The 1,153,433-nt window shown below is 38.5% G+C and overlaps 1 protein-coding gene, 1 non-coding gene and 4 pseudogenes across 7 annotated transcripts; 2 read left to right on the top strand and 4 right to left on the bottom strand.

The window, feature by feature from the left end:
• Positions 1-39,812: 39,812 nt before the first annotated feature.
• LOC100338848 (securin-like) lies at positions 39,813-177,110 on the bottom strand (annotated as a pseudogene).
• A 13,806-nt stretch (positions 177,111-190,916) lies between these two features.
• On the bottom strand, positions 190,917-191,737 carry LOC100343094 (small ribosomal subunit protein eS6-like; annotated as a pseudogene).
• Positions 191,738-193,970: 2,233 nt separating this feature from the next.
• Positions 193,971-200,064, top strand: LOC103352056 (trifunctional purine biosynthetic protein adenosine-3 pseudogene; annotated as a pseudogene).
• Positions 200,065-310,621: 110,557 nt separating this feature from the next.
• FGF13 (fibroblast growth factor 13) lies at positions 310,622-961,926 on the bottom strand. 6 transcript variants are annotated; one of them, XM_008273437.4, is made up of 7 exons: positions 961,576-961,926; positions 940,494-940,703; positions 570,828-570,995; positions 419,277-419,387; positions 412,633-412,736; positions 313,527-313,725; positions 310,622-312,022 (listed from the first exon to the last, which is right to left on the bottom strand). In XM_008273437.4, the coding sequence occupies exons 2-7, from the start codon at positions 940,540-940,542 to the stop codon at positions 311,886-311,888; spliced, it is 768 nt and encodes a 255-aa protein (XP_008271659.1). In that variant the 5' UTR covers positions 940,543-940,703; positions 961,576-961,926; the 3' UTR covers positions 310,622-311,885. The 6 variants fall into 6 exon arrangements, with proteins under 6 accessions (XP_008271659.1, XP_008271660.1, XP_008271661.1 ...); XM_008273438.4 differs by lacking the exon at positions 961,576-961,926 and adding an exon at positions 941,360-941,483; XM_008273439.4 differs by lacking the exon at positions 570,828-570,995 and having other exon boundaries at positions 961,576-961,891.
• Positions 352,132-352,190, bottom strand: MIR504 (microRNA mir-504). Its single transcript, NR_162669.1, has one exon. It is a non-coding gene; the product is annotated as a microRNA mir-504 (primary transcript).
• On the top strand, positions 851,731-852,394 carry LOC100345119 (serine/threonine/tyrosine-interacting protein pseudogene; annotated as a pseudogene).
• Positions 961,927-1,153,433: the final 191,507 nt, after the last annotated feature.

A 1,153,433-nucleotide genomic window follows, 5' to 3' on the forward strand; every position in this document is an offset into this window, starting at 1 on the left:
ATGACCACCTAGGCCATCAGGGAGTTCTGAACCTCTGAAGACAGACACAGCGATTTCCCAGAGACCCAGCTGCATCCTGCACCCTATCATGAAGTCACCAATTTACCCCAGTCACAAAATGCAAGGCTCCCACCGTCATGGCATGTAGAGGATTCACTAAGCCCAATGAGCCTGCCATGTCCATGGACACAGCAGAGACATTCCAAGAGCCAATTGCCTCTGGGTTCTCTGCCTTGGCAGTTTGAGCCACAGAGCCTGTGATAGTTTGAGAGGATGGGGGCATTTCACAGTCAGGTGTGGATGTCCAGCCACCTGTCAACCCTCCCATCCAGACTTAAATTCAGCATATAACATGGCTTTTTCCCTCTGGTGAAATTTCCAGTCACAGGTGCAGCTAAGAGCAACTGCAGCCAGTACTGGTGTCAAAAATGGTGCCTTCTCCTTGCTAGTAGCCAAGCACCCTTGTGGGGAGAAACGAATGTGTTTTTATTCTGCTGGATTAGGCAAGTACCCTGACCCTTACTATGGCTCTAGGCTGGACTCAAAGACAGTGTGGTTCGCAAGGCTCTCCCATAGGCAATATCACCAGTGGCATGTGCTGCCTCAGGCTGCTCTTACCTCACTTTCCAAAGCTGGAATTTCCTCCAGCTCCTGACTGTGGAGTTCGATGCTGTGCATCCTCACCTTCCACATTGCTCCCCACTGTCCCTCTTCCTTCTGTATAATTTCCATTGCAAACTTCTCTTCAACTCTCCTCCCCTGGGAATATACTTCCTTTGCATTTTTTTTCCCTGTAATTTTCCCCTGGTTAGAATCAGCATGTTTTTCCCTATTCAGCCATCTTGGCATCCTGCATCACTTCCTCTTATTGTTTCCATAAATTAAAGATTGTCAGGGTTCCTCCATAGAGTTACTGCATATGTAATTTAAAATGACATGATGAAGTTGTACATAGTAGTAATAAAAAAAAAATTTTCCTTAACCTTGAAAATTTTAGATTAAGATGATATAATCAATTTGAAGGCACCATATCCCAAGTTATGTCTATTGTCTCCAGTGTCTTGGCAAATTACTTGACTTAGAATCATAAAAATTAATAGAAAAAAATAAGAAAGGAAGAAGTAGGCAAGGTGTGAGTGAGGGAGTGATGGTAGGTAGGGTGGGAAATATAATTTTTCTCTTTAAACTCTGTATATGAAATACATGAAATTTGTTCCCTTTATATAAATTTTAAAAATTATTATTATTGTTAAATATTTATTTATTTTTATTTGGAAGGCAGAGAGGCAGAGAGAGAGAGAGAGAGAGAGATCTTCCATCCACTGGTTCACTCCCCAAATGGCCACAAAGCCAGAGCAATGCCGATCAAAAGCCAGGAGGCGGGAAATTCTTCAGGGTCTCCTATGCAGGTACAGAGGCCCAAGGACTTGGACTGTCTTCCACTGCTTTCCCATGGCATAGCAGAGAGCTGCATCGGAATCGGGACTCAAACTGGTGCCCTTATGGGATTCTGGTATTGCAGTTGGCAGCTTTACCCACTACACAACAGTGTCAGTCCCTAAAAAATAATTTTAAAAAAGCTATTTGACTTAGGTTATGTCAAATGGACTTCCAGGATTCTCCCCTATGTTGTTCTCTTGCATTTTTATCCTCATGGATTCCAGTGGGTTCCTTTTATAATGTAAATAAGATAATGCTATTCCTTTGCTTCAACTTTCCCATAGCTGCTGAGTAAAAGCCAGTGCTGAATAATTCTGAGTAAAAGTCAAAGCTCTGCTAATGACTTGCATCATATAGCATCTGCTACCTGACTATTTCACTTGTCTTAGCCCATTCTCACCCAAATTCCTCCTATTTTAGCTAAACTGGTTTTCTTGGTATTTCACAAATACACTAGGTATACCTCTTTTAGTGTCACCATGTTTGCTTTTTTTTCTTTTTCTGCCTAGAATGCTCTTTTGTCAAATGTCATTATAAATACCTTGAGTTTTAACTTTTATGCCACTTCTTTGAAGAAGCCCTCCCTGAAATAAACCTTATGTAAACATGCCAAATTCAGTGCTCACCCCTTTCTCCTACTACATCCACACAGACAAAGAGTAACTTGGAATGCACAAATGAACAATTTTATTTTACAAAAGATATCCTGAGTTAAGACAGTGTAGTATAGCAGGAATCAGGAGTAAGTAGAGAAAGAACAATTGTGGATATAGGTGGCCTACTTCTGCCTAGCCTTTCCACCCACTTCTAATGGCTTGTTCTTCTTTTTCTAGCATTTCACTGCACTGGCATGTTTCTAGCATTGCCTTCTGCTGTTTAAATGGAATATTTCTAGTTCTCCTAGCTCCAAGTTCTCTGTCTCAGTTACCTAACTCTATAAGGAAGGAGCCCTGATTTGGCTTAATAAGGTAGAAGTCAGTGTCATAGTGATGGCTGGGGCCCTGGGACCTGCAGTTCCTCTTCTTTCTCCACCAGGCCCAGGATCTTATCATCTGTAGCCTCTTACTGCATTACATGTTTTTGTCTATTTCTAGCTCTTTTTCAAAGAGAATAGAGTATGATCTGTCCTTCAAGAGAGAGAGATCTAAAATCTCTGTGGAGTGATGAATGCTTGTGTTGACTCAGAGACCATTTAGGGGGTGTCATAGGAGAGGGCACCATCTCAAATCTAGCTCTTCCAATTTCCAACTCAGGAGTCTATGTTTTATTTCCCATTTGAACCCCTAGAATCAGATTTTCAATTCCTAGAGAATATGATTTTGTTACTTATCTGTCATGTTCCCTCTCATCAACTCTTTTCCCATGCTAGGCAAGGAAAATGGGGCAGGGTGAGGGTTGAAGGAAATCAAAGGGATTGGTTTTCTTAGAATGTATCATTTGATTTAGGTTCTATTCTTGTCATGTTTCCTCATCCACTGTATCTACAATGCCATGATTGTCCCTGAAGCATCAGGCTAACAAACACCACACGACTGAGAAAATTTTTACTATTATTTCAAGACAGTTGGAGTTGCTTAGTGATTTGCCTATTATATTCAACAGACACATTCAAACTGTAAATAAGGTTTCATCATTAGCTCTTTCCATTTTAATTTCTCACACATGTACTATATTTCTGCTTGCCAGAGTGACAGCTCACTATCATTGAGGAAACACAGGTAGAGGAATAAAATTCCCAAGTAGAGAAATGGAAACTACACAAGAAATTCAATGTACATTCCGCTATGCTGCATCTTATCTTAGAAGAAGGAAGATCACATGCAGTTAGAGTTGGAAATCTAGGGCAAGACATGGGAATTCCAACTCCTGCAGCTCATTTGCTGTTTCAAACCAGTTAGTTACTTTATACTTCTGCAGCTTTTCCAAGAGGCTCACACTACTGGGAGGATCCTCTTGGAGTGGACTTCCTTTACCTATCAATACCTGCTTTTCTTTCAAGACTCAAGTCAAGACCCTCCTACTTTGAAAACCCTCCAGTAATATTCAAAGAATGATTTTCTTTTTCATGAACCTATAACATTTTTTAAATTTTATTTCAGAAACACGTTTATAGAAGATTATAAAGTTAGTATAGGTAATTTCTATAAATCATTCACTCAGCTTTCTCTGATGTTAACATCTTGCAGAATCATTGTAGTTCATTAAAACTAAGAAATTGTCATTGTTTTCATACAACTTACTATATACCTTATTTGAATTTAGTCAGTTTTTCCATTGATACACTTTTTCTGCTGCAGAATCCTACACTGTATCTAGCTGTCATGTTTCCTTAATCTCCTCCATTGTATTATGGTTTCTTAGTATTTCCTTGTTTTTCACAACTTTGATACTTTTGAAGAACACTGGTGAAGAATTTTTTAGAATCTCATATTTTTCCACTGTAAAGTTACTATGTTTCCCTTTTTATATTCTGTTCTTTATATCCTACATCCTGACATTACATCCTGCCCACCCTGAAGAGGAGAAGAATCAAGTTCCATTTTCAGAGAGCTGAATATCAAAGAATTTTTAGATATTTATTAAAATAACCACAGTAACTAATAAATATTTGATTAGATACCCTGAGTCTGTGCATATATCCCATTTCCCCTGAAAGTTTTGCCATCAATATTTATCATTATAGTGGTTCAATAATGATTTTCTATTTATTTCATTAATTCCACATTTACAATTGGAATTTTTCCATGAGGAAGATTTGTCTTAAAAAATCCATTTATTATCTTCATATGGACTCATTGGTATATATTTTATATTTTATATTATAACATGGTACTGTCATAATTTGTTTTCTTGATCATATTTTCAAGTGTTACACATAGGGAGCAATTTTAGTTTAACTCCAAGGTCCTTTTGACATGACCCATGACATATTATGATACTTTCTAAATATGAGTCCTCCTTTCCCAATGTGATATGAGTCCTGGAAGACAGATGTATTATATTTTCCATCTTTGTGTTCCCGAAACCTGAACACAGCGCTGGACATGCATAGTAGGTCCATGAATTAATTAGGGGAACAGAGAAATGGGAATGGAAGATTTATCACAGAAATAAAATAAAAATATGTCACTTCACCCAAACACAAGAACATATGTGACTACAGGAAATTTGGACTCACAGATATTTGTAAGGAGCTCATAATTTTCATTGGGATCTTACCTAACCTAGTTGTAGACTAATTTATAAACAGAATTGCTGCAGCCAAAGAAGGGGTAAGGATGAATGGGTGATCAGAGATAGGATGTCTCACATGTTGAAAATATATTGTGAAAAGCACTTAGAAGTAGTCAATATACCTTTCTTGAAAATGGGGGCCTCAAAAGGTCTTTCTGACTGAGAAATCCTCACTGACACACCAGCCAGCCAGACTCCTTCCAGGATCAGAGTAGTTGGCACAGATTTTAGAGTAAAGCTATTCAGTCATATTGTTTGGCAAGATAATTTAATACTTGAAGGTAATATCTCAGTGTTTATTACATTCATTTTCATTTTGGATCTGCATTTTTCAGAGAGAAAAAGCTAGCAAGTGGCAACACTTTAGAAAATCTCTAATTTTCATCCATTTTTGTCTTTGGTAAGGACAATGATACCCAGGTTTTTTTGGTAGAAAGCCTAAAGTTCCTGAAGGCAAAACTGTATGAAACCTGGCCAGGATGTTCTTGGCATCGGCAAAGAGCTTACTGAGCTAGAAAAGGCTGCACTTTGGCTAACCCATAGCTCTCCTGGCCTCACAATGTGCAGAAGAGGAAGATGGCCATCATCTTTGGATGTGATGTGAAAAATTTTCTAGAACATTGTATAGTCGGCTGTGAAGTCAGCCAGACTGCTCTACCTCTTCTTATATAACCTTGAATAAATTACCTACCTTCCAACTCTCTCAGCCTCAGTTCCTTTATCTGAAAAGTGGTAATAAAATTACCACAAAGATAGTTGGTTTTAATGAGATCAGAGATATTAAGGTCCTAAAGAAGTGGCTGGTTCACAGTAGGTGCTCACAAGAATGACACCTATTTTGAAAGGTTTCCAAACTTCATATTCCTTGTGATCCAGTGTTCTTATCTAGCCTGTCATACGTACCTGGAGCTGTCTTACTCCATCCCAAATGTGAGAACAATTTATCACCCTTCTTTCATACAGCCACCCCATCCACCCCATCTCACCCCTTGGCCTGCAATCTTTCCTTCTGGTTTTATTCATGTTTATAGCTCTCCTGACAATGGCTCCAAAAAGGTTGCAACATGTTACCTGCAGCAAAATCTGCCCAGACCAACCTCTTTCTTGCATTTATTGCACTTTCATCAAACCAACCTGTGGCTCTCTTGACAACACAGCATGTTCCCACAGCACATCCTAGTAACATGGGATGAGGTTTCTTGTGTTTTCCCTGAGTAAACATTTTGCTTTCTGATCAAGTATCACAAGCTTCCCTCCTCAATAAAGTAGAGATGAGGGAAAATTTACTCCTCATCAGCCAGAATCCCATGAAAAAATTCCTCACACATGAGAATTTATCATCACCTGAAAGCCCTGATGAGAATGCAGTGATTACTTCAGATTCCTTCCCTTCTGAGTAACATGAATCTAAAAGCACAGAGTTCTAGTAGACATTTCATATTCCTCTGCCAAGTCAGACTGGCAGAGATAAATTTTTGTGTTATGAGCCGTTAGGTGAGACTCTGGCTTGCATAGCACATTGCACCCTATAAGCTGACAATAAATAATACAAACATATCATAAACATCTATAAAAATTATATGCCCAGGCCTCTTGCAGTGTAAGATATAAATCCTCTAATCAAGACCTAATTGACCATTTTTTAGGACACCAGTTTGCTGCCATAAATCTCCAGCCTCCAGGATTGTGATTTGATCTGTGCAGCTGAGAAGAAAGTTGGTAAGTGGTAGGATATTTGTTTCTAGAAATCTGAGGAGAAACAATAAAATAAAGAACTGAAAATGATTCAGTGTGGTCAATGGGGCAAGAGAGAGATTACAGAGCTTAAATTGTGTTTTTCCAGGCATCAGGCAAGCTGTATCATTAAGGAAAACAGCACGTAACAAAAGGTGAAACAGAGGGTATCTTAAGACTCATCATTAAAATAATTTCACTACCTTATATTTGTAAGCACTTGGTCAAGGATAGAAGGCTACAAGCTTCATTACAGGATAGGTCTCCAGAATAGGGGGACAAGGTCAGCCAGTGTCACTCTGATTGGGATAATAAGAATTGAAAAGGAAATAGATGGGTTTAGCCATCTGTGGAAATCTTTTCAGAAGCAACCAACCCTAAGAGATGGCTTGAAAATGTGCTGCTAATGAAATGAAGGCAAGTTCCTAAAATTTCCTTGGGAAGATGCCAATCAAAATGTCATGCATTTAATATCTGCTGTAATCTCAGAATTGTTAATTTGATTGGGAGTCATAGGAGCTGGCATCATATAATTACTTGCTGAGTGACCTTGGGGAAGTTCTTTGACCTCTCTGAGACTCAATTTCTTCATCTGCAACATAGAAACAGCTTATACCTATGAGATAAAATTTCTGTGCTATGTGGAAACATTCATTGCAAAATATTTTGAAAATAAGCAATAATAATCCTAGAATATTAGTTTCATCATGATGATGACGACATGCAAGTGAAAAAAATCCCAGTGAACAAGGCTTTAGGAGAATTGTAGTGTGTATTCCTCTTAACTATGATTTTCACTAGAATTTTGAGCTTGGTTAGGCATATCTTAGGATGTATGCTACTGTTCCCTGCCTTCCTCCTTTAACACTGCCAGACATAATTGCCAGTGGTTTGTCATCAAAAGTTTTCACTTGTCTCAGAGTAATTCCTTCCACCTGAAGACAAATATCTCTCCTTTGCTTGCTGAGGACTCTCCTTTCTTACTCAAAGCACCTCCTACTTCTTGCCACCAGCTTCATGTAATGGAGGTGGTAGAGAGAAATCATGGTGTGTTTCCCTATAATATGTTTCTCTTTTTTCCTACCACTTTTCTTTGACTTATTGTTCCCCAAATACATACACATGTAGAATAAGTCAAATTGAGGGGCTGGCACTGTGGCATAGTGGGTAAAGCTGTCTCCTGCAGTGCCATCCATAAGGGTGCTGTTCCACTTCCGATCTAGCTCTCTGCTATGGTCTAGGAAAGCTGTAGAAGATGGCCCAAGTTCTTGGGCCCCTGCACCTGTGTGGGAGACCCAGAAGACGCTCCTGGCTCCTGCTTTGGATGGTCACAGCTCCTGCCATTGTGGCCATCTGGGAAGTGAGCTGGCAGATGAATGACCTCTCTCTCTCTGCCTCTCCATAACTCTACCTTTCAAATAAATAAATAAAATCTTTAAAAAATATTTAAAAAGAATAAGTCAAATTGAAAGTGTGTGGTGGGGCTGTCATTGTAGCACCTAGATTAAGGTGACACCTGCAACACCAGCTTCTCATAACAGGGAATCAGTTGGAGTCCCAGATGCTCTGCTGCTGGTCCAGCTGCCTACTAATGTACCTGGGGAAGCAACAAAAGCCGGATGGAGTTCCTAGCTCTTTGCTTCAGCCTGATCCATCCCTGGCTGTTGCCATTTGGGGAGTGAATGGTCTGGTGGAATGTCTTCTCTCTCTGCCTCTGCTTTTCTCTCTTACTCTGCATTTCAAATAAATAAAATAAATATCTTTAAAAGGTAGATGCCATTCACTAGATAAATAATGTCAGCTTTTGATCTAAATTCCCTTTTGGGTAGAGATCACTTGGTTCATTTGTTTTGTTTTGGGTCTATCCTAGAATCTAACAGCATGTTCCTAATTATAATAGATGCTGATGGTGCTATAGTCCTAGGAGACTAACAAGTTTCTATCCAATATGGTATTTTATCATGGGATTTTGCAACTGATGTCAAGTCCATGTGCATTTTCTATCCATGCTTCCACTTCCACCAGCTGCTTTTGAAATCCTGCTCTAGAACTGTTTACTAGTCAAGATAGTATCAACTTTGCCAATGTATTGTTAAAAACATACTGTATTTTGATTGGTTTGGAAAACATTTGAGGCAGTCATCTTCACTGAAAGGATCATTACATGAAGTTGTCAGGTGGGTATGGGTTCAAGTTCTCAGACTACCATTAATTAATTATGTGATCTTGGACAAATAACTTTATTTGTAAAACTTGAGTTTCCTCATCTGTGAACTTGAGATCACTGCTTCTCTATCTCATGGAGCCATTGCAAGGATTTCTTTCTTTTTTTGATTTTTTTATCATTTTTTTAACTTTTATTTAATGAATATAAATTTCCAAAGTACGGCTTATGGATTACAATGGCTTCCCCCACATAACGTCCCTCCCACCCACAACCCTCCCCTTTCCCACTCCCTCTCCCCTTCCATTCATATCAAGATTCATTTTCGATTCTCTTTATATACAGAAGATCAGTTTAGCATACATTAAGTAAAGATTTCAACAGTTTTCTCCCACACAGAAACATAAAGTGAAAAATACTGTTTGAGTACTAGTTATAGCATTAAATCACAATGTACAGCACACTAAGGACAGAGATCCTACATGAGGAGTAAGTGCACAGTGACTCCTGTTGTTGACTTAACAAATTGACACTCTTGTTTATGGAATCAGTAATCACCCTAGGGTCTTGTCATGAGCTGCCAAGGCTATGGAAGCCCCCTGTAAGGATTTCACAGAACCCTACATTTGTGTCTCCTATAGCATTGAATACATTGTGCTTTATTTTTTATGCCTATCATTTTTATGATTATATTTTATGATTTATTTTTATGAACATATTGTATATTTTATTTTTTTCATGCCTCCTCTGTGACAGCAGCAGTTTCCTGAGGACAGAACTCTGTATTCCAAGATTCTAGCAAAAAGGCCGACACATAGAGGTGGTTAATGATATCTGTTCAAAGAAGGAGCACATGAATGAATAGTGTAATTATTGTAAAATTACCTTGATAATATAAAATTATTCAAAATTGTTTCAAAATGTCTTTATAAGGCCAGTATTGTATCCATTTGCATTCTCATTTTATAGATAAAGTAACAGGGGTAAAGTGCGTTGTCCAAGGTGATATAATGAGTTGGCGATGGAGAAAAGTGGAGCCCCGGTCTTTCTTTTTATTTTTTTTTCTTTTTTTATTTAGTAAATATAAATTTTCAAAGTACAGTTAATGGATTACAATGGCTTCCACCCCCCCCCATAATTTCCCTCCCACTCACACCCCTCCCATCTCCTGCTTCTTCTCTCATTCCATTCACATCCAGATTCATTTTCAATTATCTTTTTATACAGAAGATCAATTCAGTATATATTAAGTAAAGATTTCATCAGTTTGCACCCACACAGAAACACAAAGTGTAAAATACTGTTTCAGTACTAGTTATAGCATTACTTCACATTGGACAACGCACTAAGGACAGTTCCCACATGAGACGTAAGTACACAGTGACTCTTGTTGTTGACTTAACAATTTGACACTCTTGTTTATGGCGTCAGTAAGCTCCCTAGGCTCTAGTCATGAGTTGCCAAGGATATGGAAGCCTTTTGAGTTTGCTGACTTCGATCTTATTCCGACAGGGTCATAGTCAAAGTGGAAGTTCTCTCCTCCCTTCAGAGAAAGGTACCTCCTTCTTTGATGGCCCTGTTCTTTCCACTGAGATCTCACTCGCAGAGATCTTCCATTTAGGTCTTCTTTTTTTTTCCAGGCCGTCTGGGCTTTCCATGCCTAAAATACTCTCATGGGCTCTTCAGCCATATCCGAATTAAGAGATGGGCCAAGGACCTCAATAGACATTTTTCAAAAGAGGAAATCCAAATGGCCAACAGACACATGAAAAAAAATGTTCTGGATCACTAGCAATCAGGGAAATGCAAATCAAAACCACAATGAGGTTTCACCTCATCCCGGTTAGAATGGCTCACATTCAGAAATCTACCAACAACAGATTCTGGAGAGGATGTGGGGAAAAAGGGACACTAACCCGCTGTTGGTGGGAATGCAAATTGGTTAAGCCACTATGGAAGTCAGTCTGGAGATTCCTCAGAAACCTGAATATAACCCTACCATTCAACCCAGCCATCCCACTCCTTGGAATTTACCCAAAGGAAATGAAATTGGCAAACAAAAAAGCAGTCTGCACATTAATGTTTATTGCAGCTCAATTCACAATAGTTAAGACCTGGAACCAACCCAAATGCCCATCAACAGTAGACTGGATAAATAATTATGGGACATGTACTCTATAGAATACTGTACAGCAGTCCAAAACAACGAAACCCGGTCATTTGCAACAAGATGGATGAATTTGGAAAACATCATGCTGAGTGAATTAAGCCAGTCCCAAAGGGACAAATATCATATGTTCTCCCTGAATGGCAACAACTAACTGAGCAGCAAAGGGGAAACCTGTTGAAGTGAAATGGACTCTATGAGAAATACTGACTTGATCAGCTCTTGTCCTGACTATTGATGTACAATGTAATACTTTATCCGTTTTAGTATTTTCTCTTTGTTTTGTTCTGGTACTAATGGTTGAACTCTGTAATTAACACACAATTATTCTTCGGTGTTTAAATTTTAACTGAAAACTGATCCCTGTTAAATATTAGAGTGGGAATAAGAGAGGGAGTAGATATACAATTTGGGACATGCTCAATCGGACTTGCCCCAAATGGTGGAGTTAGAATCATGCCAGGGGATTCCAATACAATCCCATCAAGGTGGCATGTACCAATGCCATCTCACTAGTCCAAGTGATCAATTTCAGTTCACAATTGATCACACTGATAGGTCTAGGAGTCAAAAGGATCACACATACAAGTCTAGTCTGCTAATACTAGCTGATAGAATCAAAAAGGGAGAGAACGATACATCATGGGAAGCGGGATACACAGTAGACTCATAGAATGGCAGATGTCCTAAATAGCACTTTTTCTTTTTCTTTTAATTTTACCCCCAGTCTTTTGATTCCTAGCCCAGGTCGTTTTCCACTGTTGTAAACTCTCACTAGTTTTGCTATCTGTATTGTTAATCTTATTGGCTAGAATTTTCAGATATCTTACTTTGGTTGTGGTACTCCTCAACGTGGCCTGGGCTGGGACTTTTCAGAAACATGATTGAATGTAAAAGGTGATTAGTAGTGTGTAAGTGCTATCACGCGGCTTTATTTTTTAAACAGTTTTCTTTTTTAAGTAGGACATCAGGCTAGTAAAGTCTGTGCAAAAACATATAACTTTTGAGCCAGGTTCAGCTCAACAAGAAATTGATACCAAAAAACTGAAGCTAAAAATATTTGCAGGAGTGACTACAATTTGCAGATAATCAGACAATTGACAGGAAGCCAGGCTCTTCTAAAGCACTCTAAACCACTTTCTTCTCAGGGAACCAAATAACTTGGCCTTACCTTATTAGGAAACTGTTACCCTATAATACTTTACAGCTAAAATGAATGCTGAAGGAGCAATAATCACCTTTATGAAACAGTGTAGGCCAGATTTCAGGAGACCTGCAATTGCGTTGTGGTGTCTCAATCAATTACGTTGAAATAGCAGCAGCTGCAGAGGCATAGTTACCATAGAAACAAAATAAGCAGAGCTTATAGAATTGGACAACAGGACCTAAGCACCCTATGCACTTCTATGTGAAGACAGTTCAGAGCATAATTATGCCAACTCATGCAACACACAAATAGCCATATTAATACGCAGAGCACAATCCCTGAAATCTTCCCTGAGGGTTTCCCTCTGGGACTGTATCACAGTAAATACACTGAGTAAACAAATCTAAATGGGTTCCAACACAACCCTGTACCGGACTTCATTCCGTGCTAGAATTGGTTGGTCATTCTGTATGCTCCACCATCATTCTCCTGCATTAAGTACAACTTATCCTTTCTCACGTGGGGTATTGCTATAACTTCTAAGGTGGTCCCCCCTACCCTACTTTTGGATTAGCAATAACTCTCCCTTTATATTGTTACCAGAGTCATATTTTTAAAATTTAAGTATTTGATCATGTTACTATCTAATAAAACTCTTTCCACAGGTTCCTCTCAAGCTCAGTTATATTTTCAAAAATACATCCTGGGGTTCCTTTACTAAATAAGTGTTGAGAAGTGCTTCTGAATATATTCCCACTTCTCATAATTCACCCTACATACTGGTGTATTGAGAACTCTAAAAAGAGTATCATAGAAAATCTCTTTGTTTGAGCACAGTGCTTCCATACTCATTTGGCCACAGAGCTTTTTTTTTTTTTTTAATTCTACCTTTATCAACATGTCCAAGACACTGCTACACTAACTTATCAGTCTCTTCAACATCTAAAGCTTGTAACACTTTCCAAAAATATAGTTGGGTAGGATGTCAGTATCTGGAACAATTTACATATCCTTGGTATTTTGTTTAGTTTTCAACTTAATGTCCTTGTATTTTATTTTAAAAATTTATAATTCTACATATATATGGGGTACAGTGTGATATTTCAATATATGCTTAAAATGTGTACTGATCAAATCAGAGCATTAACATTTCCCCCTTCTTTGATTTTACTGTTAAAACTTGGAGCTCCTTTCTTCTATTTGTTCATAAAATATGGAAGAGGTTATTGTGAACTATAGTCTCCCTACTATGTTGTGTAACAGTAGGAACTAATCCTTTTGATCTAATTCTGATTTAGTACCATTATCTAACCTCCCTCCATGCCATCCTACCCCTAGGTATATATTCCTAATAGAAGTTAGAAATTGACAAGGAACTTAAATTCCTAGTGGATACTTAAGATTTTCCATAGAGTGAACCCTAATATAAACTGTGAAGTTTGAGTGATGATGTTGCGTTCATCAATTGCAACAAATTATACTGCTAGGGTGAGTGATGTGGGCAGTGGGAGAGGTTGTGGGACATGCATGGGAACAGGATTTTATGGGAATAATTATATAAAACAAACAAAAAACCTCATATTTTCTAAGCAACTTGTAACTAAAAAGAACATGAGCTTTTTTTCATGTAACTAAGAGAGTGAGTTTTCATTGACTCATGTCATTTTTTTATTTCTAAGTTGCCAAGAAAATCCTGGGGTTATATTGTTTATTTGTAGCTCATTGGCTTATTTTAGATAAAGTGATAAACTTTGTTTTGCTCAGCAATTTTAGTCCCACAGGAAAAAAAATACTGATTGGAAAGTACAGAGTTTCCAGATCTGTTAGAAACAAATTTCTGTTGGTAAAACAAAACGGATTTCAAGCAGAGAGAATAATTCATGTAAAGGTAAAGTAACATAAGAAAAGAGTTTGTAAAGAGTGGTAGGTGATGAGGCCAGGTTTAAAACACCCTTTAGTGTCATTTTCAGAGGTTTTAAAACCAGTAGGCCAACAGAATTAGGTCAAATGTGTGTTCTTTTCAGCAATAGTGATGGCATTTTAGGAAAAATGTACAAGAAACACTAGTCAGGAAATGCAGCTGCAGCCAGTGAAAGTTCCTGGAACTGACAAGAAAACTTTAAGATTGAGAAAGAATGACCTGATTTTTAGGAGTGGAATTTTTAGTGTCCACATCATCTCTGAACTGAATTATCACAAGTGCATTTTAAATGTTCTCCCCAAGTCCAGTCTTGTCCCCTTCCAGCCCCACCAACATAGGTTTTATATTCCAATCAGTCATAGATCAGTGGTTCTCAAAATTTAGTGTGTATTGGAATTTCCCGGAGGACCTGCTGAGCAATACCTTTGTGGGAGGGCTTAATGTATACTCTTAATATCTCCCAGATGATGCTTCTGCTGCTTGTCCTTAAACCACACTTCGAGGACCACTGATATAAAGAAAAATGTTATCAATTTTCTGCTGAAAATGCCTCAATATTTCCTTGATGCCACAAGGAAAAACCTAATCTGCCTAACAAGTTTGTAGATTATCTGGCCTTTGCTCTTGTCTTTTGTCTCATATCCCACCCCTCCCCTTGTTGTTCCCAATTTTTGCTTTTTGTTTAATGTCTCTGTGACTATGTGTATTTTCCCATCTGTGTGAAACTACCAATAGGTCACTTTCTCAATCAAATGAATTTCTATTTGTTGTTAAAAACTAAAATTATCCATAATTTACACAAATACTCCTCCTATCTGAAAGAGATGCTGTTTATTTGTGTTGCTAAAACATCTTGTATTAATGTCCATGGTTGTAATTACCATGAGATTTTACAATGTCTATTTGCATATTTGTTTTCTCCTCCAAAATATGTGCATGTGAAGGACAGGATTTTGTCTTGTGGTTCATTCATTTATCTGTTAGTTCAGAACCTAGCACAGTGCCTTCACATAAGGAAAAACCCAATTAAAGTTGAATAAGTAAGAAAACTAATGAGTAAGTAGGTCACAGCTTTGAAGGTAAGTGCTAGTATAACACTCATTGTAAAGATGAGGAAACTGAAGCCCACAGCCACAATCACAGCTAGTAGGCCATCACTAGCACCCCTGTATGTCTGGCCCCAACAGTTTCTTTTTTTAAAGATTTATTTATTTATTTGAAAGGCAAAGTTGTAGAGGCAGAGAGAGAGTGAGAGGTCTTCCATCTGCTGGTTCACTCCCCAATGACCACAATGGACAGAGCTGGGCGATCTGAAGCTAGGAGTCTGGTATTTTCCCCAGTCTCCTATGCAGGTGCAGGGGCCCAAGGACATGGGCCACCTTCCACTGCTTTCCCAGGCCATAGCAGAGAGCTGGATCGGAAGTGGAACAGCCTGGACTCAAACAGACGCCCATAGAGGATGCTGCTGCTGCAGACAGTGTCTTTACCTGCTATGCTACAATGCTGGTCCACAAAACATTTTTATTTTAACCATTGTCTTGTATTGTACAAATGATTGGCTGTGTAGAACCAAGTGTCCTGTGAGATATATCTACATTCACACATGTAAATATTAAAAATTACCATGGCCGGAAGGTATATCTTAGAAGTCATATTAATGTTATTGCTCCTTGAAATAGGCCTCATAAATGCTCCTTCCCGTTATACCTCAGTGAAGGGAAATTGGTATATAGCAACAAGACTCCATAGCAAAGCAAAAAGAAGAGACCAAGCTTAGGGTATCAAAATCAAACACACACACACACACACACACACACACACAGGAGCAAAATTGGACAGAGAGTTGAATGGTGATTGAGGCCTACTGAAGCTTCAGCCAACCCCAAGAGGAGCTCTGTAGCAACTAATGCCCAACAGAGGTAACTCCAGTAGAACAGGATGCCCAGACTCTTATACTCTCACCTTGCTATTGAATTATAGCCACCAAAGACAGAAATAATTGTGGATGGGGTGGCTCAGATGAGACAGAATCAGAAGCAGCTCCCAGTTGAAGGTATTCTGTCCATTGCACTCTCCATACCTGGGCAACAAGTTCTCCCTTTAAGGCTGAGCATCTCTGTGTCCACCAAAGTCCACTACTTCTGCCTGCCCCTGGGACTCACTTCATAAGAGTGAAGAGCAGTTCTTCCAAACTTTTGGTAGGCCTCTTCCTGAAAAGAAACTCAGAAAAAGGAAGTTAGTAGAACAAATATAGTACATTCCACTGTAGTTAGTCTTGCACTTGCAAATGATGCTTAGTGTCAGTCCTATAATATCCAATGTAAATTACCCTCATCTTTTCATATAGTACTTGTTGGCCTTGGTGGCTTTCCTGTCATTATGACCTTGACTCCATCCCTGAGTGATATGAGTCTCTGGTCACCATAACTCTCTCAGGCTAGACTCTTGAACTTCTCTATTCAGAGTTACATTGATACAGGGAGGTACAAAAAGATGTCCAAATTTACCACATGGGTTCCTTTACTATTATTTTTTAAAGACTTACTTATTTATTTGAAAGGCAGAGTTACAGAAAGACAGAGGCAGAAAGACAGAGAGAGGGCTTCCATCTGCTGGTTTACTCACCAGATGGCTGTAATGGCTGGAACTGGGCTGATCTGAAGACAGGAACCAGGAGCTTCTTCTGGGTCTCACACACAGGTGCAGGGGCCCAAGGACACAGGCCATCTTCCACTGCTTTTCCAAGCCATAGCAGAGAGTTGGATCAGAAGAGGAGCAGCCAGAACTCAAACCGGCACTCATATAGGATGCTGGCACTGCAGGCGGCAGCTTTACCCATTACTCCATAGTGCTGGCCCCCCCATTACTATTTGTGTAACAACATGCCTATCTCTTCTTGGTGATTAGTCAATGACTACTGGCAAGACGATGACTGTTTCCCCAAGGACAGATTATGAATTCCTGTAGTTGCAGTTGTAGATGGTAATTCAATGTTATATTGGCTGTATCCCCTGGTAAAAGTGTGCTTATTTTGATGAAAGGGACCACTACTATAAATATGTGGAGCCTACCATTCCAAGGACAGGAAGCAAAACATCACCAATTTGGTGATAGGGAGTAATAGTGAGTAGAGCCATCCCATTGCATTCATTCAATTGGTCTAGGTTCACGTAGTCATCCTTTTGCATCACAGCACTATATATGGCTTTGATTTAATTCATACATTTCATCCTAGATAATAGAACTCCATTCACACAATGGCCTTCAAGTTGACACTTCAGCTGTGTCTTATGTAGGCCTTAGCAGCAGTAATGTCATGACAGAAGAGACTCCTACCACCAATTTGTATCCTCATTTAATTATTCAGTAATGGCAACTCAGTGTTGGCTTCTACTCTCAGGAGTTTGAACATTTGACATAAGCAGAACCTAAATCAGCCATGGTGAGTGAGAACTCATCCTGTTGGTATCCTGTGTAGCCTCAATTTTTGTCTCTATGTACAGTTCTTGGGTGATCCATATCAGAAACTAGCAAATGTTAATAGAGTATCTCATTTTGTCTATGGTTTTTCAATGCCTCTATCATACTAGATGCTCTCTGGTGAGTGTTACAGTGTGAAAGAAAGTTCTATACGCATTTACCTACTCATATATTTCCAACTACATGCCACTAGCATGGAGTCCCTTCTCCTTGACCTTCTAACACTTTTCTGTTTTCAGATAACTATTAGTCCACCAAGCCATTTGCCACTACTAATGAGTAACTGGCAACTTTTTCTTCAACAAAAGATAGATCTCATGGTGCATTGCTGAAATTGTTGGGAGAATTATTCAGCAATATTGTCTTTCCTGCCCACCCATGAATGACATTGTATTGCAGCTGCCATTAACTTTTGGTTTTCACTCATCTATCAAGCTGATTAATCTTTAAATCAAGCTTGGGTTTTTTTTCATCAGCTAATCATGTGGGATACCCAATATGCCCATATGCATGACTGAGAGGGAAGATAGTGCAAATGTGGTAGAGATCATTGGGATCTGGGCTATTGGTTCACGTGGCTTCTTGGTACTCTGATGTTACTTGCACTTGACCCCCTATGTTGTATGCCCACCTTATGATGGGTTGTTTCTAAGTCCATAAGGCCTTTTGATTGGTGGGACTGACAAAAACCAACTCATAGAGGAAATTACAGATGCATGGTCACTTAGGGTCCTAGGATTAGATAACTCTTTCTCTGCCAGTGCCATGTATCTTAACAAGAGCTTTTCCTTTCTTTTTTCAGATGGCATTTAAAATCTCTACTGAATTTACCATGGTCTTGCTCCAGAACACTGGGAGCTCATATAGTTATTCTCCCACTGAAGCTTTCTACGAACTTCCCAGATTATCTTTTCTCACATGGATATATCCAAAACCATAGGGTCTGCAATCATATGACTTAAGTAACAGGGATGCCTGGATGTTACCCTGCCTTAGAAATCTATTCTGCTCTACACCTGTCTCCATCTAGCAGCTTTGCTTTTCACTTTATATATGAACTGGATCAGTAGTTCAAGATGCAAAATATGTTCTCAGTAGAATGTAAAGAGTCAGTGCTTCCTTCTTTGTAGTAGAGGCAGCATGTGTAACAGTTTGTCTTTTCCTTCAGTGAGAAGGTCGCAGCATACTTCTGACAGCTGAATGTTTAAAAACTATATTGATCTGAAAGGCTTTTGAATCTTTTAGTATTTATATTCCACCTCTTGGAGTAGACTGCATGTGTTTAATCAAGGTTTCCAGCATGCTGATCTTATCTTGCTTATATTCCCAATTAGCATGGAATCATTGATTTAAAGGATCAATGTGATATTCTGCAGGATGTACAGATTGCTTAGATTGCTCCAGCTAACTTTATAGCAAGGGATCAGAGATTTCACCCATTGTAAGGGCAAAACTAAAAATGTATGTAGGTGCTCGTCATTGAGTTGTTTTTGATCCTGTTTGTGATAAAAAATAATTTTCCAAATCAGTGGCCACAAACCATGTAATCATATTAAAATCCTCTAATAACTGTCTCATATGTATACTATGGCTTAGATGTAAGCCACATATCATCAAATATCTATTCTGTTTCTGCAAGGACCAGACTGGTGAATTATATGGAGATACAATGCAAAGTATCACCTCGGTACCCCTCATATCCTTAATTATGATAATAACTTCTGCTAACCCCAGAATAAAATATTTTCTTCAATTTATTACCTTTATATGAAGTGAGAGAGGGCAGCTGCTATCTTGAAGGTGAAAGACACAGAATGTAGGTTGTTTCAACTAGTATGACAATTAAATTATTCCTTTGGAAACAGAGAAATAACCACTGGGTCAATTCATTGACCAGGAGACCCAAAGTAAGTCAGATTTTTGCCAAGATTTTGTTCATGATCTGGACTTCAGCATGTCTCTACCCTAACAGAAGAGGCATGACTTTGACTTAAATCTTGTTTTCTACAAGTGGGTCAATGTAGCCACTTCTAGCTGTAGGAAAGACTGGCAAGGTGAGTACCTATGCTGATTACTAATCTAAACACAATCTGAGTTCCGTTAAGAAAAAGTAGAAAATAGTAGATAACTAAACTGTGCTTACAACAGTAATGCCTATTGGATCTAAGAGATTTATTTTTTGTTATGACACAAACATTTTGTACTTAAGTTTACATAACCAGTTGGGAAGAATTACAACAATATTGAACACTGTTCTTTTTCAGTTTATGTATATACAATGCTGGAGTTTCCTGGCCTTGGTGAGTCCATATCCTCCAAAGCAATGACCATATGACTGAACAACATCTCTTGTCCCAAGTTTTCCAGCTTTCCAGAATCCAATTTTCCCTGAACTAATGTGAACCATTAGCAATCCTTTGTGCTTTGTGATTTATATAAGGGAGAGAGAAAGCCAATATTTCATTAGTCTAAGATTATGGCCTTCCTACTTTTGGTGACAAAATTACCTTTTTTACGAAGTGATGATGATAGTAACTTTTAATTACATAGTAATTAATTTGCTTAATAACTTTGGTAAAATTAAATTTCTAAAATATATGTAAAACTAGAATTGAAAGGAAGGATGATTCAGATTTTAACCAATTTTTCTTACTGACACATGTCAGTGTCCAGAAGAACTTTCAGTATAATTATATATTTCAAATCATCTGAATTACACAGGATAAAGGTTGTCTCTTCTATATCATTCAACTTAGGCCAAGTTTCCTAATGAACATAAGGCCATCATTTGACTCAACTTAAACCATTTAAACAATCCTTTTCGATGGCAGAGAAACCTCTTTTTTAAAAAAAAATGTTTTATTTGGGGCCAGTGCTGTGGCATAGCTGGTAAAGCTGCTGCCTTCAGTGCTTGTATTCCATATGGGTGCTGATTCTAGTCCCGGTTGTTCCACTTCAAATCGAGGTCTCTGCTATGACCTGGGAAAGCAGTAGAGGATGACCCAAGTCCTTGGGCTCCTGCTCCTGCATGGGAGACCCAGAGGAAGATCCTGGCTCCTGGCTTCAGCCTGGCCCAACTCCAAATGTTGCGGCCATTTAGGTAGTGAACCAGTGGATGGAAGATCTCTCTCTCTGTGTCTCTGTAACTCTGCCTTTCAAATAAATAAATCTAAAACAGTTTTATTTCTCTCTCACATGAACACTTAAATCCAGTGATTCTTCTTTCACTCTGAACAGGACTATCAAGTGTTCTCATCAAAGGACATTTGATGGATTGCTTGAAGTGCTGGAAAAAGAGGGAGCTTTAGATTCCAAGAGATAAACAGGAAAAGTGTGAAAGAAGCTGTTACTTTTGTTTGCCTTTGGGGTAACATATCTAAAAAACAATCAGATATTTTATACATCTAAGATCAAATTGCTCTTAGCATTTTCACTCTGCATTATTAAGCTAAAAGAATTTTTAGTTCCTTTTTGCATGTAACTGCAGGTCCAGAAAACAACATTAGTTATTTTGGCCTAGCTTTGTAATCCTAAGAAGCAAACCAGAACATGGAAGAAAATGCATCCCATTGTACCTATACCATTTACTGCCTTAACTATGATGTTTGAAATTTGATGAATACAATAAATTATAAGCATATGAGAGCTAAATTATAGCAGACTTGTACCACATCATTCAAATCATCTCTTGCATCTAAATATCATTTAAAGTTACTAAAGATCTGCTTTTAGCCATTACCTCATTTGATCTTCCTTGTTCTCCTATAAAATTACCAGAACATGGCAATTGTTAGTACTGATCACAAATATTTAAACTCTTTCTCCTTGGCATTAGAAAAATTGCTCTTCTTTGCCCACTTAAAAGTGTAGTCACAAGATTTGCCTTGGCTGATGAAATATTAAGTGGAAGTGTCATATCCCAGTGGAGACCTGTAGAGCCAGTTCAGACTTTGCAACATTCTTTCCCTTTGTCAGAGTAACCAGCAATGTCCAAGCCTGGATCCCAAAGAATGAGAATTTATGGATAAGTATCCAGACTACAAAGATTGAATATGTATTATGAATGAAAAATAAATCTCTGTAGTTTTAAGTCACTAAGATTTTAAACTAGTTCATTATTTAGATTAGTTCATTATGGCTGCATACCCTAATTTATCCTGGCTAATATAATGAGGTAAGGCAAGATTGAAGTGGCTTGATTCTGAGCAAAAAAAATTGTCTGCAAAGAGCAGAAACCCATTCAAGCTATGTTGAGAAAATATGCTACAAAGGTATTTCAGAAAATCCAAGTGTAAGAGACATAGCCAATTCTTGCAAAATCTGTCAGATATTAGACAGTATCTTTATTCTGATTTCTCTCACTCTCTTTGTTTTACTCTCTCTCTCTCTCTGTCTCTCTGTCTCTGTCTCTGTCTCTGTCTCTCTCTCTACACACACACACACACACACGCACACATCACATTTCTTTCATTCCTTTCTGCTAACTTATCCATCTGCAAATGTCTCAGCATGCCTTCCCCCAGCAAATGGCTGCCTTATTCCTTGAATGAACATTAAACTTCTAGAGAATTAGGTTTCAAAACCTTAGTCAGATGTCCTTCACTGGATCATTCAGCTCTGATGAAGGTCACAAGGTCATGTGAGAAGTAGGCTGCCCACTTTGCCCTGTAGGAGAGGCATATTCTCTAAGAGGGAATGGGCTGAAATGATAGGCATTTCCAGTTCACTGGTTAAAACTAGTATACTTCAGAGCAAAGAACAGAATTCAGATGTTCTGACTTCTAGCTCAGGGCTTTTCTCATCACAATCACCTGCTGTATCTTCAAACTATAATATTTGGAAGAAATAATTGAATCTAAACTCTAATCCTAATACTTTTTATACTGGTTTGCTATTATGCATTTTTCTTAAAGTATGCACAAAACTAAACTCGTATATCACAGAAGATGCTATGTTTCACTGAACAACAAGTCAAAATTCCTAACATTTATAGCTGTATAATATTCATTGTAATTGCCTTATTCTCTTGATTTTTGTATTTTTCTGCACTAAATTTTCTTTGTACTAAATCCATTTAAGAAATTAGAAAAGAAAATATATTTTCAATGCTCTACACATTCAGAAAAACTTCTCTAGTAGGAAACCATAGAAATGATCCCTGAAAATATAGTCTTAAACCCATTTTTGATTCTCTTCTCCAACTTTCAGAGTTAGTTATATTTTTCTATCCAGATATTTTGGCTCAAGTTATCTCCCCCAAGTTATCATTAATAAATAAATTGTAACATCATGAAGATCAACTTAGAGAATTATTTCCCCAAATTAATAAATATATTATTTTGAGTCTCTTATGATGTTATTCTCACTTTTTATTGAGCTCTCTTAAATTTAATATGCAAAACTCAATATTCTTTGAAAAATTTCTGCACAATTGACTGAACTAATATACATTAAATGAGCAGTAATAACTTTATCATATCTTTGTGAATAGAAATGCTGGGATTCCCATAGGGTTATTTAATCCTTAATATTGATAATAATTGTTTTATATAAGGACATAAGAGATTTATCTTCTCTTTTCTCCCTATACTACCTTACTTATTGTGTCTATTTAGGTACCTGATTATGGCATAACAATATTATTATCACATATTCTCATTAGTAACCAATACTTGAACTGCTTTTAAATTCAGAGCTTTTAGGTTTCTAGACAAATGCTTAATGCAAAGCTTCATTTGGAGACAACATATTGTCATAGAAAGAGCTCAATCCAGAATTGAAAAACCTGAATTTTAGTTCTAGTTTTGTTTCTTTATTAAATATCACCAACGTTCTACAAGTCATGTAGATTTTGAGCTTGCATTTTCTCATCTGGAAAATATGAGCTGTAATGCTGCTCCCCCAATTTCTCATGCTCACTGTAGTTTCAAAGGTGATATACGTGAGAGTTGTTTTAGACACTGAGAAACAATATACGAATGGTAAATACCATTGCCATTTTTAGGAATCTATCTCATAATAAACTCTTCAAAATCAACACTCAGAGAAAACTTAAGAATAATCTTAAATAGAAGGTACATGATCCCTGACTTAGCAGCATCTGAGTTATAAATGATTCATACATGCAGTTTGCCACAGTTATCCCAATTGTTATGGCCAATGTAAAACCAACTGGAATTTTCAGACAAACTGTAGGTTCATAAATGGAAGGAAAGAAGAAGCTGTATAAAAATATATCACTTTTAGAAGAGTACCAATGACAGATTTCTTGTCATACCTAATAGCAGACAACCAAATAGTAAACCTTATGTGCCCTCTTCAAGGTTTTCACTGCAAGAAATTCTACCAATTATAGACTCCACCACATTAATGGGCATCTTCTTTGAAAATGTGAAAGCCTTTTCTTAACCCTTACTCTTCAAAAATTGAGGTTTTTGGTGAGATGAGGAGGTAGACATTTTATGGCTGGCAATAGTTTGTGGGGATGTAAACCTGGGTGATTTTCTCTGTTGGAGAACCAGGACAGTATGAAGGTATTAGAATCCAAGACTAAGGAATAGGAGGGAAGTTATGAGGATCATAAACATGAACTTCATATATTAGAAGAAGTACCTATGGTCACCCTATAACCTGAAATGGAAGAAACACTATCTATTCCTTTACTTTTTCTTTCTCTTCCTCCACTTCCTCCTCTTTGTCCTTCTTTCAACACATGAGCTCTGTGTTAGGGCATATGGTTACTAATATCCAGAAGCTCCCTTACCCCTACATTACATTTCAGGAATGCTGTACTCAGTTTGCAGAAATCAGACCAATGAGATCAGATCTAGTTTCATTTCCAACCATAAATTGCATATGAGGACATGCAGCCTTTTAGATCAATCCCCTTAGATTGACTGATTTTCTGTGTCTTAGATCAGTTTGTTTGTCTTATTACTCCCTGGATGTATGTGTGGGAAGCATAGAAACAGATGAAGAAAAATATTGGATTATTTCAATAGTCACGTGTATATGAGACAACTGAAGAAAATGTCACTGCTTTTCCATTTAAAATTCAATTTATATTTGAGGGCAAATTAAATTCCTCATCTTGAACTGTATGCAAAAGGTTAATCTTGCTAACAAATATTTTTGAGCACTTGCCATATTTCAGACAATGTGGTATATAATGTGATATATTTCAAGATATGGAAACCATTCTCCACATCCTAAAATAGCTTACTATCTAATAGAAAGCAGATGCAGATATCAAATTGCATTGCAATATGAAAAATACTTTCTTGGGGGGACACACAGGGTTCTATGAGAGAATAGGAAAATTTTCTGAAGAACATATTTTCAAACAAGTGAGGAAGAAGTTAGAAGAGTACTCAAGAGAGAAGGAATATAATGTGCAAAGTTCAGCATTGAGATACAGCATAATATTTGAAGTGCAATTTCTCATTTTTTAGGAAAAATATGTTTATTCTCTTTTTTGTAACCTAGAAACCTTTTACTTAATGTATACAAACTTCATGCATTTGAAATATACAAATTTAGGAACATAGTGATTCTTTCCACCGTACCCTCCCTCCTGCCTGCACTGCTAACCTTATTCCTCCTCTCTCTCCTATTTACATTCTTTTTTTTATAATTAACTGTATACACATAAAATTAACCCTATACTAAGTACAGACTTCAACAAATAGTATGAAAAAAAAACTTGTTCCTAATGAACCAAGACAATGGGTGTTCAAAATCATCATATCCCAAAGTGTCAATTTCACTTCTATAGATTACCTTTTAGTTTACCACTGATCAGGGAGAACATATGGTAGCAAATTTACAATTTGACTAAAAGGTAGAGTTAGGTAAAAATGTGGGAAGATTAGCAAGAAACAAGACTGGCATGGGGCTTATAAGTTTTATTTTTAACATATTATTGTGGTTCTCCAATTATAAATGATGATAACTTGGAGAGATTTTGGAGTCAGATGAGGGCAATAAATAATACTTTTCTACCACATCTGAGGTCAGAACCAACTAATGGGGAAAAAAGGAAGGCAGACAAATGTAGATAAAAATATCAAATGTGTTGGAGAGCATGTTTTTATACCTGTTATAATGGCAGGTAGACTTGTTAATATTGCATCCATAATTTGAATTTATGGATCAAACTATAGGCACTATTAGAAAGCCATTGTCTTCTCTTACATCAGATGAGCCTACAAAATTATAGCATGGAGAATCAGAGAATACATGCTTCCTTCAAGGCAAATTGCCTTCCAAAATGAGATCCTGGGAACTAAAAGACATGAGTATGCCAATGCTCCATAATGTACAATAACAGATGCAACAGCAACAACTAACTCATCCAGACTTAGGAAATTAAAATATGAGAACACAAACATAAGAGATCTCAAAACTAGCAAAATGAGATGGAAGAAAAAATGTTATACTACAAAAGAGGAGGAATAAAATTGGTATTAGATTGTTCACCAGCAATCTGTGTTTCTATGCATCTATTGATTAGCCATCATCCTTCAACATGCTATTACACAAACACATAATTGGATCATGCAAATGAGTAACTTCTTAAGAAAAAGTAAGGGAATATTTGGGATGAGATCAAACATGTTTGGTGAATTGTGTATAGAATTCTAGGATGAAAATTATTGTCTCTTAGAATGTTGAAAGTGTTACATCAATGGGTTTTTCAGCATCTGCGTTTTTCTTAATTTTCTGTAATAACCTTCCATCATCATTTTAAAATTCTGAATATTCAGATAATTGATTTCTTGGATTACCACTCTGTTTTTTATTTGTCTGACATATTCATTTCTAATGTGTACAATCTCAATAACATTTTCTTCTAGCATTTTCTGAGAGTTCCTTTTAGTTTCTGATTGTCATTGCTTCATATGGACCTGCTCTTTCATGTTGCTGCCTTCAAATATCTAGTTAGGATATGCCCTTCATATTTTAACAGTTAGCAAGAAAAAATATTTGTATATTCAAGAAGCTTGTTCATTCACAAATTTTGCTTTAAGGAGAGAAATCGGAGGAAGGGTGGGGGCATTGGCAAGAGAGAGGGTAGGGTGGGAAATATCACTATATGCCTAAATCTGTAGATATGAAATACATTGAATTTACTACCTTAAATAAAATAAAAAAAGAAAGCAAGAAATAGAAATTTTAAAAATCTAACTTTATACATAAAAAAGGAGAGAAATCTGTTTCATAAAGTGACCCAACAGGAGGCAAAATCATGGAGGTGCTATTATACTAGTTACCTTAATATCCCCAAATATGCACCATTAAACTTTTTAGAAAATTATTTTATGATTTTGTTTGCATTTTTGTTTGTTTCCCTGGGAGAGAAATTCTGGTAGTTGGTGGTAAAAAGTTAATAAGCTTAAGTTTGTTGAGGTTGCATTTCTCTTTAACAGTTCCTTTGTACAAAAAGCAGTCTCTCAATGATTCTGCAAGTGAAATTAACTCTCTCCTCAGCTGTTTACTATAGCTCGTCTATCCCACTCATCAGTCATTACTCCTGCATCTACTCTAGAACATTTTCTAGAAATTTCTAGAAATCTATTTTCCATCAATGATTTCCTCTGGTTATTTTTATGATAGTGGGTTAAAGGGTGCCTCAGGGAAAAGTGGGGTTCAAAATGTATGTTCTGGGGCTGGCCCGTGGTGCTTTCCCCTGGGAAAGCAGTGGAAGATGGCCCAAGTGTTTGGGCCCCTGCACCCACATGGGAGACAAGAAAGAAGCACCTGGTTCCTGGCTTCAGATTGGTGCAGCTCCAGAGTTGCTGCCATTTGGGGAGTGAACCAATGGAGGGAAGATCTCTGTGTCTCTCTCTCTCACTATCTGTAGCTCTACCTCTCAAATAAAATAAATAAAATCTTTAAAAAGATGTATGTCCTGCTATCCTGAACTGGAAGCATTTGTAAGTACTTCAAATTCTGACACTGTTATGTTCCTTCATCAAATGATACAATAATGACAGTATCAATATATAAGAGTTCCTGCTGGAGCATGAGAGAAACATATGTTCTCCATTTGATAAAGATATTTTTTGTAAAGCCAAGGCTCTACAGACAGTTGTGACACAGGTGTAAAGACATATGAAACAGAATAGAAGCCTCAAGCAATCCTAATTATAGATGTGTAATAGATATCTAGCTATATCTATATATTGGAAAATTGATATATGGCATATATTACATTGTAGATTAGTATGTAAAGTACAAAATATTTAATAAAATTTGGAACAATGGGTTTTTCCATATGAGACAATAAAATTGTGTCCAAGTTTCATATCACACACAAAATCAATTCCAACTGGAAATCTGTATATATGAAATATCTGAAATTTATAAACCTTAAATAAAAATTTTTTAAAAAAGGACAGCAACAACAAAACCATGAGTTTGAAAAAAAATCAAAATCCTTAAAGTAAAAAAAGGTAAATGTGAAAGGAAAACATTTTTTTAAAAAGAAAGGAAGAGGGAATGTAGGAATGAGAGATGGAGATAGGATGTTAAATCTATATATATGAAATACAATGAATCTGTTTCCATTATATAAATAAATTTAAAAATAAATAAAATAAATAATAAAAATACATAAAAGTCTCAGAATATAATGTAGAAGAAAATTTGTAGACCTCATGGTAGGTAATGATACCTACAAGATACAAAAATCTTAAACCACAAAAGATAATAAATTATATTTAGAATTGGAAATTCTGATTATTTAAAAGCCATTTAAATATTGGAAAGAAAAACCACAGATTGAAAAAATATAGCCAACACACTCACAAAATTTTATTTTCATGATATATATAACCATCTATTAACCAATTAATAAAACAGTTTACTACAAAATAAATAAAAGAAATCTGTAGATGTTTTCTAATTGTGAAAACATGAATGAGAAACAACTTATGAAAACATGCTTAAGCTCATTAATAATAGGGAACAAAATCACGTATCATTCTATTATACCTGTCACATTGTTATACGTCTGAAAATGCTAAATATTTGGAAGTTGATGAAGCGAGGGAACATCATAAACTGCTGATAGAATATAAAAGGTATAACCACTTCAGAAAACAATTTGGCATAGCCTGGTAAAGCTAAGCATGTGTATATATTACAACCTAGCAACTTAATTCTAAGCATAGCCCCAAAGCACTGGCTTTTGAATACTCACGACCCACAGTGTACATCATGAACCAGTGTATATTTATTTACATTTATTTCAACTAATGTTGAAATGTATCATGTATGTTTCAAAACCATATTCTCTATTATTGCATTTATGCATTCTGATATTTTGTGGTCTATTTTCTGCTTATTTTCTTTGAATCCTAATTGGTATTCTACCACTAATTGATCATGTGTATGTTTCTGGAAAACAACTTTAAAATAAGTTTTTAAGTGTTCACCAGAAGACATGGAAAAGGACATTCATAGCTGTCCTCCTTAAAATTTCCAAGAAAAAACATTTCAAAAGTTCACTGACAGTCCAACTGGTAACAAAGTTATGGCTCATGTACACAATAGAATACTGTTGGAGTGATGTCAGGGAGAATGAATGCCTTACAACTACGCACCACAACATGAATGGCAATTTGAAATAAATTGAGTAAAAAGACATGTCAGAATATATTCATTTATATAACTTTAGATAAAAATACACAAATTATATACTATATTTTAGAGAAACATATTTATCTGATACATTATTGTGTGTAAGAAAAGCAATGGAATGATTTGAACAAAATTAAGAAAAGTGAATTGCTTGGGTAAATGAAATTTGGATGCCATGGAAGAGGGGTGCACTGGGCAAATTAACAGTATTGGAAATGTTCTCTGTTCATTTTATCAATAGTATTTATTTTTACAGTTCCATTTTATTTCTAATTGACATATCTATGGGATACAATGATCCATTCATATGTTGAGTGATTAAAAAGTATATATAATTTGGCCGGCGCCGCGGCTCACTAGGATAATCCTCCACCTGCAGCGCCGGAATTCAGAGTTCTAGTCCCTGTTGGGGCGCCGGATTCTGTCCCAGTTGCTCCTCTTCCAGGCCAGCTCTCTGCTGTGGCCAGGGAGTGCAGTGGAGGATGGCCCAAGTGCTTGGGCCCTGCACCCGCTTGGGAGACCAGGAGGAAGCACCTGGCTCCTGGCTCCAGATCGTCGCAGCGTGCCGGCCATAGCGGCCATTTGAGGGGTGAACCAATGGAAAAGGAAGACCTTTGTCTCTCTTTCTCACTGTCTAACTCTGCCTGTCAAAAAATTAATAAATAAAAAATTAATATATATATATAATTATAGGCTTTTATATAGATATTATATTTATAATTTTAAAATGTAAAAGAACATACTATTACTTTATTTAGCAAAATATAGTAAAGGCTTATTAAGTTCTAGGTTCTAGGGATACAATAGTGGACAAAAAGAGAGACATTCCTGGTGTCACAATGCTTGCATTTTAGTGAGGGAAGACAGACAATAAACAAGACTAATCAGTAAAATGATTTATATTTTAGAAAACGATAAGTGCTGAAGGTAAAACATAAATCAGGAAAGGAGAAACAGTATTGTGGATTATGAGAAAAAATAAGAGAGTAGAATATGAAGTCTGAGAAGTGATGAGAGCAGATCTAAATGAGCTGAGAAGCCATTGGAAGGTGTCAGACATAGCACTGACACATCACTCAGAAGTGAATCAGTCACAAGCACTTTAGGGCAGATCCTCCTTCAGTTAAAAAAAAAATAGCAAGGAAGCCAGGGAAAATGGTCTTATGTGATATTCTTCAAGGACTAGCTATCCTCCATAAGGAAGACTGTCCCCAGAGACCTGAAACCCTTGGTTCTCCCAGTGGTAGGAAAGTGTCACGCAGAGGGGATACACCAAAGGAGGCTCTTAGCAAATGAATGAGTAATGAAATAAACCAAGCCTTACACTGAACCCTACTGAGACTTAGAGAGCTTACATTTACCAAGATTTGTCTGAGGGAGAAGATTAAAGCCATTTAATGTCAAATAAGGCATAAAATAAATTACCATTGTTTTACATTTATTTTTGAGTCTTTACTCAGCTATTTCACTATTTCTAACACAGAACTGTGCTGAGCATTTTATTTGTTCATTCTACAAACATTTATTAGACAACAACAATGTGGCAGATATATTGCTCAGTGCAGGTATAAAATAATGAAGAAAATAGATATGATCCCTCTACTCAAGAATTTAATACTCTAGTATGAAAGGCAAATATTAAGCAAATTAATCTATAAATATGTGAATGGATACATGTATAGAAATTGAGGTAAGCGCTCTAAAATAAAATAATTGTGTGCAATAAGGGAAAATAGTAGAGTTACAGCTAATTGTGTTAGAGAAGGCTTCTCAGAGAAAGTAATTCATTTCATTTAAAACTCAAAATAACTGTAAGTGAAATGTATTGTTATTATCCCTTTTTTTTTGTAAACAAGGGAGTTTTTTAGTATTGCTTTTTTCATTTTTTAAAAATTTTGTTTTTTAATAGATTCAATATATTTCATAGATATGATTCTAATATAATGATATTCCCTTCTTGCTTCCCACTGTCCCTCTCACCCTTCTTCCTTTTCTCTTTCTCTCTCTCTTTCTTTCTCTCCTTTTTGAGATAATATATTTTAAATTTACATTACAGTAAAAAGGCTTAGTGCTTCACCAAATAAGAAGCTTAAAAAGTAAAAAAGAAAAAAGATTTTAGTTTAGTGGGAATATAGACAATGGCTTATAAACAATAATTGAATAGAAAAATGACCATTTCACCCATATACAGCAAATTTTAAGCTAATCACACATCATTAAAAATATTAAGTGCCACCAGATAGCTGAGCTTGTATCAGGAAGAAACTGGAATCAAACCATGGCTACCTTATCCTGTATTGTGTGCTTTTAACTATTGACCTATTCCAGCATCAGATTGAGCCTAAACTGCTTCTTCAGGGTTGTCTGTGCTCCAAACAACAACACATTCTGTACCACCTAACAATGGTTATCTTCTGACACTGAGCAAGGAATTGGATATAGTCCCAAGAGCCAAAGAGGTAATAAGACCCAGCCAAAAAGAGAGTCATGGGTTCATAGTAGAACATATTGAAATGTTTCATATTTGATTTTTGTACTTTGACACGAATCTGCTTAAAAATTGAAGTTCATTTATATTTGTTCAATTCTCCGCATTTTCCCCAAAAAATGCTTAAGTACAGTTGTAAGGCTAGGAAGTTTTTAGAATTGCTTTTACTAATAAGGCACCCAGTTGTATGTAGACAAAGTATTTGATCCAACGAATAAAAATAACAACAAAATAAAATCAAATAAATCTGAGAAAATTTAATAAAAGAAAAAAAAGCAAAATTAATAAACACAAAGAGCACAGAGGATATTAACAAGGGCAAAAACAGATACTTTGGAGAAAACAGATAGACAAACAGCCAGAAAGAGCTGCTGTCAGATGTAGGAAACATTTCCTCATATTTTCTATTGTCAAATGTACCATTTTTGCTAATTTCATTTCTTCAATCACAAGAAAAAAGCAGCCCTATTATTTAGCACAATGTCCATGGCTTTTCTTTACATTGAAGGAATACATATCTTCTTCCTTTTGTATTTTCCTAATAAAATTTAATTAGTACTGGTTACAAACTTACTCTGGACTCTGACCTCTGCCTGAGATCATATCCTGAAAGAATAGAATGGTGGGACCAATACATGGGCTGATGCCTCATGCCCGTGGCTCATGCTATATTGTCCTATTTGCTTTCACTTAAAAGATGCAATTTCTTAAAGAATACAATTATAAATTTCAGTATTGTGACCACAGAGCCTTAAACTTCAAGTGCGAGGTCCTTCTGAAGAAGGAGCCCTTTGTGACCATGTTGAAAATATAAAACCAACCATGGTGGATCAAGTGATTGTACATTACATAGGAACCTTTGCCAATTAAACTCTTGAAACTTTAATAGGCAAGCATACTGAGATAATTCCACCATATGGAACATTCTCAACAATATACCAGTAAAATATTTCTTTTATATAAAGACTGTTTAACTTTTGGAAATGGATTCCTGAAGCAATTAAATCAAAAATACTTGCACCCTAACTGTGCTGTGCGAGAAATCAACAAAGGTAGAGATCAGCTTTCTGTTCTCCAAACAATTATAGTCTTGTTAGGGAGGAGAAACAAGGGATGATCACTAAATGTGTATCTAACTTATTTTTCTTAATAGCTGTATGATCATCCATCTTGTGCCACTATTTATTAAAATATTCCCCTGTTGTTGGGCAATCATATTGTTTCCAGTTATATTAGATTTCTTAAAATAAGCAGATAACTTTTGCTGTGTAATTAGCCACCCCTAAATTTAATGGATTAAATATAAATTATTTATTGATTTCCATGATTATATGAGTAGTTTGGGAAGCTTTTTTCTTCTGGGTCAACTCAGCTGATCTCTTTTGTGTTCACTCTTGTGTCTGACAAATTGAGCAAGATTGGCTGTCTGTGGTAGACTCACTCATGTCTCTGACAGCTGGTAGTGACAGTGCTGACAGGTACATGTGTCTCTCATGCAACATTCTGGATAGGTTCATTCACATGGTGGTCTTCAGTTTATATCATATTTGCTAAAATCCATTGGCCAAGTAAGTTGCTTGGGCAGATTAAAAGGATAGAAATAGAATCCTTCTCTTAACTGGATAAAAGCTTAATTTTTACAATACCTCACACCAATTTTTCTGATATTATGTAATTTGCTATAGTAAATAAATTTATACAAATTTGATGATTTTGTTTCTCTAAGATAAAGTTCTGGAAGGAGAGAGGTTAGAGTAATGTGCATTTTTAATTTTAATAGGGATTACAATTGTTTCCAGAAAGACTATTATAATTTATATTTTACCAGCAATAAATTACTGTTCTTTTCCTTGCATCTTCACCAGAAAAGATGTTATTGTTATTCTTTTTTTCACAATCAAATGAGTAAAAAATGGTATTTCACTATTTAATTTTTATGTTTTGACCACTAATTTATAATAAACTTTAGAATACATTTAAATGGATACATTTGTTGAAAGATTATTTCTTTTTTTATCGTTTAGTCCATTTATTTTCATTTTATTTGAAAGAAACACACACACACACATACACACACACACAGACCTGAAAAATTATTTCTTAAGTTGATTGAGGACAAGTAGTGAAGAATGCTCAAATAATTTGGACATAGAACCTGTATATGTTTATTGATATAAAACACACACATAAATCAAACATTTGGATTTTAGTAGAATTTCATGATCAAAGAGCACATGAAGTGCATGTAATAGAAAGTATAGAAAGTTCTTTTTCAGATTATATGTCTCTTGCACCAGTGGACAAAGCTAAATATAATAACAATTTCACCAGAAAAAAAAGGGTACACACAAATAATGGAGGTAATTAGATGTTTCAGTAGTATACGAATTACTATTTTGGATAGGTCCTAGCAAAAAATAAGCCATTGTGTCATTCTTATTACTGCATGCCTTCTGATGGAAGTGGTGAAGTGATTAACCAATGATGAATTTCTTTTATCTTTAATCTAGTAATTGAGGAGTTGGTATTAAGTTCTGTTATTGTCTTAGGGAACAACATTTAACAAGGATTGGCGTTGTTAAATTCATAATCTTAGTTAATAAATATTGGAGAAATCAAAGCATAAAAATTAAAATATACTGGAGACATCCTTGAGTGTGTATAATCACATATATTTCCGAAGTATATAATGAATCAGGTGACATTCATGATTTCTACCTATATATCATATGTAGGGTTAAGTATTCTGGCTAGCCAAAATTCTTTCATGACTCATTAATGTGCCAAAAATCATGTAATGCTTAATTTACATTATTGCATGTTTAAAAACTACAATAGGTTTTTCCATTATAGAATTAACTACAAATTATCTGATCTATGCAGAGATCATTTTCACATGATAAAGTAAATGAAAATGGCAATAGCCTTACTTCTATCCCTCCAGGAAAAGAAATGGAATATAATATTTTTAACTTAAAAAAATCTGTTATTAGGTAGATGTTCAGTGAAATAAGCCAGACACAGAAAGACAAATACTGCTTATTCTCCTGTATATATTGGAGCTAAAAATAATAAAAAAATCAATCTAAAAAAATGGTGATTACTATAGGCTGGGAGGAGTGGGGAGAGAGGATGGAGGGAGTTTGGATTAAAAAAATGTGGGGGCCGGCGCCGCGGCTCACTAGGATAATCCTCTGCCTTGCGGCGCCGGCACACCGGGTTCTAGTCCCGGTCGGGGCACCGGATTCTGTCCCGGTTGCTCCTCTTCAAGGCCAGCTTTCTGCTGTGGCCAGGGAGTGCAGTGGAGGATGGCCCAAGTGCTTGGGCCCTGCACCCCCATGGGAGACCAGGAGAAGCACCTGGATCCTGGCTCCTGCCATCGGATCAGCGCGGTGCACAGGCCACAGCGTACTGGCCGCGGCGGCCATTGGAGGGTGAACCAACGGCAAAGGAAGACCTTTCTCTCTGTCTCTCTCTCTCACTGTCCACTCTGCCTGTCCAAAAAAAAAAAAAAATGTGGGAAGCTGAGTGTGATTCATTAATTGTGGCAAATATATCATATTAATATGGAATGTTACTAAAACCATAATCTTGTGTAGGGTATACAGGAACTCTTTGTACTACTTCACAATTTTTGTTTTGTACATATAAAATTATTCTGACAGAAAAGTTTACAGATAAAAGGCAATGATAGCTTTGGATAGTGATTATATATTGTCCAAATCAGCCATTAAAAGAATATTCACTAGAATTTTGTCTTCCTTCATTTTTATTAACTGGTTAAAATACGAAATTTTGGATGGCCAGAGTTATGAATTCTGATAAACAAAATAGTTGCTGTTAAATATCAAAACATTTGGCTAAAAAAATGGCCAAAGAGGTCCAGGTGTTAGTTAAGATGTTGCTTGGGGCTAATGCTCTGCCTGTGGCGCCGGCACCCCGGGTTCTAGTCCCGGTTGGGGCGCTGGGTTCCATCTCGGTGTTCCTCTTCCAGTCCAGCTCTCTGCTGTGGCCAGGGAGGGCAGTGGAGGATGGCCCAAGTGCTTGGGCCCTGCACCCGCATGGGAGACCAGGAGGAAGCACCTGGCTCCTGGCTTCAGATCCGCGCTGTGTGCTGGCCATAGTGGCCATTTAGAGGGTGAACCAATGGAAGGAAGACCTTTCTCTCTGTCACTCTCTCTCACTGTCTAACTCTGCCTGTCAAAAAAAAAAAAAAAAAAAAAAAAAAAAAAAAGATGTTGCTTGGGACATAATGAAGTGTTGGATTCCAGTCCCAGTTTTGCTGTCAGTCATGGTTCCTGTGAATGTGTACCCTGGGAAGCAGCAGGGAATGGTTCAAGTAGTCAGGTCCCTGCCATACACATGGAAGCCCAAATTGAGTTCCCATCTCCTGGCTTTGGCCTGGCCCAGCCCCTGCTGTTGTGGGCCTTCAGGGAATGAATCAGTGGATAAGAGGTTTCTCTGTCTTTGAAATAAATAGATGAATGAATATACAAATAAAAACTTTGTACAATTTGATGAGAAAAACCAATTCACAAAAATATTCTGAGCACCGAAAATATAGACAATCTCACTGGATCAGACAATTTTTGAGGCCCTTTCTACTTGAACTGTCTAATCATAGAGTGTTTGTGAATATACAAAAGACAAAGAGATCACTTTGATATATAGATGATGAGAAAAGCTAAATTTGCAGAACTTTGATGGATAACTGGAATCTTAATAGTTAGAAATAAGAAGAAAATGGGCATGAGAAAAATGCAGACAGCAAAATACAATGTGGATTCAGGTAATTGTACATAAACTATGCTTTTGTTGAACACCGTAATAATGTGGGAAGTTAAAAATCAATTTAAGGATTATTATTTACCTTATCCCATAAGTAATAGAGAGTTGTAGAAGGTGCTTGATTAGGAGAAATATATTTTTTCTGTATTTCAGAAATCTATTTCTGTATTTGGTATACAAGTATGACAGATGGCTAACTATGTATTGTGTGTGTCCCCTTATTCAAATTAAAGAAAACACGTAATTGAAGGTGTGTGAGGCTTTTTTCTTCCTTTTGTAGTCTTTCTCTCACAATGTCACGTGGTTTTATATTTTCTGTTTAATGTCAATCTAAGAAAAAGTAAAAATTTTTAAATTACTACCATTAATATTATCACTCATCTTCATTTGGTTAACGCCAGCCCAGTATTCAAAGAATATTTCACATCTTTTAACTTGTATGCAAAATCTCTAAAAGTATACAATTAATGCTTTGTGGCCTATCCCTGAAGGGTGCCTGGAGTTGAACAGAAGGGAGAAACACAAGCCAGACTTGGAAAGATCGAAAAGAGAAATAGAAAATACTCCTCAAACTTGGAGCTGGCTGACAGGGTTTGTACATGAGGCATATCCATGTACTCCTTCAAGCCTGACTACTGCCAGGTTGCTCCTCTCATTAGCTACTGAATCTATGCACTACACTCTGGAAGAAAAAAGGATTACAAGTGACTCCAAAAGGCATTTAAACCTAAGTATTGCAATGTGTTTGCTATTTGTATTGGAGGTGGTTGGGCAAGAGATTTATCTCCAGCAAGCTGCAGACTGAGACTGGCCACCCACTGGGCATTGGGATGCTGTCAGCATGGGATGGGAATGGCTGCCACCATGACTCACCCTGAGATATGGGCATGTATGCCCAACTTCAACACTCCTTATACTTTTACCTATGCTCCTGCTGGAAGCAGAGGAGAGTAGCACCAGAGCAGAAATGGATACCAGGAAGGGCATAAGGTGGCAGAGGGTAGGAGAGAACATGGTGAGAAAATGTCCTAGGAAATATGTCAGAAAGTAAGCCTGCAGATGAGCCAAGAATCCAAACATCCAGAGTGTGCACCAGTGTCACTCATAACTTAATCAAGCTTAAAAGTACACTTTTCAGGGCCAGCGTTGTGGCATAGTAGATAAAGCCACCACAAGTGATGCCTGCATCCCATATGGGCGCTGGTTTGTGTTCTGGATGCTGCACGTCTAATCCAGCTCTCTTCTATGCCCTAGGAAAGCAATAGAAGATGGCCCAAGTACTCGGGCCCCTGCCACCCACTGGAATGAAGTTCCTGGCTCCTGATTTCGGCCTGCCCCAGCACTGGCCATTGCAGCTTTCTGCAGAGTGAGCCAACAGATGGAAGATATCTCTCTTTCTCTCTCTCTTTCTCCCTCTCTCTCCAAGGTGTAACTCTGATTTTCCAATAAATAAATCTTTTTTGTAAAGAAAGTACAATTTTCAAGAGAAAATACTTTTCAAAATGTTAAACTGTAACTTCAGAGAATTAAACCCTCAGTTCAGGGATTTTCTGAGCATAGAGTCTTCTGCAACTACACTGATTACATGGCTATGAAGCTGAGCCTCATGGCAGGCATGTGGGAGGTATGTAAAAAAAAGGTGGGTGGAGTTAAAGAATGGATTCAGTTGTGAGGCAGTTGTTATAGCTTGAGTAAGAGGGCTGGGACACAAGCAGTGTTAAAGTGGATGGAAGGAGGGAAAGCCATTTGTGGACTGTGGATAGAAACACATTTGGAGACACAGAGATGAGTACATGCCAGGAAGTATATGGGGAAAGGAGAAAGAACTTGGAAGCTGAATGGCTCAGGAAGGCCAAAGGCAGTATTTTCTTGGATCAGAAATTGCGACCTGAGAGCTTCCTCAGGATACCGCATTGGCAGAGTGCAGCACTGTAATGCCAAAGGCAAAATTATGTGAAAATAAGTTTAAAACTGTAAAACAGAAAGGGAATCTTTCCCAGAGGTATTCAGTCCTTCATCTCTTAGCCTCTCTTACAGCTTTCTCTTTTTATCCTCTGTCACTGCAGCTATAGTCTCTGTATACATATTTCCAGGAATTCTTAAATTACTCCATGTTTTTACTCTGCCATTTTGTGCTTACATGGGAAGATAATTCAGCTTCTTGCTTATAATTGCATGTCATCCTTGGATTGTTTGCCCATATATTGTGAGACAGCTTCTTCTCCTATCTATATATGAAGACTTTCTTGTTTTTTTTTAATCGTCCATACAGTTCTTTTTTTAAGATTTATTTATTTATTTGAAAATCAGAGTTACACAGCAGGAGAAGGAGAGGCAGAGAGAGAGAGAGAGAGAGAGAGAGAGAGATCTTCCATCCACTGGTTCACTCTCCAATTGGCTGCAACAGAAGGAATAGTGCCCTATCTGGAGCCAGGAGCCAGGAGCCAGGAGCTTCTTCTAAGTCTCCATGTGGGTGCAGGGGCCCAAGAACTTGGGCCATCTTCTACTGCTTTACCAGGCCATAGCAGGGAGCTGGATCGGAAGTGGAGCAGCCAGGACTTGAACCAGCACCCATATGGGATGCTGGCACTGCAGGTGGCGGCTTTCCCGCTATGCCCCCCCGCAAGCCCCATGAACACTTTCAAAGGCTCCTTATCAAAATGAGTCTTTTTGTCTTTCCCTCCCTGGCCTACATCTCTAAATTTCTTTTCTATTCCTCTCTGTGACCTTAAAGGAACAGAGAAGAAAAACCATAGCAGTATTTACCAAGGGTCTTTTCCTTTTTATCTATTTCTTTTCTTCCTGTACAGTAACATACCAGTTGCTCAGAAACTTTTGATGTTAAAGTTATTGATGTATACTTTTTACATAATTATATCTGCATGGTTTAAGAAATTCAGCCAAATGTATATCCTATGTAACAGTACAGAAATCTCAATATAGAACATTTTCATTACCCAGAATGTCCCCTCATACACTTTGCAATCAGTGCCTGCACCCTATCATCTTATACAACTGCTGATTTCTATCAATGATAGAATTGCTAGTTTAATATGAGCTAAAAATAGAGTCATCCAGTATGCACTATTCTATCTTGTTTCTTTCACTTAAGATAAGGACTTTGAGGTTTATTTATGTTGCTTCTTACCACTGAGTACTATTTCATTGTAAGACTCTGCAATTAATTTATTCATTCACTCACTGATGGACATTTGGGTTGTTTCCAAGTTTTTGTTCTATTATGAACAAAGCTGTCATGAACATTTATGTAAAAATCTTTGTATGGGCATATGTTTTATTTCTTTTGGATTAATATCCAGGAGTGAAGTAGCTAAGTCATTAGATAAGTGTATATTTAAATTCACATGCATCTGCCAAACCGTTTTCTATGATTGTTGCATCATTTTACACTCTAAGTAGCATGCATATGTGATCTAGTTGCTCCACACACTTGACAATATTTGATGTTGTCAATCTGTCCCATTGTAACAGGTTTAATGAGTAAAAAGTAGGTTTCCTTGAGTTTTCTTTCTTGCTTTTTAAAAATATCCATTAAAGAAAGGCTTTATTAATACAAATCACAGAAACTACCTAGCAGTAAGGTATTTAAATATCCATGTCATAATACACAGGGCTGAAAGAATGCTTAAAGGAGATGACACCGATCAGATTCCCATGGAAGAGAAGACATTTTTATAGGCAAAGAGGGTCCCAGCTGTAACAGCTTTTTGAGTTCTCTCTCCTTATCAAGGATCATGAGAGCACTACATTCAAGGGGAGTTGTGCTACCTGGTGCTCTTCATGCAGGTCAAAACTCTGCAAATCTAGAGGATTGAATTAAAAGATTTTTTCTACTTCTGAATAGGTGTCATCTGAGACAGGAACAGAGGTTTTTGCTTTAACATTCTTCTTGGTCATCTTTTTGGCAAAGCTTGACTATTTTTGTTTGACGGGTCCATTCATCTTCCTGGACTTTTCTGTAGCTCTATTGACAGTTCTCAAAGCCTTTCTGGCAGCTTTGTGTAAGGCTAGTGGAGCCTCAAACCGATTGCCAACAAGTGGCTTTGAAACCACAGATCTCCCATCTAAGGCTTTCACTGACGGCCCAGACCCCAGCTTCAGCCCGTCTGATACAGTTTCCCATTAGCCAGGTGAGAGTCCTCTAGGATTTTTTTTAAGAGGCAGAGACAGAAAGACAGAAAGAGACAGAGCTCTTACGTGCTCATTCACTCCCTAAATGCCTTCAACAGCCTTGGCCAGGACAGTCAGTCAGGAACTGGGCCAGGGCCAGAGCTAAGAGCTGGGAACTCAATCTAGTCTCCCTGGTGGGTGGCAGGGACTCAATTACTTGCCTCTCAGGATGTGCACTAGCTAGAAACTGGGAGACTAAGTTGAACACTCTAATATGGGACATGGGCATCATAATCAATTATTTAACTACCAGGTCAAATTCCTGCCCCCAACATTTGTTTTATTACAAGTCTGATTACAAATTATACCAGTTTTATGTATTGTAAAGTATATGAGTATTTTATCTTCATTGTTGAAGACTATTTTGTTGGAAATAGCCAGGTGGAAACATTTTATTTTTTCTTTCAAGTACTTTAAATATGATACTTCACAGTCTGCTGGCCAAGCTAGTTTTTAATGGGAAGCCATCATCAATTCTAATGATGGCTACTTCTGTGTAATTGTGTTTTATACTATGGCTGCCTTGGAGATTTTATCTTTATTTTGGTTCAGTAATTTGATTATAATGTGATCTATTTTGATTGTTTGGGAGGTATTGAGAACCCGGATACATCCAATATGTTATATTTGGGGAAATTTTGACCATTACTTTCCTTCATTTTAATTTTTTTATGTGCACGTGTGTGCATGTATGTGTGTGTGAGAGAGGGAGAGAGAGAAACTGTTCCATTATCTGGTTCCCTCCCCCCAAAAGCCTGCAACAGCAGAGACCAACCCAGGGCCAGGACCAGAATCTGGGAATGTGATCCAGGCCTCCCATGAGGATGGCAGGAACCCAATTACTTGAGTATCACCACTGCTTCTTAGGGTCTACAAGGGTGGGAAGTTAGAGTCAGGAGCTGGAACCTCAGCACTCTGATGTTGCAAATGGATGTGCTAAACATCTGTCCCTGAACATTAGTTACACATTTTTTCTTTGTTACTAGCCTCACCTATTTCTTTTTTTTTTACTTTTATTTAATGAATATAAATTTCCAAAGTACGATTTATGGATTACAATGGCTTCCCCCACATACCGTCCCTCCCACCCACAACCCTCCCCTTTCCCACTCCCTCTCCCCTTCCATTCACATCAAGATTCATTTTCGATTATCTTAATATACAGAAGATCAGCTTAGTATACATTAAGTAAGGATTTCAACAGTTTGCTCCCACACAGAAACATAAAGTGAAAAATAATAGATGATTTTTTAAATGATAATGAAATCAGATCAGACCTATTGTCATGTTTAATCCCAGTGAGAGTCAAGTTGGGAGTTGATAATTTCTTTTTTTTTTTTTTTACAGAGGATCAGTTTAGTATACATTAAGTAAAGATTTCAACAGTTTGCACCCCCATAGAAACACAAAGTGAAATATATTGTTTGAGTACTCGTTATAGCATTAAATCTCAATACACAGCACATTAAGGACAGAGATCCTACATGAGGAGTAAGTGCACAGTGACTCCTGTTGTTGACTTTACCAATTGACACTCCTGTCTATGGCATCAGTAGTCTCCCTATGCTCCAGTCATGAGTTTCCAAGGCTATGGAAGCCCTCTGAGTTCTCTGATTCTTATCTTGTTTAGACAAGGTCATAGTCAAAGTGGAGGTTCTCTCCTCCCTTCAGAGAAAGGCACCTCCTTCTTTGAAGACCTGTTCTTTCCACTGGGATCTCACTCACAGAGATCTTTTGCCAGAGTGTCTTGGCTTTCCATGCCTGAAATACTCTCATGGGCTTTTCAGCCAGATTGGAATGCCTTTAGGGCTGATTCTGAGGCCAGAGTGCTATTTAGGACATCTGCCATTCTATGAGTCTGCTGAGTGTCTCACTTCCCATGTTGGATCACTCTCCCCTTTATTTATTCCATCGGTTAGTGTTAGCAGGTACTAGACTTGTTTATGTGCTCCCTTTGACTCTTAGTCCTTTCATTATGATCAATTGTGAACTGAAATTGATCACTTGGAATAGTGAGATGGCATTGGTACATGCCACCTTGATGGGATTGAACTGGAATCCCCTGGTATGTTTTTAACTCTATCATTTGGGGCAAGTCATCTTGAGCATGTCCCAAATTATACATCTCTTCCCTCTCTTATTCCCACTCTTATGTTTAACAGGGATCACATTTCAGTTAATTTTTAACACTTAAGAATAACTGTGTATTAATTACAGAATTAAACCAGTCATATTAAGTAGAACAGACAAAAAAAACTACTAAGAGGGATAATGTATTAAGTTGTTCATTAACAGTCAGGGCTATGCTGATCAAGTCACCGTTTCCCATAGTGTCCATTTCACTTCAGGAGGTTTCCTTTTTGGTGTTCAGTCAGTTGTCACCGATCAGGGAGAACATATGGTATTTGTCCCTTTGGGACTGGCTTACTTCACTCAGCATGATGTGTTCCAGATTCCTCCATTTTGTTGCAAATGACTGGATTTCGTTGTTTCTTACTGCGGTATAGTATTCTAAAGAGTACATATCCCATAATTTCTTTATCCAGTCTATCGTTGATGGGCATTTAGGTCGGTTCCAGGTCTTAGCTATTGTGAATTGAGCTGCAATAAACATTAGGGTGCAGACCTCTTTTTTGTTTGCCAATTTAAATTCCTTTGGGTAAATTCCAAGGAGTGGGATGGCTGGGTCAAACGGTAGGGTTATCTTCAGGTTTCTGAGGAATCTCCAGACTGACTTCCATAGAGCTTCACCTATTTCTGAATCTACAGTTACAATAGTGATTTATCTTTCAGGTCTCTGAGGTTCTGCTTGTATTTGTCAATCTCTTTTTCTCCATGTTTAGATTGGATAATATTGTTTTCTGTGTTCAAATCACTGTGTCATTATTCTGCGATCTTCAATCCACAATCTGATGTTAAGCTCACATAGAAATTATTTATTTTAATTATTGCACTTTTTATTTCTAGAAATTGAGTTTTTATATTTTCACTTTCTGTGCTAAGATTCTTTATCTTTTCACTCACTAATATCATGTTTTGCTTTAAATGCTTATTTTTTTATTTACTTAAAAGGCAGAGAGACAAAGAAAGAGATAGAGAGACAGAGATCTCCTATCGCCTAGACCACTTTCCAAATGCCCACAACAGGCAGGGATGGACCAAGCAACCATCACTGCTGCTTCCCAGGATGTGCATTAGCAAGAAGCTGGATTCTGGAGCAGAGCTGGGACTCCAACCAAAGCACCCAGTATGGGATTCAGGGGTACCAAGCAGCATCTTAACCAACATGCCAAATGTCTACACCATTCCTTTAATCATTTTAACAAATTTTCTTTAGTTGTTCCAAGGTTTTTCTGATAGCTGCTAGATAACATTTATGTGCTAAATACAAAGTCTGTATCATCAATGGGTCAATTTCTCCAGACTTTTCTCCCTTTGATTATGTGTTGCATTTTCCTATTTCTTTGCATTCCTACTATTTTTAATTGGTAGCTGATTCTATTTATGACACATTTAAAACATTTTAGATTCAGTCATCTTTATATGGAAAGGTTTTATTTCCAATAACTGGCAAATTGTCTTAAATTGTAACATTTTAGGATTATATTTTAGTAGGTAAGATTCTATGAAAATTGCATATTATTTCCCAAGCTTCTTCTACTTGGTGTAACTCAGCTTCCAAACATCATATTCTCAGAAAATTTTGTCAGGGTTTGGTTTTCGTCTGTTAGAGTAAATCCAGAATTAATTAATGAACTAATTTTTTTAAAAAAATATTTATTTATTTATTTGAAAGAGTTACACAGAGAGAGGAGAGGCAGAGAGAGAAAGAGAGAGGTCTTCCATTCACTGGTTCACTCCCTAATTGGCTGCAACAGCTGGTGCTGCGCTGATCCAAAGCCAGGAGCCAGGAGCTTCTTCAGGGTCTCCCACATGGGTGCAGTGGCCCAAGGACTTGGGCCATATTCTACTGCTTTCCCAGTCCATAGCAGAGAGCTGGATTGGAAGTGGAGCAGCCGGGTCTTGAGCCGGTGCCCATGTGGGATTCTGGCGCGTCAGGCCAGGGCATTAGCCCTCTGTGCCACAGCACCAGCCCCATGAATTAATTTGAAAGGCAGAGTGACAGAGGGGAAGGAGATTGTAGAAGTAGAGAGAGAGAGAGAGAGAGAGAGAGAGAAAGGAGGGAGACATCTTCCATTTGCCAGTTCATTTTCCAAATAGCTACAGCAGCCAGGGCTGGATCAGGCCAAAGCCAGGAACCAGGAACTCCATGGGAGTCTCCCACATGAGTGGCAGGGATGCAAGTATTTGAGCCATCATTGGATACTTTCCCAGTTGCATTGGTTATGAAGGTGGGTGGTAAATGGAAGAGTTTGGTCTCAATCAAACCAGCACTCAGATATGTGATGTGGGTGTCCCAAGCAGTGGATGAACCAGCTGGACCATAACACCAACCCTTACAGTATAGTTCTTAATCTTAAAATATAGCCTTTATGGTTTCTCTGCTCAGTGCTCAGGATATTATTGACGTGATGATGAGGGCTTTATACTTTGGTAATTCTGCCTTTCAATGTTTTCCAGAGCTGAGTGACCTCTAGTATCTCTAGTATCCATTTTCAACCTCATAGCAGCTACTGTCTAGGAAGCAGCATGGCCCTCATCTACACTTGCAGAGGTCAGTCAAGAAACCATGTAGTGGGGGCCGGCGCCGCGGCTCACTAGGCTAATCCTCCGCCTAGCGGCGCCGGCACACCGGGTTCTAGTCCCAGTCGGGGCGCCGGATTCTGTCCCGGTTGCCCCTCTTCCAGGCCAGCCCTCTGCTGTGGCCAGGGAGTGCAGTGGAGGATGGCCCAGGTGCTTGGGCCCTGCACCCCATGGGAGACCAGGAAAAGCACCTGGCTCCTGGCTCCTGCCATCGGATCCGCGGCGGCCATTGGAGGGTGAACCAACGGCAAAAGGAAGACCTTTCTCTCTGTCTCTCTCTCTCACTGTCCACTCTGCCTGTCAAAAAAAAAAAAAAAAAAAAAAAAAAAGAAACCATGTAGTGGGGCAGCTCTTTTGTCAAAGCAGGAAAACCACCCCCTGCGATGCCAGCATCCCATATATGTACCAATTCTTGTCCTAGCTGCTCCACTTATGATCCAACTCCCTGCTAATGCCTGAGAAAGCAGCAGAGGATGGCTCAAGTGTTTGGGCTCCTGCCAACTACATGGTAGACTCTGATGAACTTCCTGACTCCTGGCATTGGCCTGGCTCAGTCCTGGCCATCTGGAGAAGTGAATCATTGGATGGAAGATCTCTCTCTCTCCCGCTCTTTCACTCTCTCTAATTCTTTCCCTTTCTATGTAAATTTGAGTTCCAAATACATATATAAATCATTTTAAAGATTTATTTATTTATCTGAAAGAGTTACACAGAGAGAGAAGGAGATGCAGGGAGAGAGAGGTCTTCCATCCGCTGGCTAACTCCCCAGATGGTTGCAACAGCCGGAGCTGTGCCGATCCGAAGCCAGGAGCCAAGAGCTTCTTCTGGGTCTCCCATGTGGATGCAGGGGCCCAAGGACCTGCCCATATTCTACTGCCTTCCCAGGCCACAGCAGAGAGCTGGATCAGTAGAGCAGCTGGGATTTGAACTGAACCCCATATGGGATGCCAGCACTGCAGGCAGCGGCTTTACCCACTACCACAACGCCGGCCCCAATATAAATCATTTTTAAAAATAAAAAGAAATATTGCAGTAACTGTCTTCAGAACCCAGGGTGTCCTACCTCTGTGCAGCTTCTTTACTTGCAATACACAAGCCTGCACATTCCAGGCATTTCAAGCTCCCTAAACTCTCATTTTTGCCTTATCAGTTCAATGGGACTTCTTAAAAAAGATTTATTTATTTATTTATTTGAAAGGCAAAGTTACATATATATGTATATATGTATGTGTATATATATATATATATATAGAGAGAGAGAGAGAGAGAGAGAGAGAGATCTTCTATCCACTTATTCACTCTGCAGATGGCCGTTAAGGGCCAGGGCTGAGCCAGGCGAAAGCCAGGAGCTTCATCTTGGTCTCCAACATGGGAGGCAGAGGCCATCCTCCACTGCTTTCTTAAGCCAATAGCAGGGAGCTAGATTGAGAGTGGAGCATCTGGGCCAGAAACCAGGAACAATGTGGGATGTAGGCATCAGAGGCAGCAACTTTACCTGCTACACCACAATGACCCCAATGAGACTTCTATTCTTTGCTTTGATTCAAGTCCTCTGTACTGTTCTTGAGTATTTGTCCTCAATCATAGAGCTGTCTGTTATCCAAAGTCTAAAAATTATTGCTTTATTTATTTTGTCCAGTCTTACACAGGGAAGGCTTATTTTGGTACCAATTACTGTATCAAGATCAAAAGCATTTTTGTGTTTGTTCAATACCTTTCTTTCTGGTGGCTTCCTGCAATCATCTTGTCTCTTGTTCTGGATCTTTAATTCGTCTACTTTTAATATACTTATTGTAATTTCATAAAATTACACTTATAAGGCCTGACTTATAAAAAGAGATAGTGTTAATTATACTAAATAATAGCACCTTGAAAGTTTCATTGTTTGTATTGCTGTTTAATACTTCATTCAGGAATTATTTGTAAGATTGTTAATTATGTATTATTGAGTTTTATATTTTTTCATGTAATTAATGTATGTAGAAACTTTACTATGACATACATATGCATTTAGACACATACAGATCAAATGCTTTTCCTCATGGAACTTTTTGGCCAGTGAGTGAAGAAGACAAGTAAACAGATTATTGACACAATACTCATGTTGTTGGATTATTTAGTACAATATCTGGGAATAATAGAATAGTATTGATACTTTCCTGACTGATCTGTTGTAAATTATCCTTTAATGTGATTATTCTTGGGCATCATATTTTTCCATCAGCCTATGCTCATACTTTTGTCATTTAGAAATGTTCCTTGGTATTTGTTTATCAGCTACAAAATCAGACCCTTTAATTCTTGCTACACCAAGTAACACAACATAAACTTTTTCAGGTATAACATTTTAGACACATACACATAAATTAGCTGATTTTTAAAGAGGTATTTTAATCAAACCTTATAAATATACCATAACAATAGTAAAAGAAATAAAATGTAATTCCTTTGTTCCTTTACATAGAATAGTTAATCACCCAATAATCCAACAGAAAATACTTTCATGATTAATCCACAACTGAGAATGTTATAGCTGGTCTCTCCAAATGTATGGTGAGAGAGAAAGGTTTAAGGAGAAGCACTAAAAAACCCAGCCTTCTCTTTAGAGTTGAAATAATTCTAGTTGATAGGTTAAGTATTGACCTATAAAAGTGCAGAAAATAGGCCAGGAAAGAAGGGGTAAGCCTGGTAGAAAGAAGTTGAAGTGTGGTTGCTTTAGAGTTATAAAACTCCTATACCTGATCAAAGAAAGGAAGGCCAAAGGGCTTCTTTCATGTGCTGGAAAAGGAAGTTTCAGAACATTCTCATGAAAAATAAGCAATGAGCTTGCTAAACTGCTAACTGGGTTTCCTGGAGACATTTTCTGTCCTTTTATTACAACATCAGCAGTTTAATCATTTTTATGAGGAGAAAGAAGAGCTTGTTAAAAACTCCTGCTCTGACTTTTCTTTTTTTCCCCTCTTTCTTGCATTCTGTTCAAAATCAACCAGTAAATGAAAAACCTACACGGTAATATCTCAGCTCATTAGTGTAAAAGGAAATAGGAGACATACTGAATAATAAATAAGTAACCAATCTTAAAAATACCTGCTAATTGATGAAGTATTAAAGAGCAGTGCAAATGATGGACTTTTCGTGGTGCTATATTTAATACAATTGCAATTCATCCATAAAAACTTCATTTTAGAGGAGATGGAAAAATGGAGCTTTATATGAGAAAAAAGTGGGTTTTCAAAAATTAAATGTTCACAGGATATTCAGATGCTTAAGAAGATGGTATGAATAAAATCTCAGCGACAGAGTAGATGTTTTGCATAGCAGTTAAAACGGGTGCTTGTGATGCTTGCTTCCCCAGAGTGCTTGGGTTTGAGTCCCAGCTCTTTTTCTGATTCCAGCTTCCTGATGATGTACACTCCGGGAGGCAGCAGATGATGACTCAAGTACTTGAGTCCCTGCTACCCACGTGGGAGTCCAGGATTGAGTTCCAGACTCCTGGCTTTGGCCTGGCCCAGCCTCCACTGCTTCAAACATTTGAGGAGTGAACCAGTGAATGAGAGAACTCTTTCTGTCCATCTGTCTGCCTCTCTGTCTTTATCTCCATTTCTGTCTCTGGCTTTCAAATATATTTAAGTAAATAAATTTTAAAATTCTCAGGGTTGTGCTGCAGTAGGTTAAGCTATCCCTTGGGGAATGCCTGCCTCCCACATCAGAGTGGCAAGCTTAAGTTTCCACTCCTCTACTCTTCTGATCCAGATTCCTAGTAATGCATCTGGGATGCAGCAGTCATATGATAGCTGAAGTACTTTGGTTCCTGCCACCCACATGAGGGACCCGAATGCAGTTGCTGACTGTTGGCTTCTGGTTTTGGCTCTGCTCAGCCCTGACTGTTGCCTGTATTTGGGGAGTGAACTAGCAGATGGAAGATCTTTCTGTGTCTTTTTTTTTTAAACTTTTATTTAATGTATATAATTTTCCAAAGTACGACTTATGGATTACAATAGCTTCCCCCCCATACCGTCCCTCCCACCCACAACCCTCCCCTTTCCCACTCCCTCCCCCCTTCCATTCACATCAAGATTCATTTTCGATTATCTTAATATACAGAAGATCAGCTTAGTATACATTAAGTATGGATTTCAACAGTTTGCTCCCACACAGAAACATAAAGTGAAAAATAATAGATGATTTTTTTTAAATGATGATGAAATCAGAGCAGACCTATTGTCATGTTTAATCCCAGTGAGAGTCAAGTTGGGAATTGATAATTTCTTTTTTTTTTTCTTTTTTTTTTTTTTTTACAGAGGATCAGTTTAGTATGCATTAAGTAAAGATTTCAACAGTTTGCACCCCCATAGAAACACAAAGTGAAATATATTGTTTGAGTACTCGTTATAGCATTAAATCTCAATGCACAGCACATTAAGGACAGAGATCCTACATGAGGAGTAAGTGCACAGTGACTCCTGTTGTTGACTTTACCAATTGACACTCCTGTCTATGGCATCAGTAATCTCCCTATGCTCCAGTCATGAGTTTCCAAGGCTATGGAAGCCCTCTGAGTTCTCCGACTCTTATCTTGTTTAGACAAGGTCATAGTCAAAGTGGAGGTTCTCTCCTCCCTTCAGAGAAAGGCACCTCCTTCTTTGAAGACCTGTTCTTTCCACTGGGATCTCACTCACAGAGATCTTTTGCCAGAGTGTCTTGGCTTTCCATGCCTGAAATACTCTCATGAGCTTTTCAGCCAGCTCCAAATGCCTTTAGGGCTGATTCTGAGGCCAGAGTGCTATTTAGGACATCTGCCATTCTATGAGTCTGCTGAGTATCTCACTTCCCATGTTGGATCACTCTCCCCTTTATTTACTCCATCAGTTAGCGTTAGCAGGTACTAGACTTGTCTATGTGCTCCCTTTGACTCCCAGTCCCTTCACCATGACCAACTGTGAACTGAAACTGATCACCTGGAACAGTGAGATGGCATTGGTACATGCCACCTCGATGGGATTGAATTGGAATCCCCTGGTATGCTTCCAACTCCACCACTTGGGGCAAGTCAGCCTGAGCATGTCCCAAATTATACATCTCTTCCCTCTCCCATTCCCACCACCATGTTCAACAGGGATCACATTTCAGTTAATTTTCAACACTTAAGAATAACTGTGCATCAATTACAGATCTAAACCAGTCATATTAAGTAGAACAGATAAAAAAACTACTAAGAGGGATAATGTATTTAGTTGTTCATTAACAGTCAGGGCTATGCTGATCAAGCCACCATTTCCCATAGTGTCCACCTCACTCCAACAGGTTTCCCTCTTGGTGTTCAGTCAGTCGTCACCGATCAGGGAGAACATATGGTATTTGTCCCTTTGGGACTGGCTTACTTCACTCAGCATGATGTGTTCCAGATTCCTCCATTTTGTTGCAAATGACTGGATTTCGTTGTTTCTTACTGCGGTATAGTATTCTAAAGAGTACATATCCCATAATTTCTTTATCCAGTCTATCGTTGATGGGCATTTAGGTTGGTTCCAGGTCTTAGCTATCCTTCTCTGCCACTATGCCTTTCAAATAGATAAAATAAATCATTTAAAATTGTTTTAAATTAAGTAAAATCTCTGCAAAAAATGAGGCGGTGCGCCGGCCGCAGCGCGCCAGCCGTGGCGGCCATTGGAGGGTGAACCAACGGCAAAAGGAAGACCTTTCTCTCTGTCTCTCTCTCACTGTCCACTCTGCCTGTCAAAAAAAAAATAAAGAAATTTTAGCTTAGGGTATCTAGGTTCTTAATGCATTTCACAGAAAAACTGCATGCGCTAAATAGCAAATCTTTAGCATCATCAAAACAAACAAAAAACCTTGATAATTTCCTGATCTTTGTGGAATGGGGCATAGAAAATGGAAGAAAATGGATGTCTTCTCTCTTTGATTGCTAAGTTTCAAAAAACAATAGTATATGTGTTTATAGACAGAGCTTCCAACATCATTTGAAATGCTATGAGTGTCTGCTCAATCAAAAGAACAAAGACTCTAAAACACAACCTCTGTACATTCTTTCATTTTAAGATTGATTCTGTGTGAAAAATTATGATTTTTGGAGCCAAAATTCTTGGGTTCATATAATATCTTTGCAATTTATTTACTTAATTTCTCTGTATCTCAGTTTGTTCATTTTATTTTTATTTTTATTTATTTATTTATTTATTTTTGACAGGCAGAGTGGACAGTGAAAGAGAGAGATAGAGAGAAAGGTCTTCCTTTTGGTTCACCCTCCAATGGCCACCGCGGCTGGCGTACTGCTGCCGGCGCACCGCGCTGATCCGATGGCAGGAGCCAGGTGCTTCTCCTGGTCTCCCATGGGGTGCAGGGCCCAAGCACTTGGGCCATCCTCCACTGCCTTCCCGGGCCACAGCAAAGAGCTGGCCTGGAAGAGGGGCAACCGGGACAGAATCCGGTGCCCCGACCAGGACTAGAACCCGGTGTGCCAGCGCCGCAAGGCGGAGGATTAGCCTAGTGAGCCGTGGCGCCGGCCAGTTTGTTCATTTTGTAATTGGACAAGAAATCATATCTTCCTTTCAAGGTTGTGATGATTTAATGAAATTATTTATGTGAATACCCAGCAGAGTTTTGTAAAAAAATGGATATTTAATAAATAAAATTTGTTGCTAATCAAAATGAAAAATCCATGAAGTAGTAAACTCTGAGGTATTCATAATTGTATGCCCTAAGTGCCAGATACATAATAAACACATGATAAGTAAATATTGAATGAGTGACATAAATTACACTCTTTTTAAAATTACATGGATTTGGTCATAGCAAAGCTGGCCTTGGCTGCTGTTGGTGAATTCTATTAGAAAGCAACCAGTTTAGCCAACAACAGAGTCCTAGGTAGGAAAAAGTTACTTCTGCCTTTGTTCCTGTGTAATGCAGATGCTTACTACAATACCTAGCCACTAGAGGGCAGAGAGATAGCAATCTGGTTCTCTGTCAACGTAGCTTTTAGAATAAAATATATATATATGGTTTTGGTTCAAATTTTTTGGTATTTCTTCTTTAAATTCTTCCACCCTATCAGTAATATACAATAATATCTCTGACATGTAATATGTATCTAGAAGGATTCTTCCTGGATGCCATGATTTAATCTGTGTTTGTTCAAGACTAACAGATATAGCAGAAAAATTCAAAAAAACATTTCCTTTTTCTTTTTCTTTTGCTAAAGTGTTAGCATGTACATTTGATCATCATTGACTGGGTTATAAGTAACCATAACAATATTTACACTTCTCTTAGTCTCTTATAAGTTTGATTGCTTTCTTAGTTGAATTGAGTCCTCTAGAAGAATACAAATATAAATTTCAAAATCCCAATTTATCAATAGTTAAAATGAGAAAATTAAGGGAAAATGGTTAAATGTAAGATGTTAGTAAGTTCTGATTTTATTAAAGTATAGCGAGACCCTCATCTGAAAGGGAGCAGAGACAATTGGTAACCCTCAAGCATGTGCCCATTGTATGGACAAGTGAACTCTGGTAAACCTTAAGAAGGAGAACCAACCATCTCTGAGAATTTGAAGATTACTGTGGCGATAACAAGTGAATTTTATCTGAAATTCATGGTATTCTTACCAGAATTATGAATTTTTTTTCGGTACACTTTAAAAATACGTGACAAAATAAACATTTTCGTCTTTCTATTCTATTGACATATTGTGTGGTTACTTTTGTTTTTCTTATTTTACTTATTTGAAAGGCAGAGAGACAGAGAGAGAAACAGTTATTCATCCACTGGTTCAGTCCCCAAATGGCTGCAATGGGTGGCAGGGCCCAAGCTGTTGGGCCATATTCCACTTCTTTCCCACGTGCATTAACAGGGAAGTACAGCAGCAGAGACTCAAACCCACACTCCATATGGGATACCAATGTAGTAAGGGGCTGCTTAAGCCACTTTGCCACAATGCCAACCCCTAATTTTCTGACTATGAAGTTAACCTCAATTAATTGGAAAGTGAAATATTGTGGTGGATAAAAGATCTAGAATTAGAATCCATGCTGGTAACATTTGACCTTTGATAATATCCCTTTGTCTTTCTGTATCTCTGTTTTTTCACCTATAAAACAAGAGGGCTGAGGCTGGCGCCATGGCTCACTTGGTTAATCCTCTGCCTGAAGTGCCAGCATCCCATATGGGTGCTGGATTCTAGTCCCGGTTGCTCCTCTTCCAGTCCAACTCTCTGCTGTGGCCCGGGAAGGCAGTGGAAGATGGCCCAAGTGCTTGGGCGCCTGCACCTACGTGGGAGACCAGAAAGAAGCACATGGCTCCTGGCTTCAGATAGGTGTAGCTCCGGTCGTGGCAGCCATCTAGGGAGTGAACCAGCGGATGAAAGACCTCTCTCTCTCACTGTCTAACTCTGTCAAATAATAATATAAAATAAAACAAACAAATAAAACAACAAGAGGGCATAATCCTCAAATAATGCAACTGTAAAGTGTTGCCTTAAGTATCAAATGCTCCTTCTTGTCTACTTTCAATGTATTATATGATCTAAGAAACACAGAGACATGCAAGTTTTAAATATTTTTTAGCTTTAGGTATGTAGATTTTCTTCTTATTAGTTGCTATTCAATATGATTAATCATATTTAACAACATACATAGCCTTTTACAAAACAGTACAGAAAGTTTTGAGTACTCATCACATTTCTTAAAAAGATCAACACATTTGATATAAAAAATTTGCCAAAATGATAAAATGTTCTTTTTGACTACAATATAAGCAATAGACTTGGTAGTTTTCGATGAGTAGAAAACCTAGCTGTGTCACTTGGTTTTTAAAATTCTAGCTATTTTGGTAAGTGTCGAAGAGATTTCACAAATAAGACCAGTGTAAGCAAATAATGAAGGATAGAATTAAAAGGGAGAGAATGATCCTGCAGGGAAAGCAGGACACACAGCAGATTCATAGAATGGCAAACGCCCAAAACAGCACTCCTGCCTCAGAATCAACCCTTGGGACATTTGGATCTGACTAAAAGGTCCATGAGAGTCTCACAGGCATGGAAAGCCATGACACGGTGGCAAAAAACAATCTAAACTAAAGATCTTGGTGAACAAGACCCCAGCAGAAGGAACAGGCCATCAAGGAGAGAGGCGCCTTTTTCTGAAGGGAGGAGGGAACCTCCACTGTGATATGGCCTTGACTAAACAAGTACAGAGTTGGTGAACTCAAGGGGCTTCCATAGCCTAGACAGCTCATAGCAAGAGTCTCAGGTGATTGCTGACATCATAAATAAGAGTGCCAATTGTTAAATCAACAACGGGAGTCACTGGGTACATGCTCCCCACGTAGGATCTCTGTCCTTAATGTGTTTAACTATGAAACTCAAAAATAACACTACTAGTCGAACAATACCCTATACCTGGTTCGGTTGTGTGAGTGCAGCCTGTTGAAATCCCTGCTTAGTATATACTAAGTTGATCCTCAGTATATGAAGGTAATTGAAAATGAAACGTGATGAAGGGTGGGATGGGAGAGGGAGTGGGAGAGGGGAGGGCCACGGAGGGAGGGAGGTTGGGGGGGGGAGCCACAACAATACAAAAGTTGCATTTTATGTTCTACTTATAACTATTGGTTGAACTCTGTAATTAATACACAATTACTCTTAGGTGTTTAATTAATGCTATAAGTAGTACTCAAATAGTATTTTGCACTTTGTGTTTCAGTGTGGGTGCAAAATGTGGAAATCTTTACTTAATATGTGCTAAATCGATCTTCTGTATATAAAGATAATTGAAAATGAATCTTGATGTGAAGGGGAGGGGAGAGGGAGTGGGAGAGGGGAGCGTTGTGGGTGGGAGGGAAGTTATGGGGGGGAAGCTATTGTAATCCATAAGCTGTAATTTGGAAATTTATGTTCATTAAATAAAAATTAAAAAAAGAAAAAAATTCTAGCTATTTTATTTTAGATTTGAAGTGTGGTGGCTAGGACTTTCTCTGGTCTTTCTAAGCTATGCAATCTACACATAAGGGAAATAGAAATGACTAAGCTCATTTAGATAGGCACACAGATATCTATCAATCAGTAACCCAAGCCTTCCTGCAGAACCAGTGCAATTGGAGAAACTGACCTCTTTCATTTTAGGCTCCCTTAAGACTCAGAGGCAAATATGGAACTATTAAATGTACAAATGAATTTTGGGGCAAAGGGCAAAAACTGAAAAAATTATTTAAAAATGACTAGAAAATCGCTGTCCTCGTACAGAAGCGTGACTAATACTTTTATCACATTATTGCAAATAACTTAATTTTAATGGTTTTATTGGGACATATCTCACATTTAATAGAATTGACCAATATAAAGTGGAAAATTCATGGCTTTAGTATATTCACAGTGTTGCGCAAACATTGCCATTATGTAATCTTAGGCTTTTTTTTTTTTTTTTGTCACTGCAGAGAAAAAACCTTGTATTCATTAAATACGGAAACGCTATTCTCTCCTCCTCCTAGCCCTTGGGAGTCACTAATTGACTTTCTGTCTCCACGGATGTGCCTATTCTGGACATATCATGCCAATGGAATCATACATTCTGTGGCCTTCTTTCACTTAACACATTTTAAGCTTCATCCATGTTCAAATATGTATCAGCACATTGTTCTATTTCATTGCCAAATAATTTTCAATTGTATATATATATACATCAAGGTTTATTTATTTGTGTTGCTATGGACATGTAAATTACCTCTATTTTTACACTGTTATGAGTAATGTTACCATGCCCATTCATGTACAAATTTTTGTATATGTTTTCATTTCTCTTGGTTGTACTTAGCAGTGGAATTCCTGGTTCATAGGATAATTATTGAGTTTTAAGAATTCTTTATATATTCTGAAATAAGTGTCTTGTTGATATTGTCTTGAATATTTTTCACTTTGGATTTTTTTACATTCTTGAAAATTTCTTCTCACATTCATTGTTTAAAATTTTGATGAAGTCCATTTTATCTATTTTTCTTTTTTTGACTGTGTTTTAGTGTCATGTTCAAGACTGTTACCCAAACCAAGGTTGCATTTTTACTCCCATGTTTTATTTTAAGAATTGTGTCATTTTAGCCACTATATTTAAGTCATTGATTCAGTTTGTTAATTTTCTGTATGATATAATACAGGTATTAAGCATCATCATTCTGCATGTTGTTGTCTAATTGTCCCAGCGTCATTAGTTGAAGAGTCAGTTTTTCCCATCGAATGTTGTTGAGACATTATCAAAATGAATTTATCATAGTTGTGCTTCTTTCTACACTCTCAGTTCTATTCTAATGATCTCTCTATATATGTGTATTCCAATGATCTATATGTATATGTCTACCCTTCAGGTTGGTACCATACTTTCTTGATTATTGTAGGTTTGTATTAGTGTTTTGAAGATTTCTTTGCCTATAATGGGCCACCTAAGTTTCTGTATGAATTTTTGTTTGTTTGTTTGTTTGTTGACAGGCAGAGTGGACAGTGAGAGAGAGAGACAGAGAGAAAGGTCTTCCTTTGCCGTTGGTTCACCCTCCAATGGCCGCCGCGGCCAGCGCGCTGCGGCCGGCGCACCGCACTGATGCGATGGCAGGAGCCAGGAGCTTCTCCTGGTCTCCCATGGGGTGCAGGGCCCAAGCACCTGGGCCATCCTCCACTGCACTCCCTGGCCACAGCAGAGAGCTGGCCTGGAAGAGGGGCAGCCGGGACAGAATCCGGCGCCCCAACCAGGACTAGAACCCGGTGTGCTGGCGCCGCTAGGCAGAGGATTAGCCTAGTGAGCCGCGGCGCCGGCCCAGTTTCTGTATGAATTTTAGAATCAACTAATTTACCTCTGAAAAGACAAACTAACACACAGCTGCAATTGCATTGAATCTGTAAATCAATTTGGGGAGTATTGTCATATTAATAACATTTAAGCTTCCAATCTATGAACACAATATGTTTCTCATTTGTTTAGGTATTATTTAATTTCTTTCAATAAATAATTTTGTAAAACGAAAATTTTTCTGGGATGTTCTTTGGAAGTCATCCATCTCCTATCACACTATGACGTATCTTCCTAGCATCTTTATTGTCTCATCTTTTGGATAATATAATATACTTGAGATAGAAACATATCTGAGTTTAACACCAGCTCTGTCACTTAAGTTCTGTGGGATAATTTGTAAATCCATTCAGTTTTCTTTGTCCCAATGCCATCCTCTTTAAAATGGAAAAAAGGATCTACTTCAGGACTGCTGTAAGAAATCAATAAATATTGGAAAATGTCTGCATGGTTTCTGGGACAATGTAATCATTCAATAATTGCTACTCTCCTTGTTCCTTAGTCACATCAAAGAAATATTGGGGCTGACATTGTGGCACAGTAGGTTAAGCTGCTGTGTGCAACAAGGCATCCCACCCATATCAAAGTGCTGACTGGAGTCCCAGCCACTCCACTTTGAATCCAGCTCCCTACCAATTTACCTGGGAAATCAGTGTGTGATGGCCCAAGTGCTCAGGACAATGCCACCCCATGTGGGAGGCCTGAATAGAGCTCCTGACTTCTGGCTTCCACCTGGACCAGCCCTAAATTTTGCAGCCATTTGGGGAGTGATCCAGCAGATGAAGGATCTTGTTCTCTCTATGCCTCTCTGTCTTTCTCTGCCATTTTTCCTTTCAAATGCATAAATAAATAAATCTTTAAAGAAGAGAACTGTTTCTTTAAGGTAAATGCCAGTGGATCATGGGAGAACTAATTGCTGGCACTGTGCTACACTTCTAGGTAGTAGATGTATTAAGTTTCTTAAAATAGTCATTTCAGGGGCCAGCACTGTGGCATTGCAGGTAAAGCCACCACCTGCAGTGTCGCCATCCCATATGGGCGCCGGTTCGAGTCCCGGCTGCTTCACTTCTGATCCAGCTCTCTGCTATGACCTGGGAAAGCAGTGGAATTTGGTCCAAGCCCTTGGGCCCCTGCACCCATGTGGGAGACCTGGAAGAAGCTCCTGGTTCCTGGCTTCAGATCAGCACAGCACTGGCCATTGCGGCTAACTGGGGAGCGAACCAGAGGATGGAAGACCTCTGTTTCTCTCTCTCTGCCTCTCCTCTCTATGTGTAACTCTGACTTTCAAATAAATAAATAAATCTTTAAAAAATAGTCATATCAGTAGCTATTGGAGGTTTTAGGACATGTGTCTTTCAAATCACACACTAGAGTCCACTCCTCCATGTCTGCATTAAACATTTAATATAGGCATGATTTTGTGATGAATTCTATATAAAATATAAATAAGTCTTTGCCTAAAGTTACTGACATTGGAAATGAGAAGACTGAAAATAAAAAGCTGTCATAAAGGTATTACCTGTAAGTATATTCTCAAGAGGATTTTTCAAAATTAGTGGTATGAGGCTTCAGAGGAAGAAATGATCAAATGTGGACTTGAATGATCTGTAAGGCTTTATATAAATAAGGTAAACTTAGAGTTGGTGTTGAATAGCCTTAAGTATAAAGAGCAATGGGGAAAGAGAATGGCATGAGTAAAGGCCATGTGACAATGAAGGTTATATGTTTGTAGGTGAGGTGTCTTTCTCCATGTTAAAAAGCTTTGTGTGATTTTTTAGGCCTGACTATAAGCAATTACAAAGCAATTACAAAGGCCTGACAGGCCTCACAGAGCGAAAACTGTCTTCCTCATACCAGACTAAGTTCACAGCCAAGGAATTGAAGTCTTTGAGGGAAGTCTCAATCAACGACTTAGGCCCCCTTGGCCAGTCATGCTTTTCTTCACATATTTTCTTTCCTAGCCCTTGGATCTTCATTCTTAAGTCTCTCTGTCTGAGGCCTTGGACAGAAGTCTTCTCTAGATTCCTCTGCCAAAGATTTATTATTGAGGGGAAGAAAGGGAAAACTTTTTTTAAAGATTTATTTATTTTACTTAAAAGTCAGAGTTACACAGAGAGAAGGAGAGGGAGAGAGAGAGAGAGAAAGAGAGAGAGAGAGAGGTCTTCAATCCTCTGGTTCACTTCCCAATTGTCCGCAATGGCCAGAGCTAGGCTGATCCGAAGCCAGGATCTAGGAACTTCTTCCAGGTCTCCCACATGGGTACAGGGGCCCAAGGACTTGGGCATCTTCCACTGCTTTTCCAGGCCATAGCAGAGAGCTGGATTGGAAGTGGAGCAGCTGGGACTCGAATCGGCGCCCATATGGGATGCTGGCACTGCAGGTGGCGGATTTACCCACTACATCACAATGCCGGCCCCAGGGAAAACTTTAAAAATAATTTTCACCACTCTGATTCAGAGACCTGTACTTCTTTATTGGGAGCTTGCCCATCCTCTAACCAACCTCCTTTCCTAACTTTTGTTCAGGCTGAGATGAACTCCATGTTGGCACTGATCAACCTGACTCTCAATGTGACTACCATTCCATGGAAAAATGTGGAACACGGTGAGTCAGCATTTTCTTGGATTCTAGCTTCTTACTTATACTACTGCCGTAAGTTATTAAAGATTTAACTCTTTTGTTTTTGCTGTGTTACTTTAATCAGATTCTGTAACATGTGGCAATTCAGCAATCTCTCCATGCTCAGCTGAGCTCCTGGGAGTAGAAGTAAATAAGAAATTTTAGAGAACTGGAGGAAAAGTCATAGAGCCAAATTTATGAAAGAACAGACAGCAGAGAATCCTAGGGAGTAGGATCTAATTAACAACACTTCAGGGATTACATTCTGGATGAATCAGGTCCAAATCTTATGTTTAATATTTATACAACTTCATTCTGAGTGAAAACTCCAGACAAAATGAGTTTGGCCCAATATAGGATCACATAACCACTTTGGGTATCTTGTTTGATGGTCCACAAGATGGAGTCCAATGGAGGATTGGGTAGTTCCCCTGAGAAAAAGTCGCTACCAGAACATGAAAGGATGCTGCTAGGGAAAAAAAGACATGAATATTCTAGGGAACCAGAATTTGGATTTCAGAAACAGTGGATTCTAGTTTCTGAGGTCCATGCAGTTCATGTAGAGGTGTAGTGAAGAGATAGGAGAGGAATATCCAGGGAGTATTGTGAGGCATCTTAAAAGTGAGACTAAAAAATTGATTCTTTAGCCTTTAACCACAGGAAACCATTAAAATATTTTGTTAGTGAAACTGTGTGACAAAATTTTGATTTAGGATGATTAACCTGGTAACATAGGATAAATTGGGAAGATAAGTGGTTACAGTAAGAGTGTAAGTGAGAAGTATTATCTGCATGAGGGAAAATGAGTTCAAAGAAACTACTACACATGGTAAGGTAGATTTTTATAACTGGCCGCTTGGATGAGGAGTTGGATAATGGAAGAAGAAGCCTGGCCAAGAGATAGGTAGGGAATTGAAGAGAAATGTCTTACTTTAAGAGAAAAGAGAACTTCAGTTTTATTATCTATAAAATAAAGAGATTAGGCTATATTTCTATGGTGACTTATAACTCAATTTTCTTCATTATATGAGTCTTAAAAAAGATTCTCCTAAGGAATAATTGAGACAGAAAAGATGGCACATACTTAGTAGATACTTGGATGTGTTGTGATTTAAGCATATACCCTAACACAAACCTTCATTAAAATCAAGATAATGCATATATACATGAGCTCCAAAAGTTTCCTTGTTTCCTTTGTTTTTAGTTTTATTTTTGTGTTATAAACACTTATCATGAGATCTAAAACCCTCTTAACCATGCTTAAATATGCACAATATTGTTAAAGATTGAACTATGTTGTATGGTGGGTCTCTAAAACATATTCTTGCATAACTCAAACTTTATGTCCACTGAACAACAGCTCATTCTCCCCTCTTCTCAGCCCCTGACAAGAACTTCTCCTCTTTGCTTCTATGAGCTTGACTATTTTAGAAATACCAGGTATGTGAAATCATGTCATATTTGTCTTTTTTTGTGACTGGCTTATTTCAATTTTTAAAAAGTTATATTAAGGAAACAAATTCCATGTATTTCATATATAAAAGTTATAAGAGCAAAATGATACTTCCTGTTCTACCATTCATCCCTCCCTCACTCCCACCCTCCTTCGTTTCTTATTTTTCTTTAAATTTTTATAGACATACTTTCAATTTACTTTATGATCACAAGCTTAACCCCCCACTAAATAAAGAATTCAACAAGTAGTAAGCAGAAAAACCACTTTTCCTCAGGAGTATAAGTAAGGACTATAAAAATTAATCAAATCTCAAAATGTCAATTTTGCTCATATACTTCAATTTGTTTGTACTCTGCATATTAGTTACCGCAAACCAGTGGAAAGCATGATGTTTGTCTTTTTGGGACTGGCTTATTTCACTAGCATAAGATGCTTATTTCACTTTTAAAGACTGAATAATATCCCATTGTATGAATACACCATGCTTTATATATATATACACACACAATTATGGCTTTTATATATATATAATATATATATATGCTTTCCATTTCAATTTTTTTGGATATGTGTCTAGAAATAGAATTGCTGTATCATATGACAATTATATCTTAAAAATTTTTGAGGAACCTCCATACATAATGATTTCATTATTTTACCTTCTACCAATAGTGTACATAGGTTCCAATTTCTCCACATCCTTTATATCACTTGTTGTATTTTGTCTTTCTGATAATAGCCATTCTGATGGATATGATGTAAGATCTCTATTGTGGTTTTTATTTACGTTTACCTGATGATGAATAATGCTGAGGAACTTTTATATAACTATTGGACACTTGTTTGTGGTCTTTGGATAAATAACTAGCCAAGTCCTTTGCCCATTTTTAAATTGGATCATTTGTTTTGTTTTTGTTCTTACTATTGTGTTATACCATCTATCTCAGGGTTGTACCATATCTACTTTAGATATTAATATCTTATCAGATAAATAGTTTGAAAATAATTTCTCTCATTCTGTAGATTGGTTTTATTTACTTTGTTGTGAAGCTGATATTTAGTTCAATATGTACTATGCATATATTTTTTTCTTTGGCTACCTGTTGTTTTGGTAGCATACCCATGAAATCTGATTTACTACTGTTGATATAACTCTAAAAACATTGGAGAAGATGTATAACCCTGAGACTTGTTTATGAAATGAGAGGAAGAGGCATGGCACATGCATGTACTATACTAGCTTTTTGATGCACTGCCCTAAGTAAAAGGGATTTATGGCTTACTACAGCCAGGCTTTGTAAAATTTGGAGAAGGTACACAACTCTGTGACTTCTCTCCCATAATAGAATGAGTAAAGTTTAATGTGTGAAGCTACAGAATATGAAACACTCCCAGAATATATAACCATGCTTATTGGTGAAGTCTTCTTCCTGTCAAAGCCAGTCTGTAAAGACTGGGAATTATGGCTATTTCTTCAAATATGCAAAATCAATCAACACTAAGCTGAGAAAGAATACAAATAATCAGGAAAATAAAACACCCAAAGGAATAAAATCAATCCTGATAAATAATTTAAAATAAATAATCTTCCAGAAGCTCAGTGAGTTACAAGAGAAAACAGACAATGAAAGAAAATCAGGAAAATGATGCATGAACACAATCTCTACAAAGAAATAAGTAGCCATTAAAAAAAGAACCAAACAGAAATTGTGGATCTAATACAATAAAGTGGATTGCTTAGAAATTTTTCAGGCGAGAGAGGGAAGGCTGATATATTCAAAGTGTTTGAAGAAAATAGAACTGCTATATCAGCAGATAATGGCTCAATTACTTGGGTCTCTGTCATCCATATAGGAGACCCTGATTGAGTTCCTGGTTCCTGGCTTGGGCCTGGCCTATGGGGTGTGAACCACCAAATGAAAAACTCTCTTTCTGTCTTTCACACTGTGTCTTGCTACCTTTCAAATAAATGAATGAAGTTTTTAAGAAAGGAAAAACTGCCATTCAATAATAGTATATACAACAAAGCTAGTCTTCAAAAATGAAGGAGAGACTAAAGAAATTTTGAAACAGACAAAAGCCTAGGGAGTTCATTATCACTGTACTTGCCTTACAAGGAATGCTAAAGCAAATTCTTCACGTTAAAATGAAAAGATGCTGCACAGGAATATGAGAACACACAGAAAAGCAAAGCTCATTGGTAAAACTAAGTATGTAGATAAATATACTGCAATACTCTAATGATATATTAACCACATACATTTAGAATGAAAGGTTAAAAATGAAAATGTTAACGATTTTATGTATGGGGCAGGCATTGGAGTGCAGCAAGTTAAGCCACGACTTGCGATGCCACATCCTTTACTGGAGTGCTGATTTGAGTCCCAACTATTCTGCTTCCAATCCAGCTCCTTGCTAATGCACCTGGGAAGGCAGCAGAAGATGGTCCAAATGTTTGGGTCCCTGGCACCCAAATAGGAGATCCAGATGCAGTTCTGGGCATGTGACTTCAGCCTGGCCAAGCTCTGGATGTTGTAAGCATTTTTTTTTAATTTATTTATTTAAGAGGTAGAGTTACAGACAGTGAGAGGGAGAGACAGAAAGAAAAGTCTCCCTTCCATTGGTTCATTCCCCAAATGGCTGCAATGGCCAAGCTGTGCCAATCTGAAGCCAGGAGCCAGGTGCTTCTTCCTGGTCGCCCACGTAGTTGCAAGGGCCCAAGCACTTGGGCCACCTTCTACTGTTTTCCCAGGCCATGGCAGAGAGCTGGATTGGAAGAGAAGTAGCCAGGACTAGAACCGGTACCCATATGGGATGCTGGCGCAGCAGGTGGAAGATTAACCTACTGTGCCAAGTCGACGGCTCCATGTAGGCATACTGAATTGAAGATCTCTTTCTGTCTCTCCCCCTCTCCCCTGCCTCTCTTAATCATAGTGCCTTTCAAATAAATAAAAATCTTTAAAAAATAAAAGTAATAACCATATCTGTAAGTTTGTTAGTGGGTATGCAATATAAATGAAATTTATAAATTGTAGCATCATTAACAATGTATGGGAATGAGACATAGACAAGACACATAGAGTATTTATATGTAATTTAATTTAAGATGTTGTCAGTATGAACTGTTACAATTATAAGAAAATACCTTTAAAAATAGAAATGAATCAAAGGATATTACTACAAAAATCAGTGAAACACAAAGCAAGACAGCAAGAGAGAGAAAGAACAGAATATTTATAAGAATGACAGAAAACAATGAACAAATGATAATAGTATGTTCTTTATGAATTATTACTTTTTAAGATTTATTTATTTATTTGAAAGGAAAATTTACAGAGAGGCAGATGCAGAGAAGGAGAGAGAGTGAGAGAGAGAGAGAAAGAGAGAGAGAGTGAGGGAGAGGGAAAGAGAGAGGTTTTCCATACGCTGGTTCACTCTCCAAATGGATGCAACGGCCGGAGCTGGGTCTATCAGAAGCCAGGAGCTGGGAGTTTCTTCCGGTTCTCCCACGTGAGTGCAGGGGCCCAAGGGCTTGAGCCATCTTCTACTGATTCCCCAGGCCATAGCAGAGAGCTGAATCAGAAGTGGAGCAGCTGGGACTTGAACTGGGGCCCATAAGGGATGCCAGTACTGCAGGCAGAATCTTTACCCACTATGCCACAGTGCTGGCCTCTGAATTATTACTTTAAATATATATAAATGGACTAACCCCACCCATAAAGACATAGTAGCTATATAGTTAAAATATCAATATCTGATTATATGTCCTCAAATGAAGCTAGTTTTATATATGTATGCATATATATATATGAATTTTGTTTTAGAAAGATCTATAAGTAGGACTATGCATGTGTCATTAAAACATATATGACAATTCTTTAGACCTAATGCTGGAAACTGTTATTAAGCCACTTATTTTGGTTTGTGTCCCAATGCACAGGAGATAACTGGTCAGGAGTTGCTGTTTCCTACCATCCCACAGGAACAGACACATACATACATCCTTATATTTACATAGTCCTTTTCAGATAGTCTAATCTTTGCATTTTAATCTACTATATGTTTCACTCTGTGAGGTAGGAAGTAAAATAATATATCCATTTTCTTGCTTAGAAAACCTAGGCCTAAGGAGTTGAAGTGACTTGCCAAAGGGAACATAGCTTAAAGGTAGAATTAGAACCAGAATTCAGTTGTTCTGATTCTTAGGCCAGGAACGTTAAATCATGCTATCCTGTGAAAAGAGGTCATAGCCTTTGACCTTTGAAGGAATTTAGATTGAATATAAAATCCTAGGTGAAAGAGTGTAATAACAGATGACTATATTATAAGCATATGGATCCTCGAAAGTCAGATAGATTAACTTTATTTCCAAGCCAGAATAAGAATTAAACAGAAGATGCGTGTTGTAGAATGATGTATTTGTGGTTGTCAATAATTTCTCTTCTATTTTACAATAATTTCTATTATTTTAACACAACAAATAGTTAAGTATTAGGCATTTTAAAAGAAGCATACTTGTTGAAAGGATTGATGTAAAAATTGGAAGGGAGCCAGCGCCGCGGCTCAATAGGCTAATCCTCCGCCTGCGACGCCTGCACCCTGAGTTCTAGTCCCGGTCGGGGCGCCAGATTCTGTCCCGGTTGCTCCTCTGCCAGTCCAGCTCTCTGCTGTGGCCCGGGAGGGCAGTGGAGGATGGCCCAAGTCCTTGGGCCCTGCTCCCGCATGGGAGACCAGGAGAAGCACCTGGCTCCTGGCTTCGGATCAGCGCAGTGCGCTGGCCGCAGAGCACCGGCAGCAGTGGCCATTGGGGTGTGAACCTACTGGAAAAGGAAGACCTTTCTCTCTGTCTCTCTCTCTCTCACTGTCTACTCTGCCTGTCAAAAAAATAAAAAATTAAAAAAAAGTGGAAAGGTAGAAATGGATCAGTCACATTGTATTTCTACCTCTCATTCCTATCCCTTGTCTGTAGTATGGAACACATTCATGAGTTGGGTACCGATATTACTTATTATGGATGATGACAATATGTTCTAGAGCAATGGGCTCTATTTTTCTCACTTCCAAGGAGTGCTAGAGGAGAAGAGAACCAGATTTCAGATTTCAGGGCTTCATTTGCCCATCAGAGTGGAACAAGGTTCCCACTAATCCTTCACTCCAAGTCTGAGACTCTAGAAATAGGAGAGGGACTTAAAAACTCATTGATTTGTTGCTTTCCAAAATACAAAGGATGGAAGAGCCTAACAATATTGCCTCAGCTACATTATCTTCTTTAAGATGAAAAAAATTAAAATTCAAGTCATTCCTCTGACTCAGTCGTGACCAATATAAAGTTGTCTTTCCATCCCTGTTGTATTTTTCAAAAGAAATATAAAAAGATACCATTTAAAATCTGAGCATCAGGTTGTCTTCAGGCTTTATTTGTTACAAAAAGGAAAAACTCACAGACTTTATCATTATTTAACCCAATTTATAAGTTCAGATAATTACAAATAGAACTTTCAAAAATACATTCCTATGTCCACCAGTCCATCCATCCATCAAAATGAGGCAGAGGCATAGAAATCATCCTTTTGTGCCACTGCTTTTATTATCAAACCTCACAAACATTGGATAAGGAAAAGGTCATGATAAACACCTCATGAAATATTGATTATAATATGCGTTTGGTATTCAATTGCATAATGTTTATCTGTGTGGTGGTGAGATTAAATCAGTAGATATATTTTTTTTTTTTGCAATTTGAATTGATTCCTCCCACAAACTTCTTTGTTTCTAAAGTCTCTGGCACTTGCCACAACATGCCTGTTAGTGACAACAGCAATAATAACAAAATAATTAGCAAATGGAAAATGGCTACTACAAACAGAAAATCTTATGAATAAACTGATCCACTGGACTCCCCCACCTCCATCAAATTACTCTAATTTTACAGTACTTGGTAAAATTTTTCAATTTTTTCAGTCAGTTTGGAATCCTTTTGAAGACCCATCTAAGACAGTGTGTATTTTCTGCTGGTACTCTACCCTGAAAATAAATAGCAGGTGTCTTGCTTGAAATATTTGCAATTTGAATCTGAAGAATCAATGTAAAGAGAAAGGACACTTTAGTAAAATGAAGATTTGGCATTTCTTTTTACATTATATGCATCAATTAACTCAGCTCACACAAAGTGCCAGGTACTTTGCTAATTGACAAGGACAGAAACCTAGATAGGAAAAGGTCCTTAGAATCACGACCCTCAGGTTCTATTGGGAGATACAGAAGTAGAAGGAAATGATTCCAATATAGTGTAGTGAAAAACCTGATATAGTTGATCATATTACATGTACCAAACAGAGTAGGAGCCAATCCACTTAGATGGAGGTAAAGGGATGCTTTCCTGAGATGAGGATATAGAATTTGGCTCTTAGAATATGATTAGAAACACTTAAGACAAAGCAAGATGCATAGGGACAATGTGGAAAGAGTAAAAACTGTTATGTAGTATGACTGGTAGAGCCAAATATGTGGGGCAAAGTAAAAAAAAAATAAATAAAAAAGGCCCACTGGCTTTTTGTATTGATTTAAAGCTTAATCATTTGAGTACAATGAATATTTAGAGACTGCATGATATAAAAAGAACAATCAGAATAAGCTATTATGTCTTCCTGAATCTCATTTAAAACCTAATTAGATCTGGTAGGAAGCTGGCAGAGTCCTGTCTGGGTGGAAGGAGATAGATCTGTCGCTGTAAAAAAAATGTCAAAAGTCAGCTTATTTCTCCACAAGCCTAGCATTTCTCTTTAAACTCCAATTTGAAATGCCATAAGGGTAGGTACCTGGGTTAAAAGAGCCATGTTGGTTTATGTCGCTCCCCGTCTTCGTGGAGAAACGACACAGGACCCTGCGCTGTTCTTTTGTCTGCTTGGCCCTCCCCGGGTTTGCTGCTGGTTCTTCCCGGGTTGGCTGCCGTCCCTTCCACCTCCGTGGAAGGGCGGTTCCCCCTGGCCACTTTCCCCACTTCCGCGGGGGAGCGGCACACCGCCGGCCGGCTCTCTCGGGGGCTGCACAGGTGTTCCTTCAAATAGATGTTCCCCTTAGATGTTCCTGGTGCATGTTGTCTCTCTCCTCCTTTATAGTCCTCTTCCACCAATCCCAACTCTGCTACCCACACGCCAAGTACGCTGCTCTCCTCCAATCAGGAGCAGGTCCTGCTGTTTATTGGTTGAACTGGAGGCAGCTGTGTAGAAGCTGTTTTCTCCTCTCCCAGTGCCATATTGTGGGAGAGCAGATGCATAGAATAAGTCTTAATTCCAGTAACTTAGTCTAGTCCGAGTTGCTCCCCACAGATCCCCCTTTCTTTTTATTTTTTGGCGTTGATACGCGCCTGTCTTTGGTACCCCATGGCACACACTCTGCTCTGCTTGCTGGAGTTGCCCACAGGTGCTTACAAGCCCTACCAATCAGGCAAACCGAATCCGGGTCCTCTCTTCGCCATGTTGTGAGGAGGTTTTTAGGCGCTGATGCGTGCCTGAGTTCGGTGCCCTGCAGCGCATGCTTTGCTCTGCTAGAACTGCCTGCAGGTGCTTACAAGCCCTATCAATCAGGCAAACCGAATCCAAGCCTTCTCATTGCCGTATTGTGGGGAGACTTATTGGTGTTGATTCGTGCCTATCTTCAGTGACCTGCAGCTCATACTCTGGTCGAGCTGCCTGCTGGTGCTTATCGCCTTACTAATTAGGCAAACCGAATCCAAGCTCTCTCATTGCGGTATTGTGGGGAGACTTATTGATGTTAATTCGTGCCTGTCTTCGGTGACCTGCAGCGCATAAGCTGCTAGCCGCCCACAGGTGCTCACCACCTCCCTAATCAGGCAGACCGAATCCAAGCTCTCTCATTGCCATGTTGAGGGGAGGCCTTATTTTTCTGTTTCTCTATCTCCGGGCATTCCTATTTCTCCTATTTTACTTCTATCTACCAGCATGCCTATTTCTCTCATTTTACTTCTAGACTTCTGTTTCTCTTATCCCTGCGGCTTCCCGGCGCCCGCCCTGAGGCTGCTTCTCGGTGGCTTCCCGGCTCTGAGCCGCTTCAGCCCGTGCTTCTCTCATCTGCGCGGCTTCCCGGCTTCGCGCACGCACTCCGCGGTCTCCGCGCCCCTTCGCGTCCACACCACGGCCTTGCGCTAGCCCCGGGTTCCCTATCTACTTGTGCCCCGTGCGCTCTCTCTGCGTGCGGCGGCTTCCACGAGTCACACAGCACAGCTCATGTTTCCGCCACCGGTATTCAGTCCAAGTTCCCCGGGCTAACCTGGCGAATTCAAACCAGCTCACGTCTGCGCCCTTCGGCTTGGCTTCCCGTCCTTTGCTCCCCGGGCTAATCTGACGGATTCCAACCTGGCAGCCCACGTCTCTGCCTCTGGTTCCAGATTTTCGCCTTTTGCTCCCCGGGCTGACTTGAAGAATCCCAAGATAGCTTACATCTCCGCCTCGGCCTGCCCTTTTTTATTTAGCTTTGTCAAATATCTTTGTAATCCTAAATTTGATTACACATTACTCATGTGTATGTTAAATGACATGTTAACATGAAAGTGTGTCGCTCCCCCTCTTCATGGAGGAACGACACTAAACCCTGCCTAGGCTTCATATCCGAGTCACGGCACCATTATGTCGCTCCCCGTCTTCGTGGAGAAACGACACAGGACCCTGCGCTGTTCTTTTGTCTGCTTGGCCCTCCCCGGGTTTGCTGCTGGTTCTTCCCGGGTTGGCTGCCGTCCCTTCCACCTCCGTGGAAGGGCGGTTCCCCCTGGCCACTTTCCCCACTTCCGCGGGGGAGCGGCACACCGCCGGCCGGCTCTCTCGGGGGCTGCTCAGGTGTTCCTTCAGATGTTCCTGGTGCATGTTGTCTCTCTCCTCCTTTATAGTCCTCTTCCACCAATCCCAACTCTGCTACCCACATGCCGAGTACGCTGCTCTCCTCCAATCAGGAGCAGGTCCTGCTGTTTATTGGTTGAACTGGAGGCAGCTGTGTAGAAGCTGTTTTCTCCTCTCCCAGCGCCGTATTGTGGGAGAGGAGATGCATAGAATAAGTCTTAATTCCAGTAACTTAGTCTAGTCCAAGTTGCTCCCCACAGGTTTATACAGTTTTTCAGGTATGTTCTAATTCTTACAACACCCTTTGAGGTGTGGACAAATAGGACATGTGTTATCCATTTTACATATGTGCCAACTGAGCACAGAAAATTAAGGTAGCTTGTCCGAAGTCAGAAAGCATGTCAAGTTGTGGAGCTAGGACCAAAATCCAGATTGTCTTATACTAAAACTTTTATTTTCTACTATGCCACACACTTTTTACAAAAATCTGCAACAAATTATCCTATAAAATTATAGTTATACTTAACTTGTTCTATGGCAAATATCACTGAAATTGTATCACAATAATAAATTCTTCAAAATAAACCTACTTATATAATCAAATCCACCTTAAGAGACAGGTAGGTATCAGGTAACTTTTATCCAGAAATCTTCAAAGTTGAAAATTGTGTGTTCTTTTGCACCTAGTTCATTGCCCTAGGAGGGTTGACTTGTATAGATTCATACCAACAAGCCTCCTTGCCTTCAACTTCTCACTAGGTTTGGCCAATGAGAGACATTGTCAGGTGAGAGTAAAAGGGTAAAATGAAGTGCAGTATGTATTCCTCTGATTTCCATTCTCCTAACCAACAGTGAGATGACAATGTTCCTCTAATGGTGGCCACAGTTCTTGTCAAGTGGACTTTTCAATTTAATCCCTGCCTGGATTCCAGTGATTATTTTCAAGAGCTATTATTTCAAATACAAATATTTCTGTGGACTTGCAACCCAAATTGACTTCTCTGTGACAGTACTTTCATATACTTAAAATGGGAAGCCCTTGAGCATGAATTCTGTGTTGCTGATTAGCTCCTGCAGCTCCAGCAAAAAGAAGTGTCTATAAAAGTCAGAGAGCTGCCGTCGTCGTGGCTCACTTGCCTGCAACGCTGGCATCCCATATGGGTGCCGGGTTTAGTCCCGGTTGCTCCTCTTCCAGTCCAACTCTCTGCTGTGGCCTGGGAAGGCAGTGGAGGATGGCTTAAGTGCTTGGGCCCCTGCACCCGCGTGGGAGACCAGGAAGAAGCACCTGGCTCCTGGCTTTGGATCAGCACATCGCCGGCCATAGTGGCCATTTGCGGAGTGAACTAATGGAAGGAAGACTTTTCTCTCTCTCTCTCTGTCGCTCCCCCTCTTCGTGGAGGAACGACACAGGACCCTGCGCTGTTCTTTCATCTGCTCGGCCCTCCCCGGGTTTGCTGCTGGTTCTTCCCGGGTTGGCTACTGTCCCTTCCACCTCCGTGGAAGGGCAGTTTCCCCTGGCCGCATTCCCCACTTCTGCAGGGGAGCGGCACACCGCCGGCTGGCTCTCTCGGGGGCTGCACAGGTGTTCGCCTTAGATGTTCCCCTTAGATGTTCCTGGTGCATGCCGTCTCTCTCCTCCTTTATAGTCCTCCTCTGCCAATCCCAACTCGGCTGCCCACACGCCGAGTACGCTGCTCTCCTCCAATCAGGAGCAAGTCCTACAGTTTATTGGTTGAACTGGAGGCAGCTGTGCAGAAGCTGTTTACTTCTCTCCCAGCACCATATTGTGGGAGAGCAGATGCATAGAATAAGTCTTAATTCCAGTAACTCAGTCCAGTCCGGGCTGCTCCCCACACTCTCACTGTCTATACCTCTATCTGTCAAATAAATAAGAAAAAAAAAATCAGAGAGCTAATGGGAACAACTATATGCATGTTAGAGCAAGGCCTTTATCAGTATATGCTCATTATATAGCTTAAAGGAGCACAACAATTTGGAAAGTAAGATTTTGCAGGGTACCTTAACACTGAGGCATATTTCTGAAGTCCTACCTCAGACTGCTATAACACAGAGAAAGCAGAAGCAAATATGGCAACAGATAAACGTATTTGGTGTTTAAACCTGCATTCATGGGGCCAGCATTGTGGTGTAAAGGATTAAGCCACCACCTGCAATGCCTCCATCCCTTGTGGGAGCTCCACTCCTTCTAATGTGCCTAGAAAAACAGCGGCTGATGGACCAAGTCCTTGGGTCCCTGAATCCACGTGGGACACCCAGAGGAAGTTCCTGGCTCCTGGCTTCAGCCTGGCCCAGTCTTGGCCATTGCAGCCATTTGAGGAGTGAATCAGTGGATGGAAGAGCTCTCTCTCTCTCTCTCTCTCTCGCTCTCTCTCTCTCTCTCTCTCTCAACTCTGCCTTCATATAATCAATAATAAAACTTTAAAATACACAGAAACCCACATTCAGCTATTTTTGATAGATTTACTGATAGGTTCAGCGAAATAAATTCTCATTTCATTCAAATAACTCATGCAATTTGCTGTTACTGTTCATCAAATTGAACATTTAACTAAATTATCAGTTGCAGTGGTTTTCTGTAGCAGACAGTAGGTTCTGAGGAACTCTTATGCATGGATGAGAGAAAAGTAACTTTTGAATGAACATCCAAAAATGATTGCCAAAAATAAAGCACCTAGTATGATATAACAAAAAGATTCTTAAATTATCCTGGCAACATTATCAAAAATTTTTACAACAGTGCAAACAAAATTGTATGAGAACTAGGGCAGCTTCCCTACACAGAAACAAAGTAAAGAATTGGTTGCCAGGGTGTTTCTGGTTTCTGTGGGTTTTAAAAAGTCCCAGTTTTTCTCTCAATCTGGAACATCTAATTATTATCATGAAAAGGAATATTTAGTTCTGATGTCTTACATATTTACTATCTTTAAAATATAACCAGGGGACTGTAGTGCTTAATGTTTACATTTATCTAATCTCTTGTCCCCAGCTTTTCACTGCTTATTTAATCTAAATTAATGGACCATGTTCAAATCAAAGAATGCTAAACTAATTAAAGCAGGAAAGTCTAATTTGGCACTTTATACTCTAAGATTTATTGCAGACATTCACGATTTGAATTTGATTGCATTTATTGAATCAAGCCAGGAAGTCCTTTTACTCTAATGATTGGGGTAGGTTAATCTATAATGAAGTTGAACCTAAAATTAGAGGTGGAAGTTAAATTCACTTCAACATTACAGTATTATATACTGTTTAGGTGCTAGAGACTGTGGATAGCCCGATGACTCAGCCTCATTCCTTACCTACTTTCAAGGAACCCGCAGTCTACTAAGAAACATGGAAGAGAAGAGATAATATCATAAAGAACGTATCTTTCTCTCTTCTGTCAGAATGACATTCTTCTGAAGAGACTCTATCTTCCAAAGATGCAATCAGCTCAACAAACTTTAACAAGACACCTACTGTGTGTTGGAAAATGGTACTAGTGTTAGGAAATGGTAATTTGTAGATAAAGTTTTTGTTTCTGTCATTGAGGTACACCTGAAAGAGACAGAAAAAGAAACAGACATTAAAACAGAGTAGAAATAGGGAGATATATGAGCACAATAAAGAGAAACACAATTTGTTATAGAAAAGTTAGAGATGATGTGGTATTGGCAATTGATATGTTCAAAAAATACTATGAATGCCCACTACATACCAAGCCATGGGTGTAAAAAGATGAATAAGACTTAGTTCATTCCCTAGAGGAGCTCACAGTTTCAGTGGAATTGTATATTGCAATGCTCTAAAAATGTTTACATCAAACAGGATATTTTAACCAAAAATGTATATATATACATATATAAATGTATATATATACATTATATATATTTATATATACATATATAATTATATATAATATATATACATTATATATACATATACATTATATATAAGTATATATAATGTATATTATATACATTATATATAATATATATATATTGTATATATAATGTATATATAGTATATACACACACAAATATATATATATTTACACATAATATATATTTTTGAAATCTTCAACCTTCTGAAAGATATATCACTGGATAAATAAGAAGCTACTAAAAATTCTTAGGATAGGCATAATTAACAATGTATACTTAAAGAATTGAACTGTCAGTTAGATGAAGTTAATAATTTTACTGAGTTACAATTGTTTAAAAGTAATTAAAAAGCTAAAGTTCAAAAATAATTCACAATACAGTTACATAAGTTATATAAATTAAATTATAGTAGATTGTTTCTTTTTAGATTAAATTCTGATTTATGACTTCAGACCGTTTTTACAATATCAAAATTAATCTAAAAAGTGTAAGATTTTGTCTACTACTTTTTAGCTATTTTATGATAAATGATATACCTAGAAAAGTAATACTTTTTCTATAATATAACAATGCTCAGTGGTTCACAAAATTATTGCTTTATTATGCTTCTGTACAATTAGAATTTATTGAACTAAGTAAAAAACTTCATACAGTTATATACAGAATTTTTTTTGTATTTATATAGGTCATTTTTTTCATTTTCTAAAATCCACAAATATTAAGACTGCATATGATTTACCCCAACAACTTCCATTCTATGGCTAAAATTGGTTACATTTTATGATATTTTACATATGTCACCAGCAGGTGACTTTCTTGTGGGTTCTATTCTTCCCCACATAAATTTTTATCACTGAGAACTTCATGAACTTGGCAGAACAGTCATGTCACTCTTAGAGGGCCATGCTTTCGAGTCCACTGTCTTCATTCAAGTAAATACTGAAAGTTGCAAGAAATATGAGAGGGAGGTAAAACATTACATCATTGTCCCTGGGGGTCACTTGAAAATATTGTAGGCTTCCAATATTAAATACAAGAGTACTGTTCCATACTATACAAAGAGCCATACTTTTATATTTTAACACACATACCTGACAATATCTCTAATGTTGGTCATACAAAACCAAGATCTTAGAAGTAAATTTGACCACCTCTCCAATATTTCATATGGTTGTTGTCAAGTGTTGTATTTTCATCTTCCTTTTGGTGGTTTATGCCAGGGATTGGCAAACTTGTTCTGTAAAGATGGAATAGTAAATGTTTTTATATTTACAGGCTGTAGGATCTCTGACACTACCATTTCACTGCTGATGTAACATAAAAGTAGCCATAGACAATAGGTAAATGAACAGGAGTCATTGTGTTCCGGTAAAGCTATGCTTACAAAAACAGGCGGTAGACTGCATTTGCAGGCCCTAGTTTGTCAACTTGTGCATTGTATGAGTGGTTTTCAAAAAGTTTATCGAAAATGTGTGTTATCTTTTAAAATTTTTATTAACAGTAATTGTACATATTTATGAACTAAAGTGAGGCATTTCAATATATGTACACAACGTATGCTGATTCAATTATGATAATCAAACATTTCCCCTTGTCTTACATTACTTTATAATTAGAACATTGGAGCTTCTTTCTTCTACTTGCTCATAGATTATACTAGGTTATGTGAACTCTATTTACCCCACTATGTTGTGTAATAGTAGGAACTTATTCCTTCAATCTATCACTGACTGGTGCCTGGCTGGCCTCACTCACAAGTCTTGCACTTGTCTGACTGTTGAATGAGACACATTGATTCTCTTCTGCATGGCATGTATCCGAGGTTGTTCTCTTCAGGGCCAAGACATTTATGCCACAATGTCTAAAAATATTGCTTGCTGACAACCTACTACTGAACCCCTCTCCCAACAACTGCCAAAAATTGTTTCTTAGCCCAATATCATACTCATTCACTAAGGGCAACCCTTATCTAACGACTGGTTGGTACAGAGATAAAACATGCCTGGCCCTTTTGCCTCAACTTTGAGCAAATTTGAAGGTCATCTCAACTCTAGAGCTTTCCAAGAGATCACCTGAGATCTCTGTTTTAAATGTCTTGCAGTCCAACTTCACTCTGTGGCCAATCCCATGTTTGTTATTGTTTCACTGTTGCTCCCCATACCCAACTCTCCAAAAAACAATCAAAAAAATCCACTTCATAGTTGGAAATCTCCAACCCTAAATCTGTTTTCTGGGGAGCATGACCAGAGACATCCTACATGTGACTTTTTAACCTCCATCAGGTTTTTCTAAGCTCACTTATCAGAGAGTTGTTCCAGGGTTCCCAAGCACACAAAATTAAGTCTGGTCTTTGGAGACTTGGGCTCATATCTTGCAGTTTCTCTCTTCTGTCACATTATTTTGATCCAACATCAGTTAGTAAAAATAAATTTAACTAGATTACATAATCTTTACAGCATTGATGATGATACTTTTTCAATAATTACTTTGTGCTAGACACTGTTCTATGCAATATATATATATATACAACTTTTATTAATTCCATTACTTTATCAAGTAGGTATTGTTGCTACCATTTTTTTACAAAAGACGAAATAGTAGACTTTCTTCATGTATATCCCCAAACAAGCTAAATTGCATGAAATTTGTGAACTATCTCTGATTCTATCTTGGAGGTGGGTGACAGAGTTCTGTGATATACAAACCAATCATTCCATTGGATGATTTCAGTTTGGGAATTTAAATAATTGAACAATGCTGATGGTAGTTAAAATTTTGATTTATCTTAGAATTTTGCGAAGTGACTGAAATTAGTTGAAGGAAAGGCATTAAGGGAACTCACTTGTTTTTTTTTTTTATTTTTTTTTTTTTATTTTTTTAACAGGCAGAGTGGACAGTGAGAGAGAGAGACAGAGAGAAAGGTCTTCCTTTTGCCGTTGGTTCACCCTCCAATGGCCACCGCGGCCGGCGCACCGCGCTGATCCAATGGCAGGAGCCAGGAGCCAGGTGCTTTTCCTGGTCTCCCATGGGGTGCAGGGCCCAAGCACCTGGGCCATCCTCCACTGCACTCCCTGGCCACAGCAGAGAGCTGGCCTGGAAGAGGGCAACCAGGACAGAGAACGGTGCCCCAACCGGGACTAGAACCCGGTGTGCCGGCGCCGCTAGGCGGAGGATTAGCCTAGTGAGCCGCGGCGCCAGCTCACTTGTTTTGGTTTTTATTTGGACTCTAGCAATCTTGTAGCCTTTAGTGTGCTTGTGCTCATGCACCTTAACCATATTTTGTTCACTGAGGGATTCCAATGCTGAAAGAATTTCATTTGAAGAATCAGTCTGGTGTGTAGGCAAACCCTTGCTGTGCATCAGAGCAGACATTTTAGGTATGAAGCCAGCTCATATTTGAGTAACGGTGGATTTAGTTACTGATCCCATGTATTTATACTGTCTGACTTTTATTTTAATGATTCATTTTCTCCAATCTCCCTTGATAATCAGAAGCTATTTTTTAAGGCTATTCAAATATTGCAGAGGAAGTATGGATTTAGAATAGAACATTAACAGCCAAATACTATTTCTCTCTTCATTCTCATAACATAAAAGTCTAGAAACTATAAGAAAATTTGAGAGTGGTGTTGTGATATTTTCACTCCACTGAATGACAGGAAGAATATTTGGTCTGCTTAGGTGTTTGGGTATTCCTTTTCTCCCTCACAACTCAACATAAACTTGACAAAGAGACTGACCTTTCCATATGGTAAAGATTATCATTTAGTCATGGGAATACAAGATGCAGTTTCCCCCTTGCTAGACTTCTCAAACAAGCTTCTATAGTTTAAATACCCTGCAGTTTCAATGGTACATCTTTTTGCATCTTTTACTTGAAGGTCTAATAGTTCACTGTTACTTGCTCTGGAGCTAGGACCCTAAAAAATGATTTATAATGAGAACATGTATACCCTTTCCACATTAATATAATCAACTAAAAACCACTTTGAAGGTGGGGCACTATTCAGTTCTATTCTTTGATAACTGATTTACAAGGATTTTTCATAGAAGTTTGGTGAAGAGAGGATATAGCATAACTACTTCTTGTACAACATAGCCATTGACTTCAAAATAATCAAAATCATGCCCATTAGACAATTAGTAAAATCACTAATGAAAGATGACTAAACACCAATAAAGTTTGAAAGATTCCCAAAGAATTGCAGCTAACCAAATCAGATTATTAATTTGTATTTTATTGAATTTATCACTTATTGAGGAAATCAAATTAACAGAGATCAACGTTAAGCTTTGTGAGCTCAGTATTATTATTGATATTACTCACAGAGTAAGATTTTCACCCAGGGAAATAATTTTGATTAATTTCTCAGTGGACTAAGGAAAGATTCTCTTTCATTTCTAACTCATAGAATTGCTACTTCATTCCCTTCAGTAGTTGGTGGAAAACATAATTATCTGAATTTTCTAGGTCATTTATGCCCATTTTTTGCAATATAGTTTATTTGTTCAAGTATTTTTTAAAGTAGAACAGGACCATAACCTTGATGACAGAATTCCTAGAGTCCCTAGATACTCTTCCCTACAGGCCACTGGGTATTGTGTCTGCCTGATTCAGTAAAAATTCTCCGTAAAGAAATTCCCCAAACTGAAAGATAAAATAATGTGCTAAAATATTTTCAGCAAATAATTTGTTATAACTCAGCTAAAAATGTATAGAGCTCCCTGATTTTTCAGCTGTGCCTCTATTTATATTTACTTTATACAACTGAGATTTCAAATAAGGAGAAATTAATATCATTTGAAAAATTTCCCCAAATAAGTCCAAATACAAGCCTTATAACAGTTTGTTTTCTTAAGTCCTCTAATTTCACAGATGTCATCCTGTTCCAAGAGAATTAAAATCGAATCATCAGATAATTGTATACATACACAGTTATTTTCTTCGGTATTCAAATCCCTTTGAAATTGTCTTCCCTTTAGCTCTTAATTTCTTATTAAGTGTGTTTTTGGTACAAGACTGAAATTATCATTAAATTGCCACAGATGGTTCTGCCTTGATCACATTTTTCCTCATTCTTTCCCTTGATGTAGCTAGAAGCTAGCTTTCTGCTTTGATCTGACTGATACTTAGAAAACTAAAAGTGCAAATATCATTTTATACCACAAACTGGACTTTATTTTTTTCATTCTAAGAATTCCTCAGGTGGTGTTTGTTAATACTGAGGTTTAGTTGTATGATTATTCCTAGCCATGTTCTTGTGGATTATTTTCCTGAAATATGTTTAAACTGATTAGTTTTGGCAATCAACTGTAAGCATTTATTGAGATCATCAAAATAAACCCATTTTTAATTCATTCATGTATTCACATGTTCCAGATGGATGCGTTTTCAGATCAACATTTCAAGCCACATTCCCCAGCTTTTCAGTTTTCTGTAAACCTGGAGGCTGATGGTCCTTGCTCACAGCCATATGCCCATACACAAAAAAGGATTTCAAATACCAATGTTGATTTTCATAACCAATTTTCCCCAGTTTGTGTGTGATTTTTTTGTTGTTGTTTTATGTTGGGTAGCTAGTGGAAGTTCCTTCCCAGTATCTATAGAGAAAAACTCACCCCTTGACTTCAGGTTGGGAGTTCTTTAAAGATAGAAACTTTGTTAACCTTTATTGTAGACCCTGAGGATCTGGTCTGATGCTGTGGACTCTGTGTACATTTGTGGTGAATGAAATATGGACTGATTACCTAGAAAACACAGGGTGCAAGGCACTATTAATTAGGATTTAAATTATATAATTTATTAAATAACATTTAATAAGTGCTATGAAATTAACCAAAAAGACATATCAGTGTCCTTTAAATAGCCAACACTATTGAAATGATAGAAGTAAATATGAATCCAAACAGTTTAGAAAAATGCAGCATCAGACTATAACAAATAAAAGGCTTGGCCTTCCCACATCTAGCATGTGCCCTTAGTTCTTTCTTCTGTCACATCTCCTGTGGAAGAATTAAAGAAGGGGAACTACATAGAAAGTGATGTTTTGCTTATCATTCTATTCTCTTGTGTTTTATCCTGTTCTTGGTAGGTACCCGTGTTTGTACACATGTGAAATAAATAATAGTAATGATATAGAATTTGGAGCTTAAAATAACATACCTCGGTTTCAGTACACTAGTGTGACCCCAAACAGCAGCACAGAGAAGATGAATCTGGTTAATGTCCAAGTTGAATTCCTTCCCGAATATCCAAATATTGACAATGTTAAAATAAAAGAGATAGGCTACAGAGTTAATTTTAATTATCTCACCTCTTAACGATCCATGTTGAAAATAAGCTACCTGAAAAAAATGAAAAAAAAAAAAAAACTCATGTGGAGTTTACCTCTATACTCACTCCATTTTATCAAAACTTTCAGTTCATCACTAATGGTTCCTGTGAAAGAAGAATAATGCATTTAAAAGTAATGCACTACAAAGGCATGCAGGAAGTGATATCCAATGAGAGTGTGCATTGTTTGTATTCCCTTTCTCCCAACAAAGTATCTCTAGGTTAGTATGGATAAACTGCCCTTCGTGCCCTTCCAAAGTCTGGTGTCCCAGACTTTGTGCTCTTTTGCAATACTCTGCTAAATCCTTTGAGAAATATTTCATATATTTTGGAGAACTATAATAGAGTATTAGTACTAGGCCTCTTCATTCTACTAATGAAGATAACAAGACTCAAGCAGAAAAGATTTTTGCCCAATGTGTAACAGCAAGATAGTTAACAATAAATGCCAATATAAATATAATTATGCCACAAAGACTTGAAAAACTATTGTACATAGATTTTCAATGCATTACTGTTCCTCCACAAAAAGCATTTGTAATGAAATGAGAATTTTGATAAAATGGAGGATAGAGGTAGGGCCCACATGGAATGGATAATTTTCTTCTTCTTTTTTTCTTTCTTTCTTTCTTTCTTTTTTTTGTATCGTGGGCCTGAGCGGAAAAACACAGCAAGCATAAAAAATAAGGATACATTGTTAGAATTTTAGTACTGGGAAACACTGATAATAACAATAATTATATCACCAAAAGGAATAAACCCTCCAATTTATTTATTTTCCTTATAGTTGAAAGGAAAATCATATAGGTGGGGCGGAGGGCGGGGAGAGAGAGAGATGGAGAGAGCTATTCCAACTATTGATTCACTCTCCAAAGGCTTGCTGCATCCAGGGCTGGTCCAGGCCAAAGCCAGGATCATGGAACTCAATTTGGATCTCCCATGGGGGTGGCAGAGACCCAAATTTGTGGGCCGTTATTAGGTGCCTCCGAGGGTGTACATTATCAGGAAACTGGATTGGAAGCAGAGAAGCTGAGACTTGAACAAGACACTTCAATTTCAGATGCGGGAGTCCCAAGTGACAACTGCTATGCCAAAAACCCACTGCATAGTTTTAGTTCTTTTTTGTATAATCTATATAAAGTAGTTCTTTTTAATATAGCATATAGTATTTCTCTCTCTCTCTCTCTCTCTCTCTCTCTCATCTCTATCTCTCTATCTATCTCTATCTCTATCTCTATCTCTCTACCCCAATCATCTCTGGAAGTGAGCCAGAACTCAAAACCAGTTAGATTTCAGGTGTCCCAAGTGGCATCTTAATCAGTACGACAAATGTTCACACCCATGAACTTTGTTGTCTTTAATGTTATGGAATCAACCAGTTTCAGCACTTTCCTTTTATAGATTCCTTTGGATTTTTACACAGTCATGTGGTCTGTGAATAAAGTGACTTTACTTATTTTTTCTGCCAACGCCTTTTATTTCTTGCCATACTTCCTGGACTAAGTACTCCACAACACTATCAAGTAGAACTGATGAGAGCTGACATCCTTACCTTATTCTTGACCTTAGGGGGAAACATATTTTACTGTTAAGTGTAATGAACGGTACCTATTACAGCTTAATAAACTAACATAAAACATAGTGAAAGCCACACCTACTTATTATTTCTTACAATCAATGGATTGGCCAGAGGCTCTCTGTGCTAGTAAATTGATCATCTAACTCATGTGGTTGCATTAAACATGATATTCATCTATGGGCTTGACTAACTTGCATCCTAGAGCAGCTAGGCCTCTCTTCACAGTTTAACAGTCTTTCTCTCCATGTTATCTTTGTAATTCAATGATCTAGGTAAAATTTCCTTACATGGATGCAAGCAAGTAAAAGTGGAAACTGTAACATCTCATAATATGTAAGGATAGAAGTCACATAAAGACATTTCTCCCACAGTCTATTGGTCAATAGAATCTCCTAATTCAAGTAAAAGAGAAAGTAAGCCCCACTACTTTTTGATAATAGAGGTATATATAAATGGTTGGGAGGAATTGTTGGTTGCTATATTTACAGAAAATTTACTATATCAGCTGCAGGATTTTTAATAGATGCCATATATCTGATTATGAAATTACCATAAAATCTTAGATTTCTGAGAATTTTACCATAAGTGCTGCATTTTATCAAATAATTTTCCTACGTGTATTGAAATGGTCATAAAAACTGTTTCAGAAATTTCATGGGAAGATGGAATTGAAAAGGACACTTGAGATCCAAGATTACTGAATAGTGAGAAGCTTCACTGACCTCAGCCACGGAGAGATACCAGAAAAAAAATGAAGGACTACTTTCCCAGAGGACAGATTGAGAGAAATTTTCAGTGGAGAAGTGACAAAACAGAACAAAGACTCTGTAGGGGCAGGAGGGGATAAGACAGATGGATCTCTGTGGCCACCTGTGTTGCCAGCCACCCCTGCATTTATACAACTGGCTTCTACCTGGAAACACTGTCTTCCCAAGACAAGGTATGAGGGAGGTGCCATGGCTACTGTACTGTCAGTTTTAGCTTAAGAAGAATGCCACAGTCCCCACTGATTTCAAATACAGCCTGGGGAGCTAACTAGAGTCTGATTGACTACTTTCCTCTGAAAAGGGAAGCCACATTGCTTTCCTCACCTATCCAACCCCCTACCAGCCAGACTCAATTTGCTGTGATAGGACCACTGTTGAAAGCTATTTTGACTTAGCAGACTGAAAGCAGTCCCGCTGCTACCAGAAGCCACTAGAGCCAGAGAAAGGACAATTTATAGTGTGGCACAGAGACCCCCTACATCCTGCAAACATGGGAATACTGGGCATAAGACTGGGAGCTGTGCTTACTCATTATGTGTGATCCAGGAAAGTTGCCCTCAGATTCTTGGGACTAGCACCAGAAGCAGCTCATAAAAAATCAAAGAGGCCCAGACCTGAGGAAATTTCCTCTGTACCCGCTAGCACATGGTGCTGTGAGTCCCAGGCACAAGGCCCAACATCACCCTTGCCTACCACATGGGGACTGGAGGCAGTTCCAGCTGTGCCTTTCAGAGCTGGGATTGTTTATCCTGGCATCACAAACTTTGGAGTAAATTGCACTCACTCAGAATCTTTGGATTGTTCTGTCTGCATCAATCTTTTTCAGGTAGGTGGCTACTACCATCTTTAATTCTGGACTCCCATTCTGGGAAATCTGGATAATGTTCCACTGTATCTTATAACACAAGAATTGTAAAAATCAATACTAACTTCTTCAAACCCAGTGGAATCTACCTGATGTGACCTAGGGAAGAACCTGCTGGAATACCACCTCTCTGGACTCATATGTGCCAGTGAAAAATCTCCTGTATATCTTGTAGTCACCCTGTAAGATTGGAACAGATTCCAGTTCACATCCCTTAGTTCTGGGATTGGGAATTTTGGTGTTATGATCCCCAGCAATAGTCACACTACCAGCAGGGCCTGGGGGAGGTCCCATCCATATCACATGGTCCTAGAGTCACAACTCATTCAGACTTACTAGAGGGACATGAGGACAGCTTGCTTTTGTGTCTCAAGAATGTGGTGCTGACTATCACACGACCTAGTGTGACTGAAAACCAATACCCTGGTGACAGAAAATACACAACCTGGGAAGCCCATATTCAACTGAAAGTCACACTTCTACCCCCCAAAAAATGGTTACAGAATAGACAATTGTGTTACTTATAGACATTGTTGTCACTGACTAAGGGAAAAAAAGTCTATCAGAATTTATACTCTGGACTCACTTAGAACCAAAATCAAAGCAACAAAGCCAAGTGATGTCTTGCATTCCAACTAAACTATAAACTCCTTTCCAACAAAAAAGAGCAGAGACTATTACACCAGATGCAAAGACTTCAATGTAGGGATACAAGAAACTTGAGAGGCAACATAGCATGACACCTCTGAAAAAATAAAATAGTTCTCAGGAAATAGATGCGGACCTAAAGGGAATCAATGAAATGCTAGATATTAAATTTAAAATAGCGATTATAAGAAAACTCAGTGCAATGCCAGAGAATACATATAGATAGCTTACAGAAACTTTGAAAACAATAGGTGACATGAATGAAAAGTTCACTAAGGATATAGAAATAATCAAGACGAACCAAACAGAAATAACTTCAATCAAAAGTAAAACTAGACAAATGGGATTATATCAAACTCAGAACCTTCTGCACATCAAAGGAAACAGCAGCGTGAACAAACATCTGACCAAATGGGAAAAAAATTGTTGCAAGTTACTTTCCTGCAATGGATTAATACTCAGAATACATCAATCAGTGATTCAAAATCTCAACAAGAAAAAAAACCACCAATCTAGTTAAGAAATGGGCACAGGACCAAAATAGATAGTTTTCAAAAGAAGAAACACAAATGGCCAAAAACTATATGAAAAAATGCTCAACATCACTCTCCATCAAGGAAATGCAAATCAAAGCCGAAATGAGATCTCACCCCACCCCAGTCAGAATGTCTATTATTCAAAAGACAGCAAGAAATGTAGATGAGGATGTGGTGAAAGGGTAATTTTTATACAGCGTTGGTCGGAAGTTAGTGCAGACTTCTGAACAACGGTATGGAGATTTCTTAAAAATCTAGAAGGAGATTTGCCATATAATCCAACAACCATACTTCTGGGTATATATCCAAAAGACATGAACACATTGCTTCAAAGAGATACCTGCACTGCCATTTTTATAGCAGCACTGTTTACAATAGTGGTATATAAGGTTTAATCACTTGTTTGACTACAATTTGAAACAAAGTTTGATAACATACTACACTTGCACCAAAACTACTGTTTACAATAGCCAAAATATAAAATCAACCAAGGTGTCCATCATCAGATGAATGGATAATGAAAATATGGTACATATTAACATTGGAAATTCAGCTAAAAAGAAAGAAAAAAATTTGCAATTTATGGAAAAAATGTATGCATCTAGAGGACATCATGTTGAGTAAAATAAGAGGGACAGAGAAAGACAAATACTGTTTGTTCTCCCTTATTTGTGGGAACTAATTTTTTAAAAAATATGAAAAGAAAAAAATGGAAATGCCTGTGTATAATAGTTTTGGTGCAAATAGTGTTTGTCAAACTTTGTTGTAAATTGTGGTCAAACCAATGATTAAGCCTTATATACTATAGTTCTGATTTGTGACTATTTTAAAATTATGTATATATGAGTGAAGTTCGAACATCTTTTAATTTAATTATTATTTATAGACCTTGCCTGTATTCCTGTTAAACTGTGGTCTTTTTACTTTTTATTTGTTGAACTCTTTATTTAGTGGAGCCTTAAGCCTTTGCAATAATGTAAATTAAAGATATGTAATCTTAAAAATAATAAATATTAAATTAAGGTGATGCTGCCAAGGCTATGGAAGCCTCTTGAGTTCACAAAAACTCTGACTTTATTTAGACCAGGTCATAATCAAAGTGGAAGTTCTTTCCTCCCTTCAGCGAAAAGTACCTCCTTCTTTGATGGCCTAGTTTTTCCACTGGGATCTCACTCACAGAGCTCTTTCATTAGGTCATTTTTTGCTACAGAGTCTTGGCTTTCCATGCCTGAGAAACTCTCATGGGCTTTTTAGCCGCATCCAAATGCCTTAAGAACTGATTGTGAGGTCAGAGTGCTGTTTAACGCATCTGCCATTCTATGAGTTTGCTGAAAAAATACACTTTTAAGTCACAGTACAGTATTCCTTTCTGGTATAATAACGATAAATGGTGTCTCTATCAGCATGTCAACTATGTCTGCAAATAACAGATCCCTTTACCATAAATCATATGTAAAGACATTGCTTAGATATGTTAAACTGAGTTTCACATCCAATGCTCTTTTGCTGCACAAGAATTGTCTCTTAGTTAAAATATTTCAATATATTGCATCTTTATAATGTTCTGGATTTATTGTTTCAAAGACAGAAACTGGGCCATTGTCAAGAAGTAGCATCAGGCCGGCACCACAGCTCACTTGGCTAATCCTCCGCCTGCGGCGCCGGCAACCCGGTTCTAGTCCCGGTCAGGGCGCTGGATTCTGTCCCGGTTGCTCCTCTTCCAGGCCAGCTCTCTGCTGTGGCCCAGGAAGGCAGTGGAGGATGGCCCAAGTGCCTGTGCCCTGCACCTGCATGGGAGACCAGGAGGAAGCACCTGGCTCCTGGCTTTGGATTAGCACAGTGCGCCGGCCATAGTGGCCATTTGGGGGGTGAACCAACGGAAAAGGAAGACCTTTCTCTGTCTCTCTCTCTCACTGTCTAACTCTGCCTGTCCAAAAAAAAAAAAAAAAAAAAAAAAGAAAGAGAGAGAAGTAGCATCATATAACACAGACACCACTAGTGGTATAACATGAGGAACTCAAGGTGTGTTCTGCCCAGCATCATTTTTGCTGCTCACCATTTACTGCATAACATTCAGACAGATGGAAAATCTCTTTTAAAATGCGAACAATCCAAGGTTAACACATAAATTCAACAATAAACTCAAATAACAATTACTAAGACATGCATAGAACTCTGTTTTATTAGCTATGATTACACCTTTTATAATATATTTTATCTTCCACAACTTATTTGATTTTCATTAGAACCATATGATTTAGAGGATTTTAGTAATAATAGAAGCAGTACTAGTAGTAACAATTATAACCTTTATAGAATGCATACTATGTAGTGGGCACTGTTCTAAGCACTTTATATATACTAATACATTTAATCATCACAGCAACCTTAAAAGGTAAGTTAAGTAAATACACTGATCTTCTGTATATAAAGAGAAACGAAAATGAATCTTGATGTGAATGGAAGGGGAGAGGGAGTGGGAAAGGGGAGGGTTGCGGGTGGGAGGGACATTATGGGGGGAAGCCATTGTAATCCATAAGCTGTACTTTGGAAATTTATATTCATTAAATAAAAGTTTTAAAAAAAGGTAAGTTATATATGCATATTACCCATTTTTAAAGATAATGAGGCCAAGCCAAGGAATGATTAAGTACCTTTCCCAAAGGAATAGGAGTTAGGTAATTGGTGACTCAGGATTCCAACCTTGGCATTCTGGTTCTTAGGCATTATGTTATTAACCGCATGCCCCAAATCCTTTATTTGTTCATTTACTCAGGAATGATTTATTGAATGCATACCTTATACCAGGTATTTCTGAAGGCTTTATAGAGATCAACAAAGAACAGTTTTGATCTCTCTCCACAAAAGCTTTTATTCTGAACATGTTAAATAGTGAAGTAAATTTCAGTTAGTGATTTTATAAAGGAAAACAAAAGTAATGTGAAAGACATTCATGCAAGTGGAATTAATTTATTTTTCAAAGGTTTACTAAGGAATAATTGACAATTAAAATTGTATATTTTTAAGTTATGCAACTTGATGATTTGACAGATGTATAGATTGTGAAGTAATTGACAAAATCTAGTAAATATACATTTTCTCACACATTGTTACCATCTTCCATTCTTTCCTTTCTTCTTCCTTCCCCCCTCTTTTTTCTTTTTTGTTTTATTTCCTTCCTTCCTTAATCTTTCTGTCCATTTTCTTCCCTTTTTCCCTACTTCACTTCCTCCTTTCTTTTTTCCTGATGGTGAAAACAAGCTTTCCCCTCTTAGCAAATTTCAAATATAATACAGTATTGTTAACTAGAGTCACATTATTGTACCTTAGATCTTTCAATCTTTCTCATCTGTGTATTTCAACTTTGTTCCCCTTGACCAGCATATCTTTATTTTCCCTCCTATTAGCCCCAACGTTAGTTGCAATAGCCAAGATATAAAAACAACCTAAATGTCCATCAATGAATGAATGAGTGATGAAATGGTGCTGTATATACACAATTAAATACTATTCATCCTAAAAAGCAGGAAAAAATTCTTGTCATTTGAGACAAAATTGAAAAACCTGGATGACATGGTGCTAGGTGTAATAAGCAGGGCCCAGAAAGACAAATAGCAGATGATCTCACTTTTATGGGGTTGAACTACCTTTTCACTGCAATCTCAGAATAAGAGGAAAGAAGCTGTCATGCAGAAGATTTGGGGACAGAGTTCATCACGAAGTGAGAGTAGCGATGGTTCTAAGGTGAGAATGGCTGAAAAGAAAGAGGAAATAATAGGAAATGAATCTGGCTACAATGTAGAAAATGAGGAAATATGTAGTGGAAGCTGAAGCCAGAGATGTCAATGGATTTAATTCCCTAGAAGAATGTTGGATGTTGCTCTGATTGTACTGGGGAATAATGGAAGGCTTTATGCAGGGGAGTGTCATAGTGTGATTTAAATACAAAATGGCTGTTTCTGGCTATTTTGTGGAGAAAGGACTTTACAGTGTCAAATTGGGAGTGAGAAGACTGATTTGTGAGAAGTAAATGGATATGAGCATGTTTTGGACTCATAGGTAGGAAGGAGAACACCTGCAGGAGAATTCAGGTTGTCTGCTCCTTAGAAACTAGTTTCAATTCCAGCACCCAGGAAATTGATATTTTAATTGTCTGGTAGTTGTGTGAGGGAAATGTACAGAAGGTAGAGAGGATAGGGAATAGGGAAGGGAAAGGAAAGAAAAGAAAAGGAAGGGAGAAGAGAAGAAATATATTTTGAAGTATGGAGCTCTGAGGAGTATCTTTCAAGTGAGTTGCCGATGTTGGGGCTTTAGGCAGTAGACAGTCTCTAGATTTGGAGGAATAGATACACAGCATTACAGAATAGTAGGAGGAAAATTCAGCTTAGAAACTCTGCTCATTAAAGACTAAAGTCAGATAAATTCTAAGTAGCTAATAAGATGACAAGCACAGTATCTGTGTTTATGCTCATAAAAGTGGTTTCCTCTTTATCCTCCCAATTGACACCTCTCCCCCAAATTGGCAAGCATTATAGAATTCAATCAAACATATTTTTTCTTTTGTGTCTTTGGTAAAAACTGATGTAATATTCTTCCATTTTCCCATTTTTTTCAAGTAGAAATGTGTACAAGTAAAGCATATATATTCCATACATCCCAGCCAGTGTAGTGTGCTATGATAATGTTCAGACTCTCTAATGCTCTGAGTCGTCTTCATGGATATCTGTAGGCTATTCTCTGGGATGTGAAATCTACATTATTCTGGAAAGTAGTAGCACTAATGGATTGGTCAAATAGTTTAAGTATTAGTTGCAGCCAGATACAACTGATGAAACTGTGTTTTTAAGCATTCTGTATGCAAGGTACAATATATCCAAAACATTTTTTGTATATTAAGTCAAGTTGCAGCCAATATTTCCTGAAAATCCTTTGAACAAAGTTGGCAAGACTCAGAGAATCACTCTCTTTCAACCTTTGTTTTCCGTCACTTTCCTTCTCTCATCAATACCTGCTCTGAGGGAAAGATTTGAAAATCATTTTTAGAAGTACAAATGTCTAAGAAGGCTCTTGAAAGTATCTATTTACTCCTCCAGGGAGATTCTCATTTTAACAAGAAAAGAAATCCTGAGCCAAAAAAATGAAACTTAAGTTATGAAACATTTGTTACAAAGGCTTGCTTCATGTGATTATGAAGGTTGGCAAGTTCCATCTACAACATGGGCCAAGAAGCAAGGGTGCAGTTTCAGTCCAAAGAGAGTCTGTGGAAACTCGAGTGAGAATAGAAAATGTAGTCTTTAAGGACAAAATGGGTTTGAGTGTTCAGGAAAGGCTTCATGAGGTGTAGAATTTTCAAAGGAATTTAAAGAAGAGGGGAGATTTTTGTTTAGTAATACTGAGAAGAAAGAATTACTGATTTTATAGGAAGTCCTCTATGGAAAGTATTGGTCACAGAAAGTTCCTGACTTGTGATGGCTTGACCTTGGATTTTATTACTTTAGAATGGTGTGAAAGCAATGAACATTTAGTAGAAACTGTACTTCCACTCTTGAATTTTAATCTTTTCCCAGGTTAAGGAAATGGGATCCAATCCTCTCTTGCAATGGTGTGTGGCTAGAGAAAGCAGCTCCCAATCATTCCCACAGTCATGAAGGGGTAGCAATGCACTTTATGTTGCTATGCTAAGATGATCAATAAGTTAAGTGGATTCAATGCATTTGCTTTTTACAATATTTTTAATTTACAATGGGTTTATTAAACTATAACCCCATTTTTAAGTCAAGTAACAACTATATATGTATTTATATGGTCTTATAATAGTAATTTGAGTCAGATGGGTAAAATATATTGTAACATATTGTTACCTAAGTGCTTTTATTTCTTCATCACTTTACTCAATGGGTAGTTCAAGACATTCTAAAATATCTGAGTGTTAGCTATCTCTATCTGAAATTGTGAAGATAGGGAGGAAGTGGTATTATCCAGAGTGTGTACAATGTACTAGAAAGAACTCCTTCCTCAATGATCTTTGCTCTCTAATTTCATAATAAGAAACATATAAAGTAAATAGCTGTTTTCATATGCCTCAGTAGAGGTTTTTTTTTTTTTATCTTTAATTTAATGAATATAAATTTCCAAAGTACGACTCATGGGTTACAATGGCTTTCCCCCCCATACCGTCCCTCCCACCCACAACCCTCCCCTTTCCCACTCCCTCTCCCCTTCCATTCACATCAAGATTCATTTTCGATTATCTTAATATACAGAAGATCAGCTTAGTATACCTTCAGTAAGGATTTCAACAGTTTGTTCCCATACAGAAACATAAAGTGAAAAATAATAGATGATTTTTTTTTAAATGATGATGAAATCAGATCAGACCTATTGTCATGTTTAATCCCAGTGAGAGTCAAGTTGGGAATTGATAATTTCTTTTTTTTTTTTTTTTTTACAGAAGATCAGTTTAGTGTACATTAAGTAAAGATTTCAATCGTTTGCACCCCCATAGAAACGCAAAGTGAAATATACTGTTTGAGTACTCGTTATAGCATTAAGCCTCAGTGTACAGCACATTAAGGACAGAGATCATACATGAGGAGTAAGTGCACAGTGACTCCTGTTGTTGACTTTACAAATTGACACTCCTGTTTATGGCATCAATAATCTCCCTATGCACCAGTCATGAGTTTCCAAGGCTATGGAAGCCCCTTGAGTTCTCCGACTCTTATCTTGTTTAGACAAGGTCATAGTCAAAGTGGAGGTTCTCTCCTCCATTCAGAGAAAGGCACCTCCCTCTTTGAAGACCTGTTCTTTCCACTGGGATCTCACTCACAGAGATCTTTTTGCCAGAGTGCCTTGGCTTTCCATGCCTGAAATACTCTCATGGGCTTTTCAGCCAGATCCGAGTGCCTTTAGGGCTGATTCTGAGGCCAGAGTGCTATTTAGGACATCCGCCATTCTATGAGTCTGCTGAGTATCTCACTTCCCATGTTGGATCACTCTCCCCTTTATTTATTCTATCGGTTAGTGTTAGCAGATACTAGACTTGTTTATGTGCTCCCTTTGACTCTTAGTCCTTTCATTATGATCAATTGTGAACTGAAATTGATCACTTGGAATAGTGAGATGGCATTGGCACATGCCACCTTGATGGGATTGAATTGGAATCCCCTGGTATGTTTCCAACTCTACCAATTGGGGCAAGTCAGCCCAAGCATGCCCCAAATTATACATCTCTTCCCTCTCTTATTCCCACTTTTATGTTTAACAGGGATCACATTTCAGTTAATTTTCAACACTTAAGAATAACTGTGTGATAATTACAGAATTAAACCAGTCATATTAAGTAGAACAGACAAAAAAAAATACTATGAGGGATAATGTATTAAGTTGACCATTAGCAGTCAGGGCTATGCTGATCAAGTCACCATTTCTCATAATGTCCATTTCACTTCAGGAGGTTTCCTTTTTGGTGTTCAGTCAGTTGTCACCAATCAGGGAGAACATATGGTATTTGTCCCTTTGGGACTGGCTTACTTCACTCAGCATGATGTGTTCCAGATTCCTCCACTTTGTTGCAAATGACTGGATTTCGTTGTTTCTTACTGCGGTATAGTATTCTAAAGAATACATATCCCATAATTTCTTTATCCAGTCTACCATTGATGGGCATTTAGGTCGGTTCCAGGTCTTGGCTATTGTGAATTGTGCTGCAATAAACATTAGGGTGCAGACCGCTTTTTTCTTTATCAATTTAAACTCCTTTGGGTAAATTCCAAGGAGTGGGATGGCTGGGTCGAACGGTAGGGTTATATTCAGGTTTCTGAGGAATCTCCAGACTGATTTCCATAGTGGCTTTACCAGTTTGCATTCCCACCAACAGTGGGTTAGTGTCCCTTTTTCCCCACATCCTCGCCAACATCTGTTGTTGGTAGATTTCTGTATGTGAGCCATTCTAACTGGGGTGAGGTGAAACCTCATTGTGCTTTTGATTTGCATTTCCCTGATTGCTAGTGACCTTGAACATTTTTTCATGTGCCTGTTGGCCATTTGGATTTCCTCTTTTGAAAAATGTCTATTGAAGTCCTTGGCCCATCTCTTAATTGGGTTGTTGGTTTTGTTTTTGTGGAGTTTCTTGATCTCTTTGTAGATTCTGGTTATTAACCCTTTATCTGTTACACAGTTTGCAAATATTTTTTCCCATTCTGTTGGTTGTCTCTTCACTCTCCTGACTGTTTCTTTTGCAGTACAGAAACTTCTCAATTTGATGCAATCCCAATAGTTGATTTTGGCTTTGACTGTCTGTGCCTCCCGGGTCTTTTCCAGAAATTCTTTGCCTGTGCCAATATCTTGAAGGGTTTCTCCAATGTTCTCTAATAACTTAATGGTGTCAGGACGTAGATTTAGGTCTTTAATCCACGTTGAGTGGATTTTTGTGTAAGGTGTAAGGTAGGGGTCTTGCTTCATGCTTCTGCACGTGGAAATCCAGTTTTCCCAGCACCATTTATTGAATAGACTGTCCTTGCTCCAGGAATTAGTTTTAGATCCTTGATCAAATATAAGTTGGCTGTAGATGTTTGGATTGATTTCTGGTGTTTCAATTCTGTTCCATTGGTCTATCCATCTGTTTCTGTACCAGTACCATGCTGTTTTGATTACAACTGCCCTGTAGTATGTCCTGAAGTCTGGTATTGTGATGCCTCCGGCTTTGTTTTTGTTGTACAAGATTGCTTTAGCTATTCGAGGTCTCTTGTGCCTCCATATGAATTTCAGCAGCATTTTTTCTAGATCTGCGAAGAATGTCTTTGGTATCTTGATTGGGATTGCATTGAATCTATAAATTGCTTTTGGGAGAATGGACATTTTGATGATGTTGATTCTTCCAATCCATGAGCATGGAAGATTTTTCCATTTTTTGGTATCCTCTTCTATTTCTTTCTTTAAGGTTTTGTAATTTTCATCGTAGAGATCTTTAATGTCCTTGGTTAAGTTTATTCCAAGGTATTTGATTGTTTTTGTAGCTATTGTGAATGGGATTGATCTTAGCAGTTCTTTCTCAGTCATGGCATTACTTGTGTATACAAAGGCTGTTGATTTTTGTGCATTGATTTTATATCCTGCCACTTTGCCAAACTCCTCTATGAGTTCCAATAGTCTCTTAGTAGAGTTCTTTGGATCCTCTAAGTACAGAATCATATCGTCTGCAAAGAGGGATAGTTTGACTTCTTCCTTCTTGATTTGTATTCCTTTGATTTCTTTTTCTTGTCTGATGGCTCTGGCTAAAACTTCCAGAACTGTGTTAAATAGCAGTGGTGAGAGTGGGCATCCCTGCCTGGTGCCAGATTTCAGTGGAAATGCTTCCAACTTTTCCCCATTCAATAGGATGCTGGCTGTGGGTTTTTTATAAATTGCTTTGATTATATTGAGGAATGTTCCTTCTATACCCAATTTGCTTAGAGTTTTCATCATGAAAGGGTGTTGAATTTTATCAAATGCTTTCTCTGCATCAATTGAGATAACCATATGGTTTTTCTTCTGCAGTCTGTTAATGTGGTGAATCACATTGATTGATTTGCGAATGTTGAACCATCCCTGCATACCAGGGATGAATCCCACTTGGTCTGGGTGGATGATTTTCCTGATGTGTTGTTGTATTCTATTGGCCAGAATTTTATTGAGGATTTTTGCATCTATGTTCATCAGGGATATTGGTCTGTAATTTTCTTTCAGTGCTGCATCTTTCTCTGGCTTAGGGATTAAGGTGATGCTGGCTTCATAGAAAGAATTTGGGAGGATTCCCTCTTCTTCGATTGTTCTGAATAGTTTGAGAAGAAATGGGATTAGTTCTTCTTTAAATGTCTGGTAGAATTCAGCAGTGAATCCATCTGGTCCTGGGCTTTTCTTTGTTGGGAGGGCCTTTATTACTGTTTCAATTTCTGTTTCAGTTATGGGTCTATTTAGGTTTTCGATGTCTTCCTGGTTCAATTTAGGTAGGTTGCATGTGTCCAGGAATCTATCCATTTCTGATAGGATTTCCTGTTTGCTGGCATACAGGTCCTTGTAGTAATTTCTGATGATTCTTTTTATTTCTGTGGTGTCTGTTGTTACGTTTCCTTTTTCATCTCTGATTTTATTGATTTGGGTCTTTTCTCTTCTTTTTTTAGTTAGTTGGGCCAATGGGGTGTCAATTTTGTTTATTTTTTCAAAAAACCAGCTTCTCGCTTGGCTGATTTTTTGTAATGTTTTTTTGGATTCAATCCTGTTAATTTCTTCTCTGGTTTTAATTATTTCTCTTCTCCTACTAGATTTGGGTTTGGTTTGCTGCAGTTTTTCTAGGTCCTTGAGGTGCGCTGAAAGCTCATTTATTTGGTACCTTTCCAATTTCTTGATATAGGCACCTATTGCTATAAATTTGCCTCTCAATACTGCTTTTCTGTATCCCATAAGTTTTGATATGTTGTGTTGTTGTCTTCATTTACTTCCAGAAAGTTTTTGATTTCTCTTTTGATTTCTTGAACGACCCAGTGTTCATTCAGGAGCATGTTGTTCAGTCTCCATGTGTTTGCATACTTTCTGGGGTTTCCTGAGTTGCTAATTTCCAGCTTCATCCCGCTGTGGTCTGAGAAGCTGCATGGTATGATTCTAATTCTTTTAAATTTGCTGAGACTTGCTTTATGGCCTAGTATGTGATCAATCCTAGAGAAGGTTCCATGCGCTGCTGAGAAGAATGTGAAGTCTGTAGATGTAGGGTTGAAAGTTCTGTAGATATCTGTTAGATCCATTTGGGCAATAGTGTCAATTAAATCTGCTGTTTCCTTGTTGATCTTCTGTCCGGATGATCTGTCTATTTCTGAGAGTGGAGTATTGAAGTCCCCCAGTACTATTGTATTGGAATCTAAATCTCCCTTTAAGTCCCTTAACATATCTTTTAAATAGACTGGTGCCCTGTAATTAGGTGCATATACATTTATAATAGTTACATCTTCCTGTTGAATTGAACCCTTAATCATTATATAGTGTCCCTCTTTGTCTCTCTTAACAGTTTTTGTATTAAAGTTTATTTTGTCTGATATTAATATGGCTACACCTGCTTTTTTTTGGTTTCTGTTGGCATGGAATATCTTTTTCCAACCTTTCACTTTCAGTCTGCATGCCTCTTTGTTAGAGAGATGTGTTTCTTGTAGGCAACAAATAGTTGGGTTGTGTTCTGTGAGCCAGTCAGCCAAACGGTGTCTTTTAACTGAAGAATTCAGACCATTAATGTTCAATGTGACTATTAATACATAGTGACTTTGCCCTGCCATTTTCCCGGAGATATTTTCTAGTATATGCTTTGAGCTTCCCATGCTCTTTTACTGGTAGGTGTTCTTCCTTTCCCTTCTTTCATATTGATGGCCGTGTTTCTGTGTTTCTGAGTGTAGCACATCTTTAAGTATCTTTTGCAGGGCCGGACGAGTGGCCACAAAGTCTTTCAATTTCTGTTTGCTATGAAAGGTCTTTATTTCACCTTCATTCACAAATGAGAGCTTGGCAGGATATAATATTCTGGGCTGGCAATTTTTCTCTCTTAGCACCTGTGCTATGTCTCGCCATTCCCTCCTAGCTTGTAGGGTTTCTGATGAGAAGTCAGCTGTGAGTCTGATTGGAGATCCTCTGAGAGTAATCTGATGTTTCTCTCTTGCACATTTTAGGATCTTTTCTTTATGTTTCACTGTGGTAAGTTTAATTACCACGTGTCGTGGTGAGGATCTGTTTTGGTCATGTTTATTGGGGGTTCTATGAGCTTCCTGTACTAGGATATCTCTGTCCTTCTCCAAACCTGGAAAGTTCTCTGCTAGTATCTCACTAAAAAGGCCTTCCAATCCTTTCTCTCTCTCCATGCCTTCAGGAACTCCTAGAACTCGAATGTTGGTTTTTTTGATAGTATCCTGTAGATTCCCAACAATATTTTTTAGGTTTCTAATTTCCTCTTCTTTTCTTTGGTTTGACTGTATGTTTTCCTGTGCTCTATCTTCTAAGTCCGATATTCTCTCTTCTGCTTCACCCATTCTGTTTTTAAGGCTTTCTAATGTGTTTGTCATTTGATCTATTGAGCTCTTCATTTCATTTTGATTTCTCTTGACTATTACACTTTCCTGTTCTACTAGTTTCTGAGTTTCATTTTGACTCTTCCTTAAAATTTCATTTTCACGAGAGAGATTTTCAATCTTGTCCATTAAGGATTTCTGTAGTTCAAGGATTTGCTTTTGAAAACTTCTAAATGTTCTTATCATAAATTTTTTGAAATCCGTATCTTGCATTTCTTCTATCTCATCATCTTCATACTCTTGGCTTGGGGTGTTTTGCTTATTTGGAGGCATCATAGTGTCATCGTTGATCTTGCTCCCTCTATTTCTGTGTTTGTTACTCGGCATAGTTCATTCTTCTTGCGTCACTGTGTGTTTTTTTTTTTCTTTTTTTTTTTTTTTATACTGTGTCCGTGTTAAGTGGACTGCCTGCTGTTGGAGGAGCCTTGGAGGCTTGAGATGGGTGCGGCCTGAGAGCTCTGCCTGGTTCTTCCTGGTTAAGGGTGTGTAAAGGTGACACCCTTAGGTTCTGTGTGGTAAATCTCTCTCTTTTTATTTATTTATTTATTTTATTTATTCAGGGGGTAAGTAACACCACAGGGCAGGGCTGTGCAGCATTGATGGTATTTAGCTTCCAGTCTTTGGCTCCTCTGGACTCCCACTGGGTTGCCTAGGCTACTGAATTGTAGTGACTCAGTTCCTTAACTCTCCCCCATTGATATGTAAATCCAAAGAGGAGGCCTGCTCTTTGTCTCTTGGGAATTCTTCAAGCCTTGCCGCCTTGTAACCTTTGCAAGGTTAGGGGGAAGAGAAACCCCGAAGCTTTTTTTTTTGCTTCTTTCCGGTAGTGAGTTTGCTGCACTTTCCGGCCCCCCTCTAGATTCTGACCCCCGTTTCCCCACCAATGTCTCGGGTTATTGAGCTCACCTCCCCTTCCAGCGCCGATGTGTGGACTCGGAGCCCTGAGCATCCCAAGTCTCCCCGCTTTTGTCTGTGTGGCATGCACTCCCCTTGGAGCACTGTCGCGTAGACCCTGGGGCTTCTGCGGCTGGGTCCCGCGACTTGGCTTCCGCGCGCGGTGGGCGACCTTGTTCTCCCAGCAGGTCCTCCGATTCACGCCTGCTCCATCCAGAAGGGTTTTCCCCTGCAATTTTTTGGTTCTATTTTCTGCGGCTACCGTAACTCCCCTTTTATTAAACTAAATTTTCCCGGACTATCGGTGCGCGCCCTCACTATTCCGCCATCTTGGCTCGCCTCTTACCTCTTACACAGTTCCAAAGCAGCTTCCATGTTTTCAGAGATTTACTGTAGCGATGTGTCTGTCAGACGGGCTAATAGACAGTTATGTTGGTTCCAGTTGGAATGAGGAAAAAGAGAATCCTTCTAAGTGGGTGCAAAATGCTTGCTGGCCCCCAAAATTTCTCAGTAGAGGTTTAAGTCTGTCATTCATACTAAAGTGTGAATGATTTTAAGCAGTTAATTGAATACTATCTTTATGAACTGATATAATGTCAGTTAATTAGAAAGAGACTTAATAAATGTCACATCCAAACATTTACTGATGGTTTTGTCGTCACCAAGACCTTGCGTATCTTATAATTGAATATGATTAATTATCTTTATGAAGCCTATACCTATTTAAGTCAGGATTCTTAGTCACAAATAACAGAATCCATTTTAGCTATCTTAAACAAAAAGGGATTTGTCATAGGTTGCTACATACTTGACAACTAGCTTTGATATTACATAGCAATAATGTTGAAAGATCAACTAAACTATGGGAGTACTCTAGCAGAAATTCATCTAACACCACTGACCACCTATGATTTTTAGACAACAAAGTATAAAAAATATATTACCTTGGCTATAGTCTTTTTTTAGAAGATTCCAACTCTATATTCACAGTAAATACCTACTTTTCAACTGTAATGAGCAAGTGTATATACTTGGTTCAGTCTATATCACATGCATGAGCTTAGATGCAATGAAATGTGGGAAATACATTTTGTGATTACCAAGAGACATGCAGAGGAAGGTATGGCAGAAGAGATTTGGAAGACATATTGTCATATTTCCTCTTTGTGCATTCTCGAGATTAAATGTCTTTAGCTCCTTCAAATGCTGGAGGATGTTGAGGTTTCAAATCCAGTTGCCATCTTGATGCTTATCCCTCAAATAGATCACTGTGTATATAGGTCCTACAAATGTCACACCAAGAATAGTATAAAATTTTCAGGTATATTTTCACCAGTGCACAGTTGAACAGGCCTAAAACCCTTTCTAGATATTGATCATCTATTAATAATAGTGTCATTTCACTGTTGATTCATGGAATGCATTATTTAAAATAGCAAATCTTTCTCATGTCTTTCACTGCTTTTAAGACAAATTATCACAAAATTGTGGTATTGTACCTGTAGAGTTTGTTTTACACACAACATAGGATGTTGAAATGCTTCACTATTGAATTTCATATGAAAATATGAACTCAAGATGATATTAAGTGATAAAAATATGGGAAAAATTGATTCTCAAAAAAAATCTATTCTCCAATATAACATTATCTTTACTGGCTTTGTATCTACTTATGATTGGATTAGCATATCAGCTATGTTGTCACTCAGTTCATTAATATACATACATAATTAATATGACAAGGAATAAGATGGAGACCCAATAGAAGTGGGTTAACACTGACTATTAATTAGGACAAATGTTATTTAACAAGTCATGTATTAAAACAGTTGTCTGGTTCCAGTTTATCCATCTTATACAAAGGATACTAATACAGGTTTTATAAAATACCACATAAAGTCGTTATGCCATGCCATTTTTGCAGTATACCCTTTACCAGTCTAACACAATTCACTATAATTCATCTCATTAACCTACTCCCAAAACAGATTTTTCTTAGTGTCTTTACATCTAATAAGCCACTTATCCTTCCAGTCACTTAGGATTGAGTACTAAACCCTCTCTGATACTTTCATCTCTCTCTTCCCATGATTAATTAAACCCAAAGTTGATTGCTAGTTATTTCATTATAATAATCTGCCATTCTTATGTCTCAATTTTGTACTTTCACCACACTAAACCAGGCCCTTATCACTTCAGACATGGACCACTGCAAAAGTTTAACTGATTTCCTTCATTCTTTTATCTGGTGACAGTGTGAAGAATGATTCCCTCCAGTTTCTGTCACATTGAAAATGCAAACATCTTTCTCCTCTGTAAACATTTATTAGACATTTTTGAGGGCTCTTTCTTATCTCTTCCAACCTACTTTCACACAATTTTAAGCCCAAGATTATGACATCAACTCCCACATCTTTGTTCACAAAATATTGCCTAAATACTATCTAATATCAGCTAATTAAAGCTTGAATCCACTGAATCAATTCACTTATAAACAGTGTGTATGGGATATTTTTGTAGAACTTATGTGAACATGGATACATGCAGTTTTTTTTGAAACAAGCACACCAAACTACATTGAATTAATCTGAATAGTATTTTGGTAAAGTATTAAGAATTTGTCACTTGAGAATCTTCCAAAGTAAAGGGATGCAACTTGAAACAAATTTATTGACAGACAAAATGTTCTGGGTTTAATTCTTTACTTGTAGTGTTAGGCAGAATCATATTTGGCAGTAAATCAATCAAGAGACCTCCAGAGACTCATTAAAACCAGATAATGCTGAAACATATTAAAATGGTTTCTATTTGGACCATGGTGCCAACTTAATAGATGTACAAAAAATAAAATGATTCAGTAGTTTCTTGTAAGGACATACATCTAACTAGGCAGTTCTTAAAAACAGTAAATATATATACACTTACTCAACACAGTTGACCTAACTTGTTTGAACCATAAAACCTAAACACAAGTGATAAGAGAATGATGACATGATACCATACCAAGCGGATTTCAGACTACTGAAAATGAATAAATGAATAAAATTATTTTAAAATTTATGTGTAAGTACATAAATATCCATCACATGTATGATATAAAAATGAGAATAATCACTTTAAAGGAAAACTACATATTGATAGGGACATGGTTCATTGGTACTCAATCCTGCATATGGTATGCATTTATCTTAGGTCTTACAGAAATTAGAAATTTTTTTTCCTAGTCACAAGAATAATTCATTCTCATTGTAGAGCATTTGGACATGGATAGAATACAAGGAGAAAATGAAATTTACCAGATAACTTGTTACTCCTATTACCATTTGATGAAAACGTGTTTTAATATACTACACTATATAATTGTGCATATTTGCAAAATACGTATTTTCTGCAATAAGATCATTATTTTCTAAATCTTGTAATTTATATAAGGGGAATATATTTCATATATATATTTTAAGAGCATAATGGTACTTTCTACCCTACCCTCCCTCCTCCTTCCTTATTTTTCTTTTACTTTTTACAATGAAATACTTTAAATTTACTTTATAATCAGAATCCTAACCCTCCGCTAAATAAGCAATTCATTAAGTAGTAAGTAGAAAAACCATTATTCATCAAGGGTATAGACAAGGGCTATAAACAATAATCAAATCTCAAAATGCCAGTTTCACTCATGTGCATTACATTTTTTTTTTACTTTGTATATAAGTTACCACAAACCAGAGGAAACAAATGCTATTTGTCATTTTGTGATTGCCTTATTTCACTAATACTATTGATTTCCAATTGCATTCATTTTATTGTGGAAAGAGATTTCACCCTTTTTTATGGCTGAGTAGTATTCCATCATGTAGATACACTATGATTTCTTTATCCAGTCATGAGTTGATGGGCATCTGGGTTGATTCCATATCTTAGCTATTATGTGAAACAGATAACTGTTTCATAGACTGATTTCATTTCATTTGGGTAAATTCCCAGGAGTTGGGATGCTGGGTCATTATAGTAGATCTATTTTCAGATTTCTGGGGAAGCTCCATACTTTGTTCCATAATGGTTTTTACTAATTAACATTCCCCAAAACAGTATATTAATGTGCCTTTCCCCCCACATCCTTGCCAATATTTGTTACGTTTGATTTTTGGATGATAGCCATTCTAACTGGGATGAGGTGAAACCTTACTGAAGTTTTTATTTGTATTTTCCTGATAGCTAGTAATCCTGAGAATTTTCTTACGTATCTGTTGGTCATTTGTATTTCATCCTTTGAAAAATGCCTGTTTATATCCTTTGCCTATTTCTTAACTAGATTGTTGGCTTTATTGTTTTGAGAATCTTGAGCCTTTTATGTATCTTAGATATTAAACCTTTATTAGATGGGTAATTTGAAAATGTTTTCTCCCACTCTGATGGTTGTCTACTTCATTGGTTTCCTTTTCAATGCAGAACCTTCTTAGTTTGATGTAATCCTACTTGTCTATTTTTGCTTTTATTGCCTGTGCTTCTGGAGTCTTATCAAAGAAGGCTTTGCCTATGCCTGCATCGTGCACTATTTCAACTATGTTTTCCTCCAGTATTTTGATGGTTTCAGGTTTTATATTTACATCTCTGAAGACTGCAATTTTTAAAATTTTTGTAAGGTTTGGTTCTTGCTTCATACTTCTTCATGCAAAGATTATTTTATCACCAACATCATTTGTTGAAGAGACTGCCCTTTCTCCAGTGAATGATTTTAGTTAATTTACCAAAGATTAGTTGATTGTAGATGCATGGATTTATTTCTGGGGTCTTTAAGTTGTTATGTTGATCCACATGCATACGCATGTGCCAATACCAGACTATTTTAATTATGCTTACCTTCTAATATGTCTTGAAATCAGTATTGTGATGCCTCAAAATTTATTTTTGTTGTTTAGGATTGCCTTAAATTTTCAGGGAATCTTGTGGTTACATATGAATTTCAGGGTCATTTTTTTTCCAGATTTGAGAAAAATATTTTTGTTATTTTTGTTGGGATCATATTGAATCTATAAATTGTTTTGAGTAGTATGGGCATTTTGATGATATTTATTCTTCTAATCCATGAACATGAAAGATTTTTCATATTTTGCTTTTTTAATTTTATTTAATAAATATAATTTTCCAAAGTACAGCTTTTGGATTAAAGTAGCTTTTCCACCCCCCATAACTTCCCTCCCACCCGTAACCCTCCCATCTCCTGCTCCCTCTCCCATTCCATTCACATCAAGATTCATTTTCAATTATCTTTATATACAGAAGATCAATTTAGTTTATATTAAGTAAAGATTTCAACAGTTTGCACCCCCACAGAAACACAAAGTGTAAAGTACTGCTTGAGTACTAGTTATAGCATTAATTCACATTGTACATCACAATAAGGACAAAGTGCACAGTGATTCCTGTTATTGACTTAACAAATTGACACTCTTGTTTATGGCGTCAGTAATCACCCTAGGCTCTAGTCATGAGTTGCCAAGGCTATGGAAGCCTCTTGAGTTCGCTGACTTCGATCTTATTTAGATAAGGTCATAGTCAAAGTGGAAGTTTTCTCCTCCTTTCAGAGAAAGGCACCTCCTTCTTTGATGGCCCATTCTTTCCACTGAGATCTCACTCGCAGAAATCTTTCATTTAGGTTTTTTTTTTTTTTTTTTTGCCAGAGTGTCTTGGCTTTCCATGCCTTAAGTACTATCATGGGCTCTTCAGCCAGATCTGAATGCCTTAAGGGCTGATTCTGAGGCCAGAGTGCTGTTAGGACATCTGCCATTCTATGAGTCTGCTGTGTATACCTCTTCCCATGTTGGATCATTCTCTGCTTTTTAGTTCCATCAGTTAGTATTAGCAGACACTAGTCTTGTTTATGTTATCCCGTTGACTTTTAATCCTATCATTATGATCAATTGTGAAATGAAACTGACACCTGGACTAGTGAGATGGCATTGGACATGCCACCTTGTTGGGACTGAATTGGAATCCCCTGGCACGTTTCTAACTCTACCATTGGGGCAAGTCCAATTGAGCATGTCCCAAATTGTATATCTCCTCTTTCTCTTATTCCCACTCTTATAACAGGGATCACTTTTGAGTTACATTTAAACAACTAAGAATAATTGTGTGTTAATTAAAGACTTCAACCAATAGTATTAAGTAGATAAAAAACACTAAAAGGGATAAATAAAAAGAATATTAAACAGATACAAATTGGGAAGGAAGAAGTCAAACTATCCCTCTTTGCAGATGATATGATTCTTTATTTAGGGGATCCAAAGAACTCTACTAAGAGACTATTGGAACTCATAGAAGAGTTTGGCAAAGTAGCAGCATATAAAATCAATGCACAAAAATCATACACAGGCAAAGCCATGGCTGAGAAAGAACTTCTAAGATCAATCGCATTCACAATAGACACAAAATAATCAAATGCCTTTACTAAACTTATCCAAGGATGTTAAAGAGCTCTACGATGAGAATTACAAAATTTTAAAGAAAGAAATAGAAGAGGATACCAAAAACAGAAAAATCTTCCATGCTCATGGATTGGAAGAATCAATATCATCAAAATGTCCATTCTCCCAAAAGCAATTTATACATTCAATGTGATACCAATCAAAATACCAAAGACATTCTTCTCAGATCTGGAAAAAATGATGCTGAAATTCATATGGAGACACAGGAGACCTGGAATAGCTAAAGCAATATTGTACAACAAAAACAAAGTTGGAGGCATCACAATACCAGATATCAGGACATTCTACAGGGCAGTTGTAATCAAAACAGCATGGTACTGGTACAGAAACAGATGGATAGACCAGTGGAACAGAATAGAAACACCAGAAATCAATCCAAGCATCTACAGCCAACTTATTTTTGACTAAGGATCTAAAACCAATTCCTGTTAGTAAGGACAGTCTGTTCAATAAATCGTGCTGGGAAAACTGGATTTCCAATGTGCAGAAGCATGAAGCAAGACCCCTACTTGACACCTTACATGAAAATCCACTCAACATGGATTAAAGATCTAAATCTACAACTCGACACCATCAAGTTATTAGAGAATATTGGAGAAACCCTGCAAGATATAGGCAGAGGCAAGGACTTTTTGGAAAGACCCCGGAGGCACAGGCAGTCAAAGCCAAAATTAACAATTGGAATTGCATCAAATTGAGATGTTTTTGTACTGCAAAACAAACAGTGAGGAAAGTGAAGAGGCAACCGACAGAATGGGAAAAAAATATTTGAAACTATGCAACCGATAAAGGGTTAATAACCAGAATCTACAAAGAGATCAAGAAACTCCACAAAAACAAAACAAACAACCCACTTAGGTGATGGACCAAGGACCTCAATAGACATTTTTCAAAAGAGGAAATCCAATTGGCCAACAGACACATGAAAAAATGTTCAGGATCACTAGCAATCAGGGAAATGCAAATCAAAAGCACAATGAGGTTTCACCTCACCCCAGTTAGAATGGCTCACATACAGAAATCTACCAACAACAGATTCTGGTGAGGATGTGGGGAAAAAGGGACACTAATTCACTGTTGGTGGGAATGCAAACTGATAAAGCCACTATGGAAGGCAGTCTGGAGATTCCTCAGAAACCTGAATATAACCCTACTGTTCAACCCAGCCATCCCACTCCCTGGAATCTACCCAAAGGAAATTAAATTGGCAAATAAAAAGTGGTCTGCACCTTAATGTTTATTGCAGCTTAATTCACAATAGCTAAGACCTGGAATCAACCTAAATGCCCATCAACAGTAGACTGGATAAAGAAATTATGGGACATGTACTCTAGAATACTATACAGCAGTAAAAAACCATGACATCCGGGCATTTGCAACAAAATTGAGGAATCTTGAACACATCATGCTGAATGAAATAAGCCATTCCCAATCGGATAAATATCATATGTTCTCCCTGATTGGTGACAACTAACCGAGCACCAAAATAGAAACCTATTGAAGTGAAATGGACACTATGAGAAACAGTGTCTTGATCAGCCCTTGTCCTGACTGTTGATGTTGTTGATTTTTTCATATTTTGTGTCTTTTATTTCTTTTCTTAATGTTTTGTAATTTTCATTGTATAGATCTTTCAAATCTTTGGTTACATTTATCCCAAGGTATTTAAATATTTTTGTTGCTACTGTGAATTGGATTAATCTTATAAGTTCTTTCTCAGACATGGTTGTATGTGTATTCAACATCTATTTATTTTTGAGTGTTGATTTGATATTCTGCAAGTTTGTTGAACTCTCTAATGAGTTCCAGTAATCTCTCAGTAGAATATTTTGTTTCCCCTATGTATACAATCACATAATCCTCAAACAGGGATAATTTGACTTCCTCCTTTCACATTGGTATATATTTGATTTCTTTTTCTTTGCTAATGGTTCTAGCTAAAACTTCCTAAACTATATTGAATAGTATTGATGAGAGTAGGCATCCTTATCTGATTCTGGATCTTAGTGGGAATGCTTCCAACTTTCCCCCATCCAACATGATATTGTATGTGTATTTGTCATATATTACTTTGATTGTATTGAGGAATGTTCCTTCCATACCCAAATTAAACTATTCAAAACAATTCAAAGGTAGGGAATTTTCCCAAGCTCCCTTGATGAGCCCAGCATCACCTTAATTCCAAAAACAGAAAAAGATACAAATAAAGGAGAACTTTAGACCAATATCCCTAATGAATTGATGCAAGAATCCTCAACAGAATACTATTTAATTGAATCCAATCACACATCAAAAAGATCATTCACCTGAACCAAGTTGGTGCTGCGGCTTATTGGGTAAACCCCTACCTGCAGGGCCAACTTCACATATGGGCACCCGTTCAAGTCACTCCATTTCTGATCTAGCTCCCTGCTAGTGTAACAGTTAAAGCAGTGTAAGATGGCCCACGGACTTGTGCCCCTGCACCCATGTGGGAGACATGAAAGAAGCTCCTGGCTTCAGCATGGCCCAGTCCTGGTTGTTGAGGGCATTTGTGGAGTGAACCAGTGGATTGAAGATTTCTCTCTCTCTCTCTTTCTTTCTCTCTCTATCTCTCTCTCTCTTTTCACCTCTAATTCTCTCTCTCTCAGTAGTTTTGCTTTTTGAATAAGGAAAATGTCTTAAAAACAAGAATAGTTGTGAAGGACTGGGGTTAGTTCTTCTTTAAAAGTTTGGTATAATACAGCAGTGAAGCCATCTAGTCCTGGGCTTTTCTTTGTGATGGTTTTTATTACTGATTTATTCTCTGTCTTGGTTATTGGTTTACTTAGGCTTTCTATATCTTTATGACTCAATTTTAGTAAATTTTATGTGTCCAGACATCTACCCATTTCTTCTGGTTTTTCCAATTTGTTGGCAAAAAACTGTAGTAATTCCTGATGACTGCTTTTATTTCACTGGTATCTGTTGTAACATCTCCTTTTTCATATCAGATTAATTTGGATTCTCCTTTTTTCTTTTGATTATTTGGACCAGTGGTATATCAATTTATTTTTGATTTTTTTAAAAAAACACAGCTGTTCATTTCACTGATATTTTGTATGTTTTTTGTTTCAGTTTTGTTTATTTCCTCTCTAATTTTTATTATTTCTTTCCTCCTATTATTTTTTGGTTTGCTCTGTTCTTGTTCTTCAAGATACTAGAGATGAATTTTTAGATCATTTATTTTATGCCTTTCCAAAATCTTGACTTAGTCACTAATTGCTATACATTTTCCTCTTAATTTTGCTTTAGCTCTATCCTATAACTTTTGATATATTGTATTGCCATCTCCACCCATTTCTAGGACTTTTTGGTCCCCCCTTTGACTTCTCCTATGACCCGCTGTTCATTCAAGAGTACACTGTTGAGTCTCCATGAGTTTGCATATTTTTAGTTTCTTATGTTGTTAATTTCCAGCTTCATTTCATTGTGGTCAGAAAAGATACATGCATGCAATTTCAAAGTTTTTGAATTTGTCAAGACTTCTTTTATGGCCTAGCATATGTTCTACCCAAGAGAAAGTTCCCTGCACTGATGAAAAGAATATTTAATCTGCAGCTGTGAGATGAAATATTCCATAGATACCAGTTAGGTCCATTTCTTCAATAGTGTATTTTTTCTGTTTTTTGTTGTTGTTGTTGTTGTTATTGTTGTTTATTTTTTGTCTAGTGATCTTTCCATTGATGAAAGTAGGGTTTTGAAGTCCCACATTATTATTGTATTGGAGTCTAGGTCTCACTTTAGATCCATTAACTCTTGTTGTAAATAACAAGGTGCCCTAGCATTAGGTGCATATGCATTTACTACAGTCACATCTTCCTGATGATTTGATTTCTTAATCATTACATAATGCCTTCTTTGTCTCTTTTAACAGCTTTTTTGTTATAGTCTATTTGTCTGATATTATGATATCAACTTCTTCTAATTTTTGATTTCCATTATCATGGGATATCTTTTTCCAACCTTTCTTTTTCAAACTGTGTATATCCTTGTTGCTGAGATGTGTTTATTGTAGGCAAAAGTTAGATGGGTCTTTTTTTTATCCATTCAGTCAATCTGCATCTTTTAATTGGAGAATGTAGGCCATTTGCATTCAAGAATATTATTAAGTAATGACAGTCCTGCCATTTTCTATAAATATTCCTATTGTTTGTTCTATATTTTCTTTGTATTTTTACTAGGAGGTTTTCTGCATTCATGTTCTTTCATGCTGATGAATTTCTTTCTCTGTTTTTGTCTGTAGCACATCTTTAACTATCATTTGTAAATCTGGATAAGTGGTGACATATTATTTCTATATCTGTTTGTTTTAGCAGGTCTTTATTTAACTTTCATTTATAAGTGAGAGCTCCCCTATGTACAGTATTCTGGTTTAACATTATTTTTCTTTTAGTACTTTGATTATGTCTCTCTTAGCCTGTAGGGTTACCGATGAGATATAATTCTGTTAGTCTAATTGCAGATCATTTGAAGGTAATCTATTGTTCCTCTCTTGCATATTTCAAGATTTTTGTTTATGTTTTATTTTTCAACATTTGACTATAATGTTTTGTGGTGAAGATCTTTTCTGATAATTTCTATTAGGAGTTATCTGTACTTCCTTTACTCAATTATCCCTACCTTTCTCAAAATTAGGTAAGTTTTTTGCCATTATTTCTCTGAATATTCCTTCTTATCCATCCTGTCTTTCCACACCTTCAGGAACTCCTGAGACAAATATGTTTCATAGTCTCCCATAAATCTTAAACACTGTTTTCAGTTTGTCCAATTTCTTCTTCTTCTTCTTCGTCTTCGTCTTCATCTTCTTTTCTCTGACTGAGATATCCACAAAGATCTGTTTTCTAGCTCAGATATTCTTTCTTATGTCTCACCAAGTTCATTGTTAAGGCTTTTCACTGTATTTTCTGTTTGACATGTTAAATTCTTCATTTCTAATATTTCAGTTTGATGCATCTTTAAGATTTCTGTCTCCCAGCAGAATTTTTCTTCCATGTCATGTATGGATTTCTTCAACTCATATATTTGCTTCCATGTTTTCTTGAGTAATATTATGACCATTCTTTAGAATTCCTTTCCAGGCATTTCATCAATCTCTTCGTCTTCACATTCTAATATTGAAATGTTGTGTTCTTTTTGGGGAGTCATATTGTCTTGTTCATGTTTCCTGTATTTATGTTTATTTTTAAGCATCTGTTTTTCCCTTCTGAGTATTTTATCTTTGATGTATGCCTCTATGGCTTAGTAGAGTGTCTGCTCCTTCATCAGATATCTTGAGGCATGTGCCAGGTGGGGCCAGAGAGCTCTGGCCAGTGCTCAAGTATAGAGCAAGAGTCCAGAGTTACACTGAAGTTGGGCATGGCAGATCTCTACCATCAGCAGTGGGGAGGGTATGATCACAGCTTGCATGTTCATAGCTTAGGCCCTCTGCCAATGTAAACCAACTGCCCAGGGTGAACTTAGAGCAGCAATTCACCCCGCCCACCCAGGTGCATGAACTGCACAAAACATCTGTGTGTCTCTCAGAGTGAACAGGAAGCCCTCTGTGATGACCCACTCCAGCACTCATTTAACTCTGAAGCCACTGACACCATACCTAGTGTTTGCCCAAAGAACCAGCCACAGCCTATGTCCTATTGAACAGTCACAGGATTCCCACAGTCACAGAGTGCAGGGCTCTCATAGTCACAGGTACTAGGGGGCTACTATTCCCTATCCATGGAGAGATCCTTGGCCTTCCCAGAGCCAGGTTTTTGCCACAGAGATCAGTCAGTGCTGCTCCATGGCAAGTCAAATTTGGGAGTCTTGATAGAGTGTGCGTAAGTGAGGAGGGGCACTTCATAGGCCTAAGTGGGCACCCTGTCTCCTGTCAATCCTCCAGGCCAAACTCTAAGTCAGTAGTGACCGTGGGTTTATCCTTATAATAAAATCCCCCAGTTGCATACAGGCCACATCAGCCTCTACAGACCTTACCAAGGTGGAGCTTCCTTTTCTGTTTATCACTTGGCAATTTGGTGGGAGGAGGGAAGGAAAGCATTGTGCTCTCCCTTCATGGAATTAGGTGGGCACTCTGCACCCCATCCCACTAGCACCTCAGACCAAACTCAAAGTCAGTGGGGACTGTGAGGTTCTTCCTCAGGCAATATAAGTAGTGTCATGGGCTGCCACATGTTCCTCTCACCTAACTTCAAGAAGATGATGTTCCCTCCAGCCACTGGCTGCAGGAGTAGCTGGCAGTGACTTGCTCCATGATGTGGTGTCTCTCTTCTTTCTCGAGATTGCCCTATGAATATATATATAAATCTATTCTTATCAACTTTAAGCTTTCTGTTGATTTTTCATTAGAACAGGTAAAGTGAAGAACATATGTGTTGTCAAGATCACAATTGCTTATTTTACCAACTTTTCTGAAGTAGCTTTCTAAAATCTCTTCTTGAAGGCATAACAACTTCCAACAAAATGGGGAACATTTCAGTTACCATCAACAAGTGTCCAATAGGTCCCATTACTTGGAAGACTGAGTGTTGTACTTCTTGGAAGCCTTTCCTGTAAGAAAAATTGGGTATTGTGAAGATTTCTTGTTAGTGAATCAGAAAACCTGAGCTGTGCTTCTGAGTGTGCCACTTAATTGACACTAACCTCATTTTTGTGACTATATATAGAATTGGGGGTTTCAGGAGAGGGAAATATTTTAAATGATCTGAAAACTCACTGAAGACTTATTCTAATCTAGACAGAAAATGCAAGTGATTAATATATGACACTGAATATTGAATGATTGAGCAGAACCTTTACCTCAGAAAGTCTAATATGTTTTAACTACAGCATTAAACTAACTAGAGATATAGGAAAGAACAAAGGAAAAATGTTGTGTCAGCACTTCTGAAAATACTTTTCAGTGAAAACACCATAAATAGGTCTCTTTTATAATTAGATATCTAAAAATAGTCATTAAACAATGTTAAGTCACTGATACTTTGAAGTTGGATTCTTGACCCCCTGTTGGCCCTTTTCTATCATAACATTCCTTTGCTTGTCTATTTTTATTCTTTTTTAATTCTGAAGCCATGAATCCATGAAAGTACAAGATAAACACCAAGGGAAGTCTCAAATTGGTAATTCCTTACACAAAGTTTTTGAAATATAAGAGGTCTTTAAAAAGTTCATGGAGAATGACTATTATGTGAAAGCTATGTGTGGATTTTAAATCTTTGCAGAAAAATACTTATCTTTTAATTTCACTTTTCCATGAAATTTTTCAAGTCCTTCATGTATCATCATGTGTCTTATATTCACTTTCTTATAGGAAGAGATTTTTATTTTTAATAAAATGTTTAATGCTTAACTTTCTTAATGAAGAAATAAATAAAATATTTATTAATTCCCCCAGGATTTCAGGGTTATTAATCACAACATTTTGATGCATTTTATGTCAGTATTTTTGTGGATTATGTTTAGCTAAATATTTTAGATATTATCTTAAGATAATATATTTTTAATTTACAATTATAGAAAAAGTCTTAATGCTCCAGTAAATAAAGACTTCAATCAACCTGTGCAGATATATTTCATTCAAGAGGTTTTTTTCACATTGAGTTCTAGCTGTAAAACAATTTTCCATGTGACTACCAAAGATTCACAAGTGTAATTTTTATAGGTATAGCATATCCCATGATAGGATTTTTTATTATTTTACTTAACCATTGAGTGAAAATATTTGGAAGGCTTTGGCACATATTGTGAAATTTCCTTCCTGAAAATTTCTTTCATTTAACCCGCTCAGAAGCTCCCATGGGAATATCCACCTCTTGGACTCTCAGCAGCACAAAATGCACTAAGGCATTGCCAGTGTCAACACAAGAACTCAAGTGGTATTGATAAACAATGTGACCAAATAATACACAAGAAATAATGTGAGTATTTGAAAGTATTTTCATCTTGATTATTGGATGAAGTGCAAGCTAAAGAACGAAATTAACAGTGAAATATCTTTTTAAAAAAACATGAACAAAGTATCTTATATTCATTTTAAAATAGACTAGGAGAATAACTGTATGAAGACCCTCTGTGTCTTTTTTGGGTGAATTTTAGCAATTCAAGAGAGAAGAACAGCATTAACTATGTGATTCCTTAAGACCTTACAACTGATAAAGTAGATTAGGAATGAGAGAGAACTCTGATAAGGTCTCACAGTGATAAAAGTGCTGGGGCCAGTGACAAGCAAAAACCCGCAAATCTCAGATTCCTGTCATTAAATCTTTATGTTTTCAGCACTAATCACAGCTAACCTCAGAAAGAAAGGAAAGAAGCCACAATTTCTGGCCACCTGTCCTTTTCTTCTGCACTGTTTGTGGATTTGCCTTTCTAAGAATTGCATTCTCTTCCCCTCATTCAGATTGTTCCCTGCTTTGCGTTGACCATTAAGAGGGCAAAGCCGGAAAGAAGTATTGGGGATGAAGGAAGACAAGAAAACTTTTGAAAAACTAAGATTTTACACATGAAGTACATTGTCCTGTTATTCTATTACTAGACATAGGAAGCTGGGAAGATGGGATTGTGTGTTAGTTCAAGGAAGGAGTAAAGGATAGGGAGCATGCTTGTTTTCTTTTCAATGATCTATGGGGACCTCTTTCTGAAAGGCATGAGAAAATAATAGGAGAAACAACAAAGCAATGTCATCTGTAATTTGACATTTGAAATCAGTACTACCTGGAAGCAAGAGAACAGAATTAAAGATACATGAATCTTCCACATTGGCACTGGGGTCAACATACCACTAGTTTCTAGCAATATAGCCACAATCCCCAGCTGAGGACTTTATTGAGAAGAACAGGGCATCAAAAGTTTGCATAGAATCAATGGGTAGTCTAAATAATATCAAGATAATAAGGGAGTGACGAAGAAGAAAGGCATTTAGGGAAGCAGCAAAAAGCTACTTTTTTGTTAAGTGATCTCTTCACAGCTAATAAGATTTCTGAAGACAGCTCTTGGCAGAGCCTTGGGAGAAAAGAAAATTCAACCTTATAATGGAAAGCAAAGTATTAATTAATGACTGCTAAAGCATGTATCAAATATTTCCTAATCACATGTCCCTAGAAGGAAAGCAATAGTAACTCCCAATCTGGTTGATCTTTAGCTAACTTGTTCCTGTACTACCCTACCTATTGTCTGCATCCATTTTAATTGGCTAGAGCCCAATTAGGCAATTATCCTTCTTAAGGGGATTTTTAAATCATAAAATATCTTGCTTCATTTTGTCTGATATACTTCACGGCCATTAAGATCTCTTCCAAAGTGTCACTATGGCATTCTGGGGGATTCATGTGAAGCAAACTTTCCTTATCTTATATTTAATAGCCCAATTCTGCCCCTCTGCTTAAGGGCTGACAGTCATTATCTCATGGGGCTTGGTGAATGAGTAAATATAAGTTAAATTTCAGGTACCAGATCGTTTAGGAGACCCAGGCAAAGCCTGCTAAGTCTCCTTGTTAGCTTTGCCTTCTATTACTCCTTGTAGGGCATTCTCATAACTGTTCATCTTCATGTATAGCAAGAGATCGCAGGACATGTAGCTACTCAAAAATTCATAGAGCAGGCTGGCGCCACGGCTCAATAGGCTAATCTTCCGCCTGCGGCGCCGGCACACCGGGTTCTAGTCCCGGTCAGGGTGCCGGATTCTGTCCAGGTTGCTCCTCTTCCAGTCCAGCTCTCTGCTGTGGCCCGGGAGGGCAGTGGAGGATGGCCCAAGTCCTTGGGCCCTGCTCCCGCATGGGATACCAGGAGAAGCACCTGGCTCCTGGCTTCGGATCAGCGTGGTGCGTTGGCGGCAGAGCACTGGCAGCAGCGGCCACTGAGGGGTGAACCTACTGGAAAAGGAAGACCTTTCTCTCTCTCTCTCTCTCTCTCTCTCTCTCAATGTCCACTCTGCCTGTCAAAATAAAATTCATAGAGCAAAACAAAGTCTACAAAGCTTCATTAGCAGCAGGGATATTTTGGGTAGGTGCCCTGGAACATCACCTATAACTGGCGGAGCAGCTGAAGCAATAGTAGTACAAAATGGTCAGCGGCTACATCTCTAAAGTTGACAAAGTCTGGGGTTGGACCCAGACCCAAGCTAGTTACTCGTAACTTAGAAGCATTCAATGTCTTTCATCACATGGCTCTATCAAGTTTCTTGCTGCCATTTCAATCCAGCTCATCATTAGTTGGTGAGGAGAAAAAGCACCATAGAATAAGGGCAACAACCATTCAGTCAGAGGTATGAATGTGGGAGAGGCTGTGAGTATGAGTAAAATACAGGTTAAAATTTAAACATGAAGATTCTAAAATGGAATGTTAAGCTTATTCCTATAAGCAAGCATAGGAGTATAGTGCAGATGAATTAAAGTTCATGATGCCTGCGCATAGTCTCATAACATAGGGGCAGTCCTATCAAGAGACAGTGAGACAGTCTGTAATAGCCAAACATCTTTTATAGTTTGATATAATGCTATCATTGTCACTATCTGTACATGAAAACCTGTTTGGAAAAAGGTAAGAAATTCACAGAGATGAGTGATCTACAAAGTGGGAGGTATCATGGTATAATAAGGATACAGACTTTGGAGTCAGACAAACTCTAGGTTTAAATTTCAGATTTGCCTTTGAATGTATAATCTATGATTTCCATCCATTTGGCTTCAGTGTTTCCACTTGTCAAATGGAAATAATGATAGCACCTACTATGAAGAATTAATGTGGATTAACCAAAATAATGTGTATAAAGACCTTATCAATGGTCTGGGATGTAATAGGTGCTCAGAAAATGGTTATTCATTCCCACTCCATTTTACGCTCATTTTCCCCTGGCCTCGTTGAATAAAAAAACTTAAGACACAGATACAAAAATGGGCCTATAAAGGACAGAAAATGAAGGGTAATTAAGCATAACATTCTTTTCTACAGACTGAAGCCAGAAACATCTCATTGCTACCTTCTTGGTTATAAAGGCTCTTCAATAACAGTTTGAGCCACAAAGAAAATGGTAATCAAAATAATTCATTAAACCACAATACTTAGAGGCCATTGTTGTGGAACTGTAGATTAAACTGCCACCTGTGACACCATATCCCATGTGCATAGCCAGTTCAAGTCCTGGCTGCTCCGCTTCCCATTCAAACCCCTGCTAATACACCTGGGAAGGCAGTGGAAGATGGCCCAATGCTTGGGCCTTTGCCATCCATGTGGGAGACCCAGATGGAATTCCAGCTCCTGGATTCAGCTTGTCCCAGGCCTGGCCATTGTGGCCATCTGACGAGGGATAGCAAATGGAAGATCTCTCACTCTCGCTTTCAATTTTGCTCTCATTCTTGCTCGCTCTCTCTCTCTCTCTAACTGCTGTCTTTCAAAAGAATAGACAAATCACTAGAAAAAAACTCAGAACACTTAATATCATATTACCAGGGGAATGATGGAAATGTTAGTGCCTTTTAAAGGTTCCTTTGTCTGGTCTGTGTATCTTTTCTCTGAAGACTTCAGACAAATTATCTTGATAAGGTATAGGCTTGTCAGGGTAGGGTACGCTCAGTTGGGAGGATGGGTGGTTTTCCAGTTTTACCCTCAAATACCTGAGAATGTCCCACATTCATGAAGATCTAATATTAATTCATCGGAGACATCTAGGAATTAGAATTGAGTTTTTAAAAAATTTTTATCAGCACCCTTTTCTGAAAATGATGGGGAAGAAAGCCAAAAATAAATATTATTATTGGGGAGGAGGCAAACAACAGTATTGCCAAGCAGGTGGCCCTACTTGTATCTTGCCTAGGATCAGCCATAAAGGTTTCTCTCCAGGAAAACTTATGGGGTAGTGGCTGAAAGCCAAGACATTACAAAGAATTTAATTCAGAAAATAGCTGAGAAATACAAATGCTTATTAGAGTCAAGTTGTTTCCCAACTAGACTCGGCAGGCGCATTAAGAACTGCTGAGAAAATGCAAACATGTTACAAATATATGTAAAACTTGAATTTCCTATGTTGAATTTACTTGGAGATAAAGTAGAAGTGATTTCTTTATAAAAAAGATGCACACTAAGATTTTCTATCAAGTACATTTAGAATGAGTTTTCTCCATATGCAACTCTGCACAAATAAGCCCATTGGGCAAAGGCATAAAATCCTGGATAAAAAAGGAAACAGGTGATGATTTATGATGAGCCAAAGAAAGCAAGCATGAACCAGTCACAACTCTTGCCATTTGTTCAACTTCCTTCTCGTTGGTCATACTGTGCTAACCAATCACCAGGAACAGCTAAAAATTTTACCTAAAGGACTATTATAAATGTAGCTACTGAATTGTCTGGAGCCAAACATTGCCATAAATTTCCTATATGTGCCAGCATTAATTAGTAAGTTTTACATTTGGTAGTTTCATATAGTTCAAACGTGTTAAGTGTTGATTATAGGCACCCAGGTGGTACATGAATGTCAGCTCTAGCTCTTTGGTAATGGAGGAGAAACCATAATTTAGAAAGGCTAAATGGAAGTAAAATTACTTTCTATTAAAATTAAAGGAAATCATTAACTAACTTCATTAAGGCAAGTGAGAACTGTTAGGAATAGAAATTACATATCACAAAATCATAAAGTCTGCAGATAGAGCAGTAAGCATGGAATCTATTTCTCTTCTAAATTTTTCTGATGTTACCTCAAAACCTTGCTATCATTTTCCTATGCCCCTTTTCTAGAGTTATAAATGTTACATAAGAGATTAAAACTATCCTGTATTGTATGATACTTGCCAAATTGTTATTCATGACCAAAAGAGTCTATACAATGAAGAGTAATGTTACAATAATCCAAGTGTTTTTTAATACTTGTTTTTTAAAAATTTATTTATTTATTTGAGGAGTAGAGTGGCAGGAACTTAAGTACTTGGACCATGATTGGCTGCTTCTCATGCACATTAACATGGAGCTGGATCAGAAGTGGAGGAACTAGGACATGAATCAGTACTCCAATGTGGGATACAGGTGTATCAAGTGGTGGCCTAACCCAATGTGTTATCATGCCTGCCCCTTCATTTGCACTTAAAGACTGCTATACTAGTCTCAGTAGTGCATGGATAGCAACCTCAGAGTCTATAATTAAAGAAGATTTAATATAAAGGCAATTTTTACAAAGTTGTATGTATGGTAGGGGAACTCAACAGAGATGGGGACGAAGATCTGGAGGGAAGCTGCTATCATGTCTAAAACTGAAGGAACCAGGGGAGGACCTGCTGTTACTAGAACTCAGTGGGAGCTGTAGCTGTGGGAGAATGGCACCTCTACAGGAATTGTAACCCTGAATAAAGAATGGCAACTGCTGCCAAAAGCATAGCCAAGTTTGGTGCAGAGTAAGGAATAAATACCATATCCAATATCTTCCACTTTCCATTTGTTTTAAAGATTTTTATTTATTTATTTGATAGGCAGAGTTAGAGACAGAGAGGGAGAGAGAGAGAGGTCTTCCATCTGCTGGTTCACTCCCCAATTGGCCAAAATGACCAGAGCTGGGCCAGGAGCCTAGAGCTTCTTCCAGGTCTCCCACATGGGTACAGAAGCCCAAGGACTTGGGCCATCTTCTACTGCTTTCCCAGGCCATAGCAGAGAGCTGGATCAGAATTGGGTCAACCAGGACACAAACTGGCACCCATAAAGGATGCCTGGGCCACAGTTGGAGGCTTAGCCTACTAAGCTGCAGTGCCCTCCCCCAATTTTCCATTTTTACACTTTTGACATTTTGCTGTTCAATGCCCTCACACCAATGCTGGAATCTGACCAGAAACCCCAGCTAGTCACATGGGAGATGCAGTATCTAGAACTTGCAGCAGCACAAACATAGTAGAGGATGATAATGAGTCTAAAGACCAAATGGAGACTAACCAGTATAACTAGGAATAAGGATTTGGAAACCAGAGAAGGTCTTTCTTCAAATGTCGCTTTTCAATTTCTTCCATTTTCTTCACAAATCAGTTTCATTCCTCAGATCTTCTAACAATCCCTCTGTCTCTACCCTCTATGTACCTCTTATTAATGTCTTCTGCTCCTTAATTAATTTTCAGTTATTAATAATTTATCTCTTTACTGTTGATTCATTCTGCATCACAGGGATACAGAATGAGTTGATGAAGGGAGAATCCTCTTCACAGCCTGCAGGAAGAGAGATTGATATATATGAACCTTGAATTATCTCTTTTCAAAACCTAATTTTAAAATAAAACATAAAATAAATGTGCATATGAGGTGGGGTTCAAAAATTCATGGAAAATTTGCATTATCTTTGAATTACATTCTTCCGCAAACGTTTTGAAGAACCTGCTGTGGAGGGGTGAGTGTGATGTTTTGATACATACAATGTATAAAGATCAAATCAGATTTATTAGCATACATATCACCTAAAATACTTATCATTTCTTTGTGTTGAAAATTTTAAACTTCTCTTTTCTAGCTCTTTGAAAACATGTCATATATTGTTCCTAACTATAGCCACCATCCTGTGCAATAGATCACCAGAGCTTATTCCTCATAGCTGTAATTTTATGCCTGTTAGCCAACTTCTCCCTAATCCCCCTCATCCTTTTCAGCCTCTGGAAACCATTATTCTGATGTCTACTTCTGTGAGATCAAGTTTTCTTGCTTCCACCTAGGTGAAAACAGGTTGCTTTTGTCTTTCTTTCTTTGGCCTATTTCATGTAACATAATATCCTGGTTCAACCATATTGTCACAAATAACAGGATTTCTTTTTTCTTTTAAGGCTGAATGGTATTCAATTTTATGTCTATAATATATTTTCTTTATCGACTTATCTATCAATGGATACTTTGATTGATTTCATATCTTGGCTACTATGAATAGTGCTTCAATAATTCTTGGGTTGCAGATATCTCTTCAACAAAACAATTTCATTTCCCTTGGATATGCCCAGTAGGAAACTGCATACTGTTTTGCATAATGACTACTAATACACATTTCCACCAATGGAGCATAAGAGTTCCCTTTTTCCATATCTTCACCAGCACTTTTATTGTCTTTTTCCTAGTAGCCATTCTAACTAGGAAAAGAAAATAGCTTACTGTGGCTTTGATTAGCATTTCTCTAATGAGTGGTGATGTGGAGAATTTTTAAATATTCCTGCTGGCTATTTATGTCTTTTTTGAAAAATGCATATTCAATGCTTTTGCTCATTTTTCATTCATATGAATAGTTTACAAATATTTTCTCCCATCATGTACATTGTCTCTTCACTGTTTTATTCTCTTTGCTGTGCAGCAGAAGCTTTCAGTGTCATTTAATCACATTTGTCTGGTTTTATTTTCGTTGCCTGTGATTTTGAGGTCATATCCAAAAACTTTTAATCTTTGCCAATATCTTGAAGTGCTTCTCTTTATTTTCTTCTAGTCGTTTCTTAGTTTATGTTGTTAAATTTAAGTCTTTAACCAATTTTGAGTTTATTTGAGCAAACAAAATCATTGAGTAATTCATTTATTAATATTTATTTATTAATGATTATATACCTTTACAATAGTGTTTCGAAAGTTCTATTCTCACTTCCACTTCCTTGCTGCAATTATTACCACCATTCAGTTATCATTCTATTAAAACTATACTTCTATCCCTCAGGGTTTTTAGTCTTCTGTTTTGACTCATCCAGGATTGAATATCCCATGTTTTCCACAAATTCTTACCTTTTTGACTAGGAATTGGAATATCCTAGAGAGAAGTAGAATGTTACTAAAAATAAACATGTACAAATTATATCAATAGAATTATTGGCCGGCAATTAGAGGAATTTATTATCTGCTGGGTGTGCTCAAATAAAGAGAGGTCTGTTGTGACCACTCTCATCCCTGTGTGACTACATGTTTGCCTAAACTGTACTGGTACGAAGCAACATCACAGACCTCACACGGGAGAGAAAAATAGGAGTAATCCAGCTAGCCACTATATAAATAGAAAAGAAAACAGTAACAAATCTAGGAAGTAATGATGAGGCCATTACCCAGAGCTTCTATAATTTATAATCTAAAATTTTCCATTTGCAAAGTTGGGGGAGATTGAGAGCAAGAGCAAGATAGAGAGAGAATGGGACAAAGCAATAAGAAAATCTGAGACATACTGGATTCAAATCACACAACAGGAAAAAAAAAAGAATCCTCTAAGAAGGGGTATATGTTGGTTTAACAGCATAGCTAATAAAATGTGTTCAATGGATTAAAAAAATCTCCTTATTTGTTGGTATAACATGGACAGATCTGGAGGACATGATGTAAGTAAAACAAGCTAGACACAGCAAGCAAAAATATTTCATCATCTCATTAATGTAGTAGAATCTTAAAAAAACTCAAATATGTAGAGAAAGAGGATAAAACATTATGCCATGTAAATGACAATATACTCTTGTTTAGCACATTATAAAATAAATGGATAAATATAAATAAATATAAATAAAATAGTGAGGACTATTGGGGTACTAGTAATGTTTTGTTCTTAAATTGGAAGTTGATTTTAAGTGTGATAAGAAAACCAAAAAACTCATTGATCTGCATATTTAAGTGTATTTCTTAGTATATATACTTCATTTTAATAAAATGTTTTAAATGTTTAAAAAATAAAACAGTGGTAGTAGGTGGAGATAGGGGAGGTAATGAGATATAGGTCAAAGGATACAAAGTAGCAGTATGTAAAATAAACAAGTCTAGAGAACTAATGCATAACATGAAGACTATAGTTAACAGAATTATATTCTATTGGGGATTTGTGTTAAATAATAGATTTTATTTTTAATGCTTTTATTTAATGAATGCAAATGTCATAGGTACAGCTTTAGGAGTATTAGTGGTTCTTTCCGCCATACTCGCCCTCCCACTCCCACTCCCACTCCCATCCCACCTCCTACTCCCTTTGCCATCCCATTTTTCATTAAGATTCATTTTTACTTATCTTTACATACAGAAGACCAACTCTATACTAAGTAAAGATTTCAACAGTTTTCACCCCCTACACACAATGTATAAAGTAATATTTGAGAACAAGGTTTACAGTTAATTCTCATAGTACAACTTATTGAGGACAGAGGTCCTACATAGGGAGTAAGTGCACAGTGACTTCTGTTGTTAATTTAACAATCAACACTCTTTAAATAATATATTGTAACTATTCTTGTCACACAAAAAAGCAACTATGTGAGATGAAATGAAAGATATGTCAATCTGCTTTACTATAATAACTATTTTACTATTAATTTGTATCCTATAACATCACGTTGTAAGCCTGAAATATATACAATGGAAATTATTTAAGAAAATAAAGAAATTTATTCTAAGAAACATGAACTAAAATTAACCTTGCTTTTAGAGGTAAATGGAGGTTTGATTACAATGTCTCATCAAATAGAAAATATCTATGAAGAGATAGAAATTATTAATAAATAATCATGCATTTCACATCAAGGAACTAGAAAATGAAGGACAAACTGAGCCCAAAGTTAGCCAAAACAAGAAAATAACAAAAAAATCAGACATAAATAAATAAAATAGAGACTAGAAAAACAACAGAGAAAACTGACAAAACTGAGTTCATTTTGAAAAGCCATAAGCATTGTAATTTGCAACAAAATGAATAAAACTGGAAACCATTATACTTAGTGAAATAAGCCAGTCACAAAAGGACAAATTATGATATGGTCTCTCAGATCTGTGCTAACTAAGAGAGTACTGAAAATGTAATCTATAGGAGTAAAATTGACACTTTGAGATGTGATGACTTTGAACAGCCCTGGCCTGGACTGTCAGAGAGCAATGTTTTTCTTGTTTGTTTGCTTTTGTTCTTTACTTAGTGTAGGTTTAATCTTATGAGTATAAAAATTAACTGAAAATTGATCTCTGTAAACATTAATAATGGGAAAGGAAAAGGGAGGAGGAAGAAAGGCGGGAAGGAGGTGGGGGGGAGCATCATGTTCCCAAATCTGTATATATTAAATTCATGAAATTGTATTCCTTAATCAAAATAAATAAAAAATAAAAGGATTGAAAACAAAAACAAAAATAGAAACAAAATTAGGAACCCAAAATGGTAAAAAAAAAAAATAGTGAATGATAAAATGGTTTAAACACTAGTTACTAAAAAGTACAAGAGAAAAAGACCCATAAACAGTCTTCAAACTGTTAGCACTATGCTTTGAAAATATTCCCCAAAGTTCCTATATTAGACACTTGATCCCAACTGTAATAGTGATTGGAGGTGTGGCGCATTGCAAAGTGTTTGGACCATGGCAGCACCACCCTCACCTTACCTTGGGTAAGTAACCCACTTGTGTACTCTGTAACAACTCAGTAACAGGAAAGTAGCAATCGGATTTAAAAATAGGTGAAGCACCTTAATAGACAGTTCCCCCAAGGAAGACATACAAACACCCAATAGGTTCATGAAAAAAATGTTCAAAATCAATAATCCTTAAGGAAATACATATTAAAATCAGAATGAGATATAACTCCACACCTGTTAAAATAGCTATTATCAAAAAAATGAAAGATTGGAGTGAGTATTTGACACAGTAGTTAAGACACTGTTTAGGGGGCGGAGCCAAGATGGCGGAATAGTGAGGGTGCGCACCGATAGTCCGGGAAAATTTAGTTTAATAAAAGGGGAGTTACGGTAGCCGCAGAAAAAAGAACCAGGAAAAAATTGCACGGGAATCGTGAATCGGAGGACCTACTGGGAGAACAAGGTCGCCCACCGCGCGGAAGCCAAGTCGTGGGACGGAGCCGCAGAAGCCCCAGTGCTCCAAGGGGAGTGCATGCCACACAGACAACAGCGGGGAGACTTGGGACGCTCCACACATCCGCGCTGGAAGGGGAGGTGAGCTCAATAACCCGAGACATTGGTGGGGAAACGGGGGTCAGAATCTAGAGGGGGGCCGGAAAGTGCAGCAAACTCACTACCGGAAAGAAGGAAAAAAAAAGCTTCGGGGTTTCTCTTCCCCCTAACCTTGCAAAGGTTACAAGGCTGCAAGGCTAGAATTCCCAAGAGACAAAGAGCAGGCCTGCGCTCTGGATTTACATATCAATGGGGGAGAGCTAAGGAACTGAGTCACTACAATTCAGTAGCCTAGGCAACCCAGTGGGAGTCCAGAGGAGCCAAAGACTGGAAGCTAAATACCATCAATTCTGCACAGCCGTGCCCTGCGGTGTTACTTACCCCCTGAATAAATAAAATAAATAAATAAATAAAAAGAGAGAGATTTACCACGCATAACCTGAGGGTGTCACCTTTGCACACCCTTAACCAGGAAGAACCAGGCAGAGCTCTCAGGCCGCACCCATCTCAAGCCTCCAAGGCTCCTCCAACAATAGGCAGTCCACTTAACACGGACACAGTATAAATAAAAAAAAAAAAAGAAAAAGAAAAAAAAAAAAACGCACAGTGACGCAAGAAGAATGAACTATGCCGAGTAACAAACACAGAAATAGAGGGAGCAAGATCAACGATGACACTATGATGCCTCCAAATAAGCAAAACACCCCAAGCCAAGAGTATGAAGATGATGAGATAGAAGAAATGCAAGATACGGATTTCAAAAAATTTATGATAAGAACATTTAGAAATTTTCAAAAGCAAATCCTTGAACTACAGAAATCCTTAATGGACAAGATTGAAAATCTCTCTCGTGAAAACGAAATTTTAAGGAAGAGTCAAAATGAAACTCAGAAACTAGTAGAACAGGAAAGTGTTATAGTGAAGAGAAATCAAAATGAAATGAAGAGCTCAATAGATCAAATGACAAACACATTAGAAAGCCTTAAAAACAGAATGGGTGAAGCAGAAGAGAGAATATCGGACTTAGAAGATAGAGCACAGGAAAACATACAGTCAAACCAAAGAAAAGAAGAGGAAATTAGAAACCTAAAAAATATTGTTGGGAATCTACAGGATACTATCAAAAAAACCAACATTCGAGTTCTAGGAGTTCCTGAAGGCATGGAGAGAGAGAAAGGATTGGAAGGCCTTTTTAGTGAGATACTAGCAGAGAACTTTCCAGGTTTGGAGAAGGACAGAGATATCCTAGTACAGGAAGCTCATAGAACCCCCAATAAACATGACCAAAACAGATCCTCACCACGACACGTGGTAATTAAACTTACCACAGTGAAACATAAAGAAAAGATCCTAAAATGTGCAAGAGAGAAACGTCAGATTACTCTCAGAGGATCTCCAATCAGACTCACAGCTGACTTCTCATCAGAAACCCTACAAGCTAGGAGGGAATGGCGAGACATAGCACAGGTGCTAAGAGAGAAAAATTGCCAGCCCAGAATATTATATCCTGCCAAGCTCTCATTTGTGAATGAAGGTGAAATAAAGACCTTTCATAGCAAACAGAAATTGAAAGACTTTGTGGCCACTCGTCCGGCCCTGCAAAAGATACTTAAAGATGTGCTACACTCAGAAACACAGAAACACGGCCATCAATATGAAAGAAGGGAAGGGAAGAACACCTACCAGTAAAAGAGCATGGGAAGCTCAAAGCATATACTAGAAAATATTTCCGGGAAAATGGCAGGGCAAAGTCACTACGTATCAATAGTCACATTGAACATTAATGGTCTGAATTCTTCAGTTAAAAGACACCGTTTAGCTGACTGGCTCACAGAACACAACCCAACTATTTGTTGCCTACAAGAAACACATCTCTCTAACAAAGAGGCATGCAGACTGAAAGTGAAAGGTTGGAAAAAGATATTCCATGCCAACAGAAACCAAAAAAAAGCAGGTGTAGCCATATTAATATCAGACAAAATAAACTTTAATACAAAAACTGTTAAGAGAGACAAAGAGGGACACTATATAATGATTAAGGGTTCAATTCAACAGGAAGATGTAACTATTATAAATGTATATGCACCTAATTACAGGGCACCGGTCTATTTAAAAGATATGTTAAGGGACTTAAAGGGAGATTTAGATTCCAATACAATAGTACTGGGGGACTTCAATACTCCACTCTCAGAAATAGACAGATCATCCGGACAGAAGATCAACAAGGAAACAGCAGATTTAAATGACACTATAGCCCAAATGGATCTAACAGATATATACAGAACTTTCAACCCTACATCTACAGACTTCACATTCTTCTCAGCAGCGCATGGAACCTTCTCTAGGATTGACCACATACTAGGCCATAAAGCAAGTCTCAGCAAATTTAAAAGAATTAGAATCATACCATGCAGCTTCTCAGACCACAGCGGGATGAAGCTGGAAATTAGCAACTCAGGAAACCCCAGAAAGTATGCAAACACATGGAGACTGAACAACATGCTCCTGAATGAACACTGGGTCATTCAAGAAATCAAAAGAGAAATCAAAAACTTTCTGGAAGTAAATGAAGACAACAACACAACATATCAAAACTTATGGGATACAGCAAAAGCAGTATTGAGAGGCAAATTTATAGCAATAGGTGCCTATACCAAGAAATTGGAAAGGTACCAAATAAATGAGCTTTCAGCGCACCTCAAGGACCTAGAAAAACTGCAGCAAACCAAACCCAAATCTAGTAGGAGAAGAGAAATAATTAAAACCAGAGAAGAAATTAATAGGATTGAATCCAAAAAAACATTACAAAAAATCAGCCAAGCGAGAAGCTGGTTTTTTGAAAAAATAAACAAAATTGACACCCCATTGGCCCAACTAACTAAAAAAAGAAGAGAAAAGACCCAAATCAATAAAATCAGAGATGAAAAAGGAAACGTAACAACAGACACCACAGAAATAAAAAGAATCATCAGAAATTACTACAAGGACCTGTATGCCAGCAAACAGGAAAACCTATCAGAAATGGATAGATTCCTGGACACATGCAACCTACCTAAATTGAACCAGGAAGACATAGAAAACCTAAATAGACCCATAACTGAAACAGAAATTGAAACAGTAATAAAGGCCCTCCCAACAAAGAAAAGCCCAGGACCAGATGGATTCACCGCTGAATTCTACCAGACATTTAAAGAAGAACTAATCCCATTTCTTCTCAAACTATTCAGAACAATCGAAAAAGAGGGAATCCTCCCAAATTCTTTCTATGAAGCCAGCATCACCTTAATCCCTAAGCCAGAGAAAGATGCAGCACTGAAAGAAAATTATAGACCAATATCCCTGATGAACATAGACGCAAAAATCCTGAATAAAATTCTGGCCAATAGAATACAACAACACATCAGGAAAATCATCCACCCAGACCAAGTGGGATTCATCCCTGGTATGCAGGGATGGTTCAACATTCGCAAATCAATCAATGTGATTCACCACATTAACAGACTGCAGAAAAAAACCATATGATTATCTCAATTGATGCAGAGAAAGCATTTGATAAAATTCAACACCCTTTCATGATGAAAACTCTAAGCAAATTGGGTATAGAAGGAACATTCCTCAATATAATCAAAGCAATTTATAAAAAACCCACAGCCAGCATCCTATTGAATGGGGAAAAGTTGGAAGCATTTCCACTGAAATCTGGCACCAGGCAGGGATGCCCACTCTCACCACTGCTATTTAACATAGTTCTGGAAAAAAACTGGATTTCCACGTGCAGAATCATGAAGCAAGACCCCTACCTTACACCTTACACAAAAATCCACTCAACGTGGATTAAAGACCTAAATCTACTTCCTGACACCATTAAGTTATTAGAGAACATTGGAGAAACCCTTCAAGATATTGGCACAGGCAAAGAATTTCTGGAAAAGACCCGGGAGGCACAGACAGTCAAAGCCAAAATCAACTATTGGGATTGCATCAAATTGAGAAGTTTCTGTACTGCAAAAGAAACAGTCAGGAGAGTGAAGAGACAACCGACAGAATGGGAAAAAATATTTGCAAACTATGCAACAGATAAAGGGTTAATAACCAGAATCTACAAAGAGATCAAGAAACTCCACAAAAACAAAACCAACAACCCACTTAAAAGATGGGCCAAGGACTTCAATAGACATTTTTCAAAAGAGGAAATCCAAATGGCCAACAGGCACATGAAAAAATGTTCAAGGTCACTAGCAATCAGGGAAATGCAAATCAAAAGCACAATGAGGTTTCACCTCATCCCGGTTAGAATGGCTCACATTCAGAAATCTACCAACAACAGATGCTGGCGAGGATGTGGGGAAAAAGGGACACTAACCCACTGTTGGTGGGAATGCAAACTGGTCAAGCCACTATGGAAATCAGTCTGGAGATTCCTCAGAAACCTGAATATAACCCTACCATTCGACCCAGCCATCCCACTCCTTGGAATTTACCCAAAGGAGTTTAAATTGATAAAGAAAAAAGCGGTCTGCACCCTAATGTTTATTGCAGCACAATTCACAATAGCCAAGACCTGGAACCAACCTAAATGCCCATCAACGGTAGACTGGATAAAGAAATTATGGGATATGTATTCTTTAGAGTACTATACCGCAGTAAGAAACAACGAAATCCAGTCATTTGCAACAAAATGGAGGAATCTGGAACACATCATGCTGAGTGAAGTAAGCCAGTCCCAAAGGGACAAATACCATATGTTCTCCCTGATCGGTGACAACTGACTCAACACCAAAAAGGAAACCTCCTGAAGTGAAATGGACACTATGAGAAATGGTGACTTGATCAGCATAGCTCTGACTGCTAATGGACAACTTAATACATTATCCCTCATAGTATTTTTTTTGTCTGTTCTACTTAATATGACTGGTTTAATTCTGTAATTATCACACAGTTATTCTTAAGTGTTGAAAATTAACCGAAATGTGATCCCTGTTAAACATAAGAGTGGGAATAAGAGAGGGAAGAGATGTATAATTTGGGACATGCTCGGGCTGACTTGCCCCAATTGGTAGAGTTGGAAACATACCAGGGGATTCCAATTCAATCCCATCAAGGTGGCATGTGCCAATGCCATCTCACTACTCCAAGTGATCAATTTCAGTTCACAATTGATCATAATGAAAGGACTAAGAGTCAAAGGGAGCACATAAACAAGTCTAGTATCTGCTAACACCAACCGATAGAATAAATAAAGGGGAGAGTGATCCAACATGGGAAGTGAGATACTCAGCAGACTCATAGAATGGCGGATGTCCTAAATAGCACTCTGGCCTCAGAATCAGCCCTAAAGGCACTCGGATCTGGCTGAAAAGCCCATGAGAGTATTTCAGGCATGGAAAGCCAAGACACTCTGGCAAAAAGATCTCTGTGAGTGAGATCCCAGTGGAAAGAACAGGTCTTCAAAGAGGGAGGTGCCTTTCTCTGAAGGGAGGAGAGAACCTCCACTTTGACTATGACCGTGTCTAAACAAGATAAGAGTCGGAGAACTCAAGGGGCTTCCATAGCCTTGGAAACTCATAACTGGTGCATAGGGAGATTACTGATGCCATAAACAGGAGTGTCAATTGGTAAAGTCAACAACAGGAGTCACTGTGCACTTACTCCTCATGTAGGATCTCGGTCCTTAACGTGCTGTACACTGAGGCTTAATGCTATAACGAGTACTCAAACAGTATATTTCACTTTGTGTTTCTATGGGGGTGCAAACGATTGAAATCTTTACTTAATGTACACTAAACTGATCTTCTGTAAAAAAAAAAAATCATCAATTCCCAACTTGACTCTCACTGGGATTAAACATGACAATAGGTCTGATCTGATTTCATCATCATTTAAAAAAAATCATCTATTATTTTTCACTTTATGTTTCTGTGTGGGAGCAAACTGTTGAAATACTTACTTAAGGTATACTAAGCTGATCTTCTGTATATTAAGATAATCGAAAATGAATCTTGATGTGAATGGAAGGGGAGAGGGAGTGGGAAAGGGGAGGGTTGTTGGTGGGAGGGACTGTATGGGGGGGGAAGCCATTGTAACCCATGAGTCGTACTTTGGAAATTTATATTCATTAAATAAAAGATAAAAAAAAAGACACTGTTTAGGACACCCACATCCTATATCAGAGTGCATGCATTTGAGTCCTGACTCTACTTTCAATACCAGCTTCATGCTAATGTGCACACTTAGAGGCAGCAAATGGAGGTTCAAGTACTTGCCACCCATCTCCATCTCTATTTCAATCTCTCCCTGTCTTCCATTTCAAATAAACTTAAAATAACATTTTAAGAAGTAGAAATTGAACAGCTGTTACATGATAATAAAAGTGCTGAACGACAAAGAAAAAGAGAAAAGCTTAGAATTAGCGGGGGAGAAATGATCCATTACTAATAAGGGAACCCCAATAAGATTAATAACTGATTTCTCATAAGAAACATTGAAAGCAAGAAGGCAGTATAACAACATTCAAAGTGCTTAAAGTACTTATCACCCATGAATTCCACTTCCAGGAAAACTATTTTATAAAAATAAGAAAATAAGGTTGCTACCAAATAAACAAAAATTGAGAGGGTTCATTTATACCAGATCTTCCTCATAAAAGATATTATTGGAATTTCTTCAGGCTGAAAGCACATGACCCCAAAAGGTAACTGAAGTCCACACAAAACAAGAGAATGCTGGTTAAGAACATCATTATACATGATAGTAAAAATGAGTCATGTCAGCATAAATGTTGGAGTGAGCAAATCCAAACACCCATTCCATAAAAACATCAAATGTCACACAGAAACTGCAAGAAACAACTTGGTCAGAATTATAGAAAATAGTCAAAAGTTTACCGTAATCAAGAAAATAGTGAATGTAGGAAAAGACAACTTAATGGGACAGGAAAGTCTCATAATGTTTTAACCTGCTTTTGCCCTCACCATCTTGTGGAAGTGATCTTGGTCTCTAAGTAATCTTGGTTCTGGAGGGAGAAGAGCAGATCTCATTCACAGAATATTGTATGTGTCAGCTCTAACCTCTCTAAGTGCTACTTGAAAAACTGACATGAGGCAATCGTGCGTGTTTTTGCCTAGTTAAGATTCAGGCTAGAAAAAAAAATTGTTCAACTGCATGAGAAATTGAACTAACAAGTCTCAGATGCTGGAGGCAAAAAACATAGTAAAAACATAGCATAGACCACTATTATAGTTTGAATGTGGTTTCTCTCCTCCAAAACTCATGTTGAAATTTGGTCCCTACTGTAATAGTGTTAAGAGGCATTGGGGGTCGGCGCCATGGCTCAATAGGCTAATCCTCTGCCTTGCGGCGCCAGCACACCGGGTTCTAGTCCCGGTCGGGGTGCCAGATTCTGTCCTGGTTGCCTCTCTTCCAGGCCAGCTCTCTGCTGTGGCCAGGGAGTGCAGTGGAGGATGGCCCAAGTGCTTGGGCCCTGCACCCCATGGGAGACCAGGATAAGTACCTGGCTCCTGCCATCGGATCAGCGCGGTGCGCCGGCCACAGCACGCCGGCCGCGGCGGCCATTGGAGGGTGAACCAACGGCAAAGGAAGACCTTTCTCTCTGTCTCTGTCTCTGACTGTCCACTCTGCCTGTCAAAAAAATAATAATAATAAGAGGCATTAGTCTCCTTAAGAGACGTTTGGGTCACGGTAGTTCCACCCTTAGGATGAGATAATTTCCACATATTTGGGACTAAGTTACTACTCAAGGGAGTGGAGGGGTTCTCACTTTCTCATGACTGGATTAGTTACTGTGAGAACAGATTCTTATAGAAGTGAATTTGGCTTCCTAATTCTCTTTTGCTTCTTTTCTTGCTACGTGATCTCTCCTGTCCTCCCACTGGGTTATTAAACACAATTAGGCCCTCACAGAAAGTTGAACAGATGCCAGGACCATGATCTTGGATTTCCAAGGCTCCAAAACCAGAAGCCAAAATAAACTACTAGTCTTTATGAATGATCCAGTCTGTGGTATTCATTTGCAGCAACAGAAAACAGAATAAGAGTACCATCCAAGGAACAGGGGAAAAAAATCCAGGTGGAGTGTTTCTTTGTGCACGAAGGATTGTCAAAGCAGCACTGCATATGTAGTAATTCAGAAAGCCATGTGGACACAGGGCAAGTTACTTGCAATGAAAAGACTTGAGAAGAATCTAAGCTTTTACATTGAGCTAAATCCTAGACTCAATGCTAGTTTACATGGCACAGAGCTAGCTAATCAGTAAAGACTGAAAGAGGTGTTGTGTATGCTTCTGGAGTTCAAGGAAATTTATTTCAAAACACTAGTTGAACACAGGCTACAGGACAGAGATTTCAGTGACAATACATGACATAGAATAGTTTTTACAAAAATAATTTTAGTCACTAAACAGACTACTGTGGCCTTTGATAATTAGAAGAAACAGCACACTCTACAAAAGGGGGAGAATTTCATTGAGAAACTAGTGTTTGAGGTAGGCCTTAAGGAATGAGAAGATCTAGCTGCAATAAAATAATGGGAGTAAGGAGAAGAAAGATTTTAACATTGAGAAATACCTTGAAGCCAGAGTATGTAAAACAACTATGCCCAACCTTGATTTTATGGAAAATCAACTTCCAAGATATAAGGTCCGGACTCTCTTTGGAGGGAGAGAAATTTAGTATATTATCCTAATTTTACAGATGAGGAAAACGAGGTAAAGAAATAAGACTTTAAAACCAACATTTTGAGGATCTAAAACATGAGCAAGGCCTTAAGTAATGGTTTCAAGTCTAGCTTTTATTATTATTATTATTATTATTCTCTAGTGTCATCATTTTGTACATCAGGGGAAATAATTTCTGTGATACTAGAAAATAATTCACCAATGTCTTCTTTTAAATAGTTTCACACATCAAGGAGGAAAAAACAGAGATATCATTAGTTGAAAATTTTTTGTGTGTACATGTACCTAGAATCATCAATCAGTCTTCCTTTGAGAGATTTTCTGACTTTCCAGTCTATTCTAAGAATTATCCTTAAGAGCATATTTTATACTGCTGCATTATTATTTTTTTGACAGGCAGAGTGGACAGTGAGAGAGAGAGAGACAGAGAGAAAGGTCTTCCTTTGCCGTTGGTTCACCCTCCAATGGCCGCCGCTGCAGCCGGCGCACCGCGCTGATCCGATGGCAGGAGCCAGGTGCTTCTCCTGGTCTCCCATGGGGTGCAGGGCCCAAGCACCTAGGCCATCCTCCACTGCACTCTCTGGCCACAGCAGAGAGCTGGCCTGGAAGAGGGGCAACCGGGACAGAATCCGGCACCCTGACCGGGACTAGAACCCGGTGTGCAGGCGCCTCTAGGCAGAGGATTAGCCTAGTGAGTAGCGGCGCTGGCTATACTGCTGCATTATACTAGATGAATATTTTACTCATTAAGCAGGCCTCACATCTTTCCCCTATTCTTCATGTCTACTGCCACTGGCCTAAGCCAAATTTTCGTTGAATCTTCTCTACACTGCTGCAATGGTATCTCTGCTTTTCTCATATTCTTTAAATTTAGCTTTCATGCAACAATCAATGGGTTATCTAAATGCAGATCTAAGCATCTGTATTTGCTATTGCAAAAAAAATGAACAAACAAGTAAAATTCAGCAGGTTTTTTTTTTTTTTGACAGGCAGAGTGGACAATGAGAGAGAGAGAGAGAGACAGAGAGAAAGGTCTTCCTTTGCCGTTGGTTCACCCTCCAATGGCCGCCGCGGCCGGCGCGCTGCAGCTGATCTGATGGCAGGAGCCAGGTGCTTCTCCTGGTCTCCCATGGGGTGCAGGGCCCAAGCACTTGGGCCATCCTCCACTGCACTCCCTGGCCACAGCAGAGAGCTGGCCTGGAAGAGGAGCAACCGGGACAGAATCCGGCGCCCCGACAGGGACTAGAACCCGGGGTGCCGGCGCCGCAAGGTGGAGGATTAGCCTCGTGAGACATGGCTCCGGCCAAATTCAGCAATTTTTTAATCCAAATGGATTAATGCATTATTATGGAGGACTTCAGTGATGCAGTGCCACATAGTATCTCTCTGTATATAAGGGTACTTCAAAAGGTTAATGGAAAATGAAATTAAATGATAAGTTTACTATGAAATCCAGGCACAACTATTTTAAAGTATGCATTTTCTATAAATGTTTTAAAGATCATGTTTGAATGCCTTCAGTGGTTTTATAACTTTAATTGGAAGACGAAATAACATTCACAACACCAGTACTCCAAAAGAAAAGGGTATATATAATTCAGTGTTAAAATGTATATAATTAAAAACCAGATGCACGATAAAAGTACCATAGGAATTATTAGTTTCAGAAAATGCTTTCAGGAAGTCTTTTTCTATTTTCTTTTTAACTTTTATTTAATGAATATAAATTTCCAAAGTACAGCTTATGGATTACAATGGCTTCCCCGCCCATAACTTACTCCCACCCGCAACCCTCCCCTTTCCCGCTCCCTCTCCCCTTCCATTCACGTCAAGATTCATTTTCAATTCTCTTTATATACAGAAGATCAGTTTAGCATATATTAAGTAAAGGTTTCAACAGTTTGCAACCACATAGAAACACAAAGTGAACAATACTGTTTCAGTACTAGTTATAGCATTAAATCTCAATGTACAGCACACTAAGGACAAAGATCCTACATGAGGTGTAAGTGCACAGTGACTCCTGTTGTTGACTTAACAAATTGACACTCTTGTTTATGGCATCAGTAATCACTAATGAGATGGCATTGGTACATGCCACCTTGATGGGATTGAACCAACCTAAATGCCCATCAACAGTAGACTGGATAAAGAAATTATGGGACATGTACTCTATAGAATACTATACAGCAGTCAAAAACAATGAAACCTGGTCATTTGCAACAAGATGGAGGAATCTGGAAAACATCATGCTGAGTGAATTAAGCCAGTCCCAAAGGGACAAATATCATATGGTCTCCCTGATCGGCAACAACTAACTGAGCACCAAAGGGGAAACCTGTTGAAGTGAAATGGACACTATGAGAAACAGTGACTTGATCAGCTCTTGTCCTGACTGTTGATGTACAATGTAATACTTTATCCATTTTAGTATTTTTTTTTTTGTTCTAGTACCATTGGTTGAACTCTGTAATTAACACACAATTATTCTTAGGTGTTTAAATTTAACTGAAAAGTGATCCCTGTTAGGAATTTGGAAAACATTATGCTGAGTGAAATATGCCAATCCCAAAGGGACAAATATCGTTTGTTCTCCCTGATTGGTGACAACTAATCGAGCACCAAAAAGGCAACCTGTTAAAGTGAAATGAACACTATGAGAAACGGTGACTTGATCAGCCCTTGCCCTAACTGTTGATAAACAACTTAATAAGTTATCCCTCCAAGTATTTTTTTGTTTGTTCTACTTATTACTTTTGGTTGAATACTGTAATCAATACATAGTTATTCTTAAGTGTTGAAACGTAACTGAAAAGTGATTGCTGTTAAATGTAAGAGTGGGAATAAGAGAGGGAAGAGATGTGCAATTTGGGACATGCTCAAGCTGACTTGCCCCAAACGGTAGAGTTAGAAACATACCAGGAGATTCCAATTCAATCCCATCGAGGAAGTCTTTTTAAAAAGTAATTAATATTGCAGAGTTCTGTAATTAACACACAATTATTCTTAGGTGTTTAAATTTTAACTGAAAAGTGATCCCTGTTAGGAATTTGGAAAACATTATGCTGAGTGAAATAAGCAAATCCCAAAGGGACAAATACCACTTGTTCTCCTTGATAGGTGACAACTAACTGAGCACCAAAAAGGAAACCTATTAAATGAAATGAACACTATGAGAAACGGTGACTTGATCAGCCCTCACCCTGACTGTTGATGAGCAACTTGATATGTTATCCCTCTTAGTGTTTTTTTTGTTTGTTCTACTTAATACTTTTGGTTGAATACTGTAATCAATACACAATTCTTCTTAAGTGCTGAAACTTAACTGAAAAGTGATCACTGTTAAATATAAGAGTGGGAATAAGAGAGGGAAGAAATGTGCAATTCGGGACATGCTCAAGCTGACTTCCTTCACACGGTAGAATTAGAAACATACCAGGGAATTCCAATTCAGTCCCATCAAAGTGGCATGTACCAATGCCATCTCACTAGTCCCAGTGATCAATTTCTGTTCACAATTGATCATAATGATAGGACTAAGAACCAAAGGGATCACATAAACAAGAATAGTGTCTGCAAATACTAGCTGAATGAATAAAAAAGGAAGAGAATGATCCAGCATGGGAAGTGAGATACACAGCAGACCCACAGAATGGCAGATGTCCTAAACAGCACTCTGGCCTCAGAATCAGCCCTTAAGGCTTGCGGATCTGGCTGAAAGCCCATGAGAGTATTTCAGGCATGGAAAGCCAAGACACTCTGGGGAAAAAAAAAAAACCTAAATGAAAGATCTCTGCGAATGAGATCCCAGTGGAAAGAATGGGTCATCAAAGAAGGAGGTACCTTTCTCTGAAGGGAGGAGAGAACTTCCACTTTGACCATGGCCTTGTCTAAATATGATCAGAGTCAGTGAACTCAGGGGGCTTCCATAGCCTTGGCAGCTCATGACAAGAGCCTCGGGTGATTACTGATGCCATAAACAAGAGTGTCAATTTGTTAAGTCAACAACAGGAGTCACTGTGCACTTACTCCTCATGTAGGATCTTTGTCCTTAGTGTGCTGTACATTGAGATTTAATGCTATAACTAGTACTCAAACAGTATTTTTCACTTTATGTTTCTGTGTGGGAGCAAACTGTTGAAATCTTTACTTAATGTATGCTAAACCGATCTTCAGTATATAAAGAGAATTGAAAATGAATCTTGATGTGAATGGAAGGGGAGAGGGAGTGGGAAAGGGGAGGGTTGTGGGTGGGAGAGACGTTGTGGGGGGGAAGCCATTGTAATCCATAAGCTGTACTTTGGAAATTTATATTCATTAAATAAAAGTTTGAAAGCAAAAAAAAAAGAAAAAAAGTAATTAATATACTTTTCAAGTGTCCATATTCATATGTATGTACACAAATGTAATTTCAAAATGTTTTAACTGATATAACCATTGTACATATTTGTGGAGCACCATATGACATTTCAGTACATATATACATTGTATAATGTCCAATCAGGGCATACAGATCTATCTCTTTAAACATTTGCTATTCTTTACCGGGAGTTGTCTATATTCTTTTGTTTTTCTTTTAGTTTTTGAAATACATGCATAAATTAAATCACATATAATCCTGTACAATTCCATCAAGTTCTCAAACTCATTAATAATAAGGATACCTCTCATGGAGACTCAGATTACTTTCCATTACAGTTTTTCACACTGCTCAGCACCTTCTCTTTCCTTCTTAACCCTAATGGCTTTTCATGTTGCTGAAAGGAGTTTTTCCTCATCATCACAGTGAAATGCCAGGCTTATACTAACTACCGCCTGGAGACAGGAGCTAACAATCTGTTACACCAAACTCTGAATCAATTAAGCTAGTTTATTGAACCAATGAGTCAAATTTTCATCAAGCACCCTGTCCAAGGCCCTAAAGCACAACCAGTCTTTCCTTAGATATCAATTTGTCTCAGCATTTGCACTCCTTTCCATTTTTCATTTCTATTTGTCCATTTTGTCAAAAACATATGGTGTATTTGGGGGCCAGGGATATAAGTATTAGTAAAGACCATAAATAAAAAATTTGTGAAAAAGGTGTTAAGGATGAAAAGGGAAAAAATCAAATGCTAATTATTTTATAATCCTAAAAAAATTTTAAAAATTTAAATACACCAAAATGTCACAAAACCTTAAATAAAGCTGCATGATAATAAAGTAATATATTTGTCTTGTTACTTAATATGAAGACTCCATAGTATATAAATTTTCATTTTTTAAATTGCTGCATTTACTAAATGCAAAAAGAATAATGAATTTCTGTAATTTGAAATTAATCTTCTTTTTTCAGGAAGAATAAATGCATGTGATTCATCAAAAATGTGTAAATGAAAAAATTAGAGGATACTTAAAATACAAACTAATTTTAATAGCATACTGTTATCACAGAAAAAAATTCATTCAGTGAAACAAAGTGGGAATTCTTGACAGATGGCTCATATATCAGTTATAAATACATAATTAAAATGCCATGACAGTTTCATAGGAAAAGGAAAAGGAAGGCTGCCATACATGTTGTAACAAAATTCAGCAAACCAGTAAAACCTTATATAAGGAAAAACTACGATGAAAAGAAAATTGAAGTCATATGACAAAGCAGAAAAAAATCCCTACTACATAAAGTCATATTGCAAATCAGTAAGTACAAGAGCAACATTTCCTCTAAGTTGGCAAATGTATGAATTCAAGAAAAGTAAATAGAAGTCCAACATGAAGATAAGATAAAATATGAAAAAGTTCATTTTCAAAAATAATAAAGTAATGTAACTAGAAACACAATTTCACCTATTACATTTGCAAAATAAAAGAAAATTATAATAACTCACACTGGCAATGGAATTGAGAATGGGAATATTGATAGAACAAATTAGAAAAGTTATCTGATGGATCTCTGGCAATGATCCAGAAGCAAGTATCAAAAACCCTAAAAACGTGCATTAGCTAAGATATAGCTATTCTACTTCTAAGAATTTATCTGAAGTGAACATGGAAAAATAGAGGTTTAACTGCAAAAATGCATACTTTAGTATTATGCTTCATTTGGACTCCAAACCTAGATGCACCTAAGAATCACGTAAGTAATTCTTTTTTAAAATGGACTTTTCTAGAGAATATGTCAATTCTGGTTTCTGACTTCAGATTTCAACAAAGGATACCCATATTTAAGAAAAAAACAAGGATGTGAAAAATATAAATAGAAGAGAGTAGAACTGAGATACAAAAACAAAAAAGAATCAACAAAATCAAGGGAAAGTTCCTTTGAAAATCAATAAAATTGAACAACTTCCAGCCAGACTGACCAAGAAAAAAGAAGATAAAATGTATAAATATGAAGAATAAAAGAAAAATATATTAAAAGGATAATAATGAAAAACAAGACAACACTATGGTGATAAATTCTATAATTTAAATGAGATGGATAAAATCCTCAAAAGGTAAAAGCTCCCAAAGCTTACTGAGGGAGGCCAGATAACCTAATAATGCCGTGCAATTCTAAGAAATTGAATTTATAGCATAGAAACTTCCGAAAAAGGAAAAATTATGGTCCAGGTGGCTTCACTGGCAAATATAATGAAATTATCAAGAAAAAAGTAATAACTTTGCAGAAATTCTTCCAGAATACATAATAGGAAGGAAGCCTTTCTAATTCAATTCTGAGAGTAACATTACGCTAATAAGAAAACCAATGATGTGACAACTAAGGAAAATCGCACTATATTCCTCATAAATATCAACCCCAAATCCTCAGCAAAATTCATTCAACATTTCAAAAGGGTAATGCATCATGACCAAGTGGGGTTTATAATGGGCATACAAGGCTACTTCAATATTCAGATATTAGTTGGAGTAATTTACCATATCAACAGATAAAGGAAGAAAATCATAGGGTCATCTCAGTAGGACTAAGAACCAAAGGGATCACATAAACAAGAATAGTGTCTGCAAATACTAGCTGATAGAATAAAAAAGGGAGAGAACGATCCAACATGGGAAGTGAGATACACAGCAGACCCACAGAATGGCAGATGTCTTAAACAGCACTCTGGCCTCAGAATCAGCCCTTAAGGCATGCAGATCTGGCTGAAAAGCCCATGAGACTATTTCAGGCATGGAAAGCCAAGACACTCTGGCAAAAAAAAAAAAAAAAAAAAAAAGAATGATCTCCGCGAGTGAGATCCCAGTGGAAAGAATGGGTCATCAAAGAAGGAGGTACCTTTCTCTGAAGGGAGGAGAGAACTTCCACTTTGACCATGGCCTTGTCTAAATATGATCAGAGTCAGTGAACTCAGGGGGCTTCCATAGCCTTGGCAGCTCATGACAAGAGCCTCGGGTGATTACTGATGCCATAAACATGCTAAACTGATCTTCTGTATATAAAGAGAATTGAAAATGAATCGTGATGTGAATGGAAGGGGGGAGGGAGTGGGAAAGGGGAGGGTTGTGGGTGGGAGGGACGTTATGGGGGGGAAGCCATTGTAATCCATAAGCTGTACTTTGGAAATTTATATTCATTAAATAAAAGTTAAAAAAATAGCAAATCTTGCTTTTTGAATTTAGCATGTGTGGAGGATGTGGCACTGGGGTGCAGCTTATTAAACTTCTACTTGCAAAGCCAGCTTCCCTTATCAGAATTCCAGTTCAAGTCGCTGCTGCTCTGCTTTCAAACCATCTCCAATTGAATGGGTCGAGAAAGATAGTGGAAAATGACCCAGGTCCTTATCACCCATGTGAGAGACCCTAATGCAGTTCCTGGCTCCTGGTTTTGGCCTGGTCCAGCCCTTGCTGTTGCAACCATTTAGGGAGTAAAATAGCATAAAAATGCTTTCTCTCTCTCACACACACACACTTTCAATATAAAGATTATAATTTGCACAAAGATTCTTTTAATTGGTTTAATTATTAATAATAAATTTCTTAGAAATATTCATTTATATGTAAAGAGAAGGAGAGAGGGAGGGGGAAGGGGGAAGGAGGGAGTGAAGGAGGGGGGGAGAGAGAGAGAGAGAGAGAGAGAGAATCTTCCATTCACTAGTTAGCTCTCCAAAGGGTCAAACAACCAGGGTTGGGCCAGGCTGAAACCATGAGCTCAGAACTCAGTCCAAGTCTCCTACATGAATGGCAGGAGTCCAAACACTTGGACCATGATTCACTACTTTCACAAGCTATTATCAAGGAGCTAATTTGGATGTGGAGCTGCAGGGACAAAAACTGGTGCCCATATGGAATACCAGCATCACAGGCTGTGGCTTTACCCTCTGTGCCACAATGTGGCCTATGAAAATCAAGTTTATTAGAGAGTGTAGTTAAGTTTTAGAGGCATGATATTTAAGAAGTATGGAAATAAAACAATTTTGAGTAGATGCATTCTATAGATCTGATTTCTTCACTCATGACAATAAAATTTTTTATTATGGCAGTAAACATTTTTACATGTCTTGAACGGAATTTATACATTAACTAGGGCCACAATACATGATGTGACAAACAACCACACCACCTCATTGACATAAATAGTAATCATTGGTGTATTTCACAATCCAGTTGATCAGTCAATCAAACTGAACTCTGCTGGACATCTCTGTTAATCTAAATTTTGCTTGCTTATACATTTAGAGGTCAACCAATCTAGGCTGGGTTCTGCCGTGGTACCAAATCCATTCCATTTTCTGTCATTCTTTTTGTTCTAATCTCATGACCTGAGTCATGTTCTTATTCTGGCAACAGGAGAGTTCCAAACATAAGTGTAAACATGTGAGTCCCTTGAGCCCTAAATTTGAAACTGTCTTATTGTTATGGCCATCTTCTTCTACTCTCCAAGACAAATCACACACTTTTACTCCAGTTTGAATTTGGGAGCACACTACTCTTACATGGGCATAGGGAGGGTTCTGGAATTTAAAATAACACAATCAATAATAGTACAATAAAGATAATAGATTATTAAGTTCTGAAATCAGCATGTGTTCAGTCATGGTTACCCCAAACTTATTTTGACAGTTTCTCCCTTAGCTTCTCTCAAAATGACCACCAATAATGCCCACTGAGAATCACTCAAAGACTACTGGAAATATCTTAATATCTGTTCTTTTGTTCTGTTTTCTATGATGTAAGTAAATTGATACATTCTTAATACAGGACTGTATTGATATGGTGACCTACACAGTGTGTTCTAAATAGAAAACATTTATCTAAATAGTAATTTCAAATATCATAACTAATATACTTAATTTGATTTAAAAAATGGCTTTGTGCTTTTAAAGCTACTCTGAGCATTTTTCACCATTTGGGCATTGCTCCCTCTGTCAGCCAGCTCTAATGGATGTATGTATGTTTCAACATTCCCTTAAGCTTCTTGTATAGAGGAGACTTACTGGGATCTTCAGCAGTTGGTATATGATTCCTAGTTGGCCAGATTCACATAATTACTAAATGGTAGAAATATCTCAATGTATTACAAAAAGAAAAGAAATATTTGACATGTAATTAGACTGTACTTATTTAGTAAATTATATTGAGAGAAGAGGAAAATTGCATTTTGAACAAATATGTCAAGAAGCTAGTATTCTATCCTAATTTGTAGTTTCACTATAGGTTTCCATTCAAATGTGACTAAAAATTATTTCACTCAGTGAATTCTAAATATAGGAAAAATGAAAAACAAGAACCAGTTTATGTAAACTCTGGATTTCCTACAAACATTTTTCAGTTAGTAAAAAAGCCTTATCATGTTTCATAGTCTAAAATTCCTTAAGAAGTCACATAGCACTCAACTCCATCCTTACAAAATGCTATGGAAACTAGGTGAAATAACAAGTTTGAGTCTAGTTAGCTATGTTTGGATAAGAACTATTGGTTCAGTACAAGTCCTCATCTAACTACACATCTATTGACCTACTAGGAAACTGGCTGCATCTCCCTTTTCTCAATTCAGTTTATTAAGTTCCTGCATTTACAAAGCCCATAATAAATTCTGAATACATTCGGACATGGTTCTTAGAGGCACAAATTTAAGAAAGGAGAGAAATACTAATGATAAGAACTAGTTTACTAGTGCTTACTATGTACAAGGCAGGGGTGTTAAGTGTGTTAAAATCAATATGTCATTTAATTGTCCCAACAACACTAACACGTAAGTATTACCACTATTCTCATTTTACAGATGAAAGAACAGAAGCTTAGAATAGTTAAGTAACTGGTGTATGGTTTCACAGACAGTAAAAAGACAGGGATTGAATTTGAACAAAGTTCTGTTGGTTTTAGTATTCATTGCCACTATTCAATAAGTGATAAGTTAGGGAAAAGTTGCAATAGTATAAAAAGATGGAATGTGTTAGATATTAAGGAAGGTGACCATAAGGGGTGAGATGCAGAGGGAATTCCAGACAGAGAATACATGAACAAATCTAAAATACTACAGAGCATATTTGGGTAATAGCAAGGAATTCTGGCATGGCATGTACATTTGGAGTATGAGGGGGAGGGAAAATGAGCCTGAAATGATAGTTTGGAGTAAGTATGTCTCATATTTTGAAGGTTTTTTTTTTTTTTTTTTTTTTTTTTGTGGAGAAACTGGGTTTTATTTTCTGAAGGCAGAAAGCTTCCCCAGAGGTGTTTTAGAACACACGGTGACAAGTTCAAAATAATGAGATCTTTGTGCTTGTTTAAGTGGTGCTGCCATGTGCTATTATTCAGAAAGCTGCAATCTTCTATTATGATACACTAGGATTTATCTTGGGTATACAAGGCTGTTTCAGCATTCAAATATCAATCAGAATAATTCACTATATCAACAAAGATTGACAAACCAGAAGAACATCTCAATAGACACTGAAGAAGCACTTGACACAATTTAACATCCATTAATGACAATTTTAAAAATCCCAAAAAGCAAGTAGTAGAAAGAAACCAGTATGAGTGAAGAAAAAAGTCAGCTTGAAAAGCTCAGGATTGGGACAATTTTATTACTAAACACATGAATGCTATATTAAATAATACTCATCTGCAAATATTTGTAAAAGTTGGGCTATTTGAAATTTCTCAAGTGGGTAAAATTGAGAATAATAACTCAGGAATCTCCAGATTCTATTGGGAAATATATGAATTACATGTGGAAAGAAATATACTATGTGTATAAAGTTTTTTTCTGAAATTAATTCTTTAATGAGCCTGTACAACATCACATTAGGTTCGAAATAAACTTTGCTATCCTATTGAAGTTCTTGTTTGTCTTTTTCAATTTTCCCACACTGACTATCCCTTAGTTTGACATCAATGTGCTTGTACCTAATGACCTTTCTCCCTGGAATGGCATTACCCTGTTGTTTTGCTTTATTTAATTCTTTTTTAACTTTTATTTAATAAATATAAATTTCCAAAGTACAACTTTTGAATTATAGTGGTCTCCCCATTACCTCCATCCCACCCGCAACCATCCCCTTTCCAACTCCCTCTCCCATCCCATTCTTCATCATGATTCATTTTTAATTCTCTTTATATACAGAATATCAACTTAATATATACTAAGTAAAGATTTCAACAGACTGCACCCACAAAGGCACACAAAGTATAGAGTACTGTTTTGGTAGTAGTTTTACCATTAATTCGCATAGTACAACATATTAAGGACAGAGGTCCTACATGGGGAGCAGGTGCACAGTGACTCCCATTGTTGATTTAACAATTGATACTCTTATTTATGACACTAGTAATCATCCGAGGTTCTTGTCATGAGCTGCCAAGGCTATGGAAGTCTCTTGAGTTCACGAACTCTAATCATATTTAGACAAGGCCATCTTCAAAGTGGAAGTTCTCTCCTCCCTTCAAAGAAAGGTACCTCCTTCTTTGTTGGCCCATTCTTCCTGCTGGGATCTCACTCACAGAGACCTTTCATTTAGGCCATTTTTTTGCCACATTGTCTTGGCTTTACATGCCTGATTCAGTTCTAATGGTCATAGAAGACTTAGCTTGGGGGGCTGGCACTGTAGTGTAGCGGGTAAAGTCACTGCCTACAATGGCAGTATCCCATATGGGCACTGGTTCAAGTCCTGGATGTTCCACTTCCAATCCAGCTCTCTGCTATGGCCTGGGGAATCAGTAGAAGACGGCCCAAGTCCTTGGACCCTGGCACCCACGTGGGAGACACAGAAACTCCTGGCTCCTGGCTTTGGCTCAGCACAGCTCCGGCCGCTGCAGCCATCTGGGGAGTGAACCAGCAGATGGAAGACCTCTCTCTCTCTCTATTTCTCTCTCTCTCTCTGCCTCTGTCTCTGCATTTCTGTAACTCTGCCTTTCAAATAAATAAAAAATTCTTAAAAAAACCACTTAGCTTGGGCATTACCACCTTCTCCCATCAGCAACCTTAGCACATTTTCTCCACCCAAACCTTAATTACGTGCACATTTTGTGGGCCAATAAAACCTATTGCACTCACCTCTAGTTTCTATTATAGTTCTTTACTGAATTGCATATTTTCTATTTTCCTTGTCCCAATCACAGCGAGGTTTATGAGTCATGAGTGAAAGGGCAGTTTTATTCATCTTTGTGGCTCTAATTTTTGTATTATATCCCCATATAACAGCATTTGTAATGAAACATTTGCCAAATGAATGAATACATATGTTTCTGCACAGCTAATACCTCTGGAGAGGCAATTTGACTGCTTACGAGCAATGATTTTAATGTTAAGTGCTATAAAACAAAATGAAATAGTCTTTTTTTAAAATAAAAGTTTACTTTTATTTAATGGCTATATATTTACAAGGGAGAACAAATGTTGAAGCTAAAAATCAGATGAAACTGAACTACTGCATTACTTTGTGAATACAAAGACACTTATATGATATACTGATCATTTTTAAATATTATATTCTGTTATCACAGCAAACCCAAGACAAGGTCAACTCTACTTCTGGGTGTTTTGCGTTTGTTCATAACAGTCAATTTTAATTTCCTTAAATATTAATTTTGAACACTCGCTGTGTTTGGACCAAGACATAGGATTCATGTTTTTTACTTCCAACGCATTGATAAAAATATTTTTGTAGGCATACTTTAGTAATCTGAGGAAAGACATCTCATATATATGACAAATTGAGTTTGTTATTGTGTAATTAAAACCAGCTCTCAGCTCTTCATTCTTCCATATAATTTTTAAGGATAAAAGTAGCTCCAAGGGACCAACGTTGTGGTGTGGAGAGTAAAGCCTCTGCCTGGGACATGTCCCAGGTGATCTGTTTCTTTTGATTTGTTTTTGCTCAAGGCACTTTCTTTTACTAGCATGCATATGTCACAAGTTCAATGTAATATTTATCTCTTTTCTTTTTATTACTATAAAGAGAACAGATTTCGTCTATTTCATATGTACAACTCTAAAAAGTCAACCATACTGCCCTCTTTCCCTCTACAGCTTCCTGCTAATGGCCTTAGAAAAGCAGTAGAAGATGGCCTAAGATGGCCATCCACATGAAGACCTGGAAGAAGCTCCTGACTCTTGGCTTTGACTTGGCCCAGCCCTGGCCATTTCAACCATCTGCGGAGTGAACCAGCAGATGGAGGACTGGTGTTTCTCCCTGTCTTTCTCTTTCTATGTAACTCTGATTTCAAATAAATAAATAAATAAATCTTCAAAAAAATATTGACCTAAATGGTTTTTCTGAACTCCACATACAAATATTCAGAAACTAGCTATTTTTTTGCATTGGCATATGAGACTACAGTACTACAAAATGCATACATTCAATATAGAATTCCTGAATATGTCATATGTTACTCTTTGGTAACATAGCATCTTTGTTATATAACATTTTATATGAATTATTTTCTTTTTGGAGGAATTTAGGATTCAAGCTCCCTGTCCTGTTAGGGATGATGCTTTCGTCTACAATGATGACTTTGGGCATTGCTTGGAATGTACAGGACCTGGAGATCCATGCTCTGCTGCTAGTTATACCATGGATTTGGCAGGCTGGTGGCTGAGCTGAGATTGGCCCAGAACATATTACACTGCAGTGCAGAAGTTCTGGTCTAGATCCAGCATGGTTACTGCCTCTACAATCTAAGAATGATGTATACACAATAGGAACTCAATATATTTTATATAATCTAATTTATATACATATATATGTAAATTAGAAAATCATTCTACTTGATCATCTTTTTCAAATTCATTTGATTCTTGTATATCCAGTGATATCACTATTAAGTGATTATTTTATGTTTATTTTCATTTACTTGAAAGAAAGAATGACAGACACAGACAAATAGAAAGAGACAGATATTTTCAATCTGCTGGCTCACTCCCCAAAAGCTTGCTACAGCCAGGGATGGACCAGGCCAATGCCTGGGACCTGGAACTCCATCCAGGTCTCCCCATGCGTAGCAGAAGCTGAGGTACTTGGGCCACCACCCGTTGCCTTCCAGGATGCATTAGCTGGAAATTGGATCAGAAGCAGAGTATCTAGGTCTCTTTCCAGCACTCTGATAGGAGATACAGCTGTCCCAAGAGGCAGCTTAACCTATTGTTCCCCACTGTCTCCCATAAGTAATTATTTTAATACCCTTGCTTAGACTGGACCTTATTTTTCAAATATATCATACCTTCATAATCTTCATAAACTTCTCCCAGAAACGAGAAGTGAGATGGTTATACATATCTTATTGAAATCATTGCCTCCTGGCAAACCAGTTGTCAGTGCAGTCAAGAATTTCATTCACATGTATGATTTCAAAGTCTATACTTGCATATATATCCTCATCCACATCTATAAATTAGTCTGTATATGCCTAAAAGGACTAAATTCTAGTGGGAATAGCTATACCCATTCCCAGTGTTGTTAGACCTATGCCTTTAAAACTGTAACAAGATGTATGAGGATACTTTGCAACTTTATAGCAACTTAGACCTCTCATTCAAAAACAGTGTAACTGAGATTTTAGTGTCCAACAAAGATATTTTTGACATTATAAAGTCTCATATATTAAATAATAAAAATATACCTTGTTATAAATGAGATCATGATGAATAAAGAAATTAAAAATTCTCTCCTATCAACAGGAACAGTAAAAATAAATTAGAAATTAAATTGTCATACAGTATGTTGAGTATATTTACTTTATGTAATGTTTTAAAAGTGTCTTGCATTAGATAGCTCTTAGGGAGTACATTATCAGTACAGCTTCTTTTCATATTGTATTATTGCTCTCTTAAAATCCAAGCATTTCTTTTTAAGATATCCTTAAGGAAAAACATGGTTTAATTGCAAGGAGAGAAACCAAAAGAAATACTTTTGGCACAGAAAGTTCGTGCTCTGCCAGAGTATAATTTATTCCTGAATATACATACATAAGAATAGACAGAGGAGAACAAAAATGAGTTTATTCTTCTTCCAGAGCACATTGTTTACTAGAGGCTCCTCAAGATGAAGGGAAGGAGGCTTGAATAACACATAAAGGGTATGATATTCACACTCAGCAACAAAAAGCAGATAAGCATACATTCAATTAAACTTTACTGAGTATCTCCTAAATGCCATAACCTCATCTTCGTTCTCCATTGTAACGTATAAAATTTTGCTACAGGGCCATCGTACCATCTTCTACATACATGTATGCCTTTCCACTTCTGTTACCTGTAGACAAGTATATTTTTTTACTGACTTGTTGATTTCTAGGCTCTAGCAATTTCTGGCACAAAACAACTGATTCATATGCTTTTTAAATACACACTGAAGTCGTGAGTATCTGCTTCACAGCAGGCTATGATACAGAAGGCTCCCAGAGCCGTGTCCATTTTGATGAGAGCTGGCTACCAACGAGAGTGACAGCAACTTTCCAGTTAAAGTGAACCTCCTGAAGGTGAACGAGGGTGATTACTCTACCTGGAAAGTTTGAGGAAGACATCAAGAACATATGAGTTGTTTGGATGATCTGGTATAATTATTCTTAGAAGCGAGAGCTGTGTGTGCACAGATATATAAGTTTAAAACAATGTAACTTTCATTGGTTAATGAAACTTCAACAGGTATGATATGACCCCCATTCTGACCCACAGCACAGGCGGAGGAAGGTTACGCCTGCGCCCAGCCTGCACCTCAAGCTCCGCGAACCCATGCTCATCCCCGGAGGTTACAGTATGCACTGTGAGTAGCCTGCGCAAGAGGAAGGTGTGCTCGAAGAGAAGATGCTACTGACCTGCAAAGGAAGCAGCAGCACCTGTGTGCATGTAATGGTGTAGGTGTGAGTCATGAAAACCCATGCTGCTGGACCGTGTCAAGTGTGTGGGTGCTGAGATGGAATAGGACTTGGAGCCTAGTGACTGGAATGGCTTTAACTGAGGCCTGCAGCTCCACCCCTTTGGGGCTCCTCAGCTTTAACCCTCACTTCATCTCCCCAACCTGATGCAGGATGGTGTGATTTCCTCGGCCCTCCTCCTGGTGTGTGTGGGAGTGGAGTGTCAGGGGCCTCCAATGTAGGCCTCACTCATATATCTCACCTCTGCCTTCACTCCTGCCACTCACCTTCCTACCTCTCCTGCCTGCACTTGTCCATGTGCCTCTTTCTCTGGCCAGAAAAAAATGGGTTGAGTCCTCAAGGAGGCTATCTGAGGAGAACAGTGGGGGCATCTGGGGTATGTTTTCCTCTACTTCCCACTCCAAGCCAGAGGGGCTCCAGCAGGGTTAGGGGAGAGAGCAGAGCTGGCTCTGTGATATTGGGCCACACTGCTGCTTCCCTCTCACTTCAGCCACCTGGGCTTCCCGCTCTTCCATTCTGCTATTTAGATGAGGAGGAATGGGGTACAATCTATAACTTGTACCTCTCAGATCTGTGTTATTTGGTTTTAAACAACTCTTTTCTGTAGAACCTTAAAGAAAAAGAACTTCCAGTGGATACTAGAGAAAAAAAAAGTCATTCAGGACTCCTATTTCTGCCTCCTCCCCAACACCCAATAAGTCCTCAGATCTTGTGAAATTTGCCTCTTAAAAAAGATTCTGAATCTTTGATACCCTTTTTATCCCTGCAGGCACAGGCTAGTTAGGTGGTTAATCATTTCATACCTAGACTCTGTCAGTAGCTTCCTAAGTGACTTTCATGCCTTTAATTGCACTGCTTTTTCTCCTTGCCCAGGCTATCTTGTGCATGGAAAACCCAAAGGAAATGAAATTGGCAAACAAACAAGCTGTCTGCACATTAATGTTTATTGCAGCTCAATTCACAATAGCTAAGACCTGGAACCAACCCAAATGCCCATCAACAGTAGACTGGATAAAGAAATTATGGGACATGTACTCTATAGAATACTATACAGCAGTCAAAAACAATGAAACCCGGTCATTTGCAACAAGATGGAAGAATCTGGAAAACATCATGCTGAGTGAAATAAGCAAGTCCCAAAGGGACAAATATCATATGGTTTCCCTGATCGGCAACAACTAACTGAGCACCAAAGGGGAAACCTGTTGAAGTGAAATGGACACTATGAGAAACAGTGACTTGATCAGCTCTTGTCCTGACGGTTGATGTACAATGTAATACTTTATCCATGTTAGTATTCTTTTTGTTCTAGTACTATTGGTTGAACTCTGTAATTAACACACAATTATTCTTAGGTGTTTAAATTTAACTGAAAAGTGATCCCTGTTAGGAATTTGGAAAACATTATGCTGAGTGAAATAAGCCAATCCCAAAGGGACAAATACCACTTGTTCTCCTTGATAGGTGACAACTAACTGAGCACCAAAAAGGAAACCTGTTAAAGTGAAATGAACACTATGAGAAACGGTGACTTGATCAGCCCTTGCCCTGACTGTTGATGAACAACTTAATACGTTATCGCTCTTAGTATTTTTTTGTTTGTTCTACTTAATACTTTAGGTTGAATACTGTAATCAATACACAATTATTCTTAAGTGCTGAAACTTAACTGAAAAGTGATCACTGTTAAATATAAGAGTGTGAATAAGAGAGGGAAGAGATGTATAATTTGGGACATGCTCAAGCTGACTTGCCCCAAATGGTAGAGTTAGAAACATACCAGGGCATTCCAATTCAATCCCATCAAGGTGGCATGTACCAATGCCATCTCACTAGTCCCAGTGATCAATTTCTGTTCACAATTGATCGTAATGATAGGACTAAGAACCAAAGTGTGGGGAACAACTCGGACTAGACTAAGTTACTGGAATTAAGACTTATTCTATGCATCTGCTCTCCCACAATATGGCGCTGAGAAGGGAGTAAACAACTTCTACCCAGCTGCCTCTCGCCAACTTGAGTGATGACCTGCAGGAGCTGATCCTGCTCCTGATTGGAGGAGAGCAGTATGCTCAGCGTGGGTAGCAGAGTTGGGATTGGTGGAAGAGGCCTATAAAGGAGGATCAGATAAACAAGAATAGTGTCTGCAAATACTAGCTGATAGAATGAAAAAGGAAGAGAATGATCCAACATGGGAAGTGAGATACACAGCAGACCCATAGAATGGCAGATGTCCTAAACAGCACTCTGCCTCAGAATCAGCCCTTAAGGCATGCAGATCTGGCTGAAAAGCCCATGAGAGTATTTCAGGCATGGAAAGCCAAGACACTCTGGCAAAAAAAAAAAAAAAAAAAAAAAAAAAAAGAATGATCTCTGTGAGTGAGATCCCCGTGGAAAGAATGGGTCATCAAAGAAGGAGGTACCTTTCTCTGAAGGGAGGAGAGAACTTCCACTTTGACCATGGCCTTGTCTAAATATGATCAGAGTTGGTGAACTCAGGGGGCTTCCATAACCTTGGCAGCTCATGACAAGAGCCTAGGGTGATTACTGAGGCCATAAACAAGAGTGTCAATTTGTTAAGTCAACAACAGGAGTCACTGTGCACTTACTCCTCATGTGGGATCTCTGTCCTTAGTGTGCTGTACATTGTGATTTAATGCTATAACTAGTACTCAAACAGTATTTTTCACTTTATGTTTCTGTGTGGGAGCAAACTGTTGAAATCTTTACTTAATGTATGCTAAACTGATCTTCTGTATATAAAGAGAATTGAAAATGAATCTTGATGTGAATGGAAGGGGAGAGGGAGTGGGAAAGGGGAGGGTTGTGGGTGGGAGGGACGTTATGGGAGGGGAGCCATTGTAATCCATAAGCTGTACTTTGGAAATTTATATTCATTAAATAAAAGTTTAAAAAAAAAAGAGGAAGCTACTCCCTTCATGACTCCTAGGTTTGTCTTCAATCATTGCGTACCAAGTATTATCAGGATAGATATTCAGATGTTTGTGAGCAAAATTGGGAGTTAAATTTAGAAATGTTTAGATATCCGCAAAGATATCTGGTGTTCCACTACATACATAAGAGTTTACAGTTCAGATGTGAAGTGCTGAGAAATAGCTTTCCATGTTTTCTCAGATTTTTGAGAAACTTGAGAGCAGAGCATTGAATGTGGAAATTCTGAATGTGAGAATTTCTTTCACATGGAGTTAGAATTCTCAAAGATACAGCAGAATTAGGCCATTCAAGATGTCAATGGTGATGAAAGGATTATTTAATGAAGGGTATTAACAAGTGAGAGCAACTACACTTTTGACTTAAAAAGAAAAAATGTGAGGCCTGCATTGAGGCATAGGGTAAAGCTGCCACCAGCAATGCTGACATCCCATATGGGTGCCAGTTGTGCTGGCTGCTCTACTTCCAATCCAGCTCCCTGCTAATAGCCTGAGGAAGGCAAAGAAATGTGGTCCAACTGCTACCCATGTGGGAGACGTGGAAGAAGCTCCTGGCTCCTGCCTTTGGCCTGACCGAGCCCCTGCCATTGTGGCCATCTGGGGAGTGAACCAGCAGATGGAAGATTCTCATTCTCTCTCTCTTTCTATATCTCTCTCTCTTTCTGTCTTCTCCTCTCTCTCTAACTCTTTCAAATAAATAAATAAATAAATCTTAAAAAATAATGTATACTTCATGCCACTTGTCTGCCTTACAAACTCCTATTCATCATTTTGATTCTCAAAACAGTAAACACCTCTATGAAACATTTCCACATGTCCTAGAAGAGTTACATTTACCTTTCCAATGTTATATTTATATCTTTATCTACTTTAATGCTTTTTGAACAGTATAAATATTGCTAGTTTACATGTTTTTCTTTTTTTCAAGGCAAGCAACAAATGAATGAGGAAGAATGCAATAATTCTCTTTGTAAGTGAGTTTAATGTAAAAGAAGAAGAGGGATATCTGAAGTTGGGCTGATAATAGGATAACTATAAGCAAATTGATAACCAGAGCAACCTAATACATAGAAAAAAGTATGATATAGTTGTGTGGTAGTGCAGAGGAGCTGAGGAATATTACTTCATGGTCAGTAAAACAACCTTGGGACATAACATTAAGGGGAATATTTGTGTTTATAGAGAGTATGTACAGATAATGATAAAGAGCAAGACACATAATATGGAGGGCATGGTACATAAAAGTTACATTGTTTGAGAGCTTAAAACCTTTATACATTATTTTTTCGCAACAAGCATGCCAGAAAAGTTTAATGAAGAGAAATAATGAACAGAGTACACCTGACAGAAAAAGAAGGCATCTTGGTAAAGAACTTAGAGCTCCATCTGCATCAGACTAGAGTTTTTATGGATGTTAGTATGGGCCTTCTCCACCCCCCCCCCTACACTTTTTCTGGGAGATTGCTGGGTGGAAGGCCTTCTGGTATGGGATTCCTCCCAGAACTTCATAATAGCCACCTTGTTGAAGGACAGATGAAATTCCCCTGAGCTGCCCTTAGGGAGAGTTCTAGGACACATCAACCAAAGTATTGAACAATGATAAGACTTTTGATGTGTAAATTCTGATTTGCTTCCAAGGCTTGCTTCCTTGTTCCATAATATAGAAATTACCATTTCTCTTCTGCCTCTCATAATGCACATAGGTTCATGTCTGTCTACCTAGTTACCTTAACATTCCCTCCTCAAGAAAAGTAACCACAATGTTATGGGGGTAACATGGATAAAGGCTCATCTTCTGCATTTTCCTCAGAGTTGACATATGGGCACAGAGCTGCTTATGGGAATTCTTCTCTTGCTATCTGTCCTATGGTGTTTTGAGGTGGCCTAGAAAATGATTGCTTTGCAAGGTCCAGAGGACTGGTCATATTTTAAAGGGATAGGCTGGAAGCCCTATCACATGTACATCTGGAGCTGGTTGGCTTATACTCTGTTAAAGACAAAGCAAGACACATGGTGCTTTTTGTGCATTATTTAGTTTAATATTTAAAACTTCACTACAATGTAGACGTTATTGTAGCCATACAACTTAGAGATTTTAAATAACTGACTCAGAGCTGAAAAACTGATAACTAAGAAAAGGTACAATACTATCCTAGAACTGCCTATGTTCAAAAGCATTTTCCATACATCAGTTTTTCTCAATTTGTGTTTAATATAGCACTGATATATGCACAAAGTGCCAGAAATTGTTAAAATAGTGTTCCATAATATTGGATTCTGAAGTCAAAAAGTTAAGAACACTGAAATAACAATGTTATTCATTTATATAAACTGTATAATTCCTCTGACTTCTTGATATGCTGAGGTTCATTATGAATCAGTAAGAGGGAATGTAGCATCAACATTTCCCAAATTAATTTGATTAGAGTATTCCTTTGTTCACAGGCCATTTATTCCCAACTCTCATTACACAAATTAAAGTTTGGGAAATGCTACTTTCAGCATTTGATAGCAAATATCATCTGTATAAAAATCATACTTTGTTTACAGAGGAAATGTAACCAACACAAAACTTTTCATGACTTTCACTCCCTCATTGTCACTCAGACATTATGAACAAGTGGATCATATGAATCAGAGATCCTATGATCCAGTTCACAGTGTTAGCCTTCAATCCGTCATTCTATTGCAGATGTACCAAAATGGACTTATTCCATACTAGGGGCATTGCCATTTCCCTTTTAATGGGTTTTGGAGAAGAAATGCTCCCTTCTACCTTAGAAATACTAACCAAGTATAATTAAAGATGAACAAAAATATACCCATGACCTTATACCAATTTTGGAAGTAAGAGTATAAGTCTTCTTACATTAACTGTACTTTATATGTACAACTCCTGATTGCAAACTCTTTAGCAAAAAAATACACTATTTTGTTAGTATACAGCTAGGCAGTCTACCCACTCTTCTTTGATTGGTGCCTTACTTTATATGGGCATTTGATATTGAATTGTTCTCTGTATTTGAGAACCTAGCCCATATTGTCTGCTTTTGACTGTGAAAGAGAGGAAGATGAAGATACAAACTAGATAATAGAGGCATCTTTTTATATTTTTATGTAGCTGTGATTCATTTGGATTGCATTACTATCATCATTTCAAAATAAGTGTAATCTGCACCAACTGCTATTTTTTCAAAGGCAACTTACATTATAGTTCCATCTGATATTTAAATTAAATACATAAGAATGAAATTTTGGCCGGCGCCGCGGCTCACTAGGCTAATCCTCCGCCTAGCGGCGCCAGCACACCGGGTTCTAGTCCCAGTCGGGGTGCCGGATTCTGTCCCGGTTGCCCCTCTTCCAGGCCAGCCCTCTGCTGTGGCCAGGGAGTGCAGTGGAGGATGGCCCAGGTGCTTGGGCCCTGCACCCCATGGGAGACCAGGAAAAGCACCTGGCTCCTGGCTCCTGCCATCGGATCAGTGCGGTGCGCCGGCCGCAGCGCGCTGGCCGCGGCGGCCATTGGAGGGTGAACCAACAGCAAAGGAAGACCTTTCTCTCTGTCTCTCTCTCTCACTGTCCACTCTGCCTGTCAAAAAAAAAAAAAGGAATGAAATTTTAATTAAATTTTGCATAGTAGTTAGAACTATAAAGCCTAGAATCAAACCATGTGGACTCCACACCTTAGTATCAAGTTTTCATAAAACAAGTAACATTCTCTCTGTGCCTTGGTTTCCTCAACTATAGACTAAAGGTAATAATCATCACTACCTTTACAGAATTTTCAATGAATTTAATGAAGTATGGCATGAAGGTACTTCCAATAGTTCATGGAAACTGGAGTTAAAGGATAAGTTTATTTGGTATAAAAATAATGCCTAGCTTCTCATAATACATTTTTCTATGTACTTTTCATATATTTACATTTTATTTATGTATTTGAAAAGCAGGATGTCAGATAGAAGGAAAGGGAGAAGACAGAGAAAGAAAGAAAGAAAGAAAGAAAGAAAGAAAGAAAGAAAGAAAGAAAGAAAGAAAGAAAGAAAGAAATTTCCATCTGTTGGTTCACTTCCCAAATGACAGCAACCTGGGCTGGAGTAGACTTAAGCCAGGAGCCAGAAACTACATCCCACTCTCCCACATGAGTGGCAAGGGCCCAAGCACTTAGGCCATATTCCACTGCCTTTCCTGGGACATTAGCAGAGAGCTGGATTGAAGCAGAGTAGCCGAGATAGCAACCAGCTCTCTGATATGGGATGCAGATACTGTGAGCATTGACTTAACGCACTGAGCCACAGTGTTGGTCCCTTCCACGTACTTTGTTAAAACCCTATATGCATAAACTTTGAAATTTTTTGGACTAAGATATGTTTATATTTTAATTCCCTTTTCTGCAAGTACTTTTAATGTGAAGCATTCAGAAAAATATCTGAAATATAGGGACTCCATACAGTTGATAAATCATTATTAACTGCAAGGATTCTCAAAACATGTAACACGTTTATGTTTATGGATAATTTGTAAGAACCTATTAAGAAATGGAGCATCTTATCAATTTAGTTCTGTACTAGAATTCCTAGCTAGTTAGCACTACTAGACAAGAAAAGAAAGCAAATGTTAGAAGTTGAGTCAGCTCAGAAAGATTCCCGCTCTGTCCTCAGACTCCTAAGACGGAAATCAGGGTACACAACATCCGGGATCCCTACCTTGGCACAGCCAAAGGTTGACAAAATGGGCAGGGCAATATTGAGACTCTGTATATCTTTTGGAAAGTCTTCTTACTCCTCCTCACCTTGATGCTTGGCACAGCCTGGGACTCGTCCCTCCACTGACCCAAGTCCAGTTAGCCAATTGAGACAAATCCTTCCTTTCTCCTTCAGACTCCTACGACAGAAATCTGTACATACACATCCGGGAACTTCACTTGGCTTTACATATATATATATATATAGAGAGAGAGAGAGAGAGAGAGAGAGAGAGAGGCTAATCCTCCACCTGCGGCGCCGGCACCCCTGGTTCTATTCCCGGTTGGGGCACCGGTTCTGTCCCGGTTGCTCCTCTTCCAGTCCAGCTCTCTGCTGTGGCCCGGGAAGGCAGTGGAGGATGACCCAAGTGCTTGGGCCCTGCACCCGCTTCGGAGACCAGGGGGAAGCACCTGGCTCCTGGCTTCGTATCAGCGGAGTGCTGGCCATAGCGGCCATTTGGGGGTAAACCAACGGAAGTAAGCCCTTTCTCTCTGTCTCTCTCTCTCATTGTCTAACTCTGCCTGTCAAAAAAAGAAGAAGAAGAAGAAGAGAAGAAGAAGAAGAACAATTTTGCTATTCTGTAAAACAAATTGGAAAACGTTTCTTCTGATTTTTTGTGATCTTAAAGAATATAAGTTGGCATTGGAATAGGAACACCTTAGAAATGTGAAAGATCCTAGTAACAACATAGATGAGATTTGTAAATTCTGGAAAAAATGTGAAGTATGGTCAATCCTAGTATTCTTGTATCTCTTTATCTGTCATTTTGAAAAATAAAAGATATATACCATATTTGCTTGGCTTCTTCAAGAATGTCTGAGAAATCAAACCTTAACAAATGGGTTCCCTGGCTCACTTTCTCATTTCTTCTCCAATTATTCATTGAACATCTATTCACTGGGAACCATTGTGTTAGTTGTGATACCAGGAGGAGCAGGGAAGATGATGAGATGTTTTGTAAAACATAAGGAGCAAGGAGAAAGGAAGAATGAGGGAAGACTCCAGATGTGAGCAGTCAAATGTAGATGCCCAGATCCAAGGCAGTTTTGGGAAAACTGCAGCTCTTCCTGTGGGAGTTAATTTTGAGTTAAGCTGTGGGATTGGGACAGGGGCCAGACTCTCAGACAATGTGTCTTACAGATGAGAGAAGAGCTGGAATCCAAAATTGCTTTTATCAGTTTCTTCTGGATTATAGACAAATCAGAATGAAAAATAAAAATCTCTACCTGAGCCAGGTATAGAAGGTGCCCAGTGCTCTTGTCCTGGTGCAGTTGAGCACTGTGCACAAACTAGCTGTGTGATACACATCTGCAAGGATTTCCCGAGAAGTAGATTTTTAATTTGAGGTGGTGCTTAGGCTGGCTTCTTTCCCCTGGCGTGAGAGGGCCAGTACCCACTCCATTAAAAGGATATTTTAATTAGGTGGACTCAATTACAATTTGAACAACTGTAATAGGGACTAGATTTTTGATGTGGATAAAAATAATGGTTTGGACAGAGATGGAGGGAAGAAAGGAGTTAGTACATGACTAAAATTCTAGGAGCTTTGACTTGCATTCAGTTGGGAAAAATTCCACCACATTTCAAATTAAATAAGACCTACCAGTAAGGGAAATTTATTATATTTTATTTACAAAGCAATATTTCTAGCCCATTTAATGTATCATATTTTAGAGTTCTGCATATTATCTGAGATATGTGTCTGTGTCTCTGATATCTGTATCTCCTCTCCCCCCTCCCCAGCCAACTACAACATGCACATACACGTAGACACACACACAATCTCAGAGAAAGTGATAGGTGAAATTTGGGGTGAAAATATTAGAAATAACTACCATTTGTTAAAGATCCAATATACCTCAGGCACTATTCTTTTAGTATTACATATATTCCAGCAGTTCTACAAGACAGGGCTTATCAAACCCGTTTTACAGAGAATGAAATTGTGGCTGATATCACTTGGCAATTTGCCTGAGACCACATGGCGAGTAAATGACAGGACTGGGACTTGGTCACTGACTTGAATTCATTGAGACACACACTGTCTTCACTTCTCCCATACTGGGGACAAACTTCTGTCTCAATTGATTTCTCTTTCAGTAGTCTTTCAGGCAACAAAATAAACCTGCAGCCAAGATACTAAAAGCAGGCCTACGGAAGGTGGGCGACACAAGAATCAAAATACAACTTGGGGAATTCTATGTGAGCTTTACTAATCTAGAGTCTTCCCACCTGAATCTCAAGAAGCTGGGGAGCAGACTCTGCCCTGGATCTGGCAGTTTTGTCCCAACCCAGCACTTTTCATGCATTACAGTACCCTTCTCTTGTGTCCTCTGTGAGTCTACCCAGTGGAACTTGGTGTGCTTACAAGCTCATTACTGAGTACTCTTCCTCTAATGGCTTTGCCCTGATCTTATAGAAGGGCCTAAAATCACGTGCCCTTCCCCTAACATAGAGCATTCCTCCTCCCTAATGAAATCTCCTGCATGTTCCATCCCTCTTTCTTGAACCTTTCTGATAGCAACAGCCCAATCAACCTAAAAGAGTACTTTGAGGGATATTTTGACACCTAGTCATCTTCAACAATTCTCAAGTTGTTTCTCACATAGACTGATGAGTCACAGTTGATTTTCACAAAATCTAATAGTTCTGGGATTTAACATTAAAATTAAGAGGGAGAGACTTTGAAATCAACCTGATGCTGGCAGTAGAGCTTAAATAAGATGTGTTAGTTGAAGCAGTCCACTGAATACATTGACAGATGACGGTTGAAATCCAAAATTTCATAAGTAGCAGATGAAGAAGGACTATAGAAATTACATGTTAAAAAATAGTTACAAGAGGCCAAATTCTTCAAACCCTGGACTCCTCCTAGGAGGTGAGGTGTGGATGCTTGGGAGACATTATAGCTCTGATAAAAAAAAAAAAAAAAGAATCTGTTTAACCATTCTTCTATTGCTCATGTCTGTTTCTGCCCCCACAGTGAAATCCTGGTGTGCAGTTTACTAAACGTCACCTTTACAGATGTTCAGGAATGTTCAGTCATGTGGAGGGTGGTGGGTGCTACTAAGTTAAATTTTTTTCCAACACACACACACACACACACACACACACACAGAGGTTACCTATATTTTTATTGGAATTACACTGAATTATATATTAATTTGCAAAGGATTGACATCTTTAAAAATGAGTTTCATAATGCAAGGACATGGTAGATCTATTACTTAAATATCCTTTAATTTTTCTTGGCATAGTAAAACATTAGCTGTTTTGCTATGGTAAATAGTGTGTCTTTTGATCACCAAGGATTCATTCAAAGTGCCTAGGAATATAAATGTTTAGTATATGTTGATTTTGTATTGGCAGTCTCTCTCAATAATTGACAATATGAATTAAGCAAAAATTAGGAAGTACATGGAATTTTTGACAAAGAAAAGCCAACTCATTTAATTGACATTTATAGGATATTTTGCAGAACAATGGCAGTAAAAAGAATTTTAAAGTGTGTGTGAAATATTTACCAAGTTAGATGTTATTTTAGGCAAAAGAAAGTTCAAATAATTTAAGAAGATCTAAAGCCTACAAAGTATGAACTCTGGTTATGATGATAGGAAAATATAAATAGCAAAGATATCTGAAAAATCTCTAAGCATCTGAAAACTAACTAACACACATCTAATAGCTCATGGTTCAAAAAGAAATAGGACAATGAATTCATTTGCTATGATCAATGATTAGAAACATCCAAACCTGAATAACAATATATCTAATGAAGAAATTGAATTTTTAATTAATAAGATAGAATTTCCAGCCTAGTAAGATTTACAGAAGTTATTGCACAGGCCAATGTAGAATTTCCTGTTAACATTTAAAGGGTTTTTAAAAAATAAATGTGGTCTTGTATTTGAAAGTAGCAGAAAAAGTTGGCAAATTTCAAGGTAAATTTGGTTTTCTCAGAAACTTCTACAATAAATTAAGAGGGTTACCATAAAAAGGAATGATTCTTTTTTATTTGGCATCTACTACATGACAGTTTATGGGAGAGGTTAGAAGTGCTGATCCACATCTTCTCTTCCTCTCCTTCCTGGACAGTTCACCTGTCGGTAGGCAGGAGCTAGCATGCCATTTTCATGCTGCTTCTCCCATTCAGCAGCAAACATGTCAACCACATGTCAAGACAGTGGAGGTGCAACATGAAAACAGCCTTGATAGCTGTGTGGCCTGAGACTAGAGAACCCCTTCCAATTCACATAAGATTGATGTGAATAAAAAACTCCACTTGTATCTTGTTAAGTCATTGAACTTTCAGATTTTGTCTGTTGCATCAGGTAGCAGTTACTTATCTGATTAACAGTTTTTATAATATTTTAACATCCATGTAAATATATTAAATGTATGTTTATATTAATTTATATTTATATTACTTAAGTATTTATATTGCAAAAGAAGTTGTAAAGATATATTTACTGCAGACAATTGTTTTTAAAAAGATTTAATTTTTTTATTTGAAAGCATTGCAGAGAAGGATAAACAGAGAGAGACAGAGAGAGAGACAGAAACAGCTTTCATCTCCTGGTTCACTCCCCATATGGCCACAATGATGAAGGCTGGGCCATGCCAAAGTCAGGAGAAAGAGCTTCATCTGGGTTTCACTCATGGGTAGCAGGAACCCAAACACTGGGCCATCTTCTGCTTCTTTTCCCAGGCCATTAGCAGGAAGATGGGTCAGAAGTGGACCAGCTGGGACAGGAACCAGTGCTCATATGGGATGCCAGTGTCACAGGTGGCAGCTTTACCTGTTACACCACAACACTGGCCCCAGAAAATTCTGAAAATAAAAATTGATCACAATTCTTGCCTTGACAAAGTTTCTCCAAAAATTCAGGCCCCTTCTCAGAAGTAACCACAGTGAACAATCTAATGTTTAATCTTTTAAGGCTGTTCTAGAGTTTCTTTCATGGATGGGTATGCTATAGAGAACGATCCAACATGGGAAGCAGGATACATAGCAGACTCATAGAATGGCAGTTGTCCTAAACATCACTCTGGCCTCGGAATCAGCCCTTAAGGCATTCACATCTGGCTGAAGATCCCATGAGAGTATTTTAGGCATGGAAAGCCAAGAAACTCTGGCAAAAAAAAAGGGACTTAAGTGAAAGATCTCTGCAAGTGAGATCTCAGCAGAAAGAATGGGGCATCAATGAAGGAGGTACCTTTCTCTGAAGGGAGGAGAGAACTTCCACTTTTACTATGGCCTTGTCGAAATAAGATCAAAGTGGGCGAGCTCAGGGGGCTTCCATGGCCTTGGCAACCCATCACTAGAGCCTGGGGAGATTGCTGACACCATAAACAAGAGTGTCAATTTGTTAAGTCAACAACAGGAGTCATGTAGGATCTCTGTCCTTAATGTGTAGTTCAATGTGAATCAATGATATGACTATGACTAGTGCTCAAACAGTATTTGGCACTTTGTGTTCTGTGTGGGGGCAAACTGATGAAATCTTTGCTTAATATATACTAAATTGATCTTCTGTATATAAAGATAATTAAAAATGAATCTTGATGTGAATGGAATGGGAGAGGGAGTGGGAGATGGGAGGGTTGTGGGTGGGAGGGAAGTTATGGGGGGGAAAAGCCATTGTAATCCATAAACTGTACTTTGGAAATTTATATCTACTAAATAAAAGTTAAAAAAATAAAAACAAAAAAGTATATTGTGTTTTTTTTAACATGTATGGCAATGAAGTACATATTCATCTGACACTTGCCTTTGCCACTTATGGATGCAAGACCTTTCCATGACAACACATATAGATCTATTTCACTTTCCTAACTATATCCTAAAATTCTAAAGAACATATTACCATAATTAATTAAATAGTATCCTCCTGATGGACACATTTATTTCACATTTTTGCATGATTATTTGAATTTAAACAACATATTTGAAAACACATTCTGGGGCAAATGTGTATTTTTTCTTATAAGAAAGACATTTTAAAGTGGAAAATTGGGCTAAAGTGGAAAGGATATTTAGTTGTGGGGCAAAATTATGGATGAGAAAATATTGTCTTAATGTTATTTTAATTTATATTTCTCCATTTTCTCATTAAATTACACTGAAAAATTAAGTTAATCTCTCACCTATATCAAGCTGGATTTATATGGTGAAGTCCAGAGTAACATGAATCCTCTTGGGTATGACTTAAAATTCTGAAACACCAACAGAATATTGTCCCTTTGCATCAGGGAGAGGCAAGGATTTTGTGAGCAAGCAAGGGCAGGGGAACACTAGAGGAATGCAGTAGAGAGCAACTGCCAGAGTCCATGAGGAGAACACGTGCAACACCAGTTCTTAGAGGCTAAGGCTGGCTGTGGTTCAGAGCTCTAGTATAATGTGAAAAAGAGACCAACAAAAGAGAAGGCAGAGATCTTGCATGGGGAGCATGGTAGTATGAGACAACTGAAGAGAATAGGCTTGGGGAATCCCTTAGGCATTGTTGGTAGCCTGAAGCCTCAGTGTGGCCTGGGTGGACAGGGAGTGGATTAGCAGCATGTCAGGCCCAGGTCCTTGCTTCAGCATCACCCCTGTTTCCTGTCAGGAAGAGCATGGCTGGCTCTATGCATTATTTTTGATGAGCTTCCTTTCCTGACCACTCTACTGTTCTAGGATGTCCTAGGAGGAAATTATGCTTGCTGTAGGCTGGCCCATCCCCCTCTTCTGTGGGCTATGGGAGCTCATGAAATGGGGAGCCTGGAGACCGGCAGATGAGACTGGCAGGAATGCCAATGAGCAGAGAGAGGGAGCACAGAGCAGGCAATCTCTGGGACAAATTGCCTCAGTGACTCTGCAGATAAAGGGTTTGGGGCAGAAATGCCTTGAAAATGTCACAGATGGTGTCTCCAGGTCAGACTGCCTCTCTTGGACTTGGAGCTATTGGCACCTTAGAGGACAGGTGTCCTGTGCCTGTGACTGCTGGCTCATGTTGCCACCAGATGCTTTCTGGATAGAGGACTATCCCAGCGTGCAGATATTGCATGGAAAACCCATGAAGATGACATGATTCCTTGTTAAACTGGCAGGAGAATGTTGTGCCAAAAGCGAGATGCACTATTCATCAAGATGTTGAGGTTACGCCGCCCTTTAAGATGATGTATAGGACTGGTAATGAGATATCCACAACAGTCTCAGGGATGGTTTCCCATGAGAATTCTGAACTTACCTGAACCACTATAGTAGTGTAACTTTTTTTTCCTCAGAGGGCCAGAAGTTCCAAGCATAATACAAAGTCCACAGTTTGAATGAATAAATGTGATCCTCTGATGCTTTTTTAATACATTCCTACATATTTATCCAGCAAACATTTATTGAATGCATGTGGAGAAAAATATAGATTTAGGAAACATTGAGGTTTGTGTACATCAGAGCTCGTACCTCTCTTAAAGCATGATTGGTAAGCAAAATCACACAAAACTTCATGAATCCAGGGAATAGTTTAAAGGAAGTACTTAGCTAGAACCGAAGATAGACAAATAGGATTTCCACAAGCTAAATTGCTTCTGTGAGGCAAAGGAAATAATCAGCAGCATGAAGAGACAAGCTACAGAACAAGAGCAAATATCGCAAACTCTATGCTTGACAAATATTTAATACCTAGAATATATAAGGAAATCAAACAACTCAATAGTATAAAATAATAATCTACTTAAAATATTAAAGCATTTCTCAAAGGAATTCATTAAATTGACAACAGGTACATGAAAAAATGCTCAACATGACTAATCATCAGAGAAATGCAGATCAAAACAAAATGATATACCACCTCACTCCAATCATATTGGCTATTTTCAAAAAGACAAAAGATAGCAAGTGTTGGTGAAGATGTAGAGAAAAGACAACCTTTTTATGATGTTTATAGGAATATAAATTAGTACAGTCATTATGGAAAATAATATGGAGCTTACTAAAAATACTAAAAAAACAACTATTATCCAGTAAGCCTACTACTGGATATATATCCAAGGGCAATGAAATTAGTCTGTACAAGAGATGTCTGAAGGCCCATGTTTATTGCAGCATTATTCAAGATAGCCAAGAAACGATAAGCCAAGTTTAAATCTAATGTGAATGGATAAATAAAATGTGGTATACATGCACAATTGGATAGTACTCAGTTGCAGAAAAAGGATGGAATATTTGAAGCCACATGGATGTAATTGGAGGTCATGATGTTAAGTGAAATAAGCAAGCATATAAAGACAAGTATCAAACAATCTCACTAATTTGTGGAATCTAAAAAGATAATCTTATAGAAATTAAATATAATGGTATTTATCAGAGCCTACAGAGGGACTGGGGAGGACAGAAGGAGAAATGTTGATTACTGAGTACTAATTTTATAGCTAGATAGGGGTGAGAAGTTCCATGGTTATACTACACAGAAGGTTGGCTATAGATAGTGATAATGCACTATATATTCTGCATAAAGAGAAAAAAATAGAAGATAGGATGTTTGCATGTTTTCACCATGGGAAAATGTTAAGTGTTTGAAGAGACAAAATATATTTACTCTGGTTGGTATACAATGTATACATGCTTCCAAACATCATGTCGTGCCCCATAAATATGCATGATTTATATTTTTGTTAAAATTTCTTTAAAAACTTACAAAAATTAGAAAAAAATCCAGTGTTTCTTTAAATACACGCCTCTGCCCATGTCTGTATATTTGTGGCTTATAATGTGTGTGTGTGTGTGTGTGTGTGTGTAGTTATATATTATAAGATTTTGTATCTCAGATCACATTTGAGACTCTAGTATTGTAGGAACCAAGCCCAGGCACTTACTCCTCTAAACTAATGTGTCTGTTTTAGGCAGATTGCAGCTCTGCAGTAATTAATGTTTCTCAAAGAAAACCAGGCAAAATGCTGGAAGCTATCTTGGTCTCAGGTTCTAGGAGGTCATGGCTGCATTATCCATCCTTCATCTAACTTAGAACAGTGGTGTCAAAATATTAGTTTATGGACCTGTCATTCACTCTGTAACCTTCCAAAGAAAATCAGTCCATGAACATGAGGAAAGCAGAGTACTGTGACAGTAGTGAGACCTATAAGACTAGAATCCTGCCCATTCAGTTCCCTCCCTTCTGCCCTTCAGTGTAGCAGACCCTGGAAGTCAACCAGAAAACTCTAGGCTTCCCTTGAGCACAACTAGAAGACCTAGATGACCATTCCTAAGACATGAACTTCATCATAATCCTTTGCAGGCATCCATTTGTCGACACAGAATGGATTCCATTCTGAACAATGCACTGAATCCCAATTTTCCCTGTTAGCTTTCTGATATAGTTAGCAACCCATGGCCCACCAACCTCAGCATCTCCAACATACCTTCACTTTTGTTTAAACTATATTTTCATAGGTTATGCAAAACTGAACTTATCTTTCTTTTCCTTTCAGTACATTTAAAGATAATACCCTAGGGGCCAACTTTCTGGTGTAGTGGGTAAAGCTGCTGCCTGTGACACCAGCAGCCAATATGAGTCCCGCTTTGTGCTCCGGTTGCTCCACTTCCGATTCAGCTTCTTGCTACTGACCTGGGAAAAGCAGCAGAGGATGAAGAGAGTGCTTGGGCCCTAGGTCTCCAAGTGGGAGACCTGGATGAAACTCCTGGCTCCTGGCATTGCCCTGGTTCAGCCCTGGTCTTTGTGGCCACTTGGGGTCGTGAACCAGCATGTGGAAAATTCTCTCTCTCTGCAACTCTTTCAAATAAATAAATAACTTTTTTTTAAAAAAGATAATATCCTACCATGCTTTGGCTTTTATTTCTTTTGACAGGAAATCTGTCACCCTTATTAGTAATTTGTATTTGTTTTTCCTCAAGTTACTTTAAAGATTTTCTCTTTATCTGTGGTTTTAAGCAGTATGATTATGATATTCTTTGGTAGAGTTTCCTTCATATTTCTTGGATCTGTAGTTCATATTTTATAGTGAATTTGCAACATGTTCATTAATTATTTCTTTTTTTTAATTTTTTTTATTTTTTTTCAATGGCTTCCCCCCATAACGTCCCTCCCACCCGCAACACTCCCTTTTCCCACTCCCTCTCCCCTTCCATTCACATCAAGATTCATTTTTGATTCTCATTATATACAGAAGATCAGTTTAGCATACATTAAGTAAAGATTTCAACAGTTTGCTCCCACACAGAAACATAAAGTGAAAAATACTGTTTGAGTACTAGTTATAGCATTAAATCACAATGTACTAAATTCTTTTTCCGAACCTCTTTAAGCCTCTTTTTCAGGATATCCAAAGGCATGTATACATGAGGGCCATGTGAAGTTGCCCCACAGCTTGCCAATGTTCTCATTATTAGCTTCAACCATTTTTCCCTTCTTTGTTTTTCATTTTGGAAAGTGTCAACTGCTTTATCTTCAAGTACATCAATTTTTCTTTTGCAATTTCTTATCTCCATTTCCAGTGTGATTTTTTACTTAGACAATGTAATGTTCTTCTAAGTTCACTTGAGACTTTTCTTGTACCTTTAATATCTGTATTTAACTTTCCCGTGTATTTAGTGAACATATGAAAAACAGTTATAATAACCGCTTTAATATTCTTTTCTATTAATTCTATCATGTGTATCATTCTAAATCAACTGATTTTCCTCCTTAATATCAAACATAATTTCATGTTTCCTTCATATCTGGGAATTTTGATTGGATGTCGGACATTGTGAATTTGAACTTGTTGAGTGATAGATATATGAATACACACACATATGTATACATAAATCTTATCAATGGATATTTTAAGCTATTTTCTGGGACATAGTTAAGTTATTGGAAATTTAATGGTCTTTTCAGTTTTTGCTTTTGTATTTTATTAGGTAAGATAAGAACAGTGTGTTGTTTGGGATCAATATTTTCTTATTACTAAGACAACACTCTCACTCTGACGATTTCTGCTCTGTCAGAGAAAAGAACTATTCCCAGGCCTGTGTGAGCTCCAGGGTTTCCTTAATTCTAGGAGACTGTCAGTTCACCCTCTGTGCATTCTGGCCTGCATTATCTACCCATGCAGTAAGCGGGGACAGTTGTAGAGCTCACCTTAATGGTTTTTTATTTATCAGAAATCACTGTTCTTCATTGCCTGGAGTCCATTAAATTGAAAATGATTGTTTCATGTATTTTATCTGGATTTTTGCTACACCAGGAATGAAAATTCAGTTCTGATTCCTATATCATGATCAGAAGCAGACATTCTCCAATCCAAATTTAAAACCTAAATTATCAAGGAATGATATGTCAAAAATTTCAATTTTACTCAAATAAAAATCGAAATTGAAAGACTGTGGGACACACTTTATATATGTTTATATAGACAAATTTACATATATCAGGGAGAACATGGAGCAAAATAGTAGCAATGTTTTCTCTGCTAATTGAAATACAAGTTTCTTTACTTCATTACTTATGGTTTCAAAATTTAAAAATATTTCTGAAAAATAGGAATTCTCTTTATAATAATAAAATATTATGGATTTAAAAATGTAATATGGACTACCAAAAATAAACATAAGTTCTCTAGGTTGTTCCTTTGCAATATTGATCAATATCTTGCTGGATTCTACTTAGCCTTTGGCAGCTCTGCTTATTTAACTAGAAAGAAATAAAAATTTGCCATCTAATTACTAGACTGTAGTCATAAAACTTTCCCCACAATTTCAAATTTAATTCTGCACAGATGAGAATTCATCTTCTTTTGAAAGCCTTTGTGCCATAAAAAGTATTAACTTATATTTTCAAAGAGGGGATTATATTTATATCTAAACCATATTCTCTAAGACATAATTGAATCAAATATTTATATGAAGGATAAAATATAAGTGATGATAGAAGGAATTATAATGATCACATTTTTTATTATGTTTATATGTTTCTTGTCAAAGCTCTGAACAAGTAAATTATGTTATTTAAAATATATATTCTTCAGTCACTCTCACTAATTGCAAGTTGTGCTTAAAAATGCACATTTATTTAAATACTCCTTGGTTTTCCTATGAATGATGCAATATTTTCATAATGGCAATTAACATTTCCTTTCATACACTGTTACTCAACACATTGTTCCTTTATGTAACACATGATTATCTTTCACAAAAGAAATACATGTGAAAATGTTGTGATTCATGATTTCATTATTACTTCTCTATATATTATATACTTTGTTGTTAATTAGATGTTGCATACTGATTTTCTGTGCTCAACAATTTCACCATTTTAATGTTTTCATTCAAACACTTTCCAAAGAAATATTAAAAGCCACTAACGTGGCCGGCGCCGCGGCTCACTAGGCTAATCCTCCGCCTAGCGGCGCCGGCACACCGGGTTCTAGTCCCGGTCGGGGCGCCGGATTCTGTCCCGGTTGCCCCTCTTCCAGGCCAGCCCTCTGCTGTGGCCAGGGAGTGCAGTGGAGGATGGCCCAGGTGCTTGGGCCCTGCACCCCATGGGAGACCAGGAAAAGCACCTGGCTCCTGGCTCCTGCCATCGGATCAGCGCGGTGCGCCGGCCGCAGCGCGCCGGCCACGGCGGCCATTGGAGGGTGAACCAACGGCAAAGGAAGACCTTTCTCTCTGTCTCTCTCTCTCACTGTCCACTCTGCCTGTCAAAAAAAAAAAAAAAAAAAAAAAAAAAAAAAAAAAAGCCACTAACGTGATCCTGTACAATTTTTGTGCTTTGTTTCTCATCAGTGTATTATTTGTTGCTTTCTTTTTACTTTTTTTTTAATGTTTTTTATTTGCAAGGCAGAGTTACAGAGAGGCAGAGGCAGAGAGAGAGAGAGAGAGAGAGAGATCTTCCATCACTGGTTCACTCCCCAAAATGGCCATAATGGCCGGAGCTGGGCAGATCTGAAGCAAGGAACCAGGAACTTCTCCTGTGTCACTCTTGCAGGTGCAGAGACCCAAGGACTTGGACAATCTTCTACCAGTTTCGCAGTTCATAGCAGCTGGATTGGAAGTGGAGCAGCTGGGACTCAAACTGGTGCAAATATGCAATGCTGGCACTGCAGACTGTGGCTTTAACCCACAGTGCTGGCCCCTTTCTTTTTGATGTTTAGAAGATCTACAAGGCCTCTTTCCCTATGGAACATTTTGTTTCTTTATATTTCAGACCATGGTCTTTTTTTAAAGTGTTATTTAAGGTATACAAATTTCTTGTATTTCATATATATAGATTTAGGAACATAATGACACTTCCCACCCTACCCTTCCTTCCATCCACATTCCAAACATTTTCCTCCTCCTTATCCTGTTCCCACTCTTTACAAAGATCTGTTTTCAGTTTGCTTTATGCTCATAAGATTAATCATATACTAAATAAAAATGTTCAACAAATAGTATGAAGAAAAAAATACTGTTCCTCAACAGAAGAGACAAGGGCTATAAGTAATCATCGAATATCAAAGTGTTAATTTCACTCCAATACAATTCATTTTAGGTACTCTCTTAGTTACCACAGATTAAGGAAAATATATGGTACCTCTCTTTTTGCAACTGGTTTATTTCACTAAGTATGATGGTTTTCAGTTGCATCCATTTTGTTGCAAATTACAAAATTCCATTTTTTATAGCTGAGTAGTTCTTCATAGTGTATATATACCATAATTTCTTTATCCAGTAATCAGTTGATGGACATCCAGGTTAATTTCATATCTTAGCTATTGTGAAATGAGCTGCAATGAACATGGAGGAACAGATAATTCTTTCATATGCTGATTTCATTTCCTTTGGGTAAATTCTCAGGAGTGGGATGGCTGGATCATAAGTAGGTCTATATTCAGATTTCTGAGGTTACTCCATACTGTCTTCCACAGTGGCTTCATTAGTGTACGATCTCGCCAACAGTGGATTAGGGTACCTTCCTCTGCATCCTCCCCAGCATTTGTCATTTGTTGATTTCTGTATGAAAGCCATTCTAACTGGAGTGAGATGAAATCTCATTGTGGCTTTGATTTGTATTTCCCTAATGGCTAGTGATCCTGAGCATTTTTTTCAAGTGTCTGTTGGCCATTTAAATTTCTTCTTTTTAAAAAATACCAGTTCAATTACTTTGTCCATTTCTTAACATTTTTGTTTGTTTTATAGTAGTTGAGTTTCTGGAGCTCTTTATAGATTCTGGATATTAATGCTTTTTCAGTTGCAAAGTTTGAGAATATTTTCTTCCATTCTGTTGGTTGTCTTTTCACTTTGCTGAGTGTTTCTTTTGCAATGCAGAAGATTCTCATCTTAGTGTAATCCATTTTTCCATTTTGGCTTTGATTGCCTGTGCTCCTGGGGTCTTTGTCAAAAAGTCTTTGCCTATGTCAATGTCTTGCAGAATTTCCTCAGTGTTCTCTAGTAATTTGATGCTATGAGATTGTGGATTTAGGTCTTTGATCCATTTTGAGTGGATTTTTGTGCAATGTATAAACAATGTGTAAGGTAGGGGACTTGTTCATACTTATATATGGGGAGATCCATTTCTCCCAGCATCATTTGTTGAAGAGAATGTCCCTACTCTAGAGGTTGATTTTAACCCCTTTGTCAAAGATAAGTTAGTTTTAGATTTAGATGCAAGGATTGATTTCCAGTGTTTCTCTTCTGTTCCATTGGTCTACGAATCTGTTTTTTTTTTTTTTTTGCAAGTACTAGGCTGTTTTGATTATAATTGCCTGTAGTATGTCTTGAAATCTGGTATTTTGATGCTTCTGTCTTTAAAATCCATCAATCCCTGAGTTTTACAAAATGATTTGGATACAAAGTTATTTCTATAGATTTTGTAAAACATGTATATCTTATTTATTGACAATGAAATCATTTCATAATATTTAAATTTTTCCATTTTAGAAAGGTAGGTTTGTTTTCTCAGTAAATATTACATGTGAATTAATGAGCTCCAATACTGGGGCAGGCATTGTGGTGCAGCAGGTTTAAAGGTTGCTGGGACTCCTCGCATCCCATATCAGAAAGCTTCCAATCCAGCTTCCTGCTAATGATCCTGAAACAGCAGCAGATTATGGTTCAGATACTTGAGTCCCTGAAACCTACATAGGAGAACTGACTGACTCCTGACTTCAGCATGACCCAGCTTAGGCTGTTGGAGGCATTTGGGAAATGAACCAGTAGATAGAATATTCTTTTTCTCCTTCTTCTGCTCCAGCTCATGCTCTCCCTCTCAATCCCTCTGCCTTTCAAATAAATAAATAAAACAATTTTTAAAAGCACCAATATCTATCTGCCTATGCCATTAAAGAGAAAAACAGAGAGCTCCAATTCCTTGTTTCACTGCCCAAATAACCACAAGGGTCCAGCAGTAGGCAAAGCCAGGAGCAAGGAAATGAATCCCAATCTTCCCCATGTGTGGTAGTGATCCAACTACTTGAGATATTGCCTACTGCTTCCAAAGGTGCATATTAGGGGCCCACAATAGCAGGAAGCTATAATTGGAAGTGAAGCTAAGACTTGAGCTTAGGTGCTTTGATATGGATCATAAGTATCCCAAGTGGCATCTTATCTGATAAAACACATATCTTCTCTCAATATTGTTTTCTTTTAAACCAACACATTTAATATTTTTAAAGATTTATTTATTTATCTGAAAGAGTTACACAGAGAGAGAAGGAGAGGCAGAGAGAGAGAGAGAGAGAGAGAGAGAGAGAGGTCTTCCATCTGCTGGTTCACTCCCCAACTGGCCGCAACAGCCAGGGCTGTGCCAATCTGAAGCCAGGAGCCAGGGGCTTCCTCCAGGTCTCCCACGTGGGTGCAGGGGCCCAAGGACTTGGGCCATCTTCCCCTGCTTTCCCAGGCCACAGCAGAGAGCTGGATCGAAGTGGAGCAGCTGGGTCTTGAACCAGCACCCACATGGGATGCCGGTGCTCAGGCCAGCACATTAACCCACTCTGCCACAGCACCAGCCCCCATATTTAAAATTTAACCATCATTTTCCTCTTGAAAAAATAAAGCTATTTCCATTTATCACTTTGTTTGTTTTATGCATACTTGTAAAGATCTATGTAATTTAGTGAATTTTGCACTTTGAAACAATTATAAACTATTACTATTTTATAATATATTTATTAATTTATAGGATCATAATCTGCATCTTGTCATTTTTATCCCTTCTTCAAGCTCTTGTGTCACATGTACTTTACTTTATAAGAACATTTTCTATACTAAAGCTGTTCTCAAAAGCAATGCTTTTTAATTGTCTTACGAAATATTTTATTGGAAACTTCAGTTTCTCATTTGAAGCAAATTATTTTCCCATTGTTATTGTTAATTATATTTCTATTTTAACTATGTTGATTTGTGCTCTTGTCTATATTATTATTATCCTTCAGATTGCCTTGAGATTTTTTTTTACTTCCTTACAGTTTCTTAAGTTGGACACTTGTGTCACTGAATTAGTATCATCTTCCTTAAGAGCATTTTATGACATAAATTTCCAGTAAGCACTGCTTTAGCTCAATACCATAAATTTTGATATATTATTGTGAAATTTTCATTCAATTCAAGACATTTATAAATTCATCCAATAATTTTATTTGAAGCATGAGTTAATAAAAATATACCACATAGGCCGGCGCCGTGGCTCAATAGGCTAATCCTCCACCTTGCGGCGCCGGCACACCGGGTTCTAGTCCCGGTCGGGGCGCCGGATTCTGTCCCGGTTGCCCCTCTTCCAGGCCAGCTCTCTGCTATGGCCAGGGAGTGCAGTGGAGGATGGCCCAGGTGCTTGGGCCCTGCACCCCATGGGAGACCAGGAAAAGCACCTGGCTCCTGGCTCCTGCCATCGGATCAGCGCGGTGCGCCGGCTGCAGCAGCGGCCATTGGAGGGTGAACCAACGGCAAAGGAAGACCTTTCTCTCTGTCTCTCTCTCTCACTGTCCACTCTGCCTGTCAAAAAAAAAAATATATACCACATAATTTCCAAATATCTGTGAACCTGTGAATATAGCAAAAATTAATATTGAGGCCTAATATATCAGAGCAAGGAGTTTTTCCCTAATGTGCTGTACAATGGGAGTCATTGCTGATTTATGTGAAGTACACTGATATGATCAGATCTATTTCCAGAGAAATCAATCTTGAAGGAAAGAATTGCTAGCAGTTGGAAGTAGGTAGGTAAGTAGGAGTTTGCAAGACATTCTAGCCAGCTATGCCATATTCTGCAGTCACATGTGTTGAATTTATCTCTGTTTCTAATGGATCATTTCTCTAAGTAGTCATGTCACTTTAAATTTAAATCCCAATTTGAATGTACTAGCAAATGCTCTAGTTAGCTTCATCTTCAATCTTAATTAGTACGTATTTGAACTAGCTACACGAATGACTAATTTAACCATTATGCAAGCCAAGTCAGTGAAATCACTCAAAGGAGGTTAAAACTGTTAATGGAGCTATTTTCATTTATTTTACAATTTTCAAACTGTATATAATTGCTACTTATCTACATATAACCTACAATGTAACTGACATGAGACATAATTAGTATAAAATAAGAATCTTATAAAATTTTGCCTAATTATTTTGATTTGTGTACCTATAAGTCCAGTCGGTACATATAGTTTAAAGCTTTTATGTTATTTTCAATTAGAACGATTATTTCAACAAATATCTTGAAACTTACAAATGCTATGAAAGTAAAACAATTATCACCTAATATGTATGACTTAAAATGTAAGAAAGATTAAGATGGGCTAGACTCATAAAATCACATTATGTTCTATTTAGTAAAGATTCTGCATTTTAAACACTTTCACCTATTTTTGAATATAGCTGAGTGTTATAACATCCATATTATATTAGTGGAAGAAGGGACAAACATTTGAAGTCACAGCCCTACATTTAAAATAATCTAGTAGGACTTTCATGTTGATTTCCTTGGATCTTTAAAAAATGTTTTAATGTATTCATTTACTTATTAGAAGGGGGGGGAGAGAATCTTCCATCCACTGATTCACTCTCCAAATGAATGCAACAGTTAGGGATGGGCCACGCCAAAGCCAGCAGCCAGGAGCTTAATTGGGGTCTCCCACATGGGTGGCAGGGGCTCAAGGACTTTGGCCATATTCAAAGCCCTGCTTTCCCAGAAACATTAATAGGGATCTGGATCAGAAGCGGAGTGGCCTGGACTTGTACTGGTGCTCCCCATGCCAGTGTCACAAGTAGCAGCTTAACCTGCCTGCTATGCTACAATGCTGGCATCTATCCACTTTCTAAGTGGCTCTTTGGTGCTGTGGCATAGCAGGTAGAGCCACTGCCTGCAGTGCCAACATCCCATGTAGGCACTGGTTCTAGTTTCTGTTGCTCCACTTCAGATCCAGCTCCCTGCTAATGTGCCTGGAAAAGCAGCGGAGGATGACCCAAGTCCTTGGTTCTGTGTACCCACATGGGAAACCCAGAAGTTCCAGATTCCTGGCTTTGGGTCAGCCCAGCTCTAGCTATTGCAGCCATATGGGGAGTGAATCAGCAGATGGAAGACCTCTCTCTCTCCCTAACTCTGCCTCTCTGTAACTCTACCTTTCAAATAAATAAATAAATCTTTAAAAAAATAAGTGGCTCTTTGCATTGGAGAGACACATGAATCATCAACTGGTATAAAGGGTATTTCAAAGAGTATGTGGCAAAATGGAATTTAAAGATGCATTTATTTTGGTGCAAAACAATTTTGAAATCATTTCACAAGAAAGGGTCTCATTCTAAGGTCACAAGACAGCTTTCAAAGAACAGTTAAGAACTTTGTCAGTGGCATCCTTCATATGGTTTCAGGATGTGGACCTTTTTCTGAATGTGATTAAAGTTAAGGAAAAGGGAACTTTTGCCAAGAAAATTCTGTCCTATGTGAATAAAACTTCTAATTTAGGGGCTGCATTATGGCTCAAGACTGTTAAGCCATAGCCTGTCATGGCAATATCCCATATTGGGAGCACTAGTTCAAGTTCTGACTGCTCTACTTCTGGTCCAACTCCCTGCTAATGCACCTGGGAAAGAAGCAGAGCAGGGCCCATGCAGTTGGGCCCTGACACTATATATGGAAGACCTGGGTGGACTTCCTGGCTCCTGGCTTTGGCCTGGCCCAGCTCTGGCCATTGTGATCATTTGAGGGATGAACCAGTGGATGGAAGAGCTCCTCTCTCTCTCTCTCTCTCTCTCTCTCTCTCTCTCTTTCACTTTGCCTTTCAATGAAATAAAATAAATATTAAAGTAATAAAATGACTGGGGCCAGCGCTGTGGCGTAGCAGGTAATGCTGTCACCTGCACTGCCGCTATCCCACATGGGTGCAGGTTCGAGTTCCAGCTGCTCCACTTCAGATCCAGCTCTCTGCTGTGGCACGGGAAAGCAGTAGAAGGTGGCCCATGTCCTTGGGCCCCTGTACCCACATAGGAGACCAGGAAGAGGCTCCTGGCTTTGGAATGGCCCAGTTCTGACCGTTGCAACCATTTGAGGAGTGAACCAGTAGATGGAACATCTCTCTCTCTCTCTCTCTCTCTCTCTGCCTCTCTGTAACTCTGCCTTTCAAATAAATAAATAAATCTTTAAAAATGACAACTTGTTCTAAAAAACATAATTTTATAATTTACCATATAATTTCAGAGAGTTGTTATATTCCTCCCAGTTGTGGATTGAATTATATATCCCGAAAAGATAGACTGCAACCATCACCCCTTCCCAGTATCTGTTAAAGTAATATTATTTAGAAATAGAGTCTTTGCAGATATAATAAAAACATTATGGAAAGACTTAATCCAATGTAACTTGCAGCCTTTCACAAAGAGGGAAGACACAGACACAACTGAAGAATGCCATGTGACTATAGAGGCAGAGATTGGAATAACACACCTTATAAGCTATAAGGATTGCTAATGGTATGGATTCCCTTGATACCTACAAAATATCAAATATGTCCTTAATAATTTTACAATCTGGGACAGAAAATGATAGAGTTGGCACTAAAGGAAGGAAGAATACTTCAAAGGCAGAGCCACAGATGCATAAGCAAAAAAAGAGCACAGGCCTATAAAACAGGGCTGTACATCCTGATTTCCAGAAGATGGGGCCCCAGCTCAGGGTCACAGGGATTAGTCATGTCAGTAGGTCCAAAGAACACAGTATTGAGTCACAGTTATTCTCATACCTTGAAAACTAATGGAGTTTGTCCTGCTGTGTTTCAAACTTGATTTAGATCAGTAAGCCTCCTTTTCTCTGAAATTTCTTTCTTTTGGAATAGAAGGGGTATCTTACACCTTTCTTACTATTTTATCTTGGAAATAGATAAATTGGGCCAGCGCCGTGGCTCACTTGGTTAATCCTCCGCCTGCGGTACCATCATCCCATGTGGGCGCCAGTTCTAGTCCCAGCTGCTCCTCTTCCAGTCCAGCTCTCTGCTGTGGCCAGGGAAGGCAGTGGAGGATGGCCCAAGTGCTTGGGTCCCTGCACCCACGTGGGAGACCAGGAAGAAGCACCTGGCTCCTGGCTTCGGATCAGCGCAGCACCGTTCGTGGCGGCCGTTTAGGGAGAGTAAACTAACGGAAGGAAGACCTTTCTCCCTGTCTCTCTCTCTCTCACTATCTATAACTCTACCTGTCAAATAAATAAAATAAATAAAAAAAAGAAAAGGAAATAGATAAATAGTTTTTTTTTAGGTTTCACACAGAAGGAGAAGAATTTTTTCTCCAGGATGAATCATACCAAGAGTCTCACCCATAATTTATTTAAATTACTTAGATGATGAAGTTTGTGGCTTTTAGATTTCATTATATTAAGATTATTTTTTTAATTTACATTTTGGAGATGTTGGGATGGAGTTAATATATTTTGTATAAGGGAAGCACATAGATTTTGGGAGTACAAAGGGAAGGTTGGATTGAATTGTGTTCTCCACGAAGATATGCTGAAGTTTTTCTCAGAAGATATAATTATACCTTTATGGTAGAATTTAAACCAATAGGACTCATGTCTTTATAAAAAGATGGAAGATGATATGAATGCACAGACAAAAGGAAAATTCCACAAGCAGCTGTAGTCAGAAATTGAAGTGATGGGTCTACAATTCAAGGAATGCCAAAGATTACTGGCCATCATCAGAAGAGAGAGGCATCGAACAAATTCTCCCTCTGAGCCTTCTTAAGGAATCAATGCTACTGACACTATGACTTTGAACATCTAGTGTCCATAACTACGAAGCAAATTCCTATTGTTTTATGACATCCTATTTGTAGTAATTGATTTTAGGAGTCTAAACTAATTCACCCTCAAAACCTATCCATGACTTTTAGCAATCCATGTAATTCATGATCCTTCTATTAATAAGCATTTGTTTAGCAGCCAGATCTAGTGACTAGATATCCTAAATAGAATATAAAGTATATTTTATATCAATTTCTATGACTGAGGATAGAAAATATTATATCTTTGAAGATCTTTGCATCTTTTAATGAACTACTTAAGGGTGTACTGTGAAAATAGGACAGTCTGGTAGCAACATTTCAATCCAGTATTTTGGCTCTCCATCTGCCTAATGTTTGCTACTTTTTGGTTATTATGTTTACCTGTGTTCTCCATGAGAATCATGTTGAATTGTAAATTTGAAGCTGATTCACAACTTAATGGGTATTCAAACATATTATTTTTAAAGAGTAAGGTAGAAACAGGAAAATAAATTGAAGGCAATGCAAAAATAAAATTTTGTATACTAACATGTTAGTGTAAGTATCTACAGAGGTTGTTTACTGGCCTCCTATACCCATGCTTCTTTAAATATAGTAAATGTGTGAGTCTAAGATGTATGGGTGTGGGGCCAGCATTGTGGCAGAGCAGATAAAGCCTTTGTCTACAGTGCTGGCATCCCACATGGCCATCAGTTCAAGTCCACTGCTTCACTTCAGATCCAGCTCTCTGAAATGGCCTGGGAAAACAGTAGAAGATGGCAAAATTGCTTGGGTCCCTGCACCTACGTGGGAGATGTGGAAGAAACTCCTGGATCCTGACTTCAGTCTGACCTAGCCCTGGCCGTCACGACCATTTGCGGAGTGAAACAGCAGATGGAAGATTCTCTCTCCCTCTCTCTCTCTCTCTCTCTGTGTGTGTGTGTAATTTGCCTTTCAAATAAGTAAAAAAAAAAACTTTTTAAAAAAGATTCATGGATGTGTTAGTCAAAAATCAAATTATATGGGTCAGTATTATCATATTCATTTGCAATCAAAGCAATTGCTCAAAATTCAGGAAATACAGCAGGTTTCAGAGTGTTAAAATAAAACAAAGAAAAATAAATGTATATTCCCTTTAAATTTCTTTCTATTTTAACTTTTTATGGGAAAATATACTGTCCTATAAAGTTTGAGTTTGGATTTTATTTTAGGAAAGATACTCTAACTTTCTTTTATGAAGTGGTAAAAATATTCTTACATTTGGGTATAAAGAGAAAATACAAGGGTTAAAATCAGGAAATCCATTGTTAATCAAATGTTTAAGAGAAAACACAATGGTTAGTGTTATATATTTCTGTTAGCTGTCACAGAGCACACCGAACACTGGAGTAAGGGAAACAGTTTATTGGGGGAAACCCAGCAGACTAGAGGGGAGGGATGAAGAAGGATAAGAGAGAGAAAGAGAGTATAAGAGAGAGAGAGAGACAGAGGAGAGGAGCTAGTGAGCAGAGAAGATAGAGCAGGCAAGGAAGCAGGGAAGCAGGAAGATAGAGGGTGGGCAGGGAAGCAGGAGCAGCGAATCCCATTAGGTTGGGGGTGGAGCTTGACAACAGCGGTTGGGCCATGTGGCCACCTGGCTTTCAGCAATAGCGGTGGGGGCTAGAGCTTGGGATGTAACGCGCCATAGATAAAACTGCACCAGTTTCCTAACAGTTACAATCAGAAAATCAATCATTCATCAAATGTTTAGTGCATGCCTGTCTGATTCCATGATGGACAATGATAACACAGAGACAAATAAGATACAGTCCCTACTCTCAAGGAATTTTGTTGATGGGAAAGACACAAAACAGTGAATATAGCACATGATATTAAGAGAGCCATCTGATCCATGCAGGGTTAGTGGGAGAGCATTTAACAGACTGTTGTCCTACGAGAGATAGTAATTGAGTTGAACTCTAAAATTGGCAAGTAAATTCCAGGGAGATATTAAAGCATGAATTCAAGGTTAAGAAATACTGTGCTACATGTGACATATATATACTAAAAATGCATTTGCTATTTATCTGAAATTAAAAATTAACTATGTGTCCTATATTTTCTAAATTTGGCAGCTCTATAAGTGGAGAACTGAAAGCATTTCCAACTTGTTGGATTATCAAGTGTAAAGCAGATGTTGTAAGAGATGATGCTGAAAAGATAAGCAGATGTCAGATCATGAAAAACTAGGTTTGCTAAGTCAGGCAGCTTGCATTTAGATCTAGGGAAACTAGTGAGCCACTAACAAGTTCTTAGCAGAGTAGTAGTAAAATAATTCTTCTCTCTTGGTATATTACTCTGACAACATGTGAAGAACATATTGACATGAGAAAATTAAAGACAGCAAATCTATGAAATGGCATAAATATTTGAAAGTTGGATTAATCCAGGAGAGATATTGGTAGCTGAAAGTAATGCAGTAGTTTGTAGAGCTAAAGATATGGTAATAGAGGAAAATTTAAGTAGTAAAATACAGAAGTTGGTGATGGACTGAAGGGAATGTGAGAGATAAGAAGTCTACAAAGACAGCAAAGATCCGATTCTAGTCATTTAATGGGTAACATGGGAAATGTAGGAAAAAGGGGCGACTCTTTTTAGGAAAGATGACAAGTTATGTTTTGCACATGTTGCTATGGTAGTGCTTGCAGACTAGCCAGTTCAAAATGACCAGAAGTCATCAGGACAATAGTCGATGTTGATAACAGAATTAATAGTAATTAGGATAGAATTAAAATTATAAAAGACAGAGAACCAATTAAGAATGTTCATGGTTGTAGTAGGCAGAACTTAACTCTTCTTAATAGGAAAATGCCACTCAATGTAATTCTAATTTTAGTTCATCCATATCCCACAAATATTCAATACAATGGAAGTACAATTATGACTAAAGACTATACTCATTGTAAACCATGTAGTGGAGTTCTGGGTTATATGATTCATGGATTTTTTTTTTGTATTTAATAGACTGGAATATAATGTTTAAAATTGAATCTAGCAATACAGTAATTGTAAAAAAGCTAGCAATCAATATTTATTATGGTATGTATATATCATTCTCATCACAAGACATGGCCTAGCGTGAACAAACAAAATGATTTATGTGGATAGTTCATAGCAAATGGAATTTAAAAATAAGTTTATCTTGGTGCAAAAATATTTTTGAAATAACTGCATAATTTTTTTTCTTAAAATTCATTTTCTGTAAACTATAGGAAGACCTTTTACATTTGTTCAATGCAGGCATTTATAAAAGGGAATTATAGACTTTACTTCAGTTTAAAACTTATATTCACTAGCATTGGTTGTATGTTCAGATGTGAAAAGAACTTGTTCAATTAAATATCATTGAATACAATGATGTGGGTGATAAGATGAAATTCAGATGAAGAGTAATTTTACTCAGAGTCAGGACATTTGTTAAATAAAACTGAGTCTTTCATAGCTTCTTAGGGCTCTAAAATAAGCATAAACGTAATAAGTGCATAGGTGGATTATAGGAATGTAACATGTTAGGCATAAAGCTAAAAAATATCCACATGTTATACAATTTTCATAGAAATCCTGTGAATTGGGTGTATGGTCATTCTTATTTCATTGTTGAGAAAATTGAATCTTAGAGAAATTACTTAATATTTACAAAAAATATAGCAATTTTCTAAGTCTACACTTTGGAATGTTACCCATATCCACAAATAGATTTGTTTCTATCCCTTTTGTATATGTTTTTACTAAGTAACACATAAATATATGCACAAGAGCGATCAAAAGTTTCATGAAAAATGGAATTTCAAAAACAGATCTATGGGGCGGGCGCTGTGGTGTAGCGGGTGAGGCCGCCACCTGCAGTGTCAGCATCCCATATGTGCACCAGTTTGAGTCTCGACTGCTCCACTTCTGACCCGGCTCTCTGCTATGGCCTGGGAAAGCAGTAGAATATGGTCCAGGTCCTTGGGCCCCTGCACCGGTGTGGTAGACCCATAGGGGGTCCTGGCTCCTGGCTTCAGATCAGCACAGCTCAGGCCTTTGCGGCCGACTGGGGAGTAAACCAGCAGATGGAAGACCTCTCTCTCTGTCTCTGCCTCTCCTTCTCTCTCTGTATAACTCTGACTTTCAAGTAAATAAATAAATATTTAGAAAAATAGATTTATTTTGGTTAAAACAACTTTTGAAATCCAATATGTATAAGGGTGTCTTCAAAAAGTTCACAGAGATGACACTCTGGAGACCACCTCCTCACAGACAGCCATTTGAAAAGCTATTCCCTCATGGAGTCAAGTGAGATAGGTGGGCAGCTAGATTAGGATCACTGAGCTGGAGGTACCTGCAAGCCACCGCCCCTCTGCCCCATGTGTAATTCTATTTTACTTGTCAATCAAAATTCCCCCTTTCCCTGGATGCATCTGCTTCACCCAGGACCTGGGGGAAGACACCATGAAAATATGGATATTAAGCTCCATGTGGAATTTCTGCAGGTATCATAAAATTACCAGGTGGCTTCATGCATGTAGAGGCACCACCTACTACCTCATGAAAGAGGCCTAAAATTTGGGAGAGGGCTCTTTTCTGCCAGAAATCATGAATGGAGTAGATGTAGGAGGTGCTGGAGTGCTCTTTCTACCTACTTTTCCCCACCCCATTCTGTTTTGGGGCCCACTGTCCACTCATGGAGGATATCTCTCTGTGTCAGGCAACCTATGCTAATGTGTGTGTGTTTGTGTGTATATATATTTGTTTTCTCACTTTTGAATAAAATTTGTTATCACTTTGTACACCTTATATATATCAGCGCTTGGAATGCTTCTCTTTGTGCTTTACAAGGACTTGGAATAAAAAATGAATACTCCACTCTCCCACAACAGAAGCCAGATGAGACTACAATATTTCATTTTGGTATAATAATAAGAAAAGTCCTATTTTAGAAAGCAGGAAAGAAACAGCTGCCTGTTTTCACCCCTCCCCCAGCTCCAAGAAGTGCTTAGAGAGAGACACTTCCTGTGGGGAAATGAATCCCAGTTTCAGGCTCACTGCAACAAAATTCAAAGTCAGACTCCACCTTCCAGCATTTCCCTCCAGGACTATACATGTTGGTCAGATATTTGGATCCTCCAAAGCCAGGAAACCTCCACAATCCCTCCCCCAACTGCCAGGAAAAAACAAAGCAAGATTCCAGACTCTTTGGAGAGAATGAGAGGGCATTTAGGGCATTGCCTTGGGACTCAGAGTCAAGACTGCCTCCTGAAACCCAAAACCGGATAAAAGCCCAAGTCTTTTATCCCCAATTGGTATTCACAGATAGAGCATATGAACAGGCATGATATCAGGAAGATACTTATGCTTCAAGGAATGGATTCACCATGGCATGTATAACCAGGCCTCAAGCAGACCAAGTGGGAACCCCGAGGACTGCGGCCTGGTGACTGCGACCCAGACATGTGCCAGCCTAGCACCAATCTGGGCAGCCATAGGGTTGAGTTTATCAGCTTCCTCAACACTGTGCAGACAGCCAGATGTCAAGGTACTCTGTCTTGGGATTCAATACAGAGCTGATGAAGTCCCACATTGAGAAGATACTCACGGTTTCTATCCCTAGACAAGTGTCTATGGATGGAGTCTCTGAACTTGTCCTGGTATTAGAAAAAGACCTGTGCCTTGATGAGACTGATTTGTTTGGGCATGTATCATCATCAGACTCAAACAGGCCTGGTGTGAACTCCCAAGATTATGCAGGGCCTGGTAACTGTGAGACACAAGTATGACCCATCTAATGCCTGCCAGTATAATTGTGGGGCTGCCTTTATCATTCTTCCTACAACTTTGTGCAGACAGAAAGGAATAATAGGGTTGTTCTGGGACTCCATGCCTGGCTGGTAAAACCCAACATTGTGGAGACCCTATTGGTCCCTTTCCTCAGGTAAGTGCTTGCAGACAGAACTTCTGGACCTGCTTCAGTTCCAGCTAGAGTTCTATGGTCCTAGTTGATCAGTCTTTTACCCAAAACCAGCAAAACCAGTGGCTAATAAGAACAGCACTGGGCAGTGAGTCCATCTCAGCGGTGGACAAGCAACAGCAGAGTGAGTTTGGTCCTACCCAAAGGCTGCACTGGTCTTTGGGCTGTGGGGTTTATGTGTGATCCAGCACTGAGGCATTTGGTGGATACAGGAAGAGGATTCTGAGCCAATCCCAGCTCCAGGAAGAAGCTTGAAGAGATCAACTACTGCTTTTATGTACTCCCCAGATTTATTCTAAGCAATAGATTAAGTGTTTATTTGGGACAAACTTGAGTTTGGAAATTATTATAGAATTGAAATAGTGAAAAATGTCTACAGTGAATCTGGAGCAAACCACAGTTTAGTGTGCTATTTAGTGCTGAAATAGAGGAAACATCAATAGACTAAGAAAACAAACATTTAGAATTTCTAGAAGTCAAAAGTGAACCCAGATTACTATAAATAACCTTTCAATGTTAAGATGCCATATACCAACATGTATCAAGAATTTCCAAGGAACCACGACCTGCCTTAAAGTGCAAAAAAGGATGCTGGAAACCACCATATAGGAATTGAAATTCTCAAATACTCAGATGAATATTTAAAAATAGCTGTTTCAAGGAAATGCAAAAAGTTTCAAGACAACACATGATAAGCAATTTAATACTGTAACAGAGAGAAGTCTGTCAAAATTTTTCTAAATAAATTATTTTAAGATTTATTTTACTTGTTTGAAAGGCAGTTTCCTGTTAATGTGGATCCTGAAAGACAATGGTGATAGCTCAACCAGTTGAGTCCCTGTCATCCATTTGGGAAACCCAGAGTGAGTCCCAAGATCTTGACTTCTGCCTCGTTCTGCCCCATTTGTAATGGGCCTTTGGAGAATAATCTAGTAAATGGGAAGTTCCTCCCCCACCCCATTGTCTCTCTCTCTTTCTCTCTATCTCATAAATAAAATAAATTCATTAGAAATTTAAAAAGATATTTTAAGACACATGAACAATGTGCCACTGGAGGCCAGAAATCATAGATGAGGCAAACTGCTGACATATTGACAGCCTGGGAGGGAAATCGTGGAAGAAAATTTCATTCAAAATTAAGGTATTGAAAATTTCCATATACAAGGGAATTTGGAAAGCCATGCATGAGTTCAGGGAAAGATCCATGCACAGAAAGGTTTGAGAGTACTCTAAACTTTCACCTCTGCTTAATCTTTAGGCTAAGTGCAAGAAGGAAATAAAAACAAAGGTACAATTGTAAATGACTAAGCTAAGTCTCAATACTGAGACAACCTGCAAAACACTTATACATATTTTCCACCTTTTGGACTAAATTATTCCTAAATATTTTATTCTTTTTGACACTATTATAAATGGAATTTTATTATTAATTGACTGTTTTATCTGCCTTGTTGTTAATATATGGAAACACAGCTGATTTAAAACTATAACTCTGGAATAAACTACACACATAGACCAATGGAATAGAATAGAGAGATCAGAATACATTACCACACACAGGGCAACTGATCTTTAACAAAGGTGTCAAGAATACAAGAGGAAAATATAGTATCTTCAATAAATGGTGTTGGGAAAACTGGATATCCATATGAAAAAGAATGAAATTAAACACTTTTCTAACAAAACTCACAAAACTAAAAAAAACTAAAACTAAACTAACAAACAAATAAACTAAACAAACAAACTAAATAGCTTCTGCACAGCAAAATAAATTATCAAAAGAACAAAAAGGCAAACTATGGAATGGTAGAAAATATTTTCAAATTGTATATCTAAAAGGCTAATATCTAAAATTCATAAGGAATTCACATAATTCAATAGCTGAATAAAAGAAACAACCACCAAATAACCCAATCTTTAAAAGGAAAAGAACCTAAAGAGGTCTTTATCCAAAGAACTACAAATGTCAAAAAAGATAACTGAAAAGGTACTCAACATTACTAATCATTAAGGAAATGCAAATCAAAACATAGTGAGATATAACCTCACACTTACTAAAATGGCGATTGCCAAAAATGCATATCGCAACATGATAAAAAAAATGTTGGTGAGCATGTGGAGAAAACGAAACCCTTGTGCAGTGTTGGTAGGGATGCAAATTGATACAGTCATTAGGCTTTCTATAGCTAAGGCTCATGGAAAAAGCAAAAGTACCATACAATTCAGCAATCTGTCTACCAGGTATATATACAAAGGAAATTAAATCAGTATCTCAAAGAGATATTTACACCCTCGTATCCATTGCAGCATTAGTCACAAAACCCATGATATGGCAACAACCTAAGTGTTCATTATTGCATTAATGAAAAAAGAAAACATGATATACTCAATGGAATATTAATCAGACATAAAAAGAAGGAATGAACATGGAGGATATTATGTTAAGTGAAATAAGCCAGACACACAGAAAGACACATATTATATGATTTCACATAAATGTGGAATCTGAAAATGCCAAACATATAGAAGCACAGAGTACAATAGTGGTTTCCTGGGGCTTTGGGTTAGGGAAAATGAATCAAAGAATACAAATTTTCAATTAAAAGAAGAATATGTTCTGGATATCTAAGGTATAATATTGTGCCTACCATTAATAATTCTGTAGTGTTTACTTGAAATTTGATAAATAATCAGATTTTAAGTGCCCTAGCCACATATACACAAACACAGAATTGATAATAATCTGTGATAATGAACGTGCTAATTATTTTGACTGTAGTAATAGGTACACAATGTATACTGATCACATTGTTAACTTGCAATTTTTATTTGCCAATCAAATGTTTTAAAATAAAAGGATAATAATTGATAGAATGGGATTTTAAAAGATTTTGGGGTTTCAATTTTCTTTTTTTTTTCTTTTTTCAATATTTACTTATTTTATTTGAAAGGCAGAGTTACAGAGAAAGAGGGAGAGACAGAGAGAGAAAGGTTTTCCATCTATTGTTTCATTCCCCAAATGGTCACAACGGCCCAAGCTGAGCCAATCCAAAGCCAGGAGCCAGTAGCTTCTTCAGTTCCCCCACGCAGATGCAGGGGCCCAAGCTCTTTGATCATTTTCTACTGCTTTCCCAGGCCATAGCAGAGAGATGGATTGGAAGTGGGGCAGCCAGGACTTGAACTGGCACCCATATGGGATGCCAGCATTGTAGGCAGTGGCTTTACCTGCTATGCCACAGTGCCAACCCCTTATAGAATGGAATTCTAAAAAAAACAGGTTCCCATACATGCTGTATATAAAAGACATTTTATTTACCTTTTTATTTAATCCCCTTGCTTTTGTCAGCTGTTAGAGACTACCAACATCCTTTGCCTAGTGTACCCTACATTTTCTAAACGTTTCAACCCCATCTCCATTTCTATCTTCACAGTCTCTCTCTCTTTTCCCTAATTCTACCTTCAATTTATAATGATTATATTGGGTCCACCAGGTTATTTCAGGATACTATCTCTATCTAAAGTAATTTATTTATGCAATGTCCCTTTTACCATGTAAATTAATGTACAGATTCTGAAGATGAGGAGGTGAACATATTTTATAGATCACTATTCAGCCTACCATATTATGCTTTGCTGAAATCCAGATATATTGTTTAAACAGCCTAGTTAGGCTTTCAAGGATCACCAGTCACATTCACTCATTTAACTGCAATGCATTCAATGGAGTAGAAAGAACCACCATAAACTGGCTATAACAATTACCCTGCACCAAATCCTGGACACACACAGACTTATCTAGGATCATGATAACTCTTATTTACTGCTAGTCACACACTTTGCCTATCTCAGGGCAATACTTGGAGTACTTTTCAGACATAATGTAATTTGTTCATAATTCATTTCAACATATCTTCACTAAGATATTATTTTGGCTGTTTGTATTGCTGACTTTAATTTTCCCATAATAAAAATACAGTAATTATTTGTGTTGGTAAGTAGAACAAACTGATACTTAGGGGCCAGTGCCATGGCTCACTTGGTTAATCCTTCGCCTGTGGCACCGGCATCCCATATGGGCCCCAGGTTCTAGTCCCGGCTGCTCCTCTTCCAGTGCAGCTCTCTGCTGTGGCCCGGGAGGGCAGTGGAGGATGGCCCAAGTGCTTGGGCTCCTGCACCCGCATGGGAGACCAGGAAGAGGCACCTGGCTTCTGGCTTTGGATCTGCGCAGCGCCAGCCACAGCGGCCATTTGGGGAGTGAACCAACAGAAGAAGGACCTTTCTCTTTGTCTCTCTCTCTCTCACTGTCTATAACTCTACCTGTCAAATAAATTTTAAAAAAACCTGATATTTAGTTATCATTTAATCAATATTATGACCATATTTACAAAAGACAAGAAAATAGATAAAAAACTTAGAAAAGCTAAAAAGTTCTTTAAATATATGTAAAAAATAAAATGAGAATGTATTTAAAGTACTTCAGTATGTATTTAATACATGTAAAATACAAAAGACCGTGATGTACATATATACATGAATGTAAAAATCTCTCTATAGATATAGATATGGATATACATATAGATATACATATACATATATATAGTTAATTTCATGTAAAAATTTGAAACGCATGCATAACTTTTCATAATTAATATGTTGTATGAAATTTTTGAAGAAATTTCTATATAAAATATGTATGTATATCCCCCCCTTAAAATGTGAAACCCAAATGGTAGCAGGTTTTCCAATCCTTACCATACTAGATCTTCAAAGGAAGTTTCCCATTACCAACTAAAATTGATTCTTAATGTATAAAAGGAAATCTTTGTTCAGGAGTTCAGACTGGAAGTTCCATCAGTATCTGTGGCAATTACTAGCTGCAAATATTTTTTTTAAATATCATGCAAAATCCCATTCTATCTTCTCAGCCAGTTGGTGACAAAGAGAGTTGTGGAATATTTATTCCCTCATTGTTTGATTCCAAAATGATCTTAGAGTCTTATGGTTGAAACACTGTCTGCTAGGTTTGTGGCATCTGTTCACTTAATAAACCTGTCGTCTAGGTATTCATCAAACATGTTGACTGAGTGGGGTCAAAGACATAAACTAAAGCAGGAAGGTCCTTTTATACCCTTATCAATCTTTAGGGCATTCTTTTTTGCAACTACTTAAGACTGCTTTAGGGTTTGCTGAGTTACCCTCCTCCTCTTTCCCTCTCCCTTCAACTTATGCTATCTGTTTTGGTGATCAAGTGCTTTGCTTTTATTTACACATATATCTAGTTGGGTTATTTTAATATAAGGGAATTACTATGGATCTCCCTTTAAGCTTCATTTCTATTCTGTGCCACTAAATCTAAAGGATAGAAATCTTTTAGAGACTGTGGACTTTATTAATACTTCTATAGTATCTACCACAGTTGCAGTTAGCAGCAACTGAGGATTTGCCTAACCTTCTTTTCTATATACATCAAGTCACATGATTTTTTAAAGTAAGTGGTATATATTGATATTTCATTGTTTCTGTGTTTTTCTTTGTTTCCATTTGTCTTTCTAAGCTGTGAGCTGAGAGGGTTGAGAGCCAGACTTTGAAATGAGTCAGCTGTGTGGAGCCCAGACACTGAAAGAGGTTTCCGTAGCAACAGGAGATGTGTGGGAAAGCCTTCTGCACACTATAGCTTAGGAAGGAGGATTTACTGAGTGAGGTGCAAAGCCTCCCCTCTATCCTGGTGGTATTTTCTTAGTACAAGAATACTCGATTTGTGTTAGTTTGAGCTAATAAACATAGTAAAATTTCTTCTGAAGGCAAACTTTTCATTATTTGGAAATAAATTAAATACTGACATTGAACACATACTGTTTTGAAAATAACCGTACAATAAATAAAGCACTATCAACCAAAGGAGGTAAGCTTTAGTCAATGGAAAATAGCAAAGGGATCTTATTGATCTCATCACAAACACGTCCACTGCAACACTGAATTCAGTCTGGTAAAGGTCTTGCCTCCATACTTTTCTATAAAGTGGTCCTTAAATATATAGAAAATGTCTCACACCTAGCAGCCAGTTTTCTAGAAGGGATATTCATCTTACAAGAAGTCCTTATTTGGCCTGTAGTTAGTTGACACAATTGATTATAATGGTACTAAGCAGGCCACGTTTTCTGGTCTGGTTCCCTATTCTCTAAACTCTGAGTATTTGCATTGTGATGCAGGTATTGGGCAGTAGTGAAAAAAAAATCAGCGTATTTCCACATCCAGTATTGAAGAAATAACTCCAAAATCATTCTGGGAATCTCATCCTTCTGTAATATAGAAGTTAGGTATTGCTTGAGGTTTTGAAAGTCCATAACAAAGTCTATCTCATCTAAAAAAATTTCAATCAGACCATTAGAGTAACTGTAAATAAATTCCAAAGTATGAAAGATTTTATGAAACATTGTATCTCAAACAAGACCCAAACAAAGTTCTTTGATTGGTCATGGGTATCACCCCATAGTCTTGGGGCTATGGTGAGAAACTGGTTTATTAAGAACCATTCCAGGCCGGCGCCCCGGCTCACTAGGCTAATCCTCCGCCTGCGGCACCGGCAATCCGGGTTCTAGTCCCAACTGGGGAGCCGGATTCTGTCCCGGTTGCTCCTCTTCCAGTCCAGCTCTCTGCTGTGGCCTGGGGAGGCAGTGGAGGATGGCCCAAGTGCTTGGGCCCTGCACCCGCATGGGAGACCAGGAGGAATCACTTGGCTCCTGCCTTCGGATCAGCGCAGCACGCGCTGGCTGTAGAGGCCCTTTTGCGGGTGAACCAATGGAAGGAAGACCTTTCTCTCTCTCTCTCTCTCTCTCTCTCTCTCACTGTCTAACTCTGCCTGTCAAAAAAAATTCCATTCTCTACACTCATCTTTCCCTTGCACCTTTTTTTTTTTGAAGATTTATTCATTTACTTGAAAAGCAGAGAGAGAGAGAGAGAGAGAGAGAGAGAGAGAAACCTTAGTTCCACTGGTTCACTCTTCAATTGGCCACAAGAGCCGGGGTGGGCCAGACTGAAGCCAGCAGACAGGATTCTCTTCTGGGTCTCCCATGTGGGCACAGGAGCACAATCACTTGGGCGATCTTCTGCTGCTTTCCCAGGCGCATTAACAGAGGGTTGGATCAGAAGTGGAGCAGCAGAGACTCAGATTTATACTCATATGGGATGCTGGCATCACAGGTGGCAGCTTAATCTCCTACACCAGAAAGCCAACCTCTGCCCTAAACTCTTATTACCATTATGAAAAAAAAAAAAAAAACCAATAAGTTCCCTTAGAGAATTATTCATGGATTTCTGAATTGATATACATTCTAGCTAATAACTACCTCAAATTTGTGGTCACAATAATTAAAATTTTAGTTGATCTTTTAAAATGAGACAGTTGGAGCAAGCATTGTGGTTAGTGGGTAAAGCTTCCACCTGCAATGCCAGCCAGTTTGTGTCCCATCTGCTGTTTCTGATCTAGCTCCCTGCTAATGGTCTGGGAAAGCAGTGGATGATGGCACAAGTACCTGGGCCCCTGCCACCCGCGTGGTAAACCTGGAAGAGGCTCCTGGATCCTGGCTTCATTTCTGCCAACTGGATAGTGAACCAGTGGATGTAAGATGTATGTGTGTGTGTGTGTGTGTGTTTGTCTGTCTGTCTGTCTTCCTCTCTCTCTGTAACTCTGACTTTCAAAATAAATAAATAGCTATTTAAAAAATAAAAATGATGACTGTGTACTTCGAGTACACAAAGAGGAAAAATATATGACTTTTCTCTTTTTAGGATCTTCAAATACAAATGTGGATGGATGAAAAGAAAAGGGGAAATAGTATACAGTCAATTAAGGTTTTTGATTACTAACCACAAACTGACTCTGACTAACTTAAGCAAAAATAAAAGCCGTATTGAAAGGACATTTGATAGCTCACAGAATCAACAAGAGGTTTGAAAAAGTAGATTTAGAAAATAGTCAATAACCAAAGGTAACTTGGTAGAGAGAAATACAAAGTCACTCCATACACAATTGATAATATTGACCCATTACTGTCCCCTAAGTGTGAGCTGTAAAAGTTATCTTCACTGTCTGTCCTTGCAACTGTGTTTGGCTCAGTAGTGCTGTCCTCCCCACAAGCTGTTACCTGCAGACTCTGCCATGATACATATTGACCATATGTGGTTGAAACAAAATTATGAGATTTTTTTTCTCTGTGCTCCAGATTATTTAAGAATTTAAGTGTATTTTTTTTTGAGATCTGAAATGCAATCTTATTTGTTTGTTGTTATTAAACCTTATTTTTGACTGGACTCAGATTTAGAAGTAGACGCTCTCAGAGAAGACAGCCTACGTCTCTTGGCAATCTGTTCCTGGCGTTTTTCTTTGGCCTCCTTCATTCTCTTGGCCAAGGGTTTAGCATATTCTGCAGCCTCCTCCTTGTTCTTCTTAGTGCGCTGTTTCTTCAGAGCAATTCGCCGGCGTTTGTGTTGCAGGACACGTGGAGTAACCAGACGCTGAATCTTGGGTGCTTTGGTCCTAGGTTTCTTACCTTTTTGTTTAAGGGCTTTCTTACAACATACTGGCGTACATCATCTTCTTTAGAGAGATTGAAAAGTTTACAAATTCTGTTGGCTCTTTTAGGACCCAAGCAACGAGGCACCTTGGTATCAGTCAATCCAGGAATATCTTCCTCTCCGTTTTTTACAATAACCAAGTTGAGAACACTCAAATTGGCATCAACAATGCAGCCCCAAACTGATTTGCTATTTCTTTCTCCAGTTCTCCTTGGTCTGTAACAGGAATGCCCCTTACTCAGCAGCAGGCAGACCCGGCCATGGGTCAAGACACCTTGCTTCATAGGAAAACCTTGTTTATCATTCCCACCACTGATCCGGACCACATAACCCTTCCATTCTTCACCCAGAGCGTCGGCAGCAACTTCTGAGGCCATACACTTCTCATAGAAAGTACAAAGTTTATGTTCATCGTCCACTTCGATGAGTTTCTGGCAGCCAGTGGCTAGGAAGGAGATATTCAGCTTCATTTTGAAGCAGCTGACCACCTGGGAGGCACCAGAGAAAAGAGGCCCGACTTCCGCTTAGCTTAGATCACATAGGCACTTTCCATTCTCCAAAATTAAGGGTATTAGGATATGAGTTGCTTTAAAGTTATTTTCATGCATTTCACCAATGTCATTAATTAATAGTTAATTAATTATAATTAATTAATAGTTCAGCCCTTCAAATTTCATAATGCCTCCCTACTCAAACCACTCATTGCCCACAGTGAGTCCTCTTTTTCATTTATTTTATTTTTTAATATTTTATTTATTTATTTGAGAGGTAGAGTTATAGACAGTGAGAGGAAGAGACACAGAGACAGAGAGAGAGGTCTTCCATCCACTGGTTCACTCCCCAAATGGCCACAACCGCCGGAACTGCACCGATCCGAATCCAGGAACCAGGTGCTTCTTCCTGGTCTCCCACGTGGGTGCAGGGGCCCAGGCACTTGGGCCATCTTCTACTGCTTTCCCAGGCCATGGCAGAGAGTTGGATTGAAAGAGGAGCAGCTGGGACTAGAACCGGAAGCCATATGGGATTCTGGCGGCGCAGGTGAAGGATTAACCTACTGCACCACAGCGCCAGCCCCACATCCTCTTTAACTTGGAAAGACATTTTCCTTCAACACAGTATTCTTAAAATTGGTTAATTTCATAAAAGGAAGGGGGGTTCATATTTAGCTGGCTACTCTGACTAGAAAGATGGCATGATACAATGCAGGAATTTTCAACCTGATTGTGTCATGGTCATTAAAGGGAAAATGTGATTATGCTTACTTCACTTCTGTAAGATAAAGTCCCAGTGCACTAGTTTTTACAGCATGCATTTTCCTCTCATTCAATAAAGCAAATTATTTGTTAGGGGCTGTGAATGACCGCATATTCTCTTGGTTTGGCTTCTATTCCAGTAAATGTCCAAAACTTGACTTCAAAGTAGAGTGTTTTGGGTTTCAGTTCTGGTGACATTTCTTTTAATTCAATACTCATTTGTCAAGAACTCCTAGAAAGCTAAAGATCAGTTTAACATCTAGGTACTGATAACTCCGAAAATTTATATTTCCATATTAAATGTCTCCTCTGATATCCAGATATCCATCTGTGCCTCTGTGTACTCATCATTTACTCTTTGATATTTCAAATTCAACTTTTCTACAAAATCTTACCCTACGACCTGGGTCTTCTTCCAAAAAGCCATGACTCAGTGAAAAGCTGTAGCATCCCTCCAACTTTCTAAGTCATAAATTTAGGAGCCAACCACAGGGGGAATTCTAAAGTTACATAGAAAAAAAGGAATTAAAAATAAGTTTATTTTGATTAAAGAAATTGAAACCATTATACTTAATGAAATAGACCAGTCCACAAGACACACACCATGTGTTTCCCCAAGCTGTGGTAACTAATAGAGTATCTAAAAGGTAATGTACAAGCATGAAATTGACATTTTGAGCTTCAATGATTGTTTACAGCCCTTGTCTCCACTGTTGAAGAACAGCATTTTCTTCTTCTTACTATTTGTTGAACTCTTAGTGTAGAGTTAATCTTGAGTATAAAGGAAACTGAAAGCAGATCATTGTAAAAATTAAGAGGGGGAAGAGGAGAGGAAAGAGGGTGGGTAGGGTGGGAAGTTTGTATACCTTTAATATAGTTTAGAAAGGAGAACTTGAAATCCACACTCATGAGAAGTCTTCAAAAGGTTCATGGAAAATACATATTATGTAAAAATAAGCATGGCTTTCAAAGTGTTTATGTGAAATAAACATATGTTTTAATTACATTTTCTGTGACATTTTTGAAAACTGTCTTGTCCCTCACTGCCTATAGCCAATCTATCACCCATTCCTGTCACTATCCCCAGCTAAATATGCCTCTAATCTATCCTTATTGGTCCCTTTCTACAGTTATCCCCCTAGTCTAAACCATTATCTTGTTTTACATGGACAACCATAATTTGCTTTTTACACAGCAGACTTAGAATATAAGATGAATAGTGCCCTAGGAGTTAGGAATTGTTAGACTCAGCAGTTCTCAAGTCATAGGAGAGGAATAAATTCAGGGACTCATGGCCAAAAGTGAGTTGTTAGAACTGAGTGTGAAGAGATGTACAACCTTAAGAAAACTAATATGAAAGACATGCATTCATCTACAGAGCAGTGTAGGGTCATAGTAGATGAGAAAATCTTAGTAGAGACTGTAAGGATTAGGATTAAGGAGTTGAGAAACTTGCATTCATTTTCTGCGGATGAGGTAACTTGCACCAATGACTCATGATGATCCTGAATCTCCCTTTGGGGATGAAACTTGGTCATAGTAAAGACTCATTATGTTGAGTTGCCACCTAGCATATAATTTGTCTTCCAGGAAGGTCTGCTCTAGCTCCTGGGTTAATTTAGCTCTGCCTGCCAAATCCAAATCTAGGAAAGGAGGTAAAATGATAAAGAGGGAGATACTGATGAATACAGAGAGAAAGGGAACTGAAGTGCAGTTATTGAAAAGAGCAAGAAAGACGTTCTTAAACAATGGGGAGATGTTTCACCTATAGCTAACTCTATTTTTCAAAATCCTCTTTCAAAAATCATAAGAAACTTTATCACACATTTATAATTAGACATGAGTATATCATAATGATACTCTGCATCTCCTTTTACCAGTCTCCCCTTCCTTATTGCCTTCTCACCAATTCTTCTCTGCTATTCTTTAAACATGCTAGGCTTGCCCCAGGCTTGGGAATTTATGCTTGTTATTGCTTCTGCCAAGACCCATCTTTTTCCACATACTATCATCATAGTCTCCCTTATTTACTCCAGATTACTTCTCAGACAATATTTTATCAGATGTTCCTCTTGACATTTTCCACCTAAAGTTTCTATCTCCCTTATTCTCCATACTCTCTCCCCAACAGAATCTACTAAAGTTATCTCTCTCTCGCTTGCTCTCTCCCTCCTTCCCTCCCTCCCTCCCTATCTCTCCCCTTACTTGTGATAACCATAGCATTTGACAATGGTGCCAGACTTCTAGTATACATTCAGTAAATATTTGTTACTTGAAAAACACGAATAAGTAATCTAATGCAACCTAGTCATGAAATACCCTAGAGAAAACTCTTCATATTAATTACTAACAAATGCTAAGAAAGAAAGTTTCACTTACTTGAGCAGCATCAATCTGGTTGGATAGCATCCAGGAACTATGACAATCTCTGCCAACACCCACTCAGAACCCCCTTTGCCCCATCCATCTGCTAAGTGTTTCTATTCGTGTATTTGCCTTGCGGCTTTGTTTTCAGTCCCATCTAAACTTTCTCTTGCCCAAAGCAAGAAGTAAAATCTCAGTACATATTAGGCCTTTTCCTATTCAGGACTTCATGTTATTTCTTTTCCTAGGCCTTCTGAACCACAACATCATCTCCTCAGTTGCGGTCCTCTAACCAGACCACCTGCCCTGTTCACCACATTGCTGAACTAAAACAGATTCTGATTTTCCATAGACTTAGTGAAGTACCTGCCTCAAATTGGAAATGTGCAAACTAAATTGTGCAGGGGTAGAAAAATTGTGGGAACACCTTTTTAAGCTGCTTTTAGTAGCTCTTTGGATAGTTTTTCTTATGACAATGAGCAGCATAAGATTGCATACATGCTCATTAAAGCTTAGAAAAATTAGCAAGAACTAAGTTTTTCAGAATTCAAAAAGGGAAACGTATACTTATTTATACAAAACCAAAATAAGCACTAATTATCATACTGAAATTATATTGGACATTCATTTCTATGATGGTTTTACATGGTGTATTTTATGAAAGTGGCTAATGAAGATTTTTGGTGTAATAGAAAATTCAATTCCTAGTGTACTAGAGTTTAGGAGCTATGGAACGACCATGATATTTATAGTAAAGACATATTCAAAATTCCCACCTCTTAACTTCTTCAGAATGATTTTTCTAACAGATGTTATTAATTTTGGAGGCAAGAAATAAAAATTCCTACCAGGTTGTTTTATATTTAGTTGTAGTTGGAATATTTTCATGACTAATCTCAGGTTGAGCATGGTACAGATAAAAGAGACATGAAATGAGAACAAGAATATAGTCACTTACTGTACACACACACAAAATTTCAACTTTCAGCTAGTTAACCTCACTGCTTTGAATCTCAATTTCTCTATGTAAACAATGAGGAGATTGAGTAATAATAGTTCTCAAGTGAGTGTTGTACAATATTCCTAGGGAGTATTTTGGAAATGTATAGTAGTATTGTGCCAATTTGGCAGGCATATGTCAGAGATATTAAGAGTTCTACAATGTACATGACAGTTTTGTACAATCTAGAATTGTCTCTTTCAAAATGCCAGTAGTGCCCCTCTGGGGAAACACAGAACAGGATAATTTTTTAAAATCATTTTGCAGCTCTGACATTCCAAGATCCTGTCATACTACCTCTTTTAGCCCTACTGATGTCCACATGTAAACTTCTTCTATTTGGAGCCAATTGAACACTTTTAAATTTTTTATTACAGTTGATAATTTCTATTTGATGGAAGTATGCACTGAATATGACAAAACAACATAAAATATGAAAGAAAGGGAAAATGGGCATATGCAGTTCCAAGGTTTCTATGTATTTTGTGAAGTGATAGAATATTAACTCTATGCAGACAAGTTAAAGAAATATACTGTAATCTTTAGGGTAAATACTAAAATAAAATAAAAATAAGAAACATATAACGCTACTAGGCCAAAAGAAAAAAATTAAATGAATTCCACTGAATAGTGGACAGGTAAAGGAGTATTAGAAAAAAACAACAGAAGGGACATTAGAAAATAAATAGAAAAATTGCAGACCTAAATCTAACCATAGCAAATAATATTATAAACATTGAAGGTAAATAAACATTCCAGCAAAAATGTGTTATCAATCAGAGATACACTAGAAATATTAAAAAAAAACACAAATTTATTGAAATATGATAGATGGCAAAAAGATATAAGTGTAAACAGTACACATAGGAAGGGAAGGGTCACAATATAGCATAAGATAAAATAAACTTCAATGAAAAACTGCTACCAAAGATAAAGTAGGGCATTTCACAACAGAAGTGGGGGGTTCCGTTTATCAGGAAAACATAACAAACATAAGCTTATGACCCTAATAACATGTTACAAAATAATGAAACAAATTTGACAGTGTGAAAGAGAAAGTTATACACATCCATAGTGACAGCTGGTGATGTGAACATTCTTCTTTCAGCAATCGAAGAACATGATAAAATAAATCTGCCAAAATGTACAAAATGTGAACAACTCTCTCCAATGATTTTGAGTTAGTTTATATTTGTAGAACTCTGTACCTTCCAATGACAGAGTGTACATTCTTCTCAAGTGCAGATAGACCAATGTCTGGATAAATGAAGATGAAGTCTAACATATTTAATAGGACTGAAATCATTCAGGGTATGTTCTCTAATCACAATTGAATGAAATTACAAATCAATAACAACAATATATCTCAAAAGAAGACAAACACTTGGGAATTCAGCAACTCACTTTTAAGTGATGAAAAGATAAAAGCATTAATCACAAGGAAAAATAAGAAATATTTTCAACTGAATAACAACATTGAAACTATAACATATATAAGTTTTGTAATATAGATGAAGTAGCATTTACAGGAATACTTATAGCCTTAAATTATCATAATAGAAAGAAATGCTTCACATCAAAAAAGCTAGAGAGAAAGGAGCAAAGATATCCTTTAATCTTCAATAAGTGAAAGGAAATAAATAATGAGTATAAAAAAAGACATCCATGAAACGGAAAGCAGAAAAACATTAGTGAACATAAAGAAAATTGAAATATGAAATATGAAACTTTGAGAAGTTCCACAAAGTGAAAAGCCAAGCCTTACACTAGTTAAGGAAATGAGAGAAATGCAAATAACCAATATCATAATTAAAAGGAGACGTCACTATAAGCCTTAAACACTTGAGAAAAATAATAAGAGAATGTTATTAACAATTTTATGATAAAACGTACAATTTAGATTAAATGACCTCAAACAATGAAAAATCCAATTTATCAAATAGAAAAATAAAACAGAAAATCTAAATTGAACAATGAACCTTAAGGAATTCGAATTTGATTTCACTTTTATCAACTGTTTAAAAAGAAAAAAAAATGAATCTTTAAGAAACTTCCTGGGTCCAGCATTGTGGCACAGTGAGTTAAGCTCCTTCCTGCAATGCTGGCATCCCATATGGGTGCCGCTTCAGTTTCTGTCCCCACTGCTGCTCCTCCTCCAATCCAGTTTCCTTCTAGTGCCCTGGGAAAGCAGTGGAAAACGGCCCAAGTGTTTGGGCCCCTGCCACTCATGTGCGAGACCCAGATGAAACTCTTTTTTGGGCCCCTGCCACCTACGTGGAAATTCCAGATGAAGATCCTTTCTCCTGGCTTCTGCCTCTCTCAACTCTGGCCCTTGTAGCCATTTAGGGGGTGAACCAGATGGAAGATTCTCTCTCTCTCTCTCTCTCTCTCTCTCTCTCTCTCTCTGTGTGTGTGTGTGTGTGTGTGTGTGTATGTGTGTCTTCTCTCTGTGTAACTCTTCCAAATAAATAAATCATTTTTAAAAAATATAAAAGTATCATAACCATTTATAATTTTCATCCTGGGAACATAGGATTTTTTTTTCAAAAACAAAACAACAACGACAACAACAAAAAGCCACAAGGATGGGAACTTGCCCAAATGGTTAAGATGCTGCTCAGGATGACTTGCATTCCATATCAGGTGTCTGGGTTTATGTCCCAGCTCTGCTTCCCATTCCAGCTTCCTGCAAGTTCAGACCCTTGGGAGGCAACAATTGATAGCTGTCATTCATGTGGCAGTCCCAGATTGAGTTTCCAACTTGTGATTTTGGTCTAACCCTGCTTGTTGCCAGCATTTGGGGAGTGAACAAGTCCAGGAATACCTTTCTTTGTCGATCTGTCTTTCTCTTTGTCTCTCTGAATCTCAAATAAGTAAATCAACAAATTTTTAAAAATCAATGTAATGTTCCATTTGTATTGAATAGAGGACAATTAGCATTTGGCAAAATTAAATATCCACTCATAATAAGAATCTTCTATAAACTGTGTATCGAAGGGGATGTTGTTATTGGGATAGCTTAATCTGGTCTTCACAGCAATGGATTTAGCCTTGTGAGGAAAATTGTAGCCCAGTCTTCACTTCAGTACTCCTCTCCAGCACCTGATGGTTGTGGTGACCAGACCTTAGGGGACCTGCTTCTAACTCCAACAAGAGTCTACAGCCATTCGCTGCTACCTGTCCTAGGTCAGGTCATGTCAAGGCTTTTGCCCACATTACCGGTGGAGGATTGCTGGAAAACATCCCCAGAGTCCTCCCTCTGAAATGTGGTGTGGATCTAGATGCCAGGACCTGGAGGATCCCTAGGATCTTCTCATGGTTACAGCAAGAAGGGCTGCTCTCTGAAGAAGAGATGGCCAGAAAATTTAACTGTGGGGTTGGGGCTACCCTCGTGATCAAAGGATCAGACAGAGCGGATTCTGAGGGACATTCAGCAGCACCAGGAAGAAGCCTGGGTGATTGGCAGTGTGGTCTCTTGTCCTGAAAGTTCCCCTCGTGTGAAAGTCAACAATCTGGCTGAAGGCATGCAAATGAATGGCTCAGTACTGGAAAACAGCTTCCTGAAAAATCATTGCTCCGTCCAACACAGAAAGGCAAGAGTGGCTGTCTTAATATCCAGAACAGGTTCAAACTTCCAGGCACTCAGACAGTACTCAGGATCCAAATAGCTCCTCACACATTGTTGTTGTCATTTCCAATAAAGCTGTGGTTGCGGGCTTAGAGAAAGCAGAAAGAGCTGGTATTCCAACCAGAGTAATTAATTGTAAATTATATAAAATCATGTAGAATTTGACAATGCAGTTGACAAAGTCCTTGAAGAGTTCTCCACAGACATAGTCTGTCTTGCAGGATTCATGAGAATTCTCTCTTGTCCCTTTATTAGAAAATGGAATGGGAAAATGTTCAACATCCACCCATCCTTACTCCCTTCTTTCAAGGGTGCGAATGCCCATGAGCAGGCTCTGGAAGCTGGAGTCACAGTCACCGGCTGCACCGTGCACTTTGTATCTGAAGATGTAGATGCCAGACAAATTATTTTACAAGAAGCTGTTCCCGTGAAAAGGGGTGACACTGTTGCAACTTTGTCTGAAAGAGTAAAATTAGCAGAACATAAAGTATTTCTGCAGCCCTCCACCTCATGGCCTGTGGAGCTGTATGGCTTGGAGAAAATGGCAAGATCTGTTGGGTTAAAGAGGAATAAAGCCTAATTCCAGAGTGGAGCTATTTTGAAAGAATTGTGACTTTGCTTGGTAGTGGTTTGCTGTTTTGTTTTGTTTTATTGTGGATTTGGCCCAAAAGGCTGGGAAAGCAGTGGAATGGCCCAGATACTTGGCTCCGGGCTTCGGCCTACACCAGCCCTAGCTGTTGCAGTCATTTGGGGAGTGAACTAGCAGATGGAACATCTCTCTTTGTCCCTCCCCGTCCTTCTCTCTGCTACTCTGCTTTTCAAATAAATAAATACATCTTTAAAAAAAACTTTAACAGTCCTATAAAAGGCACAAAACCTTGCAGTCATAGGTGTCTGGCACAGTGGTTAAGTCACTGCTTAAGACACCTGTATCACATATTAGAGTGCATGGTTTGGTCCCAGCTCCTCTTCATATCCAGCTTACTGCTATTTTAACCCTTGGAGGCATCAGGTAATACTGCAAGTACTTGGGTTGCTGCCACACAGCTTGCAGACTCTGAGTTCTGGGCTCCTAACTCCATTCTGAACCAGTCCTGGATTTTGCAGATATTTGGGGAGTGAATCAGAAGATGGAAGGTTGGCCGGCACCACAGATCAATAGGCTAATCCTCCACTTAGTGGCGCCGGCACACCGGGTTCTAGTCCGGTCGGGGCGCCGGATTCTGTCCCGGTTGCCCCTCTTCCAGGCCAGCTCTCTGCTGTGGCCCGGGAAGGCAGTGGAGGATGGCCCAAGTGCTTGGGCCCTGCTCCCGCATGGGAGACCAGGAGAACCACCTGGCTCCTGCCTTCGGATCAGCGCGGTGCACCGGCCGCAGCGCGCCAGCTGTGGAGGCCATTGGAGGGTGAACCAAAGGTAAAGGAAGACCTTTCTCTCTGTCTCTCTCTCTCACTATCCACTCCGCCTGTCAAAAAAAAAAAAATATGGAAGGTTAGTCTTTCTCTCTCTCTCAAGTAAAATTTAAAAATTAAATAAATGATGTTTAAAAACCTACAGCCAACATTTTATTTCAAAGGGAAATATTGAATATTTCTCTCCTTCAAACAAGGGAAGATTTCTCAACTTTATTGTATATATTTAGAGCATTTCTGAATGTATGTCAAGAAAAAAAAGAAAAGAACAGCATAAACATGATTGAGGAAGAAGCAACAGAATTTTTGGTTTTGGATCTTATGAAGGTATATGTAGAAAATCACAAGAAAACTACAAGTAAAATTAGTAGAACTGATTTATGTCTTTGAACAAGGTAGCATGATACAAGGTTAACATATAAAACCAGCCATATTTTCATAGAAAGAAATTGGAAAATAAAAGTAAAGCAATACAATTTACAATAGCAAAAATAGTCATCAAATTCCTAGAAATAAATCTAATGACAGATGTTCGAGGCCTCTAAACTGAAAACCACAAACCATTGCTACAACCTAAATAGTTGTAAACAACTGTGTTCATGAATTGTAAGACAATATTTCCCAAATGTCAATTATGTTCAAATTTATCTATAAATTCAACGGAGTTTAAACATAGTTGTAACATCTTTTTGTAGAAACTCACAATGTGATTCTCCAAATATGAGTCAAATTTAAGGGATCTAGAAAAGCAAAAGCATGTAGAAAAATGACCATGAATTTGGAGAAATGCAGAACTTAATGGGTATCACAAAATTCTATTTTTCAAAGCAATATGGAACTGGCTTATGTATTAAAAGAATAAAGTCTACCAAAAAATCCACACATTTACAATAATTATTTACATTTTATGAGTCATTAAAACAATCCAACATTGAAATAACTGTCTTTAAAAAATGGCTGTAGATTCCATAGCCTTGGCAACTCATGGCAAGAGCCTAGGGTGATTACTGAGGCCATAAACAAGAGTGTCAATTTGTTAAGTCAACAACAGGAGTCACTGTGCACTTACTCCTCATATAGGATCTCTGTCCTTAATGTGCTGTACATTGTGATTTAATGCAATAACTAGTACTGAAACAGTTATTTTTCACTTTATGTTTCTGTGTGGGAGCAAACTGTTGAAATCATTACTTAATATATGCTAAACTGATCTTCTGTATATAAAGAGAATTGAAAATGAATCTTGATGTGAATGGAAGGGGGAAGGGAGTAGGAAAGGAGATTGTTGTGGGTGGGAGGGACGTTATGGGGGGGGGAGCCATTGTAATCCATAAGCTGTACTTTGGAAATTTATATTCATTAAATAAAAGTTTTTAAAAAATGCCTGTAGAGGCCAGTGCTGCAGCTCACTTGGCTAATCCTCTGCCTGCGGCACCGGCAATCCGGGTTCTAGTCCCGGTTGTGGCGCCAGATTTTGTCCTGGTTGCTCCTCTTCCAGTCCAGCTCTCTGCTGTGGCCCAGTAGGGCAGTGGAGGATGGCCCAAGTGCTTGGGCCCTTCACCCGAATGGGAGACAAGGAGGAAACAAGTGGCTCCTGGCTTTGGCTCGGCGCAGCGTGCTGGCCGTAGCAGCCCTTTTGGGGATGAACCAATGGAAAAGGAAGACCTTTCTCTTTGTCTCTCTCTCTCACTGTCTAACTCTGCCTGTCAAAAAAATAAATAAATAAATAAATAGATAAATAAAGGGTGTAAAAAGACTTTTTCAAACATTTAACTCTGGTTAATAACATGTATGCTCAAGCATTTCTTAATGAAGTGAACTGATACCTACTACTCATTTCAAAATGCATTAAAGAAAGTGATATAAACTGATAGGTAGAATGATAGATATGTGATAAAACAGGTGTTGTAAACTATTAATTCTAAAATTTACGTAATGTATATATTGGTGTTTATTGGTAACTTTTTGAATACCTCAAATATTTCATTATAAAGTGTTGGTAATAACAAAATAAGCAGAAAAAGGATATAGGTGAATATATTTATAATGAGAAGAAATTGTCTGCAAGACATATTAGGTGAAAAAAATCAAGGCAGAGATCGGTGTGTATAGTATACTTCCTTTTGTGGATTATATTTGTGTGGTTGTGTCTATATATGTACATATGTGGTATCAATATGTATATATTTTTTCTTGTATCTAATTCATATTTTAATGAATTAACATGATGCACTCCAATTGCAATCATTTTGGTGCAAATTATATTTCTATTTTTATAGATGAATAATAGTATTTTACATCTAAATATACATATATACATGAATACACACATCTTATTTTTTATCTATTCATATAATGATGTCACCTTAGTTGATTGCATATTTTGGCTATTGTGATCAGTACTGGTATAAACATGATGTGAAGGTATCTCTTTGATACAATGTGTTCGTGTCTTTGGGAGTATATATGCAGTAGTGTGATTGCTGGTTCATACAAGTGTATTTCTAATTTTTAAAGAAATATCCATATTGTTTTCCACAGTGACTGCACTACTTTACCTTCCAATCAACCGTGCATAAGTGTTCCCCTAGCTCCACATCTTCACCAGCATTTGTCACCCTTTGTGTTTTGGATTATAGGCATTCTGAGAAGGGTGGAATGATATCTCTTTGTAATTTTGATTTAATGCATAATATTTTTAATGAGTAGGCAAGAGGATTTATGATGATTGCGTTATGGCTGCTTTAGTGTGTGGGTATTGGGATTAGAGGGAGATGAACTTTTCATTGTATAGCATTCTGTATAAAATCTTACCATATTAATGTACTACTTTATCAAATAATATGTAAAAGCTAAAAATAAGTCAACTATTAAAATGTAAACCAATTCAGACATCTCTTTCTCATCCCTATTTAATGAGTGAGCAATGGACACAGCTTACTAAGAGACAAAAGAACTTGGAATTCAATTGCCCTATGCTACACATTTGGGCAGACAAGTAATCAATTTCAGGAAGAGCAGTATACACACACACACCTGTATGGATTTTTAGACAAGTTATTTAAATTCTCTGAGCTTTTGTTGCTAATCTGTATTATAGAGATAATGATATAAGACTGCAATTTTTAATTTCATGGCGTATGCAGATACATGGGTGGAAGAAGGTCTCCTCAAAGGTCTTAACTCTCATAATAATAAACCCCAAGTAGAGTGGTGAAAGAAATTGACTAAACATCATTAGACTTGCTGAGTTTCAATGTTACAAAGTGTCTCTCTTCAAAAGAGACATCATATGAGCTCAAATGCTTGGGAAATCATTGATAAACTGTCAGAATTCATTTATGTACTTGAGGAAAGAAATGCTGCATGCTACACAAGCTGATAAGGAGGCATCAGCTCATTTTTAATTCATCCCTGATGTCTGAATGCCTGGGAATTTTTTTTCAGGTGAATCCAAGTCCTATACTGACTTCCCTGCCCTTTACCCATTCATTAATGCCAGAAGTTATATAATAAATTATACAAATAAATTCACTAAGCTATTAATTTTTCTGGCACTTAAGGATTACTCTTTATATAGCTAGAAAAAATTATTTATGCAAACACTACTTTTCTTAGATTCTTCATTTGATGAGGCTTATTTAAATATTGGAAAGCTATAGTGACATGACATAGCCATAATGGTATATTAAAAATGCATATATGCAGCTGGTCCAGAGTTAGTTTTACAAATTTTCACATCTGATTCTGTACAAAAAAGAAAAAAAAGATCATTATTAGGTAGGAGAAGGCTAATAGCCTTTCTATGGTTCCATTATTCCAATATATGGAGTTACTCCTGGATGTGTGTTCTATTAGATCAGCATTTGATAAATTCAGCAAATGCTGAAAGTCTTCAAAGAGATCATGGAAAATGTGCATTATGGAAAATCTATGCATTGACTTTAAAATATTTTACACCAAAACAAACTTATTTGCTAATTCCAGTTTTCATACACTTTTTAAAGTACTCTCATATTTATTGAGAGCCTAACTATTGTGCCCTGTGCTATCATAGCCACAGTAATGGTAATGCTGTAAAACAATTGGGCTCTAGTTTTTGTAGTTTTCATTCTTATTGGGGAGGATAGATAATAAATAAGTAAATAGATATACAGTAAGATAGCTTTCTTTCTCATTTTCATTTATTAATTTTCATATTTGAAAGGTAGACAGTAAGAGATCTTTCATCCACTGGTTCTCTCCACAAATGCCAACAACAGCCATAGCTAGGCCAGGCTGAAGCCAAGACCTTGGAACATGATCTGGGTCTCTTTTGTGATTAGCAGGGATCAACATATTTGAGCTATTACCTGCTGCTTGGCAGGGTGCATATTAGCAGGAAGCTGAATCAAAAGCAGAGGAGCCAGGACCACAAATAGGCACTCTGTTGTGCAATGTAGATATCTTAAATGGTATCTTTACTGTGTCAACCTCCTGCCCCTAGGATAATTTTAGATAGAATTAACCACTAAGAAGACAATGAAAGAGGATGGTGTGATAATGACTTAAAGTGAGGGCAGAGCATCTCTCTCTAGATTGGACAGGGAAAGCCACTCTGAGGGGGTGACGCATGAGCTAAGACTTCAGTGATGAGAAAGAGTAAGCTATATGTGAATCTGGAGGAAGACAACAAGTTAATGAACACCAATGACAAATAACAACAAGGACTGATTTTTAAATATTCATGTACTCATTCAAATGACAACTTCTGGGCTCCAACTTCAACTATTAAGGTTCACTAGGTCCAAATTGCTCACTCACATCTGCACTTTAGCAAGCCTCTCACCCACCCAGGATATTTCTGATTCTGACAACCTAATGATTCACATTTTGAGAAACATGGACTTTGGGACTCAGTAGGTGGAAATATATTTTCATGATGAACCCCAATATAGGTTGGGGAATTGAGAGTTTTGGGCCTAGAAAAAGGAACCCTATAATTGTGTAACTCTAGAGGCATGGGTGACAATAGAATAAGTGTCCAGGTGGAATCTAGTAGGTTTGTCAATCAAAGCTGGTGGATGATGCAAGTAGATAGATCAGCTTATGCAGACCACAGGTCTAGTCAGACAAGTTCGCAATAAGCGGAAATCATTGAAATCTCTAAGAGTTACGGGCTGTTCTGAAGACAGACTGCCTTCTTCCTTACTTTATATTTCTTACTGTGAGGGTGGGGACTTGAGCTCCCAGGTGTTGATTAACAAAAAGAAGGCTTCAGAATTCTGCATATGTACTCTAACTAAGGGAAAAGTGGGTTAAGATGTTAAGTTTTACCTCTCCCATTGCTGCATTTCTCTGTTAAAAGAATCTAAATATTGTTCACTGAGAGAAACTTGGTTAGGAAGGAGATGTAATCCACTTTTTGTTTCCAACCCAGATGATGATAATGAGCTTCACCGCATTCTAATTACAGATTTCTGCCTGGAGGAACATCTTTGCTTTTCCAATTAAAATAATTTAATATGCTATTGCTTATCCTTTGTTCCTTTTCTCTGAGTTCATCCAATTACTGCATACTACTTTTGTTTTCTTAGCTCTAGACACTAGTTTTATACTTTTTTCGTATGTGGTTTTAGATTTTGTCCTAATTATAATCTATTTCCAATTGTATTTCAAATCATGGTGAAATGCTTTATATTTTTGGCATGTATTAAAAGAGTGGATAAAGTATCATCTGCTATATGGGATATAATGTAAGTGAAAAACACAGTTTTTAAAAATTTTAAACCAACAATTTTTGTCTATTTAAACTCTTATCAGTGTACACTATATGCACTTTCAACTAAATTGCATCTCTTGTGGGCTTTGTGGTAGAGTGGCATATGCTGCTGGGTGGAACTTCTGGATCTCATATCAGAATACTTTGTACTTAATTTGGTCTCTGCTTATAATCTAGCTTTCTGCTAATGCACCTGGGAGACAAAGATGATGGCCCAAGAACTTGGGTTTCCACTGCCCATGTGAGAGACCTGGATGCAGTTCTTGGCTTCAGCCTGGCCCAGCCTGCTGGTGCAGGCACTTGGAGGGAGAATGAACTAGTAAATGAAATATATCTCTGCCACCTTACCTTTCAAATAAATAAATCTTTTCAAAATATATGAATTAAATTGTATTTTCTTTGCAAACCAATGAATTCAGAAATAATCTCTTTTGTTGATTAAACAATCAACACAGGGACCATGCCATACTTTCCTGGCTTTAACTTGGTGTGGAAATCAGATCATTTGAGGAAAAAAAGTGGTTTCACCATATTCCCAAAATATTTATTTCTTTTTTTTATTTAGTAAATATAAATTTCCAAAGTACAGTTTACGGAATACAATGGCTTCTCCCCCCATAATTTCCCTCACACTCACACTCCTCCCATCTCCCATTCCCTCTCCCATTCCATTCACATCAATATTCATTTTCAATTATCTTTATATACAGAAGATTTATTTAGTATATATTAAGTAAAGATTTCATCAGTTTTCACCCACACAGAAACACAAAGTGTAAAATACTGTTCCAGTACTAGTTATAGCATTACTTCACATTGGACAACAAATTAAGGACAGATCCCACATGAAAAGTAAGTACACAGTGACTCTTGTTGTTGACTTAACAATTTGACACTCTTGTTTATGGCGTCAGTAATCTCCCTAGGCTCTAGTCCTGAGTTGCCAAGGCTATGGAAGCCTGTTGAATTCGCTGACTTCAATCTTATTCTGACAGGGTCATAGTCAAAGTGGAAGTTCTCTCCTCCCTTCAGAGAAAGGTACCTCCATTATCGAGGGGCGGAGCCAAGATGGCGGAATAGTGAGGGCATGCACGGATAGTCCTGGAAAATTTAGTTTAATAAAAGTGGAGTTACGGTAGCCTCAGAAAAAGGATCAGGAAAAAATTGCAGAGGAAACTCTTCTGGATCTAGTGGCTGTGACTCAGAGGACCTACAGGGAGAGCAAGGTCGCCCACCGCGCGGAAGCCGAGCTGCTGGAGCTGCAGGGTCTGCACGCCAGTGCGGGAAGGGGAGTGGATGTGACACAGACAACCAGCGGGGAGAGCAGGGACGCCCAGGGCTCCGAGTCCACACATCAGCGCTGGAAGGGGAGGTGAGCTCAGTAACCAGAGACATTGGTGGGGAAACGGTGGTCAGAATCTAGAGGGGAGCGGGCTTGAGGCGGGAAAGTTCACCAGACTGACTACAGGAGAGAAGGAAAAAAAAAGGTGGGGGGGTACTGGTACAGACGAGTTTCTCTCTCTGCCAACCTTGCAAAGGCCAGCAAAAGACAAAGAGCAGACACCACTCTGGATATACATAACAAAATGGGAGAGCTAAGGAACTGAGGTGCTACAATTCAGTAGCCTAGGCAACCCAGTGGGAGTCCACAGGAGAAACTGAGCTGGCACAGACTCTTTAGGTAGAAGCCAGAGATCGGAATCTAAATACCATCAATTCTGCTCAGCCGTGCGGTATTACTTACCTCCTGAATAAATAAATAAATGAATAAATAAATAGAGAGAGATTTACCACGCATAACCTGAGGGTGTCACCTTTGCACACCCATAACCCCGAAGAACCAAGCAGAGCTCTCAGGCCACACCCATCTCAAGCCTCCAAGGCTCCTCCAACAGCAGACAGTCCACTTAACACAGACTTAGTATAAAAAAAAACCTCACAGTGAGGGAAGAAGAATTAACAATGCCAACCAACAAACACAAAAATCGAGGGAACAAGTTCAGTGATGACACTATGATGCCTCCAAATAAACAAAACACCCCAAGCCAAGATTATGAAGATGATGAGATAGAATAAATGCAAGATACGGATTTCAAAAAATTTATGATAAGAACATTTAGAAGTTTTCAAAAGCAAATCCTTCAACTACAGAAATCCTTAATGGACAGGATTGAAAATCTCTCTCGTGAAAATGAAATTTTAAGGAAGAATCAAAATGAAACGCAGAAACTAATAGAACAGGAAAGTGTGATAGTGAAGAGAAATCAAAATGAAATGAAGAGCTCAATAGATCAAAAGACAAACACATTAGAAAGTCTAAAAAACAGAGTCAGTGAAACAGAAGAGAGAATATCGGACTTAAAAGACAGAGCACAGTAAAACATACAGTCAAACCAAAGAAAAGAAGAGGAAATTAGAAATCTAAAAAAATATTGTTGGGAATCTACAGGATACTATTAAAAAAACCAACATTCGAGTTCTAGGAGTTCCTGAAGGCATGGAGAGAGAGAAAGGATTAGAAGGCCTTTTTAGTGAGATACTAGCAGAGAACTTTCCAGGTTTGGAGAAGGACAGAGACATCCTAGTACAGGAAGCTCATAGAACCCCTAGTAAACATGACCAAAAGAGATCCTCACCACGACACGTTGTAATTAAACTCACCACAGTGAAACATAAAGAAAAGAGTCTAAAATGTGCAAGAGGGAAACGTCAGATTACTCTCAGAGGATCTCCAATTAGACTCACAGCAGACTTCTCATCAGAAACCCTACAGGCTAGGAGGGAATGGCGAGACATAGCCCAGGTACTAAGAGAGAAAAACTGCCATCCCAGAATATTATATCCTGCAAAGCTCTCATTTGTGAATGAAGGTGAAATAAATACCTTTCAGAGCAAACAGAAATTGAAAGACTGTGGCCACTCGTCCGGCCCTACAAAAGATACTTAAAGATGTGCTACACTCAGAAACACAGAAACACAGCCATCAATATGAAAGAAGGTAAAGGAAGAAAACCTACCAGTAAAAGAGCATGGGAAGCTCAAAGCATATACTAGAAAATATCTCCGGGAAAATGGCAGGGCAAAGTCACTATGTATCAATAGTCACATTAAACGTTAATGGAATTAACTCTCCAGTTAAGACACTGATTGGCTGGTTGGCTTAAAGAACAAAACCCATCTATTTGCTGCCTACAAGAAACACATCTCTCTAACAAAGATGCATGCAGACTGAAAGTGAAAGGTTGGAAAAAGATATTCCATGCCAACAGAAACCAAAAAAAAGCAGGTGTAGCCATATTACTATCAGACAAAATAAACTTTAATACAAAAACTGTTAAGAGAGACAAAGAGGGGCACTATGTAATGATTAAAGTTCAATTCAACAGGAAGATGTAACTATTATAAATGTATATGCACCTAATTACAGGGCACCGGTCTGTTTAAAAGATATGTTAAGGGACTTAAAAGGAGACTTAGATTCCAATACAATAGTACTGGGGGACTTTAATACTCCACTCTCAGAAACAGACAGATCATCCGGACAGAAGATCAACAAGGAAACAACAGATTTAATCAACACTATTGCCCAAATGGATCTAACAGATATCTACAGAACTTTCAATCCTACATCTAAAGAATTTACATTCTTCTCAGCAGTGCATGGAACCTTCTCTAGGACTGATCACATACTAGGCCATAAAGCAAGTCTCACCAATTCAAAAGAATTAGAATCATACCATGCAGCTTCTCAGACCACAGCGGAATGAAGTTGGAAATTAGCAACTCAGGAATCCCTAGAGCATAGGCAAACACATGGAGATTGAACAACATGCTCCTGAATGAACAATGGGTCATAGAAGAAATGAAAAGAGAAATCAAAAATTTTCTGGAAGTAAATGAGGATAACAGCATAACATACCAAAACTTATGGGATACAGCAAAAGCAGTGTTAAGAGGAAAGTTTATATCATTAGGTGCCTACATCAAGAAATTGGAAAGGCACCAAATAGATGAGCTTTCAGTTCATCTCAAGGATTTAGACAACCTACAGGAAACCAAACCCAAATCTAGTAGGAGAAGAGAAATAATTAAAATCAGAGAAGAAATCAACAGGATTGAATCCAAAAAAATTTACAAAAAATCAGCCAAATGAGGAGCTGGTTTTTTTGAAAAAATAAACAAAATTGACACCCCATTGGCCCAACTAACTAAAAAAAGAAGAGAAAAGACCGAAATCAATAAAATCAGAGATGAAAAAGGAAACGTAACAACAGACACTGCAGAAATAAAAAGAATCATCAGAAATTACTACAAGGACTTGTATGCCAGCAAACAGGAAAATCTATCAGAAATGGATAGATTCCTGGACACATGCAACCTACCTAAATTGAACCAGGAAGACATAGAAAACCTAAATAGACCCATAACTGAAACAGAAATTGAAACAGTAATAAAGGCCCTCCCAACAAAGAAAAGCCCAGGACCAGATGGATTCACTGCTGAATGCTACCAGACATTTAAAGAAGAACTGACTCCAATTCTTCTCAAACTATTCAGAACAGTCAAAAAAGATGGAATCCTCCCAAATTCTTTCTATGAAGCCAGCATCAACGTAATCCCTAAGCCAGAGAAAGATGCAGCACTGAAAGAAAATTATAGACCAATATCCCTGATGAACATAGACGCAAAAATCCTCAATAAAATTAAGGCAATAGAATACAACAACACATAAGAAAAATCATCCACCCAGACCAAGTGGGATTTATCCCTGGTATGCAGGGATGGTTCACAATTCGCAAATCAATCAATGTGATTCACCACATTAACAGACCGCAGAAGAAAAACCATATGATTATCCCAATAGATGCAGAGAAAGCATTCTATAAAATTCAGCACCCTTTCATGATGAAAACTCTAAGCAAAATGGGTATAGAAGGAACATTCCTCAATATAATCAAAGCAATTTATGAAAAACCCACGGACAGCATCCTATTGAATGGAGAAAAGTTGGAAGCATTTCCACTGAGATCTGGCACCAGACAGGGATGCCCACTCTCACCACTGCTATTTAACATAGTTCTGGAAGTTTTAACCAGAGCCATCAGACAAGAAAAAGAAATTAAAGGAATACAAATTGAGAAGGAAGAAGTCAAACTATCCCTCTTTGCCGACGATATGATTCTTTACTTAGAGGATCCAAAGAACTCTACTAAGAGACTATTGGAACTCATAGAAGAGTTTGGCAAAGTGGCAGGATACAAAATCAATGCACAAAAGTCAACAGCCTTTGTACACAGAAGCAATGCCACGGCTGAAATAGAACTGCTAAGATCAATCCCATTCACAATAGCTACAAAAACAATCAAATACTTTGGAATAAACTTAACCAAGGACTTTAAAGATCTCTACGATGAGAATTACAAAATCTTAAAGAAAGAAATAGAAGAGGATACCAAAAAATGGAAAAATCTTCTATCATCCTTTTCTATGATCTCATGATCTCAAGCAAAAAGCTAGGGTGAGAGTGATATCCCAAAAGTATACTCATGGGTATGAGCTTCAGTGTTGTTTCTCCTTCAATGCACTGGCTACATTTGTATTAAATAAACGACCATGAAATTGAATTACATTAATTTTTCTCACCCAATTGTTCATCTACAACTCACAGAGATCTTTCATTTAGGTGTTTGTGATTTTTTTTTGTTTTTTTTTTTTGTTTGTTTGTTTTGTTTTGTTTTGTTTTTTTTGCCGGAGTGTCTCGGCTTTCCATGCCTGAAATACTCTCATGGGCTTTTCAGCCTATAAGCTGTACTTTGGAAATACATATTCATTAAATAAAAGTTAAAAAAAAGATAAAAAAATAAAGGTACCTCCTTCTTTGATGACCCGCTCTTTCCACTGGGATCTCACTCACAGAGATCTTTCATTTAGGTCTTCTTTTTTTTTTCCCTAGAGTGTCTTGGCTTTCCATGCCTGAAATACTCTCATGGGCTCTTCAACCAAATCCAAATGCCTTAAGGGCTGATTCTGAGGCCAGAGTGCTGTTTAGGACATCTGCCATTCTATGAGTGTGCTGTGTATCCCGCTTCCCATGATGGATCATTCTTTCCCTTTTTAATTCTATCAGTTAGTATTAGCAGACACTAGTCTTGTTTGTGTGATCCCGTTGACTCTTTGACCTATCAGTGTGATCAATTGTGAACTTAAATTGATCACTTGGACTAGTGAGAAGGCATTGGTACATGCCACCTTGATGGGATTGTATTGGAATCCCCTGGTATGTTTCTAACTCCACCATTTGGGGCAAGTCCGATTGAGCATGTCCCAAATTGTACATCTCCTCCCTCTCTTATTCCCACTCTTATATTTAACAGGGATCACTTTTCAGTTAAATTTAAACACCTAAGAATAATTGTGTGTTAATCACAGAGTTCAACCAATAGTACTAGAACAAAACAAAGAAAAAATACTAAAAGGGATAAAGTATTACATTGTACATCAACAGTCAGGACAAGAGCTGATCAAGTCACTGTTTCTCATAGTGTCCATTTCACTTCAACAGGTTTCCCCTTTGGTGCTCAGTTAGTTGTCACCAATCAGGGAGAACACATGATATTTGTCCCTTTGGGACTGGCTTACTTCACTCAGCATAATGTTTTCCAGATTCCTCCATCTTGTTGCAAATTACCGGATTTCATTGTTTTTGTCTGCTGTATAGTATTCTATAGAGTACATGTCCCATAATTTCTTTATCCAGTCTACTGTTGATGGGCATTTGGGTTGGTTCCAGGTCTTAGCTATTGTGAATTCAAAATATTTCATAAGAAAGCAATCACTGGCATAAAATTTCCCAAGGTACCACTGTTTATTTTTTGAGTAACAATTATATGATAAGCCTTTAATTAATGTCTTCCACAGTACCCGCAATGTATACTCTAAAATTTATTTTTTGCCATGTTTTATTGTTTTCAAACATAGCTATGGACTTTTGTATGGCAGGACACTTCTATCATCCTTTTCTATGATCTCATGATCTCAAGCAAAAAGCTAGGGTGAGAGTGATATCCCAAAAGTATACTCATGGGTATGAGCTTCAGTGTTGTTTCTCCTTCAATGCACTGGCTACATTTGTATTAAATAAATGACCATGAAATTGAATTACATTAATTTTTCTCACCCAATTGTTCGTCTACAACTGTACTGAAATCATGCTTTTGTCCTTCTGTGGGCTCTTAGAGTGACTGATCTGGTTGGAAAAAAAGAAATGTAGAATAGACACATTTCTAACAGTTTTTTCCACTCTCCATGAGAAAATTCTATAACCTGAAGTCCCCCAGTACTATTGTATTGGAATCTAAGTCTCCCTTTAAGTCCCTTAACATATATTTTAAATAAACCAGTGCCCTGTAATTAGGTACATATACATTTATAATAGTTACATCTTCCTGTTTAATTGAACCCTTAATCATTATATAGTGCCCCTCTTTGTCTCTCTTAACAGTTTTTGTATTAAAGTTTATTTTGTCTGATAGTAATATGACTATACCTGCTTTTTTTTTGGTTTCTGTTGGCATGGAATATCTTTTTCCAATCTTTCAATTTCAGTCTGCATGCATCTTTGTTGGAAAGATGTGTTTCTTATAGGCAGCATATAGATGGGTTTTGTTCCTTAAGCCAATCAGCCAATCTGTGCCTTTTAACTGGAGAGCTGAGGCCATTAACATTCAATGTGACTGTTGATAAGTAGTGACTTTACCCTGCCATTTTCCCAAAGACATTTCTAATACATGCTTTGAGCTCCCTTTGATCTTTTACTGGGAGGTTTTCTTCCTATACTTTCTTTCATATTGATAGCCATGTTTCTTTGTTTCTGTGTGTAACATATCTTTAAGCATCCTTTCAAAGCCTGGACAAGTGGTGACAAAGTCTTTCAATTTCTGTTTGCTCTGAAAGGTATTTATTTCACCTTCATTCACAAATGAGAGCTTTGCAGGATATAATATTCTGGGATGGCAGTTTTTCTCTCTTAGTACCTGGGCTATATCTTGCCAATCCCTTCTAGCCTGTAGGGTTTCTGATGAGAAGTCTGCTGTGAGTCTAATTGGAGATCCTCTGAGAGTAATCTGACGTTTCCCTCTTGCACATTTTAGACTCTTTTCTTTATGTTTCACTGTGGTGAGTTTGATTACAACGTGTCATGGTGAGGATCTCTTTTGGTCATGTTTACTAGGGGTTCTATGAGCTTCCTGTACTAGGATGTCTCTGTCCTTCTCCAAACCTGGAAAGTTCTCTGCTAGTATCTCACTAAAAAGGCCTTCTAATCCTTTCTCTCTCTCCATGCCTTCAGGAACTCCTAGAAATCGAATGTTGGGTTTTTTAATAGTATCCTGTAGATTCCCAACAATAGTTTTTAGATTTCTAATTGCCTCTTCTTTTCTTTGGTTTGACTGTATACTTTCCTGTGCTCTGTCTTCTAAGTCTAATATTCTCTATTCTGCTTCACTGATTCTGTTTTTAAGTCTAACACATTCGTCATTTGATCTATTGAGTTCTTCATTTCATTTTGATTTCTCTTCACGATCGCAATTTCATATTCTGCTAGTTTTTTCCTTTAATTTTGATTCCTCCTTAATAGTTCATTTTCAAGAGAGAGATTTTCTATCCTGTCCAATAAGGATTTCTGTAGTTCAAGAATTTGTTTTTGAGAATTTCTAAATGTTCTTTTTTTTTAACTTTTATTTAATGAATATAAATTTCCAAAGTATGACTTATGGATTACAATGGCTTCTCCCCATACCGTCCCTCCCACCCACAACCCTCCCCTTTCCCACTCCCTCTCCCCTTCCATTCACATCAAGATTCATTTTCAATTATCTTAATATACAGAAGATCAGCTTAGTACACATTAAGTAAGGATTTCAACAGTTTGCTCCCACACAGAAACATAAAGTGAAAAATAATAGATGATTTTTTTTAAATGATGATGCAATCAGATCAGACCTATTGTCATGTTTAATCCCAGTGAGAGTCAAGTTGGGAATTGATAATTTCTATTTTTTTTTATTCTTATCATAAATTTTTTGAAATCCGTATCTTGCATTTCTTCTCTCTCATCTTCTTCATAATCTTGAATTGGGGTGTCTTTTTCATTTGTGGGCATCATAATGTCTTCCTTGTTCTTGTTTCCTCTGTTTTTGCGTTTGTTGCTTGGCATTGTGGAGATGTTCTTTGGTTTCTTCTCTTTATTCCTTACTGTGGTGATTTTTCTCGTTAAACTACGACTCTAGATTAAGTGGACTGTCTGCTTTTGATGGATCCTTAGAGGCTTGTGATGGGTGCTAAAGGTGACACACCCAGGTTAGGCGTGGTAAATCTTCTCTCTCTCTCTTTTTTTCTTCAGAAGGGAAGTAATTCCGAAAAGCTGAGCAGAATTGAAGGCAGTCAGTGCCTGAGCTCTGGCCCCTGTGCGTATAATATTCGTCTGCTCTTTCCCAAGGACCACACAAAGAATCTGTGCAGTCCTCAGTGTAAGCACCATTCCCAAAATATTGGGCATTTTGTTCCACTGCAATAAATCATTATTTTATACAAATAAATGATTAGCAATATGTCTGTGACCACTCCAATTCCATATAAACTTGCTTAAAATCTCCTCAATTGATTTGTGCTTAGATAGGAGAATGTGTTCTAAATGTTGATCTAACTTCAGTTTTAAAATGTGGATTATGGCATGAATAGTAGAATAAATTCTAAACTACAATTGGAAGAATTGATTCAAGGCCAGACCCTATCAGTTATTGGTCATTGACTTGAGCAAGCTATCACAATTCTCTAAGTCTCTGTAATGCTGCCTTTAATTTAATTTAATCAGTTCTGTGAAGCCCTTGTCGCTATACAAGGTAACATTAATTTGTAGGAATTGAGGCCTAAATGTATTTTGGGGGACATTATTCAGTCTACCACTTGTTCCATTAGACCTGTGAGCTTCTTGAGGACCTACTTTATTATTAGCTTTTAAAATCTCTGGTGCATCACACATAGCAAATGTTCAGCAAATGTTCCCTGAATGAATACAATTCTGTTTCATTTCCACACTATTACTGTAAATTTCTTCAACTAAGATATTGTGTCTTTAGCTTCTTCATAGTTCCCAATTATTCTACAGCAGCATATGTATCTAGAAATGTCAATACAATAAAGATGATATGGCAGGGTAAAAACCAGTTTTATAACACACTTAATAATAGTGAACTTTAGGGTATTACTCCTGGTTGGGCAAGTGTCATGGCATAGTGGGTAAAGGCACCTCCTGTGATGCTGGCATCTCATGTGGGTGCTGGTTTGTGTCCAAGCTGCTCAATTTCTGCTTCAACTAACTGTTAATGACCTGGGAAAAGCATCAGAAGATCATTCAAGTGTTTGGACCCCTGCCACCCATGTGGGAGACCTGGATGAAGCTTTTGGGTCCTGGCTGTGGATTGGCTCAGCATTGGGTGTTGCAGCCAACTGGGGAGTGAACCAGCAGAAGGAAGTTCTCTCTGTCTCTCCCTCTCTGTTTTTCAGATAAATAAGCAAATCTTTACATATTTTTCACCTGAAAAGATAGGGTGTTCTGCTCCTTTAAAGGCTTTTTTTTTTAAAAAAAAAAAAAGCATTTATTTTATTTATTTGAAAGACAGAGTTACAGAGAGAGGTAGAGACAGAGAGAGTGGTCTTCCATCTGATAGTTCACTCTCCAGATGGCTGCAACGACCAGAGATGCGCTGATCTGAAGCCAGGAGCCAGGAGCCTCTTCCATGTCTCCCACGTGGGTACAGGGGCCCAAGCACTTGGGCCATCTTCTACTGCTCTCCCAGGCCACAACAGAGAGCTGGATTGGAAGAGGAGCAGCCAAGACTAGAACCGGCAGCCATATGGGTTGCTGGCGCTTCAGGCTGGGGCTTTAACCCACTGTGCCACAGCGTTGGCCCTCCTTTAAAAGCTTTTAAAAATTATTATTCTCATCCCTTCCCACCACAGTTATATTTATGCTCAGAGAGGGAACTATGTTTACTGAACTTAATTTCTGAAACCACTGCCTTGAAACCATTGTGTCCAAAAGGCTAATAAGGCATTTCTCTCATTTACTTGGGTGTTGCTAATGTTTCCTCTTGTTCACACTGAAAGGAAAACAGCATGAGTTCTAAGATACCATATAAGTATATTAGCAGTGGTGCAATTTCCAACAGGCAAAACAAGTTAAAAATCTGTAGCACAAGTTCATATGTGCAAAAGCACAACAATCATTTGGGGAGAAAGGGCAGACCAGTATCAGTCAATCAGTAAGTCAGGCAATTTATTGTATACAGTTTAATGGATTACATGAAACCCTCCTTGAAAGAAGGAATGGAGTGTTACTCATACTCACATGCATGCATTGATGTTAAATAGATGACACAATATCTCCCCAAAGGGACTTATATCTTAGCTTGCATATTACATGCTCTGAACAACTTTAAATCAGTTCTATCAGTAAGACAGCAAAGCTGATTAGGTTGACTATGGACCAATATTTGCATTCACTCAGATATAACTTATATTTGCTCTCTCCAAACATCATCATACAGCTCTTAGAACTTACTCCCACACATTCAAGAAATGGTCAACAAAATTACTGATGACAAAGATCTTAGCTTTTCTTTCACATATATCCACAGCTTTCCTGAAAAATCAAAAAAAAATCACAATTTCATTGTGTTCCATGAGAATCATTTTTGTATAGTCTGATCACGTACTATTTGTGTGCCCTTAAGCAGACCCTTCCTAATTAATGCATCACTTTTCCCATATATAAAAAAAGAGAAGATTCAGACTGATGATCCTCAAATTTTTTTGATGTTCTATGCTTTATTATGTATTATTATGTAAGAAAATATTATCACTTTAACCTACTGAATTAGTTTTCTTAGATGGTTTCATCATTCAATATTTATTTAATGCTTACTAAGAACACAAATTTTACTCAGATAAAAAGGAGGCAGAGAAAAGTGTCAATTCCTTTAGTGATATATAATATTCATTGGTATAAATTGTGATTTCTGAAAGTTTTTTTCAAGTCGACCAAGAGTAACCATGGCAACATAGGTTAAAGTGACTATTGCTTTATAGTAAAGTGTCAAAAACATGACAAATTCTTCCTCTGCAGCAATGATAGGAAAGTAAGAAACCTGTCACTGGTTTCTGACCCTCAATTAGTTAAAATTAATGCAGTAAGTTGGGTAGCTTCAATGGTCTTTCTAGAAATTCTGTGACAGATCATTTATTGATTGGAGAACAACCACTACCAACAAATTATGATTATCATGTTTTAATGTCTCATTCTGTCCATACAATTTAAATGCAATACTATGAGTTTTTGACAAATGTGATAATCATTAAGGAATTCACACTGTAAGTTTTTCATATAAAAGTGGAGCCTGGTCAATTTTCTCACTGGTTAAAATTAAGTAATAATTTTTGTGCATTTATTTTATTTTTAATTAGCTTTTAACAGATTCAATATAGTTCATAGATACAATTATAAGATTATAATGATTTTTCCTTCCTCCCTCCCTCCCCCTCTCCCTCACACCCTGATTCCCTATCCCTTTCTTTCTTTTAGTTTTTGATATAACATATTTTAAATTTACATTACAGCAAAAAGCGTAATGCTTTACCAAATAAGAAGCTTAGCAAGTAAAAAGCAAAAAGACCTTAGTTAGCTGGAATAAACAGTTATAATTAATAATTGAATGGAAAAATGGCCATTTCACCAATATACAGTGCATTTTAAAATAATCATGAATCATTAAAACTATAATAGTATAACATTATTAACCATTGGTTGACAAAATTATAAAGGTATAACATTTTACAAAACTACTCTTGGAGCAATATTGGTACACATACGCATGTCTTTCTTGTTTGTTTTTGCTTTTTTGATTTTTTTTAAACTAGCTCCCACAAATAAAGTTGAACATGCAGTATTTGTCTTTCTGTGCCCTGCTTATTTCACTCAGCATGATGTCCTCCAGTTTCATCCATTTTGCTCTATATGATAGAATTTCATTCTTTTTTATAGGTAGATAATATTCTGTTGTGTTTATATAAAAATTGTTCTTTATCCATTCATCTGATTATGGACACCAAGTTTGAGTCCATATTTTGGTTATTGTGAACAGAGTTGCTATAGAACAGAGTTGCTATAAACATGGTGGTACAGGTATCTCTTTGATACATTGTGTTCAAGGTTTTTGAGTATATACCCAGTAGTGAGAGATTGCTGGAGCATATGGCAAGTCTATTTCTAGATTTTAAGAAATCTCCACACTGTTTTCCACAGTGGCTGTCCTAATGTATATTTCTACCAACAGTGTATAAATGTTCTCCTTTATCCATATCCTCTCCAGCATTTATTACTCTCTGTGTTTTGTATTTTAGCCATTCTGACAAGAGTGAGGTGTTATCCCATTGTGATTTTGATTTGCATTCCCTGATGATTAGTGATGTTGAGTATTTTTTTTATATATTTTGGCCACTTTTTTTTTTTCTGTAGAGAACTGTCTATTGAAATCTTTTGCCCATTTTTTAAGTGGATTGTTTGTTTTTTGTTGTTGTTGAATTTTTTAGTTGTTGATATAATCTGGATATTAATCCTTTGTCAGATAGGTAGATCTCAAGTATTGTTTTCCATTCTGTGGACGTCTTTTCACTCTATTGATCATTTCCTTTTCTGTGTAGAAGTATCTAAGTTTGATTTAATTCCATTTGTGTAGTTAAGCTTTTGCTGCCTTTTTGTACTTTGGGGGTTTGTTCAAAAAGTCGCCCCCTACATCAAGGTCTTGGAGTATTTCCCCTACATTTTATTCCAGGAATTTCTTTGTCTCGAGAATTAAATTGAGGTCTTTGATCCATCTTGAGTTGATTTTTGTATATGATGAAAGGTATGAATCTCATTTCATATATATCCAGTTTTGTCAGCAGCCTTTTAACAAGAGATTATCTTTACTCTACAGTATGGTCTGAGTACTCCTGTCAAGAACCAATTGGAGGGCTGGCGCTGTGGCACAGCAGGTTAATGCTCTGGCCGGAAGCACCAGCATCCCTTATGGGCGCCAATTCGAAACCCAGCTGCTCCACTTCCAATCAAGCTCTCTGCTATGGCCTGGGAAAGCAGTAGAAGATGGCCCAAGTGCTTGGGCCCCTGCACCTACGTGGGAGACCTGGAAGTAGCTCCTGGCTCCTGGTTTCAGATCGGTGCAGCTCCAGCCGTTGTGGCCAATTGGGGAGTGAACCACTAGATGGAAGACCTCTCCCTCTCTCTCTGCCTCTTCTTTCTGTATAACTCTGACTTTCAAATAAACAAATAAATCTTTTTAAAAAAGAACCAATTGGCTGTATGTATGTAGATTAATTTCTGGGCTCTCTATTCTGTTCCATTGATCTATGTATCAGTTCTTATGCCAGTACCATGGTTGTTTAATTTTCACAGCTTTGTGGTATGCTTTGAAGTCAGGTATTGTGATGCCTCCAGTTTGATTTTTCTTGCTCAAGAATTCTTTGGCCATTCAGGATATTTTGTGATTCCATATGAATTTTAGGATTTTTTTCTAACTTTGTAAAGAATGCCATTGGTATTCTGATAGGGATTGCATTGAATCTGTAGATTGCTTTAGGTAGTGTAAACATCTTGTTGTTATTGATTCTTCCAAGGAATATCCTTCCTTGTTTTGTGTCCTTGATAACTTCTCTTATACATGTTTGCCATTTCATTATACAGATCTTTGATGTCTTTGGTTGAATTTATTGCTAAACATTTCAGTTTTGTGGCTATTGTGAGTGGCATTTCTTGATTTCTCTTTCAATGAGCTCATCATTAGCTTATAAAAAAGCTACAGTTTTTTGTATTTTTATTTTGTAACCTGTAACTTTACTGAATTGTTTTATCAATTCCAACAACTTTTTGATGGAGTATTTCATTTTTCCCATGTACAACAGCCTGTCATCTGCAAACATGGATAATTTGATATCCTCTTTTCCAGTTTTGATGTCCTTTCTTTCTTTCTTTCTCCTCTAAATGCTCTTGATGAAGCAACCATTTCTATATTAAGTTAGAGTGGTTAAAGTGGACCTCCTTTTCTTGTTCCAGATCTGAGGGGAAATGCTTTCAGCTTTTCCCCATTCAGTATGATACTGGCTGTAGGCTTGTGATATACAGCCTTTATAATTTTGAGATATGTTCCTTCTATACCTAATTTGTGGAGAGTTTTTATTACCAAGATTGTTGAATCTTATAAAATGCTTTCTCTGCATGTATTGAGATGGACATATGGTTTTTGTTCTTCATTCTATTAATGCGATATATGCTGTTTATTGATTTGCAAGTGTTGACTCACTCTTGCATTTCTGGAACAAATCCCACTTGATTGTGACGTATGATCTTTTTGATGTGGTTTTGGATTCGATTCGCTAGTATCCTGTTGGGAGTCTTTGCATCTTTGCTCATTAAGGCTATAGGATTATAATTTTCATATCGTGTCTGTTTTTGATTTTCATATCAAGTTAATTCTGGCATATGAAAAAAGTTTGGGAAAGCTCCATCCTGTTCAATATTTTGGAATAATCTGAAAAGTATTGGAGTTAGTTCCTCTTTGAATGTTTTTTTAGAATTCAGTAGTAAAGCCAGCAGGTCCTGGATTTTTCCTTGATAGAATATTTGGATTACTGCTTCAATTTCATTGTTTGTTATGGGTCAGTTTTTATTGTCTATATCTTCTTGTTTTAATCTTCTACATTATAGAAATGTATCAATTTCTTCAAGGTTTCCAGTTTATTAGCATACAGTTCTTCATAGTAGTTTCTTCTGATCTGTCATATTTAAGTGGTATTGGTTATAATGTCTCCTTTTCTAAATTTAATTTTTCTTTAGTTTTTCCCCTTTTTTCCCTTTGTTAGTCTGGCTAAAGGCTTATGCATTTTGTTTTAATTTCTCAGAAAAAAACTTTTGGTTGGTCTGTATTTTTTTAACTTTTATTTAACGAATATAAATTTCCAAAGTACAGAATATGGATTACAATGGCTTCCCCCCCATAACGTCCCTCCAACCCACAACCCTCCCCTCATCCATTCCTTCTCCCCTTCGATTCACATCAAGATTCATTTTCTATTCTCTTTATATACAGAAGATCAGTTTAGCATACATTAAGTAAAGATTTCAACAGTTTGCTCCCATACAGAAACATAAAGTGAAAAATACTGTTTGAGTACTAGTTATAGCATTCAATCTCAATGTACAGCACATTAAAGAAAAAGATCCTACATGAGGAGTAAGTGCACAGTGACTCCTGTTGTTGACTTAACAAATTGACACTCTTGTTTATGGCATCAGTAATCACCCTAGGCTCTTGTCATGAGCTGCCAAGGCTATGGAAGCCCCCTGAGTTCACTGACTCTGATCATATTTAGACAAGGCCATGGTCAAAGTGGAAGTTCTCTCCTCCCTTCAGAGAAAGGTACCTCCTTCTTTGATGACCCATTCTTTCCACTGGGATCTCACTCATGGAGATCTTTCATTTAGGTTTTTTTTTTTTTTTCCCCCAGAGTGTCTTGGCTTTCCATGCCTGAAATACTCTCATGGGCTTTTCAGCCAGATCCTCAAGCCTTAAGGGCTGATTCTGAGGCCAGAGTGCTGTTTAGGACATCTGCCATTCTATGGGTCTGCTGTGTATCTCACTTCCCATGTTGGATCATTCTCTCCCTTTTTTATTCTATCAGCTATTATTTGCAGACACTATTCTAGTTTATGTGATCCCTTTGGTTCTTAGTCCTATCATTATGATCAACTGTGAACTGAAATTAATCACTGGGACTAGTGAGATGGAATTGGTACATGCCACCTTGATGGGATTGAATTGGAATCCCCTGGTATGTTTCTAACTCTACTGTTTGAGGTAAGTCAGCTTGAGCCTGTCCCGAATTGCACATCTCTTCCCTCTCTTATTCCCACTCTTACATTTAACAGCGATCACTTTTCAGTTAAGTTTCAGCACTTAAGAAGAATTGTGTATTGATTACAGTATTCAACCAAAAGTATTAAGTAGAACAAACAAAAAAATACTAAGAGGGATATCAGCCCTCACCCTGACTGTTGATGAGCAACTTGATATGTTTTCAAACTTTTTAAGATTGCTGAGACTTGATTTGTGGCCTAATACTATCCCAGAAAATGTTCTATGTGCCAATGAGAAGTGTGTGTATTTTATAGCTTTTGAAGAAAATGTCCTGTAACTATCTATTAGGTCCATTTGTTCCATTGTATGTTTCAACTCCACTGTATTTTTATTGATTTTCTGTCTCCATGATCTGTCCATTGATGAGAGTGGGGTGTTGAAGTCATACACTATGATTGTATTTGAATTTATCTCTCCCCTTAGATCTAGTATATTTGCTGTAATATCTTCATGATATTGTGGTGGCGGTATATATAGTTATGATTATTATGTCTTCTTGTTGAATTGAAAGTTTTATCAAAATATAATGTCCTTTATCTCTTTTTGCAATTTTTGATTTAAAGTCTGTTTAACTGATATCAGGATAGATACTTTGCTCACTTTTTGTTTCCATTTGCCTCATATACCTTTGTCAGTCTTTCACTTTCAGTCTGTGTTTACCTTTGTTTTTTAAGCGAGTTTCTTGCAGGCAGCATATAGTTGGGTCTTAGATGTTTATCCATTCAGCCAATCTAAGTCTTGCCTGGATAATTTAATCCATTTACCTTCAAAGTTATTGATAGATAAAATATAAGACCTGCCATTTTGTTGATTGGATACTGATTTTACCTGCTCTGTTAGTGAAATTGATGGTGTCTTGTGTTTTCATGTTTACTACTAATGCAGAACTCACTTCAGAATTTCTTGGAAGACTATCTGGTGGTGATGAATTATCTCAGTTTTTGCTTCTCTGGAAAATATTTTATTTCTCCCTTTCTTTTAAAGGAAAGTGTCACTTTAAATAATATTCTTGGTTTTAAGTTTTCTTTGAAAACCTTGAATATATAATCCCACTATCTTCAGGCCTGTAGTGTTTGCACTAAGAAATCTGATGTTAATCTAATTGGTTTTCCTTTATATGTAAATTGTCGCATTTATCTTACTGGGTTTAGGATTCTTGCCTTTTCCTTCACTTTTGACAATTTGACTATAATATGCCTTGGGAAAATGTGTTTTTGGTTGAATCTGCTTGAGGTTCTTTGAGTTTCTTGTATCTGCATGTCCATGTCTCTTTCAGGACCTGGGTAATTTTCAACTAGCATTTCATCTAGCAGGTTCTCAATGCCCTTTTCTCCTCCTTCAGGAATACCTATAACATGAATGTTTGATATCTTAATGGTATCCCACATTTCATATAGACTTTCTTCATTCTTTTTAATTCTTTTCTCTTTATTTTTGTTCAGTTGGGTTATTGGTAAAGTCTCTTCCTAGAGGTCAGAAATTCTTTCCTCCAGTTGGTCTATTCTGCTGTTAAAGCTCTCATTCATGTTTTTTATTGCACCAATAGAAGATTTCATCTCCAAAATTTATTTTTGGTTCTTCTTAATGAATTCTATTCCTAGTAATATTTTCATTCATGTCATTTATTAATTTTTTAGTCATTCTTTCTGTATTCTCTTGTAACTCCTTGATTTTCCTTATAATGATTATTTTGAATTCTATATCTGTCATTGCATAGATTTCCTTCAGTTCAGAATCTAACCCTGAAGGATTATTGTGTTCTTTTGGAGGTGTCATGCTACCTCGCTTCCTCATATCTCCTTTGTCCCTACGTTGATGTTTGTACTTCTGGTGGGATGAAAGTGGAGCAGCCAGGACATATTGTGCCAGCATTGCATCTGTTTTATATACAAGACGTCTGTTTTATATACAATGCTGCAATGCTAACCCCACATTCCTTCTTTAAGGAGTAGGTTTTATTGTAAAATAGTTTATAGCTTATTTGTAATCTAGGGTATTACGTGGCTTGTTGCTTTTGCTTTGGTTCTAGGTGAGGTGAGGAATGTAAGTCTCTGAATGATTTCTTTTGTTTTACTCAACGTCAATTGTGTCTATAACTGACACGATGGTCTAGTCTACTGCAGGGATAAAAGTATGGCTTTGAGATGAGTATGGGTTTCCTAAGGTGTGTATCTTTAGTCCACAGAGATTTTGGTGTCAGTCTTGCTAGTTATTGTGATAACCAAGGCATTTTTCTTGGTGCTGAAGAAAAGAAAGGTGAATGTCTCATTGTTCCATTGGCAAGCCTGAGTGGTGCTAGGGTTTGTGGCACCAATTGATGTGGCTCTAGGACTGTGTGATACAGATGGATGCTTCCTCAGGTCCAGCTAGGAGAGTCCAACTGATTCTGTGGTTTATAACCCCAACAGTCCTATTCCTATAACTAGAGGATGTGAACTGAACCTGTTCCAGTCTTACAGGGTGACTACAAGGTATACAGGAGATTTTACTATAAGGGGAATGAGTTCAGATATGTGGAATGCAGCAACTACTTCCCTACATTCACTGGGTAGATTCCATGTGGCACTGTGATATTTAGAACTGATGTTTACAGTCCTGGTGTTGCAGTGTATAGTAGGGTCATTAGCAAGATCTCTCAGGGTGAAAACAGGTTTTTTAATGGCTACTTCTGGTGTTTGCTCCCAGCAGCTAAGGTGAATCTGTCTGGCTCAGGTAGAATACATGAGTATATCTCTGGGGCTAATTCCCCCAAACTCCCACAGTTGCAGGATGTAGAGGATCTGTCCTTTTCCCCACACATGGCCCTGACTCTGACTCCAGCTCCAATTCTGCTTGGAGTGGACAAAAGTTTCACTGTGTGACTTTTCACTGCAGAGTGTGGCACTTTGTGGGTGTTGGGGAGGGGAGGTAAGCAATGAGGCTTTCCTGTTTACAAGCCCAGGGGTTGTTCAGACTCCAGTCAGCTCCACGGGTTGAAGTAAAATATTGAGTGGCTAAAGCTCCAAGCAGCAGGGCCAGTGGCAATTTCTTCCTACCTTGTGGTAAGGTGGCAGCTGGATGCACCACATGGCTAGATGCCACAGTGTCTCTGTCTTCTCTCCTGTACCACAGTCTCCATTGTTTTTTCACTTCTTCACAGAAAATTTATACTGTGGATATCACTTAGAATGTATATAGCATGAATTGCATTTGAATGATAATTTTCTTAATATTTATTTATTTATGTATTTGAAAGGCTAAGCGAGGGAGTGAGAGACACACAGAGAGAGAGAGAGAGAGAGAGAGAGATGTTCCATGTGCTGGTTCACTCCCCAAATGACAATAATCAGGGCTGGGCCAGACCAAAACTAGGAACCAGGAACTCCATACAGGTCTCCTACGTGGGTTGCAGGGACCTAAGTCCTTGGATCATCATCTGCTCCCTTCGCAGGTACATTTTCAGGAAGCTGGATCAGAAGCAGAGCAGCCAGGACTTGATCCTTCACTCCCATATGGGAAGCTGGTGCCACTAGCAGCAGTATAGTCCACTGTGCCACAGTATGGGGACCTTGAAATGGCTATTTTCTTAATTTGTGGTAGTGTTATATTTATTTATTTTTTTCAGTGAGGTATAGGGAACCATTTTTCTGCCTAGGGCCATTTGGATATTTATAACATCATTAAAGGCCATCTAAAATTATCAACTTAAAAACTAGCCTATTATAGATTTATTGAATTTCAAGTTCCACTTGTAGTTGTCTTGTCTGGGTCAGACCAAATGACTTTGCAGACCTTATATCCCCCAAAGGCTGGATATATCACTCCTGCCTAGGTTATATATATATATATATATATATATATATATATAGGCAGTATTTATTAACATCTTGAATGGCTTCCCAGATAAAAGTGTTGAGTGTTTCTGATTAGTTTCACAGAATGAAATGTTAGGATTGATGCCCACATATGTCAAGTCCCTAAACCTCCTTTAACTACTATCACTTTCAAGTCAATTTTACTGAGAAGGCACAGGACAACCGAAACCATGTTCACTGAGTTCCTTCAAGGGCTTTCCTTTCCACTTACTTTTATTTATTTTTGGAAATTTAACACACATACAAACATTACATATATTTATGGAATATTATGTGATGTTTTGGCACATTTTATATATTGTGTAATTTCCATCAGGGTAAATACATTTATCTCTTCAAATTTTTAATAGTTATAGTTAACATATCCAAAATTCTATCATCTACTGAAGTCCTTTCTCTGTTCACTCAATCCCTGATTTTCTTTTTGTGTCTTGGAGAAAGAAGTGTTTGCATGATTTTATGTCTGATTCAGCCATACCACTCCTTTGATCCCATATTCATCTTTGTATTTTTTTTCAATCTGTACTTCCACCTTTAGTACTCACCTTTCTTCTATGCTCCAGATCGAATCTTACCAAATGCTAAATGGAATGGATATTTTCACATAAATGCCTCTTAGACTCTTTAAACACTATTTTATTTTTTTCAATGAAACTGACCCTTGCTTCAAGAACTTCTATTCAGCATGCTGAATGTCCTTATTCCTTATTTCCTCGTTTTGTTTTTTAAACTTCTCTCTTTCTTAAGAGAGAGAGAGAGAAAGAGGGGGAAGGAGGGAGGAGGGGGAGTGTGTGAGGGCTCCCATCTGCCTATTCACTACCCAAATGCCTGTACAACTGGGGCTGGGCCCCGATGAAGCTTGGGGCTTATAACCAGGAGCTAGGAGCCCAGTCTTGGCCCCATACAGGAGTAGCAGGGACCGAAATAACTGAGCCATCATTGCTGCCTCCCAGGGTGCACATTACCAGGAAGTTCAATACAGATCAGAGCCAGTACTCTAACTCAAACATTCTGATGTGGGCATCTTTTTTTTTTTTTTTTTTTTTTTTACATATATCAGTGTCTTAACTATTGGGCTAAATGCTTGCCCATGATTTCTTCCTTTTGTTTAGTAATATTATCCAATTACTCTGTATCATCTGGAACCACGTTTTCAATCATTCTCCTCCCCATTCTCCACAGCTAGGAACTTATCAAGTCCTATATAACAACCTAATATGAACATCATCTACCCACTGTCTTGTGACCAATTTAACTTACTAAAAACCTTCATTCTTTCTTTCCTAATATTACTGCAAAAGCCTAAGTCATCTGTAACTATTCTCTTTCTCCTCCACTCTATCCTTCATACGATCACCAGGGTGATTTTTTAATGTACAGCTCTAATTATATCATTTAGCTTCATAAGCACTGTTACTAGATCCACAGAACACAATTGAAACCAGTTAACATATTATTACATATCGTCAGCAACATAAACTGATCTCCCTAAGAACATCTCATACCTATTTAATAGTCTGTCTTTCAGAGATTATCCTTGTACACTGTCATCTTTGGGGATCCTGCCTCATACATATTTAAGAATTTTTCCTCATGTTCTTTATCAAATTTTAGGCCAGTTCAACTTTCAACTCCATAAAGATTTTTTTATTCCTCTCTTTAAAAATCAATGTTTCCGGGCCAGTGCTGTGGTTTAGCAGGTAAAACCACCACCTGCAGTGATGGCATCCCATGTGAGCATCGGTTCGAGTCCTGGCTGCTCCACTTCTGATCCAGTTCTGTGCTTTGGCTTGGGAAGGCAGTGGAGGATGGATCAAGCCTTTGGGCCCCTGCACCCCTGTGGGAGACCCGGAAGAAGCTACTGGCTCCTGGCTTCAGATCAGCGCAGCTCTGGCTATTGCGGCCAGTTGGGGAGTAAACCAGCGGATGGAAGACCTCTCTCTCTCTCTCTCTCCTTCTCCTTCGCTCTTTCAAATAAATAAATCTTTAAAAATTAAATCAATCTTTCCTTCTCTCCCTTACATACTCTACTTGTTCTTATCAGATTTTCATTTTAGTTGCTGTGTGCCTACATATTCTATACATTATAGGTGCCTGTATGTTTTGAATGAATTAAATCAATAAATAATTAGTATAATACATTTTAGTATGACATGTATGAGTCATGCTCAGATTTTCAAGGCTAACAGTGAATCACAATGATGTATCACAAAGAAATGTTACCAAAAATATTTATTGGAAAACTCTCACTTGGACCACAGTGATATGCCTAAACATCTTGCATCAATGAAAGTTTTAATTTTATTTAGTTGATCAAATTCCTCTTTCAGAATAATATAGTCTTGTTGAACTTTACAAATGGACTAATTTCTGATTCCCTTCATTAAATTCATGATGATGTGTTCATAGAAATTGCCAAAGAAGATGGCTTGAATATGCCTGGCATGATCATTCATAATGAAGAAACCAAACCATCTGTTTATTCATCAAGCTTAACTGTGATTCCCATATTTATGTCATGATTTGGTGAAAACCTCCCAGATGTCATCATGAACTTTGCTAAATCGGTGGAACTATTAAATATATAATTTGTAGGGAAAATAGAATTTTTGCAATCTAGATACCCATCAACTGGTCACTGGATAAAGAAAATGTCATATACATACATACATGATGGAATATTACTTGGCTATTAAAAGAATGAAATCCTGACACTTACAACAAATTGGATACAACTGTAGAACATTATACTAGGTGAAGCCAGACCCCAAAAGACAAATACCACATGTTTTCTCTTATTTGTGATAGTTAATATATATAGAGAGGATAAAAACTATGTGGATATCAGATCATTTGGTATTTAGTTACAAATGTTGCTTTACTGAATCATACCATGTAAATGACAATATACTCTTATTTCACACATTTAAAAAAGGAAATGGAGAATGGACATTTTGATGATATTGATTCTTCAAATCCATGAACATGGAAGATTTTTCCATTTCTTGGTATCCTCTTCTATTTCTTTCTTTAAGGTTTTGTAATTCTCATCGTAGAGATCTTTAACATCCTTGGTTAAGTTTATTCCAAGGTATTTGATTGTTTTTGTAGCTATTGTGAATAGGATTGGTCTTAGAAGTTCTTCCTCAGCCATGGCATTGCCTGTGTATACAAAGGCTGTTGATTTTTGTGCATTGATTTTATACCCTGCTACTTTGCCAAAATCTTCTATGAGTTCCAATAATCTCATAAGCAATTTATAGATACAATGCAATACAAATCAAGATACCAAAGACCTTCTTCTCAGATCTAGAAAAAATGATGCTGAAATTCATATGAAGACACAGGAGACCTCGATAGCTAAAGCAATCTTATACAACAAAAACAAAGCTGGAGGCATCACAATACCAGATTTCAGGACATACTACAGGGCAGTTGTAATCAAAACAGCATGGTACTGGTACAGAAACAGATGGACAGACCAATGGAACAGAATTGAAACACCAGAAATCAATCCAAACATCTACAGCCAACTCATATTTGATCAAGGATCCAAAACCAATCCCTGGAGTAAGGACAGTCTATTCAATAAATGGTGCTGGGAAAATAGGATTTCCACGTGCAGAATCATGAAGCAAGACCCCTCCCTTTCACCTTACAGAAAAATTCACTCAACATGGATTAAAGACTTAAATCTACGACCTGACACCATCAAATTATTAGAGAGCATTGGAAAAACCCTGCAAGATACAGGTACCGGCAATGACTTCTTGGAAAACACCCCAGAAGCACAGGCAGTCAAAGCCAAAATTAACATTTGGGATTGCATCAAATTGAGAAGTTTCTGTACTGCAAAAGAAACAGTCAGGAAAGTGAAGAGGCAACCGACAGAATGGGAAAATATATTTGCAAACTATGCAACAGATAAAGGGTTGATAACCAGAATCTACAAAGAAATCAAGAAACTCCACAACATCAAAACAAACAACCCACGTAAGAGATGGGCCAAGGACCTCAATAGACATTTTTCAAAAGAGGAAATCCAAATGGCCAACAGGCACATGAAAAAATGTTCAAGATCACTAGCAATCAGGGAAATGCAAATCAAATCCACAATGAGGTTTCACCTCACCCCAGTTAGAATGGCTCACATTCAGAAATCTACCAACAATAGATGCTGGAGAGGATGTGGGGAAAAAGGGACACTAACCCACTGTTGGTGGGAATGCAAATTGGTTAAGCCACTATGGAAATCAGTCTGGAGATTCCTCAGAAACCTGAAGATAATCCTACCATTCAACCCAGCCATCCCACTCCTTGGAATTTACCCAAAGGAAATAAAATTGGCAAACAAACAAGCTGTCTGCACATTAATGTTTATTGCAGCTCAATTCACAATAGCTAAGACCTGGAACCAACCCAAATGCCCATCAACAGTAGACTGGATAAAGAAATTATGGGACATGCACTCTATAGAATACTATACAGCAGTCAAAAACAACGAAACCCGGTCATTTGCAACAAGATGGAGGAATTTGGAAAACATCCTGCTGAGTGAATTAAGCCAGTCCCAAAGCAACAAATATCATATGTTCTCCCTGATCAGCGACAACTAACTGAGCACCAAAGGGGAAACTTGTTGAAGTGAAATGGACACTATGAGAAACAGTGACTTGATCAGCTCTTGTCCTGATGGTTGATGTACAATGTAATACTTTATCCATTTTAGTATTTTGTTTTTGTTCTAGTACCATTGGTTGAACTCTGTAATTAACACACAATTATTCTTAGGTGTTTAAATTTTAACTGAAAAGTGATCGCTGTTAGGAATTGGCAAAACATTATGCTGAGTGAAATCAGCCAATCACAAAGGGACAAATATCACTTGTTCTCCCTGATCGGTGACAACTAACTGAGCCCCAAAAGGGAAACCTGTTAAAGTGAAATGAACACTATGAGAAATGGTGGCTTGATTAGCCTTCACCCTGACTGTTGATGAGCAACTTAATATGTTATCCCTCTTAGTATTTTTTTTGTTTGTTCTACTTAATACTTTTGGTTGAATACTGTAATCAATACACAATTCTTCTTAAGTGCTGAAACTTAACTGAAAAGTGATCGCTGTTAAATATAAGAGTGGGAATAAGAGAGGGAAGAGATGTGCAATTCGGAACAGGCTCAAGCTGACTTACCTTAAACGGTAGAGTTAGAAACATACCAGGGGATTCCAATTCAATCCCATCAAGGTGGCATGTACCAATTCCATCTCACTAGTCCCAGTGATCAATTTCTGTTCACAATTGACCATAATGATAGGACTAAGAACCAAAGGGAGCACAGAAACAAGACTAGTGTCTGGAAATACTAGCTGATAGAATCAAAAAGGGAGAGAATGATCCAACATGGGAAGTGAGATACACAGCAGACCCATAGAATGGCAGATGTCCTAAACAGCACTCTGGCCTCAGAATCAGCCCTTAAGGCACGTGGATCCGGCTGAAAAGCCCATGAGAGTATTTCAGGCATGGAAAGCCAAGACACTCTGGGGAAAAAAAAAAAAAACCTAAATGAAAGATCTCCATGAGTGAGATCCCAGTGGAAAGAATGGGTCATCAAAGAAGGAGGTGCCTTTCTCTGAAGGGAGGAGAGAACTTCCACTTTGACCATGGCCTTGTCTAAATATGATCAGAGTCAGTGAACTCAGGGGGCTTCCATAGCCTTGGCAGCTCATGACAAGAGCCTAGGGTGATTACTGATGCCATAAACAAGAGTGTCAATTTGTTAAGTCAACAACAGGAGTCACTGTGCACTTACTCCTCATGTAGGATCTCTGTCCTTAGTGTGCTGTACATTGAGATTTAATGCTATAACTAGTACTCAAACAGTATTTTTCACGTTATGTTTCTGTGTGGGAGCAAACTATTGCAATCTTTACTTAATGTATGCTAAACTGATCTTCTGTATATAAAGAGAATCGAAAATGAATCATGATGTGAATGGAAGGGGAGAGGGAGTGGGAAAGGGGAGGGTTGCGGGCTGGAGGGATGTTATGGGGGGGAAGCCATGGTAATCCATAAGCTGTACTTTGGAAATTTATATTCATTAAATAAAAGTTAAAAAAAATTTTCAAAAAATAAATAAAAAGGAAATGGAAAAGAGGGGAATAGTGAGGACTCTTGGAGTGCTAGTAATATTTTGTTTATAATTTGTGTGTTGATTATGAGTGTGATCAGATGACAAAAAGACTCATTTATGTGTACACTTAAATGCATTTCTCGGCATGTGTATTGTATTTTAATAAAATGTTTTTTAAAAACAATTTTCACATATGTGAATGAAATTAACTTGAAAATTCTTTGTAATGCACTTCACTTGAGTACACTGAGGTAAAGAGTTCTTAGTAATTTTAGAAATTAGTGGTGTACCAGGATGCCAATCAGAATATTTGGGTTACACCTTGCACTTCCTCAACTACCAAATATACTATTACACTACAGTTATATGACTTTATTGTCTTATATTTAATATTTCTTTTTTATTATCTATAGGTCAAGAAATCTCCTTAAATATTAATCTATTTTAAGTGTGTTTCAGATACTAAATTGCTCTGGTAATTTTAATTAATAGCATATTATGGACAGTGTAGAATAATTCATTAAATTTGAGCAGCATATGACTGCTCATTATTGTATAAATGCTCAATAAATAATAATTTGAAAATGCATCACCCAATTGTTTTTTTTTTAAGGTCTATTTGAAAGTCAAGAGTTCCAGAAAGGGAGAGGCAGTGAGAGAGAGAGAGAGAGATCGATCTTCCATCTTCTGGTTCATTCCTAAATGTCTTCAGTGGTCAGGGCTGGGCCAGGTCAAAGCCAAGAGCCAGGAGCTTCACCCATGTCTTCCATATGGGTGCAGGGGCCCAAGGACTTGAGCCAATTTCTGTTACTTTACCAGGAGCATTAGCAAGGAGCTGGATTGGAAGTGGAGCAGCCAGGGTTGAACCGGTGCCCATATCGGATGCCAGCATTGCCGACAACTTTTCTCACTACAACACAGCGCAGGCTGCCATCCAGTTGTTTTTAAGTAATATATCCTTTGCCAAAAAATTAAATGTCCATTCATTTCTCCTTTAGGTCCTGAAAAGAAGGAAAGGGGTATCTCATGAATTGGCTTTCTAGAATATTTTCTGAGCTCAACCTGTATCTCAGCCAGGATGAAGCCCTTAAAAACTTTTTCTACTCAGTGCCAAAACTGCAGTTGCCCTAAAACAAAGGCTCAGTAATTTTCTGTAAGCTCCACCTTTAATTCTCTGTCATTCATCTTACTGTGGTCCTATACTGCAGGTCTCCATTTTATTTCATTATTTGCGTCCCTCACCCTGTGTCCTAACTCTTCTGTTTGGAAATCTTGGTAGGATTATATGTTTGTGTGTCTTTAATTTTGGTTTTACCTTGAATGCTGGTACTCAACACTATGAAGACCATGGCTCTAGATTCCTGTACCCTTGGAATTATAGCCCTCATATAGTACTTCTGGCTTCAGCTTGTCCAGGAAGAGAGTTCAGACACTTTGTTTTATCTAACACTTACAATTCTGTAACCCCCCAAATCAAATTAATATGACAAATGCTTTTGAAAGTTCTCAAAATCAAGAATCAGAACAAATGTATTTTGATAGCTAATTTAAAAGTATTAAAAAACAGGAAGGATCGGGGAAAGGAACAGTTCAACAAAGTGATTTGGAGTTGGGGATGTAAGTGCAGATTCTTATTCAGACTAGACGAATAATTTCTGTAGGCTTTTATTTCTCATGTCTTCAATAGGATAACACCTTTTCTGCCAATATCTTTGCATTGGTGCAAGAAATAAACCAAATAGGAATAAAAATAGTTGTCAAGCAAAGGGAAATCACCTTTATTGAAATTATAAGGACAAATATCTAATATTTTGAAAACATTGAAACCTTTAACACTTTACAAGTGGCTAACAAAATAATTACTTAAAATATTATGATTCCCTAGTAAATCCTATTGTCTTTCAGCTCCTGGAACCTCCTAGCAGAATTAATTGTTTCATGGCTGTTGTCGTATTTTTACTTACAATTTTACCCATACACCATCACTCTGATGTCTTACATGCAGAAATAGCTAACTTTGTATTTCATTCCTTTTTTTCAATATATAGAGTAATGCAACATGGTGACATAAATAATAGTCAATCTGCCATAGCATACACTGCACCTCATAACATGATTCATTGATGCAGTTTTGGACATGCAATGTTACTTGACTTGACTTTTTGGAGGACTAGTTTCCCTCTATGTTAACTTTGAGCATATCTTCTTAGCATTCTAAATCACAATGGTTTTACACTAAAGAATGATGTTGTATTATGAGGGATAAGCACTCTACAAGTTTGGAACCATGGCTTGCAGACTGATTCTTTTTTTTTTTTTTTTTTTTTTTTTTTTTTTTTGGACAGGTAGAGTTATAGACAGTGAGAGAGAGACAGAGAGAAAGGTCTTCCTTTCATTGGTTCACTCCCTAAATGGCCACCACGGCCAGCACTGTGCCGATCCGAAACCAGGAGCCAGGTGCTTCTTCCTGGTCTCCCAAGCGGGTGCAGGTTATGAGAGTGCATAGTTCCCATCTGAACCGATTTTCACCTTTCTTCCCTGATTTTACCAACTAGAGCAGATTCTTTCACTACAGACTCCCCTAGAACCTTCGTTTTTCTTGCAAGTCCTGCTCAGAGGTCTATAACTCTTTGTAATTATTTTTATTTCTAGCCATCTCCCCAAATAATCTGTAATCAACATGAAATACCAAAGTCTGCTTTTGTGCAGTGACAGTATTGCAGCCAATGACGTTTATCCAAGGAACAATAATTGCTAATTGAAAGACCAAATTAACCTTTCTTTTCATATTGTATCTCTAGCACCTAGTACAATGCTTATTCCTCCTCTCAATCACTCAATTTAAAATATTTTAAATATTTATTGTTAAATATTTATTTATTTGAAATAGAATGATATAGAGAAAAGAACACAAAGAAAGAGAGAGGGAAAGATCTTCCATCCATAGGTTAACTCCCCAAATGGCCACAACAACCAGGGCTGGACTAGGCTGAAGACTGGAGCCAGAAACTCTATTCTGATCTCTCCCATGGGTGGCTGGGGTCCAATTACTTGGGCAATCATCTGTTGCTTTCCCAGGTAAATTAGTAGGGAACTGGATCAGAAGTAGAGCACCTGGGACTCAAACCAGCTCTGATATGGGATGCCAGCATCATAGGCAACAGCTTAACCTGTTGCACCACAAAACTGTTGCCTCTAATATTCATTTCTGATTAATTTAATTAACTATGATTTACGTGCAATAAACTGAATTTCCTTGAAATGTTAAAGTTTTGATACATGCATATAGCCACAGAACCAACACCACAATCAAGATATAGAACATTTCCACCACCTCCCAGAATTTTTTGGAGCCCCTTGGTAATCCATCCATACCTTGGATGCTGGCCTCACTATAAATTGTTCTGCACTTTCTAAAATTTCATATACAATGGAACTATATAATATGAACATTTGTGTCTAGCTTCTTTCATTCAACAAAATGGTATTGAGATTTCCTTATGTTATTATGTTGTTTTAATTATGTTTCTTCATTCTCGAGTAGTATTATCTGACAAAAGTGCATTTCCACTTTGTTTCCATTTTTGTCATATATGATTTCAGTCATTTTACCATCATAAATGAACAAGTGGGTTGTAAGTGGTATGTGAGATTTTGCAATGTGGTAATAAATAAAATGCTTTGTAACAGTGCTGAAAACCTTTATCACTATTAAATTAACTTATATAAATTATTAGAATGGATTTCACATAATTTTAAACACTCTAGAATTAACTTTCTTTTCTTTTCTTTTTTTTTGGCTGACTCCTTGTCAGATCTATTAGATAACAATTGCTTTAATCTTGTAATACATGTTATGAAGAGCTTGGATCAAGCATAGGTAATGTGTCAGATATGTTATTTGCTTGTCATTAACTTGCAAATTTGTTGTTTATATTAGCCTCAATGCTGATTGTCTTTGAAGGAATATTATGAAGATACTTGTCAAATTTGTAAAGATTTGTTTATTTCAAATTAGATATTTTAAATTTCACAGATCAACTTCACCCAACCCACAAAAAAAAAAAAAACACCAAAATTGGTTGTAATGAGAAGAAAGTTAAAGGATTAACAAGGCATCACCACAAACCCCCAACTCTTTACTTGAGACATCCTTCCTACTTTGTGTTATAGGTGTCCATATAAACACCAAGGGAGGGTCTAGTACATTCCCAACATACTCAATTTTGCATAGTCTTTTAAAAAATTTCTTAAAGTATATAAAAAAGACATATCTCACTTTGGAGGTCATTTCCAGGCAGTATGAGTTCATAAAAGTCAGTTAGCAGAGAAGTGACCTGATACAAAAAGGGGGCCATAGTTATACTAACCTGGTTATATTGTACAAATAGTAGGGGCTGGAGGAAGAGTGAATAGTAAGAGATTGCATCTATATTTCCATTTTGTTTTAATTAGTATTTTAAATATTACACAATCAAATTATTGTGATTTGCTTTGATTTGATTTTGTGTCCCAGAACCCATAAAAGGTTTAATCTCAAAAGTCTTATGCTAATGGTATTAAGAGAGTGGAAACTTCTCACTCTGATATTTAGAAATGAGGCCTTTGGAGTGTTTAGGTTAGATTAACTCATTAGAATGTATCACTCATGATTGAAACCTCATGTATTGTTGTGTAGGGTAGAGACCACACAGGTATATACAGACTTACATGCTCCTGTCCATGTGATTCTCTGCATTGCTCTGCGACGCTACCAACAGGAAAGCCAGCCCTAGGTAAACAGCTTGAAGATGCATCTCCAGAACTATGAGCAGAGAAAAACTTTTTTTTCTTTATAAATTTGTCTGCCTCTGGTATTCATCATAGTAATGAAATGCTGACTAATACACACATAAGAGTTTAGGAAATAAATGTAAGCCATAATCTTCCTCTCCATAATTTTCAGCTCATTTTTTTAAGGTTAAATATTGTTAATAGCTTATCGCACATCCTTCTGAATAGTTTCTATGTGGAAACAAGCCCAATACACAAACATGAATGCCTATCCTTGTCTATGTGCATAGTCACTAATTGTGCAAATTGTTCTGAATATTGTTTTTTCACCTAATGATAAACCTTGCACATCTTTCCACACATACAGATGGAGAACCATATCATTACTGTTCAGTGCTACTGAGAATTCCATGACATGGATATGCCATGATTTTTAAAACAGACCACCTTTTTAAAAAGATCATTTTTAGAAACATTTCAAGGAACATCTGTGAGCATATGAGTATGACTTGCATAGGATTATTTTACAAGCAAAATTTACTGTATAAATGCACATATCACTTTCTATTATTGCAAAACCAACTTCCATGTAGAGCAACAGAACAACAGCCAATTATTTGTTCATGAATTTGTGGGTTGTCATTTGGATCAGGTTAGGAATTTTAATCTATTTGGTGGATTGACTTGGGGCTAGCTAGTCTTAGATGGTCTCCATGAACTGTCAGGAGTGACAAATGTGAGAACTGACGTATTTGGGATAGGTAGGCCTCTTTTTCTCTCCATGGTCTCTATCTCCATGTGAGAATTCACATTCAAGTAGGTAAGCCCATACTTTTCACAAGGCTATCATGACCCAAGTAAGCAAGAACAGAAGCTGCACAGCTTCCTAAGGCTGAAATTTTGAAGTTGTAAAATGTCAATTCTGCTATGTTCTGAAATGTACAAAATCCCAAATTCAAGGAGTGGGTAAATAAGCTACCACTTGATGAAAGTTGGGATGAGATAATATTGCAATAGTATGCTTATAGAGATGGGAGAATATTTTGTTGCCACCTTTGTAAATAATCCCCCACAAATAATGTCTGTTTATATTTTGATAGATCTTTCCAATTATAAAAATATTTTAATATTCAGGTCACTGTACAATGATACAACAAAAATGACTAAAGGAAGAACAAAGAAACCTTGTTAAATGATTAGCTATGAGGTGATAGACAAGAACAAAAATTATTTTAATGTTCAAAACCAGGCCTAACTGTTCAAGTTGAGAATTTAAGACTGGAAGAAGCCATGGGAATAATTTGCTTCAACTTCACCTAATACTCAGATTTCTTTCTAAAACAGGGTGCTCTAAGTTGCTTAAGCGCATTTGGTAAATAGAGCTCTTTTTCCTATGAAAGTCCATTGAAATTTTGGAGAGTTTTTCTACATTCATCTTTTCTTGATCAAGCTGAACTTTGCCTCCTTGAAACTCGAACTCTTTACTTCTACTTCTGGTCTGTGAAATCCTTATTTGAAATAAGTCCTTAAACAATAAAAACTAATAACCACGTCCTTTCTTAATATTTTCTTCCTTAAACATTCCCATGTTCTTCATCTGTTCCCCATATCATATCCCTTCCAGAAGATTCATCCTTTCATGGACAGAATTATGTGACTACGCTCCTATTTGTTAAGTTTCTCTCTCTCTCTCTCTCTCTCCCTCCTTCTTTCAAAATAGGGTCCAGAATGGAACACACTACAAAAGCTGGTGTGGCTAATATACACCAAAGCAGAACCATTACCTGCTTTCTTTGGTCACTCAATTTTGATTAATACAAACCAAGAATACACTAGCTTCCTTAGAAAATACATTTTAAATTTTATCCATTTCTACTTTCAATAAATGAACAGCTTATGTTTCTTTCATAGATATGCTTCTATTAACACTGTGCCAGAAGACTTTTGCAAAATCCTGTCTTTCGAAGCCAGAAGCTTTTTGTCAAATTCATGTGACAATTTTCATCTACATAAAAACATGAAACATAAAAATTTTAAAACATAAAGCATAAAATATAAACAAAAATTTCATCTACATAAAAATATAAAACATAAATAATTTTCATCTGCATGAAATATAAAATATTTTTTTCATCCGCATAAAATATAAAACACTGTTTTTCACATTCCTAGAGAGTGGCATCAAAGTACTGGGCAATTCTATTTGAATTGTTAATTCATGCATTGCATGCTTTATGAAAGAAACAAAATATGCCGTATTCTTCAAAAATATTTTATCTGTCTTTTGTCCTGAGACAATATGTATATGGTTGTCATGTAATTTGGTTATAGAAGAGGTCAAGTTTACTGTCCTGTAAGAAGCAATAATCTAGTGTGCTTGGCTGTCCTGAGAAAGTGGAAATGGTTAGGGTTTATACTTTTCAGATTTTTAAAACACAGGAAAGAAACATTCCAGCGTAAGGTTTACAAAGATCTATAGGGAAAAACAAATTATTTCTTAATATTTTTATTATAAAGTCTTGGAATTGTATCTATAAAATTCATGAAAACTTTCTCTGTATATTTATAAATAAAATGCAATAAAAAGAATTTTGTAGAGAATCATTTTTTTTTAATTCAAAATCTTCACTTAACTGTCTTACAAAACCAATCAATTAATCAGTTTAAGGCCTGTAAAGGAAGAATGATCCCTGATCTTTGGCTAAGTATTCCCATAAAATAAAGTAGCATTTTCCTAAACTATCTTTGCAGAACTGGCTTATTTTCAATAAATTTTAATTATTTATATCAGTCAAGGTTTATCTTTTAGATTCAGAATAAGAGCCTAGCTTGGAGACATCTTTTTGACTCCTGATTACATCTTTTTTTTTTTTTTTTAATTTTTTGATAGGCAGAGTGGACAGTGAGAGAGAGAGAGACAGGGAGAAAGGTTTTCCTTTGCCGTTGGTTCACCCTCCAATGGCTGCCGCGGCCTGCGCGCTGCGGCCAGCGCACCGCGCTGATCCCATGGCAGGAGCCAGGTGCTTCTCCTGGTCTCCCATGGGGTGCAGGGCCCAAGCACTTGGGTCATCCTCCACTGCACTCCCGGGCCACAGCAGAGAGCTGGCCTGGAAGAGGGGCAACCGGGACAGAATCCGGTGCCCCGACCGGGACTAGAACCTGGTGTGCGGGTGCCCCAAGGCAGAGGATTAGCCTAGTGTGCCGCAGTGCCGGCCTCCTGATTACATCTTAACAACACATTCACCATCTCTATCAAATCCTTTTCATAAGCACGTTTTATGTACATGTCATGAATGCCCTCACTGAAGTCATTAAAAAAATCTTGAACAAGATAAGCCCAAATGTTCATCTTTGCAATATGGTACGAAGAAATTCCCTTGAGGATTTATATGAGCCATAATCAGCACCTTTTGTCATTAGGAAATCTATGGTAGCTGACTCCCCCAAGCTCTAGTGGGCATCTAGCCCTTTCTTCTTTAACCCATCCAAAAGGACATTCTGAGAAACACCTAATATATTTTGTCCAGATGTTCTCCTGAACTGTTTTTTACTCATCAAGGAAGCTTAAAGGTACTCTGCAGGCTGCATTTCTGAGGCCAACACTGGCACAGCAGATAAAGCCGCCACCTGAGATGCTGGCATCACATAAGGGCTCCCGTTTGAGTCCCAGAAGCTGCACTTTAGATCTAGCTCTCTCCTAATGGCTTGAGAAAAGCAGTGCAGTGGAAGATGGCTCAAGTACTCGGGCCCCTGTCAGCCATGTAGGAGACCCAGAAGGAGTTCCTGGCCTGGCCCAGTCCCAGCCATTGGCAGCTGTCTGGAAAGTGAACCAGCAGACAGAAGATCCCTATATTTGTCTCTCCCTCTCTCTGTGTAACTCTTTCAAATAAATAAATAAATATTTCTTTTTAAAGAAAGACATTTCTGATGCAGAGATTCTTTTAATGTCCATAAATTTCCTTAATTTAAAAGTTCCAAATTCATATATACAACAAATGAAGTGAAATAGCCCATTGAACACTATTCTTAGCCCAATCTGTCAGGGAACATTTGCATAATATCACAATGTACTGATTTCAGCTGTTTGTAATATCAGTACCAGGCAGAGCAAGGCCAGGAAACAGAATGGAAGTGGCTAGATTTGCTACAGTGCTGCTTTTCATTAATGAGAGGCTTACAGAATGGACTCCAAAAAATAACACTTGTCAGAGGCTCAAATGAGAGCTAAGGAGTATTGATTGATCTTGCCTAGCCAGGAAACTAGAAAGTGGAGAGTTTAGTGCAACAATTCATCTTTGTCAATAAAAGGAATCTCTGTTTCTACTGGAAATCGTCTCTCTCCTGGTGCATAGGATGTAATCTTTAAGAACTGTATATTTCTGCAGTTCTTTTATGTGTTATCTTGGAAAGGCCTTTTGTTGCTTTTTGATTGTGCTTACACTTGTCATCTTAAATGTCTTTTAATCACATTAGTCTACCAAAGCAAAGTGCCAAAGGAATAAAATTTTGACCCAATGTATGGTGGAGTTTATTAGTATAGTAACATTGAAAATGGGGGAAAATTGTCACTTGTGTCAACGAAAACTTAGTTATGTTCAATTATGTTGTCTGGATATTACTTTTCTTTTTCATTAGAATGTAAGTGCAATGAGAGTAGGGATGGTATTTTTTTAAATGACATATTTCCAGGAATGAGATGAATATCTGGCACCCAGTAGCCCACTCACTAAATATTCAGGAGAAAAATAAATGGATAAGTACTTCAATACATATCTACAAAAGCTGGACTATGAACAAGACAGTAGATGCCATTGGGATTGCCATACACTTATTCAGCAAATTTAAGTGCTAGCTATGACTCTGGCAATGAGAATGGTTGTGAAGGCATAACTATGTAGAATAAAGAGTGTGCCCTCTTAAAATTTACAGCCAAAAGTAGGCAGGAGCATAATATCTGCTCTTGGGAGTCAGCTATTTAAAAACTGAGATGAGAATTCAAGATATAAATGCAAAAATGTGACAATGTGAAGTTCTTTTTAATTTTTTTTTTTGTTGTTAAAAACTTTAGCAGACACAGGGTAGGCATTTTGGTGTAGCAGGTAAAACCACCACCTGAAATGCCAGCATCCCATATGGGCTCTGGTTCGAGTCCCAGTTGCTCCATTTTTTTTTTCTTTTTTTATCTTTATTTATTTATTTTTGACAGGCAGAGTGGACAGTGAGAGAGAAAGACAGAGAGAAAAGTCTTCCTTTTCCATTGGTTCACCCCTCAATGGCCGTGACGGCCTATGCGCTGTGGCAAGCGCACTGCGCTGATCCGAAGCCAGGAGCCAAGTGCTTCTCCTGGTCTCCCATGCGGGTGCAGGGCCCAAGCACTTGGGCCATCCTCCACTGCACTCCCGGGCCACAGCAAAGAGCTGGACTGGAAGAGGGGCAACTGGGACAGAATCCAGCGCCCTGACCGGGACTAGAACCTGGTGTGCCGGCGCCACAGGCAGAGGCTTAGCCTATTGAGCCGCGGTGCCGATCTCCAATTGCTCCATTTCTGATCCGGTTCTCTGCTATGAGCTGGGAAAGCAGTAGAAGAAGACCCAAGTCCTTGGGCCCCTGAACCACTTGGGGGACCTGGAAGAAGCTCCTGGCTCCTGGCTTCAGATCAGCACAGGTCTGTCCGTTGTAGTCATCTGGGGAGTGAACCAGCAGATAGAAGTTTCTCTCTCTCTCTGCCTCTCTCTCTCTCTCTCTCCTCTCTCTGTGTAACTCTGACTTTCAAATAAATAAATAAATCTTTAAAATTTTTAGCAAACACAAAATTTATGCATTTTTAAATGTACTAACATGTGATGTTTCAATATATGCACTTGTGCAATATACAATCAGGATAAATATTTCTATTTCCTCAAAACTTAGCATTCTTTTATGGCATAAACATCCAAAATCCTATCTTCTAGGGTTTTTTTTTTCTTTTAATGCAGAAATATACAATACATTAACATTATCCATATTAACCCTACTTTGAAATAGAACCCCAAAATTTCTTACTCATATCTAGCTATAACTTTCACATACACAGTACAAAGCTAACATCCCTTTTTCATTTATTAGTTTATAAGTCTTACAGACTTGACCTGCAATTAAGTTCAGGTCCAGTTTTGTTATAATTGGTTTTATGAGGGCTTATCTATCCTTACCTTAAATATTAACCTATCCTTTCCTTTCTATTTCTAGCTATTTTATTTTCACTTATTTTTTTTCTTTCCTGTATACTATAAACCCTTAACCAAATAGGAAACCAAATGAAGTGTGATACATTTTGTTTACTTTGAAACATCCCAACCTTTTTGCCTACACCACAGAAAGCAATCAAACTTCAAAATCTGTTGGCTGGATCATCTCAGCACTTTTAATTTAGATGTAGTTACATTTGCATAACAGTTTAGCTGTGAATTTGGCAGGAAATTTCTGAAGAGTTATTTTGGTTCTACAGAGAGTGTGCCCAATGTCTAATAAGCAGATCTCCTGTGCAGTATTGCATTTTTATCTTTACAAAAAAAAAAAAAAAAACCCTTGAGGCTTATACCATGGCAAAAAAGTTTTTTTTTTTTTTTAACTAACAAATAAAATGATTAGTTGCATTGCTTTTCCTAAGAATTATAATGTGCTATAGCCTTTTAACTTTCTGGATCCATAGTAACAATACAAGACAAACCCAATGAAAATGACATTTAACATTTTGTATGGCTTACATTTTCTGATTATAAAAGAAATGCATATTCATAGTTATATATTTGGAAGATGCAGAAAATATGGAGAATGTAAAAATTACCCACAAACCTACTACCTGAAGTTAATCACTTTAATATGCTGGAGTAAGCCATTATAGTCTTTTTTCTCTGTGTATGCATCTGTATGTGTGTGTGAATCTATATGTGTATTTAACTCAGAGTACAAGGGTAGAAATAAAGTTTTATTAATCCTGCCCCCCAGTTGATTACTAGAAACTACTGTTTTATTGAAGAAGATTCTTAGACAAGTATACTAAGAAGGATCAGTAATGCTTTTTTCTTTTATTTTTTCCTTCTCTTTATCACTCTTTTCTTCTTTCTTCTTTTCTTACTATCTTTTTCTTCTTTCTTTCATTTTCTTTTATTTTATGAGAAAATTACAAACATAAAATAACCAAAAAAATAATAAAATAAAATCCCTTGTACCTAGTTAGCTAGTTTCAACAACTACCAATGTTCTGTCATTCTTGTTTTACATGTATCTACCCACTCCCCAAGCTACTTAATTATTACATTTGTTCTTGTCATTTTATGTAAAATTTGCATTCAATAAATATATATATTTAACTGTACAATTTTGAGAAGCAGATAATACTCATTTCCAGAAAGTTCACTAATGTACCTTCATAGTTAACCTTTCCCTCCTCTACCTTGGAGGAATCAAAAATTCTACCTCTTGTAGTAATTCATTTACATAAATGTCGCTCCCCCTCTTCGTGGAGGAACGACACAGGACCCTGCGCTGTTCTTTCGTCTGCTCGGCCCTCCCCGGGTTTGCTGCTGGTTCTTCCCGGGTTGGCTACTATCCCTTCCACCTCCGTGGAAGGGCAGCTCCCCCTGGCCACATTCCCCACTTCCGCAGGGGAGCGGCACACCGCCAGCCGGCTCTTCTCGGGGGCTGCACGGGTTCCCTTAGATGTTCCCCATAGATGTTCCTGGTGCATGCCGTCTCTCTCCTCCTTTATAGTCCTCCTTCGCCAATCCTAACTCGGCTGCCCACACGCCGAGTACGCTGCTCTCCAATCAGGAGCAAGTCCTACAGTTTATTGGTTGAACTGGAGGCAGCTGGGTAGAAGCTGTTTTCTCCTCTCCCAGCGCCATATTGTAGGAGAGCAGATGCATAGAATAAGTCTTAATTCCAGTAACTTAGTCTAGTCCGAGCTGCTCCCCACAAATCCCCCTTTCTTTTTATTTTTTGGCGTTGATACGCGCCTGTCTTCGGTGTCCCGCGGCACACACTCTGCTCTACTTGCTAGAGTTGCCACAGGCTCTTACAAGTCCTATCAATCAGGAAAACCGAATCCGGGTCCTCTCTTCGCCATTGTGAGGAGGTTTTTAGGCGCTGATGCGTGCCTGTGTTCGGTGCCCTGCAGCGCATGCTCTGCTCTGCCTGCAGGGGCTTACAAAACCTATCAGGCAAACCGAATCCAAGCCTTCTCATTGTTGCATTGTGGGGAAGCCTTACTGATGTTAATTTGTGTCTGTCTTCGGTGACCTGCGGCGCATAAGCTGCTAGCCGCTGCAGGTGCTCATCGTGCTCATCGCCTCACTTAATCAGGCAGACCGAATCCAAGCTCTCACATTGCAGTGTTGTAGGGAGGCCTTTCTATTTCTCTATTTCTCTATCTCCGGGCATTCCTATTTCTCCCATTTTACTTCTATCTTCCAGCATTCCTATTTCTCTTTTACTTCTAAACTTCTGTTTCTCTTATCCCTGCGGCTTCCCGGCGCCTCGCCCTGCCGGCAGCTTCACGGCTCCGCGCAGCTTGGCTTCGCGCGCTCCGCGGTCTCCACGCCCTTCGCGTCTGCACCACGGCCTCGCGCCAGCCCCGTTCCCTATCTATTCACGCCCCGTGCTCTCTCTGCACGCGGCGGCTTCCGCGAGTAACACAGCGTAGCTTACGTGTCCGCCACTAGCATTCAATCTAAGTTCCCCGGGCTAGCCTGGCGAATTCAACCCAGCGTACGTCTCCGCCCCACAGTTTGGCTTCCCGTCCTTTGCTCCCCGGGCTAATCAGACGGATCCCAACCAGGCTCACGTTTCAGCTTCTGGTTTCAACTTTTCGCCCCCTATTCCCGGGCTAACTTGAGAATCCCAAAGTGGCTTTCGTATCCGCCTCGGCCTGCCCCCCACGGCTTCAATTTCCCTAACATTTTTCTCTACCCGGTATGTTTCCCTAAGTTTTCTTCCAACAATATTCCTCCCTCATTTCTCCTGGCCTCTCCCCACAGTCCGCGTCCGAGTCTGTTTGTTCTAGCGTTCACTTTCACTTTCGACCTTAGAGATTTCTCCCAGCTTCCCCCCGTAGTCTGTATCCAAGTCTATGCCTAGGCTTTCAATAGCTTCTTCCGGCACCTTTTTCGTCCGGCTTTTCCCTAGGCTGTTTGCTAGTCTCTCTCTCCGATATTTTCCCTAGGCTGTTTGCTAGTTTCTCTCTCCGATATTTTCCCAGTTCTTCCCGTTTCTTCCCTCCTAAGTTTCCTATCCGTCCTAGGTTTCCTATCCGAGCTAGGTTTCCTATCCGTCCTAGGTTTCCTATCCGAGTCACGGCACCATTATGTCGCTCCCCCTCTTCGTGGAGGAACGACACTAAGCCCTGCCTAGGCTTCATTTCCGAGTCACGGCACCATTATGTCGCTCCCCCTCTTCGTGGAGGAACGACACAGGACCCTGCGCTGTTCTTTCGTCTGCTCGGCCCTCCCCGGGTTTGCTGCTGGTTCTTCCCGGGTTGGCTACTATCCCTTCCACCTCCGTGGAAGGGCAGTTCCCCCTGGCCACATTCCCCACTTCCGCAGGGGAGCGGCACACCGCCGGCCGGCTCTTCTCGGGGGCTGCACGGGTTCCCTTAGATGTTCCCCATAGATGTTCCTGGTGCATGCCGTCTCTCTCCTCCTTTATAGTCCTCCTCCGCCAATCCTAACTCGGCTGCCCACACGCCGAGTACGCTGCTCTCCAATCAGGAGCAAGTCCTACAGTTTATTGGTTGAACTGGAGGCAGCTGGGTAGAAGCTGTTTTCTCCTCTCCCAGCGCCATATTGTAGGAGAGCAGATGCATAGAATAAGTCTTAATTCCAGTAACTTAGTCTAGTCCGAGCTGCTCCCCACACATAAACAGTATGCTTGCTTTGTGTCTTGCTTATTCACTCAGTCTGCAAGATTAATTGTGGTACTGTGCATATCAGGACATCATTCATTTTTATTGCTGAGTAGTATTCCATTGTATGAACATACCATGGTTTCCATATTCATTTTTTCTGTTGTACCACTGGCATTATTTCCTGTTTGGGATATTGTGAGTAAAATTCTATTAAAATACTGGTGCACATGTTTTTAAATGTGTTTGTTTAGACACAGTTTTCTTTTCTTGAATAAATAGCTATGAAAGGAATGGCTGGGTTAAAGGTAGGTGTGTGTTCACTTTTATAAGTAACAGGAATACAGTGTGTAGGAATGAACATCAGTGATTCATGTCTTGAGAGCCTCAGGTTAAATTCGGCCAATCAGAAAAACCCAGCAAATACCATGTATGGGAAAATAGTCCATAGGAGCTCTGGTAGATATAGAAATCATTTTTTTTTTATTTCTTTGAATGGCAGAGTTACAGAGAGAGGGAGAGAGAGTAAGAGGGAGGGGTTTTCCATCCACTGGTTCACTCCCCAAATGACTGCAGCAGCCAGAGCTGGGCCAGTCATAAGCCAGGACCTTCCTATCGGTCTCCCACACAGGTCTAGGGGCCCATGGATTTGGGCCATTTTCTACTGCTTTCCCAGGCCATAGCAGAGAGCTAGATTGGAAGTGGAGCAGCGGAGACTCAAACCGGCGCCCATATGGGATGGCGGCACTGCAGGCGCTAGTTTTACCTGCTATGTCACAGTGCCAGCCCCTAGGAATCAGATTTTATCCTGCCCCTCAAGCATCAAATCAGTTCCCCCACGAGCTGCATGTGCTGCCTTCTATGGGAGAATTAGTTTGTACAGTGCCTGGACTTGTCTACTCTAGTTTTCCTCACTGCCATTCTTGAATGTTGGTGGCTAAAATCTTGGAACTGGCAGGCAATGTTACCCACAACTGCAGGTTGCACATTACTCCTGAATATATGGAGAAGGATGTGAACAATAACCCATAGTTCAGCCATCTCTTTGAGGACAATATCAACTTTCAGGTTGATGAACTGTTTTGGTCCAGAAAGAACTGCTGAGGCAGCTGTCCCAGAGCCTGGAGGGAGACCACACAGCTTCGTAAAGCTCCCCAATCATTCCCAGTTGAGCATCCCCAGGCTACTGCTAACAGCACATGCTAGTAAAGCATTTAAATCCATGGCTGTATTTCTGGCTCCTCTTAATTTCAGACATTTTGAGTTGAAGATGCTTATTACACATCCAAGAGAAGAAATCTCACAGAGTTGGAGGAATAGAAGGTATTGTGTGGAGTACAGTGTTTAAGTCAATGATTTCAAAGAGGAGCAGTTTGAAATGGTGGTATTGAGGGTTCATTAACTCTGATGAAGGTCTGAGATTGGGAAATTGGCTGAGGTTTTCCTATGCATGTCGAGTTTCCAAAAGAAGGTGATAGTTAGAAAGGACCTGAAGAAAATCTTCATTTCTGATAGGAAATGCCAAAGATTTGGAAGGTGACTGCAATGGGGATGAGGTGGAGTGTGTTGCAGAATAATTCACATGAAATTAATGGGACTTTTAAATCATGACTGAGGCATAATGAAGGAAATACTAAACAAATACACAAAAAAGGAATCATGGTCGTATTGATTGCATTTATTATTTATTCTCTACTTCATTCCAAAAGAAGGTCTTGAAGTGGGGATTATTAGCTACATAGTGCTATGGTTCTTCCTGTGGAATACATCTTTCTGTCATCTTTGTGCACACTGGTAAATAGTACTGTTACACAATAAGATATTATCTGGCTTAAAGCATGAAATTCAAGAAGTTCTTAATGGTTATTAAACATTAATGAACTGATTCAATTTTTATGTTTCTCATTGTTAACACAACAATCGTTTCCATTTTCAGATGAAACACCAATGATTCTAATAGCGACCATATATTTGATATGGGAACATAGATTTTTGAGTGGCTGAATACATAGTAAAACATGAGCATGATGTCTGTAAATGATTTGAAAATGAAAGAAATAATATTGGGATTGTGTTTATAACTCTGGAATTTCTGGACAGTGCTGGACACAAAAGAAAATTCAATTCTTATAAACACTTTCATAGTGTGTGTTAAGTTAAAGGGCCACATTAAATGTTGTAAAAATTTGAGATTCAATTTTATAAGCAGTAACTTTTCACTATCCCCTGTGAATGTCAACATTTGAGGATTTTACTTGTTCATTGCATATTCAAGGGCTATCCTCTACTGCCTATTGGCCTTTTCATAGAAATCTGGTAAGAGACTTCTAAGTTGACTTGAACAACAGAATTAGAAAGCCTGGATTTAAAATCATAGTTCACCACTGACTGGCCATGTGACATTCATGTATTCACTTATTTACTTTGAGCATCAGTTTCCTTATCTAGAAAATGAGGATAATGAGTCCCTGCATCTTCATGTGTTCATCAAGATTAAGTCAACTTGTCCCTATGAAGTGTCTGGCACAGCATAATTCCTTAATGAATAGCTATGTAGAACTTTTTCCATATGTACCAGATGGTTAGGAATACTTCCCAATGGCACATCTAAATGTTCTTCTCACATGATTGCTAGATTCTTAAGTCACAATGTGAAAACTACACCCTGTTGAACCTTTTACAGAGACCTAAGAGTGTATTCAAGAAAAAGACAAAGCTAAAACAGAGAACTAGTAGCTCAAATACTGGCTTCTTCATTCTCAATGCCTGTTGACTGACTCTCTCACTGCTTCTTTCTACCACCTTTCAAAACAGAAGAACCCATGTTGGCTGCTGCCTGATTCACAGGAATGATTTGAAAATGAAAGAAATAATATTGGGATTGTGTTCATAACTCTTTGGATTTTCTGCTATAAAAATTCCAATAAATCATTCTTCTCCCACAATGTTCTTTAATCAACATATTAAACAATTCATTGTGACATTGTTCATGCTACTAATTTAATATTTATTTTAGAGCGCCACAAGCCCTCCTATCATTAGACAACTCAATTCTCATGCCCCCAAAATGGCAATCACCTCCATCTGCCAACACTATAATACCCAAATTGCTACCACAACCCAAAACCAAAATAACGCATCATTTTGTCAGACATTGGTTTCTCATATTGCAGTGTTCTTCAGCTTATAGCAAATCCACCTATGATGGGTTAATCATTGTATTAACATATGACATGTTGGTTACATAGCTGTCTAGTTTTTTTTTTTTTCCAAACACTGTATTTTGACTTAGAGCTGTTGCTTGTAGTACTATATCCCCTGGATATTTGCCTTGCGCAGGAGAGGATTTCATGAGAGGTATAATGAGGACAGAGTAGGTGGTAGACAATGTCAGGAATAGCAATTATGTATGGCCAGATCCTGAGTACTTATAGTCTAGGAAGCAGCCAACAAATAATGGTCACTTACAAAGTACTGGTTTTAAATACTTAATTTTATAATTGGTTAATATAGTGGAATGCAGAAAATTCTTTGATACATTTATATTTAATACAATTATTGAGATGACTGCATTTAGAACTACTAATTTGTTATTCATTTCCAATTCACCTCAGCTGTTTTTATGCCTCTTTTCATCTTTCTTATTTTACCTTCATTAATAAAATATATTAGCATTTAATTTGAATTCCTCTATTGATAGTTTTATACATTTTTAAATGATGTAAAATATATCAAATGCATATAAAAACCATAAGCAATTTCTTAAAATATTTTTTCTTAGCTGTTTGGGAATCTTTGATGTTATGATGCTCTATCATCCCCAAATGCTTTAGTGTACATTTCCTACTAATATGGACATTTCCCTAAAGCAACCATATTAAACCATTAAGCCAGAACATGAAAACTGAAACTATATTCTAAACCAAATATTTTATTCAATTTCTACCAAAGTTCCCAGAAAGCAATAAAAGAGTCAATTCACAATCATGTCTTAGTCTACCTCAGTCTGCAAAATTTTCATAGAATTTCTGTTAATTTCATGAATTAGACACCTTTGAAAATGATAGGAGAGTTATTTTGTACAAAGTCTCTGAAGTTGGTTTTGTCTTGTATTACTGTATGATTAGATTCAGGTTAACAGCTTTGTCAGCTGTTACATAATATCATATAATTGATAGCTATCTCACATAATTGATGTTGTGTCCTCATTCTATTCTATGAGTAGCCCACAATGTTGATTTTTCCCAATATAGATGATGTGTACTTTGATCATTTGATAAGTGTTACTCTCAGCTGTCTATAATTGAACTTCTAGTGTTCCAAGTTTCCATTGGCATTATAATCTTTCCTCCAATTTAAATCTAAGACAACAGAACTAGTTGTGTTTTTTATTTCTGCATAATTATAACTCCTTTCTCTAGCATTGAGAAACTAAAATTCAGAATTCACTCATGAGAGGGCTGGAACAGAATTAAAAGCCAATTATCCCAGTAGGTCCTTGGAGAGATCCCAGACTCAAAATCAACAAGTTTATTTGACAGAAATAGAAAAAAAGAAACATTTAAAAGTAGCCGTGATTGACTATATTTCCTTATATTTTAAACATAAGCAGAGACCAGATTTGACTAAGCATATGTAGAAAAGAGGCATCACAAAGAGATGGACAAAGTTAAATAAAAGAACTGATTATGGAGAATTCTTATGATGTTACAGTTTGTTTTATTATTTTAAATAATCTTGGACTTTGATATTTTATTCAATTAAATTAGTTGGGATGAGTTTGACCCTCTTGAGCCTTACCCTTCAATTTTCTTAGACTGTTCTTGACTCACAGCCTCTCACGGGGTACTACTCTTCTCACAACTCTGCCATATGCCTTGAGTGTTACAAAGTTTTTGTACTCTTTTTAAAACACACAAACATCCTCATTCTTGTGGGGACTTTGGAAATTGTCCAGTTACCATGATTCTATTTTCTATAACTGGTAGTTTCCACTCAGGCATGCCAAAAACGCACAAAAATACTTCTGCATATCTCTGGAGTTTTCTCCTTTCTGCCAGTCTGCCCCACAATTACTGTGCCTCTTCAATTCAGCTATACCACAAGATTCTGTTTAAGTGACCCCTTCCCTCTGCATTACCGTTTGAAAAAAATCTCCTAACCATAACTGAAACAAGTGCAGGGATCACCTCACTTATCTACAACTGAAGGGATTACCTCATGTATTTCCAAATCTTTGTGATAATAGTTCTGTGATGCCTATTGCCTAGTCTAAGATGACTACTTCATATATTTTACCCAGCTTTGTAGTTGCTTAAACTATCAAAGTAAATTCAATTCTATTACTCTTTTTGTACTTTCCTCTTTTAAAAATATTTAAGGTATGCAAACTTCATGCATTTCATATATACAGATTTTGGAACATAGTGATACTTCCTACCCTACTCTCCCTCCCACCAACACTCCCATCCTTCTTCCTCCTCCTTCTCCCATTCCTACTCTTATTTTTTTAAAGATTTATTTATTTGTAAAGCAGAATTACACAGAGGCAGAGAAAGAGAGAGAGAGAGAGAGAGAGAGAGAGAGAAAGTCTTCGATCCACTGGTTCACTCCCTAGATGGCCACAAGGGTCAGAGCTGCACCAACGCAAAGCCAGGAACCACGAGCTTCCTCTGGGTCTCCCACATGGGTGCAGGGGCCCAAGGACTTCGGCCATCTTCTACTGCTTTCCCAGGCCATAGCAGAGAGCTGGATTGGAAAAGGAGCAGACGGAACTCGAACCAGTGCCCACATGGGATGATGGCACTGCAGGAGGCAACTTTACTCATTATGCCACAGCACTGGCCTCGCTTATCTTTCTTACCTTTTATTCCCTTTACTATCTTTTAAAAAAATTCCAGCTTCATCGAGATATGATTGACAAAAAGGTATAAGATTAAGAATATGATTATCTTTTTAGAATTTTACCTATGAAATACATGAAATCTGTTCTCTTTAAAGTAACAAAAACATGATTGCCTAGTTTTAGAACTAAAATTTATATTTTAATATCATTTTCCTTTATTCTTTGAAGTCCTTGTATATACATCTGTATGTAAAATTACTGTGTCAATTAAAAGAAACTGAATAAATTGAGACTGTACCTTGAACGGAAAATAAAAAAGTGTATATATCCATATTTAGAGTATATGGTGTGATATTTGGATGTATGAAAATATTGTGAAATGCCTATTATTCTGCATGGGTGAATGCAAAACTCTATGACAAATTTCACCATTTCTCTTTTCATGCTGATCTTTTATAGCTTGTCTTGTATTTCTTTAAATTCAGTAAGCATAGCTATTTTATACTTGATTACAGGTAGTTACAATTTCTGAAGTCACTATTGGTTAACATTTTTCAATTATTGCATAACAAATAATCACAAATTTATTCACTTAAATCAACAACCAATTATTATCTCATAGATATGTTAGAATTTTAGGTAGAGTTCTCTCCTTCAGATTTCATAAGGCAGAAATTAAAGCTTTTTCATGCTATATTCTGATCTGGAGCTGAGAGCCTTCATCCAAGGCCATGTTTTTCTTGCAAAATTAAGTTTCTTGCAGCTTCTTGTTTTCTTGATGACTAAAAGCTGAAGAGAACCCTCAGTTCCCAGATGTTGCCTATATTCTTTGGTCCATGATCCCCTCCATCTTCAAAGCCAGAAATGGAGATTCTCCCTTCTATCAAATATCTGTCAGGTGACAAAGTTCTTCATCTGAAATTTTAATTATTTTCCTGATACAATTTAGCCCAGATTTAGGGTAATATAATCTCCTTATGTTAAAGCTAACTGATTTTTCAAAAAAATATTTATTTTAAAGGCAGAGTATGAGAGGGAGGAAGGAGGGAGGGAGGAAGGAGGGAGGGAGGGAGGAAGGAGGGAGGGAGGAAGGAGGGAGGGAGGGAGGAAGGAGGGAGGGAGGGAGGGCTGGGCCAGACCAAAGACAGGATCCTGGAACTCCATCAGGATATGGGGTGTACAGGGGCCCAAGTACTTGCTATCTTCTATTTCCTTCCAAGGATCAATAGCAGGAAGCTGGATCAGAATCTGAGCAGCTGGGGCGCCAACCATGATTTTATGGGATGCTTGCATCACAAGTGGAGGCTTAACCCAATACATCACAATTCTGGCCCCCAAATCAACAGATTTGATACTTTAATTATATCAGCAAAATCCCTCTACAGTAACAAATAAATATGTGATTTAAAAAATGGAGAGTTTAATTGAGGACTCCAAAGGGCTTCATCTTAGAATTTTGTCTACCGCAGTTGGTATATTTTATGTATCTGGTTTATAGTTACCTGTTTGCTTAATATTGCATTTGAAACTTTACTAGTAAGAATTATATGAGGCACCTAATGATAGCTTTTTTTCTCCAGAGAGGATTCTTTGTTGATGTATAGCAAGTGCTTATAGGTATTCCTATTCTAAAAACACCATAATATAAATATCAGGTTTGTGTATATATCACTCAAGACTATTTGTGCTATTTACTCCTGGTTCACCCTTATGCTGAGGATATAACCCTTTGGTATCCCAATATAGAGTGAGTGGTAACTTATTCAATCTGTCTACTCTATGAAGACAGTAAGATATGATCATTGTCCCTGCCTCTTGAAATAATGCCAAAAATTCAGATCATTTTAGCATTTTTTAGGCCAGAAAATGTCCTCAGAGCCAAAGTGGCTTTAAATTCTGGGGTTCTGTTTTCTTTTAATTTTCTAGTTTTGACTATTTCTACATTTCTTTGATGCTTTAAGAATATGAGTATAGTATTGTATCCAACTTATTTTAGATGTGCTCTACAAAAAGATTGTTCTAATTATCTAGCTGCCAATTTCAGAAGTGGATATTATCTCCATTGTCTTCTAGGTATAAAATTATTTTAAAGAAACTGATGTCATTTTATTTCCTGTTTCCTTGTAAGTGACCAGTGTTCTAAATTTTTGGAATACTTTACAATGTTATCTTTTGTTCTGACTTTATGTCATTTCACAGTTATGTGCCTGGTATGGATAATTTTTTTCCATTAATTGCGTTGGGTACTTAGTGGGCACTTTTGATCTGGAAATTTACTATTCTTCATTTCTAGGAAGTTATCTCATAAAATTTACAATGTCTTTCTCTGTCATTTCAGTGCTATCTCTTTCTAGAACTTTCATTAGTTTCGCTTCCTATAATAATCTACTAATTTTCTTATCTTTTTAAATATGTATTTATTTATTTGAAAGGCAGAGTTATAGAGAGGCAGAGACAAAGAGAGATAGAGAGGTCTTTCACCAGCTGGTTCACTCCCCAAATGGCCCACGTGTGTACAAGGGCCCAAGGATTTGGGCCATCTTCTACTGCTTTCCCAGGCGATAGCAAAGAGCTGGATTGGAAGTAAAGCAGCAGGGACTCAAACCAAAGCGCATAAGGGATGCCAGCACTGCAGGCAGCAATTTACCCATTATGCCACAGCGCTGGCCCCTCTTATCTTTCTTACCTTTTATTCCCTTTACTACTTTTTTTTCTTATATTTCAGATATGTATTCAAATTTACCTTTAATATTCATTAAATTCTCATATCAGCAATTATATTATTTCCAAAAACTCTTCCTTATTTTCTGAATGTTTCTTCAAAATATTATCTTATTCATATGTAGTGGTGAATTTTTTTCTGATTATTGAGAGATGTAAACTAATATATTTACTTAAGGTTTTCTTTCATTACTTGGATTACTCTAACTTCCCCCAATTACTTTAAATGTATTAATTTTGAGATCTATTTTTAATATCAGATTCTTGGCTTAAATGCATGATGATTATTGACTATCCATTCATAATTTACAGTGAGTCACTCAAAAACTAACTGAAATTTCTACATTTGAAGGATGACACTTGCTGTGTATTAAGCACATAATATATCAGGAAACTGGCTAAGCCAGAGGATAGACACAAAGCATTTTGTTACGGGCCAGTTTCCACAGAGATTTCTATGATCTCTAATCTTTTAAGGACCAATTTTTGGGAGCCAAAAAAAGGAATAGAGATTGGACTCTCACTGCATGGTACAAATATGTGGAATGGATTCCCTTATTTTCAATTCAAAGCTTACTTGAAATCTGTGTTTAAACTGGTCGCCCTCAGTTGAAAATACCTCTTTCAGTTCACTGTATTTTATCTCTTCAGTATATACTCACTTCACCAACATATATTTTTATAGAAAACTTTTCTTTAATAAATATAAATTTCAAAAGTACAACTTTTGGATTATAGCAGTTCTTCCCCCCATACCCGTCCTCCCACCCCCAAACCATCCCACCATCTACTCCCTTTCCCATCCCATTCTTCATTAAGATTCATTTTTAATTATCTTTATATTCAGAATATCAACTCTATACTAAGTAAATATTTCAACAGTTTGCACACATACAGACACACAAAGTATAAAGTACTGTTTGAAGATTAGTTTTACCATTAATTCTCATAGTACAACACATTAAAGACAGAAGTCCTATATGGGGAGCAAGTGATTCTTGTTGATTTAACAATTGACACTCTTATTTTTGAGGTCATTGATCAACCGGGGCTCTTGTCATGAGCTGCCAAGGCTGTGGAAGAGTCTTGAGTTCAAAAACTCTGATCTTATTTAGACAAGGTCATAATCAATGTGGAAGTTCTCTCCTCCCTTCAGAGAAAGATACCTCCTTCTTTGATGGCCCCTTCTTTCCATTGGGATATCACTCACAGAGATCTTACATTTAGGTCTTTTTTTTTTTTGCCACAGTGTTTTGGCTTTCCAAGCCTGAAATGCTCTCACGGGCATTTTAGCCAGATCTGAATGCCTTAAGGGCTGATTCTGAGGACAGAGTGCTGTTTAGGGCATTTGTCATTCTATGAGTCTGCTGTGTATCCTGCTTCCCATGTTGGATCACTCTCTGCTTTTTAATTCTATTAATTGTTATTAGCAGACACTTGGTCTTATTTATGTGATCTCTTTGATATTTATTCCTATCTTTATGATCAGTTATGAACTAAAACTGGTCATTTAAACAAGTAAAATAGAATCGGCACCTGCCAACTTAATGGGATTTGGAGTCCCATGGCAAGTTTTTAGCTTTACCCTTTGGGGTAAGTCTGATTGAGCATGTGCTGAACTGTACATCTCCTCCCTCTCTTATTCCCATTCTTATTTTTAACAGGGATCAATTTTCAATTGGATTTAAACACCTGAGAATAATTATGTGTTAAGTAAAGAGTTCAACCAATGGTATTAAGTAGAAAAAGTAACTACTAAAAGAATAAAATAGTAAGCTGTTCCTTGACAGTCAGGACAAGGGCAGATCAAGTCATTGCTTCTCATAGTGTAAGTTTCACTTCTACAAGTTTCCTTTTAGGTGCTAGGCTGGTTGTCACAGATCAGGGAGAACATATGATATTTGTCCCTTTGGGACTGACTTAATTCACTCAGCATGATGTTTTCCAGATTCCTCTTTTCATTGCAAATGGCCAGATTTCATTTTTTTACCACTGTGTAGTATTCCATAGAGTACATATCCCATAATTTCTTTATCCAGTCTACCGTTGATGGACATTTAGGTTGCTTCCAGATCTTAGCTATTGTGAATTGAGCTACAATAAACATTGAGGTGCAGATAGCTCATTTGTTTGCCAATTTAATTTCCCTTGGGTAAATTCCAAGGAGTGGGATGGCTGGGTTGTATGGTAGGGTTATATTCAGGTTTCTGAGGAATCTCCAGACTGACTTCCATAGTGGCTTGACCAGTTTGCATTCCCACCAACAGTGGGTTAGTGTCCCTTTTCCCCCATATCCTTGCCAGCATCTGTTGTTGGTAGATTTCTGTATGTGAGCCATTCTAACTGGAGTGAGGTGAAACCTCATTGTGGTTTTTATTTGCATTTCCCTGATGGCTAGTGATCCTGAACATTTTTTCATGTGTCTGTTAGTCTTTTACATTTCTTCTTTTGAAAATTGTCTGTTGAGGCCCTTGGCCCATTTCTTAAGTGGGTTGTTTGTTTTGTTGTTGTGGAGTTTCTTGATCTATTTGTAGATTCTGGTTATCATTTGCATAATTTGCAACTATTTTCTCCCATTCTGTGGGGTGCCTCTTCACTTTCCTGTTTTTTTTGTTTGTTTGTTTGTGTGTGTGTGTGTTTTTTGTTTTTTGTTTTTTTGTTTTTTTTGTTTTTTTTTTTTTTTTTGCCATACATAAACTTCTCAATTTGATGTAATCCCAATTGTTAATTTTGGCTTTGGCCGCCTGTGCTTCTGGGGTCTTTTCCAAAAGCTTTGCCTGTGCCTATATCGTATAGGGTTTCTCTGATATTCTCTAATTATTTGATGGTGTCAGGTCATAGATTTAGATCTTTAATCTATGTTGAGTGGATTTTTGTGTAAGGTGTAAGGTAAGGGTCTTGCTTCATACTTCTGCATGTGGTAATCCAGTTTTCCCAGTACCATTTGTTGAATAGACTGTCCTTGCTGCAGGAATTGGTTTTAGATCCTTGATCAAATATAAGTTGGCTGTAGATGTTTGGATTCTGTTCCATTGGTCTATCCATCTGTTTCTGTACCAGTACCAGGCTGTTTTGATTATAATTGCCCTGTGGTATGCCTTAAAATCTGGTACTGTGATGCCTCCAGCTCTTTTTTTGTTGTACAAGATTGCTTTAGCTATTCAAGGTCTATTGTGTTTCCATATGAATTTAAGCATCATTTTTTTCCAGATCTGAGAAGAATATCTTCGGTATTTTGATTGGTATCACACTGAATCTGTAAATTGCTTTTGGAAGAATGGACATTTTAATTATATTGATTCTTCCAATCCATGAGCACGGAAGATTTTTTCATTTTTTGTATCTTCTTTTTGTTTCTTTAAAGTTTTGTAATTCTCATCGTAGAGATCTTTGACATCCTTGGTTAAGTTTATTCCAAGGTATTTGATTGTTTTTGTAGCTATTCTGAATGAGATTGATATTAGAAGTTCTTTCTCAGCATGGCATTTTCTGACTTCACCAATATATTTACAGTGACTTTCTCTGAATTTTCTAGGATTTTTCTCTTCCATATCTTTGACTTGCATGAGATCTTAACATTTAGTAGAAGTAACTCTCCACCAGGACTTCATTATTTTCAATTTCAAAGTTCCACCCTACTCCTTATAAGTGGCTCACTGCTTCAAAATTGCAAATTCAAATCATCAGCAAAAATAACATAGTTAATCCCAAACTGCAGAAAAGTTTATAAATAGTGCTACATTTCTTGTGGCCTTTTGTTTTTTTTTTTTTTGTAAGAAATTAGGAATAGTTATTCTTAGGTGAATTCTGTGCTCAGGATGCTGATATTTGGACATCAAGCAAGGTTGGCTACAGGAAGACAAAGGCACAAGATACTAGCAGTAAACACCTCTGAGATTTAGGAAGATGCCAATGTTATTTTCCAAGATCAACAAAAAAAAAACAATTTGCATAGATAGTAGAATCACAGAGCTGAAGGTGTAAATAGAAGTACAAAACAAATTATTTGAAAATTCATAATATGCTTGGGCTCATGATACTTCATGCTGGCAGATAACTGCATTATGATACTTTAACAATTTGGTTTTAATCTACTGTTCTCAAGAAATAAAGCAATACATGTAAGAAGAAACAATGAAGATTTTTCCAAGACATTGATACAATAGAATCCATAGAGAGGGTTGGATGTTTGGTGCAGTAGTTAAGTCACCTGATAGGATGCCCAAACCCCATATTGGAGTGCCTGAATTTGAGTCCCAGATCCATTCTCAATTCCAGCGTGCTGCTAATACATATTCTGGGAGCAAGTGATGGCTCACATCTTCAACCTGGTCCAGGCCTAGTTATTTTGAACACTTGGGAAATGAACCAATGCATGAGAGATCACTCTGTTTGTCTTACTGTCTCTCTGTCTCGAAAGAAAGAAAGAAAGAAAGAAAGAAAGAAAGAAAGAGAAACAGATAAAGAGAGAGAGAGAGGAGGGAGGGTGGGAGGGAGGGAGGGCTTTAAAGAAATAGAAAAATCAATTTAGCAGGTGTTACCAGATTTCAAGTTCAGTAATATGCCAAAATTAGCAGCAACATTAACCTTGAAGCTGATGAAAGTCAGACACTTCATGATACTTAAAAATTTTGTTTAATAACATTGGATATGCTTTAAAATGAAAAGATAAGCATTTCTTTTGACCCAGAAATTCCACTTAAATTGGATATACAGAAAAAGCTATATATGTTCAATTGAATATTATTGACAATAAACAATCAAAAGCTTCATGTCCAATAATAGGATACTATTTGTGTATGGCAAAAGCATGCAATGGAATAATGGGCTAGTAATATTTATCTGTCATTTACCTATGTAAACATACAAGTTCTAAGCATATTTGATGACAGGAATTATAGTATTTTAATGTAAAAGTAGGTTATAAAGTTGTATATATAGCATTCTGTGATTTTTGTACTTTGTGGAATAATACTTAGAAAAGAAAGGTTGTATGTTCTTATTTTCATAGTGTTTTTCTCTAGGTAGTGGATGGGAATGCATTTATTCTTTTTCTATATTTTTTCTGAATTTTCAAAAATTCTGTGGTGAATGCATATCCTTTTTGTAAATACAAAAAGTGCATAATATTATTCTATTTATTAACTAGAGAGATCAAGTACTGCAGATCAATGTATTGGTTGCTTCAGAACACAAGACTTCTACAATAAACAAATGCTTGCCCATTCTTTATAAGTCTGTATTGATCCTGGGATTTGTATCCTAAGGGGAAGGTTGTAGATGAGACTTATCTTTTTGTTGCATGGGGAGAACATGAAAAAGAATGAACTGATCATTTTTAGGACATAATTAGCAGAAATTCTTCCCAGAATCTGTCAGTGGGTTTACACTGAAGCTCTGAATTTCAATCTTTTTACGTGCCTTCATTGGTGCTTTAGGGAGTAGTTGTGTGTGGCTGTATGAGAAATGTAAGCCTGAAGTCCTCTGAAAACTGCATGTAGAGGGACTAGCATTTGGCCTAACAGTTAAGACATTCACATCCTGTATTTGAGTGCTTGGGTTTGAATCTGCTCTGCTTTGGGTTCTAGCTTCATGCTAATACAGAGTGTATGAGTAAACAGGTAATGGTTCCAGGAGTAGAGTCCCTGTCACCCACATGTGAGATGCAGATTAAGTTCCCAACTCCTATACCGGCTTTGGCTTCAACCCAGCCCTATCATAGTGTGCCTTTGAAGGAGTGAGTCTATTAGTCTATACAGTGAAGATCTCTGTCTGTCTGTCTGTCTCCCTTTCTCTCTCTCCATTACTACTACTAATAAGCTGAACACAAATAAAAATCATTTCTGTTGAACTGCAATTCAGTTGTCAAAAGTTTGTGTGATGGTAGCTGAAGTAGGCAATTTTTCTTTTGTACTCTTACTTCAAAGACCAGTAATACCTCTCATTTGTGCATGTATGATAGTTATATATGCCAGGCCTTGCATCCTGACATACCAGGGGAATTTGTTTTGGACCACAGCCTTGTAATCCACCCCTAAATGCAAAAGGAATGGATGTGATGGCAAGGACTGGGCTCTGGGAGCAAGAGAGTAACAGGCTTTGCTTCCAAAGATTGCTTCCAAAGGCTGTATTAACTTTTTGCTTGAATCAGGATTTTCAGGCCCTTTCTTAAAGGGAAAACTCCCAGGAGTTTATGTTCACGACCCTGGAAGCAAGGTTGTTCTCTTAGTCTGCAGGACCTTCAGACACCTTGAAGTAATTAACATGCTTGGGAGAAAGATCTCCGTGAAAATTTGATTACTCCTACAATAAAATTAAGATAACTAAATGAAAAAGAACAGCACACATATTCCAGTTACAACATATGTATTGGTAAAATTAGTCTTGTAAATTTTCTGCTAATGTGATATTAAAATGAATATGTAGATACATCTACTTGCATGTAATATTCATATACATTGAGAAGTGAAGTTTTTTTAGAAAGTTATTGTAATTTTCTCCTAAGGTAATTTTATTTAAAACTTTCTTTCCTTTTACAATTGTTTTTAATTCATTATATTAGTCATCCTGAATATATATTAACTTATAGTTTTATGTTTGAAATGGAGTGAATTAAAAAAAATCTGAAAACAATCATTCAAAAATGATTTAGCAGTAGAGAAGGGCTGTGATTTAGTTTTTTGCTAACCTTAAGTCAGTATCATTAGTAATTGTCTTTCAAGTTTTGTTTCCAAAATTTACAAACCTGAAAAATCCTGAAAGCTAACATCGGGCTTTTTCAACTTGAAGAAAGCTTGGAAGTCATTTAAACCTAATTTCTCATTTTACAGGCTAGAGAACTAAGAATCATTAAAAGTAAATAACCCAAGATCATACCACAGAGTCTTTAAACCTTTATTTCCAATTTTCTTAAAATATTTGGTTATTTATTTGAAAGACAGAGTTGAGAGAGAGAGAGAGAGAACCAGGAGCTACATCTGGATCTCCCACATGGGGGATGGGGGTCCAACTTTCACTGCTTTTCCCAGGGCATTAGCAGGGAGATGAATCAGAAGCATAACAGCTGGGACACAAACTGGCACACTTATAGAATATTAGTATCACAGATGAAGGCTTTACCTGCTACATTACATGAGATACTCAACTGTACAATACACAGCCTGCAAGGGACATCATTGAATGTGCACTATAACAAAATCCTGCACTTATTTGTTGAGAAATTATTTCCTCTTTTGGGGGAAAAGAAAATTGATAGAACTACCACCTAGTCTGCTATCCCTTCAACTGCTGAAATTTATTTCAGATTTTTTAAAAAATGCATATATTGTAATTGCATAAATTCACAACCATTAGGGATGAGTCACTCGAAACTCAAGTAAATTTTTATCGAGATTAATTTATGCTAATTAAGGATAATGGACTACCGGGCAGAAGCCAAGTCACGGGACCCAGCCTCAGAAGCCCCAGGGTCTACGCGACAGTGCTCCAAGGGGAGTGCATGCCACACAGACAACAGCGGGGAGACTTGGGACGCTCAGGGCTCCGAGTCCACACATCGGCGCTGGAAGGGGAGGTGAGCTCAATAACCCGAGACATTGGTGGGGAAACGGGGGTCAGAATCTAGAGGGGGGCCGGAAAGTGCAGCAAACTCACTACCGGAAAGAAGGAAAAAAAAAAGCTTCGGGGTTTCTCTTCCCCCTAACCTTGCAAAGGTTACAAGGCTGCAAGGCTTGAAGAATTCCCAAGAGACAAAGAGCAGGCCTCCTCTTTGGATTTACATATCAATGGGGGAGAGTTAAGGAACTGAGTCACTACAATTCAGTAGCCTAGGCAACCCAGTGGGAGTCCAGAGGAGCCAAAGACTGGAAGCTAAATACCATCAATGCTGCACAGCCCTGCCCTGTGGTGTTACTTACCCCCTGAATAAATAAAATTAATAAATAAATAAAAAGAGAGAGATTTACCAAGCATAACCTGAGGGTGTCACCTTTGCACACCCTTAACCAGGAAGAACCAGGCAGAGCTCTCAGGCCGCACCCATCTCAAGCCTCCAAGGCTCCTCCAACAGCAGGCAGTCCACTTAACACGGACACAGTATAAAAAAAAAAAAGAAAGAAAGTGACGCAAGAAGAATTAACTATGCCGAGTAACAAACACAGAAATAGAGGGAGCAAGATCAACGATGACACTATGATGCCTCCAAATAAGCAAAACACCCCAAGCCAAGAGTATGAAGATGATGAGATAGAAGAAATGCAAGATACGGATTTCAAAAAATTTATGATAAGAACATTTAGAAGTTTTCAAAAGCAAATCCTTCAACTACAGAAATCCTTAATGGACAAGATTGAAAATCTCTCTCGTGAAAATGAAATTTTAAGGAAGAGTCAAAATGAAACTCAGAAACTAGTAGAACAGGAAAGTGTAATAGTCAAGAGAAATCAAAATGAAATGAAGAGCTCAATAGATCAAATGACAAACACATTAGAAAGCCTTAAAAACAGAATGGGTGAAGCAGAAGAGAGAATATCGGACTTAGAAGATAGAGCACAGGAAAACATACAGTCAAACCAAAGAAAAGAAGAGGAAATTAGAAACCTAAACAATATTGTTGGGAATCTACAGGATACTATTAAAAAAACCAACATTCGAGTTCTAGGAGTTCCTGAAGGCATGGAGAGAGAGAAAGGATTGGAAGGCCTTTTTAGTGAGATACTAGCAGAGAACTTTCCAGGTTTGGAGAAGGACAGAGATATCCTAGTACAGGAAGCTCATAGAACCCCCAATAAACATGACCAAAAGAGATCCTCACCACAACACGTGGTAATTAAACTTACCACAGTGAAACATAAAGAAAAGATCCTAAAATGTGCAAGAGAGAAACGTCAGATTACTCTCAGAGGATCTCCAATCAGACTCACAGCTGACTTCTCATCAGAAACCCTACAAGCTAGGAGGGAATGGCGAGACATAGCACAGGTGCTAAGAGAGAAAAATTGCCAGCCCAGAATATTATATCCTGCCAAGCTCTCATTTGTGAATGAAGGTGAAATAAAGACCTTTCATAGCAAACAGAAATTGAAAGACTTTGTGGCCACTCGTCCGGCCCTGCAAAAGATACTTAAAGATGTGCTACACTCAGAAACACAGAAACACGGCCATCAATATGAAAGAAGGGAAAGGAAGAACACCTACCAGTAAAAGAGCATGGGAAGCTCAAAGCATATACTAGAAAATATTTCCGGGAAAATGGCAGGGGAAAGTCACTACGTATCAATTGGCACATTGAACATTAATGGTCTGAATTCTTCAGTTAAAAGACACCGTTTGGCTGACTGGCTCACAGAACACAACCCAACTATTTGTTGCCTACAAGAAACACATCTCTCTAACAAAGAGGCATGCAGACTGAAAGTGAAAGGTTGGAAAAAGATATTCCATGCCAACAGAAATGAAAAAAAAGCAGGTGTAGCCATATTAATATCAGACAAAATAAACTTTAATACAAAAACTGTTAAGAGAGACAAAGAGGGACACTATATAATGATTAAGGGTTCAATTCAACAGGAAGATGTAACTATTATAAATGTATATGCACCTAATTACAGGGCACCGGTCTATTTAAAAGATATGTTAAGGGACTTAAAGGGAGATTTAGATTCCAATACAATAGTACTGGGGGACTTCAATACTCAACTCTCAGAAATAGACAGATCATCCGGACAGAAGATCAACAAGGAAACAGCAGATTTAATTGACACTATTGCCCAAATGGATCTAACAGATATCTACAGAACTTTCAACCCTACATCTACAGACTTCACATTCTTCTCAGCAGCGCGTGGAACCTTCTCTAGGATTGATCACATACTAGGCCATAAAGCAAGTCTCAGCAAATTTAAAAGAATTAGAATCATACCATGCAGCTTCTCAGACCACAGCGGGATGAAGCTGGAAATTAGCAACTCAGGAAACCCCAGAAAGTATGCAAACACATGGAGACTGAACAACATGCTCCTGAATGAACACTGGGTCATTCAAGAAATCAAAAGAGAAATCAAAAACTTTCTGGAAGTAAATGAAGACAACAACACAACATATCAAAACTTACGGGATACAGCAAAAGCAGTATTGAGAGGCAAATTTATAGCAATAGGTGCCTATATCAAGAAATTGGAAAGGTACCAAATAAATGAGCTTTCAGCGCACCTCAAGGACCTAGAAAAACTGCAGCAAACCAAACCCAAATCTAGTAGGAGAAGAGAAATAATTAAAACCAGAGAAGAAATTAACAGGATTGAATCCAAAAAAACATTACAAAAAATCAGCCAAGCGAGAAGCTGGTTTTTTGAAAAAATAAACAAAATTGACACCCCATTGGCCCAACTAACTAAAAAAAGAAGAGAAAAGACCCAAATCAATAAAATCAGAGATGAAAAAGGAAACGTAACAACAGACACCACAGAAATAAAAAGAATCATCAGAAATTACTACAAGGACCTGTATGCCAGCAAACAGGAAAATCTATCAGAAATGGATAGATTCCTGGACACATGCAACCTACCTAAATTGAACCAGGAAGACATCGAAAACCTAAATAGACCCATAACTGAAACAGAAATTGAAACAGTAATAAAGGCCCGCCCAACAAAGAAAAGCCCAGGACCAGATGGATTCACTGCTGAATTCTACCAGACATTTAAAGAAGAACTAATCCCATTTCTTCTCAAACTATTCAGAACAATCGAAGAAGAGGGAATCCTCCCAAATTCTTTCTATGAAGCCAGCATCACCTTAATCCCTAAGCCAGAGAAAGATGCAGCACTGAAAGAAAATTACAGACCAATATCCCTGATGAACATAGATGCAAAAATCCTCAATAAAATTCTGGCCAATAGAATACAACAACACATCAGGAAAATCATCCACCCAGACCAAGTGGGATTCATCCCTGGTATGCAGGGATGGTTCAACATTCGCAAATCAATCAATGTGATTCACCACATTAACAGACTGCAGAAGAAAAACCATATGGTTATCTCAATTGATGCAGAGAAAGCATTTGATAAAATTCAACACCCTTTCATGATGAAAACTCTAAGCAAATTGGGTATAGAAGGAACATTCCTCAATATAATCAAAGCAATTTATAAAAAACCCACAGCCAGCATCCTATTGAATGGGGAAAAGTTGGAAGCATTTCCACTGAAATCTGGCACCAGGCAGGGATGCCCACTCTCACCACTGCTATTTAACACAGTTCTGGAAGTTTTAGCCAGAGCCATCAGACAAGAAAAAGAAATCAAAGGAATACAAATCAAGAAGGAAGAAGTCAAACTATCCCTCTTTGCAGACGATATGATTCTGTACTTAGAGGATCCAAAGAACTCTACTAAGAGACTATTGGAACTCATAGAGGAGTTTGGCAAAGTGGCAGGATATAAAATCACTGCACAAAAATCAACAGCCTTTGTATACACAAGTAATGCCATGACTGAGAAAGAACTGCTAAGATCAATCCCATTCACAATAGCTACAAAAACAATCAAATACCTTGGAATAAACTTAACCAAGGACGTTAAAGATCTCTACGATGAAAATTACAAAACCTTAAAGAAAGAAATAGAAGAGGATACCAAAAAATGGAAAAATCTTCCATGCTCATGGATTGGTAGAATCAACATCATCAAAATGTCCATTCTCCCAAAAGCAATTTATAGATTCAATGCAATCCCAATCAAGATACCAAAGACATTCTTCACAGATCTAGAAAAAATGATGCTGAAATTCATATGGAGGTACAAGAGACCTCGAATAGCTAAAGCAATCTTGTACAACAAAAACAAAGCCGGAGGCATCACAATACCAGACTTCAGGACATACTACAGGGCAGTTGTAATCAAAACAGCATGGTACTGGTACAGAAACAGATGGATAGACCAATGGAACAGAATTGAAACACCAGAAATCAATCCAAACATCTACAGCCAACTTATATTTGATCAAGGATCTAAAACTAATTCCGGGAGCAAGGACAGTCTATTCAATAAATGGTGCTGGGAAAACTGGATTTCCACGTGCAGAAGCATGAAGCAAGACCCCTACCTTACACCTTACACAAAAATCCACTCAACGTGGATTAAAGACCTAAATCTACGTCCTGACACCATTAAGTTATTAGAGAACATTGGAGAAACCCTTCAAGATATTGGCACAGGCAAAGAATTTCTGGAAAAGACCCGGGAGGCACAGACAGGCAAAGCCAAAATCAACTATTGGGATTGCATCAAATTGAGAAGTTTCTGTACTGCAAAAGAAACAGTCAGGAGAGTGAAGAGACAACCAACAGAATGGGAAAAAATATTTGTAAACTATGCAACAGATAAAGGGTTAATAACCAGAATCTAAAAGAGATCAAGAAACTCCACAAAAACAAAACCAACAACCCAATTAAGAGATGGGCCAAGGACTTCAATAGACATTTTTCAAAAGAGGAAATCCAAATGGCCAACAGGCACATGAAAAAATGTTCAAGGTCACTAGCAATCAGGGAAATGCAAATCAAAAGCACAATGAGGTTTCACCTCACCCCGGTTAGAATGGCTCACATACAGAAATCTACCAACAACAGATGCTGGCGAGGATGTGGGGAAAAAGGGACACTAACCCACTGTTGGTGGGAATGCAAACTGGTCAAGCCACTATGGAAATCAGTCTGGAGATTCCTCAGAAACCTGAATATAACCCTACCGTTTGACCCAGCCATCCCACTCCTTGGAATTTACCCAAAGGAGTTTAAATTGATAAAGAAAAAAGCGGTCTGCACCCTAATGTTTATTGCAGCACAATTCACAATAGCCAAGACCTGGAACCAACCTAAATGCCCATATATGGTAGACTGGATAAAGAAATTATGGGATATGTATTCTTTAGAATACTATACCGCAGTAAGAAACAACGAAATCCAGTCATTTGCAACAAAATGGAGGAATCTGGAACACATCATGCTGAGTGAAGTAAGCCAGTCCCAAAGGGACAAATACCATATGTTCTCCCTGATCGGTGACAACTGACTGAACACCAAAAAGGAAACCTCCTGAAGTAAAATGGACAGTATGATAAATGGTGACTTGATCAGCATAGCCCTGACTGCTAATGGACAACTTAATACATTATCCCTCATAGTATTTTTTTTTGTCTGTTCTACTTAATATGACTGGCTTAATTCTGTAATTATCACACAGTTATTCTCAAGTGTTGAAAATTAACTGAAATGTGATCCCTGTTGAACATGGTGGTGGGAATGGGAGAGGGAAGAGATGTATAATTTGGGACATGCTCAGGCTGACTTGCCCCAAGTGGTAGAGTTGGAAACATACCAGGGGATTCCAATTCAATCCCATCAAGGTGGCATGTGCCAATGCCATCTCACTATTCCAAGTGATCAATTTCAGTTCACAATTGATCATAATGAAAGGACTAAGAGTCAAAGGGAGCACATAAACAAGTCTAGTATCTGCTAACACTAACCGATAGAATAAATAAAGGGGAGAGTGATCCAACATGGGAAGTGAGATACTCAGCAGACTCATAGAATGGCGGATGTCCTAAATAGCACTCTGGCCTCAGAATCAGCCCTAAAGGCACTCGGATCTGGCTGAAAAGCCCATGAGAGTATTTCAGGCATGGAAAGCCAAGGCACTCTGGCAAAAAGATCTCTGTGAGTGAGATCCCAGTGGAAAGAACAGGTCTTCAAAGAGGGAGGTGCCTTTCTCTGAAGGGAGGAGAGAACCTCCACTTTGACTATGACCTTGTCTAAACAAGATAAGAGTCGGAGAACTCAAGGGGCTTCCATAGCCTTGGAAACTCATGACTGGTGCATAGGGAGATTATTGATGCCATAAACAGGAGTGTCAATTTGTAAAGTCAACAACAGGAGTCACTGTGCACTTACTCCTCATGTAGGATCTCTGTCCTTAATGTGCTGTGCATTGAGATTTAATGCTATAACGAGTACTCAAACAGTATATTTCACTTTGTGTTTCTATGGGGGTGCAAACGATTGAAATCTTTACTTAATGTACACTAAACTGATCTTCTGTAAAAAAAAAAAAAAAGAAATTATCAATTCCCAACTTGACTCTCACTGGGATTAAACATGACAATAGGTCTGATCTGATTTCATCATCATTTAAAAAAATCATCTATTATTTTTCACTTTATGTTTCTGTGTGGGAACAAACTGTTGAAATCCTTACTTAAGGTATACTAAGCTGATCTTCTGTATATTAAGATAATCGAAAATGAATCTTGATGTGAATGGAAGGGGAGAGGGAGTGGGAAAGGGGAGGGTTGTGGGTGGGAGGGACGGTATGGGGGGGAAAGCCATTGTAACCCATGAGTCGTACTTTGGAAATTTATATTCATTAAATAAAAGATAAAAAAAAGGATAATGGACTGACCATGAACAATGGTATCAACTAAAATAAATACATGGGCAAGATATGAGATTGGTTTCATTAGCCGGTTTTCAATGAAACAGTTCTCTTCCACCTCTCTGTTGCAGCTGTAGACTTGTCAATCCTTCAAGCTCCCTAAGGCCCGTGCTTCTTAAGTGTCCAGGGCAGTTAGCAGAAACTAAAAGAATTCCTAATTCTTTCACAAAAGTCCTTCTGGCATTTAGTGTCTTGTTAGGCACCCAAGCATCAGATAAATCTCAACTTCAAGAAACCTGTTTGACTTTGCTTCTAATGGAGGTGAAACTACAGCAAAAGACCATTGATTTCTGACACCATCACTCAAAATTATGTGAATATATTGTGTCACTCTGGTTTGGACCCCTCTAGCTGTTTCTTTGTGAGCTTTTGCAAAATAGTTACTCATTGTCTTCCCTAGGAATGTTATGGTTCCTGAATGATGCTAAGTTTTCCATAGAAATAAGAATAAAGTTAATGTCCCCAACTGTATAAGCACTGCCATCCCCATCCTCTGCCCATCTTACACGGGAAGTGATCCCAACCTAAAAATACAGGAGTGCCTTCAAACCAATATACAGCTTTTTAGGTTTCTTTTGAAATATATGGTTGCATAGTTGAATCATTAAGAGACCAGTTTGGAATAATGAAAATTCAGTACTTGTGAATGTTGTACATGAAGAGCAATAAAACATTTTATATGTGGAGTCCCTTTATGTTTCCAAAAAGCTTTCAAAACTGTTGTTCCCTTGGATCTTCAAAACAGCCCTGTGCAGATCAGCATGCAGGTATCAGTGCCCTCATTTTCACTTCTGAGGAGACTGCAGGCCATATGGATTGAATATTTTCCCCAGAGTATTCAGAGTAAGGCACGCATTAGAGAGAGACTAGAACCTACATAATTTGACTTCTATCTAACTGACTTTTCTTCTATACACAACAGGCTATTTGCATTAATGGATTTCAGAACATTATTTAAATTAAGTGTACCTTGACTTACAGCTAAATGAGGACTTCTAAAGTGATTGAAAAGTGTTAATGACAATTGTGTCATTACAAAATTATTGCTGAGATATTTGGAATTTGGCATAGAAATGGCAAGGGATCAAACCATTCTAAGTAATATAAAAATACTAGAAAACAGTCTGTTGTTCTCTCATCACCAGTTGTCCTTTTAAAATGGCAGGATGAGGTCACTAGGGTACAATAACTGGAATATAACTTGTTTCCCAAAGGTTCATGTGTTGGAAGCTTAGTCTCTAGTGTGGTGTTTTTAAGAAGCAGTGGAACCTTTAAGAGGTAAGACATAGTGAGAAGTGGTTAGGTCATTGGGGCACCTCCCTCCGAAGGAATTAATGTTCATCTCATGAGACTGGATGGGTACCTTGAGAACAGCTTGTCATAAAGGGCGTTTGGCTTTCCCAGCTTGCTATTGTTCTTCCTCTCTCATCATGTGATATCTCTCTGTCTCTCTCTCTGTCTCTCTCTCCATCTCTTTCTGTTTTTCTTTCTCTATCTCTTCCTGTCTTTTATTTCTTCCTTCCTTGCATTGAGTTTTGCCATATGACTATCCACTAGGACACTCTTACCTCTTTCAAATCCAGAACCGTGAACTAACCAAACCACTTTTCTTTATAAAGGAACCAAGTTCAGATACTTTGTTTTAGCAACACAAAATGGACTAACACACAGGACTATCATTCCCATTTAGCATATTCAATCTCGTGTTTCTTATAAGTATAAATTTATGATGATTGAAGAAAAAGGCATTTTCATATTTTTGAAAGTCATTCTGTGTCCTCTTTTCTTCTTCCTCACTTACATTTTAAGTCTTTTATCAAGAAATTTGTCTCTACCAGAAAGCTTTTCTTTTCTGGTACTTTGAACTCCAGGGGAAAACATCATATCCACTTTTGGTGGCACCTAGCTTGTATCCTCATCTTGCTCTGTTCTCTTACATACTAGACATTCTTTCTCACTGCTTAATTTATCATGTGATATTATAATATAGCATAGTACTCTTGCCAAAAACATAGATTTAGGAGTCAGACTGCATAGGGTTCTATATTGTCACTTACTGTCCTAGACACTTCCTAGTCATGTGATGATGGACTCTTTACTTAAGATGCTTAATTTTTCATCTGTGAAATAGTATTCTTGTGTAAATTTGCATAGTTGGAAACAATTTTACATAACAGGTATATGGCTGAGACAATACAGGGATTAACACTAAATGTTCCATTGACCATTAAACCAGTTTGATTTGAAGACCTTCTTATGTCACTTAACTTGGTTGTTACAACTGTTGAATTATAGATAGGTAGGTAGGTTGGTACATAGATTATAGATCAAGATGGAGATAGAGATAGAGACAGAAATAGACATATTGATAGATAATATCTAGATTCCTCCAAGCTTAATTATGTTACAACACAAATATAGAAGTTTCTCCTATATAAGTGTATTTGTCACAACGTTTCTGTAATGCATTCAACCCTGAATTCTTCATCTGGAACTTTATAAGGATATTAAGGTTGCTAGTAACAGAATATCCAAATAAAACCTGACAACACAATAAAGATTTATTACATTGCTTGATAAGAGAACTCTGTAGCTAGGCCTTTCTGGAGTCTATGATGGCACGACTTTGAGTTGGTCTCCCTGCAATTATTTTGACTTCCTTCTCATGGTTGCAAGATAGCTACCAAAGCTCAACATATCACATTGCAAGAGAATCTGTCAAAGAGGGTAACAAAGGGATGTTTTTCTACTGCTCATCTGCTATTCATTAGGAAGAAAATTATTCACAGTAGTCCATTCTATCTCTGTAGAAGAATTCCCCTTAAGTAGAACAAACAAAAAAAATACTAAGAGGGATAACATATTAACAGTCAGGGTGAGCAGCTTAATATGTTATCCCTCTTAGTATTTTTTTTGTTTGTTCTACTTAATACTTTTGGTTGAATACTGTAATCAATACACAATTCTTCTTAAGTGTTGAAACTTAACTGAAAAGTGATCGCTGTTAAATATAAGAGTGGGAATAAGAGAGGGAAGAGATGTGCAATTCGGGACATGCTCGAGCTGACTTACCTCAAACAGTAGAGTTAGAAACATACCAGGGGATTCGAATTCAATCCCATCGAGGTGGCATGTACCAATGCCATCTCACTAGTCCCAGTGATCAATTTCTGTTCACAATTGATCGTAATGATAGGACTAAGAACCAAAGGGATCACATAAACAAGAATAGTGTCTGCAAATACTAGCTGATAGAATAAAAAAGGGAGAGAATGATCCAACATGGGAAGTGAGATACACAGCAGACCCATAGAATGGCAAATGTCCTAACAGCACTCTGGCCTCATAATCAGCCCTTAAGGCATGCGGATCCGGCTGAAATGCCCATGAGAGTATTTCAGGCATGGAAAGCCAAGACACTCTGGGGAAAAAAAAACCTAAATGAAAGATCTCCATGAGTGAGATCCCAGTGGAAAGAATGGGTCATCAAAGAAGGAGGTACCTTCTCTGAAGGGAGGAGAGAACTTCCACTTTGACCATGGCCTTGTCTAAATATGATCAGAGTCAGTGAACTCAGGGGGCTTCCATAGCCTTGGCAGCTCATGACAAGAGCCTAGGGTGATTACTGATGCCATAAACAAGAGTGTCAATTTGTTAAGTCAACAACAGGAGTCACTGTGCACTTACTCCTCATGTAGGATCTCTGTCCTTAGTGTGCTGTACATTGAGATTTAATGCTATAACTAGTACTCAAACAGTATTTTTCACTTTGTGTTTCTGTGTGGGTGCAAACTGTTGAAATCTTTACTTAATGTATGCTAAACTGATCTTCTGTATATAAAGAGAATCAAAAATGAATCTTGATGTGAATGGAAGGGGAGAGGGAGTGGATAAGGGGAGGGTTGCGGGTTGGAGGGACGTTATGGGGGGAAGCCATTGTAATCAATATTCTGTACTTTGGAAATTTATATTTATTAAATAAAAGTTAAAAAAAAAAGAATTCCCCTTAAACATCTTTAGTCAAATCTTTAGTCATCTTTAGTCAAATCTTTAGTGAAAACTCTCCCCTAAACAAATCACAGGCAAAATGGCAAATAGGGCTACCATGTTTTGTTTAGACAGGAGAGATATCCATCTTTTCTGAGCTTATCCTGAACAAAATCAAGGCTGTGATAGCTAGGTAGGAGAGGGCAGGTCAATCACACAAGTAATAAGCAGCAGTGCCTACCACTGGGATGCAGAACCTATTAGTCAATAGGTTTCCAACAGTTTTGACCTGACACAAAGATGAAATGCCCCCTTGACCTAAAACTGGAAAGGAAAGTCCCAGTGACTTCCTAAAAGGTAAGGTAAATTATAAGAAGCCTTTTTGTTGTTATCTTTCTTCTCTGATGTTGAAATGGAATTTGATTCAGCAAACTACATAAGCTGAAACTGAAATTGAGGAGAGTAATTTGGAATATTACCACCAATAGAGATTTTCAAGGTTGGAAGGAACATTAGAGGATGTCTCTATTTATGTCTATATTTACATTAGAATGATCCATTGTGTAAATTTTGCAATGATGTGTATCTCACTATTTTCTTGAACATTTCTCACTACTAGAAATTTAAATTTTCCTTTTTTTTTCTAACTACAAAAACAATATTTTCAACCATTAATTCTAGTTTGTGAACTTAGGGAATCAGAGAAATGATTTAATCTCTCATCTACATTCTAGACATACAGAAATTGCTCTATCCCTTTTCATTGTAGCAACTCTGCAAATATCTGAAGAAAGTTATTGTGTACCCTTATGTCCCTTCTTCTTTATATATAATTTTTAAGTTTATATAAAGGAAAATATTTCATATATTTCATATATAATGTTTTAAGAGCATAGTGATACTTTCCATCATACCCTCCCTACCTCCCTTGCTCTCACCCTTCCTTCTCCTTCCTTTCTTATTTTTCTTTCAATTTGTGCAATGACATACTTTCAATTTACTTTATAATCAAAAGCTTAACCCTCCACTAAATAAAGATTTTAACAAGTGATAAGTAGAAAAACTACTATTCCTCAGGAATATAGACAAGGGCTATAAACAATAATCAAATCTCAAAATGTAAATTTCACTCTTTTTTGTACTCTGTATATCAGTTACTACAAATCAGAATGTTGAATTGTCTCCAGATCTTGCATGGTAACCAGTCCCATCACCATCTTGGTCCGTTGATTGTAGCCTCTGCTCATCTTAAAAGTAAACCCACAAAGAATAAAGTCCTCTGGAGGGAATTGACAAGTTCAAAGTAGAGAGTAACTCAACTCCATCATTCAAGATACTAACTCTTAAATATTAATGTGGCCCAAATGTGCAGTACTCCCTCCAGGATTAATGCACCAGAAAACATAATATTCAACAACTAAAAAGTCAAGATACCACAGTTCCACATGAGTATAAACAAGGCCAATTAAAGCAATCAAATCATGAGATATCAGTTTCATCTATATACATTTTTGTAGTCTATGTTAACTACCACATATCAGAGAAATCATATATTTGTCCTTTTGGGACTGGCTCTATTTCATTAAGCATAATGGTGCAGAACTTTTATGATGATACATAAGTTATATGCTTATACTAAGGTACTTTTTAAATATGTGGGAGTCTTTTTTTTTTATGTGCTAATATTGACTCCCACCACCTGTATCTTACAAAAGTACTGTTTTAACTATTTGTGGCATATTTTAGAAGGATAGAATATGAGTAAAGAATGTTAAATATATTCCCTTTAATTTCATCACATTAGGTTAAGTTTCCTCTTTCAAAAAAAATCTTATGTTTTTTGCATGCAAATTGTGATAATTGCTGAAATTATGTGAGACAAAGGAAATTAAGTATTTATTTAGATGAGTACTGTCAACCTTAGCTGCAAAGCAGCATCACCCAGGAGACTGAAAACAAAACAAATATCAAAGACCACAAGTCCCTAATGTGCAGGCCCTTCCCTAAACAAATTAAATTCAGAACCTCTGGAGATGCACGTGGGCATCGCTACTTTTTGTTAAAACTGCAAATCATTCTTACAACCAGTCAGGATTGAAAATGACAGTGTTATATTGAGATAGGACTGGAAGTTCTGAACAACTTAGAAAAGAGTCCTATTATTTTTAAATTATAGCCTAATATAATAGAAACAAGACAAACCTCCTGGATTCAATATCTTTCCAATTTTTTAATTTTTTTTTTTTGACAGGCAGAGTGGACAGTGAGAGAGAGAGACAGAGAGAAAGGTCTTCCTTTGCCGTTGGTTCACCCTCCAATGGCCACCGCGGCCAGCGCGCTGCGGCCGGCGCATTGCGCTGATCCGATGGCAGGAGCCAGGAGCCAGGTGCTTCTCCTGGTCTCCCATGGGGTGCAGGGCCCAAGCACCTGGGCCATCCTCCACTGCACTCCCTGGCCACAGCAGAGAGCTGGCCTGGAAGAGGGGCAACCGGGACAGAATCCGGCACCCCAACCGGGACTAGAACCCGGTGTGCCGGCGCCGCTAGGCGGAGGATTAGCCTAGTGAGCCGCGGCGCCGGCCAATTTTTTAAAATATTTTTAAAAACAAATTAGAAATATTTTACATTAGTTAATGTAAAATATAACCATTTATCCCCCCAATAACACTATCGACATTTTGTATGCTTTCTTAGAATATATGATGTGCTCTCTCTTATTTATTTAGATTTTAATCATATCAATTAAGGCAAAATATTTTCAGATGTTGTTCTATATTCCTTATAGTTACCTGGTAAGTGAAAATGCAAATTTCCAATGAGGGGATCTAACATACTTTCTTTAGCTATTTTCTTGCCATTAGACATTTAGGATGGTTATTTTAAGAAATGCTGCATTGAACACTCATCCATATTACATTTACTGGATTTTTAGTAATTTCCTTAGCATAAGACCTAGAAGTGAAATTAATCAGTCAAAGGGTATGAATATATTATTGCATATTTTTAAATTGCTTTCCAAGAGGTCTATAAAGTTTTCAATGAAATTCTGTATGTGTGAAGATTTTGGTTTTCTCACTCTGCTGCCAATATTAGTACATATGATGTAACGTTTCTACAAATTAATAAGTAAAAATTACTTATACTCCTTTTTCTAAAAACAAAAACTGACTTTCCTTGATTATCTAGAGGAGCAAATATGTGCATACTTGTAAATATTTTATCAGCCTACTATTTGTCTTCCCCCCAAAAGATGGAGTGAAAGGTTAGGTTTTGGGGAAAATAGAGTAATAATGTTCTTAAAGGGACCATGAATGTCTCAATGATAATGTGATTTGATCTGAACATTTTATCAATACAAGTCTGTGTATCTAAGGTTTTAGATTTCTATACATAGAGCACAATCAATGATAGCCTCTGAACTCTAACCTGGATCGAGGGAAACCAGATTTGCAGGACAAACACTCTTGGATACCCCCAAAGTATGAGTGAGGAAGGCAAGGGAAGGGAGTAAGGGATTATCTTTCATTCTCTTATTTTGAAAATACAGGCAACATTAAAAGAAAGGTGACATAATGTACAATCCAATAAAGAAAAAAATGCCTGGAAATATAAATTACAGGAATTTTCTTGTCTCTATTATATGTAGGTCATTTCAGTCTACCTTCTTGGTATTTATGAACATACTATAAGTTCTGACAAAAGTTCACAGATTGTCTACCAACTTATGATAGTTTGACTCATTTTTCCAAGGAATAATGACATGAAGAAGACGCCACATTATGAGTTTGGAATTTGACTTTTCCTGGGCTAGCAATGTGCAAGGAAATACCCTCTGGCAATGTTGTCCAGGGACAGTCATTGCAGCAGCCAGGCATCACTAGGGTGACGAGAGAAAACAACAACACTCAAGGAGGGTGTACTGTGTTGCTAAAGCTAGGCTGTTTGGTACGTTAAGTGTAATAAATATGTTTGCCACTTATGGTATTTTTAACTCATTATGGATTTATCAGAATGTAACCCCATTATAAGTTGAGAAGCATCTATAATGTGTGTGCTACATTTACATAAATAATATTGTATTATACATCTAATCTTTTACTTTTTCACTGAACAATATATTGTTCAGATATATTTCTACTCGATTTCATTTGTTTTTAATACTGTACTCACAATAATCCATCTATTTTATATCCTCCAATACTTTACTATTACTAAAGCTTCTACCGCACGAACACTCCAACATATTTTTGAGTGTCTGTTCAGGAATGTTGCTGGACTCCATACCCAGGAGTGGAGTGTCTGGGTCCTGGGCAACATAAATTTCTGTTTTCATTAAATCTTCCAAATGACTTTTCATAATTACTGCAACAGTTACACTTCTACCAAATATCTCTGTGATTTTTTGAATATTTATGGACTTTCTAGCACTCAGTTTTATTCATGTTGTAAAATTTGGGCTATCTGATATATATAAAGTAATAACAATACATTGCTATTTTGTTTTGCATATTTCTGATTACTGATAACAATGATTAAGTCTTCATTTTTGTTGTCCTTAAGTTAACTTCCTTTTGATAGTCTTTATCCGTTTTTGTATTCTTCAGGTCCTCTTCTTATCATATTTATTGGTGTGACTTTCTTGATATTTAAACTAATTCTTCCCTATGACAGCATCACTCTTCCCAAGGGACATTTTGGAAATTTGTAAGGGAATTGTATTAGTCTCAATGATTTGATATTATTAGGTTTTATTGAGTGAGTGCAGGGAGTGTTAGATAACTTGCACAGCGACAGACACACACGCAAATTTCCTTTTTTTTCAAATGACTTTCAAATATTTTGTGAGATATTCATGTAGATGGCAAATATGTTTGTACAGAAAATGTATTGGCTTTCCAGTTCCGATAATTTTAAGGAAAAATAGTCATGTGCTTTGTCCATGAACACAACTCCTTTATCTCCTATTTTTACCTAAGTTTGCTTGGAAAAGCAGATCACTAAAGGCAACAAGGCTCAATAATCTGTGACTAAAATAAAATATCTAAATTATTTTACATTTGTAACTGTTCTGTTCCCAGTGATTGTTGCCATAGAGGTGAGCACTTCCTTAGGTCTTTAGTATATTAGCCCCCAAAATATACATTTGAAATATATATGTATATATAATTATTATACACTATTTTCCTTTTATTTATCTTGATATAGCAATGAGAACATTATGATTATTTTATATGTATTGGCAGGTTATATTATTAATACATTTTTTTATTTCTGGATAATATAGGGTGGTAACAAAACAATAAAAGAGAGAAAGTTCAACATGTTAAGATTGAGATCCACTCTTTCATGTATGAGTGTTTGTGTTTTTGACATTGCAGATGATCTAGCCTTAGTAATTACCTCAATATTATTTGTCTATGGTATCTTCTGATAAATAGTTTAGGATTAGGGAAGGTCAAATGAACTTTTTCTATTGTGTTTTGGTTGTTACAACTTTCTTTAAAAATCCTTTTGAAACCAATCAATAAATGAATTTTCTTCTAATAAAGTTACAGGTTTGCATTGTATCTGCAGTTAAGTTTTTGTATATGGTGAAAGGTAGAGAATTTATGTTCTCATGCGTTAAATCAATTTTTCCAATTTCATTTCTTAAGTTATACTTGACTTGTGATACAACATTGTAATATGTTTTAAAATCTTGTAGAGTGAAATATTTCTTTTTAAGTAATTTTCTTGTATTTGTGAGCATTTACTATTTCCTATAAATTGTAGAGTCTGTTTAATTACTCCCAAATTTTTTCTTATAATTTCATTAGAAGTACAGATTATCTTTGGTATAAGTGCACACAGATATGGTACACATTTCTATTTATTCAGATATTCTTGGAAACACTTTGTGGGGACTCACATTGTGGAACAGCAGATTAAGCCACCACTTGTGACTGCAGTGTCCCATATTGGAGTGCTGGTTTGAATCCTGGGTGTTCCACTTCCAATAGAGTTCCCTGCTAATGAGCCTGAGGAAGCAATGGACGTGGGGCCAGCATTGTGGTATAGTAGGCTAAGCGTCTGCCTGAGGCACTGGTTCATGTGCTGGCTGCTTCTCTTCTGATCCAGCTCTATGCATATGACCTGAGAAAGCAGCAGAAGATGATGGCCCAAGTGTTTGGACCACTGCACCCATTGGGAGACCCGGAAGAAGCTCCTGGTTCCTGACTTTGGATGGGCCCAGCTCTGGATGTTGAGGTAATTTGCAGAGTGAGCCAGTGGATTGCAGACCTCACTCTCTGTCCTATAACTTTCTCTCTGTAACTCCACTTCTCAAATAAGTAAATAAATCGTAAGAAAAAAAGAAAGCAGATGATGGACCAGAAAAAGAATAAATCTTTTTTAAACAAAATTGTTTTGTGAATATTTACATTTTAATCATTAGCATTTATGCTTCTTTGGTTAAATTAATTTTATATAGTTTACAATGTCATATAATATTATAAATTATAGCTTATATTACATTTTTAAACTTTTATTTAATAAATATAAATTTTCAAACTATGACTTTTGGATTACAGCAGCTTTTTCCCCTTATAACCTCCCTCGCACCTGCAACCATCCCATCTCCCACTCCCTCTCCCATCCCATTCACATCAAGATTCATTTTCAATTATATACAGAAGATCAGTTATACAGAAGATCAATTTAGTATATACTAAGTACATTTTTAACTGTTTATTATTGGTCTACGGAAGTGATATTTGTTTTTATATGTTGACTTTTAGTCAGCAAATTTTTTGAGCTCTTAGGTTAGTTGTAATTGTGGATTCTCTTCTTCTTATTGTGTAAATTATTATATCATCTACAACTAACAATTGCCTTATGTCTTACTTCTAAAATATTTTCCATTCACATTGAACCACAAGTGACAAAGCTGAAATTTACTGAAAGGAGCAAAGCAGTATCACCTACCTCCTATCACATCCAAAAGAGTATCAAAAATATTTGTTGAATAGCTATAATGACTAAAATTTGATAATGAGTATGAGATAACATATGCCTTAAAGGAGATCTAAGTTTCTGGTCCAAGCTCACAAATAATTACAAAACAAGGCAGACTTTTAAAAAAATAATAAAAGGGAAATGAAACAAAGAATTTGAGAGCTTCGGAACAGGAAGAGATCCATTTGAATATGGTGATATCAAAGTACCTCATTCTCTTCTTCAAAGTTACTCCTTTCATTTTCAAATTGTAGGACCAAACTAATCTTGATGGTGATCATGTTCATTAGGATATTAGTTGCAGGCACCTCACACAATATATAAGCCTGAAGATTTTCAGATGCACTGCATGTAAGAGGTGAACATGTATGTAAGCTTGAGTAAGAAGGCCTATTAGTTATTGAGCTTGATCTCTGATTTAGCTCAGGATGGAGAATAAATTTTAGGTTCATGGAAACAATTCCATTTAAACCCTGTCATAGTGCTTATTCTGGAGTCGCCATCCAAGAAAAACTTTTCTCTGAATATGTGCAGTCAGATCTTGAAATTTTTCCATCGACACCAGCAAAGTCAAAGTGAATCTCATAAAAGCAAAGCAAAGCAAAACAAAACAAAAAAGCTTTTCAAGGAATGTAGTTGAACATTGGGTATCAAAGACAATTACATTTTGGAGCATTCTATTTCCTGTTCAATGTTCACTGAATTACTGCTCAATTCTTTTTAATCATACTATGAGTATCTCACAGTGGCTTGAATTAAAGCATGTTCTATTTATTAATTTAGCTCTGATGGAGCTATTAGAATGTCAATGAAATCCTCATTATATATGGAACTCTTAGATGGATTTTCTTTTATTTGTGGATTTCTATTTCTCTTACTATTTCTCTCATATAACCTCTGGATAATAGTTAGCTGAATTCCTACCAAATTCTTTTCTCCATTTCTGATTTACTTCAACAGAAGAGATCTTATGTCAAATTATCTTGACCAGACATGAATGATCTCAACTCTTCACAGCTCTCAGAATCCCAATCCAAGACCCACTGTTTGACTCATGGTGTATACGTTAAATACCAAAGTTCATCTATGACACCCATGAATGCATATTCTTCTTGGAACTATTTGTCTGTGTGTATGGTCCTCACAGAGGGATGCTGCAAAGAAACTTCACAGGACTTTCTGCAACCATTCAATTTGTTTATGCAAGAGTTTATATTTGTCAGTTCTTTATGTAAGTTAGGGAGACAGAGAGGATACCAAAAAACATTAATATGCATTTTTTTAACTTTTATTTAATGAATATAAATTTCCAAAGTACAGCTTATGGATTACAATGGCTTCCCCCCCATAACGTCCCTCCCACCCGCAACCCTCCCCTTTCCCACTCCCTGTCCCCTTCCATTCACATCAAGATTCATTTTCGATTCTCTTTATATACAGAAGATCAGTTTAGCATACATTAAGTAAAGATTTCAACAGTTTGCACCCACACAGAAACACAAAGTGAAAAATACTGTTTGAGTACTAGTTAGAGCATTAAATCTCAATGTACAGCACACTAAGGACAGAGATCCTACATGAGGAGTAAGTGCACAGTGACTCCTGTTGTTGACTTAACAAATTGACACTCTTGTTTATGGCCTCAGTAATCACCCTAGGCTCTTGTCATGAGCTGCCAAGGCTATGGAAGCCCCCTGAGTTCACTGACTCTGATCATATTTAGACAAGCCATGGTCAAAGTGGAAGTTCTCTCCTCCCTTCAGAGAAAGGTACCTCCTTCTTTGATGACCCGTTCTTTCCACTGGGATCTCACTCGCAGAGATCTTTCATTTAGGTTTTTTTTTTTTTTTCCCCTAGAGTGTCTTGGCTTTCCATGCCTGAATTAATATGTATTTTTAGTAGCAGGTAAAATCACAATTACTTCATGCTGGAAATAGTTTCAAATATTATGAACTGTTTTCAAATACTATGAACTGCTTTTATTCAAGCAAAATATTTTATTAATAGTCCTATCATAATAAGTCCACATAAAAGATTTAACAAAATTACAAACTGTTTTGTGCCTCCTCTTTTGTGGACTTAATGTGGAACATGCATTTGTCAATCATATTCTCAGAGACAAAAAGAGTTGTCATACACCAATTCAAAGCTTCAGGAATTCCTATTCTGTAGCTACAATTTTACACTTTCTTTACAAATGTGTAAAATGTGTATCCTATATAGAGAGTTTCAGTACATAAGCTATAGAAAAATATATTAACTGTCTTATAGTGTAAAATTTATCAAATATTACATATTACAATTATAAATTTACTGTCTCTTAATTTTTAGGTGATGACATCCTTCCTTTTACTGAGAAAACAGAAATAATTAGAAGACAATTTCTGCATCCTCCCACCTGCAAATATACTAACCCATTTACATTGTGTTCAAACACTGCCTCATCCTTGTTCTTAACACTTACCCTTTCACTTAGGAATTATGTCCATACACAATGATTACAACTATCACTTCCTTCTACTACATCATTGTAAGCTGATGAAAATAACCCATGAGAAATAGGAATTGAATTTGTTACAACTCCCACAAAAGGAAAAGCAATCCTTTTCTAAAAATCTGTAATCAGTCTCCCCATTTTCACCCTATCTCCTGGGGATATATTTCAAAATTCCAAGGCGACATCTGAAACCAGGGGTAATACCAAACCAACAACAATAGGGTGTAATGAAATTTACAGCATCATCAAGCTTCAGTTTTAACCAGGATTACTTTAACACAAGTGTTGATATAGTGTGAACAGTCCATCTGATAACTGAGATGGCTCCTGAATGATTTAATGGGTTGGTAGTATATAATGTGGATACAATGGACAAAAGAATGATTCATGTCCAAGAGAGGGACATGCTAGGAGTACATTCATGCAGCTATAACAAAATTCCACAGTCTGGGCCCTTTGTAAATAGTAGAAATTTATTTCTCACAGTTCAAGAGAATGGGATACCTAAGTCCAAGTCACCAGCAGATTTAGTGTCTGCTGAGGGTTCACTCTCTGATTCCAAGATGCTGCCATGTTGTTGTATCCTCTGGAGGGGACAAATGCTGTCTGCTCACCCAGCAGAAAGGACAAAAGGAAGCTCTAGAGCTCACCTGAGCCCCTATTATAAGGACACTAATCTCACTCATGAGAGCAGAGCTTCCATGACCTAATCAACTCCTAAAGGGGGCACTTACTAAGTTAAAAAAAATACTAACATATATTATTTGCATTTTTCTAGGATACTGTGCATATATACAACGTAGAGAGGTCAAAGCAGCCTATCACCCTTTCTACAGTATATAATATAGTGTTATAATCTATAAACATCTATCATCACACACTGTTCAATGGAACACTAAAACTTACTTCTCCTAACTATAACTTAGTATTTGTTGACAAACTTTTTTTTCTTTTTTTTTTAAATAGTAGCCTTTGGGGTTGGCACTGTGGCATAGTGTATAAAGCTACTACCTGTAGTGTCAGTATCCCATATAGGTGCTGGTTTGAGTCCTGGCTGCCCCACTTCTGATACAGTTCTCTGCTATGACCTGGGAAAGCAGTAGAAGATGGCCCAAAACCTTGGGCCCCTGCACTCATGTGGGAGACCTGGAAGAAGCTCTTGGCTCCTGGCTTCGGATTGGCTCAGCTCCAGCCCTTGTGGACATTTGGGAAGTGAACCAGTGGATGGAAGACCTCTCCCTCTCTCTGCCTCTGCCTCTCTGTAACTCTGCCTTCCAAATAAAACAAATCTTTTTTTAAAAAGTAGCCTTCTGCTATGGTTTGAATGTTTGTATTCTTCCTAAGTTGATGTTGAACTAAATCCTCAATAATATTAAGAAGCAGGGCCCTGGCCGGCGCCGTGGCTCCCTAGACTAATCCTCTGCCTGAGGCGCTGGCACACCGGGTTCTAGTCCTGGTTGTGGCGCCGGATTCTGTCCTGGTTGCTCCTCTCCCAGTCCAGCTCTCTGCTGTGGCCTGGGAGTGCAGTGGAGGATGGCCCAAGTCCTTGGGCCCTGCACCCACACAAGAGACCAGGAGATGCACCTGGCTCCTGGTTTCGGATCAGCGCGGTGCGCCGGCTGCAGCGTGCTGGCTGCAGTGCGCCGGCCGCAGTAGCCGTTGCGGGGTGAACCAACGGAAAAGGAAGACCTTTCTCTCTGTCTCTGTCAAAAAAAAAAAAAAAAAAGAAAGAAAGAAACAGAGCCCTGACATTTACAGCAAATGGATGGAACTGGAAGTCTGTATATTAAGTATTCTAGAAACAGAAAGACAAACACTGAATGCAGTGTATCATATTTGGAAGTTAGATAACAGATGCCAAGGCACACTCAGATAGAAATGAAAAGTTTTAGTGTCCCGCACTTGAGAATTGTATATATTAATGAGGTCTCACGCAATGTTTTGAACATGTATACATTGTGTAATGTTCCGATGATGTTAAGCATATCTGTTTCCTCAAATAGTTATCATTTCTTAGTGGTGAGAACATTCAAAATCCCTTGTTCTTGCTTTTTTGGAATTTATAAAACTAGAACTTACAGCAACAAAGAATTCCCTCTTTCACGCCATTGAAACAGTTTCACCTTGCAAAAGGTAACAATCCATTCTAAGCCCTTATTTAGAGGATTTATCAACAGCATTTGACATGAGCAAGCATAACCTTGTTCTTGAAAGTCTTTATTCATTTGGCTTTTAAGACTCCATTGTCCCTTTTTCCCCTGATAATACCACTGGCTTTTCCTCACCAACCTCATTTGTTGGCTTTTCTTCTTCTGTCCTACATGTTCGGATCTACAAGGATTTACTACTAGAAATTTTCATCCCTAAATTATATCATCCTTACTCACAACTAATAAACCTCTAAATCTTAAAATGTACAGCGAGACTCTTAATTTCTACTCATGAAGTTGATTTCCCCTGTGTTATTTCCCATCTCATTAAACAGCATCCCCACAAACCCATTTGTCTTGGTCATTTTTCAGCAAATTGGTGTACTCCATCTTCGAATATATCTAAATTTCTATCCATCCTCACCACTTTCATTATTAGCATTTTGATCTATGCCACCACCTCATTTTGCCTAGATTAGTGACTCCAGAGTGAGAAGTAAGAACTTCAGAGTCTGATATTGTGGCATAGTGGGTAAAGCCACAACCTGCAATGCAGGCATCCCATATGGGCACCAATTGGAGACCTGACTGTTCCACTTCCGATTCAGCTCCCTGCTAATGGTATGGGAAAAGCAGAAGAAGATGACCCTAGTCCTTGGGCCCTTGCCAAATACATGGGAGACTCAGATCAAGCTCCTCACTCCTGGCTTCAGCCTGGCCCAGCTCTAACCATTGCGGCCATGTTGGGAGTGAACCACCAAATTGGAGATCCTCCCTCTCTGTCTTTCCTTCTCTCTCTTTAACTCTGACTTTCAAAATTAGTAAGTAAATATTAAAAAAGAACTTCAAAATCCGCTTCAGAAAATCTTTTGGAATATACAAAGAACATATTATGACTTCAACACTTTTCCTTTTTATTTCAACATTTTATTTCAGCATAGTATTAAATTTACAAAACAAAAACTGTAAGGTAGTAATACAAAGCATTCATATATACTTCTCCCTCCAGTTCTCTTATTAACATCTCACATTAATATATTTGTCACAGGTTATGAACCAGCCACAACTTTCCTTATTTTGTTTTAACAAAACTCCTTTTATTCCACCCACCTTTCCCAAACTCTATTAATAACATTTTGAGTTCAGATTGAGATTTATTTTTTTAATTTTAGCTTGCATATATGTTTATATAATATATATAATTAAACATGCATATATTATACAGTGTGCTCTAAATTGCTTACTTTTAAGGAAATTTATTTTTAAAAATTGCAAATATTTAACCTGGTCTGTTACCACAGCCTTGAAGCTTAGATTTTTCATTGACTCCTTACATTCTACATAAGTTTGTGTGTGTGTCTTTAAAAAATAACATAATATTTGCCATCTTAACCATTTTTAATGATTTATTTACTTATTTGAGAAGCAGAATTACAGAGAGAATGAGAGACAAAGAGAAAGATCTTCCTTCTGCTGGTTCACTCCCCAAATGGTTGAAACTACAGGAACTGGGTGGATCCCAAGCCAGAAACCAAGAGTTTCCTCCAAGTCTCCCACACAGGTGCAAAGGTCCAAGCACTTGAGCTACCCATCACTGCTTTCCTAGGCCATCTGCAGGGAGCTGGAGTGGGAAGTGGGAAGTGGAATAGCTAGGATATAAACTGTCACCCGTATCAGATGCTGGCACCACAGGAGGAGACTATGCCACAGCGCTGGCCCCATCTTAACCGTTTTTAACTTTAATGCATTAGTATCAAGTATATTTACATAGTTGTGAAATAGATGCTCAGAACTCTTTCATGTTGCAAGTATGCAAATCTGTACTCATTAAACAAATTTTCTGCCCCTATCCACCACCCTAATTTCTATTTCTGTTAATTTAACTATCTTAAATATTTTTTATTTGAGAGGGAGAGAGAGAGAGAGAGGTAGAAAGGCAGAGAAAGAGAAAGAAGAGACAGAGAAAGAGAGCATTATCATCCACTGGTTCACTCTCAGAGTCTTTTGCAGGAGCTGGGAACTGAATTAATAGTTTCCATGTGAGTCGTAGGAATCCAACTACTTGAGCCATCACTGCTGTCTCCCAGGTTTGTATCATTAGGAAACTAGAGCCAGGATATGGAGCCAGTAGTCCAATTTGAGATATGAATATTTTGACTGCTACATCTTAACTGCTAGGCCAAATGACAGCTCCTAACTACTTTAGATACCTCATAAAAGTGAAATTACAGTGTTTTAGTTCTTGTTGTGCTGTTATATCTGAATACTACAAACTGAATAATACATAAAAAAGACATTTATGTGTCTCATGATTCTGGAGACTGAGAACTTTAAGGCTGAAAAAATATTCATTATTTTTGTGTATATTAATGTTATTTATACAAATTAAATTACAGAAAGTGTAGAAACATATAGGAAGAAAATGATACTCATAGATACTCTTGTGACTATTTTACTATATGTTAGATCAATTTGTTTTAAAGAGTTGGGAAGTTGGAATTTATTTTATATGAGTACATTTATATATATATGGAAAACACTTCATTTAATCATTTCCTTGTTGGAAATTTATGTTGTCTTCATTTTAATTAATATTTGATTAATATCTGTAAAATTTTAGGTATTTATGGTAATTTAACAAGACTAAGAACCCTACAATTAAAGTTTCTAGTTCACAGAATATGTAAAATGTTGTTTTTTTTCATATCACTAAATTTCCCTGAGAGGTGATTTTTTAAAGATTTATTTAATTATTTTATTTGAAAGAGTTACAGAGAGAGAGGGAGAGAGGGAGAGGGGGAGAGGGAGAGAGAAAAAAATAAAAAAAAATATAGAGAGTATGGAATATTATACAGCTCTAAAAAGAATAATATCTGTTTTTGCAACAAATGGATGCAATTGGAAGCCATTATCCAGTGAAATAAGCCAGTCCCATAAAGACAAACACCGTATTTACTATATGTTTCCCCTGATCTGTGGTAACTAATAGAGTATCAAAAAATGTATTGTATATGAGTGAAATTAATATTTTGAGATTCGATGTTTGTTTATAGCTTTCGTGTGTACTGTTGAGGAGCAGTGTTTTTTTAATTGTACTTATTTGTTGAACTCTTCATTTAGTATAGGGTTAATCTTATGATTACATAATACACTGGGAGTAGATCATTGTACAAATTAAAAGTTGGAATTGGAAAGGAAGGAGGAGGGAGGGTGGAAGTATGGGTGGGAGGGAGGGTAGGGTGGGAAGTGTTACTATGTTCCTAAAACTGTATATATGAAATACATGAAATTTGCTCAGTTTAAAAACAATTTTAAATAAAAGATTCATTTAAAAAGAAAATAATGATTCACTGATTCCTTCATTCAGCACATGCTTATTCAGTACCCAATCTATGTGGACATTGTCCTTCACATTAGGGATATACCCGGCTACAGAACAGGACAGATGGTTGCTCTCATAGCAGAAGAAAAATGATGAATTATCAAAAACAATCTTCTACCCTACATCAAATGGTGCTATGTGTTATGAAAAATGGAGAAGGGAAAGGTAATACAGAGTAATGATAACAGAGGAAGGTTGTAATTTTACATAGGGTGATTGAGGAAGGATGCTAGATAAAGTGAGATTTTAGAAAAAGACTTCAAGGAAGTTAGAAAGTAAGCCATGGGAAGATCTTGATTAATGTGAATAATGTTCCAGATAGAGAAAGGAGTGCATGAAAAATTCTACCTTGAGGTAGAAATAAGTCTGACATTTGCAAGGAATAGTAAGGAGGTCAATGTGCCTTGTATGTGGTGAGCAAGAGGGAAACTAGTAGCCGATGAGGGTCAGCGAAGCAGTGAGTGTGGCAGATTATACTCTAGGTGGGATGTAAAAATCATTAAAGGACTTTAATTAAAAGAGTGACATGATGTGACTTAAATTATATAATCATTTTTGGTTTACTCGAGGAAGGATAGACTGATGCAGAAATGAAGAAGCACAGAAACTTGTAATTACATGACTATAGTCCAGGCAAACGGTAAGGATGTTGACAAGAGCTAGGGTGGTACTGTCAGAGGAGGTGGAAAATATCCAGATTGAGAATAGATTCTGAAGACAGAATTGATAAAAAGCTGCTGGTAGATTTCAGATAAATTTTTCTAGAAAAACTATAAAGTGTAGACTGAAATAAAATTCCTTAGTATTTGATCTGAACAATTAAGTTAATGACCTAGCAATTTATGCAGATGTAGAAATCTAAGGAAGGGATAGAACTGACATGGGGGAAACAATCAAGAATTCTCCTTTGTACACATTACATATCAGCTTACAATGAAACATCCAAGTGGAGATATCATGAAAGCAATTGAATATATAAGTCTGAGTTCATAAGGGAGTTCTAGGTTAGACATGAAGTTTGCTTTCACCTATTTGTAGAGAGCAATTAAACCTAATGGATTGGATGAGATCATTACATGATTTTGTGTATGGAGATCTCAAAGTCTGAAGTCTGGGACACTCTAACATGTATATGTCACAATTTCTCAAAGCAACAGAATGTACAATACCAAGTGAAACAATGTAAATGATGTACTTTATGTGATAATGTTGTGTCAATATAAGTTCATCAGTTGTTAACAACTGGAGATCATTATACTAACTGAAATAAGCCAAATCTAAAAAGACAAATGTCACAAGCATTCTCTTATTTGTGGTGGTTAATATATAGAGATAGTACAAAAATTGTGCCATTGTCATATCATTTGGTATATAGTTATAAATATTACCTCACTGAATCATATCATATAAATAACAATATACTTTTCTTTTCCAAATTAAAAAAAGAAATTGAAAGAAAGAATAGTGAGGACTCTTATGGTACTAGTAATGTTTTGTTCTTAATTTGGTTGTTGGTTATGAGTGTGATCAGATGAAAAGGAGTCATTTATCTGTACACTTATATTCTTTTCTTAGTATGTACTCTGTTTAATAAAATGTTTAAAAACAGAGTATAATATAGGTAAATCAATAGATAGATTTTAGATAAATCAATAAAATAACCAATACTATGGAAATATTGTTGGTTCAGAATGACTAAATTGTTTCTCACTAATTAATAATGTTCTAGTTGCAATAATATAAATATATTGCATCAGTCAAGATTATTTGGAGGCTCAAATGAAAAACCCAGCTCAAACTAGCTTAAAGCAAAAAAAGGAATGTATGTATTGTTTACACAACTATTTCTTGAATATCCAGTCTATCACAGGAATATGAATATTTTTCCATAACTAGCAAGTGAAAAGATCCTACTGGTAGGTGATATTTTAGTCAGTGATACTATTGAGAGCATCAATGTTGTTTTTTTGTTTTCATTGAAAAGGCTTAGACACAGAGAAACACAGATCTCCCATCCACTGGCTAACTCCTAAATACACATAATATCTATGGCTGGGCCAGATCAAAACCAATATCTAGGAAATCAATTCGGGTCTTCTCAGGTCTTCCCACAGGGATGGCTGCCAAGATGCATGTTAACAAAAAACTGGAATCTGCAGAAGAACTATGACTCAAACTCAGGGACTCTGATGTGGGATGTGGTTGTCACAAGTGATAGCCCACTCCTACCCCAAATTCTGACACCTTTTTCTTTCTTATAGTTGGCTTTCATTTTGTTGTCTTCACCTCAGGTTGATTCTATGTTCACACAACTTCAGCAGAAGTTCCAGGCAGGATTTTTGGCCAGCTTGATATGTATACTCATCTCTGAACAAATCAGTAAATGGTATACTGCAGCCAGGCCTGCGCTCAGTACTCATTCATGTAGTGATTCAAAGAAAGGTCAATCTCATTAGAAGCACATCAAATGGGTTCCCAAAAGGAACAGAAAACAAGCGAAATGAAAACTGTGCTACATACTTGAAAACTGTTATGAATTACATATTACTACGAGTGCTTTTTCACTCTTTATTTCATGGTCTGGCATTTAAGATCAAGTTTATTACTTTTAGATTAGATCTTTCTTGTATATCTTTTCCAGGCCATAGTCACAATATCTAAATTATGGTTTTATAAAATGTACTGATTTAAGTTTTATTTGAGAGCAGAGAGAGAGGGAGGGAGGGAGGGTGGGAGGGAAGGAGAGAGCAGAGATGAGAGAGGTGAGAGGAGAGAGGATAGGTGAGATCTCTGTCCATTGATTCATTTCCCAAATACCTGCAACATCCAGGTAGGGCCAAGCTGAAACCAGGTGTCAGGAACTCCATCTGGGTCTCCCACATTAGTAGCAGGAATTCAAATACTTGAGCCACCATCTTCTTCCACCCAGGGTACACATTATCAGGAAACCATATCAGAAGCAGAGGAGCAGGGACTTGATCTATGCACTGCAATATGGGTTGCAAGCATCTCAAGTGGTTACTTAACTGTTGTGCCAAACACTCACCTGTTAAATGATGTTTTACAACAGAATATAACCTGTTCATTGAATGACTAGGGCTCCACCAGGATTGGAAGAAGCTCATTGATTTATTCTCACCAATTCCTATTAATTATTTTCTATCAATTTACTTCTTCTGTTTCCTTAGAAAACTACTGGACATGATTCATGGGTTTTCTGGTAATTCTTTTAGATAATGAAGAATCCAATTTGGTGTAAGGAATATCAATGCTACATGCACCAATCAACTAAAAGCATCTCTAACCCCTCATCTTCAGGTTGCTACAGGGTGGGAGATCTCCTAAGGAGAAAGGGAGTTTGGTACTTTCTATTATTTCTTTCTCCATTTGTACCCCAACCCACTGTTTCTGTCATATGGAGTTTTAATGATCAATCACAAATGTAAGAAAAAACAGGTCAAGAAGGTAGAAAAGATTTTACTTCACTAGTGCACCTGGCATAGGGGTGCCCTAGAAGTAGTAGATTCCAAATGACAATTTTTTTCACTAATAATTTTGTAAATTCTGACAAACTCGTCATTGTCACCTGTAGTTTCTTTCACAAGGTGATATCTTTTTGAGCTGGTCTCTTAGTAGCCCTCAGTTTCAGTGGTTGCCCATCTTGTAGTCACTTTGTCTCTCCAGATGATCCTCCTGAGCAGTCTCTCTTATGGATACTATACCCAGTTGCCTTTCAGAGAATGCATCAAATCATTGAGAAACTCATTCATCTGTTGCGTCTCTGAGCTCTAAATGTACAGCCATGGTTTTTCCAGACTTACAACAGAGTAGTTGATCAGCCATAGCCTCTCACCTTTAAAATTCTCAGGAAGAACTTACATATCAGTCCTTGTGTCCCACATAGCTCAGGGGGCACATGTCAAGTTCTCTAAACTGTTATCGTGAAGTAGACCTCATTTGGCTTGTGGGAGAGGGAAATATATTCCCTTCCATTCCCATGAGTGTTTGGGAGGGACTAATTTTTCATTATCTTCAAATTCTAAAAGAACTCTTCGTATTTGCATATATTTCTCAGAGATTGTTGATCAGAGAAAAATATACATCCAGTATAGTGATATACCCTGAAAATCCTACATAGCAGATGTGGCTTTAGAATAGAGGCTTCACGACACCTATTTATCTCAGCCTTTCGAGTTTTGGCAGACACAAGGACGCAAGGATGCAGTAGGAAAGATTCATGAAACAATCAGCTACATGAAATTCTAGCTATTTAAAGTTGAATTTGTACTGAACAGGTTTCTGAAGTCACCACCTTTTATCTGACATGATTTTACCATATTTTGGGTTATTTATTTTGATGCATATTACTTTGGCTGGTGAATAGCCCTGACTATACACACACACATACATGCTGTCATCTTTTAAAAACTATTAGATCTTCTCATACACATAGAGACAAATGTGAATAGACACTCACAGACAAATGTGAATCAATTCTCCTTGCATACATTGTGTGAAAATCATGGCTGTGCATTTAAAGAATAGGCTGATATATATTCACAATGACAATACAGATGAAGCAGAAAAGAGAAGAGTTTAGTGTTTTCAGAAGCCTGACAAAGAGATTTTCATATTTCTGTGATATATTTCCTCTGTTTGGTAAAGCCACTGAGCTGTGAGACAGCTTTCTGTATTCAGATATCTTTTTAGCTTCGCCTCCATTCTAGGTATTTGACGGCTCTACCTGGCCTTCTTACTGGGTCTGTTGTCAGAAATGCAGCCATCTGTATAGCTGGCTGTCTGATTCTGATAACTATGTGCATCCTCGAGACTCTAGGGTAGCTGCTTATTGATATTATGGCTCTTCATTGGCAACTGGGGCTTGAGGAGGCTTGTTACACATCAGCACTTGTCTTTCCAAATGAGGTAGTGATGACTGGCTGTTCCTAGGATGACCTATACATATGGTCATGATTCTATGATGCCTTTTCAAAAGAGAATTGACACTAGGATTTCTTCAGTATGGTGGCATGTTCATTGTCAAGGAATTCTTTGAAATTTCTAGTATATGAATAACATCCTTGCCTGATCCCAGAAATTGAATAAGTCCCCCGCCATCTTCATTTGTTGGTTCAATATTTAGAAAGAGGTTGACAATTTTGTTTAAGTTCTATCTTATACAGAGTTCCTGAAGTTTATCATAAACTTATGATAAACTTATATTTGGAAGGAAAACCGAATATCTCATTTCCAAATGCAATGTCTTCTTCCATGACACCTAATATTGAATTGAATGATCCTCTGTCTAATCAATGTGTTACAGTTTGAAATTTATTGGTCTGGAATCTAAAGTCTCACTTACCAAATATATGACCAGGATCAAGGGGTTTCAATTTCTGTTTCCTCATCTGTAATAAAATGTTTGCATTAGAGTACATTTTCCAACCAAAATTAGATTGAGAAATAGTAAACTATATAATGTATGTAGTGTGTCTCAAGAATAAATTAATAGGAGAGGAGGAAATAAGAAGGAATGATTTTAAGGCATAGAATAGCAGACAATAAGCTAAGCTTTCTTCTAGTCCTATATTCTACTTCACCAGCAATTTCAATATGTGAGAGGGCATTTCTTGAAATTACCACAATCCCTTCACATATGGGCTTCCACATTCTCATGAGTTATAGATAGATAGATGATAAAGACAGAAGATAGATGATAGATACAGATGGACAGATTTACTCACATATATAAACAGTGATTATTTTAAATTTAGTGATTTTTATATTTTGAAAAGTTTTGTGTTCTATATTTTTCAAATTCTCTACAGAGCTATGCATTATATATTTAATAATACAAAAGGAAATGATCTTTCTTTCCTCATAAAGAAATACTTATTTTGTCAGAGGGTTGTCTAAGATAGACCAATGGGCTATGCAATATATTACTGTCAGTTTCCAAAAGTGATCAAAATGAGAGCTGCAGCAGCAGTAATAACGATATAAAGAACTGACCACATATTTTACCCTTTGTTTTCATTTTATGCTTTTATTTTTGTGCTGTATAATATGGTTAATTTTTTTCTTCTTCACTGTGTGAGTCCTTGTTTCCACTTCTTTGGTAATCTTCACAAGAAACCTATGAGAAAGGTATTATTATTATTAACCTATTTAAGATAAAGAAACATAGGTATCTGGGGTTCTACCTGATTATAATGATACACCATTAAAAGAAACAGCAGAAAGGATCCAAACCAACTCAAAGAATTCTGCCAAGGTGAAGTCTAACAGCAGAGTGTGTAAGAAGTGTTGTTCCAATTCATTCCAAACAGCTCTGGATCTCAGTTTTGTTCACTTGACACATAAGTTCTGTAAGGTTTTCAGACAAAATTGCGATTACTAGTTCAAAGTTTGCTAATACTGTACTTTTTAAAGGCTGTTTTTTATTTTTAAGTGTACAATTCATTTGTTTTCAGTACATTCACACAATTTTATAGCCAAAATTACTGTCTCATTACAGAATATTTCAGCATCCGGAAGGAAACCCTATGCCTATTAGCAGTCACTTATCAATCTTGTCTTATCCCCCCTCTGTGGTGGAATGAGGTGAAAAGGTCATATCAAGATGGCTGCTGAGGTGAAAAGTTCATGCCAAGATGGCTGCTAAGGTGAAAAGGTCATGCCAAGATGGCCACTGACAACAGAAACTGCCTGGAAACAGGCCGTGACTGGATGGCTTCAGAAACCACATGACAACAGAGGAAACCACATGACAACAGAGCCTGACTGACGGCAGGCCAGGAGTGGATGGTTTCAGAAACTGCCTGGCAACAAGAGCCTGACTGTCAACAGGCTGTGATTGGATGGCTTTGGAAACTGCCTGGCAACAGGCTGTGATTGCTTGGGGCATAGACCGCCCCTTGACCGGATTGGCTGGTCTCAGCTATATAAGATGTTGTACCAACTGAAATAAGCAAGTCTGCGGGCTGCTTGCCTCAAGCCTGCTTTCACCCAACTCCCAGGGTCTTTGTGGTGACTCCGTGCCTCTTGTCCCCACCACGCTCCTCCTTTCAGAAACAAATCCACTGCAACATTGTTGAGAAATCAACTGCAACTCCCCTCCAACCATATATTAATCTACTTTATCTCTTCATGGATGTTCCTATCCTATATACTTAATAGAAATCGAACCGTCTGTGGTATTTTGTGTCTGCTTTCTTTCACTTACCATAATGTTTCCAATGTTCACTTACGATGTAGATATGCTGGTATTTAAGTCCTTTGTATGACATAATAAACAAATACTGTAAATAATACAACATATTATAACCAATATATCAGTTGGTGGCATTTGGGTTGTTTTGCCTTTTTAGTTATTATGAATATTCATGCAAAAGTTTTATTATGATCTTTCATCAATAATTTTATTAATAAAAATTTTTCCCAAAGAAATCTTTTATTTAAGGAATACAAATCATGTATTTCACAAATACAATTTTAGGAACATAGTGATTCTTCCCACCATACCACCCTCCCACCTACACTTCCTTTTTAAGTTAAGTTTTTCTACTTACTATTTGTTGAATTCTTTATTTAGTGGAGGGTTAAGCTTGTATAAAGCAAACTGAAAGTATAAAGCAAACTGAAAGTAAAAAGTAAATGAAAAAATTAGAAAGGAAGGGAGATGGAGGGTGGGAGTGAGTTAATGAGGGAGGGTAGGGTGGGAAGTATCACTATGCTATTAAATCTGTATATATGCAATATATGAAATTTGTTCACCTTATATAAATAAAAAATTAAGAAAAAAAGTTGCAATGGTGTGTGCCAAGAGCTGAATAGTACTTGCTAAATAAGAATACTTCTTTAGAGACTTGTTATATTATCCACCAAGTAAAAGGAAGATGGATCACTGGAAGTACTATAATAAGTGGGGAATCACCATGAGCTCTGGCAGCTTGGAAACACTGCTCCCTGAAAGCTATCCCTAGATACTTTGGATTCTTAGAGTTCTTCAAGTTATATTGGATACCACTGCTCAAATACATTCTTAAAATAAAACAAAGAAAGAGGGAGGCAAGATGGCAGAATAGGAAGGGAGCACACTGATAGTCCGGGGAGAGACAGTTTAATAAAAGTGGAGATACTGCAGGTTCAAGGAAGAGTAGGGGAAGAAACAGCAGAAGAAACTCTCCCGGAACGAGTGATTCACAGTGGACCTGCGTGGAGAGCGTGGGAGCCCACAGTTCGGGACACCAGCGGCAGACTCAACACACCAGCTCTGGAACGCGAGGTGAGCCGAACCTCAATAGCCCGAGGCACCAGCAGGCAAGCGGAGAGAGGAGACTAGAGGGAACGACCCCCGGGCTGGGGGGGATGTTCACCAGGCTAACTGGAAGAGAGAGAGAGAGAAAAAAAAAAGGTGACTGGTACGGACACGGGTTTCTCTCTCTCCGCTCACCTCTCAAGGGCGAGCAAGACAAAGAGCAGGCGCCATCTTGGACATACGTCATAAGCAGAGCGACCTCAGGTCTGCACCGGCCCTGAGCCTAGCAGAAAAACCTGACTCTGGGTGGGGCGAATTAACAGGAGATTAGGACCTAGTAAATTTGTGGTGCTACTGAACTGAGACTGTGAAAAAAGAGATGGTGGGGGAGAGAACTCACGGAATTCACGTGAGCACTCTCCAGAGATGCTAAAATTCCGTAAATTTGGCAACCCAGTGGGAGACTGAAGGAGAATTTGAGCCCACTCTGAGGGCAGAACAGAATCCCTGTGTGGTCTTGGGAAAGAGCTTCTGATCTCTGGCTCCTGTGGGTATATCATTTGCCTGCTAACTACCTCCAACTTCGTTCAGCTGTGCGGAATTACTTCCCTTTTGAATCAAAGAAAGAATGAGAGAGAGAGAGAGATCTACCACGCCTAACCTGGGAGTGTCACCTTTGGCACACCAAACAGAGCTCTCAGGCCACACCCATCTCAAGCCTCTAAGGCTACATCAAAAACAGACAGTCCACTTAATCTAGAGTCATAGTATAACAAGAAAAAGCACCACAGTGAAGAAACCAAATATCTCCAATATGCCAAACAACAAATGCAAAAACCGAGGTAATAAAAACAAGGAAGTCACTATGACACCCCCAAATGAAAAAGACACCCCAATTCAAGATTATGAAGATGATGAGATAGAAGAAATGCAAGAAGCAGATCTCAAAAAATTGATAAGAACATTAAAAAGTTCTCAAAAACAAATTCTTGAACTACAGAAATCCTTAATGGACAAGATAGAAAATCTCTCTCGTGAAAATGAAATATTAAGGAGGAATCAAAATGAAATGAAACAACTAGTACAACAGGAATCTGTGATAGTGACAAGAAATCATAATGAAGTGAAGAATTCAATAGATCGAATGAAAAACACATTAGAGAGCCTTACAAACAGAATGGGTGAAGCAGAAGAGAGAATATCGGACTTAGAAGACAGAACAGGAAAGGATACAGTCAGACCAAAGAAAAGAAGAGGAAATTAGAAATCCAAAACATATTGTTGGGAATCTTCAGGATACTATTAAAAAACCCAATATTCGATTTCTAGGAGTTCCTGAAGGCATGGAGAGGGAGAAAGGATTAGAAGGCCTTTTTAGTGAGATATTAGCAGAAAATTTCCCAGGTTTGGAGAAGGACAGAGAAATCCTAGTACACGAAGCTCACAGAACCCCTAATAAACACGACCAAAAGAGATCCTCACCACGACACATTGTAATTAAACTCTCCACAGTGAAACATAAAGAAAAGATCCTAAAATGTGCAAGGCACCAAATAGATGAGCTTTCAGTTCACCTCAAGGATTTAGAAAACCTACAGGAAACCAAACCCAAATCTAGTAGGAGAAGAGAAATAATTAAAATCAGAGAAGAAATCAACAGGATTGAATCAAAAAAAAAAACATTACAAAAAATCAGCCAAACAAGGAGCTGGTTTTTTGAAAAAATAAACAAAATTGACACCCCATTGGCCCAACTAACTAAAAAAAGAAGAGAAAAGACCCAAATCAATAAAATCAGAGATGAAAAAGGAAACGTAACAACAGACACCACAGAAATAAAAAGAATCATCAGAAATTACTACAAGGACTTGTATGCCAGCAAACAGGAAAATCTATCAGAAATGGATAGATTCCTGGACACATGCAATCTACCAAAATTGAACCAGGAAGACATCGAAAACCTAAATAGACCCATAACTGAAACAGAAATTGAAACAGTAATAAAGGCCCTACCAACAAAGAAAAACCCAGGACCAGATGGATTCACTGCTGAATTCTACCAGACATTTAAAGAAGAACTAACTCCAATTCTTCTCAAACTATTCAGAACAATCGAAAAAGAGGGAATCCTCCCAAATTCTTTCTATGAAGCCAGCATCACCTTAATCCCTAAGCCAGAGAAAGATGCAGCACTGAAAGAAAATTATAGACCAATATCCCTGATGAACATAGACGCAAAAATCCTCAATAAAATTAAGGCAATAGAATACAACAACACATCAGAAAAATCATCCACCCAGACCAAGTGGGATTCATCCCTCGTATGCAGAGATGTTTCACAATTCGCAAATCAATCAATGTGATTAACCACATTAACAGACTGCAGAAGAAAAACCATATGATTATCTCAATTGATGCAGAGAAAGCATTCGATAAAATTCAACACCCTTTCATGATGAAAACTCTAAGCAAAATGGGTATAGAAGGAACATTCCTCAATATAATCAAAGCAATTTATGAAAAACCCACAGCCAGCATCCTATTGAATGTGGAAAAGTTGGAAGCATTTCCACTGAGATCTGGCACCAGACAGGGATGCCCACTCTCACCACTGCTATTTAACATAGTATTAGAAGTTTTAGCCAGAGCCATCAGACAAGAAAAAGAAATTAAAGGAATACAAATTGAGAAGGAAGAAGTCAAACTATCCCTCTTTGCAGACGATATGATTCTTTACTTAGAGGAGCCAAAGAACTCTACTAAGAGACTATTGGAACTCATAGAAGAGTTTGGGAAAGTGGCAGGATATGAAATCAATGCACAAAAATCAACAGCCATTGTATACACAAGCAATGCCATGACTGAGAAATAACTGCTAAGATCAATCCCATTCACAATAGCTACAAAAACAATCAAATACCTTGGAATAAACTTAACCAAAGACGTTAAGGACCTCTATGATGAGAATTACAAAATCTTAAAGAAAGAAATAGAAGAGGATCCCAAAAAATGGAAGAATCTTCCATGCTCATGGATTGGAAGAATCAACATCATCAAAATGTCCATTCTCCCAAAAGCAATTTATAGATTCAATGCAATTCCAATCAGGATACCAAAGACCTTCTTCTCAGATCTGGAAAAAATGATGTTAAAATTCAAATGGAGGCAAAAAGACCTCGAATAGCTAAACCAATCTTGTACATCAAAAACAAAGCCGGAGGCATCACAATACCAGATTTCAGGACATACTACAGGGCAGTTGTAATCAAAACAGCATGGTACTGGTACAGAAACAGATGGATAGACCAATGGAACAGAATTGAAACACCAGAAATCAACCCAAACATCTACAGCCAACTTATATTTGATCAAGGATCATAAACCAATTCCGGGAGCAAGGACAGTCTATTCAATAAATGGTGCTGGGAAAACTGGATTTCCACGTGCAGAAGCACGAAGCAAGACCCCTACCTTACACCTTACACAAAAATCCACTCAACATGGATTAAAGACCTAAATCTACGTCCTGACACCATCAAGCTATTAGAGAACATTGGATAAACCCTTCAAGATATTGGCACAGGCAAAGAGTTTCTGGAAAAGACCCGGGAGGCACAGACAGTCAAAGCCAAAATCAACTATTGGGATTGCATCAAATTGAGAAGTTTCTGTACTGCAAAAGAAACAGTCAGGAGAGTGAAGAGACAACCGACAGAATGGGAAAATATATTTGTAAACTATGCAACAGATAAAGGGTTGATAACCAGAATCTACAAAGAGATCAAGAAACTCCACAAGATCAAAACAAACAACCCACTTAAGAGATGGGCCAAGGACCTCAATAGACATTTTTCAAAAGAGGAAATCCAAATGGCCAACAGGTTCATGAAAAAATATTCAAGATCACTAGCAATCAGGGAAATGCAAATCAAAACCACAATGAGGTTTCACCTCACCCTGGTTAGAATGGCTCACATACAGAAATCTACCAACAACAGATGCTGGCGAGGATGTGGGGAAAAAGGGACACTAACCCACTGTTGGTGGGAATGCAAACTGGTCAAGCCACTATGGAAATCAGTCTGGAGATTCCTCAGAAACCTGAAGATAACCCTACCATTCAACCCAGCCATCCCATTCCTTGGAATTTACCCAAAGGAATTTAAATTGGCAAACAAAAAAGCGGTCTGCACCCTAATGTTTAATGCAGCACAATTCACAATAGCCAAGACCTGGAACCAACCTAAATGCCCATCAACGGTCGACTGGATAAAGAAATTATGGAACATGTACTCTTTAGAATACTATACCGTAGTAAGAAACAATGAAATCCAGTCATTTGCAAAAAAAAAAAAAAAAAAATGGAGGAATCTGGAACACATCATGCTGAGTGAAATAAGCCAGTCCCAAAGGGACAAATATCATATGTTCTCCCTGATCGGTGACAACTGACTGAACACCAAAAAGGAAACCTGTTGAAGTGAAATGGACACTATGAGAAATGGTGACTTGATCATAATAGCCCTGACTGTTAATGAACAACTTAATACATTATCCCTCTTAGTATTTTTTTCGTCTGTTCTACTTAATATGACTGGTTTAATTTTGTAATTAATACACAGTTATTCTTAAGTGTTGAAATTTAACTGCAATGTGATCCCTGTTAAACATAAGAGTGGGAATAAGAGAGGGAAGAGATGTACAATTTGGGACATGCTCAAGCTGACTTGCCCAAAATGGTAGAGTTAGAAACATACCAGAGGACTCCAATTCAATCCCATCAAGGTGGCATGTACCAATGCCATCTCACAATTGCAAGTGATCAATTTCAGTTCACAATTGATCATAATGAAAGGACTAAGAGTCAAAGGGATCACATAAACAAGTCTAGAACCTGCTAATACTAACCGATAGAATAAATAAAGGGGAGAGTGATCCAACATGGGAAGTGAGATACACAGCAGACCCATAGAATGGCAGATGTCTTAAACAGCATTCTGGCCTCAGAATCAGGCCTAAAGGCATTCTGATCTGGCTGAAAAGCCCATGAGAGTATTTCAGGCATGGAAAGCCAAGACACTCTGGCAAAATCACAAAAACAAAAACAAAAAAAAAGCTAAATGAAAGATCTCTGTGAGTGAGATCCCAGTGGAAAGAACAGGTCTTCAAAGAAGGAGGTACCTTTCTCTGAAGGGAGGAGAGAACCTCCACTTTGACTATGACCTTGTCTAAACAAGATAAGAATCGCAGAACTCAGAGGGCTTCCATAGCCTTGGAAACTCATGACTGGAGCATAGGGAGATTACTGATGCCATAGACAGGAGTGTAATTTTGTAAAGTCAACAACAGGAGTCACTGTGCACTTACTCCTCATGCAGGATCTCTGTCCTTAATGTGCTGTACATTGACATTTAATGCTATAACGAGTACTCAAACAGTATATTTCACTTTGTGTTTCTATGGGGGTGCAAACTGTTGAAATCTTTACTTAATGTATACTAAACTGATCTGTAAAAAAAAATTATCAATTCCCAACTTGACTCTCACTGGGATTAAACACGACAATAGGTCTGATCTGATTTCATCATCATTTAAAAAATCATGTATTATTTTTCACTTTATGTTTCTGTGTGGGATAAAACTGTTGAAATCTTTACTTAATGTATGCTAAATTGATCTTCTGTATATAAAGAGAATAGAAAATGAATCTTGATGTGAATGGAAGGCGAGAGGGAGTGGTAGAAGGGAGGGTTGCGGGTGGGAGGGACATTATGGGGGGAAGCCATTGTAATCCATAAGCTGTACTTTGGAAATTTATATTCATTAAATTAAAGTTAAAAAAAATAAAACAAAGAAAAACAATCCTAAAAGACCAATCAGGTGTTGAGAGTTTTCTATACACAGAGTTAGTAAGAATGACAGCATGTCTTGGTGGGGATCTACGAACAGATTTCTGACCATAAGAAAAGTGGTGCAGGGAAGAGGAGGAGGCAAGTCTACACTAACAGCTCAGGTGTTTGAATAGGCTGCATTGGCTCTTCTAGCCTGCTATGACAGGAGGAAGCTAATATAGGCTTGAAGTTTTAGAAAGCGCTGAAGGGATTGGAAAATGTTATATATAAGTATGATTCCCATTTTATAATATTCTGAAAAATGTGCAACTATAGAGACAGTAAAAAAAAAATCAATGGTTTCCAGGGCTTGGGAATGGGAAAGGATGAAAAGATGAAACACAGAGGGTTTTTTCATGATGGCTTTCAGAGAAAGTTCCCATTTTTTAAAAGTAATTTATCTTTCATTAATATAGAAAGTATGTTTCACGTATTTCAAGATAGAATTCTATAACATAATGCTTCCCTCCCTTCCTCCTCCTTCCTTTCTTTTTTAAATTGTGTGATATTTTTAAATTTACTTCATAGTCACGGGCTTAATGTTCCACTAAATAAAAACATTCAACAAGTAGAAAGACCATTGTACAGCAGAAATGTAGACAAGTCCCAAGATGTCAATTTCATTCATATACATTCTCTTCTCTGCTTAATTTTTTTACTGTTTTTATAAGGAAAGGTGTTGGATATTGTCAAGTAACTTTATGCATTTATTGAGATATTTTTACTGGATTAAGTTGGTTCAATTCATTATTTTGATTTATATATACAGAATCAACCTTGAATTTCTGGAAAAAAAAAAACCCTCCATGTTTGTGCTCTGCTACTGAAATTTAAGGATTTTTGCATCTTCATTTGTAAAGCAAATTAGTCTGCTTTTGCTGTTTTTTGAAGTTCTGCTGGTAGGTGCCTATACTCATATTTATAATTGCTATAACATGATTGACTTTTTATCATTCTAAATAATCTCTCTAGTATTTTTTAAAATCTATTTTTCCAGTTTTAATATAGCCACTCCTCACGTATTATGATTATTTTGCATGGCTCATCTTTTTCAATCAATTTGTTCATAACCTATTTGTGTCTTAGATGCTGAAATGAGTTATTTTAGATATCTGAAACAGATCAAGGATCATGTTTTAACTGATTCTGGAAATCTCTGATTTGATTGGAGATTTTAATTCAATTATTTTGTTTTGGTAAAATAAATATAATGTAAAATTGACCATTTTGAATTTTATGTTTGTCATTAATATAATCATTGTGCTTTTGGTGCCATGTGGAATCCATTTAATACATTAGTAATACGGTAAAATTAAAATATGCTATTTTGATATTTGTTTTCTATATATCCTACATGGTTTTGCTCCTCTTTTCCTTCATTACTGCCTTTAAAATTTAAAAATTTAATAGCTGTTATCTACTGTATTAGTTCATTTTCCTTGGCATTTTTGGTATATATTTTTAAATTATTTTCTGTGTTTACACTCAAGATTTCAATTAACATCCTAAGTAATAATTGTGAATTTCAATTTGATAACAACTTTAATTCAGTAAATAATATTTTTCCTATTTCTGTTCCCTCCACCTTCCTCTGCGCTATTGTTGTTGTACAGTCAATATTTATATATATATATAAATGCATCAACATAGTTTTACATTTATCATAGTCAAAGTTTGATTCTTGCATGTCTATGAATATGCAGAAAGTAAATGTGCATTTTAGTTTAGCACAGTTTAATCACATATTATACATACTGCATGAGACTCCAAGGAATGTTAAAGTCCTTTTTAGCCAAACTTCCCTGAGAGTGGAAGTAGCAGGACTTAGTACACTTCTCTACAATATGCATACACACACACACACACCATAACACACCATAAAGCAGTGTTTTGCATGTATCTGGCATTAATATGCTTGTGAAGGTAATGGTGATGTATTTCAGATAGTTTTTCATATCTGTGAAACTCAAACATTGCTGAGGCTGCTTTGATAAACTGTTTTACATTAAAGAGTGAACTATAGGATAGTCAACTTTTGAGAATTCATTCTGACTTAAAATTGTTAAGGAAAAGAACACTTGGGGTAAAATCATCCAGTTTGTACATGGGTATTACTGAGGGAGAGGGTTACATATGTAAAGAATATAAAACTGAATAGGTACTTCCAATGGAAATTCTTCTTTATTAACCACAGTAAGGAAAAAAAAAGTTCCTGTAGCTAACTCCAGAATACCTAATTTTCTATAAGATAAGCTCACTTTCAATCCATTTATCTTTGTGTGAATGCTTTCGCCAGGCCTCAACAACATGCTGTGCAGAATTGACAGTTTATAAAGATAATATCCATAGCACCAAAAAGCTGAGCGATTGACTCAAAGATGAGTTTTTACTCAAACGCAGCCCCAAATATTTCTCTTAGTCTAACTGTTAATGTTATACAGCATTTAAAATTGAAAGTGCATTTTATTTGAAGTATGAAATGTGCAGATATGCCAACATGCCATGGGACAAACTTGGGCAATACTATATAGTGCAAAGAAGTGTCATAACTGGTAGGGCAGCTTTAGAAGTCTGGGAGCCCTCCATTTGTTATTTGAGTCATCACCTTATGAATAGATATCATCATCCTCCCAGACTACCAGACAGCATCACTGATTTCTTTTGGAGACATGAATGCATATGCACATGTGCATATGTGTATGTGTGTGTATGTGTGTGTGTGAATAATTTGTAAGAAAGATAGAGATAAATAATAACACAAAAGGAAAAAATAGATGGGTATGTGGTTAATTAGTTGACAAATCTAAAATTGTACATCATCTGTTGTGTTTTCTAGAAAGACTTTTTGCATGACAGCAGAATTGCAGGTACTACAAACCTCTTAAAGAATTCCCACATAGAAATTGGAACATCTTGAAAATGATGCCATATTTTTATTTAATAGGAAGCATGTGATGAGAAATATCAGACACTTACACTTATGTGATACTATCAAAAGGCTTACTGATTTGGCATAGATTATTGTTCTCTGTGCAACAAATTCAAACTAACTTCGGACTTGCAGCATAATGTTTACAGATGTACTATGGTTTGTAGCCATCTCAATCATTAGGGTGAAAGAGCATATCTGAAGTGAGAGAATAAGTTAGCATGGCAGCCAAGTGTTTTCAGTCTGGGAGAGCTAAATGCATCAAGTCAACCCATTGGACCACAACTTTGTGGCTAGAATAATGAAAGGTAGGATGAATTATCATTGTAAATACAGTTATGAATTTGGGATACCAGTGGTCTGCCCCAGCTACAGTTCACTGATTGGTTTTGTAATTAGAAACAGTCACCTATTATGTCAGTGCCATATCCGTGGATATATATTGCTTCTGTCAAGTGGAGTCCTACCATAATCAATTGCTAATGTGCGGAAATGGCTTTTAATAGAAGTAGAAAGGCTCTTAAGAAGCATAATAGAAAAACCTTACCTCATCTCGAAGTGTTTATTAGTAGAAATACAGAAGAGCCTTAACAATTGTGCCAAGGAAGGTACATTTCAATTTAATCCATGAATGACACACTTCAACTGATAAAGCTTCTAAGCTACAATTGGATGAAATTAGTTCCAAATGGTTATTATTTCTGTTCCCACCACTACCATCTACTGAGTAGTTAAATGCGGTTGGTGTAGATGGGGAGAACATCCTATGAGATATTCATTTTCTCTCATGTATTCACTTTGATGGAAGATGGATGGAAAAGTGGGAAATAAGTACCTGCAGTCTTTGATAAGTTGTTCAGTGAGCTCAACTGGCTTAGCACTGGGATGATGTGATGGAAGGGAGGTGCGGAAGTACCACAGATCACTTCCACTCTAAATCCTGTCGAGATTACATAGCAATGAGCACTTGCTCCCTCCACGTACAAACAAAACTCCTGGAGAAGAAATGGAGCTTGTTTTGTTTTTAAAGAATTGCAGGGGCCAGCACTGTGGCGTAGCGGGTAAAGCCACTGCCTGCAGTGCTAGCATCCCATATGGGCGCCAGTTTGAGTCCCGGCTGCTCCACTTCTCATCCAGCTCTCTACTATGGCCTTGAAAAGCAGTAGAAGATAGCTCAAGTCTTGGGCCCCTCCAGGTGGGAAACCTGGAAGAAGCTCCTGACTCCTGGCTTCGGATCAACACAGCTCCGGCCATTGCAGGCAATTGGGGAGTGAACCAACGGATGGAGACCTCTCTCTCTCTCTCTCTCTCTCTCTCTGCCTCTCCTCTATGTTTAACTTGGACATTCAAATAAATAAGTAAATAAATCTTTAAAAAATTGCAATTAGCTTGAAGGAAGTGGTGGTTTCCTTTTCCATATTCTACTCAAGACTAAATACAGCATAATGGTTGAAGATATCGTCACAGGTAGTGGTGACAACATGAGAACAAGTACTATGCCATCAAAAAGCCATTTTTAAGCTGGGCTGCACATTTGATTCCAATTTCATGCTAAGCCTAAAACCAAAAGGAAGCATAGAAAACACCACAGGTGATTCAGGTACCCACAAATGCTAAAGGACCCTACATACTACTCCACTACGTTGTTATTAGATACTTTGTGAAAATGTGGCTGTGTTGTCAAATTAGTTTGTGTATCTCAGTATTTCCCAAAGTTAAGCAGACTTCCTTATCAAGGGAATCTTCAGAATTCAATGTGCTAGTGCACACTTCAAATGCCAAAGGTACTAGTGTGTGCCAGTAGTTCTGAAAGTGTGGTTCTCCAGCACTACCTTGGAGCTTGCTGGAAATGCAGTTCCGTGGGTCATACCTCAGACCAACTCTTTCAGAAACTATTGTGCTGGGGTCCAGCAGTCTGAGACCTCTAAGCCTTCAGGCCATTTTGGTGTGTGCTAAGGTTTGAGAATCAACAGTGTTTGCCAAAATGACTTGTGTACAAAATATTTTCTTTTTACTAAGGATGTGGCAAGACTAGTGTTTTCTGCCATGGGGAATGCTAGTGAAGTGTGTGTAATAAAGATATGTGAACGTGTTGGCACCATTACTTGCAGAGAGGCTCTTTTAAGGCTATTTACTTACTGATTTGTTTAAATACAACCTTCTGTTAAAAACTACCTGAGGCAGTTGAAAAAGAATGCTGGGACTAAAGGATTTTCCTTGGGAATTTTGGCCCATTCATATTTCTGCCAGGCTTCTCTGAGATACCAAAGTGCATATTTGTTTGTTATTAGCAGTCCTACACTATCCCTGAATTAGGAAACAGTATGATCAGAAACCAAAATACTCAACAACCAAAACATAGTGGAGATAGAAGGAGGCAATACAATCAATACTTTTCACTCTGGATTAAAAATAGGAAAATCAGTAAGAATTCACAAGGGGAAGAGTTAAATGAAGAGTCTACTTGTGTTTAAAACAGGATAAAAGGCTCCAGTGTCTAAGATGGGTAGGCAGCCTCATCACGTGCAGGTGTGTTTTAGAGCATAGCACAGCAGGGCAGGGCTGGGCTGGGCTGGAAATGAATGGTCAGCTTCCCAGTCTTGCAAAAGCATGATGCTTGTTGTCCCGGTAATCTTATTTTGCCTCTGCCCTGAGAAGTACCAGTCAATTATATTTTAACCTATTCCACCACTCTTCTCTTTCTATATATATATATATATATATATATATATATATTAACTACTCCTAATCAGCCAATGTCAGACAATGAAAGCTCTGGGAAAGGCATCAATATTGAGGGATGTTTACATTTGCCTTCAATTCTCAGAGATGGAAAGGACTTTATTTATTCCTGTGTATTTCCTCCACAGAAGAGAAATCATCAACAGGGAAAGTGAATGGCAGAGTTAATACTTGGGCATAGGTCTCATTTAAACAATTCAATCACTGAATGGGAATGAGAATTCTCTACCAAAATGAAGTTCAATAACTAGTACAGTAAACACACTTTAAAGAGTTTTCACGTTAATTTGAATCTCCAGACTGTGATTATATGGGGGCAGCAATCCTGTCTATATAGTTCAGTATATAACATCAATTTCTACTATAGTTAATAGCACAAAAATGGACAAGCACTTTCACTTTGAATGAATATAAAGAGTTTATTCGGTGCGTATTTGGGTATACAACAACAAATATTAAACAACTTTTTTAAACTTTTTTTTGTGCACAGGACAGAGAACTGCCTGTACATGCTATGTCCACTTTTGGAACACAGATTTTAACAATTATTAATGCACAAAATCTTACATATCATGCAACTCTATGCCAAGATTCCAACTTTCTTCCATGCAACAGATATGAAGATCTAAATGGAAACCTAGCTAAGTCTTAAACACTTTTCCAGTAGCAAGTATATTATATGTTATTGAGGGGTAACCAGTCTTAACATTTCCTTGTACACAATATTCACGTGCCAAATACAATGACGGGAAGACTCATACATATACAGATATGACATTTCTTAATTTAACAACACAAAAGAAAACGTCACAGTTCCACAGTTCTTGCCTTTACACAAGAAGCCACAGTAGTTTAACATGATACACAAATGGAATTAAGAGAAATCTACACTTGAGGATAATCTTTTTTGAAGTTATTTTTGCTGACTGGGATTGACAATAGAACTCAATTTCTACGCACGGAATATAGCACACAAAAATTTGACCAGGATACTACAAAAAGAAAAAAAAAGGTAAAATCACAAGAACACTGTTACCTTGAGCCTGAGCCTGAGATGCCAATTCAAATTCAACCCTGAATTTGGTTGGTTTGGAGTAAGTGACACGGAGTCAATAGAACCATTGAATTTCAGAAATCATAAAGGTATAAAGGTACACTCTGCCAAAGTAAAGAGTATATTTGAATCAAGCGTAGATAGAAAACATTAAGCCAAGTAAACAACACAATTCACATAATTTTGTTTGCCCCTACAAAACATTTAAGCAGTTAAATTTGTTATCTTTTGTTGGATTTGTTTTTGAAGAACAAATGTGGTCTTTACATTGTCTTGGTTGGAGAGCAAATTTTGATCAGCATTAGTGCTGTGAAATATTTTTGGTTTGTCATCCCCAACATATAGGTGAGATCATGAGAAAATTTGGCAGTCCTTCTCCCAGATTTAGTTCAATGATTATGCTTGGCATTCCTTTGCACAAGCTCAGTCTAAATTATGGGGCTTTAGTATGAATGATAAGAAGGTATAGCAGCAGAGAGAATAGTCAACTCTGCCCGTTTGGTAAACGTCACTGACAAATTTGAACTTTTGGGTGAAGGACTGCTAGAAGAATTCAACAGCACCTGGAGGTAAGGTTCTGTTTTAGAGCCCTTGTCTTGCCCTCACTGGCTACGTTGATTCATTGTGGCTCATGGATTTGCCTCCATTCAGCACGCCGGAGACACTTCTGCTCTTGGTTGGGGTCCCACTTCCGGATCTGGAGAACTCCGTGAGATCGTGCAGTGACGGTTCCTTGTACATAGCCACTAAAAAGCACATAGAGACAGTGTGAAAGGCCCTTGAGTGGGTATTCCAATTAATTGTATGCTTGAAAAGTGCTAATGGAGTGGATGTGTCTTCAACATAAAAATGAGCATGTGAAGTAATAACTATTAATTACTTCAATTTAGACATTCCGCAATGTGTATATGTATATGTTTCAAAGTTTTTTGTCATAAACAAGACATATAATACAGTGTTTTATTTGTTGATTAAAAAGGTAAGTTTAAAAAGGAAAAAGGAGGACAAATGAAAGATTTTTTTAAAAAAATGAGAATACTGCATTGATCTTCAACTTTTCTTTTGCTACCTGAAGCCAAACATCAAAAACACTGAATGCTAGGACTCCATAGAGAGTGGGCTGGAGCAGATTAAGGAAAATTTAGCCTTGGTGTGCAGCAGTATGTAAAGAATTTTAATGCTTCGCTTCTATCATGTATGGTTATATACAAGAGAATTAATGAAAAATACATTTAATAAGCCTCTTAAAAGTTTAAATATGATCTATAGCATACTGTGCAAGCCAAATATTAATATTTAAAGCATTTTATAAGGCATGAATTCTATCATACTCTAAAGTAAAATTCTCTAAGCATTTGAGTATTAAGTGCAATTATTGGAATAAAAAATGAAAATTATTATTATTCTTAAGTAACAGTACTATCTTACATTTATAGAGTACTTGTAACATAAGTACTCTTCTACATTCTTCACTTTCATTATATAATTTAGTATAAGAATCCTATGATGTAAGTAATTAGTTTTATCTATATTTTATAGTGAGATTTAGGCTGTTAAAGATCATCTGGTTAATGAAGGGTGAAGCTAGGACTCAAATCCAGAGAGTCTGGCTCCAGAAAACACACTGTGGAATATAATGATATGCTATTTTGAACTGGGTTGTCTGTCTCTACTCTAAAAAAACATTCTAACCACAGGCTTCTAACCTCTTGCAGATCTTCCTTTGCTTTCCCTGCATTTTATGTCCCTTCTCTATCATGTCTCATTACTTCTATATCCCATTTCCACTACCTATTTATATCCTTTCTAATTTCCTATTAATATGCTAATAATGACTGGAAAACACAATTATGAAGGAAAATTATTGGAAAAATAGTGTTGGTATACTTAGGGCCCAAGAAATTTTCCTAAAAGTGTTCAGTCCTGGAATCTGTAATAATCTGGAGATCTTGGCTGCCCTAGGTTAGAAGTTGAGCTGCTGCCATGTAATTGAGGTATCACTATATAAATATGTAGATGTACCATGAAAAAATTAAAGTCAGGATACTAATGTTATTGCCAATGCCCTAATATTTTTATGATTTTTTAAATTATTGCATCAATAGTTTTAATGTTGTCAAATTCTATAGATTTTTGTATAAATGCCTTAATGTGGAAGAATTATATTCCACTTTCAAATACAGAATAAAAGATTGATTTAAATTAGTCTTTTAGTAACATAATCCATAGCGCCCACAATATCAAGTTTACCTTTCAGTGGTTTGGGCAGAAAATGGGCTGCCGGCTTGTTCTTCTTCACATGGTTGCCTTTCATGATCTCTCCTTCTTTGTTCAGTCCCAGGTACCACCCTCGGCCTGACTGCTGCTGACGGTATATCATTGAAGAATATGTCACATAATAATTTTCGAACACTGATTCTTTGAATTTGCATTCAGGTGTGAAATGTTCCTGCAACAAAAGAAAATAAACAAAAGTTCAATGTTTACAGCTATGAGTTTCACTGCAATTACCTTTCAGAAGTTTAGGATAAACTTAGCTAAAGCCTATATGCGGACTGCTCTATTTTAACAGAATAAATTATTATCATTGGAAACCAGGAGACTAAATATAACACTTCACATGAGGTTTTAGTAAAAGTGCTACTGAACAATGATTAGCTCTCTTCATAATAGGTAATGTGAAAATTATTACAAGCCACATAAGTGTAAGACATTGAACAAACACAAGAGCCAAGGATTGAAAATATAAGCATAAAGCTGTCATGGGTAGCTTTATTACCTTCAGGAATAAATATGAGAAAATAAATATTTGTTCATTCTACTTAAATTTCACAGATTCTTGACTTATTATACACTATGGTTGTCAAGTGCCCAAGACTGAAACCTGTATTACAATGTTGGCTACCTATATTTCTAAAAAGGATGCTACAAAGAATGTCTACCTTTATTTCAAGGTTAACTGAATTGATTTTTTTAGACCATTGGACCTTGACTTAAAAAAGAAAAAAAAATCTCCCCACCTCATCCTTGCCTTACAGTAACATTTACAAGCAAATCAATATAAAAGCAAGAAATTTACAGTAATTCTACAAGCAAACAAGAGAACAGTCCAGGGGGCATGAACCCTGGAATGTGATTTCCTGCCATGTACTTGGCTTATTTACTTTGGAGTGTGCCATTCAAATGAAGTGCTCCTGACCCAACAGATGGTTTCAAGAGAAACAAATAAAAGCAACCTCCTTTTAATAGTGTGTGTGTGCATGTGCATGTACATGCATGCACATGATAATAGCAGTTAAAATGACTATAAGCCAAGTGGAATGAACAGCAGATTTTAACTTATAAGTGAGCCACAGAGTAGCAGAGAGTCCACTTGGAGTAGATGATAGTGAGAAAAATTCTAAATGAGCTATATGTGATAGAGGCTAATTTCTGAGATTCTGAGATGTTATCAAGAGTAACTGTTGATAATTTCACACACACGCGTGCAAACACACACACACACACACAGATACATCTCGTAAAAACACTGCCAGGTTTTGTTGACTCCAGATTTTTCTGAAAAATATTTCCCTGATCTTACATTCCTTCATTTTTGTACTTCAGGTTATTCTAAACAATGCACACTAGCTGAGTAACAACACCTGAATACCTTCAGTCTCCTGAGTCAAGAGGAACACATTCCTCATGCAAAAGAGCTTTTATCTGAAAGTGAATTACTCAAGAACTTTCTTTTCCTTTTTCTTGGAATCCACAACCTGTGTTTCACTTGGTAATCTGACTGATTTCCCTCATCTGCTCTCCAGAGTTTATGGATTGGTGGGAGTACCTTCTGTGGCTATTTCAGTCTATGTGAATGCTTGATAAATCCTCAGAGGATTCACACAAATTCAACCTACTCAAGAAGAAGTGTACTTATAAGGCAACTGTCACATGGAAGGAACCAAAGTATTCTATTTATGAACTGTGAAAACTCATCTTTGTAGGATTTCTCAACATAGGGAAAGCCAAGGTTTGCCTACAAAGAAATTGGCTAAATTTCTCCACATTTCCTCTAGTGATGAGGATAACTGCACAGAATGTTGCCGAAATTCTTTGGGAATTAAATCACCATTTGGAAAAGAAAACCTTCACCCTTAGAGTAGATTTTACTTTTATGAAGAGCCATAACCCATTCAAAACAAATCTGGTGATTAATACACATCATCAAGGCAGGTAATACTGTTCAGCCATATAAAATGTCTGATTCACCTTCCAGTGACGAGATGAGAATCACTATGTGTTCTACAGCAGGTGCTCAAAGGCAGCTGCATTTGACATCTTGTGTGATGGTAGCATTCATCCTTTCATTCTAAATGATCTACTTTGTATGTACTTGGGTGGTGCTAAGATTCATAGGTAGATAATACATGACCTCAGACAACTTAGTATATGTTTTCAGGAGTCAGGAATGAACGCAAATGACACAGACACAGGTGTGCTACCATAAGTACACAGAGAGAGACACAAAGAATGTGTTGTTTAAGAGCAGAAGAATCCAGATTTAATTGACTGGAGGACTGAGGAGGGCTTCATAGGTGTTAACTTAGCTGAGTCTTGAAGAACTTTTGGAATTCAATACAGAAAAAAATGAAAAAACAGTACTTGAAGCACATGGCCATTCATTCCAAATTCTGTGTTCTTTGTCTCAGTATTGGGAGTCCATCTTCTTGGCAGTTGCTCATGCTTTAAATTTCAGGGAACTTTTCACTTCATTTACATGGTATCCAGGCCTGGTAACGATCTTTGCTTCTCATTACCACTGTTGCTGCTTTAGTTTTTGCCCTTATTATTTCTTCACTGAACTCCTATAATAACCTCTAACTGGTCTGTTTTCTTCTGGCAGATTGCCTTCCTAAAGCAAAGTTCACTTCTTTGGGAGGGCAAGTACCTTGTCCACAGTATAAACAATATTATGTAGTATTAAAAATTCTCAACAATTCCGTAATATGCCTTTGAGTGTCATTCTCCACCACAGAACCATGTACATTCAATTCATTTCTTTATAATACCATTCTTTGGGGCCAGCATTGAAGAGTGGGGTAAGCTGCTGCTTGTAATGCTGGCAACCCATATACAAGTGCCTATTCCAGGCCCAGATACTTTGCTTCCTATCCAACTCCCCGTTAATTCACCTGAAAAGGCAGTAGATGATGGCTGCAGTACTTGGGTCCCTACCATCCCCAAGGGAGACCAATTTGGAATTCCTTGATCACAGATTCAGCCTGGCCCAGCTCTGGCTGTTGTGGGCTTTTGAGGAGTAAAAGAGTGGTTGGAAGTTCTCTCTCTCTCTCTCTCTCTCTCCTCCCCCTCCCTCTCCCTCCCCCTCCTCCTCCCCCTCTCCCTCTCCCTCTATCTGTAGCACTGCTTTTGAAATAAGTACATACATTAATAAAAAATAGAATATGGTCCCACCACTTCTCTATCTACGGTCTCATTTATCAAGGCCTAGCTCAAGTATAACTTTTTCTGGATTCATGTATGATCTTCCCCAATCAGAACTGTGTTCCCACAAACTTTATCTGCATCTCTAGCATGGTCCTATGACTCATGCATATGCATCATTAGCTCCAGATGGTAGGAAACTTGTCTTTCTTACTTCTGAAACTACAACCCCCTCCCAAAAAAGGTCATATTGCCTAGCACATGGCAGGCCATTCAATTATTATTTATAGAACTGGGATTTCAGATATTCAGGTTTAAATATTGGAAGTTCCAGGAGTTAGAAGTATTAACTAGTAAAAAGTCTCCAGAAAATTCCCTTATTCTGCACAATGAAATGAACTGCATCTAGAAGGAGGCTGTCCTTGCAAAGAATGGTCCTGAGTGCATGATTTAAGATCCATTAAGAATAACAAGGCATTTACAATGTTAAGGGAAAAAAACGTGCTAATAGTTACAACTATTGGAAAATGGCAAGGAAGGACTCAATGAACTGTATGCTGTCACATCCTGGCAATTTCTTAGTCATATCCACTAAATTTGTACTAAAAAGCTCAGTAGAGAGGGAGGAAAATGAGGCCAAAAAAAGAATGTTGAAGCAACCAAAGGAGTGTTCTGTTCTCTGTGGTTGTGACACTGTGTGTATGACACTGTCATTTTAGAATGAGTAGACACAAGTGGATTCATTTTTATCAAATGTGGAAAAATGAAAGCATCCAATTCAACACAGGAAGGTTCAACAAAGAGAACAGAGGTATAGTTGCATCTGTCTATGTCTCAGTAGTGTACCATATAAATAATAGATATTGGATTTGACCCAGATCAGGAAAGTCTTATTCAGAGGAGGCCAGATAGACATAAGCCAAGGAAATAACTTACTTTGATCAGGAGATGCTCACTAGTGCTGTAGATGAAGGTGTCATAGTGGTCTTGACATATATGGCACTGAATGCAGGCAACAATCACTGTTCTTCAGAATCAATAGGAACTAAATAAATATCTACTATTATAATGAATGAATAAACTAAACAACAAATGAGTTAAAATGTTACCTGTTCCATGAATAGTCACTAGAAGTTATTTGGCATGAGTACAAAGAAAAGGTGTTTTATATCTTACACATTTTAATGCATTGATTTCCCTTAAAAGTCATTTATCTATCTTGCATATTTATATTTTTCAGAGAAACAATGCCTCTTCAATTATAATTTTTTTTAGTTTTATTTGAAGATTAGAGAGACAGAGAGACAGATGACAGAGCTAGATCTATCCACTGATTCATTCCTTAAATGCCTGCAACAGCCAGGATTGTGTCAGGCTGAAATCAGGAGCCCAGATCTCAATCCCGATCTCCCATGTGAGTGACTGGAACCCCACTCCTTGAGCATCACCTGCTGCCTCCTAGTGTGCACATTAGTAGGATGCTACATCAGAAACGGAGTATCTGAGATTTGTACCAGGCACTCAGATATGGGATACTGGCATTCCAAGTGGTTACCCAACTGTTTTGCCAAACACTGTGAAATAATCCATCTGTCTCTCGTAACTTTTCCTCAGTATAATCACCTCTATTTTCTTTAGAGGTCAAGGTTTGTTTCTTCTCAGTGAATGATGAACCTTATATCTATAGAATCCATACTAGTGAGTTACACTGCTCATATTTTGGGTAAGGAATGAGGAACAAGTGGATCTAGAAACAAACTCTAACACTCCTTTCAAACATTTTAGTCACATTACTAAAGGGAAAATAACTCTTTTAAAATTGAAATATCATTGAGTAAGAGAAAATAAATGCAATCCTCAGTATCATTTTAATATAACATATGGGAAAATTCTATTTTTAAAAGATTTATTTATTTATTTGAAAGGCAGAGTTAGAGAGAGACAGAGACAGAGAGAAAGAGAATCTTCGATGTTCTGGTTCACTTCCTAAGTGGCCACAACAGCCAGAGCTATGCTGATCTGAAGCTAGGAGCCACTAGCTTTACAGGGACTCCCACATGGCTGTAGGGGCCCAAGTATCTGATACATCCTCCACTGCCTTCCCAGGCTCATTAACAAGGGGATGGAACAGAGGTGGAGCATCTGGGACTCAAACTGGCATCCATATGGGATGTTAATGGACAGTTAGCTTTGCTAAGGCATATTATTAGTAGCTATAACCAAAAATTTGAGAGCTAGAATATACCTGTATATCATTTATGTCAACAGAAGGCCTGTATATCATTCATGTCACAAGAAGACCTCAAAGACTTCTCAGTACCAAAATATTGTCACTAAGATTGAATATTTTCCTGATTACAATAAGTACATTGACAAGTATAAGCCTTAATAACAAGTTTTTCATACTTTTGTTTCCCACACTTGTATTTCTCAGCTATGGCACCATGGACAGTGTGACACTATCTCCTTTCCTTATTTCAGTAGGATGTAAAGCTTTGAGGATTGCTTTGTGGATTGTAAGCATTTCCTCATAACACACTCCACTCAAAATAAATGCTTTTAAATGAGCTACACTTTTTCCTTGGATCCAGAGAGACCAACAGTATACTGAAATTGTCTATATATAAAATGGCAACACTAAGTCTGTACTGTGTGGAATAAAGCTTATAATAATAGCATCGAACATTCAGTTTAACCTTTCATATACATGTTATGCCAAGTGAATACATCTTGGTATAGTTAGTTTCTTAATATATTTTGTTTAATTCACATGTAACAATTTTGAAGAAGGAATCACAGGACACAGAAACAAAAACAGTTTATAGATGTGTGAGTGTACATTTAAAAATGTACTTGGTTTATTTACTTTAAAGGCAGAGAGACAGATGAAGCTCTTCATCTGCTGGTTTACTTCCCAAACACCTGCAACATTTGGGGCTGGGCCAAGGCAAAGCCAGGAGCCTGGAACTCAGTCGGGGTCTCTCATGTAAGTGGTAGTACCCAACAACTTAAGCCAAGTTATTGCCTCCCAGGTGCACCTTAGCAGGAACCTGGTATGAATTACTGAGTCAGGTCTAGAACCCAGGTACTGAGATACAGGAAGTGGTTGTCCCAAGTTGAATCTTAACTTTTCCATCAAATGACTGAATAAACCTTTGAAAAAAAAATTTGATAATGAACCTGGAAACACATGGCTTCTTATTCTCAGCAGGTTCTAAAATAATTTACTGTTCCCTTCAATGCTCCCACTTTCCTCTATTGCAGCCATGTTTTGTGAACAATTTAACAATTAACTGCCAATCATCTAAATCAATGATTAATTTAACATCTGATTAGTTTAGAGGTTACTGTCAATAGCCAAGGTCTCTTCTAATTCTGTGCTATGGTTTGATGATAATTAATTTTCTAGATTTAAAGTTACTGGGTTATTTAAACAGGTCTGTCTTGTGCGTCAATTATTCCCTAGCCTAATGAAAAATAATATGCAGATTAAAATTAGATTTTTAACTCTATTAAAAATTTTAAAAAAACAGAATCATAAAACATAAATGATACCCATGGGGGTGACAATGTAACTATCTATATTCTCAATATAGGATTCTCCTTCATCAGTGATTTAAAAATCCAGGATTAATTATTATATTCAGGGCTTTGATGTTCTCTCCTAGGGTATATTTGATGTGAATGAACTTCATTATTATTGAGATCAAAGCATGGGAAGGGAGAGCATGGAGAAGAGGGAATCTATATTACCAGTACACTGTAGTGAAGCAAAATTAGTTCATGATTTAAAAGAGTACAGTTTGTTCATGCAAACATCCCCTGAACTATGAGATACTTGAGGGCATCTACTAGCATAAGGCTTGCATTATAGTACATGATCAAATAATTATGATGATGAAATAAATAAATGGAAAATGGAATATCATATGAAGGGACTTGAATGTACATTAAACAAATGGAAAAGAGGGTTAAATGTGGCACTACATTTTTCAAATTAATTGATAATATTTTAAAGTAGAGACAGATTAAATCAGAAGTAACCTGTGAACTTGCCTTGGAAGACAGTAAAATTGGTAAAAGGAGGAAAGTGGTCTACAGATCAATTCAATTTAAAACACTAAAAAGAATGAGAGGGATACAAAGGAGAAGAGGAATTAGGAAGAGAAGAAAGAATGTTAAAGAGAAAGCAATGTTTAAGCTGTAAGAAGAAAGGGACTTCCTGTCAATCAAGACTGGCATGAAATATACTCTTGGTTTTTGGGTCTGCAAATAGCTAAAAGTTTCAATTACTTTCCATTAGTCTGATTTTTTTTTTTGTAAAATGGAGCAAAAACAAAAAATCAACCAGTCCTGCTGACCTTTTTGGGTTGTTTGTACAAAGACCCAATAAGATGATGTATTAGAAAGAAGCTCTGAAAATGGTAAGCCCCATAAACATGAAATGTGGGATTACTTCTTATAACACATGCCCAGAAAACCAAGGCAAAATAAATAAATTGTGTTTTCTTTTCAAGATTCTTTTTCACTATGGAATCGATTTACAAAGAAAGGGTCTGCCTATACATGTTTTATTAACATGAAAGGATATAAATTCTGCGAAAAATTAGGACTTCACATGAATTACACTTTGTGTTTAGTGTTCTCCTCCAAGTGTTGTTCCCAGAAAACTCTTTTACCTCCTTTCATTTTTCATTTCTGTCTTCAGTAATCTGAAATGGCTGCAGTGTTTAAAACTGCAATACTAAAGAAATGAGGTGTTTAACATGGGCTTCATGAAATACCATACCACAAAATGATATGATAGTGTACATGTTAATTAGCAACCATTTATAAAGAAATGCAAATTTTAATTAATAATATGCACATGGGACTATTATTTTTTCTCATATGGTTACAAAGAAACCTCTTGGTGACATTTTTCTACTCCAAGACATTTCATAGACATTTTAATTTACCTTATGGTGATCCCACAAAATAATTCACAGTATTGCTTTTTCTCCCTAGTTCTTCACAAACAAAAATGAGAAAAATATAAGGGGGCAGTCAACCAATGGACTTTTGGAAACAGAATCAGGATCTATATATGACCATCTTTTAGCCCCAGAGTTCATTTAGTCCTCTTTACTTGGTTGCTCTAGATTCTTATACATTTCTATAAAGCAGTATCATGCAATGGATTATTCAGGCTGTCGATTTTTACAAAACAATTTGTTTTTAAAAAATAGTGAAATAAGCCAGAAGAATCAGACAAACAAAACAATGAGGCTAAGAGGGGCTACTTGTCATGATATGAACACTGCATGATCTGAACACCCGCCACTCAGCACTAAGCCTGGTCAGCAAATATATTCTGAAACAGAAGTAACTTGTTGAGAAGGACAGTCACATGTCTTTGAGATTCTGTTACTAACTTAAAACACTGTTAGTCTGACCGAAACCATCTAGAAGAATACAAATTGTTTGGGTGATTGATTTAGGTGGCAGAGAATATACTTCATTTTACTTAAAACATGTTCCAGAAGGACTGTGTGAACCTCAAGTATATTTCAAAACTTAACAGAGAATTTCAATGTTTAACAGATATCTGTTGAAACAGTTTTTTTTTTTCAAGTGAAGAATACTGTAAGGGGTATAAATCCCCTAGAACATGCTCTGTCTAGCATGAGCATTAACTCTGTATATTAGCTTTCTTTTAATGGCAGGGATGACCTACATTTGAAAGGTAATTCAACTATCAAATATGATTTCTATACTTAATCTCACCCAATAGGCTGAGAAGCAATCAATATGATTTCTAAAAATAAATAGTCATATCTTTTGGCTGGTTACCAGAATTCATTTGTAATCATTAGATAAATATTCCCTGTTACTTGAATGCTTCTCATTTGTATCAGTGCTCTTCTCTGTAAAATAGCTTCAGAATGGGATCTAAATTCATTTGAAAGAGAACAAATTCTGGAGTTCTTGTAGTTAGCAGAAGAGCAAACTTTATAGGTTGTATCTTTCTTAATAACTATTGGAGGTTCCAGCTTGTAAATTCAAAGCTTAGGCACTCTGAAAAAAAAAATTCCCAGAGATTCAACCAACTGTCATATAAAGGCAAAAGTTTCTTTCTGTCTAAATCAATTAAAAGGCTCTGGCTAGGTAGGTAGCCTGTTAAAAATAAATCATACTAAGGTGGGTGCATATGATGTTCTAGTACTTCAGGAAACTTTGCAGATCATACTTTTGATGTGTGCTGAATATGAGTTGAGTTCAATTTGATAGTTCTGTCTCTGTAGAAGAGTGACACAATAACCAGGAGTGTGTGTTTTCAAAGACTTTCTTACATTTTCTCCTGCACAGGTAGGAAATCAACGCTAGATGTCAACTACTCAAATAGAAGTCACCAATGTATGCTATCAAGTACAAAGCATAAAACATGGTATTACGGGGCAAGGTGAAAGGCCTCTTCTATAGACAAAGGATTAGCAATATGTTAAAGAGGGTTAGTGGACGATTGTATTATATTACATCTGTAAAGTATTTCTGAAGATAGGAAAGGGTAATTATAGGAATCCTTCTATAAACAGAGTGCCTTTCTAGCATCATCTGCCCCTTGATAGGAGAGGATCCTAGCAGCAATCACTTGTTACAAGTATGAATAAAGGAAGGTGATCTTAATGGAAGAATTCATTCTGATCTACTACTTACTGAGATATCATTGTGTTCCAAGAATTGGGGCATCCCCCTTTGTGTATATGAAGGTACTTACAAAAGTTTGTAGAAAATGTGGCTAAAAGATTATTTTAGGGATAGGCATTTAGCTTAGCAGTTAAGATGTCAGTTAAGATGCCTGTGTGCCATATAGAGTGCCTGGGTTGGAGTCCCTTTTATGGCTCCTGACTACAGCTTCTTGATTACGCACACTCTGAGAGGCAGCAGTGATGGATTAAATTACTGGGTTTTTGCCACTGACATGGGAGGCCTGGATTGAGTTCCTGGCTCCCAGCTTTGGCCATAACCTGGGCTGGACCACTGTGGTTATTTGGGGGGAAGGAATCAGCAAATGGGAACATACTCTATCTCATTCTCTATGTCTCTTTTTCTTGCTTTCTGCCTCTCAAATAAATTTTTTGAAAATTATAAATGTTACATATTTTGGTACAAAAACTTTGGATTCCATGCATATAAGAGATCTTCAAAAACTTCATGGAGACTATTTTCTGAAAAAAAAAAAGGACTTAAAAATTTTTGCACCAAAATAAGCTGTTTAATATTTTATCAATTTATTATTTAAAATTATTAACATGTAGCACTTATACATTTTATATGCTACAGTTTTTTTTTATTACAGATGTATAATATAAACCAATCAAGCCAATCAAGCTTTCATTTCCTTATCTTTGTGTTTGAGGCTGATCACCTCCTCTCTTCCAGTTTTTTTATAAAAATATAACACATCTTTTTGAACTATAGTCGTCTTTCATGGTTTGGAACACTAGAGCATGTTACTTCTATTTGGTTGCGTTTTGGTGAATGTGGATCAAAGGGGACCTTTCCACACTGCTGGTGGGAATGCAAATTAGTACCACCCTTATGGAGAACAGTATGTAGGTTCTTCCAAAAGCTAAAAATAGGTCTACCATATGGTCTGGCTATCTCACTCTGGGAATATACCTGAAGGAAATGAAATCAGCATATAAGAGAGATATTTTCACCCCCAAGTTCATTGCAACATTTTTCACAATAGCTAAGATATGAAATCTACCTAGGTGTCCCTCCATTATTAGTAGATTAAAAAAAAAGGTGTGGTATATAAACACAATATTATTTGGTCATAAAAAAAGAATGGAACTCTGTCATAGGCTTATCTTTTAATTCCAATTTCTATGGATTTTCCTTTCTACTCTTGTACAATTATCTGATTTAATCCTGAAAGCACCTCTCTCTAATAATTTCAATGTGGATCTATTTCTTTCAGGTCTGAGAGAGGATCTTCCTCAACTCATAAGTGAGAAAATTAAAGGAAAAAAGCCCACATCAAGTAATTTACTCATAATCCAATTACAAGTGCACATTTGTACCCAGGGAATCACCACTATGTAGAGAATAGCTGCAACATCACTCTTTAGATGTACCATTCCAACATTTACAGATGGTTCAGCTTTCCCCGCTATTTGTGTGTAATGACCCTTTGAGTACTGAAGAGCTCTGTTCGAATCTGCCTCTTCCAGTTTACACCTTAATGACTTTGGGCACTATATTTGTGCTCTGATCCTGCATCAGTGAGATAAGAGCAGCATGATGTGTCTCACCAGGAGTACCGCAGAGGGCATGGAAAGCTGTTACCATGTACATAAATGCTCTATGTCTGCTGGATCTCTTCCCTTGTCTTATCTTGCAGTTTATGAGATACATTGAAAATAGTATTCACTTCTCCTTACCCCCAAACTTGAAACTGTGTATGGAAAACTAGTGGTTGTCAATGGAAAGAAATGAAATAGACAATCTCCTTTCCATTTATTCTAAGGGTTAATGTTACACATTAACTATATGTGTAAGACTTGTTTTCCTGGTAATTCTTTTTCAAGGGAAACAATGAATAAGATTTTGATTTAGCGATTAAAATATGCAAAGATTCTAAAAGGAGAATTACTACAATGTGTATCATTGAGCCCACGTGCCATCAAAGGGATTTCTGAAATAATCCAGGATTAATGGGCCAAATGACATTTGCATGTCTTTTTAATTACTATGCCACAAAAAGTACATTATTATCTCACTTCTTTTGTTCTGAAGTACAGTTTTACTAGTTCTACTTTCATAATGTAGGTTACTAATAAAAACAGTAGTGAAAAAAATCTAATAGTACCTGATATTTAAGCAGCACCTACTTTTAAAGTTTTCTACAACTGCTTGTACAATGATGGCATTCAAGTGACAGGTTAGGGACAGTTTAATAATGATGATGATAACAAAGGTAACAATTATAATGGATTTTGCTAGACCTCTTTTTGTTCTCTAAAGAGCTTTTTGTAGTGTCGAAGAAATGGAATCAGAGATGCTAATACACTGAACCGAGTTTTTTTTTTTTTTTTTTTGACAGGCAGAGTTAGAGAGAGAGAGACAGAGAGAAAAGTCTTCCTTCCGTTGGTTCACCCCCCAAATGGCCACTATGGCCAGCGTCGCTGCACCTATCCGAAGCCAGGAGCCAGGTGCTTCCTCCTGGTCTCCCATGCGGGTGCAGGGCCCAAGCACTTGGGCCATCCTCCACTGCCCTCCTGGGCCACAGCAGAGAGCTGGACTGGAAGAGGAACAACCAGGACAGAACCTGGAGCCCTAACCGGGACTAGAACCTGGGGTACCAGTGCTGCACGCAGAGCATTAGTTTAGTGAGCCATGGTGCTGGCCTGAAACCAAGCTTTCACACTTGCTGCTAGAGAATGAATCTCCAGAAGCCAGGCAGCTCCTTCTACAGGAAGCTAGAAAGTTAAAAGTAGCTAGTGCTGACAAGGAATACAGGCCCATATTCTAAGGTATCCTTATCTCTAAGATGCTCCTGGGGCTCCAAGACAGTAAGGGTTAAGTAGCCCTAAATGGCCCTGTGTTGCACAAGGAGGGAAACATTTTCACACAGAACAGAAGCCAAGTCAGGCAGCCTGCCCCCTAGGTTACTTCTTTTTCCACCACACCTGGCAGAAGTTTTCCATTTACCTTATTTAAATCTGTTTGATAGTGTCACAGACTCCTCCTACCACTACTCTGCCCCAGAATTCCTGTAACATTTTGACTTAACATTCTACTAGATTATGCTATGGAAACTTCATTCTTCCTATTCTTCTTTAGGTGCAGATGTAAGTAGTAAATCTACAGAGAAATATAAATTACTTTATTCACAGTTTTGTGTGTTTGTGCATATATGCATGGGACAGAAACCGAGAGAAAGAAAACAGAGAAAGATAACAGAAAATGAAAACATTGTTTTCCTCAATTCTACAAATCAATCCTCTGGGCTCTCAGACATGTGCAGCTCTCTCCAAAGGTTTAATGGGGAAAGTGGGTAAATCAGTTCTGCATCTTTGCTGGAGGGATCTGTTTCCTGTCCAAACACCTGCTGTGCTCAGAGCGCAGGGTAAAAATCTTGGAGTGGGCCAGGGCAGATTATGTTCTTCTGTAAAGTTTGTATCAACAGAGAAATAAGAGGAATAAACTTATGACTTTAGAGTTTTTCCTATGTGTAAAGCAAACATATCTCTGGATAAAAACAAACAAACAAACAAAAAAGGAAATCCAGGTCTCTTAAGAAACTTTGAATTGATGCAAAAAAGTCCTGTGAAAGTTCATGGAGACACTTTGAAATATTTATGCAACTATAACCAAGTGAATCACATTTCACAGAGGATATCTAACGCTCAGATGCATACAGTTCCATATTTGTGAACAAATTGCCATTACCTGTGATGCAGTTTTCTTTTTCTTTTTTTTTTTTTTTTGGACAGGCAGAGTTAGAGAGAGAGAGACAGAGAGAAAGGTCTTCCTTCCGTTGGTTCACCCCTCAAATGGCCGCTATGGCCGGCGTGCTGCGCCTATCCGAAGCCAGGAGTCAGGTGCTTCCTCCTGGTCTCCCATGGGGTGCAGGGCCCAAGCACTTGGGCCATCCTCCACTGCACTCCCGGGCCACAGCAGAGAGCTGGACTGGAAGAGGAGCAACCGGGACAGAATCCGGCGCCCCAACCAGGACTAGAACCTGGGGTGCCGGCGCCACAGGTGGAGGATTAGCCTAGTGACCCGCGGCACAAGCTGTGATGCATTTTATTATGGCTATGTAGAAATACCGTATATTATGGTTATGTAGGAAATTCGAGAGTAAGACCTGAATTCTACAAACATAATGCTTTAGGTGTTGTTTAAACCATGTATATGGCTATAATTCAAAACTGAGCTTCTAAGCATTTAGATTAAATTAAGTATTTAGTTCTGTATTTCTTGAAATATCACAACATTTTATATTAATATTTTAAAGGATTTTGATATTACATTTTGAAACAGGCAACTTACAGTTTTTATCAAAATATACAATTTAAGTTTTCAAATATTTTCTACTTACATATAACTATAGTTGAAAACACAACAATGAAATAATGCAAACTATGAGAATATATAAAAATGATTAATACTTCATAAGCTTTGTACAGCCTTTACCTATTTGGAATAATTTTCAGCTTTCATTTTTCAAAAGTGTAGAATGTTAAATCATTTGCATGAGAAAGCAAAATGCATAAATTATCCCTGTAGGGAGCAGTTAAAACTTAAGGTAATTGTATAGCATAGAAGTGGTTTCAAATAACTCAAACAAAATAACAAATAATTCTATAGTCACTCTTTAAAATGATTATTATTCTGTGTTACCCGTGATGATGATCACTCAAAAGCCTTCTCCACAATTACAGTCACATGATCAATTCCTATTTTGTTCTTTTACCATCAAGCTTTTACAGCTGGCTCTGAAAATTTGCATGCTTAGAAGCTGAACTACATAGTTAGTAGAGCTGAATCCTTGGTTAAATTCATGCTGCGAACAGAAGCGTAACACTCCCTTAATATATCTTATCATTGCACTTTTGTACTAAACATGTATCCAAATCAAGTCCTATTTTTTTACATTCCTCCTGCTCAAATCTTTTAATGGCTCCCTGCTGTCTATAGGATAAAATGCAAACTCCCTAGCCTGGCGTTCAAGGCTCTCGACAATCTGGCATTTTCTCTTCTACAACTCTAGACTAAGATTCTTCAACTCAAGCCAGATTGGAGAAATCAGGCCAGGATGAAAGGCAACAAAGATTCTTTTTTTCTTATGGATGCAGAAACATGTTCTACAAATCAAGAACTGTGCTTGAGAGGCAGGGATATTCACCATGGTTATAAAGAGAATCATTGGGTCACACAAGGATTACAAAACTAAATGATCCTACATTTCTTTCTTAGATTCTCTATTATTATGTTTTTAATACTGAAAATTTGCTTGCACTTCTTGAACATCCCAGTTGTCTCCTGTTGTGGTTCCTCTCATTGTGCGCATGGTCTGCTACCAGCTATAGAATTCTTTGGGGATCACTTGTTAGTAATCAACACCTCTTCTTTTCACAATGTACAGAGAAAAAGAGTCATATGCCAGCATGTCAGAAACCTCCAGACTCAGCTTTGGCTGGAATACAAAAGTGCTTTACAATTGATTATTTCTGAAGACTTCACAGCATCAAGGAAGAGAGTAATGAAATTTATTTGAACAGAAGGAAGCTAAATTATTTATCCCATACTAATTTTTACCAGATGGCTGGTGGTGAAAAATCTATACTGGCAAATAAGCTGTGTATATTACCTTAAAGATAATATCAAGGGGACTCAAACTTTAAATATTTGCAATATAATTGTATTTGATCTTATGGCTAATATTGATTCCATACAAAATTCTCTAAGTGCACATAATTGGCATATAATAAGATATATCACCAAGTCATCATAGTTTGCATAATCTATTCACATCATAACAGCGGTTTGATCATTTCTCTTTTGTAACTCTGAGATATAATAAATTTGGGATGTCACTACATTGATATTGCCTGGTATATCCCTTAAACATCAAAAACTTAAAAATGACCTCTTTGCCCATGAGAAAGAGAAGGATATTGTCCTTCAGGGAAAACATATTCCTTAGAAATAAACTCTCAGCTTCAGGCAGGACTAGTTATATGCTGACTTTTAAATAAAATAAACATCAGCTGATGGGGGATAGCCACTGCAAGGGAGACAGGGTGTAGCAGATGTACATCATTTTACTTTCCTAAGTGATGTCTCCAGGTGGAGGGTTATGTAGGCTTATCATTCAATTTGTCCCTCTGCCTTATCATAGATGCATTTTTCTCTTTGCTTTGAAGTCCATCACTGGGGAAGGAAGGTATGGTTCTGTTCTTTTATTGATTTTCAAATGTCAATTGTCCAGGAAAGAAGATAAGATATTCAATCATGTGTGACTGTTCATTTAAAATAAAACATGTTTAGTTGAGCCTAGCTCTTCTACACTGTTCTCTAGGTAAAGCACGTAAAAGCTGTAGACACAGAAAGGACTTCTTAAAAAATTAAGTTAAAAAATGTATTTGAGTGGCAAAAATGAATGTGTGTGTGTGTGTGTGTGTGTGTGTGAGAGAGAGAGAGAGAGAGAGAGAGAGAAACACTCCAAAATCTCTGCAATGGCTGAGGGGCTGGAGGTCAAAACTGGAATCTGGGAATTCAAAGTTGGTCTCCCATGTGAATGGCAGTGGCCCAAGTAATTAAGCCACCAGTTGCTGCCTTCCAGGTTGTGCATTACCTGGAAGCTGTAACTGGAAACCAAACTAGAACTCACATCTAGGCACTGATACATATGTGATATGGTGTCTCAATTGGCTTCTTAACTGCTATGCCAAATATTCACTCCCTGACTTCATAATTTTTTGTAAAGCATCACAATGCATGGATTGCCTAGAGAATGATCTTCTTGAAAAATATCTTTATATAATAGTTGTTGTTTTGAAGAATGTACAGTATCACCTCTAGCTGCCTTATGAAGACCAATTAGTCTACATGCAACTTTATGGGGAGTTTACTCATTCAGGTCAACAAAGATGTCTTGAGCACTTAATATGTGTCCTGGTTTTCCTAAATTAGATTCTAATAATCATGGCGCATAGCACTTGGGGAATAAGCATATGGCATTCTCAGATAGTTCTTCAAAGGGCATTTCCAAGGCCTTAGTCTGATATTATACAGTATCCAAAGTGTGTTCTTACAGTGAGAAGACAGCAGACCAAAACTGTGTCCTGTCTGCACTGTCTGAGCATGATAAAATCCTACTCTACGTAAAGGTCTTCCTACAAAAACAAGATAATTGAGCATTTATTCCATTATAACATGATTTCTTTGATAATTTTACCTGTTGTATAATTAGTATGCTCATCAATAGCAGCAGCTAAGCACTTACCAAAGTCTTTGAAAAAATGTGACCATACTATATCAAAGTATAGATTAAAATTGAAATAGCTTATGTTAGGAAGGGTGGGAGTGTGGATGGGAGGAAAAGTAGGGATGGAAAATCAGAATGTTCCTAAATCTGTATATATGAAACACATGAAATTTGTATACCTTAAATAAATAAAAAAGGGAATAGCCTATGTTGAAACCCAAACACAGATTCTTCAGAATCAAGTGTGACCAATGCTGGTACCATAACACTACCTACAAGAACATACAAATCATACATCCTATGGCTAGCCAAATATAAGCCAATTTAATTATAGGCTCCATTTTTAGAATACTTTCTTGCATGGTAAGATTACTAATACTTGAACCACTGGAACCAAATATGCTATACTTTCACATGAGATACTTAGGTTTCACTGAAGTTGTACTTTCTGCAATTCAGTTCTACTGAGGGCATGTTTACTGAGGGCTGAATATGTGTTGAAAATCATAGGGAAGAGGATGGAACAGTGGAGCCTTCAGTCAAGTGACAAGAATGAATAGTATGTAGACTGAGCAAACACTAGTAGAGCTGTAGAGTTTCAAACCTCATAGCTTTGGAGAGGGCTCCATAAACTAAGCCTAGTTGTAAGGGACTCATCTCTTTTTCTAGTGTTACAAACAAATGTGAGTAGACAAATTAAGCCAGTGTGAAGTCATTAGAAAAGGGATGTGTATGCGGCGCCGGCACACCGGGTTCTAGTCCCGGTTGGGGCGCCGGATTCTGTCCCGGTTGCCCCTCTTCCAGGCCAGCTCTCTGCTATGGCCAGGGAGTGCAGTGGAGGATGGCCCAGGTGCTTGGGCCCTGCACCCCATGGGAGACCAGGAAAAGCACCTGGCTCCTGGCTCCTGCCAGGATCAGCGCGGTGCGCCGGCTGCAGCGGCGGCCATTGGAGGGTGAACCAACGGCAAAGGAAGACCTTTCTCTCTCTGTCTCTCTCTCACTGTCCACTCTGCCTGTAAAAAAAAAAAAAAAAAAAAAAAAAAAAAAAAGAAAAGGGATGTGTAACTCTGTGAAGACTCAGTAAGTTATGTACACAACTCCAATGAGAAATCAGGGAGATGGATGTACAAACAGCAACCAGTCACTGGAGGACAGATATACACATATGTGGTGTGAGAATGGCTGAACTTTATATATTCGTTTTCTTAGTGTCACACTGTATTTTTCTAAATAGTAGCAATATTTAGCCACAGTTGCTTGCTGCATGTTGTGGAAGCAATAATAGGTTCAATTTCCCTAGCTTGAGTCACAGCCTGGTAGTAAATTAGGTACTTCAGAAGGTGCTTTACTTCCTCGAGGCCACTGAGCCATCATTTGAAGGCATAATATGCTTGCCTTGGTTTATGAAGATGGTCCTGACTCACTTCAGTGGGAGTTGTTTTTGCTGCATTGCTGATGGCTGAGTTAAATGAATGTTTTCTCTTTTTTCTCCTTGCAGTATGGGTGGGGTAGCCTGAGCTTACACTTTCTTGCCAATTGCATTGTGACACAAAAGTTTTTATGTTCCTTTTGTGGCTGTGGGACAAAGCAAAGCCAATGATAACACATTTGGTGTGTGTGGGGGGTCTGGGAGGTGGGAATGTGTACATCCAATAATTGTGTAAGTGAAGAGTACCATGCAAGCCCTAACTTTACTTACAATATAAGGCAGATCATGCCACCCCTTCACTGAACACTGTCCAATGTTTCTATTTACTGAGGGTCAAAGCTCAAGTCCCTGCCATGGCCTCTATGATAATACAAGTTAATATGATCCGCACCTCCTTTTAGCTCTTATGGATCACTAACCCTCCTTTCCACTTTATGTCAGTCATACTGGCTTGATAGTTTTTCCCTTGAACTACAAAGCATATTCCCACCTCGGGACTGATATATTTGCTGATACCTCTGACTGGAATATGCAGGTGGGCACGAAGTTCATGGACAATGCATATTATGAAAAAAACTATGCATGGATCTCAAATCTTCAAAATATTTCACACCAAAAAAATAAACTTTTAAATTCCATTTTCTCACAAACTTCTTAAAGTACCCTTATAGTTTTTCTCCCAGTATCTACCTGAATCTTTCCCTCTCATCCTACAAATTCCACATCGACACAGAAGCTGTCCCTGTCCACCCTCTATTAAAGAGAACACTTTATCTCCAGCAGCTACTATAACTTTAATCTGCTGGGTTATTCTCCAAAGCAAATGATAAATTCATTTCTTTGCCTAATGCCTACCTATCCCCTCTAGAACACAGGCCCTATAAGGACAGGGACTGTGTTTTGTTCATTGCTTGTATTCTCATATTTGTAGAAGTACCTGGTGCTCTCTATACATACTGTAAAACTTTGTTGGATGAAAGCATGGGTGAATCCTGGTGGTCTGGTATATTAAAGGGACAAATTCTACCATATTATTAAGATCTCTGAATAATTATTAAATAATTAGATTTTTCACAAAAAAGCTATGCTTCTAAGGGGGCACAGTTCTAGAAGTTTTAATTTTCATTATGGTTATGAACTGAATTATAATTATAAAATAGCATTTCTACTGAAAGAAACAAACCTTTACTAAAGCTCTTTTTAGCTAAACATGCAAGGCTATTTATAAAAAATTGCAGGGCAAGATGAAAGGAAATAGCTAAAGAGAATACCTTTGAAAAGAGTGTCAAAAGTTAATCATTGACAACAGTAAATCCTGGTGGCTAGTAAATTTCAAGGGCTTACCTCAGTAATCTACAAAAGTAAAATCTCAACATATTTGAAATATCCATTCATTGTATGAGTAATGAACAAAAAAAATGAGGACTACATCTCTGCAAAGAAAATGTAATTTTGATGACTTAACTATGATATATTGAAGATTAAAACATTAAGAGGAGATTAGACAGTGACCCAGTGTTTACTGCGCTGTGGTTTTCATGGGGGTTTGAAGCCTATTATCATTCTTGGCTAAATCACTCTGTGGGACAGGTATCTCCAGTTCAACATATATAGTGTTGAAAGGTTCACAGCTCAACTCTTTGCCTTGGACCACATTTTTATCTCCAATTTAGTGAAACAAAAATAAGAATCTTTTTCAGAAAGTGAGACATTAAGTAAGCAATAAATGCCACAGCTTCCTAATTAAAGACAATGGGATATGATAATAACTTCAAGGCCATACTTCCAAGTTGTTATAGAAGAGGGGAATCTGAAACAAAGTATAGTGAAAAATAAAACAAAAAGAATAACTTAAATTGTGAACTCTGTACAAATAAACACTTTCTTAATAGAAGTAAATACTAAATGTTCAAATATTCCACTTACGGAGTGGCCATGGCTATGAGAGGCAAGTGGAAACATCAAGACACCAGAACAATGTGTCTAGCTAAGAAGTGAACTCGGAAATAATTGGATCGAAGTTCCTGGCACGATTCAGCTAGAAGCAGAGATTCAGGGCCCTGATCTAAGATTAACTAAGAGAATGGCTATATTCTCTGCATGATAGTTTCTTTTGAATAGAAACTAATGGGCTAGACACTAGACCCATAATAAGACTAAGATAACAAGAACATTAGGGCTTGTAGTTGTTCTTTTCACAGAAAATGGCTTTCAAGATATTCTCACTTCAATCAACTGTCTTGTTTGCTAACTTTGGCACACACAGAAAAGTGCATCCTGACTAAAGGCTCCTGGAAAACAGCTTCTCAGAATTATGTGCTCCACATTATTTTGCTTTTCATTTTATGTTCTATATTAAAACAACCTGGCATTTTGAGTAAGATAATATGTTGTAAAATCAGTAAAATGCAGAGTGATACTGACAACTTTGGTCAAGTAATATAACCTTTTTACCTCAGTTTCCTCATCTCAAGATAGGGGTAATTTATTCACAGGGATGTTGGGAGGATAAGATGTCAAGATCTATAAAGGCCTGCCTAACCCATAATAAGGCATGGAGTTTCTAAAACAAATGTTTATAAATCCAAGGATGAATGTTATATTTTAGGATGTTTGCATTCATATAAAACAATTAATTTTTGCCTACCTAAAATATCAGCACAGTGATGGCTGCTGGCAGAATTACATCACTCCAAAATACAAACCATAACAAGACTGACAATTAGTGCCTATAATCAATATCGAATCTGTTTCACAGTGGATGCTTTGTATATTTGATTCCCCAAATGGAGCGATAACAGGTTCCAAAATTCTGTGAACTCATATTTTTATAAAGTCTACTGTTTAATCTGTCCTTAAAACATAGGTTAGGATCTTCTACCTTTAAGAATTTAAGCTGAGATCTGGTACCAGACAGGGATGCCCACTCTCACCACTGCTATTCAATATAGTTCTGGAAGTTCTAGACAGAGCTATTAGGCAAGAAAAAGAAATTAAAGGGATACAAATTGGGAAGGAAGAACTCAAACTATCCCTCTTTGCAGATGATATGATTGTTTATTTAGGGGACCCAAAGAACTCTACTAAGAGATTATTGGAACTCATAGAAGAGTTTGGCAAAGTATCAGGGTATAAAATCAATGCACAAAAATCAGCAGCCTTTGTATACACAGGCAATGCCACGGCTGAGGAAGAACTTCTAAGATCAATCCCATTCACAATAGCTACAAAAACAATCAAATACCTTGGAATAAACTTAACCAAGGACGTTAAAGATCTCTACGATGAAAATTACAAAATCTTAAAGAAAGAAATAGAAGAGGATCCCAAAAAATGGAAGAATCTTCCATGCTCATGGATTGGAAGAATCAACATCATCAAAATGTCCATTCTCCCAAAAGCAATTTATAGATTCAATGCAATACCAATCAGGATACCAAAGATATTCTTCTCAGATCTAGAAAAAATGATGCTGAAATTCATATGGAGACACAGGAGACCTCAAATAGCTAAAGCAATCCTGTACAACAAAAACAAAGCCAGAGGCATCACAATACCAGATTTCAGGACATACTACAGGGCAGTTGTAATCAAAACAGCATGGTACCGGTACAGAAATAGATGGATAGACCAATGGAACAGAATTGAAACACCAGAAATCAATCCAAACATCTACAGCCAACTCATATTTGATCAAGGATCCAAAACCAATCCCTGGAGTAAGGACAGTCTATTCAATAAATGGTGCTGGGAAAATTGGATTTCCAGGTGCAGAAGCACGAAGCAAGACCCCTACCTTTCACCTTACACAAAAATTCACTCAACATGGATTAAAGACTTAAATCTACGACCTGACACCATCAAATTATTAGAGAGCATTGGAAAAACCCTGCAAGATATAGGTACCGGCAATGACTTCTTGGAAAACACCCCAGAAGCACAGGCAGTCAAAGCCAAAATTAACATTTGGGATTGCATTAAATTGAGAAGTTTCTGCACTGCAAAAGAAACAGTCAGGAAAGTGAAGAGGCAACCAACAGAATGGGAAAATATATTTGCAAACTATGCAACTGATAAAGGGTTAATAAACAGAATCTACAAAGAAATCAAGAAACTCCACAACATCAAAACAAACAACCCACTTAAGAGATGGGCCAAGGACCTCAATAGACATTTTTCAAAAGAGGGAATCCAAATGGCCAACAGACACATGAAAAAATGTTCAAGATCACTAGCAATCAGGGAAATGCAAATCAAAACCACAATAAGGTTTCACCTCACCCCAGTTAGAATGGCTCACATTCAGAAATCTACCAACAAAAGATGCTGGAGAGGATGTGGGGAAAAAGGGACACTAACCCACTGTTGGTGGGAATGCAAATTGGTTAAGCCACTATGGAAGTCAGTCTGGAGATTCCTCAGAAACCTGAAGATAACCTTACAATTCAACCCAGCCATCCCACTCCTTGGAATTTACACAAAGGAAATTAAATTGGCAAACAAACAAGCTGTCTGCACATTAATGTTTATTGCAGCTCAATTCACAATAGTTAAGACCTGGAACCAACCCAAATGCCCATCAACAGTAGACTGGATAAAGAAATTATCGGACATGTACTCTATAAAATACTATACAGCAGTCAAAAACAACGAAACCTGGTCATTTGCAACAAGATGGAGGAATTTGGAAAACATCATGCTGAGTGAATTAAGCCAGTCCCAAAGGGACAAATATTATATGTTCTCCCTGATCAGTGACAACTACCTGAGCACCAAAGGGGAAACTTGTTGAAGTGAAATGGACACTATGAGAAACAGTGACTTGATCAGCTCTTGTCCTGATGGTTGATGTACAATGTAATACTTTATCCATTTTAGTATTTTTTTTGTTCTAGTACCATTGGTTGAACTCTGTAATTAACACAATTATTCTTAGGTGTTTAAATTTTAACTGAAAAGTGATCCCTGTTAGGAACTTGTAAAACCTTATGCTGAGTGAAATAAGCCAATGCCAAAGGGACAAATACCAATTGTTTTCCCTGATCGGTGACAACTAACTGAGCACCAAAAAGGAAACCTGTTAAGTGAAATGAACACTATGAGAAACGGTGACTTGATCAGCCCTCACCCTGACTGTTGATGAGCAACTTAATATGTTATCCCTCTTAGTATTTTTTTTGTTTGTTCTACTTAATACTTTTGGTTGAATACTGTAATCAATACACAATTCTTCTTAAGTGCTGAAACTTAACTGAAAAGTTATTGCTGTTGAACATAATAGTGGGAATAAGAGAGGGAAGAGATGTGCAATTCAGGACATGCTCAAGCTGACTTACCTCAAACGGTAGAGTTAGAACATACCAGGGGATTCCAATTCAATCCCATCAAGGTGGCATGTACCAATGCCATCTCACTAGTCCCAGTGATCAATTTCAGTTCACAATTGATCATGATAGGACTAAGAGCCAAAGGGATCACATAAACAAGAATAGTGTCTGCAAATACTAGCTGATAGAATAAAAAAGGGAGAGAACGATCCAACATGAGAAGTGAGATACACAGCAGACCCATAGAATGGCAGATGTCCTAACAGCACTCTGGCCTCAGAATCAGCCCTTAAGGCATGCGGATCTGGCTGAAATGCCCATGAGAGTATTTCAGGCATGGAAAGCCAAGACACTCTGGAAAAAAAAAAAGGACCTAAATGAAAGATCTTTGTGAGTGAGATTCCAGTGGAAAGAGCGGGCCATCAAAGAAGGAGGTACCTTTCTCTGAAGGGAGGAGAGAACTTCCACTTTGACCATGGCCTTGTCTAAATATGATCAGAGTCAGTGAACTCAGGGGGCTTCCATAGCCTTGGCAGCTCATGACAAGAGCCTAGGGTGATTACTGACACCATAAACAAGAGTGTCAATTTGTTAAGTCAACAACAGGAGTCACTGTGCACTTACTCCTCATGTAGGATCTTTGTCCTTAGTGTGCTGTACATTGAGATTTAATGCTATAACTAGTACTCAAACAGTATTTTTCACTTTATGTTTCTGTGTGGGAGCAAACTGTTGAAATCTTTACTTAATGTATGCTAAACTGATCTTCTGTATATAAAGAGAATAGAAAATGAGTCTTGATGTGAATGGAAGGGGAGAGGGAGTGGGGGGGAGGGTTGTGGGTGGGAGGAACGTTATGGGGGGGGAAGCCATTGTATTCCATGGGCTGTACTTTGGAAATTTATATTCATTAAATAAAAGTTAAAAAAAAAAAAAAACTATTTAAGCTGGGCTTTCTTTGGAATGGTTTCTCTTCCATTCCTCTGTGCTTTCTCAGCTTTTCAGGAGTGAGGTCACTTCTCCTGTTGCCAGGAAATGACTTGCAAGAAATTAATTTTTTAAATGTTTTTTATTTTAATTTTAATTAGTTTTTAACACATTCAATGTGATTCATAGATACAATTCTAGTAAGATAATGTTATTTCCTTCTTCCCTCCCTCCTTTCTTCTCTTTTTTTTTAGTTTTTGAGACAACATTTTTAAATTTACATTACAGTAAAAAGGCTTAATACTTCACTTAATAAGAAGTTTACAATTAAAAAGTAAAAATATCCTAGTGTAATGGGAATATAGATAAGGCCTATAAACACTAATTGAATAGGAAAATGACCACTTCACTCATAAACACAAAATCTTAAAGTAATTGCAGATCATTAAAACTATAGCAGTATAACATTCCTAACCATTGGTTTCACAAAAGTATAAAACAAAGTTTTACAAAACTATATTTACAGCAATACTGATACAAACAGACATTTCTAAGAAGTTAAATTTTGATAGTGGCCTCCTAAAAAGGCATTTCACTCTAGAGCACCTCCTTCTTATCCACATCATAGGTCCTAGATTCTCGTTGTTTTCTTAGTACTCCTATTTTAATACTGTAAAAATTGCTGCTCTAGAATAGTAATCTGTGCATGGTAATCTTGTTTCAGTGCTTAGATAGTAGGAAGAAATGGACCTGGAGTAGGTACTCAATTACATTTAGCAGTTCAATGTCTGTTTCTGTCATTTGATAACTAGCTTAGGGAAGGGAAGAGCTCCGTTTGGCAAGGTTCAATCTGTGGATTTCTGTTGAATCAATGGATCAGTGGACAGATAGATACAAGTGAGCAGGCACACACACACACACACACACACACACATGCATACTATAGGAATCTATCTTGAAAGTGGTGGGAGAAATACAGATAGAGCAAAAGATGTCTTTATTTAGAATCTTACTGGTTACAGAAAAATGGGAAGCTTAGATTAGGTGTATTTGGTACTATCAATAAGATGTAGAAAAATGATGAGTTAGAAAGGTTTTATATGTTCAAAATAGTAGCTACCAGAGTTGTTGTATGTGGGTGACAATTACTTTAGAGGTAAATGTATTTTAGAGGTTGTTACACCAAGCAGATTTTAACCAGTCATCAGAAAAGATATTGCATAATGCTGGTAAAAGGATAATTATTTATTTCAAATCAGCAGATTTATAATTAATATTCAAAGTATTATTACTATGTTACATCCAACCTGAGGTTAATATTGGGAGCATAATTGCTGACATTAGGAGTTTGCATCTATTCATAGTACATATGTTGATTGTACTAATGCTATGGTTTGAGGGTATGCCTTTGTGGACCAGTCTCATTCTGTAGGAGTCATTCAGTACCTGTGATAGTCAGCCACTATATTTAATCATTCCACAATCATGGGGCACCAACTACAGGCATGAAAAGTTCAGATACTTGGTTAAGAACTAAGTATATAGCAGTGAACAAGTCTTAGCTATCTTCTGTCTTTCAGAATTTACAGTCAGGTTAATGAAACTGGTGAGATAAATGTGCCAGTACTTTTTGGCATGATGAGTATTGCAATAGAAACAATAGTGCACTATGGTGACTCTGAGAATACACAGCTCTTTTGTTAGGGAAGGAGCTTTTGTTTAGTAAAAACAACCCAGACTTGATGCAACAGCCATTTCACCTTAAGGCCCCCCTAGAGGATTAGCCATAAAAACAGATATTTGATAGTAGATATGGCTAAAATTCACTGAACATAAACACTATGTTGGCAATATCTAATGGGTATTTACACACATTTTCCTAGAGAATAGGATAGAGCATTATATGTGAATCCCACAGGTATTGTGGGACAAAGCTGAAATTTTCTAAGGAGACTTTCACCAGGCTGCAGTAGATCTTCAGTGCTGATAGTGGAGAACACAAAGCATCCCTGAATCAGTATGAAGTTCCACTGGTTATGTTAAAGGAACAAAGGAGAGGGGCTGGCTCTGTGGCACAGTAGGTTAATCCATGTGGGCGCCAATTCTAGTCTCAGCTGCTCCTCTTCCAATCCAGCTCTCTGCTATGGCTTGGGAAAGCAGAAGATGGCTCAAGTGCATGGACCTCTGCAACCACGTGGGAGACCTGGAAGAAACTACTGGCTCCTGGCTTCCTGGAAGAAGCCTAGCTCCAGCCATTGCGGCCATTTGGGGAGTGAACCAACAGAAAGAAGACCTCTCTCTCTGCCTCTCCTTCTCCCTCTGTGTAACTCTACCTCTCAAATAAATAAATAAAATATTTTTTAAAAAGGGAACAAAGGAGAGTACTTCGAGGTTTCATGCCAGCAAAGGAAAGACAAGATTCAAATAGCTATTCCACATTGCCAGTCACCAGAAGCAGTTGCCAGTAGATCACCAGCTTAATGCTACAGATTTAAAAATTGAGAATGCGGTACGAGAACACAACTTCCATTTCAATCTTCTATAGTGTGAAACAAATGACAGACAACCTCCTCTGAACCTTAGAAAATATACACAATATCCAGGAAAGCAGAGAAGACTAGGAGATCATAATTTGGGAATACTATGGGACACCTTAACCAGGGTAATGTTATATACATAAATGATCAAAATGCTAGTTACAAACATGGTTAAGGTCTAACTTCCTCAATTGTACTGAATAGCACTGAATTAAATAAGTTCTTGTATTTAATCAATTATTGGTGGCATTTTTTCAGAAATGAAGGCATTTCATAGATCACCTTTTTGCACTCTGAGCTCAATGACCAATCAATTGGCAATATGACTTCTATGTACTGTTCTCTTTGAATGGGTCCTTGCTATTTAGAAATTATAGATAAATTTTAATAAGAAAAAATTGATTAATTGGTATACATTTCTTGATTTCCTATTGTTATAATACTATACTATGAGATTCTTGCAAATCAATGAAAAGATTTAGTCAGAAATTTAGTTTTCATCTTCTAAGGTATCATTTCTCATAAATAAACAAAACACCAATCTACAGTTTAGGTGCCCATATGACTGTACCTACTACTAAAATAATATCAGTCACTCTATGTTTTTTTCAGTGATATTATTAAAAACACAAACACAGGTATACTCCTATCCAAATACTAAGCAGGCCCAACCCTGCTTAGCTTACGAGATCAGACGAGACTGGGTACTTTCAGGGTGGTATCACTGTAGACAACAAAGATTTATATCTTTAAAAATCACTGATTGTACACCAGCATGCACATTTAAATACAAACATTTGCCTTCACTTTCAAAGAGTCTATGTTAGGAACTTTTGCCTCAACTCATATATGTATGCATAAACTGCTTAAAAATACTTCAAATTTTAGACCTAATATTATACAATAATATTGTACATGACATTGGAACTGCATTGTCTACTTATCACAATTTCCAACTTCATGGAGTGGCTATGTGATTAAGGAAAAGAACTTATTGATGACTGGGCTTTATGGAGACATATTCTGGTTATCCAGAACAGAAATTTAGTTTATTTCTCAGAAATTTGCCTGCTGGGAAAACAACACCCCTGTAGCATTATTGAATTAATATCATATATCATAATCTGAAATACTTTATTAATGTAGATCTTCAATGATTCTGTTTCTTCCCAAATTACTGTACAGGATAACAGAGAATTGCAATAAAGATCTCACATTAGTTGTTGGCCTCTTTTTTTAAAAGATTTATTTGTTTTGCTTGAAAGTCAGAGTTACACAGTGGGGGGGCCTTCCATCTACTGGTTCACTCCCCAATCGGTCACAACAGCTGGAGCTGTGCCAATCTGAAGCCAGGAGCTTCTTCTGGGTCTCCCACACAGGTGCAGGGGCCAGAGAGTTCGGACTATCTTCTACTGCTTTCCCAGGCCATAGCAAAGAGCTGGATCAGAAGTGGAGCAGCCAGGTCTAGAACTGGCACCCATACACGATGCTGGCACTGCAGGTGGTGGCTTTACCTGCTATGCCATAGTGCCGGCCACAGTAGTTGGCCTCTTATGTTTAAAAAGACTATGTCCAAGTTGGTAGTTCGAATATTTCTTGTTTAATTGGTTATTCACTTTATGTTTCTTGAGGATCAGTCATGAATGTGAAAGAAGCTTCCATTTGTAATTGCAAAATCATATTGACATCAAACAGCTAGTGAACTTGAAAATTGTATTTTTACCAGGAATACAATATTTGTGATCAGCAGAGATGGATTTATTTTCTAAGAGAGAAAGAAAAATAAAATTTCTGCCTCAAGTTAGCATGTCAAAACAGGTAAATTTTCTTTAAAGAAATTGCCTTCACTGCAACAACTATCAGCAAGGCTACATAGTACACATAAAAAATTAATCCTTAATGTCTTGTTTTCTTTTGTATAGATACCTCAATGAAAGCAACTAGATAATCCAATTATTCCAATTGTACTTTTTAAATTAAAGTTTTTGGTTTATCTAGGTTAGGTAACTCAGAAGTTACAATTATGACAAATTTGAATTCTATTTATGAATACATAACAATCATCATTCGTATATAGTATTACAAGAAATAACTCTTTGGTTTGTCTTAAAAATTATTGAGCATTCATGTGTCTGCAGCAGGTTATATTCAAGTCTAATTGTATTATTTTACATTTGGAAGTTCCGATGGAGAGGTTTCTTAGGATGTGTCACCAATTTAATGAAGATGTATACTATAATGGTTGCTTTGAGTCTTGGGTTTCATAATTGATACAATGGAAAGAATGATACTGAGAGTTCTCCTTTCCAAGTTAAGGAAGGATGAATATTATTTCTATAAGGCTATATAATCACAGCTTGATTTCAACATTGTCTTTAAAGAAGTTTTTTTTTTAAGTGTGAGTAAACCCACATCTCCTACATATTCTAACAAATTACCTCAAATTTAAAGAAATTCGCCCACATCACACCTCAATGACACAATCCAAAATACAGGAACTTAACTGAAGCTTATGGGGAAAATATCAGGCTACTTTTTCTATTCACCTTATATAATACTGAAAGTTGGATTTATTATTTTGGTAATCCTTCTGAAATATGTAGAACATGTGTAAACAGCTTGAAAAAGTGAATGACAAATCTTCACCATTAAAATATTACCTTCTAGAGTAATGAGCCAAAAATGTTCTATGAAGAGATTTTTAAGAAAAATGTAAAATGGACATTGTAAACTTGACCATTATTACTATTTCCATAACCCAAGTATGTTTAACTCAATTGATCCATGATGTAAGCATTCATGTCTAAATCAAAGTATCACCTAGGTTATAAACTCAATGTTGGTTGGAGAAGAGGATTAGATTTCTAATTTAATTTGTAAAAGGAACTCACTCTTAGAAGTGACATACTATAGCATTCCCTGACAATCCAGTGGGGAGCAAACAAGTGATAGAAGTCTCACAGTCTTTTTTTAAACATACTTGCATATTTTGTTTACATAATTTACACCTTGGTTAGGAAGGCAAGCCAATGATTTTAAGTGTCCTCCCTATGTGTTCTCTATGACACATAGATTTAATTTTTAAAATAAAGTAATTTGCAATATAACATATTTCAGGGAAAATGCATTCATTTAACATTAAGCTAAGAAAAATACAACTAGAAAGAATCATTTCTGCCCAAAAAATCATTTTACACAATCCAAAGATACAAGAGAAAAAAATTAAGGAGTTTGTTCCTTTAGACACTACACACTGGGTACTCATTCCTGAAATCTACTAGCACTTTACTAACTCATTAGAGGAGTTAGGGACAGTTAATGAATAAAAAGTGACCCAACCTACATTGGTTACTTGGCAGGTATATGTGCATGTAATTTTCCTTCCTCCACCTAATTCCATCACAGCTGTTACTCAGCCTACTCCTTTAGGTGCACACTAAACAGAAAAGAGCTTAGAAGAAGTTTATTAGAAGCACCATAAACCTCAGCTAATACCTCAGATGCTTGCTGCTCCTCTACAATTGGAATTTTTGGATACAGAGTAATGGCTTGCTTTGTACCTCTTACATATAATCAAATTATGATTTGATTTCTTTACAAAGAGATTTACAATTATGGACGGCTCTAATTTTCTAAGCTCTGACACTGAGTCCTATTGATGCTCTGGAGTTCTAGGAGGGATGAACGAAAATAATTCACTGTCAATTTTGATGATGTTACTGATGCTGCATTAGTGACATTAGATGCTTTCCATACCAGGAAGTCCAAAAATTTTTTCACTGTTTCTCACTCTTTTGTTTTCAACAATATCACAGAGTAATTTAATATTTTACCACAGATTATGTTGGTTAAACAAATGAGGGAGAGGGAGAAGGAAAGGGAGAGGCAGAAGGAAAGGGAGAGGGAGAGGAAGAGGGAGAAGGAGAGGGAGAGGGAAAGGGAGGGAGAGAGGGAAAGAGGGGGAGAGGGGGGAGAGACAGACATGCCACTTCAGGTGAGAAATAAAGATAGAGGGTATTTTTTTGAGGGTATTTTTTGTTCATTTGCATAGATAGTTTGACATTTTCATATGTTTCATTCTATAAGAACAGTTTTGTTTCACTTGAATTCGTAATTGGAATATAATGAGAAATAGAATCAAGCTGTGAAAATGTTCACGACAAAAATCTCACTAAGCACTATTTCTTTAAATGTGATGCAAATTTTATCAGTGGAATCTAACCTTTATCACCTCAGTTTTGGGGGAAAATAAAACACAAAGCTCAATAAAAATTCTAATTTGCATATTAAGCAAGTTTTGCTTCTCTTTGGAGGAGATAGAATAAAAACGCAAATAAACAATGCATGAATGTAAGAGATGAAGGAATTTGCATTTACATAAAGCCTCATCCAAGTCTATATGAGAAATATAAAAAAATCTATACCACTTAAGTTGAAATTCATGAGGTCCTAATGATGTTCCCTGAATTCTGTAAGCCTAGTATTGAATGATTCACTTCCTGAGCATTGACAAAATCAGATGCATTGTTACTTTAATTTCATTATTTATCCTATAAAATAGTTTCATTTCAGACAAAAGTATGGTGATAGGTAATGACAAGTACAATAAAAATGAAAATGTTCCCAGTTAACAATGAGTGATTAAACTGTCTCAGTAGCAGTTGATACAGTTCCATATTCTTGCAATGTAAGAGATGACTTTGGAATATGCTTAAAACATCATTTTAATATACCTTGTTCTGTATGGGAAAATTAGTGTACTAAATAATGCTTTCTAAAAAGCATCTGAAACTAAAGGCAGCAATCAGCAATATATACTGAAGCCCTCTTCAGAAAATTTCCATTTTTAGATGGAAGCATGCATCTGTAGCAGAGGAAAAAATGTAATTCAGGTATAATGGCACATCTGACTCTGAAAAGAGCATTTTGATTCTGATCAAAAGGTACATCAAAACACAAAAAGCAGCAAGGGCCTGTTCAATTTTCCATTTGCTAATTGTTTCTAATCTATTCTGCAATAAAAACTATGGTGTACTAATGGATAATCATTAAGAAGGAGCAAATGGCTTTCAGCTTGCTCCCATCCTCTCCAAGTCCAGAGATTACCTCAGCTAAGGTCTGGAGGCTCTGATAACTGCTGCGTAGCTGCTGCATGCTAGTACCACCAGCCAACAGACAGCATGAATGTTGGGGTATCTCTTTGGTCCAGAAGCTTCTTAGCTTTCACATTTCTTATATATTGTCTGGTCCAAAGCCATATTCAGGGTTTCTAAACTACCTATGTTTTGTACATAGTTTCAGCTTGGACAAGACTGGCTCCTTCTCAATGCCCAAAGCCTAGATACTGAACTAATGCAAAGTAGGGGTGGGGGACAAAACACATTATCCAAAACTAAAAATTTCTCTTTCTCTTTCAGCACATGCTCACTTGGACTTACCCCTAATGGTAGAGTTAGAAATGTGCCAGGGTATTCCAATTCAATCCCATCAAGGTGGCATGTACCAATGCCATCTCACTAGTCCCAGTGATCAATTTTAGGTCACAATTGATAATGACAATAGGATTAAGAGTCAAAGGGATCACATAAACAAGACTAGTGTCTGCTAATACTAACTGACAGAATTAAAAAGGAGAGAAGCAGGATACACAGCAGACTCACAGAATGGCAGATGTCCTAAACAGCACTCTGGCCTCAGAATCAGCCCTTAAGGCATTAGGATCCAGCTAAAAAGCCCATGAGAGTATTTCAGGCATGGAAAGCCAAGACACTCTGGCAAAAAAAAATGACCTAAATGAAGATCTCTGTGAGTGAGAACCCAGCGGAAAGAAGGGTCCATCAAAGAAAGAGGTAGCTTTCTCTGAAGGGAGGAGAGAACTTCCACTTTGATTAGTAAATACGATCAGAGTTTTTGAACTCAAGAGGCTTCCAAAGCCTTGGCAGCTCATGACAAGAGCCTCAGATGATTAAATAAGAGTGTAAATTCTTAAATCAACAACAGGAGTCACTGTGCACTTACTCCCCAATGTAGCATCTCTGTCCTTAATGTGTTGTACTATGTGAATTAACGGTATAACTAGTACTCAAACAGTACTTTATACTTTGTGTTTCTGTGTGGGTGCAATCTGTTGAACTCTTTACTTAGTATAGACTTAACTGATCTTCTGTATATAAAGATAATTGAAAATGAATCGATGTGAATGGGATGGGAGAGGGAGTGGGAGATGGGATGGTTGTGGGTGGGAGGAAGGTTATGGGGGGGGAAAGCCGCTATAATCTAAAGGTTATACTTTGGAAATTAATATTTTTCAAATAAAAGTTAAAAAAGAAAATAATAGAGAAACTTGTAAAAAAAAAAAAAAAGAACAAATGACCTGAAATGTGTTTCTTTTGTAGTTTGTATCATGCAATATGGTATTCAGGGTAGGAATTTATGTTGGTATTTATATTTTCCTTGGGCAAATATTATGATGGCTGTGTATTTTCTGAGCATCCTCAGACAAGTGTGGACAGGCTAAACAAGTCTAGAGCTAAAATTAAAATATTTCTACAAACATAAGTCAAAATTTCCCATCTGCTAATTCATTCTAATCAATCCTGAGTCAAATTGCTTTACAAAATGCCTAAAGCAGTTAACATTATCATTACTATTTATACACATATAGATGAAAGCTGACTAATGAGCATCAGGGAGCAAAATCTACAAGGCAACTGATGCACATCAAGAAAATATAGACATTTAATCCATACCACAAACCAGAATGGCCATTTCTAACCTCATATTTTGTGTACAGACACCCACTAAAATCTCAAGCATGGCAATATTTGAGTTATATATGCATTCTATATCTAATCTCAAATGAGTCATCCTCCACTTCTCTCCCTTACCTTCTACTATGTAAGCTCATTAAAAACAAAGGGACATGTGGTTGTGGATAATCTTAGACACCAAAATAAACAGGCACATATTTATTTTATTATAAAGCAAACTGGTCACTTATTTAAATCAAATTTATACCATAAAAATAATCTGGTCTACAATTTCAGTGTTATATACTTCACTCAGCCACACCAAAATTGCAATTAATTATGCCAGAGTCACAGTGGGAAAACACTACAGGATGTCCCACAGCTCCTTCTTCTGTGATTCACTTGTCTCTTTGGTATTCTTTGTCTTCTGATCATCTACTAGTCTAATTTAGGTCTCATTTAGCACACCCAAGGCTGCTCTTACCAACGAGCAGCTGCTTGCTAGAGCATCTCCTTAAAACGCTCCAGAAATGAATAAGTAAAGAGTATGGCTGTTCCAGTGGCCTGATTTGGCTCAGTGGCACAATTTCCCAGCTGGCAAATTCCCCACTAAAGTAACCACTACAACAATCTGCTTTGTGCAGTGAAGTCTGAAAACTGCTATGGTATGAAACTCCCTATCCACATTGCAGTGGAGGAAATTTTGTCTCCCGTAGTCCCTTGAGGACAATAAGGTGAAAGCCCACCTTTGATTTTCTTTGTAAAAGGCCCTGAAAAAGCCCAAACTTATTCTAAATTATTAGTCAGTTATGAAATATTATACTCAGTACCGGTATAGGTTCCCCTAAAACATATCACATTTTTCATTACATGAAATTATCTTACTTAATTGATCTTAGCAGAAAACATTCAGAAAAACAAGTGATAAATTACAGCTGCAAAAAGGAAGTTGTTACAAAGCAGATCAGTGGCTTACTGATCTTCAAATCCTAAAGAAGTTGGGGAGGGGGGTGCTGGGAGAAAGGAGGGAAAAAGAGGGAGAGGAAAATAAAATAATTTAAAAAATGAGAAAAAAAATGCTTCCACAGATGGTTGGTTATAGAACACTTGGCAGTTAGAAAATGCCAAGAGGGTTTCCCACATAGGGCCAAGAAAATGATTTTCTTTCTTTTTCTAAAGAAGCAGTGGAAGAAGGACCAAGAAGCAGGGAAACAGAGAAAGACACAGGTGATAAATCTGAATCTCGCTCCAAGATTTCAGGCAATCACTTAGTAGTTTGATTCTGAGAAAAGTCCAAAGAAACAAAAATAGAAGGAAGTTCCCCTTTCACCCTTTTCCAACTTCCTCATCACTGTTCCAATCAGTTTAATTCCCATTCTGCTTTTCAATTCAGTATGAACTGATTTAACATTCAATGACATGCTGAGTCCAGTGAGCTCCCTAAAGTGAAGGAACAAAGCCAGGATCTCTCTATGAAAGGGGTGCTTAGTGACCTGAAGTTTGCTGCTTTAGTCCTTTCAGAGCCCTCTATTCCTGGAAAGAATATCTTATCTCATAGTTTCCAGAGATCACTCCAAGGCAAGATCCAGTTCTTGCTGAAACCTAAAATTCCTTCAGTCATGACTAATTTGAGGGGACAAAGTCAGGCTTCCTGCCCTTGCTAGGTCCTGTGAGACCTGGGGACCTTTGTCAATTATCTTTCTAGTGTCAGAGGAATTTCTGTACCTATCTGGGGTTTGATTCAGGTCAAGGCTCATGTCATTTTAAGTCATTTCTTATTTGATGGTGTGATTAAGTTAGCCTCATCCCTGTGTACTGAGCAGCCATGGTACCTACTGACAACTATTCTTGATTGGTTTGAGGTGATACTGGGTGAGCTGATATCTGTGCCATTTAATCAGACATGTGGAAAATAATTTGGGAGATTCCATAAATACCTAGAATTCATGTATCTACAATATAATACTTCTGGATGGATCTTTGCCAAAAAAAAGTGTCATAAGCACCTATGTTATTAACTGTCATTAATATCCAAGCATTAATTCTGAGAAACTGATACTACTAAAATGATTTCAGGTGTTGGGTGTCATGCTGTAGTTGGTAAAGTTGCTGCCTGAGATGCTGGCATCCCATTTGGGTACTGGTTTGTGTCCTGCTGCTCCACTTCCAATCCAGTTCCCTGCTAATGGCTTGGGAAAAGCAGTGGATGATGGCCCCAGTGCTTGAGCTACTGCTACCAATGTGGGAGACCCGGATAAAGGTCCTAGCTCCCGGTTTCAGCCTGGCCCAGCCCTGCTTGTTGTAGCCAACTGGAGAGTGAATCATAGAATGGAAGATATTCATTCTCTCTTTCTCCCCCTCCCTCTCTCTCTTTAATTCTTTCAAATAAATAAATAAATCTTAAAAATGCATTTCATTCCTACTTATGAAGAATATGCATATTACTTTGTGTTAGACAATATCTCTGTATTCTCCAAATGCTCATTAGATGGAGGTAGTTTAACTGAGATGGAATGGCACTTAATTTTTCAAATAAAAACAGAAAGTCTTTACCTTCAAGTAAAACAGATGGCAAAAGTGCATTCCTGACTAGCTTTTAAATAGGCATCAGGATAAAACAGGGCAGCAAATGGTGTTATTTTAAAATAAACATGAACAGAAATCTACTGTGGAGACAAAAAACGTGGGTGGCAATAATGCCATAAATTTAATTTAGGCTGAAACAAGAAGGTAGATGTAGGATCATGCGTTTCCCAGGTAATTAGGTGAGGAGGAATCCCACTCACAGTGTATTTTTATTTTAACATGTATCCTATCTTCTCTTAAAAAATGTGTTTATTTGAGAGGTATAACAGGAGAGGGAGAGGGCTGGACAGAAAGAGACAGAAAGGGAAGGGAAGGGAGGCAGAGGGAGGAGGGAGAGCAAGCTCCCATTGTATCCTCTCTAAGATATTTTGATAGTTTTTATACTATGATTAAATTCCTTGGTATACTCACTATATTTTTAACCTGATTATCCAAATTTTGAATCAAGATGTTCAACTATAAATTATGATAGTCTAGACTCTGCAAACTGTTCAGCAAAAGCAGTGGATTTTCTTATCCCTAAAAAAAGCCTGAGTTGCTCTTTTACCACATAAATTTCATCAAAAAAATCCAAATCTAACAGTTTTTTCCTAGGTAGTATTAATATATAGCACATTTGCATCCCTTAAAGAGAAAAAAAATGTGTCTTTATTGTAAGAATCTAGTAATGTTCAGTATTCTACTAATAATCTCCTAAGGTATGATCCAAAAAATGTGTAAGTAGTGAATATTTGATTAAGAATTAGAAGCACTCAAAAAAACTAGAGACTTTGGCACATGGCAAAATGTACTAGAAATAGTATTATTTGAGTTAGAAGACAATTTAAAATTTAGAATTCCAATTTTCCCATTTATTAATTTTGTGTCCTTTAGAAAATCACTTCTCTCTGAACATCACTTTCTTCATTTATGAAGACAGAATAATAATTCCTTCCTTGTCTATCTCATGTTTGCAAAGAAAGTACATGTGAAAATGCCGTAAATTATAAAGTTTTGCACATGTCAATTCCTAATATATATGAACATGATACAGAAACATACATAACTCGTATAATCAAATGATCATTATTAAATATTTAATTTATTAATATTTTTTCAAAGATTCAAGTACCTGATCTAGGTATGGAGGTCACAGACATTTAATTGTTAAGGAAGTCAAATTTAAATGTTAAAAGAAAATAAACAGAGAACTGAAAAAGACAATTGATATTCAGCCATTACAATGATTATGTGCAAATTATTTAAATATATGGGAGAACATTCATGACAATGAGAGAAAAGTAGGCTTCATAGCTGGTATGCATGCAAATATTCCATATATATATCTTTATATAATACCAGAAGCCTTCAAAATTCATGGAAATGCATATTATGAAAGCAATATATGCATTTAACTTTTACACCAAAAATAAATTTATCCTTTAATTCCACTTTTTCCATGAACTTTTTCAAGTATCTTCACATATATGTAAGAGAGAGAGCACACATATGCACATATATCAGCCAGTCAACCACTGTAACTAACATTGATTTTTTCTGGCTTGAAGGAATTTCTATGGGTATCTTTGTGTATTGCCCATTTTTTTTTTACAAAGGACATATATTACATCAATAAATGGAACAACCATATGCAAAATCAATGTATCTTGTGAAAGAAAGAGTTCAGTTTCAAACTTAAAATTCTTGTTCAACCTAAGACTAAGAGCCCCACCATATTTCAATAAGTAATGAAGAGATTTATAAAGGCTGACTTTCTTCTTATGAGCAGATCTCTTGAATTCTCATGAAGTTTTGATTTGGTGGATAAGATTCCAGGTGAAATGGCTTTGAAATTGAGTTCACCCTTTGAGTACCACCTTTCTCATGCGGTGGTAGCCTGTGCCCTCTGTATGGGAAACCCTGCCCTGCACTCCCTTCAATATGCATACAGATAGAGTGCAGACCAGGGTCTCCCAACAGCAGCTAATTCAACATTCCACTCCAGATTTTATCTCTTCAATTGTGATTTTACGTGGGAAATGGATGAATTTTGAGTGTTCTTTCCTTTTTGAATGGTCCTACTTCAGTGATTGGCACTGGCTGATGAAGGTAGATTGTGGACTTGTAGATCAGATTGTGCCCTGTAAGTAACTGTCCTTTCAGACTGTATATGACTCTTACTAATTTGGTCTTTAAAAACAAAATATGACAATTTAATACATGGTAGTATCCCACAGTCTTCCAAGAATTACAGGTTGCTATGTATTGGCCTAAAGTCAGTATGTCATTATATAGACCATAAAAGAAAATAAAAGTAACATGCATTAACTTGATGTGCTTAACATGAAATGCTGTGCATTTATCATCCCAGTTAATCCTCTTAAGAACCCTACTACTGTACTACATGAGGAAACTAAAACTTAAAAAAAGGATTGACTCTTTGTCACAATACATAAACTGAATTTCATACCTAAAAAATCTGGGAAAGCCTTCCATATAATGACTGCAGGTATTGTGAAGGCAAATACTATGTGTCATTTTTTAATGATGGAGTCTGTTTAAACAAAGGACATCAGGAGGTTGAAAGGAGGGGCTATTCTGTTCTATTTCAGAGATAGAGACAATGACTCCATTGTTGCCTATTTGGAGTTTGAAGAGTCATTGTGACAAGTCTTGTGTGCAATAGCCAGTTGTATTCACAGATCTAGCTCTCAAGAAGTTGCCTGATATGGATAATAGATGAAGCCACAGGAAATAGAAGATATCTACAAAGGATGGAAATTGGAGGAGGAAAGACACCAAACATTTAAGAAGAGAGGAAGGAAGAAGAAAAAATAGTAATGACAGTAATTGGGGATATTAGCAATAGCAGTTCAATGATGGTGATGAAGATAGAAGACAGAATGGAGAGGTTTGAGGGATAAAGAAATAGATGAGAAAATGAAGATTGCAAAGGTGACATTGGCTTTGTTCATCCAGGGAAAAGGGGCAAGTAAATGGTCTGTGTGGAATTCTACAAGGGACTTGTTAGGATGGACGGTCTTTTTTTTTTGAAAGATTTATTTTATTTATTTGAAAGAGTTACAGGGAGAGGCAGAGAAAGAGAAAACAGTCTTCCATCCGCTGTTTCACTCCCCAGATGGCCACAATGGCCAGAGCTGAACTGATCCGAAATCAGGAGCCAGGAGCTTCCTCTGGCTCTCCCACATGGGTTCAGGGGCCCAAGGACTTGGGCCATCTTCCACTGCTTTCCCAGGCCATTGCAGACAGCTGGATTAGAAGAGGAGCAGGCGGGACTAAAAATGGCATCCATATGGGATGCTGGCGCTTCAGGCCAGGGCTTTAACCCACTGTGCCACAGCACCGGCCCCAGGCTGGACAGTCTTGAAATGATTTGTATGATAGTGGGAAAAGCTAGTAGTCCGGGAAATAGTGAAGGTGCAGAAAAAAAGGATAATTGACATGCCTAGGTCAACATAGCTCTAGCAAGCAATAGAATCAATGGAAGGATAGAGGGCATAATTATGAAAAAGATGAAAAGCATTTCTTTTGGAAATAGTGGTTGAATCAAATGACCTATGAAGTCCATCACAACACTGATGTTCTTTGATAAAGGATGGAAATATCTCAGAGATATTGTAGCGAATGTATAAAAACTAGGAAGAGAATAAACTTCTATTGCATTAAATTGGCAGGTACCAATGCCATCTTACTAGTTAAAGTGATCAGTTTGAGTTCATAACTGATCATAAAGATAGGATTAAGTGTCAAAGTGATCACATAAATAAGACCAGTGTCTGCTAATAATAATTGATAGAATTAAATAGGAGAGAATGATCCAGCATGGGAAGCAGAATACACAGCAGACTCATAGAATGACAAATGTCCTAAATAGCACTCTGGCCTCAGAATCAGCCCTTAAGGCCTCAGATCTGACAAAAAGCCCATGAGAGTATTTCAGGCATGGAAAGCCAAGACACTGTAGCAAAAATGATCTAAATGAAAGATCTCTGTGAGTGAGATCCCAGTGGAAACAAGGGGCCATCAAAGAAGGAGGTACCTTTCTCTGAAGGGAGGAGAGAACTTCCACTTTGACTATGGCCTTGTCTAAATAATGCTGGAGTTTATGAACTCAAGAGGCTTCCATAGCCTTGGCAGCTCATGACAAGAGCCTCAGGTGATTACTGACATCATAAATAACAATGTCAATTGTTAAATCAACAACAGGAGTCACTGTCCACTTGCTCCCCATGTAGTACTTCTGTCTTTAATGTGCTGTACTATGAGAACTAATGGTAAAACAAGTCTTCAAACAGTACTATATACTTTGTGTGTCTGTGTGGGTGCAAACTGTTGAAATCTTTACTTAGTATGGAGTTGATATTCTGTATATAAAGAAAATTAAAAATGAATCTTAAGGAAGAATGGGATGGGAGAGGTAGTAGGAGATTAGATGCTTTGAGGTTAGGAGGCTGGTCATGGTGGAAAAAACCACTATAATCCAAAAGTTGTACTTTCGAAATTTATATTTATTAAATAAAAGTTTTCTATTAAAAAAGATATAATAAACCCCTTTGGGCTTCAGCTGGATGTATATGATACAAAACAAGGTCATGTTACATATATCTAGTTTATTTCAGACAACTGCCAAAAACCCTTTCATTGGATGTTAAACCTATGCGCTTTTTAAAAACAAAACATGATACCTTTGTATAAAGGTGATTTGCAGTCCCATCAGTTATTTCATATGAATATATTAGAAATGTGTCACTTTAATTATGGGGATTGGGTCTCCCTCCCTTACTGTTGGCATGGATTCTGTCCTTACTATCTCTGGATTCTCTCTCCTTCTCCATAAAATTCTAGGATTTTTTGAGTGTACATAAAAAATAACAGTATGATTTACATCTTAGCAATTCTTCAAAGAGGTTTCCAAATACTAGGTTGAAAGCGGTATAAGATATTGTGTTTTTTCCTTTAGATCTAAATATTCTGAATCTCTGTATTGCTCATGGGAACTGTTTCAAAGGCTGAAGTGTCAGAATCAGAGAGGAAAGAAATGTGTGGGTAGGAAATTCTACACGCAAACCTTTCACACTATTCTCTCATTTTCAAACCCGAATATACATAGATACAGAAATTACAGCTTATTCCAAAAGTTTTTATTGTTAGCATCAAATATTGCAAAAATGCCAACATGATCAGATTGGTATATTTAGGTGAAAATGTTCAACTGATGCCATAGACAGGAGTGTCAATTGGTAAAGTCAACAACAGGAGTCACTGTGCACTTACTCCTCATGTAGGATCTCTGTCCTTAATGTGCTGTGCATTGAGATTTAATGCTATAACGAGTACTCAAACAATATATTTCACTTTGTGTTTCTATGGGGGTGCAAACTGTTGAAATCCTTAGTTAATGCATACTAAACTGATCCTCTGTAAAAAAAAAAAAAGAAATTATCAATTCCCAACTTGACTCTCACTGGGATTAAACATGACAATAGGTCTGCTCTGATTTCATCATCATTTAAAAAAATCATCTATTATTTTTCACTTTATGTTTCTGTGTGGGAGCAAACTGTTGAAATCCATACTTAATGTATACTAAGCTGATCTTCTGTATATTAAGATAATCGAAAATGAATCTTGATGTGAATGGAAGGGGAGAGGGAGTGGGAAAGGGGAGGGTTGTGGGTGGGAGGGACGGTATGGGGGGGAAGCCATTGTAATCCATAAGTCGTACTTTGGAAATTTATATTCATTAAATAAAAGTTTTTTTAAAAAAAGAAAATGTTCAACAGACTTGATAACTTGATCTTAAACATAAATAGCTCTATTTGTTAATGAACCATTTCATTATCTTTGTACTTTTTTATTGACAGGCAGAGTGGACAGTGAGAGAGAGAGAGGCAGAGAGAAAGGTCTTTCTTTGCCGTTGGTTCACCCACCAATGGCCGCCGCGGCTGGCGCGCTGCAGCCGGCGCACCGTGCTGATCCGATGGCAGGAGCCAGGTACTTCTGGTCTCCCATGGGGTGCAGGGCCCAAGTACTGGGGCCATCCTCCACTGTACTCCCTGGCCACAGCAGAGAGCTGGCCTGGAAGAGGGGCAACCGGGACAGAATACGGCACCCCGACTGGGACTAGAACCTGGTGTGCTGGTGCCGCAAGGCGGAGGATTAGCCTAGTGAGCCGCGGCGCTGGCCTATTATCTTTGTACTTTAAGAGAAGACGACTCTAGGGGCAAAGTACAGGGTAAAATTTCATTTACTCATATTTCAGTACTTTGAAATTTGTAATATTATTAAAACAGAATAGGAGGAAACTTGCTTTTGTTTAGTGATTTGTTCATACATAGTGCACCAAATAATGACAAAGAACAATAAAAACATAAAAAAGTAATGCATGTAAGTGAAATTAACATTTTGAGATTTGATTATTGTTTACAGCCATTGTCTCAACTATTGAGGATTGGTGATTGTTTTTCTTTTACCATTTGTGGAATTCTTTACTTAGTGAAGGGTTAAGCTTATGAGTATAAAATAAACTGAAAGTAGATCATTGTAAAAATTGAGAGGGAATAAGAGAGGAAAAAGGAGAGAGGGTCGGAGCCTATATGGGAGAGAGTTTAGGGTGGGATATATCTCTATGCTCCAAAATCTTTATATATGGAACACATAAATTTTTTCACCTTATATAAATAAAAATAAAAAATACATAGAAGCCAAATTATAAAGATGCATACATAAAAATGTTCACTGAATTGTTTTATAACAAAATCAACAAAGGGAAAACTTCATCAACATAGGACTGTATAATCAAATTGTGGTACATGCAACTGAATATTATTCATCCTTAAAAATAATGATATAGATATATATCTATTGACAGAAATATGTGCACAAGATGTGAGTGAAAATAGGAGGTTACAAAATAGCATGTATGTCAGTCCCATCTTAACCATGATAGATTCATTCCAAGAAGTTCAGCACATGCCTGATACCACCGATAGTACCAGACTCTATGTTATTTTTTTTCTTTTTTTTTTAACTTTTATTTAATGAATATAAATTTCCAAAGTACAGCCCATGGAATACAATGGCTTCCCCCCCCATAACTTCCCTCCCACCTGCAACCCTCCCCTTTCCCACTCCTTCTCCCCTTCCATTCACATCATGATTCATTTTCGATTCTCTTTATATACAGAAGATCAGTTTAGCATATATTAAGTAAAGATTTCAACAGTTTGCTCCCACACAGAAACATAAAGTGAAAAATACTGTTTGAGTACTAGTTATAGCATTAAATCTCAATGTACAGCACACTAAGGACAAAGATCCTACATGAGGAGTAAGTGCACAGTAACTCCTGTTGTTGACTTAACAAATTGACACTCTTGTCTATGTTATTATTTATACATATATCCCTATAATGAAGATTAATTTATAAATCCAGCATAGCAAAATATCAATGACAATATTAAAATGGAACGATGATAATAATGTACTAGAATAACAGTTATTTCATAGTTATGAGATGCTTATTTCTGGAAATTTCCACTTAACATTTTTGGACTCTTGTTGACCAAAAGTAGCTGAAATCACCAAAAGAGAAGCTGTAAAAAGGGGGGAAGGAAGTTCTGCTATATAGAATTGCTGTATTTATATACAGTCAATTATATAATGTTTACATATACACAGAGAAGTGTATGGATACTAGAACCCAACTTCTTTGAGTGGTGAGTCTGGGGTGATTTTCTACTTATTTTCATTTCACTATCAAATAAAAACTAGAAACAAAAAGCACCTGTGAACAAACTTTTCTGAAAACCTAAAAAAAACTTAAATTTACATGGAAACGAATCAGACACTAATCATACATCATTTCATTAAATCTGGTCACCTCAGAATCTATACTAAATGACATTTAGCATAGTTTGAGTTCATCCAGGGAATAAATATAACTACATCTCTTTAAAATACACTTTATGAAACTGAATCAATTAATAATTATTTTTCAGTTGTAAGTAGTGTGTGTGAACTGAACAGCAAGTTTCAACGGTATTATTCTGGTGTGGCATATACATATATACACATCACCACCATTACCATTTCTATTACCATAAAGGGTATTGAAATGTTAACGTTTACTACATAATTCTGAGTAGAAATATATTTATACTTAAAATACTCATAATGTCACTAGCAACATATCTAAACAAGTGAGAAAGGAATCAACGATTGGACAATAGGTGTTTAATTAGGCATAATGACATTTTCGCTTCATATAGGGAGATATTCTTAGCTAGCAAACCTCTGATTTTTATATTTCTTTTGAACTAGTTTTGGACAAATCACACCTCCACACCAAGAGATAAAATAGTACTATGAATCTTAACAACACAAGCAATGCTTATCAATATGTTTTTCTCAAACTGCACTTTAATATCTACCTATCATATTCATTGAGCTTATGCATTAATCTTGGAAGTTGTTTCAATGTCTAAATCAAACAATAAATTAAATATTTAAGCCAAAGTATACTAGAACCCACCATATGCTAGGCAATGTTCCAAGCATTGGGGATAGATCATTGAACAAAATAAAGATCCTGCCCTCAAGGAGGTGATGCTCTAGTAAAGAGGGACAAAGAACAAATACAATGTACATATTTATTCATTCAATAAAAGGTGAACAAAGTGAAAAACCTGCTGGAAAATAGGTTATCCTATAATATTCAGATTTCAATAAATATAAGCTTGTATCTCAATTTTCATGGGAAACTGGTTCCACACCTGCAGATGCTTAGGTCTGCCTATTACCCAAGCACATCCTCCTGTACATTAAATTCCTTTATTTTTTTAAATTTGTTCATTTGAAAATCAACGTGAGAGTGTGCACAAGAGAGAGAAAGAGAAAGGGAGAGAGAGAGAGAGAGAGAGAGAGAGAGAGAGAGAGAGAGATATCATTGCTGGTTCACTGTCCATATGACTACAACAGCCACGATTGCACCAGGCTAAAGCCAGAGGTCAGGAACTCCACCCTGGCTTCCCACAAGGATGGCAGGGAATCAAGAACTTGAGCCATCACTTGCTTCCTCCCAAGCTGAGATTCAAACCCAGGCATTCTGATATAGGATGCAAGTATCCCAAGTGGCTCAACAAATACCCACCCCTCTTCCCGTATACTTTATTTTATATCCAGATTACTTGTAATACCTAATACATGTAAATGGTATGTAAATAGTTGTGATATAATATTGTTTACGGAATAATGACAAGAAAAAAAGTTTGAACATAGGAAAGATGCAATTTTTTTTGGAATATTTTCAATCTGCAGTTGGTTGAATTTACAAATAAATAACTCAGGGAAAGGACCCAGTATATACAAATAAGCATTTTATTCAATAAATACATATGTAACATATTTAACATGATTTGACCCAATTACTTGGGCTATATAAACCATAGACATATAAATAATAGATAATGGGAGGTGGAAAATGATGGTGACAAAGTGCTATTTTAAATTAAGCCATCAAGGTAGCCTCTTTGATAAAGTAATATCTGGAACAGAGAACTGAATGCAATGAGACAGTGAGGAATGGGGCTATTTTGGGAACAGTAGTCCAGGCAGAAGGCACAGCCAGTTCACAGGCTCCCAGGCAGGGGTAGGCTGGTCACAACCTGATGGAAGAATGGGAAAGCCAACATCATTGAAGCATAGAGAGTGGGGAGTGCAGAGCTCCTAAGTGTTGGGAGAGTGTAGTCACACAGACAGCATGTGGACAATGTCACAAATGGCCTTACAATCCATACTACAGACTTGACACTTCACCAAGAATACTGGAGGAATCTGAAGAGAGGAGTTATTATATGATCTGACTTACATTTACAAAAGATAACTGTGCAGAATAAGGATAGAAGCAGGGAGACTAATCAGGAGGCTGTTTAATGACCCAGGTGTGAGAGGGTTGACATAGAAGGTAGAAAGCTTGGCTCTGGAATTCATATATCTTGAAGGAAAAGTCAATATTTGATGAAACATTGGGTTGGTAGTGTTAGAGAAAAGAGGGAAGGATAGCTCCAAGGAGCAATTGATTTAAACAACTGGAAAGATGAGGTTGCCTTTATTAAGTTAGAGAAATGGGCACATAGAATACTTAGGGAAGTGACAGGAACATTTCTGTTTGGATATGTTAACTTAAAGCTGCCAATTAGGTATGCAAATGGAAATGTCAAGGAAGCAGCTGGAAATGACTCTGGGTTTTATATAAGGGATGTAGGTTGGAGAATTAGGATAATGACCAGTATATAGATTTTATTTGAAGTCACATGAGGCATGATTTCAAAACAAGCACCTCAAGAGAGGGAATCAAGAAAGAGAAAATAACAGATTCTAGAACTGAATCTTGTATCCAAATACATAAAGCAAGTATTAGATCTATAGGCAAAGATGAATTCTAATACAATGATAGTTGGGGATTTCAGCACCCAACTTTTATCAATGGACACATCATTCAGAGAGAAAACTAACAAAGATATACTGGAGCTTAACTACACTATAGAGCAAAAGGGTATAAAAGACATTTATATAATATTTCATACAATGGAACATCTCCAAAATGGACTGTATTCACATATCAATTCTCAATACATTTTTTAAAAAGAAGAATCATAGCATGTATCTTCTCTGTCCAAAATGGGAAAAAACTAGAAGCCAATAACAAGAATGGAAATTTAATAAAACACTCCTGGTCAATCAGTCATTGAAAAAATGAAAAAGGAAATAAAATTCTTGAAACAAACGAAAACAAAAGTACAACATATAAAAACCTGTGGGACACAGCAAATGACTATTAAGTAAGGAGTCTGTACAAATGCATGCATACATTAAAAATAGGAAGATTTCAAATAAATGACCTAACAATGTACCTCAAGGGCTTAAAAACAGCAAGAATAAATCAAAGCCAAAGTTAGAAGTAATGAAATAATAAACATCAGAGCAGAAGTCAGTGAAATCAAAACTAAAAATCTATGAAATTAAAAGGTGCTTTTTTGAAAAACAACATGAAATAAACAACCCTTTAGCCAGACTAACAAAGAAAAAAACAATAGAAAATTAAAATAAATAAAGATTAAAAAGGAGATCTTACAAATGATACTACAGAATGCAAAGGATTATCACAACCACTGTGACCAATTTTACTCCAACAAATTGGGAAAATCTATAAGAAACGGATACATTCCGGGATACATACAACCCACCCAGGTTAAATCAACAAGAAACAGAAAATCTAAAGTTGTCAATAACAAGTAATGATACTGAAGCAGTAATTGAAAGTTTCTCAAGAAAGAAACATCCAGGAGCTGATGGCTTTAGAGCTAGATTGTATAAAACATTTAGAGAGAAATGAATACAAACTATTCCCAAACCATTCCAAGAAAGTGTTAAAGAAGAAACTGTTTATAAGTCCAGTGTTACCTTCATACCAAAACCAGGCAAAGCCATAATAAAACAGAATACTACAGACCAATATCATTTATGAATGCAGATACAAAATTGTCAACAAAATACTCACATCAAAAAGATAATAAATCATGTTCAAGTGGAAATTATATCAGGGATGCAGGTTGAATGGTTCAACATTTACATACCAATAAACAATAAAATTCATTAACAGAATGAAGAACAAAAACATAATACTCATAACAGTAGATGCAAGAAAAGCATTCAGCAAGACTCAACACCTTTTCATGAAAAAATTCTCAGTAAATTAAGTATACAAAAATACACCTCAACATAATAAAGATAAATATGACAAATCCATCGTCAACATCATAAAAAAATGAGGAAAACTGAAAATATTTCCTCTAAGAACTGGAAAAAGGCAAAATTGTCCACTTTCATCTTTCTTGTACAGCATACTACTGGAAATACCAGGAAGAGCAATTAAGCAATAGAAAGAAAATGATTCCAAATTGGAAAGAAGTCAAATTATCCCTGTTGGCATACAACAAAGTTTTATATATAAAAAATGTAAAGAATCCATGAAAAAGCTGTTAGAACTGATAACATGAATATAGTAAAGTTGCAGGATACAAAATAAACATATAACAATAGGAGCATTTTTATATAGCAGTAAATTGTTGGAAAAATCAAGGAGATAATCCAATTGACCATAGCTACAAAAATATCTAGGATGTGAGAATTTGGCACAGCAAGTTTAAGCCACAACTTCCTAAGCCTTCGTCCTATACTGGAGTCCTTGGGTTTAAGACCAAGCTCCATTCCTGATTCCAGTTTCCTGTTGGTGCATACTGAGGGAGGTAGAAGGGAATGGTTCAAGTACTTGGGTCCATAACACCCATGTGTGAGACCCAGATTTAATTCTAGGCTCCTGGTTTCAGCCTGGCCCAGCCTGGCTGTTGCAGGGATTTAGGGAGAAAATTAGTGGATTGCAGAGCTCTCTGTGTCTCTCTTTCCCTCAGCCGCTCAAATAAATATGCAAACAAATTTTAACATATCTAGGAATAAATCTAACTAAAAATAAAAATCACTACAATGAAAACCATGAAATACTGATGAAAGAAATTCAAGAGGACATACACAGAAAGGGGGGAGAAATTCCCATGTTCATGCATTGCAAGAATTAGTATTGTTAAAATGACTCTGTGTCCTAATGCAATCTGCAGATTAAATGCAAAATCCATCAAAATTCCAATGGCATTCTTCACAGGAATACAAGTAAAAAAGCAATCCTTAAATTCAAATGGAATTACAAAAGATTAGGAACAGCAAAGTAGGCCTGTGCTGTGGCAAGGAGGGTAAATCCACCAACTGCAATGTAAGCATCACATATAGACACCACTTTGAGTCCACTTCCCATCTATCTCTCTGATACTGTGCCTAAGAAAACAATGTGAGATGCCTGTGCACCCATATGGGAAACCCAAAAGAAGCTCCTGGCTCCTGACTTCTGTCGGGCCCAGTCCTGGCCTTTGGAGCCATCTGGGGAGTGAATTAACCAACCGAAGTGCTAGCTTGCTCTTTCGCTCGCTCATTTGCTCTCTCTCTCCTTCTCTTTCTGTGTAACTCTTTCAAATAAATAAATGAATCTTTTAAAAAAGACTATTTACCCTAAGGAAATTAAATTGGCAAACAAAAAAGCTGTCTGCACCTTAATGATTATTGCAGCTCAATTCACAATAGCTAAGACCTGGAATCAACCCAAATGCCCATCAACAGTAGACTGGATAAAGAAATTATGGGGCATGTACTCTATAGAATACTCTATAAAATATTATACAGCAGCCGGTGCTGTGGCTCACTAGGCTAATCCTCCACCTTGCGGCGCTGGCACACCGGGTTCTAGTCCTGGTCGGGGTGCCGGATTCTGTCCCGGTTGCCCCTCTTCCAGGCCAGCTCTCTGCTGTGGCCAGGGAGTGCAGTGGAGGATGGCCCCAGTACTTGGGCCCTGCACCCCATGAGACCAGGATAAGTACCTGGCTCCTGCCATCTGATGAGCGCGGTGTGCCGGCCGCAGCGCGCCGGCCTCGGCGGCCATTGGAAGGGTGAACCAATGGCAAAGGAAGACTTTATCTCTGTCTCTCTCTCACTGTCCACTCTGCCTGTCAAAAAAAAGTAATAATAAAAAAATACTATATAGCAGTAAAAAAAAATGAAATCCGGTCATTTGCAAGAAAATGGAGGAATCTGGAAAACATCATGCTGAGTGAAACAAGCCAGTCCCAGAAGGACAAATATCATATGTTCTCCCTGATCGGTGACAACTAACTGAGCATCAAAAAGGAAACCTGGTGATGTGAAATGGACACTATGAGAAACAGTGCCTTGATCAGTCCTTGTCAGCAATGTTGATGTACAACTTAATACTTTGTCCCTTTTAGTATTTTTTTTGTTCTACTTAATATTATTGGTTGAGCTTTGTAATTAACACACAATTATTCTTAGGTGTTTAAATTTAACTGAAAAGTGATCCCTGTTAAATGTAAGAGTGGGAATAAGAGAGGCAGGGGATGTACAATTTGGGTCATGCTCAAGCTGACTTGCCCCAAGTGGTGGAGTTAGAAACGTGCCAGGGGTTCCAATACAATCCCATCATAGTTGCATGTACCAATGCCATCTCATTAGCTTTCCTCATTTTTTTATGATGTTGACGATGGATTTGTCATATTTATCTTTATTATGTTGAGGTATATTTTTGTATACTTAATTTACTGAGAATTTTTTCATGAAAAGGTGTTGAGTCTTGCTGAATGCTTTTCTTGCATCTACTGTTATGAGTATTATGCTTTTGTTCTTCATTCTGTTAATGAATTTTATTGTTTATTGGTATGTAAATGTTGAACCATTCAACCTGCATCCCTGATATAATTTCCACTTGATCAATTTCAGGTCACAATAGATCATAATGATAGGTCTAAGAGTCAAAGGGATCACATAAACAAGACTAGTGTCTGCTAATACTAACTGATAGAATCAAAAAGGGAGAGAACGATCCAACGTAGGGAAGCGGGATACACAGCAGACTCATAGAATGGCAGATGTCCTAAATAGCACTCTGTCCTTGGAATGAGCCCTTAAGGCATTCAGATCTGGCTGAAGAGCCCATGAGAATATTCTAGGCATGGAAAGCCAAGACACTCTGGCAAAAAAAAAAAAAAAATAATAATAATAAAAATTAAAACAAAACAAAACAAAACAACAACAACAACAATAACAAACCTAAATGAAAGATCTGTGCGAGTGAGATCCCAGTAGAAAGAACCAGCCATCAAAGAAGGAGGTATCTTTCTCTGAAGGGAGGAGAGAACTTCCACTTTGACTATGGCCTTGTCTAAATAAGATCAAAGTCGGCGAGTTTAGGGGGCTTCCATAGCCTTGGCAACTCATGACTAGAGCCTGGGGAGATTGCTGATGTCATAAACAAGAGTCTCAATTTGTTAAGTCAACAACAGGAGTCACTGTGCACTTACTCCTCATGTAGGATCTCTGTCCTTAATGTGTAGTTCAATGTGAATTAATGCTATAACTAGTGCTCAAACAGTATTTTACACTTTGTGTTCTGTGTGGGGGAAAACTGATGAAATCTTTACTTAATATATACTAAATTGATCTTCTGTATATATAGATAATTGAAAATGAATCTTGATGTGAATGGAATGGGAGAGGGAGCTGGAGATGGGAGGGTTGTGGGTGGTAGGGAAGTTATGGGTGGGAAAAAGCCATTGTGATCCATAAACTGCACTTTGGAAATTTATATCTACTAAATATAAGCTAAAAAAAAAGACTAGCCAAAACAATCTTGAGGAAAGAAAAAAAAAAAAAACAACAACAACAACAAAAACAAAGCTAGATATATAGTAATACCTTACTTTAAAATATGCTACAGAATTATATTCACCAAAACTGGATACAAACTGATACATAGACCAATGGAATAGAGAACTCCAAAATTTATAAGCACACATATAGTCAATTGATTTTTGACAATCACACAAAGAACATTCATATGGAAAGGGGAGGCTCTTTAATAAATGGTACTGGGAAAATTGGATGTTAATATACAGAAGACTGAAGGTAAATTTCTACCTGTCACTATGTACAAAAATCAATACAAAATGTATCACGACCTAAATGAGGGCCCAGCATTGTGGCTTAGCAGGTGAAGCCACCACCTGTGAGGTCAGCATTCCATATGGGAACCAATTTGTGACCCCTCTGCTCCACTTCCAATTCAGCTTACTGCTAATGTCCTGGGAAAAGCAGTGGAAGATGGTCCAAGTTCTTGGGTCCCTGCCACCCACAAGGGAGACTGGATAAAGCTCCTGGATTCTGGCTTTTATATGGTCCAGCTCCAGCTGTGGTGTCTATAAGGGGAGTGAACCTGCAAATGGAAGATTCCTTCCTTCCTTCCTTCCTTCCTTCCTTCCTTCCTTCCTTTCTTTCTTTCTTTCTTTCTTTCTCTCTCTCTCTCTCTCTTTCTCTCTTTCTCTCTTTCTCTCTTTCTCTCTTTCTCTCTTTCTCTCTTTCTCTCTTTCTCTCTTTCTCTCTTTCTCTCTTTCTTTCTTTCTTTCTTTCTTTCTTTCTTTCTTTCTTTCTTTCTTTCTTTCTTTCTTTCTTTCTTTCTTTCCCTCCTCTCTCTATCTCTAAGGGGAGTGAACCTGCAAATGGAAGATTCTTTCTTTCTCTTTCTTTCTCTCTCTCTCTCTCTCTCTCTCTCTCTCTCTCTCTCTCTCTCTCTCTTTCTTTATTTCCCTCCTCTCTCTATCTCTATCTGTGTGCATGCATTTCTGCCTCTCTGTATAACTCTTTCAAATAAATAAATAAATCTTCAAAAAACAGAAGAAGACCTAAAGGTAACACCTGAAACTACACAACTAGTAGAACCAACGATAGCAAAAACATATCAAGACACTAGGAGTTCCTGAAGGCATGGAGAGGGAGAAAGGATTAGAAGGCCTTTTTAGTGAGACACTTGCAGAGAACTTTCCAGGTTTGGAGAACATAGACATCCAAGTACAGGAAGCTCATAGAACCCCCAATAAACATCACCAAAAGAGATCCTCACCATGACACATTGTCATCAAACTCACCACAGTGAAACATAAAGAAAAGATTATAAATTGTACAAGGGAGAAATGTCAGATTACTCTCAGAGGATCTCCAATTAGACTCACAACAGACTTCTCATCAGAAACCCTACAGGCTAGGAGGGAATGGTGAGATATAGCCCAGGTACTAAGAGAAAAACTGCCAGCCCAGAATATTATATCCTGCAAAGCCCTCATCTGTGAATGAAGGTGAAATAAAGACCTTTCATAGCAAACAGAAATTGAAAGAATTTGTCCCCACTTGTCCAGCCCTGCAAAAGACGCTTAAAGATGTGTTGCACACAGAAACACAGAAACACAGCCATCAGTACGAAAGAAAGCAAAGGAAGAAAATCTCCCAGTAAAAGATCACAGGAAGTTCAAAGCATATATGAGAAATATTTTTGGGAAAATGACAGGGAAATGTCAATACTTATCAATAGTCACATTGAAAGTAAATGGCCTCAACTCTAGTTAAAGGGCACAGACTGGCTGAATGGATTAGAAAATAAAACCCATTTATTTGCTGCTAAAAATGGATAGATTCCTGGACACATAGAACCTACATAATTGAACCATGATGACATATAAAACCTAAAAAGACCCATGAGACAAATTTAATCAGTAATAAAGTGCCTCCCAACAGAGAAAATCCCAAGACCAGAAGAATTCACTGCTGATTTCTACCAGACATTTAAAGAAGAACTAACTCCAATTCTTCTCAAACTATTCAGAACAATCGAAAAAGAGGGAATGCTCCCAAATTTTTTTTATGAAGCCAGCATCACTTTAATTCGTAAACCTGTAAAGGATGCAGAATGGAAAGAGAAATATAGACCAATTTCCCTTATGAACATAGATGTGGAAATCCTCAATAAAATTCTGGCCAATAGAATGCAAAAGCACATCAGAAAGATCATCCACCAAGACAAAGTAGGCTTTATCCCTGGTATGCATGGATGGTTCAATGTTCACAAATCAATCAATGTGATACACCACATTAACCAACTGCAGAAGAAAAACCATATGATTATCTCAATAGATGCCAAGAAAGCATTTGATAAAATACAACACCCGTTCATGATGAAAACTCTAAGCAAAATGGGTATAGAAGGAACATTCCTCAATACAATCAAAGCAATTTATGAAAAACCAAAGGCCAGCATCCTATTGAATGGGGAAAAGTTGGAAGCATTTGCACTGAGATCTGGCACCAGACAGGGATGCCCACTCCCACCACTGCTAGTCAATATAGTTCTGGAAGTTTTAGCCAGAGCCACTAGACAAGAAAAAGAAATTAAAGGGATACAAATTGGGAAGGAAGAAGTCAAATTGTCCCTCTTTGCAGATGACATGATTCTTCATTTAGGGGATCCAAAGAACTCTACTAAGAGACTATTGGAACTCATAGAAGAGTTTGACAAAGAAACAGGATATAAAATCAATGCACAAAAATAAATCAATAGCCTTTGTATACACAGGAAATGCCATGGCTGAGAAAGAGCTGCTAAGATCAATCACATTCACAATAGTTACAAAAGCAATCAAATACCTTGGAATAAACTTAATCAAGGACGTTAAAGATCTCTACGATGAACATTACAAAATCTTAAAGAAAGAAATATAAAAGGATACCAAAAATGGAAAAATCTTCCATGCTCATGGATTGGAAGAATCAATATCATCAAAATGTCCATTCTCCCAAAAGCAATTTATAGGTTCAATGCAATACCAATCAAAATACCAAGGACATTCTTCTCAGATCTGGAAAAAATGATGCTGAAATTTATATGGAGGCACAGTAGACTTCGAATAGCAAAAGAAATCTTGTACAACAAAAACAAAGCCGGAGGCATCACAATACCAGATTTCAGGACATACTACAGGCAGTTGTAATCAAAACAGCATGGTACTGGTACAGAAACAGATTTAAAAACCACTGGAACAGAATAGAAACACCAGAAATCAATCCAAACATCTAAGGCCAACTTATATTTGATCAAGGATCTAAAACCAATTCCTGGAGCAAGGACAATCTATTCAATAAATGGTGCTGGGAAACTGGATTTACAAATGTAGAAGCATGAAGCAAGACCCCTACCTTACACCTTACACAAAAATCCACTCAACATGGATTAAAGATCTAAATCTACGACTCGACACCATCAAATTATTAGAGAACATCGGAGAAACCCTGCAAGTATAGGCACAGGCAAAGACTTCTTGGAAAAGGCCCTGGAGGCACAGGCACTCAAAAGCTAAAATTAACAATTGGCATTACATCAAAAGACACAGTCAGGAAAGTGAAGAAGCAACGAACAGAATGGGAAAACATATTTGCAAACTATGCAACCGATAAATGTTTAATAACCAGAATCTACAAAGAGATCAATTCACAATATCCAAGACATGGAATCAACCTACATGCTTATCAACAGAGACTGGATAATGAAATTATGGGATATGTACTCTATAAAATATTACAGAGCATTAAAAAAAATGAAATCCGGTCATTTGCAACAAAATGGAGGAATCCTGAAAACATCATGCTGAGTTCAATAAGCCAGTCCCAAAGGGACAAATATCATATGTTCTCCCTGATCGGTGACAACTGGGCACCTAAAAGGAAACCTGTTGAAGTGAAATGGACACTATGAGAAATAATGTCTTGATCAGCTCTTGTCCTGACTGTTGAGAAACAACTTATTACTTTATTCCTTTTATTATTTTTGTTCTACTTGATACTATCCGTTGAACTCTTTAATTAACACACAATTATTATTATGTGTTTAAAGTTAACTGAAAAGTGATCCCTGTAAAATATAAGAGTGGAAGGAGATGTACAGTTTGGGACATGCTCAATCAGACTTACCCTTAACGGTAGAGTTAGAAACGTGCCAGGGATTCCAATTCAATCCGATCAAGGTGGCATGTACTAATGCCATCTCACTAGTCAAAGTGATCAGTTTCAGTTGATAATTGATCATAATGATAGGATTAAGTGTCAAAGGGATCACACAAATAAGACTCATGTATTCTAATACTAACAGATAGAATTAAAAAGGAGAGAATGATCCAACATGGGAAGCGGGATATACAGGAGACTCATAGAATGGCAGATGTCCTAAATAGCACTCTGTCCTCAGAATCAGCTCTTAAGCTATTTGGATCTGACTAAAAAGCCCATGAGAGTATTTCAGGCATGGAAACCAAGATACTCTGGCAAAAATTAAAAAAAAAAGTCCTAAATGAATGATCTCTGTGTGTGATCTCCCAGCTGAAAGAATGGGCCATCAAAGAAGGAGGTACCTCTCTCTGAAGGGAGAAGAGAACTTCCACTTTGACTATGACGTTGTCTAAATAAGATAGGAATTGGTGAACTCATGAAGCTTCAATAGCCTTGGTAGCTCACGACAAGAGCCTCAAGTGACTACTGACCTCATAAATAACAGGGTCAATTATTAAATGAACAACAGGAGTCACTGTGTACTTATTCCCCATGTAGGATCTCTGTCCTTAATGTGTTGTACTATGTGAATTAACAGTATAACTAGTACTTAAACAGTACTTTATATTTTGTGTTTCTGTGTGGGTGCAAAGTGTTGAACTCTTTACTTAGTATATACTTAATTGATCTTCTGTATATAAAGATAACTGAAAATGAATCTTGATGTGAAAGGTATGCGAGAGGGAGCAGGGGATAGAATGGTTGTGGGTGGGAGGGAGGTTATGTGGGGGGTGGGGAAATCCGCTATAATCCAAAAGTTGTACTTTGGAAATTTATATTTATTAAATAAAAGTTAAAAAAAGAATGTAAATTATTAAAGCCACCGTAGAAAACAGTATGGGGAAAACTAAAAAAAAACAAAAAACAAAAACAAAAAAAAAAAAACTATAGACCAATATCCCTGATGAACAAAGATGCAAAAATCCTCAACAAAATACTAGCTAATACAATCCAATAACATATCAGAAAGATCATTCACCCAGACCAACTGGGATTTATTCTTGGTATGCAGGGATGGTTCAACATTTGTAAATCAATAAATGTGATACATCACATTAACAAACTGAAGAATGATACTATATGATTATCTCAATAGATGCAGAGAAAGCATTGATAACACAACAGCCTTTCATAATGACAATGTTAAGCAAATTGAGTAACAAGGGAACATTCCTCAACATAATCAAGGCAATACATGACAAACTCACAGCCAGAATCTCACTGAATGGGGAAAGATGGAAATATACCCACTAAGATCCGGAACCAGACAAGGATGTTCGGTCTCACAATTGCTATTCAATATAGTCCAGGAAGTTTTGGCCAGAGCCATTAGGAAAGAAAAAGAAATCAAAGGGATACAAATTAGGAAGGAGGAATTCAAACTACTCCTATTTACATATAACATGCTTCTATATATAGGGGATCCAAAAGATTCCACTGAGAGCCTATTGGAACTAATAAAATAATTTGGCAAAGTGATAGGATATAAAATTAACACTCAAAAATAAATACCCAGAATTGGATAGCTTCCAAGATGGTGGAGTAGGCAGGGAGCTTGCTACTCTAGTCTAGGAGAAGATAGTTTAAAAAAAGTAGTGAGAGTGCCATCTCAAGGAAGAGTTAGGGAGAAAATGGCAAGAAACTCTACACAAATTAGGGAGACAAAGTGTTCCTATGTGGAGGGCATGGATACCCACAATTTAGGACCACAGCAGCCGAGAGCCTACACACCAGTGTTGGAGAGTAAGAGGCATAGTAAAAAGAAAAAAGCCACCACAGTAAAAAAAAAAAAAAAAAGCACACAAAGAAACCATTAGGTATCTCCACAAATGCTGAATAAGAAATGCACCAATTTAAGAAATAAGAATAAAGAAGACAACATGACATTCCCCAAAATAAAACAACACTTCAATACTAGATTGTGGAGATGAGAGTGAAGAAATTCAATAAATGGAATTCAAAGAAACTGACAAGATTACATATAAGTAATCAGAAGCAAATGCATGAACTATTGAAATCCGTGTAAGACATAATTTCTTACACAGAAAATAAGGAAAATTTCTCCCATGAAATTGAGATATTAAAAAGAAATTAAAAGAAAATGAAGAATTCAACAGAACAAATTAAAAAATGCAGTGGAAAGCCTTAACAATAGAAGCAGTGAAGCACAGGAAATTACACAGTCAAACCAAAAACAAGAAGAGGAAATTATAAATCTAAAAAACACAGTTGAGAATCTACAAGATACTATTAAGTGACCCAACGTACGGGTTCTAGGAGTTCCTGAAGGCATGGAAAGAGAGAAAGGATTAGAAAGACTTTTTTAGTGAAATAATAACAGAAAACTGTCCTTATTTGGAGAAAGAAAGGGACATCCAAGTACAAGGAAGTACAAGGAATTCATAATAGACATGACCAGAAAAGATCTTCACCACGACACATTTTAATCAAACTCACCACAGTAAACCATAAAGAAAAGATTCTAAAACATGAATGGCAGAAATGCCAGATTACTTTCAGAGGATCTCCAATTAGACTCACAGTGGACTTCTTATCAAAAACCCTACAGGCTAGGAGAGAATGGTGAGATATAGTCCAAGTCTTAAGAGAAAAAAAACTGTCGACCTAGAATACTATAACCTGCAAGGTTCTCATTTATGAATTAAGGTGAAATAAAGGGCTTCCATAACAAACAGAAATTGAAAGAATTTGCCATCACCCACCTAGCCCTACAAAAGATGCTTAAGGATGTGCTGCACAGAAACACAGAAAAATAGTCATCACTATGTAAGAAGGAAAAGGAAGAAAATCTCCCAGTAAAAGTTCAAAGGAAATTCAAATTAAAAAACAGGAATATTTTTGTAAAAAGGGCAGGGCAAATTCATTACTTATCAATAGCTTATCAATAGTCACCTTGAACGTAAATGGCCTCAACTCTCCAGTTAAAGGACACAGACTAGCTAAATGGATTAAAAAACAAAACCCATCTATTTGCTGCCCACAAGAAACACATCTCACCAACAAAAATTCATACAGACCAAAAAGGAAAGAGTGGAAAAAATATTACATGCCAACATAAAACAGAGTTGGTGTAAGATTCCTAATATCAAACAAAATAGACTTTAACACAAAAATTGTTTAAAGAGATAAAGAACACTAGTAATGATTAAGGGATCTCAACAAGAAGATATAAATATTATAAATGTATATGTACCTAATTACAAGGCACCTGGCTATTTAAAAGAAATGTTAAGGAATCTAAAGGGAGACATAGACTCCAATACAATAGTAATAGGGGATTTCAATACTCCAGTTTCAGCAATGGACAGATCAAACAGAGAAAATAAGCAAGGAAACACAGAGTTAATTGACACTATAGACCAAGTGGACCTAACAAATATCTACAGAACTTTTCATCCTACAGTTGCAGAATACACATTCTTCTCACTGGTGCATTAAATTTTCTCTAGGATTTTCCACATACCAGGCCATACAGCAAGTCTCAGAAAATTCAAAAAATTCAAAATCATACCATGTATCTTATTGAACCACAATGGAATGAAGCTGGAAATCAACAACTCAGGAAACTAGAGCACATGCAAGCACATTGAGACTGAACAGCATGTTCCTGAATGAACAGTGGGCCACAGAAAAATCAAAAAGAAAATAAAAAATGCCCAGAAACCAATGGAGATGACAATACAACACACCAAAACTTATGGGATACAGCAAAAGCAGTGTTAAGAGGATAGTTTATAGCAATTGGCGCCTACATCAAGAAAAGGTAAAGGCACCATCAATGAGCTATCAATGCATCTCAAGGATCTAGAAACAAAAAACAGCAAACCAAACCCAAAACTAGTAGGTGAAAAGGAATAATTAAAATTAGAGAAGACGTAAACAAAATTGAAACCAAAAATAAAGGTCAACAAAAGAGTTGGTTTTTTTTGAAAAAATAAACAAAATTGACACACCACTGGCCCAACTAACCAAAAAAAAGGAGAGAAGACACAAATCAATAAAATTTGAGATTAAAAAGGAAATGTAACAACAGACACTATAGAAAAAAATCATCAAAAATTACTACAAAGAGCTCTATGCCAAAACTGGGAAACCCAGAAGATATGGATAGATTCCTTGACACATATAATCTACATAGATGTAGAAAATCTAAACAGAACCATAATCAGGATGGAAATTGAATCAGTAATAAAGACCCTCCATCCCAAAAAAAGACCAGGACCAGATGGTTTCACTGATGAATTCTACCAGATGTTTTAAGAACTCACTCCAATTCTTCTCAAGTTATTAAAACAATCGAAAGGGAGGGAATCCTTCCAAATTCTTTCTATGAAGCCAGCATCACCTTAATTCCTAAACCTGTAAAGGATGCAACAGAGAAAAAGAGCTACAGACCAATTTCCCTGATGAACATAGATGCAAAAATCCTCAACAAATTTCTAGTCAATCAAATTCAACACACATCAGAAAGATCATCCACCAAAATCAAGTGGGATTTATGCCTGGTATGCAGGGATGGTTAAACATTCGCAAATAAATGTGATAAAACACATTAAAAAACTGAAGAACAAAAACCATCTTATTATCTCAATAGATGCAGGGAAAGCATTTTTTAAAATACACCACTCTTTCATGATGAAAACTAAGCAAATTGAGTACAGAAAGAATGTTCCTCAACAAAATCAAGGCAATTTAAGACAAACTCATGGCCAGCGTCCTATTGAATGGGGAAAGCTGGAAGCATTCCTATTGAGATCTGGCACCAGATAAGGATGCCCATTCTTACCATTGCTATTCATTACAGTCCTGGAAGATTTAATCAGAGCCATAAGGCAAGAAAAAGACATCAAAGGGATGCAAATTGGGATGGAGGAAGTCAAACTGTCTCTCTTTGCAGTTGACATGATTCTATACATAGGGGATTCAAAAGATACCACCAAAAGACGATTGGAACTCATAGAAAAGTTTGGTAAAATAGCAGGATATAAAATCAATATACAAACATCAACAGCCTTTGTATACATAGACAATGTCAAGCTGAGATTGCGCTTTTAAGATCAATCACATTCACAATAGCTACAAAAAATGAAATACCTTGGAATAAACTTAACCAAGGACGATAAAGATCTCTATGATGATAAATACAAAACATTAAAAAAGAAATAGAATAAGATATAAAAAATGGAAAAACCTTCCAAGTTTCTGGATTGGAAGAATCAATATCATTAAAATGTCCATTCTTCCTAAAGCAATTTACAGATTCAACATGATACCAATCAAACTACCAAGGCCATTCTTCTCAGATATAGAAAAAAAGATACTGAAATTCATATTGAAACAAAGGAGATCTTGAATAGCTAAAGGAATCTTATACAACAAAAAACAAAGCTGGAGGCATCACAGTACCAGATTTCAAGATATACTACAGGGTAGTTATAATCAAAACAACCTGGCACTGGTACAAAAACAGGTGGATAGACCAATGGAATAGAATAGAAACACGAGAAATCAATTCAAAAATCTACAACCAACTTATATTTGATCCAGGAGATAAAAACAATCCCTGGAGCAAAGAAAGTCTCTTCAACAAATGGTACTGGGAAAACTGGATTTCCATATGCAGAAGTATGAAGCAAGACCCGTACCTTATACCTTGAACAAAAAACCACTCAAAATAGATTAGGGATCTAAATCTATGACCTAACACCACCAAATTATTAGAGAACACTGAGAAAACCCTGCAATATGTTGGCACAGGCAAAGAGTTCCTGGGAAGGTTCCCAGAGGCACAGGCAGTCAAAGCCAAAATTAACAATTGGGATTACATCAAACTGAGAAGTTTCTGTACTGCAAAAGAAATAGTTGGAAAGTGAAGAGGCAACCGACAGAATGGGAGAAATTCTTTGCAAATTATGCAACTGGAAAAGGATTAAAACCAGAATATACAAAGTGCTCAAGAAACCACAACAGAACAACCCAGTTAAGAGATAGGTGACCAGACTTAGACATTTTTCAAAAGAGGAAATCCAAATGGCCAATAGACATATGAAAATATGTTCAGGATCGCTAGCCATCAGGGAAATGCAAATCAAAGCCACAATGAGGTTTCACCTCACCCCACTTAGAATGGCTTTTATAGAGAAATCAACAAACAACAAATGCTGGTGAGGATTTGGGGGAAAAGGTACCGTATCCACTGTTGGTGGGAATATCAACTAGTAAAGCCTCTATGAAATACAATATGGAAATACCTCAAAAATCTGAATATAGATCCACCATATGACCAAGCCATCCCACTCCTGAGAATTTACCTAAGGGAAATGAAGTCAGTAAATAAAAGAGTTCTCTGCCACATGCTTATTGCAGCTCAATTCACAATAGCTAAGACATGGAATAAACCTAAATGCCCTTCAATTGATGACTAGATTAAGAAATTATTGGAATGTGTACACTATGGAATACTACACTGCAATTAAAAATTAAACCAAGTCATTTGCAACAAAATGGATGAATCTGGAAAACATCATACTTAGTGAAATAAGCCAGTCCCAAAAGGAAAAACACCATATGTTCTGCCTGATCTGTGAGAACTAACAAGAGTACCTAAAACAAAATCTGTAGAAGTAAAATGACACTTTGAGAAGGGACAACTTGAGGGAACCTTGTGTTCACTGTCGAGGAACTTTTTTGTTTTTGTTGTTTCGGTTTTTTTCTTCATAGTATTTGTTTAACTCTTTACTTAACATAGAGGTAATCATATGTGTATAATTCAACTGAAAATAGATCTCAGTAAAAAATAAGAGTGGGAATAAGAGAGGGAAGAGGAAGTTTGTACATGTAAAGCTGTATGGTTCTGCATACATTCCTACAGACTTACTTCTAAGGGTACTATTTCAAGACTTGTCATGGGTCCCCAAATCAAACTAAGTTGGATGGTAAAAATTCCATCCTAAGTGTTAAAGTGATCATAGTAAGTGCTAAAGTGAACATATAGATAGGATTAAGTGTTAAAGTTATCATATAAATAGGATCAAGTGCCTGATAATAATAATAGATAGAATTAAAAAGGAGAGCATGACCAACATGGGAAGCAAACCACACAGCAGACTCACAGAATGACAATCGCTTTAAGTAACACTCTGACCTCAGAATCAGCCCTTCAGACTTCCTGTCTGGCTGAAAAGCCCAGGAGAGAATTTCAGACATGAAAGCCAAGACACTGTGGCAAAACATGTCCTACATGAAGGATCTCTGTGAGTGAGATCCCAGTGGAAAGAAGTGGCCATCAAATAAGTATGCACTTTTCTCTAGCAGGAGGAGAGAAATTCCACTTTGCTTATGCCTAAATACTGATGAAGTTCGGATTCAAATGGCTTCCATAGACTAGGCAGCTCATGTCAAGTGCCTCGGGTGGTCACTGATGCCTTACATAAAAGTGTTAATTGTTAAATTAACAACAGGAGTTACTGTGCACTAACTCCCCATTGATGGAGTCCCTGTCCTCAATGAGTTGTATTATAAGAGTTAACTGTAAAGCTAGTTCTAAAAGTTTTTTGTTGTGTGTGTACATTTCTGTACAAATTTTTGAAATCTTTACTTAGTATAGAGTTGGTCTTCTGTACACAAAGTTAATTGAAAATGAATATTAATGTAGAATGGTACTGGGAAGGGGAGAGGGAGAAGGAGGAGGTGTGGGAGTGTGGGTGGGAGTGAATGTATAGTGGGAAGAAAAACTATATTACTAAAGTTGTACTCATGAAATTTGTATTCCTAAAAAAATAAAGTAATTAATTAAAAAGGTCAGAAAAAAGTATTTTACAATTATCCATTTTTTTACCTTTCAAATAAAATAAACTTTTTTTTTAATTTAAAAAAATCAATAGCCTTTGTATACACAGACAATGGCAAGGCTGCTGACAAAAACTTCTAAGATCAAACCCATTCACAATAGCTACCAAAAAATTAAGTATGTTAGAATAAATTTAACCAAGGAAGTCAAGTATCTCTATTATGAAAATGATAAAACATTAAAGAAAGAAATAGAAAAAGACACACAAAAAGAAAAAAATCTTCCATATTTGTGGACTGGAAGAATTAATATCATTAAAATTTCCATACTACCAAAAGCAATTTACAGATTCAGTGAGATCCCAATCAAAATACCAATGACATTCTCCTCAGATCTAGAAAAAAAGATGCAAAAATTCATATAGAAACACAACAAATCCCAAATAGCTAAAATAATCTTATGCAAAAAAAAAAAAAAAAAAAAAAAAAAAAACAAAGCCAGAGGCATCGCAATACTTCATTTCAAGACATATTATAGGGCCATTATAATCAAAACAGCCTGGTAATGGCAAAAATAGACATGTAGATCAATGGAACAGAATAGAAATTGCAAAAATCAATCTATGTATCTACAACCAGCTTACCTTTGACAAAGGAGCTAAACTCAATCCCTGGAATGAAGACAGTCTCTTAAACAAATGGTTCTGGGAAAACTGGATCTCTGTGTGCAGAAGTATGAAACTGGATCCCTACCTTATACCTTACACAAAAATCCACTCAGAATCAATCAAGGATCTAAATCTACAACCCAATACCATCAAATTTCTAGAGAACATTGGGGACAATTTCAAGGCATTGGCTTAGGCAAAGACTTCTTGGAAAAGACCCCAGAAGCAAAAGCAATCAAAGCCAAAACTGACAAATGAGAATACAACAATTTGAGAAGTTTCTGTACTGCAAAAGAAACACTTAGTAAAGTGAAGAGGCAGCTGAAAGAATGGGAGAAAATATTTCTAAACTATAAAACTGATAAATGATTAATATATACAATCAAGAAACTCAATAAAAAGAAAATAAACCACCAGTTAATAAATCGGCAAAGGAATTGAGCAGGCATTGTTCAAAAGAGAAATTCAAATAGCAAACAGACACATGAAAAATCTCAGGATCACCAGCCATCAGGGAAATGCGAAACAAAACTCCAATGAGTTTTCACTCCATCCCAGTCAGAATGGCTCTCATACAGAAATCAACACACAATAAATGCTGTTGAGGATTTTGGGGAAAAGATACCCTCACCCACTGTTGGTGGGAATGTAAACTGGTATAGCCACTGTGGAAGAGAATAATGGAGATACCTCAGAAATCTGAAAATAGATCTTCCATATGACCCAGCAGTCCCACTTCTGGGAACTTACCTAAACAAAATGAAGCCAGCAGGTGAAAGAGTTATCTGTACCCCCATGTTCATTGTAGCTCAATTCACAATAGCTAAAATAGGGAACCAACCCAGATGTCAATCACCTGAAGACTAGAAAAAGAAATTATGGTTTATATACACTATGGAATACTATACAGTGATAAAAACAAAAGAATCCTCTCTTGTGCAACAAAATGGATGCAACTGGAAACCATTATACTTAGCATTGTAAGCCAGTCCCCAAAAGGCAGATATCATATATTTTCCCTAATCAATGGTAACTAATAGAGTATTTAAAAGTAATGTTTTTGAGGGATATTTACATTTTGAGATTCAATGATTGTTTACAGCCCTTGCCTCTACTGTTGGGGAACTTTGTTTTTTCTTCATGCTATTTGTTGAACTCTTTATTAGTGTAGGGTTAATCTTATGCATATAAAGTAAACTGAAAATAGACCTTTGTAAAAATTAAGAGTGGAAATAAAAGAGGGAAGAGGAAGAAGGGTGGGAGCGTGGATGGGAGGGAGAGTAGGGTGGGAAACATCACTAGGTTCCTAAATCTGCATATATGAAATACATGAAACTTGTATACCTTAAATACAATTTTAAAACTTAGGTAATTTTAACGGATGCAATCTAATTTATAGATACAAATCTAAGAAGATGATTTTCCTTTCCTTGCTTCCTCCCTCCTTCCTGTTACCCTTGTCTGTTTTTAGTTTTTAAGATAACATAGTTCAAATTTATATTACAATAAAAAGGCTTAATATTTCACCAAATAAGAAGTTTAACATGTGAAAAACAAAAAGACTCTAGTTTAGTGGGAATACAGACAATGGCTATAAACAATAATTGAATGTGAAATGACCATTTCTTTCTTTTTTTTTTTTTTTTTGACAGAGTGGACAGTGAGAGAGAGAGAGACAGAGAGAAAGGTCTTCCTTTGCCGTTGGTTCACCCTCCAATGGCCGCCGCTGCAGCCAGCGCACCGCGCTGATCCAATGGCAGGAGCCAGGATCCAGGTGCTTTTCCTGGTCTCCCATGGGGTGCAGGGCCCAAGCACCTGGGCCATCCTCCACTGCACTCCCTGGCCATAGCAGAGAGCTGGCCTGGAAGAGGGGCAACCGGGACAGAATCCGGCGCCCCAACCGGGACTAGAACCCGGGGTGCCGGCGCCGCAAGGTGGAGGATTAGCCTATTGAGCCACGGCGCCGGCCTGAATGACCATTTCACCCATATACAAATTTTTGTCAATTTGTTATTCATAATTTCTTTTAATGAAATAGAACCAATTGGATTGTAACATCTAAATATTTCTTGTGTGGTTACAAGATACCAATTAAGTTCATTTGGTTATTAGGCCATTTTGTTGGAACAGTTTATGGATAGAAATAATTTTATGCAGAGTGCAATGCAAATAATTATACATTAGAATTTTGTACTCTGTTACCACAGATCAGGGAAAACATATGATGTTTTTCTTTTTTGGACTGTCTTATTTCACTAAGTATAATTGTCTCCAGGTGCATCTATTTTTTTGCAATAGAATTTCATTCTTTATTATGTTTAAGTAATATTTTACAGTCTATATATACCATATCTTCTTTATCCAGTCATCAGCTGATGGACATCTGGGTTGATTCCTTATCTTCGTTATTGTGAATTGAGATACAATAAACATGGGGGTACATATAATCCTTTCATATGCTGATTTCATTCAGTTTGAATAAATTCTCAGGAGTGGGATGTCTGGGTCATATGGTAGGAATTCAGATTTCTGAGGTATCTCCATACTGTCTTCCACAATGGCTGTACCAGTTTACATTCCCACCAACAGAGGATTAGGAAACCTTTTTTTCTATGAACTTCTTGAAGTCTCCTCATAGGTACAAATTTTATGAGTCTATATCTATTTATCTATCTCTCCCTCTCTCTCCCTCTTTTTCTAAAGAACTGTGTCCTGGAACTCACCAAAGTCTAAACCAAAGGAAAATGAGAAATAGCCAGTGAAAGAACCTTAGAGGGATCAGCCAGTGTAGTATGACGAAAATTCAAAGAATGTGGTGTTCTGGAAGCCAAGTGAAGAAAATATTTTTAGGAGGAAGGAGTTACGAATTGTATCAATCACCAGCATCAGCTCAAGTGAGAAGGCTGAGGACTGGACATTAGACTTGGAAACGTAGAGGTAATCAATAACTTTGAGAAGAGTGATTGGGTAGAACAGCTGAGGGGGAGAAAGGTGTAAATCCTGATTGAAATAGCTTTAAGAGAAAATAGGAAGAGAAGTGAAAATGAGGAGCATGCAATTCTTTGAGGAGTTTTCTATAAAGAGAAACTAATAAATGAATGGCACCTGCTGAGAAATATATAATAAAAGTATTTTCTATTAAATTGGGATAAATGAGATAATGTTTATGCATTGATGGAGATGATATTGTAGACAAAGAAATTTGAAGATACAGGTACAGGAGGGAAAGAGAGTGAGATGGAGTGGAAATAATTTCTGGACCAATAAACTTCAGTAAAAGATATGGGCTAAATTCAGTATAGAATTTTAAGGATTGGCGTTATTGAAGAACAAAGAAATTAATCCAAAACCACAACAACAATAATAGCGAAAAAGACAGCATGAAGGCACAGATATTAATGGGTGTGTTGATGTGGTGGTAGAAGTACAAGCAATTTTTTTTCTCTGTGAAATAAAAACCTTGGACCAAAGATGGGAATGAGACATTCAGGATTTCAGGAAACATAAGGTATTCAGTAATCAACTATGTTGGTTAAAAAGCAATTCAGCTAGGGAAAATCTAATGACACTAATACTAATAAGGAGAAGGGGGAGCAGAAGGAGAAGCAAACATTAAACACCTACTAGGTGGTAAACTGGATTATAACATTCTGTATATATGGCAAAGCATTTAAATCTCTCAATCTTGACCACATAATTTATATTATTATCTCCATAGCACTGATGAGAGAACAAGGTTATCAATAACTCATTTTAGCAGAAAGCTTACTGGACTTCAATGATGGTCAACTGATGTTCATGAATGAAAACTGAAACCAGTCAGATTACTGGACTTCAATGATGGTCAACTGATGTTCATGAATGAAAACTGAAACCAGTCAGATGGTTGTGTTTTCCTCCAATAGCAGTGGTTAGAGATGCTGAATTAGCATAATAAGGATTAAATATGGCTGGCTGGGGTACTGCCAATTGATTAATAATGGCTGGAGATCTGGAAAGTTGAATCAGTAGTGTATGAAAAAATGATTATTATGAGGACTGGGACACCTGAGCTGGAGAAAGAGGAAAATGAGGATATGCACTTGAGGAAGTCTGAAGGGACTGTGAAAAGGTATTACAGTGAATATATTGTTCTTAGTGAGATAAAAAAAATTTTAAGAATTTGCAGAGCAGAAGAAATGAACCTTAAGATTAGTGAGTGATAGTCAAAGAGTAGGAAACAAAATTGGAACTGGGGTGCAGAGGTTACTGTTGATGGTATCTAAAGTTTTCTACTTTAACAATGATTGAGAGTGGACAGGATCATGGAGAGACAAAAAATTCAAGGAACTGAGAGTTAGGAACACATGAGAATCATCTATATGGATACTGAAATCATCAAGACTTATAGAAAGAGTAATGCTAGAGGGTGTGACAATGAACTAGCAGACCAAAATGTCAAGGAACAATAGATAGTGTTGTTGGAGAGGGGTGGGAGGAGGGTGATGGGGATAGGTTGGATAATGGGTACTGAGACCCGCCAGAATGTATGTAACACGTTCTGGTGTTTTGTAGCAGGACTGGAAAATAGGAGCTGGAAGACTTCACACACAAAGAAAGTTAAGGAAATAGAACTGCTCCTTGCCTGATGTGGTTCATTTAAAGAAACTAGGTATATGTGTTGAAATGTTGTGTTGTGTTTCTTAAAAATGTGCACGTACTACATGTTAATGAAAAATTAAAAATGATTTCTAAAAATGAAACAATAATCAACCATAAGAAAGAATCTCAAAGGGACTTATAGTCCCTTTGTAGAAAGCACAGTCAAGGGAGAACTAAATAGTGAAGTACAGTACAAGGCATATCAATAATGAAGGACAAGCATTAGACAGTTCCCTTAGTTATGGTTCTGACAAGTACCTCAAATTCTTATCATTTTCCCAAAATTTAAATTCATTGCTCCTATAACTTTGCTATTAAATAACTTCTGTTGCTAGAAGCTTGTTGATTCTATTGTTTCTGTCTCTCAAGTTCCTTTTTCCCAAGGAAGCAAGCTAGACTTTGCATGATGCAAAAGCAGGACTCATTTGCTGTGACTACTTTCAAACAGAAATGTTAAGAGTACTGGTGTTGTGGCACAGCAGACTGAGCCGATGCTTGCCACTCCCGCATACCATGCTGAAGTGCTGGCTCGAGTTCTGGCTGATATATTTTTATTTTTTTAATTTTTGAAAAAAAAATATTTAATATATACAAATTTCATGTATTTAATATATACAGATTCAGCAAGATTGCAGTGATACTTTCCATCCTACCATCCCTCCTGCCCACTTTTCCATCCTTCTTTCTCCTCCCTCTCCTATTCCCATTCCTATTTTTCACACAGATCTATTTTCAGTTAACTTTTAATTCCTGGTCATCTCTCCCAAGAAATAGGATTCATTCAACTGTAAGGCAAAGGATAACTGAAATCTAAATATTTCTGAAAAAGTTACTTATGATTTCGTTATAAAGAACTCAATAAATCATTAATAGGTATCCATTATATTTTAACTTTATATTAAATATTGCATGTAATCATAATTATTTGATTAGGAAAGTGAGATTTTTAAAAGACTTATTTAGTTACCTATTTGAAAGGCAAAGTGACAGTGCAAGAGAGTGAGTGAGAGAATATTTCATCCTCTAGTTCATTTCCCATTTGGCTGCAACAGCCAGGGCTGGGCCAAGCTGAAGTCAGGAGCCTAGAGTTTCATCTGGGTCTTCCAGTGGATGCCGGGGTCCAAGTACTTGGGCAATCATCTGATGCCAGATAGGTTCATTAACAGGAAGACAGACTGGAAGCAGAGCAATCAGGATTCAAACCAGCCGTGATATGGGATGTTGGCACTGCATGTGGTGGCTTAACCCGCTGTACTACAACAGCACCAGAAGGTGTTGTGATTTTTATGTTTTAAAATTATTTTTACTACATTTTTAAGAAATTCTGATAATCTAATATGCATCTTACTGATTGCCACGAAACAAATCTACACATAAACAAAAGAGTAAGATAGACAGCCACTGTCTAAAGGGTCCATTGTTTTCAGTTTATTCTCGTATAAGGGTAATCCAATAAAATTAATTTTAGAAACTTTGAAAGAAGCATAATGGTAAGAATTACACATGATTACGCCATGTGGTGATAATTATTTTGTCATGTTTGTCATTGGCAAGGAATGAGAGGCAAGAGATGAGGCCTTAGTCTTCCAAAAGTTTATCTTATAGCTGTTGTACTCTCTCAATCTTTGTATTTTGTTAGTAACTCATTGTTTCACTAAATCATGAAGAAAAAAAACATGACAGCTGTGGTTTCATTACTATTACTTAAGGCTTTTGACCTAGATGAAGAACTGTTGTTCAGAATAAACAGAAAATATTTTTGGTCTGCAGTAAAATGGTTTAGTACAGAGCTATCTGAGCAGGGAAAACAATTGATTAGAAATAGCAGAAAATGACATAAGGCAAAAAAAGCTGAAAAATACTTACATGCTTTAGACTTTTTAGGGCCCAATGAATCTGAAGTCTCCTGTTCCTAGCCCTATTAAGCTTACAAGGTCTGTCAGTACAGGGGACTAAGAAAATAGAGTGAGGGGACAGCACGGTGGCATAGCAGGTAAAGCTGCCTTCTTCAGTGCCAGCATCCCATATGGGAACCGGTTAGAGTCCCGGCTGCTCCACTTCCTATCCAGCTCTCTGCTATGGCCTGGGAAAACAATATAAAATGGCCCAAGTCTTGGGCGCTTGCACCCACATGGGAGACGCGGAAAAAACTCCTGGCTCCTGGCTTCGGATCGGCACAGCTCCGGCCATTGTGGCCATCTGGGGTGTGAACCAGTAGATGAACAACCTCTCTCTGTCTCTCCCTCTGCCTCTCTGTCACTGCCTTTCAAATAAATAAATAAATCTCTCTGTCCATCTCAGGCCTCCTGCCCACAGAGCCAGCCCTGCTGGGGCTCCTCAGAACCGCCGCCCCTCCCTCCCCCACCCACTGCTCCCCTCCTTCCCTGAGCTTCTCCTTCCTGGCGCCGCTGGGCTAGAGGCTGGGCTTCCAGGCTCAGCCTGGGTTCCTGAGGCAGGGACAGATGGGCTGGCCCCAGGTTAATATAAATCTTTAAAAAAAAAAAAAAAAAAAAAAAAAAAAAAAAAAAACAGAAAAGAAAATAGAGTGAGTTGGAAATAAGGTGTGGGCTGAGTTTATGGGGTCATTCAGGGTTCAAAATCATGTTAAAGCATGGATGGGATTAATTGCACCAGGAAAACCCATTTAAATGTGCAGTAGATATTTATTTCTATGAATACATGCTTTCTTTACCACTATGTTTCACTGACTTCAGAATGCCATAACTGTGTCCTCAGTCTCCCAATCTATAAAACACAAAGGCAATGAAGGGTAAATGGTTACATTACCTGAGTTCAAGAGTGGATCATCTTTATGGAGACTATCATGATTTCTTTATAAGGAATTTACAAGGCTATGAACTCTTTCCCATAAATCAGCCTATCAGAAATTTAAAAAGCTAAGATTCTGATTAATATTTAAAACTAGAACTTTCTTCAAATTCAGTTGATCTTTTCACAGAGTATTTCATATTTCACTATATTATGTACAGCCTGTTACAATCATGCACTGATGGAACATCTCTGCAAAACAGAATAGCAGGAATAGTGATGAACTGTGGGATGATATCTCAGGAGATAAAGTATCATTTCAAATAAATTATCCCTTAAAATGGAAAACTAAGCTGTTAGATTCAGCAATATCACTCTTTTAGTAGCTTTAATGTATTCTTTGCTTCTTTCTGATATACAGTCTGTAACATTCACACTCAAATTGCATCCACAAAAGAGTTAGAAAGAAGAAGCTACGACTATGATAGTATCAAAGTGCCATGTATATTGTGTATATGTTATATGGATCATATTTTTAATGCCAGTCAGGTAAGCGATAGAAAGCCTTAGCTCTGAATGATCCCAAACTTACATAAAATGAACTTGGATGAGTGTGGTGTTTTTCGACCAATATTCTCAGCTCATTTAACTTAGAAGAGCTTTCAGCCTGTAATGAACAAAGTAGTACACTCAACCAAATAAAACAGGGTAACAAAGCACCCACAAGAGATGTTTTTCTTTCCAAAATGTTTCATAAAGAAATTTAAAACATTCGACTGCTTTTCCATGAGCTGCGCTCCTAAATCAAAATTAAATTTTAGACTCCCAATTGCATGGGCCTCAAGAAGTGTTGTCAAAACTTGTTAAACAGAGGAAGGTGGCCTCAGTTCAAAGTTCACTCATCCAGTAATGGTGAGGCAAATATTTACCAAATACCTGTAAATAACAGGTAAGTCCCATAAGTTATCTCATCAAACCCAAGGAATAGGCAATACCCTGTTTTTAATGAGAATTCTGAAGTTCAGAAATATGTGGTAATTTGCCCAAAGCCACACAGGTGGCAAGAGATAAGCTATACAAGTGTACTTCGAGAGGTTCATGGAAAATGCAATTAAGATAAGCTTTTTAGTACAATAACTTTTTGAAATACAAACATAATCTTTATCATATGCATCTCCATGAACTTTTTGAAGACAGCTTGTACATGTTTACAGTACCTGTATTGAGTATTAGGGCTGGATAGTGCTTTACTTCTATTTTCAGTGACCCTACATACATAGAAAACATAGTTTCATTGCTACCAATGTAATTTTTCCTTGTATTTCTATAATATGAAATGAAAAATTTCATGCAATGTTATGTCTAAGTACCTAGAGTTCCCCCCAAAAGTTGTATAACTGAGATGGGATGTCTTTCTAATATAGAAAGTGTTACCAGTGGAAAGCTACCTCATAGAATGCTTCAGATTTATCTTATAAATCAAATGAATCCATAATCCTCAAAGTTAACAGGATCATACAAATCTCCATCTTCAAATACATTTTTAAAGGGAGAATTTGGAAACAACAACCTCACTGTTTCTCTAAAATGAAATAATCATTAACTTCACTGTCATTTAGAGACCTATGAAAGAAATATATAAACTATGAAACAGCTTTTCCTGGCTCATTTATGAAGGAGCAGGACAGAACTCATATTTAATTTCCAAAGCAACATTTTTTACAATTGATAAAATTAAGTATAAGAGAATAAATAATCAGAAATAAGTCAAATTTAGTCTTTAGCCCTTCTTACTCCGCACCACCAACCTTGGACATTTTATCTGCTAATAATTTCTCTGAGGAATTCTCAAGCATGTTTTCTTGCCTACCAAATTAATATAAATTCTAGGCAATTATTACTTGATAAATTCATAAAAGATTTCCATGAATATGTCAGAACCTTGCTGACATTTTGTAGTAACACTAACAAAACCTGTTAACATAGTATGGTAAATAGGGTACCTTTAGGAACAAGTTTATTTTAATGTGACCTATGATTACCTAGCTTGTATATTCAGTTATGCCCAGATATTCCCTTCTAATAAATATCAACTTTGCTAATACTGGTTTACTGAGTTTGGAATGAAATTATGGATTGGATAATTACCATCTGAGAGAGTAAAGCCTCTAACTACTACAATTACCCACATTAATTCAAATTGCATGAAAAGAAAAATAGCAAATGTTTGGAAGTCTGCACCATGGGGGAAACTAAACAAAACAGCACAAAGAAAGACCCGGTATTAACAAAGGAAGGGAATCACGTATTTTTCTCTTGCTTTATGGGCAAATGATATTTAAGCATGATGTCCACTTAATTTGTTGACTGGAAAATTATCAATAGTGCAAGAATACTCAAACAGTCTCGGCAGATGAGTCTTAATTAGATGGTTTAATAACTATTTGTAGCATAAAATTATATTTCTAAGTCCAAATGATCATTTTTCAGTTTAGAAATATCTAGCTACATCTTTACTGCATTCAAAAGCTGTCCCTGTCTACCTTCCTTTACATGTAGCAAAATGCTGTATTTTGACATTATTCACACATTCATTTGTTGTATGAGTCATAGACCATGGAAATGTGACATTTTCCATAGTTCAGTGGGATGAAGAGCAGGGACATTAAGCGGAGGCAATTAGAAGATACAAACAGTCATCCTTTATTGGACAAGTCCAATTATGTCTCCAGTGGAATCCTAAAGTTACTTTTATATAAACAAAGCACATAATTAGAGGAAGAAAAGTAATAGAATGCTTATCATGAAAGATACAATAGAAAACTACGTCCACTGTTTTTTTAATGAATAGAAAATAATTGTTCACTTCCCAAAATATATCCTACATAATTCAAAGATGATCCCTCTGGACACCCAGTACTAAGGCATATTCATTAGATCTGTACCCTACTCACCCTCATTGCTGTCGATTTCATGAAAAAATAAATAAGGGATACAAAGTTAAGATCTTTATTACTTGCAAATTAGATTCAAGGAGCCAAAGAATTCAAATAAACATTCTTATTTAATATTTGAGATTATTGAGAATCTGACGAAAAATGTAGCAGCCCAAGTTCACATATTAATTGGAACAGGGTTTAGAAGCTGCCATTCTTGGTTTCTACTTCATTATACCCATGTTGTGACTTGTGATATAATTGTGGCATTACTAGTTGTTCAACCAGAGCTTCTCATGTACAAAAAGGCAGGATGAATCAGACAGCATTTTATTCACCGTTACTCTGGAAAAGTGACAAAGACTGGCAATACATACAGCCTCTAGGAGGAAGAGGCAGAGAGACACACGTACACACACAGAAACACACAGAATTTGAAACACCACGTGGTTGCTAACTAAAGTATAGAATTCTCGATCCAATCACCAATTAGTACATAAAAGAGAAAACAAATCACCCCTTAGTATGTAAAAGAGAAAAATAATTTTCTGTCAATCTTTAGCCTATTAGATAACAATTTCTTCTATCATCTGTTTACTAAATATTAATAGAAAATCTACTAGGTATTTAGTAATGAATTTAGCATGTGGAAAATATAAAAAGAGGAGTAGGCCAAAATAGTGTAAAATATACTTTAAGGGATACCAGATTTACACAGAAAAATATATCTGGACGTGAAACAGGTACATGATAATATTGCACACATTGTGCTCTGGAAATTCCACATGGGTACTCTGATGCTTCTACAGGCTTTTATGAAACTTTAATACTACAAAGAAATAGTTGATATTATATAATACTTCTTATGTCTAATCTCTGTATTTGAATTGACTCAAAGAAACCCACACATCATCTGACCTCAAGGACATGCAACGCAATCTTTTCTGAAGAGATATTTGCTAAATAAAAATGTGAAGACAGTGATTCCTCTCATGAGCAGTTCAGGACAGAGGGGAATAAGGAATAACTGTAGAAAAAAACAATACAACAAAAACAAACAAGAAACCCTATCTCATTTAAATTCAGAATGTCACAGCTGAATGGAAAATGAACTATTAGGTATACTTACAAAACACAATTTCAATTAAAAGCAGGAAGTAGAACTGAGTTGGTATGTGAGATCGCTTCACTTAGCAACCTCAAGGAGATAAAATAAAACTTTCTGGAGGGGCATTTTTCTTTTTTTCAATATTGTAATTTTTATTGCATTTGTCAACATTTTCCATCAATACTGTGAGTCTGAGTCTGAGGCTAGGAAACTCTTGCACTACAGACTTGGTATCCCTGGCAAACTCCATTGCCCGCAATAGTATTTAGCAAAACTACAAAAGCCAGCACACTAAACTACTTCCATACTGTTCTCAGCTGTTCTTATCTAGAATCTCAGTTGCTACAAAACTAATCAAGTGTGAATGCAGAATACAGAGCACACATCAACAGATTCTTCACAGAAGAAATTAATGGCCATGGAATCTCCCACAAGAGTCACCTGTGCACGAGTTCTGGGCTGCTCCCCCCCCACACACACACACATTTCAGCATCATCACCCACATCTTCTCAACTTTCTCACCAGTTTCTAAGGGGCCTAAACAGGGATGCGTGGAAGTCAAAACTGCTTCAATAAACTTTTGATTTTTTCTCTTTTGCTGTGCATCTCTGGGGACAAGGATAACCAGGCTGACCACTAACATAATTGCTGAGAGACTACCATCAATGTCACAGCAACAAGACAAGAAAAACTTTCTAATTTCTTTGTAAGTGATAAATGTACTTTACCTACAACTTGTAGAATAATAAAAGCCTTTGAATGTGATTCTTTGCCACAAGAAAACTATAATGAATGGAAAAATTAAGGAACAAACAAAGAATTACAAGCTTTTACTTTTTATTTATTATTGGAGCAAGAACTGGGCCAGTGTCTCTATGTAAGAGATCTATATCCAATACAGTTACTTGTATTGAGCTCAAGTAAAGAAGTTAACCTAGAAATAACAACAAAGTATAGCTTGAAAAACCTCAAAAATGGAATAGGTACCAATGAAAAGTCTGAAATGGAAAATGAAGACAAGAAAGTTATAAGTACATAGTTCAATCTCTGTAATACTGATGTTTCTAAAGAATAATGTTTCATGAAATATAATAAACGAAGTGAAATGGAAACAAAAGAAAATGTATCTAATTGGATTTAACAACAAATTCAGCAAATCAAAACCATTAGTTTTTCTTGACTACTCGACAAGTGCATGCACTATGTTGTAGGTAATATTAGGTATTATACTTAGTATAGTAGGTAATATTAGGCATTATACTTAGTATTATGGATTTTAATACTGTCATACTGGAATATCTATAATCCTTCCCTCAGCATCCTACAGGCAGGGCATCCTTGGAAAGAAAATTGCTTTTTTTAGTAAAATTTCTTTGGTATGCCACAACCTAAACTCCCTCAAATGGGATCCTCTATTATTTACTGAAGACATTTACATAAATGCTCTCCTATAAACTTTTAACCAGTATTGTATCCTGATACAGCAGACTTAAATGTGGTCTAATGAAAGAATAATTTATTCAATATACTGAATGACAGTCATTTGTGGTGAGATGGTAATAGGCTGGGTAGCCACAGTAACAGCAAAAAAATGAAACAAAACAAAAAAACAAAATGTTAACTGAAGTCTCATCGAAATGAAAAATTCTCCACTATGGCTATACTTAGATAAATTCCCCATGAAAAATCGTTTTTTAAACTTTTATTTAAGAAATATAAATGCCCAAAGTACAGTTTATGGATTACAATGGCTTTTTCCCACCCATAACTTACCTCCCACTTGCAACCCTCCCATCTCCTGCTCCCTCTCTCATTCCATTCACATCAAGATACATTTTCAATTATCTTTATATACAGAAGATCAATTTAGTATATATTAAGCAAAGATTTCAACAGTTTGCACCCACACTGAAACACAAAGTGTAAAATACTGTTTGAGTACTAGTTATAGCATTAATTCACATTGAACAACTAATTAAGGACAGAGCTCCTATGTGGGGAGTAAGTGCACAGTGACTCCTGTTGTTGACTTAACAAATTGGCACTCTTGTTTATGGCGTCAGTAATCTCCCTAGGCTCTAGTCATGAGTTGCCAAGGCTATGGAAGCCTTTTGAGTTCGCTGACTTTGATCTTATTTAGACAAGGTCATAGTCAAAGTGGAAGTTCTCTCCTCCCTTCAGAGAAAGGTACCTCCTTCTTTGATGGCCCACTCTTTCCACTGGGATCTCACTCACAAAGATCTTTCATTTAGGTCCTTTTTTTTTTCCAGAGTGTCTTGGCTTTCCATGCCTAGAATACTCTCACGGGCTCTTCAGACAGATCCGAATGCCTTAAGGGCTGATTCTGAGGCCAGAGTGCTGTTTAGGACATCTGCCATTCTATGAATCTGCTGTGTATCCTGCTTCCCATGTTGGATTGCTCTCTCCCTTTTTTATTCTATCAGTTAGTATTCGCAGACACTAGTCTTGTTTATGTGATCCCTTTGACTCTTAGACCTATCATTATGATCTATTGTGACCTGAAATTGATCACTTGGACTAGTGAGATGGCATTGGTACATGCCACCTTGATGGAATTGTATTGGAATCCCCTGGCACATTTCTAACTCCACCATTTGGGGCAAGTCAGCTTGAGCATGTCCCAAATTGTACATCTCCTCCCTCTCTTATTCACACTCTTATATTTAACAGAGATCACTTTTAAGTTAACTTGAAACACATAATAATAATTGTGTGTTAATTACAGAGTTCAACCAATAGTATTAAGTAGAACAAAAATCATGTTTATTTTTAACCAACCTGCTGCTAAATTTAAAGAACATAGGTTAATTTTAAATACTCTAAGAGAGAATATACAGAAGGGATAACTGGCTGGCTTCACATATGAGAATGCAGTGTAGCCACTCAGTTGGTTGAACCCATATAGCTAAATTTATAACACATAAAACAGTCATTGTTTCATTAAGAAATAAAATGTTGGTGACATGCAGTAAAATGTTATTTTGTTTATGAAAGTGGAATGGGAACACGATGGACAAATCTGTGAATTAACTAATACAGCCAGAAATGAGCAACCTATTGGTGCTACTTTCCAGGGTATTTCTCAATGGAACCTGTTTTTATTTCCCCTGATTTGAAAACACTATATGAAACCTGAGACCCAGCAAGCTGAAGAGGGCTGAGACATACAAAAAGCAGGATTAAACTACAATACTATTTAAGGCATATAAAGAAGCTATTTATTCAATAAATATATGGGTTAATATCTCATACTCTTATGACAAAGTTCATATAGAGAAATTTTGATACACTCTTATCTCTTACTTCCATATAAATGACATTGATATCTTGCTAGAATTTTTTAGATTACTAAATTTTAGAGTTGATGAAATCCCTATAATATCAACTAAGAAAACTATAATATTAAAGTAAGGACTCAAATTGTGAAAATGAAATCTATACTAGAAGTTTAGTTATACTTAGAAAAAAGCTATAATGTATATATGCGAAGCCTCTCAAAGGTTGATTCAGTCACTATTGAATGACAAATAGTAATATCTCAGGACGTGATAACAATTAAAAACACTCAATTAAGCACAAGTGGTTAAAGCAAAAGTAAATCCAAAACAACTAATTATACATTTTCTTTTAGTATGCTTTTTTGTAAGCATTTAGCCAATATAATAACCACCACAGCAATAATCAAGTCTCATTATGGTTCCAATTTTTAAATTGAGGCAGTTTACTATAGTACTGGCAAAAATAACAAGTGCTTTCTCTCCTGAATGGAAGACTGACCACAAAAAAATAGTATTCTACAAATGCTTTTATAGTCCCCATAAAAATTTTGTCAAATATTCTGATAGAAAATGCTAATTCGTGGCCGGCAAGTGGCGCAGTAGGTTAATCCTCCGTCTGTAGCTCCAGCATCCCATATGGGTGCCGGTTCTAGTCCCAGCTGCTCCTCTTCCAATCCAGCTCTCTACTGTGGCCTGGGAAGGCAGTAGAGGATGGCCCAAGTCCTTGAACCCCTGCACCCACTTGGGAGACTGGGAAAAAGCTGCTGGCTCCTGGCTTTGGATCGGCACAGATGCAGCTGTTGCGGCCTTCTGGGGAGTGAACCAACGGAAGGAAGACCTTTCTCTCTGTTTCTCCCTCTTACTGTCTGTAACTCTACCTCTCAAATAAATAAAATGTTTAAAAAAGAAAATGCTAATTAAACATTAGGAAAATCTAACACTTAGGCATGAAATAAAACCATTTGAAATCTATTTACATAGACACTATTAGCATAGATATGACTATTAGAACAAATTAGGAAAAGAAGCAATGCTAAGGTTATTTGAAAATTTCTGCCTCATGTGACTCCTGTACTGAATCATGAAATTTCTTCCATTTTATGACTGGGTTGGGGACAGGTACATGGTATCTGGACCAGTAGCTACTAAATTGTTGAACTATGAGAGTTAAGCTTAATACTTGAAGGCTAGTCAGAGAGTACAAAAAAATTCCAGAAAGAAATGGTATTTCATTTTGATTTTGGTTCCCTGAAACTGCCAAGACTGAAGTGCCCTCATTGCCGAAAAGAAAGCTACCTGGATCTGAAACAAATCACGCCCAGAATTGTTTCAAAAACGTCTGGAATTCTCATATTTCTTAATTCTTCACCTATCTGCTTGCATTTTTTGAAAGTCTTCCTTTTTACAGAATTAAAAAAGCAACATGGCCATCCAGGTAGCTTGTTGGAAAACAACTGCTTCTGTGAGTCCACACCCAGGTGCAAGCGTCAAGATGCACGGCCCTTGCCTCTCTAACACCAAGGGCCATTAGTGGTTGATACAAATAGATGACCATCACTAGAACGTGTTACACATACTGAAAAAGCAAACACACACATCAAAATGTGTCTCTTCATGCTGAATCTCCACTAGTATCATTCAAGAGTCAGAGGTTAAAGACACCTGCTGGTGAGGAGAGTTGTGAATAAGAGGATGAGTTATGGGTAGGAAAAAAGTCTCACTCCAAGATGTGGAGTGAAAACAAACCTGAAGTGACAGTATACTGGATAAGGGGAAAGAGCCACTTAAAATAAACCACTTAAAATAAAATGCTACTCTGTTGGCCTCTACCTGGACAGAAAATGGGCCAAGGTCCACAGCAAAACATAACACTGAGAATAATCATCCATCAGGGTTTGACCCTTATTCTCAAGGTTAATTACTGGTTTGAATAAAGTCTCATGCCTGAATCAGAGACTAGCCATTAGTGCTTGCCGAACATACTTTCTCACGTGAAATTTAATAATTGTTAGCTTCAAATATCCTTGTGAAACGCAAATGCTTTGATTGACTGGTATCCCTATCGGAAGCAGAAATTTTTCACTTGAGCAAATGATTCTGATTGTGAAAAGAGGATCAAGAAGAAACACAATGAGGTGGCCAGGTAGTTTCCCTTACTGGTAAGGATATTAGCAATATAAATGTAACACATAGTTTTAATAATGTGGCTTTTTTTTTAAACTTTTATTTAATGAATATAAATTTCCGAAGTACAGCTTATGGATTACAATGGCTTCCCCCTCATAACGTCCCTCCCACCCGCAACACTCCCCTTTCCCACTCCCTCTCCCCTTCCATTAACATCAAGATTCATTTTCGTTTCTCTTTATATACAGAAGATCAGTTTAGCATACATTAAGGAAAGATTTCAACAGTTTGCTCCCACACAGAAACATAAAGTGAAAAATACTGTTTGAGTACTAGTTATAGCATTAAATCTCAATGTACAGCACACTAAGGACAGAGATCCTACATGAGGAGTAAGTGCACAGTGACTCCTGTTGTTGACTTAACAAATTGACACTCTTGTTTATGGCCTCAGTAATCACCCTAGGCTCTTGTCATGAGCTGCCAAGGCTATGGAAGCCCCCTGAGTTTACCGACTCTGATCATATTTAGACAAGGCCATGGTCAAAGTGGAAGTTCTTTCCTCCCTTCAGAGAAAGGTACCTCCTTCTTTGATGACGCATTCTTTCCACGGGGATCTCACTCGTGGAGATCTTTCATTTAGGTTTTTTTTTTTTTTCCCCCAGAGTGTCTTGGCTTTCCATGCCTGAAATACTCTCATGGGCTTTTCAGCCGGATCCGCATGCCTTAAGGGCTGATTCTGAGGCCAGAGTGCTGTTTAGGACATCTGCCATTCTATGGGTCTGCTGTGTATCTCACTTCCCATGTTGGATCATTCTCTCCCTTTTTTATTCTATCAGCTAGTATTTGCAGACACTATTCTTGTTTATGTGATCCCAATGGTTCTTATTCCTATCATTATGATCAATTGTGAACAGAAATTGATCACTGGGACTAGTGAGATGGCAATGGTACATGCCACCTTGATGGGATTGAATTGGAATCCCCTGGTATGTTTCTAACTCTACCGTTTGAGGTAAGTCAGCTTGAGCATGTCCCGAATTGCACATCTCTTCCCTCTCTTATTCACACTCTTATATTTAACAGTGATCACTTTTCAGTTAAGTTTCAGCACTTAAGAAGAATTGTGTATTGATTACAGTATTCAACTAAAAGTATTAAGTAGAACAAACAAAAAAAAATACTAAGAGGGATAACGTATCAAGTTGCTCATCAACAGTCAGGGTGAGGGCTGATCAAGTCACCGTTTCTCATAGTGTTCATTTCACTTTAACAGGTTTGAGTGAATTAAGCCAGTCCCAAAGCAACAAATATCATATGTTCTCCCTGATCGGCGACAACTAACTGAGCACCAAAGGGGAAACTTGTTGAAGTGAAATGGACACTATGAGAAACAGTGACTTGATCAGCTCTTGTCTGTAATTAACACACAATTATTCTTAGGTGTTTATATTTTAACTGAAAAGTGATCCCTGTTAGGAATTTGGAAAACATTATGCTGAGTGAAATAAGCCAATCCCAAAGGGACAAATACCACTTGTTCTCCTTGATAGGTGACAACTAATAATGTGGCTTTTATTCACCTACTCTTGCTAGTATTAACCATCCATCTAAGAGGGATCTTGCTCTATTTCCTCCTCACTCTTGAAAGTCAATGATAAAAGCAAAAATAAACTTCTTTCTGGAGAAACTAACATTTGCAAACCAACTGTTAGTATATTTTGTATATTATTATTTCAAGAAGTTGTATCTCTATCTATGGGTAAGCATTATTTCTCTTTGCTATGCTCATTACTGTGAAATTATAGAAAAAGGAGGGAAAGATACACCTGTTCCATCATGCAACCACATGAGGTAGCTTCTGATATACCTAAAGGTGTTGGTTGCTTGAATCTACTGCAATACCTATTTGCTGTGTAAGTAGGAGAGATTTTTTGAGTCACACATTTGTAAAAAATTTAAAGTACTCGACTCATAACATTTTTGATAATAGAATACCACTTGTCTATTGTATTCAGTTTTATCCCCCCATAACATATAAACCTGCTCTTAATGTGACCTGAAGGTTGCGATACCAAATAACCAACATATATTGTTTGATGCAACTAGTTCAATTCCATAATAATGCACCCTCACCCACCTCCATCCCCAAAGACATTCAAATTGTTTCCTTATATGGAACCTTCTTACAGTGAGTTCTGAACTAAAAATAGCATTGCTAGGCTGCAGAATGTGGGGATGAAAACATTTATGTAGATATTTCCTACAGTAGATCAACTATTAACAATTAGTTCTCTGAAGTTAGGGAAAATCTAATGTACATTGTGAACTCTAGATCAATGTGATCACCGTTTGGGAGTGCCTACTATTTTATGCTATTCAAAAAGTATCTAAGTAATTGGTTGGCAGTGCTTCTGGATCATTTAAGGCTTTGGCTTCTCTAGGAGCTTAGGTATGTGGCTGGGCTCTCTGAGACTAGAAGAAAAAGGGGAGTTCTCAAATTCAAAGTTTATGACGTAAGACAGAAGTATTCAACTTTAGGTCTCCCCTAGGCTCTATCTTCTTCAGTACAAATAGCCTTCCAAGAGGTCCTTTAGTTAAAATTTTTACAACAGTGAACCACTGTCATGGTGGGGGCAGGAACCAGGAAATACTTGAGATAATAGTTTTAATAAGTCCCCATGTTCCTACGTTTGTATTTATGAAATGTATGAAGTTAATATATCTTAAATAAAAGGTTCCTGGGGGAAAAAGAAAAAAAATAAATAAGAAGTCATTTAGAAAAAAAAATAAAACCAACACACACACACACACACACACACATGCAAAAGTCTATAATCAGACCAAGAATGAAACACTCTAACAGTCCTCATTTGTTATAGCTTTGCTGATTTGGTAGTCAGAGTTTAGCCCTGATTTTGTTATGTAGAGGCCCTTTTGTTACAGAATTTGCTAAATACAATTGAGTCTTACCTGTTTGAATTTCATTTCTGAAAGCTATCATTTTTTTTTCTGGTGTCTCACTGCCAGTTTTGAAAATATTACAGAATGATATTTATCCTACCTCTGTTTAACACTTTTCATCCTCTGTCTTATTACAGTTTAAATTATAATACTTGAAATTATATATATATATATAAATATGTGTATATATATTTGACTTTTCCAAATCCTTATAAAATATCTTTCTTGGTAAAAATGAATTCTACCCCTCATTTTGACTTGCTGTGATAAGCTGTGCCAAAACTGCTAGAGACATCCAGGCCTTTATATAAGGAGGTATTATATATTATCACTACTGGATATATGTGAAATCCGTCCAAGAAATCAATTGAGTGTTTCCACATAGTTATATTTCTAGGACTGTCAAAAGTGGTTATCATCAGAATATCTGATGAATAACTTAATCAGAATTTTAGAACAGACATGTTATCTATTCATACATTTAGCCTCACCAAAATATATTAAACGTATTAGCCCAGGGCTTGCCAGTTATTAACCTTGGTTACAGCTGTTATAATGATCAGAGAAATGCTTTCATTTCATGTCCCTGTTCAGTAATCACAATTCCCTTTAAGCAGTGTAATCACTGAGACTATACTACACCCTTCATTTTTTTCCCATGTGCCTCAATAATCCACTTACTTATATAATCCTGAAATGTTAACACTTTTGAGGACCTACAAAAGGTTATAATTGGGTCTTTTAACATATTTTTTTATTTTTTAAGATTTATTTATTTATTTATTTGAAAGGTGGAGTTACAGAAAGAGAGAGGGAGAGATAGAGAAAGGAAGAGATCTTCCTTCTGCTCATTCAGAATCTGGAGAGGCTAGCAATGTAGTGCAGCAGCTTAAGCCACTGCCTGTAATACTGGCATCTCATAAGGGTGCCGGTTTGAGTCCTGGCTGCTCTACTTCCAATCCAACTCCCGCTAATGCACCTTGGAAAACAGCAGAAGATGGCCCAAGTGCTTGGGCCCCTGCAAGACCCTGAAAAAGCTCCTGGCTCATGGCTTCAGATTGGTGCAGCTCCAGCCCTTGCAGCCGTTTGGAGAATAAACCAGTGCATGGAAGATCTCTCTATATCCTTCCTTCTCTCCCTGTAACTCTGACTTTCAAATAAGAAAAAATCTGGGCAGAAGTAATATGATGGTGCTTTATCATATGTATCTATTAATTATTTTAATAAACATATTGATAATACACTTCTTGCTAGACACTGCTCTTATGACTAAAGGGGGAATAGAGAGAATAAATAAGTTATCACTTAATGAGTATAGTGTTTACTAAGCAAGCTATTTCAAAGGACAAGATTCACAAAAAGAATGGTCAATGTAGAAAAAAATGTCTGGACAAGCTCTCTGGCTTTTTTCTAGCTCATTATGGACACAAACTGTGACACAAACAAGAAGTCAGTGGCTAAAAACAATGTCTTCACCAAGTATGCGATCACTGTATAATCACATAAAGCTAAAAGATTTTATTTGTTCTCCTTTGTTTAGCTATTATGCAAATATATTAGCAAATAGGCTTCTAAAGCAATCTCCAAATCGTCAGTATAGGTTATATATTTAAAACTTATAATTATTTTCGAAATTCTAAAATGGCGAGTGCCATCATAGCAACAGAATAATAAGTTCGAGATTGGTTTATTTAATTTGTCGTGTGTGTGTGTGTGTGTGTGTAATTACCTTATATCTAACTTGTTAAAATTTCTCTTAGTTATTCCTACTAATTATTTTATTCTTTAGTTCTAAGATACTGGTTTTTTCCTACAAATAAGAATTTAGTTGCAGAGTTAGAGCCATGAGCACACTGTTAAATATATGTCCCATGACCTCTAATTTGGATTTTTTTTAAGTTTGCTTCAAAAATATAATACAGGGGCAAATCTTACTCTATTAATACAACACCACTGTCTCCTGGATTTCTTAATTTTTTTTTTAATTTTTTGACAGGCAGTGTGGACAGTGAGAGATAGAGAGACAGAGAGAAAGGTCTTCCTTTGCCGTTGGTTCACCCTCCAATGGCCGCTGAGGCCGGCGCGCTGCGGCCGGCGCACCGCGCTGATCCGATGACAGGAGTCAGGTACTTATCCTGGTCTCCCATGGGGTGCAGGGCCCAAGCACTTGGGCCATCCTCCACTGCACTCCCTGGCCACAGCAGAGAGCTGGCCTGGAAGAGGGGCAACCGGGACAGAATCCGGTGCCCTGACCGGGACTAGAACCCGGTGTGCCGGCGCCGCAAGGCAGAGGATTAGCCTAGTGAGCCGCAGCGCCGGCCGGATTTCTTAATTTTTTAAAGGAGTTCACTAATACATTAAATTGTCAGCATCACAGAAAATGCCTAATTACTACAATATAATTCTCATGTTAATGTGATATTAATACATACAAAGAGAAAGGATTTCAGGTAGTTCATAGATACAATTCTAATAATATAATGATACTAAGAAAGTATCATTACTACTAAAAATTATTATTACTATACCTAAATAACTAAGTATGACTATACTTAAGTATAGTTATTACTATACCTAAGTAACTAATTTGTCACTTTTGGTCTTTTTTTTTAACAGAGAACATAAAGAGAAGATTCTTGACTTGAAGGTATAAACACTAGATTCATCAAATTCCACATTCAAATAATGCCAAGCAAGATTTTCTTTCATATTTTAATCAAATATCAATTAATTATAAAGAGTACTAGCTATATAAAACAATGTGACTTAGGAAATGTATTTTGACCTTGAAAATTATGCTGATTCACTGGTGTTCTCAAGGAAAATATAAGATGAATATAACTACTTTAGTACATTTTCCACTCCAATAATTTTAATGACTTCTAGCTCAATAGTACAAACACAACAGCTGAGTACCTCTTTAAAACAAAAAATTTGGTTCCTTGAGGTAGCAAAGCTATCCAGTAACAAACAAAATGCTTGTTTTCTTGGCTTTTCTTCCTGCAAAATAATTACTTTTCTATATTTCTCATTTCTAGAGAAAATCACTTAGAATTATGTATGTAAGTGTGTGCATAAACTTACCCTTATGATCTTACACTCCATTATTCTGAACCAAAAATGCCCATCAAAAATATTTAATCTTTTAGACATCTAATATGTCATCAGAAAAGTTTGTTAAGTTTTGAGACTTAATACTTTTCTAATCTTGTGTTAAAGAAGCCAAATTCAACAGTTTGCTAATTAGCTATATAAATAAGCAAGAGTTTTAATAAGAATCTGTAAATTTCGTTGGGCCTTTCCTTGTGCCTCCTCTTTTCTCGTTTGATATTTTGATCTGATAGCAATAATTTTCTTTTGGCTATTATACTGCTCCTGTTTACTTAAATCTGTTTCCTTTTATAACTGAATCAATTTCACTTCCCTAAAGAGCTTTAATGATTAAACCAATGTTCTCCATTTAATTCTATTAAATTTGTAAACCTCTGCACTATGATAATAATTCTAGAAGTTAAATTATATGCTCTTGCTTACATACAGATTTGAGATTACTCAAACATTTTACATGTTACAAATGTTTGCTAGGAGGATATTCATCACTCTGAATTGATCAATGAACTCATCTAAACTTTAACATCTTTTCTGTATTATTAGAATATGAGCTAAAAATGTAAACTCATATAATTGAAAAGTAAGTCTTAAACTGAAGTCAGAGGAGCTAAAGAAATCAGAAGAGTAAGCTCTAGTTGGCAAGTAAACATACTGAACACATGTAGCATCTTAACATGAACAAACCCCCCCACACACACACTATGCAATGAAAACATGTATCAGAATTGCTTTTTTTGCACTTGGGACAATGTAAATAACCCTCTTTTAATAATTGTATTGAAACCCAGTGACGAGAATGCTGGATCTATAATATCCTTTGGTACTATACATTATTCTTAAAAGTTACTTTTATAAAACCAGTGGTTAAAAATATTATAGTACTATAGTTTTAATGACCTGTAATTCCTTCAGAATTTATTGTATATGACTGAAATGGCCATTTTTTCATTCAACTATTGTTAATAGCCATTTTCTATATTTCCATTACAATAGGATCTTTTTTACTTTTTACTTGTTAAACTTCTTCTTTGGTGAAGTATGAAGCCTTTTTCCTGTAATATAAATCTAAAATATTTTATCGCAAAAACTAAAAGAAAAAAAAAAAACAGAGCAAAGGAAGGAAGATAGGAGGGAAAGAGGGGGAGGGATCAAGGGAGGGAGGGAGAAAAGGAATATCATTATGTTCTTATAATAGTATCTACAAAGCACATTGAACCTATAAAATAATTAACATAATAATGCAATTAAAATAAAACTATAAAATAAATTTTATTTATAAAAATATTTATATTTTTGAGAAGGAGGGAAGAGAGAGAGCCAGCAAGCACTTTCATCTCCCATCTGCTGGTTCACTCCCCAAATGCCCAGAATGTCTGGGGCTGGGCTGTGACAAGGCCAAGAGCTTGTAATGCAACACAGATCTCCCTCATGAATAACGGAAACTCAATTACTTGAACCATAACTGCTGCCTCCCAGGGTGTGCATTGACTGGAAGCTGGTATCAGGAGCCAGAGCTATAGATTGAACCCAGATATTTTGACATGGAATGTGGGCATCTGAACAGCTATGCTAAACTCATTTCCTAATATCCTATTTCATGACTCTCACTGACTTTGAAGAAAAAAAAAAACATCAATTTGTATATCTTAATTCAATATGAGTAAATTTATATAGTATATCTGGGAATCACTAGCTATTTTTTTTCTTTTTTTTTATTTATTTAATGAATGCATTTTACATAGATACAACTTTAGGAATACAGTGGTTCTTTCCCCCATGCCCCTCACCCTGCTCCCTTCCTGCTTCCCATTCCCTTTCCCATCTCACTAGTTATTTCTCAATTCATTGACTAATTACTTTAGTTTTCTAAAAGGTTTGCAATTTCTGAAAATACAACATTAAAAACTGAGCTCTTTATTTATTGCAGCATTAAGTCTGTGATTACATAGAAAATTAAAAAATATATTATTCAAAAATTTAAAAAGAAAGGAAGGAATGAAGGAGGGAGGGAGGAAAATATCAATATATTCTTAAACTGCATCTATCAAATACATGAAATCTGTTCTCTTTATATTATTAAAAATAAAAATAAATGGGCTCTCCTGAGCGGGAAATAAACATGGTCTCAAAGTATCTCCCAATACATTGTTTACTGGTTGTAAATAAAAGAAACAAACAAACCTCTAAAGAAAACCTGAGAGCTATACACTGGAAAACCAGACAAAACCTTGATTCAATCATTACAATCAACTTCATCTATGTGAAGCAGAAGGATATTGCATGTTTCCAGATATGATACTCCAGGAGGGCAAAATACAGCCTTGCAATATTCCACCTAGAAATGCTCAGCCTCAATCTAATCATAAAAATTCATCAAATCCCAAATTATGAATGTTTCTTTTATTTTATCTTATTGAAATTTATTTATTTTCCTTTTGAAAGGCAGAGTGACAGGCACAGAGAGAGAGACACAAAGGTCTTCAATCTGCTGGTTCATACCCCAAATTCTGGCAACAGCCAGCTCTGGGCCAGGATGAAGGGAGGAGCCAAGAATTCCATCTGGGTCTCCCAGGTAGGTGGCAGGGGCCCAAGTGCTTAGGCTATCATCTGCTGACTCCTAAGTACACTAACAGGGAGATAAATCAGAAGCAGAGTTGGGACTTGATTCTAGGCATTTGGTCATTAGATAAGGGCATCCCAAACAGGGGTTGAACTTGCTGTGCTATAATGCCCACCTCAGGAATGTATATTTTTTAAAGGAGGATGGAATTTTTATTTCTTCAAAATGTCATTGATATAAAAACACTGTGGAAATGTTATACACTAAAGGAGACTAAAAAGACACGGAAACTTAATGTAATACCTGACTCTAAGCTAGGTCCTATATTAAAAGGAAAACTTATTATTAAGAACATATTTGCCAGGGTAGGAGTTATGATACAGCAGGTTAACCTATCATGTGGGATGCCCACATGCCATATTAGAATGTCTGATATCAAGGCCCTCTAGTGCTTCCAATCCAGCTTCCTGTTAATGTATACCCTGGGAGGCAGCAGATAACAGGTCAATTACTTAGGTCTTTGAAACCCATGTGGCAGATTTGGATGGAGTGCTGGATGAAGTTCTTTGCTCCTGCCTTTGACTTTGCCCAATCTCAGCTATTGTGGACATTTGGGGAGTGAACAAGCAAATGGAAGATTCTCATTCATATTCATATTCATGTTCATTCTCTCTCTCTCTCTCTTTCCCTTCCTCTCTCCCTCCCTCTGTCTCTCTCTTTCAAATACATAAAAAGAACATATTTGTCACTTGACAAAATTTTAATATACACAGTAAATTACACCAAATATTGGGTAAATGTGAAATCTACTGCAGTTGATAACTACACTATACTTTAAAAAAAGACAGGTAGAAAGAAGGAGAGTAGGAGGGAAAGAGGAAGGGAATATCATTATGTTCTTAGGCTAGTATCTACTTATCATACTGAATCTGTTAAAATTAATTAAATTGAAAATGAAAATGAAGAATGGATTTAAAAGAGAATATCCATCTTAAGAAATACATGCCAAATTATTTGAAGGTGAAATGTCATAATAAAAAAGGCTCAGAAAAAAAAGCATGAAATAGATATATACATATATAGATAGAAGAAATTATGGAGCAAATATTGTAAAATGAAATGAGTAAAGGGTGAATGAAATTATTTTTGTGTTATTAATTTTATATTTCCTATAAATTTCTATATTTTTCCAAATAAAAAGGTTTTTAAAGGAACTAAAATTGGTCTCATACGTCCATATCTATCTTTCTTTTTTGAGAATAATTAGGGCAGTCAACAAATATTTATTGAGAACCCAATAACATGCACTCATCAAGGCACTTGGAACACAGTAACAAAAAAAAATATGTTTTTTTTTTCAAAATGCTTACATTCTCATGACAGATGAGGAACAAACATGCAAAATAATTTAAAATGGTGTTAATTGTTTTAGAAAGATAAATTGACATAGACAGTGAATGGTCACATATGGCCTTTCAAAGAAATGCCATTCCATTTGAGATATGAACAATGAAAAGGAAATAGCTATATAGGTATCTGGGGCTACATTACAAATGTCCATCACTGGATAACGAAATGTGGCCGAGCTACAGTATGAAATATTATTCAGTTTTTTAAAAGGAATTAAATACTAACATATGCCACATGTATGAACCTTGAAAACTCTGTTAAATGAAAGAAGCCAGTCATAAAAGGTCATATATCATATGATTTAATTTTTTGAAATTTCTAAAATAGGCAAATCCATAGAGAGAAAGTAGATCAGTGATTGCCTAAGACTAAGGAAAGGGATGGGACATATTCGGTAAATGGTATCTCATCATTTAGGATGATACAAGCATTCTTGAATTATATAGTGGTGATGGTTATACATCCTAGTGAATAAACTAAGAACTATTGAGATAACACATAGAATGCATAGCTTACTGGTCTGTGAATTCTGAAACAGTAAACTTACTTTTAAAAAGATAGAGGAAAAAGAGTCAATGGTCTGGAGTATGACAAGGTCAAATGTTAAAGTTATGAGATTTAAGAAGGTTGAGAAATAAGAAAATTAATTCCAAAAGGTCAAAGATCTGAGAGATCAAATTGTTAGTTCGGTTCTGAAGTCACCAAGAATGTTAACAATCTCAGTGTCAGTGTCTTTGAGAATAAATATCTTGTATTTGTGCATATTTCCACACATGCCTACTTACAGAAGAGGATTCAAAAAGCTCTTAGACAAATGAAATCAAGAGATAAGCTTTATATTGGCATAAAAATTGAAATCCATACATAGTTTATTTTCATAATATACCTTTTCCATGAACTTTTAAAGGCCATTCCAATATACACAATTCAGTTATCAAGTATATTTCTAAAAGTAATATTTTACAGGAATGGTCACATGGAGAGGTTTTCCATTTAATGTTTCTATTTATAATATTTACTTTGTTTAAAAAGTGAGTCCTGTTTTTTTCAGTGGCTAAAATTTTATATTGGTTACTAAAAACTCATACAATTATTTTTAAAACTTCATGAATGCATTTTAACCTAAAAATCAACATGAATCATAAGCCATTTTTATTCTTAAAGGAAAGCAAACCTACATTGTGAAAAACAAAAACAAGCAAAGCTAAGGTGCCCCAACTACTAAGGGGATGATATTTTTTTCATTTGTCACTATTTCTGTTAGTAATTCCTCTGGAGACCAATGTATTATAAGAAGTTGTGAATAATATATAATGTCAACTTCATGTGATGGGAGAAGAAACTTGGTTAACTTTAAGGTATATGGAAATAACCCAGGAGCAAAAGCGAACCCATTCCCTTAAATCAGATCACAAGTCTGCCTGGGTCCCTGGGGTCAGAAACACAGACTGCCTCATTCCCATGGCATCAAACTGACTCTTGAGAGAGACCTGTTTTAGGGTCTTGCATCCAGTCCGCTGAAGTAATCCCAGGACCATAACACATGGCAATAACATCACTCCCCTAAGTCTCCTTTGGAAACACATCAATGGAAGCCTTACTTGTCAAAGAAGTTTTACTTGTCTACACATTTAGTTGCCTCTGCCTAAACTCAAGCAATATTTTTATAACAGGTAAATACTTGGATAAAACTGTTGGTATAAGTTCTGGAACATATCAAAATAAAAGAGTGCTTGGGGCCAGGGTTGTGGTGCAGGGGTTAAGCTGCTGCCTGTGACACAAGCATCCCATATAGCCCTGGTTTGAGTCCTGGTGGCTCATTTCTGATCCAGCTCCCAGCTAATGCACCTGGAAAGGCAACATAAGATGGTCCAAGTATTGGGCCACAGCCAACCACATGACAGACCAGGATGGAGTTGCTGGCTCTTCACTTTGTCTTGTCCCAGCCTTGCCTGTTGTGACCATTTGGGGAGTGAACCAGCAGATGGAAGATCTTGGGATTTCTCACTCTCTGTCTTTCTGTAATTAGCTTTCAAGTAAGTAAATAAAACTTTAAAAAATAAACTAAAGGATTCTATATATTTTAATTTTTTTGAAAAAAAAATTTTATATGAATGCTTTACTCCTATTATTACAACAATACTAGGACACAAACATATTTTCATATTTAATGCTCATGATTTTCTATAATTAATGTTTATTTGAAGCAGTTTTGAGAAATTATAAATAGCTTGCAACTATGAAATATTGATACTATGAAACTTTGAGGAACTCTTACAGGGTTACAGATAAAATTGGTTGACAAAAACCAAAGGTAAGAATAAAGTTCTCCACACACAATGAAGGATAATTTACTTTTCACTCAAAAAAGAATTTTATCATGGACAAAAGTGATTATGTTATGAAATAATGGCTAATTATGATTCTCCGTATCACAGATGGTTGCTCACTGACACTTGAGCCTACAACAAGTCTGTCCCCCATGGCATCATGAAAAAAAAGGGAGGGGAGGTACACTGCAAGAATCCCAAGATTGATCATGGAAAGTAAATTACTATCTCTATAACAATAGTGTTGTTTCATTACTTAATGAACAAAAGGAGGGAAAGAAATTGTTTAAAAATACGTAAAATTGAAATTGAAGGGTATCAAAGCAGAAATGTAAAAGAGAATTGAAAAAGAAAAGGAGATAAAATGAGAATGCTCTACCAAGGATCAGCATTTTCCATCATCTTAAGAAATAACCCTTCATGGCCAGCATCATGGCTCACTTGGCTAATCCTGCCTGCGGTGCCGGCACCCCGAGTGCCAGGTACTAGTCCCAGTTGCTCCTCTTCCAGTCCAGCTCTCTGCTGTGGCCCGGGAGGGCAGTGGAGGATGGCCCAAGTGTTTGGGTCCTTGCACCACATGGGAGACCAGGAGGAAGCACCTGGCTCCTGGCTTCAGATTGGTGCAGCGCCGGCCATGGCGTCCATTAGGGGAGTGAACCAATGGAAGGAAGACCTTTCTCTGTCTCTCTCTCACTGTCTATTAACTCTCTCTCTCTCTCTCTCTCACTGTCTAACTCTTCCTGACAAAAAATAGAGAGAGAGGGAGAGAGGGAGAGAGAGAGAGCCCTTCAGAAATGTAAAGGCAATTTGCTTGCAAGAGTAGAAAGAGATTGGTATCATAAATTGTGGATAAAGGATGAAGTATATATAAATTCCTGGTTTCTGACTTCACTGGGGCATCTTTGATGCTACTCACCATTCATTTTTCTTAGCCACAGATCAGTGGTTTCAACACAGGGTATACATAAACATCAGCTGGAGAACTTCAGAAAATATTCAAACACAGACACACCCTCAGATACTATGATTATAATTGGTCTGGGTGTAGAAAAAATTGGATTTTTAATAGGTTCCCAGGTGATTCTTTTGAATAGCTAAGGCTGAGTCTATGAATCAGCTAGAAGTTTGTCAAAGGGTCAAGTTATTTAATAAATAATTTAGGTTTTATTGGATATAAAGTCTCTATTGCAACTTCAACTCTGCTGTTGTAGTACAAAAGCAGTCATAAACAGTAAATAAATGGGGTTAACTATGTTCCAGTAAAACTTTATTTACAAAAACAAGTGGTGGGCTGGATTGCCCATGGACATTGTTTTCCAATTCCTGGTTATTAGGCTGTTCACCCCTTTCCCAAAACAACTGTTATTCAAAAATATCATTCCTATGCCTCTGACTTCAGCAGATGACCTGCCATTCTACTTCCATGGGAAAATACAAGTTATCTGGCACAAAATCCTTCAGCTTCCTCATCTATCACCTGCACACTCAGGACCTGCATTTATCTGGCATTTAGCTCTTTGCTTCCTATAATAGAAAGTGAATCTAATCCTTCAATTTATACATTTTATTCCATTACTCTCCCATTCCCTCCATAGATCCACTCCATAAAGGATCCTATTTCCTATCTTTAATGATTCTTTACTGGCTTCCTTCCTTCAGTTCAAAAATATACCTAAGGGTCTTACAGTTAGCCAAAGAATTATCAGTCTTCCTCAATCCTGGGTCCTCCCCTAAATACTCACCCTTGTGTCTCCTTCATTTAAGAATTCAATGTCTACTGCCTCTGCTTCCTCTATTCCCATTCACTCCTTAAGATATTACAGTCTGGCTTTTGTTTCCACTATTCTAATGAAACTGCTTTTGTCAAGATCACCAAAGATCTTTATAGGTGAATTCATAGTTCTTGCTTTCTCAGAAGCATTTGACATTGATGACTCTTCTTAAAACTCTCTCTAAACTGTCTCCCCATTTAGCATTTGCACTATGATTATACCTTCTGCAATTAGTTCTTCATTTGCTGGCCATTTCCATGCTGGTATTTGCTATTCCCAAATATTTGACAAACTTTCTTTTGTGCTCTCAACCATGGCATCAAGCACCATGTACATCTACAAGCTTTCAAGTTTTATCTCTTGCTCACATCCATTCCTTAAGCTCTAAGTTCATATTTTCAAATATTTATTTCAAACTATCCTCAGGAAACTTCTTTGCAAAGTCTGCACTGTTTCTTTTATTCCAGTTTGGTTAAAAGCGTCACCATCAACCAAAAACAACAAAATGTCAAATTTTTGCTCTCCCTCACAGCTCCTAATAACTCACTGAGCACTACTTTTGAAAATTTGTTGAAACAGCCTCTATCTAAAGACACTTAATTTTTATCTTTGAAGTGAGGGGCAACTATATGTTTTCAACCATATATGGTGGCCCTGCTTTCTTTCCAAATGTCCAAATCTAATTAGCAACCAAATTCCAATGATTCTACCTCTAAGATATCTCAGAAATTCATCTTCTTTTAGCCTTAACACTGTGTATATTTTAAGGCAGATTCTAGTCATTCCTTACCAAGATTTTTATAATTCCTTCCGCCAGTTTTTTAACTGCCTACATCAGTAGTCCTTTACATCTTTTCGCTTACTCCTCTGGTCATTGTCTTATCTTATATTGTCTTTGCTAAGAAATGGTTAATCAAACTACACACAGTATTTCTGTAGTAGTAGTAGCATCATGGATGTATGCACGGATGTATGCACGGAAGAGTGGTTCTTTCTCTTTTGTCATCTTTTCCTCTTGATGAAGTATCATATTGCATTGAACTTTTTGGTTTCAGCAACACAAGTTGATATATCAGTCATTAGTTTACAGTTCCATCCTGTTTAGATTCTAGGCACCACATTTTATATAAGATGACAACAAAACAAGGCGGCCACTGAGTATGGTGATAGACAAGACAAAGAAATTCCAAGCCGCAATCAATAAGAAGTATTGGGAAGAATTGGAAATATATCCTGAAATGATTTCTTTCCTGAACTAGACTAATTTGGATAGTTTTCCTATATGAACTCCGAGATCATTAATCAGCATCTTTCCTCCTTAATAAGAAATACATACAAAGTGTCCCACATTTTGCTATTGATCTTCCTACCATGGAAAGGAAGTCTACCAATTTACAATGCTAATTCCCAGGGGATACCTTTCTTAGTGATGAATTTACATTGAAATTTTCCAATTTACTGGAATAACAGTCAATTTGAATGGTAGTTTACAGATTCTCAATGTCAGTTTCATACATGTAATACATATTGCCTTAATTTTCTTGAGTGGGGGCACCTGACGTATTACTTTATTTAAATGGTTTTCCCACTTTTACTTAAATGGTATTTCCAATATGTGTGAGTATTTTTTAAAACACTGTATTGTAGCAAGATTTATTTTTAATTAGCCTTTTACATAGGGGCTTCATAATGATGACTACCACAACTCAGTGAATTTATAGATGCCTTACCAATACATATTTCCTATGTTATCCATCATTTGCCTTTTCGAAAGTATGCCCAGGATTCATTATTATTATATGTTCCTTTATGTCTGCATACTAGTTTCAAGAAGCATTTCTTTCCTTATAAACCCTACCTTTGCATCTGGTCCTTATGAGGTAGGTAGTCTGTTGATATAAATGAGGTAACTAAAAATTCCTCATTATTAAATTCTTACTTTAATGCACAAATGTGAAAAATAAATTCCTTTGCCTATCACTTATAATAAAAGCTCTGTATTAATAAAGTTGACAGATTTCATGAAGTTTACAACAAATGCAAATCTATCATTTGGTAAAAAGTATAAAACCTCTGCATTTACTAACTGGATGAGTTAAATTCTGAGAGTGACCAGGTTTGAAGTGTATGCTGATAATTATCTTCTTATCACAATCTTTTGTCTTTATAGGAAAAGGATCACATGGTTTACTAAGTGAATGGGCCTTTTTTTGGTCTGATTCTTCTCCTATATCTCATTCCCTTTTTGGTCTCTGAAATACAGGGTTACAACATGGTTTCCAATACGCCTGCAATGAGTCTTAATATACATCTGGCTTTGAGATAAATTCAGGGATTGGGGAGAGGGAAAGTGCTTAAAAAAGGTAAGTGTTTTATTTTCAGTTTGAGGAATACATTTATATCGTCAAAGTAAAAACCTCTTTCAAGGCTAGCTACTAGGAAGCTTGACAAGCAATTTTGTCTATTTTAAACACTTCATTTTTTTCTTAAAATGCATGAATTCAGAATAAAGATTTAAAAATACTCATCTAGTCAAGTCTCCTATAATATGAGACTAAATCTACTGATAAGAGTGAAACCCTAACCTTGGTATTATACTGTTTTCACTTATATTTAATGTGAAACTTTTTTTAAAAAGTTCAATTTGTTTCCAGGCTTCTTATTGAATTGAGTCTACTATATTTAATTTTTCCCAGGAAAAAAGATTTTGTTTTTCACTCCATTCACTCCAAACTTGTAAGAAAAATACAAGCAAGAATTTCTAAGAAGAGGCTGAATTGTACATGATGGAAAAACTATGTATAAAGTAGAGGCAGACAACTGTGTCTTCACTGAACTGAGGATAAGAAATGAAACTCCAGTATGGAACTCCAAATACATTTCTAGGACTGGTCTTTGTGTCCTAGAGTTGATCCAAGGGAGATTTCAATAATTCCTTTAGGGATAAACATGGATCAGAATGTGCTGAACTGAGTTAAGAAATGGCTTTGTTTCCCATAGCTGCAATGCAAGAGAATAAGATAAACCACTTTATGCCACACAATAATCTAGATGGCATTGTATATAAAAATCTTCAGTGAATCTTTGATTTTAAACTAAAAATATTAATTTCAAATGGTTAATTAGCAACAGCCATAATTTTTACACAATGTTAATCTGTCCTTTCACATAAGACATTCTCATAAAGAACACTTTCTGTCATCACCAAAATCAGTACACATCAAACATATACAATAGCATTTTCTTTCCTAAAACCATGAAAGCATGCAAATTGTCAAAGCCTTACCGAGGTGTACAAATATCCCTCGCTGTTCATTGCCAAATACAGCTTGCTCTGAACTCCTTGAATAGCCACCACTCGAAGACCCACAGGGATGAGGTTAAACAGAGCTGACATTAAAAAGAATGTGAAAACAGTGTTAAAATCCTGAATTTCACAGTTTTTCAATGTTTGCAGCAGGACTGTCTGGTCCTCCCAAAGTAGTATGTAATTGGTAAGGATAGACACATGTATATTTAGACACATGCAGATAGACAGAATTTCATTCCACATTTCAGTATATTTGATTCATGGTTCCAGTAGCATAACTGGAACTACAACTACATTCTCAACACATTGGACAAATTTGAAGACTTTGAGCACAATTCCATATCTTTACATTTTATAGTGTTGCAGATGGAGAGAACCAGTCATGGAGTTGGTACATTAAATAGTATCATCCTCAACAAACTAAGGTATGCTCCTCTATATAATTTCTAAAATTCTCACAGGCACAGTTAAGATGGACCAGTTGTGGAGAGCTTTCTTGACTCAGAAATGACACTAGACCAACCAATGCACTCATCCAAATTATCTGTATCATTCCCAATGCAAGAACCTCAAAATAAATCTGAGCCTTGCTAAAACGTTATTTTGTAGTTAGTCCCATGTTCCCAGAGTAGTATTTCTTAAAGAATCAACATTTTCCAAGATACAGTTGAGAGAGAACTTAGCTTTTTGGTCTCTAAGACCAAAGTTATATGAACAAAAAATAATGAATTTGTGTTTTCATTTTATCATTTTTTTCTGCAAAATAGTCACAAGTGGGCAGCCAGTTGGTGCCAACAAGGCCGTCATTTCTCCATTTAAAGGTCTGCGTGAAACTTACATCCAGGCTCTCCTCACAACCACACACCACTCACTGGAGACAACCAGTGGGTATCCTCCCACTACCAGCTGTCTACTCCCTCCCACACCATGAATAAAAATAAAGCAGTACATTTATAAAATGTAGTGTTTGCCACACACATCTTTTGAAAATAGCCTGTGCACCTTTCCCTCAGGAGTCACTGACCAACATTGGTGATTTTTGTCTTGTGTGTGTGTGTTTATTGTGGATGATATATCAGTCTGGTATCATTTTTGTGAAGAAGAACAGAAAGGATTCACCCCATGGGAAAGAACAGTTTGTCTGGGACTGTTTATCTGTCTGCATATATATTCTGCTGTGGTAGATGTGGTAATATGGATGAGAAATATTAGGGAAGAATCAAGTATTCCTTGGTGAGCCTACAATTTGTCTTTCCCTTAAAACCAGAGTGTTACTGAAGAGGAGCTAGGACATATTGTACAGTTCAAAATACAAGTGTTCCCTAACACATGCCACCAATGGCACTTCATTCAATACTCATCATATTAAAACACTGTGCCCTTCTGTTATATGAGGTAAAGGAAAAATAATTGCACAGATTGCAAGCCAGGATCTCATGCTATATTCAACAACTAAACTCACAGGCAAGAAATCTGGTTTCTTTGAGCATGTCATATATATGTCATATCTCTTTCTGTTGATGTTGCCTTGCTCACAGCAGGTGCTCAATAGGCACTTATGGTTTGAAAGCAAACTTTATGGTGAAACCATGATAATGTATTTTTGAGAAGTAATATACCACAATTTCATCATAAAAACCCAGTTTAAAATTTCTGATATAAAGCACCAAACCAAAACTTCCATATAGGTTTGGTTTAAAAGTCAAAGTACTATAATACCACTTGACCACTATTACAACTGCTACATATGAAACCTAGGTAAGCCATAGTAGTAGATACTGGAGAAGGATAAATGAAATTCAGAATTACTTCTAGAACTTCACCTTTTGCAACATTCGGAACTTTTTTAGTTCTTTGAATGCAGGTTGTAAGAAGAGGGGAGAGAAATAGGGAAAGAGAGGAAGAGATTTGATTTTCATGTTGTTCACCAAGAACTCTGATTTGGGGTTTTTAATGAGCAATTGAATGCTTAAATTTCAAACACCAGATAAGAGTAGGAGGAAGAAAAGCAAAGATCAGCAATCCATATCTGAGATTATCAGTTCCTGAATAATGGTATTAACTATATCATGGAATATTATTTTTTCACTATGTACTATAAATTCCTATAAAGCCTGATTCAAAAACAAACAAATCCAAAAGAGAAATTTGAAGACACCAGAAAATATAGAGTGGCTAGCCATATTAGTCCAATTTATTATTTTCTTTAGACACTCAAGATTATAAATGAGCTGGGTTATAATCTAGCTAAAGGAACAATCTTCACAGACCAAAATGCAAAGAAATTATATCAAAGGTGAGTTTGGAAAGGATCAATGTCATCCTATATGTCTCTGTTTCTCAAAATGTACAGAACTTCTTCATAGACTTAAGATATTTGGATCAGAATAAATAATATGCTAAACGGGGGCTAACATTGTGGTACAGTGAGTTAAGTCACCATCTGCAGTGCCAGCATCCTATATGGGTACTCGTTCGAGACCCAGCTGCTCCACTTCTGATCCAGGTTTTAGGATAAAGAGCAAACCATGCCTTTAAAACATCCTTCACTGCATCAAATACAGATACAATCAAATTACTGCCATGAAATGTCCATCATTTTTTCCTTTTCAGGGGAAAATACATAATTTATAATGGCTGATTTGCTCATGATGAAATTTCATTGGACTAGGGGCCAGCGCTGGACTGACATTTACCATTGTAATGGCATAGGAAAGCAGCATAAGGTGGTCCATGCTCTTGGATCCCTGAACCCATCTGGGAGCTCTTGGATCCTAGTCCCTGGTTAGGCCTGGCCCAGCCCTGGCCATTGCAGCCATTTGGGCACTGAATCAGCAGGTGGAAGATTGTTCTAACTCTCCCTCTTACTCTCGCTATCTCTCCTCTCTGTCTCTGTAACTCTTTCAAATAAATAAATCTTAAAAAATTCTAAATATAAGAAAATAATCTATTTCATTTATGTACTCAAACCTAAAACACATTCAAGTTTTAAAAAAGCTTTAGCTTTTAATAAAGTAAAGTGCCTGTTTCTGTTGTTGTGGCTACATAAAAATAATCACTTCACCCCTTGAAGGGACTGTTTTCTCAGAACTGTGCAACAATTTGGCTCTCAATATTTGCTGAAGACAACACTGAAACCATGTTTCATCAGTTGGGCTAAGGTCAATTTCTCAAAAGGAGTAATTAAAAAATAATTAATATAGATTGGGAAGACATGCCGCACTGAACAAGTAGTGCTACTGCAGGTTTTAGGATAAAGGGCAAATCATGCCTTTAAAACATCCTTCACTGCATCAAATACAGATACAATCAAATTACTGCCATGAAATGTCCATCATTTTTTCCTTTTCAAGGGAAAATACATAATTTATAATGGCTGATTTGCTCATGATGAAATTTCATTGGACTAGGGGCCGGCGGCTGGACTGACATTTACCATTGTAATAAATCTACATAAGGTAAGGTTAAATACACATCAGACATGTTTTTAGAAATGGATGTCTGGATAAGTGTGAACTGATTTATTTTTATCATGATCTTGCTTACCATATCAGAATTAAAATAACAAAATCAATCAAATTGAACTGAATGATAAAAATAGCATAAGACTGAGTTAGAAAAATATAAATACCAAGAATACATATTAAAGAAATCTTGTAAAAACAAAAAAATAACAGATTGTTATTCCACTCACTTGGAATAACTAATGAAAACTTCCTGCTAAGAAAGTTTCATGGCTTTAGGGGAAGAAACATAAATTCAGATGGATACACTTCCATTTTGACAGGTAAACTTAATCTTTTAACATACTTACTATGCCCCACAATATCCTCAATGAAAAGCTAAGGGAGCTCCTTGACTGTCTGGTTACCCTTCCCATCAGGGGTGGCATTTGTATGAACCATGTTATGGTAACACTTTTACCTTTGGTTGACTTGCCTCTTTTTGTTTCTATGTGCCTTAAAACAGATTCCAGGGGCCAGCACCATGGCACAGTAGGTTATTTCTCCTCCTGCAGTACCAGCATCCCATATGGGCACTGGTTCTAGTCCCAGCTGCTCCTCTTCCAATCCAGCTCTCTGCTGTGGCCTGGGAAAGCAGTAGAAGATGGCCCAACTGCTTGATTCCCTACACCCACATGGAAGACCAGGAAGAAGCTCCTGGCTCCTTCCTGTCTTTGGATCGGCACAGCTCCGGCCATTGCGGCCATTTGGGGAGTGAACCAGCAGATGGAAGACTTTTCTGTCTCTCCCTCTCACTGTCTGTAATGCTACCTCTGAAATAAATAAATAAAAATCTTTAAAAAAAAAACAGATTCTAGTAACAAGTAACTAGTTTTTCTAGTTACATTCCAGGCTATGTTCTTTTAACATCTTCTAATATTACTAGTATACAGAAGTATCACATGTATTAGTGTTATAAGGCAACCAAAGGCAGAAGATATGCACATGTAGATACTAAAGAGTAAAACTTACTACATGATTTAAGAATTCATGGTTTGAAAAGAAGACTCAATTTATGTATGTATGATATGTGTATATCCTCTAAAATGGTTAAAAACAGTGTGATCTTGATGGATTTAGCACATCACTGTTAATAAAACACAGCACATAAACCTTCTGGTTTTTTTTTTCCTTTTTCCTTTTCAGAATGCACTTGTGAACACTCGACCCAAAATACTTCTTTGATTTGTACCTGGAGAAAATGTTAAAAATAAATGGGGGGGTGGCCGGCGCTGCGGCTCACTAGGCTAATCCTCCGCCTTGCGGCTCCGGCACACCGGGTTCTAGTCCCGGTCGGGGTGCCGGATTCTTTCCCGGTTGCCCCTCTTCCAGGCCAGCTCTCTGCTGTAGCCAGGGAGTGCAGTGGAGGATGGCCCAAGTCCTTGGGCCCTGCACCCCATGGGAGACCAGGAGAAGCACCTGGCTCCTGCCATTGGATCAGCGCGGTATGCTGGCCACAGCGCGCCGGCTGCGGCGGCCATTGGAGGGTGAACCAACGGCAAAGGAAGACCTTTCTCTCTGTCTCTCTCACTGTCCACTCTGCCTGTCAAAAAAATATAAAATAAAATAAATAAATGGGGGGGAAGACCTGACATTGTGGAGCTGTCTGCCAGTTAATCATGAACTTCCCCCTTCCACCCATTTCCACAGGCACTTTGAAAAACAATTCAGCTTACATCCCATAATTTCCCCACCCAAACACTGATCTATACTTGTAGTTTTTAGAAATGTTATGTTGGATCATCAGTGTACTAATTGCTATTATATGATTACAACAAATCCTTCTAGTCACACTTGGCTAATTGTTTCAAGTAGAGAGTATGCACAAAACATTAATATCACCAAAGTGACAGTATTTCACAAGACAGTGAAGAACCACTTGGTATGGAGGATTTTTATCGGAGACATCAACAGAGGTTTCTTCTAGGGTAACTAAAGGTGACCTCCTCTTGAGGTCACAACTTTGTTATCAGCCCCAGAAGCATTTGTAAAAGGTGTGAAACTCTTTATCACTTACCATTGGGTCCCCTTCTCTATGGCTTTGTTTTCCATAACCATGATCTCTAAGAAAGCTGTATAGTACTCATTAGCATTCAGTCCTATTTTCCTTGACCATGTCTGAGTTGACAATGGGACTATTTCCCCAAATTATCAAAATCTGTGAGAAATTTTGTAGCAGTGGTGGAAAACAGAGAACAAATTTTGAAAACTAAGTGATTTTAGCCTCACAGAATAATTACAGGTCTGCAAGACTCTATGAAATGCAAGCAAACATCAATTACTATAATTGAAGAATAGCGTGCACTATTAGTGAGGTTATACATTTATTATCCCAAATAAAGAATATGTAGTAAGAGGTCCTGTGACATCATATAATCAGCTTCCTTCGATAATAGCAACTAAAAATTATATTTTTGATGTGCTTCCTTTATAGGTTCACCATTATGGTCTCCAATCTGGTCTTATTTACATATATATTTTATTTAAGTTATACAAGTTTCGTATATTTTCTTTATACAATTATAGGAACATAGTGGCACTCCCCCCTACCCTCCCTCCCACCCACGCTCCTACCCTTTTTTATTTAAACCATGGCTAAAAATAAAGCACTAAATGAAATCCCTTTATCCACCTGTGGAAGGAATCTCACCATTAAAATCCCCATTAGTCTTATCAGTGTGTGTGTGTGCACGTATGTGTGTGTAGGGGGTAGCAGAAGTGATAGTGTGTATGAAACCACTCCTGTCTCTTGGGATGAGATTGGCTTCTTAAGAGTAGATAACATGCTATTTCAGGATCAGTATGTGGGTGAGTAAATTTTCTGTGGGAAAAAAGTAATAAAACCCAAAGGACAGCCATAAATCTATCTAGATTACCATGGAGATGACATTTGGATTGCTCTTCAGATGGTGTCAACATTATTTGCTCTAGCTCACTATTTTAGATATTTTCATGTCCAACTTCCTTTTGGTTAACTTGAGTACACGAGATTATACAGTGCGGACATATTTTGCATTCACTTCAGGATTTAGTAGGGGTTGTTTATTTAAGAAAAAATAAAAGGAACACAGTGTCAACAACATGCTGGCATATAGTATTTATTTTGCAGTCACTTACTGTAAGTGCTGTCTTCGTCTTTGGTGCCATCAATGGTTCCATCTGCCTGCAGCTGCAAGTGGTAGCCTTGCCGGCTGTATAGTTTGGTAACTATACCCTTAAGCTGAGGCTCTGCAAAGAGAACAATGGTTTATATCAATTGATAAAGTATGTCTACATAGTTGAAAAGATCCAGAATTCAAAATTTTGGCTTCATTTAGATATTTTAGTGGAAAAGGTGAAGCTATACTTTTAGAGTCCTCTAGAAGAATGAAATCCAACTATAAGTTTCAGAATAAATCTCGAAACTGAAGAAAGGTTTGATTGCTGCTTTACAGTGTTGCTAAAGCCCTAACACTCTGACAGGGTCTCCAGTTTCTGACAGCCAGTCCTTTGGCTTATAGAATGGGTTGCTCTTTCATTAAACATTTGGGATGGGCTAGCAAATGGCAAATTCTGCCTTTTAACAATGTTCCATTTGTCATGTAGAAGGAAAAAGAGAAATAACAAAGATAATTTGGAGTTGTTTGCTGACCAACAATCAGAAACCTGCTAGCAAAGATTTCTTTCAGAATTACAATTTGAATAAATAACCCCCTCCATTCTAAGAAGGTTAAAATGCATAAATAACTTGGAATTCCATCAAAGGACATATATTTATAAAACTGAGGCTTCCACACAAAAGGGAAGGGGGATAAAATAACTATCATATATCATCATACCCTATCATATTAATTATCCCTAAAGGAAAATATGTGTGAAAACAGCAGGACTTATGTTGGTGGGGAGAAAATTAGTACATATTTATTTTCAAATTTAGTAACAGACATATGATTATCCAAAATATGAGTTCTTAATTAAAATAATTTTCAATTATGAATCACCATAGGTTAATCAAGTACGTAATTCACCAATAACAGCAAAGTTATCCAATATTTGCTTTTATTGAATACAGCCACCTGCGCTGAAATAATATTTACGTGATTACTCGAGCCACATAAGCATGCTTTGCATTCGCTTTAAGCCTTTTTCAACTATGCTTAATTTAGAGCTAATGCATTAAAAAAGAACTTTCTGCAAACAGAAAACCTATGTTTGGGTTTCCATTCCATGGCGTGTAGAACACACAAACAGAAAAAAAAAGAACAGCCCGATGAGTAAATCCGATTTGTGGTAATATTCTTATCATAATGGGTAAGAAGATCGTGTAATAGATTCATTTGATTCAGGCTGGAAAATAAGCTGCATTTTCCACTGAAGGTTTACCTTGACGCAACCCGACACCTATGGCTGTTTGAATTCCCCCTCACCTGAAAATCGCGCTACTCTTATCACTGGAATGATTCAAAAAGACCCACAATCTGGTTATGAATTTAAGTTCCCTGTTCAATCCTGCATTTTAGTTATAAGTAATCAGTTTCTAGGAGTCTAACTAGATCACTGAGCTCTTTGCGGCAAGGTTCTAGAAGCCACTCCTCCCCCCAGCAAACATTTTAAAGCTGCACCACAAGTCAAGTCTGTCCCGAGAAGCTAAAAAGTAATCAAAGAAACGGAAAACCTAGATAGCGGAAGCCCACGTCCCTTGGGAGTGGAAGCTGTAGGGAAGGGTCTGACAGGCAGAGACAAAGGCAAGACAGGGGGATTCCCCAGATTCTCCTGCGACGGGCGGGGTGGGGTGGGGGGGGCGACAGTGTCTGCTCAGTTCCACGCCCGCAATTTTCACACCTTACACGATAGGCATGACTGGTTCACGCCTGCCTAGAGACCACCGGGCATGCATGCATACACATACACACACACACACACACACACACACACACATGTGCCATGTCTGAAGCTGAGGGCGCGCCTCCAGGGCTGGATACGCCCCCAGGCTGTGCGCCTGTCCCAGGGCAGTTGCAATGCAGCAAGCCTGTTACTGTTACGAAGGAGGCGAGAAAGCAATCGTCTTCCCACGCACGCACACCAGCTAGGTGGCCTCATCCGCACAAGATGGGCCACCAGCAAACTACCTACGCATACATACTCGCCCCCAGACCCCGAACACTCCTAAAGTCTATGTATATAAAAAAGATTAAAGCTCTTTCCGACCTGGTCTCCTTCTACGCCTCTTCTTGGAGCCGAAGAGTTTGACCCGGGAAAAGACATTTAACTTGTTTTTGTCGCAGCTGGTCTTGCCTTTGCTGGGGCTGCTGACACACTTGCAGGCGTTGGATTTCTCGCGCTCCCGAGCTTGTCTCTTCTGACGGATCAGAGAGCTGGCGATAGCCGCCGCCATGGCCACGACGCCCACCACCACCACTTCTTTTGCTGCCCCTCTCTGGGTTCGCCGCCTCCTCCTTCTCCTCCGCTGCTCGCCCGCTCTGCGTCGCGCTTTAGCCGCCTTGGTCTCCTTAAGCCGGCGCTAGCCCGGGCTTCTCCGCACTCGGGCTTCAGCCGAGGAGGGGGCTCAGCATGCCTTCTGAGCTCCTCTGGCGGTGGTCCGGCTCCTGCGCGGGCTGTTGGCTGCCTGGGTCCGAGCCGACGCCACAGCCCGGGGCCGGGATCGCGGGCGAGACTGGCAGGCGGAGGCAGAGCTGCGCGACTGCGTGCGCTCGGCCCCTGCGCCCCGAGGACACTGTGCAAGTCCAAGTGGCTTGGGTCGGAGTTTCGCAGCACCCCCCGCCCTGTGCCGCGCGGAGGGGGCCAGAGCTGAGAGGCGGGCGGAGGGAGAGAGCGCGGGCGGGGGAGAGGCCGGGAGCGCGGGCGGCAGGCGGGAGGAGGGGGAAGGCAGCGCGCTGGGGAGCGCGCCCTCGCCCTGGCCCCTCCGAGTCTTCCACTAGTCCTTGCAACTTCTTGGCCTGCTAATCGGGAAAAGTTGGCCCGTGCCAGCTTTCCGACAGGGATCAAACAGGTAATGACCTCGCATCTTCGCTGTGGCTGCTGCTCTGGGCGCGGCACAGGCGCTGCAAACGGATTCAGCCTTCACAGGCACCCTCGCGAAGAGCGCGACGGCCTCGCTGCAGCCCCCTCCCCCCGCGGCGGCCCCTCCCTCCGCGCCGCCGGCCGCCCCCACCCCCCCACCCCCCACCCCCGCCAGCCCCCACCCCCCGTCCCTGGCCAGCTGCCGGGGCTAACACCTGTAGGGGCTTAGGCGCTTCCCCATCACCAAAGTGCTTCTCCTATCCCCGAAAGGATATTCGGGAAGAAACAATGATGGAGGAGGCACCAGGATGAGGCAGTTGAGGGAAAGGAGCGGAGGTTTTCTTGGCGATGGCGGGTGGTGGGGTGGGGGTGTTTCCATAGTGTTTGACTCTTAGCTGGCCAGATCGCGTCCGGACTGCCGCCCCAAGGAAGTTCGCCAGACCCCTGCCCCAGATTCCGACTCACCGACACAACCCCCCACCTTCACTGAGGTATTTTGCGTAGCGACACTTGTAGCCTTTTCGGAGAGGCCAGGTGCCCAGATGGGCTCAGCCCCCGCGGCAGCAGCAGCAGCAGCAGCAGCAGCCGGCACTGCAGAGCTGCGCCCGCACACCACGCTGCCACCCAGTGGTTTTTGCTGACTTTTCATTTCAGGTTAATTCGTGAGATCCAAACCCCGCTTTTCCTCTGCTCCCCTTTATCTGTCCCTTGAGGTTTGAGATCCAAGCAGAGGGCTTGGGTCGTGTAAGCAGTATTGGGGACGTGCCTAGCGGAACCTCTTTATTCTAAGCTCTGGCCCACCTCCAATCGCCTAACTGCTTCCTTCTTTTCTCTGCTCCTCAAACTCAGACAGCCTCTCTCCCTCTAATTCAGGATCAAGCCTAGCTTTTTACTAGCCTCTTTTCCCAAGGTGTGCCCGCCTCCTGTGCTATAATTTATTTGGAAAAAAAAATATGGGGTTTTGAGGCCAACAAGGCAGCAAACAGAACAATCCATTCACATCCTTATCTTCAAAGAGACACAGTTTTGTTACTTTTTTTTTTTTTACCATTTTACTTGATTTCTGGGGCCAACACAGAAGCGCCAAGTAGGGTAGTCCCATCTTACTTGACTCTTCTTCTCCACTCCATCCATGCCTTCTCAGAATTTATGTAGATACAAAATCAGATGCTCAGTGTATCCCCAGGAACAGCCCTTTTCTCTTCCCTGACCTCCCAATGAGCTCATAGTCAATAATACCGAAACTCTCTGAGGCTTCTTAGTCCATCATGTGAATCATCTGACCCTTCTGTATTTCATTGCTTTCCTAGAGAAGCTGCTTCTAACTCCCACTACCCTCTCCAAACTTGAAATGTCTCTTGCTCCATCAGAAGCACCCTTCGAGGATTTCCAAGGCTGACTAGGGTGGAGGTTGCAGGGGCTAAAGGGCCCCTGCCTACCCCTTTCCAAAAGAAAAGGGAGGTCAAGGTAGAAGAGAGTTTTAGCATCTTAATTCAAATAGTCACTCTTTCAGAATTTAATTCATGGGAAAACAAAATAAAACCATGGGCTGCTTCTACCAGACCTTGAATGCCTTAAATATTGGAAGTAGGTCTTATCCTCCACTTTATTACCATCTCCTGGCACAATTCCTGCTACACAGTCAATGCCCAATAAAAATTTGTTGAAAATAATTGATGAATGACTGATTTAAATTGATTCTGAACGGTAGGAGGATGTTTCCCAGTTCAGAGCACATGTCATTTTTGGTCAAATTCCAGGAACCATGGAGATGAATCATTTCACCAAAAGACAGGTCTAAAAAAGAGGGCCAAATATTTTGGGTGTGGGATGGAAAATCCAGAAGTTCCTGCTAAGCACTAATTCCTGGAGCCTCTTATTTTTCTGCTGTTTATTCTCAAGATTGTGAACAGTGTGCATGAAAAAGCTAAAGAAGGAAGAAGTTCTGATTCAGGAAAGGAATACTCCTTAGGAAAAATGAGGAGATGGAATTGAAAACATGAGGATGACTTTTCCACACCTTTTCCTCCACTTCTCCTAAGTGAGAGGGCTCACAGTTTGCTCAGGCAAATTCTATCCACAAGCTACTTCCAGGATGCCCATAGAATTACTGGGATGGTCACTTTGAGGTGGATATTAGATGTAAACATACCCAGAGGAGACTTTAGGAATATTTAATAAGGGGGAAGCACTTACTAAAAAGTTGCAACAACAAACATATAAACAAGTTAGCTCTGTTTTTCTAACCCATATCTACTACCTATAGCATTTTTTTTAACTTTTATTTAATGAATATAAATTTCCAAAGTACAGCTTATGGATTACAATGGCTTCCCCCTCATAACATCCCTCCCACCCGCAACAATCTCCTTTCCCACTCCCTCTTCCCTTCCATTCACATCAAGATTCACTTTCGATTCTCTTTATATACAGAAGATCAGTTTAGCATACATTAAGTAAAGATTTCAACAGTTTGCTCCCACACAGAAACATAAAGTGAAAAATACTGTTTGAGTACTAGTTATAGCATTAAATCTCAATGTACAGCACACTAAGGACAAAGATCCTACATGAGGAGTAAGTGCACAGTGACTCCTGTTGTTGACTTAACTAATTGACACTCTTGTTTATGGCATCAATAATCAACCTAGGCTCTTGTCATGAGCTGCCAAGGCTATGGAAGCCCCCTGAGTTCACTGACTCTGATCATTTTTAGACAAGGCCATGGTCAAAGTGGAAGTTCTCTCCTCCCTTCAGAGAAAGGTACCTCCTACTTTGATGACCCGTTCTTTCCACTGGAATCTCACTTGCGGAGATCTTTCATTTAGGTTTTTTTTTTTTTCCCCAGAGTGTCTTGGCTTTCCATGCCTGAAATACTCTCATGGGCTTTTCAGCCGGATCCGCGTGCCTTAAGGGCTGATTCTGAGGCCAGAGTGCTGTTTAGGACATCTGCCATTCTATGGGTCTGCTGTGTATCTCACTTCCCATGTTGGATCATTCTCTCCCTTTTTTATTCTATCAGCTAGTATTTGCAGACACTAGTCTTGTTTATGTGATCCCTTTGGTTCTTAGTCCTATCATTATGATCAGTTGTGAACAGAAATTGATCACTTGGACTAGTGAGATGGCATTGGTACATGCCACCTCGATGGGATTGAATTGGAATCCCCTGGTATGTTTCTAACTCTACCGTTTGAGGTAAGTCAGCTTGAGCATGTCCTATAGCATTTTTGATAGACAACTAAGCTCTATGCCATGAACTCATGGAAGTACTGCATCAAAGCTGATGACTGGATGCTTCTATAGGTACCTGTAGGGATGCCTTTCTTGCTCTATTTCCTTTACCCCAAATTAAATATTATAATCCTGAAAAATTAGGAATATACACTCTCCCCCTGCTATGTGTTCTTTGTCAGCCCACAAACAGTACCTGTGACTTTTTATACCCATTCTTTATTCTTTGATCTCCATGGACAGGAAAATATATGACACATTATTGGCTGAAAGGGGGTCTTTAATTCTCTGTGATCTGTCTACCTACAGGCCACATGCATTCTCTCTCATCCATCAAGAGAACGCACAAAAATCTGTGACTTACACAGGGTAAATTCAGTGGAAAATGAAAGATCATTTTGAACTTTGATCCAAATCATTAGCCATGAATAAAGCAAATAGTTTCATGCTTTCTAAAATGTTCATTTTCTAGGTGCTTGAGAACTCAAAGAGTAAGAGTACCACTCTCAAATTCTCAAAGGGGAACTGTGTCAAGGCCCTGTCCATCTCAGGGAGGCATGTGTGAAAGCCAGAATTGCAGTCCATCATAGAGAAGCAGATTTTGCCTTTCTTTTCTGTCCCATTGCCATCTCAAGCCAATAGTATGGACACAAAAGGAAGAACTGTCTTTTCGCATCCATTTCAAAATACTTTTTTCTCCTTTTATTCTAACAGTTCACAATTGTATCTTTGTATGGAACTTCAAGATCTGCTCCAGATTCACAGACTTTCAATGTTGTCTGCTTAGTTCCAGTGCTCCTAAGTTCTCTAAGCAGGGTGAATCTACTCTCATTTGATCTTCCAGCCCTCCTCTCCTTGTCTAGGTTCAGGAAAAATCATTCTTAGCTCCTGTCCTCATACTTCCTGTCTTCATAATTCTCACATCTCTGTTCTCTTCCCATTCCACGAGAATATAAAATCTAAATTGCATTCCAAAGACTCTACTCTGAGTTCACTTGAGAACCAGGTTTTAGCATTCTTTCCAGAGAGAGTTATATGAGTTATCAGAGCATTGAATGCTGATTATTTTCTGCCAATCTCTTTTGGCAGGCCTCAGATGAGCTGTAAGGAAGCTGAGGGGACCTGCTCTCAAGAGGCATCTCCAGGAGAGAGACAGAAACCCAAACAGATATGACTGTGATGAGTAAAAATGCAAGAATTCAGACAGCCTAATCAGAAGCAGCCTTGGTAACTTTTGAGCAGGAAGGAATTGGCTGTCTTTCTGAAACTCTGAAAATGAGAGATTTCCAATACTCTTGCTTTGTAAAGATAAATATAACCAGAACCACTTGCCAGTTGGCTCTTTCTTCACTGGTTCATCAAAACATCTGAATGACCACGTACCAGGTTGAAGACTGAAGATAATTTCAAAGGGGAGAAAGGGAGAAGATTTAAGTTCACCAAGGTCAGACAATGGTGGGATTTCCCTATTCACTGACAAGGGCAGCAAAGGGAGTATTTAAAAGTGGGATAGCAAGTACCACTTTTTCTTGTCTAATTATCTCCAAAAGTCCAGAGAAACAACTGGATAGAAATACAGATGACATTAGTGAAAAGCTACTAGAATAGACTCTTGCCACTTTAACTCCAAGCAGGAAGAAAAATACAATTTAAGGATGTCTTGTCAGTGTCACACTGGAATTCTAGGGACAGAAAGTGTGACTATTGTATTCTGCACCACAACCTGACACATTTATTAGCTGGCAAAGAGTCCTCCTAGCCAGATCATTTCGGGGGAGGTATTGTACTTCAGAAACAAAGGTTTCCAAAACCATTTTTTTAGAAATTGATTGGCTCTGCTAATTTGTATTCATAATGAAAAGCTATGGGACTCTAGGTTTGTATTGAACTAGGATGGTGACGGCTTTCATTATGTCTTCTCTGAGATCATTCTCCAAATACTTAAGCTGCAGAACTTAACAATTTCAGCTCTGATTTATATTTAAAAGTCAATTGGTAAAACACTGATTACTTCTGATCCTTAAGAAGAAAAATCCTATAACATAGAAATTTCATTGTTCGGTTATATTTTATAAACATTAAAACCATAAAACACCCTGATGGTATAAGTCATACCTATAAATTCAGATCATTGCCATTTAATTAGCCAGAGCAGCTGTAACATACAGAGTTCAAGGCCTCTGATTACCTGTGAGGTCATTTAATCAAGAAAGGCTGGAGAGAAGTAGCAGATTGCTGGGGTGAAGAGTTCTCCTGACCATACAGAGAACACACTTAAATAAGCTTAAGCTTCAGATGTGGGAATTTAAGTTTTGTATAAGGGAAACATTCTGCTGACTTTTTCTTCCATAGAAGCTTTTATGAATACAACACAAATTTATCTACCTGGGTGGATATGTGGGTTGATTTCTCTTAAGACTCTCATTCTGACATAAAAACTACACTACTATTTATATACCCATGACCTGCAACAAAGAAGTGCTCACAGGAAAAAGGTAAGGGGGCAGTGACACCATTATTGTGAAAGCTTAAGGTCTGTACTGATAGGGAATGGAGATAGTGATTGCCTTTGCCCATGGAAAATCATGTTGCATGAACTTGGAGCACGTGAATGAATTCAGTCACACTGATTTCCAAAGCTTCTCTCCTCCAAACTGTAGGAAAAAAATTTGTTGGAAACAATACATTTATTTGTAACCAAACACGCTGCTTCTATGATGTCAGAACATGCGAGTGAGCAAAACTGAATGAGTCTCATTTAGTTTTATTCAATACTATCTTAAGATCATGAAAGAAAAGTTGCTATTTGATAAACTGCTGCTAACAACCATAAATGAGGTAATACTATGATGAAACATTTATGGCAACCTAAAAATGTGCAAGACTCAGAGGTAAAAGATCCATAACACTGGGTTCATTTCTTGCCCAGGGAACTAAGGAATTTAAGTGAAAAACTAGGAAAAAAATGATGGAGGATTTGAGGCAAAAGCAGACAATTTAATTTGGGGTGATATAAACTGTTTCAGGAAATAAGGTTACTGGAAGAAGGTGACATAAAGTCAGGATTTGAAATAGAGACTTCAGTATTTGTGGATGAACTAATGTTCATTATTATTTAGCATATCAGGGCAGGATTCTCAAGCAGAGAAAAGGACACTAGATTGATTTCCTACTTGCCAATAGCAGCATTTCCACAAATTTCCTCTAGAAGAGTTTTCATTTTTTAAAGGAGAAGAGAGGTATTTGAGAAATACTTCAGTGGTCTCTCAGGATTAAGAGTCCTAGCACATCTCTTTTCAGACACTGGTCAGGATTTTGGCAGGAAAACCTGCTGAATTTGGAGGAAATATTATCCTCCAAAGTCTAAAGAAGGGACAAAGGAAAAGTCCATGACCAACTTGAGAACTGTGCAGACATCCTGGGTGATTTTTAAGCTCTTCACTCTGCTTTAGATTTTTTTTTTTTGCCCAAACTGGGTTCTCAAATGATGGTAATATACAACAAATAATATGGTTGTAATTTGACAAGCAACTTGCTATCTAATACAACTCTATTTCTCTTAATATGTAAAACAACCAGAAAGTTATGTATTATCATTATTGCCATGTTAGAAGGAAATTGAAGTCTAGAGAGAATAAATGATACACCTATGGTTTTCTGGCTAGTACACAAATAGCAGTGCCAGTATTTAAATTAAGAATCTTCAGCCAATACAATTTATATGTACAAGGCCAGCCCTTTGAATACTACCTCTTTCTTTGTTGGCACTGGGTCTGTAAATTGGGTTGCTGAACAGCAGTTCCTGGATATGGGTACCTCCTGGCAAGGGTAGCTGGGAAAAATGGATTATGGCATGATTGTCAATTCAGTTCTGTATTTTATTTCTTTTACAAAAGTGAATTATGCAATTATCAAGAACAGATATGGTCCATGCATAGTTATGAGCATAATTCATAATACTTTTAACAATAACTTCTTAGAGTGATATTTAAAGAAACTGATAAATTTCTCACCAAAATTAAATGATTATAAATCAATACTTGTTGTCATCCTGGGGTTGCCAGTTACAGAAACAGTTTGACACTAGTATCCTGTTCCACTCAGGTGATCTGAGGCTTTGGAATGCTATGAGACCCAAAGGACACTGCCTAGTCTTCATCTCCATAATTGCTTAGTGGCGACAAGCACTCTTGATTCTCTCAGTTCTTTGCACTTAGGGAAAATTGGCTTTCTACACTATAAGCTTTTTGATACCATCTGCTTTTATCAACAGGAAGCTTTAGTTCAGCCAAAAGAAAGAAAAATATTACACACAATGAATGAGTCTGCAAACTCAAAAGGCTTTTGTAGCCTTGGCAACTCATGACAAGAGCCTAGGGTGACGCCATAAACAAGAGTGTCAACTTGTTAAGTCAACAACAGGAGTCACTATGCACTTACTCCTCATGTAGGATCTCTGTCCTTAATGTGTTGTACAATGTGAATTAATGCTATAACTAGTACTCAAACAGTATTTTACACTTTGTGTTTCGGTGTGGGTGTAAACTGTTGAAATCTTTACTTAATATATACTAAATTGATCTTATGTATATAAAGATAATTGAAAATGAATCTTGATGTGAATGGAATGGGAGAAGGAGTGGGAGATGGGAGGCTTGCGGGTGGGAGGGAGTTATGGGGGGAGCCATTATAATCCATAAACTGTACTTTGAAAATTTATATTTATTAAATAAAAGTTTAAAAAAAGAAGCCTATGACTATCCTTTTGCAATCAGGGGTTTCTCCAGTCTCCATTCTATCTAATTTGCTCCCATTTCTCCCTTCTTCCAAACAGCTAAAAGTACAATCTGCTGATCGAACTTATTTAGTAACTTCTCTTGCAAGCACTGATGGCCTCAAACAATTTCAGAACCACTTTCATAAATGGGACCTTGGCACTCACCTAAGAATCTCATTATAGAGAAGAGATCTGAGGCAAGATAACTTAAATACATTTGTCATAGGCCATTTATTCATTTATTAGGATTTACTGAGAACTAGTTTCCAAGTACTGAGCCAAGATCTGAAAAATACAAAGTTATTAATAGCTAAAATATATTGAGCATTTACTTTATCCCAGCCTTTATTCTAACTACTTCATCCCTGTTTATGCATTTAATTCTTATAACATTATAGGCTTATCTCCATTTAACAGTTAAAGAAACTAAGCAAATAAATAGAGGATAATGCACTCATTCAAGTAGGAAGTGGTGGAACCAGGATTGAAAACCATATATTCCGACTTTATGTCACAGATTCTTAAATCTACTGCCTTCCTAGTGCCTGTCTGATTACATGTGGAGGAAAAAGAGAAGTAAATAAATTAACAAAAACACTAATATTTTAAGCACTATAAGAGTGGCATTAAATATTTAAGTGTTGGAGGAATTCAAAAGAAGGCACAGCTAACTGCAAACAGAAGGTCAGGACTGAGTTTAGCTTTGGAAAAAAAAATCCCACTGAAGATGGAATTTGGAAGATGAGGAGCTAGGAAATTAGAGAACTTCTAATATTCTTGGCACTGGGTTCTTCCTAGCCCATGTTACTTCCTTTCAGCATTAAGAACTTACAAAACCTTGGATTTTTATGCTTCTACACTTCAAATCACCTGATGATAAGTTGGTCTAACATTATGACTGCTCTTCATCAGTGTACTTTCCTGTGTAAAGTTGATTACTGGTTTAGTCATGAAGCATGATGGAAGTTGGGGGAAATCAACAGTGTTATACACATATTCTGATGGACATTTTGTGAGTTTTTCTTCTTGCTTGTAAACCAATTGGTTTCCCTGCCCCAATGTTTGCATTTAGTATATATTGTCAACAGCAATGTTTAAGTATACATTCATTATTGATTTATGGCTGTCATCAGAAGGCTAAGTAGAAGTAATTTCTTTAGAAATATGCCAGTCAAAATGAAAGCTACATTGCTATGTATGCCAGAGTCAGTCAGCCTTTCTCTTCTTGAAATAATGGAGGTAAGGTCTACCAGAGTTAGAAACCAGAGGTTTTTATGCAAGCAGTCATGAAATGATTTTTATTATGATAATAAAGCTTCAAGTTAAAAACATTATTAGAAGTTTATAGGGAAATGACTGTCCAAGCCAAGTAACCCTAGTAACCCTCTATGTAGATTTCAATAGTCCTGTGGGAGATGGACAAGTAGTGTTTGGTTGGCATTTGAATATATTGAAAACATATTAAAAATCTTCCTACTCACTGCATTCCTCTTCCTGTCCTCAAAATACCACTCCCTGTTTCTTTGCCAGAATATTGGTATCATTTGATCCAAAGCAAAAAAATACTTAACAGGATTGTTAAGGAAAAGAACAATGTCCTATCTTACTGAAACAATCAACACAACAGTGTGTGTGTGTGTGTGAACTACAGGCAAGCCCTCAGGCAATGCTGTAAAGTCAGCATCTCAGCCCAGATGCCCACGTCCTTGTGGTGCCACATAAGAACCTGCTTTTACAGGCAAGTCTTTAGGTTCCACACCTTCCTAATTCTTCTCTTTCATTAAAACGGTCCTTTCTTGCATTTCTTCCCTGGGTCATTGCTTTATAATAAAACAGTTCATTAATCAGGTCCTTTTCTTGGTGTTGGACTAATGGGTAATAATCTGTTATCTAACAGGGATTTTATGGAAGTAATATTACATGAGTGTACTTCAAAAAGTCTATAGAAGATGGAATTGAGAGTTTATTTTGGCAGAAAACAAATTTTTGTTGCAAAATTCCTTCATAATACATGGAAATATGTATTATGAAAAAATAAAAACATTTGAGTAACTGGTAAATAGAATTTCTCTCCTTTCCTTCCTCCCTCCCTGTCACTCTACCTCTCAAATAAATAAATAGAAATAAAGAAACAAGGTCCCTTCCCTGTTCAAACTACTACTGGCTCTATCAATATGTTTGCCTGTGAGCATACACATAAAGTCAACTCTACATAGATTTTAATAGTCCTACCAGAGAGGAACAACAAAGATTTGGTTGGTATTTGAATATATTTAAAACATATTTAAAGTCTTTTACTCACTGCATTCCTCTTCAACTGTGTCCCTTCAATTGTTTTTAATTGATGCTGGAAATTTATTCATCAGTCCTTCATCTACTGCATCTCTTTAAATCTCTTTCTATTCATATTCTTCTTCCAAGATTTCTACTAGGTACATATTAATTGTCATTCTCTCCTTTGTGATTCCATACTTCTATTTCCTATTTCTATTACTTCATCTTTCTTTGAAGAATCTGAGTAATTCATTGATTTCCTCTTCAGCCAGGTTCAGTCTATTGTTTGATTTTTGCTTTCATTTCACTGATATACATACATATACTATATTATATATTAATATTTTATAATTAACATAATTATAAATACATCCATATTAAAATATATCCATATATCAATTTTAATAGTTGTCTTTTTTAATGTACTTGCAATTGTTTTCCTTTCCTATTCAGATCTTATGGAATATTCATTTTTATCATGTTGAACATTTTGAAGACACTTGTGTTAAAAGTTCTTTCACATTGTCTTATTTCAGGAATATGGGTTATCCTGTTCATTGCCACTATCTACTCTCACTGTTGTGGTTTATTCTCTTCTTGCAATGTAAATTTGACTACAGACTTACCTTCAGGTCAAGAGTTATTTTCTGTAGAAGTCCCACAAGAACCCTGGATAAGTAGAGCAATCTATCTGTATAGGTGTGTAGTAATAAACTGTGATCAATGCTATAAAACAAAAGGACAAAATGCTGTTCAAGAATATAGAGGAAGCTAACTGAGATTAGAAGGTCAGAGAGGGGCCAGCGCTGTGGCACAGTGGGTTAACACCCAGGCCTGAAGCGCCAGCATCCCTTATGGGCACTGGTTCAAGTCCTGGCTGCTCCACTTCCAATCCAGCTCTCTGCTATGGCCTGGGAAAACAGAAGAAGATGGCCCAAGTCCTTGGGCCTCTGCACCTATGTGGGAAACCTGGAAAAAGCTTCTGGCTCCTGGCTTCAGATCAGCTCAGCTCCGGCCATTGCAGCCAATTGGGGAGTGAATCATCGGATAGAAAACTTCTCTTTCTCCCTCTCTCTGCCTCTCCTCTCTCTGTAACTAAACAAATGGAATATTGAACTCATCTACCCACAATGGTTCCTTTTCTTTCTTTCCATGTGGCGATTGTATCCTACTCTTTTCTGGATGCATCCACTATCAACCATGCAAAAAGCCTTGGCATTCTCTTGAACTTTTTCCCTTTCCTCCCAACCTACCACCAAAGCACAACCAAACACTGCAAATTGTACCTCTTAATATCTCTTCTATGTTTCTATTTTTAAGATTTTACCCTTTATATTTCATCATAGCTACCTATTTTCTCTCCCTCCTCTCTCACCTGTTATCAAACTACTCTGTTAATTCCTACTTTCTAATCTACAAATTTGATCATACTATACTCTAAACAAGTCTTCAATGGCTCTCCATTACATGCAAGCTCTCTAAATATCTGGCCTTAGACTTCCTTGTCATATTTACTTACTGTCACTCTCCCTCTGACACACTTATATTTCAGAATACTGAAGTACTTCATTTCCCCCAAATACTCCTTGCTACACTCTGGCCACGCCAACTACTGTATCCTTGAAAATCCAATGCCCTTGTACCAGCAAAGTCTTCAAAACTGATATCAGGTATTAGCTCCTCTGTGAAACCTCTTCCAACAACCTAATGTAAAGTCACTGTTTTCTTTTTCTCTGTTCTATGGCCCCCCATATGTGTAGCTATTAGGGCATGTCTGAGATTAATTTTGTCTACTTATCTGTCATTCCCACTACACAGTTGAATTCCTTCAGTTCTGTGTTCCTACATCCAGATAGAGCAGGAGTACAATGAATGATAATTTTATGAATAAATGAATTAGCTAATTTTCCCTTTGTCCATTTGGAAAACATTCAGGAGGCTGCTGAAGCAATGAAGTGCAGGAGAGGTCCATTCTGTTGCAGTAAGTTTGTACACTATATATATTATAGGGGTACTTGAGTTAGGCTATGCTTTAACTACAGATAGAAGCCATGTCAGGTACTGAACTATAAGCAGGTTATTTAGTGGCTCCTTTTGAAAGGGCAAGTTAAATCAGCATAGCAATTACATTGGCCTATATTTATCTCATATTTTGATATTAAAATAACCTTTTTATAAGTATAAAACAATTTAAGGGTTGATATATCTTATCTTATTTCATTTGTATGAGAATGATATATTCAGTGTAGGTTTCAATTGGTTCCATTTTACAAACCAGGAAACAGTGTCCCGGGAAGAGGGACATCACACATTTTATTGACTAATCGCTTTAGGCTATATTTCTATCCAAAGCAGAATTTCAGTGGATTACAAGAAGGCACACAAGAAAATAAAGCTGAAATACAAATAAAAGGACACCAGAGTGAAGGAAGAAGAATTAGTATAGTACAGTGTAGGAGTCCAACAGAGTCTCAAACCTAAGGTTGCTGAAAGCAACTCTCATTCCTTTTCAGCCCTGTTAGGCTTCCTCCAAGAGTTTTGAACTACTAGGTGTAGTTACTGGCAGTTTTGCTGGTATAAGAAAAGCAGCAATAATTCTGGCCTCACCAAGCAAGTAGCCCAGTATATATTTAAATAATGTCCCATCAAATGCAAGCACTGAAAATCAAATTCAAACTTGAATATATTTATCCTGTTCAGGCTAGAAACCAAATAAATCAGCAGGCAAAAGCAAAGTGAGATTAGCTTGAGACAGCAAAGAAAATTGACCATAATAAGGCAGGGGATATAATATATAATGTTAAAAAAGATACACATTGTTTATATATATGTATATGTATATATATATATGTATATGTAGATATATAGATAGATAGATAAATAGATGAATCTGTTTCTGAGGTAAACTAATTCAATTTTGTTCACATAGCACTTTATAGCTACCCCCCCCCTTCTTGTTCATTTTGATGAGTGTTTAAACAATAATATAGCTTTCCTTGGATCCTTTGCCTCAACTGTAATCAGTTACATTTTCCTAAAGTGCTACTGAAATTGAAAGTGATAATACCTATTTAAACATCTCCAGCACTGACATTTCCAAGTCTCTTTTCCAGAATAAACAAAATTAGAAAATGTAAAATATAATCTTTCTCACATGGCAATTTCTTCACAGGGCTTCAACTGAAAGGTAGTCTATTCCAGAATCATGACCAACTAGCAGGAATAATAATAATAATAGGTCATAACAGTAATAGCACCAACACTTTTACTGAACATTTACTCTGGGCCATGCATGGTTCTAAGTACATTACATACGCTAACTTATCCAAACAACACAACCACCCTCTGTCATATATGAGGAAAAGGAAGCACAGTGAGGTTGAAAACTTTTCCTAAGGTCATACAGCCAATGAGTAGTCAAACTAGGATACTAACCCAGACAATTATGCTATACACTGATATACCAAAATCATAATTTATAGTTGTCAGATGGATGTATTACATATTCCATAGATTATTTCTGACCTTGTGCTAATACCTGTTGCTTTCTGTTTCTATCATTGCAAATTAACCTTCCAGTAGTAGCAGATGAGAAGGCAGAGATACTACTAAATTCATAGAAAGCTGTATGAATTTCTTCAAAACTGGGAATACTTATTGCCTCCATTTTCTTCCTTTATGCTCCCCGCAGTGATTTCTATCATCCTTTATACCTTTAAAGTCACTTTTTTACATGTCTGTAGATAACCCTGGTGTTACCATGTAGATTGGATCAATGTATTGAGCCAGGGCCTAATTTGCACAATCTGTTGATTAGCAGGGGGTATTTGCCAAGCTCTCCCGTCTACTGCCATGACTAATCTCACCAGTTAACAATATATGGGATTCATGAATGTTAGGAACTGATTCTTAGGTTATTTAATACTTCAGTACTGTTCAATAATAGCTTAACTAAACCTCAAGGAAAAAAAGGTCAACAGAGAAGCAGAATTAAATATCTTAAGAAATTAGTTAATGAGAAGGGAAAGTTAGAATTCACTGCTGTCAGGCAGAACAAAAAATATAATGCAATAAAACATAAATTGTACATTTTATCCTAGGTATTCAGTAGTTGATCATCCTGAACAAAAGGTAAGCATGATTTGAGAAGAGTCTTTTCTATGCCTATCACTGTACTGGATGCTTCAATACTTATTTCATTTAGTTATCACAACCACCCACTGAAGTAGGTGGATTTTTTTTACAGATATATACAGCCCAGAAAGTTTGAGTCATACACCCAAATTAAGATACCTACCAAGAGTGATACTATGTAAACAAAGATAGGACCACCTGAATGTTTCTGACTCCTTACCAGTGCAGTAGGACTGTATATGGAACTTACTTTCCATGAAAAATCTTGATTCTCTGGAGGATAGAAATGGGGGCCAATGAGAAGTTACAAGAAACCAAAGCACAGCCCATTTGGATAATGACATTTCTAGCAACAGAGACTATTCATAAATAAGTAGCATGGACTACCCAAAAATGCATAGCTGGAATGTCTTGGGAAGGAATCAGTGTGCTGCCACTTTAAGAATACACAGATGGGCTGTGGGATTGCATAGATCCCTATGAATATGTATAATGTTGTGGAAAGAATTCTTGCATTTAGTGGATGATTGAATCACATCCTCACGAACTCCCTTTGTCAAATACCCTACACAAAGTCAACCAGAGAAACGTGTTGGTCATACCAAGCTAGGTATGTGAAAAATGTTAAGTGAGAGATAGTACCTCTTTACAGAATATCCTTTGCAGTGCAAAATGGAGAAATGCAGCATGGAGCACTTATAAGGTCTTAGAAGCTGGAATTGGTTGATGTTTAGGGCAAAACATTGTTAAATATCACTCTTACAAATCAAAGTCAGGATTTGGAAACTAGATAAGTTGCTGAAACTGTCAGTAGTCTTATTTTTGGGATACATGAGCTGTGTGGAGATACTGATAAAACCTTTTCAGCTAAAAAACAACGAAACATGAAGAAACTGTCACAGACCAGAGGAGACAAAGGAGACATGATGACTAAACATAATCTGGTATCCTGGATTGAAATCTGGAACATAAAAAAAGGGCTTTGGTGGAAAAACTGGTGAAATCTGAATAAAGTCTGCAATTTAATTGGTAGTAATTAACCAGTGTTGGTTTCTTAGTTTTGAGAAATGTACTAGAGTATGTAAGATGTTAACTTTAAATAAAACTTGATAAAGGATATATGAGTACTCTCTATAATATCTTTGTAACTTTTCTATAAAAGTAAAATTAGGGCAGGGTCCTGTGTCGTTCCTCCACGAAGACGGGGAGCGACATAATGGTGCCGTGACTCGGATAGGAAACCTAGGAGGGAAGAAGCGGGAAAATACCGGAGAGAGAGACTAGCAAAGAGCCTAGGGAAAAGCCGGACGGAAAAGGTGCCGGAAGAAGATATTGAAAGCCTAGGCATAGACTCGGATACGGACTACGGGGGGAAGCTGGGAGAAATCTCTAAGGTCAAAAGCGAAAGTGAAAGCTAGAACAAACAGACTCGGATGCGGACTGTGGGGAGAGGCCAGGAGAAATGAGGGAGGAATATTGTTGGAAGAAAAGTTAGGAAACATACCGGCTAGAGAAAAATGTTAGGGAGGATGAAGCCGCGGGGGCAGGCTGAGGCGGAGATGTAAGCTAGCTTGGAATTCTTCAAGTCAGCCCGGGGAGCAAAGGCGAAAATCTGGAACCAGAGGCAGAGACGTGGGCCGCCAGGTTGGAATCCGTCAGAATAGCCTGGGGAGCAAAAGACGGGAAGCCAAACCAAAAGGCGGAGACGTGAGCCAGGTTGAATTCGCCAGGTTAGCCCGGGGAACTTAGATTGAATACCGGTGGCGGAAACGTGAGCTGGGCTGTGTGACTCGTGGAGGCCGCCGCGCACAGAGAGAGCGCACGGGGCACAAGTGGGGAGAGCGCATGGGGTGCAAATAGAAGCTGGTAAGCCGTGCAGAGCCGGGAAGCCGCCGCGGGGGAGGCGTCGAGAAGCAGCCTCGGGGCGGGCGCCGGGAAGCCACGGGGATAAGAGAAACAGAAGTTTAGAAGTAAAATGAGAGAAATAAGAATACTGGCAGATAGAAGTAAAATAGGAGAAATAGGAATGCCCGGAGATAGAAATAGAGAAAAATAAGGCCTCCCCACAACATGGCAATGAGAGAGCTTGGATTCGGTCTGCCTGATTAGTAAGATGATAAGCACCTGTGGGTGGCTGCAGGTCACCAAAGACAGGCACGTTATCAACACCAATAAGTCTCCCCACAAGACAGCAATGAGAGGGCTTGGATTCGGTTTGCCTGATTGATAGGGCTTGTAAGCACCTGCAGGCAGTTCTAGCAGAGCAGAGCATGCGCTGCCGGGCACCAAACACAGGCACGCATCAGTGCCTAAAAACCTCCTCACAACATGGCGCAGAGAGGACCCGGGCTCAGTTTGCCTGATTGGTAGGGCTTGTAAGCACCTGTGGGCAACTCCAGCAGGCAGAGCAGAGTGTGTGCCATGGGGCACCGAAGACAGGCGCGTATCAACGCCAAAAATAAAAAGAAAGGGGGATCTGTGGGGAGCAACTGGGAGCAACTCGGACTAGACTAAGTTACTGGAATTAAGACTTATTCTATGCATCTGCTCTCCCACAATATGGCGCTGGGAGAGGAGGAAACATCTTCTACACAGCTGCCTCCAGTTCAACCAATAAACTGTAGGACCTGCTCCTGATTGGAGGAGAGCAGCGTACTCGGCGTGTGGGTAGCAGAGTTGGGATTGGTGGAAGAGGACTATAAAGGAGGAGAGAGACAACATGCACCAGGAACATCTGAAGGAACACCTGAGCAGCCCCCGAGAGAGCTGGCCGGCGGTGTGCCGCTCCCCCGCGGAAGTGGGGAAAGTGGCAGGGGGAACTGCCCTTCCACGGAGGTGGAAGGGATGGTAGCCAACCCGGGAAGAACCAGCAGCAAACCCGGGGAGGGCCGAGCAGACAATAGAACAGCGCAGGGTCCTGTGTCGTTCCTCCACGAAGACGGGGAGCGACAGGTGCTGTGGCTCACTTGGTTAATCTTTCACCTGCGGCGCCAGCATCCTATATGGGCACCCGGTTCTAGTCCCAGTTGCTCCTCTTCCAGTCCAGCTCTCTGCTGTGGTCCGGGAGGGCAGTGGAGGATGGCCCAGGTCCTTAGGCCCCTGCACCCACTTGGGAGACCAGGAGGAAGCACCTGGCTCCTGGCTTTGGATCGCTGCAGTGCCAGCTGTGGTGGCCATTTGGGGAATGAACCAACTGAAGGAAGACCTTTCTCTCTGTCTCTCTCTCTCACTGTCTAACTCTGTCAAATTAAAAAAGAAAAGTAAAAAAGTAAAATTATTCCATAAAGTTGATTAAAAATTTCGAGTTTCGTTTATCTTGCATATCATGATTTCATATTAATGTACCTATTTTTTGCAATAATAGTTCAATATATTTTACAAATTGTGATTTGTTTCATTTCTTGCCTTGATCTAGAAACCACCTCAGAAGCCATCTGGTCTAAACAGATTTTCTACCTAACCTGGACTATGGGGAAGTAAATACCAGAATTTTATGGGATTGGAAAAGATGTGTCTAAAATAAAACCTATTATTCACCTATTCTTTTTTCTAATTTTCTAATGTTTTAGGTTAAGAAAATCATGTGAGTACCCAAATAATACTGTTCCAAAAGGTAAACAGGGAAAGGTATTCACACCATGCTAACAGAAAAGCGACAAATACAGATGCCTATGACATGGTTATTCACCAGGGCATACAACTCCCTGGATCTACCAGTGAATAGATAAAATAGGTCAGGAACACTTCCTTTATGTCTCATTGAGTCAGAAACTGCACCCTTTTTTCTTCCTAACCAGTACTGTGCTATTTCTCAGTACTAAGAGTGTCAGAAGCAGATATCAAAAATTTGAAGTCTTTAGCTCTTCAGAGGAGCCAAAGATGGTGTTCATGATTGCAATAGAGGAATGCCATTTAGGGCAAAGAGTATTGATAATATAATGGCTTCTTTCCTAACTGAGGATATTTGGCATCTATTTCACCAGTGCTTACTTTTCAAATTTATTTTCATTTCTTTCAGATTTATTTTTTATTTACTTGGAAGGCAGAGTTGTAAAGAGAGGAGGAGAGACAGAGATCTTCCTTCGGCTGGCTCACTCCCCAAATGGTCACAATAGTGATGGCATGGCCAGCCTGAAGCCAGGAACCAGGGGCTTCTTCTCATCTCCAACGTGGGTTCAGGGGCCCAAACACTTGGACAATCCTCTGTTGCTTTCCCTGGTGTATTAGCAGGGAGCTGGATCAGAAGTGGTGAAGCTCGGTCTTGAACCAGCACCCATATGGATGCCAATGTTGCAGGAGGTGGCTTAACCTCCTATGCCATGATACTGGCTTACCTGATACTTACTTTTTTTTTGACAGGCAGAGTGGACAGTGAGAGAGAGAGAGAGAGAGAGAGAGAGAGAGAAAGGTCTTCCTTTGCTGTTGGTTCACCCCCCAGTGGCCGCTGCAGCTGGCGCACCGAGCTGATCCAATGGCAGGAGCCAGGTACTTATCCTGGTCTCCCATGGGGTGCAGGGCCCAAGCACTTGGGCCATCCTCCACTGCACTCCCTGGCCACAGCAGAGAGCTGGCCTGGAAGAGGGGCAACCGGGACAGAATCCGGCGCCCCGACCGGGACCAGAACCCAGTGTGCCGGGGCCACAAGGCGGAGGATTAGCCTAGTGAGCCGCGGCGCCGGCCCCTGATACTTACTTTTAAACACTAAGGAGACTTAAAGTTTATTCCTCATACCTCCTTGCAAAAACACTAATATTATTGGTAATGGACAAAGCATGACTTTGCATTTCTAAAAGTTAGTACCTGGCAATATAATAAGGTAATTTTTGTTATGAATTTGCATTTGATCATTAGAACCAGTATTCAGTACACTTTTAATTTAGTAAATTTTCATTTCCATTTTTCAATCTATAGTCTTGGTAGCGTGATAAATTCAGGCCTCCTGGGTGAGTCTCATTTCCCCTACTAACTAGTCTTGATAATTTAGGAAAGCTCTGTCTATACTCTTGGATTTTATTCCCTCACCTATACAATGAGAGACCTAAATTACATGGTATCAAAGACATTGACATGAAACCTCTTTGAATTTAATTAGTCTACCACTAATCAGAAAGCAGGTGTTTTTGAGAGCTAATCACATAGCCATAGATCTATCATATTCATTTGCTCCATCAAACTGAAAACGTCATGAAGCACAGGAATCCTGTAACCATTGGACAAGCTCTTGATTTAGTGTAGAAAACAGCGAATTATGGCAGAGTGGTTAAGAACATGAGCTTTGTACCTAAGAAATAGCTGTGAATTTTGGTTTGGTAGCATATTAGAAATGTGACCTTAGAATGGTATCTAATTTCTGTGCTCCTCAGCTTCCATGACTGTAAAATGAAAACAACTATAGTATCTGCATCTTAGGTTACCTGTAAGAAATAAATGGTTAGTATATGTAAAGGGCTTAGCAGGTATGTGACATGTAATATGAACTCAAGAAATTGTAGTTGCTGTTCTTGTTATTCCCTTATTGATATCTGTTTTTCAGGCCAGCATTATCTGCACCCGTATCTTGACAAAAAAAAAGTCAAACCTCCCAGCTACTGTAGACCAATGGAAATGATTGATTAAGTAACAATGGCCTCCTGTCTGCTCAGCTTACCCTGGCCTATGCCATCCAGAATGAGAAAAGAGTATAGCAAATCCTGATACTGCAAATATTTGATGTGCCTAATAATGTTTTTTTTTCTGTTATGTTTTAATTGATCCAATCCTATGGATGAGGCAGGTACTATTACTATCACTAACACTGTGATTAAAATATTGATGCACAGCAAGGTTAAACAAATTGCTTATGCAGAAGCTAGTACATATCAGAGCCAGTATTTTGTCCCAAATATTCTGGATTCATAGTCCATGCTTTTATCACTTTGCTAGGGTACCATGATAATAGCTCATAATTTAAGTGCCTATCAATACCATTGCAAACCATATCTTTAATACTTAAAATGACCCTACAAAGTAGGGATTCTGTTTATCTCAATTTTTACAGATATTTGAAGTATGCAGAAAGACTAACTAACTTTACCAACATCATAGAGTTAGGGAATCCTAGAGTCCAAGTCCACAACCTGTGTTCTGTTGAATGTACTACACTGTTTGTTTGCAGGAATGAGATTCACTTTTGTTTGAACTTACATATTTTGTAGTGGGAGATTAAGGCAAATTTTGCTCGGTGTCAATTGTTTGGAAGAGTTGGTTAATTACAACATGAATATTCTCTCAGGAAAATATGCATACATTGCCATTAATGAGGCACAGAAATCAGTTGCCTTCAATGAAGGTTCCCTGCTGCTAATCTTGCCCCCCACCACCTCCAGGCACTGGGGAGATCTGTAGATATCTCCAATAAGAAAAACTCCTCTCATATAAAGTGAGTTACTGAAGCACATAAAGAAAGTTATCATATGAATTTCAAATTTGTTCAACCTTCCTGAGAATGAATCTTAAGTGAATAAAATATCATTATGACTAAAGCTCATAATCATATAATTTTTACATGATGAAATCCAATGAGATGCATGAAGGAAATAACTGTGAAACAAATTCACCTTATTGATTTCTATGGGAGAATAGTTCTTCTAGAGTTATCCTAGAAATGCATATGATATCAATGAGGCCAACATATTTTTTGTGATCTACTAAACAAAAAGTAACTAGTAAAACTGTGGCATCAAGGCAATGATTAACATATCCTTGGCTTTAAATTAGATGCTTCGATGTAGGAGCCCCAAAGAATGATCCAAACGGTATTAACATTGAACAACAGAAAGTAGGAAAAACATGATGAGTTTGTGATTTTATGCTTTTCCCATTGGATATTAACTTAATATAACTCTTTATTGCAATGTTGTATAAAAATGCCTCCTAAGTTTAACAGGGTCATAATACTCAATATGAAAAAGAAAAGAAAGCTGATGGGAAAACTTATATTTTAACAGTGACTCTAACTCACTCAGTATTTTAGTATTATAGTATCCATTTCAAAGCCACAGTTGACATAAACTAAAGAAAAATGTCTGAATTCACACTCTGCTGAGGATTTTTTTATGGAGTAAAATGTGAACACATTTATATTAAATTGAAGCCTTTTATGAGCATAATCAATCATGGAATGGCTTATTTGCTTACATTCCACTGTAAACTGATATACTTCTTGCAGCTTTCCTGTTGTGGCTTTGGATTATTCCTCCAGCTTTTCTAAAGTTTCAAAGTAGAATCCATTTTCCATGTAGCACTTAAATGTTAGTAGATAGAGATAAAGATTCCTTGTCCCCATTCCCAAATATTCCACTCTTGGAGCCATAGTTCCTTGACCCTTCAAAAGCCTTTCATTTAAAATTTACTATGAGAAAACTTGGACATACAAATTGGAGATTTGAACCAGGCCATGCATGGAATTTTCACTTAGTCAAGCATCTAAAGGATTTGCGTATAGTATGTAGTTGGTGTATATTTTATTAATATTATATTGAGTTCCCTTATTTCTAAAATAATGGTGCTCAAGCAGAAGATACAATAGTAAAAGACATTCAGAGAATATGTTAGAACCCTCACACAGTCTATGCTTTACAATGAGTAGGAATCCATTGTTATACATGGTGGGAGAGCTTAGAGAGACATCTCCCACCCCAAATCCAAAATGGCTAATGCAGGGAGAGCAAGGATAATAACTAAGAGGAAATACATAGGTACTGAGTATCTTCAATACACTGAAGACCACTCAATGGAACTATACTTCTGTGAGGGGCAAGAGCTAAAAGAGTCAACACCCACTCCTGCCATTATTCTGGTCCAAAGAGCATGCAGAAATATGGGACTAAGGAAAAAAGAAAAAGAAGACAAACCACTCAAGTACTCAGATCTAGAAGCCCACTAAAGCAAGACTAATCTAGTAGAAGATCAATCTCAATCAAAATAGTAATGTTCTAATAAAAAAAGGTATTCCCATTTTTGGACATTGATACATCTTGCTTCACTTTCTGTTCTTTCACATATGGTAAAATATTCAGAAATTAGATAAACCACAACAAAATAAAGACAAAAAAGTAATATGAAATATTCTCAAGAGTTAGTTGATAAAGCCAGTCCTAGAGATGGCCCAAATAAATAAATGATCAAAAATTACTTTTAAATAACCATGATAAATATTTTAAAAGATCTAGTGGACTGCCTACACAGGCCGGACAGTACAGATCATTATGTATGGACCTGAGCTGTGAGTCACTCCTATGAAACAAGCAAGTCATCCAGACCATCACTGAAGAAGAGGGGAATCAGGCTCAGCTCTGACATGGAGGTATGTTGGAGGACACTGTGGATCTGTTTCAGTATCACCGAGCTCCCCCAACATACCAGGAGGTGAAGCATAGGTTGTTATTTCAACAAAAGAAGCCAATAGCCTGCACAGCTGTGGCTCCTAAAATTCAGAGTTCCCTTAAAGGTTGTATGCGTCCCCTAGGGCTGAGGCACTACATTATGGCAGCCATCAGACTCCTTCATCTGGAAGGAAAACAGGAAAATGACACAATGTCTACTAACTGCCTGCATTTTAATGTTTTCTTTTGAAAAGATTTATTTACACGGAGAATTCCAAAATGGATGAATAGGGAAAAGACATGCTGATTTTGACCAGGGGAATATAGCAGAAGATAAGTGGAGGAAGTGCATTCCCAATGGAGAGCTGGAGAAAAGTTTGAAGGGGAAATTCCACAGAAAGAAGAGGGACAAAATGTGCATCAGCGAGTGGGTACACCACACATGACTCCCACAGTTGGGGGTTGGAAGACATGTCAGCTTCTGAGAGAAAGCACAGCCTGCTGAATATCCCCTGAAGGAGCAGTCACTCCACGAAGCCACAGAGGAATAGTTCAAAGATAAAGCCTATCAGATGAGAAAACCAACAAGTATTTCTACAAATGCCAGAAAATAAAGGTAGAAATACAAAAAACAAGAACAAGGAAAACAACATGACTACTCAAAAGGAATAAAACACTTCCATTTTAGAATGTGAAGACAAAGAGATTGGTGAAATGCCTGAAAATGAAATCAAAATAATGATAAAATTACTCAGAAACCATGAGATAAAGAAATCCATACATGATATATGAAAATTTACCTGAGAAAATGAGATATTGAAGAGAAATCAGACTGAAATATTAGGAATGAGTAATTCAATATGTCAAATAGAAAATACAGTGAAAATCCTCAACAACAGACTTGCTGATGCAGAAGAAAAACTATCCAAGCTAAAAGACAAATACTTTGAAATATCTCACTCAGACAAAAAAAAAAAGAAAAATAAAACATTAGAAAAACTGAAAAGTGTTCGAGATTTGTCAGATACGATCAAACAATCAAACATATGTGTCTTAGTACTTCATGAAGGCATGGAAAGAGATAATGTATTAGAAAGCCTATTCAGTGAAATAATAGCAGAAAGCTTCCCTAATTTGGAGAAAGAAAGGGAAATCCATGTACCGGAAGCACATAGAAATCCTAATAGACACGGTCAGAAACCATGGCACATTATAGTCTAACTTTGAACAGTAAATCATGACATTTCCAAAATGCACACAAAAGAAAAGCCAGATTACTTTCAGAGGATTCCCAATTAAACTAACAGCTTATTTCTCATCTGAAACCCTACAGGCTGGGGAATAATGGAGAGACATAGTCCAAGTCTTAAAAAACAAAAACAAAAACAAAAACAAACAAGCAAAAAAAACTGTCAACCTGCTATTTGCTCCCTACAAGAAACACACCTCACTAATAAAGATACATGCAAACTGAAAGTAAAATGACAGAAAAAGAAATTTCATGCTAATGGAAAGCAAAAAATGAGCAGGTGCAGCCAATCTAATATCAGACAAAATAGACTTTCACACAAATAATGTTAAAAGAGACAAAAATGGCCGGCGCCGTGGCTCACTAGGCTAATCCTCCGCCTAGCGGCGCCGGCACACCGGGTTCTAGTCCCGGTCAGGGCGCCGGATTCTGTCCCGGTTGCCCCTCTTCCAGGCCAGCTCTCTGCTGTGGCCAGGGAGTGCAGTGGAGGATGGCCCAGGTGCTTGGGCCCTGCACCCCATGGGAGACCAGGAAAAGCACCTGGCTCCTGGCTCCTGCCATCGGATCAGCACGGTGCGCCGGCCGCAGCGCGCCGGCCGCAGCGCGCCGGCCGCGGCGGCCATTGGAGGGTGAACCAACGGCAAAGGAAGACCTTTCTCTCTGTCTCTCTCACTGTCCACTCTGCCTGTCAAAAAAAAAAAAAAAAAGAGACAAAAATGGCATTGTGTAAAGATTAAGGGATCAATTAAATAGGAAGATCTGACTATAATAAATGTATGCACACCCAATGCCAGGGCACCTGGGTATTTGAAACAAAGGTTAATAGATCTAAAGGGAGACATAGACTCCAATACAATCATACTGGGGGACTTCAACACTCCACTTTCATCAATGGACAGATTATCTATAAAGAAAAATCAAGAAAGAAACCACAGAGCTAATCTACACTATGGACCAAATGGATGTAACTCATAACTACAGAACTTTTCATCACACAGTTTCAAAATACACATTCTTTTCATCAGTGCATGGGGCTTTCTCTAGGATAGACCATGTGCTATACCATAAAGCAAATCTCAGCAAATGCAAAAAGAAATTGAAATCATACCATGTATCTTTTCTGACCACAATGGATTGAAACTGTAAATCAACAACTCAAGGATCTCTAGAACATATGAAAAGACATGGAGACTGAAAAACATGTTCCTGAAAGAACAGGAGGCCATTAAGAAATCAAAAAGTTCCTGGAAACAAATGAAGATGGCAATACAACATATCAAAACTCATGGGATACAACAAAAGCAGTGTTAAGAGGGAAGTTTATAGCAAATAGTGCCCACATCAAGAAATTGGAAAGGTACCAACTAATTGAGCTGTTGATGCACCTCAAGGACCTAGAAAAGAAACAATAAATCAAACCCAAAACTAATAAGAGGAAAGAAATAATTAAATCAGAGTAGAAATAAACAAAACTGAAACCAAAAATATAAAAATTCAGTTAAATGAAGAGGTTTTTTGAAAAAAAATAAGCAAAATGGCTACACCATTGGCCCTACCAACCAAAAACAAGAGGGAAAGACCCAAATCAATAAAATCTGAGATGAATAAGAAGACATAACTATGGATACCATAGAAACAAATAGAATCATCAGAAATTAGTACATTGCCGGTACCTATATCTAGCAGGGTTTTTCCAATTCTCTCTAATAATTTGATGGTGTCAGGTCGTAGATTTAAGTCTTTAATCCATGTTGAGTGAATTTTTGTGTAAGGTGAAAGGTAGGGGTCTTGCTTCATGATTCTGCACGTGGAAATCCAATTTTCCCAGCACCATTTATTGAATAGACTGTCCTTACTCCAGGGATTGGTTTTGGATCCTTGATCAAATATGAGTTGGCTGTAGATGTTTGGATTGATTTCTGATGTTTCAATTCTGTTCCATTGGTCTATCCATCTGTTTCTGTACCAGTACCATGCTGTTTTGATTACAACTGCCCTGTAGTATGTCCTGAAATCTGGTATTGTGATGCCTTCAGCTTTGTTTTTGTTGTACAAGATTGCTTTAGCTATTCGAGGTCTCCTGTGCCTCCATATGAATTTCAGCATCACTTTTTCCAGATCTGAGAAGAATGTCTTTGGTATCTTGATTGGTATCGCATTGAATCTATAAATTGCTTTTGGGAGAATGGACATTTTGATGATATTGATTCTTCCAATCCATGAGCATGGAAGATTTTTCCATTTCTTGATATCATCTTCTATTTCTTTCTTTAAGGTTTTGTAATTTTCATCATAGAGATCTTTAACGTACTTGGTTAAGTTTATTACAAGGTCTTTGATTGTTTTTGTAGCTATTGTGAATGGGATTGATCTTAGAAGTTCTTCCTCAGCCATGGCATTGCCTGTGTATACAAAGGCTGTTGATTTTTGTGCATTGATTTTATAGCCTGCTACTTTGCCAAACTCTTCTATGAGTTCCAATAATCTCTTAGTAGAGTTCTTTGGGTCCCCTAAATAAACAATCATATCATCTGCAAAGAGGGGTAGTTTGAGTTCTTCCTTCCCAATTTGTATTCCATTAATTTCTTTTTCTTGCCTAATAGCTCTGGCTAAAAGTTCCAGAACTATATTGAATAGCAGTGGTGAGAGTGGGCATCCCTGTCTGGTGCCAGATCTCAGTGGAAATGCTTCCAACTTTTCCCCATTCAATAGGATGTTGGCCATGGGATTTTCATAGATTGCTTTGATTGCATTGAGGAATGTTCCTTCCATACCCAGTTTGCTTAGAGTTTTCATCATGAAAGGGATTGTATATAGGTAACCGGAATGACTTCTTGGAAAACACCCCAGAGGCACAGGCAGCCAAAGCCAAAATTAACATTTGGGATTGCATCAAATTGAGAAGTTTCTGTACTTCAAAAGAAACATTCAGGAAAGTGAAGAGACAACCAACAGAATGGGAAAATATATTTGCAAACTATGCAACAGATAAAGGGTTAATAAACAGAATCTACAAAGAAATCAAGAAACTCCACAACATCAAAACAAACAACCCACTTAAGAGATGGGCCAAGGACCTCAATAGACATTTTTCAAAAGAGGAAATCCAAATGGCCAACAGACACATGAAAAAATGTTCAAGATCACTAGCAATCAGGGAAATGCAAATCAAAACCACAATGAGGTGTCGCTCCCCCTCTTCATGGAGGAACGACACAGGACCCTGCGCTGTTCTTTCGTCTGCTCGGCCCTCCCCGGGTTTGCTGCTGGTTCTTCCCGGGTTGGCTACTATCCCTTCCACCTCCGTGGAAGGGCAGTTCCCCCTGGCCGCATTCCCCACTTCCGCAGGGGAGCGGCACACCGCCGGCCGGCTTTCTCGGGGGCTGCACGGGTGTTCCTTCAGCTAGATGTTCCCCTTAGATGTTCCTGGTGCATGCCGTCTCTCTCCTCCTTTATAGTCCTCCTCCGCCAATCCCAACTCGGCTGCCCACACGCCGAGTACGCTGCTCTCCTCCAATCAGGAGCAAGTCCTACAGTTTATCAGTTGAACTGGAGGCAGCTGTGCGGAAGCTGTTTACTTCTCTCCCAGCGCCATATTGTGGGAGAGCAGATGCATAGAATAAGTCTTAATTCCAGTAACTCAGTCTAGTCCGGTTTGCTCCCCACAATGAGGTTTCACCTCACCCCGGTTAGAATGGCTCACATTCAGAAATCTACCAACAATAGATGCTGGAGAGGATGTGGGGAAAAAGGGACACTAACCCACTGTTGGTGGGAATGCAAATTGGTTAAGCCACTATGGAAGTCAGTCTGGAGATTCCTCAGAAACCTGAATATAACCCTACAATTCAACCTAGCCATCCCACTCCTTGGAATTTACCCAAAGGAAATGAAATTGGCAAACAAACAAGCTGTCTGCACATTAATGTTTATTGCAGCTCAATTCACAATAGCTAAGACCTGGAACCAACCCAAATGCCCATCAACAGTAGACTGGATAAAGAAATTATGGGACATGTACTCTATCGAATACTATACAGCAGTCAAAAACAACGAAATCCAGTCATTTGCAACAAGATGGAGGAATTTGGAAAACATCCTGCTGAGTGAATTAAGCCAGTCCCAAAGGGACAAATATCATATGTTCTCCCTGATCAGCGACAGCTACCTGAGCACCAAAGTGGAAACTTGTTGAAGTGAAATGGACACTATGAGAAACAGTGACTTGATCAGCTCTTGTCCTGACGGTTGATGTACAATGTAATACTTTATCCATTTTAGTATTTTTTTTTTGTTCTAGTACCATTGGTTGAACTCTGTAATTAACACACAATTATTCTTAGGTGTTTAAATTTTAACTGAAAAGTGATCCCTGTTAGGAATTTGGAAAACATTATGCTGAGTGAAATAAGCCAGTCCCAAAGGGACAAATACCACTTGCTCTCCTTGATAGGTGACAACTAACTGAGCACCAAAAAGGAAACCTGTTAAAGTGAAATGAACACTATGAGAAACGGTGACTTGATCAGCCCTCACCCTGACTGTTGATGAGCAACTTGATATGTTATCCCTCTTAGTACTTTTTTTCTTTGTTCTACTTAATACTTTTGGTTGAATACTGTAATCAATACACAATTCTTCTTAAGTGCTGAAACTTAACTGAAAAGTGATTGCTGTTAAACATAATAGTGGGAATAAGAGAGGGAAGAGATGTGCAATTCGGGACATACTCAAGCTGACTTACCTCAAACGGTAGAGTTAGAAACATACCAGGGATTTTCAATTCAATCCCATCAAGGTGGCATGTACCAATGCCATCTCACTAGTCCCAGTGATCAATTTCTGTTCACAATTGATCATAATGATAGGAATAAGAACCATTGGGATCACATAAACAAGAATAGTGTCTGCAAATACTAGCTGATAGAATAAAAAAGGGAGAGAATGATCCAACATGGGAAGTGAGATACACAGCAGACCCATAGAATGGTAGATGTCCTAAACAGCACTCTGGCCTCAGAATCAGCCCTTAAGTCAGTCATGCAGATCTGGCTGAAAAGCCCATGAGAGTATTTCAGGCATGGAAAGCCAAGACACTATGGGGGAAAAAAAAAAACACCTAAATGAAAGATCTCTGCGAGTGAGATCCCAGTGGAAAGAATGGGTCATCAAAGAAGGAGGTGCCTTTCTCTGAAGGGAGGAGAGAACTTCCAGTTTGACCATGGCCTTGTCTAAATATGATCAGAGTCAGTGAACTCAGGGGGCTTCCATAGCCTTGGCAGCTCATGACAAGAGCCTAGGTTGATTACTGATGCCATAAACAAGAGTGTCAATTTGTTAAGTCAACAACAGGAGTCACTGTGCACTTACTCCTCATGTAGGATCTCTGTCCTTAGTGTGCTGTACATTGAGATTTAATGCTATAACTAGTACTCAAACAGTATTTTTCACTTTATGTTTCTGTGTGGGAGCAAACTGTTGAAATCTTTACTTAATGTATGCTAAACTGATCTTCTGTATATAAAGAGAATCGAAAATGAATCTTGATGTGAATGGAAGGGGAGAGGGAGTGGGAAAGGGGAGGGTGGGAGGGACATTATGTGGGGGAACCATTGTAATCCATAAGCTGTACTTTGGAAATTTATATTCATTAAATAAATGTTTTTAAAAAAAGAAATTAGTACAAACAGCTACATACCAACAAATTGGAATATCTAGACGAAATGGATAGATTCCTGGACACATACAATCTACCAATATTGAGACATGAAGATATTGAAAACCTAAGCAGACCAACAACCAAGACAGAGGTTGAATCAGTAATAAATATCCTCCCAACAAAGAAAAGCCCAGGAACGAGTGGCCTCACTGCTGAATTCTACCACATCATTAAATAAGAACTAATTCCAATTCTTCCCAAACTATTCAAAACAATTGAAAGGGAGGGAATTCTCCCAAACTGCTTTGATGAGGCCAGTATCACCTTAATTCCAATACCAGCAAAAGATACAACAAAGGAAGAGAAATATAAACCAATACAACTGAAGAACATGAAGATGCAAAAATCAACAAAATACCTAGCTTATTGAATCCAATACATCAGAAAGATCATTCACTCAGATCAAGTGGGATTTATCTTTGGTATGTATTAGTAGAATGGCACAGACTTATCTATGGTACAATCTACACCCCTACACCATCCTAGGCTCTAGCCCCCTCTGCCATTGCTGAAAGACAGGCGGCCACATGGCCCAACTACTGGTGTCAGCTCCATCCCCATCCTAATGGGATTCTCTGTTCCTACTTCCCTGCCCACTCCTCCACCCCCAGACAAGCTTTAAAAGAACCTGTTCCTGAACACGTGGCTCTTTTCTCTCCATCTCATGATCTCTCTATCTCTCTGTCTCTTGATCTCTGGATCTCTCTCACACTCTCCTTCTCTCTCTCTTTTTCCTTCTTCTACCCTTCCCTCTGGTAGGTCGGGTTTCCCCCCAATAAACTGTTTCTCTTACTCCTGTGTTTGGTATGTTTTGTGGTGGACATATTGTATGCAGGCATGGTTTATCATACAAAAGTCAATAAATGTGATACATCACATTAACAAACTGAAGATTAGAAACCATATGATTATTTTAATAGATGTAGAGAAATCATTTGATAAGATACAGCATCCTTTCATGATAAAAATCTTTAGTAAATTGGGTATAGAAGGAAAAGTTCTTCAACCCAATCAAAGCAATATATGAAAAACTCACAGCTATCATCCTACTGAATGTGGAAAAGTTGGAAGTATTTCCACCAACCTCTGGAAGAAGGCAAGGATGCCCACTTTCACAAATGCTATTCCATATAGTTCTGGAAGTTTTAGCCAGAGCCATTAGGCAAGAAAAAGGGATACAAATTGGATAGAAGAAAGTCATATTATCCCTGATTGTAGATGACATGATTATGTATAAAGGGGAACCCAAAGACTCCACTAAGAGGCTATTGGAACACATAAGAGAGTTTGGTAAAGTTGCAGGATGTAAAATCAACACATAAAAATCAATAGCCTTTGTATACACAGATAATATCATGACTGACAAATAATTTGTAACATCTGTCCTAGTTATAATAGCTACAAAAAATTCAATACTTTGGAAGTGATGGAACAAAGATATAAGCCTCAGCAATTCTCGCTCATCGCCCAATAGATAAATACTGGAATTTATTCCTTGACCTTGAATCTCAATTGGGTCTCACACCCTATTACCTTCATACCCCATCCCTGCATTCTTTCCCAGGTTTCCAAGGCCCTGCATGGCCACCTGAGAGACCAATTCCAGGAATTCCCCTCTGCCTGCTACCCCTACCCCTACCCCCATACCTAGCCCTCCTAAAATATAAAAAAAAAAACAGCCCCTGGGGTCAGGGCTTTCTGCCACATGTTCCATCAATGTGCACAAAGGCAGTTGGTCACCCATATCTATAAATTTATTTTCTCTAAATAAATTTGATCTGGCTGTAGATTCATATACTATCTCCTCTCCATTCTGTGCCTCTTTTCCTAACAGGAAGAAATTTAACCAAATAGGTGAACGATCTCTACAGTGATAATTACAAAACATAAAAGAAATAAATAGAAGATGACACAAAAAATGGAAAAGTCTCCCAAGTTCTTTGATTCGAAGAATTAATATTATCAAAATTACATATTACCCAAAGCAATTTACAGACTCAATGAGATCCCAATGAAAATACCAAAGAGATTCTTCTCAGATCTAGAAATGACAATGCTAAAATCCATATAGAAATGCAAGAAACTCTGAATACATAAAGCAACCTTAAGCAACAAAAACAAAGCTGGAGGCATAACAATACCAGATTTCAAGACATATTGCAAGGCAGTTATAATCAAAACAGCCTATACTGGCACAATAGAAACCCCAGAAATTAATCCACAAATCTATAAACAACTAATCTTAGACAAAGAAGCTAAAATAAATCCCTGGGGAAAGGACAATATCTTGAACAAATAGTGCTGGGAAAATTAGATCTATGCACGCAGAAGTAAAAAACAAGATCCCAACCTTACAGCTTATACAAAAATCAGCACGAAATGCATCAATGATCTATATCTATGTACTGATACCAACAAATCACTAGAGGAAAACATTGGGGAAACTTCTTGGAAAAGACCCCAGAAGCACAGGCAGGTAAACAAAAAATAAACGGCCGGCACCGTGGCTCACTTGGCTAATCCTCTGCCTGCGGTGCCGGCACCCGGGTACTAGTCCTGGTTGGAGTGCCAGGTACTAGTCCTGGTTGCTCCTCTTCCAGTCCAGCTCTCTGCTGTGGCCCGGGAGGGCAGTGGAGGATGGCCCAAGTGCTTAGGTCCCTGCACCCGCATGGGAGACTGGGAGGAAATATCCGGATCCTGGCTTTGGATCGGCACAGCGCAGGCCACAGCGGCCATTAGGGGAGTGAACCAATGGAAGGAAGACCTTTCTCTCCGTCTCTCTCACTGTCTATAACTCTCTCTCTGTCTCTCTCTCTCACTGTCTAACTTTGCCTGGCAGAAAAGAAGAGAAGAGAAGAGAAGAGAAGAGAAGAGAAGAGAAGAGAAGAGAAGAGAAGAGAAGAGAAGAGAAGAGAGAAGAAAAGAAAACAAAAGAGAGAAAAGAGAGAAAAGAAAGAAAGAAAGAAAGAAAGAAAGAAAGAAAGAAAGAAAGAAAGAAAGAAAGAAAGAAAGAAAGAAAGAAAGAAAGGGAAAGGAAAGGAAAGGAAAGGAAAGGAAAGGAAGGGAAGGGAAGGGAAGGGAAGGGAAGGGAAGGGAAGGGAAGGGAAGGGAAGGGAAGGGAAGGGAAGGGAAGGGAAGGGAAGGGAAGGGAAGGGAAGGGAAGGGAAGGGAAGGGAAGGGAAGGGAAGGGAAGGAAAGAAACGGGGTTGCATCAAGCTAAGATGCTGATGTACTGCAAAGGAAACACTCAACAAAGTGAAGAAGCAGAATGGGAGAAAATATTTACAAACTATACCACTGATAAATAATTGCAATCCAGAATATATAAGTAGCTCAAAAGACTGAACAACAACAAAACAAACAATCCAGTTAAGAAATGGGCTAAGGAAGTCAAGTGAGCAGCCATTCTTCAAAAGATGACATTCAGATGGCCACCAGATACATGAAAAAAATGCACAGGATCACTATCATCAGATAAATGCAAATAAAAACCACAAAGAGGTTTCTCTTTACCCCAGTTAGAATGACTACTCTCCAAAAACAAAACAAAACAAAACAAAAAAACAATAAATGCTGGTGAGGATGTGGGGAAAAAGTTATCCTAATATACTGTTGGTAGAAATGTAAACCAGTACAGCCATTGTGGAAGATAGCATATAGATTCCCCCAAAATTGGAAAATAGCTCTACCATATGATCCAGCCTTCCCACTCATGTGAATTTACCCAAATGAAATGAAATCAGAATATGAAAGTTGTTTTTACTCCCATGTTTATTGAAACTCAATTCACAATAGCTAAGATATGTAATCAATCCAGATGTCCATTAACTGAAGACTGGATTAGAAAATGTTGTATACATACATGATGGAGTACTATTCAGCCATCCAAAGAATGAAATCCTGTCTTTTCCAAGAAAACGATTGCAACTGGAAACCATTATACTTAGTGAAATAAACAAGTCCCCAAAAGACAAATATCATATATTTTCCTGATCTGCAATAACTAATACAGTACATAAATGTAATGTATGTAAGCAAAATTGGTATTTTGAGATTCAACGATTGCTTACAGCACTGTTTTCACAGTTGAGGAACAGTGTTTTTTTTTCTTCATACCATTTGTTGAATTCTTTAGTTAGCAGAGGGTTAACCTTATGTTTATAAATTAAATTGAATGTATGGAATTGTAACAATTAAAAACAAAGAATAAGAAAAGAAGGAGTAGGGAGGATAGGAGCATGAGAGGGAGTATAAGAGGGAGGGTAGGATGGAAGGCATTACTATGCTCTTAAATATGTATATATGAAATACATGAAAATAGTTCAGGTTATATAATAAAAATAATTTAAAAATCTACTGGAAAGGTGAATAACATGCAAGCATAGATACACAATTTGAGCATTAAAATTGAAGCTATATAGAGAGCAAAATGGAAATGTTAAAACTGAAATGTAAAATGTCAGAGATGATGAATTCTCTTGAAGGGGTAATCAGTTAACCAGGTATAGCAGAGAAAAAATTTTGTGACATAGACACTTTTAAGAATGAGAATACACAAATCAAACAATAAAATACTATCACAGAATGTCTGATATCTATAGAAAACAAATGAGTAATTGGGATTTCAGGAGAAGGAAGATACAATCATGGAGAAGAAATATGTGATAGCAAAATAGCCCCAATTTATTCAAAAATTATGAAAGATAATGTCTTTTATATCCAGGAAAATCAAAGAACAAAAAGAGGGATTCATAAAACAAGTAAACAAAACAATCTACATGCATCACGAACTTCTAATAACCAAAGGTAAAAAGAAAATCTTGAAAACATTCACAGAAAATAGAAACACTACAATGGTATAAAAATAAAGGTGATATATAACTTTTCACTGAAACAATGAGGGGCAGAAAACAATGGATCATCTTTAAAGCATTGAAATAAAAATAAAATATGTTAAATCTGAATCACAAATCGAGCAAAAATTTCTTAACCATGAAGGTAAAATTAATAAATTTTCAGAAAAAAAGCTAAATGCAGTAGATATGCACCACAATAAATGTGCAAAATTGATATTTAAACTGAAGGAAAATACTACTTAGAAATTCCATTATGGAAAGAGAAATTTAAAACATAAAAGAAGCAAATAAAAAGGATCTTTATTTTTAAAAATGTACCAAAGGATTTGTTGACATAAATTGTAAAATATATGAGACAGGATTCATGAAAGTAAATGAGTGGGATAATTGGAAGAGTAATGCTATCAATGTTTTACCTTATTTTTGAATAACATGAAGTAATAAAATATGGGTTTTTTTTTGACAGGCAGAGTGGACAGTGAGAGAGACAGAGAGAAAGGTCTTCCTTTGCCGTTGGTTCACCCTCCAATGGCCGCCGCAGCCGGCGTGCTGTGGCTGGCGCACTGCAACTATCCGAAGGCAGGAGCAAGGTGCTTACCCTGGTCTCCAATGGGGTGCAGGGCCCAAGCACCTGGGCCATCCTCCACTACACTCCCTGGCCACAGCAGAGAGCTGGCCTGGAAGAGGGGCAACCGGGAAAGAATCCAGTGCCCCTACCGGGACTAGAATCCGGTGTACCAGCGCTGCAAGGCAGAGGATTAGCCTACTGAGCCGCGGCGCCAGCCTAGAATATGTTTTAATAACAGTATAGATGAGTCAAATATGTATATTGTAATCTTGCATAAAACAAACAATTTAATATGCACAAACCCAGTAATCCAGAAAAAAAAATACGTGACTCATCCCCAAATTGCTGGGGAAGAGCAATGGGGGACAAAGAGAAGATGGGACAAAAAGAACTCAAACACAAAAATGAAAAGCTTATATCCAAATATATCAACAATTATAATAAATATAAATGAATCTTAAAAAACCCAAATAAGAGGTAGAACTTGGGGACTATAACAAAAAGACAGCTTCAATTATATAGTACCCACAAAAAATATACTTTAAACCTAAAGACACAAAGCATGAAAGTTAAAAGATGCAAATATACATATTGCAAATACTGAGCCTAACAAAGATGATGTGTCTCTACTCATATTACATATTATGGGCTTCATGGTGAAGAATATTATAACACATGATGACAAAAAGTTCATAATTATAAAATGGTCAATTCATCAAGAATACAAGAATTCCTACATGTATTTGTACCTACTAACAAAGGTAGTACATGCTTGAAGCAAATATCGATAGCACTGAAAGAAAACATATTAATCCATAATCATGATTGTAATTCCCAATATGCATCTCTGAGGAACTGACAGAATGTACAGATTAATAATCCAGAATAACTGAACTATAATCAATACAATTTGATAAAAATTTTTAGAAATTCTTAACTGACAAGTGATCCCTGTTAGGAATTTGGAAAACATTATCCTGAGTGAAATAAGCCAGTCCCAAAGGGACAAATACCACTTGTTCTCCTTGATAGGTGACAACTAACTGAGCACCAAAAAGGAAACCTGTTAAAGTGAAATGAACACTAGGAGAAACGGTGACTTGATCAGCCCTCACCCTGACTGTTGATGAGCAACTTGATATGTTATCCCTCTTAGTATTTTTTTTGTTTGTTCTACTTAATACTTTTGGTTGAATACTGTAATCAATACACAATTCTTCTTAAGTGCTGAAACTTAACTGAAAAGTGATCGCTGTTAAATATAAGAGTGGGAATAAGAGAGGGAAGAGATGTGCAATTCGGGACATGCTCAAGCTGACTTACCTCAAACGGTAGAGTTAGAAACATACCAGGGGATTCCAATTCAATCCCATCAAGGTGGCATGTACCAATGCCATCTCACTAGTCCCAGTGATCAATTTCTGTTCACAATTGATCATAATGATAGGAATAAGAACCAAAGGGATCACATAAACAAGAATAGTGTCTGCAAATACTAGCTGATAGAATAAAAAAGGGAGAGAATGATCCAACATGGGAAGTGAGATACACAGCAGACCCATAGAATGGCAGATGTCCTAAACAGCACTCTGGCCTCAGAATCAGCCCTTAAGGCATGCGGATCCGGCTGAAATGTCCATGAGAGCATTTCAGGCATGGAAAGCCAAGACACTATGGGGGAAAAAAAAACACAAAAACAACAACAACAACAACAAACACCTAAATGAAAGATCTCTGCGAGTGAGATCCCAGTGGAAAGAATGGGTCATCAAAGAAGGAGGTGCCTTTCTCTGAAGGGAGGAGAGAACTTCCACTTTGACCATGGCCTTGTCTAAATATGATCAGAGTCAGTGAACTCAGGGGGCTTCCATAGCCTTGGCAGCTCATGACAAGAGCCTAGGGTGATTACTTATGCCATAAACAAGAGTGTCAATTTGTTAAGTCAACAACAGGAGGCACTGTGCACTTACTCCTCATGTAGGATCTCTGTCCTTAGTGTGCTGCACATTGTGATTTAATGCTATAACTAGTACTCAAACAGTATTTTTCACTTTATGTTTCTGTGTGGGAGCAAACTGTTGAAATCTTTACTTAATGTATGCTAAACTGATCTTCTGTATATAAAGAGAATCAAAAATGAATCTTGATGTGAATGGAAGGGGAGAGGGAGTGGGAAAGGGGAGGGTTGCGGGTGGGAGGGACATTATGGGGGGGAAGCCATTGTAATCCATATTCTGTACTTAGGAAATTTATATTCATTAAATAAAAGTTAAAAAAAAAAGAAAAAAAATTTTTAGAAATTCCCAACTGCAAATAACACATTCTTAATGGAATATTCTTCAAGTAAGACATAAACTGACTGATACTAAAAGATTAAGTAAATTTTTAAGAATCAAAGCTAACAAAAATACTTGTATATTATCTGAATGCAAAATAACAAACCTGATATCAATGTCAGCAATATAAGTATAAGAGCAGGCAGTTATCTCAATGGTGAAGATACCTGAAGCCCATGTCAGAATACTTAGGTTTGAGTCCTGGCTTCACTTCCAATTTCAGATCCCTGCTAATGTGGACCTGAGAGACAGCAGTGATAGCTCAAGTAATTTAGTCTCTGTGGTAGACCTGTATTGAGTACCTGACTCCTGATTTTGGCCTCATTCTGCCCCACCCTGTGTGGACATTTGGGGAGTGAACCAATGGATGGGAATGCTCTCTCTATTCCTATTTCCTCCTCAAATGAAATTTTTTTTAATGTTAAAGGATGTAAAGAAATCAGTCTCTAAATCTGGAAATCAGATATCACAATAAGTCATCAGTAAATTAAATATTTGAAAGGATAGTTAGAAAATACTTTGAATTAAAAGACAAATAAAGTACTATATATCAAAAAGCAAAATTCATGTAAAGGAATCATTACAGGGAAATTTGTAGCTTTAGATGTCTTTAATCAAAAAGAAAGTTATTTCAGAAATGATTTATGCTTCTACATCAAGAAACTAGAAAAAGAACTAATTAAATTCCAAATAAACCAGAAGGAAGGAATAAAAATAAGAAAGAAAATCAATGACAGAAACAAGAGATAAGCATCAAAACCAAAGGTTTTTCATTGAAAAAATTAATAAAATGTTGTTTTTAAGATTTATTTTCTTGAAAGAGAAAACAGAAAGGAGAAAAGAGAGCAGGAGGAGGGAGGGAGGGAGGGAGTGAGGGAGGGAGAGATAGAGAGAGAAAGAGAGAGAGATAGAGGGAGAATGAGAGAATATAAGACAGAATATTCCATCTGCTGCTTTACACAATGGCCGATACTGGGCCAGCCCAAGCCAGGAGCCAGGAACCCCATCCAGTCTCCCACATGGGTGGCAGAAGCCATAGTATTTGGGCCATCTTCTGGTTTTTTTCCTGGGTGCATTAGCAGGAAGCTGATCAGAAGTGGAGCAGCTAGATCTTGAACTGACACTCAAATTTAGGATGCAGGCATTGCAAGCGGCAGCTTTACCCATGTGCCACAATGCTGGACCCAAAGATTAATAAAACTTTAAACTAATAGCAAGAAAGCCAGATCAACTAAAAAGAGAAATTAATACAGATAATTACTGAATAAACAAGTGGGGATACTAGTAGCAATGCTACAGAGATAAACAGATTAATAAGGGGTTATTATGAACAACTCAAAAATAAGACCCAAAATGTTAAAATATGCAGAAGATTTGAGCAAGTTGACCACAAAGGAAGATATACAAATGGCCACTCTATAACCAAAAACATCTTCAGCAGCAGTAGTGATCAGGCAAGCACACATTAAAAGCAAAATTCAATTCCATTATATGGACGCACAAGAATGAGTATGAAAATAATTGACAACCTCCGATTTTTGTTATTATTATTAATTTTGTTATTATAATTATTATTTATATCAATCCTTGACCCAGCAATTTCTCTGCTAGATGATTGTCTAAAATTTTACAAAGTTTATCTGTAAAAGATTTTCAAGTAATGTTTATAGCAGCTTTGTTCATTAAAGCCAAAACCTGGCTTTAATTGTTTAAAAACAATTCAGATGTCCCTAAATACAAGAATAGAAAAACAATCTGAAATATTTATGCAATGGACTACTACTCAGCAATAAAATGTGGTGACTTACTGATAACAATACCGGATTTCAAGACACTCAACAGGGCAGTTATAATCAAAACAGCCTTGTACTGATCCAGAAATAGACACGTGGACCAATGGAACAGAATAGAAACCCTAGAAATTAATCCATGCATATGCAACCAACTAATCTTTGACACGAACTAAAATCAATCCCTGGAGAAAGGACAGTCTCTTCAACAAATAGTGTTGGGAAATTTGGATCTACATTTGCAGAGTTATGAAACACAACCACTGTCTTACACCTTATACAAAGATCAACTCAAAATGCATCAAGGATCTAAATCTATGACCTGATATCATCAAGTTACTAGAGGAAAACACTGGAGAAACTCTGCAAGATATTGGCACAGGCAAAGACTCCTTGGAAAAGACCTCAGAAGCATAGGCAATAAAAGCAAAAATAGATAATGGGATTATATCAAGCTAAGAAGATTGTGAACTGCAAAGGAAGCACTCAAGAAAATGAAGGGCCAACCAAAAGAATGGGAGAAAATACTTGCAAACTATGCCACTGATAAAGGATTGCAATCCAGAATATAGAAATAGCTCAAGAAACTCAACAGCAACAGTACAAAACATCTAGTTAAGAAAGGGACTAATGGTCTTGAACAGGCATTTTTCAAAGGATGAAATTCAAGTGGCAAATAGATGTGTGATAAAATGCTAAGGATTACTAACATTCAGACAAATGGAAATAAAAAACACAATGAGGTTTCACCTCACCCCAGTTATATTGACTACCATCCAAAAATCAAACAATAATAGATGTTGGTAAGGATGTAGAGAAACAGGTGCCCTAATCCAATGTTGGTGGGAATGTAAACTAGTACAACCATTATGGAAGACGGTATGGAGATTCCTCAGAAATCTGAAAACAGATCTACCATATGACCAAGCCATCCACCTCTAAAACTTTTCCAAATGTAATGAAATCAGAATAAGAAAGAGTTATTTTTACCACCATGTTTATTGCAGCTCAATTCACAAAAGCTAAGATATGGAATCAACCCAGTTGTCCATAACGGATGACTGGATTAAAAAATTTGGTATATATACACTATGGAATACTACTCATCCATAAAAATAAAGAAATTCTGTCTTTTGTAACAAAATGGATACAACTGTAAATCATTATGTTTATTGAATTAAGCCAGTCTCCAGAAGACAAATATCACATGTTTTTATCTGCTATGTGGCAGTTAATACAGAATATAAAAATACCCACAATGTATACAAATGAAACTGACATCTTAAGATTTGGTCTTAAGATTTTTAGTCCTTGGCTATACTCTTGTGGAGCTGTGGTATTTCTACTTTTTACTTGATAACATTATGGTTAGTGGTACATTAGGCCTATGATTAGAAACTAAATTGAAATTAACTTATTACAAAAATTAAAGGAAAAAAAAGAAAGGAAGGGTGATTGAGAGATTAAAGCATGGTTATCTTCTTAGAATTATGTCTATGAAAACACATGAAATCGGTTCTCTTTATATTATTAATAATTTTAAAATATAGTCATTAGTAGAGATTAATAATTACAGGAAGATTTACAAGTGAGATATTTACATGCAGTCTTTCTGTATCAGAATCACATAGAGTGCTCATTAAAATGTAGAATTTTTAAAAAGATTTATTTATTTACTTGAGAGGAAGAGCCACAGACAGAAAGAGGCAGAAACAGAGAGAGAGGTCTTCCATCTACTGATTCATTCCCCAGATAGCCGCAACAGCCAGAGCTGGACCCATACAGAGCCAGGAGCCAGGAGATTCTTCCAGGTCTCACATGCATGTGCAGGGGCCGAAGTACTTCAAGCCACCTTTTACTGCTTTCCCAGGCTATCAAAAGAAAGCTAGATTGGAAGGTGAACAGCTGGGACTTGAATCAGCACCCATATGGGATGCTGGTACCACAGGCAGATACTTAACCTATTATGCCACAGTGCTGGCCCCATAATGTGGAGTCTTTGGGTAAGCATTTGGCCTAGCAGTTAAACAGCTGCTTGGAGTCTTGCATTCTACATCAGAGTGCTTGGACTGAATACTTGCTCCACTTCCTCTTTTTTAAGGTTTATTCTATTTATTTGAAAGAGTTACATAGATAGCGCTAGAGAGAGAGAGAGGTCTTTCATCTGCTGGTTCACTCTCCAAATGACCACAAGGGCCAGAGCTGAGCTGATCCAAAGCTAGGAAACAGAAGCTTCTTCCGGGTCTCCCATGCAGGTGCAGGAGCCCAAGGACTTGGGCCATCTTCTACTGCTTTCCCAGGACATAGCAGAGAGCTGGATGGCAAGTGGAGCAGCTTGGGACTTAAACCAGCGCCCATATGGGATGCTGGCCCTGTAGGCGGTGACTTTTAACCTGCTATGCCACAGAGCCGGCCCTGCTCCACTTCCTCTTGAAGTTTCCTGCTAATGCAGACCTTGGGAGTCAGTAGGAAATGGCTGAAGTTGTTGGTTGCCTAGAAGATCTGGATTGAGTACTCCACTCTCAGCTTTGGCCCTCCTGGCCATTGCAGGCATTTGGGGAGTAAACCAGTAGACAGGAGCTCTCTTGCATGTTTTAGGTTTGTTTTTGTTTTTGTTTTGTTTTGTAATGTACTCTTGGGTTTCAACCAACTCATCTTAGAATCTGCAATTTCAGCCAGTTTCAAAGATGATACTGATGGCACACACTAAAATTTGGGAACAGCTGGGTTGAAAATGTTTCTATATAGTTTTACTATATAGAAATAGTGTATTCAGATAACACTGAAGCTAATCACTTGAAATATGAGTTCGGGGATTTTCATGAGTTAGGACTATTATGAATCAGCTTAAATGTCTATAAAATCAGATTATTTTATTTTATTTGGTTTCTTTATTATGAGTTCATAGTCATTTTATTTGGATGTTTGAGAATTTGAGCATCTGACAGAAACTCTGACATCTAAATCTTCCTATGTTATTTTTATGAATTGTCATTATGTGTTCATATAAAAATATTCATGGGAAATGAGTTATCATGTATCAAAACAATAGTTTTGCTTTTATTAAATATAAAGCATTCAAGGAATTGCTAATAGGAATGTAAAGATACATGGCTGTGATGGATAGTAATCAAAGACTAGCAATCTTTTACATTGTAATTTCAAATATACAAAGATCTTTCAATTAGAATAGTAGCAATCTACAAACTATTATTATTTACTGAATATCTCCTACACGTGGGATGGTATAGCATTACATGGACTTTTTTTTTATTTGACAGATAGAGTTAGATAGTGAGAGAGAGAGAGAGAGAGAGAGAGAGAGAGAGAGAAAGGTCTTCCCTCTGTTGGTTCATCCCCCAAATGGCTGCTATGGCCGGCGCTGCGCCAATCGGAAGCCAGGAGCCAGGAGCCAGGAGCCAGGAGCTTCCTCCTTGTCTCCCACGTGGGTGCTGGCGCCCAAGCACTTGGGCCATCTTCCACTGTCTTCCTGGGCCACAGCAGAGAGCTGCACTTGAAGAGGAGCAGCCGGGACCAGAACCCGGCACCCATATGGGATGCCGGCACCGCAGGCAGAGGATTAGCCAAGTGAGCCACGGCGCTGGCCCCGACATGGATTTGTTTTAAAGACTGGCTCCAATGCTAATAAGGGATTTGGATCATGTTATTTAACCTCTTTGAACTTCAGTTCCCTCAGTATTACTATGAAGAAAATATTAAACTATCTTTAAGGGTTGTAAGAATTAGTTATTTGTGCACAGTATTGAAGCTGGGCACTAGCCCAAAGTTGATGATTAAATAGTAGTCATTATGTGTTGGTCACAGAGTTTAATAGTTAGGGTGATTCTTCAAGCCTCCTTTTCTTTTATTTATTTTTCTGCATTTATTTTTTTAATTTTTTAAAACTTTTAGTTAATAAATATAAATTTTCAAAGTACAACTTTTGGATTATAGCGGCTTCCCCCCCCCCATAACTTCCCTCCCATCTGCAACCATCCCATCTCCCACTCCCTCTCCCATCCCATTCTTCATCAAGATTCATTTTCAATTATCTTTATATACAGAAGATCAACTCAGTATATACTAAGTAAAGATTTCAACAGTTTGTACCCACACAGAAACACAAAGTATGAAGTACTGTTTGAGTACTAGTTATACTGTTAATTCCCATAGTACAACACATTAAGGACAGAGATCCTACATGGGGAGTAAGTGTACAGTGACTCCTGTTGTTGATTTAACAATTGAGCAAGCCTCCTTTTCTTAAGGAACAAAAACACTGTTGTCCAAGAACAGATATCAAGTGGATCACACATTTAACAATTAAATGCTTTGGAGAAGAAACAAATAAAAACCCGACATCTTTGATTATGGCCTTGTCTAAATAAGATCAGAGTTGGCGAACTCAAGAGGCTTCCATAGCCTTGGCAGCTCATGACATCTTGCCCTTGAATTCACTTCTCTAGCTTTTGTAGTATGAAGATTTATAGAGAAGGGTCATGATGTGATATGAGGAAAAGGACCAAAAAGCTGATTGATTTGCTTCCAGACTATATATTCCATATTTTATTCAATGCTATAAACCTAGAAGTTATCACAGTGCCTGGAGTATATAGGTTCTGAGCACATTTTAGGTAAAAAAGTGAAGGAGGGCAAAGGAAAAGTATTCACAACTTGTATACAGTCTAGTCTACATCACTGGAAGACTATATTAAACTTTGGGTTTAAGTTTCCAGCCAGTAGTAGTCAAGTTAACTAGCTTAATTCTGATGATCAGGGTATACTACTATGTAGCAGTGGCTAACTGAGAAATCAAGGAATTCTCCAGATCCAAACAAGCTTTTTTTCACATAAAGGACATTTTTAGTTACTATCATCATTAGTCTTGTATTGTTAGTTAGGGAGATAAAAAAAAGTATTGCATATTTGCCTTGCCTCCTGGAAATTTATAATCCAGTGGGGGAAATAAGCATAAAGGTAGACATAACATGAGGGAGTTTAGGATGAGTGCAACATAACTGGTTTAGCAGTAGGTGCCATGAGAGCTCTTGGAGAAAAGAAGACCAGCATGTTTGAGGAATAGGAAAGACATCTCCAAGGACATGAACTAAAGTAACACACATTTAAATCCCTGGTTGAATCACATCTCCCCAATGAGGCTGTCCCACATCCAACCATCAGAAGGCATCTGTTCTAGTCCTATTCCCCTGTGTTTTTTTTTAATATTTTGATTATAGCACTCATCACAATGTGTCTAGCTGGGCAACCAGACGGTGCCTTCCTGGGTCTATGGCTCCTTCATAACGGCACCTTCCTGAGTATCTAGTACATCAGAGAAGTCATTGTATAGAGTACACATTACTGGATTGGACAAATTCCTTTAAGTCCAGAGCAGGTGACTGAGTTAACTGAAATAGTGCTTGGAGGGAAGGAAGGAGATAGGACTAGGTATGTTGAGAAAGACTGTTGTGGCCTTTGCTTGTAGAATAACATCAGCCACCCTGTGCCTCCATTGGTTGGCATTCAAAGTGAGATCAGGAAATGTTTTTATATAAAGCAGGAACATGATGAATGTGGCATTTGGAGACCTTATTTGGTTCCCATTATATTAGCTTGTATAAGAGCTGGAGAATGCCTTATTACTCATATATCCAGTTGAGCTTGAGTGGAAAAACAACTATTACAAAGAATACTATTACATTTGATATTTACACAGTGATGAATACACATAACCAACCAAAGATAGAGTCCCAGTAAACATCAACTCTGACTCCTCTGGAGCCATCACATATGCCTAATCCATTGTACATGGAGAGACTCCTGGTGCACAACTCATAATCCTTTAAGGACAAAGTAAAGGATAAAAAATGTTGGGAAAGATCCAATATTTGCAGCTACATGTTTAACTAGACACAGAGAATTGGCATGGGTAACAGATGGGCCCAGGAGGTTTTATGTGCCCTATTTAAATATGTAAGTAACTATACCTGTTATTTAAATCCCTTTGGGAAAGGTTTAAAAAACCTATTTAAAAGTCAATAGTATAATGTCAAATCAGATAATAGCTGCAAAATTGTAAAGAACACTAATAAGCTACTCAGAAACTTACAAAATAAAATAAGCAGATGTAAACATTACCATTTTAACAGTCTCACAGAAAAGGCCTTATTACATTAAAACATAGGCAGGCTCAGCAAACCCTGTTCAAATATTTCTTTTTGAGCATAATGCAGAAACCTCATTTTCATTCTGGTATAGATAAACCACACTTTCAAATGGATAGATTAAAGAATAATCCTTTTAATATATCTATTACACAAGAAGTCTTCACTCTATAGAAACACTCACAAAGAAAGCTCCTTTCCTATTATATACTCCATGTAAATTTCAAATGGGACTTGACTTACATATAATTTTCTGGAAATGACTTTATTGTAGTAAGCAAGACAGTGTTGTACTTCCAATTGAGATATGCCTAAACGTTTTAGATCCTGCCTAGTGGCACTAGTGAAATTAAAAGAAAAATTATTTCATCTTTATCTTTTCCCCATAAGGATGGTATCCCAAAAGCAACTTACAGGACTCTTTCTACCCAGGAGGCACGGGTTTCCTGTGAATACTCTCCTTCCTTCACAAGAGCTTAGCTGCTGGGATAGATTGTCCTACCACCCAAGACTTCTTCACTTAAACTCTAAAGCCTCCAGTTTGTAAAGCAAGTGGCAAAAAGCAAATATAGATTTTCACTGTACATGTTCTAAATACATGAATTGAAGAGAGTTATTTTTAGTTTGCTTTGAAAGATCAGCTTAGATTGTTTAATCATTTGTTCTAAGAAAATGTGTTGAAATATTTTTAGTTTCTATGCAGTCATTTTGTAGCATACGTATGTGTGTGTATATATATATATATATATATATATATATATCACTCAACACACACATAGCTAATATATACAATAACCCTGTGTCCAAACAGTCAGAACTGTATATTATGAGGAAGAGCTTTGAGGCACTACCCAGGTGACAACAGCTTTGATGTTTTGAAACAAGTAATCTGGTAACCTGAAAGTATACATGTGTATCCCTCAAAAAATGGGCTAAGGGGTCATTGGCAAAAATAAATATGTCATTTCCTAAGTTCATACAGCTAAGAAAAACTGATGAAAAAAATATTTTTCCTATAGTTCGCTAAGAGACTCTGTTTTCACATGTTCTGTATTTTGTAAACTCTAAGTCATTATGATATGCTGGCTATTAGTAAAGCATAGGTATGGCTGTTCAACAGAAGGCCTATAACCAGGCAGAAACAGAAAGAAGCATAAAAAGGACCCTGAAAGGTTGAAGAAGGTGTCAGACATGCAGGAGGAAGCACAGCAGGGACAACACTTAGAGAAGTCAATGGGTGAGCTAAAACAGGGTAGGTGAAAAACAAGACTAATGTGTGTACTAAAGAAACGTGGATTCTTAAATAAAAATGATCATGAGGGCTTCCAAGTTGTGAGGGATTACACAGAACACAGCTACTTTAGCTTCCTTGAGGGCCAAATGAGAGGCACCAGACTTAACTGGAGAATGGGGGACTTAAGGTGAATGTTCTTGCCTTGAGAGCTGCTGAAGTGAGTTCTTTAAAGAGCTCATAGATGTGGCAGCTGGGATAGTCTCATTTGTATACTAGTGGTGAAGTGTTTTTCTGTCTGAAGGCAAAAAGATAAACTATCAGACCTGTCTTGGATCGTCCATTCTTTGCATAAGCCTTTTTCCCAGTCACATTTGAATTCTGCTGCCATGAACTCAGAGCCTACCCTATATGGCATCAAGAACTTTTAACATTCCTTTCAAAAGGGAACAACTGGAACATCCCCTATCACTGTGGATCTGCCCCATAGTTTCCATTCATTTCTGCAAAGGGGCCCTGTTTCCCATGAGCATACATCTTTTTAAAAGGACATGTTTATTTACAATTTTCATTAATCAATTGAAGTGTGTGTGTGTGTGTGTGTGTGTGCGTGCACGTGCAAGCTCAAATCTAACATAGCTACGTAGCTGGCAATCTGAAGATCTACAGTTAATAGATGCACATATCAATGTGTTAAATGTTTGGTGAGAATGACCTGTGTCACAGCCTTTACTCAGCAAAGAATTGATGTATGTGTTCACTAAAATATTTTGCAAGCAGAGTGATGAGTGTAAATGGTTCAGCCACAGATTCCAAATCCTGATTTTAGTGACATACAGTCTACAGTCACTAATTTTAAGGATGATAACCCATCTACCATTAGGCAGGTAAAAACTCTGGTAGGTTTATCAGAGGCATGAATTTTGGAAATGGACAGAAAATTAAATGCTAAACTGAACTCACAAACTCTGTAATCCTTTTCATCACTGATATTGCCCTTGTTGTGCTAACATTTTAAATTAATCTTTTCTTTCTTTTCATGGGGAGATCAATTAAAAATAACCAAATAAATAATGTCCACACATTATGACAGACCAATCTGTACCTTCATTAAGGATGATATAGGACCACTCCAAGTAGTCCAGGGGATCCTGTAAAGTACTCAGAAGAGCAAGCCTATTAATCGTAGATAATTACACAAATAAACACGTTCTACTCAGCAGTTTCAGAAGAGTGGGAAGGATTTTGAAGAAACAAAAAATCGTGATGAGTAATCACTTCTCTGGGAAAAATGTTCTAGCAAAATAATTTAGAGAGGTAAAAATTTTTTGTAATCCTTTCAAGATCAATGATAAAGAAAGTGCAAAGGGTTTCAATAGAAAAACTTGCTTGATGAGGTTATTGAATAATACAAAAATTAGTAAAATGTTTTCTAAGAAACAATGCTGTTCTTTATTTCATGTATTAAAATTTCCCATCAAAAAATAGCCAGGGAGTTTTTTCAATCCTCCAAGAAAATCCCCATCCTCCTATTTTCAGCGTCTTGAAACTGGCTACGGCCACCCTAGCTCCGCTTGTTTTCCTCTGCTAGCTTGACGTTCTTGGGCGTTGGTTCCATCAGCTATCTGCGGCATCTCTCTTGCAGCCATGGAAGTAGAGATACTCTCCTAGTTTCCCTTGGACATTATGCAATGTCTATCTTTTGTGATTTCCCTGAAGATACACCTAATAAGATTCTCAGAATTAATGAGTGACCATATCCACCTTTCCTTAGTTTTGCGTCACCTCTTTCTCTCCTTTCACTAAGCTAAAAGAAAAAATACATTTAAAGCCCATTTGCACTATGTATTCTGTTTTCTGCTCTTGGAAACTAAAATTAATGCTTTGTGCTGTAGGCATAGAGTAAATGCAAATCTAGAGCTAGGAAATCTCTTTTGAAACGGCTAGAGCCACCATATTCTAAGTACGAATAGGGCTTAACTAGTCAGATATACACATTCATTCTGCTTTGATAACATCTTAAATCCCTCTTTAGAAACCTAAAGTAATACTTTACAAAGAGTTTACGTCCAACAGCCAAACATGGAGTATAGGGAAACAAGATCCCCTACCCCATCCGGAAAGAAAAAGATCTCAGCACAAAGATTCCTGACAGAATTTTGTTAATTTCTACAAAGGCATAATGTCTAGGAAAGCTTCCAAATCTCTCTTTCAAAAACATTGCTTAAATAAATCTTACCTGAGTACGACTTCCTTAACAAAGCCATGCTTCTTTATAAGCTGGTCCTATCCAGACAATTGCTGTCTACATTTGGAGCAGACACGGAGAGAGATCAGAGAAAGTTTAAGGCATATCTAAAGTATTCTCCAAGGTACTGGCCAGAAACATCAAGCCCATACCCGTGGTATAGAGAGATCATTAATGGGCATTAGTGACAGACCATTATGACTCTCACAGATCATTAATGATTCATCATGTAGCAGTATTGTTCTGGCAGTAATCAGACCATTGCTTGGATGCAGATATAAGCTTTGCCCATACTATTTGCTTAAACTTATTATTTCCAAGCATAAAATTTTATTTTGCCTTCTAGAATTACGAAAAATGGTCTGTAACAGGATCCCTAAGCACATTAGTGGAGCCTTTGGAACTAGCTGCCTTATTTAGTAGACACTTCTCCCACAGTCAGGAATCTTGTAGTCTAAAAGACTCCCCAATAGCTTTTGGGATGTAGAAATGTGTCTTTTATTTTGAAATTGAATTATTGATGAATAGAAAATGCTGCAAGCAAAATAGACATTTGCTAGAATTACAGTTGCTCAATTCTCTGTAACAATTACTAGCAAAATCTTGAAATTCTACCTGAATTTTCAGTCCTTTGCCTAACAAATTTCACATCAAAGTTCTTTGTTAAAGAATTAGAGCATCTACTAGCAGCGAATTATAACAAAAAAAGCAAGAAATAGATCATTTTAGCATTATACCACACACATTACTCAAGCACTTAGCAGTGTTAATACAGGAATCAAATTTTAAGGAAAAACAAACCCTCGAGCCAAATTGCCATTATTTTTATTTTTGCAACATGAAAGATCCACTATTTTGGTTAGAAATTCAAATGAAAATGGAAATTTAGTTATTCTGAGAGCAAATGAGTCTTTCGTATAGAACAGATTGGATTCTCCTTCTGTGTGGCTCTGAGAAAACTTCCCTTGAGTCAGACAGATAGGAAATCTGTCTCAAGTTCTGAATATTGTCACTATCAATGAATATTGAAGAATTACTGACACCCACAGGGAGCTATATTTACTGAACCCTCTCACCCATATTCAGTGTTACATGGAAAGGAAGATTATGTATACCAAAAAGCATTCAATGAACTTACATTCTTTTCCCTTAAGGTTCTCTCCATAATCAAAATTGTCTTGTGCTCTCTCCCTACACTTTTCCATCCAACACTAAGAGTGCAACAGACACAGCTGCAAATGTTAGCCCCTCCCAAAGGGATCCAGCCTCAAGCGAAATTGGTTTAGCTGTAAGGACAGGATTTCAGCAGGAGGCAAGGATGGAGAAAATGTGTTTTTGCCTTGAAATCAAGCACACTCTCCTATCCCCAATAGTCACCCACATTAGGAGCCTTTAGGACTCAAAAGAGTCTAGGAGCCATTCCTCTGTGGGGATGACTTCCTGGACTTGTTAACTGTGCAGCCTCACAGGGATCTGCTTTAAGAACTGCACTTGGTTTAATGCTTTGCTGTCAATGTTTTGAAATTCTTTACAATTTTTGAACTATGGGCCCTGCATTTTCATTTTGCTCTAGAACCTTGCAAATTCTGTAGTCAGTTCTGGCCCTTAGAAATTCGTTTGTTAACTAGTCAGCTTAAAGAGGCAGATGATCACCCTCAGAGTGTGAACATGGGGTATTCCCCACTGGCCCTAAATTGAGAAGCTGAGCTAGTGCTCAGGCCACCAGGCACGCAGTTGCATATGTTCATATCCCTGTTTGCAAACCAAAATGACTAATGGAAGAATTTAGGCTTCAGTAAACTCCTTGCACAGGAGAGATGCCAACTTCCTTCCAACAAAAATAGAAAACCCTAATATGGAGGCAGTCTTTCTTGGCCAATATGAGAGCGCTTTTAAAAAGGCATTTCCCAAGGGACAACATTAAGTCATCTCCATACTAGTGGTCTTATCAAGCCTAATCAAGAGACAGACTTTCAGCTGTGCCATGGCTTCTTATAATGATCCTGTAGGGGTTGCACTGGTCAGTGCAGGGGAAGGTATCCCCGGAGGTGGTAGAACCTCAAGCTTTTGATGTCTAGACTGCTCAGAAATAAGCAAAATGAAGGCTGATGTGGAGACAACTTACAACACAGGTGAACTTTTTTTGTTAACCTTCCTCTCCTTGCTCCCGAAATAATTCTTAGACTCAGGGACTTCGTGCCGTTCTCTATCCACTTACAGTCCAATGCATATGAAGCCCTGTCCACATAGTACCCTTGTTCCTACCCACATCCCCAGTCCTCAATGTGAACTTGGTTAGAAGCCATCAGATTAAAGAAATTCACATACATGCGTCCATTTTCTTAAGGTATTTTTACTTTTGAAAATATGTCTAGTTATTCAATTGGCAGATTATTGAGTAGTGTGAAAAAGGAAACAAAAGAAAGATTTTAGGCAACAAAAACACATGAGTTGGCTTTTGACATCTGTTGTACTGCTAGGACTCACCAGTTCTACCAACCCTTACATTGTGATATATTTCAGACTCCATCATGTCTTTATTGATTTTCAATTCCAATCTTTAGGACTAAGGTCTCGCCACCATTTCAAAAGTGGTAGAAGGTACAAGTTTGTGCTGAACCAGCCCCTTGGCTCAGGGTACCACACCCAATTCCACACTGCCACACTGAGTACTCTGAATGTACCAAGGTTGTTTCACACCTCCACATCTTTTTTCAAGATCTCCCCTTCAGCACTTCTCCCTCTGTCTACCTACTAATCTGTCAAGTAGGGCTTTTTCCAAGAGCCTCTTTACACCTCGCAAGTTGACTGTGGCCTCACTGGTCTCCTCATTTTGCCCCAAAATTTTCTATCAGACTATCGAACTTGATTGCATTCAGCTGTCTACATGATTGTCTGTGAGTATCTAGTGGGCAAGGACTATGTGGGATATGGCAAGCACCTGTGAATAAACAAAATCATTAGGAAATGGCATATCCTAAATTGTGAATGCATTAGAAGCTTGAGACTCTGGCTGTCATAATTGCAGCACATTTACATTCACAGACTGTAGAGTGCAGTTTTGCATTAGTTGAGCAGGAAGCAACTGCATGGCTGACCTTCACTTGCTTTATAATGGTTTTTAATCCAAATAGAGTCAATAGTAGGATCAGCACTTGCTGCTGTGTCACTCATGCTATTTCAATAGATGTCATCAGCAGTGGACACAGGCTCTGTATTGCTTTCTCTGTCGATCAAGCAATAGTACCCCTCAACAGTCACAATCTATCATCTGTCCCTACAGGCAGTGTCCAACTAAACAGAGGCTGACAAATCTAATTAACTCGTTGGCGAGTGGCCTTTAATCCCAGAACAAGAAGTTACAGATCTCCAGGCTTTCACTGCATTGTGGTCAAGCAGCCCAAGTAAGCTTCCTGCCTTCCTGGAGGCCTCAATCAATACTCTGATCTCTTCTTAGAGCCCAGACACATCAAAGGCAATAATGCCTGAGATTTAATCATTTTCTATTAAAATGCAAAGCTCTGTCTCCAGGCCTTCTTGATAGTTTAATTGTTTTAAAATGTCTGGAGAAACTGATGTAAACAGATTTGTAGTACATTGTTTACTTGCTGTACCAGCACAGCCTCTTGTCTAATTAATAAGAGCATTATGCTACAAATTGGGTATCTTGGCTGTGCTGGTCACTCATCTTAGACAGAACATATGGAAAAGAGGAATTCATGGCAGTAAACACAGATACATTTTTTATTAAGACATACTGGGTACCAATGAGTTGAAATCTAATATCCACACAACAACCTGAACATGGAGGTGTACCATAATCTTATTCAAAATAGTCAACACTTGGAAGCAACCAAGACATCCTTCAGTAGATGTCTGGGAAATAAATTGTGGAACATCCAGACAATGGAACATTATTCAGCATTTATAAGAAATGAGGTATCAAGCTGTAACAAGACATGGAAGAACCTGCAATACATGTTTCTGAGTCAAAGAAGCCAATCTGGAAAGGCTACATATTAAGTGACTCCAAACCTATGACATTCTGGAAAAGATAAATCTATAAAAACAATAAAAAGGTCAGTGGTTTCTAGGGGTTAGGAGGAGAGAGGGATGAATAGGCAGAATGAAATTGCTCTGTAGAATACTGTAATGGTATATACATGTCATTACATATCTGTTCAAATGTATACATTGTATAACACCAACAGCAAATCCCAGTATCTACTCTGGAGCATGGGTGAGAATAATGTGCTAATATAGGTTCATCAGTTGTAATGATGTACAATTCTGGTGGGGGATATTGACAGACAAGAGCCTGCAAGGAGTGGGTGCGGGTCAACTATATATGGGGATTCTCTATATTTTATGTTAAATTTTGCTGTGAATCTGAAACTACTATAGAGGGGCCAGCACCATGGCACAGTAGGTTAAAGCTGCCACCTACAGTGCTGGCATCCCATGTGAGCACTGGTTCGAGTTCGAGTTCTAGCTGCTCCACTTCTGATACAGCTCTCAGATATAGCCTGGGAAAGCAGTGGAAAATGGCCTAAGTCCTTGGGCCCCTGCACCCACATGGGAGACCCAGAGGAATTTCCTGGCTCCTGGCTTCAGATCAGCACAGCTCCGCATGATCTCTCTCTCTCTCTCTCTTTCTGCCTCTCTGTAACTCTGCTTTTCAAATAAATAAAATAAAGCTTTAATAAAAACTACTACACAAACAAAACTTAACAAGGAAAGCAAGTAGTCATCATCTAACATTTCCCAGGAATATATGTGTTCTCATGTAATCCCCCTGATAATCCTGCAAGGTTTTCTTTATTTCTCTTTTCTTTTTCTAACTGAGGAAACTCCGACTAGAAGAGGTGAAGCTCCTAGTCCTACATCACATGGCTCCAGGGGTTTCCAAAGCTTGCTTCATGGTTAAACCAGATACTTTCCTTTTCTTAGATTTATTTATTCATCTGACAAGCAGAGCCACAGACAGAGAAAGGGAGAGACAGAGAGGCCTTACATCTGCTGATTCACTCCCCAAATGGCTGCACTGTCCAGAACTGAGCTGATGCCAAGCCAGGAGATTCTTCTGGATCTTCCACGTGGGTACAGGGCACCAAGCACTTGGGCCATCCTCCACTGCCCTCCCACGTCATCATCAGAGAGCTGGATCAGAAGAGGAATAGCCGGGACATGAACTAGTGCCTATATAGGATGCCAGTACCACAGGTGGAGACCTAATCTAATATGCCATAGTGCCAGCCCCATAAACCTGATACTTTTGATGGATTCTCCCAACACAGTGTTTCTATGATTCTGCCTTTCCTCCTCTATAAGGCATTCTCCAATTAATTCAGTTGTTCAAAGTCCATCAGCAGTGGAGTTACTCACTTCCTATGATAATAAAGAGTTCCAGGGAGGAAAGAAAATGTTGCATGGGTAGCCCCCCCTCACTGCATTCAGAAGATCAGAACCCTTCATTGCTGCCATTAACCATGAGCTGAACTTCCTTCTCATTTTCTCTGAGTGTAGCAAGAGGAGAGAAGATATCCAGGAGATTGCTGTACCCCAAATTAACACAGGCATCAGCTTCAATAATAGCTCACTGGCTACTCTGTGCACTGAGGTGCTGAGGTACAAAAGGCACAGGCAAAGATTTATATGTACCAAAAAACATTATCAATTTGAGTATTTTGATAAAAATGCCACAATCATGTGAAAAATAGATGCCAGGCAGTGGGATTGAGGAGATAATCATTTCTTCATTGGGATATCATAAAAAGTAAATGAGATAAACATATAAACTCCTTAGGAAAGTGCCTGGCACCTTGTGAGAAGTCAATCAAAGTTAATCTTCTTTTCCCCTTAGTTTCTTCTTGCCCATTCACTTGTCTCCCTTTTAATCTCATCATTATCCTTCCCGAAATTTTGGCAGCATTTTCCCTTAAACAGATCAATAAGCAAACAATCCACAAGCATCAACTGAGTCCTCATAATGAATCACCATGTTTGCCATATGTGAGAGTTACAAATATGAAAAGCAGAAACATACACAGACTGTTGGCTAAAGGATGAGTCTGAAGGTTGAGACAGACATAAATATGGTTCAAAAGTATCACTCAAAGTCCATGGCCATAGGGATATACTGAAGACAGAAACGGGACAGGGTGTGAAAGACGAAATTTGATTTGCCTACATCACTGGATACACAAACTACAACTTCCCCAAATATTGACTGTGTTTTGTGTGCCCCCCATTATGACTCTGTAAGAAACAATTCTGAACTAGTGTACACAGCTGCTACTTCTGTGCCTGGGTACATTTAGTGACAAGAGCTCACTGTTGTTCCATCTCTGCTACCTGGCCAATATTTCTTTTCTAAAAGAGTCAATTATATGTCAGGGTTAAGAACAACATAGTATGTTTTTATTCTACAGAATTCTGCCTCTCACAAAACACCTACATTTGTTAACAAATTCCGAAATACTACAAATCATTTATCCTTAAACTCAATGCCTTAATGTTTAAAATTGTGTGTGTGTGTGTGTGTATGCACACTTGTATCTTATTAGCAGGAAGGCATTTTGCAGGCATACCTAACTCTTGTATGATGGGAGAAAATCATTTCTTGCAAAATTGTAGGCCATGTAGGGAAAACAGAAAAGCTATTTGGTTTCTGCAATTCCTCTCTCCCAAGAACAAATTAATGGAGACTGGTTTCTTTTTGTGTTCATAGTGCCCCCTGGTGGAAATCTAGCATATTTCAGTTGCATGCTGATCCCTGCCAACAAGATAACCAAACCCTGTTTTTAATAAATATTTTTTCTTGTCAAGAGTTTTATGGAGTAGGAAATCAAATATTTAGATATTCCAGTTTTATATCTCATGACTAAAAGGATAAAATATCAAATTGCACTCCTCTTTGTTCATTTATTTAGAAGATTCTCTTGTCAATTTAAACATTAATTAAAGTACTTACTCTATTTTAATGAAACTTCTCTTTAATTGATTCAACAAACATTTTCTGAGGACCTATTATGTCCTAGGCCTTTTCTAGGTGCTTGAGATTCAGAAATGAGCCTGTATCCCTGTTGGGGAGGAACTTGTCCAGAGCTACAAAGTACCTGTGGAAGGCAGTCAGTGTCATCCTCAAAAATGCCAGGCTTCGTGACTGTGCCAGGCTTGAAAACACTAAAAAACAGTAATGGGAACCAGAAAGTTTTCATTGAGCAGGTGATAGTTGAACTGAGCATTGAGAATTGATTGTTCAACCCCAAAGAAAATGGGGTTGAAGAGGGATATAAAGTATCCCAGGCAGAAAAAGTAGAGGGAAAAAGACTTAGAGATGAGAAACAACCTGAAACCTGCTACCACACAACAGAAACCCAAGTCACTCTTGGCATGGCCATGGGCTAAGGAATGACAGCAGCAGAGAGGAGATAATTTGGGTGTTCCACACTGAATAAGTAGGCAGGGGAAGAATGTAGGAAATCAGTTTAAGGAGTTTGGACTTTGTCCTAAGGGCAATTGAGTTTTAAATCAAAAGGATTGTAATTGCTTTCAGAAAGGTGACCTAGACTACAATGTGGATAATGTAAAGGGGAGGGGAAATATGTGAGTCAGGGAGTCCTGTTTGAGATCTCAATTACTATTTCATTGTGAGGGTTAACATTGGAGTTTTAGGTTCCTTCTTAAGATCCTTCAGAGCCCGGATCACTGTATAGTTCTCCTGATAGCAAAAACAATGTTCCAGAAACAATTGACTCTTGAGATGGGAGAGGCAGGTAGTTATTATTTCAAATAGTTATCTAAGGTAATCTTAGATTTGGTCAATGCAATGCAGAAGCAACAGAAATAAGTGGCAAAAAGCATGGGTTCTGGATCCACACAGGCATGGATTTGAATTCTGGGTCTGCTACTGATCGTAACTATGTTTCCTCAGGCTTGTTTCCTCAGCTCTTTGGGCCTCCGTGCTCTCTTCTGTAAAGCACATGTAATAACTGCATCTATCTCAGGACAATTGTGACAATTCAATTAGGTATTGTGTGCAAAACTCTTACTACAGTGGCACATAATAGGCAATTAAGTTGAATTTCATTCACCTTCTTCTTGCCTGACCAATGTTTCCAGGCAAATTAGTCTTTTGTAAGATGGGTAATAGATAAGTCCTGTGGTACACTCTCCTGGGCTGTAAGGAAGGCCTCTATTTGAAAGGTATCTGGTGATTTATCACTTTATTTTCCTCCAAATCAGCAGAGTTTAAGCTAGCTCCTCAGATAGAGCTGGGAACAAGCCAAGTTCTCATAGTCCCAAGGGTTTAGTCGAGGAACCTGCCAGTTCTCACTCAAGAGCATGGAATCTGGAAACAAGGCTGGCAGTAGAATGCTATGGGATTTCTAAATCAATTGTGAAAAAGGCAAACAGAAGAAGCCAGTCCAGCCAAGGTAAGACTCACATGGTTTAATCATCACTGGGAGCCAGAGGGTAAGTGATACAGGGAAGGAGACAGTAGAGTCATTCTTGAGTCAAGGTACACATCATACCAGTGGCTTTTTACATGATTCTTCTTAGAATCCCTAAAAGTGAATCCTGGGAAATATTAATTCTATCAAGATTCTCTGACTGCAAGGTTCCTGTGATCAGTAATATTGGGAGAGGTTGCACACCACCCCCTCTCATGGAGATTCACATTAGACATTTAGCTCACTGAAGGTTAAAATAAAGCCTAAATAAACCTACTCAGTGTGAGAAAGTCTGAGTTAAACACATGAATTTGACTCAGGAATACTTTATATCCCACAATAACTACTCATGTACTTTAATAATAGTGTTTCATGAAAACCACTTTAAGGATATTCCAGACCAGTGTCTTCTGGCAGTCTTTATTCAGGACTGACAAAAACACTCTGAAAGCCCTCCAACACCTTAGTGGCCTTCTCAAGGGACTTAATCCAATTTGTCACTTCATTGTTTCAGGCATTTGTAGTTTAGAGCCTAGGACTCTATTAGGGAGCTTTTGGATGCTAGTAGTTACGAAATGATGAAATTGAAATCAGTAAAGAAAGCAAATCCCGTTGACCTGGACAGAATGGAGCTGTTGGTGTTGAAGCACTATTTCTAAGCTTTAGGGATAATTTGAAGAGTTGGCAAAGAGAGAACTATGATATCATTTGTCAGCTCCAGGGGGTCCCTGGAACTCCCACTAGTCCCTGTTTTGCTCCATCAGCACAAGGCCCCTACTTTGAGTGTAAGGTAACTGCCACTAAAAGAGTTTGATCATTGTTTACAAGCAATGCTGCTGTCTTGTTCCAAGGCAATTTATATGCAGCATTTCATTTAATTGCACACAGTATTAACAGTATTTGGATGTGTACCTCTTTTATTAATGATTATTTATCTATTTGAAAGGCAGTGTTAGAGAGAGAGGAGGAAAGACACACACACACACACACACAGAGAGATCTTCCTTCTTCTGGTTCACTTCTGAAATGGCCACAATTGTCAAAGCTGGGCAAATCTGAAGCCAGGAGCCAGGAGCTTCTTCCAGGTCAACCATGTGGATGCAGGTGCCCAAGTACATGGACCATCCTCCACTGCTTTCCCAGGAGCATTAGCAGGGAGTTGGAGCTGGATAGGAAGTGGAGTAGCCAGGACTTGAACTGGCACACATATGGGATGTTGGCACTACAGGCCGTGGTTTAACCTACTGTGCCACAGTGCTGGTCCCATGGACATATATCTTTTTTTTTAAAAAATGATTTATTTATTTATTTGAAAGAGTTACAGAGAGAGAGAGAGAAAGAGGGAGAGACAGAGAGATCTTCTATCTGCTGGTATACTTCCCGAATGGCTACAATGGCCAAAGCTGAACCAGGAAAAAGCCAGGAGTTAGGAGGTTCATCATGGTCTCCAATGTGGGGAGGAGGGGCCCAAACACTTTGGCCATCTTCCTTTTCTTTTCCCAGTCCATTAGCAGGGAACCGAATTCGAAGCGGAGCAGCTGGGACTCGAACTGGTGCACATATGGGATGTGGGTGTTGCAGGCGGCAGCTATATTGGTTATGCCACAATGCCACCCACAGATGTTTACCTCTTATTGATTGAATTAAGTCACCCTAAATGCATGTGTTGAAATCCTAACCCTCACTGTGATTGACAAAGCCTTTAGAGAAGTAATTATGATTAAATGAGGCCACAACCTAATCTGATAGGGCTGGCATACTGATTAGAAGAGGAAGAGACACCAAAGAACTCTCTTTCCACACACAGAGAAAAGACTGTGATGACACAGCAAGGGTTATCTATTAGCCAGGAAGATAGGCCTTACCAGAAAACAAACCTTACTAGTGTCCATAACTTTGACAGAATACATTTCTGCTCTTTAGGCAAAGAAATCTGTGGGATTTTGTTATGACAATCCTAGCAGACTAATAAATCACCCATTTCTTTTAAACATATGTTCCTTTGCTATTTATTTTTTATACAACCCCATATAGATGACAAGATAATAGTCCAAACTTGGAAAACTATACAACACTTGGAAAGATTGATGCAACTACGAATGGTTTCAAAAAGAAGTGCATTGTATAACATTGTGCTTATAGTTAACAATATTGTATTTTACAATTAAAATTTTGAGGGTATATTTCATGATATGTGTTCTTATCATAAGAAAAAATAAATTAAAAAATAGTAAGTTTTAATTAAGGACAAATAAGGCAAACTTACAATCTCCAAATAGGATGTGAATCATCAAGTGTTTAATGAGTACCTAATCTGTTCTGGACTCTGTGCTTGGATATAGAAAAAAACAGGATTTGGATAATACCTAGTCACATTCATCAAGGAGTACAGCATTGCGGGGGTGGAAACTTCCAGCCCGTGGGCTATATGAAATCCGTGAAACCATTTGTTTTGCCCATGCCAAGGCAACTGCAGGTGGGACTTCAAACTCAATAAATCTATAGTAGGCTAATTTTTAATTTGGCAGTTCTTATGACCTGTGAATGATATTATAAATACTCCAATGGCCCTTGGAAGAATAAAAAGTCCCCACCACTGCAAGAGAAGAGACAGATAAGTAATTGGGCACGTGGAATGCAAAGGAGAGGTTCTGTGCTACAGAGGAGTGGAATCTAGCTTGCAGGTTGGGGTTGAGTGGTTAGAGTTAAGGAAAGCATCTTAGAGGAGGTGATATTAAGCTGAGAATAGAATTTAAAAAAAATAGGAAACCAAGTGAAGTGAGTAATTACTCTAGATATTGGCAGAATCCAGAGAAATCATATAATGCCTCTAAAACCAAACTCTCTCTCTCTCTCTCTCTCTCTCTCTCTCACACACACACACACACACACACACAATTAGCTTATAAGACAGTAAGTACAATGAGATGGAAGTGGTACAAGGCATTATGAAATCACAGAGGAGGGTACCAACCAAACCTGTCTTCAGAGGTAGTCAAGAAAATTTTTGTCAGAGCTGTCTTCAAGGTCAGTGATAATTCTTCAAATCAGTTGAGGGGAAGGTGAAAATCTGTGAGGCCCAGAAGATTCAAAGAAGAGGGAGCAACAAGAATAAAGCCAAACAGGTTTGAGACAATCTTGAACAATTTAGAAATGCAGGCAGTTTGGAATAGTCAAAGTGCAGATTTCTAGGGACTGGATGAGGGATCAAGCTCTAGAATTTGCTAGAAGCCAGGCCATGTGGTGCCACCTAGACCATGGAAGAGGATGTGACATAAACCTGTATACCATGGAGAACCATGCCATGCTTTTAAGCAAGGGAGTCACATGATCCATGGTGGCATTTTAAAAATACCTCAGTGGGTACAGCTGTGGAAACAGATGCAGGGAAACCTTTGAAGAGGATACACATTATCCATGCAGCAAGGTTTGTAGCCTTAATGAAGGATATGGCACTGTAAATAGAGGAAATGCAACAGATTGCAGAGTCACTGTGAGTGCACAATGGACCAGGATAAGGAGTTAAGAAAGAGTGAGGTATCAAGAAATACTCTAGGCCAGCGTCGTGGCTCAACTGGCTCATCCTCCGCCTGCGGTGCTGGCACACTGGGTTCTAGTGCCTGGTTGGGGCACCGGGTACAGATCCCGGTTGCTCCTCTTCCAGTCCAGCTCTCTGCTGTGGCCGGAAGGCAGTGGAGGATGGCCCAAGTGCTTGGGTAATTGCACCCACATGGGAGACCAGGGAGAGGCACCTGGCTCCTGGCTTCGGATCAGCGATTTGGGGAGTGAACCAATGGAAGGAAGACCTTTCTCTCTGTCTACCTCTCACTGTCTATAACTCTACCTGTCAAATAAAAATAAAAAAAAAAACAATTACTCTAGAGTTTTTGATTTTGGTAACTGTATCACTGGGATCTTGTATGCCACTGAGATAGGGAACCTTAAAGCTCATTCCCCCAATTTTCTAATTTTATGGGAGAGGAAACTACATCATTCAAAAAGTGAGTTGCAGCTGGTTCTAAACACTAACATTTGCTGATTTTTTTGTCAATAGTCTCCCTGTGCATATCCTGTGCATATCTGCTTGTGCTGCATGTATACTCACACACATATCCCACATATTCAGTGTTGCATAGGCCTGTAGGGAGTGGTGGTGTGGGTGATCTAGAATTAGTTGATTTTGATCTAGAATATAGAAGAGGGTCCAAGATTGAAGATAATAATCCTGTAGTGGTGAGCAAATGGATCACAACTGCAATCATGGCAGGGGTATGGAAATAGGTGAGATGACCTAGGAAGAATGACCTAAGAAGAGGGAGCAAGAGGAAAAGAAGGCTGAGGATGGAACCACAAGAGACACTAACATTTATGACACAGGAAGAGGAAGCAGTGAAAGAGACCAGAGAAGAACAAATGAAAGGTATCAGTGAACCAGGTAATAGTGGAGTCACAGAAACTAAGGAAGGAACGATTTCCTTGAAGAAAGAAGAACCTCCTAAGAGTTCAATGAAGTGCTTTTGAGAGATCTGGTTGCTTCAGAATGGTATATATCCACTGGCTTTTGTAATCAGGAGGTGGGTGCAGTGGGCTGGGGAAAGAGAGGGAGCTGAGGAAATTATTCCTTTTATCTCTTTCCCCTTCTCAGCACCCTCTTTTGTACCATTGCTAAATCACAGTATGATCCTGTACTATTCTCCAGACTAGCAGAATCTGAGCTCTAGAGGTTATAAAAGCAAAATGTGAGTGCCTGAAATTTTTTTTCTGGCTTTATCTGTGTCTTAGTTCAAAATTATCCACACTCATGGGCATATATAGACATTGATGGGATGGTGAAGTAGAGGGAGAGTCACTCTACATCTCATAGTTGATTAGCTTATCTCACCCTTTCAACTTGAATTGTCTCTTGGTCTTGCTTTTATACCATTTGCAGTAGCATCTTTTGTTTAGAAGCACCACTTTTGGAGATATACATAAAGAGAGTGAGCACCTTATCCTTTCTTTTTCTTTTTCTTCAAGGCCATCAGCAGAAAATTGTGCCCACAAGCTGGAACAGAATATCAAGTAGAAACAGGTCCAACTTCAAACCCCTGGGTGTGGAATGCATCATGTCACTGGACTATGAGAGTACTCCAAAAGATTTATAGAAATGGAATGGGAAGGTAAGTGTATCCTGCTTCAAACAAATTTTGAAATCTATGCCTAGTTTTTCATCATATATATTTTCCATAAACTTTTTGAAGGTTCCTTTTATGTACAGATTTTAAATTTTTTTTGCACCAAAATAAAATTACCATGTAATCCCATTTTTTCCATGAACCTTTTGGCTCATTCTATGGATAACAAAATGAAAGCCAAGAATATGTATAGTAGAATTTGTTCAGGTTCACATAGTAAGCAGTAGGACTTGAACTTAAACTCCTTCAATAACTCAGCAAATATTATTAATTTAACATCTACCATGGATAATAATAGTCCAAGGAAGAATTTTCCACATGGAAAAGCATGAGAACAGCCTACTGGAACTTAAGTTTATGTATATAAACTTGTATGTTCATATATATATTTCATGATATAATTAAGATATAAAATATGATTAGATATATGCATATACATCATTTATACATAAATAAGTATGGACACTCAGGTAAAGGTGTGTGATTAAAAAGTTTACAGATGGTATTCTAGAGAGTGGTAAACAAGATTTCATTACTGAGCTCCTAGATTTCATAGCCTGAGCCCATGCTCCTGAGCCTTGGGGGCCGGCATCGTAGCATAGCAGATTAAGCCAGCATCTGTTATTCCAGCATCCCACATGGGCACCAGTTCCTGTCCTAGCTGCTCCACTTCTGATCCAGCTCCTGCTAATGTGCCTGGGAAAGCAGCAGACCATGGTTCAAGTCCTTGGGCCCCCGCACCCATGTGGGAGACTGGGATGAAGCTCCAGGCTCCAAGCTTCGGCTGGCCAAGCTCTGGCTGTTGCAGCCATCTGGGGAATGGATCAGCAGATGGAAGACCCCTCACTCTCTGTCGTTCAGTCTCTCTCTGTAGCTCTGATTTTCAAATAAAGAAAAATAAAATATTTAAAAAATTTTTACACTGCCTTGAAGTACACAAATCTTCACATTGTTTCGACCATAGCACAGACCATGGGTTTAATCTAAAATATGTTTTTGTGAACAATTTCTTTTCCAGACATGTACCCTCACAGGATATTTTTCATTGTCAGAAAAAAACAAGAGGTATCTCTCTTTGAATCAGCACCTTTCATAATTCATTTTTATTGATGATTTTTATAGTTGAAACATGAAAAGAATCTTAAAATTGTGAAATACATAACAAGATAACTAACCATATTAAGGGTTAGCTTCATTTTTCACACACTCCCTGGGAACTATTTTGTGTTTGTATTGAATCCATCCATTCAACCATGCATTCCTCAGATATTTATTGAGAACCAGTTGGGTCTTGGGCCCTGTTCTAGGCATAAAGGAATTCAAGCAGTAATTCAATTTGTATGTCACCATGTCTTGAATATTTGTCATTTCCAAGAACTAATTGAGAGGGAGTTTTTTACTTTTTTTCCTCACTGTTTCTTAGCTACCTACAGTAGAAAGGGAAAAGCATTATCAGTTACTAATCTTTCACTGTCAGATAAGAACATGCAAATGTTTAGGAATGTATTGTAGTGGTAGAAATGAAGTCACAGTTCCAGAAGTGGTTTCCCATTTTGATAACTTAGAGTTACACTCTGGATTGTTACAGTGCATATCTGATGTATGAAGTGTCTACTCTATCTGCATGCTAGAGTTATAAGAAAGCATAAATCAGATGAAAATAAATAGCAACACACAATTATTCTTAGGTGTTTAAATTTAACTGAAAAGTGACCCCTGTTAAATATAAGAGTGGGAATAAAAGAGGGAGGAGATGTACAGTTCCGCACATGCTCAAGCTGACTTACCCCTAACGGTAGAGTTAGAAACGTGCCAGGGATTCCAATTCAATCCCATCAAGGTGGCATGTGTGGGGAGCAGCCCGGACTGGACTGAGTTACTGGAATTAAGACTTATTCTATGCATCTGCTCTCCCACAATATGGCGCTGGGAGAGAAGTAAACAGCTTCCGCACAGCTGCCTCCAGTTCAGCTAATAAACTGTAGGACTTGCTCCTGATTGGAGGAGAGCAGCGTACTCGGCGTGTGGGCAGCCGAGTTGGGATTGGCGGAGGAGGACTATAAAGGAGGAGAGAGACGGCATGCACCGGGAACATCTATGGGGAACATCTATCTGAAGGAACACCTGTGCAGCCCCCGAGAGAGCCGGCCGGCGGTGTGCCGCTCCCCTGCGGAAGTAGGGAATGTGGCCAGGGGGAACTGCCCTTCCACGGAGGTGGAAGGGATAGTAGCCAACCCGGGAAGAACCAGCAGCAAACCCGGGGAGGGCCGAGCAGACGAGAGAACAGCGCAGGGTCCTGTGTCGTTCCTCCACGAAGAGGGGGAGCGACAGCATGTACCAATGCCATGTCACTAGTCAAAGTGATCAGTTTCAGTTCATAACTGATCATAATGATATGATTAAGGGTCAAAGGGATCACACAAACAAGACTCGTGTCCGTTAATACTAACTGATAGAATTAAAAAGGAGAGAACGATCCTACATGGGAAGCGGGATACACAGCAGACTCATAGAATGGCAGATGTCTTAAACAGCACTCTGGCCTCAGAATCAGCCCTTAAGGCATTCAGATCTGTCTGTAGAGCCCATGAGAGTATTTCAGGCACAGAAAGGCAAAACACTCTAGCAAAAAACAAAAACAAAACAAAACAAACAAATCTCCTAAATGAAAGATCTCTGTGAGTGAGGTGTGAGAACCCAGTGGAAAGAACGGGCTATCAAAAAAGAGGTACCTTTCCCTGAAGGGAGGAGAGAACTTCCACTTTGACTATGACCTTGTCTAAATAAGATCAGAGGTGACGAACTCGAACTCAAAAGACTTCCATAGGCTAGGGTGGTTACTGATGCCATGAACAAGAGTGTCAATTGTTAAGTCAACAACAGGAGTCACTGTGCACTTACTCCCCATGTAGGATCTCTGTCCTTAATGTGTTGTACAATGTGAATTAATGCTATAACTAGTACTCAAACAGTACTTTACACTTTCTTTCTGTGTAGGTGCAAATGGTTGAAATCTTTACGTAATATATACTAAATTGATCTTCTGTATATAAAGTTAATTGAAAATGAATTTTGATGTGAATGGGATGAGAAAGGGAGTGGGGGATGGGAGGGTTGTGGGTGGGAGGGAAGTTATGGGGGAAATATAATAAAAAAAGAAAAAATAAACAGTAACAACCTATGAGATTTCTGGAAGCTTTTAGGTAGGTATATGAAGCCTATAACCATCCCAAACCCTAATCTGTGGTCAAATCTGAATAATATTTGAGCCTAATATAACTCTGTGAAAGTAAATTTCTCTTTCATGAAATGTCTCATATTAAGTTGAGAGCCACTCTCATTGGCATGATATGGAGATTGGCCTGAGATGTGTCCTGGTTGAGTATACTAAGTAGCTAACAAAAATAGTTCACTTTATGAAAGAGTATTCTTTTCTTGTTTAATTAAAATTGACCAGATACCCTTTTCTTTGAATAAAACTGACTTACCTGTTTTCTGGACTGGCTATGTCTTACTGCTCTATAAATAGCTAAAAGGTTAACAATAAGAAAATCATGCTGTAACACATAAATGTATTTCTGATCATAGGACCCACAAATGACAAAATGTCAATGCTCATGGTTATAGGGTCATCAGATGGCTTCCAATAAAAATGTACCTAATCAGCATTTAGTAGGTATGATTAATAGATTAGTAACACAGAAGCATAGCTGGAATTTTTGACAGAAGATATCTTATGTTTCTTCTAATAAGTGTGTGCTAAATATATATAAATGTTCTTTTTAAAAAGAGATTTATTCATTTGAAAGTCAGAGTTACTGAGACAGAGAAATGTTTTTCTGTTTGAAATTGGAGAGAAACTCTCCAATAAAATGTCTACAGTATAGGCCGGCGCCGTGGCTCAATAGGCTAATCCTCCACCTTGCGGCGCCGGCACACCGGGTTCTAGTCCCGGTTGGGGCGCCGGATTCTGTCCCGGTTGCCCCTCTTCCAGGCCAGCTCTCTGCTATGGCCAGGGAGTGCAGTGGAGGATGGCCCAGGTGCTTGGGCCCTGCACCCCATGGGAGACCAGGAAAAGCACCTGGCTCCTGGCTCCTGCCATCGGATCAGCGCGGTGCGCCGGCTGCAGCGGCGGCCATTGGAGGGTGAACCAACGGCAAAGGAAGACCTTTCTCTCTCTGTCTCTCTCTCACTGTCCACTCTGCCTGTCAAAAATTAAAAAAAAAAAATGTCTACAGTATAGTTTATACACATATCATGTACTAAAATATGGGCTCCATAAGGACACAAGCATTTGTTTGGCTCTCTGTTGTATCCTCAGCACCTTATATAACATCCATGTAAGGTAGGTACTCACTATGTGTTTTTGTGAATTAATGAATATATACAAGTATCAGAGAAACTGTGGACTTGATTAATTCAACTTCTTTACCCTCTCCTCTTAGGCATACAACAATTCTTTTAGTACCACGGGTAAAGCCATCTTCCCTCTTCCTATTGGGTTTTTGTATCTTTTGTTGCTGTTCTTTTGTTATCTGGAATGTTCATTTCCAGAAAAGTATCCTATCTCTCTCTATCTCACACAGACACAGACACACAGACACACATACACACACACAATTTTGTTTCACCAAGTTAACTGATGTGCGACTGCTGTCCTTAGAAAGGCCTGCTTGCACAGTTGCCTCTTGGATAATGTCTGTTAACTTGGCTGGCAAAAGTTCCCTATATTGATAAAGAACTTTTTAAATAACTGATAAAAGTCAATTGCTCTCTTTAAACAATTTTGCACAATGTGATTTATGCTGAACACCAACCTGCTTTCATTCTGGGCATCTAGAATTTGAAACAAACCAGACAGCAGTGCCTACATGGCCAACCCTCAGTAGAAACCCTGGGCACTCTTAGGATTTTACCTAATAGACAACATTTCAAACATGCTGTCACACTTGTTTGACAAGGGGAATGCACTAAGAGAGGATCCTTGGAAGCTTGCATCTGGTTGCCTCCAGATTTCTACCCATATTCCTTCCTCCTTTGCTGGTTTTATTTCTATTTGCTATACTAAGTCTTAGCCATGAGAATAACCACATGTTATGCCTTAGAAAACCTTCTAGTTAATCACTGAACCTGGGGGTGTTTCCAACATAGCTTGAACTACATGCTCATTAGACATAATGTGATAAACAAAACAGGCACAGATCCACACCAAACTGTGAGCTCCATGAAGGCATGGAGCTGATATCATTCACCACAGTGTACACAACATGTAGCACAGTGCCTAGCTCAATGCACACCATAGATAGCTGAAATATTTCCAAAACACAAGGACCAATGAAAGTAGAAAGGAAGGAAGGAAGGAAAGAGAACAAGCAAGCAAGCAAGCAACTAGAAAACTCTGTATATGCAATTAAATCTTTCAGACTCTACACTTGCAAACCCATAGTTAATTTCAATATTAACTAATGAATTATATTAATTAATAACTATATTATATTAATTAATAACTAATGAATAGTTAAATTAAATATTAGTTATAATTTTACACCTTAGGGTCCAGTAATTTCTTGTGAAATATATCTAAAATTATACCAAGGGCTAAATAGAAAATATGATCTAATGCATTCAGCTTTTTTTCTTTTGCATTTAGCCTAGCATATGACATACATGAGACGCTAAAATGATTTCCTGATCAACAAAGGAGTGGAAATAAACAGCAAGTTTAAATGTTATTATGAAATTACTCAATCAGTTTACTCTCAGAATAAGAAATCAGCCTAGACTGTGAAATTCCATTCATTAACAAGTCATCACAAATTTGCTTTTCTTTTCTGGAAAACTTATCTGTAGTAACTAGAATCACTTATTTTTATACAATATCTAAGCTTCTAGCACTAATATATTTATGACAAAGATCCAGAGAAGGAAAGAATCAGGGTCCCCTATTAACTGCAAATTGATGTTATAAATTATTGTATCTCCCTCAAATTCACTTGTTGTGGTCCTGACCCTTAGTACCCAGAATGTGACTATGTTTGGACATAGGGCCTTTATGGAGATGACTGAGTTAAAATGAGGCCTTTAGGGTGGGCTTTAATCCAATCTGAGTGGTGTTCTTCTAAGCAGAGGAGATTAGGATGCACAGAGACACCAAGAATGTAGACACCCATAGAAAAGTTCATCTGAGGACACAGTGAGAAGGTGACCATATGTAAGCCAAGGAGTCAGACCTCAGGAGAAACCAAACTTGCCAACACTTTGACCTTGTACTTCTAGCTTCCACAACTGTTCAGAATACTTGACTGTTGTTTAATTCCCCCAGCATTTTGTGATGGCAGCCCTATCAAACTAATACAAGAGGTTTCCCGTTCTTCAGATGACAAAATTTGCTATGCATTCCTATAGGGTCAGAGAAAGGAGAAAGTCAAGAATGTTAGAAGCCTCTGGCAGGTTTTCCCTCCCACCATAGGTCCAAATTTCAGGCCAGAGTGGCCATGCCAGTTACTGGAAGCTAGGGATGAGGTAGGGATGAGTTTGCCTGGGCAGCCAGTTTGAAGGAGTCTGCTGTGTGCTGGTTATTATTAGCAGGCAGGTTCCTGGAGATGGCAGCATCAGCTAATAATTACTCCTTCAGGCAGTTATAGCTGCCTTTTTGTTTTTCCTTAGCAATTTGTGGCAAGGGAGGATAAGCAATGAACTCAAATAAAGCAAGGCCCCTTGCCAGGGCCATATGTTCCCAAGTGAGATAAGGAACTCTAGCAAAGCTTTGAGAAAAGACCTCTTTCTCTTTGCTAATTACAATTCCCTACTCCAACCATTTAGCAGAGTATAATCATCCAAAAATGCTAGGCTGCTTGAGGAACACTGTACCATCACACTGTTCAGTCTGGGTTGTAAATTCCCTGTATCAGTCATCCTGTTGAACTCACAGTCTTCTCCACTCTTCTAGTGTCCCCTCCTGAACATGCCATGCATATTTCTGGACTCAGGCTTGTGTTTCTTCTGCATATACCATCTGAACTGCCTGCCTTTTTTTTATCTAATTCCAGTCCTTTACCTACTTCTAGGCTGAACCGTAGCCCTGTCATCCGTGAAGCCTTCCTTAGACTCTACAACCTGCAGTAAATGTCTCTTTCCCTAAGTCACAATGATGCAATGTGACAAGACACTTTTAATAAAGCTTACACAAGGAGCATGGAAGCACAGACAGGATCTGGGGCTGGGTGGGGGAAAGAGGGAAAATAAATGAGAAACAAGACTGTATGTGGTGCACCTAGTATGGCACCAACTGCTTTGGCAACTAATCATGTGCTGCCTGAGGAACATGCATTGATTGCCTCATGGTTTGACCTCTAGGTCACATTATATTTTATGTATGTTAGTCAAACATAACTGCTGTCACAGGGCTCCCCCTGACTGCTTTACCCCTCTATTCCCACTCCTTCCCCCACTGTTTGGACTATACCTGTGACATGTGTCACTGAGTACTCATTCAAGCTGCTTGGAATTTTCTGACATTGGTGTTGAGTATACATTTAGAGGTGAATTTAAATCTAGTGTGTCGGGGCTGGCACCATGGCTCACTTGGTTAATCCTCCGCTTACAGCACCGGCATCCCATATGGGCGACGAGTTCTAGTCCCGGTTGCTCCTCTTCCAGTCCAGCTCTCTGCTGTGGCCCAGGAAGGCAGTGGAGGATGGCTCAAGTGCTTGGACCCTTGCACCCATGTGGGAGGCCAGGAGGAAGCACCTGGCTCCTGGCTTCAGATCAGTGCAGTGCCGGCCATAGCGGCCATTAGGGGAGTGAACCAATGGAAGGAAGACCTTTCTCTCTCTCTCTCTCTCTCTCTCACTGTCTATATCTCTACTTGTCAAATAAATTTAAAAATATATTTAAAAAATAAATCTAGTGTGTCACCAAAGTAAATTTCAAAGCAAACCTACAGCTATTTTGCTATTATTTTCTGTCACCATTAAAATGTCAGCCAAGGGTTTGAAGAAAAAGTAAGCTGTTCTCTGTGTTCTTTTTTGCCTATAATTGTGTACAAGGAAACAGTGAATTCATAGTATATTAGACCCAGGAAAGGGGCACAGACATGAGACACCAAAAAATACCTAACACAGCATTCCTAATCTTGAAATACTTAAATAATGAAGACAGGGGCAGACACTGTGGCACAGTAGGTTAAGCTGCTGTGTGGGACACCTACATCTCATATTGGAGTGCCTGGGATTGAATCCTGCATTGACTTCAGATCCAGCTTCCTGCTTTTGTGCCAGGGAGGCAGCAGATGATAGTCCAAGTACTTAGGTTCTAGGTTCTTGCCACTCACGTGGGAGACCTGGATAAAGTTCCTGACTCCTGACTTCAGTTTCACCCAGCTGTGACTGTTGGGAGTATTTGGTGAGTAAAACAGTGGCTGGAATATTCTCTCTCTCTCTCTCTCTCTGTCATTCAGATAGAAAGATAGATAGATGCATATATACATACAAATATACATAGATTTTTACAAAAATAAGGAAGACAATGTCTTGAGTGTTATAATGAAGGACAGGCAAGATATTGGAGCAGAAAGAAGGCCAAAAGGAAATTAGAGTAAGGAATATTTAGTGAAACCCTACTATATACCAGGTTCTAAGATAGTTGCTTTACATGGATTATCTAATACCCATTTTTGATGCAACAAAAAGCAAGGTTTCTCAGATAAGGTGGACTCCAGTGACTGTGTTTACCATTGTGCTGAACTGGCATATGCAGTACTACACACAGTCCTCACAAAATGCTCCAGCTCTCCCTGGTGAATTGATTTTTTTTTTTTGGTAGGAATAAGGAAGATGTGTCTGCTCCTCTAAATCAAGTTGGAAGAGGAGGAAAAAAATGAAGAGGAAGTAAGAGCAATCCCTAAAGCTCAGTATCAATTCTCTTCTTACTCCCATCAGAATTTGGATGATCTCCCCCCTCAAAGTACAAGCTTAGGGATTGCTCTATGGGGAAGGGAAAGGGGCCTGCTCTGGGTTCACACATCATGTCTCATGACTCTCAGTGTACTTTCCTTGAGTCCTGATTTTACTCCTGAAATGTTATGCCTTCTCTAAGCAAAGGCCATAACATTCTCTACACAGTCTTTTCCAGACACAGCCTAGCTAGGGGAACCAATAGCTAAGGTCTCAACAACTGGGCCACTGAACTGACTGGGGAAAGAAGGAGAGTTCCTAGGTCTTAGGGCCCAGCATTCAAGACCTCAAATTCCTTCTCCTCTAGTTCCTAGACCCTGTATTCTCAGTGGTCAGTACCTAATCCTTAATATTTTTTTGGTCTTCTCCCTGTCATATAGGAAATGTCAGTACTATGGTGCACCATGTGCACTTTCCTTAAACAGATCAGCTTCCCAGGCCTGCCTGAAGCATTCTGGTCTTACAGCTCTTTTTGCTTTTCAGTAAAAAAAATTAGTTTTGATTATAAATATTCTGAGAAGTAAATTAATTTATCTTTGTTGAACTACACAGTTAAAATCAATATATGCATTCCATCCTAGAAAGTCATCATTTCATTTATGCTAATTAGATAATAGATCCATATTCATTTTGGGGCTATTTGCTAATAGAAAATAATGAAAATGGTGCATGTGAATAAATTTAAGTGTGCCTTTAAATCGTTTGATGAAGGTCTGCACACACTTTAATACAAGTGTGCTTACTTTCCATGTCTGTTTGATTTGTAGGCATGTCCTATCCTTGAACATTAACTTGTTAAAGGCAACAGGGTAGCAAAGAGCAAATCTGCAGCCCTTTTGTAATTAAGCAGAATGAAAGGATGGAAAGTTTACTGTATGTGGCCCACACTTAGCTTCCACTGCAGTTGGATCTGACTCATTGTTGGCTTTGGGCTCATGAGAAAAGCAGCAAGTTTCTGCTTAATTATAGATACCCCAACCATGGGCTTGGAATGATATGAATCTGATGAAACCAAAATCTCTACACTCTTAATTTTCTGTGCAGGAGCATCACATACACTCAGGAAATGCTGGTGTCTTGACATATCTTTAGGGTTTATTTCAAACTGATCACCTTCCCTGTAAAATGACATTTATGGCAACTGGCTGAGAGGAGCTATTTATAGAAAACAAAGCAGGGCACTGTTCCAGCAGACATCTCAAATGTGCTTTTTTCATCACCTGTGTTTCTGGACAAGCTAAGAAAGAAAGAATGAAGTTCTATTAGAGGCTAAAGAGAAAGGGAAAAAATGGAGCAGCTACATGGGACCAACTTTCCCTTCCAAGGCCTTGGATCCCAAGGAAATGCAATGATCTTTAATCCTGGCAAGTGTTATACTGCCCGCCGTGTTCTGTGGCCTACTCCTGGACACTGCATTGTCTCTGTTGTGCTACTTCTCTGATGCAGTGTGGACAAGTGGAAAGTGCATAGGCTCTGGAATTAGAGGAACATAGACTATAGAAACAATGTAACTTTGGGCAATTAGGTCACCTCTCTGAACTTTAGCTGCTCATCTGTAACTTGAAGCCATACAGGGTTGTCATGTGACTGACAGCAGTAAAATGGCTGTCATAGCATAGGCCTTCAGTAAATGGAAACTGTTTTTACTAATACTGAAGGCCAGGATCTTGTATTTCATGTCTCCTCTATTCCTGAAAATGATTAGCATAGTAACTTAATGAATGAAAGGAGCCTTTGAGAAGCCCTTTCCATATTCCTGGAACACTGTTAGATGCTATGCATAATTTATTGGGGCATATGATGGTGAGATGGGTGTGAGTAGGGAGATAATTTTATAATTGAAGGAATTATCTGCTTTCTGAACTGCTGTGATCCTCAGCAACCATTACTAATCCTGCAGATGTTCCTGTCAGAGTTTCCAAACTGTGCAGACTTAAATCTAGATCAGTTATTTACACAATATTTCACATAAGATGTTTATCCTCTAGCAATAATTCCTTACCCTGACCCCTGACCCTAGAGTAAATAAGTAGAAAGGCACAAGTGTAATTTTTTAAAGATTTATTTATTTGATCGAAAGGCAGAGTTGCAGAGAGAAAAGAAGACACACACACACACACACACACACAGAGAGAGAGAGAGAGAGACTGATAGATTAAATCCACTGGTTCACTTTTCAAATGCTTGCAATGGTCTAGGCTGAGCTAGGCTGAAACCAGGAGACTGGAACTCTATCCAGATCACCCACTTTGGCAGCAGAGGCCCAAGTACTTGGGTCATCTTCTGCTGCTTTCCTGAGTGCATTAGCAGGGATCTGGATTGGAAGTGGAGAAGTAGGGACTCAAACTAGTGCTAATGTTGGATACTAGCAACATAGGCAACAGATTAACTCACTGTGCAACAATGCTGACTGCCCATTTTATGGTTTGAATGACCGTTCATGTACATATGTGTGCACACCCATGCTGAAGAGAAAGGAATGGAATAAAGGCTCTTTTCAAGTATTTGAAAAGTTTTATATATATATATATATATATATGTATATAAATATATTAAGCACCACCCCTTTTCTTCTGAATTCTAATGTTGATTTTTTTTTTTGAGAACAACTGGAAAGCTGACAGAAACCTGCCTTGAGGTTAGTCTCACTTTATAAGGTTGAAGCCATCTTAGAGAAATTAGATTCTTGAATTCTCCAGTATTGGTTAGGAAGGATACTGGGGGATTTGGCCAAAACAAAAAAGGAAATTACAGACATTTAATTACACATCAGTAAACTGAGAGCCAGAAGGCTTGCCTTTGTCAGTACCACTCTCTTCTTCCAGCCCTTGCAAACTTCTCTGAAACTCAGAAAACTTAACCTACCTTATCCAAGGTCACACAGCTAGTAAGAGACATAGCCAAGATTCCACTCCTACATGGTCTCACTATCATGGCCTTCAGTTTAACCCTCAGTACTGTAATACAGCAGAGAGACTTTATTGATTGAGCTGTATTAGAATTCATCTGTCAACTGTGTAATCCAAGTCCTTTAATACCTTACCACAAGAGATGCTTGAAAACTATAAATATAAAGAAAATCTGGGGCAATCAAGTAAAGATAGTTCAAAGTGAAAGTGAAACTTTCTCCTAGTTTCCAGGAATACGTGTCTGATCATACATTGCATTTTCACAGATACTTCATCAAAATCCTGAACATGCAGATTTACATTCCTCTCTAGCCCTGATCTCAGCAGGATCACCACGCTAAGTGCACCTAAAAGAACCCCATGTGGTTAATTTAAGCCAGCTAAAACAGCTCTTGCCAATACTTTTTATGGTCCTGAAGATTCAATATTCTCCACAACACTACATGTTTTCTCTCACTTGCCATTCAGGTCTTATTAACAATTACTTATGATTTCGATAAAGGTCACACATACAATTTTTTTTACTCTCATTACCGACCTCAGTCAGTCATTATTGTTGAATTGAAAAGTACTGCTCTTGCAGAGCTCTGAGCTTTTTTCCCACTTGTGGAATTGCTTTGGAAATGTTCAAGGCCAAAAGCTTTGAAAGAGCCACTGAGACAGCAGACAGCTTAAGAGGAATGTTTCTGTCCACAGGGTTAAAGCCAGTGGCAAGGCAGGCTCTCAAAGGGCAAATTAATAGAGTAATTCTGTTGTGTGCCTCCTCCATTGAATGTGAGAACAGTGGCTAGAGTTTGGGTTCTCCACAGTCCAGTAAACTATCAGTGACAAAGCAGCCCCATCAGCAGTGCCTTGCAATGTGGCACCAAATGTCTACCCCTTTACCCAAACCAGAGAATAGTTTTCAACCTTTAAATTGAAGACCTCTTGCCAGTGTTTGATACTGAGAATCACACTTGGTTCTTTGATATTCCCTCACCCTTGGCTTTCTTGATCCTGCACGACAATTTCCTGCTTATCTTTCCACCTCTTTCAGATCCTTTGTCTCCTTTACTACCTCATCTTCACTTCTTAATTTCTAACTGAAGGTGGCACCCAAGGTCTGTCAAGATTTTTTTTCTTTCCCTTCCTTTCTCCCTAGATCAGAGATGCCTGGGAGCTTCTGTGATGAAAAGAATGTTTTAAACCTTGTTGTCCATTATGGCAGCCATTTATTATATCTAGCCATTGAGTAATGAAGTGTGCCTAGTGTGGCTGAGGAATTGAATTTTACATTTCATTAAGTTGTAATTAGTTTAAATTTCACTGACCAGTGCCTCTCTTATTGGATATCTCTGTTCTAGACACTTGCATGTTGTAGTCTCATCTCATTTCATGTGTATGAATGCATGTGTATGACTCTTCAGTGTCCTTTGACTTGATGCCAATTCCCTACTGTTCCTTTGGCCTGATAACCAACTGGGTGTGTAAGAGTCTCATAGTTGCTCCCTCCAGTAAAATTTCTACTTAAGGGTTTAGCACATATAATAAATACTTGTTAAATTAAAGGATGAACACAGGATAGCGAATTTTAATTTCTTCCATTTTTGTGAGAATTAGATTTTTAAATTGAGAGCTAGACTGTTCAAATAAAGAATAAATTAATTGGCTGGATGTTCAAAATTAAAACCTATGTTCCTCACCAAGCTTGCTTGCTTGCTTGCTTGCTTTTTCTTTTTTTCTTTCTTTCTTTGTTTCTTTTCTTTTTACATTTCTTCATTACATTTCAGATCTCAAGAAAAGAAAGATCTTACATTCTGTCCTCTAGTGAGGCAGCATAGTGTTGTGAATGAGATCATGCTCAGCTTAGCTATGCATAAGAATCTTGGTTCTTTCACTTAATTACAGGTGGTGCAACAGCAGGCAACTTACCTATCCTCTCTATGCTTCCATTTCCTCATCTGTCAAAGCAGGATGACAGTGGTATCTATTTGATAAGCTTATTGTGAGAATTTAAAAAATCATACATAAAATTACACCTACGGCAATATATGCATAGCATAACAGTGATAATAATAGCTAACACCAACTGGATCAGCCTTTCTAAGTTTGCTAAATTCAGCATATACTTGTAATCCATTGGGATATCCAGATTATCTAGATGTCAGGTTGAAAATAAGAAACTCTTAAGGAGACATCCAAGACCCAGAAACTGTAAGTGGCAGAACTGCTCATTAGGCACAGTCCTATAGACTCATTTCTAGAATGCTCTCTGCCCCTGAGGCTTCAAGCCTTGTAATGGTTTCTTTTTTATTTATTTATTTTTATTTTTGACAGGCAGAGTGGACAGTGAGAGAGAGAGAGAGACAGAGAGAAAGGTCTTCTTTTTTCGTTGGTTCACCTCCCAATGGCTGCTCCGGCGGTGCGCGCGGCCGGCGCACCTCGCTGATCCGAAGCCAGGAGCCAGGTGCTTCTCCTGGTCTCCCATGCGGGTGCAGGGCCCTAGGACTTGGGCCATCCTCCACTGCACTCCTGGGCCACAGCAGAGAGCTGGACTGGAAGAGGAGCAACTGGGAAAGAATCCGGTGCCCCGACCGGGACTAGAACCCGGGGTGCCGGCGCTGCAGGCGGAGGATTAGCCTAGTGAGCCATGGCGCTCGCCTGTAATGGTTTCTTTCAAGTTAATTGTTATAATAGCTGCCTATATAAACAAGAGTGTCAAATTGTTAAGTCAACAACAGGAGTCACTGTGTACTTACTCCTCATGTGGGATCTCTGTCCTTAATGTGTTGTCCAATGTGAATCAATGCTATAACTAGTACTCAAACAGTATTTTACACTTTATGTTCTATGTGGGTGCAAACTGATGAAATCTTTGCTTAATACATACTAAATCAATCTTATGTATATAAAGATAATTGAAAATGAATCTTGATGTGAATGGAATGGGAGAGGGAGTGGGAGATGGGAGGGGTGTGGGTGGGAGGGAAGTTATGGGGGGGGAAAGCCATTGTAATCCATAAGCTGTACTTTGGAAATTATATTTACTAAATAAATGTTTAAAAAATTACAATTGCAAAAAATTGAAAAAAATAATAGCTGCCTATACATTTCCTGAATATATTCTGGGTTTATAAAGGGATAGTTCTAAAAATAACTGAGTTTTTCACCATATCTAACTATAACTAGAGAAAATGGAGCACCCTACTCACAGCAGACTTTGGAGACAATGCTTATGCTCAGGCATATGTACTACAGAATACATATAGATGATAATATATGCTATATATATTTTTCCAAGCCTGTTTTGAGTAAGATATTATATATATATATATATTATTGGTATACAAACATGTGTTATATACACAGAAGGATTTCCCTTATATGAAGGAATCCTTAATACCTAAAATTCTAGCTAGGAAATCATGTATATTCTTGTTGGCTGTGGGGCAAGATACATGGCTCACTCCACAAGTGTTTTAAATTCTCCTGGGTCATGTGCACATTTGCCTGTGCAAAAAAGTGTGGCTCTTGTGTCAGTCAAGACAATGTCTCTTGCATGGCAAAAAAGATAATTGGGTAATGAGATCTTGAAGTCACCATTTGTTTTGAGATTGAATGTTCCGGTCACAGTTAATTAACATACTCATTCATAGTTTTTCCCTCTATCCTTAAATCATGAACCTTAACATGAGGAGCTGCTTTAGTAGATACTAAAGAGTTGGCATTCTTCCCCTTAGCACCATACCCTCCCTGCCTTAAATTCACCAGCCATAAAATGAGGCTTTCAATTCTTTTTACACATGGCAAATCGCAGTTATGTTTCACATCTAGCACTACAAATATATCTTCAGCAATGGGACAGCACTATCATTCTTGTATCTATGTAGTGCATAAAGAGAAAACAGAACTGGAGAAATGATTGTACCACTGTAGCATGAGGACTGTAAGTGTTCACACTGCCAAAGGGTTGATCTTTAGAAAGAAGCAAGGCATCCTCAACCAGAAACCTTACTGTCTACCCTGTGCCTGAAGCAAAGTAGGAAGACAGAAACTATCAGGTCTAAAGATCCAGTCATTAATTGCAAACCATCCTCTCTTCCCCCTGCATGAGAAGCCTTTGTTTACCGTGTTGCTAGTTTTCTACCCTGAGCTGAGAAGCCTGTTACATTGCCAGGGGGCCTCAGATGCAGGGCCCATGAGAGTAGCCCAGCAGCTCAGGAATGAACTATGAATAGGCAGCATGTCAACTCTGAAGTTGGGCCAATGGACTCTTGGACTCTTGGCAGCTTTTCTAGATGAAATATGTGTTAGTAACCCACGATATTCTAGCTGAATACAACAAAATTCTATTGTTCTTCCTGAAATAAAATTTGAGTATGAGGAAAACCTCTTATCCCTGATGATGTAAACATCCATATTTTTTATGAAGACTGTAGCAATTACTAGGCATGAACTTATAAGGATGCTGCTTAATTTCGTAGTGCTGGGTTTGGCAAACTGTGGCCTAAAGGTCAAATATGGCCCATTGCCATCTGCTTTGTACAACAGAATGTTGAAAAATCAAAAGAAGAATCTTTCATGATACATGAAAATTATATGAAATTCACATTTCAAGGTCCATAAGTACAGTTTAATTGTCCATTTGTTTCTATATTATCTGTGGCTGCTTTCTAACAGTAGTGACAAATTTGAGTAGTTGAGACATATATTACAAGCCTAAAATATTTGCTGTCTAGACCTTCACAGAGAAACAATTGCTAACCTCTGTTTGAGGGCTCCGATACTCTCTTTTATAAACATGTTTATTAACTGTACCTTTAAGAATTTGATAGTGATACAATGTATTAATGATTATAAATGTGCCTTCTTGGGAATTTGAAAGGCACCACAGAGGCAGGAAAGAAATCTGGGGTCATGTGAGAGATGGTTGTTACTCCTCTTTGCAATTAGTTAGTCTAAAATAACAAGAGTCTATTAAACAGAATACATATACAGTGATCCTCTGAATGGCAAAAATTTTGCTTAGGAACTCAGGAGTTTTGGGATATAAGGTCTATCACTTGATTCCACTTGATTAATATCTATCTTGGAAAAGTCTTGTGAGCTCACTGAGTCTCTTTCCTTATCTGCATAATGGGATAACAATATGAGGATACTTTAAAGCATTCATGGAAAACCAAATAGAAACATAAGTTTATTTGGATGCAAAACCTTTGGAAATACATGCAGCTTTTTTTCATGTGTATTTTCCATGAACATCTTCATGTATCCTTATATAACACCCCATTTAGTCTTCATAGTAGTCTGCTGAGAGAAATAATTAGGTTATGTTAAAATGCCCTTAAAGCAAAAGTGCCTTGAATTTAGTGTGGTTATTATTTTGAGAGGTAGAAAGACACAGAGATGAGAGAAAGAGTTGGAGACAGAGAGAGCTCCCATCTGCTGGCTCACTCCTCAATATCTGCAACATTCAGGACTAGGCTGGGGATGATGCTGAGAACTGGAAAGCCAATTCAGATCTCCCACATGGGTGGTAGGGAGCCAACTATTTGAGCCATCACCTGCTTCCTCCCAAGATGTGCATTAGCAGGAAGCTGGAATCAGAAGCAGAAGCAGGATTGGAACCCTGGCACTAGGATATGGAATGCAGGCATCCTAAGTAGTGTTTTAAAGGCTATGTCAAATATTAATCCCATTGGTATGATTATAAATACACAGTCTGTTCCCTATTAGTTTGCACAGTCACTCCTTCAAAAAATTCCAGATCTATTAAGCACTGTTTCCCCTTACAGAAACTAACTGCACATGCTGTCTTTCTCCAGTTAGTATTACTGTAGTCACGTCTCCTCTTAAACATTCCACCAATTTATTTATTTAGTTTTTTAAAGATTTATTTTATTTATTTGAAAGAGTTACAAAGAGAGGTAGAGACAGAGAGAGAGATGTCTTCCATCCACTAGTTCACTCCCCAGATGGCCGCAAGGGCTGGAGCTGTGCCAATCCGAAGCAGGAGCCAGGAACCTCCTCTGGGTCTCCCACGCGGGTGCAGGGGCCCAAGGGCTTGGGCCATTTTCCACTGCTTTCCCAGGCCATAACATGGAGCTGGATCAGAAGAGGAATAGCTAGGACTAGAACTGGCATCCATATGGGATGCCAGCGCTTCAGGCCAGGGCTTTAACCCACCGCACCACAGCGCCAGTCCCCCACCAGTTTATTTGACATAGAAAGCTAGACTCATCACAGTGGTGCCATGCCAGGCACTCTGTCCCAATGCCCATTTGAATTAGAAATAGCCTAAAGCTTAAGACCTGGAGGAGATTTCAAAAAATTGCAGCCACATAGGAATAAGCACCATGCTGTCATGGTTAAGAGACCTGGGTCAGCAGTCAGATGGGTTTGGGTTTGAATCCCTACTCTTCCCCTTATAGCCGTGAGGCCTGGAACAAGCCAAACTCACTTTTTAGATCCTACTAAAAACCCTGCAAGGTCTCTCAATTGCCCTGGACACAGCATCATCATTCCTCATATGCCCATTAAGAACATGTGCAACCTCACTGAATCTTTCTCTCTGTTCTGAAACTTTAGTTGGCCTGTATCAGTCCTTGAATGTTCTGTGTTCTTTCCCTCCAAGGGACTGTGTGTGTGCAGTTTCCTCTGCTGAGAATGAAATCCCAATGACCATTCCACTTTCTCACCCACTTTCCCAAGTTTACACCCATTCATCTTTCAGAGCTCACCTCACGTTAAACAATATTTTTCTCTGCAAAGCCCTCCTTAACTCCACCCCGACATCCATGCAACTGGTTTAGTTCTTCCTTTTGACCACCCACTGAACCTGCTGCCACTGTGTCCTTGCATTTCACACCAATACTTACCCAATAAAGCACAGTTTAGATCCCGTTCACTGCTTTATCTTTTGCCCCTACATTTACTTTTGTGCCTCTATACAGTATTGGTCAATAAATCCTTATTGAAGGAATAAATGACTGATTTCGTGATGCGCTCTCAATACTGTGAAATATTTTTTAAATTTTTAATTAGTAAATATAATTTTCCAAACTACAGTTTATGGATTACAATGGCTTCTCCCCCATAATTTCCCTCCCACTCACACCCCTCCCATCTCCCGCTCCCTCTCCCCTTCCATTCACATCAAGATTCATTTTCAATTATCTTTATATACAGAAGATCGATTCAGTATATACTAAGTAAAGATTTCAACAGTTTGCACCCACACAGAAACATAAAGTGAAAAATACTGTTTGAGTACTAGTTATAGCATTAAATCTCAATGTACAGCACACTAAGGACAGAGATCCCACATGAGGAGTAAGTACACAGTGACTCCTGTGGTTGACTTAACAATTTGACACTCTTGTTTATGGAGTCAGAAATCTCCCTAGGCTCTAGTCATGAGTTTCCAAGGCTATGGACGCCTCTTGAGTTTGCTGACTTCGATCTTATTTAGACAAGGTCATAGTCAAAGTGGAAGTTCCCTCCTCCCTTCAGAGAAAGGTACCTCCTCCTTTGATGGCCCGTTCTTTCTACTGGGATCTCAGTTGCAGAGATCTTTCACTTAGGTTTTTTTTTTTTTTTTTTTTTTTTTTTTTGCCAGAGTGTCTTTCCTTTCCATGCCTAAAATACTTTCATGGGCTCTTCAGCCAGATCTGAATTCTGAATGCCTTAAGGGCTGATTCTGAGGCAAGAGTGCTGTTTAGGACATCTACCATTCTATGAGTCTGCTGTGTATCCCACTTCCCATGTTGGATCGTTCTCTCCCTTTTTTATTCTACCAGTTAGTATTCGCAGATACTAGTCTTGTTTGTGTGATCCCTTTGACTCTTAGACCTATCAGTGTAATCAATTGTGAACTGAAACTGATCACTTTGACTAGTGAGATGGCATTGGTACATGCAATCTTGATGGGATTGTATTGGAATCCCCTGGCACATTTCTAACTCCACCATTTGGGGCAAGTCCGATTGAGCATGTCCCAAATTGTACATCTCCTCCCTCTCTTATTCCCACTCTTATATTTAAAAGGGATCACTTTTCAGTTAAATTTCAACACCTAAGAATAAATGTGTGTTAATTACAGAGTTCAACCAATAGTATTAACTAGAAGAAAAAAATACTAAAAGGAATAAAGTATTAAATTGTAACAACAAATCTGCTTTACAATGTCACAGAACTAAAGAGTTCCAGTGGTTGACAACTGTGCTGATGAAAAAAATGCCTTGGAGAGCAGAAATAACTTTTTCTAGTAGTAGTTGGAACCTCCCTGATGACATGATTTTATTGCAAACTCACTTTATTCCTGCAAGTCAGAATACTATTAGAAACCAAATAATATGGCTCATATTTAGAGGGTTTAAGTGTCTTTTTAACATTGCTTATGATTTAGGCATCGCTCAGGTAGCTGATGTTTTCACACACTGCAGCAAATTAAGGTGTCTATTTTCCAGAGCATGTGTGAATACTGTAAATCCAATTAATGCTAATGATAACACGTGCCTGCAAAGAGAGCAAAGTGAATGAGGGAGGCTGTGCCTATGTAATCTTATCAAAACCTCCCATTACCTCAACAAGGCAGTGGAAGTGAGTTCTTGAAATGAGGAAATCAATAATCTCACCCATATTTTCCACATATAATTTTCACACAAGTGCATTTTAGCAGAGTATACTAAACTCTGTTCCAGTGGTGCTTCATCAAATGTAATGTATGTATAAATCATATTAGCTTCTGGTTTAAATTCAAATTCTCATTCAGACAGTCTTGGATGGCGCCTACAGTCTTTTTATTTTAATGCTGCTTGTCCATGTACCATACTTTGAGAAGCAAGACTATATGGGATAATTCAGTCTTTCTCTGGTGTCATCAGTAATAAGTGCTATGATTAATGCTCATTCTGAGGTCCTGAAGATTCCTTAGGGACTATTCCCAAATAGCAGAAATTCAAAATATTAATCTGAAATTCTTAGGACCAGAGCCAACAATTCTCTAAATTGGGTGCACATTTTGCACAATAGTTAATATATGGCATGGGATGCTATCATTCTTTATTAGAGTGCCTTGGTTCAAGTCCCAGATCTGCTCCTGATTCCAGCTTTCTGCTAAAATGCACTCTGGGCAACAGAAGTTGATGGCTCAAGTAATTAAAGCTCTGTCACCCACATGGGAGACCCAGATTGAATTCTGGCCTCCTAGCTTTGACTTGACCCCACATGGGCTGTTGCAGGCATTTGGGGAAGTGAATCAGCGGATGAGAGATTACTCTTCCTCTCTCTCTGCATTTCCAATAAATAAAATAAATTTTTTAAAAAAGTAAGATTTTTCCAATGAAGTTTCTGTTTCAGAAAGCATGAATTATTTTACACTTGATATACACAAGGTCACTTTGAAAAGTTCACGGCAAAATGGAATTAAAAGTTTATTTTGTTGCAAAAAATTTTGAAATTAATGTACATGAAAGGCCAACAAAAAATTTATGGAAAATGCATATTAAGATAATTATGAATGTATTTTAAAGTTTTTGCACCAAAATAAACTTACTAGTTAGTTTAATTTCCCATGAGTATTTTGAAATGTCTCATGACACCTACAGGTAGAGGTTCTTGTTAAAACAGATATTGTTTTGCATCCTAGCTCAGTCATTTACTATGTGACCTTGGCCAGGGCTTTTGACCTTTCTGAGAATCAGTTTTCTAATCTGTGAGAAGGGAATATGAATTCTGGAGGGGGGGTTGAAGGTATATGAATTATATAGAGTGTTTACAGTCTTGCAGTGATATTATCAGCACAGTTAAGGGTCACCTGCTCAGCCCTGTTAAACATGATTGCAACAGAGACCCATAATACCTGTTATACCTGGCCAACTAAGCTTCCTTGTAGGCATATTTGTTTGTTTGCTTGTTTTTCTTTTTCTCCCAGGAATACCTCCTCAAAGAGGCCTTTGAAGGGACTGCAAAGCTTAAGGCTTAGAACATGGCCCTCAAGCCTTTGAGATCAGGACTATTACAATTCCCTCTAGGGACAGTGTCCTGGAAGTATCTCTTTCAATAGCCATAGTTCCTGGCTCCCCTTGTGAATAGCCACAGCTATTCTTTCAGGCATGGCTATTCAGGTGACTGTCATTTTATCTTCAAACATTATGAAACACTTTTTCTTAAAACTAGAAATATTCTTCCCCCCTTAGAATTTCACAAGGTTTTTAAACTTTTTAGAATTTTATTTGGGAGAGGAAGAGTGAGAGGGAGGGGCAGATGGAGAGAGGGAGAGAGAGAGAGAGAGAGAGAGAGAGAGAGAGAGAGAGAATGAATAGCTTCCATTTTCTGTTTCACTCCCAAAATGACCCCAATAGCTATAGTTGGGGCAGGAGGAAGCCAGGAGCCTAGAATTCTGTCTGGATCTCCCAGACAGGTAGCAGGGACACAATTACTTGAGACATTATCCTCTGCCTTGCAGGGTATACACTTGTAGGAAACTGGATCAGAAGCAGAGGAGCTTGAACCAGCCACTCTGATATAGGATGCAGGTCTCCCAAGCAGCAGCTTAACTGCCACAACAAATGCCAATCCCAAGGTTTGTAGTTGCATATATGCATCATCTGACACACAAACATAAGCTCTGGAGTCACATGGTACACATTTCATGTTTGCCATTTAGCAGCCTGACCATTGTTTCACCTCTTTTAGTTCCATGCTGTCCAAATTCAGGATAAATATAATCCTTAGGAGTTAAGTGATCCAAGTGGCTCTTTTTGGGTGCTAGTAATTTCTACACTCTCATCTGTGTGCTCATTATTTAGGTGTGTTCATTTTATAAATATTAATCCTTAAGTATAATATGTGTACTCTTCTTTATGTATGTTATACTTTACAACAATATTAAAATATGTCATCCCTAACAAACCATCTGCAAAGGCTATATGAAATGAGTTGAATGAATGCTTTTACATGCAAAAACAGGAATAATATAGTACTTCTATACAAGGAGAATGTGTGTGTGTGTGTGTGTGTATTTTGTGTGTATAACACGTGGCCAGTCTCTGTGCTAACAGTCGGCAAGGTGGCATCTCATTAATCCTCACCATCAGCTGATTTCCTTTTATTCTGGACTATGTGTGAGAATATTGAAGAAGCAGGCTCATGAAACCCTAGAAAACCCTAGAATCCCTGAGGGATGGTGAGTTTGGAGCCCAGTACAGTATACTTGACTGCTTTGATTCTGTCCCAGGTTGTGTCTAATTGTGTTATACTCTGAGTAGTCAACAACCTGCATCAGCCACCAGTTCCACACTGCTATGAATTTGCATGCATCTTCACCCACCAACCTCCTCTGCCTCACTAACCTCATTCTTCCATTTCAAGGCTGCTCAAGCTCCAACTTCTTAAAGAATTTCTCCTAGTTACACACTACTAGGTTGAAATACCTTCCCTTCTCTGTGCTTTCATCTTGCCCTGTGCACACCTCTGTGCCTTGTTTTGTAGTGATCTCTTTACTTGTGTGCCCCACACCAGACTTTGATTCCCTAGAAGGAAGGATCCATGTGTCATCCATCTCTGTATTCCCAGAAGTTTACACAGTGCTTGGCTCTCAGTAGTGACTTTGTAAATGAGTGTTAAATGTTTGTGAGAATCAGAGCCAGCACTGGCCTTTATTCAAGTTATAAAAATGGAACCTCCTCTGAGAAGGCACCGTGGGTGTCATTATCTGGCAAGTGCAAAGCACATGTGTGCATGTGTGGGTAGAATTGTGGTAAGGAAGGTGCGAGGTGTCCTTTCTTATAGCTGCAAAGTCTATGAAGAATGTGGGCTGGTCTTTGTCCCCAGTTTACCCCTTTGGCCTGGCACTTTTTTTTTTTTAGCAATCCAGACATGAATACATGAGGGTTCAAGGCCAAAGTAGGGGATTTGTGAAGCGACATTATACAAATTGACATCTGTAGACTGCAGAATCTAAAACATCATAATTCTAAATATGAGTAACTAAAGGAAAAATTCTATGCAAGCCAACATATAATTGGCATATTTCCTTTCTTTTGGTTAAAATACTGTATAAGTTGTTTATACTAAACTGATGGCCCATTTACCAAATCAGACAGCTGCTGCTCATTTGTCTTTGAGGAAGTGAATATCACACAGTAGGATTCCTACTATAAGGAAACAAGTTAAAATTGATCTTACTGCTGTTATCTCATTTGTGCAATCTTCAAATTATAAATAGCAGTTAGGGATGCCAGATAAATATAGGATGTCCAGTTAAACCTGAATTTCATACAAACAACAAATGTTTAAATACAAGGCTATTTTATCCTGTATTTGGGGCAGACTTACACTAAAAATTAATTTGTAGTTGTTTATCTGAAACTCAAATTTAAGTGGACATCCTCTGTTTTTCTCTCCTAAATCTAGAAAACTTACATGTGTTGCCTTTGTGTATTAACATCTAAATTAGAAAAGATCTTACTTGTACTAGTCCTTCAGAAATAGGTATATTTTGAATACTAATTATTACACACACAAGGATATTCTCTGGTCATTACTTGACTACAGAATAGAGTATACAAGGAGAAAGTATAAAGTCATAATTCTGGAAGAAAAAGCAGCATTTGTCTCAGAATCTCAGAAAGGAAGGGGTAAAACTCAATTTGAAAGGGTTTACAATATCAATGTTGGGTTGCTAAAGTCTCAGGAGGCTTTGATAACAGATACATTTAGAGTGAAAAGTAGAGAATGCTTTTGTTTTTGTTGTTGATTTGTGAGGGTTTTTTTTCTCTTTACTTTCAGACAGCATGTAATTTTCTCTTTAAAATTAATTTTTTGAAAATATTATAATGAGCATGAAAACACCTAGGTATGAAGGTTTTGGAAAAGTAAAAATTAAATGTGGTAACACATTTTAAGCACCTTAGAGGAGTAAGTATTCTAGAAACTGGAGCTGCTAATATTGTCATCTCTGTTACTGTTATTATTTTTACATCTGGAGCAATATATCTAATAAGAATTCATATTCTTCCAATACATTCAAGAGGGAGTTTTCACTTCTCAAACTTCACCCTCAAGTCTGTATTTGTGCTCTCAAATTATGGCATCCACAACAATAAATGTTTTACCATGACAAAATTTTTATTCTGTTTATCTTCATACATTATTTTGTGTTTCAGTCCTTTAACTTCATGTTGTTTTCAACCATTTTAAAATATTGACGTTGAGGAACATTTACCAAGATTTGCTGTTTTGTTGGTGAATTGCAAAGATACAACCCACAGAGATTTTATCTCACTTTCTACGCAGAAGCTCAAACATATAGCCAGAATGGAGATTAGAAACTTGAACTGCCATTAATTCATCCACCATGGTTTTGGTCAAGGCACTTTTACTTTTATTCTTGTGACCTATTTAATAGGTCATTAGCTTTGAAAAACTTTACAAGCCATGACGTACTCTAACGACAGATAAATCATTTGTCTAGCTGCTGCTACCTCTCATATGGTTATTTCCTAATAAGAATCTGGATAAATATCATTCAGTGAATCTTGCTGATAGAACTAGCTGTGAAAGTACGTACAGTGGACTCAAATAACAGCAGCACAGAAGAACATTTCTGCACCACTGAGAGAGCTAACTGCCATGTCCCTTTTTAAATTTAAAAATTGATGAGTGATCTATATTTAGCAAAAAAAATGGCTTCATTGAAAAATTACAGAAGTGATTACTTGAGAATCAACACAAGCAAATGATAGTTGTCACATAAAATTAAAAGAAAGTCAGTTCAAATAAAACCACAGGGTCAGTCAGTCTGCTAAGGCCTCTGCTCCTTACAGTGTAGTGTGCCTGGGAATATGTCCTGATGTGCAGTGCTGTTCCTTCCTGCAGGGTCCTGTAAAGCCCTTCCAGAGACATCCTGATATCACTGGGCCCCTACACTACAGAGCAACAAAAGAGGACTTGACAATGGGTACAGCTGGAAAGCTTCACAAATTTTAGTGATCAGGTTGAGGAGAGTGCAAACATGCCATTTCTCACACTTGGACATTTTATGAAATATTTAACAGCCCAAATCATAGCCCACCAGCCTAAGAAATTTCAAATAACAAATCTGGATCTTAATACTCAAATGATGAATATCCATGTTTTAGGTGGTTAAGGCATTATAATCAAAGTGAAAATTCAATTGTTTTTATCCCATACCCCATATCCCATATCCCATACCAACATGTGTGTAGAGTTTCATTTCTTAGCTGTAAATATTTTTGCTATGGAACAAAAATAATTTATGAATAAAAAATAAGAAATATATTTCATGGAAGAGTTACTTTACAGCTTGAGGATACAGAGAATTCAGCATTGACCAAATATCTCCAGCATAGGCATAAGGCATTATAAGCCAGCTGTGGTACAAACCCTTACTCTGTAGCTTCTTTGCAGTTATTACAACTGATTTTGTTAAAGCCAATCCATAATGGGGCCTTGTAATTATTTATTTGAGGGGTAGAGAGACAGAAATAGCTCCATCTGATGATTCACTCCCCAAATACCTACAATGGCTAGGACTGAACTGGGCCAAGGTTGGGAGTCCGGAAACCAATCCTGATGGAAGGAACCCAATCTTGATGGAAGGAGCCATCATAGGTGCCTCCCAGGGTCTGCAATAGCAGGAAATTGGAGTCAGGTGATGGAGCTGGGTGTTGAACCCAGGTACTATGTTATATGATGTGAGCATCTTAACTAGCATCTTAACCACTAAGTTAACACCCCCTCCTTGTTAGAATGGGTTTTATCTTCAAAGTGTGCACATGAATACATTCAAATAAAATAGGTCTTCCTTTACTCTTATGCACATTTGACACAGGCTCCCATGAACCACATATCCCAGTGACAACAGTCTTACCATGCTCTCTGTCCTTTCATTTTTACACACTTTAGCTTGAGCTTCTACTACAAGCCTAAACTTTACAGAGGTGATGATATAGTAGAACACAGTCAAGGATATTGTTACCCATTCCTCACAGAAAGTGGGAAAAGTGGGAACTCAATAAGTAAGTAAAATAATGAAAATAATTAAAGAATGAATTACAAAATTTAACTTGTCCTACAGAGCACAACTCAAATGATTCCGCTGTAACAATAATGATAATAATTATGATGATAATGCTAACATGATGATGAAGGTATCTAAAACTTCTACAGCACTTATTATATGCATAGAAGTATTCTAAATAACATATTAACTCATTCAATCTTCACTTCAATCATGGGCATATGGGGTAGGTACTACCTGATTCAAATTTATAGAGGAAGAAACTGAGGCATACATACATAACTTGCCCATAGTCCCCCAGCTGTTAAGTAGCAAAAGTGAGACTGCTTGCTGCCAGAGTCCTTGTTCTTATCCACCATTCCAAATTGTTTTGCTTTCCAAGAGCACCCATAGCCCCTCCACTAAATTTGGCTTAAGATAACACTATTGGCACTTAAACAAAAATGAATAGAATATGAGGCATGTCATTTAAGCGTTTGCTTCCATACCAAATGATAGGATCCCTGAAAGCAGAGCCCATGTTTTATTTCTCTCTGCATCCCTCAAGACTTAGCATGGTATCTGGATCTATGATATGCTCAGAATAATTTTTAAGTGACCTGATTTGGAATATTAGGTTGATCCATATGAAATTGCCATTTTTGTAGGTCTAATTAGTTGATTGTATTAAATCTCATTTAATGCAGCCTAACAGAGTAAGTGAAAAACTCACCAGGTCTGAAACTAGCCATATTTTTCATGTTCTTTAAATGCTTTTTAAAATCTGCAGCACATTGATAATTGCAGGAAGAGAAAAATACCACCAGAGTCAACCTTAGCATTAACAAGGCCAAAATAAGAAAGTGCTTGTAGTCCTTGATTTCCTCATGTGAATAATTTATCCTTCACTTTCCTCAATATCAGGTACATAATAATGCATCAAGGAGTCTACAGCACCATATTTAAAAATCTCCAAATCAACTATGGACGGTGCATAAAACATTTTATCAAGATGACCTTCAGATGAACCTGGTTTCTACCCCATTTCTATCTCTTATCTCATTAATTCATTTATTCAGCAAATAATTATTAAACTTTTCATCCAGACTAGGCCTTGGGTATACAAAGAAAGATACTCATTTCCCATGGGTGGTTTCATGACCCTTGAGTGGTAATGACAGATTCCTCCACAAGATGGCACTGCTAATTCTTCTTTGTATTTCTTTCCATCATGAAAGATGCAGTGATTTTTCTACTGTCAGAAAACAGAATTATGATTTCTGTTTCACATGTTATATAGTGGGCTGATCATGTTAATAATTTTCAGACATGAGAAACCATTTAGTTTTCTTAGGGACTTTCAAATGTTACTGTGGCAGGGGACGGGGGGAGCATGGATGTTATAGTATGCAAACATGCTGTGATATGTGATATTTGCCTTAACAGGAAAAGAAGAACAGAAAGTGGCCTGTAACTCTGAGGCAAGTAGTGCTTCAGCAGACTGAAAATCAAGGATAGTGCAGCTCAGTGGCCAGTGGGCACTCAACTGAACTTCCCAGGGAAGTTCAAACTTCTTATTCCCTTGAACCATACCTACTATTCCTATCAAGACTAGTCCCAGGTGCCTGTGTGTATCCACTTTCACTTAAACTCTCTCTACCAAAAGATATAGGATTGAGATGATTTTGCCTCAAGGAAATACCCTAAGGCTGAAAACAACAATTATAAAACTGATAATATTTATTAAATGCTGTATATCAGGTGGTTTGCTATGTACTTTGCAGAGTATATCTCATTTAATATTCATAAGAATCTTATGAAATATTTTAAGTAGATAACAAATTCTTCTTATCAATATCTTATTCTAAGCACTTTTCAATAGAAATCACTTCAATTAATCATAACATTCCTATGAGGATATATGATATTATTATTTCAATTTTATGAGAAACTGAGAAAAAGCAGGACATAAGTTATTTGCCTAAGTTCTCATAGCTGGATAGAAGAGTAGCTGGGGTTTATATCTAAGGAAGTCAAACTTCAGGATCTGGACCCTTATGCCTCTGTTTCACAGAGACGTAATTAGGCCCATCAATGAAGAATATCCTCAAATTCCAGCTACCAAGCCTACAAACATATCTGAATCTGTATCTTTCTCTCTTCCTCACCCCTTGTTAATGCTCATATTATCATCCATGTTTTTTTTATCTTAGCTCTCACTCTACTTACTGCCCTCTCTTTCTGCTTTCCCGTTTGGCATTTGAAACAATCAGCCTTCCAGTCCAGACAAGATGGTTCAGACACATCTCTCTCTGCCAAAGGAGAACTCTGAATACTGGTCAAAGAAAGGCTAATTGATTTATGATGCAAAGACTGGTGAAATAAGGCATTGGCAGGGTTCTTGTGACTCCCAACACACACATGCACTGACAGAAGAAGGCGATCCAACCCAGCATTTTCTATCCCCAACTGAAGAACAGAAGGCAGCCCAGAGATTCTTATTTCTGTCCTGGAACAAATCCTAAGCCCTCTGACAACATCAGGTGAAGATAACAACGTAATTATGGAGAGCCAATTGGGAGCCCTGCAGTGAGGGAAGCACTAGAAAAGTTTTTTTCTTCAGAACTGACACTCTTCTCCCCCTTTGAGAGACATCAAGTATCTAGGCAATACAAAACAGGGGCATCCTACCACAATTACCCTACAAAGGTCACAATGGGACTCAAGTCTCCTTTTCCTTGTCAGGGATGCTGGAGCAATTAATAATGCGAAGGAGTTCAGTCACACTAAGTTGCCTGCCCTGGAAGGCTCTTCATTACTATGGGCCTAGGAAAATACCCTCTGCATCTTTAAGCTGTACCAGCACAGTCCACTGGGTGCTCCTGATGCACCAGATGCACCAAACTGGCCACTACCTCTTTCAAAGTTCTGAAAGCTAACATGTCAGAGGAAAAAGAACATAGAAAATAGGCCAGAACCTTCACACCAATATTAATTTCGTGACTGCCTGCTAAAAGAAATAATTTGTATAGGTCTTCCATTCTCTTAACACATTAATCATAAACATCCAGGACACAAAAATAAATTACCTGTCATACCAGGAACCCGAAAAATCACAACACATACACACACAAAAATAATCAACTCATGTCACCGTCCAGATGTAAGCATAGTGGTATTATCTGAGAAGGATTTTTAAGCAGCTATCATAAACAGATTAAAACAGAAATTACAAATTATCATGATGGAAGAATAGTCACAAAAAGAATGAAATCCTGTCTTTCACAACAAAATGGATGCAATTGGAAAACATTATGCTTAGTGAAATAAACCAGTCCCCAAAACACAAATATCATATATTTTCTCTGATTTGTGGCAATATATAGAGTGCAAAAATATATATGAGTGAAATTGACCTTTTGAGATTTTATTATTGTTTATAGCACTTTTCTATACTGAGAAACAGTGGTTTTTCTGCTTACTACTTGTTGAAATCTTTATTTAGCAGAGGGTTAATTTTGTGATTATAAAGTAAATTAAAAGTATGTCATTGCAAAAATTAAAAGAAAATAAGAAAACAAGGAGGAGGCAGGGAGGGAGGGTATAATAGGAAGGATCATTATATTCTTAAAATTGTATATATGAAATATGCAAAATCTGTTTCCTGTATAGAAATTTTTAAAAATTAAAAAGAGAGGGGCTGGCGCTGTGGCACAGCGGGTTAAAGCCCTGGCCTGAAGCGCAGCATCCCATATGGGCACCGGTTCTAGTCCCAGCTGCTCCTCTTCCAATCCAGCTCTCTGCTATGGCCTGGGAAAACAGTAGAGGATGGCCCAAGTGCTTGGGCCCCTGCACCCACGTGGGAGAACCAGAGAAAGCTTCTGGCTCCTGGCTTCGGATCGACGCAGCTCCAGCTGTTGCAGCCATCTGGAGAGTGAACCAGTGGATGGAAAACCTCTCTCTCTATCTCTACCTCTCTCTGTAACTCTGTCTTTCAAATAAATGGAATAAATCTTAAATTTTAGTCTACCTGGTAAGTGCATAGTGGCACTGTATTGCATTTTTATTTACATTTCCCTGATAACTCATGATTTTTGAACACCTTTTCATGTGCTTACTTTCCATCTATGTATTGCATTTGGTGAAATATCTATTCATGTTGTATATTTTTTAATTGGATTCCTTGCTTTTTACTGCTGAGTCTTAACAGTTGTATATAGATTCTAGATATCCCAAGAAATTTATATCAGATACATGCACTTACCAGGTAGACTAAAATTTAAAAAAAATAACAAAACAAAATTCTGGTGAGGATGCAAAGAAACTGGATCATTCATACATTGTTGGTGGCAATATAAAGTGGGTACAAGTACTCTACAAAAATTTGGCAGTTTCTTTAAAAATTAAATGAGCAACTACCGTATGAACTTAACAATTGCACTCCTGTACATTTATTCTAGAGAAATATAATCTTACAAAAACCTGTATAAAAATTTTTAGAGAAACTTTATTCAGAAGAGCTAAAAACTAGCAACAGATCAGCTGTCCTTTCATGGGTGAAATCAAACTGTGGTATATCCATATCAAGGAACTCAGCAATAAAACTATTGATTTGCAGAACACCTGGATGAATCTCTAAGCAATTATGCTAAATGAGTAAAGTCATTTCCAAAGGGTAAAGACTATGGTATTGTTTTACACAGCCTTCATTAAATTAAAACATAGAAATTAAAACATAGAAATGTTTGCAAGCAATGAAGAAACAGTGTGATATCCTAGTTGGCATAACATATTGGCATACAATTGGGGGAACCTAGGAAGCTGGTGCATAGGATCACTCTGTATTATTTCTTGTTATTATATTTGAATTATAATTATCTCAATAATAATTTTAATTAGAAAATAATCAAGATTTTCTCAACTTAAAAAAATCCTTTGTGGTATATATTCACTATGTAATACTACTCAACAATAAAATAGATGAAATGCTGTCTTTTGCAACAAAATGGATACAACTCAAGATCATTATGCTTAGTGAAATAGGCCAGAACCCGAAAGACAAATATTACACATTTTCTCTGACTTGTGGTAGCTAATATATGTAGTATGAAATGTATGAGTGAAATTGACATCTTAGAATTTGATTGTTTATAGCCATTGTCTATATCCTGTTTAACAGTGGCATTTCTACTTTTTACTTGTTGAACTCTAATAGTGGAGCATTAAGCTCTTGATTATAAAGTAAATTAAAATAAAAAGGAAATAATGAAAGGAAGTTGGGGGAGAGTTGTAAGCATCATTATGTTCTTACAATTTTATCCATGAACTACCTGAAATCTGTTCTCTTATAAATATGTAAATAAAAAAGACTCTGTATCTACCTACCACATATATTGTATATCTTCCTTCACAGCAAACAGCCTGCAAAGCTCTTATGATTGCTGTTTCAATTTCATTATTACCCAATCTTTAACTGGTGACAAAGGATTCTGTCACTCCATTGAAGTGGCTTATATCAAAGTAAACAATTACTTCTTATCATTATACCTAATAGTCACTTTTCTATCCTTATTTTACTTGATGTATTTGGTGGTTGACTGCTCTTTCATTCTGAAAACACTCCCACCCAACCTCACTGGCCAGACCTTATTCTAAATTTTGAGCTCTTATGAAGGTACTTTAAAATGTTTGTGTGAGCAGGCATTGTGGCGCAGCAGGTTAAGCTACTGCTTGGGATACCCATACCCCATATCAGAGTGCTGGTTCACATCCCAGCTGCTTGGTTTCTGATCCAGCTCTCTGCTAATGTATCTGGGAAGCAGCAGATGATGGCCAAAGTACTTGGGTCCCTGCCACCTATATTTGAGACCTGGATGGAATTTCTGGCTCCTGGCTTCAGTCTGGTCCATTCCCAGCTGTTGGAAAAATTTGGGGCGTGGAGCAGCAGATGGGAGATTTCTTTATCTCTGTCTTTCCCTCTCTGTCACTTTGCTTTTCAGATAAATGAATAATTAAATATTTCCAAAGGTTGAAAAAATTAAGTTAAAAGATAAATGTATTTTGATGCAGAAACATTTTGAAATGCATGCATACAGGAATACTTAAGAAGGTCATGGAAAATGCATTTTATGTAAAACTATGCATAGATTTCAAAAACATTTGAACCAAAATAAATTCATATTTTAATTCTATTTTTCTATGAACTTTTTGAGGTATCCTTGTAATTATCTGCCTACTTGTTTTCCTTGCAGTGCACTTACCACATTAATATCATTCTATAATACCTGAATTTCATCAAAACCTGAAAGGTACTGATCTCAACAGTTTCTCACGATCCATCATCTACATTGTCTTCACTTCTTTCTAGCCAGATCTTATATTTGATAATCCATTATATTCACTCCCTTCTAAACATGTCAAAATCTATAATTTTTGTCATCCTCTATCATATTTGCCTTACAAAGTTTCAATACTATGGAACATGCCTTTCTGCCTAATTCATCACTATTTTAGTAGCTGAGTGTTGTAAGAAAAACAGCCGTGCTAACATGTTTCACTTTAAGTCACAGTTATACATTTGAAATGAGCATATTATGTTGCCTGAACATCCTGTCACACTTCTGATAAATGTCTACATTCCAATTTATAAAAAGAGAAAACAATGTTTTATTGCTTTTTCTCTCATGTCAAACCTACAAACACAAACAACATCCATCCTTTCCCTGAGACATGTTGTTCTTGTCTCATTAATTGACCAAGCAGGAGCACTATGGTAAAACATCCATTTCTTTCCTCTGCTTGTGCTCAGTATCCATATCATCCCACCTAGCCTTATCTAGCCTCTCTTTCTTTGGTTTTACATTTTCCTTATGCACAGGATCATCAGCATTAGCAAACAGGCATGACATAATTATCTCCTATGTTACCCCAACTCTCCATTCCAGCAGCAACCTCTCATTACAACAACAAACCCTTTCACGACAAAACCTCTTTTACAAGTAGTCCATAGTCAATATCTTCAATTGTCTATTCTCTTTTTTTCCCTTCAACTCACTCCATTGTAGTTTCAGTCTCCATAAATCTATAGAGACTATTGTTTGCCAAAATCGTCACTGACTTTCATGCAATCAAAGTCAGCATTCTCTTTTCTGTTCTTCATTTCCTTGAGCTCCCAGGACTTGATATGTCCAACTATTCCATCCTTCTTTAAAATATTTTTTATTCAAAATGGAGAGAGAGAGAGAGAGAGAGAGAGAGAGAGAGAGAACAGACAAGATCAGCAAGCACGTGTGAGATTTCCATCCAATGGTTCACTCCCCAAATGGCCGCAACAGCCAGAGCCCAGCCAGAGGATAGCCAGAAGCCAGGAACTCCCATCAGATCTCTCATATGGGTGGCAGGGTCACAAACACTTGGGCCAAAATTTGATGCCTTCCTAGGTACACTAGCAGGAAGCTTGGTTGGAAAGAGAGTTTCAGAAACTCAAACCAGCATTCCAAAATGGGATGTTATTCTTTCAATAGCATCCACACCACCAGCCTCCTACGCTATTATTTATTTACTTATAAAGATTTATTTATTTATTTGAAAGTCAGAGTTACACAGAGAGGAGGAGAGGCAGAGAGAGAGAGAGAAAGAGAGAGAGAGAGAGAGAGAGAGAGAGAGAGAGAAAGAGAGGTCTTCCATCTGTTGGTTCACTCCCCAACTGGCCGCAACAGCTGGAGCTGCGCCAATCCAAAGCCAGGAACCAGGAGCTTCTTCCAGGTCTCAGACATGGGTACAGGGGCATAAGGACATGGGCCATCTTCTACTGCTTTCTCAGGCCATAGCAGAGAGTTGGATTGGAAGTGGAACAGCTGGGACTCGAACTGGCACCCATATGGGATGCCAGCACTGCAGGCGACAGCTTTACCTGCTATACCACAGCGCTGGCCCCTCCCCCATCATTTTAAAACTTATTTATTGACAAAGCTATTTTGGGAGCTCCAAGATGGCAGAATAGGGAGGAAGCACACTGATAGTCCGGAAAAGATAGTTTAATAACAGTGGAGATACTGTAGTCTCAGGGAAGAGTTAGGGAAAAAACTGCAGAGGAAACTCTTCCAGAACTAGTGGGATACAGTGGACCTACGTGGAGGGCACGGGCACCCATGACTCGGGACCCCAACCGCTGAGTCTACGCACCAGCGCTGGAAAGGGAAGTGAGGCGAAACCTAGAGGGAATGAGGCTTGAAGCCCCATGGGGCAAAGTTCACCAGCCTAACTAGAGGAGAGAAAAATAAATAAATAAAAGGGACTGGTATGGACATGATTCTCTCTCCAATCACCTTACAAAGGCAAGGAAAACAATACAGCAGGCGCCATTTTGGACATATGTAACAGCTGCGTCAGCTCAGGGCTGTGCCTGCCCACAGCCAAGCAGAAAAACCTGACTCTGGTGGGGAGAAATAACAGGGGGTTAAGACCTAGTGAATGTGTGGAGCTTATGAACCGGGACTGTGGAAAAAAAAACAAACTGAGGCTGTGTGGGAGAACTCACATTGTGGTTGAGACGTGAGTAGTATCATTGGGAGATGCCACAAACTCGGTAACCTTGGCAATCCGGTGGGAGACATTGCAGGGGAATCTGAGCTTACACTGAGGACTGCACAGATCCTTTGTGTGGTCCTTGGGACAGAGCAGATGAATATTATACCCACTGGGGATAGCGCTCAGGCATTGATTGCCATCAAGGAAAAGAGCTCAGCTAAGCTAAATTAGTTCCCTTCTGAATAAAAAAGAAAAGAGATAGAGAAGATTAACCACGCCAAACCTGGGTGTGTCACCTTTGGCACATCCTTAACCCTGAAGAACTGAACAGAGCTCTCTGGCCACACCCACCACATGCCTCTAGAGATTCACCAATGAAAACAGTCCGTTAATCTAGAGTCATAGTATAATGAGAAAAGCTACCCCAGGGAGAAAAAAAAAAGAAAAAGAAACCAAAGAATATCTCCAGAATGCCCAATAACAAACGCAAAAACTGTGGAAAGAAGAAAAACGAAAACATCGTGACAATCCCAAATGAACAGCACACTCCAGTACAAGAATATAAAGATGATGAGATAGAATAAATGCAAGATACAGATTTCAAAAAAATTATGATAAGAACATTTAGAAGTTCTCAAAAACAAATTCATGAACTACAGAAATACAGACAAGACAGGGAAGAAAATCTCTCTCATGAAAATGAAATCTTAAGGAGCAGTCAAAATGAAATGAGGAATTTAGTAGAACATGTAATTGGAATATTGAAGAGAAATCAAAATGAAATGAAGAATTCAAGAGAACAAATGACAAATGCATTAGAGAGCTTTAAAAACAGAATCAGTGAGATAGAAGAGAGAATATCAGACTTAGAAGACAGAGCACAGAAAAGTACACAGTCAAACCAAAGAAAAGAAGAGGCAATTAGAAATCTAAAAAATATTGTTGGGAATCTACAGGATACTATTAAAAAACCCAACATTCGGGTTCTAGGAGTTCCTGAAGACATGGAGAGGCAGAAAGGATTAGAAGGCCTGTTTAGTGAGATACTAGCAGAAAACTTCCCAGGTTTGGAGAAGGACAGAGACATCCAAGAACAGGAAGCACATAGAACCCCTAATAAACATGACCAAAAGAGATCCTCACCACGACACGTTGTAATCAAAGTCACCACAGTGAAACATAAAGAAAACATTCTAAAATGTGCAAGAGAGAAACATCAGATTACTCTCAGAGGATCTCCAATTAGACTCACAGCAGACTTCTCATCAGAAACCCTACAGGCTAGGAGGGAATGGCGAGATATAGCTCAGGTGCTAAGAGAGAAAAACTGCCAGCCCAGAATATTATATCCTGCAAAGCTCTCATCTGTGAATGAAGGTGAAATAAAGACCTTTCATAGCAAACAGAAATTGAAAGAATTTGTCCCCACTTGTCCAACCCTGCAAAAGATGCTTAAAGATGTTTTACACACAAAAACACAGAAACATGGCCATCACTATGAAAAAGGTAAAGGAAAAAAATTCCCAATAAAAGATCACAGGAAGTTCAAAGCATATATTAGAAATATCTTTGGGAAAATGGCAGGGCAAAGTCACTACTTATCAATAGTCACATTGAATGTTAATGGCCTCAACTCTCCAGTTAAAAGACACAGACTGGCTGAATGGATTAAGGAACAAAACCCATCTATTTGATGCTTACAAGAAACACATCTTTCCAACAAAGATGCATGCAGACTGAAAGTGAAAGTTTGGAACAAGACAGTCCAATGCAACAGAAACCAAAAAAGAGCTGGCGTAGTGATCTTAATCTCAGACAAAATAAACTTTAACACAAAAACTGTTAAGAGAGACAAAGAGGGGCACTATATAATGATTAAAGTTCAATTCAACAGGAAGATGTAACTATTACAAATGTATATGCAATTAATTACAGAGCACTGGTTTTTTTGAAAGATACGTTAAGGGACTTAAAGGGAGACTTAGACTCCAATACAATAGTATTGGGGGACTTCAATACTCCACTTTCAGAAATAGACAAATCAACAGGACAGAAGATCAACAAGGAAACAGCAGATTTAATTGACACTATAGCCCAAATAGATCTAACAGATATCTACAGAGCTTTTCATCCCACACTTAAAGAATTTACATTCTTCTCAGCAGTACATGGAACCTACTCTAGGATTGACCACATACTAGGACATAAAGCAAGTCTCAGCAAATTCAAATGAATCAAAATAATACCATGCATCTTCTTAGACCACAGTGGAATGAAGCTGGAAATTAGCAACTCAGTGTATATGCAAACACATGGAGACTGAACAACATGCTTCTGAATGAACAGTGGGTCATAGAAGAAATAAAAAGAGAAATCAAAAACTTTCTTGAAATAAATGAGGTTAACAACACAACATATCAAACTTATGAGATATAACAAAAGTAGTGTTAAGAGTAAAGTTTATAGCAATAGATGCCTACATCAAGAAATTGGAAAGGCATCATATAAATGAGCTATCAATGCATTTCAAGGATCTAAAAAAACTGCAGCAAACCAGACCCAAATCTAGTAGAAGAGAAATAATTAAAATCAGAGAAGAAGTCAACAGAATTGAATCCAAAAAAAATACAAAAAATCAGGCAAATGAAGAGCTGGTATTTTGTAAAAATAAACAAAATTGACACCCCATTGGCCCAACTAACTAAAAAAAAGAAAAGACCCAAACCAATAAAAACAGAGATGAAAAAGAAAATGTAACAACAGACACCACAGAAATATAAAGAATCTTCAGAAATTACTACAAAGAGTTGTATGCCAGCAAACACGGAAATCTATCAGAAATGGATAGATTAGATACAACCTACCTAAATTGAACCATGAAGACATAGAAAACCTAAACAGACCCATAACTGAGACAGAATTGAATCAGTAATAAAGGCCCTCACAACAACAACAACAACAAAAACCAGGACTAGATGGATTCACTGCTGAATTCTACCAGACATTTAAATAAGAACTAATTCCAATTCTTCTCAAACTATTCAGAACAATCGAAAAACATGGAATCCTCCCAAATTGTTTCTATGAAGCCAGCATCACCTTAATCCCTAAGCCCGAAAAAGATGCAGTATTGAAAAATACAGACCAATATCCCTGATGAATATAGACACAAAAATGCTCAATAAAATTCTGGCCAATAGAATGCAACAACACATCAGAAAGATCATCCACCCAGACCAAGTGGGATTTATCCCTGGTATGCAGGGATAGTTCAGTGTTCGCAAATCAATCAATGTGATACACCACATTAACAAACTGGAGAAAAAAATATGATTATCTCAATAGACTCAGAGCAACCATTTGATAAAATACAACACCCTTTCATAATGAAAACTCTAAGCAAACTGGGTATAGAAGGAACATTCCTCAATACAATCAAAGCAATTTATGAAAAACCCACAGCCAACATCCTATTGAATGGAGAAAAGTTGGAAGCATTTCCACTGAGATCTGGTACCAGACAGGGATGCCCTCTCACACCACTGCTATTCAATATAGTACTGGAAGCTTTAGCCAGAGTCATTAGTCAAGAAAAAAAATTAAAGGGACAAAAATTTAGAAGGAAGAAGTCAAAATATCCCTCTTTGCAAATGATATGATCCAAAGAACTCAACTAAGAGACAATTGGAACTCATAGAAGAGTTTGGCAAAGTAGCAGGATATAAAATCAATGCACAAAAATCAGCAGCATTTGTATACACAGGCAATGTCACAGCTGAGAAAGAACTTCTAAGATCAATCCCATTCACAATAGCTACAAAAACAATCAAATACCTTGGAACATACTTAACCAAGGACATCAAAGATCTCTACAAAAGAATTACAAAATCTTAAAGAAAGAAATACAAGAGGATACCAAAAGATGGAAAAAAATCTTCCATGCTCATGTATTGGAAGAATCAATATCATCAAAATGTCCATTCTCCCAAAGCAATTTATAGATTCAGTGCAATACCAATCAAAATACCAAAGACATTCTTCTCAGATCTGGAAAAAATGATGCTGAAATTTATATGGAGGCACAAGAGAACTCAAATAGCTCAAGGAATCTTGTACAACAAAAACAAAGCCAGAGACATCACAATACCATATTTCAGGACATAATACTGGTCAGTTATTATCAAAACAATATAGTACTGGTACAGAAACAGATGGATCGACCAATGGAACAGAATAGAAACACAAGAAATCAATCCAAACATCTACAGCCAACTTATATTTGATCAAGGATCTAAAACCAATTTCTGGAGCAAGAACAGTATATTCAATAAATGGTGCAGGGAAAATTGGATTTCCACATGCACAAGCACCTTACACAAAAATCCACTCAACATGGATTAAAGATCTAAATCTATGACCCGACACCATCAAAATATTAGAGAACATTGGAGAAACTCTGCAAGATATAGGCACAGGCAAAAACTTCTTGGAAAAAGACCCCGGTGGCAAAGGCAGACAAAGCCAACATTAACAATTGGCATTACATCAAATTGAGAAGTTTCTGTACTTCAAAAGAAACAGGAAAGTGAAGTGGCATGCCACAGAATGGGAAAAAAATATTTGCAAACAATGCAACTGATAAAGGATTCATAACCAGAATCTTCAAATAGATCAATAAGCTCCAAAACTACAAAACAAACAACCCACTTAAGAGATGGGCCAATGACCTCAATAGACATTTTTCAAAAGATGAAATCCAAATGGCCAACAGACACATGAAAAAATGTTCGTGGTCACTAGCCATCAGGGAAATGCAAATCAAAACCACAATGAGGTTTCACCTCACTCCAGTTAGAATGGCTCACATACAGAAATCTACCAACAACAGATGCTAGTGAGGATGTGGGGAAAAAGGCACACTAACCCACTGTTGGTGGGAATGCAAACTGGTCAAGCCACTATGGAAGTCAGTCTGGAGATTCCTCAGAAACCTGAGAATAACCCTCCCATACAACCAAGCCATCCCACTTCCTGGAATTTACCCAAAGGAAATTAAATTGGCAAATAAAAGAGCTTTCTGCACTTCAATGTTTATTGCAACTCAATTCACAATAGCTAAGACATGGAATCAACCTAAATGCCCATCAACGGAAGACTGGATAAAGAAATTATGGGATATGTACTCTGTAGAATACTATACAGCAGTAAAAAAAACCAAAGAAATCCAGTCATTTACAACAAAATGGAGGAATCTGGAAACCATCATGCTGAGTGAATTAAGTCAGTCCCAAAGGGACAAATACCATATGTTCTCCCTGATTGGTGACAACTAACTGAGAACCAAAAGGAATCCTGTTAAAGTGAAATGGACATTATGAGAAACAGTGACTTTATCAGCCCTTTTCCTGACTGTCTAGGAACAACTTAAAACTTTATCCCTCCTAGTTTGTTGTTGTTGTTGTTCTGCTTAATACTATGGGTTGAATTCTCTAATTAATTCACAATTATTCTTAGGTGTTTAACTGAAAAGTGATCCCTGTTAAATATAAGATTTGGAATAAGAAAGAGAGGAGATGTACAATTTGGGACATGCTCAATCGGACTTGCCCCATACAGTTGAGTTAGAAACGTGCCAGGCGATTCTAATACAATCCCATCAAGGTGGCATGTACCAATGCCATCTCACTAGTCCAAGTGATCAGTTTCAGTTCATAATTGATCATAATGATAGGATTGAGAGTCAAAGGGATCACATTAACAAAACTAGTGTCTGCTAATACTAACTGATAGAATTAAAAAGGAGAGAACGATCTGACATTGGAAGAGGAATACACAGCAGACTCATAGAATGGCAGATGTCCTAAACAGCATTCTGGCCTCAGAATCAGCCCTTAAGGCATTCGGATTCGGCTAAAAAGCCCATGAGAGTATTTCAGGCATGGAAAACAAGACACTCTGGAAAAAAATTTAAAAAAAGACCTAAATGAATAATCTCTGCGAGTGAGAACCCAGCACAAAGAACAGGCCATCAAAGAAGGAGGTCCTTTCTCCAAAGGGAGAACTTCCACTTTGACTATGATCTTGTCTAAATAACATCAGACTTGGTGAGCTCAAAAGGCTTCCATAGCCTTGGCAACTCATGACAAGAGCCTAGGGAGATTACTGACGCCATGAATAGGAGTGTCCATTGTTAAATCAACAAAGGTAGTCACTGTGCACTTACTCCCCATGTAGGATCTCTGTCCTTAATGTGTTGTACTATGTGAATTAACAGTATAACTAGTACTCAAACGATACTTTACACTTTGTGTTTCTGCGTGGGTGCAAACTGTTGAAATCCTTACTTAGTATATACTAAACTCATCTTCTGTATATAAAGATAATTAAAAATAAATCTTTATGTGAATGGGATGGGAGAGGGAGTGAGAGATGGGATGGTTGTGGGTGGGAGGGAAGTTATGGGGGGAAAAAGCCACTGTAATCCAAAAGCTGTACTTTGGAATTTTATATTTATTAAATAAAAGTTAAAAAAAATAAAACCTATTTATCCTGGGCTTCTAGGATACTGCGCTGACCTGGTTCTATTTTTGTCTCCATGGCCATTCTTTTTCAATTTGTTTTTCAGCCTCTCCTCAACATAAGTAACCTCATTCAGACCTTTAGATTTAAATACCATCTATTTGTTGCTGATTTCCAAGTCTATGTTTCTACTCATATGTTCAACTTACTACCTGACATGCACATTTTGATATCTAATATGCACCTCAAAGATACCATGGCCAGATTCAAATTCATGATTTTTTCCTTCGCATTATCTTCCTTAGCCATTCCCTGATGCTCACAAAGGACCTAGGATTGATTCTAATCATTCTTTCACCTTATGCCCACTTTTTTCACAAGTCCACTTGAGTCTACCTCCAAAACTTTATCCCAATTCCATTTATTTATTCCATCTAATGTCATCCAGAATACTCATTTTGTACAAAGCAATTGCTTCTGCTGTTTTTTATTCTTGGCTTCTTTAACTACATAGCATAAATTCTCCATTCAACACCATAGTAATACTAAGGTCCTTGAAAAAGTTCATGGGAAATGTGCATAAACTTTTAATTTCATCTTCTAAAAATTTTTGAAGTATCCTTATATTGAAAAACAAATCAAGTAATTCAGATGGTTCTTTAAAATCTTCCAGGGACTACTTCAGACATAATAAAACCCCAAATTATTTTTAACCTATTTTCCCAACCAGTCATGAGAAAATCCAGAAGGAGATTAAGTTTCCACTTTCCAGGGTGGAAAAAACTCAAGGAGATAGGAAGAGAATTAAAATATAAACAGCCACTGTGTATCTACACCTGAGAAGGAGAAAGTTTCTATATTTTCAGGAAGCCAAAAGGCCAAGAAAGTTGTTTCCCAAGTGTGGGTTACTCAGTCTTGCCACTTCCAGGGCCGTCCCTGGGGAGTGATTTCCAGATTTCTCTAAAGTCCCTGTTTCAGGTGGGCATATTCCTTCAAAGTGTCACAGTGAGTCAGAGAACTCCCTGCCTGTAAGAGCTTGTTAGTATTCCCCCCACTCATTGCCTTATTTGCCTATTATTTTCTTCCCGTCTATCCAAACAACCATCATTCACAATCAAGTCCAGGGGATAACATTGACCAAAGACAAGCCAATCAATACTTCTGACCTCTTGTCCTCTGCTCCAACTAGATCTTCATCTAAGTAGCTCTGTAATGCTAGGCAAGCCACATAACTTTTCTATGCCTTAATATGGTTGAAATGGTCCCTATTAACACTAAAATCCCACAATAAACATACATTTTGCAATTCACAGCACATCAGCAACTCTACTAGCCCTAAGTTATAAAGGAGAAATGAAAATAATTTTGGAAAAATCACTGGTCATTTCTATTTTTTCTTGGAAAGTCTGTATAGTTAACCAATGCTATTATATTTCTTTTGTGAGATAGAGAAATCTTAAGCTCTGAACCAAATTGCTAATATCTGCCCAGTTTACCAGCTCACAATTTGAAACTGTTTTAGACTAATTTCTTTCTTTTTTTGTGATGGGTCTTGCTTGAGTTTTCAAAGGAGAAGATTTTTACTCATTATCTTCACTGTGAACATGTTTGAAAAGAAATTAAATGAGGAAAGATTAATTGATATTTGAATTAGCTGTTAATCAGCCAGCTGGGGCTGTGGAAACTTCAGGGAAACATAGTCTCTGGTGGCCCAGATTTTGCTGCAGAGATACAGAACACTGCTTCCCAAGCACTGGGTGTCTGAATTGCCTGGCTGCTATAACAAATGATCCCACTCTGGGTGGCTTAAACAATAACACTGATTTATCACATCAAGTTCTAGAGCCTTGAAGTCTGATATCAGGGTGCTGGCATGGTTGGGTTTTTATGAGGGCCTTCTTGAGGGTGCAGAAAGTCAAGTTCTCATTGCATCCTCACATCACAAAAAAAGAACTTATCACTCTGTCCTATTCTTATGAGGGCACCAAGCACATAATGAAGGCTCTGCCTTTATAACCTAATTACTTCCCAAAAGTCCCACAACTTAATTCCATCACATTGGGATTCAGTTTCAACAAGGGAATTTGGAGTGTGTGCAAAAACATCCTCTCCATTGTGCTTGGGCAAACTTGAACTGCCCACCCAGAATCCAACAGCCAACAATTAGCCTCACAGCCTTCCTGCCTCTGTTATCTTTTTCTTCCCTATATCATATCTATCATCTGTTCCTGAAAATATTTCCCAGATAAGTCTAGAACTAAATAGTCAACTTTGACCTAGTATATACTGTTTGTGTTTCCTCCCCCTCTATGTTTTTGTCTCCTGCCTTTAATAAAACCTCTGGTCTAATATTCCTGGTTTGTTCTCATTCATACTCTTGGATGCAGCTGAGCATCGTCCTCTACAAAGTCCCCTTGGACTCTACCAGTCATAGGCCTTCTTCTCTCTCTTTGTATTCTCCTGACTGTTTGCTCATACTTTTTCCCAAATGTGCTCAAGTGAATCACAGTTACTTACTGAGTTTTCCTGTTAAGCTGGTTCTTCTTTACCTCTGTATTGCTAGCACTTGGCCTTGGCACAAGGTGTATTTGAAGTACAATCAACCCTGGAGTCCAGAGAGTATTGGTTTCAAAACCACACCCACCACCTCTACCACAGATAATAAAATCCACAGATGCTCAGACCTCTTAAATAAAACCTATACAGGCCCTCCTATATATTTCAAGTCATCTTTATATTATGTGTAAATATTTTATAAATAGTTGTTATACTGTATTGTTTAGGGAATAATAGCAAGTAAAATAGTGTATATGTTCAGCACAGATGTAATTATATGTATATTTGTAATTATATATATGTGTGTGTGTGTATATATATATATATATATATATATATACATAATATCTCCAGTTGACTGAACCCGAACCCATAGATGTGGAACCCTTGGATACTGAGGATTGACTGAATGTAGTTTTTATCTACTGAATAAATGAGCATAAGAATGGATACTCCAAAACTCATTTTCCCATTCAGAGAACAAAATGTTACATTTCCTTTTTGTAATCACTATGACAGCTAAGCCTCCCTAGCTTTTATTTCAAACTGTTGATGGAATGAGTTATTTAGGAAGTGCTTTTCTTCTGCCATTGGTTGTATTGCTGCATTTGAACTGATCAACTTAGCTGCTGTGTTGCATTTAGCTGTAATTAATGGAGGTAGTAACAAGGTTAATGTGTATTCTTAGATTGCTGTCCTGGAAGGCTCCCTCGGTGGTCTGCAATGCAACATCTTGACATCTGTAGCAAAATTCTAATTTCTGTACAAACCAAGATCTTTATGAACAGTCAAGCTGTTTTTTTCACTCTATTGACCCTAACTGGGAGTTGCCAGTAAAACAAGAAGGGAAACTGCATAAGCATTTAACTATAAAAGTGAAATGCAATTAAAAAGGGTTCATACATTAGTCATCTGCACTTCTCAACTTATCCCCAGGACATATTTAAAATCTGTGAATTTTGACAGAAAAGACATTAGCTTTGATCTGTGATCTTGATAGCTAAATGCTCACCATAGCTAAAATGTTTGTTCATTGAAACTTAATTCTCCCATAGCTTTTTCATTCCTTTCTAGACTCCTCAAATTTATGCAATTCACCCAAGAGTGAAGATGAGTTAATTGTATCCTCAGGAAATATTTTGGGGGTCCATACATGGAGAGGAGCTGCTAATTTTTCACAATAATATTATCTTTCCACTTCTAAGTTCAACCTTCTCTACAGGACTGAGATGCATAGGTGTATTGTTCCACAGCACACAGCAGAAGGTCTGGCATAAATTAGACACTGTGACTTGTAGCTAACAACAGTGATGGTGATAATAACAATAATAAATTTAATAAACATGTACTAACATCAACTATTCCCTGTACATTTTATTATTAAATCCCAATATCACTGCAAACTGAAATATTGTCAGTATTCTTCAGGTGAGAAAACTGGGATTTAAGGAGTTCCTGTGTCTGCTGAAAATAACATGCTTAGTGGGTGGCAAATCCAGGAAACAAATCCATGTCCCTCTGACTCCCTAGTCTATGTGTTTTTTTCCCATCAAAGCCCCTGACCAAAGTGAATTTCCTCATATCCTTTCTAAAAAGGGTCTTCAGAAAGTTTGTAGAAAATCCATTGTATGGAAAAAAATGCATGAATTTTTAAAAAAATTGCACCAAAACATTTATCTTTTAATTTCATCTTCTAAGAACTATTTGATGTACAATCATATTCTGCAGGTAAATAATCTGAATCCTAGAGAGGTTAAAGTAACTTGTACAAGTTCACATCACCAAGAAATATTGGAGGAGTTTTTAACTCAGTTCTGTCAGATTCCTAAATTCGTAATCCTCCTGGATTATCTGAGTGGGATCTAAATCCAATGACATGTGACTTTACAAGAGAAAGCCAGAGAGATGATTCAGACAGAGGAGTAGATACTAAAGAGGAGATGGCGTGAAGACAAACATTGGAATGCTGTAGACACAATATAAGGAATACCACTAAAAGCTAGAAGAGGCAAGAAGCAAATTTTCACACAGAGCTTGCAGAGGGAGTACAGCCTACTACCAACATAATTTTGGATTTCTGGCCTTCAAAAATGGAAGAAAATAAAATTATGTTGCATTAAGTCATCAAGAGTATGGTCAATTATTACAGCAGCCACAGGAAATATATAACCTGCATGGCTTGCAGTACCTCTGGCTGTAGGCACACAAGAGGTTTAGAAGTGACTATTTTGATTCTAACAAATACCCCAGCCAGGGGATCCAGAATGCTAAGTGTCCAGGGAGTAGACCAAACTTCTTGGATTGAAAGGCACAGGGAGATAGTGGGGGGCAGTCACGGCTTAGCAAAGCTCTGTGATGGAAAACATCTCCCGTTCTAATATGTGTGGTAAGAAATTTTGGATAGTTGTGAAAGTAAGGATTCTACAAAAGAAGAAGTTAGTAACACATAAGATCTATTAACTTATAAACACAAGGGTTTCAGCTAGGCTTCAAACAGAACAGTTTGCCCTGCCTTTAAACTTCAACTTTAGGGGCCAGTAATGTGGCGTAGTGGGTAAAACCTCTGCCTGTGACACCAGCATCCCCTATAGGTGCTTGTTTGAGTCCCAGTTGCTTCATTTCTGATACAGCTCCTTGCTAATGACCTGAGAAAAGCAGTGGATGAGGAACCTAGTGCTTGGGCCCCTGCCATTCCTGTTGGAAAAAAAAGAAGTTTGTGTTTTCAGCCTGGCTCTACCCTGGACATGTGGCCACTTGGAGAGTGAACCAATGGATGGAAGATTTCTCTCTCCCTCACCTTATTCCTCTCCTTATCCCTGTCTCTGTAACTCTTTCAAATAAAAAAATTAAAAAAAATTCATCTGTAGCTTCAGGATGTGGTGAAATGAGCATGGCCAAATAGTTATTGAGCTGATATGACCAGATATTCCTGTTTTCTTATATGCAACATTTAGATAACAACTATACTTGTTTCTTTTTTAAAAACATTTATTTAATAAATATAAATTTCAAAAGTACAATTCTTGGATTATAGCGGTTTTTCACCCCATAACCACTCTCCCACCTGCAAACCATCCCATCTCCTACTTCCTCTCCCATCCCATTTTTCATTAAGATTCATTTTTAATTATTTTTATATACAGAAGATCAACTTTGTATGTACTAAGTAAAGATTTCAACAGATTGCACCCACAGAGACACACAAAGTATAAAGTAATGTTTGAATACTAGTTATACCATTAATTCTCATAGTACAACACATTAAGGACAGAGGTCCTACATGGGGAGTAAGTGCACAGTGACTCCTGTTGTTGATTTAACAACTGACACTCTTATTTATGGCGTCAGTAATCACCCAAGGCTGTTTCATTGAAATGTCAGGATTAAGTTAAATATTACAAGTTCACTTCTGTAATATCTTTGACACAGAATAAATGCTTACTAAATGGCACTACTTCTTGAGGTGGTTTGGGAGTGTGGAGCAGAGGCTCTGTTCTGATGCACAATGCTATAACCTAAGTGGAAGATGGATTAGAACAATAGCCTTCCCTCCATCCTATACCCAATTCTCAAAGGAGGGAAGGGGTGAAATCCAGTGTATTTTATAAGATTAAAAAGAAGTGATAACTTCTCATTTCATATGCTAATTATTTCTCAGGTCTTACAGTGAAATTGCTTGGGCCAATGATATAATTTTCCCCAATCACTATTTTTTGCAACTTAGTGTAAAATTTAATCACATTTATTAAATGAATGACACATAGGAGTTACATTTAAGAAATGAAGTCAACAAAACCATATAAGCGACCATCACAGCTAATGGATTAGACACTGTCATGACACTCAGTGATGGTGGGCACTTGGGAGAGTTTAGAAAATGCAAGGGACATGGCATTTGAAATGAGTACTTTCTAGGAAGTTGCATTTCATTTGCATTGCGATTTAAAATGACTCAATTCATTTTCATCTGTTATGCTTAGTTCCCAGATCTTACCAGCAGTCAGAACTTTTTAAAGGTGTTGCAGTAAAGGGCTGTTCTCATGATGGGTGGTCTGTCTCTATTCTTATTGTTCAGTGTTCCTGTACTTTGGGATTCTGACAACCAAGAATATTCTTGTAACTTGTTTTGTCAGAGTAACCTATTATCCTAAAGGTAATACTTTTAAAATATTCTTTAGGAAAGGAGAAGCCAGGATAGAGTTAACTAAATCCCGTGTGCTTTTAACAGTTTCTATTACTGTTATAAACCCACAGGTTAACTCTCTCTTCTGAATGAGAATGATTTAAGAGAGGAAAAAAAAACCCAGAATCATAAATAACTCCAGCCAGGAATAGTACATTGCATGTGTTCATACTTAACTGAAGAGGTATTTTGACATTTTGTGCTGCGCCTGACATCCTAGAATTTCTCTATGGAAATACCAAGAAGTCAAACTCAGTCCAAGTGAGGTTATATTTATTCTATTGGGAGTTCTCTTTACAACTATGAACATGGGGTATAAGAAGGGTCAAGCTATTCTCTCAAGAAGCTAAATTGTAGGTGGAATGGAGCCAAATTAATTAAGTCCTACATGGGCTTAAGTTATTTATAAACTAGAGAAATAAGCACAGCCTGAATTTCCAAGTGCCTCTGGCTAACACACTTAACTCTTTAGTGACCAGCTAAAATATCTTGACTCTCAGTTCTATACTGGAGAAAATTTAGTTTGCCCACATTGGTTCTTCCAGCTGAACATGCTCTTCACATAAGATGGTTCAGAAAAAATATTAAAAATAACCAAAATGACCCAAAAGTCCTAAAATGAACACAAAGCATTCAGGCTAGTTATTATCATGTATTATAGGCTCACTCTGAATCATCAAGATCAATCCAAATTGAATGGCTCCCATGGACACTTGGCACATAACACATGAATAGTAGTTCTGGGGTAGGTGAGTTTTCAGGAATGTAGCCAACGCTGATAAGACACTGATGCTGACAATAATTATTTTCATAGAGCACATGCCCCATATAGAAGTCCCATTCCAGTCAAGTTCATGCTAAGAGAAATTTGGGATTGTACTAGGCCACATGAGTATGGAGAAGTGGGCCACAAATAATAAATATAATTTATTGTCCATTTCACGACATTTTTGAGGATATAATGGGAGCTATGAATAATGATACCAAGAAGTAACTACAAGGCAGGGGGCAGGCACAGCTAATTTTATACTTCATTTGCAACAGACAGCTAATGCCTTGTACAATATCTGATACATAGTAGAGATCAATAAAGGTTTGCTGAATGAATAAACTAAAACTGTATCATTTTACTTCTCCAATATCTTTCAGGCACAAATCACTGATGTTGGTGGTCTTGATTTACTTGTGGGGAGAAGATGTTATTTTTTTTAAATCTTTTTAACTTTTATTTAATGAATATAAATTTCCAAAGTACAGAATATGGACTACAGTGGTTTCCCCCCCATAACGTCCCTCCCACCCGCAACCCTCCCCTTTCCCACTCCCTCTCCCCTTAAATTCACATCAAGATTCATTTTTGATTCTCTTTATATACAGAAGATCAGTTTAGCATACATTAAGTAAAGATTTCAACAGTTTGCTCCCACACAGAAACATAAAGTGAAAAATACTGTTTGAGTACTAGTTATAGCATTAAATCTCAATGTACAGCACACTAAGGACAAAGATCCTACATGAGGAGTAAGTGCACAGTGCCTCCTGTTGTTGACTTAACAAATTGACACTCTTGTTTATGGCATCAGTAATCACCCTAGGCTCTTGTCATGAGTTGCCAAAGCTATGGAAGCCCCCTGAGTTCACCAACTCTGATCATATTTAGACAAGGCCATGGTCAAAGTGGAAGTTCTCTCCTCCCTTCAGAGAAAGGTACCTCCTTCTTTGATGACCCATTCTTTCCACTAGGATCTCACTCGTGGAGATCTTTCATTTAGGTTTTTTTTTTCCCCCAGAGTGTCTTGGCTTTCCATGCCTGAAATACTCTCATGGGCATTTCAGCTGGATCTGCATGCCTTAAGGGCTGATTCTGAGGCCAGAATGCTGTTAGGACATTTGCCATTCTATGGGTCTGCTGTGTATCACACTTCCCATGTTGGAGAAGATGTTATTCTAATCACCAAACCAAAAGGCTTTGTTTTTACTCACACACCCTCCTTGATCTTTTGGTGTATGTGTTTTTATCGAAAAATGCTGATGTTATCTTGACTTCCACATTATGCTGCCCTGGTTCTCTGCTTACCTTTCTGACTACCACTTACTGGATAGCCCCTTTTTCTAGTTTCTCTTGATCTTTTCCTCCCTCTGCATTAAATCAGGTTTTTGCAGGTGTCCCATCCCTGCTTCATTTTGCTCTCTTTCGATCTATATCCTCTCCCTTAATGCAGTGGTCTCATCAAATCACACAATTCTCAAATTTTGGCTTCTCTCCAAAGTATCAATTATGTAATGCTATGTTGATCAGTACTTTGGGATCATAGTATTTGAAACAGAACTCAACATACTCAATCTACTCTTCCTTCTGATGTCTTTATATGAGCGGTATCTCTATTTGTAAAGGAACCTAGCCTAGATTTGAATATCTAAGCTCATCATTTTTTTTTCTTTTCTCTCGGTGAGCCACATATTTAGGAATATACCAACTTCTCCTGGACTATTTAAGCCAATTACTTCTGCATTTTCCCAACTCTAATGGCAGTTTCCTTGGTTTAGGCCCATCATCTCTTCTTTGCTATAGTGTACCTTTCTTCTAAGTAGCCTTTCTACCTCCATTTCTAGTCTCACAATTCAGCTCACTAGGATTTGAAGTTTCCTCTATTTGGATGTCAAGACATGACCTATATTAGGTGCATGATTGCTACTTATGAAAGTAAGTGGGAGTGATTATGAGGCACTACAATCACCAAATCAAGAATTTGAGTAGAAATCTCTAGGAGCCCTGCAAACATTTAGTGGTGCAGATAGGAGATAGGGGTCTAGAATTGGATCAGGTTGAGAGTACTGATCAGGGGTATAATCTCATATTTATTGAGGTCCACTCTGTGTCACTTATCTCTCCTTGGGCTAGTCTTTCTCACATACTTGTTGAGCTTGGTGGGGACTTGGCAGATCAGACAGAATAGTCAGGGTATTCACATCCACAGCCTCATGGATGAGACTAAAATGAGTACTTCCCATAGAATCTATTTTAGAGGCCAAATTTACACATGGTACCTGAGTCTCAGGATGTGATTTTTAACTTTCCAGTTTGTGAAACTGGAAAAGATAGTGCCTCCATTATCTGAGTAGGGATTCCCCTGGCTACTGTAGCAATCAATTTGCATGCCTTTCTTGGAATGGCTGATAGTGTTGGGGCCTAGAGTCCTGCTGAAGCCTTCCTGTCTTCCACACAATTCCACAATGTTTCAGAAAAATAGCAATAGCATAGCTTTCATAAAAGCACACATTTGTAACTACTTTTGCTTCATTCTTGGCAGAGTTCATTGGATCTGATGCCAGATGTGGTTGGATCTGTTTGATTTGGGACTAAAAAAGGAAATTTAAAAAAGAAAACATACTCCAAACAATAGTGCCACCATTAATGCCCAAGTTCTAGAAAGGAAGCAGTTCTCTAGGTGACCCTTTCAAGCAGAAACATACATTACCACATTTTGATTTAATGTGTTTTAGAAAATGTAACATACTTCGCTCCCCCAGAGTTCAAATTTTCTTCTTCATTCACTTAAAATATCCTTAGCTCCCTAACAAGGAAAAAGTGTTGAAGGTAAATGACAAGCACTCAGATTCTAATTTATCCCTTAACACCCATCCTGAGCTTGTTAGTACCATTCACTTTACTCTCATGGGCAGCTAGATTCTTCAAATGTGACATTATACTTTGTCACAAAATATTCTGTTTCATTGTCACAAATCCCCTGGCCACCATCACTACCTGCCATACATCACTTGTATTTGACTGCGCAATTCACTGTACACAAATTCCCCAGGGTATATGGACACATTCATAATCTGGAGTCAATAATACTTTGATCAGGACCAGTGCTGTGGCATAGCAGGTAAAGCCGAGGTCTGCAGTGTTGGCATCCAACATGGGCTCCAGTTCGGGTCCCGGCTACTCCACTTCCAATCCAGCTCTCTGCTATGGGCTGGGACAACAGTGGAAGATGGCCCAAATCCTTGGGCACCTGTGCCTGTGTGGGAGACCTGGAGGAAGCTCCCGGCTCCTGGCTTCAGATCCGTGAAGCTTTGGCAGTTGCAGCCATTTGGGAAGTGAACCAGCAGATGCAAGACCTCTCTTCCTCTGTCTCTCCTTCTCTGTGTAACTCCAATTTTCAAATAAATAAAGAAATCTTTAAAAAAATGCTTTGATCAATGGTGCCTTTTATGAAAATACTTTCTGGTTCATAAAAGGAGAATCATTAACATGATAGATCATTTGATGTGCTTCATGCACTTTTCAGATTTGTCCATTTGACTTAGGTTCTACTTGTATAAATATGCACATTATATTTTTAAAGATTTCTTACAATTCCAACCTATGTTGAATAATTTACTTATGTCAAAAGAAACAGTTCAATCTTGCCTTGTGCTATACTGTGGTAGGTTTTGAAACAGATGAATATTCAATTTCTCAGACTCCCATTTTTACTGAAATACATTCAAATAATTTTAACCTTACAAACAGATTCTTTATAGTCTTACTGCTTCACTTCAAAATGTGAGTTCTAAAAGATTCCACTAAACTTTTAAATAAATAGTGAAATATAATATTAATATTGCACAAAGGTTGCTAATATTATTAAATGGTATCATGAATCAATTGAGATTTAAAAAACTCAGAAAAGTTATTTGTTATTCCAATGTGGCTGAATAGGGAAAAGATGTGTTGATTTTGACCAGGGGAATATAACAGAAGAAAAACAGAGGAAGTACATTCCCAGGGGACAGTTGGAGAGAAATTTGCAGTGGAAATTCTACAGAAAGAAGAGAGACATCATAGAGCAGCATGGACAGTACAAATATGCAACAGCAAGCAGGGCCACCACCCATGAATCCTGCAAGAGAGGACTGGAGAAGACACCATCTTCTGAGAGTGAAGCAAGAGCAAAATGAGGCAGCCCATGCCACTGATATTATTTCAGGAGGGAAAACCTTGCATACAACACTGATTTTGAGGCTGTCCTGGAGTGCTAACCAAGGGCAGAGTACCCAGCTCATCCCATGGTGGAACAGCACACTTCTTTTTCCTCATTCTTTAACAAGGGCACCCGGGCAACCATCAGTGAGAAAGTGCCATCTTAACGCGGGTAGAGGCTGAGGCAGTTCATGAATGCATATGACTAGGGGATTTGATCAGAAGAATAAATATGCATGCCACAGTGACTTTGAGTCTGGCCTGGAGGATAAGCAGTGGACTGAGCACCTACTTAAGATTGTGAGTCAGTCCCATCCCCCACTGTATCACAGGCTTCTGGGCTCAAACTGAAAAGATGGAAAACCCAGTGGTCTCTGGAAATACTTCTGCTCTCTCTGTAGGCTAAATTGTACACAACTTTGCCACTTCTCTGTGGGGAGTATGTGTTTTCACCTTTTAAAGAGATGTCAGTACTATATCATTATGCTGTGCAGGTAATATGTAGAGTAATGGAAGGGAAATTAGGACAATTACAGCATCTAAGATGTCTTCCCACTCAAATAGCATGATAATCTTGTTTAATTCCTCTGTAAATGTTCTGGTCCCTGCTCAAGAAGGAATTATCTGTGCTCTGTTTCTCCTTCCTTTTTTTTTTTTTTTTTGCAGTTAGGCTTTTTAATTTTTTAAATTTTAATTTTAATTAGGTTTTAAAAGATTCAATATAGATCACAGATGCAATTCTAAGAATGTGCTGTTATTCCCTTCTTCCCTCACTCCCTCCAATCCTCCTTCACTTTCCATTTCTTCCTTTTTTTAGTTTTTGAGATAACATATTTTAAATTTATATTACAGTAAAAAGGCTTAATAATTTATCAAATAAGAACTTTAACAACTAAAAATCAAAAACACCCCAGTTTATTGGGAATATAGGAAAGGGCTACAAACAATAATTGAATGGAGAAATGACCATTTCACCTACATACAGCAAATTTAAAGTAATCACAGGCCATTAAAACTATAATAGTATAACATTCCTAACCATTGATTCAACACAGGTATAAAACAAAGTTTCACAAAACTATATTTTACAACAATACTGATATACACAGGCATTTCTTTATTTAATTTGTTTTGTTTTGTTTTGTTTTAAATTTTAGCTCCCACACATAAGGGAGAACATATGGTACATTACTGTGTCTGGCTTATTTCACTCAATATGATGTCCTCTAGTTGCATTTATTTTGTTGCAAATGGAAGAATTTCATTCCTTTTTATAGCTTAATAATACTCCATTGTGTATATATACCACATTTTCTTTATCCATTAGTCTGATAATGGACACCTTGGTTGATTCCACAAAATTTTGGCTATTATGGACAGTGCTGATATAATATCTCTTTGATATGACATGTTCATGTCTATTGGCTATATACCCAGTAGTGGGATTGCTGGATCATATAGCAAGTCTATTCCTAGTATTTTTGTTGTTGTTTTGTTTTTTAAGAAGTCTCCACACTGTTTTCCACAGCGGTGAACTAATTTGCATTCCCACCAACAGAGTATAAGTGTCCCCCTTTCTCCACATCCTCACCACCATTTGTAACTCTCTGCGTTTTGGATTTTAGCCATTCTGACAGGGGTGAGGTAATATCTCATTGTGCTTTGGGTTTGCATTTCCCTGATGGCTATTGATATTGAGCATTTTTTCATAAATTTATTGATAATTTGTGTTTCTTGAGAACTGGTAAATTCTTTTTCCATTCCTTAAATAGATTGGTTGTTTTTTGGTTGTTGGGTTTTTGAAGTTATAGAATTACATATTTGACTATAACAAGGGTTGGCAAACTTTTGTTATAAAAAAGAGTAAATATTTGGGGTTCTGTTTAGCATATAGACTCTGCTGCAACTACTCAATTCTGCTGTTTTAATAAAAAGTAGTCACAGACAATATAAAAGTGAGTAGATATGGTTGTGTTTCAATAAAATAAAACTTTATTCACAAAAACACATGGTGGTGGGATGTTTACTTTTGGTAACAGTTTTCTCACCATTCATCTATGATGTCCAAGACAGATAACAGGTCCTAAGAACCGGCAATTCCAGTTCAGCACCTAGAATTCTCAAAGGTACTCAATAAACAGTTGTTGAATGAGTGTACAGTTGATCATGAGGCCAATTGTGTGGCTAAGTCTAGAGATTTCTACATATCTCACAGAGTGAGAAGTGTGCAAAAAACTTAATCATAATCCAAAAATTAATTTAATATCTAAATAACTTCTAAGGCATTCCTACCAAGTAACTGTCCATTTCTGCTTGATTATCATTAACCTGAATTATTATTACATCAACATGATGTAAGTTACCTCAAATAATTTGGAAGTATAGCCTGTGTGAAGGAATTTTTTATTTGAGATAAAATTCTCTCTCCTTTATTTGTTCCATGGAAACTCCTAATCACACTCATACAAGAAGTCTTTTTCTCTCTCCCTCCCTCCCTCTCTCCCTCTCTCTCTCTCTCTCTCTCTGTCTCTCTCTGTCTTACACACATACACACACACACACACACACACACACACAACTAATAGGACCTTAGATTTCATCTAGCTCAAGTTCCTCTTTTTCTGTCTCTCTTTCTCTCTCTCTCTCGCTCTCTCTCTCTCTCTCTCACACATACACACACACATGCACACACAACTAATAGGGCCTTAGATTTCATCTAGCTCAAGTTTCTCTTTTTAAAAGTTAAGAAGTTAAGGTTCAGAGAGATCTAGAGATATACAAACAGTATACCAGACTATATTATCAGCAGAACTCATAAATAGACAATGTAGTGTGTGTTGGTGTCCCTATTCTTGCAGATTGGGTAAGAATAAATCATCTTTGGTTTACTTTTAGAGTTTTGCTTACTTTTCTGAAAGTGAATTTTAAAATAAAATGGGTGTACACTTGGTTATAGTCAATAAGAAATGTGAATTGGGATATAGTATAGGGAGTAACAGATCAGAACTCAGGAAGTTAAAGTACTGGATGTCCCACTAACTTAGCTGAGTTAACTTAGGCAAGTTGTTCAACCACTTATAGTTAAATCATGACTTTTTGGCTCCATATTGCCCTATTATTTAATCATTCAAGTAAAAAAGACAAACTACTTAAAAGCACAGTATGGGTATTTTTTTTTCCAGAAGTCCCATTGCTTTCATCTCAGAACTTATTAGTGATTAACAGCATGGGCTCATGGGTTCCTGAGACTTGGTTTCAAATTCCAGCAATGCCATTTGCTATATAATGTGGAAGCAGGGCACTTAACGTCTTTGAGTTTCAGTATCCTTATCTATCAATGGAAGCTACTAGCACCTATGTCTTGGGCTTATTATGAGAATAAGAAACCAATTATATAAACACCATCTATAAATTTTGTATAGTAGTTCACATACTGTCAATAACTTGAGAATGCTAAGAAAGCAAGGTAGAAACCTAAACTCTAAGCCTAATGGTGGGAGTGCAGGTGGATAATGAATGTCACTATCAAACAGAAAGCCCTCCTAGAAATGGAACTCTTTGATGATAGCTCTTCTACCTTTTGCCCTCATAACCATAAAGCCTCTAAGCCTTGTTTTGTCCTTCAAGTGTTTCTTTCATGAAGGTAAAGCTCAAACATAGGGTCCATTTCCAAGATTTTCTTTCAGAATTCAGGGTTTAAAATACAACATTAAAAGTTATGGCCAAGTGACCTTTGCGTGTTGTTACCTAATTAGTATAGAAGTATCAATGACCACCAATTTTCTACCCCATAAAGGAAACTTTCAATAATGTGTGACTCTAAGCAACATTAAAATCAGTGCATGGGCTGGAACTGTGGCATAGCAGGTCTGCCTGCAGTGTCAGCATCCCACATGAGTGCCAGTCCGAATCCTGGCTGCTCCACTTCTGATCCAGCTCTCTGCTATGGCCTGGGAAAGCAGAAGATGGCCCAAGGCCTTGGGTCCCTGCACCCATGTGAGAGACGGAGGAAGCTCCTGACTTCGGATCAGCACAGCTTCAGCCATTGCGGCCACCTGGGGAGTAAAACAGTGGGTGGAAGACTTCTTTCTCTCTCTCTCTCTAACTCTGCCTTTATAAATAAATAAATTTTTAAAAATAATCTGTGCATACATTGCATATTTCTCCATTCTCTGTGAAAGAACAATAGTTGTTTTTGGTTTGTTTTCAGAATATCTATGTTATGTTCATAATACTCACTATAAAACTGCATATTGCATTCACATACACTTCAAGTAGTAACTTGAAAATGAGATATTATAATTTGCACTAAAGAATCAGAAAATAGCACTGACAAGTTAGGTCAAGTGTCTTATCCAAAGTAACCAATTAGGCCAAAGATCAAGTCAAGACTTGAATTCACAGCTCCTGGCATTTAATTATACCTTAGAGACACTCAGCTTCTCTGGATTTAATCAATTTTTATCCTTAGGAAATAAGTAAAATAAAATAGAAATGATAGTACACATGGTAGATGGTACATAGTATTAAATAAAAAGTCTAAAAGTAGAACAAAAGTTGTTTTCTTCAAGAGAACACAATATGTTCAAGATCATAAAGAATTCTAAAAAGGTGGTAGAAAGGATTCCTGTGCTCTAAAGTCTTATTGATGATAGACAGAAACATCAACTTTCATTTAACTTATACACTGAATTTAATTCAGTATATCTCTTTCAATTCCACAAACATTTCCTAAGATCTTTCCATGAGCTTGGTGCTGTGCAATGCACTTTTGAGGATTCACAAGAGAGCTCTCATCCTCTAAGACAAAGATAGGTAAACTTTTTCTGTAAAAGCCCAAATACATATTTTAGGCTTTGTGAGTCATTAAGTCTCTGCTACCACTGTTCAGCTCTGACACTGGAGCATGTAATCAGCTACAGACAATATGTAAATGAATCAGTGTGGCTGTGTTCTAATAAATTTTATTTTTTAAAACTATTTATTTGAAAGAAAGAGTGATAAAAAGAGGGAAAGGGGAGGGAGAGAGACATCTTCCACCTGTTAGTTCCTTACCCACATGGCCACAAAAGCCAGGTCTATGCCTGGTTGTATCAAGGAGCTGAAAAACTCCATCTAGTCCTCTCATGTGTGTGGCAATGACCTACGTAACTGGGCCATCATCCATTGCTTCCCAGATGCATTCCAGGGAGTTGGATCAAAAGCAGAGCACCCAGAATTTGAATGGATGCTCATCTGGGATGCTCGTGTCACTGCACCACAAGGCTGGTCTTAAGAAAACTTAAATTTTCTAAACCATGCAATTTGGCTTGTGGGCGTTTATTTGCTGATTCCTGCCTTCAGCTTCCAAACTAGTTCATTAGGCAATCAACTCATACCTGAAGATAATATGATGAAAAAATTGTACTGAAATATGAATGGGGAAAATCAATTCTACCTAGCAAAAGAGCTACTGCAAAGCTTCTTATTAAAAATAGCATTTGAGGAAGGAAGTATTATATTCTTAGAATTTTATCTATGAACTACACTGAATCTATTCTTTTTGTGTGAATATCACATTAACATGAGAATTGATGAAAATTGTGTGGCAATAATTGTCATGTATTTGCTGTGACCCTGAGAATCTCATGTATTAATAAATTCCTTAAAAGTAAAAAAAAAAAAAAAGATTAAAAATGGCATTTTCTCTGGGCCCTGAAGAAAGAATAGAATTTGGGAGAAGTGTGAATGAAATTTTGTATGGTCCTTTGTGCATGGCACAGAGACTACTAGTACATTTACACCACAGGAAAACAGATAAGAAATGGCAGAATAAGAGGCTTTGCAGGTTGACAGAGACTAGGTCAAGGAGGGCCGAATAGGCCATGTTGAGGAAATTGGGCTTTACCCTAGAGACAGCAGTGGGCACTGCAGAATTTTTAAATGTCTGTTTATTTATTTACTTACTTACTTATTTATTATCTATATGAAAGATAGAACAAGAGAGAGAGAGAGTGATCTTTCATCTGCTGGCTCAGTTATAAATGTCTTCAATAGAAAGGACTAGTCCAAGCCAAAGCTAGGAACTGCAGCCAGGTCTCCCACATGGGTGGCAGGGGCCCAAGAACCTGAGTCATCATCAAATGCCTTCCCAGGATCATTAGCATGGAGTTGGATCAGAAGTAGATCCAACTCAAAGTGCTGGGACTCAAACCAGCACTTCAACATGGTGTGTAGGCAGCACAAGCAAAGTTTTAAGCCACTGTGCAAGGTTTACTTATTCAAATAAGTCTGAATCAGTAAACTGATGTGACTAGATATGTGTTTTACCAAACTCCTTCAGGAATCAGCGAGAATGTTAGGATTGAGTGAAGTACAAAGAAGCTGGATAGCAGAATGTAGTAATAGTGCAAACAACCACTGGAGAAGGCTTTATCTTATGCTTTATTAGTGAAGTGGAAAAAGGAGATGCATTATGGAAATAATTTACAGTTATGTGTACCAAGATACTATATACTATTATGACAGAAGTCTGGAGCCTTCAAAATGTAGTTAATGTGACTGAGCAACTAAATATTTCATTTGTTTAAATTTTAAGTCAATTTCAATTTAAATGTAAAAACCAGTTCTGGATTCAATTATCTGAAAACCTTCAAGTTTATTTGGAAGAACTTGGGTAATATGGATCTACTTTGTCAACTGTAAATTTGATGAAATCAAAATACAGACCAAACATTTCTACAGAATATCTGGTGTATCTATTGAGATACAGTATAAAGTAAAAGATACAACAGGTTTTAAAGACTTTTTCTTTCAGAAGCACACTAATTTGCTAAAAGTTTTCATAATGATTAAGTGTTGAAATGGCTTAATACTCCAATGAATAAGAAGTTTAACCAATAAAAAGCAAAAAGACCTTAGTTTAGTGGGAATATAGATAACAGCTATAAACAACAATTGAATGGAAAATGACCATTACACCCATATACAATAAACTTTAAAGTAACCATAGATCATTAAAACTACAGTAGTTTTCTTGGAGCTGGCACTGTGACGCAGTGGGTTAACGCCCTGGCCTGAAGTGCATCCCATATGGGCGCCGGTTCTAGTCCTGGCTGCTCCTCTTCTGATCCAGCTCTCTGCTATGGCCTGGGATAGCAGTAGAAGATGACCCAAGTCCTTGGGCCCCTGCACCCGCGTGGGAGGTGGGAGACCTGGAAAAAGCCCCTGGCTCCTGGCTTCGGATCAGCGCAGCTCTGGCTGGTGCGGCCATCTGGGGAGTGAACCAATGGAAGGAAGACTTCCCTTTCTCTCTTTCTCTCTCTCTCTCTCTCTCTCTCTGCCTCTCCTCTGTGTAACTCCGAATTTCAAATAAATAAATCTTTTTAAACAACTACAGTTTTCTTAAACATTGATTTGACAGAGGTATATAAAAGTTTACAAAACTATATTTTCAGCAATACCTATACACAGATATTTCTTTCTTCTTTATTTTTAGTTTTTTTTTTTTTTTAATTTTAGTTCCCACATAAAAGGAAGAACATGTGATATTAGTCTTTCTGGGTCTGGCTTATTTTATTTAACATTATGTCTTGCAATTGCATCAATTTTGCTGCAAATGGTAGAATTTCATTTTTATAGCTGAACAATATTCCATTGCATACACACATACACACACACACACACATATATATATATTTCTTCATTCATTTTATGGTGGACACCTTGATTGGTTCCAAATTTTGGCTATTGTCAACAGTGCTGCTAAAAAAATGTTGGTGCAGGTATCTCTTTGATACACTGTGCTCAAGTCTTTTGAGTATACACCCAGTAGTGGGATTGATGGATAATATGGCAAGTCTGTTTTTAGCTTCTTTAGAAATCTCTACACTGCTGTCCACAGTGGCTGCAATAATTTAAATTTGCACCAACAGTGTATAACTATTCCCTTCTGTTCACATCCTTGCCAGCATTTGTTATTCTCTGTTTTGGATTTTAACCATTCTGATAGGGGTAAGGTGATATTTCATTGTGGTTTTGATTTGCATTTCCCTGCTTGCTAGTGATGTTGAACATTTTTTCATATATCTGTTGGCCATTTGTACTTTTTTTTTTTTGAGAACTACCTTTTGGAGTCCTTTGCCCATTTCTCAACTGTACTAGTTGATTTTTTGTTGTTGCTTTTGTGTTTTTTAATTTGTTTATATATTCAGGATATTAATCCTTTGTCAGATAGGTGGTTTGCAAATATTTTTTCCCATTTTGTTGGATGTGTTTTTGCTCTATTAATTGTTTCTTTTGCTGTGCAAAAACTTCTGAGTTTGATACTGTCTCATCTGTTTAGTTTTGTTTTTGTTGCCTGTACTTTGGGGGTCTTGTCCAAGAAGTTGTCCTCTACACCAATTTCTTGGTGTGTTTCCCCTATATTTTTTCCTGCAACTTCATAGTCTCAGGTCTTAAATTTAGGTCTTCAATACATCTTGAGTTGATTTTTGTATATGGTGAGAGGTACAGATCTGATATCATTCTTCTACATAGGTATATCCAGTTTTGCCAGACAATTTATTGAAGACATTATCCTTACTCCACTTTATGGTCTGAGCACTTTTGTCAAAAATCCATTGGTGTATGTACATGGATTAAATTCTGGGTTCTCTGTGCTGTTCCACTGATCTATGTATCGGTTTTTATGCCAGTGCCAAGCCATTTTATTCATTTATTTATATATTTTTTAAAGATTTATTTATTTGAAAGGCAGAGTTACAGAGAGGCAGAGGCAGAGAGAGAGAGAGAGAGAGAGAGAGGTCTTCCATTCATTGGTTCACTCCCTAAATGGCCAATCTGAAGCTAGGAGCCTAGAGCTTCCTATAGGTCTCCTATATGAGTACAGGGACCCAAGGACTGGGCCATCTTCCACTGCCTTCCCAGGACATAGCAGAGAGCTGGGTCAGAAGTGGAGCACTTGATGTGAATGGAAGGGGAGAGGGAGTGGATAAGGGGAGGGTTGCGGGTTGGAGGGACGTTATGGGGGGGGGGAAGCCATTGTAATCAATATTCTGTACTTTGGAAATTTATATTCATTAAATAAAAGTTAAAAAAAAAGAAGTGGAGCAGCTGGGGTTCCAACCAGTACCCATATGGGATGCTTGCACTGCAGGCATTGGCCTTACTGGCTAAGCTTCAGCTCCAGCCCCCCAGCTGTTTTAATTTCCATAGCTTTGTAGTATGCTTTGAAATCAGGTATTGTGGTGCCTGCAGTTTATTTTTTCTTCCTCAGGATTGTTTTGGCTATTTGAGATATTTTGTGATTCCATATGAATTTTAGGATCCTTTTTGTTTAACTCTGTAAAGAATGCCATTGATATTTTGATAGGGATAGTCATTTAATCTGTAAATTGCTTTAGGTAGTATAGACATTTGCTTTTTATTTTTAAATTTTTTTTTTGACAGGAAGAGTTAGACAGTGAGAGAGAGTGAGAGAGAGAGAGAGAGAGAGAGAGAAAGGTCTTCCTTCCATTGGTTCATCCCCCAAAGGGCCGCTACAGCCGGCACGCTGCGTCAATCCGATGTCAGGAACCAGGTGCTTCTCCTGGTTTCCCATGCGGGTGCAGGGCCCAAGCACGTGGGCCATCCTCCACTGCCTTCCCGGGCCACAGCAGAGAGCTGGACTGGAAGAGGAGCAACCGGGACAGAACCAGCACCCCGACTGGGACTAGAACTGGGGGTGCCGGCACCGCAGGTGGAGGATTAGCCTAGTGAGCCGCAGTGCCAGCCGGTAGTATAGACATTTTTAATGATACTGATTATGCTCAAGATACAAAGGATCCTGAAAAAGTTCATGACAAATTATTACTAAGAAAAACTAACTGGATTCCATTTCTTATCAAAACAAATTCATATCAACTAGATATAACATGTTTAACAAGATCTATGAGCAGAGATGTTTGGGTGTATTGAAATGATTAGAGCAAGGATAAAAATGGATGTTTGAATAAATTGACTTTTTAGGTCAATTTTCAACTTGATCTTGCCAACCATTAGAGAACTATGTAGAAAATTCACTTCTGAATGAAAAGATCTGATCTCCTAATATGAAAAACAAATTATTTTTTTAAAAAAACATCTGCAGATAATGACTAAGATGCCACTAAAGCATGAGCTGTCCTAAGGTTGCCAACCTCAAAAGTAAGCAAAAATCCCAATCCCTTGGCTATAGGAGCCATGCGGTCCTTCTTCAATTTCTTGCCTTCCAGAATCCTACCTTTGACCCTGTCAACAAGACTGAACCTGAGCTGATTGGAATCTCTTGTCTGCAATTCTCTCCAAAATCTAAACTGTACCTTGCCCCTTGTATCAAAGTGCAAGTTTATGATAATTACTGCCCCAAAATTCACTATGCATAGTCATACACACTGAAGAGGGATAATGGCAGTGTTGTGTTTCAATTGTTGAGCAGCCACTAAAATCACCCAGACCCTCAGAGAGAGGTGAAGGAAGAGTGGCTGAAAGGGGATTTTTCTTATTGGAATCAATTATTTTTAAGAGGCTACTTGCCTCCTATAGTGAAGAAGTTAAAAGTCTCAATTTTTCAGCATCCATTGGAACATAAATAAGGGAATCAAATACTGCATTAACTTCCAATCTATAGAATACTTGCTTTAAAATTTGAAAAATAAGTCTGGGCATTTGGACCAGCAGTTAAGACATGACTTGGGACACTTGCATACTATATTGGAGTGACTTGTTTAAGTTCTAACTCTGCTTCCAATTCCAGATTCCTGCTAATGTGCATTCTGGGAGTAAATATATGATAGTTCAAGTACTTGGGTCACTGCCACCCATACTGGAGACCTGGATTGATTTCCAGGCTCCCAGCTTTAGCTTGGCTCAGTCCTGCCTATTGCAGGCATTTGATGGAAGATGTCTCTGTCTCTCTTTCAAACAAATTCAAATGAAATTTAAAAATTAAAAATAAAAATTTAAGAACTTAATGTGATCAAGATTTTGTGATCATGTAGTTCTGTACCCTGGTGTGCAGTGTAATGGGGATACAATAGTTGTTCATTATCTCAGTCATTAAATTTTTATCTAGTACCCAGGCATTGGAGGTACCAAAGTGAAATTACTCTAGTCCTCTGGCAGTAGATGGAGAATCAGAGTCAAGTATGAATACACAATGGTGGTGCAGTACAAATAGAGGTAACCAACTCTTCCCAGAATAGTGTGGGGACCAGGTAAACAGCACTGATCACTAAACATCTTCCTAGGTCTTGTGGGGAGGAGGCAAGGCAGAGGAGTCAGAGTGAACAGCATGAATAGTCCAAGACTGGGGTGTGGCAAATGATCTAATATGCCTGGAACAAGGGAGATGTTGAGTGTAAATGTGACTGGGGCGAAAATTGGATAATTCAAATTATAGTATATTACACACTGTGACAAAAGCTTTAGCAGTAGACTACGGATCCAACTTTGTACTTGCAGAAGTAAAGGCATTGTGAAGGTATTCCAGTTCCGTTCTTCCATAAAATTGCTGTTGGTACTGCTATTACAACTACTATCAATAACACCAAAATCATAATTGTCATCATTTTTTAGAACTTACTAGTTGCCAGTTTCTATATTTTGTGATACACATTGTTAAATGAGATTATATGCATTGTTTCATTTGATCTTCAAAAGAATCACACTGTGTCCATATAAAATATCCATTTAAAAGACAAGAACCTTTTACTGATGGGCTATTTTTATACAGGGGAAGAGTTGAAGCATGGGAGTGAATCTGTATCTCATTTTCCTATATTTTCTATTCCTGCCAATTACTATCTAAGACATCCAGTCTCCAGAGCCCTTTTACCTGAGCATATTTATATGCTGAAAGACAGCACAGCCAGTGAAGTGAAAAGGAAGAAGCTAGAAATGTAAGAGGAGGGCTGATTGAAATCAAGGTCATTGATGGGGCAGGAAGAATGTGATTCAGAGCACCTGTGGAAAGGAAAGATAGGATTAATTTTGAATAGGAAGAGATATATTTCCTGTCAGATGGGAAATAAGGTGGAAAGTAACTGCACATGCTGGTAAGTTTGAGGGCCCAAAAGAAGGAAAGTGAAGGAGTTCATATGGCCTTTCTTATGCAAAGTTGGAAATTTATCCACTGAATAGAAACTGACTTTTGGTAGGTCAAAAGTTAAGGGATATGGGGAGGCCTTTGGAGCAGCTGTTATGTTGCTGCTTGGGATGACTGTATTGCTTGTTAGAGTGCCTTGGTTTAAGTTCTGGCTCTGTTTTCCATTCCAGTTTCCTGCTACTGTGCTCTCTGGGAGGCATCCGGTGACAGCTCAATACTTGGAAGCCTGCCACCCATGTGGTAGACACAGATTGAGTTACTAAGTCATGGCTTCTTTCTGGCCCACTCCTAGCTGTTGTGAACATTTGGGGGTAAACCAGCAGATTAGAGATCTCTTGTCTGTCTACCTTTCAAATGAATAAACACAATGCTTTAAAAAGTTGAAGAATAACTGAAGAAAAATAATAACAGCAACATCATATTTTTTAGTAATAAAATTATGTCTTAAGTGGAGCTATGGTAATGATCTTCACCACAAATACAGCCAAATTTCAGTTATGTCTAAATTCCTTCTAAGCATATACAAAGAGCCCATACTATTTGGCTGTAAAGAAAAGAGATTGGGCATGTTTAGAATTTTCTATGTTAAAATGTCTCTAACTTACATCTCTCTCTTCACTTGGCTGCAGCTTCATGGCCCCTAAGGAAAAGGAATGATGTCTCTCTGCTTCAGTAAGCAGACTATTACATCTTGCTGCAAGGGAATTATACACCCTACTCCATTTGTGCTTAAGAACGATATTTGTGCTCAAACATTTTCTCCTTTGGGCATTTCCTCTACAACTCAAGTAGCTCCCACCACATTGCTTAAGCATGTAGAACCACTAGGCTGAGGACTTGAGGAAAGCATTCCTTTAAAGAGGGTGACTCTAGGATCACTAAATAAGACCATGGTAAGGTTGAACTGTCTTTTCACTCATCTCCCCTTCCCTCTTATGCATCAATATATCATTATGCTTCTGAGAAAGCCACATAAAGGTTGTGAACGTTACAATGTTTTTAATTGGGGCAATATGTACATAATGGTTAAAGGACATAGTATTTTTGGAGTCAGGCAGATTAAGGTTCAAATCTCAGCTCCACAATTCACTAGCTATGTGATGTGGGGAGCAATTCGGACTAGACTGAGTTACTGGAATTAAGACTTATTCTATGCATCTGCTCTCCCACAATATGGCGCTGGGAGAGAAGAAAACAGCTTTTACACAGCTGCCTCCAGTTCAACCAATAAACTGTAGGACTTGCTCCTGATTGGAGAGCAGCGTACTTGGCGTGTGGGCAGCCGAGTTAGGATTGGCGGAGGAGGACTATAAAGGAGGAGAGAGACGGCATGCACCAGGAACATCTATGGGGAACATCTAGCTGAAGGAACACCTGTGCAGCCCCCGAGAGAGCCGGCCGGCGGTGTGCCGCTCCCCTGCGGAAGTGGGGAATGTGGCCAGGGGGAACTGCCCTTCCACGGAGGTGGAAGGGATAGTAGCCAACCCAGGAAGAACCAGCAGCAAACCCGGGGAGGGCCGAGCAGACAGAAAGAACAGCGCAGGGTCCTGTGTCGTTCCTCCACGAAGAGGGGGAGCGACATAATGGTGCCGTGACTCGGATATGAAGCCTAGGCAGGGCTTAGTGTCGTTCCTCCACGAAGAGGGGGAGCGACATAATGGTGCCGTGACTCGGATATGAAGCCTAGGCAGGATTCAGTGTCGTTCCCCCACGAAGACGGGGAGCGACAATGTGACCTTTGGCATTTAAATTCAAATTCTCCATTTTCTCATCTCCAAGTTGGAGGCAAATAATGAAATCAGACTTACAATATTTTTATGAGCATTATAAAAGATAATGCATGTAAAGCTTTAGTATAACACCTGACATTTAGTGGTGCGATGTAATATGCAGCTAAATATAATTCAGTGTTTCTCTTGCCTTTGTTTCAAAAGGAAAAACAACTCTTTTATCTTTTATGTGTGTGTGTCTATCACTAACTTATACATCTTATTTTTTATTCTTTTTAATATTATTTAAAGTATACAAATTTCATGTGTTTCTTATATATAGATTCAGGATGTCCATGATAAGAAAACTTCATCAAAATCCACTAAGGTTAAGAATTTGACCTCTGTACTCCTGATTGCCTAGATTTGAGACACAGTTCTATTATTTACAAGCTGTGAACTTAGGCAAGTTGTTTTTCTAAGCCCCAGTTTTCTCATTTGCAAAATGGAAAGTAAATGAAGTCATGTATGTAAAGTAAAGTGATTAGCACTGATAAACCCAGCAATATAAGCTATTGAAACTTTTATTGGGTAGATTCACTCTTAGCTCATTAAGACAAGCTGAGATTTTTTTTTCCAGATGTAGTCTGATAAAAACTGAATTCTAGGCTCCCTAGCAGTAGTGTGCACAGTTCTGAACTATACTTGGTTCCATTGTAGCAGCCAAACCTACATCAGGAAATTTTATTGCTTGGCTTCTTAAACATGGAGATTTTTAACTCTTCAGGCAATGAAGAAATAATTTGGTTATGCTGAGCCAACTTGTAAAGACTTCTAGAACTGTGATTATGGTTCTCATAATGTGAGCAAGGGCATTTACAGAAATAGCATCAAATAGCAGTCTTGAATGAAAAGAAAGTAATCCCCAGTCACTACCAGCTCAGCATTCTGATTTATAATTTTTTTAAGAAAATCATTATATCTCTCCTTAAATATTTGGCTGTGCTATTTCCCATTGGACCTTAGTATTATAAGTCTCCAATTTTAGGATGATTCACCCCTTGCATTAGGTACTCTTGGGGATGGGTTTGCTATTTCTGGGAAGCTCTTAACTCTTTTAGGCTAAATGAATACCATTAGAAAATATATATCTACAAGGAACTAATAGGTCCCAGGTGATGTAATATTGGCATACCCCTTAAATGTCGAACTCATTTCCCTTCAAGTCATTTATAGTATTCAAGTAAATTTCTATCCAGAACAAAATCAAAGAATGATACCTTTCCACAGAAATATGAAACATAAAACTGCTGAAATCTTTACTTAGTATATACTAAGTTGATCTTCTGTATATAAAGATAATTGAAAATGAATCTTGATGAAGAATGGGATGGGAGAGGGAGTGGGAGATGGGATGGTTGTGAGTGGGAGGGAGGTTATGGGGGGGAAGCTTCTATAATCCAAAAGTTGTACTTTTGAAATTTATATTTATTAAATAAAAGTTGAAAAAAAAACCCTGGGTCTGAAGTACACATTTTTCAATGGCAAAAGGAATGATCCGGATGGTAATATGTAATAAATATTCTAGTCATGACAGTTTCTTCATGATCTGCTGACTATGCAGAAAGAAAAAAATTAGATCCAAAGAATACTGCTAAGAGATGGAATCAAACCACATAGCCCAAGGCAGCTATCCTTTACTTTATCTAATAAAGTGGTTTGATATTAGAAAGTTGCACATAAATCAATACTTATTTAAATATACTATGGAATGGCATTACAAAGCAATCTTGCAGTGGGTCCATTAGTAAAGTGAATAACTGTTCCCATTTGCCTCTTATAAATTCAAATGTCCAAATACTAATACTTACAGTGGGATTTATGCATGACCCAAGAGACCCTACCCCAATAGGTATACACCTTAAGCAAATTTTATTCAAAGATAAACCTAATGGCACTACACTGGTGCATGGTGTATTAATGCACAGTAAATGGAAAAACATGTCATAAAGCTTGTGACATCAAAAACTGTAGCATGATGGGTGCACATATGGCAAATAGCCTCTTATTTAAGAGATTGCACTCTCTATTCACTGTCCACACTTCAAAATTCAACTAGCATCAAAGGAAAAGTCTTCCAGTTACTGAAGCATGTTGCAATTCTGGAATAATTTCTATACAAGGTGGAAAATGTCACTGAGACACTTGTAATGAACAAATCAGAATGTTCTATGGTCCTGGTGGCCTGATCACAGTGGTTACAACTCTAAAGCCCCTGACCATTGAAGGACTCCCCTGTATTGCAGTGAGAGTAGAAGAATGTTAAGGATCTTGAACATAGAAATAAACACATCAGGAACAGAAGAGCTCTCATGGGAAGAGTGTTTTGTTATTGCAAAAATAATTTAATAAACATACAAATAACTATAGGGCTTTATAGAGTCATTAATATTCTAGTGTTCAGTGCAAATCTTCAGGGCAGAGATATGACAAGCAGCTGTTTCCCAAAGAGTTTTTAATTTTGAGACATTCCTAAGTGAGCATTTCTTTTGAGTAACATATTGGGAAGTGCTGATCTAAAGATATTTTTTTAACAACATCTAGAATAACTGGTATTTATTAAGTCCCAGAGAAAGATGTGAAACTGAAGAATAATCTACAGAATGCAAGAGAGGTCCCAGTGAGTAGTTTGAGAGAGTGGATCATATCTGATGAGAATGCTAAATGTCCATTTATTTATGCATGTCAATGGTTATTTAGGTTTAAGGATGACATGATGAGTTCAAAGGCTCACCTAGAATTTAATCATCACAATCATTAACAACAACATTTCCCCTATTGATCACTTGTGATATTATAGGCACTATGCTCAATAAATCCCCAAGATAAGCATATAAGTTTGATTTCTATTATTAACCTGTATTTTATCCTCATTTGCCCCCTATCACCTAAGAAATCAGTGGCACAGGTAAGGTTGAAACCCAGGTTTGTTCAACTGGCCCTATGTTCTTTCATTCTACCTGAACTGTCTCTTATGGACATACTGGTGGAGATAAACTCTGAAAGACCTCCATGATATCATGTATAGTGGTTTGTGCTACAGTTAATTGCACCCAGGGGAAGGTACTAGGAGAAAATTATATATATGAATTGATTCTCACAGCTCAGAATTTAAAATACAGAAAAATATGAACAGCAACCCAAATGTTTTTTAACCTGAAGTAACCTACAAGAAATTTCTATGTGGAGGCTAATTGCCTTGATAAAGTAATGACTCTATTGTTCACTCTGCATTTTAAAATTTCTATTAAGGTAAAACAGCACTCATGAGACAGACCTTACTGTGTGACACATTCTGTGAAAGTTACTTGCCAATAAGAAAAACATGTCCTTAACATTGACTTAAAACACACAGTATTTTACAATTTTGAAAGGTATTCTTTTGTGCATTAAGAAGTAATAGAGGGTTCTGTTTTGCTGGCATGCCACCTTGCCTGCTTCCTAAAACAGCAGAATTGTAGTCTTCAATAGAGAAGCATATATTGGACACCTACAAAACAACAGGAAGAAGACACAGGACTTGACCTCTGTGGGAAGTCAAAACCTTTTAATTATAGGCAGGCAGTGATATGAACCAAAATCGAGAAGCTTAGCAAAGTGCCAGGAAATCAGAAGCAAGTGATTGATTCCAGGTGTACCTCAGGATGAGCATGTTGGGAATAGATATTGGAAGGTAAAGGACAAGGTTGACTTCAAGAAAGGCAGTTTCTTCAACTTGATCAATTTTGAACTTACAGGGATGAACTATGATGTCTGCAGTAAAAGACCTCAAGTTATTAAAAAGTTCAGATATAAAGATATTCAATAGATACACCTTCTACTTATGTGCCAAGAGACTTGAATGTATATCTATATATGCAGCTACCATTTTTATAGGTAACAAGAGATTTACCACTATGAGGCTTTAAGTGTTCAATATAGCTATTACTCTAGAATAAAATATTTTAAAAATAAAGAATATAAATTTAAATTTAGTCACATTGTAAATAACATTTCAAGTCACCAACCTAGGTGATACCCAAGTGGTTTTGATCATGTATAGTTTAAAATTTAAATCACATCTATTTTTCAAATCTACTGGATTCCTTGACTAATAGTATTTCTGTAGAGATTAGAGAGTGTATAGGTAGTATGTGGCACTGATAGAGTCTTCAAACAAATTGTGATTACATTTATTGCTACTCCAATCTAATCCCAGATGTTAGAAACTGGGGTGAGGAGAGATGATATACAGACCTACCTTGAAGTATAATTCTACAGTTTCACATTTTTCCATTAAAACTGGAATATCATTTTGTGTTCCTAAGTATTCCTTAAACTATTCCATCACCTAAACATCAAAATCAGGAGTAGTTTTAGGGATATTAGGGATTAGAACAGCTCTGGTGCTCACAGAGAAGTTGTCCTGATTCTGTGGAAGACAGGCTGACACCTAAAAGAAAGCCAGGTCCTTTAGAAAGCTCTATACTTTTTATTAGAGGAATAAATATCCCCCTATTGTACCTAACACTCACCTAGGAAGCAGTTTACACATAGGGACGATGTGGATTGTTATTCAGCTTCCAACAGAAATAGGCAAACGTGAGAATAGATGGATGGTAGCTCAACACAGGGCCTGCTACTACTGTTTGAAGGCAAATAAGTATATCAACTATTTACAGCAGGAAGGAAGTATTTTACAAGTATGGTCACAGGGTTTTAGGTCTAACTTGTGCTTCTCAAGTTAACTTGGTGTAATTTTTAACCTAATGTTGCTCATTATCAAGAATCAGAATGTATTGGTTGATTTTTCCAAGCAAGTCAAGTAGACAAAATTTAGGCACCATTGCATAAAGATTAGAAGTATTAAAGGCCCAAAGTACTCTGGGGGCACAGATAAGTTTGTGACTTTTTTGTGTCTACTCCTTGCCTTCCCAGCAAGAGAGAAGAGAAAATTGAGTTTGTGTGTCAAATCTAACCTTTTTCCCTATATCTGCAGGGATCTTTCACCTCCCCCTTCAGTACCCTTTCTCAAGGCTAGCAAATGAGTGAGAAAAGAATAACTAGATATTCTTCTCAAGGTGCAAGAATATACAGCCTCTCTAGTTAACTTACATGTTCCACTACTGAGACCCAACCTAAATTTAAAGTATAAGACCCTATTTCAGTCCAAATTAATTTAAGATGAATTCAGGAATGAAATTAGTATTGGATCGGACAGGCATTGTGGCACAGCAGGTAAAGCCATCGCCTATAGTACCAGCATTCCATATGAGTGCCAGGTCAAGTCCAGGCTGCTCCACTTCCAATCCAGTTCCCTGATAATGTAATGTGCCTGAGAAAGCAGTGGAAGGTGGCCCAAGTACTTGGGCCCCTGCACCCATGTGTGAGACCCGGAAAAATCTCCTGGCTCCTGGATTCACCCTGGCTCAGCCCTGGCTGTTGCAGCCATTTGGGGAGTAAACTAGTGGATAGAAGACTCTCTCTCTGCCTCTGTATATCTCTGACTTTCAAATGAATAAATAAATCTTTTTAAAAAAGAAAGTAGTAGTGGATGTGCTAAGGAAAAAAATGGATTGTAATTGGGAATAGGTACATGAATATGATATTTTCCACCACGCAATTTTCCTGTCTTGAGAAAAAGGGAGGGCACTCAGTAAAAAAGTGTGTAGTAGCTCTAGTCTGTGGAATTAAAGGGTATGCCAAGTATAATACTTCCTTTGGAAAAACAAATTGGCCCCAAACACTCTACTTCACACTATGAAAGTAAATTGATTTCCTAGTTTCTAATCCTGAAGACATAAAGCTTCTCTCCTCACATGAGGCCACTAAGGAAGAGTTGTTTGACCTTGGACAAAGAGCATACAATACACAGAACATGTAAATCCAATTATGCATGGGAAGTTAACACTTCTTTGGCACCCAAAATTTCAAGTGCCAAATGATAACTCAGCTAAATCCCATAGGCTCTATATTATACTGTCAAGTCAACATTTCTTCATTACAAAACTGTGTATTTATTCTTTTTAAACATTAGTTCTTTGATTCAGCAAGAAACTTTCACTTGTAGAATCAATTTCCATGGGGATGTTTGTAAAGTTGTCAGAAAACTTGCTTAATTGGAAGCTCATCCTTGATTATAGCATATTAATACAACTCCAATGTATGTCAATTTAAGATTTTTATAAGATATATTTATTTATTTGAAATGCAGAGTTACAGCAAGACAGGGAGAAAGAGAGCAAGGAAGAGAGTGCTCTTCTATCCAATGGCTCACTCCCCAGATGGCTGCAATGGCCAGGGCTGGGCCAGGCAGAAGCCAGGAGGCCAGGGCTTCTCCACATAGTCTCTCACACAGGTGGCATGGATCCAAGCACCTGCGCCATCTTATGCTGCTTTTCTCAGGTGCATTAGCAGGGAGCTGGATCAGAAGTGGAACAGCTGGGACTCAAATCAAACCCCAGATGGGATGCAGGTGTAGCGGGCATTGTCTTTATTCGCTATCTCACAATTCTGGCCCCATTTTTAAATTTTTAATTCCCAGTGATCCATTATTTTTAGTCTGTTGAAAAAGATTGAGCAACCTTAACTACATTATAAAGAACAAGCAACAAAAAACAAATTGGTATGACTTAAACTTCAGATGCCTTGTGCAGAAGCAAAATCAATGATACCTTTACAATGACTTATTCTTTTTTTAGCAGTTAGGCAGTATGTGTTCCTCATCACCTCATCTATCAAGGATATTCTAATTCAATCCACTTCAATGATTTATGCCAGTTATTTCCAAAGGCATGAGGGATAGACAGTTGTTCTTCCTTGAAATTAACAGCACTACAAACTCTAGATGGTAAGAGGTAAATATGAAAGGCTTACATTAAATTAGCAGCTCCTTACTTCACAGTACTCTTCTCTACACCATTCCTGAACCCTATTCTAGGCATCTGAAGCACTTAATTCTCTTCATTTTCCTTCTTTCACTCCTGAGGAGCTCCTTCTCTTCTATATTAACTTAAATGCAGACTGCCCCAGGGCTTGCTTCTCTATCAACTCTTTTTCCCCAGGTATTTGCTTTATTCTCACACATTTAATACTGGCCACAGGATGATGGGTCTTAAATGTCTGCTATCAGCCAAGAACTCATTATTCATAAATATGAAAGTAAGTCCATGCAGTGCCTGAACATGGAAAAGTTGCTCCCTAAGTGTTGAATGAACAAATGAATGAATGAAATAGAAAATGGATTCATGGAACTTGAATGAAGAGACACATGGAGGAGAACCAAGTTGCCTTATATAAACCCATCCTATAACAGTCACAGCCACCCTGCCTAACCAGTTTAGTGATATACTTTCAGGGTGTAAAGTGCTTGTGGCATTCTTATACTTGGCGCCCAGACAAGACAAGCAGATCCACCCTGCCAAACTATAGCCTAAGAGAAATAGAGTATTTTTCTGTTTTAAACTATGTTTCAGAATAATTTAAAATGCAATGCAATCCAGTTAATAGACTAGTTTGAATCCCACCTTTCTCTTTTAGTCTAATTCTTCCCTGAGAGTTGCTATGGTCTGAATGTGTCTACCAAAGTAAATGTATTGGAAACTTAATCCTACAATTTTCATGTTGATGATGTTTGAGGTATGACCTTTGGAAAGTAACTAAAGTTACATGAAGACCGAGTGTGAGGTCCCTATGATGGGATTAGTGGTATTATAAGAAAAGGAAGAGAGACTCAAGTTCATGTGCTCTCACCTATATCTCTCTTACCTTTTGGTCTTCTTCCATAGTATGACAGAACATGAAGGCTCTCACCAGATACCAGCACTGTGCTTTCTTGGACTTCCCAGCCTCCAGGACTATGAGCCAAATAAATCTCAGTTATTTATAAATTATCCAGTCTCTGGCATTTGATTATAGTAGCAGAAAATGGACTAAGAAAAGAGGAGAGACAGCATCTCTCTTATGCTGTTCCTAGTGCCCAGCATAATGCCTAAATCTTGATGAAGAATGGAATGGGAGAGCGAGTGGGAGATGGGATGGTTGCAGGTGGGAGGGAGGTTATGGGGGGGAAATCTGCTGTAATCCAAAAGTTGTACTTTGGAAATTTATATTAAATAAAAGTTGAAAAAATATACCAAATCTTTTAATGGAGTTTAAAACCATTCAGTCACTTGTTGCCTAGAATTAGGACAAATGGCTCATTGAACTCAGAATATAAAAATTTGTTATATGAATGATTTATAATGATAACCATTAATTAAGCACTAATTATTGCCAAACATTGTACTGTGTTTATGGTATTATTTAATAAAATTCTATTTAGTATAAATAAAACAAAGGTTGTATATTCAGCTGGAGTCCTGGCCGGGAACAGATACAGATCTTTTTTAAAACACCAGGAGCTATTCCCCAAGTAAAAGCTGTACTAGAGGAAGAAAAGTTCCTAGACTATTCTGATTTTCTTTGGAGATTTTTATTTTTCACAATAAATATTCTGGGTATATTTAACCAATATCCACTAAGTAAACAACTAAACATGCGTGCCAATTGGAGAATTACTGAATCAGTTCACGAATATTTGAGCATGGATCCAAAATGCTACTTTCTCGAGATAAATCAAGTGAGTACAGAGAGAAAAATGGCTAAAGGAGGAAAAAGAATGAAAACTTACTGGCTGGTAGCTTCTATAATCCCTATTTTTTGAAATGCCCTTTGTTCCTTCCTTGTTGCATGAAAAGAACCAAATTTTTATTCACAGTCTGAGGCAGCCTGATAGACAAATAAACTCTCTGTGTGAACGGCTTGCTTGAGCCCATATTATCCCATTGAGGGCTGTGATTAGTCTGGGCCTTGTTGGGCTGCATTTATCTTAGAAAGTACTCCAGTAGAAGGACTGTGTAAGCTCTACTACTTTTCTCCTTGTTAAGTGTTTTTCCCCCAATAAACTCTTTAAATAGTGGTGTGAGTCCATGTGTGGGTAGGGTTTATGTATCCACATTTTCTTGCAACTAGCAACCATAGAGGGGTACATTTCCCTTGTCTCATTTTTTATGAAAGGGAAGAATTGACTGTGCCATAATGGAGGCAATGGCAGATCCATAGTAGAGTTCAACCAAAATAGCTCGAGATTGAGGTCCTTGGTAAAGTATCTGCACTTAATTCAGGGATAGTCATCTGTGTTTACATAGAGAGAGAGAGAATGAGCAAATAGTCATAATATTAATATATGAGGCCTATAAATTCCCTGTATTGTGAGTAGACTCTCCTAAAAATGGGGCTGCCCCTCTCTGTGCAAAACATCCCTAAAATAAAAGATGACCACAAAAAACTAGAGCAAGAATGGGACCTGTGACCTCTGAGAGTGCTGAAATCCAAATGATTTAAAAAGAGACCTCTCAGGGGCCAGCGCCATGGTGCAGTAGGTGAATCCTCCGCCTGCAGTGCCGCATCCCATTTGGGTGCCGGTTCTAGTCCCAGCTTCTCCTCTTCCAACCCAGCTGTCTGCTGTAGCCTGGGAAAGCAATGGAAGATGGCCTAGGTGATTGGGCCCCTGCATGCACATGGGAGACCAGGAAGAAGCACCTGGCTCCTGGCTTCACATCAGTGCAGCTCTGGTCATTGCAGCCATTTAGGGAGTGAACCATTGGAAGGAAGACCTTTCTCTTTGTCTCTCCCTCTCACTGTCTGTAACTCTACCTCTCAAATAAATAAATAAATAACTTAAAAAAAAGAGAGACCTCTCTACGTACATGAACCCCCAGCTCAGAAACCTAGCAGTTTCCTTCCTTTTTTTGGGGAAGACAGATCATGTAGAATATGTTACGGTTTCTCTAAGGTTTACTGGTTCCATGAGGTAAATTATGGGTTTGAAGTATTCCTCCAATCAAACAAACATAATGAGGAAACATAATCTGCAGTGAGTATGCTTACATGGAGAATGAAGTGAAAGAACACGTGAAGAACTTTGGGATGCTAATTTGATTAGCCCCTTGCCCACTGCTTATCTGAATATTGAAACCCAAGTTGTGGAGAACACACAAAGGAAAGCCCTCATTGGGTACATTGGGTAAGTACACTCTACTGAGAGACTAAAGAGAATTCTATGGTTTTCTTCTAAACAGTAGCTCTCACAGGCATTCAGCTTTTGCACCTGAAAGGAGGAGTCAGGACATAGCAGGAACTGAGGTTACAAAGTATGTATGGTAGAGAAGACTTGGTTTCAAATCCCTGTCAAGACACTGATTAGTTGCATGACTTTGAACAAGTTAGTTCACATCTCTATGTTGCAGTTTCCCCTCATGCCCTTCAAGATTGATGGTGCATATGTCATGGGGGAGTTGGGCAGATTACTGATAATAAACTTGAAGTGCCTGGCACATAAAACATGCAAAAAACTGATAGCTGGGTATTGAGTCAAAGCATAATACAGAATGTCCTGCACAGAATATGTCATGAAATTTCGTGGGAGCACTTTCTTCATGCCTGTGGAGGGAAATAGGCCATTGCATACAATCGCATTGTTTATGAAAATCACAAACGATACTTTGACAGTGGCCCACTCTGTCTTTGCAGGATTTTTGCCTGATGTACCTTACTTTACTTATTACTAGATAAGGGAAGTTTGGTCAGGCAGGGACTTAAATCATCAGATAATATTGTGTGAGACCAGATTTTAATGTAGAATGTCAGAAGGTCTGTTTGCCTGAACTGATCAAGAACTGGCCTGCAGTGGAGAAACATACACCAGCAGAATGAATAAATTCTGACTCTGACATTGCAGACACTAAAGTATTTTTGACCATGTCAAATTTGGTGAGAATTTGCCCTGAAAACATTTGAGAGTTAAAATCTGGTTGTTTCTCTTTTTCTGTCATGAACAGGCTATCTTTTAGCCTATTGTTTTTCTGACAGCAGGCAAAAGGTTTCTCCACCTCTGATTAGTTTTTTTATATGACAGATAGAGTTATACAGTGAGGGAGACAGATAGAAAGGTCTTCCTTCCGTTGGGTCACCCCCAAATGGCCGACACAGCCGGAGATACGCCGATCGGAAGCCAGGAACCAGATACCTCCTCCTGGTCTCCCATGCGTGTGCAGGCACCCAAGCACTTGGGCCATCCTCCACTGCCTTCCTGGGCCACAGCAGAGAGCTGGACTGGAAGAGGAGCAACCGGGACTAGAACCTGGTTCCCATATAGGATGCTGGAGCCGCAGGCGGAGGATTAACCAAGTAAGCCACGGCACCGGACCCTCTCCTCCTCTGATTAGTTAGATTAAGCAAGATGTCTAAATAAAATGTCACCAGAACAAATAGCAAAACGGGAGCTCCTTCTAGGACCACTCAAGGTATGAGACACATTCTTGTGTAACTGAAAGATCACAGACTTTGGAGTGAGATAAGTTTCATTTGAGTATCACCTCCACCATTTCCCAGTCAGATGACCTTGGGCAAGTGATTTCAGTTTTCTGAGTGTCCTCCCTAAAGTGGAGAAATGAAAATATTTACGTAGCTTCAAGGACTCTTGTGAGAATTAGGATAATGTTAGATAAAGTCTGTAACACACATTAAGTTCTGAATAATTCTCAGTTATTGTTTTCATTATTAATTATCTTAGACAAGTGGTCAGGGCTCCCACAAGTCGTGAAAGATAATCTGTTGCTAATATCCAGATGTCCGGGTGATATCTAACCTTATGGAGCTGGGAAAGAAATCAGGGCAAGTCTTAATAACACTTCCATCAGTGGTGTTCATTCTATTGCACCAAAGGAAATTCAGCAACAGGATCAGCTTTTTAATAATTAGAAATGCCCTTTTCTCATTGCTACTATTATAGGTAGAAAGGAGCATCCTCTAGCTTAGAGAGTAGGCAAATGATCTATTTATTACAGGTCTAGAAACTGAATTGCAAGTTAAAATTAACTGTTCACTAAGTATTGTACTATTTTGTTGTACGCCCTGACAAAGTCATCACCTCGTTGAAGGTACAAACCTTTTTTATTAACTCTTTCTGAGTGGTATAGCCTATGCCTAGGCCCATGAAATCTGCTTATGACAATCTCCTACTCTCACAAGACTGAGAATGGACTGTGCACAGCATTTTAATATTAAAGATATATTTTCTATGTAAAAATTGTTTTTAGGTAATAAGTGCATATATGGGGCAAATGGGTAGTGGGAACTGAGCCTCTGGATAAGTCATGGAAGGGAAAAGTTATAGGCTTTGGAGGCCAGACTGAGTTCAAATCCAGTCTTGCCATTTGTCGGGGAGGTGACTTAACTTCTCTGTATCTTACATTGCTCATCTGTGCAATGGTAGTAGCAGCCTCCAACTGTAAGGGTTTTGGTGGACCTATCTCTAAGGGGCTTTGCACAATGCTGGCCCTGTATGGAGAAGTGGCCAGGCAGTATGGTGCTCTCTGCCTTTTGCCCTTGTAATTCTGGTCTGTAAGCCAGTGTCCACTTGTTGCTTCTAATGTTGGACATGCTCAAAGGTTGCCCTGGAGCTGTTCTGAGAATATATATCTTAAAATAGCTGAGGCTTATAAGTAGACATCTGCCAGCACCTGGGGGAAAGTAAACATGTGATTTTCATGTGTTGGAGTGTGGATATTGGCCACAAGGCAAGAGGAAGTGCTGATAAAATGAAGAATGTAATGCCTCTTGTTCAAACTTTCCCCTAGGCATTATTCAAGCTGCTCATTTTTAAGCATACTAAGAAATGCTGAAGAGTATAACAAATAGATACTTGAATTAGTGTAATTTACAGTGCTTAGAATAATTTATAAATACAGATAGCAATCCAGTCATGTCAAAGTCAATTCCACATAAATGCCTCTATAATAATTGTATGATGCAGTAGCTGATTATGTCTGTATGAGAAGAAGGCAAGGCCTGGATAATGACATCCTCTAGTATAATTCAGAAACAGACACCCAGGCCATGAGCAGATTGAGTTAAGTTTTGCATCTCTCTCTACAGCAGTAGGAATCAAGAAGGAGCAGTACCTTTCTGGCGTATTGAAACACCCTTTTCTCCTTCTCCATCTTCTTCTTTAAGCGCATTCTTACATGAGTGCTGACAAACTCTTCCGCCCAGATTTGCAAACTGAATCAGAGTTTGAGAGTAGAGCATTGTAACAACTGCTTGCAACAAAGATGTTGGTCACAAGGTGGCAGATTACCACACTCCTGTGAAGAAGCCACCTGATTATTTTTCGAAAAGCACAAAGTGACAAAAAGACAAACTTCAGAAAGGTGTGCTCACATGTATGTGTGTTTGTGTATATGTGCACACACATGTGTGTGCACACTGTGGGGGGCAAGAAAGAGGGATACCTTATATGGAGATGGTTCTAAAGGTCATGTAAGTACTGCCTGTCCAGTTTGCCTTTGAATCACAGGGTACCTCCTCAAGAGCACTATGCAAGCAGCATGATAACATTTCTAAACTGACAGCTGACATCACTCAACAGGCCTTATGCCAAGGTGATTTTTTTCTGAGAGCAATTTCAACCCTGTTAGCACATGAGAATCACCTTGAGAGATGTTCAAAAGGTACCTGAATTGAACCTGTACCACAAGAGATTTTGCAGTTTTATTTTAGTTTGGTTGTTTTTGGTCTGATGTTGGGCTTAGAGATCAGAAAGGTCCTCAGGTGACTCTAATGTGTGGACAAGTTTGAGATCACTGATTTAAACCAGTGTTACTAGAAGTATGACCCACAGAGCTAGCACTGGACTGTGAACTGTGTCATTGAGCACATTTTTATTTAGTTCAGCAGACATCTCTAAGAGTGGTGTGAAATTTGTGACCATTTGGGGAGTGAACCAGCAGATGAAAGATCTCTCTCTCTCTCCATCTTTCCCTCTAACACTTCCTTTCAAATAAATAAATAAATCTTTAAAAAATAAAAAAGACAAGAGAGAAAAAAAGGAAATTGCACAGGAGAGATTTCTTCAGCTCGGGAAAATAACATCAACACCATGATGGAAACACCCAAGCACAAGGGAGGAAAGAGGCCTGTTGCTTTAATAAGTGAATCATATTTTCAAAGAATGAATGGTTATTAGTTTCTACAGTAAAAGCCAGCCTGGAGACTGAATTGAGATGCATATATTCAATAAGAGAATAATAAATGCCCATCCTGTTCTGAAACTGAATTATTGGCTGCTAAGTATACTTCCTTGATTAGATTATGAGTTTTACAGAGAGTGGAAGCTATCCCCCAAATATGACTCAATTTCATGTTTGCCTCTATTCAGTGGGGGAAATAGGAGAGAAGAAAGAATTTATTTTCAGTGCCATTGCCGGTGTTCTAATGTTATCAGAGTATAACAAGTTGTTTTCTAAGAAATAATTGATATGCAACTAATAGGAACACATTGAACACTTTGTGGGAAGAGGATAGTGTTTAATCATTGCTAATCACCACTGTTTTCAGATTTCTGGTTTTAATACTTGTTATCTTCCTTGTGACTCTGTAATTATGCTGCCCTTTGCTTCAATGAGCAAAGAAAACCCTCTGTTGTCATTTTGTCATATTTTGGGTCGTAACTCATAGACAGTGACCCTAAGCCATATATACTCTGACATCAGAAGATTAAGAACAAAGTTGTCTGTTTCTTCAGAATCACCCAAACTCATGACTTCATGTTTTCTAGTAGAATCTCCTTCACGTTATGCAAGAGAATATACTTGGAACCCAGTCAAACCTTTCCTGGAAATCAAGACATTTGCAGGCATCCAGCATTACAGGTTGCTATACCCAATTTTAAATTAGTGACAAAATGATTGCACAACAGTTTAATTTCATTGAACCTATGATTAAATCAACATGGTACTGGCTCTTTTTTTTTTCTCAAAAGGAAAATTAGTATTAAAATGAGGCAGACACAACAGCAGGAGACAACAACATTTTTTAAAAATTAATATGAAATGAAAAATATTTCCCTTAGCATGCTTCTTAAAAAGCTTTTACCTTTTTTCTCTCCTACCATTTAAACAACACTGATATTCATGTTGACATATGCTCTTTCTGGAATAGAGAAATCAAGGAATTATCAAAGTAATAGTAATTTTACTAGTTGCAAATAAATATACCTCCGTGACATTTAGAACATAATTTTGCTTTCTTTGGTTTGTGGAAACTGCTGTATTTCATCACAGTCTTGAGCACAGATTATCTCCTTCAAACAAAGCATTGCTTGTCTGAATAAAAAGGTTACTGATGACCTGAGGGAGATGGAATGCATGTGTGCATGTGTGTATGTGTGTGCATGTGTGTGTATGAAAATACTTTTAAGTTCATGGAAAATGAAATTGAAGGGTAAATTTATTTTGGTACAAATTCTTTTTGAAACCCATGCATAATTTTTTTCATAATATGCATTTCCAAGAAATTTTTGAAGTACTAGGGTGTGTGTAATCACATGAAAACAGGACCAAATAGGAAAGAGGCCAAATGCCTGATTAAAAGATAAGTTGCTGAGCTCTGTAATATTTTGCTACATTATGTTAAGTCCTTCAAATTTACTACTGTAATCAGAACTATTAATCCTAAAACCAAACACTATTTTTCTCTGTATTTTTTCAATTCTATCTCCTGCAAGCATGCATATCTTGGTGTGATTCCTCTTAACAATCTTCAAACATTAGTAAAAGCCCAATGAATGACATCTAGGATGCAGCTACTATGCTGATAATAGATTGGCTTCCAGGATTTACTCTAAATCAGTGATTTCATTTTGGCATATATGACATAGAAAGAAAAAGTGAACAAAAGAGTAAAGCTATGAAGATTATACTTTCTCTTGCCAAAAGGCTTTTGGAACAGTAAGAAAAGATTTTGGTAATGATCTCCACTCTCTATGTGGCTTTTTTATAACAAAGAATGTTGCTGGTACTGGGCCAAATTAGACACTCTCATACTTGTATGTGCTTCCTCAGCCAAATTCCAGTATTCACATAAGTACTCACTTATATTCATAAGTGGTTTTTATGGAAATAATCACATAACTGAAAATCACAAGTATTTGAAACAGATTAAAAGAATTTGTTTAGAAACTGGCTGTTCATAAATAGAAACCTGATTTTGTGAAGTATAATTTGGCCTTGTATTTTGAAAAGCCAGTGAGATATTTCAGTTTGTCTATGCATTGCTTTATATGGATTCTGAGGGCTCTGGACATAACACAAAAACAACTTCAAATTATAGATGATTGTAAATTCTCTTAAATAAGTCATTTGTACCAAATCTCAAATTATAATAATCCATGGAAATAATCTGGTCCTAACAAACTACTGCATACAGAAGAAACACCAAGAGTTTACCTATATTAAAACAAAAATATCTAGTTGATTTTATTAATGAGGAAAAATCCAATTAATTTCTGCTATAACTTATCACACATTGAAGTTCTCTGACTTAATCATTTCTAAAACAGACAACTGAAACTTATTTTCTCCAAATTTAAAATAAGTTTTATACTTTAAGATTTTTTTGAGACTATATGAATGCAATCTCATTAGAAGAGGTCATTTTGGCAGGCTGGAATGGCTTAGACCAATAAATGGCTTAACCATCCTGTTCATTCCCTTTGCCTGCTGTGAAATTAGAGGGCATTCACAGCCAACATCAATTAAGGTCTCATGCTTTGGCACAGAGACCATTAGTTGGAGTATCTTTTCAAAATGCATCACATGAGAATTAAATATTTCAATGCATGGGTATAGTTTGGGCAAAAGATAGTATCCATCTGCAATAAAGAGGACTTTTATTTCCACTAATTGTAATAAAATGTTGCAGCAACTTTGTAAACCATAGACTACCTTACAGCATTTAAAAATCGGTCTTGCAAAAATATCTTTCAGGTTTCCAGATTCACCACTGAACCCTTCCAATCCCACAGTTACTTCACCTCTTGGAATCGACGAGCTTCAATATCCTACATGAGGTAAACATGCTAATTTCTTGGCATTGTTTCCTTGTTTATTCAAGGTCTGTTCCACAGCATGTTTTCTTTAGCCCCCATATAAGGTCTTCTGGATCGTGGTCATTTGTACAGAGATCAAGTGTTTTCATTTTAAGGTGAAGAGGTTCAGTAAGATTGTAAATAGTATTGCAGTCTCTATATATCAGCTATCATCTTTCACTATTTCTATAATTTTATACAGAAGAAAACAAAATACTGGAATGCATTTTATATAGTAATTTTCACTGGCTAAAAATTTTTGTTTCATTAAAGAATATCAAATTACTATCTTCTCTACTAAACCACTAAAAGATTGATTTTATTCACTGTAAAGATCACCATTTACACCTCCAGATGAACAAATGTTGGCACTAGAACTCACACCCAAAATCAATAGCTTTGTATACCAAAAGTCTGGGTCGAAAATAAATGTAAATGCTCTCACTGAAATAGAATTAAACATAGACAGAAGTAGGTGTCTCATTTTATGCCAAAGAACAGTTGCAAGAAATAGAAAGGGGAATTTTGAAATGTAAATCCTTTCTTCCCAATGGATGGACTAGAGTCCATCTGGAGTAATTTCTTTACACATCAAATTTTAAACAGAATCATGTGGGAATCTTTTCCAGATCAGAGAGACTCCCATATGTTATAAAAGGCCAACTTGAAATCATACCAGAACCCTTAGCAGTTCTATGACAACCATTCATGCAAAAGTGAATACAGCTGCCAAAAGACAAGTGAATGTTGTCCCTTCCAATGTCAGTCATTGGTAAACTGCATCGATGGTATTTGATATGAGGAGGAAAATGGGTTGTTTCATAAGTTTTAAATTAGTATACATGTTTATCATTCTGAAGTGTCACTTTGAAAGTTGAAATGTGCATAGAATGCAGTAAATTTATTACATTTCATTTATATTGTGAAAAATATTCCTGTTTGATATATGCAAAAGAGTTGGAAAAATAAATAAATACTCTTTCAGCCAGATGAAGTACTTTAGAGATTTGTGACATGAATACCTTATTAACCTCAATTTAAGTAACAGCGAGTAGCGTTGTCCAAAACTGTACTTGAGCTGAAAAGAAAATGAAACTACTCATAATTCCCTTGAGGCATGCATTTCACTATGGCAAAGTGCAAGTGGACGTGCATTACATGGGAAGTCCGGACCGGCTTCAGCGAACTAAGTAGATCATGAACATTCTTCCAGAGCAATGCAGAAGCTTTATGAGTAGAGGAGAGGAGTTGGAAAATTTGAAACAGTCTTCTCTCATTATTTCGTTTTAGAAGTGTCATTCCTCAGCCGACTGATGCTTCAGGAATGCAAGGTGATGGGAAAAGACTTGGCCGGATGTTGGCTACAGGAGCAAGCAATTTCGACAGCCAAAACAGGGCAGTGTGATGACACCAACTGAAAATGTTTCAGCTGCAAAAAGCAGGAGCACACTGCACACTGTGCCAAGGATGACTGTATTATACAATGTCACAACTGAGACTGCATAACACATTCACCATCGAGACAGTGGGTCCCCTAGCTATTGCAGGGGCTGAACAACACACAGCACACCAAAGGGCAACGCACAATCCGAAAGAAAGAGAAAGAAAGAATGAAAGAAAACAAGCAAAACACGCGTCTGTCGTGCACAAACCTTCGGGCTCTGTGTTCTCTTTGTGGTGTACTTGCTTCAGCGGGCAGCAGAAGATTTCGTGACACTTAGCACGAAAGGGGGACTCTTTTTTCTTTAATTCCGCAGATTGGATGGAATCTTGCCGTAACATAATGTATTCCTGTGTGCCAGGGGGGGCGTCATCCAGAACTGTGGTCACCACATAACAAAATGAACTTAAGTTAGAGCTTCACGAAAGCAGAGAACTTCTTAAATCAAATCTACTCCCAGGGAAGACTAAAGAAACAACATTCTTAAGAAAGACTTCAAAGATGAACATCTAGTAGCTTGGCCATTTTATTTTCAGGGGCTCAGTTTAAAATATTAAAGCCCTGGGGATAGCTACTCAGTTATACTTGCATATACCTCTATTGCTAGTACATTGAAAATTCAACAGTGTTAAATTGTACCCGAAGTGCCATAAAATATTTTAATATCAATACCCATGCTGTACCTAAATAAACACCATGAAAAGCTCACATTTTTAAATTTAAGGGGTAATATAAATACTTACAGATGAAATTGGCTAAATATCCACCAATTATAACTGAATTTGCTTATGTTTATTTTCTTGGTCTGTTCCTGGTGAGAGCTTGACTTCCAAGCAGTATATACTGAGTCTGACAGAAGAAATAAAAGCACTGCTCTTCACTCTTCTATTTCCTAATAGAATTGGGGCTGTTGCAAATATTCTTAAGATGTTCAAAACCTCTTAATGAAGACAAGAGATTGTAGCCTAAGGACCATCGCTGGATCATAGACCTACCTCATTAGATTCTGGAAGAGCTGGGCTTGGTTTCCTAATTTTGGCCTTATATATATACTAGGCTCCTCTCAGTCCACATTTTCTTACTATTTTTCCCCTGAAAAAAAAACAGATTTCTATCTCTACACTTCCACTGCGATATACTTTAGTCTGAAAACCACCCATTAAGTAGGTGCAAATTTGAACTGTATTTGCAGAAACAGAATTGACCCCAGAATGGACTTTTTTCTTTCACACCCGACCCAATGAGGCCATTTCACTTCAACAGGAGTGAGTCAGTGCCTCAAAAGCTGTGATTAATGATGTGCTGACTCATTCTACACCCCCAAATGCATACACTTAACATGTATTTAGGAGGACTGATAACACCAGCAAACTTTTTTATGGGGAGAATAATGCTGCCATTTTTTTAAATAAACAACTTATGGCTGAATAAACAATTTATGGCTGAATTTAGATGGGATCTGAAGCTTCTGTGTTTGTTAAAGCACTTCTAGTTCATTGGCTGAGATCTTAATGGACTTTAAGAACTTTTTTCATGTTGCAGGGGAAAAAAGGCATAAAAATCTACATAAGTCTTTAGTATTATGAGTTTTGAACAAGTTCTTTTTAGGTTGCCTGTATGTGTATTTATTGTCTTCCTTTATAATATATTAAATTATTCCAGAATGTGATAAATATTTTAGTCAGTTCTCTATTTTCCTCTAGCATTCAGCAGTGGTAACCAAAAATATTACCTATCCACACCACCAGCTTTTCCTGGCAGAAAGTTAACTTCTATCAGGTTAGTGAAAATAGCTTCTTATAATCTAGTTGCTGCATTCACATCTTCGCTAGAAGCAGCTGCTATTCAAAACATGTACAGCCATTTCTTGCCATGAGCAGATACTGATGATTATACAGACTCTTATCAAATTCTAGGATCACAGTTGAAGACAAATTCTGATTCTAGCATCCAAAATACTAAAGAAAACTATCAAAATTGGAACTTTTTTTCAAAAGCACCCAAAATTATATGCCAAAGTACAACTTCCATTTTCATGCACTACTATATGAGAAAAACATTTTTAGATTTAAGTGCAATTGGAGGATTAAAAAAGTGACATTTGGATAATGCACAGTAAAATTTTATCCAGAATTACATGATAAATATGAATAAATTTTCTTTCATTTTCATTGTTCAAAACCAATAATGACATCACCAATGGGCATGTCTGGAGATTAACGGTAGACTGAATAGCCTTTGGCTTACTCTTCAGCCTTCGAACATTCCCAGCTGGTCATTAATTTCCAGAAAATGTCTTGCATTGCCATCATTATTGTTTAATTATACACAACTGTTGTCTATAACATAAAACAAAATTCTAATGAAAGTGACATGCTGACTTGATACAAGAGTTAACCCCAAAATTCATCATGGTGGGTAAAGCATGAAGGTCACAAAAGTGCAGGATAATTGCTTTCTACAAAATTGTCACACTCTCCTGTTCTTTCTTCAAATTGAATTTAGCAAGCATAAAAGGGGCCAAAATAAAAGCATTTAAGAAACCATCTGAGTAATAACCACAGGCTTGGCTATTTCCTTAGAAATTGTGAACATCTGGGAGTTAATAGTTCAATTTTTGGTCTCGGGCTGTCTCAATGCCTTGAATATCAGTCAATTCAGGTATACTGGGAAAATAATGAATAGTCAATCAAACAGTTGCTTGGTGTTACGTTGACACAAGAGCTAGGAATATTTTGGATTTTTTCTTAAAAAGAAATGGCTCTGTGTAGACAACACCTCACTGAAATCTATAAGATATCTGAACTTGAGTATTTGTGATGAAAAATTAAAAGATTATTTCAAATTCACTGATTCCCAGGACTCCCTTAAGTAGGAGAGTAACTGTGCAATTGACAGCAGCAGGAGAGAGAAATAGCACTTCCCATATGATCCAAGAACTACAGCAGGTGAGTGCCTTTGTTTTATATTTGCATAGAGAAAGGGATGAGGATAAAATATTTCTAAGGGGTATCAGGGGAAGAAAGGCTTGCAAACAAGTCAGCTCATCAAAACAGGAAAAAAAAATGGAATTCTTTTCCAAGCTTAGTCTAACATTTTCTACTAATTTCCTCCCTTCTACTAAATTTCCTCCTTGTACATGACCTCTATGCTCTGACAACCAACCCTCCCTTTGTTCATTTGCAGAATTTGTTCACATTCTTCTTAGTAACTCCCGCTGTCCTTCACAGCAATGCATTTATTAAACATTAGAGGTGGAAATAATTCCAGTACCAATAGACAGGCACTTGATTTGCACAAAGCTTCCTATTTCAGAGATTCAACTTAACTCTTCAGGATAGGTAAGGGGTAAAAGCAGCTCATGGCTGATTTCTGCATTCACAAGACCAATTCTTGAAAAGCTGCTGAGCTCCATGAGAACAGGTGCCAAGGAATATAGGCTTCTGCATGGAAATGTCACCAATATAGTATTGCCCCCCAAACTTGACCATACAGCCCACCCAATCAAGATTCCAAAGTCCCACAGGTGTAGTACAGATTTGGAGGAGAAAAGTGCACAGATGCAAATCCACACATCCATACTCACATAGACAAGGACAGGTGGCATACTCAGACACAGAAGTGATAAGGATAAATGACCTTATTGCCAAGATGATAGTTATGAGTACCATTTATGAAAGAGTTAGTACCCACTACAGAAGAAATTCTACAGTCTAACCAATAGGAAGGCAAACCTGCTTCCAGATTTGGTCTGACACTGGATCATCTCCACTCTTCTCTAGGTCTCTCAGTAATCACTAAGATCAGGAAAAAGTCATGCTAAGAGAGGAGAGTTTTGGCCGGCGCCGCGGCTCACTAGGCTAATCCTCCGCCTAGCGGCGCCGGCACACCGGGTTCTAGTCCCAGTTGGGGCGCCGGATTCTGTCCCGGTTGCCCCTCTTCCAGGCCAGCTCTCTGCTGTGGCCAGGGAGTGCAGTGGAGGATGGCCCAAGTGCTTGGGCCCTGCACCCCATGGGAGACCAGGAAAAGCACCTGGCTCCTGGCTCCTGCCATCGGATCAGCGCGGTGCGCCGGCCGCAGCGCGCCGGCCGCGGAGGCCATTGGAGAGAGAACCAACGGCAAAGGAAGACCTTTCTGTCTCTCTCTCACTGTCCACTCTGCCTGTCAAAAAAAAAAAAAAAAAAAAAAAAAAAAAAAAAAAAAAAAAAAAGAGGTGAGTTTGATAGTGCCTAAGCCTATTGACTTGGCTTAAGGTTATCATGTTCCTAGAAATATTCCCATCTCAAATTAGTGATAAAGAAAGCACCAATATATAACAAATTTTATCCTTTGGTAAAATAAAATAATCTAATGTAATCCATCTTTTAAATTTATTTTGTAATTAAAGAAATTATCTTTCCTATATTTAGAAAGCCCAATAATTGGTTTACTCTACAAAGTGGTATTAATAAATATGAGCCTCATAAAGTAGCTTCCCAAATATTGAGCTATATGACAAACACTATGATATAATAATACTCCATGCTATTCTAAAGAAAATTTCTTTAGAGGTAAGTGAATGTAACGTCTTTGTCTTAAAATATATGGGAAGTAAATCTGAGAAAGGGAGAATGACTTGATAAAGTCACACAGTATGTTATTTGAAAAAAAAAAAAAAACAACCTAGAAGTCAAAATTTCCATGTTTGGTGGCAAGTCTAAGTAAAGACTACTTTGTAAAAGCACTGATACTTTCAATTTCAATATCATTCATCAGTATTTTTGGTACTAGGATTACCTTTCTCTCCAAAGAATTTTTCTTCATTTCTTCAAAGAAAGAAAGCAGAGACAGTCTAGAAAACTAATTAGACATTGCCAAAAAGTGACTCCTCACCAGGTCACTCTAATTCAAAAGTTTGCAGGTTTCAAGCTGGAAGAAGTTAACAAACTATTATTTGATGACCATTTTTTTTCTTTTTAGCTTTTAAATGAATTCTTCACAAAGTTTACTCAACATACTTAGTGATACATGATTTTAAATCAAAGTAAATCTGAGATTACCAGGGCAACAGAAATGAAAACAGTAATGAGACTACCAAAGTTTTTAAACACATAATAATGACTCCAACAAGGAAATACTTAAAGGATGTATGAAACATAAAATATGGTAAATCCCTAAGTGCCCTCACATTATTATAAAAGAAGAGAACAAAATGGAGGAATTAGGGCAATAACTCTTTCATATCACTCAGTATATGTCAGGCTGGAAAGGGTACTTAACTGCAGATTGTGTTAGCTCAAGACCTCCATTTTGCTCCCCAGCTAACTATCTACTTCTCTATACGTGATATTTTAGCTCTATTGCCACAGTAGTCACTATCAAAATGATAGGTTTAACTGTGCATGAATAACTTCAGCAGTGAAAGGAATAGATCAATTCTAATGATCATTTATTTCACCAATATTGAAACAACTTTAGAATATTTCCAGATACTTCAAATTACCTTCTACCCTGAAACTTTCCCAATCCTTCAGTTATTCCTCCAAGCAGAGTTACCAAGGATGGTCCTCCTCCATCCTATCTTCCTTTGAGCTGTTTTTGCCATCATGTGGTAGAATGAAACACAAACTCCATACCATGGTGGCCCCCTACCTCCTCAATTCCCACTTATGCCTCACTTATTCTTGTTCACATCAGCTTTCTGTTAGTTCTAGAATATGTCAGGCTTTTTCCTGCCTCAAGGTCTTGTACTTGCTATTCCCTCTGACTACCCTTTTATTTGCTTTATGTTTCCACTAAAATGCCACCTCCCACAACAAGCTTTTGCAGCCACATCAGCTAGGTATGCACTTGTCATGATCTGCAACTATTTTGTTTATATATGTACATATTTGCCTTTTGTCTACCTCTTCCCACAAGAACACAAGCTCCCTGACACAGCCAAAATAGTATGTTGTTCATAATAGTCAAAGAGTTCTCATTCACCAAGTGGGATTCTCTCCTTCATGCAGCTTTCCCAGAACACTAATGAAATGGTTAGCGCACTCCCCTAACTACTAAAGTTCTTGTAACTTTTAAAGAAATTTATTTGCGATGCCTTGGGAAGATTTTCAACTAATATCATGGGCTTTTACTGAAACGGTGGGTTAATAATTATTTTAATATGACTGCCTTTCCACCACAATGTGACTGTAAGCTCCCACAGGACAAGAACCACGTCCACAAGGCAAGAACCAAGTCTCAACATCTTTTGGGATTATTTTCTCTTTCCCAGTGGCCCAGAACACTCTGCAGGTCAAGTTGTGCGTGCACAAAATGAGCACCTTCTAGTAATGTCATGCTTACCTTGAAGGTGTGTGTTAGGAAGTAGAGGTAACAATTGCAACAAGTTCAGCACACTTTCTGGCACCTAGCCAACACAAAGTAATGGGTAGCTGTAGCAGATGCAATTCTGTGTGCTAGAGATAGTGCTATTGAGCACTGTATTCTGGTGTTTGGGAAACCAGGATCCTCACCTTGAGTTGCTGCCTTCTATGTTAACTTTGGAATTCCCTTCACCTCTGAGCCTTAATTCTCTTATTTCAAATGAATGAGTTTCTAAACATTGGCACCTTTGACATTTGTGGCCAAATAATTATTTATTGTTGGAAGGTGTTCTATATATTGTACGATATTGAGACACATCCCTGGCCTCTCTCCCACTAGATGCCAGTAACAAACTCCCAAGTTGTGACAACTGGAAATGTCTCCAGACATTACCAAATGTCCTTCCTTTGATCCTGGCCTACTGAAGGCAAAACTCACCATAGTGATTATCACTGGACTTGATGATAATTAAAACCCCTCTGAGGCTACCAGTCTCTCTGTGAAGAATTTACACCCATCCTAGAAGCCCTTTTGGTGACCCTTAGAGAAGCTTGGCATTCCATAAAGGCTCAGCTATTCCATTCAAGGGAGATTGGCCTATATATTCCAGAACGGAAAGAGAAGAAAATGCACTGGTGAGTATGCAGAAGACACCCAGGTACCAGAAAGCCTCTAGCAGTGTAAATAATCACTGCTACATATCGATGTAGTATTACTCAGCCTAGGGAAAAGATTTTCTCCACAGAGTGGCATTGCTTGGTACTCTGTGAATACCCTCAGGGACATGCTATGAATAACAGTTGGAACTTATCCAACCAAAGTCCTGGCTCAGGTGTGAATGAGCAGCAAGAAGGGGGAGGACGAGGAATTCCTCCATCTCATGTAAACGACTTCTTCAAAGCCTGGACTTCCCATGATCTAAAGGGTTCTGTGTCTGGGGAAGATGTATCATCCCTCTGTTGAAGAAAGAAAAGGGATGGGTTTTCCAGACTTACTTTATTGCATAACCCTCTGATAAGAGCTGTTAAAGTACAAATCAAACGTAAGTGTGGATCACACTCACCGAGAAGGCTTATTAAGAAACATTCCTGGATTGAAGTGGTTTGGGGAGGCCTGAGAAGTGGCATATCTAACAGTTCCCCATTCATACCATGCTGCTGATCAGGGATCATATTTGAAGAGCGACTACTTCAATTTCTTAATTTTGTTTCTCCCAGCCATATCTTCCTGTGTTCCCCTCTGCCTAGGGCAAACATAATCTAAATCAGTGGTTTTCAGCTATAGTTTAGAATTAGAATCACCTGTGGAACTTTTAAAACCTGCAATACCCATGGTACCATACCAGACCAATTAAGCCAGAAATCACTTGGCTGAGATCTAAGTACCATAAGGTTTCAGAATTCCACAGGTGATTTGACTGCACACCATGTTTAAGAATTACTGCTCAAATAAAAGCCTTTGGTAACTCTACAGTGGAAATTCTTCTCTGTTCGGAGAGCACACTCTGCTCCCTGATTGTCTCGTCCATTTCTCCCTACACCTCAGCATGCAAATACCATGTACCCTTGTGCAGTGTTGCTAATTATTGTGTAATTTTTAAAAATTTTTTTCATTAATGTATTTATCTTATCTGAAAGGCAGAGAGACAGAGCTCTTTCATCTGCTGATTAACTCCCCAAATGTCTGCAACTGCATAGAGTGGGAAAAGCTGAGGTCAGGAGTTGGGAACTCAATCCATATTTACCATGTGGGTTGCAGGGGAACAACTAATTGAGCCATCACTGCTGATTCACAGGGTGTGCATTAGTGGGAAGTGAGAATCAGGAGCAAAACTAGAACTCAAATTCAGACGCTCCAATATAGGAAATGGGCATCCCAAGTTATGTCTAAACTGCTGCGCCGAATGCTTGCCGAATCTCCCTGTAAAATTACACAGCAACACTAATTTCTACACAAGCAGTCCCATTACATTCCAAATAAACATGGGGTTTTGCTAATGACTCTACTATAGAATTAATTCAGCCATTTTCTGTGTTCTTATTTCTTCAAAATTACTGTCTCCTCTTTAACCAGTTTTGTTGAGTTGAATAAAAGCAAACTTGAGTCTTAACACCTCTCAGGAGTTTAGGCTGGCAACCAAATCACAATCTAGAAAGCGAGACTTTGTACTGAAGCAGATCTATGATGATGCATTCTTGCACCCTGGCCCTTCCTCATCAGCTCCTCATGTTAGCACCTCAGCCACAGGGTCCATATAGAACCATTTCAGACTTTATAGCAGCTACAACCTCCAAGCTATTCAAGCTTACAGTCACAAAATGGTGCTAAGGATTAATTGGGAACCTTGTTGGTGACTGACTAAATACACTGGACCTTTCTCTCACAATCATAAAGAAAATAGTACCAAGAACTCACTGGAAACACTGTTGGTAACTGGCTACTTAAATACATTGGACTTTCTTTTATGACATCACAGAGAGAATATTAGGGTTATATTTTCTAGAAATTATTCCCTTGAATGCTGTAATTCAGTGGTTCTCCACGATCACTGCACATCAGAATCACCTGGGGAACTTTTATAAATTGCCCACGCCTGGATCCCACCCCCAGAGATATTGGTTTAATTGGTATATGAGTGGGGTTTAGGACTTTATGCTCTAAAGAGTTTTCCAGGTAGTTATAAGATGTGGCAAGGTTGGCAAACCAATGTGTCTAACTGAAGGAGCAAGAAAAAAAAAAAACCCACAAGTGTAAACACAATTAACTGCAAAGAAATGTTTTCCTTAGCAAAAAGGGAAGAGCTATGGAAGAAACTAGGACTTTAAAGTTGCATCCCCCTTGAACAAGCAAAGACTACAAATGGATCTCTTACAGAGCAAGTTACAAATGCCACAGACAGTGCAGTACTACACACAAGCAAAAAGCTTAAAACCAACCTGCTCTGGTATCAATTATGGTTACCCCACCACTCACCCTCAGTGTGACCTTGGGAAAGTCATGTTTCTTCTTTGAGGCTTAGTTTTCTCACCCATAGAATGGGGATATGCTGGAAAGGATATAGGGGAAAAGGTACCCTAATCCATTGTTGGTGGGAATGTAAATTTGTACAGCCACTATGGAAGACAGTATGGAGATATGTCAGAAATCTGAATATAGACCTGGCATATGACCCAGCCATCCCACCCCTGGGAATTTACTCAAGGGAAATAAAATCAGTGTATGAAAGTGTTATCTGTACCCCCATGTTTATTGCAGCTCCATTCACAATAGCTAAGATATGGAATCAACTCAAATGCCTGTCAACTGAAGACTATAAAGAAATTATGGGTGGGAGGAGGCAAGATGGCGGAATAGGAAGGGAGCACACTGATAGTCCGGGGAGAGACAGTTTAATAAAAGTGGAGATACTGCAGGTTCAAGGAAGAGTAGGGGAGAAAACAGCAGAAGAAACTCTTCCGGAACGCGTGATTCACAGCGGACCTGCGTGGAGAGCGTGGGAGCCCACAGTTCGGGACACCAGCGGCAGACTCAACACACCAGCGCTGGAACGTGAGGTGAGCCGAACCTCAATAGCCCGAGACACCGGCAGGCAAGCGGAGAGAGGAAACTAGAGGGAACTACCCCCGGGGGGGGGGGGGAGTTCACCAGGCTAACTGGAAGAGAGAGAGAAAAAAAAAAAGGTGACTGATACGGACACGGGTTTCTCTCTCTCCGCTCACCTCTCAAGGGCGAGCAAGACAAAGAGCAGGTGCCATCTTGGACATACGTCATAAGCAGAGTGACCTCAGGTCTGCACCGGCCCTGAGCCTAGCAGAAAAACCTGACTCTGGGCGGGGTGAATTAACAGGAGATTAGGACCTAGTAAATTTGTGGTGCTACTGAACTGAGACTGTGAAAAAAGAGACGGTGGGGGAGAGAACTCACGGAATTCACGTGAGCACTCTCCAGAGATGCTACAATTCCGTAAATCTGGCAACCCAGTGGGAGACTGAAGGAGAATTTGAGCCCACTCTGAGGGCCGAACAGATTCCCTGTGTGGTCCTTGGGAAAGAGCTTCTGATCTCTGGCTCCTGTGGGTATATCATTTGCCTGCTAACTACCTCCAACTTCGTTCAGCTGTGCAGAATTACTTTCATTTTGAATCAAAAAAAAAGATAGAGAGAGAGAGAGGTTTACCACGCCTAACCTGGGAGTGTCACCTTTGGCACACCAAACAGAGCTCTCAGGCCACACCCATCTCAAGCCCTAAGGCTCCATCAAAAACAGATAGTCCACTTAATCTAGAGTCATAGTATAACAAGAAAAAGCACCACAGTGAAGAAACCAAATATCTCCAATATGCCAAATAACAAACGCAAAAACCAAGGTAATAAAAACAAGGAAGCCACCATGACGCCCTCAAATGAAAAAGACACCCCAATTCAAGATTATGAAGATGATGACATAGAAGAAATGCAAGAAGCAGATCTCAAAAAATTGATAAGAACATTAAGAAGTTCTCAAAAACAAATTCTTGAACTACAGAAATCCTTAATGGACAAGATAGAACATCTCTCTCGTGAAAATGAAATATTAAGGAGGAATCAAAATGAAACGAAACAACTAGTACAACAGGAAACTGTGATAGTGACTGAAGTGAAGAATTCAATAGATCAAATGGTCGGGGCGCCAGATTCTGTCCTGGTTGCCCCTCTTCCAGGCCAGCCCTCTGCTGTGGCCAGGGAGTGCAGTGGAGGATGGCCCAGGTGCTTGGGCCCTGCACCCCATGGGAGACCAGGAAAAGCACCTGGCTCCTGGCTCCTGCCATCGGATCAGCGCGGTGCACCGGCCGCAGCGCGCCGGCCGCGGCGGCCATTGGAGGGTGAACCAACGGCAAAGGAAGACCTTTCTCTCTGTCTCTATCTCTCACTGTCCACTCTGCCTGTCAAAAAATAAAAAAAAAAATAAAAAAATAAAAAAAAATAGATCAAATGAAAAACACAATAGAGAGCCTTACAAACAGAATGGGTGAAGCAGAAGAGAGAATATTGGACTTAGAAGACAGAGAACAGGAAAGGATACAGTCAGACCAAAGAAAAGAAGAGGAAATTAGAAATCTAAAACATATTGTCGGGAATTGTGGGGAGCAAACCGGACTAGACTGAGTTACTGGAATTAAGACTTATTCTATGCATCTGCTCTCCCACAATATGGCGCTGGGAGAGAAGTAAACAGCTTCCGCACAGCTGCCTCCAGTTCAACCAATAAACTGTAGGACTTGCTCCTGATTGGAGAGCAGCGTACTCGGCGTGTGGGCAGCCGAGTTGGGATTGGCGGAGGAGGACTATAAAGGAGGAGAGAGACGGCATTCACCAGGAACATCTAAGGGGAACATCTAAGGGGAACGCCTGTGCAGCCCCCGAGAAAGCCGGCCGGCGGTGTGCCACTCCCCTGCGGAAGTGGGGAAAGCGGCCAGGGGGAACCGCCCTTCCACGGAGGTGGAAGGGACAGTAGCCAACCCGGGAAGAACCAGCAGCAAACCCGGGGAGGGCCGAGCAGACGAGAGAACAGCGCAGGGTCCTGTGTCGTTCCTCCACGAAGAGGGGGAGCGACAGGGAATCTTCAGGATACTATTAAAAAATCCAACATCCGGGTTCTAGGAGTTCCTGAAGGCATGGAGAGGGAGAAAGGATTAGAAGGCCTTTTTAGTGAGATATTAGCAGAAAATTTCCCAGGGTTGGAGAAGGACAGAGAAATCCTAGTACAGGAAGCTCACAGAACCCCTAATAAACACGACCAAGAGAGATCCTCACCACGACACATTGTAATTAAACTCTCCACAGTGAAACATAAAGAAAAGATCCTGAAATGTGCAAGAGAGAAATGTCAGATTACTCTCAGAGGATCTCCAATCAGACTCACAGCTGACTTCTCATCAGAAACACTACAAGCTAGGAGGGAATGGCGAGATATAGCCCAGGTACTAAGAGAAAAAAACTGCCAGCCCAGAATATTATATCCTGCAAAGCTATCATTTGTGAATGAAGGTGAAATAAAGACTTTTCATAGCAAACAGAAATTGAAAGAATTTGTTGCCACTCGTCCAGCCCTGCAAAAGATGCTTAAAGATGTGTTACACACAGAAACACAGAAACACGGTCATCAATATGAAAGAAGGTAAAGGAAGGAAACCACGGAAGGAAACCTCACAGCAAAAGATCACAAGGAATTCAAAGCATATATTAGAACTTATCTTTGGCAAATGGCAGGGCAAAGTTACCACTTATCATTAGTCACATTGAACGTGAATGGCCTGAACTGTCCAGTTAAAAGACACTGATTGGCTGATTGGGTTAATGAACAAAACCCATCTATTTGCTGCTTACAAGAAACACATCTTTCCAACAAAGATCCATACAGACTGAAAGTGAAAGGCTGGAAAAAGATATACCATGCCAACAGAAATGAAAAAAGAGCGGGCGTAGCCATCTTAATATCAGACAACATAAACTTTACCACAAAAACCGTTAAGCGAGACAAAGAGGGACACTACATAATCATTAAGGGATCAATTCAACAGGAAGATATAACAATTATCAATGTATATGCACCTAACTACAGGGCACCGGTTTATCTAAAAGATTTGTTAACGGACTTAAAGGGAGACTTAGACCCCAATACAATAGTACTGGGGGACTTCAATACTCCACTCTCAGAAATAGACAGATCAATAGGACAGAAGATCAACAAGGATACAGTAGATTTAAACGACACTATAGCCCAAATGGATCTAACAGATATCTACAGAACTTTCAATCCTACAGCTAAAGATTTTACATTCTTCTCAGCAGTACATGGAACCTTCTGTAGGATTGACCACATACTAGGCCATAAAGCAAGTCTCAGCAAATTCAAAAGAATTAGAATCATACCATGCAGCTTCTCAGACCATAAAGCAATGAAGTTGGAAATTAGCAACTCAGGAATCCCTAGAGCATACGCAAACACATGGAGATTGAACAACATGCTCCTGAATGAACAATGGGTCATAGAAGAAATCAAAAGAGAAATCAAAAACTTTCTGGAAGTAAATGAGGATAACAGCACAACGTACCAAAACTTATGGGACGCAGCAAAAGCAGTGTTAAGAGGAAAGTTTATATCAATAGGTGCCTACATCAAGAAATTGGAAAGGCACCAAATAGATGAGCTTTCAATTCACCTCAAGGATCTAGAAAACCTACAGCAAACAAGACCCAAATCTAGTAGGAGAAGAGAAATAACTAAAATTAGAGAAGAAATCAACAGGATTGAATCAAGAAAAACATTCCAAAAAATCAGCCAAATGAGGAGCTGGTTTTTTGAAAAAATAAACAAAATTGACACCCCATTGGCCCAACTAACTAAAAAAAGAAGAGAAAAGACCCAAATCAATAAAATCAGAGATGAAAAAGGAAATGTAACAACAGACACCACAGAAATAAAAAGAATCATTAGAAATTACTACAAGGACTTGTATGCCAGCAAACAGGGAAACCTATCAGAAATGGATAGATTCCTGGACACATGCAACCTACCTAAATTGAACCAGGAAGACATCGAAAACCTAAACAGACCCATAACTGAGACAGAAATTGAAACAGTAATAAAGGCCCTCCCAACAAAGAAAAGCCCAGGACCAGATGGATTCACTGCTGAATTCTACCAGACATTTAAAGAAGAACTAACTCCAATTCTTCTCAAACTATTCAGAACAATCGAAGAAGACGGAATCCTCCCAAATTCTTTCTATGAAGCCAGCATCACCTTAATTCCTAAGCTGGAAAAAGATGCAGCACTGAAAGAGAATTACAGACTAATATCCCTGATGAACATAGATGCAAAAATCCTCAATAAAATTCTCGCCAATAGAATGCAACAACACATCAGAAAGATCATCCACCAGGACCAAGTGGGATTTATCCCTGGTATGCAGGGATGGTTTAATGTGTGCAAGACAATCAATGTGATACACCACATTAACAGACTGCAGAAGAGAAACCATATGATTATCTCAATAGATGCCGAGAAAGCATTTGATAAAATACAACACCCGTTCATGATGAAAACTCTAAGCAAACTGGGTTTGGAAGGAACATTCCTCAATACAATCAAAGCAATCTATGAAAAACCCACAGCCAACATCCTATTGAATGGGGAAAAGTTGGAAGCATTTCCAATGAGATCTGGTACCAGACAGGGATGTCCACTCTCACCACTGCTATTCAATATAGTTCTGGAGGTTCTAGCCAGAGCTATTAGGCAAGAAAAAGAAATTAAAGGGATACAAATTGGGAAGGAAGAACTCAAACTATCCCTCTTTGCAGATGACATGATTCTTTATTTAGGGGACCCAAAGAACTCTACTAAGAGACTATTGAAACTCATAGAGGAGTTTGGCAAAGTGGCAGGATATAAAATCAATGCACAAAAATCAACAGCCTTTGTATACACAGACAATGCCATGGCTGAGGAAGAACTTCTAAGATCAATCCCATTCACAATAGCTACAAAAACAATCAAATACCTTGGAATAAACTTAACCAAGGACGTTAAAGATCTCTACGATGAAAATTACAAAACCTTAAAGAAAGAAATAGAAGAGGATACCAAGAAATGGAAAAATCTTCCATGCTCATGGATTGGAAGAATCAATATCATCAAAATGTCCATTCTCCCAAAAGCAATTTATAGATTCAATGCAATCCCAATCAAGATACCAAAGACCTTCTTCTCAGATCCGGACAAAATGGTGCTGAAATTCATATGGAGGCACAAGAGACCTCGAATAGCTAAAGCAATCTTGTACAACAAAAACAAAGCCGGAGGCATCACAATACCAGATTTCAGGACATACTACAGGGCAGTTGTAATCAAAACAGCATGGTACTGGTACAGAAACAGATGGATAGACCAATGGAACAGAATTGAAACACCAGAAATCAACCCAAACATCTACAGCCAGCTTATATTTGATCAAGGATCTAAAACTAATTCCTGGAGCAAGGACAGTCTATTGAATAAATGGTGCTGGGAAAATTGGATTTCCACGTGCAGAATCATGAAACAAGACCCCTACCTTACACCTTACACAAAAATCCACTCAACATGGATTAAAGACCTAAATCTACGACCTGACACCATCAAGTTACTAGAGAACATTGGAGAAACCCTTCAAGATATAGGCACAGGCAAAGAGTTTCTGGAAAAGACCCGGGAGGCACAGGCAGTCAAAGCCAAAATCAACTATTGGGATTGCATCAAATTGAGAAGTTTCTGTACTGCAAAAGAAACAGTCAGGAGAGTGAAGAGACAACCGACAGAATGGGAAAAAATATTTGCAAACTATGCAACAGATAAAGGGTTAATAACCAGAATCTACAAAGAGATCAAGAAACTCCACAAAAACAAAACCAACAACCCACTTAAGAGATGGGCCAAGGACCTCAATAGACATTTTTCAAAAGAGGAAATCCAAATGGCCAACAGGCACATGAAAAAATGTTCAAGGTCATTAGCAATCAGGGAAATGCAAATCAAAACCACAATGAGGTTTCACCTCACCCCGGTTAGAATGGCTCACATGCAGAAATCTACCAACAACAGATGCTGGCGAGGATGTGGGGAAAAAGGCACACTAACCCACTGTTGGTGGGAATGCAAACTGGTCAAGCCACTATGGAAGTCAGTCTGGAGAGTCCTCAGAAACCTGAAGATAACCCTACCGTTCGACCCAGCCATCCCACTCCTTGGAATTTACCCAAAGGAAATTAAATTGGCAAACAAAAAAGCGGTCTGCACCCTAATGTTTATTGCAGCTCAATTCACAATAGCTAAGACCTGGAACCAACCTAAATGCCCATCAACGGTAGACTGGATAAAGAAATTATGGGATATGTACTCTTTAGAATACTATACCGCAGTAAGAAACAACGAAATCCAGTCATTTGCAACAAAATGGAGGAATCTGGAACACATCATGCTGAGTGAAATAAGCCAGTCCCAAAGGGACAAATATCATATATTCTCCCTGATCAGTGACAACTGACTGAACACCAAAAAGGAAACCTGTTGAAGTGAAATGGACACTATGGGAAACGGTGACTTGATCAGCATAGCCCTGTTAATGAACAACTTAATACATTATCCCTCTTAGTAGTTTTTTTTTTGTCTGTTCTACTTAATATGACTGGTTTAATTCTGTAATTAATACACTGTTATTCTTAAGTGTTGAAAATTAACTGAAATGTGATCCCTGTTAAACATAAGAGTGGGAATAAGAGAGGGAAGAGATGTATAATTTGGGACATGCTCAAGCTGACTTGCCCCAAATGGTAGAGTTAGAAACATACCAGGGGACTCCAATTCAATCCCATCAAGGTGGCATGTACCAATGCCATCTCACTATTCCAAGTGATCAATTTCAGTTCACAATTGATCATAATGAAAGGACTAAGAGTCAAAGGGAGCACATAAACAAGTCTAGTATCTGCTAACACTAACCGATAGAATAAATAAAGGGGAGAGTGATCCAACATGGGAAGTGAGATACTCAGCAGACTCATAGAATGGCAGATGTCCTAAATAGCACTCTGGCCTCAGAATCAGCCCTAAAGGCATTCAGATCTGGCTGAAAAGCCCATGAGAGTATTTCAGGCATGGAAAGCCAAGACACTCTGGCAAAAGATCTCTGTGAGTGAGATCCCAGTGGAAAGAACAGGTCTTCAAAGAAGGAGGTACCTTTCTCTGAAGGGAGGAGAGAACCTCCACTTTGACTATGACCTTGTCTAAACAAGATAAGAATCGCAGAACTCAGAGGGCTTCCGTAGCCTTGGAAACTCATGACTGGAGCATAGGGAGATTACTGATGCCATAGACAGGAGTGTCAATTGGTAAATTCAACAACAGGAGTCACTGTGCACTTACTCCTCATGTAGGATCTCTGTCCTTAATGTGCTGTGCATTGAGATTTAATGCTATAACGAGTACTCAAACAATATATTTCACTTTGTGTTTCTATGGGGGTGCAAACTGTTGAAATCTTTACTTAATGCATACTAAACTGATCCTCTGTAAAAAAAAAAAAGAAATTATCAACTCCCAACTTGACTCTCACTGGGATTAAACATGACAATAGGTCTGATCTGATTTCATCATCATTTAAAAAAATCATCTATTATTTTTCACTTTATGTTTCTGTGTGGGAGCAAACTGTTGAAATCCTTACTTAATGTATACTAAGCTGATCTTCTGTATATTAAGATAATCGAAAATGAATCTTGATGTGAATTGAAGGGGAGAGGGAGTGGGAAAGGGGAGGGTTGTGGGTGGGAGGGACGGTATGGGGGGGAAGCCATTGTAATCCATAAATCGTACTTTGGAAATTTATATTCATTAAATAAAAGTTAAAAAAAAGAAATTATGGGATATGTATACCATGGAATACTACACAATGGTAAAAAAAAAATCCAGTCATTTGAAACAAAATTGATGAAACTGGAAAACATCATAGTTAATGAAATAAGTTAAGTCCCAAAAGGTCAAATACCATATGTTTTCCCTGACCTGTGATAACTAATAGTTACCTAAAAGGTAATCTATAGAAGTGATATTGACACTTTGAGAAGCAATGACTTTGACCAGCCCTTTTCTTTACTGTTGAGGAAGTTTTTTTTCCCCATACTATTTCTTGAACTCTTTACTTAACATAGAAGTTAATCATGTGTGTATAAAGTTAATTGAAAATTGATCTTAGTAAAAAATAACTATGGGAATAAGAGAGGGAGGAGGAAGAGGGGTGAGAAAATAGGTGGGAGGGTGGGTATGGTGGGAAGAATCACCATGTTCCTAAAGTTGAAATTATGAAGTGTATGAAGTTTGTATTCTTTAAATAAAAGGTTTCTGAGGAAAAAGATTACTTAAATATTGATCCCAGGCTTTGCTTTTGTAATAAATTCTGACTTTTCCTCCATGCATAATTAAGAGGGTCTCTAGTGTATTTCACGGTGAAGATTCCCAGGTAATTCATTGCCCATGGTTACTTTACCAACTAGCTCTACCCAGTGTGTGTGTGTGTGTGTTTGTACACATGCCTTTTGTACTATAGTACAGAAGCTTTGGTTAGGATCACAGAATGGTATCATGGCTACTCACAGAAATTTTCTTACCTGAAATCTTCTCGACCTTTGGTCTTAATACCTTTTTCAGGTAACATCACACTCTAAATTGCTAGAGAAAGCCTATTTTCTCCTCTCAATCTTTTCCATTTTTAGAGCATTAAATCTCAGAGGGTTTCATGACAATATACTCTAGAGTGTACTCTCCAGCTTTACACCTGTGTCTTCCTAGAAAATGTGTCTTTTAACACCACACCTCCTCTCATGGCATGCTACAAGAGCCCTGTACTACTTGGCAGCATGATCCCCTTCAGACTTTTATTTTATGTTTTGAAAGTTAATCTCTCGTCCAAATCTCATGGGCTAAGGGGGAAGTTTGGTTCTTGTGATTGTCTCAAGCCTCCTGGGATGTCTTGGGAGCTCAAAAACCCACACTCCATGGGCTCTGTTGGCAGCTAGAAATTCTTTGTTCTTAGTGCTAATTGCTGAACAATTATATGCAGTGTTGCTTTAAAACACTATGTTTGGGGGAAAGTGATCAATGCCATCAAGATCACTCACACCTCTTCATAACACCAACAAAAAATAAATATCTAAGTAGCAAACTCATTTTACTTTATTAGTAAATACTATTCTTATTTTCAAATAAACATATTTTTCATCTTTCTCATTTCTGCCAGTGTTCCATGACCATATCTTCTGACACCTAGTATTGCCTCCATCCAACCCCCATGATATTAAAGAATATTCATTCAAGTACATCAGCAACCTCTCCATCTCAACTGACCCTTTGCTGGGAACCATGAAACAAATACTAATAAATGAGTTGATCTATAAAACCCATCGATGAAAAACTGTGAAGTTATGTGTATGCCATTGTGACTTTGTATTCCCTGGAATTCTATCATATGTTTGTGTCAGGCATAGTGGCAGGAAAATGTGGAAGGGAGGCAGGAGATGGCTCTTCTAATTGATCAAGCCTTGAGTTCTGGCTTCTCTTGCTTCATTTATAATATGTACTGGGATACTGGGACCAAGATGACTAAATAGAGAGAAGCCTCACTCATCTCAAATGCAGAAAAATGCCACTACAACAAAGGAAGGGCCATATTTCCAGGTGACTAAGGGAAATTTTTAGTAAAGGAGTCACAGGAACAACAAACAGCACAGAGACTCCAAAAGCCAGCAGAAAGAGAGGAACTAAATATGCCACAGCCACTACTGCTTCTGTACTGGCTCCATAGCCTGGGGTGTGTGTGCTATCTTCCTGGAAAAAGGTCCCTGGCCCTGCCACCACCACAGCCAGCAGCCCTAAATATGGGGAAATTCCACAATCCTCACTAACTTTAAATTTATACTAGAGAGTTGACTGAGCTTCCAGTGACTTGCTACAAAAAAGGAACCCACATTGCCTCCCCCCCCAAAAAAAAAGCATGAGGCTCCAAGCTGCTGGGTTGTGTCACTGCTCAACTCTATTCTAACTTAAGGGACAACAATGAGCAACACTGCTACCAGAAGCTTCCAGCGTCACAGAGAGGACACTTTTCATGGTAGAGAACAGATCCCCCTGTACCTTATAGCTATGGAAACTCTGAGCACAAGCCCCACAGCCATGCTTGATCACATGCTCTGTATAATCCAGTGATCCAGGGAAGTTCCTTTCAGCCTCTTGGGGCTCAGCACCAATACAGCCTGTAAAGAATCTGAGAAGACCAGACCTGAGAAAGACCCCTCTGCATCTCAGTGGGTACTCAGTGTATAGACTCCAGCATCACCCTTGTATTGTGTTAGGGACTGGAGACAGTCCCCTTTGTGTCCTGTAGATCTGGGAATATCAATATTGGTGCTATAATCCTTGGAGAAACTCATTAGCTGAAGTATCTGGAGAGCCCTATTTGCATACTTATGGTGCATGCTGCTGGCTGCCAATCTACAGCCCCTAACAAAACTGGCTCTTACCCTGTGAGACCTGGGTAATAACCCCACTGCATCCTCAAGCTCCAGAGCTGTGACTATTAGTACTAGATTCCTCAGAGTCACCAGATCTCATGGGACTTAGAGAAGAACTTATCTATATTTCACTACTCCAGACTCACAGCTGCCAGTACAAAATCCTCAGTATGTCTTGTAGTCACCCTGTAGGACTGGGGAAAGTGCCTCATCACATCCCTCTCACACTGGGCCTAGGGCTTTTGGTGTTAAAGCCTCAACACTTGTGAGCCTTTCCTGGCAGGAACTAGGAAATGCCTCTTCCATATCACATAGTCCTAGAGCCAAAGCTATGGTGCCACAAGCCCCAGCAGCACTCAGGTTTGCCAGGCCGGATAAGGGAACATCCCCTGTCTTGTCCCTCAGCACTGAGAAATAGGATCCAGTCACCACAAACCGTAGTGTGAATGATAGTCAACTCTCTGGGAATGGAGGATACACAACCTAGGAAGCCCATATCCACTTCAAGGTCATAATTCTACCTCCACAAACTTCTACAGACTAGACAACTGTGGCACTTGTAGGTAATGCTAACATTGACTACAGCTAAATAAATCACTGAGGGGTTACATTTCTATGATCACCTAGAACAAAGATAAAAGGAACAATCCAAATTAAATGCCACATTCCATCTAAACAAAAAAAGACTTTTATAGCGCAACCTACTCCATAAAGAAGAAGGAATTATTACAGCAGATGTGCAGATATCCACAGAGGGACACAAGAAACATGAACAAACAAGGATGCATTAGTACCTCCAACAGAACACAAGAATTATACAGAAATAGATCCTGATCTGAAGGAAAACTATGAAACATCTGAAAAAGAATTAAAAATAATGTTTCTGGGGGCCGTCTCTGTAGTACAGTAGATTAATCCTAAGTCTATGGCACCAGCATCATATGGGGGCCGGTTCCAGTCCAGGCTACTCCTCTTCTGATCCAGCTCTCTGTTATGGCCTGTGAAAGCAGTGGAAGATGGCCCAAGCATTTTGGTCCCTACACCTGTGTGGGAGACATGGAAGAAGCTCCTGCCTCCTGGCTTTGGATTGGCCCAGCTCCAGCTGTTGTGGCCATTTGGGGAGTGAACCAGTGGATGGAACACCTCTCTCTCTGTCTCGCCCTCTTTCCCTCTCTCTCTATAACTCTACCTCTCAAATAAATAAATAAATAAAATAGTTTAAAAAGTAACGATCCTAGCACCAGTACTGTGGCACCGTAGGTTAAAAGCTTGGCCTAAAGCGCCGGCATCCTATATGGGCACTGGTTCTTGTCCTGGCTGCTCCTGTTCTGATCCAGCTCTCTGCTATGGCCTGGGAAAGCAGTAGAAGATGGCCCAAGTCCTTGGGCCCCTGCACCCACGTGGGAGATCCAGAGGAAGCTCCTGGCTCCTGGATTTGTATCGACGCAGCTCCGGCCATTGCGGCCATCTGGGGAGTAAACCAGCGGATGGAAGACCTCTGTCTCTGTCTCTAACTCTAACTCTTTCAAATAAATAAAAAAATTAAAAAATGATCCTAATGAAAATCAATGAGATGTAAGAGAATACAGCTAGAAAGTTTAAAGAAATGAGAAACTCGGGCCCAGCGCCATGGATCACTTGGCTAGTCCTCTGCCTGCAGCGCCAGCATCCCATGTGGGCGCCGGGTTCTGGTCCTGGTTGCTCCTCTTCCAGTCCAGCTCTCTGCTGTGGCCTGGGAGGGCAGTGGAAGATGGCCCGGGTGCTTGGGCCCCTGTGCCCACATGGGAGACTGGGGTGGGGGGAGCACCTGGCTCCAGGCTTTCGATCAGCGTGGCGCTGGCCGTGGCGGCCATTTGGGGGGTGAACCAACGGAGGGAAGACCTTTTTCTCTCTCTCTCTCTCTTTCTGTAACTCTGTCAAATTAAAAAAAAAGAAATGAGTAACTCAATAAAGATATAGAAATTAAAAAGAATCTAACAGAAATGTTAAAGCTGAAAACTTCAATAAAATATAAATAATATAACTGAGAGATGTAACAGCAGAAGAGACCAATCAAAGCAAAGAATCTCTGGTAGTCAAGACTTTTGAAAATTTTGAACAGGCATACTATGGTCAAATTGTCAAAACTTACGGACAAGGGGAGAATACTAAAGGTAGTGAGAGAAAAATGTTGTTATAAATAAAGGAAAATCAATTAGATTAATAGAAGCCTTCTCAGCAGATACTTCACTGGCCAGAAGACAATGGCATAATATACTCAAGATTTTGAAAGAGAAAGACTTCCAGCCAAGAATATTATATCCAGCAAAGCTATGCTTTAAAAGTGAAGGAAAAATAAAGTATTTCCAAGACAAGCAAAACTGAGAGAATTCATCAACACCAGACCTTTACAAAAAAAAAAAAAAAATTCCAAAGTAGGTCCTATATTAAAAGTAACCAACAAAAAAAATGCACAACAAATTCATTAACAGAGCAGATACATTCAATAACAAATCAACAAAATGTAAAGAGTTAGTTCTTATCTATCTTATCTATCAACACTAAGTTTGAATGTAAATAGATTAAACTCCCCAGTCAAAAGATGAGGATTGGCTGAATGGATACACAAAAGAAGATCCAACTATATATTGCCTACAAGAAACTCACTCCAAAGGTAAAGATATACTGTGCAAATGGAAACCAAAACCGAGTGAGAGAAGCTATACTCATGTCAGATAAAACTGACTTTAAGTCAAAAACCGTAAAAAAAGACACAAAGAAGGGCCTTATATACTTATTAGAGGATAGGTTCAGCAATGAGATATAACAGTCATAAATATATACACCCATACACATTCAGCACAAGACCACCAAGTTGTATAAAGCAAACAGTATCAGATGACAAACATACAACAGAATTGAAAGATATTATAGAGAAAATAGACCTTACAGAAATTTACAGAACTTTACAACCAACAGTTACAGAGTACGCATTCTTCTCATCAGCACATGAAACATTTTAAAGGATAGACCATACATTAGACTACAAGTCAAATCTCAATAAATTTTAAAAAATAGGAATGATACATGAATATTTTCAGATAACAAAGGAATAAAATTATAAATCAAAAACAAGAAGAACAGGGGCCAGCGCTGTGGCACAGTGTGTTAAAGCTCTGGCCTGATGCTCCGGCATCCCATATTGGCACCGGTTCTAGTCCCAGCTACTCCACTTCCGACCCAGCTCTCTGCTATGGCCTGGGAAAGTGGTGGAAGATGGCCCAAGTCCTAGGGCTCCTGCACCCACATAGGAGACCTGCAAGGAGCTCCTGGCTCCTGGCTTCGGATAGGCACAGCTCTGGCCATTGAGGCCATCTGGGCAGTCAATCAGCAGATGGAAGATCTCTCTCTCCATCTCTACCTCTCTCTGTAACTCTGTCTTTCAAATAAATAAAATAAATCTTTGAGAAAAAAAAAAAAAAACAAGAAGAACAGAGGCCGGCCATGTGGAGCTGAAAGTTAAGCAAACACCTGTCACAGTAGCATGCCACATGAATGTCAGTTCAAGTCCCAGCTTTGGCTGGCCCAGCCCCAGTTGTGTGGCAATTTGAAGAGTGAATCAGTGGACCGAAGATCTCTCTTTTTGTAACTCTGCATTTCATATCAATAAATAAATCTTTTTTTAACTTTTATTTAATGAATATAAATTTCCAAAGTACAGCTTATGGATTACAATGGCTTCCCCCCCATAACGTCCCTCCAACCCGCAACCCTCCCCTTTCCCACTCCCTCTCCCCTTCCATTCACATCAAGATTCATTTTCGATTCTCTTTATATACAGAAGATCAGTTTAGCATACATTAAGGAAAGATTTCAACAGTTTGCTCCCACACAGAAACATAAAGTGAAAAATACTGTTTGAGTACTAGTTATAGCATTAAATCTCAATGTACAGCACACTAAGGACAAAGATCCTACATGAGGAGTAAGTGCACAGTGACTCCTGTGGTTGACTTAACAAATTGACACTCTAAAAAATTTTAAAAATCCAAATAAAAATCAAGAAGAATAACAGAAAATCTACTAATTCATAGAAATTAAACAACATGCTCCATAGTGACAAATGACTCATTGAAGAGATTAAGAAAAAAAAGAAATGAAAAATTGTATTGAAATGAATGAAAATGAAAACAGTTTTCAAAATCTGTGGATACAGCAAAAACAGTATTATGAGGGAAGCTTATAGCAGTAAGTGCTTGAACTAAATAAAAGAAAGTAAACAATCTCACGATCCATGTCAGGGACTTAGAAAAATCAGAACAACCCAAACCCAAGATCAGCAAGAGGCAAGAAATAATAAAAATCACAGCAGAAATAAAGGAAATTAAAACTAACAAAAGATTACAAAAGGCCAACAAAATGAAGATATGGCTTTTTGAAAAGATAAACAAAATAGACAAACCTTTAGCCAGACTAATAAAGACACAAATAATAAATAAAATTAGAATTGAGAAAGGAGACATTGCAATCAACATCACTGAAATACAGAGGATCATAAGAAACTACTGTAAAAAGCTATATGCAAACAAACTGGAAAACCTTGAAGAAACAAATCCATAGATAAATACAACCTGTAAAGATTAAACAAAAATATATAGAAAATCTAAATAGACCCACAGCAAATAATGAGACTGAAGCATTAATTAACTCTCCCATCAGAGAGAAGTCCAGGACTTTAGGGCTTTACACCTAAATTCTATAAAACATTTAAAAAGGAACTAACTCCAATACTCTTCAATGTATTCCACAATATTGTAAGGAATGGAACTCAGCCAAATTATTTATGTGAGACAAGCCCTATGTAGATACCCAAAGATAAAAACAAACGAAAAGAAAACTACAGATTAAAATCCTCAACAGAATGTTGGCAAATTGAAACCAATACTATCTCAAAATGATCACATGTCATAATCAATTGGGATTTATCCCTGTAATGCAAGATGGTTCAAAATTAACAAATCAATAAATGCCATAAATCACATCAACAGAATGAAAAACAAAAACCGTATCTCAATAGATGCAGAGAAAGCATTTGACAAAATTGAACATTGCTTCAAGATAAAACCCTCAAAAAATTATGTATAGAAGGCACATAACCTCAGAATTATAAAGGCCATACATGATAAACCAAAAGCCAATATCATACTGAGTGGGAAAATGCTATCAGCATTTTTCTTCAGATATGGAGCAAGATAAGAATGTTTGCTTTCACCACTCTTACTCAATTCAATATAGTACTGGAAGCATTAGAAAGAAGAATTAGGAAAGAAAAAAGAAATAAGGGTATTAAAATTGTAAGGGAAGAAGTCAAAATATCCATATTTGCAGATAATATAATTTTGTACATGGGAAAAACTACATCTTCCATCAAAAACTGTTGGAACTGATAAACTGATTAAGTAAAGTTGCAGAATACAAAACCAACATTCAAAAACAGTAGCATTTTATGCACTAATTATGACCTTGCAGAAAAAGAGATCAAGAAATCCCATTCACAATAACTATACAAATATTAATATTTAGGAATAAACTTAACTAACGAACTGAAAGATCTCCACAATGAAAATTATGAAACACTAATGACAGAAAACATCAAAGACACACAAAAATAGATAAATGGAAAGATATTCTATCTACATGGATTAGAAGAATTAATATCATTAAAATGTCCATACTATCCAAAACAGTCTACAGATTTAATTCAATACCTATCAAAACGCCAGTGGAGCTGGCACTGTGATGTGGTGGGCTAAGCTTTTGCCTGTGGCCCAGCATCCCATTTGGGTGCAGGTTCAAGTTCCAGCTGCTCCACATCCAATCCAGCTCTCTTCTATAGCCTGGGAAAGTGGTGGAAGTTTGCCCAAGTGTTTGAGCCCCTGCACCCATGTGGGAGACATGGAAGAAGCTCCTGGCTCCTGAAGTGCTCAGCTCCAGCCATTGCAGCCATTTGGGGAGTGAATCAGTGGATGGAAGACCTTTCTCTCTGTCTCTACCTCTGTCTGTAACTCTAACTCTCAAATAAATAAATAAATAAAATCTTTTAAAGATTAATTAGAAGAAAACTTAAAATTCATATGGAATCACAATAGTCCCAGATTAAGCAAAGGGAACATGAGGGAAAAAGTCATTCTGGAAGCATCATAATAACTCAAAGCTTATTACAAAGGTGCAGAAAATCCAGAAATTAATCCACACACATGGAGCCAAATGATTTTTGACAAAGGTGCCAAGAAAATACATCAGAGAAATGAGAGTGTTTCCAATAAATGGTGCTACCAAAACTGGATATAAATATGTAGGACAATGATACTAGATCCCCATCTCTTACCATATCAAAAATCAACTCATGATGGAGCAAAGAACTAATTATAAGGCTAAACTATGAAACTGCTAGAAGAAAATATATAGAAAACACTTTAGGTCATTGGTATAGGCAATATATTTTGGATAAGGTTTCAAAAGAGCAGGCAACAAAAGCAAAACTAGACAAATAGAACTGTATCAATCTCTGAAGCTTCTGTACAGAAAAAGAAAAAAAAAACACAAGAGTCAAGAGATATCCAGCAGAATGGGAGAAAATATTTGCAAGTTATTTAGCTGACAAAGGTTAATATCCAGAATATATAAAGCAATTAGAAAACCTCAACAACAACAAAACAACAAACAAGTAAATCCAATAAAGTAATGGTCACAGGACCTAAATAGACAGTTCTCAGCTAAAGAAATACAAACAGCCAACAGATGTATGAAAATATATTCAGCATCACTAGCCATTAGGGAAATTCAAATCAAAACCATGATGAGGTATCAACTCACTCCTGTTAGAATGGCTATTATTTAAAAGAGAGAAAGTAACAAATGCTGGGAATGATGTGGAGAAAGGTGAACTCTTATACACTGTTTGTGAGAATATAAATTAGTACAGTCCCTATGGAAAACAGTATGGAGATATCTTTGAAAACCGGAAATCAAATCCCTATATGATCTACCAATTTCACTATTGGGTATATATCCAAAAAACATGAAATCCTTGTATCAGGGATACCTGTTCAACCATGTTTATTGCAGCACTGTTCACAGTAGCCAGATATGGAATCAACGGGGTCTATTATCAGATAATGGATAAAGAAAATGTGACACACACACACACACACACACACACTGGAATGCTATTCAACCATAAAAAAAAAACAAGTAAATTATGTCATTTGCAGCAAACCAAAGAAATGCATGGAACTAGAGGATTCCATATTAAGTGAAATAAGTCACAGAAAGATTCCATATTTTTCCCTCATATGTGGGAGCTAATAGAAAATATTAATATGAACACAGAATGTGGATAACTAGAGGATGGGAGGGTTAGGAGGAATAGAGAGAATTCTGGTTTAAAAAAGTGGGGTATTGGTTGTCACGGATTGTGACATATATTAATAGGGTAAGCTGAGTGTGAATATACGGGAGCTGTGTACAACTCTACATTCTTTGCTGTGTAAATTTAAATCTATTCTGAAATTGAATGTTAAAAATAAAATATGCATTGGTTAAATGCTTTTCTTAGGACTAGCGCTGCGGCTCACTTGGTTAATCCTCCGCCTGTGGCGCCGGCATCGGCATCCCAAGTTTTAGTCCCGGTTGGGGCGCCAGATTCTGTCCCAGTTGCTCCTCTTCCAGTCCAGCTCTCTGCTGTGGCCCCGGAAGGCAGTGGAGGATGGCCCAAGTCCTTGGGCCCTGTACCCACATGGGAGACCAGGGGGAAGCACCTGGCTCCTGGCTTCAGATCGGCGTGGCTCGCCGGCCGCAGCAGCCATTTGGGGAGTGAACCAATGGAAGGAAGACCTTTCTCTGTCTCTCTCTCACTGTCTAACTCTGCCTGTCAAAAAAAAATGCTTTTCTTCCAATTAGGCACCAGCTTCACTGAAGCTCATCAAAAGGCAGTTCATTCAATTTGGTCTCAACATCATATTCATCAATTTGCAAGTCCAAGTGATCTTCAACAACTCCAAAAAATGCAGTTCTCTGCCTGTACACTATGGAGGAATGTGTCCCCCTTATGTAGTTAAAAAGAAGTACATTTTTAGCTAATGTAAAGCCCTAGAACATTAATCCAGATTACAGTAGCTTAAACCTAGAAAATAATTTGAAAAAGAAATATACATTCCAATTAATTGGGTGCTTTTATTTGCAAGCATGCCTGCCACAGTATCTAACTGTCTATTCAGTGAAGAAAACTAACATTTCTTCTCAGAAGAGCTTGTCCTTTCAGGGATTACAAATGGAAGAATACATTGTGCCAGGTTAGAACCCACTCCACATTTGTTTGAGAAAATTTTCTAAGCAAATGGTATTTGAGTTTGTTTACTCTTGGCAGGATTTCTGTTTAAGAAAAAGGCATTATGATTATTTTTAAAAGCCTCAAGCTATCCAATGTCTTTAAAATAGCATTTAATGATTTAGGTGTTAGTGAATCATAAACATTTAAATTTAACTTTCCCCTCATTCCTTATAAACCAATCTGTTGATGTGAGGTTTTAGTAAAAAAGCAATTGGTCTTTATTCTATTAAAGGTAAGGTCTTCCAATGTAAGTGCTAATATGGCTTTGGCACTTAGATATAGACCATTAGGAATTCTCAAATTATTTTTAAAAATATACTAAAATATCATTCCTGGTATGTACCAAACACTTTCACATATCATTTTCAATATTCACAGCAATATACAAAGTACCTAATATTATTCCCACGTGACACAAAAAAGCTGGATGCCAAAGAGATTAAGTAGCATGTCTCAAGTAATGCGACAGATCCTAGATGGTTGAAAAGGGAAAGATGTACTTATTTTGACCAGTAGAAGATAACAGAAGAAAAGCAGAAGTGTTTTCCCAGGGGACAGTTATAAGTTTGCAGTGGAAATTCTACAGAAAGAAAAGAAACACCATGGAGCAGGGGCAGGACAAACTCAGAGCAGGGAATGGGGACACTACCCCTGACTCCTGCAGGCAGTGGCTGGAGGAGATGCCATCTTCTGGGAGCCAGGTGAGAGCACACTGTGGCAGCCTGTGTCACTGGTGATATTTCCTAGGGGAAAACCCTGACCATACTGACTTTCAGTACAGCCTGGAGTACAAGTGGGAGGAAGGGTGCCCATCTAACCCTGTGAAGGCAGAGCATGATTATTTCTCCCCATCACCTCAATAAGGGCACTTAGCAGGGAGAATGTGTGCCATATTAATGCAAGTACAATCTTTAGTAGCTTACATATGCATGTGACCAGGGATTTTTATCAAAAGGATAAATCCGTATTCCTCACTGACTTTAAGACTGACCAGGAGGGTTGGCAGAGGGCTGGGCACTCACACAGGACTATGAGGCATTCCCATCCTCCCGCTCTATCACAGACTCCCAGGCTCAAATTGCCAAGATGGACCACCAACAGGCAGCTTGCTCTGGGAACACCTCTGCTCTCTGCATAGACAAGGCAGGCTTCTGGAGCTGAGAGTAGATTCCCTGTACCCTGTGACTATGAGAGAATTGTGTGCTATGACTGTGGGAATTATTTGACTGCATGATAGACAATGGATTGTAGCTGGGTCTCTGGGCAACCACTGTATCTGCCTTCAAATGCTCAGAGTTCCCTGATTGCCTGGGGTGGGTCATTGCAGAGTGTTCCATGCTCACATTGAGGACTGCAGATTCATTGTGTGGTTCATGCATCTGTGTATGGCGGGGAGGTTGTGGCCAATATGGGTTAATCCCATCCCAGGCATTGATTACCTTGGAAGAAAGGAGATGAGATAGTGATTACACCAGAAGACACCCTGCTGACAAGAGAGGACATCTACCAAGCCAAAGTGGGGTGTCACACTGGACTCCTGCCCACTCTCAAGCACTCACCAGAGCTCCCTGGCCACACCCATCATATACCTCTGGATATCCACTGAAGGAGCAGACAATACACTAAGACACAGAGGCACAGTTCAAAGATAAAAGCCATCAGAGGAGGAAACCAACAAATGGTTCTACAAATTACTAAAAATAAATGCAGAAATACAAGAAACATGAACAAGGAAAACAATATGACTCCCCCAAAGAAACACAACAACACTTTATTATAATGTGAAGTCAAAGAGATTGATGAAATGCCTGAAAAAGGAATTAAAAAAATGATCATAGTATTACTCAAAAACACAGAGAAACAAATTCGTGATATAAAGAAAGCCATACATGATATAGGTGAAAGACTTTGCTAATATAAATAGGGATGTTAGAGAGAAATCAAACAGAAATATTAGAAATGATAAAATCAATATGTCAAAAAGGACAGTGGACAGCCTCAGCAACAGCCTTGGTGAGGCACAAGAAAGAATATCAAAGCTAGAAGACAAATCTTTAGAAATATCTCAGACAAAAAAAGAAAAACTGAAAATAGTGTTTAAGATTTATGGGATCCTATTAAACAACTAAACATACATGTCTTGAGAGTTCCTGAAGGTGTGAAAAGACAGAGTCGATTCTAAGGCCTATTCAGAGAAATCAAAGCAGAAAACTTCCCTAATTTGGAGAAATAAATGGACATTCAAGTAAAGAAAACACGTTGAACTCCTAATACACATAAGCAGAAAAGAACTTCACCATGACACATTGTAGTTAAACTTTCAACAGTAAGACATGAAAAAAAATTCTAAAATGTGCATTACAGAAATGCCAGATTAACTTCAGAGGATTTTCAATTAGACTAACAGCTGGTTTCTCACCAGAAACCCTACAGGCTAGGAAAGAATGGAGCGATATGGTCAAATTTCTAAAAGAAAAAATAAAAAGCTTGTCAACCCAGAATACTGCAACCACCAAAGCTCTCATTTATAAATTAAAGTGAAATAAAGATACTCCATAACAAACATAATTTGAGAGAATTTATCACCACTTGTCCAGCTTTACAAATCATTCTTCAGGATGTGCTACACACAGAAACAGAGAACAATAGTCATCTTTATGAAAGAATGTGAAAGCAGAAAATCTCATAGCAAAAGCACATCTCACCAACAAAGATACACACAGATTGAAAGTGAAAGGATGGAAAAAGTTATTTCATGTGAACAGAAAGCAAAAGCTGGCAGATGTAGCCATTTTAATATTAGACAAAATAGACTTGAACACAAAACTGTTAAAAGAGAAAGAAGGATGTTATATAATGATTAAGGGATCAATTCAACAGGAAGATCTAACTATAGTAACTGTACACACACCATACAAGGCCATCTGGCTATTTATGACAATTTTTAATGCTTCTAAAGTGAGACACAGACTCCAATACAATACTAATGTGAGACTTCAACATCCTACTTTCACCAATGGACAGATCAACTAGACAGAAAACTAATATGGACCAAATGAATATGGTAACCATATAACATTTAATCCCACAGTTGCAGAGTACATATTCTTTTCATCAGTGCATGGAAATTTCTCTAGGATAGACCATATGCTAGACAATAAGGCAAGTTTCAGCAAATTCAAAAAAAAAAATAAAAATCACACCATGTACCTTTTCTGACCACATGGAATGAAGCTAGAATTTAACAACTTAAGAAATTCTAGAAAATATTCAAACAAATTGAAAATGAACAACACACACCTGAATGAACAGTGGACAACAGAAGAAATCAAAAGGGAAATCAAAAATTTCCTGGAAATGAATGACAATGACAGTACAACATATCAAAATATATGGGATACAGCAAAAGAAGTGTTAAGAGGGAATTTTAAAGAAATTACTATCCACATCAAGAAATTGGAAAGACATCAAATAAATGAGCTATCAATGAATGCCAAGGACCTAGAAAAACAACAAACCTAAACCCAAAATTAGTACGAGGAAAGAATTAATTAAAATTAGAGAAGAAATAAACAAAATTGAAACAAAAATAAAAAATATCAATGAAATTAAAAGCTAATTTATTGAAAAAAATAAACAAAATTGATACATCATTTGCCCAACTAACCAAAAAAAAAAGATAAGGCTAAGTAAGATCAGAGATTTTATTGAAATGAGATACAACAATGCATACCACATAAATACAGAAATCTTCAAGAGTTACTACAAACAACTATATTTCAAAAAATTGGAAAATCTAGAAGACATGGATAGATTTCTTGCCACGTGCAATCTAGCAGAATTGAGTCATGAAGACATAGAAAACACAAATAAACCAATAATCAAGATTGAGATTGAATCAGCAATAAAGACCCTCCCAACAAAGGAAAGCCCAGGACCAGATAGCTTCACTGATGAATTCTACCAAATTTTGAAGAACGAATTACAATTCTTTTCAACCTATTCAAAACATTTTTAATTTAAAACACCAGCTTTATTGAAGTAAAATTGACATACAAAAGTGACACATATTTAAAGTATACAATTTGACAAGTATATGAACACACACACCCATGAAGTCATCATTACAATTGACATAAGGAATATATTCATCACCCCCAACCCTCTGCTTGTGCCACAATTTATTATTTTTAATTTTTATTTTAGAAGCAAAGAGAGAAAAATGAATGGAGAGGGAGAGCTCATATCTGCTTCTTTGGCCCCCTCCCCAAATTCTTCAACAACCAGAGCTGAAGCCAGGAACCAGGAACTCAATCCAGGTCTCCCATGTAGGTTGCAGGAACTTAAGCACTTGAGCAGTTACTACTACCTCTAATAATCTGCATAAGCAGGCAGCTGTAGTCAGGAGCCAGCACTGGGTTTGGAACCAGGAGCCAGCACTTAATCATGGGACATGGATTTCTTAACATCTTAATCAATAGGCCAAAAGCTTACTTCTTGTGCCTCAAATATTTTTTAAAGATTTATTTATTTATTTGAAAGGCAGAATGACAGAATAGTCAGATAGACAGACTGAAAGAGATCCTGCATCTATTGGTTCTCTGCTCGAGTAACCACAATGGCCAGGGCTGGAGCAGGCTGAAGTTAGGAGCCCAAAACTCCTTTGGGTTCTACCATGTGAGTGGAAGGAATGCAAATACTTGGTTCATTTGCTGCTGCTTTTCCAAGCATGTTAACAGGGAGCCAGATTGGAAGTAGAGTAGCTGGGACCAACAATCTGATAAAGGATGTCAGTGTCATAATCTGTAGCTTAACTGCTGTGCCATAACACAGGCCCCTTGTGGCTCAATTTTAATCCTCCTCCCTTCCTCACTTTTCCATCTTGAGGCAACCACTGATCTATTTTCTGTAACTGGATTACTTTGTATATTCTAGAATACTATAAATGAAATAATACATACTTTTTATCTGGTTCTTTCAACATAATTGAGATTTATCTGTGTTGTTGTATATATCAATAGTTAATTCTTGTCTATTTTTGACTAATATTCAATTGTGTAGCTAACCACAAGTTTTTATTCCTTCACCTGTGAATAGACATTGGTTTGTTCCCATTTCTTGACTATTACAAATAAAGCTTTTAACATGCATGTATAGATCTTCATATGAACACAGATTTCTTTTCTTTTGAGTAAATACCTAGAAGTAGAATGGCTGGGTGATATGTAGGAGTATATTCAACTTTGTAAGAATCTGCCAGACTTTTTTCCTAAGTTGATTGTACCATTTTACCTTCCTACCAGCAATCTACTAGAGTTCAATTTCCTCCCCAACTTTGGCAAAACTACCTGGTATGGTTATTCACACACACTCATACACACACACACACACACACATACAAACACACACACATATTTATGGTTTTAATTTGCATTTCCCTAATGACTAAAGATGTTGACTATCTTTTTGTGACACGTGGTTTTAATGCAAACTGTCATGTTTTCTATACCCCGACTGAAAGGAAAGGATAATTCCTATAATACATTTAGTACATTTCATTTTTAGAAACTTGTCTGTCAGATAATTAAAGAGGATTTATGGTAAGAAAATATCATTGGGGCTGGCACTGTGGCATAGTGGGTAAGGCCCTGGCCTGCAGTGCTGGCATCACATATGGGCGCCAATTTGGATCCCAGCTGCTCCACTTCCAATCCAGCTGTCTTCTATGGCCTGGGAAAGCAGTAGAAGATGGCCAAGTCCTTGAGCCCCTGCAACCACGTAGGAGACCTAGAAGAAACTTCTGTATGCTGGCTTCATATTGGTGCAGCTCCAGCTGTTGTGGCCAACTGGGGAGTGAACCAGTGGATGAAAGACCTCTCTCTCTCTCTCTCTCTCTCTCTCTCTCTCTGCCTCTCTTCTCTCTGTGTAACTCTGATTTAAAAATAAATAAATATTAAAAAATATTATTAGCTATTGGTAAATGACATGAAATTATAGAAAATATAAAATATATATCTTAATGCAAATTTGAGTTCTTAATAAAAGAAACTATAAAATCCTAAGCTTTTACATTCAACTGGTACCTTGGAATTTCCTGTTACTCAAATATTTGTAAGGAAAATTTTATCCAGTTCACGGTTTTGGTAGCTGGAAGTTCAAACAACATAGTGTTGGCTACAGCATGGACCTCTTTCACTGTGTCACCTCACGGCAAAGGGCACCGAAATGGTGGCAAGCACTTGTGAGAGGGAGAAATCACATGGCCAGACAGGAAGCCAGACAGTAGAGCAAGGATCAGGCCCAGGAGTTTACAACAACTCTACTCCCCAGGACCAGTATTCTCTTCCAAGGGCAGGGTTTCTGATGACTTAAGCACCTCCTACTATGCCCTGCCTGTTAAAGGTTTCATCATTTGGTATGTCACTACATTGGGGACCAAGCTTCTAACACATGAACATGTAGGGGACCACATGCAAACGGTAACATCACACACTGATTGACACATGCATGTTTCCTGAACTGCACTGAGAAGCGAATCTACTACCTCTGCTTTTTCCTTCTTGATCATTCTCTTTTGAAATTATAGTTATCATAAACAATTTTAATCAAATTAGTTAAAAATAATCTTTCAACTCCCCTGATAATGTTGCGGCAGTTTTTTTTTTTTTTTAAGATTTTAAAGGCTGAATAGAGATCAATGTTTTGTGGGTATTCTGGGGTATTAAGTACTATATCATCAACAGCAGAAAGCATGTATTTCCAACTATCTGCTCCAGTCAGAAGATCATGTAACAACAACACTTGATCTCCTTATAATCAATTTAGTAAATAAAAAATATTATGTATTCTTTATGAAATGTCTCATGTGAATGGGATATGTACTCATGGGATACGTACTCTATGGAATATTACACAGCAGAAAAAATAGTAAATCTGGTCCTTTGCAATAAAATGGATAAAACTAGAAAACATCATACTTAGTGAAATAAGCCAGTCTCATAGGGACAAATGCCATATGTTCTCCCTGTTCTGTGAGAACTAACAGAACACCTAAAAAACCTGTAGAAGTGAAATTGACACTTTGAGAAGCAATGACTTGAACAGCCTTGCTTGACTGTTGAGGAACAATTTTTTTTTTCCTTCTTAATATCATCGGTTGAACTCTTTACCTAACAGAATTAATCATACGTGTATAAAGTCGATTGAAATTAGATCCCAGTAAAAAATAAGGGGGAATAAGAGTGGGAGGAGGAAGTTTGTATCTGTAAAGCTGTATGTCCTGCATACAGCAGGACTATGGACTTACTTCTAAGGGTGCAACTAAAATCTTGCCATGGAACTCAAAATTCCATCAACTGGGTGGTAATAATGTCATCTTAAGTGTTAAAGTGATCATATTAAGTGTTACATTGATCATATAGATAGGATTAACTGTTAAAGGAAACATATAAAGAATACGATGTGTCTGGTAATAACAGTAGATAGAATTAAAAAGGAGAGAATGATCCCAACATGGGAAGCAGGCCACACAGCAGACACATAGAATGAAAAATTACCTAGGTACCAGTGCTGTAGTGCAGTGGGTTAAAGCCCTGGCCTGCAGTGCCAGCATCCCATATGGGCGCTGGTTCAAGTCCCAGCTGCTCCACTTCCAATCCAACTTTCTGCTATAGCCTGGGAAAGCAGTGGAAGATGGCTCAAATCCTTGGGCCCCAGAACCCACATGGGAGACTCAGAAGAAGCTCCTGGCTCCTGGCTTCAGATCAGCTCAGCTCAGCTCTGGCCATTGTGGTTATTTGGGGAGTGAACTAGTGGATGGAAGACCTCTCTCTCCCTCTCTCTCTCTCTCTCTCTCTCTCTCTCTCTCTCTCTCACTGGCTCTGCCTTGCTCTGTAACTCTTTCAAATAAATAAAATAAATCTTTTTTATGACAAATGACCTAAACAGCACTCTGACCTCAGAATCAGCCCTTAAGGCATTCAGGTTTGGCTGAAAAGCTCATGATTCAGGTCTCTTCTATGGCCTGAGAAAGCAGTAGAAGATGGCCCAAGTCTTTCGGCCCCTGCACCTGCGTGAGAAGACCTGGAGGAAGCTCCTGGCTCCCGGCTTCAGATCAGCCCAGCTCCGGCCACTGTGGTCATCTGGGGAGTAAACCAGCAGATGGAAGACCTCTCTCTCTCTCTCTGCCTGTCCTTCTCTCTCTGTGTAAATCTGACTTTCAAATAAATAAATAAATCTTTAAAAAAAGAAAATAAAATGTTATGTATGAATTCTAAAAAATGAATTAAAATAGTTAGATTTTAATTCAATTTTCCATGAAGTTCTGAAATATCCTTGTATGTATTATGTTGATATGGTAACAGACTTTTTTCCCGCAGGAACCATTTTAGACACCATGCACAAAGTGTGCAACCTTAAAAGCTTGGCTAGGCAAATTGGGAGCTACTGGAAAACTTAAAAGCAACCCTCGGAAGGAAAACACCATTAGACATGGATTATTCAATTAAGGTCTGTCAGCATTGCCTCTTCAGAGAAAATTACTCCAGACAACTTTTTGTTTTCCTTTTTGAATTTAAGTACTACTACAACAACAACAACAAAACAGTTGAAGGGGGTCCCCTGGAACAGGCTGAAGAACTGTACTTCCAAAGTAAAATATAAGGATTTAATCAGCACCTCCACATACTTAGCTGCTGGAGTAGATGGCAGTGCTGTTTTTCATTGAATTAAAAGGCAACAAACCCCTAATTGTTTCCATGTTTTGTCAAGAAAATTATAAGTAAGTTGTGCCCCCTGGGTTTGGCATGAATCTAAATACAGGCGGGTGTATATAACCACCATTTGTGAATGCTGTCATTTATGGCAGGTGTACTACTGGAGTAGGAGGAAACAGTAAGAGCTTTCCTTAGCCGGATGCCCTAAAGGAGCTGCCCTAGCTCAGGTGATTGCTATTTGAAGCAGTTTTTATCTTGGCCAGATTTATTCTTTTCGGTTGGGTGGGGCATGGTGCCAGCCTATTGGGTGTCTAGGCATCTACAGAGAGGTGTGGTAGGCTTCTCTGGTAACTCAACTTGTCCATTACATACATAGCATGAATGAATTTACGATCACAGTTTCAGATATATGCCTTGTGCCTTGATCAATCATCTCACTAATGCATACTCCTGGACATAACATAATAAAGAAAGTAGGAGTGACTCCAGACAAACCAGTCCCACTATCAGAAATAGAGGCTGAACAGCATCTCCAAAGACCTAGCTATTGTCCAAATCATCAAATTCTGGGAGCTGTCATATCTAAAATATGACAAACCACAAAGAGCTCATCAAATTTCTACAGAATGAGGCTCCTAGAAAGTTTCCTTTGAGACCCAGAAAAGGGGCTCAATCAATATTTTTTCATTGAATTGCTTTCCTTTGTCCATTTTTAAAATAATGGCCAGCAGGGGAGGTCCCTGCCTACTCTGATGCTCTTAATCACTAAGAGAGTACTACTCTCTTCTGCAAAAGAAAATATAAAAAAAAAAATAGCTACTAGTTTCTCCATAGGGGGCCCAGTACTTATTCATCCATTACTTCCTCTCCACCATCTTACAACCTACTCCTTTCTCTGTAAAACTTTGACCATTAAGTTGAATGGAAGCAAGCTAGGGGCTGGCACTGTGGCATAGCTGGTAAAACCACTGCTTATGGCACTAGCATTTCATATGTGCACTGGTTCAAGTCCCAGTTCTAGCTGCTCCACTTCTGATCCAGCTCTCTGCTATGGCCTGGGAAAACAGTGGAAATGGCCTACGTATTTGGGCCCCTGCCTCCATGTAGCAGAGCTGAAAGAAACTCCTGGCTCCTGGCTTCAGTCTAGCTCAGCCCTGGCTATTGCGGCCATGTGGGGAGTGAACCAGTGGATGGAAGATCTGTCTGTTTCTGTCTCTCTGTCCATCTGTCTCTCTCTCTGTAATTCTGCCTTTCAAGTAAATAATCTTTTTTTTAAAAAAAAAAAGAAACCAAGATCTAATATGTGATAGACCCTTAAAAATAAAAAAAAAAATGAAAGAAACAAAAAGAAATAAATGGAAGAAAGATTATCCCAACAAACTGAGTTGAGTTGGTAGGTTACCCGCTCTCTGTTTATTTGCTATTAGCAAATCCTGGGGTAGTCATTGGAGCTTGAGTATATAGGCATGGGTGGCACTGAGATCAGATCTCAGGAGTCTATAACCACATGCTATATATGACAATATGGCATTAATTGATGATATTTTTCAATAATAACCAATCAGAAGCCGAAACAATAAACAGGAAATGGCAAATATGCTGCCAAGTGACAGAGATGGACAAAGAAACAAGTGGCTAGGCAACTGATGAAAAGTAATGCAAATTGAGGCCAGGAATAATACAGAAACAATCCAGAAACTCGGGGCTCACATAATCACTTTATGGGAATCACAACCAAACACCAGAAGGCTTCAATGAGGAAAGCAATATCTTAGAAAATTACTTGAAGTAAACAATAATTTTGCTGGAATAATTGAGGTTGTATTGGCATCCCCAAACCAAGAGGAAGTGGGATGACCACACTCATAAAACCAAAGATAAGTCATTGCCTTTTCCTAACACTGTTCTATGAAAGGGCATAGCAGTAAAACTATATGGGATGTTTCAGGGTACTTTGAAAAGTTTGTGAAAAATTAAATTAAAAATAAGTTTATTTTGGTATGGAAAATCTGAAATCCATGTACAGTTTTTTCATAATATGCATTTTCCCAGAACTTTTTGAAATATCCCTTGAATATCTTATTCTGCCACTTACTAGTATATGATCTTGGGTAAGCCACTCAGATTTCCAATTATTATTTCTGCAAAGTGAGGACAATTGTGCCTCCCATGGCTACTTAACTGAGTAGTATTAATTAAGGTCAGAGGGCAATTGACACCCTCTGGACTATTCTAGAAGAATGTATAGGAGGAAGAGAGAAAAGGATAACAGGGATATCTTATGTGTTGCCCTGGACAAAGAGGCTTTGTGACAGGGGAATAAAATGTTCTCAGGATCATGGCCAAATTCTATGCCAATGGTAAATAGTGGAGAACCTTAGACAGTTGAAGAGGCCCTTCAGGCTCACTACAGCCAATGCAAAGGAGAAGGACTTCAGTTGGAGTTTTCTTAATTACTTGCCAAAGTTTCAATTTACAACTAGACTCTTGCTATCCAAAGCACTTTTTCTCTAAACTGCACCCCTGGTAACTAAGTTTTTCCACCCTGGGGAGAAGTAAGGAAAAGGCAATTTCATCACTTATTATTTAGGTGGGTTCAGATTTTCCAGGTACAGCTTATTTCCCCTTTCCAAAGCAGAAAGCAAGAATCAAAAGCTGCAGTTAGACAAAAGAAATATAAAACACTGAGGTTTCATAAAAGGACAGATATTATATTGACTCACAATTTCAAGATTTTAAGAAAGAATCAATATGTATTGACTATAGGATTTCAAGTAACTAAAATGAGGCATCTAAAAGGGCCCTCCTGTGGATTCACTTACCAATGTGAAAATGAATCAAGTACTGTAACACAATGCCATCAAGCCCTAGTTAAAATGCCCTCATCCACTGCACAGCAGAATTAGAGTCACATTCACAGGTGTTCACAATGGAGCATTCAGTGTTGCCTAGCTCATAATATCTTTCTATCTCCTTAAGACAATGGAAGGTAGCAGAAACTTAATTGAATGATCTGCCTCACCATAGGGCACCAGACTATAACCTAAATCAATATCTGAAGAGAAAAAAAAAAACCTGAGTACACTAAACATTCCAAAATTATGTTGCTGAAAAGTTGTTTTCTTAGGTCAGGTTACCTAGAAGCATATCCAGAGACAGGGATTCCCTGGGGGAGAAGAGTAAGCTCGAGAGGGCAGGGCAAGGAACTAACAATACAAGACTGTGATGCTACCACCAGAGATCCAGAAGGAAAATCTTCCAGCCAAGGTTGCTCCTGTTACAAAGAGGAGGATATGGGCCTCAGCAACCAATATTCCCAGAAGCTGAGGGATTGATACACCTGCCTGGTAAAGGGAATCTGCGCAAGACACCAACAGTATCTACTACAGTAGTTGAATATCACCAGGTACTTTGTAAGCCAAACTTTCTACCATGGGATGACAAGCTCCCTGGCCACCTCTTAGACTTTATCTTCTACTGTTCTCTCCCTTGCTAACTCCACTAGAGCCACATCAGTGTTTACCACCATTTTAAGGCTCTGCACTTTTTGTTCCCTCTGCTTGGTATTCTCATCACACATATGTCTGCATCACCTCCCCTCTCCTCTCTTTTGGGTCATTATTCAAATGCCATTATGTCAATGTAACCTTTGCTAAATCACCCCCAACACTGGTACTTTTCCTTTCTTGAAGTTTCTCTATATACTTAACCACCATCTCACATAGAATAAGTTTTTCTCTTTGCTTTTAAAGATTTATTTATTTTAATTGAAAGGCAGAGTTAGAGAAAGAGAGGGGGACACACACACAGAGAGGGAGAGACAGACAGACAGACATTATCTTCCATCCACTGGTTCCCTCCCCAAATGGCTGCCAAAGGCCAAAGCTGGGAGCTTCATCTATGTCTCCCAGGTAGATGGTAGGGGACCAGGTACTTAGACCATCTTCTGCTACTTTCTCAGGCACATTAGCATGGAGTTGGAGTACAAGCGGAGCAGCCAGGAGTTGAACTGACACCCATATGGGATGCCAGTATTGCAGATCGCGGCATAACCCACTGCACCACCATGCCAGTTCCAAAAGTTACCTTTCTAATGTCTATTGTCTCTCCTTCCTCTCTGAAATGCCAAGTCCTAATGGGCAGCCATTTGCCATTTTTTTGTTTCTCAAATTCACTGATGTATCTCCAGTGCCTAAAACAATACTCGGCTCATTAAAAAAATATGTTGTATAAGTGAATAGCTCCGGATTTTTAATACCCTCTCCCCTATGTTTGAACTAACTAAAAAATATTTCCAATGTTCATATTTCCCTTCTAGTTCATCTACACATTTCCAGTGCCTTAGATGCCCTTTAAAAACATTTACAGTAATGGTCTTGTTTATTCCCAATTCATATTTTCAAATGTTCACCAAATCAACTACAGTCATTGCATCCACATGGATTATGAGTCATGTTTATTTTGAAAGTAAAACTGCTTAAAGCTACCAATTCTGCCAGCCATGAGGGACAAAACACAAGAAAGAATAAACTGTCACTTGTCAAGTGGACAGATAAAATGGAATGAAGGTGTATTATGTATTCTAAAAGGGACCGAAGCATTCCTCCACATCCCATTAAGCTGTACCTTAAGCAGAAATTCATGTAGTTTTATCAATGAAAGATCTCTGTAATATACTACTTATTTTAGGGAACCTAGAAAATAATTCATACTACTTTTTTGTATTCATTGTATAATGTATAGTACATTGTTTATGGACATAATTAATATTTATTGAATGAGTTTTCTGGATATGGAATGAAGAATAAAACCCTAGCATTCCATTGTATTCCTCCATACTCAGTAAATATTTTGAACAGCCTAATGTTTTACTAGTTAGTTTATTTCATGAGGAGCATAAAAACAGAAACACAAGCTCTGGTAGGCTTCCCAAAGAATGGGTTTGCTTTCACTCATGTCAAATAGCAAAGGCACCCAGAGCTCTAGCTTCATGATCTTGGGCTCTTTTACACTTCCATTTCCTGAACTATGAAATGAGAAAGGCCCTCTGTTGGGTTGTTGTAAGAATACCATCTTGTCATGGATATGAAAGAACTCTGTAAAGCCTGACACAGACACAGGTTGGTAAATCTGGCCTCTCAACAGGATTTTAAAATTCAGCTTATGTAAGTGTTAAGTTTTATAGCTTTAATTACTCAGGAAAAAAAAATCTAGGAGGATACAAAGGGCTTATAAATTATGACTACAAAGTGTTTTGGATGTGATGGCAGGAAACTGGGATTAAACAGTCATTTCTTGTCAGAAAATTAGCAGATGTGGTCAATCTGTTCCTCTAAGTCCAGTCCTGTGCTTTTGTACCTGTTAAACAACTATAACTGGGAGTCCTGCCAGGAAGAACAATCTTTGGCCTTTATCCCAGAATGTTCCTTTGTCTCCAGACTGGTATAACCTACTTCACTTTAGCCTGGTAAGAAGAGGTAGAATAGCATGGTGATTAAGAACAGCAAGATGATTAAGGCTTGGTCTATGGAATTGGACTACATGAGCTTGAATCCTACAGCTCTGAATTATGAACCAAGCAAACTTAATAATGCAGTTAATATTCCTCAGCCTCAACATTCTCATTTAGAGAATGGGCAGTTAAGAGTGTGTATTTACCTCAGATACAGGATTAAATACATGACTAATATATAAAACATCAAGCTCAGAGAAAACTTAAAAAGATGCAGCTGTACTCAAATTCTATTTTTATTTCAACTTTACATTTTGTATTTTCAGGTTCCCACTGTGCTTAATCAGCATTTAAGGAAGCCCTCAGTAACTATTAGAACAAAAGTTAAGCTGCCTCACCTGGCTACGTCATCATGGCTGTGACTGACCAAGCCTAATCCTTGTTGAGGCACCAAGTCAAAATACTTGAAATTTCTGCCCTCCTAAATACTAGCTCTATGATGTAGGCTAACTCCTTCAACTTCCACAGTAGAATGTAAGTTCTTGAAGGGGAGAGACCATCCCTAAATGCACGCAATCAGTTCCTGCACACAGTGAATCAAATTCAGGAAGTACTTGATAATGGTTTGTTGAATGAATTATAGATACAAATCTGTCAGAGTCTCAATTTCTTTATACATTCAAAGGTGGCAACAATACCAGTTAGCTTCAGTAATGTTCATGGAAAATTCACATATTTGAATTCCATTTTTCCACGAAGATTTTGAAGCCCCTTGTACTTGCCCTCTCAAGGCCGTTTGGAGACTGAGCACCGGCTCCTGCAGTAACCACTCACTCTCCTCCCAAAGCATTTATCCCATTGAATTGTGACTGCCTTTTTACGTTGGTCTCCTCTACTTAGTAGAGTGGCTCTTATGATTTCTCTCCTATTTCTACTCCATTTTAGTCTGATGCCTTTTCATCCAGCAATTCTCAACATAAGAATTCCTTTCTCTAATTCTTAGCAGCTCTTCCTGCTGTTATATAGCCTTTTCCCACACACACCCTGTGGAACATAAATTATATTTTATCTGTATGATGATATAATATACTTTTCAAGACTAAAATATCATCAGGGTAGGGCCCTGACTATCTTGCTCACCATTATATTTCTTGTGATTTGACCAATTGCTAGCCCACATGAACATTTTAATAAATGGCTGTTGGATGTTAGTTTAAGGCTATCTCCATTTTATTACATTCTAATATTTTTAGTAATACCACCTTATAAGTCATATTATTTAACAGGAAAGATGCACCATAAATACTCCAAAATACTGAGAAAGCCAACACTGTACCAGAGTTTTTCTAGGTACCATCTGCCTCATTTTGGTAACAAAGGGACTTTCTTGTCCTTGGACCCTCAGTACTCCTTAGTACTCTCTTCAAAACTTTGTTGTAGCAAAATACTATAGATTGAGTGGATTAAACAAGATATATTTATTTCTCAACAGTACTAGAGTATAAATTCCTGAGGCCAGGGTATCAGCATATTTAGGTTATGGAGAGGGTTCTTCTCACATGGTGGGGAGAGAAAGCTCTGGTATCTCTTCCTCTTTTTATAAATACTCTAATCCAATCACGGGGACTTCATTGCTCATATCATCTAAATTTAATAATTCCCAAAAAGCTCTACTTCCTAATACCACCACATTGAAAGTTAGTTCTTCCACATACAAACTGGAGGAAAGACACATTCATTCAGTCCATACGTGGTGATAAGATTTGGACATCAACTCGAATTCATATCCTCAGCTAGATTGTTTTAATTCATAGATTCATAATCATGTAGTTAAGAATAAAGGTTCTAAATTCCTATGAGGACAATTAAAATCCTAGTTTTACCACTTATGAATGATGTGACCTTGAGCAGGATACTCAAACTCTCTTAACATTATAAAACAGCAAAATGATAATACTGAATGGCAGTAATTAAGTTGTAAGAGATGACGAATTCAAAAAAATTCATGAAAAATTAATTAAAAGATAATGCATAAGAGACCAGCATTGTGGTAGAGCAGATTAAGCCACCATTGGCAATGCCAACATCCCATATGAGCATTAGTTTGAGTTCTGGCTGTTCCATTTCCAATCCAGCTCCCTACAAATGTGGCTGGGTAAGTAGAGGAGGATGGCCCAAGTGCTTGGCCCAGAGCACCCACATAGGAGACCTGGTTGGAGTTCCTAGGTCCTGACTTTGGCCTGGCCCAGTCCTCACTCCTGGCAAGAACTTAGCATGGAGCCTCCAATTATAAGCTTGATTGCTTTAGATGAGCCACTGAATGCCAGAAAGAGGAGTTGAGGGCTCATCTATCAGTTGGTTCTACAGACTCTGGCAGACAATTAAGGAAGAACATATGTGGATGGTAAATATCCTTAGGTAGCTGAGAGTTTGTCTCTTCTCAAGTTTAAAGTGCCTTAGAAGACACCCATTTAATACTTACTGAACATGTACCAGGACACAGGAATTCATAGATAAATGTGGGAAGGAAGCAAAGGAAGAAAAATAGGAGGGAGGGAATGAAGAGAAAGTGAGGTGATGTGGCAGAAAGCTAGAAAACAGGCTACAAGGGACAACCACTGAGGCAGCTCAACATGTTCATGAAATACTTGAAGGTCAGGACATAGAAGAGAACACAACTAACCAAGAGACTTCAAGGAGAATGAGGATGATCTTAGAGGTAACTGTGTGGGATGGGCAAGTCAGATGGTATTGTTAAATTGGCCTTACTGTGGTGAGAGCTATCCACCAACCCTCTGAAGACCCTTTGCTGTTTGAGATATCCCTCCAATTCCATTTTGCCCATTTGTCTCCCAAATGGGAATCACAGTAAGTTGATACACAAGAGTTGTCCTTTTGTTTATTTTCCCTCCTTATGTTGCATTGGTACTTTGAAGCTCACAAAGTGTCCTCATATTTATTATCCATCAAGATCTCCACAACTTTATTGTCAGATGTTGGAAAAGGATTATCACTCCCATCACTCCCATTCTATAGGTAAGGAGGCTTACCTCGCTTAAAGGCATACATCAGTCTGCTAAATAAAGTGAGAAATCCAGTATGACCACCACCAAAATGCTCTCTTTATCCTACTATGCTGCCCCCCCCCTTTTTTTTTTTGCAATGAGCCGAGCTTCCTGCTTCAGGATGATTTCATCTGTTCAGTATCAGATCTTAGAACAAAGCTCCACCTGAGGCCTGAATTATTCAAGTTCTTCCTATGTGGAAAAATTTGTGAAAGTTTGAATAGGTCACCTAACATGCAGTTGAGACACTTGGCGTAGTACCCATCTGAGTTACCCCAATTTTGCTGAGAAAATAGGAGCTACTGTAGTAAGCAGAACAACAGTGGTAACACTAATTGCACCTTGTCCACAAAGTTTCTTTAGTACTCTCTTCAGACACAGCCATAATCTGAATGAGCCAAACAGAGGGTCCAGCATGCTGGTTCTCTTCTATTTGTAATTATATTTGTTATCTTAGAATAACACTGGTTTGTCATACTTTATCACCTTATCAGCAATTACAAACTCCAAAACTCTTTAAAGACCAAAAGTCAGGGCTGGCACTGTGGCATAGTAGGTTAAGCCTCTACCTCTGGCACTGGCATCCCATATGGGCACCGGTTCAAGTCCTGGCCGCTCCACTTCCAATCCAGCTCCCTGCCAATGGCCTGGGAAAGCAGTGGAATATGGCCCAAGTGCTTGGATCCCTGCACCCATGTAGAAGACCCAGAAGCAGCTCCATTTGTGGAGTGATCCAACAGATGGAAGACCTCTCTCTCTGTCTCATCGCTCTCTCTCCCTGTAACTCTGCCACTCAAATAAATCTTTAAAAAACTTTAAAAGACTTTATATATATATATATATGTAAAATGTAAATATATGTTAAGTACATAGTCATATATAATAAATATAATAGTGTGTGGAAATAGAAGTGTTTGGCAGCAAAATTCAACCTGAGCTTCCATGAAGCTATTTATTGTCTTTATTTATCCCACAGTATTATCATTCTAAAACACAAAAATACTTTGTATCCCAAAACACGTTGGTCCCTGGCACGGTTGAAGGAAAGACTGAAGGACCTGTAGTGCCTTCCCTGATGATCCTACTCAATTCTTCCAAGGAAAACATTTAAATCATTTCTAATATCCTAAGAGTTCATGGGGGAAAGGGCTCTGTGAAAATCAAAGTGATTAGCATACAATTTGGAATTGCATCTATGGGAAGGAACTTGCATTATATCTTTAATCTGTGTGGTTGCAATGATTATAGCATCACTGAAAAACAAGACTAAAAGTTCAATCCACCATGAAGGCTGGAAAGCCACTAATTCTGTGTAAGTGATCAAAAAGGTTTTACATGGACTATGATTTTTACTTTCCCATACAAGGGTTCTGTTGGCTGTAGTTGATTCTCCACCATAGTCTGACAATGGGTATGCATCAAAGGTTGGTTCTCCTTAGCCTCTAAATTCTCTTACAATTTAGCCTGTGGCAATTTAATAATATCATTAAATAATTTAGATATTGATAATTTGATAATTTTGAATTAATAATTGATAATTTGAATTAATCCTGTGACAAAGAAGTTTCTTTATATTTTCACATATTTTTGATTTGGAAGAGTCTTCAGTCTCCTCTGACTAAATCCTCAGACTCAATACTTCATTTGAAAAATAATAACAATAAGTGAAACAGCATCTGAGTTACTACACTCTACTTATCATCTCTGTGTTCACAACACAGACTCAAAGAGGTATCTAATTTTGAATACTATGCTATTATGACCAAAGATGAAGTGATAGTTTCACAAATAATTATAACCTAACTCCCTTTTTCAAAAGAAATGAAACAAGTACATGGTATGACACATTCTCTGCAGCCTGTTTGCTTGGCTAAATCTCTAGTGTACCAAATCCAGTTACTTGCAGCAACTCATTCCAATTTTCCTGAGAATTTGTAAAGTTGTGCTGCATACAGCCACAATCAATATATTTTAAATGTAGTCTATAACAATGATTAAAAATTTTAGGATCAGTCTCCAAACAGAATTAGTATGGTTTTTGTGGTTTTTAATTTAAACAATACTTTTAGTTGCAACACATTCATTGAAAAACCAAGTTTTTCCTGCCAGAATGACCCCATAAGAATATTATTGCATCTGTACTATATCCATAAATACCACTTGAGAGATTCAATTCAGCAATTCTATGAGTCTCACAAACAATGAGTAACTCAAGGGAGTAGAATGGAAATGGCACATTCAGAAAACAAATGAAACACAAGAGCAACATTTATTTGCAAAGTTTCCTGAAGCCTTACTAAAACATTATGGTCAATCCAATTTAATTTATATGTATACACTGTAAATTAAAATAAATAGATGCTGATCTACTGCTACTGCCCAAGTAGCTGCTCCATTCTAACCACCTTCCCATTGGGAATGGCATGTATGAGATCAGTATGAGACCAGTAATAGGATGTACTCAAGAGGGAAAAACAAGTACTAGCCCACTTCCTTTTTAGATAATGTTATATTGACATGAACTAGTGGGCACAGAATTGATCATATTATGTCAAATGAAATCTATGATAACCATCCAACCTCAAATTACTGAAATGTAATTCAAAAGGACTTTGTATCTATTTTTGACTCAAATTTGTGCCATAGGTATGTGTAAATTAACTCATTTTTGTTATTAATGTTGTACACATTTATTATGGAAAATTTGGAAATTAGAAAAGTCATGAAGAGACTAACAATTACACATAAACCTACCAAATAGAGGTAATCCTCTACTGATATCTTGACAATTTTTTTTCTTCCAATTCTCTTTCTCTACATATTGTTACATTTTCTCCCATACAATTAGAGTCAAACTTCTAATCCAATCTTTTCACCTAAACTTATATAAAAGGCATTATTCATGTTACAAAAATTCATTGTGAATGTCAATTTTAAAAGGCCACATAATACACTACCAAATAATTTCCCACAACTCAACATTAATCACAAAGCAGTAATGAACATCCAGATCATATTTGCAGACAATGACAATTAAATTTCTTAATTTAGGCTCTAAATCTGGGATGACAATGTCAAAGGTTATGCACATTTTAAGGTTTTACATATGTCTTGTCAACACAATTTCCTGTGAGAGTGTTTCAATGTTCCTTTCCAATCGCATGTTCTGAAATACCAATCTTAATGCTCTTCAACAATGAGCTGAAACCACCATTTGTCAATTTGATAGATATAAAATAGATACCTTATATAGTAATTTGGATTTCCTTCATTATTAGGGAATGAAGTAAACCACTTTCTCAAAGTTTCGATTGGCTGTTTGAGACTATCAGATACTAAAATGAAATAACCTATTTCTGCCTCAGTCTATGGAATGTAATTGTCGAGCTAGCGTGACTCTCAGCTTCTTGTATTCCCTTTATTTTTTCCTAAGTCAGTTGGAGGAGATAGGATAAAAAAATTATGCTAGGGATACCTTATGGTTAATAGAATTATGAGGATCCAAATCCAAGAGTCAATCAAAATGCAATATAGTCAATTTACCCTCAAGCAGGGAATGAGCTTTCAGGGCCAGATTACACAGGCAGTCAGGATGGGGATGGTCATCATTCTTGCTCTCATTGCTTATGCAACTATCGTGGGAAATGCCCTTTTTGCCCTCATATTCATGATCAAAGTAAAGGTATACAGCCTGCAGGCTAAAAGATCATTTTGGAGAGTGCCAGTGCCAAGACCTCAGAGCAATATAATCCTCTGGGCAGCAATACCATCAGGGTGTTCATTCATGCCTGTTGGTGGCAAGGACAATTAATTAGTCTGTGTCCTCAGGGCTTTTGCCAGTATGCATTGTGGCCACATGACCTCTCGGCAGCAAAACAAAACAAAACAAAACACCCACTAATAATTGTTTGTTCTTTCTTCTGACTCCCTAGTCCCTCAGCTCCCAGGGTCACACTTTCTGTCTTGGCCCTGAAATGGCGCCAATACGGTCATGCTTATGTATTCTGTCTCAGAATGCAGAAGACTCAATTTGGCTGTGCATGCATGCTTTATAATTCTCCTGGGCACTTCTTGTTTGACAAACTCTTTTTTTTAGCTTTATTGAGGTATAATTGACAAATAAAATCTATAAGTTCAAGATGTACAACTTAAATGATCTGATATACATATAAATTATGTAATGATTACCACAACCAATTTAAGTAACACAACCATCATCATCTATAGTTTTCATTTAGTCATATGTGTGTTGGAAGATGAGAACACTTACACCTGATATGGGGTTAATATCTGAAATAATAGGGAGTACACATCAAGAAACCAAATAACTCAATTGAAAAAATGAGCAAATAAGCTGAATACACATTTTTCCACAGATATACAAATGACAACAAGCATATTGAAAGGCGTTCAACATCACTAATCATCAGAGAAATTCAAATAAAAACACCAATGAGGGGCAGTCATTTGGCTCAGCAATTAAGACACTGCTTAAGAAACCCACAGTCTATATCAGAGTGCCTGGGTTCCCATCCCAGCTCTGCTCTGGATTCCAGCTTCCTACTAATGAATATCCTGGGAGGTAGTAGGTGATGGCTCAAGTAGTCTGGTCAATGCCATCCACGTGAGAGACTTGGATTGAGTTCTCAGTTATCAGATTCAGCCTGGCCTAACCCACATTGTTGCAAACATTTGAGGAGTGAACCTGTGGTCGGAAGCTCTCTCAATGCCTGTCTGTCTTCCAAAATAAACAAACAAATGTAAAAACCCCATAATGACATTCTACCTCACATCTAGGGTGGACACTATCAAAAAGACAGGAGGTAAATATTGACAAAGATATGGAGCAAAGGACATTTTCCCCTTTACACTGGTAGTGGGGATGTAAACTGGTACAGTAATTAGGGAAAATAATATGGAGAGTCCTCAAAAATAAAAAACGAAATATAATATGATCTATAATCCTACTTCATAGTATATATCCAAAGAAATGGCATCATTATTTTTGAAAGGATATTTGTACTCCCGTGTTTATTATAGCACTACTCACAATAGCCAAGGTATGTTGTCCATCAATAGGCATTTGGATAAAGAAAGCATAGTATATAAAAACAATGGAATACAATGTGGCCTTAAAAAAGGAAACACATTCTGTCATTTGTGATAACTGTAGGATGAACATGAGGTATCTTCATCTTAAGTGAAATAAATCCAGACACAGACAGTCAAGCACTGACTGTTCTCACTCATACGGATAAGCTTAACAAAGCCAAAGTCACAGAAGTAGAGACTAGAATGGTAGCTACCAAAGGCTAGGGAAGGATGGGGAAAAACGCTAATCAAAGTATTCAAAGTTTCAGCTAAACAGGAGGAACAACTTTCTGGGATCTATTGTACAACATGGTGACTGCAGTCAATACTAATTTATATCTCAAGATTGCTAAATGAATAAATGTCAAAAGTTTTGAACACAAATAATTATAAATATGCATGACCGGTATGCTTATTAGCTTAATTGTTCCACAGTGTATACATAAATCAAAGTAGAACATTATACTCACAAATATATACAATTGTTATTTGTCAGTTAAAAATTAAAAATGCACTTGTGATAAATATTTGATAAGGATATTAAATATCATTAGTTCAATATACAGTCATGAGTTCTAGTCATTTATACCTATTCTTTTTTTTCCCATGTTGGATCATTTTCTCCCTTTTTTATTCTGTCAGTTAGTATTAGCAGACACTAGTCTTGTTTGTGTGATCCCTTTGACTCTTAATCCTATCAGTTTGATCAATTGTGACCTGAAATTGATCACTTGGACTAGTGAGATGGCGTTGGTACATGCAACCTTGATGGGATTGTATTGGAATCCCCTGGCACGTTTCTAACTCCACCATTTGGGGCAAGTCCGATTGAGCATGGCCCAAATTGTACATCTCCTCCCTCTCTTATTCCCAATCTTATATTTAACAGGGATCACTTTTCAGTTAAAATTTAAACACCTAAGAATAATTGTGTGTTAATTACAGAGTTCAACCAATAGTACTAGAACAAAAAAATACTAAAAGGGATAAAGTATTAAATTGTACATCAACAGTCAGGACAAGGGCTGATCAAGTCACTGTTTCTCTCTCTCTCTCTCTTTTTGTGACAGGCAGAGTGAACAGTGAGAGAGGGAAACAGAGAGAAAGGTCTTCCTTTTACCGTTGGTTCACTCCCCAATGGCCGCTGCGGCCAGCGTGCTGCGGCCAGCGCACCATGCTGCTCTGAAGCCAGGAGCCAGGTGCTTCTACTGTTCTCCCATGTGGGTGCAGGGCCCAAGGACTTGGGCCATACTCCACTGCACTCCCAGGCCGCAGCAGAGAGCTGGAGTGGAAGATGAGCAACCGGGACAGAATCACAGAATCTGGTGCCCCGACAGGGACTAGAACCCGGTGTGCCGGTGTGCCTGCGCTGCAGGCGGAGGATTAGCCTATTGAGCCACAGTGCTGTCCTATACCTATTCTTTTACAAACATTCAAACTTGTCTATTTCTAGCCCCTCTTTGTTAACCCATTCTGCACAGCTACCAGATTAATCTAAATCATTTCTTTTATTATCAAAGTTCCCTTCCCTTTCAATGCCCCCCCCCCACACTTCTTTAAAAGATACATGGAAACTCCTCAGCATTGCCATAAGGTGATAAGGCAACCTATACATAGAATGCCCACGAGTACACAGGCTTTTTTGTTAGACAGACATGGGTTTGAATCTAGGTTCTGCTACGTACCAGTTATGTCAACTTAAGCAAAATGCTTCACTTCTCTAAGCCACAGTGTCCTTCACTCATTAAATGAGGAAACAATTGCTTCTCCACATATGAGAATTTTATAGGTTATCTCCTCTTCCTGGACTCCTTTCCCCAACCCTTCCTCTGCCATTTATATATGAATGGCTCCTACTTATCATTCAAGACAGTGCTGTAGTAGCAATAGCCCACTGGATTGAAGAAATTTTAGACAACATTTTGGAGTAAGCTCCAAAGCATCAGGCATAGTTTTTGAAAATCTAGAAGGGAAACTTAGCAGTTAAGTAGGAGAGTGAGTCAAGCTGATGATGCAGAAGTGCCACATCTCTGTCTGCTGGGATAGTACTATTTCCATTGTGCTGGGGCCAGAAGACATTGAGTGAGCTGCTAAATGTTGAACATGCTTTCTGTTAAAACTGGGCACAGCAGACATAGACCCAAAGAACTCACTCTACCAAACCACCACTGGTGAGTTTCAGCCCTCACACTATATCTAGGGCCTGCATGAGTAGCCCTGGCAGTTTGTTATAAGAATGTATTATAGACAGATTTAGGGCACAGGTCCATATTCAGGTCTGTATCTGGCTTATTTTCTCTGTGAAGAAGGAACACAAATTCCAGGGTTTTGTTTTTCCTTGATGAGGCCAAACATTCACTGTGCTCTCACAAACAACTGACAGATCAGGAAACACCCACTTGGGCTTTTGATAGACTGCTGACAAATTACACCACATGTATAAAGCTTAGATATAACATCAACTGCCTCTGAAGTTAAATCCCAGTTGCCTAAGTAAATGCCAAGAGATCCTTCTCCAGTTACAAGAGGCATATTTGTTCTTCTATTTAGAATGCTTCCTCTGATATTAACAATAACAACGTGAATTAAGATTTCCTAGTAGAGATAGAGACGAGCAAAAAGGAGGGAGTATGAGAATTACTTCATTTCACTGCAGATCCTTTAACTATATACAGTCTGAGGGTTGTCTGATGGCAAGCACTACCTAAATTTTTCACCCCTGTATCATCAGAGTCTAAATCAGGGTCAAAGCTAAGAGCAGGGGCCGGTGCAGTGACACAGTAGGTTAACCCTCTGCCTACAGTGCCAGCATCCCATATGGCACTGGTTCTAGTCCCAGCCGCTCCTTTTCCAATCCAGCTCTCTGCTATGGCCTGGAAAAGCAGAAGATGGCCCAAGTCCTTGGGACCCTGCACCCACGTGGGAGACCTGGAAGAAGCTCCTGGTGCCTGCCTTCGGATCGGCCCAGCTCCAGCCGTTGCGGCCATTTGGGGAGTGAACCAACAGACGGAAGACCTTTCTGTCTGTCTCTCCCTCTCACTGTGTATAACTCTACCTCTCAAATAAAATAAATAAGTTTTTTTTTTAAATAAAAACTCAGAGTAGTTGGTTCACATATATTTCTTGAACATCCACTGTCAGGCCAGACATTTGACTAGGCACTACAGCAGGTGCTTCGTAAATGTATGGTGAATTGAACTTAGGGTGTTCCCATGTTTACTTCTACTCAGTCAAATGAGGCAGACATTTAAGTGCAAAGACTCTGAAGGGCTGAACACCCACTTTATACATCAGTTCTTTGAGGAAGAATCATGAGGGATTATTTCACCATAATTCAGCTTTTCTAGAATCCCCCTTTCCTCTGTATCCTCTCATTACTTTAAAGCATTCATGGGTTTTAAATAGAAAGGTCAAAAATCATTGAGGGATGATTTGAATGACCAAGTTTGTTGGGAATGGGAAGATTTTTCGAAACAGATACTCAAAAAGGGAATCAGTTCTTTTCACTTCTTCATAAAATATCAGATAAATTTTATGCATGAAAAATGAAGATTGCATCATCTGCCTTCCGTAGTCAATGGATAGTTTGAAGAAGAAATTACTGAGAAAGGCTGTTTGGTGATTTAGTGTTGTCTTCTTTCTCTTTTCTCCTACTCTCTCTCTCAGGCACATTGCAGTGGCTCAGAAGGAAACTTCCACATTAAAATTGCTGGGACCATTTCTCTCACTGAGTAGAGATATTTCTGGCATTTGCTTTCAAGCTGGTGGGACTGGTTTTCTATCCTTGCTCCACCACAATGCAAATAATCAGATCACTGACTCAACCTAGATTCAATGTTCCCTTGTGTTGTCTCTCAGGTTCTCTAGCCTTTAGTTCTTTTTTTAGGCTAAGTTGGTTGTCACTGTGGCTGGCATATTGGAAGGGTGTAGATGAGATAAATAAGAAAAAGCTTGTGAGGGCGGGTGTGGGTTAACATAACTTGGAGAAATTGAACACTCTCTAGCTGTAGGCTGAGGTTGATATGTATGAGTAGGAGAAACATGGGGAAATGGAAGCCTATATTTAAATATAATTTTCAATGTCATGATTAAGTAGACTGCTATAGCCTCTCTCTCCCCACTGCCATGTGCAGCACAGAATCCTGCCCAGGCTCTTCATTGTACTCACATCCCATGGAGCAGACTTCCAGGCTGGGGAAGGTTATCTTTTCAGTCTTTTCCTTAGTGCAAAAAAACAGTTATGCCTACACAGTTCTCTCCATTTTGAGATGGTATTGTTGCCAAAGATGACATTCTAGAAAAGCTTGGAAAGGTTTTATAAGAAACTGGGACTAGGCCGGTGCCGCGGCTCAATAGATTAATCCTCCGCCTAGTGGCACCAGCACACAGGGTTCTAGTCCCGGTTGGGGCGCCAGATTCTGTCCCGGTTGCCCCTCTTCCAGGCCAGCTCTCTGCTGTGGCCTGGGAGTGCAGTGAAGGATGGCCCAAGTGCTTGGGCCCTGCACCCCATGGGAGACCAGGAGAAGCACCTGGCTCCTGCCTTCTGATCAACACGGTGCGCCGGCCGTGGCGGCCATTGGAAGGTGAACCAATGGCAAAGGAAGACCTTTCTCTCTGTCTCTCTCTCTCACTGTCCACTATGCCTGTAAAAAAAAAAAAAAAAAAAAAAGAAAAGAAACTGGGACTGCTTGCTTTAAGTGACATATGCAGAGAGAATCCTTCTGGATTTCTAACCAGAAAGCAACCAGAATTAGAAAGTTTCAAATCTACATATGTAATGGGCCAATATAACAATGAGGTAGCCATCATTTACCTTGGATTTATCCAAAGAATAAATTTCCATGTAGTGTATCTACTTCCAAAAGTCTATTTTTAGCTTTTCATAAGTAACTAATAGATGAATAACTTATGCACATATCTACCAGGCAACTGCCTGCAAGTTAAAAGCACAAAGCAGACATTCAGGCTAGATCCTTACGTGAGGTCACTTGATTGTGGTAAGAAAATTGAAAATAGCATAATAATATATGTGTATAAATACATCATTGTCTATGTGTATGAGTATACATGTGTGTGTGTCCTTGGAGAGGGAAAATGAGAAAAGAGAAAAAGAATAAGAATTTAAGTTGTAAATTATCAAATGAAGGGTCTTAAAAAGTTAACAGAAATTCGTATTACAGAAAACCTATGCATAGATTTCAAACCTTTCTGCACCAAAATAAACTATCTTTTAATTCCATTTTCAAAAACTTTATTAAAGATTTATGTTTTTGTTTACTTACCTATTTAACAGGCAGAGAGAGAGAGAGAGAGAGAGAGAGAGAGAGAGAGAGAGATTGATCCCTGATCCTTTGGTTCACTCCTAAAATGGCCACAATGGCTGGGGCTAGGCCAGGCCAAAACCAGGAGCCTCAAACTCCACCTGGGTCTCCCTTGTAGGTGGCAGAGACTCGAGTATTTGGTCCATAATTTTCTGCCTTTCCAGATTCATTATCAAGAAGCTGGTTCACAGTGTAGGTGGGACTCAAACTGGCACTCTCATATGGAAAGCAGGTATCCCAAGTTAGGGTTTAAACACCATGCACAAAAACACCTCACCCCTTCGTGAACCTTTAAATATATTGGATATGTCTTATGAGGCCTTTGAAGTCAACCAGGATTTTTGATTTATTTGTGAAACTCAAAACCATTTTTACTTTACACCAAGCAACATTTTGGGGCTCCTACTGGACTCTCTGTCACATTCTAAATACCATAAGCTGACCATGTTACTTATGAGCATACAAACTTCGACTAACGTAAGGTTACATACAAGATTACATACAAACTTCTTAAAAACACATCATTACACATCATCTGCACATTAATCCTCTATCCATTGGCAATTCTGGATACTAGTTTCCTCACCTCTGTTCTTCCTCTGAATCTTCCTCATGGCACTAAAAGTCACCACCAAGTAAAGCAATACAGAAACTTGGTTGTACTCTTTCTATACACTCAGCTGCAACATATTAGCACATTCTATGGGCTCTACATAAAAAAATGGTACTAAATCCAACCACTCTCGTCATCCTCAATACTACTACCCTAGTCCAAATTACCACTACTCCTCTGCTGGACTCCACTAATAGGGTCCTAGCTTATCATTCCAATTGCATTTTTGCCATTTTTGCAATCAATTGTTTATACAATATTCTAAGAAACACTTTAAAAACTGCGATCTGGGGTGGGAATTTGGTGTAGCAGTTAAGATGATGCTTGGGATGCCCACTATACCACATCAGAGTGCTTCAGATCAAGTCCCAGCTCTGCTTCCAACTCCAGCTTCTCCCTAAAGTGCAGCCTGGGAGGTAATGGATCAAATATTAGTCCATACCACACATGTGGGAGACTTGTATTGAATCCCCAGCTCCTACTTTTGGCCTGGAACAGCTCCAACTGTTGTGGATATTTGGGGAGTGAATCAACAGATGGGAAGTCTCTGTTTACCTGCTTTTCTTTCTACTTTTTACCTCTTGAACGTAATGGTTAGTGGTACATTAAGCCTGTTATTATAAATTAGAGTGAAATTATGTTTTTGCAAAAGTTAAATAAAAACAAGAAAGAAAGGAGGGAGAGATGGAAGGAGGGAAGTACAACTGACTGAACACCAAAAAGGAAACCTGTTGAAGTGAAATCGACACTATGAGAAACGGTGACTTGATCAGCATAGCCCTGACTGTTAATGAACAACTTAATACATTATCCCTCTTAGTAGTTTTTTTGTCTGTTCTACTTAATATGACTGGTTTAATTCTGTAATTAATACACAGTTATTCTTAAGTGTTGAAATTTAACTGAAATGTGATCCCTGTTAAACATAAGAGTGGGAATAAGAGAGGGAAGAGATGTACAATTTGGGACATGCTCAAGCTGACTTGCCCCAAATAGTAGAGTTAGAAACATACCAGGGGACTCCAATTTAATCCCATCAAGGTGGCATGTACCAATGCCATCTCACTAGTCCAAGTGATCAATTTCAGTTCACAATTGATCATAATGAAAGGACTAAGTGCCAAAGGGAGCACATAAACAAGTCTAGTACCTGCTAATACTAACCGATAGAATAAATAAAGGGGAGAGTGATCCAACATGGGAAGCGAGATACTCAGCAGACTCATAGAATGGCGGATGCCCTAAACAGCACTCTGGCCTCAGAATCAGGCCTAAAGGCATTCTGATCTGGCTGAAAAGCCCATGAGAGTATTTCAGGCATGGAAAGCCAAGACACTCTGGCAAAAAAAAAAAAAAAAAAAAAAAAAAAAAAAAAAAAAAAAAAAAAAAAAAAAAAAAACAAAAACAAAACCAAACCTAAATGAAAGATCTCTGTGAGTGAGATCCCAGTGGAAAGAACAGGTCTTCAAGAAGGAGGTACCTTTCTCTGAAGGGAGGAGAGAACCTCCACTTTGACTATGACCTTGTCTAAACAAGATAAGAGTCGGAGAACTCAAGGGGCTTCCATAGCCTTGGAAACTCATGACTGGTGCATAGGGAGATTACTGATGCCATAAACAGGAGTGTCAATTTGTAAAGTCAACAACAGGAGTCACTGTGCACTTACTCCTCATGTAGGATCTCTGTCCTTAACGTGCTGTACATTGAGGCTTAATGCTATAACGAGTACTCAAACAGTATGTTTCACTTTGTGTTTCTATGGGGGTGCAAACTGTTGAAATCTTTACTTAATGTATACTAAACTGATCTTCTGTAAAAAAAAAAAAAAAAAAGAAGAAATTATCAATTCCCAACTGGACTCTCACTGGGATTAAACATGACAATAGGTCTGATCTGATTTCATCATCATTTAAAAAATCATCTATTATTTTCCACTTTATGTTTCTGTGTGGGAGCAAACTGTTGAAATCTTTACTAAATGTATGCTAAACTGATCTTCTGTATATAAAGAGAATCGAAAATGAATCCTCATGTGAATGGAAGGGGAGAGGGAATGGGAAAGGGGAGGGTTGCGGGTGGGAGGGACATTATGGGGGGGAAGCCATTGTAATCCATAAGCCGTACTTTGGAAACTTATATTCATTAAATAAAAGTTAAATAAATAAATAAAAGAAAAGAAGAATTGTACCTATGAAGTACATGAAATATGTTCTTTATATTAATACAAATTAAAATTAATGAATTTATTAAAAAGCTAAAATCTTATTGTTATGCCTCTCTGCTCAAAACTGTCCAGTGGTGGCAAGCTTTGTGGTGACATGGATTAAGCTGCCCCTTAAACATAGGCATCTCATATCAGAGCACCGGTTCAAATCCCAGCTGTTCCACTTCCAACTAAGCTACTTGTTTTTTGTTTTTTTTTTTTTTTAATTTTATTTATTTATTTGAAAGAGTTACACAGAGAGAGGAGAGGCAGAGAGAGACAGAGAGAGAGAGAGAGAGGTCTTCCATCCAATGGTTCACTCCCCAATTGGCCGCAACAGCTGGAGCTGTGCCAATCTGAAGCCAGGAGCCAAGAGCTTCTTCTGAGTCTCCCAGATGGATGCAGGGGCCCAAGGAGTTGGGTCATCTTCTACTGCTTTCCCAGGACATATCAGAGAGCTGGATGGGAAGTGGAGCAGCTGGGTCTTGAACCTGCGCCCATACGGGAAGCCCACTTCAAGCCAGGGCGTTAACCCACTGTGCCACAATGCTGGCCCTGCTACTTGTTAATACATGTGAGAAGCAACAGAAGATGGCCCAACTCCTTGGGCCTCTGCCACCCATGTGGGACAACAGGATGGAGTTCCTTTCTCCCGCCTTCATCCTGGCCCTGCCTTGGATTTGCAGGCATTTGGGGAGTATACCAGTGGATAGATGGTCTATCTCTGACGTGTGGTCTTTCAAATAAAGAAATAAACATTTTTAAAATTTTTAAGCTCTCCATTGGCTTCCCATTTTCCTTAAAAGAAAGTCAGAACTTCTTAGCAATAACCTACATTACCTTACATGAAGTGTCTTCCACCCATTTCCCTGGCATTATCTCTTCCTATGCCCTCTCTCTGTAGTTCATGATTCCTGACTCTCCTTTGGAGATTGCCAATGTGCCCATTCCTTAGAGGCATTGCATCTCCTTCCCCCTAGGTATGAAACACTGATTCACCTCTTTCCTCATGTAGGCTAGCCACTTCTCATCTTTTAGGTTCCATTCTTAATAACAACTCAGATCCCCTGCTAGCTAAAGAATAGTCCCTGATTACTCTCTGTCCACTCATGCTGCTTTTCTTTAGAATATTTCTCATTTCTAACTTTAGTTCTGTATTGCTTTATATATTTACAGTGCATCTCCTCACTTTGATAAGTGCTACATGCATAGGGACATTGTCCGCCTTGTATCCTTAGCATAATTAGGGTCTTCACAAAGTTCATAAAAGTGTGTATTAAAAATAACATTGGACGCTGTCGCTGTGGCGCAGCGGGTTAAAGCCCTGACCTGCAGCGCCAGCATCCCATATGGGCGCCGGTTCATATCCCAGCTGTTCCTCTTCTGATCCAGCTCTTTGCTATGGCCTGGGAAAGCAGTAGAAGATGGCCCAAGTCCTTGGGCCCCTGCACCCATCTGGGAGACCAAGAAGAAGCTCCTGGCTCCTCTCTTTGGATCGGCACAGCTCCAGCCATTGTGGTCAATTGGGGACTGAACCAGCAAAATAGAAGACCTGTCTCTCTGGCTCTACCTCTCTCTCTGTAACTCTGTCTTTCAAATAAATAATAATAATAAAATAAAAATAAATAAATTATAACTTTGGATGCATTTAAAAGATTTTTATTCCTTAAGTCCATTGGCTATCTTGTATCTGTCTGTCTTACATCACGAGGTAACCTTCCTGGAAGAGCTGGGAGCTCAGTGTTCTGAGGGCACAGCCAGGACAGAATATTATATAATCCCTTTTGGCCCAAAGCATTCCTCTTGTTAAGAGCCATCAATATGCCAGCCCAAGGTATGCTAGGCCCCATGAATCTTTGAGCCTTTGGATAACATAATATTTCCTTTTTCTCTTCTATACCTTTTCCTCTTGGCAAACTCCTAATGATCCTACAAAACTAAGTTCAAGCACTGTCCCTCTGCAAATATTTCTGATTCTAACTCCTTCCTCTGGCCCACCATTTTGATGACTTCTTGTCCAATGCGTAAGCACTATGAGGTCAAGGACTGGGTTTGTCATGTTACTGTTTCCCTAGCAACTAATACAGTACTTGTACATAAGGGAATTGGCCATTCATTCATTAAACACTCATTTAGCACTTGTCATCAGGAAAGGAATCCAAGGTCAGTGCTCTTTCCACCACAATTCACTTTATTTTTTTAAAGATTTATTTATTTGTTTGAAAGGCAGAATTACAAAGAGGCAGAGGCAGAGAGACAGAAAGGTCTTCTATCTGCTGGTTCACTCTCCAGATGGCTGCAAAGCCAGAAGGCCGATCCAAAGCCAGGAGCCAGGAATTTCTTCCGGGTCTCCTATGTGGGTACAGGGGCCCAAGTACTTAGACCATCTTCCACTGCTTTCCCAGGCCATAGCAAAGAGCTGGATCAGAAGTGGAGCAGCCGGAACTTGAACTGGTTCCCATATGGGTTGCTGGTACTGTAGGCAGTGGCTTTACCTGGCACATAATCAGTAAGCATATGCTATAAGTCAGGAAATATTTTTATATTTTTAAGATGGTGATGCATCTTTCCTCACCAATTTCAATGATGCTAAAGGTGGGGCTGCTACAAGGCTTTACCTGCTACACCACAGCACTGGCCCCCACAATTCACTTTACAATTACTAATGATGACATCATGACCATATTCCTAACACCACTTGAATTTCCAGGTAGTTTTTTTTAAAAAGATTATTTATTTGAAAGGCAGCATTACAGAGAGAGAAGGAGAGAAAAAGAGAGAGAGAGAGAGAGAGAGAGAGAGAGAGATTCATCTTTCATTTGCTGGTTCACTCCCCAGATGGCCTCAATGGACAGGCCAAAGCCAGGAGCTTCATCCCAGTCTCCCATATGTGTGCAGGGAAAAAACTTGGGTCATCTTCCACTGCTTTTCCCAGGCCATTACCAGGGAACTGGATCAGAAGTGGAGCATCCAGGATCTGAACTGGCACCCATATGTGATGCAGGCATCTCAGGCTATGCCATAACAACAGTCCTCCAGTTACTTAGAAGTTATCCAGGATTCATGAAAATTAGATGATTAAAATTATTTTGTGTTTTGAATCCACACATATCTGTACAATCAATAAACTTCATGTTTTCTGAGAAAAAAATTCTCAGACTGCATGGAGAAATAAACAGATGGACATTATAAAAACAAGGTTAATAACATATGGAAGGCAAAAATGAAGAATGCCAACCAAAGTCTAACAGGATTTATAAAGGTAGATAATAGAATTGGCATGAGGAAATATTTCAAGAAATAATGACAAAAAATTACAAGAATTGAATAAAAAGACATGAATCCTCAGATTTAAGAAACATGCTATTTTCCAAATCCATCATGGAGACATTGTCATGAAACTGTGGGACATTGAAGAAACAAGAAAATATTTCAAATGATTGAAGAAGCACAGAAGATTGCCTATAATGACAGAAAATGAGATTAATAGACTTCTCACCAGCAACAAACAAGTAGTCTTTTAAAAGTGCTGAGGTTGTCAGTGTGGATAAGAACATCTCAACCCAGGTAACCCATGAGTAAAAGAGTGTAAGTAAAATTTCAGTCTCTTCAGACGAAGTACAATTGAGTTGATGGCTTATAAAAATTCACTGAAGGGATACACTGTAGTTCAAACGGAACTACAAATGAAAAGGAGTAGGGATAATGGCAAGACAAGAAGTCAAAGTGAATAGGAAAATAATGCCTAAAGGATGGTGTTCTGTGGAAAAACGGAGGAGCAAAATAATTGTAGACAATAATTTGGCATGTGGTAGTTGGGAGATCACAGGTTAAGCATTCTAAGTTTATTACAATCATTGGGAGGAGAATAGATAAGCTGAATAGTTTTAGATTTGTGAAGTTAATCATACTTAGCATTTTAAGAAAGACCAACCAGATGACAGTAACAGGTCCTAGAGAGATTTGCTCTTCATGTGCTCAACTGAATGGTGACACTGAAATCTACTTTACAACAACATAACCTGCTGGGTTACACATTCAGTGATGTGAAATATTCTGGTAGACTGCTGGAGCAGAGCATTCAATAGTTGTTATATTGATAGTTATACCAAAATGTCAATGTGGAACCTATTTTGTGCTTTACACAAATGTTCTTGATGTTGCCTACCCACTGAGAAATGAGCTGAGAGAATGTTTCACTTATTTTAGTTACTAAATCTTATTATCTTATTATCTTACTCAATCTTATTATCATCTAATCCTGTTCTCAGAAGGAAACCCTCTCTCCTTTTGGAATAAGATTTAATCACCCTGGAACCTTTCTTTTCTTTAGACAGACACTGTTCTAGTCTCATTCTAACTAACAATCTCATCTTTCTCTCTACTGAAAATGGGAAAAATACCTAAATTTGAGTTTTATTTCTTCCCCATGCTTCTATCAGTGTGATAACAATAAGTAGTAAATACAAAAGAGAAGGAATAGAAAATTATAGTGATTAAAACCTAGCATAAGGGGCTAGCATTGTTGCACAGAGGGTTAAGCCACCTCCTGAAAAGTCAGCATCCCATATTGGAGCACTGATTCGAGTCCTGGCTGCTCTACTTCTTTTCTAGCTCCCTGCTAATGTGCATGGGAAGGCAGCAAGTGATGGATCAAGGACTCAGGCTTCTGCCACACATGTTGGAGAGTGGATGGAGTTCCTGGCTCCTGGCATCAACCTGATCCAGCCCAGGTTGCCTCAGTCATTTTGTAAGTGAAACAGCAGATGGAAGATCTCCCTCTCTCTCCTACTCTTTCAAATAAATAAATAAATCTTTGAAAACTAGCCTAAGGAACATCTTGATAGATACTTAAATACCAAAAATACATATTCTTCCAATGGCTCTTTGAAATATATGAAAGAATACTGAATACATTTGCTAATCATCTCTACATTTAAAACAAAGCACAAATTAAATGTAGCCTCACCTCAACTCCTAAATAAAACAATGAAATCACTTATAAGTGCCCATAAGAGACCCATCAACATATTTGACTAAATACTCCTAGTTTGAAAATACGTTTAGTACAACTCATTAAGGACAGAAGTCCTACATGGGAAGTAAGTGTGCAGTGACTTCTGTTGTTCCTTTAACAATTAACACTGTTATTTATGACGTCAGTGATCACCCAACGCTCTTGCTATGGGCTGCCAAGGCTATGGAAGCCTTTTGTGACCATATGAGAATCGACTTCAAATCTTATTCTCAAACTGCACTTTATATGTTGTGTATGGGGGGGTTCAAACTGTTGAAATCTATGCTTAATATGGAATTGGTCCTCTGTATATAAAATCAAACTAAAAATGAACCATAATGAAGAAGAAGATGGGAGAGGGAGAGGGAGGTGGGATGGGAGTCGGGATGGGAGGGTGGGTATGGGAGAAAGAACCACTATATTCCTAGAGTTGTATCTATGAAAAAATGCTTTCATTAAATAAAAACTTTAAAAAAATAAAACACATTTAGGCAAATCTTGAAAAGAACTGATAAATAAAAAGAGGTTTTGGCTCTTACATGGGAAAGAGAAGCACTGGGTGATTAAATTTGAGTGTAGACAACTGAATTGGGGATAGAGTCAACTTTTCATTATTTGCTTTGTTAAGAAACAGGTTTAAATAAAGTTCAGTTTCACGTATCCTGAGATCTGCTATTATTTCTAGAAATGGTAAAAAGAATAAGAAGAAAAAAATATCTAGATCCTAGTGAAAGAATTTCAGGTCCACACAGTATAAAATCAGCTTGACAATGAAAAACAGAAATAAATATACTAATTACCAGATATCGTCAATCATCAAGGGATAAGCTTGATGACTGACTCCTGCATACAAGCCTCTTAGATGGCCATAAAAAGCAGCTCTCCAAATCCCCATTACAAAATATGCCAACAGTCAAATTTTAAGGTTGATGTATTTCCAGAATATGTTATTGTAGAAAAGATAACATGAAAACTGACAAGTCTATAAAACATTAAAATGAAAAAACAAAAGTAGGGTCCAATAAAACTATACATCATTAGAGCGAAAGCAATCACCCTAGTCCAGGGAAGTGATTTCTACTAGTAGTACAGCCACGTCAATGGCTACTTAATAGGGCATAATCCAGCACTGCAAAGTGTTAATGAAGTTGTCTGGAGGCTCAATCACATTGCAGGTCAGGTGGAGAATGGGTTTTTCTCACATAAAGCACCTTCTTTTCTTTTTTTTTTTTTAGATTTATTTTATTTATTTGAAAGACAGAGCTATAGATAGAGGTAGAGACAGAGAGTCTTCCATTCGCTGGTTCACTCCCCAGATGGCAGCAATGGCCGGAGCTGTGCCAGTCCAAAGCCAGGAGCCAGGAGCTTCTTCCAGGTCTCCCTCGTGGGTGCAGGGACTTAAGCACTTGGGCTATCTTCTATTGCTATCTCAGGCCATAGCAGAGAGTGGATTGGAAGTGGAGCAGCCGGGACTAGAACCGGTGCCCATATGGGATGCCAGCACTTCAGGCCAGGGTGTTAACCTGCTGCACCACAGCACCGGCCCCAGCACCTTATTTTCATACTGGGTTTGTGTATTTATTTTTTAAAATTTATATAAAGAGAACATATCTCATATATACAACTTTAAGCCAATAATGATACTTCCCACCCTCTCCCACTCCTTTCCTTACCTTTCTTTTTTTCCTTTTAAGCTTTATAACATACTTTTAATTTACTTTATAGTCACAGACTTCGTCTTCTACTAAATAATTCAATAAGTAGAGCATTCCACAGGAGTATAAACAAGGGCTATAAACAATAATCAAATCTTGAGATGTGAAATTCGCTCATATACATTACATTTTAGTGTGCGTGGACCTTGGGCTACATCACGATCATTGCTCCTTCCAAATAAGAAGTCACCAAACTCAAAAAGGAGTAATTCAAAAGGACACAGGCATGTGTCAGGACACTTTAAATATGGTTAGAGAAGCAGTTCAAATAAGATTTCAAAGAAGCACTTTGCAGTTTCCAGGAAGATATGAGTTAGTATTTGTACACTGCGGGAAGAGGTTCTAATGAAATATTGTTGGAACTTCATTGAAATTTCTGGACACAGTGTCACGAGATGACTGGTGCAAACTGAATTGTTTGGAACATCTATTATCCTCAACATGCATGTGCTGAGTAAATAGCAGATTCCAGGCCCTTTGCTAGGCACTTAGAAAGCAAATGGATTCACTTCCATCCCACATTAGTGGTTCTCAGTCAGCACTGACTCCATAAAAAAAAAAAAAAAAAAAAAAACAAACCCTCTAAGGCTAGAGTGGAGAGAACTGGCAATTCCATATTTCAGTTGTTCCTGCTCTTAGGTACATTAAAATAACCTATGGCTGAAACCCCCAACATTCTGATTTACTTTGCCTGTGGTGGAGCCTGGACATGGATAATTTTAGAAGCCATCCCAAGTGATTTTAAAATGCAGCCATGGTGAGAACCGAGTTAGCTGGGAGAAGAGACAAATGCAGCAGAAGAATTCATATGGGCTACTTTTATTTTTAATGATTTATGACTTGAATGGATAGAATATGTTGAAAAGTGAAACTTTGTAAAAAAGAAAACAGACTTTTCCCTAGCATGACAGGAATCCAAATATTAGGAACTGATGCTCATTCTATTAGGGACTTATTCATTATCTGCAAATCAATACAAAATGCTGAAAAGAAATTTGAAATCTCAGTGAATTTATAATAGATGTAATACAAATCAAACCCATTCAGAAAGAAGAAAGAATGACTCAGGGAATCTGGCAATGGGTTGAAAACTGAGAAGGAGCCTAGGTTTAGATCAGGTTGAGTGGCACGGAATTCACATGAAATCTGGGACTGTTGGGACAGAACTGACAGCATCCAAAGTATGTGATGTGGGAGCTTGCCAGTTCTTTGGAAACAAGGTAGTGGCCCCTTGACTCTTTCATGTATAAACAACCCCTCTCTTCCTCACTCACTTGCTCAAATGTAGGCCTCTAAAAGGAATAATAAAATTTATTTAATTGGCTAATTATCATACAAATCCATGATACATACTTTAACATTTAATAAACCCAAGATAATAATGTGACTACTCTGACAATGGATGGCCCCAGGTGCTGCCCTGTGGATAAACCATGCAAGCTCAAGATGACACAAAAACTCCATACACTCTGCAACCCAGGGGCCTGACAGCCCCCAGAAGAAAATGAGCTTCTGCAGGGACCTTGGCGACTTTAGCATGCACATACAAACATGCACTGCCCTTGGGGATCTCAGTGGGCTGCTCTTTATTCGGTGTGTTTTTGTGGTCTGATTTGGTTTTGTTGCACTTTATTTGGAAGGAAGGGATATTTACAAATTGCAGTTTCATGAATGAAAAAGGTGAACAGGAAACCCTTACATGTTCTAGCTTTGTGAAACACGACAAGCAGTTAAATTGGTAAATAGTGCTTGTTTAGACCATGTCTCCAGCAGGAGGAAGTTTACATGAGAGCATGTCAGATTGACCACTAATTCTAATTTCTAAACTTACAAGAAAATGAAGTACCATCTTTCTGATCAGCCTTCACCATTGAGCCACATGTGAGCCAAAGAATGCATAATGGGCACTTGCTGCCAAAGAGCAATGAGGCATATTCTTCTCTGCTATTTTAGGTTTATGATGACAAGCGAATGGATGCTACAGGTTAAGTAGACATAAAAAGAAGAATCCACTTTCTGAATTCATTTTAGTGCAAGTGTTACAGAATTGGCTAAGAATCATAGAAATAATTTTTTTAAAAAAATTAAAAGTGAAAACCCAAAGCAAAATACCATTAAATTAATCTTCAATTTAGTATGTCTTAAATCATTGTGCCCAAATCCATGATCAAACACTAGTTCTGTCATTTATTCATGCTGTGACCCCAAGATCACAGAGGCAAGTCATTTACCCCACAAAAAAACATGATGCCAGTAATACTATATGCAGTGCAGGAAAAAAAAAAAAAAACAGTAATGCAGGCTAAATGGAAAGGCAATGGCAGAGATTACTTTAAATAGAATGCCAAAGAAGACCTCACTGAAGGTGATGTGTTTTAGAGACCTGAGGTTTCAATAATGCTGATGATTAGGCCACCTATTCTTTAAAATTCAGTCACTCATGAAACTGGTATAGCATCCTTCCTCAGCCCTCAGTTCTGTGACACAGTCCTGTGTCTCCCTTTCCCAGTGATCCAGTTTTGGTTGCCCAGGGATGTGTGATTATGCGGACAGCATTGCACCAAGGTAGGCAAAAGTCTCATTTGCAGCCCAGCTAAAAATATTGAATGTTAAAGTTTGGCAGATCGTTATTCCACCTGCCGATCCCTAAAGAGTAAGCTGCTATCTTTTCTTTCCTCTTCTAAAAATAGATGGCTGTTTCACTAAGGTGCTGTGTAACAAAGAGGCTGCCTGCCTTTCCATCCCATTTATTTTCTATTATTCAAGCTGGCTAGGACAGTAGAGTGAGTTTCTACGTTCACAAGGAATTGTGTTCAGGCAGAGAGACACAGAAATGTGGGTGTCCTGTTAGGAAAAATCTTGGGGAAACTTCTTAACACTGTTTAACTAAAGGAGTGGAGAACAAGAAGGGGTGGTTCTCTTACTCTCTCCCCTGTGCACAGGATGATATAGCATAACCTCCACTAAGAAACAATCTATTAGAAGGACATTCTGACTTATCTCACTTGCCCTCAGCTACATTTCTGGTAGCCCCCTCTTCCCTCTCCCTAAGAGACCCAAAAAATCAGACTAAGAATGAGATTGTGGGTTGGGAAGATAACAGAGAGTGAAAGTGCAGGCTGCAGCTGGAGTTCTAGTAAATCAGGCTTAGGAGAGAAAACTGAAGCTGAGTCAAAAACGCCTAGGGCTTAGGCATTGAATTTCTGACATTAATAAGACTACAGGAAGCATCCCATGTGGCTTTTTAATTTTCTGCTCTGTTTCAGGGAACATAGAGGCTACGTTCAAAATAGAGTTCATGCCACTGAGCATGCTTCTTGAGGGCAGGGTTGGAATTGAGCATTTTGAAATTGCTCTGGGAATCTAGTATTGTACTTGGCTCTCTGATCTAGGCCATCCTGGTAAACTGATCCATTCATGATTTCATTATTACTCCAGTGTTCTTAGTGAGCCATATGTGTTTGAGGGCTCATTGGCCCCTTTACATTTTTGAGAATGTAAAACCTAACTATTGTTTATCAAATCTCAAATAAAGATGCTGACTTGGGGTAGGTTTTGGTGCAGTAGTTAACTTGCAGGTTAGTATGCTCACATCCCAAACTGGAATATCTGATTAGAGTCCCAACTCCTCCAATTCCAATCCAGATTCCTACTGATGGGCATCCTGAAGGTAGGTGATGGCTCAAGTGGTTGGGTCTCTGCACATCCACATGGAAGACCCAGACTGAGCTCCAGGTTCCTGGCTTCAGCCTGGCCTAGCTCTGATTGTTGCAGGCATTTAGGAAGCAAATCGGTAAATGGGACTCCTCTCTCTCTACCCATCCTCTCCTTTCTTATAAAATGGAAAAAAAGATGCTGATTATGAATGCAGTCTTATAAGATAGATGAAATACTTAATGTGAGGTCAGAAGATCTGGGCTTAATATGTTTCCAAGTAGGTAAAAAAACAAAGACAGAATGTAAGGTATATGCTATTTGGTGTACCAAATATATCAAAATAGTAATGCTGGATATCTCCTATGGAGTGAGATTATGGGTGTTCCTTTTCTTATCTTTTTTAATGTTTAAAAGGAATTTATTTAATGAGCAGGTCAAATCAAAACAGTGGCATCAGGCTTATATGGTGATTTTTACCATGTATTCCTGTGCTACTTTGAAGCCAGGTACAGTCCCTTCCGTCTCTCCTTAGTTTTTCCATCTATAAAAGAAGAGGTAGGGAAATTGGAGAAGGAGACTTCAGTTTCAATGTTCTGTGTTGCTATCATACTTTTATTGTATTATTTTAACTGGCAATTCAAAGAGTAGAGACATTACCACAACTTCAAGTACCATGACCAGTGGATCCATGGAGAGCCAATTCTTTCTTCAGGGTTCTCTCAATCCAAGAGCTTGCAGGTATTGTTATTATTCTGAATTCACTTGTGAGCCACAGTCAGCCTGATATTGTATCTTCAAGTGCCATAGCTGTTGAAGTGTAGGACTAACAGCAAACTATTCATAACCTCTGTCTTCAGCTAAAGCAATTTCTTTATTTCAAATTCTACCTTGGAGTGTTCATCAGACACATAAATAACAGAGTTCATCAATTAATTTTCTCATTTAATGATTATAACTATACTAAGAAACAAGGATACATATTATTATCTCCAGTTTATCAATAATATTAACTGAGGCTCAGAGAAACACAGATAGGTACCAGAATTTGAATTCATGTCTTTTCAACCATGGGAAATGCTGCTTAGGAGTTTGAATGAAGTAAAACATAGGTGACTAGGTTTTCTGGGAGGGAGGAGCTTCTAGTTGTCTCTATGCAGTTTTCATTTGTGACTTAGGGATATTGAATTCTCAAACAACATATATTGTGTTGAGTGCTACGTCCCTGGTCCCTGGAGTCTGGAGATGACAATAATCACTACGCAAGTTTCTACTACCACTCCCACACAGAGTGAGGGTCTTAGGAATGGGTGTGGGTGTAGAGGAAGCTAACAGAGTCCCCTAGTAGAATAAGTGCTAATTATGCTGTGATCCATGCTCCTCCCATGTGAAAATTCTTCTGAACTCAGAGAAAAGTAAAGATGGCAGCAGATCTATGGCTAAGCTCTTGGGTGTGGGACTGAATGACATACTGGTAGAGACTTCCTGATATTACTTAATACTCTCAGTTCAATTTGACCCCAGTGTAGAATGCATCCATGTTCAAGATTCAGGGAGTCAACATCAGTTTCTGATTGGTATGGGCATCCTATGTTAAGGCATTTTTCCCAAGTTTATGTTAAGATGCCACTTTTACCTCAAAGGTCAATGGAGGGGCTTTTACATACAGGTATAGTAATTGTGGCAGAAGAGCAGCAAGCCTTCCAGCTGGTGTGTGCTACTCTGCAACTTTTTAGCTATGTGATGCTTGAAAATTCCTGCAGAGGGCCGGTGCCATGCCTCACTTGGCACAGGAACACCTGCGGCACCGGCATCCTATATGGGCGCTGGTTCTAGTCCCGGTTGCTCCTCTTCCAGTCCAGCTCTCTGCTGTGGCCCGGGAGGGCAGTGGAGGATGGTCTAAGTGTTTGGGCCCCTGCACCCACATGGGAGACCAGGGAGAAGCACCTGGCTTCTGGCTTCAGATAAGCGCAGCAACAGCTGTGGCGGCCATTTGAGGAGTGAACCAATGGAAGGAAGACCTTTCTCTGTCTCTCTCGCACTGTCTATAACTCTACCTGTCAAATAAATAACATTTTAAAAAAAAGAAAAGTCCTGCAACCTCTTTGAAGTTCATTTTTTATCAGTAAAGTGGAGATGATAACTCTATCCGATGGTGTGTTTAAGAGGATCAAATTAGGTCATTTTCTTAAAGCAAGGGGAAAATAGGTATGTTAATGGGCATTTGGTGGGCATGTATATGAATTAGCATGCATATGAACAAGGATATTATCATGCTTTAATGAGTCTTAGAAACACTACGTTAAACCAAGTTGAGTAATTTTTTTTAAAGATTTATTTATTTGAAAGACAGAGTTACAGAGACAGGTAGAAACAGCGAGAGAAGTCTTTCATCTGCTGGTTCACTCCCTAGATGGCTGCAACAGCTGGAACTGTGCCGATCTGAAGCCAGGAGCCAGGAGATTCCTCCAGGTCTCCCATGTGGGTGCAGGGGTCCAAGGACCTGGGCCATCCTCTACTGCTATCCCAAGCCAAAGCAGAGAGCTGTATCAGAAGAGGAACAGCCGGGACTAGAATCAGCACCCATATGGGATGCTGGCACTGCAGGCCAGGGCTTTAACCTGCTGTGCCACAGTGTCAGCCCCAATTTGAGTAATTTTATCTGTAGCTCTTATACCACCAACTCCCTGGCCTATTATGGAGTCTAGAAGCGGCTCAGAAGTCCCCTTGGAAGCTCAAGGCAAACAAGAGTATAGTATCAGGCTGGCCTGGGTGAGATATCCTTGACTATCTGCTTGTTCTGAATGTGTAGAGGCAATGTCAAGCCATGAAGCACAGCTCCTCCTGCCTTTGCATAAAGGGCTTCATTTATCAGCAGTCTTTGGGGTTCATGAGTCCAGTTCAAGTCAAACAAGTACTCCAGCTGGCCCCAAGTCAGTACCCAAGGCCCACAGATAAAGCTGGTCACTTCTGACCACTGATAGCAGCCCACAAAATTTGGCAGAAAGATTTGCCATATCCAAATACCAGAGTACATTTAAGAAGGCATAAGGTAGATTAATCTAAAGGCAACAATGATATCCGGGTACCATTGTTGTCAAGCTTTCAGTAAGACAGGATAAAACCAGCAAGATTAAAAAGTTTAATCAAGTAGGAGCCAAAGCACAAAAAGTTGGGAATGACAGCTTAAAGCCTCAAATAAGTTTTAACTTTAACAGAGATGGTCTTTGTTTCTGCTACATGAAGAACATTTAAAGGGTCATCTCAAGATGATACTCGCTAAAGTCAAGCTAAGCGGTGAGATTTGAAGGAGACATAGTATGTTATTAAAAAGCAAGAGAAATACACTTTTTAGGCCGGCGTCGTGGCTCAACAGGCTAATCCTCCACCTTGCGGCGCCGGCACACCGGGTTCTAGTTCCGGTCGGGGCGCTGGATTCTGTCCTGGTTGCCCCACTTCCAGGCCAGCTCTCTGCTATGGCCAAGGAGTGCAGTGGAGGATGGCCCAAGTGCTTGGGCCCTGCACCCCATGGGAGACCAGGAGAAGTACCTGGCTTCTGCCTTCGGATCAGCGTGGTACGCCGGCCGCAGCGGACATTGGAGGGTGAACCAATGGCAAAGGAAGACCTTTCTCTCTGTCTCTCTCTCTTACTATCCACTCTGCCTGTCAAAAAAAAAATACACTTTCATTCTCTGGAAATCCAGGTGAGCATCTTCCATCTCTCTTTGAATTGGCCTCCACAATCATGACCCAACTAGTTAATTTATTAAACATTTACAATGTACCAGTGATACTGCATATATTACATTTAATGATTACACAATGTGCCTAATGTGCTTAAGATAACACTAATGCCATGGGTCAGAATTGAAATCCAGGTTGATCTGATTCCAACACCCAATCCTTTTCATGAATAATATGAAGTGAGCAAGTTGTTTGGGCTTCCTTAATCTCTTAGCCTTTGTGTTTCAGTAACATGTTCCAGTGTTAGATCCTTACCAACATCCCACAACTGGCTCCCCATGCCTGAAGGACTTCTGCCATTTATTCATTTACACATCACACAGGTTCCAATATTTCTGGCTTTTTTTATGAAAGGGAAATATTGGGATACTTGGATATCTAACAAATCATTAACTCTCAGCTTATGTTACAAAAGAGGAAATTACACTTCTTACAAGACAATTTGAAAGTCTTTCAAAATATTTTGAACACAATTTCCAACATACCTTCCCTGTGCAGACCACCAAGCCATTGCTCCAGATTTTTTTTTTAAATAGGAGTGAATTGTTTACTAAGAACTGTTATCGAGACTATATATGAAATTTCAGTGCATATTTTAAGAAGAATTCAATGTGAGAGAATTGTATTTTTCAAAATTGCACTGATAAGTTATAGGCTTTTGAACTAGGCTGTTGGGGTTTCAATACTGACTCACTAGCTTTGTAACCCCAGACAATGTACTTTTCCAGCTATTTTCTATATTGGGAATGCCTGAGGCAGATGAAATCCTGTGCCTTTGTCAAAGTCTCTCAATTCTTGTTTTCCACTCAGAAGTATCTGCTCATTCTCCTAGCATGCAGAGTCCTGCACTTCTCTGATTTTTCCATTACAAATATTTTACCTTGTTTCACAGGCAACTAATAATTTGCCTCTACCCTGCACTTCAAAACCATTGTCATAAACTATCAAACAAGGAATTGTATATTCCTCACACCTGTATGCCTGGAAACACCCAGAAATCATACCTTGTTCCAGAAGTAACTTGGAACAATTCCTTGACACAAGCTGATATATAAATGACCAACACATATCCTGACAGAAAAGTTCCTTCTAGCTTTGCAGAAAAAGGAATAAAGGGGAGTGATGCCCTAAGTCTCTAAGCAAACATCTTCATATACCTTCTTGGGGACTGATTTTTGCTTATGTTTGAGGAAAAGTAACATGGTCCATTTTAGAAAAAGGTTTGGGTTGACATAAAAAATACTAACTCAGACAAATTCTGACCATAAATCTATAATTCTTTTTAAATCATTCTACTTAAGATGGCAAGCAGAGATTGATTAATCCAAGGTTGATGGATGGATAGTTTCATCCCCCTAATCTGTCTTCCCCTTCACCTGCTGAGTATACATGTTTTACTGATACCATAATGTCTCCATGGCTTTACATTTTGAACTTTTCACAATAATTATCATTTTGTCTTCAGCATGCTAAATAAGAGTGGTCCATACAAGAGACTGAGAAAGACTCAACTAAAGAGATGTTAAAGGTCACCCTTCAAATCAGAGGACTATCTGAGAAGAGAACACTGATCTCAAACCTGGACTCTGAAGGCATATTAATCAACAAGCAAGCTGTCCATATGTAGTAATGAAAGAAAAACAGAATTGAATTAGAATTAGAAATTCCTTCTATCAGTATACCATTGTTTAGTTGAGGTATGATAATGGGTTGGCAAAAATTGACCAAAAAACTCAAGAAGCAAGTAAAAGAACATATTCACAAGCTCTATCCAACACTCACTGAGTGAACATCTTTGCAACTCTGCCCAGGGATCTGCATTTTAATAGACTCCTGAAAAATTCTGTTATATAACTAAGTGTAAGACCATGAGTTTATGTTACTGCAAATAGGTTAGATTTGAATTCTCACTCCTCCATTCTGTTTTGCCTTTCCTTTAATTATCCACTGAAAATGGCAGTAGGGATTAGGTAAGGGCATGTATAGTTCTCAAGCTGCATCCAGCAACCATAAACTCCTTAAAAAGTACAGAGCAGGTCTCTGGAAGAGAGCATCCTAACCTTTCCTCTGATTTTACCCAATGTTTGACCCTGACATTTACTCAGAGCCAGCTTTTCACTCTTGTGCTGTCTTATTATGGAGTGAAAACAATTCCCTATCAAAGACAACTCATTCAGACCCAGGATACAATTCTACAGTAATAAACTGCAAATATAGTCTTACTACATCCAAACCCATTTGCAATCAGACAACATAATTCCTCTTTTAAGGGCAAGACCTTCTTAGGATTTTCTTCTCTTGTACCTGGGCAGAATAAACCTCTACCATTTAGAAATCTCAATTATAGTTGGGTTACTGTTATACCCGGAAAAATCTGATGAGTTAAATTACTCAGAATTGCAATGAATCAGACAAGAAACAGAAAGAAACTACCATGTTGTACAAAGAACATTTTAAAATGAGCTTTAGGGTCCAGCGCTGCGGTGTAGCAGGTAAAGGCAATGCCTGCAGTGCTGGCATCCCACATGGGTGCCAGTTCTAGTCTCAGCTGCTACTCTTCTGACCCAGACCTCTGCTATTGCCTAGGAAAGCAGTAGAAGATGGTCCAAGTCCTTGGGCTCCTGCACCCACGTGGGAGACCCAGAAGAAGCACTTGGCTCCTGGCTTTGGTTTGGCCCAGATCTGGCTGTTGCAGCCATTTTGGGAGTGAACCAGTAGACGGAAGACCTCTCTCTCTCTCTCTCTCTCTGCCTCTCTGCCGCTCTGTAACTCTGGCTTTCAAATAAATAAATCTTAAAAGTAAATTAGCTTTAAAAATAATAATATGATTTGACCAGTTTTGCCAACTTAACGATGGGAGGAATTTAAAAGCTTACTTTTGGTTTCTGGTGAAAAGATAAGACTTCAGGAAGAAATAATGGAAACAACATGTCTCTACTCCAGGATTAATACCAGACCAACCCGGAGGGAAGTCTCTCACTGCTATCCTGTTAGCAATATTTGTACTGTGATTGTGCCAGGTGAGCTAATGTCTCATTAATGAGAGTAAGGCCACCACTGAGATAATTCTTCCCTTTCCGGGCCCTAGAAATAAATACAAAAAGCAATGGAAAATTTTCCTCTGCCTTAGACAAACTTCATTGACTAATTACCAATCAATCATCAGTCCTCTCAGAGATGCTACTTTTAGGGCCTCTTCTGGTAAAGCTCCCACCTGCATCTCCTACTACTCCCCTGGAGAGCAAACAGCAAACAGCAAACAGCCAAGTAATTATTGAGATCCAAGAAAAAGGGCAGTAGATCAGATGATTCTACTCACTGATGCCCACAGAGCAGCCATTGCCTTTCATAAAAATATTCTACTTCTTTAAGCCACATCCCTTGTCTTGGAATCCTCCTCCCCCAATTATTTTGCAATTACCCCATAAGGTACTGCAAGCCAACTTCCTGTCCTGAACCTACCCTGTCTCCCATTCCCAAAAGACAAAAAAAACTAGTCCAACCCCTCTCCCTACACTGCATTTCTTGTTAGTTTCCCTAGACAGGAGGGCTGGGACCACACATGGCACAGGATATACTTCGTTCTTCCTTTTTCTTTAATGACAATCCACGTGACAGCACATTGACAACATTCATGTCCATGACTGGTTTCCAAAGCTTTGTAAACCAAGACTTCACTATTATTCTTTCTGATCTTCTCTTGGACCTTTTTTGCATTATAAAAAATAAAGAACAAAAGTAGCCTTAAAATTTTTATTTGGACAAAAAAAAACTCATCCTTATGTACGGAGAATCCAGGTGACAATTCCCTATGGTGAAAAGTAAGCAATTGGAAAGCTGCTCTGCGGACTTACTAAGCCATAGAAAATTCACTGAATGGTTTCTGGTCCTATAGCCAATGCTGAATTATCTATACCCTACTCATAACCTTTTGGTTCTGTTTGATTATGTAGACATGAAAAGCTTTCTACTGCAAATATCTGCAACTTATGGCCCCAGGAGTTTGTTCAGCCTGAGCATAGGGTAAGCTGGACTGTCAGTGATTCCCAGCGAGTTGATGTTCCCAGGAGTAGCCCCTAGCCAACACAAGATAGGAGTTAGCTAATAAATACTCCAATTTTTTTTCAAATCTGAAGCATTTTCAGGATGATTCCTAAAGTCCCCAGGATGACTGAGTCCCAGTTGCCCACAGTCATAACCTGCTCATTTATATACTCTGTATTGGTTTACATTCCTTTCTCCCACCCTTGGCACCATTTATGGTGCTTCCTGGAGCCACCTCCCAAATAAACCACTTGAACTCAAATCCCGCCTTCAAGGAGAAACCAATGGAAGGACTTATCATGATCATTAGACCAAATAAGTTTAGAAAAAGGATGCGAGTATGTTTAGCACAGTTCTTTCAGCTATCTTGGGATGTGATTGCTTGAAGGAACATGTATCCTTATTTGCTTGGCTCAGTCCTAAGACATAATCTCCAAACAGCTTTGTCAGAAATTAGAAGTTGAGACAATATGGGGGTACTTCAAAAAGTTCATAGAAAACTGAATTTTAAATATAATGCACATTTTTCCAGAAACTTTTGAAGTAGCCTTATATTTTCATCTCCATATAGCTCTCTACTGAATCTCATTTTCATCAGGATTCATATACCAGGATAAAGGAGTGTTATTTATCAAAGCCTCAATAGAAGCTTGTTTCTTGTCATCATCCATTGACAGAAGGGCTGTACAGATGAGGAACCTCAAATCCTCAAGGTTCAACCTGCTGGGTCCATGCTCTTCTCTACATTGTCACAGATTTCCATATAGACTCTTCAGAGTGGTGAAGATACTCATTTTTTTTTTTGCTATGTGAACTTTGCAAATATGTTGAAATCTCTCTGAATCTCTCTCCTAGGTTTTTGTGAGGATTAAATATGAAGTAAAGTGCTGTTTTAAAATACCTGGATTTTAAAATACCTGGTATTTGTTTTATTGCATAGAACACATGGTAGATAAATTTAAGTTGAAGTATCTTGGCCTCTTCAAGTTCTTCCTGGTCCTAGCAACTTCACTGATAATATTTTTTACCCGTGTCACAGCAAACACTTTGGTCAATATATCTTTGCTCTGGATTGTAAGAGGATACAAGATGTCAACATCAAGCAACTCAATTTTGTTTGGGTAATTTTCTTCAACTGGTCCTGGTGATATTGCATAAATGTGCTCTAGAGCACTTGGAGGCCTATTGATCATATAACAACATCTACACCCTGGTCCTTGCTGTATTAATTCTTTGACAGAAGATGACTTAAAAATCGCATATTTGGGCCACCATGACACTGCTAATCCATGGGGGTCAAACAGTCCTAACAATGTTCAGAACACGGACCCTTGGTCTCTCCCCAATTGACTGGAGTTGACAAGGTGAAATGAATCTATTTGTAATCTCTGATTTGGTTAAACTAGATAATGGAAGTCACAGGCTTCCTAACATAGGGAAGCTTGCAGGTATGTGTGGATGACCATGCAAAGGAAGGTTCTGCATTCTGACAGAACACCATCAGAAGGGGGCAGCAATGAGCCAGAGAAGGACTAACTTTTAGTGCATGGCATTGATTATAAATCCCAATTTCTGTTGTTGCCAGAGATATCATTAAGAGAAATATAAATATGAAGCAGGCTGACCAAATTAACTCCTTTATGACAAATTGAATGTTTGAAAAAGCAGCTTCAGTTAGGAAAATGATTACATTTTGCTTGCTGCTCAGCTATCACATCTATGGCCAATTGATTAGTAATCATATTTCAGTGAGAATAATATGAGCTGCAGAAGAAGGAACTTTAGAAATGAAGTTGTTCAACTCTCTGTACATAGATAAGAAAACTGATTTCTGTAAATGAAAAGGAACTTGCCTAAGTTTGTACAGTGAATTATTAAGAGTCTTGAACACAGCTAATATATCCTGGCTTCTGGACCAAGGCTCATTAGTAAACCAAATTATCCTTAAATTACCAACACAAAACAAAACAAAAAGGGAGGAATAAGACTGAAGGAGAGATAGAGAAAGACGAAACAGCAAGAGAGTATAAAACATGAAGAATTTTAAGCTATCCTGACTTCAACTACATAGTAGCTTCAAAGAACACTATTAATTATGGAAGAATAACAAGAAATAAAGAAAATGAGCACTATATTAAATAACCATTCAGCTGAAGACTTATGTAAATGCATGTTTAGATTGAGCCTCCTCCACTGTTATGGACTGGATGTCTGTGCCCCCTGCCCTCAATTCACATGTTGAAGTACAACCCCTCCCCCACAAAGTGATGGTAACAGTAGGTGAGGCCATAGGGAGTTAGCTAGGTTTAACTGGGTTCATGAGGGTGAAATTGCCATAATGTCATGGCTGTTCCAATAAAAGATATCAAATCTTCCTTTCTTCTGGCATATGAAGGTATAGCAAGAAGGCAGCCATTTGCAGTAAGAAAGACAGCACTCACATGAATCTGACCAAGCTGGCCCTATTCCTTTGAATTTTGTCTTCAGAATTGTGAAACATAAATATCTACTGTTTAAGTCACCCACTCAATGCCATTTTGCTACATCAGCCCCCGTTAAGAAATTCGAACTTCACTTTATGGAAAAAAAATTTGAGAGACCACAGAGACAGAGAGATGGACAGAAAGTTTCCACACCATAGTGTTCTCCCCAAATATCCATAATGGCCAGGGAATCTGAAGCTGGGAGCTCAGAACTCAATCCTGGTCTCTCACATTGGTGGCAGGAATACAACCACTTGAGCCATCATTACTGCCTCCCAGGATCTGCACTAGCAGGAAGCTGGGGTCAGAAGCCAGGGGCAAGTATTGAATCCAATCACTCAGATATGGGATGCAAGTAAGCGATGACTTCACTGCTAGTCCAAATGATTACTACCACTTTATTTTTTGAATATCTAGTCTCACCCAAAGGAGTTTACTTTCCCATAATTTACAATCAATTACAAATGTTAGTTTACTAGTGGACAACTGAAGAATACCTATGTGTGTTCACCATATCTCATTCTTTTTTTGAGTTTGCTCCTTATTTTCCTTTTTCTTTAAGATTGCCTTGCTATGAGTATATTTTACTATAGGCAGCATCTGGGAGTAGGTATTCCAGATCCCACAGGTTACCATGACACAAGATTAGGCTTTCAGCTCTCTAATTAAAAACACCCATGTCACTTCACAATAGTAGTCAGGTTCAGGAGCAGCAGTAACTGACTGGAAATGAGGCCCTATTTTCTCTTCACTCACCATCAGAACAATTTTCCTGAATTATGATAAGTCTGAAAGGAATCCACATGACCTTAAATAGGGAACAACAAAAATATGACTCCCTGTGTACTTGTGTTTCAGTATTATTTTCATGTAGTGCCTGATTCTTTACACTGAGGCTTGCTGTTCATACATGCTGTCTCTTGGAAGTGGACTTGGACTTTCCTTCACTCTCACATACTTAGCTGAATCCTTTCAGTACCAAGACCCCAGTATCTTGGGGTGTAACACACACACTGTAGTCTGTGGTTCCCAGATGCTATTCTCTAAGCAGTTTAGCCTACATAGCTCTGTCCAGTCCTGTTTCTTCCCTAAGGAAGGAAGTTATGAACCATGATATTTCCTTCAAACCAAGTACACTAAGTCTGCTAATGCTCTGTGAGATCTTATGTCTGCTTATTTTAATTTCATCTCTTCATCCTTACACCAGTAGAGTCACTGATAACTTAATATAGATCATGTATTACACTGGGAGTGCAAATGTTAACCTACAGGCACATACTCTTCTCTCATAGAGCTGAGTAAGGAACACAGGCAAGTAGACATGAAATTACACTGCAGTGTGACAAGTGCCATAACGAAGAGAGCATAGGGTGATACTTAAACATAAGGAGCTCAGAAAATGTTTTTGGAAATAGCAAGAAAAGTTTCCCAGAAATAATATTTGAGTCCTGAAAGATAATTAAAAGTAGATAACTGGCTGGCAGATAGTATGCTTAATTGAGATGGATCAAAAATCATCATTGTTTATTTTTCTCACAATATCTATCTATAGAATTTCCCTATTCCTTCCAACATACTTCTTCTAATGTGTCATGTGCTTCCAGATTCAATCATCAGGAATATTAGTATTGTATATTAATCAAGAATAAAGATACTGGTGGGGGCTTATCTAGGAAAAAATTGTAAGAGGATTTCTTCTACAATATCATAAAACCCACAAACCATAAAGGAAATAACTTATAATGTGATGAAGGACAAATTAGTTACTAGGGCTGAGGGAAGAAGAAATGAAATGAGTGTGGCTACAAAGGAGTAACACAGTATGTTGACTGTGGTGGTGGTAACACAACACTAAACATAACTACACACACACACACACACACTGACATCAAAGAATGCATATATAACTATTGAGCTGCTGAAATCCGTAAAAGCTCTAAGAATCTTACAAATAGTTTTGCTAATTGCACTATAGTTGTGTAATATATTGATACTTGAGGAAACTGGGGAATTTCTCTTTTGTAATTTTCTGTGAATTTATAATTACCTCAAAATAAAAAGCTTCAAAAATTAAAAGGGGAGGGTAGATCTGAGGAAAAATAGACAAAATATTCACTTTTGCTTTATTTTGTCAGCAGTCATATAAGAGCAGGTACTATGAAGGGGCTTTTGAAAAGTTTATTGAAAAGTGGAATTCAAAAATGATTTGAATTTTCCATGAATATTTTGAAGTCCCTTCATATTATTTTCTGAACCAATATTGCACACTTAGATTGTTTTGATAATAATAAGTAATAATTTAATACGTTTAAAGTCAAGTATTCCTATTTTAAATCTCATCTCTGTGACTTATTAGTTGTATGGTCACTGGAAAATCACTTAATCTACCAGAATATCAATTTCCTCTTTTTAAAGTCAGATTAATAACCCATGTCTTATAATTCTTTTTGTAAGATTAATTAAAATAATGGATATAACATGCCTGACATATACTATAGATGTGATAAATGGCTTGCATGAAATGATGGTAATGATGGTGATAAAGGGAGTTCCTTTTTATATAGTCTTAGATGAAATTAATTTGATATGTCTCCATAAAACAAGCTAAAGATTAATCAAGTTAGCCTATAGAGGTTCTTTCTTAAATGAGAACAAGTCTACCTTTGGTGGATTTCCTCACTTGAGCAGCATCAAATCATTTCATCCTATAGATAATTTCATAGAATGCCATAAAATGTTACACACAAAAGGCAAATGGTGATAACTGATGTGTTATCAACTTTACCATAGAGTGGCAGGACTATTGTTGAATGGCTCATCAAAAGAAGAAAGTAGGATTGGAGGAGAGCAACTCCTGGGAACAACACTCAATATTCTCTTGGCCTTTCCTATCCTCTATCTCAAAACCATAGATTAAGGCTCCAGCTGTTCTTGGCACGCCTCTATGACCTCAGCCAACTATGCACAAAAGAACTGGGATGGATTTTAATGAAGTTCCTCTATTCTACAAACTGTGTAAGTTTGTTCTGAAAAGCACAAATCTTAGATTTAGCCCTGTGTTAAGGAACTAGCTCTAGGGTCTGGCACTGTGGCACAGTAGGTTAATTCTCCGCCTGCGGTGCCGGCACCCCATATGGGCACTGGTTCTAGTTCCGGCTGCTCTTCTTCTGATCCAGCTCTCTGCTATGGCCTGGGAAAGCAGTGGAAGATGGTCCAAGTGCTTGGTCCCCTGTACCTGCGTGGGGGACCTGGAAGAAGCTCCTGGCTTCAGATGGGCTCAGCTCTAGCCATTGTGGCCATTTGTGGAGTGAACCAGAGGATGGAAGACCCTTCTATCTGTCTCCCCCTCTAATTATCTGTAACTCTGTCTGGAGTTGGGTCATCTTCTACTGTTTTCCCAGGCCATAGCAGAGAGCTATATTGGAAGTGGAACAAACAGGACTCGAACCGGCACCCATATGGGATGCCAGCACTGCAGGCAGTAGCTTTACCCACTATGCCACAGCACCAGCCCCCTTGATGGTGTTTCAAGTATCTATCTAGCCTCATAATTCTAATTGTTGTGATGTAGTTTTATCAACAAAAGATATTTGAGTGTATGCTATGTTAGTTCTGCACTGAGCATTGAGGGACATTGAAAAATTATGAGGTAGAACCCATACTTCAACAGAGCTGAAAATTCATTGAGGAGGGAAAATTTCCATACATGAAACAACTAGAGGAATCACCTAGCCAGATTTTTCTCAAAAAATTCAAAAATTAAACAAGATCTCCATATCACTGTTCTTCATCTTAAGTCTACCATTCAGGGTATCAATAACTGATTTTGCTATTGACCATGCCTAAATAAATCTCTAAAATAAAATACTTCTCATTTCTGAAAATATCTTTATTGCCATATTTTCTCATATAAAATGAACTTAAATTAGGGATTCCTAAATAATATCCTGAGTGGATGCATTTTTTATTATAAACATATCAGTTCCATCATCCAGAATTCAAATAGACTCCCAATAGCAGAATTTGAATGTTCTTTCTTTCACAGAATAGGTCTTGAGTCCCAAACCCAGAGGGACCCAATGGATCAAATCACACTCACAAGGAAAGTCATGGTGGGGTACTGCAGTGTGGCCTGCATGGTGCTCTGTAAGCCTTAGTCAGGGAGGATTCTCTTCTCTGTCTACATTCCCTTCCTGGATGAGTTCAGTCATTTTCATGGCTTTAGCAATCATCTTTGGGTTGAAAATTCAAAGCTGAATCTTAATCTTCAAGAGTTAACGTGATGCTCAACTCTAGACCTGCCTTATAGATATTCATTAGCTTCTCAAACTAGATTTCCTATAGTATTCCCAATTTTATCAAGAGTGCCATAATTGGGTCCAGCACTGTGGTATAGCGGGTAAAGCTGCCCTACACTGCTAGCATGCCATATGAGCATCTGTTCGAGTTCCAGCTGCTTCTCTTCTGATCCAGCTCTCTGCTATGCAATAGCAATAGAGGATGGCCCAAGTCCTTGGAAAAGCAGTAGAGGATGGCCCAAGTCCTTGGACTTCTGCACCCACATGGGAGAACTGGAAGAAGCTCCAGGCTCCAGGCTTTGGATGGGCCTAGCTCTGGCCATTGCAGCTATTTAGAGAGTGAACCAGTAACCAGTGAATGGAAGATTCTCTCTCTTTCTTTCTCTCTCTCTCTCTCTGCCTCTCTGTAACTCTCCCTTTCAAATAAATAAATAAATCTTTAAAAAAAAAGTGTCATAATTTTCCCAGCTACCAACTGTTGAGTCCATAGATTCACACTGGGCTCCTGTTTCTCCATGTTTCCTCACATCTCATTTGTCACCGAGTCCCTAAAATTTACTCCTTATTTCCATGATCACTTTTCATAGCTCATGCTAATATTTTCATTCATTCACAGTACTAAAAATGTTTCTTTGTAGGATGTCCTGCATTGTCTCTTGTTCCCACAGAAGAAGCGGAGCCTTCTTTATACATTGCAAGTCCATATCAAATGCTGTATTTATTGAACTGCAATGAATTGAGTTATATTACCATATCTTTCTATATGTCAGTTTCCCTATCTGGAACATGTACATATTAGCAATTTATGGATGTATCATGTGCTGGAGAATAAATTTGGTTTCAAGATATTTTTCAGGCAAAATGTCCTACAACTTGAAAAGAAAAATCTACTTCTATCTATTATATTCACATTCTTTTAAATCATCAGCATGTTTGCAATATGATAAACATGAGCTACATAACACTTGTTTATCAATATTGTAAACTTCTATTTGTAGCACCACCCTTTGGAAAACAATAAAAGTTTCTGAGAATAAGGTACTTGCTTGGAGATAATGTATACAACTGTCTCATCTGGGACAAGAGGAAGAGAATCATGAAATTAAGCCCTAGTGATTGTGAGAGGTTAATGTATTTCCCAGAATTGAGCCATTTATTTTAAGCTCTGCTAACTTACTAAGGGATCAAACAGAATACATTTAACTATATGATCAAAACAGAAGGATGATTCATTGACTTTTCTAGGTTGGTAGTACAGCAATTGATTTGCTGATACAACCTTGCAAACACCATCTTATTCAGCTATACTGACATACACAGTGACAGGCAAGCCACATTGTAAGGTTATTGCGTAAATGAAGACCTTTTTGCTGCCTTTATTACTCATTTTTACCCTGTCCCATGTCAGAAAAGAATAGATGCCCAGACTGCTACTTTTTCTTCAAGTCATGCCTTCTCCTGGAAAATACAGATGACCCTTGCCCATTTCTCCTTTCTATCCATCTTCTTCTTTTTCTCAAAGCTCTGGCCACAAGAACACTCTGTAGAGTTTATAAAACAGCATTGAGCTCTTTGCTGTCTATGGGCCTTTATACTTGTATCCTCCTGTACCTGAAAAGCTCTTTCTCTTGATAAGCATGTATCTGGCTGCTTCTCATCATTCAGTTTTCATCTCAAATGTCACTTCCTTTATTTAAAGGAGCAGCCCTCATTACCACCTCAGGTGCTCTTTTTTTTTTTTTTTTGACAGGCAGAGTGGACAGTGAGAGAGAGAGACAGAGAGCAAGGTCTTCCTTTGCCATTGGTTCACCCTCCAATGGCCACTGCGGCCAGCGTGCTGCGGCTGGTGCATCGCGCTGATCCGATGGCAGGAGCCAGGTACTTCTCCTGGTCTCCCATGGGGTGCAGGGCCCAAGCACTTGGGCCATCCTCCACTGTACTCCCGGGCCACAGCAGAGAGCTGGCCTGGAAGAGGGGCAACCGGGACAGAATCCGGCGCCCCGACCGGGACTAGAACCTGGTGTGCCGGCGCTGCTAGGTGGAGGATTAGCCTAGTGAGCCGTGGCGCCGGCCCTCAGGTGCTCTTTAGTACATTATCAAGACATTCTTTGTCCAGTGGCATCATTATCCATGCACTCCTGAATTTATCAAGGCAGGAAAAGATTATCCTGTTGAAACTTTGATACTAGAATTTCTAACCTTTTGCTAATGAAAAGTTTCTTTTGATTTTCCTGGAGATTTGGGTAGTGGAGAGAGAATGTTAGACGCCTTCACACATAACTTTTTTTTTTTTAACTAAAAATGGCAGAAACCCCATTCCAATTTGTTTTAGTAACAATGGAAGTGTATTGGCTTATAAATGGGATGTCCAAGGGCATATGATGACTTTAGGCATAATAGGACCCAAGTATTTTGAAAAAGACCAGCAGTACTCTGCCTCTTGTCCATTTCTCGGCTTTGCTTCTCTCTGTGTTTTCATTTTTAGACAGACTTTTGCCACATTTGGAAAAGATGGTCACAAGAGGCAGTGGCTCTGTGCCAGAGACTTATCCATGAATAAGAAAGACATGGCCCTTGCTTTCTTGGAGGCAAAATGGGGGATGATGAGCTGTCTGTGCATCCATCCTTGTCTGACACAAAATGAGAGTAAAATGGGAATAATGCAAGAAGCAAGCATGTATACGTGTGCAAATAAAGAAATGGTGTAATTACAGATGGTGGCATGTACTATTTAAAACACCTTGAGGACATCTTGGCCACAACATCCCAAACATTTCAATTCTAGCCAGTCTTTATAAAACACATGTTCTATATTTGCCTATACTTAAAGATTGGGGGTGCACTATTGAACAACTGAGTCCCTGCCTTTGAAGGGCAGACACACAGTTCTATACTATATTCAGATAACTCAACTAACCACCCTAGTAAGCAGAATAGGATGGAAACCATAAGTGACATCCTAAGCAAGGGCTGTGGACCAAATGGTTGAGGCAAGGGGAAAGTTGAGAAAAATATATTTCTTGAAAAGTCCATATATGAAGTGATGAAAGGCAGAACTAGTGGGCATGGCAAATGAAAGAAAGGATCAGCCATTTAGAAGTCTGGTTGAATGGTAGCTTCCTGAGAGGTATAAGGAAGTCAAAAAGTAGCAGCTCTCAATGGAAATAGGTAAGGAGTAATAAGCTTGCTTTTGGATATGTTGATCTAAAGGATGTATGGAAATAAGTGAACACTTTCATTTTCTGTGACAATTTCTTGAAGGCCTATATGCTCCAAGAATTAAGTTTCATATACATTATTCCATTTAATTACACATATAGTGACTCTTAAAGAAGATATTTTTAGCAACCCTTTTTATTTATGGGGCACATGAAACTCAGGGTAGTTACAAAACTCACACACGGTGACACAGCAGGTTAATGACATAGCACGTATTTGGCCCTATACCACTATTGGATACTTTCTACCAGACATCACTTTGGCTCACCACAACCTACACCTTCAAAACAGGCAACCACAAATATCTTACCAGCTTCCCTTCCCATTAAAATAATTTCCAGTTGGAGAAAGAAGCAAAGGGGATGACTAAATCCCAACTGGAAGGTTGATTTATTTTGGAAGACTTCACAAGACTCTTTAAGGAGCTCTCTGACAGTGCTAATTTTAACCAAGTCATTATGAAGCAACCTTGGATTCTGCCATGCAAGGCAAAGTACAAACACAAGAATATGACTCAGCACAAACCAGCTGTGGCTCTCCCTCCACCCCATTACCCACATCCCAAAAGGGTGAGTAACAGTTCCCAGATTCACTAAATAACAGAAAACATGCTCAGAAAGCCCTCAAGTCCTCCATCCCTCCAGTTTCCCATAGTGAGGCTTTTGCACCACTTTCCAGAGTCTACCCCAATGAATTTTCTCATAATCCTCTCTTGTCTTGGAATTAAAGGCAGGGATGAGTTGGGCTATGGGACACATCCTACAACCATGGCAAATAGTGGTAATGAGCATCTATTTTATGGGACTTATGCGCAAAGGGAGAGATGGGCAAGAAAGTGCTCAGATTGGAATAGCAGCATCAGTAGCAACAGTCATGGAAATCTGGTCTCAACTTTCAGATGATGTCCTTCGCTTAAAAAGTTCTGAGATGCTGTCCTTTATTACTGTCACTGAAATAGAGCCTCCCAGGAAACTCTAAACCCAAATTCTTCCCATCCTTTTGTCCTGTATCTCCTGTGGATTTTATCCTTATTCCCAAGAAGTGGAAAATGGTGATTCTTCATCTTTAATCTGGAATCCACATGGGAGGTGTTCTCCCTTTTTCTTCTGACGATACAAAGACCCTCTTTAATGCTACCTACCAATCACATGATTAGTTATGGATTTCACAAACATATAATGAGCCATTACTCTGTGTATGACAATTTCAGGCTTCAGGGATGCAGCATGACTGAAACAGATTCATGCTTTTATGAAGATGCATTACCAACAATAAGAAGTTGACATAATTAATAAATAAATCATGCAATGTATTGAAAAATATAACATAATTTCATACTAAAAGGAAAATGTGAGAAGGAGAAGGGACACTAAAAATGCCAAAGTTGGGAGTGGGTGGTACTCAAAACAGTGGTCAATGTAAGCATCATCAATGTTGTAAGAGATGAACAAAAAATTGTATGATTTTATCCATTGGGCATTCCATGCCCAATGAACAATGAGTGCAACGTCCCTAAGGTGAGAGCATGCCTAGTATAATTGAAGAATAACAGTGATACCTCTGTGGCCAGAGCAGAATGAGTCTTGTTCTGCTCTTCAGAAGGCCAAGATGTTTCACTTAGACTCTATGGGGTAAACCTTGAACCAGTTTTATTAAATAACACATTTGAACAAGCTACCTGAACAGGAATACCAATGTTATGGTCATAACTGCATCCTCACTATGAAAACAAGCTTGAATCAAAAACAAATTATTAAATGGATGAATAAAAGAATGAAAACTAACAAATGAATGTAAAACTTGAGATCTTTTTAATACCAACTGATTTCTGTGCACCCGATCCAGTTCACACTTAGTCCCTGGCCTTGGGATCCTTAGTCCTGTCCAACTGGGTTCTAAGGATCAACACACTTTTTCCTGGAAACAATACACAGTCTATTCTGCAGTTACCTACGTTGTGCTCCAGCTCCATGGACTAGAATGCACTGTAACTTTAACAAGTTTCTCTCCATGACCCTGTTTGCTTATATCAAGTTCCAGTGCATTTAACAACATCATTGCTCTCTTGCCCTTCACTTATCAATTTCATTTTCTCTACTGCTTCCATTTCTCCACATGCTTAACTTCTTCTTGAATTCCCTACAAACCTGAAAAAATCGTATGTCATTATAATAGCTCTTACTTCCTTGTCTTTCATTATGGTCTACTCAATAAACATGCAGAGTATGCCTAATATGTGCTGAGCACTATGAAAGAAGCAAATTTCATGGTTCCTACCACAGAGAAACTTTCCACCTATCAAGCTGACATAGCTTACGTAACATGCTGTTACTTAGCACCAACAAGGATGGGGTAGTCTGCCACTCCCATATGCTGCTGGTAGAAATATAAATTGGCAAACAATTTAGAATTATTTAAGACATTAAAATCCATCATATTTTTTCTACTCATTTCAATTCTTAAAATCTGGACTAAAGCTTTAGATATCTGGTCAAATATTTACCTATAAATTTATTTATTTGAATCATTACTTAGGAGGGAAAATCTGAAAATTAAATTTCTTAAGATAAGTAAACATTTAAATATATTATTGTCCAACTATATAGATACCAGGAATATTTAATGACATGGAGAAATGCTCAACATATATGACTAAGGAAAAAAAGGATGCAAAAATGTATGTGTGGCACTGTTAAAATTTTACTTTATATAACAGAACACATAAAACATTGGAAAAAATATAATAAAATGCCAAACTATCCTTCTTTGGATATTGTTTGAATTACAAGTATTTTCTGTAGGTTTCTGCATCCCTCATGAGAAAAACATTTTAATTTATACAGATTTTTATAAATGCATAATTTATAAAAGCATAAATTAAAATTTAGATAACATTAAAATAGGCATTAAAATGCCCATAACTTTTGGAATTTTCTCAAAGGGGCACATATGTTACATTACATGCTAGACAGCAAGAAGTCAGAGAAATTGTATTTTCTACCTTTTAAGGACACAGTCTTCTTGTAGAAAGATGTTTTCACAGTGTTCTCAGAAGTTAGAAGGCCAGACCCCAGGGTGCCCTCACCTCCCAGGAATCTCCTGAAACCCGGAGGACAGCAAAGTCCTCATGGGGAAAGAGAAATCAACAAAATTCACCTATGGGAGGAATCTGAAGGAGCCTCAAATCAAAGAACTTGATGCTAGGAAACATGAAATCAAAAATGTTTACTCTGGTCCAACAGTGCCCCACCAAGACCAGGCATATTTTCCACTGTTTCTCTATGAGTTGGCCAGTCAGAATGCGACAGAACACAGTGAGACCTGTGTACTTCCCTAATCCATGCTACACTGTTTTTCTGAAACATGGACCAATCTACTTATCTTTGCATTCTACATTCTTACCACTTCCCATCATAGAGAGCTTGGTTTTCAGTGACACTAGTCTCCCCACTGTTTACCAAATACATCCTTTGTTGGTTAGAACATTGGCTTCTAAGACTTTTCTCTCAACAATGACTGTATTTGATGGGGCCAGCGGTGTGGCGCAGTAGGTTAATCCTCCGCCTGCGGTGCTGGCATCCCATATCGGTGCCAGTTCTAGTCCCAGCAGCCCCGCTTCCAATCCCACTCTCTGCTATGGCCTGGGAAAGCAAAAGAAGATAGCCCAAGTCCTTGGGCCCCTGCACCTGCGTAGGAGACCGGGAAGAAGCACCTGGCTCCTGGCTTTGGATAAGCACAGCTCCAGTCATTGTAGCCATCTAGGGAGTGAACCAATGGAAGGAAGATCTTTCTCTCTGTCTCTCCCTCTCACTGTCTGTGACTCTACCTCTCAAATAAATAAATAAATATCTTTTAAAAAAATGACTGTACTTGAAGTGACAATCACTTCTCTTGCTATTTTCTGAGTCACATTACTTGACCACTAAGCATTGCTGATTGGAACAGAGTAGATTATTGACCAAGCTAGGCTACTCTGGCTTTAGAACACAGGAATTTTAGTTGATCTGTGTTGTATAGATCTTTAAAATAGGAAGTAAATTTAAAGTTAAGGATGACAGCTCCAGTCCTTGCAGCCATTTGGGGAGTTAATCAGAGGATGGAAGATCTCTCTCTCTCTCTCTCCCTCTCTCTCTCTCTCCCTCTCCCTCTCCCTCTCTCTGTGTGTAACTCTTTCAAATAAATAAATAAATAAATCTTTTTTAAAAAATAAACTTAAGGCTGAAGTGGCCACAAGGGTGTGAAAACAGAAAAGATTCTCCATGCTTGCATGTGAATTCAAGTGAGTATGCGTGTATCCATGTTGATGTTTACTGTTGGGAAGAAAAAAAAAAAAACAAAAAATAAGATTAAATCAGCCTTAGAAATCAAATCAATGTCTATATGATTTATGAGGATAAATAATCGAGTTCTTGAATTTTAGTTGTTGGATCCTGCCACAGGATTCAGGAGCAGGCTGTTAATATGAACTCCTCCAATGTAATCCCTCTTCTTTCATTTAAGCAATTGAAATGGATTCTCAACTTTTTAGAACAATTTTTTATATTCATCAAAATTTAGCCAGTCAGTGAAAAATAATTAAAATATTTTTTCGCACTAGATAATATGCTCCATGATAGCTCAGATGATGTCTGGCTCATTTCTTCTTCACTTTACCCTTAGCACATAGCAAGTAAGAGGCACCACAACAACTATTTGCTTTAATTGAAAAACACCATAAATCCCTGTCCCCTGTGCTAACAATATCCTTCTAATTCTCCTTAGTTTAGTTCATGCTCCATTTTTGCAAAGCTTTTCCCTGAATGCATGAGTCCAAAGCAATGATATCCTTTCCCTGTAGTATTCTACAGCAACTATGGTCCCCAATAATAGCCCTCTTTATCTCTCTATATGTGTGCTTATACATATTTGATCTTCTCCAAAGAATGTATGCTATTTGAAGGCAGGGGATACCTTATCTTTATCAGGTCTCTAGTACGATCTTAGTCCAGAGAAAGTGCTTGATAAATGCTTGCCTAACAAATGAAGCATACACTCTGAACATTCCTTTTCCAGCTTCGAAGCCAGTCTTTGGCAGGAAACAGAAAATTTTTATGCCATAGACTTGAACCAGCAGGGTATTGAGCACCTAGCAGTAAGCGGCCTGAAAGAGTATAGCTTCATCAATTCTGAGAGAATACAACTTGTTTATATTGAGGCCAACACATTTGCCAATCTCCTGGTAAAACATGTGCTGTGCTCGCGTGTTTGATTTTTTTTCTGTTGTGTTTATCCCATAATAAAGTAATGCTTCTATCTGAAATCTGCTTGAATTCAACTAATAACTACTGTGTTCATTTATTTCATAAAAGTAAAGTGCAAGTTACAGGGTTTTGTTATTCTAGGCGTCAAAGAAACAAAGCAAATGGACTGTAAAATGCATATACAGTGGAAAATATGACCCACTGCTTTCTGGATCGTACAATTTTCCCCTCAAAAGATGACTTCTCAAAATCCATAAAAAAGGCAAAAATGAAGATATATGAACAAAACTTTCTGCTGCCACTTAGGAGAGCAGATCTGAAAATATTTTACTCTTTTCTCTTTAAGGTCAGAAGTATTCACTTGCCAAGCATTATTTTTTATCATGAACCTAAAAATCTATGCTATAAAACTCTACCTACTGTTACTTCCTACATAATCATCTGCACACAGTTATCTTAGTAGTTTAGTGGAGAGGATAATAGATAAGCCAGAGCCGCTTTGGTACTGCAGTTGTTTACCAAAAGCCTGTCACAGGGACCACACACAGCTCAAACCACAACTTGAACAAATGGATTTATAATTGAAGTTGAAAAGTCAAGAGCTGTGGAGACTCCCCAAACCTCCCTTGGCTGCTCTGGGCTGAAGCACTTTACGTATCCTTAGCAACTTGGGTCACTAAGGTACACATGCAGCCTCCATTTAATAATTGGTTGTCTGCAGGAAACAAAGAATGAAAAGACAGCTGAAATGAGAGGAAAAAGTAACTAAAATCAATTCTCTTTTGAAATAAATTCATTAGGAATTGAAAATTGAAAAAGATTTTCTTAAATAGTCAGAATTCTAGTCATTATTTCCCCTCATGACCAATCTTTGGGGCTATCCTTTTTTTTAAGTTTTTTTTAAAAGATTTTATTTATTTATCTGAGAGGTAGAGTTACAGACAGTGAGAGGGAGAGAGAGAGAGAAAGGCCTTCCTTCCGCTGGTTCACTCCCCAAATGGAACCAATGGCGGAGCTGTGCCTATCTGAAGCCAGGAACCAGGTGTTTCTTCCTGGTCTCCCATTCGAATGTAGGGGCTCAAGCAGTTGGGCCATCTTTCACTGCCTTCCCATGCCATAGCAGAGCTGAACTGGAAGGGGGCATCCAGGACTAGAACTGGCACCCATATGGGATGCTGGCACCACAGGTGGAGGATTAACCTATTGCGCTATGGTGCCATCCCCAGGGGGCTATTTACTTCTTAACTACCTAAAATGCTTAACTATAGGGAGTACATGCTGGAGGTGATACTCCAATACCTGGACACTATATAGAGGCTATTTGCAATGTCTGATTTGGTTCCTTACTTACTGAAGGAATATGACAGAAAAAGGATCCTCTTTTTTTGTAACTGTCAATTTGTCCCTAGCCAGCAGTGAGGACTTACAGGCCCATCAACAGTTAGAGAATAGAGACTGACAGGGACTCTTCCATCTACAGGTGCTTAGGGGAAATTTTCGAGAGATCACTGTCTAGGATAGCTTGAATCTCTTTTGCTTTAGTGCAGGTGTTTTTGTGAAACTCTAACCCACCAGGGAGCTGAGAGGCTAAGCAGAATCCTTTTTACAAGAACAAAATGATGAACCAACACCTCTAAGCTAAAACAGGAAAATAAACTCATTAAAAATAGAACATGTCACATTATCTAGTTTTGGGGCTGAGTTTTCTGCCAGTCTTAAAAACAACTCTTGGTAGCCATATTGCTGCAGGCCTCCAACATACATATTGTATCTATACAAGAACAGGGTCATTATCCTCTGTAATTCGTACACAAAAGCCTGTGTTTCTAGTTTGAATCAAGATATGGAGATAGTAGAATTTATTGTTTGCAAACACTCAGATGTAATCTCCTCAACTATATACTGAATACATAGGATTCTAGTATGAGGGTAGCCTAACAAATGGTGATTTTCAGCATTCAAATAGAGGTTTACCCCCAATGAGGCTTCACCTCACCCCAGTTAGAATGGCTCCCATGCAGAAATCAACAAAAAAAGGCTGGCAAGGATATGGGGAAAAGCTACCCTACCCCACTATTGGCAGGAATGGAAACTGCTGTAGCCATTGTGGAAAACAGGATGGAGATACCTCAGACATCTCAGTATAGACATACCATATGATCCAGCCATCCCACTCCTGGGAATTTACCAAAAGAAAGGAAATCAGCATATGAAAGTGTTATCTATACTCCCCTGTTTATTGAAGCTCAAGTCACAATAGCTAAGATATGGAATCAACCCAGATGTCCATCAACTAATAACTGGATAAAGAAATCATGGTATACATATACCATGGAATACAACATAGTGTTAAAAAAATAAAGAAATCCTGTCATTTGCAACAAAATGGATACAACTGGAACACATTATACTTAGTGAAATAAGCCAGTGCCAAAAAGACAAATGCCATATGTTCACTCTGATCTGTGGTAACTAATAGAGCACTAAAATGTAATAATTGCTGTAGAAGTTAATTGACACCTTGAGATGTGATGAGTTTGAACGGCCATTGTCTCGACCGTTGAACAGTTTTTTTTTTTTTCGTACTCTTTACTTGTATAAGGTTAATCTTATGTATATAAAGTTAATTGAAAATAGATCTTAGTAAAAAATAAGAATGGGAATAGGAGAGGGAGGAGGAAGAAGGGTGAGTGCGGGTGGGAGGGAGGGTAGAATGGGAAGTATCACTATGTTCCTAAAGTTGTGTGTATGTATATACACATTTACTTTATTTTTTTTTAAGAGAAAAAAGAGTTTATTAACATGTGATATGCCCACCATGTGAGAAAAAAGAAATTCTCTGTGGAAAGGAACTCTCGAGAAGTGAGTTAAGGACCTTGTCCAGATAGTATTTCAATGAAGATTCATAAATCTTAGAGTGGCGACAAGATAAAGGAAGCAAACAATTCCAGTTTCTGAAAGCGGTGAACAGTGGGAAGGTAAGTTTATGGAAGAAAGTCTGCTCTCAGATTACTGTAGCATCTGCTGGTGCCAGTCTCCGAACTGATAAGCGGCTGTCTCCTGGAGAGGAAGATTTAGGTCTTGCCATAAGGCAAACAGAGGAAAGAGGGAAAGTCCCAGACATTTTAGCTGTCTTCAACTCAACCATCCTCAATATTCTAGGCAGAATGATTTTGATTTCTTTCAAAGCAAGTAAATTTAATCTGTGAAGACTTGTTCTCACCTTCCTGACGCTAGCTCCTAGAATTCTTTATTCCATTTTTGTATGTTTTTTTGTTTTTTTTTTATCTTTTATTTAATGAATATAAATTTCCAAAGTACGACTCATGGGTTACAATGGCTTCCCCCCCCATACCGTCCCTCCCACCCACAACCCTCCCCTTTCCCACTCCCTCTCCCCTTCCATTCACATCAAGATTCATTTTCGATTATCTTAATATACAGAAGATCAGCTTAGTATACCTTAAGTAAGGATTTCAACAGTTTGCTCCCACACAGAAATATAAAGTGAAAAATAATAGATGATTTTTTTTAAATGATGATGAAATCAGATCAGACCTATTGTCATGTTTAATCCCAGTGAGAGTCAAGTTGGGAATTGATAACTTCTTTTTTTTTTTTTTTACAGAAGATCAGTTTAGTGTACATTAAGTAAAGATTTCAATCGTTTGCACCCCCATAGAAACACAAAGTGAAATATACTGTTTGAGTACTCGTTATAGCATTAAGCCTCAGTATACACATTTACTTTAAATAAAAGATTTATAGGTTAAAAAAAGAATAGAGATTTATGTACTCAAATAAAAACAATGCAGTATATAAACAAGAAAGAATGACCAAGGCTCTATTTTTAAGAAATGGACTTGGACTCTGTAAGTTAGTGTGTTTCCCATGTACGGTCCCCAGCAGCACCAAGCATAGATATCTGGTCACAGACAACAAAAAGGCAGTAGCAAACTTTCCCACTTCCCCATTTTAAATGTTAGTTCTCCATGGAGTCTGAGATAGCTCCCTCCTTGTAAAGATTGCTGGTGGCGCAATCTCTCTAAAAACAAATTGATGGTCAGAGCCTGCACTGTGGAGCAGTAGGATAAGCCTCCACCTAAGCTCCAGCATATTATATGGCACTGGTTCATGTCCTGGCTACTTTTCTTCCAATCCCAGCTCTCTGCTATGGCCTGAGAAAGCAGTAGAAGATGGCCCAAGTGCTTGGGTTCCTGATCCTGCATGGGAGAGACCTGGAGGAAGCTTCTGGCTCCTGGTTTCAATTCGGCCCAGCTCCAGCCATTGCAGCAGTAATGGTAGAACTTTCTCTCTGTCTCTCGCTCTCCCTGTAACTCTACCTCTCAAATAAATAAAAAAATAAGTCTTTGAAAAATTGATGTTTCTAACATTTGCTGTTCCTAACATAAATTCCAATAGGGTGTTTGTCACTCCCAACGGTATATTTTTAAGCCTAAATATCCCTACAAAGATAAAAGGTGTGAGGCATAAAGGCAGAAGAACTTCTGTCTTTTGCAGTGAAACAACCCACTAATGCAGCCTTTCCATACTGGATCAGAGTTTTCTGAGCCATTACGAACAAATCTGTCCCAGGAGCTAAACTGAAACTAAACTGATAACTCCAGGGGCCAGCAATGTGGCATAGCTGGTAAGGCTGCCGCTCACAGTGCCAACATCCCATATGGGCACTGGTTAGAAACCTGGCTGCTCCACTTCCAATCCAGCTCTCTGCTATGGACTGGGAAAGCAGTACAAGTGCTTAGGCCCCTGCACCTTTGTTGGAGACCTGGAGGAAGCTCCTGGTTCCTGGCTTTGGATTGGCACAGCTCTGGCCATTGCGGACATTTGGGTAGCGAACCAGCAGATGGAAGACTTCTCTCTCTGCCTCTGCCTCTTCCTCTCTGTAACTCTTCCTTTCAAATAAAATAAATAAATATTAAAAAAAGAAAGATAACTCCAGCTAAAGACAGAAAGTGTTAAAACAAAAAAGATTCATAGAATGGCAAACACCCTAAACAGCACTCTGACCCCAAAATCAGCCCCTAAGGCATTTGGATCTGGCTGAAAGCCCAGAGAGCATTTCAGGCATGGAAAGCCAAGACACTGTGGCAAAACATGATCTACATAAAGGATCTCTGTGAGTGAGACCCCAGTGGAAAGAAGGGGCTATCAAAGAACAATGTACTTTTCTCTGAAGGGAGGAGAGAACTTTCACTTTGCTTATGGCTCTGTCTAAATACTGACGGAGTTTGTAGACTCAAAAAAGACTTCCATAGCCTTGGAAGCTCCTGACAAGAGCCTCAGGTGATCACTGACATCATAAATAAGAGTGTCAATTGTTAAATCAACAACAGGAGTCACTGTGCACTTACTTCCCATGTAGGACCTCTGTCCTTAATGAGTTTTACTGTGAGAATTAACTGTAAAACTTATTTTCAAACAGTACTTTATACTTTGTATATCTGTGTGGGTGCAAATTGTGGACATCTTTACTTAGCATAGAGTTGGTCCTCTGTATATAAAATTAATTGAAAATGAATCTTAATGAAGAATGGGATGGGAGAGGGAGTAGTAGGTGGGATGGGAGTGGGGGTGGGAGAGCAGGTATGAGGGGAATAATGGCTATATTCCTAAAGCTGTACCTATGAAATTTGTATTCATTAAATAAAAGCTTTCTTTAAAAAATGGCAGATGTGTAATGTGTTTGTTTGTTACACTGTAAGCATATTTGCCTCTTGGTTGTTTTTACCTTGCTACAGTTGTCACCTAGAACCCACAGCCACCCATTTTAGTTCAAGTTTCATTGCCAGTTTCCCTGCTCTGCAGGACCTCGCATGTAGAGGTCCCAACACCTCCTCCAGCCTGGAAACAATTTTGTTTAATGGGGAGGCCAGAGTGCTCATGGTTGGGACTTCACTTGAGACTCACTCAGCTCTGTGAATGCTTTGTGAGACCTAGGGCAATGCTGAATTCTCCAGGTCTGCTTGTCCCCAGTTATAAATTAAGAAGTCTCCACATCTTTTCTAGCATGAAATATCTTTTGCCCTAGACCTTGCTGACCTGGGGCATACTGAATTTTATGAAACTCAAAATTTCTTTGAGCATAACAGTGATGGAGTTGAGGAAGATTCTTCAAGGTATTTCTTAACATGAGTACTCAATAACTGACTTGAAATTTTGAGGGACAAATATGTGTCCACTAGGATTAGGTTCTGTAGTGCAGCCTGGGAGCTCAGCCAATAAAATTGAGAGTTGCCTTTTGTTTTCCTCAACTGCTTCCACATATAAGAGATCCCATAGCTCCCTGTTGCTCAGTAAATGTGAACTGGGCAAAGCTGTCCACTCGCAGATTTGAAAATAAACTGGATGAAATGTACTGTGAATTGCAAAACTGTATGTGTGATTTTTTTTTTGGCATGGTCATTGGGATGTCCCAGTGGGAAGAAACGGGAGTGCCCAAGCCAGTCTATCATAAAACTAAACTCATCTTCATCAAACAAACGAACCAGCAAATTAACACTTAATCTAAAAAGTTTTTAGAGTTAAGCAAGGCAGAGGTCATTATCTACATATCCAAGAAGAACAAATCAAAGAAATGTGAAGCATCTTGACAAAGGTCAGTAAGAGGAGAAATTTGGAAAAACTCACTAACCATATTACCAAAGGAATCCCAGCTGTTTGTGATACATTTCCTCCCTTTTCTCCTGCCCTGGATTGTAGCATACCCAAGACTTCAGAAGGAGAAATGAGGAGGAGGGAGATGGGAGAAGACACTTTCTTGGTGTAAATGTTTCATCCTTTTGTCCCTTGGAATCAGAACTTAAAGTTCCAGAGTCTTTACAGAAATATTTGTGGGTGATCCCTTCAATGGGTCAGGGCCTATAGAAGTCAAGTTCCGCCTTCTGTGTGTTGCAAGTGGAGTTATTCAAACTCTGATAAAAAGCTGAGAAACTGAGCATTTGAGGATTGTGAGCCACACCATGAGCAAAAACACTCTTTCACCCAATTTTATAATAGTTCCCTGGAGAGTGTACTATGATCATGCACTATCCCTTACTGCTCACAGGGCATTTTTCAAATTAGGGAACTGTGGGGAGCAACTCGGACTAGACTAAGTTACTGGAATTAAGACTTATTCTATGCATCTGCTCTCCCACAATATGGCGCTGGGAGAGGAGTAAACAACTTTTACACAGCTGCCTCCAGTTCGACCAATAACCTGCAGGAGCTGATCCTGCTCCTGATTGGAGGAGAGCAGCATGCTCGGCGTGTGGGTAGCAGAGTTGGGATTGGTGGAAGAGGACTATAAAGGAGGAGAGAGACAACATGCACCAGGAACATCTGAAGGAACACCTGAGCAGCCCCCGAGAGAGCTGGCCGGCCGTGTGCCACTCCCCCGCGGAAGTGGGGAAAGTGGCAGGGGGAGCCACCCTTCCACGGAGGTGGAAGGATCGGCAGCCAACCCGGGAAGGACCAGCAGCAAACCCGGGAAGGGCCGAGCAGACAAAAGAACAGCGCAGGGTTTAGTGTCATTCCTCCATGAAGAGGGGGAGCTACAGGGAACTCAATAGCTTAACAACAGAGATGGTACATGTGAGGAAAAATTAGGTTCTCATGCTCTGAAAAAGAATCACATGCCCAAGTCCAAACAATTTCCCCACTTATTATCTTTCTTTCAATCCTGCCAAATCATCAAAGGGTTTGAGTGTCCCTGCTTTTGGACAGTTGCTAAGAAGTGACAAATATAACACATAAGGTGGTATGCTTGCTTCTTTATTTTCTAAATTTAACAAACACTAAAATTGCCCTTTCTTGGTATATAGATCTGTGAGTTTCAACACATGTACAGATTCATGGAACCACCACTACTATTGTTTTTCAAAAGTTTTTGTTACAGTTTATTTATTTCAAAAACAGAGTTACCAAGATGGAGGGATAGAGATCTATCTTTCTTTCATCTGCTGGCTTATTCCCCAAAAGGCTGCAACAGCCAGGACTGAGCCAGGCTGAAGCCATGAGCCTGGATCTCCATTCAGATTTCCCATGTGGGTGGCAGGGCCCAAGCACCTGATCCATCTTTCACTTTTTTCCAGAAACATTGGCAGGGAACGGCATTAACAGTGAAGCAACTGGGACTTGAACGGGCACTCATATGGAATGCTGGCTTTGCAGGTGGGGGCTTTACCCACTTATGCCACAATACTGGCCCCCATCACCATTACTTACCACTCAAACAAATACCCTTAAGCTGTCCCATTTTAGTTTTATACCAAGCACCTACCCTAACTCCTGATAATAACTGCTTTGTTACCCACTGCCATAGTTGGGTACTTTCTTTTTTAAAAATATTTATTTATTTATTTGAAAGTCAGAGTTACACAGAGAGAGGAGAGGCAGAGAGAGAGAGAGAGAGAAAGAGAGAGAGAGAGAGGTCTTCCATCTAATGGTTCACTCCCCAGATGGCCGCAACAGCCTGAGCTGTGCCGATCCGAAGCCAGGAGCCAGGAGTTTCTTCCAGGTCTCTCACGTGGGTGCAGGGGCCCAAGGACTTGGGCCATCTTCTACTGCTTTCCCGGGCCATAGCAGAGAGCTGGACAGGAAGTGGAGCAGCCAGGACTCAAACTGGTGCCCATTATGGGATGCCAGCACTTCAGGCCAGGGCATTAACCCACTGCGCCCCAGTGCTGGCCCCAGTTGGGTCCTTTCAAGAATGTCATATAGAGGGTACTTCAAAAATTTTATGGAAAATGTAATAACAAGTTTTATTATTGTCGCTCCCCCTCTTCGTGGAGGAGCGACACTAAACCCTGCGCTGTTCTTTCATCTGCTCGGCCCTCCCCGGGTTTGCTGCTGGTTCTTCCCGGGTTGGCTACTGTCCCTTCCACCTCCGTGGAAGGGCGGTTCCCCCTGGCCACATTCCCCACTTCCGCCGGGGAGCGGCACACCGCCGGCCGGCTCTCTCGGGGGCTGCTCAGATGTTCCTCAGGTGTTCCCCTTAGATGTTCCCGGTGCATGCCGTCTCTCTCCTCTTTTATAGTCCTCCTCCGCCAATCCCAACTCGGCTGCCCACACGCCGAGTACGCTGCTCTCCTCCAATCAGGAGCAAGTCCTACAGTTTATTGGCTGAACTGGAGGCAGCTGTGTAGAAGCTGTTTTCTTCTCTCCCAGCGCCATATTGTGGGAGAGCAGATGCATAGAATAAGTCCTAATTCCAGTAACTTAGTCCAGTCCGGGTTGCTCCCCACAATTATAGTCAAAAACTTTTTTTAAGATTCTGCACATAGTTTTTCATAAAGCACATTTCCATGGGATTTCTGAAGAATTTTCATAAATGTGAAAAATAGACGCTATGTGATATGTGCTTCATTTTGATGTGCATAAGGCACACTTACAACCCTCTTGCTTATAAATGAAATTATATAAGCATACAGCCTGACTGCCCTGGAGAAGTCAGGACATTCTTATGAAGACTCAGACTCTACCATGCTTCCCCAGGGTCTCTTGTGCACCTGAACAGCCACAAACATTTCATACTGGGTGATTCCAAGATGCCAAAGTTGCACTTGAGAAAAAAGTGAATCATCTTAAAATCTTGCTAAGGCTCAATCATCTCTTGGAGAAAAGGCTCTATAGTATACACAGGATGCACTATGACAGAACAATGAGCTTACTTCATTCTTCTGCTTCTTACTATATCTCCAGCCCTGGGTTCTTGCTTCTTCTGACACTTAAAGAATCCTCCTCAGTGATGTTACTGATGCCTGCCAAAACTCTCTCAAGCAACTTCAAGACCCAAAAGCAACTTCAATGGTGCATAAGGTCCCATGTTTTATAGTCTATTTGCCTGCTTTGAATCCTGGGTTTCTTCTAACTAGGTGAGACTAAGAAAATTATTTAACCTCATCTGAAGTGTGGGGACTAAAAAAAATCACAGAATTATCATAACAATTAAAGGAGATAAGGCTCATGAAATATTGCCTAATCATAATAATGGTGCAGTAAGCATTAGCTGTTATTGTAATCATTGTTAACATCAAATGGAACTTATTTATTAACACCTCAGTCTTCGATAAGACTACAAATTGAGCTCCTTGACAGAAGATACCTGGTCTCATCCATCTGTACATTCCCAATGTCCATCATAATAGTGAGCAGAATAGATCTGGCTATGTATTACTCACCATATTATTCATTCATTCAACAAATATTCAGCACCTAGTATTTCTATGAAAACTCACATATTCTGGTTTCTAGGGAGAAGTCTTAATGTTTCACTACTGGCCTTCATCCATCCACATGGAGTTCCAAGGGCACAGTTGGGGGAAGGGAGTCCCATTCTATACAGTAGAGATTATATTCCTTCAGTGAGGCAAGGGACTTCAGGTCTGTGCCTATATGGGATGGTGACTGAGCATAAAGGTGACTTTGGCTTTCTTTACCTCTGCTTGAAAGAACATCTCCCTGCAAAGTCAGACTTTATATCTCTCAACCAGTGCCTTTATATGACTGAAATGACAACAGCAGACCCAGGGCCCCCTTCATAAGAAAATGTCTTTTCTTCCCTGAAGTTAATCTTTATAGGGCTTAGGAGAAACCCAGAGAGATCGAGTAGACAATATGATTCCTTCTGGTCTCACAAGTCTAGTTCACTTGATGAAGGTTAGGGTTGCACAGCTATGATGGGAATCAAAGCCCCAGAATGTGTTCTTTTATGTATATCATGGAATAAGTTGGCAAGGACTTGGAAAATACAAATATTTCTAACACAACTCATAATAACACATAAAAACACACAAGTTGGACTTGATATCCCCATCTATACTCATTTCTGTAGTCAAACCAACCCTTTGTGATACTTAACACTGTCTTGTGATTGCCTGCTGACTGACTTTATAAGCTGCATGTGGACTACAGCTGTATCCAGGTCCTCATGGTATTCCCTAATGTCTGCCATGGTGTGGAGGTAGCCCATTAATATTTCCTGAAGGAATATCTTGTGGCTATAAACACATTAATGATATGGGAGTAAATGACTATTTCTAAGTTACCCATGAAATCACATATCTCAGTGCACTATAATTTTCTGTCCCCAATACCTACCACTGTGTCTGCAACTAGTACTGTGTCTGACACAGAATAAATTACCTGTTAGTATCTATTGAAAGAGTAACTCTTGGGGTAGGAATTTGGCACAGCAGTAAGATACTACCTGGGACCCTGAATCCCATATAGGAGTACCTAGGTTTGAGTTCCATCTGTGTTTCTAATTCTAGTTTCTTGTTAGTGCATACTCCAGGAGGCAGCAGATGATAGTTCATGTTGGCAGATTCCCATCTCCCACGTGGGAGACTCAAACTGAGCCCTTGGCTCCTGGCTTCTTCCTGGCCTGGATCTGGCTATACCAGGCATCTAGGGAATGAACCAGTGGATGGGTTCGTTCTTATTATCATATTCATTCATGTTCATTCTCATACTCATTCATTCATTCATTCACTCTCTCTCTCTCCTCTGCCTGTAAAATAAAGTGTTTTTTTTTGTTTTTGTTTTTTGTTTTTTTTTTTTTAACAGAAAGAGGAAGAGTAACTCTTCTGAATGTTGTAGAAAACCAAGGAGAAAAAGATAAAGTAACTCTCTACAGTTACCATCACTTCAGTATTCTGCTTTAGAGAGGATACAATATTTACTACATTTAATATGTATTGCATTTAATACATTAGAGAGAAAGGATAAGGATTGGAGACAGAAAAATAGAAGACAACAACATAAAAATTAAAACACAGAGAATAGATGAACTCTGTGGGAAGTAGAATGTAGATGGAGAGAAAAAAGCCGAGAAGCAAACCTTAAGAAACCCTATGATTCAGAGTATGCTTAGAGAGGGGGAGGGGAATTCAGTATGAGTGTTTGAGGAGTGGCCAGTGAGGAAAGATCATCAGGAGAACATGAAGTCAAGTAAAACAAGAGAACAGTCAGCTGGTAGCTGTTGCTAATGGAGCCAATGAGATATAAAAGTATAATATCATTCTATTAGACAACACTGGCGATCTTTAAGAATTCTTCCTGGGGCCGACACTGTGGCTTAGTAGGTTAAGCCTCTGACTGTTGTGCTGGCTTCCCATATGGGTGCCAATTTGAGTCCCAGCTGCTTCACTTCTGATCCAGCTCCCTGCTAATGGCCTAGGAAAGCACTGGAAGATGGCCCAAGTACTTGGACCCTGTACTTACACAGGATACCTGGAGAAAGCTCCTGGTTCCTGGCTTCAGATTGGCCCAGTTCTGGCCATTGCGGCCATTTGGGGAGTGAACCATAGGATAGAGAACTTCTTTCTCTATCTCTCTGTCTATCCTTCTCTCTGTAATTCTGGTTCTAAAATAAATAACCTTTTTTTTTTTTAAAGAAAAAGACTTTCTCCCACCAGTTTATTTTCCAAGTAATACATATGTAAATAACGCCATAATTTTATATCCTTACACAACTTAGTAGCAACTTCTAATCCAGCCTAACTATTCTGAAATTTAGTCTTGAATTTTTTTCCCTTTCTAGCACACACCAGAGAGAACCATGGCCTTGTTTGTTGGAAGCCCCTGACTTGATAAGAGCAATTTTGATAGATAGATGGTTGGAGTAGGTTAAGAAAAGAATAGGAAAATGGACATAAAGACTAAGTGCTTTATCCAAACTTCAGGGAAACAGTCTGTTTACCCATCCCTTAGTACTTCATTTCCTGCCCACTTACCTGAAAAGACATTTCTCCTGGCCAAATCATAGTAGTTCTAGGATACAAATAACTGAAAATGGGGCCACAGCAGCAAGTTCTTGGCTTAGGATTTACTGGCTTCTGCAACCCCAGCCTATGCTACCCTCTGTTTGCTACTGGGCCCCTGACACATTTTCACACATGCCCTATCCATTCTATGCACTAATAATGACATCACTGCAATCAAACAAAAGAGAAAATTTGGATCACATCAAGGAATAGTTACAACAAAACACTTTACTATTCAATGATGAATTTTTAGATGAAAAATATAAATGCAGACTTTTTCCCCAAAAGATGTTCTGATTTGAGGCTAAGCTTGATGTACTTCCAAGAAACTGTCTAATTACAAATTAAGCCCTAAACCTATAGGCTTAGGTAAGTTTCTTATGCAGAACACAATGGTTGTCTTTTCTACACAGTTTCTACTGCAGGGCTAGGGTACAGAACAAGGATAGGACTACATAAGTTCTGAAAAGGGGATTGTCCATTAGGCCTCAAGAAGCATTTTCTAAGGTCTCCCTATTGTTGGGGTGGTTGGCTTTCAATGTAATGTTAATTTTACTTTACTTTTATAGTGCTTGGGGGGAACAAAGGCCATCTCCTAAAACAAACAACACAAATCTGAAATATGATTTGTCCCAAGATTTTTATGCTTGATTGTGATCATACCGGGATGTAAAGAACTAGGCTTAGTCTGGCCTCTTGCTGACAAACTGGCAAAACTGGCAGTGAGGATTTATTTATAGAAATCAGGTCAATGGTCAAGAGGTCCAGGATAGGACCTAAGTCAAATGATGTCTCCCTTTATTCATATGCTAAAAGAAAGAAACCACAGATGTTGCTTTATATTTCACAAATTGCAAATCTCCAGTCATGTATAGAAAGTTTTCAAACACTATGCTATGACATTCAAGTGGAAAGTCCCTGCTTCTAAAGTTTGGGTTGTATTCATGGTACCTAATTCTTTTGAATAAGTGGAACACCTGCTAATCCATAGGCATCAAATGCCCCCTTTCCACTAATTTGTCTGTGTTCAAGCTCTTTCATCTGAAGTTGGAACAAAGGACACATCTGAAGTAGCACCCGACAGAGCTTAAATCTTCTGTCTGAAGACTTGTGTCAGAATTTTTTTCTTCAATGAGACTCACTGGCCCAAAAGGGGAGGTCCTTTCATTAGCATCATGTTCAAACAATCAGTTAACAAACCACACAGACCTGTCTTAGAAACTGCATCATTATCATCAATTTTTTATAGAGCAATTACTTGTGATATGTTTGGCATTGTCAGAAAGGTTTTTTTTTTTTTTTACATGAATTATCTCATTTGATCCATACAATGAGCTTTGGCATTTAGTATTATTATTTCCCCCATTTCTTTTTTTTTCTTTTTTTTAACTTTTATTTAATGAATATAAATTTCCAAAGTACAGAATATTGATTACAATGGCTTCCCCCCCCATAACATCCCTCCAACCCGCAACCCTCCCCTTATCCACTCCCTCTCCCCTTCCATTCACATCAAGATTCATTTTCGATTCTCTTTATATACAGAAGATCAGTTTAGCATACATTAAGTAAAGATTTCAACAGTTTGCTCCCACACAGAAACATAAAGTGAAAAATACTGTTTGAGTACTAGTTACAGCATTAGATCTCAATGTACAGCACACTAAGGACAAAGATCCTACATGAGGAGTAAGTGCACAGTGACTCCTGTGGTTGACTTAACAAATTGACACTCTTGTTTATGGCCTCAGTAATCACCCTAGGCTCTTGTCATGAGTTGCCAAGGCTATGGAAGCCTTTTGAGTTCACTGACTCTGATCATATTTAGACAAGGCCATGGTCAAAGTGGAAGTTCTCTCCTCCCTTCAGAGAAAGGTACCTCCTTCTTTGATGACCCATTCTTTCCACTGGGATCTCACTCGCAGAGATCTTTCATTTAGGTTTTTTTCCCCCAGAGAGTCTTAGCTTTCCATGCCTGAAATAGTCTCATGGGCTTTTCAGTCGGATCCGCATGCCTTAAGGGCTGATTATGAGGCCAGAATTCTGTTAGGACATTTGCCATTCTATGGGTCTGCTGTGTATCTCACTTCCCATGTTGGATCATTCTCTCCCTTTTTCATTCTATCAGCTAGTATTTGCAGACACTAGTCTTGTTTATGTGATCCCTTTGGTTCTTAGTCCTATCATTATGATCAATTGTGAACAGCAGTCAAAAACAACGAAACCCGGTCATTTGCAACAAGATGGAGGAATTTGGAAAACATCATGCTGAATGAATTAAGCCAGTCCCAAAGGGACAAATATCATATGTTCTTCCTGATTGGCGACAACTAACTGAGCACCAAAGGGGAAACTTGTTGAAGTGAAATGGACACTATGAGAAACAGTGACTTGATCAGCTCTTGTCCTGACGGTTGATGTACAATGTAATACTTTATCCATTTTAGTATTTTTTTTGTTCTAGGACCATTGGTTGAACTCTGTAATTAACACACAATTATTCTTCGGTGTTTAAATTTTAACTGAAAAGTGATCCCTGTTAGGAATTTGGAAAACATTATGCTGAGTGAAATAAGCCAATCCCAAAGGGACAAATACCACTTGTTCTCCTTGATAGGTGACAACTAACTGAGCACCAAAAAGGAAACCTGTTAAAGTGAAATGAACACTATGAGAAACGGTGACTTGATCAGCCCTCACCCTGACTGTTGATGAGCAACTTGATATGTTATCCCTCTCAGTATTTTTTTTGTTTGTTCTACTTAATACTTTTGGTTGAATACTGTAATCAATACACAATTCTTCTTAAGTGCTGAAACTCAACTGAAAAGTGATCGCTGTTAAATATAAGAGTGGGAATAAGATAGGGAAGAGATGTGCAATTCGGGACATGCTCAAGCTGACTTACCTCAAACGGTAGAGTTAGAAACATACCAGGGGATTCCAATTCAATCCCATCAAGGTGGCATGTACCAATGCCATCTCACTAGTCCCAGTGATCAATTTCTATTTCCCCCATTTCATAAGCAAGCAAGCTGAAGCTGACAGAGGTGAGCCATTTACCCCAGGGCACATATGTAACAAATGAGAGCTTAGACCACAGAGCCCCTGTTCCCACTCCTGCATGCTGCTCCTCTGGTGCACAGTGCCTGCCCTAGTCAATAGGCACAGAATGTCATCCCCATTTGGAAGGATGCCACCACTACACCCAAAGAGCCAAGGCTAAATAACAACACGGCAAAGAAAAGAATATCTTGAGGGCAGCCTACAAGCTTTAACACTAGGTCATCTGTGAATTAGCCGCAGCTCCAGGTCCAATAAGCCTGGTTATTTTAGCAATGAGATAATGTCCTCTTTCATACTTCTCTCCTCCCTCAGCTTACTTGGAAAAGCTAGTAAGAAGAAAGGTACCCTTTCGTTTTCTTCCTACTGAGCCAATTCTTCATGTCCTTAGAAAGAGCCTTTCTTAGAATTTTACCTCAAACACTGAATCTCTGGGCAGTTAATTAAGAATCCATTCTTAACTAGACTCAAAGGTATTTTTTGTCTCTTTAGTTCACAAGGGAAAAAAGAAACCTCAATATTGCAAGAAAAACACAATGGGAAATTCTCATTATATTGCTCCTTGCACATTGTGCTCTTCAAGTATCTTGTTTGTTTTGCCATTCAACATATAACTTTTCATCTTAGAGATTGCTCTAGGCCATTTACAAGACTGAGAAATTTTATGTGAGCCCAATGAACAGTTTCTACAAACATTAGGCCATCCAACTTTGTACTTTACTCATGAAATTTATATAAACTCCCTTTACCATTCTCCCCCAAATGCACCTGCTCTCTCCTTTTGTTCATAAACCCGCCAAAAGGATCACATTGTGTAATCTATTCTTTTTGGCATCATAAGAGATATGGGAAGGTACAATCAATCACTAAGCAGTCTCTTCTCCTAGACATTAACATGTGTTCCAGAGCTGTGCATAAGGACGGTGCTGGCTCACTCATGCAGCCTACAGTCTACGGTAAGGCTGCAGAAGCCCCTGAAAAGTTCAGTATGGATTGTGTATTAGGGCCTCACTATCTAGTCTTGTAGACATGTCTTTGCACAATTCACTCTGACTGGTATGAATGGCACCCTGCATGCAGAACAGTACATAGCAACTAAAGACCTACAACTGTGTCTCGATGGTTCACTAAGCTATAAGAGTATGTGCATGCCAGAGCTCCCAAATATGAATTCCTTATGAGTATGCACTGTTGAATCTTTATTATTGACCTACTGGGAAATTAGGTATACCTGTCTGTCAAAAATGTAATGCTAAGATTGACCAATCTTAGTTCCACATGGTTAGCCGACAGCATATTTTTAAAAATTTTTTTATAAAGGTGAAAGTCAGAGTTACACAGAGAGAGAAGGAGAGGCATATATATAGAGGGGTCTTCCATCCGCTGGTTCATGCCCCAGTTGGCCACAATGGCCGGAGCTGTGCCGATCTGAAGACAGGAGCTTCTTCCATGTCTCCCACACAGGTGCAGCGGCCCAAGGACTTGGGCCATCTTCCACTGCTTTTCTAGACCACAGCAGAGAGTTGGATCGAAAGTGGATCAGCCGGGACTCGAACCAGCACCCATATGGGATACTGGTGCTGCAGGTGATGGCTTCACCTGTTATGCCACCGTGCCGGCCCCTGAAAAGCATCTTAACAGTAATAGTTGGAGGCATTAGGCTAAAAGAAGCAAAAAATGGAAAAACTAAGTGGATCTTCACTATATCTCTATTTAGAAAGACTAGGAATGAGCCATTCTGGGGGTATTCTTATTCAACTTCTAATCATTTTAGCAAAGATCATAAGTGTATAAAAAGATGAAAGCAGAAGTGGAGAGTAAATCTGACTGCTGGATATAATCCTTTGCTTTTTTCACCCCTCAATGACAAAGTATAACCGGATAACATGGATACTAATTGACTGCCTAAATCAATCTTTTCAAGAGAAACAGCACTGGATATAGTCTACAAGGAGATGCCGAAATCATTCACAGGAAGGAAGGAGACTTGATACAAATTAGTTTCCAGGTTATTTAATGAATCGATCATAGATTTGTTTTTTATCTCCTATGTAAATCCACAAGGTATTACTGTTTCTACTCTACCAACTCATCAAATAGATATATAAGAAATGGCAATATGTGCCAGACACATTCAGTGTGATAATGTACTCACCAGGGTCACTTAGCCACTAGTGAGCAAAATCAGACACTGAATCCTGGTATTTTTGACTCCTAAGCCTGTATCCTTTTCATAGGACCATACTCCCATTTCATATTCCATGATGCCTTTTGTTATCCAAAATATCTGTGCCTGAAAACTGCCACTCTCAGCTCTTGTCCTGACGGTTGATGTACAATGTAATACCTTATCCATTTTAGTATTTTTTTTTGTTCTAGTACCATTGGTTGAACTCTGTAATTAACACACAATTATTCTTACGTGTTTAAATTTTAACTGAAAAGTGATCCCTGTTAGGAATTTGGAAAACATTATGCTGAGTGAAATAAGCCAATCCCAAAGGGACAAATACCACTTGTTCTCCTTGATAGGTGACAACTAACTGAGCACCAAAAAGGAAACCTGTTAAACTGATTTCATCATCATTTAAAAAAAAATCATCTATTATTTTTCACTTTATGTTTCTGTGTGGGAGCAAACTGTTGAAATACTTACTTAAGGTATACTAAGCTGATCTTCTGTATATTAAGATAATCGAAAAAGAATCTTAATGTGAATGGAAGAGGAGAGGGAGTGGGAAAGGGGAGGGTTGTGGGTGGGAGGGACGGTATGGGGGGGAAGCCATTGTAACACATGAGTCGTACTTTGGAAATTTATATCCATTAAATAAAAGATAAAAAAAAAAAGTGAAATGAACACTATGAGAAATGGTGACTTGATCAGCCCTCACCCTGACTGTTGATGAGCAGCTTAATATGTTATCCCTCTTAGTATTTTTTTTGTTTGTTCTACTTAATACTTTTGGTTGAATACTGTAATCAATACACAATTCTTCTTAAGTGCTGAAACTCAACTGAAAAGTGATCGCTGTTAAATATAAGAGTGGGAATAAGAGAGGGAAGAGATGTGCAATTCGGGACATGCTCAAGCTGACTTACCGCAAACGGTAGAGTTAGAAACATACCAGGGGATTCCAATTCAATCCCATCAAGGTGGCATGTACCAATGCCATCTCACTAGTCCCAGTGATCAATTTCTGTTCACAATTGATCATAATGATAGGACTAAGAACCAAAGGGATCACATAAACAAGACTAGTGTCTGCAAATACTAGCTGATAGAATAAAAAAGGGAGAGAACGATCCAACATGGGAAGTGAGATACACAGCAGACCCATAGAATGACAGATGTCCTAAACAGCACTCTGGCCTCAGAATCAGCCCTTAAGGCATGCGGATCCGACTGAAAAGCCCATGAGAGTATTTCAGGCATGGAAAGCCGAGACACTATGGGGGAAAAAAAATGACCTAAATGAAAGATCTCTGCGAGTGAGATCCCAGTGGAAAGAATGGGTCATCAAAGAAGGAGGTACCTTTCTCTGAAGGGAGGAGAGAACTTCCACTTTGACCATGGCCTAGTCTAAATATGATCAGAGTCAGTGAACTCAAAAGGCTTCCATAGCCTTGGCAGCTCATGACAAGAGCCTAGGGTGATTACTGAGGCCATAAACAAGAGTGTCAATTTGTTAAGTCAACAACAGGAGTCACTGTGCACTTACTCCTCATGTAGGATCTCTGTCCTTAGTGTGCTGTACACTGAGATCTAATGCTGTAACTAGTACTCAAACAGTATTTTTCACTTTATGTTTCTGTGTGGGAGCAAACTGTTGAAATCTTTACTTAATGTATGCTAAACTGATCTTCTGTATATAAAGATAATTGAAAATGAATCTTGATGTGAATGGAAGGGGAGAGGGAGTGGGAAAGGGGAGGGTTGCAGGTGGGAGGTACGTTATGGGGGGGAAGCCATTGTAATCCATAAGCTGTACTTTGGAAATTTATATTCATTAAATAAAAGTTTGAAAGCAAAAAAAAAAAAAAAAAAAAAAAAAACAAAAAAAAAACAAAAAACAAAACAAAAAAAACCTGCCACTCTCAAAGATCTGCAATTATAATATGCAAATCCCTCCTTCTCGTTTCATTATTAAAAAGCCCTTGTCATCAAAGAGTAAAACATATTAATAAGCTCTTAGATTTTAGGTGCTTGAAAACTAGGGTCATGGGCAAAGAGGAATGATACCCAGGAAACAGGAGCTTTGGTCCTTCCTGGCATTGCCTTGGTTTGTGACCTTGGACCATTGAAATTATTTTAAAGATTTATTTATCTGAAAGAATTAGAGAGAGAGAGAGAAGGAGAGGCAGAGAGAGAGAGAGAGAGAGAGAGAGAGAGAGAGAGAGAGAGGTCTTCCATCCACTGCTTCACTCCTCAGTTGGCTGCAATGGCCGGAGCTGCACTGATCTGAAGCCAGGAGCCAGGAGCTTCTTCTAGGTCTCCCATGTGGGTGCAGGAGCCCAAACACTTGGGCCATACTCTACTGCTTTCCCAGGCAATAGCAGAGAGCTGGATCGGAAGTGGAGCAGCCAGGACTCAAACTGGTGCCCTTATGGGATGCCAGCACTGCAGACAGCGGCTTTACCTGCTATGCCACAGCACCAGTCCCTGAAATTTTACCTTTTAAATTTATTCCCTTCATCTTTCCTTATAGAAATATAAGACAAATGGCTCTCCACAGGATTATAAGAAGGTTGTATTGGGAGTCCATGAGCTGTTTTAAGATTTCCATATGTCGAAGGGAGATGAATTTTAAAGATCACTAATATGAAGCTGACTACTGGAGAACTCAATCACCGAGTACCTTCACTATGGGAAGGAATTTATTTCAGCTTATCATAGACACTCTGGTTATTGCATAATGACCAGATGCCCTAATGGGCAGCCATCAATGGCTCTAAGTGGCAAACAATAGGAAAAGAAACTGTTTAGTAATCCCTATTCTTCTTTTTTTTTTTTAAAGAATTTTATTTATATGATAGGGAGAGTTACAGACATTGAGAGGAAGAGACAGAGAGAAAGGCTTCCATCCGCTGGTTCATTCCCCAAATGGCTGCAATGGCCAGATCTGGACCAATTAAAAGCCAGGAGCCCGGAGCTTCCTCCTGGTCTCCACGGGGGCGCAGGGGCCCAATCACTTGTGCCATCCTTCATTGCTTTCCCCAGCACATTAACAGGGAGCTGGATTGGAAGAGGAGCAGCCGGGACTAGAACCAGTACCCATCCGGAATGCCAGTGCCACAGTCAGAGGATTAACATACTCTACCACTACGCCGGTCCTTGTAGTAGTCCTTATATTTCAAAACATAGAATGGGGGGAATTAATTAAAGATGACCTTGGAAATAAACAACCAGCCTAGATCATCTCTAAAGTCCCTTCCAGTTCCAAAATCCTCTAAAGCAATCCTGAGTAACCAATAGATCACAGGCCGCATCTTACAGCCAGGCAGGCTAATTTAAGGATGAAAGATTTAAAAGCAGTGTATGTGTTGTGTTCCTCAAATATGTTTAGATATTAATTTTTTTAGTGGCTAAAAAGCAGTTGCAATTTCCTCACTTATATTTTTCTATTCAGGAAAGAGATGATCTAAACTTTAAAGAATAAATATTTCCCACCACCTCACCAACATCATGGGATTAATAAAACCATTATAATTTTGAAAACTACCAATGATTCCTTCCTTCCAATATAGACCTATGTATTATCTACTATATGTTCTATACATAGTTTTGTTTTCCCAGTTTGACCTTCCATGAAAGCTGTTGGGAAGCATTGCTCTAAGAGTTTTGTTATCAGTGGGGGTGGCCTGAGATGACATTGAGTGCACAGAGGCAGCCTGCAATAGGGAGATGTCAGCGAGCAATGGCAAGGAACAGCTTCATAAAAGGATAGATGCTATTGTCAGAACCTGTGAGTTTTATTCACTTCCTAAATTTTGATATCCAAGATGCTGTTATTTACTTCTGCATGATGAAGAGTCCATGGGATTTGCACTCAGCCTCTTTCAACGCAAAGTTCTGAGTCTGAAAGCGTGTGGAGTCCTGAAGATGATTTGTGTAAGGGCTGTTCCTCTGCTCAGACACAGATGCTAACTTCCTCCATCTTGTGTGATGAGGGTAAATGGCAGGGTAGCACCAAAAGTAGTCAAATGTCTTCAGATCATTCAGGCAGTGAATCTGAAGAAAGATATTTTAGTTCAACATTCCTGTCTGCTCCAATGAATAAGGGGGTCCATTTCTAATAGAAGAACTCTGTTGAACAGGGCTCTATATTATGATGTTTATTAGCACGACATGCCAACAGGACTTAGTAAACCTTCAGCAGAAAGGTATCAGCTGAGACTTATCTTGGTAAGTATATTTTCCAGTAAATGATTTTGCATGAATTAAAAGCAACAGGCATATGGTAAAAAGATTCAGTGAGTTAGAGAGAAGGTATTTTTTAATGATTTATTTATTTATTTGAAAGGCAGAATTTTAGAGGCAGAGAGTCTTCCAGCTGTTGGTTCACTCCCTACATGGCTATAATGGCTGAAGGTGTGCCAATCCAAAGCCAGGAGCCAGGAGCTTCTTCTTGGTCTCCCATGCAGATGCAAGGACCCAAAGAATCGGGTCATCTTCTACTGCTTCCCCAGGACATAGCAGAGAGCTGGATCAGAAGTAGAGCAGCTGGGACTTGAACTGGTGCCCATATGGGTTGCCAGCACTGCAAGCAGTGGCTTTACCTGCTACACCACAATGCCGGCCCTCAGTTTTATATGAGGAATGAGCAAAAGAGGCATACTTTGTGTACCTACAGTGCCTGTGGGTTATCCTCAGAGAAATTTGCTTTATAACATAAGCTTTCCAATCAACTATAGAAGACTATTACCAAATTAGATGATATGGAGAAATTGACAATTTGGCTTTCCCAGATATGTATTGTTTTCCATTGAATTTTAGAAGATTATTTATTTTTGTCAATATAGTTTCATTTTGTAAGATTTATTTCATTTATTTTAAAGGCACAGTTATAGGGGGAAGAGGGAGAGAGAGAGTAATAGAAGGGAAAGAGACAGAGACAGACACATCTTCCATCCACTGGTTCATTCTGCAAATGGTTACAAAGGCCATGGCTGAGCTATACTGAAGCCAGGAGCCAGGATCTTTTTTCCAGGTTTCCCACATGGGTGCAGAGGCCCAAGCACTTGGGTCATTTTCTGCTTCTTTCCCAGGCACATTAGCAGGGAGCTGGATCAGAAGAGGATCAGCCTGGACACAGACTGGCACCCATATGAGATGCTGGTGTCACAGGAGCAGCTTTACCTGCTACACCACAACAGCAACCCTATCAATCTATTTTCCTAATGAATAGATTCCTCCAAGCTATAACTTCTAAATAACTGAGGCAAAAGTACACTGGATTTAAAGAGGTACAGTGGTTTAAAGTAATGATCTGGAGCAGGACTGGATGAGTTAAAGTTGTCACTCTGCCACTATTATTTCTGTAAAATCCTTTGAGAAAATTATTTAATAGGTTCATTCTATTTCCACATTTTTAAGTTGAATATGATAATATCTGTCTTGCAGAGCTATTGTGAAGATTAGAAATAGTATATAACAAAGACTTGTCATATGGATGGTTCAAAAAATTATGGCTATTATGAATTGGCAGCAAGAAGAAAGCACTGGGATAGAAGACTGAGGTATGGATTGAATTCACTAGATGTTCTGCTTCAAAGATCCTAGGAGAAAAGAGCCCCAGTATCTTCATTGGTATCCACTGTGATACTCGTATTTGAAACTAATAAGCAACTATTAAGGGCCCCTATTCTACTCATAAAATTTTCCAGGAGGGAAAAATGCACAACAGTTTAAAGTGAATGAACACAATGTGTTGTACTAACAAAGAATAATTTACCAAGAGGGTTAACAGTGATCAAAAGACTTGGGTGTTTTCTCCATCTCCATTTAAGCTCTTTGAACCTCAATTTCTCCATCTGGAAAACAGATATAACAATCCCTGACTGATCACTTCAATATGTTTTTATAAAAATCTAATGCAATATAAAAAGGCCTGTAAACTCCAAAGAATTCAACAGTAGGAAGTATTGTTATTTGAACACTACCATCATTTTTAAATGGCCCTCCAATCCCTGTAATGTATTCTGTTTGTCACTAGAATTTCCAACACCCCCTTCATCTGCAAAGAATCAAGCCTTAGAAACTAAATCATTCACTAGGTAGAAAGAGTATCAGAAAATGTGTCACAACCACAGAAAATGTTTAGAGAACTGTGATGCACTGGACTTTTCCTATATAGTTTGTGTCTATTGCCAGAGTTTGGGAATAAACTTCAAAAGAAACAATACACATAAACAGATCATTTTTGGCATTGCAAAATAATGTGTAATGACAAAGCAAACTGAAGCTTGATTGCAAAGGCCGCAGGACAAATCTGAATCACTTCATTACACAAATGTGGTTGAAAGGACTCTCTGCCCCATCATGCCCCCAAAAACCCACAATTCTTTTTTCACAATTTATAATGAACCACTTTGCTGTTACCATTTCGGATTCTTCAGTAGTGTGAGGTTGTATGGCAATCTCTGAAACAGATGCAGCAAGAGAGGTCATGCTTAACATGCATAGTATCGGTACATGGTAAATGGAAATATGAATAAATGATGACCATTAACATGTACCACTCATATATTTTTTTCATTCTAATGAAACAGCTTAAAATAAGAAAAAGACACTTTTTTTCAATTATAGTTAATGGCGCATGTGGAAAGGTCATATGTTTGTGGTGAGAGAGACTTATACTCAATTCCCAAATCCAGTACTTACTTATTTTGGGACTTTGAGCAAATCACATTGGCCTCTCTGAATCTCAATTTCCTCAGCTGGAAAATTGAGGTAAATGTATTTATTTTGCTGAATGATTGAGAGGAATAAATTAAAATTCCTATTATAGTGCCTGGTACATGGTAGGTGTTCATCATATGTTAACTAATTCATTGTCTGATCTATGATGAGGAAAACCTGTGAATTATGTTTGAGTAATTTCTATGTACATGAAGTGAAAGTCTCAACCCTCAGAGGATATGATATTTGGAGGACTAAAATAGAATAATAAATCCACCTCAAAGTAATGACAAAGCCATTTTTCCTCATCACAAGCTACCAAAAGGGCTATTGTAGACTGAATTGTGGTGGCCCAAAATCCAAATATTGAAGTCCTAAACTTTAGTAATTCAGAAGTTGACTGTATTTGGAGTTAGGACCTTTAATGAAGTAATTAAGGTAAAATGAGGATCTTACAACTCTAGAGTTCAGAAACTAAACTGTGACTTTCCCACTTCTTTATAACCCTGTCTCCTAGTTTATAGATAAAATTTCTAGCATAGAAAACTGAATTTCTGATACCCTCTATTTTCACACTGTTTCTCTACAATTGATAGGTACTCCATACTGTTTTATAGTGCATAAATCAGTAGTGGGGAACCTTTTATTTGCCATTGCCATTTGGGTACCTATAATATCATTTTGGGCCAATTTAAAAAATAGCCTGCTATATATTTATTGAAATTCGAGTCCTGCCTGCAGTTGCCTTTTTAGGGCAGACCAGATGATTTTGTGGGCCTTATATGGCCTGTGGGTCAGATGGTCTCCACCCCTGCATTTACTCCCTGAAATTGTAACAACAGAACTAATACTCCTATTAGAAAATTATTGCAATGAGATTACACAATAGGTAAATCAAGACAGGTAAAGAAAGTCATATGTATTGTCCTAACAATCCTATAAGTAGGCATTATTATTTCTGTTGTACAGGTGACGAAATTCAGTCAGTGGCTGGGCCAGGAGCAGAGCCAAGTTTTTCCTAGCAAGCAAGTTTGTGATCTTTCTACTTTGGCACAGCTTCATAGGTCAAGAACGAAAAATTACTTCTAGTTAAAGGAAACTGGGAAGATACCATATTTGAGCCTGACCATGAAAAGGGGTGTAATAATTTCCTACTGCTGCTATAACAAATTACCATAAACTAGGCCATTAAAAACCCTAAAAATTATTCTTGTGTGGTTCTGGAGCCTAGAAGTCCAAAATCAATATGTTGACAGGGACTTTCTTCTTCTGAAAGCACTGGAGAAGAATCTTTACTTTCCTACTCTTAACTTCCAGGAATTGCCTACAACCTTTGGTACTCCTTGTCTTGGAGCTGCATCACTCTAATCGCTGCCTGTTTCATCACATAGTCTTTTTTTTAACTTTCATTTAATGAATATAAATTTCCAAAGTACAGCTTATGGATTACAATGGCTTCCCCCCGCCCATAACTTCCCTCCCACCCGCAACCCTCCCCTTTCCCGCTCCTTCTCCTCTTCCATTCACATCAAGATTCATTTTCAATTCTCTTTATATACAGAAGATCAGTTTAGCATATATTAAGTAAAGATTTCAACAGTTTGCACTCACACAGAAACATAAAGTGAAAAATACTGTTTGAGTACTAGTTGTCGCTCCCCCTCTTCGTGGAGGAGTGACACTGGACCCTGCATAGGCTTCATATCCGAGTCACGGCACCATTATGTCGCTCCCCCTCTTCATGGAGGAACGACACAGGACCCTGCGCTGTTCTTTCGTCTGCTCGGCCCTCCCCAGGTTTGCTGCTGGTTCTTCCCGGGTTGGCTACCGACCCTTCCACCTCCGTGGAAGGGCGGTTCCCCCTGCCACATTCCCCACTTCCGCGGGGGAGCGGCATACCACCGGCCGGCTCTCTCGGGGGCTGCACAGGTGTTCCTTCAGATAGATGTTCCTCAGATGTTCCTGGTGCATATTGTCTCTCTCCTCCTTTATAGTCCTCTTCCACCAATACCAACTCTGCTACCCACACGCCGAGTACGCTGCTCTCCTCCAATCAGGAGCAGGTCCTACAGTTTATTGGTTGAACTGGAGGCAGCTGCGTAGAAGCTGTTTTCTTCTCTCCCAGCGCCATATTGTGGGAGAGCAGATGCATAGAATAAGTCTTAATTCCAGTAACTCAGTCCAGTCCGGGTTGCTCCCCACAACTAGTTATAGCATTAAATCACAACGTACAGCACATTAAGGACAGAGATCCTACATGAGGAGTAAGTGCACAGTGACTCCTGTGGTTGACTTAACAATTTGACACTCTTGTTTATGGCATCAGTAATCACCCTAGGCTCTTGTCATAAGTTGCCAAGGCTATGGAAGCCTTTTGAGTTCACCGACTCTGATCATATTTAGACTAGGCCATGGTCAAAGTGGAAGTTCTCTCCTCCCTTCAGAGAAAGGTACCTCCTTCTTTGATGACCCATTCTTTCCACTGGGATCTCACTCGCAGAGATCTTTCATTTAGGTCATTTTTTTCCCCCAGAGTGTCTTAGCTTTCCATGCCTGAAATACTCTCATGGGCTTTTCAGTCAGATCCGCATGCCTTAAGGGCTGATTCTGAGGCCAGAGTGCTGTTTAGGACATCTGTCATTCTATGGGTCTGCTGTGTATCTCACTTCCCATGTTGGATCGTTCTCTCCCTTTTTTATTCTATCAGTTAGTATTTGCAGACACTATTTTTGTTTATGTGATCCCTTTGGTTCTTAGTCCTATCATTATGATCAATTGTGAACAGAAATTGATCACTTGGACTAGTGAGATGGTATTGGTACATGCAATCTTGATGGGATTGAATTGGAATCCCCTGGTATGTTTCTAACTCTACCGTTTGGGGCAAGTCAGCTTGAGCATGTCCCAAACTGTACATCTTTTCCCTCTCTTATTCCCACTCTTATATTTAACAGGGATCACTTTTCAGTTCAGTTTCAACACTTACGAATAACTGTGTATTAATTACAAAATTCAACTAAAGTATTAAAGTAGAACAAACAAAAAAAATACTAAGAGGGATAATATATTAAGTTGTTCATCAACAGTCAGGGTAAGGGCTGATCAAGTCACCGTTTCTCATTGTGTTCATTTCACTTTAACAGGTTTCCTTTTTGGTGCTCGGTTAGTTGTCACCGATCACGGAGAACATATGGTATCTGTACCTTTGGGACTGGCTTATTTCACTCAGCATAATGTTTTCCAGATTCCTCCATTTTGTTGCAAATGCCCGGATTTTATTGTTTGTTACTGCTGTATAGTATTCTATAGAGTACATATCCCATAAATTCTTTATCCATTCTACTGTTGATGGGCATTTAGGTTGATTCCAGGTCTTAGCTATTGTGAATTGAGCTGCAATAAACAATAAGGTGCAGACCATTTTTTTTGTATGCCAATTTAATTTCCTTTGGGTAAATTCCAAGGAGTGGGATGGTGTGTCTTTGACTTTGTGATATCACATGACCACCTATAAGGATAGCAAGATTAGGACCCATTCTAACCCAGCATGATTGCATCTTAAATAATTACATCAAAAAGTCTTATTTCCAAATAAAGTAACATTCTGAGATTCCATTGAGGGAGCATTATTCAACTCATATATATTTTTAGCAGGTAGATACCAGAAGAAAGGATTATTAAGTTGATAAGTTCGAACAGTATGAATAAAGATGCATGCATTATAAAACATGGGGATTATCTGGAAAACAATAAATGATTTACTGTGCTCAGAAAAATCGTAAGGGTTTATAGGTAGGGTGACATCTGAGTATGATTTGCATAGAATGATTCCCATTGGAAAACTTCAGTCTATTGTATTTCCATAAATTTGATTAAAGTCTTTGATGCCTTTAACAGGCAAGTGGAATGCTCTGTAGACAGATTTTCATGCTTTGGTCTGTATAATAACCCAGAAAACAGCAGCCACAGTAGCAGCAGAAACAATTTATGTGCCTAATCCTCTCCCTTCTTTCCCCATCATAACAGGAATATGTTAAATGAGGAACTGTATGCATCAAATACCACATTATTCTCCATTACATGGAGTCATTCAAATGTGTGTTTCCATCAATTCATGACAGATAGCCAGGGATCTTCCTCTATGATTCAGAAATGCATTGAATCAGTGAGCTATCTGGAAAATGACCTCACATATCAGATAGATTCTGTGAATTAAATTCCAGAATGTAGAGGAGAAATCCATCAAAAATATTTAAAACCCAATAACTATCCTTCACTTTTTTAATATAAAAGTCATTTTTAATTCAATATACTACCTTAGTTTGCTGTTGCATATAAAAGCAATTATAAAAGCCTCTACAAGTATGAGGTTAACCTGTAAGTACCATTCCTGAGGGCCAACTGTGTGTCAAATAGTGTAATCATATTACACAAGACACTTAGAAGACATTCTCCAGGATTCATTTTTTTAACTTTTATTTGACAAATATAAATTTCCAAAGTACAGCTTATGGATTATAGTGGCTCCCCCTCCCAATAACTTCCCTCCCACCCGCAACCCTCCCATCTTCCACTCCCTCTCCCATTCCATTCACATCGATTCATTTTCAATTATCTTTATATACAGAAGATCAGTTTAGTATATATTAAGTAAAGATTTCAACAGACTACACCCACACAGACACACAAAGTATAGAGTACTGTTTGAGTAGTAATTTTACTGTTAATTCACATTGCACAATACATTAAGGACAGAGATCCTACATGAGGAATAAGTGCTCAGTGACTCCAGGATTCATTTAAACCTATAATACAGATGATAGAAGTGAGGCTCACAATAAAGTAATATTTTCACATATTCAAGTTCCATTTTTGTTTTATCTCATATTCATATTCATTAAATAAAAGTTAAAAAATAATACTTATCTCAAGGATTACCATAAGGATTATAGATATACAGGTAAAAAGTGTCACTTTGAAGATGCTCAATAGCCATTACCATGATCTACCCTAAAATAGTTCTACTCTAATACATGTATTGTTAAGCTTGATTACTTAGGCTTCAGTCACAACAGAGAATACATGCATTTATTAAGTGATGTTGAGAGATCAGTTGGGGAAACCAATAGGGAAGAGAGCCCTCAAAACTCACCCTCTTCTGTATAACCCCTGGAATCTTACATCAAACCACGAAAGGAGAAACAAAATTTCTATGGAGAAAAAAGCTTATTTTGGCTGTCTAGAAAAAGTGTAAATGCCCTCATCTTTTCTGTGTGGAAATCAACATGTTTGAGTGGTACAGGAAATGGGGGGGTGCTGATTAATGGGGAGACAATTGCATAAGAGTAAGAAGTTCTTCTAAGACAGAAGAAAGGAAGGGAAATCCTTTAGAACTCAGCTTGGATCAGTGGCTCCCACACTCATCAGATTCACCTGGGGGACTAGCAATATAAAAAAGATGCTGTGACCACACCCTAGAGCTCCTCAGACTAGGAACAGCACCGGAGCATCTTCACTTAAAAAGTCTTATGATGATTTTAAAATACTCAAGTATGGGATCCGCATACAGAACAACTGCTCAAGTGCAAACTCATCACTCCATTATGTGGAAAATAAGACAAAAGAGAAAGGAGGAAACTAAATAATTATTTACATAATAGTGGTAAACAGGTGTTCTCATTCCCAGCATTTCCTGCAGCGTTGTCTGTGTTCTCTCCATTCGGTATGGATACTGACAATTGATGGTGAATACAACACTCAGAATACACAGTCTGCTTTGCAGTTCTCATGAGGACAGGCAAAGGAAGCAAACATTTGTTAGTCTCTCTATTATTCCTCAAAACACTTTACTAAACCTGGCTATTATTTTCTCCATTTTGATAAAGGAAAGGAGGCCCAAGAAGAATGAACTAACTGAACTAACTTGGTTAAGGTCATACAGGTAGTAATGATTCAAATTCATAACTAACTGGATCCAAAGTGTGTGCACTTTGGATTATGATTATGGATCCAAAATGTGCACACTTAACCACCATACTGTACTATTCTCCTCATTTAGAACCCCTGTCCTAGAAATCTTTCATTTGTTTTCACTCTCCCAGTAAGCTGAAGTTATGTGTAAGCAAATCTCCAGCCTGGTAGACAAATTCTCATTGCTTCTGATGTAACACAGAGAAACACACCAAAAGAAACATCATTCTTAAACCCAGGAAGTCTAGAAAGGACCTTGCCTCTGTTGCCAACAAATTTGTCTGTGAATTGCCTTTGTGCTACCTTGAATTTGATTCATATTCTCTCTCTCTCTCTCTCTCTCTCTCTCCCCCCCCCCCCCGCCATACTGAAGCAGTGTTCCCCACCTGGACATAATACAGCAAAGGGAAACCAGAGAAGACTAGGCCTGACATGCCCATAGTCAGGCCAATAACATGTAAATACTGCGGCTAGGGCTCAGTCAGGTTTCCTGACAGTGACAAAGTTGGTTGAAAGATTGGGGTGGAGACCAGCCCAATAATAGCCTGGATTGTCTAGCCAGCAGCCTGTCATCAAGCAGGCACAATGCCAGGGACATGGCCAGATGCCGTTTCTTCAAGAATTATGCACAGAGAGTGTGTTTGTAGAAAGCCAACAGGATGAGACTTTGTCGAGGACAAAGAGAATGCTTTGGACCATGGTGTTTATTTAAATAAAGTACAGGTTTAAAATGGAGGCACGTTACAAAGACATGAGAGCTGGCAGAAATGAGAATGCGGGGACAACATATAAGTAAATTGCATTTCCTTTACCTGCTGCTCCAATGACAGGGATCATATATAATTATGGATTTCAAATGAGCTGTGTCCAGGTTCTTTGTGAAGCTAATATTGTTAGGAAACTGGTGCAGTCTTATCTGTGGCGCGATCTGTACCTTGATTTACATTCTATACCCCTGGTTCCACCACCATTGCTGGAAGCCAGATGACCACAAGGCCCAACCTCTGTTGTCAAGCTCCACCCACATCCTAATGGGATTTGCTGATCTTGCTTCCCTGCTTCCTTGCCTGCTCTATCTTCTCTCCTCACTAGCTCCTCTCCTCTGGCTCTCACTCTTATACTTTCTCTCTTTTTTTCCTTCGCCGCCCCACCCTTCCGGTCTGCTGGGTGTTCCCCAATAAACCTTTTCCCTTACTCCAGTATTCGGTGTGTTTTGTGATGGCTAACAAATATAGTATGGGTGGTAGGAGGTTTACATTAGAAGAGAAATAAAAGATGACTGAGATTTGGCCTGAAACTCAAGAAAATGGACTTCAGTTTCAGCTCTGCCCCTGACAGGATGCATGACCTTGTACTGGTCACCTCCACTGTCTTTAAGTTAATTATCTCAAATGGGGCCAGCACTTCGGTGTAGCGGGTTAATGCCCTGGTCTGAAGTGCCAGCATCACATATGGGCACTGGTTCGAGACCTGGCTACTCCACTTCTGATCCAGCTCTCTTCTATGGCCTGGGGAAGCAGAAGAAGATGTCCCAAGTGCTTGGGCCCCTGCATCTGTGTGGGAGACCTGGAGGAAGCTCCTGGCTCCTGGCTTGGAATCGGCGCAGCTCCTGCCTTTGTGGCCAATTGGGGAGTGAACCATCGGATGGAAGACCTCTCTCTTTCTCTCTTTCTGCCTCTTCTTGCTCTGAGTAACTCTGACTTTCAAGTAAATAAATAAATCTTTAAAAAATTATCTCAAATAAAAAAAATGAAGGGACAGCACTAAATCACGAGCATTCAAGAACATTCAAGCTGTCTTCTTCAGGACCTCCTCAAGAGCATTTTGGGGGTGGGTATGGTTGGGTTTTCTTCATGTTCTCCCTTGCTTTCAAGCAGAGGATTCTGTGGTTACAATAATTTTGGAAACTATGGACTGCCTCTGTGGCACAGGAGGATAATCCTCTGCCTGCGGCACCAGCATCCCATATGGATGCCGGTTCTAGATCTGGCTGCCCCTCTTCCAATTCAGCTCTCTGCTATGGCCTGGGAAAGCAGTGGAGGATGGCTCAAGTGCTTGGGTCCCTGCACCCTCATGGGATACCAGAAGGGACCCGGCTCCTGGCTTTGGATCAGCGCAGCTCAAGCCGTTGCAGCCATCTGGAGAATGAACCAATGGAAGGAAGTCTTTTCTCTCTGTCTCGCCCTCTCACTGTCTGTAACTGCCTCTCAAATAAATAAATAAAATCTTTAAAAAATAATATTTTTGGAAACTAGTGAATTCAATAATCTATAGGGTTACTGTGGCACTGAAAATCTAAGGTCTTCATGTATTATAGGCAAATATCTGTAGGTGAGCTAAATCTTTGGAAACCCTATAATTGATGCTGAATTATATGCAAAAGTACACTTATCTGGGGTAAGGGTTCATAGCTTTGATCACATTCTCAAAGGTGTCTATGGTCCCGCTAAAAGGCATATAGAATGTTTAAAAGGCCCATCACAATGTAAATCAAGACTGGGTATAAATTATCACTTTAATATATGTCTACACTAGAAGAAGAAACAAAATGAAAAGGAAAGAAGGGCAAGAGAGAGATCATCTCCCATCTAACCTATTACACCAGAGTTAGAGAAATTGCCATAAGCCACACAGACCCTCTTCAAAGAGGGGACTGGGAGCATTGTCCAAGCTAATTATATGCATTGTAGTAAGGAGCAACAATGAATAGAACCACAAAACAGTATCAAACTGTATAACTTATTTCATGGTATTCAGAAAGGCTCAGCCCGGCTGCTGTGTGCTATTTAGTAGAAGGTGGATGAAGAGTGAACAAGCACAGGGATAGAATTACTTTTACCTATAAATAAGATTTCTGCTAAATTTGAGACATATAAAACAGAAAAAAAAAGTTAAAAACATAAAAAAGTTAAAAGTTCTGCCACCAGAAATGGAGTCCCTACTTGACTTTCTTGGCACATAGTAGGCATTCAATAAATACTCACTGATGAGTTAAGAGACTGTCCCAAATTGTAGACCAGTAGAAACATTAGACTGTTTCAAACCCTTGGAGTCCTTTCTAATTAATCGTTAAGTCACTTCTCTAACTCTCTAAGCATCTGCTAAAACTCCCTGCCTAGAAAGGCTCTCTGACCACTACCATTGCCAAACAGTTGTCAACATTCCTGCTACTACTAACATAATAGATTTGGGAAAACATTATCTGAGAAAGAGTTTATGAGTGTCCCTTAATACCTGCTTTTCAGATTATGGTTCACTTTGCATTGGCTAAGCAATATCCATGTAGGTACCTCTGGAGTGTCAAGAGCCTCAAGGACTCCCCCTTAGCAACTGACCCTGACCTTCTCTCTGCCCCCATCTCACCATAGAAGCCTATACCTTACACAATCTTTGTACCTGTAATACCCTTCCTTGGACTGTTCCATTTATTTCTTTTTGGTTGTCTGACCTTCCCTATTACACTGCATGACCCATGAGAATAAGAGTAAATGAAGCAAATAGAATCTTCATGAGTGGTGTAGGCTTACAGAAAGCCTATGTAACTTATATTTTTGTCCAATTTCTTGTTTTAATGATTGATTAATTAATTTTTCTTAAAGCCAGAGTCACAGAGAGAGAAGGAGAGACAGATCTTCTATCAACTGGTTCATTCCCCAAATGGCTGCAATGGCTGTGGCTGGGCCAGGCTGAAGCCAGGAGCCAGCAGTTTCTTCTGGGTCTCCACATTGGTACAAGGTCCCAAGGACTGCTCTCCCAGATGCACCGGCAGAGAGCTGAATCAGAAGTGTAGCAGCCAAGACTCGAATCGGCCAGGATGCCAGAAACACAAGCAGCAGCTTGACCTGCTGTACCACAATGCCAGCCCCAATTTGTTACATTTCTAACCAGTCATTTTTTTAAAGATTTATTTTATTTATTTGAAAGACAGAGTTACAGAGACAGGTAGAGACAGAGAGAAAGGTCTTCCATTTGCTGGTTCACTCCCCAGATGGCTGCAATGGCCGAAGCTGCGTCAATCCAAAGCCACGAGCCAGCAGTTTCTTTCAAATCTCCCATGTAGGTGCATGGGCCCAAGTACTTCGACTGTCTTCTACTACTATCCCAGGCCATAGCAGAGAGCTGGATTGGAAGAGCAGCAGCCAGGACTAGAACCGGTGCCCAAATGGGATGCCGGCATGTCAGGCAGAGCGTTAACTCGCTGCATCACAGTGCCAGCCCCTCTAACCATTCATTTTTAATATTTAACCAAGCCAGTGTGGTTAGCTAGAAAGCTGTTTTTGTTTTTTCATCTTATAGCTCTTTGTGATTAGGATCAACTAACTATGTTTCAATGTCATTGCATGTGAAATGGTGATCGTAATATTTCACTTACTCACAAATACATTCAACAAATACCTGTGGAGTAGCTATTCTCAACCAAGTAGTAATCTTGGAGCTTTGCTTGAACTGTTTTTCTTTTTTTTTTTTTTTTTTTTTTTTTGACAGGCAGAGTGGACAGTGAGAGAGAGAGAGACAGAGAGAAAGGTCTTCCTTTGCCATTGGTTCACCCTCCAATGGCCGCCGCAGCCAGCGCACTGTGGCCGGTGCATCGCGCTGATCCGATGGCAGGAGCCAGGTACTTATCCTGGTCTCCCATGGGGTGCAGGGCCCAAGTACTTGGGCCATCCTCCACTGCACTCCCTGGCCACAGCAGAGAGCTGGCCTGGAAGAGGGGCAACTGGGACAGAATCTGGCGCCCCGACCGGGACTAGAACCCGGTATGCCGGTGCCACAAGGTGGAGGATTAGCCTAGTGAGCCACGGCAACGGCCTGTTTTTAAAAGGCAGGTCTGAACTTTACTTTCATTAAGTATCCCAAATATAAGGAGACTTAAAAATAAAGCAAATATAAATAGTGCCCTTAAAGTATGATCTATAACTTAACAGGGAATTCCCAAGGATGTTACAGAGAAACAGCACCAGCAAATAAATTTCTTCCCTAATCTGTAGAGCATGAAGGATTTACTAAGGGTGAAGAAAGGCCTAGAACAGAAAGGGGTTGAGGGAAAGTTTTCTAGACAAAGGAAAAGCAAATGCAAACAAAGGATCTGGGGCCTGAAAGAGCTTAACTAGATCACAACTCAGGAAAAAGTGGCTCATGGAATTAATCTGGAACAACATGGTTTTTCTGTGGCCTGCAAGCTAAAAATCGTGTCTGGCTCTTCAAGGGCTCACACAAATCTTACTGGAATTGGAGTAGGGTTTTCCAAGCATCAAGGGGATGATCAGGTATCTTAGAGGTAAGACGCGCATTGGATATTTCTCCTTTCATTCAGACATCAAACAACATGTAGTTTAACTCATCCAAAAAAGAAAATACAATAGTATACAACTTCTGATGGCTTTAAACCTCCTAAGCAAAAGCCATCTAGTTGTGCCATTCACACCTGAGCCCAGACATGACTAATTCCCAGTGCTGGTCAAGTTTTTGTGTTGATGAAAGAAAAGCAGGAAAACATACTGTTTCCTTTGCCTGAATGCCATTTCCAGGCTATGTCTCTCAACTCCATCTCTTTCCTTACTTTAGGTCTTAGTCTGGATATCAATTCTCTTTAAAAATCCTCCTTACCTCTTTTCTTAGGCCATCATGGGCCTGTGCTCTGTGTTTCTCCACAGTCTGTAGTTATCACCACATGATATGGTGGTCTTTTAATTTAGACCCACTCCTCCTCTGAAGCACCAATCAAAGAACCTCCAGAACATGCATCTTGCTCACCATTGCATCCCTTGTGTAGCATAGGGCTTGGCACAAAGGATTGATTGTTAAATATGACATCAATGAAGGACATGAATGAATGAATGCCACAGTATATGGTGCACTGCCAAACTATGATACATGTAAAGGGCAGCCTATGTTGACCTCTAAATTCAACTTCACGGAGAAGGTGAATGCCTACAAGAGGATTTGATATAAAAAGACTCACAGGGATCAGGAAGGATCTAGAATGATTCCAGTACCTCAGGACTGCCTGCACAACTTGTGAAGCCCAGTACAAAATAAAAATGTAGGGTGTTGCTTATTCAAAAGGTAAGAATCTCAAGATGACAACAGAAGAGCATTAAGGACCCAAGTAAAGGGTCCTTCTGAGAACTGGGACTTGTATGATTGACTATACACATCAAATACTCACGAAACTGATCCTAAAAAGCCCAAAGTCCAGAAGTCCCTTAAGTACTGCCAAAACCCAATGAAAGAAAATGTTAAAAAAGGAACTGTTTTTATGTTTGATATTTTGATGACTGGAAGGTTTTATGTTTCTTGTTGCTGTATCATTTTTATCAATTATGTTCTCTATTATTTCTGTTTTTGACTTCATACTCAAAAAATGGTTGCATATTCCAAAAATTACTCAACATTCAACCTTATTCTTTTACTAATTCATTTTCTTACACATTTAACTCTTTAATAAAGTTGAAATTTAAGTATCTATGTTTGAAGGTAAAAACTTTATTTGATTTTCTCCTTTAGTGGCCAGAAAACTACCCATTCCCTTATTTCTTGTGGTTAATTCTGATCGTCTTTGCATACATGGTTATCTTATCATAAGCTCAATGCACACAATTTAAATCCTCTTAAAAAGAGTACCATTAAAAAAGAGTGATGCCAGATTCTCAGCAACATGCTTTCTATCATTACATTAACCCCAAAGAAAAGAAGTAGAATTAGGCAAGGGACCTAGGACAAAGAAAGGCAGAAGATGAAAGAAAAAGGTATTAAGGGAGATGACAAGAACTAGGGGAGAAGGCTCAAGACTCCTGGGAAATCAGTAAGATCTGGGCAGAGAAATACAAGCACAATTTTGAATAAAAGACATCTGCATGATGCCTTCAGAATCTATCCCTTGATAAAAGGCAAGAAATACAGTAAATAGAATATAAGGCTATAATAAATATTATTTAAATTATATCATACAAAGCTCTCATTTGTGAATGAAGGAGAAATAAAGACCTTTCATAGCAAAGAGAAATTGAAGGAATTTGTCACCACTTGAACAGGCCTGCAAAAGATGCTTAAAGATGTTTAAACACAGAAAGACAGAAACACGGCCATCAATATGAAAGAAGGTAAAGGAAAAAAATCTCCCAGTAAAAGATCAGAGGAAATTCACAGCACATATTAGAAATATCTTTGGGAAAATGGCAGGGCAAAGTTACTACTTATCAATAGTCACACTGAATGTAAACGGCCTCAACACAAGTTAAAAGACACAGACTGGCTGAATGTATTAAAAAACAAAACCCATCTATTTGATGCTTACAAGAAATACATCTTTCCAACAAAGATGCATGCAGACTGAAAGTGAAAGGTTGGAAAAAAGATTCCATGCCAACAGAAAACAAAAGAGATCTAGCGTAGCCATCTTAATATAAGACAAAATAAACTTCAACACAAAAACTGTTAAGAGAGACAAAGAGGGGCACTATATAATGATTAAGGGATCAATTCAACAGGAAGATGCAACTATTATAAGTGTATATGCAATTAATTACAGGGCACTTGTTTATTTAAAAGATTTGTTAAGGGACTTAAAGGGAGACTTAGACTCCAATACAACAGTAATGCGGGACTTCAATACTCCACTCTCAGAAATAGATCAACAGGACTGAAGATCAACAAGGAAACAGTTTGGACACTATAGTCCAAATGGATCTAACAGATATCTACAAAACTTTTCATCCTACACTTAAAGAATACACATCTCTTTTCATCAGTACAAGGAACCTACTCTAGGATTGACCACATACTAGGCCATAAAGCAAGTCTCAGCAAATTCAAAACAATTGAAATTATACCATTCATCTTCTCAGACCACAGTGGAATGAAGCTGGAAATTAGCAACTCAGGAATCTGTAGAGTATATGCGAACACATGTAGATTGAACAACATCCTCCTGAATGAACAGTGGGTCATAGAAGAAATCAAAAGAGAAATCAAAAACTTTCTGGAAGTAAATGAAGATAACAACACAACATATCAAAACTTATGGGATAGAGCAAAAGCAGTGTTAAGAGGAAAGTTTATAGCAATAGGTGCCTACATCAAGAAATGGGAAAGAAACCAAATAAATGAGCTATCAATGCATCTCAAGGATCTAGAAAAACTGCAGCAAACCAGACCCAAATCTAGTAGGAGAAGAGAAATAATTAAAATCAGAGAAGAAATCAATGGAATTCAATACAAAAAAACATTACAAAGGATCAGCAAAACAGAGTTGGTTTTTTGAAAAAATAAACAAAATTGACACACCATTGTCCCAACCTACTAAAAAGAGAAAAGACTCAAATCAATAAAATCAGAGTTGAAAAAGGAAATGTAACAACAGACACTACAGAAACAAAAAGAGTCATCAGAAATTATTACAGAGATGTATGCCATCAAACAGGGAAATCTATCAAAAATGGATAGATTATATACAACCTACCTAAATTGAACCATGAAGACATAGAAAACCTAAACAGACCCATAACTGAGACAGAAATTGAATCAGTAATAAAGGCCCTCCCAACAAAGAAAAACCCAGGACTAGATGGATTCACTGCTGAATTCTACCAGACATTTAAATAAGAACTAACTCCAATTCTTGTCAAACTATTCAGAACAATCAAAAAAGAGAGAATCCTCCAAAATTCTTTCTGTGAAGCCAGCAACACCTTAATTCCTAAACCTGAAAAAGACACAGCAGAGAAAGAGAATTACAGACCAATTTCCCTGATGAACACAGTCACAAAAATCCTCAATAAAATTCTGCCCAATAGAATGCAAATCTTCAATCTAACACCAACAAATTATTAGAGAACATCAGAGAAACTCTGCAAGGTATAGGCACAGGCAAAGACTTCTAGGAAAAGACCCCGGAGGCACAGGCAGTCAAAGCCAAAATTAACAACTGGGATTACATTAAATTGACAAGTTTCTTTTTTTAACTTTTATTTAATGAATATAAATTTCCAAAGTACAGCTAATGGATTACAATGGCTTTTCCCCCCCATAACTTCCCTCCCACCCGCCACCCTCCAACTACCACTCCCTCTCAATTTCCATTCACATCAAGATTCATTTTCAATTATCTTTATATACAGAAGATCAATTTAGCATATATTAAGTAAAGATTTTAACAGTATGCAAACACACAGAACATAAAGTGTAAAATACTGTTTCAGTAATAATTATAGCATTAATTCACATTGGACAACACATTAAGGACAGAAATTGTCAAACAAAAAAGCGGTCTGCACCCTAATGTTTATTGCAGCACAATTCACAATAGCCAAGACCTGGAACCAACCTAAATGCACATCAACGGTAGACTGGATAAAGAAATTATGGGATATGTACTCTTTAGAATACTATACCGCAGTAAGAAACAACGAAATCCAGTCATTTGCAACAACATGGAGGAATCTGGAACACATCATGCTGAGTGAAATAAGCCAGTCCCAAAGGGACAAATACCATATGTTTTCCCTGATCGGTGACAACTGACTGAACACCAAAAAGGAAACCTGGTGAAGTGAAATGGACACTATGAGAAACGGTGACCTGATCAGCATAGCCCTGACTGTTAATGAACAACTTAATACATTATCCCTCTTAGTAGTTTTTTTTGTCTGTTCTACTTAATATGACTGGTTTAATTCTGTAATTGATACACAGTTATTCTTAAGTGTTGAAATTTAACTGAAATGTGATTCCTGTTAAACATAAGAGTGGGGATAAGAGAGGGAAGAGATGTACAATTAGGGACATGCTCAAGCTGACTTGCCCCTAATGGTAGAGTTAGAAACATACCAGGGGACTTCAATTTAATCCCATCAAGGTGGCATGTACCAATGCCATCTCACTAGTCCAAGTGATCAATTTCAGTTCACAATTGATCAAAATGATGATTTTTTAAATGATGATGAAATCAGATCAGAACTATTGTCATGTTTAATCCCAGTGAGAGTCAAGTTGGGAATTGATAATGAAAGGACTAAGAGTCAAAGGGAGCACATAAACAAGTCTAGTACCTGCTAACACTAACCGATAGAATAAATAAAGGGGAGAGTGATCCAACATGGGAATCGAGATACTCAGCAGACTCATAGAATGGCGGATGTCCTAAACAGCACTCTGGCCTCAGCATCAGCCCTAAAGGCATTCCAATCTGGCTGAAAAGCCCATGAGAGTATTTCAGGCATGGAAAGCCAAGACACTCTGGCAAAAAAAAAAAAAAAACACAACAACAACAACAACTAAATGAAAGATCTCTGTGAGTGAGATCCTAGTGGAAAGAACAGGATCAGGTCTTCAAAGAAGGATTTCCTCTTTTGAAAAATGTCTCTTGAGGTCCTTGGGCCATCTCTTAAGTGCGTCATTTGTTTTGTTGTGGAGTTTCTTGATCTCTTTGTAGATTCTGGTTATTAAACCTTTATCGGTTGCATAGTTCGCAGATATTTTTTCCCATCCTGTTGGTTGCCTCTTCACTTTCCTGATTGTTTCTTTTGCAGTACAGAAACTTCTCAATTTGATGCAATCCCGATAGTTAATTTTGGCTTTGACTGCCTGTGCCTCCAGGGTCTTTTACAAAAAGTCTTTGCCATTGCCTATACCTTACAGGGTTTCTCCAATGTTCTCTAATAATTTGATGGTGTCGAGTCATAGATTTAGGTTTTTAATCCATGTTGAGTGGATTTTTGTGTAAGGTGGTAGGGTAGGGGTCTTGCTTCATGCTTCTGTACATGGAAATCCAGTTTTCCCAGCACCATTTATTGAATAGACTGTCCTTACTCCAGGAATTGGTTTTAGATCCTTGATCAAATATAAGTGGCTGTAGATGTTTGGATTGATTTCTGGAGTTTCTATTCTGTTCCATTGGTCTTTCCATCTGTTTCTGTACCAGTACCATGCTGTTTTGATTACAACTTCCCTGTAGTATGTCCTGAAATCTGGTATTTTGATGCTTCCGACTTTGTTTTTGTTGTACAAGTTTGCTTTAGCTATTTGAGGTCTCCTGTGCCTCCATATGAATTTCAGCATCATTTTTTCTAGATCTGAGAAGAATGTCTTTGGTATTTTGATTGGTATCACATTGAATCTATAAATTGCTTTTGGGAGAATGGACATTTTAATGATATTGATTCTTCCAATCCATGAGCATGGAAGATTTTCCCATACATTAAATTGACAAGTTTCTGTACTGAAAAACAAAGTAAGGAAAGTGGGAAAAAATGGAAAAAATATTTTCAAACTATGCAACAGATAAAGGATTAATAACTAGAATCTACAAAGAGATCAAGAAACTCCACAACAACAAAACAAACAATCCACTTAAGAGATGGCCCAAGGACCTCAATAGACATTTTTCAAAAGAGGAAATCCAAATGGCCAACAGACACATGAAAAAATGTTCAGGATAACTAGCCATCAGGGAAATGGAAATAAAAACCACAATGAGGTTTCACCTCACCCCGGTTAGAATGGCTTACATACAGAAATCTACCAACAATAGATGCTGGCGAGTATGTAAGGAAAAAGGGACACTAAGCCACTGTTGGTGGGAATACAAACTGGTCAAGCCACTATGGAAGTCAGTTTGGAGATTCCTCAGAAACCTGAATATAACCCTACCATACAATCCACCCATGGCACTCCTTGGAATTTACCCAAAGGAAACTCAACTGGTAAACAAGAAAGCTGTCTGCACCTTAATGTTTATTGAAGCTCAATTCACAACAGCTAAGACCTGGAATCAACCTAAATGCCCATCAAGGGAAGACTGGATAAAGAAATGATGGGATATGTACTCTATAGAATACTATACAGCAGTAAAAAAACAATGAACAATCCAGTCATTTTCAACAAAATGGAGGAATCTGGAAACCATCATGCTGAGTGAAATAAGCCAGTCCCAAAGGGACAAATATCATATATTCTCCCTGATTGGTGACATCTAACTGAGCCCCTAAAAGGAACCCTGTTGAAGTGAAATGGACACTAGGAGAAACAATGACTTGATCAGCCCTTGTCCTGACTATCGAGGAACAACTTGCTATTTTATTCCTTTTTGTGTTTTTTTTTTTTCCGATCTACTTAATACTATTGCTTGAACTCTTTAATTAACACACAATTATTCTTAGGTGTTTAAATTTAACTGAAACGTGATCCCTGTTAAATATAAGAGTGGTAATAAGAGAGGGAAAAGATGTACAATTTGGGACATGCTCAATTTGACTTGCCCCAAACTGTTGAGTCAGAAACGTGCCAGGGATTCCAATTCAATACCATCAAGGTTCCATGTACCAATGCCATCTCACTAGTCCAAGTGATCAGTTTCAGGTCACAATTGTTCATTATGATAGGATTAAGAGTCAAAGGGATCACATAAACAAGACTAGTGTCTGCAAACACTAACTGATAGAATAAAAAAGGGAGAGAATGATTCAACATGGGAAGCAGGATACACAGCAGACTCATAGAAGGGCAGATGTCCTAAACAGCACTCTGGCCTCAGAATCAGCCCTTAAGGCACTCGGATCCAGCTGAAAAGCCCATGAGAGTATTTTAGGCATGGAAAGCCAAGACACTCTGGCAAAAAAAAAAAAAAAAAAAAAAAAAAAAAAAAAAACCTAAATGAAAGATCTCCACGAGTGAGATCCCAGTGGAAAGAACAGGTCATCAAAGAAGGAGGTACCTTTCTCTGAAGGGAGGAGAGAACTTCCACTTTGACTAGGGCCTTGTCTAAATAAGTTCAGAGTCCATGAACTCAAGAGGCTTCCATAGCCTTGGCAGCTCATGACAAGAGCCTTGGCTGATTACTGACGTCATAAATAAGAGTGTCAATTGTTAAATCAACAACAGGAGTCACTGTGCACCTACTGCCCATGTAGGATCTCTGTACTTAATGTTTTGTACTACGTGAATTAATGGTATAATTAGTACTCCAACAGTACTTTATACTTTGTGTTTCTGTGTGGTTGAAAACTGTTGAAATCTTTACTTAATATATGCTAAATTGATCTTCTGTATATAAAGATAATTGAAAATGAATCTTGGCCGGTGCCATGGCTCAATAGGCTAATCCTCCGCCTGTGGCGCTGGCACACCAGGTTCTAGTCCCAGTCGTGGCACTGGATTCTGTCCCGGTTGCTCCTCTTCCAATCCAGCTCTCCGCTGTGGCCCAGGAGTGCAGTGGAGGATGGCCCAAGTCCTTGGGCCTTGCACCTGCATGGGAGACCAGGAGAAGCACCTGGCTCCTGGTTTCGGATCATCGCGGTCCGCTGGCCGCAGCACGCCAGCCGTATTGGCCACTGGAGGGTAAACCAACGGAAAAAGGAAGACCTTTCTCTCTTTCTCTCTCTCTCACTGTCCAATCTGCCTGTCAAAAAAAAATGAATCTTGATGTGAATGGGTTGGGAGAGGGAGTGGGAGATGGGATGGTTGCAGATGCGAGTGAGGTTATGGGGGAGAAAAGCCACTATAATCCAAAAGTTGTACTTTTGAAATTTATAGTTATTAAATAAAAGTTAAAAAATAAATAAAAAATAAATATTTAAAATTACTGGAAAATACAAAGTTATATATTTTGGAGGAAATGAAATAAAAACTAAGGCAGTCTATAACTAATCAGCATTCAATTAATATATGTATTAAATTGCCTGGAAGGAGGAAACCAAAATGACACTACTAAAACTGGAGGCAGTGCAAAGTGCAGTTGGTCTGTTTCCTTTCTTTCCCAGATGAGGAAAGGAAGTTAGCTGCTAAGTGACAGAACGCAAACTAGATGTTAATTCTTCTGACTCCATTCTTTCCATTTCATTTTGTCACCTCTCAGAAAAACAAATGATTTAAATAAAATATATACTTATTGAAAGCTCAGACAATTTTTACATAGCAAAAGGATATGAGAACAAAGATTAATTCACCTATTTGTGAAGGAGAGTTAATTTAATTTCTTTAATATTCATCTGTAGACATAATGATGAATAAAACAAATCACAAGGGGAAATACTCATTGCTTCCATAATCTTTAAGGAAATTATCAGTTATAAAATTTAGTGACATTTTCTTGATTATCCAGTCCCACTGGGTCATGATAAAAAGCTAGCTTTTCCAAAGTCAAGAAGTGGGACTAAATTGACTTTCTCTTTTCTTTCCTTTTTCCCTCCCTCCATGATTACCTCCCTTTCTTTTTTCCTTTTCTATTTTTTTCTACTTCCTTCCTTTTTTTCTTCCTTCCTCAATTCCTCTCTCTGATCCCTTTTTCTTCTTTTCTGTCCCCCCCCCCCTTAATTCCTCCCTTACTTTCCTCCTTCCATTATTTTATGGATTCAAATACCTTTTATGAGTCTTCAATGCAGGCCCAGTACTGGGTACTGTGAAGGTAATGAAAAAATGATACTGTTCCATTAAATAGAGAATGTCATGGGCGCTAGGTGTGACATGCAAATAATGAGAAACAGCAAAGCAGATGCCATATTGAAACTATGAAAATGCGCAAAGGAAAAAGGAAAAAAGAAAGCAGGCTGAAATCTCCCCTTAGATGTAATACTTAGAAGCTGATTCCTGAAACAGGAGTAGACAATTACTAGATGAATAGAGAGTAAGGAAATTACTTCAAGAAGAGGTAACAGCATATGGAAAGTCATAAAAATTGTAGAAATAATGAATGTGCTTTGTGTTTGTTTCTCCCCCTAGAATGTAAATCCCCAGAAGAAAGGGTCTTTTGTCATACTGTCCAGGGACTAGACAGGTGCCTGACACATAAATATCCATAGAATATGCTATATTCTTAAGAGCTAAGTATCTTAGACTACTAGAAAAATAAACCAGGAATGACCAGCATTGAAACTGGATGGAGAGGGAACATACAGAACTATGCATATCATGCTAAGGAGCTGGGCTTCATTCAGATTAGAAAATGGAGCCACTGAAAATGAAAGTGACAAGGTCAACTATGTTCCAAAATGGGGAAGGATTTACTGGAGGTAAGGAGTCCTGTTAGGTTATTGCTGTAAACTGTGGCTGAGATAATGAGAACATGAACTAAGGCAGTGACAGTGGAGGTAGAGATATATTTAAGAGGCAAATGCAAGAGAACTTTGTGACCAGACAGATTTTGGAAGTAAACGACAAGATGAAACAGTAGGCTGACTTTTGTATTTCTGACTTCTCTTGTGGTATCACTTATAAAGATCTTAGCAGCTTGTGAAGGAAGACAAAATAGGACACACAATTATAATATAAATTGCTTAATGTCTGAAAAATAAAAATGAGCTTATGGGATGTCATGTTTATGAAATTTTTCATGAAATAGCTTGGCACATTTTTCATTATGTAATGTTATTTTCTTACAAGAATACTGATTTCTGAACCCCAATGCAACATATTAGGGGTGCCTTTTAAATTAGTATGTCACTGCAACAATTTAGAGATCTGATAACTTGTCATTGCTTCCTGTGTATAACCAGAAGCAGGAAACTAAATTTGAAATTCTAATACCAATAGAAACCCTACAGCCACATGATTCAATGACTACCCATATATCCATCCTGTTTTTTGGCAGGAAAGTCACTCAAAGCAAATCAATTAAGCCTGGTCTCAACTGACTGATTGACCTGCCATTAGGGCTGTATGTGAAAAGGGCAATAATCTTATACTAAAATAATAAGTGTGAGTGATATGACTCTTGTGTGCTCACACACATACCTATATATGTATATGTATGGGGCTATATTGCATTTCCATATCATGTATAAATAACACCATAATGCCAAAGTGGAGAGAAGAAAAGGAAATTCACATTTTGTTACCACCAGATGCGTTTTGAACACTTTACATCCACCAGTAACAATCTTCACAGCAGGTTTACTAACCAGAAGGTAGACAAAATCTCTTAAATTTTAACTTTCATGGGTGTATGGACAGTGTCTCTTTTATTTGCTATTGTATCTACAGTGCCTGGAACAGTGTCTGGTGCATGGTTGGAAATCAATAGATATTTTTAAAAATAATTGAGTGGAGGGAGAGAAGGAGGGCAGGCATCAAGGCCCATTTTACAGTGAGTCAGGCAGTTAGTAAGAGGCACAGCTGGGATTTATGTGCTCTTTGGTCCCATAGACTATGCTACATCAATTCAGCCATATTGTTCTCTACAATGACACTGAATGGGATGAAGAACAATGTGCCACTCTGTTTGGGGGCCTGGTGGGCTATAGAAAGCTCCTAAAAACAGACTTCCTGAAATGTCTTTGATCCACAGCATCCCATGATGTTTCTAGTTCAAGAGTGCTACCAGTAAAACCTAAAGTAACTTCAGGAGAATTTTCTGTCCATACAAAGCACCAAGCACCACGGTATTTGCTAATGAATAAAAAGTACATTTGGGAGTTAACAGATGACTTCTAAAGTGTCTTTTTGCAACTTGTGTTTTCATAGAGCCTTCAAGTTCTCCTCAATTCTTGCCCATTATCCATACTTTTTGGTGTAATCAAAATTTATTTTCAAATATGACAATGAATAAAATGATTTTAAGTACTACACTTGAGAAATTATAAATACTAAATCTAGATGCTTAAAGCTCTTCTACACCACAGCATTAAAACACAGTACAGAATAAAGGTTTTGGTATAACTGTGGACTCTGGGAAGACTCCTTAGAGGAGGTAGGATTTGAACTGTGATTTGAATAATAGATAATTCTTTGGCATATAGACCCAAAGGAAAAGGCCCTGGGGGAAGAATATTATAAGCAATTAGAGATGGCATAAAAGCATGAGTGTTAGCAAGAAAGCTGAAAACACTTCAATGGGGCTCCAAAGAACATAATAGAAGAGAGATTGACAATGAAGGAAAGATCAAAATTGCCAAGGATTTTAACATTTAAACTCGAAAAAAACTACATCTGGTAAGCATAAGGAACTACAGCAAGTTTTAAAACAATATAAGTCAAGGCCATTATGTTATATCTGGGTAGTTAAGGCAGCAACTGTGTGGAGAGTATACTGGGAAGGTGGCAGTTTGATGTATGTAGGAAATGAAGCTTGCAGGAGTTGTCTGGAACCTTCCATATTAAATTTTGAGCCACTATCTATTGGATACTTCTCATTATCTTGCAATATGAAGATATGTTTTAAATCTTGGTTTGTATTCATGAGCATTCACTAACAAATGTTTCATGCCTGTCTTCTGACACTGTATTACCTGTATTATATGCTCAAGACTCAGAAAAGCTCCTGACCCCTGGAAACGACCCCAAAGCAATGCCCACTTTTCTATCACATTCTGAGTGAATAATTTTAATAACCTACCTTGCTCAGCAAGATGTGTGGGAGCTTTCAACAGTTACTCTATTTTAAATAAAATAAAAAAATAGTTTAGAGAATTTGTTGGAAAAAAGGGGGCAACTGAAAATAGATTATGGTGAGTTATTACCAGATAGATAGAATGACATTTTTTTAACTTTTATTTAATGAATATAAATTTCCAAAGTACAGCTTATGGATTACAATGGCTTCCCCCCCCCCCCAATAACGTCCTGCAAAGAAAACACACACAATAACACATTTGGGATTTGACTGTTGAAATTATAGTCCTCGTATCCATGGTCAAATGGAATAAAAGGTCAGAGTCACCATTTTCTCTACAGAAATCTGCTGAAATTATAATTTTAATATGGATGGATTCCACAAAGAAGAAGAGGTTTTATGGTGCTCTATAAAATAGCTTCTTTCATAATAGCAAGTGTTCAAGTCATTTAAAATATTAAGTATGACTCAGTGCACATTTAGAATATTCAAAATACTAACACTGAGTTGCTTTAACCTAAATGTTAGAAATGCAGAATGAAGTTGTTTTAGAAGGTACATAACTTTGTTCACATGATGAACCTTGGCCCCAAATACTACCTGGATAGCAATATGAGTGGTTCTCTCTAAAGTGAACCACACAGTTACTTCTTTACTTTCCAGATATGTTTCATGGAATTAATTTTTTATGTACTTTCAGTGTTTCTCTTTCCCTTAAATTATTAGTTAAGCTTGCAAATACAGCATGTTATTAGATGGGGGATGTACTGAAATGCCGTCTCTACCTAGCTCCAGTAAAATTGGGGGAGATTTGCTGACAGTCCACAAAAACTTAAATGACTTTTCCCAAGATCTCTTACTTAACAGATTAATGAAATCAATAGTAAATTGAGAGAGAATGAACATCTGTATGATAATCGTGTGAGAAGGAGGCAGCTTCTTCTTTGCCACAGCTTGCAATATCCATATAATCACCTCTCTTTCCTAAGGAAATAAGCCTTAGCAACAGAGCTGTCTCAATACACTTCTTCATGGATAGTTTACTGATCTTACTGATAAGAACATACCTATATGTGCACAGGTCTCAACATATATTTGCATGAAGGATCTGGCTGAAAGGAACCAAGGAAGAATGAAGGTGGAGAATACAGATGGAAGGTGGAAAAGAGGAGCAGAACTAGAAGGAAAGATGAAGGGGGTAAAAAAAGAATGGATAAGGCTGGAACATATGAGGTTCCATTTGAAAATCACCCCTAATTCCAAGTCACCATGACCAACCACATAGAATTCACTGTTTCTGAGCCAGTCTTATCTTCACTCTTGTGATGATATATGTAAGCTTGCTTACTACTCAAAAATTATTGTAACATAGAAAAACAAAACTTGAACATGTGCTGGCTAACATGTTAGCCACAAGCCATACATACTTATAAATTTAACTGTAAATGAACAGTGAATAAATGAAAAATTCAGTTTTTCATTTGGATTAGCCACATTTCAAGTGTTCATGAGTCACATGTAACTACTGTTTACTATATCAGATTGTATACATGTAGACTATTTCTATAATTTAGAAAGTGCTACTGGACAGCATTTTCACAAAACCATTTTTTTTCCAGATGTGGCTTGATGAATCTTCCATAATACTGCCCAGCCCTGTTCTCCCTCTGGTCCCCTCTCTCCCCTCAGAGCTTTCCTCCATGTCACTGTGATACACTTTTTTTAATAGAAAACTTTTGTTTAATAAATTTAAAAAGTTCAACTTTTGGATTATAGCGGTTCTTCCCCCCATAACCACCCTAACACCCACAAACCATTCCATCTCCTACTCCCTCTCCCATCCTATTCTTCATTAAGATTCATTTTTAATTATCTTTATATACAGAAGATCAACTCCATACTAAGTAAAGATTTCAACAGTTTGCACCCACACAGACACCCAATGTATAAAGTACTGTTTGGGGACTAGTTTTACGGTTAATTCTCATAGTAAAACACATTAAGGACTGAGATTCTACATGGGGAGCAAGTTCACAGTGACTCCTGTTGTTGATTTAACAATTGATATTCTTATTTATGACGTCAGTAATCATCCAAGGCTCTTGTCATGAGCTACCAAGGCTATGGAAGCCTCCTGAGTTCATGGACTCCAACCTTATTTAGACAAGGCCATAGTCAAACTGGAAGTTCTCCCTTCAGAGAAAAGTACCTCCTTCCTTGATGTACTTTTTGACTGGTTTAGTCTTAATAGGCTAGCCACCTGGGCTCTTGAAGTTAGATTAAGGTTTCAACCAATGTTGATGGTAACAGTAGATAACATTTATTGAGTACCTATGATTACACAAAGTCCTTCTAAGCCCTTCACTTTCATATTCAATCATCACAATTCACTTTACAGAAGGGCCAACTATGGTATTAAAGATTAGCACTATGTCCAAATTCATATTGCTAGGAGGTGACTGTTATATATTAATGTTAGCTGTCGCAAAACACACCGAACGCTGGAATAAGGGAAATGGTTTATTGGGGAACACCCAACAGACCGGAGTGAAGGAAGGGCGAAAGGAAAGAGAGAAGGAGACTCTAAGAGAGAGAGACAGAGGAGAGAGAAGAGAGACGAGAGGAGGAAAGGAGCCAAGAGAGAGGAACCAAGAGACCAAAGGAGGCTAGAGAGAGAACCAAGAGAGTGCAGGAGAGAAGGGCCAAGAGAGCCAAGAGGGCAGGAGAGGAGAGCCAAGAGAGCATGTGTTCAGGAACAGGCCCCTTTAAAACTTTTCCTGAGGGCAGGCAGGGAAGCAGGAGCAGTGAATCCCATTAGGATGGGGGTGGAGCCTGGCTCAGGTAGCTGGGCCATGTGTCAACCTGGCTAAAACTGCGCCAGTTTCCTAACAGTGACAGACCAACATTTGAATCAAGGAAGTTTGACTCTGGAGCCCTTTGTGTGCTAGACTACTGAAATTTTTAGAAGATTTTGACATAAAGAAATAAAAGTCAGTGTTTAGGCACTTTGAAACCTTACAATTAAATCCAGTGCACTTACAAAATGAGGTAAACAGTGAGCTGTTCAAATAAATTGATAATTACAAAGAGGTTTCAGTCCCATAAAGTGTCTTTTTCACTAATATAGAACATGCTTAAGTTACAGGTTTTTGAATGAAAGCTTGTTAAGTAGTCAACTTACCCAATTAAATTGCAAAGTAATGTCAGTACAGATAGAAACAAACAAGTACCATCCTCATCTTCTTTGTGTGCACACACCTCACTGTGAATTGATATCAAGGTCAGACCTCTTCTGTGAGAAAGTCCCATTGTGACTAACTAAATAGAATACTGTTACTTAAATACAGGGCAAATAATGAGGTATCATGGGGAACACATCCGTTGAGAAATCAAAATACCTATAGTCTACACCTGGCTCAGCCACTGGTTAACAAGCATCACTATCTTGGGTGAATCTACTCTTTTTTCTATGTCTTAGTTGTCCATCAGTAAAATGAGGGAGGAACAGACAAGAGATTTTCAAATTTGGATCCCTGGCTTTCCACAGGTGAGTAGCCTGGGATATGTGCATAATTATTTGTAGAGTCTACTCTCTCATCTCCATTTCCAACATGTCTCTTTTCCTATTTGCCAAAAGAAAGACCTTTTTACAATAATCTGAATGTTAGAAAAGAGCATCGTTCCAGGGAATAAACCATCTGGGGTACCAAACAACAAAGGCAGGAATCAAGAACATAGAAGCTTCTGAATGAGAGTCCCTGGCAGGCAAAGCAGAGTGTCTGGGTAAGAAATATTGATGAGGTAATACTTATATTTCATCCAGGTGACAAACCAAGGAAGGATCCAGGTCATATCTACCTACCTTCATGTTATAATTTCATTGTGAGATGTCTGTCTCAGGGGGGTATAATAAACCAGACTCTTTCAAGCAGAAAACCGATCTGAGTTGGCTGAATGGTTTGGCAATGAAGACTAGACTCACTATTAAGGATATATGGTGGACATTTTCTATAAACTGAATGAATTAAATGAGCAATGCCAAAGTTGTGATGAAAATATTTTTAGAGTATATACTAAATACACAATATGTTGAAATACTTTATCCCTTTTAGTATTTTTTTGTTCTAGTTAATACTATTGGTTGAACTCTTTAATTGACACACAATTATTCTTAGGTGTTTAAAGTTAACTTAAAAGTGATACCTGTTAAATATAAGAGCTGGAATAAGAGAGGGAAAAGATGTACAATTTGGGTCATGCTCACTCAGACTTGCCCCAAGTGGTGGAGTTAGAAATGTGCCAGGGGACTCCAATACAATCGATCAAGGTTGCATGTAGCAATGCCATCTCACTAGTCCAAGTGATCAATTTCAGTTCACAACTGATCACACTGATAGGACTAAGAGTCAAAGGGATCACACAAACAAGACTAGTGTCTGCTAATACTAACTCATAGAATAAAAAAGGGAGAGAATTATCCAACATGGGAAGCAGGATACACAGCAGACTCATAGAAGGGCAGATGTCCTAAACAGCACTCTGGCCTCAGAATCAGCCCTTAAGGCACTCGGATCCAGCTGAAAAGCCCATGAGAGTATTTCAGGCATGGAAAGCCAAGACACTCTGGCAAAAAAAAAAAAAAAAACAAAACAAACAAACCTAAATGAAAGATCTCCACGAGTGAGATCCCAGTGGAAAGAACAGGTCATCAAAGAAGGAGGTACCTTTCTCTGAAGGGAGGAGAGAACTTCCACTTTGACTATGACCTTGTCTAAATAAGATAAGAGTCAGAGAACTCAAAAGGCTTCCATAGCCTTGGAAACTCATGACTACAGCCTAGGGAGATTACTGATGCCATAAACAAGAGTGTCAAATTGTTAAGTCAACCACAGGAGTAACTGTGTACTTACTCCTCATGTAGGATCTCTGTCCTTAATGTGTTATCCAATATGAATTAATGCTATAACTAGTACTGAAACAGTATTTTACACTTTATGTTCTGTGTGGGTGCAAACTGATGAAATCTTTACTTAATATATGCTAAATTGATCTTCTGTATATAAAGATAATTGAAAATGAATCTTGATGTGAATGGAATGGGAGACGGAGCGGGAGATGGTAGGGGTGCGGGTGGGAGGGAAGTTATGGGAGGGAAATGTCATTGTAATCCATAAACTGTACTTTGGAAATTTATATTTACTAAATAAAAGTTTAAAAAAATTATATCTCATTATATATATTATGTGTATATATTTACATACTATCATTTAAACTACATACAAATGTGTGTATTTGTGTGTATACATGTAGTTTTTCTTAATACCTTTGTCCATTAAGGGAATATAAGCAAAAAAAAAAAAAAACAACCCTGAGGCCCATTGAACTACATATTTTTTTGATGCCAAATCATTTTATTCGTAAACCTATAAAAAGTACATTATAAATAATTACAAGTTTAAAAATTAAGTAGCTGCCTGAACATTTTAACATGCTCTTTGGGACTTTTTTTTTTTTGGTACCTTCTCTTATAACCATTTTCTTTTTTTTTAACTTTTATTTAATGAATATAAATTTCCAAAGTACAGCTTATGGATTACAATAGCTTCCCCCCATAACGTCCCTCCCACCCGCTACCCTCCCCTTTCCCACTCCCTCTCCCCTTCCATTCACATCAAGATTCATTTTTGATTCTCTTTATATACAGATCAGTTTAGCATACATTAAGTAAAGATTTCAACAGTTTGCTCCCACACAGAAACATAAAGTGAAAAATACTGTTTGAGTACTAGTTATAGCATTAAATCACAATGTACAGCACACTAAGGACAAAGATCCTACATGAGGAGTAAGTGCACAGTGACTCCTGTTGTTGACTTAACAAATTGACACTCTTGTTTATGGCATCAGTAATCACCCTAGGCTCTTGTCATGAGCTGCCAAGGCTATGGAAGCCCCCTGAGTTCACCGACTCTGAACATATTTAGACAAGGCCATCTTTTTTTTAAAGATTTAATGTATTTATTTGAGAGAGATGAGTTACAGACATTGAGAGGGAGAGATAGAAAGAAAGGTCTTCCGTCCGCTGGTTCACTCTCCAAATGGCCACAATGGCCAGAGCTGTGCCGATCCGAAGCCAGCAGCCAGGAGCTTCTTCCAGTCTCCCACACAGGTGCAGGGGCCCAAGGACTTGGGCCATCTTCTACTGCCATAGCAGAGAGTTGGATGGGGAGAGGAGCAGCTGGGACTAGAACCGGCGCCCATATGGGATGCCGGCGCCACAGGTGGAGGATTAACCTACTGTGCCACATACTTTTACATACTAAATACTTTTAAAAGCCTTTCCACGTCTATCATTCTGAGTTGTTTTTTTTTTTTTTTTTTTTTTTTATGCCTGTACTGGCTTTAACATGCTGTGCCACAGCACCGTCACTTCTGATCTACTCTTTTTTTTTTTTTTAATTTATTTGACCGATAGATTTAGACAGTGAGGGAGAGCGACAGAGAGAAAGGTCTTTCTTCCGTTGGTTTACCACCCCCCCCCCCCGCCATGGCCAGTACGGCTGGCGCGCTGCGCCAATCAGAAGCCAGGAGCCAGGTGCCTCCTCCTGGTCTCCCACGCAGGTTCAGGGCCCAAGCACTTAGGCCATCCTCCACTGCCCTCCCGGGCCACAGCAGAGAGGTGGACTGGAAGAGGAGCAACCAGGACTAGAACCTGGTGCCCATATGGGATCCTGGTGCCGCAGGTGGAGGATTAACCAAGTGAGCCACAGCGCCGGCCCCATTCTGAGCTTTTCTAATGCTCAGAAGCACCTTTTCCTATTCCTTTTAATTCCTGAGCCAAAACTCGCCTGATTTGATGTCTTCAGCATTTGTACCCCTACCTTCTGCAAATTTCCTTGAAACACATAATGTATTAGCTTTCAAATCTTTAGCTAGGAATCAAAGAATCAGCCACTTCATCTCTCTCTTGACTCACAAATAGTGAAGAGTAATAATTTCATGCTGTCTTTACCATGTGGACTTGATTAGAAAAAGAATATTTTATCTTAAAAATCAAATTTTGCATTAGTTGTTACTTTGTTCCTGCAATTAGCTACAAAATTCAAAACAATTACTAACACTCTTCTCATGAAACAGCTTGTTGATAAATGCTAATAATCTCCAGGCTAGTCAGCACTACTGATGCTTCCAGAAGTACTTTTTTCACATTAATGGAAATGCATAAGAGAATTCAAGTTTAAGAGAGACCCACACCATTTCCTGGATGGTAGAAATAAATAGGGTTGGCTTGTCAATGCCCATTAATTTTGGTGACTTCTTGATCTATATATTCAGTTTATACACAAAACAATGGAAAAGGTGACCAAAAGGGTCACATGGAGCAGACAAGATAAATAGAAAAAAAGGTTTCCAAGCACACATCCAGAAAACAGACATTGAAAGCCTAATAATATGTGCCAGCTTATGGGTTAAGCACTAGAGAACAGAAAAGATGAAAACAACACAGCCTCTGCCCTCTGTGAGCTCACAGTTCACTATGGGATGAGGTCAGCTAAAAACTGTCAAGTTTTGTTGATTTCATTCTTATAGTAATGAGGCCTTAAGATTGCTGTCATGTGAACACACAGAAAAGGAATACCTGGGGGATTTCTACAGTCACCAAGAAAAATGTGGAAGCTTGGTAAGACAGGAAGTTTGAGCAAGAGTTAGAAGGAAAGGGCATTCCAGGAAGAAACATGGCAGGGTTAATTGGAGAGAGGATATAAAAAAACATGGACCACCCAGAGAACCAAAGTTGTAAGAGCAATGTATATGTGAGCACCAAAGAAGAGGGTTGTTTGTCGTGAAAAATGAGAATCAGGAATGACAGATGCCATATGAAAGAACACAAGAATTTCCTGTATAAATGATCCCAGGTTGAGCTACTACTATATGCAAGTATATGTCAATATCCTAATACCCAAGAGTGAGGGGGGATATGTGAGAATGGGTAGGACATATTTCGTTAAAGGGCCCACAGACCCCATTATTTACACTATCATTCACCCACACAGGATCAGAGAATATTTTATCAGTCCCTCCCTACAGGTTCAGGTTATATACTACAATGGTGCACTTGGACTACAGTCCATATAGTGGTAAAAATTTGGGAGCAGCATATCACATTCAACTCATTTGTAATATCTATCCACAAGCACAGGGCATTATTTCTAGGAACAGGGACCATACTATAAAACTCTTCTCATAATCAATATCTATATCCTTTTTCTCACTGCTTATTTCTACCTTCCAAAATTAGTCACCAGTGGGTAGCTGGTGAAGATCAAGGATCAGACTAGTCATCTGATCAGAGCTGAGCAGTTTTTCAGGGCTTCGAAGTAGAGTCAGAAAGGGTGTGATCAATACAGTTTGGGTATTGGCACTTGGGAGAGCATGGCAGTGGAAGTCTTGATTAATTTGGTAGAAATGTCTCAGGTGAAGTTGTTCTTTCAAGCAGAGGTTTAATGTAGGTTGGGCGAAAGTCCTTAGGGTCAGGAAGGCAGGAATGACCAGAAATAAAGTATGGACACATTTGGAAAAAATACCTGGGGCCAGTGCTGTGGTGTGGTGGGTATAGCCGCCACCTGCAGTGTCGGCATCCCATATGGGCACTGGTTACAGCCCCAGCTACTCTACTTCTGATCCAGCTCTCTGCTATGGCCTGGGAAAACAGTAGAAGATGGCCCAAGTGCTTAGGCCCCTGAACCCATATGGGGGATCCAGAAGAAGCTCCTGGCTGCTGGCTTTGGATTGGCACAGCTCCGGCTATAGCGGCCACTTGGGGAATGAACCAGTGGATAAAAGATATATCTCTCTCTCTTTCTCTCTCTCTCTCTCTCTGCCTCTGTCTCTCTGTAACTCTGCCTTTCAAATAAATAAATAAATTTTTAAAAAAAGAAAAATACCTGAGTTGTGGGTTATTGCCAGGATTCAGGGATCTGATTTGAACTAAGGGCTGTAGTTGTACTTGGAACATAGTATGGGCTGGGAGATGTATGGGAAGTCAGTACATTTCCTTATTCTCTGATTTCTTTTTTTTTCTTTTTTTTTTTGACAGAGTGGACAGTGAGAGAGAGAGAGAGACAGAAAGGTCTTCCTTTGCCATTGGTTCACCCTCTAATGGCCGCCGCAGCCAGCGCACAGCACTGATCCGAAGGCAGGAGCCAGGTGCTTCTCCTGGTCTCCCATGCGGGTGCAGGGCCCAAGCACTTGGGCCATCCTCCACTGTACTCCCTGGCCACAGCAGAGAGCTGGCCTGGAAGAGGGGCAACCAGGACAGAATCCGGCGCCTGACCGGGACTAGAACCCGGTGTGCCGGCGCCGCAAGGCAGAGGATTAGCCTAGTGAGCCGCAGCGCTGGCCTGTTATTCTCTGATTTCAAACCTCCCAGCATTTCTTCTAACATACAAATATCTTCAGCCATTCCTCTATGGATTTTGTCATAATCTTGTCCAGCCTGTCCACATAGTAAGGATATTGCTACACTAAGAAAAAGCAAAGAACACAAAATTCGGACTCAGACTGCTTTTGAATGAGGAACAAATTATTAACAGGGGAAATGGCTTCTGCATTTCAGTAAGGGGTTCCTGCATGGAAACTCAAGAAGCCATTTAGAAAGTTAAACAAGGAAGGCTGAGGAAAGAATCATTTCAGATAAATGTGTTAGAATCCATGCCTTCACAGACTGATAAAAAGAAAAAATATATATATATGATCCAACACTTGAGCAGAAATCAGTATAACCCAGAGTGGAAAAATAATGACTCAATTCCCTATGTATTTTGGATATGAACTTCTTGTCAGATATATGATTTTAAAGTATCTTCCTGCATTCCATGGACAACTCTGTTGTTTCCTCTGCCATGCAGAAGCAGTTTTAGTTTGACATAGTCTCACTTGTTTAATTTTGCTTTTGTTGCCTTTGTTTTGGGGTCATATCCAAAAAACATTGCCAAGAACAATGCCAAGGGGCCAGCACCCTGGCTCACTAGGCTAATCCTCCGCCTAGAGCGCTGGCACCCTGGGTTCTAGTCCCGGTTGGGGCGCCGGATTCTGTCCCAGTTGCTCCTCTTCCAGTCCAGCTCTCTGCTGTGGCCCAGGAGTGCAGTGGAGGATGGTCCAGGACCTTGGGCCCTGAACCCGCATGGGAGACCAGGAGGAGGAACCTGGCTCCTGCCTTCGGATTAGCGCAGCACGCCGGCCGCACTGCACCAGTGGCAGCAGCCACTTGGGGGTGAACCAAGGGAAAAAGGAAGATCTTTCTCTCTGTCTCTCTCTCACTATCTAACTCTGCCTGTCAAAAAAAAAAAAATGCCACGAATCCAAGGATCCTTCTTTCAGTTTTCTTCTAGGAATTTTACAGTTTCAGATCTTATACTTAAATTTTTAAACAATCTTGAGTTTTTGTGTGTGGTATAAGATGAGGATCCAATTTCATTATTTTGCATATGGCTATTCAGTGTTCCTAGCATTTTTTGAAGACAGTATCCTTTCACCATTGTGTATTCTTAGCATATATATATATATATACATATATATATATATATGATTATTTCTGAGAAATGCAAACCAGAAACAATGAGATATCACATTACACATTTTGGGATAGCTAGTATAAAAAAAAAGCAAAGATAAAGTGTTGTTGAGGAATGTGAACAAATTGGAAACCAGGTACGTTATCAGCAGGGGAGTAAAATGGTGCAGCTGCTATAGAAAACAATATGGATGTTCCTCAAAAAAAACTAAAAATAGATCTACCATATGATCTAGAAATACCACTCCCAGGTGTGTGTGTGTGTGTGTGTGTGTGTATACAAAAGAATTAAAATCAGGATCTCAAAAGAGATTTTTGCACAACAATGACATTTGGATATGGAAACAACCTAAATGTCTATCAGTACATGAACTGATTAAAATATTATATATTCATATGCATAGAGAGCTATTACTCAGCATTTGAAAAGATAGAGATCCTGTTGTATGCTACAATATGGATGAACCTTGAGGACTTTATGCTAAATGAAACAAACCAGTCACAGAATAACATATGCTATGTGATACAACTTAACAAGATATATAAAAAAATCATCAAACACATAAAAACAGAGGGTAGAATGGTGCTCACCAGAGGCAGGGGGAATGGGAAATGGGGAGTTGCCTTTCAGCTGGTGTGTAGTTTCGATTCTGAAAAATGAATAATTAGTGGAGCTCTGCTCCACAGGGTGGTACCTATTGTTATATCATGATAGTATTGTGCACTTAAACATTTGTTGAGAGGCTAGATTCCATCCTAAGTGTTCACAGCACAGTTTTTAAAAATGACAAGCCTTGACTAGTGACTTAGGAAGACCAGAACTGGAAGGGAACTCAGGGCTTTGTATATTTTTATTGTTTTTTTTTTTTATTTTTAAGCATACAAAAGGCAAAAATATAATGTACTGAGCTTCCATGTCAGTTGATTATGTGAGTTTTTAACATTTACTTTTTTCTTTAAAAGCAATGAAGCAACACTGTCATTAGTTTGCATTAAAATGAGAGCATGATGGCAGATGTTTCCCAGCCACAAAACTTATCTATAGCATTAATAAGATAAACGCAGTTTGAGGAAACACTAATGGCATCACACTAATACCTTTCAGTTAGATAGTAACTTTTTCCCAGAAAGGGCAAATGGGGCACCCCTACTTTAAGCACATTTGTTTTAATAAAACCCCTGTGAAGAAGGAAGACATTAGCATTTGTCATTAGGCCTATGTGGAAAAGAAAGTTAAAGATGTTTCCAGGTGACAACAAACACATTGTGGAAAGAAAATCAATGTTTCAATCATTCACAGATAGAAACTGATGTCCCAGTATTTTGTTTCATTTTTAACAAGCCACGCAAGTGAAATTCATAGAATCACAGTTTTATAGATACTCCAAGAGAGGAGGGGCAGTGAGTAGTGGCAGGGATGTCTCTACTCTCAGTCTATGTCTACTGTCTCTCAGTCTGGCTTTCTGACTTGTTTCTGCCTACCTAGTGTTTCTGGTAAACAGGATGGAGTTTCTTAAGACATGTCCCCACTCATTCTGGTTAATCACAGACATCAAAATAAAAGGGTACCGTATTTCAAATCCCCTGCCAGTTTCTTTTTGAGTACAATTTAGAATATAAGTAATATTGTTAGCCAAACAGGCTAGAAGAGCTTGAAAGTTCTTTCGGGTTATTCCCCCAGGTTACTCTGGACAAGCTGTAATTTCAAGCAGAACCTGCATCAATCTGCTGAACCCTATGTGTGTTTCCCTTCAGAGAGTCCAGGGAAGAAGGAGAAAGCAGCCTCTGGCCAAATAATCAGAAAGGAACTTTGTAACTCCTAAACCCTGGGAAGATGGTTATCTACAAACATTAGTGACTGCTCAAAGTGGTTCAAAATTTACCAAAGGCTGGTCTTAAAGAAATGGGCTAATTATTACCTAAATTATTGTTGCTTGAAAATAAGGAAATAGCAAATTACAATATAGTTTCCTCAGTAAAATAATTAGCATTCAAATAATCTTATTAGAAGAGACTATTGAGTTTTTGATGAATAAAATCCCTCTGATTATAAAATTAAACATGGCTCTTTTTCTCTATAAGCTGTCTTGAGAGAGAAAAAGATAGCTGGCATTATGTGGTCTGTATGGATACCATACAGCTTAACTTCTTGAAAAAATATTTAGCAACCTGTTTATAATCAACTCTTGGAGCTAAAGGTTTTACATACAATAACTCATTTTATTTTTTAAGAATCATATAACTCACACTATTATTAAACTCATTCAACAGATGAGAAAATTTATGCATAGGCAAAGTGAGGAACACACAGTAGGTCCACACAGTTTGTAAGATCCAGAGATAGGATTCAAACCCAAATAGGGTAGCTCTAGAGCCCATTCCCTAAACCACTATATGTTTTGCCAATGTGCATGGAAACTCACCAATGTCTTTCTGTTTATGTGCTTGAAAACTTAAAAATAATGAGGCATTCTCTCTCTCTCTCTCTCTCAATCTCCACACACACACACACACACAATCTCATTATCATAATCATCATCATCATCATCATCCTATATATGAGCAATAGAACCTAGCTCCATGACTGTTTACAACCATCTACCACAATTCCTCTCACTGACTCATGAGGAACATGAGGCACAAGCCATGTCCAACATGAAATGGCAAATGAATGGCAGAGCTAGGAATTCAAAGCATGTGCCATGACCCTATACTCACCCCAGCTTCACCATGCAGAACACACAATCTACTGAGTTAGCAAGTCCACTGAGTCACTGAATCATCAGGAGCATGCACTGCCCTACGAGGAAAGAAGAGCACATTCTCCCACATAATGGAAACTTTTTAAAGAAAACAGTGAAAACAGTGACATACCAACTTAATTAACTCTAGAGTAGATTTCTGTGAAGCTACCAATTTTCCCATTGAATGCATTATAAAAACAGAAGTGTATTACAGCTGACATTCTTATCACCTGATAGGAAACATATCAAATAGTCAAAGGACATACACGGGGGGCTGGCGCTGTGGTGTAGCGGGTAAAGACGCTGCCTGCAGTGCTGACATCCCATATGGGGCCCGGTTCGAGTCCTGGTTGCTCTACTTCTGATACAGCTCTCTGCTGTGGCCTGGGAAAGCAGTGGAAGATGACACAGGTCCTTGGGCCCCTGCACCCATGTGGGAGACCTGGAGGAGGCTCCTGGCTCCTGGCTTCATATCAACACAGCTCCGGCCATTGCAGCCAGTTGGGGAATGAACAAGAGGATGGAAGATATTCTCTCTCTCTCTCTTTCTCTCTCTCTCTCCCTCTCTTTCTCTCTCTATGTGCCTCTGACTTTCAAATAAATAAAATAAATCTTTAAAAAAAAAAACAAAGGACCAATGTGGAAGAATAATGGAAATGAAATATTTTAAAAGAATCACACTTCATCCTGCCACCTCTTCAAGCCAAATATTTAATATTCTTATGCTGTTGCTGTGAAACAAATATTTAAAATGAATAAAACTCCAAAAACCTTCATAAAAGAAAAGCAGCCCAGCTTTTCTTTTTAAAGATTTTATTTATTTATTTGACAGGTAGAGTTACAGACAGTGAGAGGGAGCGACAGAGAGAGAGGTCTTCCATCCACTGATTCACTCCCAAATGGCAGCAATGGTGGGAGCTGGGCAGATCTGAAGCTAGGAGCCAAGAGCTTCTTCTGGGTCTCCCACATGGGTGGAGGGGCCCAAGGACTAGGGCCATCTTCTACCGCTTTCCCAGGCCTTAGTAGAGTGCTGGATCTGAAGAGGATCAACCAGAAGTAGAACCGGTGCCCACATGGGATGTTGGCACCACAGGCATTGGATCAAACTACTGCACCATACCGCCGGCCCCAGCCCAGCCTTTTACATAGACATGTTCCTGTGGAGTCGTGTGTTGAATTAAGTGACCCGGTCACTTAACATGCAAGCAGATTTCATCCCAATATAGCAAAGAACTGGTAATATGGCTAAGAGAGAGAAAAGGTCCATTTTTCAAATTGATGCATGATATTTGTACATATGTATGGGGTACAGTGTGATAAATGTATATAATGTATAATGAGCAAATTAAGGTAATCAAAATTTCTATCTCCTCAAGCATTAATTAATATGTGTTGGGGACTTCACACTCTTTTTTTCTAATGATTTTAAAATATATCACAGATTGTTATAGACTGTAGTTACTCTACTGTGTCACACAAACTCAAAACTAATTCTTATTATGTAATTGTAATTTGGTGGCCATTATCTAATCCCTCTCTATCCCCTCTCCCTACCCCACTTCTCATTCTCTAATGACCACTATTTTAATATTTTTTTCAAAGAGATCAATTTTTCCATTTCCACAACTGAAAGAAAACATGCAGCATTTTTCTTTCTGGGTCTGACATTTTATTTAATGTAATATCCTCAATTTCCATCAATTTTGCTGCAAGTGACAAAATTTCATTTTAATGGCTGATTACCATTCAATGGTGTGTGTGTGCATGTGTGTGTGTGTATATTCATTCTTAATGTTTTGTTTATGGGTGGGGGCACACACTTTCATTAGCTGGTTCACTCCTCTAATGCCTGAACTACTGGGACTGGTCCAGATCAAAGCTGGGAGCCAGGAAATGAATTCAGATCTCCCATATGAGTTATAAGGACCCAATCATTTGAGCCATCACTCACTGTCTCCCAGGGTCTGCAATAGCAGAAAGCTACAGTCAGGAGATAGAGTCAGGCATTGAACATAGACACTCCAATATGCAACATAGGTATCCTAAATGTTGTGATAAATCCCCATACCCTCCTCTACTTTTTATTTATTCATTTATCAATGGATGGACATCTCATTTAATTCTATATCTTAATTATTGTGAATAATGCTGCCCATAAGGGGTGCAGGTATTTGAAATGCTGACTATAGTTATAGGAATGTTGTGTCACATCCATAAAAACTGCAACAGTTTTGATAGGACTAAGTGTAAGTATTCTGTTTTGCCAGGGATCTGATTATTTTAAATATTCACTTCTCCCTGTGTCATTGTTTATTCTGCCCTGTCCTTTCCATTCTGTTAGAGTGCTTTCTCTTAAACCCTGCTCCAAATCTACTGATAACCCCCTGGAATATTCTCAATGCTGCACTCAAACTACTGAAACCAGGATCAGCAGCAAAATGTAAGGTGTACATCCTGCAGTTCCATATATGCATCTTCATAGAGAGAACACACATGGCTTAAATTAATCAAATTTTGAAGTTCAAAATTGAATAACTTATGTTAACTTAGTTGAATAATCTTAACACTGACCAAAATGACTTCTTATGGCTCAGTTGATAAGGTACTGGTCCAAATGATGTATGAAAAATGTTACCAAGTATGTTTTAATTTTCCCTCCCTGAACTTTTAAATAAACGCTTAAACAATACTACCATTAGGAAATTAGTTGTTGGGCACAGCAGTAAGATATATATGGGAAAATAAATGAATCCCAGAAATTACACTAGAAATTTCTGAGATGATGGTTGGGTTACCATTTGTTTTCTTAACAGCTGTGATTCAACTTTTGCCTATAAAATATATATTTAACATTTTGGTTATAAAGTAAGTATATATAAAACATATAATTCATTTGTGAGCTCAGCCTTAATGATGACAAAAAAAAACAAAAAGATAAACTATGATTTCATTCATAACCTATAATATCTTGGAAGATAGGAAAAAATTTTCTCATGAAAATAGCCCACTATTTTATGATTACACATAAAAATAATACTTCTTTGATTGGTAATGATCAATCACTGTTCTCTCTGGCTTTCTCTTGTTCCTTAGTTGCCAAAAACAAGCATAACCATTTTCCACCTAACTCATCCTGTATGGGTGGCAGTTCAAGTCCCGGATGCCCCACTTCCAATCTAGCTCTCTGCTGTGGCCTGGGAAAGCAGTAGAAAAAGGCCCAAATCCTTGGGGCTTCTGCACCCATGTGGGAGACCCAGAAGGAGCTCCTGGCTCCTGGCTTCAAATCGGCACAGCTCCGGCCATTGCAGCCAACTGGGGAGTGAACCGGCAGATGGAAGACCTCTCTGCCACCCCCTTCTCTCTGTGTAATTCTGACTTTTAAGTAAATAAATAAATCTTTTTAAAAAATGCTAGTGTTCCACAGATTGCTGCTTTAACCTCTTTCTCTTTTCTTTATACTCTCTCCTGTTGTAAATATCATCTGCTCATGGGATTCAACTATCCACACACTAATAACTCCCAAATTGCCTTGTTTTTTATAACAGACTAACTTGGTATTTATGTCAGCAAATCAGAATTCTTATTTTTATTATAGGTGAAAAGGCACATACTAAGTGTTCCATATAAATATTTTCTGAATGAATAATTGAATGTATCTATCCTGTATAATAGAGGAGTTATTATCACAGACTCCAGCTGGGATCTCCAAATCATGATATATAAAAATGTGGGGATACATACAGATTGAAAATGTACCAAATTTTGTTAACATTTTTCCAAAATGCTCCAGGTTCAGAATGTAAATGATGTTATCCAGAATAGCTCTGCTCTGCCATTAGCATTCAGAAGGAGTATGCTTGCAGGGGTTTGCAAGCACTAATATATGTATATGATTGTAAGATGTGCATCACACAGGGAATGTAAACTTCCCATGGTTCTGGAACTGAAGCGCATCATTTACAAGTTAGGTGAATGAGACAGCCACTCTGCCCATCTGCATCATTTTAAAATACGATCACAGAAAGTAGGAGCAGGAACTAGCAGAAACAGAGTTTTGAGGTTTAAGTAATTTGTGAGAGAGAAAATTGTACACTGATGCCTAACTCTGAGTGTGCTTGCTGGCATCTTCCTTATTGTCACTGGTCTCTCAGTGAATTTCTCTATTTTATTTATCTAGCCACTAGGAAGTATAGAAAACTCCCACAAGACTGCAGAAGTAAAATGACTACATAATAGTTTTAGCAGCAAGATGAGGACTAAAGTTTTTACAATCATCCATTCAACACGTATCCCTGACTGCTACTATCACTTAAAGATGAATCAAATCTATGTTCTCCTTCACAGCAAGATGGAAAATAAGTTTCTTCCTTCATACTGACAATATGTCTAATATCTCCAACAGAGAAAGTAGCAAGTGGAAACTAAGAGAGAAATGGTACTCGGGTTTAATTACCACAAAGGACTCCTTATTAACTATATCAAAATGGAAATTGCCCTCTCTTGAAGAAAGTTGGTCAATATGGGAGAATTCCATTTAGCAACCAACTTGGTGACCTAAGATTTAACTTGTTGTTGAGTTGTCCAGGCCAGAATATCGGGAGGCTACACTGATCACAACCATGCTTCTCACAAGAGCCTCATAGGATTTTCCTATAGATGGGATGGATAGCTGGCCATACTCACCCTAAGAATTTCCTAACCCAAAGTATTTCCTTTGAAATGACCCAGAACATGGTAAATACTGTTATTAATTTTTCACATTTAGAAATTTTTGAGCTAAAGAAACTTCTTAGTGCTGTCATAAATACCTGGAATATGCAAATTCCATCTGAAAACTACATTCAAAATTAGAGTTACAGCATTTCATTTCAAGAAGTTTTGAGAAATGCATACCTCTAAGTAACTGTGGCCATGGTCAGATATAAAACAATTCCATCACCCCAAAAGTTTATTTGTAGCCCTTCCCAGTCAACCCAACCCTCTTCACACTTTAGGTTTCCAATAATCTGCTACCTGCTTTTTATGAAGGTTCATATAAATGACATCATACAATATGAAATCTTCCTTGTTAGGCTTATTTCAGTCACCATGTTTTAAATTTTTCCCAGTTTGTATTGAAAGAAGATGATATATTTTTAGAAAGATAGAAATCATCACAGTTCTGGGAAATGGCTCACACATCTAACCATAATAGGAGATAGATTAAATTGGAGAGTTCAAATATATAATGACTATGATACAGACATTAAAGTAATGATGTAAAAAGATAATGACAGGGGCCAGCGCCATGGCTCACTTGGTTAATCCTCTGCCTGCAGTGCCAGGATCCCATATGGGTACTGGGTTCTAGTCCCAGTTGCTCCTCTTTCGGTCCAGCTCTCTGCTGTGGCCTGGGAAGGCAGTGGAGTATGGCCCAAGTGCTTAGGTCCCTGTACCCGCATGGGAGACCAGGGAGAGGCACCTGGCTTTTGGCTTCGGATCGGCACAGTGCCTGCCGTGGCAACCATTTGAGGAGTAAACCAACAGAGGGAAGATCTTTCTCTTGGTCTCTCTCTCTCACTGTCTATAACTCTACCTGTCAAATAAAAAAATTAAAAAAAAGATAATGACATGGGAAAATATCCCTGATTTACTACGAAGTGGAAAAAAAGAAAGTTGCATCTGTCAGTGAGGTTAAATGACCTGACCAGAGTTATATAGCTTCTGTGAGGAAACACAAGGAAAAGAACCAAGCTCACCCAACTCCAGACCATGTACATACCCCTATGCCATATTAAAGTCCCGTATTCATGATTGGAGTGCCCAGAGAAGCTATATATCCAAGAGCCTTCAATTCAAAGAAGGCTTATTTGGGTGGGCATTTGGCCTAGGTATTGAAACTTCTGTGTCCTATACTGGAGTACCTGGGTTTGAGTCCTGGCTCCAATTTCCTGCCAATGCAGAAGATCCTAGGAGGCATCAGTAATAGTTCAACCAGTTTGATTCCTGCTACCCTTATGGGTGACATGGATTGAGTTCCCTGCTTCTAGCTTTAGCTCTGACCATTGCAAACACGTAGAGAGTAGACAAGTAGATGGGAACTTGCTTTGTCTCTCTGCACCTTAATTAAATAAATAAAATTTTAAGTCTTATAAACTAAATAACTGGAGTGTTTCTGAGTAGATATTTTTTTTTTGACAGGAAGAGTTAGACAGTGAGAGAGACAGAGAGAAAGGTCTTCCTTCTGTTGTTTCACTCCTCAAATGGCCGCCATGGCCGGCGCTGCGTTGATCTGAAGCAAGGAGCCAGGTGCTTCCTCCTGGTCTCCCATGCGGGTGCAGGGCCCAAACACTTGGGCCATTCTCCACTGCCTTCCCGGGCCACAGCAGAGAGCTGGACTGGAAGAGGAACAACCGGGACTAGAACCTGGAGTACTGGCGCCGCAGGTGGTGGATAAGCCTATTGAGCCGTGGCACCAGCCACTGAGTAGATATTTTAAAAAGAGATTTTGTACAAATAAAGAAATGCTGAGATTAATTTTTTTGACTTTTTTATTTTTTTTTAACTTTTATTTAGTAAATATAAATTTCCAAAGTACAGCTTATGGGTTACAATGGCTTCCCCCCCCCCCCATAACTTCCTTCCCACCCGCAACCTTCCCATCTCCCACTCCCTCTCCCATTCCATTCACATCAAGATTCATTTTCAATTATCTGTATATACAGAAGATTGATTTAGTATATATTAAGTAAAGATTTCAACAGTTTGCACCCACACAGAAACACAAAGTGTAAAATACTGTTTGAGTAGTAGTTATAGCATTACTTCACATTGAACAACACATTAAGGACAGAGATCTTACATGGGGAGTAAGTACACAGTGACTCCTGTTGTTGATTTAACAATTGGCACTCTTGTTTATTGCGTAAGGAATCTCCTAGGCTCTTGTTATGAGTTGCCAAGGCTATGGAAGCCTTTTGAGTTCGCCGACTTCGATCTTATTTAGACAATTTTAAAGGAATCTTCCTGGATAGTGTGTGACTGGGCCCTAACTCTTCCTAACATTGAGACATTACAGATTTCCTCTTTCCTAGAAATTTAATATGTGATACCATTAGAATGAGTCCTTTTGATCTGTATTCTGTAACCACATTCAGGTCACTTAACCACTGGGGGCTGAAATTGTGGGTGAGATTTGGATGAGCTATCTCTAAAACCTCTTACAGCTTTCTCAGTGGAAATTTTAAAATACAGACTTTTCAGTAAGGATGGAAAAACACAGCCTTTATATTCAGACAGACTTGCATTTGAATCCTCACCAGGGTCTCCAGTAGCCTATATGGCACCTCAGCCAGAATTAGAAAAGCTGTCCCTTCAAGGTAGACAAATGTGACCTGCATCTTTGGGAAAACAGTGTTCCTTGGGGATAGTCATCCTCAAGCCAGGGCTTCAGGCTTAGTTAGCAGAACATAGGCTGGATTCTAGTCCCCATTGTCACCCTCTCTAAATATCTTTGTGCATTGCACAAACTGAAAGCATTCTTTGATATGGGGGCTCCAAGATTGGTGCAGTTCAGGCTTATAAAAGCTCAGCGTCAAGTGCTAAGTAAAGAAGGATAATGGTTTTGGCCCCAAATGTAGTATTTCATTGTCTAGTGATATCTTTCCATGTTGTTAAAACTATAGACATTGATGGACTGCTGATATTTATGGATCCCAGGAGAAGTATTACTGATGATCACAAAAATAAACTGTATGCTTTCTCTCAACTTTGATACTTAGAAGACACATTCCTCTGATGGAATGAAAATGGAAACCCTTGTACCCTTTGAAAGAATCAGTTATTATTGTCCTCACATATCCTGGGCCTAATAGGGGTCTGGTATTTTGCATGCACTTTGCAAGAGATGTAGAACATTCTGGTCAAGATTCTGTTTTTCCAGTCTTAGTTCAATATATGGTACACTTGAAGTCACATACCTGCTCTGGCATCATTACCTCATCTAAATCATTCAGGGATGAACTTGATATTCTCTAAGGTCTTCTCATGTCTGACATTTATGACATATAGAGCTCATTTTCCATTTAGAAAAAAAGTCATATCCCTGAGTCAAGTAGGTAGTAGGAGGGTAGCAGAAGTAGCAACACTAACAAAAATGGAGACACCTGGAATTTTGAGGCTTCCAAATCATGACTACATTTCTCTAAAGCTTAAAAAATAGTGTGAGGGTGGATTTGGGCAACTATTTCAAATATTCAGAAATGTTGATTGGACAAGCTTATGTAATACAACTGATATTACTAGTGACCTTCAGGAACACCGTAAAGCAGCCTTCTCCCAATGTCACCAGAGAGGAAATACATTTCTTTCTTTCTTTTCTTTTTTTTTTTTTTTTTGACAAGCAGAGTGGACAGTGAGAGAGAGAGAGACAGAGAGAAAGGTCTTCCTTTGCCGTTGGTTCACCCTCTAATGGCCGCCGCGGCCGGCGCGCTGCGGCCGGCGCACCGCGCTGATCCGATGGCAGGAGCCAGGAGCCAGGTGCTTTTCCTGGTCTCCCATGGGGTGCAGGGCCCAAGCACCTGGGCCATCCTCCACTGCACTCCCTGGCCACAGAAGAGAGCTGGCCTGGAAGGGGGGCAACCGGGACAGAATCCGGCGCCCCGACCGGGACTAGAACCCGGTGTGCCGGCGCCGCTAGGCGGAGGATTAGCCTAGTGAGCTGTGGCGCCGGCTACATTTCTTCTTTAACTACCATATAACCTCCATGTGAGGAAAAATTCCCTTTCTGCACTGGGTTGCATTCCTATCAGTAATGATGAGAGGACCTTTCCATAGCTTTGCCAAAAGAATATGTTGTCATATTATTATATTTTCATGATAAATGAAGGAAATGGCATATTTATTAAAATGCTTTAATTTACACTTCACTAATTATGAGTGACTTTAAAGTTTTCTATGTTTATGGAACATCTTTATTCATACATGTATATAAGGATTTATGTATATGAATTTTTGTCTGGTTGTCTTCTTTCCATATTTCTATCTGGGTTTTAGTTATTTACCCCATAATTTCAACAGTTCTTTATATATTAGGTCTTTATATATTAGTCTTTTATGATATGTTGCACATATTTTCTTATTTTTCAGTTGTCTTTTCACTTTATGAGGTTATCAGTGCAAATGATCTTAGTTTCATGTTATTTATCAATCTTTTCTTTTTATTTATTTGACAGATAGAGTTAGACAGTGAGAGAGACAGAGAGAAAGGTCTTCCTTCTGTTGGTTCACCCCCCAAATGGCCACTATGGCTGGAGCTATGCCAATCCGAAGCCAGGAGCCAGGTGCCTCTTCCCGGTCTCCCACATGGTTGCAGGCGCCCAAGCACTTGGGCCATCCTCCACTGCCCTCCCACGCCACAGCAGAGAGCTGGACTGGAATAGAAGCAACCGGGACTAAAACCCGGTGCCCATATGGGATGCCGGTGCTGCAGGTGGAGGATTAACCAAGTGAACCATGGTGCCGGCCCCTATCAATCTTGTATTTAATTATTTATGCATCAGGAATTTGAATGATAGTTGGAAAATGTTTCCTTAGAAGAAATTTTAAGAGGAATTCACCCATATTTCCTTCTAGCATTTTTATATTTTAATTGTTTACATTTATTTGTTCCATTTGGAGTTTATTTATACAATGTGGCATATAGGAAAAAATAAATTATTACAGTGTGGGGTATAATTCACATAACAAGTAAAAATCCCAGAGTATATACTGATAAAGTGAATGGTTGAATAATTGAGGAAAGGACAGATCTTCCATACAGATTTTAAATTAATACATGCAGAGGTCAGTGTCATAGCACAGCAAGTTAAGCCACCTAAAGCATTCCTGTTATGTATGTACACCAATTTGAACCCTGACTTTTCAACTTCCAATTCAGCTCCCTGCTAATGCACCTAGGAAAGCAGCGGAAGATGGCTCAAGTACTTGGGACTACGAGAGTGACCTGCATGTTCAGGCTCCTGGCTTTGGCCTGGCCTGGCCCAGGTCATTATGACCACTTGGAGAATATACCAGTAAATGTAAGGGTTCTTTTTTGTATTTTCTTTTTCTCTTTATTTCCTTTCTTTTCCTTTCCTTCTTCCCTTTCTTTCCTTTCTTCCTTCCTTTCAACTCTTCCTTTCTACCTCTATCCCTAATTGTACCTCTCTTTCAAATAAATAAAATACATCTTAAATAAATGTAAAAGTAATGATACAAAAAGAATATTACCATTGGGCAAACACCACAAAAATAATTGTAGCAGTTAAGAAATACAGATGGATGCTGAAATTACTGAGAGAACGTGAAAATTAAGGTACTTCCGTAATTGCAAAGTATTTCCCTCTAAAATATTAGTTAACACAAAGAGAAAACAAATTTCTTTATCTTGGAATGATCAGGTGACATCATATCACCCAAGTGATGCAGGTGTACTTTCTTTACACATCTGTCAAATTGAGGCAATCCTTTCTCAGACATAAAGTGAAATGAGGATTCATTGACATACTGTTCTAAGTATTAAATGAGTTAAGGTATATAAGTGCTTCTCAGAGTGTGAGACACCTATGGGATGCTTCATAAACAGTAACTACTGTTTTCATTATTTTTATTATCATGGCAGTTGACCCAAGCTTTCCTCTTAGGATCAATGCATATACAATTATGAAAACAACTTCTGGCAATTGGAGACATAATGATTTGCCTACACTGTCAGAATAGAGACTGCTGGAACTTTGAAATAGGAAGAATCCTCTCCAGTTTTTGTTGCTATCATTGATCTTAGCTTGCTAAGGCTATTGCAGCAAAATATTTGACATGACAGTTTAACCAACAGATATTTATTTCTCAGAGTTTTGAGGTCTGTAAGTACAAGAGCAGGGTGCTAGCATGGTTGGATTCGATAAGAATTCCCTTCCTGGTTGTAGATAGCTGCTTTCTTGCTGTGTCTTCACGCAGCAGAAAGAGGAAGCTCTGGCGCTCTTCCCCTTCTTTTTTTAATATTTTATTTCAGACTAGTTTTAACAAAATAAATATTGTGACACGATAATGCAAAGAGGTCTCCTGTACTTCTTATCCCATTTCCCTTATTAATATCTTCCATTACTTTGTCACAATTAAATGATGTCAGCACTTTGAAAATCTTTCAGAAGCAGAGGGACAGAACAAGAGAGAAAAGGGGGTTGAAACAGATGAAGGGAGGGAGGAAGAGGGAGAGGGAGAGACAACATGCTCACATCTGCTGATTTACTCCCAAAATGCTCTTGGATGATTTGGGTTGTAAAATCAGGATACTGAAACTCAATCCAGGTCACCCATGTAAATGACAAGGACCCAAGTACTGGAGCCATCACCTGATACCTCCCAGGGTACACATTAGGAGAGGGAGCTGGAATTGGAAGTGGAGCCTGAACTCAAACCCAGGCACTCTAAAATAGGATGCAGGTGTCCTAAGCAACATTTTTTTGTTTTTCTTTAAATTTTTTATAGAAAGATTTTATTTAATGAATACAAATTTCATAAGCACAGCTTTTGGATTATAGCTATTCTCCCCCCATACCCCCCTCCCACCCCTAAACCATCCCACCTCCTACTCCATCTCCCATCCCATTCTTCATTAAGATTCATTTTTAATTATCTTTATATACAGAAGATCAACTCCACACTAAGTAAAGATTTCAACAGTTTGTACCCACTAAGACACCCAAAGTATAAAGTACTGTTTGAAGACTACTTTTACCGTTAATTCTCATAGTACAACAAATTAAAGACAGAGGTCCTACGTGGGGAGCAAATGCACAGTGACTCCTGTTGTTGATTTAACAATTAACACTCTTTTTTATGATGTCAGTGATCATCCAAGGCTCTTTTCATGAGATGCAAGGCTATGGAAGCCTCTTGAGTCCACAAACTCCAACATTATTTAGACAAGGCCATATTCAAATTGAAAGTTCTCTCCTTCCTTCAGAGAAAGGTACCTCCTTCTTTGATGGCCCATTCTTCCCGCTGGGATCTCACTCACAGAGATCTTTCATTTAGGTCATTTTTTTGTTGCTATAGTGTCTTGGCTTTCCATGCCTGAGATACTCTAATGAGCTTTTTAGCCAGATCCGAATGCCTTAAGGGCTGATTCTGAGGCCAGAGTGTTGTTTATGGCATTTGTTATTCTATGAGTCTGCTGTGTATCCTGCTTCCCATGTTGGATCGTTCTCTCCTTTTTAATTCTATCAATTACTATTAGCAGACACTTGGTCTCATTTATGTGACCTCTTTGACACTTAATCCTCTCTTTCTGGGCTTCTGTCTTCAGCCTATCTCAACCCCCAATTTTGTGGGCATTGAGAGCATAAACCACTGGAAGCAAGGTCCCTCTATTCTTCCCGCTCTCCCTAACCGGCTCCCTCTCTGCCTTTCAAATAAGTGAAAGTGAAATATATAAAAATTTAAAAAGAAATATCTAATATTTTCCTTTTTAAATAAAAAATTATTTGAGTCAGAGTTCCAGAGGTAGAGACAGCGAAATCTTCCATCTGTTGGTTCATCCCACAGATGGCTGAAATGGCCTGGGCTAAGCCCAGCCAATGTCAAATCATCTAGGTCTCCTATGTTGATGCAGGGGTCAAAACACTTGTGTCATCCTCTGATGCTCTTCCCAGGCCATTAGCAGGGGGCCAGATCTGAAGTGATGCAGCTGGTACACAAACCAGCACCACATACGGGATGCCAGCATCACAAGCAGAGGCTTTATCCACTACAACACAGAGCTGGCTCCCATTTTCCAATATTAATGCAAATGAAGATGTTACTATCCACATTAGTATTTAGGATGATGAAATATTTGGATATTAACAACTTTGAAATAAAGAACTTTACCTGGAAAAAAAAAAGAAACTCAATCCAGATCTCCCACATGGATGTTAGTAACCAACTACTTGAGCTATCAGTGCTGCCTCCCAGCATCTGCAGCTGGAATTAGGAGCCAGAGCTGGGAATTGAACCCAGGAGGACGCTCCAAAATATGCTTTAAATAATTGCATTGTGTTTTATTGTGTGTCCCATCTTCTCATTATTGGATAAGAGGTTGTATCTAATATTGTATTGTGAGAAATGACTCTTCAAAAAATTTCTTTGTAAAACTATTTTTGTGCACATCTTTGATTTATTCTAAATAAATTCTGAGAAGTGGAATTGATGAATCAAGAGATCTCAACCTTTCCAGGTTTTGACACATACCGTCAAGGTGTCCTCAGAGAAGCTAATATCAGTGCTCACTGGAAGACTATTAAAGTGACAGTCTTCCTTCATCTTTACCAATATGTATCATCTTTTTAAATTCTCTGCTCTACAGGGGCCAGCACCGTGGCATAGCAGATAAAGCCACTGCACCGGCATCCAATATGGGCACTGGTTTGAGTCCCTGCTGCTCTGGATGTAATCCAGCTCCCTGCTAATGCACCTGTTAAAGCAGCAAAAGATGGCTCAAGGACCTGGACCCCTGCATCCATGTGGGTGGTGCTGTGTGAATAAAGCGCCTGGCTTCAGCCTGAACCTGCCCTGGCAGTTGCAGCCATTTGTAGAGTGAACCATCAAATGGAAGACTTCTCTTTCTCTCTCTCCTCTCTCTTTCCCTCCCTCCCTCTGTTTCTCTATAACTCTATTCTGACTTTCTTTCTTTCTTTCTTTCTTTCTTTCTTTCTTTCTTTCTTTCTTTTTTTTTTTTTTTGGACAGGCAGAGTGGACAGTGAGAGAGAGAGACAGAGAGAAAGGTCTTCCTTTGCCGTTGGTTCACCCTGCAATGGCTGCTGCAGCCGGCGCACCGCACTGATCTGAAGCCAGGAGCCAGGTGCTTCCTCCCAGTCTCCCATGTGGGTGCAGGGCCCAAGCACTTGGGCCATCCTCCACTGCACTCCCAGGCCACAGCAGAGAGCTGGACTGGAAGAGGAGCGACCGGGACAGAATCCGGCACCCCAACCTGTAGTAGAACCCCGGGTGCCAGCACCACAGGTGGAGGATTAGCCTATTGAGCTGAGGCGCCAGCTCTATTCTGACTTTCAAATAAATGAATAAGTCTTTAAAAATAAAATCTTTGCCACAAGGATAATTCAAAAAGTTCACAAGCGGGTGGGCATTTGATGCAGTGGCTGAAGTTGCTGCTTGGGATGCCTGGTTTGAGTACTTGTTACCCTTCTTCTGGCCCAGCTTTATGTTAATGTGTATGTCAGGAGACAGCAGAAGATGACTCAAGCATTTGAGTCCCTGCCAATCATGTGGTAGACCTACATGGATCTCCTGGCTTTGGCCTGACTCAGCCCTGACAGTTGCAGGCATTTGAGGAGCAAACCAGCAGACAGAAGATCTCTGATCTTGTTCCTTCCCTCCCACCCTCCCTCTTTCTTCCACTTTCTCCCTCTCCACCACTTATTCCCTTTCAAACAAAAAAAGAAAACATTTTCTTTAAGTTCATAGAAATGAAATTAAAAGCAGTTTATTTTAGTGCACAATTGTTTTGAAATTCAGTTTTTTTACAGTGCACATTCTCCATGACATTTTTCCAGACCCCTCATTACTTCAATATGTATTACCTTTTTTTTTTCTAGTTGAGCCAACGATTTTAGTTGTATTGAAATGTGAGTTATTTGAACTTGGGAAGAGATTTAAAATCATCTGTTCAGTGCTTTATATTTTGATAACAAGCTTATGTGAAAAGGGCAGAGAAAGTATTATTACCTCTAATTTTGAAAATAAGAAATTTGATATTCAGAAAGTCAGAGAAATTTTTCCAAAATCAGTGAAAGATCAGGCCTTCTACACACTTCCTAGTTTCCTCCCAACCTGCAGTTGCTAAGTAAACATGGAGTGGATAGGCAATCCAAACATTTCCAAGTGCAAATAAAAATGTTACACATATAATTCAGTGAAGGAGTTGGCTCAGCTCTTCTTCTCACTTTTCCCTTCTAGCATTATCTTGGCAAAAGAAAGCAAAGGGAGGAGGAAAACGGCAGCTGGGCTCAGGAGGTCTCCCAAGCATAACTAGAACATATTTTATTCACTTTAGCATTTGGCTCCACAACAGTACTTGAGATGACAGTCTGTGAGGTGCCTCAAGGCCAATCACATAGCTTCCCTACCGATGTCCTATCTAGGTTGCTCAGGCCTCCCTGGTCCCAGTATGTCTCCAGTTTGCCTTTTGCATGGAGATCCAAGAAGAAATGGGCCACTCAAGGGAAACTTGCTTTCTCTCACACCATACAAACTGCTCACTTTCTAATTTTTGCTTCTTTGTCTGTAAATGAAAGATTCTTAATTGAACTAATTCTTATAGTCAAAGTCACATCTGATTTTGTCTTTCCAAAATATTCACATCTTTTCCTCACACTATTCAAAGCTGATCTCTATCGTAAATAGTTACAACCCTCTTTCAAATGATGGAATCTTCAGTAAGCATCAATTTTACTCTAGAATATACACAGATGTATACACACAGATGTAATACATGTATATCGATATATATGTATATATGTATAAACATATTGATAAGTGCTCAATGGATTCTATAAATGGATGCACTAGATATCTATCATCTGCCTTTACAGATTTGCCTTTTCTTGACATTTAATATAAATAGAATCTTTCCATTTTTTAAAAGCAACTTTGAAATGTAGCTGTTTTTACTTCTTACGAAGAAGACAATGAACATTCAGAAAATTTAAGTGATTTGTCCATGGACACACAGGTAAGTGGTGAAGCCAGAAAATCAAGCAAGGTGCACCTGGATCTAAATACCATGGTTTTCTTTTTTTTGGGTCTTATTTTTGGTCGGCTCACTTGGTTAATCCTCTGCCTGTGGCGCTGGCATCCCATATGGGCACTGGGTTCTAGTCCCGGTTGCTCCTCTTCCAGTCCAGCTTTCTGCTGTGGCCCAGGAAGGCAGTGGAGGACGGCCCAAGTGCTTGGGCCCCTGCACCCGCATGGGAGACCAGGAGGAAGCTCCTGGCTCCTGGCTTTGGGTAGGTGTAGCTCCGGCCGTAGCGGCCATGAGGGTGGTGAACCAATGGAAGGAAGACCTTTCTCTCTGTCTCTCTCTCTCACTGTCTAACTCTATCGGTCAAATAAAAAAAAATTTATCATTCCATCCCGTAATTTCTAGAAGACCTAGGCACCAGCCTTGCCCTTAATCACTATTTTTCTTTGTCAAATGGAATGATTCAGCACATACTTTTGATGTATGATTAAAAAAAATAAAGACTTGGTGAGTGTTTTTCTATAGGGATGCAGACATAGCGATCTCTGGCTAGAGCAACTGGGTAAAAGAAAGTTTCCATTTATGAAATGAGTGAAAAGTGGAAAGAATGGCATGTTAAAACACATTAAGATCCAAACTAACACTACATTTTCTCTGATATGTGGCAGCCAATATAGAATACAAACAATGTATAGGAATGAAATAGTCACTTTGGAATATGATTATCATTTTTAGCTATGTATATACTCTTGGGCAAAGTAGATCTTCCTACTTTTTACTTGTTGAATATTATGACTAATGGAAAATGAAGCCTGTAACAGAGTGGATTAAAATTATATCCTTGTAAAAACTGATAAAGAGAGTGGAAAGAGGCAGGGGAATGGAGGGGGAACAGGGGAGTGAGGGAAGTATGGTTGTCTTCTTGGAACTGTACTATGGAATGCATAAAATCTGTTCTCTTCATATTAATAAAAATAAAATTAAAATAAATAAACCAAATCTTCACATTCTGAAGTTCTCCAGAGTATAAAAGTGAAAACTAAAACAAAGGAGAGACAAAGGAAAATAGGTAAGAAGGGCAAAGCTGATTTCAGCATCATAGGCACTTCTGTGGAAGAAACCAGAATAATTGGAAGACAAACAACAAATAAAAATATTACTAGGGAAAATATTTTTTAAATATTTATTTATTTATTTGAAATAGTTACAGAGAGAGAAGGCAAGACAGCAAGTTCTTCCATCCTCTGGTTCACTTCCCAAATGGCTGCAATAAGCTGGGTTGGGCCGGGCTGGGCTAGGCTGGGCTGAAGCCAGGAACCAGGAGCTTCATTTGGGCCTGCCATGTGGGTGCAGGAGCCCAAACACTAATGTGTTTTCCAAGCACATTAGTAGGGAGTTGGATAGGAAGTGGAAGAGCCAGGACACGAAACAGAGACCATATGGGATTCTGGCATCACAGGCAGTGGATTTACCCAGCATGTCCCAATGCCAGCCCCAGACAACATTTTTAAGCTGAAGAATAAGTTGATGATATTGACAAATAGGTTCCCCAAATTACAGGCAAAATCAGTGAAAAGATCTACACCTAGATAAATATGATGTGTGTGTGTGTGCATGTGCACACATTAAAAAATTTAATCCATTGTTTTTCAGAATAGAAGAAAGATAAATTATTGTGGCAGGCATCATAGCACAGTGGGTTAAGCTACCACTTGGGTAGCCCATATCACATATCAGAATGCTAGTTGGAATCCCAGCTACTCCACAACTAATTCAGCCTTCTGCTAATGTGCCTAGGAAGCAGATGATGGCTTAAGTACTCAAGTTCCTGCTACCCACATGAATGACTTGAATGGAGCATGTGGCTCCTAGCTTCAGCTGTCCCAGTCCTGGCTGTTGTTATGTGTACAGTGAATCAATGCATGGAATATTTCTCTCTCTCTGTAATTCTGCCTTTCAAATGAATATTTTTTAAAAAAGATTTATTATAAAACAAAAACTGTAATACTAAACTTCTTAGAGATTTTTTTTCTTCTGATGTTTAGAAAAGCAGAATTTTCTTGGGAAAATGGGAAAAACTGAACCTTTAAGGACTTGAAAGTCACAGAATAAGAAGACTAGCAACAACTTATATTATCATTAAAAACTATCAAGTTGAGCCATAAAGAAGTATAGGGTAATGGAAAAGCTGTCACACTAGCTGCCCTGGCTGGTGGTATTGGTCAAAAGAAACCATTCAACCTCCTTGAGATTGCCTTTATTGCTATTTAATATCAGGATAATTATACTTTCTTATGTTTTGTAAGAAGGATAAAAAGTGATGATTCATTCATACTTAGAATTAAAAGTTCACCATACCTCTACAATACCTGGGTTCCAGCAGAATAAGACTAATGATTTCCCCTTTCCTTTCAAAAAGTTCAGTTCTGTCCTTTCCTTCTCCGCATTCAAGGTTTGTATTTGAGACAGTATGACCCATGGAGACATAAAAAATTCCCCTTCCTTACTCTCAAACTACCGTCTCCTCAATGTTGCTACAACACAACTACAAACATCTTTTTTTTTTTTTGCAAATGGAGTAGCAATTCTTTTGACAGTTTAGGTCCACCTGAATGTGTTCCCATCCTTCTTAGTGAACTGTATCCCTGCCCCTCTCAAGAGTGAAACTGTGGGTTTGCTACATGTGCTACAACAGTTTGTTAAGCCACCTCCTGACATTAGCTTCCAGCTAATGCACCTGAGAAGCAGCACATGATAGCCCAAGTGCTTGGGTCTCTACCACCTATGTAGGAGACTATGATGAAATTCCTGGCTCCTGGATTCAACCTGGCCTAGCTGTGGCCATCTATTGCAGCCATTTGGGGGAGTGAACCTGGAGATGGGACATCCATCCATGTCTGTCTGTCTCTCTCTCTCTGTCTCTCCCCTCCCTCCCTCTCTCCCTCCTTTCCTGTCATTCTCTTTCCAATTAAATAAATAAATCCTAAAAAAATAAAAAAAAAAACAGTGAAGCTAATGGATTTTCCACTACATTATTGATGCCTAACATACTTCCCATCACCCACTCTGTGTTATGGGGCCTGATTATGCCTGCCTAGTACCTTTGTTAAGGGAGTTGGCTTAGCATTGAGGAATAGATCAACATTCAGTTTAAATTATACCCTATGACAAGGGTATAATTTCTCCAAGGACTGCCACCATCATTGAAATTCTGTAATACTGTGATATAAATACTGTGGTTGATGCTCAAATCACATTGCTTAGTTTCTATACTTAACAATTTGGTCCTGTTCTATTTACTATTTTAGGTATATTTGATTGTATTCCAAAGTTCATTCTAATTTCATTGGTTGTTAAGGATGGAAACATATGATGTTCAAAAAGAATTTGTAACAGCATCAGAAATGTTTATGGTACAGTGAAAGTTAAAACAAATCAAGATATAATATTGCATTTGACATACACTCTTAACCAAATGTACAGTGTGCAGGAGTAGGGTGGGGGGAGGCACTGTGGCCTAACGGGTAAAGCCACAGCCTGCAGTGCTGGCATCCCATATGGGTGCCAGTTTGTGTCCCGGCTGCTCAACTTCCAATCCAGCTCTCTGCTATGGCCTGGGAAACAGTAGAAGATGGCCCAAGTCCTTGGGCCCCCGCACTCCTGTGGGAAGAGCCAGAAGCTCCTGGCTCCTAGCTTTGGATCAGCAGAGCTCCTGCCGTTGCGTCCAATTGGAGTGTGAACCAGCAGATGGAAGACCTCTGTCTCTGCCTCTCTTTTTTTTCTCTGTGTAACTTTGACTTTCAAATTAATTAATTAATTAATTAAAAAGCGTACAGAGGGGCTGGCGCCGCGGCTCACTAGGCTAATCCTCTACCTGCGGGGCCGGCACCCCAGGTTCTAGTCCCGGTTGGGGCGCCAGATTCTGTCCTGGTTGCTCCTCTTCCAGTCCAGCTCTCTGCTGTGGCCCCAGAGTGCAGTGGAGGATGGCCCAGGTCCTTGGGCCCTGCACCCACATGGGAGACCAGGAGGAAGCACCTGGCTCCTGGCTTCATATCGGCGCATCACGCCGGCTGCAATGCACCGGCAGTAGAGGCCACTTTGGCGGTGAACCAATGGAAAAAGGAAGACCTTTCTCTCTCTCTCTCTCTCTCATCACTGTCTAACTCTGACTGTCAAAAAAAAAAATGTACAGAGGAAAGAATGGAAGAATGTATAGTGAAATGTTGGCAGTGATGATGACTGGACGATGGGATTGCATGTCATTAGAATATATGTATAGATAAAAGAGATAAGGATGAATTAAAATTCTCACTGCAACCAAATAGTTAAAAATTAAGATATATACTTCAGGAGGTAAATATCCTGTGCCCATCTCCAAATAGTGCAATCCTTCTAAAATGTGAGTACTTGGCTAAGGCTTTGTTTTTCAGTAAATGTATCAGGGAAAAAAAGATGTTTATTGCATAGTGAATAAATGTAAGATACATTTATAAAGTTGCAACATAGATTAAAATAAGTGATATAAAATGTCATGCTAACAAGAAAAACATCTATAAACCTACAATTATAGAAGAAAAGTTTTAATACACTTCTCTCAGTAACTGACAGATCAATCAAACAAAAGAATTATTGCAGTCATAAATTTGAACTACATAATTAACAAGCTTGATCTAATTGAACTGTATAGATCCCTGTACCCAATAATTAGAAGATACACATTTCTTTCAAACACAGGTAAAACATTAGGAAATCTGGTCACATATTAGTCATAAAGGAACTCAAATGCCAAGGAAATGCTTTAGAAAAGAGTGCAAGCTCTTTCCCAAAATTCCAAGATCCAATAACAAATAGTAACAAAGGAGTGAGAAAAGGGATGGGTTGAGAGAGAGAGAGAGAGAGAGAGAGAGAGTCTTGTATGTTTAGAAATTGGAAAGTCAATTGAATAATGCATAGGTCAAAGAAAATATTGTGATGTCTCTAAAATACTTCAACACAGTAAACAAGTAAATACTCAAAAGGTGAATATGTAAGTAAATTGCTGCCATAACAAATCTACATTCCATAAGTCTGAATGATTGAGAACTGATTGTGTTATAGGAGATCTCAGTGGCTGATTTCTTTTATCCATGTTGAATTTCCTGCTTTGAATTCCTCTAAATATCAAAGAAGACCTGTGATAAAAATTTATGCAGAAAATATCACTTGGGATGTTTGAGAATTAAGAGAGAGAGAAAGGTAATTGATGAAGCAAGGTGAACAATTTGCCAAGTAGGGATGTGGCAAGAGCAAGAGAAGGAAGGGGGCGTAGGACTAACAGTTTAATCATGGTAGAAATGGTAAGACTATTTTCTTGTGAAATGAGATAGAACAGAAAAAAAAAGATGGAGATTGAAAGACTCACAGAAAAAACTGAACAATTAATATAAAGAGTATATAACTTCAATCTTTAGTTACATGACAACCTTTGGGAACTATAATAATTTCTAAAATAGACTCAAAATCTTGTGTTTCCTATATTTTCTTCTTATCAATTTTAGGCACATAATATATATATAAGGCATGTTAAAATGTTTCTCTGCATCTGAAGTAAAAACAATATTCATCAAATTCAAAAATTTTCTCTTCTCCCTGCCTTCCTTAACTCTGTCAATCCTCATGTCCCTCTTTCTTTATATACACTTTACCCAAACCAGATCTTATTATTCACTTCACTGAAATCATGCATTGCAGGAGCATTTCTAATCAATGTACTGCTGATGTGACTCTGTAGAAAAAGTCAAACGTTCACTAACCAAAGTACCCAAGATGTCACCAACAAGGCCAGCAAACTGAAAGATGCTACTTGATCAGGGAAACATTTCCCACATACTAGCCACATAAGGGAGCATCTGCAAGTCCTCTAGAAGACACATGTGTGTCAAATATGCATGTAGTTCTCCAAAATAAGCAAGTTCAGACTTCCCACCTTTGAAATGAAAAGCCTACTCTTCCAATACGACACTTTGCAGTATGTCTTCATCTTCTTTTTTTAAATATTTATTTATTTATTTGAAAGTCAGAGTTACACAGAGAGAGAAGGAGAGGCAGAGAGAGAGAGGTTTTCCAGCCACTGGTTCACACCCCAACTGATGGCAAAGGCCGGAGCTGCGCCAATCCAAAGCCAAGAGCCTGAAGCTTCCTCCAGGTCTTCCCATGTGGTGCAGGGGCCCAAGGACTTGGGCTATCTTTAACTGATTTCCCAGGCCATAGCAGAGAGCTGGATCAGAATTGGAGCAGCCGAGACTTGAACCAGTGCCCACATGGGATGCCAGCACTGCAGGAGGTGGCTTTACCTGCTATGCCACAATGCTGACCCCAACAGTCTGTCTTCTAATAACACTGATTACCGTTCCTGGATCAAACACTGTTTCTAGCACTTCAAATCTATTAAGTCTTTCACTCTGCACAAAATACATGTGACATTGTCACTGTTATTAGCTCCATACTACAGACAAGGAAACCAAGGCTCTTACAGCAACAGATTTGAAAAGCAAATTACTCTAGAATCAACATAAAACATTGGCATTATCTATAATTTTCTAAACCCTACTGATACAAAATAGGACTCATTAAACTTTTGTGATAAAGAGCCAGATGTAAAAAAAAAAGCTTTCAGGATTCATGGGCCATATATACTCTCTGTCTGTTGCAATTATTCAACTGCCAAAGTAGTATGAAAGCAGCCAGAGCTGATGTATAAACAGATGCATGTGGCAGAGATCCAAAAATTTTTAGTGAACACTAAAATTTAAATTTCTTACAACTTTCACATATCACAGAATTTCCTTCTTTTTTAGATTTTTCCAACTATTTAAAAATATAAAATGCATTCTTAACTTGTGAATCATACAGAAACAGAAGGCATGCTGAATTTTGCCCATGTGCTGTCCTTTGTTGACTCCCAATTTAAATCGGTAACACCTCTGATAATAAATTTACAGTATAATGTCAAGGATAAATTTGATTCCAAGTGTAAATTGTAACACAAAAATAAAGATAAGAAAGCATGAATGAAAGAAAAAAGGAAGAGAGATAGAGGAAATTGGTAATGAAGAAAGAGGAATAGGAAAATGCTTTGAACCAGTCATATTTCTGGTTTTTTTTTTTAAGATTTGTTTTATTTATTTGAAAGACACAGTTACAGAGAGCAACAAAGAGAGCAATCTACCATAGACTGGTTCACTCCCCAAATGGCTGCAATGGCTAGGGCTGGGCCAGACCAAAGCCAGGAGCCCAGAAGTCCATCCAAATCTCCTATGTGGATGACAGGGGCCCAAGCACTTGAGTCATCTTCTGCTGCTTTCCCAGGCATATTAGCAGGGAACTGGATTGGAAGTGGATCAGACAAGACTCAAATTGCTGCTCATGTGAGATGCTAGAATCACAGGTGGCAGGTTAACCAGCTGCATCTCAACATCAGCACCCAGTCTATATGTTTTGAAGAATCTATCTTAAGTAATCATGACAGTATGCACATTGATTTCCCCTTACAAATGTTTATGCCAGCATGGTACATACTACTCAAAAAATGAAAATAACTCAAATTGCATGAGGAATTCAGCTGATTAGATGAAGAAGTCATTGAATATCACATTGTGAGAGTATTAATGATATGATCATGCTCATTAGAAAATCAGTACAAAATAGAAAACATTCTTATGACTTCATTACTGCAAAAAGCATATATATTGTGAATTATTGAATAATATGCATCAAAATATTTACAGTGGATATTTCCAGCTGGTGAGTCTAGACAGTGCTTTTTTCTTATTTTTCACTTTTCCATATCTTTTATACTGAATGTGACTTATTTCCATGGTCAAGAATAAAAGAAGTCAGATTATTTACCTACCTACACTCCAGCAAAGTAGTGCTGTAGATTTCTGAAGTTTCTAAATATTTCACCTGCTTTAAAACATAAGCCAAAAATGTTACTCTCACTTGTAGTCTCATTCTCTTCCTGCTCTGCTGAATTCCGCTGGCTGAAGATCCATTGCTGTCTTTGTGCAGAAACCTGTTCATTGTATGTTCTGGATCCTTAAGATCACAGTACATGAACTACCTCCCTAAAACTTTGACAGGATACTCCCCCAACTGAATACCTTTACCAGAACCTGACTCTTTTCTGATGACATCACTTTCCCTGCAGGTCCTCAAGTAATGACTGGTTATTTTTTCATCTGCTCCTAACACCTCTGCATCAGAATGGAGGCAATCTTATCTTTTTCTTTACTAACCTGGATTATGATCATTATTCCTAAATCCTTATATAAAAACCTCTGGTCTCTCGAAGTGTTTGTTTCCTGGCTATACACTTGTCTAGGCCTCCTAATAACTCTGCCACATTCACATTCTACATAGAATGATATTGGAGCATACTTTAACTGTTCCTCCATTCCATCCTGACATCATCTTCAGAGCTGCCTATGGTCCATTGGTCTTTGCATTTCCTCCCAGCCCAGCTGACTTCCATCTTCACTCCCTTTTATACCAAGCCTGGATCCAACGACTACATAGTCGTTCTAGTGACCCTCAAGCACTCCCAGCTTCTTCCCACCATTGTCCTTCTGCCACAACCTAAAATCCCAAACGTTGCCCAAGCATAAAAGCTACCTTTTATTTTCTATAGAGCTAGATAAAGTCATACAAACCAGGAGGTTTAGTATTATTACCAATTCTTGATCTTTGCTGGAATCTCAGCAACATCTCTTCATAGCTTTCCAAAGTCCATTCACTATCCTCCACAATGACCTTGGTAAGACTTTATCTTGCCCCCAAATCCCACTAAACCCTTGCCCTTTCCTGTTTCAATATTTGGCTGGCCTCCCTACATCATTAGGACAACTAAGGCCTTCAATATGATTCCCTTAAGTTTCCACATCAGGACACATCTACAAATCATGCATGAGGATTGAGAGTTCCTTCATCCATCTAAAGACCAATCATTTCCCCTGTGTACTGGCCTGTATCCCTTCCTGTCACCTCTGGAAAATTGGTCTTCAAATGCTTTCCTATGTTTCAAACCATTATCTCCATTTGCTTTCAAAATCTAATTATGCTACAGATTTAAATGCCTTATTTAAAAAAAAAAAAAAAAAACATGTTCCTTTTAGAAACCACAATGTTTTTCCAGCAAAACCCATCAAAGAACAAGACTATTAACTTATTCTATATCTTTGCTTCCTATCCTTCCAATTTCACATAAGGGGCTCTTGGTAAGGTTGGTATTGACCTCCTAAGTGCAAAATCTTATGGCTATTTTTAGCCTTTATCATTCTGGAGCTCTCTTCCATGTCTAACAATGTTACACTTGCTCCCTATTGAAATTTCCTCCTCTTCAGCATCCACAACAATGCACACTTTTCTTTTTCTATTTGCACCTATCTGGCTCATGACCTCTGTTGTAACAGCTGTCACAGAACTCAGGACTAGCCTTCATATGCTTAATGTTTAATGGTGTGTATTATGTTCCAACTCCTATTGTGCCATCTTGCTTGATCTTACACTACTTCATCAGTGATATATACTTGTGAAAACTTTGAATGCTTACCTAGGATTTCAACAATGATACATCTCTTTTAAAATATAATTCTCTCATCATCTATATGACACATTATGTGATATAATTTTATTTGTCAAAGTATAAATATCTTTTCATTACACTTACAGGAGCCCCATCATGGGATTAGAGAGACAGGCATGGTTTAATCACGTGAAAACAAAGTATCAATATTACTTTCAAAATGTATGAAGACTGGGGCCAGCTCTGCAGCACAGTAGGTTAATCCTCCATCTGCGGTGCCGGAATCCCACATGGGCACCGGTTCTAACTCCCAGCTGCTCCACTTCCGATTCAGCTCTCTGCTATGGGCTGGGAAAGCAGTAGAAGATGGTCTGAGCACTTGGGCCCCTGCACCCACATGGGAGACCCGGAAGACGCTGCTAGCTTCAGATCAGCATGACTCCTGCTATTGCAGCTATTGGGGGAGTGAACCAGCAGATGGAAGATCTTTCTCTCTGTTTCTCCCTCTCACTGTCTGTAAATCTACCTCTCAAATAAATAAAAATAAGATGCTTAAAAAAATAAATAAATAATAAACAAAATGTATGAGAATCAAATAAGATAAAAGTGACAGAGTGACCAGAACACTGCCTGGCATAAGTGTGTCACATAACAGATGATTTGTTGAATTCAGATCTACAGTTATTTAGTTTTCTTGGACATGAAACAAATAGTCAACTACAAAAACACAAAGTCAAGTAAATCCTATCAGTCCAACAAATTGTCTAGTGTACTCAGATCTCCATCAGAGGTCAGTATCCCCCAGCATATATACCAAAGTATGCAAATGATTACATGATTACATGATGCTCCATTGTGTCTGATAGGAAGTTCAGTGACCCTCTCCATGAATTAAAGAGGTTGAAGAGCTAAAACCTAAGCTCCCATGGTGATTTTTTTTTGGACAGGTAGAGTGGACAGTGAGAGAGAAAAACAGGGAGAAAGGTCTTCCTTTTACCATTGGTTCACCCTCCAATGGCCGCTGCAGCTGGCATGCTGCGGCCAGCGCACCACGCTGATCCGAAGCCAGGAGCCAGGTGCTTCTCCTGGTCTCCCATGTAGGTGCAGGACCCAAGGACTTGGGCCATCCTCCACTGCACTCCCAGGCCACAGCAGAGAGCTGGCCTGGAAGAGGGGCAACTGGGACAGAATCCGGCGCCCCGACCAGGACTAGAACCAGTGTACCGGTGCCACAGGCGGAAGATTAGCCCCCATGGTGATTTGATGGACAGTTGGGTACTGCCACTCCAAGAATTCAATAAGCATTCTCCTTATCTCACTGTAACCTACCACACCTTGGTATACCCCTTTATAAATTTAACAAACACCACCTTAAAAAAAAAAAACAGTGCAAAATGGAATGGATCTTGATTTCAACAAGAGTCATTTTGCTATCATGCAACCCGTTTTGAGTGTTTCTCTTTCCCAAGATAAATGAGGTCACCATGGGAGTTTGTGAATAGACACAGGAGGTGAAACTGCCACATTTCTTTAGCTCCTCTTTTTTGGCTGTCAAGTGAAATTACCCAGTGTGGCTTTAGTAGTGCCCGAGGCAATCACAAATTTAGCACACATTACACATATCCATTGCATCTCTTCTACTGTGCCCCTTATTCAAAGTGGCATTTGATTGTTTGGGAAAATATTTGTTATTATGTAAGCTTCCTTAGACCTTATAAAATGTACTGTCACTTGAAATCTAACTGACAGAAAGATGTTTACAAAATGTGACACTGATCTTTTTGAATTCAGGAGTGGCATTAATGCTTAATACTTTTCCATAATGGGTTGCAGGCTTTATTCCATATTCTCCTAAAAATACAAATGTTTAGAAACTTCCATATACATTTAGTAAACTTTATGATGTAGGGAACTTTTAGAGCAAAGTATTATAACAGGCCACACAAATTATCTTTCATGATTTTAAAAAGACTCATTTATAAGTCTTTAAATTTCTTAAGCCACATATCCTCAATACAATCTGATTCAGACTTTGCAGTTGCTACATAGATTCAGTTTGCATTTCAGTGTATACACTGATGATGACATTTATAATACACATCAATTATATCTGTGCTTCCTTTGTTTAAACATAGACAAGTTAGGTTCAAGTCAAGTTTTCACTCAATACTAATAGGCTATAAATAGAGATATATCTTTAAACATGTTAAATAAATGACCAAAGGCCTTGTGTACCCTTTCTTTAATGTCACTGTAAATAAAGAGGCATAGAATACAAGTGGACAAAGAATGAAAGGATTTAAACTCAGAGAGGAACAATTCTAGCAGAAAAATATGTCTGTTTTTCTAAGTCATTTTGTCCTAAATTTTAGAAACATCAGGAATTGTCATAAAACAATATATACAGGTACATATTTTTGTAAATTGACTACAAATTCATTCAAAAATGCATAATATATAAATGTGTCAGGCAGACAGTATCAACCATACAGAATACCTCAACATCAATATTTAAGCACATATCCTTCCAATTGTCTATAAATAAGCTAATATACACATCTCCACCCAAATAAATCATGCATGCAAAGCTAAGACCACAATATATACAGATTTCTATCACCACCATACTATGAATATTTTCTCATATCACTAAATAGATTTAGAATCACAACTTTTAATATTTACATATGGAATTCGATCCATATGGAAGTACAAAATTAAAAATAGATATGTAAAAAAATGGTACTCAAATTCTTTTGTATTCAGTAGGGAAATCTGGAACTTGAGAGTGGTTAAAGCTGTCGCATGTAACACTAACAAGTATAGTGGTCCCTCACTGTTTTCTCAATTATATTGAATGCCTTGGGAATCCCTGGAATTGAGGAAAGAAAAATGAAGTATTTGTGCTATAGAGACAACAAAGACCAAATTATCATGGCCAAAATATCATGTTATTCCTTCTTTTGTTATAAGTCCTGAGGCTCACCCTGGTTTTTGGTTAAGGCTGAAGTGTGTGTGTGTGTGTGTATGTGTGTGTGTGTGTGTGTGTGTGTGTGAGAAAGAGAGAGAGAGAGAGAGAGAGAGAGAGAGAGATAAAGGAGCAGTGTGGTCACAGGAGCACTTTGATAAAGAAATTATGCTTTAATCTGTTTTATATACATTGGACCCATTGGTGGCTTTGAGTAACAGAAGATCCTACTCCCAAATACATAAATACATACAATCAGTAAAATAAAAGTTTAAATAGTACTGATGTAGTAAAAAGAGCACAGTACTTAGAGCCCTTAGACTGATTCACATCCTAAGTCAGTCATGTGAGCAGCCATATGGCCTTAAGAAAATATGTTTACTCTAACAGTCTCTAATTTCTGTATTGCAAGTCAGGGACAAAAGTACCTACATTGGGGTGGACATTTGCATAGCATTTAAGCTGGTATTTGGACACCCATATCCCACACAGGAATACCCAGGTTGGAATTCCAGCTCTGTTCTCAGTTCTAGCTTCCTGCTAATGCACACCTGGCAAGCAGGAGGTAATAGCCCAACCTGTCTTGAGTTCTTGGCTCCTGGCTTTGACCTGATCCAGCTGAATCTGTGGTGGATACTTGGAGAGTACACCAGTAGATGGAAAATCTCTGACTACCACTTTGTGTTTCAAATACAATGAAAATAAAAAATTAAAATATATTAAAATGCCTACATCATAGGATTATTATAGGTAGTACTAAATAATAATATGAAATAAACCACTTACTAAAATATACTTAATATATGTCAGATAAGGCTGAATTGTCTGCTTGGTAGTCATCAGAAAAAATGAAATTAGAAAATTATCATGAAGTTAGTTTCTCAGATTTAGTCTAAGTATCATGTTGCACATAATTTAAAATATCATTAATCAGTTAGTTCAGTGGCTTAGATCAGGGTTTGGTGAAAATTTTGTGTAAGATGATACATATTTTTAGCTTTGCACACCATACCATTTCTGTCATACATATTCAAGTCTGCTTTTGTAATGTTAAGCCAGTGATAAACCTTATGTAAACAAATGAGCATCTCCCAATAAAACTTTACTTAAAAAATCATTTGGCCTGCCTGCATGCAGACCCTACTTTGCTAATCTCTGGTTTGATCTTTGCATGGGTTTAGGCTGGCAAGTAATCTGAGGATACCAGTAGAAAAATCTGCCATAGAACTAGCCTTCAAAATAAAAAAGGAGGTATGAATTTGGATACCAAGGAGTCTAGTAGAGATATAAGTTGTATTATTTTCTTTCCCCAGTGGTCTTAACTCTATTACAAGTGATTTTGACCTGAGAACTAAGCCTCAGTTACTTAAGTCAATGTCAATCATTGTAGGCCATATCATAAGGAAGTCCCAAGTCCTCCAACAATCCATCATGATACCCTTCTAGATGCTGCGCATAACACACTAAAGTTTGTATTATTATGCGCTTGAATCTGTGTGAGATTTAGGCATATGTTTCAGTTATCTATTGTTATGTAAAATTATTTCACACAGTAAGTTACTATTGGGTTAACTACATTTCTCCTGTAGCTGCTGTCAAATGACACTGGAGTCCTGCAAAGCTTCACTTGGGTTGAGTGTGCCACATAGCTTTATTACTTACACACCTGGTACTTCAGCTAAGGATGGCTAGTGTAGCAAGAGCTAAGGGCTGGTCAGACTTCTGTCTCTTATGTGGCTTGTTCATAATAAAGTTTCCTCAACATGGTGGGACTAAGGTAGTCGGATTTTTCTCGGTACCTAGAGATAAACATTCCAGGAGACTCGGACAGAAGCTCCAAAAGTTCTTATCTAGCTTAGAAAGTCATGTAGTGTGACTTCTATCACATTCAATTGGTCAAAAGGCAGTCCAGGTTCAAACTGAGGGCCTGAATATGAGGAAACATGATTTGCCACAGGAATGTGAAAAGGTACCCATTTTGAAGATCTAGTTTTTGGATCTTATTTAAAAACCTGAAGTCAAATAATATCACAAACTCTAAGCTTGTATTGTCTACTATAAATGTGTATTTCCCTAGACTATCTGGCTATAGAGTACAAGATATCATAAGTTTCGGTCAAAGTCTCATCTTCCTAAGGAACACACAGAGCCACTTTACAATAGATCTGTAATTGATGCACAGTTATTCTTAAGTGTTGAAAATTAACTGAAATGTGATCCCTGTTGAACATGGTGGTGGGAATGGGAGAGGGAAGAGATGTATAATTTGGGACATGCTCAGGCTGACTTGCCCCAAGTGGTGGAGTTGGAAGCATACCAGGGGATTCCAATTCAATCCCATCGAGGTGGCATGTACCAATGCCATCTCACTGTTCCAGGTGATCAGTTTCAGTTCACAGTTGGTCATGGTGGAGGGACTGGGAGTCAAAGGGAGCACATAGACAAGTCTAGTACCTGCTAACGCTAACCGATGGAGTAAATAAAGGGGAGAGTGATCCAACATGGGAAGTGAGATACTCAGCAGACTCATAGAATGGCAGATGTCCTAAATAGCACTCTGGCCTCAGAATCAGCCCTAAAGGCATTCGGAGCTGGCTGAAAAGCTCATGAGAGTATTTCAGGCATGGAAAGCCAAGACACTCTGGCAAAAGATCTCTGCGAGTGAGATCCCAGTGGAAAGAACAGGTCATCAAAGAAGGAGGTACCTTTCTCTGAAGGGAGGAGAGAACCTCCACTTTGACTATGACCTTGTCTAAACAAGATAAGAGTCGGAGAACTCAGAGGGCTTCCATAGCCTTGGAAACTCATGACTGGAGCATAGGGAGATTACTGATGCCATAGACAGGAGTGTCAATTGGTAAAGTCAACAACAGGAGTCACTGTGCACTTACTCCTCATGTAGGATCTCTATCCTTAATGTGCTGTACATTGAGATTTAATGCTATAACGAGTACTCAAACAATATATTTCACTTTGTGTTTCTATGGGGGTGCAAACTGTTGAAATCCTTACTTAATGCATACTAAACTGATCCTCTGTAAAAAAAAAAAAAAAAGAAATTATCAATTCCCAACTTGACTCTCACTGGGATTAAACATGACAATAGGTCTGCTCTGATTTCATCATCATTTAAAAAAAATCATCTATTATTTTTCACTTTATGTTTCTGTGTGGGAGCAAACTGTTGAAATCCATACTTGATGTATACTAAGCTGATCTTCTGTATATTAAGATAATCAAAAATGAATCTTGATGTGAATGGAAGGGGAGAGGGAGTGGGAAAGGGGAGGGTTGTGGGTGGGAGGGACGGTATGGGGGGGAAGCCATTTTAATCCATAAGTCGTACTTTGGAAATTTATATGCATTAAATAAAAGTTTAAAAAAAAGATATAAAATATCTTCAAATAAGCTGAATATTTTAAGACTCTTTTTAAAGCTGACTTTTGAGGAGAAAAACATATTGCCCAAGATCCAACCCATGAAATCTGTCTGAAGGTAAATCCAAAGAAACAGCTTCTGGATTACTCAATAAAACATAGCAGAAAGTATAAACCAATAGAGACTCTAAGGTTTACAATGGACCCAAGAGAGGATCTAATTCAAATTTCCACATAATACAGATATTCTTTCTGCAACAAATTTTACGGAGCTGAAATTTTTACGAAGTACTCCATTCCTTATATCACACTAAATGGCATACATGATATCTTACTAATTCCTTACAACAAACCTATAAGGTCATTATAAAGTTGGCAATATCATGAAGCCCATTTCACAGATAAGGAAACCGATCTGATAATTTGAATAAATTAAAGGAAATTGATCTCAGATAAGTAGAATGGATTTGCTCAACAACATGTATGTAGAAACTGGCAGCAACAAAATCTAAAACCCATTCTGGGTGATGCCAAACTCAATGTCTTTTTCTATTATATTGCCCTGACTCTCTGACCAAGCAGCATCTGTATATGTAAGAGAATCAAGCATTAATTCTCTCATTAAATAGGCCATTGCAATATTGTATAAATCCAGTGATTAGGGGAAAATGAACTTTTTTTTTTTGACAGGCAGAGTGGACAGTGAGAGAGAGAGACAGAGAGAAAGGTCTTCCTTTGCCATTGGTTCACCCTCTAATGGCCACTGCGGCCAGCGCACAGCGCTGATCCGATGGCAGAAGCCAGGTGCTTCTCCTGGTCTCCCATGGGGTGCAGGGCCCAAGCACATGGGCCATCCTCCACTGCACTCCCTGGCCACAGCAGAGAGCTGGCCTGGAAGAGGGGCAACTGGGAAAGAATCCGGCGCCCTGACCGGGACTAGAACCTGGTGTGCCGGCGCCGCAAGGTGGAGGATTAGCCTAGTGAACCGCGGCGCCGGCCTGAAAATGAACTTTCTTAATTATTTACCCCAACAGTTTGTGTGGTCAATCAAGAAGCCAGGCTGGCGCCACGGCTCACTAGGCTAATCCTCCACCTGCGGTTCCGGCACACCGAGTTCTAGTCCCGGTCGGGGCGCCGTATTCTGTCCAGGTCGCTCCTCTTCCTGTCCAGCTCTCTGCTGTGACCCGGGAGTGCAGTGGAGGATGGCCCAGGTCCTTGGGCCCTGCACCCGCATGGGAGACCAGGAGAAGCACCTGGCTCCTAGCTTCGGATCAGCGCAGTGTGCCGGCCACAGTGCCCCGGCCGCAGTGGCCATTGGGGAGTGAACCAACAGACAAAGGAAGACCTTTCTCTCTGTCTCTCTCTCACTGTCCACTCTGCCTGTCCAAAAAAAAAAAAAAAATCAAGAAGTCTTCTCTACAGGGATCCTTATCCTCAGAGTGTGTGGAGGAGTTTCACTGTACCAAATCCCTTGAAATAATGTGCAAATTACACTGTTTACGGGTATAGTTAGTGTCAGTGGTTCTATATCTTTGATCAGAATCTTTAAAAAGGCAACTCCAAAAAGTTTAAGAGCAACCAATGTAGAGTACAGAGTTATGCAAATAGGAGCTGACCAGGTGTTTATTCATAAGAACAGCAAATATGTACTGTGATCTTCATAAGTTCTCATTCTACCTGATCAGATAGATGATGCAGCTATGCAATCACAGCAGGTATAATAAACAGGTCTCTACACTGCTATGGCTGTAAGACAAAAATGAGCAGATGTATTCCACTAAAAATTTTTAGCGATCAGACACTTTCTGTAAATGAAATTTCATGCTAATGCCAAATATGAAATAAAGATTAAAATAGAACTTATTTAGTAAAAAAAAAATTCCCACAGCCTTTTCTATTCAGACTTTCTTCAGCATCAAATCCCCCATCTTCCACCAGCTTCCTCCTTATGAAGCCCTGGATGTCTAAGAATCCACGTATCTCTCTACTTCGCTGCAGAGCTATGCTTTTATATTGTGGCTAAGAACCAGGGCAGCCATTGTGGTGTACTAGCTTAAGCTACAACTTGGGATACCTGCACATTGGAGGGTTTGTATCCAAGCTACACTGCTTCCAATCCCACTTTCTGTTAATACATCTGGGAAAGCAGCAGATGATGACCTAAGTACACCTGGGTTCCTACTACCCAAGTAGGAAACACACATGAGGTTCCTGATTCCTGGCTTCAGCCTGGCCTAGCCCTGGCTGTTGTGGTCATTTGGGGAGTGAATCAGTAGCTGGAAGATCTCCTTCTCCCCTCTCCCCTCTCCATTCTCCCTTCTCCCCACTCCCCTTTCCCTTTGCCCTCTCCCCCTCCCCTCTCCCCTCTCCCTCTCCCTCCCGCCCTCTTTTTGTGTTACTTTGCTTTTCAAATAAATAAATGAATCTTTTTAAAAAAATCATATGAGCATATAATATGTTCTTAGCTACGCTGCACAGAAAGGTTGCTTGGGACTGAGAGTAAATGAGGAAGAAATCCCAAGCAGGAAACAGAAGTACCCTCAGAGCCTTAGACAAAGGAGGACTTAGCTTAGATATTGCAAGGCACGGGCAGGGTGGCAGACAATATCCAAGCCACTGAATAGCTGAAGAAGTTCTGATACAGAACTCACGTATGCACTTTGCAGCTCACCACTTTCTGCTCTGCTGGGTCTGAATAACATAGAAATCATGACAACTGAGATAGATGGATATTTCTTCACCTAGTCCTCTACCACCTTCCTGCTGCAAGTTAATAACCTCACAGTCTCAGGAGGCAGATTGCAAACATTTCAAAGGAACCCAGGAAGACTTCAGTGAACTTTCTGTTCTTTGAATTTTCTAGTACCAAGGAAGACTCAGGCTTATTTGCCAGTTCTCCTTTGCTGGCCTGGTGAAATAACTAGAAAACCAGAGTCAGATATCTGATTATACTCAAAAAGAAATGTAGTTGATATTCACAGACTAATTCAGCGAGATTTTTTGGCCACCTTTTTCCTCTCAGCTCTGAGGGAAACTCCCAGTTTGCATCTGGGTTACATCAAAGCAGAGCAAAATTTGAGTTCCTGGGAGCTATTGCTTTATTAAACAAATCAATTTTATTTGGAAAGGTAAATTATATGTTACATTTTTCTTTCCATATCTGATATGCAGAAGAGTACTATGTAAATAAGTATTAATAATAATTAATTGTGAGAATTTTCACCATAAGATTTACATTACTATCCCCACTTAAGACATGAGGAAATCAACAGTCACTGTGATCTGTTGACTTGCCCAAAGTAATGGTTAAGAAGTAAGAAAATGGAGAATTTTTATTCTGAGTTCAAAACTAATCATGAGTTTTATTTTATAGCAAAAAATCCAAGATCTTATTGAGGGGGAAATGCAATATAAATGCACATGGGATTTCACAACATCCATCTGTGTGTTTTTATTCTCAGTCGTCATATTTCAGGCACCCTCCCCTTTCTGGCCAAATGACTGCAGCACAGGGCAAAGCTGCAGAAACTCCTTTGAATTTTTGAAATAAGCCACTGTCCTGGAATCACTCAAACTACCAATTAATATTACCTTTTCTTACATAGAATAAGTGCTAACTAAAAGTGAAAATTAGTTTGGGACAAGCATATTTTTCTCCATTACTACATGTCTTATTGTGATCTCTAACATAATATCTGAAAAGAAAGCAATCAGAGGGAAAGTAAAGTCCATCTACAGAGTCCACAGGCTGCCAGAGCATTCTGTTTCCTTTTAATGAATGATTATGGCTGTTCTGCTCCAAAAATGTCTGCCATCAGAAATATAGACATTTACCAAGTGCCTGTCAAACATGGACTACAGATATTTTGCAATCTCAATAGTAATATGCATTTGTTGAGTATTTCCTGGTGTTCTATTGTACAGTAGGGGACTATAGACAATGAAAATGTACTGTACATTTTTTAAAAAAATCTAGAAGAAAGAATTTTGAATGGTTTTATCATAAAACTGTATAAGATAATTTACCCTGATTTCTACCTTATAGAATATATATATTCATCAAAACACATAGTACCTCAAATATATACACAATTTTCTGTGTGTCCAATTAAAATTAAGTAAGTAAAAAAGGAAGAAAAGGCAAGAGTTCTTAGAGAGCCTCCACTGGACGTCTAGGATCCAATCCTGAAATACATCTCTGTCAATGCTGTTGGCTTAGGAGAACTGAGGTGTACTTGAGGGACACGACTCTGATGGGCTCATTTCATTTAGAAAGGGCATTTCTAGAGGATACAGAAAGTAGAGTTTCTTCACCCAGCCCGAACAGAGAAATTCTATGAAACTCAAAGCTAGTCCTCAGTAGCCAGTTAAAGAAAGAGCTCCATATACAATAATTCCAGATGCTATATCTCAGGTATTAGAGATATGAAACAGCCTTTTGTTTGCTAAGGGATCATTAAGTAATCCTTAAAGGGCATTTTTATGTCAAGCAAATGCTTAAAGAGAACAGATAAAGCCACTAATTATATATGGAATAATAGTATACCTTCTCTATGAAATAAGGGATGATTTGAGAATTCTATTGACTTTGACCTTTACCATTGCTACACACGTTGTCATCACAAATGTGTTTAAGATTCATGGGTTAAGGAGTTCCAGTGTTTATAATGCACTTTAAAAATCAACACCCCATGGGGCCACCTCTGTGGCTTAGCAGGTAAAGCCGCCACCTGTAGTGCCAGAATCCCATATGGGAGCCAGTTCCAGTGTAGGCTGCCCCACTTCTGATCCAGCTCACTGCTATGGTCTGGGAAAACAGAAGATGGTCCAAGTCCTTATGCCCCTGCACCCACATGGGAGACCTGGAATAAGCTCCTGGCTCCTTGCTTTGGATTGGCTTAGCAGATGAAAGATCTCTTTCTCCCTCTCTCTCCCTCTCCCTCCCTCTCTCCCCCTCTCCCTCTCTCTCTCTCCTGCCCTCTCTCTCCCTCCCTCTCTCCTTCTCTCCCCGCCTCTCCCCCTCCCTCTCCCTCTCTCTCCCCCTACCCCTCTCCCTTTCTCTCCCCCCTCCTCTCTCCCTCTCTTCCTCTTTCTCCCCCCTCCTTCTCTCTCCCTCTCTCCCCCCTCCTTCTCTCTCCCTCTCTCCCTCTCTTCCTCTCCCTCTGTCCCTCTCTCCCTCTATCCCTCTCCCCCTCCCTATCCCTCCCTCCCTCTCTCCCTCTTTCTCCCTCTCCTTCTCCCTCCCTCTCCCTCTCCCTCCCCCCTCCCTCCCCCTCTCCCTTTCTGTGTAACTCTGATTTTCAAATAAATAAGTTATTTTTTTTAAAAAATCAACATCCCAGATACTATCATATGAATGACATTCTGTTGCATCTCAAAGCCATCCTCAAATTGGGAGCTGGAAGGCCAGGCTTCTGAGGGTGTCCAAAAACTCTGTTCTGCCCTTTCATTAAACTCCACAGAATTTAATGAGCCATCACCTGTGGGTGTATACTTTTTTATTATGTACAGTGGCAATTTATAAGATGTCCATCATTATTTTCAAATATCTCTTTAGTCCTATAATCTTTAAATGAAATCTTTAAAATTTAAAAATCTTCTTTTAATGAAACTTGACCTAGAAATCAAATATCTAAAACATATGAGTACTTAAAAAATTGATGGAAGTGAAATTACAAGATGTTTATTTTGGTGCAAGAATTTTTTGAAATCTATGCATAGATTTTTCATAATACACGTTTTCTAGGAAATTTTTGTTGAACCCTTGTATGCATGGATTTAATTTTTTGTACTAAAATAAATTTATCTTCTGCAAGTGAGATCCCTTTTAATTATATTTTCCATGTACTTTCTAAAGTTCCCCAGTAGAAAAGCATAGAGCTCCTCTGGTTGAAGAAAGCACATTATCCTGCTCCCATCCTTTCTCCCCTCCAAAAAAGCTCCCGGCCTCTGGGATGTTCGTCTTGAAAACTGATGCTTTGCAGCTAAACACGTTTAGGTGAAGGTTATTTCCTGAAACAAAGGACAAAGGTAGGCTCATAGCATGCAACAGAATATGGTACCTCCAATAGAGAGAGCTCTGCCACTTTATATTTTACCACCTCCTTGTCCCATAACTCCCTGATGCCTGGCTTTCTTCTAATTCTTTGCAGCAGAAAGTCTGGTGTTAAGGGAAAATAACTGCATTTGAAGTCAGGAAAGCTGAGTTTTATCTTTGGGTGCACCATTTACTAACTATAGAAAAGACTACAGATCTCTGACACTCTCTTTCCCTATCTATAACAGAAGAAAATAATTCTTTCCTCACTGAATTGCTGTGTATATTAAATGAGGTATTGTTCACAAACCTGCTTGGTTCAACTGAAAAACAATATAAAAATAGAAGGCTATTTATTAGTTTCCTACTGATGCTATAGAAAGCTACCACAAACTAGGTACCTGAAAACAAAACAAATTTATTATTTCACAGTTGTGGAGGTTAAAATTACAAACTAGGTCTCATTGGCTGAAATCAAAGTGTCATGAAAGTCACATTCCTTCTGGCAACTCAAGGGAAGATTTCCTTTCCTTTTACAGCTACTAGAGGCTGCTGGCATTCTCTGGCTCATTCTCTCACATCCCTCCAACATCTGCATATGTGGTCACATCACCTTTTCTGACTTTTACCTCCCTCTTGTATAGACCCTTGTAATTACATTAGGCTCACCTAGGTAATCCAGAATAATCTTTTATTCTCAAAACCACTGATCACACCTGAAAATTGCATTTTAGTACATAAGGTAATGTGGTCATTTGTTTCAGGGATTAGGACAGGGATATGAGGTGGGGGGAGGGGATCAATCTATCTAATACAGTTGCATATTAGGCATTGTGCTTTGCTGCCTCAATTTGTTTCTCTGGCTCTATACTTCCCTCCTTTCCACCTGCTCTTCCTATTGTTATATCCTTATCATTTGGATTTCAGGATGTCATCTCTTATCAAAAATTTTCCCTGTTTCCCTGATTTAAATTAGATAACCATAATTCTATATAAGAGCACTGCTTGTTTCTCTCAAGACATTTTGTCACCATTTATAATCATTTCATTAATTAATTAGCTTGATTTTTTGTTTCCACAAGGGAAAGGGTATATGTCTATCTTATTCTCCACTATATCCCCAAGGGCCGAGCAAAGGCTCTAAAAGTATTTGGTAGTGAACACCAGTGAGAGGACTATTTTCTACACAAGAACATTGGATATTTGATCTCACCTAATACTTAGAAAATTATGTGAATGTGTAGATATTAAATTTCATTTTAGAGACAAATATTTAGTCTAGCAGTTAAGATACCAGTTAAGATGCATACACCCACGTTGCAGTACTTGGGTTCAAGTCCAACCTCTACTCCCAATTCAAGATTCCTGCTAATGCATACCATGGGAGGCAGCAGTGATAGCTCAAGCAATTAAGTTCCTGCCTCCCACATGGGAGAACTGAATTGAGTTCTTGGCATCTGGCTTTGACCCAGTCTAGTCCCAGTCATTGCAGGCATCTGGGGGCTGAACAAACAGATGGAAGCTTTCTCATTCATATTCTGTGTGTGTGTATCTGTGTGTGCCTCTCAAAAAAAATTCATTTTCATAGAAAAAAAGTCAATATCCAGTGATATTAAGTGATGTGCTAAAGGTTAATCAAATAGTAAACTTGGAAAATAGATGTGGAACCAGCCATCTCTTATTCTGTGACTCTTGATAATACAACACCCAACATTTACTGAGCACTTCCTTTGTGCTAAGCCTTTACAAAGTGCTATATAGTCATTTCCTTTGCAGCATGAATTTCTCATCCTTAGAATAGTATCAGAAGCACTGAAGCCTAGAACAATGTAAAACATTACTAAAGAGAATATGCTTCATATTTTCCAGAAGGGATGAAAGTGAAAGCACCAGGCTTGTTCTTGGGAACAGCATGCTGTAATCAGAAGAGAGTGAAAGCAGAGATTTTCAAGTTCTATTTTGTTCCTATATCCTCCATGAAACATAACGAGCTGACAAATGGAAAATGCATAACTAAGGTAGTCTATAGATCATAATGGTGGTAAGGGTGCAGAGGATACACAAGGAGACTGGAAAAGAACCCCCTAGCTTTTCTAAGTGATTTCTACTTATTGGGATAGAAGCTCTGTTAAGGCAAGGGTGATGTTCTGTACAATCTATATCACCAACATGGCAACTACCATGTAGCAAGCAGTCTGTAAGTCTTTTATGAATGAACTAAGTCTCTTGACACATTTAGATGGCAAGCCACACAAAGAGTCCCAGAAAATTAAGTTTCCGAGGGACCTTAAATTAAGGAAGGGCGAAGACATGTCAGAAGACTAGTAATGCGCAAACCATTTTCAAAAGAGTTGAGTATTTACATTTTCTTTTTTTTTACAGGCAGAGTTAGACAGTGAGGGAGAGAGACAGAGAGAAAGGTCTTCCTTCCGTTGGTTCAACCCCCAAGTGGCCACTATGGCCAGTGTGTTGCAGCCGGCGCGCTGGGCCAATCCAAAGCCAGGAACCAGATGCTTCCTCCTGGTCTCCCGTGGGGTGCAGGGCCCAGGCACTTGGGCCATCCTCCACTGCACTCCTGGGCCACAGCAGAGAGCTGGACTGGAAGAGGAGCAACCAGGACAGAACCAGTGCCCCAACTGGGAATAGAACCCGGGGTACCGGTGCCACAGGCGGAAGATTAGCCTAGTGAACTGTGGCGCCGGCTGAATATTTATACTTTCAAACACATTGAATGACAAAATCAGATATTTCCTGAGAGTGTTTTTTTTTATCATGCTATTCTAGGAGACTGTAGGAAGAGATAGTGAAGAACCCAACATCATTTTTTGTAAAATTAATCGAACATTTAATGTATATAGGGATTGTACAAGACATTTCAAGTGCTTCATTTCTTTTAATTCTCATAATGGTCCTAGAATATAAGTACTATCTTTATTCTCTTTGCACATGTGAGAAAAGTCAGGTCCAGAGAACTTGAGTAACTGACTCTAGTCTGACCACCAAAATCAGGCCTTATCATAGCTGCATCTCAGCACTGTAGTAACTAAAACTGCCAAGGAAGTTGAATGCAATATTTACTTATAAAATTCAATTAAGAAGCTTACAAAACAAAGAATTTGATCACATTTAAACATTATTGGGGAAAAGCATAGAGATAGGGAACAAGAGAAAAGCACAACATCTTGAACTGGAATGGACATTAGATTGGCAATATCAAAAGACACCCAAGAATCAAAATCCTTGTAGGCATAGAGGGAGATCAAGACTTGCCTAAGAAAACAGAAGCACAGACAACCTTCAATTGGTCAATATAATGTGCATAACACAATAAAGGGTTTTTTTGATATTTTTGAATTTTCTGAGACTTGCATTGTGGCTTAGCATGTGATCTATCCTAGAGAAAGTTGCATGCACTGGTGAGAAGAATGTGTATTCTTCAACTGTAGCAGGAAAAGTTCTGTATGTCCATTTTGTCTATAGTGTGAATATCTTAGCTGTTTCCTCACTCATTTTCTGTCTGGTTGATCTGTGCTTTGCTGAAAGTGAGGTACTGAAATCCCCCATTACTATTATATTTGCTGTATGTCTCCCTTTAGATCTATTAACATTTATTTTATTTTTTTTAACTTTTATTTAATGAATATAAATTTCCAAAGTACGGCTTATGGATTACAATGGCTTCCCCCCCCCATATCGTCTCTCCCACCCGCATCCCTCCCCTTTCCCACTCCCTCTCCCCTTCCATTCACATGAGGATTCATTTTTGATTCTCTTTATATACAGAAGATCAGTTTAGCATACATTAAGTAAAGATTTCAACAGTTTGCTTCCAGACAAACATAAAGTGAAAAATTATAGATGATTTTTTAAATGATGATGAAATCAGATCAGACCTATTGTCATGTTTAATCCCAGTGAGACTCAAGTTGGGAATTGATAATTTCTTCTTTTTTTTTTTTTTTACAGAAGATCAGTTTAGTATACATTAAGTAAAGATTTCAACAGTTTGCACCCCCATAGAAACACAAAGCGAAATATACTGTTTGCGTACTCATTATAGCATTAAGTCTCAATGTACAGCACATTAAGGACAGAGATCCTACATGAGGAGTAAGTGCACAGTGACTCCTGTTGTTGACTTTACAAATTGACACTCCTGTTTATGGCATCAGTAATCTCCCTATGCACCAGTCATGAGTTTCGAAGGCTATGGAAGCCCCTTGAGTTCTCCAACTCTTATCTTGTTTAGACAAGGTCATAGTCAAAGTGGAGGTTCTCTCCTCCCTTCAGAGAAAGGTACCTCCTTCTTTGAAGACCTGTTCTTTCCACTGGGATCTCACTCACAGAGATCTTTCATTTAGGTTTTTTTTTTTTTTTTTTTTTTTTTTTTTTTTTTTTTTTTTTTTTTTTTTTTACAGAGTGTCTTGGCTTTCCATGCCTGAAATACTCTCATGGGCTTTTCAGCCAGATCCGAATGCCTTTAGGGCTGATTCTGAGGCCAGAGTGCTGTTTAGGACATCCACCATTCTATGAGTCTGCTGAGTATCTCGCTTCCCTTGTTGGATCACTCTCCCCTTTATTTATTCTATCAGTTAGTATTAGCAGGTACTAGACTTGTTTATGTGCTCCCTTTGACTCTTAGTCCTTTCATTATGATCAATTGTGAACTGAAATTGATCACTTGGACTGGTGAGATGGCATTGGTACATGCCACCTTGATGGGATTAAATTGGAGTCCTCTGGTATGTTTCTAACTCTACCATTTGGGGCAAGTCAGCTTGAGCATGTCCCTAATTGTACATCTCTTCCCTCTCTTATTCCTACTCTTATGTTTAACAGGGATCACATTTCAGTTAAATTTCAACACTTAAGAATAACTGTGTATTAATTACAGAATTAAACCAGTCATATTAAGTAGAACAGACAAAAAAACTACTAAGAGGGATAATGTATTAAGTTGTTCATTAACAGTCAGGGCTATGCTGATCAAGTCACCGTTTCTCATAGTGTCCATTTCACTTCAACAGGTTTCCTTTTTGGTATTCAGTCAGTTGTCACCGATCAGGGAGAACATATGGTATTTGTCCCTTTGGGACTGGCTTATTTCACTCAGCATGATGTGTTCCAGATTCCTCCATGTTGTTGCAAATGACTGGATTTCATTGTTTCTTACTGCGGTATAGTATTCTAAAGAGTACATATCCCATAATTTCTTTATCCAGTCTACCGTTGATGGGCATTTAGGTTGGTTCCAGGTCTTAGCTATTGTGAATTGAGCTGCAATAAACATTAGGGTGCAGACCGCTTTTTTGTTTGCCAATTTAAATTCCTTTGGGTAAATTCAAAGGAGTGGGATGGCTGGGTTGTATGGTAGGGTTATATTCAGGTTTCTGAGGACTCTCCAGACTGACTTCCATAGTGGCTTGACCAGTTTGCATTCCCACCAACAGTGGGTTAGTGTCCCTTTTTCCCCACATCCTCGCCAGCATCTGTTGTTGGTAGATTTCTGTATGTGAGCCATTCTAACCGGGGTGAGGTGAAACCTCATTGTGGTTTTGATTTGCATTTCCCTGATTGCTATGACCTTGTACATTTTTTCATGTGCCTGTTGGCCATTTGGATTTCCTGTTTTGAAAAATGTCTATTGAGGTCCTTGGCCCATCTCTTAAGTGGGTTGTTGGTTTTGTTTTTGTGGAGTTTCTTGATCTCTTTGTAGATTCTGGTTATTAACGCTTTATCTGTTGCACAGTTTGCAAATATTTTTTCCCATTCTGTCGGTTGTCTCTTCACTCTCCTGACTGTTTCTTTTGCAGTACAGAAACTTCTCAACTTGATGCAATCCCAATAGTTGATTTTGGCTTTGACTGCCTGTGCCTCCTGGGTCTTTTCCAGAAATTCTTTGCCTGTGCCAATATCTTGAAGGGTTTCTCCAATGTTCTCTAATAACTTGATGGTGTCAGGTCGTAGATTTAGGTTTTTAATCCATGTTGAGTGGATTTTTGTGTAAGGTGTAAGGTAGGGGTCTTGCTTCATGATTCTGCACGTGGAAATCCAATTTTCCCAGTACCATTTATTGAATAGACTGTCCTTGCTCCAGGAATTAGTTTTAGATCCTTGATCAAATATAAGTTGGCTGTAGATGTTTGGGTTGATTTCTGGTGTTTCAATTCTGTTCCATTGGTCTATCCATCTGTTTCTGTACCAGTACCATGCTGTTTTGATTACAACTGCCCTGTAGTATGTCCTGAAATCTGGTATTGTGATGCCTCCGGCTTTGTTTTTGTTGTACAAGATTGCTTTAGCTATTCGAGGTCTCTTGTGCCTCCATATAAATTTCAGCACCATTTTTTCCAGATCTGAGAAGAAGGTCTTCGGTATCTTGATTGGTATTGCATTGAATCTGTAAATTGCTTTTGGGAGAATGGACATTTTGATGATATTGATTCTTCCAATCCATGAGCATGGAAGATTTTTCCATTTCTTGGTATCCTCTGCTATTTCTTTCTTTAAGATTTTGTAATTCTCATCGTAGAGATCTTCAACATCCTTGGTTAAGTTTATTCAAAGGTATTTGATTCGCCAATAGAATGCAACAACACATCAGAAAGATCATCCACCCAGACCAAGTGGGATTTATCCCTGGTATGCAGGGATGGTTTAATGTGCGCAAGACAATCAATGTGACACACCACATTAACAGACTGCAGAAGAAAAACCATATGATTATCTCAATAGATGCCGAGAAAGCATTTGATAAAATACAACACCCGTTCATGATGAAAACTCTAAGCAAACTGAGTTTGGAAGGAACATTCCTCAATACAATCAAAGAAATCTATGAAAAACCCACAGCCAACATCCTATTGAATAGGGAAAAGTTGGAAGCATTTCCACTGAGATCTGGTACCAGACAGGGATGCCTACTCTCACCACTGCTATTCAATATAGTTCTGGAGGTTCTAGCCAGAGCTATTAGGCAAGAAAAAGAAATTAAAGGGATACACATTGGGAAGGAAGAACTCAAACTATCCCTCTTTGCAGATGACATGATTCTTTATTTAGGGGACCCAAAGAACTCTACTAAGAGACTATTGGAACTAATAGAAGATTTTGGCAAAGTAGCAGGGTATAAAATCAATGCACAAAAATCAACAGCCTTTGTATACACAGACAATGCCATGGCTGAGGAAGAACTTCTAAGATCAATCCCATTCACAATAGCTACAATAAAGGGTTTTTTAATACCATATTATGTAGAAGGGAATCATCTGATCAATTTTCTATTATAACACATTTAAATGAATGAGATAGAGCTCTTGAGAGGATTAGCTAGGATTATAACATGCACACAGAAGCACTCATGCTTATACAGGCATGCGTTGCTCATCCTTAGGCCATTCATGATTGCTAGAACTTCATAGAGTTTGCTACGAACCAACAGATTTACAACATCTCTAGGTAATATAATCTTATAAGACCACTGTCATACATGTTGTTCATCACTGACCAAAATATTATTATGTGGTGCATGACTGTATATGGTTAGCTATGTTGGAAATGAAATTTATATGAGTCTCTTATGAAGGATGGACTCCTTCTATTGACACCTAAAATTATATTATGGGTAAATTACCTATTTCAACTACTACTCATTTTTATCTACTGAATTGACACTGAGCACTTAGCATATTTTCAGCATTTGCTTGGTCATATCTCAACTTTGTACTTTCACATAAACCCAGGTACTTTAATAGAACTCAGTTGCTTAGAAGAACCTTATTCTATGTCCTAATTGTAATCATAGTTTCCAACATTTTTCAAGAAAACCCTAATAGGTATTTTCAAATTACATTGACAACATCAACTTGTAATTTAATATAAAAACTGGCATATGCACACATCACAACCTTTAATGTCTATGGTCTGACACCCGCAGAATTTTCCAAGTTCAGTTATTAAACTGCAAAAGCATACACTCTAGAAAGAAAATGATTCCTATTATTCTGTCAAAACACTCAAATTATTTGTCATGCTTAGTAGCCTGTCAAGGAGAGGAAATAGTCTGAACATTCAATCACATGAGTAAAACTGCTGACCTGTCAGAATATTCCATCATGGTATTTGACAATACAAGGCATTTAGCCATTAACTAGAAGAATGGGTATGTCTAAATTACCTAAGAGTTTAAATGAAATTTACACTGAGCAATAGAAGCAGCATTGTTACCTGTGCCTATTTCCATTTCAAAAGCCTGAGTATGTTCTGTCTATAGAATACCATTGTCAGGGCCTGCGCAGTGGCGCACTAGGTTAATCCTCTGCATGTGGCACTGGCATCCCATGTGGGCACCTGGTTCTAGTCTCGGTTGCTCCTCTTCCAGTCCAGCTCTCTGCTGTGGCCCGGGAAGGCAGTGGAGGATGGCCCAAGTGCTTGGGCGCCTGCACCTGCATGGGAGACCAGGAGGAAGCACCTGGCTCCTGGCTTCAGATTGGCATAGCTCCGGCCATGGCGGCCATTTGGGGGGTGAACCAATGGAAGGAAGACCTTTCTCTCTGTCTTTCTCACTGTCTGTAACTCTACCTGTCAAATAAATAAATAAAAATTAAAAAAAGAATACCATTGTTATTCTTAGCAGATGAAATGGGTGTACTCTGTGGACCACACTAATGTGGTACTCAATCATGCAGAAAAGATATGGGGTATTTGGAGGCAGATCCAGTATAGATAAGTCATTTGGACTGGGAATCATCCTGAAATGGCAATGTTATGTTGGTATAGTATCCCAGGTAGTGCCACACAATGGCTGAGGGGAGTAGGAAGAGATACAATCAGCTCATTGGTAGTGCCTGCACTCAGGAGTTAAGGGACACATCACATAATGATGATAAATTCCCTCAGCTGTAAATTGCAACTGACAAATATAATATAATTACTGTAGTGTACACTACCTACCTATTAACATCCATTTATGTAAAAATATTTGATTTTAATTTTAATAATAAAGTACAGCTAATGATTCTGTTTCATATCTTAATTTAAATATTATTTTAAAACACAGATGAATGACAGTAATTCATTCAGTTTTGTGCCGTGCTCATCTCAACCAAATTATGCATAATGTTTTTGGACATGGATCTTTAAATATTTAATGAGCTGACATAATGTGAGAGTGAGGTCACTTATCATTGAGAGATATCACTGTATAATGTTAAATTTGTATTTCAGAGAATTGAATTTTAAATGTATTAAGGATTCTGATTAGTACATTATTTTAAAAAATCTATGTTCAGTTTTTAGAATGTAAACAATGAAGGGAAAAAGAGTTTTCTTTCTTTCTATATCAACAATGGTTGGCATACTACCTGTTACATTATAGGTCCTCAATGAGTTTGTGTTTAATGAATGGAAATTAGTCAGTCATTCCTTGCATCTGTATGCCATCTTTTGAAGGTGACATGTGCCATTTTCCTGGCATATCTCTATATCTCATGGGACTTCAGTTGGCATAAAAGTTCTGCCTTTGTACCCACCTATAACTTATTCCACTTCAAGAAGGAAGAGTAAGTTATATAATCGGTGGTGATACATTCACTGGGTTACACTTCTCAATTTAATGAATATTAAAAGATCACAAGTACAGAAAAACAATTTGGTGGTTTCTTAGCAAGGTACTATAGAATTACTATACAAGCCAGTGATTTCACTCTTAAATTACTACTCAAATGAACTTAAAGCAGGTATTCAAACAAATATTTGAACAACATGTTCATAACAGCACTAGTCACAATAGCCAAAAAGCAGAAACAGCTCAACTGTCCATCAACAGTTGAATGGATAAATAAAATGTGGTATAGCCATACAAAGGAAATACTAACCGGTCATGAAAAGGAATGAAATACACACTGATACATGCTACAACATGTGTGAACTGTGAAAACACTATGCTAAAGGAAAGCCAGACACAAAGTAACATACTATATGAGTCCATTCATTGAAATATTCAGAATAATTGAATTCATAGAAAACAAATTGATAGTTGCCTAGAATTTAAGGGAGGGGAAGTTGTAGTGGTAAGTAACTTGTGTGGGTAGGAGGTTTCCTTTTGCAGAAATGAGAATGTTTTAGAGGTGATGATTACACAGCATTGTGAATATACTAAATGTCACTCAATTGTTCAGGTTAAAATGATTAACATGTAAATTATATACGTATTTAACCACAATAACATTTGGCTACAAGCACTGGGGATACATTTGCTATCTTTTTCTTCCTAGGATGAGTAAAAGGCAGTACCCGGGGTAAGTATAACTACTCATGTGAATGCTCAACCATTCCCTCAAGTTTGCTGTCCCAGTGTGTGTACTCGAGATAGCTGTGGATGCAGAAGAATGCAACTGTTAGCAAACCCTTTTCACTACATACCTAAAGCCAGATTCTCCAATCAGCTTTAATAGTAACAGTGTAGGTATTCTGTCTCTATCTGGCTGCCTCTTGAATCTTATTTCTCACCTAATTTTTAACTTAGAAAGGAAAGAATGTATTTTTGCTATGATTTTTAAGTTGAGTGTCCACCAAAAGACTGAATGTTAAAGGCTTGGTCCCAGGATGGTACTATGAGGAGGTAGGGCTTAGTGGAAAGTCCTTAGGTCATTGGGGGCATGTCCTCATAAAATGGTTCTCATGTGACCTCTTGAGTTCTCATGAGAAGGTTGTTATACAATCTTGAGTTTGGGCCCATCTTCTGTCTTTGTGTCCTGGTTTGCCATGAGATCCTTCCTCCACAAGTACTCTGCCATTGCCATCCACTGTGGAATTTCACCAAAGCCTGCATCATGCTATGTAGAATTTTATCCTCCAATATTCTGAGCTAAATAAATTTGACTTATAAACTTCTTTCCTTCATTACTATCTCCTCCAAGATATTTTGCTGTAATAACAAAAGCTGACCAAAACAAATGGGAACTCATTTATTGGCAACTCCCAACCACATCAACAAAATTGAAAAATCTAACAAGCATGGCTCCTATGGATTCATCCAGTTTGATGATTTGAAAATTGAACTCTAAAGGTTAAAAAATGGAGCAGGGCCTGTAGCATCCCCTCCACTACAGCCCCTCATCCTGTATCTATAAATGAAGGCTGAGCATCCAATCTGAGAATGCAACAGTAAAGAAAAACATTTGTGTTTTCTTTCGTTACTGGAACAAGGTAAATATAAATCCTTAATTCACTCATTCATTCATTCAGCACTCTACTAGTTCAGTTAGTTATTCAAGTCTCTCACTTATGTATCCTCCTTGTGGGATCTTAGAGGCATGCCCAGGTTTGCTGTGTGAGTTAGCAGTGAAGGAAAAATCAATAGACTGAATTCCCTGGCTACTTGAATCCTCTATGAACTATAAGGCACCTCAGATCAATACTAACAATCTCTGGATATATTTTCTTAATAATCTAAGAATTCATCTAGTTATGCAACCTTCCCAGGTTCCTAATAGTGCAAAATTCAAAACATTTTTTGCAGAATTATCATATTTATTATTTCCATGGCTGGTTCCACCATGATAAGTTCATCACCTAGAAAAGTTTAACTTCTAAAATAAAGGTTTAACTTCTTATTTAAAGTTTTAATTTTGAATTGGCAAATGAAAATTTTATATATTTCTAGTACACTGCACTATGTGAAGTTTGGATGTATTTATACATTGTGGAATGAGTTAAATCAAGGTAAGTAACATATCTGTAACCTTAAATACTTACCATTTTATGTGATGAGAACATTTAAAAATCTCAATTACCAATTTTCAAGTATACAATATGTTATGTATGTATATACATATGTATATATATATATATATATGTATGTATATACAATATGTTAAGTATACAATATGTTATGGTCACCATGTAGCACAATCAATCTTGAGAATAAATGGCAGTTCTGCACTTTGGGGCTGCAAGACCTCAGACTAGTCAGTCAAAATCACTGAGTCTCAATTTTCTACCTGAAGCTTAGAGAAGTTGGCATTTCACATTTGAACAATGAGTTGGAAGCTTGAATAAGGAGATGCATTTCATATGGTTGCTCTGCACATGGAACAGAGTGGGTGTTTCACACATGTTAGCTTACTCCATTTGTAGTGGCATTGCTTTTTTCTGTCCTCTAATGGGGGTTACTTAAATTCCAAGGGTGTTATTGCTTTAAGGAAAATTATAGTGACTTTCAACATTGCACCCTTACTGATAATATAGTAAGGAACTAAAGTAACAGTATTATTCTCTTACATCCTGATAAAAAATTGTCAATAGATATGTGTTTGTGTTTCTATATAACGAACACACACATTTGCCCATACGTATCCAGGCTTCTGTTTTAATGAAATGGGATTAACCAGATATATGCAATTATCAAACTTAACTTGTTGTATTTAATAATGAACAGTGAAAAGTGCTTTAAGTTTATAAACAGTTAGATGAGTCTTGAGTAATGTCACTGGCTGCATATTATTCCAAAGTATGGGATTGCCACAATTTATTCAACTCTTTCCTTGCAGATAGACATTCAAGCTACAACAAAATTTTCTGTAAATATTATGAGTGACTTTTTTCTATCCAAAAGTTTCCAGAAATAGGACTACTAGATTAAAGCATGCCTACATTTAGGTGCTACTAATCTCCCAACAGGTTGCAGTCATTAGCAACCTTGCCAGTAATGTAAGGAAGTACAATTGCTCCATACACTTGACAAATATGAATGCTATTAATCTGTTTGATTTGGGTCAAAGTGATGAGATTTCATTTCAATTTGCTGTTACCTGATATTTAGTTGCATTTAGAACCTTTTTCTATTTTCCCATTGATGGTATTCAGTTTGTTAATATTAAAAATACTTCAATAATTTCATAATTTCTCCATTAAATCACCTATGCAATTTTTTGTTCATCTATTTATTAAGAAATTCTAATTTGTTTTACACTCATAAGGGTATTTTGTATATTAGCAACATCAACATTTTCCCATCAGATATATGCAAATATATTCTTATAACTGATTGATTTTATTTACTTAAATCTGTAGAGTTATCTTTTTCTTTAAAGAATATGGATCCGGAAGGAAGACCTTTTTCTCTGTCTCCCTCTCTCACTGTCTAACTCTATCTGTCAAAAAAAAAAAGAAAAAAGAATATGGATCCTACCTTCCTTAAGGAACATCACCCTATAGTCATGTTCACATTCCTTTTACTCTATTTTTTAAAACATTTTTCTAAAACATTGTTTCTAAAACAATTTCATATGTGATGGGAAATTTCCCTTCATTCCTCTTTCTTTTACAGCTTTATTTAGTTATTTGAAAGGCATACAGAAACAGAAAGTGAGATGAGGGAGGTAAGAAAAGAGGGAGGAAAAGAGGGAAGAGGAGAGGAAGGAAGAGTAGGAGGGAGGGAGGGATCCTCAATCCACTGGTACATTCCCTAAATATCTGAAACACCTGGGGCAGGGCCAGGCTAAAATAAGGAGTCAGGAACTCCATCCAAGTGTTCCACACTGGGCGGCATGGATGCAAATACTTGAGCCATATCCCAGAGTGTGCATTAGCAGGAAGCTGGATCAGAAGCTGAGTAGGGACTCAAACCCAGACACTCTAATATGCCAAGCAGGTTTCTTAACTTTGTCAAACATCAGCCCATTCATTCTTCTTTTTTTCTAATAGTTCCTTAATAATTCTAGCACAATTGTTCTTCCATATGAACTTCAGAATCATGATTTCAAGTTGAAAAAAATCCAAATTGTTTAAGATACCATTTCTTGCCATCCAGGGGGGTATGGTATGTTTTTCACTTTTCACAAGCCTTAATTTTTGCTATTAAATAAAATGCTCTATGTTTTACATTAATTGTATTTTTCTAATTAATTCTATTCTTGAGTGATTTATTTTTAAATTACTACCTTCATTGTGAATGAGATTATGTCCTGCTTCTATCTAGTTAGTTCAAATATAAATAAAAGCAATTCGTTTTTTAAACATTAACTTTGCATCAAAACATCTTATTAAATTCTTTTCCTGTTGATTATATAGTTGACTTTTGAATTTTTTAAATACATGACATAATATTCAAATAAGGATAATTCTGTCACATTTTCTGTTTATAAAAGTAATTTATCTTCCTTGACATGCAATGAGTACCTATAAAACAATGTTGAATGACAGTAATAATGGGATAATTTCTGTTTTGCTCTGGATTTTAATAGAAATGGCATTTGTATATATCTATTTATGTTGAATATTGGGGTTCAGAGTAAATGTGCTTCATCATGTCTAAGAAGTATCTTTCTATTCTTATTTTACTTAACATTGAGCAGTCAGAGTTTTCAAAACTATATTCCCTTATTTCTTTCTTCATATCTACTGATGATATGGCATTCTGCTGCAAATCTGTCATACTGAGAGTTGTATCATCCTGATAAATTACCAATTGTTGAACTAGCCTTGCATTCCTAGAAAAAAACTTTGTAATTAAAATACAATTTTTTTTTCTGTTACTCTTCCCCTCCAATTATTTCTCTTCTCTGCTGAAATGTCAACTTGAGTCCATGGAGAGGAATGAGTAAATAGAAACTATTTGCTGGGCAATGTTAATAGACTAGATCCTGTGACACCTCTGGCCTTTCTGGTCTGCATGCACAATGGTTAGAGAGCTTCTGCTCTGCAGTTCCTGTCTTTTCCAGGCTGGGAACTTGCCATGAGTCACAATGGCAGCTGGGCTTCAGAAGGAAAGTGGTCTGAGTTTGCTAAGCTGTCTGCCTTGCAAATGTTATTTCTATCTTGCTGACTGAATGACTTTTCATAGTTCAGCCATACATGGCACAGATGGCAGTGGGTTTTGGAATCCCTTGGCATTCCTTCTGATTTATGGGATCTGCACTTGTATAATGAGCAGTCAGGCAAAAGATTTTCACTACCTTTCTGGTACAAATATTTGGGAGCCCTCTAAATCTCTTCTCGACACAATTCAAAGCTCAGTCAATAAAATCTTTCTGAATGAGAATAACAGTTTAAAACAATGTATAGTGACACATCTTCAGCATATATTACTGAGTCATCTTTTTCTAGAACACTTCCTTCAGTTATGTCCCAGATTCATTTCTATCATTCATTGAAGTTATGCAGAGCCAACTCTGTAGCAGTGTGCTAGACTCGGGGCATCCCACATAATCAAAAGAAGCTCTAAAGGCACTTCATTTAATAGAGAAGGGGCATTATGTTAACAAATCAATTGTTAATGGAATGAGGTACAGTAAAAGAAGGAGATACAGGACCCATGTCCTTCAAGTCTTCCCCTCCAGTGTCCATCTTTGATAATAGAAAATTATTTTCTTTCTCTAGTTTTAATCAGAGGCTTTACTTAAGGCAATAATTGTTCAAGACACAAACCATCCAAACTGCAATAATGTACTAAGAAGAATAGCTCATCATCTTGTATCCCCAGAAGTACCTACCACAAAGCCTTGCTCTGAATCAGTAGGTTCCATTCCTCTGTGTTCTGGATTACATGACAGCATGAAGGCAATCAAATATCAAAAATATTAGAATCTATATAGGTAGCAGGCAAAGAAAAATAGATGAATGAGGCTGAAAAAACGGAGAGATGTGGATAAAAATATCACTGGTTGCATGAAGTTCTCTTAAGTAAAACATTAATAGCACCACCATCTCTCTCAAAAGAAAGCATTAATAGTACCACCATCTCTCTCAAAAGAAAGCAATTATATTTTAAAATGGAATGTGCAATATGCCTCCAGTTTATTTTCTTGAAGATTTTGGGTGTATAATGACAAAACCTAGATTTTTTTCTTTGTCTTTGTGTTTTTACTCACTTGAAAATATAATAGCTCAGAAGGACCATTTTCAGTCATAGTTAATTCAGGTTGCCTGAAATAACTCTATGCCTCAAATAAATAAGCCTTTACTAGTTGTTTATAAAAATATCAACAAATACTTCATATATACTTCACCTCCTTTGCTCTTCCTCAAAATATAAGTGTAAGAAACACAGTCCCAAATACAAATTTTTCATTGTCTGATTAAACAAACATTCAACATCCTGGAATAGCAAGGGAATTGCATGTACAGTTTAATGAATATTCAAGTTATTGAAAACAAACCATATATATTTGGAGACCCATGTAATAAAATACACATAGAGAATGACACACAACAGTGATATGACAGTAAGTCAAATTTTATCATTATCCTGATTCAGAATCCAGTAATCCAGGTAGCATGGCAGGTCATTCATCAATAGCTATTATATATTACCAACATCATTCCAGACGTAGGGTCATCTAATATATCACACATAGATATGACACAGAATGTCCACAGGCACGTCCTTTTGATTATTCAGATATCACAGAACTTTAAAACCCAAAGAAACCCAAGGATCAGTTAGCTTGGTGGATTTCTATATTAGTCATGCTTTAGAAATTTTTTATTCCAATGGAACCATGACAAGAACCCCTTATATTAGAGAGGTCTTTAAAATATTTAGGGAAATACATTCTATTAAAAATTATTCATGGAAGATGATGACTTAAGTAATTGGGTCACTACCACCCACTGTGGAGACCTGAATTGAGTTCTAGGCTCCTGGCCCAGATCTAACTGTTGTGGCAGGTGAGGTGCAATATCCCGTCCCATCTCAAAAAAAATTAAAAATTATTCAGAGTTTAAAGAATTTTGCACCAAGTTATCTCTACTTTGCCATAAACTTTTTGAAATGCTTTCCTTCCAACCAATGGAAAATGGAGCTATTTGGATTTGAGTTGGGGGCTTGGAATCTCAGAGTCCTTCCTTCAGTGATTTCTGAGGCAATTTTGTGGAAGCCTTGGGCTCTGTAGAATATAGTTTCTAATTAAGAGTTTTTATTAAAGAAGTACTTTTTGGATGAAGAAAGTGAATTCCACAATATCAAAACGACGTGCTCAAGGACACACTATAAAGCAGTGATTGATCTAGAATTAGAAGCCAAGTTTCCTGACTCCCACTCAAAGGGTATTTTCTGCCCCTTGCATTCTACTTTTGTTATGGCCCTCATCCTAAATTTATCTTAGGAAATCCGAATAAGAACTGGTTTTTGAGAAATCAGTCTATGTTAGCATAGGAATTCTTTCAGCCATGTTCTAAAAGGACTTATAGCAAAACTAGATTTTTTTTTGTTTTAGGCCATTAATCCAACAATGAGATATCTCAGATCCAGAAGTTGGCATAAATTCTAAGTCTCTGAAGCTTTATTCCTATCATTTGTTCAGACAAGAGGAATTGCTTTACAGTCCATTCATTTGTTCATGTTTTTATGTGATATGTGATATACTGGTCCTTCTAATGAAACATTATTTCCAACATTGTTAGCCTTGTTTTAGTATCCTAGTCCCTAGCACTGACAGTCGTGATTATTTATAAAAATCATAAAAATAATGAGAAAAATAGAACATGACATGCTTGAAGTGGAAACTTTGTTTTTACAACACACACACACACACACACACACACACCAATACATGTTTAGGAGACAGTCAATATTTTCTCAAAAATTGAATGAATAAGTAGAAGAGTTTGGGATTTTTGAGGAGTGTGAAGAATTAGCAAAGCCCACTATTCTTATTCCTAATCCATAGTCTAAAGACTAGCAGAGAGTATAACAATAACTATTTTATAAGGAATACTTACTAGCACTAGCTGCTATACAGAAATTATTTCTCTGAAATGAATATGATTATAACATCTTATAACCTTGGAACTGATGGTCAGATCATTATTTTTAAAAAGCTAGCATTCTTACATTTAAAATAAATTCACAGGAAAACAAGGGGTAAAACCTTTAAATCTAACCAACAAAATGACAGTAATTAGTTTTTATATATCAATAATACTTCACATGTAAATGAATTCAATCCTTCAATCAAAAGACAATGGCTGGATGAATGGATTGGAGAAATAATAATAATAATAAAAAGACCGTACTAAATGCTGCCTAAAAGAAACACACTTCACAGGTAAAGATACACATAGACTGAAAGTGACAGATTGGAAAGATATACCATGCAAATGGAAACCAAAATGTGTGAGAGTATATATACTCATATTAGATAAAACAGCCATTAAATCAAAAACTGCAAAGAGGTAAATAGGTCATTACATACTGTTAAGAAGATTGATTCAGCAAGAAGATATGATAATCATAAATAGGCACCCAATATAATAATCTCCAGATATAAACAATACACCTAAAAGAGAGGTAAACTCCAATACAGTAACACCAAATGTCATCAATGGATAGATCATCCAGACAGAAAAATCAACAGAGACAACAGAGTTCAACAAGATTATTGAGCAAATGAACCTAATAGACATTTATAGTACATTTTGCCCAATAGTTCCAGAATACGCATTACTCTCATCAGCAATGGAACATTTTCTAGAATATAAAATATATTAGGGCACAAATCAAATCTCCATCCATTTAAAAACATAAAAATCATAGCATGCATCTTCACTGACCACAAAGATGTAAAACTAGAAATAAATAACAAGCATAGAAATTTTTATAAAGATCTGGATGTTATACAACATAATACTGAATAAGCAATGGGTTATTGAAGAAATACAAAGGAATAAAAAAATTGTTGAAACAAGTGAAAGTGAAAACATACTATATCAAAACCTGCAGGTTACAGCAAAGCAGTATTAAGAGAGAAGTTTATAGCAATAAATGCTTAAATTAAAACAACAGAAAGATCTCAACTAAATAATTCAATGACACATCTCAAGGACATATAACAATAAGAAAAAGCCAAATCAAACCCAAAATTAACAGATGAGAAATTATGAGAATCAGAATGAAAATAAACAAAATTCAAATAAAAATATGAGATCACCAAAATAAAAAGCTGCTTTTTTGAGAAGATAAACAAAATGGACAAACCCTAGCTAGACTAAGAAAAAATAGAAAAAATTCAAAAACAATTAGAGATAAAATGGAGCTATTACAAATAATATCACATAAATATAACCGATGATAAGAAACTGCTATGAATTATATGATAAGAAATTGAAAACTTCAAGGAAATGGATAATTCCTGGATACATTCTAACTACAAAGATTAAACAAAAAAGAATGAATATAAATGTGCAAATTCCTAACAAAATATTGGCAAACCAAATCTAATACTACAACAAAAAGATCATATATCATGATCAAGAAGGATTTATCTAAGACATACAAGGGTAGTTTAACATTTGCAAATCAATAAACATCACAAATCACACCAACAGAGTGAAGAACAAAATCATATGGTCATCTCAATAGATGTAGAGAAAGCATTAGGTAAGGTTCAACATCCCTTCATGATAAAAACTCAGCAAAACGGGTATAGAAAGGACATACTTCAATATTATAAAAGCTATATAACTGACAGTCAATATCATTCTGAAAAAGAAAGAACTGAAAGTATTTTCCCTCACATCTGGAGCAAGACAAGGAAGTCAACTTTCAACACTGCTATTTAACATAGCATTGGAAATACTAGTGGGAACAATTAGGGAACAGAAAGAAAGAAAGAAAGAAAGGGCATTTAAATTGGAAAAGAAGAAGTCAAAATACCCAAGTTGACAGGTAACATGATGTTGTATGTGGAAAAACCTAAACACTCCACCCAAAAGCTTTTAGATGTGATAAATCCATTCAGTAAAGTTTCAGGATGCAAGATTAATATACAAAATATATCATTTTTATATACGATTTTACTGAAAGAAAAATAAAGCAATCCCATTCACAAAAACAACAAAATTACATATTTAAGAATATGTTTAACAAAATAAGTGAAAGAACTCCAAAATGAAAATTATAAAAGAGTTAAGAAATCATCAATGACACAAAAAACTAAAAACATATTCTTTGCAAATGGATTTGAATAGTTAAAAATTGTAAAAATTAAAGAAAACAAAATAAGAGAGGGAAGAAGGGGGAATCAGGATGGGAGAGTGCATTGAGGGAAGTATGGTTATCTTCTTAGAACTTTAACTATGAAATACATGAAGTCTGTTCTCCTTATATAAAAAAATTTAAAAACTAAAAAATGCTATAATACCTAAAGCAATCTAGATTCAATGCAATGTCTTTGAACATTCCAAATACTTTGTAACAGAATTTGAAAAACAATCAATTCTGAAATTCATATGGAATCACAAAAGACTCAGAATATCCAAAGTGATCCTCAGAAAAAAAAATTAATCATCATCATCTTTGTCATCATCACCATCATCATTCACCTGGAGGCATCACAATCACTGATTTCAAAAGATACTAAAAAGCTAGAGTAATTAAAAAGCATAGTACTGGCATAAAAACTAGCACACAGATCAATGGAGCAGAATAGATCCCAGTAATCAATCTATGTACATACAGCCAACTGATTTTGACAAAGGTACCAAGAACATATGTTGAAGAAATGATAGTCTTTTCAATAAATAGTGTTGGTAAAACTAGACATAAAAATGTATAAGAATAAAATTAGATCCCTATGTCTCACTGTAAACAAAAACCAACTCAAGATGGATCAAAGAACTGACACTATGAATGTGCCTGAAGAAAATATAGGGGAAACACTTCAAGACATTGATATAGAAGTCCAAAAGCACAGGTAACAAAAGCAAAACTAGATGTATGAGGTTATATCAGACACAGAATTTTATGCTCGCAAAGGAAACTATCAACAAAGTGAAAAGACATCTGACATGGGAGAAATCTCTAATGGGAGAAAATATTTGCAAGCTACTTTATCTGACAAAGGATGAATACCCAGAATATATCAATAACTCAAAAAAAAATTAAACAACAAAAAACAACCAATCCAGTTAAGAAATGGGCAGAAGATCACAAAAGATAGTTCTCAAAAGAAGAAATACATATGGCCAAAAAATATATAGAAAACTGCTCAACATCACTAGGCATCAGGGAAATCCAAATGAAAACCACAAGATCTTATCTCACCCCTATCAGAATGAGTATTATCGAAAAGGCAAAGAGTAACTAAATGCTGACATGGATGTAGAGAAAGGTGAAGTCTTACATACTGACAGTGGGAATGTAAATTAGTATAGTTATACAGGAAAAGAGTATAGAAATTTCTATTTTAAAAAATTTATTTATTTACATATTTGAAAGACAAAGTTAGAGAGAGATAAGCCATTCTGAATTAAAATAGTGAAGAAAAAATAGTACATCTCCCTTTCTATTAAAGAAAATAGAAAATGTAATTAAGGAAAAACAAAATAAAAAAATCCTGAAACCTGGACAGCCAGTGAGTTTCTGTATCTCATCAGAGTAGAAATAACAAGATTGACCCAGGGCAGTCTCCACTTAATGCAGATTAGGAAGTTCATGTTTATAACATTTTTCCTTAATCTCTTTAAAAAGTACAAACTCCATGAAATTACAGAGCATTGTAGTTATTACAAGGATTTTGAAAACTGCTGAATGTTCTTTAAACTCAAAAGACTGTGCTGGAATCATTTTAATTCAGATTCTCATTTGATATAAAAACAATAAACATCTTTTTAAAAGATTTCTTTTTCTGCCCTAAGTAGTTATGAGTAATAATGTGGGTGTAAATCTTCTGAATTCTTCCTGAGCTATTTGGAATTCTTAATCATGATAAGAGTATAAAACAGAGCAAGATATTATGTTTATGATTAAAACTGTATTTGCTGAAAGGTCTCTTTAATTTTTTTCTTGAGCTTAAGTGATAGTATTTCTCAATAACCGGGCATACAAACTTATAAAAATAGAAAATATGCTTCCTTAACTTTCAAGTGAAGACCTGGAAAAAAACAGAAACTCCAGAAATCAATCTATGTTTCCATAACTAATCTATCTTTGACAAAGGAGCTAAAATCAATTCTTGAAACAAGGACAGTCTCTTCAACAAATAGTGCTGGGAAAACTGGATCTCTTCATGCAGAAGTATGAAATAAGACCCCTACTTTATACTTATACCTTACACAAAAATCCACTCAAAATGGATCAAGGATCTAAATCTATGACCCGATACTATCAAATTACTAGATAACATTGGGAAACTCTGTAAGACATTGGCATAGGCAAAGACTTCTTGGGAAAGACGCAAGAAGCACAGGCAATCAAAGCCAAAACTGACAAATGGGATTACATCAAGCTAAGAAGCTTCTGCACTGCAAAAGAAACACTCAACAAAGTTAAAGGGCAACAGATAGAATGGGAGAAAATATTTGCAAACTCTGAAACTGACAAAGAATATCCAAAATCTATAAAGAGCTCAAGAAACTACAAATAACAAAACTAACAATCCAGTTAAGAAATGGGCAAATGACTTGAACAAGCATTTTTCAAGAGAGGAAATTCAAATGGCCAGCAGACACCTGAAAAAGTGCTCAGAATCACTAGCCATCAGGAAAATGCAAATAAAAACCGCAATGAGTTTTCACCTCATCCTAGTTAGAATGGCTCATATACAGAAATCAACAAACAATAAATTCTCAGGAATTTGTAGGGGAAAAGGTACCCTAATCCACTGTACATGGGAATGTATACTGGTGCAGTCTTTGTGGAAGATAGTATGGAGATACTTCAGAAAGCTGAAAATAGATCTACCATATGACATAGCCATCCTCCCACTCCTGGGAATTTGCCCAAACAAAATGAAATCAGCATATGAAAGAGCTATCTGTACCCCCACTTTCTCTGTAGCTCAATTCACAGTACCTAAGACTGAAGATTTAATAAGGAAATTATGATAAATATATTCTATAAAATACTACTCAGCAATAAAAAATGAAATGGTTTCTTTCACAACGAAATGAATGCAACTGTAAACCATTATACTTAGTGAAATAAGCCAGTCCTCAAAAGACAGATACCATATATTTTCCTTGATCTGTGATAACTAACAGGTTACCTAAAATGTAATGTAGTAGAGTGAAATTGACATTTTGAAATTCGAAGATTTTGAACAGTCCTTGTCTTGATGTTGAGGAACAGGATTTTTCCTCTTCTTACTATTTGTTGAACTATTTAGTTTAAGGTTAATTTTGTGAGTATAAAGTAAACTGAAATTAGATGTTTATAAAAATTAAGAGTAGGAATAGGAGAGGGAGGAAGAATAAGGGGGGGGTATGGGTGGGGGAGGTAGGGTGGGAAGCATCAATAGTTCTTAAAACTGTATATATGAAATATATGAAATTTTATTGAAAACAAGAAATAAAAAAGTTAAGCCCTGGAAATACAGTTTTGTTTTTCCTGACAAAGATTTAATTTTAATCTCTGTAAATTAACACAGCAATAAAAAATGCTGAATGAAGAAGTTGTATGGCAAGGTAGAAAAAAATCTGGAATAGGATTTGGAAGATTTTCCCAGTAGGTTTATGTTGGTTGTCCATGTCCATTCATCTCTCTGAGCTTCAATCTCAACTATGAAATGATAGGACTACCTCAATACCTCTAAGGCCCTCCTAGTACTAGGAATAAAGATTCTATAAGATAATATGATATAGTATGGTCTATCAGTAAAACTCAGTAAAGGTACACTGAGTACCTATTTTGTGTCAGACCTCTGCTGCAAGACATCAAGAAATCTATCTTTTGAAGCCACCAAATGTAGACTAAGTAAAGAAAAGTCAGGGATGTCTTTCTACTGGAAGTGGCATCTAAGCTTAATCTTGAATATTTTCTCCAAATACTTTACAAAAGAAAAGGAAATATTTGCTCCTCCAAATAAAGCCCTGTTGAGGAAGACCTAAGGAAATCTAATTTATAAGTTAATAGTTTGAATTATTTTCTAAACATCACATCAAGATTTAAAAACCTATAAAGAAAAAAATGACATAGAGTTCCCAACAGAACAGTTAAAATGAAAGACATTGACTATACTAAATATTGGCAAGGATGTGGAGTAACCTATACTCTTATAAGGGGACATCAAAAAATTCAAGGAAAGTTGAATTAAAAGTTGAATTTATGGCCGGCACCATGGCTCACTAGGCTAATCCTCCGCCTTGCGGCGCCGGCACACCGGGTTCTAGTCCCGGTCAGGGCACCAGATTCTTTTCCGGATGCCCCTCTTCCAGGCCAGCTCTCTGCTGTGGCCTGGGAGTGCAGTGCAGGATGGCCCAAGTGCTTGGGCCCTGCACCCACATGGGAGACCAGGAGAAGCACCTGGCTCCTGGCTTCAGATCAGCGGGGTGCGCTGGCTGCAGCACGCTGGCAGCAGCGGCCATTGGAGGGTGAACCAACAGCAAAGGAAGACCTTTCTCTCTCTCTCTCACTGCCCACTCTGCCTGTCAAAAAAAAAAGGTTGAATTTATGTTGCTGCAAAAATTTTGAAATACATGCACTTTTATCATGATGCTTATTCCCAAGAACTTTTTGAAGATTCTATGTATACAGTACTAATATGAGTGGAACATGGTATAGCCATTTCATGAGAACAATTTTTCATATGACTCACCAATTCTACTACTGGTGATATACCTAAGAGAATTAAGTAAATATACAAAGAGAAATCACATACCCAAGAGAATTGAAAACATATACACACAAAAATGTACATTAATATTAACAGGATAATTATTCACAACAACCACAAAAGTAGAAACTACTCAAATCTCCATGAGCTGATAAATGTATTAATAAATTTGAGGGGTGGGTGCTGTGGCTCAGCAGATTAAGGTGACACATAGGATGCCCGTATCCCATACCACAGCGTCAGTTCAAGTCCCAGCTGCTGTTTCCAATCCAACTCACTGCCAATGCACCTGGAAAACAGCAGATAATGGCTCAAGTGCTAGAACCCCTGATACCCACAGAACAGTCCCAGATGGAGTTCCTGGCCCCTAGCTTTGGTCTGGCACAGCTGGGGTCATTTTGGAAGCAAAAGAGCAGGTAGAAGATATTTTTCTCTCCCTTTGTCACTCTTCCTTTCAAATAAATAAATAAAACCCTAAAAGAAACAAAATTTAACTATCCATTCAATGCAATATGATTCAGTAATAAGAACTAGTGAGTTACTTATATATGCTGTAATGTGGATAAACTTTGAAAACATTATGTTAAGTGAAAGAAGACTGGCATAAATGCTTCATTTTGTATGATCCCATTTATATGAAATGTACAGAATAGGAAAAGACAATCTATGGTGTTAAAAGTTACAGTGGTTACCCTGTGGTGAGGAATAAGCTTTGGAAAAGGACAAGCAGACTTCTGGATGCTGGTGATGTTCTCTCTCTTGATTTCGGTACTGATGACTAAGGTTTTTCAATATGTAAACATTTAACAAGGTATACAATTAATATTTCTGCACTTTCCTGCATGAAAACCTTTTTGCTAAACTATAAAAAAATCCGAACAGATTATTTATAATTCAGCTGCTTCTATCTTCTGGGAGAATATTAACTTTATACAATCAAATACCTGCATCATCTTGAATGCTATGTTTGAACACAAAACCAGAAAGGAGCAATGTAACTTTGATGTGATTTTCTTCCCTCACTCCCTGGAAGGGCTTCAAACATTTTCAAGATCATAAATAGCAAATTCCTGTGGCTGGCACTCTGGGTAGCCAAAGCAAGAGGACAGGCATTTTAAATATGAAAGGCAACATTCCTATAAAGTTAATACCTTCTTCACTGTATCTCCTTTCAGGCAGATTTCTCCCTTTTGTTGTCCTTCCTTCCTTACCTTCCTTTGTCCATCCATCTATCCATCCTTCCTTCCCTCCTTCTTTCCTTCCATCTACTGACCCAGTTAAATGAACAAATATTGAGTTTTAAATTTCCACAGTCATAGATCTAGTTATATAAATGGCTAAAATATCCTTCTTTCATGCAGTGTACTGGGTCCAATTTCCTATGTTAGTTGCTGAATCAACTATCCATTCAATACATTAAAACTATCCATACACAGTGATTCCAACACAATGTGTAGAGAAGCATACAAAAATAATGTAGGGAAATCCATAAAACAATAATGATAGCAGAATTATTTATAAGCACAAAGCTACATATCAACAAATACATATAATACTTGCAGGCCCTCAGAATAAACAAATAAAGTTAGAGAAGAATGTATAATTCAGCTACACTGTTTCATATATGCTGAAAGGATTCCAAACACTAGGACCCATGAACACTACCACCTAAACTGTGGGGATGGCAACATAGGTAGCCACACATGATGAGGTCCTGATTTGATCTCTGCTGGCCTTCCTTTTATTCTCTCTTTGAAAGTTATACTGAGTTCAATAAGATTAATAAATCAAAAAGTTTCTCTTTAGAATTGTCTTCATCTTTCATGCTCTGAGATTGAAGGAAAAGTGGGCTGTGGAAGTAAGGAGAGAAAAACAGACTTTGGGTATCATTGTCATTATTAGTATAGCCAAAAGGGTGAAAATGCTGCTAAATTTTGAGAAATTGATTTCTAAACTATAACAAAACCAACCAAAAGCAAAGTGATTTTAAAAATAACCACTGGGCCATTTTGTTTTGAAAGAATTTTCAGTGATGTATAAAGGGAAAAAAAAAAAAACAATTTAAGTTCCTCTGTTCCTCTGGTTCAGCTTGTAAACTGGGCCTTTTAATCTAGAATCCTGACTCATTTGACACCTCAACTCTACTCAACGGAAAGCCACCACATAGTGTACCTGAGTCATTGCCACAATAATAGATAGTGTTACACCAGGCTTTCCTCAAGGGTAAAGGGAAAAATAATCTCTAAGTAAAGATGCTCAGGAGGGTCTCTCTGCCTCACTGCTTCAGGTTTGCATGAGGAGATAAAACTGAATTGTTCCAAGACTCTCATCAGGGAACTTCATTATTTGTGTGTGGCCCACTACACAAAAGCCCTGAAAAACCCCATAGGCAGGACCAATTTTATTGTTCTCTGACACAATGTTCTATACATATCTTTTTTCTTTTCTATTGATTTATTTATTTGACAGGTAGAGTTATAGACAGTGAGAGAGAGAGACAGAGAGAAAGGTCTTCCTTCCGTTGGTTCACTCCCCAAATGGCTGCCACAGCTGGCGCTGCGCTGATCCTAAGCCAGGAGCCAGGTGCTTCCTCCATGCCCCCGACGTGAGTGCAGGGGCCCAAGGACTTGGGCCATCCTCCACTGCCTTCCCTGGCCACAGCAGAGAGCTGGACTGGAAGAGGAGCAACCGGGACTAGAACCCAGCACCCATATGGGATGCCAGTGCCGCAGGCAGAGGATTAACCAAGTGAGCCATGGCGCTGGCCCCAATATACATATCCTTTTTCAAATCACTTCTATACTCAGCACTATTATGCAGATACATGTTTCTTGAAACATATGCAGTTCATTCAAACTGTTATATAGCCTTCCATTTTTAATATGATGCTATCTATATTAAGCAATTTTCATATTGTTGGAATTTTAATGTTAATAAGCATTATTTTGTCCCCTTGTATACATGTGCAAAGATTTACCTACAATCAATATACAAAAAGGGAGTTTTCGGGGATTGTCATAAGATGCATGCATCTTTGACTTTGCTAAATATTGCCGCAATGATCTTCAAAGGAGGTGCATAAATTTGTACTCCCTCAGAAGTCCTAGTTCTTCACATCTTGTCAGATTTATGGCTACTAGGTTTGATCCTGTTATTTAGTGTTTGCTAATTTAATGCCTGTGAATTATTCAGAATATAGTTCATATTTCCCTCATTACTAGTGAGGGATGGAACCTTGTTTTCATATGTTTATAGGTGAATCAGATTTTCTCTTCTGTAAATTGCCTGCTCACATCCTTTGCAGATTTTTCTAATGAATTATCTTTTACATAATGGCTTTTTGAGTGTTTTATAGCTTCTGCATATTAGTTCTTCATTATTTTCTAGGAGCTAAAAATACCTTCTACCAGCTCATTATTTTAAGCATTCTTTGTGGTCTATTTCATCATATATGATTTTTTTTTTATTTTTAATGAGGTCAAGTGTATCAATCTTTTTATGGACTCAGTTTAGGTGTTTTTTAAAAAAAATATTTATAATAAATAAATTTTGAAAGGCAGAGTTACAGAGAGGCAGAGGCAGAGAGAGAGGTCTGTCATGTGCTGGTTTACTCCACAGATGGCCGCAACAGCAGGAGCTGTGCCAATCCTAAGCCAGGAGACAGGCACTTCTTCCAGGTCTTCCATTCTTCTAACATTTAAGTCTTTAATCCAACTTGAATTTAATTTGTTTATGGTATAGAGTGGAGGGTTTTATTTTCCATATAAACAACCAATTGTCCCAGCACTATCAATTCATCCTTCGTCCATTGATTTTAGTTTCCTCTGGCATATCCTAACTTCTCATACATGTGTGATTTCATTTCTGGACAATTCTATTAGTATATTTGTCTATCCCTATAACAAAATTCCATTATATATTCCATTATAATATAACAAAATTCCATTATAATATAACAAAATTCCATTATAATATGGTTTAATAATACAATTTAACATTGTATTGTTTCCCTCCAAGAGAATCTTGGCTAACATTTCCCTTTTCTCTTTTCATATGAATTTTAGGATAAAAATTGAGTTCCATGAAAACAATACATGTAGCTTGATTAAAATTACATTATATTAAAAAATACATTAAACTCTAAATCTGTGGAGAATTGATATCTTTTTGATGAATCTTCCAATTAAAATTTCATAGCTTCCTTAAACATAGAAAATACATTTTCTTCTTTTATATTTTATTTTCCTAAGTAAAATTTTATAATATGTCCTTAAACATAAAGATCATATACTTATTTTGTGAAGTGTACCCACAGATTTGGGTAGAGGGGAGAGTGCCATGATTGTGAAGGGGATTTTTTTTCCTTTCCAATTTTGTAATTTATCTTGTAAATATTATGTATCTACAAATTAAATAGCTAAGGAAATAGATCTTGTGCTCTTAAAAGTAGCTGATATCTTGAGCTCACCAAATTTTAGTTAATTTTGTCCCTTTATTAAACAAAATATCGAAATTCCTATTATGTTCAAGGACTGCTTTTTAACTTGTGTGAAAATTTTTTTCTAAAGATCTACTTATTTGAAAGGCAGAGAGAGAGTGTGTGTGTGTATGCGTGAGAGAGAGGAGAGAGAGAGAGAGAGAGAGGGAGAGAGAGAGAGGGAGGGAGAGAGGGAGGGAGGGAGGAAGGGAGGGAGGAAGGGAGGGAGAGAGAATCTTCCATCCACTGGTTCTCAAATAGCTGCAATGGCCAGGGTTGGTCCAGTCTGAAGCCAGGAGCCAGAAGCCTCTTCCAGGTCTCCCACATGGGTTCAGAGGCCAAGTACTTGGGCCATCTTCCTCTGCTTTTCCAAGGAGCATTAACAGGGAGCTGGCGGTATGTTCTACACAAGACCACTGGTTGAACTCTGTAATCAATGCACAACCATTCTTAAGCGTTTAAAAATTAAAAGGAAATTGATCTTTGTGGAACATGGGAGTGGGAATAAGAGAGGGAGGAGATATATAGGACGGCACATACTCACTCAGACCTACCTCCAATGGTGGATCTGGAAATGTGCCAGGGGATTTCAACTCAATCTTACCAAGGAGGCAGGTACCAATGCCAGCACACTTGGTAAAGAGACAAATATAAATACACAACTGATCCAAAAGACAGGGTAAGTGTCGAAGAGATTACACAAATAAGACCAGTGTAAGCAAATAATGAACGATAGAATCAAAAGGGTTGAGAATGATCCTGCGGGGGAAGCAGGTCACACAGCAGACTCATAGAATGGCAAATGCCCAAAACAGCACTCCTGTCTCAGAATCAACCCTTGGGACATTCGGATCTGACTAAAAGGTCCATGAGAGTCTCTCAGGCATGGAAAGCCATGACATGGTGGCAAAAAACAATCTAAATGAAGGATCCTGGTGAACAACACTCCAGCAGAAGGATCAGGCCATCAAGGAGAGAGGCGCCTTTCTCTAAAGGGAGGAAAGAACCTCCACTGTAATATGGCCTTGACTAAACAAATTCAGAGTTGGTGAACTCAAGGGGCTTCCATAGCCTAGACAGCTCATAGCAAGAGTCTCGGGTGATTGCTGACGTCATAAATAAGAGTGCCAATTGTTAAATCAACAACGGGAGTCACTGAGTACAGGCTCCCCTCGCAGGATCTCTGTCCTTAATATGTTTATCTATGAAACTCAAATACAACACTACTAGTCGAACAATACCCTATACCTGGTTCGGTTGTGTGAGTGCAACCTGTTGAAATCCCTGCTTAGTATATACTAAATTGATCTTCGGTATATGAAGGTAACCGAAAATGAAACGTGATGAAGGGGGGGGAGGGGAGAGGAAGTGGGTGAGGGGAGGGCCACGGGAGGGAGGGAGGTCGGGGGGAAGCCACAACAATGCAAAAGATGCATTTTATATTCTACTTAAAACTATTGGTTGAGCTCTGTAATTAATACACAATTACTCTTAGGTGTTTAATTAATGCTATAACTAGTACTCAAATAGTATTTTACACTTTATGTTTCTGTGTGGGAGCAAAATGTGGTAATCTTTACTTAACATATGCTAAATTGATCTTCTGTATATAAAGATAATTGAAAATTAATTGTGATGTGAAGGGGAAGGGGAGAGGGAGTGGGAGAGGGGAGCATTGTGGATGGGAGGGAAGACACGGGGGGGGGGGGGAGGAGGCTATTGTGGTCCAGAAGCTGTACTTTGGAAATTTATGCTCATTAAATAAATTAAAAAAAAAAAAAAAACAGGGAGCTGGATTGGAAGTGGAGCAGCCAGAATTCAAACTGGCACCCAAATGGGATGCTGGCACCATAGGTAGTAGCTTTACCCACTGTACCACAGCACACAGCACCTGTCCCTAACATTTTTTCTTCAAACTGTGTTTTAGAAGTGATTTTTTTGTTATAACTACATCTACTTCTCCTATATAGGACTTTCCTCTATCCCAATATTTCTAAATGCAAACTTTTCATTATTCTTTAGAAAATATATATATGTATATTAGTGTTTAATTTTCATTTAAGGCCAGCGCCGCGGCTCAATAGGCTAATCCTCCACCTAGCGGCACTGGCACACCGGGTTCTAGTTCCGGTCGGGTTGCCGGATTCTGTCCCGGTTGCCCCTCTTCCAGGCCATCTCTCTGCTGTGGCCAGGGAAGGCAGTGGAGGATGGCCCAAGTGCTTGGGCCCTGCACCCCATGGGAGACCAGGAGAAGCACCTGGCTCCTGGCTTCGGATCAGCACAGTGCGCCGGCCGCAGCGCGCCAGCCGTGAAAGCCATTGGAGGGTGAACCAACGGCAAAAAGGAAGACCTTTCTCTCTCTCTCTCTCACTATCCACTCTGCCTGTCAAAATTTTTTTTTTCATTTAATGGACATACTTGCTAAAAACCATTTTTTTCATCCTTAGGAAGCTCTAGGTTTAGAAAATATAGTATTTACACACACACACTGCTTCCATATCTGCTTTTTTCTGCATAAACTGCATCTTCCTGATACTATATACTTCCATTTGCTTTTATAAGCAGTTATAACTGTTCTCCATTTCTATAATTCTGTCCTTATTTTGTTCATTAAATTTTTCATCCTTGAAGAACCCTTCTTTATAAACAATGCAGCTTCTTTGCCATGTTTCTCTTGTTATAGATATAGGGTTATTTTTAAAAAAATGTATGTATTTATTTGAATGGCAAAGGTAGAGAGAGAGGAGAAGACACAAAAAGGTCTTCCATCTACTGATTCACTCCCCAGATGGCTGCAATGACCTGGCTGAGGCAGACTGAAGCCAGGAGTCAGGAGTTTCTTCCGGGTCTCCCACATAGGTACAGGGGCCCAAGTAATTGGGCCATCCTTCGCTGCTTTTGTAGGCACATTAGTAGGGAGATGGATCAGAAGCAGAGCAGCCGGGAATCGAACAGATGTCCATATGATATGCAGGCGCTGCAGTCCATGGCTTTAACCTGCTGCACCACAGTGTTGGTCTTTTTTTTTTTTTTTAAATAGGCTCATTTTCTTTAGTAATTCAGAACTCAGTAGTAAAGAACTATCTTCCATGAATTTCGCATCTCCTTACTCTGTACATTAAAGTTTCTGTTCTCAGCTATGGAATTTCTAGCAGATGAAATGGATGCATATTCATCTAAATATTCATATTTCCAATCATCCAAAAGAATTTTCTAAATCTCCACCAACTTTCCTAAGTTTCAAGGATTCTTTAAGATGATATCATGCTTTTGTTTTTCAAACCATAAAACCCTCTTGCCATGGCTTGTTCAAAAGTAAAAATTCTGTTTCAGAGTAATGGTTTCCTTTCCTCCTAACAATCTGTTTATAGAAACTAGAGCAAATGTCTTTAACTAGTTTCTTTATAACATACTTAGAGTATTTATATTTCTTTTTGGTCATTCCATTTCTTTTCTTATATCTTTTCCTTGAAACGTTCCAAAACAGCTTTTAAAAATCAGGGTAATAATTTCTTAATTAAGAGATTTAATTTTATGTGTTTAATGTTTAAAATATGTTATAAAGTATATATACATTGTGGAATGACTACATCTAGCTAATTAACATATGTATTACTTCACATAACTATCATTTTTGTAATGAGAACACTTAACATCCACACTCTTCTAGTATTTTTCAAAAACACAATACACCCGGTTGGGGGGTTGGGGCACCGGATTCTGTCCCGGTTGCTCCTCTTCCAGTCCAGCTCTCTGCTGTGGCCCAGGAGTGCAGTGGAGGATGGCCCAAGTCCTTGGGCCCTGCACACACATGGGAGACCAGGAGGAAGCACCTGGCTCCTGGCTTTGGATCAGTGCAGCGCGCCAGCTGTAGCAGCCATTTGGGGGGGTGAACCGATGGAAGGAAGACTTTTCTCTCTCTCTCTTTCTCACTAACTCTGCCTGTCAAATAAAAAAGGGTTTGTATTCTCTAATTCTTCAGTTCTTGAAGGGTTGTACACATATCTATTTGATGAAGCTTAACCATTTTGTTTTCCAAACCTTTTATATTCTAAATATTTGCTTGATTTAGCAGCTATGAGCACAATGCTAAAATCTTCTATTATTGTGTACCTGTCAATCTCCCATTATAATTCTATTAATTTCTGCTTTATACATTTTTGAAGATATATTATTAGATGAACAAAATTCAAGATGGTCATAGTCTGTGTGGAATTATTCTTTTATTGTTAATTAATGTTCTTTAAAATTAATTACGCTTTCTTTTTAGCGCAAATTTTTTTCACCTGTCTAAACTAGTTATTTGTCTGATGTCACTTTTTCCACCTAATTACTTTCAACAATTTCATATTTAGTAGTATAATAACTTAATAAGAGTTGAGTTCTTTAGAAAATTCTGAGAATCTTTATCCTTTAACCTTAAGATAATGTACTCTACATTATTATAATTACTAATTATGCCTACTATCTAATTTTTAGTTATATACTGACTGTTTTTTCTACTTTTCTACCTACCATTTCATTGATAAAACTTTCATTTTTTTTCCTCATCTATGCTTGCTATTGGATTGGAAACTCTACATTTTATTGCCACTCATTTATTGGTACACATAACTTTCTTCAGTATCTCTGCCTTTCTCTTATGCAACATGAGGATTTATAGTACTTTAAATATGATTATTCCTATCCATGTCCCATGTTATTGTTGTCCGTAATTTTAGTTCTACCTTATTTTAACCTTCTCAAAGTCTTGATTATCATTGTTTTATGTTGCACATGTTTATTTAGATTTACATACTTGTTTATCAATATCACTGATCTACATTGTGATATCTTATATTTTCCTTCTGTGTTTTAAATAATTTCCAGTATAGTCTATACTATAATAATACTTTTACCAAAAGACCTGTTAGTCATAAAATCCTTCTGATTCTTCAATCTCAAACTGCACTTGTTTTAAGATCCCTTTTCAATATGGATTCAATTGTATCCTCCTCAAAATCATACATTAAAGATCTAACCTCCAGTGTGGCAGTATTTGGAGATGGGGCCTTTAGGGATGTGACTGAGTTTAATTAAGTCATAAAGGTGGGGCCCTTATCCAATAGGACTGGTATCCTTCTTTAAGGGAGGAGACACCAGATATGACAAACATACCTATCCCACCCCACCCCCAGACCTGCCTCATTGTTTCTCACATTTGCATTCCTTCACATTCCCTGCCCTCCCCTCCCCCACCCCTTCCCCTCCCCCTCTCCCTCCAAGCAAACTAAGGAAAAACCATGTAAAGACACAGCAATAGGCAGTCCACTGTCTGCAAATCAGGAAGACAGACTTTATCAGAAGTCCTTTTTGATAGAATCTTGATCTTGGATTTCTCACTTCTAAAATTATAAGAAAATAAGTTTCTATTATTTAAATAACCCAGTCTGGTATTTTTCTAAGGCAGAACTAGGTGAGTAATACTTTACCTGAATACGGAGTTCCAGTTTAGTATTTTTCCTCACTCATTTGAAGATTCTTTTTATCTTTATTGCAGAAAAGTTACTGTTCTTTATTAACAATCCATTGTAGGTAATTTATTTTCTGATTTTTTTCTTTTTTTAAAAAATATTTTATTTATTTATTCGAAAGTCAGAGAGTTACACAGAGAGAAGAGAGGTAGAGAGAGAAAGGTCTTCCATCTGTTGGTTCACTCCCCAGTTGGCTGCAAAGGCTGGAGCTGCACCAATGCAAACACAGGAGCCAGAAGCTTCCTTCAGGTCTCCCATGTGGGTGCAGGGGCCCAAGGACAAGGACCATCTTCCACTGCTTTCCCAGGCCATAGCAGAGAGCTGGATCAGAAGAGGAGCAGCCAGGACTAGAACCAGAGCCCACATATGGTGCTGACGTCTCAGGCCAGGGTGTTAACCCTCTGTGCCAGAGCGTTGGCCCCATCTCTGATTTTTTCTTAAGATTTTCTTTCTGGTGTTTTATAACTTCACTACAATGTAACTAGGTTCATTTGTTTTTATTTTTTCTTAGGATTCAATATGATCCTTAAAATTGAAGATCCAAATCTTTCTGTGAAACTTGAAAATCTGGAGCCATTATCTATCTGAATTTTGATTTTCCTGTATTTTTAACTTTCCTTCTTGATAATTTATTAGCTATCCAGTGGGTCGTTTCATTTTACCTTCATTTTATTTGACCTCTCTTACACATTTTGTTATGGTTCTGTGTTAAATTCTGGATGGATCCTTCAAATATACTTTGAACTATGTCAGTTTGAATATATTTGAACTTCCCTTTTTAAATTTCAAGATGTATATGTGTTTTTTGCTAGAAGTTGTATTTTTCTTTTTAAGGATTTATTTACTTATTTGAAAGGCAGAGTGAGAGGGTAAGAGAGAGACAGAGAGATAATGAGAATCTTCCACCCACTGGTTCCCTCCCCAGATAGCCACAATAGCCAGGGCTGGACCTGAATGAAGCCACAGGCCAGAATTTCCATCTGGATTTCCAACACAGGTAGCCAGAACTCCAGTATTTGAGCCATCATCTGCTGCTTCCCAGGCACATTAGCAGTGAGCTGGATGGGAAGAAAATTAGCCAGGACATTAACTGGTAATCTGGTATAGGAAGCAGTCATCCCAAGTAGCAGATTGACCATCTGCTCTCCAAATGTCAGCCCCATATATTTATTTCTTTTCAAATATTTCATTAAAGTATACTGTAAGTATAGTGTATTTACAACAAAATTTCTAATGTTTTCATATGAGCTAGGCAGGGAGCTAGTGAAGGAAAGGGAGCTAAGAGACTAAGTATTCTTGCCATAGCCCTGCACTGCTAAACCTCCCCCCACTTCTGTGCCAATCCAACATAGCTATAGGCATGGCACACCTACTTTCCCATCATGCAACTGAGTTTTGCTTTTCTATCATGCACAAGAATCCATGCTGACCACATGTATGCTGAATTCTACATGTAAACCTATAACACCTTCCCAGAGATCACCATTTGCATTAAAGTCCTGTGCAAACTCCAGCTCATTAGTACATTCACTTAGGGTACCACCTCCTACCCAATAAAAAGACGGCCTGAATGTTGGTAAGGGCAGTTGTAACCACTCTTTCTTCCTGGAGAGGGGCTGCCCACTCTCTGATTGTGTACTATTCCTTTAAATACATCTTGTTTTCCATCTTGCACCTTATCCATGTCTCTTCCTTAACTTTTTCTCTCACATTGCGACAAGATCTTGGAGTAAATACAGCTGGGTTTCCCATCCACACAATATTTCCTTTATCCAGTTAATTATTTCAGCATTTTATTTTATTGTCTTTTGTGCTATTTAACTTTTTCTAGCTCAAAAATGCTTATGGGGTCCTTTCCTACATCTTCTATTTCTCCCTCCACTTCCACCACAAGATCTGCATTTTGAATTTTACATCTTTTTTTCCATAAAGCTCAAGAATGCTTGACTTAAGCTGCTCTATACAGTGCAAAGAGCATATGTTTTGGAATCAGAGTAACCAAGGCATGACCTTGGACAAGTCACTAAGCTCTCTAAGCTTCAGATCCCTCAGCTTCAAAGTAGAAATAATAATTTTTAAAAAAACCAACTTTATAAGAACTTTTAGGGGGCTCAAAGAAGAAAATGAGATGAAGGTAACTGGTATACAGAAAGATTTTAATCAATATCAGGTTTTTAACCATGTCTATATCACTTACTATTCCTCTTTCTCTCAAGATTTTAAGGTTATAACCATCTATCTTTCTTCTATTATATATCCTTGGGTACTAACTTTTGCCTCCCTACTGGAGAAAAGTATTCCTGCTTAGTCAAATGAGAGGAGGAAGTGATTGGTTATCCCCATCACTGCCTTCTCTGAAGATGCCTAGCAAAAAGTCTTGCCTAGAGAACCAGTACCACAGTAAAGAGCAATCAAATGAAAAGATATTTGAAAGATTTAACTACTTAGCTTCATGTTTTCCTTCTACCACTGAAGATGATTTGTGTATACCATAATCAATGGTTTCACTCAGAGAGCTATTTCTTTACCACCACAACTGGACATTGTTCAAATTAGAGGATTTAGTGTGGTGAGCTGGAAAGAAATGTTTGCCAAATTTCGAAGGTTTGAGGTGAAGATATAATAACCCTGAAAGCAATTTATGTTTAATTCTGTTTGGAAGGTTTTGTAACTCTCAAAACATATTGTAGTCCTTGGGCTGCCTTTTCGCAAATAAGTAAAATACTCTTTACTATTATCAGTTTCCTAAATAGGTGTATTTGTATTTAAAGGCTGCCCAATGCCAGGGAGACTTCTGTTGTTCCTTCGGTTTAGTTTAGGAAAGCAGAATAACAGGTGTGGTGTTATGTCCATATTCTTTTTTTTTTCATTTCAAAACCAATTTTTATCACAAAGATATACAACTCATCTATACCACCCACCTCAAGGGATCACACTTAATACAGTTCTAAAGAAATCCTAAAGACTGCAAGCTATCTCTATCTTTCCTTCACAAATCAAGTGTTGACAGAATGTTTTCATTGAATAGTTGACACATAAAGGGGGTTAAGGCACAGCAGATAATTTGATCAGTAAAGCTGTTTGTCTTAATTCATTAGACAGCTTAGGCTAAACTTGAAAGAAACAAAATTAGGTTCAGAGAAGCTAAGTAACTTGCCTAAGGTTACACAATCCATCCATTTTTCTCTTTGCTTCTGCCCTACACCAACTTGCCACCATGCTTTGCCCAGACTATTGCCAACAGACACAGCCTCCAGTGTGGCTCCTGCTTCAAACCACTTTTCCATTACACTTGCCATTTAAAAAAACATCTTACATAAAATTTTTCAGTGCCTTCTCAATGTTCTTATAGCAATGTTCAAGTATTCCACCATTGACAGGTAGGCCTGGAAGGCTCTGCAGTCTTACTTCATCAGTCTTGGATTTTGCCTCTTTGTTCCCATGATGTGCTATGTTGCAGAAACACTGGCTTTCATGAAGTACATTAAACATACCATTCTCTTCTTATGTCTTGGAATTTTAGAACGTGTTCTCTCCTCTTTCAGCAGTGTTCCTTTCACACATACTCTCACCTAAAGAAGTCCTTGTTTTTCATAATCATTCCTCTTTCCTCAACTCTGGCTTCACTTCCTTAGGGAAGGCTACAGATGCCCCAAACTAGGCCAGTTCTCTCATAACATGTATGTTCTCTATATCACATCCATCATGCTTGGATGTGTAAGTTCAATGCCTATTTGGCAAATGTATGAATCATTTGATTAATGTTCTCTTCATGACCAGGTGGCAAGCTCCCAAAAGATCACCAGTTTTGTAGTAGATTCAGGATTTGATTCCCAAGGTTCAACCTCTCCCTATTCTCTCCTGTTTCTTAGTCTCCCTGCTCTTTTTTCACTATTCTATTTCTCTTTCCCTACTTGTCTGGCCAGTGGTCTCCCAACAGGCATTACCTGATCCCAGTGGTGACTTAGTGAGGGCTAATCTCATTTCCAACTAGAGACACATTGACAACTACTCTTTATCCAGGGAAAGTCTCCTTCACAGGCAGAAGAAGCAGTTACCTGCTAATATCTAAAACACCATCCTCAGGGTATCACTTCTTTTTACAAGGATAGATGCCTCCATTATAGCCCTCTATAGAACATTCATAAGCCTATTGTGGGAATGATAATGCTTGCCTTATCCACAACTCAATGTTTTTATGAGTCTACTCTCTTCACCTGGTTCAGAGTGGACTGAGCCACTCAAATAATTAAAGGAAGGAAGGAACTGAAATTAAATGAAGGAGAAACAAAAGGCTCTGAATTTGACCACAGACTAAATCTGCCTCCCTTTTCCTATTCATCTCCCCATTTGCTTTAGTTTGCAATGGGTAATTTAATTTTAAAACTGTATATTAAATTACCCATACCAAATCAATGGCAAATCATGTGTATATATATGTAATTCTCCAAGCACCTTCATTTATAGAGCTTGAATCTATAACAATCATCTCACATTACCCATAAGGAAAAGTGCTCTCTAATGATTATACTGGTGCTCTTTTCTGACCATTTAGAACTCTAGGCATAGATACAGCCTTCCTTATATTTAAAATTCCCCATTAGCAAAAAAAATTCATCTAAATGGCTTCTCTGGACACCTAACACTGAAGCACTCTGCAGGCCATGAGTGCATTCTGGATTAGAAAACTCACAAAGTGTAAAATGGGAATTTGTGATCTCAATGTTGCCTAATTATCCTATGGTCAAATACAATCAGTGCAATCACTGGAATAAATGCACCAGCTTAGAAGTATAATTTGCACTCTTTGGATAACTATTTACTTTCAGCAGTATCTGGTTTTCATGTTCACCAGATCCTTAAAAAGTAAAAACGAAGGGGGAACCACGACATCTTATGCATACACAGAGATTAATTTTCTTTAAAGCAATCAACATTAGTGGGTTATATCCTTTTTATTAATGACCTTATGTGTTCATCTGTTCTGTCTCATATATCAAAACTAAGACTCCTAAAGATAAATATGAATAAAATGTAAATCTATGCTATCATAATGTTTCTAATAATTTATAGTAATACAATTGAACACTAAGAAAGTTAAAAGAAAAGGATCACTTAATTGAGGCTGGAATCTGAAACCTCCCTGGGAATTGGGGAAGAGGGAAATTTCTACCTTTTTTCTCAGTACTCTACCACTCCCCATGATCCTCTGATATTTTGGTGACTCCATTTTGAACTCAATATTTTGAGAGTGGTAAGACCACCTGGCCCATGTGACAAACTATGCCTCTGAGGTCTTACTAGAAGTATCATAGAAAATATTTCAGCCTACCCTCTCACTACAGACCACAAAGAAAGCTGCATCTAGCACAGTTGTGTTTATTTGGTGACACAGAAGAGAAGAAAGTATGTTCTCTCTGAAATGTTCAGATTTGAAGAGGTAGATTTTGTGGAACTGCAGTACTGTTTTTATCACTTCACCCGAAATGCTCTGGGTAGCAATTAATTATTCTGCAAAAGGACAGAACAGTATGATGCTGACTAGCACTAAGGACACAGCTTCAGTTCCAGTGCATTTATTCAACACTTATGCCATTGCTTTCTAGTAGGCTGTGGCTTCCCAGTCACCAGACCCCTTGGTAGTATTCAACAAATTCCAGATGAGCCTTAGTAAAAAGTGTTTCCATTAAAATCCACTGAAATGTAACTAAACTAAACTACCAATGGAGCCTTTGTTACTGATTAGTATATAAAAACAATTTTGTTTGCAGAAGCTTAGATTTATTAGAAATAAATTACACCTTTAAATGCCACAAAGAATTTTTGCGATCCTATATTTGGAAATACTGTGCCACTTCATTACAAAGCAGAATGTAGTATCAGGTTGACTCCATTCTTAAGAGTCAGAACCATGCTCCATATTCTCTGTGTCCCCAGCACATAGCACACTGCCAGGAGTAGCATATACATTTAATACATACTTAACATATCAGGATTCTTCAAAATGTTTATGGGAAAATTGAAAGATTTTTTTATATTTCCATGAACTTTTTGAAATACCCTCATATATACATATGTACTTTTTTTAAGGTGGTATCATTGTATGGAATCTGAAGCAGCCATTGAGTACAGACTTGAAGTAGCTGTCTCATATAGCCATCTTTTAAAAATTTTTTTAGAGTGGGGATTCTCAGTGGGGATGGACCTCTAGATAATGCATGGAATCCTTAAATTGCAGAAGCCTTATTGCCACTTAAGAACTAGTTATAGGAAGCACTCAAATATTAGGTATGTAACATTCATTCAGTCCTACATGTAGCCCTTTGAAAGTAGAGCTATCATTTTACCCACTTAACAAATGCAGAAATTGAGGAGGTTTGAAGAAAGTAAATGATTTGTCCAGGTGCACATGACTAGAAAGTAATGGAATCAGGATTTGGGCCCAAATCTATGTTATCCACTTTTTCCTACTGTTTTCCATTTACTTGAGCTACTCAACAACTCTGGATCCAGGATTCAATCTTGTGTTTTTGTTTTTTAGTTTCCATGGTGATTCTGATTCTCATGCCTAGTTAAGAGTAAGTAATTTAAGAATGATTAAAACATGAAAGTAGAGTGAGAAGCACACAACTCAGGCCATTAGTACAGTTATCCAAATCTGAATAAGGCTATGTAAAATAACTCATTTCTGTGAGTCAATCAGAAGAAATTGGATCCTCACATGACTGGAAACCATCTATGCAAGCACCCTAACATTTCTGCTGCTGTTGGCTGGCAGTAAACAATCTGTAAGCAAATAACAAGGATGTCCCAGGCATTTCCAGAGATGGCATCAGTACATGGTTTTCACCAGGTCTGATAGGTGGGATTATAAGGGCAATGCCCATCTATGTTGTATCCTAACTTAATAGCAAAGAGTACGTGTTATTTACCATTACCCATGCTGATTATTTTCCCCTTTGAATTTTTAGACTTTGGAAAATAGTCTAAACCTCAATGTTATTACAGGATCAAGAAGCAACTACGGTTCCAGTTCCATAACGAATGCAGATCAAATGCATTTGAATTGGAAAAGTAAATTTAATTTGCAGGTTTCTGTCTACATGTTCTGCTTCTATTTTCTTTGATAGATTAGTGAACAAAGTTCAGAGGACTTTTTCAGTTCAAACAGTTTCCCATAATGGCAAATCAATCTGCTCAGGCTAAAAGAATATCAAAACGCTAACAATGATAAGCTATCATTGGAAGCTGATCTGATTTACACATAAATATATCCACTAAAATTTAAATGAAACTTTATAAACAAAATTGGCTAAAAGATTTTTTTTTAGATTTTTACAGCAGCTATTACAATAATAATGGCAGAAGTTTATACCTGTCATGCCAACTCTCACCAATCTTGTGTATTTCTTTTGCACTTTTACAAAATACATTTCATAGAAGGGTAGAGCAAGCTCACAGCAGGCAAAATGTGGTGGCTTTAATCAAGCATAGCTAATTTACTGCTTAGGACAGATGTGATGTATAGAATTCACCAATTTACCCTGATCAGTTGTAATATGGAGGACCAACTCACAGCATGTGTTGCTTCTATAAGTTTTATGTTGATGAAATTGTACTCTTGGAGCTAGAAGGATAGAGGAGATGGTGGCAGTGTATGAGTACAAAACACACTCCATTTTACATACTGGCATTAAGTATGGTAAGAAGGCAATTTGTCATGCATGCCTGATGAAGTGAGACAAAGCAGATCTGACTGAGGTGAAAGTTCATAGGGTGAGGCTGGGCCAGGACAGGATGATACCATGGAGAATAACAAGAAAATAGACTAATATCCATAAACCAGCAAAACCAGAAGATATTTCCAGGTCTCAGAGATAAATGAGGCAGAGGTTTGGACCCACAAGCTTTGTCATCAGACTCCAAGTATGAACTCAGAACACAAGTCTCTAGAACAGATTCCCAAGACCGACCCCACTACCCCTCTAGCCTATTTTATAATCCTTTTCCTGAGCACAAAAAGGATGAAGGATATGGAGCTGAATTCCATCCACACCTTTTCTCCAATGCACAATTAACACAATGACAGCATAGGGTAAGCAGCGAGTGGATAGATATACAGATGAGAGTACCAACTTTAAAAAGCAAAATCTTGGGCGTTGATAAGCAAATGAAGGAGTGGTTAAGAGTGTGGACCATGGGATCATAAAGCTCTGGGTCCAAAACCTAGCTCTGAAGCTTATTATCTATGTGATATTGGAAACATTATTTACCTCATCTAAAAATGAAGATAACATTACTGAATTCCTATGCATTTAATGCATAGGGATTAAATGAATTAATGCAACCAAAGCAATTAAAAATGCCTTGTACATGGTAAGCACTCAGTAAATGTTAGTTATTGATATTAGCAGCAGCATTACCAATACATCAACAAATTTTAAGAAGCCATTGCCACATAAAATAAAGACACTGTGCTACCTCAATCATAAAAAAGCAGAATCATGAGTTGTTTTTAAGATATCTGTTATAAAGTTTCTTAATATTAAATGTTCCCCATGCTCTGTGTTAATATCCCTTGCTAAAATACAAATTCTTCTGCTGGGACATTGCCATTCCCTCACGGTCTTCCCTATACCTGTTTGTAAGCTACAGAGGGACACACACCATATCTGTGTAGAAGTATTACCTGCCAAGTAGATGGAGGGAGATTAATCCAAAATGAGGATTGTATATACCCTCAATTCCCATTACCCTCTCTTCCTCTATCATGTACTCTTGGCAAATTCCCAACTCCAAGTCAAATTAAATCTGGGTTGATTCTATGCTTGCTCCCAAGAAGGTTAACATGGCTGGTAAAACATATAATCATGTTTTCTGTTCCCCTTTAAACTGGTAACCTCAAATGTCAAGTGAGGGGCCTCAATGCTATACGCTATCTCCCCTCTTGGAAAACTATTCCATATGTTCTCTTCTCCTCAAACACCTCTAACTCTTTTTCCCTCTTTGCTCTCAGTGAAACCCAAGCTTCTTATTTCAATGAGAAAATAGAAGCAATTAGAGGAGAAACTCCACATCATCCTACTACCACATTTACCCACCTACTAGCACCTGTACAATACATAGTATTCCATCATTTCTTGGCTGCCCAAAGACTTTGCTCCTTCAATTATTCCCTCTTACATCTATATCACTGTATTATCCTCATAATACTGTAAATATTCCCATCTTTTAAAGAATAAAGGTATTCCACACCAGTGTACCCCCTCTTCCAGCTACCGCCCTACCTTCCACTTCCACTTTAGAAAGTTCTTAAAGTAGTCATCCATTCAAACTTATTGTTCCAGTTTGTCTCCTCCTATTCTCTTTTATTTTTTCAAAACCATTAATTGACATATAATAATTTATGCATTTCTGAAGTACAGTATAATAATTCCATACATGTAGACAATATTTAATGATCAAATCAGTGCAGTTAACATTTATCATTTCTTTTTGTTGGGAACCTTTGAACTCCTATCCTGGTATTCTCTTTTGAAACATCCTGTGCCCTGCCAAACAGCATTTCATCACCACTACACCCCTAAAATTATTCTGATCAAGATCATCAACAACTTGCTTGTTACATCTGTAAGAACTTTTTAAAATTTATTTAAGAGAAACACACATGGAGATTTTCCATCTACTGGTTCACTCCCCAATTGTTCACAATAGCCAAGGCTGGGATGGAGCCATAGCCAGGAGCTAGGTACTCAATCTGGGTCTCACATGTTCATGGCAGAGATAAAACTACTTGAGTGACTACCTGCTATCTACTATGGTACATATTAGCAGGAAACTGCAGTATGGAACTGGAGTAGGAAATCTAACCCAAGCACTCCTATATGTGACATGGGAATCTTAAATGGCCTCTTAACTAGGCCAAACACCTACCCCCAGAAGAATATGTGTAGTCTTCATAGAACTGAACTCTCTGCAGTATTCATAGGTTCATTGGGTTCTGGGATATTTTACTCTCTTTTCTATCTAGATTACCCATCATTCCTTCTCATCTCCATGATGGCTCCTTCTTGGAATCTTACCTTTTTACGTTGGAGTACCCCAAAGCCCTATGCTTGGAATTCATCACTTCTCCATCTATACTTGCTTATAAGCTCATCTAGTTCCAGCCCCCTGTTGATGGCTTCGAAATTTCTAGTCTCCAGCCCAGTCTTACCCCTGAATTTCAATCTTGTATATCCAATTACCTCTCACACATGATCTCTATACCTAATATGCACCTTACCCTTGTTGGGTCTGAAAATTGTCCTGGTTTTCCCCCTGAAAGCCCCCTCATTTTGGAGTCTTCATCATCTCAGTAAATATCACAACATTCAGTGTTGCTGAAGTCAAACACCTTGACTTCTCTGTTTCTCATATCCATTTCACTAACAGTATCTCATCTGATAACTTTTAAATACCTCCATTCTGACCATCCAAGTTCAAGTCACCATCATCTTTTGCCTGGATTTCTACACTGATACCCAACTTCCCCCCAAGATAAACTACTTTTGCCTGCCTATTGATTTTCCACACAGCCTCTATAATAAAAATTTTCAGAATGCAGTCAGATTTATTTCCTGTTAATTTCCTGCTCAAGCACTTCCAAAGGCTTTATTCTCCCTTTGGAATAATAACCAAATTCTTTCCCCTAAAATTCAAGGTCCTGTGTGACATGAACCCTGACTACTCTGATCTTATTTCCTACACTCTTATCCATGCCTTCACACTGAATCCCACCTGTGCTGAGCTCTTTGTTCCTCCTCCAGAATACCAAGCACACTGTAGCCTCATAGCCACAGCATTTATTCTCCTTTCTGTCTAGAATGCTCTTCCGCCTGCTATTCTTATAACTGGCTCCTTCAGTTCTCACATCAAATTCTCACCTCCACACTCAGAGGCATTTCTTGATCACTTTATCTAAAAGATTAGTTTTAATTATGCTTTACCTTTACCTTTCTGTAGTGAGTTAAATAGTACTTCCTCTCCATTTAATATTCCTGTCTACCCAGAATCTCAGAATGTATTTTTATTTGGTAAACATGAGGAAAGTTCAATGGAATGAATTATATGAAGCCATACTAGATCTGAGTGGGCCCTAAATCCAATGACTCTTGTCATTATCAGAACAGAAGAAGACATACAGATGCAGAGAGGCCCATGTGACAATGAGATCAGAGATTGGAATGATACAGACACAGGCCAAGAAATGGAAAGAAGGGCCTGCACTGTGGCACAAAAGTTTAAGTCACTGCCTGCAGCACCAGCATCCCATATGGGCACTGATTCCAGTCCCAGCTGCTCTACTTCCAATCTAGCTCCCTGCTAATGCACCAGGGAAGGACAGGAGAAGATGATCCAAGTACCACTGTCATCTATGTGGGAAACCCAGAGGAAGCTCCTGGTTCCTGGGTTCAACCCTGTCTAGCCCTGGCTGTTGCAGCCATTTGGAGAGTGAACCAACAGATGGAGATCTCTCTCTTTCTCTCTCTCCTTCTAACTCTTTCTTTCAAATAAATACTAAAAAAATTTATAAAGTTTCCATTAGCCTTCAAAATCTTAAAAGAGTCATGGAAGGGTTCCCTAGAGTGTTAAGAATGATCATGACCCTACCAACACATTGATTCCAGACTCTGTCCTCTCAAATTGTGAACAAAAGAACAAATTTCTATTGTTTTAAGCCACTCAGTTTGTGGTAATTTGTTATGGCAGCCCTAAGAAATTAACAGCTCATTTATTTTTCTCCACAGCACCATGACATTATAGCAATTACCTAATAATATAATATGTGTCTATTTACTAGCTTACTGTCTGTGTCTGCTGTTAGAACACAAACTCCTTGAGGATAATATTATATCCTGGAACCTAAAGTAGTGTTGGTACTACTCAAAGAACATTAATGGAATGAAGGAAAAAATGACAGAAAGAAAAAAAAAAAAACTTCTCACTATGTGTGAAAATTTTTTGCCTGCTTACAGTCTCAGGCTTCTTTCCCTCTCCCTCTGCCACTTCCATGCCTCCCTCTCATATCTTTGGGAGACAAACCTAATCTCCCATAATGCTAGGTTATTAAAAGGTATTGCTCTTCAGGGAGTTATACCCTGTGCATTCATGGAAGTGTTGGTGACTGCATACAATTTTACCTTGGCTAAAGAGTGCCAGTGATTCCTCACTTACAGAAGGGTCAGCCAGGAAATACTGAAAGTATGCTTGTCAAGCAAAGATCCATTTAGAATCTGGATCCAGTGACAGAAAAGCTTCTTGACTTCCTTCTTTTCTTATCATGGACACTGAAGCTATGCCAGAGGAAGTCCCTACAGAAAGTATCCAAGGGAGGAGGTCCCTGGCATGTATACACCATTTGCACAATGTTCAGGTAGCCAGTCAGCCTCGGTGGGGAGGGTTCATTGGCTTATACTTTACATTTGAGAATAAGTTCTTAGTACAGTGGCCAGAATGGGTTATGAGTCAAATGGGATTATATATGTAAAAGTAGTTTGATAATTAAATAATGTACATAATCCACAGCATACAAATTTTCATGATTATAAGAATGGAGATGAATAAAGAAAAAGAGGAGAGACAGAAGCAAAAGTTAAAGTGGGGAAGAGGAGCAAGAGAGGAAAACGTAGAAGAGGTGGAAGAGGAAGAAATGAGAAGAGAAATATTTTCTACATGTTATTGGTGAATATAATGTAAACTGAAGATTCAAATCTGTCCACTAAACTCTTGACACTCTGGAAGTCACTGGTTTGGACACCATGGATATGTTCCTTTTCTCTGGGCCTTTGTTTCCCAGCCAATTAGTGCAAGAAGTTTGCATCTTAGATGATCTCCAGGACTTTTGCAGTACTGACCTCTGTAACTCCATAATCTTTGCAGTCACCAGTTTGGCTCTGTGATCTGGGTCACTGGAGCCACAAATTATCAAGGCCAAACAAAACACAGATTGAGAATTTAGCAGATGTCCTTCAATACAGGCAGAGACTCCCAGTGCCAAAATTATTTCAGTCTGTGAATAAAACCTTAGTTGCCTTTCATAGCCCCCAAGTTTATTCCCAGAAAGACATTCTCCCTGGCAGCCTACTGATATGTATGCCTCATTTTACAGCTTCTTTCTCCTGAAATATAGTTATATTGTTTGTTCTTCAGCACAAAACAGTCCATTGAAGTTCAGCCAATTTGTCCTTTAATATCATTTATCGGCTCCTTAATGATGAATTCATTTGAGCACTTGGCCCAGAACCTAATTCATAGTGACTCCTAGTGACTCCTAATGTAAATGAGACCTCTCCTAATCTCTGCTCCTGACCTCTTTTGAACTTTCATAAATCACACCTGGCTACCTCAGGAACAGCCACTGTAGTATGATTTTGGGAAAATATCCAGAATGGCAAACACCCCACTTACAGTTTCACAGAATCTAACCACAGGCAGGCATCCCCAGAGGAAACCATATGGAATGAGAATGGAAGGGGTACCGTCTATGGCCATTATGTTGCTTTCCTACTGTTAAGTCTTTCTAAGATAGAATTTAGACCTCTTGTCCATATATAGCTTTGGAATATGTTGTAACTCAAAGAGGACTGGTTGTCTAGAGAGAAGAACACTGAACTAGAACCCAAAAGACTGAAGTAAAATTTTGGCTCTTCTACTTATCATACTTTGGATAATTTACAAAATCTCTGAGCTGCATGATACTCCCAGTCTCTAGAAAGGGATAACAGTAGAACATAACATTTAAGCTTGGATAGGGTATCTCTTCACCTAAAGCACATAGCTCAGTGTCCAGTACATATATGTGAAACATTAGCTAGTAGTACTAAATGAAATAAAGGTAATGTGTGTTAGCTACATAAAATATGAACCACCATCAAAAGTGTATTTACAAAATAGCAGACTCTAATGTCAGTGACTATCTGTGCCCCAGTTTCATTTATATGACATTATCATCGTGAACAAAGGACAACATATTCAAATTTGACTAATGTAACTATAGAAGTGGGCACAAATGTAGACACATGTTGCAGCAATTTCATAGCTGAAAATTGGAAACCACCTAAATGTCCAGAAAAGGGCCTAGTTGAGGAGATTTTAAAATATACATGCAATTAATATTAGCAGCAATAACAATTATGCTGTGAAAATTTATTTATAAAAACTATGTCTATGGGGCCAGTGCCATGGCATAGTAGGTTAATATTAATTTTGACAAATGTATTCTCAGCATGAGCTATATGATCTAATTTCACAAATACACAATATACATGTTAAAATGCAAAGAACAATTTCCAAAGACCTTCCCCTAAGTGGTGATTTTGTCTGTGTAATTGAAATTTAGATTTCTTTGGATTTGGTTGAACTTTCTGGGTCTTTTTAAAGGAATTCCAATTTTTTATTTTCTTCATTTGAAATTCAGAGTGACGAGAGAGAGGGAGAGAGAGAGAGAGGGAGAGAGAGAGGGAGAGAGAGAGGGAGAGAGGGAGAGAGAGAGGGAGAGATTGATCTTCCATCCATTGGTTCACTCCCCAAATGGCTACAATGGTGGATTCAGGAGCCAGGAACTCCATGCAGGTCTCACACTTGGGAGATGGAGGCCCATGTACTTGAGCCATCTTCTGTTGCCTTTCTGGACACATCATCAGGGAGCTGGATCAGAAATGGAACCGCCAGGACTCGAATCAGCATTCCAATATGGGATGCTAGTACCACAGGCAGCAGATTAACCCACTGTCCCATAATGCTGGTCCCCTGGGCCTTGCTTTTAATAATTTGTTTTAAACAATGAGTGTGTATTGGTTCAATGTCATGACAGATAGGTCCACGTAGCCCTAACTCACTAAGTCTAACTAGCCAAAACATGGTTTCAAAGAATGTTGAGCCTTCTAGAAAGCACATTCAGACACCTATTTGCTGCCTCCTAAATTTAATCCGTCAGAGATGAAGGCAGTGGGTACACTTTAAGATATGCCAGCCTGGCCAGCTTTGGCTGTTGTGGGCATTTGGGAGTGAATCAGTGCGTGGAAGCAGATTCTTTCTCTCTCTCTCTTTCTCTCTCTCTCCTTCCTTCCCTACCTCTCAAATAAATAAATATCTTTTAATATGTAATTTTGGGAAAAAGAAAGTGAGAAGGATTGCTTAAATGGGCATGGGGTTTCTTTTTGTCATGATGAAATATTTTGGAAGTAGAACTGATGGTCACACAACATTGTGAATGTACTAAAACCACTGAAATGCACATTTTAAGATGATTACTTGCATGTTGTGTGAATTCACACACTCCACCTCAATTTAAAAAAATTAAAATAGTACATTAAAAGAAAATGTAACTTAATTATGTATGTGAACAATGCCTCTTCAGTTTTTGTGTCTCCAACATGGCACACTTAAAGAAAATTTCAAATTAGTGTTTTTTACTTTGTTTGAGGAAATGTATATTATTACTTAATATGTAGTTTTCATCATGTCATTATCATAGTCATAGGATATTAGAAGTAAAAGATGGCTCAGCCAGTTCATTTTACATAAGAGGAAACCAATAGCTTCTTGGCATTTTGGCTAAGATCAAGTGCAAAAGAGGAAACTGGAATACAAGAATTGAACACACAAGTTAGAAAATCAGATTTAGAATGAGTGTTCTTGCCTAGTATTCTTTCCATGAAAATATACTGCTAATATTTTCATCATTTAATTTTCTGGGCCTCTTTGCAATTATTTTTAAATAAACATCTGCTGTTTGATCATACTGTCTGCCTACATGCCATTTCCCAGAATTTGCTTTGTGCAGCCCAAATCCTTTGATATGCTGCACATTGGCTCTATATTTTGATAGTTGTATTGAGCAAACTCATCCTGGTTTAATAGAGTTATTTCAATTGTGAGAAGTAGGTGATGAGTTGTGGATTAACTCAGTAATACTCCATACTTTCTTGGCCCTACCATTTTATCCCTAGGAAAGCTAAGGATCTGTGTCTCATATAGGTCTCAAAAACATTGTCATTAACACAGTAGTTTTGGTATCCTCAACTCTCATACCGCCCTTACTATATAAAACCAGCTAACTTATTTATCTGAGGGACAAAAAAAAACTTTTCATCCATAGTCAAGAAAATTGTACCTTACTCATTCTTTGTACAGATTAATTTCTATAAAGGCCTCTGATCAAATTGCTCTCAAATGTGTTTCTCCATATTTGAAGAGTATGGTTGTCAGTGATCTGCTAATTGAAATCAAAGGAGCATTGACATGAGTGAAGCATCAAGGACTTTCTAGAATATATTAAGTTATAAGTCACCAATTTGAAGTCTCATGACACCTCCTTAAAGCCATTTGAAGTTTACAGTCAAGTGTGCCATTCGTACAAAATGGAAGGTTTTCGAAAACATCCTGGAAAGCTCTGGCATTCTTAAGTGTCTTCGTACTTTAGAGGAAGCCCTCTGAATTAAATCTGGATCCCAGCTACCAGAGTTTTGCCTATCACACACCCCAGCAGTAAAGCCCTAGATGCTGACTCAAACTCACTCTAGACTCCAGAGCAAAGACGACAAAGGAATACAACTTGTTTCTTGCCTCTCCAAGAGCCAATGATGACATGTGAAGTGATAACTTAAGCAGGAAGGGAATCTCATTTGTTAACATATCCCCTCTGTAATCATAATCAGCTTAGAACTAAGGCTAATTTTATGATTGGGCTTTTAACAAAAGGGAACAACCTACAGAATTTTCCCAGGCATACTGAACAAAGGCAGCTATAGTTGGATTCACTTGGCATTATTTACAAGAAAATCCCCCCAAAACAAATAAACCCTGACACTAACTTTGGCTACTACACATAGATAGGTTTAGACAAAACTTCAAAAGGAAGGCTAATATGTCCTCTCACAGAGTTTCCAATCCAAATGAGGTCAGAAATTTGCTTTGATTTTCATGGTAATTTTGTTCATGATGACACACATGCAAAGAATCTATTCCTGGGGTGGTGTTTCTATAGTCTGAAAGTTTGTGTCCCCCCCAAAACTTCTCTGTTGAAATCGTTGTGCCCAAGGTGATAGCACTTGGAGTTGAGGACTTTGGAAGTTATTGGGGTGGAGCCCTTATCAATGGAATGATTCTCCTTCAAAAAGAGGCCACAGAAATCTCCCTTGATTTTACTAGCTTTGTAAAGACACACAGCAAGACGGCGCCATCTACATGCCAGAAAGTGGGTCCTCACCAGACACTGAATCTCTGGCTCCTTGGTCTTGGACTTCCTAGCCTCCAAAACAGTGAGCAGTAAATTTTTGTCCTTGTACAGGGGGTTACTCTGATTATACTAAAATCCAAAAGTAAGTTCCACTGTGTCTGTGTTGTTGTCATTGTTGTGATTGTTGTTGTGAAGGAAGCAGAAAGAACCAAGGCAGTGGAACAGTGAAAGCGAGGTTACCAGAGCACCCCAGGAGAGTCCAGCATACAGGGCAGCAGGTGGCTCATGGATTCTGTTAGTATATTCTAATTTATCTCAAAAGGTAAATCAAAGCTGGAAACTCCTGTACTATATAAATATTAATATCCTTTGTGCTCTTTTAAATAACTGAATTGAATCAAAAAGTATTAACATTATAAGATTTTAAATAGCCAAACATACCTGTAGTCTTGTCCACATGGAACCTAAATAGATCCTTTTACCACAGTAAAAACAATGTTTCAGTTGCCCTGTTTGTGTCCTTGTAGACCTCCACAGTGATGATTCCATTCAATGATTATACATTCATAGAAATGATAAAGTTTTGGAGACAAAAGACCTGGACTTGAATCTTGCCTCTGTCACTGACTACCTTTATATGCCTCAGTTTTTTTTCATCTGAACTCAAATCCTGAGGCAACCTTGTGTAACTTCCTCAACTTCTCTATAGTTTGTTTCTCCATCTATGTAATGAGAATAATAACAGTATTTCTTTCCTCAGGTTTTCATTCAGGATTTAATGAAATTATACTTGTAGAGATCTTCAAGCTTTGTATAGCAGAGAATGTGTTCAACAAATGTTAGTGATAGGTAATAGTATGCCACCTTTGTTTCCATTATTAAGGTGCTTTTCTTTTTTATAGATTTATTTATTTATTTGAAATTCAGAGTTACACAGAAAGGAGAGGCAGAGAAAGAGAGAGAGAGAGAGAGAGAGAGAGAGAGAGAGAGGTCTTCCACCCATTGGTTCACTCCCCAATTGGTTGCAATGGCCAGAGCTGTGCCAATCTGAAGCCAGGAGCCAAGAGCTTCTTCTAAGTCTCCATGTGGGTGCAGAGGCCCAAGGACTTGGGCCATCTTCTACTGCTTTCCCAGGCCATAGCAGGGAGATAGATCGGAAGTTAAGCAGGTGGGACACAAACCTGCACCCATATGGGATACTGGCACTTCAGGCAGTGGCTTTACCACTATGCCACAGAGCCGGCCCAAGGTGCTTTTCAAAGCTCTCAGAATACATTAGACACTTAAAGTTGAATTTGAATGAATTCATTAAGTTCCTATACTTTAATAATGCATATAATACTACTGCTACTAATAATAACAATAGGTACACTTTTGCCGGTCAATAGGCTAATCCTCCACCTGCGGTGCCGGCATCCCGGGTTCTAGTTCAGGTCGGGGTGCCAGATTCTGTCTTGGTTGCTCCTCTTCCAGTCCAGCTCTCTGCTGTGGCCTGGGAGTGCAGTGGAGGATGGCCCAGGTCCTTGGGCCCTGCACCTGCATGGGAGACCAGGAGAAGCACCTGGCTCCTGGCTTCAGATCAACGCGGTGCGCTGGTAGCAGCGTGCAGGCTGCAGCCCTGGGGGGTGAACCAACAGAAAAAAAGGAAGACCTTTCTCTCTGTCTCTCTCGCTCACTTTCCACTCTGCCTGTCAAAAAAAAAAAGTACATTTTTGAGTTATTATTTGTAAAGTACCATGATCATGGTAGGCAGTTTAACAGGAATTGACTTAATATGAACAATATACCTTCAAGACATATCTCTAATACAAATTTCCAAAGATCAAGGAAACTTACATCATTAGTCATACCACTGGTACATGACAAAATCACGGTTTCAATTCAGGTCTGTACTATGTGAAACTGATTATTAATAACTAAAATAGCAATCCTTCATTGAGTGCTTACTATTTGCAAGGCATCATACTCAATGTTAAACCTGCAATATAATGGCATCAGGAGGATTCTACATGATTATAAAACACTGTCTTTATTTCCAGAGTCGTAATTCAGTAAGAAACTGGAAATTTTCAGAGAACTGAAGTTTTAGCAGGTGAAAGAATGCAGAGGCTATCCTTTGATCTCTGTCCTTGGTGAAAGATGGAAGCAAAGGTAGTACAAGCCTATGCTACAGAGGAAATAATTTGGGCTCTAGGTGAAAAACAGAATAACACAAATCCTTCTTGGAAAGCTGAATGATAGCATAGAATCCTAGAGCTAACCAGTACCTTGTGAAGCAATTTTTGCAAAATCCTTATTATTAGACCTGAAGCCCTGAGGAAGAATGAAATAGTGTTTCATCACCTCCTACAGAATCTCGGGATTTTTGCAAGCTTTAGTCAGTCTGTTTGGTAAAGGCATTCCAACATTTTCCAGGGCTCTGTTGGGGCTCCAAGGTGCAATAATGACAATGAATCTGGGATAGTTCTTGGCCCTCAAGAAGGTCATCATCCATTGAGAGAGAAAGACAAGTCATGAGCACTTGAATTTAAGTCAATCACCAGGCTATGTGGGTTCAGATAAAGAACACCATTTCCAGTTGGAGGAAGAGTCTCAAGGAAAGCTTAGCAAAATAGAAATAAGGATGAATGACAGGTAAAATTATGAAAAGGGGAAACATCTTTAGGTAAATAGCCACAACAGAGGAAAAAATATTTGGGGTGTGTATAACAGAAGTAAGGAGTCCAGTTTGGCTAGAAATGAGCCCAAGTTAAAGAGGAACATAGGGACATATGATGTTCAGTTGACTGTAGAGAACCACAGATAAGAAGCTAACAGGAGACTCTGAGACTCTGCTGTTAGAGAAAAGAACTAAGTTGAAAGAACTAGGTCTTATAAAGATGTATGGGGCAGTGCTACATGGGAAATGCTAGAGGACAAATTGGTCAGAAGGGAAGCATGGGAAGTTGAAGTACAGTTACAAGGCTCCTTGCTGCAATATAGAGAAAAGAATTATCAAGAGCCTGAAGTAAGACAATGGTCTGAAAAGTAGAGAGGAGCAATAGCTGCCAAATATACTTCTCCTTCTCTCCAACTAGGTCTATGCTAAATTGCTAAATGGCACTCAAATGATCTGAAGCAACAAGTAGTTCTAGCTCACACCTACCTTACTTATTAGAGGCTTGGGCCCTCTGAAAGGATGTGACTCAATAAATGGCTTTTGATTACTCAGTCCTTGTACACTAGGCTACATTTGGTCTAATTCTAACATAATTGAGTGCCTTTTGACATTTTCAAACCTTATACTTTATGACCTCATCAACACATTCCTACCAAGTACATTTGTTCAGGGAAGAATATGAGGGTGAGATGCACAGGTAGAACCCAGTCCGTTCAACAAAACTGTTCAATTCAATTTAATGATTATATATTGATAGAAACATTAACAGCTGCATTCCATTATCTGTGACCAGTACTTTTTTAGATCTTGGCTCCTAGGTAGAGCTTTTCATTGGAACAGTCTTCAAACATCCAAAAGTACATGTCTCCCTGGATCAGTGGTAACAGCAAAAGCTGCTTGGGGGAGCTGACATTGTGGTGTAGCAGGTAAAGTGGCCAACTGCAATGCCAGCATCCCATATGTATGCCAGTTCATGTCCTGGCTGCTTCACTTCCAATTCAGCTCCTGCTAATGGCCTGCAAAAAGCAGCAGAAGATGGCCCAAGTGCTTGGGCCTATGCTAACAGAAACATGGAAGAAGCTCCTGGCTCCTGGCTTTAGCCTGGCCCAGTACTGGCCATTGATGGCCATTGAGGCCACCTGGGGAGTGAATCAGCAGATGTAAGAGCTCTTTGTCTCTGTCTCTCTCTCCCTCTCCCTCCATCCCTCCCTCCCTCCCTTTCTCTCTTTCTCACTCTGACTTTCAAAGAAATAAATCTTTAGAAAAAAAAGCAGATGGAAGATCTGTGTGTCTCTCTCTGTGTGTAACTCTGACTTTCAAATAAACAAATCTAGAAAAAGTAGATGGAAGATCTCTCTCTCCCTCTCTCTGTAACTCTTTCTCTTTTTTTTTAAGATTTATTTATTTATTCGAAAGTCAGAGTTACACAGAGAGAAGAGAGGCAGAGAGAGAGAGGTCTTCCATCCACTGGTTGTGCCGATCCGAAGCCAGGAGCCAGGAGCTTCTTCTGGGTCTCCCACATGGGTGTAGGGGCCCAAGGACTTGGGCCATCTTCCACTGCTTTCCCAGGCCATAGCAGAGTTGGATTGGAAGTGGAGCAGCTGGGTCTCAAACCAGCGCCCATATGGGATGCCAGCGCTTCAGGCCAAGGCGATAACCTGCTGCGCCACAGCAATGGCCCGTCTCTGTAACTCTTTCAAATAAATAAATAAATCTTTAGGAAAAAAAAGCTGATGGAAGATCTGTGTGTCTCTCTCTCTTTGTAACTCTGACTTTCAAATAAATAAACAGGGGCCGGCGCTGTGGTACAGTGGGTTAACGCCCTGGCCTGAAGCGCTGGCATCCTATATGGGCGCCGGTTCAAGACCCGGCTGCTCCACTTCCAATCCAGCTCTCTGCCGTGGCCTGGGAAAGCAGTAGAAGATGGCCTAATCCTTGGGCCCCTGCACCCACATGGGAGACCCAGAGGAAGTTCCTGGCTCCTGGCTTCGGATCGGCGCAGCTCCGGCCGTTGCGGCCATCTGGGGAGTGAACCAGTGGATGGAAGATCTCTCTCTCTCTCTCTCTGCCTTTCCTTTTCTCTGTGTAACTCTTTCAAGTAAATAAATTAAAAATAAATAAATAAATAAACAAACAAATCTAGAAAAAGTAGATGGAAGATCTCCCCCCCCCCTTAACTCTGTCAAATAAATAAATAAATCTTTAGGGAAAAAAAGCCTAGTTAGGAATTACATATGTCCATTCAGTGGATAGTATTTACCAAATGAAAATGAAAAATTAGCTGAGAGGCATAGAGCAAAGAGAGACTCCTGATTAATTCTCTACCATGTCTTAGACAACCCAAGAAATCCAAAAGCCTCACCAAGAAACTAATCATTAGCAATTCATGTTTATGTTTGACCTACTTAGAGCAATTTGCACACTTATCCCACCACCCCCTGAGGATACATGTTGAAAATTAACTAGATTGTTTTTCTCCCAAGATGAGTTTCTTATTTTAGGATAAGGTAGTAACACTAGAAAAAGCCATATCTGTACCAGTAGAACAAATCTCAAATCTATATCAAAATCTTATACACAAATCTAACAAAGACTGAAAATGAAACAACCACAAGCAAACAAAAGAGCTTGGAACAAGAAGGAAACAGTCTTCCAGGGATGAGGGCTAGGGAATGCTACAAACCCCTGTGGAGCACTATTTACCAGAACCAACTACAAGCAAAGTCATCCCTGTAAAGAGATGTAAAATTAATGGCCTGGTCAATCGTCAGCAATACACTAGATAAAAGGTATGGTTCTAGTGGTTTGGGGATAGTCCTCAGGATCACAGACCAGCTTTCACAACCATGTGATTCCTTGCCTTCAGAATTGTCATGTGCTAATTCTAACTTTCTGCCCTGCCTCTGCTCATAGCTTTCAATAAGCTTCTTTTTTGGAAGATGCCTTCATCTATGCCTTTAAAAATCTGCTATTGTGGGGCTGGCAATATGGCATAGTGGGTAAACCTACCACATGCAATGTTGTCATCCCACATGGGCACTGGTTTGAGTTTAGGCTGCCCCACTTCTGATCCAGCTCTCTGCTATGGACTGGGAAAGCAGTAGAAGATGGCCCAAGTCCTTGGGCCCCTGCACCCACATAGGAGACCTGGACGAAGCTCCTGGCTCCTGGCTTCAGATCGGCGCAGCTCCTGCCATTGTGGCCATTTGGGGGAGTTAACCAGCAGATGGAAGATTCATTCTCTCTCTCTCTCTCTCTCTCTCTCTCTCTCTCTGCCTCTCTGCCTCTCTGTTACACTGTCTTTCAAATAAATAAATCTTTAAAGAATCACTGCTACTTCTAGGAGAACTAGGGGACAGTGCAGAAGCACATACAATGGAATATTATTCAGCTATAAAAAGGAATGAAATACTATCATTTGCATCAAAATAATTACATGAAGAACATCATGTTGAGTGAAATAAGCCAAACACAGAAAGATGAATACTACATGTTCTCTTTTATATGTGGCACCTATTAAAAAAAAAAAAAACATAAAAAAGAAAAACCTGCATCAGTTTTGCTTTAAATAGTGTTTTCTCAAACTTTGCTTTAAATCTTTGTCAAATAAATTGTTAAGAATAATATATTACTATAGCTTTAATGATTTTGTAACTTAAAATTTATATGAGTGAAAAAAATTAAAATACAAAAAGAAAAATCCAGAGGCAGTTGTTTGAAGCAGCAGTTAAGATGCCCCTGGGGGAGGGGTGCTGTGTTGTAGCATAGCATGTTTTTTAAGATTTATTTTTATTTATTTGGAAGACAGAGTTACAGAGAGAGGTAGAGAGAGATAGATAGATGTCTTCCACCCACTGGCTCTCTCCCCTAAATGGCCACAATGGCTGGAGCTGAGCTGATCTCAAGCCAGGAGTTTCTTCTGTGTCTCCCATGGGGGTGCAGGGGCCCAAGGTCTTGTACCATCCTCCTCTGCTTTCCCAGATGCATTAGTAGGGAGCTGCATCAGAAGTGGAGCAGCCAGGACTCAAACTGGCACCCATACAGGACGGTGGTCCTGCAGGCCAAGACTTCAACTCACTGTGCCACAGTGCTGATCCTGGCATAGCATGTTAAGATACCACCTGTGACGCCAGCATCCCATATAGTTGCCATTTCAAGGCCCAGCTGGTCCACTTCCAAACCAGCTCCCTGATAATGCACCTGGAAATGCAGCTGAAAATGGCCCAAATTCTTGGGCCCCTGCACCCCACACAGAAGACTCAGATGAAACTCCAAGCTCCTGCCTTTGTCATTGCAGTCATTTGCGGAATGAACCAGTGGATGGAAGCTCACTCTTTCTCTTACTCTCACTCTTGCTCTCTGTCTCTCCCCCCCTCTCTCTCTAATTCTGCCTTTCAAATAAACAATAAAAATTAAAATCTTAAAAAAAAACTTAAAAAAAAACAAACAGTTGCCACTTGGGACACCTGCACCTCTTATCAGAATGCCTAGGTTCAAGTCCTGGCTTTGCTTCCAATTCCAACTACCTAGTAATGTGTACCCTGGGAAGTAGCTGATGAAGGCCCAAGTATTTGTGTACCTAACCTATTACCCAAAAGGGAGACCCACATTGAGTTTCTGGCTCTTGGTTTCAGTAAGGCCCAGCCAAGGCTGAAGCAGCAATTTAGGGACAGAGGCAGCAGAGGGAAGATCTCTCTCCAAGCACTGCCTCCCCACACACCAATTTTCAAACAAATAAAAAAAAGTATATGTCAGAAGTATGCTTCACAAAGGTAGCTGAGATTCAAAGTAATAAGTAGGAAAAATAGGGTTTAATTTTTTATTGGAAAACCATGCTGGAATTATACCAGAAAAAGGTCTTGAAAGTACTCCTGTGATTTGTATGATTATATGATTTAAAAAAAAAAAAGATTTATTAGTTTGAAGGTTAGAGTTACAGAGAGAGAAGGAATGACACTGAGAGAAATCTTCAATCTGCTGATTCACTCCCCAGATGGCCACACTGGCCAGCACTGGGCCAGGTGGAAGCCAGGAGTTTCATCTGGGTCTCCCACATGGGAAGCAAGCACTTGGTCCATATTCTGCTGCTTTTCCTAGACCATTACCAGGAAGCTGGATCAGAAGTGAAGCAGCCAGGACAAAAACAGGTGATCATATGGGATGCTGGTATTGTAGGCAGTGGCTTTACCTGCTTCACCACAATGCCAGCCCCAATTCCAAGTCTGAATAGCATTGTCTTGGTGATTATATATGTAGACTTTGAAATAAAAAGGAGTAATACCAGAAGTAAAAGCATGAATCAAGAAAATATTAAGAATTTAAAGGGTCATAATTTTAGATTCAATAAAGAATAAAAATGATCGGCCAATGCTATAAGCAATTTTTCACTCATAAATTTGGAAATTCCAATAAAATATTCAAATAATTTTTAAAAATTATAAATTTCAAAATTGACTCAGAAATGGTCTTATACCCATTTATAATTTTCTTCATTAAGCAAATACCAGCCAAAATCAGCTAAATATTAAATAAAAAGATATTTCCAACCTTAACATGGACTCTTCCAGGAGTAAGGGGAAAGAAATATTTCTAAATTCATTTTATAAGACTATCCTCACCCTGGCACTAAAAACAGACAATGTGAGAAAGGAAAAATGCATACTAGTAAGTACAAATGCAAAAATTACAAAAATATTATCCAATTAAATCTAGTCATCTATGAAAGAAAATAAATAATGACTAAGTAGAGTTAATCCTTGAAATTTAAATTTAGTATTTTTATTTTTAAAAGTTTAACAGACATAAAATTGTACATATTTATGGGGTACTATGGGATTTAAAGATCAGGAACAACCAATCCAGCTTTCTATGGCCTGGGAAAGCAGCATAAGATAACCCAAGTGCTTGGGCCCCCGAACCCATTTGGGAGACCCAGAGGAGCTCCTGGCTCCTGGATTAGGATCGGCTAAGCTCCGGCCATTGTGACCATTTGGTGAGTGAACCAATGGATTGGAGACCTTTCTCTCTGCCTCTCCCTCTGTCTGTAACTACTTGAATCTTTTTTTAAAAAAGATAATAAGGAACAAAAGAAGAATTTCTAGTGGTACTACTCTGATTGAACATTACATTACATGTGTTAAGCAGTAAGAAAAAAAATGGAATAGATGTCATAACTTTTGAAAAGGAAGAAATAAAAGTGTCATCATTTGCTGATGATATGATTAGCTAAACAGAGTAATGCAATCTTATAAATCACTGGAATTTTATTAGGAGAATTCAGCAAGGTTGCAAGATAAAGGCAATATCCTATTTCTCAAGCTGTATGATAGATAAGTGGAGGTTCATTTTATTTGTGAAACTGAATTATTTTTACTCTCCATGCATGTTCCATACATTCTTTTGTGAGAATATTTCACCATAAACACTTAGAAATGAACAAAAAGTTTGGAGGAAGAAAGAAAATGCTGTGCTTTCCTGATATTCCAGGGGAGGGCTTGACACAGAGCAATGACAGTACAGATGGGCCAGCTTAGAGCCTTTAAAAGAAGCTTGCTACTACCTCTCGCACAGAAAGGAGTGGAGAGAGGAAGGGCTATCTGAATAGGGCAGCCTGGGTCATGCCTCACCTGCATGTCAGTGAGCACTTCCCTCCATTAGCAACCTTTTCCTCAGAGCCCTTTTCCTGACAGTATACCAGTGCATCTCCTGTTAGGAGAGAGGAAGCTTGATCTCTTGAGCCTCCCATGGCTACAACTAGTATTCTCATTACAGCTCCCTGATTTGACTCCTCTGGCCACTCCCTGCCAGCAGGCACAAAACCATCTTAGCCTTAGAATGATATGGTCAAATGATTCAAGCAAATATGCATTTACTGGGTCTGGCTGACCCAGCCTCACTTCTTGGAATACAAACTGGAAATAACAATCTCATTATAAGATGAGAACAGATCTTACTCACTTAAATAATTTCTGTTGAAGGCATCACAACCCCTCAAGCTGCTTCTCAATGCTGGCTCTATCTGGGGCTTTTGGTTGCAGGGAATAATGGTAGAGAAGATCCTTTGTGTTTCACAAAAGAAAGGATGATTCTATATTCTAAGCCTCAATACTGGCCAGACAGCTGTTAAAATTGTGGCACAAACGCAAAATCAAGGGTTGCCCTTTTGGTTCATGGAGGACTAATGTAATGACTGGGCTTCTGGCTACAAGGTACTTCAACTTTCCACCCTTTAGTATTTCTGCTCCTGTCCGCTCCCCTTCCCCTATATCTGATTCTCACTGACGAATAGAAACAGAAGGGGACCAGTCCAGAGGTCTATCAAATGCTGCTCTGAAGAATGATAGCTGAGGCTAGGAAGGAGCAAGGAAAGCACTGAATTCTCCACTTATATCTCAAGCACAGCAGCTCCAACTTGACCTGTTAGAAATAGTGGCCTCTGCAATAATATTTCAGGGTAGATATTTTAAAAATCCCTGTTAGAAGAAAGCAAAGTTAAAAAAAAAAAGTGTGAAAACTGCTATATCTGTAGACCTCTGGTCATGAAAACGACAACTTATTCCTAGATCAATAAGCCCAAAAGTCCCAAAACCATAAGCTTAGATATTGGCAGCAATGGTATGAGTCCAGTGATTATTAATAATTCCAGGGTAATGCAACAGCAATGTGGACAATTCTGCCTTTTACTGGAGAAAGTGTGTACACATGGGTGTGGGCATGCGCATGCCAATGTACACATACACACACACACACATACACACACAATGCAGCAACCACCATGGAGGCAAAATAATTTCCTTGGGATTGGAAATCAACATAGTATGGCATAACAAAAATTTGGTATAGGGGCCAGCACTGTGGTGTAGTGGGTAAAGCCAGAACCTGCAGTGCCAGCATCCCATATGGGTGCCAGTTCAAGTCATTGGCCACTCCACTTTTGATCGAGCTCTCTGCTATAGCCTGGGAAAGTAGTAGAAGATGGCCCAAGTCCATGGACCCCTGCACCCACACGGGAGACCCAGAAGAAGCTTCTGATTGGTCCAGCTCCAGCAGTTGCAGCCGTTTGGGGAGTGAACCAGCAATGGAAGACCTCTCTTTCTCTTTCTCTCACTTGCTCTTTGCTTCTGCTTCTCTGTAACTCTGCCTTTCGAATAAATAAATAAATAAATCTTTAAAACAAAAACTTGGTATAATCTGGAACTTGCAGAGCTGTTGGTCAACTGTGGAACACTGTTACAATGTATCATCAATCATACAGTAAGACTAAGTAGGTGAGGAAAAAGCTATTAATATAGGTAAGTAAGTACATGTAAGCAAGTACACTAAAGACATGCTAGGGTTTAGAAGTGAAAGGAATGATGGGATGGAGATGGGGGAAGAGAGGGAGAGAAAGCAAGAGAGAGACAGACATGAATGGACAGAAGAAAAAAAGATAGGAATGGTAGGAAACAGGATAGAGGAAAGGAAAATAATAAGCAAATGAGAAAAGAATAGGAAGTCCTGAGCAGCACTGGCAGTAAGCACCACTAGGCATTTGATTAGAAACCCAAAATCCAAAACGGGTCAACTCAGGAAAAGGCAGACTACCACCTCAAAAAACCTTGGCTCTTAAAGGATCACACTGAGGAGTCTTTGGTGGAGCTATAGTATAAACAGGAGGAAGGGAAGCCTTTTATTCCCTTAGAAAAATATGAATACCTGCAAACAATAGGATTCCTCCACTAGGAATGACAGAATAAAACCTTCCTTAATCATTACTACTTTGGCCGGTGCCGCGGCTCAATAGGCTAATCCTCCACTTGCGGTGCCGGCATCCCAGGTTCTAGTGCCGGTCGGTCGGAGCACGGGATTCTGTCCCAGTTGCCCCTCTTCCAGGCCAGCTCTCTGCTATGGCCTGGGAGTGCAGTGGAGGATGGCCCAGGTCCTTGGGCCCTGTACCCGCAAGGGAGACCAGGAGAAGCACCTGGCTCCTGGCTTCGGATCAGCGCCGTGCGCCGGCTGCAGCACGCTGGCCGCAGCAGCCATTGGAAGGTGAACCAATGGTAAAGGAAGACCTTTCTCTCTCTCTCTCTCTCTCACAATCCACTCTGCCTGTCAAAAAATAAAAAAAAAAAAAAGTTACCACTTCCTTGAAAAGTAAAGGCCCAAAGCTCACACTGCGTTTCAGAAGACATCACAGCATTTCTAGGGCTTTCCATCAGGAATGTGAAATCTCATACTCCTAGAGGGACAGACAGATCACTAACTTCACATGTGGGCCACCCTTCTCCATCCAGGTGTAAGAAATGGATATACTACCATCCATTCTCTGCCCTTTTCCCACAATACCATGTGAAAAGAAAGGCAGTTACCATGGCTTAGCATCTCAGGAAGATACTAAGGAAAGATCAAGCGAAAGGGAAAGTCATCTGCAAGCGTGAGTTTTTTCAGTTTGTCCAGTCCCCAAATGTGAATCATTCAAACTGAACAAGTCCATCAAGAGCAGGAACACTTTGCTGCTATACCATAGATGCCCTGGGCTCAAAGATCCAACTATGACCTCTGCTGAGAAGCTGCTGCTAGAACAAAAGTTTATCCTTGCCTGAAAGCTATTGTGACGAGAAGCCAATAGTCCAGTATCCATCTAGAGATTATTAATATTGTGGTTTGGTTAGAAATCAATACATGTAATTTTTAATCATCCTTGAAGCCAAAAATTATTGAATAGTCTGCTGCAAATATCTAAAAACTTACACAAATTATTTTATTGCTGTTCCAACAACAGGATTATTTTTGCACACACTCTTATTTGTGGTTTATAATCAGACATAGTATAATATTTTAACTGAGAAACAGATAAAATTTTGAAAAAGAATATTCAGTGGATTGGGTATTACTTTGCCTTTCAAGAAAACTATACAGATTTGAGGTATAAAATTAAGATTTAAGGAAGTATAGAATTTTTTTAAGATTTATTTTATTTATTTGAAAGAATTACAGAGAGAGAGAGAGAGAGAGAGAGAGAGAGAGAGAGAGAGAGAATATGAATCTTCCATCCACTGGTTCACTACCCAGATGGCCGCAACAGCCGGAGCTGCACCGATCTGAAGCCAGGAGCCAGGAGCTTCATCCAGGTCTCCCATGAAGGTGCAGGAGCCCAAGGACTTGGGCCATCTTCTACTGCTTTCCCAGGCCATAGCAGAGAGCTGGATTGGAAGGGAAGCAGCCGGGACTAGAACTGGTGCCCATATGGGATGCCGGCGCCTCAGGCCAAGGCTTTAACCCACTGTGCCACAGTGCCGGCCCTAGGAAGTATAGAATCTTTAGAAGAAAAATAAAATACCAAGGCAAAGAAACAGAAATAAAGGCCAAAATCTATACACTTTTCAACTGTAGTAATTGAAATTAAATCCAGTTTCTAAATATGTTTAATAAATCAGCAGACCCCCAGATGTACTGCCTGCAACAACTCTTGCCATGTACTATTGAATGGTTTTGAAGAGCAGGAGGAGATAGTGCTCCAGCCATACAAGTGTATAAAAAATGATGGATTCTTGCGAATTTCAAGTTGATTTTTGTGTATTGATTTTATAACCTGCAACTTTGTCAAACTCACTTATGAATTCCAATAGTCTCTTAGTGGAGTCTTTAGGTACCGCTACAGACAGGATGATGTCAACTGCAAGCAGGGATAATTTGACCTCCTCCTTTCTAATTTGAATACCTTTGATTTATTTTTCTTGACTGATGGCTCTGGCTAAAATTTCCAGAACTATATTGAATACTAATGGTAAAAGTGGGTATCCTTGTCTGGTTCCATATCTTAGTAGAAACGTTCCCAGCTTTCCCCCATTATAATTCTGGCTATGGGTTGATTTGTCAAATACTGCCTTGATCACGTTGAGGTATATTCCTTCCATACCCAGTTTTCTTAAGGTTTTATCAAGAAAAGATGTATTTTACCAAATGCTTTCTCTGCATGTATTGAGATAATCATGTGGCTTTTACACATCAAATTTTCAATGTAATATATATCACATTTATTGATTTGTGTATATTAAACCATCCCTGCATACCAGGAATAAATCTCACTTGGTCCTGGTGGATGATCTTTTTAATGCGTATGTTTCTAGAAATCTACTCAATTCTTCTAGATTTACTAATTTGTTGGCATATAGCTCTTTGTAATACTTCCTAATGATTCTTTTCATTTAAATGGAATTAGTTGTAATATCTTTTTCATCTGATTTTAATAATTTGAGTCTTCTCCACTTTTTCTCAGTTAGTTGGGCCAACATTTATCAATTTCATTTATTATAGCATTTTATACACAAACAATGCCATGACTAAAAATGATCTGTTTCATTCATAATAGGTACAAAAATTTTAAATATAATAAGTATATACAAGGATGTGAAAGATCTCTACATCGATATTGACAAAACATTGAAGAAATAAATGGAAGGAAATTTAAAAAAAATTGGAAAAAGCTTCCATGTTCATGGATTGGAAGAACTAATATCAAAATGACCACACCACCCAAAGCAGTTTATAGATTCATGTGATTCCATTCAATAAACTAAGGACATTCTTCTCAGATCTAGAAAACTGTTTCTAAAATTAATATGGAAATGCAAGAGACCCCCTGAATAACTAAAGCAATCTTAAACAATAAAAAATGCCAGAGGCACCACAATATCAGATATCAAAACATACTACAAGGCAGTTATTATCAAAATAGCCTGCTGCTGGAACAAAAATAGACATGCAGACCAATGAAACAGAAAAGAAGCCCAGAAATTAACCCATGTATCTACAACCAACAAATCTTTGAAAAACCAGCTTAAATCACTCCCTGGAGAAAGGACAGTTTCTTCAACAAATGGTATTGGGAAAATCGGATTTATGTGTGCGGAAGTATGAAACAAGATCCCTATCTTATACGTTAAGCAAAAATCAGCTCACAATGGATCAAGGATACAAATCTATGAACTGATACCTTCAAATTACTAGAGAAAAACATTGGGTGAACTCTGTAAGACACTGGCATAGGCAAAGACCTCTTAGAAAAGACCCCAGAAGCACAGGCAAAAAAGTGAAAAAGACAAATGGGATTGCATAATGCTAAGAAGCTTCTGGACAGCAAAGGAAACACTGAACAAAATAGAGGCAACTGACAGAATGGGAGATAGTATTTGCAAACTGTGTATCTGGTAAAGGATTAATATTCAGAAATATATAAGGATGAAATACAAATGGCCAATAGACACATGAAAAAAATGCGTAAGATCACTAACCATCAGAAATGCAAATAAAAACCACACCCACCCTCAGCCAAGCAGAAAAACCTTACTCTGGTGGGGAGTAATAACAGGAGACTAAGACCTAGTGAATGTGTGGAGCTTATGAACTGGGACTGTAAAAAAAAAAAAAAAAAAAAAAAAAAAACCAAACCTGAGGGTGTGTGGGAGAACTCACGTTGTGGCTGAGACATGAATAGTCTCAGTGGGAGATGCCACAAGCTCGAGTGGCCTTGACTACATGGTGAGACATTGCAGGGGAATTTGAGTTTACATTGAGGACTGCACAGATCCTTTGTGTGGTCCTTGGGACAGAGCAGACAAATATTATACCCAATGGGGCCAGCGCTCAGGCACTGATCACCATCAAGGAGAAGAGCTCAGCTGAGCACAATTACTTCCCTTCTGAATAAAAAAAAAGAGAGAGATTTACCACACCAATCCTGGCTGGGTCACCTTTGGCACACCCTTAAGCCTGAAGAACTGAAGAGAGCTCTCAGGCCACACCCATCACAAGCCCTCTAGAGATTCACTAAAAGCAGAAAGTCCTCTTAATCTAGAGTCATGGTATAATGAGAACAGCTGCCACAGCAGAAAAAAAGAAGAAACCAAAGAATATCTCCACAATGCCAAACAACAAACACAAAAACTGAGGAAACAAGAACAAGGAAGACAACATGACGCTCCAAAAAGAACATGACATTCAAATACAAGATTATGATGATGATGAGATAGAAGAAATGCAAGAAATGGAACTCAAAAATTTATAATATTTAGAAATAATCAAAAACAAATGCATGAAGTGAAATGGACACTATGAGAAACAGTGACTTGATCAGCCCTTGTCCTGACTATCGAGGAACAACTTACAAGTTTATTCCTTTTAGTATTTTTTTGTTTTACTTAATACCATTGGTTGAACTCTTTAATTAACATACAATTATTCTTAGGTGTTTAAATTTAACTGAAAAGTGATCCCTGTGAAATATAAGAGTGGGAATAAGAGAGGGAGCTGATGTACAGTTCGGCACATGCTCACTCAGACTTACCCCTAATGGTAGAGCTAGAATTGTGCCAGGGGATTCCAATTTAATCCCATCAAGGTGACATGTACCAATGCCATCTCACTAGTCAAAGTGATCAGTTTCAGTTCATAATTGATCATAATGATAGGATTAAGTGTCAAAGGAATCACATAAACAAGACTAGTGTCTGCTAGTAATAACTGATAGCATTAAAAAGGGGAAAACGATCCAACGTGGGAAGCAAGATACACAGCAGACTCATAGAATGGCAAATGCCCTAAACAATACTCTGGCCTCAGAATCAGCCATTCAGATCTGGCCAAAAAGCCCATGAGAGTTTCTCAGGCATGGAAAGCCAAGACACTATGGCAAAAAAATGACCTAAATAAAAGATCACTGTGAGATCCCAGCGGAAAGAACAGGCCATCAAAGAAGAAGGTACCTTTCTCTGAAGGGAGGAGAGAACTTCCACTTTGGCTATGGCCTTGTTTAAATAAGATCAGAGTTGGAGAACTCAAGAGGCTTCCATAGCCTTGGCAGCTCATGACAAGAGCCTCAGGTGATTAATGATATCATAAATAAGAGTTGTCTGTTCTACTTAATATGACTGGTTTAATTCTGTAATTAATACACAGTTATTCTTAAGTGTTAAAAATTAACTGAAATGTGATCCCTGTTAAACATAAGAGTGGGAATAAGAGAGGGAGGAGATGTATAATTTGGGACATGCTCAAGCTGACTTGCCCCAAATGGTAGAGTTAAAAACATACCAGGGGATTCCAATTCAATCCCATCAAGGTGGCATGTACCAATGCCATCTCACTAGTCCAAGTGATCAATTTCAGTTCACAATTGATCATAATGAAAGGACTAAGAGTCAAAGGTATCACATAAACAAGTCTAGTACCTGCTAACACTAACCGATGGAATAAATAAAGGGGAGAGTGATCCAACATGGGAAGTGAGATACTCAGCAGACTCATAGAATGGCAGATGTCCTAAATAGCACTCTGGCCTCAGAATCAGCCCTAAAGGCATTCGGAGCTGGCTGAAAAGCCCATGAGAGTATTTCAGGCATGGAAAGCCAAGACACTCTGGCAAAAGATCTCTGCGAGTGAGATCCCAGTGGAAAGAACAGGTCTTCAAAGAAGGAGGTACCTTTCTCTGAAGGGACGAGAGAACCTCCACTTTTACTATGACCTTGTCTAAATAAGATAAGAATCGGAGAACTCAGAGGACTTCCATAGCCTTGGAAACTCATGACTGGAGCATAGGGAGACTACTGATGCCATAGACGGGAGTGTCAATTGGTAAAGTCAACAACAGGAGTCACTGTGCACTTACTCCTCATGTAGGATCTCTGTCCTTAATGTGCTGTGTATTGAGATTTAATGCTATAACGAGTACTCAAACAATATATTTCACTTTGTGTTTCTATGGGGGTGCAAACTGTTGAAATCTTTACTTAATGTATACTAAACTGATCCTCTGTAAAAAAAAAAAAAAAAAAGAAATTATCAACTCCCAACTTGACTCTCGCTGGGATTAAACATGACAATAGGTCTGATCTGATTTCATCATCATTTAAAAAATCATCTATTATTTTTCACTTTATGTTTCTGTGTGGGAGCAAACTGTTGAAATCCTTACTTAATGTATACTAAGCTGATCTTCTGTATATTAAGATAATCGAAAATGAATCTTGATGTGAATGGAAGGGGAGAGGGAGTGGGAAAGGGGAGGGTAGTGGGTGGGAGGGATGGTATGTGGGGGAAGCCATTGTAATCCATGAGTCGTACTTTGGAAATTTATATTCATTAAATAAAAGTTAAAAAAAAAGAAAAAAAATAAGAGTGTCACTTGTTAAATGAACAATGGGAGTCACTGTGCACTTACTCCCCATGTAGGTTCTCTGTCCTTAATGTGTTGTACTATGCAAATTAACGGTAAAACTACTACCCAAACAGTACTCTATACTTTGTGTGTCTGTGTGGGTGCAGTCTGTTGAAATCTTTACTTAGTATCTACTAAGTTGATCTTCTGTATATAAAGATAATTGAAAATTAATCGTGATGAAGAATGGGATGGGAGTCCAAAAAAAAAAATAAATAAAAAAGGCCAGCGCCTCGGCTCACTAGGCTAATCCTCCACCTGCAGTGCTGGCGCCGGATTCTGTCCCAGTTGCTCCTCTCCCAGTCCAGCTCTCTGCTGTGGTCCGGGAGTGCAGTGGAGGGTGACCCAGGTCCTTGGGCCCTGCACCCACATGAGAGACCAGGAAAAGCATCTGGCTCCTGGCTTCGGATCTACACAGCACACCGGCCACAATACACCGGCTGTAGCGGCCACTTGGGGGATGAACCAACAGAAAAAGGAAGACCTTTCTCTCTGTCTATCTCTCTCTCACTGCCTAACTCTGCCTGTCCAAAAAAAAAAAAAAAAAAAAAAAAGAATGGAATGGGAGAGGAAGTGGGAGATGGGATGGTTGTGGGTGGGAGGGAGGTTATGGGGAGGGAAAGCCGCTATAATTCAAAAGTTTTACCTTTGAAATTTATATTTATTAAAGTTAAAAAATAACATGTAAATGGGCTTGTAGCTTTGTAAATACTCATATTTCTCTAAGGGACAGGTAATGACATTATACAGTTATATGATATTTAGAAGAATTCCATCTATTAATAAGTTCTATTTTAAATATATTTGTTTTCATGACCACTAACACAATTGTCAACAGATTGAATTTTGAAAGAGTTTACGAAATTATCTATATATCAAAGTATGAATCATACATGGATGTAGTTATGGAATGTCAATGGGTATGACAAGTTGCCCTTCTCACTAGGAAATGAGTTCCAAGCAAAGGCCATGTCCTGTGAAAATTCTCTTCTTTTGATTCTGTGTTATGAAATATGAAAGCAGACAACATAAAGCTGTGCTACTGAATGGAAGTACAGTTAAGTCTAGTGTGATAAGAAGGCAGAAATCCTGTGGAATACCTTTGTTATATTCTTACAGGAAGTACTCCAGGAAACAGCAAGAAAGGAAGGTAGCCCATGGTAGATGCTTGTGTCTCTAAGGATGCTGGAGGGCTGAGTCTGATACTTCCTATTGCTTAGGGTTCTGTCTTGAATCCTTCTCAATAGCATTTCTCTTTCCTCAGGTAATCCCATTATAAATCTTAAACTTAAAATTCTTTTAAAACTTTTATTGATATAAAGAAAATCAATTTCATGTATCTCTTTTTTCAACTTTTATTTAATAAATATAAATTTCCAAAGTACAACTTTTGAATTATAGCAGCTTTTCCCCCCATAACCTCCCTCCCACCCACAACCATCCCATCTCCCACTCCCTCTCCCATACCACTCTTCATCACGATTCATTTTCAATTATCTTTATATACAGAAGATCAACTTAGTAGATACTAAGCAAAGATTTCAACAGACTGCACCCACACAGACACACAAAGTATAGAGTACTGTTTCAGTAATAGGACAGGGGCTGATAAAGACATTGTTTCTCATAGTGCCCATTTCACTTCAACAGGTTTCCTTTTAGGTGCTCAGTTAGTTGTCACCAATAAGGGAGAGCATATGATATTTGTCCCATTGGGAATGGCTTATTTCACTCAGCATGATGTTTTCCAGATGCCTCCATTTTGTTGCAAATGACTGGATTTCACTGTTTTTGACTGCTGTATAGTATCCAGTCTTCTGTTGATGGGCATTTAGGTTGATTCCATGTCTTAGCTATTGTGAATTGAGCTGCAATAAACATTAAGGTGCAGACAGCTCTTGTATTTGCCAATTTAATTTCCTTTGGGTAAATTTCCAAGGAGTGGGATGGCTGGGTTGTATGGTAGGGTTATATTCAGGTTTCTGACAAATCTCCAAACTGACTTCCATAGTGGCTTTACCAGTTTGCATTCCCACCAACAGTGGATTAGTGAGCCTTTTTCCCTCACGTCCTCACCAGCATCTGTCATTGGTAGATTTCTGTATGTAAGCCATTCTAACCGGGGTGAGGTGAAACCTCATTGTGGTTTTGATTTGCATTTCCCTGATGGCTAGTGATCACGAACATTTTTTCATGTGTCTGTTGGCCATTTGGATTTCCTCTTTTGAAAAATGTCTGTTTAGGTCCTTGGCCCATCTCTTAAGTGGGTTGTTTATTTTGTTGTTGTGGAGTTTCTTGATCTCTTTGTAGATTCTGGTTATTAATCCTTTATCGGTTGCATAATTTGCAAATTTTTTTTCCGATTCTGTTGGTTGCCTCTTCACTTTCCTGTTTCTTTTGCAGTACAGAAACTTCTCAATTTGATGCAATCCCAAATGTTAATTTTGGCTTTGACTGCCTGTGCCTCTGGGGTCTTTTCCAAAAAGTCTTTGCCTGCACCTATATCTTGCAGAGTTTCTCTGATGTTCTCTAACAATTTGATGGTGTCGTGTCATAGATTTAGATCTTCAATCCATGTGGATTGGATTTTTCTGTAAGGTGTAAGGTAGGGGTCTTGATTCATACTTCTGCATGTGGAAATCCAGTTTTCCCAGCACCATTTATTGAATAGACTGTCCTTGCTCCAGGAATTGGTTTTAGATCTTTGATCAAATATAAGTTGGCTGTAGATGTTTGGATTATTTATTATTATTTAATATTCCATGTTATTTACTATTTCTTTGTTCATCATTTCAAAGATGGCAAGATAACTGCCCAGGCTCTAAGAAAATTCAGGTCAATGTGAATGACTGGGATGGATGAATGGCTCCACAGAAATATTTGAACCTCTGCATTTCTCTCCTTCTTATTGCCTTGCTTCTCTCAGCTTTGTAAAACTCACCTTTTCTTCAAAGTATAGCATCAGCCTTCCCTTAACTATTTAGCCTGTCATGATCTTTCTCAGAATTTCAATGGCATTTATAATCCTTGCCATAATATAATATCTTTTACTTCCTTTAGTTGTTTATGGATGTGATCTTCTCCCTATTGCTTTATAGCATGATAATTATCATCAAACAGCACATTAAGGGCCCAACATATACTAACACCATGGTACAATCAGGAAAAATTAAAAGGTACAGAGACAAAAGTTCTAATTTTAATCTCCCTGCTTCATCACTTAATGAGAATGTGGCCATAGAATAGACACCCTACTTGTCTGATATTTAATGTTCTCATATACAAAATGATTATTTTTAAAATTTTATTTAAGTTATACAAGTTTCATGTATTTCATATGTACAGATTTAGGAATATAGGGATACTTCATTCCCTTCCACCCATGCTCAAACCACTCTTCCTTTCACCTCTCCCATTCCTACTCTTAATTTTTACAAAAATCTACTTTCAATTTACTTAATGACTGTATAGTTAAACATATACAAAGTAAAAGTGATCAACAACTAGTATGAGGAAAAAAACAAGTATTGCTCAACAGAAGAGACAATGGTGGTAAACAATTATTGAATTTCAAAATGTTCATTTGACTCCAATAATACATTACATTTTAAGTACTCTATTAGTTACTCCAGATCAAGGAAAACATATGATATCTGTCTTTTTTGGATTGGCTTATTTCACTAAGTGTAATGGTTTCCAGTTGCATCCATTTTTTTGTGAAAGAAACCATTTCATTTTTGTATTGCTAAGTAATATTTCATAGTGTATATATACCATTATTTCTTTATCCAGTCTTCAGTTGATGGACATCTGGGTGAATTCAGCTGCAGTGAACATAGGGATACAAATCACTCTATACATATGCTAATTTCATTTGAATAAATTCCCAGGAGTGGGAGGGATGGGTCATATGGTTGATCTATTTTCAGCTGAGATATCTCCATACTGTCTTTTACAGTGGATGCACGAGGTTACATTCCCACCAACAGTGGATTAAGGTACCTGTTTCCCCACATCCTCATCAACATTTGTTGTTTATTGATTTCTATATGAGAGCCATTCTAATTGGGGTGAGGTGAATCTTCACTGTGGTTTTCATTAGCATTTCCCTGATGTTCAGTGATCCAAAAAAATTTTTAAGTGTCTGTTGGCCATTTGAATTTCCTCTTGGGAAACATGCTTTTTCAAGTCACTTAACCGTTTCTTTACTGGATTGTTTTGTTGTTGAATTTCTTGAGCTCTTTATGGATTCTGGATATTAATCCTTTTTCAGACACATAGGTTGCAAACATTTTCTCCTATTCTGTCCATTGCCACTTCACTTTGTCGAGTGTTTCTTTTGCAGTTCAGAAACTTCTCAGCTTGATGTAATCTCATTTGTCAATTTTGGCTTTAATTGCCTGTGATTCTCGGGCCTTTTCTAAGAACTCTTTGCATATGTCAATGTCGAGTTTCCCCAGTGTTCTCTAGCAATCTAATAGTATCAGGTTGCAGATTTAAGTCCTTGATCCATTTTGAGTGGATTTTTGTGTAAGGTATGGGTCTAGTTTCATACTTTTGCATGTAGCATGTAGAGATCCAGTTTTCCCAGTACCATTTGTTGAAGAGACTCTCCTTGCTCTAGGGCTTGACTTTAGCTCCTTTGTCCAAGATCAGTTGTAGATGGATGTATTGATTTCTGCATTTTCTATTGTGTTCCAATGGTCTACACGTCTATTTTTGTCCCAGTACCAGGCTGTTTTGATTATAACAGCCCTGTAGTATGTCTTGAAATCTGGTATTGTGATGCTTCCGGCTTTGTTTTTCTTGTACAAAATTGCTTTAGTTATCTGGGGTCTCTTCTGCTTCCATATGATATTTAGCATAGTTTTTTCTACATTTGAGAATAATTTCATTGGTATTTTGATTGGAGTTGCACTGAATCTATAAATTTCTTTTGGTAGTATGGACATTTGATGATGTTCATTCTTCCACTCCATGAACATGGAAGATTATTTCCATTTTTAAAGTCATCTTCTCTTTTTCTCTTTTTAATGTTTTATAATTTTTTTAAAGATTTTATTTTTATTTATTTGAGATGTAGCATCACAGACAGTGAAAGGAAGAAACAGAGAGAAAAGTCTTCCATCCGTTGGTTCACTCCCCAATGTCCTCAATGGTTGGGACTGTGCTGATCCGAAGTCAGGAGCCAGGTGCTCCTTCCCAGTCTCCCACGTAGGTGCAGAGGACCAAGGACTTGGGCCATCTTCCATTGCTTTCCCAGGCCACAGCAGAAAGCTGGGTTGGAAGAGGAGCTGCTGGGACTAGAACTGGCACCCATATGGGATGCCAGCACTACAGGCAGAGGATTAACCTACTGTGCCACAGCACGAGCCCCAATATTTTGTAATTTTCATCAGAGATCTTTAACATTCTTGGTTAAATTTATTCCAAAGTATTTAATTCTTTTTGGAGCTATTTTGAAGGTGCTTGATCTTAAAAGTTCTTTCTCAGCCATAAAATTATCTGTTTCTACTAAGGCTATTGATTTTTATGTGTTAATTTTACATCCTGCCACTTTATGAAACTCCTTTATGAGTTACAATAGTCTCTTAGAGGAGTCTTCTGGATCCTCTATAGATAGAATCATGTCATCTGCAAATAAGAATACTTTGACTTCCTTCTTTCAGATTTATACCCCTTTGATTTATTTTTCTTGCCTAACCAGGATAATATTGAGTAGCAATTGTGGAAGTGGGCAACCTTGTCTGGTTCCAGATCTTAGGGGGAATGCTTCCAACTTTTCCAACCCATTCATTGGCTGTGGGTTTGTGATAAATTGCCTTGATTGCATTGAGGAATGTTCCTTAGATACCCAATTTGCTTAAGGTTTTCATCATAAAAGGATGCTGCATTTTATCAAATTATTACATCTATTGAGATAATCATGTGTATATGTTTTTTTCTTCAGTTCGTTCATGTGATGTATTGCATTTATTTATTTGTGGATGGTGAACCATCCCTGTATACCAGGGATAAATCCCACTTAGTCCTGGTGAATTATCTTTCTGATATTTTTTAAATTCAATTAGCTAATATTTTGTTGAGGATTTTTGCATCTATGTTCATCAGGGATATTGGTCTATAGTTCTCCTTCTCTGTTGTAACTTTTTCTGATTTAGCAATTAAGATGATGTTGGATTCACAGGGGAAGTTTGGGAGTATTCCTGCCAATTGCTTTAAATAGTTTGAGAAGAACTGGAATTAGTTCTTATTTAAATGTCTGGTGGAATTCAGCAGTGAAGTCATCCAGCCATGGGCTTTTCTTTCTTGGGAGGGACTTTATTACTGACTGAATCTCCATCTTGGTTATTGGTCGGTTTAGGTTTTCTATGTCTTCACAACTCAATTTTGGTAGATTGTATGTTTCCAGCAATCTATCCATTTCTTATGGGTTTGCCAATTTGTTGGCATACAGCTCTTTGTAGCAATTGCTGATGATTCTTTGTATTTCTGTCGTATCTGTTGTTACATTTTCTTTTTCATCTCTGATTTTATTGATCTTGGTCTTCGTTTTGCCTCTTGTTTTGGCTTGTTTGGCAAATGGTGTGTCAATTTATTAAAATTTTTTTCTTTTTTTAAGATTTTTTTTAACTTTTATTTAATGAATATAAATTTCCAAAGTACAGCTTATGGATTACAATGGCTTCCCCCCCATAACGTCCCTCCAACCCACAACCCTCCCCTTATCCACTCCCTCTCCCCTTCCATTCACATCAAGATTCATTTTCGATTCTCTTTATATACAGAAGATCAGTTTAGCATACATTAAGGAAAGATTTCAACAGTTTGCTCCCACACAGAAACATAACGTGAAAAATACTGTTTGAGTACTAGTTATAGCATTAAATCACAATGTACAGCACACTAAGGACAGAGATCCTACCTGAGGAGTAAGTGCACAGTGACTCCTGTTGTTGACTTAACAAATAGACACTCTTGTTTATGGCATCAGTAATCACCCTAGGCTCTTGTCATGAGCTTCCAAGGATATGGAAGCCCCCTGAGTTCACCGACTCTGACAATTTTTAGACAAGGCCATGGTCAAAATGGAAGTTCTCTCCTCCCTTCAGAGAAAGGTACCTCCTTCTTTGATGACCCGTTCTTTCCACTGGGATCTCACTTGTGGAGATCTTTCATTTAGGTCCCCCGCCCCGAGTGTCTTGGCTTTCCATTCCTGAAATACTCTCATGGGCTTTTCAGCCAGATCCGAATGCCTTTAGGGCTGATTCTGAGGCCAGAGTGCTGTTTAGGACATCTGCCATTCTATGGCTTTGCTGTGTATCTCACTTCCCATGTTGAATCATTCTCTCCCTTTTTTATTCTATCAGACACTATTCTTGTTTATATGATCCCTTTGGTTCTTAGTCCTATCATTATGATCAATTGTGAACAGAAATTGATCACTGGGAAAAGTGAGAGGGCATTGGTACATGCCACCTTGATGGGATTGAGTTGGAATCCCCTGGTATGTTTCTAACTCTACCGTTTGAGGTAAGTCAGCTTGAGCATGTCCCGAATTGCACATCTCTTCCCTCTCTTATTCCCACTCTTATATTTAACAGCGATCACTTTTCAGTTAAGTTTCAGCACTTAAGAATAACTGTGTATTGATTACAGTATTCAACCAAAAGTATTAAGTAGAACAAAAAAAATACTAAGAGGGATAACATATTAAGTTGCTCATCAACAGTCAGGGTAAGGGCTGATCAAGTCACAGTTTCTCATAGTGTTCATTTCACTTTAACAGGTTTCCTTTTTGGTGCTCAGTTAGTTGTCACCGATCAGGGAGAACATATGGTATTTTTCCCTTTGGGATTGGCTTATTTCACTCAACATAATGTTAAAAGTTATCCCTGTTAGGAATCTAAATTTTTTTTTCAAAATCCATCTCTTCATTTCACTGATCTTTTGTGGTTTTTTTGGTTTCAATTTTTTTTTTTTTTTTTTTTGTGTTACATGTTACCTTAGTAAAATTTTTTTTTTTTTTATGATTTTTTTTTTAACTTTTATTTAATGCATATAAATTTCCAAAGTACGACTTATGGATTACAATGGCTTTCCCCCCATACCGTCCCTCCCACCCACAACCCTCCCCTTTCCCACTCCCTCTCCCCTTCCATTCACATCAAGATTCATTTTCGATTATCTTAATATACAGAAGATCAGCTTAGTATACATTAAGTATGGATTTCAACAGTTTGCTCCCACACAGAAACATAAAGTGAAAAATAATAGATGATTTTTTAAAATGATGATGAAATCAGAGCAGACCTATTGTCATGTTTAATCCCAGTGAGAGTCAAGTTGGGAATTGATAATTTCTTTTTTTTTCTTTTTTTTTTTTTACAGCGGATCAGTTTAGTATGCATTATTTTATACCTTTCCAATTTCTTCATGTAGGCACCAAATTCTATAAACTTCCATTTTAAATCTGCTTTTCCTGTATTGCTTGAGTCTTGATATGACGCATTGTCTTCACTTGTTTCTAGAAATGTTTTGATTTCTCCTATGATCCACTGTTCATTCAGGAATGTGTTATTCATTCTCCATGTGTTTGCACATGATTTAGAGATTCTTGAGTTTTTGATTTCCAGCTTCATTCCATTGTGATCAGAGAGAATGCATGATACGATTTTGATTTTTTATTAAGTTGCTGAGACTTTCTTTATGGCCTAGCATATGGTCTATCCTAAAGAATGTTCCATGTACTGATGAGAAGAATGTGTATGCTGCAACTGTGGTGTGGAAACTTCTGTAGGTATGAGTTAGGTCCATTTGGTCCATAGTGTTGATTAGCTATGTTATTTCTTTATTGATTTTTTGTCTAGTTGATCTGTCCATTGCTGAAAGTGGAGTGTTGAAGTCCCCCATTACTACTGTATTGGAATCTACATACCACTTTATATTTTTTTGACAGGCAGAGTGTACAGTGAGATAGAGAGACAGAGAGAAAGGTCTTCCTTTGCCGTTGGTTCACCCTCCAATGGCCACCATGGCCGGCGCGCTGCAGCCAGCGCACCACGCTGATCAGATGGCAGGAGCCAGGTACTTCTCCTGGTCTCCTATGGGGTGCAGGGCCCAAGTATTTGGGCCATCCTCCACTGTACTCCCTGGCCACAGCAGAGAGCTGGCCTGGAAGAGGGGCAACCGGGACAGAATCCGGTGCCCCGACTGGGACTAGAACCCGGTGTGCTGGTGCCACAAGGTGGAGGATTAGCCTAGTGAGCTGCGGTGCCAGCCCGTACCACTTTAGATCCATAAAACTTTTTATATAGTAGGTGCCCTGTAATTAGGTGCATATACATTTATTATAGTCACACCTTCCTGGTGAATTGATCCCTTAATCATTACATAGTTTCCTTCTTTCTCTCTCTCTCTTTTTTTTTTTTTTTGACAGGCAGAGTTAGACAGTGAGAGAGAGAGAGAGAGAGAGAGGGAGAGAAAGGTCTTCCTTTTTCCATTGGTTCACCTCCCAAATGGCCACCACGGCTGGCGCATTGCAGCTGGCACGCTGCGTCCATCTGAAGCCAGAAGGCAGGTGCTTCCTCCTGGTCTCCCACGCGGGTGCAGGGCCCAAGGACTTGGGCCATCCTCCACTGCCTTCTCGGGCCACATCAGAGAGCTGGACTGGAAGAGGAGCAACCAGGACAGAATCCAGTGCCCCAACTGGTACTAGAACCCAGGGTGCCAGCGCCACAGGTGGAGGATTAGCCAAGTGAGCCGCAGCACCAGCCTTCATTGTCTCTTTTAACAGTTTTTGTTTAAAAGTCTATTTTGTATAATATTAGGATGGCTACATCTGCCTTTTTTGTTTTTTTTTTTGTTGTTGTTGTTGTTAGCATGGAATATCTTTTTCCATACTTTCACTTTCAGTCTGTATGTATCTTTGTTGGTGAGGTGTGTTTCTTGTAGGCACCAATAGATGGGTGTTGGTTTTTAATACACTCAGCCAGTGTATATCTTTCAACTGGAGAGTTGAGTCCATTTACATTCGAGGTAAGCAAGGAGTTGGCCCTGCTATTTTTCCATACATATTCCTATTGTTTACTTTGTATTTCTTTGGTGAAGTGATGATTAAGGAGGCAGAGGAGAAAGAGAAATGGTAGGAATAGGAAAAGAAGTCATTGTCTTCACAGCATTGTAGAGATTACAATCTTAGAAGTCAGACCTGAGATCTATCACTTACTTACTGAGACAACAAATTTAAGTTACTGAGGCTTCTCGAGATTGTTTCCTCATCTCTGATTCTGGATAATAGTTCCTATCTCTCATACTGGAGTAATAGTTCCTACCCTGATGACTTGTTAGTTAATGAACAAAAGCAACCAGTATTAAGCCTGGCAAAATATAATGCTTTAAACAAATGGTAGGATTATCATCATCATCATGAGCCAGTTTTGATCCCTGACTTCAAGAGGTGCTCAATTCAGCAAGAGAAATGAAATAGAGAAGCATCACTCTCTACGTGCAGCAGTGCAGCCTGAGGGACAAAATGGGTAGCACAAGTGATGGCCTGGGACCTGAGAAAGAAAATAAAGTTAACTGAAGGCTGAAGCACCATGATAAGGCTCCATGTACTCATCTAAGCAAGGTTTAAACAGGCCAGATTTTATCAGCAAGACAACACAAAAGTATTTGAAGGTAGAGGAAGATAGTGAAAGAAACAGATTTGAAAACCAATGCCTGGATCTACCTAAATATAAGAGTTCATCCTGATGATCTGGAGATATGAGACACAGGAAGGATAAGGGCTCAGACAAGCAGAGATCCCTCACCACTTCTTCCCCAAAGAAAGTACCCACTCAACTTCTTGTCCTTACCCACAATAAAACCCAAACTCAGGAGCTTAAAGAGCACCATAGAAGAGATGGGAAAACAGTGAATACTTTTGATCAAAGTGTGATCTGATGAGAGCTGCACTTTATAAAAATTAAGCTAAGAGTGTAATGCAGAATATATTTAAGAGGCTAATGACTTCAACAAATCCAAAAGTTGAAAGAAAACCTTTAAGTCCATCAACTATGCCTGGATAAACAAAATTTTCTGCATCCATCCATACAATGTAATATTATTCGGTCATCAAAGTGAATGAGATACTGATACATACTATGTGGGAACTCTAAAAACACTATTCAAAGTGGAAGAAGCTAATCACAAAGGGACATGTTTTAAATGAGTCCACTTATATGAAAGTCCAGAATAGACAAATCCAAGCAAACAAAGTAGATTAGTGGTTACTTAGGGTTCAGTCAAGGGGAAAACATGCTGAACAGGGAATACTGGCATGATAGCTTGGGGTTTCTTTTGGAAGTTATCAAAATATTCTGAAATGGGCTATGGTTATAAGTATATGTATATGTGAATATGAGAAAATACTGAATTTTAAAGCTTAAGTGGGTGAACTGCATTGTATGTGAATTGTATCGCTATAGAGCTGTTTTAAGAAAAGGCCAGTTAGGAGCTACTGCAGTGATCCCAGTATGAAGTACTATAGGCCTAATAGAAATATGTGAAAGCTACAGCATAGACTTAAAAGGGGACTTTCACATTCTTTACAAGAGAGTTTTAAGCTCTTTATTGTCAAGCAGGAAAGAGTTTGATTTTGTTGATACAATCAATATCTTGAAGGCCAGGGAGAATACCAATAAGACTCTATGAAGCTAGGGGAGGAAAGCAAGAGATCTTTAGCAACAAACTCTGTAAGGCTACCATCACTCCTGCAGAATAAGAAACTTGAACCTCTGGATTGTTCCAGAAGGTTTCAAAAGCTTATAAATTATCCTTTGTGCAAATTCCATGCTATTTTTACATTGCTATTCCACTTTTAATATGTACCAGGCCCTGGGGATACAAAAGTGATTAAGACACAGTTCTACCCTTAAGGAATATCCAGTGTAAAGTGAGGAGGAGGGATACTGACAAGTAAATTGGCAAGTAGAGCAAAGTGTGATAAACAGAAGCATATGCTAGGTATTAGCATAAGGGGCACCTGGTCTCTTACAATAATGCTTCTAGAGTAGTTTGACATCTAATATTATGATCATGAGGAGAGAAGCATATTGTAACATGTTCCCATAAAATGGCTTTCCCTGAGACAAAAGCAATTGGTTACTTGTCATGACACTACGAATGAGAAATCTTTTAAAAAGCCAAAGCAACAAGATAAACTAGGCTCTGCAGATAGAAAGTAATCAAAAAGCCTTAGGTCATTGATAAAATATGCTGATCCTGAAATATTTCTCCTTCACTGCTGAAAAGAGAAGGATCAGGTTATGAAAGCTGGCCTTTCAGGCCATCTGCCAGAGCTAAGTCTGAAACTCCAGTGAATCTGGGGAAGCAAAGTTTAAAACAAATATTTATAGCAGAAACCACAAAATGAGAGAAAAGTGGAAGGAGGGAGGGAGGAACAGGCAAGAGGAAGGCAAAAGGAGATGCAACAGTGATGACTATGTCTTCAATTTCACCTCCCTTCTTCTGGGAGGGGTCTAGCACATGTGGATTATGAGGATCATTCATGAGCAGAGATATTCAGTCCCCCAAAGAAAAATTATTAAATGGCATAAGGATACTAAGTATAAAGAGAAGGAAGAGACAATTGTGACAACAGAGATGAAAAGGAAGTAGCAGAGAAGTAGCACCAACAGTAGTAATTTTATGGACTACTTGGTATTTTACACTACTACTTAGTAGTATCTCACTTAATGAAAACACTGTGGTAACATGTTAAGAGTCAGAGATCTGGATTCAAGTATTAGCTTTGCTACTTTCTAGCTGGCCAAGGCAGCTTTCAGTTTTTTCTCCTGTAAAATGAAATAATAACCCCTTCAGGAGGACCCTGAAGACTAAATGAAATGATGGAAGTAAATAGTGAAATTGCTATAGAGATGTTAGTTATCCATTTTCATAATTTTATTTGCCATAAGGGAGCACTGTTTGGCTTTGATGTAAAATAATGTACCTTTTCAACTCCCTTGTAAGTTATAGGTCTAAGTAAACTAAAGTAAGGCACACACAAAGCTATAAACAGAAATATCTTTAAAGATCAAAATTCACAAACCTTGAGAGCTCTGATCACTGGAAGTTCTAAGCTATGCACAATCTTGGAAATGCTCTAGTCAGGTGTCTAATGAGATTCAATTGCCTTGTAACCCCAGCTCTGTCCAGATAGATGACATTAAAGAGTGTTATATTTGACTGGCTTGGAAGCAGACACACAAAAGAAAGACATTTTATGTGTTCAGTTTTAAGAAGATGCCAATTCAGGGGCCAGTGTTGTGGCATATTGGGTAAAGTAACCACCTTCTACACCAGCATTCCATATGTGTGTAGGTTCATGTCCCAGCTGCTGCAGTTCCAATCCAGATCCCAGATAATGGCCTGTGAAATGCAGCAGAGGTTGGCCCAAGGACTTGGGCCCCTACACCCACATGAGAGATCTAGATGAAGCTCCTGGCTTCAGCCTGGCCAAGCCCCGGCCATTGTGGCCATATGGGGAGTGAACCATTAGATGGAAGATCTGTCTCTCCCTCTCCCTCTGACATTTCAAAAGCAAATAAATGCATCTTTAAAAGACAGTAATAAACATTTTGCATTGTCATTCTATTCTTACAAAACTCATGTTTCTGTGTGGGAGCAAACTGTTGAAATCTTTACTTAATGTATGCTAAACTGATCTACTGTATATAAAGAGAAATGAAAATGAATCTTGATGTGAATGGAAGGGGAGAGGGAGTGGGAAAGGGGAGGGTTGCGGGTGGGAGGGACATTATGGGGGGAAGCCATTGTAATCCATAAGCTGTACTTTGGAAATTTATATTCATTAAATAAAAGTTTAAAAAAATAAAAAATAAAAATCAGAATATAAATGTTAAAAAATCAAATAAAAAGTGTTATTACTGTACTACTTACAGACAGCCAAGGCTAATATTCTCTACAGTGTATTTTTAGACCTCATTCTATGCACATAAACAGAGGTTTTTAAAACAATGATATGTATATATAGTGATATTTATCAAAATAAAAATATTTTCACAAAATAAATGGTTTTATAAAACAAGAGTAACAGATGATAAATGTCTGGAAGAAATGGAACAATATATTCTAGAAAGCATAAAGTTTTCTACTGTTTATTCTCCTGACAGCTATAACAACATGGTCCTCTGGTATCTGTCCCTGCTTTGGGATATGGGACAGGTCATTTGTGTTTATCACCAACAAACCCAGCAATGAAAAAGGCCTCTAGCTGTCAATACATGCCACATGTGAAGCACTTCAACATGAACCAAGGGAGTGAGAAGCATAAGATGTAGGCCAGAGTACCTGCAGAATGGTTTTGTATGATGACAGAGATGGAATAGGATACATGGAAGGAGGGACAGAGGATGAGGTCACAAATTCAGTCCCTAAATGTCATTCTGTTTGAGAAAATTAAGGCTTTCTTGGTGATGAAGAGGACAAGTTTTGAAGTCAGGCAGTTATGATTTGGTATTTAAACTCAGTCACTCAGTATAAGTGTGACCATGGACCAGTCCCTTCTCCTTCTGGGCACCCATTTCCTCACATGTGAAATAGGAATTAATAGAGACACTAATTTCCTCATGTGGTTATTGAGAGGATCAAGGGAAGCAAAGCACATTGAGTGCTTAGAATATAGTGTAGCACGGAGCTAGAGAATTGTAACAGTAGGTCTTTTTGTGATTGCTCTGTGAAACTCAACCTAAGGAACCCTCAGATATATAAGCTAGAAGGAACTTAGAGATCATTGACTACAAGCCCTCCATTTCTCAAAGGAGAACACTGAGATTAGAAAAGGGAACTCTCCAAGAGGGCACAGTAGGGAGGGAGCTTAATGCTCTAGTCCACAAGAAGATAGTTTTTAAAAAGTGGAAAGAGTACAGTCTCAGGGAAGAGTTAGGGTGAAGATGTCAGAGGAAACTCTAGGGAAATTAGAGGGACATGGTGGACCTATGTGGAGGGCGTGAACACCCACAGCTCAGGACTCTAGCAGCCGAGAGGCTACATAGCAGTGTTAGAAAGCAAGGTGAGACCAGACCACAGCTGCCCAAGCCACTGGTGATAAAGCTGCAGGAAGAGCCTAGAGGAAACCTGGCATAAAGCCCTTTGGGGGATAGTATACCTGTCAAACTAGAAGAGATAAAACAAAAGGCAGGATGGGCATGTTTTTCCCCAATCACTTTACAACAGCATCCTGTAACAAGCCGATAGAGTGGGCACCAATTTGGACATATGTAACAGTTGCATCACCTCAAGTCTGTGCCCAGCAACTAGCTAAGTAGACTCCTGACACTGATGGAGAGAACTAGCAGGGAAGTGGGAACCTGTGATTGTGTGAGGCTTCTGTGCTAGGACTATGCAAAAAACTGAGGGTGTAGGGAGGACTCATAGTGTGGCTGTGACTTTGGGCAGTCACAGTAGGAGACTCCACATGCTCAGGGCTTCCTGTTTACCTGGTGAGAAACATTGATGGGGAATCTGAATTTATACTGAGGACTGCACGGATACTTTGTGTGGTCATTGGGACAGAATGGATGAATGTTATACCCACTGGAGCTAGCACTAGGGGACTGGTCTCCTTTGAAGACAGGAGCTCAGCTGAGCAGATAAAACTTTCCTTCTGATTAAAAAAAGAGGATATTTACTGCATCAAACCTGGGTCTTTCACTTTAGGCACACCCTTAACCCTGGAGAACTGAACAGAGCTCCCTGGCCACATCCACTACAAGCCTCTAGATATTCACTGAAAGCAGACACTCCACTTATCTACAGAGTCATAGTATAAAAACAAAAGCCTCCACAGCAAAAAAAGGGGGAGGGGGAGGAGGGAGAAAAGGAGGTGAAGGGGGAAGAGGGGGAAGAACCAATGAGTATCGCCATAAATGCTGAACAACAAACAAATCAAGAAACAAGAATAAGGAAGACAACAGCATGCCCTCAAAGGAACAGAACACTTCAATAATAGATTTTGAATATGATGAGATGGAAGAAATGCAAGAAATCTATTTCAAAAAATTGATTATAGGATTACATAGAAGTAATCAGAAGCAAATGCACCAACTACTGAAATCCCTACAGGACATGAAAGAAAATTTCTCCTATGAAATTGAGATCATAAATATAAACCAAAATGAAGAATTCAATAGAACAAATAAATTCAGTGGAAATCCTTAACAACAGAATCAGCAAAACAGAAGAAACCATATCGCACAGGAAATTATACAGTCAAACCAAAGGCAAGAAGAGGATATTAGAAAACTAAAAAACACTATTGGGAAAATAGAGGATACTATCAAATGACCCAACATATGGATTCTAGGAGTTCCTGAAGTCATGGAAAGAGAGACAGGATTAGAAGGCTTTTTTAGTGAAATAATAGTGGAAAACTTTCTTTTTTTTTAATTTTTTTTGACAGGCTGAGTGGACAGTGAGAGAGAGAGACAGAGAGAAAGGTCTTCCTTTTGCCGTTGGTTCACCCTTCAATGGTCGCTGCGGCCAGCGCACCGTGCTGATGCAATGGCAGGAGCCAGGTACTTATCCTGGTCTCCCATGGGGTGCAGGGCTCAAGTACTCAAGCCATCCTCCACTGCACTCCCTGGCCACAGCAGAGAGCTGGCCTGGAAGAGGGGAAACCTGGACAGAATCCGGCGCCCCGACTGGGACTAGAACCCGGGGTGCCAGTGCCGCAAGGTGGAGGATTAGCCTAATGAGCTGCGGCGCCGGCCAGAAAACTTTCTTAATTTGGAGAAAGGGGCATCCAAGTACAGGAAGCACATAGATCTCCTAATAGACATGACCAGAAAAGATCTTCACCACAACACGTTGTATTCAAACTCACTACAGTAAAACATAAAGAAAAGATTCTAAAATGTGCAAGGGAGAAACGTCAGATTACTTTCAGAGGATCTCCAATTAGACTCACAGAGGACTTCTCATCAGAAACCCTACAGGCTAAGAGGGAATAGTGAGATATAACCCAAGTACTAAGAGAGAAAAACTGTCGACCCATAATATTATATCCTGCAAAGCTCTCATTTATAACTGAAGGTGAAATAAAAACCTTCTACAACAAACAGAAATTGAAAGAATTTGTCACCACCCATCCAACCCTACAAAAGATGCTTAAGGATGAGCTGCATGCAAAAACGCATTAAAACTGAAAGGATGGAAAAAGATATTCTATGCAAACAGAAGGCAAAAAAGAGTTGGTGTAGCCAGCCTAATATCAGACAAAATAGAGTTTAACACAAAAACATTTAAAAGGGACAAAGAAGGGCACTATGTAATGAAAGAGCTAAATCTATGACCCAACACCCATCATATTATTGGAGAACATTGGATAAACCCTGCAAGGCATTGGCACAAGAAATGCGTTCTTGGAAAAGACCCCAGAGGCATAGGCAGTCAAAGCCAAAATTAACAATTGGGATTACTTTAAATTGAGAAGTTTTTGTACTGCAAAAGAAACAGTCAGGAAAGTGAAGAGGCAACCAACAGAATCAGAAAAAATATTTGCAGATTTTGCAACCGATAAAGGATTAATAACCAGAACCTACAAAGAGATCAAGAAACTCCACAACAACAAAACAAATGACCCACTTAAGAGATGGGCCAAGGACCTAAACAGACATTTTTCAAAAGAGGAAATCCAAATGGCCAACAAACACATGAAAAAAATGTTCAGGATCACTAGCCATCAGGGAAATGCAAACCAAAACCACAATGAAGTTTCACCTCACCCATCAGAATGGCTTCCATATAGAAATTAACAAACAACAAATGCTGGGGAGGACGTACGGAAAAAGGGACCCTAATCCACTATTGGTGGGAATGTAAACTTATAAAGCCACTATGGAAGACAGTATGGAGATACCTCAAAAATCTGAAAATAGACCTACCATATGATCCAGCCATCCCATTCCTGGGAATTTACTCAAGGGAAATGAAATCAACATATGAAAGAGCTCTCTCTACCTCCATGTTTATTGCAGCTCAATTCACAATAGCTAAGACATGGAATCAACCTAAATGCCCACCAACTGAAGATTGGAAAAAGAAATGATGGGATATGTACACTATGGAATACTACACAGTGGTAAAAATAAAATGAAATCCGGTCATTTGCAACAAAATGGATGAATCCTGAAAACATCATACTTAATGAAGTAAGCCAGTCCCAAAGGGACAAGCACTGTAAGTTCTTCCTGATCTGTGAGAACTAATAGAGCACCTAAAATGAAATCTGTAGAAGTGAAATTGTCACTTTGAGAAGGGGTGACTTGAGCTACCCTTGTCTTGACTGTCAAACAGTTTCATTTTGTTTTTTTGTCTTCATACTATTTGTTGAACTCTTTACTTAACATAGAATTAATCATATGTGTATAAAGTCAATAGAAAATAGATCTCAGTAAAAAATGAGTGGGAATAAGAGAGGGAGGAGGAATTTTATAACTGTAAAGCTTTACAGTTCTGCCTACATTCCTACAAACTTAATTCTAAGGATACAGTTTAAAAACTTGTCATGGGACTCCAAATCCCATTAAGCTTGGTGGTAAAAATTACTTCTTGTTAAAATGATCATATTAAGTGTTAAAGTGAACATATATATATATATATATATATATACACGCACACATACATATAGGATTAAGTGTTAAAGAGATCATATAAATAGGATCAAGTGCTTGGTAATAATAATAGATAGAATTAAAAAGATGAGAATTTCCAACATGGGAATCAGTCCACACAGCAGACTCATAGAATGACACTCACTTTAAGTAACACTCTGACCTCAGAATCAGCCATTAGAATCAGCCATTAAAGCTCCCTGGTCTGGCTGAAAAATCCGTGAAAACATTTCAGGCATGTAAAGCCAAGACACTGTGGCAAAAAGAATCTCTGTGAGTGACACCCCAGTGAAAAGAAGTGGCCATCAAACAGCATGTACTTTTCTCTAAAGGGAAGAGGAGAACTCCCACTACTGCTTATGGCCTTGTCCAAATACAGAGTTTGTGAACTAAAAGGCTTCCATAGCCTAGGCAGCTCATGTCAAGAGCCTAGGGTCATCACTGACATCATACATAAAAGTGTTAATTGTTAATTTAACAACAAGAGTCACTGTGCACTAACTCCCTATGCAGCACCTCTGTCCTCAATGAGTTGTATTGAGAGTTAATTGTAAAACTAGTTCTTAGTTTTTATGTATGTGTTTGTGTGTGTGCAAATGGTTGAAATCTTTACTTAGTATAGAGTTGGTCTTCTTTGTACAAAGTTAGTTGAAAATGAATCTTAAAGGAGAATGGGACTGGGAATGGGAGAGGAAGGAGGAGGGATGGGAGTGCGGGTAGAAGGGCAGATATGGTGGTAAGAACTATATTCCTAAAGTTGTATTTATGAAATTTGTATTCCTTAAAAAATAAATTTAGGTGCTGTGCCAGATCCTAGGCTGCTGGAGGGGCACAGAGACAGAGGGGAGGGGAGACAGTGGCAGCATGGGGGCAGGGTGCAAGCAGCCCAATCCTCTTCTCTGCTGTCGCCGCAGTAACCACAGTCGCTGAGATCTTCTGATCTGAGCGTGTTCCTTGTAAGCTCACCTTCCCTTCTGCCAGTCCGCACTCACTTCAGCGGCTATCTTTGCTTTCGCCACCACTGCCAAACCCAAGGGTCGTGCCCACCGGGAACTCACCATCCCACCCCACCCACCACCAGCCCTGTGGCCCAGAACCATGCAGGGCATGAAACTGGAGTTCCCCTCACTCCCTCAGTGTAAAGAAGAAGCTAAGGAATGGACCTATCCTATGAGGCGGGAGATGCAGGAAATTTTACATGGATTGTTCTTAGGTCCATATTCTTCTGCTATGAAAAGCAAGCTACCTATACTACAGAAACATGGAATAACCCATATAATTTGCATACAACAAAATATTGAAGCAAACTTTATTAAACCAAACTTTCAACAATTATTTAGGTATTTAGCCTTGGATATTGCAGATAAACCAGTTGAAAATATACTACATTTTTTTCACTATGACTAAAGAATTTATTGATGGGAGCTTACTAACTGGAGGGAAAGTTCTTGTCCATGGAAATGTAGGGATCTCCAGAAGTGCTGCCTTTGTTATTGCATACCTATGGAAACATTTGGAATGAAGTACGGAGATGCATTTGCTTATGTTCAAGAAAGAAGATTTTGTATTAATCCTAATGTTGGATTTGAAAAGCAACTTCAGGAATATGAAGCAATTTATCTAGCAAAATTAACAATACAGATGATGTCACCACTTCAAATAGATCATTATCTGTTCATTCTGGAACCACAGTTTGAAGAGAACACATGAAAAAGATGATAACTTTAGAAACATGTAAGTAGCAACTGCACAGAATGGCTGAAACAAGAGGAACACTGTAGGGTATGAATTTCTGTTTGGAAAGAAGAAAATAGTAGAGATAATAACATAAACTGGTAAAAAAAAAAAAAGTCATTTTTTTCGGTTATATGTTGCTTCCAGACATGGTTCTCTGCAGTCTGTGAGCAGCGTGTGAAGATGTTGGACTTCTACTGTAGATGGCACTGATGGTTTAACTCTTAAAAAATAAAACCTTTACAGTTTTATTATAAACCAAGAATTTTGGACTTGCAAAGAAGTATTATCGCAATAATGCACTTTCATACTTGAAATTTGTATAATATAGTTATTACTTTAAACAAAATGCAAGTTGGGGGGGTAGTTTATAAAATCTGGGTAATTTATAATGAGAATTTCCTAAAAGTTTGCTAAAAATTCATTTTGTGTACTATATATTACATTTTTAATATAACTTTTACAGTTCAGTTGTAGGGTGGAGCCTCTTACAGAAACAACAACAAAATGCAAGATGCTGCCATTTGCTTTTTTGTAAACTTCTTGTCCCTTATTGACAAACTCTAAATCATGATATTAGATAACTATTGTTACTTTAACATAATCGAGTTAATGAATGCTTCCTTTCCTGTTACCTTCCTGATTAGTTTATCCTACAGAAAACAATGATGAAAGGAAGATGTTTTGCTTTATAGTATCTGATACTCAAAAACAAGGATGTAGTGTTAGTTTTTAAGTGAGTTTTCCTTTATTTTTGTAAAAGTCAATTGTTGTATTTGTTCCTTTCAGAGTTGCCTAGCCCTTTTTTCCTTTGTCCAAAATAGTTTTTTTTAACATTTAATAAATATAAATTTCAAAAGTACAGCTTTTGGATTACAGTGGCTTTTTCCCTCCATAACTTCCCTCCCACTCGCAACCCTCCCATCTCCCGCTCCCTCTCCCATTCCATTCACATCAAGATTCATTTTCAATTATCTTTATATGCAGAAGATCAATTTAGTATATACTAAGTAAAGATTTCAACAGTTTGCACCCACACAGAAACACAAAGCGTAAAGTACTGTTTGAGTACTAGTTATAGCATTAATTCACATTGAACAACACATTAAGGACAGAGATCCTACATGGTGAGTAAGTGCACAGTGACTCCTGTTGTTGACTTAACAATTTGACACTCTTGTTTATGGCATCAGTAATCACCCTAGGCTCTTGTCATGGGTTGCCAAGGCTATGGAAGCCTTTTGAGTTTGCGAACTCCAATCTTATTTAGACAAGGTCATAGTCAAAGCGGAAGTTCTCTCCTCCCTTAACTCCCTTCAGAGAAAGGTACCTCCTTATTTGATGACCCGTTCTTTCCACTGAGATCACTCGCAGAGATCTTTCATTTAGGTTTTTTTTTTTTTTTTTTTTTTTCCGCCAGAGTGTCTTGGCTTTCCATGCCTGAAATACTCTCATGGGCTCTTCAGCCAGATCCAATGCTTTAAGGGCTGATTCTGAGGGCAGAGTGCTGTTTGGGACATCTGCCATTCTATGAGTCTGCTGTGTATCCAGCCACCCATGTTGGATCATTCTCTCTTTTTTAATTACTTCAGTTAGTACTAACAGACACTAGTCTTGTTTATGTGATCTCTTTGACTCTTAATCCTTTCATTATGATCAATAGTGAACTGAAACTAATCACTTTCACTAGTGAGATGGCATTGGTACAAGCAACCTTGGTGAGATTGAATTGGAATCCCCTGGTATGTTTCTAACTCTACTGTTTGGGGCAAGTCCAAGTGAGCATGTGCTAAACTGTACATCTCCTCCCTCTCTTATTCCCACTCATATTTAACAGGGATCACTTTTCAGTTAAACACCTAAGAATAATTATGTATTAATTACAGAGTTCAACAAATAGTATTAAGTAACAAAAAATAAATAAATAATAGGGATGAAGTATTAAGTTGTTCATCGACAGGACAAGAGCTGTTCAAGTCACTATTTCTCATAGTGTTCATTTCACTTCAACAGGTTTCCTTTTTGTTGTTTGGTGAGTTGTCACCAATCAGGGAGAACATATGATATTTGTCCATTTGGGACTGGCTTACTTCACTCAGCATGATGTTTTCCAGTTTCCTCCATTTTGTTGCAAATGACCGAGTTTCATTTCTTTTACTGTTGTATAGTATCCTATAGAGTACATGTCCCATAATTTCTTTATCCAGTCTTCTGTTGATGGGAATTTAGGTTGATTCCATGACTTAGCTATTGTGAATTGAGCTGCAATAAACATTAAGGTGCAGACAGCTCTTGTATTTGCCAATTTAATTTCCTTTGGGTAAATTCCAAGGAGTGGGATGGCTGGGTTGTATGGTAGGGTTATATTCAGGTTTCTGAGGAATCTCCAGACTGACTTCCATAGTGGCTTGACCAGTTTGCATCCCCAACAACCGTGGATTAGTGTACCTTTTTCCAAACATCCTTGCCAACATTTGTTGTTGGTAGATTTCTGAATGTGAGCCATTCTAACCGGGGTGAGGTGAAACCTCATTGTGGTTTTGGTTTGCATTTCCCTGATGGCTAGTGATCCTGAACATTTTTTCATGTGTCTGTTGGCCATTTGGATTTCCTCTTTTGAAAAATGTCTGTTTAGGTCCTTGGCCCATCTCTTAAGTGGGTCATTTGTTTTGTTGTTGTGGAGTTTCTTGATCTCTTTGTAGATTCTGGTTATTAATCCTTTATCGGTTGCAAAATTTGCAAATATTTTTTCCGATTCTGTTGGTTGCCTCTTCACTTTCCTGACTGTTTCTTTTGCAGTACAGAAACTTCTCAATTTGATGCAATCCCAAATGTTAATTTTGGCTTTGACTGCCTGTGCCTCTGGGGTCTTTTCCAAAAAGTTTTTGCCTGTTCCTATATCTTGCAGGGTTTCTCCATGGTTCTCTAATAATTTGTTGGTGTCAGGTTGTAGATTTAGATTTTTAATCCATGTTGAGTGGATTTTTGTGTAAGGTGAAAGGTAGGGGTCTTACTTCATGCTTCTGCACATAGAAATCCAATTTTCCCAGCAATATTTATTGAATAGACTGTCCTTGCTCCAGGAATTGGTTTTAGATCCTTGATCAAATATAAGTTGGCTTTAGATGTTTGGATTGATTTCTGATGTTTCTATTCTGTTCTATTGGTCTATCCATCTGCTTCTGTACCAGTCCCAGGCTGTTTTGATTACAACTGCCCTGTAGTATGTCCTGAAATCTGGTATTGGGATGCCTCCAGCTTTGTTTCTGTTGTACAAGATTGCTTTAGCAATTTGAGGTCCCCTGTACCTTCATATGAATTTCAGCATTTTTCCAGATCTGAGCAGAATGTCTTTGGTATTTTGATTGGTATTGCATTGAATCTATAAATTGCTTTTTGGAGAATGGACATTCTGATGATATTGATTCTTACAATCCATGAGCATGGAAGATTTTTCCATTTCTTGGTATCCTCTGCTATTTCTTTAAGACTTTGTAATTCTCATTGTAGAGATATTCAACGTCCTTGGTTAAGTTTATTCCAAGGTATTTGATTGTTTTTGTGGCTATTGTGAATGGGATTGATCTTAAAAATTCTTTCTCAGCTGTGGCATTGCCTGTGTATACAAAGACTGTTGATTTTTGTGCACTGATTTTATATGCTGCTACTTTGCCAAACTCTTCTATGAGTTCCAATAGTCTCTTAGTAGAGTTCTTTGGATCCCCTAAATAAACAATCATATCATCTGCAAAGAGGGATAGTTTGACTTCTTCCTTCCCAATTTGTATCCCTTTAATTTCTTTTTCTTGCCTAATAGCTCTGGCTAAAACTTCCAGAACTATATTGAATAACAATGGTGAGAGTGGGCATCCCTGTGTGGTACCAGATCTCAATGGAAATGCTTCCAACTCTTCCCCATTCAGTAGGATGCTGGCTATGGGTTTTTCATAAGTTGCATTGACTGCATTGAGGAATGTTCCTTCTATACCAAATTTGCTTAGAATTTTCATCATGAAAGGGTGTTGTAATTTATCAAATGCTTTCTCTGCATCTATTGAGAAAAACACATGCTTTTTCTTTTGGAGTCTGTTAATGTGGTGTATCACATTGATTGTTTTGCACACATTGATCCATCCTTGCATACCAGGGATAAATCCCTCTTCATCTGGGTGGATGATCTTTCTGATGTGTTGTTGCATTCTATTGCCCAGAATTTTATTCAGGATTCTCATATCTATGTTCATCAGGGATATTGGTCTGTAATTTTCTTTCAATGCTGCATCTTTTTCATGTATAGGAATTAAGGTGATGCTGGCTTCATAGAAAGAATTTGGGAAGATTCCTTCTTTTTTGATTGTTCTGAATAGATTGCGAAGAACTGGAGTTAGTTTTTCTTTAAATGTCTGGTAGAATTCAGCAGTGAATCCATCTGGTTCTGGGCTTTTCTTTGTTGGGAGGGAATTTATTACTGATTCAATTCCTGTCTCAGTTATGGGTCCGTTTAGTTTTCTATGTCTTCATGGTTCAATTTAGGCAATTTAAGTAGGTTGTATGTGTCCAAGAATCTATCCATTTCTGATAATTTTCCTGTTTGCTGGCATACAACTCTTTGTAGTAATTTCTGATGATTCTTTTTATTTCTATGGTGTCTGTTGTTATGTTTCCTTTTTCATCTCTGATTTTATTGATTTAGGTCTTCTCTCTCCTTTTTTTAGTTAGTTGGGCCAATGGGGTGTCAATTTTGTTTATTTTTTCAAAAAACCAGCTCTTCGTTTGGCTGATCTTTTGTAATTTTTTTTATTCAATTCTGTTGATTTCTTCTCTGATTTTTAATTATTTCTCTTCTCCTACTAGTTTTGGGCCTGGTTTGCTGCAGTTTTTCTAGATCCTTGAGATGCACTGATAGCACATTTATTTGGTGCCTTTCCAATTTCTTGATGTAGGCACCTATTACTATAAACTTTCCTCTTAACACTGCATTTGCTGCATCCCATAAGTTTGATATGTTGTGTTGCTAACCCCATTCCCTCTCCCATCTCCTTCTTCATTATGGATCATTTTTAGTATGACTTTATATATAGAGTACCATCTCTATGCTAATCATAGAGTTCAACAATTTGCCCCCACACCCACACACAATCTATAGAGTACTGTTTGGGGAGAGAATTTGCAGTTGATTTTCATATCGCAATTCAATAGAGACAAAGGTCCTACCTGGGGAGGAAGTGCACATTGACTACTGTTGTTCCTTTAACAATTCTGTGAGATTGTTCCAGCTCCGACAAGCTTTTCTTGGAAGATGCATTTATAGGCAAAAGTGATTTGTGGGAGACATCAGTGTGTTTTAAATTGGTGCTGTAATCAGTTCTTTACAATGAGTTAATCCAAATTTCCCCCATAATTTGCATTAGCAAAGACACTTTGGATCTTTTGCTCTGTTTTTATTTATATGTATAAAAATTGTTCAAAGAAAAACTGTTTTTGCTATTTTATGTATGAAGTGAAGGAAGAAGAGGGTTTTTAACTTTTTATAGTTGATGACTTTAGCACAAACAGAACTCCATGTATCACTTTTCTCAGTCCTCTCTTGAAGTGCTTTACTGAAGGTAATGATATTCACACATTCCCTTAGTACCAAGAGGTACTATGCAAGGTAACCTATTACACCAAGTTACTTGCTTTGCATTCCTCCTATAATGTAATAATAGAATAAAAGCTTTTTTATCCAGCATGGTAGGAGAATGGGAATTAGTTAAAATTACTCTGTCAATTAAAGTTAATTCCTATTGACCCAGGTATTTCCCTCTTCTGATTTCTTTTCTATCTCTCCACCCTGAAACATATCGTTAATCGCATTGTGGTCCAGTATCCAGTTGTATGATTAGGTCATTTGGTGTAGTGGTCTTGTGGCATCAAGATTGCATTGGGTTTTCAAAAGTTCCAATTGGTAAACTACCAGGTAACATAATTTTGCTGTATATAAATAACTATTGGATAGGTCAGCAGACATCTCTCAATCTAGTAACTGATGATGCTTCATATTATTAAATTTAGGTTTTGGAAATGAAGCAATTAGCAGGTTTTTTTTTTTAACAAATACACATGCCCTCTCTGGTAATCTGGCCAATAATACAGAAATTTGTTGTTTTTAAAATTTTAGCAAAAGAAGGAGGTACCTTTCTCTGAAGGGAGTAGAGAACTTCCACTTTGACTATGACCCTGTCGGAATAAGATTGAAGTCAGCGAACTCAAAAGGCTTCCATAGCCTTGGCAACCCATGACAAGAGCCTAGGGTGATTACTGACGCCATAAACAAGAGTGTCAAATTGTTAAGTCAACAACAGGAGTCACTGTGCACTTACTCACCATGTAGGATCTCTGTCCTTAATATGTTGTACAATGTGAATTAATGTTATAACTAGTACTCAAACAGTACTTTACACTTTGTGTTTCTGTGTGGGTGCAAACTGTTGAAATCTTTACTTAGTATATACTAAATTGATCTTCTGCATATAAAGATAATTGAAAATGAAAAAAATTATAGCTGGTCATTTCCCACTTTTTAGAACTACTATAATTTTTATATTGTCACCAAATTGCCTGTGCAGCACTGTATATTAAAGTCAGTCTCATAAATGGTGAAAAGGGACTGTAGTCATTTTCTTTTTGACAGGCAGAGTTAGTGAGAGAAACAGAGAGAAAAGTCTTCCTTCTGTTGGTTCACCCCACAAATAGCTGCTACAGCCAGCATGCTGCAGCCGGCGCACTGCGCCGATCCAAAGCCAGGAGCCAGGTACTTCTGGTCTCCCATGCGGGTGCAGGGCCCAAGCACTTGGGCCATCCTCCACTGCACTCCCAGGCCATAGCAGAGAGCTGGACTGGAAGAGGAGCAACCGGGACAGAATCCGGCGCCCCAACCGGGACTAGAACCTGGGATGCCGGCACCACAGGTGGAGGATTAGCCTATTGAGCCATGGCACCGGCCTGCTGTCATCTTGAGTACACTACTAATGAGGACAAAACAAGAAGTTGTTCCTTCTTCATGTACACGGCAAACTTTTTGTTGGATCTATTTATTCACCTAAGTTCTTCCCATAACATTTGTTGTCTTTGATTCCATTTATGTAATTCCTGTACTTCCACTGATGTTTTGCAAGTTAAATTAACCAAGTTTATCCAATCATGATTTATTTTCTCAAGATTCTGAATAATGTATGAGTGACCATGTGTTTTTAACATAAAACAATCTGGGCACATCAAAACTACACTATTTTCCTTTTCAAAAGTATGAAACTTGAATACTGAAAATATTCAAAATAGAATGGCAGTTTTACCTTTGAATTTCAGTTAACTGGTTCATGCTAATTTCTTACTGATTAGATGTTTAAACAGCAGTTACCTTTGTATGCATCCCATGATGGAAAAGTTAAACCATGATAGTTTTTGCTACCAACTCTAAACAACTTAACTTTTAGAGCAGAACATTCATTTTGAGAGGATATTTGACTTCATCTGAGTTTACAAGTCTTGTCAGAAAATGTTAAGCATGTCCTTTTTGAGAATATATAAGGTTTCTAATTGTCTTATTACTATGGTAATTCAAATGAATTACATATTTAACTGCAATCTTGAATTATAAAGTTGAGATGTATATATCAGGCTCTCAACTTTATGTAAAGTAAATGAGCAGTTACCTGGAGGATTTTTTTTAAATAACTGGCTGGCTTAATCCACAATCCCATAACAAACATAGCTTCATTTCTATTTACTTTATCTTCCTCCATTAAAAGGTGTTCGAACCAGGAAGGAAAATATAGGAAATAGCTGAGGATTTTAGGGGATAGTTATTATTATTATTATAAAAATAAGTTTGAGGTCTTCGAAGGCTGGATTTCGTCTTTCCCATCTGTGGCAGCTAAAAAAATCACTCAAAATATTCAGGTTTACATGTTAGCTCTCTCTCACAGGGAGTTGCCATACCTCACAGTTCCAAGTGTATTCTATAGAACAGTAATATTATACTAACATGTAACTGCGATTTACTATGCAGCAAAAATGATTCAAGAAGAAAATAACCTAAAATGTCTATTTATCTTTGTATAGGCAATTACTTACATTACTCTGCTTTTTAATATTTGTACTTGGAAAAATGCTTATGTATGTCTAGTAATGTCACAGTGCAGGCTATGTATGTCTAGTAATATCACAGGCTGCTAGCCTAGGCACAAAGTATTAAAACTATTTTGTGGAGATTGGTGGTTGTATTAAAATGTTGTGCCATTATACCTCAAAAAAAACTACAAAGCTCATTCATACTGAAAAAAAAATAGAAAAAAGAATAGGGGAAGATGGTTTAGCAATGACATGCACCTATTTGCTATTAATTCAGCAAATATTCATCAAGCATGTGGACAAAACACTATGCTGGGAGGGGGAATAAATGTGTTCCACAGGTAAAGAGCTTACAATCTGGACAACTGACTATGCCCTCAGTTGCTTCATCTTAAAAGGGGCACAATTATTATGCTTATAAGAGTGAAATAGATTAGGGTAACAGAGTGATTATATGTAAAGAGTTTTGAACACTGCTGGACACATAACAAGCTATTTATGCTTATTATGTAACAGATTAGAATGTTTAATATTTATATACTTAGAATAGATGTGTAATTTTTTTCATTTTATATACTTATAGTTTATAAGACTAGAGTTAAGACAAATGCTAACTTCCTCCATAAATCTCCAGTTATTTAGTTTTTCATTCTTGGTAAGCAAAGTTGTAGAGATATGCAGTATTCTATGGCAATATTACAATGTCCAGGTGCTAAGTTTGTGGGTGTTGAGACAAATTCAGTGCAGTGCTGATGGCCTCCTTGCCCTGCAATGTAGCCCAGTGTTTCAGTGGCAGTCACCAAATTCTGTCCCCTTTGGTGGGCCTGTTATACAGTGGTGTTCTGAGTGTCATTGCTAGACATCCAGCCTACAGTCCCTGCCTCCAAGAACCCCAATGATTTTGTAGCTACTTGAACCTAATTAACAGCATTAAAATACTAATCTTAGCTTTTGTTGCCTACAGGAGAATGCTGACTGCCTGCCATAGATGGGTAAGATCTCAAAGGGCAGAGTGGGGAGAGAACTTCCACTTTGACTATGACCTTGTCTAAATAAGATTGGAGTCGGTGAACACAAAAGGCTTCCATAGCCTTGGCAACCCATGACAAGAGCCTAGGGTGATTACTGATGCCATAAATAAGAGTGTCAATTGTTAAGTCAACAACAGGAGTCACTGTGCACTTACTCCCCATGTAGGATCTTTGTCCTTAATGTGGTGTACAATGTGAATTAACAGTATAACTAGTACTGAAACAGTACTTTACGCTTTGTGTTTCTGTGTGGGTGAAAACTGTTGAAATCTTTACTTAATATATACTAAATTGATCTTCTGTATATAAAGATAATTGAAAATGAATCTTGATGTGAATGGAATGGGAGAGGCAGCGGGAGATGGGAGGGTTGCAGGTGGGAGTGAAGTTATGGGGGGGGCACTGTAATTCAAAAGCTGTACTTTGGAAATTTATATTTATTAAATAAAAGTTTTTTTAAAAAAAAAGGCAGAGTGGGAAGGGAGAGAGAGCAAAGGCACAACTGCAGGTGGGAACAGCCTGCTCAAAGCTGAAGAGGAGAGTTGTGTAGTATATGTTCATTTGACCAGGAGGAAAAGGGGCCTCCTACCAGAGCAGACCATCACAGCCAGACTGGAAAAGGCTTGCTATGAGGACTGACACACCAAAATGAATACTGTGATCATATTATCAGATATTAGAGAGGACTGGAAATATTGCATACCACCCTAGTGAGGCAAGGCTGAGAGATTCTTGGTACCATTACAGCTGCCAGGAGTTCTCTTTTAGAACTAGGGGAAGAAAATCTGGGAATATATGTTTACGGCGTCATACTCCATAGATGGAAGATGTTTTCAGCGGGAAGAATAAGGATAGGACTGAGGCTGTCTAACACTGAATGACTATATTGCCTCTAAACATAAATTTTTTATTAAAGTCTATCATTATTAACTATTTTATAGGACTTCAGTATTTCTGCCAAAGCAGTTCTGTTACTGTGCCACAGCAAATGTCCCCAATGAAACTGTTTCAGTTTATGAATGCTATCTATTTCTAGAAAAAACACTCACTGCTGCTTTTCACAAATGTGGAAAGTTTACATAAGAGAAACAAAACACAACACCCAAAATGAACAGTACATTTAAAATAAAATGCTTCAGTACTGCCAAAAATGAACAAAACAAATAGCTAATTATTTCCCTTTTCTAACTTCCTTATACATGAAAAATTCTTAATCTCTGGTTTTTACATGACATATCCAAATTTAATCATTAAATTGCTGGGTGGGAGCCAGCACTGTGGTGCAGTGGATGAAGCTGTTGCCTGTAGTACCAGCATCCCATATGGGTGCTGGTTTGAGTCCCAACTGCTCCACTTCTGATCCAGCTCTCTGCTATGGTCTGGGAAAGCAGAAGATGACCCAAGTCCTTGGGCCCCTGAACCCATGTGGAAGACCTGGAAGAAGCTCATGGCACCTGGCTTCAGATCGGCCCAGCTACAGCCGTTGCAGCCATTTGGGGAGTGAACCAGAGGATGGAAGACTTTTCTCACTCTGGCTTGCATTCTCATTCTCATTCTCATTCTCATTCTCACTCTCATTCTATCTCTCATTCTATCTCTCTCTCTCTCTCTCTCTCTCTGCCTCTATGTAACTCTTTCAAAGAAATAAACAAATATTTAAAAAAATTTCTAGATAAACAGCCTCCCCAACTTCTATGTGGAAAAAATGAAACTTGGGCAGTGATGTAGCAGAAATACATTGAAGTTTTATTTCATTGCTATTTGGTGGTAGGCACAACCATAAATTCAAACACTATTAAAATTGGGGCCATATTTTAATATCAAAAGGAACATCAATCACTTCCTTATTTTAGGAAGATAGGAAAACACAAGCTTTAAAACCAGGCAAAGGGCTGGTGCTTGGCATAGCAGGTAAAAGCCACCGCCTGTGGTGCTGGCATATGGCACCGGTTCAATTCCTGGCTGCTCCACTTCCTATCCAGCTCCCTGCTAATGCACATGCGAAAGCAGTAGAATATGGTCCAGGTCCTTGGGCCCCTGCACCCATATGGCATATCCAAAAGAAGCTCCTGGCTCCTGGCTTCAGATTGACCCAGCTCCAGCTATTGCAGCCATTTGGGGAGTGAACCAGCAAATGGAAATACACTCTTTCTCCTTGTCTCCATCTCTCTGTAATGCTTTCAAATAAATAAATAAATCTTAAAGAAAAAAAGAGACATGAAGCTGAATCTTGATTCCAATGTTTACTAAGTATACAATCTTGGGCAAGTTTTCAATCTCTTTCAGTCTTGATTTCCCTGATTATAAAATGGGAATTATGATATACTTACTTCACAGACCTGTTGAGATTAAATAATTTTAAAACTATTAGCAAAGAATACAACATATACTAAATTTTCAATTAGCATTAACCATCAAGTTACCCAGCTTTTTTTATAACAGCTTTGAAATGTAATTTACATAGTATATACTTCACTCATTTAAAGTATATAATTACATGATTTATTTTTATTATAAAATCCCAGCTGAGCAACCATCACCACTATCTAGTCTTAAAATAGTATCACCTCAAGAAGAACCATTGTACCTGTTAGTCATCACAATGATCCATTTTCATACCCATAAAAAGCTGCTTAGACCTTAGGCACTGGAGCTAGTTACAGCTGGGTTCAAGTCCAAGCTATACAATGTATTAGCTACATGATTTTCAGCAAGTTGCTTCACTTCACAGACCTCAGTTTCCTCACTACAAGAGGAAATTATATAATAGTACCTACTGAGTAAGCCAATTGTAAGGAACCAACGAGACAATGTGTATATAACTTTTAATAGCTGGTCCATAGTGAGCCCCAGATAAACGACAGCTATCATCTGTCATCCTCCTCCTTTTCATTCTACTTATTTTCCTCTTCCCGTTAACCTGTTTTTCATGTCATTCTGACTGTCGTTCACATGGAAGCCTTCTCCACGCAGCTATGCGTATGGCCTGGCATGAGATTTACACCCTTAATGGTATTCAGCTCCATGAATACTTACCAGGAGTGAAAGACCTCCTGCAAGCAGATCACCTTGGAAGCCTAAAGTCCTTAATTTGAGTTTGTTTTGAAAGAAAATTATTAATATTGTATCCAGGGAAAAGTAAATTTTTTTCTAAAACTGGTCATTGTTTCTAAGATTTCTATAATTGTATAACATAAAAATACTTTAAAAAGTCATGTCATTCTGTTCCAACAAATTTCCAGGCCCTGAAAAAGTGCCTCATGCATAGTAAACATAGTAAGTGTTTCACAAATTCATTATTTAATTATGTTGTGTGTGTGTGTGTGTGTGTGTGTGTGTGGAGAGAGGAAGGATAGGGAAAGAGGAGGGAGTTAGTTTACTTTTTATTTAGATCAGGTTCTCCTAGCAAATATAAGTAAAGTGGCTTTGTGAATAGGAGTAAGGCAATATGAATACAAAAGGCCAAAATTTCATATCTAATAACGAGAAACAATTTTATCCAAGAGCTGTATCTATCAACACTGCTACAAATTACCAAAATCACTGTCTAGTTTCAGCCACAAGAACTGTATCCTGAAGCCTCAGATCAAGTTGCCATCTCTCAACCAGCCCTTCTCACATCTTTCAAATGTATAAACTTATACCTTCCATGTTCTCCAATAGTTTTAAAAACGTTCCTACCAAAACTCACATAAATAGTACCTTATGAAGACACAACTTAAAAACAGGCCATCTGAAACAAAGGCTGTGCTCCCAGTTATATCACACTTCTTCTTTGTTAGAATCATTCATTTTTTTTTTCAGGAATTAAAAAGAGAAAAGTATACTTCCTTCATCCTGCATTGTGCAATGGTAGCAGGAGACACAGAAGTAGAAAACACTACCAAAAAATAACCATTCAATATTCAATAGTAGATGTTGCTATTTCACACCAGGCTGGGGGTGGATTATACTTGGTTTATTATTTGAAATGCACAGCTAATTTTTAATGAATTATCTCTTTAGTCTTTAGTAAAAATTCATTCACAATTTCTTACACTTGTGACATGCTCAATCTGACTTGCCCCAAATGGTAGAGTTAGAAACATGCCAGGGGATTCCAATTCAATCCCATCAAGGTGGCATGTACCAATGCCATCTCACTAGTCCCAGTGATCAATTTCAGTTCACAATTGATCATAATGATAGGTCTAAGAGTCAAAGGGATCACATAAACAAGACTAGTGTCTGCTAGTACTAACTGATAGAACTAAAAAGGGAGAGAACAAGCCAACCTGAGAAGCGGGATATACAACAGACTCATAGAATGGCAGATGTCCCAAACAGCACTCTGCCCTCAGAATCAGCCCTTAAGGCATTCAGATCTGGCTGAAGAGCCCATGAGAGTATTTCAGGCATGGAAAGCCAAGACACTCTGGCAAAAAAAAGAAAAAAAAAAAAGACCTAAATGAAAGATCTCTGCAAGTGATCCCAGTGGAAAGAACAGGCCATCAAAGAAGGAGGTATCTTTCTCTGAAGGAAGGAGAGAACCTCCACTTTGACTATGACCTTGTCTAAATAAGATTGGAGTCGGTGAACACAAAAGGCTTCCATAGCCTTGGCAACTCATGACAAGAGCCTAGGGAGATTACTGATACCATAAACAAGAGTGTCAAATTGTTAACAACAGGAGTCACTGTGTACTTACTCCTCATGTAGGATCTCTGTCCTTAATGTGTTGTTCAATGTGAATTAATGCTATAACTAGTACTCAAACAGTACTTTACACTTTGTGTTTCTGTGTGGGTGCAAACTGTTGAAATCTTTACTTAATATATACTAAATTGATCTTCTGTATATGAAGATAATTGAAAATGAATCTTGATGTGAATGGAATGGGAGAGGGAGCGGGAGATGGGAGGGTTGCGGGTGGGAGTGAAGTTATGGGGGGGGGGCACTGTAATCCAAAAGCTGTACTTTGGAAATTTATATTTATTAAATAAAAGTTTAAAAAAGAGAATGCCTTTTATGTACTGAATAAATGATAGCATGATAGAGTAGAAAGAGAACTGGAGTGGGAGGCCACTAGCTGCTTGACTTGGACATGTGCCTTTGCTACTCCAAATCTCCATTTCCTCTTCATGCAAAAGAGGGGGACTAAACCAGAGATGATTAAGGGCCTTCCAGCTTTAATGTTCGCAGATTCTCTGGTCTCTTTAGGCAAAGCAAAACTGACTTTGGAATCTCTTAACACCCACTGAATTTAAATAATTAATGTCCTTACAGCCTAGGATGGCAACTCATCAAGTGACTTAATTATGATCTACTCAGAAAAGCAAAAAGCTCAGGTTTCTTATCAAAGCCTTGGGGCCTGGTTAACTGGAAGCTGGCTTACTAAAGGGAATGAGAGAAAACTCATGCTCATGGAAAAAATGCCCTTTGTGTAAAATGATTTGCCTTGGAAGGCCTGCATTATTTTGCCTTGAAGAAAATAAATTCCATTAAGGAGAGACAGACAGACAAGGCAGACAGAGAGAGAGAGAGAGAATGATTCTGCTTTTCAAAAAACAATTTATAAAAAATGCAGATATACAAGATAGATGAATCATGAAGCAACTGTTCTCAGTACAGAAGAAGATGGTCTTATAGTCCAACAGACCTGGATGAATTCAAATCTCTGACAAAGAAATATTAGGTTATGTGAAACAGCAAGGCCAGTTCTATTGAATTGCACACGTATTTGGTACTGACTAAAGGGTAGTTCCTGAGTCACTGGACAGGGCTACCAAACTCAATACAGTTAGTCCTTGCCCATGAAGTTCTTTTTCTCGAGGGTAGGAGCAATGCATAAACAGGAAACTGTCCTAGAGACAGTGACACTTGAACAAGTGTTTGAAGTTACTCAACAAATCTCACTAAGCCTTTATTTCTTCATCTGTTCAATAAGGAAAATGAAGTCTGCCTCACAAGACTGATATGAGAGTTTAATGAGGCCATCATATAGAAACTGAGCACAATAACTATCCATAGTGACATATACTCTGATGTTCTCAATCTTATATTAATCTATTTTTATGTTAATTATTTCTTGTCTATTTAACCAATACAACATCCTATATGAAGACAAGGATCTTTGTCTTGTCCCCAGTACCTAGAATGCTGCCTTACTTATAGTTAAGTGTTCATTATATAATTAGAGAAGGAAAGAAGGGAAGGAAGAGAGGAAGAGAGGGAAGGAGGAAATTGTTATTTTAGCATTACATAAACTACAATCTAAATTAAAAGTATATGTATTATACAAACACATCTTCACATTTAATCTCTGAGATCCCCCTTCCAATCATAAGTTTTTCTTTTATGAAATCCTGGAACTCACATGAGAAATATAATGGTAGTTGGTGGGTATTATGGTACAGCAGTTAGACCACCACTTGGGATACTGGCATCCCATATCAGAATGAGTACCTGGTTCAAGTCCTGACTGCTCTGCTTCTAGTCCCTCTTCTTGCTAATGTACCTGAGGAGAAAGAGAAGATGGCCCAAGTGCTTCAGTCCCTGCCACTCAGGTGTGAGACCTGGGTATTCCAGGCTTCTGCCTGCAGCCTGGCCTAGCCCTGAAGATACTTGGGGAGTGAACCATCAGATGAAATATTCATTCTTATTCATATATTCATTCATTTTTTCTCTCTCTCTCCTCCCCTTTCAAATAAATAAATCTTTAAAACTAAAACAAATACAGTGTTATGTCAACCTGAAAACTCCACTGGAATTCTCACAGGTACCTCAGACTTAATGTGTCCCAAACCAACTATTCCTCCAAACCTATCCTTCCCAGCCTTCTTCATCTCAGTGTATGTTACCATCCACTTTTACTCTTGACATCTTTCTGGTCTGTTTCAGATCTACTAGTTGGCTATCCAACATCTACTGTCACCTTTCTTACTAAAAAATCCTTCAATTTATTCAGTATGACCATATGTACAAGGCTAAAAGATATCTTGTCCTGGCCTTCTTTGCAACTGACATGTAAGTGACAGTGATTTGATCCAAATATTAAGTTTCAAAAAGACCATTTTACCTCTTCCATGTCCATCCTTATTTCCTGACTGGAAGTTCAACAGGCATTGTGGAACAAGAAGTTAATTTAAGGTGTAAGCTACATTCTGAATCTGGGGGAGGTAGAGAAGCAGAAGGCTAGAAGATGCCTGTGTCCCAATTACATCATTGACCAACTATACCTATCCTAGCTGCTCACCTCCCAAATTCTTTTATGGAAGACAAACATATTTACCCAATCAATTTGTATGTATTCTGTTATTTCAAATTGATATTCACTGTCTTTGTAGCATTTCCTAACAGTTTTCATTGAGTTATTTATTTCTTTGTGCTTTTGTTGTTTTGTTCTTTGTCTTTTCAACTAGAAATGCCAATTCTATGACTACAGCGACTGTGCTTGCTTGGTTCACTATCTCACAGCATGTACCTTGCACAAAATAGAAGCTTAATAAATGTTTCAAATGAACAATTCCAGTAGCTTGAACATGTTCTGACTTTTGTGGATTTATTAGGTCATTCTCATTTTTAAAAAATCATGAGGAGAGGGGGTCTTTAATTCAAAAAATAAATACACAGCTTTGAAGTATAACTTAACAAAAGTTTATTGTGCACCTATTAGGTGCCAGTCCCTATGCCATAGACTAAAGGAAAATATTCTCAAACATTTATTTCATAGCAATTCATACAAAAACTATCAATTTGAATAGTAAATTATCCAAAGAACCAGACTCTGATGGCAGATGAATTTGAAATCTTCACAAGAAATATAGGATGAGTAATCACTGCTAATATTCGGTTGGCGCCACAGCCTACTTGGCTAATCCTCCACCTGTGGTGCTGGCACCAGCATCCTGGGTTCTAGTCCCAGTTGGGGCGCCGGATTCTGTCCTGGTTGCTCCTCTTCTAGTCCAGCTCTCTGCTGTGGCCTGGGAGTACAGTGGAGGATGGCCCAAGTGCTTGGGACCTGCACCCCATGGGAGACCAGGAGGAAGTACCTGGTTCCTGGCTTTGGATCGGCATGGTGCTCCAGCCATGGTGGCCATTTGAGGGGTGAACCAATGGGAAAAGGAAGACCTTTCTCTCTGTCTCTCTCTCTCACTGTCTAACTCTGCCTGTCGAAAAAAAAAAAAACAAGGAATATAGGATGAGTAATCACTGCTAATTTTCATTAAAAATGTACAAGTTTCAAAATAGTGGGATGCTCATAATATGGCATTAGGATTAATATCCTTAATTTATTTTCCTCATTACTAGTATACTTTATCTGTCTATGTAAATGTAGAAGCAGATATTCCTAAATTTATGCCAAAAGACCAACTCATTGTGGGTAATTAATATACAACAGGCCATAATAATTCCATTGTATCATTATCTATTCTTATGGTTGAATTTTCATGAATATTGTTTTTGAAAAAGTATGAATATTAATATGAAAAACACAAGTATCTCTTCTCATTGCAAATCTGAAATCAGATTTTAATTGTCTTTCCATGAAAGCAGCCTAAAATGACACTTGAAGTTATTCTGGAGGTTGGATCCTATTGCTATTCTAGTTGGTAAAGAAAGGAAAGGGGAAGAGTAGGAAAAAATTCCATTTTGCTCATTAACCAGGAATAAAGAACAGAACACTGGGGGGAATGTTGGTGAAGAAAGAAAAGACCAAATTGAAGAACATACAGCAGGAGGGAGAATGGTACGGAGTGACCATGTTCCTGTCTCCACCATGGCAACCACCTGATTGCTGATGGGTAGACTTCCCTGGAGACTGCTAATGAGAAAGAAAATCAAACCATTTTGCTTCCCAAGATGAGATATGCTATCAACTTAGACATTAAAAATATCAGCCACAGGATGAGGTAAGGAACAACCAAGCTCTGAAGGGAAACGTATAACAATATATTCTTGACATTAACTGAGAACTTCAGAAGTATCTAACACTGTGCTATGGATCTCTTAGGGATAATCACTTGGGTGATTATCACTTAGGTCCAAAAAGGCATCAGAGATCATTTAGGCAGTGGTCCTCAGCTGGGGAAGATTTTGCCCTCCTTCCCAAACAGGTGAAGTGGTGCCACTGGCATCTAGTTGGCAGAGGCTTTAGAAGCTGAATATGTTAAACTACACAGGAGAGTCCTGCACAACAACGAATTAAGCAGCCCAAAATGTCAATGTTTAGGAAGTCCCAATTAAGCTCCACTCCTTACAGTATAGAAGAGGTGGTGTTGGTCCAGAAGGAATGTGTAATGTGCAAGGTAATTCTCTATCATCTATATGCCTATCACTTCTTCCTTCCATCCATCCATCAGTTTTAGTCAAAAATTTCGTTTGAATAAAAGGTGCTGTTGTTTTGAAAAATGGAAAAACCTTTGTTCCAATCACCAAGTATTCTTGAACAAATTGAAACAGGTGCTTCTTCCCTTTTCCAAGAAGCCCATTACTATTTAGAAAGGTACAAGACCCCCTGTGTTAAGCTCTGTTACTATCCTTATGTTAAGATGAGATGCACAGCTGTAAGTAGGAGGGGCGACCACCCAGTTCACACATATACAGTACATCCCACAGATACCTGAAGTGATTCCTGCCTGCTGCTGAGGACCCAGACCAGAAATTCCCTGCCCTTCCTTAATCACTACTCACCCAATCAATGAAACAACCCTTTTTCATGTTTCCTCATGCATCCAATTCTCTTCATAGTATCTTCTTGGTACAAGGCAGTAATCTGAGACTGGGAGTAAGGGATAAGAAGGTCTAGAAAAAGGCAAGACATAGTCCATGTCCTCTAGGGTCTCCTCAGGTTGGTATGGAGGAAGTAATGGAGAATTATCACCAGATATGTTGGGATAAGAGCCTCTAGTGGGTACAGTGCTGGAGAGGGGGTGTTTTCAGGAGGAAAGGAGAACATGTGGCATATAGGAGAATGAGAGAACACATCCTGGAAGAGATAGTAGGCATCCTGCATGGTCAAAAAGCAAGCATGCATCTATCTATCTCTCTCTCTCTCTCTCTCTCTCTCTCTATATATATATATATATATATATATATATATATATAAATAAAATGCCTCAGACTCACTCAAGTTTTAGAGTTTGTTTTGTACATTGTGGCAGAACAATACAATAGTCCTAAAATTCCCTCTATACACCCTACTATACACCCTATAATGTAAAGCCTATAAAACCAGCAAAATAAAAACCAAGTTCCTTACCTTGGCTTTCCATGCTCTTCACTCCCCTGCTTTAAACTCCATCTCCTTCCACAGAAACATTCCAAGGGATCCAAACTGGTTTGCTCATCACCACCAGAACTTCCTGGGATCTTCTCACTTTCCTGTCTTTGCCAGTATTTAAATCTCTCCCTCTCACAGCACCCAAGTTCTTACCTACCTTTCACACTGGCAGCTCCCTCACCAATGAGTTACTCCCTATATTCACTGCAGCTATGAGGATGAGCAGTAACTATACTGGTAAACAGCATCTTCATTTACTGAGTACCTACCACATTCCAGGCATTGTTCAATTTGTGTGTACTTACTCCCTTATGTAGTTCTCCCAAAGATACACCATCATCCACATTCTGCAGTCAGAGAAACTGAGGCACCTAAAGGTGATACAGTAACCCAATGTCACTCACCAACCAAGTGACTAAGGGGGATTTATACTTAGTTCTGGGAAGCCCATGGATGACACTGTTATATAGCATCCCTAGGGTATGCCTTCACAGTGCTGCCTTTCTGGAGACCCCAGCTTTCAGAGGTCCCTTGTTTCTCTAACCTCTGAAGCATATAGGATCTGAAACCCCTACAGCACATAATATGTTTGCATACTGATAGAAATCATCCATAGTAATAACAGCAGACATTTTTAAAATCCTTCAGTATGACAGGAAACTTTTTGATTATTTGATGTAGGTTAACATATTTCATCCTGGCAACTACCCTGTTATCATCATCTCCATTTCACAGATGAGGCAAGTGAAACACAAAGAGGTCAAGTCAGTTGCCAAAGGCCCCACAACTAGTAACTAATAGAACAAGGTTTTGAACTTAAGCAGTCAGGTTCCCAGTCTTCCTGATCACTGTACTCTACTATCTCTGGTATCTTCACTCATTCAATCCATACATCAGCTCTATGAGATAAACATCATCTTCCCTATTTTCAGATATGAGGAAACTGAAGTTCAGAAATGTTAAATAAATAATTTGTTCAAGGTCCCATAGACAAATAGGAAAAGTAGCTGGGATTGGGCTCCAGTCTGACTCCAGAGTCCATGTTCTTAACCACTATGCTATGAGCTCTATGGAATGATGAGCTCACTTGGATCTCTCCAGATAGATTTTATATTAAGCCACAAAGCAGAAATACAAGGCTCTAATGAAACAAAAACCATTTTCAAGCTGTAACACTATAGGTCTCCAAGAGATCTCGCCCTAGGTGGTCTCCATGGGCCCTGATCTGTTAGTTCAGGACATGTCCACCGTCATCTCTGGCAATTACAGAGCCTGGGTTCCTAGCCCTCCAGGTCCTACGGGCCTTGGGCCAGCAGGAGGACTCTAGCCCTTGACCCCCCTAGTCCTAGACTGAAGTCATGCCTGAACTGACAACCACATTCACTATTAAAATACAGATGACTAATGAAGGCAGAGGAGGTGGGGGAAATGACAAAAATATTACTCATTTTTAAACCACAAACATACTATTATAACATTACTCACTAATAATTTCAGGTGGTGGCACTCTGCTGACAAGTAAGGATGACTCTTTGCATGTGATAAGATCATTTTATGGTAGCAAATGGTATAGGGAGAAGCATATAATCATTTATCATTGTTTTTATTTCTCTTAAGGGCTTCTGATATTGTGATTCTGACATCCCTATAATTTACTGTTTCCTTATTCTCATCATCAATATAGCCCGCTGCAAAATGAGTTACCAATTTTCATCTTCCATGAAAAGATGGTATAAGATTTAAATGTTAAGGGTGTTTTTGTGAGACTGACATTTCTATATCATTTGTAAAATATGCTCATCCATAAGGTAAAAGAAAGAGCTTGTGTCCAGATTTTAGGAATCTGGATTCAAGAAGATCCACTACTACCTGTGTGACCACTGAGAAAAGCAGTCAGCATGCTAGGCATGTTTTCATGGAACCCAAGATTTGTTTTAATCAGATGTGGTAGGACACATAGACATGGTAATAACTGCCATGAATGAAGGGGTTTGTTATACTACTCATATTACCCTAGAAGCCGTAGGCATACCATACCATGCAAAGCCACATGAGGAAACACCACGGCCAATAAGGAGGCAGAGACAATAAGATGAAAATGTGGGTAAGAGCCTTTTGGTGGTTTCTACAGGAAGGTATAAGTAAGAAAAGAAACAGATGCAGGATTATCTTCTTTGAATAAATTCAGGAAGCCCTAATGCACAAGGGTTGTCGCTAGTAGCCTGGTACCTGGCCCTGGGGTGATTAGGACAGGGGGATAGTGACCCAGTGTGTGATAGCCTAAGGGAGGTGGTTGGGCTGTGGTCTCTAGTTGGTTTGCACATGAAAGATACACTCAAAGATGAGTTGCTTACTATCTCTAGCAAGTAGCTAAAACTAGAAAAGGCAGTCCCTCGGGGGTCATCTAGGCCCCAAAGATGTCAAAGCATCAAATTACCAAACATAAAAGAGTTAATACAAAACCTCAGTCCCCTACTCTATAATGCAGGAAAAACAATTGTGGTATATTTTGAGTCAACATCATCTTTGTAAACATGAGCTCCTCCACAATCTTCCAGAGTCACCCAGAAATAAAGCTGTTGGGTAGAACTCACAGGGAAGCAGGTTTTGATTCAAGAAATTTCTCCAAACATATTTTTATCTCTATAACTCCACATGCACCAAGATTGCCATAATTACCAGTGATCTCCACATTACCAAATACAACATGTAATTGCCAAGCTTCTTCTCATTCAACCTTGCTGTTGCATTGGGCACTCGAAACACTCTGTGTACATGGCTTCTGTGACCACTACTCTTAATTCCCATTCTTCTTGTTTGGCTATTCCTTCTCTGTCTCCTTAAATAATCTTTAGATATAGATCAGGCTTCTCAAAATCAATGTGTTCTAAATCTGTATAACTCGATCCAAACATTTCCTTCAAGGCTTCTTCACCTTAGTTCCTGGGACCAAAATCACTGACACCATCCTTGACCCTTCTTTTTCTTTCACAACTATAGGCAAGCAATCAGAAGACCTTCTTAGCTCTACTTTCAAAAATATAGCTCCAGAGAAGGGCTTCCCCTCTTCAGCACTATTGATAGTTTGAGCCAGATCATTTTTTGTGGGAGACAAGAGTAGATGTCCCACGCACGGTAGCATGTTTAATAGCATCCCTGACCTCTACATATTTGATGCAAGCAGCAACCCACATTTCCCAAGTTGTGGCAATAAAAAGTGTCTCCAGACATTGCCAAATGAGGGGGTTACAAAATCACCCAATTGCAAACCCTAAATTAATTACTTCTTACCACCTCCACTCAAGCTCAAGCTACCATCAGTTTTCTCCTGGAGTAGGACAACAATCTTGCTCCTACCTCTGCCTTCCTAGAATTTATTCTCAAAACCCACTGATCCTTCAAAAATAAAATACATCAAAACATGTCACTCCTCTGCTCAAAACCCTCTAAACAGTTCTTATTGCATTAAAAAAATAAATGCCTAGGGTCCCTCTGAAGGCTTACAAAGCCCTAAATGATCTGGCACCTGTCTATCAAACCTTACCTCTAGCCACTCTGCCCCTCACACCTTCCTTGTTGACCCTCAAGCATAACAAGCAAGTTCTGAGCACAGAACCTTTGATACTAGTCTACTCTCTCCCAGGCACACTCTCACCCAGTTGTTTAGATAGATCACTGTGTATACAAAAGTCTTAGCTTAAATGTCACCTCCTTGGAAAGATCTTTCCTAGCTACAACTGCACACTAAGCAGTATCTGCTTCTTATCCTTAAAAACACTGAGCACATAGCCGGCGCCATGGCTCACTATGCTAATCCTCCGCCTTGCGGCGGTGGCACACCTGGTTCTAGTCCCAGTCGGGGCGCCGGATTCTGTCCAGGTTGCCCCTCTTCCAGGCCAGCTCTCTGCTGTGGCCAGGGAGTGCAGTGGAGGATGGCCCAAGTACTTGGGCCCTGCACCCCATGGGAGACCAGGAGAAGTACCTGGCTCCTGCCATCGGATCAGCATGGTGCGCTGGCCGCAGCGCGCCAGCCGCAGCAGCCATTGGAGGGTGAACCAACGGCAAAAGGAAGACCTTTTTCTCTGTCTCTCTCTCTCACTGTCTACTCTGCCTGACAAAAAAAAAAAAAAAAACTGAGCACAGCCTGATAATGTATATCTGTTTATTTAGTATTAGAACATCAGCTCCATGAGGGCAGGGACTTCGTCTTATATACCACCACATCCCCAGAATTAAGAATGGTTCTCAGCATGCAATGTGTATTTAAAAAAAAAAAAGGATGATGAATATATGTAGTCTAAGGCCTAAAACTGAGACCCAATATTATGTGCTGTTTTGACTGGAAGTAAAATTAGGAAGGCCTTGAATGCCCTAACCACAAGTTTTCCTCCTCACTCTGCTCCTGCAGATAAAGTCCCCTAGCTAAACAATCCTCTTATCACGGGACAGGCACACAGTTTCTACTTATATACAAGTAGAGAGTTTTACTTCCTTGCCAGCCTGTGGTATTACTTGAACAAGTCAATTATGTCCTCCCAGGGAACCAATGTACTCCATCTCTTGATACTACAAACGCTGCAACCCACATTTGTCCCTGCACCACATGTGGTACACTCCTCTCTGTGCTGTGAGTACATGTAACTGCTAGCAGTCTCATCTATCTAGCGTCAGAGGTTGTCTGCCAGGCCATCCACACAACCCCAGAGTACAAATCTCCCTTTCTCCAATGGGATGAATACAAGGCAAGTAAAGCAATACATGAATGAATATAAAATCCTTGCATTGTTAAAGCCCACCAGATGCAGCAATTTTGTTATTGCTTCCCTGTGAGTCTTTTCTTCTCCAGAATAAACATCATCTAGTCCTTTCCATGCCCCCACAAACCTTGACTCCTAGACCCTTTTCATCCTCATAAACTATCATGAATGGCCACTTCACACTCGCCTTGCAACAAAGGGCTTACAAGTGAGTACAGGAACTTCCCTCCACAAGTGGGCTGATCACAGAATTGAAAACAGTACAGGCTGTGGAGTTAGACAACTTGGGGGTCCAATCAGAACTCTGCAGCTTCCCATCTGAGGCTTCCTGTCCAAGGGACCTCACCTCTTGGGGTCTCAGTTTCCTCATCTGGAAAACCAGAACCCAGGCAAGTTCTTCACAGGGTTTTAGCGAGACTCAATCAAGGGCACATTTGCGTGGAGCCTGGTCCAGAGCTGGTGTTCAATAAGCAGTTGCTATTATTACCACAATCAAGTCAGAGAAGACAAATGGCACACAGGAGTAAACCAGGGCTGGGGGTGGAGGGCGGGCTGAGAGTGGGCTGAGGCTGAACACAAGCAGCCGAGGTTTCCAAATGAGATCTCTCTTACATGGTTCCTCTAGAAAGAGGGTGCTACTACTAATTCCCTTCTCAGCTTCATAGACAGAAAATACATTCACATGTTCCAAAACAGAAGTCCGATTTCTGAAATACTATTTTTTCTATTTCCTGGCCAGGAGCATAGAACATAAAGTTTAGCCATTTTCCCCCGAATTATGAGCACAAAACAGTCATGACATGGAACAAGGAGTCAATCAACTAAATTCCATTATAGAAGCAGGGAGGGGCTAGTTGCAAAATTAGAAATTTCCACACATTTGAATTCAGGGATATTTTTAAGTCTCCTTAGAAACAGTCTCCCTATGGGAATATTCATATTTAGGACTGATTATTCCATAAATGTCTTCAATCTGATCCAGAAAAAAAATGTTGTCACTAACACCAGCAAATTTTTTTGGCAATGAAAAGATGTTCAGTTCCTTTTTCAGCTTGCAAAATTATGGATTTTGTAGTGTTCCACTTGCAATCCATTGAAGAAATGATTCGTTAAGAATGAAATCTATTTTCCCCTCTTTGGGGAAGAGCCAGTATAATCTGGAAGGATTCCTATGTTTATGATGCAGTTCCATAACCATTAACTGAATGATGGTAAATCAATTAGCCAAATGTGGGTGGAGCAGCTTCTCAGTGCCATGCCCTGTGATAGAGAAGACACTACGAATGAAGTTGCATGGCTGACAGGTCCATAGCTCCTACAGAGCAAAGGCCTTGGAAATGGGTATTCTGTTAGGTAGTAAAGGACAAAAATAGAACGTGGCAGTAGGTCTGCAGTACTACAACCAGTCCTGGCTCTTACGGCCTAGTCAATGCCCAGCTCCTCCAGCTCACTCACATGCTATATCCTTTGTGCACACCTGACCCCTGCTACTAGTACCTGTATCCCCTTGTGCCTGGACTTCATTTGTTTACATGAGGTGCTTAACACACATGTGCTTAGCTGGTTGACCTTAAGAAAGTCATTTTACCCTATAAGCCTCCATTTCCTCACAAATAGGGATGATAAATGTACCCCTACCTCATATGGCAAGGCACACTTCAGCAGTCAGCAATGGCTGGAACAGAGTCAAGTTCATTTGTTTATATATTGTCTATGGCAGCCTTTGCACTATAAGACAGAGTTAAGTAGTTAGAAAAGATGCTGTATGACCCACTAAACCTAAAATACTTACCATCTGGTCCTCTACAGAAAAAGCCTGCAGAATCCTGCCCTAGAATGTTACTCTATAAGAACAATTCATCTTCTGAAACTCAGCTCAAGAGTCCTCTCTTCAGGGCCAGGGTTGTGGCACAGGCTGGTTAAGCAGCTGCCTATGATTCCAGTATCCCATATGAGCACTGGCTCAAGTCCTGGCTGCTCCACTTCCTATCCAGCAACCTGCTAACGCTTCTGGGCAAGCAGCTGAGGACAGCTCAAGTACTTGGGCCCCTGCCACCCATGTGGGACATCCAGATGGAGCTCCTGGCTTTGGCCTGGCCCAGCCCCAGCTGTTGAAGCCATTTGGGAAGTGAACCAGCATACTGAAGATCTGTCTTTCCCTCTCTCTGTAAATCTGCCTTTCAAATTAATAAATAAATCTTTAAAAAAGAGTCCTTTTCTCTAGGGAGCTTCTCATACATTTTACTCTATCAAGGGAATACTCCAAGGAAATTTGAAACTTCACCTTAGCTTGCACCTCACTCCAATTTGTACTTAATTCATGCTCCTATCAAAATACTAATCACACTGGATTGGAATTACCTGTCTGAAACCCAAAACAACAACTTCTCCAGAGGCAGGCTAATCATTTATGGATCCCAAAACACCCAGTACACAGGACTTTGCCTGGAGATGGTACTAAATAGATCCTGCTCAAATAAACAAGCTTTGCTGGTCTTTATTGTTAACATCACACAAAACAGTACCAGTCATCATTCTTCAACAATCACCTTGGCCCTTACTTGAAGTCATAATCCTGGTTCTTCTGTGAGAATAATGACCTCTGGAGGGTGCTGTTCTGCAGCAGACATCTGTGGAAGAGTCCAACCTGCACCTGCTATGTACTGGGAATGCTCATCCATCAGGCTTCAAGCCCTAAAAGCTATTTCCAGATTTTTTTTTTAACTTTTATTTAGTAGATATAAATTTCCAAAGTGCAGTTTATGGATTACAATGGCTTTTTCCCCCCATAACTTCCCTCCCACCCACAACCCTCCCATCTTCCGCTCCCTCTCCCATTCCATTCACATCAAGATTCATTTTCAATTATCTTTATATACAGAAGATCAATTTAGTATATATTAAGTAAAGATTTCATCAGTTTGCCCCCACACAGAACACAAAGTGCAAAGTACTGTTGGAGCACTAGTCATATCATTGATTCACATTGAACTACACATTAAGGACAGAGATCCTACATGAGGAGTAAGTGCACAGTGACTCCTGTTGTTGATTTAACAAATTGACATTTAAGATTTAATTATTTGAAAGAGTTACAGAGAAGCAGACAGAGAGAGGTCTTCCATCAGCTGGTTCACTCCCTAGATAGCCACAATGTCCAGAGTTCGGCCAATCCAAAGCCAGGAGCCAGGAGCTTCTTTCGGGTCTCCCACATGGGTGCAGGGGCCCAAGGACTTGGGCCATCTTCCATTGCTTTCCCAGGCCATAACAGAGAGCTGGATCAGAAGTGGAGCAGCCAGGAGTTGAACTGGGACCTATATGGGATGCGAACCCTGCAGGCAGAAGCTTTACCTGCTATGCCTCAGCACTGGCTCCCAAATCTTTTTCCACTCAGATATCAGCTCTAGAACAGATTCATCAGGGGACTGTTTTCTGAGTCATGTCCTACAACATTGGGTTCTCTTACCTCCTTCATGCCAGCTCACCACACACAATTTCTACCAAACACCTACCTAGCATACCACATCTACCATGTCTTCAGTACTACCTCACTCTCAATACCAGCATGTTCAATGTGCCAAATTTTTCACTTAGCCATTTTCTTCTTAGATTCTAATCTTAATATTAGAGATGGGGCTCAGTGCCACAGGAACAAAAGAAAAAGCACTGGACTTGGAGTCAGAAGATTCAAGTGTACTACTGGCTCCCCAACTCTCAAAATGTGAGAACCATGAGTATCTCAGCTCTAAGCTTCCAATTTATAATTGGGAGATAATACTGCCACCTGATTAGAGGCAGCAAGGCTATAAAAGGAGTGAAAATGCTCTCCTATTTGGAAAGTAGTCGTTCTCAAGCGAGAAGGGCAGGCACCCCTAACTAGAGAGGCATTTCAGAGTTATCTAGGGTACTTTATCAAACTATATCCACCTCTGACAAAATCCAGAATTATATCCTTCCTCTTCTGAGAATCAGAAGTTGGCAAGGTTCCTTTCTTTACCCATGGTGGGTAAAAGTCTGAATAGAAAAATGCTCGAAGCCCAACACTCTGGAGTTGTCATCCTTGCAAAGTGCTTAAGAAGAAGTCAACAAGGAATTGATCTCCAGTAATACTTTCCAACCATGTTCATCTCATGACATTTAGCAAATAATTCCAATTTTAAGTGGCATATCTGGGGGAAGCAGCTGAGGCTATGGGCCACCACAGGAAATCAAGGGTGCATAGTCCCAGTAGCCATGAGGACCAAGGGGAACAGCCTACCAAATAAACCTTAAATCCCTTTTTCAGCACATCATTAAGAATTGTGCTCTAGGAGCAGCTGATAACTTCAAGACATATGACCATCTCTAGGAGCAAGGGAACCAGCTGGGCCGCTGAGAACTCTGCCTTATCCCCCAAACCCAGTAACTGGCATCTTGTCTTATTTCTCTGTATCTAAGGCTGTGTTCCCCAGTAGCTCCAGGACTGGGCTATTTTTTATAGAAAGCTTTTATTTAATAAATATAAATTTCATAAGTACAACTTTTGGATTATAGCGGTTCTTCCCCCCCATATCCATCCTCCCACCCCAAACCATCCCACCTCCTACTCCCTTTCCCATCCCATTCTTCATTAAGATTCTTTTTTTTTTTTTTTTGGACAGGCAGAGTTAGAGACAGAGAGAGAAAGGTCTTCCTTTCTCAGTTGGTTCACCCCCCAAGTGGCCGCTATGGCCGGCATGTGGGGAGCAACCCGGACTGGACTGAGTTACTGGAATTAAGACTTATTCTATGCATCTGCTCTCCCACAATATGGCGCTGGGAGAGGAGAAAAACAGCTTCTACACAGCTGCCTCCAGTTCCACCAATAAACTGTAGGACTTGCTCCTGATTGGAGGAGAGCAGCGTACTCGGCGTGTGGGCAGCCGAGTTGGGATTGGCGGAAGAGGACTATAAAGGAGGAGAGAGACAACATGCACCAGGAACATCTAAGGGGGAACATCTATCTGAAGGAACACCTGTGCAGCCCCCGAGAGAGCCGGCCGGCAGTGTGCCGCTCCCCCGCGGAAGTGAGGAATGTGGCAGGGGGAACCGCCCTTCCACGGAGGTGGAAGGGACGGCAGCCAACCCGGGAAGAACCAGCAGCAAACCCGGGGAGGGCCGAGCAGACGAAAGAACAGCGCAGGGTCCTGTGTCGTTCCTCCACGAAGAGGGGGAGCAACACCGGCACATTGTGGCTGGCGTGCTGTGCCAATCTGAAGCCAGGAGCCAGGTGCTTCCTCCTGGTCTCCCATGCAGGTGCAGGGCCCAAGGACCTGGGCCATCCTCCACTGCACTCCCGGGCCACAGCAGAGAGCTGGACTGGAAGAGGAACAATCGGGACAGAATCCAGCACCCCAACCGGGACTAGAACCCAGGGTGCCGGTGCCACAGGCGGAGGATTAGCCTAGTGAGCTGTGTCGCCAGCCCATTAAGATTCATTTTAATTATCTTTATATACAGAAGAGTAACTCTATACTAAATAAAAATTTCAACAGTTTGCACCCACACAGACTCACAAAGTATAAAGTACTGTTTGAAAACTAGTTTTACATTAATTCTCATAGTACAACACATTAAGGACAGAGGTCCTACATGGGGAACAAGTGCACAGTGACTCCTGTTGTTGATTTAACAATTGACACTCTTATTTATGATGCAGAACTGGGTTATTGCCTTATTCATTTTGATCTCTGAGGGCTGGGATGCACACACTTAGACTTGACTAAGGCCCCAATCACCACATATACACTCCATAATTGCCTGTCACCAACCTCCTGGACCCACCTTACTCTGTGAATCTCATGCTATGAATTTTTTTTTGTACGTACTTGATACTAATTGTTCTCCCCAGTGCATGTTCATCCTGTCTGGGATGTCTACTCTCTATATCTATGTCCTTCTAAGCCCTGCTCCTCCCTAGTCCATTGGGTTAGAAAGGCTCTTTCTACTATATGACCTAACTGTTAAGAGATTTGGTCTTTGGCCAAGACATGGGGTAAAATTGCAGCTCTATGCTCACTAGCTATATGACCTTGAACAAGTTAATCTACTTCAACATTCTTATTTATGAAATGATAATAAGAGTAGTCATCTTACAGAGTCTTTGTGAAAATTAATAAAAATATTGCCTTCATTCATCAAACAAGTGGTCGAGTTTGAGGCCTAGAGCTAGTCAGTCACAGGGCAGTGGGATATACTGGTACAAATTGGGAAATACTCTACAACTCTCATAATAATGATAATGAACATCAGAGACCATTCCCTGTTAAGTTTTCAAGATTCTCTGCAGTATATTCCAGGAACTACACCACCTATGTAGGCACAGCAACACTATAATCAGTTTGAAATGGTACCTAATTTAATATCTTCTTTCAATAAATGTATGCAGAGTGGCACCTCTACACAGCTACTCTAGATCCCTTGAATATGAATCACCAACATCACTCTAAATGTCTGAAATCTTTCTATTCATCTATGAGAAAGACAAAGACCCACTGGGGCCAAAGATCCATAGTTTGTGTGGGTTTTGGATTTCGACATTAATGCTCTTTCTTCTTTCTTCCACTGTTACTGGTTTACTCATGGTTTCTGTTTAATTTTGCATGAGTGTTTATATTTCCTATTTTTTCAAGCAGTTACTTATTCCCACTCTTTACCTGAATTATTTAGTGCACAACAGAGAGTATTGTTTCTCTAGAAATTTCTAAATCTTTTATATTTGTTGTCAGATCACTTGTTTCATTTCTAATTTAATGAATCCCCCCAATTAGGAAAACTCTTGTTAATTTTCTCAAAAATAAGCTACAAAGTTTATCAGCACTTTTTCCAATAATTTACTTTTGCTTTTAGGTTTATTATTTCTTCTGTCCATTATTTCTACTTTCTGACATTGCTCCTATTTAAAGATACCTAGGTTCAAGCTTAATTCATATATTTTACCTTTCCTTTATGACCAAGATAAACACCTAGAGTAATGCAATTTCCCCAATTGACTGCAATGGCCAGAGCTGCACTGATCCAAAGTCAGGAGCCCCAAGGTTGTTCCAGGGCTCCCATGCGGGTGCAGGGGCCCAAGGACTTGGGCCATCTTCCACTGCTTTCCCAGGCTATAGCAGAGAGCTGGATCAAAAGTGGAGCAGCTGGAACTCGAACCAGCACCCATATGGGATGCCGGCACTGTAGGCGGTGACTTTACCCGCTAAGCCATAGCGCCAGCCTCCAGACACACTATTAAGCGTTATGATTTAATCTGTATATATTTGCAAAGAAATGCTATAATTTCATTAAAAGAAAATGTGATTAATTTGAAATACACACTGTCATTTTTAATTCAAAAAGAGCAAGAGTGGGGCTGTCACTGTGGCATAGTGGGTAAAGCCACCACCTGCAGTGCTGGCATCCCATGTGGGCACTGGTTCGAGTTCCGTCTGCTCCTCTTCCAATCCAGCTCTCTGCTATGGCCTGGGAAAGCAGTAGAAGATGGCCCAAGTCCTTGGGCCCCTGCACCCATGTGGGAGACCTGGAAGAAGCTCCTGGCCTTGGATCGGTGCAGTTCCAGCCATTGCAGCCATTTGGGGAGTGAACTAGCAGATGGAACATCTCCCTCTCTGCCTCTGCCTCTGCCTTTCTAACTCCGCCTTTCAAATAAATAAATAAAGCTTTGAAAAAAAGGAGCAAAAGGAATCTGAAAAAGTATATTTTATTTTTTCAATTCTAATCTTAAAAGTGGGATTTTTTCCAAAATAAAATGAAATGCTGTTAATTACCTAATGTTGCCACTTAATGTAAGAATGACAGTCTAAACAAAATATTTTAAAGCGTTGATTATAAATAACCAAATGTAGAAATTCATAATATTTAAACTCCAGAAGACAGTGAGATCTTGTTTTAGTAGAAATAAAATATAGCAGTATTGTAATATGCATCCTTTCTAAATAAATGGCTTTTGCTTAGCAGGAAAACTTCATATACTTCTTTTCTAACAATTGACTAGCACTTACCAATGTATATACACTTAGTATTGATGGGAAGGAAGTGAGTAAAAAGTTTCAGTGGTCAAACACATTTGGGAAATTCTAGGTTACATACATGTTTTCTTAATGTAAACTTTCTTTGTTTCCTTATATATTAGTATAATTTATGATTCTCTAAAAGAAAGATATTGGTTCTTGATATTAAAAATGGAACTCTTCATTGCTTAGCATTTTTTCAGATGGAGAGAGAAAGATTTACTCTACAAATGCTCACAAGAGCTGGCACTGGGCCAGACCAAAGCCAAAAGCAAGAAATATAATTAAATTCTCCCACATGGAGAGCTAGAGTCAGAAGCCAGAGGTAGGTATCAAAACCAGGCACTGCAATATGGGCGTCTTAAAATGGTATTTCTATTGCTAGGCCAGGCTGAAGCCAGGAGTCAGGCAATTCATCTGGGTCTCCCATGTGAGTGCAGGGGCACAAACACTTGGGCCATCTTCCACTTCTTTCCCAGACATATTAGCAGGGATCTGGATCAGAATTGGAGCAGCTGGAAAACAAACCCACACCCATATCGGATGCTAGCATCACAGGTGTCCCTCAGCTTTACCTACTTGGCTACAATGCTGACCCCAGCAATCATTCTTGTAGGACAACAAGAGAAAACAATCCTCACCAAGAGGCAGGAACAAAGCAAATGCAAATAACTGGGAGCTAGTAGTGAGAATGCCCTAGTAGCTGTTGTGCAGATTTGAAAGGGAATTTACCCACTAAATGCCAAGCAAAGATTTGTCCTGGGTGAAATAGAACTTTAGATAGCAGAAGAAAAACAAGTTCATACAGTAGGAAATATGCCCCCTTTCTTTTGAAGTTCACAATCACGCACCTATAGTGTTTTTTCCCTCTCCTCATTACTGTCTTCTCATGTATCATGGTAGTTTCTCACATTCACTGTGTTCTTTGGCAACTAGATCTGTAGTTTCTTCTCTACTATAAGCCTCATCTTCACCCTAGATGACTTCAATGCACATGTGAATAACATACCCAACTCCTGGTCTCGCTATTCCTTGATGTCCATATCTCCAAAGGCATTTGCTTCCACATACCCATGTTGACCCATAGAACTTATACTCATCTGGATCAGGCCAACTCTGAAATTTTAAATTTAAACCATATGCTTTCATCAAACTATTTACTTTCGGGTCACTAATGTTCTCCACCTTTTTTTCTCTCTCTTCCAGTACTTAGAAAGTAGAGGAGTCAAGAGCTGTGAAGTGTGGGGAGCAGCCCGGACTGGACTGAGTTACTGGAATTAAGACTTATTCTATGCATCTGCTCTCCCACAATATGGCGCTGGGAGAGAAGTAAACAGCTTCCGCACAGCTGCCTCCAGTTCAGCTAATGAACTGTAGGACTTGCTCCTGATTGGAGGAGAGCAGCGTACTCGGCATGTGGGCAGCCGAGTTGGGATTGGCGGAGGAGGACTATAAAGGAGGAGAGAGACGGCATGCACCAGGAACATCTAAGGGGAACATCTGAGGGAACACCTGTGCAGCCCCCGAGAAGAGCCGGCCGGCGGTGTGCCGCTCCCCTGCGGAAGTGGGGAATGTGGCCAGGGGGAACTGCCCTTCCACGGAGGTGGAAGGGATAGTAGCCAACCCGGGAAGAACCAGCAGCAAACCCGGGGAGGGCCGAGCAGACGAAAGAACAGCGCAGGGTCCTGTGTCGTTCCTCCACGAAGAGGGGGAGCGACATAATGGTGCCGTGACTCGGATAGGAAACCTAGGGCGGATAGGAAACTTAGGAGGGAAGAAATGACTCGGATTAGGAAACCTAGGTCGGATAGCAAACTTAAGAGGGAAGAAACGGGAAGAACTGGGAAAATACCGGAGAGAGAGACTAGCAAACAGCCTAGGGAAAAGCCGGACGAAAAGGGTGCCGGAAGAAGCTATTGAAAGCCTAGGCATAGACTCAGATACGGACTACGGGGGGAAGCTGGGAGAAATCTCTAAGGTCGAAAGCGAAAGTGAAAGCTAGAACAAACAGACTCGGACGCGGACTGTGGGGAGAGGCCAGGAGAAATGAGGGAGGAATATCATTGGAGGAAAGTTTGGGGAAACATACCGGGTAGAGAAAAATGTTAGGGAAATTGAAGCCGTGGGGGGCAGGCCAAGGCGGAAACGAAAGCCACTTTGGGGTTCTCAAGTTAGCCCGGGAATAGGGGGCGAAAAGTTGAAACCAGAAGCTGAAACGTAAGCCAGATTGGGATCCGTCTGATTAGCCCGGGGAGCAAAGGACGGGAAGCCAAACCGTGGGGCGGAGACGTATGCTGGGTTGAATTCGCCAGGCTAGCCCGGGGAACTTAGATTGAATGCTAGTGGCGGACACGTAAGCTACGCTGTGTTACTCGCGGAAGCCGCCACGTGCAGAGAGAGCACGGGGCGTGAATAGATAGGGAACGGGGCTGGCACGAGGCCGTGGTGCAGACGCGAAGGGCGTGGAGACCGCAGAGCGCGCGAAGCCAAGCCGCGCAAAGCCGGAAAGCTGCGCAGATGAAAGAGGCGCAGGCTGAAGCGGCTCAGCCGGGAAGCCGCCGAGAAGTAGCCTCGGGGCGGGCAGCGGGAAGCTGCGGGGATAAGAGAAACAGAAGTTTGGAAGTGGAGTGAGAGAAATGGGAATGTTGGCAGACAGAAGTAAAATGGGAGAAATAGGAATGCCCGGAGATAGAGAAATAGAGAAATAGAAAGGCCTCCCCTCAACATGGCAGTGAGAGAGCTTGGATTCGGTCTGCCTGATTAAGTGAGGCGATGAGCACCTGCGGCGGCTAGCAGCTTATGCACCGCAGGTCACCGAAGACAGGCACGTTACCAACACTAATAAGTCTCCCCCACAATACGGCAATGAGAAGGCTTGGATTCGGTTTGCCTGATTGTTAGGGCTTGTAAGCCCCTGCAGGCAGAGTAGAGCATGCGCTGCAGAGCACCGAACACAGGCACACATCAGCGCCTAAAAACCTCCTCACAACATGGCGAAGAGAGGACCCGGATTCGGTTTGCCTGATTGATAGGACTTGCAAAGAACCTGTGGCAACTCTAGCAAGTAGAGCAGAGTGTGTGCCGCGGGACACCGAAGACAGGCGCGTATCAACGCCAAAAAATAAAAAGAAAGGGGGATCTGTGGGGAGCAGCCCGGACTGGACTGAGTTACTGGAATTAAGACTTATTCTATGCATCTGCTCTCCCACAATATGGCGCTGGGAGAGAAGTAAACAGCTTCCGCACAGCTGCCTCCAGTTCAGCTAATGAACTGTAGGACTTGCTCCTGATTGGAGGAGAGCAGCGTACTCGGCGTGTGGGCAGCCGAGTTGGGATTGGCGGAGGAGGACTATAAAGGAGGAGAGAGACGGCATGCACCAGGAACATCTAAGGGGAACATCTGAGGGAACACCTGTGCAGCCCCCGAGAGAACCGGCCGGCGGTGTGCCGCTCCCCTGCGGAAGTGGGGAATGTGGCCAGGGGGAACTGCCCTTCCACGGAGGTGGAAGGGATAGTAGCCAACCCGGGAAGAACCAGCAGCAAACCCGGGGAGGGCCGAGCAGACGAAAGAACAGCGCAGGGTCCTGTGTCGTTCCTCCACGAAGACGGGGAGCGACAGTGAAGTTCTCTATGAAGTCTATCAAGCCACTTTGTTCCTATCTTAGAAACTACGGTCCCTTCCTTCATTCTTCCACAAATATCCTTTTTTTGTCAGAACAAATGTTTATTTAAGAATTAATGGAAAATGAAAACATTAAAGCATAGGAATACATTGACTGAGTACAAGTTGTTTGGTCTGAAACTTGAAAAAATTATCCTACTTACCTGAGGTAGATTTAGGTTAGCACTGCTTCAAGGGAACCTCCATAAATCCCAGAAGTTACCTTCTAATTTTGGTCAGTGTGATAAAACATGCAAATATCCTTAATTTCTTTACCACCCTTTCCTTCCATCTTTCCCATTTGGAACACCCTTAATCCCAGATCAACATGGCAGAACATGTCATTGAAAAATGTGGACTGGTACCCCTACATTTTCAAGCTGTCCAACTCAGATTTTCAACCCTGCTCAACAATGGGTCCGAGTCCAAATTCTCAGCCATTCCCTCAATGCTTCTCACTTAATCCTTTTATCTTTTTTCTCAAGGTAGACCTTACCACTTGACAAAATATAGTTCATCTCTATCCCCACTTCATCTATCACTCTCCAGATATACTGAACCATTTACTGTTTTCAGAAGATATCATGATTTAGCTACCAGGACTTGTACCTGTGACTTCCTTTTCCTGGATTGCCTTTCTCCTATATTGGTTGAAAATTATCTGCCCTTTAGCATAGACACCACTTCTCAAGAAACAATTCAGCTGACTCCCCACCCCAGGACTAGGTTTATAGCTCCATCATCATGTTTATCACCTATGTCATAACATTCTCAAAACTGAAACATCTCAACCCATAAACTGCCAGCCCCTCCTTGAAAGCAGGAACTATTCTTATTCCCTCTTGGGGCCTCAATAAACAGTACAAAATCATTAAGACAGAGTCATTCCTCAATCCAGATGTCATCAATGAAAGAGCATAGAGTCATTGAACGCTTTTGAAAGGAGTTAAATCTAAAATTATTTATTGTACAAAACCTATTTCATTTAAAATTATATAATGTCTTTTGCTTCACATAGTTAACTTCTTAATACCGTTCAAGATTCAAGTCAAATGTTACCTCCACTAAAAGACTCTTCCACACATCCCCCTCTGAGCTAGGGGAAATGCTCCTCCTCATGGCTAATCCATTCTCCTGGCTAATTTACTGTATTGTAAATTATAAGCTAACATATCAGAATTTCTATCTAAAGTGTGATCTTTCTAAAGGGCAAAAGGTGTGTCTTACATTAATATCTATATCCATGTCAAAGGTCTCAAAATTACCTCTAGATTTGATGATTCACTGGGAAGACTTAAAGCATTCAGCAAACTGTTACAGCCACAGCCATAATGTATTACAATACAAGGACACAAACTGTAGCAATAGGGAAAAGCACATAGGGTGAAGTCCAGGAGAATCCAGAACAAACTTCCTAGAGTCCTCTCCCTGTAAAGTCATACAAAACACACTTAAATCCCACAGACTAGACAAAATAGGCATCCCTTTAAAGGTATCAAGAATGCTCAGGCTTTCAGAATTGTATTATGGTAGTTGAAATGGGAGGAGGGGAGTTGTTTTGCTTTTAAGAAGATCTTTATGCATCTTAAAAAAAAAGATAACTTAAATACAGTAAGATCTTTCATTCTGTGGACTCATTATAGATTAATTCATTCAGTTACTCAACAAATAACTGAGCAGAACTATGAGGTCATTTCAAAAAGTTTGAGGAAAAGGATTTAAAAGATATGCTAATTATGATGGAAAAATTTTCTAAATTCATGCACAGTTGTACATGCCAGTAACTACACTGGTTGCTAGGCATAAAAGGTAAAATAAGGTACAATGTAAAAGACATATGCAGAGAAGGGTGAGAAGAGAAGTGTAGGTACTAGAAATAGTGTGTGCAAAGGCATTGAGGCAACAGAGTATGGTGATTGTGGTTGACTACTTTTCTTTTTTGAAATATTCTACACTTGGCTTTTGTAGAGCATACCTTCCTGATTTTTCCTTCCATTCCTTTATATACCTTTAAATATTCCATTTCCATCTGTTTTAGTAATAATTCTACTCTTCCCAATGTTTAAAAGTAGTGTTCCTCAACTTGAATCATGCCTTTTTCTTCTCACTATAATTTTCAACAAGCTCATTCTTAATCCATGTTTTCACTTCCCATTTATATCTTCTTCTTGATAAACTCCGAAATTGACATCTGCAGCCTCAGCCATGCATCTGAAATCCAGGCTCACATAATGATCTATAGTTTTTCTTCACTTTCAGGTTTTATAGTTCAAGCAACAGGTATCCACTCACCAAGATGCTCTACATCTCATGCTCCTCCAGACACCCAGGAATCTTCCTTTACTCCTCTGTTGCCCTCATTCCTTATATCCCAACCCATCAGCAAGCCCTGTTGGACAGCTCTGTGTTTCTGTGTTGTATTTATCAGATATGACTGCAACTCTCCATCCTCAGGTACAGAATACCATCAGCTTTCTTCTAGTCTCTTAATGTAAGGGCAACAATAGGCGAAGGGTTGGGTGGGGGGAGGCTTCCTGTTTTTATTCTTGCCTTTATTCATGTTACTTCTATATTAAATATTAAATAATTCTGATCTTACCACCTCTACACAAATTTCTTGGTCCAAGTCTTCATCTCCATGTCTCCCGTTTAGCCTTTACAGTCTATTTCAACATAGCACTGGTGAGGGGAGGGGCAGGCGGGGAGCATTCAGACTGATCCTGTTAAAACATTATACACATTGTATCATTCACCCAATGGCTTCCCACCTCACTCAGTATAAAAACTAAAATATTCATGTTGATCACCAAGGTTTTCCATGATCTGGGTCCCTACTGTCTTAGAGCTTTTGGATCTGATCATTCTCCTTTGTTCACTCCACCCAGCCAAATTGACCTTGATGCTGAGCCTGGAACATACCAATTCTCCTACCTTAGGGCCTTTGAGCCCACTCCTCTCTGCCTGGAAAGTCCTCCGTGTTTCCATCTCTCACTTCTATCACACGTTTGCTGAAATGATACCTTCTGTTGGAGGCCACCCCTTGCCACCCTATATAAATTTGTACTCTTTTTTTAAAAAGATTTATTTTATTTATTTGAAAGGCAGATTTACAGGGAGGCAGAGGCAGAGAGAAAGGTCTTCCATCTGCTGATTAATTACCCAAATGACCACAACGGCAGGAGCTGAGCCAATCCGAAGCCAGGAGCTGGCAGCTTCTGCTGGGTCTCCCAAGTGGGTGCAGGGGCCCAAGGACTTGGGCCATCTTCTACTGCTTTCCCAGGCCATAGCAGAGAGCTGGATTGAAAGGGCAGCCAGGACTAGAACTGGTGCCCATATGGGATGCTGGTGCTTCAGGCCAGGACTTTAACTCACTACGCCACAGCGCCAGCCCAATTTGTACTCTTTCCTTCATTGATCACTCCTGGACCTCTGCTGCTCCTTATAGCATTTCTCATCACACAATATGTTCCATAATTTATTTGTATATTTCTTTACTATCTCCCTTTGCCACCTCAAAAGATTCTAAATTCCACAATGGCAAAGCATTTTTAAATCTATTTTATTCCCTGGCTTATTCCCAGAGTCAAAGATAGTACCCAGAATACAGTAAATGCACCATAATTATTATATTTTGTCCATTACAAAATTTAAATGAAAATTGAACCACGTTACCCCAGGCTTAAAGTCCTTTAACGACTTCCTATTGCAAGGTGCAAATCCAGAGCCAGTGTTGTGGTGTAATAGGTAAAGTCATTGCCTGTGACTCCAGCATCCCATATGGTCACTGGTTCACACCCTTGCTGCTCCACTTATGACCCAGATCCCTGCTAACTGTGTGGGAAAAGCATCAGAAGATGACCCAAGTGTTTGGGCCCCTGCCACCCATGTAAGAGACCCAGATGAAGCTCCTGGCTTCGGCCTGGCCTAGCACAAGCCGTTGAAGCCATCTGGAGAGTGAACAAGTGAATGAAAGATCTCTATTTCTTTATCTCTCTGTTCCCTCCTCCCATCACTCTAACTTTTTAAAATAAATATATAATTTTTTTTTAAAGAAAAAGGTTCAAATTCAGCATTGTCTCATGTCACCCTCTACTCAGTCTGCTCCAGCTTGCTGGACTTCTCTGGTTTCTCTACAATGCCATTGTTTGTTCCACTAATGTGTCTTCACATATGCCGGGTCCTCTACCTGTAACACTCTCCTCCTTTGTCCTTATTAACCCTTCCTTCCTAGGAAAGCATCCTCTGAATCTCTAGATTAAGGCAAGTTTCTTGAATTTGTGCGTCTCCTTCACAGCCTTTTCCACTACTCATATTAACTTACTGATGTTTCTATCTTCAACACTCAACTTTCCCTAATAAAGTACAAAAATGGAGACCATACCTGTCCTAAGTACTATGGTTCCTGATAGACACATAGTTTGTACTCACTAAATGTTTAACTTAATGCTAAAAGTACCTGCTATTGCAACTCAAATCATGCTAATGTCTATAAACATTAGGATATGCATCTGATGTACCCTGAGACCTATATACTCATTAGTCACAGTACCAGGAATTGAGTTGTCTGGAGTTCAGGCTACCAGGAGACACTGCAAGGCTCAAGGTGCATGCTTTGCATGAGGATCCCATACGATAAGTGAGACCACTTACTGCTCCTCCTGTGAGATCTAAATTGGTGCTGTAAACACCAGTTCTTTACAAGTGCATCTGTCACCTGAATAGGAAGACAGCTTCCAAGGCTGATCTACGATAAATATGTTTCACCACATTTTTTTCTAAGCTGCAAGCAATGCCTGAGCTGTTTGTTGTCAATATTTTAGTTGTCAAGTGAGAAAATAGCACAGATAATCAGCTATAGGCTCAGTAGATAAAAATGACAGCTAACAGAATGAAAAATATAAAAATATCACCATATAAAAACATCGTAAATGGTATCACAGACAATAAAAATAGACAAGGTATAAACTACTGTAGTGTTACAAAGTACTCTTTCCAAGAAAACTTTAATTAAATATACAGTGACTCAAAATTTGACACCAAATAGTACATCTTTATAATCCTTAACAGTTTAGGGGAAGAAATTATTTTTGGCTTTTAGGAATAGAGTAATGGTTTAAAAAAAGAACTTGTATACCAGCCTGCCTGGATCCAGCTCCAACATCAGTTACTTTAAAGCCAGAGTTTTCACCTCACCTGTAGAATGGAGCAAAAGGAATGCCTCTAAGCTTGTTGTGAGGATTAAGTGCACTCATATATTAAAAAGATCAGAATGAGCACCCGTCAAATGTAACTCATTTTCGTTGGAGTAGTGGTTGTTGTAATCTACATAGAACATGAGCTAAAGGCCAGAGAATTTCTAGTAGACTTTTTAAAGAAAAAAAGAATGAATGTTTGCAGAATAATGCCATTACAACACAGTGACAAAGATAGGCCTAGCCATATAAACCACCTTCTCACTCATTTTGATAAGTAAGATAAGCAATACAAGGAACTCATAAGATTAAAAGACCAATGGGAAATGTCCTGCCTCTGAGAAATATGCTATAAAGATTTTTGAAGGGAGTCCTAAGTCTTTCAGCTCACTTATGTGTGGGTATTGACTTGGTAATCTGGGTTACTAAGCTTACATTACTGCTGCCCACACTGATAGACTAGGTAGTTTGGAAAAACTCCCATTGTCATGAGCAAGGTGCCTAAGGGCATTTGTAGGTGTGTCATACTCTGTGAAAATGGATAGGCTTCCACATGGCAGCCAAAACACAGGCCTGACTAAATGTTAACAGATAACATGGTTATAAAAATCAACTTTACAGCCCTGGTTCCATCTAAATGGGCATTGATTTTGGATTATTCAGATTCAAATTAGCAGAAGTTTACTATAGTTCAAATGTATATGCCTGCGGCTGGCACTGTGTCACCTTGGATTGGGCCTCTACCTGCAACACCAGCATCCTATGTGGGTACCGTCTGCTCCACTTCTGAACCAGCCCCCTGCTAATGGCCTGGGAAAAGCAGCAGCAGATGGCCCAGGTGTTTGGGCCCCTGCCACACACACGGGAGATCCAGATGAAACACCTGGCTTTGGCCTGGCTCAGCCCTGGCCCTTGTGGCCATCTGGGGAGTGAACCACTAACTCTGCTGTTCAAGTAAATACATCTTAAACACACACACACACACACACACCAAAGCAAAACAAATATATTCATTCCCCAATAGCTTCTGCAGGCTGTGGAGGAGACACTACAGAGTGGTTCTCTATGGAAGACCTGACTACTCAGTTTGGGAAAGCATCTCCTGTTTATCCCAACTTGGACCTACATGTCCTCAAATTTTCTCTGGAGTTGAAGACAAACTAACCTAAATAAAGAGCTGCTCTTCTAGGTGATGGAGGCTACTTTCACACCCATGATTCCTCCAGTACATGCAGAGATGGTGGCTGCATCAAAATCTTCTCCTGAGGGACTTCTAGGCACAGTGGTCTTTAATACTATCCCATCAAGCTCCCCAGTCCTCTGAACTGCCTTCTGGTGTGGTCTCATGTTCAAAACACTGACTCCCCTTGCTTCCCTAATATACACATGCCAATCCAGAATTTCTCATAGTCTCTGCCTCCATAGTTTACTTCCAGTGGTCAATCCACCAGCTGAAGCCCACTCACACCTAAACCAAGAAAAGGTGAACTGGCAGGATGAAGTACTCCTTCCCTTTCCCCCTTGCTGTTTCTCACCAGGAGCTGCTAGCCCCAGGTCCGTGAGAAGCCAACTCACTTGGCTGTAGCCCTCATTGCAGTCTCACTCCTCCTCGGTACACCAGCTCTCCATTAATTAGGGAAGACTGAATCACCACTGGACAATGTGCAAAGGACTCTGATTTGCAGTCCCACCTTGCCCCGGTCAGCCATCTCCCTCTCCCTCGATGGTGTCCTGACAGCCTAGCCAGAAACCCTGTAAACAAGAAGCTGCTTCCCTCTTAACCACCAAGTTCACATTCACATGCTACGGGAAATAAACTCCTGAGACTGCACAAGGGCACGTCAAATAGTCTGTGGGAAAACAAATTTATTATAATTATTTTGGTGCAAAATAGGTATTTTAAGCAATGCAGAGTTTTTAAATACACATTTTCCAAATATCATAAGAAATTTCTTTTTGCTCCAGGCATTTTTTGGCAGTAAAATAAATGTATACTACTACTTTTATCTTCTACCAACTTTTTGAAGTACCCTCATAACCTCTGCTCCTATCCTGATTATCCTCCAAGCAGTCACTTCTCACCAGACCCCACTGCTCTGTCCCAGGTCAGGCGTTGATTCTCCCTTGCCTGGACTCCTACAATGGTCTGATTCCTGCTCTCCATGCCCAGGATTACCCCATCCTTATGCTGCCAGGAAACTCTTTCTAAAACAAACTGAGACAGCAGGCATCTGGCCTGGTGGTTAAGATTCCTGCATCCCAAAGTCCCACATTAGAGAACCCGTGTTCAACCTGTTCCAGCACCAAGAACGTGCATCCTGGGGGGCATCAGTGATGGTTCAAATGTTTGTGTTCCTGCCATCTATGTAGGAGACCTGGACTGAGTTCCTGTTGCTCCCCCTCTTCGCGGAGGAATGACACTAAACCCTGCGCTGTTCTTTTGTCTGCTCGGCCCTTCCTGGGTTTGCTGCTGGTTCTTCCCGGGTTGGCTGCCCACCCTTCCACCTCCGTGGAAGGGCGGTGCCCCCTGCCACTTTCCCCACTTCCGCGGGGGAGCGGCACACCGCCGGCCGGCTCTCTCGGGGGCTGCTCAGATGTTCCTCAGGTGTTCCTCTTAGATGTTCCTGGTGCATGTTGTCTCTCTCCTCCTTTATAGTCCTCTTCCACCAATCCCAACTCTGCTACCCACACGCCGAGTACGCTGCTCTCCTCCAATCAGGAGCAGCTCCTGCAGTTTATTGGTGGAACTGGAGGCAGCTGCGTAGAAGCTGTTTACTCCTCTCCCAGCGCCATATTGTGGGAGAGCAGATGCATAGAATAGGTCTTAATTCCAGTAACTTAGTCTAGTCCGAGTTGCTCCCCACAAGTTCCCAGCTCCTGAATTTGTGAGTATTCGGGGAGTGAACCAGCAGATGCGAGATATCACTCTTCTTTCTCTACCATCAATTAAATGCATACAAAATTTATAAAATAAAATAAAACCAAGCCAGTTCCTGTCATTCCTCTTCTGAAATAATCTTCCATAGGCACTTGGGCTATTTAGGGAAAGAAATTCTACAAACACTAGCATAGCCCAAAACCCTGTATAGCAGTCATCCCCAAACTTTTTATCTCAGATCTTGAGAATTATTGAGGCCGGTACCACGGCTCACTAGGCTAATCCTCAGCCTGTGGCGCTGGTACTCCAGGTTCTAGTCCCAGTTGGGGTGCCAGATTCTGTCCTGGTTGCCCCTCTTCCAGGCCAGCTCTCTGCTGTGGCCCGGGAAGGCAGTGGAGGATAACCCAAGTGCTTGGGCCCTGCACCCGCATGGGAGACCAGGAGGAAGCACGTGGCTCCTGGCTTCGGATCAGCCCAGTGGCCATTTGGAGGGTGAACCAATGTGAGGAAGACCTTTTTGTCTAATTCTGCCTGTCAAAAAAAAAAATTTAAAGGTGGCAGGAAAAAAGAGGACAATTTCTTAAAAAGCATACTGAATACAACAAAGAGAGATTATTTGTGTGGGTTGTATCAGTCAATATATATTCAATTATAAATGAAAAGAATTTTATTTAAGTGTTTAGCTACTGATGCATTTAAAATTAACAAATCTATTATACATTCACATAAATGACATAATTACATGGAAACATTTTATAAAACTATATTTAGTTAATATAGAATATAAAAATGTATAGGAAGTAAACAGACATCTTGTGATATGATTGTTGTTTTTAGCCCTTGTTTATATGGAATCAGGTAAGAGTAAGCTAGAACACATTTCATCTGAATTTCTCTCACATTGTTAATCTTCTTTGAAACAAGACAAGACACCAAAATGGATCAAAGCTGTCTATGAGCAGATGAAGGACCCCAGGATGAGCAGCCTAGTATTAAAGGCCTGTTAGAAAAATCCATTCCTCTATGTCCAGGGTCCCCCTACCCCCATACACACACAAAACACCAAAGAAATGGCCAGAGCCACATCCACATGCTGCAGGGAATGTCCTGAGGGCAGGGAGCAAGCACACCTAGCCCTCTCCAATCCTCCAAGTACCTGGACAACTACAATTCCAGCCCTCAAATTATATATATTTATATATATACACACACATATATATACATACATATATATGCACATATACATACATATATATATACACACATATATGTATATGTGTGTGTGTGTGTGTGCATGCTTTGAGTGAGGCAGGACTTCCTCAGGACGATTCAGGTTCCTTGTTCATTCAGACCTTCAGATATAAAAGGTATTTTGAGGGTCTACCTGCCAGGGTCATCACAAATCCTTATTAAGAGAGTCTATTAGTTTCCTAGGGATGCCATAACAATACCACAAATAGGGTGGCTTAAAAAAATGTGTATTTTCTTGCAGTTCTGGAGACTATAAGTCTAAGGAATCAGTAGAGTCACACTTCCTCTGAAGACTCTTAACTTCCTATGCATAACTCTAATCTCTGCCTCCCACTTTGCATGGCCCAGTATGTCTCTGTTTCCAAATCTCTTTCACCTTATGAGAATACCACTCATTAGATTTAGGGGCCACATTAATTAAGTACAATCTTATCTTAACTTGATTACATTTGCAAAGATTCTATTCCAAATGATGTCACACTCTTATGTTCTGCATAAACATGAACTGAATTTGAGAGTATAGGGAAGGCCACTGCTCAGGCCAGTACACAGTGTATGCGTGAAAGTGCCAGGTGCATAGTAGGTAGTAGGTGAGGTGTCCACCTCACATGAACACCGCCCCTTCTTCTTGCAAAGGCAGAACAGTAGCACAGGCTCCCTTCACAGAGGAAAGACTGGAATATTGAGGACTTCTACTTAAACACTAATTAACACAATGGGAGCAACTGGAAGGCAAATGACAGACAGCAGCAGATTATAACTATTTTCCTTCTTAGCACCTGTCCTACTCTTGTTTGTTCTGCCTCTGTTTTTCCACAATCCCTCCCTCAACACCTACATGGTCAGTCTGACACAGAACACACACCTGCCTATTTCAAGTAGAATTTCAAATGCCATCCAGGAATTGTCTCCTTGCACTTAGTGACTATAATTTAATGCTGAATTGCTTAGTGATGGGGATAGCATTTTCCAGTGAGAGTATGTTGTGTGCAGCCTGCACAATAAATCATAAAGGCATTTTTCAAATGATAAAAAGGCAAAGAATGACTCAATGAAATTACCCTAAAGATGCCTTTCCAACCTGCTCTCAGCCAGAAAGCTGCAATGGAATTGGACTTTCTAATGCCAGTGGCCCCTGGTTTAAAAAAATCATGCAATAATATGGAAAAGCATCAAAAAGTTTCACTGAAAAGCAGGAACAAGTAAACATTGTATGTCCATCTTTAACACTGAAAAGCCAGGAAGGTTCAACAAAACCCACACTGGGGAACATGCACTTGAGTTGTAAGCTGTAACAAGTGTGCTCCTAATGTGAGTTTCACTTTAAGTATGTAACAAACTGCCAGCCCACAGAAGCTGGATACTTGGGAAGTGTGGTGACAATCACAAGGGCAGATCTTGCAAGGTCCCGATCCCCTGGCCTAGAACATAGGATTTGTCAGACAGTGAGGTAGGGGACCTCAAGTCCTGCTGTTGATTCCCTTTTGTGCAAAATACCAAGCATTAAGAACAATTTTGAGTTACTCAAAACATCATTACTTCTCAAAAGCAACTTGGACTTAGTCTCCTGCAATGTTAAAATGGCCTTGACCTTTTCTGCTGTCAGTCTTGGTGATTTGGTGATATATCTACAAAACCCTATTATTTCTCTGGAGGATTATTTTTCCTCTTCCTGTTTTTCCTGTTCTTTACTCTCTAATCTATTCTTACAGAATAGTCATATACTTTTTTCCAAAGTGTGATACTTAATACATCATTAATTTGCATCATTCCAAAGGATTTCCATTTCTAGATCTATCTACATAATAAATACTACAGTAAAACATCAGGAGTGGTTAAACTTTTTTTTTTTGTCAAGGGCCATTTGGACATTCATACCATCATTCATGGACACTTTCAAGTCTCACCTCCTGTTGCCTGGGCAGGGCCAGACCAAGCATTCCTCACCCCTGTGTTAGATTAAGAATTAAAAGATTAAGTTAGAAACATGGAAGTGACTTCAGATGAGATAACACATGCCATAATACACTGAGATCATATAATATTCATAGGTTCTGAAAATAGGGCTCCTATCATAAGGGCTACTAACATTATATCTGGATAGTACGTTTGGTGAAAGGAAAGTATGCTTAAATTTGAAATGTCCTAAGAATAACAGCTAAATTTGTGGATCAATTAGCACTTTTTAAAAACACTGCTACTTGATGATTTGAGCAGGTACATTTCCATAATGTGCAAAATATCCCAAACCTGCCCCCTCCAAGGGTTACTTTTCCTATGAAGTGGAAATCTGTAGCTCCTTTATTCAAAGGTGAGCTCCTACTAAAGGAATTTTGGACAGTACATTAAGACAGATAAATGTCAAGGATTTACTCTCTATAAACTCTTCTGTGAAAAAAAAAAGCTATATTAATCACTTGCTTCTCCAGCACAAAACCTATCAGTGCATTTTACCCATCAGAACTCAGGTAATACTGAGAAGAGAGGCAAAAGAATTACGTAGAAGTACATAATTGGGGTCAGCACTGTACTGTAATGGGTAAAGATACCACCTGCAGTGCCAGCATCCCGCATGGTTCTGGTTCAAGTTCTGGCTGCTCGACTTCCAATCCAGCTCTCTGCTATGGCCTGAGAAAGTAGTAAGAAGATGGCCCAAGTCCTTGGGTCCCCACACCCACGTGAGAGACCTGGATCAAGCTCCTGGCTCCTTGCTTCAGATCGGCACAGCTCCGGCCATCGTGGCCATCTGGGGAGTGAACCAGTGAATGGAAGACCTCTCTGTCTCTCTTGCTCTGCCTCAGCTTCTCTGTAACTTCGCCTTCCAAATAAATAAATAAATCTTTAAAAGTACACAGCTATGCTCAAACATATCCATGCCCACACTCGCAAACACACAAAGTTTCAGAAATTTGATGCATAGGAGATCTTAACTTAATCAAGAACTTCATGGCCGGCGCCGCGGCTCACTAGGCTAATCCTCCACCTTGTGGCGCCGGCACACCGGGTTCTAGTCCCGGTTGGGGTGCCGGATTCTGTCCCGGTTGCCCCTCTTCCAGTCCAGCTCTCTGCTGTGGCCAGGGAGTGCAGTGGAGGATGGCCCAAGTACTTAGGCTCTGCACCCCATGGGAGACCGTGGCGGCCATTGGGGGTGAACCAACAGCAAAGGAAGACCTCTGTCTCTCTCACTGTCTACTCTGTCAAAAAAAAAAAACTTCCTTTTTCCTATTTTACACAAAGTTATCACACCTTGACTACTGATCTCCGTTTGAACATCTTAGAAATATCTAATTAGAGGAAAAAGAACAATTAATAGTAGACCCCAAACAATTCAAAGTGATAACTACTATCCTGTCAAAAAAGGTGACAGAAAAACTCAGAAATGTCAACCCAGGCACTCAAGGACTGGTCTGAGACCATTTGGTGCAGGATAAAGTGATTCCCATACCCAGGAATTGAGATTTATTAGGAATATTTTTAATCTCTAATAAAAGACAAAATACTTCCAGCAATACATGCTTCAAAAAAGCAAAGTAGTGGCTGGTACATTTTAGAAAAAGACTCATTCAAACTTCTCAAATAAGAATCTTTTACTATCCAAAAGACAAATGTTCAAACTCAGATATCTACAATTAACTCCCTTCCTGGTGATCAGGTAGAAGAGTTCATGTTAAACAGAAGGTGGGAGCCAGCGCTATGTAAAGCCACCACGTGTGGTACTGGTATCCCATGTGGGTGCCAGTTCGAGACCTGGCTGTTCCACTTCTGATCCAGCTCTCTGCTAACGGCATGGAAACAAAGAAGATGGCCCAAGTCCTTGGGCCCCTGCACCTGCATGGGAGACCTGGAGGAGGTTCCTGGCTCCTGACTTTGGATTGACACAGCTCTGGCCATTGTGGCCATCTGGGGAGTGGGCCAGCAGATGAAGGAGCCCTCTCTCTCTAGCTCTGCCTTTTAAATAAAATAAATAAAATCTTAAAAAATAAACAGAAGGTGTTGTTTCAAGGAGGTGGATTGAGATTCTTATCTAATAGCACATCTTCTTTGTTCTTTTGGAGCCAGCCTTCATCTAACCTGTGAAGTAGGCCTTGTCCATCTACAATAAGTCCTTCCTATTCTATCAACAAATATTTACTGAGCCTTTTCCATGTCCCAGGCACTGTGCTATGTACTGACAACAGGAACAAGACAGAAATGACCAATGCCTGCACAGATGTGGCAGACTAGACAGATTCTAAAATACCAATTACTTATTGTATGATAAGTACTGGGACACACTGAACCCAAGAGATACAAGAACCAAAGAGGAAATCTAACCCCACTTTGACCTCATTGCTACAGAAGCCTCGCACTAGTTTGTCAGATACCTAGTTCTGACGCCCCACTTGTTATACTGGCCTACAGCCATAATGCATGCTCGGAATCTTTACTGATGCTCTGTACTCTTTAATACATAGTTGTAATAGGCCCTGTATGCTAGGGAGTTCAGAATCTTTGACATAATTAGACAAATCATGTATTCTCTACAGGGTATATATCGCCTCCAAGGAGGCAAAAAAGGCTTACATATTACAATTGTTTGTGGCCCTCCAAAGCTCAACTCTACCCAACAAGATTTTATATGGCTATTATTTATTTGTCCTCTTGAGTTTTCAGGGAATATCATACAAACAGCATTGACACTGAGTTCATAGAAGATATACAAAATGCATGCAAAATCAGTGCCACAAAACTATGGTGAATACATGGCTATGATTAGAGACTTCTGATTTATTATTCATTCTATAAGTTATATAGTAGTAGGTGACCAGTATGTGCATATTGGCTGACTCTAGCTTCCTTGTGGATCTTATTTATATTTGATCCTTAGTTTATATTTTATTATTTAATTAAGTGTTATTTATCCTATTATTAGTTATGTGAAATCCAAGGGAAAAAACCTTCAGCAAGGCCTGAATGAATATTTAGCAATGAGTAAACTAGAAATTATTTCTCCATATCAAGCAATAGTTAAATGGGGCCAGTATTGTGGCACAGGGGGTTAAGCTGCCACCTAGGACATGTGTATCACATATTGGCATACCATTTCAAGTCTTGACTGCTCTGCTTCTAATCCAGCTCCCTGATAATGCACCTAGGAAAGCAGAGGAAAATGGCCCAAGTACTTGAGCCCCTGCCACCCATGTGGAAGATCCAGATGGAGCTCCTGGCTTTGGCCTGGGCCAGCTCCAGCCATTGCAGCCATTTGGAGAGTAAACTAAGGACAAAGGATCTCTTTCTCTCTCTCCCTCTCTGTCACTCCACTTTCAAAGAAATAAAATCTTTTCGGGGCTCGTGCTGTGGCATAGCGGGTAAAGCCACCACCTGCAGTGCACACATCCCATATAGGTGTCAATTCAAGACCCAGCTGCTCCAGTTCCGATCAAGCTCTCTGGTATGGCCTGGGAAAACAGCAGAAGATGGCCCAAGTCTTTGGGCCCCTGCACTCACATGGGAGACCTGGAATAAGCTCTTGGCTCCTGACTTTGGATCAACGCAGCTCTGGCCATTGTGGCCATCTGAGGAGTGAACCAGCTGATGGAAGACCTCTCTACCTCTGCCTCTCTGTAACTCTGACTTTCAAGCAAACAAAGTCTATTTAAAAAAAAGACAGAAAGAAAATCTTTTTTAAAAAAATTGAACTTGGGCCAGTGCTGTGGTGAAGCAGGTAAAGTTGCTGCCTGCAGTGCCAGCATCCCATGTGGGTGCTGTTTTGAGTCCCAGCTGCTCCACTTCTGATCCAGCTCTCTGCTATGGCCTGGGAAAGCAGTAGAAGATGGTCCAAGTCCTTGCCCCCCTGCACCCACATGGGAGACCCAGAAGAAGCTCATGGCTCCTGGCTTCAGATTGGCACAGCTCCAACAGTTGTGGCCATCTGGGGAGCTGATGGAAGACCTCTCTCTCTGCTTCTGTCTCTCTGTAACTCTGCCTTTCAAATAAATAAATAAATCCTCAAAAATATTTGTCATTCTTAGTTCTGCATGTTACATACATAAATAAGCCTTATACTTTTTATTTTTAAAGCACAAATATACATACAATACATAAATAGGTATACAACATATCTTCGGTATTAAGATTTCATGGGGGGGGGGGCAATTAGGGAAAGCTGTCCAGAAATGCTCTTTTAAGGGAGCAATAAAAAAAAGACTTGAGAAACACTGAGATAAATTAATCTTCATTGATTGAACAGGAACTAATTGCAACATCATTAATGGAGTTTGGGTAACAAGAGGCTGCCTCTATATACTTGAATTTGAGAAATTCCCTGAAGATGGAAAACACATGGAGTAAGATAAACAAGAGAGGAAAAAATCATGGCTGAAATCATGTGCAGGAAAGTAAAACACATCCAGAGAAACACCAAGTTCAGAGCAAACTACCATAGAAAGATGGAGGAGACCCTGGGACAATAACTAGGGTGATTAATTTAAAAAACAAGGCCAGTTTATTCTGGGCTGTAAATGTACCTGTGTGGGCCCTTAGTGAACAGAGGCTGAATCTACAGACTAAAACCAAAAGAGAACTCTAGCTCCAGGGCCTGAGGTGGATGCTGGAGTTAATTCTGAACCAACAGATACATGGAGGCTGGGGAGAGGCTGGAAAGATAGCTCTATCTAGAATGGAGAAGTCTTCTTTGTTCAGAATAAAGCTCTCTCTGCTCATTTTCATTTAAGAGTTGAGGTTCCCAGCTGAACTCTATGGCCAAACACCTGAAAAGTCTTCCCATTGCCCTGGGGGAAAAAAGAAAAGCTAAGAAATGTTTACAAAAACTCTTCTTGATGCCTCCCATACTCTGAGCTTCAGTGAAACTGAAATTGCTCGCATTATTCCAACATGTGTTTCTCTCACTTGCTTACCTCCAAACCCTCACACATGGCCCTCCTTTTGCTGGAAACAGTTCTGCATCTCCAACCCTTTTCTGTAACTTCTACTCATAGTTTGGGGTCTCAGCTCCCTGACCTTCCTCCATTTTATTTCACAGATCAAACTGGGTGTCCCTACTCTGTACTTTTCTCACAGCCCTCTGAAAAATGAGCAAATGATTTGAGTTTAGCATTTTTTAAGCACATTGGACTGTGAACTCTATGAAGGCAGGGAAAGTTTCTAGCCTTCTTATCAATGAAACTCCAGGGCTAAATTAATATTAATAGATTAATTAAAATATTGATCAGATGGGACTGAAATAGGTGAAAGAGATTAAGAGTCTGGCAAAACTTTTGGCTGTACGTTCACTCTCCAAAGACAGCCAAGAACTCTATTGGCAGATCCAGTTTACTTCCATTTTCCCAGCTATTTCTGCTTTTATAAGAATTTGCCTCAATATATTTTTAAAGATTTATTTATTTGAAAGTCAGAGTTACACAGAGAGAGAAGGAGAGGCAGAGAGAGAGAAAGAGAGGTCTTCCATCTGCTGGTTCACTCCCCAGATGGCCACAACAGCCGGAGCTGCTCCGATCCAAAGCCAGGAGCTTTTCCTGGGTCTCCCATGTGGGTGCAGGGACCCAAGTCCTTGATGGGTCATCTTCTACTGCTTTCCCAGGCCATAGCAGAGAGCTGGATCAGAAGTGGAGCAGCTGGGACTCGATCTGGCACCCATATGGGATACCGGCACTGCAGATGGCAGCTTTACCTGCTATGCCACAGCACTGGCCCCTGCCTCAAAATATTTTGCCACATTAAGTTTTTAATCATAACTGCCAACATGTCTATCATGCTGTACATTGAGATTTAATGCTATAACTAGTACTCAAACAGTATTTTTCACTTTATGTTTCTGTGTGGAAGCAAACTGTTGAAATCTTTACTTAATGTATGCTAAACTGATCTGTATATAAAGAGAATCGAAAATGAATATTGATGTGAATGGAAGGGGAGAGGGAGTGGGAAAGGGGAGGGTTACGGGTTGGAGGGACGTTATGGGGGGGAAGCCATTGTAATCCATATTCTGTACTTTGGAAATTTATACTCATTAAATAAAAGTTTAAAAAAAAAGAGGCAATGCAAAAGAACAAAAGAAATGAAAACAAAAAGGTCCTGACCTGGGAGTTAGGAAACTTGAAAATTAGACAGCTGGCTCCATCCCTTACCAGATTTCTGATCTTAGCCAAGTACCCTCCTATCCCTAGGCCTCACCTGGTTAAATAAGAGAGATGGGCTATAACCACAGCTAGGATCTTCCTTCTCCTTCCACATTCTATGATTTTAATGCTCATAAATCAAATTATTGCTATACATCGGGTGGAAGCTAGTTTTCCTTTTATAAAATATAAGTGATAGGAAAAATAAGAGAAAAAGGGAAACAGCTACTATTGTGGTTAACTTGTGCCTCTCCTCACCCCTCAGAAAAGTTATGTTCAAATCTTAACTCTCAATACCTGTGATTGTGACCTTTTTTGGAAACAGGGTCCTTGAAGATATAATAAAGTAGATTAGAGTAGGACTTAATCCAATGACTGGTATCCTTATAAGCAGAGAGAAATTTTGACACAGAGAAAAGGAAGATACACATAGGCACACAGGAGAAAAGATCCTTGGGATACAAAGGTAGATATTGACTGCCAAGGATTTCCAGCAACTACTAGAAGCTAAAAAACTAAGTAAACATGATCCTTTAATTTTAGATGTCTAGCCTCCAAAACTCCTAAACAATAAATTTCTGTTGTTTCCAGTCACCAAATGTGTGGTCATTTGTTATAACAGTCCTAGAAAACGGACAACACGAAAACACTGAACCACAGTTACTATGCATTGAGTAGTTCTTTTCATTTGTAACACAGGGCACTTATTTTGTACCAAATACTATTCCAAGCATTTTTTGGAGTAGCTAGTATAAGGTGGACAACATTATAATCATTTTCCACATAAGAAAACTGACACAGAGCAGTTAAGCAACTTGTAAAGAATCATCACACATCACATAGCTTGTATGTTCTACATAGAGAATCTCAAACCAAGCAGTCAGGTTCCAAGCCTATGCTCTTAATCCTCTATTACAACAGTATGCACATACTTGGGTAAAAAGGAACACATGTACTACAGGTTATGTTAATCAATTAGTCTATAGCAAATACTGGGTGTGCACATTTAGCAGCTAAAGCAGGACTTGTGTTCTGGGACTCAATGTGGAAGATTTAAAATCTAGTCCAGTTCTATCTTTCTACAAAAGGCCCTTCTAGGCCAGTATTGGCTAACAAGTACCTAAAGCCCTCCCACATTAGGCAAAGAAATGCCCCAGTCCTCAGATGGCAGTAGATGCAGGGATGTAATGTCCTTTAATTTCTTAGGCTGATTCCCATAAGTTATCTTCAGGGGAATGCAGCTAACTGTGAGTGGTCTAACTCACCATGCTGGGGTAGAAACTTGTGAGGTCCTGGGGACAGAAAGAAAAGTAGAAGCATCAGAAGCATTCAAATGCTCCTACTGGCCACAATACAGGAACCTGATCCCTGTAGCCTTCAGAGATGTGCTTGCACTGGACATGTAGAGGCCTGGCACAAAGCAGATGGGTACAGAGGAGTATGGCAAATGCTTACCTGAGAAAGGGATTTTCTCCCCTTTGCTTAACATGAGCTCCCCCAGAACACTGAATCAGACACTAAAGCAGTCTTTTGGAACTCATCTTTTTCACTCTTCATTAAGAACCTGGAATAATGATTTAGGGATTCCCACTGCCACTGACCACCTCCTGATAACAACTGGTAGACCAGTGTTAAGTAACCTACAGCTGGGGGCTCTGTAAGAGTGAACCCTGGGAAGCAGTCTTCTCCAATGGAAGAAAAGGAATCAGAAATGAGGCCCCAGGGAGCTGCTCTTCTTGTTGGTAATGGGTGGCTTTTCCCAAGACTACAATAGATTACTGAGCTCCAGATCCAAGAAACTGTGTACCTGTCATCCCCATTCAGCTTTTCCACATACCATGAAGGTCAATGTTTGGCAAGACCTGAAGATTTTACAATGGTACCTCAAAATGATCACAGAAAAATTAAATTAAAAGTTAAGTTTATTTTGGTGCAAAAACCTTTTGCAATCCATAGTTTTTTTATAATATGTATTTTCCATGAACTTTTTGAAGTGTCTTTGTGCAATTTAAGACTGTTTTTAGAACTGAATGTAAAAATATGATTAAAAAATTAGGCATATGGCCTTGGAAGGGGTCATGCAAAGACAGGGCCACAAAGCTAAAATTTTTTTAGATTCATGCTAAATCCATCTTCGCCTCTAAGTATCTTAAATACTACAACGTGGAAAACTGAATTCACTCTCTTCCCTTCTCCCCTCACAGCCTGCAGAGACAGATTCTAATGTGGTCCCCATGAGTAATAAGAGAATGGAAAGAAAAGTGACATTTTCTGAGCATTGACCACATGCCAGGTATGTGATATATGCTTTAATAAGGGTACATACGAGTGCGTGTGATATATGAATATTTAGTCTTCATGGAACCTGACAATATAGGAATTGCCATCCCCATTTCACTGATGAGCAAACTGAAACTGAGGAGTTACATCACCTGCCCAAGGTCACACAGCTAGTAAGTGATAGAGCAAAAACTCAAACTTGTCTGATTCAGCCCCAGGCTCTCTGCACTATACCAGGACATAATGGGGCCTCACTTTCGACCAGTAAGTTGGCTATAGTATCTCCAGGCTGCTACCAGAGAGTCCTTCCTAAAACCCACTCTGAACATTCCACTTCCTAAAGTAAAATTTCCCATTAAGTCCCAACGACCTGAAAGTTAACCCCAAGAGCCATGAGAATATTCATGATATGGTCAAGCCTCTCTCTTAACTCTACACATGCTTCCCCACCTTTGCAAATGATATCACTTCTGCATTTCAATTTGGCCAACTCCTACTTATCCACCAAGATGATGTCAAAGATCTCCTGCCCTGAGAAGCTTTCCTTGGGCAATTATCCTATGTCAATAAGCATCTTCTTCCATTTATGTTCTTTTAATACACTGTGTACTCTTACAAGTCAATTGAAGCATGTTCCAAAGTATACTATCCGTCCCTTATTGAACTGTCAGCTCTTCAAGAATAATGTAATCTTGGGGCCGGTGCTATGGCATAGTGGGTAAAGCTGCCACCTGAGGTGCCGCCATCCCATATGGGTGCTGTTTCGAGACCTGGCTGCTCCACTTCCAATCCAGCTCTCTACTATGGCCTGGGAAAGCAGTGGAGGATGGCCCAAGACCTTGGGCCCCTGCACCTGCATGGGAGACCTGGAAGAAGCTCCTGGCTCCTGGCTTTGGATCAGCGCAACTCTGACCATTGCAGCCACTTGGGGAGTTAACCAGCAGATGGAAGACCTCTTTCTCTCTGCCTCTCCTTCTCTCTCTGTGTAATTCTTTCAAATATATAAATAAATCTTTAAAAAAAAGAATGTAATCTCTATATACCCTGTATTTGGCATTATAGTTGGCATATATTCAATAAATGTTTATGGGAAATGGCAAGTTTTATCTAAATATCAAGATAAAACATATTCTAATTACAGAGATAAAGATTAGCAAAAGTCAACAATTACATGTGCATATGTGCATATACTCACACACATGTATACCCCAGTGTGTCAAAATGTAACTAATTATAGCAAAATAGAGGTTCAATCAATGTGCCAAGTATCTCAACTCATCCTGCTTAACCTTCTATTATCGATAACTGAAATAAGAACATTGACAACTCCTAAATATAAGGATAACTCACTCAGGGATGTGGTAAGAACTGTATGACAGATAAATTACTTCCAACAATGCCAATACATCAAATACATGGCAAAGTGCTAAAACCTCAACTGACCCTGATCCCTCCTGAAGGATGCATAATGATAAAAAAAAAATGATTGCCAATATCTCTGGAGTACCAGTTGGTAATTTCAGAGCCCATAATTGATATCTGCACTGGTAAGTCACAAGTTTGATCCAAAAGATAAATGTGGCATCATTTATCAGCCTCCACAAATTCCACTTAGCAAAAATGTGGGATGATGGCATAACATACATGCCATAAACTGCTTTGTTTCCAAGAAAAGCCTAACACTCCTTGCAAACATTGAAGTGTAAATGCTGTGGAGTAATAACTTGCAAACTATAACAACACAATTTTATCAGAACATAAACTACAAATATCTATCCTTTTAAAAAATCATACAATTTTACCAAAAGAGAAGACATCACATTTCACAAGTACAAAACTGTGGAGTTCAAAATGAAAACAAGGATACTATTTCATGCTTAAATGAATAAAGATGAGAGCACAGTTTACAAATGCATGCTGCTTCATTGAAGACCTTTTGTGAACTGAACTATTTTCGATCAAATTTTTCATGAGTTCTATATTTAATAGTCAAGATGCCACTTTTCTGAATCCAAGGAAGGGTTGTGTAAACAGAATTGTGGAAATTTCATCCATAAAATCATACAAATAAGGTTTAGCAAGTTACAGCTTTTGCACCCTATTCTTATGTGTGGCCTGTAGGTATATCAGATAAAATTCAAAAAATTGACTCTCTTGTGCATAAAATCCTTCAAAGTCCATCTCAAATACACTTTCTATTTACAAATAGTCTTTTTTATTTGACTATAAAAAGGTAATCATTTTCTCCATAGTAAGTAACATTTTTCTTTCACTGCCTTACATACAGCAATGAGTATATATTATTATATATGGTAGGTAAATATGAGGGGAATAAAGAGAGTTGCAGGAGAATAAATATTGCAAGAGGCCTTCCATATAAAGTTAAAATAATGAAAAACAAATGATACATTCTTTCTGGGTAACTCGCAATGTAATAACAATATCAAAACACTCAAGGGAGTAATTTCACATCAAATTCCAAATTCTGGTAACCTACAAGCAGGGCTTCAACTACATCAGGAAATATTTTGCTACACTAGGTGGTCGGCCCAAGAGTTCTCACTATCATTCTTCCTATCATTTTTGTATCTGAAATATATCCTAGTAATTTTTAAACAGCCAAGCTGATGCTAATTCCTTGAATTCCTTTTATAAGACATAACTCAAAAATACAGAATGATCATGTCACTGAACTGAGATAGTAAACACATCTACCAAGATATGAAGACTGAAGCTTTCTGCTATTTAGCAGATAGTCTTCTGATTATAGATAAAGAACATTGATAACCAAAATGTATCACTTAATATGTGACAGATGTTATGGTACATATGTATTTATTTACTTATTTATTTTAAAGGCAGAGTTAGAGAGAGAAACAGAGAAGTAGAGACAGCTCTTCCTTCCGCTGGTTCACTCTCCAGCAACAGGAGACAACATCCAGTGTTGGGCCAAGTCGAAACCAGGAGCTTCATCTGGATCTCCCACATAGGAGGCAGGGACCCAAGTGCTTGGCCTATCTTCCACTGCTTTCCCCATCCCATCATCTGGGAGCTGGACTGGAAGGGGAGCAGCCAGACCTCAAACTAGCATCACAGGCAGCAGCTTTACCCACTACACCACAATGCTGGCCCCACAAGTTATTTTCTTTAATCTTCATAATCCCATTGGAGGAGGTACTAGTATTATTTATGTTTGATAATGAAACTGATGCTCCGCAAGGTTAGGGAAATTATGCAAGTTCACATACAGAGCAAGGTTTGGGCAGAGACGACTGCACCTCTTGTTTTGCCACCTCTTCACTCTGCCTTCTCAAATACCCAATGTTAAAGCATAAGGTGCTTCTGTGTGAATTAGAAAAAGGTGCTTCTTTTGGATGGATGCAGCCCTTCACCAGCTGCCAAGTACATCTGGATTTTAGCTCTACTCATCCAAAATACCAGTGCAATGGCCCTGCCACCTACTCCCCTCGCTTACCTCTGGCCTAAGCCCTCCTATTTTCTTCCTAAAACTCATTAATCCCTTTTATGAACTCATCCTGATTAGAGGACAATTTTCCAGAATGCCCCAGGAATGACCATTTACCTAGGTGTCAAGGAGTACTACAGATATCTCACCACTGAGACCTAACAGGATAAGTGAGAGCCTCTAAAAGAGGCCAGGCAGATTGTCCCCAGACAAGTTTGTCTTCTCGGAGGCCACTTTCCCTCTCCCAGCAGCATGGAACACAATAGACTGAGCTCTTGGTGGAGCACATGGATCCCTTCAGAGCAATGGCTTTTCAAACTGCATTTGGTGAGCTCTTTGGGATTCAATGGAACAACTTTGGGGGTGCAGGTAGACATGGATCCAGGGTCCATACCCACCTGGATCTATTAATTGGAGCTTACATAAGAAATCCTTTGGGCAAAGAGTCATATTGCTAAAACTACCGAATCAATTACAAGCATAAAAACCACTCCTCTTCAGTGTATCCTCTATCTTTCCTAGACACCAAGTCCCAAACACAGCTAACATATTTTGAGATGGCCACACCTCCCTCAAACAAACCAAGCTAACCTAATTTGTGCTACCATACCATCCTCCCTACATGTTTCTTTTTTCTAACATTTATTTATGCATTTGAGAGGCAGAGTTACAAACAGAGAGAGGGAGTGTGTGTGTGTGTGTGTGTGTGTGTGTGAGAGAGAGAGAGAGAGAGAGAGAGAGTTAGTTCTTCCATCTGCTGGTTCACTCCCCAAAGGGCCACAACAGCTAGAAATGGGCCAATCCAAAGCCAGGTGCTTCTTCCAGGTTCCCCATGCTAGTTCACAGGCCCAAGCACTTGGGCCATCTTCCAATGCTTTCCCAAGCCATAGCAGAGAGCTGGAATGGAAGAGGAGCAGCTGGGACATGAACTGGCACCCGTATGGGATGCTGGCACCATAAGCAGAGGCTTAACCTACTATGCCATAGCACCGGCCTGGAGTGATTTTTCTAAGAACATAATATGCCCCTTTCCTGAACATGGCCATTGAAGTCCAAACTGCTTAGCCAAGCCTCCCAGGTCTGCTGAGATCTGATCCCTGCACTCTTCCTGACTTTATCTCTTGCTCCCATACACTTGCACTCTAACCAAAGTAATTGCCATTCTCCCACATGACATACTTCCTCAAACTTCGCTATTATTTCAGGCTGGAAAACCCTTCTGCAACTTATCCCCTTAAATCATAGCCACCCTTCAGGTCTCAGTTGAGTCATAATTTATGAAACTTTCTTGCCCCTCTCCCCAGCTTTCCCCACCTTGGTAGTTCAGTAGCTCCTTCCTCTCTGCTTCCAACCATTTTGCATATTTTCTCTCATTTTTCTTGCCTTAATACACTGTAAATATCAGTTTATGAGGCTGGATAGCTAATTCTCTGGATATGTCTTAGCATCATCTATAAATAAAGTCCAAAAGACACAGGCCTGACATTCAACATAAATACACCACTGTGCTTGCCAATCTAGCTTCAGTTTATATTGCTAACCTAACTTCCCATTTCTCTTCCCAAGCCCTAGACTTCAAAGAAAATCTCATTCTCACCATTAGCCAGCATATGCCACACTTTCTCAACCCTGTGATTCCTCTCTCTGCCTCCCCCACCCCATCTTTTCATGCCCACATCCTATCTGTCAAAGTCCAGCTCCAATTGCCCTCATCCATGAAGACTTTCCTGAATCCCCTCACAAAAACCAATTTCCTCATCTCCTGGATTCCCATAGGCCTTTGATGGTGTCTTTATGTTTATCTTATCCCATGTGGCCAACTAGATCATGAGATTTTGGCAAGTAGGGTGTGCCCCATTCATCTTTGTATCCCCAGAGCTAACAGTGAATGTCCAATACAGTTTTACTGAAAGAAAAAAAAAAGATGCATTCTCAGAGCTATTTTTAAATGAAGAATCCTTATTAGGAACATGTGAAATGTAAATTCTGGATTGTGCTCCTTTGCCTCCTTAAGAAAACTATTATTAGATGCTGAATTTTTCTTAGGTTGTACAACAGAGTAACCAGAGAATACTGAAAAAAAACTTGTGAAAGAAACAAGTGCAAGGGAATGGGTAAAAGAGAATGCCTCTTAATTGCTTTGGATGGGAGCGTCTAATCTAGTCTTATCTTCTATATTGTTAGACTATAATTTCCCTTCATCAGAAATGGGGTTATGAACAGACCCTGTACCCCAATCCCATGCACACTGTTGCCTTGTGTATCTGCCTACTTGCCTATCCCTGATAGTGATGATTTTTAACATATAAAAAGGAAAAAGTCAGTCTTATTTCAAATCTGAGGGTTTTTTCTAAAATATATAAGGCATTAATAATAAATCATTATGCCCATTATTCAGTAAATTCCTGAGGAGGCCTAAGCACTTATAACAGTGAAAGAGTATGCTAATTGTTTTCTTTACAATGTGTGATTTCCAAATGAATGAATAACTTAGAAGGCTAATAGCTTTATATAACAAAACAACCAACGAATTATCTTCTCTACATTGTGATTATGATATTGCTTTGACATGAGCTGATTCATAAACTTTTCAGGAGTGAAGAATATGCATTGTTCTATTATTTTCCTTCATCAACACTCAAGTCACTTCAATGTAAATGGGTCTCTCCTGAACAGAAAAAAAAAAAAAAAAAAAAACCTGAAGATCATACCTAAAAGGTGGTTTACCCCATGGTCTATAATAGTTTAAAACTAACTCAGGGGCCAACATCGCAGCTCATTTGGCTAATCCTCCGCCTGCGGTGCCGGCACCCAGGGTTCTAGTCCCGGTAGGGGTGCAGGATTCTGTCCCGGTTGCTCCTCTTCCAGTCCAGCTCTCTGCTGTGGCCCAGGAAGGCAGTGGAGGATGGCTCAAGTGCTTGGGCCCTGCACCTGCATCGGAGACCAGGAGGAAGCGCCTGGCTCCTGGTTTCAGATCAGCACAGTGCGCCAGCCACAGCATGCCAGCTGTAGCGGCCACTTGGGGGGTGAAACAACAGAAAGAAGGCCTTTATCTCTGTCTCTCTCTCTCACTGTCTAACTCTGCATGTCAAAAAAAAAAAAAAAACTAACTCAGGGATGGGCATTTGGTACAGTAGTTAAAATACCACTTGAGATTCCCACATCCTATATCAAGTGCCTCAGTTGAGGCCTCAGCTACTTTCTCAGTTCCAACTTCCTGAGAATGCACATGCTGGGAAGAAGTGATGATGGTTCAAGTAGTTGGGTCCTTATTACCAACATAGGAGACCCAGTTTGAGTTCTGGGCTCCTGCTTTTGGTGTGGCACAGTCCTGGCTGTTGCAGGCATTTGAGAATGAACCAGCACATGGGAGCTCTCTAATAAAATATTTTTAAAAAACTAACTCAAATATGATTCTATGTATTTTATTATCTTAAATGCCTACTATTCTATATAAATCCTATATACTTTCACAATCACTTGAAATGGTTTTGAATTTAACTATTTAATATAAGGACCAAAATTCAATTTGCATAAAGTTATATGTGACTAATTTGATGGCACTTGGGCTAGTGCTGCTGCAGGCAGGAAGTCCAGTCTTTTTTTGTTTGTTTGTTTTGACAGGCAGAGTGGACAGTGAGAGAGACAAACAGAGAGAAAGGTCTTCCTTTGCCGTTGGTTCACCCTCCAATGGCTGCCGCGGCTGGCGTGCTGCAGCCGGTGCACCGCGCTGATCCGATGGCAGGAGCCAGGTGCTTCTCCTGGTCTCCCATGCGGTTGCAGGGCCCAAGTGCTTGGGCCATCCTCCACTGCACTCCCTGGCCACAGCAGAGAGCTGGCCTGGAAGAGGGGCAACCTGGACAGAATCCGGCAACCCGACCAGGACTAGAACCCTGTGTGCCGGCGCCGCAATTCGGAGGATTAGCCTAGTGAGCCGCGGCGCCGGCGGAAGTCCAGTCTTGATAGGGGGATACATTAACACTTTCTGACCTGAAGGTCATCAGGGAAGATGGCAAGCAGCCAGGCCAGATGACAGGAGCCTTGTTTCCTGATACAAATGTCAGGCTTGTGTCCAGACTCCTACTTGCATTGCTTACACTTTGTTTCTTCCTTCTTCTTGCCCTCTCTTCATTTTCCATCCTCGCCCAATCTGGCATCCACATTCTTGGCTTATAGTACAGAAGAGGTATTTGATCCATGCTTGGTCTCCAAGGTTCTGATTTTAGGAGTAGAAGATTACTCAGTGAACCTTTGTACAAAGCTCTAAAGACAGAAATCTTTAAAGGAGAAACCAGATCAACTTTGTCCTTACCAGCAGACATCAGAAAGCTCTGGAGACAACTTAATAGTATTCCTAAATCCTATGCCAGAATTTCACAACCTCAAATTAATCTTTATATTCACGTTCCAGTAGTCAGAATCTGCTGGCAGACAGATTTTCAAAAATTAGGAAACAATTTTACATAACCCCTGATTAGGCTAGGCAACTTGCAAATTTTATTACCTGTGATTTTTTTTTTATCCTGAGCCAAGAACCAAAAGACTTTAATTTCCAGATATATATTAGATGGATGCCAACCCCCAATTGACTTCCACCATCAGGTAATCAGCAAATATTCATGAAGCATATATTACAAGCTGGCTACTTAAGGGAGATTCAAAGGTGGTATAAAACCTGCTTGGCCCCTATTATATTGTTAGAGAAACAAAAAATCAAAAAATTGTAAGAGTTAATTACCAATCTAAAGCAATTTGCAAGTGCCAATGAAATGGTAATTTCAAAGAGTGATACAGGAGGTACTCCTGTAACAGACTCAATCCAACAGAAATGTCTGTTCAGAGGCATTATAGTGTCCCACTAGGAATCAGAAGACCTAGGCTTTATTTCCAGCTATGTCATTATCTCTTGGGCCATCATTTTAACCTCCCCAGCTTTGATCTGTCTCTTCTATATTTGGAACAAAGCAACATGCCCCACCTACCCCATCGGATTTTTTTAAAGAGCAAGTGATAGGATCAAGGGAAAGCATTTCCAGAAGCTATCCTTTGCTATGCCAAAAAAAAAAAAAAAAATGGAAAAGTCATTTATTCTTCTCCAGGCCTCAGTTCCTTCAACTGCAGATACAAATGTTGAGTTGATCTCTAAGACAGCTAAGTTTAGGATAATGAGGAAAAAAAGGAAAGGATGTGAGAGATGTCACTTATACCATACTGCCAGAACAAACTTCTAAACATCAACATTTATGTCCACTTAAGCCTAAAAGCTCCACCAAAAATGCTGCCAGGCACAGAAGTATTTTCATACTAATACCCTATAACAATCCCATTAGACTTATAGCCGAAGCTCACACTCCATAACGTGTCACATAAGGAATCTGTGCACTACCACAAATTTTGAAAGTCTCCATGAATACTCTAATAGGCATAAGAGCAAATCCAAAATGTGATTACCAGAGACAGAATACTCAACAGTCAGCTCTATATCCAAGGGCTTTAAACAAGAAAATTATGCCTAGATTTAAAAAAAAAAAAGCTATACCATGTGTTTCATGTGGCCTCAATCTGCATAATTTGAGTGCCAGGTCTATAATCATAATTTTGGTGTAAGGTCTATAATCACAATTTCCTTCTTTCATTCTCTGTCAAACTCATCCCAGTTATGTCACTAATTTCTCCTCTAATTGCAGCAAAAGAATAAGGGATTAAACAGCATACTCTGTCCTAGATCCTTGTATATCTCTCTTTATATTAAAATTATCGACTCAGCAAATGACAGAAATCTACCCCCTAAACTACCCAACAGACTTTCTTTTAAAAATACTTAGGGTGGGCATTTGGCACAGTGATTAAGGTGCTCCTTGGGATACCCGCATTCCATACTAGAATATTTGGGTTCAAGTCCTGACTCTACCTCCTGATTCCAGCTTCCTGATAACGTGAACCCTGGAAGGCAGCAGGTGATGCTTCAGTACTTGGGTTTTTGCTACCCACATAGGATACCAGGATTGAGTTCTTGGCTCCTGGCTTCAGCCTGGCCTAGTCCAAGTTATTGTGGGCATTTGGGGAGTGAACCAGTGGATGGAAGAACTCACTCACTCACTCTCTCACACTCTCTCTCTCTCACCCTTTCAAATAAAATTTGTAAATACATTTATAATCTGTAACACAGCAAGATCAAGAAGCAGCATGTGCAGATGACTACATACCACATTTGACTTTTTAAACAATGGTTTTACTTTATAGGACATTTAAATATAAGGTCAATATCCCATGATTCCATCTGTATCCTTCAATCAAGTATTTTAGAAAGGAATAATTCACAACAATCGAGAATGGTGTAAAGGAGAAGTGATTTGACATGGAATAATCCTGCTGTTAAGTTCTAAGTTCTCATTTTTAATCAACATCCTCTCCAAATATTTAAGAAAGCCTCAGTATTCAGGAATTAGTTTGGATGGGCTCCACAACTGCATTGGGACACTGAGAAAAGAAAGGAAAGAAAAACATGGGACAAACAAGAGATCCTGACAAACTAAAGTATCTCAGAGTGGACTACTTCGGCAATTCACTCAGATGTGACTCTTTCTTATTTTTAGTGCTTTGTTCACTTCATGATGTGTCTTCAAACTTTTCATAACTTCCTGAGTTGATGACAATTTTCACATTCAGCAAAATCATTCTTTCATTGCTTTAGAAGAAAGATGCAACTTTTCCCACAGAAAATTAGTTTCCAAGCTTCATTCCTATTCACACAATATTGAGTTGAACAGTCTTGTGATATCAAGACATAAAGAAACCATTCAGAAGAATTGGGTTCATGGTCCAGCTCAGCTACTGCTTAGCCATGAGATCACAGGCAAATTGCTTAACTGGTGTGTCTTAGTGTATAATCTAAATTAATAATCAAAAATTCATAATACCAGTACATAACCTCATATATGATGAGAGACAGAGATAAAAGAAACAACTTTATAGGATTGCTGGAGGATTAAACCTGCCTCATGTAAAAAGCACTTTGAAAAATGGCAAATAGACGATTGTATGTTTTATTGTATACATCTAAATGGACTATGGTAGTGTATTGAACTGACATAATTTATTTCAGTATCCTCAGTATTTAACACCAACTGAAGCCCAAATTAGAAACTTAATAATGGTTAATGAATGCATAATTGACTGATGAATAAAGGAATGCATTCCTTGCGTGTCCACATGGTATATTAAGACAACAGCAGGGCCATGTTCTGTATATCTCTGAATTCTTAGTATCCAGCATAAGCTTGGCCCAAAATAATTTTCAGCTGATGAATGAGTATCTGTTCATGACAGGTCCATTATCAGGACCTCATATTCATTTTACCTTCATTCATTTGGCTTCCACTCACCTGCTGTTTTCATTGCAGGGCCTTCTCTGACACCCATTTCAGATACAACCATTTGAGATTAGAATTCAAACCCTTTCAGGGCAAAGACCAACCTTATCAATCTGTCAAATTTTTGTAAATGACTGGTACCATGCAGGACACTAAAATAAATAGTCAGCTGTCCAGCTGCCCACTACAAAAAATTTGCAGGTACCTGGCCAGGCAGTGACTTAAGGACATTGGTGGCTGACTCTAGTCTAGACCTGCAGAGAAAGCAGTGAACACAAGGAAGAGCAAACCTAAAAGGGAAATCTGTATTGCTACTATCAACAACCCATCAGCATCAACTGCCTTCTACATATCCATGCCCTGTGCTGAACTATACCAGTATGTGTCCTCATGGAGCCCACAATCTAGTGATGGAAGGATGAATACGATGTCATCTGGTAAGTCTATAATCCAGGAACTTACTAATAAAGCATTGTGATAAGAGTGGAAATTATCCAGTAGGCTTAGGGAGAAAGGTGGGGAGAGGTGATGTTTGAACTAGGCCTTTAAGGAACTGGTAGGGCTTTTCCAGGTGGGTGAAGTGGTGAAAAACCTTTGTGACAGATGTTGTTGCTTCATTGACAAACATAATTTATCACCTCTTTTTTTTCCTTTCTAACAGCAGTCAAACTTTATGCTTTAGACAATAATCACCATAATAGGGACTTAAGAAATAACAGATGACAGTATCAAACACTTCAGTACAGTACAGCTAACTAGGTGCTTGTTACTTTTCTAAATATCATATATATTAACTGACTTAATCCACAGAACAATCTAGTGAGGAAGGTTCTATTGCCATCCTCATTATACAGAGGGAGGAATCAAGGCACAAACTCTGCATGTTTAATCACCCCCATCATATTACCTCTTTATTATGAAATGCTGAAGGTCCATACAGAGAAAGGAACTTAGATGAGAAGTCTCAGGAGTACCTTGGTTTGAATATGAAAAGGAAAATCTCTGGAACTGAGATACCAGCGAGGTAATTCCTAAATAGTTTAAATTGTCCTCCCTGAAAAAATGTCCAAGCTTTGAATTTCAATAGGACCATCAGTCTTTTATGTTAAATAAGTTGAAGTATCATGGGTTGATTCTTCTGAAACTGCATATTGTTGTAGTTCATAGAGTATTAAACATTCTATAATATTTCCATCACTGGATGACAGCAAAGCAGCAGAAATGCAAGCTCTCCTGCTGATCCAGCCTGTCATTTTCACAGTACATTATCTTTTATTTGTCAATAGTAAATTCTTCACATTTTCCCTTGGGGTGGGGTGGGAAAGGTAGTAAAATGAAATAATCTGGGCTATGGAAGCTTAGAAATTAAACATGTCATTTCAAATGTGAATAATGCTAATTTGGGGAAATCTGATTAAAGACTATATTCTTTGAGTGACTGAATAGTATTCCACCAGGAAAGGTCTTGTAGAAAGCCTGCCTGTTCATTTAAAAAGTATACCTCATATATAGTACTATACCAGAGTCTTTTGCATACCATATCTCATTTTATTCTCCAATAAGATTAGTAAGTGTTTAACATTATTACTGTCCTTGTAGAAGTTCATAAAACTGACACCCAGGGAGATTAAGAGGCTCATCCAAGTACACCCAGTTCCTGCCCTTTTCCAGAAATACACACAGTTCCCTCCTCCCTAACCATCCCATTTAAAACTTTATATAATAAATGAACATTCTCACTCATATGTTGAGTCTAAATATGTTAATCTTATAGAAGAAGAAAGTAAATAGTGTTAATCAGAAGTTTATAAAAGTGGGATGGGGGAAGGGGTTAGAGAGAGGTTGATCAATGTGTACAAAGTTAATTTTGAATAGGAAGAATAAATTCTGATGTTCTATTCCACAGTAAAGTGGCTATAGTTAACAGTAATTTACTGTATACCTCAAAATATCTAGAAGAAAGAATTTTAACTGTTTCACCACAAAGAAATGATAAATATTTGTGAGGATACATATTCTAATTAACCTGATCTGATCATCACATAACATATATGTGCATTGTATCTCACAAATTTGCACATTATGTGTGGGGATTTAAAATTTTTTTAAATATGCATATTAACTTTATGTTATATCTTTGTAAAACCAGTGGTTAAGAATACTATACTACTATAGTTTTAATGATCTGTGATTGTTTTAAAATTTCCTATGCATAGGTGAAATGGTCATCTTTCCATTTGATTATTGTTTATAGTCCTTTCCTATATTTCTTTTGAACTAGTGTCTTATCACTTTTTACTTGTTGATCTCAAAATTTATTGGAGCATTAAGCTCTTGACTACAATGTTAATTAAAATATGTAATCTTGAAAAATATGTAACATCAAAAACTAACAAGGAAGGAGGAAGGATAGCATTATATTCTAAGAATTGTACCTGTGAATTATATGGAATCTTTTTTGTGTGTGTTGAAATTACATTAACATGAAAAAATAAAGTACCAGAAAATAATTTAAAAAGTCATGAAAAATAAACATTTATTGTTAAGATCACACATACACACCCCAATACGCACTTAACTGGAGACAAAGAGGAAGGACAAATCTCCAGCTCTTTTCTAACTATAATAGCTACTTCTCTTAGTATGAATCCACCCTCATGCTCTATATGTTTGCATAAAACTGGCAAGCTGGACATGCCAAAAAGCTAAGTATCACATGCCAAGATTTTATCCCAGGGAGGCTGGTGCAGTAGCTTTTCACTTTGAGTTTGTGTTCTCATTACAGTAATCACTTTGCCCTTCAAGACCTAATGGGTCTTCCCTACATATCCATGTGGAAGCAGCAAGTATTAAGAGAACATTGTTCAGGAAGAAAAAGAATACATCTACTAGCCCTAACATTTGTTCACAATACTGAACTCCTTATATCCTTGATTCACACATTACTCAATGCAAGTACTTCAATACTGTTCTTGTCTGTACCTTGCAGTTCCTCAGAAGAGGCTGATCTATCTAGCTGATATTTCTCCCTAGTTTCAGGAATCAAATGGCCTCAAGTAGCCCACGCTAATCCTCTGTACAGGGAGATGCTCATTCTTCCAAGATATCAAAACAGTTTATTCTTCCTTTGGCATAAATGAAAATCTAGTACGCTTGCATTTGCAAATCCGCAAGTAGTTTCAATGCCAAAGCAGGTATATCCATGGTTCCATACCAATTTAGTATGTGCAAATGTTATCTGTATGCATATGTAGAAATTTCAGAGACTGCAATAAAAATGCTGTTCATGCACTTTTAAGATTGAAATAACTGGAGACTGTATTTGAAATTCTCCTTTGCAAAATTTATACAGGAATGCAATAAAAAACAACTTTAACTGCCTAACTTCTGGGTAACACAATTTTTATTCTTGAGTGTTTTTCTTTTGCCCAGGCAACATGGAAAAGTTAGCAACTAGCAACTATCTTCCTACAGATATGTGTGTGGATGCCTCTCAGTATTTTATTCAAATATCTTCTTCTCAGTGAGTCCATCTCTGACCACCATACTCAAAACTTCAGCCACAACCCCCCCACACACTCCATTGTTTTAGTTTCCTCTGTAGCACTTGTAAGCAGATAACATCACTTTTTATCTATTTAGTTTGCTTATTGTATATGCTCCAGAGAGAGAAAATGTAAGCCCAAAGATCTTTATTCACTGTAGCATCACCTATGTTCATTAACAGTTGTCAGCACATAGAGGGCCCTGGATGCTCATGTGTGTTAGCCCCTCCCTACTTCTCTAGGCTCACTCACTTCTCTCTAGCCATAATGCACTTATTCACATTTATATGTGTATTCATAGTCCTTCACACTACCCCTCCCTTCTTTCCTTGCCCCATACCTAACTTTGTCTTCACATATGCCATTCCTTCTCATTGAAACTCTTTTCTCCCTCCTCTTTGCCAGGCTAGCTGCTAATCACCTTTTTGATCCCAGCTAAACTCTTTCATGAGGGATCATATCCTAATTCTTCAAGGCTGAGTCAACTATTCTGCTCTAGGTTTGCACAGTTTCTCAAGATTCTCTTATTACAGCACTGGTCACACTGTGCTTATCCAAATTGATTATTTTCTTGTCTGTTTCCCATTGCACTGTGAGCTTCCTGACAGCAGGGACCATCTATAGCTTGGTCACCTTTTTCAAATATCTAGAATCAAGTCTGACACAGAGCCAGTTCTCAGTACGTGTTCACTGAATGAGTATTATGAATGAACTGTCTTGAAATATCTATGTGGCAAAATCCAGGCACATATCTGTGAAAGTACTTTTACTGTAATTAAAGTATTGAAGTCAAAGCTGAGATTCAGTATGAATGATTAACTTGAAATCAGAAATGAGTTAAGTCCTCCATGACAACATTCTGAGCTGTTAAGAACGGTATTATCTATTAAATATCAATGGCCTTTTTGATTTAATAAAAAGTCATGACCTAATAACACTTCCCATATAACTATATACTTTTATATTGATAAAGTTGATTAAGCTGATTTCTAGGCTGGATGTGTCTTGCTGATAAACAATCTGTTGCCTGAATAGTGGAGAGATTATCTCTCAGTCCAATAAAAAAAATCACGGTTGCAGGCACATACATAGACTTCTGCTCATAGTAACCATAACTGATAAAATCCCAAGGTCTCCAATCTTAGCAGCAAAATAAATATCTTCTACTTAAAATCTAATGAGTTTTATCCATTTAAAAATATAGCATCCTGAGGTTTTGTTCATAATTGACATTTAAATCAAAGAATTAAGTTATCATTGAGACTGTCTCTTTTTTTATGTTTTGCTATTTTTTTTTTGACAGGCAGAGTGGACAGTGAGAGAGAGAGACAGAGAGAAAGGTCTTCCTTTGCCGTTGGTTCACCCTCCAATGGCTGCCTTGGCCGGCGCGCTGCGACCGGCACACCGCGCTGATCCTATGGCAGGAGCCAGGTACTTATCCTGGTCTCCCATGCGGTTGCAGGGCCCAAGGACCTGGGCCATCCTCCACTGCACTCCCGGGCCACAGCAGAGAGCTGGCCTGGAAGAGGGGCAACCGGGACAGAATCCGGCGCCCCGACGGGGACTAGAACCCTGTGTGCCGGCGCCGCAAGGCGGAGGATTAGCCTAGTGAGCCGCGGCGCCGGCCTGTTTTGCTATTTATAAAGGCAGAGTTAGAGAGACAGAGGAAGAGACAGAGAGATTTCCATCTGCTGGTTTACTCTCCAAATGGCCACAATGGCCAGGGCTGGGCCAGACTGAAGCCAGGAGTTAGAAGATTCCTCCGAGTCTCCCACATGGATGCAAGGGCCCAAACACTTGGGTCATCTTCTACTGCTTTTCCCAGGCTATTAGCATGGATCTAGATCAGAAATGGAGTAGCCAGGACATGCACCGGCGCCCATATGGGATGCTTTCACCACAGGTGGCGTTTTTACCATGTACACCACAGTGCTGCCCTCTGCCTCTTTCTCTCTTCATATAATTCTTCCTACTAGGAAATCTCCTTTTTATTGCATAGAAAGTGGTATTTTTTACATTCTTACTTAAAAATTGTAATAGATGAGACTGTTTACTGAAATGAAAGTAATTCAGCACATGCAAGACTGTCCAAGTAAGTACAGTGACTTGCTTCTCTGAGTATACTGAACCTCCTTCAGTTCTGTAATCTATGTTCTTGTTTAACAACTAGCCTGTAATGTGATGTTCCCATTTTCCAGGACACTCTTCCTCATCATCATCAATTGACAAATTCTTACCCATCCTTCCAGTATCAGGTTCCTAAGACCATTACTACCACCAGCGACTTCATCAGCTCCCTTACCTATATTTTCTGGAGTTTCCCTAGCTCTTCATGTTCTCCAATCAAGGGCACTGCTCCCTTGCCTATTCCACCCACTATCAACTCCTGAAAAGCAAGAACAGGGACTGTCTTCCTCACCAGAGTTTCCCCAGTGCCTGGCACTGAGCCTGCCATATGGCTGATGCTCTTTGAATGAATAAAGACCAGATTCTCAGGCATGTGTCTCTAAAGTATTGTCTATCACCTGAAAATAAATGTATCTGCATGCTTTCTCACATCAATGGGAAAATGAATATATTCAACACTGCTGGAGCCTTTATTAAAAACCAAAGTCCACTTTGGGAGATTCCTATTTCAAGAAACTTATAAACATGTTAGAGAAGATTCAGAAGAATGCAGGGACATGAGAATAAAAGGCTTAAGAACCAGTCATGGAGTAGAAAACCTGTGCCCTAATACACACCAAACACTCAGGGCACTAGTTGCATAACCCAAGGCCACACACAATACCTGTGCATATCATCTCCAGAGGTAGCTAGGAAAAGAGATATTTCACAGGGAAAATATCCAAGGAACTTACCAAAATCAAAACTAAAGCCCAGGCTTGGCTATTTCCTCTATGTGATGACAAGTACTCAACAAATATTACTCTCATTTTCCACAAAGGGTTAAGGAAAAACTGTAATTGTCACATACTTAAGTTTAATTTGTGCTCCTGAACATAAGCTATGTCTCACACATAAAAGCAGATAAAAAACAAATAAAAATGTCACATTATTTCAAAACTAGGAAGTGAACTATTTCCAATGGCAGAATGAGTCAAATTTATATTCAATGGATTATCATCCATTAAATAGTATCTATTCAATGGAATTCAGTATTATCTAGTCAATGGAATATTATCCAGTGGTTAAAAGGAAGAAACTTTTCAGACATGGTATAACACCGATAAACCCCAAGGACATTATGCTAAATGAAATAAGCCAGTCAAAAACTGACAAATACTGTATAGTTCCACTTATATGAAGTATCTAGTCAAAACCACAGAAACAGAAAGTATAATGGTGATTGACTTAGACTGGAGGAGGAAGAAATAGGAAGTTGTGGTTTAGTGGATATAGAGATTCAGATTTGCGAGATATAAAACAGTTCTGAAGATTGGTTGCACAACAATGTTAATATATACTATCCACTACTGAAGTGTACACCTAAAAATGGTGAAGTTGGCAAATTTTGTTACCTGTGTTTTACCAAAATTAAAAATTAAATTTTAAATAAAGTTCATGTCACAGTGCTACATGGTCCAGTTATTAAGCTCTATTCCGAGAAAATGTGTGGTACACAAAGATCCCAAATGTTTAACTTCTGTAGAAGCAGTATACTCCATCTAATGAAAGTTTTCTCACCTAATATATAAATAAGAGAAAAATACAAGGTTTCAGTTCTTTTTTCCATGGGCTAGTACAATGGTATGAAAGGGGATTGAATATACTTTTAAAACTCTTCTTCTGTGGGTGAAAAACAATACAAGCAACCTTATTTAGGTCACAGCATTTACTGTAAACATCCCAAGGAAAGCTTATTAATAACTGCCACCCACAAAGGACCTGGTTTCATCCACTGAATGTCATGGAGTCAGTGAAAGGGAGGCTTAGGGAGAATTCTCCATGATCTTAGAAATTGGAATATTAGCATCTTTTTGAAGTTCAATTTGTATTTACAAATAGCAAATAGAGCCAACTTTTAAATAAAGAATTTGAACTAAACAGTCTCTGAAGGGCCTCTTGGCTCTCGACCACAAAAATCATTTTTGTTTGCTTGCTAACAGAAAAATCAGAAAAGCATCCAAAACATTTATACCAGTACTTGATTCTGCTATCAGTTGAGTAAATGAGGCCACCTGCCTAAACTGGTCAGTGTGTTGATATGGAAATGCAGTGGCCTAGTCCTTAGCTTTGTTCAATCAACTTTGTGGTCACTGCCCCTTTGTGGGCCAGATTCCTCTTCTCTGTAATGGGAAGACTGGATTAAATTATTATTAAGGTCCCTTCCAGCCACTGTAATCCATGATTAAGAACCTGGGGTGGGGTCAGCACTGTGGCACAGGTTAATCCTCTGCTTGCAGTGCTGGCATCTCATATGGGCACCAGTTCTAGCCCTGGCTGCTCCTCTTCTGATCCAGCTCTCTTCTATGACCTGGGAAAGCAGCGGAAAAATGGCTTAAGTGCTTGGGCCCCTGCACCCATGTGGGAGACCTGGAAGAAGCTTCTGGCTTTGGATCAGCCCAGCTCTAGCCGTTGTGGCCACTTGGGGAGTGAACCAGCAGATGGAAGACCTTTCTCTCTGTCTATCTCTCTCTATCTGTAACTCTACCTCTCAAATAAATATATAAAATCTTTAAAAAAAGAAGAACCTGGGGAGCAGGGTAGTGATGTTTGCAGAATAATGTGAATGTGCTTAATGACACAGAACCACACACCTACAGATGGTTTCAAAAGTAAATTTTATGTTGTATATTTTATCACAATAAAAATTAAAAATATTTTTTTCACAATTGTAAGAACCTGGGAAGCAAAAATAGCCACTCTTGTTAACAGTTTATAATAAGAATTGCAAGGAACTCAAAAGTTTCAAGAGGCCTCTAGGCTTGACTTTTATTTCTTTATTTTTAATCAAATAGTCCCAAATCTCTAAGGAAATATTCAAGTACACTGGAGATGATGCTATTAAAAGAAAAACTTTTTATAAAACAATAATTCTTTCACTATTATGACTCCCTCCCGATTTACCATTTGAGTTCAACTTGTATGTATAAGGTTTTGAAAAATTTCAAAAATAGAGTTTCACCTATATACAATATGTTCAAAAGAGATTCACCCTGGACAAAATCCCACTCTCAGTGGGGCAACTACTCACATTTCTTCCAGCTGTGTAAACTAAGCAACTCAACTCTGGCTCAAAGGCTGGGGAACAAGTTTATTACCTTCTACTGGGTTTTTCAGATCCTAGGGAGAAGGCTGTGCACTAAAAATCAATACAAGATATTTCAAGGTATTCAGTTTTGTCACTTGTCTAGAGACAATGGCCTCAGAAAAGAAGATGAAGTGCCTTACTTCTCTCTCCTCCCTTTTTGTGCATGGTGCCCTTTAAAGGCATGCTCTTTGTGTCATAAATTCAAAGGTTGCTTTTATGTTCAGTGGGGTGGCGGGAGAAAGCTGGATTTTTTTTAAATGGTGAAGTTTGTCAAAATCCTAAAGGCTCTTGTAAAACAAATCAGGTCATCCTATACAGCCTGAACCCCCAATTCTGTAAGGGAAGTAGAAAACATTTATACCTCAAAGTAACTAGCAGTAATAGGTCAATGCACTTGATTGGTCATGAACCAATCATATAGACATCACCTGTTGCCTGAAAGATTTGAAGAGGTGGGTGTTCATCAAGACCTAGTCCAACCCTCACATCCCCCTCCTCTACCTCCCACCCATTACCAGGTATACAGAGGAAAGAGATGTTCAAGAAAGAGGGGGAACTCCCCTGACTCCTCTGAATCATCCTTCTCTAGACTGGCAGAGAGCTATCTTAGAAGTCCTGCTGCTACCCTCTTATCTCAGCATTTTAAGATCCACTGAGGTTCAAGCTACCAAATAGGTAAAAATATTTGGGCACAGACCTCTGCTACCCTTACAGTTATATGGGGATTGCCAACTTTGAAAGGTACCCTTAGGGCTCCTTCCAAGTCCTGTTTTCTTTTGATGGGCCCAGGATTTGGAATCCGCTTCTTTCCCATAGTCTCTTAGAGTACAGGCAAGAGGAAGACTGGAGGTAAGGTTGGCAATAAGAGAGGAGCAAGAAGAGAGTAAGGAAGTTTCCATATACAACATTTGTATCTGGAATATGAATAATGGTCAGAGGAACCTTACGGGTTACATAATTCAACCTGTGAGTAAACTGAAGAGCCAAATTGCATAGCTGACCACAATGCTGGATCTGGATTTCAATGGCTCCACCTCTAGTAAAAGTTTTGTAATCCTTTACCCTTTTGAAAACCTGTGGAAAGCTATGGACCCTACCCACCAGAAAAATGCACATTAACATGTAATTTCTGTTTGATTAATTCTAGGACAGTTTCCCCAATTTTCTTGATGACAAAACTCACTGGGACACTGGTTTACAATTCAGATTACCAAGCTCTCTTCTTAAAATTCTGGTTCAGAAGGTCAGGGGTAGGGAATGTTTGGTTTTTGTTTTTGTTTCAAACAAACTGTACAGGTGATTCTTAATCTGGGGCAGTCTTGAAAAATCACTGCTCAGAGGTATTAAGTCCCTCAACCAGCTGTGCAACGGAATCACTTGTAGAGTTTTATAAAAAATATGGTTTCCTGAGCCACTTGCCCAGATCTACTAAATCAGATTTTCATAGCGGGAAATATATGTGGCTGGAGGTGATGCTGATGCCCAAGCAGGATCAGAAACCACAGTTTTGTGGTTCAGATACACATCTGACTCCAGCCAGCTTGTCTCTTTGCCTGGCAAAGAGTCTCTTTCGTCGCTTAGCCTGGCAAAGGCCCTGATGGACAAGTTAGGTACCAGGTCACTAACTGTTTGACATTCCACTTACAAGGAGCAGAGTACTTCACGAACTAGAAGTGTGGTTTCCCAAAGTAAACTTGGAAAATACAAGATACATAAAGGCAAGGATGAATATCTGTCCAGCTCACTGCTGTATTTTCAGTGTCTAAAGCAGCAGCTGGCACACAGAAGTTTCAATGAATAATGAGTAAACCAATGGATGAATTAGTAGTGAATTTGTATAACTGAAATCCCTTAAGATGGAATATGACTGTCAGACAGAAAGTGTAAACCTATAGATTTGTTTCTATTCCTGGCAAGCCCTCTCACAAGAATTCTGTTACTTGAATTATGATTACAAAAATCATTACTATTTTAGTAATATTATCAAAATAATCATGACCAAATTCTAAGAAGCTGACATGGTTTTTAATGCTTTCCATATATTATCCCATCTGATACTTAAAAACAACCCTGTGAGACAAATATAACTGTATTCATTTTTAATAACTGAGGCTTAGAAAGGTCATTTGCCCCAAATTATTCACCAAATCAGTAGAGGAACTTAGATGTGAACCCAAACCTCTTAAATCCATACTTTTTAACCATGTATTCATTCCAACATAGAAGATAACCCATAGTAAAGTAGCAATTACATCCCAAATTAGCCATATTTAACCCAGCTGGAATGCAAAGGGCTTTTAGTATAGAGCTTCAAAGTTACAGGAGCAGTTAAAGAAACTCAGGCAACATCCTGAACATTGCCATTAAGTAATTCATTTCACAAGCATCTGTTTTGGGAGAAAGACCCTTGAGGAGCATACAATCTAGTTGGGTATATAAGACATAGGCATGGATACGTGTCTTTAAGTATATGTAAGGCAACACTCTGAATATACTTAAGGCAGAAGTAGGTGAAGAGTTAATTACAAGACACACCCCAAATCGCTCACAGGTATTGCAAGATGGGTAACTCAGAAGCCCCGGGCAAGGAATAAACAGTTCCTGCTAGGACGGTAAAGAAATGCTTCCTGAGGGATGGATTTTAAATTGCAGGATCAGAAAATGCAGAAACAATAAAAAGGGCGTTCCAGATAAAGGAATGGTAGGAACTGGAGCAAAGAAGTCAGTTGAAAGATAATCTATAAAAGATATTTTTGGTTTTTATATTAATATAATTATACATGTACATCATAGGGAAAATAGAAAATATGATTTAAAATTATGAAGCTTCTATAAGTCAACCACTTAAAGTTTCCTTTTGGTGTATATTCTTCCAGGATTTATACTAAGCATATTTCTCATGCTGTTGTTTACACATGTGAATCGTTGTAAACATATACTTAATTTGGTATTTGCAGATTTACACATGCATATGTCTCCACACATGCATATATGTATCCCCACATATGCACATATGTACTTTTATAAAAGTACACTACATAGGGCTTCTGGAGTCCAGTGAGAAGGATCTTAAAGAAGTGTAGAAAAACCTTTCAAACTTACAAGTACAAAATCACCATCTCTCCTTTGTCACACATAAACAATGATGGTGCTGATTATTTAATGACATAGAATATCATCCTAACACGTTGTTGAGGAAAAAGGGCAGGATATAGCATATTCCGAATGACACCCTACATAAACTTAAAGTATCCATGCCTATCTATTTATTACAATATGCAAAGAAAAAGACTGGAAGAAAAATCTCAAAGTTAACTACGAGTGAAACCTTGGGTGATATTTTCTTTTCTATGCTTTTATGATGTTCCAAATTGTCCCCAGTAAACATGCATTATGTTGTAATCCGAAAAAAGCAATGCAATGAAACATAAGCAACACGAAAGCACAAAAATAAATTCAAAACAGCCTTGAGCATTCTGCTCAAGATGCAGCCTAGGCTTCTGAACAGCTGAAACCGAATCAGCATTAAAGCAAAGCTTTTCTGTTGGCCAAGCCCTGACTTCAAGTCTCTGATTAGAATCTTGGCCCATGTGCCTGTCTTTGAGGCGTCCAGCGGGCGAGTCAGGTGTATGGAGAGAAGGATGCCTTGTTAGGTGTGGGTAGTGGGGCAGAAAGCGTGCCCCCCCTCCTCCGCCCCGCGGCCACCAGCGCTGCTCTGTCCACCACCATGTTAACCCTGCCTCCCACAGGCTGCATAAGCGACGGTGGGCTAGACAGGATGCCTAGGGCTGCACCAGAGTGCAGGCCCCTTCCCCCCACCCCCTGCAAATGCCGCACCGCCGGCGCCCTAACTCGGCGCCGCGGCTCTGTTTGCGGCGCCTCCACAGCAGCCAGCCTGGCCGTGGTCACCGAGGGCAAGTGGGCAAAGCTTCCTCGGCTGCCCGCCGCCGCCGCCGCCGCCGCCGCCGGTGGAAGGAGCTTCGTCATGCCCGGCGCCGCGCAATTCTTCGCCAAGTTTCACCTTCGGTGACACAACTTTTCCGTGCTTTTTTAGGCAGCTGCCACATCACGAGGCTAATGAGCACACTGAGGTTTGTAATAAACTCGCTTGCCAGGTTACATGGCGACTGGGGAGCGACACTGGTTGCCCAGACCATTGAGCGCGACTGTCCGGTTCCTAGCTAGCTGGAAAACAAATGCACCCTGCAAAGAGAGCATCCAGGAGTGCCCTGCCTTGTTTCCAGGAGAATGGCTCACATTGTTGTCAGAGCTCGGAAAGCCTCCCGCAAATCTCAGAGCTCTGGGAAGGCTTCATGTTCAATAAACCCCCCCCAAGGGGAGAGGCAAGCATATACATAGAGTATCAAAGGCAAAATAAGCAGGTCAATTCTCACTACTTTCAAAGACATGGTTCAAAGATTCTGAAAATATCCATGGGCATATTCAAGAACTGCACTCAGCCTGCCTTCTTTGGGCTGTTTACTTCTAGTTTTTAACAGCCAAGATAAATATTTTAAGAACTCAAAGTGTTTACTAACCCTCAGTTCCAAAGCAGCAGAAATGCTACCTACATGCTTTGGAGGGATTTTAGGGAACTGTTTCATGTTTGTTATTAAACTTACCTATAGCCATGCAATAGACCTGTCACTGTTAATTACTGCTGTTAAACATAGATTCCTGCAGCACACAGAAACACTAAATGATTCCCAACTTTGAAAACTATAATTAATATGTTCATTCAAGGCGTGTGTCTCTGTTAACAAGATATATTTTTGGAAATATTATCTAACTGAAGGCAGCATAAATAGTATAAAAAATAAAGCTCACACTTTTTTCCATTTGAAATGAGTTACATAATAAGTAGTGAAATGCTGCCTCTGTGGAACTGCATTTTCAGAGGGGAGGGCATTTTTCTTCCCTGTGGTTAATTTAGCTATCTCGGGGAAAAATCCAGAAATGAGACTCCTCCAAATAGCCCAGTACACCCTAAGGAACCCCATTCACTTAATAAAAGCCACTGGCATCTGTTGACAAGACAAGCAGGAAGGGGATAAAAGGGGGCAACAGAGGGAGAACTGGCAGGATTGAGAAAGAAATGCAGAGAAATGAGACATGCGATTCTGGTGAAAGATAGATTGAAAGTGTATGCCATGTGGTGAGAAATAAAATAAGAGTTTTACTCAACAGTGAATTAAGGGGAAGGGTAATATTGAAAACACAGATAAAACAAGCTCACAGAAACAGTTCTGGAAAACATTACCAATGTGTTCAAATGGACAAATGCTCCCATTTTGACAGCCACAGTTGACTGACCAGTACCTGTAGCAAGGATGCAAGGGAATAAAGTGAAGACATGAAGTGAGAGGCACACCAGGAAATGAAAAGTCAGAATTTCAAGGCCAAAAAGGAAGAAAAGAGCACCTGTATGGTATGACTGGGTATCTTTCATCTTAAGCTAAGGCCCAGAACAGTACCTGGTACAGAAAAGACACTGAAGTATTCAAACATTGGTTCAGCTGAACAAAAACATAACCCTGGAGTATAAGAACACTCTTCTTCATTACTTCCATATTAGCAGGCACAAGTAATTGTGTCTGTGCAAATCTAGCTTAGAAAAGAATAAACTGTGTTGCCTAGGAAGGCTATATAATGGGGTGGTTCCTGGTTAGGAACTGGATTTGGAGTCAACCAGACCTAGCTCAAATCTTCATTCCAGCTCAGTGCCTTCAGAATGGCCTCAATATCTGAGACTGAGATTTTTCATCTATCAAATGAGAAGAACATTTGAGGCGTCCGGCAGGCAGGTCAGGTGTATGGAGAGAAGGACACCTTGATAGGTGTGGGCAGTGGAGCAGAAAGCACCCCCCCTCGGCCCCGTCCCATGGCCACAAGTGCTGCTCTGACTGCCACCATCTTAACACTGCCTCCCACTTGCTGCATAAGCAACAGTGCACACCAGAACACTGGACCCTTCCCCCCACCTCCTGCAAGAACATAAGTATATATATATATATACACACATATATTATATATATATATTTAAATGTGATTTTATACATATATATAGTGTATGTGTATGTATATATATTCTCCTCCATAGCTCATTATGAAGATGTAATGAAATATTTCACGTCAAATCCCTGGTATAAATAAAATGACTTTTGATATATGTATGATAAATTCATTCAACATGCATTCCTTGATTACTACGATATTACAATAACAAGCAATGCACTAGTATTTGCAACCCACTAGCTGTGTGATCTCAAACAATACAATATCTCAAAGTTTCAATTTTCTCACTTCAAAATTCTATATGCTGTATACCACTAGCTACTTCATTTGGTTGTTGTGGGAAATATTATATATATATATATATAATATAAAAGCAATTATTCCTAGTAAATAGCAAGGGCTCAATAATTCATAAGCAACTATCACAATGATAGCAACATGACTGTTACTAATAAAGTATACTTCTGTTTAAAGGAATTCCCTTCCTTGCCTAGATCACTGAACAACTATTACTTGTAACCGAATCAGGTACAAGAACTTATTGAGTGCCCTACTGTGGGACAGGATGGAAGTCTTCCCAGAAACCAAAGGACAAGACAGAGAGAAGGGATATTATCAGCGGAAGGAAGCTTACTGAAAAGGAAGGTGACCACAAGTGTTGGAAACCAAGGAATGCATACTGAGTGATTCCATTTAAATGAAATTCAATGACAGGCAAACTAATATATGATAGAAATCAAAATTATAGCTGCCTTTGAGGGAAGTCTGAATAGAAAGCAGCCTCTGAGAACTTTCTGAGGTGATGGAAATATTTATCTTGACTTTGTGCTGATTACATGGGTATAAATGTTTGTCAAAATTCATTGAGATACACACTAAATATTTATGCACATTATTGTACATAAACTTCAATTACGAAGAAAGGAAATTGAGTTTGTACCATCTTTAAGAAGATAACTCTTTTTTAATTTAGTCCCTAACCAGTCCTACCTTTCACCAGAAGATTATCTCCTTCCCAGGCCTGGGTCCAAAAAGGACAGGCTTTCCCAGTGGGGAATTCTTTACAGCCACATAGCGAGCATCCAGACCTACTCTGATGTCTCTGCAGCAGATCGAACAAGTGACCCAGCTCAGGCCAGCCACATTGTACTTCCTGGAGTGTCAACCAAACATTACACACCAACAGAAACTAAGAGTACTCCAAGATTCAAAAGAATCAACAGAGACACCTATGAGTCCTTTGCGGGGGGGGCGGGGGGGAGAGTCACTAGGCAATGACACTAACACCGTTACAATTTGAAAATCAATGCTAAAAGTAATTTTAAATGGCAGAGGCAGAAGTCAAGCATGAGAACTGATTTTCAGTAATCTCCATAAACAGTAGTGATTTAGGCTTGATGTTAATTACAATGCAAATCCCCTAATAAAGTAGTCCTTCATATTTCCATCTTGGTCCAAAAATCAAGAATTTTTCTTTTTGATATAAACCCCAATTTTCAGGGATAATATCCTGCAAAACATTGCTTTAGAGAAAAAAAAATGGCTATCCTATTTAAGGAGAAATTGGAGACAAGGGCTAGAGTGGTGGTCATAATGACTACTATATATTTTACTTTCTTTAGGAAATTAGTGCATTTACTTGGAAATCCACACCCCACAATAATCTTTTCTTCAAGATATGACATTCAAAAGAGTGATAAAATGACATGTTAAAAAATGTCAGCAGCAAGATTTGACTGAGTTTGCATAACCAGTATTATCACAGATAACTTACATTTCAAGTTGATGAAGATGGACTAACATAAATCATGTTACATATGACAATGTGCCTGAAATCTACCCCTCAGCCTGTGCTGATAAACCCCAGTGATGACATGTGTTCAGGATAAGCAAACATAAATGGTGACTGCAGAAAATGAGTCATGCAGACATGTGTGTTCTGTACTAATTGTTAAAACCTGATTAGGCACCTAATCTTCACATTTCAAAGGTAATGTTGAGCAAAGAGACATCTAGGATCTCCTCGACCCATGACACTTTAAATTCATGTGTTTTTTCCTCCTCAAATTGGTTAATCTTGGCAATTATTTTCCATTCTTTTCCAAATTTCTCAACTCAAAAATATAAGCCATAATGAAACAGACAGTAAAAATCCTGTTGATTCGATATATTTGAAAAGCCGCAAAACATTACAGTTGCTCTATGTTGATTATAATTCCAGAATGAGTTGATTTGGGCATAAAACAGCACAGCTGCAAAGAGACCTGGGATGCTAACAATTTCATCACCCTACTCACTGGCTAACAAGTAAGTCTTCCAACTCCCAAATTATATTCAAATTCTGTCCCCAGTCTTGATCCTGTCTTCAAAGGCACTATACATTAATCATCTACCTACTGTGGATTATCAGCTTCTCACATGTCCCAATCCAATTTCCATTCCCATTCCAAAGTCACCAACATCTCCTGCCCTAGGAAGTATCCTAACTCCTTTTAATAATAAGAATTCTACTCAAAGGAGACTTCGAGTAAGTAGTATTAAGCTAGGGAGAAGATATAAGACCCCTAACCCGTGCCCTCAGTTGCTCCAATTTTAGATTCAGCATCTGTCAATAAAGAAGTTTCAGACCACTAGAAATGAAATTGCAGTAGGCATTTGGCCTAGTGGTTAAGATTAAAATGTTGGCATTCAATATCAGAGTGCCTGAGTTAGATTTCCTGCTCCATTTCCTGACTCCAGCTTCCTAGTACTGCAGACCTGGGAGGCAGCAGATGTTAGCTCAGTTGTTGGGCACCTGCCACCCATTCTGGAGACCTGGACTGAGTTTCCAGGACCATGCTCTAGCCCAGCCTAGCACAGTCCAGGTCACTGTTGGTATTTGGGGGGAGGGTAAGCCAGCATAGGGAAGCACTTTCCTTTGTTTTCTCACTTTAATTTAAATGTCTTTTTAAAATGATAATGCAGAGGATTTGCAGGCATTGTACCCTCATCTCCTGCACCTATCCTCAAGAACAAAGTAACATTTCTGATTAGAGATCACCCCAGCCACAACTCCTTACCCAAAGCTGTGATCACCACCTTCAATCAGCACAGAAGATAGTAGTACTTATAGTAGTACCCATAAAACCATAGGTCCATGATAACAAGGTAGTAAAAAAAGTCCCTACATGACTACTAAGTAGATAATGATAGTTAAGTTTTAATAACAAGTCACCAACATCATGATTTATAACATACCTCTAAAAACACCCGATTTACTGGGCCTGAGCCTGATAAAGACATCTGATAGAACCATCAGGTAGTAAACCATCAATACCAAAATGATGGGCATCACAATCAATCACAGCAGCATCTATGGAAGTGGCTGGCTTCTTGAACTATTTGTAGAGTTGCCTTCCATTGTCCAGGGGCCAGCATGAACCAGCCTGACACTAGTGCTGTCTCACCCAGAGAATCCAGAACCTCCATGGTTTTGAAATTTGCCTAGATATGGTGGTGGGTCTTGGGCCAAACACAGAAGAGTTGTTGAAAAACATGTCCAACTCTAAACATGTAGAAATGACAAATGTGAAATTGAGAATTAGCTAGTACTTTTATTCAGTCCAGAAAAGATTTGGTTTTATCTGTAATAGGCTACAAGTTTTCTGATACCACAGGGAAATGGTTGTAATAAACCAGACACAGCCTTCACTGAGTGCTTTTCCAACGGAGGACTGCTGAAAAGATTTTATGTGACAAGGCAGAGAAGAGTCAAAGCTAAGTGAATATCTGCTTGAACAAACAAATGTTATGCTTTCTTCTTCCCTGAAATGGAAACAAATCCTCTGGTTCAGGAGCTGTATGACCCAAACTATACACATATCTGCCAATTTTAATGTTTATGCAAGGTATAAATAAATATACAAATGTGATTGGATACACAAGAGGTCTTTTTCATAGTTTTCATCAGAATAAAGATTCCAGCCCTCATCCCAAACAGAAGTCTATCTTGTCTGGCTGTATTATTGAAAAGATTACCAAAAAAAGCATCATCCATCACTACTCAACCTTAATGAATTAAAGAAAGTATCATTTAAAAGTGCAATCATCAATTTATATGTTCTTAAATCCATAATTCGTTCAGGAACTCATTGTAACATACTGACTACCTATTACCTGTGCTTGAAACCCACCCCACCCCCCCAAAAGCACTGTAGTCCATGATAATAATCTTTGTGGTAATGACTGGCTGTGGTCATAAGCCTCAAGTGATGGGCTAGGAGGTTAAATTTAAACAAGCAGTAGGCCCTGAAAACAGATTGGGAAATTGAAACTGTTATATTATTTGACTTGATTCAATCATTTGTCACACCATTGTTGAAGATTAAATGTGTGTGAGTTCAAAATTTCTATTAGATGTTTGATCACATATCTTGCTATGTTACAAAGAATATGCTAATTAGTCCCTTAGCTTAAAAATTCAAAACTGATATAAGAAATTTGTAAATAATCAAACCTCTTTATAAATATGATCAATATAAATAAACTTGATTGGCTAAAAATATGAGTTGACTTTGTATTTTTCATCCCTAATATCAAAAGTAGGCTTTAAAATCTAGTCACGTAACACTTTTCATATATTTGAGAAAATATTAATGACTATTAAATGTTTGCTATTTTGACTATGTTCTAAATTCAAGAACAAAAGGCAGAAACAGCATTCTTGCTCTTAGCAGCTGGAAGATCCCAAATCTCCTCTCATTGAGAAAGTAAACTCTCATCTTAAAAGTTGCCTTATACAATTATTTTGTTCTAGTAACAACCATAATTCCAAGTGCTATTTACACAGTTCCTCTAGAGAGGTATGCAGTTTCACATGTGGCAAGACAATGTAAAAACATGTCATGACCATGCCTACCAAAATAATTCATTACTGACTTACAGAAATCTGTCATTTCTAGATTTGTTAATCCATTCTGGACAATTGCAAATGACATTCCTAAAAGAGCAACTTACTTTTCTGTAAATAAGTTTGGCTTCAGAATTCCCCAAAGGTAGCCCAAAATAAGCCTTAGGTAACCACCTGATAGAAATCAGGCACCAAATTCCAAAACCAAACCTTAAAAACACTCAGAAACAGAAGCGAAATGACTTGCCTAGATCATTTGGTGCTAAAATCTTTGATTGTATTTACCTTTCTGGGCCTTCAGTGGAAAACAAAACCTTTTAATGACTATGAAATCGGTGTGCTTTATCCTATGAATGCAAGTTTGAGACTTTCCACAATTAGGAAAGCCCTGAAAATGTATAGCAGCAGTTTTACTCTGCCAAGTTACTCTTTCAATTAATCTGCGCATCTGAAACAGCCAACTTGAATGGCTGGGTTGGAGGGAATTGAATTCTAGCCCTGTGCCAGGCTGATGGCAACACTGACCCTCTGGACACCAGATCTAACTCCTCATAAACTTCCTCAGCATTTCCTTAACCCCTTTGCAAGTTAGAAGAGATATTACTCCATTTAAAAAACAAGTATAAAGGTCCTGAGCTGAAGACTTTGACAACTTTCCGCGGGGGTGGGGGGTGGGGAGGGCTGACGCTGCCCTAGAATCTCCCGAGAAGGAAAACTCAGAGATGAGAAGAGGCAAGGAGGAGATGAGAAAAAGGAATAGAGAAGAGTGGTAGGGAAAGGGGCCCAAGGGCTCAGGGAGGAATGAAAGCTGGGGCTCCCCCCGCTGCAGTCCCACTTCTGCAGCATGGACTCCGCATCGGGCGCTGCAGTTGAAGTGTGTGGGGCACTCAGGGCCAATCCAGCCCACTTCAGGGTCTGCTCTGTGGCCATTCCGAACACTTGCGCCTAAGGCAGCTGCCATTTGCCACTGCTCTTCCACACTTTCTCTGCGCCTGTCTCTTCGCCCAGGTCTCCAAGGCTGCCATCTCCAGTTTACATTCTGGAGCTCAGCCAGATCCTCAGCCAAGACAGGCGGGTGTGTGTGTGACGAAGGTGAGGGTGCCCCTTCTTTAGCCAGAGTTCTCCCCAGTAAGGTCCTGCTCTGCTGTGCCTCCCCAACCCGCCAGTGGGAGGCCCAGGCCGAGAGGCACACTCTAGGTGGGGAGTACTGGGGGCCCGGTGTCTTGGGCCAGGTGGCTGAACCCAAGCAAGTGAAGGGAGGGGACTGCCCCCTCCCACGGAGGTCCACTCTCGCCGGGCACTAGTGGCAAGGGAACAACAGCCTTTGTTCTCCCAGGGCATGGCTAGGCTGCGCTGCCAAGGCAAAGCGCGGGCGGCGCTGAGGCACCGAGATTGCTCACTTTTGCACTCGGCGTGTCTTAGGGTGCAAGCTCCAGCCTTCCCAGGGTGTAGGACTGGTAGCGAGTTGGGGAGTATGGGGTGTGAGGGGGGGAGAGCGTGTAGGGGGAGGGGTTCTGCATCTCGGCCAGGCTCTTTGTTTGCATTGGGGGCGGGGAGAGGGGGCTGAAGGTGGGTTCAAGCTTGGGTTCCAAGAACGGGGCAGATTTCTGAGTATGTCACCATGTTACATCCGCGCAGCACACATATGTACAGTCGCTCACACACACACACATGCACTCACACAGTCAGGCAAGCGGCCGTTGGCAGACAGCGCGGTTCCTGGCGCTCCGAGCTGCAGCAGCTTCATCTGCCCGCAGCGCCACCACCGTGCGTACAGAGGGGGAGTGGAGGAGGCTGGAGCCACTCAAGGGGCGACAATTCCGTGAGGAAGAAGAGAAGCGGTGCAAACCCAGACCCCGCAGCGGCCCCGCCCCTCCCTTTTCTCGCCCCGGGTCGCAGAGGTCACGGGCAGCTTAGGCTCAGGGAGGGAGGCTGGGAGCCACCGGAGGGCGGCGCGCACGCGAGGGGTCGAGGGAAACCAAGAGAAGGGAGGCAGGAGGACTCGGCGGGCGGGCTTACCCTTAGAAGCATCTTTCTCCTCTTTGGGCTTGGTCACCTTTCCACTCATAGATCCCAGCTTGCTTGACAGGGTTCGCCCAGGAGACGGAAGTCCTCGCCGAGCGGGTCGGACTTGGGAGAGCGCTTAGGGCGGCAAGTCGCGACCGCGAGCTCCCCTCGGTGTGGCTCGGGGCGGAATCCGCTTTTCCCCACCGCTGCTGCCGCCGCTGCCTATGAGAAAGTGGGGAGGAAAGGAGAGGAGTGAAGGAGGAGCTGCCGCCGCCGCCGCCGCCGCCGCCGTGAGCCCGAGCGGCCGGCCACGGGAGGAGCAGCTCGTCGCGCTCAAGAAGTGAACAAAGCGGTACGATGCTTCCTCCGCGCCCCGCGGCCGCCGGCCCAACGCCGCGCTCACCACCCTCAGGGCGGCCGAGAGGCGCGGCTAGGACTCCCCGGCTTTGCCGCCGGCCTCCCCGGGCTCGGCGCGAACCGCTCGCCGGGCCAGCGCGGGCCGCGCCGGGAGTTGCTTAGGTGGGCTGCCGGCGCACTGGCGGGCTGCTTTCCCCCGCCTCTCCCAATCCGCTGCGGGCCGCCAACTCAATCAAAATAAAGCCCGGAGGAAGGTCTAAAAAAAAAGCAAAGACGAAAATATTCACTTAAAAATAACGAGCCTCCCCGAAAGGGAAATGTTTGCACATGTGATGAGCAACGTGTGAGCCTGTTACACCGCAGAACCGCGCAGCTTCTCGCCCGCGGAGAACCAGGTGGGGGGGGGGGGGGTTCGCCTCTTTCTTTCTAATTAATGCATTTCGGGGTCCTATTCTTTGGCCCATAGGAGGTCCCCAGTTGCTCGCGGGCGGAGGAGAGGAGCGGTAACAAATGGCCCTTACCTGCTCTCTCCCTACACCCACACCCCCTCGGAGATCGCCCGCTCCCTCGCTCGCGCTCTCCTTCCAAAGAACTCTCGGGTCCCAGAGAGCTGCGAACGGACACCGCGGCGCCTTCTATATAAACGACAAGGTGTGGGCACGCGGGGGGCGGGGGCCTGCGAGGGCGGGGCTCCACGAAGCCGCCTGCCGGCTGTAGTAAAAGCAGAGCTCAGCAGGGGCGCGTCGATGTCAGCCGCCTGCCGGCCGAACCGCGGCGAGCCCCGCGGAGTGAGGGCTAGCGTGTGAGTTGGGCGTCCCCCAAGCCTTCGGACGCGTAGGGCCCGCGGGCGCTGCCAGAGCGGACTCCATTGTTGGTCGCTAGAATTAAAACTGGGCGGTCCCCCTCTGTCCATTACTCCTGTTCTCAGCTCCTGCTTCTCTGGCTGCGCTGCCCCGGCCCGCGCTGGGAGCCACCTACACTTTGGGGACTCCGCTGTTGGCAACTGCCTGCACCGAGCAGTGGAATCTCAGTCCAGGATACTGCGAGTCTACGCCTCAGGCCAGCTGCCAAAGTTAAAACACCGGGGCTCTCTGGGAGGAGAGAAGAGCGCCCTGGGATCTGGATGACACCAGGGCAGAGAGTAAACTGACTTCAGCAGCTGCCACCTCCCACTCCCACTCCCACCCCCATCCCCACACGTAGGCCCCTCCTCTTAGGGCTGGTCGCTGTGGTTGGCAAACTGGACCCAAGAGTACCCACCGTCTAGCAAGGCCAAGCCCAGGAAAACAGGCTGTGTTGGGCTTGGGACAAGTGCTGGAGAAGAGTAAGTAGGAGCGACATTTCGTCTGGGGCATGCTTGTGACAAAATCCTCCGCAAGGTCCCCTGAAAATTAGAAGTCCAAGGAGAACTCAGAAATTATCCTATTGCGGTCAGATAGGGAAGAAGGAGGAGTCAATGAAAGGGAAAGGGGTGGGGGAGCAGTGCGGATGGAAGTTGGGAATCAGCTCCTGGGGCCGTCCTGGGAAATCTTTTCTGTGATGGTCCTTTCTGAGCTTGCAGATCACTGGAAGCCTGGCACTCCTTTAAAGGACTAAGGTGACCATAAGCAGAATTTGGCCTTTAGAGCAGTCCACTAATCAGACCAAAGACTTCAGCCTCACTATGCAGATGCAGAAAACCCGTTTCCCCCACTCTCGTCAATTCAACCCCACCAGCTCCCTAATTCGGTTTCGTTAATAGTATTAAGCCAGGCGAAGAAATCATATAGATGGATTAGTCCCAGGCTGTAACTCAATTATGAGAGCCTGCTGTGGCTTTCAAGACCAGGAGTGTGGGCTGCCACTGCTGCCAGCCCAGGGCTAAAGGTCAGCAACCCTCTAAACTCAATTTGCAGCCTCCTTTCTCAGTCTGGGAGGAACTGGAGGCCTGCTTTGCTTGTAATATCTAATAATCTGGAGCTTGATGACACAATGTGATTACCCAACCCAAGGTTAGACCATTAATTAATATCAGTAGTCCAGGAAGGAAGGAATTTCTGTTCAAATGATCAGAATTCAAAAGGGATGGAGGCTTGGATGGATTTAGAGGAAAGGGCCACAGGAAGAGGGTAAAGAGTTCCTAAATAATTTACATGCAAAGATAATTACAAATGACTTATTTCCTAGCTAATACCAAACAGTGAACTCAACACTTTATTTACCTCATAATATTAGCTTCACAATCGGACATAGGAAGTGTTGGTACTGTTGTGATTTCCTTTTTACAAATGAGGACATGGAGACTCAGAAACGTTAGATAACTTGCTGGAAGGTTGCACAGCTGATGGTTGCTGGAGCTTGAATAACCAACTGGGAGTCAGCAGAGGAAACCAGGTGACTCTGCTCTAAAATCAGTGTTCCTCTATTATACCCATGGTCTCTCAACACACCTAGCAGCCTCTTGAAAATAGGAAGAAGCACAATCTATCTGCCAATCCTAAATTCCTAAGTCCTTTTAAACTTCCATATCTTATCATATGCAAACAGACACACACAAACAATTCTCTCATGTGTATCTATACCATTTGCTTTTCTCACCGTCTCCCAATAAGCAACAAGACTTTCTTTAGGAAGAAAGGGTCAGCCTTGGTCTTTGAGATACTGAGCATGGCACTTGTGCACATTCTGAGTGTCTCTTTTCCTGTCACATTATGATTTATAGAAAAGTTCTTGGCACAGATCGCACAGGTAAGACCTGCCTCCCTTCACCCTCCCCAAGCATAGTAGACAATGGCACCTCTAGCAAGGGTAACATCCAGCTTGGTGCTAGATATCACTCTGTTCCTTAAAGAGCTCTAATGGTCAACATATGGCTAAAACTAGGGTAGTTAACATGACTGAGGTGAACTGAGATATGTGCTTGGGAGTATTAGTGAAGTCTGCCCATGAACACAAGCAGCTGAAATAAATTCTTTCTTCCCTTTAAGCCCCTTGCCACAAAGATAACCAGAAGAAAAAGAAAATAGGCAACTCAAGCAAGAACACTTCACTGGCATATGTCCACATAGGGGCAAATAAATGACTTAATAGGAGCATTCCTGCCAAGATCAGGGTTTATAAAGATTTAAGTGCAAAGACAAGCAATCTCACTTAAAGATTCTGAAGACCCTGCTAGAGAAGTCAGGGATAGCTTGAGTTGTGAAAGGAAAGGGGTCCTCCCCCTTTTAAAATTTCATTTGATGTTTAATATGAACAGTACTGTTGGTACTGGGTCAGAGAAAGGCATGATCCAATGGCTAGCCCCAAGCAACTTGATAACACAGAATGGTTAGCTGGAAGATTTGACATCTGTGTGCAAAATTGGTTGAGAGGTTGGGATTGTCGTATCCACACCATCAGAGTCAGTCTTGAAGCATCTCAGTGGAGTATGGGCTTAGCTTAAAGCACTTCCTCTTCCCATCTGGTTCCATCTCCCATATCCCACTGTAATGGAAGTATCCTTCATTTTCAGGCTAGCAGTTTGCTCTATATGCTCACTCTACTTATCTCTGCCTTATCAGTGTGATAAAATGTGTCCCATCTTATCTCCCTGATGGATAATTCCATAGACCTGAAGAAGTAGGGGCATAGGTGTTACTCTGTAGAGTCAAATGACAATCCTGGATTTAAAGCAATATTCTAAATCAAACCCTTGCATGACCATGCTTCTAAAGAGGGATGGGGTGTTTTCTGGAGTAAGCAAAGAGGGCTGAGCCTTTGGCAATAATGTGGGAAAAGTTCTGAGAGTTACCCTCTTAGCCTTATTGTCTCCCTGATGTCTGTTTCCTGCCAATCTCCAAATGCCTCAAGACTTCAGCCTCTGGATTCTAGGTTAGTTCACCTCCAGAAGCTCTGAGAAGTATTTCTAGGCAAGATGCCATGTGGTTCCATTGTCTTTTCTAGAGGGTAAGGTTGAAGTTAATGGGTTATGGAAGGGCACACACACTTAAGGCTTTGTCCTGGACGTTTTGAACTGCTTGAATATAAAAACATTCTCATGAGGCACCATTGAATTAGATATTTCAGTGACAAGATTGCTCGCTGGACAAAACACGTTTTTCTTTTGTGAAAACACTTCACAGTAGAAAGCTGCTTCCAAAGGAGGCAGCCTGGCAAAACTACACTTTTAGCCAGGATACTTAAGATACAGAAGGGCCCACTGGGCCACGATCTAGTATTTGAAGGTGACTTTAATTTTTAAGCTCACAGATCAGCAATTTGAACTTTCATAATCAAATGCTAGGACTTTAAAAGGCATTCATTTCCGATTCAAACTCTGCAGTGTTTTTCTACATCATGATTTAATGTTGGTTTTTATCAGAATCAGTTGAGTTGGTAGGTTTCTGTAACACAACAGCTGGGGAAGATAACCACTGTGGTAGTTTCAAAACATGGCTACTGATGGGGCAGCAGTATGTACTCTCCTCCATTGTGGCTAAGCCTGTAACAGTTTCAGCATATAGAGCATGGTAGAAGTGATGCTCTGTTAATTTTAGGCTGGGTTAGAAAAGGCCATGCAGCATCTACCCAGCCTGCTTTGGAATTTGCTCTGGGGCAAGCCAACCACCACGTATGAAGTTTGCCCACCTTGAAAACACCATATTAGAGAGTTCATATCTAGGCTCTACAGCTGACAGTACTGGCCAAGCCTCAAATAACAGCCAGTATTGCTTGCCAGCCAAGCAAGAGATCAACCTTACTTGTCCAGCCCAGTCAAAACTCCAGATGACTGGAGTCCCAACTGACATCTGATTGCAACCTCAAGAGAGACAACTCAGTGGAGAACTATTCAATGGAGTTGTTCTCAAATTCCTGATTCACGAAATTGTTAGCAAAATTAAATTGTTCATAAGTTTTAGGGTAACATGCTGTGTAGCAATGGTAACTGGAATAGTGACCCACAAGTTCTAATCCTGCAGTGTATACTAATTCACCCCAATGTTTATGTTCCCTCCCCTTGAATCCAGACTTGTTTGGTGCCTTGCTTTTACCAATAGGATATGGCAGAAGTAATGCTGTGCCAGTTCTGGTCCAAGCCTTTCAGGAGACTTGGCAATTCTACTTTCTCTCTGAAAGAATCCAGCCACCATGTAAAACATCAAATACCCATGTTATAAGAAAACCCAAGCTGGCCACATGAAGAAGCATGTGAAGGAGAACTGGGAACCTGAACCCATCTAATGGCAAGAACCAAGGTCCCTGACATATGACCCCAGCCACCTCCCAGCCACTCAGACTGAGACCCTCTAGATTTCACAGAACAGAAAAGAGCATTAAATCCCTGCTGCATCCTGCTCAAATTCCTGACACAGAGATGTGTGAGTAAAATGTTGTTTTAAGCCACTCATTTTGGTTGTAATGGTGGGGGCACTTTGTTACATGGCACCAATAACTGAAATAACAATACTGGAATCTTTTGGGGGCTAAGTCTACTCTGTTCCCTTAGTTTATATACTACAGACAAGAATGGGGTTGTCGATTCAGGAACATTATGAGAGAAAGGTCAATGATTTTTCTGACAACACCAAGACTTTTCCAATCTCAGCAAGCAGACACATGAATTTCTGCCTCCCATAAAATTGAACATTTGGACAACTATCACTTAATATTGGAATGCCTGTCAGGAACAAACATCTTTAAATATTTTGTCACTTCCTTCTCCAGTGAAGGAGGAAACAATGAACCCGTGCTTATTCAAGGGATTTGGTCTCACTCTGAAACAATATCACTGGGCAGCATCAGCCCTACACCCAGAAACTTATCATTACGTGACATTAGGAATCTTTCATGTCAAAGAGGGGTGGACAATCAAAGCTAGCCTTTTCTTCACAGCATGATCCTCACTTTTTCTACATCCAAAACAGAGGACCTAGCTATCATCTTTCCCAATAAACAACACACAAAAAAACCTTGGCCCTTCTCAGTTTGCAGAAGATTTTCAGATCATGCTCTTGCCTTGATTCCAGTAGTCATACTGACAAGGTAAAGGAAAAAAAGCCAATTTTACTTTTTAAAATATTTTTGATATATTAGTAAGTTGTTAGCATACTTAGACTTGCCTATATTTTGACTTCTCTCAACAATATTATAAATTCCTGGATGACAAGGACCATGTAAAACTTTCTAAGACTAACTCCTATGCCCATCCCATGATATAACATAATGGCTGGCACATAAAACATAATAAATATCATTATCATCATGCCAATAATTTATTGCATTTCTTGACTGTACTAAATATCTAGATTATGCTATTTTCTAGTCAAATCAACTATTACAGCATGGATACTAGTTTGGGTATCCCCCAAAGGCCCATGTGTTAAAAGCTGGATTCCCCAAAGTCTTATTTAATAGTTAATAAATTAATTTTAATAGTTGCTCGTTTAAGGGCAGAGGCTACATCCAACTATGATGTTTGTGAGGTGGGGCTAGTTGGAGGTCCTTGGGCATGCCCTTAGAAGGTAGTTCTCATGAAAGCATTGGTTATATAAGCCTGAGTCAGCCCAGTTGTTTCTCTTTGCTTCCTGGCTTGCCCTGTGATTCTGCCTCCACATGTGCTCTGCCATCCTCATCCTCTGGCCACATCAGGTGGCTGAACCAATGGGTCCACCCAGTCTTATATGGCAAAATTCCCAAATTGTGAGCCAAAATAAATTTCATCCCTACATAAGTATCTTATTTGTTATAGTGATGAAAACGTAAATTAAGGCAGCGACCCTCTGAATTAGTGACTATTATTATCTCCATTTTTCAGATGACAAAAGAAGTACAGAAAGGTGAAGCAGTTTACCAAATACCATACAACTACTGATTCAAGGATTGTGACTCAAGGAGATCCTTCTACTACCAAAGTCCCTGCTCTTTCCACCACATGCCATGGCAGAATTTTGTAAATATTATGGACTAACAAGTACTTTCTTTAAAACTTTCCCAGAGATAAAGTGAAAGCAGAGGTTTCAGGCCTTACTGGACTTTGATTCATTTATAGTCAATGCCTGATGCCCCATGTGGTTGACATTAAAGGTGTGCTGTCCAGATTCCCCTTCCAAGAGAGGCTTAGTACCCAGCTGAGGGGAGTGAGATGAGTGTGCAGACTCTAGCTGTCATCTCCATCAAGGGTTGGCCTCACTGCAGAACTGCTTCCACTGAGATTATGCCCTTCCTGTGGCAGTCCAAATCCAGTGGCTGAGTGAGGCCTGGCCAGTTTTCCTCAACACAGCCCCCTCTGACAGACAATACTCATTCCAGAGCTCTCTGTCTTGCTGGAGCTTTGTTGGTCTTACATCATAGTTCAGCTTTTTGCTTTGCCCAAGCCTGCTCCTCCCCCTTCCTTTCACAGTTATTGTTGATTCCTAATGAATGTCTTCCATGCCAAATCCCTCAAAGACCCCAGTCTGTGAGACCACTCTCTGTTTCTCTCCAATCCTGTCCTTTCCCAGGCTTCCAGTAAGGAGAGATTCTGAGAATTTTTCTCTCCTTTATGGTTTAAGTGACCTTCACTTCTCTGTATTTTGGGGTAGTTGCTTGAAGTACCCTCCCACAACTTTTTAAAGTACCAAGGGTTAGGGTGTGGATTTATCCATGCCCACAGATTCCTGGTACCCAGCTGGCCTGCATACAACTGTTATATTTTTATGGAAAGAAGAATGACTTGCTGATGGCCAAGAAATAACAAGCTGGGGCTGGCATTGTGGCCTAGCGGGTAAAGCTGCTACGTTCAACATTATCATCCATATGGGTACTAGTTCATGTCCTGGCTGCTCCACTTCCCATTCAGCTCCCTGCTAATGACCTGGGAAAAGCAGCTACTTGAGCTCCTGCTACCCATGTGGGAGATCCAGATGAAGCTTCTGGCTCCTGAATTCAGCCTGGCCCAGCCTGGCCACTGGGGCCATTTGGGTGAACCAAATGAATATCTCTCTCTCTGTCTCTCTGTCTCTCAATCTTTCTCTCTCTCTCTCTCTCTCTCTGGGTAACTCTGACTTTCAAATAAATAAATAAATAAATAAATCTTTAAAAATGAAAAAAGCTGAGTTTCTAATATGAAATACTTATACCTGTACCTTCTCTTGAAACTGTAACGCAGTTGGTGTGATTATTCCCTGGCACAGAAGAATATGTCTGTGGCACATGGTTGAAGTGAACTGCTCATCACACTGTTGTCATAACTGGACCTACCACAATTACTGTGGCTAATTGTGGTTTTCTCTAAGCCACCTTCCTACTCATGGGCTCTTCTCAGTTTCCTACTTCTGCAATTCCTTATTCTTCCCCCATTCCACTTCTCTCAACACAGCCTCTGATGTATTTTCCTTTACTTGGTCTCATCCCATTTCCTTTGTTTTAAGATTTATGTGAAAGTCAAAGTTACACACACACACACACACACACACACACACACGGGTGGGGGGTCTTGCATCCAGTAGTTCACTCCCCAGTTGGCCATGATGGCCAGAGCTGTGGATGATCTGAAGCCAGGAGCAAGAAGCTTCCTCCAGGTCTCCCACATGAGTGCAGGGGCCCAAGGACTTGGGCCATCTTCCACTGCATTCCCAGGCCATAGCAGAGAGCTGGATCAGAAGTGGAGCAGTCAGAACTCAAACCAGAGCATATGGGCTGCTTGCAATGCAGGCAGTAGCTTTACCTGTTAGGCCACAGTGCCAGCCCCTCATCCCCTTTCCTTATACAAGGGTCTAGCATGACTGCCATTATTATATTTTCCCTGTATTCAATCCACTCTAATATATAAAAACACCCATCTCTCTTCCCTACATCACTCAGATTGCAAAGTAAGGATTTACTTTTGTCTGTTTTGGAAGATAGCAACTCAGATTAGTGATTACAGATTATGACAGTAATAGAGGAGGCCCTTTAAAGAGCCACACTTGCTAAGGAATGAAAGAAGTAAGAGCATCATTTTGCTTTGCTGTAGGCAAGCAGCAGAAGCATTGTCAAGACAGCAAGACTAATGATCAAAAACAAGGAGACAATTACTATATGGATGCTTTATGTAAACTGTCATCACATACTTTTAAGTGTCCCAACCATTACATATTATTACACTACATTACAAATAATTAAAAGTGCCAAGAAAGGGCAACTTGTGTGTTCAGGTTTTCAGAGCTATTGATAGCACTCCTAGAATTTGCACTCAGGTCTTTCTGTTGCAGGCTGATATTGTGAAGAGAGCTCTGATTGGCATGGGCCAGAGGATTCTGGAAGAATCCATAAATAGTGAGTGATGCTCTAGCTTTGGTATTAGTGGAGAGGACATTTCTGAGAACCACATCAAAGCACAGCAGCCAAGCAAGCTATGGCACTATGGCTAACGGCAGAAGAGTCCTTCAAAGGCTTCCTTAGCCACATCCATAATTCCACACTGCTCTTTTTACATCCTGCTGGGACACTGGACTGGATCAAGTGTTGCCAACTCAGCTACCAATGCCATTTCTGGTTAACACTGGGAACTAGGTTTCCCAAAACCCCTTCCCTGTATAGATCCAGGTTAAAGATTACCACTGGGAGAACGCATTTGAGACTTAGAGGATGGTATGAAGCAAAATTCACTGTTCTAAGGAGGCTGTGTTAGTCAATGTGGCTTCACGGCTCTATGAGCTCCTACTTCCTTGTAGCCTTACACAGCTAGATCCAGAGATTTCTCAGAATTTCTGAGTTTGTTTCCTCACCTCCTCCACAACTTCCTATTCAAGTCATGAATCTTTCCTTTTTTTTTTTTTTTTTTTGACAGGCAGAGTGGACAGTGAGAGAGAGAGACAGGGAAAAAGGTCTTCCTTTGCCATTGGTTCACCCTCCAATGGTCAGCACACCACACTGATCTGAAGCCAGGAGCCAGGTGCTTCTCCTGGTCTCTCACGGGGTGCAGGGCCCAAGGACTTGGGCCATCCTCCACTGCACTCCTGGGCCACAGCAGAGAGCTGGCCTGGAAGAGGAGCAACTGGGACAGAATCCGGTGCCCCGACCGGGACTAGAACCCCATGTGCCAGCGCCACAAGGCGGAGGATTAGCCTGTTGAGCCATGGCACCGGCCAAGTCATGAACCTTGTATAATTTCACTCTCCTAACTCCTCCTGCTTTCATTTTTTAAAGATATATTTTATTTATTTGAAAGGCAGAATTACTGGGGAGGGGAGAGAAAGTCTTCTAACCACTGGTTCACTCCTCAGATGGCCACAATGGCTGGAGCCAGGAGCTTCTTCTGGGTCTCCCACGTGGGTACAGGGGCCCAAGGACTTGGGCCTTCTTCTACTGCTTTCCCAGGCCATAGCAGAGAGCTTGATCTGAACTGGAGCAGCCGGGACTTGAACCAGTGCCCATATGGGATGCCGGCACTGCAAGTGACAGCTTTACCTGCTATCCCACAGCACCGGCCCCAACTCCTCCTGCTTTCTATGAGCCTAGTTTTTGAATATTTTATATTGTTTACCACTGTAATATATTAGTGGCCCTATTTTCACAACTATGCCCTGATATAGGAACATCATCACCACTTCCGTGTTATGCTAAAGTGACACCCTGGAAAGTACTGCAACTAAAGTCCCGTCAAATAAAAGGTCATTTTCCTTTCTTTAGAAATTACAAAATGTTCTGGAAAGATGATAAGATAGGCATGGTTTGTTTCCCATTCCTATCTCCAGGCTCCCTACCTCTCTTCAGCTATGAAGACCTATGGATAAGAGCTGGATTGTGAGTGAGGGTTAGATGTTGTAGAAATCTCAGGAGAAAGAAGTGTTGTCAGACTTTCTCCCATGAGTGTCAAGCAAGGCCCGATTCTGGCACCAGAAAGGTCCAACACAAGAGATAGGAAAAACAATATCAGATCTGTGTTGCTGGTCTCCTAGGCCTTTAAGAGGCCAAGAAGGAATAAAGCAAAGGAACAGATAAGGTCAGTGCAGATCTGAGCTTCCTTCAGATACTAAGTTTCCCAGAACTCAAGGGCCTACTACTATATAAGGCACTCCCCTCTACCATAAGCTGGCCTCAGTGGTCTGACATCAAAATACCTTATAGCCATCTCTGCAGAGCCAGCAACGAGAGAAATGTCTCTTAAGCAACACATACCACCAAATAAATAAACTTGTTGGAGGAGAGACAAGTGCCTACTTGAATACCAACAACAATTACAAAATAGGAGCATATAAGGAGAATCAGGTTCAACATAAAAATAAACATCCTGGGAATGGGTGTTTGGTGCAGCAGTTAAGATGCCGCTTGGGACACCTGCATCCCATATCAGAGTGCCTGGGTTTGGATCCTGGTTTGCACCCATTTCCAGCTTTCTGCTAATATACACCCTGGGAGGCAGTGGTGATGGCTTTGAATACTTGGGTACCTGCACCCAAGTGGGAGCTCTGCATTGAGTTCAAAGCTCCTGGCTTCAGCCTGGCCCAGCCCTGGCTGTTGCAGGCATTTTGGGATTGAATCAGCCAATGGAAGATATCTCTCTCTCTCTCTCTCTCTCTCTCTCTCTCTCTCTCTCTTTCTCTCACTCTCACCCTCTCTCCCTCCCTCCCTCCCTTTCTCCCTCAAATAAAATTAATTTTAAAATAGACTCCCTAAAATTACAAATATATGATTTACAAAGTCAATAGGTAGGTGAATTGAAAGAGAATGATTGTGGCTCATACTCAATATTGTGGCCTGGAAGATAAAGCAGAAGAAGAATCACTAAGCACAAAGTCAAAAATACTAAGAAAAATCACAAGGAAAAAATGTAAAAGATTTTGGAGGATGGGTCCTGAAGATTATATGGCTTCTAAAAGGAGAAGAGGGAAGAAAAATAAGGAAAGGCAATAATTTTAAAATTGTTTCATATATGTAAGAACTTTTCTGAGCATAACAGCTATTAAATTTAAATAAATATGCAAAGAAACTGATTAGAGTTGTTGGGAATGCAAACTGGTAAAGCCACTATGGAAGTCAGTCTGGAGATTCCTCAGAAACCTGAATATAACCCTACCATACAACCCATCCATACCACTCCTTGGAATTTACCCAAAGGAAATGAAATTGGCAAACAAACAACCTGTCTGCACATTAATGTTTATTGCAGCTCAATTCACAATAGCTAAGACCTGGAACCAACCCAAATGCCCACCAACAGTAGACTGGATAAAGAAATTATGGGACATGTACTCTATAGAATACTATACAGCAGTCAAAAGCAATGAAATCTGGTCATTTGCAACAAAATGGAGGAATCTGGAAAACATCATGCTGAGTGAATTAAGCCAGTCCCAATCGGACAAATATCATATGTTCTCCCTGATCGGTGACAACTAACTGAGCACCAAAGGGGAAACCTGTTGAAGTGAAAGGGACACTATGAGAAACAGTGACTTGATCAGCCCTTGTCCTGACTGTTGATGTACAATTTAATACTTTATCCCTTTTAGTATTTTTTTTGTTCTAGTTAATACTATTGGTTGAACTCTGTGATTAACACACAATTATTCTTAGGTGTTTAAATTTAACTGAAAAGTGATCCCTGTTAAATGTAAGAGTGGGAATAAGAGAGGGAGGGGATGTACAATTTGGGACATGCTAAAGCTGACTTGCCCCAAATGGTGGAGTTAGAAATGTGCCAGGGGATTCCAATACAATCCCATCAAGGTGGCATGTACCAATGCCATCTCACTAGTCCAAGTGATCAATTTCAGTTCACAATTGATCACACCGATAGGTCTAAGAGTCAAAGGGATCACACAAACAAGTCTAGTGTCTGCTAATACTAACTGATAGAATAAAAAAGGGAGAAAACAATCCAACATGGGAAGCGGGATACACAGCAGACTCATAGAATGGCAGATGTCCTAAATAGCACTCTGGCCTCAGAATCAGCCCTTAAGACATTCGGATCAGGCTGAAGAGCCCATGAGAGTATTTTAGGCATGGAAAGCCAAGACACTCTGCAAAAAAAAAAAATGAAACCTAAATGAAAGATCTCTGCGAGTGAGATCCCAATGAAAAGAACAGAATCATTAAAGAAGGAGGTACCTTTCTCTGAAGGGAGGAGAGAACTTCCACTTTGACTATGACCTTGTCTAAATAAGATCAAAGTCAGCGAAATCAAGAGGCTTCCATAGCCTTGGCAACTCATGACTAGAGCCTAGGGAGATTTCAGATGCCATAAACAAGAGTGTCAAATTGTTAAGACAACAACAGGAGTCACTGTGCACTTACTCCTCATGTAGGATCTCTGTCCTTAATGTGTTGTCCAACGTGAATTAATGCTATAACTAGTACTCAAACAGTATTTTACACTTTATGTTCTGTGTGGGTACAAACTAATGAAATCTTTACTTAATATATGCTAAACTGATCTTCTGTATATAAAGATAATTGAAAATGAATTTTGATGTGAGTGGAATGGGAGAGGGAGCAGGAGATGGGAGGGTTGCAGGTGGGAGGGAAGTTATGGGGGGGAAGCCATTGGAATCCATAAACTGTACTTTGGAAATTTATATTTACTAGATAAAAGTTTAAAAAAAAGAAATATAGTTCTAAAATACCATTGGTAAAGTGAAATTATAAACTATCTAGAAAGCAATTAAAATAACACTTTATTTCAAAATTGTATGATACAAAGAATTTGTAGTCAGAAAAAATATTCTTAAGTATCTTTAGTGTTAATGAAGCAAGTTGAAAAAGATAAATGAACTTAGTATTCATCTTAAGACATTTGGTAGGAGAGGGCATCATGGTGCAACAGGTTTAGCTGCCACTTAGGTATCAGAGTCTTAGTTAAAGTTCCAGTTCCTCTGCTTCTGATCCAGCTTCTTAATCATGCAATGAAAAATATTTATAGGATTTGAAATGAAAAAGAAGACATATACACAAATAAAGAAAATATTTAAATAATTATGAAAGATATTATACTATTCATTTGAAAACTTTGAGAAAAAAGGATAATTTTCTTAGAAGTTCATATTAACCCAACAATATGTGGGAAATTTGAATGCCCAATTATCACATAAGCAAATGAAATGATGAATAAATATCTACCATTGACAAAGTCATCATTACTCATAAGTTCCTTTGTTTTATTTCAATTCAATTTCAATGTCATTTAAACTATTTAGGCAACAAAAAGGGAAATCCCCTCATTTATTTCTTATGAGGTGAACCTAAACTTAATTTTCAAGCCTACAAAGGGACTTAAAAAAAAACTACACTCTTGTTTTTGAATGCACATGCTGATATTTTGAATAATACAACCCAGCAATCATTAAATAATGTAAAATTATAACTAACTAGGATATGGTGGATTATAGTATTGGTCCCAATTATTCACTCCTCCCTATATCCAAAAATTTTTCATGGTGTACATTTCCATGTCCTTAGTTTTAGTATCAGCCAAGTGACCTACTGTAAAATGAGGTGGAAATATGTTAGTTCCCAGTCTAGGCCTGAAGAGGCCTTGTGCATTTCCTATTTCCCTCTTGCGTCTACAGTCACCTTGACATTAGCCTAACCTAGTCTACTTGTCCTGAAGGAGGATAAGAATTACCTGGGGCAGAACCATGCCTACTACCACAATCTGAAGCAGAGCAACCTAAAAGACCATCAGACACACAGTGACATAAAAGAAAATCTGAAAAAGGAATAAATGAACGAATCATAACATTTGATATCATAGAACTTCAATTCTCCCAAAGTCAATATTATGTTTATAAACTTCAGTTTAAATTCTGAGTGTAATTTCTCAGGGAAAATCGGGATTTATATGATATAATCTTAGCATTTATATAAAATATAAATACTTTAGGATAGCTAAGAAAATAAGAAAAATGAGAGAAAAATATCCACATATCAGAATATACTCTAAAGTCACTATATTCAAATCAAAACATGATAGTGAAAACAAATTAAAAAAAAAACATGTTGTCTGAGATAGTGGCACAGGAATAAGAGAAAATTAGATCAAATGAACAAAATAGAGAATGCAGAATTAAATCCCATATATAAGCATTTACTGCATGACAAAGGTGATATTTCATTTTAGTGGGGAAAAGCTGAATTGTTAATGAAAACTATATATGCAACTTGCTATTATTTTGAAATAGAATTGTAACTCTATATTACTCCTAAATTAGATACAGTTTCTAGGTAAAGATATATTTCAAAATGAAAAAAAAAAAACAAAACATAAAAACCCTGCAAGAAAATCTAAGCAACTATATGCACAAGGTACTAGTGAAGATATCCTGTTAGACAATTATCAAAGCAAAAGTTATAAAAGAAACTTGGCAATGTACATGTTTTTAAGATTTAGTATAAGACAAATGATTAAATAATGAAGTCAAATAAATAATTAAAATCAATAAACAATAAGTTGGAAACATAGCTGTGCACAGAGAACAGAGTAAGAGCTCATAGCTCTAATACACAAGGAGTTCTCACAAATTGATACTATCCAAGAATAGGCAGAAGATATGCAGAATCACTTCATAGAGAAGGAAATTCGAATGGCCACAATTGTTTTCACAAAATACTCAGTAAGCAACCAGATAACCTTAGGTAACAAGAGGATCGTTTTACTGGTAGGACTGGCCAAATTTAAAAAGAGCAGTTAGATTAACTCCACTCATTGCTGGTGGAGTTTAGAAGTTATTACATGCCTTTCAGAAAGCAAAACAGGAATACTAAATGTAATTTTCAAAGATATACAGGCATTCTTCAACCTAGCTATTCTATTCCTAAAAATCTGTTCCAGAGTAAGAAAATCAAGAGTATGTAAGGGTATATATACATAGGTGTTTATTGAAATGTTTTTTTTTTTGTGGAAAAAATAGAAGGAAAGTGAATATTCACTAAAAATGTAATGGTAGATTACATTATTTTGGATCCACATCATATCCACATCATAAAATGTTGTACAGCCATTAAAAAAGAGTGAAACTAAGTAGCTGCGCTTGACTTTCAAGTTTTGTTGAATGGCGGTAATACTAACAATGATGATACCAAATATTCATATACAGCACTGTTTTACATCTTTTACTTATATTGACTCACTGAATCCCCACAACAACCCCCTGTGAGGCATAATATTATTGTCCTCATTTTCACAGTGAGGAAACTGTAGCCCAAAGAACCTAAGATCACAAAGCTCATAAAAGACAAGAGTAAACAACAGAAAACTAAGTAACATGCCATACTTTCTGTAAATAATCCATAACAAAAAGAGAAAGAGCATGTGGACACCAATGTCCCATATCAGAGTACCTGAGTTTGATCCCCAGCTCCAACCCCTGACTCCAGCTTTGTACCAATGCAGATCCTGGGAGGCAGTGGTGATGGCTCAAGTTACCAAGTTTCTGACACCCACTTGTGGGACCTGGATTGAGTTCCTAGCTCCCAGCTTGGGCCTAACCCTGGCCATCAGCGATATTTGGGGAGTGAACGAGTAAAAGAGATATCATTGTCTGTGAGTCACTCTGCCTTCAAATATATAAGTAACTTTAAATGGGCATATGCATGTGTGCATATGCATATTATATATATATGTGTTATATAACTATATTAGAATGGAAATGTGTCAGGATAGGAGCATAAATACTAGGTTAGTAAAATGGATTATTATTTATATTATATATATATGTGCAATAAATTAAAAGGAATTAAGAAACCACAGCACTTCAGTAATGGGCAATTCCAGAGCAGCTATGGTTGCTGGGCCAGATGAGGCAACAGAGAGAAGCCTGTCCCAAGTGGAGCCTGTCCACATCCCTTCAGCCAATGCCTTTTGCCCGTCCTCTGCACCCCTTGGCACCATGCTCGTCCCTCCTGTACAGAAGAACTGCTCTATTTAGAAATACCAGGTGCTTCCCAGCCTACTTTAGCCAAGAGACTCCCTGGAATCCAGTCATCACTGTGGTCTGAAATTGTCCAAGCACAGGCAGCTTGAAGATTTCACTCTTGTGTACATAAATCTCAGATTTGGGGCATGGAGACAGACAAAATATCTGCCTCATTCCTCAGGAAAATAAAGCTTCACTTGGAATACTATCCCCTCTCGATCTCTGGAAGAGATTTAAATTTTACCACCCCCACTAACACATTCCATATTCATGCCTAAAGTGTTCACAGAGATAACGTGTAAGAGATCTTTTCTCTCAAGGAAGTTGGGTTTTCAAGAAAGATATGCCTTTTATATTAGGTATTCAATGAACATTTGTTAGGTAAGGGAAATGATCACATACAGGAATAATTCAAATACAGTGTAAAGAGTAAAGTGTTAAATTATACCGCTGCAAACAAAATGCTATGGGCATTAGAGTAGGGAAGGAAAAATATTTCCAGGAATGGCTTTGTAAATAAATGATGTCTTTCTCTCTGTCTCTCTCTCTCTCATAGAAACTGGAAAAGACAAGACAAGGCAAGAATAAAGGAATGGGCACTCAGCATAGCAGTTAAAACACTGATTATGTTCCTGAGTTTGATTCCTGGCCCCACTCTTGACTCCAGCTTTCTGCCAATGCCAACCCTGAGAGCCAATGATGATGGCTTAAATAACTGGGCTCCTGCCACCCATGTGAGAAACATGCACTGAGTTCCTGGCTCCTTGCTTTGGAATGTCCTGGAAATGGTTTTTGTGGGCATTTCGGGAGGGAGCCAGAGCTTGGAAGATTTTTTTCTCTCTCTCTCCCTCCTCTCTCCTGTCTTCTTCTCCCCCCACTTCTCTCCCCTCTCCACTTCTCTCTCTCTCTTTCTCTCTCTCCCTCTCTCTCTCTCTCTCCATTTGCCATGAAAATATTTTTAAAGAGATGGAATTTGAGCCAGATGCAGTATTTCTGAACATGTGGTCAGCTTCAGATCCCCCAAGATGCTTAAGAGCTCCAAATTTACTGAATCAGAATTCCCAGAAGTGAGGCTTGGGGATTATTATTTTAAAGAAGCTCTACATGGGGCTGATGTTGTGGGCTGTGGCATAGCTGGTAAAGTGCTGTCTGTGGCACTGGAATCCCATAAGGGCAACAGTTTAGAGACTCGGGTTGTTCCACTTTAGATTCAGCTCTCTGCTATGGCCTGCGAAAGCAATGGAAGATGGCCCAAGTCCTTCAGCCTCTGCACCCACTTGGGAGACCTGGAAGAAGCTCCTGGCTTTTGGCTTTGGACAAGTGCAGCTCTGGCTGTTGTGGCCATCTGGAGAGTGAACCAGCGGATGGAAGACCTCTCCCCACTCCACCCCTCTATGTCTGTCTGTCTCTCCTTCTCTCTGTGTGTAACTCTGACTTTCAAGTAAAAAGATTTATTTATTTACTTGAAAGTCAGAGTTACACACAGAGAGAAGGAAAGGCAGAGAGAGAGAGAGAGAGAGAGAGAGAGAGAGAGAGGTCTTCCATCCACTGGTTCACTCCCCAGTTGGCCACAATGGCTGGAGCTGTGCTGATCCAAAGGCAGGAGCCAGGAGCCAGGAGCTTCTTCTGAGTCTCCCATGTGGGTGCAGGGGCCCAAGGACTTGGGCCATCCTCTGTTGCTTTCCCAGGTCATAGCAGAGATCTGGATCAGAAATGGAACAACCCAAGTTTTGAACAGGCGCCCATATGGGATGCCAGTGCTTCAGGCCAGGGCGTTAACCCTCTGCGCCAGAGTGCCGGCCCCATCAAATAAATAAATCTTTATATAGAAAAAATAAGCTGTACACATCATTCTTATGTACAGTCCATAGGAAGTGGGGTAGATTTTGGTGTGCAGAGAAGTGAGGAAGGGAATAGCAAATGAGAGCAATAACATGAATAAAGGTGCCAGGCATGAAAGCAAAATAGAAAACAGTGGCAAATTCAGCTCCACAGGAGGTGTTCCAGGTGGTGAAGAGGGATAATGAGGAATAAGATTTAAAAGGTGGATTAGGGCTATATTCTGGAGTGTCTGGAGAATGTCAAGTTAAGGGGTTTGAATATTAGTCTGAAGACAAAAGAAAACAATTAAGAAATCTGAGACAAAAAAATAGGAGGGGTCTTGACTTGCATGGTGCTTCCTAAACCTATCCCTGCATCAAAATTCCCAGGACTGTTTGCTCAAAGCCCAGGTTCTGGAGATTCATCCCTCAATTTTCTACATCAGAATTCCCAGGGATATTACCAAGAAACAATAATTTTAAGCAATCTCTTCAGGCGATTCCTGGATATGCAGCCTGGCATTGGCTCATGAAATGGAGTTTGGGAACAACTGCTTTACTGATGAATGTGTTGCTGAACAGTTGTTTGTACATGAAGATTTTAGTATTGGAGTCATTTGTTCAAAGTACTAAGCAAGTGTGCTATTTAGAGGCAACCTCCAGCGAATCTCCTTGTTCAGCAAAAGCAAAAGAAATCACTTTCTCTAGAGTATATAGATAAAATTCAAACCCAGTTTAAATGCAAAACTTCTGACAAATTTTAATAAAACGTGACAGCATATTTGTATGCCTGGTATTAGGGATGCCATATGGCTGCACAAATGCAACATGGGAAAATCATTCAAAATGTTCAAGTTGCATCTAGCTTTGCAGGAAAACAAATGAATCTTAAACTGGTATTAGAAAGGATAAGGGCCGAGTAGGATGTGATGCTGATAAAGTGACAGCTTCAAATGGAATTCTCAATCATGCAGCCAGTTTTAAGTTGCTGGGGAAGTTGAGTCAAAATTCTAGGGAGAGACCGGATGGTCAACTCATCACAGTTCATGCTCCAATAAGGGTTAGACAATATGACTTCCAAGATGTTTCTGCTAGTTTTAAGATTTTAAGTTTATGTTACTTGAACATTCATCTACCTTAAAGATTGGCCAAAGAAAAGAGGCGGGGAGAGGATCTGATGTTCAAGTATCAGTCTAATACATTTTTCTAAAATATGATTCTGAATCTGAAGGTTTCCTCAAGTCATGTGATATTTTAAGATTGTGATGTTCATTTAAAGAAAGCATATCTGTTACTAAATTTCTCTTCACTTTCATGAAAACACCTTGGTTTGGCAAGCTGGAATGTTGGCACAGGAGTTTGCTTAGCACAATGCTCAGAAGCCAACTTTCAGCAAGATCTTGCCAGTGTTTAACCTTCCAACAGCCTGATTCTTTCCCTTTTAGTGAGATTCTAACCTTACCCTAGAATTTTCCAGCTCCCCTTCAATTCCTATTCCTTTTTTAAGGTTCACTGCTATAAACAGGATAGAAATCAGAGATTAGTCCTGACAGCAGTATTTCAGAAAGAAAACAGAATTCAAGCAAGTCTTTGTGTACCTGGATTGGACTCCCTTAGACAGGGACTGCTGAGTTTTAGGAATCCCTGTTATAGGTGGCTCTGTATTACTCTCCATAGCTGTACTGAAGAAGAGGCATACACAGGTGACTAACGCTCAGAGCCAAATTCAAATTCACATGGAAATGGCACAGGAAGAATAAAGCAAGTAGAATAATAATAAAAAAAAAAAACTCCAGGTAGAAACATTTAGGAAGGATATAGTGAACATTTAAGCCATTTTCTTAGTGGCTAATACCTTGACTTTCGGGTAGGAGAATTCAAGGAAAGGAATTAATTCCCAACCATTCCTCTGGCTTGATTAGTATGTTGGAGTCATGGCTTTGTATGTTTTTTTGGGGGGGTAGGCTATGTCCTGCCCTGACATTTGTCTCCCTGCCCCAGGCAAAAGAAACCTGGGCCTTGGTTACTCAAGAGAACACCCATTACCATAGTATTTTCCCCAATGACTTTGATTTCACCTACCTTAGAAGTGCAGATGCAACAGGCCTGGTGGTGAGGAACAAGCAAGATCCCACCATGGACCAAAATCTTAAAGGACCGTGTTGTTATCAGTGCCAATAGTCACGCACTCCCGGGGGTAGGAAGCTTCTTGGTCATATCGTCACCGTGTGTTTCTGAGAATTGCAAAGATCTACATCTGAGCCAAAGCACCTCCAGTTCCTTAAGCCCCTCCTGGCTTCAAGGGTTCCAGGCAGGAAAAGCAAATAGTCCAGAGTGTTCGCAGGGGTCAGCAGACCCTGTGTACTGCATATCAGACTGTTCTGAGGAGTGGTAAGTCACAGGGTCTATATTGCAGCTATTTTTAGTGAAACCAAATTCCTTCCCCAAGTTCTCTTGCTTCCAACTTGTTCTAAGTGTAGGAGACCAGCTGTGGTCATATCATCTTACTGCACCAAGTCTCTGTCAAGGCAAAGGGACCAAGCCAGGGAGGTGCAGCAAAGAGCTCAAGAATGCTGGTGCTTTGGCCCTGACTTACTGTATCAGACATCTCCAGAGGAGGAGAATCCTTTGGAAAGGAAAGTGTTACTACCCAGGGGAATGGGCATTCCCCTCCAACCTGGCAGAAACTTAATAGCTAGATGACATGAGAGGAAAAAATTGGGAAGTTGCCAGTCCTTTCCCTCTCTTTCCCAATTCCTACACACACACACACACACACACCCAACAGTCTCAAACCCAGATCTTGGATAAATTTGTTAGAATGGTCTAGAAAAGAATGTCATCATCCAGGAGCCAGACCAGGGGTGAAAGCATTCACAGGACTTATGCTTTGTCACTTCACAGCTATCATTCATCATTCTAAGAGGTAATTTTAATAGGCAAGAAAATACAAGGAAGATTTATTTTGGCTTCAGACCCTGGCCAGAGGTGTTAATTCAGATAGACAGCTCTCTGGGCTCCCGAGAGTGCTAATTGCTTTTCCCAGATTCATCTAGGTAAGTGTTTTACAAACTGTGGGCTATGGCCCATTTGATATTAATGGACTCTATTTCATGGACTATCATCTTTTTTAAATAAAAAAGGAAGAATTTGCTTCATACTTCTTTCATCTTTAAAAAAATGAAAAGAAATAAAATGAGTAGAGTAGAATAGAATAGTGAATAGAATGGGGTGCATTATACATACAAAGGCAATTCAAAAAGTTAGTGGAAAGTGAAATGGAAAGATGTTTATTTTGGTTTGAAAAGTTTCAAATTCATGCATATTATGAAAAAATGAATGAGTTTCAAGATTTTTGCACCAAATAAACATATTTTTAATTCCATTTTTCTACACTTTTGAAGCTTTCTTATATGTGCTTTGGAACTTTTATTTTTTATGAATATGTGTTCTCAATCACCACATTCAATATATTTTTAACCATCGTTTGCAGAAATAAAGAAAGAATATCATAATATTCTTAGAATTGCAAAATAAATAAAAACTCACTTTCTAGGAAAACACTGATCTGGATGATTTGATAGAGAAAAGCATGGAGATAAACCCCTAAGCTACCCTCAATTGCATAAATAGTACTTCTACTATAACTACTAATTTGGGGGCGTTCATTTGTGTCAGGTACTGTCCTAAATATTTCAAGTTCATCATATTATTTAATCCTTGTGACAAATTTCTATGGTAAAGTTATTCAGCTTTACAGAGGAATAGCAGCTGAGGCTCAGTATGAAATTCAACCAGTGAGAGAAAGTGCTGGGTTAGGCCGGCGCCGTGACTCACTTGGCTAATCCTCTGCCTGCGGCACCGGCACCCTGGGTTCTAGTCCTGGTTGGGGCGCCGGATTCTGTCCCACCTGCTCCTCTTCCAGTACAGCTCTCTGCTGCGGCCTGGGAAGGGAGTGGAGGAAGGCCCAAGTGCTTGGGCCCTGCACCCGCATGGGAGACCAGGAGAAGCACCTGGCTCCTGGCTTAAGATCGGTGCAGTGCACCTGCTGCAGCCGCCACTTGGGGGGTGAACCAACGGAAAGGAAGACCTTTCTGTCTCTCTCTCTCACTGTCTAACTCTGCCTGTCAAAAAAAAAAAAAAAAAAAAAAAAAAAAAAAAAAACAACAACACAGTGCTGAGTCGTGAACCCAGGTCCGTCTCTGGCTTGTATTCTTAACAGGTATATTTTCCTCCTTAATTGGTCAATACAGGGTTAAATTCATTAGTTAAATGATATGAACAATTTGGCTGTGCTTGGTCTTGGTGTAAAACATGATGAAAATGTTTAGAAAAAATTTTAGATTCATGGAAACCCCCTTATAAAAATCAGAGCTTTATTTTGAAAATGTAGCCCCAAACCCAGGCATCAAGACTTTCCAATGGGTACCTGAAAAATCAGCTAGAGGAAAACATTTCAAGATATTATATTTTCACCCCCTTGTCCCTCTAGTTGCTTCCATTCTATTCCACACAGAAATCTTGCCCCAGGATTCAGTTGGGTTCTGTCTTTTTATAGTTTGAGCTAAATCAGTTCAACCACTTTTGAGTTGATGAGGGGAAAAAATCACTTCCAAAATAAGCTTCTCTTCTGGGTACACAGAAAGCTTAGAAAAAGCTGAAACTTTAAAACTTCCCACTTCACATATGGGGACTGGTAGGTCCTCATTACTTTTAAATTTACTTTAAAAATTCCCAGTGATTTGTTCATTTTGCAAACTCCTATGTTCTGTTTTCATTTCTGTAATTTCCATGGCACACGTCCAGTGTGTTTGCCCAGTATGTTACAGACCAGAGGTACTGTCCTCAGCAAGTGTCATCATGTGGAAAGTGTGTGTGCATTTGCGTGTGTAGCTGGGGGCTAAGGAGGGGAAGAAACTGAAAACAGCCTCCAGCAGAGCCCCGTGGGAGAGCAGGTTAAGTCAAAGAAACCCCAAAGGGAAGGGCCCCTTTTACTTTTTGTTTCCTCGCTGTTTACACGGGCCGGAGCAACACTGCATGGCTGCTGGCTTCTGAACAGAATTCTCTCCAAACCAGGGAAGGCTGAAACTTGACCTAACTGGTGGTTAACTTCTCTATGGCAGTTCTTGGCTACTCATCAGAGGTTCTCTGATCTCTTTGTTTGGAATGAAAATTGATTGAATCATAAACACGTGCAGAATTTCCAGACAAGTTTTCCATTGTTCCAGCATCCTGACTAGACACTGGGGCCACAGATGCTGTCAGGAAGTCCAACTCAGATCTGAGCTCCCCACCACTGGGGCCCATCAGCTTCCTGGCTGGGTTTCATTCTTAGGGGCAGACATTTAGTCCACCTGCAGTCACATCCTTCCGACACTTCAAAACAGGAACAGTTGTCTCAGTCCTCACAGTCTCCTGGCTATTCTATTTTTTGCTGGGATGGAATAAGATATTACAGGCTTGCTCTGGCAAGACCTGGGCTGACTTGTCCAAAGGGAGCCCAGGACTCCCCAGCCCAGGGCATGTTCCTGGCCCTGCCAGTGCCAGTCACTACACTCATGGAAGCAGTATGGCAAGGGGCTCCACTTCTCAACCCTACCACTCTGCCTGAAGCTTCTAGGAACAAAGGACATTTAATAATAGAATTGCACCTCTGGTGTTTATAGCACAAATTACTCAAAGCTATCTTAGGCTTTATTTTTTAAACCCCAGCCTTTGTCACAACCTCCCTAGGAACTGAAGCAGAAGGTGGGTATTAGCAGCTCCACTTCTCAGACGAAGAAACTGAGGGATTAGTGAGGAGAGACTCTTCCAAGGATGGACAATAAGCAAAGACTGCTAAGTGCAGAGCCCATTCTATCTCTGTACTAGGATCATAAGGCCATGGTGCTTCACTATCTCATTGATTCATCCATTTGCCCAGCATTAAGTTCTTATTCTTTTCTAGCTGATGCCCTAAGCACAATGGACACAGAGACAAATAACATATGTTCTACTCTTTTATCAACAAATAAATTTTAAGGAAACAAAATGAGGATGAACTTAGTAACAGAGATTTGAAAGATGTGTCAAGTAAACATAATGTGTGAAACTTTGTTGGAACCTGAATTAAAACACACCAAGTGGTGTAAGAATACCTTTATGAGACAAGAGGGGAAATTTTACTTTTACACTCAGATCTGGAAAAAATGATGCTGAAATTCATATGGAGGCACAGGAGACCTCAAATAGCTAAAGCAATCTTGTACAACCAAAACAAAGTCGGGGGTATCACAATACAAGATTTCAAGACATACTACAGGGCAGTTATAATAAAAACAGCATGGTACTGGTACAGAAACAGATGGATAGACCAATGGAACAGAATAGAAACACCAGAAATCAATCCAAACATCTACAGCCAACTTATATTTGATCAAGGATCTAAAACCAATTCCTGGAGCAAGGACAGTCTATTCAATAAATGGTGCTGGGAAAACTGGATTTCCACATGCAAAAGCATGAAGCAAGACCCCTACCTTACACCTTACACAAAAATCTACTCCACATGGATTGAAGATCTAAATCTATGACCCAACACCATCAAATTATTAGAGAACATTGAAGAAACCCTGCAAGATAAAAGCACAGGCAAAGATTTCTTGGAAAAGACTCCAGAGGCACAGGCAGTCAAAGCCAAAATTAACAGTTGAGATTGCATCAAATTGAGAAGCTTCTGTACTGCAAAAGAAACAGTCAGGAAAGTGAAGAAGCAAACGAAAGAATGGGAAAAAATTGCAAATTATGCAACCAATAAAGGATTAATAACCAGAATCTACAAAGAGATCAAGAAACTCCACAACAACAAAAATGGCCCACTTAAGAGATGGGCCAAGGACCTTAATAGACATTTTTCAAAAGAGGAAATCCAAATGGCCAACAGACACATGAAAAAATGTTCGAGATCACTAGCTATCAGGGAAATGCAAATCAAAACCACAATGAGGTTTCACCTCACCCTGGTTAGAATGGCTCACATACAGAAATCAACTAACAACAGATACTCCCCATATAGGATCTCTGTCTTTAATTTGTTGTACTAAGCGAATTAACGGTAAAACTACTAATCAAACAGTACTTTATACTTTGTGTGTCTGTGTGCGTGCAAACTGTTGAAATCTTTACTTAGTATATACTAAGTTAATCTTCTATATATAAAAATAATTGAACATGAATCTCGATGAAGAATGGGATGGGAGGGGAGTAGAAGATGGGATGGTTGCGGGTGAGAGGTAGGTTATGCGGGAAAAGCCGCTATAATCCAAAAATTGTAGTTTGAAAATCTATATGTATTAAATAAAAGTTGAAAAAAAAAGCCTTATCTCTTCTCTGGGATTCTTCTGACAACACTTCAGTGGGAAGGTAGAAGGGCATGGATTTGAAGTTGTGTTAACCGACTAGGCCACAGCACTGGCTCCACCTCACTGAGTTTTGTAACACTAGGAACTTATTTTCTCTATATAACTCTGATTTGGTACTATGATCCAAACTGAGGGAGAAATTTTAAGATTTACTTTATTTATTTATTTATTTATTTACTTATTTACTTGAAAGGCAGAGTGAGAGAGAGAGAAAGAGAGACACACACACAACACACATGCATACACACAGAGAGAGACAGAGAGAATGATCTTCCATCTGTTGATTCACTCCTTAAATGGCAAACAGCAGCCACATCTGGATCAGAATAAAGCCAGGAGCCATGAACTTCCTCCTGGTTTCCCACATGGGTGACAGAGACCCAAATACCAAGACCATCTTCTGCTGCCTTCCCAGGTGCATTGGCAGGGATCTGGATTAGATGAACAGCTAGAAGTTGAATCAGTACTGCAATATGGGATGCTGGTGCTGCAAGCACTGGCTTAACCCACTATGTCACAAATCTGGCCTCAAACTGTGAGAGAATTTCTAATACAGATTGGATATTTAATAGTTAAGGAATTGTTAATTTTTAGACATGATACAATTGTGGTGTTTGAATTACCTTACCATTTACAGATATCTATATATACATATATATATATATATATATATACACTAAATTGTTTATAGATGAAATTATATGATGCTTGAGACTGGAGGGAATGGATAAGACTATACATGAAATAAGCATGCCCTTAAGTTGCTGACTGCTGCAACTGGGACATGGGTACAGTACACTTTCTTGTATTGTTCTTTTTAGTTTTGTTTATTATTGAAAATTTCCACAATAGATGTATAAAAATAATTTTAACAAAGAAAAGAAATCTGATATATGCACTGCAAGAATATCCAGAGTGTGCATTTCCTGGAGAGTTTCCTGAGAGCCATTTGCAATGAATCTCACCTCTCCAGGACTACAGCAGTCAAGATAAAGGAGCATGGTGCCACAGTTCAGAAATATGTTAGCTGGAGCACCAATGAGGCAGGACTGAAACATCCCTGGCTGATATGGGTCCTGATGTCATTTCTCCCACCATTAAATACTCACCAGGTGATGTTCGAAATGGAAGGGCCATGAAATCTCGAGGCGGAAAACTGAATCTGAGAAGCTGGAAGTGGTTTTATAACCCTACACAGCCAACAAGTGGCACAATCAGCAATCAGAAATATGAGACCCTTGATTTCCACAGCAGAACTGTATGCTTTAAACATTTATGGGATGCTTCCTATGTGTTAGGAACCATGGTAGTTATTAGGACAGTGCCATCCACCTCTAAATCTGCAAAGGCAAAGAAATCTATATTTCTTCCATACTATTGCCCTTTGTCCAATATCTTCTACACAGTAAGAACTTGGCTGGATTTTGATTTAATTAGAGTTGGGGTCGTAAAGAGCAAATTTTCCTTTTCTTCATCTGGCAGATGTTCTGGGATGAATTGCATCCCCTCTCCCCAGTCTTCCTAAATTTCCTGTGTTGAAATTCTAACTTCCAGTAACGCAGAATGTGACCATATTTGGATACAGGGTCCTTGGAGATGTTATTAGTTAAGATAAGGTCATTAAGATGGTGGACTTTGATTCAGTATGACTGGCATCTTTATAAAAAGGGGAAAATTGGATACAGAGATAGACTCACATGTAAGGCAAGAGAACATGGAAAGACATAAGCAGCAAATGACCAACTACAAGCAAAGGAGAAAAGCCTGGAATAGATACCTCCTTTATAGCCCTCAGAAGAAATCAGCCTTGCTGACACCTTGATATTGGACTTTTAGCTTCCAGAGCTTTCACACAATACACTTCTGCCATTGAAGCCACTCAGTTTGTGGTACTTTGTTATGGCAGACTTAGAAAACTAATACAGGATATCTGTATAGGTGGGTGAGTGGGGGAAGAAGCTGAGAAAGGTGGATTTATGGAAAAGGGCTTCATTCCTCAAATGCACATTGTGCCCCCTGTGATGTGGCAGGTACCAAGCAAGGCACCATGAAGGCTATAAAGATAACGTTTTGCTCCCAGTGCCCTGATAAGTGGTACTCATAGATATCACATGCTGACTCACAACTAAAGTACAGGGCAGAAAGTAGTCAGAACCATGAAGGATGTATTGATAAACTGCCAGTAGAATTCAGAATAGGAGGGACTGGCATTGTGGCTAAGTGGGTTAAGTCACTGCTTGCAACACCAGCATCCCATATCAGAGTGTCAATTCAGGTTTTGGTTGCTCCACTTCCAATCCAGCTGCCTGCTAAGTGCCTGGGAGGGCAATGGAAGATAGCCCAAGTACTGGGCCCTCGCCACCCCACTGGGAGACCCAGCTGGAGCTCCTGGCTCCTGGCATTGGTCTGGCCTAGCCCTGACTGTTGTAGTCATCTGGGGAGTGACCTAGAGGATGGAAGAGTCTCTCTGTCTCTCACTTTCCTTTCAAATAAATAAATATTTTTAAATATTCAGAACATGATGATGATCCTTTTCAGTCAAGAGAGAGAATGAAAGAAGACTAAGGGCAAAGAGTACCAGGTAAGGCAAAATTTGGGCAGGCTGAGATATCAGGAAAAGGCATTCCCAATGGAAGAAAAAGCAATTCATAAGCAGGGCAGTGACATAAAAAGGGGAACTTGAGTGAAAACAGTGGTTAGGTCTTTAGGGCAGCCAGAGGTAAGCAAAAAAGGCTGTGAGGAAAAACTCAAATGGTACCCAGGAAACCAGTAAGAAGGCAGTTGTCAGAGTATAGATGAGATACATGGAGGTGACCTGAAGTCCAACACAGAGATAGCAGAACGTTTGAGGCAGAGGATGTAGCCCAGAATGGACTGAAGGTAATTTCTTCCAGGTTCAGGGCAATGGTGAGCAGAGGAATTGTAAGTCAGCTAGTTTAGTAAACTAACTGTACTAAGTTCATGATAGGTCTTGACCAAAGCCCATAGAACCAGCAGTGGGAAAAATAGTCACTATCTTCATGAGACTTGAGGTGGTGAGGGAGTGGCATACATTCATATAATTGCATTTGTTTCATTCCACTTTGAGACTTTCTAAGAAGGAGAGACATAGTGTGCAGAAGGACGAAAAAAATGGAAATGGAGAAGAGGGAAAAGGAGTAGATGGAACGAGAGAGAGAGAGAGAGAGAGAGAGAGAGAGAATATGAATTATCCCAGTTTGAGTATTTATAGAAATAAAGCTTCTAAGAATATGTGATATAGAAATTGAGATAAAAAAAGTAAAGGAAGTTAGTGAAGGGCAGGGGATGGGAGGGAAACTTCTCAAGTGGAAGCAAGGCTCTGAATTGGGAAAGGCTTTGAGAGAAAGCCAATGTTTCTGGGGCATATAGAAAGCTAGGGAAGAGTATGGCATGAGATGAAATTACAATGCTAAAGAGGTAATAGATAATACATGGCCTTACGGACCATGTTAAAGAGCAGGGATTTTATCCTAAAAGCAATGGGAAGCAATGGATCGACATGCTCAAATTTTAATTTTTAAAATATAATTTTTAAAGATTTATTTATTTATTTGAAAGGCAGAGAGACAGAGAGAGAGAGAGAAAGATATATATATATATATATATATATAGAGAGAGAGAGAGAGAGAGAGAGAGAGAGGTTTTCCATCTACTGGTTCACTCCCCAAATGGCTGCAATGGCTGGAGTGTGCTGATCCAAAGCCAGGAGCCAGGAGCTTCTTCCAGGTCTCCCATATGGGTGCAGGGGCCCAAGCACTTGGGCCATCTTCTACTGCTTTCCCAGGCCACAGCAGAGAGCTGGATCGGAAGTGGAGCAGCCGACTGGTGCCCATATGGGATGCTGGCACTGCAGGCAGTGGCTTTACCTGCCACATCACTGGCCTCCAAAACATAATTTTAAGAAGATTTATTTATTTACTTGAAAGGCAGAGTTACATAGCGAGAGGGAGAGACAGAGATCTTCCATCTGCTGATTCACTCCTCAAATGGCTGCAACAGCCAGAGATGACCAGGCCAAAGCCAGGAATTGGGAGCTTCTTCCAGAACTCCCATGTAGATACAGGAGCCCAAACACTTGGGCCATCCTCTACTGCTTTCCTTGGCCATTAGCAGGGAGCTGTATTGGAAGTTGAGCAGTCAGGACTCAAACCAGTGCCCATATAGGATGCAGGCATTGCAGGCAGCAGCTTAACCTGCTACACCATATTACTGACTCCTAATTTTTACAATATCTTACTGATAATGTTGTGGATCTTGATTGGTGGAGATAGGAATAGAAGCAGGAGACCAAATGGCCACTCACTATGGCCAGAAATAGGGAGATGGAATGAAGATGGAGAGAAGATCATAGATTTTATAAGAATATAAAAAAATAGAATCAACAGAATTAGGTGTCTATTGAGAAGTGGGGGCACAGTGGAAGGAGTCAGGGATGACTTCTAGGGTTTTGGCTACATCAGCTAGATGGCAGGGGTGGGGTTAGAGCAAGCATGTTTAGGAAAGAGTGACAATCATAAGATCATCTTTGGTGCCCAGTGCTTGCTGAGCAGGACAGCAAGGGTGTAGTGACTCTACTAGGATGAAGGCTTTGTTTGTCTAATATCCTCTCCCTCAGAACTATCTCTAATCTAAATGAGCATCCTGGGATGTCATGGTATTTTGGTCCTCATTATTGTCCCATGCATATTTCCAAGAGGATCATGCAGAATTTGTGCTCCCTGTGATATCTGTTCTCTGAAAACATCTTATCCGGGACCTTGCAGGGATGGTTTAGCCTCTGGGCAGGATGCTACAGACAGAATTAAAGACAAAGAGACTCTGAGTCAGGCTGGAAGTATTAAGACAGACCACAAGACTACTATCACTCTCACCTCCCCCTCAAGACTTTCAGAGCTTTCTTAGCTCTGGGATCAACTGCTCTTCACAATAGCATTGTGTTGAAGACAGGAAATAAATATCTGACAGATGTAGAGACTGAGGCCAGACAGATTAAATAATCTGTTGAAGTCACCCAGCAAATGATTTCACAGGCATGCTTGAGGACTGCAACTCTTCCTCTCCCTATCCCTCTTCCTCTCCACTCCCTCCCACACCCAGTACGCAGCACATGGCTTGGAACACGGAAGGGCACAGCAGGCATTTAGTGAAACATGTGAAATAACATCATTTGTCTTAATTCAACAGCAGAAACAGCAGCCCCTTCATAAAAGCTCTCTAGACACTACCTAAAGTTCCTATTTAAAGTTATCTGGACACTCATTCCAGAAATATGAAACTTTCCCTACACAAGCAGTAGTTGGAGCAGCTGATTTTATTTGTTGTCATCTGTTATATATATAACACAATTCAAAGTGTCACATAGAGTAAATGTTGAGGCCTAGCTGTCTAGAAGCTGCGTGAGCCTTAGGAAATAATCTAATCAAGGGAAGTACCTTTACTAGGCAGAGACTGTCATCTGGGAAAATGAAACTTGCAAGGGGGCAGCAAACTTACATCCCAGAAACCTGGGGTCAGCATTAGAATTGGCAATGCTAGAGATAGGAGGCCAGATTAGAGTGACATTGTAAGATGAAAACAGCTCTCTTGGAAGGAGAACCCATAGAGGCAGAGACAGAAGCAGAAGGCAAGGACCCGAAGAGGCCAGTTTTGGAGCTGCTTTGGTCCTTCAGGCTGGAGTCCTCATGTGCTTAGGGGAAATTTATAAAGAGACCCTTTGTAAGTTTCCCTTTGTGGTTCGAAAGGGAAACGTCATATAGGAACTGCCCTGAATGTATTAGTTAGCAGCTTTGAATGCAAGTGGCAGAAACCTAACTTAAACAGACTTTTGCTGTCAGGCTCCCTTTTTAATAACCTCAAAGATACAAGTCTACTGAAAAAGGGACCTCTTTCCTAGTAATTTCTACTAAAATTCCAGAACTGAGTCTCACTGAACTGGAGTGAGTGCCTTAACTAATCCTAAACCATCACTGCAGCAGGAGATTGGAATTCATTAGTAGGCAAGATTCAGGTCATGTGCCTACACCTAAGGGATCCATGGGAGTTCATTCCACCCAAACTAATTTGATTCAAATTAGAAGCTGAATGTTTTCTCAATGAAAAGTTTGTTTCATCTGAAGATGAGGAAATGATTGCTGGGTAGGTAGAAACAGCAGAAGTCCACTGGGCTGGAGCATGAGACTGGAAAATAATACACATAAAAACCTTTGGTGGGGGAATGAGCCAAGACAGGAGATGAGGAAACAGTATTGGATGTGAATGGGAGAAGAGTGTTGGCAGAGAAAAGACAGCCTATTGAAACCACTGGGATGACCTTCACAGATGTTTGCCTTGTGTTTGGGGCTGAGACAGAATTCTTGACGAGACTGATATGAAAAAATCCTTCTCTGCTGGCTTAGTTACAAAAAGGAGGACCTCAAGCTTCTCTTGTGTTAAGTAACAGCAAAATACTTGTACACCTATTGTTGATTCTTTGGTTGTTGTGTGTTTGCATGATTCTGCTGTCAAACCACCATAGTACAAGCTTCATAAATCTAAGCTATTTCAAAAATTAACATAGTACTGTGTAACGGAGCTCCTAGAGTTGAGTCATTTCAGGCAATGATTCATGTACCAACAACCACAGTCAGGTTCTCCAAGTTAGCAGGGGTATTTGAGAGATGGTGGGAATGACAAACTTAAGTGCTATCACCCCATTTGGGTCATTCTGTCTCTTTGAGTTTTAGTTTTCTTATTGTAAAGTAGAGATAATAATATGTTTGGGAATACCTGTCATCCTATCTGGTTCATGTTAGAGCCTCAAAAATGGTAGTTCCTCTACTTCTCCCTCCCACTCTACCCACCCAATACACACCTGAAGGTAACAGAGAAATCCAAGACTTTCCTAAAAAGCATTACTTGCTCTTCAGCCACAAGTTAGTCTGAAAACAGCAATAAAACATTCTACCCTTCTGTCCCTCCTCACTCGTTGTGGTCAGTTGTAACTGCCTGCTGGCTTGCTCCCTCTTAACTTATGAGGATGTGAGATGTTAATATACTGACTTTCACAGTTAACTGGCATGTGACTGGTCTGCTCATTCTGTTCATCCTGCCCTACCATTTGAGGGGCTCAAAATATGTCCAAAGCTCAAGTGAGCCTTAGAGGTCATCTAGTTTAATTCTACCCTGCATATTATAGAAAAAAAAGACTTAGGCACAGAGACTTCATGAGGAGAAGGTGGTTCAAGGTTACTTAGGGAACAAGTAGGGCACAGAAATCAGGAGTAAAACGTTGTTGCTCTTTCTACTACTATGCAACTGCTACACAGATATTTGTAAACCTGTTTTTGTTTTCATCAAATACAATATACTTTATCGCTAAACCGACTTCTTTCAACATGAATCCAAAGGGATTTCAGAGATGAGGCAAAGGGATTAAATGAGGATTGTTCTTCCAAGGAAAGGGTAGTCCTTCTATTAATCGAGCCAGTGCTGATTACACAGTGTGTGTGAAAAGGGCCCCTGGGCTTGAACCGCATATTCACAAAGGGACTAAAAATTAAACTTTGAAAGATTTATTTATTTTCATCTATTTGAAAGGCAGAGTAACAGTGTGTGTGGGGGAGATGAATACATACGCAAATCCACACACACACACACACACACACACACCCTCACACAAAGAGAAAGGGAGAGAATGAGTGATAGAGAATCTTTTTTCGGCTCACTTCTCAAATGCCCACAATGGCCAGTGCAGGGCCAGGTCCAAACCAGGAGCCCAGAACCCTATCCAGGTGGCTAATGTGAGTGGCAGGGGCCCAAACACTTGAGCCATCATCTGCTGCCTCCCAGGATGCAAAAAGCTGGAATGGAAGAGAAAGCAAGAGTTGAACCAGCACTTGGACATGGGATGTAGGCCTCCCAAGCTGCGGTTTAACTCACTATAAAACACCTGCCTCTCTGCTTTCACCATAATCTTTAAATGACAATATGAAGAAAAGCCAACACGTAGTACTTGCTATGTATTAGGTCCTATTCTGAGCTCTTTCGTAGACAATAATCAATTTTAGTAAAAGTAAGATTATACTACAATAAAATTTTATGTTCACATTAACATTTTAATGTAAATAGTATAAACAAAGCATGGATGTTGTAAACCTATGTTGACTATTACTGCTTAAGATAACACAGGCTTCAAATTTTGAGAAAAACCTGGGCCTATTGACCTTGAAAAGACCTTGCCACATCTATCATCCTTCTACCCACTCACCGTCCACCCAACCCTCCAACATTGCTGAGTTTCTCCCATATGCTGAGACCTGTGGTTGGTGCTAGTTATAAAGAGATGGACAGAGCACAGTGCTGTGCTTAACCTGTTCACAGTGTGATAGAGGAAGAATAAGTATGAATAGACCACAGAGCACAGAAACTGCTGTGGAACAGTAGCATAGAGGCAAAAAGGAGGGGCACCTAATTAAATCTGCTTGTTTTAGAAGGAGGTCTCAAGCAAAATTTGACCAATGAGATGACACCTCAGAGGAGATGAGAATAATAGTAAGAGACTCCAGCAAGAATTCTGTACCACCTGAGGCCACAAAACCCTTTGAAATTCTGATAAAAATTTGATTTCTCAAAATAAATGCATATATGTATTAGTGTGCATAGTTCTCCTTTTCAAAGGTGAATCTAAAATCCAGCTATACCACCAACTAGCAGTGAAGCTTTGGGGCTCAGTTACTTAACGAGTAAAATGAGAGTAACAATAGTACTTGTCTTCCTTTCAGAGAAGTTGTGATGATGAAATCAAAACTGCGCATTAAGCACCTGCAGAGACTTGGAAATCAATAAGTCATAGTTCTTTTTCCTCTCCTAAGTGGAATTTAATTTTCAAAAGCAATGAGATGACAATGTAGCCAAGAGGATAAATTGATCTTCTCTTATTTCATGTGTAAGTCAGCTTTTTGTTACTATAGCTAAAATACTTGAAAGGAGCTAACTTATAAAGGAAAAGGTTTATCTTGGCTCACAGCTTGGGAGGTTCACAGTTCATGATTGGGCAGTCCTATTAATCCGGCCTCTGATGAAGGTGGAAGCTAGTGATGGCAAAGTTTATGCACAGGAAGGATTACATGGTGAGCCAGGAAGATGAGTGACAGGGAGCACATTGGTTCTCCATATCCATATGTCTAAAAATCATGATGATTCAATCACGAATACCCATCCCCGGCAACTTAATCCAATCTAGTCACTTCCCAAAAGCCCCAACTTCAGCCACCAAAATTGGACTAAGTCTCTAATATTAATCAATTAACTATTAACATTAACCTATTAAATATTAACATAATAGTTTGGGGTTCAACTTGCCAAAATGTGGGCATTTGGGGGACATCCAAATTCATATACAAACTATAGAATTTCATAGAGAGTTTATTCTGCCTCTTCCACCATGCAGTTTAGTCTGTCTGGCCTCATTTTCCCAAGTGACTTTCTATGGCCAGCCCTTTAGATTATTAGGATCTACTTATAGTATCCAAAGAGATCTGATCCTTGCTTCAGGAAGAAGACAATTCTTTCCTTTAGGAACATTTTTTCTACTCTTCCTGAAAGGACTTCAGTATCTTTTCTTTCAGTTCTCTTAAGAATTCCCCAGTGACATACCTTTCCCTGATTCTAACAGAGTAATGGTATGAATGGGAAATGCTGGGTTAAACTTTCAGAAAAATACCTTTACCACCTCAATCTCTTCACTTATCTTGTAGGGTCTGTATTAGTATCATAGGCTTCTGTAATAAAGTTCCACAAACTTGGTGGCTCCAAATAATATAAATCCATTTTCCCGTGCTTCTGGAGCCAGAAATTTGAAATCAAAGTATGAGGATGACTAATTTCTGCTTGCGGCTGTGGTGAAGAATCCATTTGCTGCTGTCTCTTCTCGGAACGTCTGGTGGTTGCCAGCGACTCTTAGTGTTCATTGGATCCAATTTCTGCAGCCATCTTCACAACTCCTTTTGTGTAGCTCTTACAGTGTTATATATTTCTCTTCTTTATTTTAGATGGACATTTGCCATTAGATTTATGACACATCCATATAATCCAAGACAATTTAATCTCAAGATCTTTAATTCAATCACATCTGCAAAGAGCATTTTTTTTTCAAATACATTCCCATTCATAGGATCTGGGAATTAGGATGTGAACATATATTCGTTGAAGAGGAGGGTTTCCACTTTACAACCTACTATAGGTCTTATTTTTTTAATGAAGTTCAGTTTTCTTCAAGTCTGGTATTTAGGCTTTTCCATGATACAATTACCTTTGAGTAAAAATAAATAAAATTACAAATCAGTGCCAGGTACAGTGCTGGGGGCTATATATGAATATTTCATTTAATCCTTATTTAAGATTTTACTTATTTATTTGAGAGGTAGAGTTACAGATAGAGAAAGAGACAGAGAAAGGTCTTCCTTCCACTGGTTCACTCCCAAATGCCCACAATGGCCAGAACTGCAGCAATCCAAAGCCAGGAGCTAGGAGCTTCTTTCCAGTCTCCTATGTGGGTCCAGGGGCCTGAAGACTTGAGCCATCTTCTACTGCTTTCCCAGGACATAGCAGAGAATCTGGATTGGAAGAGGAGCAGCTGAGTCTAGAACTAGTGCTCAAATGGGATGCTAGCACTGCAGGGGTAGGCTTAACCTACTGTGCCACAGCGCCAGCCCCTCATTTAATCCTTACAACATTTGTAGGAGTCAGATGCAATGAAAATCTCTTTGTTGCTGTGTCGCTCCCCCTCTTCGTGGAGGAACGACACAGGACCCTGTGCTGTTCTTTTGTCTGCTCGGCCCTCCCCGGGTTTGCTGCTGGTTCTTCCCGGGTTGGCTACCGTCCCTTCCACCTCCGTGGAAGGGCGGTTCCCCCTGCCACTTTCCCCACTTCCGCGGGGGAGCGGCACACCACCGGCCGGCTCTCTCGGGGGCTGCTCAGGTGTTCCTTCAGATAGATGTTCCTGGTGCATGCCGTCTCTCTCCTCCTTTATAGTCCTCTTCCTCCAATCCCAACTCTGCTACCCACACGCCGAGTACGCTGCTCTCCTCCAATCAGGAGCGGGATCAGCTCCTGCAGGTTACTGGTTGAACTGGAGGCAGCTGTGTAAAAGTTGTTTTTACTCCTCTCCCAAGCGCCATATTGTGGGAGAGCAGTTGCATAGAATAAGTCTTAATTCCAGTAACTTAGTCTAGTCCGAGTTGCTCCCCACATTGCTGAAAGTGCTTCAATAATTTGTCTCACTTGCATACCTAGGATGCGATGAAATGCATTCATACTCATCCTCCACATATCAGGAAACTGAGGCACAGAGAGATTTTTTAGTAACTTTCTCACAACAATATAGCTAAAAGACCAACCACAATTCTAGATGTCTTTCCTTTCTAAGATTAGAAACACAGGTTTACTTAACATCTACTACATGCCAAATATTTTTATGTTCTTCACATGGTAACCTTCCTGGAAAACTGCGAAACAGATACTATTATGATTCTGCTTCTTCAAGAAAGGAAATGGAGATTCAGAAGGGTGAAATGACTTTCCCATGCATGATGGAAGTGGTACATAAACCCATCTCTTCATCATTAGCCAGCTGTGCTTCTCGCACTAGCCTTCACTGCCATCAAGAGCCATAAGTATGTAGGGAGACAATGTTGTGACTGAGACTCACTTTTTAAAAAAGGGTCCATTAAAGAGTTACTGACACCATAAACAAGAGTGTCAATTGTTAAATCAACAACAGGAGCCACTGTGCACTTACTCCCCATGTAGGATCTCTGTCCTTAATGTGTTGTACTATGTGAATTAACAGCATAACTAGTACTCAAACAGTACTTTATACTTGGTGTTTCTGTGTGGGTGCAAACTGTTGACATCTTTACTTAGTATATACTAAATTGATCTTCTGCATATAAAGATAATTGAAAATGAATCTTGATGTGAATGGGATGGGAGAGGAAATGGGAGATGGGATGGTTGTGGGTGGGAAGGTGGTTATGGGGGGAAAAGCCACTATAATCCAAAAGCTATACTTTGGAAATTTATATTTATTAAATAAAAATTTTAAAAAGCGTCCAATGGTAAACTAAATGATTATCAGTATCCTGGTAGTACTCCTACTTTCTGTCATCATCATTGTCATTGTTTTCATCATCAAAGTATTATTGCAATTATTCCACCTGAAAAAATCCAAGGCCAGCGTCAACCATGCTGAGGAATGCTACTGACTCTGACAGCTCTGATCTGATTCTGACACTTTTTAGGAAAACAAATTGCATGACCTAAGGGAAGGAGGATGAGTTGCCATGAAGTACACATGTTGGTCACATTACAGTTGTGCTTGGAGTGTCTAATTAAGCATTAAGTGTGTTCTTAGCAAAACCAATGTCTGTTACAGGACAGTGCCACCTGGGAAATATGGACATAGATGCCCTGTATAGAAGTGATGTTGAAAAGTTGGACCTTGAACGTAATAAGGTTTATTTCATATATAATTTCTATATTATGAATACACAATGGTGAGATATGAGAAAAATCTGTCAAAATAAATGTACAACAGTTCTATTAGTAAGCTAGAAATAGAAATCACAATAGTAAAAAAAAAACCTGAAAAGAGGAACAGGAGAGACCCTTACACACCCGTTACACAAGGAGCTGAGAAAGTAGGACATGGAGATACAACAGAGTCACGAGGCACTAAGCAATACCTGAAACAGTTCCAGCTATTAACAATATAGGGACAGGGTAGGGGATGGGAAGAGGCCAGAGATGATGCCATCAGAAATGCAGTCTACTGAGGTACACTAGAGATCAAGGGCAGCACATATCCAAGGACTCAGGTCATATTCTCCAATATACCAGTTTTTCCAGTGTTTCTTTTTGAATTGGGCCTGAAATTTCAGCTGGCCTTGACTGTTTCTATACCCTTACCTTCTGTGGGACTTGCACTGTGGTTGTAGTCCTGGCCCCAGAATTCTCCTCAGGTGTTTCACCCATGATCCATACCTCTCTTTTGAAAAACGGTTCCTGGGACCAGCGCTGTGGCTCACTTGGTTAATCCTCACCTGCGGCACCAGCATCCTATATGGGCACCGGGTTCTAGTCCCAGTTGCTCCTCTTCTGGTCGAGCTCTCTGCTGTGGCCTGGGAGGGCAGTGGAGGATGACCCAAGTACTTGGGCACTTGCACCTGCATGGGAGACCAGGAGGAAGCACCTGGCTCTTGGCTCTTGGCTTCAGATCAGCATAGCTCCGGCTGCAGCGGCCATTTGGGGGGTGAACCAACGGAAGGAAGATCTGTCTCTCTGTATCTCTCTCTCTCTCACTGTCTTACTCTGTCAAAAAAGAAAAAAGAAAAAAAAAAGAAAAACGGTTCCTTTTCCACTGTGACTATGACTCCCTGGGAGCTTCTAGTCATAGAAACCTCAGCTTTTATCCCTGTTGCTGCTCTGGAGGTATATCCAATAGATCCAATAGATCCAATTGCTCAGAGGCAATATACTTGGCCAGCCTATAGCCTTTTCTGGGATTTAAAAACATTAATTTATGTTATTGATTTGAAGAGAGGTAAGGAGGGAGAGTGGGAAGGAGTGAGCAAAGGAGGGACAGAGGGAGGGAGGGAGGGAGAAAGAGAGAGAATATCTTCATCCTCTAGCTCACTCTCCAAATCCCCACAACAGCCATGGCTGGTGGCCAGGCTGAAACTAGGAGCTGGAAATTCAATCCAGGTCACCCATGTGGGTGACAGGAACCCAATAAAATGAGCTATCACTATCACCAGTTGATCAAAGGATACCTCTGTCCTCAGAGGTGAAGACAGAATCCAAGTAGGTCCAAGTCAAAGGGGGGAAAGAATCAGGATTCTGTGCTTACCCTTGGTCAGGACAAGAGTCAGGGCCCTCTAGACTAGCTCACCAGAGGAGGAGTCATCCAGTAGGGGGATATGGGGTCAGAGATCCAACTAGTAATGTGTTTTTGGTAATGACTTAAACCTTCAGGAATCTAGAGCAGTAGGAGGAAATGGCTTGAGGATTAGTAAACTTGGGGATCTAGCCAAACTCTTTGTAATATATAAGGACCAACTGAGTGTTCTTATTTCCCCAACTATCAATTACACCCATTTCTGTTATTTCCCCCATTGCATAATATATTTGGCATTATTTTAGTTCAGTTATGTTGGCATTTCAAGGAAACACTTTTCCTATAAAGCAGAAGTTTATGTAAGGTAATATTTATACTTTCTCTCAGGAGGCTGGATTATTGAAGCCACCAAAGAATCTCGTTATCATATGTTTTACAAATGGAAATCCTAGCATGTGGTCTTTACTATCAGTTTTGAACAAGATACCTATTTTTAAATATATAATTTATAAATATTTATAAAATGTATAACCTAATTTATAAAATGTATAACCTAATTTATAAATATATAAAAAGTTAGAGCTTTAAAATCAAATACATATATATCTTAGTGGAAAGATATCTTTGTTTGATATAGAAATTATAACACTGGACTACTATATCAGTAGCTGAAAGAAAAACATGTGAAAAATTCTCCTAATAGCAATTTGGCCATTCGTACAAAGTAGTCATAAAAATATGTTGATATATCCACTGTGTTTCAACTGCACTTCTAGGAATTCTATTAAGAAATAATTAAAGATGAATAGATGAAGATAGTGCTTCCACTTCAGATATAGAAAGGTACAACAGGCTGTCCCTTCCACTCTAACAATGAGAACAGACTGTATAATTAATAAGAACATAACATTACTTGAGCCAGAAATCTGAAGTCACAGGGCAACCATATAAAATGAGTGCTAACCTCTCTAAGGAGAGATGAGACACATCATCTGTTTCATCTTTAGCAGAGCAGAAAGGAAAATGAGGCTGCCATATAAGTAGTTAAAAAGAAATCAGATCACATTTTAATTAATTTTTAAAGGCCAAGTGTGGGTTAGCGTATCAGTTTTGAATATTTAAGAACCACAGGCATGAGGAAATATCACACTAACTTCAATCAACTTCTATTGAGTATTCACTGGAAAAGTGGAAGGAAAGGAAGGAGAATGGGGAGAATCCACTTCAGTGACACAGTCACAGGTGATTGGCTACTGCTTGGGGACCAACACAAAGTCTTGCCTTCTTCCCTGTATTTTTTTTCTTTTTTTCTGAAGCAAAAAGTTTAAGTCCCTGGAGGGGAATTACAACAATATTTTTGGTCCCAAGCTCAAGGAGAAATATAGCACTTCAGAGAAAAGAGGTGGAAGCAAAATCATTCTGCTTTGGAAAGAAGGGCAAGACTCCATCTCAGCCTCAAGATACCAACAAAGGAGAACAAAACAGACAGAGCTGGATACCACAGGAGAGAGAGTTAGGAACACTGAGAAAACGCTACTCTTGAGGCCCAGGTGCATAGGGTTTTCCTAAAAAAGAGGCTGAATCAGAGCAACAGAAAACCCTTCCATCCCACACAATGATCCTGGAACAGAGTGACAAGCACCAGCAGGTCAGCAAAGTATCACTAAACCTGCATTGAGCATTTTCTACCTCCTCAGTTATCCTCCAGTCTAGACTTAATGCAGCCTGAAACCTAGAAGTGGAAATTGGCATGAACAGAGAAAGGTTCAGGAAAAACTCTATTTATTGCATTAGAAGCAGAAAAGTAACTTCCCAATATTCAAGGTGAGTTTTTTTCTAACTCTATTACTTTTTAAAAAATGTATTGATATAACATGAACAGGTTACATGTAGTTAATAGACACAATTCTAAGAATATAATGTAATGGTACTTTCCTCCCTTTCTCCTAGTTCCTTCCTTTATTTCTTCTTTAATTTCTGTGATAACATATTTTTAGTTTACTTTATATATACAGGCTTAATGCTACACTAAATGAAGAGTTCAGTAAGTAAAAAAGAGACCACTGCTTAGCAGGAACATAGACAAGGGCCATAAACAATAATTAAATCCCAAGATTTCAATTTTCTCATATACATTATTTTTTGTACTCTGTATTAGCTAACACACATCACAGAAAACATGTGATATTTGTCTTTTGGGGGTCTAGTTTATTTCATTAAGCATAATAGTCTCCATTTTCATTTATTTTGTTGCAAAAGACAGGATTTTATTCTTTTTATGGCTGAGTAGTATTCCACCATGGATATGTGCCACATTTTATTTATCTAGTCATCAGTTAATGGGCATATGGGTTGTTTCCATAACTTAGTTATTGTGAATTCAACTTTTGTAAACATGGCAGCACAGGTAACTGTCTCATATGCTGATTTCAATTTCTTTGGGAAAATTCCCAGGAGTGGGATAGCAGGGTCACAAGGCAGATCTATTTTTAGTTTTCTGAGGAATTTTCATGGTGTCTTCCATAAGGATTGTGACAATTTACATTCTGTTTATTACATTTACATTCTGTTCCCTAACTGTTTATTAGGGAACCTTTTCCTCCATAACCTTGCCAGTATTTGTTATTATTATTTTTTTAATTTTTGGAGGATAGCAATTCTAACTGGGTGAGATGATAGCTCATTTTGGTTTTTATTTGCATTTTCCTGATGGCTAGTGATCCTGAGCATTTTTTTCATGCGTCCATTGGCCATTTGTAGTTCATCCTTTGAAAAATGCCTGTTAATATCCTTTGCCCATTTCTTAAATATATTGTTCATTTTGTTACTGTTAAGTTTCCTGAGTTCCTTATATATTCTGGATATTAGTCCTTTATCAGGTGTATTTTCTCTATTTTCTCACATTTAAGCCTCCAAGCTTAAATGTGTAGCAGTGGCACTATCAGCAACAGAAGAAGCAACAGGGGCTTGTAGGAGCCAAAGCTTCTGAGGAAGGGAAATATACTCTCAAGTAAAAGCTGTGGCTCTACAATGGTTGGCTGAACTTGATACAGAAATCATAACACTGAACTACTATAGTAGTAACTGAAGGAAAAACATGTGAAACTCTTCCCATAAGTCTTCCCACAAGTTGGTGCCAAATGTTGGCATAGTTATGAAAAGTGCACAGCAGCATAAAGTAAATACAGCATCAGCTCTTGAGTGAAGGAACCAAAAAGAGGAGACCTATAGAACCAAAAGTACTTGTGAGACAAGAGCATGAGATGGAGAGGGCACAAAAGATACCAAATTCATAAAGCTGTTTATGAGATCATGTGCATATGTGAATCAGACCCTAAAAATAATAACGTACACTTTGAGAACCAAGAGGTGGCCTACAACTCAGGTCACAGACTGGCCATTGAGTGGTTCACACATGGGATATACACAAATGATTTTGAAACGGAACGTTAAAACCACAATACACAGATAGCTGGTGTAAACCTATGACCTGTGGATTGCATGCAAAACCTAAAATACCAACATTCCCACTAGACAGGAACCAAAGTTTCATAATATAACATTTTAAATGCTCAGGACACAATTCTAAACTACTCAGCATACAAAGAAGGAAGAAAATGTAAACTTGTATGGAAAAAATCCAGAGATCCAACATCCAGTATACCAGATGTTGGGGTATCTGACAAAGTAGCTCTTTAAAATGATCTGTTTAACAGAGTTGCTATAAATTTCTCCCAAAAGTTATGGGTGAAAAATAGATACAAATGTCAGCAAACAACAGTAAATTTTAGAGTTCATAATACAATAAAAAAAAACACAATGGAAGTCTCAATAGCAGAATGGAAATGACTCAGAAAGACTTAGTCAACTTGAAGATACACTGATACAAATGATCCAATATGAAAACAAAGGAGAAAAATAAACTTACTAACAGAGCCTCAGGTTCATGGGGACACCCAAATGGTCTAACAGTCATTTATTTCCCTGCAGTTCAAGAAGAGTGAAATTCTGAGCAAATATTTGACTAAATTTTGGATGAAAAACTCCCAAATTTGATGAAATACAAAATTATAGCTTCAAGAAGCTTCCCCACAAAAGATAAGCCCAAGTAAATTCATGCCCATCATAATCAAAGTATTGAAAAATAAAAACAAACTATAAAAGCAGCCAGCAAGTCACCTTTGGGGAACAATGATGCAAATGACTATGGGGTTATCATAAATAGCCATAGAGATCAGAAAGAAGAAACAACATTTTTAAGTACTGAAGAAAGTAACAGATAACTCAGAATTCTATATGCAGCATACATATTCTTCAAGAATAAAGGTGAAACAAAGACATTCTCAGATAATGGGAACCTATGAAGATTTGGAGTCAGCAGACCTGCTGTAAAAGAACTGTTACAGAAAGTGGCTCAAAAAGAAGGGAAATGACACCTGAAGGATAAACCAGGAATGTAGAAAGAACGACAGATATGGTAAATATCTGGGTAGACTATAAATTCTTTAAAATATGTTTGATGGTTGAAACAAAAAAAAATCATCTGATGTAGTTTTCTGTGTAGGTATATATAAAGTAAAAATTATAACATAGAGTACGGTGCGTAACAGGATCTATACTGGTAAAGTTTCTGTGTTCCAGTTAAAGGTGATAAAATATTTATGCTAATTAGACAGTGGAAAATTCGTTAGGAGGTAATTACTATACATAATCTCTATAACAACCACTAAAAATATACAGGGATCTATTTAGAAATATAGGATAAAAATTTCAAATAACCCGAAGGAAGACAGGAGAAGGGAAATGAAACAAAGGGGACCAACAGAAAACAAATTATGGAATAGTATACCTAAATCCAAATATATTAACAATCACATTAAATATAAATGGTCTAAATGTATCAATTAAGACAGAGATTGTCAGAATGTATTCAATTTCTTTTATCGGCATTGTGTAGTTATCAGCATAGAGAATCGGAATATATTTTTATAAATTTAGACCCAAGTGTTACATTTTTGGAGTGACTTTAAAAATATAGTGTTTTAACTTGTTTCTGCATTTGCATTATTATAATACAAAAATACCATTATAACCTTGCTAAACTCACAAATTAGCTCTAAGAGGTTGTTTTTATGTAGATATTTGAGAAATTCTGTGAAGACAGTCCTGTCTTCTATAAATAGGGGCAGTTTTATTCTTTCCCTTCCAAACTATGCCTTTTTTTCTTGCTTTATTTCAATGGCTAGAATTTCAAGTACAATGTTGAATAAGAGAATGAGAGTGAACATTTATGCTTTGTTTGCAAATTTAGGGAGAAAGTGTTATGTCTTTCATCAAAAGTACAATCTTAGCAGTTGGGATTTTATAGAGAAACTTTGTTTAATTGCTATTTCAGTGAAAGTTTTTATCATGAATGAGTGTTGGGTTTTGTCAAATGCTTATTTATTTATTTGTTTACTTATTTATTTATTTATTTTATTTATAAGGCAAAATGCCAGAGTAGGAGAGGGAGGAAAGGAAGGAGAGAGGGAGGGAGGAAGAGAGAGAGGAAGGGAGAGGAGAGAGAGAGAGAAATCTTGCATCCATTATTTCACTTTCCAAATGGCTCCATCAGTCAGTGCTGGACCAGGCTGAAGTCAGGAGCCAGGAATTCCATCTGGGTCTTCCACATGGGTGTCAGGTATACAAGCACTTGGGCCATTTTCCACTGACTTTCCAGGTGCATTAGCAGGAAGCTGAATTGGAAGTTGATCAGCCAGGACTTAAACTAGAACTCTGATATCAGATGCCAGCATTGCTAACAGTAGCTTTAACCCACTGCACCACATCACTGGCCTCTGAAACGCTTTTCTTTACAACTTGGTATGACAATGTGATGTTCTTTTCATGTCTTTTGATATAGTAGACTGTATCTATTGATTTTAAAATATTGAACCAGCCTTTAGTCTTTGAATTAATCCCCACTTGATCATGGTGAATACTTTTTTAATGGATTGCTGATTTATATTTGCTAGTGTTTTGTTAAGGATTTTTGCATCTGCATTCATGAGGAATATTGTTTTCAAATTTACTTTATGCTATTTTTGTAGGGTTTCAATGTCAAAGTATTACTATTTCATAAAATGAGTTGGGAAGTGTTCCCTCCTATTCTGTATGCTTGAAGAAGTTGTGTAAAACTGGTGCTAATTACTCTTTAAACTGGTAGAATTCTGCAGCAAAATGATGTGGGCTTGGAGATTTCTTTTTATGGAGTTTTGAAACTAGGAATTCAATTTCATTAAGATTTATAGGTCTATTTAAATTATTTATTTCATATTAGGTGAGTTGTGGCAGGTTTTGTTTGGGGGGAGTTGGTTGACAGTTCTTTTGTTTCAGCACTTAAAAAATTTTGTGCTCTAATAATTTGATGGTGTCAGGTCATAGATTTAAGTCTTTAATCCATGTGGAGTGAATTTTTGTGTAAGGTGAAAAGTAGGGGTCTTGATTCATGATTCTGCACAAGGTAATCCAATTTTCCCAGCACCATTTATTGAATAGACTGTCCTTACTCCAGGGATTGGTTTTGGATCCTTGATCAAATATAATTAAGACAAAAACTGTCAAACCAAGCAAAACTTGAAATGAAAAGATATTCATAACTTTCCTTATGGTATATTTCACTGAAAATAAATCAAAGAAACTATATTTTTGTCACTTCTAAGTCCACAAACTGTTAAAATAAATCAATTTCTTTACAACAAAATTTAAAGACCAATAATGTAATTTACCATAACAGTAGATACGTTTGTTTAAAAATTAATCATCTAGCACTAGATGCAGCAGAACTAATTGACAAGATTTAACATACTTTTATATTAAAAAAAAAAACTCAGGTGGGCCAAGCACTGTGCCATAGCAGGTAAAGCCACCACCAGCAATGCCAGAATCTCCTATGGCTTCCAGTTAGAGTCCCTGTTGTCCCACTTCAGATCCAGCTTCCTGCTAATGTGCCTGGGAAAAACCACAGATTACCCAAGTACTTAGACTCCTGCTACCTACTTAGGAGAGCTGGAAGATGCTTTTGGCTCCTGGCTTCAGCCTGGCCCAGCCCTGCCTATTGTAGCCATCTGGGTAGTGAACCAGTGGATGGAAGATCTCTCTGTCTGTCTCTCTTCCTCTCTCTGTAACACTTTCAAATAAATAAATACATCTTTAAAAAAAACTCTCAAGAAACAGGAAAAGAAGAGAAATTCCTAAAATTGAAAAAGGGTATCTATTAAAAAAATCCTTCTAGTCAAATCTTCTCTAGAAAAAAATTGCTGTATCATACTAAATGATTAAACAGTTAATGTTTCCTTCCATAATCAATAATAAATGGCTGTGCTTTCTCATTCCTTTTATTCAACATGCATTGGACATCCTAGCTACACAGGTAGTAAGAAGTAAAATATTACAGATTTGAAAGGAGGAAATAAAAATGTTTCCATTCATAGAAGACATAATTGTTCCTGTGAATTTTTTCATATAATCTACTAACAAGCTTCTAGAACAAATATGTGAGTTTAGCAAGGTTGCAGGATAGAGGGCTGTAGATATATAGAAGTTAATTGCATCTGGATTATTTGACTATATCACATGTTTTTATCTTATTTGTGGAAGTCAATATAGTGAGTTTAAAAATTGTGTGATGTCATATCACTTAGTACTTAATTATAAATATTGTTTTACTGAGTCATACCATGTAAATGACAATCTACTCTTCTCACTCATGATCATTGTCATGAATCCCTCACTGGGATATTAATATATTTGTTTTCAAGAAAACATTATATATATAAAAACATACTATATATGTGTATGCAAAAAAAAAAAAGGAAAAAAGGGAAGGGGCTTGGTTTGGTTCACTACTGTGTCCCCTTTCCCTAGAGCAGAGTGTGAAAGCCAAAATGTTCAATATGTTGAACAAATGATAAACACAATTTCTGGGATCCTTCTCTTTACACAAATCCTATTTTCATGAAAACTTATTTGTAAATAAAAATGTCTTAAATTTTCCTTGATAAAAATAAGTGAATTGCATTTTGATATACTGGCAACATACAATGAACAATTTGAAACTGATATTTAAAAAGAAGCATTCTATTTATGATAGCAACAAAACTATGAAATTTTTACAGATATATCTAACAAATATGTGTAAGATCTGCTCCTTAAAAATCTGACAGTTCGGGCCGGCGCTGCGGCTCACTAGGCTAATCCTCCGCCTAGCGGCGCTGGCACACCGGGTTCTAGTCCCAGTCGGGGCGCCAGATTCTGTCCCGGTTGCCCCTCTTCCAGGCCAGCCCTCTGCTGTGGCCAGGGAGTGCAGTGGAGGATGGCCCAAGTGCTTGGGCCCTGCACCCCATGGGAGACCAGGAGAAGCACCTGGCTCCTGCCTTCGGATCAGCGCGGTGCCCCAGCCGTAGCGTGCCAGCCGCGGCGGCCATTGGAGGGTGAACCAACGGCAAAGGAAGACCTTTCTCTCTGTCTCTCTCTCTCTCACTGTCCACTCTGCCTGTAAAAAAAAAAAAATCTGACAGTTCATATCATGTATATATTTTATTCAGATATTGCTAGAGAATAGAATTTCTATTTCACTTGTACTATCTGCTTCAGAAGAAATTACCAACTTACATATTGAAATTATTATTACATTAAAATATTCCTCAACAGAAATCGGATACTGAATAGTCAACAGACTATTTCACCTGATACTTTCTCTGAAAGTCACCTATTCTCTACTCCCCTTCACAGGATTGTGGAAGTCATTACACACTGGTCAGTCACTGGATTTGAATGAGAAAACTGACCCAGGTCTCTAGCATATGACAATGGAATTCAGAGAAAAATCAATACTGGTAACAGAATTAACCATAACATATCTGCAGCCTGGCATACACTGGATTCCACATCTTGGCTAACTGACCCCAAGACCTAGGAAAAATTATTCAACCTCTCTTGCCTTCCATTTCTGTCTCTGTAAAATAAATGTATTATTAGCACCTTCCACAGACAGAAGCTATGAAGATGAATTAAATCATTACATGCAAAGCACTTAGAACAATTCCTGCTACATAGTAAGGAGAAAATGCATACTATTTATTTTTACTTGATAAACTGGCAGTTTGGAGTGAGGGATTCAGGGCACAGTGGAATGAATATTAGATTAAGAGGCCCTAATTGGGGCCAGTACTTTCTAAGTACTGAATACAATGTACTTGCACTAAATTCAATTGCATAGTATTATCTAGATTAATATAATTCCTTCCAATAATGCTATCGTTTAAGTATTAGCATCTCTACTTCATTAGCAGTGTAGCATAGTGGTTAGAAATTCAGGCCTAGAAGCAGACTTCCAAAGTTTTATTTTGGCTCTACTGCTTATTAGCTATGAAACCTTGGGCAGATCACTTAAACATTCTCTATGGTGGGGAACACTTTAAGCAAAAAGTCTACATCATAGGGTAACTGAGAGGGTTTTTAAAGGAGCTATTGCAGGTTAAGGTGAAAACAGTGCCTGGCACATAAGTAATCAAGAACTCCTAGGGGCCAGTGTTGTGGTATAGTGGGTTGAGTTGCTTCCTGCAATGCAGATATCCCATAAGGGCACTGATTTGAATCCTGGCTGTTCCACTCCTGATCTAGCTCTCTGCTGATGTGCCTGCAAAAGCAGCAGAAGATGGCCTAAGCTCTTGGGCCCCTTTACCCATGTTGGGCACCCAGATGAAGTTCCTGGCTCCTGGCTTTGGACTGGCCCAGCACCACCTGCAGCAGCCATTTGGGGTGTGAGTCAGCAGATGGAAGATCTCTCTCTGTATCTGCCTCTCTGTCTCTCTACCTTTCAAATAAATACATCTTTTATAAAAAAAAGAACTCCTAGTTCATCTCATATCACAAAGCCCTCTACTTCTCAATTGAACCTTCGCATGCCTCTGCTACTTACAATGCAATTCAATTCTCTTTTTTTACTTTTATTATGGCATAGCAGGTAAAGCCACTGCCTGTGACACCAGCATTCCTTACAAGTACTGGTTTGTGTCCCAGCTGCTCTCCATCTAATCTAGCTCTCTGCTATGGCCTGGGAAAAGCAGCAGAAGATGGCCCAAGTGTTTGGGCCCCTGCACCCACATGGGAGACCCTCATGAAGCTTCTGGCTCCCAGCTTCAGCTTGACTCAGCCTTAACTTTGTGGCCATCTGGAGAGTGAACCAGCAGATGAAAGGCATCTCTCTGTCTCTCCCTCTCTCTCTGTAACTCTGACTTTCAAGTAAACAAATGTTTTAAAAAAATTTTTAAAGACTTTAAACTTCTTAAAATAATGTTTGATAAATATGTCTTACTTATACATTTTATGGAATACAGTAGAATATTTCAACACATGTATAGAACGTACACAGATCAGAGCAGGCAATTAACATTTCCAATTCTTGGTTTCAATGAAGATTCTTATCTTTAAAATAAGTGTTGTGATCTCTGACTGCAATGCCAGGCTCTCTAGCTATCCTAAAAGTTAATGATTCCTAGATGAATTTAGATAGTCTGGGTTAAAGGCTGAACAAAGTGCAAGAATGCATTCTTCTGGATAGCACATAACACATTAACACAAAGACGAGGCTTGTGTTTTTAGTCAAGTGAAATACAAGATGAATGGTTTTTGCCTTTCCTCTCTGGAAGGATGGGAAGGTGATGTTTAAAGAGGGGGGAGGATAAAGGGCAAACATCAAAATCCATACTTACGAGGAAATTTTTCATAAGACAACCAAGGAGCTCTAGGCAATTATCTCTTCTGGGCAGACTTAAATACCCTTGGGAAAATAGAGCCTGTGAGTCTGATACCCAAAACTTTTTTGTTTCCTTTGATGACAAAAGAAGTCATTTGAATTCTTAGATTTCATAGCTTCAACACTAAATGAGAATTTACTGTAATTAGTTTATATTTGTGTTTTCGGAAACTTATTTGTACCAATTATACATCAAGAATATTGCTTCAAATAAATAATATCAAGCAAAGTAAAGAACATATTGCCAAAAGGATATTTATTATTGTATCTTTGATCTGAGATCAGTTGCACCATAAAATTCCCATACCAATTATTTGGTTCCTACAAATGTCAAGCCAAAGGGATTTCTTGTCAACAAGCTTTTGGCTCCAAACACAAACAAATGCTAGATAAAATATGACAATATCATTTTTCTTCTAAAAGTTATTTATTTATTTTTTGAAAGCCAGAGAGACAGATATGAAGAGGAGAGAAGGAAGGAGGGACAGAAAGGGAGAGAGGGAGAGAGGGAGAGAGATCTCTCTGTCTGGTGGTTCACTTCCCAAATACCTGCAATAGCCCAGGCTGGGCCAGGCCAAGGCCAGAAGCCTCAAACTTAATCCAGGTTTCCCATGTGAGAGGCACAGGACCAGTTAATTAAACTGGCATTTTCTGTCTCCCACAGTGCCCATTAACAGAAAGGTGAAATTGCAGAGGATTCAGAAATCAAACGCAGGCACTCCAATATAGGATGTGAATGTTCTGAGTGGTGTTTTGACCACTATGCCAAATGCCTGCCCCAATTAACCATTAATTCTATGTGCCAGATCCTATACAACACGTTCCTACACCCCCATTCAGCTAAGCCTCTGAACAGCACCATCAGGAAGGCACTGAAGGACCCATTGAACAGGAGATACTAAGGCCCAAAGAGGGCAAGGAGCTGAGGCTTGACACAGTCACATTGAGCCTTCTGGATGCAAAAGTGGAGCACCCAGTGTAGCTGTGACGAGTCCCATCCTTGTGGTCTTTGGCTTAAGGTGAGTTGTTCGGTCAAGGTTAAAAATAAGAAGAGAAAATCTTCTTGTACTAAAAAACAAAAAGGACCTCAAAGTCAGAATGGCCAGTGGCTTTTGAAAGTTGCTCATGCAACTATAAGGTCCAAGTCTAGAACTTTAGATTTTAATATCTATTCAAGAACAGCAAGTAAGGACTCAGACCCATGTAGAAAGTTATGAGAGCACTTCAAAGAGTTTGTTGGAAATTGAATTAAGTGATAAGCTTATTTTAGGGCCAGTGCCGTGGCTAACTTGGTTAATCCTCCGCCTGCGGCACCAGTACCCCGGGTTCTAGTCCCAGTTGGGGCATCAGGTGTGGGGAGCAACCCGGACTAGACTGTTACTGGAATTAAGACTTATTCTATGCATCTGCTCTCCCACAATATGGCACTGGGAGAGGAGAAAACAGTTTCTACACAGCTGCCTCCAGTTCAGCCAATAAACTGTAGGACCTGCTCCTGATTGGAGGAGAGCAGCGTACTCGGCGTGTGGGCAGCCGAGTTAGGATTGGCAGAGGAGGACTATAAAGGAGGAGAGAGACGGCATGCACCAGGAACATCTAGGAGGAACATCTAAGGGGAACATCTAAGGGAACACCTGTGCAGCCCCCGAGAGAGCCGGCCGGCGGTGTGCCGCTCCCCTGCGGAAGTGGGGAATGTGGCCAGGGGGAACTGCCCTTCCACGGAGGTGGAAGGGACAGTAGCCAACCCGGGAAGAACCAGCAGCAAACCCGGGGAGGGCCGAGCAGACGAAAGAACAGCGCAGGGTCCAGTGTCGTTCCTCCACGAAGAGGGGGAGCGACATAATGGTGCCATGACTCGGATAGGAAACCTAGGACGGATAGGAAACTTAGGAGGGAAGAAACGGGAAGAAGTGGAAAATATCGGAGAGAGAGACTAGCAAACAGCCTAGGGAAAAGCCGGACGAAAAAGGTGCCGGAAGAAGCTATTGAAAGCCTAGGCATAGACTCGGATACGGACTACGGGGGGAAGCTGGGAGAAATCTCTAAGGTCGAAAGCGAAAGTGAAAGCTAGAACAAACAGACTCAGATGCGGACTGTGGGGAGAGGCCAGGAGAAATGAGGGAGGAGTATTGTTGGAAGAAAACTTAGGGAAACATACCGGGTAGAGAAAAGTGTTAGGGAAATTGAAGCCGCGGGGGGCAGGCCGAGGCGGAAACGAAAGCCACTTTGGGATTCTCAAGTTAGCCCGGGAATAGGGGGCGAAAAGTTAAAACCAGAAGCGGAAACGTAAGCCCGGTTGGGATCCGTCTGATTAGCCCGGGGAGCAAAGGACGGGAAGCCAAATCGTGGGGCGGAGACGTGAGCTGGGTTGAATTCGCCAGGCTAGCCCGGGGAACTTAGATTGAATGCTAGTGGCGGAGACGTAAGCTACGCTGTGTGACTCGCGGAGGCTGCCGCGCGCAGACAGAGCGTGCGGGGCTCAAGTAGATAGGGAACGCTGGGCTAGTGCAAAGCCGCGCAGATGAGAGAGGCGCGGGCTGAAGCGGCTCAGAGCCGGAAAGCCGCCGAGAAGCAGCCTCGGGGCGGGCGCCGGGAAGCCGCGGGGATAAGAGAAACAGAAGTTTAGAAGTAAAATGAGAGAAATAGGAATGCTGGAAGATAGAAGTAAAATGGGAGAAATAGGAATGCCCGGAGATAGAGAAATAGAGAAATAGAAAGGCCTCCCCACAATACTGCAATGAGAAGGCTTGGATTCGGTCTGCCTGATTAGTGAGGCGATGAGCACCTGCGGGCGGCTAGCAGCTTATGCGCCGCAGGTCACCGAAGACAGGCACGTTATCAACACCAATAAGTCACCCCACAACATGGCAATGAGAGAGCTTGGATTCGGTCTGCCTGATTAGTAAGGCGGTAAGCACCAGCAGGCAGCTCGACCAGAGTATGAGCTGCAGGTCACCGAAGATAGGCATGAACCAACACTAATAAGTCTCCCCCACAATACGGCAATGAGAAGGCTTGGATTCGGTCTGCCTGATTAGTAAGGCGGTAAGCACCAGCAGGCGGCTCGACCAGAGTATGAGCCGCAGGTCACCGAAGACAGGCACGCATCAGCGCCTAAAAACCTCCTCACAACATGGCGAAGAGAGGACCCGGATTCGGTTTGCCTGATTGATAGGACTTGTAAGAACCTGTGGCAACTCTAGCAAGTAGAGCAGAGTGTGTGCCGCGGGACACCGAAGACAGGCGCGTATCAACGCCAAAAAATAAAAAGAAAGGGGGATCTGTGGGGAGCAACCCGGACTAGACTGTTACTGGAATTAAGACTTATTCTATGCATCTGCTCTCCCACAATATGGCGCTGGGAGAGGAGAAAACAGTTTCTACACAGCTGCCTCCAGTTCAGCCAATAAACTGTAGGACCTGCTCCTGATTGGAGGAGAGCAGCGTACTCGGCGTGTGGGCAGCCGAGTTAGGATTGGCGGAGGAGGACTATAAAGGAGGAGAGAGACGGCATGCACCAGGAACATCTAGGAGGAACATCTAAGGGGAACATCTAAGGGAACACCTGTGCAGCCCCCGAGAGAGCCGGCCGGCGGTGTGCCGCTCCCCTGCGGAAGTGGGGAATGTGGCCAGGGGGAACCGCCCTTCCACGGAGGTGGAAGGGACAGTAGCCAACCCGGGAAGAACCAGCAGCAAACCCGGGGAGGGCCGAGCAGACGAAAGAACAGCGCAGGGTCCAGTGTCGTTCCTCCACGAAGAGGGGGAGCGACAATCAGGTACTAGTCCCGGTTGCTCCTCTTCCAGTCCAGCTCTCTGCTGTGGCCTGGGAGGGAAGTGGAGGATGGCCCAAGTGCTTGGGTCCCTACTCCCACATGGGAGACTGGGAGGACGCACCCGGCTCCTGGCTTCGGATCGGTGCAGCGCCGGCCATGGTGGCCATTAGGGGAGTGAACCAATGGGAAAAAGGAAGACCTTTCTCTCTGTCTCTCACTGTCTATAACTCTCTCTCTCTCTCTCTCTCTCTCTCACACTGTCTAACTCTGTCAAAAAAAGTGATAAGCTTATTTCGGTACAAAAACTCTAAAAGTCATGTATAGTTTTATAGAATATGCATTTCCATGAACTTTTTGAGTTCCCTGCACAAAGCCACATGAAAAAAAAAATAGTCCTTACCTGAAACATAATAGAAAAACTTTGCCTATCTGTCAAGGTGAGCAGCTAAATAACTCATCATATTCTTGGTACTGAATGAAAAAATTAAGTCAAATACAAGGACAGATCACCAACTCTTTTTCCATAGATGAAAGATCCCAGTTCACAACACTTGCAGGTTTCAGGAACCTGAGGTAATGAAATAAACATAAAAATAAGTTGAAAGAAGGTACATTCTGTAGGAAAGCCAAAGAGATAGCCAAATTGACTTACAGGGTTTCATATGCAATTAAAGGACATAGGATGTCTATAAAAAACAGTTCCCTCTGATAACTGTTTCTCTTATGATAATTATAAGAAAACAATATGAGTAAGAATTTAAGTCCCCAGAATTAGAAATCATTCACCATTTAAAGTATATTTAATGTTTCTTTTTAAAAAATAAAGGAAACAAAGCATTAGAGTATGAACCAGTGGCTTTGAAAATATCCAAGTAAGAACCTCATAAATTGAAATTTTTGGTCACAGAAATAAATAAAATCTCAAGTATTAGTTAAACAGTATGTTAAAAACTGCTGGAGATAGCCAAATGAACTGGAAGTGAAATCTGAGGACAGCCTGGAAAATATAGTACAATGAAATGAAGAGATGAAAAATATGACAAAGATTTCAATAGACATGAATGAAAGAATAGGAGCCAATACATGGCATTCAGGTGTTTTAGGACTTTACAGCACACAGACCATCTTTAGGCAATAATCACCCCTAGTTTTTCAGATTAGAAACAGCTAGTATCCCCACGTTCAAGTAGTACCAGCCTGAATCCCTAGTAGAATAAGTTACAATAAATCATAATTAGATACTCCAGTGAAACTGTAGAGCAAATAGCAACCACAGAGGAAAGACAGATTAACTACAACTGAAAGAAAGCCATGTTGTCTGTAGATATTGCATCACCAATAAGAGATGTCAATAACAAGTAGAATAATGCATTCATGGTTCTAGGGGGAAATAATCTAATAAGCTATACATAACTAAGCAATCATCCTAGAGGGAACATAAAATAAAGGATTTTATAGACATATAAATCCTAAGTTTATTACTCACTAACAGAATTAATAAATGATATATTACCACAAGAAAGAAATAGGACCTAGAGGAATAGTGTTAGATGCAAAAAGCACTGCAAAGTGTTAAACACTTTAATACATCTAAATATTATTTCCACTATGAGTATATTATGCATATGAGCATTTTGAGACAGACACTGTCATAAGCACTTTACAACAATCCTGACACAATCCTATTTCATAAGTGAGAAAAACGGGATTCAGATAAGTCAAGTAATTTGCTCATTGTCTCACAGCTAGTAAATGGCAGTCTGGCTACAGAAACTATGCTCATACTCACTTTATTTCTACTGCCTATTCAATAATTGTCAACTGTTAAAAATTCATAAAATGAGTAGTAATTATAAGGTGAGACTAATCATTTAAACAATGGTAACATAGGAGATCGAAAGTGTGAACTCAGAATTAAAGAAGCTTAACATCAATTTATTGTTCAGGAGGACAGAAATACTGATAAACTTTAGCTTGGATTAAGCATAAAGAGTAAAATATCCAGGATATTCTATCTAAAAGAATACAATAAAATGTGTAGCAAACCAAGAAAGGATAAAAAGGAACAAAGATTCCTGATTACTGCAGTAAGCAGGTAAAGAGAAAAAAGAATTAAAATAAAAGCATAGTAAAAAGAAAAAACAAAGCAATAGAGAAAAAACACCTGAAAATACTTAAAAGATACATTTAAACAGATTAAATAGGTCTATGAAAAGAGAGATTATCTTAGTGGGTTTTTGTTTTTTAAATTTTTTTATTTTTATTTTTTTTAGATTTATTTATTTATTTGAAAGTCAGAGTTACACACAGAGAAGACAGAGAGAGAGAGAGAGAGAGATTCGTCTTCCATCCACCGGTTCACCTCCCAGATGGCCGCAACGTCTGGAGCTGCGCCAATCCAAATTTAGGAGCCAGGAGCTTCTTCCGGGTCTCCCACGTGGGTGCTGGGGCCTCAGGACTTGGGGTATCCTCTACTGCTTTCCCAGGCCATGGCAGAGAGCTGGACCAGAAGAGGAACAGCCGGGACTTGAACCGGTGCCCCTATGGGATGCCAGCGCCTCAGGCCAGGGCTTTAACCCACTGTGCCACAGCAATGGCCCCTGTTTATAAATTTTTAAGGAACTTATTTATACCTTATATTCTGAGGGTCACAACAAAAGCATGACAATTACTACAAAGCAATTCCCACAAATTGTCATTGTAATGATATTAATATAAAGAGAAAAGATTCAATGTAGTTGATAGGCACAATTATAAGAATATGATACTGCTCTTCTTCCCTAGCTCCATTCCTCCAATCAAACTGAGTTTTGAAATGGATATCCATATGTTATTCATAAGAGATATACCTAAAGCATAATGATAAAGTAAAGGCACTGAACAAGAAACAATAGTCAAACATTAACCAAAAGAAAGCTAATTTCATGATATAATATCATACGAAATAGAATGTGAGGTGAAAATGTTACTAGAAATAAAAAGAAGCATGGAGTAATAATAAAAAGAAAAATCTACCAAAAATCATCACAATGATGTGCCCATATGTACCAGGCAACACAACTTAAATGTATGACGGTACTTCAAAAAGTTTGTAGAAAACTGAATTAAAAGATAAATTTAGAGGTTGCTGCTGTGGTGTAGCTGGTAAAACCACCGCCTGCAGTGCCGGTATGCCATACGAACACCGGTTCAAGACCCAGCTGCTCTACTTCCAATCCAGCTCTCTGCTGCGGCCTGAGAAAGCAGCAGAAGATGGCCCAAGTCCTTGGGCCCCTGCACCCATGTGGGAGACCTGGAAGAAGCTCCTGGCTCCTGACTTCAGATCGGCCCAGCTCCAGCCACTGTGGCCATCTGGGGAGTGACCCAGCAGATGGAAGACCTCTCTCTCTCTCTCTCTGCCTCTGTCTCTCTGTAAATCTACCTTACAAATAAATAAATAAATCTTTTTTAAAAAGGATAAATTTAGCTTGCTGCAAAAATATCTTGAAACCTACCCACAGTTTCTTCATAAAATGCATTTTCCACAAACATTTTGAAAGACTCCTCATATACAAAGCAAACCCTTAGCTGGATGACAACGTTTGCTAAATTCACAATTAGAGTGGAGGACTTTTTGAACATAATTAAAGATAAATGAATGGTTCAAAGATTAGCAAATGTATAGAAGATGTGAATATCACTTAACAAATTCTTTAACAGATTCACATAGACCTCTGAACTCAACCAATGGAGAATTTGTATTACTGTTAAATACACATGTAATATGACACAAAGGACAATACAATAAGTTCCAAGATATCAAGGACATATAGACTATTTTCTTTAAATATACTTAATACAAAAGAGGTCAATAATGAAAGCATAGCCAAAATCTAGACTCCAGAAAATACATACATAACATCATAATCAATATAATTAAACAATATTTGCAATAAACAATGAAAGAGCTGCATATTAAAATTTGTGAGATATAAGTAAAGGGGAGTATTTGGGAAAAATTTTAATAATTTTACGTATATGTAGTATATATGTATATATATTAAGGAAAAAGGAAGATTGACATTTAGTAATATAAAACTTCAAGAGGTAAGAGAAAAAGAATAAATGAACACAAAGCACAAAGAACAGAATGATGACAATAATACTCAAAATTCATCCATAGTTCATGATAATATATACTGAAGGGATGTTGAAGCTTATCACATGCTTTTAATGCATCTATTGAGATGACAATATGTTATTTATCCTGTTGATGTGATTAATTACATTTACTAATCTGTGAATGTTGAACCATGATTGCATCACTGGGATAAATCCCACTCAATTATGCTGTATGATCTTTCTGGCGTAGTGTTGGATTTAGTTTACTACTATTTTGTTGAGAATTGTCACATCTATGATCATCAATGATGTTTGCCTGTAGTTTTTGTGTTAGTGTCTTTGCTTGGTTTTGGTATCAGAGTAACGCTGGCCTTGTAAAAATAATTTGGAAGAATTCCATCATTTCTAATTTTTTTGGAATAGTTTGAGAGGTGTTTGAGTTCTTTGAATGTTTTGAAGAATTCAGCTGTAAATTCTTCAGGTCCTGGAATTCTTTTGATGGGAAATTTTTAATTACTGCTTCAATCTCACTACTTGTATATCTTCTTGATTTTATATTGGTAAGTTGTATGTGGCCCAGAATAGACACATCTCCTCAAGATTTTTCAGTTTGTTGGTATATAGTTGTTCAGAGTATATTTTCTTATTCTTTTGTATTTCTGTGGTTTCAGTTGTAATGTCTCTTTTTTCATCTCTGACTTTGTGTTTTCTTTTTTCTTTTTTTTTAATTTTTTAAAAAAGAATCATTAGGCCGGCGCCGCGGCTCACTAGGCTAATCCTCCGCCTTGCGGCACCGGCACACCGGGTTCTAGTCCCGGTTGGGTTGCTGGATTCTGTCCCGGTTGCCCCTCTTCCAGGCCAGCTCTCTGCTCTGGCCAGGGAGTGCAGTGGAGGATGGCCCAAATCCTTGGGCCCTGCACCCCATGGGAGACCAGAAGAAGCACCTGGCTCCTGCCATCAGATCAGTGCGGTGCGCTGGCCGCGGCGGCCATTGGAGAGTGAACCAACGGCAAAAAAGGAAGACCTTTCTCTCTGTCTCTCTCTCACTGTCCACTCTGCCTGTCAAAAAAAAAAAAAGAATCATTAATATAAACAATAATTAACAACATCATAAGTTGCTTATCTGAAAAGACAAATGCTAGAAATGTAAAGAAGATATTGCTACAATATAACATACAAATGTAAAAATAAAGTATTATGGACAATGTATGCTAACACATCTGAAAATACAGACAAACATAATTTCCTTAAAAATTACTTAAACTGGGGGCCGGCTCTGTGGCAAATCAGGTAAAGCCACCACCAGCTGTGCTGGCATCCCATGTGGGCACCAGTTCAAGTCTTGGCTGCTCCACTTCTGATCCAGCTCTCTGCTGTGGCCTGGGAAAGCAGTACAAGATGGCCCAAGTCCTTCGGTCCCTGCACCCACGTGGGAGACCTGGAAGAAGCTCCTGGCTCCTGGCTTCAAATCAGCTCAGCTCTGGCTGCTGCACAGCCATTTGGGGAGTGAACCAGCCAATGGAAGACTTTTCTCACTCTCTGCCTCTCCTTCTCTCTGTGTAACTCTGATTTTAAATAAATAAATACATCTTTTTAAAAAATTTACTTAAACTGGGCTAGCGCTGTGGCTCACTTGGCTAATCCTCTGCCTGAGGCGCTGGCACCCCAGGTTCTAGTTCCGGTTGCTCCTCTTCCGGTCCAGCTCTCTGCTGTGGCCCGTGAGGGCAGTGGAGGATGGCCCAAGTACTTGGGCTCCTGCACCTACATGGGGGACCAGGAGGAGGCACCTGGCTCCTGGCTTCGGATTGGTGCAGCACCAGCCATAGCGGCCACTTGGGGACTGAACCAAGGGAGGGAAAACCTTTCTCTCTGTCTCTCTCTCTCTCACTGTCTGTAGCTCTACCTGTCTAATAAGTTTTTTTTTTTTTAAATTACTTAAATTTATTCAGGAAACATATAGACCTAAAATCACTACAGGAAGCTAATAGGCAGTCAAAAGAAACTTTAACCTCAAAATAAACACTAGATTAAGAAATTTTCCAGAAAATGTCCTAGAGCAAGCCTGCAAAGAACAGACCACTATAATCTTCTATAAATTGTTTGGGAGAATAGAAAAATAAGCAAAGTCTTCAACTCCTTTATGATCTCAGTAAAACCTCAATTTTGAATTAAACAACAAAAAAATCAAGGTCAAAAAAAGAAAGTATAATTATAGGTGAATTCAACTTAAGGGACAAACACAAAAGTCCTAAATTAAATATTTGCAATCTGTATCTCATGAGGCAATTAAAAAAATTGCATTATAATCAAGTAGTATTAGTTCCAGGAATCAAACAGAAAAAAAAATAACATCTTGATATGCAGAAATCATTTAATATATTCCCTATAAATTTGTGATTCAAAAAATTCTTAGCAGAAGAAATGAATAGAACTGGAGATCATTGTGTTAAGTAAGTCAGACACAGAAAAATACACATTCTCTTTCATATGTGGAGGCTAAAACTAAAGTCAGTCTGAACACAGAATAATGTTGCTAAAGAGTATGAAGGTCTGGAGGGAGATAGGAGATTGGATAATAGCCAACGTAACACACACAGAATATATTCTCGTGTTCTACAGCACAGTGGGAGTGACTATAGTTCACAACAACCTATCATATAGTTTATGATGAATGAGAAGAGAGGAGTTGGAAAATTCCAAGCGAAATAATGATAAGTTGGAAATATTACTTGCTCTGATTTGATGAGTATATACTATCTATATAGATATATTGAAATAACTGTACCCCAAGAAAATGCACAAATATTATTTGTTCATCAAAATCACTTTTACTACTTGGCCAAATAAGAAGTTTAACAAGGGGGCCAGTGCTGTGGCGTAGTGGGTGAAGCTGCCGCCTGCGGTGCTGGCATCCCATATGGATGCCGGTTCGAGTCCCAGCTGCTCCACTTCTGATCCGGCTCTCTGCTATGGCCTGGAAAGCAGTAGAAAATGGCACAAGTCCTTAGGATCCTGGACCCACGTTGAGACCTGGAGAAGGCCCCTGACTTCTGACTTTGGTGCAGCTCCAGCCGTTGCAGCCAATTGGGGAGTGAACTAATGGATGGACGATCTCTCTCTCTCTCTCTGCCTCTCCTTATCTCTGTGTGTAACTCAGACTTTCAAATAAATAAATAAATCTTTAAATATATATAATATAATTTTAATAAGTAAAGAACATTTTTACTGTAATGTAAATTTAAAATATGTTACCTCCAAAACTAAAAAAAAAGAAAGGGAGAAGGAAGGAGGGTGGGAAAGAGAAATAGGAAGGGATAGAGGGAACATCATTATGTCCTTAGAATTGTATCTATAAAGCACATTGGATCTGTTAAAAACTAATTAAAATTTAAAAAGTTAAAAAACCCTTTTAAACGTTTAAGAAAATGAAAATAGGGGACAGCGCTGTGGTGTAGCTGGTAAAGCCACCGCCTGCAGTGCCAGCATCCCATATGTGCACCGGTTTGAGTCCCGGCTGCTCCACTTCCGATCCAGCTCTCTGCTATGGCCTGGGAAAGCAGTAGATGGCCCAAGTCTTTGGGCCCGTGCACTCATGTGGGACACCCAGAAGAAGCTCCTGGCTCCTGACTTCGGATCATCAGGTCTCCAGCCATTACGGCCAATTGAGGAGTGAACCAGCAGATGGAAGACCTTTCTCTCTCTGACTCTCCTTCTCTCTGTGTAACTCTGACTTTCAAATAAATAAATAAATCTTAAAAAAAGAAAATTAAAATAATATCTGTTCTGTTTTTATCATTATACATTGTATACATATATTGAAGTACCACAGCAAATTTCTAAAAAATGTACAATATAAATAATAAAAATAAAAATTCTTATGAGAATAGTTATAAAAGGGAATTTCTACAACCTTGTATTACAAATGGCTACAAAAAAACTACAGCAGACCATATAATTTCTAATGAAATGTTAGGAACACCAAATTAAAGTCAGAAGTATGGCAAAGGAGCTGATTACATTTTCAGTTATTCAATGTTGACAAGTTATCTTGATTGATGAAGATAAGAAAAAAGTATTAGAAAGGAAGAAACAAAATTTTCATTTCTGTAGGTGAAATGATTACCTTAGAAAATCCAAGAGAACCTAAAGTTGAACTATCAAAAACAATATGTGTTTGGCAAAATTTAAGAATCAAGGTAAATAAACAAAAATAAAGGTATCTATAAACCAATAAAAATAGGCAAAAATAAGATATCAAAAATAAATTATAATAAACAGGTGTCTCTCATAAAAAAGCTATTGTAGAATTTTATGAAAGGATTTGAAAGACCTAAACAGACAGGTGTGTTCTAATGGATGCAAAGACACAAAATGATAAAGATGTCAGTGTTCCCAAAGTAATTGGCAAATACATTATGACCCCATTCAAAGTCTCAATTGATTTTTCCATGGGATCAACTGATCTTAAAATTCATATAATAATTGGAATCTTTCAAGTGATAGAATTTTCTTGTTACTGTTCTTATCTGATTCTATACTTGTAGTTCATTTTGACTTTTTTTTTTATTTTGACAGATAGAGTTATACAGTGAGACAGACAGAGAGAAAGGTCTTCCTTCTGTTGGTTCACCCCCCAAATGGCCGCCACAGCTGGTGCTGCACCGATCTGAAGCCAGGAGCCAGGAGCTTCTTCCTTGTCTCCCATGTGAGTGCAGGGCCCAAGCACTTGGGCCATCCTCCACTGCCTTTCCTCATTTTGGTTTTTAAGAATAAAGCACACTCCTGCACACTTTAAAGTTCACATTTTTTGTCATTTGTAAACAGGTACAAGGAGTATAAATTTTGAAATAGTAAAAATACTAAATAAATCTACTAATCATCATTATTTACTTTAAATATACATAGTTCCTGTTTTTCCTTGACTACAAACATTCATTTCATTCCTTCCTCAGATTTTTACCATCATGTAATATATTTTTATGCTTGAATATCTATAATTTTTTCACATCAAAATATAAATTAAAATTTGAAAATATGAATATAAGGCTCTATGTGTTATTTTCTTTAATATTATATTATTAAAATGATCAATAACACATTTTTAAAATAATATAAATGAATTAAATATTTTGATAAAAATTATGAAACCCACAAGAAAATCTTCAGCAGAAATGAGTCTTTCAATGAATTAAGAGATTATGCATGTATTTTAAATTAATTTCTGTGTCTCAGAAGGAATACTACTTTTTGACAGAATGAGATACAGCTCAGTCTCGATTCTCTCTCTCTATTTTCTTATATGTGAGGGCTAAGAAACATTCATTAAACAATGTCACTTAATTCCTTCTGAGTTATATGCCAACATCACCAAAACATATTTCATGAAAAATTGTTTTCTTCACATTGCTGATGAGAATGTAACTTAGTATAATCATTGTTGAAAAAGAGTATGGAGGTTTCTTAAAAGCCTAAAAATAGAAATGCCATATGAACCAACAACCTCATTACTGGGTATGTGCTCGAAGAAATCAAATCAGTATTCTGAAGAGATACCTACATTCCCGTGTTAATTCAGCATTTTTTACAATGGACAAGATATGGAGATGTACAATTTGGGACATGCTCAATCAGACTTGCCCCAAATGGTGGAGTTAGAAACGTGCCAGGGGATCCCAATACAATCCCATCAAGGTGGCATGTACCAATGCCATCTCACTAGTCCAAGTGATCAATTTCAGTTCACAATTGATCACACTGATAGGTCTAAGAGTCAAAGGGATCACACAAACAAGTCTAGTGTCTGCTAATACTAACTGATAGAATCAAAAAGGGAGAGAACGATCCATCATGGGAAGCGGGATACACAGCGGACTCATAGAATGGCAGATGTCCTAGATTGCACTCTGGCCTCAGAATCAGCCCTTAAAGGCATTCGGATATGGCTGAAGAGCCCATGAGAGTATTTCAGGCATGGAAAGCCAAGACACCCTGGAGAAAAAAAAAAAGAAGAAGACCTAAACGAAAGATCTCTGGGAGTGAGATCCCAGTGGAAAGAATGGGGTCATCAAAGAAGGAGGTACCTTTCTCTGAAGGGAGGGGAGAACTTCCACTTTGACTATGACCCTGTCGGAATAAGATCGAAGTCGGCGAACTCAAAAGGCTTCCATAGCCTTGGCAACTCATGACTAGAGCCTAGGGTGATTACTGATGCCATAAACAAGAGTGTCAAATTGTTAAGTCAACAACAGGAGTCAATGTGTACTTACTTCTCATGTGGGTACTGTCCTTAATGTGTTGCCCAATTTGAATTAATGCTATAAGTAGTATTGAAACAGTATTTTACACTTTGTGTTTCTGTGTGGGTGCAAACTGATGAAATCTTTACTTAATATATACTAAATTGATCTTTTGTATATAAAGATAATTGAAAATGAATCTTGATGTGAATGGAATGGGAGAGGGAGTGGGAGATGGGAGGGGTGTGAGTGGGAGGGAAATTATGGGGGGGGGAAGCCATTGTAATGCATTAACTGTCGTTTGGAAATTTATATTTACTAAATAAAAAATAAATAATAAAAGAAAATGTGACATATATACACAATAGATTGGTTTTCAGCATTTTAAAAGAATGAAATCCTGTTATCTGTGACAACATGAATGATCCTGGAGTATGCTGAGCTTGTGAAATAAGCCGGGCTCAGAAATACAAATACCACATGATCTCACTCATATGTGTAGTGTAAAAAATTGGAACTCACAGAAACAGAGAGTAAGCTAACCAGCTTACTGGTAGATCATTATCTGCTGCCTCCCAGGATGTGTTAGCAGGAAGCTGGCTTTCAAGCAGAGTATCCACGATTCGAATCAGCACTCTGATGGGGGCTGCAGGTGTCCCAAGCAGCATCTTAACCTGCTGCACCACAACACTTGCCATTCTCTATTTATTTATTTATTTTTTTATATTTTAAATTTTATTTTTTTTTAACTTTTATTTAATGAATATAAATTTCCAAAGTACAGAATATGGATTACAATGGCTTCCCCCCCATAACGTCCCTCCAACCCGCAACCCTCCCCTTATCCACTCCCTCTCCCCTTCCATTCACATCAAGATTCATTTTCGATTTTCTTTATATACAGAAGATCAGTTTAGCATACATTAAGTAAAGATTTCAACAGTTTGCTCCCACACAGAAACATAAAGTGAAAAATACTGTTTGAGTACTAGTTATAGCATTAAATCTCAATGTACAGCACACTAAGGACAAAGATCCTACATGAGGAGTAAGTGCACAGTGACTCCTGTTGTTGACTTAACAAATTGACACTCTTGTTTATGGCCTCAGTAATCACCCTAGGCTCTTGTCATAAGCTGCCAAGGCTATGGAAGCCCCCTGAGTTGACTCTTCCACTTTGACCATGGCCTTGTCTAAATATGATCAGAGTCAGAGCCATTCTCTATTTAGATTATCTCGTTTAACGTAATTCATTCCAGCCTGACAGCAGAGAACAGGACCCAATGAGCACACTCTGCTCAAGTCTGAATGTAAGCCACACCGGCTGTCTAGGGCATCTGTTTTCCCTTTTTTTTTAAAGATTTATTTATTTATTTGCAAGCCAGAGTTACACAGAGAGAGGAGAGGCAGAGAGAGAGAGAGAGAGAGAGAGAAAGAGGTCTTCCATCCGGTGGTTCACTCCCAATTGGCCACAATGGCCAGAGATGTGCCAATCAGAAGCCAGGAGCCAGGAGCTTCTGGGTCTCCACGTGGGTGCAGGGGCCCAAGGACTTGGGCCATCTTCCTCTGCTTTCCCAGGCCACAGAAAAGAGCTGGATCGGAAGTGGAGCAGCCGGGACTCGAACCAGCACCCATATGGATGCTGGCATTTCAGACAGAGGCTTTACCAGCTATGCCTCAGCTCCAAACTCCCCAGGGTTTTCTAATTTCTAAATTATAGATTGCTAATCTCCAGCCAGAGAGAGAGAGAGAGAGAGAGAGAGAGAAGGCCTTCCATCTGATGGTTCACTCCTCAGCTGGCCACAATGGCCGGAGCTGAGCCAATCCAAAGTTGGGAGCCAGGAGCTTCTTCCAGGTCTCTCCCGCGGATGCAGGGGCCTAAAGACTTGGGTCATTTTCTTCTTCTATCCCAGGCCATAGCAGAGAGCTGGATTGGAAGTGGAGGAGCCGGGTCTCGAACTGGCGCCCATATGGATTGTTGGCGCTGCAGGCCAGGGTATTAACCCACTGTGCCACAGTGCCATTCCCAGGCATCTGTTTTCCTTATGGCATTCAGTCACTCTGATTTATTAGATTTCACTGTTAAATTCAAAATCTACCATTTCAAACAACCATTTACAATTTACTGAAGAATACACAGAGAAGGTGGAGGCTTGTCAAACTGAAAAGCCACAGGTACAGCTGATATGCATGTATGTTTGCCAGCCTCCACCACCATGTCCATGCCACCTATCCATACCCCCACCCACAAACTCGGAAAATGTTTTGTGTAAAGGATGCTTGAGAACAAAATTATAGCCAATGTTTGGTAACCAGGATATTTGGACCAACTGATGGGGTCGGGAGAGGGCTGTAAATGACTCTGAAACCACGTAGCCTGAAGGCAGTGGTATAAGCCATAAATGCTAAGCTTGAATACACAGCTTATATAGCCAAAATACAGTTTAGTCAAGAAGTGTTCAATGAGTAACTACAACACCAAGGCTGTATGAATATCATTGCAAATGCAGCCCAGTCGGTGTGGCAGACCTAGGAGCCACAGTGACCTAGCTTCAAAACCTGGTTCTTTTGCTATGTGACAACCAAGTGATCACAAACATATTATTTAATCTCTGCAAGACTTAATTTTATCACTTGTAAAAATGTGAGTTATATCATCTATCTGAAAAGACTCTTGTGAGCATTAAATTAAATGAGGTGGTTTTATGTAATACGTCCTGATCAGGCATAGCATAAATGTTCATTCAAAATATGTTCCTTTAATTTTGTCCTTCTTAAAAGCATGCTCCCATCATTTTAGGCATTAGAGTTAGAGATAAATAAACATATAAACATGTAAATTATATTTGGCATTTTTATCAATCAGGAATTTATGAGGTCTCAGTGGACACTCATATGCAAGCATGGGATAATGCACTGGTTAAAGATCTGTTGTCCAAATTTATAATTCTAGTCTCTACCATTTCTGGACCTGTAAACTTAGCTAGAACTTCCAGGGTAATATTGACTAGAAATGGAAAAAGCAAGCACCTTCATATTTTACCTGATCTTAGGAGGAAAGCTTTTAGTCTTTCACCACTGAACACAATGCTCCTTTCCAAATTGAGGAAATTCCCTTATATTCCTAGTTTGCTAAGTTTCTATCATAAAAGAGTTTAGGACTTTTTCAGATGCCTTTTCTGCATTGAGATAATCATGTAATCATGTAGGTTTATGACTTTCATTCTATTAATGGGACATACTGTGTTACAGACTGAATTCTTCCCCCACACCCAAATCCATATGTTGAAGTGTTAATCCCCAATGCAATTGTATTTGGAAACTGGGCTTTTAAGGAAGTAATACAGGTTAAATTAAGGCATACAGGTGGCCCCAATCCAATACTACTGGTGTTCTTAGAAAATAAAAACCAAAGTGGCATGCCCACTAAGGAAAGGCCAGGTGAGAACAAAGCAAGTAGGTAACCATCTATAAGCTGGGAAGAGGTCTCTCCAGAAAAAAAACATGCCAACATATTGATCTTAACCTTTTAGACTCCAAAATTGAGAAAATAAACTTCTGTTGTTTCAGCCAATCAGTCTGTGGCATTCTGTTATGGTAGTCCTATCAGTTTAATACACATTTGTATTTTTTGGATTTGAAGCCATATCAATTTTCAAAATTAACATTAAAATTTTTCATATATAAAATTGTTCATACTTATGGGTTACAATGTGATTTATTGCTATATGTATGACTGATTTTTTTTAAATGTTGTAGCTCTTGCATCACTTAGATAAATCTCAAAAGTGTTTATGCTTTGTAATCTTTTTAATATACTAATAGATTTGATTTGCTAGTATTTTGTTTAGGATTTGAGCATCTATATTCATAAATGATGTTCATCTATATTTTCCTTTATTTTTCTGAGGCTTATTTATAATAGCTGATTTCTAGTCCTTGACTAGTAAGTCTATCATTGGGGCTCCCTTGGGGAAAGTTTCTATTGACTGCTTTTTCTCCCTGTATTTGGGTCATGCATTTTTGATCCTTTGTATCTCTCTCTTAATTTTTTTGTTTTAAACTAAACATTTATAATAATAATATGTATATAGCCTCTATAAAAGTCAGATCTCCTGATTGGTGATGCTATTTCTTGGGTTTGTTTATTCAGTGGTTTTCTTAGGCCAGTTCTGAAAAGATTCTATTATATTTCATGTGCCACAACTGAACTCTTTGCTGGATCACCATAGCAGCCAGCCAATAAGTCAACAAATATTTTCTTAAGTGCTGTGAACCAAGCCAAGCCTAAAGCCCTTGTGTGTGTTTTAGGGATCATTTTTGAAATATTTCACCAGCTTACAACTATGCCTTAACTTTTACTTCCCACTTGGGCAGGGCAATATTAGAGTGCAACATTAGGACCTTCTTTGGGACCTTCCTGGGTATATGTACAGAGTCTTGGGCATGCGCACATTCCTATGCACCTGCATGACCTTCTGGATATTCTGTATTATTTTAGAATTTTTCAAAAACATTCCATGGATATCTAACTCCTTAATTATTCCTCTAAAGATTTTGACTGGCCTCATTTTGCCCCAATTGGTATTGCTGTTTCAAGCAGTTACAATGTTAAATAACTATTACTATTTTTTAACCAAACACCCTGTGGATAGAGTTGTTGACAATGAGCAATGCCATAGTCGGTCAGGCAGAAAAAAGAAAAATCCTGAGAATGGCACTTTTCTATGTTATGCCAGCCAGGTTAAATAGTGAAACTTCTCTAGGTATACACTTTTGGGGAACTCCAAGCCATTCTTCTGCTAGTGGCTGCAACAGTGCTCATTTTCAAGCCTTGTGAGAGTTTCAGAGAGGATGAGGTGAATAGGGAATGCTAAAATACATCACAGTTCTGTTTTTATTGAAGTTCAGCTTTGATTAATTTCTAGAGTTGTGAAAAAGTTGGCTTTGACAATTTTTGCCAGGGTTTTTATTTCCTTTAATGGAAGAGTTTTTTGGATTCATTCCTCTGCCTTTCTGCAAGGAGTTCTTTTCTGTTCCATTTGGGTTCTAGACTCATATTGTCTCTCTGACCTTGAGAAACTCACATTACTTCCCTGGACTCTCTTACTCCATAAAACATAGAGGGTATCTGAAGATGTGGTGGCTTGATGATTTCAAGATAATGTTTTTTAGTGAATGAATGCAATTTAACTTTTTATGATGAAATATATGAATACCATATTTATAGACTCTTAGATGCACTTTTCAGTTTTAACAACACTGAAATTGAAACACATGGTGTAGTTGATATGTAAGACACCTTTGTGTCACAGTTTAATTTTGGTGGTAAAGAATGTCTAAACAGTATATAACCTAAGTGAGTATCTTACATAAGTGGCATCTTAGAATACTGTAGGCTATATTAAGTTAGTGCTATTCAGGGGAGGTTACAACACATTAAATTATGGCAAGCTGATTCAAACTTTTTTTTTTTTTTTGACAGGCAGAGCGGACAGTGAGAGAGAGAGAGACAGAGAGAAAGGTCTTCCTTTTGCCGTTGGTTCACCCTCCAATGGCCGCCGCGGCCGGCGCGCTGCGGCCGGCGCACCACGCTGATCCGATGGCAGGAGCCAGGAGCCAGGTGCTTTTCCTGGTCTCCCATGGGGTGCAGGGCCCAAGCACCTGGGCCATCCTCCACTGCACTCCCTGGCCACAGCAGAGGGCTGGCCTGGAAGAGGGGCAACCGGGACAGAATCCGGCGCCCCGACCGGGACTAGAACCTGGTGTGCCGGCGCCGCTAGGCGGAGGATTAGCCTAGTGAGCCGCGGCGCCGGCTGATTCAAACTTTTTGACAACAGTGGCCAGATAATATCCTATTTCTTCTCTTCAAGCCCTGGACCCAGCCTGATGATTTGTTAGACTGTCCAAATTACCCTCTTTCTCTATAAACATGATAGTCTGGAGATAGAATGTAACCCTCAACCTGTTGAGTTATAATCTGAGATCATTAAAACTTAAAGGAATCCTAGATATCAATGACCAACCTCGTCTTTGTGCATATAGCACACTGAAACCCACTTGGCAAAAGGATGTCCCAAGGTCATTGCGAGAGTTGGTAACAGAGTGGAGTTAGAACCATGGTCTATTTCTCTTTTCTATTATATTAGACTTTCTTTTGTCCCTTTCCTCTCAGCTTCACATTCATCTGTGTATCATTTTTCAAAACATTCTAAAGGCATTCTCTCTACTTCAGTGGGCAGTTAGAATGGAGACAACTACATATTTTAAAAATCATTAAATTGTATTTGTATTTCAAGTAATGTGATTCCCATGAGGAAATGAGTAAAAATACCCAGATAAGCCAGAGGCCTGTTGCAAACCAGGTTCTACTTGCAGGCTCCTGCCAGATCACTCTTTGTGAGAAGGGGCCAGCTGAGAGCAGCCTTTGTTAACCCTTAGTATTAGATAGTTGACAAGTTACTGGGTGAGGAAATGCAAGGTTTAGCTTCAGCCCTGATAATAGGTAGCTGATTGCCTGATCTGAGGTCTTGGTGGGTGGGGCCAGACTTGGACTGAGTCCTCTGCAGTTAAAAATTGCAGCAATCAGGGAGGTAATATTTTTCAGAGAAGATAAATCAAATACCAAACAGATAGAGATTGAAAACCAGAAAAGGTATATAGCTCTTGACATGGACAATCCGTTTCTAGGAATTTATTCTTTGGAAATAATAATGTAGGCATAAAATATATGAGAAGTCCTCAATTTAAAATATGTGTTATCTTTTAATTTTTCCATGAACATTTGAAGCTCATGGTATACAAGGAGAAATAAAGAATCACTAGTTTTTAGAGTGAAAAACTAGATATAAATTAATATTCAATAGATTGCTTTAAGTAAATGGTAGTTCCTCTGTACAGTGAAATGTTACATATCCCTTAAAAGTAAAAATAAAATATATATTTATGGTGATGGAAAAATTTCACAATAGATAAAAATATAAAATAATGTTAATTATAAGGGAATCTTTGTAAGTTAAAAATATACGTATCTCTATAAAAAGGAAAAAGTGACTAGAATTTTTTCTGCTTTTGTTTATGTGGAGTTTGTGTACTTTCTAATAGAATATGTATTTTTGAGTAATCAAAAAGTGCAATGCATAAAAAAGTTCCTGAAAAACCATTTAAAGCCAAAGAGGTTAAGTAGCATTAAAGAATGCATCCATAATGAGAGGAGTGGGAGATGGGATGGTTGCGGGTATGAGGGAAGTTATGGGGGGAAAAGCCGCTATAATCCAAAAGCTGTACTTTGGAAATTTGTATTAAATAAAAGTTGAAAAAACAGAATGAATCCATGAAATTGAAAAGATGAATCCTGGAAAAACTGAGCAGTGCCAGCTAGGGGAAGATAGAATGTCACTGTGGTAAAAGCGGCTCAAACTTTCGGCAGGGCTCCTGTGCAGGAATACAGGGGTACATCCTGAGAACTTAGGAGCCAGTGCCCAAGAAAAAGGCACTGTTGTTTGCATATATATCCCCACACTCTCCCATGCAACCCTTAGCATGATGCCCCAGTCATTGCTATGTAAGTATTTAATAATTGAAAAATTATCAGCAGATATGTAAGTATTACTCACTCATTAAGAAACAATTTTTGTCTTAACACAGCAGAGGCAAAAACTGCATGAATTCAGGCAAATCTCCAAATTAATATTTCAGAATGAAACACTTTATTTAACAACAGTCTTATATCTTCAATACATACATACACAAAGAGATTACTCACTCAGCTATATTTCTACAACTTCCCCTGAGTTTGGCAGAGAATTTGCCTCCAAGCTCAGAGCACTGTAAAAGATTTATTTCATTAAAATTACTTCTCATCTTTATGAAATAATAAAAACTCAAGTTTTGCTTTGAAAGGGACTGCAGTAGCCAGCCATAAGCTAGCTCTCTGACACTGAGAAGCTCTGGGATGTTGAACAGGTCATGCCCATTGCACCCTCTATAGCCTCCACCTATACAGTCCATACCAAATCTCCTTCAGATCTAAGAGTAATGGCTCCAGAGTGGATGAGAGCTACACTAATCTCTGTCACCTGTTAGAAATACTGAAGCTTCTCTGCATTTCTTTCCAAGGCCCTGTCTCATTTGTGGTTTCTATTATTGAATACACAAATCCCCTTTCTCCCAACAGGTTGATTCTGCTTGAATTGACACTCATATGTCAGAACCACTGATGAAGGATTGGGAGGACAGGTTAATTTCCAGATAAACCTAGGAGGAGTTGTTATGAGAAGTGAAGACCCTCTCTGGTCAGTAGTGACTTCCACATATAATACTCCTCCTAAAAAATACCCCTCCCCCATAATCTACCACTTGGAGAGACATTGGGGTTGATCAGTGTATTTTTACATGTCTAGAAGTCATTAATTATTTGATGTCTGCTGCTTTAATCAGCAGTATATGGGGTTGTTGGTGGTGGTGAAATGGTCTCACTAAGTTCTTTTCCAGGAGGGAAAAAAGAAGAATAAAAGGTAGGCTACAAAAAATGGAGAAAGGAAGTTACTTGTACCACATATATCTTATTCCTCCTAATCAGTGATTCTGTTTTTCTTGGCTTGTTCCACCTCCTCCCATCTACATTATGGACCTCCAGAAACTATTTTCCTATATATTAGTTAGAGTAAATGAAGTTAGCCTCTTAACTCAAATTCCAGCCACATCTCAGAAATCTTTTTTCTTTTCTGTAACTCGTGTCACGATCCAAAGCAAGTATAACTGGTTGAGTAGCTCCTACATTGCCATCCAAAACCTAGGCTCCTCTCTCTCCATTAGCCTAATATACAGGAAAAAGCACTTAAGATCACACAAAGCTATTATGAGAGCCCATGAGAGTATTTTAGGCATGGAAAGCCAAGATACTATGGCAAAAAAAAAAAACCTAAATGAAAGATCTCTGCGAGTGAGATCCTAGTGGACAGAACGGGGCCATCAAAGAAGGAGGTACCTTTCTCTGAAGGGAGGGGAGAACGTCCACTTTGACTATGACCCTGTCAGAATAAGATCGAAGTCGGCGAACTCAAAAGGCTTCCATAGCCTTGGCAACTCATGACTAGAGCCTAGGGAGATTACTGATGCCATAAACAAGAGTGTCAAATTGTTAAGTCAACAACAGGAGTCACTGTGTACTTATTCCTCATGTGGGATCTGTCCTTAATGTGTTGTCCAATGTGAAGTAATGCTATAACTAATACTGAAACAGTATTTTACACTTTGTGTTTCTGTGTGGGTGCAAACTGATGCAATCTTTACTTAATATATACTAAATTGATCTTTTGTATATAAAGATAATTGAAAATGAATCTTGATGTGAATGGAATGGGAGAGGGAATGGGAGATGGGAGGGGTGCGAGTGGGAGGGAAGTTATGGGGGGGGGAAGCCATTGTAATCCATAAACTGTACTTTGGAAATTTATATTTACTAAATAAAAGTTAAAAAGTATGAACATAGTGCACATTATTTCCAATCATATTTTATATGTCATAATAACATGGTTACACCTCAATGTAGGGAGCCTAGGAACCACAGTTGAATTGTTTGCTGAAGAAGAGTAAAACTTGAATAATGGTGAGCGCTGGTGGTCTCTCTCACATTCTCCAAGGTCAAGATCTTCATTCTTTTATTTTTTTTAAATCAGGAGTGCAAATAAAGTCCTTGCAATAAACCTGAGGATGAGCAAAGATGAAAGAGAACAAGTGGGGATCCTGAAACTGACCACATAATATGACTAATACTGCCTCTAAATAACCCAAAAGGGAATATTCTGCTCACAAATTAGAGGTTATTTGAATGAAGACAGAACTTGCTACTGACAGAAAGCTGCTTTCTGACAGTAAAGCACTCAGCGGCTGAGTCACATAATTAGAGGTGAATGACAGGTGATACAAGCCATGCACACTGCATCTCAGCCATAAAATCTTGCTGCTACTTAACAGAAGTTACAAAAAATGAGACCAATGGGAAATGTGCAGTAAGAGTGGTTGTGGCATTCCTCCATGAGTCTGCAGAAAGATTTCTGGGCTTTGGGAGGCAATGAGTTTAACAAAAGTGAGCAGGCTCTGGAGGTAGACAGTCTAGTTTAAGCCTTGAACCATCTACCAGATTTGTGGCCCTAGGATAAGTTGGTCATCCAAAACCTTGCTTTTGTCATCACTAAGATGGATTAATAATGATGATACCTTTTTCACAGTTACCAGGGGGTAAATAATTTGTGTAAAAATTATTGCAATGAAGTCTGGCATAGAGTAGATGCTGAATAGAAGATATCTTTTTAAAAATATTGGCAAGCTTATTTCTTTTCCTTTTGTTTCTTTTTTCTTTATGTAAAGGGAACAAATTTCATGTATTTCATATACACAGGTTTAAGAGCATAATAATTCTTCCCTCTCTACTCTCCCTCCCATCTTCATTCCCTTGTTTTTTCTTTTAACTTTTACAATTACATACTTTCCATTTACTTTGTAATCAGAAGCTTAACCCTGTTTCTATCATGTCTCAGATACCCAACTATACAAAGGGTAGAGGTACCTGCAATGTGATCAGAGAGCAAACAGGGATTTGTAGGCTACTGAAAGGCTTTGGCTGTTTTTCTAAGTGAAGTGGTAAAAAAAATTGAGGATAACATTAGTACCTTCCTCAGAAGTTTGTTTTGAATATGAAATGAAATAATGCATGTCAATGCTTATCCCAGTGACTGGCGCCTACAATCAGTTATTGTCATAAGCAGTACTGATCTTATTGATTATCCTTTTCAGAAGAGATGAAAATGGTACCGGCTAGAAGGGGGAAAAGGGAATAAAATCATGGAATCCCTCTTTCTGGCCTCAGTTTTCTTTATAATGTGCAGGAGGAATGGGGGTGCAGAGGGGCACTTAAGGCAAGTGACAAAGTCAGTCCAGCCTCATGGGAGAATATCTAAAGGCAGGATGAGCTCATGCCTGTAAAGTTCTTTGTGTTCCAGAGAAGAAAGATACCTTGCAAATTTAAGTCACTATGATTTTAAAAGCCAAATGCCAGGCTTTGAAATGCAGCCTGCCTCTCTTCAATATCTAGTTATGTTTCCAAAGCACAGGGGAAAAAAAAGGCCACTGTTTATACGCAGTAGTATTTCTGGTAACTGAACTTATTAGTTTAAAAGGCAATATTTACCAAGCTCACAAAATGGCATGCTTTCTGTCCACAGAGACCTGTTTTAATTAAAGCTCTACCTTTAAAATTCATTAAAGTAATTAGTTCTAAGAGATGAGGAGCCCGAATATTGCATTCCAACATGTGAGTGCCACATAGTCCCTTCCACAGGTGCAGGATGCAGTGATTTAAACAATTGTAAATATCTCTTCTTTCATTTGATTTCTGTTTTATTTAAATACACTGACTGGATAGCCTCAGGAACTTCACTATTTTATTAGGCATGAGCAGCTCAGTTCCCTATTATGTAGATCGCCTCATTATTATCATCACCTGGGCAGAGTCATGACTCAGAAGCTGGTACTGGCTCTCCTGGAGAAGGGGGGGGGATAGAAAAGGGGCAGTTGAATGTTGAGTCACCATGTTCTCCCACCACAAAGACACCCTGAATCTCTGGTTGTGCTGGAAAGAGGGACAGCTGGAGGAGCTCAGTGAGGCAACTCAAGGTGGTAATGATATGATCCAATAACAACAGCAACCATGACAATTACTGCTACACTATACTACTATGTATGCAGCATTTGCTATGACTTAGGAATACAGATCATGTTTTGAGCCTCCTAGCTAGGCCTATGAGTTGGGCACTTTTGCTATCCTCATTTCCTAGAAGAAGCTCAGAGAGGCTAGGTCACTAATCAGTACCCATACAAGGATTACATGACAAGGATACAGCATAGAAGGAAAATGATTGGCCTTGGAATTCCATTCTGGCCATTTTCTAGATGTGAGATCTTCAACTTAATTTCCCTGGGCTTTGTTTTGTAAAATAATTATATCAACTTTTACCTAATTGTAACAAGGCTTCAATGAGGTAGTGCCGTAAGGCACTTGGCGCACAGCCCAGCATAGAGGACACAACATACATGGGCTAGTGATTTCTATCATGAGACCACGACATGTGGAACATTGCTGGCTGCTGGAGGCCTGTGTCACTGCGCCTCAACTACTATCCTTGCAACCCCAATCGGGAGTCCAGGTAAGGGGACAGGAAAATACCCTGCAAAGAGAAGATGGGGATATAAATCAGCTTGTTTTGGAGCTGCAGAAATCCTGAGGATGAGGAGGCTGTGAGAGCAGATAATGTTCAGCTCCTCTCCCCAAAGCAGTGGAGCAGAAGTTTCCTGGAAGGCACTGAGGCGGGTATCCTAGGTACAGGCTGACAACATGAAATAATGGCACCAAGGAGGTGACAGCTGGACTCTGAAAGGGATCTCTAGCCATTTATCTGAAGAAAAGATGCTGCCAGTGACAGACAGAAAAAATAAAAAAGGCTTTTGATGGCAATCTCGTGCAACCTTCTCCATTTGCACATGGGGATACCATGGCCAGGATTGTAAGTCACATTGGTATAAATCCATCCCATTTTCTTTATTGTCCACAGAACAAATATCTATACTATAGTATAACATGGCTCTGAAACCTTACTAGCTGTGTGACCCTGACAAAAGTATCTAATCCCTTAGTCACCTCATCTAGAAGGAAGCACCTACTCCACACAGTTCTTGGAAGATTAAATTGGTGAATATCTGTAAAGTACAGTGCTTGGCACTTATAAGCACACACAGATACTTCTTACCTTTTCCAAAATCTCTGTCACAGTTATGTTCTCTGTTGCCACTCAAAGCCATACTTCCAAGCTTGTCCAGAAGCCTGATGTTGCTCACTCCAAGGCAGTTAAGCCATCGCTCCTAACACCTACACTGCTGAAGCATCTATTCTGTAGGCTGTTGGCAAATGGAGGCCTGCCACAGTGTCCCTGCTCCAGAAGCCCCTCTGGGACAGCTGAATCCCAGAGCAAGAAGCTCTAGGGGTCCCCTCTGGACAGACCTGCATGAACAGCTATGGTTTCTCTTGTTGAGAATGTCAAATGTGCCCCTGGCAGGCTTTCTTGAATCAAAAGCAGACACACAGTCTCAGGCCATAGCACTTAGACTTTCGGGAAGAGGACTGCATAATTGTAATGACATGCTTCTTGTTGTAATTACTTGCTTGACGTAAAGGTGATGGGAAGAAAAGGGACATGTTTCTAAGAGAACAGATAGTAAGACACTGACCCAGCCTGCAGGGTCATGGGGGTTTCTTCCAGGAAGTTACATTTGGCTGGAGCTCTGAAGACTTAGCTAGGTGCCTTGGTCACCTATTTATAGTTTCTATTGCTGGGATAAAACACTTGAGGCTGTGGTACTTTATAAGGAAAAGAGGTTTATTTGACTCACAGTTCTTTTGACTGGAAAGTTCACAGCATGGCATTGGTGTTCGGCAAGAGCCTCCTGGCTATATAACAACACGGCAGAGAAACACAAAGGTAATTGGTCATGTGCAGGAGAGGCAGTTGTGCAAGCAAAGAAGCAAGCGACCAGGCATGGGTCAGGCTCACTCTTCTGTAACAACTTGCTCTTTCAGTAATTAACTTGTTCCTGTGGTAACCACATTAATCTCTTCTGTGAGTGTTACCTTCATGCTATAATCAGCCTTTAAAGGCACTTCCACCTCAATAATATTACACTGGGGACAAACCTTTGGGGGACAAATTATATGGCAACCATAGCACTAAGCAAAGGCAGTGGAAACATGGGATTGGGTAGAGGAAACAATTAAAGCCAGAGAAAATATAAAGGAAAACACCAAGAATGGGAAACATATGGCAAGCTTAAGCAGTTGAGAGATGGCTAGTGTGTCTAGGGGTGATCAACAAAGGGAAGAATGGTACAAAATGAGTTGATGAGCTTAATGGCCCCAGACCACACAAAGCCTTGTGTTCATGATACAGACTTTAAATTTATTTTAAGGGAAATCAGAAGCTGCAGATATACTTTAATCAAGATAATGACATGATATGACTTACATTTTCAAAAGATACTGATGCTACATAGAGAATAGATTGTGGGAAGGCAGTCCTGAAGGAAAGTGCAGAGACCAGTTCAAGTACTATACTCCAGTAAGAGATGATGGTAGCTTGGACTAGAGGGAATGAGAGAACTGGACTGATTTGAGAAAGATATCATAGTTAAAACAGTGATAGATGAAGTGTGGAATATGAGGGGAAGGCGGGTGATAGGGAAGCCTTCTTGCCTTCAGGCTGGCGCACCTGGGTGGGAGGTGAAGTTGTTCACTTGTCTGGGTAACCTGGGGTCAGGAGCAGATTTGGAGTAGGGTGACTGGATGTCTAGTTCATTTTGTGATAGTTTGAACTGAGGTACCTTTGAGATATGGTATTGGGCAGTTCCATATATAGATGTGGAACTCAGAGGGAAGGCATAGCCTGGAGATAGAGATCTGTCTGCTGTCACTTCAGCACAAAGGTGACCATTGAAGCCAGAGAGTGAATGAATTCACCTAGGGAGAGTGGACAGTGAACACAAAGAGGACCAAAGGCAGAACTCTGATCCTATCCAACAGTTAAAGGTCAGGTAGAGGAAGAGAAACTGAGACTGGGTAGAACTAGCCAGAAATGGAGCTGGGAAAGAGGGTACTTCAAGGAGGGTGTTGTCAACACAACAGTAGCTCCCAAGACAGTGTCAAGTAAAATGAGGATTCAAAAATATCCATCATTAGGGATCAGCCTTGTGACAAAGTGGGTTTAGCTGCAGCTTGCAATGCTGGCATCCCATGTTAAGTCCTGACTGTTTCACTTCCCTTCCAGCTCCCTGTTAATGCATCTGGGAAAGCAGTAGATGATAGCCCAAGCACTTAGTCCCCTGCCACCCACGTGGGAGACCCAGAAAAAGTTTCAGGCTCCTACTTTCAGCTTGGGCCAGCATAGGATGTTGCAGCCATTTGGGGAGTGAACCTGTGGAAGGACGGTCTCTCTCATTTTCTCTGTCACTCTGCATTTCAAGTAAATCTTTAAAAAATATATCCATAATATTTAGTGACATAGATGAAATTGGGCAGAGTAATTAGCCTGCTTTTTCTCTCTCCTTAGCTAAGGGGCATTATTTTGGTGACTGGGAGTTGTGGGATAAAACTTAAATTCTTCTACATGTCCCTTTGCTCTTTTCCCAAGCTCATGTATGTGTTGTGGAAAACTCCAGTTGCTTAGCAGAACCACTGTCAGCATAGTTCCTCTGGTCCTCAGGTCTCTAAGTTACTCCCAACCAATTAGAGTTCCAGGCATCATTTTTATAACTACCACTTATCACTAATTTGGTCCCAACTCTGGCTTTCTGTCATTTTCCTTTTAAGAGCTAATAGTTATGCATCAGCTACAATTTATTACTACAATTATTTTTGAAGGGCTCAGCAATGATTATTTGCAATCCTATAGTACAAAATGTCTGTTTGAGTCTATTATAATCAAGTAATTATACAAATAAGTGAATGAATAAATTATCCAAAGCAAAATGCATTGACTCCAGGCACATCCTATTCTAGGTAGCTTCCCTTTCAGGTACCTCCCAACAACATTCCTCACCCCTACAGTGATATGCCAAAATTAAAACACAAGACTAGATTACCACAGCCACAGAACAAACGTTCAGGTTCATCATATGTAAGAAACTGATGATGCAGAAGCAATTTTGAAATGGGCAGTATTTAAAATCACTGACATTCATAATTAAATAAACTACATGTAGGATCACAATTCACATTCTGCTTCTAAATTATTTGTTATTTTCTTTTTTTAAAAGATTTATTTTATTTATTTGAAAGACAGAGTTATAGAGAGAGGTAGAGACAGGGAGAGAGGTCTTCCATCCGCTGGCTCACTCCCAAGATGGCCGCAATGGCCGGAGCTGAGTGGATTTGAAGCCAGGAGCCAAGAACTTCCTCTGGGTCTCCCACATGGGTGCAGGGGCCCAAGCACTTGGGCTATCTTCTGCTATCCCAGGCCATACCAGAGAGCTGGATTGGAAGGAGCAGCTAGGACTAGAACTGGCGCCCATATGAGATGCTGGCACTTCAGGCCAGGGCTTTAACCCGCTGTGCCACAACGTCAGCCTCTGTTATTTTCTTATATCAGAAAATAGAGCATATTGAAAGAATATTTGTATCTTACACAACTTCATCCAACTTTAAGGATCCCCATCATATTTGGTTTCAAAGTTGGCGCTATCAACTATTTAACATTTGAGCAGAATGATTCCCTGTTACTCTCAAATTGCATTTGAATCTATTCAAAGTGACTTGAATGTTATCTACACAGGTTGGGTCTCAAAAATAGCATGTAGCTGTGGGTACAGAATGTGATATGCACATATCCCTATTATACACTTGGGAGCATGAAGTGGTGGTTCCCTCAGGGAATTTTGCCCATTGTTCTGGGTTCCAAGCCTCATGCAGAAAGTTGGAGAATAAACCTTCTTAATTCTCTTAGCCATATGGGCACTTTCACCAATTATTAGCTCAATTCACAAATACCTTTTTTTAAAAAACAATTACTATAAATATAACACTGTGCCCTCAAAAATCTGCATGGTCCCCATTACCTTTTATGGGGCCTAGACTCTTAATTCAAATAAGGATCTACTTCTGGAAGACTTGCTTCTCACTGGTTGGCCTTAAGAGTTCTGTGGTTTGTGTGTGTGTGTGTGTGTGTGTGTGTGTCCTTGTTCATTTTAGGTTTCTTCTGTAATTGCTTTCAATAAGAAAGAAGCCAGTGCCAGCACTGTAGCACAGGGAGTTAAGCAGTTACCTGCGAAGCCAACATTCCATATGAATGCCAGTTGGAGTCTGGCTGCTCCTTTTCCACACAGACTCCCTGCTAATGCACCTAGGAAAACATCAGAAGATGACCCAATTGCTTGAGCCCCTGCCACCCACATGGGAGACCTGGATGGAGTTACAGGTTCCTAGCTTTGACTTGGTGCAGCCCTGGCTGTTGTGGCCATTTGGGTAGCAAACTAATAGATAGAAAATCTCTGTGTGTGTTTGTGTCTCTCTCTCTTCCTCTGTAACTCTGTATTTCAAATAAAGAAATAAATGTTTTTTTTTTTTTTAAAAAAAAAAAACAAAGAAGCCAATGCCTGGGGATCACCACCTCAATTGTAATACTGCCTTGTGAATACACACTCTGTCTTCTTTAGAAAGTTTCTCTTAGTATGCTATTGCTGGTATCAGTGCAATAGATCTTGATCCAGTTAGAATGACAAATGCTGTCATCCAAACTTATTGTCCTTCCAGTCCTATGTAAGAGTTGGTACATTTCTTTCAGAAAACTGTGCCCTAAATCTCCACAGGTTTCTCCATGTTTTGGTGGAGTCTCAGTGATCCAGAAGGCACCACCACAGCACAACATGTAAACTGGCTAAGGAAGAAGCAGAATCCCCAACAGCCATCATAGGATTAAAGTTTTTAAAAGGCAAACATTTCTGATTTTGAATTATTTCTTTTAATGATTTCATGGTCCTAAATCCAGTCCAAATGAAAAAGAGAAAACTCTCCTCCCATTATTTGGAAAGCACTATGAATCATTTTGTTAAGGAAAAGAAAAAAAAAAAAAACAAAGAATCTTAGGGTCATTGTCTTGATATTTTACATAGAGGTTCCCTTTTATTTTAAGATACACTTGATTTTTATCACCGCTAGTTTTGAAAATCTCCTACAAAGCATTTAAAGCTTGATGTTACAAGGTTAAGTGACTCAGAGAAAGTCACTATTTCCCAAGACTCATTAACAATGAAGAGAAACAATGGGATATGAATTTCTAGATGAACTGTGTTCTAAAATGTATAGCCTATAAATAAATAATATACTTGTGATTTGGGGCATTACTAACATATCCTCTTTAAGAAAATCCTACCCAAAAAACTCAAACAATACAGGTAGATTAGAGAGAGCTTATTTGCATTACAAAAGGCCTTTTCAGTATCCAAAAGGATTCATCAGAAGGCTTCTGTAATGAGAGAGAATTTGCACAAGATTTCTGTTTACAAAAATAAAAAAAAATCTATTTGTACCAGAGTTATAGGAACTCTCCAATGGGTAAAATGAAATCTACTTTCTGTTAGCCGATTTATCTTGGGTCAGCTGGGATGGAAGGCCATACTTGGGAATGTGCTGTCTGGTTCCACCAGGACCTTGGAATCCACTAAGTAATTCTAAGTTCATATTTCCCATATGCCCTGCTCTTCTTATCTCTTTTCTGAGTGCATCTGTGTGGAAGAGTGGCCCAACCTTTTGTGATATTTGAACTCAGTTATAAAATCTGGCCGAATTCTGTGTCATTCAAAGCTTGAGAAATCATACTACTCCTTCCCTCGCTCTCATTTTCCAGTCCCCCTAAATTAGGAAGTTTGGCAGTCAAGTTTCCCCAGATCCATAGAGCTTGGCTTTAATGCCTATCACTGGATACAGGGCTCTATGTCCGGCTGTGGCTGGGCTTGGATAAAACTGCTTCAAATCTCAACGTACAATTTTTGTTAATAATTAGTTTAAATGTCCACAAAGGTTCTTGTCTGGTATAAGCCCCAATTTGTGACGGGAAGCTCTGCCAAACAGCATTTTGTTAGTTTAAGCAGTTATTTAAGGAAGCTCTAAATCATATTTTACTGTTGTTACATTTTTCACACACAGAAATTTCCAGAGAAAGAAGCAAATAGCATAGCACAAAAAGAGGAACTTTTAGTAATTCAATGAAGAGGACATCAGTGAGCTCCCTTTACCATTCAGGGGCCCATCCTATTGTGATGGGACCACTTCTCTTTTGATGTTAACTGGGGGAAAACAGGAAGAAACAAAGTGAGCATCACAAACCATGGAATGGTTCCCATGATCTAGAGATGCACTGGAAAGGCAGCTGGAAGCAGTTGAACATGTTATTAAAAAGAGCCTGTGGAGCTTGGCAGTTCAGTGGCCTTGATGGTTGGCTCCTAGCTCCACCACTTCTTTGTGCAACTTGAGCAAGCAACTTCATTTCTCTAATGAGATTATTTCTCATCTGGAAAGTTAGGAACATAGTCTCAGTTTTGCAGAGCTGTTGTGTTAGATGGTATCTTTAAAGGGCTTAAAGAGCATTGAGCTTGATGTATGTGGGTAATAGGCTGTGAATAAATGTGGAATTAATGAATGAATACATAGGAGAGTACTTCAAAAACTTCATGGAAACAAATTAAGAGTTTATTTTGGTGCAAAATCTTTTGAAATCTATAGTTTTTTTCATAAATGTATTTTTCATAAACTTTTTGAAGATCCTTGGTATGCACAGATTGCCAAAATTGGCAAGTAAATAAACTTATCTTTTGGTTTTATTTTCTATAAACTTTATGAAGTACTCTTACACAAATATTGAAACTAAAGCTGTCTATTTAATTATTTCTAAAGCTTAAGCGGAGTCACCTATTGTGACACAGTGGAATTTAGACAAGTCATCAGGCTTTGATGCAAATCAGACCTAGGAATGATCTAACTAAAGCCTAAAAGTAAAAATAGTGAGATTAACTGTAGGTGATTACCATTAATGGATGTTCACATTCAACTCAGTAGTTAAAGCCAGGCACATGTTAAAAAAGGGCTTCTTCATGAGAGTATTTCAGGCATGAAAAGCCAAGACACTCTGGCAAAAAAAAAAAGACCTAAATGAAGATCTCTGTGAGTGAGATCCCAGCGGAAAGAATGGGCCATCAAAGAAGGAGGTACCTTTCTCTGAAGGGAGGAGAGAACTTTCACTTTGATTATGGCCTTTTCTAAATAAGATCAGAGTTGGCAAACTCAAGAGGCTTCCATAGCCTTGGCAGCTCATGACAAGAGCCTTGGGTGATTACTGACATCATAAATAAGAGTGTCAATTGTTAAATCAACAACAGGAGTCACTGTGCACTTACTCCCCATGTAGGATCTCTGTACTTAACGTGTTGTACTATGTGAATTAACAGTATAACTAGTACTCAAACAATACTTTATACTTTGTGTTTTTGTGTGGGTGCAAACTGTTGAACTCTTTACTTCATATATACTAAATTGATCTTCTGTATATAAAGATAATTGAAAATGAATCTTGATGTGAATGGGATGGGAGAGGGAGTGGAAGATGGGATGGTTGCAGATGGGAGGGAAGTTATGGGGGGGGGAAGCCGCTATAATCCAAAAGTTGTACTTTGAAAATTTATATTTATTAACTAAAAGTTAAAAAAACAGGGCTTCTTTACATACAATTTATCCGAGAGGAATAAGAGTGCCAGTGGAGAACCTTCTAATTTTATTATCTCAAAAGCATGGTACCTCATGATAACAGCGCTTTCCAAACACTGTAGTTACTGAACTCAGTTCTTTAGGAGAGTGGAGACAATTTCAAGCTTCTGATTGCCAGTCATTAGGTATGTAGCAACAAGATAACCACCTTCTGAATTTCTCCTTATAGCATCAGGCCCCTTGGCCCTTTTTGTTGCCTCGGATTAATTCAGTCAGAAACACATGGCTAGAAACAGAGTGACATTAACAGGTGTTCTACAAAGCAAAGCAAAACAGAGCTTGAAACTTACTTTGGCTTAATGAATCTCTTTTTCTTCATCCACTTTGCTGCTGGAAAAAAGATTAGCAGATCTCTTATCCCAGCTGCACCAGTGACCCTTTGCCGCAGCCTCTATTTGAATTTACCTCATCTCAGGGTGAATGTCTTGTATTCCTGTGTCTCCCTCCCGAGAATTCAAGGCAGCCTTTCTCTTCCATTAGTTGTACGTGAAGTGATCTATAGCTTAGTACCAAAGTGTTCTGGGCTACAGTAATTTCCAGATGGTGTTTCTGATTTCTGTTCACCTACGAACTTTCCACAGGCACCATTCACATATGCTTTCATCAAGAATTTGAGCACCAAAAGAAAGGACATTTATTTCTCTTAGTAAATTTGGTTAGATTACCTAGAAATATGTTCAACTCAGTTCAGTCCTCCTTTCTCTTGGTAGCAATTGTATATATAAGAATAGGCATTCTACTCTGCTCCTTCAGGTGAGTGACCTGTCCTGCTCCTGTGTTGTCCAGATTAGATGAAGAAGCCTACCTTTTGCGATTTCCTTAACAGAAATTACAACTTTTTTTATTAATCTAGGTCCTGTAGCCTGGCCCCAATGTGATATTTTCAATTCCATATTTACTATTTTATGTATTTGTCAACTTGTTAAAAATCTGGATGATAGAATGCAGTGCTAGTTACTGGGTCTTTTGGGAGCCAGTAACCAAGCACCAACTACATGTCAGGTACACAGTGTAAGCTGCCATGATATAATGTTGAGCATCACAAACAAATACCTTTTCTAAGTTTCCTGGAAGACATTTCTTGTGTGAATTCCATTCCTCTAAGCATCACTTGTGCAGTATGTCATCTCCATAGAGCAGGCCATTGAGGCACCTTCCCAGTCATATGACATCAATGCCAGAGCCAGATAGATATTCAGCCCTGCTTTCTTGCCCGTGCTTTTTTCTAAAATGGTTTTTCTCAGAGTTGTGTTTCTAAGGGGTAGGCCATCACTGAAAAAGAGATGGAACTCTTCTTATTATACCTAATAAAATATTATACCAGTTGGAACTGGTCACTTTTTTCTCCTTTTCAAGTAACTCTTCTCTTTTTGTTTATAGATCACATCAATGCCCTGTGGCAGTCAAAGCTTTTGAAGGTTCACTATTTAGGATTCAGCATTACTACAAAGTCTTGAAAACCATAAGCCTTGACCATATATCAGATATAAATTTCCAAATAAAGCCAGAAAGTTTCAAAAAATATTCTATGTGGTGCATTGTACTTAAACATCTGAGGTCATTTCAATGTACTTAGGTGTCTTGGTCCAAAACTGCAACTTGGAACCAATTATTTTACCAGATTGTTTGTCATTACTTCCAATAAAATATGTTTTGACTGAGTGCCAATCCCTGCTTTCCTACCAGAGTAGGCTTAGCCTCAGCTCCCTCCTGAAACTTGTTCTCTGATATGTCTGGGACTTTGACCACTCATATGAAAACCTAAATATACTCTCCTCTCCAAACCTCATTGTATGTGCCCAATTACAGTTTCTACTTATCATTCCAGCTCCACTCTGGTACTGGACCTCTGCTCTGCTGCCACTATTCATATTTACTTCATGTTGAAGAATTTCATAATAGCTAACTTTACAAGTGTCTTTCATATGCTATACAGTTACACTGCCAAAGTCACTGTCATATGTGACCTATGACTAATCTTAATTAGAATCAGACCTAAAAATTCCCAAGGTGTTGGTGGTGAAAAACCCAGGTGAGAATAAATTAGTGATGATTGGTTTGGATAGGAGAAGGATATGGTCTGCTTTATCATCACTCCCTTCTCATGCACTGACTGAAAGCTGGATTAACTATGATTATTTTCTGAACCATCAGACTTCAAGACACATGGTCTGTAAAACAAATGTTTATATCACCTGTAGGGTGAAAGATACTCAGAAATAGAGCATGTAACCTTAAACACTGAAAGGTTGACTGTATTTTAATGGCTTGTGGCAAAGGTTGATAAATCAAATGTCTACAAGAGCCAAATATATAATGAAACTGGCTAAATATAAGAAGATTGGAAGTGATTTGCACATTAGTGAAATGGAGTGTGCCTGTTCTGTTTAAAGGCATACCAGGGAGTGGGTGTTTTCCCTGGCAGTTAAGATGACAGTGTCCCATGTTGGGATGCCTGGGTTTATTTCCCAGCTCTGGCTCCTGGCACCACCTTCCTACAAATACAGACCTTCAGAGGCAATGGTGATGGCCCAAATAATTGAGTTTCTGTCAGCTTCATGGGAGACATGTATTCAGTTCCTGGCCCAGCTCATTCCTGGTTGTTGTGGGCATATGAGGATGAGACAGCAAATGGAATCTCTCTCTTCCCTCTCAAATAATTTTTTAGATAAACCACATTCCCTGTCAATTGAAACAACAACCTATGAGATAACTTAAACAAGTCTGTGGGTTGAAGTTTTTCTAAGAGCTACTAGTGTGCCAAAGTTAGGATTGCAGAGATAAGAGATAATTGTACTATCCTTAAAACTTCAAGTTTTATTATTTCTTATAGCTGCTGTTCTTCTGGATATAACTATTCAGCATTGCATGACTGTGGAACAAGTGAAGGATAAATAGATTCAGGAATAAAGACTTGGGTTCTTATTTATATTTTCTAAAAATGTGCTCTATGACTTTGAATAAGTCCCTTCTCTAACAATCCAGTTAAGATATGTGATAAGGATATGAACAAGCATTTTTCAAAGCATGAAATACAAATGGACAATAGATACATGAAAAGATACTCAGGATCAGGCAAATGCAAATAAAAACCCCAATGAGATTTCACCTCCAGTTAGAATGGTTGTTATGCAAAAACCAAAAAATAACAAATGCTAGTGAGGATGTATAGAAAAAGGTCCCCTAATACACTGTTGGTGGGAATGTAAACTAGTGCAATCATTATGGAAGACAGTATGGAGCTTCCTCAGAAGTCTGAAAATAGATCTTCCATATGACCCAGCCATCCCACTCCTGGGAATTTACCCAAATGAAATGAAGTCAGCATATGAAATAATTATTTGTGCCCCCAAGTTTATTGCATTTCAACTCACAATAGCTAACATACGGAATCAACCCAGATGTTCATCAACTGATGAATGGATAAAGAAATCGTGCTGCACATACACACACACACACACACACACACAAAACACACAATGGAATAGTACTCAGCCAAAAAAAAAGAATGAAATCCTGCCTTTTGCAACAAAATGGATGCAACTGGAGACCATTATACTTAGTGAAATAAGCCAGTCCCAAAAAGACAAATAAAATGTTTTCTTGATTTATTATAATACACAGAATACAAAAATTGTAATGCATATGAGGAAAATTGATATTTTGATTTTTTTATAGTCTTTGTCTACACTCTTGAGGAACAGTGGTTTTTCTGTTTACTACTTACAGAATTCTTTATTTAGTGGGGGGTTAAAGCTTGTGATTAGAAAGTAAATTGAAAGTATGTCATTATAAAAATTAAAAGAAAAATAATAAAGGAAGGAGGAGGGGTCCAGCACTGTGGTGCAGCAGGTTAAAGCCCTGGCCTGAAGTGCCAGCATCCCATATGGGCGCTAGTTCTAGTCCCAGCTGCTCCGCTTCCAATACAGCTCTCTGCTATGACCTGGGAAAGCAGTAGAAGATGGCCCAAGTCCTTGGGCCCCTGCACCCATGCGAGAGACCTGGAAGAAGCTCCTGGCTCCTGGCTTCAGATCGGCGCAGCTCCAGCCATTGTGACCACCTTGGGAGTGAGCCAGCGGATGGAAGACCTCTCTCTCTGTCTCTACCTCTCTCTGTATCTCTTGTCTTTCAAATAAATAAAATAAAATCTTTAAAAATAAAAGAATACCAATATGTATTTCCATGATGTGCTAATAAGATACCTGAGATAAAAAAAAATTGAAAGTGTACATTCTATTAAAATGTATGACCAGCAGTCCCATTCTGTGTGTGCACATGTGTATAAATAGTTTGGGACTGGATATAATGAAAGGCAGGCAGTAGGGTTCCATTTTGACTTTTTCCATTAACACTAATAAATAGTCTAAGCCATGTATAACAGTGAGCAGGGAAACAAGAAAACAGAGGTTGGCTAAGCAGTTTTCAGTCACTATTAATTGATTCTTCACGCCTTCATTCAACATTGAGCACCTCAGCTTTTGGGGATTCCAGGCTAAATGAGCAAGATCTCTTGTCCCACTGAGCTCATTGACAAGTATTAAGCAGTATCAGGTTTCATTGAAAATATAAGGAAAAGAAGCAATGTGGTAGATGAGGTGTTTTCAAATGGCATTCTTCATTCTGGTATAAATCAATTATATTGAAATTGGTCTTGCATCTCCAAAGTCAAATTTAGGTAATTCTGGGACTGTCATGGGAAGGAAGTAGTGGAGACAAAATAGGAAAGACATTACATTCAGATGCTCTACTTTGATGCAATTTATATGTTGAGATTCTTCGCATAATTTCACTTAAAGACAGTTTTACTCGTTAGTTACTATTAGTTTTACTAGTTTACTATTATTCACTAGTCTGAATAATGACACCCTACCCCAGAAGATGTAAACATCCTAATCCTTGGAATGTGACTCTGTTTATATGTCAAAAGAGATATGTTTATAAATCCTAAGAGGAGTAGATTTACCTGTATGGTATGAGTGGGAGCAGTGTATTCACAAGGGTCCTCATAAGAGAGAGGCAGAAGAGTTAAAATAAAAAAGAGAGTCCATTGCAATTATAGTAATGAAAAAAGAGGTTTAAGTAATGCAACTGCCAGACAAAGAATGTGAGTGGCCTTCAGAAGCTGGAGTAGGCAAAGAATGGATCCTCCCCAAAAGCTTCCAGAAGGAATACAGTCTTGCTGATGCCTTGATTTTAGTGCAATGAGATCCATTTTGGATTTCTGACACCCTGAACTGTAAGATAATAAATTTGTGTTGCTTTTAGCCACTAAGTTTTTGGTCATTTGTGCAGCAATAATAAGAAAATAGTACCCCAGTAGAAGATAAGATATTTGGAGGCCCCTCCTAATCAAAGCCAGACTTCCTTTAACTTAGATGCAGGAGGAGGTTTTTCCAGAGCCATGCCTCTCCATGTGTCCTTCTGTGTCTCGTCTAATCCTGGCACTGAAAGAAGAATTTTAAGTGCATGCTACCCTAGGGTTCCAATTTTGAGAAGATTCTGCCTCTACCATCTTTTCTAGGTCAGAGCTGATTGTCTCTTGCTTTTGGTACAGCTGTAACATCTCCAGTTCCCCTCTCTGTAAGAGCACTAACCTACCTCTGCAAACCATTGCTACTTAGTTACCGATGATCTGAAAATGATATATGAAGACATATTATTCTCCATCCTATTTTCTAACCTATCAATTAATAGTTACTCAGAAATTAATGCTGTGAGTAGGCACTTCTTCTGACTCAAGAGGGAGTAAGTCAGCAAAATATTTCAGTGACCATTTTACTGCCTGCCTCCACTCCAACAGGGTTACTGATGATGAGGCAGGGAACTTCATCCTTATCATCTCCCACTAGAGTTTTGGCTTTTCTTTTATTCCTGAATTTAAAATGACAAAGGAAATAAGTAGTGCATGGTAAAAACGCATTACAGATTGAGGTTAAGAGAGGTTTTCCTCAGTGCCTCTTTGATTTGGAACAGTAGGGGAGGGGTGGCAAAGGCTCAGGAAGATTATCTGGCAATTTTATTTCTAGGACTGGTTCTGCTACTAACTTGCTATGTAAATTTAAGTATTTTAGCTTATGTTTCTGTAAATTTGGGATGAAGAGCTTAATGTTGAAGGACCTTTCATCTATGGCAGTCTGAATCAAAGACTCCCAAATTTCTGAATTTCACAAACCAATAATAATATGCCTCTCAATTTTGCTCATATAGATATACATATGCAGATATATGTAATGTATTATATAAAATATATAACCCCACAAATGTAGAATTATTATAAATGTATGCACAAGGGCAGCCAAAAATTCATAGAAAATGTATATTATTTAAAAAACACATGGATTTCAAAGATTTTTTTATCCCCAAATAAACGTATCTCCTAATTCCATTTTCCATGGATTTTTGAAGTGCTCTCATATATATTATTCAGATTTAACAAAAACAGCATGATGAATAGGCTACCAAACTGCCACACAGCCTATCTTTGCCATTATCTCATTTGCACTCTGACCAACTTGTGACTTGAGGTAAATTGCTGCACCTCTTGCAGTCCAAGAAATAAGAGGTCAGCACAGTGTAGCAATACTGGCCAAGGATTCATCCTGTGAACGAATAAGCAGAGACGACATTCCTGAGCTGGGATTATTTCAGTAACATTTGCTGAACTGCTTAGAGAGACTTGACTTTAGAAGTGCTGTCCAGCCTGCCATGATGGGTATAGAGACCTGAGGTATGACATTTTCTACTATGAACTTGAGTCATATGAATAAGACCCAGTTCCAACTGCCTCAGGCCGAACTCCCAATTTCCTAGATTCTTCTTTTGGAATGTGTATGTATGCATACTCACACATGTTCTTTCATTTGTTTGTTTGATTTTTTCCAACTCATCAAACCCAGCTTCCTTTGACACTTTATTCTCTTTCTTGTACTCTGTTGGGGCTTTTAGGCAGAGTAATTTTTTCTCTCCTGGAGAGGAAAAAGCCCAATGGTTCCCCCCCTCAATGAGGTTCTCACTAGAATTGCAGTGAGCAGACCTGGCTGAAGTGATCGCACTACCAGGGTAATGTAAGGAGAGGAAAAAAATAGAAAGTCTTGGAACTGTACAACTTTGAATCCTAAGGAACTTTACCAGTGTTTACAATATTTCCTATATCTGAATATAAATGGGAAAAATAAAGATAGGTTAGTCACTTTTTCATAAAGCTAAAGGAACTCAAGATAGTGAATTGTACTGTTTTCAGATTATACTCTTCCAACTTTTTAGGTGATAAACCATTTTCATTTATAAAATTATGACAGTAGCCTTTTATTTTTAAAATTGACATAATTGAGCAAATTTTAGGGGTGCATGGGTAGCAGCTTTTAAAAATGCTGTCACTTGATAAACTATAAATCCTATATTTATAGATATATCTATATATATATACACACAATGTATGCATGTATATATACAATTATATGTACATTCTATATGTATATATATCAACATAAAATCCTATATGAAAATATGATTTATATATTCATGTTTACAAACATATATACTATATGTATATAATACTTCTATATGCTTATAATTCATATATGTGTGTACATATCCTATGGATTTATAAAACTATACATAATGAATATACATTTATAATAATATGCGAGTGCTTCAATAACTTCATAGAAAATGGAACTAAAAAGTTTATTTGGGTGCAAACACATTTTGATATTCATGAATCTTCAAAAATCCATGAAATGATCTTCAAAAATTCATGAAAAATGTATATTATGAAGAAACTATGAATTTTCAAAATTCTTTTGCACTAAAATACTTATTTTTCATTCCATGTATACAATGAGAAAATTATATACTATGAAATAAGAGTATATATTATGAGAATGATAACACAGTTGTGGTAATATTTAGGTGAAGGGTAAATGGGAGTTATTCGCAACAATTTTTTTGGTGTGAAATTATTTCAAAATTAAACATTCTAAAATAACACTGCCAAAAAATCCAAATCCAGCAAGTTTGTTGAAAATGATCACAAAGGCCAGAGTGTATAGAGTGCTTATTATGTGTTAGGCACTGTGTAAATACTTACACTTGTTATTTTGTATGATATTCACAATACTTTAAGTACTACAATTATCCCCAATTTATAGATGAGGAAAGTAAGGTACTAAGAAATTAAGTAACTGATGTTAGTCACAAAGCAGTAGAGTTTGGACTTGAGCCATGACCTAAATTGGAGCTTGTCCACTATGTCCCTGTTTGAACAGTTTCAAGCATATAGATGTGAATAGATAATGAGCTAACATATATCTATTTACACATTCAGTGTTATCAAAACTTAACTTTAGGTTGTATTTGTTTCCGACCTTATTTTTTTAAGAAAGAGAAATCATTTCAAATAAACTTGAGAACTTCATTGTGCCTTTCCTAATTTTACTCTCCACTTGTCTCTTCTTCTTGTTAGTTAGGACTCTAGTACTAGAAGTTCCCATTCATGCTTTTAATAATTTTATACCATACATATACATCCACGAACAACATATACTATTGGTTTGTGTGTTTCTCAACATTTAACAATTGAGGTCATAGTGTATTCATGCGTTTTTCACTCATCAATTTTTTTTTACTTATAAGATTTACTTCTATATTTGAAAGTCAGAGTTATTTATCTGTTGTTCCCTTTATGATTTGTGCTTGTTGATTTTCTGTCTTGTTTTGTTAAAAAATTTCCTTGTTTTCTGGTGATGAAGATTTTCTTCTGTGTGTGTTTTTTTGTATTATGTATCATTATTCCTTTTGGTCTAACTGAAACTTTGTACCCTTTGCTCAACATCTCCCTTGCCTCATCACTCCTCCTCTCTCCTAACCCCCTACCCAGCCTTTGGCAATCACCTGTCTTAAGAAGTTTTTATATGAGACAGAACAATAACCTCTACTTAGTTCTTGAACAATCTCTTAAATAGTTCTCCCCTAATTTTCCATTTTCTGATATAGTTTGCAAAAGATAGGAATTATCTAAGCCTTGAAAATTTGGTAAAATTTTCTGTAAAATGTCCTGAGTCATCTTTCAAGACAGAAAACTTTGAAGTGCCAGTTCTATTTAATTGATGCTTAATGGTTTATGGAGCTTTGTGCTTTCTTCTTGAGTAATTTCTGATATGTTTTCTAGTAAGTTATTCATTTGTAATTTGTGCCATTTATTGAAATAAATTTGATTATACTTTTATTATGATCATTGAAATATTAATTTAACTGTACAATTATCATAATCCTTTTTGTTTCTAAAATAGTTTGTATATTTTCATTACTGTTATTGACATTTCCTCATTGTACTCATTCTTTTTATTTAAAGATTTATTTATTGGGGCTGGTGCTGTGGTGTAGTGGGTGAAGCCTCCTCCTGCAGTGTCTGCATCCCATGTGGGTGCCAGCTCAAGTCCTGGTTGCTCCACTTCTGATCCAGCTCTCTGCTGTGGCCTGGGAGGGCAGTGGAAGACGGCCCAAGTCCTTGGGCCCCTGCACCCGCATGGGAGACCAGGAAGAAGCTCCTGGCTTCAGATTAGCTCAACTCAAGCCATTTCGCCAATTGGGGAATGAACCAGCAGATGGGGACCTCTCTCTCTTCCTCTCCTTCTCTCTCTGTGTGGCTCCAACTTTCAAATAAATAAATAAACCTTTGAGGAAAAAAAGTATTATTACCATATAGATTGCTATCTTACTTTCAAATAATGTAAGATTGATAGAAGAGTTGCAAAAATTATACAATGTACCATAGCCCAAATTCCACAAATGTTAACATTTTACCCAACTTGATTTTTTATTCTATCACTGCTTCATACACATACATACTCTCTTTCTCCCTCCCTTTCTTCTTCTCTTTCTCTCTCTCTCACACACACACAAATACACACCATATACACACACACTCCAATTGTTTATTATTTTTCTAAACTGCTTTGTTGGAACAAAGTTACTAACATAAATCATTATCCCTTATAATTTAGTGTGTATTTTCAAATTCTTTTACATAATTACATTATCAAATATCAGATGATTTACATTGATAAAACAATATAGTGTATAGATATTACTTCTATTTCATCAATTATCCGATTAATGTTCTTCATAGCAAATGGTGCCAATCCAGGGTCATATATTGTATTTAGCTTTAGTTTCCTTTAATTTAAATCAATTCCTTGGCATTGCTTTCTCTTTCATAGTGTATTTATGGTGTATTCATAGTGTGTTTATAGTGTATTCATAGTGTATTTATGGTGTATTCATAGTGTATTTATTCATATATTGTATTTAGCTTTAGTTTCCTTTAATTTAACTCAATTCCTTGGCATTGCTTTCTCTTTCATAGTGTTGACAATTTTGAAGAGTCCAGGCCATTTATTTAGTAGAATGCCCATCAATTTGGGTTTGATGTTTTTTTGTGGTTACAGAGTATATAATTTTGGCAGATATATCACAGAAATATGTTGTGTTCTTATATCATAGTAGGAGACACACATTATCAATTTGTCCTATTACTGGTGATGTTAACTTTGATTACTTGGTCATGGTGATGTCTTCCAGATTTTTCTACTATAAAGTTACTATTTGCTCTCTGTCATTAATATATATCATCTAAAGAGATCCTTTGAAAATATGCAATATGCAGGGAAACATGTAGTTTATTATCTAATTCTAGCCCATCAGTTTTAGAATTCATTGGTGATTATTTTCAAATGGTGATTGCTTATTATTCTTTCTACATTTATTACTTAACCTTTTTTATAAAGAAGAGTTTTCACTCCCTCATTTATTATTTATTTATATTTGTATGGAATCATGGCTTGTTAGCAGGGTCTAACTTGGGATAATTAGGAATCTGGGAATAAAATTTAAGCACATATTCTCAGTCCTGTGCAAGTGCCTTCGTTTTATTTATTTTTTATTTAGTAAATATAAATTTTCAAACGACAGTTAATGGATTACAATGGCTCCCTCCCATAAATTCCCTCCCACTCACACCCCTCCCATCTCCCGTTCCCTCTCCCATTCCATTCACATCAAGATTCATTTTCAATTCTCTTTATATACAGAAGATCAATTCAGTACATATTAAGTAAAGATTGAATCAGTTTGCACCCACACAGAAACACAAAGTGTAAAATACTGTTTCAATACTACTTATAGCATTAATTCACATTGGACAACACATTAAGGATAGATCCACATGAGAAGTAAGTACACAGTGACTCCTGTGGTTGACTTAACAATTTGACACTCTTGTTTATGGCGTCAGTAATCTCCCTAGGCTCTAGTCATGAGTTCCCAAGGCTATGGAAGCCTTTTGAGTTCGCCGACTTCGATCTTATTCCGACAGGGTCATAGTCAAAGTGGAAGTTCTCTCCTCCCTTCAGAGAAAGGTACCTCCTTCTTTGATGGCCCCGTTCTTTCCACTGGGATCTCACTTGCAGAGATCTTCCATTTAGGTCTTCCTTTTTTTTTTATTTTTTTCCCAGGGTGTCTTGGCTTTCCATGCCTAAAATACTCTCATGGGCTCTTCAGCCATATCCGAATGCCTTAAGGGCTGATTCTGAGGCCAGAGTGCTATTTAGGACATCTGCCATTCTATGAGTCCACTGTGTATCCCGCTTCCCATGATGGATCGTTCTCTCCCTTTTTGATTCTATCAGTTAGTATTAGCAGACACTAGACTTGTTTGTGTGATCCCTTTGACTCTTAGACCTATCAGTGAGATCAATTGTGACCTGAAATTGATCACTTGGACTAGTGAGATGGCATTGGTACATGCCACCTTGATGGGATTGTATTGGGATCCCCTGGCATGATTCTAACTCCACCATTTGGGGCAAGTCCGATTGAGCATGTCCCAATTTGTACATCTCATCCCTCTCTTATTCCCACTCTTATATTTAGCAGGGATCACTTTTCAGTTAAAATTTAAACAGTGACTTGATCAGCTCTTGTCCTGACTTGATGTACAATGTAATACTTTATCCATTTTAGTATTTTCTCTTTGTTTTGTTCTGGTACTATTGGTTGAACTCTGTAATTAACACACAATTATTCTTAGGGGTTTAAATTTAAATTTTAGCAAGTGCCTTCTTAAGAGTGAAATGCCTAGGGCCTTAACATTTTTAAATACTCATTTATATATATTTATTTGAAGGGCAGAGCAACAGAGAGGGAAGGAGACAGAAAGGTCTCTCATTTAAGGCATTAATTTTTAAATATGTATTTATTTGAAAGGCAGAGTGACAGAGCGAGAGAGTGTAAGGGAAAGAGAGAGAGATCTTCCATCTGCTGGTTTACTCCCCAAATGGCCACAATATCCAGGGCGGGCCATGCCAACTAGAAGCCAAGGACTTTATCCAGGCCTCTCACCTGGGTGGCAGGGATCAAAGCACTTGTGTCATCTTCTGCTGCCTTCCCAGGCACATTAGCAAGAAGCTAGATCAGAAGCAGAGCATCTGGACTTTGAACCGGCATTCCAATATGGGATACATATGGCATTGCAAGCAAGAGGCTTAACCTGCTCTCCTACAATGCTGTCCCTGGGCCCCATGTTATATTTTTCTTTCTGTTTTTATCTCCTCACATCCAGCAATTTTACATGCCTTCACTCAGCCCCACTGGTTCTTATTTCAGAACCATATCTTGCAAGGTCAGTTTGAAATGTCTATCCAATGGTAATATTGAGGATATGACATATCCTTTCACCAAACAAATGGACAATTTGGCCTACTTCTAAGTCACATGTCTGGACCTGTATCCTATCTGTTTAAAGCCCACATCTTTCAGGGGCTATCTTCCTAGGTGAAATTTTACAAGTTCTTTGTAGGATTCAAGGTGAGGTATTCTGTCCCCAGTTCCCAGTTCTTGATTTTAATCATTGAATTAGTCTTGGTCCCTCTTCACACGTGGAACTCTTGAACTGCCTTATTCCAGGGGACCTAAATCTTTGTCCAATCTTTGCCTGTTATTAGGCAGAAGACCAGCAATACTCATCCCTGCTTACTTTTGGGGCTTTTTTTCTGCTATATTTGATTACTGAATATGCTTGTCTTCTATTCCACATGAAGTGTGTCTTTTAGTTTGCCTTCCCTATATTTAATCAACAACATGGACTGTTTTTAGTAGAGGAGTTATGGGAGTATGTGCCATATTAAAGTATGTGCCATTTCTCTTATCTTTCATTCAGAAATATTTAATCTATGAGTATATATACACAATACGAATGATCTTTTATGTCAATTATTATTCAAAGCCTCCTGAAGAAATTTATTGGATTTCTCTTTATTTCAGTATTTGAAATCTGGTTAATAATCCATTCCAGTGTTAGACATAAACTTTAGATTTCAAATAAGATGCTGGAGAATTAAATGCAAACAAGCTAGGAGAGATCCATAAGAAAATTTGATTGCCACTGTATGGTGAAAAACAAAAAATAAATTAGTCCTTCCAGATATTACAGATTGAGTTTTAAACTGCTATAATAAACACCTAAGAGAGAAGAGGTTACTGTTATCTTATATCTGCATACAATTTTGCTTTCATTAGCAACTATGATAATAGATATGCTTTCAGAAGAGAAGCTAAATGTCCACTTATCCAGATTCCATCTTTACTATAAAATTATGGGACACATGGTTAATGATTAACTATTATATTAATATCAAGAAAAGATTGGTGGTTAGCCTTTTACGTCTTTAGGATTTTTTGTTGTGAGCTGAATACTGAACTCAAAGGCACGCTAAATGTTTTGAATTGCTTAAGCTCTACTTTTTCCGGGGCCTGATTTAAGTATAAAATAGTTGTTATGGGTTTGTGGTGGAAATGTGTATTTTTACTTACCCAAGACTAGTGATAAATTACCTTGGACAGAAATTGCATGATCAGACAACATTCCTTTAATTAAATATAATTAAATTTAATTAAATATCTATAATATTAATGTCAGTACAGAAAATATGATAGATATGATGAAAATGCAAGTCTTATAATCATAGAATAAAAGATTATAAATAAGATAGTCTTTTATTTTAGGATTCATTTTCATATATTCTCAAGTCCCTTGCTTTATCTTGAAATCTTTCATTTCAATAGTTATGGAATGGAAAGGCTTTGGGAGATATGGAATTGACACACTGAATGCTTGAAGAATGACAAATATAGATATTACAAAATTGGAGTCAATATCTTGCAGTCTAACAAAAGCCCTGTGAATACTAAAGTACATGTGATAGATACATTTAATTTTCAAGTCAGTTGTGCACTTGATGGAAAAATATTCTGGCTAAAGTAAGATTTTTTTTTTTCTCCAAAACCTAGCCATTCAAGGAGTCGTCACCATTTCACATTATCCCTCTGTCTTATTACTATCTCAGGCAAGGTCCTTTCCATCTCATTCCAGGATTAGTGTAACAGCCTCAAAGCTGGTCTCACTGTTCACTGTTTTACAGGACAAAAAAAATAGGTGGTGTGGTAAGATTTGAATGTTTGTGCCCTTCTAAAACTCATCTTGAAATTTAATCTTTTATGAAAGAGTATTAACATGTGGTTCCTCCTGAGACATGGTTAAGTAGGGAGGGTTCTATACTCATGAATGGGATTGGTGACTTTATAAAAGAGCCTGATGGAGTGTTTTTCTATTTTGTCCTTTCCATAATATGAGGACACAGCAAAAGGTACCACCTTTGAAACAGAGAGCAAGTCCTCACACCAGACACCAAATCTGATGGCACCTTGACCTCAAGCTAATTGTTTTTTTGGTTATTTATAAATCACCCAGTCTGAAGTATTTTGTTAGAGCAGCACAAACTGACAAAAATAGGTTCCAATTTACTGAATGATTACAATTTTTCAGGCACTGGGCAGAACACTCCACATTTTGTTGTTTACTTCTCACAGCATCCCTCTGAGGCAGGTTCTTTATATTATCCTCTTATTCTACATTTGATACAATTGAGGGCCAAAAGACATAATGCCTTGCCTAAGATTACACAACTCATCAATGGCAGGGCCTGGTGCCTAGCTTCAGATCCAAGCCACCAGGGCCTGTGTCTACTGCCTTGTGTTTGAACTATAGACATAGTGTCTTAACTGACAACACTTTCTGCCATTCAATCTCCCATTTACATTCTAATGCCTGAGAACCTCTCTAAAACAGATCTCATTATCTACTTTCTGCTTTGTGGAGAATTTGGCCAACTCCTCATTGCCAATAGGATAGAGTCCCATAACTCCTGTAATCTGGGCCCAGTGGGTCTAATAGAATTGTAATCTCTCTGGTCCAACCACTCCTCTATTCCTGATCCCTAGGCCATGCCTTCTTGCCTACCTCTGCATGTTAGTTTGAACCACTTACCCATATCCAGCTACATCATCTTGCTTTACTCTTGTTTCCTGATATACAACCTGAGAATAATGACATTGTTCTTCTGAGACCCAGGGATAATGGGCTTAAAGTTTGCAATGCCTAGAAAACAGCAAGGTCTAAATAAAAACAGCTGGGTCTATTCAAGTCTTATCCATTCATCAAGGATTCACTTAATTACCTCCTCTTCTATGAAACCATCACTCACTAGTAATATTGTCTCTCCATATTCTACAGGACTGCTTTTGTTCATTCCTCTTCTTCTTCCTCCTTCATTCCCCTGTTCCTCTTCCTCCACCCCCTCCTCTACTTCCTCTTCCCTCCTTCATCATCTTCCTTTTTCCCTGAGCATCCTCCTGTTTCACCTTCTTTTTCATTATTCATATGGCACTTATATTAGGATTTGTATTACTGTGATTCATGGCCAGAGTCCATCTGATGAGTACACAAATTCACAATGTGAAAGGTCCCTATTTTAATCTTTTCTGTAGTATCCTTGCAGACTGGTGCTTTAGAATCAGCAAAACTAGAATTTGAGACTCAGCTCTTCATCATAAAAGTTAGAAAATTCGAGGAAAATATCCTGTACCTCAGTCTCCCTATCTTAAGTGATAATTCTTATCTCTTAAGGCTTTTGTGAGGTTATTGCTTATGAAGTGCTTCATGCAGAACTGGACACTAAAAATTTCTTCATTGATCTGGTATCCACAACAATGCATCTAAGACTTTAGGCTGAGTTGCAACTGGGCTTAAAAGTTAAGTGCACAGGCTCTGGATTAAGCTACTTGGTTTCAATCTCATCTTTGGGTCCTACTCTTTATCCTTGGGAAAATTAGTAACCCTGACCCTCAGTTTCTCTCATCTGTAAAATAAATAAAAAAATAATAGTCCTTTTAGTCATGATTGTTTTGAGATTTGGCACGACTGCTAGTAAAGAATGTACAATTTTCCAGCACATTGTTAAGTGATTGGTGTGTGTATGTATGTGTACTCAGTAAAAGTCAATATGTGTTTGTGTTTGCATACACACACAAGAGGGCTTCAAAAGGTTCTTAGAAAGTACATATTTTGAGAAAACTATGCAAGATTTCAGAATTGGGGGCACCAAAATAAACTTATCTTTTAATTTGAAATTTTTGAAGTACTTGTGTGTGTACATGAAAGTGATTGAAATACAGAATTAACATATAAGCTTATTTTGGTGCTAAATATTTTGAAATGCATGAATACAAGGTGTTTTCAAAATGGTCATGACAATGCATATTATTTTAAAAACTATACATTGATTTGAAAATGTCTTCGCCAAAGGAAACTTATCTTTTAATTACAATGTCTATAAACTTTTTGACATACCTGTGGGTCTATGCATGTGTAATAGGAATGTGTTTGCAATGGCTGCCATACTCACTTGCCTTTTCTCAGGGTAATAGTTGACCCTCAACATAGCAATAAAAAGCACTGAGCGACTGGAGGAAGTGGGGAGTAATGACGCACACCTATTTTCTTTAGTTTGAGAGACATGGCTTTCCCATCCAACAGTGACCTGATTCTAAGTATGAGTACAATCAAAACTCAACCCAGAGCTAAGTCTTGTTCCAGCCTAACTATAATATACCAGAAGTGTAGAGAGTCTCACTATTGGGATTCATTGTTCATACAGGAACCAAGTTAGAACCTACCATATATTTTAATGATAAAGGTAATACCATGCCAGGAAACTATTAATTTCTCTCAACCAAAATGATCTCTTACTACAAAACAGGGGCCCACTAATGCTCCTTGGAAAATTATAGTTCTGTTGCTAGAGTGCCTCTTCATCTGGAAGGAAAATTGCCCATTCATACATTCAAGCAGGGATGAATAAAACATGCCAGTAGTGAAATACACCACGTATGAGGTTCCATTTCATTCCGTTCCACTGTGTCAGCACATTCTGCAGAGATAAGTTTCCTAGACTGCCACAGGGTTTTGCTATTAAATACTTAAAATAGCAGGGATTGGAAAGCTTGTTGCTTCCTCTCATGTTGAAGCAGGCTCATATCTAAGTACAGTGCGTAAAAGTAGAAGTGCCCTGCTTATCAAAAATAGGTGTGAGGTTGATATGTTGGAAACAATGCCTCTACATATAAACCTGTGTAATTCTGGTACAAATCTGCGAGCCTCAGGGTTAGGTCACCTTCTCCTAGCATATCACCTACTTCCTGAAAGGTATTTATCATACAAAGTGGAGTCACATTGGCAAATCCTTCAGCTAATATTTGGTATAGAAAGACAATTAAATGATTCCTCCTCTGGTCCCCCTATGAGGACACAAGAATAATGAAGGAAAAGAGCTTATTGCCCTATTATAGCAAATAGCTATCATATCATAATGTAATGTCATAGAAGTGGAATGTTCATCACCTTGTTTTGATCAAAGCACAGTATATAGATGTATTTAAATGTCACATTATAAGCTATAAATAATTATTTAAACCCATAAAACAATAATTATTGTTCAAAAAATTTAAAGAAGATAAAATGGTAAGTCTATTTTTGTGCAATTTTTTTAAAAATTCATGAATTGTTTCTTCATAACACACATCTTCAATGACATTTTTAGAATTCTCATGTAGAAAAAAAAGAAAAAAGAATTCTCATGTAGCTCTTTCAACAAAAACCTACTAAGTACCTACTATGTGTCAATTTAGTGTGTGTGTGTGTGTGTGTTGTGTTTTGTGTGTGTGTGTATGAGAGAGAGCGAGAGAAAGGGGAAGGTGAATATGATGAAAGTAGAAACACAAATCAGGCAAGTTTTCTGCCTTTAATGAACTCATTATCTTGTATGGGAGACAAGAATTGGGGAAGGGGGAAAAACAGCCATACAATATAGAAACGTAAAAAAGTTTGGAAGAGCAGGAAATAATAATCAGCACAGCCAAGGGATATCACAGAGGGCTCAACAGAAGAAATGATACCTTAGTTAGGCATCTGAAATAAGTAACACTTCATTTCAGAAAATGAACAGAATAAAATTATTTTTAAAAGTATAAAATTTTAAAAGGCAACATGTGATTTAATTTTTATCTGGTCTGTTCCTTTGCTGTAAATTCTGCCCTTACTTACACAAACATTTACTTGAAATTTACATTGTAATGTCTAATAGTTGCTACAGTTTGGATATGATTTAAAATGTTTTCCCCCAGTGTGTCAGATGTTGATGCTATTGCCCTATCATAGCAAAATAATTGTCATCTTCACAGTTATTAATGTTTTCATTTACTGAATGCTTATTTTGTGACAGGCACATTCCAACATGCAACTCTGGGAGATGGATATTATGATTTCTACTTTCATTACCAGCTATGTGACCGTGAACAAGTTACTTCTCAGTTTTTCTACCTACTCATTGGTAAAATGGTGTCTGTGGAAATTTTTTGGCGTCACAGGTATAAATGTACATAGAGACATATATAGATGCCAGGGAATGAAACTAATGATATGCCATGTGTGTGTTTATGAGCAGCCTTGTTCTGTGCCTGAGAGACTCTTAACAGTGTTGGGCATTTCAAATGAGGGCTGAAACTTCCAACTGCATCCAATTAATTGGATGATCCTGGGAATAAAGATCATTGAGTGAATCCGCATCGTGGTATACCAGGTTAAGCTTCTGCCTGAGATGCCATCATCCCATATGGGTGCCAGTTGAGTCCCAGCTGCTATACTTCTGATCCAGCTCCCTGCTCATGGCCTAGTAAAGCAGCAGAAGATAGTCCCAGTGCTTTGGCCCCTGCCATTCATGAGGGAGGCGCAAAAGAATCTTCTGGTTCCTGGCTTCAATCTGGCCCAGCCCTGGTCATTGCATTCTTTGAGGAGTAATCCAGTTGAAAGATATTTCTCTCTCGCTCTCTCGCTCTCTCAATTCTTCCTTTAAAACAAATACAATAATTTTTTTTTAAAAAAAAGATCATTGAGAATTGTAACCTGGACACGGGTTACAGCTCAATTCTTTAGTCTTTGAGGGACTCTAAACAAGGCACTTAACTCCTCTGAGATTGCCCTGAAGACACACTAACTAGATTTGGATCCCATTCTGTGACTTGCTAAATTTTAAATTTAAATAAGCCATTTTAAATGCCTTATCTCTTTGTGTTTATCTACAAAATGTAGTGCATATGTCCTGGTGTTCTTTTGAGGATTAAGGCACTTTTTTTAAGGATGCAAAACACTTAGCACAAGACCTATCTCATAGTATGTGTTTAATAAGTGTCCATAGCTACTAGTTATTTTCTGTAAAGTGGGTACTTTGTAGGGTACTTACATGGGGATTTCATGGGGAGTGTTATGACAGCATTAAATGGGTGGTGTTTTAGAGTTTTTTAAGTTTCTTCAAGTTTCAACTGTGAAGAAACTCTAACAGCTCAGTGATTTGTACCTCTTTTCCCTGCTCAAGAATACCAATCCCACAGATTGAATATGCTGCAAATGTTGCATCCACGTAAAATTACTATAGTAGGCAAAATTCCCTTAACCTCTATCCTGAAGATCATCCCTCTTGATAGTCATATATTATAGATGCCATCCAGCCCCATCTCAGCTCTCGCCTTTTCTTGCCTGGTGAAATTAAAGCCCATCCCCATTTTTCTCCCCTTAGTCACAAGACATAGCTTTTTGGATAAGGAAGAAGACATGTTGTTTCAAAATAATCAATATCTGAAGAGAGTGTCTAGACTAAGTGGTTAAGATACCAGTTAAGATGTTCATGTCCCACATCAGAGTACCTGGGTGTGATTCCCAGCTCCTGCTCATGATTTCAGCTTCTTGTTAATGCAGACCGAGGAGGCTACGATGATGGCTCAATAATTCAGTTCACGTCACCCATGTGGGAGATCTGGATGGAGTTCTTGACTCCCGGCTTCAGCACTGGATCAGTCTCAACCATTAAGGGCATTTAGGAAGTGAACCAGCATATGGAGCTTTTTCTGTCTCTCTGCCTCTCAAACACACTTAAAAAAAAACATTTTAAAGAATAATCCACACCTATTTTGTATTCAATATTCAAATAAAATGGATGCTCCTAGTATTGGATAAATTAGGAGCTTATTAAAGGTAATTATGACTGATTGATACAGATAGTATCAAGAATCCATTATATTTGACACTATATGTCAAGGACCTTAAATATGCATACATGTTTAAAACAGTAATTCTGCTAAGATTATAACAAGTAAATAATCAGGCAAGCATAGTCAAATGAATTTATGGTAGAATTATTTATAATTGGTTTTTAGAAAATAATTAAATCACAAAAATGTCCAGTAATAAGGGACTGGTTAAATGAATTATGGTACAGTTGACCAACATGGAACCTTGAAAATGGTTCAAAAAAATTGAACGAATTGAAACTATGTTCACAATAAGAGGTTAAATGTTAAAAGCAGTGTCCAAAACCATGAATACAACACGTTCATTAAAAATAACTCTATTTATTCATCTTGGATAAAGACTTGGAGAAAATGTACCAAATGCAATATATACCTCTAAGTTAAGGGACACAGATTATTTTTATTCTTCTTGTTTTCTTCCTTATAACTGTCTTTAAGTTTGCTCTAATGGTCACATATGAAAGCAGGAGTTGGTGGCAGTAATAGTGTGTAGCCTCCAGAGCCAGAAGACAGATTACTTTTAAATTTTTTTTACATATTTGAGAGTGAAGAAGGGAGGTGAGAGAGACGGAGAAAGTGAATATGAGTGTGTGCATGACCAAGAGAAAACAAGCAAACACTGCTATCTATGGTTTCATGCCCCAAATGTCCATAATGACTAGGAATGGCCTGGGGCTGAAGCTAGCAGCTTCAAACTCAAGCCACATCTCCAGGTAGGTTGCAGAGAGCCATTTACTTGAGCCATCACCTGCTGCCTCACATGGTCTGCACGGGCAGGAGGCTAGAGTAAGAAAAACCCAGATATTCTGATGTGGAACAAAGATATCTCAAGCACTACACAAAACATTTGTTCCAGATGACCCAGATTCTGATTCTACTACTACCACTACTCAAGTGTGTAACCTTGAATAACACACTACATTTCTTTGGACCTTGGTTTTCTTCTCTATTGAAATCAAATAATAACATTTATGTCATAAAGTTGTAGGGATTCATCAGTACATGTAAAACACTGATCCTAGGCCTAGTTCTTAGTATGTACTCAAAAATATGATTATGAGGCTAGTGTTGTAGTACAGTGGGTTAAGCCATCACTTGTGACTCTGGCGTCTATTGGAGTGCCAGTTGATCCAGCTCCTACTAATATGCCTGGGAAAGCAGCAGCAGAGGGCCCAAACATTTAGGTCCCTGCCACCTCTATAAGAGACCAGGATGGATTACCTGGCTCCTGGATTTGGCCTGGCCAAGCATCAGACATTTCAGTCATTTGGGGAGAGAACCAAGAGAAGGAAATGTCTCTCTCTTTGCTCCCTGTCTCAGTGTCACTCTGGCATTCAAATAAATGAATGTTTTTAAAGGTGTGTTTCTAAATGAAAGATCTCTGCAAGTGAGATCCCAGTGGAGAGAACGGGTCATCAAAGAAGGAGATACCTTTCTCTGAAGGGAGGAGAGAACTTCCACTTTGACTATGACCTTGTCGAAATATAAGATCAAAGTCAGCGAGCTCAGGGGGCTTCCATAGCCTTGAAAACTCATGACTAGAGCCTAGGGAGATTACTGACACCATAAACAAGAGTGTCAAATTGTTAACTCAACAACAGGAGTCACTGTGCACTTACTCCTCATGTAGGATCTCTATCCTTAATGTGTTGTCCAATGTGAATTAATGCTATAACTAGTACTCAAACAGTATTTTACACTTTATGTTTTGTGTGGGTGCAAACTGATGAAATCTTGACTTAATATATACTAAATTGATCTTCTGTTTATAAAGAGAATTGAAAATGAATCTTGGCGGAAGCCCCAGGGTCTGCGCGCCAGTGCTCGAAGGGGAGTGCATGCCACACAGACAACAGCGGGGAGACTTGGGACACTCAGGGCTCCAAGTCCACACATCGGCGCTGGAAGGGGAGGAAGAACCAGGCAGAGCTCTCAGGCCGCACCCATCTCAAGCCTCCAAGGCTCCTCCAACAGCAGGCAGTCCACTTAACACGGACACAGTATATAAAAAAAAAAAAAAAAAAACGCACAGTGACTCAAGAAGAATTAACTATGCCGAGTAACAAACACAGAAATAGAGGGAGCAAGATCAACGATGACACTATGATGCCTCCAAATAAGCAAAACACCCCAAGCCAAGAGTATGAAGATGATGAGATAGAAGAAATGCAAGATACGGATTTCAAAAAATTTATGATAAGAACATTTAGAAGTTTTCAAAAGCAAATCCTTGAACTACAGAAATCCTTAATGGACAAGATTGAAAATCTCTCTCGTGAAAATGAAATTTTAAGGAAGAGTCAAATAAAACTCAGAAACTAGTAGAACAGGAAAGTGTAATAGTGAAGAGAAATCAAAATGAAATGAAGAGCTCAATAGATCAAATGACAAACACATTAGAAAGCCTTAAAAACAGAATGGGTGAAGCAGAAGAGAGAATATCGGACTTAGAAGATAGAGCACAGGAAAACATACAGTCAAACCAAAGAAAAGAAGAGGAAATTAGAAATCTAAAAAATATTGTTGGGAATCTACAAGATACTATTAAAAAAAAACAACATTCGAGTTCTAGGAGTTCCTGAAGGCATGGAGAGAGAGAAAGGATTGGAAGGCCTTTTTAGTGAGATACTAGCAGAGAACTTTCCAGGTTTGGAGAAGGACAGAGATATCCTAGTACAGGAAGCTCATAGAACCCCCAATAAACATGACCAAAAGAGATCCTCACCACGACACGTGGTAATTAAACTTACCACAGTGAAACATAAAGAAAAGATCCTAAAATGTGCAAGAGAGAAATGTCAGATTACTCTCAGAGGATCTCCAATCAGACTCACAGCTGACTTCTCATCAGAAACCCTACAAGCTAGGAGGGAATGGCGAGACATAGCACAGGTGCTAAGAGAGAAAAATTGCCAGCCCAGAATATTATATCCTGCCAAGCTCTCATTTGTGAATGAAGGTGAAATAAAGACCTTTCATAGCAAACAGAAATTCAAAGACTTTGTGGCCACTCGTCCGGCCCTGCAAAAGATACTTAAAGATGTGCTACACTCAGAAACACAGAAACATGGCCATCAATATGAAAGAAGGGAAAGGAAGAACACCTACCAGTAAAAGAGCATGGGAAGCTCAAAGCATATACTAGAAAATATTTCCGGGAAAATGGCAGGGCAAAGTCACTACGTATCAATAGTCACATTGAACATTAATGGTCTGAATTCTTCAGTTAAAAGACACCGTTTGGCTGACTGGCTCACAGAACACAACCCAACTATTTGTTGCCTACAAGAAACACATCTCTCTAACAAAGAGGCATGCAGACTGAAAGTGAAAGGTTGGAAAAAGATATTCCATGCCAACAGAAACCAAAAAAAAGCAGGTGTAGCCATATTAATATCAGACAAAATAAACTTTAATACAAAAACTGTTAAGAGAGACAAAGAGGGACACTATATAATGATTAAGGGTTCAATTCAACAGGAAGATGTAACTATTATAAATGTATATGCACCTAATTACAGGGCACCGGTCTATGTAAAAGATATGTTAAGGGACTTAAAGGGAGATTTAGATTCCAATACAATAGTACTGGGGGACTTCAATACTCCACTCTCAGAAACAGACAGATCATCCGGACAGAAGATCAACAAGGAAACAGCAGATTTAATTGACACTATTGCCCAAATGGATCTAACAGATATCTACAGAACTTTCAACCCTACATCTACAGACTTCACATTCTTCTCAGCAGTGCATGGAACCTTCTCTAGGATTGATCACATACTAGGCCATAAAGCAAGTCTCAGCAAATTTAAAAGAATTAGAATCATACCATGCAGCTTCTCAGACCACAGCGGAATGAAGCTGGAAATTAGCAACTCAGGAAACCCCAGAAAGTATGCAAACACATGGAGACTGAACAACATGCTCCTGAATGAACACTGGGTCATTCAAGAAATCAAAAGAGAAATCAAAAACTTTCTGGAAGTAAATGAAGACAACAACACAACATATCAAAACTTATGGGATACAGCAAAAGCAGTATTGAGAGGCAAATTTATAGCAATAGGTGCCTATATCAAGAAATTGAAAAGGTACCAAATAAATGAGCTTTCAGCACACCTCAAGGACCTAGAAAAACTGCAGCAAACCAAACCCAAATCTAGTAGGAGAAGAGAAATAATTAAAACCAGAGAAGAAATTAACAGGATTGAATCCAAAAAAACATTACAAAAAATCAGCCAAGCGAGAAGCTGGTTTTTTGAAAAAATAAACGAAATTGACACCCCATTGGCCCAACTAACTAAAAAAAGAAGAGAAAAGACCCAAATCAATAAAATCAGAGATGAAAAAGGAAACATAACAACAGACACCACAGAAATAAAAAGAATCATCAGAAATTACTACAAGGACCTGTATGCCAGCAAACAGGAAAACCTATCAGAAATGGATAGATTCCTGGACACATGCAATCTACCAAAATTGAACCATGAAGACATCGAAAACCTAAATAGACCCATAACTGAAACAGAAATTGAAACAGTAATAATGGCCCTCCCAACAAAGAAAAGCCCAGGACCAGATGGATTCACTGCTGAATTCTACCAGACATTTAAAGAAGAACTAATCCCATTTCTTCTCAAACTATTCAGAACAATTGAAAAAGAGGGAATCCTCCCAAATTCTTTCTATGAAGCCAGCATCACCTTAATCCCTAAGCCAGAGAAAGATGCAGCACTGAAAGAAAATTACAGACCAATATCCCTGATGAACATAGACGCAAAAATCCTCAATAAAATTCTGGCCAATAGAGTACAACAACACATCAGGAAAATCATCCACCCAGACCAAGTGGGATTCATCCCTGGTATGCAGGGATGGTTCAACATTCGCAAATCAATCAATGTGATTCACCACATTAACAGACTGCAGAAGAAAAACCATATGGTTATCTCAATTGAGGCAGAGAAAGCATTTGATAAAATTCAACACCCTTTCATGATGAAAACTCTAAGCAAATTGGGTATAGAAGGAACATTCCTCAATATAATCAAAGCAATTTATAAAAAACCCACAGCCAGCATCCTATTGAATGGGGAAAAGTTGGAAGCATTTCCACTGAGATCTGGCACCAGGCAGGGATGCCCACTCTCACCACTGCTATTTAACATAGTTCTGGAAGTTTTAGCCAGAGCCATCAGACAAGAAAAAGAAATCAAAGGAATACAAATCAAGAAGGAAGAAGTCAAACTATCCCTCTTTGCAGATGATATGATTCTGTACTTAGAGGATCCAAAGAACTCTACTAAGAGACTATTGGAACTCATAGAGGAGTTTGGCAAAGTGGCAGGATATAAAATCAATGCACAAAAATCAACAGCCTTTGTATACACAAGCAATGCCATGACTGAGAAAGAACTGCTAAGATCAATCCCATTCACAATAGCTACAAAAACAATCAAATACCTTGGAATAAACTTAATCAAGGACGTTAAAGATCTCTACGATGAGAATTACAAAACCTTAAAGAAAGAAATAGAAGAGGATACCAAAAAATGGAAAAATCTTCCATGCTCATGGATTGGAAGAATCAACATCATCAAAATGTCCATTCTCCCAAAAGCAATTTATAGATTCAATGCAATCCCAATCAAGATACCAAAGACATTCTTCGCAGATCTAGAAAAAATGATGCTGAAATTCATATGGAGGCACAAGAGACCTCGAATAGCTAAAGCAATCTAGTACAACAAAAACGAAGCTGGAGGCATCACAATACCAGATTTCAGGACATACTACAGGGCAGTTGTAATCAAAACAGCATGGTACTGGTACAGAAACAGATGGAAAGACCAATGGAACAGAATTGAAACCCCAGAAATCAATCCAAACATCTACAGCCAACTTATATTTGATCAAGGATCTAAAACTAATTCCTGGAGCAAGGACAGTCTACTCAATAAATGGTGCTGGGAAAACTGGATTTCCACGTGCAGAAGCATGAAGCAAGACCCCTACCTTACACCTTACACAAAAATCCACTCAACGTGGATTAAAGACCTAAATCTACGTCCTGACACCATTAAGTTATTAGAGAACATTGGAGAAACCCTTCAAGATATTGGCACAGGCAAAGAATTTCTGGAAAAGACCCGGGAGGCACAGACAGTCAAAGCCAAAATCAACTATTGGGATTGCATCAAATTGAGAAGTTTCTGTACTGCAAAAGAAACAGTCAGGAGAGTGAAGAGACAACCGACAGAATGGGAAAAAATATTTGCAAACTATGCAACAGATAAAGGGTTAATAACCAGAATCTACAAAGAGATCAAGAAACTCCACAAAAACAAAACCAACAACCCACTTAAGAGATGGGCCAAGGACTTCAATAGACATTTTTCAAAAGAGGAAATCCAAATGGCCAACAGGCACATGAAAAAATGTTCAAGGTCACTAGCAATCAGGGAAATGCAAATCAAAAGCACAATGAGGTTGCACCTCACCCCGGTTAGAATGGCTCACATACAGAAATCTACCAACAACAGATGCTGGCGAGGATGTGGGGAAAAAGGGACACTAACCGACTGTTGGTGGGAATGCAAACTGGTCAAGCCACTATGGAAATCAGTCTGGAGATTCCTCAGAAACCTGAATATAACCCTACCGTTCGACCCAGCCATCCCACTCCTTGGAATTTACCCAAAGGAGTTTAAATTGACAAACAAAAAAGCGGTCTGCACCCTAATGTTTATTGCAGCACAATTCACAATAGCCAAGACCTGGAACCAACCGAAATGCCCATCAACGGTAGACTGGATAAAGAAATTATGGGATATGTATTCTTTAGAATACTATACCGCAGTAAGAAACAACGAAATCCAGTCATTTGCAACAAAATGGAGGAATCTGGAACACATCATGCTGAGTGAAGTAAGCCAGTCCCAAAGGGACAAATACCATATGTTCTCCCTGATCGGTGACAACTGACTGAACACCAAAAAGGAAACCTCCTGAAGTGAAATGGACACTATGAGAAATGGTGACTTGATCAGCATAGCCCTGACTGCTAATGGACAACTTAATACATTATCCCTCTTAGTATTTTTTTTGTCTGTTCTACTTAATATGACTGGTTTAATTCTGTAATTATCACGCAGTTATTCTTAAGTGTTGAAAATTAACTGAAATGTGATCCCTGTTAAACATAAGAGTGGGAATAAGAGAGGGAAGAGATGTATAATTTGGGGCATGCTCGGGCTGACTTGCCCCAATTGGTAGAGTTGGAAACATACCAGGGGATTCCAGTTCAATCCCATCAAGGTGGCATGTGCCAATGCCATCTCACTATTCCAAGTGATCAATTTCAGTTCACAATTGATCATAATGAAAGGACTAAGAGTCAAATGGAGCACATAAACAAGTCTAGTACCTGCTAACACTAACCGATAGAATAAATAAAGGTGAGAGTGATCCAACATGGGAAGTGAGATACTCAGCAGACTCATAGAATGGCGGATGTCCTAAATAGCACTCTGGCCTCAGAATCAGCTCTAAAGGCACTCGGATCTGGCTGAAAAGCCCATGAGAGTATTTCAGGCATGGAAAGCCAAGACACTCTGGCAAAAAGATCTCTGTGAGTGAGATCCCAGTGGAAAGAACAGGTCTTCAAAGAGGGAGGTGCCTTTCTCTGAAGGGAGGAGAGAACCTCCACTTTGACTATGACAGTGTCTAAACAAGATAAGAGTCGGAGAACTCAAGGGGCTTCCATAGCCTTGGAAACTCATGACTGGTGCATAGGGAGATTACTGATGCCATAAACAGGAGTGTCAATTTGTAAAGTCAACAACAGGAGTCACTGTGCGCTTACTCCTCATGTAGGATCTCTGTCCTTAATGTGCTATACACTGAGGCTTAATGCTATAACGAGTACTCAAACAGTATATTTCACTTTGTGTTTCTATGGGGGTGCAAACGATTGAAATCTTTACTTAATGTACACTAAACTGATCTTCTGTAAAAAAAAAAAAAAAGAAGAAATTATCAACTCCCAACTTGACTCTCACTGGGATTAAACATGACAATAGGTCTGATCTGATTTCATCATCATTTAAAAAAAATCATCTATTATTTTTCACTTTATATTTCTGTGTGGGAGCAACCTGTTGAAATCCTTACTTAAGGTATACTAAGCTGATCTTCTGTATATTAAGATAATCGAAAATGAATCTTGATGTGAATGGAAGGGGAGAGGGAGTGGGAAAGGGGAGGGTTGTGGGTGGGAGGGACGGTATGGGGGGGGAAGCCATTGTAACCCATGAGTCGTACTTTGGAAATTTATATTCATTAAATAAAAGATAAAAAAAAATGAATCTTGATGTGAATGGAATGGGAGAGGGAGCGGGAGATGGGAAGGGTGCAGGTGGGAGGGAAGTTATGGGGGGCAAGCCATTGTAATCCATAAACTGTACTTTGGAAAATTATATTTACTATATACAAGCTTTAAAAAAGGTATGATTATTCTGCATTATTTTTCTAATCAGAAAGAAGATGTTAATTTAAAAATAGCTCTGGACTTCAATACCTAAGGTTGATCATAGGCCCCAGGCATTTTGTTTGAGTGGAAACTTGTTGGAGAGCAAAACAAAGAAAATGCTTAAATAAAGAACCCATTTAAAATGCATCACATAAAACTTGTCTTGGATGAAAAAGAAGTTATATCCTATAGCCCCACGGGATTAAAATAAGATAATGTCTTTCTGTTAGATTAAAAAATTAGATCCCATACTATGGGATATTTACTGAAGGTATGCACTTAATGTATGAACACACTGCACATTTTAACTACAACATGCATTTTGATATTTTGCCAGATGGTGGTGGTGTGTGTTGTTAAAGCACCATGTCAGGTAGACTAAATTGTACATGTCTATCAGTTTCCTTACACAAACTTGGGGTACCAATGGACACTGGGAATGTGAAAGACTGAAGTGGACTTTAAGTGATCATCAATCACTCCCCAAAGACATGGTTAGGGACAATTATTCCTTCCTTCTCCAGGAAGTAATCACCCTTAGTTGAGATAACTCAGAGTCCTTTTTTTTTCAGCCACTGGATACTTGATAATGGGGACAATCTTCTTTTTTTTTAACTTTTATTTAATGAATATAAATTTCCAAAGTACAGAATATGGATTACAATGGCTTCCCCCCCATAACGTCCCTCCAACCCACAACCCTCCCCTTATCCACTCCCTCTCCCCTTCCATTCACATCAAGATTCATTTTTGATTCTCTTTATATACAGTAGATCAGTTTAGCATACATTAAGTAAAGATTTAAACAGTTTGCTCCCACACAGAAACATAAAGTGAAAAATACTGTTTGAGTACTAGTTATAGCATTAAATCTCAATGTACAGCACACTAAGGACAAAGATCCTACATGAGGAGTAAGTGCGCATTGACTCCAGTTGTTGACTTAACAAATAGACACTCTTGTTTATGGCCTCAGTAATCACCCTAGGCTCTTGTCATGAGCTGCCAAGGCTATGGAAGCCCCCTGAGTTCACTGACTCTGATCATATTTAGACAAGGCCATGGTCAAAGTGGAAGTTCTCTCCTCCCTTCAGAGAAAGGTACCTCCTTCTTTGATGACCCATTCTTTCCACTGGGATCTCACTCATGGAGATCTTTCATTTAGGTTTTTTTTTTTTCCCCCAGAGTGTCTTGGCTTTCCATGCCTGAAATACTCTCATGGGCATTTCAACTGGATCTGCATGCCTTAAGGGCTGATTCTGAGGCCAGAGTGCTGTTTAGGACATCTGCCATTCTATGGGTCTGCTGTGTATCTCACTTCCCATGTTGGATCATTCTCTCCCTTTTTGATTCTATCAGCTAGTATTTGCAGACACTATTCTTGTTTATGTGATCCCTTTGGTTCTTAGTCCTATCATTACGATCATTTGTGAACAGAAATTGATCTCTGGGACTAGTGAGATGGCATTGGTACATGCTACCTCGATGGGATTGAATTCGAATCCCCTGGTATGTTTCTAACTCTACCGTTTGAGGTAAGTCAGCTTGAGCATGTCCCGAATTGCACATCTCTTCCCTCTCAGAGTCCTTTTGAAACACCAAACTAAAAGCCCAGTATCAAGTCAAGAAGCAGGAGATAGACTGAATTCAAATGTGGGAGGAAATGTATACAGTTTAACAAAGCATTGTACATAGCGAAATCAGCAAAAAACAAAGGCCACGGTGAAGTAAATTACTGAAGACACCAAGGTAGAGATGGGTAAGTTGAGAAATGATAGTCAGAGGATTCAGCCTGAGACTGGAGATGGCTGCACAGAGGAAATAAGATATCAATAATTTTTTGTGGGAATCATGGAGCCTAGGAGGGCATATTTCTGCCAATTCAATTATAGAGTGATAATCCTGGTATGCCAGTAACTTCAAGAAATATCTCTGCGATGGGAAGGGGACTCCCAAGCCCTGGAAAATGATGCAAAAACATTAGTGCAACTGCAAGTGCTTCCTAGACTCATTGGATGTTCACCAGTATCCGTGTTCTCTTATTCCTGGATACAAAGCTAGATTACAGTTCCCAGTTCCTCCTGGAGCTCAATATATCCATAAAACTGAGTGCAGATCAACAGAATGCAAGTGAAAGTGACCATATCACAACAAAGCTGGCCTCTTAAAACTTAATATATGCAAGAGCTTTCTCCATTGTGGGCCTCATGGAATTTCATTAAATTGTAAGACAGAAAACAAACTTTTAACATGTTCAGTCACTGAGAGTTTTGGAGGGTAATTTATTACAGTAGTCTACCCCGATTAGGCAGCTGATCATATTGTTCCCTTCATCCATGTATGAGTACCACAATTATACTCCAAGTTTACAACTCCTAAATATGCTGTCAAATTCATTTTCTTTTTAAAATGTTTTTCTTTTTTTAAGATTTATTTATTTACTTGAAAGTCGGAGTTACAGGGAAGAAGAGGCAAGGGCAGAGATAGAGGGATGGAGGGAAGGAGGGAGAGAGGGGGAGAGAGAGAGAGAGGGAAAGAGAGAGCGAGAGAATCTTCCATCTGCTGGTTCACTCCTCTAATAGCTGTAATGGCCAGGGCTGGGCCAGGCCAAAGCCAGGAGCCAGGAGCTTCTTCTACATGGGTAGAAGGGCCCAAATATTTGGGCCATCTTCCACTGCTTTCCCAGGAAAACTATCAGGGAGCTGGATTAGAAGCAGAACAGCCGGGTCTTAAACTAGTACCCACATGGGATGCTGGCACTGAAGGTTACAGCTTTACTGGCTATACCATTGTGCCAGCCCTGAAAATATTTCTTTTCTTCTTGATATAACAGTAATACATGCTCAGAGCAAGAAATATAAAAAAACACTAGGCAAAAAAAAAATACAAGGATCATCCATAATTATCTATCATTCAGTGATACTCCAACTTGATGTTTTGTTTGTGCCCTGGCAATGTATTTTTCAGAATGTTTATATAAATATATATTTCCAAACTGGAACTAGAGTACAAATCACGTGCATTAAATACATAGGCTTTCTCATATTTTTTACATAAGAAATCATTTTAAAATCACTTATAAAAAATAACCAGTTAGAAAAATAATCAAAGAAAACAATCCATTTAAAATAGCAACATGTGTGAGACCCAGATTGAGCTCTGAGCTCCTCGCTTCAGCCTGGCCCAGTCCTATTTGTTGTGTGCACTCTTAGAGTGAATTGGTGGATAGAAGATTTCTCTTTCTGTCTCATAAATTAAACAATAGCAGCAGAGATAATCCTTACTAAAACAATTCTCTTGAGAATATTTGTAAATTTCAATAATCCAAGTAAAACACTGTAAGGTTTTATTTTAAATAAGCCACACTTACTCTAAAGTTCAAGTAGAAATATGAATTGTAAGAAACACAAGGGAAATTCTGAAAAGGAAGAATAATGGAAGAACATGAGCAATGACATCTATTAAAATATCATAAAGCCTATCTAATTAACACAGTTTGATACCAGTAAATGAATAGATAAATTAGAGTAACAGAATAGAGAGCCTAGAAATAAGTCCAAATATATTTAAAAGTTTGGTTCATTATGAAGGAAGCATTTCAAATCAATGGAGTAAAAATGAATTATTCAATAGATAGTACTGGGCAAACTTGCTAGCCTTTTGAAAAAAATATGATTGGATACCTGCCTCATTTCTTATACCAAAATAAATACCAGATGGAAGAAGAGTTTTCTTTTTTCAAAAAAAAAGATACCACTAACATCACAAAAATACGGAAAACTGATTTTTATATTTTCAAAAATATGTTGTGAGTATGATACATACCCACAGTTATTGAATAAGACAGTTAAAATTAACTAAAATTAAAAAGTTTCTAAGTATCAAAATACCATAAATACCATGAGCAAAGTAAAAGGACAAGTGAAAGATAAAATACTTTCAGCAAATATGAAAAGGATCTAAATATTGAATATATAAATAAGTTTTATATGCAAATAAAATTAAGTGTAAGAATCCATAAGACAAATGGACAAATAACATTATATAGAGAAATAAATTCAAATTACTTTAAAATATATGAAAAGATTATCAATTCACTCATAATAAGAGATACAAAATTGAACTAAAATGATTTTCTAACTGTGATTGTAAATTATTTGTAAAAATTGATACTGTGTTAATCCAGAAAATGAAGAAACATCCTCATTAATTACTGGTGGTTGTTAAAGCAGGATTTCCTCTTGGTAAAGCATCTTGGCAATATTTATCAACATTATAAATGTACATGTGGGCTGGCGCCTCGGCTCACTAGGCTAATCCTCCGCCTTGTGGCACCGACACACCGGGTTCTAGTCCCGGTCAGGGCACCGGATTCTGTCCGGGTTGCCCCTCTTCCAGGCCAGCTCTCTGCTGTGACCAGGGAGTGCAGTGGAGGATGGCCCAAGTCCTTGGGCCCTGCACCCCATGGGAGACCAGGATAAGTACCTGGCTCCTGCAATCGGATCAGCGCGGTGAGCCGGCCACAGCGGCGGCCATTGGAGGGTGAACCAACGGCAAAAAAGGAAGACCTTTCTCTCTGTCTCTCTCTCTCACTGTCCACTCTGCCTGTCAAAACATAAAAAATAAAAAAATAAAAAATAAAAAAAAATGTACATGTGCTGTAATCCAGTGATTCCAGGGATAGACATTTATTTTCTTTTAAGATTTTATTTATTTATTTGAGATGCAGAGCCATAGAAAGAAAGAAGAAAGGACAGAAAAAAGTCTTCCGCCTTCTGGTGCACTCCCCAAAAGGCTGTAATGGCCAGAGCTGGGCTGATCTGAAGCCAGCAGCCAGGTGACTCCCTTAGGTCTCCCATGTGAGTGCAGGGGCCTAAGCACCAAACCATCTTCTACTGCCTTTGCAGGCTATAGACGAGAGCTGGATTAGAAGAGGAGTATCCAGGACTCAAACAGGTGCCCACAGAGGATGCCAGAGCCACAGATGGAGGCCCAGCCTACTATGCCATAGTGCTGGCCCCAATACCCATTTATTCTTAAGTCTAGGTGCATGTGAGCATTGGTGTGTAGATGAAGATAATGCCTTCAAAATAGCAAGAAACTGCAAACTACTTTGGGACTATTACATAAGTTATTGGCTTTCTATATATTTGACTGCAATACAATCATTAAAAATAATGAGGGAAAGCTATTCATACTGAAATGGAAAGATAGCCAAGTCTCATTGTTAAATGATAAAAACAAGGCTCAGAACAGTGTGTAGAATATTCAATCATGTGTGAAAAAAGAATAGAGATCAAAACACACAGATATGCTTGTATATGAACAGAATATTTCTTGAAAGACACACAACATTATTGAGAGTGGTAGGAAAGGGCAATTTATTCTTCAGTGTATAAACTTTGTAGCCTTTGGCTTTTTTCCCATGTGTATTATTACTAAAAATATAAAGTAAAATTTAAAAGATCAAATGTCTGTGGTGGACTGTTTTTGAGGGGTTAGCATTTGCATGTAAACGCCCAAAGAACAGAATGTTTAGATATTTCAGAGGGGAAAATCAAGTACAAAATTGTTTCAGTTTACTTTCCCGATTTATCCAAATTCTAATATAGAAAAAAATACATATTCTTAATTTGAAAAATAGTCATTAAATTTCAGTCTTGACTACTGCAAAGCTGAAAGTGAATCTTGGGGTGGTCGCTGTGGCACAGTGGGTTAACACACTGGCCTGAAGTGCCTGCATCCCATGTTGGCTCCATTTCGAGAGCCGGCTGCTCCACTGCCGATCCAGCTCTCTGCTATGGCCTGGGAAAGCAGTAGAAGATGGCCCAAGTCCTTGGGCCCCTGCACCCACGTGGGAGACCCGGAAGAAGCTCCTGGCTCCTGGCTTTGGATCAGCGCAGCTCCGACCATTGCGGCCAATTGGGGAGTGAATCATCGGGTGGAAGACCTCTCTCTCTCTCTCTTTCTCTCTCTGTCTCTCTCTGCCTCTCCTCTCTCTATGTAACCCTGACTTTCAAATAAATAAATAAATCTTTAAAAAAAAAGAAGAAACTAAATATTGTCAAATGTCCAAAGAAAGGCAAGATCTATAATTATAAGGAAGGGAAGGGTAATGAACAGATAGATGCTGGACTAGACACCCTGCATCTACTTCATTGCATCTTCATGGAAGTGGCTGAGGTAGAAATTTAGCCCCATGGTATAGATGAAGAAGCAAACTCAGAGAAAGGAACACCCTCACCTAGGGTACCATGGCTGTTGACTCTGAGAAAGCACAAAGGTTAACAGTCTACCTTCCATATTGATTCTCAGAGGTTCAAAGGTTAAAAGAAACTTCTTTTTTTTTTGCCTACTTACTAGTTCAGCAATTGTATCATGAAATCCAGTATCATACAGCCCTGTGTTCCCCAAAAGCACCCATGCTTACCATTGTTTCTCATGTTAAAGGATATGAAGTTGGCAATTAAGACATGGTGCCTAATTTCTATGAATCCCAGATTGCTTACCCATAAAATGTGAATTACTTATTTCACAGGGCTATTATAAGATTCAAAATAAATTCTATAAATTGCTAGGCATATCATGAATGTACAATATATCATAATTCCTAGCACTGCTAACCATGATCAACTGAAAGTGAAATTACCATGGGCAATAGTAGCATTCTGATTTCAGATTATGAAAGTTTCTGGGAGAAGGATAGTAAAGAACTTATGAATGTGAGCTCTGAAGTCAGACTGACCGCTCTCTCAATCCTGATTCTACTACTTCCTAGCTCTCTGAACCTGAACAAATTATTTTAACCCCTGTTAGCCTTCAGTTTCTTTGATGTAAAAAGAGGATGACAGGATAAGAGTTTGGAGGTACAATCTCATAGGTTTGTAAAAATTCAGTGAGATGATGTACAAGGGTTATTTAGCAACTGGCTGGCATATAATAAGTAATCAATAAGTGTTATGCTCTAGTTTTCACTCTTGTGCAGTTGTGTACTTAAATGTAGATTTCTGTATATTGTATCAGAGTTCACTTATTCTGGCCATGCAAATTCAAGTACAGCAACAGTCATAACAGAAGAAGAGGAAGCATATATCAAAACATATCACCACTTCTGCTATCAAAAAATTATCTTTTGTCTTCCTTAGATTCCACTTCCTCAATTACCCACTTCCTTAATCCACCCACAGGGAGATCTAATTGCTCTTTACTCAGGAGTCCCACAGCATCCTTCCTATACTTCTGTCACAGCATATTTGAGAATCCTCGTGGCTTCATTAGGTTGATCATACAATTGTTCAAATCAATACACTTTGGAGAGCCAAAGAGGATGCCATTAATCATTTCACCAGAATAACAAGAATAAAGCAGGACTGTCCTAGAGAAAGTAAGACATATAATGATGTCATATATAGTCATATGATGATGACTATTCTTGCTAAGTCCTTGTATTCCCTCAGAAATCATAAGCCTCTTGAAGTGGACAGAGCAGGTCTTACTTTTATTCCTCCCTGGTAATTCATTTACATGACACCTGGTAAACATTAGGTGTCTGTGGAACTACTGAGCAAGTAACGCCTATTATCACCTCTAGGAGAGTTGTTCCACCTCACAGAGGATGGCAAATTGTGTAATAATGCTTGCCACCAGAAATAGCAGTCAACCCACTCCAGAATATCAACTTCCTCCATGGTTCGGGCCACACATGCATTGGATGGAACAACTTTGCTCACATGGAGAAAAGAGCAAGGTCAGCTTTGGTTTTGAGCGTTAATCCCCCATGGCCATAGGATCTCATCCTATAGCCAACACAGGGAGCTATTTGCCCCTACCCTTCACATGCTACAAGCAAATGACCCTGTTCCTTAGCCAGGTACTATATAATTCACACACTAAAGCAGAGCAAAGGAACACACATTTAGTCTGAAACAGGGAAGAATATTCCCAAATAAATTAATAAGCCCAGCACAAGCTGTGAGGGCTCTTTATAGCTTGGTAAGAATGTATTCCAAGCCTAAAGCCTGTTTTTGTGAGGCTGAGCAGAGGTCAAAAATAGCACACGTGAGACTGACTTTCCAAAGAAAATGCTTAACAAATATTCATAGACTGAGAAACTTGAAGTAAATATTGTATTCTTTTCTCTAGAATCCTAAGAAGGCCTTCCAGAGATTTTTGAGTAGGAGGAGCAAGTGTCACCAATAGGCACTGGGAATAGAAACATCAGACAGCATTAAGGAATTAATGGTAATTTCTGGATTGATATATAAATTCAACTATTCGTATATTTATCAATTGCTCTGCACAAGGCAATTACTAAGACTTAGTCTCTGTCCTAATGGAGTTCACTGTTTATGGAGGAAATAGGTAAAGGAACTGGTGACTGTTAAAGAATAGCAAGTCATCTGATATAAGTAGACCCAAAGGTGTTTCATCCAGACCTGGAACACAAGACTTAAATTCCAGAATGGCAGAATCTGAGATCTAGGAAGGACTTCAGAGAACAATTTAATCCAACATAATGATGATAAATAATTAAACCATTTGTGGAATGCTTACTATGTATCAGGAGGTAGGTTAAGAGCTCTACACGCCCTTAATCTCATAGTAATCCATTGAAGTATATATAAAGGATGTATATACATATACAATTGTCCTCATTTTTCAGATGAGGAAACAGAATTCAAAGAGGGTCTGTAGCTTTCTGAAGGCACCCAGCTAGGAGGGAGGAGCTGAGCTTTTCTAACCCTTGGCTGTGTGACTGTAAAGTCCAGGTCCTTTTTGCTATGGAGTACTACCTCCCTTTGCAGCAAGTCCTCCTGTTCCCAACAACCCTGGGCTCTAGGATCCCAATCATGTAACCTTGGGTCTTTTTTAGTGTTCTAGGGATAGGCTTCCGTGAGTCCTGGGCTCTAGGAACCATTTGCAGAGTCGGAATCCTGGTCTATATATTGAAACTGTAGCCAGTCTCTCTGATACGTACATGTGTGTCAGGCTATCACGCTATTTAAAAATAAGCCTTCACTTAAGTCCTAAGGAATCACCCAGGATTATCAAAAACAGCCATCTTCTGCTCATAGGAATAACTTGAGCCTGGGGGCACAGGTCCCAAAAGTTCCCCAGGCCCACACTACCCAATTCCTGAGTACATAGTAGGGAAGAAGCCTGAGTCTATATTTCACTCCACTGGCACTTCAGAACAAGCCTCAACTGAGCCCCTGTGAACAGTTTCTGCCTTTACTGAGAAACTTCATCTCCATCCCAGGGTGCCCAAAGTCATAGGTGGCCCAGATACCCTGGAGCCCAGGACAGGAAAGAAAGAGACCATTCAGAGAAGCATAGTCCAGACCAGCCTTTCATCTCTGAAGGTTTTCCTTCCCAGGCTGGACATCAGCTGTCTTGACACAACACTTGGAAATATTTCTATAGGTTGGAATGGGTATAAGGACAACTGGAAAATCACCCCAAATGGCTCCCTGAGAAATGAGTGGGCTCTATGAGGCGATCTTATAGACAGCCTGCCTCTTCAGTAATGGTTCCAGAAAAACATTTGTCTGAATCCCAGGCTTCAGAAGAACCAGCCTGCCTGACCCTGGCATTTCTCTTGCTACCCCATCCTCTAAGTATCTTTACCTTTTTCTACCCCATCTTGAAGTTGATGTTATTGCATCTGTGATGAAGAAGAATAAAACAATGTAAGCATGTAGGGTGACAAGGAAACAACGTACAATTCACTCTACCATTCCCTGGCAGTGTCCCATCATGTGATTCTCTCTGGACTTCAGCTTACTCTGCAGCTGTAGGAACTATATGAAGAGATGAATATAAAAGCACTTTGTGAATCTGCAAATGGAGTACAGGTAGCCTAGTGCCTGGCACATAGAAAGTGTATAAGAAATGTCTAGTTGCAATGAAATGTGTGTTAGGAATTTTGCAGTGATGGGTAACTAGAATGGCAAACAGGCTCATAAGAGCCCAGCTGAATTCTCTTCTCAAACGCAGTCAGTGGCTTTCTCCTCACACCCTATGGTATGCTATTATCCCTTCTAACTTTGATGAAGTCATGGATGAAGTTGGCTAATCTGTAAAAATCATTTCTTTTCTTCTTTTTTTTTACAGTCAGAGTTGGACAATGAGAGAGACAGACAGAGAGAAAGGTCTTCCTTCTGTTGGTTCACCCCCCCAAATGGCCACCACGGCCAGCACTGTGCCAATCCGAAGCCAGGAGCAAGGTGCTTCTTCCCGGTCTCCCACGCAGGTGCAGGGCCCAAGCACTTGGGCCATCCTCCACTGCCTTCCTGGGCCACAGCAGAGAGCTGGACTGGAAGAAGAGCAACAGGAACAGAATCTGGTGCCCTGACCAGGACTAGAACCAGGGGTGCTGGCGCCGCAGGCAGAGGATTAGCTTAATAGTAATCTTCACTTTGTCTAAGGTAATGTTTTACTATTAAGTATATATTCAACTGAAATAGAATTTCTCAAATTTATTCGGAGTAAACACAGCTTTGAAAATTACTCACTTTATTCCTTCCAGATGGTGGCTAGAAATGCTAGCCAAATGCAAGCATTTATTGGGTGCATTTATTTAAGTACCAATTTGGGTTCAAAATCTGCCCTCTGTTACTAGTTGCAAATAAATGGAATTTTATTTTGAGATTTGAAGGCAAAATTTTAGCACTGCCTGATCTATAAACAATTAATTTCCAACTTGCTCTCAGGGATAACTATCTTTTCTGGAAATTCAGGATGTCAATGCTTCCTGTACCATACTGACACAGGTCAGGATGTAAGATGTTGACGTTTATATCTCCCATTCATGATGAGCACCAAAGTCAATGCTTCCTGTACCATACTGACACAGTTCATTTAAATGTTTTCATCTGGAACTTGACACACTTTCATATCCTCATAAATACATGAAAAATAACTTTGAATCCATGATAAAATGGTAAGCTTTGCCATACACTAAACCAAAGCATTTGCCTTGAAATTTAGGAAAATTCCAATTGTGTTACTAAATAAGCATATGTCAAGGAACCATTAATACAAACTTAAAAGATTGATTCAGTTTCCTGATGATCAGAAAACATCAAATTCTACTTTCTGAGACAGTGGCATGTAAAAGAAAAGTCTCAAGTTACCAACAATGGGAAAGATCAAAATAAACTCAGCCTGAGCTGTGAAATGTTAAAGTTAGAACCTCTCATATACACAGGCTCTTTTGATGTTGCGAACTCTCACTCAATTAATAAATGTGCTAGATGAATAAATACTATTTATTTTTTTCAATAAAAATATCTACTGAACACCTATTGTTTACACTAAGCTACAAGCTGAGTAGCAGACTCTGACCTTGCAGGGAGGAGGGATTACATTTCCATAAGAGGTATAACAAGTAAGTAAATAAGCAAAGACATCATTAAATGTTATGATGAATGTCAAAAATAAAAAGTGGGGAGTTACAATGGAGAATAATTGAGGTGGGAAAAGTATAGTCTTTTCTACTTTTCACTATGTTTAATACGTTTTGTGAATATTTTATTAAGCATTTGACTTTTATTTAATTTTTTTAACTTTTATTTAATAAATATCAATTTCCAAAGTACAGCTTATGGATTACAATGGCTTCCCCCCCCATAACTTCCCTCCCACCTGCAACCCTCCCCTTTCCCACTCCCTCTCCCCTTCCATTCACATCAAGATTCATTTTCGATTCTCTTTATATACAGAGGATCAGTTTAGCATACATTAAGTAAAGATTTCAACAGTTTGCTCCCACACAGAAACATAAAGTAAAAAATACTGTTTGAGTACTAGTTAAAGCATTAAATCTCAATGTACAGCACACTAAGGACAGAGATCCTACATGAGGAGTAAGTGCACAGTGACTCCTGTTGTTGAGTTAACAATTTGACACTCTTGTTTATGGTGTCAGTAATCTCCCTAGGCTCTAGTCATGAGTTGCCAAGGCTATGGAAGCCTTTTGAGTTCGCCAAGTTCGATCTTATTTAGACAAGGTCATAGTCAAAGTGGAAGTTCTCTCCTCCCTTCAGAGAAAGGTACCTCCTTCTTTGATTTCTTTGATGACCCGTTCTCTCCACTGGGATCTCACTTGCAGAGATCTTTCATTTAGGTCTTTTTTTTTTTTCGGAGTGTCTTGGCTTTCCATGCCTATAATGCTATATTTTGATAAACAGAAATTATTTTCATTAAGTCTAATTGATCAACATTTTTCTGTGTTCTGTCTATAAAATGTAGCCTTTCCAGATTGTGAAAATTTCCTTTTTTTCTAGAAGCTTTCTTTAAGCATTATGTATGTGATTTATCTTGAATTACATTTTTATATACTGTGAGATATGTTCAATCTTTTTTTTTCAATTTTTCTCTATATGGTTATCCATCACCATTTGCTTAAAGGCTCTATTTTCTAAAATGAACTTTAGCACAATTGTAAAAATCAATTGACTTTAGAAATTTGGGTTTATTTGTATTTTTTCCCATCCTTATGCCAGTACCACAAGTCTTAATTACTGAAACTCCATAATACTATTTGAAGTCACATATATAAGCCACTAACTTTGTTCTTTGTATTTTCCAGAATGTTTTCTCATCATCAAGTTATGAATAACTGTATTTGGTATGGTTCCAATCTTTTGTAATGTTTGAGACAATTTTGTGGACCACTATAAAGTCTATTTTGTTTAGTTTTCCATGGTCCTAGAATGTATATTTTGCTATTATTGTCTGGTGCTGTATTTTTTTTATTTAGGTCAAGAATGCTTATAGTCACTATTTATTCAAGTACTTTTTATACCCTACTCTATCTCTCATTTACTTTTTAGATTCCAAAAACTTATGCCATTTGATGTTATGCTGTATTACAAGTTCATTTATTCCTTAAGAATGCTTACATTTTATTTATCTAGCTTCAAGTTTAACTATCAGTTATATTGTCACCTCTAATTTTCTCTTAAGTTCAACCAGTGATTTTTTTTAAATTTCAGATGTTTTAGTTCTAATATTTTAATTTTGATTTTCCTTTTTATATTTATGTATTTATTTACTTACTTATTTGAAAGGCAAAATGACAGAGAGGAGAGAAAGGGGAAGGGGGTCTTCCATCTGCAATTTCATTCTCCAAATGACTACAACACCTGGGAATAGGCCATGCCAAAGCCAGGAGCCAGGAGCTCCATCTGGGTCTCCCATATGGATTTCAGGGTTCCAAGTTCTTGAGCTATCTTCCCCTACCTTCCAAGGAGCATTAGCAGGGAGTTGGATCCAAAGTGGATCAGCCAGGAATGGAACCAGCATTCCAATATGGGATACCAGCATTACAAGCAGAGGTTTAGCCCACTGTGCCACAACATCAACTCCAAGTTTTAGCTTTCCTTGTTATCCTGTTTTGTATCAACTATATCAGGTATATTATCTCAGATTCTCTTTCTTCTTTTCCATTTTTCTGCAGAGATTTCCCACATGAATATTTTCTTTCCATTTTTTTAGAAGATGTATTTATTTATTTGAAAGAGAGACAGACACAGAGAGAGAGAGAGAGAGAGAAGAGTTTTTTTTAATTTTTTTTTTTTGACAGGCAGAGTTAGACAGTGAGAGAGAGACAGAGAAAGGTCTTCCTTCCATTGGTTCACCCCCCAAATGGCCACTATGGCCGGTGCTGTGCCAATCCAAAGCCAGGAGCCAGGTGCCCCACCCTGGTCCCCCATGCGGGTGCAGGGCCCAAGCACTTGGGCCATCCTCCACTGCCCTCTCGGGCCACAGCAGAGAGCTGGACTGGAAGAGGGGCAACCGGGACAGAATCTGGCGCCCTGACCGGGACTAGAACCCGGTGTGCCAGTGCCGCAGGTGGAGGATTAGCCTAGTGAGCTGCAGCTGCGATGGCTGGGGATTGGCCAAGCTGAAGGCATGAGCCCAGAGCTCCATCTAACTCTCTCATGTGGGTGGTAGAGAACCAAGTACATGGGGTAGATTCTGCTGCCTTCTGATGCACATTAACAGGGAGCTGGTTTGGACGTGGAGAAGCTAGGACTTGAACTGGTGCTCCAATACTGGATGCCCACAGCTTAACCTGCTGCTCCACCACACCCCCACCACACACATGAACTTTCAGCATGAGCATGTATAAGGGTATACATTTTCAACTTAGAGCATCCTAACCCCATGCCATGATTACAATATGAGACATACTCCTTTTTGTTACTTTCTAGATAAATTGGAACTTAAGTTTTTCAGGTCCCTTTTTGTTTAGATGGGCACTTAGGGAAGTTATTTTTAATTTTCAAGTTCTTAAGATACATTTAGTCATATTTTTATTGGTTCATTCCAATTTCATTTTATTTTAATCTGAAAGAATGACTTGTAAACACCACATGTCTGGCTTCTGATAATTTTTGATAAATATTACAGAGAAAGAAGAAATCCATATCTGTAGTATGTAAGATTGAAAATATTCATTAAATATGAATGTTGATTGCATTGTATACATTCTCAATACTTCCATTTTGTTTTTGATTCCACAAAAATCTTAAAGGGGTATAATAAAATCCTCTACTATAATTCCAGTTTTAGTAAGGATTCCTTAAAATTTGAAGAACATTTTTATACCACAAGTCATTCTTTCGAGGTTATATAATAAATTATTACCACTGTCTTTTTAAAATTTTATATTTTTTTCATTGAATGATGCCCCTTTAATATATGTTTAATGGAACTTACCTCATGGAATCTATCTTTGCAAGTAAATTATTCAGCTATAGTATATGCATAGTAATATACTTTGTGAGTACTTGCCTATATCTGTCTGTGTCCTTATTTCAGTCTTAGAAATGAACATTTTAATGAGTAAAAAGTTGGGTATCAAGGAACAGTCAGATAGACATAACAAATTTCAGAGTTCCATAGCACAGTGGGGTAACTGTAACTCATGATAAGGTATTATATATTTTATGAAAAAAATAGAGAGAAGCTCAAAGGCTCCAAATATAAAGTAATAACAAGGAGAAGGAAATTTTAATAACCCTTATTTGATCAGTACACATTGTATACATTTATTGAAATTCATACTGTACTCCATAAATATGTACAGGGTAAATTCCAAGGAGTGGGATGGCTGGGTTGTATGGTAGGACTATATTCAGATTTCTGAGGTATCTCATAACTGTCTTCCATAGTGGCTTTACCAGTAAGGGTACCATTTTCTCCACATCCTCGCTACCATCTGTTGTTTATTGATTTCTGTATGAAAGCCATTCTAACTGGGGTGAGGTGAAACTTCATTGTGGTTTTGATTTGCATTTCCCTGATGGCTAGTGACCTTAAACCTTTTTTCATGTGTCTGTTGGCCATTTAGATTCCCTCTTTTGAAAAGTGTCTGTTTAAGGCCTTGGCCCATCTCTTAACTGGGTTGTTTGTTATTGTTGTTGTTGAGCTTCTTGACCTCTTTGTAGATTCTGGTTATTAATCCTTTATCAGTTCCATAGGTTACAAATAATTTCTCCCATTCTGTCGGTTGCCTCTTCACTTTCCTGTTTCTTTTGCATATAGAAACTTCTCAATTTGATACAATCCCAGTTGTTAATTTTGGCTTTGGCTACCTGTGCACATGACTATTTACAAAAGGCCTGTTTCTTGATAGCTATACACAGGATTCTTCTGTTTCTCCCCAGGTGCCCATTCCATGGAAACTTGAATGTTCTTATGCAGATGGTTCTCCGAAGTGAGAAACTCAAGATAAACAGTAAAGATGAAGCTAGAGTAACTTTTATGACCCAGGATCCAAAGTTATATATCATCACATATTTTTTTTCCTTTTCTTTTTAGAATAAAACCACTACACAAGGGAAGAGTAACAAGACTACTTTTTGAAGGGTTATTGTCAAATAATTTACTGCCATATTTCAAAGCCACCATGACACAGAAGTCAAGATTTGTTTTATTATTTAAATTACTCTGGAGGAAGAAACATACAGAAACACAGACAGAGGGACAGAGATCTTCCATCTACTAGTTCATTCTCCAAATGCCTACAACAGTCAGAGCTCCCTGGTATGGGACAGTGCCACTAGTTAGAAACTGAATCCCAGTCTTCCATGTGAGTGACAGTGACCCAACTACCTAAATCATCCCTGTTGCCCCTTAGCATACATACTAGCAGGAATCTGGAATCTGGAGCACAGCCAGAAGTTGAATCCAAGTACACAAGGCAGTGTCTAAATTACTATGTAACCCCAGTTAGAATGGTTTACATACAGAAATCAACTAACAACAGATGCTGGCCCTATGCGAATTAATGGTAAAACTACTACTAAAATAGTACTGTATACTTTGTGCGTCTATGTGGGTGCAGTCTGTTGAAATCTTTACTTAGTATATACTAAGATGATCTTCTATATATAAAGATAATTGAAAATGAATCTTGATGTGAATGGGATGGGAGAGAGCGGGAGATGGGATGGTTGTGGGTGGGAGGGAGGTTATGGGGGGAAAAGCTGCTATAATTCAAAAGTTGTACTTTGGCAATTTACATTTATTAAATAAAAGTTTAAACAAATTTAAAAAAATAAAATAAACCCTCCTGTAAAAAAAAAAAAAAAGATGCTGGCGAGTAAGTAGGGGAAAAGGCACATTAATCCACTGTTGGTGGGAATGCAAACTGCTAAAGTCACTATGGAAGACAATTTGGAGATTCCTCAGAAACCTGAATATAGCCCTACCACGTGACCCAGCCATCCCACTCCTCAGAATTTAACCGAGGGAAATTAAATCAGCAAATAAAAGAGCTATCTGTACCTCAATGTTTATTGCAGCTCAATTCATAATAGCTAAGACATGGAATCAACCTAAATGCCCATCAACAGAAGACTGAATAAAGAAATTATGGGATATGTACTCTATAGGATACTACACAGCAGTAAAAAAAAAAATGAAATCCGGTTATTTGCAACAAAAAGGAGGAACCTGGAAAACATCATGCTGAGTGATATAAGCCAGTCCCAAAGGGACAAATATCATATGTTCTCCCTGATCGGGGAAAACTAACTGAGCACCTAAAAGGAAATGTATAGAAGTGAAACTGACACTATGATAAGCAATGACTTGATCTGCCCTTGTCCTGACAGTTGAGCAATAGCTTACTATTTTATTCTTTTCAGTATTTTCTTTTTATACTTAATATCATTGGTTGAACTCTTTACTTAACACAGACTTATTCTTAGGTGTTCAAATCCAATTGAAAATTAATCCCTGTTAAAAATAAGAGTGGAAATAAGAGATGGAGGAGATGTACAGTTCGGCACATGCTCCCTCAGACTTACCCCTAAGGGTAAAGCTAAAAACTTGCCATGTGACTCTAAATCCCATTAAGATGTTAAGTACCAATGCCATCTCATTAGTTAAAATGATCAGTTTAAGTTCATAACTGATCATAAAGATAGGATTGAGTTTCAAAGAGATCACATAAATAAGAACAGTGTCTGCTAATAATAATTGATAGAATTAAAAAGGAGAGAATGATCCAAAATGGGAAGCGGGGTACACAGCAGACTCATAATGGCAAATGCCTTAAACAGCACTCTGGCCTCAGAATCAGCCCTTAAGGCATTTGGATCTGGCTAAAAAGCTCATGAGAGTATCTCAGGCATGGAAAGCCAAGACACTGTGGCAGAAAAAAAAAATGACCTAAATGAAAGATTTCTGTGAGTGAGATCCCAGTGAAAAGAAGGGGCCATCAAAGAATGATGTACCTTTCTCTGAAGGGAGGAGAGAACTTCCACTTTGACTATAACCTGGTCTAAATAAGATCAGAGATGGTGAACTCAAGAGGCTTCCATAGCCTTGGCAGCTCATGACAAGAGTCTCAGGTGATTACTGACATCATAAATAAGAATGTCAGTTGTTAAATCAACAACAGGAGTCACTGTGCACTTGCTCCCTATGTAGGACCTCTGTCCTCAATGTGTTGTACTATGCTAATTAATGGTAAAACTTATCTTGAAACAGTACTTTATACTTTGTGTGTCTGTGTGGTACAAACTGTTGAAATCTTTACTTAGTATAGAGTTGATCTTCTGTATATAAAGATAATTAAAAGTGAATCTTAATGAAGAATGGGATGGGAGAGGGAGTAGGAGGTGGGATGGTTTGTGGGTGGGATGGTGGTTATAGGGGGAAGAACTGCTATAATCAAAAGTTGTACTTTTGAAATTTATATTTATTAAATAAAAGTTTTCTACTAAAAATAAACAAACATAAAAATACATTACTTTGTCAAAATATGCCCAAGGAGAAAAACTAACAAAAATAATAATAAAAATAAAAATTAAGGGTAACAATTATCATTACCGATTGACTGTTTAACCTTCAAAATAATAGGGCAAACAGGATATAACAATAAAAAATGGTAAGTCTAACAAATGGCAAGAAATATCTCAGGAGAAATTACTACAAAGCTTGATAAATAGTAGATAGAAAATTAAGTTGTAGAAGTGCACCCAAGCAGGGCCGATGCTGTGATTGAAGTCATGGCCTGCAGCACTGGCTTCTCTTATGGGTACCAGTTTGAGTCCCTGCTGCTCCACTTCCAATCCAGCTCCCTGCTAATGTGCCTGGGAAAGCAGTGGAGCATGGCCCAAATGCTTGGGCCCCTGCCACCAACATGGGAGACTCAGGTGGTGTTCCTGGATCCTGGATTTGGACTTGCCAGCCCTAACCATTGCAGCCATTTGGGGGAGTGAACCAGCAGGTAGGCGATCTTAACCCTGCCTCTCTCTGTCTCCCCCTGTCTCTTTGTAATATAACATTTCAAATAAATAAATTTTAAAAAAGGCAACACTAGAAAGGAAGATTCTACTCGGTTAGCTAAGCAGCAAACTAATAATTGGATAGAATTTTCATTAATTGTCTTGAACCTCTAAATTTCTCTTCCAAGCCTAGAGGCTCTCATAGACATCTCACATCCAAGAGGCTATGTGTACATATTGGAGCATGCCTTCAATACTCTAACAGGCTGTTGTCAATTCTGTCTTAGCTTTTGCTTCCTGCTCATACAAAACCTCAAGGCCAGCCAGAGGTGAGAGATCAGAACCTTCTCAGCACTCTATATGTGTGAGGTCCAATGCAGGTACATGATCTTTTAGAACCCCTGGAAACTGTCAGTGCTTTTCAAAGATTCCTAAGTGATGGAACAATGACATAAGCCTCAGCCATTGTCCCTCATAGCCCAAAATAGATAAACACTGGAATGTATTCCTTGCCCTTGAAACTCAATTGGGTCTCACACCCTGTTGTCTTCATACCCCACTCCTTACAGCCCCCTGAACAACCAATTGCTCTGAACACCTGAAAGACCAGTTCCAGGAATTTCCCTACACATGCTGCTCCCTACCCCACCCCCATCCCCAGCCCTCCTGAAATATAAAAAGGCCAGGCCCCTGGGGGCGGGGGTCTTCTGCCATGTGTTCCATCAGTGTGTATGTGGGCAGTTGGTCACCCACCTCTACAAATTTATTTTCTCTGAATAAATTCGGTCTAGCTGTAAATTCATACACTGCCTCCACTCTACTCTGCACCTCTTTTCCTAACATTTTGGTGCCCTGTGTGAGGAGGCACCAATCTGCAACTCTTTTCCTAACACTAAGGACATGTCATTCTCCAGTTTCCTTATAGTGTTTTCATTAGCCTGCTTTTTACCCCAACTGTTGTCACAACCTGAGGCAGCTGAGCTGTTAAAGGACTGCTCCTGATTATTTCCCACAAATGCCTTTAGGGAAAGGGTATGCACCATAGGAAAACTCTCTATCAGGTCGAATAAAGACAAGCCCTGCAAAATTGGATTTCCCAGGAAACCGCCAGATAGGCAAAATAATTACAGTTATCTATGAATGGGTTCTAACCTCATTCTGCCCTCCTCCAATGTTTTCTAGGCTGTTCATTTTCAAGCATCCCACATAGCTGGAATGGGGAGGGAGTAAAGCTAGTTATAATGCAATGAAGCTTGTGGGTTTTTTTAAAAATCACAATATTGCCTTTTTTTTCTTGAATCAGCACTCACTGGATTATTGCAAGTATTTTTGGTTAATTTATATAGTTCTGAAAATTTGATTTGGAAAAATTTCTGCTAGGATTATCAATACTTTATACTAGAATAGATTTTGGAGGTCCTTATTCTGCCATCCTAGAAATGTTTCTCCCAGATTTTTCTAGAATTAAAGAGGAACTCATAATAGAAATTTCAAGTTGTGCCTTTCAAATAACTAAACAGTTTTTAAATGGGAGGTGGTGTTTTTGTGCAGAGAGAGAAATCACCACCTGCAATATGGGCATCCCATATAGGTGCCCAGTTTCAGTCCTGGCTGCTCCATATCCTATCCAGCTTCCTGATAATGAGTCTGGGAATGCAGCAGAAGATGGCCCAAGTATTTAGGCCCCTGTCACCCACATGGGAGACCTGGATGGAACTCCAGGTTCCTGGCTTTGTCCTGGCCCAGCCCAGCCATTGTGGCCATTTGGGGAGTGAACCACTAGATAGATGATTCTCTCTCTCTCTCTCTCTCTCTCTCTCTGCCACTCTGTCTTTCAAATAAATAAGCAAGTCCTTAAAAGGAAACGACATAGCTACTTCTGTAAAATGCAGCCAATATTTTCTCAAAGTAAAATTTACATAATAAAGTACATTAACTAGAAAACAAAAAAGGTCAACAATAAATACATCACCTTTTAAATCCAGGAAACAATAGAGAGAACCAAAATAAGGAAAGCCAGAGAAAGTAGAAGGAAGTAATTAGAGATAAAATCAGGGGATATTGATATTTAACAAAACAATCAATCTCTGTAGAACTTAAAATTCATTCAATATATTTTTATTAAGCCTCAATAAGTGCTTTAAGTACTCTTGAACAGTGATATCAAATAATACTTCCTGTAGAGATGGAAATCTGTAGTATATTATGCACTGTCCAATTTGGAAACCATCATCCACATGTGGTTATTGAGATTCTGAAAAGCAACTGAGGAACTGAATTTTACACTTTATTTATATGTAGTTAATTTAAATAAAAGTGACTTTGCAACATTGAATGCAAACCAAATTAAGAACAGGAAGAATGGCATTCTATGGCAATTGAAAAAGTTTTAAGGTAGAAGCCGGCACCGCGGCTCACTAGGCTAATCCTCTGCCTTGTGGCGCCGGCACACCGGGTTCTAGTCCCGGTCGAGGAGCCGGATTCTGTCCTGGTTGCCCCTCTTCCAGGCCAGCCCTCTGCTGTGGCCAGGGAGTGCAGTGGAGGATGGCCCAGGTGCTTGGACCCTGCACCCCATGGGAGACCAGGAAAAGCACCTGGCTCCTGGCTCCTGCCATTGGATCAGCACGGTGTGCCAGCCGCAGCGCGCCAGCCGCGGCGGCCATTGGAGGGTGAACCAACGGCAAAGGAAGACCTTTCTCTCTGTCTCTCTCTCTCACTGTCCACTCTGCCTGTTAAAAAAAAAAGTTTTAAGGTAGAAACAAGAAAAACCTCTTCAAGAAAGTACAAAAATGGATATATGTTGGGTACAGCTGTTAAACCCCTGTTGAGATATCTACTTCCTATACTGGTTCCATGAGTCCCTGCTCCTCTACTTTTCTTCCAGCATTCCTGCTAACACACATGCAAGGAAGGCAGCAGATGATGGCTCAAGTAGTTGGGATCCTGCCACCCAGGTGGGTAACTCAGATGGAGCACCAGGCTTTTGGCTTCAGCTAGGACCTGCCCAGGCTTTTGTGACCATTTAGGGAGTGATCCAAAGGATGAAGATCTCTGTTTGTCACTAAACTTTTTAAATACAATGAAAAGAAATATTTTAAATGGAAGTGCCAAAAATTGAGAGTAACTAGAAAGGAGGGAAACAGGATGGTTAGTAGGATATAGCATCAGAAAGGTAGGTAGGAGAGAGAACATGCAGATCTGGTAAACCATGATAAGGAGTGTGGATTTTATTTCCATTCCAACGTGAAACTATTGAAGGGTTTTTAAAACATGTTGGTGTGTGAGGGAGATCCAGAAGAAACTCCTGGCTCCTGGCTTCAGATCGGCACAGCTCCAGCCATTGCGGCCATCTGGGGAATGACCCAGCAGATGGAAAACATCTCTCTCTCTGCCCCTGCCTTTGCCTCTGCCTCTGCCTCTCTGTAACTTTGCCTTTCAAATAAATAAATAAATCTTTTTAAAAATTTACATTGCAGTAATATTTATATATTGCATTGTCATTGGTTCTATTTCATTGAAAGAAATTATGAATTACTAATTGACAAAAAAAACTGTATATTGGTGAAATGGTCATATAACCATTCAATTATGCTTTCCAGCCATTGTCTATATTCCCACTAAAGTAGGGTCTTTTTGCTTTTTTATTTCCTAAACTTATTTGGTGAAGTATTCAGGGTTTTTCCTGAAAATTGCTTTTTCCTAAGCAGTGATTCAAGGCCTCAGACTGCTTCTATCTAGTGAATTTCAGGACACCCTGGTACTGAAGTGGGCAGGCATACAGGTTAAAATCGATTAGGTTTGTGAGCTGGAAGACCACGCCTTCGCCACGCCCCTGTGTGTCCTCATCCCCCTACCTGACTAGACCTGGGTGCCCACCAGCCAATCAGGTTAATTGACCACTCCCCTTTGGAAGTGGGTTAAAAGCCTGGGGCACAGTGTGTCCAGGCCTGCTCTTTTTCCCTGGCCTCTTGCTAGGAAGGGGCTTGCTGTAGCCCCGCGCCTCCAGGGCGCATGGCCTTCGGGCCATGTGCTCTAGGCTTCCTGGCCTAGATGCTCTTCCAAGTGGCTGGTTCCTGGTGCTCGGTATGAATCCCTAATTACCTCTCACTCTCCTATGCATCTTTCTTACTAAACAAAAGCTTAAAATGTACCATGCTGCCTCGTTTATCTGTGCCGGTATTTAGAATTCTTCTCTAAATATTAGGCAAGAACCCTCTTGGGCTTATTAATATCGGGGATTTAGTAATAAGCCTGTGGTGAAATCGTATGGCACTCCAAATTCCAGTAGCACATGTGGCACCCTGGATAGCATTTCTAGGGAACTTTAAGGGGCCACAATTTAGTATAAATTTTAGGGTTTTTTTTTTCCGATTTCAGTACTATCCACACAGTAGACAGGGGAAAGAGAGGGCTAGGTCTGTGTTCCACAAAAAGTCATATGTATAATCCTAACCACTAAGGTATTATAAAATAGGAACTTTGGGGGGGATAATAAAATAAACACAGGAGAATTAATTAGTCCCTTTGACCACATACAGATACAGTGAGAAACACCATTTATGAACCAGAAAATGGTCCCTCAGCAGACATTGAGTCTGCCAACAGCTTCATCTTAGACAATCAAGCCTTTAGAACTATCAGAAGTTCTCTTGTTTATAAGCCACCTAGTCTATACCACTTTGTTACATCAACTCATACAGACTAAGATTTTAGAAAAGGCAAACTGGACACCCCACAGCATCAGTAAAGAAAGATCATATGTCATTACCACACAAATGCTATGGAGTAGTCTCAGAGTTGACCCAAATATATAGTGATGCTGGGAAATGTAAGTGGTTGAGAGCTCTCCATGACCACTGTCTCTGCCAAGGTTAACCAATGAGAAGCAAAGTATGTATCATTTTTAACATGGTTATTATTCTCAGTTGAAAGAATCCTGAAAGCACCACATACTAAAAATACATGTGAAAGGATAAATATAAAATTAAAGTTCAGATATTCAGGACATTTCCTACTCCTCCTGATTTATTAAGACTGTTTTTCTGCCTGCCTGTGTCATGAGAATACTTGAAGGATTTACATTGGACAGAGAAGAATGGTACTGGCAAGAAAGAGATGTATAGTAGCTTAGAGTAAAGAGCAAGAAAGAAAAGAGCCAGCAGCATAGGGTAGGTATGGAGATCTGAGAGAATGCTTCCACAAATGTGATCTAGTGCCAAGACTGTCTTGAGGAAGATTAGCTTTACAGAAGACCCATAGCAGTTCTTAAAAATGCTAACAATTGCTTTTATAAAGTGATCACTTTATTGTTAAATATTTATTTTATTTATCTGAAAGGCAGAGTGACAGAGAGAGAGGGAGAGACAGAGAATGAGAGAGAGAGAGATCTTCCATTTGCTAGTTCTTCCCCCAAATAGTCACAATGGCTAGGCTGGGTCAGGCTGAAGCCAGAAACCTGGAATTCCATCCAGGTCTCGCAGATGGGTTGCAGGGCCCAAACACTTGTACCATCATGTGTTGCCTTCCCAGGTGCATTAGCAGGGAGCTGGATCATAAGTGGAGCAGCTGGGACTCAACCCATGCTCATAAGGGATGCCAGCATTGCAGGCTGCAGCCATGGTGCAACACCAACCTAAAAGTGATCATTTTCAAGGAGTGATATCAAAGTAGATATTCTGTGTATAAACTTCTCTGAAATAAAAGGTGACTGTGACCATGAATGGAGTGCTTATGCTCAGAAAATCAGGCAGTCTACTGCTAGTCATCCAATTGATAAGAGGCATTGATATATTTCAAATGGTAATTCCAATATCAAAATTAGTATGGCCATGATACTTCTACTGGGAGGTTAGTAAGCAACAAGAAAGGCAGATAGAAGCAAGTTGACTTGGGGCCGGCGCTGTGGCGCAGCAAGTTAAGGCCCTGACATGAAGTGCCGGCATCCCATATAGGCGCCAATTCAAGATTCGGCTGCTCCACTTCTGATCCAGCTCGCTGCCATGGCCTGGAAAAACAGTAGAAGATGGCCCAAGTCCTTGGGCCCCTGCACCTGCATGGGAGACCAGGAAGAAGCTCCTGGCTCCTGGCTTTTGAATGGCGCAGCTCCGGCCGTTGAGGCCATCTAGGGAGTGAACCATCGGATAGAAGACCTTTCTCTCTGTCTTTACCTTTCTCTGTAACTCTGTCTTTCAAATAAATAAAATAAATCTTTTAAAAAAAGAGAGATAGACCATAAAAGAACTTAGCACTGTGCTTGGTATCTAGCAGGTGCTTAATATACATTAGTGGTCTTTCCCTTCCTCCCTAGATGTCAAGGTATAGAAAATGAGAAGATTAATGAACCTTTGTGGATAAGATAGATGATGACAATGGGGAATATTTCTGGGGACAAAAGCAACACAAGTAAAGAATTACAGATGGGGTGGCATCACAGCATTTGCTGAAAAAAAAAAAACACAAAATTTTTTAAGGGAAGTGGAAAAGGTAAAGCTACACAGGTCTTGCCATCCACAGACTTCCGGATCCTTTGTGGACTGACCCTATGACCTCCCTAGCTTCATCTTGTACCATACCACTCTCAGATCTCAGATTCTTCAACAATAGCCTTTGACTAGTTCCTTGAATATTTTGTGCTGCTTGCTACACCTCCCTCCAAAAAGCCTTTGCCTATGTTATTCCCTTTGTCGTGAATGATTCCTACACCTCCACACCATTTTTCTTAGTTAACTCCCACTCATGCTTTATATATTAACTTCAATTTCCCGCAAGTTTTCCTTGATGTTAAACCTGTTATAGTCTCCGAAAATAATCTGTAATTTTCCTTTGTATCATTAAACATAGTTTGGAATTTTATATTACTTTGTGTAATTATTTGTTTAATGTTTATATTCCCCATTGACCCTATCAGTTTTGATCATAATTGTAAACCTAACATTCAGCACATATATGGCTCTCAATAAGTATTATTTGAATGGATTAAATAATTAGTGTTCGTTTGGGGAGGTTAAAATAAATCTTGTTATTTAAAGTTCTTTTCTTTGGTAAAATAAGGACAGGTTGGTCTGGACCTCCCACTGATATTCCCAAAACTCCAGCCTGGAGGCAGAGCCCCATTACAATGTTCTTTGAAGGCAGAGGATTTATAGAAATCTCCCTAACATTCCTATTTACATCTCCTAGCTGTGCACTACATGTGAAATAGACTTCAAGATCTGGAAGGAAAGTTAGACTCTCTCCCAAATGCCATACTCCAAGTCATTTAAATAAAGGAATTAAAGCCTCTATTTAAATCATTGCTTTTAACCTATAGAGAGTTGGCATGGAGTCTTATTCTGTCACTCCCAAAGGACAGATACAGGATTCGTTTATAGAATGACAGACACTTGTAATTCACATAAGAAAAATTAATTAGAGGCGTCCCAAAATTGAATGGGTGGCACCAATCTCTGCTACTGAAGGTATTCAAGAGAAGATTGGGAAAGCCCTTGACAAAATTACTGTACAACAGATGGGGAACAAAACGAGAAGAAACTTGAGGTTCTTTCCCACATGGAAATTGAGAAATTATGAGAAGTGTGTTCTTTGATCTGTCTCTCTGGTCATGGAGGGTGTGTCTGACTGAGTCATCTCTTCTCTCTCTCCTGGATTCCCTTGACTCCAAGAGTCTTCTGGCTGGGTTTAGGGTACCATCTGTGCCCAGGGAACATAAATGAATTAACACCCTCACAGAGACTCAACCAGTTACCTTGTTCTAATTAGCTGTGTCCTCTAATCTCCCAAGTTCACAGGAACACTTCTGATATGCCATGGTGAAATTAACTCTAGAGAGGGTTTCACACCATACAAAGTGATGTAATTCAATGACATCTATTTCAGCTTGATAACATTGTGCTCCATTTAAAAAATGAAAGTTTTAGGGTGATAAAAATTAAAATGATTGTTTTGAAGTATTTGAGTGTGGAATTTTCTATCAAAGCAAGAGGAAATGTTATGCAAAAGGATTTGCAGTTTCAACCATGCAGAGACATAAATATCACATATTAATAGATTTGACCTAGTTGCAATCTTAGTCAGCTTCATTCTCATCTTGTCTCCCTCACATGTTTATTCTCTATTTGAGCAGCTCACTCTGAGAGCTCATGGGAAATGTGTGGAAATTCAAAAAGAATGAGAAATGGACAGTTAGCATGATAATAAACAACACTGAAAACAGACTTGAAGAAGTTTTCAAATTTATTTTACAAAGAGAGAGAGATAGAGAGTGTTCTCATCTGCTAGTTCACTCCCCAAATGTTTGCAACAGCCAGGGATGGGCTGGGACCAAAGCCAAGAGCTAGGAACTCAATCTAGGTCCCCCACATGTATCACAAGGACTCAATTACTTGAACCATCACTTATGCCTCCAAGAATCTGCAATAACAGGAACCTGGAGTCAAAAGCCAGAGCCAGGGTTCAAACAAAGACACTCCAATTTGGGGCCTAAGCATTTTAACTGTTAGGCCAAATGCCTGCTCATTAAGTAACAGTCTAGTATTACTAACTTGACTTACAATTATTGGGGCTTGCAGGCTATTGGATCTTATTTTTACTATATCTTAGTTAAAATCAACATTGGATTATCTCATTCATTAGATTTTCAGCTACGCTTGACAACAGTACATATGATAAAGTCTTTAGCTGGGCAACCTGTTGAGTTCCCTATCACCTTACCTCCTGAGGAAGAGTTGTAATGAAACTGCTTACCAAACCTCTTTGAAGTTTAGAGCTACAAAGGATGTTAGGAAGCATCTAGCTCAGAAATTCTTAATTGAGCTTACATGAACACTTGAGAATCTGATGAAAGCCATAGCCCTATCCTCAAAATATTGCACATATGCATTTACACACACACACACACACATACCATTTTGTAGTTTCCTAGGGCTTACAGACAACCCCCCATGAAGCCTATCCATGAAGCCAAGCTTAAGACCCTGTACTGTAATGCAGCTTTTTCCTTTTAAAAACAAGGAAATTGAGGATGAAGAACTATCTAAATGGATATTCTCAAAGGTGTTCCTCCAATTGCAATCTAGTTAAAAACTAAACCCAGAAAACTTAAAGAAGGAATTAATGCCATAAGTTCTAACACAAGATGTCATCTGATAAAAAATACTATGAACAAATGTTGAGGTAGTCACGATTTTTTTCACTATATGAATCTCACAACATCATGTTGTAAACCTCAAATATAGAAGATGAATTTTATTTTAAAAAGATAGAAAATAACCCGGTGCCACAGCTCACTAGGCTAATCCTCCACCTGTGGCACTGGCACCCCAGGTTCTAGTTCCGGTTGGGGCACTGGATTCTATCCCAGTTGCTCTTCTTCCAGTCCAGCTCTCTGCTGTGGCCTGGGAGGGCAGTGGAGGATGGCCCAGGGCTTGGGCCCTGCACCCGCATGGGAGACCAGGAGAAGTACCTGGCTCCTGGCTTTGGATTGGCGCAACACACCAACACACCGGCCATAGCGGCCATTTGGGGAGTGAACCAATGGAAGGAAGACCTTTCGCTCTGTCTCTCTCTCTCACTGTCTAACTCTGCTTGTCAAAAAAAAAAAAGATAGAAAATCAAAGTAACAAAAACTCTGACACACTGAAAAATGTGTTCTATAAAATATTTTTAAATTAAAACTGGAGAGTCTAGAGTCATTACTAAATGTATAATTTGCATATGTAAATGGAATACAATTTCTAAGTGTTATATCTAGAAAAGACAGAAGGCTTTCTTTGTCATTTTTTTTTAAATTCACATAGTCAGATGTATTTTAACAAATTCACCTTTGCCTTTCTGTTAGTTTCTTTGGACCCTTAAATCTTCTGCCCAATTTAAAGTCCTACAAAGGTACTGTTTGTTTGCTTGGCTGTGGAAATACATTTAGCATGCAGCCACTAATATGTGACAAGATGCTCATGAGTCTTGCAGCTAGGCTTCACAAAATGCTGAAGAAGGAAGATTTTCATAGTGTTCAAACCCTGGTTGTTTCCATAGTCTGCCCTAGAAGGGATTCCCTGGGGTGCCCTTTTGTTAGAAAAATCCTATGTGAGTGTCACCTGCAGTGACTGCTATAGGACAATGAAGCTAGAGATCAAGCACTTATTGTAAATATATCATCTGTCCCAAATCCCAATTACCCACAGAGTCATGTGAAGGCTAGGACTAAACACTGACACCAGGAATTGGCACCACCTACAGGTTTCCACAAATCCTCCTTTTCCTTGAGTATAATAAATCCATTGAGCTCTGATATGCTCTATAAACTTTAAAGCAAACGTTGCCATCCTGAAGGCTGAGCACAAATCCTGGCGAGAATATTGGTGCTAACAGACTGGATGCCATGGAAACGGAGAAAGACCTAGTTTAAGCAGACCCGTTGATATTTATTTATTTATTTTATTTTGAGCAGCCTTCTAAACCTAGAATGAGTAAGAGTTTCAGGCCTTCTAAAAATAACAGATTTGTAATATTTAAAATCACTTGTATTTTCCTGAATGTAGGGCAACTTATATCAAATTGTCCTTGCTACTTGCTGCTTCTTTTGTAGTAGAACAGTGGGATTCAGGATTATGCAATTTTTGAAGTTCTACTTGAATATTTTGTAGCAGTTAGCCAAAAAAAGCACAGAATTCCCAGTTTTCACCAGCATAATCATATACTTCTATAGCTGAAGGTCACCTTGTATCCAATTCAGAAATTAGTCCCTTACTTCAGAGATGATTTCACCATACTACTGAAACACATGCCTATTCACTTTTCTTCAGGGATATGGCATAACAAGGTGGGTGTTGGTTTTGCTTTAATTCATTTGAACAAAAGGGGGATTTGGTGCACAACAGAATTAACAAGTATAGAATCAACTGAGTATGAAAAATGGCTCAACTTGCAGTTTGGCAGGAGAAAGGATATAAACCCAGAATATTCATTTCCTGGATATTGGCTATTCTGGCTCTTGGAGTCCTACAATGCAGCTCATGTCAGGGCTACCAACACCAAGACTAACAGACAAAGAATACTACATACAATAACAAGGCTATCCCATCACATTCTAGTCACTGTCAATGGCCTAGCAAGTTATTGTAGCCAAGTTAGAATCAAAGCATAGGAAGCCTGTCCTCAAAAGTTTCCTCAGAATAACACTTTGGCCAACTTTCTTCTCCCTGAGGTTGTATAGTAGGAAGATTATGTACATGCTTTTTTGTGTCACACTGCTAGGGTATACAGTGCTGGCATCATCACCTCTGAGATGTATGATCTGGAGCAAGTTACACTACCTCTCTATTTCTCTGTTTCTGAATTTGTAAAATGATAATGAGAATTATCTCTGAATGTCATTGTGAAGATTAAGTGAAGTAATAAATATATAAAGCACTTAAAACAGCACCTGACCTAGACTAAATGTCATGACATATGGCTCCATTCAACCCTATACTTACAACAGACCTAAAATTATTTCTAAATTCTCTTCTCTACATGGTTAAAGAGAGTGAAAAGAGGGTAAGACCTAGACAGCACTGATAGGATTCAGTTGAGATTTTATTCTAGCAAGGAAAGCTTTACTCTTCTCTTTGCCCATGCCCCATGCATGCCACAGGTTTCACTACTAATGAGCCAGCCAATTGATTAAAATCTTTCCTCTCCCTCTGGAATAAAATGAAAAGTGAAAATAAGTTGCTTCTCTTTAGAAACACAAGAGTCTTTCAAAACCAAAGCCATAAAACTTCTAGTACATTAGTGTGAAGGCATTACAATGCACAGCACTTGTACTGCAACTCCAACAGGTTACCTGCCACCTGATCACCTGGAGAAATGATGGGGACAATAGGATGAACAAATCAGAGTACAGTGGACATAAGAGTCAAACTCCTGCTACTTCATGGGGTCCATGAGAAGGCCTGGTTGCCAGCAAAAGCATGGTTTTTATGTCCTACCTACTGAGTCTCACAAAGAAAGTGGGCAAATGCCAATCAGACTACTGAATCCACAAAATCTAGGGAAACATTGGGGATGGGATGTTCTGAGAGTCTCAGATTGTGGCCAGTTTCCACCTGATCGATGTATACCACATGGACTGTGAAGCCAGAGTGAAGTGTGAATCCTGGGTCTGCAATTACTTGCTATGTAACCCTAGCTGTGTTATACAATCTTTGCCTCAGTTTATTCATCTATAAAGCAGATAATAAAACTTACCTTGAAAGGTTACAATGAGGCTCAAATGAGTTCATATAGCTGTGATAATTAACCCTAAATTGCTTCAAAATTTAAGCATGTTAGCAGACAACACAATGATTGACCTAAAATAACACAGGGTTGCAACATTTTCTTACTACCCCAGACTACTCACTAAATTATATAACTTTTTGAAAATAATCTGAGGGCCTACGTTGTGTCACAGAGGCTTAAGCCACCATCTGCAACATTAGCATCCTGGTGACATATCAAGTGATTGTGCCAATTTGAGTCCTGGAGGCTCCACTTCCAAACAAGTTCCCTGCTAATGGCCTGAGAAAAGCAGCAGAAGATGGCCCAAATGCTTGGCCCCTGCCACTCACATGGAAGACCCAGATGGAGTTCCAGGTTCCTGGCTTTGGACTGGATCAGCCCCGGACATTGTGGCCACTTGCAGAATGAACAGCAGTTGGAAGCACTCTCTCTCTCTCTCCCTCTCTCTCTCTCTCTCTCCCCCATGTGAGTGTGTGTGTGTGTGCACGTGTGTGTGTGTCTTTGTCTTTAACTCTGTTGTCCAAATAAATATACCTTTTTAAAATAAAAGTATTGTCTGGACTCTGCCAGGTACACTGCCTACATGGCTGACTCATAACTACATCAATATTCTGACCAGGCATATGTGGTTCATTGATGGGACAGCCCTTGGCTTGGGAACATGGGTCAAATCTTAGCAGCAGTTTTATTCACTTCCACTTACAGGTATATTCCCTTGCAGCCAATAGCCCCCCTCCCCCCTGGTCTAAGTCCCCTACTTGTACAAAGAAGAGAATGGCAGAGCAGACCATCTCTAACAGCCCTTTCAGTTCCAATTATCCTAGCTTCCTGTGATTTTTATAGTAGAAATACAAACATTTGGAGGCATCATGTTCTTGGGATTTTTCAAGAAGTGAAAATGACACAGATGTGGGTGTGGGGATGCATCAATAAAGGGGCTAGTGGGACAGTTATGAGTTGAAACTTCAGGAATAAAACATGAGAGAGAAAAATTTTAAAATTCTCATAGAAACTTCTAAGTAAGGAATAAGGGAACCTCAATCCCAGTAAAGACAAGAAGAGATGCTTGGTGTTGGTGGAATATCTACCTCTGTTCACTCCTCTCACACTCAAATGTGGTGAGCTCCTGACAACTCATAGCCCTGTGTCACTTTTGTCTTTGAGATCATGGACTAATGAGATCTGGCCACAGCCAAGGGTTTGTTACAGAAGAAACAGCATTTCATGCACTAAGGCCAATTTGAATGCAAGTTTACCCACTGTAGCTCTTGGCATGAAGTAAGAAACAGATTTGTTTGAACAGAGCAGTCTTTCTATTTGCAATCATACCACTGTGTGCTGTGATCCTATTAATTCTTACAAGCAAAGCAGATCTTTGAGGCTGGCTGCCTCCCTCCAAGTGCACACATGCAACCTCCAAGAAACACTCCGGATGGTATGGATGCAGTAGGTGGCAGTCCTCTACTATCTAACTCAGGAAGAGTCCAGGGCTTGGAGGTTGTTTTCTGCCGAAAGCAAAGCCATGGTCCTGAATACTGTCTGAAAAAAACAGTCTCTTTTGAGGTTGATGGAAGGAATTTGATCTGTTTCTCACCATTAGTAGGGCAGAAACCTTAGCTCATCCATTAATGGGAGACAAGTTAGTATGGTGGATAAGAGCATGAGGTCTTCAGTCAAATTGCCTGGGTTTTCTTCCCCATTCTGCCATCTAAAAATTGTGACCTTGGGCATGTTACTTAATGTCTCTGTGTCTCAGTTCCTCATATATAAAGCAGAGGTAATAATAGAATCTGGCTCACATGGTTTGAGAAAACTGAATGAGTTAATATTTATGAAAGTTAAAAAGGTTCCTACCAGAGTAAGTGATATATTCTCATTTATTAAACAAAATAAATAATCTTTATATATTTGGCACTCCTTAAATTACTTCAAGGTCAATATTACTTAGGTACTTTACTCCTTTAATAAAAATCTGTGGGGGTCAGCGCTGTGGCTTAGTAGGTAAAGCCGCCACCTGCAGTGCCAGCATCCCACATTGGTGCTAGTGGTTCAAGTCCCAGCTGCTCCACATCCAATCCAGCTCTGTGCTATGGCCTGGGAAAGCAGTGGAAGATGGCCCAAGTCCTTGGGCCCCTGCACCCATGTGGGAGACCTGGAAGAGGCTCTTGGCTCCTGGCTTTGGATCAGCAAAGCTCTGGCCATTGTGGCTAATTGGGAGTGAACCAGCAGACAGAAGACCTCTCTCTCTCTCTCTCTCTCTCTCTCTCTCTCTCTCTGTCTCTGCCTCGCCTTCTCTCTCTGTTGTAACTCTGATTTTCAAATAAATAAATAAATATTAAAAAAATCTGTGGCCCACATACAGAGTACAAGTACTAATATATATAATCAGTAGTGGGAATTTTAAAATAGCATTGCTTCACATTGAAATCCATGAACAAACTCAGGGTATGGTCTGATCTGAAGTGTAAACCCAGAAAGATCCATCCTACATAAGGCACTTGTATTAGTTATCATAAGATAACTTCTAGAACACCTAGAACTAAATATGTAACAGGCTTAAGCATAATAAAGGTTTATTTCTCATTTAAAAGCCCCAAAATGTTTGCATGTTAGGTGGATAGCTGTCTTGTAAATAGTGAATCAGGGACTCCAAATCCTACCTTGTGGTCTACAATTTTTAACATATATGGCCTCCCAGGTCACTATGCTGCCTTATATCAGGTAAATGAAAAGGAAAAAAAAAATAATAGGATGGAAAAAATGCACATGCTTGACCTGATTGGTTTGAAGGTGATACAAATGTCTTCTGCTCATAACCATTGGTAAGAACTAATCACATGATTCCATCAAACCATGACAAAAGCCTGCAAACATAGTCCCTGGCCGAACAGCTGCTTTCTAGTTACTACTTCATACAATGGAAGGGGAACATGAATTTGATAGAACAGTTGGCTGTCTTTACCTTGGCCTGCAGAGGAACAAATTTGAGATTGGCAGAGTAAGAATGAGACAAGACCATGGAATCCTATAGAATAGTGATTATCTTCTACTCTTGGAATTCTCAGAACTTACTTAGCACAGCGATTACTTCTTGGTAGGGAAAAAGATGTGCTCTATGGTACTCTATGTGCTCATAGAGTACCAGATTCTTGTTTCTTGTGAAATACTTCTGCTGGGTCTGCCTACCTGGTGCTGTCCATCCTCAACTTTTATAATTATTCTTTCAATCTTCACATGTTAACAGAGCCCTAAAATTTTGCCAAAACCTTTCCTATCAGTACCTAAGAGGCATCTGGGATCTGTGGCTCTCTAATATTTGCAGCACTTAACCTTCCTCTAAACTAATGAAGGTAGGGGCTTCTCATTCACACAATCCTTTCATGTTGGAGAAACATTAATAATCATCTCTCTAACATGGGGCTTGTCTTTTTTCTAATAGGTTTTATTAACACAATTTCCCTTTCCCCTTGAATTATTGCCTCAGGTTGCTACAGTTTGAATTTATGTGTTCCCTGGAAAATTCATGTTGAAGTTGAATACTTAGTGCAACAATATTAAGAGGTGTGGCATTGCAGGATGGTTAGACCACAAGGGCTCTCCATCATGAATGCAATAATGCCTTATAAAATGGTTTCAGGAAGTGGATTTGTCCCTCTTTTTGAACTTTCATCTTTAGGCATGTGAAAATACAGCTTTTTTCTCCTCCACAGAATGCAGAAGTGAGGCTCCATCTATGAAGCAGAAAGCATCCTTCACCACACACTGAGCCTGCTGGCACTTTGACCTTGGACTAACTAGCATTCAGAACTCTGAGAAATACATTTCTGTATTTAAAATTTATTTATTTAATGGACAGATGAGGAAACAAAGGAAGAGAGAAAGAGAAGGAAAGGAAAAAGGAGAGGGAAAAGGAAAGAGAAAGGGACAGTGAAAGAGCAAGACCATCCAATGATTCATTCCCCAAATGCTTGAAATGTCCAGGGCTGGGCTGGGATCAAAATCAGTATTCAGGAATGCAATCCATGTCTCCCACAGGGGTGGCAGGAACTCGTTTACTTGTGTCATCATCACTGCTGATTCCCAGGGTCTGCATTAACAAGAAGCTGAAGTCAGGAGCCAGAGCCAGGAACTAAATCCACTTACTCCTATGTGGGACACAGAAAACTTAACTGCTAGGTTAAATACTCCTATTCTTTATAAATTAACCCCTGTCTGTGATATTTTGTTAGAGCAACACAAATGGCCAAAGACAGGGATCAACCATTCCAAAATAGGTCCAAGAAACAATTCCCAGCAGCGTCATGTTGATATGACCCAATTTCCAGCATACTCCAGAAGCTAAGATTTTGAACATAAACAGTCGATATCACCCAGTGTTTCCTGAATGGCACTTTCTCCAACTGCATAAGTCCAAAAGGTGATTTGCATGAAGAGGGAGCTAATGTTGTTTTGTTTTTATTCTTTTTAAATATTTAGAACCAATACTGAAAACAAATTCCTGTTCAAGCTACTTCACTTTAGTAGGTAGGTAATATAAATATAATATGAATATAAATTATTTATAAGAAATGAAACCTTCCAAAACTGATTTACATGCTTAATTTGTATGATCAGTTGTGTTTCAAGACACTACCAGGTATGTTGTGGGTTTGAGGACTGAACTAGTGTGAACACAGATCAGAGGTATGGGCACACTTGAAATCTTGAGCATGGTTCTCATGGCATCAGAATAGTGTTAAACGTGTGTGTGTGTGTACACACACTTGTCTGTATATCTGAGGATGAATATGTGTGCATGTTTATATGTTCATATGACTATATGTATGAGGTTGGTATATGGGTACCTGAATACATGTGAATTTGTGTGCTTGTATCTGTGCATGAATAAAGGATTTTCAAAAAGTTCATGGAAAATGTATATTATGAAAAAACTATCAATTTCAAATTTTTGTAACAGAATAAACATTCAATTATATACTACTACAAACTCATTAAAGTATCCTTACATTTATGTGCATGTATACATATGTGTATTTGTGAGTACATCAGCAATGAAAAAATGTACATATACATGTGCATGTTGGCATATATGAATGCATGTCTATTCATCTGTATATGCATGTGTATTATATGTATGTTTGCATATATGCACATACGTATTTATACATTTGTATGTGTAGATATCTATATATGTACATTAATATGTGTATTGTGTATAAATGTGTATATCAATGTGTTTATATGTATCAGTGCATCTAATGTTTATATGTAGATGTTTATGTATGTGTATATGTATATTTGTATATGTATATTTAATCCGTTATATGTCTTTTTACCTATGAACAGGTGTGCATGTATATATATATTGCACATACTATAAACACATGTATTTTATACACTTGTGTTTGCATAAATGCATGCATATATTTACATGCATGTGCAAGATTTCATGTGCATTCCACTAAATCCATCATAAATTGAAAATACTATAAATCTAAAAAAAGAAAATACTGTAATGCTAAAATGCATTTAATATACCCCCTGATCTCCCAAATAACAGAACTTAGCCTAGCCTAAGCTAGTTATATGCTCACAATACTCAAATGCGCAAGTATTTGGGAAAAATTGTCTAACACAAAGCCTATTTTATAATAAAATGCTAACTATCTCAGGGAACTTATCAAATAGTTATGTCCATAAAATTCTGGCAACATGGTACATTGTAGAATATCAGTTGTTTACCTTCATGATTATGTGATTGACTGGGAGTTGCCCCAGAATTATGAGAGAGTCTTGTAGCACATTTCACTAGCTTAGAAAAAAAATCAAAATATAAAATTTGAAGTACACTTTCTACTGAAAGTGAAAATTGTTATACCACTGTACTAGAAAACCATAAGTTGGAACATTATAAGTTGGGGACTATCTATATACTCAATACACATGCACACATAAAAACACATGAAACAATATTTACAACATTCAATGCACTCACAGTTTTCATCTTTGCTATTTCATTAATGAAATATCTAGAGTAAACCTCTAGCCTAGCACTTAATATGCCCATTTCCCATACTAAAGTGCCTAGGTTCTATTCTCAGCTCTAAATTCTGACTCTAGTTTCATGCTAATAGCTCAAGTAATTGGGTTCCTGCCACCCATGTGGGAGATACCTGGATTGCATTCCTGGTTCCTGGCTTTAGCCCTAGGCATTTCAGGCATTTGGTGAGTAAACCAATGGATTGGTGAGAAGTTGTTCACTCACTCTCGCTGTCTCTCATATAAGTTTTTTTTTTCTTTTTTCTTTTTTCTTTTTTTTTTTTTTTTGACAGGCAGAGTGGACAGTGAGAGAGAGAGACAGAGAGAAAGGTCTTCCTTTTGCCGTTGGTTCACCCTCCAATGGCCGCCGCGGTGCTTTTCCTGGTCTCCCATGCGGGTTCAGGGCCCAAGCACTTGGGCCATCCTCCACTGCACTCCCGGGCCATAGCAGAGAGCTGGCCTGGAAGAGGGGCAACCGGGACAGAATCTGGTGCCCCGACCGGGGCTAGAACCCGGTGTGCCAGCGCCGCAAGGTGGAGGATTAACTCTCATATAAGTTTTAAAAATTTTTTTAAGAAATATCCAGATCATGACTATCTGGATATTTTTAATCAAATACTAAATGGCTCCAACCACAGTGTGAAAAAATAGTGATAGGAAAAACTAGTGATAACAAACTTTTAAATCAGCACTTTCGACACATTATTTCATTTAATACTAATGACAGGGGCCAGTGTTGTGACATAATGAATAAAGCTGCTGCTTGTGATGCTGACAGCTGGAGTCCTGGCTGCTGAACTTCCAATAAAGCCCTCTGATAATGGCCTGGGAAAAGCAACAGGAGTTGGCCCAAGTGTTTGAACACCTGCCACCCACGTAGGAGACCCAAAAGAAGCTCCTGGCTCCTGGCTTCGGCCTGGCCCAGCCCTGGCCATTGCAGGGAGTGAACCAGCAGATGGAAGATTTTCTCTCTCTCTCTCCCTCTTTCAAATAAATGATTAAATCTAAAATATACTCATAACAATGCCATGAGGTTTTATTAGCTCCATTTTATAGATAAGAAGACAGAGTCATAAAAGGGCTGATTAATGTGCCACACACCATAGTTGGAAGTTAATCAGGGCTAATAGGCAGAGCCAGAATTTGAAGCCAGTGTGGCTCCAAAATCCTAACTCAGAACGAGTAATCTACATTACCCTGCCAGCTATTTGTAAAGAGGTCTCTCTAATCCTCTTGTTCATGGTTTTTATTGAAATTCTATCCCTCCTTCAAACCTCCTCATTCTATTTTCGCACCTCCTGTGCCTGCTGCAAGGGCCATAGCTGCCAGTCTCCCTAATTTTGGTTACAATTACTCAAGAGAATCTGGCACTGCTTACTGAGTCAATGTGAACAGATGTGGTAGAATAAGATGAAGCTGTAATATGTAGTCAATATTCTCCAAAAATTTCCCCTTTGCTCTTGGAAATTCGACTAACACTCAAAACTGAGGCAATAGGTGCTAAGCAAATTAGGAATAGTGAAAGCTTTCCACTATTTAGCACCAAGCATGTTTCTAAGTTCTTTCACATAGATTGAGTTATTTAAACACAACCCTATGAGGCAGGTACATTCTCATTTTATAGAAAAGGTATCCAAAGTACAGAAATGATAAGTAATTCACCTGAGTCACATACGCAGTGAGTGTAAGGATCACAATTGAATCATGGTAATCTGATTCTGGAGTCTATGCCCTTCCCACCCACCTTTTGTGATTTTTTACAGTAATAATGGTCTCAAGTCTTTGAGCCCCAGTAATTCACAGTATTGAGGAAATTGGCCCCAACGAATCTAAGTGAGTGAAACTTCCTGGCATGTCTGATTGATCTATGGGCATACATCTATGGCTGTCATCAACTTTATGTGTCCTTTTTTGACATGTACTAAATGAACGTAATAATAACTGCAATTGTATAAACCCTCCTTGCTAATTTTTTAGTTTTCATACTCAGTGACTGGGCTTTACTCTTTTTGTCCTTTTCTTTGTATTTTGGCAATTGCTTTCTGCTTTCCATTTCCCTGTCTAGATCATAAGCAACTCAAGGTCCAAACCATCCATCTCATTTCACGGGTGTTCCCCAGCCAGTTGAATAAAGTGCTCTGCATACAAATTCTGTAGTGCAGCTGTGCCTCACTCACCTATGTACTGAGGTCATACCCTGGCACTGTGCTAGGAATCACAGATGCAGAGAGCCAAAATCACAAAATCACATAGCTGCTGTTACTAAGGAGTTCAGTGAAATTGGTACTCTAGGACATGCCAGCGGTTCAGTCTGATTTGGCTTGAACTTGAGGAGAGCACTCCTTTACACCCACCATGGGGCAGGAGAGAAAATGTTCTCTTTCTGCTTAGCTTCCCAAAAAGACAAGTTTCCTTTCTTTAAAGACTCCTATCTTCACAAAGGCCCATTATTCTGCTTCTCTGGTTGCTGAAGTAGCATCGTGAGATTCTAAAGGGGCAGTTTATCCACCCTTAGAAAGCATTAGAAAGGGAGCATTTGGTAGTTCCTTGGCTTATCCCTTGAGACTTTGAGAAGCAGCCAAAAGGTGGGTGTGAAGGGCACAGACCCCAGAATCAGATTACCACGATTCAGTTGTGATCCTTACACTCACTGTGTATGTGACTCAGGTTTCTGTACTTTGGATACCTTTTCTATAAAATGAGAATGTACCTGCCTCATAGGGTTGTGTTTAAATAACTCAATCTATGTGAAAGAACTTAGAAACATGCTTGGTGCTAAATAGTGGAAAGCTTTCACTATTCCTAATTTGCTTAGCACCTATTGCCTCAGTTTTGAGTGTTAGTCGAATTTCCAAGAGCAAAGGGGAAAAATCCCATTGTGCATCTGGTAACACTCATCTTAATCTTATTCCATTCAGTGTAGCTTTAGCAGAGTGAGAGAGAAGCAGAGTGAGAGGAGATAGGACTTAAAGGTAAGAAGGAGCAAGATCATTCAGGGAGGACCATCTGGGATATGATGAAAAGTTTGGGTTTTATTCTGAATGTAATCAGAAGTGGCTAGAGCTTCTATGATTGTTCATAGCCTTTGTCTGTACTGTTGAAGAACGGTGTTTTTTCTTCATACTGTTTGTTGAACTCTTTACTTAGTGTGGGGTTAATCTTATGAGTGTAAAGTAAACTGAAAGTAGGTCACTAAAAATTAAGAGTAGGAATAAGAGAGGAAAGAGAAGGAAGTGTGGGAGCATGGGCAGGAGGGAGGGTAAGGTAGGAAGTACTGCTATGTTCCTAAATCTGTATATTAGAAATACATGAAATTTATACACCTTAAATATTTACAAAGGATCATTCAGGCTGCTATTAGAGTAAGAATAGATTGTATGGAATAAGAGTAACCCTGTGCAGTGACCAGTTAGGAGGCTATTTATGGCTGAGGTCCAGGCTACAGATTAGAAATACAAAACATCGTATACATATGTGTGCATTCACACACATAATCATATTCCAGATATGTTTTTAAGATAGGGACAGCTGGATTTGCTGGTGAATAAATATTACACACACATACACACATACGCATTCCCTTTGTGAGAATAGGAATTGAAGAAAGGAGACATATGCTATACCAAATGAACATAATTTCACTCAATTTTGCATAAATGATGGCAGTTAACTGTCAGAGGGAACAATTCTGAACTGGTTTACCAAAGGATTCCTAACAAAAACAGGATTGGCCGTGGGGTATATTCAGGTAATTATGAGAGGGTCTTACAATGATACTTGATGGTAGTGGTGATGGTGGTGATAATGGATATAGTGTTTACATAATGAGGTAATGAGTCAACAGGGGCTGATTGGAAAAAGCCACCATTCATGTGAAAAAAAATGAACATGAGAAACATGGTAAGCACATACCAACTATGGTGGACCCTCAATTACTAGGAATAAAATAAGATTCATCCTCAGCATTTCTTAAGTATGGAACCAAAGAGCTGGTGAGTCTTCTTACAGTGTAGGATAGCTAAAATGAACAGAAAATGTTTGTGTTTAAAGTTCCTTAAACTTTCTTAGCATGTGCAGTATTGTACTTCTGCCAGTTTAAGGATTTTGATATTTAGTTATCACCTTTATGTTTGAAAGGTTCATTCATCAGTCAAAGTTTAATCTCAGCTATGGGCCAGCACTTAAATGAATATTACATAACATGCTTTACACACTTTAAAATGCACTTGAGATAATGGTTCCAAGATTAAAGATGAAAATCCAGGGCTTGCTGTGCATCGAAAATTCCTGAGAAAGTTAATTACAGCCTAGTTTCACCTGGCCAGAAAGATAAATATTTTGCTGGATTAAGGCATCTAAGAATATAGGGGAGAATGAAAAACAAGAAGGTTTAAAATTTCTTTTCTTGAAACTAGTGTCTTTATCAAGGTGTATTTAGTGGACTTTTACTTAGTGACTGGGGTATACTGACCACATTGGGGAAATTCCTTTATTCAAGTTAAGCAATATGCTTCATTTACCAAGTCACTAGCAAGCATCAGTAAAAAAAGCTAAAGAGCTACAGAAGAAAACCATGAAGCATAAAAAATGTGCTTTTTAAGGTGTTTAAAATATATTCAATAATTGTTGTTTGAAAGTTAAACCTTGAAAAATAAAAGAACCTTCTTCCTTAGCCTTCTACTGATCCCTGCTCCATTATCAAAAGAGTCTATGTGGGTAGTGTAGCCTTTGGAAAGACAAAAGAGTGGATTGATCCTTGAGGATAAAGCATCTATTCTTTTTTTCAAAATTTTCAAATTTATTTATTATTTTATTTGAGGGGGTATGCCCAATATGGGAAATGGGCATCTTAAATACTAGGACAAACACCAGCCCCAATACATCAATTCTTTAAAAAGATAAAAGAATTATCAAATTATTTATCAGAAGGCTCGGCCACTGAAAATGAGAGTTCCTTACTCTGAAAAGGTTGACCTTTTATGAGAAAATCCACCACTTAATTGATAAGTAATATGATGCTACAGATGGCAGAAAACTGAGCACAGATTTTCAAGGTTTCTGATTATGGTTCACTTATTGGTAACATGAATTTACACTTTTCAAGCCTCTGTTTCTTTATCTGTAAAATGGTGAAGATAGAATGATAAGATTGTTGCAAAGATCATATGAGTTAACACAAGGCAAGATATTTAGTCCAGGGGCAGTCAGTCATGGCACAGTGGGTTAAGCTGCCACTTGGGGCATCTGCATTCCATATCAGAGTGGGAACAAGTTGTGCCTCTGATTTCTGATCCTGAATTCCTACTAATGCACACTCTGGGAAGCAGCAGCAGATGGCTCAAGTACTTGGAGTTCCTGGAACCTGGCTTAAGCCTGGTTCAGCCCTGACTATTACAGATATTTGGAGCAGCAGATGATAATGTCTCTCTCTCTCTCTCGTTCTCTCATTCTGCCTTTCAAATAAATAAAAATAAACTTTAAAAATACATAGTGAATAATAATCATAAAAGTCATCATTCATTGAACACTGAATTTATTAACTCATTTATACATTCATTCATTCAAAACTATGAGTATTATCTAAGGGACAGATACTATCCTTAGTACTGGGAATATAGCACTAAGCAACTTTTCATAATTATATTAATTGTTCTAATTCTCCAAACAAGGCTGTATGATAGGTATTTACTACTCCCATTCTAGAGAATGCAAGTCAGAAAATATAAATCACTTTAAATCATTTCGAAAGTACTTTCACAAATATTTATGGACAATATATTTGCTGGTCACATAGCAAGTAGTGACAGGGAAGAGGTTCCCAGTAACCTCATCTCGACTCTAACACCCACATTCTCCTCACCTTATACTACTTCGGTAACTGCTATTTTCCCTCTCCCTCTCTTCCTCCCTCTTTCCCTCCCTCTCCCCCCTCCCTCTCTCCCTCCCTCTCTCCCTCCCTCTCCCCCTCCTTCTCTCCCCCCTCTCCCCCCTCCCTCTCATTCTCCTCCTTTCTCCTCTACTTTCCTTTTATATGGCAGATTTTTATTAAGAAAATATGATTTTAAAGAAAGGAAAATGTGAAGTTGAGAGCTTGAACCATGTATTGGATCCTGCTCAAAGGAGATGCTGGTCTGAGGGCAGTGTGTGCTCATTATAGAGTCCCCGGGACGATAATGTGTTCTGCTGTGTGTTCATAACATTTGATATGCAAGTGTCTATTGACCTGTGAATATATTCCAGAGATGCAAAATTTAACATCTTGGTAAGGACTCCAGTGGCTGATTTGAACTCCCTACCGGAACTGCTCTAAAACAAGAAAAAGCAATGGCCCAAATTTAGTGAAACCGAAATGTCAAGGCAGATGACAGAAGAAAAGATGAAAAGGCCCAGAAAAATAGCTGTGACAAAATGGACCTATATTGCACAGCTAATAAAAACTGATAAGATGATCATGTTCCATAGCATAGACTTGGGACATACCATGTACCAAGACTATAAGGAATGCTCAGATTAGAGGGGGCACAAGCATCACAAAAGTTCACTAGTGTAAATTTCTGTGCAGACTGGAAGTGGCAAAACTTAATTTACTGATGCTAATATCTATGAGAAGATGCAAAACAATAGAGGCCAAGTAGTGGAGCTTAAATGCCAGAAGCCATAGGCAGCAACTGTCATAACAGCTGGCAAGCTCCAAGTGGCAGCTGAAGAGCTTTGTAAGAATATTATAGATATGGTTAACAGAACTTACAATATTCACAGGTAAAATACATTGGCAGGGAACCAGGGTACTATTGCTTTTGTATCAGCTGAAAAAATTAAGAAATTAAGAATGGATGACTGTGATATTAAGGGAAGTTGCCCCAATAAAAATTCATGATTCCTGGCCCAATTTCTTTTTTTTTATTTGACAGTCAGAGTTAGACAGTGAGAGAGAGAGAGAGATAGAGAGAAAGGTCTTCCTTCCATTGGTTCACCCCCAAAATGGCCACTACAGCTGGCGCACTGCACCAATCTGAAGCCAGTAGCCAAGTGCTTCCTCCTGGTCTCCCATGCGGGTGCAGGGTCCCAACCACCTGGGCCATCCTCCACTGTCTTCCTGGGCCACAGCAGAGAGCGGGACTGGAAGAGGAGCAGCTGGGACTAGAACCCGGTGCCCGTATAGGATGCTGGCGCCGCAGGCGGAGGATTAACCAAGTGAGCCAAGGCGCCGGCCCCTCCTGGCCCGATTTCTAAGTCAATTTTCTGACATGGACCCATTGACTACAGTGGCTGGGTCTACAGAAGAAAGGTCCCTGTGAAATAATAGGATGTATACACAGTAAAGATTCCCCTCAATCCTTTCCCAAAGATACTTGCAGTCATTTGTTCAGGTAAATGTATAATTGGGAAAAGGAACACCCAGATATTTCAAGGATTCCTGGACCATGAGACTGAAGTGACATTATTACCCAGAGATACTAAGTGGCACTATCATCTACACTGTTCAAGTGAAAGAATAGAAGGATCAGGTAAGATATGGAGTCTTGGCCATGGTCTAGCATATATTTGATCCAGCAGATCTAGGAATATACTTGATTATCTCCTTTGACTCAAATATATAATGGACATTTTTGGCAGTTGATACAATGGCCACATAGTCCTTGGACTATGGAATAAGAACTGTACAGTGAGGGAGGGCAAATGGGAGCATATGACACTGCCTTTCTATCAACACAAAAATATTGTGGGGCTGGTATTGTGGCATAGAAGGTTAAGCTGCTGCCTGCAATGCCAGCATCTCATATGAACACCTGTTTGAGTTCTGACTTCTCTATTTCCAATCTAGTTCCCTGCTAATATACCTGGGAAATCAGTGGAAGTTGGCCCAAGTATTTGAGCTCCTGCCATACATGTGAGAGACTGGGTGGAGTTCTAGCTCCTGAATTCAGCCTGGCTCAGCCCCAACTGTTGCAGCCATTTGGAGAGTGACCCAGCAGATGGAAGATCTCCTTCTCTGTGTTTCTCTTCCTCTCTCTCTGTGTGTAAGTCTATCTTTTAAATAAATAAATCTTCTTAAAAATATTGAGGGGCCAGCATGTGGTATACAAGGTTAAGCCTCTGCCTAAAATGCCAGCATTCCATATGGGCACTGGTTCGAGTCCTAGGTGCTCCACTTCTGATCCAGGTCTCTGCTAATGTGCCTGAGAAAGCAGCAGAAGATGGTCCAAGTGCTTGGGACCCTGCTCCCACATGGGAGATCTGGAAGAAGCTCCTGGCTTTGGCCTGGCTCAACCCTGGCTGTTGCATCCATTTGGGCAGTGAACCAGCAGATGGGAATGATTCTCATTCATTCTCTCTCTCTCTCTCTCCTACTCTCTATATGTCTCTGCCTTTCAAATACATAAATATTTTTTAAAAATATTACATCATGAAGAAGAGATGACAAATTACTACAAGCATGATTACACTTGTTATAGAATGAATTGTATCACTCCCACAATTCATATGGTGGAATCTGAATTCCCAGTAACTCTAGGAATATGACCACATTGGGAGATAGAATCTTTTAAAGTAATTGGCCCTAATCCAACATCACCAGTGTTTTTATATGAAAAAGAACTTTGGACTTGGGCCCAGAGTAGAGATGATGAAAAGACACAGTGAAGACACTCATCTACAAGCAAGGAGACATGAAAAAGACCATTCCCTCACTGCTCTCAGAAGGAGCCAACCCTGTTGACACCTTGATCTTGAAGTCTAGTCTTCACAACTGTTAAAAAAAATGCCTCTTGTTTACAATATCCACCCTGAGGTACACTGTTACAGAAGCCCTAGCGAACCACGACACCACTTATCATCACTCACAAGACACACCAGGGAGACTTTGTGCTTCCCTATCTGAATTTATGGGCTCTGTTGGCTTAGGGGCTGTGATTCCCAAATGGGAACATCTACTTCAGGGAACACATTGAGACTTTCATTGAATTATTAGCTCCAGCTACTACCTGGACACTTTGGACTTCTTACTTTCAGGGAGAAGCGGGTAGAGTAATTTTCTTGACAGGGACAATTGGCCCTAGTCATCAGGAAGAAATAGGGCTATTGTCTTACATAGTACAAAATTCCAGTAATCTACCGGGACATCTATTGATAGTCCCCTACCCAATTGTGACTATAAATGAACAGGCATCACAACTCTTGCCTGAGAATATTGCAGCCCATTCAAGGAAAAGGTTCACAGAGATGATGACTGAGGGTAGGGAGACTCTAGACTGGAAGATGGAGAAGGGAGATGGTATTGATTGTGGACCCGAAACTAACTGTAATAGCAGTGGCTATAATTCATCCAGTCACCACTTGTCCCTACCTTTTCTATGTTTCCTTTCAGGAAAGGAGGTTCATTGACCCCATTGGTTCCTATAAGGCTCATGCCCTAAATGATGTGGAGCACTGAATTCACATGGCACAATGGACAGATTGAGAAACATGAGAGACTGTGCTAACATTGATCCCTCTGTAAGGAAAGACTTATTGCCCACTTTGGGAGCATGAAGTCACAGATAGACTCAGCTGCAGCAAAGTGCCTCACTCAAAATAACAGTCTCTCCACTGAGAGAAAGTTGGGCATAATAGCTGGCCATTTCAGACTGCTAACGGGCAACTCTCAACGGCAATATTCTCTCCAAAGCTCCTTGCATGATTAGTTGAGACATTGCTGAGTATGAATTGTATTTCAACTTCCTCTCCTCAGTTCTGCTTTTTCTCCCATTCTTTTCACCTGCATTGGTCCATAATAAACATATTGCACATTAAAGTTCATTTCAATGCTAACTTCCTCAGAATCCAATCTGTGACAGTGTGGGGAAGCTATGTCCTCTGAGGGAGACTGAAAGATTTGGGGATTCTCTGAAAAGAGCCAATTTCAAGATGACAGGAGAATTCTGTTTAAATATATCGAGGCTTCTCATAATGTATCAGATATAGCATAAGCTATTACACTTTCTCAGAGTGGTTTCATGAAGCAAAACTAGGTAGACTCAATGGGAGGGCATCATAGGCAGGGAGATTTGGGCTCAATACAGAAAGAGAACTTCCTCAAATTTCCAGCTGTGTGAAAAATAAAATGACCTGGACATGCAATCTTGTCCTGGAGAATGTGCCACAGAAACTGAACAACATTTCACAGATCAATAGTAGAAGACTTTGCTATAATTATGGGGGCATAGGCTGGATGACCTCTGAGCTTGTTGCTCATCTGGAGACCATCTGAGGCCATGACATGGCAGATAACTTTTGTCATTTTGGGGGTACCAACGAAAATCAAAAGGTAAATTTTAAGATCTAGAAATTTAAAACAATCAAGAAAGATATAATGTGTCAGAATCTTCCATCTCCTCTAAAATCATAAAAATAATGCCCATAGGCAGTGAGGGTAATTGGCATGCTGCCATCCAGATGTTCATCTCATAACTTGCCCTCCAGATGTTCATCTGATGTTCAGACAATGTGTTCTACTTTAACTTTTGTAATGATTTAGCCCCCATTCTTAAACATCCTGTGATGCAGGAATAAGTATCCCTGTTTTACTGATGACAAAAGTGAGGCCTGGAGAATGCACACAGTCAGGGCATGTGATAGTGATAAATCCAGAAGTCAAGGGGGGGCCACCATAGTGGTGAAGTGAGTTAAGCGACTACCTGCAACGCTAGCATCCCATATGGGTCTTAGTTTTGAGTCCTGGCTGCTCCATTTCCAATCCAGCTCCCGGCTAATATGCCTGTGAAAGCAGCAGAAGATGGCCCAGGTGGCTCGGCCCCTACCACCCATGTGGGACACCCAGATGAAGTTCCTGACTCCTGGCTATAGCTTGGCCCAGCCTGGGACCATTGCAGCCATCTAGAGAGTAAAAGAGCATATGGAAGATTGATTGTTTTCTCTCTCTCCCTCCTCCCCCTCCACTCCCCCTCTCTTTCTCCCTCTCCCTCTATTTGTAACTCTGCCTTTCAAATAAAAGAAATAAACCTTTTTAAAACTCCAGAACTCAAAAACATATCTGACTGACTCTAACCCAGAGCTCTTAATTATGACATTATACTGCTGGATATAAAAAAAATGGGGATACAGAGATAAACTAGCATAATCATGACAGTCATTTCTTAGTAAAGGACCATTGTTTCTGAAACTTCAAATTATCAATGACTACACACAACTCACTGTGGATCAAAAGACTTATCACACTGCAGTGGCCAATTAGGTGCCAGGAAGCCACCTTGAATTTCTTCCACCCTGAACCTTTGGGATCCATTTCCAGCAGCAGTGGCCTCTAGGGATCTCTGCTGCTCACAAGCACTTAAGAATTGGAAATTCAAATCTTTCCAAAGCAGAGGATATCAACTTTGGGTACACTTCAGAACACCTGGCAAATTTTACAAAATACCTGGGTCAGGCCACATCTGAGGAATTCAGAAATAATTGGTCCAAGAAAGCACTTCAATGTTGGGATTTTCTAAAAGTCTCCTCCAGGGGACAACACTATGGTATAGATAGAAAAGCCACTGCCTGCAGTGCCAGTATCCCTTATGAGCGCTGGTTCAAATCCTAACTGATCTATTTCTGATCCAGCTTTCGGCTAAAGTGCCTGGGAAAGCAGCAGAAAATGGCCCAAGTATTTGGGCTCATACCACCCAGGTGAGAGACCTGGAAGAAGCTCCTGGCTTCAGATCTGCCCACCTCTAGCCGCTACAGCCATTTGGGGAGTGAACCAGCAGAGAGAAGATTCTCTCTCTCTCTCTCTCTCTCTCTCTCTCTGCCTTTCAAATAAATAAATAAATATTTTTTAAAAAGTCTCCTCCAATTAGTCCAATGTACATCCAGAGTGAGAACAACTGCTTTAAAATAATACCATGACTCTGAAAAAACGAAGCCATCTTTTGTATCTGGATAAACTTGGGAAAAGAGAATTCATATAAAATTAGTAAAGCTTCTGCCTCCCTCTACTAAAGTGCCAGAGTAGTCTATGGTACTTTCTTCCTAGAGTTGTAGAAGGACTTGTTCTCTCTTCCAAAAGCTAAATACCTTGTTTCCCTAACCAATAGATTCAGATTCTGGGAAAAATTCTAAACTAATGGGGGCAGTAATTTAGTAGAAGACCACCGCCTGCTCTTTTTGTGACTCAGGGATAAGTTAAATTTGCATCTGAACTCACCAAAGATCTTTATTATCAGTTCTTTGCCATGGTATTACCAGCACCAATATAAATCCAAGTATTTGAACATAGTTAGTGCTTATTTATTTGAGTGGATTAATGAACAAAATTCTGTGACCAGTCACTACTTGACAGACTATATTTTTGCAGCTCTGAGATATAAGTGATTCCTCCCCTTGGACCCAAATCGCATAGCATAGAGCACCAGTTCTCAGACTGTGGACCTATGCCAACAATATCAGTATCACCTTGGAACCTTTAGAAATGAAAACTTATAAAGCTTTGTGCCAAAATAGAAACACTGGAAATGGGATCCACTAATCTGTTTCATCAAGCCCTCCAGGCAATTAGCAAGCACGCTAAATTCTCTGGAAGTGACACAAAGCCCTTCACCCTCTGATCCCAAATTACCTTCCAGCCTTATTTTCCTTTCCCTCCAGGCACCCAGAACACCAGATGCTCTCTATTCAGAACACAGTATGTCTTTCCTACAAAATATTTACTCATCCTTTAAGAACCAAAACAAGTATCTCTACTCTGGAATTTTCTTCCCTGTTTCTCTATTGTTCTATTGATTCATTTATCCAACCAACATTCATTCATTAATCTCATTGTTGCTGGGTCCCAGGAATATTGAGACAAATAATCTTGCAGTCTAATGGGGGAGTTGAAATATAAATGAATTATTAAAACACACAATGTCCTGGTGTGGCCATTGTGGGTGGCATAGCAAGTTAAGCTGTCAATTAGGATGTCCACATCTTATGTAAGAGTGCTGGTTCAAGTCCCAGTTACTTTCTTTCCAAACCAGCTTCTTGCTAATGTATCATGTGAGGTAGCAGCTGATGGATCAAGTGCTTGGGCCACTGAAACCTACATGGGAGACCCAGATGGAGATCTAAGCTCCTAGCTTGGGTCTGGCCGAGCACTCATTGTTACAGGCATTTGAGAAGTTAACCAGTTGATGGAAGATTTGTATTTCTTCTATGATTTTTCCTCCTCCTCCTCTCCACTCTCCCCTACCTCTCTCTCTCCCTCTCTCTCTCTCTCCCCTTATCCCTCTCTCTTCCTCTCTGTCTCAAGTCCATGAAAATGAATAAACATTCTTGAAAAAAATAATATGTTGAATTGCCTAACAGAAGGAACCACAGGATCATATGGAAGTTCATTGAGGTATCCAAAATGCTGCCTGGATGTGGGGGGAGTGGTATTCTGTGTGTCTCACAATGAAAATGGCACCAACAGAGTCCTGAAACATGACAAAAGCTTTTAAAAGGTGCAAGTCTTCTGAGAACTTCCTTGCAGTGTTGGTTGCTTCATCTAAGCTTACCATTCCTACCAATAGTCGATCTACTTCTTCCTGAATACCATATTCAATCTATTTGGCAAGCTACCTTCTACTTGAGGCCCTGGGTCAGCTCCTCCCAATAGATGAGCTATGCTGGGGTTCATCTCTGTTCTCTGGTTCCACCATCTTCCTAATCTGGTTGTTCCACTATTGCCTAGCATTCTAAATACTCATGTTCCTGTTTTCCTACTGGAAAAAGTTCTTAGAGACCCTCAAGCAGTCTGGACACCAAGATACAATCCTCTTTATTCACACATTTGCCACATGGATGGGAGTAGGAAAGCTGCAAACTGGATGCACACATACACTACAAAAGATGTTTCCTCTTTTGTTTGGGATTTGATCTATGACCTTGTTCTCATCCATGCTGGTCCTTAGCCAACTGAGAACTGTTTAGCCTAGTATGGGTTTGCTGTAAATAATATCCTCAAGGTGCTTCTCTATATTAGAGGTAATACAGTCCTTTGGAAAACAGATAGTGTCAAGAACTCATTCTTAGCCATGTTATGTATAATAAACAAGAAGCAAGTGCATTCACCTCTCTAAAGCCATTTGGAATCTGCCAGAAGGAAATTTCTTAGAACCGCTTTCTAGGCAGTGTTTAAGACCAATGTGGTTAAGCTGACTAGAGGCACTGAAGGCCTCAGGACTCTAGAGGGTCTATTATCTGCTCACTTAATCGCTGGCTGTTTACTAAAAAGAAAATCTTATACTCATCAATGGAATTATTTGCAACTCAAAAGCATCTTAGCATAGTAATTTTGAGGAACTAAAGCTATTTCAGGAAGGAGTGATTTTTAAATATTCCTAGAATTGAGCCAACTAAAAATAACAAATAAGAATAAACACAAAATTGAACATGGTTTACCTTCTGCTTCTACACAAATAGGCCCAGAATATAGCAGCTCACCTCCCTTCTGTCTTGCTGATGTAGACATTAGTCACTCCAAACACTCAACAATCAAGTGGAATGTGGTTTCGCTGTGCCCAGCCCAAATGGCTTTTATTTTCTGGGCTGAAGTATAATGTCACAACTCTGGGTATGCATGGATTGTGCAAAATTCTGCCCTGATTCTGAGAAGGAAATGCATATCCGCAAAGGGCTAAAAAAGAGAAGCAAGAATTTTGCTAACAAAATCAAGATCTATTTCTTCATGCTTGAAATCCTAAGCTTTTCTCTCCTTATTTGGCAAAAATAGTAACTGGGTCAAATATAGAAAACTCACCACCTCTCCCTTTTATTTACTTCTCCATCTGTGTACAGGCTTCATCAATGAGGACAGTGAGAACTGGTTTGGCTTAGGAACACTAGTTTGTTAGCTATTTGATTTGAAGAAGCAGTTGAGAGAACATATACACATGTCATTCCTCGGCCATGCTCCAGGGGGCCCTGTCGAGCTTTTCCCCATTTGCCAAGTGAGAGACTATACTGAAAGCCAGTTAGAGAACTCCTGGGAGAGATATTTTTCATGATTTGTTTTAGTAAAAGAAAAAAAAAAAGTCACACATGGGATGCATTTTAATAATGTATATTATGTATTTTTAAAAAATACAATAGTAGTAAATGCTTACTCCAGATCACTTGGGAGACAGAGAAACAAAATAAAAAGGAGTAATTCATAATTCTACTTCCATAAATTAATCATGGTGATTAATCTTGTTTGTTTCTGGTTTTATTTCTGTGCATGCCAATGAAAATAAAGATAATTACTCAGTTATTCACAATTTTCCCATATATCTTAGCATTTTCAAGGCAAGGGGGATGGTGAGGAAATGTCATTAATTTACCCACCATATCTCTTGTATTAAACAAGGCAAAATTGAAGACCCAGAGGAGACCTAACTAGTATTGCCTAAGAATGGATGAGAGCTATATCAACCAATATAGTGGCCACTAGCCACACAAGGGTAATTGAAGCTAGACTCTATGATTAGATATAATTTTAAGAATATATTTCCTCAGTTACATTAACAATATGTCAAGTGTTCAATAGTCACAAGTGGTTAATTTAGTTTAAAAAAGCCAAATTAAATTAATTTTTCTCAGTTGTACTAGACACACATCAAGTAGTCAGTGGTCACATGTGGCTAGCAGCTGCATATTAGAGAGCAGTTTATATAGCATTTCAATCACTGCAAACAATCCTATTGGACATGCTAGATTAGAGGAACAAATGACTTACATGGTGGTGCTGTAAGTGCTGGTAGAATAGGAAAAATGGAGAGAAGATGTTGACAGCAAAAATAGTCACTAAAAGGGTTTAAGAAAAAGAGAAGAGGTAAAAACAACTGCAAGAGGACATCAAAACTGGTGAAAGAGAAACTAAGGGGAAAGTTATTTTGGAAATTTTGCCATTTGGTGTATGAAATAAATCCATCCATACTGTATTTTCACATGAAATCATCAATAAAACTCATGTCATTTGTTTATTTTTAGACTTGAATTTGTGAGTATGTGTGCTTTAATGTGAAATATGTTATCAATCACAAGATGAACTTCCAGTGAAAGCAAGTCAGGCCTACATTTGGATTATGTATAATATAAATGGGTATATAAAATCAATAAAATGAGAACTGAAAAATTACATTTCATCTCAATTATCAATATAAGAAACATTTGTCAAGTTCATCTTTTGCACACACACAAAATATATATGTAATTATACACAAACATACATGCCTTAGCTTGGATAATACTTCTAGAATTCGAACATAATGATCAAGAAGATTAAACATTTTTAAACTTCTCAATACATATTGTTACATTTTCCGCCAGAGCGAATATGCTCCCGGAATTGCCAGCAGTATTGTGTGCACTGCTCTCACTTTCATGAAAACTACACATTTTTAGATGTTTTCAGAGGCAAAATATATTATTTGTTTGAATCAGAAGTCTTTTTGAGTTTTCTCTAAACAAGCACAGAAAGAATAATGCCAATGCTAATACTTTAATATAATCTTCATTTTCTCATAGCACTGTGGGGAGACCTCTCATGAAACCTGGAAGAGGCACCCTGAAGCAATAATTCAATTCAAACAAATCTCTTCTGAATGTAATCTCCAAATAACTTAGTGCTTCTATAAGAATACCCAGGAACCTGCTTTGTACTAAATATATTTATGCATATCTCCATTTACCTTCAATGGGTTGGGGTTGTATTTCATTCCCTATGAAACACCTCTGGGGTTTAGCAAATGTATCTTACACAAAAAAAGTGAAGGCTGTATATATTGGGTTGAATTAAGGAGTATTTGCAGTTCTTTGAAACCTTGAGTACACAGTAGAGACATACAGTCACACAGTGCTGGACAGTACCAGATCTGCTTTTAGTCCAGGTTCTGCTGTGTGCAACTTCTCTTTGAGCCTCAGCTTTCCCATTTACAAAATGGGAGAGTTGGCCCACATGATGTTTCCAAGCTATTCCATATATAAATAATTCTGTTCCAAGACTCTGGGTTAGGGATTGGTGTGATGGGATAAGAGAAGTGTATGTCTGCACATGAGTAGGCACAAGCAAGTATACATGCAGGGAGAGTGGATGCTCTCTCTGTTGGGAATCCATAGAAAAAAAGGACAAATCAATTAGGTAAGACATCAAGATGCACATCTGGAAAGGGCTAAAAAAGAACAGCAAGATTTTGCTCACAAAATCAAGTTCTATTTCTTCATGCTTGTTTTGGGATACCTGCTTTGGGCTTTGGGGGGAAAAGTTCCCCCGATGCTTTTTGAATCTGAATGTCATATTAAATTGCCAATGTTTGCATTGTTTTTTCTGTACTGAAGCAGTAAATAAAAAAAAAAACTGTGTATATTAGTACTTGATTAAAAGCAGCAAATGCATTTCCAACATGAGTTAGTACACCCCCGAGGCTGACACTGAATAGTTCTAACATGTAGGAGTCTCTGTTCTAATCACCACTTCGAACAAGCTTTATGCCAAACACTGAACACTTCATTGGTGTCATGTCTTGATGCCATGGCCTCATTAATAGATGACTACCTGACTGATGGTTGGAGATTTTTTGTGGCAATAAGGGTTTATAGAGGGTACAGATTTATTGTAATAAGGGAATAGTGATTATTCAAATAGACACCACAGGTAACCAACCTCCTGGCTACAGAGAAGACTTTTTTCAGGTGAAAACATATCAGGTCTATGCTAAATAAGGTTCATCTGCTTTCTTTTCCATTTGATAAAATATGAGTTCACTTAATCAGAGAGACTTTCTTTTTTAACTTTTATTTAACAAATATAAATTTCCAAAATACAGCTTATGGATTACAGTGGCTTCCCCCCCCATAACTTCCCTTCCACCCGCAACCCTCCCATCTCCCGCTCCCTCTCCCGTTCCATTCACATCAAGATTCATTTTCAATTATCTTTATATACAGAAGATCAACTTAGCATATATTAAGTAAAGATTTCAATAGTTTGCACCCAGACAGAAACACAAAGTGTAAAGTACTGTTTGAGTACTAGTTATAGCATTAATTCACATTGTACAACACATTAAGGACAGAGAGCCTACATGAGGAGTAAGTGCACAGAGAGACTTTCTATGGATTCATTGTGAAGAATCATACTTACTGATATAAGCAGTAGAATTTGAGAACACAACAAGTGCCAAAATTCATTTTTCAGAGGAGTTAACTGAGGTCCCAAGAGCAGAAAGTGTTTTCCCAAGGTCATAGAGATGGTAAAGTGGTAGACCAGAACTCAAATCCAAGAACGTTCCTATCCTACTCTCAGTTCAGTAATAAATGTTGAGGAGCACTCCTGCCCCAGCTTCACTCACACAACCAATATTGATTGAGTACCTAGAATGTGCCTGGCACAGTGCCTGCAAACAAGGCTAAAATGCCTATCTGGATGCTTTTTCTGATGAGTCCTTCTTTCCTAAAATCCACTTGCCTCAGGTCCAAACACATATTTGAGCATTATTTGCACTTGGACCAAAAATTTTAGCTGTTTTCTTGCTATCAAAAGCACAAAGGAGGCCGGCACCATGGCTCAATAGGTTAATCCTCCGCCTGCGGTGCTGGCACACTGGGTTCTAGTCCCAGTTGGGGCACCAGATTCTGTCCCGGTTGCCCATCTTCCAGGCCAGCTCTCTGCTGTGGCCCAGGAGTGCAGTGGAGGATGGCCCAAGTGCTTGGGCCCTGCACCCGCATGGGAGACCAGGAGAAGAACCTGGCTCCTGCCTTCGGATCAGCACGGTGCGCCGGCCGCAGCGTACCAGCTGCGGAGGTCATTGGAGGGTGAGCCAACAGCAAAGGAAGACCTTTCTCTCTGTCTCTCTCTCTCTCTCTCACTGTCCCCTCTGCCTGTTAAAAATAAAAAAAAAGCACAAAGGATGTCATTTTGCTAACTGAGAAACTTCTAGTTGTGCTTTTATTTTCCATAGCCTCACAACAATGGACAAAGGACTCACATATATTTATATTCCTCTTTGCTGAGAAATTTATAAAAATTATTGTCTTTTCCCTCTCAACTGCATTATGGGGGACATTAAAGTGGAAGTAGCATTCAGTCAGAGGAATCGCTGTCAATTATAGATTTTAACAAACTCACAGTAATGTTCAGGTCACATTTTCATTCATTGAAAAATTCTTAATGTCTGTTTCCAGAGGAAGGAGAAAAATCATAAATAAGTTCCATTAAGTCAGGCAGCTCTAAGTGACTGAACCCAGGCCTGTTTGACTCCACAGAATCCACATGAGAAATGTCAACTGGAACTTGAGCAATGGTTCTGGGAAGAAAGCAAATGGACATTTCCAAGGTAGAACTACCAGGAATAATGAGTCTACATTAACTCAAGAGTTATTCATGCTACAGATATTTATTGAGCCTTTCCTATGCACCAAACCTGGTTGTGACTGATCTCCAGCTCCATGGAAATGCCTTATCTCCTCAACTAAAATGCGAATTCTTTTAGATCAGACACCAGTGATTATATGTATTTGTGTATACCTCCTGCAGCAACAGTGGAGGATAAGAAATTTTCAAATACCAGTGAGGAAGGGGTTAAGTTATGCACAAAAGAACTAACTTTTCCTGCCAGCTTTTCTGCAAGATTATTGAGTACAGAGCATGCCAGTGCTGCCCAGGCCTTCCAAACTGGAAAGATTGCAAGTGCTTATTTCCATATTTACCCCACACTCAGCATTCTGTTTGTTCCCACTCACCTCCATCCTTAACATGGATATTATTTATATTAAGTTAGGTATTGTTACTTCCTTGAAGGCAAGGGCAATGTCTCATTAATCTCTGTGTCACCCTCCTCCACAGTATGACTGTGCATTATTTTGCATATACTAGGTGAATAAGTATAAATATTTTAAAATTAAATATGATAATAGAGACAGCTTAATAGCAGATATACAACAGGCAGAGCAACTTCATTTGTGCTGGTTTGTCATTCCTTCAAACTGATACAGTCCTACATGGAATTCTTCACTTCCCAAAACCAAATCCACTGCCATCTCTCTTTTATCTGTTTTTGGAAGTGATGACACAAAGAATCTTCCAGGCTCCTACGCTCAGTATTTTATGGATATATTCAATGAAAAAAAGCTGTGGACAGCAGTATATCAAAACTGAACTGTTGAATAGATATTTGGAAACTGAGAGAGGTGGAAGTGATACATTTAGAGAAGGGAAGGGAGAAGAATGAGTCAATACAAGGGTATTTCAAAGAGTTTGTGGGAAAATAGAATTAAACATGTGAGTTATTTTGGTTCACAAAATTATTTTCATTATACATGAAAAACAAGTTCTATGAAAAAATCTATGCAAGGATTTCAAAATTGTTTATGCACCATAATAAATGCATATTTTCCATTTTTTCCACAGATTTTTTTAAGAGAGAGACAGACACAGAGAGCTCACATCCGCTGCTTCATTCTACAAATGTGCACAATGGGTAGGGCTGTGCTATGCTGGGGTCAAAGACAGAAGCTTGGAATATAATTTAGGTCTCTTACATGGAAGGCAAGAGCCTAATGCCTCCCATACAACCATTGCCTCCCAGTGACTTTCTGCATTAGTAGGAACCTGGAATCAGGTGCAAGGGCCAAGACACAAACCCAAGCACTACAGTGTGGGATCTGAGCATCATAGCCAGCATCTTAATCACTAGGCCAAACGCATGCCCTCTATATACATTTTGAAGTTCCCTCATACACCCAGAGGCAGAGACGAGTTGAGACAAGGGTAAGAGGATATCTTACCCTTACTCATAAGGAATACTTGAAAAAGTTCCTTACTTATAAGGGATACTTGTCAGTTCATGGAAAGTGGAATTGAAAGATAAACTTTTTGGGGAACAAAAATATTTTTAAATCCATGCAGTTTTTTTCATAATATGTATTTGTCATGAACTTTCAGAAACCCCTTTGCAAAAGGGACTTAATCTCAGTAAAGTAAGAGAGGTCATCTGCTAAAGCGGGGGGGGGGGGGTGGATGTCTGGAATAGCTGGTGTAGAGAACTCCCTTGGGTATTGACAAGATTGAAATTCTGCACTGAAGATCCTAAATCAACATGCCATCCTCCAAAAAAGGTCCCATTGTTTGCAGTTTTTGAAAAACAACTATAGAAGCTACCTAACTTAAATATTCTTAGACAATTCCCAGATGTAAGATGGATGTTCTTTGTGTAAAGTGGCCCACTTAAAAGGTCCCAGTTAAAGCACAGATAGGACATAGCTATTCTGGATATGTGAGTGATGACCTCCTTTTGCAACTCCTCCACTAGAATATCAGAATGAAATGGAAAGTCAGTTCATAACTGTTATTCTTCATCACCATTGCTATTAACATTACTTGAAGAAATATGAGATCTCAAAAAATCTGTGGAAAACGGAATTAAAAGATAAAATGTAACTCTACCATTTGGGGCAAGTCAGAGCATATCCCAAATTGTACATTTCCTCCCTCTCTTATTCACACTCTTATATTTAACAGGGATCACTTTTCAGTTAAATTTAAACACCTAAGAATAATTGTGTGTTAATTTAAGAGTTCAACCAATGGTATTAAGTAGAACAAAAAAAAATACTAAAGGGATAAAGTATTAAGTTGTTCATCGACAGTGAGGACAAGGGCTGATCAAGTCACTGTTTCTCATAGTGTCCATTTCACTTCAACACATTTCCTTTTTGGTGCTCGGTTAGTTGTCACCAGTCAGGGAGAACATATGATATTTGTCCCTTTGGGACTGGCTTATTTCACTCAGCATGATGTTTTCCAGATTCCTCCATTTTGTTGCAAATGACCAGTTTCATTTCTTTTACTGCTGTATAGTATTCTATAGAGTACATGTCCCATAATTTCTTTTCTTTTTTTTTTTTTTTTTGACAGGCAGAGTGGACAGTGAGAGAGAGAGACAGAGAGAAAGGTCTTCCTTTGCCGTTAGTTCACCCTCCAATGGCTGCCGCAGCTGGCCGGCGCCGCAAGGCGGAGGATTAGCCTAGTAAGCCGCGGTGCCGGCCCCCATAATTTCTTTATCCATTCTTCTGTTGACGGGCATTTAGGTTGATCCCAGGTCTTAGATATTGTGAATTGAGCTGCAATAAACATCAAGGTGCAGACCACTGTTTTGTTTGCCAATTTAATTTCCTTTGGGTAAATTCCAAGGAGTGGGATGGCTGGGTTGAATGGTAGGGTTATATTCAGTTTTCTGACGAATCTCCAGACTGAATTCCATAGTGGCTTTACCAGTTTGCATTCCCACCAACAGTGGGTTAGTGTCCTTTTTCTCCACATCCTCGCCAGCATCTGTTGTTGGTAGATTTCTGAATGTGAGCCATTCTAACCAGGGTGAATGAAAACTCATTGTGGTTTTGATTTGCACATCCCTGATTGCTAGTGATCTTGAACATTTTTTCATGTGTCTGTTGGCCATTTGCATTTCCTCTTTTGAAAAATGTTTATTTAGATGTTTGGCCCCATCTCTTAAGTGGGTTGTTTGTATTGTTGTTGTGGAGTTTCTTGATCTCTTTGAAGATTCTGGTTATTAAATCTTTATCTGTTGCATAATTTGCAAATATTTTTCCCATTCTGTCGGTTGTCTCTTCACTTTCCTGTTTTTTTTTTTTTTTTTTTTTTTTTTTTTTTTTTTTTTGCAGTACAGAAACTTCTCAATTAGATGCAATCCCAAATGTTAATTTTGGCTTTGACTGCCTGTGCTTCTGGGGTCTTTTCCAAGAAGTCTTTGCCTGTGCCTATATCTTGCAGGGTTTGTCCGATGTTCTCTAATAATTTGATGGTGTCAGGTCGTAGATTTAGATATTTAATCAATGCTGAGTGGATTTTTGTGTAAGGTGTAAGGTGCTTCATGCTTCTACACGTGGAAATCCAGTTTTCCCAGCACCATTTATTGAATAGACTCCTTGCTCCAGGAATTGGTTTTAGATCCTTGATCAAATATAAGTTGGCTGTAGATGTTTGATTTCTGGTGTTTCAATTCTGTTCCATTGGTCTTTCCATCTGTTTCTGTACCAGTACCATGCTGTTTTGATTACAACTGCCCTGTAGTATGTCCTGAAATCTGGTATTGTGATACCTCCGGCTTTGTTTTTGTTATACAAGATTGTTTTAGCTGTTTGAGGTCTCCTGTGTCTCCATATGAATTTTAGCATCATTTTTCCAGATCTGAGAAGAATGTCTTTGGTATTTTCATTGGTATGGCATTGAATCTATAAATTGCTTTTGGGAGAATAGAGATTTTGATGATATTGATTCTTCCAATCCATGAGCATGGAAGATTTTTCCATTTTTTGGTATCCTCTTCTATTTCTTTCTTTAAGATTTTGTAATTCTCATTGTAGAGATCTTTGACATCCTTGGTTGTTTATTCCAAGGTATTTGACTGTTTTTGTGGCTATTATGAATCTTAGAAGTTCTTTCTCAGCTGTGGCATTGCCTGTGTATACAAAGGCTGTTGATTTTTGTGCATTGATTTTATATCTTGCTACTTTGCCAAACTCTTTGTGAGTTCCAATATTCTCTTTTTTTTTAAATTTATTTAATGAGCATAAATTTCCAAAGTACAGCTTATGGACCACAATAGCCTCCTCCCCCCTCCCCGTGTCTTCCCTCCCATCCACAACGCTCCCCTCTCCCACTCCCTCTCCCCTTCCCCTTCACATCAGAATTAATTTTCAATTATCTTTATATACAGAAGATCAATTTAGCGTATGTTAAGTAAAGATTACCACATTTTGTTCCCATACAGAAACATAAAGTGTAAAATACTATTTGAGTACTAGTTATAGCATTAATTAAACACCTAAGAGTAATTGTGTATTAATTACAGAGCTCAACCAATAGTTTTAAGTAGAATATAAAATGCATCTTTTGCATTGTTGTGGCTTCCCCCCGACCTCCCTCCCTCCCGTGGCCCTCCCCTCACCCACTTCCTCTCCCCTCCCCCACCTTCATCACGTTTCATTTTCGGTTACCTTCATATACCGAAGATCAATTTAGTATATACTAAGCAGGGATTTCAACAGGTTGCACTCACACAACCGAACCAGGTATAGGGTCCAATATTCTCTTAGTAGAGTTCTTTGGAGCCCTTAAATAAAGAATCATATCATCTGCAAAGAGGGATAATTTGACTTCTTCCTTCCCAATTTGTATCCCTTTAATTTCTTTTTCTTGCCTAATGGCTCTTACTAACACTTCCAGTAGTATATTGAATAGCAGTTGTGAGAGTGGGCATCCCTGTCTGGTACCAGATCTCAGTGGAAATGCTTCCAACTTTTACCCATTCAATAGGAGACTGGCTATGTTTTTTTCATAAATTGCTTCAATTGTATTTAGGAATGTTCCTTCTATACCCAATTTGCTTAGTGTTTTCATCATGAAAGCGTGTTGTAGTTTATCAAATGCTTTCTCTGCATCTATTGAGATAATCATACGGTTTTTCTTCTGCAGTTTGTTAATATGGTGTATCACATTGATTGATTTGTGAACATTGAACCATCCCTGCATACCAGGTAGAGTTAGAAACGTGCCAGGGGATTCCAATTCAATCCCATCAAGGTTGAATGTACCAATGCCATCTCACTAGTCCAAGTGATCAGTTTCAGTTCACAATTGATCATGATGATAGGATTAAGAGTCAAAGGTATCACATAAACAAGACCAGTGTCTGCTAATACTAACTGATAGAATTAAAAAGGAGTGAACGATCCAACATAGGAAGCGGGATACACAGCAGACTCATAAAATGGCAGATGTTCTAAACAGCACTCTGGCCTCAGAATCAGCCCTTAAGACATTCGATCTGGCTGTGTAGCCCATGAGAGTATTTTAGGCATGGAAAGCCAAGACACTCTGGAAAAAAAAAGACCTAAATGAAAGATCTCTGTGAGTGAGATCCCAGCAGAAAGAATGGGCCATCAAAGAAGGAGGTGCCTTTCTCTGAAGGGAGGAGAGAACTTCCACTCTGACTATGACCTTGTTTAAATAAGATCAGAGTGGGCAAACTCAAAAGGCTTCCATAGCCTTGGCAACTCATGACAAGAGCCTCGGGTGATTACTGATGCCATAAACAAGTGTGTCAATTGTTAAGTCAACAACAGGAGTCACTGTGCACTTACTCCTCATGTAGGATCTCTGTTATTAATGTTTTTTACAATGTGAATTAATGCTATAACGAGTACTCAAACAGTATTTTTTACTTTGTGTTTCTATGTGGGTGCAAACTGTTGAAATCTTTACTTAATATATATTAAATTGATCTTCTGCATATAAAGAGAATTGAAAATGAATCTTGAGGTGAATGGAATGGGAGAGGGAGTGGGAGATGGGAGGGGTGTTGGTGGTAGTGAAGTTATGGGGGGGGCGAAGCCACTGTAATCCAAAAAATTTATTTTGAAAATTTATATTTAATAAATAAATGTTAAAAAACAGATAAAATGTAATTATTTCTTAACACAAGATCCATCAAGTTCAAGCCATTTTTGGTAGACATGATACTAGTCATTTAGTCCACCCCTAAAGAAATGAGGGTCCTGGGAATTTAACCGTGACAATGTAATTTGTTTAACCTAACTAACTGAAGAAAATAGGGGCTTTCTAAATATTTTTCTTTCAGATCAGCAAACCAAAAACTCAGAAAGAGCCAAATCAGAACTATTCTGGTGGTTGTCTAACAGCTACTCATGAGAACTCTCATGAAATTTCCTTATTTCATGAGAAAAATGCAAAAGAACATTGTCTTTGTGAAAAAGGACTGTGGTGAAGCTTTCCTAGATTTTTTTATGCTAAAAACTTTCTCAAAATATCCTTTTTAAAAAAATATTTATTTTTTATTTATTTGAAAGACAGAGTTACAGAGAGGGGTAGAGAGAGAGGTCTTCCATCTGCTACTTCACTCCCCAGATGGCCTGAATGGCCTGAGCTGAGCCGATCCGAAGTTAGGAGCCAGGAGCTTCTTCTGGGTCTCCCACGTGGGTGTGAAATCGGAAAAGACCCCCTAAAATTTACACTGAAATGTGGCCCCTTAAAGTCCCCTAGAAATGCTATCCGGGGTGCCACATGCGCTACTGGAATTTGGGGTGCCTTACGATTTCAGCACGGGCTTATTACTAAATCCCCAATATTAATAAGCCCGAGAGGGTTCTTGCCTAATATTTAGAGAAGAATTCTAAATACCGGCACAGATAAACGAGGCAGCATGGTACGTTTTAAGAGGCATGGCGAAGGTATCAGGTAGGGCGTGAAGTCACACAGGGGCGTGACGAAGGCGTGGTCTTCCAGCTCACAAATCTGATCAATTTTAACCTGTATGCCTGCCTATTTCAGGTGCAGGGGCCCAAGGACGTGGGCGATCCTCCACTGCTTTCCCAGGCCATAGCAGAGAGCTGGATCAGAAGAGGAGCAGCCAGGACTAGAACCAGTGCCCATATAGGATGAAGGTGCTTCAAGCCAGGGCTTTAACCCGCTCCGCCACAGCGCCGGCCCTTCTCAAAATATTCTTATAACAAATAGATGGTATCTTACTTTCGCCATCCACAAACACAACAAGCAAAATGTCTTGAGCACCCGCTAAATATGTTTCCACAAATTTGCTCTTGACCAGTCTGGTTTTGATTTGACTGAACAACTTCTACCCTCTTGGTAACTGATGATTTGATTGTGCTTCAGGATCACACTGGTAAAAACATGTTTTAGTTCCTGTTAAAATTCTTGGAAGAAATTCTCCAGGATCATGATCCTATTTGTTTTCAGTTTCAATTGAGAGCTCACTGTCTCCCTAAATTTGTATATAAGAAATGCATAAAGTTTGTACTCCTTAAATAGAATTTAAATAAATAAAAGAAAGTTTGCTATTGTCTGTAGCAGATCTGGATGCAATTGTTTTGGCACCCACTGAGCAGAAAATATCCTCCACTTGAATTCCTCAGTCAGAATAGCATAAGCTGAACAAGTTGAGATATTAATAGTGTTGGTTATTGTTTCTTCTGTTAATCATTGGTCCTCTTCAGTTAGAGCACAAACAATATTAATCCTTTCTTCACAAAATGAGAATGGATGGTCTGCTGCTGTGGGCTTCATCTGCAACATTGTCTTTTTCCTTCTTAAAACGAGTTAACCATTTGTAAACTACTAATTTCTTTAAGTCATTGTCCTCATTGGGTTTTTCATAACGCATTAGTGATTTCACCATTTTTTCACTCAAGCATCATCACAAATGTGATGTTTCTTCTTGCTTCAGTCTTAACAGAATTCATGTTGCTCTTCAAACTGATGTTTTATCAAACTAGATCCAGGTCAGACATATTATAACAAATTAGTACATATTTATTTTGGTACAAAAATTTGAAATCACAAATTGTCATTTTCATTTTTAAAAAATGTTTATTTATCTGAAAGGCAGAATTACAGACAGAAAGGGAGAGACACAGAGAGCAAGAGATCCTTTGTCAGTTCCCAAATTGCCTCAATGGCTGGGGCTGGGCCAGGCCAAAGCCAGGAACCTGGAACTCAATCTGAGTCTCCCTCCTGCGTGAGCCATCTTCCACTGTTTCTCTAGCCACATTCTCAAGGAACTGGATTGGAAGCAGAGAAGCCAGGTCTCAAATCAGTACCTAAATGGGATACTGGCATCACAGGTGGTGGTTTAACTGTGCCACAAGGCCAACCCTGGGTTATTTTCATATTCCATATTTCCCATGAAACTTTTGAGGACCTTGCATATATTTATAACCCATATTTTTGTTCTAATCTTTTCCAACATTTAGCATAATATAGGTCATTTTTACCTTGTCTTATAACAAAGAAACAAGAGCTGGCACTGTGGCATAGCAGGTAAAGCTGCCGCCTGCAGTGCTGGCATCTCATATGGACACCGGTTTGAGTCCCAGCCACTCCACTTCCAATCTGGCTCTCTGCTATGGCCTAGGAAAGCAGTAGAAGATGGCCCAAGTCCTTGAGCCCTTGTACCAGCGTGAGGGACTGGGAAGAAGCTCCTGGCTCCTGGCTTCGGATGGACACAGCTCTGGCCATTGCAGCTATCTGGGGAGTGAACCAGTGAATGGAAGACCTCTCTCTCTCTCTGCCTCTGCCTCTCTGTAACTCTGCCTTTCAAATAAATAAATACATCTTTAAAAAAACACAAAGATACAGCCACAAGTACCCTTGTAAACATCACCAGCCTGATTCTCCCTCCAGATATATGCACTATCCTGAATTTTATAGTAATCATTTCCCTGAATTCTTCATGGTTTCATCACCCAAATGTGAATTGCTATACACTACAGTATAATCTCATCGTCTTTAAAAACTTGACATAATTTGTAGGCCTAAATTAATCTATATGATCTCCCTCTGTCAGTTTATTTTCCCCAAAATTTATATACTAAATAAACCTATGATGTCTTCCATGTAGTTTCCCAGTCTGCATGTTGCTGATTGAATACTCATGATACAGTCTAACATATTCTTGGTGGATCCAGTTCTTGATCAGTTTTAAGTTTTCACTTTTTGTAGTTAGAAGGCATTGATTCTCAATGGCAAAATAGATACATTTATCAGTGTATTTTCATTTATGAGGTGGAATGTTTTATTGAAATATAACTCATATACTATAATTTAACAATTTTAAAGATGCTTTTTAGTGATTTGAAGCATATTCACAAAGTTTTGCAACTAGCAGTACTGTTTGTGGTTGATATTGCACTTTGTTTATTTACTTTCCTGAAGTAATTCCATAAAGTCTACATTCTTTGTTGTGTGAGGTAAAGTTGTCACTCATATCTCTGCTTGGTGATCAAATAACAATTAGAGATTTACTTACATATCTGGAATTAATGTCTCTTGGACTTTATTTAGAGAATCTGTGTTTATGTTGGGAATGCTTTTAATATTTAGCCAGTTATCAACTATGCCTTAGACTTTACTTCCTTCTGTGCAGAGAGTGAATCCTAGCAATAGAGTGTAGAGTGCTCTCATGTCTTTAATGAGCATGTGCATAGTCACACAAATGTATGGGTCCCTCTAGGTTACCAGGAATCTGTTGGAGTTTTCCAAGTCCCTGTTGACATCTGATTCCCCAGATTTTCTTCTTAAGCTTTTTGGTTAGCTAATTTTTTATCCCATTTGTTATCCCCTGCTTCAGGCAGGTTCCAAATTCAACAATTATCTAAAAATATTTTCAACAAACTTTCCCAGGGAAAAGGCTTCTTGCAGTAGATGAACTCTGTATCAAGTCCAAAAAAAAAAAAAAAACAGCTTTGCAAGTGATGACTTAGAGGGAACCAGCAGACACAATAAATTATTACCATTCTCTAGAAATGAGACTTCGATGAAACTCCAACTCTGTTCTAGTGGCTGCCAAGATGCTGGCTTTTACTGTGATTGGGAACTGTTGATTTTCACAGCTACCACTGAGATGAAGATAGTGGGATAGAAAAAAGAAGTGGAAAATGTCACAAAGCTTATTATTCTTACTGAAATTTAAGCCATTTTCTTAAAGAAAAGCTCCATAAATTTCTGCAAGTCTTCTGTTAATTTTCCGAGTGAAAAAATGATTAACTCTGATAATTTTTGCATGTTGTCTTGTTAATTTTTTTTTCCTGAGGATATAGTTTTCATAGGTCCTTACTCCAACTTTTTGATGATGTGTGAATATGGGAATGATTTTACAAAAAAAAAGTTTTCTCATCCTACACAGGAAAAATTTAAAAATGCTGGATTTATAACGTTTTTGCCTCTATCTTATCATTCTTAGAAGGCCATAATGATTATTTTTAATTATGAAATCATTAATTCAATCCTATTCAATGTGTTTCAATCAATTCAAATTCTCATCATTGTAGCTCATACTATCTTTGGCCAGTAGGAATTTCTTTGTTTTCTCCTGAGTCATTTCAGCATGACTGTATTACTACTTAGTTTCCCATCTAGAATGTTAGCATGTTTCAAGTTAATCTTATTCATGGCTTGCCTGATTCAACTATTACTCCAATAACTCTAGTTTCTTTTCATGGAAAATAGTATTATAAAACCAAAACTGCGTAAAGTGATGTTCACTAATAGGTTCATCATTGTTTCTAGACATTTTCAAAGGAACAATTGAGGGAATATATATTTAAAGATAAAATGTCTCATGTTTTCATATTGATATTTATATTATAAATTCAGTATTACAGAGTTTTACATCTGTTTTGTATACATTTGTATTCTCTCTACTGTGCTGAAAGTCTTGATTTTTCTCATTGTCACAGTAATGATAGATACAGAGGAGTATGTCACAATATTTTAATCACTATTACCCTGCAAATAACTATTTTATACATTTTCCTAATATTCCTCCACTATGAAATTTCACATCACAGTTACACTATATATTTGTTTCTCTTTTGTGTGTATACCTATGCTTCATGTATAACAAGTTGCAGATTTTTTCACTCTCCAATCTTTTGCCCTACTGGGGATAACATTAGCCTCACTGAGAGTACATGACTTAGAATATCTTCCAATTGGGGCCAGTATTGTAGCACAGTAGGTAAAGCCACCACCTGCAATGCCAGCATCCCATATGGGCACCAGTTCATGTCTCTGCTGCTCCACTTCTGATCAAACTCCCTGCTAATGTGCCTCATAAATTATCAGAAATGGCCTATGTATTTTGGTCCCTACCACCCATGAGGAAGACCCAGTTGATACTTCTGGCTTTGCCCGGCCCAGTTCTGAATGAACCAGCGTGTGGAAAATGGATCTCTCTCTCTCTCTCTCTCTCTCTCTCTCTCTCTCTCTCTGTGTGTGTGTGTGTGTGTAACTCTGCCTTTTAAATAAATACATACATGTGGCCAGCACTGTGGCATAGTGAGTAAAGCCACCGCCTGCAGTGCCAACATCCCATATGGGCACTTCCAATCCAGCTCTCAGCTATCACCTGAGAAAACAGTAGAAGATGGCCCAAGTCCTTGGGCCCCTGTACCTCATGGGAGACCTGAAGGAAGCTCCTGGCTCCTGCCTTCAGATTGGTGCAGCCCCGACTGCTGTAGCCAATTGGGGAGTGAACCAGGGGGTGGAAGACCTCTCTCTCTCTCTGCCTCTCCTTCTTTGTGTAACTCTGACTTTCAAATAAATAAATAAATCTAAATAAATAAATAAATAAATACATTCATACATACATACATATTTTTTAAAAAAGAGTATCTTGCAGATAGTCACGTGATTTCTTGATATAATGTACACAATCATATTTGCACAATACCAGTTTTCCTTCTACAAATATGATTATTGAATATAAATGTTTAAACATTTGACTTATGCTAATTCCTTTTTTTCCCATTTGCTTTGATTGTACTATATTTAAAATGCCTTCTCATACAGCTATATTCACTCCCTTTTAACTCTCATTTAGACTTAATTCTAGGTGTAACTATTAATGCTCACCACCAATCCTATGTTGATGTCTATCTAGAGATTTCAAACAACCTTTTAGATGCCTGAAATTCATTTTACATAATTTTGCTTAGGAAGGCCTTATGGAAACAATAGTTTTATAGTTCCTAGGCATTGTTAACAAACAGTACCTTTTAGACACAAATACCTGTTTGTGTCTAAAAGTCTGAACTCATTTTCTTTCCTTGAATATCTTAAAAAGATTACTCAATTTTTTTGTGGCATAAAGCATTGCTGTTGAAAAGTTGATAATATTCTGATATTATTTTTCCTTATAAAACTTGTATTCTTTATCTAAGATGAAAGTTTTTCTTTTCATTGAAAGCCAAATAATTTTACTAGAATATAATTCTAGTGTTTGGATTCTTAGTGTTCCTAGGTACACAATAAGTGTAATTTTTTCAATGTGCAATTTAGTTGTATGTGTATGTGTGTCTGCAAGTATTTTCTGTATGTTTTTGTTCTATTTCCTTGCTTTGGTTTCATATTCCAGAGATTCCCTTTTTTAAAATTTAATTTTAATTTTATTTTTTAATGTTATTTGAAAGTCAGAAATATATGATCAGAGACAGAGAGATCTTCCATCCCATTGGTTCACTCCCCAAATGCCTGCAAAGCCAAGGCTGGGCCAGGCCAAAGTGAGAAGCCAGGAACTTCATCCAGGTCTCTCATATGGGTGCAAGGACCCATGTTATTGGGCTATCAGCCAATGCCTTCCCAAGTACATTAGCAGGAAGCGGGAAAAAGAAGCAGAGGGAAGAATGGAAGCCTGGCACTGCAATGTGGGATGTGGGCATCCCAAGCAGTATTTTCACAGCTGCATGAAAAACCCACCACGCTGTATTTGGATCCTCTTTGCTTAATTCCCGTATTTGTTATTTTTTCTAGAATTCTTTCATCTTTTCATCTACCATTTAAAATTTTTCTTCTCTTTAATCTTTTGTTTCTCTTATGGTGCTTCTCTTATTTGTTGTGCTCATTCACTCTTGGATTTGCTCTTAATCTCCATTTTTAAAGTGAATTTTGTTATTTCAAAATATTTATTAAATTTCTGTATATTATTTTTCTGAGCTTTTCTCATTTTTGCTTATGTTTTCTATCATATCTTGTATCATTTTCTTAATATACTTTGTTTTAAAATATTATAATTTGGATCTGTTTTTTGAGAATCTCTTTCTGATCTGTTTTCTTATATTAATTTAATATGACATTTACCTGGATATATTTTTCCAGCTTATTTTAATGTGAATTTACTTTGATGCAACTTCTATAAAGAGGCATGATTCACATAGATTTTCTAACTTCACAGAGCCCTCCTCTTGTTTTATGGAATGCTAAACACAGGCACTTGTTTCTGAGATTTCCTGTATTTGTTTCCCTTCCCAGCTTTGATTTAGAACATCCCTTTCCCTCCTCTCTATTGTTTCTAATATGTTTTCATTTTAGTCAACTGCTAGGGGTTCCTACTCAAGATGGGGCGCCAACCTAGAAGAGGATTCCTATCAGGTCAATTTTAACAGCTCATAGAGAATACAAAAGTATTTCAAAAAATGCATGGAAAATGGAATTTAAACTTTATCTGTTGTGCAAAATAATTCTGAAAGGCATGCATAACTTTCATTTTGTAAATATTATTTATTTAATTATTTATTTTAAAGGCAGAGTAACAGAAAGAGAAAGAAAGAGATCTTCCATCTGCTGGTTCACTCCTCAAATGGACTCAATGTTTGGGGCTGGGCCAGACCAAATCCAGAAGCCAAGAACTCTATCTGGGTGTACAGGTCCAAAGACTTTGGCCACCTTCTGCTGCTTTCCCAGGTGCATTAGCAGAGAGCTGTATTGGAAGTGGAGCAGCCAGGAGTTGAACTGGCACTCAACATTTTCCATGAATTTTTTTAAAGACCCCATGTATGCACCAGGGTGAGTGTTTGGTGTACCAGTTAAGATGCCATTTGGGATGTCTGCAACTCATATCAGAGTTCCTGAATCCAAGTCCAAGCTCCACTCCTTCTTCTAGCTTCTTACTTCCATGCATCTTGGGAGGCAGTAGGTACCTCAAGTCATTGGGCCCTTGCCATCCACATGGGAGATTCAGATTGAACACCTGGCTTCAGCCTGGCCCAGTGGATGGGAATGCACTTGCTCGCTTGCTCTTCCTCCTTCTCTCCCTCTTTCAAATAAATAAACATTTTAAAAGATTTTTCTACCAAAATATATTTTATATCCTTTTTGCTATGAATTTTTAAGTACCCTTGTATACTGATTCAGTCCCTTCTTACATTGCCTCAAATAATTTATTTCTATTTTATTTTAAATTATTCAACACTTCACATACACTTTACCAAGAATCTTAATGCTCCTCATATTTATCATTTTCATTGGTTGCAAGAAATGTCATTAATTTTAAATGCTTTAATTTTATAACAATCTCTCCATTAATGGCTGTTTGGAATATGTCCTGTTATCCATGATAATAAATAACACGGAAGGTTTGCCTTCTTCTGAGTTATAGCCTTAAAATAAGTATCCAAATTGAGATTATTCAGTAAAAAAGGTATGAACATTTAATGGCCTTTCTAAAAACTGCCAGATTGTTCATCAAATTGACTGAAATAATTTAACAGGCCTGTGGAAATGTATAAATGTTCCAATTATCCCAACAGCCCCAACCACTGGTTTTATTAATGTTTCTTTATTGTTGTTAACTTCAGAGGTATAAAGTGACACGTCATCATTTGAATTTGCACTTCTTTTATTGTTGGCAAGAATGTACACTGTTTCTTATGTTAATAACCTAATGGTGTTTCATCTTAGGAAATCACTGGTGATAGTCTGTGACCATGTGCACAGGACACTTCATATTAATTTATAAAAACTCATAATATACCACAATATATACTAATTTTCTATTTTGTTACTTAACTTTTATCTTAGTTTTGTCGTAGTTTATTTGTATTAAGTTTTTGGGTAATAACACAGTCTATCCTTTCCTTACAGCTCCTTTGTCTCCTTTTAATCAAATATTATATGCCACCATTGATTGAATAAGTGTTATATTTCCTCCTGTTTTTCATCCGTTAGTTATATTTTTCTAAATATTTGACACTTCAGTTTTTGTATTCGTGATTGTGACATATTGCAAGAGGTATAGGTTTAAGTAAAATTTCCTCCATAGTAATGTCATATTATCTCAGTTTCACTTATGGCAATGAACTTCTTCCTGTTGATTTGTTAAATTTAGCTAGAAGTATATTGAACTCTCATGGATAGTGACTAAAGCTTATGCCTTTGTTTTCCAGAGGACACCTACCGGATTCAAATAAGCTGTGTTGATGATGGCGCTTTTTGAGAAACAGAGGCAATGTTGCTGCTGTCTTGCTATCATCAGATCAGCTAACGGCAAGCACTCAAAAACAACCTTTCATTCTTTCCTTCACTCTGTTTTTTTCCTTCTTCCTATAGAGAAAGCTCCATCCATCCTTTGGTTCTGTTTGCACTACACACATGATGAGTACCAGCCTACAGAACACTCTAGCCCTTCTAACGCTTTATGAATGGAAAATGGGTGAGGAATGGGGAGATCTAATTTGTGTACACCAAGTAAGCTGCATGTGGATGGCCAGTACTGTCTTCTGAATTTTCATCACCAGAATTTTGAAAACAGTAAGGCATATATATGAAAAATCTTCAAAAACTTAATGGAAAAATTTATGTATTATGAAAAAAATGAATGGATTTCATCTTTTGCATCAAAATAAACTTATCTTTTCATTATAAAAAATGTGCATACACCAAGGCCTTTCCTTTGAAATTTCCTTTGCTCTTGCTTTCTTCATTCTCCAAGACTCAACTCCTCTCTGACAGAAGTCAGTAAATGTTTAGCGCTGGTTGGAAGACAGAATGCTTTGGAGGGCTTGGAGTGACAATCTCACCTTCACATATTCCTTCTATGAAGGACTGGATGTGTTTCTGAAGTGAGAATTGTCACTATAAAGTTATGTGTGTCTTCCTAGTGAATGGAGTCATACTATACACTTTCCCTGTGGCATTGTTGACAAGAAATTTTGTTTTACACATTTTTTAAAGATTTATATATTTGAAAGGCAGAGTTACAGAGAGGCAGAGGCAGAGAGCTAGAGAGAAGTCTCCCATCCACCGGTCCACTCCCTAGATGGCCGCCATGGCTAGAGCTTTGCTTATCTGAAGCAAGGAACCAGTAGTTCTTCTGGATCTCCCACATGAGCACAGGGGGTCAAGGACTTGGGCCATCTTCCATTGCTTTCCCAGGCCATTCCAGAGAGCTGCATTGGAAGAGGAGCAGCCAGGACACAAACCGGCACCCATATTGATAAAGCAGCGACTTTACCTGCTACACCACAGCACCGGCCCGTTTTACAAATTTTTAACCTAATTATCCCTCTACCCTAGGCTTTATGTGGCTAAGTTCCTGAATAGTTGAAAGGGAAGCAAAAGGGGAGAGGAGGAATGTGTGAAATTTAGCAATACCCCCAAAAATCATCTTACACCTGCCCTCCTACACACTGAAAAACCCTGAAGCAAGGTACACTGATTATGTTTTATGAGTTTGAGTTTTTTCTTTTCTTTTAAAATTTTTTTTTGACAGGCAGAGTTAGACAGTGAGAGAGAGAGACAGAGAGAAAGGTCTTCCTTTTTCCGTTGGTTCACCCCCCAAGTGGCCGCTACGGCCGGCGCATTGCAGCCAGTGGGCTGCGTAGATCCAAAGCCAGGAGCCAGGTGCTTCCTCCTGGTCTCCCATGGGGTGCAGGGTCCAAGCACTTGGGCCATCCTCCACTGCACTCCGAGGCCACAGCAGAGAGCTGGACTGGAAGAGGAGCAACCGGGACAGAATTCGGCACCCTGACCAGGGCTAGAACCCTGGGTGCTGGCGCCGCAGGCGGAGGATTAGCCTAGTGAGCCAAGGCGCTGGCCTGAGCTTTTTCTTTATTAGATTTTCTCAAAGTGAAGCCCAATTATGGAGTACACAGCTAGCCAGTCCCCTGGCATGCCAAATAATGTAGATAGATAAAAAGAGGGCCATCAATAATTTTTAAATTAAATTATATCTTCAAAAATATATTTCTAAAAGAAAGGTTCTATGTATTTGGCAGTCTTTGCTCTGTAGTTTAATGTAATCTGGCACACTTGGAAATTTAGGTGGCAATAAAATGAATGATCCAAAAACTGCTTAAGAGGCAACTTTTAAGTTTTGTATATCCAAGCTAGGAGACATGAAACATAGTTTCCTACTGGGCATTGGACCAGTAATTAAAGGAAAGAGTATTTGTGTGAATAAAATATCATACCATAAGTATACAGAGATACTTGAGACAAAGGAATCTATACTTATTGAGCTCCTACTATGAGTCAGATACTGTATTTTCATCACTCCTCAGCATTTGATATATAATATAGTTAGGCACATTTTTATGTAAGGCTTTATTAAAAATGTCGTCATCAGAAAGTTTATTTCACAGCCACATTTAGATTTTTTTTAAATTTTCTTCATGGAACAATATATATAACACAAAATTTATCATCTTAATCACTTCTAAGTATACAGGAGTTTTAAGTATTTTCATGTTGTACAACAGACCCTTCAAAAATCTTTTGTTTGGCAAAACAAACTATATTCCCATTAAGCAACACTGTTCATGTCACTGTCTCTCCCCTAGCAACCACCATTCCAGTTCCCGTTTCCATGAGTTTGATTACTCTAAATACCTCATATAAGTGGAATCATGTAGTATTTATCTTTTAGTGAGTAGCTTATTTCATTTAGGAAAATGTCCTTAACATTTACCCACATTGTAACTTGTATTATAATTTTCATCAAGGAACGAGTTATATTACCTCACTTGTATATAAGGCACTTTATTGGGGTGGGTGTGGTGGTGCAATGGATTAAGAAACTGCTTGGGATGTCCACATTCCATATCGGAGTACCTGCATTTAACACCAGGCTCTGGCTCCTGAATCCAGCTTCTTGCTAATGCAGACCTTGGGAAACAGTAGCAATGGTTACAGTAATTGAGTGCCTACCACCTCAATGAGATTCCTGAATTGAGTTCGCAGCTCCCAGCTTCAGTACAGCCCAGCCCCAGCCATTGTAGGCAAGTGAACCAGTGGATAGGATTGTGCATGTTCTCTCTTGCACTCACTCTCACTCTTTTAAAACAATTTTTAATTAAAAAAGAAAAAAAAGAATCATAAATGCATAGAAGGATTCTACATTCAGATTGCATTGTAGCATCATAATTTTGTTCATTACTCAGTTTAAACAGAAATTATACATGTTAGAGAATGTATGATTGATGCAAGGGCAAACCTCAACTGTATGTTAAATACTGATAATCAATGCATGTTCATTTTTTAAAGATTATATTTATTTGTTATTTTTTTTGACAGGCAGAGTTAGTGAGAGAGAGAGAGACAGAGAGAAATGTCTTCCTTCCGTTGGTTCACCCCCCTAATGGCTGCTATGGCCGGCGCGCTACGCCGATCTGAAGCCAAGAGCCAGGTGCTTCCTCCTGGTCTCCCATGAGGATGCAGGGCCCAAGCATATGGGCCACAGCAGACTGGAAGAGGAGCAACCGGGACAGAATCTAGCACCCTAACCGGGACGAGAACCTGGTGTGCAGGCGCCACAGGTGGATTAGCCAAATAAGCCACAGCGCTGGCCCAATTTTATTTATTTGAAAGTCAGAGTTACACAGAGAGGAGAGGCAGAGAGAGAGAGAGAGAGAGAGAGGTCTACCATCCGATGGTTCACTCCCCAGATAGCTGCAGTGGCCAGAGTTGTGTTCATCTGAAGCCAGGAGCCAGGAGCTTCCTCCAGGACTCCCATGCGGGTGCAGGGGCCCAAGGGTTTGGGCCATCTTGTACTGCTTTCCCAGGCCATAGCAGAGAGCTAAATTGGAAGTGGAGCAGCTGGGTCTCAAACCGTCGCCCATGTGGGATGCCAGCACCTCAGGCCAGGGCGTTAACCCACTGCACCACAGCGCCAGCTTCAGTGCATTTTCATTTTAAATTACAATATTATATTCTGTATGTAAACATTTTAATTGATTCCTATAGGAAGTTTAAAAACTAACTAATCAAACTACACCTAAGCACATCAGACTTAAATTGATGAAAACCAAAGATGACAGAATCTTAAAAGCAGGAAGAGGAAAATGATATTTGATTCATAGGAACACAGCAATGTAAATTACACTTAAAGTCTCTAAAGAACTAATGGGAGTCAGTAAAGAGAAATTATGTGTTTAGAGCACTAAAAAAATACAAAATTCTATATCCAAAACTTCAAAAGTAAAGACAAGTTATGTCATTAACAAGATGGTAGAACAGGAAGTCCTGAATGTCCCACCCCAGAACCACAATGGGAATACCAAATTCAACAATAATTTAACAATCAATACCTTTTGTGAGAAATCCAGAAATAGTCTGTAAGGATCTTGCACCCCAGGTGAATGCGAAACCAGCTACATAAAAACCAGTAGGGGTGCCGGCTCTATTGCTTAGCAGGTAGGGCCACTCCCTGCAGTACTGGCATCCCATATGGGCGCCCATTTGAATCCCAGCTGCTCCACTTCTGAACCAGCTCTCTGCTATGGCCTGGGAAGGCAGTGGAAGATGGTCCAATTCCTTAGGCCCCTGCACCCGTGTGGGAGACCTGGAAGAAGTTCCTGGTTCCTGGCTTCAGATCAGTGCCGCTCCGGCTGTTGCAGCCAATTGGGGAGTGAACTAGTGGATAGAATCTCTCTCTCTCTGCCTCCCCTTCTCTTTTCTGTGTAACTCTGACTTTCAAATAAATAAATCTATAAAAAATAAGCCAGTCCCAAAGGGACAAATACTGTATGTTCTCCCTGATCGGTGACAACTAACTGAGCACCAAAAAGGAAACCTGTTAAAGTGAAATGAACACTATGAGAAATGGTGACTTGATCAGCCCTTGCCCTGACAACATATTATGTATTATGAACAACATAATACATTATCCCTCTTAGTACTTTTTGTTTGTTTGTTTGTTCTACCTAATACTTTTGGTTGAATACTATAATCAATACACAGTTATTCTCAAGTGTTGAAACTTAACTGAAAAGTGATCGCTGTTAAATATAAGAGTGGGAATAAGAGAGGGAAGAGATGTGCAATTCGGGACATGCTCAAGCTGATTTACCTCAAACGGGAGAGTTAGAAACATACCAGGGGATTCCAATTGAATCCCATCAAGATGGCATGTACCGGCCGGCGCCGCGGCTCACTAGGCTAATCCTCCACCTAGCGGCGCCTGCACACCGGGTTCTAGTCCCGGTTGGGGCGCCGGATTCTGTCCCGGTTGCCCCTCTTCCATGCCAGCTCTCTGATGTGGCCAGGGAGTGCAGTGGATGATGGCCCAGGTGCTTGGGCCCTGCACCCCATGGGAGACCAGGAAAAGCACCTGGCTCCTGGCTCCTGCCATCGGATCAGCGCAGTGCGCCGGCCGCGGCGGCCATTGGAGGGTGAACCAACGGCAAAGGAAGACCTTTCTCTCTGTCTCTCTCTCTCACTGTCCACTCTGCCTGTCAAAAAAAAAAAAAAGATGGCATGTACCAATGCCATCTCACTAGTCCCGGTGATCAATTTCTGTTCACAATTGATCATAATGATAGGACTAAGAGCCAAAGGGATCACATAAACAAGACTAGTGTCTGCAAATACTAACTGATAGAATAAAAAAGGGAGAGAACAATCCACATGGGAAGCGAGATACACAGCAGACCCATAGAATGGCAGATGTCCTAAACAGCACTCTGGCCTCAGAATCAGCCCTTAAGGCATGTGGATCTGGCTGAAAAGCCCATGAGAGTATTACAGGTATGGAAAGCCAAGACACTCTGGCAAAACAAACAAACAAACAAACAAACAAAAACACAAAACCTAAATGAAAGATCTCCGCAAGTGAGATCCCAGTGGAAAGAATGGGTCATCAAAGAAGGAGGTACCTTTCTCTGAAGGAAGGAGAGAACTTCCACTTTGACTACGACCTTGTCTAAATATGATCAGAGTTGGTGAACTCAAAAGGCTTCCATAGCCTTGGCAACTCATGACAACAGCCTAGGGTGATTACTGATGCCATAAACAAGAGTGTCAATTTGTTAAGTCAACAACAGGAGTCACTGTGCACTTACTCCTCATGTAGGATCTCTGTCCTTAATGTGCTATACATTGTGATTTAATGCTATAACTAGTACTCAAACAGTATTTTTCACTTTTTGTTTCTATGTGGGTGCACACTGTTGAAATCTTTACTTAATATATGCTAAACTGATCTTCTGTATATAAAGAGAATTGAAAATGAATCTTGATGTGAATGGAAGGGGGGAGGGAGAGGGAAAGGGGAGGTTTGCGGGTGGGAGGGAAGTTATGGGGGGAAGCCATTGTAATCCATAAGCTGTACTTTGGAAATTTATATTCATTAAATAAAAGTTAAAAAATAAATAAATAAATAAATAAACAAACAAAATTTAAAAAGTAGTAGGAAAATTGGAGATACCATCTTGCTCTAACTCCCTCTCCCAGCAGAGGGTCATATAATCAGGAGGAAGTCCCCAGTTTGAGGCTTCTCCTTGAGGAGGAAAAGAGCTGGTCCACACATCAAATAGCATAAACTTTTTAGGTTTTGCCCAAGGTTCTGAATTCTATCACACATGTCTCAGAGTGCTTATGGGGTCCAGCAAACAGTAAATCAGGAGCTAGAGAGAACAAAGGTGGCATTTTGCATTTATGTGTGGGCACTGATTGCAACTCCATACCCTGGATCAGTGCATAACAAGCCCTAAGGGAAAATTTCAGCTATCTGCTTCTTTCTGGTGAAGGAAAGAATTGAACCATGCATCAAATGTTGCAGCTTTTCTGAGCCGGCGCCGTGGCTCAATAGGCTAATCCTCCACCTTGCGGCGCCGGCACACCGGGTTCTAGTCCCGGTTGGGGCGCCGGATTCTGTCCCGGTTGCCCCTCTTCCAGGCCAGCTCTCTGCTATGGCCAGGGAGTGCAGTGGAGGATGGCCCAGGTGCTTGGGCCCTGCACCCCATGGGAGACCAGGAAAAGCACCTGGCTCCTGGCTCCTGCCAGGATCAGCGCGGTGCGCCGGCTGCAGCGGCGGCCATTGGAGGGTGAACCAACGGCAAAAGGAAGACCTTTCTCTCTCTGTCTCTCTCTCTCACTGTCCACTCTGCCTGTCAAAAAAAAAAAAAAAAAAAAAAATGTTGCAGCTTTTCAGGGTATTGCCCAAGGGACTAGTTCCTGTCTCACTAGTATTGGAGTACTGACAGGACCTAGCATATTCTAGATTCCTAGGGGCCACTAACAACAAAGATCGTGATTTGAAATAGCAAGAGAGACACACAAAATCTCTGACCAGAGTGATTGGTAAACAATTTTTTTTGTACAAGGCCAATTTATGAAATCTGAGGAATGGAACCTTTTTTCCCTAATGCATAGATATAAACAGAGTCAAGCAAAATGAAGAAACGGAAACACAACTCAAACAAGAAACAAGAAAGAATTCTAGAAACAGATCCCAATGAAATAGAATATATGAATTACCTAACTAAAACATTTCAAAATAATCATTATAAAATTCTCACTGAGCCCAGGAGAAATACATGAATAAAGTGTAAATTTTAACATTAAAAATATTTAAAAAGAACTAAACAGATGTGTTAGATGTGAATAATACAATACCTTAATAAAAATTAAGTTAACTTGATTGAAACGAATGAAATAACTTAAATGAAAATTCATTAGGGGGATTATAAGCAGACCATTGAAAGCAGGACAAAAAATTGGTGGACTTGAAGACAGGTCATTTGAAATTTTCCAGTCAGAGAAAGAACAAAACGAAAAAAAGAATGAGCAAAATTTAACGTACTTATTGCATATCATCATGAGGACCAATTTCTCTATTACAAAAATCTCAGAAAGAGAAGATAGGAAGGAGCAGAAAGTATATTTTTAAAAAAATACAATGGAAGAAAAGTTTCCAAATATGGGGAAGCAACTGGGCATCCAGACACCAAACAAGATGAACCTAAGAAATTCATATTGAGACCCAATATAATAAAGTGTCAAGAGCCAAAGCCAGAGTCCTGGAAACAGCAAAAGTGACCTGTCATATAGATTGAGACTGCATGAGACTACAAGTGGATGCTTCAGCAGAAGCTTCACAGGCTGGAAGGAAATGGGATAATTTACTAAAAATGCTGATAGAAAAAAAAGGTTAACAATAGCCAGCAGGAATGAAGGAGAAATTAATACTTTCCCATAAGAAAACTAAGGATGCTCATCACCACTACAGCTGCCTTATAAGACCTGCTAAAGGAAGTCACTAGCTAACCAAAAGGCTACAAAGCAACACAATGGTATAATATAAATTTTTCTGTAAGGGAAAATATATACACAAATACATTGTACTAAATTACTTTAACAGTGACAGGAAAATCACTTTAAATTCTAGTAGGAAACTTAAAAGCCAAACATACTAAAGATAACTATAACTAAAAATTGTTGATGGACAAACAATAAAAATGATGTAAATTTTGGCATAAGTAAACATACATAAAAAAGGAGATTAACACTTTAGAGGTTTTTTTAAAAGGAGACTGAAGTTCTCAGCAGCTCAATATAAACAGGTATACGTATAAGGTATCTTATGTAAATCTCATATAATCATAAATAAAATATGTAAGTAGCACAAAAGAAAAGTAAAAAGGGAGCAAACAGTACTGATACAAAAATCAATGAAATACAAAGAAAGAGGGGGAAAAGGGACAAAACAAATACAAGCTATGAAACAACATTGTGATTTAATGCTATGACTAGTACTCAAACAGTATTTTTCACTTTGTGTTTCTGTGTGGGTACAAACTGTTGAAAGCTTTACTTAATATGTGCTAAACTAGGCCAGCACCGTGGCTCAATAGGCTAATCCTCCACCTAGCGGCGCCGGCACTCCGGGTTCTAGTCCCGGTCGGGGCGCCGGATTCTTTCCCGGTTGCCCCTCTTCCATGCCAGCTCTCTGCTGTGGCCTGGGAGTGCAGTGGATGATGGCCCAAGTGCTTGGGCCCTGCACCCCATGGGAGACCAGGAGAAGCACCTGGCTCCTGCCTTCGGATCAGCGCGGTGCGCCGGCTGCAGCGCGCTGGCCACGGCAGCCATTGGAGGGTGAACCAACGGCAAAGGAAGACCTTTCTCTCTGTCTCTCTCTCACTGTCCACTCTGCCTGTCCAAAAAAAAAAAAATATGTGCTAAACTAATCTTCTGTATATAAAGAAAATTGAAAATGAATCTTGATGTGAGTGGAAGGGGAGAGGGAGCAGGAAAGGGGAGGGTTGCAGGTGGGAGGGAGGTTGTGGGGGGGGGAGGCCATTGTAGTCCATAAGCTGTACTTTGGAAATTTATATTCATTATATAAAAGTTAAAAAAAAAAATGCCAACAGTAAATCCTTCCAATAAATAACTTTTGTGAGTGAAAATGGATTAAACTCCCCAATCAGAAAATATGGTTCAATTGATTAAAAAATCTCTAAATATATGCTGTTTATAAGAAACTCACTTTAGTTTTAAGGGCATATATGAGTCAAAAAGTAAAGGGATGTAAAAAGATATTCTAGAATACAGAAAAGACAGCAATAGAGCCTATATTTAAACAAGACAACATAGACACTAAGTCAAAAACCATCACAAGAGAAAAAGGTGGACATCATATAACAATAAAGGTAACAATTCAGGGACCAGCATTGTGGTGCAGTGGGTTCAGCCACTGTTCTGCCATGGCAGCATCCCTTCTCTCCATATCTGATTCAGTCCCTACTGATGTGTCTGTGAAAGTAGTGGAGTAAACCAGTGGATAGAAGATCTCTCTAACCCATTCTCTGTAACTCTGCCTTTAAAATAAATAATTGCTTTTTCAAAAGTGACAATTTATTTATTTATTTTTTTTTTGGTATTTCTCTTTTTTTTTAACTTTTATTTAATGAATATAAGTTTCCAAAGTACGAATAATGGGTTACTATGGCTTCCCCCCCATACCGTCCCTCCCACCCACAACCCTCCCCTTTCCCACTCCCTCTCCCCTTCCATTCACATCAAGATTCATTTTCGATTATCTTAATATACAGAAGATCAGCTTAGTATACATTAAGTAAGGATTTCAACAGTTTGCTCCCACACGGCCAACAGGCACATGAAAAAATGTTCAAGGTCATTAGCAATCAGGGAAATGCAAATCAAAACCACAATGAGGTTCCACCTCACCCCGGTTAGAATGGCTCACATTCAGAAATCTACCAACAACAGATGCTGGCGAGGATGTGGGGAAAAAGGGACACTAACCCACTGTTGGTGGGAATGCAAACTGGTCAAGCCACTATGGAAGTCAGTCTGGAGATCCCTCAGAAACCTGAAGATAACCCTACCGTTCGACCCAGCCATCCCACTCCTTGGAATTTACCCAAAGGAATTTAAATTGGCAAACAAAAAAGCGGTCTGCACCCTAATGTTTATTGCAGCTCAATTCACAATAGCTAATACCTGGAACCAACCGAAATGCCCATCAACGGTAGACTGGATAAAGAAATTATGGGATATGTATTCTTTAGAATACTATACCGCAGTAAGAAACAACGAAATCCAGTCATTTGCAACAAAATGGAGGAATCTGGAACACATCATGCTGAGTGAAATAAGCCAGTCCCAAAGGGACAAATACCATATGTTTTCCCTGATCGGTGACAACTGACTGAACACCAAAAAGGAAACCTGTTGAAGTGGAATGGACACTATGGGAAACGGTGACTTGATCAGCATAGCCCTGACTGTTAATGAACAACTTAATACATTATCCCTCTTAGTAGTTTTTTTGTCTGTTCTACTTAATATGACTGGTCTAATTCTGTAATTAATACACAGTTATTCTTAAGTGTTGAAATTTAACTGAAATGTGATCCCTGTTAAACATAAGAGTAGGAATAAGAGAGGGAAGAGATATATAATTTGGGACATGCTCAAGCTGACTTGCCCCAAATGGTAGAGTTAGAAACATACCAGGGGACTCCAATTTAATCCCATCAAGGTGGCATGTACCAATGCCATCTCACTAGTCCAAGTGATCAATTTCAGTTCACAATTGATCATAATGAAAGGACTAAGAGTCAAAGGGAGCACATAAGCAAGTCTAGTACCTGCTAACACTAACCGATAGAATAAATAAAGGGGAGAGTGATCCAACATGGGAAGTGAGATACTCAGCAGACTCCTAGAAAAGTGACAATTTATTAAGAAGACACACTAATTATAAATGTTTGTACCCAAAATCAGAACACCAAATATATTAGGCAAACTTGACAGATCTTAAGGGAGAAAGAAACAGCAATAAAATGTGAATAGGAGATTTTAATACACTTTCAATAATAGATATAATAATCAGACATAAAATAAAAATGAGACAACATTTTTGAAATACACAATGGATCAAATGGATCTAACGGAGATATATAGAACACTCCACCCCAAAGCACCAGAATACACATTCATCTCAAATGCACATGGAACATTCTCTAGGATGGATCACATGTTAACTAACAAAGCAGTTCATAATAAATTTATGAAGACTGAAATTATTCCAAGTATCTTTTAATTCTACATTGGAATGAAATTAGATATCAGTAAGAAGGGGGAAATGTGAAAATTCGCAAACACATGGAAATTAAACCCTTAAACAGCCATTAATCAAAAAGAAATTAGAAAGTATCTTGAGACAAATGAAAACAAAAAAATCAAAATTTCTGGAATATAGTAAAAGCCATATGAGGATGGAAGTTTACAGAAATATATACCTTTATTCAAATAGAACAAAGATCTCAAAAAAAAATCTAACTTTGTTTAACTAACTAGAATGGAACTAATCCCCAAATTAGCAAAAGGAAGGTAATAATAAATATATTTAGAAGGTAACTAAAACAGAAATACTTTAAAGCAATAATATTATAAAATGAGAGGTTTCAAATCGACAAAATTAGAATTGAAAGACTAAACATTATAAGTGATACCACAGACATAAAAAGAACCATAAGAGACTGTTATGAATGATTTCATGAATATATTAGCAAACTGAATAACTTAGAAGAAATAAATAAATTTCTAGAAATACAACTTACTATTACTGAAACATGAAGAAATAGAACAGAACAATAACTAATATGGAGACTGAATCAATAATCAAAAACCTCCCAACAAAGAAAAGTCCAGGACCAGATGGCTTGACTAGTGAATTCCACCATACATTTAAAGAACAATTAAACCTATACATGTCAAACTCTTCAAAAAAAAAAAAAATGAAGAGGGAACACTTCCAAGCTCATATTATGAAACAGAAATTATACTGACATCAAAGCCAGAAAAAAAAAACCACAACAAAAACAAACTTGAAGCCAATATCTCTGATGACCATAGAAGCAAAAAATCTCCAAGAAAATATTAGCAAGCCAAATTCTCTAGCACATCAAAAGGACTATACACCATGACCAAGTAGAATTTATCCCTGAGATGCAAATATGTTTCAACATCTGAGAATCAATTAATGTGACACACTGTATTAACAGAATAAAGGATACAAATTGCATAATTTTCTTAGTAGATTCCTGTCAAATGCTTTTCTTGAATCAACAGCTTTCCGTGATAAAAAAAATCTCAACAGACTAGCAATAGAAGAAAACTCTATCAACATAATAAAGTCTTTATGCGGAAAGGACACAACTTACATCATATTCAACAATAAAAAAAAATGAAAAGCTTTTCCTCTTAGATCAGGAACAAGGCAAGGATGTTCACTCTTGCCACTTCTATTTAACAAAGCTCTGCAAGTCCCAGTCATGCCATGAGGCAATAAAAAGAAGTAAACGACATACAAATTGGAAAGTAATGAGGAACATTGTTCCCATAAAAAAGAAGTTGTGATCTTTGATCCTTTTAATAATTTTCAGTTTTATTGAGGTATATTTGGGGGAAATTGTACATATTTGAAATATGCGTGCTGTTTTATATATACATTGTGAAATTATCACAATTGAACTAATTGATATCTCCATCATTTCACATAGTTATGATTTGTGTGTGTGGTGAGAATACTTAAAATCAACTCTATTAGCCAATTTCAAGTATATAACACACAACTGCAAAATAGAGTCAAAATTCTATACATCTCCAGAACTTATTCATTCTATATTGATTACTGAACTTCTGTAACCTTTGATCAACATCTCCCTATTCTCTCACTATCTCCACTCAGCCCCTGGAAACCTCTATTGCATTCTCTACTTTCATGATTTTAATATTTTAAAACCTGGTATAAAAATGGCATCTTGTAGTGATTGTCTTCCTATGCTTGACTTACTTCACTCAATATAATGCCTTCCAGGTCTATTCTTTTTGTCACAAATGGCAATATTTCCTTGCTTTTTATGGTGTACAATAGGTTATTACATACACTATGTATCACATTTTCTTTATTCATTATCTATCAACACTTAGGTTATTTTCATATCTTTTATATTGTGAATAATGCTACAATGAATATGTGGATGTAGTTATTCTTCAAAATCTTGATATCAATTCTTGTGGATACACAGGGGTACTTCAAAAAGTTCATGGCAAAATGAATTAAGGGATAAGTTTATTATTTTGGTTTGAAAATTTAATTTCTTATATCTTTTCATAATATATATTACCCATGAACTTTCTAAAAACACCTCATATGGGTGGACTTTATAGTAAGGTTGCTGGATAATATGGTAGAACAATTTTCTGCAGATATGAGGCAATATTTTGTTGAGGTTTTCGTTGGCATTTTTGATACTTGATTAGTGATGCTGAGCCCCTTTCATATAGCTTTTGGCCATTTTTATGTCTTCTTCTGAGAAATGTCCATTCAAGTCCATCAGGGATTGCACTTAGGTTGTAGTCAATAGATCTGTTACCAGACGTATATACCAGCATGTCTCCCAACAGGTAGGTTTTGGGGTAGAACTGACTCTAGACCATAGTAGAACCAGGCTGGCACTAGGTGACAGGGCAGGGCTGCTTCACTATCAACAGTTGTGACTAAGGCAAATAGACCTATTACTGGGGACGCAGATACATGTATCTCCTTGAGGATCACTTGGTGGACCAGGATGGGTGCAAGACTACCATGTTTATTTCAACAGCTTCAGGAAATACCCTGACAAAAATCAACACCTTTTCATGATAGCAACTCTTGGAAAACAGGAGGATATTGGTACTTCCCTGACTTTGTAAAGTACGTCTTAATAAAACTACATCTAATATTACACTGAGTGCTGAAATATTGACCATTTCACATTACCTTCAGTAATAAGTGAGATGTTCATTTTTGTCAATTTTCTTTAACCTTGTTATAGACTGTCTAATATAGCAAGAATAAAGGCATAAAGATGGAAAGTAAGAAATTAATCTCTATTTTCAGTAGTATCATTATTTATGGAGAAAGTAACAAGAATTTCCAAAACAATTACTAGAACTAATAAGCAAACCATCACAACATGACATCAATATATAAAAATCAATTGTATTTTATATACTACAAGTAAATGACTCTAAAATTAATTTTAAAAGATATTTCCATTCATATTAACATCAACATGATATGATATAGCAAGAAAGACATAACGTCACTTTCATGGTAACTGCCAAATATATGCACACTGAATCTAATTATGAGAAACATCAGACAAAATCATATTGAGGGACAAGCTACAAAATAACTAGCCTATGGGACTGGCACTGTGGTGTAGTGAGTAAAGCTGCTGCCTGTGACATATGGGTGCTGGTTCCAGTCCTGGCTGCTCCACTTCCAATCCAGCTCCCTGCTTATGTGTCTGGGAAAGCAGCAGAGGATGGCCCATGTGTTTGTGCCTCTGTACTGGGAGGCCCGGATGAAGCTCTTGGCTCCTAGAATCAGAACAGCCCAGCTCCAGCCATTGTAGCCATTTGGGGAATGAACAAGTGGATGGAAGATCACTCTGTCTGTCTCTGGCTCTGTCTCTGGCTCTGTATCTCTCTCTCTGTCTCTGTCTGTGTGTGTGTGTGTGTGTGTCTCTCTCTCTCTGTAACTCTACCTTTCAAATAAATGGATTTTTAAAAGCATAACTAGCCTATATTCTTCAATTATGTCAGGATCAAAAAAGCAATGAAAGGCTGAGGGATTATTCCAGATTAAATCATATTAATCTAATTAGAATGTTAGATTAAATTCAGATGGAAACTAAGTTCATAATCCTGAATTATATTTGTGATTGAAGAAAAATTACCTACACGGGACATTATTAAGATAATTGGCTAAACATAGGAGTGGACAGTGAATTAGATAATATAATTATATTAATGTTAAGTTTCCTGATTTTGATACTTTGCTGTATTTATGTAAGAGAATGTCCTTGTTCTTATCCAACATGCATTTAATAATCTAGAGGGAAGAATATCTGTAACTTTGCTAAACAATTCATTCTAAATGTATTCAAATATGTGTGTACTCATATATGTGTATATGTCTATATCTGTGTATGTATAGAAGGAGAGAACATCCATAAATACAAATGGGGCAAAACATAAATAGTGGACGGATCTAGGTAAAGGGTACATGGTCCTGGTAGTTCCTTGCTTTATCCCTGCCATGTTTTTATATTTTTAAAATGATATCAACAGAAAGATTTAAATGAAGTAATCTGCCAGCTGCACAGCCAGCGCATTGGATAACAGTGTTTATGCTACAGTTTTTCTTCCAGGAATGAACACAATTGATCACTTGACAGTTAAATTCTCAATGTAACTTAATAGACTTTCTAACTCGCAGTTTGGGCTATGGTGCAATACGCCTCCTTTCTTAGTGCTAAATCCTTAGAGAATGGCCTACTCATGGAGATTCTAGACCTCATTTTTTCCTCAAATATTTGCAGAACACATCATCTGTGCAATAATCTTTACTACTCTGAAGCCTAGAAAATTCTCCCAGGAGGCACTGCCTATGTTGTTTGGTATTGTACTCATGCATCCTACTAGTCTCATCATCTTTACTAGAAACAGTCACCTCCTCACTCCATTTGTTTGGCAAAAGACAAAGTGTTATCTTGTCACTTGAATTTCTCACTTCTTCAGCTGATTTCAAAAACAGGCTCTCCCAATTGGCAATTGTACAACATCAATTGCCAAAATATTTTTGCCTCATGCTATGTACTGCAATATGCTGTTGCAACTTTGTTTATTCAATGAGTGATTTTTCCTGTTACCACTGAAAAGCCTCAGAATTCATTTTGAGATATCAGCACAGTTGGGTGAGTATCATTCTATAAACCCTGAATTTCCTCCTGCAATTGTTAACTCTGAAAGCATTGCTTGTGTTTGTGAAGGCAGGAAGCAAACTACCAAAGTACACTAAACTAATTTTGAGGAGAAAGGGATATCTGTCTCTCTGTATATGTACATGTGTAATGATTTTTCCTAATCTGGTACTAAGATATGATTGTACTGTGAGCAGCAATTTGTTAGAGACTCTGCTCTTCCCTTATCTTTGATCTGGATGCTTTATTCTTTTTTTAGTCTCTCAACTGATGTTATGAAGGTTCCTTGAATCCCACATACTGTATCTAAAATAGTCCCCATGCTTTATCATCAATTTTTCTTTATCATCTTACACTTCTTTATCTTTCTTCATACCTCTTATCACTACCTAAAATATCATATTTTTATATTGTCCTTCTTCTACCCTGTAGAACAGGAGCTCCATTATTTAAGAAGGCTTGTTTTCACTCTGTATTTCGGGACCTAGACGAGAGCTCAACATACAGTCAGTTTGTGTGTGTGTGTGTGTGTGTGTATGTGTGTATCTGTCGAAGGAATGAGTCAACAGTGATACAACAATGTTTTGTGTTTTCAAAATATACTATAGCTTAAAAGCACATCTTTGCCTAATCTTACTTGATTCTTATAATAACCCTGTTATATAGACAAAAAGGTAGACATTATCCTCATTTTATGAATTAAAAAACCGAATTCATATTTTACATATTTCCAGAGAAACTACATAATATGTCCAAGTGCGCAGAACAAGCCACAGGCAGAGCTGAAGTATTTTTGCCATCAGTTTCGGCTGCAAAACCAGGCACTTGCCAACCACCTATTCTGTCTTGCATAAACTTCTGCTTCCCTAGGGTAAACCCAGAGGATGGTTAAGAATGAAGCAATGCTAGAGTCATAGGATATGTTTTACTTCAAGTAACTAGGTTATGGTATCATATTAAGGTAACCTCCCTCAAACCAAAGTGAAATGATGAAGTGCTGGATTAGAGGGCTACGGGTTTTGCCTGAAGTCTGATCCATGGCAGCTTGCCTGATTGGAAGATATCGGGATTCCCTGGGAAAGATCAGGAACTTGGTTTTTTATTAAGTAGCACATCTGGGTGCACTTATCAACTCAGAACAATTTAATTGGCTGACACAGAAGTGATTCCCAGAATATCTGTATATGAGAAACCATTCATACTACCAACATAAAAAATGAAAAATTTAAGGGGGTTGTAAGATAACCAAAGAGGTATCCAACATTTGTCTCCTGCCCCAAACATAAAAAATCAAAACAACAAGTAAATAACTGTATTTGAGGTGAATGCCTGAGGAGGGAGAGCTCTGGAAATCAGCAAGGGAGACACAGGAACCCCATAGGACACAGAGATCTGGGATGGCAGTATAAAGAGAACAAGTCACACTGGCAGCCACAAACTTGTCCCTGTGGCCAGGGAGAATCTAATTAGAAATGAAAGGGAAATGAGGAGCCCCAGAAAACTCCAACTTCAAGAACACTAGATAATAGCAATCGTGGATGTACAAGGGGGATCCACAGGTATCACAGACTTGGATCCCAGCAAGCACAGTTACCTTGTCCACATAGTAGCTTTGCTTTGGAAAAGGAACTCACATGGGCTCCCTTCCAACTCCCAGAGCATAGGCTACAGCAATAACCATCCTGAAAAGGGAGTTTCTATCAGAAATTATACTGCCCTAGGGGACAGAAATCTTTGCATATCCTTCCCAGGGACTTCATAGACATTCCACTACACTAGTAAAAAGGACTGTACCCTGAAAAACCCAAATACATGAGGCAGCAAGTGACCACATCACCTTAGCACACAGAGTATTCTATACTACACAGGACAAGCAGTTTGTCACAGCAATGTAAATCCTGCTCCCTGAAACTCAGACAGCAGGATGCTTACCTCAGCAGACTGGAGGCAATCCCCCCACACTCTCTCCTTTTCCTCAGGTTACTGCATGCCACCCATGACTTAGGCCTAGCCCCGCTGTCGCACACTTTCCAAGCCCATTTCAGCTTTGGTGGGTGTGTGCAGGCATACACTTGGGCCCAGAATTGCCACAACCCCAGCAACTACTACTAGGATTCACGTACCACTGCCACCAACACCTTTTCACCGCTGCCACTGACAACAGTGGAAGAAGATATATGGAGACTACATTTCAGCATCCAATTGGTAAAGCTTTCAGTGCATGAAAATCACCCTTTAAAGTGAAAGAGACAGCTTAGCTGCCACATGTGCAAAAATCAATACAGGGACACAAGAATTAAGAAAAACCAAAGCAACATAATGCTCAAAAATGAACATGATAATTCCTTAATACTAGACTTAAAAGAAAAGGAGACTGAGAAAATAATAAATAATTCAAAAAGAATGATTATAAGGATACTCAAAACATACAAAAGCATAGATAATTAAACCAAATCTGGAAATTGGTGCATGACATAACTGAGAAATTCAGCAAAGAGATCTTGAAAAGGAACCAAAGGAGGCCAGCATTGTGGCACAGCAGGTAAAGCCTCTGCCAGAAGTGCCAGCATCTCATATGGGCACCAGTTCAAGTATTGGCCATTCTACTTCCAATGTAGCTCTCTGATATGGCCTGGGAAAGCAACAGAAGATGGCCTAAATCCTTGGGCCACTGTACCCTCATGGGAGACCCAGAAGAAGCTCCTGGCTCCTGGCTTCGGATTGGCCCAGCTCCAGTTGCTGCAGCCATTTGGGGATTGAACCAGCAGAAAGGAGAACTTTCTTTCTCTCTCTCTCTCGCTCTCTCTCTCTCCCTCCCTCTGTAACTCTGTCTTTCAAATAAATAAATAAACCTTAAAAAAAGGAACCGAAGAGAAATTTTAGAAATGAAGAACTCACTAAGTCAAATAAGAAACATAGCTGAAAGCTTCAAAAACAGGCTAGATCAAGCAGAAGAAAGAATATCTAAACTTCTAGACATCATTTGAAATACTCCTTATAGACAAAAAGGAAAAAAAGAATTAAGGCATTCTCAAGGCCTTTGGGATATCACAAAAGTGCTAATATTCACATTTTCTTGGAATCTCTGAAGCAGAGGAGAGGAGTAAAGGCAAAGAATCTTATTCAAAGACACAACAGCCAAAAACTTCCCCGATATGGACATCCAAGTGCAAGAGTCCTGAAGGACTCTAAATAGATAAGCCAAGGAAAAAAAAATAAAATATCCTTACTGCAACACACTGCAATCAAACTCTCGAAAGCACAACCCAAAGAGAAAATTCTAAAATCTGCAAGAAAAAATTGCCAAGTCATTTTAAGGGTGTTCTCTAATGAGAAAATTTTTTTCAGTGGAAATCCTATAGGCCAAGATGGAATGGAATGATATATTCCAATTTCTAAAAGATAAAACAACTTCCAACCAAGAAGACTTTTCCCATGATGCTATCTTTCACATATTTAGGAGAAATTAATATTTTTAAGACAAGCAAAAATTGAAGGAATTCATCACCACTAGGCCAACTTTAGAAAATATGATTAAGGGAATCCTACATTAAAAAAAAGATGGCACAGCAGGTTAATGCCCTGGCCTAAAGTGCCAGCATCGCATATGGGCACCGGTTTGAGAACCGGCTGCTCCATTTCTGATCCAGTTCTCTGCTAAGGCCTGGGAAAGCAGTAGAAGATGACTCAAGTCCTTGGGCCCCTGCACCTGGTGGGAGACCCAGAAGAAGCTCCTGGATCCTAGCTTCGAATCAGCACAGCTCTGGCCGTTGTGGCCTATTGAGGAGTGAACCATCGGATGGAAGACCTCTCTCTCTCTCTCTCTGCCTCTCTCTCTCTGCTTCTCCTCTCTGTGTAACTCTGACTTTCGATTAAATAAATAAATCTTTAAAAATAGAAAAAAGATATCTGCCATCATGAAAACATATAAAAGTATAAAACCCAGAAGGAGCAGAACAAAAGATATTCAAAATAAACAGAAGAATGTTTTTAAATTCCAGGACTAAGTCACTACTTATCAAGAATAACTTTGCATGTAATTTAAATTAAAATTATCCAATTAAAAGTTGCAAACTGGCTGAATGGATTAAAAAAGAACATAAACCAATGATATGTTGCCTACAAGAAACTCTTCCCTGGTAAAGACTTAGACAAATTTAAATGAACAAACTGTTTTATGCAAACAGAAATCAAAGGCAGGCATCAGTAATATTTCATACAAAAACTTGAAAAAGAGACAGTCACCACATAATAATCAAAGAATCAATTCAACAAGAAGGTATGACTATTGTAAATGTATACACCCAATGTTGGTACACTCAGTTATAAAGGGAAAGGTAAGCTCAGATACAAAGATAGTGGGGAACTGCTTCAAAATCCCACTTTAATCAATGGACAGATAATTGAGAGAAAATATCAACAAAGAAATATCAGCGTTAGGCTACACTATAGACCAAATGGAGTTAAGAGACATTTACCAAACCTCTCATCCAAAAGCTGAAGAATACATATTCTTTTCATGAGCACATGGAATATTCTGTAGGACAGATCCTACATTAGGCCACAAAACAAGTTCAATAAGTTTAAAAATTAGAATAATTTCATGTATCCTTTCTAATTGTTATAGAATAAAAATAGAAAATCAACAACTAAAGCTAAAACTTATACAAATACATGGAAACAGAACAATGTGTTTCTGAATAAACAATAAATCATTGAAGAAATAAAAAGGTAATTTTTTTAAATTCTTGAAACAAATTAAAATGGAAGTACAACATATCATGATTTATAGAATAGGGGCCAGTATTTTGGCACAGTGGGTTAATCTGCCATTTGAAATATTGGTTTCCAATATAAGCATGCTGATTCTATTCCTGGCTGTTCTGCTTCTGGTCCAGCTCCCTGATAATGTGTTTCAAAAAGCAGTGAAGATGGCCCAAGTACATGGAGCCATGACACACATGTGGGAATTTTGGATGGAATTCTTGGCTTCTGGCTTCAGCCAGGACCAAACCTGGCTATTGCAGACCTTTGGACTAGTGAACCAGTAGATGAGAGACCTCTTTGTCTCTTCCTTTTTCCTTCCCTTTCTCCTCTTTCTCCCTTTCTCTGTCTCTTTCTCTCTCCATCACTCTTTCAAATAAATAAATTTTTTAAAAGCTTATGGAGTATCAGCAAAAGCAGTAGTTAGTGGGGCCGGCACTGTGGCGGAGTGGGTTAACAACCTGGCCAGAAGCGCCGGCATCCCATGTGGGCACCGGTTCTAGCCCCGGCTGCTCCTCTTCCAATCCAGCTCTCTGCTATGGCCTGGAAAAGCAGTAGAAGATGGCCCAAGTCCTTGGACCCTTTAACCCTTGTGGGAGACCTGGAAGAAGCTCCTGGCTCCTGGCTTCAGATTGGCGCAGCTTTGGCCATTGCGGCCATCTGTGGAGTGAACCATCCGATGGAAAACCTCTCTCTCTCTCTCTGTCTGTCTCTCTTCTCTCTGTGTAACTCAGACTTTCAAATAAATAGATAAATCTTAAAAAAAGCAGTAGCTAGGGGAAAGTTTACACCAATAAATTCCTATACAAAAAAGGGAAAAGTAACAAACAACCTAATCATGCATCTTAAGGACCTAGAAAAAAAGGAACCGGGGTCAGCACTGTGGCGTAGCGAGTAAAGCCACCACCTGCCATGCCAGTATCCCATATGGGTGCTGGTTTCAGACCTGGTTGTTCCACTTCTGATCCAGCTCTCTGCTATGGCCTAGGAAAGCAGTGAAAGATGACCCAAGTCCTTGGGCCCCTGCACCCTCATGGGAGACTCAGAAGAACCTCATGGCTCCTGGATTCAGATAAGCACAGCTACAGCCACTGTGGCCAATTGGAGAGTGAACCAATGGATGGAAAACCTCTCTCTCTCTCTCTCTCTCTTTCTGCCTCTCCTCTGTATAACTGACTTTTTTTTTTTAATTTGACAGGTAGAGTTATAGACAGTAAGAGAGAGAAACAGAGAGAAAGGTCTTCCTTCCGTTGGTTCACTCCCCAAATGCCCACTACGGCAGGTGCTGCACTGATCTGAAGCCAGGAGCCAGGTGCTTCTTCCTGGTCTCCCATGTGGGTGCAGGGGCCCAAGCACTTGGGCCATCCTCCACTGTGCTCCCGGGCCACAGCAGAGAGCTGGACTGGAAAAGGAGCAGCTGGGACTAGAACCCAGCACCCATATGGGATGTCAGCACTGCAAGGCAGAGGATTAACCAAGTAAGCCATGGCATCGGCCCCCTGACTTTCAAATAAATAAATAAATCTTAAAAAAAAAAACAAGAACAAACAAAAGTCAAAGTCAATAGAAGGAAAGAAATAATAAAGATCTGTGCAACAACATGTGAAATAGACAGAAAGAAACAAATTATAAATACCATAAGAAATCAATGAAATGAAAAGCTAATTCTTTGGAAAGATAATATCAATAACCTTTAGTAACATCAACTAATAAAAATGATAAGACTCAAATAAATAAAATCAGAGAAGACAAAGGAGACATTACAACTGATACAATAGAAACACAAAAAAAAATCATTAGCAACTATTATGATCAATTAAACATCAACAAATTGGAAACCCTAGAAGAAATGGATACATTTCCATAAACATATAACTTCCTAAGGTTGGATCACGAAGACATAGAAATCCTGAACAGATAAATAATAAGATTGAATCAGTAATAAAGATGTTTCCTAACAAATAAAAGTCTAAGACCAGATGGCTTCAAAGCTGAATTACACCAAACTGCTAAGGAAAAAATTATCACTAATTCTTATCAAATTATTTCTAAAAATAAAGAGCAGTAACACTTCCAAAGTCAAGCTATAAGGCCAACTTTATCTTGATATCCAATCTGGAAAAAAAAACACAATAAACAAAAACCATAAACCAATAATCTTGATGAATGTAGATGTAAAATTTTTCAACAAAATACTAGCTAATCAAATCCAATGATATATTACAAAGATTATACATCAAGTGTAATTTATCTCATAGACATAGGTATGATTCACTATTCACAAATAAACAGCATATATCATATCCACAAAATTAAGGATAAAAATCAAATGATCTCCTCACAGATGCAGAAAAAGCACAAGGTAAAGCCCAACATCCATTTTGGATTTTAAACACCTTGAAAAAGTAGATAAAGAAGGAATACACTTCAACATAATATATATCACAAACCTACAGCCAACTCATACTGAATGGGGAATACCTGACAGCATTTCCTCTTAGATCTGGAAACAGACAACAATGTCCATTTTCACTCTTTTTATTCAATGGAGTACTAGAGCTCTTACCTAAGAAATTAGGCAAAGAAAGAAATAACAGGCATACAAATAGAAGAGGAGGAAGTCTTATTATTCCTGTTCAAATATGAATTGAGTGTATAGAGAAAAGCCTAAAGAGTCCAGACCAATAGATAATTAAAACTGATAAATGCAGGAAAGTTTCAATATACAAAACAACATGCAAAAATCAGTAGTGTTTTTAGATACCAATAATGTTCTCACTGAGAAATCGTAAGACCAATCTGATTCATAATAGCTGTAAAAATGATATTTCATAATAAATTTAACCAAGGATGTAAAAGACCTGTACATGAAAATGATAAAATACTAATGGAAAATAATGAAGAAAAAAACAGACAAAATGGAAAGAAACCCCATGTTCATGAATTTGAAGAGTTGATATCATTAAAATGTTTATATTACATAAAGTGATTTGCAAAGTCAACACAATCCCAGTCAAAATACCAATGACAAGTGTGAGCATTTGATGCTGTGGTTAAGATTACCCTTGGGATGCCTCAATCCCATATTGCAGCCCTGCTTCCAATTTAGTTTCCTGCTAACACACACTCTGGGAAGCATGAGTTTATGGCTCAAGTAGTTGGATCCTTGGAATCCACATGGGATACTGAGATTGGGTCAGGCTCCTAGTTAGCATGGCCCAACCCTAACTTTGGTGAGTATTTGGGAAGTGAACAAGCAGATGTAAGTGTGTTCTCTCTCTCTCTCTCTCTCTCTCTCTCTCACTCTCACTCTCCCTCTCCACCCCCCACTGCTGCCTCTCTCCCTCCCTCCCTCCTCTCCTTCCCTTTCTCTCCCTTTCAAATAAAATGAAAATTAACTTTTAAAAATACAATGACATTCCAGCAAACTCAAAAGGCTTCCATAGCCTTGGAAACTCATGACAAGAGCCTAGGGTTATTACTGACGCCATAAACAAGAGTGTTAATTTGTTAAGTCAACAACAGGAGTCACTGTGTACTTACTTCTCATGTAGGATCTCTGTCCTTAATGTGTTGTCCAATGTGAATTAAGAGCATAACTAGTACTCAAACAGTACTTCACACTTTGTGTTTCTGTGTGGGAGCAAACTGTTGAAATCTTTACTTAATATATACAAAATTGATCTTCTGTACATGAAGATAATTGAAAATGAATCTTGATGTGAATGGAAGGAGAGAGGGAACGGGAGAGGGGAGGGTTGCAGGTGGGAGGGAAGTTAGGAAGATATGGGGGGAAGCCACTGTAACCCATAAGCTGTACTTTGGAAATTTATATTTGTTAAATAAAAGTTAAAAAAAATACAATGACATTCATCATAGATTTAGAAAAAACATTCTAAAGTTCATATTTAAACACAAAAGTCCCTGAAATATCAAAGCAATTTTGAGCAAAAAGAATGAAACTGGAAGCATCATAGTACCAGATTTCAAGACCAACTACAGAGGTATTATAAACCAGAACAGCATGGTACTGGCATAAAAGCAAACACATAGGCTGATTGGATAGAACAGAGATCCCACAAAATTAATTTACACATCTACAGACAACTGATCTTTGACAAAGACATCAAATACATGCACTAGAGAAAGGAAAGTTTCCTCAACAAATGGTGCTGGGAAAACTGGATATTCATATGCTTTTAATCTTCTATTAAACTTGACCCCCCCACACATACACTTCCAACTTCTCACTCTATACAAAAGTCAACTCAAAGTGAATCAAATAACTAAATGAAAGGACTGAAACTATGAAACTATTAGAATCAAGCAAAGAAGAAACACTTCAAGACGCTGGAATAGGCAATAATTTTTAGATAAGACCTCAAAAGCACATGTAACAAAAGGAAAAGTAGACAAATGAGATTATAGCAAACTAAGAAGCTACTGTACAGCAAAGGAAACAATCAGTAGTCAAAAGACAAATGACAGAAGAAGAAAATATTTGCAAGCTATTCACCTGATGATGAATTAATACCCAGAATATGTAAGAAATCCAAAATCTCAACAATAAAAAATCCAGCTAAGAAATGAACAAAGGGTCTGAATAGACAAGTTCTCAAAAGAAAAAAAAACACAAAAGACCAATAAAAATACTCAATATCACTAGCCTTCAGGGAAATAAAAATCAAAACCACAATTGGACATCATTTTATTCCAGCTAGAATGGCTCATATAAAAAGTAAAAATAAATAAGAAATGCTGATAGCAATGCAAAGAAAAAGGAACTCATATATTGTTGCTAGGGATGCAAATTAGTACAACCATTATAGAGAACATTGGGGAGGTTATCAGAAAATAATCTAAAAATATATCTATGTTTTGACCCTGTTATCCCATTTATGGTTATATATACAAAAAGAATGACATCAGCATATGAAATAGACATTTAAAAACCCATGTTCAATGCAGCACTATTCACAATAACCAAGATACGTAATGAACATAGTTGTTCATCAATGGATGAATAATGAAGAACATGTGGTAATTATACACAATGGAATATTATTATGCCATTAAAAAGAATGAAATCTTGACATTTGCTAATAAACTATTGAATCTAGAAGACATCATGTTGACTGAAATAAGTTAGATACAGAAAGATAAATATTATGTGTTCTCTCCTATATGTGGAGTTTTTAAAAATTACTCAATCTAAAGTTGTAATAGTTACTACTAGGGACTGGAAATGTTGAAGGGATAGAGGGAGGTTGGATAACAGGTCTGAGAACACAGATAGAAGTATCAACCTGCAGTGTTTGTATATTGGAGTATCTATAGTTCACATAAATTGTTTTATACTGTACAAAAAATAATAGAAGAGAGGAGCTGGTAGGCACCAAACATGAAGAAAAGATAAGGAATTGGGAAGGCTGGTTACCTGGCTTAAACATTTTATATGGTGTGTTTATATTGAAATATTACACTACACCTCAAAAAATGTAAAATATTACATGTTAATGAACAGTTTTAAGCTATAAAATTAATTTGAAAGTATAAAAATATGATATGGACTTTTATAACCATTAATGTCAACACCTTAAATATCTAGCAATCTCTAAAAATTAAGCATTCAT

The sequence above is a fragment of the Oryctolagus cuniculus genome, chromosome X (genome assembly GCF_964237555.1).
Source record: "Oryctolagus cuniculus chromosome X, mOryCun1.1, whole genome shotgun sequence".
NCBI classification, from domain to species: Eukaryota; Metazoa; Chordata; class Mammalia; order Lagomorpha; family Leporidae; genus Oryctolagus; species Oryctolagus cuniculus.

What these genes read in the sequence shown, in the direction of transcription:
- FGF13 (XM_008273437.4), bottom strand. Translation starts at nt 940,542, where the DNA reads ATGAGTGGAAAGGTGACCAAGCCCAAAGAGGAGAAAGATGCTTCTAAG. An exon ending in GGAGAAAGATGCTTCTAAGG is followed by an intron (nt 570,996 to 940,493) that starts GTAAGCCCGCCC and finishes TGGTGACCACAG; the next exon opens with TTCTGGATGACGCCCCCCCT. An exon ending in AGGGATATTTGTACACCTCG is followed by an intron (nt 313,726 to 412,632) that starts GTAAGGCTTTGA and finishes CTTTTGTTGCAG; the next exon opens with GAACATTTCACACCTGAATG.